The following is a 975175-nucleotide window of genomic DNA, read 5'->3' as shown; positions in this document are numbered from 1 at the left end:
GCGGGTCTCCTCGGGCGCCGGTGTCCTGGCCTCTTCCTAAAGGTACCCAGCCCCTCTCGCCCCCTCGTCCGGCGCACCGCAGCGCCCGGCAAGTGGCTTTGTGAAGCTCTAGGCTCCCCGGACCGAGTGGTGGGCTGGGAGCGGGGTGGGTGGGGCTGGGCGGGGCTGCGCCGCCTGGGCCGCTTTCCCCGTGAGGAAGAGGGTGGGGGCAGAGGGAAGCCGGGTGGGGGGAGGAGGGCTGTCTCAGGGCAGCAGCTGGCTGCATCCCCATCCTCCATCCTCCTGTCTCCATGTGGTTTGAAAGAGGTTTTGTTCCAGGAGAAAGTTTGATGCTGAGACTTGAGGAGCCAGACTCGGGGGGTCCCTGAGGCCCGCACCTTTAAAGAGAGTCAGAGCACCCTGTTGAGGACTCCTGTGTTCTGAAAATGGGCATGCAGGAACCCATGCCACTTTCTGACCCAAACAGCATTCCTGACACAGGCCCTTTCTTGAGGAAATTCCTCTGTGGGAATCCCCCTTAGGGAGGGGCTTTCGAATACTGGGCATCCAGAGCCCCCACATTATGGCTTTTGCTTGAAAACAGTGCAGCAGGTTGTCAATATCCCCCATGTTCTCTACCCCTAGAATGGGCGCTACCAATATCTATGCTCTAGGAGCCTCAAAAATTTAAGTTTGCCTTCTAATTAAAGATCCCCCAAACACCAAAGTGTCCAAGGTGCCAATAATTACTTATGTCAAATCTTGAATAGTTTCTTATTGCCATATGCTTCCAATCAGCTTTCCTTGAGTGCTGGGCGGGTGCTGTGCAGCACAGGAAAGGGAGGAGAAGTTAATAGTTCTGCTCTTAGGATGGGAGGTGGGAACAAAGAATATAGAACATGTGTACCCACTTGAAGATAGGAGAAAGTTGTAACCTTCAAAATAAGGTGGGTTAGGTGGGAATTATTTGCTTTACAAAACTTTCCTCCAATGCAGAGAAATGATTAGTTAGAACTGAGTTTTACAGGAGATTGTGGGAATAGGCCTATGATAAAGTAGTTCCGAGTAGAGGTGGTAACATGTAGATATCTGGTTGACTTGAAATTAACAGATTTCAACAAATATATATAGATTCTGTTCAATTCTAATCAAGCTTTCTGATCATATACATGGATTATCAAGTTTACTTTATTCATTTCTAACCAAGACATATTCATACCATAAGACAACTTCATAATACCAATTTTTGTGCTCTGGAGACACCCTTGGCCAAGGACACAGACATCCTGTTCTGATCTATAAGATTTACCCCGACACCAGGTAACATAACTTCTCTTAAGAACATTTACGTCTTAAAGACAAGGAAGCTTCCTCAGTGGTGACACAACAGTGTTCAAATATTGAGCACATACTATGTGCCAGATATATCACCAAGTTTTTGCATGAATTGTGACCTTAAATCTCACAGTCAACTTGATGAAATATTATTACTTACCCTGTTTCAGAGACAAAAGAGATTATGTAATTTTCCCAAGATTATATGTCAAGTAAGTGATAGAGGTGGGATTTGAACCTGGATCTGTTTGATTTCCTGCCCCTGCTCTTTACCACTACCCTATGCTATCTCCCAGCCACTCTTGAGAGATAGTTGCCATATTATAATGTAGTGGGAAATCAAAATATGGCAAATACTATTTCTAATGGCCTCCTGGATTCAAACCCTTTTATAGACTATTTCTCCCTCTGGGAACCTAACACTGTATGCCTATGCCCAGCAAGTATTCCCTTCACCAAAGGGCAGCCTCAGGAACTCGCCAGATTCCCCCTAAGCCCCCGTCCCCAGCACGTAAATCAGATGGAAATCTCCAGACATACAAACTCCTTGTCCTTTCAGAGAAGTTGGTTCTGGAACACAGGTGACCAAGTGTTTCCCTCACTGCCACTTAAGGAGCAGTCCCTACCCTCTCAGTCATCCAAGTCTGTTTTAGCTCTGCACATATAAGTACACACCACCAGTTGGCAGCAACACATCTCCTGCAGTGTTCACACTGGCACACTCATCTTCCTGTACCAACTGTCAGAGAATTCCTGACACAGACCAGCCTACTTAAAAGGAAAAACTGAAACAAGGTTGCTGGGGACAGTGGTATTAGTCCAGGGAATTCCTGGATTCTCCACTGCTGACCAGAAAGGAAATTAACATAGGGCCCCAGGAGCAGGAAGCAGGCCTTCTCCATGGTGTGAAATGCCACATATACGGTGTAGCCCGTTGTCAACACTGCTGAAGATATGTGTTCACCTATTTACCTGTTATCTTGGTGATGCGTGTGGCTACACACCTATTTCTGATTCGATTACTCACTTTTACACTAGCACAGTTGTCACTGGATGAATGGTATCAAAAATTGATGTCACAGTTGCGAAACAGTACGTTTTGAAGCTGTGCCTAAAAAATCATGTGTGTTATAACCGACGGCCATTGTTATATCATTTCTCCTCCCTAGGGGTGTGTGTGTGTGTGTGTATTTTCTCTCCCTTGGTATAGTTTTCGACTCTCTCTGGTTCCAAAATGATTTGAAGTACCAAGTCTAAAGAGAAATAGATGCATTTTTGAGCTGAGGCCATATGCTGCCTGGAAACATATCTCTGTAGTTGGCATTTTACTCATGTTACTGTAGTGCTAAGAACCTCAAAGTCCCGTATGCATGCTTTGGGATTTCAAATGGACTCTCCTGTCTAATTATTTCACTCCTTCCCCTGCAGCAGTAGGAAGGTTTGAGTTTAGAATACAGCCCCAGCACCTCCCCTCTAAATTCTCTAAACTGCCAAAAACTGGAGCAGCGCTAATTAAAGTTGGGAAAGTAGAACACGAGGTTTGCTCATTGTCACACTCTTGGAGGAGAATGGGAAACATACCAAAAACATTGCTGGGGATAAGGCGTGATGTAGACTTCTTTAAAATGACTAGTGATGTACAAATTGATACTGCGCTGTTTGCTTAAAGTTAGGTTTGTGCAGATACCTCATTAACTTAAAACTGTCCAGTGTCAACAAACTTCTACTCTATTCTATTCTGTTTATAACACTTCTCATTAACTAGCTATCCATTTTTATTTCCATATTTCATCAAATCTGAAATGTCATCAGTTGTAAGAAATAACATTATTTTTATGTTACACAAGAAGAAGAAAATACTGCCGGTTTTAACACGCATGCCACCTTAATAGTCGTCTTCCATGACACTTTGTGAATCAGTCACACTGCTCTCCAATTGCTTTCAAGCCTCCATCTCTTCCGTAGGTTTTGGTACTTTTTCCTGTTTGTTCCTTCATTAGTGTTGCTTCCCTAAGCAATCTGTGTTAGGCAATGGGTTTGCATATATCTCAGTAACACACTGTAACAGATTCCTCTTCTGTGTTTTTTTTTTTTCCCCCAATCTGGTAAAGCATTTGGATCTTGCTTTGCAAGGTAATATGGAAATGCCAAGCAAAGACAAATGTTTCCCTTAGTAATGTAACATTTATGCCCCACTGCTCTGTTTCTGTGCCGTGGTGCATACACAGGAACATCTTCCTTCAGTACCAAATCATAGTGGAACCTTTAGAAAACCATTTAAATGGCAGTTAAACAGAACACATGCAGTGCCAACAATGCCCATAATTTAGAAGTGATAGCAAAATGAATAGCTGTGACCAAATTGATGCATGTGCAGAGAAATGACTGGTGCTGTGACTACTGCCAAGTCATCAGCAGTTTTAAGATACCATCAATATTAAGACACATCCTGATTTCAGAGATGTTAAAATGTGAAAAAAAAATGAACCATATCCATGAAATATGCTAATCTGTGCCTACTTAATTTCATCAACCTTGTTGATTCGTTCATTCATATAGTCACTCATTTTGTTAGACCAAGCTCCAGGGAGGCAAGGACTTTTTCTGTCTTGTTCTCTACTATATGCTAGCCACTTAGGGATAGTCCATGACATGTAGTTAATCTGCTTGGTAAATAAATATCTGTAGAACGAGTGAACGAATATCCTCCCACTGAAGGCATGGAGACACACAAGTAGTTCACTGCTGCTTAGAAAATGTATTCTTAAAATTATGACATTGACAGAAATGCCAGACATAGAAAAAGGGTATAAGCCAGCATTAAGTCCTTGATTTTAGTTACAGACCCCTATTCAAAATATGTCATGCCATTACAAAAACTCGTTCAGGGCAGAAGAAATTTCATTGTAGCTTTCATCAATCTTGACCACGGAAAGAATTTATAACAACTTAATACTTTGATTCTTTCATACGATCCCAAATCATAAATTGCTTGAATTTTGTGCTTAGTTCAATTTCATGTACTTGTCCTATTGGATATTTGACAGTAGCCAGAATTAATAGGCACATGCTTTTCCTTCAGTAGGCTCCTCTGAAACAGAAATTCAGTGCTGGTGACCTTGTCTGGACGTGCATCTCTCTGAGAGAATATATGTGCTTATAGACACTCACGCCCTTTAAGGCCTTGCCTTACAGTCTACCTTTTAACCCCCCAAAAAGGCCATCTTGACATTTTGACAAAGAAAAAGACGAAAAGGAAAGAGGAAAGCCTTGATAGGCAATACAGACCTCCGTCTGTCAGTGCTTCTGCTTCCTTATTGCTTCCTAGTCAAGCAGAACGTACTTGTAGGCCAAACAGGAAGCTATATGAAGATGCGACAGAAGGAGTGGCAGGGAAGCTGAGCTTAGCAGCAGGCTCTGAAGCAGTCCTGAGGATCCAAAGTGAATAATTAGCATTGCCCAAATAACCCCACAGTCTATGAATGTGATAGCCAGACCTGCAAAGATACACCCCGATTCCAGTTCAGTTAAAGGTGGGACCTCCAGGGGCGCCTGGGTAGCGCAGTCGTTAAGCGTCTGCCTTCGGCTCAGGGCGTGATCCCGGCATGCTGGGATCAAGCCCCACATCAGGCTCCTCCGCTATGAGCCTGCTTCTTCCTCTCCCACTCCCCCTGCTTGTGTTCCCTCTCTCGCTGGCTGTCTCTCTGTCAAATGAATAAATAAAGTCTTAAAAAAAAAAAAAGGTGGGACCTCCAAAACACATGTGTAACTAACGAAGGTCACTTGTGAGCTTCTAGTATACATTCAGCCCGCTTGCTTAGGGAAGAAGCAACAGTGTGTGTCTCTCCCCCTGCGGAGGCAAAGCAGTATGTGCTGTGAAGGAACTTGGTGGATAGATCAGAGCTGTCTCTTTCACATAATAGAAAATAATCATTAATTCCATTTTTTTGGCTATACGTTAAGGGAACTTATGTATAATTAAGTATTGTTAACATGGGCCAGACAGATGACAAATGACAAAAATAATTTAAAGATTGCATTTATTTATTAATTTATTTAGAGAGCTTGCGCACACTTTCACGTGAGTGGGGGATGGGGCAGAGGAAGAGAGAAAATCTCAAGCAGACTCCACACTGAGCATGGAGCCGACCTGGGGCTTGAACTCACGACCCTGAGATTATGATGTGAGTAGAAATCAAGAGTCAGATGCTTAACCACCTGAGCCTCCCAGGCTCCCCAAAGACAAAAATAATTTAAAACTTGTTTTTACTGAACACACAGGGTGGGATGAAAGAAGAACAGAATAATCTTAGCTGCCAATTCTGTGATTATATGGGATGTTTTAATCACGTATGGTAAGACATGCAGACATGGAAATGACTGTGGAATTTATTGTGCTCACAGATCCCTAGAAGCAGGAGGCACATAAGTCATGCAGGGCCACGTGGTGGTGGAGGGAGTAAGGAGTGAATGCGGGCAAGAGAAGAAGCAGGAGAGGCAGGGCAAGCCAGGTTTAGGACTGAATAATTTCAGAGAGTTTTGGGGCATAGAGGCCTTTCCTAGTTGTCTGGTACCTGGCCCTGGGGTGATTAGGGCAGGTGGACAGCAGTGCTGAGTGTAAGGGTGGGGAGTATGGGCTCTGAATTGATTGGTTTGCATATGAAAGCACCCTGGAAGGCAAAATATTTTTTTCCAGAAATTAGCTCATCCTGTGAGAGGCAGTGCCTGCAGGGTCATCAAGAGCCCAAGATGTCAAAACATCAGAATACAGAAAATAAAAGACATGGTTACTATATGGGGGTTTTAAAAATAGTCCAGTAATGAATTAGGTCCATGTACACATGGAGCATTCAGCCAAATGTGCAGAAATGCCTCGCTCCGGATCTGACACCTGGTACTCACCCAGTAAACAGTAATTACATCTGAGTCGTGGTACCAGATGGTCCAGCCATGCTCACAGTCAGCCTTTGCTGCATATTGCAGTCAGGTGTGCAGTGTTCGCCTTGAGTAAAAGAAAAAAAAATGAGGAACCACACTACATAAAGGATCCCCAGATGAAAGATGAACCACCCAGGACGAAGAGGAGGCAAAACTGTTAAGTTGTTTAAAACATAAGTGAACTCTTAAGCAAATACATCTTTAACTCTAAGATCTATAGATCTTAAGATCTATAAGGTAATTATATGTTCGGTGTAATTCCTTATTCACTGTGGATTTGGAACATCAGTAAAAGTCAGGAAACATTGAAATTGCAGGCAACTGATAGGTTATTCCTGAGTAAAATTGGAGTTGCAAAGTGAATCGTGTATGTAAATGTGCTCAGGAGTACACTTCTATATGTGAGTTACTCCAAAGAGTATCAAACACTATTGCTATGGTGACAGGTCTAGGCACAGAATGGTTAAAAGATACCTGTACTTTCCAGATGCTGATGGAGGGCTGCAATGAATGAGATGGATGTGGGGTTAGCCTCAAGACATTGCTTTAAAAAAAAAAAAGTCATTGAGGTATAGTTGACACACAATGTTAACATTAGTTTTAGGTGTTCGGCATAGTGATTTGACGTCTATACAATATGGCATATTTATCACAATGTAGCTACCATCTCTCACCATGTAACACTATTAAATACATTACATTCCCTATGCTGTACCTTTCATCTCCATGACTCATTCCTCCCACAACTGGAAGCCTGTATCTCCCCCTCCCCTTCACCCATTTTGCTCATCTTCCTGCTCTCTCTTCTGGCAACCATTAGTTTGTTCTCTTATTTATGGGTCTGTTTCTGCTTTTTGTTTGTTTTGTTTTTTTAGATTTCACAAATAAGTGAAATCATATGGTTTTTGTCTTTCTCTGACTTACTTCATTTAGCATAATGCCCTCTAGGTCTATCCATGTTGTAGTAGATGGCAAGATCTCATTCCTTCTATGGCTGAATTATACAAACACACACACACACACACACACACACACACACATTAATCACATCGTCTTTATCCATTCATCTCAATGGCAGGAGTGCAGGAGGGTAGAAGTGTTAGGGCTCACAGCTAAGTAAATTAGGTGAGTTGTCGCCATGGTCAACCTCATGATTTCTCTTTATGTTGTTGGTTAATAACTGTAATGTCTTTAAAGTCCAATGACTTTTCCTTAGAATCTTGACCATTCATGTTAAGAAATAATAATGAAAACATAAGCAGGAGCTCCATCTAATAATATAAGAAGGGTAATTTCTTCAGTGAAAGCTCTGAGATTGCCTTCTGCTTCCAGTTCTTTCCATTTGTGGCTCTGCACACATCTCCTTTGCATTGCGTAAGAGCTTATCTATGTTGATGGAAATTGTAGGGATGTTTTCACTGGAGCACAGCTGCTCCCCCATTGTGTTTCCAAACTGACATCATAACTCTTTAATTAAAGTAGCAATATTAGCCTAAACTGGACGGTGAAAGATTTTCTGCCTGGTTTTTGTTGCTGACCTAGATTTGATGTTGGTCAGGACACTCCTTGGGTTTACCCACACCATTGAAGAAATGTCTAACCTAATATATGTTTTGAAATCTAGGCTTTTATGTCCTTTTGAACTCTGATTTCATACACAATTTAGGCCCATGTGAAAATAAGAGTATTCAGTCAAATGAGATAATGTCAGAAAAATTTGAATTGTCAAAAAAACCGTGATGCGATTACATCTACACAAGTGCTGCATGTTGCTTTCAACATCAGTGATACTCATGAGTCCTTTGCTTCCTGAAGTCCTTTCTTTGTGTTGATGCTTGTAAGTGAGACCCCATAATGGGAGGGTGAGGTGAGAGGGGGCAGCCTTCCTGGAGCTGTTCTAGGAATTTGCATTCTATTTTAGCTTTAACCTTTATGAATTTGAATTCCACTCAAATGCAGTTTGGGGTGGAGTGGAAAGAGGCATATCCTTGCTCATCTTTTCAGCCCTAGAGCCTAGAAAAGTAGCTATAAATGATAGGCGCTAATAAATATTTGCTGATTTAAAATATATTGTTTGGTTGACACAGCAATTCCCACCCTTCTTTGGCTCAAAGATTCTTACTAATTATGAAATAAAAGTCTCATGTAATACTTTATAATTTGATAGTTTAATCATCAATAATGAAGTATCAAAAACATCAAAACTGAAATTTTAACAGAAGTCATGAAGATAAACTTGGCTTAACAAATTAAAAAATCTATTACAAATGGGGGGTGCCTGGGTAGCTCAGTTGGCTAAGCATCTCATTCTTGATTTCAGCTCAGGTCAGGATCTCGGGGTATTGAGATCGAGCCCCATGTTGGGCTCCATGCTGGGTATGGAGCCTGCTCGAGATTCTCTCTCTCTCTCTCTGACCCTCCCCACTCCCTCTCTCTCTAAAAAAAAAAAAAAATTATTACAAATGACCATCATTAAAATTCTATGATATTGGATTAAAAACTAGACAGACAAAAAATGTATAGAAATTCCAGACTTTGATTTAAATTACCTAGGGATCTTAATATAAGACACAAGTAAGAAATACCAGTTTGAAGAAAAGGTCAGTTACTTAATGGAGTTTGCTAGAACAATAGGATAATAGTTCAAAGAAGAAAAAACAATAAAAAAAGAATAACATATTTTGATCATAACCAAATACAGGTTTCCCCTGCTATCGAAATTAGATTGTTCCTGTGAAAACTTTTTGTAAGCCAAGAGGGTGTAAAGGGAAAAAGCAATAACCATTTTGTAAAAGCGAAAATCTTTAGATTTCTTTCCGTTAGTGAAGACAAGTACTGATTGATGTAGGCCTTTTGTAAAAGCTAAGTGATGTAAAGCAAACTTTTGGATAGCAGAGGAAACCTATATTGTAATAAATTTTAGACAAGCTATAGTGCTAAATGTTGGAGAAAAAAAAAAAGAAATACCATATGCATATGATGGATACTTGTCATTAAGTATTTGTCCAAACCCACAGAACATACAGCACCAAGAGTGAACCATAATGTAAGCTGTAGACTTTGGGTGATTATGATGTGTCCATATTGGTTCATCAGTTGTAACAAATGCAACACTCTGATGGGGGATGTTGATAATGGGGGAGCCTACACATGTGTGGGGACAGGGCTATATGGGAAATCTCTGTATCTTTCCCTCAGTTTTGCTGTGTACCTAAAACTGCTCTAAAAAAAAGGCAGTCTTAATACAAAAGAAAAGGAAAGGAAGGGAGGGAAGGATGGAAAGGAAAGAGAGAAGGAGGAAGAAAGGGAGGGAAAACAAGCAAAGTAATGTATTTATCCCAGGTCTGAAAGCCGCGAACATTTTTCTGAGTGTTCATGTCATCTTACAAAAGACAGATGCATTGGAATATAGAAAACTGAAAAGCATTTAAACAAGGAAACGTAATAAAAAATTCTAAAAGGTAAAATGACAGAATGAGAAAGAACATGGGTAATAAAAACTTATCTAAAATATGTAAGCCTGGCTGAATAGGAAGAGCATGTGACTCTTGATCTGTAGGTCAGGCCCCACATTGGGGTAGAGATTACTTAAATAAATAAATAAAAATAAACTTTAAAAAATAGAGTAAAATATGTAGCAAGTTGGTATGAATATGGGGTATGTGGTATGACTACTCAGATTCTGGTACACGGGGTTGATGGAGATGAGCAGACATTTTGGACATTGAAATACAAATGTTGGATCATCACATGATGACATCCAGAGCATAAAACACACAGATTAATTGCTAACACTTAAAGGTGTAGTTTGTGCTTTGACAGAAATCAAAAGTGATTTGGAAGGTTGGAAGTCTATCTACTGACTTCTTTTTCATTTGTTGAACTAGTAAAACAAAAAAATAATAATCCTTGAACCATGACTAAAGAAGTTAGATCATAGGGACTTTATTCAGAACCCACTTAAGACAGAATTACATCTAAGGATTTTCTTCTTTTACTTAGATGTTTTTCCAAACAGTAGAAACAAATCCAACAGAAGACTTCAGTGTGGACACTCTCAGACTCTAAAAGCACGTTAGACAGTGTCTCCACTTTAGTTGTATCTCTTAGAAGCTCACTTATCTGAAACAGCACTTAAAATTTTGAAATTTGATCTCACTTATCCAAAACGGTACTTAAAGTTTTGAAATTTGATCTCAATCCTCACAAAGTGTTCACTTCAGCAGTTTTTCTTATTTCTATAGGAACTGCAGGTGGAAGCTCTGTGAGTACTGCATGGGAATGGAAAATCATTTTCTTGACTATGGAAATGATCAGAATAAATGTTGGAGGTCTCTTCAACAGTGGCTACATTATCTTGGGTATGTTTTTGGAATGGGAAGAGCTTTGATTCAGACTGACCTGGACTTGGCATCCCTTCATCCACAGAATGAGAAGTGAATCAACACCTGTTGGAGACCATGTGGCCAGTGCCACGCCAATGGCATTACAGTCTCCCCTTATCTCATTTCACCCCCACAGCAAAGCCCCCTCTGTGTAATAGACGCAGCTATTATCTCTATTTTACAGATTAGGAAACCAAAGAACAAAGAGCCTAGATATTTTGCCCAGTGTCACCCTGATAACAGGTGAAGAAGTTGAGAGAAGAACTCAGAGTGTCTGACCCCAGAATCATGAATTTAAGCACCTATGTAATACTCCCAGGGTATATGCTTAACATCTGTCAGCCTTGGCCTTCTTGTCTCCAAAATGGGCCACTGATTTCTACTGGGCAACTTTGTTATGGGTTTGCAAAAGAGTATATATAAAATATCTAGCGCACTAATGGCCTGCTACAGAGTAGTTTCCTATTGTTATTGCTACTTTTGTTGCTTTTGGAAATGACTGTAATGTGACAGTCTAGTGAAAATCCTAGCTATTTTTGTCTCTCAAATTTAGCCCAGTCATGTCCATTGCTATGGCAACCATTCTATCAAGTTGTTCACCATCATACAGCTGTAGGAACTTCCTTGCTGGCACCCATAGTCCAGTCTAGAACGTCTCTTCTCCTCCAAGACCTATATTTTCTGCCTTACATGGAGTGTCTAGATGACTAGAAAGCAGCAGAAGTGGAAACAAACACTTCAAAGTGGGAGCACAGATTGGCATTATTCTTTGCAGGAATTCTCTGTACCCACTCACCAGAACGGTGGAATTAAATCCACCAAAAGTAGAACAGGAGGAAAGTTTCCACTCGACACTCTGATGCCAAGAATTGGGGAACTCTTACCTTCATTTGCTATTTTTTAAGTCCTGGATGTGTTATTTTCTTAAGTAAGAAGAAAACCATTGGCAACCCTAAGTTTACTCTTGAAGCGATGACTAAATACAGTGCATTTAATTACAGATTCCATGAGTTTGTAAGTAGTTAGCAGATCTTAAACATTCTTGTAAATATATTGTAGCAAGTGAAATCTACATTGCATTCCTCCTGGCTTTTCCTTGAGATCCTGGGGCATCCACTTAGGAGTTTTTAGAAATCAATTATGAAATTGCTTTTTAGTTCTCACAGGTTCAACACCTTGGCTATGTAATCCCTGATTAATATATTTTAAAAATATTTTAATGTACTTAAATACCTTAAAATATATTTTAATATTAATGTGTTATTAAAAGATTTTTTTATGCAACTAACGGGTTCAATGTTGAACGATTTAAAGATTTAGTTAAATAGAAGAAAACAGAAGCCACCCATAATCCCATCTTCCAAGTGTGATCGCTGTTTGCATTTTTCATGTTCCCTCCCATGTTTCTTTTTTTCACACATACTGTGCACAAAAAATGGAATCATTTAATATACTGTTTTGTAAGTTGCTTTTGTCAGCTAACACAATTTATCCCAAATATCTTTCCATGATAGTATATCATTACATAGCTTTTTAGACAATCTGAAAGTTATCAGACCTTGGTCCTTGTGTTTTGAGACACTAGAAAAGCATCCATTTAGTCCCAAGGCTGAGGACTATCCGCCTCTACACAAGACATACCCCTATCTTGAGGAGTTTTAGAGTAGCCCAAGCTTGTTTTCACTCGCAAAGTGAGAGCTCTACATCGGACTCCTACCTCTGCCTGTATTGGTACTCTTGCTATCGTGAGCTCCCCATTATTTTCATCATCTAAGGAGGGGTCCCAGAGTCATCCTGGTGATTCTGACATGGAAGTGCAAATGAGCTTTTTCTGCTTTGCATCCTCTGACAGATGAATGTCAGGAGACACACAACCCTGCCAACTGGCCTCTTAAAACCAAGCCCATCTGCTGATCAAAAGCTGCCATTCAGAATACTGACACCCTCCCTATCTTAAGATTTTAATTTCTACAGCCGGCTCTCAATTACTGCTTCTCCTGGGAGCTGAGATGCCAATGATAATTGAAACCCATAGATAATAACCAAACTTTATGATAGTTTAAATCTCCTCCCCATCCATCTTTCAGCCAGAGCTGCTCACAAATGGACTGATTTGGGTTTCTCCTCCTTTTATTTTTCCTGATTAGCCCCTGATTCAGAGCCTAATGAGCAATGAATGAGGTAGCCAAAATTTGGTTGCCAGAGAGACAAGCGGAACCAAGCCTGTCTACAGTTTGAATATATCAGCCTTTGAAACCTTCAGTGTCTTCACTGTGAAAAGCACTAAGCAAGGTGTTTTATACTAGTAGAATCAGGTGCTTACTGTCCCTTCTTCGTTCTTTATCCAGATATTTTGCCCAAGACCATATAAATTGCTTTTTTCTATCTGGATTCTCCAGAAGCCCATCAAAGCTCTTCAAACAAGTTCCAACTAATTGATGTTCTTTTATTTTTTTTAAATACTAACTTAAGCTCCTCTTTCCTCAGTCTGCCCTCTTACTCTACTCTCCTACAGAATACAAACATATATATGGGTATGTATGTATGTGTGTGTATATATATATATATGTATATGTATATATATATATATATATATATATATATATGCGTGTGTGTGCGTGTATACATATATGTAGAATACACACGAGCACACAATTTAAAAAATAAATCAGAGCCACCATTCTGTAACCTCATGTATTTGTCTTCTTTTACCTCCTCCACCAAGGGCCCCTGAGCCTTGAAATCACCAGCAGCCAAGCATGGCTTCATGCATGCCAGCACCCTTTCCCTCCTGACCAGCACGGAGCACCTGCCTTACTTCTATAACCCTCTCTCCTCCAACTTAAAGTCTTTCAGCGTTTCCATTTCTCTTCTGCCCTTTCTTTCCTTTTGTACAATGTCTTTTTCTGTTTGCCTGACATTGTTGTCCTCAACAAGGACACATGATGTATCTAAAAGAACAGACTTTAGGGGGCGCCTGGGTGGTTCAGTCAATAAGCATCTGCCTTCAACTCAGGGCCTGATCCCAGGGTCCTGGGATCAAGCCCCGCTTCGGGCTCCCTCCTCCGCTGGGAGCCTGCTTCTTCCTCTCCCACTCCCTCTGCTTGTGTTCCCTCTCTTGCTGGCTGTCTCTCTCTCTCTGTCACATAAATAAATAAAATCTTTAAAAAAAAAAAAAAAGAACAGACTTTAAGACCATGGTATTTCCTGTGACCATCACAGCTGTTAAAGTCTCCTGAGGCAGCACAGTACCTATTTACAAGATTTTTTTTCTTCAAGGAAGTCATGGGGCATTTGGCTTTCAAGGCATTCTTACAGCTGGTTGGGTTGTATAACTGGAGGAAAGGGTTACTGCCATCTGGTTACATCATAGATGCTGAGAAGGGCCATTTTGATTTAGACATTGCAGAACACTTACTTCTGAGCATATTCTCTCCAGCTTTGCTTTATAAGTGGCTTATTCCTTAGCAGTAGTAGTGATTCCGGCCCTGTGGGACCACTCCAGCCTATTTGAATAAGCTATCAATAACATTAAAAGCCTTCCCAGACACTGATGTTTGCCAGCACTTACAGCCTAGTGCAAATTGGATGAGTGCCTTTTGGGTGTTTTCAGTTTCTCCTCAGTGTTTGTTAAACAGTTGAGGCATTTATCAGAAATGTCAATTGGACACAAACACATTATAGTATGTGCTTTTAATTGTATTTTTACTGAAACTTGATTCAGGAGAATCAAGTAGAACTTGATTTCTCATTGGATCATGTCCTTAGCACCGGAAAGAAATACTGGAAGTGTTGAATAGAAATTGTATGTGAATTATCCCCATTGAGTAGAAGACAGTCAAAGCTGGCACAGCCTCTGGACCAAGTGCGAGGACTGTTGATTAGGAGACAGACAGGAGGAGCCTAGGGTCTGCATCCTCCTCCTCTCACCTCCCGCCTGACACAGCACCTTGGGCCCACTCGCCCAGCCAAAGTCCAATGCCAGCTGGACCCTGGAGTGGGCAACAAGAAACAATTCAAAGTTAACAGGGGACCTGAGGAAAATGGCGGAGGCACTATTGACATCATTTGTATCCTGGATGAGATTCAGAACCTCAGTGATTTCTCTCTTTGTGCGAAACATGGGCAACATGTATCTTCTCTTTCTTTTTCTTTCCTTTTTTTTTCCTTTCTTTTTTTGGAAGTCTGTAGCTTTGATCAAGTTCTTACAGGAATCCATGGCCAGAAAGTGGTTAAGAACGACAGTTCTAGTTTTTCTCCCCTGTGTAGAATAGCCTCTTTTTTGCTAACTGTAAGTTTTATTCAAGTTGTCCTGAAAGAAAAGAAGTTTGAGATGTTCTAAACCACCCAGTTTCATCATCTATGGCCAGGGAAAGGGGTGCTTTTAAACCCGAACGCTTACCTTCCTGAGCACCCAGTGAATCCAAGAAATTACAGAATCTGGGAGAGGCTGCTCTGGTGAGGCTGAACAGTATGGAGGTTGATACCATCCACTGCTAGTGTGGTCTGACAGCTGCGGAACATGCTGAATGGTGTAGCTGAGCGGGCAAACTGGGCTGCCATCTCAGTGAAGGGGTTCTGTGAATGGACCTTTTTTATTTGGGCTCAAGTGGGCATAAATTCCCACAGCTTAGTTTATAGCCCTAAACAGCTGAAGGGCCAAATATACCTTTCAGAATCCTACATTCTAAAATATAGCCTACTCACACAGTACTTTTAAAAATATATGAGCTTTGGAATCAAAAGTGTAGTAAGAATTAATGATACTTGGGGCGCCTGGGTGGCACAGCGGTTAAGCGTCTGCCTTCGGCTCAGGGCGTGATCCTGGCGTTCTGGGATCGAGCCCCACATCAGGCTCCTCTGCTATGAGCCTGCTTCTTCCTCTCCCACTCCCCCTGCTTGTGTTCCCTCTCTCGCTGGCTGTCTCTATCTCTGTCAAATAAATAAATAAAATCTTAAAAAAAGAAAAGAATAAATGATACTCATTTTGTTTTCCACTCAGAATAGAAGTTCCTCAAGAGTAATGATACTGGTGGAAAGAATGGGTGCTTGAATGATATATATAAATGAAACAGAATCCCCTTTTAAAAAATGACTAACATAAACTAATATCTGCCATAACATAAATAAAAACGAAATCAAGTCATAACCAAGTTCTGGTTCAGATGCAGGTAGGTTTTTGAGAGCTTAAGGACTGCCCTTTATTGTGCCACACACTGCTAGTGATCAATTGGCACTAAATATGTGAATTTTTTTTCATTTTTGGAAGTTTTTTTATTAATATCTCAATATTAGTATTATCATCAGTATTGTAGAGAACGCTCAACCTCATTTTAAAATGGAGATGCAAACTAACCTTTATTTTGCACTAATTGGCTAAATTCCCTTCTACTGACCCTTTGAACTCTAAGGTCTGCTCATGAGTTTTGTCTGTGAATGAACTTGAGTGCAGTTTCTGGATTTTTGTGGATGGATTTACTTATTTGCCAAACTTTGCAAGGTGGTCTCTATTTTACTTTCACATCCATTAGGTAAGAGAATATGCTTTACTGAAAGATCTTCATTGAGGATTAACCCATCAAAGCAGAAGAAGGTGATGGCAGACTGACATTAATCTCATTATCCTATAGTTGACTCTGAAGCATTACTGCTTAAGTGCCAAATAGATCCCGCTGTTGACAAATCGAGTGCTTCCTTTGGCATCAGCAGTAGCTTGGTTTATCTTTTTTGGAGGGCTTATGGAAAGGCTGCCACTTACAACTTCACAGTTACAATAAACCTCATTCATCTACCACTATAGGGGAACATGTTCTAAATGTTAGTTTTTCAGATAATTTAATCCTGCCTTGTTGAGAGTCTCTAAACCAAGACTCTCACCTCTGTCTTCTGATACAGACAGTAGTGAAGTTAGCTTTCCCTTTTCTGGATGGCTTGGGCCATCTGTGTGAACGTGGGGATGTACCTTCTGGGACTGTAAGCCTGTGTTTTTGGGACCATTTGTCCATGAAGCAAAGTTACCCCAGATGTTTGTGCTTTCTGACAGTTTGCTCTGATTTTTATGGACCTTTTCTTCCACAGATTGTCATGGTTACTTTCCATACCTGTCAGAGTATTTAATACATTTCTATTCCATATGGTTACCGGGATGGCTCCATTCCTTTCTTATGTTACAAAGAGCACTTTAAAAATGCCGTTCTTTTAGAAAGAGTAAGAAAATTGGACCGTCAACACTTAATTCAGGACAATGATGTTTATTGGTTTTAATTATTCTTGAAATGGATTTAGGTTAAAGGATAGCTTCTAGTTCATTATAATGATGCAGGTAAAAATCTAAAATACGCCTTACAATTTTTAAATTTTGAGCTCATTAGAAACTATAAGCTCAAAGTCTCTTATCCAGCTTCATCTGAAGTCAATCTACTAATCACACCTTAACCAAAAATTTCGGCTTAATTTATGTTGTATACAGCGTATTGTAAATAACGTGAATGATAAGATAATGCAAATAAAAGAGCCTAAAGGGGGAATAAAATGGGAGTTTTGGAGAGCTGACATCATTATGCATGGAAATGTAACTTTTCAGTAAGTACAGAGAGATTTAAATATCTTTAGAGTTGTATGTCTCCCAGAATTTAAGGTATTGGCTACACACTAAATGGCTTAATGACTTGGTTTCTATATATATTTCTACAAAACTCATCTTTTCTAGTACATGCTTAATAATCAAAAAAGTAATTTATTTTCAATTAATTCTTTTGTGGAATGGAGACAATACTCCATCATTCATTATACTTCCCAATTTTTATTTATTTCACAATGCTTTCTTCAGCATTATAAATAGATACATTTTAGCCTGTGAACAATTAAACTTCTGCAGTTTGCTTGCTTAAAACTTCTATACAGTTTGGTGACAGTGGCTATAAATAGTATAATTAGATGCTATGTAGTGAGATAAAATATATTTCAGTTATATAGAAAAATCTGGTCACTACAGCAGCTTCTCCTTTCATCCTAGAGCACCATTTAAAGTTGTTTTTGTTTTTGTTTCCCTTTTCAGTTCCAAACTAGAGTTGTTGATAGTCTTTTTTTTTTCTATGAGTGCCAGTCACCTGGAGATACGACAGTTGATCAATAAAACTGATTACTCTGCATGTGTAAAGCAGATAATTTAGGCCCCGAAACCATTCTCCACCAGAAATATTTAGTTGCTTTCTCTACTAATGAAGTTCATAGCATAGTTACAGATCATCTTATTATATCATTAATTTGTTTATGGAACAAAATTTTTGTTTTCCTATTAAATGATCAGTCTATTTTATTCCAACAGAAAAAGGTATGATCATCCAGTACCAGTGCTAAGTTCACTTTCTCTGCTGTTTACCAAAATAACACATCTACCCACCTCCCTCACAAGGAACCTGCCCTTGAGTTTGCTGTGTGAAATCTCTGTCCAGTGGGTGAGGAGAGGCAGACCGTCCCAACAGGGGTCACCAACACGAGGATTTGATTTGGGGGCTGACTTTGAAGGCAGTTGAGCAATATGGATATAGCACTATAGAGAAATCTAGATTTGTTCTTGATTGCCCACCTTTCTCTAGAGTTTGACCCTTGGATTTAGGAGGTGTGGTGAACAGCAACAGAGAGATAGGAAATCATACTGCTAAACAAAACCCTTCTTCTGGGCAGTATAACCTGCGTCAGACAACTCCAGGCATTGCTCCTACGCATGGTAACTAATCCCAACCCCAGCACCTGGACCAGGACCCAGCACATAGTAGGTGCTTAGTTTTCTCATCTGTAAAATGACGATTATAATGCCTATTTCACAGGTTTATTGTGAGGGGAAAGCAAGAGAATAGTTAAAGTGGCCAGGGGCGCCTGGGTGGCTCAGTCGTTAAGCGTCTGCCTCCGGCTCAGGGCGTGATCCCAGCGTTATGGGATTGAGCCCCACATCAGGCTCCTCCGCTGGGAGGCTGCTTCTTCCTCCCCCACTCCCCTGCTTGTGTTCCCTCTCTCACTGGCTGTCTCTATCTCTGTCGAATAAATAAAGTCTTAAAAAAAATAAATAAAGTGGCCAGAGCTGTGCCCAACATGTAGTAGGCTCTTGTTATAAAAATATAGTCAGAAACTCAACTAATTTAACTATGTCTTATTGCAGGCAGTTTGGTCTCTCAGCCTGGGATGGTGATGGAAGACAGGGAAGCCCTGGCGTTAATATTTTTAAGTCCCTGATCTCTAATGAATGCTTTTATGTTCTTTGGGGTCTGGGCATTTTTAAAACAAATGTCATTCAGGAAAAATTGAAAGCAACAACATACATTTCTACGTTACGGATGGCCTGACGGCGAAACTCCTTCTACATAACACTCCCATATCCAGGGAAGTTCACTGAGACATCTGGTTGAAACCTCTCTAACATGTCAGAACCCTGACTGTGCCAGGCCACAGCTTTTCCTGGGAGGACAACCTATCTTCTCTCTGAGGGCTCAGTGTAAAACCATGAGGCTCCAGGTTTGGAAATTAGAGCCTCATCCCAGTGTTGTTTAGCTGGTCCAGGTGGGAGCCTGGGTGATCTAACTAAGCCATTTAGATGAAGTGAAATATCAAGAGGTCAGAGCAAGAACATGAGTGATGTGACTCCTCCAGTGTGATTAGTTGTTGGTCAGGGAAAGGCAGTTTCCAGTGTGATTAGTGTTGGTCAGGGAAAGGCACTTAGGGAACGTAAGTTCGCTTTATCTGCTTTACTGGTGGAGGATGATAATTTCATCACGTATGACTTTCTATTGTAATGTCTTAGTGAGGGCAGATGAATTTCAGGGAATGATTTTGGGGGGTGTGTGTGTGTGTGTGTGTGTGTGTGTGTGTGTTTAAGTAGCATCCTCATGACTCTGAAAATTACCTAAGGAAGATGTTGTAATCAGCCAGATCATGTTGGCTTATCAACATCAGGCCATGTTTCTGCATCTCTAAGTCAATTACCTGGAAACTTTTATCATTAAAATAAAAGGCATCCATGTTTTATGTCTTGATAGGAAAAAAAAAAAGATTAATGTTACTTTAGAAAATGATCTGGCTCTACCCAGGAAATGATTTCTTCTCACTCATTTTGTATTCTAGCCTAAAACAACCCTGTCCATAGCTCTATAATTAGAAATACAATAGTCAAAGCCAGGCACTAGGAAAAATGTCAGATTCATTTTCTCCACCCCCACATGTACTATATTTGTTTGGTTTATTTTCTTCTTGCTCAATGAAGAAATTTTCTTTAAATATGAGTGTCAGAAAATAAAAAACTAAATAAGTCACCAAGTTTATCATTTGGGGTATATTCTATTTTTATACTAGTTAATTGTATTTGGGGACATAAGGCACAGGAAAGGCTTCCCTATATTATTTATATAGTAACTTTTCAGCCCATGGAAGTGTGTTGCATTTTGAACCCATATGACAAGTAAATACTTCTACCCTAAATGTCTGAAACAAGGACACTCAATGTGATTACCTGTACACAAAAATGTGTCTCAAAAACCGACATAAGGATTACAAAACGATTTTCTGTTTAGATCTACAACAAATCCTAAGGTATTTAGAAGCTAACTGGTATAAAATAACATACTATTTACTAGAATAATTTAAAAAGGCCCATAGCTTTATACTCTTTTTCAAATAATTTTTATTAGGCACTTGCCCACAAGCATGCTGTGGCCTGGTACATGAACTTGATATCATAATAATGCAGACCTTTCCTTTCTAAGACTTTACAATGGATCAAAGACAACTTCTATGCTGATATGTAATTCTAGAAGTATAGGGTTCCCTGGATCTCAAGGGCCACGCTCTCAGAACCTGCTCCCATCCTAGACTCTACTCACCTCTCCACTGGCACACACCAGATAAGCTCAGAAACCAGCTGGTCAGACCACAAGTGTCAGATGGGTACCATTGCCTAATGGAGGCAGAAGATGATACAAGAAAAATGCAAAACTCCAGTATTTGAATAACTCAAGGCCACTGAAGAGAAGAAATAAACATATGAAAACAATTAATAAACAAACTATATAAAATTAAGTACTCAATTGTGTGAGGTTCAAAGTTGTTTTCCTGTTATTGTAGAATCAATCAGAAGGAAATGGACTTATGTTAGGCTGATTTTATTAGACATAAGGAAGGTCAAGCTTCCCTGTGGGTTAGATACATATAGATTTGACAGCAAGACCAGAGCTTGGTGCCTCTTAGTACTGATTTGTGGTTTCAGTAGCTGCAGTGCATGACTGAAAGGTAGACATCCTTGAACTACCCTAAATTATGTATTTGATCCTGTGTTAGTTTAGAAAAGGCTGCTTGGCATCAGCGAGAAGCTGTTCTTCATCTGACATGAGGCCAAGTAACCTGTATAATAGGTAACCTCTTAACAAAAAAAATTACATGATAAGCAAAAAGTTTGACCTGTAATCCTCCTAGGAGTGGTGTGGGGAAGAGCTAGAGAGAGGGAGAGAAGCTAGTTTATTTACATGTCATCCTTCTTAGAAAAAAAATTGTGTTGATTGTGGCTTGATTTATTTATTTAATTGTGGTAAGTGCACTTAACATGAGATCTACCTTTTTTAACAAAAATTTGAGTGTACTATACTTAATGTTACAATGTTACATGGAAGGTCTCTAGAACATATTTATCTTCCTTAACTGAAACTTTATGCCAGTTGATTAGTTGCTCCCTATTTCCTTCTCCCCCAGCCCCTGGCAACCACCACCCCTGTCATCGTTTCTATGAATTTGACTATTTCCAATATGTCATATAAGTGGAGTCATGCAGTATTTGTCATTTTCTGTGATTGGCTTACTTCTTTTAGCATAGTGTCCTCAAGGTTCATCCAATTGTCAACATAGTGTAAAATTTCCTTCTTTTTAAAAGGTGAATAATATACCATTGTGTGCATTTTCATCACATTTTCTTTATCCCTTCGTCTGTCAGTGGACACTTAAGTTGTTTCCATATTTGGCTTTTGTGAGTAGTTCTGCAATGAACATGGGAGTGCTAATATCCCTTTAAGATCTTGATTTCAATTCTTTAGGAAAATTCCCCAAAATGAGATTTTTGGGTCATATGGTAGTTTTACTTTTAATTTTTTAAATAAAATTCCATGCTGTTTTTCATAGCAGTTACATCATTTTGCATTCCCACCAACAAGATAAAAGGGTTCCAACTTCTCCGCATCCGTGCGAACACTTGTTGTCTCTTGGTTTTTTTGATAATAGGTGTCCTGACAGGCTGTGGTTCTGATTTGCATTTCCCTGATGATTAGTGATGTTGAACATTTTTTCATATACCTGTTGACCATTTGTATGTCTTCTTTGGAGAAATGTCTATTCAAGTCCTTAGTCCATTTTTAAAGAATTGTAGGAGTTCCTTAGTATTTTGGAGATTAATGCATAGTCAGAAGTATGATTTGCAAATATTTTCTCCCATTTTGTAGGTTGCCTTTTTATTCTAATTGTTTCCTTTGCTGTAAAGAAGCATTTTAGTTTGATGTGGTCCCACTTGTTTTTGTTCTTGCTGCCTGTGCTTTTGGTGTCATAGCCATAAAATCATTGCCAAGACCAATGTCTTGAAGCTTTTCCCCTGTGTTATTTTAGGAGTTTCAGGTCTTCTATTTAAGTCTTTAATCCATTTTGAGTTGATTTTTATGTATACTGTGAGATAAAGGCCCCATCTCCTTTCTTTTGCATGTGAATAACAAGTTTTCTCAACACTGTTGGTTGAAGTAACTATTTTTCCCCATTGTATATTCTTGACACCCTTATTAAGCATCAGTCTACCATATGCATGGATTCATTTTTGAGCTCTCTATTCTGTTCCCTTGGTCTATATATCTGTATTTGTGTCAGTACCATTCTGTTTTGATTACTGTAGCTTTGTAATATACTTTGAAATCGAGAAGTGTGATGCCCTCACTTTGTTCTTTCTCACGATTGACTTAGCTATTCTTGTAACTTTGTAGTTCTATAGAATTGTAGAATTTTTTTTCCTGTTTCTTCAAAAAATGTCACTGGGATTTTGATAGGGGTAGCATTGAGTTTGTAGATCACTTTGGATATAGTATGGACATTTTAACATTATTAAGTTTTTCAATCCATGAATGTGGACGTTTTTCCATTTGTTGTGTCTTCTTTCATTTCTTTCATCAGTGTTTCATAGTTTTCAGGTTTATTATTAAGTATTTTATTATTTTTTGGTGCTATTTTAAATGGGGTTGTTTCCCTAGTTTTTTTTAGATACTTCATTGAAGTATATAGAAATGCAACTGATTTTTGTGTCTTGCAATTTTACTAAATTTGTTTTTGTGTTCTAAAGGCTTTTTTATGGGGCACCTGGGTGGCACAGCGGTTAAGCGTCTGCATTCGGCTCAGGGCGTGATCCCAGCATTCTGGGATCGAGCCCCACATCAGGCTCTTCCGCTATGAGCCTGCTTCTTTCTCTCCCACTTCCCCTGCTTGTGTTCCCTCTCTCGCTGGCTGTCTCTATCTCTGTTGAATAAATAAATAAAATCTTTAAAAAAAAAAAGGCTTTTTTATGGAGTTCTTATGATTTTCTCTATATGAAATCATGTCACCTGCAAACAGGAAAAATTTTACTTCTTTTCCAATCTGGATAACTTGTATTTCTTTTTCTTCTCTAATTGCATGGTCTAGGACATTCAGTACCTTATTGACTAGAAGTGGCAAGAATGGGTATCCTTGTCTTGTTCCTGATCTTAGAGGAGAAGCTTTTAGTTTTCATCATTAAGTATGATGTTAGCTGTGGGCTTTTCATATATGGTTCTTATAGGTTGAAGTATCTTCCTTCTATTCCTATTTTGTTGAGAATTTGTATCACAAGAAGATACTGAATTTTGTCAGGTTCTTTTTTTGCATTTATTGAAATGATCATGTGATTTTTATCCTTTATTCTGTTAATGTCATGTATCACATTGACACATTTATTTTCATAAGTTGAACAGTCTTTCCGTCATAGGGATAAATGTCACTTGGTTGTGGTGTGATCCTTCTAATGTGCTGTTAGCTTCAGTTTGCTAGTGTTTCGTTGAGGATTTTTGCATCTATATTCACCAGAGATATTGGATGTAGTTTTCTTTTTTTGTGCTGTCTTTGGCTTTGGTATCAGGGTAATGTTGGCTTTATAAGATGAGTTTGGAAGTGTTCTCTCCTATTCCATTTTTGGAAGAGTTTGAGAAAGATTGGCATTAATTCTTTTTTAAATGTTTGGTGGAATTAACCAGTGAAGCCATCCAATCCTGGGTTTTTCTTTACTGGGAGATTTTGATTACTGATCCAATCTCTATACTAATTATAAGTCTGTTTGGACTTTTTGTTTCTTTATGATTTAGTCTTGGAAGGCTGTATATTTCTAGGAATTTATCCATTTCTCCTAGGTTATCCAGTTGTTAGTATAGAATTGTTCACAGTAGTCTCTTATGATCTTTTTCACTTCTGTGGCACCAGTTATAATGACTCATTCTTCATTTCTGATTTTATTTGAGTTTTCTTTTTATCTTAGTCTAAAAAAGAGTTTCTCAATTTTGTTTATCTTTTCAAAAAACTAACTGGAAAACTCACCAATATGTGAAAATTAAACAGCACACTTTTGAACAACCATTGAGTCAAAGAAAAAATCAGAAAGGACATTAGAAAATAACTCAAGACAAATGAAAAATACAGCAAAAACAGAACTAAGAGGGAATTTTATTGCCATAAATGCATATGTTAAAAAAGAAGAAAGATCTCAAATAGAACAACCTAAATTTAAACCTAAAGGAGCTAGAAAAAGTATAGCAAACTAAGCCCAAAGTTAGCAAAGGGAAAGAAATAATGAAGATTAGGACAGAAACAAATGAAATAGAAGATAGAAAAACAATAGAAAAAATCAATCAAACTAAGAGTTGGTTTTTTGATTGTGGTTTTTCTTAACTTCAAAATTAAGAAAATAAATGTGCCAATGGTAGTCAGTTGAATTGAGGCAGATCTAGAACCACATGATTTGGGGCAGAAATATGTTTATGCAAGGAGAAAATGTGTATCAGTGTACTTGCAAGAATGCTTTACACTACCTCTTAATTTAGGAATATAGAAAATGTTCATTCTGAAACCTCTTTAAGAGATATTTCAAGTTACCAGTGACTGCCAGTGCTTGTCAATGGCTGCCAGGAGAAAGCAGTGCAGACTAATCACACTATATTAAACTTTATGGTCTATTAGCTATAGAATTATTTTGTCAGCAGGCTACTAGATTTCACCTATAGTCATTTAGCGTTCACTAATTCTTTGCCAGAGTGTACCCTGGATGATGCTAGGAATCTGATTTCTTGCTTTGATTCACCTTTTTTCCTTGTCTAAAGTACTTTTCAGTGGGGACAATAACCTAACATACTGAGTTCAGTGTAAACAGGAAATCTGGCAGCAATAACTGGACCAAGGGCTAGCTTTGCAAAGCCAAGTTTTAATGAGTAATTTGCAAAGTAATTAATCAGGAGGCCACTATCCTGAGAAAATGGGTTAAGTATAGCCCACAATGACTTGGTGCCTTTCTTGGCTGCCCAAGGTGACAGTTTTTATGGGCCTACCCTCCTTATGACCAGTAGCCTCTCTAAGTAACCTGCTGTTACCAGGATCTAATGGGGAAAGTTGTGAACTCCAGAGTCCACTTCTTTAGTCTTGAAAAACTGCAGATCATGAATCATTAATGACCCATCAGTGGTTTGGAAAATCAATTTAGTAATTCAAAACCGACTGTTTTTTAAAAATTAAATAGGATAGACTAGAAATGCCAAAAGGCATCATGTAAGGTTAAATATTTTGCGAAAGAGAATTTCACACACATGTTAAATATGTGTATACCTATGTTGGCTCTAGGTTGCAATATAATACATATTTCTAACTATGGATCTTGGCCAGAAATCTCAAGTCATTATTTTATATAATATTTTTGAAATATGGAAATACTTTTTCAATTACATTTTAGATATAGTGATACATGACAGTTTATTTATTTATGCTTAGGAAAAATAACTTCTCTAGGGAAGTAAATGAATTTTTGTCTGTATTCAGACAAAAGAAGTGAATATGCTTATATGATCCTCTGAAAAACATGACATTAGGTGTAAACTTTTCGATATTTTACACTATTAATTTAAGTATCCTGAAATATTTCACAGCTATATTTATAATCATATTTTTGTTGTAAATACCATTACAGTGTATAGAGATCAATGATGATAATGCAAATAATTTAAACATTTTAAATAGCATTTCAAAATTTAGAGTCCTGACACCAAAAAAGTAAAGTAAGATCTAATAAAAGCACAAACAGAACAAGTGTTCAGGTTCTTCCAAGCAGTAGAGGGCACAACTGGAATATTTCAAGGCTATCACCAACACTTCTTTTTATATATTGTCACAGAAATTCTATAAAGCCCTGTTACTTTTAGTATTTGAGTACTTTTCACTCCTAAACATGTAATCCCTGGACAGTTCTGATTTCCCCAATAGCTTGTCACACTGTGTATTTACTAATAAACTCAATATTACAAAATGGATATTGTGCATTGAGGCCCAGGTTTGAGAGTAAAGGAGCCCTTTCAAGGAAGTAGAAGTCTCATTTGTTAATCACTTGGTAAACCCCAATTGTGAGGATCCAAACATAATTCAGACACTTAAAGAGGTCGGAGTTAGATAGTGAAACAGATGTGGTTGCAAGTATTAAGAGAACACTAACACAACTGCAGACAGTTCAGTGGTGGCTCAAAAAAGGGAGTTGTCCATTACGATGGGGTAGGAGACGTGCCTTTAGAGGCCCCCACGTTACCACATTACCACAGTGAGCAGCAAAACATAATAACAAGGGCCTTCTGCATGTGGGACACAGCACCCAAGGGCTGGGTTACATATCAAGATGGGCCAGTGGGAAGGTTGATCAGAGTAGACCACGTAGTCACATCAAGCCCAGTCCTGTACACACACAGCCCCATCTGAGCTGAGGTCATGTCTCAACCATCGGCATGCCTATATTCACACCATTTCTGTTCCTAGAGGGATGACTTAGAAGTTCTGCCCTTGTCTACTGAGATTGAGAATATGTTCATCTTACATAAAATAGGTAGCAGGTGCTGAAGCAAGCAAGTGAAAGGTAAACTACTCAAATGGTCAACGTCACAAGTAAAACAGAAATTTGATCAATCAAATTAACAATGGAAGGTAATAGGGAGAGAATCTTTGGGAAAGAGTTTGAGTCAAAGGACAGATGATTCCTAAGTGAAGAATAAATGAAAGCTTTGAAACCAAAAATGAGAAAGTCAATTTGATGTAAAAGGGGGAACATTATGATAAAGAATTCGAGTGAGTGAAATGGAAATTGATTTATTAGAGATGATACAGCTGGAAGCTCAGCAGTCTCATCTGGGGAAAAGAAGGAGGAAGTTAATCTACTCTAAGTGGAGGGTTTAATCTACTCATAGAAGGGTTTCCTTGCCCAGTAATAATAATATCAAAGGGGAAGGGAAAGGAGCAAGAAAAGATAAAATAATGACAACAACAGAACCCCCTAATCTATGGAGTCCTCAACGCAAGCATGGTTTAGGATGATTCAAACCTAGAATGAAAAGAGAGAACAGAAATGTCATACTTGAGATAAAAAAAGGAGGTGGTGATCAGAACATGGACAGGTCTGGCAATGGAAGCAGCCGGGCGGGTGAGGCAGGATCCCTGAATTCGGACCTCACTGCTGCTCCTGTCCAAGCTCTGTGGTCCTGAGGAGGGGCTGGCTGCCTGGTACACTTCCCTTTCCTTGCTGTTAAAACAAGAGGATTGGAAAAAATGATTCTAAGATCCTTGCCACACGTAAAGAATGTAAGGAATAGAAGAATATAAAGTGAATCCAGTTCTCATAACAAATTCAAAGTTAATTCACCACTCAGGAAGTAAGAATCAGGTTTCTGTCGGTTGGTCATGTACTTATTTTCTTTTTTAGATTATCAACCCACTCTTGATCTATCTAGTTCATACACACAAGAAAACCCTGTTCCATTCCTTTCTAAAAATCTTCCTGGAATGTCACATTGTCTTAATGAAATTTATCTTCCAATTTCAACAAGAATACCCATATTTTGAATCATTAAAGGCCATAATGTCCAAAGTTTGTACGCATTCTGCCTGTTTTGCTCCTGGCTAGCTGCTTCTTGAGATGCTAGAGCCCTGGATTTACTGAGCTCTCTGTGTGCTACCTTGTTTGGAATATACTAGGCAACGGCTTTAAACAGTGTCTTTTCAAAGTTGCATTTTGCTGGGTGGGGGAAATGGGCAAAGGTGGCCAAAAGGTACAAACTTCCAGTTATAAGATACATAAGTCTTGGTAAACTTAGTGTACAGCATGGTGACTCTAGTTAACAATACTGTGTTGTTACATATTTGCAAGTTGCTGAGAGAGTAGATCTTAAAAGTTCTCATCACAGAGAAAAAAATGTGTAACTATGTCAGGTGATGGACAGTAAATAATTTCCCAGTATATACATATGTCAAATCATTATGTTGTACACCTTAAACTTATACAATGTCATATGTCAATTGTATCTCAATAAAACTGAGGAAAAATCAGTTTGCATTGTGTAGTAGGATACGGCTTGATAGCTTCAATTACATTTATAAATATCCAATGAAAATTGTGAGGCACAAATTGCCTTGATTCTACTGCAGGGTCAAGTGCTTTTTCCTCTTGTTTAGTGTAATTGCACAGTAACACACATAATAAACCAAAGAATAAAAAAGTCATTTCAGCCTGCCAATTAAGCATGGCATTGCACTTTGTATCACTAAGGTGCTAATGCAACCTTAAGGACTCAGAAAAGTAGGACCCCTTTCTTTTGTATAGGTTCCAAAAGAACAGCAAATTAGTTAAGAATATTGTTGAGACTTCCACGAAAAGACACCTTCAATAAGATTGAACAAGAGGCTCTGTGGCCAGAGGGACAAATCAATGAGAGTGAGGTTAGAGAAAGATGCTAGAAGAGGAGAGTCAGATGACAAGACTGAGCCGCACCACAGGGAACATCCTGCTAAGTTTTAGACAACAATCTTGGTCAAGTTACATTTGAATTGTTGATTAGCTGCCACTTAGAAGACGCCGCAGAGATAACACACAGTTAAGATTCCACAGTATGAAGAGATGGGGGTGGACCTTCGCATCCGGATCAGGGACCCACAAACATACACTGGATGATAGAAGTCGAGTAGGGGTTATCAGTAAAACGGGTGGGCCGGCGAGTAGTCGTGGAATCTGTTTTTTAAAAAATTAACACACAGAAGAAAAAACAAAGTCTTTAGGGCTATGTCTACACTAAATTTGCAAGTGCAGTTGAAGGGTCCAGAACATCTAGTGTTCACTGCCATCCTACAACCTGGAGTTCCCCAAGAAGTTTTTGAGGCGGATGCTCCGTCTGCATTCCAGGTAGGATATTTTGTGCTGGGTCCTTTTTATTTGTATTTTGATTCTCTTGCAGGATATCCACCAGGGTGGATTCCGGTACTCCATTTGATCTCTAGACCATTGAATTCTTTGGGGGATCTGAAATATGAGTTTTCTAATGAGTTTAACCTTATGCATAAGCTGTCAGAAACTGCAGTTGGGAAGATTATCAGGAAATCCTGGGAAGGGCAGTGTCATTAAGAAAATTCCAGGAGAGGGATTCAAGAATGAGGAAAGTCTCAGCTAGAAAAACCTACCCTGAGTTGGACAAAGATAAAAGGAAAAAAGAGTCAGTTGGCATTGTTCATAAGAAGCCAAATACTGACTTTAATTAAGACCAAAAAAAGAGAAAGAAAAAAAATTTTATTTAAAAATTCAGTGAAGCACCAAGGAAAAAAATTAATGATGATCACAGAGTACATCAGAGGTTTCTGTTAAAGGGAAATTTTGAAAAAAAGAATGTTAGGCAGGAGTAGCCATTTGGGTCAAAAGAGGCTTTTATGAAAATTAGCTTGAGAAAGAGACATTCGTAATTGATGACACAAAAGATAGTAAAACATTTCCTGCACTTTGTTTTCTTTTTATTTAATTACTCTGTATCTTCTGGGATATGTCAGAGCATCAGTGATTTTGCAACATTAGTTGTCTGTCCAATTTGTTGAAAATTGTAGGTGTACACCTATATGTGTGTGCATTACACAATAGAGCCAGAACGTAAATCTGTACCTTTAGTTCAGTTTTGAGATTTTTAGCCTGGGTTACTTCTCATTAACAGAATTTAATGTCTATTAAATGATAGCTAACTGATTATGTTCTAATCCTTAGGATTCAAATGCAAGTGTTTTCTTTTTTCCTTTTTTTCTCCACAAATAAATTGTTGTGTCAGTTTAAAAACTTTCTGCTTTAATGGCATACTTGAAAAATTCAGGATGTTGGCAGAATGAAAGCCCAGTTGAAATTTTAACTCTGAAATAGACTCATTTTTCCTTTGCCAATATAGGGAATCTACAGGGACCTTTTGTTGCCAGACAAATGGAAAATTCCTATTTTGGGAATCAACCCTGACTATTTTTAAATAGTTCTGTCATTACTTCATCTAAGGCATAGCTTTTGATCCATTGCTCAAAGGATTAAACAAAATTCTGGATTTCAAGTGAAAGGCCAACAAATGCCACACACGCCAAGTGGGAAAGGCCAAGTCACGCAGTTAATTAATGCTGGTGCATCTGAGACACATTTGTGCGGGACTAGCCATTCATTTTAAGTTTCTTGGTAAATATTTTCTTAAACTCGTTTTAACAGTTGTTTGATTTATTAGGATATTGTAAGGGGTATTCACATTCCATTTGATAACTTATTTGCACTGAGGTCTCTATGCTAAATAAAGCATGGATGTGGCTAAGACACACTTTTCAAAGTCTAATGTGTCAAATCATGACCATGATTGATGCTTGGACATATTTCCAAATATACCCATACCCTTAGCTTAAGTGTAGTTTAACTGACTGCAGATTGAATAACAAATGGAATTGAGATGCAGTGGAAACTTGAAGCTAAGTCAGATAAAGAACACTATCATTACCCTCAAATGTGGATCAGAGTGGAAGAGGAATCTGGGATCCTGATGTGATGATAGCTCTCCCTGAAACGTGATGCTCCCAGTCCATGAAGAGACCTATTCATGTGTATGCACAATATTTAAATATATCTTTTTAGAAAGGATTGTGATATAAATGTGTGTATACATACACATATGATATAGCATAGATCATGAGTGTATACACACACACACATATACATGTGTGTTAGATAACTTTTCCAAATATATGTATGGAATATATATATAGAAAGAGTGAGCGAGCAAGGCATGCTTGAGTGCATATGTGTGTCTGTGTATTCTAGAGATGATGTGCACTTATATTTAAAGATGTATCCCACAGGGCTAAAAATCATTCTCAAGTTGTTTGCCTGCTTTTCGAGTACATTTCTGAACAGCCTAGAAGTTGTAAGTGCCCCTAGGCTCCTTATAGCATATAGGTGAGGGTCAGTTCTGGGTAGATAACGCCTGAGCTTTATTGATTAAAATATAGTTTTGCATTTTCTTTCACAACTTTTCTTTTAGAAGAATAAGGCAATGGGAAGCTTTTCTGGTTTGGGGGCTTTTTTTTTTTTTTTTGTATATTAATCTAATTGTTGGCCTCATGTCTATGAGACTTGAGGGGTTAGACATCATCATAGAACCCCAGGACCAAGCTGCTATCCTGAAATTAGGTCTAACTTTGAAATGTGATTTCTGTAGGAGCCCATGGTTCAAGTTTGAGGTGTTCTAAACTACATTTGGAACTTATCGTGGAATTGAAATGTATTTGATGAGAGAAAGCCTAAGGGAAGTGTATGCTCTGAAGCTCCAATATTCATGTGCATCGGCTTATCTCGGATATTGTAATGGCTATTTCTGAATCTACACCTTTTCACCAAGAAAGCCTAGAGATTTGCTTCCAAGTTACAGATATATATGGTATAATAGCTAATTATAATATGATAGGAGAGCAAAGATTCATAGTTTGGATATAGTGAGTTATTTCTAAATATTGCCTTACACATGATTTTAAGTATTTTAGAAGAAAAAATATTAAGTGACTTAGATAATATAATTAGCCTTTGGGTTATTATTATTGTTTATTAATGCAGTGAAATCCCATTAATTCATGTATAGTTTGGTATTGGTTGTTCAAGTGAAACATTGGCATAAGTATTCAATATCTGTATTTATAATAAAAGTAGAAATAAGGTAGTATGGACAACATGGATCTTGAGAGGAGCACCATATGAGTGCCAGTAGTGCTAAGTGCTCCATATAAACCTAACTTAATGTCACGAGTAGCCTCTGAGATAGATGATATCATCTATATTTACCACTGAGGAATCCGAGGCATAAGGTTTAAGTGACTAGCCAAAGTGTGTATCCAAGGAAGTGGACTGAGGATTTGAACTCAGTTCCTATGCTTTTTTGAGTACAAAGCCTCTTTCTAAGTTCCTTCCTTCCTTCTTTTGTTCAACAGGTATTTGCTGAGCAACAATGTGGGCTTAACAGTATGCAAAACATTATTCTTGCAAGCAATGCGTTTATTATCATATTTCCCAATCCTGCTTATCTGGGCCCTAGAGCCGTTTTCTAGGACTTCGGGGTGCTGGCTCTCTCCTAGATGAGCCGAGACTCAATGTATACATTTGAAATAGTCATTTCCTGGTAATTTATACTCTTTCAGACCCCATGCATATCCTCATCTAGTCTATTGATGCTGTTTTGTTCTACTTAATTTTGTGTGTTCATGAACTTACTAAAGTCAGGATTCCCTATAGGGCAGGATAAATAGAGTCCAGCCAGTTCCTGATAGTATTGTCAGCAAACGCTCCTACCAACCTAAACTCTGAAAATATTCTCAGATGTTGAGTTGATGCTGGCACAAATGAAAACCAGATACAATTTTAAGGTAGAAATCCTTAGAATCTTTCCTGAGTGTCAGGTGGGAGGAAGCAGCTCTGCATATATCTTATTTTAAAAAGCAAGAGCGAAGGTTTTCTTGTGTTTGTGCTGTCAGCCTGTTTCAGAAAAGAGTTGGCTCTTCTCATACAGAAATGCAGTGCTTCCTTCTCAACATCAAATTCAGTGGGCTTTTGGGTTCTTAGAGGTATCTAAGATATTTCTCTTTCCCATTTAGCGAGACATAAACATTATTCTTATTGAAGTGCACAGGGAGACTTAGCATATTTCCTGCCACGTGCAAGGCTGTCCTGCTATTTTCATCATGATTCTTGTTTTAATTGTGATCTCTTTAAAGCCTTTCTTTAACCTATAAGGGACACTGAAATTCAACTGCCCCTGCAACATGTCAGAGAATGAAATAGGCAGGCCATGAAGCCAGGACAGAAGCCACCTTGGCATCATTACACTCTAGCGTATATGTTTAAAAAACAACGCATGGGGGGCCCCTGGGTGGCACAGCGGTTAAGCGTCTGCCTTCGGCTCAGGGCGTGATCCTGGCGTTATGGGATCGAGCCCCACATCAGGCTCCTCCGCTATGAGCCTGCTTCTTCCTCTCCCACTCCCCCTGCTTGTGTTCCCTCTCTCGCTGGCTGTCTCTATCTCTGTCGAATAAATAAAAAAAAAAATCTTTAAAAAAAAATCTTTAAAAAAAAAAAAAAAAAACAACGCATGGGGCACCTAGGTGGCTCAGTCAGTTAAGCGTCTGCCTTCAGCTCAGGTCATGATCTCAGGGTCCTGAGATGGAGCCCCGCAGAGGGCTCTCTGCTCAGTGGGGAGTCTGCTTCTCCCTCTCCCTTGGCCCCTCCCCCCTACTCCAGCTCTCTCCCTCTCAAATAAATAAATAAAATCTTAACAAACAACAACAACAACTCTAGAGGTAGAAAGTTGAAGCATTTTTAAAGGTGTCTAAGGACTTGTTAGTGTATGCCCTACCACACCATTTTCATCACACACTTTTATCGTGGAAGAATGGTGGAGTTTTACGATTACCAAGATTTCCCCCAAGCCTGTGAAAGCTAATGAGTTGTATTTTCTCTCCCACTACTGGATGAGACTCCCGCTAATAGCTAGGCCTCACTGGCTCTGTCCCAGAATTTCATCTGTCCTCTTACCCATTTTATAAAGCCTGTCCTTTTGTGTCCCATGACCCAGATAGAAACGACTCCAATGAGAGCTTCACACATAATGGAACAAGGCACTGTGTTCACACTGGGAATCGACTATTTTGCCATGTGCTTGCTTGAAACTCAGGCCTGTATAGAGTATAGAAATCATTTATGGAAATAAAAGAGGGAGAACAAAAAAGGAGAACAAAAAAAGATAAATTTCTATAGTGCTCCATTGAAGTTGGATACTACTCCTGGGAATTTCTCTATGAGTTACATGGGTAAAGAAGAGTGGGAGATTGGGCACTTACCAGATGAATTACGTCCATGTAAATATGCAGATTGGAAAGTACAGTCCAAATACAGCTTTGCTTCAGAGTTGTGTTTTCCTTGTTTGGTTGTACTTAAATTGTTCCAAAATTTCCTCAATCCTTCTCTTTCCTTTGAGTGTTAAGCAAATGTCATCAGGAAGCATATGTTTCAGCTTAATATCTTTTTTTTTAAGATTTTATTTATTTATTTGACAGAGAGAGAGACAGCCAGCAAGAGAGGGAACACAAGCAGGGGGAGTGGGAGAGGAAGAAGCCGGCTTCCCAGTGGAGCAGGGAGCCCAATGCGGGGCTCGATCCCAGGACCCTGGGATCACGCCCTGAGCCAAAGGCAGACGCTTAACGACTGAGCCACCCAGACGCCCCTCAGCTTAATATTTATGTATTCTACACATCTAAAATAGAATCTTACTTAATTTTAATACATCTTATTTGCTAAGAAAAGAATAGTAATTTAAGTAGTTGTCTTTGTCAAAAAAAAAATAGAGTAATTCCCTTGGTCTTGGCTGAGAGTCCTTTATCCCACACCTGTTGAAAATTAATTCAAGTCACTCATTTATTTAGTTAAGTTAGAAGACTTTTAAAAAGTAATTTATCCAATAAGACCATAGATCAATGGCCCCTATGAAATGCCAAGTATGCTAGCAGTCTTTAAGCTTTTTGCACAAAGAGTGTGGAAAGGGTTTATGTAAATAGATTAGATTTCATTTTAAAGTGCATTAAGTGACATAAACAAATATGAACAATTTATTTTGTAACTTCCCAAATACCTTCAGTGAATGAAAATAGGAGTTAAATATTGGAGTAGTAATATAGTCTCAGAGCAATGGTAGGTATGTTATTTTAGTATACCCACTCGAGAGGAATAAATGTGTTTTAAAATGATATAAGGCCCATGACTTCAGTTTTTTTTATGTGAGCTACATTTATATAAATCATCAATTATTTCCCCTTTGGGATTGTTGCCTCGCTTAATCAATGGACTATGCAGTTGTGCATTATAAGAAAGAGTTAATATAACACAATTCAAGTGATAATTCCCTATGGGGAGAAAAGTTCTAGAGATATTCTAAACTGGAAAGGGTTCTAGAGCGGCACCATCCGATAGAAAATTTATAATGTGAGCTATAGATGTCAGTCTAAATTTCCAGTAGACACATTAAAACAAGTAAAAAAAAAAAAACAGGTGAATTGATTTTGATAATACACTTTCTTTAACCCAATACATCCAAAATGTTATCATTTCAACATGTAATTAATATAAAAAACATCAAGGAGATATTTTCCCATGTTTTTCTACCGTTTTGGCGGTCTGGTATGTATTTTATACTTGCAACACATCTCAGTTCAGACTAGCTACATCTCTCAGGCTCAGTAGCCCTAGTGGCTAGTGGCTCTGGTATTGGACATCACGGCTCTAGACCAAAGGCTTACAGGGGCCAAACAGGTAAGAATGGAGACAGAGCCCCAATGGGGCCTGTGGCCAGCTGCAACCCTTCTAACATAGACAGAGCTGCTCTCAGCTCAGCTCAGCCAAGTTCCTACCTTAGCGCTAGTACTGCCAGGTTTTCTGAGTTTTGGGGGGAGGCCAAAAATTCAGAGCCCTGCAGGCAATTTCTCAATTTTTAAGTGTTGGCAACTAATTCAAAACTTTTAAAACATCATATGGGCCTGGCCCTTAGGCTGCCAATTTGTGGCCTTTGTTCCCAGCATTTCAAAGTTTAAGGCATGTGAGGTTCTCTGGCTCAGGCAACATGCTGTGTTAGAGTTTGGTTAAGGATAAATAAGGATCCCCACTTCTCACAAATACAAATGTGTTTGAAAAATGTTTCTAAATGTAGGTACTGTATCCCATGTTAGAATCAATTCAGTGGTTGGTTGCTCTGGCCACCTGAGTTAGTGCCTTCCAGAAAGAAAATATCACATGTTCATAGAACCTAGACTTGCAAAGTCTCAGGGATAAAGGATTTCATTGCTCTAGCTGACTGCACTCCCTGTTTTTTTAAGCGTTCATCCTACCTGTAACTATTTGCTCAGTGTCCCTCTTCCATGGCAGATTACAGGCTTTTCGAGGGCAGGCAGAATCGGTGTTGTTCCTTGCTGTAGCCCCAGCATCTGGTGTATGGAAGCTTATGCAACTTTGTTCTGAAAGAAAGAGTAGGTAAATAAATAATTGAAAACCCAAGGAGGAAGTATTGTTGAGGATACAGAAAAATTAGAAACTTCATGCACTGCGGGTGGGGATGGTGCAGCCACTATGGAAAACAGTCTGGCAGTTCCTCAAAAACTTAAAAATAGAATTATCATGCAATCCAGCACTTCCACTTCTGGGTATATACCTCCCACAATTGAAAGTAGGGTTGTGAAGAGATATTTGCATACCCGTGTTTGTAACAGCATTATTCACACTAGCCAAAAGGTGGTAGCAACCTAATTGTCCATTGACAGATGAATAGCTCAACAAAATATGATATATACATACAGTGGACTATTATTCAGTCTTAAAACGGAAGGAAATCGTGTCATATGCTACAACGTGGATGAAAGTTGAAGACATTATTCTAAGTGAAATAAGCCAGTCACAAAAGGACAAATAGTATATGACTCCACTCACATGCGGTGCCTAGCATAGTCCAACTCACGGAGATAGGATGGTGGTTTCCAGGGAATGGGGAGGAGGAGGGAATGGGGAGTAGGAGGGAATGGGGAGTTAGCATCTAACGGGTACGGAGTTTTCAGTTTTGGGAGAGAAGAGGAGTTCTGTGGATAGATGGTGGTGATGGTTGCACACCAATGTGAATATACTTCATGCCACTGAACTACATGCTTAAAAGTGGTTAAAATGGTAAATTTTGTTATGTATATTTTAGCACAAATAAAAATGCATAATTCTTAAAAAATTCAAGAAAGTCAAATGACTTATCCAAGGTTTTAAGATTCTGCCTTGGAGCTCTTTAAGCTCTCCCAGACTATTAGTAGTATTTTTCAAGGTAATATTTTTTGAAGGTCTTAAAGCTGGGAACCAGCAGACCTAGCTCTTAATAAGTCCCTTGATATCTTAGTACCTCACTTCCCACGCATGCATTGTCTTTGTCTCTCTGAAAACAACTTACAAGTAAGTTTAAGACGGTGAAATGAAATATGTATGAGAAAAGTATATGCACTACATTAATCTGAGCTGAATTCATTATGCTCCAGGGAATTAATGTATTATTGAGATAGAAACTTCCTGGTCATCTAGCAAATATCTAAGAACCTTGTTGAACTGATGCCCCAGCATGATCGTTGCCCGGTTCAGTTAAAACGGTAAATTTGCCTCAGTCACTGAGCAAATTTTTTTGCTTTGTTGCCTTTGTGCCGATGATGGTTTTATTTCAAAGCAGTCTTCCGTGTGCTGAAATGGCCTTGGAGTCAGATTCTTCTCCTCTTGCTCTCACAGTAAAGTGAGGTGGGAAGAGAATCCCACGTGCAATAGGATATCTGGTCTCACGAGGCAGCACCAATACCCAGACGTGCAGCATCTTCAAGTGACCTTTCCGGGCTTGGGAGCTCTGTGCATGTCTATTGTTCAGAGCAGCCTGCTATCAGCAATTAGAGAAAAAGGCATAAGCATTTTCATATTTTCACGCTTTAGAAATTTGCGTTATTTGGAAAGCCAGCTCTCAGTTTTCTGTCGCATACTGTATCACGTCTCATTTTCCAAGAGGACGCTATCCTGAAACTGAGAAAGCAAATAAGCTTCTGTGCTAGGTCTAAATCATAGATGGCCCAGTTTATCCACCCTCATGTTTGAAAAGTGAACACAGCTCAATGCCTTGCCTGTTTTGCCACTCGCACATAGATCCTTCCTACTGTCCTGAGAGCTTGCAGTCGCATCTTGAGCTAAAATACATTCAAGATTGACGGAAAGCGTTGAGTGCAGAACAAAACCATAAAACGAAAAAAGAAAATAGCGATGAAAAGTAAATCTTAGTTTGGGGAAATTCTACCAAGATATAAAAGCAATGCAAAATAATTGCAAAAGAAAATTGAAAAGGATAAATTTAACTACAATTTCTACATATCAAAAATATGATAAAAATGTAAGCAACACATTAGGAAGAGATTTGTAACAAATGTGATAGACAAAGGGTTAATACGAAAATAAATGTCTCTAATCAATCATAAAAAAACTTTACTATCCCAATACAGTAATCAAAAAGGGAAATGATTTTTCTCTACAAAAGAAGAAATATAAGTGGCTAATTAGTATGAAAAAAGTTATTCTCTCAGTAATTAAAGAAATGCATACTAAAATGAGATGAAGACTTTCTACTTATTGGCAATATTTTTTGCAAGATAATCCTCAGTATTGGCACTCACACACCGCCGAGAGGAGTAGAGTGGATATAGCTTTTCTGGAAAGTTATTTAGCCGTACATCCTAAGAGCTTTAAATGTGATCATACACATGACTCGGAATCTGTCCTAAGGACATAATTAGAAATACCAGTAAAGATATGTGAGGATGTTCACTACCGCATTATTAGCAGTTGTGAAACATCGAGGATAACCCAAATGAACAACGGGGAATTATTTATATAAATTGTGGTTTCAGTGACATTAATGCTGACATTAAAAATCAGGAGTCCAAAGAATATCGATTAAAATGTTCAGTGTGTATTGTGCACAATTATATAATGTGTAATTGTGTAAATGCGTGTGATCGATAGACTATTGGAGATACTAAATGCATCATGGCAAATCTATATATATGCATGGAAAAAGGATTAAATGAAAATCAGCAATATGTTAGACACTGTTATCTCTAGATGGCCGGATTACAAATAATTTCAATTTTCAATTTTCTTTATAACTCTTCTCCCTGTTGTAACTTTTCTACAGTAAAAATATATAATTTCTGGGCGCCTGGGTAGCGCAGTCGTTAAGCGTCTGCCTTCGGCTCAGGGCGTGATCCCGGCATTCTGGGATCGAGTCCCACATTGGGCTCCTCCGCTATGAGCCTGCTTCTTCCTCTCCCACTCCCCTGCTGTGTTCCCTCTCTCGCTGGCTGTCTCTATCTCTGTCAAATAAATAAATAAAATCTTTAAAAAAAAAATATATATATATATATATATATAATTTCTGTAAATGGAAAAAAAAGTTTTTAAAAACGGAATTGCTAGGGGCACCTGGGTGGCTCAGTCGGTGAAACACCTGCCTTGGGCTTGGGTCATGAACCCAGAGTCTTGGGATGGAACCCCACGTCAGGCTCCCTGCTCAGCAGGAAGTCTGCTTCTCCCTCTCCCTCTGCTTCTCCCCCCACCCACCCACCCCCCACTTGTGCTCTCTCTCTCAAATAAAGAAATAAAAATCTTAAAAAAAAAAAAAAAAAGAGAATTGCTACCAAAGCAGATTTACTATGAAGAAAATGCTTCATCTTTTTCATAAACTCTTTCCTGGCACCATTATACCCTTTGCAGTTAAAGACTCCAGCTTGTCTCCCATATTCATCAAATTACCAAGTCCTATAAAGTCTGAGATTATATCCTGCATGCTTCCTAGACTTGGCCCTTCCTTTCCACTACCCTATCAGCCCTCTAGTTTGGTTTAGGTCTTCGTTACTTATCCCCTTGACTCTCTACTGCCCTGGGTTTTGAATCCTGACCCCAGACCTGGCATCCACCATTCTAAGCGACGTGCCTCTAACCTGGCTTTCTCGTGTTAGCCCTCGGACACCCCTATGCATGTCAAACAGGCTGTCCCCTCATGCACCTATGCTTTCATAACTGTATGATGTTCCTTCCACTAGCAATAGACTTTTTTCAGTCCTTCTTTCAATAGACATTTACTGAGCAATTTTCACATGCCAGGCAGTGGGGGGCACAAAAATGAGTTAATCATAGACCTCTGCGTTCGAGGGGCTCACAGTCAATTTGGGGAAACAGACAAATACACAACTAGTTATATTTTGTATAATAAGTACTAGCTATGTTAAAAATGTTATCCAGTGGTGGAAGTGGGATTTGAACCAAGGTCGACCTGCCTCCAAAGTCATTTTGCTTTAAGGTAGGGAGAGATAAAAGCCATTGCAGTGGTCTGATTTGGCTGGCACCTGGGTGTATGTTGGAGAGGAGCAGGACATGAGGCCACAGAATGTCTGTGTACGACATGTTAAGGGCCTAAAACCTAATCCTATTTATAACTGAAATAATTAATAACTAATAACTCAGTTCCATGCCCTGTTCTAAGTGCTTTGCACATACTAACTCAGTTAATCCTCACAACTTGATGATATAAAACAACTGTATCTTTTTATAGATAAAGAAACTGAGGCACGGAAGATTAAGATAAAGAAACTGAGGCACAGAAAGAGTTGCACCATGTCACATAGTAGCTATCTGGGACCAGAGTCTAAGATCTTTACTACTGTGCTTTAATAATTTATGTGCTTAGTTGTCTTGCGTCTGCAAATAGATTGTGAATCATAAAAGGTCAGAGACTGTCATAGGCACTGTTGTATCTCTAGCAGAACCTCTGTGGACACCAGGAGATATAAATTGAATCAGATTAAACAAAGAGCCTTCAAAGTCTCCTGTGAAGTTCTCCTACTTGCTTTGAGAATTATCCAAACCTAGGTTGTTGGGGGAAAGTGGAGGAAAAAACCGCAACTGTTTATTCCACCATCCCAGCTCAACATTGTTATGTCCCTGAGCAGCAGATAGCACATGTGTTGGCTGAATTCACACTGTGTCCTCTCTGCCTCGCAGGGTCAGGATTTCCTCAAGTTGGAGGCTGTCACCTTGTTGAACCTCCCACTGGTTTCAAACTGTAACCTGACTGAAAGGCACTGAGAACATGATTCCAGAATGTGAGAGGTGCTAGCTTTTTAAATTCACTTGTTCTAAGCCTGTAGCTTTTTGGAGGGAGAGAGTGAGCCCTGCCGGTCCAGATTCCAGCATAATAGAGTCATAATGTGTAAGCCTAAAGGGGATGCTATGCAAATGAACACTTGTTTCCTGTTTGAGCCAAAGACAGAGCGGTATGCCTATAATGCGTCTTCTCTTACATTATGGGAACTGGTTGGCTCACCTGCGCAGCCCCAGTAGGAATGTCACTGAAGACTGCATGCGCGTGTACACAAAGGATGGAATCTGAAGCCTTTTCTCTCTCCCCCCCCACCCCCTCACCCTCACTCACACATGCGAGAGGAGCAAGCTGCCATGAGGTCATGTAAGGACACGCAGCACTTCTCATTCCAGCCATAGCATTGCGTTTGCTTTAAAGGAGCAGAGCGGGAGGGTGGAGGGGAGAAATGGGAAGAGCAGCATCACGTGCTCACCTCCTCATACCTTGGCTTTTTTCACGGCTTTCCCTGTCTCAGCCCTACCCCATCCCCACAAATCAAAATCATCTTTGGCCTGGGAGGCGAGGCTCAGCGGGGCCTCTTTTGTAACAGTAATGGCGGCTAATATTAATTGAGCACATTTATCAGGTGCAAGACTGTTCTGTCAGGGAACTAGCGCGTGTAAGTTTTGAGCGATGAGTTCACTGTGCCTCTCTGTATTTATCGACTGCAGAAACCAAGGTTTAGAGAAGTTTAGTGAGTTGCCTGGGATGGGAGAGCCAAGACTCAGATCCATGCTGTGTTACTACAAAACCCAGGCTTTTAGCCTTTCTTGGCTGTAGAATTTTGGCCTCCAAATTCTCCCTGCTTCTACTTCCAGCTGGAAAGCATCTATCCTTCTAACAAATGTTCACGGTGCTTTATCCATATTTCCTTTATGGGACTTACCAGTGTTAACGTCCGATGATCATTATTTATATAGTGTTTACTTTTCCTATCAAATTGGGGGCATGGAGACAAAGTTTCTTTCTTATTCCTTGGCATATTTTCTCTGGCACCCAAAGTAATGTATAGCACCCACAGACAAGAATAAGAAAGGTTGTTTCTGATCAGATTTGACCTTTCTGAGCACCTGCACCTTGACCGGAATTTGGGGATCTATAAAACTACCTGTAGGAATACTTCAGCTCAGATTTCCTAAAGAAAAGTAAAGATTTACCTGGGGAAACTTGAATCATGGTTTTCCTCACAAAAATGTGGAGATCATGCTTAAGAATCCACTATGATAGAAAACATTTCATTCCTTAAAAAAAAAATTCTCTTCTTCCTGTTATTGGTAGTTCTGAACATTAGATTTTTTTCCCCCATGGGGTTAGAAGTTACCTAAATATATGATTGCAAGTAGAAAAATCGGGGCTAGAAATCAGGTATTGGCAGTTTTTCCATTTTTATTTGTGTGTGAATTTTTACTATAAATGCTGGGATGTAAAACATTAATGCAAGTCAAAAAGTCTCCATGAACACATTTCAGCAATTCAACTTTGTAACAATTGTAAATGAATCTGTTAAATTTTTCTGGACAATGCCAGCATCTGGATTGTTTAAAACAAGTAAATGTCTTATTGATGACAAAAAACGAAAAACAAACAACAACAAAAAACTAGGCAAATCATACACCATAGTCCACCTTACAGTGCTTTTCACTTAACCCCCCAGTTCCTTTTGCTGTGCTGGCTCTGTTCAGAAGTCATAGCATCCCAGTCCGTTCAGAACCGCTTTTTGTGTATCATTCAGATTTGCTGATCCTTTTCTGCACATCTCACTTGTTTAGTGACAGAGTTGAAGCTTCCTTGGATCCTCTGTGGCAGGCTGCGGAGACACCCCCATCTCACGATGCTTCAGATTTAGACTTGAAAGGAACTAGTCATCGTTAACTGTACTTTGAAGTTCTTCTATCACATAAATTTATCTACATAGTTTCAGACATTCTGGGAAATACCTGCTGTAGCTATTTATTATGCCAGGAATGCTCACTCCTTCCTCTCATCCTCCCTTCCCTCCTCCCTCTCATCCTCCCTTCCTCCCTCTCAGTCTCTCTCTCCTTCTCTGTCATCTTGCTTCTTGGGCTGTGACAAACAGGAAGGTTCATACCCTGATCCAGTTTTTGGCAGAAGAGACCTGTCTTGAGGGTGAACCCGGCTCTATCACATCTCCCATGTTCCACCCTTAAATATCTTTCTGGATACATTATTAAAGATTTTTGTGTTTTTCTATTTAACCATTTCATAATCATCAGTTTCTAAGCTATACTAGCACAGCATTTTGTTCATAATCATGCACAAATATTTATCGATAAATGGACCAGGGGGCGGGGAAGAAAGGGAAGAAAGAAACTAGTGTATCCAGGCTCGCTTGTACAAACAATGTCATCCCTTCTGCTCAAAGTGCAGTGCCGGACAGGACATGCCGTCGTGGCACCACCACCATCCCCCATCTCTGATGATCTGAATAAATCACAAAGGTGCTAACGGTTGTCCTGGGGTCAGTTTTGATGTCTGTGCTGCCTGCTGTGGAACAAAATGCACAGCTGGCCCAGATGTTGCTGTCACCGCCCCCGACTCCCACCATCAGCATAGCAAGAATTCTAGCAGATCCATAATGTTGCATCTGCACCCGTGGCAGAGAGCCCCATACGCTTCCATCAAAAGGAAACAGATACAGTTCCCTCTGTGTCAGCCTTGTTTCAGAAGCTGGAGACAATGAAGTCTCCAAAGCCAGGCTGCTTGAACCTCTTGGGTGACAAATTCTTGTTCTTGCTGCCATTGACCTAAGGGAACTGAATACCCTGGCATTCCCATGAAGATGAGTTTCGGGCGGAGCTACTCAACCCTGCTGGTCCTGCTGCTCGGTTCACTGCCTCGGTTAAGATAGGGGTATGGTCTTGCCATTAGCTGAAGTTCAAAGACACAAAAAAGTGGTGCAGTGGAACCAATGCTGGCTCCCAATGGCAACTCCCTGGTGTTGCCACAGCCCAAGTCCTGCTGATTCACCCAAGCTGTCGTGGTTCCTCAAGGGGCAAGAATAGATGCGCCTTCCCTCAGAGCTGCACTCTGTCCTGAAAGCTCCAGTGGCACAGCTATCTTGTTTTACTCACATAACCTGAGAACATCACCCTGGTGGAGCCAACTGCCACCATCTGCCTTGGATCAGATTCTAGAATAAGTCACTTCATGAAAAAGACCAATATCCCGTCAGTGTCCAGTGCGTGGTGGAGAGGCAGTTCTACTGGTTCTGTCTCTTCCTGCCTTCCAGAGGCTTCCTCTTTCTGGCACCTCTGTTCTTTTCTCCATCTAGTCTGTGTCAAGGTACGGTCAGCAGACAAATGTTAATAACTTTGAATCTGAAAGGGTTCAGCTCCCTTTACAAGCCCAGAAGCCCTCTCAGCTTCCAAGTGAACTAGTGGATGCCATGAGATATGTGGTAAAAAAATTCCACTGGAGCCCACCAAGGGACACGAAACTCCAGATGTTGGCAGGTATAGGAGTAACTGAGCTTCTTCTGCCCACCTGTGGCGTCTGAGCCCAGGCCTTGTTTTACCCAGATGTGCAGTCATATAAATAATTATTGCCTATAAGTAGAAGAGGGAATCTTACAGTAATTCGTACCACAAGTTTCTTCCAAGTAGGTTTAATTTTATTTCTGTCCATCTTTTTTAATTTAGAAATTTGTTTTTGGTATAAATTTCATAAGTAAAATACTTACAGAAAAAAATATTTTAATTTTCGTATGTATATAAAAGCTTTCATGCATAAAACTCTCCTGAACACGAACAATACTGTAATCAAATATAGGTCTATGTGTATGAGCGTGTGTGTGTGTGTGTGTGTGTGTACAGGTCACCCACTTACACACATCCTGAGTGTCCTGGGGCTCCGTGTGGAAAGCATGTCTCATCATGCTTGGCTGCAGCCAAGCAAAGGTTGAAAGTTGCTGCTCAGGGGGCCCCCCCACACACACCCCCTGGCTGACCACTTCTAACACAGCAGCCCCAGCTGCTTTGCATTCTGCCACTTCCAAATGCTTTTTTCTTTCCTCAAGGCCAAATCATACACTTCTGACTGGTTGTGCCATGTGTGAACCTTGATTTTTTGTTTTGTTTTGTTTTGTTTTTTTATTCTTGCAAGATGACTGAGGAAGGAAATCAGGAGTAGTGATACGCAGATAATAGGTAAATGGCACGTCACCGCTCATACTGGAATAATTCCTGTTGCTGTTTTGAAATGTGTTCAGTTTAATGTAGTTTTTCTGCTGTTCAAAATACATGCCTGGGCGCCTGGGTGGCTCTGTTGGTTAAGTGACTGCATTCAGCTCAGGTCATGATCCTGGGGTCCTGGGATGGAGTCCTACATCGGGCTCCCTCTGCTCTGCAGGGAGCCTGCTTCTCCCTCTCCCTCTGCTGCTCTTCCTGCTTGTGCTCTCTTGCTCTGTCAAATAAATAAATAAATAAAATCTTTTTAAAAACCACACACACACACACACAATACATGCCTATACCAGTGCATAATGTGTGCCTGTGCTTTGGAGCAATGGCCCTGCTCAAGTAAGATTGCAGGGCCAAATCTTTTGCAGATATCCATCTGCCTACATATTAATTGAGGCAAGTCAGCATGGAGAGCCCTTTGAAATGCTTCGGAATGTTGCACAGTGGCCGTTTTAACTACTGAATTCTTCGTGTGGGGGCTCAGTGGACACAGCAGCTCACAGCCCCAGTGAAAAACCATGGAATGGGTGTAAAACAAGCCAACAGTTAAGCCCCCACTAAGCGCCAGGCACTCAAGCCTGTCAGCTGCTGCTGGCATGCACAAATGAAAGGCTACCAGGGCCTCCTCTTAGATGCCAGCCCTCACTGCAGTGCCCAGAGCGTTTGGAAAACATCACTATCAGATATGGCAATTCATTTCCTTAGGGCTCAGAGTTGAAAGGAGATTAAATGCAAAGAAGCACAACAGTGCAGGTTTCCAGGCCTTTCTCTTGTGATCGTGGCAGGACTTCGGGTGGGGTGAGCACAGTTAATTCTCCATTTGCTTGTCTTTGGCTACTCAACGTATTTCTAGCCCCAGGATGATAGTTCGAGAAACCAATGCAGTTCAACAGGCAGGAGCAGGTGAAGATGAAGCTCCCTGTGACCGGGATTTCTTGTCAGGTCTCCTGATCTGCTCAAAATATCAAAGGAGGGCACTACATTTTCAAAGACACTCTCCATACCTTTGCTCATGAAATAAAATAGAACTCTACTTAGCTGGGGGGGTGGGAGAGGGAGGTGCAGGCTTTATGCTTTTGATGCATCAAAAGTACTACTTCTTTATCTAAAACTTAGAGTTGAGATGAAAACATCTCCAAAACAAATTAAGGTTAGAGGGGCTTATTTTATAGCGGAAGGTGAGGCAGAAGGGGTGGGTCCCGTGCTCAGCCACTAACCTCTGCGACATTTCTGCATGGGTAACATGGCTTACCAAGCAGCTGGGAGTGTCCATGAGATACATGAAACTGCTCTGAACCCAGAGCACCACTTTTTCATTGCCTTTTTAGTGCCTAATTAGCAGTCTCATATAAGCCTCATAAATTAACATAAAGCCATTCTTCTTCTTCACCGCCTGTAACATGCTTCTCTGTGATTAGGAGTAGGGAACGTGGCACATCGGCTGGTATGTTGTCAGGCCCATCACTGGCTCATTGGAGACTTCGTTGTGCCTGTCACAGAGCAACAGCCTGGAAATGAGCTTTTCTAAACTTAGGCACATATCAATTATTCACCAGCTTGACTCCTCTGGTTCATTATCTTATAGAATTCACTGTGGCAACATGGCACCTCGTTTCTAAATCTTAATCTGAAACAGATACCTTAATATTAGCTTTCTGTAGCTTTACGTGATTCTGTATGTCAGCTGATTGTGAACCTATCTTTTCTCTTTTTCTGAAACTTTCTTTGAAGGTTAAGAAACCAAGGCTGTCACTTCTTATTTTTCAGTATCAATTATGAGATCATGCTTATGATATATCAGTCATTTAGCTTGTGAGAGAAAATACATAAGGAAGAATTTCTGCTTAGATCTTTTTTACGTACTACCTTGTTTGCAGTGTTGAATGAAATAGTGTAAGATGTGTTTACTGCTCTTTTCAAATAAGTGCAATTCAAAATGACCCGTATTGCAGTTATTACTTTTCATTGCATAAGGAGAAAATTGCATGTATCAGGTTTCTACTATTTTTATGTAAAACATAATCCATAATATTAAGTCCATGATTGCCAGAAAAAATAACATAGAGAAATCCATCCTTTTTATAATGTTTTTATTTTCTCTGTTTACTATGAGTGCAAGCAAAGGACACAAAACCATGTCGAGCAGGAACCACATGTCATTAATCGGCTGTCTTGACAGGATAGCCAATTATCCTCTTGAGTGCCTCACATAAAAGAACGGATGGTTCCTGGAGAGAGTCTAGCCAGCCCAGAAAAGAAACAGAGATTACAATTATAATGTTAATAGTCTTAATAAGCATGTGTACATTATCTTTGGGGTGGAACAGTGCCCCCTGGTTCCTGCTGAGCAGTCAGTGTAAACTGAATGACTTTCACTTTGTAATCATGAAAATTAGATGGAGAATGATTTCTCATGAGAAAAATAACATTCTCAGAGAGATGTCAGAACAACACAATCAGACACCCTCTGTATTTATCAGTTGGGCCCGGGAGTGCTGCCCATAAGTAATATTATTGCTAAGTCACAGGACAGGCACACTGGAACCCATGCAGCCCGCGTGGGGGGACGGGAAATGAGCTATAGTAAGGAGCTTTTGCACTCTGCACGATCAGCTATCGCTATCCATGACATTTTAAAGAACAAGTTAAGGCTTAAGCAAATCAAGGATCCAGTAAAGGAAATTAATCATACCACAGTTAAATACCATGGAACATTTTGCCTGTAGTCAGTCATTATAGCAAATATATTCTAAAGCATCTTCAATGCCTAATTATGGTATTATAGGACATTTTCACTTCGCCCTTGGTGAGATAAAGATTGTATTAAGCAAAATAGCTGGAAACATTTCCACTTATGTTTTTATTAAGACTTTATTTTTTTTTCAAGCTTTTATTTAAATGCTAATCAGTTAACATACAGTGGAATATTAGTTTCAGGTGTAGAATATAGTGATTTATCACTTACATACAACACTTTATTTTTTAATTTTATTTTTTATTATGTTATGTTAGTCACCATACAGTACATCCCTGGTTTCCGATGTAAGGCTCGATGATTCATTAGTTGCGTATAACACCCAGTGCACCATGCAATACGTGCCCTCCTTACCACGCATAACCAGCCTATCCCATTCCCCCACCCCCTCCCCTCTGAAGCCCTCAGTTTGTTTCTCAGAGTCCATAGTCTCTCATGCTTCATTCCCCCTTCTGATTACCCCTCCTTTCTTTATCCCTTTCTTCTCCTACTGATCTTCCTAGTTCTTATGTTCCATAGATGAGAGAAACCATATGATAATTGTCTTTCTCTGATTGACTTATTTCACTTAGCATTATCTCCTCCAGTGCCGTCCATGTTGCGGCAAATGTTGAGAACTCGTTCTTTCTGATAGCTGAGTAAAATTCCATTGTAGATATGGACCACATCTTCTTAATCCAGTCATCTGTTGAAGGGCATCTCGGTTCCTTCCACGATTTAGCTATTGTGGACAATGCTGCTATGAACATTGGGGTGCATATGGCCCTTCTCTTCACTATATCTGTATCTTTGGGGTAAATACCCAGTAGTGCAATGGCTGGATCATAGGGTAGCTCAATTTTTAACTTTTTAAGGGACCTCCACACTGTTTTCCAGAGCGGCTGTACCAACTTGCATTCCCACCAGCAATGTAGGAGGGATCCCCTTTCTCCACATCCTCTCCAACAATTGTTGTTTCTTGCCTTGTCAATTTTTGCCATTCTAACTGGCGTAAGGTGGTATCTTAGTGTGGTTTTGATTTGAATTTCCCTGATGGCTAATGATTTTGAACATTTTTTCATATGTCTGTTAGCCATTTGTATGTCTTCATTGGAAAAGTGTCTATTCATATCTTCTGCCCATTTTATGATTTGTTTATTTGTTTCTCGTGTATTGAGTTTGAGAAGTTCTTTGTAGATCTTGGATACCAGTCTTTTATCTGTAGTATCATTTGCAAATATCTTCTCCCATTCCGTGGGCTGCCTCTTTGTTTTGTTGACTGCTTCCTTTGCTGTGCAGAAGCTTTTTATCTTGATGAAGTCCCACAAGTTCATTTTATTTTTTGTTTCTCTTGCCTTTGGAGATGTGTCATGAAAAAGGTTGCTGTGGCCGATGTCGTAGAGGTTGCTGCCTATGCTCTCCTCTAGGATTTTGATGGATTCCTGTCTCACATCGAGGTCTTTCATCCATTTGGAGTTTATCTTTGTGTATGGTGTGAGAGAGCGGTCAAGTTTCATTCTTTTGCATGTAGCTGTCCAATTTTCCCAGCACCATTGATTGAAGAGACTGTCTTTTTTCCACTGGATGTTTTTTCCTGCTTTATCAAAGATTAGTTGCTCAAAGAGCCGAGGGTCCATTTCTAGGTTCTCTATTCTGTTCCATTGGTCTATGTGTCTGTTTTTGTGCCAGTACCATGCTGTCTTTGTGATCACAGCTTTGTAGTACAACTTGAAACAGCCCTTAAATTTGTGTGGAACCAGAAAAGGCCATGAATCGCCAAGGAAGTGTTGAAAAGGAAAAACAAAGCTGGGGGCATCACAGTGCCGGATTTCAAGTTGTACAACACTTTATTTTTTAGAGTAGTTTTAGGTTCACCACAAAATTGAGAAGGTTCAGATATTTCCCATATACCCCCTGCAATCAATGCATGCTTAGCCTCCCCCATTATCAAAATCCCCATTTCTACTTATTTTCATGAATGAGTGTTATTTTGGACAATATTTGCCTATCCAAATCTTCCTAATTTTTGTTGAATTTTCACGTTAAGAATTATCCGTATGTTTAATAAGCTTTTTCTTTGGCATCTGTTGTAAGCTAGGGCAAGGGATATTGGTCCCAGCATAGTGCTCATTACATAGAAGATTCTTAATACTAGGGAGTAAAATGCATCCTTGAGACACTTGACAAACTCATCATCTAATAGCTGGGTCAGGATGGAGGAGAAAGACAAATGGATTTAAAAATCACAAAGCGGCGGAGGTTACCGTTACAATGGACGTCAGAATGTCCTTATAAAAGTGAGTGGCAAATGAAAACATCTCCAGAAGATGTTAAAGTCCAGAGACACCACAGTTTATTGGTACTTATCTCTTTGAAAGTTCACTCTCAGGGGCACTCAAAGTTATAAGAAGTTATATTTGGAGGAAAAAAATTAAAATGAGGTATGTTAAATGCGATTTTCCCAGAAAAGGCAATAGAACAGGAATTTGCATTTTTAAGCAAGGTCTTAATAGCCAGTATTTTTCAAATAATGGACACAAGCACTGTGTCTAATCAACCAGTTACCCCTATAATTTATGTACCTTTTTACTATACAGATTAAGCTTCCTACCGCATGAAATTATGCTTACGATGACATGGTTTTATGCTTAGTTCCCACCTTTATCATTTTTGCTATACTTACTATGATTATTCAAAGGGTCAAATAATTCATGGGGTGGTAGGATTGAGTTTAAGTAATGATATGCCTCTTTAAGCAGGGTTTTGGAAATGTAGGATTTTTTTTTAATGTATTTTTATTACATTATGTTAGTCACCATACAGTACATCCCTGGTTTCTGATGCAAGGTTCGATGATTCATTAGTTGCGTATAACACCCAGTGCACCATGCAATATGTGCCCTCCTTACTACCCATCAGCAATCTATCCCATTCCCCCATCCCCCTCCCCTCTGAAGCCCTCAGTTTGTTTCTCAGAGTCCATAGTCTCCCATGCTTCACTCCCCCTTCTGATTACCCCCCCTTTTTAAAAAAAATTTTTTTAATGATTTTTTATTATATTATGTTAGTCACCATACAGTACATCCCCGGTTTCCGATATAAAGTTCGATGATTCATTAGTTGCGTATAACACCCAGTGCACCATGCAATACGTGCCCTCCTTACTACCCATCACCAGTCTATCCCATTCCCCCACCCCCCTCCCCTCTGAGGCCCTCAATTTGTTTCTCATAGTCCATAGTCTCTCATGTTTCATTCCCCCTTCTGATTACCCCCCCTTTCTTTATCCATTTCTTCCCCTACTGATCTTCCTAGTTCTTATGTTCCATAGATGAGAGAAATCATATGATAGTTGTCTTTCTCTGCTTGACTTATTTCACTTAGCATTATCTCCTCCAGTGCCATCCATGTTGCAGCAAATGTTGAGAACTCGTTCTTTCTGATAGCTGAGTAATATTCCATTGTATATATGGACCACAGCTTCTTAATCCAGTCATCTGTTGAAGGGCATCTCGGTTCCTTCCACGATTTAGCTATTGTGGATAATGCTACTATGAACATTGGGGTGCATATGGCCCTTCTCTTCACTACATCTGTATCTTTGTGGTAAATACCCAGTATTGCAATGGCTGGGTCATAGGGTAGCTCAATTTTTAACTTTTTAAGGGACCTCCACACTGTTTTCCAGAGTGGCTGCACCAACCTGCATTCCCACCAACAATGTAGGAGGGATCCCCTTTCTCCACATCCTCTCCAGCAATTGCTGTTTCCTGCCTTGTTGATTTTTGCCATTCTAACTGGCGTAAGATGGTATCTTAGTGTGGTTTTGATTTGAATTGGAAATGTAGGATTTCTTGATGTCTTGTTTGAGAAACTCATAAAAAATGTACTGTATTTTTCCCACTCACTCTCATTTTTAATTGTTCTGGAGCAGACATACAGATTAAAACCCTAGTATCAATCTTTCAGTATTTGGAGACAAATCCTTTCTATTAGTGGGGGTGGGGGGACACTTCATCTATAGCAATTGTTTTACTTCAAGCTCCCACCAAGTGTGTAACCCAACCCATAGGACTTCTTCTTCTAATTTTATTATTTATGCTTTATTTACAACAGCATTACTTCCTAGTGTTTTGCTGGTTTTGTTGCAAATATCTAATATATTAATTTAAGCAGGCCTGGGTTTGAGTTGGATCCCAGGTGACTGGCTATAACTTTGCATAGTTTACATCTCAAAACTCCAGTGTCCCTATCTGTCAAATGCAAATAATAAGATTTCGTGGGGAGTAAAGGAATGAACTGATCTTCGCGATATGCATAGCAGTGTCTTACACGTGGTATGCGCTTCATAAATGTTAGCACAGGCCTTGCACAGAGCAAGGCCCTGAAGGCGTGCAGTGCACAGCCATCACCGCTGTCTATGGCGACCCTGGTTGGTTGTTGTTGCTATAGTTCTAGCTGTGGGGAAAAGTGTTCTGGGTTCAAACTACCAGACTCACCCACCGACTTAGATTGTGACCTTCTTTTAAGTTGGAATTTTAATAGAAAATTAGAAAGACAAATGTGAGGGACGTTCAGGAGTGGGGGAGACCTCTCTGAGCTGGGGCCATCAGAAATATTTTCTGAAAGATTGGGTGCTTAGGGGCGCCTGGGTGGCTCAGTCGTTAAGCATCTGCCTTCAGCTCAGGGCGTGATCCCGGCAATCTGGGATGGAGCCCCACATCAGGCTCCTCCACTAGGAGCCTGCTTCTTCCTCTCCCACTCCCCCTGCTGTGTTCCCTCTCTCACTGGCTATCTCTCTCGCAAATGAATAAATAAAATCTTTGAAAAAAAAAGATTTGGTGCTTAAAAAATGGGCTGGAGGATAGGATTTTCAAGTTAGGGAGAATGTTTTGTGCTCATGTAAAGATTTAAATGGGGTTCAGTGCCAAGCTTGAAGAAAAAGTGCCTTCATGTCACTTTGACTGGAAGAAAATCAGAAGATGACCAGCCTCTCAGAATTACAAGTGACAGGCTTATTGTGAAGAGAGCCCGGGACCTTCAGTTCAGAAAGTCTCTTTTAGTCAGAGGGCACACATCTGAAATGACACGGTCAGCTGGATGAGAGGTCTCCCGACAGCCCCTGGTCCTCAATCGCAGCCCCCCTACAGGCTCTAGAAGCTTCCCTCTGCGACTCTGACAGTTGCTGTAGGAAGAATGCCCCCGGGCACAGGAGGAAGCTGTCTGGGCTCACTCAATAGCCCTGGGAGTAAGAACTTTTTTCCCACCCTCAAAATGGGACTCCACCCTCAGAATAAAGCAGACTTCATAGCTGCCTTGCTAAGTGGCCCCGTGGGGTTTCTGGGAGCTAAAAACCGCAGCAGAACTTTCTCCTGACTGTGCAAGTCTCTGGGACAAGAAAAAGGGATCAATTTAGACCACAAGCTTTGACCTTGTGATTGAAGGAGAATGGTATAAATAAAGAAACGTAACGTGGACGAAACTCAGAACGAGCAGAAAAATGACAGGCTTTAACCCACTGGAGCCTAAGATCAGAAATTACTTTTTAAAAATACCCTCAAAACTAATACTGGCGAGTTGAAATCTCTACCTGGCGATTGTGACTTTTATTTATTTTATGGATTAGGAGCTGGTCAATATTGTGTGCTATTTTGATATCTATTGCCCATTTACAGCTTGCTTTGTACGGACAGTACAGAATGCCCTGCATATCCTACTCTGAATGTATTAGCTTCCCAATGCTGATGTAACAAATCACCAAAAATTCAGGGGCTCATAGCAACACAGGTCTATTGTCTTCATGTCTGGAGATCAGAAGTCTAAAATGGTCGGCATAGCTGCATTCCTTCTGGAGAATCTAGGAGAGAATCCATTCTTTGCCTTTTCCAGCTGCTAGAGACTGCATTTCTTGGCTCGAAGCCCTGAGCACTCTGACCTCTACTTCATGGTCACATCTCCCTCTCTGACTCTCAGCTTCCTGTCTCCTTCTCATAAGGATTCTTATGATTGTACTCAAGGCCCACCCAGACAATTCAAGACCTTCTCTGCGTCTCAAGACCTCTGACTTGATCCCACCTGCAAAGTCCATTTTGCCAAGCAAGATAATATATCCACAGGTTCCTGGCATCAGGACGTGGGCGTCTCTGAGGGGCCGTTATTCAGCCTACCACCCCGAAGCTTTGAAGTGTGTTAGACCAACAGCTTAGACCGAAATCAGTCATGGAGGGAATGGTGAAAGGTTGCAGATGCAGGTGGTTATGCAAGGCCATTTTGTAGAATTTAATACAATTTATATGCAAAAAAATTGTAGAGTTTAATACATTTTATATGCGAAAGATGACAATGCATTTAAGTAGTATGTTCAGAAAGAGGGAGCTCCTCTTCACATTCTGTAAATATTTTAGGGGGTGCTCCAGAGCATCTCAGTCATCATTCTGCAGCATTTACGCCATTATCTGGGTAACTGAGGACCCTCTGCCCAGTGGGTGCCTCCATCAACTCCAGGCAGACCACATTGCAGTCGGCTCAGTGCCTGTCAGTGTTGCACTGTGTCTTTGCCTTGTATTTAGCATATAAACTGGTTGTCAGCCCTGTCCCAGCACAGTGACATGAACTCGCATATTAGCACATGCTTTAAAGTACAGTGGTGTTTCTCTGGCTTCCTCTGTGGCTTGTGGTAGCCAGATGGTGTAGAGAGCCGCAGGGAGAAAATTCCTGGGAGACAGCTGTCCTGTAGTTGGGGCCGAGTTAGCAGTGGCACCCCTGCTGCCGAGAAGGTCTTCGGGGAGTTGATGGGTGACAGTACCACGTCCTGGCAGTGCCTCAAGAAGCCACCTGTGGAGGGGAGGTTGGAAGTCAATGGCTGAGGGAAGGTTCCTGCGCTGAGGCAGATGGAAGGGCTCACTGTCGAAGCTTTGCATCCCGGGCTGTGAAGCCAAGGGCTTAAGGGTGGGGGCACCTGCTAAACTGGGAAGCTGGGAGTTTGGAACTTGCTTGATGATCCTCAGCACAGACGCCATCCGCAGCTCTTCGGAGGCTGCCGGGGGCTCGCGTTCTAGTCTGCCAGGCTAGAGCCCCAAGACCGACCGCTCACCACCTCCACACAACCCCAGAAGCAGCGGAGAGAACGGAGCTGCCCGTGGCCTCCTTTTGCAGTGGGGGGAGCAAAGACAACTCACGTGTCTTGCCACATGCTCCGCAAAGGGGCCTTGTTGGTGTCTAATTAAAATTTGTATTTATTATTTACTAGTGTGCCAACACTACCATTGGCCCTTTATATGACTTATATTGCTTAATCCTCAGAATTATTTTTTGAAAGTGCTCCTTATAGACAATGAGTCCAGAATGATTAAGTAACTTGCCCAAGGCCACACAGCGGGAGAGTGGGGAACTTTCCACTAAACCCAGGCAGCCAGACGCCAAAGCCCACGTTCTGCTCTCTGTGGCTCCCCACTGAGATGGAGAGCTGAATGCTCTGGAGGGAAGATCTTTAAGATGAAGCAAACACTCATGAGGACTTTTTATATATGAGTTCATTTAATCCCCAGAAAACCCCTGAGTTAGGGCCTGTTATTGTCCATGAAGAAACGCCAGCCTGGGAGGGGTTCAGTACTTGCTCAAACCCAGATAGCAAGTAGCACAACTGGATTCAAAGCCAGGCTGCCTCCATTCCTTTGAAACAGAAAACATGTTGCCTTTGAGATACAAAGATAACACCCAGTGTATAGATGATGGAACTTATTAAGATTGTGGAAGGCACTCTAACTGGTACAACCCAGAAATAAGTCCAAGAAAGACGAAGTCTCCTTCCTTTCCCCAGGGACTTTGCGGCCGCAGAGAGAGGACTCGCATGCAGCCAATTATAAACTCAGATGACTCTGGGAACTCAGACAGCAGTATGACAAGAGGAAAAGGGGGTTCTGGGTTCTGGCATGCCTTCTAAAAAGGGGATGCTGCCACACAACAGCGGACAGCCTCTCCTCTTCTCGTTCCATCTGTTACCTGTGTCAGTATCTCTGTGCTCAGCATGCTGGGTTACTCCACTTCCTGCAGGAGATCGAAGTCTCGGGACATGCTGAAGGTCATGAAGGTGCCGGCTTACACTGTAAAGGAAGCAAATAATGAGGAATGGGGAAAATAATGCGAATCTCAGTACCAGTGGTATTTTAAAATCTCAATATTCTGGATTGGCATATTAATTGGCAGGAACAGGGAAGTCTCCCAGACGCAGGGACCCATGAATAACAATGCAGGAAGGCAGACAGGGCTGTGACAAGACTGATCAGAAGGACGGACCAGAGGGGCAGTGAAATGAACAGAATGAAATAAATTTGGATGGACAATAATAATAAGTTCCTTAGAGGCCTGTAACAAAAGGAGTAAGAAATCATCATTAATTAAAGAAAATTAATTTAATATAATAAGGATTCTCTGCAACCCTGGCTCTGGGATTTATGTTTTTGTTTAGGAGAGCCTCATACTTAATGAAATTCTATAATGAACAGGTTATGGCAAGGTTTGATAGTATTTTTAATTTATGATGACCAGACATATGACTTGTGGCACAAAAAGGGATACATCTCAGAGAAGAGATACATTTGTTTCCAATTGCTGCTATAAAAAAGAGCCATACAAACTTTGTGGCTTAAAACAACACAAATTGATTTTCATACAGTTCTGTAGAGCAGAAGTCCAACGTGGATCTCACTGAGCTAAGATCAAGGATATAGTTCCTTTCTGGAGACTCTAGGGGAGAATCTGTTTCCTCGCCTCTTCCACCTTCTAGATGCTGCCAGCTTTCCTTGGCGTCTGGCTCTTTCCTTCACCTTCAAAGCCAGCCTGAGTCCTTCTTATGTGGCCATCTCTTGTTCTCTTTCATAATCATATCGTCTCTTCCTTTCTCTTTGGATATCTGGATTCTGAGAGTCTTGGGATTATGCCATTCTCTTCCAAAATTATGTTGCCAGTGGTGTGGCTGCATTTCAGCTGGAGAGCTGTGAATGAGGATTTAGTGATAAAGATGAAGAGGCAGAGTTGGCAGCCAATAGCCAGGAGAGAGAGGCAGAGGCAGGTGTGGGCAATATCGAAAGGAAAAGGAGAAACAAGATGGAGCACCAAAAGTATGTCCTGGTGAGTCCGAATTTTTTATATTAGCAAAGATTGTGCTTGTCAAATAAATGACGTTTAAATGCTTCTAGAAAGCATACATTGTATTGTTCAGAGGAAGTAATTCATGATAAAAATCATAAAGAAGGGGCGTCTGGGTGGCTCAGTCGGTTAAGTGTCTGCCTTTGGCTCAGGTCATGATTTCAGGGTCCTCGGATTGAGCCCGCATTGGGCTCCCCGCTCAGTGGGGAGTCTGCTTCTCCCTCTCCCTCTCACCCTCCCCCCCAACTCATGCTCTCTCCCTCTCTCTCTCTTTCAAATAAATAAATAAATAAAATCTTTACAAAAACCATAAAGAAGTTGAATAGATATTTATTAACCTAGGTAGTGTCAATGCAATAATATTGTAAAGACGTCTCAGAAAAATATGAATTCCCTTTGACTTATAGAAATTATAATTCCCATGTTTATTTCCCATCTATCTATGGCACTCCACATTACAACTCTCTGAGAATATAAAAAATTGACCTGTATCAAACAGAAACATGATTCTGGCAGCAAAACAGGTTTCCATAAAAATCAAGTAAAGTGGACCAAAAAAAAAGAGGCAGGTTTTATTACATTTATTTTTGTTCATTTCCTCAGTTTGTCCTGATTTATTTTAAAACCCTGGTCACATGGGGCCAGAATTTATATTTATTGTTAAGTAAACATATCCATTAGGCTTGAATCCATATAAGGAAAATAATGCTAATCTTGTTTCTAGTGATATTTTAAAATCTTAATATTCTGGATTGGTTTAGTGGCCTCCGGGTGTTCTTTTTCAGGCTTTGCCCTCAAATATAATTGCCGGCTCTTCACTTTTTTCACTTTCTGTCTCCCATCAAAGCTTGAAAGAGTGCCTTGCCTTGTAGGACATCATTCTCATCCCCCCTCTGTTCCTTAACTCTATCATTGCCTTTGTGCCTTAGTCATGTTAGTCTCGTACTTCCTCGAATGAGTAACTCCTGTCGGCTCGATGGATAGAGAAGCCAAGCAGAACTTCATTTCACCCTAGCAGGAAATTCTTGGCCTAATTTTTATAACAAGTCTCTTTTAAAATTCCGTAACTGCCTTCTAATTGGGCGCATAATTTAAATTCTTAATCTCTGCAAGCAGTATCAAAGGCCCATAGTAATATGCTTTTCAAAATAAAGGATTGCTGTTGCCGTGCGCATTTTGGTAAAAAGCATTAGTATTTCCTTTGTTTCTGCCTCCATCATCAACGGCTATAATGCTAAAAAATCACAGGAAGATGACTGGGATTTGGTTAGTAGTTAAAGAAGGCAAGTCTGCTTAGAACCTCAAAGACCTGGAGCAAACTGTTTGAGCTGTAGTTATTACAGACAGGTTTTAACTCATGTGCTAGTCTGACATGATTAAAGTACCATGTGGAGAATTCCAGGTCTGTGATCAATTAATAATGTCTGCATGGCACAGATTTTGGTAATAAAAAAATATATATGCTTCAGATTTTCCATCCTTGCTAAATCTAGATAAAATTCAAATAGATTTCTTCCTTCCTTCCTTCCTTCCTTCCTTCCTTCCTTCCTTCCTTCCTTCCTTCCTTCCTTCCTTCCTCTCTGCAGAATGTCCTAGCAGAATAAACCTGGGCTTTGGAATCAGATCTATCTGATCCGAATCTCACTGTACACTTATCTAGTTGTACAACCCTGGGAAAGCTAGTTAACACTTCTGCAATCTATGAAGTAGGTATAAAAATACTTGCACTACATAATTGCTGGAATAATTCATCAGAATAATACATGTAAGCATCTGGGCCCTAATAGAGTCTTCATAAATGATAGCCCTCATGGCTACTTCCTATTTCCTGTTTTATCTTCATTCACCCACTCTTCTTCCAAGACCGTCTTCATCAGGCCATGGGCTGAGAGAGAAAGAGAGAGAGAGAGATCTCAAGCTAAGCCAATCATATTTTATTCCTTCCAACCCACAGTCTTTGATTCAGGGATAAGTTTATGGCTCAAGTCAGATCAAACCAAGTCTGTCCTTGGGGAACTTGTGAACCTAAGCTGGGGAAAGAGAGATATTTTTTTCTTTGTTGGCTTGTGCTCCCAGAGCTGCAGGTTCTCCATGTGACAAAGCCTGTCTACACTGGAGAGAATGAAGTCCTTGTGCAGCATCTGAGTGTCTAGTTCCAGTGACTGGGGCCCCTGGAGCAGCCCTGGATCCTCTCCTCTAAAAGCCTGGGTGTTTGGTCGTCTTGTCCTTTGATTCATTTAGCTCTGTCCCCCACACCACCCCATACCTGACTGCAGGCCCTTTAACTTTAAACCAGATCCATACTCAGAACAGTTCTGGCTGATATATAATTATTATTATGCCTATTTTTTAAGGAGTTTGATTTCTATAGATCTATCACTTAATTCTATCATTGCTTCTCTCTTGACATTTTTCCTGTTTTCGTAGTGCAAAGAAGCCTCAAAATCCAAATGAGGTGGTCTTCAAAGTCTTTGCTTATAAGCATGCCATATTTGGTAACAGAGCTATAAATATTTGCTGATGATTACATATTGGGAAAATGTGTTTCTTGCAAGGGCATAAGTAGATAAAATGTATTTCCTAAAATAGGCATTATTGAGTGGTCTGTTAGAAAAAATTGGTGCCATCTAGTGTAAAGAAAGCCACAGTCATTATTCCAGAACCTGTTTGGGCAGGTCAGCTCTGCACAATGAAGGCTTCCCTCCACCTCAATGGGCTGTGTCTATAGTGTGCTGGTCACACACAGAGGGGGTCTGGGAGCAGAAGATACCATTCTGAGCCCACAGTATTTGATCTGTCACCTCACCCCTCCCACTCTTGGGTCTGAACGTGGCTGGTCTTCCAGAAAATTTTGTTCAATGGGTCAGAACCACAAACAAAGAGAAAACAGCCCATTCAGCTAATACATCTTTTCCCTGAATCTCACCCAACAATTGTCCCTCCCTATCTTCAGGCTTTTTCTGTCCGAAAGAACCTTCCTTTCCACACTCAAAAATATTCTCAGCTCTTTGAAGATATTTCACTTCATCTTGGTTTTCATTCCAAAGTAAGGAAAATGATTTTACCATGTTATGTAGAAAAATAAGATTCACTTCTTTTAACTTATTACTCACACACATACAAAAATGACCCTTGCCCTTAAGAAATTCTATATATTATTTTAGAAACTCATGCGCATGAAATGATTGGAAAGTCACACATGTACAGACTCTCATAATTAGGAGAACTGAAGAAGAGGTAGCCAAAGAGAGCCCTTTTTATTTTTCAGTTTTGCTCCTCACAGCACTAAACATGAATAGAGCAAACATTTGCGCATTAATTTGCACTTTAACTAAATGTCTATATAATCCTTATAGTCTGTTACACCAGTTCAGCTTTGTTAATTTTTAGGTGTTTCATCTTGGTTGCTTTTTCCATTTTATTCTTTACAAACGCTTCATGAACCAGATTTGAATTATGCTTGCTTTTCTAATTGTCTCTTGGCTCCTAGACGTACATTAAATACTTAGTTGATACTTGATCACTGAAGAGGGAATAACAGAGAAAGTAATGTCTTTCAGACACTGTTAGTCCAGTGGGAAACACGGGATAAACTCAAAGAGGTCTATAATTTTCCAAAGAGCATTCAAATGAATAATTAAACAAACCTCCACTTTAAAGCCGAACTAGACTGCATTAGGCAGTGTGACTGGAATTGCTGTGCCCCAAAGCACATGGAGAGACATAATGTGTAGTACTAGCCCAGTAGCCAAGTAGACTGTTCTGGTCAGCTGTAGGTCCCGCTTAATACAGAATCTCGGAACTGTGGAGCTGTAAACCTCTTTCATCCAAGCCCTGCCTTTTGCAGCTGAGAACACTGAAGTACAGAGAGAAGTGACCTTCGGAGGATCACACAGTTAACTACTGCAGAACTGTATCTCGAATCTTCCAGCTCCTGATGGCTACTTTTTCGAATAAGCAGGATAAAATTAAATCAATCTATCAAGAATCTTTCTGCATAGTTTATCTTCTTGATGAAGTAGAGCTAAGCTATGGCGAGAAAAATGGAGTCAGAGTCAGGGGACGTCTGAGAGTCAAAGCACCCTCTCTTAATGAGTCTGTGACCCCGTCAACTTCTCTGGGTCTCAGTTTTCTCATCCGTGGTATGGGTGGCAGTCACCTCACCAAGTGGATTTGAGTATCAAATGAAGCAGTGTGTGTGAAAATACTTCGTAAATCATCGAGCTCCACATAAATGGGAGGTCTTATGATTTTTGTCTTTGGGATTTTGTCTTCCTTCAAGGCCTCTGTTATAAATACCAGTTATGTGGAATTTCTAGTATTAGAGAATGCCACTGGAGGAAATGCAGGATACACCTGATTTTATTCTACACTTAAACTTACCCAGTGATGTGACTTTAAAATATCATAGAAAGTAAAGGCTGCTTTTAGAGTAGGCTTTCCAAAGAAATGTGATTAAAAAAAAAAAAAATGGCTCCCTATCATGGCAATAAAGGAAAACCTTGGAAAATGTTCTGATTAATATCTTAGCCAGGGGTCCCATTTTTTAAATTATTTCCTACAAGAACAGCTCTATGAAATCACTTTCATTTTTCCATCTCCAGCTGAATTTTCATCTCTTTCTTATGTTCCTGCTCAAATTTAGTGGCTCTGTGCAAATATCAATTAAGGTGAGGGGAGATTTTGGTTTCCCATTCTCACCCCTGAGAAATGGGGAATAGAAGCTTTAGCTGCTGTTTGCAAAGTGCTAGATGAGGCCCCTCGGGGTGTAGCTGGAGCGGGGAGATTTAAATTGTCACAAAAACAATAACTCATGACTGCTCTATCTCAGAGCAAAGTAGGTTGGGAAGCCTGCATGTCTTTTTTTCTCCTTGCCTAAATACTTTATTTTTTAATTGAGATATAATTGATATATAACTGTGTATTAGTTTCACGTGTACATGATTCATAGTTACGTGATCAACCCAGTAAGTCTAGTTAACATCCATCACTGCCTATAAACAGAGCTGCTTCTTGTAATGAGAATTTTTTGTTTTAGCAACTTCCACATATACAATACAATGTTGTTAACCATCGTCACCATGCTGTGCATGACATTCCCCAGGGCTTGTTTCTTTTATCACTGGAAGTTTATACCTGTTGACCCCCTTCACGCACTTCATCATGCATGTCTCCTTGTGTGCAGAGGACAGAAAGCAAGCTACCAGCAGCAACTCAAGTCAGTGGCTCCACAAGTGGAAATTTCTCTGGCTTTCAAGGTGGAGATGGTCCACTACCTAAAGACAATCTCTGAGTAAAAATAGGAAGAATAACAATTTTGGAGTGGGACATACAAGTCCCTTTCCATCACTGCAATTCACCTGCAAGTCTACACAAAGTTGACCCTGTTTTTCTCTAGTAAAATGGGGACAGTATATCGTTTGAACCATTGAAACCCAGAGGTAATCACCAAATTTTACTTTAGCCAGTGATTTCAAGCTTCTTTTCAGAAAAATGTTTTCTACTGAGGGCAGACATTAATTGATTTTAATTTCACCCTTTTTCTTCATTGAATACCCTTGATTTGGAATAAAGTATGATAAAGTAGGGAAGAGTGAGAAAAGTAATGGATATTGCTAAAGCCAATTTCCTGTATCTATATTACAACATGTGTTTATAAAGTTGGAAATATTTAGGTGCATAGTTTCGGTGGTTTGGTTATAGAAATAAGATATGAGCTACAAAGAGTGAAAAGATGCTTTGTGTAACTTGAAGGGATATGAAGTTTGTGAAGTACTGTAGGATATTCACTGCTTTTGACTCAGTTGCTCTGTTTTTGTGCAGACACCCTCCTCCATTCGACCTAGTAATGTTGCTAAACCCCCCAGTCACCCTCTATACATATCTTACTAAGACACCTGGTAGTAGCTAACTACATTGACCTCCCCACTTTTTTTTTGCTTGTTCTCTGGACACCATACTCTCCTGATTTTCTTGTACTTCCCTGGCTGCTGTCTTTCCATCTTCTTTGCTGGCTCCTCTTCCCTTGTCCAACCACTGATGTTAGTGTCCCAAGGTACTGGATCCCAAGCACCCTGTTCTTTATTATCTACACTCTCTGAGGTCATCTTCAATCCCATATGTTGGTAATAACCAAACTATATCTCTGGTCTTCACATCTCCCCAAAATATTTAACTCATGTTCTTTTTTTTTTTTTTTAAGATTTTATTTATTTATTTGACAGAGAGAGACAGCCAGCGAGAGAGGGAACACAAGCAGGGGGAGTGGGAGAGGAAGAAGCAGGCTCCCAGCGGAGGAGCCTGATGTGGGGCTCGATCCCAGAACGCCAGGATCACAGCCTGAGCCGAAGGCAGACGCTTAACAACTGCACCACCCAGGCGCCCCTTAACTCATGTTCTAAATGCCTTCACTAGGTAGTTTGGGAGGCATTTCAGGCTCAGTATGGCCACAATAAAAATTGATCTTCTATCACATACTTGTTCCTCCCCCTATTTTACCATTTCGTAGAAAACACCATCTTCTAACATCAAGACAAATATTCTAGGGCTTGTCTTTGATTATTTTCTTACCTTCACCCTCAGTCTATACTGTCAACCATGCCTCCAGAGCAGATCCCAACCATCCACTCCTCATTTCCATTATCAACACCCTCTCTAGACCACCACTGTCTCTGACCCTCATCTCTTAAGCCCGTCTCCCAACTGTCTCCCCACTCCCCTTTGTGTCTTCCTTTAGTAGCCACAGTGATCCTTTAAAAACACGAATAATATTGGGGCACCTAGGTGGCTCAGTCAGTTAAGCATCTGGCTCTCAATTTTCGTTCATGTCATGATCTCAGGTTTGTGAGATCGAGCCTAGGGTGGGCTCCGCACTCAGAGGGAGTCTGCTTGTGATTCTCTCTCTCTCCTTCTGCCCCTCCCCCCTTTCTCTCTTTCTTTCTCGCTCTCTCCAATATAAATAAATAAGTCTTAAAAAAATAAAAATATGAATAACATTTATGTCACCTTTCCCCTCCCCACCCCCCACCCCCAGTTATAAGTCCCCGATGGCAACCCATCTCACCTGTAATGAAATCCAGGCTTTGCCCTGGTTTATCACGCCCCCACCCCATCTGGGCCATGCTTAGTTCTCCAAAATCATTTAATACCTCTCTTCCCTCTTTATGCCCAAGCTTTACTGGCTTGCTTTTTATTTCTCTAATCCTCCAGATATGTGCCTACCATAGAGCCTTTGCTGATGCTGTTTCTGGGCTGAAAGCTCTTACCCCTTATCTCAGAGTGGCTGGATCCTTCTTAATATTCATATCTCAGCCTAATTCACCTCCTAGAGATCCTGCCCATGACACCAGTCTGAAGTTGTCATTGTCATGCGGTGCCTGGGTGGCTCAGTCAGTTAAGCAGCCCACACTTGATTTTGGCTCATGTCATGATCTCAGGGTCCTGAGTTTGAGCCCCAAGTCAGGCTCCATGCTCAGCATGGAGTCTGCTTGAGATTCTCTCTCTTCCTCTGCCCCTCCCCCCTTTCTCTTTCTCTCTCTCTCTCTCTCAAATAAATACATAAAGTCTTTAAAATAGTCACTGTCCTGTCCCTCTGCTTCAGCTTTCTGCTATGTATTCATTACTCTCTGATATCTTTATTAATTTTTATTCTTTAGTCTGCGTGTGGGCACACACAGCTGTACTGTGAACTCTGAGAGCAGAGGCCTTGAGTGCCTGGAACAGTGCGTACAATAGGCACTCAGAAAACATATTCTGAACAAATGAATGAACGAATTTAACCTTCAGGACAATCTATTAAGTGGAAAATTGGTGGCATTTTCTGTTTTATTTCATAGCATGGTCTTGGTTGATCTACTAAATTCCTAAGGACTCATCAAGAAAATAAAATAAAAACTCACTGTCATTTGGCCAGTTCAGTTCGCTGGAACCTCTTCCTTCTGCATGTGTGATCAAGGCTGCCATAAAGAAGAAACACGATGGATTTCTGGTTAGACAGATTTCTGGTTAGATGCATGGAAGAAGTTATTGTGACTTGGAGACGGGATCCTTGTGACCTATGACCTCTGGATTCTCGTTCATTTGAGGACACTGGCCATAAACGTCAGGTAGTTTGGCAGAAACAGAAAGCTCCTAAAACTAAGAACTTCTCTAGGGATGTCTCAATTAGTTCTCCATTTTCCCCTCCTTTTTGTTGATACAGGATGAGATGAAAAGTATAGCAAGCACGATCCTGGAACATTCTCAGTTAGAATTTACCCATTGCATGTTCTCACCTGTGTGGCTAGAGCTCCTGTCTGAACATAAGTTTGTCTGAGTCTCAGCTAAGCCACACCCTTTCCCTACAGAGAATTCCGAGGCAAAGCCCATTGACCCATTTAGAGAACCAAGGGTAAGGAACTTTGTATTTATTTGTCATTAAGGCACTCTTTATGGCATTCTAATCACATGGCTCTCTTAAGGCTGTAATTATAGAGTTTTTGTATGAGAAGAATATAGAATACTTCTTGTTTGATTTATCCTTTTGGGATTTAGTATTGGAAGTAATGAAAATCGTTTTAATTCATATTAAAAATAGTTTTATATGGCCCACAGCCAGTTCCCCATTCTTCCCTTCTCATTTCACAATTGCAGAATGCCACTGGTGTAGTTTCCCTCTGTTTTGAGCCCCACCCTCCTGTTGCTAAGCAGATGAACTGGATTGCATAAATTGTCAATTACTCAGCTCTAACAATGAAAAAGACAGGCAGGCAGTAGCCAGAAATGAGGACAGCTACTTCTAACGCTTGGGATTTAGGATTAGGTGAGGAAGAAAGTCAAAGGCAGTAGGTGATGTGAGCATAAATAAAAGTTTGATTTATAGTTACCAACTGGGAGAATTTGGAAACAGGACAAACTACTCCTCCCTTTGCCCTCATTTTCTTTACGTATACTTTCAGAAAGACCTAAGCAAGCACATTCTCCTTTAAGAACTTTTATTTATTGAAGTGAGTTTTTCCCCCATCGTAAAAATAATTTCCTATGATGACCAAAAGAAAAAAAAAAGGAAATTATAGAAGGAAAACAATGACATGATTTCACCATTTAAAACAAAACCTGTTAGCACTTGTGTATATTTCCTTCAGAGATTTGTACTCATTGTATTAGAGTAGATTGGTTTGTTTGCGTGTTTGTGTGTTTATGCCTCATTATAATTCACATACTTTACCCTTAGAATATTTATTGAGTAGCAGTTATTAATTTAACACTTCAGGTCAGGCTGGCTGCAAAATCTGAAATTATTTCTAAATCTATACGTATTGAAGGAGGATATTGGCATTTCTGACCCACAGATAAAAGAGTTTAACATCTCTTTTGGTGATAAATCTCCACTCATCTCATTTATGCAACTTCTTTTTAATAAACAGATTTAATATGGCAGGTATCCACCGAACATTCAGCTCTCATCAGATCACCTAATGATCTGTGGCTTCCTGTGGAAATTTTCCACAAAACAAGCACTGAATAGGATCACAAAGATTTCCTTTTGGAGTCCTTACGGACTCCACTCACCTGTATGACTCTACAAAGTGCAACCCCAGCCCTGGCTCCCCAAAGAGAGCTAAACCATGTGTATGGGCATAATTAGTATACAGTCAGGTTGTAAGATCCAGGTATCTGGTTTTCTTAGATGAGGCATTCCCCTGCAGACACATTAGTGGCTTCCTAAAGAGCTCTTTTGCACATAGCTCTAGAAAACAGCAAATAATGAGCTCAAAAAGGCGTGCAGTGAATAGGACACCAGAGGGTGCTAGAGTGACGTTATAATGTGCTTCTGCGTTTCCCTTGGCTCTGCTACTAAAAAATAAAATAAACCTTTTTATACAATGCACTACCTTGTCTCGAACACACATGTTGGAAGGGATGCAACATAGCTTTATGATATGTGTCAGACATTTGTTATTATTTATCATTCTCATCAATGTTTTTTCAAAAGCAGGTCTTTTCTTCCCGTGCTGAATTTAAGAAAAGCATTTTTAAGTCTCTTCTTAGCTGTGTTTTTTTTAAGGAAGGCACATTCTTATTCTTTTAGGATTGCATCTTTGCCCTCTCTCAAGAGACAGTCCCATGTGTTAAAATGTTCAGTAGTCCTCATCTGCTAAATATTAAAGAAATGGATTATTTCCAATCACAGGATGTGGTTATTTGATCAGCATGTGCCTCCTTTTTAAGATAAAACGTGCGTGCACGGGGATAAAGTAGCAGTGCTGAAAAAAATGTAAGAATGGGTAGTGAGAAAAATTATACTGGCATTTATTCATAAACAGACATTTAACTTAACCAGAAGGTTTTTCTTTTGCAATGTTACGCTTTTAAAAATCTAAATAAAGTATTTTTGTTCAACATAATTTATTCTAAAAGTACGTATTCAGTGCCTAATATTTGTGTGTCTGTGTGGCTAGAATTGTCTTTTAAATCATCCCTGCCCTCAGTGACCTGGCAGTTTACTTGAAGAAACAAAGATTTTCTCTTCAAGAAGTTGTCATGTGACAAAAATAATCCATGAGATAACTAATATATACCAAACATACAAGATTTTGCAAGTGTGTATCAGATAAAATACCGTGGCTTAAAGGCTGGTGATACTACAGGACTGGAGGGTCGGGGGAGACCTGTAGACTCAGGGAACTGATTGGGCTGGAAGGTTAGGCAGGATTTGGTTGGGCAGAGAACAGGGAGAGCAGAGTAACAGCATGGCCAGCAGGGGGAGCAGTCAAGAAAGCAAGCACTGCCGCGTACCAGCCCGGCAGTTTCTCCATGCTTCCCCAGGGAGGTCCCAATCCCGAAATTATAAATGTCACTTATTTTTGTTATTTCTTTGTCTTTAATGTTGTGGGCTGGAAGTTTTTTGTTGCTGTTTTTAGTTTGGGTTTGTTTTAAAGTTTGTTCTGTTTATTGTCTTGGTGGTTCTTTTATCAGAAAAAAAAACAAAAAAAGCCCCGCTGTCATTAAAATGGCAAATTATTCTCCACCCCCTCTATTGCCGATATTTTTCTTGGCCATCCACAGCTCTGCTGCAGCCAGGTCAAGGGGCTGCTGTCATATTCTGCACCACGGCTGGGCTGCCTCAGAAAGATCAGGTGCCCAGGTCCCGCCCAGGGCTCTCACAGCCCCTCATCCAGGTGTAGGCAAAGCTGTGCCCTAACGCACCTGGGAATTGTGTCATCTTCTGCTAGAGACTGAATTCCTTCAGGTAGAATCAGAGCCTGACTTCATCTTTGTAGTCCTAATGCTCAATGCACGTTAGGAACTCAAAATACTATTTGTTTTATAATTAAAAATATCATTTTATTAGTATAAGAGCAGTATAAATGCACTATAGAAAATTAGATAATGCATAGAGCAAAAATATTTTTTGAGAAACACCATGTTGCTGCACAGTTTACTGTTAACACCTTAGTGTCTATCCTTCCAAGCTTTTTTTCTGCACTTAACCTGTATTACTCTGTCCTCCTGTCTATCGATCTACCTATCTATCTAGCTAGGTATTTTTATGAGATTATACTATAATACACAGTATTTTGTAATGCACACTATTATATAGCCTATGTTTTATTCATTTAATAATCTCCGCATTTTCACATAGATACGTATTGATCTCTGTACTCACTGCATAAAAAGCTTCCTTAGGAATGCTTGTTAAAATTCAGATTCCTAGGCCCTAGCTTGGCTCTGCAGATTCCGAACCTCCAGCATATGGCTCTGGAATTTATATTTTACCAAATGTCTAAATGCCCATATCCTGGTCACTGTTCTACAGTGTCTTTGGGGGGAGAGGTGAACAGGATAATTTCTGCTGTATAGATACACTGCAATTTATTTAATCGATCTCAAGGTTTCCATTTTTCATTTTTATGAGCCATGTGATAAAAAAAATCAATAAATGATGGGCATGACAAGTTGAGATGATACATATTCTAAATCTCTATAAATGTCAACACAGATTTAGTTATTAAGTGCTAGTATAAAAAAATTTTAAATCCATGCTCAGTATTGGTAGAGGGCTATCTTTAATGTGATTGCAAAGCCATAGAAGAGATGTGAAACGTACTAAACTGAAACTACTGTAGCAGCCGGCTTTTTCTCTTTTTTTCTCCCCTCCCCTCTTCTCTTCTCTTCTCTTTTCTTTTCTTCCCTTCCCCTTCCTTCCTTCCTTCCTTCCTTCCTTCCTTCCTTCCTTCCTTCCTTCCTTTTCTTCCTCCTTTCCTTCTTTCATTCATGGGCCACAGAGCCATAAATCTGTGTGTATGTGGTGGTGGTGGGGGGGGATAGCCAGATGACTCGGGCCCCCATATTTGGAGCTCTCGCCTCTGTGTTATGTGGACACATTGGCCAGCTTTGCTACTCCAAATCCTCTTGATGTCTGCTGACAGATTCTTTCTTGACACCACTTAACACCACTGACTAAGTTGTAATCAAACAACTCTGACCAACCCTTATTTTTCCATCATAATGGGTGTTGATACACAGTAGTTGGTCCAATTCTCCAAGTTCTTGGCTGCCCCAGGGGAAAAGTCTGCGCAGGATTTTTTTCATATCTATTTTTTTCCTTTCAATTATTTTTTGTAGTTCCCCTAGTTCCATGATGTAGTGTCAGTGGAATTAAACTTGAGCATGGAGTAATTAATTACATGGAGTTTCAATTATAATTACTAATCGATCCCCACCTACCTAGGTGACACCTGGGGGCAGTGAGTGTCACAGCACTATGAAGGACAGATGGTAAGGCTCCGTTTGGCCTGTCATGTAGGAGATCCAGGTAATTAGGTAAAAAAAATGTTTTTCAGGGGCACCTGGGTGGCTCAGTTGGTTAAATGTCTGACTCATGATCTCAGCTCAGGTCTTGATCTCAGGGTTGTGATTTCAAGCCCTGCATTGAAAAATAAAAATAAATAAATAAATAAAAATGTTTTTCAAAGACTTCAGATGGACCACATTTGTCCAAAAGGCTGTGTATGGACCCCTAGACACCAGTAGGTTGATATTTTTTAATCTCTTAGGCATAATATTACTGATTTTGTTTCATCACAATAGATGGGGCTTGTAAGTCTGTTCGTTTATTAAATATGTATTGAGCCCTGACTAGTGCAGACACCAACCTAGGCACTGAGATTCAATAGTGAACAGAGAGACACAGTTCCTACCCTCCTGGAGTTTACAGTCTAAGGGATCAAAGACAAAAAATATGAGCAATTCCTACAAATACAGTAGGAGCAATTAACCTAGACTTGGCATGTCAGGAAAGGCTTCTTCTATATGTGATGTCCAAGCAAATCTAAAGGACAACTAGGAACTGATGATAGAGAGGACGGAAGATATCTAAGAAAGGAAGAGCATCTACAGAAGTCCATGAGACTCCACGCCACATTCAAAGAACTGAGAGACGTCCACTCTGGCTGGACATGGGGCTTGACTAGGGCTGAAGCTGAGTGGGAAAGGCAGACCAGCTTACCCAGGTCCTTAGAGGCCCTGGTAAGGAGTTTGGACTTATTATAATAAGAACAAATGGGAAGTCATTGAAGGTTTTTAAGAAGGGTGTTATAATCAGATTTATGTTTTAAAGAGATCATTCTTACAGAAGTAGGTGGATTGGGTTGAAAAGGAACAAGACAAGAAGAGGCAAGGAAATGAGACGATGCCCTCCGGCCATCACCCAGGTGACAGATGCTATTGACCCATTAAGGGAAGGAGTCCTTGATTGTTTATATTCATCAAATATGACTGTTTAGTTTACCGTATCATAGTTAGCCTGTAATCTTGGACTTGGCTTGTACTCTGCCTGCCGGGAGCCAGGTATTCTATTTAAACAGTCTCTGCCCTTTTGGAGCTTATCAGGTAGGAGACACAGGAAACTACCACCTTTTTATTTTATTTTTAATTTTTTTTAAAAAAGATTTTATTTGAGGGGCACCTGGGTGGCTCAGTCGTTAAGCATCTGCCTTCGGCCCAGGGTGTGATCCCAGGATCCTGGGATCGAGCCCCACATCAGGCTCCCTACTCTGCTGGGAGCCTGTTTCTTCCTCTCCCACTCCCCCCGCTTGTGTTCCCTCTCTTGCTAGCTGTCTCTCTCTCTTTGTCAAATAAATAAATAAAAATCTTAAAAAAAAAAAAAAAAGATTTTGTTTGAGAGAGAGAACAGGGGGAGGGGCAGAGGGAAAGAGGGAAGTAGACTGTCCGCTGAGCAGGGAGCCCGATGCAGGACTTGATCCCAGGACCCTGAGATCATGACCTGAGCTGAAGGCAGACACTCAACCGACTGAGCCACCCAGGTGCCCCAATCACCACCATTTTAGAATTAATGCAATAGTAGCATTACTCACAATGCCCAAAAGGGGGAAACAACTAAACATCCATTGATAGATGAATGGAGAAACCAAATGTGATGAACGTACAGAGAAATATTATTTAGCCTTAAAAAGGAATGAAATCTAGATGCATACTACAGCATGGACGAACCTTGAAAACATTATGCTGAAGGAAACAAACCAGACACTAAAGGACAAATATTGTATAATTTCACTTATATTAGGTATCCACAGTAGTCAAATTCAGAGAGACAGAAAGAATAGAGGTTACCAGGAGCCGGAGGGTTGGGGCATATGGAGAATTCTTGTTTAACAAGCACTGAGTTTTTGTTTGAGAAGATGGAAAAGTTCTTGAAATGAGTAGCGGTGATGGTTGCTCAAAACTGTGAATGTATTCAAAACCGCAGAATTATACACTTAAAAATGGTTAAAATGGTAAATTTTTTATATGTATTTGACAACAACCTAGAAACAAAAACAAAAAACTCACTCTCCCCTTAGCCAAACATTCTGTGAGGCTATGGGATAAAGAAATGCAAGAAAGAGTGGCCAAAAACTATGTTTCAGGTAGATCTTTTTTCAGGGCAATAATAATAATAATAATAATAATAATAATAATAATAATAGAAATAATAATGATACAGATTGTGGTTAATTATATGAAGTGATGAACCACATGACACAGTGGAGCACAACTTTCAGGGCTGGGGTTGGGTTCTTTGGGTGGTCAGGGAGGACTTCTGAAGAAGTGACTTTTAAGCCGACACAAGCAAGAAAGACTCAGCCATGCAGGATGCTGGTGAAGCAGTGTTCTAGGTAGAGAGAATAGCAGGGACAAAGGCCCCAAGGTTGTGAAGAGCTTGGCAGAGACAGAATGCAGGGCGGTAGGACTGGAGGACAGTGAATAGAGGGTATGTGGTAGGAAGTAAAGTCAGAGAATGAGACCGGAACCAGATTCTCAAGGCCCCTCAAGTCACAGAAGGGAGGTGAGTTCTACTCTGCCTGCTGTGGGAGGCACTGGAGGTTTTGTTTTTGTTTTTATATTTTAAGATTTTATTTATTTATTTGGCAGAGAGATAGAGCACAAGCAGGGGAAGCATCAGGCACAGGGAGAAGCAGGCTCCCAATGGGGGACTCAATCCCAGGACCCTGGGATCAGGACCTGGGCTGAAGGCAGACTCTTAACCGACTGAGCCACCCAGGCATCCTGGCACTGGAGGTTTTTAAGCAGAGCAGAGATATGATCAGATTCTAGTAACAAAAAGGTCATCCTGCTGCAGGATGAGAGAGTGTAAGAAGCACAGGTGGGGGTGGGAGCCCTGGGGAGGCTGTTGGCAGCCAATGTGAGAAAGGATCTGAGAAAGAGAGGAGGGTGGATCTGTGGGCTGCTGGGAAGGTAGAGTTGAAACTGCAAGATTCAAGGAGCTTCTGGGTTGAATGTGTGGAGGTGCTGGAGGGTGGGGTGACCTGTGCCCACACCTCGCCCTGTGCATCTCTTCCACATGGCTGCTCCTGGGTTGTAGCCTTTATCATAAACCAGGAATAGTAAGTAAGGTGCAAAACAAAAATAACAAAAAAAAAAAAAAAAAAAAAAGGAAAGGAAGGGAAGGGAAGGGGAAAGGAAAAGGGGAAGGGGAAGGGGAATGAAAGGAAAGGGAGAAGAGAAGAGAGAAAAGAGAGAAGAGAGAAGAGAAAAGAAAAAAGAAAAGACAAGAAAGAGGCAGAGTGCATAGGACTGGTGCTCCAGTGACGGTGCCTCCGTTTCTAGTCTGGGCTTTTCGGTAAGTGTGGGCACCACCTTGGTCTAGTTGGTAAAGACCTGTGTTCTCACTGTCGAGGCCTGGGCTCCGTTTCTTATCAGAGAAGCAGTATTTGGAAGGAAATGTGTAGCAAAGGGTAAGAGCATTGGGGCTGCGGCCAGTGAAGCTTGGGTTTCAGTGAGTACCACTTACTAAGTCTGGGAAAGATACTTCACCTTTAGTCCTCTGAAAAGGAGACTTATTATATGAAATCTGGGTGTAATGGGCCCCTAAAAATGACTGAGGCCCTTTTGTTCTGGGAGCCCCACCTCACCAGCCTCAGCAGAGGAAAAGCACACACTCCAAAGTCAGTAATACAAGGTCTGGTTTGAAAGACACCCTGATTCCTGCACTTCCCTAAAAAAGCTGAAAAAGAAAAAAAGAATGACCCTTCTGCCTGTGGCTAAGCCCTAGTGAAGCCGGACAACCTGCAAACACCAAAGCTTTCTGGCAACAACCACCAAGCTCTGTTAAGTAACTGGGGGGTGAGGGGGAAGTGAGGCGGATCTCATTCACAATAATAACAAGTTAAAATATACTTAGGAACGAATCTAAAAGACATCCTTATGGAAAAAATTACAAAACATTGCCAAAGAATATTAAATAAGATGCAAATCAAAGGAGAGAGGTCATGTTCTTAGATGGTAAGATTCAATATCAAAGTCAGTTTTTACCAAATTGATTTTAAAACTCAACCACATTCCAATCAAACTCTCAGTAGGTTTTGTGTGAGTGAGTGGAAGTTTGAGATTTTACACACTGATCCTAAAATTCATATGGAAAGCACAAAAGAACAAAAACACCTAGGACATATTTGAAGAAGAGCTATCTGGAGAAACTTGCTCTATCAGATAGTAAAATTTATTTTAAAGCGATATTGATTTAGTCAAAGTAATACTGGTGTGGGGATAGAAGCACAGACCAAACAAAGCAGTGACCGCAGAAACAAAGTCATGCATGTATAGAAAACTAACGCCATAGCACTCGATATCAGCATAGCAGATCACGTAGGGGGAATAATGGATATTTGCCTCAGAACACTTACAAAAATAAATTCCAGATGGATTAAAGATCCAAATGTGAATTTAAAAAAATTAAAAAAATATCTTCAAATTCTCATGCCATGGAAGGATTTCTCCGTCAGGATACAAAAAACACAATCACAATTGATAAATCTGAGTCCATTAAAATTTAAGTCTGTCCAACAGAAAGTACTACAAACAAAATAAAATGATAAGCTACATAATGGGGGAAGATATTTATGCTGGATATAAGTGATAAAAATTAGTATCCAGAGTATATTTTGAAGTTATATGTCAATAAGATATAGAAACATAGCCTAATATAAAACTAGGTCAAGAAATGAACATAAAATACACAGAAGAAATTTAATTGGGTATGAAAGGAAGCTCAGCCTCTCTAGTGCTGAGGACGTCATTTACAGGCCTTGCAGATAGGTACCCATGCAATTGTTCAAGCACTTTGCGGCATTTGTGGCAGGTCAGACTCAGAGTCTTCAGGAGGTCACAGGGTAATGCTGGGATTTCGAGGTAGTTGCCAAATCTGGGATTTCGAGGTAGTTGACAAATCGGTGCCTAACTCTTTCAACTTTGCCAACGCCGAGAAGGTCAACGGCCAGGGTAATGTGGGATTTAGGTCTTAAACGAAACCACACAGGGTTTCGGAGAAAGCAGAATTCAGATGAAGACTTGTGAGACAGGAAGGCCCAAGGCTACAGACACGCGCAACTCAGGGAGCGTCACAGCTGGTAGACAGCGAGAGTCACAAGAAGCCAGATTATGAGCAGAGATGTGTGCCAAGGCAATCCTCATGCCCATTAATTTTTGGGCAAGTGAAGGCTGGAGCCCAAGGCAAGCTGAGCCCCACAGGGAAGGCAGTGACTCAGAAAATCATCTAGTACAAACTTCTGGCCACCTGGCTACTTGGCCACCTCCATCCTTGTTGCAGACCTTTCTTAGTCTTAATGAGTCAGTGGTGTCTCTTGAGCAAAACTAATCGTTCAGAGTCAGAATTGGCAAACTTATCCTCTTAGTGTGAGGGCTTGTGGGTAATGGCATCCGCTCGTTCAGCACATAATGATTGATTGCCTCACACGTGCCAGACACTGTTCTTGGTGCTTGGGATACATCAACGAACAAAGTAAACAAAGACCCCTGCCCTCCTAGAGTTACATTCTACTGTAGGGGGATGTTATAAATAAAATCAGGTAACAAATTACTTATCTCAGGCCCCACCCAGACCAACTGAAAGAAGATTCTGTATTTTAACCAGTTCCTCTAGTGATTTATATGTACATAAAAGTTTGACAAACACCACAAGTCTAGGAATCATGGGCCTTTCCATTTGTAATTCCACACCCCACTGATTACAGTTCATTTGGCTTTCTGCCAAATCGACGCCTCAGTCTGTTTTGGTAACAGACAGTTATGGCATTTCTTGGTGGTAGGGATAGGAAGTAGTTCTCGTGAGCAGATATTATAGGCAACACTTACCAAATCGTTCTGAATTTGGGACTGCTTTCTTTGCTATAAATGTGCCTATTTCTTATACTGAGCAACTAGTGGCTATAATTAAGGCAACTTTAATGGCAGCAAGTGGTTTTACGCACCTTGCTATTCTGGACCAATTTATTTTAGTTCTGGTACGTTCAGTTAAACCAAAAAATATTGACTCCTTTGCTAAATAAAGACAATCTCACTTTTTTTTTTCATTTTAACACAAAGAGGGACAGGCAGTGAGAGCAGATGAGCAGTCAGAATCCCCTGAAGTGCTTTCTGATCCACACTTCAGCTTCCAGCATTGCCACGGCGAGGTTCTCTTCATGTCTCCCAGCCAATATGAAGCACCCCTTCTTTGATACCGAGTTCCAAGTCGGTCTTTCCCGTTAACATTTTCCTGCTCATCCCAAATGAAGTAATTATCTTTTACTTTCAACTCCTGTAGCATCTGTGGTGATTGTCTCTGTGATTCATTTTCAAACTAATCATATACTGACTTACAACAGCTCTTCCACCCTTGCTTTGAATTGTCCTTCACATCTTACAAACTGTCACTGAAGCCTCAGATTGTTGTTTACATTCTCACACTTTTACATCGTATTTTCCAGGATAGATTTTAGATTCCTTAAGGACAGGAACGATGCTGTATGTATTTTAATGCACTTAATGCATTGCCTCATATAAAAATAGTCATTCAACAAATTCCTGTTGGTTTTAGTGTTTATTTGTTCTATGCATAAAGATTTTTCTTTTAGGTCCAGAATTAATGTATAAATTATCAAATTTGGTGCTGACATCACGCAGACATTTCCATTTGCTATTGAAATATGGCTTTAAGTAGTATATTAAGGGTTGGAGCTGAACCATATTTAGCTTGGAAGGACATTTCCCAGGTTGCTAAGTAGAAGTCTTTGATGATACGCTGGTTTGCTCCCAGTGTATGAGAGAACAGACGCTGGGTTATAGTTTGAAGAGCAAGATAAGGGGCCTTCACCATTAGAAAATAAACAGGAAAGAAATTTAGAATTCAAATTGAATGCCTTTAATTTTTAATATGGTATTCCTTGTGTAATGTCATCTCCAAACATTTGAAAGAAAGCTGTAACCCAAGTCTGAACAGCATTGCCATAAAAGCAGAGAGAATATGAAAAGCATACAGAAGGGTTTATTTTTCCTATAGCAGAGTGGAAAAGCAGTTCCATACTGAATGTAAGACAGTTCCCAAAGAAATGGTATAAATCACTACACTACAGTGTTGAATCAGTTTATTCCTAACTATTCAGTTTACCCACGAAGAGGAGATTGAGTGAGAACTCAGAAATGGAGAAATTATGCTACAACTAAAATAAAGGATTATCATCCTCATGCCTTCTTTTTTTATTTAAAAGATGCACATTCTTACCAGATCCTTTTTACTCTTTCCCAAGATTTTCTCTTTATACTGATGAAAGAAAAAAATGGGGTATTCTATTCTTCAATTTATTTTTAATAGTTTAGCACATCATTGGGCCAACTGGAATCTTGCTGGAAACTGAACAGCCGAGCTTCTGAGGTGAGCTGAAGTTGCCTACGGAACTGACTTTTTGGAAGATGGAAAAAGGAAAAGAAAAAAAGGCAATTCTAAACACTGAAAGCTTATTTCCACAAACACACAGGCTCATTCTATTCCATGACTTTTTCAGGGTTGTTGATTAACTGTAAAGTTTCCTATTCTAAAAATATATCCCCTGCTCATCTAAACCAGAGTAAACAGCAACGAGTGTTTTTATAAATTTGAACTATAAAAGCGGAACACCCATACTCAAATTTTCAGAAATCTGGTTGACTCCATTTCCCAAACTTGAGTCTACCTAGAGATAGAGAATGTGATGTGGTTTTGGAATATAGGTGAGGTTCATTGGGGTGGAGTCTGGAGCCGAGGACCAAGAAAGAATTCTTGAGACGTCTTTGGTGCAAAATGGTGGTTTATTAAAGCTCAGGGACAGGATCCATGGGCAGAAAGAGCTGCTGCATCCGGGTTGTAAGGTGTGGCTGATTATATACTGTGGGGTTGGGGGAGGTAAGGAAAAAGAGAGGCTGAGAAAGTACTTTCGTATGTTAAAGAAGACTCACAGGATGCGGGAGGCCTTGCCATTGTCAAGTTAAGGTTGTTTTTCCCTCTAGCAAGGCATTAGCATTAAGATGGTTGGGAACTTTCTGGAGGAACATTACACTCCTGCTTCAACTGTCTGTCAAAGGGCTGCAGGTTATAAGGACATTTAATTGTATAGAAATGCTTTGTTCTTGCAGATCACAAAGACATTTGTAAACTGAGGGAGACTCAGGCCTTGAAGGATTGTGATCTCTGTAAGTTAGCTATTTATTTTTCCTTTCCTTAGCTTTAGGGCAGCCAGGAGTGCCTGAGGAATGTCACATATATCCCATGGGGGGGGGGGGAGTGACAGCTTCTGCTTTGTCCTCAGCTTGCCTTCTGTTCCCTCATCAAACGGACAGGGAGAAAATGGCAAGCGTCCAAGAAGGATCCTGTCGCACCCACACCAATCTTTGTGATCATGCATTTCCTTCTCAGAGTGAATTTGTTCTTCTTTTCATTTACCTATTGGATTCTTCAGACTGTAGACGTATTTATCCACGTATGAATACGGTGAAAGGTGAAAAAGATGACTCTTGGTAGCTTTTGTAAAATGTTTACTATGACCTTAACATCCGTGAGTAGAAAAATTAGTGGTCATATTAAAGCTGGCTTCATACTTTTAGCATAAACTCTTATATGGACCAAATTTTTAAAGAGTCTGAATCACTGAGTATTTGACTTGGTAGCATCCGCTCTCCCTGAAATACCAAATCATGGCGCACGTATTATTTGAAGGAGTTTTGCAAAAATTAAACTGACTTTATTTTATTTTTTTTTAAGATTTTATTTATTTTTTTGAGAGAGAGCATGAGCAAGCAAGCATGAGGGGGTGGGGGGGAAGGGCAGAAGGAGGGGGAGACTGGCTGGCTGCTGAGCAGGGAGCCTGACAATGATGCAGGGCTGGGTCCCAGATCCCAGGATCATGACCTGAGGTGAAGGCAGGCGTTTAACTGACTGAGCCAACCAGGCATCCCTTGAACTGACTTTAGAAAAGATTGTTATTCAACTACAAGATATTTAAGCTACTTGTTTATAGTAAAAGGTTTTAAAAAACCTGACAGAGGTTTTATAGTCTGCTTAGAAGAGGGAAGAGGACACATTGGAGGCAGGAAGAATGAAGTTTAAATACCTTCAGGGTTAGTATGTTTCTACATTAAATAATTTTTAAATATTTTCATTATCCTCCCTTCTGGAATTTAAAGAATTTGACTTTTTTTAACAATGAGAGCGAATGCTAATTTGGGTACTTTGAGTTAATAGCCATTTGGGTGGAAGGACATCTTTCCTTTGAACATAAAGTGGGAAAATAGGGTTGAAGAAAGAAATTGTTAGAAAGACCATTTATTAGAAAGACCATTTCAGACAGCAAGAATCAATCTTCTCTCCACTATTATCTATTATTAAATGCAGGCACCAAAGAAGGGAATTTTTTTTTAAATATTTTATTTGAGAGAGAGAGAGCACGTGAGGTCGAGCATACGCTCGTGCATGGGTGGGGGGAAGGGCAGAGGAAGAGGGAGAAGCAGGCTCTCCAGTGAGCAGGGAGCCCCACGCAGGGCTTGATCCAAGAACCCTGAGATTATGACCTGAGCCAAAGGCAGCTGCTCAACAGCTGAGCCACCCAGGCGTCCCCCAAAGAAGGGAATTTTAACTCAACCAACTGGCATGATTGTGGTTTGAGTTCTGGCATTGAGCCAAGTCAGCTCACATGACCGCCTTCGTTCACTAAGTACTTACTGGGTACTTTTTTAGACCAAGCGCTGTGCTGTCCCACAGTGGGTAAGGTAGACATAATCCCCGCCCTCATGCAGCCTAGTTTAGTGGAATGTTCTTTTGGATACCTTCTTAATTTAAAGGGCAGGGTCACCCCAGTGCCCAGTGATTCTACACAGCATTTTCCTTTTTTGACTCCTTGAACTTCCCCCTTTAGAAAGCTCTTCTCCCTTGAATTCCAAGATATTACTGTCTTTAGGTGTTCTCTCATTTTAGTTACAGATCTTTCACTTTCTTTTTCATTTAAATGCTGGTATTATTGGAGTCATGCTAGCCTTGCTTACTATTCCAAATGCTCGTTTTTAGGCAATCATCTATTTTTTTTGGATTGAGCTGTTACCGAGATCCTATAGACTGATGACTACTAGCCATCCCCAGTGCTCCCCCTGAGCTCCAAACTCCCCATCAGTAGCTCTTGAATACTCCACATCCTGTCTCTCAGGTGCCTCAGGCTCAGCATAACCTAAGCTGGACTCAACCTGTGTTTTCCCAAATTGTTGGCGCCTCCTGTCTTAATAGCATTACCATCTCTCAAACCAGAAATCCTGGGGTCATCTCTGACTCTTTCCTTTGCCCGTGTGGCTTCCCCCAAGTCTGCCATTTAGTTCTCTGTATCCTAATCGTAAAATCGTAAAATCTCTCACTGTCTGGTCAGGTCTCTACATCCTTGTCCCAATCGCAGCAACATCAGTACACATTGCCTTGCAGCTGGTCCCCCTGCACCCAGCCTTCCTCCGAGGTCTCCCCACTTCTCTGTGGCATGATGCAAAGAGCACAGATGTGGAAGTCGGGGAGCTCTGAATTAGAATCCAAAAGGATTGTTGTAAGAATTCTATACATGGCACCATGCCTGGCCCATACATAGTTTCTTCCCCTACTACCACTTATTTCTCCATGTTTTTATTAAAGTTCTCTTTCTAAAATAGTGATATAATCATTTCATTCTATTTTTGAAAATTCTCCCTTACGTCTTATACATTAATATGTATTGTATGCACATGCACACATACTCACACACATCTTTTTTTACTAAAGCAGGATCATCTAAAATGTAATATTTTATAAGCTGTGTTTCGTTGAACAGGTAGTTATCGGATATGCACTTCGAGCTAGGATCCCTGAAGGATATCTGTAGCAACCAGTCTTTGTGCCCTGCCTCAAACTCCCAGCAGCCGGCCTCCATGGATGGTCTGTGCACACTATACCTTCATATCTTAGGCATGCACCAGGAAATATCTCCAGGTTTTCTCCCTTGAGTTTTTCTGAAGCCTCAGAAGCTCAGTTTGCTCACACGTAAGCACATCTCAGGAGCACCCCTTATTCAGTGGTGATGCGAGCTGATGGATGAAGTAGATCAATGTCCCAGCCCCCTGTTTTTCATTAGGACAACTGGCAGGCGCTCTGACATGATTCCTCATTAGGTTCACAGCAGGACTGAGCAGTTGCCCAGACTTAACTGCTCAACAATCATTCCTTATTAGTTTTTCCTCCTTCTCTCTCTCACTGTTCGCCACTCACTCCGTCCTGTATCCTTGGACCATCTCCCAAATAAAACTCCTGCACCCAAGTCTTTGTCTCATGCCCTGCTTTCAGAGGAGCCCAAACTAGGACATCATCAAGCAGTTACAGATATAATTAAATTGTGATGAATGACAAGGATGAGTAGAAGATACTGTGAAGGTATATGACCAGGAAAGGCATGGGGGAAAGTATATTTATTTTGAGAATTAATGAACAATTGTGAGTTGGCCAAGGGGAAGGGGAAGTCTGTGAACATCTTTCTGGATCAATAAATGTATATCTTTGTCATTATTAATGTCTGTATAGTCTTCTGTTGTATGTGCACCCATTTTGGGCACCCTTCCCAACAATGCAAAATATCATTATTTTTATTTTTTGATAATTCAATCAGTAAAAAATCTCATTGCTCTCTTATTTGCATTTCTGTGATCATTAGTAAGGTCGAACATTTTTGCATATATTTATCAGCTATTCATTCATCTCTGATGAATTACTTGTTCATGCCCTTATGTTACTTCTCTATGGGGGTTTATACATAACTTTTAAAATATGTACATAGTCAAGTCCACTAACCTTATTTTTATAGTTCCTGTCCTCATGCCATACTTTGAAAATCTTCCTCTATGCCCAGATTAACTTTCCTTACTAATTTCAGATTTCAACTTTATCATATTCTGAATTCTTTTTTTTTTTTAAGGTTTTATTTATTTATTCGACAGAGATAGAGACAGCCAGCGAGAGAGGGAACACAAGCAGGGGGAGGGGGAGAGGAAGAAGCAGGCTCATAGCAGAGGAGCCTGATGTGGGGCTCGATCCCAGAACGCTGGGATCACGCCCTGAGCCGAAGGCAGACGCTTAACCACTGTGCCACCCAGGCGCCCCATATTCTGAATTCTTGCTTCTGACTTTCTATTTAGTTTTATTGTCCTTCCTGATTACTTATGCTACCACATTCTTTTAATTACTGTGGTTTTGAAACATATTTTCATATCTAGGAATATAAGCCACTTATTATTTATATAATTCATACTATACATAACATGTATTTTACTCATATATAACATATATATGTAATTGTAACTTTTCCTATTGATATGATTACAAACTTATAGGAGAGTTGTAAGAATGTTACAAGGAACTATCCTATACCCTTTACCCAGAATTACTAATTATTTACCTTTTGTTCTATTTACTTTATCATTATCTCTTTCTCTCCTCCTTATTTTCCTGTGTACATACACAATACACACACACACACCTTTTTTTCACACTCTTTGATAATTAGTTGCAGATACAACTGCAGAGCAGATACCCTAAATATTTCAATGTATATGTCATAAGGTCAAGGGTATTTTTGTATATTTCTATAGTCCATTTATCTAATTAGAAAAAATTAGGAAATTTTAACATTATCTTGCCACAGTCCATATTCAAGTTTTGTCAATTGCCCTGATAATGTCCTTTATAGGTATTTATACCACTACCAGCACCATCTTTCTCCTTCTCCCACCTGCCTGCCATTCCTCTGACCCCAGAAGTCCTGGATTCAATCCAGGATTATACATTGCTGTCTCTTTAATTGTTTCTTCAGTGTCTTTTATTGTGCAGCAAGACATCCTCATTCTTTCTCTTTCTTGCTCTTGTAGTTTTTTAGAGACTACAGGCCAATTGTGGAATGCTCCCAATTGAGGTTTGTCTGATGTTTCTTCATGATTAAATTCAAGTTAGGCATTTTTTTGGCAGGGATGTCAAAGTAACAATATTGTGTCCTCTTCGTATCCTATCAAACATCGCGTTAGTTTGTGCCAGGACAGGGGATATTGGCTCTATCATTAAGTTAGTGGCATCCAGATTTCTCTGATTCATTTAGAATCATTTTGTCATGTTTCCAGAAAAATCTTTTTCTTATTGTAAATCCACCTGATTGATAGATTAATTTGGGAAACACCAATGTTTTCTTTGTTCTTAAAGTCTGCTTTTCTGTCCCTCGGCAACATTTTGTAGTATTTCTTCTTTTTATGTGTTCCACAAATTTCTTGTTCAGTCTTAGGTTTTTAATATTTCTGATTATAGTTGGAAACCAAATTTCTTTTTTCTTTGTTTTTGTTTTGTTTTGTTTTTTTGCTGCTAGGTAGGAAATCAGTTGATCTTTGTATATTTGTGTGACTACTTTGCCTATCTCTGATAGCTTTTATAGTTTTTCATGGTTCTCTTATATTTTATAGGTAAATAATCCTATTACCTGCAAATAATGATGTTTGCCTCCTGGGACTGAATTTAGAGTCTATCAGTTTTTAGCTTGAGTATTAACACTCCGTAGCCTCAGTTTCTTCATCTGTAAAATGGTTTTGGAAATACTTTATGTCACTGCTATGACGAGTAAATGCAATAATGCGTATAAACCTCTCATTTAGCAAGAGATCAAGCTCTCAGTATATATGTAAGCTAGTTGTAGAAATTATAATCAGCTAATCTTAGAAGTCATGGCATAGATCCTGTACTTACCTTGTTCTTTATTTTTATTATGAATTGGGTCTTTGTGGGTAATTTGTATCTCAATCCATTATTGCTAACAATACGGGAAAGCAATGATTTTTTCTATATTACCATTGTAATGAGCTTTCTTACTGAAATTAATTATCAGTAATGGATTTTACAGGTATAAATTCAAAGAATCTGTGAAAAAATGCAACTAGTTCTATATTTTCTTGTTTTATTACATTAGTCAGAATTTGTAGGTAAAATTGTTAGATACTATCAATTTCTGATTTTATGAAGAATATCCATAAGGGTTTCACCATTTTCTGTAAGGTGTTGGCTAGTTTTAGATTATAATTTTATCATATTAATCTTCTAATCTTACCAAACTATAATTTCTGTGATCACAAAGTGAATTTTATTAAGTGATTGAAATGAGCATGTGTTTTCCACTTGAGATAATGGATTGAAATAATTAATTCTTTTTTTTTTTAAAGATTTATTTATTTATTTATTTGACAGAGATAGAGATAGCCAGCGAGAGAGGGAACACAAGCAGGGGGAGTGGGAGAGGAAGAAGCAGGCTCACAGCGGAGGAGCCTGATGTGGGGCTCGATCCTGTAACGCCAGGATCATGCCCTGAGCCGAAGGCAGACGCCTAACGACTGCACCACCCAGGCACTCCGAAATAATTAATTCTTAACAAATTTTCTGAGCTTGAACTATCTTTCCATTACTGAAATAAAGCCTATTTGGTTATAATCTTCTTTACACTCACTTGATTTCCTAATAAGTGATATCAGACTGTTGATTTTTACATTGCTTGTTTGTTTATTTCGGGCACTATATTTTTCTGCTCTTTGTATTAAGGATATGTGAATTTTATTAAATAAATTGGAAATATTTCCATCTTTTTCTGTTCTCCAGAATGACTTGAGTAATATAGAAGTATTGTTCCTTAACATTTACTTATAAAATAATTTGGTACTAACGGCTTTGGGCAAATTGGGTTTTATGTTTTAATCATTGCTACATTTCTTCCATGATTATTGGCACATTGGAATATCCAGATTTTTCTTTGGTCACTTTGGTAGTAACGGCTTCCCATTGAGATTGTCTATTTCTTGCAGGTTTTAAAATTTGTTAATGTAGACTGTCTACATTGCTCTTCCACATACATTTCCCTTTTTATTCTTAAAGTAGTATATTCATACTTTCTCCCAAGTTTAAGCTTTACCTTTGGCAGAAGTTTGGATCTTTTATTGTTGTGGGGTTTTTTGTTTTTTTTTTTCTTAAGCTCCAGTTCTTAGATTCATCAGTTCTACGGTGTTTTAATGCATTACTTTCTGGTTTTATATGTCTTTTAAATCATTCCGTCCCATATTCTTTAGATTTGTGTTATTTCTCTGTCACCTTAAGACATATATTTAATTCATTTATTTTAATCTGTTCCAATTCAGTAGCAGCAATCTTTTTTTTTTTTTTTTAAGATTTTATTTTATTTATTTGACAGAGAGAGAGACAGTCAGCGAGAGAGGGAACACAAGCAGGGGGAGTGGGAGAGGAAGAAGCAGGCTCCCAGCAGAGGAGCCTGATGTGGGGCTCGATCCCAGAACGCCGGGATCACGCCCTGAGCCAAAGGCAGACACTTAACGACTGAGCCACCCAGGCGCCCCCCAATTCAGTAACAGCAATCTTAGTTCGAAATTTTTGCATTGTGTCATAGAGTCACAGTTGTTTGGAGCTGGTGGGGATGGTCCAAACCCTTATCATTCAACCTCTTTGTTTGCCATACTTCTGGGAAAGCAAACAGCTTAATGGCTTGTTTCACAGCTAGCTAGTTACTGAACCAAAGTAAGTATCAAACAATTTTGCTGACCCCCTTTTTTTCCACAGCACCACTCCACCTGGCTTCTTAACCAAAAAGACATGAGAATGAAGTAAACTGAGATCATTTCTAGTGGGAATGTGCCCTGTCTGCCGTTACAGCCTGGGAAACCCCTCTCAAATGGCCAGAACTTAAAGCAGCCAGCTAAATGCTTTTGGAGCACTCTTTTTTTTTTTTTTTTTCTGTCTCTGGGACAGAGGTTAGTTTGTGTTGACACAAGCTCAATAAATAAACCCTCTGTTGACTCAGGCAGGGTGCAGGACCTGTAGAGGGCGGCTGTGCATCTGGAGTCTCAGACCCAAGGAAGCCAGAGCCGCACCTGTTGGAAAGGAGCAACACATTCCTTCCACTACTGGGCTCTAAACCAGACCTCCCAGGTTAGAGAACTTCATTCTTCCCACTCATTGTCCCAGTCTGGACCCCGCCCCGTGCACCACATGTGCCATCATTCCATCATGACCTGATTACATTTTTACCCCAAAGCCACGTTGGTGAAGGATTGCCATCTCCTTGAATTATAGTTCTCCTAGCACAGACGCTAAGCTTAGCCCGTGGGGGTGTGGGGGTGGGGAGAGGAGAACGAATGGAATAAAAGCAGCTCAGTGAATGAGCGCTGCAGCCTGCATGTGGCAGTGCCCTTGCTCCCTTGTCCTCTCTTGTCCCCAACTTGTGTTAGTGAAAGCTGGAGTGGGAGGGGGCAGAAAGAAGGAACAGTGTAGATATGGATTCAAAACTGAGTTTTTCTTCCTTTTTATTTACTTAAATATTTGCATGTAACATATATTGATGATTTCTTGCGGTATAAAAAGATGGACTTGTGTATATGTACATATCTGTGGACAGACAGATGTACGCATGCACGTGTATTTTCCACACATGGTAGAAGAGTCTGAAACTCAGGGAATCTGGTGGTGGAGTACCTGATGTAAAGTGACAAAGGTCTTTATCATGGAAATAATGTCCCCCTTCTTTAAGGATCTGTTTTGCCTGCATTTTTTACATTTTATACAAAATAATGCTCCGTGTGCGTTCTTATTTCTGTTTCTTTCACTGCATGAAGATAAGGGGAGTTATACTCTTGTTACCTGGAATTACCTGTAAAAGTCAATGCAACTCACAAAGATTCTGAGACAACCATGTTTATCACAGGCCAATCCCATACCCAGGGCCTTTCATGACAATTGTCTTGTTGACTCTTCCACAGCCACATCCTGCGTAGCTGATGCTAGCATTCTGGCTTTAAAGATGAAGACACAGAAGCTCAGAGAGGTTCACGTACGCTAGGTCACACAGAAAATACATGCCAGAATCTAAAATCACACCCAGATTTTCTGATTTCAACTTCAACATTCTTTCATCTGCCTGCCGGACCAAAGCAATATCATACTAGAGGGTAAATTCCTTAAAGTCTGGGAGAATGCCTTGTTTGCCTTCATACAACACATTTTTGGCTGTGTTCCAGAAGATTATATGCTTTGTGGCTTGTAATCTCTCATTGATTTTTATTTTTAGCAAAGCATTACATATGCATTCTTGAGAAGTCCAATAACACTGTGAAGACTCTTAAATTCAAACTAGCCATCCCCTGACCCACCCCACATAATATGAGTTTTTTGTTCTAGAATTATTCCATGCAATTTGATTTAGCATTTGAAAGGAGAGAGAGGAAGAGGCTGCTTTTACTTAATAACTACTATGTCCCAGGCAGTGTGAGCTGCGCTTTCCATAAGGTGCCTTATTCAGTCCTCAGAAAGACCCTAACTTAGCCTGGGCCTCTGGTCCCTGTGCTACTTCCGCCTCACTCGCCTGCCTCCCGGAGGTACTAGGAGAAATGCATTTATTATCAAGTGTCAAGAACAGTAAGATGTTTTATATCCCTCATGAAAGTTCAGCTGGTTTTCAGTTCATTCCTCTAGTCATAAATGGCTTGATTACCAGTAAGTCGAAAAAGAAACTAAAGCAATCTGCACCAGCAATTTTTTAAACGGAATCTAGATATGCATTCCTGCGCTCTTCCTTCTGAAAACTGATCGACATCTTCCAACTTTATTTGAATTTTTGTAGGTTTTCAGAAGCTACACAAGTCGAAGCAGTATGTAATTTTAAGGAAATGTTCTTAACTTGGCTTCTAAAATACTGCATTTTAGCCTGCCTGCAGAACGGCACATAGATAATCCTATGAACCCGTGAATAGACAGCACGGTCTGCTGCATTTGTAAAATTCAGTGCAAACACTGGGTCGTTTGTTGACACAAATTGTGTTTCCTAATGTTTTTCTTATATTCATATTTCTATTTCAATTGTTCATTAAATGCATCTGATGGAAATTTCATTTCTCCTCCTTTTCCCCTGCTTTTCCTTATTCCAGGTACCCCCTGACTGTTTTTTATAGGAGGCAGCCAGGTCAGGTAGCCTTATTCTCCTTGGTTCATTAAACTGTAAATTCCTTGAGCTCAGGGACGCTGTACAATTCTTTTAATCTCACCTCCCACACCAGCCTTAAATATCTGATACATGAAAGAGCTCAATAAATGAGTGTTGCATTCAGTGGAATGGAAGTAAAACAGCCGTATGCCCTTGGCGGACATCCTGTTTATACCTCCTCGAGCCCCATTGTGTGTTTTGGGGGGCCAATGCTTCCAGAAGGGACTGAGGTTCACAGGGAGGCACAATTACTGTGGCAGACAACAGAGTCCGTGGGCTCCACAATCCCACCTGCCTGCCCCTTCTTCTTGCTACATAACGCCTTGCCCTTCTTCGTCCCGCCCCTTCCCTGGCCGTGGGGTTGTTGTCAATGTCCAAACTGACCGTGTATCATTTAGGATCTAGAAATGTGAATTAAGTGGAATAGCACTGGAATTCTCTCTCTTCTTCCTCTTTTATTGTATAACTAAAAAATAAAAAGTGACTTTCTTGTGATTACTTTTGACCCTCGCTCATTTTGAAACTTAACCAAAGCAGTTGTGAAGAGTCATGTTTGAGACATTGTGAAGCAAGAAAATCCCCCCTATGAGGTTAGAGTAGGTGTTCAGGCCTTATCCTTCCATAGTAGCCTTTTACCTACCTGGTTCAGTTCGTCTTGAGCTCTTATTATTTTTTCTTTGTCTAACTTCCTTTCTTCTGCTAATGTCAACTAGTTAAGTATTTGTACTTGTTTAGGTCTATGAAAATATAACTCCTACAGCCCCAAACTGCTGTTAGAAGTTGTGGGGACTCCGGAAGACATATTTGTCCTGGTATCCACCTGCTCTGTGCTCGTAGACCCAGGAGCCTCGCTTTCTATAGAAACACACGCGCCTGGGGCAAGGCATTGGTGGCCCCAGGGAGTCAGAAGGGTGAACGTCCAGTTCCACAACCTAGCGAACATTTACTGAGCACTTACTGTATGCCAGGCACTGTGCTGGGCACTGGGGATACAGAGATGAGTAAGAAATGAGTTCTAGTCTAGCAAGGGGGACTATACATAAACAGATACGTATAAAACGGCATAGGGAAGGCAGTGGTCGATAGTTGTACGGGGTGAAGTAGGAGCACTGAGGGGCGAGTGACTCAGCTGGCGAAAGCCGGGAGGGGTTTCTTAATGGAGCCTGGGAACTGGGGGTGGAGGATGGGGGCGGTGCAGGGCAGGGAGCGAGGGAAGGGAATTAAGGGGGGAGGGGAAGGTAAGAGAAGGACTCCAGGAGGAGGTGGCACCATGAACTCAGGCACTTCACTGAGAAATGGCTGCACTTGGGGAGTGTTCAGGGCACTAACTACAAGCAGTTGAGCATGCTGAAGGGCCAAGTGCAAAGAAGGTAATTGTTGGAGAAGCGTATAAAGGAGCACACTGTCATGGAGGGCATGCTTTCTCTTACCAAGGTATTGAAATGATCTACCATTGCCTTTCTGCCTGCAGCTGTCAGAAGGTACTGAAATAATGTAAGCAGAAGAACGACCTCACCATTTGCCTTTTAGATGGAGCCATTGGCACCGACATTTAAGCTATGTTTGAGCAACAGAGCACCAAAGTCAGAGAGAAAGCTACTGCAGAATCTAAGCAAGAGTTAGTGGAGGCGTGCATCAGGGCAAGGGTGACAGGAATAGAAGACGCAGTGAATTCAAGGCGGTCAAAATTGGCAGCACCTGGTAAACAGCACATTTACGGGTGGTGAGAGGAGGGAATTTAGAATGAGGCCCAAGTTAGAAACGTAAGTGGTCAGGAAAATGCAGGAGGGGTAGGAATTTAGAGATCATGCTGATTTCAGCCCCAGACGTGTCGTGTTTCGAGTGATCCCAAATATCCAGAAGGAGATACCCACCAGGTAGTCAGGCACATGAGCCCAAATCCAAGGTGGTAGCAGAGATTGGAGAGTTATGAGTATCTGAAGAGCTCACAGCCAATATTTGAGAATGAGAACACAGAGCTGGTCACATTTTATCCCTCAATTACTAATACCCATCTAAAAATCCCAGTCTGTTAGACATAGAAAGATGTAGCCATATGCACACAAACATATGTATATGCGTGCTTGCACACTGTTCCCCTCCCCCGCTACGGATTAGAAAAATAATGACTATTCGTGAAGCATTGCATCAGCAGAGGCATTTTCAAGGAATGTAGACAAAACAACATAAACCAAAAGCCACACACCTACTCCAAAAAAAGAGCAGTGCGTGTAGAAAATTATAGCTTTGAATCCATGTCAAGGAAGAGTGTTTGACAGCTACAGGATATGAGAAGATTCAAATGACTAACTTGTTTGGTTTGAGGGAAAAGAATGTTCACAAGAAGTCACAAGAGAACTTGTTCTAGCCTCAGGATCAAATAGTCACCATTAATACATCCCCGCCCCGCTTACGCTAACAATATGCGCTTAGTGTCTTTACCGAGCCTTTCTTTTTTCCCCCCTAGTAAGTATGAAACTAGCAGATACTGCTTGTTTTGAGATCTGGGCATTCACTACCTGCATTTTGATGTTTCAAAGTGGAAGTTACATTGTAGACATTTGCCAGAGAAAAAAAGCTTTATGCCTGTATCTGTGTAGTATCCGTATTACCTTCCAGAATGACAACTTGAACGATACTGGGAGCTCTTGTATCAAGTGATTTAAAGAATTTTGTTTTTTATGGTTCCTTTCCTGGAATGGCAGGAGAATAAACATTTTTAACTGTTGGTAAATATTATATTTTCATGTCTGAATCACATTGAAAATTCCATGCTAGTTTTCCCAGAACTCTAAAGAATTTCCAGAATTCTCAAATGTTTCATTGATCTCTCAGTGTAGAAAAGGAGAATTAGAAAAACCACAGTTCTATGCCTGGCCTTTCAGATCAATAGTAAGTAAAAAGAAAAGCGTGGCAAAAAATAAAGGCATATAAAGTCTCCGGCTGAGGTAGTGGTTCATCTTTGAGAATTTCAGAAGATTTATTGTGGGAAAACGAGAACCTGCAAGATAGCTTTCTTTCGATTCCTAGTCAGACTTCTACGTCTGCGCAAAGACCAAACCAAAACCACAAACAATCCTAGACGGAAAAAAACTGACCTCCCTAATAGATAGCATTTCATGACGGTGGTGTGATAGCTGATCCTTTGTGGAAGAACTTGTTCAACAACAAGAAAAATACAGGTTTGTGTATAACAGAGTAATTACCTACTTAGTGAAAACATTGTTGACTCTCAGTTAGTTTCGGCGAGGACTATCTGTAGAAAAATGTAAATTACGTTTGGATGTTGCTTGCCCCTCCTCAGTGGCTGGTATGTGCTGGAAAGGAAGGAAGTTATTTCTTTTGTTGCCTGTATACATTATAAAGATGATTTATCTGGCTTGTATTGGATTCCTGAGCCTAATACTAATTATTTGAAATTACTTTTGTCTGGTGCACCTTCTTTAGCACAGGTAAAAGGAGTTGGTTTTGCATCAGTCACAGAGCACTGAGGCCCGTCCTACTTTCAGGGGAAGAGGTGCTTGGAAAGGGATGTGGAGGAATCTAAGACCCATCATACAGTTTGTCCCGGTTTTTCCTACCCTGGCCTGCCACACTGCCCAAAGTGGCCCTTAACAAATGGCTTTGTGCTAAGGCGGCACTTCCCAGACCTTGTTTTGTAGGGCATCAAGGCTGAAGGATGCAAGTCGTTTTCACATAGGAAAAAGGGGAAAGACAGTCTGTATTCAGTCTGTAAGTTCGGCAAATGCCAAACAAAACTAAGTAGAATTGGTTCTTTGCTGCAAGATTCAAGGGCCTTCAGCATGGCCCCTTACATCATGAAGCTCCAAGAGAAGGTGACTGCAGAATTTCCTGGGCGTTTCTCACTTGGGCCCCCCCTATACAAAACTAGGATTTGTACAGATCTGCTGTCTAAAACGAAGGGTTTCAGCATTGGCTGGAGGGGGAAGTTCTGTGAAAACGTTTATGTGTCCCTGAGAAGAGGGTTAAACCAGAAGCCTCAACTGGTACACAGTTTTGGTTTCTTTGTCCTTTATAGTGTTTTTACTTTTTTTTTTTAATTTTTTTTTAAGATTTTATTTATTTATTCGACAGAGATAGATACAGCCAGCGAGAGAGGGAACACAAGCAGGGGGAGTGGGAGAGGAAGAAGCAGGCTCATAGCGGAAGAGCCTGATGTGGGGCTCGATCCCATAACGCCGGTATCACGCCCTGAGCCGAAGGCAGACGCTCAACCGCTGTGCCACCCAGGCGCCCCTGTCCTTTATAGTGTTTTTAAAATCCTGAAGCCAACATAGACAAGTCAGAATATTTCAACATAAAAATTAGGGTTTCTAAGTTCTCTTGAAAAATCAGAGAATGAGACAAATCTGGGCCTTCGGTCCTCCACACGTGCAATCCACTGGGTCTTGAGTCGCCACAGCCCTTTGAGAGAGACGTCCACCCTGGATTTTCACACTGTGTAGGGCGGTCCGTTTTCTTACTCCAGGACACCCTCCCTCATTTACCTCACTGGCCTGGCTCCGGAAATGCTCCCCTGGCCCTTCCCAGCCACGTGGTACTGGTCACTGGATGGACTCCTTCAGTTCGCTGAGAGCAGGCTCAGAGGTTGAACCTCGGTGAGTGGTGGGTGGCAGGGCAAAGCCTGGAATCTGGAACCAAATGTGCCGAACCGTTGACAGTGGTTTTCTAGACAGGTGAGGCTACAACATTTTTTCTGCTTCCTTTTATTTACTTTTTTGGTGCTTCCCAAATATTCTGCAACAAACCTGTATTTCCTTTGTAAAAAAAAAAATAAAAATTTTTAAAAAGCTAAAAAGAATCTGAAATAGGATTTTTTTTTTTGAGATTCAGCGACTATGAAAATATCTGGTGTCCTTTAAATGGTAATTATTATAGAATTAATAAAACCAGTGAGAAATATGAATTTGGTGCAGTAAACCAAAAATAGATCTGCTTCACCAGTTGTCTTAAGATCCTGTCTCTTAGGTTTTCATCATAAGTTAATAACAAATTTATAGTTGTATTTTATGAGGGGGTAGAAAGATGTTGGTTTGACTTCTGTGAGTTTGGTTTCTGGTACTTGGACTTTCCTAGCTTCTAGAATATGTTACAAAATAAATCACTTTTTTATCTAGAATTGATAATTATTTTTTATCTATTTATTTATAGAAGAAGAGTAGATCTTTCTGAGATGATCGGGGAGCTTGGGAGAATTGAAGTGGAAAATTAAGGCCTACCTTACTGGTGAAGATAGTTTCAAGTTTTGATAAAGTTTCCTTGAAGCTGGCTGGGACTCAATAGTGAGTAAACAAACATGGTGCATCCTAAGATTGTGTATAAAACAGGCGTTTGGAATGCTGATTGGAATTTAATTCCTAGGCAGAGGAAAGAAAATGGTGTTTCCTTCCAACCTGAGAGTGGCAGTACTTACTAGGACACCTTTTGAATTCCTCATTTGACCCAATTGCTTTTCCTGGTCATGGAAAATGGTCCAGAAATGAGGATGGGGCAGAGGAGATGCTTTGTGGGTAAGGGTAAGGAACAGGGAGAGAAGCCAAGAATAAAAAGGAAACAGCTTGGAGGTAGTTAAGAAACAAAGAGTCAAAGGGGAAATTTATATTTTATAGATTTGGGTAATAAAGGAAGAATAGGCTTGCTTGTAATTAGTCACTCAGTGCAGCTTCTTGGCCCCCTCTAATGTGCTTTTTCCTCTAAAAAATGGAGATAATGGTAGTACCACACTCGTGAGGCTCCACGAAATAGTGCATGAGAAATGCTTAGCTCAGGACGTGACGGGGGGACATGCAACAAGTTACCATTATAAGCACTGGATTAAGAGAAAGTGGCTTTTGTTAATTTTTATAGATTCCCACTTTTATTAGGTAGTAACAACAGAATGTCTCGTGTAATATGACAACATGAGACAAATTGGTATTTTGACATTTGTTTCATGGACTAGTATGTGGCTTATTTTTTTAGATGCTCTGTATGAATCTGAGAAGATAACGAGGGTACAGATCTTTCTTCCTGTTAGATTAGGCTTCTTAATTGTGATATTTAAATCTATATCCTTACAAACTTTTTACTTAATATTAGTTTCTGAGAAACTTTTGTTTTACTCTTGTGTATATAATAAGCAAGATAGTAAGATATTAAAAAACTTAATCAGATAAGCCTCAATCGGCATTTAAATGGCCATGAGTTATAAAGTTTTTCCATTGACTACACCTGCATTTGCAGAATTGAGCCAGCTCAGTGTATGAAGTGGCTAGGACGTTTCAAATTCTTTTCATTAAATGTGTGGTGTCACCTCAACAATCAGGCCACCGTTAGATCCGGCTTCAAAGCCACTGACGGCTTCATGCTGCCACTTAGATCTGGAAGGTTCAGATAGGATAGTCGGAAGAACATCAGCGGCATCGGAAACTGGCTCATTTTGTCCAGTCCTGTGGTGTCTAGGAAGGCTGCACCTAGGCCAGCTGAGATAATTGATGTTCATCCTAAACGTGAAGTTCTCTGGCCTAAAAGATTTCACAGGTTTTCTTATAGCTTGTGAGGGAAATTCCTCCGAAGAAATGCCTTCTCTTTTCTTTTACTTATTTACACATTGGTTTATTCGGTCACATTCATTGTGTACCTATCCTGGACCACTCACGGTACTAGTGAGTGTGTTACCTGGGAGTGTCAGCAGATTCCTCAGGCATTCTGGGAGTTTTACAGTGTACAAAGTTAGAAGCTAAAGACATAATTTAGGAGAAGAAAATTCTTTTTTTTTTTTATGTTTTTTTATTATATTATGTTAGTCACCATACAGTACATCCCTGGTTTCTGATGTAAAGTTCAATGATTCATTAGTTGCGTATAACACCCAGTGCACCATGCAATACGTGCCCTCCTTACTACCCATCACCAGTCTATCCCATTCCCCCACCCCCTCCCCTCTGAGGCCCTTAGTTTGTTTATCATAGTCCGTAGTCTCTCATGTTTCATTCCCCCTTCTGATTACCCCTCCTTTCTTTATCCCTTTCTTCCCCTACTGATCATCCTAGTTCTTATGTTCCATAGATGAGAGAAATCATATGATAGTTGTCTTTCTCTGCTTGACTTATTTCACTTAGCATTATCTCCTCCAGTGCCGTCCATGTTGCAGCAAATGTTGAGAACTCGTTCTTTCTGATAGCTGAGTAATATTCCATTGTATATATGGACCACAGCTTCTTAATCCAGTCATCTGTTGAAGGGCATCTCAGTTCCTTCCACGATTTAGCTATTGTGGACATTGCTGCTATGAACATTGGGGTGCATATGGCCCTTCACTTCACTACGTCTGTATCTTCAGGGTAAAACCCCAGTAGTGCAATGGCTGGATCATAGGAGGAGAAGAAAATTCTTAAGTGAAAAAGACTCACATTCTTCTTGGGTGCATGTATACCTTCTACTCGCTCTTGATGCTGATGGTGAAATCAGAAGAATTGGTTTTGCTTTTATTAACTTTATTACCTGAACTCGAGAACATTTCTGAATCCTTGTCAAATGCACTGGTGAAAGGCATGGCATTGCCTTATTAAAAATTAGTTTTATTGAGTTTTAATTAACATATAAATTGCTCGTATTTAAAGTGTACTATTTGATTCGCTTTGATGTATGCGTAACCTGTGAATCCACCCGCCCCCCAGCGTTTTACTGTGCCCCTTGGTCATCCCTCCCTCCCGCCCATCGCTCCACACCTATCACCAGGCAACCACCAATCTGCTCTGTATCACTGTAGACTAGCTTACATTTTCTAGAATTTCATATAAATGGGACTATACAGTATGCATGCTTTTTGGTCTGGCTTCTTTCACTCTGCATGATTATTTTGAGATTCATCGTGCTGCAACATGCATCCATCATCTTTTTATTGATGAGTAGTATTCTATTGCATAGATATACCATGGTTTATCCATTCACTTGTTGATGGACATTTGTTTCCAGTACTTAGCTATTATAAGTAAAAGTACTATGAATATCAGTGTACAAGTCCTTGTATGAACATGTCCTTTATTTCTCTTGGGCAAGTACCTAGGAGTGGAATGGCTAGATCATATGATACGTGTATGTTTAGAATTTTAGAAGCTGCCAAATTTTTTCTAAAATGATTTTACCATTTTACATTCCCACCGTGTATGCAAATTCCAGTTTCTCCAAATTCTCCCCAATGCTGGATACGGCCAATCTTTTTAAATTTTAGCCATTCTAAAAGGTCAGCAATGAAATGTCACTGCATTCTTTAATCTGCATTTCTTTCATGACGATGGCGCAGAACATGCTTTCATGTACTTATTTGCCATCTGTGTTTTGGGGAAGTAGCTGTTGGTATATTTTGCCCATTTTTTTTAAAAGATTTTATTTATTCATTTGACAGAGAGAGACAGCCAGCGAGTGAGGGAACACAAGCAGGGGGAGTGGAAGAGGAAGACACAGGCTCCCAGTGGAGGAGCCCGATGTGGGGTTCGATCCCAGAACGCCGGGATCACGCTCTGAGCCGAAGGCAGACGCTTAACGACTGAGCCACCCAGGCGCCCCTATTTTGCCCATTTTAAAATGAATTGTTAGTTTTCTTTTTCTTTTCTTTTTAAAGAATGATGTGTTTGAGAGATAGTGCATGAGCAGGGGAGGGGCAGAAAGAGAGGGAGAGAGAGAATCCCAAGCAGACTCCCTGCTGAGTGGGAAGCATAATACTTCTTACAGCCCTGAGATTATGACTGAGAAAAAATCAAGAGTCAGATGCGTAACTGAGCTACCCATGTGCACCAAGTTGTTCATTTTCTTATTTCCTCACATGTTCTAGATATAGGTTCTTTATCAAATAAGTGTCTTCCAAATATTTTCTCCTGGCCTGTGACTTATCTCTTCATTCTCTCCACAGTCTCTTTCAAAGAGCAGAAGATTTTAATTTTGATGAAGTCCAATTTATTAATTTGCTTTTTTTATGGATCAGAGGTTTTCTCGTATGCTTTCTTCTAGAAAATGTATGGTTTTAGAGTGTATATTTAGATCTGTGGTCCATTTTTAGTTTTTGGATTTGGTGTGAGATAAAGATCAAAGTTTATTTATTTTAGCATATGGACATCCATTCGTTCTATTACTATTTGTTGAAAAAAGTATCCTTTCTCCCCTGAATTACCTTTGCATCTTTGTCAAAAAAAAAAACAGTTGTCCATTTATATGTAGTCCCACCTACACTCCCTGCTCTGTTCCACTATTTCTGTCTATCTTCATGTCATACTCTCTTGACTATTGTAGATTTATATATATATATTTTTTAAAGATTTTATTTATTTGACAGAGAGAGACAGCCAACGAGAGAGGGAACACAAGCAGGGGGAGTGGGAGAGGAAGAAGCAGGCTCCCAGCGGCGAAGCCTGATGTGGGGCTCGATCCCAGAACCCTGGGATCACTCCCTGAGCTGAAGGCAGACGCTTAACGACTGCGCCACCCAGGCGTCCCTATTGTAGATTTATATTATTTTGAAATTGGTAATATTAATCCTCTGACTTTTTTCTTTTTCAAAGTTGTTTTGACTATTCTTGATTCTTTGCATTCTCGTATGAATCTTACTATCAGTTTGTCAATTTTTTTTTTCAGTTTGTCATTTCTACCAAAAAAAAAAAGCCTGCTAGGATTTTGATTATAATTGTACTGAATTTATAGATTAATTTGGAAAGAATTGATATCTTAACAATACTGAGTCTTCTGACCCATGAATATAAGATTTATCTCTCCACTTATATAAGTTTTTTGTAATTTCTCTTAGTAATATATTTTAAATGTATATGTCTGTCACATCTTTTGTCAGATTGTCCCCTAAATATTTAATATTTTTATGGTGTTGTCTAGTTAAATTTTATTTGCCACTTTTTCATTGCTAACATAGAAATACAATTGCTTTTTATACTTTTATCTTATGTCCTACAACCTGCTGGATTTACTTGTTAGTTCTGATAAGTTCTTTGTAGATTCTGTCTGATTTTCTACATAGATGCTCATTCATTTGAAAATATAGTTTTACATCTTCCTTTAAAATTTATATGTCTTTTATTTCTTTTCATTACCCAGTTTAACTAGATAGGACCTCCAGTGCAATGTTAAATTGAGAGGGGACATCAGTCTTTCCTCATTGACTGTGAGTTATCTGTAAATTTTTCGTAGATGTCCTCTATTAGATTGACAAAATCTCCCTCTGTCTTACTTTGCCGAGTATCTTTATCAGGAAAACCACCCTTTAATCAGATGAATTTTATTAAAGTGGTATTATAATGATAATGATACCATTTAATTTGCCAGAATAGCAATGGCACTTATGTGAATACATGTAATTCTTCATCTTGCTGTTACTTATTATCTATTTTGTATATAATATCTTTCACCTTAGTATATGAATCATTAGTTAATTTACATAAGGCAATGGTGAAATAAGCAAAAATTAATTTCTTTCTTCTCCTTCTTCTTCTTCCTCTTCCTCCTCCTCCTCCTTCTCCTCTCCTTCTTCTCCTTCTCCTTCTCCTTCTCCTTCTTCTTTTTCTTCTTCTTCTTCTTCTTTTTAGATCAGAAAAGTAAGACACCAGGCAGGACATTAAATAGCTTAGTCCTAGTGAACAATGATTTGTTTGTTTGAAACCAAAATTTACAAATTTAGATTTTTAGGTCAAGGAATCTTATTTGAATAAAAAATTAAAAGAAATTTCTGAATACTATCCTTTCTGCTGTCTCCCAAATCCCAAACAGAACCCCAAACATGTGGGAGAAAGCAAAGGCTGGATCTATGAACCAAAACCAGCAAAAGGAAATCTCATGGAGGCAACATAAAAGACCTTTGATGCATTTCAGGAAGTCAGTAGACCAGGTCCAGGATTGGTGAGACCTCTTTCACAGCAAGGCATGTGTTAAAATTCAGGGGTTTGGGTTGGTCAGACCATCAGACAGTAAGGAAATATGGCTGCTGTAAAAGCTAAAATTATCTTGTATTGCTTTACAAGATGCATGGAGGTGGTATTGAGGTTTGAATTAGTCTTACAACTCGCCAGCCTGGTCAGCACATCAGAGGTTTTCTGTCCAATTCTTAACAGCATTTTTAAGAGGGAAATGGGCTAACCAGAAGTAATTTGCCAAGATATGAAGGGTCAAGAGGCTTTTTCAAAGGTGGAATGCTTGAGGAACTAAGACTAGAAGTCTTGGTTGGGATTCGGAAAAGAGATAGAGTCCTACTACCGGGTAGTGACAGCAAAGGTACAAAAGAGGACGCAGATGAAAAGATATTTAAGAGATAACATGACATCATTCAGGCAGAATAATTCCAAGGTTTATAGCTTGAGTCCCTGGGTAAATGGTGATGCCATTTTAGTGAGATCAGAAACTCAGGAGCTGCAGGTTTGGAGGGGCCAGTTTTGTACATGCTGAGTTCCCACCAAGAAATATTTGGTATGCAGTTGAATATACAGATCTAGAACACCATGGAGAAGTTTGGGGTGGGTGCGCATTTGGGCATCATGGTCCAGAGATGAAATTTGCAATCAGAGGTGAGAATGATGAGTGCCACTAATGCTCCTGTCACTTGCCAACTTCGTTCTAGCAACCACACTTCTGAGATTACACTGCCTAGGATGTGGACAAAAGTGTTCAAAAACTTTATTCTTTTATGAATGCAAATTTCAGTCCAATCCCTTAAACAGAAGAATAAAAATCAGGACCATCAGTCCTTCCTGTCCTAGACCATGTGGGTGTGTCAGGAAGTAGTAGAGAGAGGGAGATTTGTTTCTATGGTAGCTTCTCACCAGAGAACTCCACAACAAGCCCAGAAAAACATGCCCTTAAGGCCTACCTTAATTTGAGAAAAGGCCAGACAGTCACACTGGCATTTTGCTGAGACTTGCAAAATTGAGCAAGGAGGAATGCAAGGGTAAATGAAGCTGGCTTTCAAGCCAGTAAGAACTGGTTCTCGAGCTTGTTTAAAAAGGTGCAGTGTGCCTGACATTCAGAACTTGTGTAAGAGTCTGCTTCAGCAAATCCCTGCATCATGGAATCTGGAATACAGAAAGATGATTCAGGGAAAGGCTTACTTACTGGAGCCAGTGGTTTTTTTCAAATGTCTTTACATTTTGTTTGGGATTACTAAATTTTCAAAAAAGTTGGAGCCAGTTTTTCAATACAGATTTTTTAAAGTAGGTGTCTTCTATATGTCTAATTAGTTGTGGTGTTTAAGAAACCTATAATAATACTATCTTTTGGGGTTTTCCTTCAATCTCCTCTTGTCTAGGAATCCCTGATCCTGTATTTCTAATGTCTGTGCTTTGGTATGACATAATACACTGGTGTGGGTAAGGGACTGCTGTACTTGCTGTTTTATGGACAGTGGGTGTTACGTCACATCTCAGTGCCTTTGTACAGCTTCCCCTCACCTGTTTTGTGAACTCACCCCTCCTCTGAAAACCCTTCCCTTGCCATTCCCCTCTCCATTGGGAAGAGTTGACTAAATAGCTTTTTTTTTTTTTTTTAAGATTTTATTTATTTATTTGACAGAGAGAGAGATAACCAGCGAGAGAGGGGACACAGGCAGGGGAGTGGGGCAGGAAGAAGTGACTTCCCAGCAGAGGAGCCTGATGTGGGGCTTGATCCCAGGACCCTGGGATCACACGCTGAGCCAAAGGCAGATGCTTAACAACTGAGCCACCCAGGTGCCCCTAAGTAGCTTTTTTGTGTCACCTCTGCATGGAGTGCTCACTCTGTTGAAATAACTAGTTTGTCATAGTTTTGCTTCCTTCCTAGATTGAGAGGTTCTTGAGAGCAGGCATTGGACTTAGCATAGTGCCAGACACATAGTAGATGCTCCATAAATGGGTTTGCCAAAGAGAAGGATTGAGAGAAGAAGGGAGGAAAAGAGACTTTTAAGGAATCCCTCAAGAATCTGAGCAGTAAAGACCTGAGACATAGAAGGAAAAATAAGAGATAATGCAATGGGAGCATTTGGGGGGGGGGGGCAAAGGGAGAGGGAGAGAGAATCTCAAGCAGGCTTCATGCCTAGTGCAGAGTCTGAAGCAGGGCTGGATCCCATGACCCTGAGATCATGACCTGAGCCAAAATCAAGAGTCAGATACCCTAGGACGTCTGGGTAGATCAGTCGGTTAAGTGTCTGCCTTTGGCTCAGGTTGTGATCCCAGGGTCTTGGGATGGAGCCCTGCATTGGGCTCCCTGTTCAACGGGAGCCTGCTTCTCCCTTCTCCTCTGTCTCCCTCCCTGTCTCTCTCTGTCTCCCATGAATAAATGAATAAATAAATCTTTAAAAAATTTAGAAAAAATATTTTCAAAAAGAGTTGAACACCCAACTGACTGAACCACCCAGGTGCTGTGCAAGGGAGCAAGGAATTTTAAGAGGGCAAGGCTGGTCACTAGTTTTAATTGTTATCAAGAACCAACGAGCTAAGTACTGAAAATCTTCATTGTATTTTTTAGGAGCTGAGAAAATATTTCCTCAGATAATCACACCTTAGATAATACTGCAGGTGTTGTTACCAACACCAAGCAACAATGTGTTGGCAAGGGAAGTGGCCAATAGTTAGAATGGCAAAAATTGACAAGGCAAGAAACAACAAATGTTGGAGAGGATGTGAAGAAAGGGGATCCCTCCTGCATTGTTGGTGGGAATGCAAGTTGGTACAGCCACTTTGGAAAACAGTGTGGAGGTCTCTCAAAAAGTTAAAAATAGAGCTGCCCTATGATCCAGCCATTGCACTACTGGGTATTTACCCCAAAGATATAGACGTAGTGAAGAGAAGGGCCATATGCACCCCAGTGTTCATAGCAGCATTGTCCACAATAGCTAAATTGTGGAAGGAACCGAGATGCCCTTCAACAGATGACTGGATTAAGAAGATGTGGTCCATATAGATAATGGAATATTACTCAGCCCTCAGAAAGAATGGTTACCCAACATTTGCAGCAACATGAACGGGACTGGAGGAGATTATGCTAAGTGAAATAAGTCAAGCAGAGAAAGACAATATCGTATGGTTTCACTCATTTGTTCAACATAAGAAATAGCAGGGAGATCGGTAGGAGAAGGAAGGGAAGAATGAAGGGGGGTAAACAGAAGGGGGAATGAACCACGAGAGACTATAGACTCTGGGAAACAAACTGAGCGCTTCAGAGGGGTGGGGGGTGGGGGATTGGGATAGACCGATGATGGGTAGTAAGGAGGGCACATATTGCATGGAGCACTGGGTGTTGTACACAAACAATGAATCATGGAGCACTGCATCAAAAACTAAGGATGTACTGTATGGTGACTAACATAACATAATAAAAAATTTTAAAAAAGAGAGAAAAGTGGTCAGTGACCTCTTGGAGAGCTGCATCAGTGTAGTGGCTTGACTTGGTGATATGTATCATATCAGAGTGCTGTACGATTATTTTTTTTCCTGGTGGTAAACCCACTGGATAATGGGTCCTCTCAGTTTAAAAACTGAATAGACGTTCAAATATAAGAAATATTTGTAGAGGGGCGCCTGGGTGGCACAGTGGTTAAAGCGTCTGCCTTCGGCTCAGGGCGTGATCCCAGCGTTCCGGGATCGAGCCCCATGTCAGGCTCCTCATCTATGAGCCTGCTTCTTCCTCTCCCACTCCCCCTGCTTGTGTTCCCTCTCTCGCTGGCTGTCTCTATCTCTGTCAAATAAATAAATAAAATCTTAAAAAAAAAAAAAAGAAATATTTGTAGAATATTCAGTACAACCAAGTCAAATTGAGATTTGGAAGCAAAGTTGGTGAATCCTAAACAGGCCTAAAATCTTCCTGATGGATCGTTTCTTGGAAGGTGATAACGAGAAGGATGGTTAGTTGTAAGATCACAGAGTTCTCAACCTGCAGCTTCCTCACAAAAAAGCAAAATAATTCAGTAACGCCGTTTAAAACCTACCAAAATTCACAAGGAAATCATGGTGGCAAAGTGAGGAAATGTCTTTCAATGGAATATTTGAACATTCTAAGACAGGGAAGAGAATACCTTACCAGAAAAGATAAAAGGTTCATGAGATGAAACTAGAATAATTCAAAAGAGATTAACATATTGGATTTTTCCGGAGAATGGAGACCTTCAAAACAGTAGTTATTACAAAGTGTAGGAATAGAGAATATCTATCATATATTTTAAGTTACTTAATTTTGCTATAGGTTTTGAGATTCCTCTGAGCCCAGAGCCCAATATCATCATCTTTTGGCTGCTTTTAAAAAAGGAAAGGGAAGGAAAAGGGAAAGGGAAAGGAAAAGGAAGGAAAGGAACGGGAAGGAATTCCACTTTTGGCTGTTACTATAAAGCGAGGGAAGGTGTGGACGTAACATTATAATCTCTGAATGTTCTTATGTAGGCCGAACCAAGCTGCATTTTCTGTGGTCGATTATCATTCGTGTTGGCAGCCAATTTAAACATTTCGAAAGGCAAGTTTACTTTTTTCATGTTCACAGATTTAATACTACTTTTAAATAAATATTGTCCTTTGTTTTCACTGCCCTAAAATTTTAATAATAGCAGAGTCAAGCTGTTGCCACTTTTCTCTTTAAGGAAATATACTGAAGGAGCTAGAATCGTATCTGTTTATATTCCCTACGAGGGGAGAATGAGTTGGGCATGAAAGGGATTAATTTGAACGAATCAGGAACCCTCCAGCCCCCTCCTACATCGTTTAAGGATTAGGGCTACCTCTATAGCAGGGTAGGGTTGTTTTTTTTTTCCTAATTCCAACTTTAATCTGAGGAAAATACAATTCTTTAATTAGGTGCATTTTAATATGAAGAACCTGAACATGGGTACCTTATTATTAAAGCAAAACTCTGAATTCTGCTTTTTCTCACTTTCATCTCATAAACCTTCAGACCTACTGACAGCTCAGTGACCAGGGGCAAGCCTTGGTAGGTCAGCTGGACCACTCCTCAATCACGTAGTTGATGCAAAAGGAATCTGCTTAAAACCAAGAATTATTTTAGGAAGATAGAGAAAGACCTTTCGATTCCTTTCAGATTTCAGGCACACTTAATAAAGCAGCACGGTGTTGTCATGTAAAGCCTGGACTTGAAAGGGAGCTTTGGGGACAGATAAAACCTATGCTCAAATCTTCCCTTCCCCAATTCCTAGACATTTGATTCAGTGCCTCTGTTCACTCATCTATAGAACAAGGTGATGAGGAAGAATCAATGAGATAGTGCATGTCGAAGGCTTAAGCCAAGAACCTAGCTGGTAGTAAGCATGTAATAAACAACAGCTGCTATTAGAATGTATTTCAGATGCGTGTGTCCTTGACTCTGTGCTTCCAGCCAGCCCCTTAAAGACAAAGGCAAAAGTATACGTGCCCACCACGCAGGTGTACCTGTTGCACACCATGTGACAATAACACCCTTTCTCGGAGACTCCCATTTCACCTCACACGTGCTCTTCGTTAGGCTCACGATGACACCGTGAATTAGGAAAGAAAGAGTCACTGGATAGCTCAGACTTCTGCTTGTCTATTGCTGTATTTCTCCCTGTTAGCACCCAACATGTGTGCCCTAGGACTCTACCCTGCTGTGTATTTAAAACCTCAGTGCTGGTCTTGAGACTTTGGAAATTTTTTTTCTTTTATTAAATCATTATCTCAAAGTTTAAAAAAAATACTTTTTACCTCTTTACTAGGTAAAAAAAGTATTTTCATTAAGCTGGGGGAGATTCAAGCAGTCTCATGGGCTTTTAAAAATAGTTTGGAACAAACCACTCATTGTTTTGAAGTTAATGATACATTTCTACCTGATAAAATAGTTCTAAGTCCTGTGAGGGAAGTGGTGTAGGTGTTTCTCAGAATTAGTAAAATAACCTGATAATCTAATATTTAAATTCAATTGCTGGGTTATAATTATATGTATAATTGCTGGATTATAATGGCACCCCTGATCTGGACATAATTTTTAAAAAAATGCTTTTCTCTTTAGAAAACCTGTTGTGGTTTGAAGACCTGTTGTCAAAAGGGCATAAGGAGAATAGACTGGGAAATTAGTGTGGAGGTGTACGCTTAACTAGGTAAAGACACCCAAATTCTGAATTTTAACAAATAGTAAAACCTACTTGGCATCCAGGAAACCAAAATAAACAGTGATTTCTAAACAACCCCGCAATCCTTCATAATGTTATGTATCTACTGATTCCTAGCCCTGGGAAGAGAAAAGGCAGATCTTATCTTATCTTCTGACCCCCCACAGCAGCCAGACAGAACATTAGAGAGGTGTGAGTGTGAGTGTGTGTATGTGTGTGTGTGTGTAGGGGGGGAGCAGGAAGGGTGAGGGACGACAGGGAGAGAGGGAGGACACAGAGGACACAGCCCTGGGGCTGAGAGGATAAATCCCAGAGTTATGATTTATGCACAAAGAAAAGAGCACAGAACATTTCCACATAAATAGAGCAAGGGGGAAGGGAACAAAAGACACAAAAATGCAAAATCCGGAAGAGATGGAAAGCAAATATGTAAGAGGTCAGATGCTGGTTTTGCTCGGACCACCAAACCAGCTGACCGTGTTGGTTGAAAGCAAGGCAGAGACCTGCGAGGATAACATTCACTTTGTGTTTGTTGAGTGGAGGCCGTCATCACTTCTGCCGGCTCAGCGTGTTTGCTAGACCTCTGACTTCGCAGCCAGACTGCACAACTTTTGGAACAGTCATCTGCCAGGTAGAGCACAGGATGGAAGGGCGGGTCGGGAGCAGTGCTGGGTTCCCGGCACTGCTGCTCTGCTCCATACACACCCACAGCGGGTTCCTTCCTGATCATCACCAACCGTCTCTCATCTCCTTCTTGCAGCCAACTTCCACTTGGCTGCCTGCCAGATAAGGAATTTCATAAAGACGGATGTTTGTTCTGTGTATGTGGCTCGAAACAAAAGGATACGAGGGAACGTAAAAATATTTCCCCAAAACTTTTTTAAAAAATAAGAGTTTAAGAAGTAATGAGAAAAATAGGACTTGTAATTTGCGTGGGTATTTCTTCTTAAGTAGTAAGTCGTGTTTACTTCATGGCATTGCACCCACAGAAATCCACACAGCCACCTTCCCACTTTGTAGGACCATCTGCAGGAGCATGCGCCCGGGTGCCCGGCGTCTGCTCAAATTCCCCGCTCTTCTGCACCTAATGGTTTTTTTGGATCTCTCCTCCCCTGTGCTATTAACTGTTGAAAGGAGGGGCTACTTAGTAATTCTACACCTGTTCAAGTCCACGCCTATCAACTTGCTAAGCTTCCCAAACAAGTGCAGGGTAAACCGGGAGGACATCCGAATCTGGGGCTGAGGCGGCAGTGGCTGCTGCCCGCTTGGGATTGGGCTTTTCAGATTTTTGTTCAGAGTCTCGAATGTATCTCCTACAATGGCAGTTGATGACAGCAATTTATGTTCCAGAACGAAGAACAAACTAAATTCGTCTCAAAATGATTATAAATCGTCAAGACGGAGTAGCCTGCCACCCGAACTACTCATAGGAAATGACATTAGAGGGAGACTTCAAAGAAACTTGAAAAATTTGGAACCCATTCACCTGAAGCGCCCGAAAAAGAGACCGTCCATATTTCCAGGTAGGAATTGTTTAAGTTTATGCCCGCCAGTAGAAAAAAAGGACCGTATTTCATTGGTTACGATCAGATGTGTTACATTTAAAATTAACTTGGGACAGTTGAGAGCTTAAAGTTGCCAGACAAATATGTTTGAATGTAAAAAATAAAGTGATTCCTCGATCTGAAAGCACCCCCATCTTCTTCCTTTTCTTTTCTTTGTTTATTGTAACATCTTTAAGGCTCTGTAAATAGGCAGCTCTTTTATTACTTGTCAGTTGCGGCCGGATCGAGGAACTGCTTTGCTTGCAATCTGGAAGAATTCCATGCTGCATTTCATTCTCTGGCATATTTTCTTTATTTTGCAAGATTATTGGATTGTTGAGTGAAGCTGATGTTTGTGTGCACCAGAAATTAACACCATTAAATACTCGAATGCATGCTTTAAATTCCTGTCTTGCATCAGAGCCTAAAACCATTTGTAGTAAAGGGCTCAATTAAACAATGTGGATGGTGAACTGTATTACAGCACAGAAGATTTGGGGATTACATTCTGGAGATAAAGGGACTCTGATGTCTGCTTCAGGTGTCCCTCTGGATATTACAGATGTGTAGGTCATTTGATGTCTATGACAGTAACCCCCAACTGAGGTATCACTGGAGAATGATTACTGGAGAGTCTGAAATTATTTAGTCAACTTGATTTCAATACTATTTGCATTGGAATTTCCTGGAGAAACCAGAAGTGGCCTTTTTTTGTTGTGATTGGTCTGTTGGGAGTCTTTACTGAGGATAGATTAGACCCAACTGCCAAGGACCAACTCTGTGATGCTAGAAAACAAAAATAATAATTCAACCAGGTTTTACTTCACAAAAATGGGATTGACTTCCCTAACAGCTGAGTCATTATCCTGCTTTAGGAAATAGCCAGGAGATGATTTAGAAGCATGGGGACTCAAGGCCACAAGCTGAAAATCACATTTCTTAAGGACACTGTTGTTTTTGTGAATCTCTTCTTGGTTCAGTGATATGGCTCTGGTGTCAAACTCTGCTGCAGAGAACAAACGAAGCCCAGACTAGACTGGGCCAGAGGTGTGAGTGTTGTAGTGCAAAGGAAGGGACAATGTGAAAAATGCCGTAAGCACGAGCGCTGAAGCGTCTGATGTGTCTGGAAAAATAGCCACTTTCTGCCTGTTCTGTGATCTGAAGGCCCCGAGGAGCCCAGGCCAGCCTTGTTGTCCTGAAGCGGCCTGGCAGGGAGCACTTTGTGTTGAGTTGGTTTGCTAACACTTCTTCAGGAACGTTCTCCCAGACCTTTACGTCACCTTCTGCCTTTCATTCTCTTTGGTTTAACATCCCCCGGGCCCATTTGTGTTCTGATGCTCCCTGCCTTCCTCTACCACCACCCGCATTTACTTCGTGAAGTCTCCTTCTTTCCAAACAGTCAGACCCTGGGGCCCCTCACCTCCTTCCGCCACGATTCCCATTCATCTTCTCTTTCTAGAAGGTCATCTCACTCTGGGCTGTCAGCTACAGCTGCGACACTGTGGGAAGACTCTTAGCTTGGACCTCAAACAGGTTATCCTTCCTGAGATCTTGAATTGTCATGATTAAGAATAGGGTAGTGTTGTGAAAAGGGCACTGCGTGGAGGGGAGCTGAGTTCTAGTCTACACTGTGTCCCTCAGTGGCTGTGTGTTCTCTGAGCCACCCGCCTGACCCTGTGGCATTCAAGTACGTTATTTACGTCTGCCCCCCTTTCCCTCATTGGGGACCATGGCACGAGAGAGGCTCTTCTCTTCCTTCCAACATTTCACTCAGTCTTCAACTGACAGGTGAGAGAGTTACCTGGACAAAGTCTGGAAAATACTGGCTACTCGATTTCTAAATTCCTCTTTAATTAAACCACGACTCCGTTGTCACACAGGTTGTCCTAACTTCTTTTTGCAATGGATAGCTGCACATCTCACCAACGCTCCTAAGCATCACCTGAAAACAAATGTACCTGGATGTGATAACTATTCGCATCTTCTACTTCTGCGTAGCGGTACATAATGAGCCGATACGATGTATGCGGGACCTGAGAGTCAAAGAAACTAAGGTGCATCTCAGAATTAGCAGCTGGCAAAACTAGGGCTCAGACCTGGGTATTTTGACTCCAGTATGGAAGCTGTTTCTGCTCGATTACACTGCACTCTGTTGTCAACTGTTGTTGCCATTTGTCTGATGAGATTCAAGGCTGGAAGACATGTCAGCATTCCACTGGTGTTCGCTCTGACCCTTATGAATGCACACATCTACACACCCTCCATCTCAGGTCCCACGTGTTCAGTCCTGCGCTATAATGGTTGACCGATTGGTTGATAATTCATCCATTCATTCATGAACTATTTGTTTGGTTCTTGCACTGTTAGGAATAGACTTTCGGGAATCTGACTGCATATCACCCTTCTCCTCTGTTGCCCACTTCTCTCCTAAGGGCCATCCCATACTGCAGAGAGTCACCTACCCAAGAGGCAAGTCTGGTTGTTTCATCCCCTTAATTACAATTCTTCAGTGGTTATCACTATTCTTAGGATAAACTCCAAACTCCTTAATGTGAAGTATGAGAGACTGTGTAATCTGGCCATAGCTTCCCTCCCTAGCCTCTCTCTTGGCATACCCTCCCCTTGCATCTCAACCAACTCAGCCAACTTCCAACCCCCATGGCCCACCATTTTTCCTCTTCTGGAATACCCTACCTGCATAGTTTCACCTAATTCCTACGTTGGCTTTAGGTGTCAGCTTGACATCCCTTCTTGTAGGAAGTTTTCCTTACCCCCATCTGGGTTGGGTCCACTCTGTGTCCTTCTCCTCATAACACCTGGACTTTTCCCTAGCACAACACTTATCACACCGCATTGTAATTGTCTGTTTACTTGTCTGTATCTCCTACTAGCCAGTGAGCCATGAGCCATATCAGTCTCATTCACCATTGTATCCCTAGTACCTATCACAATGCCTGGCACATACTATGTGCTCAATAAATATTTATTCAATTGATTCATAATGCACTGCACTGAATTAACTCTTGACATACCTTGTTTTCTCTGTCTTCTTCCAGACTCTCTCCATGCCATTCTCCTTTACCTCCCAGCGCACGCGTGCACGCTCACACACACACACACACACACACACGTGCTCACACACTCTTACATTCCTATTATGCCCTGTGTTTCATTCTCCATCTGGGCTTCAAGGCCCAGTTAAAATCTTCTATCTTCTGCAATCACACGCCTTTCTTCCTCTGACCTCTTTGAGTTCCCCTTTATGCTTACCACTTCCTTGGCTTCAATACTGCATAACGCTATTTTAAAAAAAAAAAAAAAAAGAATACTTCTTGGCATTGGGTTTAGTTGTCTTAGGTTGTGAATGGGTTCAGTGGTCACTTTGTTACTTTGTGGCAACTGTTGAATTTTTGTTTGGATAGAAACTTGGAAAATAGGGTCTGTATCTTATATGCCCTTGCCTGGCCCACTTGTCCAGGAGAGGGAATTGCACAGAGGAGGTGTTCACTCAACATGTGGTGGTTAATTAAGTACTTTGCCATGAAGCTGGGTCCGTTCTGTAGGGCCTGAGTCGAGCTCCAGGAAAGCCCTAGTTGGCAGCTAGAGACTGTCACAGGGGAAGGTCTTAATACTGACTTTCATCATTTTAAGAACTCCTGGTGGGGGAAAAATGCAGGTGTCCCTTGTCTCAGTGTGGAATTCATTCATTGAAACGTGTGAGGATCCTGCTGTCTGCCGGGAACTATTCTAGACCTTGGGGAGAAAGCCGAAAATACTAGTTTCTGGTCTAGGCGGATGGTAAGGAATTTTCCTAGCTGGGTGCCTTGCCTGTGGCGCAGCTCAGTGAACGCCTCTTGAATAAAGGGACTCAGAGCGTTGAATTTTTGGAAGGAAAATAATACACTTAAAAATCATGTTTACACACAAATATTAAATACTAACCATTTTTTTCCCCTTAAAGAAGCCTCAACAGTAGAATGCTAGTTCCAACTGAAGTTCTGCAGCTTCACCGGGTCTCCCCAGGCCCAGAATCAAAGGTGTATGTCCCTAGCAAGCCTCCCCCCCGCTCCCGGGTCTCCCCTCCTCCTCAAAGAACTCCACGGGCTCCATAGCAGTGGGCTCAGCCCAGTGAAAGAAAGGGGAGAGACAGAAGTGGCCCTAACATATACCATACCCAGAAGCATGTCAGATTGAAATAAGCATCTGCGTCTGCACCTGGAAGCCAGTGGGGCTCAGGTGCCGGCTGTAATGGGCTGTTCCCTCAGCACTCTTCAGCAAACAAGTTGGTCTGTATAATCAGCTAGTTCTTAAAATATCTTCTGATTTTTACAATCATCTGCTGTGAAAAGCAAGCACTCATCTGGTTGGAGGAAACAGGCAGTTCCACGTACTTCCTTGCTGCTTAGTCAGAGGACAAGCTTGCTGAGGACTGCTCACAGCCACAGGAGTAGGAGACCCCGGCCAGCACTCACAAGGCAGATGCAAATCTTGATTCTCATTTTTAGCTCAACTCCATTCAAAAGGCATGTATTTTTTTTTTTCAAATCCACAATCTAAAAAAAGAAAAAAGTCATTCCAAATCATAGTAGTTTTATAATCAAAGAGATTTTGAACATTTCTAAAGGAAAACTGCTTTTCTCGTTTTCTTGCCGTGCGTAGGTTTCTATTGGAAACACAAGGGAGCCATTAGAACGATGGCACGGGGATGTGTTCTGGCCTCCCTTAGGGCGGCCAGAAGGGGACTGTGAGGATGGGCAGTTTAATTCAAGTCCCCTACTTATCACAAGCACAGTAAAAGACACAAGTATTGTGTTCTCTGTTGGAGTTCTGTTACTCCGGAACCCTGCTGACTAGTGCATTTGGTGACATTCAGCAGGGCCTTCAAGGGAGGGCTCCTTAGAGATGTGCTATAAAAAACTGCATCCTGGGATCGTGTTCTGTTGTCATGGCTGGGAATACGTTCAATGGCTCCACTTGGTAATGACAGGAAGCATACTTCATACACCCGGTATTCCCCACAACACCCACCAGCACGCTTTGCATATGGTAAGTGCATAAGAGGTGGTGAAATAGTCCGATGGGGTGGAAGACGTGCGAGAATAAATGTGTCACGACCCCTCTGTGGGCCGCACCCCTGCCCACCTGATCCTGTAACTTCCTCCAGTAGCTCCTTCCAAAGGAGGTTGTGCTCAGGAGCCAAAGCAGAGGGAACTTGGGTGGCTCAGTCAGTTGGGCGTCTGCCTTTCTTTTTGTCATGATCTCAGGGTCCAGTGATCAAGCTCCACATCGGATTCCCTGCTCAGTAGGGAGCCTGCTTTTCCCTCTGCTCCTCTCCCTCCGATACCCTCCCTGCTCATGCTCTCTCTCTCTAATGGATGCATAAAATCTTAAAAAAAAAAAAAAAAAGCAAGAGTTTGAACTTCTATTTTAGTCAAAGTAAATATCTGCCTTACGTCTGGGTTCAAGTTCGAATCCTCCCACTTACTAAATGAGTGAAGTCACTTGATCTCTCAGAGCTTATTTCCTTCTCTGAATTGGAAATGAAAACACCAGTTTCACAGGGGGCGTTAAACTCCAAAGAGATACTGCATGACTATTAAATGATACACACCTACAATTGCTAGTGGGCTCTTATTCTTTGGTGGTATTAAAAGTTTGGTTCTTCAAAATTAGTGCTTTTCCTATTACTGGGTGGGTAGTAGGTATGATTGGAACACTTTGGCAAATCCTCATGATTGGTGAGTTCTCCAAAGTTGTTAATCAGACCCTCTGCTAAGGTAAATCCTATATAATGAGACACTAGTAAAAGACCCATTACTTTTAAATTTCTCATAAAAAGAGGAGGATATGGAAGCTCTTCTTTGTAATTCAACATCCATGTATTTTCTCACCAGGAATCATTAAACTTGAATGTACTGTTGTGTAAAGTACACCTCTGAAAACCGTTCAAGATTAGAAACATCAATGTCTGGGTTTTACAAACTTACTTGGAGCCTTGTGGTGTTTAATATTTTCTCCTAATTTTGCCAGTGTAAGGCCTTGCTTTTGGAAACTCAGCCCCTGAGCTTAATTTTTTTAAACTAGAACTTGGAATAGGAAGGTAATTGGTGTGCACTTGTGATTTTAAAATAGTGCTTCTATATAAGATTGTAAATGAACTTGTAAATTAATCTTTTTAAATATGAGTGTTTAGACTTCAAAAACGTTTGAATGTTAGCATTTAATATTTTGACTTAAAGTATTTAACAGTATTTATGGCATTTCTTATTAAAAACTACTGGTGCCACCAAAACAGGTAGCCTGTTTACTTAAATAATCAAATTATTTATTGGATAAGTTTATTCAAGGGGATGAGGTTTTGTTTTTGTTTTGCTTTGTTGTGTTATCTGAAAAGAAACAAAAACCTCTAATGAGATTATGACTGGTAAACCTGTTACTTTTAAGGAAAGCAAAAATGCTGATGCTATAATATTTATACGCATGATTTATAAGCAAGGGGAAATATGTTTACCTTTATGCAGGGACCGATAGTGCACTTGGCATAAGGAGAAGAAATTAGCTTTATACTTCCACATCAGCCTTTTCTCTCTGTCATAAAAAAGAATAAAAAATAAAAATACAGGTTTCTGCATTCAGGATTTACTATATAAATATATGGAAAAGTGGCCTAAACACTTCTGTTCTAAAAGCAGTTCCATCCCATTTGTTGATCTACAGCAAATGTGTAACTTCACAGATGTAAGAGTTCCTGTACACTTTTTCCCCCCATTTTTAAATAATGCTCTAAATATGTATTCACATCTGGACTAAAGAAAGGATTACAGACTCTTACATCCATGTAACTTGGTGTTTACTCAATATACTTCAGAGGCGATGGTTAAGCATTTTTATCTGTTTGCATAAATGATGTACTTTGAGGAGCACTGGGTGTTATATGCAACTGATGAATTGTTGAACACTTCATGTGAAACTAAGGATGTACTATGTGTTGGCTAATTGAAGTTAAATAAATAAATAAACAAACATGAATGAAAACTATTTAGGGTGGAAACGGCCCCCCAGGTAGCTCATTACATAAGAAACCACCAAACCCCCACCCGCTTTTGCTCCAAATATTTTGGGACTATCTAACTATCTAAAGGATGTTTGCCTTCAAAATTTAATTACAATACCTCCAGGTTTTCTTTAAGATCTAGCAAGATATAGATTTGGGAGTAGGGGTTACAAAATGAGATGAAATAAGTAGTTAATTCCTGGTGGTGTGCTTATACAAACTCTCATGACAAAATGGCCAGGGTGTTTTTCAGTCACGATTTTAAAACCTTTCCATCCCAAATGGGTCATGAGTTTAACTTTTTCTGTGCTGAGCAGCCGATTGTCAGACGTGCCTCTGAACATCCTGGAAACATCAGAGGTCCATCTGGATGAACATCCCAGCATCCAGATCCCGGAGACAGGGGACTGCGAGGATGGTCATTAGAGCAGATTCATTGATGGTGCCTCTCTACTATCAGATGTCACACTTCTCTCCCCACCCTGACACTTAAGGAAGACTGAAGTCATCTTAATGGATAATCAGTGCTGGATGGCATTTTAGAGTAATTATGGTCAAGAAAGACACAATTTTAAGAAACATTCCTTAAGTATTGGAGTATTGCTCAAACGTAACTGGAAGATATGCATGAGAAAAACTACAAAATCTGTTCAACAAAAATCTAAACTCTCTTGATGAGTGAATGTCTATTAGGTGCAGAACATGTGCAAGGCGTGGATGATGGTTAAGACTTGAGGCACAGTAATTTGTTCTCATATCGAATTTTTTGCTACAAGAGCAGGTGCATTAATATGGGCACTCAAGCTTCTCTGGCAACCAATATTTAAGCCTCTTTGTTGCCCCAGTTAATGGCCACACTGATACCATGTCATCTGGCATGGAAGTCCTAATTGGCAAGGAAGCATTTCCCTACAGGAAGGTCCCAGGGGACCTTAATTCTTCTTCTCCTCCTCCTCCTCCTCCTCAGAGTTTCTTTGCTGGGGCTTTGTTCCTTTTTGTAATTTGTGCCTTTTTTCTGAGCCCTCTAAAAAACAGCCAGGTGAAAAGTGTCCTGAGGCAAATGCCCCTCCGTGAGGTTCAATTCAGCAAGGGTTCCAGTCCTTTGAGATATTTGGACTCCTGTATAACTAGGGGAATATTAACTTACCAATTTAGGCCAGAGTGCAGAACTCTAAGCTACCCATCTCCAGGTACGAATCTCTGCTCAGAATGATAGGATAAAATTCTCTGCCACCTCTTGACCATTTTTTATAATGGTAACAATGTGTAATGGACTGAATGTCTGTGCCCCCCCTCCAAATTCCTATGTTGAAGCGATAATCCCCAGTTGATGGTATTTGGAGATGAGGCTTTGGGAGGCAGTTAGGCCATGAGAGTGGAACCTTTTTGAACATGCTTAGTGCCCTTATAAGAACATATGCAAGAGAGATGATCACTGTCTGCTATGTGAGGACACAGCAAGAAGGCAGCCATCTGCAAACCGGGAAGAAGGCCCTCGCCAGACATCAAATCAGCCAGCACCTTGACCTTTGACCTCCACGTCTCCAGAACTGTGAGAAATGAGTGTTTGTTGTCTAAGCTACCTCGTCTATAGTAATTTGGTGTAGCAGCCTGAATTGGCTAAGCCTCAGTGCTTGTTAGAGGCAGCCAGCTGGATGAATGAGACACATTTAAACCCTTAAAAATAAAAGCTTGTAAACCACACAAGTAATATTATAAAATACACAGAACCATCCAATGAATAAAAGTTAATGAATATCATACGGGATACTTACTGCTGCACAGAAACTGCATTATTCAGTAGAGGGCCAACTACACCTACTGTGTTTATTTTCTTTCATTATGGAATCACATGCATCTTTTCAAAAGAAATATTGCCAAATATAATTACTTTGAACAAAGATGTCACAAACTGCTACCTAATTATTTAGATAGAAGGCAATGCATTTTTGGAAAATTGTAAACATCCCAAAGTTATGGCCTTGCACTTCGTCTTAATTTCTGCTAAATTAGGGCTTTGTTGTTTCAGATGTACCCGTACTGTTCAGTCAGTCCTTCTTCAACAAAAAGTAGGGGACTAAAATCTGTACGCTTCCCCAAGCTTAGCTAAGATCTATAATGATAGAAGCCATTTTATTGGCAATAAATCAGCTTCTGATTCCTACACCAAACACTCCCACACACACAAACATGGATGGGCAGGAAGAAAGGAAGTGGTCCAGGATGATATTCTTCATAGACAACCTAAAATGAAAACACATCAAGGTGGGGCATGGTGGGGGGGGGGGAATGCAGAAGAAATCCATCAGGAATTTGTCTAACATGCTCAGCAGAGGGCACTTAAAAAGAAAAAAAAGTGAAAAAAAAAAGTGATATCCACATATACAGTCACCTCCCACAGCAGGGAATATGTGAGGTGGTTTTATTTTGAAAATATCACTGCTATGGATAGGACAAGATGACTTGCAGGTATGGAACTGAGTTTGGTGTTGCCTTTAGGAAGTGGGGACGCTCCCTGAATGTGACCTACATGGTTAAAAGGAAGAGCGACAGGAGTGTCATCATTGCCTTTTTGGTAAATAACGGTTCCCTCTTTAGAAGAGTTTTCTTAAAGTTTCCAAACATTGAAAATAGCGATATGGATGGAACTAGAGGGGATTATGCACTACATGAAATAAGTCAAGAAGAGAAAGACAATTATCCTATGGTTTCACTCATGTGGAACGTAAGGAATTGCACGGAGGACATTAGGAGAAGGAAGCGAAAAGTGAAGGGGGGTGGGGAATCAGAGGGGGAGATGAACCATGAGAGACTATGGACTCCGGGAAACAATCTGAGGGTTTCAGAGGGAAGGGAGGTGGGGGATGGGGTAACACGGTGATGGGTATTAAGGAGGGCATGTGTTGTGATGAGCACTGGGTGTTATACGCAAATAATGAATCATGGAACACTACATCAAAAGCTAATGATGTACTGTATGGTGCCTAACATAACATAATAAAAAAAAAGAAAGGAAGGAAGGAAGAAAATAGTGATGAATTAACACAGAATTGAATGAGGTGAGCTAGGGAGAGTAAACTTTTCTGTTTCATCCTTTCCCCCCAAACAACAGCGAAGGATTATAAGCCAACACCCCAACCACTGCCTCTGAGGGATTTATGGGATGGTGGATCAGTTTGGGGAGAAGGTGGAAGAAGAAGAGAGAGAAAGGAGCCCCCAAAGAGTTGATTGGCTTCTCCTTATTGTCACTCTCCTCCTTGAAAGGCTCCCTAGCTCAGTCTGTCCATTATAGCTTTAAAAAAACATTTCGATCTAGCTTACTTTTATTTGGGCTGTAGAGATACAACTTATTAATGTATGAAATTTTGATTTGGGACAGAAGTACAGCATTGCATGTTGCTTTCATTACATTTGAAAATATAATATGTACTTCAATCAAAAAAAGGAAATACATTCTGTAGGAGTAGGTGAAAAATCTACTCAAATATCCACTATCTTCTTTTAGAAGCTATAGTAGGTGGTATAGTTTTGGTTTTGCTTCTTTTGAGGATGGACATTTAAGATGAACAAACACTGTAAAACAAATCAATATGTAAAAGTTGTGCACAAAGTACAGATTAATCAGCCAACTGAAATTCGGCCCTTACCTAAGAGTGTCTGTAGGCCCCTAATTTCTTATACTCCGCAGTTATAATCTTAAGGTACCATATTGTTGCATGCTACTCATTCCTGAATGGGTGCTGTGCAACATCTGTTTAAATGTGGCATAATAAGCTATTGCATATTTTAAGAATTAAAATAAAAGTTATAAAATTTCTGGCCCCCTGGGTGGTACCCAGAGTTCAGCTCAGGTCATGATCTCAAGATGGTGAGACTGAGCCCTGAGTCGGGACCAATGCTGCGCATGGAGCCTGCTTAAGACTCTCTCTCTCTCTCCCTCTCCCTCTGCCTTGACCCTTCCCCCCTACCCAGCTTGTGTGCACACGCTTTCTCTCTCTCTCTTAAAAAAAAAAAAAAAAAGTTATAAAATTTGAAAGGCAATGAATCTCATTCAAAGTGGCAATACCCCTCCAATCAACTTTTAAGGAATGTAATTAGGTGAGAAGCATATCTCACTTTCAAACATTTTTATTTCATTATTGGGAAAATAGGGAGAAGTGCACCCATTTTTAAGTCCTAGGAGTTCGTCAAGCCTAGACCTTGCCAACTCTGGACATCAGTGAGCTATTTCAATTTGTTATCATTGTTGTTTTAACCAATGATAGGGCATCTTGGAAACCTATGGCATTTCCTCAAAAGTTTAATTCCCTCCTAATTATTAACCTACTGATATGCTGTTGAGTCCAGGGGATTCACTATTTTTTCAGAGCTCACACTAAAAAGTGCTTGGTAGTTGTGCTGTTGAAGGACCTAGACAAGAAAATAGTTCATTTGGTAGTGAGCACTGTAGAGAATCAGAGAATCATCGAATTTTGGACCTGAAAGAAGTCTTAGAATCTAATTCACTGCACTCATTTCACAGATGAAGAAATAACAGACCTACAGACAGCTTACATTGAGGGTCTCCTGCTTCCCAGTCTAATCTTCATGATATCACCACAGAAACCTAGATGAAGAACCTCTGGGATCATTTTTTATGAACAGAGAGAGTGAGGAGAAAATGACACAACTTTCCTTTCCACAGGGTCCCAGAGGCAAGCAATCCATGCACCACCCTGCTTATTCAACCTCCACGTGTCCACCATTTTGTACACTGTGGTGGCGGGGCTGGTGGACAGGTGAGGTTGGAAGTTTTAAAAAATACATGTCACTCACAGTTGCTAAGACTCAACTGGGGTGGGTGGGGGTGAGTCCAATTTTGTGCATGGCATCAAGATCTCAGCAGGTTTTATTTTTTATTCTGTCTTCCAGAGATTTAAAAAGTCTCTTTCTTTGACAAACACAGTCAAGTGAAAGAGAGGAAATTTCAGTTTAAGGTAACTTTAGCTCAAGGAAGCACACAGGAAACGTGATTCTCCTCAGGGGGAAAACCTGGACCCTATATAAACATTTCTTTTCTGGGGGAGAGGATCAAGGGATATGTTCCTTTTGAAAGGGAAAGGTCCCGTGAATTTCCATTGCCCCAATGTACTAAGATTTGCTACTATTCCCTTATGACACTGAGGAAACTGAGGCATATGGAGGAAGCTGAAGCATATGGAATTTCATTATTCATTCAGCACAAATGCCTTTGATTTAATATTAGATGCCCCTGTTCTTTAGAAGCTTTTTCAGCCACCCCTTCCACATGAGGTTTTTTTCAACACTTTATCAGTATTCTTCAACCTCTAGTCATCTTGGTGGCTCTTTTCTTCTTCCCGCTATCCTTCCAAATTCCTTTCTACCACCATGTCCCCAGAATTTTATTCTCTTCTCCTTCTGTTGTATAGAGCAATTCTGATCTTTCCAGCTCTTACCCCTAAGCCCTTCTTCGGCTGTCATCGCATATCCAAAACCAGTCAAGATGCTCGTCAAAATCCAAGGGCCTTCTGAGACTACATCCTTGAAGCCCGTGGTCAGCATAGGAGTACATGAGAATCATCTGCAAATCTTATTAAAATTAAATTCAGATGCTGGTTCATCAGTTTGGGATCGGCTTAGTAACACTTATCTTAATAGTCATGATTTGATTCTGATCTTCAGCTCATTCTCTGAGAAAGTCTAGTCTAATAAGATTCATCCTCTGCAGGAGGCCGTTGGAGTCTAGATAGCAGGGATTTTTATAGAGGGGATTTTTATTCTGAAACAAAGGTCTGGAAAGACCCCACTGTGATTAAATATCTCCCCATCATTCTATTGCTCAGCCCATTCTATGATATAAACCAAAGATCAATCTTGTTAGAAGGTCTGTCAGTTAAAACTTCGGTAGACTCATTATCAGGGGATAAGACTCATATTTCCTGTCTTAAGAGGATTTCTTTTGTCAGAAACATGTTTGTATTCACTTGAACAGGCCCAGTGACCCGTGCAGCTAAGTTACATAGAGGACAAAGCGTGCTCTGGGACGACCCAGGGGACTTTGCTTACCATCTTCGCGTTTAACAGAAGACATTCTTGAAGGATCAGCAAGGAAGACCATTTGGGGTTAGAAGTTCCACACTGTTTTATATTTTTAATACCCAGAGTAGCTTGTGATAAGTTCATGTTCATTTAGGCAGTATTATTCAATAAGGGGAGCTTTGTTTTCAACTCGGTTTACAGTATAGCTCTGTCCCTTTTTAAAGACAATTTAAATACAAAAATCAGAAACTGAGTAGGTAAATTGTCCGTGCTATGAATTAATAAATTCTCTTATAGTGCATTTTAAATAATTTGTTTTACAGAAATGTGGTGCACACTTCTCAGAAAGATATCAACCCTGTTGTGCAAAGAAATATATGTATCTATATTATTCTTTCTAATAGGTTTACTGTCTTTTCCCATGTTTCTGTCATCTTTTTATCTTTATCCTTAGCTCTTTGAATTGAAGAGCTAAATTTTTCTATTTTTTTATTGCCCTGAAACATTTGTCCAATGATTTCGACCCATAGTGTAGGTGGTCAGGAAGATGCTTATGTCCCACCCAGAGCTGGGCCATACCCTCCCCTCTTCCATTAGCAGTGTGTGAATCTAGGTAAGTAATTTAGCCCCCCGTGTTCCCTAGAATATTCCCTATAAAGCAGGATAAAAATAGTAGCCACCGCCAAGAATCTTTACTATTTTAAGACCCCTCTGGAGTTTAGAAATACATTTCTGAAGTACCTCTCTCCTCCATTGGTAGATTTTTCTTCTATAAGACATTGAACCCTGCTTTTGATTTTTGCTAGTGCGTCTCTCATGGCCCCTCTGCTTTCAGAATTGAGCCTCCACTCGGGAGCATGGCACTGAAGGCCCAGAAGCCCTCGCAGTCGGGCGTCTGCTCAGATGAAAGGCTTCCTGCCTTCCCCGGCCCTTCCAGGTGCTACTCCAGCCCTGGCGACCACAGGCTGCTCTCTGGCCCTGCCGGCCTTTCACTGGTGTGGGGCTACGCACAGCCTTCCTCATCTGCCCACCGTGCTTCTCTCTGTCATATTCTATTTCAGGGCTGAGCTCACAGATCGCCTTATCACTCAAACTGTCCCTTACAGTCCCACCCCCAGATAATTTAGTTGTCTCCCCTTTTGTCCCCTGGGTCTTTGCATATTGTACTATTATAATATTTCATTCTGTACGTGTCTATTGTTATCAGCACAGTCTCTGCCCAGGCTCCAAGCCGTTTGAAGGTAGAAACTGTGTAAGCCGTGAATGAATGAATGAATGAATGAATGAATGAATGAGTGTTTGCCTGTCTTAACTGCCTGGTTTGTCTTAGCCATTAGGAACAAGCACAGAGCTAAATGATTTCCTAAGAAGCAATAGTCTATTTTTGTATTCCTTCCCTGGTGAAAGTGGTTTCCTGTCTCCAAATCTCTTATCAGCTGGACTCCTGTTATTTTACTCTTGCGTTACTATATCCCTGTTCGACAAGATTTTTTGCTTATATTATTAACTACTTTAAATCCTCCACAGATTTAATTGACAAGTGTAATACAATATCCTCTGAGAATTCTCTGAAGTAAATAAAATATTTTCCCTTCAAGGGCCGCCTCCTTTCTCCACTTCTGTTTCCCCACTTACTGGATCCTGGGTAAAGCCAATGTCAGCTCTTCATGTGTCCGTCCAGTTGCCTAATGGTTTTGAATCATCATTCTTTATTACTTTGTTTTTCTTCAGCATACATAATTGGCTACAATTACTTGACAGTTTCATTTTGACTAACATAGATCTGCAAACTCCAAGCTTTGTAATGCCTTCACTTTGGCTGGTATCATCCTGTCTGCCCCAATAGCAGGGACTATAATGGTGTTTTGTGCAAACAATACGGAGGAGTGAGGTAGAAAGAAAAGAGACTCAGCAAAAGGAGAGCATCGTAAACTGTCAGAGAATAAAAGTGAATTTCCTAAAATTACTATTATAGTAACGAGGATATGCAACTTTTGCGTTAAATAATTGGGTATAAAGTCTTGTTCCTAAGAAAGCTTACTGAAATGATGGTTCTTTGATGTATAGAATGGATTGTTTACCTGATGAAGCAACATCACGCATATCTCAGGAATAACCAGCTTTACAACTGACAGCAAACTCCTTAGGGCAAAGACTTTATATGTTTGGCACAATTACACTTATTGTACAGCAGGGCCGTATAAATATTTAATAACAGTTCCTCCCACACCTATTCCTGGCAGGTCCAGCCTTCCTGACTTGGCATATCCATAATCAAATATGTATTTCCACATTAATCATTCGAGGTGTGGTGCCACTTGTAGGCTGGTTCCTCTGGGATGGTGCCATCTTCTCTAGGCTTGCTGCGTGCTCTAGGTGACTGGGATACGGATAATTAGCTACGACTATCAAACAGTGCTCTCTTTTTTCCCTTGCTTTGAAATATCACTTCATTTTTCGAGATTGGTGACTTAGGGAGTAGCTAGATTTTCTCCTACAGGTAAAACAGTCACATTTTGAGTTTACACGAAGACCTGGGCTTCATCATCCAGGCCGTATAACTAACTAGAACTATAACCTGAGTTTGGGCGCCTCACTTTGCCTCTCAGGGGGTCAAGTGGCTCATCTGAAAGAGATCCTCTTGGCTATTCGCAGATGTTAGTTCTGGCCCCAAAGTTCTAGGGGACTGCCTGTTTCCAGCTGTAGTATCTGTGCACATTCACTCAGAAGAAATAAAAGAACTCACGTGTAAGGCTGTCTTTCTACTGAATTCAAAAGAAGGTGCTGTTACCTACTTGATCTGTTGTCTGATTTTTTTTTCTTTAAGAAGAATTTACCCAATATTAATTACACAGAAGGGAGTCATTGTGGCAACAGATTGGAATTCCAAAGTACGTACATGTAGAATAACCTAGCTATTTAGTTACGTGGATTTTAAAAGAATAACAAAATTTAAAGTGATCCGAAAAAACAAAATCGACTGGCTCTGGGAGACGAAGGTCTACTAGTGGTGTGATCGGGTGCACTCTGTCCCTTGGTGTATCAGTAAAATGGGAATCTTATCTTTCTGTTTACCAAAGAACAAGAAAGGAGGTAAAGACATAAAGGTCCATTGCAGGTATAGGACTTCCCGCTGGAAACTTCCCATGTGAAGACCCTGTACGGTCTGCTGCTGCCAGTTTCCTGACAAGGGGAGCGCCTGTGCCTTTGTTGGCTCACACTTACTCCTTCAGCTCTTCTCTTGACGTTTGCGCACGTTCCCTTCTGTCTGGAGCTACCATCTTTCTTGGCTCATGCAAAATGCTATTTGTTGTTGTTGCAGCAAAGCTAATCAGCCCACGGAATGATTTAATCTGTTATTTGTTTCCATTAACAGCTTCTTCCCAAGGCCCAGCTGTATCTGCCAGAAGTGCAGTAGTTCAGGCTCCATAAAAATCTTGTACAACCTTTTTAGTTTTACTCATCTTATCTTCCTCTCCTATCCGGGAGTTCCCAGTCTGCAGAAGTTTTATTGTGTACCCTCAGGTTTCCATGGGCAACTCAGGTAAACTGGAAAGTCCTTTGGCTCAGGTCAAGATCAGGATCATTTCCACCTGTGGTCGCATTTACTTCCATGAAGTTTAAATAATGGTTCAGGGATGTGAACCCCAGTTAGGTTTTTACCGCAGGAACGTGGAGAACTCTGGTTCAGTGAAATCTTCACAGTTAGATAACCTTCAACACCTAACAGTAACTTTTGTGCTTCCCATTGCAATGATTTACAACGATGTTAGTCTCGCATTTAAATTACTAATATTATATATTATTGTGTGAATACACCCAGAAGCAGTGACACTGTTTTTAAGTTCGATATGTCTTATTTATCTTTCTGAATGCCTTTAAAAAATGTATGCTTCCTGCATGGAGTCCCCAAATACTAATTTTGGCCTTTCCATCATTGGCTAGGATCACCTCGCCTAATTCGATTTTCATTCCTGTATTAGTAGATCTTGTTATATTTATTGTTATGATCATTTTTCCACATTGACTCTTTCCCCCAGTGGCTGTTACTCATATAAAACTCACATACTGGATCAGTCATTCATTCACTCACTCGCTCATTCTGTAAATGCTATTTGAGTTCCCACTACCTGCTGCCAGGCAGTGGACTATATCACTTGTTCATAAGTATCAGGAAGTCTCCTGATATTATTAGAGAGCTCTCTATTCCTCCCTTCAATTCTATCAATATTCGCTTCGGATTTAAGGTGCTCTGATGTTTGGTACATACATTATTTTTCTATCTTCTTGGTGAATTAAGTTCTTAACATTATGTAATGTCCTTCTTTGTCTCTTGTAATAGTTTTTGACTCAAAATTTGTTTTGTCTGCTATTAGTATGCCACTCCTACTCTCTCTTAGTTATTATTTGAATGGAATATCTTTTTCCATCCTTTCACTTTCACCCTATTTGTGTCCTTAGATCTTAGATCCAAAGTCTCTTGTAGACAGCGTATAGTTGGGTCGTTTATTATTATCATTATTATGCCAATCTATGTCTTCGATTGAAAAGTTCAACCCATTTACATTTAAAACAATTACTGATAGGGAAGGGCTTACTATTGCGTATTATTTTGTTACTTTTTTCCTGCAAGTCTTATGGCTTTTTGTCCTCATTCCCTTCCTTGCTGCCTCCTTTGTGTTTAGTGGATTTTTTGCAGTGGCTGGTGTATATTCTACAGATACTTTCTTTGTGGTCACCATGGGGATTACATAAACTATCCTAACGTTGTAACAATCCACTTGAAACTGATAATAACTTCAGTTGCATACAAAAACTCTACTTATTTGCGTCTCTGCTCCACCCCTCTGTTTACATTATTAATGTCACAGATTATATCTTTATATACTGTATCCCTCTACCTAAAATCTCTTGCCCCCAGGTGTCCAGGGGTCTGCAGTCCCTGGAAGCTCTCACAGGCCACTGCACCACTACTGCTTCAGCCTCTAACCTGATATCCAAAATATGCCCCCATTCCTATCATGCTCTGAGTTAGACCAGACAGAAACCTGTCCCTCTGACAGGTCAGAATGTTGCAAGCAAGTTCCACTCTTTCCTTTTGTCCTGAGGGAGGGGCCAGGAATTGGGTGGCATCCTCCTGGCCACGTCATGGTGTACTGGGGAGGGTAAGGGCAAGCAAAAATGGCACAAAATCTCCCATTGTTTTGAGTGTGACCTTTTCTTAGCTAGACATTCACTTGGTTGCTACAGCTTCCTAACTAGGGTCCAGGGTTCCCACAACACTACTTCGGTCCATATATTGTTCATTTGGTATTTCTACGGGAGAACAGGGCTTGGACCTTCCTAGTCCGTCATCTTGCTGACATCACCCTTGCTCATAAGTAACTCACAATCCAGACACAGAATAAGAATGACATAAATTTTTGTGGTTTAGAAAAAATAGCTCTCAAGATTACACATCTGAAAAGAAACTTCCAAACCAGAGAAACCATTAGAAACCTGTGAACTGGACTAGGTGAGAAATGCTAAGAGCCTGAACTAAGACAGAGGCGTACAGTCAAGATCTACTTAGGAGGTGTGGCTCTAAGGCTCGGTACCCTGGTGGAAGCACCAGCCAGGGATGGAGGAGACGTGAAATCAAGAACAGACTAGTAGGTTCCAGTACCTGTGCTTTTAGTCACGTTTCTTAGCCATTCTGAATTTCTCTTCATCATCTATGGAGTGGTTTGAAGTTTAAAACAGGTAACACATGTCAATGCCTGATATATAGTAGGCAGCTAATATGCATTTCTTTTTTTCTCATCCTCCTATCTCTAACCAGTATTATTAGATTATATGGCTTAGTGGATGGTGATACTACTAACTGAATAGGAAAAGTGTAAACCAATCTTTTAAATCTCTGGGTCTGTTGTTTGTTCGTTGTTGTTGTTTTTAACTCCTACTCTTCAGTAATAGTCTACATTAGGCAAATTCTATAGAAGGAAGAGTTTGCATTTATATGTTCTAAGTTTCCTAAAATTATTATCTGATTCCCAGAATGTTCCCCTAAAATGAAGCAGGAAGCAAGGTCACTTTAGCTCACTGGTTGGTTCCAAGTTATTCCATAAATTTGGAGCAAAGTAGTAAAAATAATTTGTCTCCTGTCTTGAGCCAACGCTTTGTTACCAACTTTGCGGCTTTTTAAAAATCCTGTGAGAATTTTCTCCAAATGATTCTAATTTGACAGATTTACGGCCATGCAAATATATGTGTGCATTCATGATGACAGTTTGAATGTTATGTTTAGAGATTATGAAAGGAAAATAGAAAAAGGAATTTCAACTTACCCTCTTTTCCCCTTAAGTTGCTGACCTTTTTATAAAATTATGTCTATAAGCCAAGATCCAAATGGCTATTAATACTAGAAAATGTAGGTTTTCATGCAACTACTATTGCATATAGACTATATATCTAGCTTAACAAATCATAATGTAGTGGCTTGTAATGGATGATAAAGAATAATTTTAATTCCTATTTTTGAGATATTTTAGAATAATCAGGATGATGTGTTTACCCCTTGATTCATAACACTGTAGTTATGATCACCAAATTTTAAAAGATGGTAATTATGTATCCAGGTATTCCATTCCGATAGGAGAAAAATCTATTGGCTTATAAAACATGAAGGCTGAGAAGTTGGGAAAATCCAGGCATCTAGCTGGGGAGTGATGTAAGCAGTTAGTACACCTGTACCCCTTGGTTCTTTCCTATAAGTCATAACCCACTTCCCATGCCACCAAAAAATGGAATTTTCCAGAGTCTTGAATTTGATGAATCATACTGTATGTTTTAAGAAAAACAAAAGCTATAAAAATATTAAGTAGGAGCATCTAATTCTTTTCTCTTCATCCTGTTACTGTGGTTGGTACATTACTGCATGTGATCTCTTATCTAGTGAAGTAGCCAAATAAACAAAATGTTACCTTCCCCAGAGAACGTAAGAATCACATTTTTTTGATATTGAAGATGATGAGGGGCACCTGGGTGGCTCAGTTGGTTGAGTGTCAGACTCTTGATTTTGGCTAAGGTCATGATCTCAGGCTTGTGCCATCAAGCCCCACATTGAGCTCTGTGCTGGTTGCAGAGTCTGCTTGTCCCTCTCCCTCTGCTTCTCTCCCTGCTCGCACTTGTGCATGCTCTCTCTCTCAAATGGATAAATAAATAAAATCTTTATTAAAAGAAGAAAATGATGAAACACTGATGAACTTCTTTTATAATTCATTGTTACACACAGAGATGTGTTTTGTTTAGCAAAGTCCTGATAGCTAGAAAGACACAATTGTTCAGTGGATATTTGTCTGTTTTAACATGTGATACCGTGTTATTCAAAGACTTTCTTCAAGCACATCATAGGGCTGCATTTCTCAGAGATGACACATGGTCATGCATAGACACAGATAATAGTTTTGTCTCATAAAGCCTTATCTCTTGAAAGACCTGACTCAGATGATAAGGTTGCCTCATGGAGTCCTGATGTAATTGAGGCAGGTGCCCATTCAGGTAACTGCTGGCTTCCCAGACTCATTTCTACACTCCAGGTATACCGAACTCCAAGCAGTTACTGAAATCTGCACACCATTTTCTTTACCATCTACACCTTCTACACCACCATTCATGCACCTGCCCTCACCTCCGTGCTGTCCGCACTGGCTGAAATTGACTTCATCTCTCCCTGCTCCATCAATGCCCTGTTTGTCCTATAATTTTCAGCCTCCTTCAGAACTCAATGAGCATTAAGCCCTTCTGGAAAGCTGCATTCATGTTCATGCTGAGTTGGGTCCCTTTCTAAGTACTCCTTAAAGCCCTTTGCAAATCTTGGTTATGACAAGCTAGTCACTCGTTTCTCTCCCTCATTGCATAGTGAGCTCCTTGAGGAGAAAAGCCACCTAATGAATTTTTTTATTAAAAATACCTAGAATACTCCCTGGCACCTAGGCAGGACTCAACAAACGTGTGCTGAATGAGTTAAGTGGACAAGTGAATGAATGATTCCAATCGGGTCCGTAAATGGAATATTGACTTGTGTACACAAGGATCAGAGCTAACTCTTACCAAATTGCTTCTATGTGCCAGGCATGGCGTTGGGCTTTTTGGACGCATTTGCTCATCTAATCATCTTAATGACTCTATGATGGAGATACCTTTATTTTCCCCATTCTTTAAATGAGGAATTGAGACACAGAGAGTTCAAATAACAAGATCATACCATGCACACAGATTTCAACCTTAGATTTGTTGAGACTTTTATACTCAGTCTATCCTTGAAGTTATATGGCTACTAATCATAAAAAAATGTGTCAAAATTGTCCATGCTGAGAGAATAGCTACATGTCTTTCTTTTACTCTATCATTTGTACTAGTAGAGAAAAGAAAAACAAATCACCTAAAATCCTTAACACAAATCTGTAAATATTTTCTTCACTTTTTTTCATTTAAAAATTGTCTTTAAGTCCTATACATACCTAATTTTTGTCTTAACACTATATTGTGTTCATATTTATGCTGCTACCTTGTCTTCGTAACCAGAGTAGTTAATGGTGTGATGATGGTATTCCAGGTGCATTGATGTGTTTAACCAATTACCTACTCTTGGACATTTGATTCTCTCTAACAATACTATGGTGAAAGTACTGTGCGTATCGGGGATTTCTTTTGACTTTTCCTTAGCTTTTCAGAAAGGGAATTTTAGCTTGAAAGCCACACCAATTATTTAACAGCAAAATAATGAAGGAGCTCAGGCATTCAGCACTATTTCTGTGCTTTCTAGAGACTGTGGACATAGGAGAAAAGACTAGCTATAATAGGGTTCTTGGGCTGATCATCATTAAATGGGTAGTCTTCCCTGTGGCGAAATGCCCCAGATCCAACAACTCGGACAGAGGACAGTCGGAGGAAGAACCCAGTCTACACCACTTTAGAATACCGAATACAATCTGGTGAAAGTTGGCATCTGTCATGGCTACAAATGAAGGTTGGGGGAAATTGTCAAGACAGGGCCATGTACATTATGCAAGGTCTGTGAAAGGAGGAAGTAGCTCTAGACTCAAACTTGCCTGAAATATTTAATGGTGCTCGGGGACACTTAATGTTGAAAATCTCGGGAATTTAAAAAACAAACAAAAAGTGCCAGCAAGTGTCACTGATGTCTGCTTTCTGCACAGGTAACTCCAGAGTCACTGTACATCTAGACTTCTTGAGACAGGCCAGAGACGAGACTGCTGCTTATGTGATGATAAGGATCGTTTCTATTTTTGTAGTTTACATGCAAGCACTTCGCACAGTACTTGACACATAATAGGTGCTGAATAAATATTTGTCAAATGAAGGCATAGGTGGGGTAGAGAGCATATGTGCTTTGGAATCAGAAAGATTTGGGTTTGTGGGGCGCCTGGGTGGCTCAGTCAGTTGAGTGTCTGACTCTTGATTTCCGCTCAGGTCATGATCTCAGGATCATGAAATCAAGCCCCACATCAGGCTCCACATTCAGTCGGGAGTCGGCTTGAGAGTCTCTCCCTCTCCCTCCACCCCTCCTCCCCACTCTCCAAAATAAATAAAAATAAATCTTTTAAAAAAAGCAAGCAAGCAAGCTTTGGATTTGAAACTTGAATCTATCACTTACTGCCCACCTGTCCTTGGATAAGTGACTTTACCTCCCAGAGCTTCAGAACCCTCATGTAAAATGAGGACAATCTGATTTACCTTGCCTGGTGATTGGTACATTGTTTGGGAATGTAATGATTAGTAGGAGGTAATCACATGGGGAAAATCCAAGGATCGCCTATGGCAAAACAGTGTCTTGGGTAAGAGAAATTAAATAGGTGAGAGGATGGGAGAGAAGTGTGCAGGAATATAACTTTACCCCAAAGTAAGAGAACTGCAGGAAAAATAGGAATAAAGTGTGGCAGGAATTCACCAGAAATAGAATAGAAAGTGAAAGAACCAGCATTTCTAATTCTTCTAAAACTGGTTATTTCCCACTTGTTGACGTCTTCATCCCTTCTATGGGTAATCTCATTTTTTTCATTTGGCTTCTTTGTTACTTCTAGGTATGTTATAACTCAAATAAGAGACAGATTTTTATAACATAGGGACTCTAATGTATTGTCTTCAGTAGATCCTGCCACTTTTTTGAACATTATGACATTTATTTTGGAAACTCTCATTTGGTCTGCAAAGTGCTTCCTAGAAATCTCTTTAGGAGATTAATTTGGCATGAAATAGAAAGTACAATTTGATAGGAATTTTGGAATCCTAATTTGTTGCTTGTTTTAGGGATAGTATACTTCATTTAGGCGTGTGTGTGTGTGTGTGTGTGTGTGTGTGTGTGTGTACTTCGGTAAGATAGTGTTACATAGTGCAAATACTGGGTAAGGACTCCTTAAAAACAAAAACTGAAAGACAGCCATAACACCACTCTGAGGGGCACCTGGGTGGCACAGCGGTTAAGCGTCTGCCTTCGGCTCAGGGCGTGATCCCAGCGTTGTGGGATCGAGCCCCACATCAGGCTCCTCTGCTATGAGCCTGCTTCTTCCTCTCCAGCTCCCCCTGCTTGTGTTCCCTCTCTCGCTGGCTGTCTCTATCTCTGTCGAATAAATAAATAAAATCTTAAAAAAAAAAAAAAAATAACACCACTCTGAGCTCTGCCCATGGGGATCTTCTCCAAGACTCCCTGTTATTCTCTTGTTTCATACTCAAGGATAGCTAGCAATGCTAAGCCTCCTGTAGAGCATTTTTTTCTGATTCTTCAAGAATTCTTCCATCATTTAAACAGCACCCCCAACCTTATAAAGTGAATATTGATTAGGAAAAAGCCTGTCAACTTCTACGTGGACCCCAGGCTCTTCATCGTCATCAGATCAGGATACCAGCTTCCTTGATTCTCCCAAGGACGGATGTGCCTTTCCCTTTAACTTGTAACGTATATTTCCTTTGATTTATTTGTGGTTTATATAGCTTTCAGATTTTTCCCCCTTTAAATTAAAAAAATAATTATGAAGTACTTCACAACAAAAAAGAATAAAAAGTACTCACAGCTAACTATGCCTCCACTCTCAAAACAGATGCTAGTAACTTAAGAAATTAAACCTTTCCCGTCTAGATCTTCCTTGACTTACGATGCAGTTACACGCCAATAAACCTGTCGTAAGTTGAAAATATCATAAATGGAACATGCATTTGATACATCTACCCTACTGAACATCAAAGTTTAGCCTCACCCATCTTAAACGTGCTCAGAACACTTTACCTTGGCCTGTGGTCAGGGAAGATCCTCTAACACAAAGGCTATTGATTGAATGCTGTACTGAGCGTGATCAACAGAATGGCTGTAATTATATTTGTTATATCCGTGAGCGCGTGGCTGACTGGGAGCCGCGGCTGCTGCCGAACATCACCAGAGAATATCGCGCTGCCTCTTACTAGTCCAGGAAAAGATCCAAATTCAAATTTCAATGCATGGTTTCTACTGAATGCCTACCTATCACCTTTGCACCATCAGAAGGTAGAAAAATTCTAAAGTGGAACCATCATATGTTGAGTACCATCCGTGTGCTGAGACCTCCCTCTCCATCCTTTCCCCAGTTGCCCCTCCTAAAAGGTAACAGTGGATTCCTCACGTTGGTATGCTGCATTCCTATGAGGCATTTTAGTAGGTTTGTGACACATGTATATATCCACAAGAATATGTCTTGTCATAAGCCCTTAATTCCTGTCTCCGCACTAGCCCTAGAGCTCAAGCTCCCAGCTTCCCAAGCCCAGCCACTGCTCCCCAACCCTCTCTCTGGGGTTCACCGTAGTGTCACCTCCTGCTCACAAAGGATTTCAGTTCCTGGGCATTTCAGGACCCCGTGACTTCCTGTCCTCTCTTACAAACTTAGCTATGCATGTTACAAATTGTGTGCTGTATTGGAGCCTGCCTGAGTGCTTTGAACAAGAACCTTTTCAGGTTATATTCCCCGCAACACTGCAAAAACTAGAAGTTCTGACTTCATTCTCAGAGACCATTTTCCTGCAGTAATCCTTTCCTGTCTGTGCGAATGTTCTCATGGGACTCTGCATAAGACCGTGTCTGGTGTGAGCACATATTAGGACCCCTGTCTCCAGTCGTGAGTCTCCCAGGTCTCAGTTTGCCCAATTACGTAACCTCCAAACGGTAAGGTTCTGTGATTGTTAAGAACTGTAACATGAGATGCCAAGTATTTAGGACCCTGACAAAAGGGGTTTTATAAAAATATTAACTCAGTGTTGCATAATACTGTATTTTGGGAGCACTTTTATTATAAAACAACCTTCATTTCTTCTTTTGTTAAGATACTTCCCAAAGTGACCATAAGTATTTTCTAAAAGAAGATACATTGGACCATAAAATAAAATTATTTGTTTAATAAGTGAGTATGTTGCTTTTAGCAAATGGCCTCAAAAGCTTCCATTCTTTTCCTTAATAATGGCTATTTTGTATTTCTTTCTTAACAAAACCTCTTTTGCCATTATCAACTCCTTACTCAAGACCACTGCCAAATTTTTAATTATAAGTAACTTACTTTGTAGCTTACCTTGAGGGAGATGAAACCTGACCACTTACCGGAGGGATAAAACTAGAAATCCTATTGAAGTCAAGTTTTACCCGAAACATCCTGTTCTGACAGAGTCATCTTTCCTTTTAGAAAATCTGACGTGGGACTCTGTCCTCTGGGCCAGGTTTCACCTGTGCGTTCCAATGCTTCTAATGCTTTGCTACGATCTACTTGTTGTTTGCTTAAAGTCCAGTAAACATAAGGAATACAGTGGGCTTTTAGCCAAACTGAGGACTACCACTGAGTAATTTACAATTCTTGCTGATGAAATGTGTCGTTGTGAAATTGGTGGAGATAACACTCCTTGAGCTCCCCCGCCCGGAACCGCACACCAGCGCACAGGCACGCCGTCGTCAGTGCAGGCCAACTCGCCCGGAGCTGCATAACGTGTGATTTACACGTGTGTCGATCCAGAACCACCGATGATGCCTCTGCCAGCTCCCTGTTGCTAGCACTAAGGATTGTACTGAGCTTCAAACCATGACTGCAACTTCTTTCATTTGAAAAATACAACTGGATATTTATATTTCCCCATTATAAAATGCTTTGAAATACATTTTGTATCTTTGGTGGGATAAACCTAAGCTTAGGAAAACATTCTGATGGAAAATAAAGAACCTGTTGAAAGGGAAGTATGGTGGGATAACCCTGACAAATGATTCTGGAAATTTTAAGGAAACCTTCAGGTAGAAGTCTACCAGTCCTGAGAGGGTGGGGGAAAGGTGAGCCTTCAAGGTCCCTGGTCAAGCGGGAGATGTAATTGGGCAGCTTTTTTGGAGTCTGTCTGAGTAAAGAGTTGAACTGACATCCAGACCCAACAACAGGATGCTAGTCTGCCTCAAAATGCCTTCATGTGACTATGACATAGGGTAAGACACAGGCACGGTAGTCTACAGTTTTCCTTATCTGGAGCTCTGTGGAGATTGGGTGTGGTAACCTAGTGAGTTCTCCATCTCTAAAGAGTCTGTACACAGAATATGCCTTTCCAAATGCAGCAGATATTAACTTTGTTTCCATTAGTACAGGTACAAATGCTATGCAAATCTGACACATTTGCCCACTTGATTTCCATAGACACGCTATTTTCACCTCATTAGCTTATACTGGGTTTTGGGTAACCTGTTCCTCTGTTCACTGGAAGCCATTTTGTTTCCTTGGGATTAATCTCTTCATGTCTTTACTGACATGTTTCATGTCAGTAAAATGAATGTTCAATACAGACATGAACTTTTTAACCTCTCTGATCTAGTTTAACTACCAGAGATATCTATTACTGATGTTTTAACTGTCCCACCTTGCCACTGACTTGTTTCTAGGTCCAACTATTTGTTCATGTATGCATTAAACAAACATTAAGCATCTCAGATGTTCCAAGCCCTACACAGGCTGGGACTGAAATTACAAAGTAGGGACAAGAAGACAGCCCCTAGTAATAATCACAACATGTAAGCATTACTCCCGTAGAGGTCAAGAAGGTGTCATGGGACCATACAGGAGGCAGCTCTGTCTATTAACTTAAAACTTTAGGAATGTAAAAATCACGTTCCTAAAATAGAATCTAAATCTCCTGACCCTTAAATTTACTATTAGCCAATAAACCATATTCTCACATAATACTTTACTTGTTTCTGTATTATTGAATAATTTCATTTTTCCTTATATTCTAGTCACTGATATATACTCACTACTTTCATATCCTCCATCTATTTTCTTCAAAAAATGGTACTTACATTTATTTCTCTTTCCTCAAATTGATACCATAAGGAAAATATCAAGAAGTCAGCTACATTTGGAAACGACTCCACAAAGAAAAGTTGCTCTTTAAGACATTGTACTTAATAGTAAAGTCGTAATAAAAATTACAGATCAAAATATACTAGTCAACCAATTATATTTTGAGTTGGTTTACTCAAATATATTTATGTTCTTAATGGCCTCCTCTAGAGATATTTGGATGCATAGTTATTAGGAATAATCTGGAGATGTGAGATGTGTTTAGAGTGTAACTAGAAGTCAAGATTGTGACTTTTTGAAGAGGAAAAACCAAAAGAAATCTGGATTGTAGTATGGTACAGAATGGCAATTAAATGCCATATTTTTGTGGAAAGAAGATAATCTCTTTGCCTATAACACCTCCCAGATGTGGTTTGAGCACTGCCAAAATAACAGATGGGCTCTTTATTCATCCAGCTCAAAATTATATTTCCTTTTGAAAGGTAGTACTATCGTGTTAATGTTTATAAAAAGAATTTAGTACTGGGGCACCTGGGTGGCTCAGTTGGTTAAGTTCCAACTTTTTTTTAAAAAAACAATTTATTTATTTATTTATTTATTTATTTGACAGAGAGACAGCCAGCGAGAGAGGGAACACAGCAGGGGAGTGGGAGAGGAAGAAGCAGGCTCCAAGCAGAGGAGCCTGATGTGGGGCTCGATCCCAGAACGCTGGGATCATGCCCTGAGCCGAAGGCAGATGCTTAACGACTGAGCCACCCAGGCGCCCCGGTTAAGTTCCAACTCTTGATTTCGGCTCAGGTCATGATCTCGGGATTGTGGGACTGAGCCCTGAGTTAGGTTCTGTGCTCAGTGAGGGGAGTCTGCTTGGGATTCTCCCTCACCCTCTGCCCTTCCCCCTGCTCTTTCTCTCTCTCTCTCCCTCTCAAATAAATAAATAAATCTTAAAAAAAAAAAAGAGTTTAGTTCTTTCATCCCAATCTTCTGAGCTTTGGATATATCTATTCTGGGTTTGGGTGGTTTTTTTTTTTTTTTTTTTTTTTTTAATTTCAGAAACACTAATTGAGCACATGTTCTTTCAGGCACAGTGTTAGGCCCTGAGGACAAAAGATGAGTAAGACTCTAGCTGAAGGGTTTTATGATATTCTTGTGGGAGTAACAGATACATAAAAAATAATTAGAGAATTTACTGCCTGGGGAAACTGGTAAAGGCTAATCATTCATTCAATCAATAAATATTTACTGAGAACTTTCTCTGTGCAAAACACATAACAGATCTCATTTGTGGATTCAGAAACCCCTTAAGTATGGTGCCAGGCTGTGTATTTCTAGGTTATTATAAAAGTTTAATGTACTTTTTGTGAACTCCCTAACTACATTTTCTTGAGTTTTTAATCCAGTGAAATGAGAAAAGGTCAGTGTAGTAAATAACTATTGGTTCCTAAATGATTACTAATTTCTTTTTTTTTTCCTAGATTTCATTTATTTGGGAGAGAGAGAGAGTGAGAGAGAGCACACAAGCATCAGGGAGGGGCAGAAGGAGAGGGAGAAGCAGACTCCCCTGTGAGCGGGTAGCCCAGTGTGGGGCTCGATCCCAGAACCCTGGGATCAAGATCTGAACCAAAGGTCCAGACATTTAACCGACTGAGCCACCCAGGCGCCCCCTAATTTCTTTTTCAGTACTTAGAAACTACTTGTTTTATAATTTGCTCTGGAGTTTGGACATAAAAGAAAATTCATATTATGGTTTCGCAGTTTCCAAACTATACTTTTCCTCTTTCTTTGGAGGTGACTACTTCTTCCCTGTGTTGTTGTTTTTTTCTCTAAGACTAAGGACAGCAGTTTTGTGATCACACTGACAGTTTTTTCAGGGTGCTCATTTATGATTTATTTGAGTCTGAAGACTTGAACTCAAGGTGTCTGGATGTTCTCTTATTATCTCTTACTTGTACTGGGCTTTTATTCCCCTGGACTCCCGTTTATTGTAACTTAAAAATAAGGCTCGCTGATTGAGAGGACAGACACAAAATGCTTAGGAGGAAGTCAGTACTGTGACCACAGTCCTGACTCCATCCCTGCTGCGTTCAGTGGATGTTTCTGAGTATAAGCAGCACTGCAGATGCTGGCTGTGGGGGCACCTTAAAGCAAATTGTTCCTTCGTGCCCTTACCTTTGGTTCATTCTGGGCTTCTAGCCTTCCTGACACAGTGCACAGATTTGTGCCTCTTTAGTGTTATTTCTTCATCAAGCTTTTATATATCTGCTTCTGAAATTCTTGTTCCCCAGGGAGATCGCTTTGCCACCACATGAGTATCTTTATATGTCTCTGTTTTTATTTCTCGTGAGGGTCATTTGGGACATGGGTTCAGAACATTTTATTTTTTAAGCTGTCTTCCCTTTAAACTCTCTGGGGAGAAATGGTACTCATCTTTTCTTTGAAATAGTGATGAAGGAGAAGAAAAGACTATAGAGCAACTTCAGGCACATGGTTGGGGAGAAGCATCACAGGGTTAATGTGGAAAAGAACGGGCAATGGTCTGGTGACAGCTCTTGGTCGAAGCTAGTCTATACGTGACAAGGAGTTGTAAGTGACCTCACACCCTGGTAGCTCCCTATCACAGATATGCTGGGTTTTTTGCTTTAGTGCTTAACTTAATTTCTCTCTATGAATTATTTAATATAAAACATATCACATGATGTAAAACCCAAAATATGTAAAAACTGTACATCGCAAAGCCTCCCTCCTTCCCTATACACTATCCATCCGGTCCTGCCTCTCTTACCCCCTTTACATTACCACAATTATTGGTTCCTTTATACACATACAAGGAAATATAAAAATAGACTATTGTACCTCTCTTTTACACAAAAGGTAGTACCTTATGAAGACGGTTTTGTAACTTGCTTTTTTTTTTTTTTTTTAAGATTTTATTTATTTATTTGACAGAGAGAGAGACAGCCAGCAAGAGAGGGAACACAAGCAGGGGGAGTGGGAGAGGAAGAAGCAGGCTCCTAGAGGAGAAGCCTGATATGGGGCTCCATCCCAGAACCCTGGGATCACACCCTGAGCTGAAGGCAGACACTTAACAACTGCACCACCCAGGCGCCCCGCCTGTAACTTGCCTTTTTACACTTAATGTATCTTGGAGATTTTTGCGAATCACTATAGGGAGAGGTCTTTGCCATTGCTTAAAGGTATATGTACTATTATTTACTTACCTACTACCCTAGTGATGGATATTTATGTGGCTTCTGACACTTTGCTATGACAAACACTGCTCCAGTGAATAAACAAATATGAGCCAGTGTATCTGTAGAACCAATTTCCAAAAGTGGAATTACATGTAATTGTAGTTTGACAGAAGCTGCCATATTAACTTCCACTGGGATCGGTATCAATTTGCACTCCTGCTAGTAACCAATGACAGTATCTGTTTTGCCGTAATCTCACCAACAGAATGTATTGTCTAATTAATTATTAGAGCTTATTATGTACACATACTATAACTCTCCCCAAATTTTTAAAATTTCTCTGATGCCTATGGCTATGACCTTTTTCATACCTTAATGGAGAGCACAGCACCGGTTATCTTATTTTCCCTATTTCAGAGCATGAAGTGCCCCTTCTCGTGTTCTAGGCCTCGACCTCATCCCCCCAAATCAGTCAGGACTTGGCTGCCCAGTCATCCTCTTGTTCTTCTGAATCTGCTGCATGTCACTTTCTATTTCTTCCCCTTTGCCCACGAGCATACTCCTACTACCATTATTATAAATAAGTAAATGGAAAACCCTCTCTGAGTCCCATGTTCTCCTGTGGCAGCAGTTTCCAGGGTTTGGTGGATTAGTAAACCTTGATGGTCCTTCTGGTATGAAGAGATCTAGAGAATCATTTTATGATGTAAAATTCGTACTCTTATCTTGTAAGTGATAAGCAGGTTGGATCTGATGCTGTCCCATTCTTTGTCACAAATGGACCCCCAACCTAGAGCCCCAGCACAGATGTCTACACAGTTCCAATCCTGTTTATCCAATTGCCTGCAAGACACAGATCCTCATTGTCCTATTGTCTCAAAGCCAACATGCTCAAAAGGGAGCCCAGCTTCCCGTGCACACTGGTATGTCTCCTGACCCTCTCTCTCAGTTGGTGGCATCACTATTCACCTAATCATCCAAACTCGAAATCAGGGGGTAGTCCTTGAATCATCTCTCTCGCTGCCCCCACCCAATCTAACTAATAGCTTCCCATTACCTCCTAAATAGTCACTGACTCTGTACCCCCTACCATCACTGAGCTGGTTTAAGTCCTCATCACTTCTTCTCTGATCTTTTGCAAGTTTTTAACTCACCCCTGCCTGCAGTTTTGTCCCCCTTAATTCACCTTTACCAGCTGTGTTCCCTGGTGTGAAGATCTTAGTCACCTTCTTAAAACCTTTCACATATATATACGACCTACAGGATAAAACCTCAACTCCCTCTTGGCAAAGGTCTGTTTCCACGCTCTCTCCAGTCTCTTCTTTTACCACTTCCTGCCCCCTAAGTTTTATTCCAGTGACTCCAGTTACTTCTAGTTCCCTCCATTCTCCATGCCACATCTCCCTTCAGTGTCTGTAAAAGTTTCAGATACTGAACACTTATTACAGGCCAAGTACAGAGCTATAAATATAATATGCATTACCCTAACTGGGGTAGGGGAATGCATTCCCTTCTCATGGCTACTTGTAGTCATTCTTCCAGATGAAGCTAATATGTCACCCCATCTAGGAAGTGTTTATTAATTCCAATATACCCCCCCCCTTTCCTGAGCCACGTCGGTTGGGATGGGAACTCTCCCTTGGCTTCCTTGTGGCTCCCTGTATCACTACACTTACCATGTTACCCGAACCACGTATGTAAGTTAAAAAATTTTAAGAGCCACAATAAAAAAGGATAAAGAAACAGGCAAGTTGATTTTAATATTTTCTATTTAATCCAACATATCCAGTATGTTACCATTTTAATCATAATCAATATAGAAATTATTATTGAGATATTTTATATTCTTTTTTTGGACTAAGTCTTTAAGATCTGATGCATGTTTTATACAGCACAGCTCAAGTGCTCAATACCACATGGGACTACTGGCTACCATATTGGATAGTACAGGTTTAGGCTGTGACCCAATGAGGACATAAACCATGTTGTATGTCCCTGGCACAAAGCCCAGTGCCTAGCATTTGGTAGATACTCAATAAATGTGGAAGTAGATGCATGGAAAGAAGCAATCTGCAAATCACCATGCATATGTAACAAGGATCTTTATTAAGGTGTTCTTTTCTTTCCATTTCCTGATGTTCAGCCTTTCCCTATTCTGCAAAGGCATGTTTATTTCTAGAAGGTTAGGTTTGTTGCAGCAGAAATACAAAAGTAAAACAAAGAATCAGTATTTAGCTTTCTGATATCCAAAGTCAGGCTCTTTCTTACTTTTTTTTTTTTTTTTTCAGAGAAGGAAAAGGGATGTTTTAGGTTTTTTGTTTTTGGTTGCTTTTTTTTTTTTTTTTTTTAAGCTCTCATTGATATGTCAAAATTTAGACAGTACAGACTATCAAATATACTAAAATCTGCTTGTAATTCACCATGACCAAGACAGCTCTTACTGGGGCGCCTGGGTGGCACAGCGGTTAAGCGTCTGCCTTCGGCTCGGGGCGTGATTCCAGCGTTATGGGATCGAGCCCCACATCAGGCTCTTCCGCTATGAGCCTGCTTCTTCCTCTCCCACTCCCCCTGCTTGTGTTCCCTCTCTCGCTGGCTGTCTCTGTCTCTGTCAAATGAATAAATAAAATCTTTAAAAAAAAAAAAAAAAGACAGCTCTTACTATCTACCTGTTCTGAGTGGAAATAAAAGGAATTTTGTATGTAGTACATGTAGCTATGAATGATCTATTTAGGAAATAATAAGAAATTAGCAAAAGAAGTACCACCGTGCAAGGTGACCAAATGATTTAATGGAACTGAGACGCGCCTATGCAGTGTTTAGATAAAAGATATTATGCCACAAGGTAAAGAACAAAGGTCATACTTTTTTAAAAGGTGAACTTAAGAATAATAGGATGCACTAATCATAGTCTAAGTTTTGGCCCATCTACACAAAAGGTTCTTCAAGATGTGGATTCTTTCCCACCTTTGACCTCATTCAAAATGTTCTAACACTGAAACAATGTTGCAAGATAACAAACACAGAAGAATGTCAGGGAAGAAGAGTAGGGCTCAGCCATTACTGAATGGAGACAAAGGGCTGATTTGTTGCTCTTTTAGTTATTAGAAACGATCATTAAGGCCAGGTGGGATGCAGGTGGTTAAAGAGGGCACCTGAACAAACAGGTATTGAATTTAGAGAATGCCTTCAAGTCTCTTCTGGGCTACATTCCCAGGCAGACTCAGAAGTTACCTGCCCTGCCAGGTACCTACTAATCTATCCCCCTGGGAAGGGAACATTTTCTCCATGACTGTATGAGGTGTCTCTTGAAAGCTCCAAGTCTGATTTTTTTCTGTATACTAATTGGTACAGTGCTAAATTTTGAATAATTAAACAAGTAATTTTGATGGTGCAATGGATCCAGTATTCCCTGAAACTGTCCTAATGGTCTCAAATGCGGGAAAGACTTCACAGACATTTCAATGTACCTGTAACTAAGAAATTGATGTCAGCCTCTAGATTCATGCTGCTAGTTCCAGGGGAGCATGCAAATTCAGGTGAATTAGAAGATGCAATATGAGATGGCATCTGCAAAATAAGAAACGGAACACTTCATTTAAATGTTTGGTTTTCTCTTAGCCTTCCGATCAAAAATGTAAAAAAGAGACGTTTGGCATAGTGTCCTGGAATAAAGCACTGAGGCTCCTTTGGCCTTTCCATAGAATCTGATTATTTTGTATTTATGGGATGTGTAAAATATGTTCAGTGCCATAGCCTCCATTATTTTACCCCAGGCATTTAACAGAATGTCAGCTTTCCATGTCGGGGACCTGCCGATTGTACACACTCCATACCTTCTCCACGGCAAGTTGAAGTCACCGTCTTCCCACTGTGTACTCTTCCCTCTAAGGAAGCTTCCGTTATCCCTTTCAAACCCGTGTTCTCTATATTCTATCCCTATCAAAATGTCCTCCAGAAATGGTCTGAAACTTTTACATGGAACTAACAGAGCAAAGTCTCATCAAAGACTTGAACAATTGAGGCTTCTGTACATGTGTCTGTTTCTAATATGACAAGGTGCCTTGCCATCTGTCCTTTTCATGGGATGAGGGAGAGGAATTAACTCAGGAAGAAGAATTAAGATTTACCAAGAACAACAGCCTGATCTTTCTAAGATTAAAAACAGGGTGGGTTTTTTTGGAGGGTTGGGGTGGGGGGAGTCCTAAAGGCTGGACCTTCTTCCTAATGAGCTGTCAGAAAGGGATGGAATTAATCTTTTGGTCTGGGTGAAGAGTGGGGTGAAAATAACTGCAGACCGGTGTGGTTGATTCCCTTGGGCAAGAAGGGAAGAGAGTTGCAGGTTCTGGGAGAGGTGGATGTCCGAGGTGGTGCTTGAATCCATCGCATGTGGCAGAGCCCCCAAGGAATTGGGCCCCATAAAGACAGGCACTGGCACTTCAACCTCAGGAGTCTGAGATCAGGCAAAGAGAGGAGAGTCCTTGTGGAGAACTTCACTTCCCAATTTTCCACTATTTGAGGCAGACAGGGGAGCAGGAGAGACTTGACCTCCACGTGGAGGAGCAATGTCAGACAGCAAAGGGGCTCCGAGCCCAACAGCAGCATGGGGGGCAGCAATGCGGTCAGAAGACTTAGTGGGATTTCACTTGAAAATGGTTTATTTTATGTGTGTGAATTTCACTTCACTTAAAAAAAAAAAAAAAACAGGCTTAGTGGTGAGGACTTAACCCTTCTCAGGAACTAGAAGTCTGGCAGACCTCTTGTTGGAGCTGTCAAAGCCTCAGGGAATTCTCAAATGATCCAAGGGAAGCGGAGGGAGCACCAGAGACCAAGAAGTAACCACGGGAACAAGTGCTGGATGGGCTCTGATTTAGTGGGAGAAAATAAAGAAGTTTGGTATCACTTAACCCTCAAGCGTTGTGGTGCAATGCATATCCATCACCCTATAAACAATACTGTTGGCTCTCCACTGCCTACAGAAATAAAAAATCTAAAACTGTTTCAATGGCATTTCTGACTCTACATGAAGCTCCAGATCCTTCCTTGGAGTCTCCTTTCCTGCCATCTTCCAGCCACCCTGGTTCCATAGCTGTTCCCTGATGTGACTTCTGCTTGGATGCCTCTCTGTCTTACTCCCATGGTGATAACAGACAGATGCCAGTTTGGGATTTGTAATGGGTTCCGTGTGAGGGGAAGAACCTTTGAACAGCAGATCTGTTCGTTAATTGTCCATCTCTTACCTTTCTAATCTCCCCTACTTCTCCCTTACTCTCAACCCTCCAACTTGGTGTCTTCCTACACCACATAAATATTTGATATCACAGTAAAAAAAAAAAAATCACACTTTTCATCTTATCAAACAATTAATCACTTTGCCATTTCCTGTCCTGGTATGTTTATTCATTCACCCAAGAAATATTCAACAAATACACCAGGCACTATGCTTGGTCCTAGGAATCCAAAGATAAATAAGTCATGGACCCAGAAAAGCCCTGCAATTCTTAGAGAAACAAAAAGAAACAGTTTCCCAGAAAAGAAGGCTCACCTCTAATTGTGAAAGTTATTTGACTTTATGGACGCTTATTTACTTCTCTTTAGAAGGGTTCCAGAGGACAAGTGACTTAAGGATATTTTGAAGACTTACTTGTGTTTATCTCATTGATACAGTCTTTGTTTGCTTAAAATATTAAACAATTTCAAAAGAATTCTGTCAGCCATTGTGAGACCTGAATGCCTTTTTAGTAAATACAGTAGCTAAAAGGCCATATACTCTGAAGCAGGATCACTCAGAATCCCCCTTTCCAGCCCATTGCATCTTTGATTATGAAGCGTGCAAAGCCTAAAACAGCATGTCATGGGAGAGATGATTTGGCCAAAATAGAACATGAAACAGCATATGGGTCATAACTTGAGAAAATCTGGATATAAGCATGTGAACATATTTTTTTTTTCTCTTCCAGCATAGGTGCCAAAGGAGGGAAAACAATGCATTGGACTGTATCCAATTAGAATAAAAACTATAGGAGGAAAACGAAGGCCACAATTTTGATTTCTCAGAGATTAAGTCTGGGTGGGCAAAGGTGATGGTGTCCCAAAGAGACAACATCTGGGGAGGTGCTGACCCATTCTCAAATCAACATCTCCAGTCACACATGAGTGGTCTTCTCTTAGCTAGACTACATTTATTTCGAAAAATAATAAGAAAATATGTCAGTTTAAATTCTGTGATTTCTATGTTGTGACTTCATTAATTTTTCCACGAGTTGTGCTCTTTTCTCTAGATATGTTTAATATGCCTGTCACGAGCAGGAAATACTTTCTTTTAGGTTCATTACCTGGACGATGGTAAATAGATGATGTGGAAACTTACCTAACACGATAAAGTAAATTCTGGAATGTAAATTACCCTCTCTCTGTGGCATTCTGTTTGCAACTTAATAATTGCCTATTTTTACTGATTTCTCCAGCCCCTAGAGTTTATGGGAAAGAATGTTATAACCTCAGACTTAGCTCCAACCAAGAAAAATTTCCCACATACTATATCATTTGACTAATAGTTTTTACCTTGAATTTTCTGCACCTGGGTTAGATTACCATTACTTCTAGAATATTCAGAATATTATTGGTTAGAACTATAGGTCTGCCACTGTAATGAAGCAGTGTAAATTATAGAAGATAATAGTATTTGTATGTCAAGTGCATTGCCTTATTTAATTATCAAACTAAGAATCAGAGTCAGGTAATATCACTATTCCCAATTTACAAATGGAAAAAACCAAGACACTGAGAGGTTATGTAATTTACAGAGAAACACAGTTATAACTGGGAGCTCTGAGCTCAACCAAATTTCTTGACTCCAAATCCAGCATCGAGCCTACTCTTTCCTTAAAAATTATTTGTTTTTTCTGTTTTTCTAAGGCAGTCAAGCTCTGGAATCAGGAGACCTGAGTTTGAATCTCAGTCCTACCAATTACTAAACATGTGGCCTGGACAAAGTACTTGACCTCTCAAAGCCTCATCATATCGTGAGGCTATTAAATCCGCCTGATGACTGACCTACCTCTTGGGATTGTGAAGATTAAATCAGATCAGACTTACAAAGCTCAAGCATGCAGTAACCAGTCAATAAATGTTTTTTTTATTGTTATTCTCAGGACAAATCTTAAGGAAAAGTTTCAAGAGTTGATATGAGATTTACATTTTTAACTTTCAAATTTAAGAATGTCTGTCTGGTCCAATTCTTCAACCACTTTTCTTGGTTTTCTCGCCATGAGTACTCTTTGGCAAAGATGTCTGGCCATACGTGAACCTCAAAAATACAGTATTTCTACTTGGTCCTTCTCCTACTACACTTAGCAATGGTCTTGTAATTCCATCTATACTACACTTTTCTATATTTTTCATGGCATGAATTTCCCCTGCTTATAATTCAATTTAATTGACGGGCACAGTTGGTGAAATTCTCAAGTAATAAGTCAAAAATATTAATCCTATTCTTCTGGAACTAGAATTAGATCTATGTTAGAATTTCTCATTCTTAATCTCTCTTTTTTAAAAGATTTTATTTATTTATTTATTTATTTATTTATTTAACAGAGAGAGCACAAGGAGGGGGAGCAGTAGGCAGAGGAAGATGGAGAGGGAGAAGCAGGCTCCCCACTGAATGGGGAGCCTGATGCAGGACTCGATCCCAGGACCCTGGGATCATGATCTGAGGCAAAGACAGATGCTTAACTGGCTGGGCCACCCAGGCGTCCCTTTTGATCTCTTTCATAGTTCCTTCCTCTTCTTCTGTTTGTGCTACATTCTGCATAATTTCTCCAGATATATCTTTTAGTTCACCAATTCTTCCAGCTGTGTTGAATTCACTGTTAAATCTGTTCATTTCTAACTCCAATTATTATATTTTTAATTTTCTGAAGTGTATTTGTTTCTCTGCCTAATCTATTTGAAATCTTTTAATACTTCTGGTTCCGTGAACGTATTTTCAAACTTGTCTTATATTTATTTAAATATAGTTACTATAGGGGCGCCTGGCTGGCTCAGTCAGTTAAGTGTCTGCCTTTGGCTCAGGTCATGATTCCAGGGTCCTGGGATCAAGTCCCAGGTTGGGCTCCCTACTCAACAGGGAGTCTGCTTCTCCCTCTGCCCCTTCCCCCATTCATTCTCTCTCTCTCTCTCTCTCTTTCAAATAAATAAAATCTTTCAAAGAAACATAATAAATATAGTTATTTTGAAGTCTGTATTTACTAATTCCATTATCTGAAATCCTTGGGATCTATTTTTGCTGTTTGTTGTTTCTGCTAATTGTTCCTTATGATGCCATATTTCCTCATATATTTAGCTAGTTAACTGGTTAGTTTTTATACTGTGGACTACTTATTTTCCTTAGAATTTTATGTGTGAAAATTCCTTGAACTTAAGACAAAGATGCATTCCTTCAGACAGGTTTAGCACTTATTTCTTTTCTCTTTTCAGTTTTTATTATTGAAGTACAGTGGACATAGAATTTTATATTAGTTTCAGGTGCACAACATACTGATTCAACAATTCTATACATTGTGCAGTCTCATCGCAGTAAGTGTAGTCACCATCATCGCTCTGCAGCGTTATCACAGTATTACCAACTATGTTCCTTATGCTGTACTTTCCATCTCTGAGACTTCTTTATTTTATAACTGGAAGTTTGTACTCTTAATCCCCTTCCCCTATTTTGCACATCCCCTCACCTCCCTCCCCTGGCAGCCATCAGTTTGTTCTCTGCATTTATGAGTCTGTTTCTGTTTGTTTTTGTTTTTTAGATTCTGCATATAAGTGAAATCATATGCTATTTGTCTTTCTCTGTCTTATTTCACTTAGCGTAATACCTTCTAGGTCCATGCATGTTGTCACAAATGACAAGTTCTCCTTCCTCTTTGTGCATAAGTAATATTCTATTGTATCTATACCTCGCCTTCTTTATCCATTCACGTGTCAATGGACACTTGTTTTGCTTCTATATCTTGGCTATTGTAAATAATGCTGCAATAAACACAGGTGCGTGTATCTTTTCAAATTAGTGTTTTTATTTTCTTTGGGTAAATACCCAGGAGTAGAATTAATGGATCGTATGATAATTCTATTTTTTAATTTTTTTAGAAACCTCCATACTGTGTTCCACAGTGGTTACACTAATTTATGTTCCCACCAACAGTGCGTGAGAGTTTCCTTCACGTCCTTGCCAATACTTGTTATTTCTTGGTCTTTGTGATACTAGCCATTCTGACAGGTGTGAGATGATATCTCATTGTGGTTTTGATTCTTCTCTGTGATGATTAGTGATGTTGAGCATCTGCCAGGGATGTACCTGCTAAGGGGTTAATATCCAAAATATAGAAAGAAGTTACACAACTCAAGACCAAAAAAGCCAAATAATCTGATTTAAAAAATGGAGAGAGGACCTGAATAGACATTTTTTCCAGAGAAGACATTCAGATGGCATTTATTTCTCCCAGAACACTACCTGAGACCACTACCACTCAAGGATCTCTCAAAACCAAATTTCTGGCCTGAAATATTTTGGACTGCCTAAGCAGTGTGAAAATCAGTTCCAAACTAACATGAGGACCAGCATGTGAGTCAAAAATTTTTGCAGTGATTTTTTTCATCTCTGGTTAGTGCCTAGATTTGCAAGCATAGTATTTTTTTTTTTTTTTTGGCATTCCCCTGTTGGTGTGGGGGTGGGTGTCATTTTCCATTCACATACAGTGAGTACATAGCCCTTTGCAGTCTCAACTTTATGTTGGAGAGAAGCTCATCTTAGACTCCTCCACATATGGGGCAATCTCTGGGCTTTTTGCCTGCCCCCTGCGTGGTCATGAAAATCAAAGCTAAAGTTTATGCAGTTTAGCAAGTGCCCCCAGGGTGAAAGTCGGCTGTGATGTTCTGCTTAACACAGAGTTCCCTCACTGAGGTTTTAGGTCCAAGAATTTAAATAATTTATCCAGAATACTTCATTTGTTTCCAGGTGGAGGTTTAGTCCATGTACCTATTCTCCATATTACCCAAAGCAGAAGCCCCTCCCCATATTTTTACCAATTCAGTCTTTTGTTTCAAATTTGGTCCATATTCGGTCAAATTGGCAACTTGGAGGGAAAAAAAAATTGATCCAATGAAAATCAAGAGAATGTGGTTAAGCAAGCAACTTAAGTTATTTCTTTTCGGAGATTACACTGGCTATGCACCTGTGCTAGGTCTGCGTTCACTGGAACTGCCTACCAGCAATGGCAGCCATGCTGGCCCTCACCCCGGGGCAGCTGCAGACCTGCGGGCTCACGTGGTGAAAACACGGCTGCTCCATAGGTATATAGGGTTCTCAGTCTCTGGCTTGGTAGTGTCCAGAACTGAGAGTTGTCCACACTACGAGGGCAGGCAGTCACAGGGTAGGGCTGCGTGTGGTGATGAGGGGAGAAGGGGGAGTGTGGAGTAGACTCTTTGGGATACAGTGGAGCATTATTCCAGAGAAGAAGTCAGAGAACAAAGGACTATGTCTGCCAGCAGGCATTCTCCCCAGAAAACAACAAGCACCATAGATCTGGGTTAACTAGGCTTCTCTACAGCTCCCTGGGCTCTTGATAGCATATCCCTTCACCTCAACCCTAGTGCCCCAGCCATGGTGTCCACCCCCTCATGGATGCGGCTTTATCCACTCAACCCTCTGCTCCTCGTCTGCTCTCCTTCCCTAGCCTGGTATCATTTATCAAGCAGAAAAATCTCTCTCTATAAATAGGGACCCAAAGCTTTCTCCGCAGAGCAGTTTTCATGGCCTTTTGAGCAAGACAAAGACCTATTTGGAGCTGCGGGTTCTGAGATTTTTAAAAATTTCTTGGACCAGTTAAATGTTTAGAACATTAAAACATTTACAAAGAGTTTATTGACTTTTTAGTCTTCTGAGTAAGAATATATATATTTAAAACTACCTCAAACCAGTTTCTGCTATTGTATCGGTTTGCTGCTTAAGTAACAGCCCCAAATTCAGGGGCTTACGACAGCACCCGTCTATTATTGTCATGCTTCTGTGGCCCCTCTTGTCTCGACCTGCTTGCCTGGGGCTGGATGCGGCAGGATACTTTCGTTCGCAGGGCTGGGCCCCGGGGTGTGGGCAGCTGGGACAGAGAGGGCCTCTTTCCACATGGTCTCTAATCCCAAGCGGCCAGTGGGTCATGTTCCCGTGGTGGTCAGAGTGTTCTCACAGCAAGAGAGAAAGCCCCAGCACACAAGTCCCGTTGCCCACAGCAAGTCGCACGGGCAAGGGCAGATTCAAGAGGTGGAGAAACAGATTCCTCCTCTTGGAGGAGCTGCTAAGTCACATTGCAAAGGCGCCAACAAACGGAAGAATTTACAACTATGTGGCTGCAACCTACTATCATTATTATCATTTCATTAAAAAAAAAGAACATCTTACCCAAAAAAGTTAGAGTAAAAGTTCCTCCAATGTAAAATATTTAGCTTTATGAAAAAACTCACTACATTGTCCTATTGTTCTTCTTCTTACTTCTGCCACCATGGACTTCATTCTGTCAGCATTCTTCTAGAGAACAGGGTCTGGGACTGCAATATTGGGAGACTGAATCTAGCCGAGCATTCAAGAAGAGGGTGGCGAAATTAGAGGCCGGGAAACCAGCTAAGAATCCAGAGAGAAGATCATGAGAGTGAAGGAGGTGAGCTGGAATAACAAGGGAGCGGGGAAGTATGATACAGGGCTCAGAGGGGGATTTAGCACCAGGTGAGGATGGTGTGATGTGGGGGGGGGGGGGCGGTGACAGAGAGAGAAAGGGAGAGCATGGAGTCCTAATTCCGAAATTTCCACTTTGGGACAACCCCCAAATTTTATAATCATCTGTATTAGTTTCCTATTATTGTATGACAAGTTGCCACCAACTTAGCAATTTATTATTTATTTAATTTAATTTTTTATGTGAGAGAAAGAGTGTGTGCCCATGTGGGAACATGGGGAAGGGGCAGATGGAGAGGGAGAGTCCCAAGCAGACTCCTGCTGAGCACAGAGCCCAACACGGGGCTGGATCTTATGACATTGAGCTCACAACCTGAGCTAAACCAAGAGTCCGACGCTCAACCAACTGCACTCCCCAAGGCACCCCCCAACTTAGCAATTGCAAACATCTACTTATTATCTCACAGCTTCCTCGAGTGAGGAGTCAGGCATGGGTCAATGCTTGATTTCTGCTCAAAGTGTCAACGGCCAAAATCAAGGTTTTGGCTGAGCTGGGCTCTTACCTGGAGGCACTTGGGACAAGTCAATTTTCAGGCTCATTCAGGTTGTTGGAACAATCCAGGTCCTTGCAGTTGTAGAACTAAGATCCCCGTGTCCTTGCAGGCTTTTCCTTTTCACATGGCCCCTTCCATCTTTAAGCTCACAATGGCTCATTGAAGCACCTTGTGCTTCCAATCTCCTGCTTTCTTCTGTCGCCAGCCTGAGCAGGCTCTCTATTTCACGGGGCTCGTGTGATTAGATCAGGCCCACTTGGATAATCTCCCTATTTTAATGTCCTTTCTGCCATATAACATGACATCACATAACGTGATCCTGGGAATGCTAGCCCGTCAAATTCATGGGTTCTGCGGTTTAGAACAGACGGCTCTGAGGGGAAATTTTAGAAATTCTGCCTACAACATCGTCTTTTGGAAAAGGAGAGTGATATAATTAAGGAGACTTTTTTTTTTCATGAAAACATAATTTTATCATGAAATCACCATCACCTCGCAGGATTATCATTAGACGTATATGATATAAAAATACAAAAATGCTGGGGCGTCTGGGTATCGCAGTCGTTAAGCGTCTGCCTTCGGCTCAGGGCGTGATCAGGGCGTGATCCCGGCGTTATGGGATCGAGCCCCACATCAGGCTCCTCCGCTGTGAGCCTGCTTCTTCCTCTCCCACTCCCCCTGCTTGTGTTCCCTCTCTCGCTGGCTGTCTCTCTGTCACATAAATAAATAAAATCTTAAAAAAAAAAAAAGAAAGAAAGAAAAAAATACAAAAATGCATTGCAAATATAGGGACTTGGAATGAGCACAGATTCACGGAGTGGGACTCTGAAATCCACCTCCACTACTCACAAGCTGCATGATCCTAAGCAGGCCAAGGGCATCCAACAACCATCTGTCTCCTCCTGGGGGTTTTATTACTGGCTGCCACTAGGTGTCACTGCCACAGCTGGGGAGAAGAGAAGCTCCCTGCGGCTGTTTCCTCTTTCCCCCGGGACTGATGTGGATTGAAATCTGTGCAGCCCCTGTGTTGTGGACTCCAGAATGCGGAGCTCCTCATCCCTGGGAGATTCAGAGGCATGGAGTGATCTTGAGGAATCCAGCTCTTCCAAAGGTGTGAGCCACATGTTTGCTTGGGGAAGGCTCTTTTTAATTGGGCAGTTGGGGGTGGGGGTGGGGGTGAGGAAAGGGGCCTGGGCTGCCTCTGTCAGGCTTTGCACCTCCTTCCCCAAGATCCTGTGACCCGGTTCATTTTGGTGGGGAAATGAAGTGTCTTCCTGCCCCACCAGCCCCAGCAGTGTGGTTTGGCACCCCTGAGATGGGATTGGATGATACGAGGCTAAGCGAAAGTCAGAGTGCTGAGGTTCAGGGTCCAAACTGTAGCGGTGGGATCCTTTGTTGCCAAGGCCCATGTGAGATTTGCACATCTCAGGACCTGGACCGTGTTCCTGGTTGTTCTACACTGGGTCACACAAATGGACTTCAGATACACGTCAGAGCCGCAGGCTGCCAGGTCAGGAAGCTGGCACGAGGCACTGAGCCCACCCGGGAGATTTGTGTCCAGGCCGACCAGGTGGCTAATAGAATGCAACTAACTTTCAGGAGAGAACTCTTGCCAAGGAAGAGCTCTCTCCCGTGGGATGTGGTGTGTAGGCTTAGAAGACGACATTTCTAAATGTATGCTTATTACCTGTTGTAGTGACGTGAGCTGCTACGAGGGGGATGCATGTTCATACATGCTTTGTTGGCCCCAGACCTTAATTCTCACACTTCTCTAGAAGTAACTGCCCGTAGCTTTACAAACCAATGCCACGAAGGACAATATAGACTTCACAAATTAGAAGGTGTATTTTATGAATCCCTATAATCTCTGTATGGAGATCACTGATGTTTCAACAACTTAATGGTATATGGAATGTTTCAGTATTTAAAAAACACACAGAAAAATGTAAACGATGAATTAGAAGTGATTTTTTTCTTACCACATATGATGAGAAAGTCAGTCTTGAGAATTATTCCCAGAAGCTGGAGTCTGCAACCTTTTGTGACTTTCTTGAAAGGGCATTACAATATGAAGAAATAGTAGGAAAACAAATGAGTTTTGTTTTTTTTTTTTTTTAAATATCTACCCAAGAAGATACTGTAATAATTAGATCAGATAGCCAAGGGCTACAGAAAATGTAAAGACAAGCAGGAGCCCCCCCTCCCCCAGGAGGGAACCCTCCCTTTGCAGGCTTGTTCTCTGGTCAAGCCCCGTTTCTTGGGTGAGGACTTATCTGTCTTGCCTGTGAGTCTCCCCTCGCGTCTAGAACATAAATACACGAGCAGTATCAAATCCTGTGATCTGTGCGGATGCCCATACCTTTTTAACAACATTTATAATCAGATCCTGTTTGCTGCTTTGGCTCTGCCATTGGTTTATTTATTTATACTAGAAGTGTATTTGGTGATGAGAGAGCTTTCCAGTCCTGGCAAAAAGGAATAACAGGGATGGATGGGATTTTCGAGTTTTTACCATGTATTAATATAATCCTCATAGTGACCCTTTGAGATAGATGTTATTATTGGTTCCCCACTTTACAGAAAACTGAGGCACAAGGGGTTTAGTGGTTTTCCCAGTCACGTGGCTAGAATGTGACAGAGCAGAATTCAGTCAGGCTTAGGACTCCAGACTCTATCCTCTGGGGCATCTCGCCATCACCACCATGCCTCCGAGCAGGCGTGTGCTCCCCTGGGTCTGTGCTTGGAGCCCCTCGAGTCCCCATGCGCAGTCTGGTGGGAGCATATCCCAGGTGAGCAGTTCTAGTGGGAAGTCACCAGCCCTTCAAATATGTGGAATGAACTTTCACCTTCATGGCTTCTTTCTACCGCCATTCCAACTGGTTTTTCAGAGTCCCAGTTTCCTACTTTCAAAAATGAATTTAATTTTTTCTCTTCTCAAAACATTTGAAGGCTGTGAATCTTGAACAAGATAATGTACAGTCATGTCCTCATTAAGCCAGTAATTATCTCTCACAATGTGGTTTTAATAAATAGATGAGGCCATTTCCTGATAAAGATTTACTTTTAGATTCTTTTTAAAATATCTAGATTGTACTTTGCTTCCTGACAGGTATTTTGTGAGTTTTACGTTTCCTTTGGAAAGAGGGAAGAAGCATATCATTGAAAACCAATCCTAGAGAGCTTTCTTGCTTGTCTCTAAGGTAGCATTAAATGGGAGAATCTCTACTCCCAAGGCTGTGCTGACATCCTCATTCCACCTAGCATATGAGAGCATTTTGAGATAAATTCTTAATCATGTAAAATAAATTCTTCTAAGAGCAGAGGCCGGGGGGAAAAATGCTTCCTGGCCTTGCTGATTGCCTTATTTGTGCATGACAAAAGCGCTCCCCTGTAGGTTGCTTTGTTTCCCAGAATGTTCTAGAATGTGAGTTACATATTTGAGTTGTAAGAACACTGTAAGAACACAGTAAATCAAATCTTGCTGCCTGAACATCAGCAAGTGTCACAGCGGGGCCAGGACGGAGTGGCCTAGCTGCATAGATCAAGCTTGCTGAGGGACTCCGCCTGGCAGCAAGTGTCGCTCCAGAAAAGGACAGTGGGCTAGCACGCTCCCGATCTTAGAGCCGGCCCAAATCACTGCAGGAAGAAAGATTCGAAAGTGACAACCCATTAGCATAGATCAGGTTTCTTAAACTCAAACGAACCTTAAAAAAAGAAAAAAAAGGAAAAGTCGAAATTGTTTGTCTCTCCAAAAAGACATCATTTTCTACTCCAAAAATAGTGTTAGGTTTGTGTGCAAAGTGCGTGTTCAGCCGGTAATATATTTTAAAAAACCCATTTTTGTGAATTAGCATTTTTCTTTTTTCCCAGTAAAATCATTTTTGAGCTGTAGCTTTTGTTCTTAATTATTAATTTGCCAGATTTTATAGCCTAGCCAGTGTGATTTTATGTAGCCTTAGTGAAGTGCCATGAATTTCAATGTGGCTCAGTTCCTGCTTCAACTTTCCTATGTGAACATCAAATATTAATCCAAAAATCCAGAATCATGTACTCCCAAGTTATCAACAGGCAGATCATTTGTTAAAACAAAGAGCTTTTAATTGGAATGCATAGGATCTTCTTTGTGCTTACTATAAAATTGCTTTAAACATAAAATTGCAGAACTGCCCCAAATGAATCTGCATTATAGTTGCTTACTGAATATATGTATATGTGACTCTAATTTTGATATTGATGTAAAATCAGTGAGGTTGGTTATAGCCTTTGTGTGAATATTCCCCATGTCGCCTTTCCCTCTCAATGAATCAGTCCCTTTGCCGCGTATGCCTTGTCCTTCCTCTGTCTTTGTGTTTCAGCCTCTATCACTTCTCTAATTGAACCATCTGCCTAGTGGCCCCCCAGCAGAGTCGCCTGGAAATTACATGAAACATACATACTTTCTCTGTGAAAGTCACCGTGCGTAGTGTTCGGGTATTCCTAGCCTGCAAGAAACGACCCACAATGTTTGCATATTTAATTCTATTATAAACACTTAAGGGCAGGGGTCTACTTTATCCCTCTTTGGGTTCTTATTTTTTAAATATGTCATGATGGTGTAAATAATTATATCTTCTTACTTTCTGACTCCTCTTCTTGACTGAATTTTTCATTCCTCTTAGGCTGACTCTAAGGGCTTCTTCAGTGTAACAGTTTAAAATTTTTCTCTCCTCATATATGTTCGCCTTACTTCTCTTTCTTAAATCCACACCAATGCCACTCACTGCAGGAAGAACTCAGAAATCAAGTGGAATCTGTTAAAAATGCCCATGATGCTGGAGCACAGCTGACTATAGAAAGCTCCATGACCTGCAAAGATAAAAGGGAAACAACTCGAAAGAATAATTTCACCTCCTAATGTTGGGAATTTTGTCTTTAAATTTCTTTAAGAAACTAGAACTAATGATTCTCAGCCTATTAGACCCAACTCCCCCATTTATTTATTTATAGAAAGCATCTTAATATTTTTTATTAGTTTCAGTCGTAGAATGTAATGATTCATCACTTGCATATAACACCCGGTGCTCATTACATCACGTGCCCTCCTTAATGCCCATCACCCAGTTACCCCACCCCCCTCATGTCCCCCTCCAACAACCCTCAGTTTGTTTCCTAGAGATAAGAGTATCTTATGGTTTGCCTCCCTCTCTGTTTTCATCTTATTTTATTATTCCAACTCTCCCTTTTATAACAAATATTTTGTCACATCTCTTTTACTATCCTGAAATGAAATTCAAAGATAATACAACTCATCTATCCGTATAGCTTTAAAAAAAATCTGTATTTAAATGCCTATGTCTGTATCGTATATCTGTAATGCAAAAGAGAAAGGTCAAGAAAGTAATCTGTGCTAGACTAGTCTGAGTGTCAACACTTCCAGTATTCTGACTCGATTGCGTGGAGAGACAGGGTGAACTGGTGAGATGTGCACACCTGTCACAGAGCCACCGCGAAGGCACAGCCCATGAGGTAGACTGGCACAGGTGTGGGCTTCAGTGTTATGATTTTCCAAATTGATGACCAATTTTTGTACAAGCTCCAAACACAACAAAGTACGCTCTTTCTACAACGTACGTAGTGGTTGCTTTCCTTGAAAATGTAGAAGATATTTAATCTGTGCAAAAATACTTTGTTAGTACTTGGTTTATAAGTACCATGTTAGATTCCAGACTAAGATCATTACAAATGAGTTTCTCATCTATGAGGCTGGCAAGGGGAGCACTTGGAAGTCAGGTCGCACACGAGACAATTCATCCCGCGGCAAAGCTCCACACATTGCAGGTCACTGAGCGGTCCTGCGTCTACCCATGTAATGTCAGCAGCACCCACCCCATCACTGGTATAACCAAAAACATCTCCACAGATTTGGAAAAAGCACCCTAAAGGGCAGTATCACACCCACTAAGAACCACTGCTATCAAACATTAAGGATGTCAAGTAATAAATCAGATTCTATTTTATTAGTGAAATTATTATAGTAACCTGCATTATCCCACCATCATATGGAACAATCGCTATGTGTGTTGCTCCTAGACTATGAGCCTATTGAGGGTCAAGACCGTATCTCACTGTATCCAGTGTCAGTCAATTCACCTGGTGCTCAGTACTGTCTGTTGAATGCATTAAGACTCATGAACCTTATTGTCAAAGGAAGTGACCTCGCTTTCATTAGTAATACATACCACTTTTATCAAACTTCATTGTTAAGATAACTCTATTAAGGTATTAAATGCTGGATTGTACAACCCTAGAAAATACTTAGTGATCTGTGCCGAGTTAGAGAAAGTTATCTTTCTTTATCTGTTGAATTTTTAAAACATAAGGTGCAAGAAAAGAGATGCTAACAACATTTACAGACTCTGTGGTGTTTTCCCCTTTTTCAAAAAAATATACCCTTCCATTGTTATAAAACTGTCGACAACTTCTTGAATACAAGAGGGTGGAGAAAAACATAAAGACAGCCTATCCCCAAGGACATTATTGTCCATTGGGAGAGATGGGCTGCACATCTAGAACCAAGAATAATTAAAGCTATAATCAAGTATCGTGTGGAATAGGGATGTCATGACACACAGTAAGAGACCAGGGCAGAGAAGACCACAAGTGGTTGGAAAGCTCACAGAACCGGAGGGCTTGCGTACCATCTGAAGTGGTGGATAGAATTTGAACTGGTGAAGAAGACCACATTTTAGTAAAGGGAGAATGTGGCAAACATTTGGAGGTGGCAGTGACCACAACAGGTGTGGGAGGAAGGCATCAGGGGAGTGGCCTTTACCCCAGACAGCGGTAGTGGTGGGTAGAGGGAGAAATTTGCCTGTTGGGGAAAAATGTAGAGAAAGTTGGTTGACAAAGTACAGACCAGACCGATTATTTAGTTTTGACCAGAATTACTTTAAAAGACCGGATGTTAACTGTATGTTACATCTTGAAAAAATATTCCCCTTAGTGGTCGGATTTTGAATGGAATGCTTAGTAGTTATGTTAAGTAAGTATCCAAGAGCAAGAATGAGAAAAGAAAAAGTGTTAACTTTTGTTATTATTTCATTTTTTATAGTCTATTTTTGTTAACTGCCTTCATTCAGTTAACTCATGTTTAAGTAGATTAAGACACGAAGTTAGAGGAAGGCCGTGTGCTGTGCTATGGCTGCTTTGGAATCAAAAGTCACAGCTCTGCCACGTTAGGCAATAACTTACCCCTGATGAACCTCAGTTTTCCCATCTTTCATTCATAAACACACAGAGGTCATTGGATTAAATGCAGTAGCATGTCAAATAGTCCATTATGTGGTATAGAAAAGGTACTTCATTATTAATCTTATTAATTTAAAATAAGATATTTCACCCCTTTAAGGTAGGTGCAATTTGTGTTCCATCATGGAACTACTTAAGTTTATAAAAACTACATCCCATCAGCCAGGCAAGTATTTACTGTCTGAGTGTCCTTGGGTCCTCTAAAATTCTGTTTCCTCATCTATAAAATAGGGATAATATACCAAACTCACAGAGTTATTACAAGAATTAAGTAAGATGACGCATGAAAAGTACTTAGCACAGTTGCAGACACATAGCAATCTCTCAAAAAACTATTATCATTAGTATAATCTATTAATACCATTATGATGCCCTTTACATACTATGCACATATACTATCTTTCTATCTTTATTACAGTCCTACGTGGTATGTATTTTTTTAAATTTCAGCTTTATTGAGGTATAATTGACATGCAAAATTGTAAGATAGTTAAAGTGTGTGTTGTGGTGATTCGATATACATTGTAAAAGTGTTCCCCTATCTAGTTAATCAATACATCCAGCATTTATTTATTTATTTATTTATGTTCCCATTTTTTATATGGGCAGGAGTCTGAAGAATGGGGAAATCCAGTGACTTGCTCAGGGTCACCAATTGGCTAATTGTTGAGGCTGGACTGGGACACAGATGTTCCAATTCCAAATCCGGTACCATTTCCCCATCCTTGGGGCGTGGTTAACGAGCCAGGATAACTCTTTCCTTCAAACCCCACTTAAAAATGATTCACAGAACAGTTTGCAAACCACTGGACAGAACAGCAATCATTTCTTGAGATCCTAGACCCTTAAGTCACATTCTACATGGTAGTCCTGCGTAGCACCAGCCCTGCTTTTCCAACGATGAGATAGAGATGGAACAGAGAGCCCAGTGCTCAGCAGCTCCCTTTTGTCATCAGCGCGTTTCTCCCCATGCCATCATGCTGGTGTCGGGCCTGCGGGAGCGGGGTGGGAAATTTGACTGATAGGATCTATTCAACACAGTACCCATCACCGCTACCTGGGATTGTAAACGGGTTCGACTTACCACTGTCTATTTCACAGCGTCGTTCTTTCACATGGTTGCGAATCAGTGTTCATCGTTTCTTTGGTTCCATTTAGAGTGTTAATATTCCTTATGAAAATAAATATTTTGGAGGTACGGCTAGAACATAAACAAACATGAAAGCGTAGGTACTGCAAACCTAGACATATGTTGGGTTGTAGAAGTTGCCATCTTGGCTCCGTATGTAGTATTGCTCTTGGCACCCGGCAGACTTTTAGCAAGTTGGAAATAAAGTTTATGGGAGCAGGCAAATATGAAACACCTGCCAAAATGAATTATGAAACAAAAATCTTATTGACTGAAAGTGTTTGTGCTTTTCAGTTACCCGGACCTCATGATGCTGTCACCTCAGTATTTCTGAGCTATGCGAACATCCTAAAATCTTGACTTTAGGACTCAGATTCTTCAATGGAGTGAAAGCAGAAGAGTGTCCTGTCCTCCTAGTCTTTTGTATTCAAGGACAGGTCTATTTTTCAAAATCTCTGTAAGATCGTCTGGTGATTTTTTAAAAAACTGGGTTGCTGTGATTGAAAGTATACGGGCTCATCTGTGAGAGCAGAGTCTGTGCCAAAAAAACCTTTGGAACAACAGCAAAATTCATGAGATTCTTGTGAGTTTCACTCTGTTCTTGGAATGCTGGCTTCTTGAGAGATCTATGGGCAGCCACAGGCACAGCCAGAATTCACCATCTGCCACTGCTCTTGGGAGGGTAAGAAGAAGATGATAATTTTTAATATTATTAATTATTCTTCATTAGACATTTATTAAGATTCCACAGTCTGCTGTGGAGCTCATCCTCTAAATTAAACAGATGTAACAAACAGAAATGTCAATCTACCTTTACCAAAAAAGGGCTGACTTTCAGAAAACAATGTATAGTAAACTATACTGAAAATTTGTGGTTTTGTCTTGTATTGGGAGATGCAATGGGTGGATAGTGCCTTCAGGCTGAAGAAATCTAATATGTAAGTTGTATGGTCCTGATACTTTGGCTGGAATCTGTATATGGAGACAGAGGTTTAAAGGTGGACCTTTACTATGAGAAGTACCTATATTTCATTCATCGGCAGGAGAATCAGATTAATGAAATTTCAGCTTTGAAAAAGGACCCTGGAGTAGCCTGACCCTGTGTCCTCTGCGAGAAACTTCTCAGTAATATCCTTAGAGAGGATGTGTCTGGCTCCTGTTCCAATGCCTTCAGTAACAGGAAACTCAGTACCTCCGGTGGAATTCATTCACTCAGTGTACTTATTGAGCACCTACTATGTGCTTGTCTTATTGGAGCTTACCTTTAGCCAGAGGAGTCAACCAGGAAACAATAAATTAAGTAAATAAGTAAATTATATATTGGAATGCTCATTCATTCCATTTTTGGATGTGTCTTTTTGTCAGAAAGCGTTCCCGTGTGTTTTCTTCTGTGTAATAATTGTTTGGGTATTTGAAGAAGGTGTTCAGTGCCCTGTTAAGTCACCTCACTGTTAAATTGTGCACTGGCAGTTGGTTAGGCAGTTTCGCACATGTACGCGTTTGCTAGGGCTGCCGTAAAGAAGCACCACAGACTGGGCGGGGTCAACAACGGAAGTTAGCTCAGAGTTCTGAAGGCTAGGAGTCCAAGATCAAGGTGTGGGTAAGGTCGGCTTCTTTAAAGCCTCTCACCTTGGCTTGCAGTTGGCTGTCTTCTCTGTCTTCACACCATCTTTTCTATGTGTCTGTGTCCTGATCAGAACATCAGTCATATTTGATTAGGACCTTAGTGACCGCGTTTTAACTTAATTAGCTCCTTAAAGACCCTACTGCAAATACAGGGGCCTTCTGAGGTATTGGGGGTTAGGACTTCAACACAGGAATGGGGGGGTGCATAATTCAGCCTGTAACATGTATCCTCTTAAATTAGAACACTCAGAAGCAGGCAGGTGACCCCACAGAAAGAATCAGGTAGGATAGTCACAACCCATGCTCTAGACATCTAGATTACCTTTGATAGCCCCAACATCATTAACTGGCATTGAACTTGCTGTAAAAGAGAAATGCCAAACCTTTAAATGACTTGTTTTTAAGTCACATTTTCCTCCATCCTTCGTTTAGTCATGCATTCGGTAAATGTGTCCTGAGCACCTGCTGGGTTGCAAGCCCAGCACACACACCAGGAATGCAGCCAGGAGACCCACAGACATTAGCTCTACCTTCTCTGGGGCTTAAGGTATCCGTGCAGACTTCGATAAACAAGTGAACAAACAGATATATAATTATAAATTGACGTGTGCTATGAAGTAAATGGACATATAAGAGAAGCACCCGACTTCTGGTAATTTTGGGGGGTGGCCAAAGTATAGAGTTTTGCATTTACCCTGAAATAAATGTTAGATTTGGCCCATATTCCACTCTCTAGTCATTTCCAGGAGAGATCCTGGCTGTCATTTATTATATATGTGCCCCCCCCCAACCCCGACTTCACTTTATTCTCCCATGTGATGGGTATGATACCTCTGGCTTCATCCAAATCGCTAATCAAAACATCTAACGAATCGGAACGCTACTGCCATTGTCAGAGAACTAACAATAATACCCCTTAGCCACACAGCTCAAGGTCTAGCCATCATATAGTAAGCGGGACTCTAATTAGAAATACTAGCAAGAGCCAAGCTGCCCACTGCTAAGTTTTCTGTATCACTAGCCTGAGCCTTTAATGTTCCTCTGCTTATGCCACACTTATCATGAAAGGCCTTTCAAGTTGTCTGTCTGATGACTTTTGAAAGGTGAAGTCCACTTAAAGAGTTTCACTCGCGATGTGGGGAAATGAAATTATTTTCAGTCTAATCAGAAAGAACACCATTCGCAAAACAGAATGTCTGTGTTTTCTAGTACCACGGCTCAAAGGCGATGCCCATCAGCTTCTTCTAAACAGACCTGACCCACCCTTGCAGGCCCATTCCAGAAGCCTGAGGTGGCGTAGGTCCAAGCTTCATGGTTCCCTCTCTTCTTACTTTAGGCATCCTTGGCTTTAACAACAAGTTCTGCACTTGCTTTCCCCCATAGTCACAGTTCCTGTGTTTGTCCTAGGCCATCACTCCTGGCATTTTGGTAAAAGGCACCCCAGATCTTCTGGCTGTCCGCGCACCAACCTGACTTTCTTTCTGGTCAGGGTAGGGAGAGTTCAATCAAATTCAGAGAATTGGCGATTGAGCAGTTCATCCAGCAGGCACATCAGCTTAGCCATCACAGGGCTACCAACCCCAGGACGATGTCATCTTCACATCCATGGCAGCACACTGACAACGGTAGAGAAAATGAAATCCTTCCAGAAACAGTCAAATCTGACCTTTCATTCAGCCCAGAGCATAACTTGTCATGGTTCCTGAGCAGAGAGGGGCTGCTGTGAGAATTTGTTGATGTAGATGATTATTTGACTTGTTTGCACATTATATTTGTCGACCTGGCACATTATATTTCACAATATACATAGAGTAAGTTAAGTTGCAACAAAACTCATCCATCCATTTACTCGATCATTCAGTATTCCATGAGCCCCTGTGTGGTTGCACCCAGCATTGTTCTGGGTGCTAGGATTGGAGTAGGGAACAACACAGACATAACCCTTGCCCTCTCAGATCTTACATGCTGGTGGCTTTGGGGAGACACTATGAGCATGTGAATATGCATTATTCAGAACGTGAAGCATGCTTCGAATAAAATAAACAAGAAAAGGAGGATACAGAGCCAGGGGAGTGAAAGCTTAACCTTGTGTATAATGCTCAGGGCAGATCTTGCTGATAGGTAGAGACCCGAAGAAAGAGAAGCAGTAAACCATGTGGACATCTTGGGAGACGGAGTTCAGGCAGAAGGAAGAGCACGTGCAAAGGCCCTGGACTTGGCCTGTTCACGGAACAGCCAGGAGGCCTCTGCGGCTGGAGTGGAGCTAGTGCTTCTTCATCGTTGCTGCTGTTTCAAAAAGTCTAACAGAAAATCGGATTGACTCTTCACTAGACTTGCCCTGTGTTGTTATTGCTGCTGTTTTTGTTGCTAACTGAAAGTACGTGAGCAAAGACTATTTTGATTCTCTGAAGTCTATGTTCTTAACTGGCGGAGGAGTTCGTCCCGGTGTGTGTGTGTGTGTGTGTGTGTGTGTGTGTGTTATGTATATACACATATATACATGTTTAATGAAATTAAGAGAGCAGCTGAGATATACGTTTTTTTGAAGATTTTATTTATTCATTTGAGAGAGAAAGTGCTCACACGAGCAGGGGGAGGGGCAGAGGGAAAGGGAGAAACAGACTCCCCAGTGAGCAGGGAACCTGATGTGGGGATGGATCCCAGGACTCTGAGATCATGACCTGAGCTGAAGGCAGACGCTTAGCCAACTGAGCCAGCCAGGCGCCCTGAGACATGCATTTTTATGCTGAAATGCGAGAGCGTGGGAGTTAGCCATCTACTTGATTTAAAAACCCGTGGTAGTCTATTATGCCGTCTGTTATTAGCAGTCAGTCCTGCAGGTGCTATTAATTTCATCCTCCAAATGAGGCACAGGAATCGAGTATGAGCTAGAGTAGTTGAAATGTAAGAATTCTGATTCTTTCCAGGTTTCCTCACGCTTGTGTTTACCGCAGAAGCCATCCTATTGGTGACAGACAATTTAATAAGCAAAACCTGGCGTGAGGTTACTTCCTGAGGTCAGGCTTCTTCCGCACAGTCGGCCTTATCTGAGCTCCTAGTAGCCCGTCTCTGGGCACTATGAATCCTGAGAAATGCTGGGAATTTTTTTCAGTTACAAAGCAAACACTTCTCATGCTTCTAGGTGTTTCCATGTGTCAGGTTCTAAGAGGCCCCCTGTGATGGGAGCAGAGCGTGTGAAGGTGAAGTCGTGCCAGGCAAGCCTGGCTCGGTTTGTCCAGCTGGAGTGGTTCCAACAGCCCAGTGGGGCCGTGGCTGTCCGCCAACATGCCGGTGACCTCAGAGAATGCCAGCACACTTGAGGTACAAGAAGAGCGAATGAATAGAGCTATAACTGCTTCAGGGTTAGACTCCGAAATGTCACCAGCATAACTTCAATTGGTCCTGAGAGGAAAGTTTGCAAATATAAGAACGGTGTTTGGACTGATTTTTTGGCCATAACCATCTTATTTAAATGCTTCAACTTCTGCATATGTGCAATTGAAAGACGTGGTAGACCTTCACGTGATATGTAGGTATCTTCATTCATTGGTTCCTTCATGGAAAAGAAAGTCACAGTGAGTCGTGTGGTGCTCTTTCTTGACGGGAGCTGCTTCTCTGTGAAGGATCAGCTAGGTAAGTGTGTTCGAGTAAAATTAAGTCTTGTCATTGACAGGTGTTTGCAGAGCATTTCATGAATCCCCTTCTTCATCTGCCCTGTTGTTTCTAAGGGTTGAGCCTATGGCATTTAAGGAAAGTTTGTGGTAATGGCAGAAGATTTCAAAATTAATCTCTAGAATTTATATCTGTCTGGCTACTAATGAAAATGGGCTCTTCCATGCCGTGATGTGATTTTTTTTTTTAGTTTTTGATTTGTATCAAACAGTAAGTTGTTCTCCTCTCTATTGTTTCTGTAGATTTCCATAGAAAATCACTTGACAGATATACAGCAAAAGACTATATTTTATGCATTTAATGTGTTGAGGATGATGTTATTATATCCGTTACTTGTGCTCTCACCCACAAAAATAAACCTCAGCTAGCATGTTTTAGAATCTCTTATGTCCCAGGCACCGTGCGAGGTGCTGGTAATTCAGAGATGAGAGGCGCGTCCTTCCACCGCCTTCAAGGAGCCCACAGTTTAGTAGGAGGCAGACAAGTCACCTACTAATGACATGACCGTGTAATGGGTGCTACTGGAGCCCTTGAGGAGCATTTTACTTTGCCTGGGGAAGGCCGTCAGAGCTTTGCAGGAGAGTGCATGAGGGTTCCAGTGGGGAAAGTGGGAAGAACGAGCAGGGCGCGCAGTGCAGAGCATAACGGCGTGGGGCTGCATGATGTTTGGGGGACTTGCAGACAGTTCCCTATGGCTGAAGTATGTGTTGCATGAAGTTGGAGAAGTAGGAAAGGATCTAGGATGACCACCAAAGTTGAGCTGTGTCCCCAAAGCGATAGGAACGACTGAACAATCCAGCAGCAGTATACAGAAGCACGAGACAAATGAGAAGCCTCTTGTGTTGAGCCAGGCAAGGAATGACAAGTACGTGAAGTGAGACAGCGGTGGAATGAAGATGAGCAAACTGATACCAGAAATAGTTAAAGAGATCGAATTGGCAGGGCTTGCTGGGGCTTTGCATGTGGTGGTGAAAAAGAGAGGGATTCTCGGCTTTCTAACTTGAGTGAATTAGGAAATGGTGGTGTCGTTCAGGAGACCGAGGAGAAGCTGGAAGCTGAGAAGGGGCAGTGGTGAGTTCAGATTTAGCCATGCTGGATTTCGGGTAACTGAGGGGTATCTAGGTGGCACGGATCATGAAAGGTAAAGCGGTACATGTGAACCTGGACCTCAGCAAGATCTGAGGTATGGAGATTACAAAACATCACACCGTAGCTGATGCTAAGGGCTAATTGAAATATCTAGGCAATATTTCTATATGAGAAGAAGGAGCTCAATGTGGAACTCTGAGTTACTCTTACAGTTTAAGGGAGGCATAAAGGAGGAGCCTTTAGGGTGATGAGATCAAACAGTCACAGAGGTAGGAGAACAGAGGAGGCTGATGTCACAGAAGCCAAGTGAAGCCAAAGTGTCAAAAAAGTCAGCTTGACCAACAGTGTCAAATGCTGTGGGGAGGGCATGTGAGGTGAGGACCAGAAGGTTCCATGGGGTTTGGGCATTGGTAGTCACAACGCACTCGTCCCAGTGAGCCGGAATGGCAATAAGTTGGAGAGTGAGTGGGATTAGGAAGGGTAGACTCTCCCCAGCTTAGCTGACCAAGGGCAGCAAGGAATTCGCTGTCCCCTCTATCACCTTTCAAATCAACAGGCTCTGCACAGCATTATTTAAAGAATAAGGGTCAAAAATTTTACATGAAACTCAATCCGAGTCAGACACCTGCCTGGGATTTTCTAACATCTCCCATTATTCCTAAATGGAAAAGAGTTTTAGAATCTTACCAAAGATGTTATGGCCTCAATGCAAGCAATCTCCAGCACAAGAAAAACCCTGCTTTGAATGGGATGGGTGTGAAAGGGCTCCAATGAGAAGCATCTCCCTTCACATGCAAGCAGTAACGGGGTCAGTGTCTTGGCTGTCCACCTAAGCAGGCGTCGGCGGTGTGATTCAGGTGCGTGCAGTTCTCCCACCAGCAGAGGCCCCAGGTGTGACTCCCTTGAAGCATAGGCTTGACTTTTAGAAGGAGTGAATTGGCTCAATGACTTCTAAGACCCACCAAACCTCCCAGGTCCTCTGGGCTTTGATTCTGTCTTCAAAGCTTCTTTTTGTTCTCCCTTCCCTGTACTTCCCATGCTTTGCCTCTCCTACATGGATAGCTTCTGTGGCTTCCAGGCCCATAGTACCCTGCTAGGAAAGAGCCCCCTCTACACCCGACCTGGTTGGAGATGGTGTTAGGGAAACAAGAAATCGAACACTGAGAATAGAGGGACTCTTCTCTGAGCTGACTTTCCCCTTGACTTTTCACCTCCCTTTGCTGTCAGCTTGCTCAACCTCCTGCTTCTCTTGGCCCAAATGGGATTTGTTCAAATGGATATCTGAACGCCTGAAAAATGACGAACAGCTTCTGCATGGAGAAGGTTAAAGGCCCGAAGCAGCCAGGGTAAAGTCACTAAGGTGTTCAGGCTCCCTGCCATTGGTAAGAATATTCATTCATTTACCTAAATGACTGTCCATTCAATGATTATGTGCTGAGTGCCTACTGTGTGCTGTGTTGACTGCACTTACCTGGTGTCCTAAGACAAGGTGTAAAACGGTGAACACAATTAACATGGACTCTGCCCCAGTGGAGATGATAGTCCAAAGAGGGGGAAAAGCATATTGAAAAAAATTACACAATAAATGCATAACTACATGTGATAAGTAAAGACAAGTAAAAGTTGCTGTGAGAAGTTTTAAGAGTGGGTCTAGAGTTAGACCAGGATATCAAGGGAAGGCTTCTCTGAAGATGTGGTATCTGGACTGTTGGAAGGATAAGCTGGACTTAGCCTAGGCAAGAGAATGGAGAAGAGCCTGTGGCCAGTTAGAGAAGCCCCGCTCACCTGAGCCGGAGGAGGGCAATGTGGCTAGAAAATTGGGAGGAGGGGGAGGCAGGGCTGGCCATGCAACACCTGGAGAACCAAGAGATTACGAGGTTATGAAAGCAAAGTTTCAAGAAGGGTGTGGTTTTGCAGCATCCAATGTGCAGAGAGTCCATTTTAGTTAAGGACTAAGAAGTGCCCACTGGCTCACTGGGCGCTGTTGGTCACCTTAGGAGTGTGGCCACGGGAGACCGACTGGACTGGACTGATGGGGGATGGGAGGAGGTTTTGTGGAACCGCAGCTGTGTTGAGACACTAGGCTGTGATCGGAAGTCGGGAAGCTAAGGTAGAAATTGGAAGGAAATGTGCAATAAAAGGAAGGTTTTGCTTTGTTTATTGTTTGCTTTTCAGATGAGAGGTATGAAATGTTTTAATAAAGACTGGAATGATCTCAGAAAGGAAAAGGTTAAGATACAAGAGACCAAGGGAGTGAGGTCCCAGGTGAGGAGTGCAGATGGGGTGAGAAGCGGTGTTTCCTTCATTCTAACAGGGCAGGAAGGTGGTCTTAGGGATTTGGTGGCAGATAAATGGGAGCATTCACGTCAGCTGCCATCTATGAGGCAAAGTCCTCCTGGGCAATGGGATGGGTGGAGGGAAGCAGGAAGGCTGTAGAGAGGAAAAGGCACCACAAGCCCACTGCAGAGGGCAGGAGCGCACCTGCCCTGAGACAACCTGGGGGCGTGGCCTGGCACCTCACCCCTGCTGGCAGGGTGTTCTTTTCTGCTCACCCCCTACCCTATTGATCCCATACATTCCTACAAGTATGTAAGAAGTGTATTTTGAGTTTGTTTCCTGTAGTTTTCCAATGCCAAACCACACCTTCCTATAATTTTCTATAAATCCTGAATATTCGGACATGACAGTAGTGCATTTTGCTCTGGTAATTTTTCCTGCCTATTCTATTTTTAATTCTGTGATCCTTCCCTCCGTGTTCTTTCTTTTACCCTTTGGGTTGCTTGTACCTTTGGCCTTCTAATTTGAAAAGCACATGACTTTGTGCCTGTCTTTTCTGGTGGTTTTTTTTGTGTGTGACTACATGTCACAATTCAGTCTGCTTTTCATTTCATTTTTTACAGAACACGTCATGAAGTTGGAATCTTTCACATCAGCCCTTTTGCATGCAGGTGGTCAGAGTTTGTCTGCCCCTCTGCAGTCAGACAACATTTGTGGCAATAACTAGAATGTCTGCTAGATCTCTCCTTCTTTTCTGTCTTCCCATCCTGTTATACGCCCGGTACTCACCAGTTCCCTGACGCTTTGGCCTCTGGGCTTTGTGTTCTGTTGTTTCTGTGTGTGTTCTGTGCTTACACCCTCCACATCCATGTCTCTTTGCTCCAGACACCCACAGTCTTCATGTTTATTCCATTGACAGTCTGAAGCGGAGGAGCTCCCATGGAGATACAAGTCCTCTTGTTTGGGGTTCGTAAGTCTATACCAAGTAGCCGTAGAAATAAGGAAGGATGAGGAAGGAAACTCTCGCATTTGGTGTACTTTATGTTATCTTGCATTCATCCTTATTCTGCTATGGGGCGGCTAGTCCTGGTTTAAAGACAGATGAATGAATCCCGGAGAGACTTCTTGAGAAGTATTTCAGGACCAGGACTGCAACCATCCTTCTTCCCTGCCTGAAGCTCGAATGGTTGGAGGTTATCACTGTGCATCATTTGGACGCTCATGAGGTAGCTGTTCCCGCTAAAGGTGTGGGCCTTGACTTGCTTCAGACACTGAAGTACTTCGGATGGGAGGGTGGCTCTTCCTGCGATCAGGCGTCTTTCGTCCGTGAGTCCAGACGGGAGGCACCTTCACCACTAGGTGGGGATGTAGCAGCACCACAGATGAAGTAGACCCCACGAGGATGACAGTAGACCTACTGACTAGCCTTCTAGAGAGCGAGGGCATGCCAACCTTTTTTTTTTTTTTTCCCTCTTTCAGTAATGTATTGAAGTGACATCCAGTAACATAAAATTAACCATTTCAAATAGAGTGGCATTTCATACATTCACCATGTTGTCCAACCACCACCCCCATCTACTTGCAAGACCTTTCTCTCACTCCAAAGTAAGATCCCTAACCATTCACCAGACTCTTCCCATTCCCCTCTCTCTGCACCCCTGGCAAGAGTCAATCTGCATTCTGTCGCTAGGGATTAACCTACCCTGGGTATTGAATCATAGGATAAACAACCGTCGATGGCTGGCTCCTTTCACTTAGCATGATGTCTTCAAGGTTTGTCCGTGTGGCATGGATCAGTAAGTCATTCCTTCCTCTGGCTGGGGCTCTACTTGTTTATCCATTCATCTGTCAATGGACATTTGGGCTCTTCCCACCTTTTGGTCCCAGTGAACAGTGCTTCTATGAACATGGATGTACATATATTCGTTTGAGTCCTTGTTTCCAATTCTTTAGGGTATATACCAAGAGGGGAATTGTGGGGTCCTGTGGTAATTCTACGTTTAACTGTTTGAGAAACTTACAAATTTTTCCATAGTGGCTAAACCATTTTACATTCCCACCAGCAACATACAAGATTTTCGAACTTTTCTGAGCATGACTCACAATAAGAAGTATATTTTACATCAGAACCCAGCATTCACATGTGTATATAGTCTTATAATAAATACATATATATCATGTATATATATAAAACATATAAAACATATATATAACATATATATGTAAAACATATATATATATATATATATAACATATATACATACACACAACACAAGTTTTATGAAACCATGCTCACCTCTGTTACTATAGATTGCACTCTGAGGTTTTCCTTCCTGTTCTAATATATTAGAAAAATAGGCTGGTTTTGAACCACCAAATAAGTTCCACACCTCAAAGCAAAGTAAAATCTTAAAAATTAAATTAGCTGTGAAGATCAGAGTACTATTTTAAGTGTATAGAATAATACAGCCTATCTCCTTTCCATTGGATTGTCGAAGAATTTAGGGTATCATTCATCAATTTATCGATACATGTAAGTTTCGGGGAGGGGAGATTATTGAACCTGTGAGGATGACATTTTACATATTCTCCAACATGGGCAATTTAGATCACACACAAATGTGAGTTACATTGCATGTACTTGTTAGAGTGGGAGGATTGTAATTAGCTGGGGTTCTACAGTCCAGCAACAAATTATTTCGTAAGTATGGCATCTGGGCTTCTGTAGCTTTGGAAAAGCCTGTGATACATGTTATCATTTTTTGAACACCCCAATTGAGTAGAGTAAGATACTGAAGAGCATGGTGGGGATGACAGGAAGAGCAAGGAATAGAAGAGGAAGAGAGAAAGTAGAATCAAGAGAAGGGGTGAGGGGAAGCATGAGAAGCTTCTCCAATGTGTAGCAATTATTTATGACCATCTTCAAGAATCACCTGAAACTGAGCTCTCCTGGAAGGAGTGGTGTGTGGGAGGAGTAGAGACTAGTGGTGAGAACACATGCTCTCAAGCAGATCCACGGGTCGGATTGTGGGGATCCAAGAGCTAAGACGGGAAAAAATTACATTTTGCTTCTCATTAACTTCTGACTGAAATTTACCATTTTCTTCAAGTACTAATACAGGCAACAAAAATAGGATTAGCAGTATCTTTGACTTCACTACCAATTGAAATCAGATTTTTTTCATCATACTGCAGTTGCTTTAGGTGGATTTCAATGTTGTTTGTTTATTATTTTATTGAAAAATTATTATAATTATTAGGCTTACCTCCGGGTTATGTTCTTTAATGTGTTGTTGAAGAAACGTGTATCTATAATACCACAGTTTTGTGGTTTTTAAATAATTTGATAACTGTATTTCAGAATAGCCTGTTTCTATTGTAATCTCATGCATTTTGTTTCATCCACCTTCCGAGAAGGAGCCCATTGGCTTCGCCGGACTGCCAGAAGGGTCCAAAAACAGTTAAGAACCTACTAGAGCTGCATCGTGCTATAAAGGACCCATTAGCCACATGTGGCTATTGCTCCCCTGGAATGTGGCTGTCCAACTGGAAATGTGCTGTAAAACAGTACACCAGACTTCAAATATTTAGTGCAAAAAAAATACTAAGTGTCCCACTAATAATTTTATATATATTATGTCGAAATGATATTTGGGGTATATTAGATTAAATAAAATATACTTAATCTCACCTGTTTTGTTATTATAAATGTACATACTAGAAACGTACTGCATATGTGGCTTGTATTCTATTTCTGCTGGACATGAGTGGCCTAGCATCAGATCTGAGTTCTAATCCTGGCTTTATCATTTAGCCAGCCATTAGCTTCAGTATTGTTGCTATCATTACTCTGCCATGTCCTAACTGTCAGGTCCCCATAACTTTCAGTGTCCTCATCTGTATGAGTAGATATAAAACCAAAGGAGAGAGTATTGCTGTGTTTATTCCAGATTTAGCCTTCTTGCAAATACATTTCTTATTATCCCAAAATCTTATCCAACAGTTCGAAAGAAGGTCCACATTCATGTCCCCTTTCCTTACTTTTCTGCTGCCCGTTGTTTTAATGAACATAAAATTTAAATTACATATGTGGAAGTAATATCTAAAGTTGAGGATATAAGAATTTATGGATAGTAGATTTTTTAAAAAAAATTATGAAGGATAAGAAAAAATTCCCTCCAAGAGCAAAGAAGATGGAAAATAAATCTTGAGGTAGGGTGGAGTAGTAGGCAGACTGCAGTTGCCACCCATCCTGTATTTATCCAGAGACCTAAGTGGCATTTGGATAAGGCGCAAGCAAACCACCAGCACATTCCTGGAGTTTACAAATGGCCACTTAAATAGCAGGACAACCCTGGTATGTCCCTAACCCAAAAGCTAAAGCCCACAATAGCTGGAAGGTGATGATGTGTTTCTTCAAGAGGGAAGAGCTGACAGAGGACCTCCTGCCCTTTTGTGTGCTCCTTACACTTCTGGAGCCCTGAGCATCCTAACGCGGGCACCCTGGGGATACAAAGCCCTTCCATCTACAGAATCTCCTTTGAGATCCTGAAACAACCTTCTGTAGCTGGCAGATGGTACTGCATCGCCTGTACCCTGCAAAGGAGAAGGGACTAGCTTGCACACAAGAGTCGATCACTGAGGCCAGGACCTGGTGGAGTGAAGGCTGACACGAGTTTGTCTCTCCACAACCGGCACGGTGGGGATCGGAATCCTGACCCTCCCCCTCTGTTTCCCTGGGCTGCTCAAAGTGACCTCACCCACACTGACCATCTGCAAAGATCATTATTCTTTCTCTGGCTCCTTAGCTGTGCTGTGCAGTTGGACTGCTCTCCCCACCAGCCTGTTAAACTGTTCCTTCCCATCATTCAGACAGTTTCTAGCAGCCCCACCCTCCTACACAAAGCTCTGCCTGTCTGGTCAAAATAGGGTGGTGATTTCCCCACCCTTTCTAAAAACATGCCTGGCAAGACTTTCTCTATCCTCCAGAATTTACTTGGGCCTTCAGAGTGACATTTTCTACCACGTCGAGCTGTGCTTGTGGGTGGAGAAGGTGATGCGCGTGTTTCCACGTCACTGTTGCCGGGCTCCTCTGAGCGCAGGATCAGAGGGTCTGAACTACACAGCTCTGTGGACACAGATGGTCACTACGAAGGTTCAATCAGTGATGCTCAGTGAGGTAGACACTTTTTTTTTTTTTTAAGTGTTCGTTTCACCTGAAGGGCTGTTCTATGGATCTGTCATTCCTTAGCTCAACTCTTCAATCTCAGGGACAATGAGCTGGTTTGCAGCTGTGGTGTACTCCTGGTTTCCACGACTCGGCCAGTTGTAGACTGTGCGTCCGTTTTCCTCTAAACCAAATGAAGCACTTTGATACTACCTTATTACCTTCACAGAAGACAACTCAATCATTTTCACATTGACTTATCTTTTTCTACTTCCCGATTATTTTTTTTTTTGGTCCCGTGTCAGCTGCTTCTGCTTGTCAGCTAACGTGTTCATTATAGGGGATGCTTTTGATACTAGCTTTATCAGAACAGAATTGAGAAGGTAAATCTGTTGCCAAAAGATTTAAATAACATATGCCAAAGACTGACACCAAATAATTTATTACGCGGTGTTCTTTCCCTGTGCTGGGGCCCCTCCCAATACTATGGAAAATCAAAGCCTGGCCTGCCCTAGGAGATGAGCCCATCTGGTGATAAGGAGCAGCTTTCCTCATTTAGTAGAAAGTAACTTGTCCAAGGTCATTGTATCAGGGTCAGAGTAAGGAGAAGAATAAAGAGTTTCTTGACTCCCAGTCTATCAGACTTTGTTGGTGGATAACTGCAAAAGTGATGATCACACCTAGGAGAAAGAGAAAAGTGGTTGGTGTGTGTAAAGGTTAAGTAGCAAGGATATAAAAAAACTAATCAAAATTTCCAATTTTTCCCAATTGCATTGACTTTAAAATTCTAGATTTCAATAACTATATACATTAAATGGTACCTTTGAGGAAAAGTTGACCTGCCTCTTATGACTTAAAATCTAATATTTACTTTTGTGTATGAAATTGGGAACATTAGTGGGAATATTAGTTCTAGCCCTAAAATTAGGTACTTGAGTTTTAATCATTTAATAACGGGAATGTCTTACCATAGCCAAAACACTTAAACGCAACTATGAGAATGCATCTTTTTTTGTTTGTTAAATTATCATTTTTACAAGGAAAAACTATTTTCTTAGTTCTCCTTTAAATGGCAACCAATGTTTGGGAAGAGTGGTGATTAATATATTTTTTTTATCTTAAGTATTATTAATTGGTGCATTTTTGGTAAATAGCGACATGCAAAGCAAGTGCCATATTTTTACTTCTTCAGAAAGGAAGTAATATTTTATAATCATGTAGTAATTGTTGGCTCCTATTGCAGCTCGTGATGTTGGACCTGTTTGTATCTCAGTGTAAATTGTTTCTCTGGTTGCTGGTGGTATTTGAAAATAGGGTAATACAGTTATCAGCATTGTTGTGTGCTTTCACGATAAAAGGCAGCGGAAGAAACCTGTATTTTCTCTTTACATACAGTCTATAAATGCAGATTAACTACTACTGTGCCTTGCAGCAATTGAGATCAAATCTTTATATTTGTACATACAAAATATGTGTGAACTACATCTCCTGGTTTAGCTCGAGCTTAATATCCGAATCTGCAGGCACTGCCTCGAGAGGTCAATGAGAAGAGTAAATGAGGTAGATATTGAGCCTACACTAAGCTCACCAGAACCTCTACTTGGCTTTACCCTGGGCACCGAAAATCGGAAGCACTAAAATATTAAATAATACTTCTTTGTACGCGCACAAATTCAGGCTTTCTTTACTTCTGCAAAACTTTGGCCTTATCCTGGCAGCCAGTGGGAGAGGGGGTGTGGGCATGGTGGGGGCTGGAGATGGGAGCCCTCTGTGATGAGCAGAGTCTCTCTCTCTCTCCGCCCCCCCTTCCGTTACCTGACTTTGGAGTTAAGGGGGCATTTTGTGCTGTGTATTCTGGGTTCATTGCTAGCTCTAGATGTGTGACCTAACAGTTGTCATCTGGCTATGTGCTCATCTAATTCTCATAACAGACCTGTGAGATAAACGCTATTTTACAGATAAGGAAACTGAGTCTGGGAGATGTTCAGGGGCCAAGCAACAGAGCTCCTATGTGGGAGAGCAGGGCCTTGGCTCTGGCATACTATAGTTTACCCCTTCTAATTAATATCTGTGGAATATTTGCTCTGGAAGTCACCACTCAAGAGCAAATATTGGAACATTAGTGGGAAGTGTTGGGAGAGAGGCCCAATTTTCATTTCACCAGTTATGAAGACGCTGGGGGTAGAGACCTGAGTTAACAAACACCTGAGTCCCAGTCCATTCTAATGATGTGTCAGCGCCACTTTTTGAGATGTGCCTTACCTGTGTCCAGCAGATGTGGCTCTTTGCTCGCGTGTGTCCATACAGGTCCTCTGAAATACAGCCTAGCAGTGTCTCAACCTCAAGCGCTCGATTAATGTGAATTCCCCACCTTCCGCTAGACTTGTAACACACCCTGGGTGACTGTGGGCTTATGGAGGGGGCCTTCCCCGTGCAGAGCAGCAAGAGGGCTGGACTTCAAGCTTGACCCTGCTCCCTGCTGCCATCAGATGCCTTTTGCTGCTCAAATCCTTCAAGGGCTTCCCATAAGCTAGACTGACATTCGGTTCCTTTGTCAGGGCTCACGGTCCCTTATAAAACTCCTTGGCAGAGGAGGTGAGTGGGGAAGAAAAATGGGTTCTGCTGCTAATTTTTAATGAAAACCACTTTAAGAGATAGGATTCTCCTTGTTTACGTCTGACTTTGCAACAACATGCTGCACTTTAATGAGGTTCTGGGGCTTTCAGAACATTTAAATGTGTTTCAGTTCCTTTGGGGAAAAAAAAGAGTATTTGTACTGAATAGTAATGGAGTAAGCGTTTTCAAAATTTGCAGGATCTATTTTTGTGAAGATTTGTGTGTGTGGGTTGGGTTTTTTAAGGAATGATTATTGAGTTTTCTGTTTACGAAATGAACGTGATGTGGCATCACTTCATATTTTTTTTTCCTCTGCTGTGTTTTTAGCACAAGACAGATCAGCCCCAAATTATGCATCTAAAATCTATCAAAAAAGTTTTTGATTGATATTGACGCTTTCTTTATCTCTAAAGGACCTCATCCTGCATAAAGAGAAACAAAGCCTTCTCCACATTTGTCACCATTGATCTCAGGTGATGCTTAACTTGACTTGGAACTATCCTTACTAAGCAACAATAGATAATTGTAGGAATAGGATATATTTAAAGCTTTTTTGGAATTTTAAACTGAACAAAAATTGATAAAGCTATTTTTTCTTACAATAAGTGATTTTCCTTTGTTTCCTCAGGATGCTAGGAAAACATTTCTCTTCTGCCTAATACATTCTATGCATGAATGTACATGTCACTCTGACAATAATTACACGTGTGTGCCCACGTGCAGCCATCCACAGGGAAAGGGGGCGGGCTCCAACCCTAACCCAATCAACTCAATCAGACTCTTTAAAAACCATTATGAGACGGCTCTTGATGTTGGCAAGCATCCAGATTGTTTGCCTAGCTTTGTTGTCACATTTTTTTTTTAAGATTTTATTTATTCATTTGACAGAGAGACAGCCAGCGAGAGAGGGAACACAAGCAGGGGGAGTGGGAGAGGAAGAAGCAGGCTCATAGTGGAGGAGCCTGATGTGGGGCTCGATCCCATAACGCCGGGATCACACCCTGAGCCGAAGGCAGACTCTCAACCGCTGCCACCCAGGCGCCCCAATGTTGTCACATTTTTTTGAACACGACACATTTTAGTCTCAAAAAAAAATTGTCAGAAATGCTAGGAAAGAAAAATTAAAATATGAATTAAAACACAAACTGATTGCCCGTGGAAAAAAATGTGCAACAGAAGTGCAATGGATAGCGGTAGGCATGCGTGACACGTCTGTTCATTCAGCGACTCACTGTATGTGTTTTTTGCGTGAGAACTTAGTGTGTGCTGGGGGCTGCGGCAGATACGCAAGTGAGAGACACATGGCTCTTCTGGAGGGAGAGAATAGAGAGTAGGAACTCAGGCAGGATGGCTAAATGCCACAGATGGCAAAAGGTGCATGGATTGTATATTTCAGCCTCATCCCACCTTGCCACTCAGCAGGCTGGGACACAGGTGACCAGTCGGCCTCTGCCTTCTTGAAATGCTCTTAGGGTTTTCTTAGGGTTCCTACCACACCTCCCCAGGCTACCGCCAGTCCGTTCGCTGTATGGATCACAATCAGGCACCCCTTCCTGTGGATTGAGTACAGGGCAGATGTGTGGCACACACTAGGGTGGACACAGCTCATTTCCACCCCTTTACAACTTGTAGAGTTCAGATGAGCTTGCCACCCTCACTCGCCTCACCCCTACCCCGGGTCCGGCATCCTTATACAGACCACAACCTGTACAGCCAATCAAATTAATGTGAAAAATAACAGCATTCTTCTCTAGGTTCCTTTGGGGTGGGGCAAAGCCCCAGGGAACAATCCTTCCCCAGGCTAGAGCCCAAGGGGAAGGCAGTAAGCAGTCCTGGAGAGCCAATGGGGCCTGAAGCACTCCTATTATGTCGTAATAACAACGGTCTTAGCATCTCTTCCTGAATTTTGGATAAGAAGTGATGATTCTTGCCTTGCTTGTGATTAAATAAATAAATAAAAATAAGAATAAAGGGCTCCAGTTCTAATATTTGCTAGACCTAAATTTTGCCAGCTCTATGACCTTGACCTTATTCTCTGCTTCTTTAAGCCTCCATTTTCTCATCTATGAAATGGGGCTATTAATAGAACTTCCTAGGTTGTGGGTGAGGATTAAATATGCTAAAATCGGTATTTTTAAACATAATATCGAATAAACGTAGGTGGTGCTACTAATTATGATGTCTCAGGTCACTTTCTGGCTTTGTTTTCCCCTCCCCTTGGATACCACTTCCTGAGACCTTTCAGCTTTCCTGTATTACTCCTACTTTTCTCTGAGCCTCCAAAGTCTATGCCTGATCCCTTGCTTAAAGATTCATTATATGGTCTCCTAAGATTATTAAGGAAAGTTCCCTTGTTCCTCTTAACTGACATCTGAAGTCTCATAACAAGGCGGGGACAGATTCAGATTTTATTTTGTATTTTAGGTCCCTCTGTCCAGGTGCCTGTTCTGACTACATTTTTTTTTTTTTTAAACGAGCCTCCCCGCCCCCGCCAGAGAGGAGACAAAAGGATACATGTTTTATCCCAGCTTGCAGCAGGTGTCATTCTATTTGACTTGTAGGCCTTTCAACAAAACAAAAGGCCTTTTCTGTTCTTTTACAATATATGCACTCTTTAAAGATACTCAAATGGGGGGGGGGAAGCACACATGAGCAAGATTGCAGGTTCTAACGGACAGAAACTGGGCTCTTAGTTACTGATTCGCTCTTCACAGGGAAAATGAGATGCCATTAAAAACATTCTTTTCTCAATAGCATTTAAAATTTTATGGTTGTTTCCTCTTGAAATCTATATAAGAGTGGCATTCTCAGCCAATTAGTATGTTTATAGTAGGATTGAAAACTTTGAAAAGCCAGTTAAGATCTTTTTTATAAGGTGGACCGAGAGAATCTCTGTATACTTGAGGAACGATATATAATAGCGTGCTTGCTTATCGCAGCTGTTTGAAACATCTCCAACTTGCTAGCCCCAAATTGTTACCATTGGTGTGCTAAAGTGATATACCTTCTAAGTCATACCAGCAGTCCAAACATGTGCTTAACTTCCACAGTTCCATTCTGGCGTCCCTACGGTTGCATGGTAAATATCAGTATCGCCAAAGCCTAATTGTTCACTATATGCAAGACACTATGCTGAGCACTTTTTTCATAATGTCATCTAATCTTTTCAAAAACTGAATGAGGTTGGCACCACTATTATCCCCATTTCCCAGGTGAGGAAACTGAGGCGTAGTGAGATTAATAGCTTGCCCCAGTTCTCCTAGCTAGTAGGTCTGGAGCCAGGTAGGAATTTGGGGCCTGTCTTGAGAGACTTTGCGCCCATTAACCTCAAGGCACTGTACAGCCTCCCTGTTCATTCACTGCCATGCAGAGGCCTCAGAAAGGTGGGTGTGGATATTAGTTTTGTTTTCGTATGTGATCACTGTTTTGAGGTAAAACCTTTGGGTCCTGTTTTACTTGGAATCCATACATTCAAAGAACAGGTGACAAAACAAAATTAGCTTATCAAGTCTAGTATGTGTGTAAACAAAAAAGAAGTCCAGGGGTGCCTGGGTGGCTCGGTGGGTTGGGCGTCTGCCTTACGCTCAGGTCATAATCCCAGGGTCCTGGGATCGAGCCCCTCATCCAGCTCCCTGTTCTGTGGGGAGCCTGCTTCTCCCTCTCCTACCCACTTGTGCTCTCTCTTGCTATCTGTCTCTCTCTCTGTCAAATAAATAAAATCTTTAAAAAAAAAAAAAGTCCATCTGATAAGTGACTTCACGGGAATGAAACACTGTGAGTGGAGCTGGAAATCTTAGTGGTTCAGGGCTTGCCTTTTGTGTAAGTGTGAGGAGCTTGAACAGCTTATATTGATGGTGTCTTGGGGCATTTCAGGACATAGTACTGGTTCTCTGTAATGCTAAATTTTAAAAAATTCCTCGTCTTAAAACTATATTGCACTCTTTCCATTTCTTAAAAGAACTGTTAGTCTAAAAAGTCCTATTTGTGTGTTGATTTGAAGGGAGTTGCCCAACATTTTTTATGTTCAATAATTATTAATATGGCTTTATTCATTCCTTAGGAAAGTATTAATCAGAAATGTACTGGAAAGGGAGAAGTATTCCGTGGTTTGTGAGACGGTTGGCCCAATCCCACCTACGGAAAGGCAGCCTGTCAAAATTAAAATGCTCTTATTTAATCCCCTATTCAAGCTATATGATAACATGAAATACAGCTAACCGAAATCAGGACACCTGATAGCAAGATTTCATGAACTAAAAAACCATTGTACGGCAAGGAATATAATGCCTTTACTTCTTATTCTTTTAATACAAATAAAGAAGCTTCTGTGGGCTCGGTGATTCTTAGAAATGATCGGTTTGAGAACCAGATCTGTTGTGGAGCCTGACATTCTGTAAACAACCCGACTGAGCATCCCCTTCAGATGCACATGTTTCGGGGTGGGGTGCCTCTCAAACCGCCAAGCCTTTCTGGGAGGGGGGAGCACAAAGTGCAGCTGCCAGTGTGCCCGGGAAAGAAGGGGAAGAAAAAACCTCCGCTTTCCTACTGCAACAAGGCTGACAGATGGGGCTTTTAAAAAACGTCACTGCAACCAGATCTAGGGGTGCAGCTTTGCCTGCTGCAGCGCGATGCAGTTGTGTATATTTCAGGGACAGACACCAGGGGAAGTAGCAGCCACTGCTCCCGCCGGCTGCTCCCTGGAAGCATTTCTGAAGAGCGACGAGCTATAGGAGCTGGGAAATTCCTCCTTCCTCCTCCTCCGGCTGAGTCCGGGGCTGAGTGGTGGCTCAGGTTGAGCCCGTGGGCAGGGGCAGGGGCAAGGGGCGGCGCTCCTAGCCCATCCCTCAGCCCTGCGGAGAGCTGTGTGGGCTGAGCTGTCTGCACTGTGTCAGGGAGGCCAGCCAAGAAACCCTCCCTCCCAGGGGAAAACGGATCGCAGTTCAGGTGGGGACTTCCTCGGGAGCGTACCTGGCTGGAGCCGAGCATGTGGGCGGCCGGCAGCGGGCGGCTCTGGTTATGGCAGCCCAGAAATGAAAGCAGCGGCCGCCGCCGCCTCTGAGGGCTGCAGGCAGATCAGCACCCAGCAAATAAGAAGCAAGTTCTGAACCCCGAGGAGGAGGACGTGAAGGAGGAGGAGGAGCGGCCGAGCATCTCTCTCCCGCTCCTCGGTGTCCTTTAAATGAGGACTCCGTGCCGGTGCCGGAGGTAGATCTGCAGAGCCTTCCTCTCCGCCGCTGACCCCCCGCTTACATCACTAACCTGTGACAGGCACATCTCCACGCCCGGTACCTGCTCCTCCAGCGGCTCCCGGTCCAGTCCCGGGAGCCTCTTTGTATACCGCCGACATGGCCAGCCAGCAGGATTCCGGCTTCTTTGAGATCAGTATCAAATATTTACTGAAATCCTGGAGTAATAGTGAGTAATAGAAAATAACCTTTTCTGTGTGTGTGTTTGCTGGATGTTGCGTAAGGTTCAAGAAATCAAATCTCAACTGGAGGCATAAGCCTGTGAGCCAAGGAAGTTTTTTTGGTTCGGTCTGCTGTGAAAATCAAAATGTCAGAGACCGAACTAGCTTTCCTTAAGTGCAGAGGCTGCAGGGGAATCACAGTAGATTTTGTTTGATTGAATTTGCAAGTGAGATGGCCCTTCAGACTCGGGCAGAGCGCAGGAGGGGGCATTCGAATGCTGCATTTTCTGCCTTAATGTTTATTTGATCAGGCTTTATCTAAGTATTTGGTGAAGTGTGGTTTAATCGAAGGGGTGTGGCAGGGTTTCACAGTACTTCATAATTGTTTTATTAGGGTATTGTCTGGAGGAAAAAAAGTGCTAATAGTCCAAAACCTAAGACTCATCTCTTTTGTATATAGAGGCATTTGCAGATTTATTTCTCTCTCCCTTGTCCGTGTGGATGATGTTCAGAATGTTATTTAATATTTGGGTTTGTAAAAATCCTCATGTGTTATAGTCCAAACGGACAACATGCTTTGCTGAAATATAAACAAGTAAGGTTCTGACCCTGATCGTTTATTAGGATATCAGAATGTTATGGCTTCTGAAGTTCCATTGCTGACCTACTTAAAGATTTTAGCAATACCATATTTCCAAAAGACAACCTCTAAGGCATCATGGATCTGGAATCACATTAAAATGAGGCCTTCAGGTGATCAGTGATGCTTTGTGTTTTCTGAATAGTTTAAAAACAAAGTCTTCTCTATTTTCTCCAACAGCCTTTGTGCTTGCTCTGGATAAAAGACCGGCAGGTATTACAGATCCTTAATTGTTTGAAATTTAAAACAATTTTTCCAAGAAAAATTCTGATGCCTTATTACATGCATGCTAATTAACCTACCTGTGCTCTAAGAGCTGGCGATTAATTATCTCCTACCCAGATGACCTGTGGCCAAGATTGTTCTTATGTAAACAGAACCTGGGCAGGAGAAGCTATGCCATAATTGCTGTAAGAAAAGAGCCAAAGTACCTTCAGCCTTAAGGTATTCAGGGATATGCATCTCTCAGTGATATCCAAAGAAACCATTTTTTCCCAGGTCATTTTGCACCACTGTATACACGATGGGGCTTGTCTGAGGCTGTTTTTCTACAAGTGGGAAGCCATTTGGGAGTCATACTGTCCCCCAAATAGCATTCCTTTATTTGTTGTAGTCGTAATTCACTTATCTTGGATCCATTATTCGTGTGATGCTTCACACTCAAGGATGAATCCTCCTTTGTCTATCCGCCCTTTGATTAATGAAAAGGATTTGACACACGGGGTTCTTACTGGAGCAGCTTTCCAATAACTGGAAAGACTTACTGTGAGTTTGACATCGGTACGTGGTTTTGAATCATCATTTTCAGTACACCAAGGCCAGATGATTTTCTCCTATCAATTTTTGTCATTGTCTCATTAGATAGAAAATTATGTGTGACAATACTGAGGCCAGTGGGATTTCTTTTAAAATCTTTCTCCCCTTGTCAATTTTCAAATTACTCTAGACAAAGTGTATATTCTCTCCACCTTTCCTAATGCACCCCCCCCACACACACACGCGCTCTCTCACATCAGGAAATTGTTCAAAATGACTGTTCATATCTACTTGGAGAGTCTCTGGGACACAATTTTGAATTGTTTTAATTCATTCAGCAAATATTTATTCTACACCTACTATGCTAGGCTGGGGGGCTGCAGAGGTGAATGAGACACCATACCTGCCCTCTCTTAATTTCTTTATTACAGAAGCGTGGACTTGGTGATTCTCTTTAGCGTTCCTTTGGAAGTCAGAATGCTTTTCAGTCCTTTCTTGAAAGAGGAAGAGGAAATACACTTTATGCTTAGTCTTCTTTAAGCTTGTTGCAACACTGACCTGCTTATAACTAGCTTTGCTCTCGGATTTACATATTTTCAGTAGCAAAGAGAGAAAGGAGTTTGTCTGTCGGTAGAAAACAGTAGCCTGAGGGCTTTGACCTACTCAGTGGAACCCGGCTGAGAGGCTGCATCACGGAGCTGAGCAGCTCATCGTGGGCCAGCAGCAGGTTTGAGAGGCCAGGATGCCCGCCCACATAACCCGAGTGGGGAACCAGGCTCCTAATTACATAGTGGTGCTTATTTATAAAAGTACAACAATGAAAAAGCAATAAAACAAACCGTGTAACTGTGGCTGACTGCTTTGCAAGGTGGTAGTGAGAGGAGAGGTGATTCCATGAGCATGTCCATTAAGGTTTCCATTCATTTTTTTTTAAGGGCACATTGTGGGGGAAGCGTAATTTCATGTGTATCTGTCTCCTCTGAAGAATTAACAAGTCAATTAAAGCAGTCATTGCCTGGTGAGATGTGTTGGCTTTTATTCACTGTTCATTTCGATACTCCTCTTCATTGGCATGCCCACTCTGTCAGGCTGCCCTTTCATTTTAATGGAGTTGGGAATTAAAATGGCCTTGATGTCTGGAAATAAAATGTTCTTTGTAGACCTGACTGCAGAGGCTTTCCTTAGCCCCTTGGACCTCCCCCCCATTAAGTCCTGAGGCTCCTTCCCCAGTCATACCCAGACCTTTCCAAGGCCAGTCAGTGATTCTCACAGCTGCTCCCCTTGGTGTTCACAGCCACAGCCTCCACGGGCCTTTCTCAGTTTAACCTGGCATGCCCCAGTGGTCTCCTGAAGGTCCCCCTGATGCGGAGGGGGCTTCTGGAGAGGCTTCTGCCAGCAATTCAGAGACCCCGCCACAGCTCCCTCTTGCCCCTGAGCCTGTGATGGCCATTCAGGACCCTCTTTGAGCCCCTCATCCAGCCTCTCTCTCCAGTTGTTCTTCTGCTCCAGCCAAATGTAATCTGCTCACCCCTCATCTGCTCTCGCTCCGTACCTGTACTCACAGGGGCCCCCTAATCTGGCACGCCCTCGGCTAGAACACACAAGTTGTAGGACCAGATAAACGTGGTTCAGGTCTCTATCGCCTGCACCTGTGTGGCCTTCGACAGTTAATTAACTCCTCTCTGCTTCTCATCTGTAAATGGCAGCAAGAAGAATGGATACTTCACAGGAGTAAATGAGGTATTTAAGAATTAAAGCGCTTAGAACAATATCTAGCACATCGTAAACACTCAATAAATGTTAAAATAACATGAAGGTATTCCAACGCTCCCCTCCCTTCTAAACCCACTTAAAATCCATCAGACCCCTTTTCCCCCTTGGATTGACATCATTTGTGGATTATTCGATGAGTAGTCAACACTTGCTACACCCCTAGAGAACTGTAGGAGTACACCAAAATAGTTGCTTCCTTCGAGCCATTTCTTTTCTAGATTTACTTTTTAATATTCCCCCCTTTTCTACCTCAACTACTTTAGAATATTCCCACCTCCCCTAATACCTCCCAGCAGTACAGGAGATGGCCTGGCAACTTCTTCAGTGGTAGGAAGTCCTCTTAGCCTTTCAGGTTTGCAACAAAGTTTAGAGCAGATCATTCCAAGCTATTTCAGAGGAAAGGAAGGCACGTTTTTTATTGATGTATAGAGCGAGCGTGTGGGTTCTTCCACCCATCTGAAACCTCTCCCTGGCATTCCTGGGTTTCTGTCTACTGGTTTCCAAATGAACCCAGGGCCCAATGAACACAGAGGTAATTCCGAACTTATTCAACGTCTTGCTCTTTCCAGGGCTGTTTGTATCTTTCCTACATTTGTCAAATCTTGCTACCCCATAGAGGGGAACTTTTGGATGCTTATTAACTCTTTCAAGCAACAAGAATTCCACTGACAAATAAACGAGTCTGGGGAACCGAGCAAGCCCTTTGCCTGTTTTGGGCTGCGATGCATTGTGAAATGTCTAACATTGCTCTAGAAAAACTTACATCACTTGGGAGAATTGGATGTGGCATTTTTCAGATACATCGTGGTGTTCTAAGTTGTGGTGCTGAAGGACAATGTTTCTGTCCAACATAGAAATGCTGGTGAGTGGGGGTGCCTGGGTGGCTCGATCAGTTAAGCATCTGCTTTCGGCTTTGGTCGTGATCTCAGGGTCCTGGGATCGAGCCCCACATAGGGCTCCCTGCTCAGAGGGAAGTCAGCTTCTCCCTCTCCCTCTGTGATCTCTCTTGCTTTTGTGCCCTCTCAAAGAAATAAACTCTTAAAAAAAAAAAAAGAACGAAATGCTGATTAGTGTTGGTTTAACTCTGGGGACAGAGAGAGATCGCATGCACATGGGGATGGGAAACACCATTGGCTGAGCGCAGAGCAGGACTTACCGACCCCTGTTTATGTCATCAGTGTAGCCCAAAGACTCTATAAGAAAGACTTAAGAGAAACCTCAAGGTATTAGTTAACTCTCTGTGGAGCCGAGGTGAAGCAGTAGAAAACTAAAGTTAACCAAGTCACCTGAATCCAGCAGAGCCATACAGCAGCGAGCAAGCGAGCTTCCCTCAGTGCCCTGAAACCGTACGAAGTGCCCAGCACCTTCTAGGCGCTTGGGAGGGACTTACTCCAGTGTTCCTGTCACTCACATGTCTGACCGAGTGTGCACTCCCTCAGGTCATGGTCACTTCCGCTCAAGTAGTTTATAGTTCTGAAGAGAAACGAAACCCCAAATCAACATCTACCCTGAGCAAAAGAGCCTGCTTCTGGGTTTGTGAAGAAGATAAGTAACAAGTGGCAGCTTTTGTGTGTTTGTTTTGGGTATTTTTTTTTTGTCATTGTTAATATGCTTGAACAATTTTAGAATCACAGTAACTGTCACACGGACTGAGGGCCCACTCCCTGTCAGATGTTATGCTTGATAATTTATGTGTAGGGCAACCACATCATTATTTGTCCAAACTGGGACACTTTTGAGAATGAAAGTTAATAATTATACTGGGACTGCCATGGGCAAAGGGGGCCATCTGACCATTGTGTTTATTATCTTCACTCTTTCCAATAACCCTGCAAGGTGACGTTATTACCACACTTTACCGACGAAAAATAAAATGAGTTGGGAAAATGATTTGTTGAAAGTCAGGATGCTAGTAAGTGCCATAAACCTTTCCCCCAATCTACTTGATAATCACATTTTTAAGAATCGCCCATAGGATGATCAAAGGGTCAAGAACATTGGGGACTTTAGTGCATTATAGGTACTTTCATTCTTGTTAGCCGATGCCACTGCCAACCACCAGCTCCCTCCCTCCCTACGCACCCCTGAGTCTTGGGCTGGGTGAGTGTGCGAGCTCACTCCACTTTCTCTATGTTCCCACCCTCTTTTCAAAATCCTAGTGAAAGGTAAAGACCCTGGACTAAAATCATGATTTGGGCTTTTGAGTCTGATCTGAAACCTCACAGAATATACCAATTGAGGCCATCTGGGAATCTCATCGCTCAGAAGGTCAACTTTGGGGGAATCAAGCCCTGTCATCCTAAAGCAGGAACATGGAGAGGAAGCTAGTTTATTCATAATCTTCCTCCCTCCACCCACTTCCCCCCAAGAACTGGTGCTGGAGGGCACTATCTCCTTAGCGCAGGCCTGTTTGGAAGACCTAAGTATTGACATCTTCACTATTATTATTACAAACAATACAGTCTGTTCACCGTGGTCATTTGATTGAACATACAACACATGCATAAAAGATTGTAGTAAAAAGCTACTTCTTTTGTTAGGAGTGTTTCATGTTGATTTTTTCCCCTGCTTTTTGGAAGTATATATAAATACATAATTTAATGGCTCTAGTAAATAAAAAGATACTAATAAGCTTTATTTCTTTTTGAATGGTCATTTGCATACCATGCTGAGGTTTCTCTGATGGGTTGTATTTCTGTTTAGGAAATGGTAGCAAACTCCTAATCATCTTTAGCAGGGAGAACAGGGAGAATATCTCCAAGACTCATGGAAATCTATAATTCAGATATCTCATTTTCCCTGATAGTGCCAGTTTCGACCAGCACAAAACCTGCTATAAGGCTGGCAGCACGAAATGATTTGATTTCAACTTTTTTTCCCTACTTTTGCATGCTGCTAGGTAAAGGTGCCAACAAGAGCTGAAATAGACAGAAAAACAGCAGGGGGCAAGAAGGAGAGGTGATCTGGATACTTTTACAATCTGGGAACAGCCCAGGATATTTGAGAAAGTTGCCAGCATTCAGATGTTTCAACGACACATTTAGATGATACCACATGAAATATTCTCTTTATTTAAAAGACATCTGTTTCAAAACATTTTAATACCTATGACCCATTAGTTCACTTCTGGGTACAGTTCAAGGAATTGAATGGGTTACATATGTCCTGATCATTGTATTAGTAACTTCCAGGTTTCTAAGCTTCATGGGATATTCAAAATGATTGGGCTCGGATGTGAGTTTGGGCTGAGAAATGACATTTTCCTGAGTTGGGGCTGCCCTGTGGCTTGTTAGCCTGATACACAAGCTTTTTGTGCAGGTTCTTGCTGGTACTAAACCTTCAATTTATTTAGTGCCTTGTGGTTTGCTCAGCACCTTTAAAAACATTACCTCACTTGATGAATGGGATCCATTGATTATGAATAAACTAGCTTCCTCTTAAATGTTCCTGGTTTAGGACGATAAGGCTTAATCCCCCAAAGTAGAGCTTCTGAGCGATGAGACACCCAGATGGTATCAACTAGGTATATTTTGTGAGGTTTCAGATCAGATTCAAACGACCAAATCATGATTTTAGTCCAGGGTCTTTACCTTTGAATAGGACTTTGAAAAAAAATGCAGTGTATCTTGGCACCTATGACTTCACATGCACAGAAGTGAGTCCGTTTAAAAACACATACATATTATTATACGTTAATTAATTGCATGTAAATTAAAAAAATAAATGAAAAATATATATTAAAAAATATAAAACATGTACCACGTTTTCTGAATGTATTTGTACCCTACGATTTCTTACTCATCTTTGTTAAACACTCAAGCATGTCTAATTTTCTACAACATGATACCTTCTGAGAATCACCCCCTACTTGCACACAGCCCAGTGCAGAAGGTTTAGCAGGCAACCACTTCCTGAAAGGTGAATGGCATTTGTGAAAAATAAAGTACACAGCTTTATCTCATCTTTTTTCTTATGAATCTGTCATTTGATTGATTCCTTTTCATCATATTCATTTAAACATCTCTCCACTGTAGAACTGTTGGCTACATGAATAGGAAAATGTTCTCTCCTTTGAGTTGAAAAGTGTCTCTCAGTCTTGAAGGAGCAATAGGAATAGTTTTTTCCATAAGAAATCTTTACTTACTTTTTGATACTGGATTATACTCAGAAACTTAATCTCTTAGCGTCGGCTTTTCTTGGTTGTTGCTCCAGAATCCCTTGCGACTCCACAGTGTCAGAGAAGCAAGACAAACACTATTCAGGACTTCCTTTTGACCACCATGCCCCAGGCACACTGCTCTGGGAGTTTCATAACTGAATCAGATCTGGGGTCCTACCATCAGGGATCTCAGAGCTAACCTTCCTTCCTTGTTAGTTTCAGAAGTCAGAAATATTAATGCAGAAGAATCCCAGGGAAAGGATCCAGTGGTATTTCATAGACAGTGTATGTCCTAGAGAATTTTTATTTGGGAGAGTGTGTTCAATAGATTCTGTTGAGTTTAACTTTATGGATTTACACTTACATGGGATCGGACAACGGTTGGAAACCTGGTGTTAGCAGGCAAATTCCTATAAGAACATTCCTCCTAGCAGGATAGCTGAAGGAGAAGAGGAAAGGTGAATTATTTACCCTGGGACACTTTTCTAGACGTCAGTATCGGGGGCAGCAAGAGCTTCAGATAGGCATTCTTTGCATTAGAAAACTCTGAAGAAGATTTACCATGTTTATCAGAATTTTGACCTGGTACTAATTTAAAGCTACTCATTCTTCATTTGAGTGGTCCTCTCACTCTTCAGAATATTGAGATTAAAGAGAAAATTGTGTGTGTGAGAGAATTCTATATTTCTGTAAGGTCATGATCCTACCTCTCACTATGTGGTTACAAACACTTTTCTTCTTTCTCACAGAACATACAAGCACAAGCATTTAAATATTAGTCACCCAGAACTCCAGCTGCTAAGCAGTGAAAGTTTATATTCTGCCAGCATATCAGACTCTATAATGAGTCTGATTTTGGTTTAATTCCTTTCTACTGTGTAGATGAGCTGCAGATGGAAATTTAAGCCAAAGCCATAACATTTCAGCTAATACTTTTTATGCTGCTGTAAGAATTTGTTGTCATGTCAATTTAAGGGAGTTGAAATCTTTTTCAAGACGGCATTCAAATCTATTTTAAGAGCTTTTATCAACTCTAATTTGATATACAACTCTGACTGCCTCTGCTGTTCTTAATCAATTGCAAAGTGCAAAGTAGTTTAGCAGTGGAAGACAGCTTTGAAATTTCCAGAATTTTTCAGCTAATGCCACAAGCACAACATTATGGAAATATACAATCAAATTTCCATTAAAATTTTTTTGCCTGAGCTTAAGAGACAGTAGGCTAACTTCTTTGAGTTTAGACTTAAACAGGTAAATATGTATTTTGGCAGCCATGAAAAGGACAGGGTATTAGATTAACTAGGGCGAACCTTTAGTAAAATTCCATTTGAATGTTATATTGATGTAGGAAGGATCTGGCAAATCAAGAAAATAGCATATTACATAAGCGTCAACTCAGTAACATACTTCAGTTGTTTAAATACGAGATTAAGTTTTTCTTCCCTGTTTTTCTGTTATTTGTCTGTGTGTGACCTTGATTGCCTCCTTTCCCCACTTCCTTATGTGAAAGGAACAAACGTGACACCTTGTCGCTACCTGTTTAATGTGAAGGGTTTTGAATACCTCCACTGAAAAATGAGGTTTGTGTAAATATCATCATATGTGTCAGTTATTTCTCCTATGCCATTAAAGCCAAACTGGAGGAGGATGAGTTGTACGCCGTTGAACTTGACTGATAAGTAGAGACTTGATCTGGGCTTTCTAAGCTTGATCACTTTCTTGGACTAGTATGCTTTTAAGTATCCTGAATAAGAAATAGGTGTCACACTACACAGCCTATCAGGTTCTTTCTATTGTGTCTTTTGTTGTTGTTGTTTTGTTTTTTTTTTTTGTTTTTTGTTTTTTTACAATAAAATGACTGTGTATCCAACTCAGTGAATTTGAACAGGGTTGTCTCCAATTTGAAGTGCCAGCATTCTTGATCGGGAGACAAGCATTTCTTTCGGCACGGTGAGATATGGTGCTTGTAGAAATTGCTGGCATTCTGGAAGCTTTATAGCATAATGATCATACAGTCAAAGGATACTCTCCTAGGTTTTAGTAGATATTATGTTTCAGTTAAGTCATGTTGAAATAAAGAAGGTCATAAGGATGCAAGATAGTATTAAAAATCTGTCTGAAACACCGTTTGGTTTTGTTACACCATCCACCTGTAATTTATGCCTGCGACTAGGTAGAAAGTTCTCGTGACAGCTTTAAAGAATTTTACAACTAAAAAAGTTGCCCTAAGGGAATAGATCGCCTATGGCTTTCGCAAATTATAAGCAGTTAGTTTAAAATTTACAAGTGCGAACACCAAGTGGAAGACAAATTGCAGTTTTTCTTCAAAAAATGAAACTCAGCTTCTCAATTTTCAGCTTTTGAAAACCACATTTTTAATGACTCTCCCCTAAAAATGAGGCCTTGCTATTGACTGACAACATGGCCTTAGCTGTAGTATCACTTGTACTATTTCAGCATCCCAAAATTAAACTTCTACTTTTCAAATGAGTATTTTAGCTTCCTTCGGGAGTTTAGAGAGAAGCCAAGCCCTGTGTTGGGCCACACTGGGTGTTTTGTTTTACTTCCCTCAGGGTTTGATGGTGGCCCTGAGTCCTGTTCTCATCTTCTCTTCTAGGCTGAGAGTACAGGACAACATCTTCTCTATTTTATTTGACTGAATACAATTGCAGGAAAATAGGAAAGTAAGAAAATATTGTAGTATTCCCTGCTGATTTTTGTGTTCTGTTTACTAACAAACCCCCAGTCCTTATCATTATGGGAAAGCTAATCCCAGCTTCTGCCAATTGAAATAGAAATTTTGAAGGTGTTTGAAAACCTGGCCCATTTTCCACTAAAAAAAAACAAAACTAAGAATGTTAAATTCTTGAGTTTTAAGAAAGGTCAAAATTATGATTGAGAATTCATTCTCATCCTCTAAAAATCCTCTCTCTAAAATTCTACATTTTAAATATCCAAAAATCTTATTTTAACGTTAACTTAGCGTCTTTTCTTTCTCTCGTTAACCATTTTGTGAGCCACTTTAATGCTTATATTGCCATTTTCCTAGAGGGGCAAAGGAGTTGAAATTTAAATTATCTTTTGAGATTAGCCAATTGTTCCACTTAAAAAAAGAAAAATATGAATTAGAAATGATTGAGTAGGATCAGTGACTTTTATTCTAAATCCTGAATCCCTCTTGTCACTAATCACAGTACAGTAACAGGCGTGCCATTCATAGGTATAATGTATGGTAACTTTTTCTTACCATCTAGTAATTTGAAATGTGTGTCATTTTAGGGGGCTCTTGCCATAAATACTAGAATAACTTCATAATGGCTGAAAAAGTCAAGACTTTTAATTCACTTACCTAACCCACAGTCTGGACATGGGAGGTTCCAGGTGGATTTAGAAGCTCAAGGACTCAGACCATCCAATCTTTAGACTTGTCACTGCATGATCACAGATGGCCACCTCAGTTCCAAACATCTTTGCTTTACTTAAGAGTCAGGAAGGGAGGGAGTCCAGGTTAGGTCTTTCTTCTGGCAAGAAGGAGAAAATTTTGCCAAAGACCCCAGCAAACTTCCTCTTGCACTCCTAATTGGAATTGGATGGTATGCCAGGCCTGGCAAAGTTGAATGGAATTACCATGTTGGTTTAGACAAACCATGATCCATGCCCTGGGGCTGGGGTGGGTCCACGGACAAGAGACTTCTACCTGCTGCTTGAACAAAATAGAGATTCTTACCAAGGCAGAAGGGTAGGCAACAATAGAAACTGCCATAAAATATAATCCATACAATGGTAGATGACTATTAATAACTCCCCACCTTTTGTTACGTAGCCTTGCATTAAGCACAGTAATAATAGCTGATATTTATAAGCCCTTACGAAGTGTCAGGTGCTGTATTAAATGCTTTACATGCATCATTTCCTCTAATCTTCACCATGACCCTATTTTACACATATCATTTGTAAGTGACAGAGCCAGGAATCAGACCTAGAGTCTAGGGTAAACACTAACCTATGCTACCTCTCATTATTCTTTGCAAGATCAGGAGATTGATTAATAGTAGGTGAAATTGATGAAACTCAGGTAGGAGCAGAAGGATATTGACATGTATTTCCTACTAAGTTACCACAGTGGTATTTGTCAAAAAGCAGTGGCAAAGAGCCTTAAGAGGTCTCAAATAAAAATTCTGTACCTCTCTGCCTCTAGTTTCACCCACTGTTCTAAGCACTATCTCATTTAAACTTCATCAGATCCTATGGAGTCAAATACCACTGTATAGGTGAAAAATGAATGAATGAATGAATGAATGAATGAATGAATGAATGAATGACTTCCCCAGGGAAAGTGCATCAGTAAGTGCTGGCACCTAGATTCAAATTTACTTCCGGCTCTAGAACCTCTGTTCTTATGGGCTGCCCAGCAGGGGTCATTCCCAACTCCCTCCTGTGCTCATTTCCCCCAGCATGTCTGAAAGAGACAGATGCTCACTTATTCTCAACCTTCAGTGCAAGCTTGCAACTGTGCTTCAAGTTGGTGGGGGAATTTCTGGAATGTATTCTTCTTCCTGAAAATAGGAGAAATGCGTCTTTTGCCACTCTGATTGACCTACTGCTTTCAGCCTTTGGACACAGTTTGTGTAGACAGCAGAAAAAACAATTTTGAATTCTAATACCCTGAGATGACTTTTAGCTGAACATGAGCCAAGTTCCTGCTCTTAAGGAGAAGATTGTCTAGTGAAAGCAACCAACATAAATTGATAATTACCATAAAATATGACCAATAATCAACCCCCTGAAAGATGAGTTGCATGTATGAATAAGAGTGACTATTGTTTGTACATAAATATTACTCATTGACCCCTAAGGCCAGATCTTCCCTACTATGTTCCTGTATTTCTGATAGTTATCTCCAAAGCTGAATCGTTTCTCACCAGCCTGGTGAAGCTATGACTTTCTCTCTCTCCTCCAGGTCCCTTATTCTGTTCAGCTTCATTGTAAATGCTGAATTTCATGATCAGTTAGTCCCAGGCAAGAAACTGGAGTCCTTTTCAGCCCTTCTTTCTTGTTCATTGAAAATATTGTTAAAACTTGTCATGCATTCTTTTCCAAATGATGTCTCCCACATCTGGATCTCTGTCCCCGTTATCTCTGCCAAGGCCTGGTTCCAGGGGTTCATGACACGGGCCATCCCATCTGGAGGACCCACAACTCTTCCTTTCCTGCCTCTCTGCCGCCAGCCACCTCTCCAGGACCGTCTGGTCCTCACCACAGCTTTGTGCACTGATCTCACCTTTGCTTTTGTAATGGTGTGTTGGCACTTGAGAGTGAGATTTCCAAAATGCGGGGGTCATATCAACACTGGTTGATAGTTGCAAACACACTGAATAACTAAAAATGTCATTATGAACTGAAAGTGATCATCTGAATTCATTTTACAGACCATCTATATCCAAACCATTTGTTTCCATAAGCTTACAAGTTCTATGGAATGCAAAAATGGACTTGACCTGTGACCTGGCGCACAGTCTGTAATCTCATTCATGGGCCAGGAGTGGGGTGAGAGTATTGTTGTCATGCTAGAATATATTATTCTGTATGCTTTTATGCTGGTGAGATATGGAGAGCCTGGACTTGATAGGCATGATGCAGAAATTAAGGAAGGTTGCCTAGAGTGCAGGAGAAGACCAAAGTTAAGTATAATGATCTGGTAAAGGGAGCTCAGGCAGAGCATCTAACTCGTCATGAAGGGTACACACTCCAGGGATGGAAGGTCCACTCATCAATCCTCAAGTGTCCCCTATACACAAAATAACAGCCGTCAAACTGGCCCAATGAGCTCATTAAATATATTGTTCTGCCAGACAAGGCTCTTGTTTTAGGGAGTGACTAAGAGACTGTCACTTCTTGGGCCAGGAGAATGAAAATGCTCTTCAGGCTCTGGGCAAAGGATAGAGATAAATTGTTGATCCTGTCCCTAGGACATCCCTCCCCATTTCAGTCTGCATCTTACTGGGCTGTTTTCTATTGAAAGACAACTCCTCACGGATTTATTCAGCTCCATGTTTTCATGAAGTTTCTGCTATTGACCTACACAAGGGAGAGAAGGTTGGAAGGTTCTTTACGGACAGTATTAAATTCGTGTCAAAGACCTATCCATGCCCCATGGTGCTGGGCCTGGCAGAGTCATGGGAGCTCGGCGCTTGAGTGCGAGTGTCTGTCTCCTCCACTTCAACCAAGAAATGGTTGGAAAGTGAACCAAGTCTGGAAGAGTGAGCCAGAAGTGTCATCCCACTCGGGTTATTTGCTTTTATTTTTCCTTGCTGAAAACAGAAGTGAATCACACTCTTCACTGAAGCCATGCGGCAGAGGGAAATGATGCAACTGTGGTCACGTGGCACAAAGAAGAAAGGCCCATTATGCAAACCTAGTTCTTCATTGTGTTCTGGCCTAAGGAGAGGTTAAATACCCACACTGGGAAGCCACACAAAGCTGTGGCTCTGAACTGTGAATCCTCTACGGGGAGGAGCCGTGACTTACTTTTTGTCTCTTCTGTATTCTTCTGCCTTTGTGACCACTGGATTCGCTAATTTTGATTATAGTATAAAATGTGAAAATAATTTACTTAAGCTTGTTTTAGTTCCTTTTTCCATATGATTTGGGCTGTTTATGAACATCCAGTTTGTCTCAGCCACTTACTTGCTATGTGACCTTGAGCAAGTTACTTAAACTGATTGCCTAAAAAGGTATCATGCACGTCTTTAGAAAGAAGTACCGCGTGTATATATATGTACGCATAGAGCCATAACCATTAAATGAGTTGATGAAGCATACAGCCTCTCTTGGCAGTTGCTCAATAAACGGGAGCCATTACTCTTATTATTTCCCCATTTCATGCTTATCTAAATTCCTCTATGAGTGAATGCTTTTATCTCATTACCTCATTGCCAAGACAGAGTGACCAGGACCTGAAGAGGCCTGGGGTTCTCTGTGACTTCTTCTTGGCTTGGCAATCTGATCTTTTCCACTTCGTATAGTGGACATTTTGGTGAAGAGCTATGTTTTTGGAACTTCAGAGACCATACCATCTGAAGATATCTGAGGTGAAATACCTTTCTTTCAAATTCCAAATTGTGTAGAGTGACTGATAACACAGCAAGGTGTTAGTATATGTTATAGTTGCAGTAGTTTCTGTGTCACATGAGTTAAACAGAAAGTGTATGCTTTTTGGATCTGAGCCGAACTCCCCTCCCAAGTATGATGAGTTCAGGTGTCCCCTTTGGAGTGAAGTTTTCTCTCACTGCCCCACTTCCCCTACGCTTTCTACACGCTTCCATTGTCGCAACAGTGACGTTGTTGTGTAACTGTGCTGTGCCTGTCTAGATTCCCCCCCGCCCCGGGCTAAAAATCCATCATCCTGTCATTGTCAGATTCCCCAGAACACTTCAGGACACATTGGCTGTTAACAAACTTAAATGTTTGACAGGATAAAATGACCTGAACGGGCGTGGGAGGTTTAGGGCCAAACTTCGCAGGCGTTCATTTATCCCATCCGTAGATCAGAACCTAGCAAGCAATACCAAACATTCTGTACGTCAGAGTCTTTTATTTCAAACAGTAATTAACATCTACTCTTGGCTTTAAAGTCCCCTTCTTTCTGTGACCCTCACCTGTTTTCTTTGAGTAAATTCAACAAGTTCAATTGCACCATTGTGTTCATAGAACCCTGGGCAGATGTGTCCATGAAACTCAAAATGAAGTTCGAGTGAAATAATTTTTTATTTATGTAGTGATCAGCCAACTTGAGAGAATATTTCTGTGATAGATTGTTTTTGCTTTTGTCTTATTTTTAAAAGAATTTTTGTTGAAGTATAGTTGACACACAATGTCACAGTAGTTTCGGGTGTACAACACAGTGATTCAAGAACTCTAGGTGTTATGCCGTGCTCACCGTAAGTATTAGCTCCCATCGGTCACCATACAGCGCTATTCCAGTACCACTGACTGTATTCCCTATGCTGTGCCTTTCATCCCTGTGACGTATTCATTCCACAACAGGGTACCTGTGTCTCCCACTCCCCTTTGCCCATTTTGCACATCCCCCTCTTTTTGTTTTTGTTTTAAATTTATTAACCCTGTCAAAGTTTGCTCTCTGTTAAAATAATAACAAATATCAATATTTATCTAAATGTCGTATGCGTTGTATGGATTTAATTTAACTTTACTTTTAAACCTTCCAGCCACATTTGCCAAATTAGAAGGAGACCATTCTTGGTGGAATCGACTGAGTTAATGTAATTTTTACTGCTCAAGGTCTTTCCCCACGTGAGAATGTATTTGGAGAAACGGATTACCTTACTAGAAAATAGTCTGAACCCAAAGATTTTCCTCACGATTTTCTCATGAGGTGGATGTACTCAAAGCATCAGCCCAAACTGGACATGCTCGAAAAGTTCTAGGAAGTCCCTGAGAGTGAATCGGCAGGCCCTCCTTTGCTTCTTGTAAATTATTAAAGGCCTCCTTGTGTGGGGCACCGTGGGAGAGAGGACCCTGCTCTTGCCTTCCGGGAGCTTTACAGTCAAGGACCGCCCGCTTTGATGAAAGAGAAGGCCTAAGGAAGTTGCAGAGAGAACAAAAATGCTGATTAAATACGTGTTCTACCTGTGCCAGCCATTGTGCCTGGACTTAGAGAGACCGACATACAGAATCATCAAGAGGAGGAAGTGATTCAGCATTTGAAGTGGGAGGGAAGAGGCTAGGAATAGTTCCCAGAGGCTGTGACATTTGAACTTGAAGAATGCTACAGAGAAGAGGGCAAGGAGCGGAGGAAACAACGTGAGCAAATGCAGGGAGGTGTAGATGTGGCCAGTCAGTGACAGCTGGATCCCAGGGTCCTTTACAGAGAGTGACAGATGCTGCACAAGTTGGGTCAGATCATGAGGCACGTTGAAGGACCTGCTGAAGGCTCCGGGCTTCACCCTGAAAGCATGGGGCAGCCTCCAGGGATTTTTAGTCAGGGAGCAACATGGTGAGATCACAGCTCACTCTTGGAGTCTTAGTGAAAAAATGGAGGTAGGGAGAGTCCCTTCAGGGATAACCTAGGAAAGAGGTGACAAGGACTCAAGGTGATGGTGGCGGCATTGGAGAGGAGGGAGCAGTTTTAAACTGTTGGCGGTGGAATCACCAGGACTCGGTATCTACCCTAGGTCTGTGCTCTGTTAAGCACATACAAAACACGTGTGGTTCTGTAGTCATGCAAGCTGCTTAAAGAGAAGGACAGAAGCAATCACCTGAGGAACAGTGTTTTGAAATTATACGTTGAATAGAAACCCGTGCTCTTTAAATAGAATATTTGTGTGGAGGATAATGGGATTGTAGAGTTCTCTCTCGACAATACTCACTTGATTGACTGCACTGAGGTCACCCAGAGGTGTTTCGCAGCTGCTGTGCTTAGCCGCTGTGGAATTGGTTTCATAGTTATTCCCAGGTTACAGATGGACAGGTTTTGTTTTTTAATAAAATATACAATTGAGATGACCAAATGACCTTGAGTCACTTGAATGTACAGATTAACATCTAACGAATGGCACACAGCCCACTGGAATGCTCAGGGGTGGTGGTAGAGTATCAGTTCAGCTAAGTGGTCTCAAGCAGTTTGCACATACGAAAGTCTCCTAGGAAAATGTACTGTGATTTTCGCAGGAAACCGATGCACCATGAACAGTCCCAACATCGGCACTTCTTTAGAGATGCGGTTCAAGATGATATCTGTTAGCTGCTTTTTATTGTACTCCTAGCCAGACCTGGTTTGCTGCTGCCATGCAGACAATTATCAATTGTTTCACTTTTCCCTCACTGTTTAGGGAGAGCAGTGTGCTTTCTGGGGCCGCGTGTACCTGCATAAATCCTTCTAGGAGGAAATTTCTCCCACTCATAGGCAACTTGACGATGATGTATTTTTCTTTTTTTATGCCAATTCAAACTCCATCCCGTTAAGGCTAGTTGAATCAGATTCTTCCAAAGCCTCCTTCCCTGCCCTTATATGACGAAACTTCTGGAAGTTGCATTAACTTTCATGGGCTGCCAGGGCATGACAGTAACTATTTCAGAATGCCACAGAGTGCTCTGGTAACAATTAATAAGTAATGGCATGGGGTATGTCATCACTTAAGAAACCAAGGCAGTCGTGCGCCTAACTTGATTATAAAAACCTCTGCTGTCTCGTGTACTCTCAATTCTCTGAATGAATATTGCAAAATAATGAACTTAAAATTAATTTATAATTATATATCCACCACACAGTACTGCAGGCAGACAGGTCAGCATGTCAACAACTCTACAGAGGCTACTTAAGAATGAGGATTCTTAAGTAGGGGAACCTATAGCGATATGGTGGAGATCGGAGATAATCAAGACCAAAGGTTATGCAATAATAATACTCCATTCATATTTAAATATTTTCACCCCCTTCCAATTTGGGAGCTCAAAGTTCTTGCATCCCAGGATGTAATTGGGTAAGGAAAATAACCGTTTCCCTCTTATTTGGTTAAAGGGAGGCTTTGTGGCACAAGTGGAGTTCTTTTAAAGGTCTTTGAAAGAGAAGATGGGTCAGCAAGATTGAGAGGAAAAGGAAGGTCAAATAAAGAAGTGTGTAGGTCACCGCGGCAGAAGCAAATCGAAAGAGTGGCTTGATGGAGCAGAGCAGATGGAAGGGAGTCCAGAACTGCCGGTCAGAATGAAAAAGAAGCCCACTAAAAATTCATATGGACTTTTGTCCGTTTAGCTTTCTAGTTAAATATTGAGCCCATTCTCCCCGGCACTTGAATTCCTCCTGAGTTTTCAGGTGGATATTAACTCCGAGCCCACTGAATTACATGCCCGTGATGAACTGTGTCCATGAGTCGAGATAGTGGTGTACCTCTTTGGCTAATGGGGGTCTGTATTAGGAAGTCACAATCTTAGACGATTTTACCAGGTTTCCTTCCCACAGAGATGTGGTTTAAAAAATTAAAAATGTAAACAAATCAACGAATATTCACTGTGTGTGTGTGTGAAACACTTCAGTGGAAGCCTGGGTGCATTGCAAAGAAGTGTGACGTTCTTACCGCAAAGAGGCGGGCCAGGTGGAAATCCATGAGATATTCAGTGAGAATGATGATAGCAATACAGAAACTATTACAAATCAGTGCGTGATCAATTGTCATGTAGATGATGACACTGCTAAGGGAGTATAAGATGTTTAAAAATCTGGTCCCTAGTCAGTTTTATATTTGGTTTTATATGGATTTGGGTGCCACGTGGAAGCATTGAATAGCAGAGAGATCTTTTATGGTGTTTTTGCTTCTCAACTTCTAGGAAGCAATCTGGTGTAGCTTGAAGGGTACAAGCTTCTGAGCCAGAAAAGCTGTATGTGAGTCCTTTTCTCTAGCATTTACTGGTGTGCTATCTTGGACAGGTTAATCTGATTTTCTCAGCCATCAAGTGGGGATAAAGGTAATCACCGCTCAGTCCCACCCAACCTGATACTTTTTGAAGTGATTAATAAATGTTTGCTTATTAAATCAATATTTTTATCATTTATTTGTAAATATATCCGACTATGGGTATTTCCTAATTCATGACTGTGCAACACTGTGGCTTCTCTTAATGGCTTTCCACAAAAATTTTTCCCATCTGTCCGTCTTATAAAGCAGTAAGTGGTCTTGAGAACAGCATGTATAATAGAAACATAACGCAGGGCGCATATGCAACTTTAAGTTTTTTTAGTAGCCACATTAAACAGAGCTTTCAAACATCTGAAATTAATTTTGATAAAATATTTTACCTAGTTCAGTATATCTAAAGTATTATTTCAACATGTAATCAGCATAAAATTATCAATAAGTATTTTACATTTGGGGGGGGACTCTTTCTTCAAAATTCAGTGTTTGTCTTACACCACCAGCACATCTAAATTTGGACACCAAATGGGTCAAATACTTTATTTAGATTTCATAAAATTTATAGATGAATAGAGTTTCATGTATGCAATTCTTCCAAACATAACTTTTTTCTGATAACTGAATGAAGCATCAGGTTTTAAATTTTAATTTAAGCAAATGAAAATTAAAATCGAGTAACTCAGTTGCTCTGGTCACAATTTAAAGGCTTAATAGCTATACGTGGCTAGTATGAAACAGCATAGACAAGAAATTGTCTTGAATTGTTTTTCAATAAGATCTTGGACTTCTGGCATTTCATCATTTCATATTATAAAATACAGACGCTCTAAACCTAGATTGCATTTTGGGAGTTGCCTTACACTGATTGTGCTTAGTAGTAACTTCTGACGTCCGGCTTGTCATTCTGACTGCTAGATTTATGAGATCTTTTTTTTTTTTTTTTAAGATTTTATTTATTTATTTGACAGAGATAGAGCCAGCGAGAGAGGGAACACAAGCAGGGGGAGTGGGAGAGGAAGAAGCAGACCCCCATTGGAGGAGCCCGATGTGGGGCTCGATCCCATAACGCCGGGATCACGCCCTGAGCCGAAGGCAGACGCCCAACCGCTGTGCCACCCAGGCGCCCCTAGATTTATGAGATCTTTGAATGAAACTCTCTAGATTAGCCTAAGGAATGTTTAGTTAATTTTAAAATGCTGCAGAATTGTTGTTTTGTCATAGTTTAAGTCTGAATTTATTATATTTGCGAATGAATAGTCTGAGTCTCGGGCTGTGTGACTTGCCCAAGGACCTGTGGCTAGCTAGTTGTGTGGCGGAGACAGCACTTAAACACGGACTTATGGGTCCATGCTACCATGGAATCTGTATTTTGCTTCATTTAGGTGCAGGTGGGCGCCTGATACCCTGCTTTGGATACAACATCTTACCTGAAGGAGGACCCTCTGTTGGGCCATATTTTTTGATTCTCCAAAGCGTCAATAACCCCAAATACAAGGAGAATGTGTTGTAGGCTGAGTCATTCCAGAATCCTCTTTGGGCAGAACAAGGTTATGGAGATGAAGGTCGTGGGGAAAGATGATTCCTTAGCAATAAAAAGTTATGTGCCTTCTCCCCACTCTGCTGCACTTTTGTAAAGGCAAGATTTAACTTGGCAGAAAAACAATTATAGCCCCCCCGCCCCCCGCAAATAGTGGTGTTCTTACTCCTTACATTTCTGTGTATAAATTTCTCTTTTGGAAATTTCTATTTGCTTGTAAGTAAAACCAGTATAGATGATTCATAAGTACTGAATGGAAATGGACATGGGATATTTAGCTGCATGGATCCCTAACATTCAGGGTAGCGTGTTCTTGGACATTGTTGGGTTCTATATGCTTTCTTACTGAGTGGCCAAAAAGGCTATGGGCTAATTTCCTGAGCTCTTGGCATTTACCGTGTCAATGGAGATTATATACATTATAGAAAAGGTCAATGTCTTCATTCAAAACTCCAAATTCAGAAATCTTGATTTAAAGGACGCTCTTTGATGCAAATAGTTATTGGTACTCTCATTCTGACTGTACTTACCTGAACTCCAGTGAGTGAGTCCATTGGAAATGAACCCCCGTGGTCAGGTTTATTTTATTAGGTATGTAGATGTTTTGGATGCAAATATAATCTTTCAGAAGTTTTCACCCTTTGTTGACACCATGTCCTCTAGCGCACATGCCCCGCCCCTTTTTAAAAAAATTCTGGGCAACCATTCAGAAATGTCTTTAAGGACTACTAATGGGTTCCAGGAGGTTTACTCTAAAATGAATGGCATTGCCCGGCCTTTGTTGGCATACTCATCAATTGTGTGAGTGCTTTTAAGAAATTTTGTATCCGTCAAGTGGTCATTTGTTACATCTTGCCTTTTGGTTTTCTACATCCCATTTGCTTGAGTTGTGTGCAAATAAAAGCTAGAGGAGAATTTGTGTTAGTCTGTGTATAAAGTACTTAGGTTTGGGATTGACATCTATTTGGGGCAAAGAAGAGGAACCTATGAGGGTGTTTTAAAGTAAGAAACAAAATAAGGACAGAATAAGCAAACCCTAAGATTTTTAGGTTTACTTTCTAATGCTTCATTACGTTGAAAGTCGCAGGTTTGAGGTTACCCGCTTGATAGCTCCGTTCAAACGGTAACTATTTCAAACTTTCCTCTGCATTCCCCTGTCTAGGGAGACAGTTACAGGATGCTCAATTATCATTCATGATTACATATTCCCAGAGGCCACCAGTAGCTTCCAAACATGGCCGCACATCAGAATCACTTACGGAGTTTTAAAAAAGACAGATTCTAGCCTCACCAGAGGTTGAGATTCTATCAGTCTTTTTGAGGCCCTGGAATCTGTGCTTTTTATAGAGATCTCCAGCTTTGGGTCCTTTCTGGGCTTTTGTCAGGCCCCTTTCCCCCAAACTAAATGAGTTAAATTCAGGAAACAAGATCAACACCATTGTCCTCCAGAACTGTGTAATTTAAAGACCGTAGGCAGGAGAGATCCAGTTAGGGACTATAGTCATAGAACAAGGGAATGTTTATAAGCTGATTGAAGGAAATCATGAGAGAAACTTTTTGGAGCAAAAGCATTTGGAGTACATAAGAACACGTAACATATCAGTGTTCTTTCACACATAGAATCCCTTCCACTTCTCCTTCCTAAGGCTGGGTTTAAGTCCACCTGGTAATTTATACCACGGGTGACACATGGAGGCTTAAAGAGAGCCTCCCTGTAGGTTCAGACGATCTGTACCTAAGGAGCATCGCACACCTGTTGGGAGAACCCTGCTCTCATGGTGGCTTGTTTCCAGAGGCACCCTGTGCCAAGACAAACCAGTATGTTCCTAGAGGTCTTCCTGGTAAACATTTTCGGCTGCATGTGTTCGGAGCATATGTCTTGAGGCAACGACATGCTTGGCAAATACTCCCTACTACTAGATGCCTCCTTGATAGCCACGACTTCCAGGCACAATGACACATTGTCTTTTAGGGGCTCTCTGATCTTAATGTGGTTTCTACAGGGAGGAGGCAAGGCTGCAGGTGATGCTTGCTTACAGTGTGCTTAACTCTGGTGTTGTACTTGATTCCTGCCCTAAGACAGTCTCAGAGGCCCTTTGTCTCTGAAAGATTTATTAATACAGATGAATGAATATATTCTGTACTATGTTATGTCACGGAAAAAGAGTGAAAAGATAGAATCCTTTGGGCACTGGCATTTATCGTTAACTGCCATATTTTTGTGATAATACTTTCACACTTGTATTTACTAAATTTCCAGAAAGACTAATATGCAGGTTATTATGCATATAAAATGTAACCGACTTGATTACCAAAATGTTTCATTAAATATATCACAAACTAGTTCTAAAGGCTCAGTGAGAAATATTGGATTTATAAGCAATGATAGAAAAAAAAAAAACAAGAATCATCATCAGCTTAAGTTTTTTTTTTTTTAATCACTTTAGGGTTTTGAATGAAATAGTGTTTAATATGATCATTATAAAAGCTGGCTTTTTCTTCAAGCTGGAAAAAATTTCTTGGTTGTTGTCTAAAGGATATTTCTTGCTTCCCATAATATGGTATTGACATTGACATTAAGGAAGGTGAATAGACCCCTAGGCTACATTTAATGAGAGTGGTTTTGTGATGTAACCTTCATGCTAGTAAAGTAGCTACCAGTCGACCAGTAGCCTACAAACAATCTTTCCTGAAGCAGAGAGGTCAGCTAAGCACACCCAGAAACTTCCTTGCAACTTCTAAGCTTGTGAAGGTAGAAGCGGGTTTGGACTTTGATTTGCCCTTAAAAATATTTGTGGTCATGCCACCAGGCCACCCAGAAGCAGAAAGGAAATTTTTACGAATATTAGATTATCTGTTAAAGTAATAATTTAATTTAGATTTGAGGGTTATTATGGAACTATCAATTAAACATGCCAGTAATCCAGTTGATTTTATTTATTAAATTTAGATTATATTAATATAGTTTAAAATGCATGACATTTATGTCGCATCATCAGGGAACAAACGGTCTCTCAGCAAACTTCTCCCAGTCGTGAAGCTTAACCCTTGAAGTGTCAAAACATTTTAATTTAATAATTTTGAACAGAATTCTTTCTATTAATTACCTTAGTGTTTTCTATATTATGTCTGTGACTATAGGATGCTAACATAGTTTAACCATGTCTAAATGAATTCAGATCATTAGCAAATGTATTAGTTAATAAAGATTCTATAATATATGGTTACCTTTAGAGCTCTTGAAATGTTAAGGGTCAACTCTTTTTATGCTAAATTAGGTTCCTATCCTTCAAAAGTTTTATGTCTGCTTTTCGTTCCTGATTTTTCAGTTACTCTCAACCATCAGCTGACAGCTGTCACTTACTCAACTGTCAGGATGCCCTGACTTTAGGAGCCTTCATACATCCGTAATTGCTTTTAATCTAACATAACTTGAGGAGGAAATTAGGGTGTTAGAATAATGTTCACCAGGGGAGAAATAAGCTCTGACTGGAGATGGATGAGGTAAGGTGGGAACTCTTAGTATCAAAGACTCTGAGCTTTAATAGAAAGACTTTATGCCATCTGTTTAGACTATAGGGACGCGTTTGATGATTCATTAGTTCAACTTTTACTAGGGCCTTGGGACCCAAAGATGAAAACCATGTGGTTCGTGCCCTAAGGATGCTCCCCAGACCAGTAAGTGCCTGGCTATCACAGAAGGACAAACAGACCATGGAGGGCATCAAATAAGACTGTAATCTCTGGAATTCAACTAGGTTTTGAATAAGTGAAATTTCTGGGTAAAAAAAAAAGTAGATTATTTGAGGGCCGCTCTTAAATGTGTACAAGACAAATATGCTGAGGTTACCACTGCTTAGAAGTTCCAATTCATTGTGTGTGTGTGTGTGTGTGTGTGTCTGTCTATATAGATAGATAGATATATGTACATATGTGTGTATATATATATGTGTGTGTGTGCACACGCACACACACACACACACACCCCTCATCTTCTTTATCCATTCATCAGTTGATGGACCTTTGGGCTATCTCCATAGTTTGGCTGTCTTGCTATTTGTAACGATGTGGATGGAGCTAGAGTATATTATGTTAATGAAATAAGTCAGTCAGAGAAAGACAAATACCACATGATCTCACTCATATGTAGAATTTAAGAAAGAAAACAGATGAACATATGGGAAGGGGAAAAAGAGATAAAGGAGAGAGGAAAACAAGACATAAGAACTCTTAATGATAGAGCACAAACTGAGGGTTGATGGAGAGAGGTGGGTGGGGGATGGGCTAGAGGGGGATGGGTATAACAGAGGGTACTTGTGAGGAGCACTGGGTGTCGTATGTAAGGGATGAATCAAAGAATTCTCCTCCGGAAACCAATATTGCACTGTATGTTAACTAACAAAATTTAAATTTTTAAAAGAGAAAAAAAAAGTTGCAATTCATATTAAGGGAAGTACTAGAATAAAAATTAAATGCAGAGACCCTGGGAGTCTGACAAACCTGTGTCTGAATGACCTTGGGCAATCTTATTTTGATTCCCTTCCATCGCCTCTAAGACGGAGATGTAATGCCTACCTTATAAGGTTGCCGTGAGGATCCCGTGAAATGTTATGTGAAAAGTGCCTAGCAGAGTACCTGAATCCCGTTCAGTGCCCCGTGAATATATTCTCTTGTCTGCCTCTTCTTCCCCTCACCTCCCTTCAATGTTGTTTGGTAAGGGGTATCTGTAAAAAGAGTAAAACATAAAATGACAAATACTTCTTTTCATATTTCTATGCGGCTGCCTGAAGTCATGTTCTTTTAATTGAATGACAGTCACATCATTTGAAAGGCTGGTCTAATAATAGCACCAAAGATTGGAAGCTGACAAAGTGCAAATTTTCAGTCAAGTCTTGATTCCAATTTAGACGTGGAAAGACGAGAGTTGAAAAAGAATCCTTGTTACTGAAAGCACAGATACCTCCGTAGGCACACTCTTGCACTGGAATTGTTTGGACCCCTTTTAGTAAAACACACACCAAATGCCACTGTGCATCATCAACCTTAAAAAGGTTACAGACCCCGAATGTGTGAGACTCAGTGGTGCCACAGCACCTTCACTTGCCTGAAGTGCTCGTGTGCACAGTTTGGGCATGTTTCTCCTGCCTGTGAAAGGCTTCAGTTCATCAGGCAATTCCCCATACTGCGCCGCTTTGTAATTTCCACCTTCATTACTAGCGAAAGCCGTCAGTGACCCCGAGTAAAGCAAGAGTAGAAAATTACTTGGGTTTCATGCTCTTCACGGCTGTGTTAGTGAAGACATAGATTTTCATGGACCCTCAAAGAAGTCTTCCGTCAGAAATCATGCCCACCGAAAGATCAATTAGTTACGCTTTTGTTTTTAAGTAACTTCGCAGTTTTCTTAGTCTCTTCGCTGGTCTAAACCTGCTTTCTTTTGGGGGTGAGACACTTGATGTTCAGCCATAAATAGTGGCTCCTTCTTGGTCTTATAAATTAAGTTATTTAACCAGTTGATTTAGGCTGTGCTTTTAAAAGAATAGAACTATGGATTTGAACCCAATCACTTTCCTTTACTAGTTGTATCAACAGATGTTCAGTGTTTCATTTTTCCTTAAGGGTGTATGGTTTCTCACTGCCTCTTGGCTTCACATGGGGATTCTGTGCTATTGGTTTTGTCTGTAAGAATTTAAGCTGTTTAAAGCTGTTTGTACATGTGGCCAAGAGCTCCTAGTTCCCCAAGCAACGGTTTATCACCCGCCCTGTGTTATCTCTGCTCTTACATTTCTTCAATCACAGAACACAACAGCACGGGCGAGCTCGGTCTGGGATCGCGCGTGCGTTCGGTATGCACGGACTGTTTATGGCGAGCCGTGTGGGTCGGGCTCATGTTCCTGGAGTGCTCTGAGCAGCGTTACTAATCTGTCAGCATAGTATGTTCTCGTGGATAAATATAGACATACGGGCACTCTGTGAGTTGTAGGTCACTGTCTTACTGTGCAGCTAAAAATGGTCCCATTGGTATGAAGAGTCTGCCCTGGACGGAAGGCCTGTTTTAGTTTGTCTTCTACTGTAGGTCTTCAGCACCTGACTAAAAATACACCTTGGCCAAAAATACGAGAGCCCTACCTTGTGGCCGAGACACTTATGGTGCCAGTGAGCAACGGGATCATGGAGTCCGTCATTATGTTTTTTTGCTTTGGAACATAGTCTGTGTAGCAATTCCAGACTGTTCGTTTGGGTTCCTTTTCAGGCTCATGGAGATTACAACAGCTTGTTGGAGACGATCCTGTGTGATCAGCTTCATAAAAGGGCTTGGTAGGTACGAAAGGCTGGTGAAACATATGGCACGGATCATTGGTTGTTAAATGCTGAATGTAGGGAAGATTCTTCTAAAGGTTTCAATGGATGCGGGTGGGGGGAGGGTGTCGATTGCATCTGCATGTGGGGATTTACTTTGGATGTCACCGTTCAGAGGCAAGAATAATGCTTTTTAAGTTTCTGTTTGGGATTGCAGTGTTTCGGAGGTAATTTTTGTATGTAAGTCTATGGAACAACAGGCTGTGATGTAATGGAATTTTTCTGTGCACTGAAGTTTCACTGGAGATTTCAGTGCGACTATCTGTGCTGCAAAATTGCAATCTGTAAAAATAGCTTAGTATGTATTTGGAAAATAGGTAATACCATTGCATTTTATATTAGAGCAGAGGTAGGATTTATTCTTGATTTCTTCTAAATATTAATGTAAATACTCAATTATTTTGTTTAAAGCATTGAAATAAGCCTAAGGCAGTTTTCCCTTTGCTTTTGGCTTAGCCTTCTCCAACATGTACAAATAAAATGTTTTCTTTTATTGTTTATGAATTAAGAAATAGGACACCATGGGTTAACCAACGTTAAACTGCATGCCTCTGCTTTTCCTTTATCAGAGTAATAGCCTGGTTACATTAGTTCTAGCATAACCTTGTAAGCAATATTGTACAGGAGCCCAGAAAAATTAATGAGAGGAAACTTCCATGACACAGGGTTAATTACATGCATCTTGGATATCGACCGTTTAACTTTCTATTTAATGAAGGTAGGAAAAGTTAATTTGTAAATGGTAAAGGCACAACATATGGCTCTAATAGAGGAGAAACATTTTGTTTATTAATGATTTGGGAGATTTAATTACTTGTTAATTATTCTTCTGCACTATCTCTAATGATAAACTATTAGATATTTACATAAGATACCATTCTGTTTCTAGGAATGAAATCTTGATTCATCATTAATTTACCCCTTACTTTGTGGTTTCTAAAGTTGAGTGTGTGTTAGGGAACTTTTTTTTCCTCTAAGAGATTTTTTTTTTAATGTATGTCAAGTGTACAAGTTAAATGACAAAACTTACAGTTTCACGTATTAGGAAAAACTGCATCCTAATAGGACTTGTGTGAACTACTGAGTCTTTTTGTTGTTTGATATCTCTTGGATACGTTACTAACCCTTACTGTGTTTCCACTGAATGGACCACTCCCATGATCTGGCAGACATCTTAATAACTCCTTTTTACTTATTGTCTTTCTTGCTCCCAATATATAAACTTCACTTTTATAAGGGGTCAGTAACAACAAGTATCTTTCTGTGAGTTCATAGATTTATCACCATCTCACTGTCTTAGATTATAAACTTCTGGTAGGCAGGGATCAAGTGAATTTTACATAGTCATTGTATATCTCCGTAACTATTTAAGAATCTAATGAAATCTCAAATCTTTTTTTATTAAATGAGCTGTCTTCAAAGTAAATAAGTACATAGGAACCAGGAATGTAATAAATCTTTTGATGTTGACAAAATAAAAAACTAACTAGACTACAAAGGATTTCACTTATTCAGTTAATGTATTTAACAAGAGTCGAGTGAGCTTCTACTGTATACCCTGCCCTGGAAGTTTTTCCTTTACTATAGAAGTTGGAAATATATCATCATGTAGAGTATATAATGCATATACATAATGTCTATCTCTTATATACATATATGTATATTGTTGTATACATTAGATAACAATGCATATTGTAATGCATATGGTAACTGTGTATATGCATTTTATAATATAATCTGTATTAACAAAGACGTATGTAGGATTAGACTCCCCTTCAGGTCACTGCCTCCATCATGTAATCTGAAAGGGGATCCTGCGGGGAAATAGCTAAAACTTTGCTTTATGACCTTCATTTGTCAAAATACGGCAGCTTCTGGCACCGCTCCTGGTGGCTGTCCCTGCACATCCAGTCTGCGCTGTCCTCATTGTCCCTTTAGGTTGGTTCCCTGTATAATGCTCCCACTAGCACAGTGGCAAAAACTTCTGTCAGAGACTGTTCTTCTCTTTCCCTCAATGCCCAGCTTCAGAATGTTTCTAATAAAATGGCTCAGAAAGCCAGGCTTGTCATTTGGGGAGGCCTGAAGTCTAGTGCCCAAATAGTGGTCTGCAAGCGACTGCTATTCCCACAGCCTCTAGAGCCTTTTTGACCATGACCCACAGAAAAAAACCACATTTTGCATTATGACCCAGAACACACACCCCATACATATCTGTAGGTGCAGACAGACTGAAAACAAAAGTTTTGTGAAATAGTGTTTACTTACCCTCACTGTGCTGGATGTCATCACCCTGCTATTTTCTCTCCTGTGGTTTTCTATTCTATCTCACTGAACTCATCCTGGTTAGCGCCCAGTATATAGGTTTGGTGATCGAGTAATGGGTCACAAGCCACACTTTGACAAACTGCTTTGAAGATTTCATAAGCCAGGCGTGTTCAACACACCAATAGTCATTCTCTACTGAAATGACATGCTGTCATCCGTGATACTATATTCTACTCCTGGGCAGATTGGTGCTTTATTTGTCAGCATCTTGCTTGGTTGCAGAAATAGCTCTCTCAATACACTTAGTGTGAGTCTTGGGTTGAATGTCGGGCTTCTAAGCTGGAGACAATTCATGACCTCATACATCTTAATGCTTCCGTACTCCTTAATGCAGCAAATATTTATTGAGTATTAAGCTAAAAGGTGGGGATACAAAAGGAATAAAACAAATTCCTTGCCCTCGCTGCACTTAAGTGCAGTGGGGAGACAGGTAGAAAACAAATATATGACGTCTATCATATATCATTGAGAGGTCAGTGCCCTGCAGGAGGGTAAAGCTGGGTAAAGGGATGGAGGGAAGTACCAGGGAGTGGCTGGCCAGAACAGCCTCTAATAAAACCAGAAGGGAGTGAGCCGCCATCACATGTCCTTTCTTCCCTACTTATACGAATTCCTGCAACCCCAGTGCTCCCCACCCCCATTCTCTTCCGCCGTGACGCCTTCTCTGACTATCTATCATCGGTTATTTCCAGGTCTCAACTTCATCGTCACCATCCCAGAGAGTCCCGCCCTGACCCCACAGTCACACATATGTCTCCCCTGTTCCTTCACAGCACTTCCTATTTTGTAACTGTATTTCTGGGTGTATTTATTTTATAATGCCTTCCTCCCCTGCATACTACCAGCTCCCCTGGCAGCTAACACAGCGCTTGGAGTAGAGTGGGCCCTTGGTAAATATTAGCTGACTGAATAAATGAACAAATGAAATGCATAGATAAATGAAGCTAACGAATGCTCTCCTAAATTTCTGTGCTCTTCCAACCTGACACAGCCTTGTGGCATCTTGTAGCTGAAAATACTACATTTTTTAAATCTCTCAGATTGTCTTTTTAAATTTATCTTTGAATTCTCCCCAGAACTTTGCAGAGTAACTTATACAACAAGGATCGATGAAAATTTGTTATTCAGGGAACAGATTAACTGATCTCACTTACAAACTTTTTCTGAAAGGACTCAAACTGTATTGTGATGTAGGTATGATAAAGGATGTCTGTGTAAATGACACCCCACATCCTTGTCATGTGTCCTACGTGTAAACACTCTGAGACTCACACCACTCGCCCCGCACATTTAGTTCATGTGAAAGGATGTAGCTGGACCTGAGATCTGAGTGAACATTCCAACCTATGTGATGGAACCCAGATTAAAATAGTGTTTGATTTTTTAACGTATTTTTAAATTGAGTTTAGTTCCTTAAATTGAGTTTAGCCATTATAAGATGTAGGGAACTTTTTATAAATGGGCCTTATCTTTTAAACAATGTTTTATTACAAAATTTTTCGAACACAAAAGGGTAAAGAATATACAACATATCGCTCTCTCTCAGATTCAACAGTTATCAAGATTTTGCCAGGTTTGCTTCATTATACTTCTTTCTCTTTGTTAAAGCATTTCAAATCAGATAGAGATATCATTTCATTGAACTCCAAACAATCAGTATGCATTCTAGAAAATATGGATATGTTCTTAACTACCCATAGTGCTAATTTTATACTTAGCGAAATTGACCACAATTCTGTGATGTAACCTAATCTCCAGTTCATATTCAAGGTGCTTTGATTGTCATTTTTCAGAAATGTCTTTTAACAGTTGGGCTGCTTCAGTCAAGATTCAGACAAGGTCCACACATTACGTTGGGTTGTTCTGTTCCCTAAGTCTTTAATCATCCTACTCATTTTTACCTCCTCCATTGACTTGTAGAAATTAGTGCAGTTTTCTTATAAGATGTACCCAATGTACCTTTGAATTATCTCTTTGCTTCCTTAGGGTGACATTTAACATGTTTCTGTATCCCCATTGTTTTCTTGGAAATGGACATTAGCTACAATATTTTGAAAACTTGATGAACATGGACATAGGGCGAGTTACAACTTCCTCTCTGCCACACTGCCAGAGTCATTTCTGTTTCAGTGGGAGGAGCCTGAAAGCCGCTCTGTCATTCAGGAGTACATAGCCAACATCACTTTCAGTGCTTGGCTGTAGAAACGCTGACCAGTGTCCTGCCACTGGTAGGGAGTTTTGAGAAAGCTTCTAGAGTTGATAGTCTAAAAATGCTTTTAAAACACATTAATGATTATAACATCTCACCAGGAAACCTATTTTGCATGTTTTCTTTATTGGGAAAGGATGATATGACTGGACTTCAGGTCCATCTGTATAAGATTCACTTATTTTCTTCTTCCTGTTTCCGTAGACCCCATCCAGATTCCCATCTTTATTCTTTTTCTCATAGTAGGTACAGTGGTCTTTAATTTGTATTGTCCTTCAAATAGCCCTTCTTTAGCCCACCCTCCACAACACCAGTTCAGCATTTTTCCCGGAAATCTGCTAGCTCCCAGTTGTCCTCTAAATAAAGTCTAAACTCATTGGCTTGCCATTCAAGACTTTAGTTCTAATCGTAAGAACTAGGAACCTACATTTTAATAGGACTTAAGAGTTTAAGTTTTTCGTATATATACAATTATTTCGTTCACACAAAGGCTGTACTATAGAATTAGATGGGTTCAGTTCAACAAATATTAAGGTAAGCACAATTATTTAATAGTTATGCCAGGCACTGTGCTAAGTGCATGGAATAAAGACAAGATGTAGTCCTGTTCTTGAGGACTTTACAGTTCCTTAGTGAAGAGAGAGTTTGAACATGTGTGCTAAGATAGGCCTGTGTGGTAGGAGGGTGGAGGGAGGGAGGGACGAGGAGAGACTCTTAGCAGATGTCTCCATGCACCTGCCAAGCTATTCCCTCTGCCTGAGTTGCCCCTTTCTCCTTTCTGCCCATCAGAATCCTACCTGTTCTTTAAGACCTGGGTCAAATGCCATCTATTCCATAGTGTCTGGCTTATCAATGGTCCAGAAAAGAGATGATGCTTCCGTCCTTCACTAGGCCTACTACAGGGAGAGGCAGACTCTCGGTACATAATTATTTTTTTAATGTTAACACAAGTCTTGCATTTGCGTTTAGGAATAAAGACAGGCTTCCTCACGTGTCCACCTGTACTATAGGGAGTTGCCAGTCTCAGGAAGGTGAGTGGAACCAGAGAAGAAGCAGAAGGGTTAGGATCATTTGTAAAGCTTTCCTCCATAGAGAGGATAAATGATACAATCTCACTAATTCATATTAATTCAAGGGAAGGCAAGTGTTAAATTTTTTTTAATTTTTGCATTTGAGTATAATTGACACACAATGTTACATCAGTTTCAGGTGTACAACATAGCGATTCAGCAAGTTTATATGTGATGCTCTCCACGAGCGTAGCTCCCATCTGTCACCATACAAGCTGTTACAGTACTATTGACTGTATTCCCTGTGCGGTGCCTTTCATCCCTGTGACTTTCTCATTCCACAGCTGGAAGTCTGTACCTCCCACTCCCCATCATCCATTTTGCCCATCCTGGTACCCCTCCGGCAACCATCAGTTTGTTCTCTGTATTTATAGGTCTGATTCTACTTTTTGTTTATTCATTTGTTTGTTTGGGGTTTTTTTAGATGTGAGTGAAATCATATGGAGTTTGTCTTTCTCAATCTGACTTATTTCACTTAGCAGAATACCCTCTAGGTCCACCCATGTTGTTGCAAATGGCATGATCTCATCCTTCGTGTGGCTGTGTAATATTTCAGTGTGTGTACACATATACTTCATCTTCCTTATCCACTTGTCTGTTGATGGATAAGTGTTAATTATTGTTTGAATTGTTCAAGTCTTGAATAAGTGATGTTTTATGAATTTTCAGTGTATATATTTTTTAAAGATTTTATTTCTTTGAGAGAAAGAGAGACAGCACAAGTGGGGGGGGGGAGAAGGGGCAGAAGGAGAAGCAGACTCCCCACTGAGCAGCGAGCAGGATTCAGGGCTCGATATCAGGACTCTGGGCTCATGACCTGAGCCGAGGGCAGACGCTAAACCACCTGAGCCACCCAGGTGCCCCTTCAGCGTGTATTTTTATGTAGTCATAGAATACTGGTGCAGAGAGGACAACCTGGCCTGGCCTCTTTAACAGATAAGGAAACTGAAGCCCAGTTGGTGCAGGTTCACCCCCAAGGTCATACGGAGCCATACTCCGACCTTTGACTCCCCTTTCAGTGTTCTGATGTTTTGTCTGAAAAGCATTAACTTCCTTAAAGTTAATGAAGTATAGCTATAGGCAAATGGAATTAAAAACAATGTTACTCACTGGATTAACTGATCCTCTTGGTTCTCCCGTTTACCTGGGACTGGTTAAAAGTGCAGTTTATTGAGCCCCACCCCAGACCCACTGAATCAGGTGGGGCCCAGCCTTCCGGAGAGTCTGATGTGCGGAGATTCTGATCACCCCTGATTCCCGTTGTAAGGTCAGCATATCTTTTTGAAAGTTAGCTTTAAAAAAAAGTGCAAAGCCTTGTGCAAGTGATCACAAAGTTTGAGTCAGTGGGTTGCAAATTAATGAGATTTTGCTGCATAAAATAAGCCAGAAGAGGAAGAAATGGAAAGGAAAAGAAAATGAGAGAAGGAGGAGAGGATGGCCGTGAAGGACCCACGAATTACAGGGTTCTGCTGAGGAGAAGGAAGCTGAAATTCAGGATTATCCTGCCTCTAGCAGGTTATTCGATCTCCTTTTGGTGAGAAAGGACCTTGAAATGTCAATGTAACCTCATCTTCCTTTGCTCACAGATCTTGGCAGACATTCTTTCAGGCTCTGATGACAGTACCTACTTTGAAAATCGGGAAAGGTCCATGTAATTGCATCTTAGCAGATGACAGACATTTATAAAGGAAATCACTGAAGTGTTACTGTCATTTCTCTAAGATAAAATACTGGAAGTCAAAGGAAGGGAGAAAAGAAAACAGGGCAGTGACTCAATACTTCTGTTCTCTTTATTGTACTCCCTCACTCTCTGCCGGGTATCCAGTCTTTGGGAGACCAAAGACAAAAATGTCTTGGAGAGGTTGCAGCCTGAACAGAAGTTCGGTTGCTCCTTGTTTGAATCATAACCAGTTAAAGTTGATATCATCAGTATATCTTGGAAGGGGTAGTCTCTAGACCTTTCTAAGGTGTGTCAATAATCAGATTTCATATATTTTATGGGTCTTCAATGTTTTTAAAGATTTTATTTATTTATTTGACAGAGGGGGGGGAGCGCAAGCAGAGGGAGGAGGAGAGGGCGAGGGAGAAGCAGGCTCTCCGCTGAGCAGGGAACCCAATGTGAGGCCCAATCCCAGGACCCTGGGATCATGACCTGAGCCGAAGGCAGCCGCCCAACCGACTGGGCGGCCACTCAGGTGCCCCATGGGTCTTCAATTCTTAACTCTTTTTTTGTACTTCTAGCCCTTCCCAAAGCCCTTCTACTGGCTAAAAGATGCATTCAAGTTTAAGAGGGCGGACAACTTGGCAGGAGGGACCTCCATGGCTGGCAGTTATGTTAGCCTTTCTAGAAAATCACCACCTATACTAATCTATAGGAAGCTTCATTCTCCAAGTCACAACATTTATATTTTATTTCTTCATCCCCAAACTGGCTCATACCAGGGCCAAAGTAAGGGAACTTACTTTATTCAGTCTTCATCATAGACAACTGGCTTGTTTTTAAATTCAGGGTCATAAAAGAAGCTCAGAATATATGCTGTCAGAGAAACATGGGATCAGATCCTGGGTCAACCACTCTGTGACCTTAGGCAAGACACTTCATCTCTCTCAACCTACCTGGTTTTTGTAAAAGTGAGATTGTTTGGCCTAGGATTATTTCTGAGGATTAAAGACATTAATTATCCTAGAGATATCTTGTGGACCCTGAAACTTGAAGGAACACAATTTGAGAACTCTAGGACTGAGAGAACTAAGTAGTGGAAGAGAAAGGAAGAATATTTTATCAACAAAACTGGGAGGAATATTTCACATTACCAGAATTACATAGAAATTAAGAAGAACTTAATGTGTCACTGATTATATTTTTCTTCCAGGGCAAAAAGCATTTCTGAGTATTTTTACCTTGTTTTCTCTTCTTGATTGATTTTGAAATATATAAAATTAGGAATCATCCATCTCTTTGTTAAGAAATATTTTTCTATTGCTCACACTAATTGTTTCTTCTTATCCCAACATTTTCCATTTCTTAATAATACTCTTGAGAGGAAACTAATTCTTCCTATCACATTTGGAAGATTTTTTTCTTTTTATCCTAATTTATTTTGCATGACTTTTGAAGTTTCTGGTCATTTTGAGTATTTGCACTACCTTTTAAAATGCCATTTCTTAAGCACCCTCATAAATGCATTAGTGGACAATTTATTATAGTTCTATACACAGTGTGACATGTTCTCACAGTAGCTGCGTCATTCTTGGTTTGTTATGTTTTATGAAATGTTCCTGTAATGCCAGTAAACAAAATAAGTCTTACAGGAAAAGAAGGATTTGGGGTGAACATCAGGTCCTAAAGAAGGATCCCAGCACTTGGGTACTAATGGGATTTGCCCTCAGAACCTACAAAAGGAATGAGTCCCTGAGAACTGGCAGAAAGAATAATGTATATTCCACTATGAACAAAGAACTCTAATCAATTTACTCCTCTGTTGAAAGATAGGTTACATTGATCTCTAGGAAATAACATTGTTTAAATGAACCTCCATTTCTAAGATGAGTAGCTACTTGGAATAGTTACCACCATATAATCTCAGGGGTACTTCCAAAGAAAAGGAAACCATTTTTTTTTTTTTTTAATTTCAAATGCTGAGAGGCTGCTTCTAGTTATGGGAACATCAGAAACAGCATTAAGTGTTCCGAACAACTGGCTCAGTGCTTGTCCATCTTTATAAGCTGGAGAAAAGCAGACAAAGATGGCCGTCTTTCCAGAGTCACATACTTTGTGGTGGGAGGCAGAGGAGCTGTGCGTCAGGATGGACATTTGGTTCCTGCCTTTTGCAGCCTGGTTAAAATTCTCAACCAGAACTGACACAGAAAAGGGCGGGCCAAAGGGATGGGCTGGAAAAGCAGATCCTGCCCAAGCCAAATTGTGTTCAGATTTTCTTAGACACCAAGAAGGCACACAGCTTTCATTCCTCTCCAGAGCAGTTCCAAACTAAAACATTTGAACATTTCTCTATCCCCTCACTCTGGTTAATTTCCTATTTTTCTTTTTGAACATACTGCAGTCTGACTGTGTGCATGTGTGTGTGCGTGTGTACACAAAATTGCAGATTGCATGGCCCTGCTTCAGCCAGCCATAAACTCTGTGAGGTCAGGAACCATCTGTTCTATTCACTGCTACCTTCCCAGGGCCTAGGACAGTTTGTGAAACCTAAGTACTCATTAAATAAAGATTGGTATGAATGAATGAATGAATGAATGAATGAATGAATGAATGAATGAATGAATGGTAGCCTCTAATGAGTAATGGTATTAACTTCAGAAAATCTGACTGAGAAAACCAATTGTTTTCCTATAACAAATAGTGCCACTTTTAGCCTCTGGGACATTCATATGTGGAAACTCATTATGACATTAACTTTCCTTTCGGTGACATAATAAAAACGTAGCTGAACTATGAGTTGTGGGGTGTTTGTATTGGTGTTGCAGTTAGGAAGTTAGTAATTCCTGGAAATGTTGGTAATTGAAGGAAAGTGGACTGAAGACCTTAGCCAGCTAAAAGCAGCCAGCCTAAAGGCAAGCTGTTAGGCAGTGACGCTGGGAAAAAAATAGTCATGCTTGAAAGATCATCGCTTGCAGTCAGAAATAGATCTAATAAAGAGGTAATGAATGGGCCACAAAAGCCGAAAAGAGATTTCTTACAGACTAAGGAATGGAGCCTGTTCACTATAAGAAATAAAGACTCAGGGAAAGAGAGAAAGCAGCCCCTGGAGCCATCCAACAGAACCAAATAGAAACAGAATTTGGGACAAAATAACAACATCAACAAACCCATTTAAGATATAAGAATGCAATGGAGAAAAATTCGAACATGTTCAATCCAAGATTAAAATGTAAATGAGCCATTGCACTACTGGGTGTTTACCCCAAAGATACAGATGTAGTGAAGAGAAGGGCCATATGCACCCCAATGTTCATAGCAGCAATGTCCACAATAGCTAAATCGTGGAAGGAGCCGAGATGCCCTTCAACAGATGACTGGATTAAGAAGTTGTGGTTCATATACACAATGGAATATTACTCAGCCATCAAAAAGAACGATTTCTCAACATTTGCTGCAACATGGGCGGCACTGGAGGAGATAATGCTAAGTGAAATAAGTCAAGCAGAGAAAGACAATTATCATATGATTTCTCTCATCTATGGAACATAAGAACTAGGATGATCAGTAGGGGAAGAAAGGGATAAAGAAAGGAGGGGTAATCAGAAGGGGGAATGAAACATGAGAGACTACGGACTATGATAAACAAACTAAGGGCCTCAGAGGGGAGGGGGTGGGGGAATGGGATAGGCTGGTGATGGGTATTAAGGAGGGCACATATTGCATGGTGCACTGGGTGTTATACGCAACTAATGAATCATCGAACTTTTACATCAGAAACCAGGGATGTACTGTATGGTGACTAACATAATAAAATAAAAAAACATTAAAAAAAATTTAAAAAATGTAAATGAGAAAATCTAAAAAGAAAGCAAATTTCCAAAAGATTTGATAAGTAGGGTCCTGGTTAATAGCTGAACGTGATGCTCTCCTTCAGGCCCCCACCTCAGCTCCCCACCCCCAGGAACCCCGGTTTGGGTGACTTCCTAGGGACATTGAGCTGATGTGTGCACATGGGAAGATGAGCTGAAGAAGAAAAGGAGAGAGGATAAAAGCAGATGGAGATGAAGCTCGAAAACGTATCCCATGCAGGAAATTAAAATGAGAGCAGTTTTCAGTCTAGCAAATTAAATTGTTCCGTCAACATATATTTTGAGGTGGGGAAAATGAGGTAACGGTGACCTGTCAGGACCCTTTCATGAGCAGGGATCCCTATTTCCAGAGGCCCCGTCACGGGGGCAGCTGGGTGGCCAGGACCTGCCAGGTCAGGGAGGGAATCCTGACCTGGACCCTGAAGGGTGGGCGGACATGCTGGCCCGGCTGGACAGAAAGTGGTGGAAACACTGTCGGTGGGGAAGCTTCGATGCAGACAGTAACCGCCTGCATTGGCCAAGCTGGAAAGGGGCCAAAGTGTGGCTGGTCCTGAATTGGCGATATGTCTGTTTCCATCAAAAATAAGTGCCAGTTAAAAATCAGACCTATGAGGAAAGAGATGTAATTCTTCAGAGCTAAATTCTTAAGCTTAATTCTAAATTCTGTTATACAGCCAAACCTTTTTTGTAGGCTTGTCTTTTGGAAATCTACATCAGTCTTTTTCCCACCTTCTCCAATACAGGACTATATTACCACACTTCCTGTCGCCTTTCCCCGGGAGTTAGGGTGTTCGTCTTGGAATCCTAGTTGTGACAACATGCTGGACGGGCACGTCACTGCCCCCACACCTGTCGGAGTGCCTGATTCTGTGGCCCTTTAAAATGCAATGTAAAGTAGTCATGTTTGGCTTCGTGCAAGTTCATTTTTAAGTTCGGGAGGCTTTTTAGCGTAGTGCCATGTTTTTCCTTCTTTTGCGCTTAGAGTTTCTACCCAAAGATGTTGCCTCTTTCCCTTGTAATTTTCAGTTTTCAGACTCTCGTGAACTTAAAAAACTAGACCATTGATCTTAATTACGCATAGATTAAAAGCAAGCAGGTGCAGAGGGAGAGTCTCACGATGTTTTTCTCGTAGTGATGTTCTAATGTTTGGACTGGTATGGACTTTAGGACTCAATTTTGACCACCAGACAACATGTGCTTCCTGGTTCTTAACTGTATTGTCACCAGATAACTGAGTTATTGAAAGGTCCTATGTCATATGTTTACTTTTGAAAATCATTCTGACAAAAGGCTAGGGTTTGTTCTGAGTTAATTAGTGTAGGACAAAGAGGAGTTATTAAAACAGAGCGGATCTTGTTCAAGGACACTTACCCCATTAAATGTTACTGCATCTCCGTCTGCCGAGCGGATATGTTTGAAACAGGAGTGATTGGCCCCCGCCCCTGAACCTCCTTCAGTGCTGGCACGGGGCTCTGCTGGGCTAGGCTAGTCCCAGCTCGCTAAGGTTATGCAGACTTTTGTACTCACAGGGATGTCTGGCTTTGTAGTACAGGGGACTAAGGTTTTTTTCTGACAGCAGTGACTTGGTACTTTGGCCATTTAAATGGAATATTCATCTGAGAGACTTTCCGGTATCTGGATTTCGGCTCTCTGGTTCAAAATGCGATGTTGCAGGCGGACTGCCAGAGGTCACTCGTGAAAATCCTCTCACTGTGGTTATGACATTTGGGCCCCAGAGTCTTGTAATTATGGATCTGATATCGCAGTTGTATGTTACATCAACCTGGTTCGTGCTGTCTTCTAGAAATGGATTAAATCCTGTGGAAAACTAAAGATAATGAAAGATTGCCCTCCACTTAGACTTTCTCAGTTTATATTCCAGTTTCCAGGCCTATGGCACAATGCCCTTGATAACAGTAGGAAGATATCTCGTGGAGCCCTTATGTCCCTCTGTAATTTGGCCTTGGGAGGCTTCCCACTTCCAAAAGACACCTGCACTGAGAGAGAGCAGGTCAAGCAGACGGTGACCAGCACTTCACTGGCATCACCTGATTTTGAATATGTCCAATTAGAGTAAGTCGTGACTTTTAGGGAGCCGCTTGGAATGCCATTTAACTACTGACTCTCGATTGCAAATACTGCACCCTCTTCCTTTAAAGACTCTACGGATTCTTCTCTGAGAGCTCCCTCCCTATGAATCACTTCAAGATGTACAGAAATAAAGTTAGCTGTCATTGTAGGTAGTTATTTAAGGAGATCTACTGAGTATTATCTGTGTGAAGAACTCCGTATTAGACCAGGAGGTGACAGTTTTGTTGGGGAGCTTTCAGGGGATACATTTAGCAGAATATATGGTTCGGTTACAGGGCCACACCTGGGACAAACTATGGGACCAACTGATAATTACTTCACTTGTCTGCTATCTTCGGAGTCTGTCTTAGGTAATGTAGCGTGTATGATACCAAAGAGCGTGAGTTAAATGTTTAAATTTATAATACATACTGATCAGTGAAGGATGGCCTGGGGTAGGTTTTGTGGGTATGGATCTAGACATTTGTTCTGAAAGGACGAGACAATTAGATGAGCAGAGTAGAGTGGAAAGGAGGCACAAGGGAGAACAGTGTGCTCACGGGCCAGCCAGGGCATCAGCGTGACTTGGGTGCTGGGTGGAGGCAATCTATGGAAGGCTGTCAAAACCGGGCCATGTGTTTGAAGCTGGGTGATAATTAAGAGCCACTGAAAATCTTGAGCAAAAAAGTGTTATGATTAAAGCCATGGGAAAGGAAGTTTTGTTTGGTATGTAAAATGAATGAAAGAAAGTCAGCAAAGGGACTGCTATAGTCATCAAGCCATAAGTCTCCAAGGGCCTGGACAAGGATGGACTCATAAGAATGGAGAAGAAATGGAATACCATGCCAAAGACATATTTTATTTTGGGGCGCCTGGGTGGCACAGTGGTTAAGCGTCTGCCTTCGGCTCAGGGCGTGATCCTGGCGTTATGGGATCGAGCCCCACATCAGGCTCCTCTGCTATGAGCCTGCTTCTTCCTCTCCCACTCCCCCTGCTTGTGTTCCCTCTCTCGCTGGCTGTCTCTATCTCTATCAAATAAATAAATAAAATCTTTAAAAAAAAAAGACGTATTTTATTTTTATAATTTGACGCACCATAAAGTTTAGTGGTAGTTGAGATATGGGAAGACCCTTCAGAGGTAAGGAACCCCTCAGCCTGCATGGTAGGTTAAATGGAATGGAGAAGAGGGAGCGTAGGGAAAGAGGAGGAAAGAGAAGGGAGAAGCTATAACTTAGCATGAGGACAGCCTTGTCATTCAATAAAATAAATGAAAGTTTTGCTTGGCTTCCTCAGAATTTCACTTGGGATAGAAAGAAGGAAGGAGAAGCCTGTAATTTGTCATTTTGAAAAAAGTGTTCAGCTTTCTGGATCTTTTTCTCTTTTATTATCAATGATATACCACCATCCTCTTGATATCCAAACCAGTATCCAAACTGGAAATTCACTTTTTCTTCACTCTCTGTCTTAATCTTTGTATCCAGTCATCCAGAACTAGATCGTCTTCCTTTTTTTAAAAAAAAAAAGTCTACTTTATCATCATCCTGTCCTTAGCACTTTTGATGCCTCTGTCCTAAACCATGTTTAACTCTGTTTCTTTCATTGACTGTCATACCCGACCATATCCCAGGTACTTAGGTGGAAGGAGCTGGTGCGTGTTAGTGTTTGACATGCCAAAGTGTAGTACAAAGTGGAGAGACATGAAATTTTCATTTATGAATAAAAAGTCTTTTCTCTCTCAAATTAAAATAATTGGCTCTGTTGCACTCTGAAAGGAGGCCACTTACTGGGGACTGTGACAGCTCCCTCTCTTCAAGATCTAATCCATATAGGGAATCTACACCTTTCCAAAGGAGAGACATCCCAACTTGGACCAAAGGGTAGTGCACGTGTAGAGTTAAACCTACATCTTGAATGGCGTAGATGGGGCACTGCCTGAGCCTTTTATCTTTCAAGAAGGACATCTCTTTCAGGAGCAAGAGCCAGCTGGGTTTCTGAAACTTCTGGGTTCATGGAAACTTCTGAGTTTTTTCCATAATTAGAATAAAACACAGAGTGCTCTGGCCATTAGGAAAACCAGAACAAGAAATTGTGGTTTTTTTTTCCATATACATTTTCTTAGTCCATTTCCCTGGGACATAAAATAGAAGCAAAAAACATCTTAACTGTGATAGGATTTCTCAGCTGTATTGTGTGCTTACAAGGTAATTTACCTAAAGCAATGTGATAACCAGAAGTACTTTGAGATTATCAAACACAGCATAATGCAAACTTAATGTGATCAAAATAATTAAATTCTGACACCATGCCTAAAGAATAAGGCCAAGTTATGACATGAAGTGCAGCTTTCTTGATACAATTCATATCCTTCTGTTTATGTTTTAATACAGCCATTCTGGATATTTGTGATGTTATTTTCAGCCAGTAAGAACATCTGTTATATTTTTCAGCTTCTCCAGTTGGCAACGGTTATATCAAGCCTCCAGTTCCACCTGTTTCTGGCACGCAGAGAGAGAAAGGGCCGCCAACCATGTTACCCATCAATGTGGACCCAGACAGCAAACCAGGAGAATATGTCCTCAAGAGTCTATTTGTCAACTTCACCACTCAGGCTGAGCGCAAGATTCGCATCATTATGGCAGAACCTCTGGTGAGTTTGTGCCACGACACCCTTTAAAATTCATCTTTACACTAAATACAGTAGATTTTACAGCTCCAAGAAAAGATGGAAGAAAATCCCCTGATTTCCCAAGGTGGTTTTGATACCATAGGTAAATTTTTAAAAAGTTATAATGAAGTTTCCTGATTTAAGAAAAGAAAATGAGAGTCAAGGACTTCAAAACAATCCTCGGCAAATACATTTAAGTAGCCCGCTTTGCTACTACAGTTAAGACTAATAAGCATAATTTAACAATAAGTAGGAATCCTAGAAAATTTGTGTTCAGGGTCTCTGCTATGTACATACACTTTAGTCAAAATCTTTTGTCTGTTTTTAAAGTAAATGAGAAAAAAAAAATCATTCTTCAAGTGGCTGCCTGAACTCCCAGTTTGAGAACATACGGTCTCAGTGATGTATTGTCTGAAGACGTTATTTGGTGAGTCATTCAGAAACACCTCTTTGTTTTCTGAAAATTGGAGGACAGGAGATTCTCGGCTCACTTACCTTTAGGTCCCTTATTAGACAGATAATGTCCTTGGACGTCAGTATCTTTCTTTGCAGATGATTCTGCTACAAAGTAAGGCCTGTGTTTCAGCCTTATGTGAATTGCTTTAACAAGGGCTCTACAGACAAGAGTCCTGAATCTCAAAGAAGAAAGTCCAATTGGTAGATTCAGATTACTTGTTTTCTGACCTTCTCAGGACACACACAATAAGAGAAAAGGAAAGGAATTCCGAATGACACAGCTTTTTCTATGAAACTCGGCTTTGTACCTCATCCTGGGGCATGAGAAGATGATGTGAGGTTGGCTTTACAGCATCAGGGCTTAAAATAATTGAATATAATACTATTGAACCCACAACATAGGTCTTTAAAAAAATACGCAATGGATGATGCTCAACATTATCTGTTAAAAATAACCTTTGTGGGGGGCGCCAGGGTGGCTCAGTTGTTTAAGCGTCTACCTTCAGCTCAGGTCATGATCCCAGGGTCCTGGGACTGAGTCCTACATAGTACTCCCTGCTCAGCAGTGAGTCTGTTTCTCCCTCTGCCTCTGCCCCTCTGTCTGCTTGTGATCACTCTCTCTCTCTCTTTCTCTAAAAAAAAATAGTAACCTTTGTGGGGCCCCCTAGGTGGCTCAGTCGGTTAAGTGTCTGACTCTTGGTTTTGGCTCAGGTCGTGATCTCAGGGTTGTGAGATGGAGCCCCACATTGGGCTCTGCGCTCAGCATGGTGTCTGCTTGAAATTCTCTCTCTCCCTTTCCCTCTGCCCCTAGCCCTTCACTCTCCCTCTCAAAAAAAAAGGAAAAAAGACCTTTGTAAGAATCACAATTTAAGGTTTAGGAACCAAAATTCAAGAATATTTGTTAAATATGTGGTTGCCTGGAAGTTACAAATTTTGCGTTTTAAAGTTTTAATTTGGAGGCACATCTGGGTGGCTCAGTTGGTTAAGCGTCTACCTTCAGCTCAGGTCATGATCCCAGGGTCCTGGGACTGAGTCCTGCATCAGGCGGGCTCCCTGCCCAGTGGGGAGCCTGGTTCTCCCTCTGTCTACTGGTCCCCCTGCTTGTGTGTCCCCCCCGCTGCCACACACCCAGCAAGCAAGCAAGCAAATAAACAAACAAATTAAATAAATAAATGTTTTAATTAAATCAGTGGAGGTTATCTTCATGAATTCTAGCTTCCTATTTTATAGAATGTTTCCTGGTTTTATAGTTTTAATCCTTTAAACCTTAGTACAGTATCTTTTCCCCTTTCACTCATTTTTAAAGAAAATTTTCTGTTATTCTTACTGCTAATAATAATAGCCAATATTCCTGGAGTATTTATTATGTGCCAGGCACTGGGCTTAATTTATTGTCTCCTTTAATCTTCACAGTGACCTTAGGTAGGTGGTATTTATATCCCCATTTACAGATGGGAAATATTGGCACAGAGAGGGCAAAGTCTTTGCCCAAGGTCACACAGCGTTGGCTTGAACTCAGGCTGGATGAGCCCACCTCTGAACCCTCTATATTCAGTTGCCCATCTTTACGTGGTCATCCTCGTGTGCAGATACTTTCATTAATGTCCTAAAACAAACCAACACAGGGCTCTCCTATAACGTATTCAGCCAGAAATCAAATACCCAAGTTCTCCTTGCCCATAACTGTGCCGAGCCTTGGAACCCTCCGAGCACCTCAAGAGATGCTGAGGCTGTGTAGCCTGGTAGAGGGTGAGAAGCCACCTTGCTCCAGTGTCAAAGGGGAGTTTAAGGAGCAGAGAGTGGGAAGGCACAAAGAAGAGTCATGTCACTTCCTAACAGTGGTAGATCAGGGTTCTCTGAAGTCGTGTGGCATGGTGAATTGTCCTAAGGAACTGGGAAGTTCTACAAAAGTTGAAAGAAATGCTAAGAAGGCAGGGCCCTGACATCTTTTGAGCCATCCGTCTTTCCAAAATAATAGCTTATATGTCATTATTTGAGAATTTACCAAGTAAAATAGTTTGGGTTTAACTTTCTGATCTTTACTAGCTTGGAATTTATTTGCGTGGCATTCTCTTCTTGGAGTAAACATTATGTCTGAACAACTAATACGTGCCACAGCATTCCTTTAATTAGAGGTAGGCATTTTGGTCCCTTTTGGTGAGACAACTTAAATATCGCCAAACAAGAAAAATGGAAAAGAAAAAGTCTAAGTCCTGTTCATTAGCAAATCTTCATGGTGCACTGAAGGGAAGAGTCCCCTAGATGCTGAGAGCCAAATAGATGAACATTATGTTTCTAGCTCAAGAAACGTATCAATCAATTTTTAGTATTGTTGCTTTTTATAAAAGGGGACTGTTTATTGCCCTTGTATTTTTGGCAGAGATGTGAGTTTCCGTGCCATATCCATTTCTGGTCTGCTGGAAAATGCTTAGTAATTTTTGTCCTTGTATTTGCTTACTTATGAGACAATAAATGTGAGTAGATTCTGTGGCTGGATTCAAAAGGTGTTAATATGTATTTGGCATTTTGCCCTGTAGCCATAGCAAGAGGTGTTATTTTTGATGTATGTTTAATATGGTTAAAGTGAATTCCAATAAATGTCCCCTACTATTTCTCTTGCTGAGTTAGGTCTATGTGAAAGACATTGAGTCCTTTAAAAGCCTGAGTTTATGTAGGTTTGTATCAAATCACAACATTATATTCTGTTATCTTTGATGTTATTAAAACTTGTATGGGAGTAGTAAGGGTAATTTTCAAAAAATTAGAAGTATAGATTTATTACTTGTGGCAATACTCAGGAATTTGTACTTTTCAGTTTACTTTTATAAGACTAAGTTCTTCAAAATTCCACATCAGTTAGACTGCATGGGATCAGTTATACACAGTGTTAAAATTGTATTTATGAATTTCCAATATCCAAATAGCTAACTTTAATAAAAAAAAAAAAAGAAAAGGATGGGAAATAAAGGTGTTCTACCAAAATTAAATTTTAGATTTTTTTCTTTGTAAACATCTTTCACTGGGTTAACAGTACTGTTCTGTTTGCTCAAAAGATGCTCAGGTCATATTTATTAATATTTATGGGTTAATCAATAATTTTGTTCTACTTTTATTGCTTCATGGGCTTAGTTGATAGTATTTGCTCTTATCCGGTCTTACCATTATTTCACCTTTCCCAAGCAAAGTGTTTTAAACAAGCTAAACTGGGTCATCTGTGGCTTTTTTTAATATTTTTATTTCAAATCAGAAAAAGTACAGAAAATAATACAATGGATGCTCATTCCTTTTGCCTCCTACTCTCTCCCTCTGTTTAAATTATCTTCTTCCCAAAATATGTTTTTTGTAGTTAAGAGTCAGTGGGTGGTGAATCACTTGGTCTTGTTTATCTAAGAGGGCTTTATTTCTCCCTCAGCTGTCAGTGATAGTTCAGCTGGGAATAGAATTCTAGTTTGACATTTACTCCCCCCCAGACTTCTGGTGATATATTTCACTATGTTGCCAGTATCATTTCTGTGGCAAAGTCTTTGGCTGATTTGTTATTTCTGGATGATTGGCTTTGTTCCCTGTTTGCTTTTATGGTTTTTCTCTTTGTAGTGTTCTTCAGTTTCACTACACTCTATTTGGATGTGGAGTTATTTTTATTTTCTTGTTTGAGACTCCCGTGCTTCTTGAACTGAGGTTTCATATCTTTCATCAAGTCTGGAAAATTCTTAGCCATTAATTACTTGAATATTGCCAGTCCTCCACTTTCCCTCTTCTCTTTTTCTGGTATTCCTTTGAGATGTATTTTGAACCTTATGCTATATTTCATATTTTTTTTACCCTTCTTTTATTATTTCTGCCTCTTGTCTCTTGCTACTGCATTCTGAGTAATTTTCTGAGGTCCATCCTCAACACTCTCTTAGGCTGTGTCTAATCTGTTGTTTAATTTGCCCATTAAGAATTATAATTTTGGTGACTCTGTTTTTCATTTCTGGAAGTGCTGCTGGTTCTCTTTTAAAATCTAGTTGAGGGGCACCTGGGTGGCTCAGTTGGTTAAGCATCTGCCTTCTGCTCAGGTCATGATCCCAGAGTCCCAGAACGAGCCCCATATCGGGCTCTCTGCTTAGCAGGGAGTCTGCTTCTCCCTCTTCCTCTGCTCGTGCTCTCTCTCTCTCTCTCACTCACTCTCCCTCTCAAATAAATACTGAAAAAAATGAATTAAAAAATATAAAATCTAGTTAGGTGTATTTTGTTCCTTTCTTAAGTTTATGATTTCTATTTTATGTCTTTGATCACCTTAAACTACATTTTTTGTGTCCTCTTTTAGATTACCCCCAGAATTATCACTGTCTGGAGCCAAATATTATGATGGTTTGGGAGTTTATGCACCCAGAAGGTGATACAAGTAAACCCCAAATTCATGTAAGACTTGGGACAATGATTTCAGATTTTCAGGGAAGATGTTGCTGTTTTTACCCAGAACCCAGGCAGGGATCATTGGAATATCTTTTATCTTCCTGTGCCAATGGATAGATTTTTCTCTATGCATTGTTTCATTTTAAGCACCAGACTTTCTGTATGTGTCTTATTTTCAGGGTCCCACCTCTCAAGGCCCACAGTTTTCTTTCCTGTCCCCAAGTGGGCAACAAAAAAAGCCTTCAGGATAATGAGACCAATAGTTCTCTCCCCGAGCAGCCACTATGTCACCTCATGTTTTCTTGCTCTTCATTTCCCTTTTCCTTTCTGGTGAACTTATTTCTGCATTAAAAAAAAAGAAATCCTACATTTCATTCAACATTTCCAAGTGTTTATAGCACATGAGATTTTGAGTTTCCTTAGTCCATTTTCCTGCCAGTCTTCTGTAGAATTCTTGGTTTTCTTCTCATGCAGGTAAGGCTAGGGTTGGCCTTTGCACTGTGCAGGTCATATGTAAGCCAAAGTTCCCATGGCAAGGTGGAGTGGCCTTAAAATGCATAAAAGGAAGTATGAGGGGATTGTCACCAATTCTTCCTCTTCTGATCCTGTCTGATGAATTTTCCCTAAATACAACCCTGTCCCTTTCATTTCCTTGTTCAAAACTTTGTTTCACACTCTTTCACTCCTTGATTTGGCTACGACCTGTCTTCCCCCTTGCACCTTTACCAAGCCATGTTTCAAGTCCGTGCTCGCCTGCCACTGTGTATTTCCGTGTGCTGCCTCCTTCCTGGATGGCTGCTTACCTCTTCCTCCTGCCTGTCTTTTAGCCTGTGTTTCAAGGTCCCACTCAAGTACTTCATCATCTGAAAAGGTTTGCTTGATTTCTCCCCTGCTGACTCCATACAGCTATGTAGATGTGAATACACACACCTGTAAATCTCTATCCAAAGCACCCTATCATTCCCTCAAGCAAACTCTACCATGTTTATTGAACTACAGTATTAGAAAATATCAGAGTACATTATAGGTTTTTAAGGATAAATAATGCTTTACAAAACTTTGAGTCACATGTATGTATGTCAGACCACAGTGTAAAATATATATTTTTATGGCAGGTGGGTGAGAGATTTAGGTTTTTTTAAAGTTGAAGAAACACTCTACTAGTTCCTTAGAGGCAATAATTGTGTCTGATTTTCTTTAACACACACACACACACACACACACACACACCATGTCCCCATGTCTAGGACTCTGCTTTATATACAATAGACAGTAGTAGTTTTTGAATAAATGAATGAGTGACTATATGACAAATGAGTGAATGAATAAATGGATGAATAGACGAAACAATTAATACAGTAACTTAAAAAGAATGTCTCTGTAGGAAACTGTGCTTCTGAGGGTCCTCTTGCCAACCTCTAAACTGATAATAATGGATTTTGTTTTGTCCTTTGTACTCCTCAGCAGATGATGCCCTGAAATCTGCTGAGTACAAGAAATACTGATTCTTGGCCTTCTGTCTTGGGGCATCTAAGGATATGGTCACCTGCTCCCCTTTTCACCTTAGCAATATGTGAAGAGGAGAGTCAGGTTGACTCTTAGCAGTTGGACACAGTCTCCGAATGTACGTTCTCATTATCTATGAGTCTCTCCATTTATATAGCATCTGTCACCGTAGTCACAGGCGATTCCCTTCTCAATAAACTCTTCAAAAACAAGACTCTCCGGCTTTTCAAAATCAACAGCACCCATAGTCTTGACTTTATAGATTTAATGGACAAGAACAGATAAAGGTAAAGACAAAACAACTTTTCATTCAGTCTGATCTGAATTTGAATCCTGATTCAACCTCTGTAGTGTTGTGTGGCCTTGAGCCAGCCAGCCACTCTCCCTTTTTTCTCGTTTGCAAAACTGAAGTAGCAGGACCTAGCACACGGAGCCGTTGAGAGGGTTAGAGGTAATGTGTGGAGCTCCTGATGGAATCCTTAGCACCTGCTAAGTGCTAAATCATCATCATCGTCCTGGTCATCACTCAAGAACTGGTATCAACTAACCAAATCTGGTATATTTCTTTGGAAGTCATCCTGGTGCTTCCTCTCTTTGTGTTTGTTCGAAAAGAGTGGAGGCTTGAGCAGGGCGGTTGGATGCCTGCCCTTGGCCATTCACTGTGACTGTCACATGGTTGTCATGAACTCTGCCGTGGCTGTGAGACACAGCTAAAGCTGGTTTAAGCAGACCTGGTCTGGAGAGACTTGTGTTCTGGGAGGCGACAGAAGCAAGCAAATACAAGGATACAAGAGAAGACAGCACCCCCACGATCTCATAGTATCTCCAACAAAATACTTGAGGCTTACCTGTGTATAAACTGTGAAAACATAGAAAATGAAGTCAGGGATTTGATATGAGGCCACACAGAATGGTTTTCAGAAGCTTTCTAAGCAGAAATGTCCTGCGTTCTTGAAGGTAGAGGTCTCAGGGACAAGTAGGAACATCATCTGTGGGGCCACCGGGAAGCCAGTGGCCCAAAACGTGAAAGGCTGTATTATTCAACTAAGTAAAAGTAAGTTCAGAAAATTTCAAGAATTTTCTTTTTCTCATTCATGTGTTACATTTATTGAAAACCTCAGAGGGAGAAATATCTAATTCTCTTAAAGTGAGTCATCAATTCAAATTGATTTTCTTTTTCCTCCCATTTTATTGAGATATAATTGACATATATATATGAAATTATGTAACATTATGTTAATTTTAAGTGAATTCATCTTAGGCAGATTAGTATTCGTTTCAGCTGTATAACATATGATTTGAAATATGTACATATTGCAAAATGATTACCACAATAATTGTGGTAACATCCATCACCACACAGTTACAAATATTTTTTTCTTATGAAGAGAACTTGTAAGATATACGTTCTTGGCAACTTTCAAACACACAACACAGTGTTGTCAGTAAAGTTGCCATGCTGTGGCGTTATATCCCCAGAATTTATTTATGTTATAACTTCCAGTTATAACTTCCAAGAATTTTCAGCCACATTCCTGAGGCTGCCTCTTTTGTCTGCCCTCCTTCCTCTAATTTGGCCAGGAAACAAGAAACTTGATTTTACTAGCCTGTGCTTCTAACAAAGCGTTTAAATAGGACCCCTCATTATTTTCTTTTCTATGAAATGTTGACAACCAGGCACAGATTTAGTTCTAATGAATGTGATAAATACAAGCATCGATTCTCCCATGTCTGGACGTATCAAGTCATTTCTTACCAAATCCCCCTGGTTTAAGCTTCCAGTACCTTGCAGAGAACTGCGGGAGAAACTAAATCAGCTATTGGACCAGCGGTTTCATCTTGATCTGTAGTCCAGCAGCATAAAATGTCAACAAGAAGAACAAGAAATTCTAATTTGCCTAAGACTTACTCAGAAAGCAAGTAATTTGTTCTCTAGTTTAATTGAAACCTGGAAAAGGAAAAGATCTGTGTACAACGTCAAAGAAGAAACACACCTAACTTTCATCCTGTCCTTTAGCAGGGCCAGTGACTGAGTAAGAGGGTGGTGCTTGCCTTCCTCTCCTGTTCTGGTATTTAAAAACACTTTTATGATGCACAGTGATATGGACATGTGAGAGTTTATCATTGGGATTGCTTGAGACTTGATAGCCCCTGCTCACAAAATAGTTAATGGGCAAGACACAGGCAGGATCCTCCAGATGTTATCGCTGGGTTGAGCTTGGAGCACAGGGGTAGGGTGATAGACACTTATTCATAATGATGCTAACTGTGTTGTTCTGGAATGGAGACTTCATAACATAACATGCTCTAGCAGGTTTGCTAACATAAAACAAACAAGGCAATTTCTGTTTTAATGTAAGACTAAAAGTATACTAGAAATAACACAAAATATTTTCTTGTTGTGCAAGTCTTTGAAGAATATGGGATGCCAGTCTCTCTTGCACCACATACCATGAATCTGTAATGAAATATGTCATGCCTTAAGACCAAACCTGTGTGAACACCAGTCATGGCCAGCTGGCACCAACGTTGAAAGGCCAAGCAATTAGCTAATGACAGCATTACTGCATGCTAATGTTGTTCTAGGTTCAGGCAGTATCGTCTGTTGACAAACCTTTGTTCCTTGGCCCAGTGTCTCAGGCTTCCAGCTCCTCCTGGGTGCTGATGTCCCAGTGCTGGCATCGGGACAGTTCTCCCGTGAACCCTGAAGGTGAGCAGGACATTGCACTATAACAATGACACTGGTAGCCCACGATCAACAAACTATGTATGATGAGTTGTTTGTTCTAGCAGTTTTAATGAATGCGATTGTGGTTCTAACTAAACAAGGCCTTTGGCAAGTGAAATACACACTCACCCCAGCTTCCTCTTACGATTTTGGACCGGATCCAATGAGTTAACAGACCAAGGTTAGGATACAGTCTATTTGTGGTTATAAAAGAGCTAGTGTTTTCACCTCTGGCACATACAAAGTTTGAACAGTCAGCCATAATCCTGTATTTCACCTCTTTAGATAGCTGAGTTATCTGCAGACTGCTCAATGTCAGAAAATACCAGATCTTTTCATCAGGAACCTTTTTAATATTTAAGGAATTTGTGAATTAGGAAATCCTGCTGCACTAATTGAAGGATAGAATTACTGCCTCTAATTAAGTTAGGATCTTTGTATGGTAGATCTTCCTAAAACGTATTATAATTAGTCAGGCCTGTAGCCTGATAGCTAGTCACTAACCTCAACCGTGTGATATTTCATGATGATATTTTGCCATGCCCAGATTTGCAAGTTGGTGTGTTTTCTGCACTGTGGTATATGCCTCTCTTCCTATCCTAACCAAATGTTACATGTCTATTGACTAAGGATGGGTAAATAGCAGAACACCAGCTTTAATGCCTCGCTGCACCAAATTCTCCCTGTGGATTTGAATCGGCTTCCCAGAAGGACAAGCAGCTAGTGTTTTTAGCTACACTCTCTTTAAATAGAGGCCTCTCTTGCTTCAATAAATCTAATAAGGGAGATTGAAAGAGAATGAAAATAATTTCTAAATTGAGTTCCCTATTGAGTGTAGTGATAGAATCAAACTAATGCTGTCCTGAAAGGAGACTAAGAAACCATTCTGGTCAGGTGGGAAATATTTACATTACACTTGACAAAGTACTAGCTCATTGTCCAAATTATAAATAAATAACTTTAAAAATAGCTATTTCTTAGCAAAGCACCTCAGCCTGGCACCCCTACTTAATCTAAAGGCATCCTCCGGAAATCTGGAAGCTCACCGTAACCAGAAACAAAATAGTATTAGTAGTTAAAGTGAGAGATAATTGTTGAAAGGTTTCATTTAGCTGCTGAATGAAGTGATCTTTCAGATGAGCTCACAAACTCCCATTTTTCTGGACGCTGTTCAAATTAGAGTGTGTTTTCTTTATTATGAGTATTCTTGGAATCATATAGACCAAAAGCATTTCTTTTGTGGTTGTCAAGTAGGACTTCTCAGCGGTAAAATGAAATTTAATGCACTGCGATAATGCAATTTCAATTGAAACTTACAGCAAATAAACCATATGCAAAGTATTACGAAGTAATAAAAAAAACAAAGGGCTTTTTCCTTGAACTTCATAGTATCCAATTCATTTCATCCATGGGTAGGGCCTTTATTTTTATGTCCAGTGACATTATGAGAAAATTACTTAAGTTTCTTCTTCTTGAGAATACAAAACCAGGGGAAGTTTGGTCTTCAAGTTATTTTCAGTCTGATTCTTTCAGATTACATGCTTCTTTTTACTATTTATGGAGATTTCATTTTAACACAAAAGAATATTTGAAAATATAGCATCATATTTTAAAGTAACGGGAAATGCCAATAAAAATAAGTTCAATAGTATGACGTAGTAATGAGCACTGAAGGCCCATCTGGACATTCACTATGATGTAATATTTCTATGTTTCCACATAGCATTTTGCATTTTAACATTCCTGAAAGTGATTAATACAGTTTTAGGCAGCAGGTTTTACTGTAGCATTTTAGTAATTTTAAGTAGCAAAAGTCTGGATTTCTACAAGTCATGTTAAGAATAATAAGACATGTTTTGTTAGGTATTTTTGATCATTGCTGACTTATAGGTCTTGTACTCTCTGGTTTAAACAATTTCATAAAACACAGTATCCCATTTGATGGTATTTCCTGATGCCTTTGGCGATTTCTACTCAATTCATTAGTTGTAATCACATAAGTGGGGCTGGAATGTTCTAGTAGGTTTTTCCAAGATGATTCAGTGGCCAAGCCCAGGAATCAAAGGCAACAAAAAGAAAGGTACTACAATCTTTAAATATTTTTGATTCACCTAAAATGGATATATTGCTTTTTATTGAGGTACATTCACGTACCATAAAATTCATCCTTTCAAAGAGAGCAATTCATTGAGCATTCACAAGTTGGACAGCTTTCACCACCATCTAGTTCCAGAACATTGTCTTTTAATAGCACTTTAAAAGATAGAGTACATATGTAGATTTTGATCTACTTATTTTTCTATTCTTCACCTCCAGAGTTTGCCTTCTATTTTACCAGAAAACCAAACCTTTTTTTTTTGGCACCTAAAGTAATTGGATCATTTAAGTTTTGACTAAGAAGTTTTGTTTGGCTGCACAAATTGAGGTATGTAATGAATTTTACATAATGATAATCGTGAAGAAGATGCTGTGTGAAGCATCGTGTTGAAATAGCTCATGTGGAAAATAAAACTTCGAGATACTTATGGACGGTAGAACTTCCACAGATATGAAAATGCTTACCTCTGTGTGCCAAGTTCTGATTCCAGAATGGTGGCATTCCCCCTTCACTTGGGGGTTTGCTATAGCTGCTGGTTGAGATGATGGCACTGGGTGACCAGATTCTATCCGAGAGGAGACTTGTCTGCAGCGCTGATTGAAATGGTCTCTACTCACCAACATGAGCTTCTGACCTGTCAGTAACACCCTGAGAAAGTGTGTAGCATGCACTCCTTCCCATGCGAACAGTGCTCCACACATACCACATTGGTCAGTCAAGGTGTTCTAAATAAATCCAAACTTGCCCAGTGACCCTGGGATCAGTATCTCCCTCATAAATATCAGCTCTGTGGTTTCGTCCATACCCACCTGCCCAAGATGTCCTGGGATTCCCAGTGGGCAGAATAACATTTTATGAGCTCCTCAAAGGCCAACAGTGCCATGCTCATGTTCAGGATAGATGAGCTATGGCAAGAGAGAGTGGCATCGAGGCAGTGGCTCCCATGCCTAAAGCAAAATCATTACCGTCAGAGTTGCCTCCCCACCTCTGTTTGGTCTCCAGGGAAAGAAAGTGCCATTCAGACAGGTTGAGGAATCTTCTTCTTCCTCCAATGAAGAGTTTTATTTTAAATCAGCATTACAGTAGAGTTTGCATACATGAACCTGCAGGGATTTGAAATCTACAGTTTGATGAACTTTGGCAAATTCATACGCATGTGCCCACACCACACAATCCAGATGCAGAACATTTCTGTCACTCATCCCGATGCGTTCTCTTGTGCCCTGGGCGGGTGGACCATGTACCACCATCCCTGGCCTCAGGCAACTATGGATCTGTGTATAGGTTGCCATTTTCTAGAACTTCATATAAATGGAAGCCATACAAAACTGTAATCTTTTGTGTCTAGTTTTCTTCACTCAGCATAATGTATTTTTTTTTAAAGATTTTATTTATTAATTTGACAGAGAGACAGCCAGCGAGAGAGGGAACACAAGCAGGGGGAGTGGGAGAGGAAGAAGCAGGCTCATAGCAGAGGAGCCTGATGTGGGGCTCGATCCCAGAACGCCGGGATCACGCCCTGAGCCGAAGGCAGACGCTTAACGACTGTGCCACCCAGGTGCCCCTCAGCATAATGTATTTGAGACGCATCCATTTTTTGTTTATCAGTAATTTGTTCATCTTCGTTGCCGAGTAGAATTCCACTTAATGTATAAACTGCAGTGTGTTTATGTGGCCACCTTTTTTTTTTTTTTTTAAAGATTTTATTTATTTATTCGACAGAGATAGAGACAGCCAGCGAGAGAGGGAACACAAGCAGGGGGAGTGGGAGAGGAAGAAGCAGGCTCATAGCGGAAGAGCCTGATGTGGGGCTCGATCCCATAACGCCAGGATCACGCCCTGAGCCAAAGGCAGGCGCTTAACCGCTGTGCCACCCAGGCGCCCCTATGTGGCCACCTTTTGATGAGCATTTTGGTCAACGAATAGTTTTTGAGTACAATTTTAACCGGTACAAGTCTTGATATCCACAGATCATGCTAACAATTATAAGAATGTATGTTTTATAAAGTATTTCTGGTAATAGCTTACAGATAGATACATAGATAAATAGTATTTTCCAACTTCCAAGTAGAGATGATTGATGCTGTGTATTATACAAAAAGAAAAAGAGCAACTATCATTTTTTGCTCATCTGTCATATTTCAGGCACACTAATCTTCACATTAACCCTAGAAGGTGAGTAAAAATAGTAACAGTTTGTGTTTACTTACAGCCAAGCACTGTTCTTAATACTTGAATGATATTAACTCACCTAATCTTCATGTCAACATCATGAGGTGTAATTACTCTTACTACCACACTTCACATACGAGGAATTTAAGTGACTCGTCCAAAGTCACACAGTTAGCAAGTGATGGAGCTGACATTGACCATGGGCCATCTGTCTCTGGGACTCTTGCTGTTAATCGCTATACCCATGGCCTCCTTCATTTTTAGTCAGAGAGGCTGAGCCTGAGAGATTTAATAAGACATACCAAAGGTGATGTAGTTAGGGTTAATACCCCAGTTCAAATCCTGGTTTGATTGACTTTTAAAGTCCAAGCTTTGATGTACTTGGGAAATGATATGTCCATGAATAACTAGGATGACGTCAGTTGGGTACACAAGAGCTAGAGTATACCAGAAGAGCTATCGAAGAGTGAAACGAGGCTGTCACTTTTCATAGGAGCAATCAGGGAGAGTGCGGTGAGATAAATGAACCTCAAAGGAAAAATAAGATTTTTTGATGAGAGGTGATTTGGTTGGGTCTGCGAAGAGTGTGAGTCTGCGTGTGAGTGATATGTTAGTGGTGACAGTGGAAAATCCGAACATGACTGGTTTCAAGTCTCCAAGGACAGCCCTGGAGAATATAAACATTTTAGGAGAAAGACTAGGCTATGAAGGACGCAGAGAAGGGATGCCTAAAGAAGTAGGAGAAGAAAAGGTGAGGAATGGGGTGATTCAAGTGAACAAAAGGGAGTCTCATTGCAGCTGAAAGATCTGAAAGAAAAGTACTGAAAAATGGCCACCAGATTTGTCATTAAGAAAGTCACTGGCACCTCTAGGGAGAGTATTTTTAGTGATGACAGAAGAGTCATTTTGCAGGTGGTCGAAGAAAGAATAGGGGAGGAAGGGGATACAGGACATATGGACCACTCCTTGAAGAACTAAAGATGGGAAGGGCATAGAAAGAAAACAGTGGGTATGTGGTCAAGGCAAGGACTACGATGAAAAGGTCTAACCATGTTGATAACTGAGAGAGAGAGAGCCTTCAGTGAGGGGAGGGTGACACTGGGGAGAGTGAAGAGCTGGCTGATGGAGCAGGGTCCTAGACGAGGCAGGGAAAGATCCATCCACATGCACTGAATATCCGCTTAATGGACGTAGCATGCACCATTAGTGTGGTGTATTGGGACCAAAAAAAAAAAAAAAAAAATCAAAAATAACAAAATAGAATGTAACCCAGAAACAGATGAGGGAAGGTGATATCTTACATTTCTTGGTAGCTGCCATAGTTTCAAAAAGAAAAAAAAATGCCTATGGGAACTGCTCTTTTGTTCAATTAAAATGAAGATTATCTTTGTAGCTGAGTTTAATTGAAGTTTCCACTCTACTGTTCAAATAATGAGTTTGAACTTGGGACTGTTGGACTTGGCAAAGAAATAGGCTTCACTGAAATTTGCAAAGCCAGCCACAAATAGGACAGATTCTCTTGAGAGTTTTTAGGTTTTGTTCCTTTTTTTTTTTTTTTTCTTTTAAGTGCCAAGATAGTCTTCCAGATTTGACTCTACCTTCACATTTCATATCTTGGGGTACTACGCAGCACATTACTTGCTAGTATCTTTAACTGATTTGAGAAACTCCCTATATCATTCACTTGATCTGCAGATTTTTTTTTTCATTATTTTGGGTGAGCAGAAGCATATATTGTTTTGTTGAAAAAATTTATTTTAGGGGTGCCTGGGTGGCTCAGTCATTTAAGCATCTGCCTTTGGCTCAGGTCATGATCCCAGGGTCCTGGGATCTGCGGTGTCCAGCTCCTTGCTCAGCAGGGAGCCTGCTTCTCCCTCTCTTTCTGCCCCTCCCCCTGCTCATGCTCTCTCTCTCTCTCTGTCAAATAATAAAATCTTTAAAAAATCAGTTTTAATTACTGCACAGAATAAAGGGAAACGCTGATATGTCAGTTTCCATAAGCACCCTTCTTCCACAGATCTCCAAGCATTCCAAGTCCTGCTTATGAGTCTTATTAGAAACCCAGGGAGGATGCCATGGGGTGATGTCCCTTTTGACCTGTGGACAAACTGAGGCAGACCTCAAGACCACTCAGTCTCCCACTGTAAGCTCAATGATGCGGGCAGGAAATCAAAACGACCAGATTATATTTTGAGGGCAATTCAGCCCTTCTGGGTCCCTAATCGCTCCTCCGGTAGGGAGAGTCTTTTGAGGGGAATGGTCTGGTACTCAGAACTGTGAGTTCTCAGGCTCATTCCTTAGATCTGTCTCCAGGGTTGACTCAAAGCTGCACAAATAATATCTGAAGAGAAAAATATGTATCAACATGAAGATATTTTGAGCCTCGTTTTTCTTTAGTTCAGACTAAGTAGGGTGCCTGCCGCTGGGAGCTGGGAGCTCTGGATGAAATGCTTTAGTGCGTTTCAACGGTCGAGCCCACAGCTCCCTGCTCCGAGGAGCTTCACCACGCAATGGGGCAGCTCGCTACCCCCCTCCTCGTGTTCTGGAGACCCGAATTGTGGTGCTTCGGTTCTGAAAATTGTTAGCTACTCAGACCAGACATGTGGATTATAAAATTTCACTGCTGATAGCATCAAAACCCTGAGTCAACTATGCCAAAACATGTTCTTATAATCAAAAACACTGTCATGTCAAGACTTGAGATGTTGGGTGGTTGTTTGTTGTGTTTTTTTTTTTTTTAAACCATCCCACCATTAAATTAAAAGGTTTCCTCTAAATTACATATTAAGAATTAAAATCACTATAATAACCTTAGACTTTTATTTTTTAAGAGAGAAGAGCAATTACTCCTTATAATTTTTTTTTTCTTATTCTCTGTACTACAGCTTTCTAGTTATACTTGGAAATTTCCAGGAAGCTAAAATTAAAGCTTAAATAATGTTAGTGGGAGTGTACATTACCCTGAAAAAAATGGATGGAACTTAGTTTCAGCTCCTAAACATTGTGAAAGAGGTCACATATTTTAATCTGATCTAATTCCAATAATAGTGGTGTTAAAAGGAAGTTCAGTAATGGTAATGACTATCAGTTATTGAGTGCTCTGAGCTATTCATCCTTCTGTTCTCTGAGATTAGGTTGGTGTTATTTATCTTTATTTACCTAAAAGTTAACCAAAGGTTACAGAGGTTAAGTAAAATTCATATGTTTGTAAATAAGGGGACCTAGAATTCAAACTCGAGTCTCTGACTCCAGAGCCCATGCACTGAACCACTATGTCCAACTGCTAAAATCATTAAAAGAGATTAAAAGAGCATCTTAAGGTTGGTGACATATTTAACAAATTAAATAATCTCGTATTAACTCTAGTGACATTGCTGGCTTACATGTTTCCTGAAATATCTCTGACAGCAATAGTTTGGATCTTTTTAGATTAGTGAAGTCCTACTGTATGGGACACATTTGGGACTTTTTTAGGCCACTAAACATTCAGATGTAGAAAATGATTTCTTAAATAAGCCTGTTGTATCCCACGAATAGAACACCTTTTGATACATGAGCCTTTCCTAGACTTGTCTAACAGCCCATGTCCTGTTGCGTATGGCCGTCTTTTCTCCTCTAGATTCTAGAAAAGCTGAGTGTGAAAAGACTAGAAGGGAGAATGTAGCTAGCAGACACTGAAATTGTTTGGAAATTGAGGGAGAAGTCAATGGCCTTCCTCTGCCCTTTCAGGTAGATACAAGACACAGAAGAACTTTTGGAGTTTGTGTTTTCTTAGGGGAGGGAAGGGGAGGTGGGAACTTCCCAAGGTGTGAGAAGCACAAAGAGGGACCTTTCTCATTTCTTATGGAAATACTTGAAACCCTTTCAAGATTCTTCACAACAGGAGAAAATGCCTCTTGGATGGGTGAGGACTGCAGTGTTCTTGGATTCTGGCGGGGGGCGGGGGAGCACATTCAAAGAAAAGCCCGCAGTGCACAGAGTTCTGTGTTGGCTTCTCCCGCAGCAAGGCAGGATGTCTGCTCCCAGAATCCTATCTGTAAATGGAAAACAGTGGCGAGAGGGTACTTTCTGCAACCCCATTAGGAAAAGATAAATTGTTGCATAAGTGCTATTAAAATAAGTTTTAAGAAGTAGCTTATACTATCTTGAAAAGTGAGATATTGTAAAAAAAAAAAAAATGTAAATGCTGACAGAAGTGATACATCACGTTCTCTTGTTTTGCGTTTGTTTATTTTTCTTATGGAGAATTTCAAACATTCCTAATGTACAAAGACAGTAAAATGAACCCAACTGCAACAATGATCAACTCACCGCCAATTTGTTACATGTTGCCTGAATCTCCCCAGAATAGTATTTGAAACAAATACTAGAAACTGTATTATTTCATCTCTGAATATTTCAGCACGTCTTTCCAGAAGACACTTTCTTTTAAACAAAACTGCAGTATCATTACCACACCTAAAAAATTAGCAGCCATCCCATAACATCATCAAATAGGCAAAAACTGTTCAAATTGCCGAGTCTCATGAATGTCATACTTTTTTTTCTTTTTTTTACTATGTTCAGTTAGCCAGCATACAGTACATCGTTAGTTTTTGATGTACTGTTCAGTGATTCATTAGCTGTGTGTAACACACAGTGTTCATTGCAATATGCGCCCTCCTTGATACCCATCACCTCGTTACCCCATCCCCCCACCTCCTCCCCTCTGAAACCCTCAGTTTGTTTCCCAGAGTCCAGAATCTCTCATGGTTTGTCTCCCTTTCTGATTTCTTCCCATTCATTCTTCCCTTCCTTATCCTGATGTCCTCCGTGCTATTCCTTATGTTCCACATATGAGTGAAACCAGATGATAATTGTCTTTCTCTGCTTGACTTATTTCACCTAGCATAATCCCCTCCTGTTCCATCCATGTAGGTGCAAATATTGGGTATTCATCCTTTCTGTTGGCTGAATAATATTCCATTGTATATATGGACCACATTTTCTTTATCCATTCATCTGTTGAAGGGCATCTCGGTTCCTTCCACAGTTTGGCTATGGTGGACATTGCTGCTATGAACATTGGGGTGCAGGTACCCCTTCTTTTCACTACATCCTTATCTTTAGGGTAAATACCCAGTAGTGCAATTGGTGGATTGTAGGGTAGTTCTATTTTTAACCTTTTGAAGAACCTCCGTACTGTTTTCTGAAGTGGCTGTACCAACTTGCATTCCTACCACAGTGTAAGAGGGATCCCCTTTCTCCACAACCTTTCCAACATTTGTTGTTTCCTGCCTTGTCAATTTTTGCCATTCTAACTGGTGTCAGGTGGTATCTCAGTGTGGTTTTGATTTGAATTTCCCTGATGGCTAATGATGTTGAACATTTTTTTCATTTGTCTGTTAGCTATTCGTATGTCTTCTTTGGAGAAGTGTCTGTTCATGTCTTCTGCCCATTTTTTTATTCGATTATTTGTTTTTTGGTTGTTGAGTTTGAGAAGTTCTTTATAGATCTTGAATACCAGCCCTTTATCTGTAATACCATTTGCAAATATCTTCTCCCATTCTGTGGGTTGCCTCTTAGTTTTGTTGACTTTTTCCTTGGCTGTGCAGAAACTTTTTATCTTGATGAAGTCCCAAAAGTTCATTTTTGCTTTTGTTTCCCTTGCCTTTGGAGACGTGTCTTGAAAGAAGTTGCTGGGGCCGATATCAAAGAGGTTACTGCCTATGTTCTCATCTAGGATTCTGATGGATTCCTGTCTTACATTGAGGTCTTTCATCCATTTTGAGTTTACCTCTGTGCATGGTATAAGAGAATGGTCCAGTTTCATTCTTCTGTATGTAGCTGTCCAGTTTTCCCAGCACCATTTATTGAAGAGACTGCCTTTATTCCATTGGATATTTCTTCCTGATTTGTCAAAGATTAGTTGACCACAGAGTTGAGGGTCCATTTCTGGAGACTCAAATTTGTATGGAACCAGAAAAGACCCGGAATCGCCAAGGGAATGTTGAAAAAGAAAAACAAAGCTGGGGGCATCACGTTGCCTGACTTCAAACTATATTACAAAGATGTGATCACCAAGAGAGCATGGTAATTGGCACAAAAACAGACGCATAGATCAATGGAATGGAATGTCATACTTTTTTAAACAGATTTTTGAAATTAAGATCCAGCTAAGATCCACACATTGCAGTCATCTTTTTAAAAAAATCAACAGGATTCCCTGCCCCAACCACCTGCCGCTATTGCTCATTACCCCCCCACCCCAACACACACAACTTATTTATTGAAAAAAAAAAACACTTTTCTTTCCTTCAGAGTTTCTTTCAGTCTGAATTTTGTTGATTGTTTCCCTTTGGCATAGTGTAACATATTCCTGTAACTGCTGTATTTCCTAAAAACTGGACATTGCCTCTGAGGCTTGGTCAGACTCAGGTTTGGTGGGGTTTTTTTGTTTGTTTGTTTTGGTCAAGACTATTTCACAGTGTTTGCTCTCACGAGAAGGGTCTTACTATCTAGTTAGCTCTTTTCTGTGTTCAATGCCAAGTCTCCTGATGTTTCTGATTTTCTCAGCTCTTTGTTCAGTTTCCCCAGTGAGCTGGAGCTTCTGGGCAAGGCTATGGCCTCCCAGCTTTAGACTGCTAGGAATTTTCAAGGATCTATCACCCCAAAATTAAGTTTTTTCCACAATGAGTTTTTAAAAAAGAAACATATCATTCAATTCAATTAATGAATTTTCAGAAAATAAGTAAAACTGCTACTAAAATAAAAGACAAATTTTTTAAAAATTTAAAAGCACACTGTTCTAATTGGATGAACAAGACCATTATTTTGAGCCTCCTTTGTCATAGTCTATTTCTACTTGTTCTTTACCCGTTGTTTATTCTGTGTCAATTTCACTTTACTATTTATTTAATGCTCTTTGCTAACTAGTATATCTTGAATATGCAGACCTTGGATTCTTAGACTTTGGGTTCCATGCAGCTGGTCTTCTGCAGGAGAACCTCAAGCAGAATCATGCCTCTGCAGTTCTGCTTGAGTCTTCCTGGTGTTTGCTTTGTACTCAGATGGCTCTCTTCTGAGCTGGAGCATGTTTGCCTCCCTCCTCTCCTCTCTTCTCTTCCCTTTCCTACCTCCTTCCCTAACTTTCTCTTTTTCTCTTTACTTTTTATCTAGCCAGCATGATACTCTCTTCCTGGATGTACTTTTAAGCCTCCTGACACTGATAAAATCTGTGTCGATGCAAAGAAATTACTTGGGAATGGTGAAATGTGAGCTTGATTCTCTGTGCCCAGTGCTATCTTTCCAAATGCATAGACATATATCCAGACATTTAACAAACCCTGGCAATAAGTCCCAACTGTGTCCTAGGCATGTGGGGAGAGAGACAAGTTGCAACACAGTGGAAATGCTAACAAGAATAGATGCAAACAGAGTCCCATGTGACAACTAACAGGTGGCTCTAGGAGGGAGAATTGAGAAAGGGCTTAATCTTGGGAGGAACATTTAAACCAAGTCTTCAGAGAAATTAATGAGGACCACATATTTGTGTAAAAATAGTTAACATACCTTTACATTATTTTCCTTATTTTGTTGAGGCACTGAACCCAAGTTCTTGCTAATGGACCTACATGATTTTTGTGTATTGCAACAACTTACTATATCATATGTATGCAAATATGTGTAAGTTTACAATATCATCCTCACTAGCCTTCCCACCCAATTAATAGTAGGGAAAAAAGTTCTCTTAAGCATGGGAAGTTTCAGGGTGTGGGAGGTTCACAGTCACCTTCCTCCACTGCAGCAGGATCTTGTCTTTCAGATAGTAGTGAGAGAAGGTTCCCAAGATATGAACTCCTGAGTTATCGCAAAAGTCCACAGATCCACAGGTGCGCTAAGCATTATCTTTTGGCTGAGTAAATTACAGTCTCCCATACAGATGTATTCCTTTTTCTCTAATGTAAATAAAATAAGTACAGTTGCTCTTATATTACAAAACCTTTTAGAAGTATCAGTGAAGGCACAGTATTGGCTCTCTGTCATTATGTAAACTAAAGAACAGATACTAAAATAGAATTACTCTCTTGTATGTCTGGAGGTGTGTGTGTTTTGCAGTTGGGAGTTCCCGGAAAATTTTTGACATTAAAGGGGTCTTTATAAAATACATAGTGCTGAGGGTCACACAACGTTGTGAATGTCCTTAATACCATTGAATTGTATGCTTATAAGTGGTTGCAGTGGCAGATCTTACATCATGTCTATTTTGCCACAATAAAAAAAAAGTCTACTAAAAATTGTTTGTTTTTTTTTTTTTTAAGATTATTTATTTATTTATTTATTTGGCAGAGAAAGATACAGCCAGCAAGAGAGGGAACACAAGCAGGGGAAGTGGGAGAGGAAGAAGCAGGCTCCCAGCGGAGGAGCCTGATGTGGGGCTCGATCCCAGGACTCGGGGATCACACCCTGAGCTGAAGGCAGGCACTTAACGCCTGAGCCACCCAGGCGCCCCTAAAAGTTGTTTCTAACTTACCAAAACACACATGCAAATCAGGGGATCTCCTATTTGAAGAAATTGGATGTCGTTGGCCTGGAGCTTTGATTAATTTGGCACATGTTTAGCCATCACCAGGCAAGGCTGTGCTCTATCACTTTTTAAGTGTCAATGAACCAGAGCATCCTGCATTTCGGGAGCTTGTAGTCTAGAGGGGACGGCACTTAGCTCATCCCTCGTGCATGTGTAATCGCGTAACATGATTCCACGCTGTGATGTGACTTTACGCTCCGGTAAGTGCTATGAAAGGAAAAGTATACAGAGCTTTGCAGGCGTGGAAGGGGGTGGGAGTGGGGGGTAGTCCTGGTGTTCAGAGAAGACTTCTCTGAGCAAGTGACAGTTGGGCTGAGATTTGAATAATGAGTGAGTATAGAAAACAGTCATAAGAGGTCATCGACTACTTTTCCATTGCAGACTGTTCTCCTTAATGGCAGGAACCGTGTGTTCTTCAGCACACCCCCCACAGGTAGCACTGGGCACGTCGTGAGCCCCAGTTACTGTTAAGTGGTGAATCAATATAACATTGAGCGGAAATGCTTATGCTGGGTGTGTTCCAAGGATGTTTGTGGGACCTGGCACCACCTGTTTTCACACCTTTAATTTTCATATTTTTAATTTAGCTGGTTTTACAAAGAACTTTGGATGACATTATAACCTTCGCATATACAGGAAATGCTTCACAATTTAATGGCTAAATGTGTCTTTTTGTACCCTCAACTGAATCTGATGCTTCTTTAATTGTTCTTCTGTATTCTCGCTTACAGTTTTGTATCCACTCTCCCACCAATGTGTTCTAGATAGCGTACTTTGAAGAGAAAATGTCTGTTAGCCCTTAAGAACACAGTTTTCTCTTTATTTTACATGAATACACATTTTGAAGCTGTATATTTTGCAAACGAGACAGAACAATTGGTTTAGATGGCTCATGGTCACACAGCAGATGCCCAGACCGAGCCCACCATGTGCATGCGTTTCTTCGGGAACAAAGAGTCTATGGGGTGGGTGGAGGTGGGTTTGCCATCTGACTTAGATGTGTGTTAACTTTTCAGGGGGAGGAGAAGTGAGGTAGGGAGAGAGGGTCTGTGTGATTGGCAACATGTAAATGGAGGCTTTTAGGACATCTGCACTGGCTAAAGTAAAACTTCTTTTTTTCATATATAATTTTTTCGTGATTTCTCATCTTGAGCCAAATTTTGGATCAGTATTAACTCCCATACCAAAAACAGAAAAGAAAAGGAAAACAAGAGAGAGAGGTAAGGATAAACCGTTGTCCTTAAAATACCCTGCTGGAAAGTCAGTTACGGCTTCCTAATGTAACCAAAGGTGTAATGATTAGGGAAAGTGATTGCTGGAGACCTTTGTCACTATCCAGATTATTTCCGCAGGGATTTGGATGTGGCATAAGTCAAATAACATGCCCCAAATCCACACGTTACACGTAGTAGGTGTATTCCCGGTAGGGTGTCTCTCAACAGCAGTCTAGTAATTACACCTTCTTTTGTTTCTAAATCTAGGGACTTGGAATAGTGTATCACTTTCAACTTTTTTATTATATGTGAAGTCCCAGGATAGATAATAATATTTTCATATGAATGCCATAGTTGTTTTTTTTTTTCAACTTTTTATTGTATGTCAAGCCCCAGGATAGACAGTAAAATTTTTCACATGAATTCCATAGTTTTTATTATGTAGTTTTCATTGAGAACTCTGGGCCACTTACAGCATCAGATTTTTAAGGTTTTGGTCAAGGAGGTATATGTTAAGATGAATAGTAAGAATTGTGGTAACAGTCAAAAACTGTATATTAAGGTCAGAAGAGCTTAGGGAGAGTTTCTCATTTAAAAACTGGTACCTCTATCCTGTCAAGGGAGAAATAAATTAGAAAAATTATAACAATAATAACACTTTTTAAATACTTTTTAAGAGCATCTAATAATTTTTCTTTTTCTTTCTAGGAAAAGCCATTGACAAAATCTCTACAACGTGGCGAAGATCCCCAATTTGACCAAGTATGTGATAATAAGTTATATATATATATATTATATTCTGGGTTTTATTTATTTCAAAATGCACAAAAGATAAGGGCTGGATGCCCATTATTAGTGTATTGATTAGGATATGATCTCAGGAGCTGTGTCTCTCAGCTTTTACAACTATGGCTTAAAGCAGACATTCAGGAGATGTCTATTGATTTGAACTGGAAAGAATGGGAATATTTTGGAATAATCCGAATAGGCCCTCAATTGACTGTTTCCTAAATCTTTGTATACCAGAATTAAAGAAACTAAGAAAAGATAAAGGAACTTCTATTCTAAAATTTAGTAGATCTTTTTATATTGTCACCCAGCTTTTTTTGAATTCCTGCTATTTGCTTGACACAACGTTACAGAATACAAAATCGACAAGAATTCAGTGCTGTGAGAGAGAAATCACTTAAACAGTAATTGTAAGATAGTGTAGTAACTTAGATTCTAATAGAGAACGTGATACATGAACAGAACAATGTAAGGCAGGATAAATACGAGGAAAGTCTTTTCAGAGTAGATCAGGACTAGAAAAAGGGTGTCCTACTCTCAACAGCAGGTAGTAAGCATAGGAAACCAGGATCTGATAGCTTCCGGCTCAGTAACTACAGGCTTCACGTGTGTTGAAGAATGATGGGTGACAGGGCATCAGAGGAAGTGAGAGATATGTTTGTGGTGTTTCCTGAGTTGATGCAGTTAACGGCGGAGAAGACAGCACGTTCGCCTTCAAAAACCTCACTTGAAGCCAGTGGTAGAGACAAAAACCTGTTGGATGCACCCCAGTCTGATCTGATACGGTGGGGGTTTCTTGTCCTATGGAGAATGCACAGAGTGCACTTTTCAGCAGGCCTTTGAAATTGCCTTTCATGTGGAATCAGAAGGAAAGTTCTCTGGCTGTTGAAGTCCAGACTTGTTCGGTCCAAAACTGTAAGGACTGGGGGCGTATGGGTGTATGAGCCCAACCGCGTCAGGCTCCCTGCTCAGTGGGGAGTCTGCTTCTCCCCCTACCTCCGCTCCCCTCCCCCACCCCGATCATGTTCTCTCTCTCTCAAATAAATACATAAAATATTTTCTAAGTAAAAAAAGAAACCTGTAAGGACTGATTATAGACATTGAATTCTGCATTTTCTGTTGTATAAGCTGTTCGCTGAGGGAAACGGTTTATGCTCACAGTCAGTGTCCGAGGGCTGATGTGGTGCTGGGTTTGTTCTCTGGTGCTGGTAGAACTGGCTGTTTTCTGGAATGCTGGCAAAATGGAGTATGTGCTTCATCTCCCTGTGTTGTGGAACTTCTCTTGTCATATCATCCTTAGTTGTTGTCTGGTGGGTTCTACGGTGGTCAGAGACCCTGAGCAAACATTTGGGGTCATTATTTTGAAAATAGGGCAAGTTGTGGCTCTTTCTTTTTTCCTCAAGAATGTAAATATTTGGGGTGCTTGGGTGGCTCAGTTGGTTAAGTGTCTGCCTTCAGCTCAGGTCATGATCCCAGGGTCCTGGGATTGAGGCCCACATTGGGCTCCCTGCTCAGCGGGGAGTCTGCTTCTCTCTCCTTCTGCCTGCTGTTCCCCCTGCTTGTGCTCTCTCTTGTGCTCTCTCTCTCAAATAAATGAAATCTTTAAAAAAAAAAAAAGAATGTAAATATTTATCATCCGTTGTCCATAATTTTTCACTGTATTTTATGTTCTCTGTCTGTATTCTGTCCTATTTCTATCCTAGATATTCCTGTCCTAGGAGATCACTGTCCTTTCCTCAAAAACAAAATTTATTTTTCTTGAGCTTAATGTGTATCTTTCTTTATTCTCTGGGAAAATAGTACTTCTAAATTTTAACATGGCAGAGAATCGTTATCCCAAATGAGTTGGCTTAAACACAATTTCCCACTTGTAAGTCAGCCCTCTGTTTCTGCTTTTCAGCGTTGTGGCAGAGGGATAGCCTTTGGAATTAGACAGACTGGGCTTAAATCCTGACTTTGCCACTTTAATTAGCTGTAATACTTTTAACCTTGTTGCACAGAATGTCGAAATGCAGAATCTCCGCCCTGCCCCAGATCTGACTGAATCAGATTCTGCAGCTTAGCAGGACCTCCAGGTGACCCACGCACACGCTAATGCCCGAGCAGCCCTGCTCCGTGACGCAGCCCTCTGTATTAAAGACACTTTATGAGTGAATCAGTAGTAGGATGGCCACTGAGAACGTTCAAATAAGACACAGTAGATTATCTCTCCTCATTGTCATAAATTTACACATGAACCAGGAGAGAAGGCAGCCTACAAGTCTAGATCACTTTTAAGAGCTAGCAAGCCTCCCGAGTCATAAGGAAACTTGACGGAAATTGGTCCACCTGTGCCTGTTTACTGTTTTGCCAGCAAATTATAACAATCGAGGTTCCATTGGCAATGCCATGGATGTATCAAGCTCTCTTAGTCTTTTGATATTAAACATTCAGGTTATATAATTCCCCTTGTTCTAATACCAAGCAGTAGGATTGTAATTTGGATTCACACAGAGGTCCGTCCATGTGAAAAGAACATGCTGGCGAGGCCACCTTGCATGTCTAGACTCTGTTGCTATGATCGTGGGAGCAGTGGTAACAGTAGAAAGGGTATTCATGTAGTACTTACCATAGGACAGGCACTAGGCTAAGTACCTCCTTTGAGCGGTATGCAGCCGGTCCCTGTTTAGAGAACATTTTTATCAGTTTCCTCCTTTTAAATGTCACTCGCATGAATGATAGACTAGAGAACGCCGAGCTTCTGCACTTTCAGTGCCTGATCCCGGGTGGTCCTGTTTATTCCTCCGCTTAACAAGCCCATGATTCATTTTTCTCTTGCTAGAAATAGAAACCAAAAAAAAAAAAAAATCATGTAAACTTAATAATTTATGAAGCCCCTTCTCATGCATGATCTCAACTGACATCACTCACTGCTTCCAACAACCCCAAGAAGAAGCCGCCATCATCATCATCACCATCATCATCATCACCATCATCATCTCTGTATTACATTTCATGGGAATGAGTCTCAGGGAACTTGCCCAACACTATACGACTAAAGCCTGAAGGAGCCAGACTGGCATCCACGTGTTTGGACTATAAAGCCAGTGCTTTTTACTCTATAATGTGCTTCTAAATCTAAAAACTAAAGTGGTGAGAATTCAGAGGCGAGTTTTCAACAGGTAAGGGATCTTAGATCCTGTATCAGTTAAGATTAGGGTTGGCTGCAAATGACCCATAAAATAACAGTGACTTGAACAAGATAGTTTCTTTCTCTCTCACATTCAAGAAATACCAAGAAAATCAGTCTAGTATCTTTATATTATTTTTGTTTTCTTGTGTTTGGCTCATCTCCTTAGTCCAGTTTGGCTTCTAGAGCTCAGCCATTATGTCTGTATTCCAGGCAGCAGGAAGGAGAAATAGAAAAAGGATTATAGGGAAAAAATAAAAAAACAGCTTGTGCTCATATTCAGTTGGTGAGATCTTAATCACATAACCACAGATAGCTGTAGGAAAGATTGGGAAATTTTATTTTGGGCAATCATTTGTCCATCTAAAAATCAGGTATTTTATTGGGGCACCTGGGTGGTTCAGTCCATTAAACGTCCAACTCTTGATCTCAGCTCAGGTCTTGATCTCAGGGTCATGAGTTCAAGCCCTGCATTGGTCTCCCCATGGGGCATGGAGCCTACTTAAAAAAAAAGAAATCAGATATTTTATAATTAAGAGTAGACTAGATATTAGGTATTACCTATCTTTGCTAGATATCATATAGTAGAGTTTTTACCAAATGCCCAATAAATAATGTTTACAGTTCTGTATACCTCTTTTTTTCACTGTGAAATATTCCTAGAATTTGATTTTACAGCTTGAATTTTAAATATGTTCTTTATATATAAATAACCATTGGCTTCATATCTTTTAATTAATCTAATTACAATCTAACCCTGTATAGGATAGACCTGGGGGAAAAAGCCCTATTGTTTCATAAATGACAAGATGTCTAAGCAGGATTTTTTTTTTTAAGTTTAGTATTAGTGGAAGAAAAATACTACTAGTAACTGCTTTACATATTTCAGAGCTTGGAATTTATACCCTTATTCCCAGAATTTTGTTTTTTACAAATTTCATGAATATGAACTTGACCCATTCTTATACAGCACCCCCTATGTGGCAGCTGTGTGCCAAGCATTATGCCAGCTTGTAGAAATAAAATGAAGGAAACATGGTACCTGCACTGGGGGGCCCCCAATCTAATGGGTGAGACAAGAAATATGAGCAGGCAAATTATAACCTCAGGCTAGTGAGCTCACTGTGGAAGGGCCAAGTATGGTGTGAGCCCCAGGAGAGCAAACTTTGCCCTGTACTAGGGAGCCAGTGATGGTTTCAGTCCCTGCTAGTGGGAAAGTCATACCAGTAATGAGAATTTTAAAGGTGGAAGAGATTTCTAACAACATTTTGAAAATGTATATGACCACTAATTTATTTTAAATGCCTAAATTCCCTGTCATGGCTTCGAGTAGAATGAGTGAAAAATTATCCCAGTGGTGAAGTTCTTTATGTTTTAGCAAACATTTATTAAAAGGTGTGTGTGTGTGTGTGTGTGTGTGTGTGTGTGTGTGTGTGTGTGTGTACCTTCTTTATATAGACCTGGGGGAAAAAGCCCTATTGTTTCATAAATGACAAGCTGTCTAAGCAGGATTGGTTTTTTTTAAGTTCAGTATTAGTGGAAGAAAAATACTGCTAGTAACTGCTTTACATATTGTATTTACATACAAATACTAGTATGTATTTTATATACATACACACAAGGCTCTGTATGGGACAAAGAGATGTAAGGATGAGGACCCTGCATTCCAGAAGCTTCAATCTGAAAGAGTTTAAGGCAGTGTACAGACAGCTCTGACAGGGGCCCCCGTGTGTCAGAAATGCCACATGGATGGTGCAGACAGTAAACATTGTGAGATTTCAGGGAACCGAAGACATACACTTCAGGGCCAGATGGCTAGAAAAATCTTTCTAGAAGAGGACATAGTTTATCAGGTGCCTAAAACAATAGAACCAATAGGATTTTACTGGGTGTTGATGGTAAAGAGGATGGGAAATTCTGCAAAGGCCCTGAACAGAGAAATGACATTTCAAGTTATCTTTGGGGGCTGATGAACAGGTCTGTTAGTTGAGACAGAAGATGTGTATTGTTAAAAGATAATATTCAAAAAGAGGCGATATTGTGACTCTCATAGAAATGTAAAATGAACACAGGTGAGAGACTTTATTTAACTCATGTTTAATGAGGAAGTTACAACCAGTTTAGAACAGAACCCCAACAGGGACCCATTTATAAGTCAGAAACGTTGCAATGAATGCACAATCAGAGGCAAAACTGGCATTTTCCAACAGTGGGAGAGTGAGGTCAATTGAACCTTCAGCTGCGCAGTGTTTGTTCTGTCTGTAGACAAGAATCTTTGGCATTGCTATCAGTAGTCTATCATATGCACAATTTTAAAATAGCTCAAAGGCACTAAAAGGTGCAGAGCTCCCGCAGACTCAAATTAGATAACCCCTAGAGAGGTGAGCTCTGAGCAATGCATAGTTTTCTACTGAGACACAGTCTTCCTACTGGCTGGGAGGGTTAGGGAAGAGACCAGGTAGGAAGGGATCAGACTGTGGGAGACTTTACCGGCAGTGTGTGCGGGGGAAGGGCTTTGTCTCATATATACCAAGACCAGTTTGATCAAAGTAACAACTTGATGTTAACCCCGAGGTAGCAGGGTTCATGAATGAAGAGCTCCTTGAAGTGTAGAGGCATTTGGGGAGTTTGGGTGTTGGTTTTGAGACTGAAAGTGCCCAAACAGAAATGGAGACAGTGGAACTAGAAAGAATAATTATATGTAAAATTGTTTAAGAAGAATCAATATTGGTTGAGAGAAGGAGAAACAAAAAGTACTGTGGTTTTTAACCATGATTTGGAACCATTTCTATTCAATTCAATAAATACTGAGTGGCCAAGCATACGGGACCTGTGCAAGGTTCTGGCGTTACAAAAGCAGTCAGATAGAGTTCCTGCCCTCAAGGAATTCTCAATCCCAGGAAGAAGACAGACACCCCAACAAATAACAGCCCCGTGTGGTGCTGTAACAGAGGTCCATTTCAAGTGCTGTGGGAACACAGGCAAGGGAGCAGTACTGACGCTCGGCAGGTGGACAGGTGTGTCACGGGAAGCAATCAGGGCCCAGTCGCGTTTTAAAGCTATCTGTTAGCCAGATGAAATGGGTGGATCATGCCAGGCAGAAGTTGCTGCGTGGACAAAGAAGCTGAGTTGTGGAGAGCAGAGTACGGTGGAGGGGCCGGGGCTGAGGCGGGGCAAGCACACCGGAGCCCATTGCTCCGGGGCCGAAGGAGCCACACCGCAAAGTCCGGACTCTCTCAGATGGATAAAAAGTGCTTCCAACAGAGAAATGCGGGGCTTGAGGAGAGGTTATAAATCATTTTACACGTATTTAATTTTCAGGGAGGGTAGGATATCTCAGGAGAAATAACTGGGGCTCATTCATTTATGGGGTTGCTCAACAGACACTGAAGGATTAGAGACCAGAGCAAATGCGTGAAGAATACCCCAGGGAAACATAGTTTAGGATCAGGAAGTGGGATCCGCAGAAGAGTGCCCAGAAAAAAAGGTGGCCGCCAAGAAAATGCGAGAAGCCTCAGAAGATGCAGCTTTCCAGGGCAGGGCTGGGCCATGAGGGCAGCCGGGTGGAGACCCTCACGGAGGAACGAGAGATCAGCAGTTGCTCACTGGAAACTAGCTTTGAGAAACCCTTTCACTGCGATGTTATTCATTGACATATAGAATGCATTTTCATAGTCGATAGATTAATATCACATAGTTTAAGAGACTGACTTTCGCAGCTAGGTTATGCTGGCTGGTTATGACTGGCAACACGTCAGTGAGAAGGCAGTGTACCAGACAGAACACAGTCATGGTACTGCTGGTGAGTTCCCTATCGGTGGTCTGTGGGGCGGGGGGCGGGGTTTCCTATGAATGGGGTGCATGGTGGGCTCCCCCTTTTAACTTCAAGTGACTTTCCTCCATTATCAAAGTGTACAGATCTCCTCTTTAAATATAAAGGCCAAAGCTTTCTATTTTGGATTCTCAGGTGCAACCGTAGCTAACCTGTGATGAGCATTGATGGGGGTAAATGGGACCAGTTGCAATGAGATATCACGTGAACCCATTTTAAACAGGGGGAAACAGTACTCCAGAGTAAGCCTCACCTGAGGAAGTGTGTAACCCTCACGTGGTGGACGAGCTACTGATAGACCCTCGCTACATTTACACACAGGGATGAAAATCGTGGCTGTTGAATAAAGGAATCACCGAGTCGCTGTCATTTCATATACCTCCAGCTACGTGTGCTTTCTTGCTTGCTTGCTTTCGTTTCTTACATGTGCTTTCTCACCAAGTTCGCCCTTGGTTTTAGACTTTTGCTTCTATCTAATAATGACCTAAACATGCAATAAGTTATGTGACACAAACAATCGTATTTTCTATTTGAAGTATTGCTCGACTTTGTTTCTTAAAACAGTCACATATACTAAGTGGAAGTTATTTCCTCTCTGTGTAGTAAAGTATGATTACTCCCCGAAGGAGCTGGTGCCAGAACAACCAGAATTAGAATCCAAACCCCTATTTTCACAGGTGAATACTTTGGCACTGCCTAAGTAATCATATGGAAGATACGAGAGAGTATAGGGTAAGTAGCATGGGAAGCATCACCAAATCCTGAGGAGGGAAGCAGTTCAAGGATAGCCTGAGAAAGAGTTTCATTTACTCAGGAGACTTGAGGGGGACTGACTACAAAGGTCTGTTGCTTGGCCAGTAGGTTTGCCCTTTCTGATGTCTTATATGAAGGTTATTGAGTGGGTGGCAAGAACAGAAATCAGGTGTCGGAGAGGAAGAAGTGAGGCAGGAAGAGGAAGCATCACCAGTGCTTGGCTGATTGAGAATTTGGCCAGAAGAAGGGCAGATCCTTTAGTGAGGGAGGGGAGAGCAGAATCAAATGAGGCCCGTGTGTGTTTCACGGAACCCTCTTGTGCTGAATGAAATACTAGAGCTTACCCCTGTGCCTTTGCCAATGGTTGTGTCCATTCTTCACTTACATTTGGGCTCGGTGTTTTCAGAGGCTTGCAGTTCCTGAGAGGCTGGTGTGTACATAAGTTGGGCTCACAGTAATGGGTTTTATTCAACCCATTGATTCTAGTTCTGGGATAGTAGCTATCCCAGTGTCCTTTCCCAGAGTGAGCTGTTGCCTGCAGCAAACCCGGTGCTCCCTCCATTTCTCTTATGGCACTTACGTAGGACAGGCATTGTTCGGACCCCTCAACAAGAAAGCATTTGGAAGGCCCCACGTTTGCATCTGCTGAAGCCAGAAAAAACGTGGAAACACAAACCAAGCTCCCAGGGTTCTAATGGAGGCCCTGGTAGTTTGTGCTTGGGTAAGAGACAGGTGGGTCTTTCTCTTTCTCTCTCTCTCTCTCTCTTTTTTTAAATAATATCAGCTCTGTTAAGTAAAATTCCATCAGTAATTTCTATCATTTGTTCTGTCGTTAACTTAGCCTATGATCTCTCAAAGTCAAAAATTTTTTATGTCTGGGCTTCAGTTTCAACATTTAGAAATGGAAGAGGAAAATAGAAATAGACATCTTTGAAGGTCTGTTATGTGCCCCACACTTTAGGGTATCTCATTTACTCTTCAGAAAAACCCAGTGAGGTAAGTATTCTTCAGTCCTGTTTTATAGCTGGAAACACAGAGCCTCAGAGAAGAGGACACGCCCAAGCTTCCACAACCAATAAAGGGCAGAGCTGTACCTTGAACTCAAGGCTATCTGCTCTTCCCAATACACTAATGAGATCAGGAAAATGGGGCTTGTGAAGGATCAGTCATCACATGGGGGTTCTGAGAACATGAGTTAAGTTGCAGCTTATTTGCAATCCAGTGTGACATATTCTTGACTAGTGTCATCTCTATAAATTCCAGATAATTTGCTCAGACATACTAAGTAACTTCTACTGGGGTTTTCCTCTAGATGTTGGATATTTACATACTTTTGTAGCTCTTCAGTTTCTTAGTCTGTTAAAAATGCCATCTATAAATAGGAAACACATGGTAAAATAAATCCATACCTCTATCATAGAACAAAAATAATTTTTTACCGTCTTGGGTAGCAATAATTTTTCTGGAAAGGAAGCAGATGAAATTCTAGTCCTTCACCACTGATTCTCATGCTACAATTCAGTCAGAATCTATTTAAAATGTATCAATGAGGGGCGCCTGAGTAGTGCAGTCGTTAAGCGTCTGCCTTCGGCTCAGGGCGTGATCCCGGCGTTCCGGGATCGAGTCCCACATCAGGCTCCTCGGCTGGGAGCCTGCTTCTTCCTCTCCCACTCCCCTGCTGTGTTCCTCTCTCGCTGGCTGTCTCTCTGTCACATAAATAAATAAAATCTTTAAAAAAATGTATCAATGAAAAATATAAACAATCAAGAGTAAAACCAAATTAACTGGCATTGGATTCATATTAGTGTTATTCTGTGTTTCTTAAATTATTCTCCAGTGGAACTGTGCGTTCCCTAAAATGGACTAAGATATTCAAGTCAAATAATACAGATCTTTTCCTAATTTGCAGGAAAAAATATATTTAATACATAGATTTATATAATTTTAAGTTTTTGTAAGAAACTGTTCTTTAGCCTTTGGTATCTGTCACCACTGATTGAATGCTAGATTATCTAGCACTAGTATGATATATGATCAAGTAAAAAAAAATTGCATTTGAATTACTTTAATAAATCAGCACTTTGTGGCATTACATAGACAGTACGCTGACCCCCAGGTACTTGGCCATCTGAACTAGTTTGAGAAATTAAACTATCAATGAAGTTAGTTTAAAATTTATTCACGAACTGCACCACTCAGGACAAGTCAGCCTTATTACTGTAAGTTATGGAGTAACTCCACTGAGTAATTATTCAAATATTTAAGTAAAGTTTCCTTCTTTGCATTCAGCAAGGATAATAAAATGCTTATGAAAAATTAATATCTTACCTACAGCATAATGGACAGTCTCTTTCAGCCTATTTATACATAAAATGCCAAAATAAACATCAAGAAACATTTGCAAAGTACATTCAGTATCCCCCTCTCGCCCCCCAAAAAGCAAACACCAGTATGAAATAGTTCTGCGATTCTGTGCACTTCATCTCAGTACCTAGCTCATCTATGATGGAAGAATATGATCATTTAAATGCAACAAGCACATCTTTGTAAATGGGCCTGCCCCTGTCAGCAGCAGCACAGAGCTAGAATTCATCTCGCCATTGGCTCTGTTTCCCGTAAATGAAGGAGTTGAGTAACCAAGAAGCCAGCTAGACCTTCCTCCCTTCCTGAGCTTTGAGGGCCAGGTCTTTGCAGATTCCACCCTTCCTTCCTGAAAGCCTGGGCTCAAAAGGGCAGTAACAGAGAGATGGAAAAAACACAACATCCACCCCATCCTGACCTTTCATCTCTTCTAAGATGGTCTCACTGTGTTTGCCATGGAAAGTATGTCTAGTAGAGAGACTACCAAGAATGGCTTCGAGGTGACTTTTTAATGGGTAGAAAAATTATTATGGCTGGGGTTTAAAGAATGCTATTGAGTTCTTTGTGGAGCATGTGGGTTACACCTAAGTAAGTGTAAGTAGCTAAACATTGTGTGCTCTACCCAGAGATAATGAGGAGGCAAACATAGGTTTATATCACCTTTATGGGTCTGTAGTAAATAACAGAAGCATGGAAATATCCCACACAAGTGTTTTTTAAAGAATCTTCTTATTTTTGTTTGTTTTTTTTTAAGATTTTATTTATTTATTCGACAGAGATAGACAGCCAGCGAGAGAGGGAACACAAGCAGGGGGAGTGGGAGAGGAAGAAGCAGGCTCACAGCAGAGGAGCCTGATGTGGGGCTCGATCCCATAACGCCGGGATCACGCCCTGAGCCAAAGGCAGACGCTTAACCGCTGTGCCACCCAGGCGCCCCTGAATCTTCTTATTTTTGAATAGTTACAGAAAAGGTGTACAGATAATGCCATTATCGTGTTCCCCACACCGTTTCCTTTATTAACACCTTTCGTTGCCATGTATATTTGTCACAACTGAGAAACTGACATGGGTACCATATTAACTAAATTCTGTATTTGCATTTTATTTCTTTTTCTGAATAGCTCCTTTCTGTTCCAGGATACCGTCTAGGATACCACATTATATTTAGTCATCATGTCTCCTTAAGTCTCATCCAGATTTACCCAAATATTTTTAAATTACTGAAATATAATAGATGTTTGGGGATTTTATTACATAGGCAATAATTAAGGCAGAATTAACCCGTGGTGAGGAACTCTGAATTCTGATTTTCCCCCTCTGGGAGGAACCCCTTTCATTTCCCAATTCAAAATATGAGATGAGATGGTGGTGATTGTAGAAGCACCCTTTCTTGTGCTGGGGTAACTTTAGAGAGAATTAGTAAATTACCTCCATGACATGCCATAATTTGCTTTCATCCCCAGATTTCCCGCTGTTGTATCCACAGAAACAAAGGGGAAATATGTTGTGGCCGTGAACACTACAGTGTGGGGGGAGGGCCATTTAAAAATAATTAGGTATTTTTCAATTTTAAAAAACTGGTGATTATGTTCACAGGGCAGGCAGAATGCAATAGCCTATTTATTTCTGCACTGATATTAAACCAGAGATAAAGATAGCGTACAATTTTATGGATGTACTTATAACCATAACCATAAGGGAGAACAAGAAATAAGGCTCTTAAAAAAGAGAATCTGGGGAAGAACGCATAATTGTTCCATTCAATCTTAGAGCTGCTTTTAAAGCTGACAGTGGAAAGTCCCATTGACACAAAGCACTTCAGCTCCCATTCCTCTAGTTTCCTTTATAAAAAGAAGTTAAGCCTCTCCTGCTTAACGACAGAAACATTTTAAGTTAACTAAGGTTTTCCATTTCTTCTGCCACCTCCCGGCTCAAGCCCTGATTACTGTGTGCCTGAAACTGTTGCAATAGCCTTGTTCAGTTCAAGTGTGTGTGTGTATGTGTGTGAGTGTGAGTGGGTGTGGTGTGTGTGTCTGTGGTGTGTGTGGTGTGTGAGTGTGAGTGGGTGTGTATGTGTGTGCGTGTATGTGAGTGTGTGGTGTGTGTGTCTGTGGTGTGTGTGGTGTGAGTGGGTGTGGGTGTGGTGTGTGTGTCTGTGGTGTGTGTGGTGTGTGAGTGTGAGTGGGTGTGTATGTGTGTGCGTGTATGTGAGTGTGTGGTGTGTGTGTCTGTGGTGTGTGTGGTGTGAGTGGGTGTGGGTGTGGTGTGTGTGTCTGTGGTGTGTGTGGTGTGTGAGTGGGTGTGGTGTGTGAGTGTGTGCGCGCGTGTGTTCGTGCGCTCCTAACCGCCCCTGTTGGCAAGCCCCTTTGGTCCAGCCTACACATCACTGCTGAATTAAACCTCCTCAGCATGTCAGTGGGCTTATTTTCCTATTCAGAAATCTTGAAGGGCTTCCCATTTTCTAGAGAAGAACACTGAAATTCTTCGGACTAGCATTAAGTATCTGCTATGATTGAGTTTCAGCTTAAAATTTTCAACAGTATTTTTCTTGACTCTGGTATACCAGTCCCTACAGCAGCCAAATAGTTCTTCTCTCAGTTCACTCAAAACCTTTATTAAATTAATCACTGTAATTATTGTGAATGATTATTTTGCACCTTCATCACCATAGGCTTCCTGCCTTTGAGTCTTTGCTTAGCTTTTTTCTCAACGCTTATCTCCTGTTTCTACCCTTTCTACAAAATCCCACCTTCCTGTCTCTTGAACTCCCACCTGCCTCTCCCTCTAGCGAGCCGTCCTGAGAACTCCTGATTGCCATGTGCACGCTCGGTATGTCGGTGTATCTCCTCCTAGCTGCGTTTTCCGTATGTGCATATTGATGTCGTGTCTTTGCTGAGTTGGAATCTTACCGATTGGGTGATTTTTTAGTTCTTCTTCCATTTAACATATTATGAACATTTTCATGTCATAAATATTTTTGAACTGTGATTTTTAATGGTTTCAGAGGTAATCTACATCACATTCCACGTTGTACTGAGGCGTTTACACATAGCTGGACATTTAGGTTGTTCCCCTTTTTTATATAATATGTAATGTTGTCCTGAACATTCTTACCTCTAATTATGTATTTGAGATAAATCCCCAAGAATGGGCTTATTGAGAATGCCTTTTTATTAGGTTGTTGATCTGCCTTTCCAGATTTCCTTCCAGATAGGTTATGCCAATTTTTTTTCATCTATCAGTAGTGTTTGAGCATGCCTATTTAATCACTGTCTCATCGGCACTGGGGATTATAATTTGCGTGTAAGAAATTCTGTGAATTTGTGTTGGTGAATGAGGTAGCTAAAACCTCTCTCATCATAGGTTTTCATGTTCTGTTTATAAGTCTTTATCAGAGGGGTGTTTGCCAGTATTTTCTCCGGGTCTACAGCCTATCTTTTCATCGCTTTCTTGACAGTATCTTCCTAAAAGCAGAAGCTCTTAATTTTCTTACTGAAGTATTGTTGGCACACACCGTTACATGAGTTTCTGGCGTACAGCATAGTGATTCCATGAGTGTATACATTCTGCTGTGCTCACCACAGGTGAGGCTCCCATCTGTCACGGCACAGCACTATTACAGTCTCATTGACTAGATTCCCTATGCTGTGCCTTTTACCCCCATGACCTCTTCATCGGCTAGCTGCAAGTCTGTGACTCCCACTCCCCTTTCACCCATCTTGCTCATCCCCCGCCCCTCTGGCAACCATCGATTTGTTCTCTGTATTTATGGGTCTCCTTCTCCATTTTGTTTGTTTTGTTCTGTTTTTCAGTTTCCACAAAGAAGTGAAATCATTGGATATTTGTCTTTTTCAGTCTGACTTATTTTACTCAGCATCATACTCTCTAGGTCCATCCATGTTGTTGCGAGTGGCATAGTTCGTTCTTTTTTATGGCTGAGTAATATTCCATTGTATGTATATATACCACATCTTCTGTGGGTGGACACTTGAGCTGTTCCATGTCTTGGTGGCTGCATCAGTTTACATTCCTACCAACAGTGCATGAAACATCCTCACCAACTCTTGTTATTTCTTGTCTTTTTGATTCTAGTCATTCTGACCCATTTAAGGTATTACCTCACAGTGGTTTTGATTTGCATTTCCTTGATAATTAGTGATACTGAGCATCTTTTCATGTGTCTCTTTGCCATCTGTTTGTCTTCTGTGGAAAAAAAAATCTGTTTAGGTCCTCTGTCCATTTTTAATTGGATTACTTGGGGGAGTTTTTGGTGTTGAGTTGTGTAAGTATTGTTTCTATATTTTGGATATTAACTTCTTATCAGATATGTCACTTGCAAATATCTTCTCACATTCAGTATGTTGCCTTCTCATTTTGTTGATGGTTTCCTACACTACGCAAAAGCTTTTTATTTTGGGTTAGTCCCACTAGTTTATTTTTGCTTTTGTTTACCTTGCCTGAGGAGACTATCTAGAAAAATGTTGCTAGGACTGATGTTAGAGAAATTATTGCCTGTGTTTTCTTCTAGGAGGTTTATGGTTTTCTGTCTCACATTTAGGCATCTTTGAGTTTATTTTTGTGTGAAAAAGTATAATAAAGTGGTCTGGTTTCATTCTTTTGTGTGTAGCTGTCCAGTTTTCCCAACACCAGTGACATTTATTGAGGAGACTGTCTTTTCTCCATTTTGTATTCTTGCCTCCCTTGTCATTGATTAATTGACCCTATATGCATGGGTTTATTTCTGAGCTCTCTATTCTGTTCCATTGATCTATGTGTCTGTTTTTGTGCCAGTACCAAACTGTTTTGATTACTAGAGCTTTGTAGTATATCTTCAAATCTGGGATTGTGATGCCTCCAGTTTTGTTCTTCTTTTTCAAGATTGCGTTGGCTATTCGGGGCCTTTTGAGGTTCCATACAAATTTTAGTATTATTTATTCTACTTCTGTGAAAAATGCTGTTGGTATTTTGATAAGAATTGCATTGAATCTGTAGATTGCTTTGGGTAGTATGGACGTTGTAACAATATTAATTCTTCTAATCCATGAAGATGAAATATCTTTCCTTTGTGTCTTCTTCAATTTCTTTTGTCAATATCTTAATAGTTATCTGATTCAGGTCTTTTACCTCCTTGGTTAAATTTATTACTAGGTATTTTATTCTGTTTGGTACAATTGTAAATGGAATTGCTTTCATGATTTCTCTTTCTGCTACTTTGTTATTAGCGTCGAGAAATGCAACTGATTTCTGTGTATTAATTTTGTATACTGTGACTTTATTGAACTCATTTATTGCTTCTAATAGTTTTTTGGTAGAGTCTTTAGAATATATATAGTATCATGCCGTCTTTAACTTGTGACAGCGTTACTTCTTCCCTGCCAATTTGGATGCCTTTTATTTCTTTCTCTTGGCTGTTGGCTGTGTCTAGGACTTACAGTACTATGTTGTAACACAGTGGTAACAATGGACATCCTTGTCTTGTTCTTGATCTTAAAGGAAAAGCTCTGTTTTTCACCACTGAATATGATGTGATCTGTAGGTTTTTCATGTATGGCCTTTTTTATGTTGAGGTATGTTCCCCCAAAACCCATTTTATTGAACATTTTTATCATAAATGATGTTGAATTTTGTCAAATGCTTTTTCTGCATCTCTTGAGATGATCGTATGACTTTGTATCCTTCATTTGGTTAATGTGGTGTATCACGTTGATTGATTTGTGAATAGCGAACCATCCTTGATTGATTGAATTATCCCCAGAACAGAAGCTTTTAATTTTGATGACGTTCAGTATCAAATTGTCATGGAGTTTGTTCCTGGTGTGTTACCTAGAAAATCCTCGGCTAGCCCAGAGTCACAAAGATTTTCTCCTGTGTTTTCTTCAGAAGCTTTAGAGTTTTAAATTTTTATAGTATGATTTTTAAATTAATTTTTGCACGTGGTATGAGATATCAGTTGGGGTTAATTTTCTCATGATAATTAATAAAAGATCACAAATCGTTCCAGATAAGGAAATTAAAATAACTCATCTATCAAAGATATGTTTGTTGTTTAAAAAAAGAAGAGCAGTAGTTTGCCTTTAAGGTGATACACAGGAAATTATTGGTACTGGTTCAGGTCTTGAGTCTAATTTGAGGCATAACTCAGATGAGTGGATGAATGATTATTGGCAGAAACCCATACATTGTATTACCACTTAGGTTATTTGTTTGGGAGCTAGATTTTTTTTTTAATTTCACTTAAGTGACTAATGTAATTGTGTTAATTAATATATTTATTTATATATACAACAAGCATTTTTGAGACTTAAGGAGTACAAGGCACTATACTTCTTGGACAGTGTGGGAAATAATTTCTCTGTGGTCCATGAATAGCCTGTGTGCAATTAACATCTGATTTCTGGAATGAAAGGAAGTCAAAGTAATTAACTTTTTTTGAACCACAAAATTATAATATAAAGAACATCTGTCAACATTAAGAGATTTGGGCCCTTGGGAATATACTAATAAAGATTATTAAAGGAAAGATGTGATAAATAAGAAGATTTTGTGGTGCATATAGCTTGGAGTTATTTGTGAAATGAAAAGTCTCTCAGTAATTGGCGGGGCCGCCAAAGCTTTTTTATCCCCTGTTTTTCTCTGTAGGTCATCAGCTCCCTGAGCTCTCTTTCTGAGTACTGCCTGCCTTCCGTTCTGCGCACGCTCTCTGACTGGTACAAAAGGCAAAATGGCATTGAGGGTGAATCACATGAGTACAGACCAAGAGCAAGCAATAAATCAAAAAGGTATATTCTTTTGTGTAGGAATTATGAGGTTCTCCCTCCCTCCCTTCCTTCCTTCCTTCCTTCCTCCCTCCCTTCCTTCCTCCCTTCCTCCCTTCCTTCCTTCCTTCCTCCCTTCCTTCCTTCCTTCCTTCCTTCCTTCCTTCCTCCCTCCCTTCCTTCCTTCCTCCCTCCCTTCCTTCCTTCCTTCCTTCCTTCCTTCCTTCCTCCCTTCCTTCCTTCCTCCCTCCCTCCCTCCCTTCCTTCCTTCCTCCCTCCCTTCCTTCCTTCCTCCCTTCCTTCCTTCCTTCCTTCCTTCCTCCCTCCCTTCCTTCCTTCCTCCCTCCCTTCCTTCCTTCCTTCCTCCCTTCCTTCCTCCCTCCCTTCCTTCCTTCCTCCCTCCCTTCCTTCCTTCCTTCCTCCCTTCCTTCCTCCCTCCCTTCCTTCCTTCCTTCCTTCCTCCCTCCCTTCCTTCCTTCCTTCCTCCCTCCCTTCCTTCCTTCCTTCCTCCCTTCCTCCCTTCCTTCCTTCCTCCCTCCCTTCCTTCCTCCCTCCCTTCCTTCCTTCCTTCCTCCCTTCCTTCCTTCCTTCCTTCCTTCCTCCCTCCCTTCCTTCCTCCCTCCCTTCCTTCCTTCCTTCCTTCCTTCCTCCCTTCCTTCCTTCCTCCCTCCCTCCCTCCCTTCCTTCCTTCCTTCCTCCCTCCCTTCCTCCCTCCCTTCCTTCCTTCCTCCCTTCCTTCCTCCCTCCCTTCCTTCCTTCCTTCCTTCCTTCCTTCCTTCCTTCCTCCCTTCCTTCCTTCCTCCCTCCCTCCCTCCCTTCCTTCCTTCCTCCCTCCCTCCCTTCCTTCCTCCCTTCCTTCCTTCCTTCCTTCCTTCCTCCCTCCCTTCCTTCCTTCCTCCCTCCCTCCCTTCCTTCCTTCCTCCCTTCCTTCCTCCCTCCCTTCCTTCCTCCCTCCCTCCCTTCCTTCCTCCCTCCCTCCCTTCCTTCCTTCCTCCCTTCCTTCCTTCCTCCCTCCCTCCCTCCCTCCCTTCCTTCCTTCCTTCCTTCCTTCCTTCCTTCCTTCCAGAAACATGAGTCAAAATGGGATTTATGCATCATCTGAACCTGCCTGCACATGCTAGCAGGTGCTGTGGGGGGTGGGGGGAGAGGGGCTGTCTAGCAGTGGGAGTACTAGTCACTGCCGCTTGTCACAGGTTGAAAAGACATACTCAGCCTTATCTTGACATTGGTGGGGCAGGTGTAAAGAGCCCTAGGTTACCCTCTCGTCTGCTTCTTTCCTGAGCTGTGTCTCCTCCAGTGTGTCCCCTAAAGCAGAAGGGCTGTTGCAGGCCCTGCGTGATGCTGCCTCATCCTTGCTAGTAACCTTGAGTGCCCAGGGTGCCCGAGTGGGGAGGAGGGCGGGGCGGGACACGGGCAGTAGGTCTGGAGCTGCCATGAATTAGCCCTGTGACTTGGGCAACTCACCATCTCTCTATACTTTCTCGAGCAAAACAGGGAAGTCAGATTACACCATCTCGAACTTCCCTTGCAGCTGAGAATTTTGTTTATTTATTCAGTGCTCCCCTTCTGTTATGGATTTGAAAAGTGGAACTTGCTGCTGCAGAAACACTTTAGCAACCATAAAATTTAAGATTCTTGTACTGTCAAATGAATGTGCATCCCCTAAATGTTTATGTAAATATATGTAATTCATATGTTTGAAATATAAGCAAATATAAGAAAGTGTGCTGTATTTACCTTTTAAAAATTATTTTAAAAACAGACTTCTCCATATGAATTGATTATGCATTTTTAAAGAGAGTAAACTGAAATGAATCATTCAGAAAATCAGATATTAGCTACTTCTTGTGAGTGATTTATCTCTCATTTTTCTTGACATGTCTAATGCTTTTTTTTAAATATCCACTTCTCAGTGTCATGAAATGAATTACATTTCATCCAAACTTCTAATTTCATTTTATAATATGCTCGAGTTTATGCAAGATTCAGTCATTTATTTATCATCTTGTTTGGGAGAGATAGTAATAACTTTTTCATATTAAATCATTTTTTTAGTTGAAGAGAGGGAAATTTTTATTGTGATATAATTTACACATGGCAAAATTCATTCTTTTCAAGTGTGTAGTTCTGTGTTTTTAGTATATTCACAAGGTAGTGCAGCCATCACCACTAATTCCAGAACATTTCATCACCCCAAAAAGAAACCCCATACTAATTAGCAGTCTCTTCTTACAAATATTTTTTGATGTATCAGATTTCAAAGGTAAAATCTTAAATCTGTCTGAAAATGGTTCAGACTGTGTGATCAGTTAATTAATGGTATCAGGGGCACCTGGGTGGCTCAGTTGGTTAAGCGTCTGACTTTGGTTTAGGTCATGGTCTCAGGGTCCGGGGATTGAGCCCATGTATGGCTTCATACTCAGTGGGGAATCTGCTTGTCCTTCTCTCTCTAACGCTCCCCTGCCCCCTCTTGTGCTCTCTCTCTCAAATAAATAAATAAAATCTTTTTTAAAAAAATAATTAATTAATGGTATCATTTTATTATTCTTCCCACATTGCATATTAGTTTATAAACAGATATTAAACTTTTCCTTGGGGGTAAAGAATGGGGCCTCTTTAGTGAGTTGAATTAACTGAGTTTTGGTTTTGTTTCTCTGTTTTGTCAGAATGTAGTTACTAAAACTGGATTTTTCATGAATTTATTTCTTTATGGATTGAAAATAATATTTGAAAAATCAGGTTACTGATTGTTTTTAAGAGATCAGAGTAATAGCCAAGATCAAATACGGCATCAGAACAGTGAAATTCAACTCAGCAGCATTTAATTAGCTTTTGGAAGTTCAAAATAAGAATGTGTGTTTGGGAGAAAGCCAAAAAAATGAGAGCGTCTAGAGCACGATGTAGGTAATAATGCGAGTTTCTGTTACTAGAAAAAAAGAAAAGGGGAACTTTAGAGAGAAGCATAAGCAACCGAAAACAGTCAAATGTGACAGATGTGTACTAGGGTTACGATTTCTAAGATTAGTATAACATCAACATTTTGACTGCCAAATAAATTTGTCAAATGCTGCCGGCTCCTGGCAGTTAGACCTCAAACCAGCAATAAAGTTGAATTCACTATTGGAAAAGTATAGGTCTTACTTTTATTTGAAAGCATAAATTGACTTATTAAAGAGAATCAGGGGTTTAAAGTTTTTTTCCCTGCCAAGAACTGCTACTTTCTCAAGGTCCTCTGGCCCCTTTTAAAGACCCTTGTTGGCCATCCAGCACAACAATTTTCTGTCTACTGCTGCTGGCCATCTTTGAAAGGTCTCTTCCCTTTCAGTCTTCAAACTTCTTATTTACTTATTCCATGATATAATCTCTAGGTCAGACTTGTGAATGTTCTCTTTTTTTAATGGAATTTCATGTGTTTTCCTCTCCTCCAGCTGGCAGAAGCTCTTTCCAGTGCTAGTGGGTCTTGAAGGACTTCAGATAGATGGTGTGGGCCAGTGTTCTTCCTCTTGGCCGGACTAATTCACAATGAACCTGAGTGAACGCTTTCCTACCCTGTCCATACATTTCTCCTTGACAGTTACAGTGCAACTTCCCTTGCTGACCCATTCTGTCATTCAGCAGCCTTCATTTGTCCTGCTCAGGGTTACAGGGCTTCTCCAGGAGTTATTTTTTAGATATTGAATATCAACTTTCTTTTCATTCCCTTTGACTAAGGGGAAAAATATTCCGTATTTAAAATATGCTTGATTTGGGGCATCTGGGTGGCTCAGTCAGTTAAGTGTGTCCCTTCAGCTCAGGTCCCGATCCAAGGGTCCTTGGATCAAGTCCCATGTCAGACTCCCTGCTCAGTGGGGAGCCTGCTTCTCCCTCTGCCTCTGCCTGCTGCTCCCCCTTCTTGTGCTCTCGCTTGCTCTCTTTCTCTCTCTGTCAAATAAATAAATTAAATCTTTAAAAAAAAAGATTTTAAAAAATAAGATAAAATATTCTTGACTTATTTCAAAAATGCCTGCCTGACAAGCCCAAATCTGGTCATCCTTTCCTTAATATGCAAGTATTGAGCAGTTCCGTATTCAAGAGACTATGTTAAATACATCACACACTTTATCTTATTTAATACTCAAGCAGACCTTCCTGTAGTTACTATTATTATTCCCATTTTGTAGATGGAGCAATTACTGGGAAATAGAAGAGGCATCATTTTAACCCAGAACTGTTCCACACCAAAGCCAGCGTTCTTAGCCACAGTTCTGTGCCAGGGTCTCGGCAGTCATGTCATTTGTCTTTCTTGTTTCAATTCCACTTTAGCCCTCAGTTAGTATGTTCAATAAGCCACACCTGGGGGTTCGAGGTGGGGATGGGGTGAGGGTGGATGGACATTTCTGTCCTTCTGACAGTGCTAATTCTGCTCCCTAACTTTTGAGTGAGTTCAGATGACTCCCCTTTGCCTCTTCCTACCTTTCTTCCGCCTGCTGTATAACCATTCTCTCTCCCACTGCCCCTTCACTTCTTAATTCATAAATCTCAAGTGGCAGAAGGTCAGGAGGAAAGAGGCATGGAAACAAAAAAAGAAAAGTGATTCTTAACCTTTCTCCACCCTCTGTAGTCCTGCTGTCACTGATAATCATATTCTGTCCTTACTGTTTCCTACATTGTGTAGCTTCTTTCACAAGAGCTTGTCAATATCCACCTCCAGTATGGCAGCCCCGCCCTGGGTCTGTATCCATTCTACAGATGATAGAATTCCAGGAAGTCACCTTAGAAAAGTCCATGGAGGGACACCTGGGTGGCTCAGTCGGTTAAGCATCTGCCTTCAGCTCAGGTCATGCTCCCAGGGTCCTGGGATCAAGCCCTGCTTCGGGCTCCCAGCTCAGTGGAGAGTCTGCTTCTCCTTCTTCCCCTTCCCCTGCTTGTGCGCTCTCTCTCACTCGCAAATAAATAAAACCTTTATTAAGAGAGAAAGAAGGAAAGAAAGAGAAAGAAAGAAAGATCATTGGATGGGGTTGTAGATACAAGTAGCTACTCAAGTTGACGTGGTTGAGAAGTTGAAATTTGAAGTCAAATATTCTGATGTAATGTGAGTTCCCTACATCTCACTGATAATAAGCATTAGCATATATTTACCACTGTAACCTCGTAATAGCAGAATTGGTTTGCAGTTCATTGAGAATGAGCCCTTGATGTCTGGTGAGTTGTATCACTCTGAAAATAATCTTCAATGCCACTGAATGTGAATATTTTAAATTTTACAGTGATGAACAACAGCGAGATTATTTAATGGAAAGACGGGACCTCGCCATTGATTTTATTTTTTCTTTAGTATTAATAGAAGTTTTGAAACAGGTAGGTCAGTAATTTAATGTTCCTTTTAGATAAGATTTATCTGAAAACTACTTCTGTTTTTAAAATGTAAGTTTTAAATTGTTCATGTATTTCAAATCCTGGGTCATGTGAATTATGTTTATTGATTGCTAAAGGCCGTATATAGTTACCAGAAGTACTGTTACTGACTTGATCTTTATTTTTTCCTTCCAGATTAAAAGCCATCTTCTTTTTTTTCCCTTTTCAGATTCCACTTCATCCTGTAATAGACAGTCTCATACATGATGTTATTAACTTGGCTTTCAAGCACTTTAAGTACAAAGAAGGGTAAAGTAATTTCTCTCTTTAGAATTTTGAAGAAGTTGGGTACTTAAATCTTAAACAAGTGTGCTCTTTTTAGATGACCAGGGATCCCTCACTTGTCCAATCATATCTTACTTAGGTACCTTGGTCCTAACACTGGCAATATGCACATTGTGGCAGACCTGTATGCGGAAGTCATCGGAGTGTTGGCACAAGCTAAGTAAGTGTACGTCAGTCCTTTACTAGAAGAGCTCGAGTGCCTCTTCTGCAGCCCAGCCCAGCTCTCAGGAAGGGGCTGTGTGTGAGCTAGCAGAGAGCTTGGGTCCTTATGGCTATAGGCGCCATGTCTCTGAAACTGACTAAAAGCCCTCTTGAGGCACATACCAAGTCTGTTTTCAGTTGTTTTCTCCATTATCTTTTTTACCTGGCAGTTGGGCCAGGTCCTACCAGGAGTCCATGAGTTTCAGACTACTGCATCAAAGAAAGAAATGGACTAACCAAGTTTCTTTTCTCTCTGCCCAAATATTCCAAAGGAGTTTACCGGTTTCAGAAGTGCTGTTTTCTATATTCCATGAGTGGGTAGATACGATATATATCATCTGTGAATGGGAAAATTCCATTCTAAATTGTCCCTCTACTATAGACCTTACTTAATTCAGCTGAGCTAAAAATGTCCCAGACTCTGTCATGGAAACAAGTCGGGGGAAAGTTCTCATTGCTAAATTTATCTGGCCCCATAACACTACTTAGCAGGCTAGAACAAAGTGGTGTTAGACTATTAGCAATAATATACTTCTTCCAAAAGTGATGTCACACCTTATTCACCCGTCTTCATCTTATTCATCCCTGAGGCAAATCAGGCAAAATCCTGAACGCCTAGGTTAGGCAAAATGAGCCAGAGACAAACTATGAATCCAGGCCAAGAGGTGAAATTAAAGCAACAGTGATGCCCTGATGCTTGTGAAATGTGATGCTTAGAAAGAGATTTTTATCTCCAAGAGATGGAATTTCCTAACTCAATAGCATGGAAATGCCCAATTTATCAAAAAACAAAATTTTGTAGAAAGTACTTACTCAGCAACCTTACCTAGCGAAAACAGAAACAAGAACTCAGGAAACAGACCCCCAAAATACTTCGGTGTGATTTATTTAACCTGGTTTATCTATTCATCTCTGCTACATATTTTTTCTTACCTAAAACATTAGTGTTAGAGGAGAGAGAGGTAGATACACTGATAGTAGTGAGAAATATCAAGCTCAAAGCCTGGCAGCTACAGAGAGGAAAGAAAAAGTAGCCAAAGCGTCTGTAAGAACCAAACCGTAGTGTTATCTGGGCCATTTTGCATGAGATTATATTGCACTTCTATGGCAACCCATTGTCATAATCGTGGTTCATGAATCATCAAGAAAAACAAAGCCCAATACATCTTTTTCTATTGCAATTGAAGGACAGAAGTATTGGCATTTGTGTCAAATCCTGAAACTCTCAACGTATTCCTATGTAATTCCTATGTAATTCCTATGTAATTCCTATGTAATTCCTTCTGTAATTATCCCAGTCCAATTCTCTTATACTATCATTTGGAAGATTTAATTTGCCAAAAATGGCTTTTTGTGTTTTTCTTAGTTTTGTGCACTATTCATTCACAATATTGGTTCCAGTAGAATCACCTTCCTTAGCAATAGTGATTTTGAGTTGGTTGTGAACGAACTGAAAAACAATGTCATAACTAAGCCACATTCTGAGGTTATAGGAATTTCCATATTAGGTCAGATTTACATGATCCACCAAGCCAGTGTTTTCTTGCCAACCATGGCTTGTTTTAATTTCCATGATGTCAGTATTTGTCCCAATTCTGCAATAGTCGGGTATATGAAAGGTCTCAATTTGGACAATGCTCCAGTGCTTTCCAGTCATAAGAGAACCCCTTGGTCAGTGGCTTCTTATAGTAACTACAGTAGAGTATAGTAATCACAATGATATATTCTCAACCAGTCAATGTATAGATAACCTTTATTAATAGATAGTACAATCTTAAACTGGTGTCCTAATCCAAATTATCACATTGTTTCCTTTTTGTGAGTATGCCAGAAACATTACTTTGTCATTGCCTTAGAAAAGTACTGTTTCCTTTGTTCTCGGGGGGGGGGGGGGGAAGAAAGGATGTATGCTTATCTAGTACAGGGTGGTTATCTTTTTTTTTTTTTTAATAAACTCGAGTAATATAACAATTCTAATTTTGGACTTTACATCTAGCTCCCAGTGGTAATGCATATGAAATATTTTCTTCATTATGACTTTAGTTATTAATGCTTAGTTTTAGTCTTTAAGTTTTAGCAAAATCACTATTTTTGATCTTACTAATGATAATGCACTTAATTCCTAATAACATTAAGGGAAAAAAATTTTGCTATTTAGTGATATTCACCCAAAGTGTTGACTTTTTAAAAGTCAGTTAAGTTAAAGTTTGATTTTTTTTTTAAGGTAAGTTTCTTTGGTTAAAATCTGGTATATTTATTTATATAGTGATAATGGCCTCTAAGACTCATAGCTTTCAAAATTGCTTTCTCTTTATGTGATATAATCATAATGTATATATTTTAAAACTCTGACTTTTACAATATGTACTGAACATTTTAAAGCAATTTATTTTTATATGGATGTTCTAGTGTACCAAAGACTGAGTAATCATTTAGTTACTGTGTTTACTAAAGACGGCGTGAAACACTAAAGGCACAGTCATTGAAAATGAATTAATTTTTCCCTAAAATTATTTTACAGAAAAATAGATTTTAGGCTTTTTTTTAATACTAAAATAGTATGTTTATGTCATCTGGGACTTTTAAAAGTAAAAGATAGCCATATTTATTCTTCAATGAGAAATAAATAGACTGCCAGCCACCCACTCCTGAGACTGTTGAACTAGTTATACAAGTAACCTGCCCTCTCCTACCGCTCCTTGTTTTAGTCATGGATGAGGGATAGAAAACAAACTTCCCTAAGTATCATATGTTCTTTAAACAATATAACTCTAACCTACAAGATCACTTTTTCCTTTTAAGCTTTCACATTTCTAAAATTAAAATCCTTGGTAAGTTTTTTTTACTGTTTGGAAGTAACTTGAATAAAAATATAATTTTTAAAAATCCAGTTGAGAATTAATAAATTTTTATAATCTTGATTAAAAGTGTCCCTTCCATTGCTTTGCACGCCATCTCTGCTTCCCACCCATTATCATCACTGCCTAAAGACTCAGCCTTTACCTCAACTCAAATCCCCAGAAATCTCCACTAATTATCCAGCTGGGAAGAGCCCTTTCATTCTCCTATGCCCTGGAGCCTCTTTAAATGTATTATTCTTGTAAAAGGCAATGTGAAATGTGAGAAAGTGATCTGGCCTGGCCATTCCACCTGCCAGAAGGATCAGCAAGATCCTAGCAAAGGGTCAGGCACTGGTGAACTTACACCTCATAAACAATAATAATAATTATTATGATTATTATTAATCTTATTATAAATAATATTTAATAATTTAAATGATTAGCTATAATGATTGTTTTGATTAATAAATAATATTTGATAATTATTTATCTTATTATTTAATATTTAAAATTGTAATTATTCACATGGTTCATGGTCTTTTCTGCATTGCTTCATCTTCCCAATCACACTGTACACTGTTCTTAGGGCAGTGACTGTATTTCATAGTTCATGACAATGTCAGGCAGCTGGAATATAGTGGAAATTCCTGGAATTTGTGTCAGAAGACCTGGGTTTGAGTCTTGTCATGTTCATCTTCCACATCTGTTTCTTCATTTGTAAAATGGAAATGTGTTCACTGCCTGACGCAGTGGATTGTTGCAAAGGTAAAAATGTAAAGGAGTATAATGTGCATAAAATATAAACCATCTTACAGATATACCTTATCATGATTCCTGGTCTAGACCAGTGTTTCATAAACTTCAGCACAGCAGAATCACCTCGGGGCTTGTTAAACAGGAGTCCCGGCACTCAGCCCCAGCGTTCCTTATTCGGTCGGTGTGGTGTGGGCCAATGATGAGTGTTTCTCACAAGTTCCCCAGCAGTGATGCTGCTGTTGATCTGGGGGCCACACTTTGAGAACCACTGGGCCAGACATAACCTAGCAGAGAGGAAGCGTAGGGACTCTAGGGCCAGACATTTGGCTTGAAATTCTGGCTCTGCCACTTGCCAGCTGTGCGACTTTATCACATTTAGAAATCTCAGCCTCAAGTTCCTTTTCTGTAGAAAGGGTGTAATAACAGTACTCTGCATAAATTGTGAGGACTGAATGATCGCAAAGATGAAATGTAGGGTTCGCCAAACTTTGCTTGGCGTATCGTAGGCCTTGGATGTCTGCTTGTAGCTGTCATCATCGCCGTCCTCAGCGTCAGATTATTTCCTACTCTATGAGAAGTAGAAAAGAAAGATGACATTGGAATTTGGAGTTTCTATTTTCTGTTCCATTGCCCTCTTAAAAACCTCTTTTACTGTGAGATATACGTAGCAATCATGAAGAAAAATCTGTAAATTGCTTTGGAAAAATAGAGTGTTAACAAATTATTACCAAATGAGCACCACATAACCTCCTGCACCCGAGCCAAGAACGAGAAAGTGGCCAGCTGTCACCAAGTCTCTGACACCTATTTGCCAATCATGGCCCTCTTGTACTGCCTTCTGGTGAAACAATATCTCCATGTTTACCGCCTACTTTATTTGTCCTCAGGTTTCTCCCTTGAGCTGTCAAGAGTTGTTTCAACCTTCCAGGATTCTGTTAGTTGGCCTTTAACTTTTATAATCATAATAACCCTCTTTAATCATGCCTTGCTCCTAATTACTTTTTCACCTATGTGGAATCTCAGGCTGATCGTCTCAGGAAGCAAAACGCAATGAGTTTTACAAGGCTTCCCTTGTTCTTTTAACCAGCCGTTTCGGAAATATTTGGGATAACTTTTATGTGTATGTTCCTCCACCTTGGGTACTTCGCAGATCTGCTACTATTTTCCAGCCTCTTAGGATTCACTCTTTTTTATGATCCTATATGATAATGTTGTTGTAATTAATGTTATTAACTACTAGTATTTTACTGTTAAGCAATACAGATGCCTTAAGTTCCTTGTGGACTGTGTCTTTTTAGTTGTAACATCCCATACATGTAGAAAAGCTTATTCTTCTTTTAGATTTGATTTGAATTTTTTCATTATTAGATTTTCTTACAGTGTAGAAATATTTTTTTCAATGATCATTAACCTAAAGGTATAAAAGAAACAACAATCGAAAACTCTGGAAATGGATTAGGACTGTTTCTTGGCATGATTTGCTGTCATTGTCAGAAAGAGCAGGCCCATGGTATTGCTCGGATGCTTACAATTAGAGATACATCAGGCCCTTGGGGTATGCGAGTATGTTGGAAATTGCCCAGCCTGAGGAAATGGAGCTTTTGTCATGCTCAATTTACAAGCGAGGCCATTTTGAGAGGGTCTAAATAACCCTGGATCTTCTCCCTGACTGAAGGAAATGTTGAGTATATTGTAGGATAAGAGAAGAAATGAGAAGATTGTATTCTTTACCAAATCCCCAATAACAAAGCCTTAAAAAATGATAGCCATATACTTCAACCATTCAAAGGGCTCCTGTCACTGTGCCCTGTCGCTCCTAGATGCTGGAGGCCTCCATTATACTCACTTTCATACCATTATTTAATAAACCACTCATGTTCTCTTCTTAGATTCCCTGCTGTAAAGAAGAAATTTATGGCAGAACTCAAGGAATTACGGCACAAAGAGCAGAGCCCGTATGTTGTTCAGAGCATTATCAGCCTGATAATGGGGATGAAGTTCTTTCGAATTAAGATGTATCCGGTGGAAGACTTTGAGGCTTCTCTTCAGTTTATGCAGGTAGGCAACATTTTGGGCAGGAGATCCAAGGGGCTGTCAACCTGAACAACTCCCTTCATCAGAATGACTGACTTGGAATGTGAAAACCCATTCACTTGACAATGTGGAAGAAGTCCTACTTTTTCCTCAGTAATGCATAACGTGCTTTGTAACCAAATAATAGAGTTACAGGCAGATAATTTCACTTTTAAGCTTTCATATCACCTTTGAAGTAGGGTGTATAGTGGAATGTCTTACTGGTTGACTTTTTTCTCTTTTTGATCATCAGCTACGGATTGATCTATGAATAAAATATAGCTGATTTTTTGCTTTTTATAATTGATAGCATTGAGGTGGCTATGTTAACATTCTTGGCATCAGAACTTTAAATAATGCAGAAAACTTTTTATTCCTACTACAAAAGAGAATCAGTTTTTTTTTAAAGATTTTATTTATTTATTTGACAGAGATAGAGACAGCCAGCAAGAGAGGGAACACAAGCAGGGGGAGTGGGAGAGGAAGAAGTAGGCTCATAGCGGAGGAGCCTGATGTGGGGCTCGATGCCATAACGCCGGGATCACACCCTGAGCCAAAGGCAGACGCTTAACCGCTGTGCCACCCAGGTGCCCCCAAAAGAGAATCAGTTTTTTTATTTTTTTTATTTTTTTTTTAAAGATTTTATTTATTTATTTGACAGAGATAGAAACAGCCAGTGAGAGAGGGAACACAAGCAGGGGGAGTGGGAGAGGAAGAAGCAGGCTTATAGCGGAAGAGCCTGATGTGGGGCTTGATCCCACAACACCGGGATCACGCCCTGAGCCGAAGGCAGATGCTTAACCGCTGTGCCACCCAGGCGCCCCCAAAAGAGAATCAGTTTTTAAAAATCAACGAAACCATACAGGTTTGGGTGTCAATTCCGTCATGTTTCACATAATGTGCTAACAAAAGAATTGTTGCTAATGTGGACTTTGCAGAACATGTGGCTCTATGAGAATTTATAAAACTTTAATACTGCTGTGAGCTAGGTTTAGTGAAGGTCTTTATCACTGAAGAGCTTAGATATAGGGATTAGACATACAGGCTGTGCCACTTCATACTCACTAAAATGGCTATAATCAAAAAGACAGATAACAGCAAGTATGGGTAAGGATGTAGAGAAATTAGAACCCTCGTACACTGCTGGTTGGAATATAGAAAGGCCTAACAACTTTGGAAAACAGTTTGGCAGTTCCTCAGGGGTTAAATCTAGAGTTGGATGTAAGCCAGCAATTCCACATTTCTAGGGTTATATCCAAGAGAAATGAAAATAAACATTCATGCAAAAACTTGAACGCAAATTTCATAGCAGCATTATTCATAATCACAAAAAAGTGAATATTGCCCAAATGTTCATCAACTGATGACTAGAGAAACAAAAGGTGGTATATCCGTATAAGGGAATATTATTTGGCCATCAATGAAGTACTGATACATGCTACAGCATGGATGTACCTTGAAAATATTATGCTAAGTAACAGAAGTCACATATTTTTTGATTCCATTTAAATGAAATGTCCAGAATAGGCAAATCCATGGAGACGGAAAGTAGATTGGTGGTTGTGTAGGGCTTAGAGGAGGGGAGTGCGGATAGAGAGGTTGGAAATGACTGCTAAATAGCACAGAGTTTCTCTGCAGGGTAATAAAAAGGTTCTAAATTTAATTGTGGTGATAAATGTACAATTGTGGGAGTGCCTGGGTGACTCAGGTCATGATCCCAATGGTCCTAGGATCCGGCCCCATGTCAGGCTCTGTGCTCAGTGGGGAGTCTGCTTCTCCTTCTCCCTCTACTGGCTGCTCCCCCTGCTTGTTCTCTCTCTCTCTCTCTCTCTCACTCACTCAATCTCTGTCAAATAAATAAATAATCTTTAAAAAAAATACAATTGTGAATATACTAAAAGCTATTGAATTGTACACTTCAAGTGGGTGAATTGCATATTATGTGAACTCTATCTCAATGAAGCTATTAAAAAAAAGAATTTAGGCCATGTATCAAACTTCTTGGGTTTAAATTCAAACTTTAGCACTTACCAGCACTGTGACCTGGGGCAAGTCACCCTCAACCCGTCCCCACCTCACTTACCTTTGTGCAAAGCGGTAATAATGGCACTAACCTTAGAAGGTGGCTCTGAGGATTCTTGGCACATGGTAAGCACTTAGTAACTGTTAACCATTTCTATCCCTCTCTCATATGAATAATTCATGTATCTATGTATTTGAATGATGACTTGAAAGAGTAGTTACACACCTATACAAAATATTGTAGGAAAAGGGCCACAATTCCAGGAGTCATGAAGCTCCATTCTGCATTGGGGAAACCATCTCAATGACTCCATGTTGGCAATGCCTTTCTGGGACTGATGTCTTAGTATAGCATTAGTAGACTAGGGATTTTAGTAACTTTTGTTGGCAGTGGGCCCAATGGTGACTGAAAGTAAGTATAATAGCTAATATGGATATTAACATATCATCACAAATACATGTAGCCTTGGACCCTTCCATGAAAACAATACCTAATAAAGAGTTACTACCAAAAAGGCCGGGAAGGAGAAAGAGGCTGGTGGAATTCTAAACAGGCCAGCTTTCCTATTAAATGATACTCTGGGCCACCAAAAATACCCTTTCATAGATAGTAGTCCATAGGCAAAGACATCCTTGCTTGAGGAAGTATTCGAAAGGTTTCTTGCCTGAGGTGGGGGAGGGAAGCTTTCCAGACTTGCTTATGAAACTATCTGAATAATAAACACACCTAAAATGTCAGAGCTAAGAAGTAAACAGCTCTGTGCCTGGGGCTGTCACAGGGCCCAAAATAAGTTTAATATCTTCTTCCTCTCTTCCCATGTTTACCTTCTCTGGGGATCTGTGTTTGTGGGTTAATCAAGGACCCAGGCCCCCACACACTGTATGTGGTCAATGGAAATTTGTCAGCAAAGAATGTCTGAATGAATCAACCAATAAGTCAGTGGATGAGTATCTGTTCCCTGATTATAGATGTTTTGTCCTTTCAGCACAGTGATTTGAGATAGAAGTAGGAGAGTGAGAAAACCAGTCCTGCAAAATGTCATTGAGGCCATTTTGAACTTAAGTATAAATGCTAGAATCCAGTGATTTTCTTCAGTGGGTTAAGGAATATGCTATGTCCGTGTGTATGATTGAATTAAGAGCTGTTTCCTTAAATTTGTTTAAGTACATTTTATGTGCACATTTCAATCTGTTCTCCCTCCTTTATGCTTTTTTCTACTTCCTAGGAATGTGCACATTACTTCCTCGAGGTCAAAGACAAAGATATCAAGCATGCCTTGGCTGGGCTTTTTGTTGAAATTCTTGTCCCAGTTGCTGCTGTGAGTTAACGTTTTTATTTTTAAGAACTTCTTCAAATTGGATTAGAGAATCACTAATTTCATTAATATACTATTAACATGCATCTCTCTTTTAGGCTGTTAAAAATGAAGTAAATGTTCCCTGCCTTAGAAACTTTGTTGAAAGCCTCTATGACACCACGCTGGAACTTTCTTCTCGAAAGAAGCATTCGTTGGTTAGTAACTGAGCAAGTCCAAAACGCGACACTGCAGAGGCTAAAATCCTTAGGCTGAAATCTATTTGAGAGCCATAATGGGAGCATTACCTATAGCTCCCCCCAAAAGAGGAAGCATTTCAAAATTTGAAGCTGGCACTTAACGTTGACCATAAGTGGATCACAATAATATAAGGGGATTAGACTGTGTCACCTCATATGGCCCTTCTTGTCCTAAGATTCTCGGTGTTTATTTTCATGACTGGCTTAACTTGATTTTTGTTTTAATTTGAGTATTTTTTCCAGTCTAAAAGTCAGTTTATAATAACAGTTTATCGTTTTCAACCCCCTGAAGTCTTCACTGGTTCGTTCCTGTCTTGATACTCACAATCAAAATGGAAGCAGGCAGCAAAGGGACTTAGAGAGAGACAGTTGCCCATAGCAAAGATTCTCTGAAGGCTGAGAAGACAATAGTCGTGAAAGCTTTTGTGCAGAAGAGCAGCAGCACCGAAAAGTCTTTTGAATTACCACAACCTTTCGCTCTCAGTGGTGTTAAAAAAAAAAGGCTCTGGCTTATGACTCGACACATGGCATATGAGCTATAATTGCGGTCGTATGGAGGAAGCACGTTCCTTAGGTAGCTGGTCTACTGGCATGATTTATGCCAGTCTTCAAAGTAGGAGCATTGCCACCATTATTTGAGCCGATGTTCCGAGTTGCTTTGCCGGCAGTGGTGACAGACATTCTCATTGTCTACTTTAATAGTCATTGTGACTAATCACTGGTGTTTTTTTTTTGTTTTTTTTTTTTTTTAGATTACTGGCTGGAATTAGAGTTATACTCAATGGTAGCATAGTTCAAAGTCAATTTAAAACCAAGTGAATAAAAAAATGAAGTTAATGGTTTGTGAAGCACAGAATCTCATTGTGGCCATTGTTTTTTTGCTAATTCAATGTAACGGATGAACCAGTTATATTTTTGTTTAAATCTTCACTAGCCTTAATTCTTTGGGTGCCACCGCAGTGTATGTCTGGTTCAGCAGAATGGTGATGGGTTCTGCATATGTATTTTTTGGGTGGCCGCTCATTAGCTTTTCTATCTTCTCCAGTTGCTGTGGGAAACCAGCCCAGTTAGGCAGGAAAAGCACAGTAGCACCTCTGTTTATTCACTCGTAAGCAAATTCCTCCTGTGGTTAAATTTGTCTTGGTGGAGTTTACCAGTGCAATAACATTTCTTTTAGGAATCTTCCTTAATTACAGGAAGATTGCATGCAAAAGAAAATATATACACCTACCTCTTAGACAAGGACAAGCTAGTAGATGTTTATGAGCAAAAAACCCAATAACATTTTTGAAATTAGTGTGCCTTCCCGCTTTCTCTCTGAGGATTGAGAGTGAGCTAAGATAATGAGTTTGTTTTTAAAATTCATAAATGAAGACTAAATCAGTGAATCGGATTTCTACTTACTATACATGAAACTTATTATACACTTCATAATTCTAGATAATTCCACCCCCATCATCCTCAAAAGGCATTTGCGAAATGCCTACCTCTTCAGGGCCCCCCCGAGCCTTGTGTTCTAAAGCGTCCTGTTTATTCTGGCCCACAGAGGGAGATGGATAGGTAGCCATTCCAGAGATTATGTGTTACCTGGTTTGTTGAAATCATCTCGTGACCTCACCTTCTTTCTCCTCAGGCCTTGTACCCCCTGGTGACTTGCCTTCTCTGTGTCAGTCAGAAGCAGCTGTTCCTGAACAGGTGGCACATTTTCCTCAACAACTGCTTATCCAACCTTAAAGTTAGTATTTCTCAATTCAAAAATGTCTTTTATAAACTAGATATGTGTCTGAGACAGGCATATGTGCTTCTGAGAGTGATTCCTAATGTTTGTGGGGGAGTTATCTTATACTATTGGGATAATGAAAAAAAATATTAATAAGAGTTCTCCTTATTAAATGTAGTCAGTCTTATATAAGATTTTATTTATTTATTTATTTATTTATTTATTTATTTATTTATTTATTTATTTTAGAGTGCAAGCCAGGGGAGGGGCAAAGGGAGGAGGGAAAGAGAATCACAAGTAGACTCCCAACAGGGGCTTGATCTCACGACCCTGAGATTGTGACCTGAGCCGAAACCAGGAGTCGGACGCCTAACTGACTGAGCCACCCAGGTGCCCCAAATAATAGTCAGTTTTAGAAGATGACCAGGGATAAGAGAAATCACTCCAAATTTGGGGAATTTAATCTTTTCTAATAAGGATCACTTTCAGGGTAGAATTAAATACCCCTGTATATGCATTAATTATTGCATTTTGTCTAAGTGATTTTAAAAAAGGGAAGCCACACTTTACTGACAGGGCCATGTGAATTGATTTCAGATGCTCACCTGTACTTCTCGCATCCTTCCTCTTCCCCCTCCAGTCTAGGAAAATATTTGGGGGGAAAAGTTCCTTTCTGTGGGAGGATTAACCCCAGTCACAGAGAATACTTATTTCCTGTCATTGTGATTTGTGATTATTTGAAAGTATTCTATTCAAGCCACATGGCAGCCCATCAGCCCTGGGCATTCACTGAACAAGTACTGTGGTGGGTAGGCAGCTAGGCAGCACAGGTGCTGGATGACGAGAGGAATGAAGTCATCGTTCCTAAAACTGAGGAACCCACAGTTAAAACTACTATAATGATTAGCTTTAAACTTGGCTTTATAACTTGTAAGTGGTAAGCATATTTTAAGTTTTAGTGACCTATTGATAAAAGACAACTAAATGAAACCAACCCTAATATAAGTGCAAACTGTACATTTTCTAGTTGTTTCCAGTTGTGTCTTGAAGTTCTTCTACGTGTTTGATATTTGCTGCTTTAGAATTTTTGAAATATATTTAATTATACAATGCCGTATGTGCTTATACATGTTGCCTTGTTTTTTTTGTTATAAGACACTTTAATTTAGTGAAGTGGTTAAGATTAATTATATTATTTTGGCATTTACCATAATTACACCACAATCTGCATTAGAGCTGTTTTAAGCACGGATTGTGAAATCCAAGATTTGAATCATTTCTTTTCTTCAAATTGGCAGTGAAATATAATAGCAGTGGATACAGAATTAAGCTTTTAAGTATTCCGAAAAACAAAAAGCTTTTCAGGGTTATCAATTATTATATCATAGGCATTCTCCGATATTTTACTTAGGGATTTATACATCTGTAATACGTCTCTAACACACAGCCCAATGTCATTTTGTTGTTGTTTCATCCACTTTTAAGTTATTTCAGTTATTAGTTCCAGTTAAAAATATTTTTTGTTCATTTACATTTCACATAGGTAGAAAATGGTCTTTTTGCTCAAAATAAAAAAGAGAAATAATTAAGAATGTTTACAGTGCATTTTTCTATATATGTTGTGCTAAGTATGTTTGCAATGAATTTTAATTAGAATTAAAATAATATTTTGCGTGACAGTTTATTTTTGTGGCCAAAAAACCAAAATTTTTTGTTTCAAGTAGGTGCTTTTGAAATATATAGTGGCATAATCTTACTTTGCAATGTAATTGCTTCAAAGTTAAAATATTGGTGCTTTAGTCAAAACCCAGCAAAAAGACTTAATAATAGGGTTATAAATGCCCTAGAGAGAAGTGGAACTACAAGCTGATGGTGTATCCCTATGCAGACATTTCAAGCATTAGGATTTCTAAGAGAATGGCCATGATGAGATCAGAAAGAGTATATAGAGGCAATAGTATAGAGACTGAACCAAATTCCAGAATTCTGTTCATTCACCCAGTGGGTGTGAAGTGCCCAGTGGGTGAGGTGCTAGGGAAGGTGCTGGAAGTGGGAAACATAGGGGAAGTCAACTATATTTGAACTAGATATAGACTAGAGTCTCTGTCCTTAAGGAGTTAGCATTTCATTGGCAGATATATAACAAAGTTTCAAAATGCATGATAGAAACAGTGAGGGATATAAAAGTTGAGAGTAGAGAGATACTAGTGCCACTTGTAAAGGTTCAAGACCTCATGAACTATGAAAGAGGTAGTTATTAGGCCAAGTTAAGGCAATGATATTTTACTTTATGGGTAATAAATTGTCGGAATTCACCACCGCAAGGCTGAAAGATATAAAAAGATCCTTGATGAGTTAAAATTGGAATAAAATGGTATCACATATATTAAGAACTAAACCCAGTAGGGATTAAATGAGACCATTTTAGGGGTGCCAGCGTTAAGCTTCCAACTCTTGATTTCCACTTGGGTCGTGGGAAGGGGCCCCACCTCAGGCTCCGTACTCAGCAGGGGGTCTGCTTGGGAGTCTCTCCTTCCCTCTCCCTCTGCCCCTCCCCTCCGTGTCCTCTCTCTCTCTAAAGTAATAAGTGAATAAATCTTTTAAAAAAATGAGACCATTTTAAAATGTCATAAATATACAGAAAACCTTCCAAACCAACTTACAAATACTCCGTGAGGAAAAACTAACATGGCTTCGGAAGTATACTTTGTCTTGAATAGTGTCAGTATTTTATGAGACTTAGAGCCAACCATATCATTTCATGATGACCAGCAGACCAACTCTTCTCCCTGTTTACCTTTCCCCTTTTTGCTTCCAGCACCCTTACCCTCCGTGTGTCCCACTTTCCTACACATGCTTAAGTATAATGAACCTAATGTTTGAACCCTACATGTTGAACTCAGTAGCCATCTTTGATGTGTTCTGCAGAGGGGAGTCATCAAGGTGGCAGCGTGACATATAGCAGAATACAAGTGTGTCTGAGCGTGAAAAATCTGCTGCTTCCAAAGTAAACAAGCTCTCAGATCAATGTTCATTTAATGTCAGTGCCCTGGTTTATCTTCAGAGTCGGTCTGTCGGAAGCAGGCTGCTTTGGTAACACAAACTTGAAGTCTTTATTTACACTTAGTTAAGTAGGTCAACCGTACATTAGCAATATACCCTTGTGAAGTGATGGGGAATTTATGGCACCTTCTTAACACAACACTGACATCTTTCAAGAACTCTGTCTTAGTAGGAACCAATACTTTTTTCTTTTATATATTTAATGTCAGAATCTGAACATATTGAGCAATTAAAATGGATACATCCCTTTCACATCTGCCATAATACACATAATTCTGGAAAAAGGAAATATGTTTTGAAACTTGATTTAATAGTACTTACTTTTTTGTTGTGACTCTCCGTTTATTAATAGTTCTTTGGACGTAGTATTAAGTATTCATAATAACTGTGCTAGTTTCTCATCCTTCAAAATGGGTATAATTGGAGCAATTTTTTAATTTTTAAATTTTGTAATAGTGACTATAATATCCTGGAGGTCCAGATTATAAAAACGAAACAAAACCATAAAAGAAACCTTAAAAGTTAAAAAACGTGTTTACTGGGGCGCCTGGGTGGCACAGCGGTTAAGCGTCTGCCTTCGGCTCAGGGCGTGATCCCAGCGATCTGGGATCGAGCCCCACATCAGGCTCTTCTGCTATGAGCCTGCTTCTTCCTCTCCCACTTCCCCTGCTTGTGTTCCCTCTCTCGCTGGCTGTCTCTATCTCTGTCAAATAAATAAAAAAAAATCTTTAAAAAAAAAACAAAAACGTGTTTACTGTATGGTTAATAACAACAATAGCTCTCAGTGGTTGGAGATCTGTGCTGAATAAAAGTGGTGAGAGTGGGCATCCTTGTCTTGTTTCTGATCTTAGGGAAAAAGCTTTCAGTTTTTTGCCGTTAAGTATGATGTTCGGTGGGCTTGTGATATATGGCCTCTTATTATTTTGAGGTTCATTCCCTCTGTACCCAATTTGTTGTTTTTATTGTAAATGGATATTGAATTTGTCAAATGCTTTTCTACATCTATTGAGAAATCATATGATTTTGTCCCTCATTTTGTTAATGTGGTTTATCATGTTGATTGATTTGCAAATGTCGAACCATCTTTCCATCCCTGGAATAAATCCCACTTGATCATGGTGCATAATCCTTTTAATGTGTTCTTGAATTCAGTTTGCTAATATTTTGTTGAGGATTTTTGCATCTATGTTCATCAGGTACATTGGCCTGTAATTTTCTCTTTTTTGTGTGTGCCCTTATCTGGTTTTGGTATCAGGGTAATGCTGGCCTCATAAATGAGTTTGAGAGTATTCCCTTCTCTTCAGTTTTTTGAAAGACCTTGAGAAGGATTGGTATTAAATCTTTGAAGGTTTGGTAGAATTCACTGGTGAAGCCATCTGGTCCTGGACTTCTGTTTTTGGGGAGTTTTTTGATTAGTGATTCAACTTTCTTACTAGTAATTGCTCTATTCAGAGTTGTCTATTTATGATTCAGTTTTGGAAGACAGTATGTTTCTAGGAATTAATTTATTTCTTCTAGGTTTTCTAATTGGTTGGCATATAATTGTTCATAATAGTCCTTTATGATCCTTTGTATTTCTTTTGTATCAGTTGTAATTTCTCTTCTTTATTTTCTGATTCTATTTATTTGAGCCCTCTCTTTTTCTTAGTCTAGTCAAAAGCTTGTCAATTTTGTTTATCTTTTCAAAGAAGCAGCTGTTAGTTTCATTGATCTTCTCTATTGTCTTTTTTAGTCTTTGTTTCATTATTTCCACTCTGATCTTTATTATTTCCTTCCTTCTGGTAACTCTGGGCTTGAACTGTTCTTTTTCTAGTTACTTTAGAGTAACTACTTAACTTAAAGTTAGATTGTTTATTTGATACTTTTCTTGTTACTTGAGATAGACCTATATCGTTATAATCTTAGAACTGCTTTTGCTGTATCCCATAGATTTGGGTTTATTGTATTTCCATTTTTGTTTATCTCAAAGTATTTTTTAGATTTCTCCTTTGATTTCTTCATTGACCCATTGGTTATTCAGTAGCATGTTGTTTAATCTCCCCCACAGTTGTGATTTTTCCAACTTTCTTTTTGTACTTCATTTCTAGTTTCTAACTACTATGGTTGGGAAAGATGCTTGATATGACTTCAATCTTCTTAAATTTATTGAGACTTCTTTTGTGGCCTAATATATGATCTCTCCTGGCAAATGTTCCATGTGCTCTTGAGTAGAATTGTGTACTCTACTGCCTTCAGAGAGAATATTCTGTATGTATATATTAAGTCCATCTAGTCTGTGCCATTTAAAGTCTAATATGTGATTTAAAACCAATATTTCCATATTGATTGTCTGGATGATCTATCCATTGATGTAAGTGGGGCATAAAGTCCCCTACTGTTGTTGTGTTGTTGTCAATTTCTCCCTTTAGGTTTGTTGATATTTGCTTTATATATTTAGATGCTTCTATGTTGGGTGCATAAATATTTACAAATGTTGTATTTTCTTGTTGACTTGACCACTTTGTCATTATGTAACACCCTTCTCTTTCTTTTATTAGTCTTTGTTTTCAAGTCTGTTTTGTTTGATATAAGTATAGCTTCCCCAGCTCTCTTTTGGTTTCCATTGGCACGGAACATCTTTTTCCATCCTTTCCCTTTCAGTCTGCATGTGTCCCTATATCTAAAGTAACTCTCTTATAGGCAGCATATAGGTGAGTCTTGTCTTTTTACCCATTCAGCAGCTCTGTGTCTTTTTAAACTACATTTAAAGTAGTTGTTATAGGTATGTACTTATTTTCATTTTGTTAATTTTTTTTCTGTTTTGTAGTTTCTCTCTGTTCCCCTCTTCTTCTCTTGCTTTCTTGTGATTTGATGACTTTCTGTGGTGTTATGCTTAGGTTCCTTTCTCATTATCTTTTATGTATCTATTATAGGCTTTTGCGTTGTGATTACCATGAGGCTCAGCCTATATATTTAACCGTCTATTTTAAGTTGATAGCAAGTTAAGTTTGAACACATTCTAGAACTCTGCATTTGTATGTTTTTGATGTCACATTGTACATCTCTTTGGTTTTTGTATCCCTTAACTAATTAATATATAGTTATTTTTACTATGTCTTTGAACATTCATACTAACTTTATAAGTAATTAGTCCACTTCCTTTACTATATAGTTACCTTTACAGGTGAGATTTTTACTTTCATGTGTTTTCTTATTACTAATTAGTGCCCTTTGTTTTAACATTTCTTTTAAAGCCAGTTTAGTGGTGACGAACTCCTTTAGCTTTTGCTTGTCCAGAGAAATCTGTATTCCTTTTTAAATTCTAAATGATAATCTTGCTGGGTAGAGTGTTCTTGGTTGGAAGTTTTTCGTGTTTTTTTTTTTTTTTTTTTCTTTCAGGACTTTAAATGTATCATGCCACTCTCTCTTGGCCTGCAAAGTTTCTGTTAAGAAATCTGTTGATGACCTTATGTTCATTGTTCATTGACCTGATGTCCCTTGTTCATAACACATTATTTTTCTCTCACAGCTTTTAAGATCCTCTCTCTCTCTGTCTTTAACTCTGACATTTTAATTACAATGTGCCTGAGTCTTTTTGGGTTCATCTTGTTTGGAACCTTCTGGGTTTCCTGGATTTGGATGTCTGTTTAATTCCCCAGGTTAGGGAGGTTTTTAGCCATTATTTCTTTAAGTTTTCTGACCCTTTCTCTCTCTCTTCCTTCTGGAAGCCCTGTAATCAGAAAGTTATTCTGCTTGATGTTGTTCATAGGTCTCTTAAGCAATGTTTTTTTGCTTGGTTTTGGTTTTGGTTTTTTTTTCTTTTTGCTTTTCTGTTTGGTGAGTTCTATTGCTCTGTCTCCCAGATCACTAATTCTTTCTTCTGCTTCATCTAATCTGCTGTTGAACCTTTCTAGTGTATTTTTCAGTTAAGTGATTGTATTTTTCAGCTTGTGACTTCTGTTTGGTACTTTCTTAAATTTTCTGTCTCTTTGTTGAAATCTTTCTGTGCTTCCATTCTTTTCCTGAGTACAGTGAGCTTCTTTATGACCATTACTTCAACTCCTTATCAGGTAAATTATTTACCTCTACTTCATTTCTTTTCCTGGGGTTTTATCTTGTTCTTTTGTTTGAAACATATTCTTCTGTTTCCTCATTTTGCTTGACTCTCTCTGTTTGTTTTTATGTGTTAGGCAAAGCAGGCATCTCTCCCAGTATTAAAGTGGTAGCCCTATATAGGCAATGAACCTTATTGTTTAACATTGCCCTAGCTCTTAGTTGTCTCTGGAACTGTCGTTCTGGTTTTATAAGATCTTATAGAGCTCAGAAATGCAATCCCCCTTGCCACCAGAGCCTGGCATTCAAGGACATCCCCTGTCTGGGTTCTGCATGCCTTTTGGCTTTGGTAGGTCAAGGAGGGTAGGGACAGTTATGGGAACAGCACAAGGAGTGCAAGGCCAAGGCAGTGGCATGGGAGGTGGGAGTGGGCACTGGTTGGTTAGAGTGAGAGTACAAAAATAGTACTTCCCAGTGCCGGCACCAGCAAGGTTGAGAGCAAATGTAAAAATGTCACCCACCAGTGCCTCCATCCCTGTGCAGATTCTTAACAGGCTTTTGCTCCTCTAGCAGGTGCCTTAATATTAGCAACTTTATCTTCTTCACATATGGTCTAGGCTCTTCTCAAACTGCATCTTTTATACTGGGTCCCAGGGAGAGTGAATCTTCATAGGAGCCTTTTAAGAGCAGAATCTCTCTCTTTCCCTACAGCCTTATGGCTCTCCTGGATGTAAGCCCTGTTGGTTTTCAAAGTCACACATTTGGGGGACTCATTTCTCTGGTGTAGGTCCTAAGGGATGGAGTGGCTAACGTGGGGCACAAACTCCATGCTCCTCGGGGAGGAGTTCCATATTTGTGAGACCCCCTCCTCACGGTGGGTCACCACTCTGGGGGTGCGGTTTTTGTCAAGACTGTGTATCTGCCTCTCCTACCTGTCTTCATGTGGCCCGTATATCCTTTGTTGTAAAGTAGCTGTTCAGCTAGTACTCAGGTTCTTTCCAGAGGGAAGTATTCCCTATGTAACTATTGATTTGTTGTGTCCTTAGAAGGAGGTGAGTTCAGGATCATTCTGTGTGACATTCTTGAACTGCCTCCTTGTAGATGTTCTATATAAAGATGTCTTGCTCATGCATCAAGTTTTTCAGCTACTACTCACAGTCTGCTTTTTTTAAGTTGATATTTACTGATAGCCTGCTGTTTGGCGGTCATGGAGGACACAAAAATGAACAAACGAGAATTCTGGAGTTCACAATCTGCTAAGAAATATACAAGTAAAGGGAGAGAATAGCATTCTGGAAGCAGAGAGCAGAGGCACTTGGCAATCTCTCTGGGGTGGAGAAATAGTGGTTGTAATAGCAGGGGATTTAGTAGAGGAGATGACACCTAACTGAATCTTGCCGGGGCGGAGAAATTTTCCAAATAGACCAGAAGTAGGAAAGCATGTGAGGCATTTAGGAAATTGCAGAAGGGATATAATGGCGTGGGGTGCACCAAGCCCAACGTGGAGGCAGGAGGTAGTAATGGGGGAGCCAGATCGCCAGAGGCCCCTCATGTACCACATCATGGAATTTGGTCATTGTCCAGGAGGTGATTAGAAGCCACTTAAGGACTTTAAACATGTGGAAGTAAACAGTCATGTTTGCAGGTAAGAATATCATTTGACGGTGCCAAGAATGGAAGAGAGACAAGAAAACTATTTGCAGAGGCAATTGTAGTAATCAATGAAATCACCTTGAAATACTAAAAATCAAATACTAGAACAGGATCCATAGGTAAAGCAAAGTGAAAACTTAAGTCAGCCACTTGGCTCTTCAGTCTCTGTGGAAGCAAAAATAGATAATCTCAAGCAGGTTCTTAAGAGTAAAAGAATATCAGTCACAATGGGATGTACCAAAAAAAAGTAATTGTGGGTGGAGAGACAGAAAAAAAGAATATAAAATAAATTGAAGTTAAACAGAAGACAGCAATGAATTGTTTAAACTAGAGGTCTCTGTTAATCTCCTTAATAAAACTTAGCTGATGTTTGCCCTGCCCTGTCATGATTCACAGTATGAGATAAGGCACAAGAGAGAATTTTTTAATAACGCACTATGCAAATATAAAATACATATACTCATAAAGAGAAATTAACAAAGAAAGAAACCTCTCTACTGGAAGGGAAGCTCCCCAAAATCAGAGCATGTTTGCTGCTAGATCCTAGTGCTTGGTACATAATAATAGCTAATATGGACAAGAAAAGTGCTAAATATCCTTTATGCGTTAACTCATTTAGTTCTCAACATTCCTATGAGGTAGATAAGATTATCATCTGCAGAAGGGATATTGAGGCCCAGAGAAATTAAGGAGCTTCCCTGAGGCTGGCCACATCACTGATAAATTGCAGAGCAAGGATGGATTCAAACCCAGGCAGTATGTGCCTAGAGTCTGCTTTTAACCACCATGTAAGTGTATCATAGATATTTGTTAATTTGCAGTGACTGGGGGAAGGATAATTAGAATTCCCCCCAATTTTTTAATGATGGAATATTTTAAATGCAACTTTATCAATTTAGTAGTTTATGCAAATTTCCTTTATGTAACCAAGCATGCAAATCAAACAGGCAAATCATAACCCTTTATATATCAACGTATGCTTTAGAAAGTTGGGGTCTTTTTTTTCCCTACAACTAGAAAAGTAGTTATAAAGTTTATTTCAAAGAATAAGCATGGAAAAATATCTGGGAAAACCCTTTAAAAAGAAGAAAAGATTAGTGGATGATGGAAGATAGTTCATACCAGATAATGAAACACATTGTTCTGTTTTGTTTTTTTAAGTTCTTATTTAAATTCCAGTTATTTAACATATAGTATAATATTAGTTTCAGGTGTACAATATAGTAATAAAACACATTTTAAAGCCTCAAAATTTAAAATAATGGGATATTAGCCTGGGAATAGACAGACTAATAAGACAAATTCTAAAAACAGACCTGAAAGCATATAGAAATCTAGAATTTTATAATGCTCACACCAAAAATGTATTCTCTTTCTCCTAAATCTAAAAAACCATTCTCAATTGTCTTTTCCATAGAATTTATTTACATAAATAGTCTAAAAATAAGCTTTATCTGGGGTAATATCTAAATACTTATGAATTCTATAAAAATCAGTATCCAAATTATCTACACTAAGAATAAAACAGCTAAAGCAATCATGACAAGATAAATGAATAAGGGAAGAAAAGTCACATAAAAGCAAAAAAACTATAAGAAAGTTAAGAGTGACATTTAAAGACTGTTAAGCAAACATTTATTGACCCCTTCCCCCCTCAAGAATGGTGGGAATTCTAATAGATGTCAAGGTAAACAATGCCCCTTCCTTTTGGACATCTAAACAAGGCTGTGTGCTAGAGGTTGTATGAGGGTCAGAAGACACTCAGGACAGAAGCTTAGCTTTTATGGGGTCGAGGACATGGGGAGGAGCCAAGGAGCCTGCGCAAAGGAGGGACATTCAAGTTGACTGTGAAGTTTCACCTGATAGAAAACAAGGATGCAGGGACACCTGGGTGGCTCAGTCAGTTAAGTGTCTGCCTTTGGCTCAGGTCATGATCCCAGGGTCTTGTGATCGAGCCCCACACTGGACTCCCTGCTCAGCAGATAGTCTGCTTCTCCCTCTCCCACTCCCCTTCCTTGATGTGCGCTCTCTCTCTGTCAAATAAATAAATAAATAAATAAATAAATAAATAAATAAATAAATAAAATCTTAAAAAAAAAAGAGAGAGAGAGAAGGATGCAGGGGGTGAGGGAACCCACTCCTGACATGGAAATGGAATGAACACGGCCTAGCTAGAGTTTAGGGAGCTTGTGGGAGAACAGAGGAAAGGGAGGCAGAAAAGGTAGGTCAGAGCTACATAGTGACTTGGTCAGTTATGCCTTGCCAAGAAATGTTACCTGGATCCCACAGGCATGAGGGAAACCACCCAACCCATGATTTTTAAATCAAGAGGAATATTAATTAGAGTAAGATGGACAGTGGGGAAAGAATCAGTTCCTTCCTCTCTGGCTTGTTATTGCCTGGAAGCCAGCAGCTCTACCATAGCTGGTCTCCCTGCCTCTGCTCCTTTCCCCACACTGTAGGCAGGGACTTCTTCCATGGTCTCCTTGATCTTAATGGCATCCTGTCACCATCGTAAGAACCCTGGTCCCCTTATTGATCCTGGCATGTGGGGTCCCGTATGCGACCCCTGCCTTCCTCACAGGCCTCATCAGCCACTACTCTTTCACCCGGACCCATTCACTGGCATATGAACTGTTCCCAGGTTCTGAGACGTGACCCATCTTCTCCAGCCCTCTTAGCTTCCATGTGTTCTCCCTTCCCATTGTCTCTCTACACTGTTCAAAGTTTCACACTGTGCCAACCATAGTACCTGGCCCACTGTAGCCATCAGATGTTTGGTTGAATGAACATATGAGTAAATGAATGGATTAAAGTTCATCTGAGTTTTCATCTGTCCCTGGAAATTTTTCCCGACCCTCCTTGAGCTTTCCATAGCTTGCCCTTCTTTCCATTCTCTAGCTCCTCTCTCTACCAGTTTTTCCTGCTGCCTTAAGAGTTGATTGCTTATTTTCCATTCCCCAACCCCTAAAGGTTGTGAACAACTTAAGGAAGAGGACTATCTTTTATCTGTATATCCCATGCTCTCTGACACGCTGCTTACTTAGTACACATTCATGTCAATAAACTTTGGTGAGTACTTAGATGAGGAGCTGGGGAGCTTGGGGAATCAAAGCAAAAAGGGCATAATCAACAAGAGAAAGAAGACATTGATTCTCTCTTAATGCTAGAGAATACAGGTTCCCTAGGGCTAGAGGAAGAAGGCAATTTCAAGTATTCACCTTGACAAAGGAGAGAATGACATGATTTCCCCCTAAACTACTCTGTTCTGCCCTCATGGCTATTTAGATCCCTCCTCATAGATTATTTACCCAATGGGCACCTGAAGTCAAATACCCCATAAGTCCCAGGTGATACAGGTGCCTTGTAGGGGCCCTGCATTTCTAGGAATTCAGAAAAGAATATTCTCCATACATTACCATCTAATCTTTTCTTTTCCACTTAAGCTTAATTAAATCTTAAATCTAATGCTATCTTACACCTTGGTTTCGGTTGTAGAATAAAGACCCCAAGATGGCTCGAGTTGCACTGGAATCTCTGTACAGATTACTTTGGGTTTACATGATTCGAATTAAATGTGAAAGCAACACAGCTACTCAGAGGTAAGGAGCTGGTTTGGGTTAATGGTAACTACCTCACTGAGTTAACAGTAATCGTTTCTCAGCCAATGGAGAGGGTGTTTTGTTTTATTGCTACCTATACTAACCAAACTAGAAACTATTCAAAATTGACAGTTTCTTAAAGATCGAAGTAGAAAGGACATTTTCAAGCTTTCTTTAGTCATTGGCTCAGCAGCCATTACAGAAATTTCAGCCTCTACTGGGACCAGGAGTTTCCATGTCCGAGGCTGCATTCACCATGTTAGCAAAGCAAATGGCTATAATTTTCCAGCTGCCCTTAGTTTTCCAGAAAAACTTTTCATAGAGTAATTATGCTAATGGAAAAGGGATGAAGTGGTTTGTTTTCTTTTTCCGAATTCTCTCTGATACTTAGATAAGATGAGCCATCTGCCATTTTCCCCTACAGAACTGGAGCTCAGCCAATCTTGCTTGTCTTCTCTTTTTTTCTCCCTATCTTTCAGCCGTCTTATAACCATCATCACAACACTTTTCCCCAAAGGGTCCCGTGGTGTGGTGCCAAGGGATATGCCTCTGAACATCTTTGTGAAAATCATCCAGTTCATTGCCCAGGTAATGGAGAAGCTTCTGGCGGTGGGAGTGATCGAATTGCCTTCAAGTAGCTAGTCTCTTTCCTAGGAAGTACTACCAGATGAAGAGTCTAAAGTAGTATCTTATGTGTAAAGACTTTTCAGAATGGTTTTGTAAGTGTTTTCACACATAGCTTTTTCTTTTCTTTTTCTTTCTTTTTTTTTTTTGCTTCAAAACAAATAGTGACATGGGTACGTCAAGTGTTTTCAGCATTTGACAAATGAAGGAACCGAGAGACAGAGTTTAAGTGACTCATCTAAAGTCACAGATCATATTAGTAAAAGGGTCTCTTGACTCCTAGTCCCTGTTTTGTCCTGATTCTTTGCTCTGGATTCTGCAAGTCAGGAAGAAGCAGAGTCTGATGTTTGGAGGGAATCAAAAGGGGATTTTGTGAAATATGAAGAGTAAATAAAAATGCTCTTTCACCCTGTGAGAAAGAAGAATAAAATAGGAATATTAGCATTTATTAAGCACTTATTCTTTGCTAAGAACTTTTCTAAGAACTTTACAGGTACTAATTTCCTTAAAAACTGGGTCCGATAATAATAAACATAGTTTTTAATATTTAGTTTACTATATAGACCCAAGATTTTTACTTTTTAAAACACTTTTTGGGTAAATTTTTACACCCAACTTTGACTTCCTTGAGATCTACAGAACAAGGGGAAAAGATAATTATTCCAGTTCAACCTCTGCCACAAGCCAGCTCTACACCCCTAACAAGTCAGAGAGCGTCTTTCTTCTATTTCTTTATCTGTAAAATGTGGGTGAAATGCTTGCCCAGTGTACTTTAGGATGCCGTGTGGATAAGGGGCAATTATAGGCATGAAAATACTCTTAGGTACAATTGATACTGACATAAAGATGGAAGGTTCAGTTGTGACTTCTAGAGTACTTAATATTTGATATCTCTGTGTGTTTGGTATAATGAGATGTCTCTGTAATATGTGCACTGAGGGAAAAGACATTACTTCCTTTGCAGGCAGATGAATTAATGTGATTTTTCTGCATATAGTTATCATGTGGCTGAGAATGTACTTTGATTATTCTGGAATATGTTGTATAAAATGAACATGTCCTATCATAGTGGCCACTGCCTGAAATTATTAGAGTCTGGCTTATGCTTTCCTACTGAAGTATCATCGTATATCTTATTTGTTGGTTATTCATTTCACTTGCAGAATTGTCCATTATAATATGAGCCAAAAGATTTGAAGTGTTAGAGAATAGGACAAAATGGTCATTTTGCAGTGTTATTTTTAAAAATACATTTTAAACTGCGTCTCAAGAAGGTGTCACCATTTGCAACACAAGCAGGAAGTGTTGAGACTGTGCATAAGCCCAGACCCTCCAGGTGTTTGGGATTTTCATTTTGGGGGATTTGTTTTTGTTTTGTCATTAGCCATTCTATGCTTTACGGGCTAATTCCACATATTATATAATGAAAGCATCTTTGCACACCACATAAAAACAGAGGCAGCTTCACCCGAGGTTCCAGTGGCATGGTTTTCCTTCAGGGATTCTCTTGATGCATAAAATTGAGCAGTATCTTGCTTCTTTTAGCAGCCACCTGTTTGGTGCCTATAATGAAAATAGACATTTCACATTAAATTTATATTTTAACATCTTTGTTTTGTTTTCTCTTTTTCACTGCAGGAACGCTTAGATTTTGCAATGAAAGAAATTATTTTTGATTTTCTTTGTGTGGGAAAACCAGCAAAAGCTTTCAGTCTCAATCCAGAGGTATGAAGGATCCTTTTATGTACTTCTAACAGAGCGTGTATTGACGGAGCCATACCTTTGCTTTGCAACTTTGGGGGTTAGGGCAAAGGACATTTCTCTAAAAACTCTTCTGTTTGTTTCTGTCCATGTTATGTAACTAAATAGTATAGACGATGGGATTTCAGAAGTCAGATGTTGGATGCATAGACTTAGAATGATGGTGGGTTGATGTGCTGGCATATTCTGTTCTTGTATAATAGAGGAAACCTTGCCCAAAAAAGATAATCTGCCACTATAAGTCAGGTTGTTTTATTTAGTCAGTATTTATTTAAATAATCATTGATATAACTATTTAGATGCAGATCAACAAGTTGAGTATTAGGAAGTGATGAAACCGGGAAGAATGAATACACATAATAATAAAATACTAAAATCTAGTGAAATTGAATCGTGTATGAATATATGTTTCTGTGGCAGCATCACAACTCAAGGGCCAGACAGATCATGGAAATAATGGGTATGACACACAGTTGGCGTGATCTGTGCCAATGAGAAGCACATTCAAGTTTCAACTTTAAAAACACTGTGGGCCAACAGAACTGTGCCTGGCAAGCTGCCTCTTTGCAGTCCTTTCCCTATGATGTTGTAGAAAGAACACTGAACCAGAAGACAGCAGGATTGGATTTGCACTTGACACAGGCTCTACCACTTTTACCGGCTATATGACATTTCTCTCTCTGAACTTCAGCTTTTTTGCCTGTAAAATGAACAAAATACTTTTCTAGATCACCTTATGGAATAATTATGATATTGTGACATTGCAAACTCTTAAGCCAAAAAAAGAAGAAAAAAAAAAGCACACCATAAACGTTTTGGTTTTTTTTGGGTTTTTTTGTTTGTTTGTTTTTTTGTTTGTTTTAGACAGTTGCTATCAACATTGTGATATTGTCTGGCTCCTTCTTTCTGTCAGTAAGCACAGAGGCTCAAAATCAGCAGCTGGTTAGCCACAAAGTTGTTCTGGTATCCTTATGCTTCTTCCCACCACAGCCTGTATTCTCTTCTTGGTGCTAAGGTTGCCATGTATCTAAGATGGACAACTGGAGGAACCCCAAAATGGGAGTTTGGAAGTTTTTGTCTGCTGTCTAATGATATCATCATCCTATGAAATGGCTGCAGTGAGGGTCAGCGGGCCAAGGGAGAGGGACAAGTCTATGCAAATCCAGGGCATTTGGGCTGGCATGAGGCCTAGGACCTTATGCTAAAGAGCCTTGTCCTGCTGGGAAGTTTCTCAAAATATTTTTCACTTCTCAGGAGTCATGGCTTTACTATCTTCAACAGCCCTCAGAATTTCCAGGTTATTAGTCTAAACAGAACATATTAAAACTACCATCATTATCGCCATGTATAAAACGTACCTTTTGCTCTCCCCTCAAACTCCTCAATCAGTGCTTAATTAGTTAACCTCTTTGTGCAGAGCACTTGGAAATTTGGGGTTTTTAATGTTAAAAACTGCAAAAAGATATTTGAGTATCTTCTTCCATTTCTCTTGAGCTTATAGAGTTATGGGAGAGTTTATCAGTAGTTGGTAATTAGAAGCTTAAAGGCATATTTATGATCCCACACAATAGCACACAGAAGGATAATGGTCTATAAAGCAGATGTCACACACCTGATAAAATATGTTGTCAGGCACAGTTTCTCAAGGAATATATTCAATTTGTGTCCTAAATATTTTGGAATAGCTTGTGGAACAAGGTCTGGGGATGTAAAGGATTCCCTTACTATAAAGTCTATAGTGCACCACCATTCAGCAGTTAGATAATTTCCAGTTAAGTGTCTCATTTTAGTTCAGACTAAGATGGCTTCCTATATGCACCCTCATCATCTTAAGAATTTACTAATCTGTGAGAAGTTTCTAGGTCATCCATTTCTTTCATTCTTGCCTTGACCTAAAATAACATGGACCTGGAGATCCTAGCCAGTCCCAGAGGCAAAAAGAAGAAATGAGTCATGGATTGGAAATGAAGAAATAAAACTCTCTTAATTCACAGACAACATGATTGCCTATGTAGAAAATACCAAAGAATCTATGGAACACCTACTTAACTAACAGATTATTTTAGAAAGTTTGCAGGATACAAGATAAATATATAGGGGCACCTAGCTGGCTCAGTCAGTAGAGCCTGTGACTCTTGATTCAGGGTCGTGAATTCAAGCCCTATGTTGGGTGTGGAGCCTACTTAAAAAAAAAAAAGATAAATATATAAAATCAAGGTATTTTTATATTATGGTAATGAAAAATAGAAATTGAACAATTTACAATAGCAATAAAAACAAATTATGTGTAAGATTTGTATACTGAAAACTGAAGAACATTGAGGAAAATCAAAGACAAACCAAAATAAACGAAGAGAAATATTGTTTGTGGATTGAAAGATTTAAGAGCGTAAAAAGGTCAGTTGTCCCCAAATTATATATTAAACTGTAATCCCAATAAAAATCCCTATAGCATTTTCTGTAGAAATCAATAAACTGATTCTAAAATTTATATGAAAAAGCTAAATAATTTAAGACCAGACAGATAATAAAAGGGAGAGGTTTGATGCAGAAATATATAAAATACGTAAAGAAATTGTTTATGAAGTTAAGTCAAAAACGTGTCCCAAACTACCCCATCTTACTTCTGCCCTTAGTGTTATCCAGTGGGAAGGAAAACTGAGAGAACTGGCCAGGGTGGTTCATAAACTGGATATACCACTTGCAAATAATTGAGGCTTGACCATTTACGTCAATCCACAGTTAGTCTACTGATATTGCATTTCCCGAACTGAACATTCTACTTCCTCACACAAAGCATTGCCGTGTCTTGAGAAGAATACACAAGCCTAGAACATATTTCATGAACTCCTAAAATAAATGAGGAAACTAATGGACTTTCATACACAGTTAATTTTTTTTAAAGTTAATGCTCTTTCATTCTAGAAACTGGAGAGAGACTATTACTAAAGCCTATAAAATCATGAAGTACACATCACATTGATACAAATGAGCCAGAGAAATATTCACCAAATCCTCGCTGAAATATCCTTAATTCCTTGAGGCTTGAATAAATAGTTTCAAAATGAATAAAAGTCTGTATTACTTTTTGTTATAGAATGTAATCATGTACCACGGAATAGTTTGGACAAACCTGACTTGGACATATAGCTTTCTACCTACTACTTATCTGGCCTCAGTTTCTTCACCTGACAAATGGGAATAATTATACGTTCCTTGCATAGCTGTTTTAAAAAGGAGAGTTAATGAGCAATTCTGGATACCTTTTAAGGAATCAGTAAATGATAACTAGATTATCATTGTTGATAGTGATCAGTATTATTTTCTGCTGTAGGTGGTAGCCTACTTTGAAAACTTACTACTTCATATAATATGTATTCATGTATTACTCACGAAAATATGAGTATGAATGCGTTGCACATGGCCGTTAAGGAAGTGCAGATGTTTTAGTACCTTCTGACCTTTTAAGACATTGCTACTGGTAGCAACTATCTCACTGAGTCATCTCTCAGAGCCAATATTATGCCTTACCTGAGCCTGAGGAAGATAATGATCTGGCCCAGAATGGCATTTCATCTTTTTTTTTTTTTTAAGATTTTATTTATATATTTGACAGAGAGTGAGAGACAGCCAGCGAGAGAGAGAACACAAGCAGGGGGAGTGGGAGAGGAAGAAGCAGGCTCATAGCAGAGGAGCCTGATGTGGGGCTCGATCCCAGGACTCCGGGATCACTCCCTGAGCCGAAGGCAGACGCTTAACGACTGAGCCACCCAGGCGCCCCCCAGAATGGCATTTCATCTTATAAGCGCATGTGTTTTTATCAGTAACAAGCTCAGTGGCATGGGATTTTTAAAAATCATCTTCAAACTCGCCAGTCTTTTTGAATCAAGAGTCATCATCCCACAATTCGGAGCAGACCGTGTGTTTTGTGATTCACAGTTGGAATTCCTGTTGTTTTCATTCAGTCTCGGTGAATTAACACATGTGGCATCTCCGTCCCTCCAGGAGACATAGGAGCCCCTTGTTGACCTCAGTTTACTTTAGCTGCAGCCGCTCCGGAGGATGGCTGCCTTTCCCTTTGAGGTGCACCAGGATTCCCCGAACAGCACGAGTATGACCATCTCAAACAAACCCTCCAAGTAGGGTGAAAATCTCTCCGGTTGTTTTCCTGTGGTACACCAACAAACAGTGACAGAAACGTAATTTTGCGCTCATAGGTTTAGCCTAAAGTCTTGTGCCTTTTAAATTACTTTCTCGTACTAATCACCATGCTAACTTCTCTCAAAGACTGGTGGTTTAACTCGACTACAGTAATCGGGTTTTTCTTTTAATCATGAACACGTTATCTCTTACAGAGAATGAACATTGGTTTACGGGCATTCTTAGTCATAGCCGATAGCTTGCAGCAGAAAGACGGTGAGCCTCCCATGCCAGTGACAGGAGCTGTTCTCCCTTCAGGAAACACATTGAGAGTGAAGAAAACATATTTGAGTAAAACGCTAACGGAAGAAGAAGCCAAAATGATAGGTGGGTCTCAAAGATGTGTTGGAGCTGGGCCTTGTTAAGCCCTTATAGGGACCAGTGGATACTTACCCTCAGTGAGGTACACTGTTAAAAAAATTTTATAGAAGTCACTGACGAGACATTCCAACATTAATTGTTTTGATTGATTCATGCTGTGCTTTGTTTTACTGCCCTTTAAACCTTCTGGAACTTCCTGGTAAACATTTTGCCATTTAAATGTTAGACTTTTATCTATGGTCTTTTCAAACTCCTAATATTGATTATCTACATTTTACAGTAAATTTCTAAGCCATCTGTGTGTCCTTTGGTAGATAATCCTGTTTATAAAGCAACCATATAAATATTCATTTGTTAGTTCGTTCATTTTTATAGTTCCTTTCCTTCTTTTTTTTTTCAGTAAAATTAGTTTAATCTGTGTTTTAAACATTCCAAATCCCACACACGCCAGGTTATATTGTGGGTTTAGCCTACGTGAGGTTATTTTCTTTTTAGTTTAGCTATCTTAATCCAAAGAAATGATTTCTTCCTTGTTGAATACCAGAATTTAGAAGCCTACCACAACGTTTGTTAAAATAATTTTTATGTCAAGGACCTGAGGGAAATTTGAGGAGACTTTTCGCTTTAAAATATTTGTCTTTAATTAGGCAATGCTTAAATGAGTTCAGAAAGATTTAATGCATGAGAAATAATCATTAATAATTATTTCATTAAAGTACAAATTTTAAATACAAAGCAATTTGCTTTCCATTTGTGTTCTATACATAAATGTATAAAATGCACATATGTAACATGAAACACACAGGCTACGTGTGTTTGTCTTCCGTAGTAGAACACTGCCACTGTATTAATGAGAGCACTAAAAATACTCTCTCTAAAATACATTTTCCTTCATTTTAAAATTCATGATGTAAAGTCATTTTTATTTTTCTAAAAAAATCCACACATATGTTTCAGAGAATAATAAAGTTATTACAATCCTAACCCCAAACGAGAATTAATTTTTATTTACATAATCAGTAACGATGGTGCATTTTCTTATACTAACCAAAAACATAAAAATTCACAAGTAAAATTTCTATGTCCTTTTTATTTTAACTCTTCTAGAAAATATTTCCCTCTGAAGAATTAGAATTTCTATTTACTAAATTCACGTGATTATTCGGTGACTATCCACCAACTTCAGGATGCTATGCTCAGAGTTCAGCAGAAAAGGGATTGAATTAGGATCCGCTTAGTGAAGTCATTGACCCATAGATGGTCTTCAGTAAAAGCATGTCGTAGAGAATGAACAAACTAGGATTTCATTCCTTGATGGATTTAGTCGAAGATGTAACTGTAATGCACGTTTTCCAGGCATGTCATTATATTACTCTCAAGTACGAAAAGCCGTGGACAACATTTTAAGGCACCTCGATAAAGAAGTAGGAAGGTGTATGATGCTAACGAACGTTCAGATGCTAAACAAAGAACCCGAAGACATGATCACGTGAGTACAGTGAGGACTAAGTTGTTAATTAGCCAGAATGTACCAGCAGAGATCTTTCTCGTTTGTTCTTCCCAGTTATTCTGTATTTGTTCTCCTTTTCCTAGCCTCGGAGTTCTAAGAAGTGCTGAGGATAGTAAAAATGTACTTTGACAGGATTTGACTAACTGGAAAAATAAGGTCAAACCTGAGATTGATCTATTTCGGTTATGTCTCAAGTATCATTAGGCCAGTAAGTTAGAAAATGGTGCCCAAGACTCTTTCACTGGCCCACATTTTTCAGAAGTGGTATTTTGCTCCCGAGCTCTAGCACAACCTATGTGCTGTAGTGTTATCGTCAGTTTACAGACATTCCATCTTTATGAATTTCAAATTCACTTGTGTCTAGTGACCGTTCCTGAACTGTGAGAGTTAAGTGTGCCTAATAATCTCTGTGCAACCATGTCATAGCAATACTGAATCTTAAAAAAAAAAAAAAAAAATTGTTCTTGAATGTAAAAATCAAATGTTCTTAGCCAAAATTGAAGATGTAGCTTTGTAATTAGAGCTCTGCCAAAGAAACTCATACAACTTGAATTTGCTGCTTTTGATTCATGATGGCAGGAACTAGGATTAGGTTATAACTTTACATTTTAAGAGAGTTCAGACCTTGTTGTTTCACTATGAATTAAATTACATTCGGCACCTGCGGCATAATTTCCCAAAAATATTATCGGGAAAGTTTCCTTTGTTCCTCAGCAGTTCCAAATACCACAGTTAGTCAGAAGGTTGTTACCGGTACAGGGGAATTCATAATGTGGGTGTGTATTTTTATTACAATGGCAGCATGTGAAAAATGAAGTATGACAAAACAAAACAATACATGATAAGACAAAGTAAAACGTACAGAATATTTTAAATGCACATTTAGCAATATATCAAGTTAAAAGGAAAACCCCCTTGTCAGAGCTCCACTTGATATCTGCGACTATTCCTTGACTCAGTGTGATTCCTTCTAGAACTTTCCCTTTGTCAACACAAATATATGTATATATGATGCATTTGTTGTACAAAAATGGGATTATACAATGCATATTATCCTGCACCTTGCCATTCATTTCAATGATCACATTTAAATAATCACAAAAATTGAAGTTGACAAAGATGAATGCCATTGGATGTATTGTCTCCAGCTCCAGTTCTTACCTCACAAATTGACAGATTGTCAATCAACCTTTAACCTCATTAGTACATACTTTTTGAATATATTAAAGCAATTTTCAATTGATAATGTAGAAGATATAAGAAATGCTTTTAAAACTAATGCATTATAGTTGTTTCCCCTGAAATTAGTAAAGAAAGGCTTTTAAAGGAAAATTATATTTACAATCAAGAGATCATAAGATAAGGTCAAGACCAAAACAATGTATACAAAACCATAAAAAGGTACAGGTTTAAATGGAACTGTAAACATTTTGTTTGTATTTTAACCAGTACCTTAAACTTTTTCCAAGATGATTCTTTACTTTTCCCTATTCATCTTAAGACCCCCAAATAGGGCTAAGAATCCTTGCCACATCTTAAGACAGATCCCTGAGTGGCAAGTAACTCATTGCTACGTTTCCCAAAGACAAAAAGAAACATTAAAGAAGCATAAGCATTTGGGAGAAGACAGATGAGGTCCCCACCATGCTAATGGAAACCATCATTGGAGTTGATAGTCAATCCGTCACTTTCCCACATGCTGCTTAGGGTATAAACTTGAGCATTAACATTCTATGATTGTACCATTTCCATTCTTCATCCCCTTTGTGGTACATGCTAGCAAATAATAACAGTATCTGTTCATAAAAATTATGTTATTGGGGGTTCACTTCCTATAAAAGCCCAGAGAGGGAATCCCGGGTGACCCAGTTAAGTGTCCGACTCTTGATTTCCATTCAGGTCATGATCTCAGGGTTATGAGCTCAAGCCTTGCCTCAGACTGCACTCAGCAGGGAGTCTCCTTGATTTTTCTCTTTCCCTCTGTCCCCTCCCCCACCCAAGCTAGCTTTCTAAAATAAATAAATAAATCTTTAAAGCTCGGAGAGCCAGGACTACAGTAGTAAAAGGAAATCATGCACCCATTAGAGTTTCTAATCTAGGCTCGTTTTATCAGTTTGGAAGCCTGGCGGAATTTGCCTTACAAATTCAGGTCAACAGGGTCATCTGTTTTCCAACAGATATGAAAATAATCCCAGCTGTTTGAAACATCTGGTGAGCAAGCTAGGAAAACTATTTAAACGACTCACCATGTTGCAAATGAACGATTAGGAGCCATCCCTAGGCTCTAACTCAGTACAGCTATTTGAGGATGTCACCTGAAGACTTCTCTTTCCTTCAGCTGATTAAAAACCACTGTGCAATGGCTCCTTCTCCAGTCCTCATGCATTCCGTGAGGAAATGGAAATACGGAAAAGGAGAGAAAATCATCCTCTAACTTTCTGCAAAAGCAGAGTATTTGAGAAGTCAACATATATGTTTTATTTTTCACATCAACAGTTTTGTATTCATTCCTAACAAAGTTAAACAAAGCCATGCTGAAAAGCAGCACTGCTGTCTGGTTATAGAGAGGGCGGATTCTGCTTGCTGCGTTTCTATTCTGACCACAGTTACTATTCCAAGAAAGAATTACTTTATTCTACTTTGGATTTTCATCATTGTCTTTGTGTCCTCCCATAACATTAATTTTGTGATGGTTTTAAATGTGTTCTCAGGAAACTGAATTATCAGAATTTGGATATGTTGTTATATTTTATCACTTAGGTTCTATGAAGGATTTGATGGGTTGTGTAGTTTTTTCATAAGTTATTGATAAAATATGTGCTTAAGAATCAGCTACCTATTTAAACAACTAAAAATCGAAATAATTTATCATCAAATGTAATGTTCCTTCAGATTTTACAGCAGAATGTAGGAGACATTAATTATCTTTAAGCATTCATATTCTCAAGACAATAAAAAGAAGGAAAGAATCTCCACAGAGATCAGGTTGATCAGAGCAATTTTAAAACTCAGAATTGGGTGCACAACTATATATGTTTCAGGATTTTACTTGACATTATGAAAGACTTATTTTTGGAAGCACTTAATTTTTTAAATGACAGTCGGGACTCTAGAGGAGAAGCATAACTCACTAGGGAGAGAAGCTTCCAGATGTCATGCTTGTTGGAGGCACCGTTCCTTGTATACACTAAAATCCTATTTTTAAATGCTGAGTGTAGGAATGACTGCACATATTTGTTACATGCTGATGCATTTAGGCATGTTAGTGAATTCAGTGTTTTAAGTGCAGTCCGCAGGGACCAAACCCCATGGGACCCAACTGAATGGCAAATTGTATGGTAGAATAATGTTGACATTGGAATTTCTCTTTTTGGATATATACCTCTAAGATTCAAATCTTTGTACATTCTCTTAGAACTGGCCAAGCTATAAAGGTCATAAACATTTGAGAATAATGTGCAGTAAACACCATGCAGTGATCCAGAAGGCATGGATTCTCGTCTTTTTATACCTATTTGATTGATTTTTTTAAAACTTTTTAGAGCCTTTGACCTATGTTTGTTTTCAAATTCTAGGGGTGAGAGAAAGCCAAAAATAGATCTTTTCAGGACCTGTGTTGCTGCTATCCCCCGACTGCTTCCTGATGGGATGTCAAAACTTGAACTTATCGACTTGCTGGCTAGGTAAGTGAGAACCGTGGGTGTATTTGATTAAATTGATTGTCCTCCTTTTTGTCATGATTCCTAAAAAAAAAGAATGATTATTAAAAATTGACAAATATTTACTAAATGAGGCATTATTGTAGGTACAATGTATAGGCAAGGGAGAATAAAAAATTGGTTTTTTCCCCCCATGTTCAAGGGGCTTATTACAATCCAATGTAGAAGCAAATACATAAGCACATAGTCAACTAACAATCCAAGGCCTGATTGTGCAAACTAATGGCACAAAAAGTGTGATCCGTGAGGATAGAGGGATTACTGGGGACTGAAGAAGTCAGCAGATCAGTCCTGGAAAAAGGAGTTTGAGATGGGACTCAGAAAGGAAATGTGTGACACGAGCAAAGGCACCGAGGTGGGGCCAGGAAATGAGGAGATGAATCTGTGTGAAGAGTCCATTCATGTTCTGATTCCCAGTCGGACGCCCACAGACCCCCAGGGGGCCAAGAAGGTGGGTAACAGGGAACCTTAGCTAATTTTAGTGCTTCAGAAAGCTGCCAAAACTCATATGTACCACTCTGCCAACATTGTCCATGAGAATGCGCCATCCAACTAGAACCTCAAGTTAATTTGTTTTAAGTGAAATTATGTCGTTATAGTGAAATAAGTGTCATTTTTCTTGTGTCGATATGAAGCTGCAGTTGACAGTTACGTGTCTCTTTAATAAAAAAATCAAAAGTGACATTACTTAAAAGCAATTTAGAATATGAAATCCTTAGAAACATGGGGCACATGAAGGGAATGGAATGAGGAAGAACTAAATCATCCTTAATTTGAAAAAAAAAAAAAAAGAGGAAGGAGGGAGGGAAGGAAGGAAAGAAGGAAGGGAGGGAGGGAGAAAAGGAGAGAGAAAGGGAGAAAGGGAGAAAGAAACGGGAATTTAGAAAGCCAATGATAAAAAAACCTAGAAATAGGTAGATTTTCAGCTAATCTTTACTATTAGCTGAGGCATTTGGATCGATGGAGTTTTAAGTGAGAGAATAATGTGATAAAAAATATTTTAGGCTGGTAATCTGATAATGGTGGAATAGAGATATTAATGCAGACTGAATGAGAGATGCATTACGCATGACCTCATTTACCCACATTCGCTAGCCCTCGGAGAGCACCCTTCCCGTCAATATCCAAATGAAAGAACCCAAGCCTTGGTCCCACGTGACTGCAGACCACCAGTGGCCGCCCCACAGCTTCCGAGTATCTCCACGGAGCACCATGCCCCAGGTTATTGTGGTCATCATGCCTTCTGCACTGGACGGCCAGTTTGGATTCCTGTTAATCACTCCCTGCTGTCAGTTAATATCATTTGTGGCCTCCTGTCCTCCAAGCATAGACACAGCTGCCCCTTTCCTTCTGCCATTCACTACTGGCACAGGACGGTGCTGGCTTGTGAGGTTGACTGAAGAGCCATTACTGTTTCAAGCCCTGATGCTCTCTGACCAAAGCCGTCTACCCTTCTAGCTGGTTGTGGTCACTACCACCTATAACCTCTTATCTGTCCTCAGCAACCTCCATTCCGTGCTTCCCTCTTTCTTCCTTTCCATGTTTCGGACATATTTTAAGAAGATTATGAAGTTAAAAAAAGGTTTACAGCCTAGGCTTTTGCTGCGGGCTAACAACCAGATTGCGAGCAAAGAACACATTCATTGGAAGTAGGGAAGCTGCGGAAAAGAGGGAAACATAAGCCTGGGTGAAAAAGGGGCTTCCGTGGGGCACCTGGGTGGCTCAGTCGTTAAGCATCTGCCTTCAGCTGAGGGCATGATCCCAGGGTTCTGGGATCGAGCCCCGCGTCGGGCTCCCTGCTCGGCTGGGAGCCTGCTTCTTCCTCTCCCACTCCCTCTGCTTGTGTTCCCTCTCTCTCTGGCTGTCTCTCTCTCTGTCAAATAAATAAATAAAATCTTTTTAAAAGGGGGGGGAGGGGCTTCCGGCTCTGGGTGAGAAGATCTAAAGAGGAACAAAGGGTGGATTCCCAAAGAATAAGAAACTTGGTGATTTGGGAGTGGGGGAAGCTGAGGAAAAAGAGGCTAAGACACTACCATATTGAGTCTCCCAAGACACTGGCAAAGCCAGAGAGTAAGGAAATGCTGAGAGGCAGGGGTCGGGTGCCGAGATCACCCAGAAATGTAAGAGCAGCCCGTCACTGTGCCAGGATAGCAGCGGACGGGCCGGTGAGTAGGAGTCCAGTGTGCACAGAGAAGGGGTTACTGAGTGAAGGAGCTGGAGGTGGCAGTGAGAAATTAGGGGACAGAAGACCATTCCTCATGGCCTGTGAGCCAACAGAGAATGGGAGAGCACCGTCTGAGAGATTTGGAGGAAATACCAAAAAATGGGAATGAAATGGAATCATTTGGAAATCCTGAATTTGCATCACTGCTTTTGCCATTTTACTAACCACGTGATCTAGACAGATCATTTAAGCCCTCAGACCTTTTTCTTTGATAAAATTGGAATAATACTGGGGCACCTGGGTGGCTCAGCCAGTTAAGCGTCTGCCTTCAGTTCAGGTCACGATCTCAGGGTCTCGGGGATCTGGCTCCCACTCAGCAGGGAGTCTGCTTCTCCCTCTCCCTCTGCCCCTCCCCTTGCTCCTGCTCTCTCTTTCTCTCGAGAGAGAGAGCTCACTCTGTCTCTCTCAAATAAATAAAATCTTTTTAAAAATTGGAAAAATACCACTTATTTCATAAGACTGTGGAGAAGGCTACGTGTCATAGACGTGCGCTTTGGTTAATCCAAGGGAAAATGTGTCAGCAGGAGAAAAGCAGTTATCAGTGAAATTGAAGCAGAAGGAAAGTTCACAGATGTCAGTGAAGTTCTAATTGGGGATGATTATGGGCACTAGGCCTTTGAAATACTAAGTTTTTAAAATGTCACGCAGCCTTCGGGTATACTCTCTGACACTATCTGGCTGTGACTCTGTGTGGGAGACTCTTACCTCTGGATCATTCTGGTCACCGAATCCAGTGACGCCTGGATCTGCAGACCACGGTGCCAGGCGTGCCAGAAGGGAATTCTGTTAGACATGGTCGGAATGTCAGGGCTATTTATGGTGCATCGTGTTTATTATTATGTACATTCTTACAAAGCTCAAAGCAATGGGTACTGTTTTTATGAGCGGAAAGAGCAAATAAACATTCTTGAGAGTTCAAGGCTCAGAAATCAAGAAAATGACTGTACTTATATGGGAAGCCTGTGAAGAGGCCTTTTCCATAAACTTTAAAAGAAGCCGGAGGCTGTTCTCCTCAAGGGAAAGATAATGGACACTGGGTCCTGTTAACCTATGAGAAAAGGAGCCCCTTCAGATCTCCTTGAGAGGGTCAGAGGACAAAATGAAGAAATTCAGCAGCAATATGTGGGTTTCCAGTCTGGAGTCACTTGATTCCCCCATAGTCCACTCATATTTGGACTGAGTTGACTCTTGAGACAGTATACAGTCTAGTCAGAGAGGTATGAGACCTTTTAGTTCAGAAGCTTTGTGGTTACTTCCATGGCACATTTCTACTGGAGAAAAACTTATTCTTTATTTTTTTTTTTTAAGATTTTATTTATTTGAGAGAGAAAGAGACCGATCCCAAGCAGGGGGGAGGGGCAGAGGGAGAGGGAGAAGCAGACTCCTGCTGAGCAGGGAGCCTGATTTGGGGCTTGATCCCAGGACCCTGGCATCATAACCTGAGCTGAAGGCAGACACTCAACTGACTGAGCCACCCAGGTGCCCTTCGGTTTTCTTTATAACTGGCAAAGTCAGACCAACATTCATGCCAGCTCTCTGTCCACCACCCCCCAGCTCAGTTCCCTGAGTAAGGAGTTTCAAGGATATGCCCCACGTGACTGTCCCCAAGGCCCCTTCCCAGCATCTCAGGTAATGGCTAAATAACCTCAGACTTCTGTTAGTATGTTTAGCTCGGCAGTGTTGTATGGAACGAACCGGAAAACCCCTTTCTCCAGCCTACTACATTTCTGATTTTATGTGCATTGCTCGGCCCACTGCTAATGGCCTCCTCCTCTACTTAGGCTCCACAGGCCCTCCTGACATCACGATGAGATCCCTGGGGAGGATTTCCTTCCTGCTCTCACAGAGCCTGCCCTTCCCCGTCGTCTCAGAGCTCCCGAGATTCTCCACATAGGAGGGGAGCTTACTTGTGCCGTAGGCATCGTTTTTCTCTTACTGTGCTCCCAGATGTTTCCTGCTCTGTCCCTTGACCACAGAAGGGCCTTTCCCTCGACAGTGTACAGGCTCCCGTCCTCTGTCACTTCCCGCAGCATCACATATGCACGAAGGGCTTGCTGTTCAGCGTCTGCCCTCCCCTGTCAGCAATTTGTCATGAGGTTGTGAGAATCAAATAATGCATATAAATCACTTCACATCGTGCCTAGAACACAGTAAGCTCTCAGCAAATGTTAGTTATTATTTTTAGACATCTTTACATTTGAATAACAGATTATGCCATGATGTACAATGCGTTCTCATGCACATTATGTTAAGAAAGCTGGGCACACATTTATTCCTATTTTCAGAGAAGGAGATTTGAACTTCAGAAGAGTAAAGTCGGTTGCCCAGATGTACAGAATTTTCCTGCAGCCAAATGGCAGTGACAAATGTCATTGGTTTGATGCAAAATGACAGATGAACACTTTTTATGCAGCGTTCCCTTATAACTTGTGACAGTTTATGAGGTAATGCATACACAATTGCACAATCTTCTGTGGCACCTGAAAAATAGTTGTCCTTTACCATTTACCGTTCGCTTTTCAGTAGATGTCTGTACGGTGGAAGGTGGCTGGTTGTTCTGAGTCGCTAACTGAGAACTATAGTCTCAATTGCATATATTGCTTCAATAAACCACTTAATCTTATTTCTTTATTTTATTTTAATTGAGATGCAGTTCAGAGCACTGTAAACGTAGATGGAAGTTCATTTTTTAATACCTGCAGAGAAGACATTCCAACCACTTCTGGTGAACTATTCCGCAGGCTAACCATCCACTTGTCAGCAGATCCCTCCTTTTGGAAACCATTGTCTCCTGCGCTTCCCTTTGTTGTTGTTTTTTTAAATAATTTTTTATTATGTGATGTTAGTCACCATACAGTATATCCTTAGTTTCCGATGTAGTGTTCCTGGGCTTCCCTTTAAAGCCATTTCTCCCTCTGCTGTCCTTGGCGATATTACGGGGCAACAAGTTCCCTACCTCTTCCTAATAACCTTTTGTTTATCCTGCCAGAGTTAAGAAGGGGCTGTTTCTCCTAATGGATCTTTTTCTTCTGGATTTGGTTTGTGAATTGAAATCACTCCCTTCTGACTCGTGCACCTGTGCACAACAAAATTTTTCAAAAGTGCTAAGCTGATCCCGTGTGAGTCTGAAGCTCTCACCTTTATGAAAGTGTTTTCCACTGAAAGGCATCTACAGAAGCTTATTCTCTAAAACATTCAGGACCATAGATAGGTATAAATATAATAAATAGAAATAATGAACCTAAGATGGGAAGATGACTTCAAGTGTTTTTTATAAACTGGTGGTTTCGTTTGTTTGTTTGTTCGTTTATAAACTAGTGTTTTTAAACCATAGGCTGCAAAATGATTCAAGGGTGCTTATAGAGTAATGTTTCCTCCCAAATGGGTGGTCTTCAGGCCCTTTACCCCAGCTTCAACTCAGATTTTGTGTTATACTTTAAATTTGGGGGTAAAAATAGAGCTGCTGATTAAAACACAAAGAAAGTTTGTCAATTCCTGCCGTAGACAGTCCTTAATTGGAAGCCCGAGGTAAAGGACTCTACGTTTTCCTTTGGCGACTGTGACCCCCACAGGAACTCCAGACTTAGTGGGCTAAGTCTAACCTGAGGCATCAGCTTCGATCTACCCTCTCATCACTCGCTTTTGGAACAGGAAGTGTGTTTTCCCTGACTTGGTATATATCTGCTCATGAATGAGTTTTTGCTGGCTTATAGTATCAGATTTGGACCCATTACTGTGCTTCATGCTTTATGTTTTAGAGAATAAGAAAGGTGTTTGCTTTTCAAGTTTTAAAATCATGTTTATTCAAAACATGTACCAGCTTTGTTTTATGCCACAAACTAGACTAAGGGTTAGAAGTCCTGGGCTGGGATCCTGGACTTTGAGGAAGGAAGTTCCTTCGCCAGTCTGGGTCCCAGTGTTTTCTTCACTTCATTGAGGATGCTATCTGCCCTGTTTGTGGGGGCCCCCAATGATTCAGCCATTTTCTTCTCTGGCATTGAATGCCTCCAGGCTGCTGAGTGCTGGAAACTCTATCTCCTCAGTGTCTTTGATCTGTCTTTCCCTTTTTCACTACTTCTCCGCCTTGGGCCAACCCCCCCACCCCCCCCCCCAACTTGTTTAAGTCACTGTGATGACCTCCTAGCTGGTCTCTGCCCCGACTCTGGTTGCTTGCTTCTCCAAGGCATCCTCCATAGTCCTGCCTAATTATTTTTTGCTTCAGATGTGAATCTAATCATGTTATTTCCCTTATATCTTTCAAGATACAGCTCATTTGTGTCTAATAACAATAGCTACCAGTTACTGAGTGTTTGCTGCAGACTCAGTGTGGTGCTCCACACTGTACCTGGGTCATCTTCATGAACCACTCAACACATTCATGAAATGCGAGTACAGTTATTGTCCCCATTTTCCAAATGAGGCTCTGAGGCTGAGAGAGATTGACTAACTACCACAAGGTCACATAGCTAGTAAGTGACAGAGGCAAGACACTGAGCTGGACATTCTGATTCCAGAGCACACACCCTTAACCCCTCCCTGCTGTATTGCCTCCCTGGGTGGCCCTCAGATCCTTCCCCGAACTGTTCCTGCTTCCTCCCCAGCACCACCTCACCCCTCGCTCCTGCAAGCACCCTACCCAATAGACACGGCCCTACTGAACTCCATATCCAAAGGGTTGTGTGTCTGAATCTCAGGAGGTCTCAAACATATTTGTTTCGTAAATAAATGAATGAAAGAATCTATAAAACATGATGTTAACTGATGGTTCATACCAATGTCAAGATTTAACTTTATTATGGGGGCGCCTGGGTGGCACAGCGGTTAAGCGTCTGCCTTCGGCTCAGGGCGTGATCCTGGCGTTGTGGGATCGAGCCCCACATCAGGCTCCTCTGGTATGAGCCTGCTTCTTCCTCTCCCACTCCCCCTGCTTGTGTTCCCTCTCTCGCTGGCTGTCTCTATCTCTGTCGAATAAATAAATAAAATCTTTAAAAAAAAAAAAGATTTAACTTTATTATGGTATTCTAGGTTATAGCACCAATACCCTGGTATTCTGCAGTTGACTGGGGATTTCTCAACCTTGACACTATCGACATTTTGGTCTAGATAATTCTTTGTTGGAGGGAGTTGTCCTGTGCATTTTAGGATGTTTAGCCACATCAGTAGCTTCTACCAACTAGAGAGACGCCGGCAGTGCTCTCTGAGTTGTGGCAATCACTAACGTCTCTAGACATTACCAAATATCCCTCAGTGCGGCAAAACCAGTTGCGGACCCTTGATCTAACCCTTAATTGCTCATTTTCAGTTTCTCTGGTACTTAGTTTTCTTATCCTTTAAGTGATAGGGTTTGATACTAATTTATTCTGTAGTCGTCATTGTATTAAAAAGTATTCAGATACAGCTGAATGCCAGATACTATTTTAGATTCCATCCTGAAATGGGAAAAGGACATTAGTGAAAAACTGGTGAAATCTGAATAAAATCTGTAGTTTAGTTAAGAGCATGGCACCTAGGTGACTTCTTCAGCTCTGAGAAAGGTACCCTGGTTCTATAAGGTGTCAATGTGAGGGGAGCTGAATGAAGAATAGAGGGTGACCCATTTTTGAGACATGAATAAAAGCAGAGAGCTGTATTTGTTCCCTCACAAATTTAGAAGAAATGTAAATAAACTAAAGGCTTTTATTGTCTTTTATTCGTTTCACAGGCTCTCTATTCATATGGATGATGAGCTGCGACATATTGCACAAAATTCTCTTCAGGGCTTACTTGTTGACTTCTCAGACTGGAGAGAGGATGTACTATTTGGCTTTACCAACTTCCTGCTGCGGGAAGTCAGTGACATGCACCACACGCTCCTTGACTCGTCCCTGAAGTTACTGCTTCAGCTGCTCACGCAGTGGAAACTGGTCATACAAACTCAAGGAAAAGTCTACGAACAAGCCAACAAGATCAGAAATTCAGAGGTGATTTTCACACTCTGCCCACCAACTTGTGTTCCCTAATATAGTACATGTGTAAATAAGTTGCCGCTTGGACAACCTTTGGAGATCTTACTTCCAGCTACCTAGGAACTTTCTCCCTTGGGCTGGCCCTTAATTTTTCCATCTTGTGTAAATTGTGACCAAGAAACTCAGGGTTGATGTACCATTGGGTTAGATCTGTTACCATTCACACAGCCATTCAGGGAGCAGAAATTGCTTTTTTCAGAGAATTATGATTATAAATCTCTAAGAGCAAATGACTGTAAGCATGGATACAGAGCCAGGTATGGATATGCATATCAAGCTGGATACGGATATGCATATTTAAAAGTTAGCTGCCCACAGTTTTTTTTAATCCCAGCCTACAATGCATTAGTTGCATTGTCCAATATTCACAGAGAAGAAACTGCAGTCTTATGGTTTCTTTATTCCTTCCTACCTCCATCCTAAATGCTAAAAAGGAAGGAGAACGCTTTGAAGAGCAGGTTATGGAGAATTGTTGTCAGAGGAGAACAAGGAAAGTGGTGAACTTGACATTGGCAATGAGCAGGTGGAGATGGGGCCTGGCGAGGGAAGAACACAGCTGAGAGTCTGAGGAATGTGGAAGCTCAGGGGAGTACAACAGCCAAGGTCCCCTGAGGGAACAGCCAAGGTCCCCAAACCTAGGTCATTCCTGTTTCCTCGCATTGTACACAGGCCAAAGGATGACAGGTAGAAAAACAAGGGTAATGTGTGCTTGTCAGAGGAAAACTGAAAAGGATGTGGAATCTGCCCTGTTGTCTAGCTTGCTTTTGCTTTAGACCCACTTGGTTATGGCTTGGGAACTTTCAGAACCCATCTCATAAACGTCCCCACAGCTAGATTAGAATCAAACACAAGAAACAAGGAAGCACGTGTGATTAGAAAGTAAATGTTTGAAAATCCAATTGAATGATCTCCACAAGTCTAGAGGGAATCTGAGTCGAAACAATGAGGCCACTTTGACTGAATTTATGGTGCCATCTCCAATGGTGTATGGATGGAAGCAGTTTTGTTCTTATTAATATTAATAGCCTTTGAAAGTTCTCTCTTATCAGAGGTAACAGATGGTTGATGGTATTCCAAAGTAACAATGGATCTACAGGAAAAAGGGATCTATGATCTGTCATGAATAATAATGAATTTGCAGTCGTGGCTGGTTATAAGCCATTGCAATTTATTTTAATATTACGAGGTCACATGTGCCAAAAGATGCACATATGAGTAGTTTCTTCTTCTTCAATTGTCATTTTTCTGAATATAGAATGTGTTCTTATTGCCCAACAGCTGATTGCAAATGGCTCCAGCCACAGAATTCAGTCGGAGCGGGGCCCTCACTGCAGCGTGCTACATGCTGTGGAAGGCTTTGCTTTGGTATTGCTCTGCAGTTTCCAGGTGGCCACACGCAAACTGTCCGTTTTAATACTCAAGGAAATTCGAGCTTTATTTGCTGCCCTGGGTCAGCCTGAGGTACGGATTCTCCTTCTGGATTTTCTAATTCATTTTTTTCTTTTGAAGTTTAGATCAAAACCTGTAAATAATGCATTACTGTTTTGTGTACCTCCATGCCGCACATGATGTCAAAAAATAATTTTTGATTCACCCTGGGTTTGTGATGATGAAAGAGGACCCTTGCTCTCCAAGAGATATGTTATATATTCCGAGAGCAATAGAAAAGAGCATTCCTGATTCTCTAAGAGGTGGTCCTTGGTTAAGAAGTGAAGAATTTTAAGATTAAGTTGTAGATCATTTTCCTTCCTGACGTTCAGCATACGTCAAATTAAGAAGACATTATTACATATATATGGAAGAATGAACTTGAGAAAATAAGTTCCATTTTAAATGATCAGGGTATCGAACAGTCTGGCTAACTGAAATTTGTTTAATTTCAGTAATCTTAATATTACAGGAAAATATGTCCCCTTGAGATAGGAGAAGAAAGCCAAGTGCTAAGCATGATCGGCCAGCTACCGTCTGCGTTTGGTCAGGGGCTGTGCGCCCTTGTTCAGATGTTGAGGCTCATCGCCCGCCAGCACAGGTGGCCAAACCATAAGTCGCATAAGTTGATGAAAGAAGGACCAGCTTGTTATGTCACATACTTCTTCCAAAAAAAAAAAATGCTACTTTCCATTTTCCTGTTTTAAATCCCGGAAGTTGGTTTTCTGTTCCACAAAATGGTCATTGTCCTTACCCAGTATTTTCAAACTCATCACAATCCTTTCTGTTCACTTTTCTTCAGATGGCTTGGTGATGTATTTTAGGGCATCTGTGGTATCTGGTAAACCTCCATTAAGTCTCTAACTCCGTTCGTGGTGATAATCATTACCATGGATGTGTCTGGCAACAGGGAGGACGTGATGCAGCCAGAACTGAGAGTCAGATATATATGCCTCCAAAGCCCATGTTCTTTTTAAAGTATAGTTAACGACAATTGTTACATTAGTTTCAAGTATAAAACCCACGTTCTTAATTTCTATTCCACGACTGTATTAAGAACATTTCTCCTATGTTGCTCCCTTCCACCAGCCACAACTTTGTTTTTGTATAATTTTTTTTATGGAGGTATCATTGACCTACGAGATTATATTAGTTTCAGGTATACAACATAATGAATCTATATTTGTTTACCCGGTGTAATGATCCCCACCATAAGTCTAGTCAACACCCATCACCATATAGAGTTACAGAATTGTTTTCTTGTGATGAGAACTTTTAAAATCTCTCTTAGCACCTTTCACATATGCAATACTGTATTATCACCTATAGTCGCCATGTCGTACATGACATCCCTGTGACTTATTTATTTTGTGGCTGGAAGTTTGTGCCTTTTGACTCCCTTCACGCATTTCACCCACCCCACAACCATGAATCTGTTCTCTGTATCAATGAGCTTGTGTGGGTTTTCTTTTTTTCCCTGGCTACAATTTGTTTGAAACCGTTCTCATTCACACAGGAATAATGGTATTCCGAAGCTTTCCTGTAAGGCTTCTAAAGTAAATAATTTTATAATTCTGAGCTTCTGTATGATGAAGGATGGCAAACATATCCATATCCATATAGGGACACACACACACACATATGCACTATTTGTGCAGAAGACTGCTCCATGAGACACCCTCTCCTGTACTCTGCAGTTTGCTGCTTTTCCCAGACAGCTGTACACAGCATAGATACCAGTGGTCAGTGGTCAGTCTCCAGTGCACTTTGTTTGGAACTAAAATTCATTTGCAGTCAACAAGTTATCAGTTATTTTAGCAGATGCTGGTAGCGTTGTAGTGGTCCGGCAAGGCATATTCTTGTGGGGTTTCCGTCCCTTAAATCTCACGACAGCATGAACACTCTGCTGGATGATGGACGGCACAGGTATTTAGATCCTCGCGTACATGTGCAACTTTTTGAAGTTCAAGTCCATGTCTTTTTAGTACAACGTGAAGTTGGAGCTCTAACCGTCTTCCACTGAAACTTGAAAAACTAAACTCAGAATCACAGGGAATTTTATCTACTACCTTTCACCATCTTGGCACTCACTTTTCTGTGAGAAAACTCTTATCACTATCTTGCAAGCTGTTCTGCTTCATGTACCGAACAAAGGCAGTGGGGTGGGTGGGAAGGATTCTTCTTCCCGTGGAGACTAATTGCCCACCCTTTGTACAGGACGATGACAGGCCTATGATTGACGTCATGGATCAGCTAAGCTCATCCATTCTGGAAAGTTTCATTCATGTAGCAGTTTCAGATTCGGTAAGTGCACATTTGGTCCTGATTCCTGATTGTTCTCAAGTGTAAGCTCCGGACCTGTCTGAAAAAGAGAGACAAAGAAAAATGATGTGGGAGAATTCTGGGGTTTCATGTCAGATAATAAACCGACATAACAGTACTTGCGAAAACAAGACAAGGTTTTCAGATACTGGCTTAGGAAACATTCAGAGAAAGTTCAAACAAAATTTGAGCCTTAGGAATATAGATATTTTGCAAACTGCAATTTCAAGAAGAATTGCTCAGGATTCTTTAAGAAAACTAATTCTTTATCATGCTTAACACAGTTATGTAACTTAGGTGTGGTGCTTTACAGTTTACGATGTGCTTTCATATTTATTACCTTTTTGACCCTCCTAGGTACTGAAACCCAAAAATATTAAGGGCCAGGGCCATAGTCACATAGAGAAGTGTTAGGGCCTGCACTTGACCCCAGTTGGACTCCAAGTCTAGGACACCTTTATCTGCCATTCACATACATTCTTCCTTTTGAAAGAGCTTATTGGCAACGTTCAATGTCCTAAACAAATAGAAGGGAAATTGAAACTGATATTAATTATCTGAGTTTTTAAAAAATCAGTCTAGTGCAGTAAGGGGACCTGGATTAATTTCAGCTCAGTAGCTAAAAAGAGGCGGTGCAGACTGGGGACCAGTCACAGTATCCACATTGCTGATGCCCCTTGTGTATTCTTGTCAAATAACTATAAATGAAGACAGACCTATCTGACAAATAGCTATAAATGAGTACAAAGTCTTTTCATGGTCTTTCTCCAGCTGCACAGATCCCTTTAGTGGCCCTGTTCTTGCTTATGGTTGTAGTAGTAATGACCGATACTCAGACTAGTAAGCCAGGCAGTGCAGACTTCCACAATGATACTGCATAGCCCTACTTCTTTCAGAAGTTCAGTGTAGTTTAACATGGAATGGAAGAGTCGAGTTTAATTGTTTTCTATCCGTATCTTACTTGCCTGCAGATGATATCCGCGTGATTTTGTTCTGTTTATCGGAATCAAAATCGTGAGCCAGGGATTACTAGATGAGCAATACTGCACTTAGGAAGATACACAGAAAGGGAGAAGTGGAATGTGCCTGCTTCGTGCCTTATCTCACGTAATTCACCTAAAGATTAGATGAGATTAGCATTATAATTCCCAAGTCATAAATTAATATCTCCCAGACAGACTCTGGGATGGTCGTACTCTTCCCAGGTCACAAGCTTTGGGTGGAGCCTGTTGGAATGTCCTCTCTGGCTCTGAAACTCAGGCTGTGCCCCCCTTATAGCCCATTAACCACTGAGATCACTAGCGATGCGCCCGTATCCACGGGAACCTGCAAACCCAACAGATAATATGGATCATCTTAGCTGCCCGACGGTCATAAAGGTAATTGTCTCTCCTGGCTCAGCTGCTGGATTATTTGAAACTTGGTCTTCCCTAAACTCTGATGTTCTGGACTTAAAAGAGAACGACACATAGAAACTTATATGAGATACAGCTCAAAAAAGTTTTAGAATGTATTGTTGTTTTGGCTTGATAACATGGGACAAGAATAAGTAGGTCTCTTACCTCAAAAATCATCCGTGAAATGCCCTTCATGAAAGGGATTGCGTTTTGCCATCTCCCTAAGTCAAAGGGCAGGTATTTTAGTCCAAGTAAAGTTAAACAAGATATGGCTTTTAAAAGCCCAGGATACTAATTACAGGGATAAAAACACATTAATGAATCTCAGAAGTGAATAGCTTTTAAGATTTTTTTTTAATTTTTTTTTAAAGATTTTATTTATTTATTCAACAGAGATAGAGACAGCCAGCGAGAGAGGGAACACAAGCAGGGGGAGTGGGAGAGGAAGAAGCAGGCTCATAGCGGAGGAGCCTGATGTGGGGCTCGATCCCGTAATGCCGGGATTACATCCTGAGCCGAAGGCAGACGCTAAACCGCTGTGCCACCCAGGCGCCCCAGCTTTTAAGATTTTTAAAGGGCAAATCCAGGATCGAGTTTAACTTAACTAAGGCCGTATATTTTTCAACAAATATTTAATGAGCAGCTTTGGGGTACCAAGGCACAGTGCTGTGTGACATTAAAACTGTATGAAATAGGACCTGTGTCCCTAAAGTCTGCACTGCTCACAGACAAGCATAGGACTCAGCAGTGGCTACAAACCGACGTCCTATGTGGTAGGTGTGGGAGGGGTGTTTCAGATTCAAAGCTTGGCCCTTTGCAGAGGTGGTCCGGAAGAGCAGTGTGGACAAAGGGGCTTTTAGGCTGAGCCCTGATGAGGACGTGTGATTTACAACCGAGCATTGATTCATTGCCTGCTTCTTGCACCTGCAGGCAACGTTACCGCTGACCCACACCGTGGACCTGCAGTGGTTGGTGGAGTGGAACGCAGTCCTGGTCAATAGCCATTATGACGTGAAGAGCCCTTCCCATGTCTGGATATTCGCTCAGTCTGTCAAAGACCCCTGGGTCCTCTGCCTCTTCAGCTTCCTGCGGCAGGAGAACCTGCCCAAACACTGCCCCACAGCCCTCAGCTACGCTTGGCCATATGCCTTCACTCGGCTCCAGTCCATCATGCCCCTAGTAGACCCAAAGTAAGGGAACTGTATGTCTTCCTCAGTGTTTGTCATTTGCCCTCTTACATTTTCCTTTTATCTAATAGATTGGCAGATTATAATCCTCTCTAGGGTCTGTACTTCATATAGAATTCTGAACTTGGAGTAAAAACAGGTCAAAAGTTCTTGTCTAGAGCCAGTATTTTTTTTTTCCCTTAATAATCCATATGATTGTCTGAGTATAGAATGTCAGACCCCTACTGGTGAAAGCAGTCTTAAAGTTCTATTCAACTTCCCATCCAGTAGAGACATTCCCCGTCCAGACAGTTCTTACCAGCATAGACAATCCTTGACAGGTTTTCAGCTCTATTTGAGCCCTTCCTAGGATCTTTATTTAATAAGTGATATTAAAAGTCCAGAACTTACTTTCACTCCTGTTTTCAAATCCATATTTCTAGTAGCCCAATTAATGCCAAGAAAACCAGCACTGCCGGCAGCGGAGACAATTATGTTACCTTGTGGAGAAATTACCTTATTCTTTGTTTTGGAGTTGCAAAACCCAGTATAATGAGCCCGGGACACTTAAGAGCCTCCACTCCAGAAATAATGGCGACCACACCCGATGGTACCGTGAGCTACGATAACAAGGTGACGTGACATGCTTCAGAAGAATTATTCTGTAAGGTTTTTTTTTAGCTTGTTTGTCTAGAGTTCACAGTGCACACTGCACTGTGCCTGCCATCTGGAGTATATAGGATCAGATTTTCATCCTACACATTTCTAAATTCCATTGAGCGTTGATGCGCATAATTTATTATTCCTCCCTGACAAGTGGAGAACTGAAGATAAAGAGAAGTTAAGAAACTTGCTTAAGACTGTAGAGTGACTTATATTTATTAGTGCCCTGAGGTTTGGTTCCTGCCCCACATTTCTCTGCTCCTCGCCAAGTATTTGCCCTTAAACCATGCCTTGATTAAATGATCTTGTTAAGAATGGTTTTGTAGACTTAATTGGTTTTTTTTAAAAGAAGACTGTTATAATAAAAAAATATTCTTTAGAATTTGTGTCCCAGGTGAAAAATGCATTCATTGTGCTGTTTTGAAATTTGTCTGTGTTTTTTTTTTTTCCTGTCTGAAATGATGGCAGTGCTTTGGGATGTGGTTTAGTACTTTGAAACTGTTATAATGGAATCGTCATTTGATTAAAGGAAGCATCAGTTATCATGTTACCTCTTTTTCACTTTTAATCAACTTGTTTCAGGCCATAGGCACCCCATCGGTGGGAGTTCTGTTAAAGCAGTTGGTGCCTTTGATGAGACTAGAGGGCATTGAGATCACAGAGTCCTTAGTTTTAGGATTTGGAAGAACAAATACCCTTGTTTTCAGGTACGGTAGTCTCAATGAGTTCTTCTAAATTCATTCCTGCTGCTGCTCTCGTAGTTCCTGTTTATGACCTGAGTTTGAGTTTGCGTGTTGGCATGTGCCCGGGGAGTTGATAGGCTTTGCGCCTTTTCCTTTGTGTCCGTGTTGCTTGACGTGCATGGAGCAAGCATTCCTCACAACTGCCTTCGCCTTTCCCCTGTGGTCCTTGCAGCTTTGATTTGACGCCTCAGGTTTTATCTCGTGTGCAAGCTTCTTTTAGAGAACTGGAAATGAAGATAATTCAGTGTCCCTCACCAGTGAGCCAGCCTGTTCATTGGCTTTGCTGTCAGAACAATGAGGTCTGGGGGCGCCTGGGTGGCACAGCGGTTAAGCGTCCGCCTTCGGCTCAGGGTGTGATCCCAGCGTTCTGGGATCGAGCCCCACGTCAGGCTCCTCCACTGTGAGCCTGCTTCTTCCTCTCCCACTCCCCCTGCTTGTGTTCCCTCTCTCGCTGGCTGTCTCTGTCTCTGTCAAATAAATAAATAAAATCTTTAAAAAAAAAAAAAAAAGAACAATGAGGTCTGCTTATCGGCCATTTATGCAACAGGCTCTCAAAGGTTAAGCGTCGATAGAACTCTTTCAGGAGTATTCTGTTACACTGGCCCATCTCTTTAAAGGGGGCTTTAGCTGCCTAAATAGAACCATCATTCACTTTCTGGATTCCTGACTCATTTCACACCTTTAATCAAATAACCATTTCATCTGAGGCAGCGTCAAAGCCTTTGAAAGAGCCATCATACAGGGTTAGTTCAGGCTGCCTCTGCTGGCTTCAGCTAAGCAATGAACACCTATAAGCACAATTAAGATCCTGACTTTTTTAGGTAGATGGGAAAGGGAAAGCTCCAAGCATCTGCGAGAAACCGTATTTGAAAAAGAAAGATTAATGAGACATTTTAGAGGCCATTAAAAAAAAAAAACTGTTATGCACATATACAGTCAGATTTTATTCTTAAAAAAAGTCATTGTGAGTGCGGATACTCGAGTGCCAGCTAACCAGTGTTTTACTTCTTACTAATTAAGTAGTTAAGACAAAGATTCCTGTAGAAATACTACAGGAAAATAAGAAAAACAATTCCTAGAATTACCTAACATTCTTTCCCAGAGAGCCTAAGAGCCTAACATTCTTTCCCAAGGACACGTGCTCTTGAACATCTCACCCCCTCAATATTCTTAGGGGTGGGTAAGATTATATAATTTATTAGCCATGTGGATCTGGAAAACATAATGTCTCTGGGCCTCAGTTCCCTCGCCTGTAAAATTGTTATAATAAATAAAAATAAAGTATATCTAATAAAAAAAGAAAAATTGTTAGAATTAGAGAATCTATCTTACGGATTGAGAGGATTGAATGTGAAAATGTAGGTAGTAAATATTCAGTAAATGGTTGCTATTGGAGGAGATCATTAATATTCTTTCCATTTCTTTGACGAAGAAATTCTAGCATCTGTGTTAGAGAAATCTGAAATGGAATGCAGGTTTTCTGTCTCTCAGCTCAGAATGCCATAGAGTTTACCTTGCTAACTTTGGATTTCCCTGGAAAATGCTATCGAATAGCACAAAACATCGAGCCAGAAGATTGCCAAGGTGTTCAGGCATAGAGCAGGCTGTAGACAAAATACCTGGCAGCAGGCTGGAGCTCATCATTTTGTCGTCTTGACATAGAAGTTCATAAATTATTTCCCAAAAAGGGGCGCCTGGGTGGCTCAGTCGTTAAGCGTCTGCCTTCGGCTCAGAGCGTGATCCCGGCGTTCTGGGATCGAGCCCCACATCAGGCTCCTCCTCTGGGAGCCTGCTTCTTCCTCTCCCACTCCCCCTGCTTGTGTTCCCTCTCTTGCTGGCTGTCTATCTCTGTCAAATAAATGAATAAAATCCTTAAAAAAATTATTTCCCAAAGAAGACAAATAATTTAGATTAGCAGATATAAAGCTGAGAACTGGAGATAATGGGAACAGGTGAAAGATAGATAGATGGTCAAACTTTTATTTTTACTTCACTAGAGAAAAGGTTTTGATGAAAACCTCACTATTGTAATACTTGCCATAATTTGCATTTATCATATAGCTCAAATAAGGGTTTTATCTGTGAACCTTCAAAAAGACTTCAGTTTAAAATCAACTGTCAGTCAGGCCCCCGAGCACAGACCCCAAAAATAGTGTCATGGCAACTGCCCCCGCCTCTTTTGCTCTCCTTAGACTGAAAATGTCTTCTGTGAGGGATTGATTTTGTTTATCTTCATCCCTGCTGCCTGTAGTAAAGGGTTTTGATTTTAATAGTCGTTTACAAAACATAGTTTAACTGTTTAGAGAGGGTATTTTGCCATAGAAATCTCCAGAACAGGAAATCAAAATCGAGCCCACAAATATGTATTGAGCCAAAATTATAACACTGGGATGAAAACCAGTAATACAAAGCATAGGCCAGTACCTCGTTCTAGTTCACCACGTGGCTAAGAAACAGAACGGCCCGGGGCGATTTTGAGGTCAGAAGCAAAGTGAGAAAAGCACTTGATTTAGAATTGAATGGATGTATTTGCTGGCAAACTTGGTGTGGATAATAACGAATTTCAAATGCTGACCTTTTTCCTCCATAGAGAACTGGTAGAAGAACTTCATCCGTTAATGAAAGAAGCCCTGGAACGAAGACCAGAGGTACAACTTTTAATTTAAATACTTACTGCCTCAGTTTATTTGGACAGTGGTGTAAATTTAGATCATACTTAATGGTTTCCCCTAAAAAAAAAAAATACAAACACCCAGCATACTTTTAACAGTGAATCTTAATATTTTAACTTTTGTTATTTTTATTACTGCTCAGTATTTGAGTATTTAGTATAGTACCGTTCCTATTTTAAAAGATTTGCTCTAAATTCATGAAGGCAAAACAACCTAGATAGTCCTATGTATGTAAAAATGTTGCATTCTTTTGCAGGAGGTTTGAGTTGATTGAATTTTGGTGTTTAGCTAGTTTACTTATTTTTTATAAGGAGCTAGATGGTCAAGAACATTATTTGTTTCATCTGACCTAGGAAGCATTTTCTTCAGTATTATCTTCCCTGAAGGGAACTCTGAAAAGGACAAACTTATAATGTAGCAGGATAAAAAAAAAAAAAAAAAAACCAGTAAAGAGTAAGACCGAAGAAGAAGCTTCCCATGTAATAGATAAGATATAAGAAGTAGCAGAATTTTAGCAATGTGACTGCGTGACCAGAACTGGTGGGATTCTTCGTGTCCACTGTCCCTTTCAGCTGTTTCAGTGACTCCGTCTTCCAGTAGATGCTGGGAGCAGCTAGGAAATGAGGCTGCTTAGTTCTCAACATGCTCCCTTGTAAATATTTATTGACCCACTTAGGATCTGTTTTTTTAATATCCCGTAATAGCAAGCATTTTCTCTAAGGATCTGGAAGAAAGAAAAATACCCTTGTCTTTTACGTTTAGGAAATTGAAAATAGCTAGATGATGCTTTTCTTTAATACAGTTTCCCAAAGCAAAGTTAATATTGTTTTGCCCATGTGCATAACTGGTATTACCTCTTTCTACACAGAACAAAAAACGCCGAGAACGGCGGGACTTGTTAAGGCTACAACTACTTCGAATTTTTGAGCTTCTGGCTGATGCAGGTGTCATAAGTGACAGGTGGGGTGAAAATTTGAATGAGTTCATCTCTCCTCACCAAACTGGCCTTTTTGTCTCTCTTTCTTCCTATTTATCTTTCCTTCCTTCCTTCCTTCCTTCCTTCCTTCCTTCCTTCCTTCCTTCTTCTTTTCCTTCCCTTCCCCTCCCCTCCTCTCCCTTCCCCTCCCTTCCCCTCCCCTCCCTTCCCCTTCCTTTCCTTTCCTTTCCTTTCCTTTCCTTTCCTTTCCTTCTTTCCTAAATATGTTACCTTTAACTTTAACTCAGAAAAGCCCAAAAAAGCTTGTTGCTTGTTGTTGTATTTTCATATTTATTTACACTGCCCATGGGTCAAGAACAAATTTAGTGTGCGAGCTCTGACAGTGAATCTTACTTTCTGTGAAGTATGTACCACTCTGACATAAAGACTAATCATCTGAAAGCTTCATCTTTTTTTTTTTTTTTTTTTAATTCTAGCACAAATGGAGCCTTAGAACGGGATACTTTAGCTCTTGGAGCTTTGTTCTTAGAATATGTGGACCTGACCCGCATGCTCCTAGAAGCTGAAAATGACAAAGAAGTAGAAATTCTTAAAGATATCCGGGCACATTTTAGTGCAATGGTTGCCAACTTGATTCAGTGCGTCCCAGGTACAGCGATGCGTCACTGGGAAGTCCCTTCGTGCTTGAAAATCCCTTTGTGTTCCTCACCACTGTGAGGAACTTCTTTCCTCTTTCATCCTGCTGGGCTGTATGCAGGTCTGGGTCGGGGTCGTTCATTTAGTTTGAATTACTTGGGAATACACGTGAGAACAGATTGTGGTCATTCAGCACAGAGTTGGAAAGGCAGCAAAAGGCGTTAAATTTGGCTTTATGCTTATCCCATTATTTCTATTCTTTGTTTGGGTTCCCATCTGAAAATGAATCTGTGCCATTTCCAGAGGGAGGAAGTAATTCAGAGGCTTCGTTTCTTCCTTCTCCCTGTGCTCTTCTGTGAACATGTGATCCAGCCCCACAGTATTCCTCCTCTTGACTATCCAAGCAACACCTTCTATAGAATTCTATTCACCTTAGTAAATTATATTATTGAGAGGTGGTTTTTTTCCCCACAGAGCAAATGGGTATGAAACCTTTTCATCACATAATAGCACAGAGAGTAAAAATAGCTGGCCAGGGTGGTGTAAAAATTAATCGCTGTAATTAACAGTGTTGGCATAATTACAAAAGGCCGCACTTCAACTGTTTCTACTTTTTCATTATTTTGATGTTGCAAAACCTTCTTACCAATCCTTCTCCTCTTGGATGACCCTAAGTTAAGATTCGAGTGGACTTCTTCAGTTAGTTTACAATATACTTAGTTTACATTATACTTCACAGAAGTTCTAAAGGTGGGCAGCAGCTGAGTGGGACGTGTTGCCGTTTTCCTAGACACTGATTAGAAAGCAGTGTCTGTGACCCCACTTTTTCTCTCTGCTTCCCACTCTGGACAAGGTGCCGTCGACTGCAGCTCGAGGAGAACATTCTACATTTAGGGAGAAAATTAGGTTTGCCTTCTTAAATGCTGGTTTCATTACCTAAAGAAAACTTGAGTTAGGAAATAAAATTACTCCTTTTCTCAAAATGTAGGAATCACGTATGATAATGACATAACTGTATTCACTATACTTTTCAGTCTCGGAGACTCTAACTCTGTGTTTGTCTCTCTAGTTCACCACCGAAGATTTCTGTTTCCCCAGCAAAGCCTGAGGCATCATCTTTTCATCTTATTTAGCCAGTGGGCAGGACCCTTCAGCATCATGTTTACCCCCCTGGATCGCTACAGTGATAGAAATCATCAGATCACAAGATATCAGTATTGTGCATTAAAGGTAGGGCACCTTTGTCTCAGGGAATGACTTTTGTTATTACCTCTTCTTAAGTAACAACCTTTCCTTAATAACAACCTTTCCTTAAACTGACAACCACGTCCCTCTCCTTAAATAACAACCTTTCCTTAAACTGACAACCATGCCTTCAATATGGTTAAAGTAACTAGTATGATGAAATATACATGCACATGCAGCGAACACACACACCTGTAAATACATAAGCTGAGTTTTTTAAATTCCAAGGCATACGCCCATCAACATGGATAGATGGCTGTGCTTAAATATGTAAATATTCCAGTTGGGCTCTCAGTTTCAAAATACAAAACTTTTCCCAGTTCTTACTTTTATCTAGTGCATGAGAACCACGCGGTTTTGCTTATTTACCCTGTAAGTAGCTGCCTTGTCAGTGGACTCTTGCCTCAATGAAGCTGATTTAAACCATGGCCCTTGTAAGCTTGTCGGCCTACCGATTACAAAGTGAATCGGGATCGCCCCTTCTCTTGCATTCCCTTGCTTCCTCCCCTCCTCCAAGTCACTAAAGTGTATAGTCTTAATTTTTTTTTCTTTAAGAATCATAATTATTTATTTCCATGTTTTCCATGGTTTGCCAACTTAGTACATTAGTCAAATATTTGTCATCAAACCAACCTTGAAAAACTGTGTTTACCTTATAAGCAGAACTTATTCACTTGAAATCACTGAAGGTAAGTTTTAAATACTGTGAAATGGTTATTTGGCTATGGGTGTCTTACTCTTTCATCATAAAGATTTGTTACCATAATTTTATGTCCATGAAGTTAAATTTATGGCTTTTAATTCTTATTTAAAAATCCAAAATTGGGCATCTGGTGCTTCTTATTGGATTTAGTAAGGAATACTTGAATATCTTGTGAAAGTAACTGCTTTCGAAGACCGTCATCATTCACAGATCTAGTGGTTATGTTTTAGGGAGTCAGTTGCGTGTTATTAGATCATTACAGGTTTCATTCCCGTGTTGGGTGTTTTGTTATCAGGCAATGTCAGCAGTGTTGTGCTGTGGCCCCGTGTTTGACAACGTGGGCCTTTCCCCGGATGGCTACCTGTACAAGTGGCTTGACAACATTCTGGCTTGTCAAGATTTACGAGTAAGTATTAGCCAAAAATACATGGTTTTTGTATTCTGCCTCGATCGGGTTACTAAAGTGCATGAGCCTTGTTCACAGCACGGTCTTCACACATCAGCCACGGAAGTGTAGGTTTTTGTGTTGCACACATTTACACTGTGATGCATCAAGATAAAAAACACAATGTATTTACCAAAGTCAACCATCAGCTGGGCTGGAAAGCAAGTCTCCATGAAGGTGATATGACTGAAATGACACAGACTATTTTCTCTACTCACAGTGACAATAAGCTAGTAATCAATGAGAAGAAGATAATTAAGAGAGACTCTGGACTCTGGGAACCAAACTGAGGGTTACTGAAGGGAGAGGTGGGGAGAGGGGGTAACCGGGTGATGGGTATTAAGGAGGGCACGTGTGGTGATGAGCACTGGGGGTTATGCGCAACTAATGAACCGTTGAACACTGCATCAAAAACTAATGATGTACTATATGCTGGCTATTTGAACATAATAATAAAAATTAATTAATTTTAAAAAAAGAAATGCTCCTCCAGATAACTAGTGAGTCAAAGAAAAAATAAGAACAGAAAATGAAAATTATTTTTACCTGAAGAATAACAAAAATACTACATACTGAACTTGTGGGCTATAAATAAAGCCTTGCTTAGAATGAAATGTATAGCCTTAAGTATATGTATTAGAAAGAAAAAAGGTTCATTATCAATGACCCAAGCATCCATCTCAAGAAGTTATAAAAAGAATAGCATGTCAAACTGAAAAAAAGTATAATGAAGGGAATAATAGAGATGAAATCTGAAGTTAATGAAAAAGAAAAAATTAATAGAAATGATAATTTAATCCAAAAGTTGAATTTGTTAAGATTAATAAAATTAATTCATGGCAAGTCTGATCAAGAAGGAAGACACATGTCACCAACATCAGATATATAAAGGGGACATCCCTACAAATGGTAGATATTAAAAATAAATGAAAACATATGAACATATTTGTACCAATAAACCTGAAAATTTAGGTAAAATGGACAAATTCCTAGAAAAACACAACCCAAGAAGAAAAGAAAATCTGAATAGTGATATAAGGAATAAAGAACTTTTATCTGTAATTAAAAGTCTTCCTACAAGGAAAATTTTAGGACCAGATGGCTTTACTGATGAATTTAACATTTGAGGAACAAATTGCATCAATGTTATACAAAATCCTTAAAGAGAAAACAGCTCTAGAGAAATACATCCCAACATATTCTATGAGACCAGCATAACCTTGTTACTAACACCTGCCAAGGATTTACAGGGGAAAAAATTAAAAGGCAATTTTATTAAGGAGCATAGATACAAAAATGTAAATAAAATATAAGGAAATTGAATTTAATGATATATAAAAAATGATTCATCATGATCAAGTTGGCATTATACAAGAACTTCAAGATTGGTTTGATATTCAAATATCCATCAATTCATTAGTGTGTTAATTATATTAGAGTCTCAAGAAGAAAATATATGATCATCTCAATAGATGCAGAAAAAGCATTTAATGAAATTCTACATTTATTTATGAGAAAAACTCCTAACAAAACTAAGCATAAAAAAGAACATTCTTAGTTTGATAAAGGGTGTCTAAAAAAAGAAACCTATTATAAACGTCAGACTTAATGTAAATATTGAAAGTGTTCCCTGAGATTAGAGTGACCAAAGATGCTTGCTTTCACTTCTATCGACATTATACTGAAGATCCTAGTCAAAGCATTGGGAAAGAAAAAATAAGAGGAGTGAAAAAGAAGAAATTAGATTATAGATATAAATGTGAAAACTAAAACAACAACAACTGAGGTTTCTAGAAAATAATACAAGAATACAGAAAGATATCTTAATCCCTTGGGTCTAAGCAAAGTTTTTTAAACAGGATGCAAAAATTACTAATTGTAAAGAAAGACCAATTAATAACTTCACCAAAAGATGCCACTAAGAGTGTGAACAGGCTGCCACGGAGTGAAAGATGTTTGCAAGATAAAACCAGCACTTCTCATCTTAACAGTATATTAAGGATCCCTTCAGATAAAGGATATCCTTAACAGTATATTAAGGATCCCTTCAGATAAATAAGATAGAGATATTCATAGCAAAATGAGCAAGTGACTTAAGCAATTTACGAAAGAGGTTATTTCAATGGCCAATAAACATAAGAAACGGTTCTCAAGCTCGTGAGTAATCAGAGATGCAGACTCACCACAGGAGATACTACTTCAAACCCACCAGAATGGTGAAGATTGAAAAGATGGACAATGTCGAGGAGGAAATAGAGCAACAGGAACTCTCATACAAGGCTACAGAGAGTAGAAATCCAAATAACCACCTTGGAAAACTGATTGGCATTATCTGCTAAGGTTGAACATAGTAACCCTATGACCCAGCAATTGTACTCAGATATGTATTTCATAAACTATATATCCAGTATGTACAACATAAGACACATACACAGTTGTTCGACACGGTGTTATGGAGTCAAACGCTGGAAACAACGCAGGCGTTCATCAGTATAGAATGAATACATTGTGAAATAACCATATATCAGAACACAATGGTGACAATGAGTGAATGTGGATGACTCTCAGACATGAGTTGCGTGAAAGAGAACAGACACAAAAATATATGCTATGTAATTCCATTGCATAGAGGTCAAAACAGCCCAAATGAAGCAATGGTGGTGGAAGTGAGACTAGTGGTTCCTTTGGAAAAGGAGAGAGAGGCTAGTGATTGGACAGTGCATAAGGCTGGCTGGCTTCAGTGGTGCTGGTAAGGCGGTGTTCACAATGGTGTGTTCAGTTACAGTAACTCATCAATTGTGAATTATAGACTATCTTACACGACAGTATAAAGTTTCTAAAGCTCAATAAAAAATTGCTGATTTTCTTTCGAGTCGCACTAACTTTTTAATGAAATGTTATTTTTAAGTCCTTTGTAATAGTATCGTTAGCTTTTATCTGCTGCTAATTACGTAAGCCTGTGGGGAACTAGGCTGATGATGTTTGGCCATCCAACTAGAATATTGCTCCCATCTTAGCCTACATCCTGTTGTTAAAAAAAAAAAAAAAAAAAAGCAGCCAGAATCTTTCCTTCTCCACCTGGTCGCAACTGGCAAGAGATGGAAACAGAAGGAGACAGAAAAATGTTACTCTGTGAAGGGAAGATGGCCTCCAGGCACCAGGCTTCTCCTGGACAAATGTGACCATCCGGTATTGACAGTAGCCTCAAGAACTGTCAATAAAGGATCCTATTCTATCTGGTGCGATGATCATTTCATATGAGAGTCTCTGATTAAGAAGAGTGTACTGGCACTATATTTCTTTTTAAAACATTGCCAGCTAAGCTTAGTAATTAAGCCCCATAAATATATTCTGATTTTTTTTCCTCAAAAGACTTGCATGCATAAAGGCATATACGTACAAATATACATAAATTTGTATATTTAATTTTTAGCTAAATACATGTATTGTTCAAAAATATTTTAAATGCAGTAAGGAAACATTGCCAACAAAGTCTTCATTACCTTTTCATAATCAAAAATCCAGAATAAGTGAACCCTCTATATGACAGATGTACAGAGTCTGATTTAGTTTATACATACATTTTAATTTTCAGTTGCAACTTTGCATCCTCTTAAAGGAGAATATGTGGAATAAAAATGAAGTTGAAGGGACACCTGACTCAGTCAGCAGAGCACGCAACCCTTGATCCTGGGGTTTGTGAGTTTGAGCCCCACGTGGGGTGTGGAGATTACTTAAAAATAAAATCTTAAAAAAAAATAAGATGAATACTCTGTCACCACTTTCCTTTTACCCAGTTTGTATTGACTGAGCAGGATTTTGTGTCTTTCCCTGGAATAACCTTTCATTAAACATGAATAATTGCCTTTCTCCTTGTATTCAGGTTCACCAGCTTGGCTGTGAAGTCGTCGTCTTGCTGTTGGAACTTAATCCCGACCAGATTAATCTTTTTAATTGGGCAATTGACCGATGCTACACAGGTTCCTACCAGCTCGCGTCTGGCTGCTTCAAAGCCATCGCAACTGTGTGTGGAAGCAGGTATGAACTCTTGTGAGTGAAAGGTGCTAGTCAAGGGCAAGTACAGCGAAGGTTGCTCTTCATGATACGAATATGTGAGGCCTGACTGTTTTCCAATTATCCAAGCAGAGTAAATTCTAAAGAAATACACAATGGCCAATATTTCCCCAGCAGATAGACCACTCCCTGTAAGTCTGCAGCTACAATGATTTTTCTCATTCTCCAGTAGAGTGATTTGTACTGATAGTACCCTTCTGATTAATTGCCTGGAAATTCACAGAGACATATGAGAGCAGGATTTAAAAATGATAAAGAAGGTACATGAAAAGAATTAAAGGAGTTTCTAGAAATGTTTGTGACAGGTGTAAACTGTAAGCCCATTAGCCATCCTGAGACCAAACTAAACCCAGGAAGCAACCTAAGAATGTTACATCTCTCTATTAAAAAAAAAAAAAAAGTAATGGGTGCCTGTGTGGCTCAGTCGGTTAAGCATCTGCCTTCAGCTCAGGTCATGATCCCAGGGTCCTGAGATCGAGACCCGCGTCGGACTTCCTGGTCAGTAGGGAGTCTGCTTCCGCCTCTACACTTCTCCACTGCTCGTGGGCTCCCCCTCTCTCTCTCCCTCTCCCCCTTTACTCTCAAATAAATAAAATCTTTTTAAAAAAAAATGTAAAAGGGGGTGCCTGGGTAGCTCCGCCAGTTAAGCGTCTGACTCTTGATCTCAGCTCAGGTCTTGATCTCAGGGTTGTGAGTTCCAGCCCCGCGTTGGACTCCATGCTGAGCATGGAGCCTACTTAAAAAAAAAAAAAAAATTTTTAAATGTTACATCTCTCTTGCCCGAAACTTCAGAAAGGAAGAAAAGAAAAGAAAATGTGACCGGGGTTCCGTGGATTACACTTGTAAAACCACCCCCTCTAGTTATGTAAATTAATCCCTCAGCAAAGTCATTCAGCGCTGTAATTTATTGAGTGAAATAATTTCACTGTTTCACTGAAATAATTTCATCGCCAAAATGAAAGGCTTAATGAAGACCACGAAGTGTGTAAGCTATTTCCAAGAAAGAGCTCGCGCATTGGCAACTGAGAGAAGGCAGCACAAGTTTATTTTTGAAAAGACTCATATAGACTATTGATTTTCCTTTTTAATTAAATGTTGAATTTTAAACAGCTATCTTGAGCTACGGGTTGAAGGGAATAAAGTGAATTAGCTTTAAATTCTGGTCTATTACAACCTATTCTGTTCTAAATTAATAAGAACAGAATATTAGAAGAGGTCTACTCTCAATAAACCTAAAATGAACATGCTATTTCAAGAGAGGGGCTTCTCTTTAAAATGTTTGGCTTTCATTTTTAAAGATAGTAGATAACATTTCACATCTAAAGCTTACATTTTCTATAATCTTAATAGCAGAATGTTTATTATACATTTTAATCTCAGTAAAAGTTACAGCAGATATAATATAACCTGTCCAGTTTGCCATCATTTTATTTCATGATGTTAACGTTATGAAATAATAGTTATACCTGTAGAATATTACCAAGATAGCATTTTTTTTTTGCAAAAATCTCTTTCTCCAGAGTTTGTTTTTATTTTCAGGTATTTTGATATGTTAAAAATAAATCTGTTCACATGACTCTCCGATTTTGAAAATGTATTTAGAATACGACTTGGACCATAGATCTCTTTGACAAAAATTAAAACAGTGGACGTTTCCTGCCTTTGCTGCCTCTCTCCCAGTGAGCTCTAAGTGAACTGTCCTAGTCAAATTTATTTCATTGCGTGGCTATCTCACAAAATATTGCACTGCATTCCTCTGAGTGAATCTGGGTATTTTTCCTTAGGGAGCACAAATAAATGTCTAGGAATTTAGCAATATAGTCTCAATTTCAGTAATATCTCCAGTCACAAAAATATTAAGTCATAAAACTCCCCATATTTAGATTTTTTTAAGGTATCATTCCAAACTATTCTGCTTTCTTAGACAAATACTGCATATCAACTTACGTTCACAACCCTATCCTGTAGGAAGGTTCGAGGGCCAGGCATCGACACGGCCGCAACCTGTCCGCCAAGACAGTAGCCAGCCCTTCTGTCATTTGTCACCTCAGGGCATGTTCAGAATTTAAGATTTCAGCTGTGGCTTAAATTTGCTCTCTCTCCTCATAAAATCTCAGTCTGCGTCGCCTAGATAAGCCTGCAGATTTGTTCGAACAATCTTTGCACTTACATTTTCAGTACTTTTTTGAAAGCAATTCTCGTGTTTTAGCTTTTGCTTTGTTTTCCACAAGTTTGCTCCTAAAAACACCTAAATACCTTATGTTATGAAGTCATATGTCCCTAAAGAGTCATACCTAAACTGGGTCATATTTTAACTTTCTCAAACAAATTATCTGTACAGTAACTCCTACGAGTCATATTCTAAAGTGAAGAATCTTTCTTATAAAAAATTATCTCCTCCTTTTCAAATAGAAATGAGCATATACCAGATTTATTTTTATAAGAATATGACAGTTTATAACCAGACTCATTTAATAAGGAACCATTTACAATTGAGTATAAAATACATAAAAAATTGATCATTTTTTTAAAGGGCTTCTGAATAAAATTTTCTACTTTTGGTTTTAGAAGAAGAAATTAACCATTTTTGCATAGTTTACTATATCAATCCCTATATTCATCAGCTGACAATGAAAAAAATAGTGCTCTATGTTCTTTTTTTGTTTCTTTTATTTCTATAGGGGACTCGTGTGTGTGTGTTGTGAACTTACTGGAATCTAGTCAAAACTGAAACTATAACTATAACTATGATATATCCAATGATATTGAGAAATCTGGTCAGTGTGGATCTTGAATAGGACCAGGAGAAATGAGGGTAGAAGTAGAAAGTGATGGTAGAATTGGTAATATTTAATTTTGAAGAATTTCTTATAAAATATGTCTTATGTTTGATTAAAAGCTATTAAATGCAGCTCGGTACTATAATTTAGCAGAAAAGGAAAGAGCTCACCTGTCAGGCAGCATTAATTCAAATAACTATTTGACTTCTGTGTGTGTTCTTATTAACTTCCCCTCAACTCCAAATTATATCAGTACAGAATAGATAAAGAAATTGAGAAAGAGATTAAATGAATTTCCAACCTTCTAAATCAAGGTAGATAGTATGCCTTATATTAAAAGTGTAGGCCATTTTGAATTAGTGGCTCAACTCAACAGAATTCTCTTCATATTTAATTAACTACTTGAGAGTTCTATTGTTTTTACTCTTACCCTCCAACATACTACTACAGTGTATTTAATAAGTGCTTTAGAATTATATATAAGGTCAAAGTTTTAATTTCTATTTCGTTGGGTTTGTTTTTGGAGGTGGTTTTTGTTGCCATTGCTGTTTGTATTTCTGTTTTGCCTTAAGCTCACTTCTCATAATCTTTCCTAATTTAAATCAGGCCGAGCAAACTCGAATTATTAAAAGTAGATGTCCCACATGTCTTAAGGAAATATCATCTATCTGTTACCAAGGAAGACAAGGGAAGCTTATGATTCATGAATCCCAATCACACTCCCTAGCTGGTGACGCATAACCTCATTTGGTTTGGTCAGTCAGCTGGAGTATTTCGGGAGAGTACAGAGTTTAGGAATCTGGGCTCAGGAAACGTGCTGTCTTGAGTTTGAATTTAGCTCTGCCTCTAATCAAGCTACGTGCTCCTAAGCAAGTTACTTCCTCATTTGTAAAATGGGCACGCTAGTACGATTAGGTTAAAGATTAAATTAAACCAGTCTTTCCTTTTAGTATGGTACATGCAAGCCTCAGGAATTGCCACCATGTATAGAAATGCATGCAGATATTTACTACCGTGTTTTAAAACAAGGAAAAACAACCTCAAGTCTGTTAATAGGGGAATGAGTAAATAAATGATGGCATTTCTAATCAAGTCCTTAAAAATAGATCTGTATATCTGAGCATGAGAGATATCTGTGAAATATGAACCCAATTTCTTGAACTAAGGCCTAGCACACAGTAGGCATTCTGTAAACCCTGCTATTATTCAAGAGCCATTAGAAGCAGAAAGCTATGATGTAATCCCTTCTACAACTCATGAAATTTGTGTCTCTCCAGAACCCCTCAAAATTACCCTGAGCTTTGTCATTTCATTCTGTATAAGCCAGAGATAGTGGGTATTTCCCAGATTCCTCAAAATCTCCTCTCTTCTAGACTGAAGGGGAAAAAAAAAAAGTTTTATTTTTTGTTTGCTTTCTGAATTACACCTGCCTTTTGTATTTATTTTATGATTTGATTTTTATTCTGAATGATCAGAGCTGTCTTTATCTTTTACCCTTCCACTGCCTGCATTGAATAATTTAATCCTGAAAGGTGTAAGATTTTGTTTCTAAGCCTATTTTAAACACCTAAGTACAGATGTTTAATTTGTACTCCTTCACTCATTTGAGATCTAATTCTTTGCTTCTCTGGGATTCTTTCATTTTCTGTATTTGTGTTGTTATTTCTTTCAATGTTGTTCTCCATAAAGTCTCATAGTTCAGTCCTAAGCAGCTAATTGAATGCGCTAATTACATACTCCAGTGCACGGCCCTGCGCAGGGGGAGGCTTTGTCTTCCCTTTCCCTGCCTTTAAAACCCTAATGATCCAGCAGTATTTGCCAGTGTCCTTTTCTTTTTCTTCCAGTTTTTATTTAAATTCCAGTTAGTGTTCTTTTATATAAAAATGCATATGTGTTAGATCTCTGTCTTAGAGACAGCAGTGTAGGTAAGACATCTCTGCTACTGTGGAGCTCCCGGAGTGTCCTTTCTACTTTCCCAGTCCATTCCAGATACTGCAGTTTGTTAGAACTCCAAGTTAGACCAGCTCTGAAATGTACTATTGCGGGCTGTCCAGGAGGCCAATAGCACTGTGGATCAGTTAATTCTTTGGAGTCAGACTTATCCAGGATGCAGTCTAGGCTCCACTGCTTGTACATGAACCTGGTCAAGTACTTAATGTCTCTAAGCCTCTAAGCTTGTTGGGAAGATCAACTAACAAATCTAGGTAAAGGCCTTGGCAGAATAGCCCCACAAAATAGGCAGGTCATAATACAAATATTACCCATCATTCTTCATTATCCTCACCACCAGCATGTAGGAGGCTTTCCCCAATTTCTCATCTGACAAATCAACCTCATGCTTTTTTGTTCATTTAAAAATAAAAGTTCTAGGGATTCCTGGGTGGCTCAGTCAGTTAAACATCTGCCTTTGGCTCCGGTCATGATCCCAGGGTGCTGGGGTCAAGTCCCATGTTGGGCTCCTTGCTCAGCAGGGAGCCTGCATCTCCTTCTGCCTACTGCGCTCTCTCTCTCTCCGACAAATAAATAAACAAAATCTTTTTTTTTTTTTTTAAGATTTTATGTGTATATTTGACAGAGAGAGAGACAGATAGCGAGAGAGGGAACACAAGCAGGGGGAGTGGGAGAGGAAGAAGCTGGCTCCCAGCGGAGCAGGGAGCCTGATGCGGGGCTCGATCTCAGGACTCTGAGATCAGACCCTGAGCCAAAGGCAGACACTTAACTACCGAGCTACCCAGCGCCCCTAAATAACTAAAATCTTTAAAAAATAATATAATAGAATAAAATAAAATAAAAGTTCTAGAAAAGTAATCGTTTTGGAGTGTAAATTAGTAAGCCATTTTGGAGAGCAATATGTCAATATCTACCAAAATTTTAAATGCGCCCTTTGACCCTGCATGACCTCTTCTAGAAATAAATTCTAAAGAAATAACATTTGGTGTTATAACAGTGAAAAACATTGTAACTATGAAAAAAATGGAAATAACCTTTAAATGTCTGTTAATGCAGGTCAAAGGCTGGATTTCTCAGGAAACAGACTCCGGGGTGGAGATTTGAGTGCAGGATGTTAATTAGGGAATGCCCTTGAAGTCAACATCTATGGGGAAGTGAAGGAAGTAGGACTGGGCAGAGGAAAAGAGACCTCAACCAATCCCACAGGGGCTGCTGCTGGGTATGGGCATGACCTTGACCTAGGCAAATTTCTTTGGCTGAAGACAATTCCCAAAGAGGGATTCAGCCAGAGATCTCAGCCTCCAACACTAGTTGGAGGATTGAGTGCCTCAGTCCTGAAAGGGGGATCCAGGTGGCACATCTTCAGAATAGATCTTCTGGCCCTATGTGTTGCTTGAATCTTTTTTTTTTAAGTTGTATTCATGTATTACTAGTAAGATAAAAAAATTAAATTTGATTAATATCAAAAATAAAAGTGAAATCCTTTTTTGTATATTTAATCAATGCTCACTATAATCTCTTATTAAACTTATGTAAGATGGGCATGTATTCATAGTAGTAGTATGCCTTTCTAGAAGGGTGATTGTTCAAAAACAGAACTTCTTAGACAATTGTAATTATATTATAGAATCAAAAAAGGAACCCATAAGAAAACAATTAATGGTTTTTTTTTTTTTCACCTCCAAGCCATCTTCTGCTTTCTGAAGTTTGCCTCAAAATAAATATCAGTCACACACTACCTATGGACCATTCCCTAATTGTTTATCTCACCAAGAGTTTTCTATTTATGACCTCATTTCCACTAGAAGAAAAAAACATACAGTAAAAAAATTATCTTTGAGGAGTATTATATAGCAAGAAAAGAAAATGAATTTAAGCTCCATATTCCATTTGATGGTATTGCTAGTTGCCACATAACCTTTTGGCTGGGTCCCTATGCCCGCCACCCCCAGCTTCCATCCCATGCATGCATTCCATTACCAGATCCTGCTGATTTTATCTCCTTAGTGTTTTTCCTCTCTTATCCCCTCCTTTCTGTCTCTAGTATTCCTGCCCTAAGTCAAACCCTCATCACAACAGTTCCCAATATTGCCCCCCCCCCACAAATCCCTTCTCTGCAGGGCACTCAGAGTGCTTCTTCAAAAACGATGTCATTCCCTCACTCCCCTACTGCAAATCCTGTGGAATCTCCGTAACTTTTAGGATGAAGTCCATAAGCTGGTTATCTTCTGAACCCACCTATCACCCTAGTCCCACCTTCTCTTCCTCTACTAATACTTCCATTCAGTCTGCTACACAGAGATTCCTTCCTTTACAGAGGGATCTCGCTGTTTCATTCTTTTCATCTTTCTCAATGCAGCTGTCTCTGCTTTGAACGCTCCCCTCATGTTACCCTTTCCACGGCCTGGCTAATGTCTCCTGGTTCTGCAAATCTCATTTTGCTTGTTTCCCCTTGGAAAAGCATTCTGTCACCCCAAGTGTGGTGTAGGTGTCCCTCATCGGGATTCGGTAGCATGCTGTGGCTACTCTCATCCTGACCAGATCATATAGGTTCTCTCCCTCACCATGCAGTAAGTCTCCCGCAGACGAAGGGACCAGCCTTACTAACTTAGTATCATCAGTATTGTGCAGTTGTTGCTGGTATACGTTTGGTGCTTACTACGTTTAGATGGATTGAATGAAAATACTAAATCAGTGAGCTACTGAGAAATGTAAACATATCAACTTCTGTTCTCTCCGTTTTTATTTGGTTTTCATTAAAATCTATTTACATTGGGACACCTGGGTGGCTCAGTTGGTTAAGCGTCTGCCTTTGGCTCAGGTCATGATCCCAGGGTCCTGGGATGGAGCCCCTCATCCACTTCGGCCTCCTTGCTCAGCGGGGACCTGCTTCTCCCTCTTATTCTCCCTCTGTTCTCTCCCTCTCTCTCTCTCTCAAATAAATAAATAAATAAATAAATCTATAAAAAAATAAAAATAGGGGCGCCTGGATGGATCATTTGGTTAAGTGTCTGCCTTCGCCTCGGGTCATGATCTCAGGATCCTGGGATCGAGTCCCACATCTGGCTGCCTGCTCAGTGGGGAGCCTGCTGCTCCCCCTGCTTGTACTCTCTGTCTCTGACAAATAAAAAATAAAATCTTTAAAAAAATAAAAATAAAGAAAAACATAAAAGAAAATCTATGTATATTAGATAAATTTCCCATTTATCCCGTTGCAACAATATTCAATTTTAAACAAAAATAGAGCTATTTCTCTTCTTCTAAAAACCAGAGAAATAATGGGGGAGGGGGCAATGGCCAAATGGACATGAAAATGTCATTAGTAAGTATGACTGAGGTCAGTTGCCATCGAGAATTTTAAGAGGTAATGATTTATCAAGATGACTAACCAGGCTGTCTTAAAACTATGCTGTTTAGGTTTTGGTTTTTTTGTGTTTTATTTTAGGAACTATCCCTTCGACATAGTGACATTGTTGAACCTTGTTCTGTTCAAGGCCTCTGACACCAACAGAGAGATTTATGAAATCTCCATGCAGCTCATGCAGGCACGTACCATTGACTTACACAGAAACTTCAGAGAGAGGGTGGTTGATACCCGGACGGCTGCTTATTCCTGTCTATCACCGGTGGGGGTGTAGAGGAGTGAGAAGACAGTTACCTAACCTTCTCTAAACACAGGAACTGATGCTTTACCTTTAATACTATATTAAAATATGCATTCATTACTTTTGTTACTATGAAACTTGATGAAACATAAATCCTCCTGAGACAGCCAGCCGATGTTTTTCATACCATTTCTCACTTTCCTACCTCTCTATAGATCCTTGAAGCCAAGCTTTTCGTGTACTCGAAGAAAGTAGCTGAACAGAGACCTGGCAGTATTCTCTACGGAACACATGGCCCGTTGCCGCCCCTGTACAGCGTGTCACTAGCGCTCCTGTCATGTGAACTGGCCAGGATGTACCCCGAGCTCACCCTCCCACTCTTCTCAGGTACCATGCAGGGATATGCGTGATCATTTCTGCATAAAGTAACCTTATTTTATTTTATTTTACTTTATTTTATTTTATTTTATTTTATTTTTTACAAGAGAACAAATCTACATTTTTACTTATTTACTTTTCAGCAAGTTTAAATCCTTGAGGGGTACAATGTCACATGGATTCTGTGTCCAACGGCTTTAGCAGGAAGGTTGCTTCAGAATTTGGCACAAACCATGCGGCTGTTTCCATGAGCCAGAGTTACCTTTCCCTAGATTACTCTGGTTTTATTTGGTTTTGCCACTAGGAGTCACTGTGCTGTTCTCTCCTTTGTACACGTAAGAGTATCTCTTGCCTAGATAGAATTCAGTTTCACCTCAAGCGTAAGCGTCTTCAATTGGGAGAAGAGCTGTGTATTCGTTCTTGTTCCAGAGACCCCTGTTATACACACCAAAAATGGAAGATGACCTTGGACCATAGCCTTCCAGATACATTTGTTATTTTAGGAGTCCTGTTAAAAGCAGGCTTCCACAGGCTGGTGGAAAGAGAACAGGGAGACCGTAACCGTCCTTTTTCAAGTCTAGTGTCATTTGAGTCAAAATAATTGATGCTAAATTGGTAGATCGCAATTGCTTTGGACTAACTTCACTTACATATCTAAGGCAATTCTGGAATATATTTAAATATAAAAAGTGTGTTTATCTAAAATAGCATATGTTTATCTAAAATAAACATAGGACAAATGCAGAGAGGCTTAGATTAGTCATAATCCTTCTACCACCCTATGTGAGTAAGATTTCCCAAATAAATTAAATATGCGTGCTGTAACTTTTAGTACATATAATTGCTGCAAACTGTTTTTGGTGGTGATGGTGATGGTGTTGTGTACCTTGTATGTTGCTACATACATAGATTGTTGAGAGTTTGGGTTTTTAGCACATTTTTACAAGTAGTCTTTGTGAGTAATTTTTGTGAAAACCCACGTTTAAATAATTACGTTGGTCGATTAACTTCCTGCCTAAGGAGCACCTTGCCAAGAGGCTGATTTTGATCTCTCGGTTGGTCCTCTTTTTCCATCTATGTTACCAGGGCCTTCGTCCATATCCTCATCAGTCCCCCACCCCACCCCTGTCCCAACATCCCCTGCCTGCAGTCCTCAAGCCTGCAATCTACCCACTATTCAAAACCAAATATGTGCAGCACTTCTCCACTCAAACTTCTCTGCTCAGCTGTCCTAAAAATAACTGCTGATAATAACAGTTTCCATCCATTGAATGGTCTATACTAGGCACTTTATGTACACTTCATTTATCATTTGATTTCTGCAACCCCCAAGTAGTGGTTAGAAATGAGGCTCTGGACTTGACGGCCTGGGTTCTTCTCTGGCCCTGCCATTCGCTGGCTGTTTGACCTTGGGCAAGTCATGGAACCTCTAAATTCCGTGTCCTTATCTGCAGTAGTAACTACCTTAGAGCGTGCAAGGATCAAAACAGGCTGATAAACCCAAGCAGTTAGCCCAGTGCTGGCGTGGAATTACCACCACCACCACCACCGTGATCACCCTTGCTATTTTACAGATGAGACACTAAGTCTTAGAGACATTAAATAATAGGAACTTGTTCACCGATTTAAACACAAACAAACAAACAAAAACCTTCTCTTCCAAGCTTGCTTTCCCCCTCTCCTCCCAGAAACTTCTACTCCCATCTCACTTGATCTTTTACATGCCAGGCCCTTTTGTCCATCCTTGTTTCCGTGCATGCTATTCCTTTTGCCAGAAATGGCCCTTCCATCCTTCTCCCTAATTCCAGTCTTCCTTAAGACCTAACTGAAAATCTGGGGCACCTAGGTGGCTCAGTCAATTAAGCATCTAGCTCTTGGTTTCTGCTCAGATCATGATCTCAGGGTCATGAGATCAAGCCCCGAGTCAGGCACCACGCTCAGAGGGGAGTCTGCTTAATAGTCTCTCTCTCCCTCTCCCCCACATCAAATAAATAATCTTAAAAAAAAAAAAAAAAAAGATGGACCATACTAAGGGTGCCTGGGTGGCTCAGTCAGAAGAGTATGCGACTCTTGATCTTGGGGTCATGAGTTCAAGCCCCACATTGGGTGTAGAGATTACTCAAATAAATAAAGTTTAAAGGGGGTGGGCACCTGGGTGGCTCAGTCACTTAAGCACCCAACTCTTGTTTTTGGCTCAGGTCATTGATCTTAAGGTTGTGAGATCGAGCCCATGTCATGCTCTGTGCTCAGCACAGAGTCTACTTGAGTTGTTCTCTTCCTCCCCCTTTGCCCTCCCACCTCTCCAAAATAAATAAACACATCTTTAAAAAAAAAGAGACCTAATTGAAAATCTGCTTCTGTGAAAACCTCTCCATTTATCTGCAACAGAATTAGTCATATCCTTGTCTCATGCCTGAAATAGTGGAGGAACTCCAGAAGAGCCTTCTTGATAAACTAGTTCTCTTCTTGGAAAACTAAAACGTATTTCTATTCACGTCAACCAAGATTTGAGTGCCACGTCTGTGCCAAGCACTGTGTTTAGGTCCTAGGAACACAGATGTGAATAAAACAGTCTCTCTCCCATCAATGGGTCACAATCTAGTAATAAGGAAAGATGTGCAGTCATATGATCATGATACAGGGCAGCAAGTACAATAAAAAAAAAGCACATTCTGTGTATGAGATAGAAGATAAGGGGATAATCAGTTATTGGGCCAAGAATATCAGGCAAGACCTCCCAGAGAAATTGGTGTCTGAGCTGCAGTTGGAAAGAAGAGTAGAAATTTGCAAAGCAGACAAGTAGTTGACATTACAGTTGGCAAGTAGGTGGGTATTACAGACCAAGGAAATAGCATGTGGGTTGACTTAGAGGTATAAAGTAACATGCTGCATTCGAGAGATTATGTAGCGGTCAGTTTGGCTACTACAACATGCAGGGATGGGGGAAAGCTAGAGATGGTCACGGACAGACAGAGAGGCAGAAGTCAAGTCTTAGAAGGCTTTGTATTGTACCCTAAGGAGTTTGTAGGACAGTGATCTCTGGGTGCTCCTTGAAATGCCTTGGAACCCTGGGAACAGGGAGGGCATCCAATAAGCTGCTTGGGTTCTGAAAGCCACTGATCAGTTTCAAACAAGAGGGGGACAAGAGCAGAATGCATTTTAGAAAGACCGACTGTGTATAGAGGACAGATAAAAGAACACCCAGTCTAAAGAGAGAAGATCAGTTGAGAAACAACGACAGCGGTCCATGGAGGAAATTATGAAGGCCTGAACTAAGACAGCCCCATGAGAGTAGAAGGGGGAGACCAGAGTCAAGAGCTCCCAGGCAGGGTACACAGAAGGGAGTCCCTGATAACCCCACCTTGAGAGCCAATCCAGGGAGAAGGGGAGGCTAAGGACAGAGCAGAGGTAAGGAGCTCGCCTTGGGATATTGAATGTAGGCGTCTGGCAGACATCCCTATGTAGAGACAGACTCGTGTCAAGGGAAGGCCAGCGCTAGTGACTCATGGAAGACTAGAAGGGGTAGAACCAAGGGAACAGATGAGATCACGATGGAACGAGCACAGAGGGAAAGAACACACCCAGACACCCAGCTTTTGAGGATTGGGCCCAGGAAGACTGAGGGAACAGGTGGATGGAGGCCCATTTAGAGAGGAGGGAGCACAGCTAGAGGATGGGCGTCATGGAAACCTACAGAAGAAAGGATTTTGGAGGAGGAGTGAGCAATCCACAGCCTTGAATGGATCAGAACGATCCCAAGAGATAAGATCTAAACATTATCCTCTGGATCTCACAATCGACAATTCGCCACTAGTGGTAACTGTCAATAGTTTCCGCAGAGAAAGAGCAGCAGAAGCCACATCTCAGTGGCTTGACTGAGAAGGAAGGGGAAAGAGAGGATGGAGCTGCAGTGGGATGCGGAGTCTGAGAGTGAGCAGGATTTGAGCTTGTGTTTTGGCTGAGAGGGAGAAGCTGGTAACAGGCTGGAGAAATCAGGGAAGAGGAGGTAAATAGCACAGCAAGTTTAAGAACAAAAGCAGCTCATACAGGGAGTGGCAAGTAGGTTCAATCTAAGTTTTTCTTCAAGAATTGACCCTTGGGCTATTTGAGATAGGTTATAGGTTGAGGTTATAAAGATTTTCTAGCTCTTGTTTTCACTTCTCTTACTACTAAAAACCCTGTGGTGAGATTTTTTTTTTATTGCCTGTAATGTCAGATGAGTTAATTCCTTGTAAGTAGCGGGGCAAGTTACACAGGTCCCTCCCAGAGGAGCCAGAAGCTCTACGGAGCAGCCCACGGACATCGTCTCACTTTTTTTTAAATTTGTTTCTGGAGGGGCCAATGGGGGTTGTGTGCGTGCCTGTGGCGTTTTTTTCCTCCTTTCCCTTCAGAAAGACCTCTACAATCCTAGCCCTGATTTAGGTGCCTCCCCCCCACCACAGCAGTTGGACCTTACATCTGACAGACAAGATGTAACAAACGTCATAAATAAGCACATCGTGTGATGTGTTCAAAGGTATTCATTGCCTCGAAAAGACTAGAGGTTTTATGCCACTGTTAAAAAATGTATTTTTAAAAGCAGTTGTCCCTCCGATTAGAAGGATTTATTCCCTTCCAAATTCCTGATCCTTTCTAGCGAGTTAAAATAGTTCTTTTGCCATAACGTGCCCTGAATCCTTGTAGCCAGAAGTCCTTTTCCTCCACCGACCCCCTCCAGCCCTCTGTTACTGTCTGTGTCCTCTGTCACGTGCTATCTCGCCCCAGAGTTACCTTTCTCAACACAACTTGCCTCAGAGCCGCCTCGTCAGGGACATGAACTGAGCCTTGAGTCCTTGCTGGCTCCACGGTGCCTAGCACAGTGCCTGCCCCTAGAAAAGGCCCCGTATGTTGAGTAAATAAATGTTCTGGGATCTGAAGGAGCTGAATATGTGTCATAAAAGTTCATGATATCAGTCATCGCATCCATAAAGTTTAGAAATTAAGTCGGTTTTGAAATTTCGAGCGACTGGGGAACATCCCAGCTTAACCCTGATTATCGTGGCCCAGCATTAAATATATTCATATTCCTCAAAATAAAAAAAATGGTAATTGTAATTTTAGGAAAAGGGCCAAATCAATGAAAGCCACTGTTTCGGGGATCTAGTGGATTATCTTGGTGTAATTCCTGGCGTCTGGGTTGTTCTATTGTTTGGCAGCCAAGAGCTCTCCAAACGAGATTACACGCCACGCTGGCTAACAGCAAGGGCATCAGACCATGCTTTCGAATTTCCCTTAGGATAAAACCGTTTCTTCTCTAGATGTTAGAAATAGAAGAGTCCAAGCAGCTTGCAGCATATAGGTAATGCTGTGCTTTTATTTCTATAGAAGGCTTAATCAGATCACAGAATTAAATGCCGCTGGCAGTGAAACAAAGAGTGAAATCGCTGGGCTGGATGTCCGGTTTTACCCCTTTGATTCATTTATTTCATCAAACGAAGTACACCCCTGAGCGTGCACCTGCCGCATAGTTGGCAGTTTTCGAGTGGAGACCACGACCATGAGTCCACACACTGGAGGTTCGCTTCTCAGTTTGAGAGCGAAGAGCTGCAGGAAGACACTCGGTAAACTGTCAGAAGAGTGGAAAGATAATAGTCCTTGTTACAACAGTCCTAACCACTGTTTATTAAGAGCCTCCTGGGTGCCCAGCACTGTGCTGAGCACATAATATACCTTATGATTCTGTTAATACTCACAGTGGCCCAAGGTGTCCCATTCTACAGATGAGGAAACCGAGGAACAGAGAGGTTAAATAACTAACACAGAATTTCCGGCAGCTGGAATGTGGAGGAGCTGGGATCTAATCCCATGTCCTGATTCCGAGCCCCTTGTTTTGTCTGCTCTGATGCTTCTCTTCCATAGCAGCGGATTTGAACTCACGAAGCCTTGCGCCTCACTCCACTTTGACCAAGCCCATGCTTTTCCCGCTGTGCTCCCTGACGACCCTCTACAGAGCACAGGCGTGAGAGGCTTGAGGACGAGCCTCAGTTGTAAGATTTTGAGGCTTTGAGGAGCTCTGTAAACTGAGGTCACTGTTCCATCTGTCGGTTGGTGTTAATATCATCGTTTATTTTGATGAGATAACGCAGGGCTCTGTCGCTGCTGTTCTCTAGAGGTCAGCCAGCGGTTCCCCACGACACACCCAAACGGGCGTCAGATCATGCTCACCTACCTGCTGCCCTGGCTGCACAACATCGAGCTGGTGGACAGCAGGCTCCTCCTCCCGGGGTCAAGCCCCAGCAGCCCAGACGATGACGTCAAGGACCGGGAAGGGGAAGTGACCGCCTCGCATGGGCTGAGAGGGAGTGGCTGGGGCTCCCCGGAAGCCACATCGCTGGTCCTGAATAACCTCATGTACATGACGGCCAAGGTAAACTCCGGGGATCCGTGCCTCGGGAACACGGCTCTGTCGTCCAGGAAAACCCTGGGGTTAATCCAACCCTGTGCTGCCAACTCCGGGCAAACCTCACTCACCATTAAGATTCGCACGAATAAATAAATGTAAAGGTCAGATATGTTTAAAGAGACCTCTAATAGCGTGCGATCATCAATCATCTATCTCAACTTCCATTTCAACCTCCATAAAGACTAAAGATTCAGATGGCTACCCTAAGGATAGCTAAACACAAACAGAAAAGAATTTTCTCTTAATTCCCATATAGAATTCTTATTGAATAGTGCCAGATAACTTAAGATATACCAAATACTTTTCATGTCCTAGGAGATAGCCTTAAATTCCTGCACAAGTATCGCATTCTGTATTAATCTAAAAGCAAAGATCAAAATATTTTGGGGAAGTAGACATCCTTATCATGTGATGTAGGTAGCAAATCAAATACCATAAATAGAGAATCTGAGTGATGGATTTACTGATGCCCAAATTCATCACATGTTCCTTTTGAATATAAATTTGTTAACATATATTAAATTTGAATAAAGTTAATATCTGTCTATGGAAAAAAAAAAAGAATCACACAAATAGGGCATGGACCGTGGTGATGGCTGCACAGCGATGTGAATGGACTTCATGCCCCTGAACCCCGTGCTTAAAAATGGCAAACTTTATGTTATGTGTGTTTTACCACAATTTTTTAAAGTAATAATGCAAAGAAGAACCCTAACGTATGAAAAATCATGACAACAAGTACGTACATTACTGCTTGGCACGTTGTACGTTGCTGAAACATGGCATCTTTGTGAGGAATGGCCATGTCTCCCCCTTCTCAGGATTTTGAGATGGCCATGACCCTTGTAACAACTTTTAATCAAACATTTTGCACCCTGCCGTTTTCCCCACACGTGCCCCGGGCCGGTTTCTATCTTGTTACAGTATGGAGATGAGGTTCCTGGGCCGGAAATGGAGAACGCCTGGAACGCTCTAGCCAACAACGAGAAGTGGAGCAACAACCTGAGGATCACCTTGCAGTTCCTGATCAGCCTGTGTGGGGTTAGCAGCGACACGCTTCTCCTGCCCTACGTGAGTGTCCCTCAGACCTTCGGGAGTCGCTGCTCCTGTTGTATTTGCAGCTGCAGGTCACGGTGTGCTCTTGGCGCGGAGTAGTGCAGATGTCAGGTTTTGTCAGCCACGCGAATCTCCCAGGAGCTCGTCTCCGTATTACATGAAAGTGTCCTTCTGCCCCTGAGAAGCAGTCTGCAGTGTCCTGGGGACACCTGTCATCCTCTGTCTAAGCCTCTGGACACAGAAACTTAGGAATTAAGGGGTGGATGTTTTCCTAACAGTTACTAAAAGCTGCCTTCTATAAACAGTAGACCCAATACGTAAGAGAAACTTGTAGCACGTTATATTATGACTAATAAAAATGTTTCGTGTTTACATCTAGACGCTCTTAAAAGACAATACAAATGGGGAGTATCCAGGTGTTTCTCTTCAAATGTAGATGGTAGGAGAGAAATAAGCAGAGAGAAATCTTCCTGAGATACATGATATTTAGTGTAGATACATGATATTTACTGTGAGTATTTAAAGGTGATCTGATGGCAGCATTTTTAATTTTTTTTAATTTTTTAAATTTTTATTTTATTTTTTTAAAAATTTTTTATTATGTTATGTTAGTCACCATACAGTACATCCCTAGTTTTTGATGTAGTGTTCCATCATTCATTGTTTGTGTGTAACACCCAGGTCTCCATGCAATACGTGCCCTCCTTAATACCCTTCACCGGCCTATCCCAATCCCCCACCTCCCTCCCCTCTGAAGCCCTCAGTTTGTTTCCCAGAGTCCATAGTCTCTCATGGTTCATTCCCCCTTCTGTTTACCCCCCCTTCATTCTTCCCTTCCTTCTCCTACCGATCTCCCTGCTGTTCCTTATGTTCCATAAATGAGTGAAAATTGGCAGCATTTTTAAAACCCTAACTCATATATGCAACTGATGAATCATTGAACATTCCATCAAAAACCAATGATGTACTGTGTGTTGGCTAACTGAATTGAAATTTTTAAAAAATTTAAAAATTAAATAATAAAATAAAATAATATAAAAAGAAAAGAAAAGAAAAGAAAAGAAAAGAAAAGAAAAGAAAAACCTAGTTGGCATTTGTGTGCTGTTGGTTCTTGTGAGAGATTTTGTGCCGCCCGTTGTGGCTTCCGTGCCTCGGGTTGTACGGTGAGAGCCGCAATAACACAGAGCTTCAATCCAGACTTATTTTGAAAATTTAAAACCCTACAAACAGCTAAAGTTCATTTGTTTCAAGAGGAGTAGAGACTAGCAGGGGACTGGATTCCTTATTTAAACAAAAATAACTAGCAGTTTTTCCCCATGGTTTGTATGAATAAAATTCTTTCTAGATAAGGCCTTAGCTGGCATGCTTTCAGTCGGGAGAGAATTCATGTGCCCCAGGTGTAAGTTTTATAAACTTGGCCCTTAGGGAAGGTGAGGCCTTTAGCATGTGCTCCTGTGAGACTCGAGCGTGCAGAGAGGCCAATTCTAATCCGAGCACTGTGGTTCACGCTGGGAGACCCTGAAGCGCGGCTGTCGGGGTGCTAGCTGCGGGGAGGGACGCGTTCATGGAAAGAACAGGTTACAATCTGGCATTCTTGGGGGTGAGGCTCTGGAAGACGCCCCTTGTGTTGTTTCTTCTCAGATTAAAAAGGTGGCGATCTACTTGTGCCGTAACAACACCATTCAGACCATGGAGGAGCTTCTCTTTGAGCTGCAGCAGACGGAGCCGGTGAACCCCATCGTCCAGCACTGCGACAACCCGCCTTTCTACCGCTTTGCGGCCAGCAGCAAGGCCTCCGCGGCAGCCTCGGGTAGGGGGAGCGCAGCCGGGTGGACTTCTTGTCTTGGATCTCTGGGTGTTTCTTTATGCAGAGCACTGAGGGGATAGGAGTGTATGTGTGTGTTACTTTTTCTTATTCCCGTGTGAACTTGTATTTGAGAGATGGCTTCAGGGGCGCCTGGGTGGCCCGGTGGGGTAAGCCTTCAGCTCGGGTGATGATCCGGGATTATCCGGATCGAGTCCTGCCTCGGGCTCCCTGCTCAGCGGAGAGTCCGCTTCTCCCTCTCCCTCTGCCCCTCCCTCTGCTCATGTCTGCGCATGCGTGCGCGTTCTCTCGCTCTCAAATAAATAAATAAAATATTTTTTTAAAAAAAGATGGTTTCAGAATAGCTGAGACTCTTTAAGGGCATGATCGGTGTAGTGATCATTTTGTAAGGCTGACCATCAGCCCGTGACCCCGTATTGGTGAGCCATGAGCTTTGCACTTCAGGCTGATCCCTGGTAGGACACAGCAGTCACTTAGGAATCTCATTTCTGGACCCTCCTACTTATATCTATGGAATTTTCTTGGCTAAGAGTGTCCCAGGGTTAACTAAAACGCCCCTCAACAGTATGATCACTTTCCATAAATCGGCTTCTCAGCATCATTTTATGAAATCTATAACATCCTCCTCAAGTTCCTTGAAGTCAGCTTCCCTTTGATTTTCCTGATATCATAACTGCCTTCCAATCTGTTTCCTCCGCTGGTCTCTGATGCCCTCTGTTTGCCCTGCACCTGCTGCCAGCGCATGTTCTCGCAGAGAAGCAGTAGCCCAGGGATCAGAAACTCTAGGTACTTGGACTTGCTTCACTAACATTAGTTTAATAACTCAGACGCAGAAATACTACGGCAGCTAGCAGCAGGGTCAGCCACTATAAATAAGCTCATTACCTAAGTGCTCAGGAAGAAAGTGTTTCAAGAATGTTGCAGCCTCACTTTATAAGAGAGTTGAGGAATTTGGTTTAACCATAACAGATGTCTGGGATTCTCCCATTTCAGTGGTGCGGGCTTGGAAGTTTGTTTAGAATGTCTGAGATTGTACAGAAGATGTAAGGGATCTTTCAACCATGAGATTTTATAAGAAATCCTTCTCTGTAATTACTCAAGACCTGGGCTTAACCCTTCCCTGTACATTTTTTTCGAATCCTACCTACAGGAACCACCTCCAGCAGCAACACAGTGGTCGCCGGCCAAGACAGTTTCCCAGACGCCGAGGAGAGCAAAATATTGAAAGAATCTGATGAGAGGTTGGTGCACAAATTTGGCTTAATACCCAGTATAACTTTCAGCAAGAGTCTACACAAGGGAATCAGTAAGAGTTAGTGGTATTTCAAAAATTATACACACACACACACACACGCACACACACACACACAAATTCTTCTTTGCTTTTAGAAACACGAACTGGCCCTGATTCTGCTCTGTATATCCCTGAAGATAACGATTTCTCCCTGAGAAAAGCCAGAGGAGAGAAAGATTAAGAGGCATGTCATCTGGAGGCTGAATTGCACTTAACCGCAGGGCTTACTAAAAACCAGTGGTGGTTCTGCTGGTAGGCGCAGACCATCTGGAATTAGAGGGAATTTCCACGTGAAATTTTCAGATCTCATTGTAGAATGATTACTTAGAGATTGAGTAGTTGCCTTGAGGTGAGTTCTATGAAACGTCATCATTTTTATTCTGTCTTTACATGGTCAAATTTGGTGACCCAACGACACTGCCTTTTCCTGCTAAAAGAAGCCTCTAGTCTCTTCCCATTAGCTCTTTAATGGTATTTCTCTTGCCCCTTTACATTGCCCAGAAGCTACTCATAAATAAATAAAATCTCCATCACTATTTCCGGTAGTTAATTGTGAAGAACAGAGAAACAAAAAGAAAGAAATGGACTCAAATTAAAAAATAAAAATTAGATGGGGCGCCTGGGTGGCTCAGCCAGTTAAGCATCTGACTCTTGATTTCGGCTCAGGTCATGACCTCAAGGTCATGAGATCGAGCCCTGTGTTGGGCTCCATGCTCAATTGGGGAGTCTGCTTAAGGATTCTCTCTCTCCCTCTGCCCCTCCCCCTTGCTTGCGCCCTTAATAAATAAACATATAAATAAATAGAATCTTTAAAAAATAAAATAAACATTAGAATGATTCTCACGGTGTTGAAAATTCCTTAGGCTAACAATTTTCTAGTGAAAACTCCTGGGGAGCCCTTTCACTTAAGAAATTAGTAACAAGGGGGTGCTTGGGTGGCTCAGTCGTTAGGCATCTGCTTCAACTCGGAGTGTGATCCCGGCGTTCTGGGATCGAGCCCCGCATCAGGCTTCTCTGCTGGGAAGCCTGCTTCTTCCTCTCCCACTCCCCCTGTTTGTGTTCCCTCTCTCGCTGGCTGTCTCTCTCTCTGTCAAATAAATAAATAAAATCTTCAACAACAACAAAAAAAATTAGTAACAAGGATGAGATATTCATACAAATTCATAATGGAGACAATTCAGTAGATCAAATAATTGAAATAATTCACTCAACCCATAATGCTTCCAGATGCTTCATGACTGTCCTCAGGATTTCATCCTGTGCACGAGAATATGGCAGGGGCTGCAGGTGGAAGGGTATCTGATGTCAGACGGACTGCCTCTGGAGTTCTGAAGGCTCATTTTCAGGTCGGCCCCTGTCAGATCCCTCAGTACCTCCACTCCCGGGTTGTTGCACTGCCTTTCGGCAGATGCTCTTCCACATGAGCCTTCCTTCAGGCTAAAAGCCCAGACCTAAGATCATAACCATAGACCTCACCCTACCCAGACCTCTGATAAAGGCCTTTCTTTCTTGGAAATGAGTAAAGGTTTTCATGCTCCATACATCAATGACAATACAAGATAATTAACATGTTTTCTATCCGTATTTCTATGGAAAACTTCCTCATGGTAAATAATCACATTATTTCTCTAAAGATATTTCTACTTTCTAGTTGGAGTGTAACATTCTTTATCATTTATTGTCTAGACTGAATTTTCCAATCTTAATTTTATTTAGGGTAGAAAGGTGATGAATTTCTATATATTAACATCTCACTTCAAAGGCCCCTTTGGGACAAGAGTCCTGAGTGTCCTGCCCAAGTTTTTAGTGGTGGCCCTTGGAAGTAAGAGGCCAGTCATCTCTGTAGTATCAAGACCAGAGAACACCTCTAATAGAGGCTTTCTGGTTTAACTCTTGCTCTCCTCCTCTCTCACTGTATCTCTGTTGGCCATTGGAAAACCTGATACAGTTATGTACCCACACTTTTATACATATGCATTTATATCTGGTTCTTTCATAATGGCTGTATCTATTTCTCTATAGCTTTATTGGCCATATTTGTATATATATTCGTATGTATATAACCATATACATACGAATATTCTATCCCAAAGTATACCATTATTCCATTGATCCTGTACTCCATCTGCACGATTTCTCTAATACATTCTCTTTTTTCTATGAAAGTAGGCTGTGCCCTCAGCCTAAAATACCTTATTTCTCTTGAATCTGCTTATTACCCTTCCTTCGTTGTAGACTCCGTCATGTTGATTTATAGGTACTTGTACACATGCTTGTCTCAACCACTAGATTTTCATTCTTGGAAAACAGAGACCATAGATCTCGTATACATATTGCTATCCTTAATGATTAGCCTACTATGCTATACATAGTAGGAATTCTTTAATGTTTATTCAGTATGTGAATGAAAATGGGAGAAATCTCACAGCCCCAGAGATAAGCTGTCCAAACACCATCTGGCCCCTTTCTCCCTCCCTCTTGCTAACCCCATTACAGAAGATAGTTACTTATTCTGTTCTTTACAGTCCTTGTAGACAAAGGGTCTACAGATACAATTGGTCAGAAATACTGACCAGGCTACTGTGTACCCAGCTCCTGGGGGGTACTGGTCACCAAAATACGTTATTGGGCTCCAGGGGGCGCCATGGAGTTGTGCAAAGAACTAGGCCTGATGCCATGTTTTTTCCAGCTAGGTTAATGGTCCTTTGATGTATTTTAGTAATATTTAATACTATCATATCTACTAACAAAAAGTTCAGATAGGCTATGGTACCATTAAAACAAGGGTAAAGGAGTAAGAGCCAAGCTAAGAGGAGAGTAAAATAGTTGTGTCAAAAGTCCTCAAGTCCTAAGAAAAACTACTGAAAGTGAGTATTAACCTAAACTTGAGTTCTTCAAGAGCCAGAGTCAAAAAGAAGAATACAGTGAATTTTAAACTTTTCAGTGTGTAAAAATAAAAACGATTCATGAAAGCTACTAACAGAAACTACCCTTAATAATATTATTTTTTTAAGATTTTATTTATTTGAGAAAGAGAGAGAGGGCAAACACAAGCAGGGGGAGGGGCAGAGGGAGAAGCAGGTTCCCCACTGAGCAAGGAGCCCAATGCGGGGCTCCGTCCCACGACCCCGGGATCATGACCTGAGCTGAAGGCAGACAACTTAACGACTGAGCCACCCAGGTGCCCCAAAAGTACCCTAAATTCAAAGAAGGATTTATCATGTAGGGTTTTTTTAATTAAAGAACAAAATGAACACATTTTTTATTAAAATAGCTGTTTATAGCAGTTTGTAAAATATGCAGAACCATAAGGATTTTCAGTACATCAACCCTTAATAAATGCTTATTTGATAAATTTATAGTTCCATGAAAGGATTTTTCATAAGGAACCAAAGCAATAAGCTTCAAACGTATAAATTTCTGGTGATCTCTGTTGATACAGGGATAGAGATTAATAATCTACAAAAAGTTACCTAAGTATTCGAGCTAGATCAGCAAGTTAAAATTTAGAGACGCATTTTGTCCTTCTAGTTTTTCTCTTATCACAGTGATATTCATGCTATATTTCTTAAGATATGTACCTTTGATGTTAAAAGGCTATTTACTTAATCCTTGAAATTCCTCTACAGCCAAGAAAGCAAAGGAAAATAACAGATTTTAGGAGCCAGTTTTTACTTTTTTTTTTTTTTTTTTTGCCAAGCTTATACTTCACTACACTATGGTTTTGATCTTCTCCAGAGTAAAGAGAACAGTCTGGAAGGGGCTTGCTGCTCTTGGTCATTTTGGCTTCATAACCTCTGCCTAACACTCCTTTCGATGATCTCGAAGGAAAAGAGCATTGTCATCCATTCTATAATTCTTTCCTGCCTGCCCCTCCAGAGCGTGATTACAAAGCCGAGATGTACTGTGTATGGTTCATGAGCTCTCTGTCCCATGGAAGTCTCCAGATATGGAATTCTTCCATCCCCCTGATTATGTTCCTTGCTGAATGAGGTCTGGGCTCTGCCTAGGCTGCTTTTAACTTGGCATTTGTCAGCACAAGTCTGATTAAAGAATGTCTTCAGAAGGTAATAGGTTTGCCACTTTTCTAATTTCATAAGTTCAGTCTGATGTGGACGGACTGAGCAGATGTCCTAGCTGTTCTATGGATTCACAAAGCAGTAACCCAAAAGATATGACAATAATGCTTGAAATACAGAGTTATTAGGGAAAAGATGGCCATGTCAGGAGAAAGAAAAAGCTGCAGCCAACATTGAAGACGTGAATAAAACCAAAGTCATTCTAGTCTGTTACATTTCTGTGTTCAGCAAATCTAAACCGCTGAAGTTCTGAGGATATACACCCAGGACAAGGGAGGGTTCTTAATGGAACATCCAGTACTTTTTCCTAGAGTGTCCCTTTTTCTCCGTACTCTGGAGGACAGCTATAGCCCTACATTCCTCAGTTCTGGAGGGAAATAGAGTGTTCATCTGTTGTCAGTTAAGGCAGAACACCTGTCAGTAATGAAGGGGAACATACCAGCTCTGGTTTGAATTTTCCAGATATTTCTAGATAGCCTTAATTCTTTTTTTTTAAGTTTTTTTTTTTTAACGATTTTATTTATTTATTTGACAGAGAGACAGCCAGCGAGAGAGGGAACACAGGCAGGGGGAGTGGGAGAGGAAGAAGCAGGCTCCCAGCGGAGGAGCCTGATGTGGGGCTCGATCCCAGGACTCTGGGATCACGCCCTGAGCCGAAGGCAGACACTTAACGACTGAGCCACCCGGGCTCCCTGAGATAGCCTTAATTCTTTGCTTTGACTGCACATATATTAAGTAGCTAAAACTTGAACCATTTTATATAAAAGAAATACAAAATTTTATCATCACTTCCCCTCAGCCACCCCCTTGCCCTACATTGTAGGCCTTTGGATGACAAAAATACTTTTGATTTGAAAGCCCTTGGTGCCCTGAAGAGAGAAGGCAAGGCATTCTAGAAATTCAAGGTAGAAATGTAATAACTAATCCCTTACAGTTGGATGTCTCACAGTTTGGGAAATGTTCTCGCATCATTTCTTTTGATTCCCACAACAGCCCCAGTGAAATAAATGGTGAAGTATTAGTCTTATTCTTTTTCAGCAGGTATGGAAATAGGGTCCCCAAGGAGATACAGGACTTGGCCAAGGTCACAGAGCTAGTGAGTGAGAGCTCAGTCCTAAAATCACCTGTTCACCTGCTCGGAGGCAGCATGGCTCTCAAAGCATCCTCCTCCTGCCACCTTCCTGTGCTTGACACTGGCCAAGTTGTGTAACCTTACTCAGCCCCTTTCCTCACCTAGGACCTTTTCCTAAAAACCTTCAGATCATTTTAAGGGAAACTGTAAAGCTGATAAAGTCCAGGATTTGTTGGGAAACCATTTTTGTATATAAATATAGGAATATATATTTAGGTATGAATGTATATAGGAAACCATTTTGTATATAAACCCAATTCTATCAACTTTGACTTAATCAGCAATTATTTACTGACCACTTACCTTATGCTAGGCTACCGTGTGAATAAGGGATTCCGATTATTCCATGTCATTTCCATTTTCTTTCTAAACAAATGCTATTTTCTGGCTCAATTCAAATATCAGCCTTCAAATATTTATCTAATGAAGGCTTGAACCTGCGCTTCTGAGCAAGGGTGACCACTGGCCTTCTCGAGGAAGACAAAATGCTTGGGGTACAATTTTTGCAGTATTCCTTTAGGAAAAGCATCGTTGGAACTCACTGCTAAAAACCCAACCACTAAATAATAGTACGTGTTTATGAGTAACGTGTCGGTATTTTCCAATGGTTGTTGTTGTGTTTGAAGGTTTAGTAATGTCATCAGAGCCCACACCCGCCTGGAGTCAAGATACAGTAATAGCTCTGGAGGATCGTACGATGAAGATAAAAGTAAGTACCAGCAGGTGGTTCAGATGGAATACAGATGGTTGGGGAGTGGAAAATGAGCCTTTTGATCATTCCTCTTCTAATTACTTTGAGACCATAAATATTAAGTAACCACCTAACCCAACTATGCAGGTGAGCATAGAGTCAGCATCTTAAAGGTAATGCAATGAACAAATCGAAATTAGAAAACTTCAAACTACTGCCCAAATCCGTATTTTTATACTCTTGGCATTTTTTTTCCTTGGCGGTGCAGTTGGGGAAAGCCTAGTAAGAAATTGTCCCATTAGAGGACAAACGTTGCGGTTCAGTTTTTCAACCTATCTTAAGAATGGATTTGACCTTTAAGCTCCGTGAGTCAGCTCGCCCAGGGCAGGATCTGTGTTCACATTGAATCTCTCAATGGCATAGTCTCAGTAGCCAAGGGAAAACCTCACTAAACCAGGAGCTATAACTGTCACAGGAATTTCTTCGCACCCTGGGAAGGTGGGAACACCAAAAAGGTCAATGCATTCATTTATTTTGTTTAAGCCCTGGGCAGCTTCTGTGGATACTGAGCAGGTAAAGGGTATCACTCGGTCACAAGTTGCAGAAATTCTGGAACCAAAGAACACTCCCTGTGACATTTCCGTAAAGAAATCAGTAAACTGTCTGGTGGGATTTATTTGTCTCTTTTGGTAGAAATTGTAAATACGATGGTATTTCATGAGTTAGGTTCATTTGTCAAAGCGTAGGGCCTTTGTAGCTATTGTTCTGATTTGTTTTGTTTTTATGGAAAATGTGCAGAGTAAGTAAGAGCTACGTAGTTGTAATGACACTGTATTTCAGCTGCCCTGACTCTGCTTCTTAATGCACAGACAGGCAATTCTTCCACACTGAAAAGACCAATGGAAAGAATGTCTAAAATCCATATGTAACTGCTATACTCTAATGTAGGCTAAGTTTCAACTATGTCCCTATATAATTTCTTACTAGTACTATCAGTCTGAGGTAAAATAAAGCTCTTTGTATTTTCTCTTCTTTCTGTACCCCATCAGGGGACCATACCATCCAAACACCTAATATTTGAAATCTCAAGGGCACCGACCATCAGTTTTAGATGGGACAAGATTTTATAGATGTAGAGAGTAGCAATTGAGAAATGGAGAGTTGTTCGTTCAAAAAAAGTCTGGTTGCTATGCAATAGTTAGTAACTCAGAATTTGAGAATAAAAAAAAAGTTGCATCATGAAAAGGTAAAGCAGTCAAATCCTGCCCCCCGCCCCAGAATGTGACAAGCATAACAAAACATAATTCTCTATGATTGTGGATTTTATATCAGGAATATTGCTGTCTTTGCCAGTTGATTCCTTTACAGTGTTATCCTTTTGCTCTGGGTCCAGAACATAGAATTTGATAGAAATGCTATAATCAAGTAATTTCAGTCATTTTGAAAATACATAGTGAATTTCAGAGGATAATTATAATAAAACAAGATAATTATGTCATTATATAAACTCACATCACTGGCTTTAGGGACAAAAAGAAAAAGTAATAGAAGTATTCGTGAAGAGGAAAAAAAACACGGTGAATAGTTGTGAAAGGCATAAAAAGAAGTCTAATGTTATCATCATGGCATCTATTTCACCTAGAAATGTTGTTTTATAAACTTGTTGTACCAGCATAAAATAAACAGCATTTTAACAGGAAAATTTTCATACAGAATTTGAATTAGTTGAGTTTTGTGTCAATAATATCCTTCACATGATCGCAGTTATTGACCAGAGAAGTTCCAGTTCGTAGTGTGTCATCTGGGGACTGGGAGCTTTTATTTTAAATTATTCATTATAAGAGAAAATGAAATCAAGTTACTCAAACCATATTCTCATCACGGAAAAACCCAGAAAATACATACTAAGATCATTTTCCAGGTGTTTAAGTAATAGAACTTAACTCTGGCTGTCTGGGGGAAGCGGCACGTCTAATAGGGCATGCATCCCCTTAGAACTTTGGTAACTGGGTCCTCCCTGATGTATTTTTGGTTCTAGCTACACAATGAGGGAAATGGCCAATGCCATAAGAAAAGCAAAGATTGGTAGGCTTAATTCCAAAACCGTCTGGCCACACATCTGCTGTATATGAAGGGTAATTACTTTCTCCCTGAATTCCTGGGAGGATCATTAGAGATAGAAAGAGTAAGAAGGAATCAGGAGAGACCTAGTGCCCCAGGGCTTCATAATCTGGGTTTACCCAGATGGAAGAACTGTGTGCAGCCTCTTGAAAGTATTTTCTATTATTAAAAAAAAATTGAGTAAAATGGACAAAAAAACAGATTTAGACCCAGATCTATAAAAATCTTTCCACCAATATGATGTAAGCTTTTTTAGAATTACTTAAAATATCTGGATTATTCTCCAAGGCCATATGCTACTGTGTTTAACCCTATAATATGGATACAACTAGTTGAGCTGGATAGCAGCTGAGTCCTAGTGGTTTAGACCTAACTGTAGAAAACTAGTTTCAGGCCAATTTATTCCTAATCCAGTCACTAAAAATCCAGCATATTTTTGCTGATCAGATGTGTATCTGAGAACATCATTGAAACAAAGTATATCCTTTCCTTATAGAAATCTCAATAGTTCTTTTTTTCTTAATTCTTTGATATTCTTCCCATTTCTGCTCTCCTTTTAAATTTTATTATAGAGTAGCTAATTACTTAGAAGTACATTTTGCAATTAGCTTGCCCTAGATAGTTACTCAAAACATTAATTTGCTGAAAGTGAAACATTCTTTTTTTTTAATAATAATTTTTATTATGTTATGTTAGTCACCATACAGTAGTTTTTGATGTAGTGTTCCATGATTCATTATTTGCGTATAACACCCAGTGCTCCATGCAATATGTGCCATTCTGTAAGAAATTTACTGGGAGGTCTGAGATGAGGAACTGTCACACATGCTTTACATTTTTTTCTGGGCTAAAACTGTTGTGGCCAAGCTTGATGGCATAGAATTTATAGGGCTCCAGTTGCTCGGTTTTTGGTGTGTTACTAAGACCTAACGGTCGCTTTCTGCAGCAAATCCTGACTTTTCCCCTGGAAAACTCCCTTCCCTGACATCCCAGAAGTGGGCTGTGTCCTCATGCCTGCCCTTGCTGCAAGCCTCAGTCTTCACAATGGCAAGACACCCCCTTCACTGGCTCTAAGGCCAGTGTTCTACACGGGACCAGCAGCCTTGAATCTGTTAACTCTCACTGCCTTTCTAGAGTGCAGCCAAGAAAAACTACATATGGTAGAAACCACCTAAAGATGATCTAATACACCCTTCTCCTTAATATACTACAACCTATCCCAGGATTGAGCCAGCTTATCTGAAGCCATGTACCTGGCTCAGATCATGTGGCCCCCAGTGGAACTGCCTGTCTCTGAAGGCCACTGACCTCTACTGAGAGCATTCTAAGAAAGAGCTCCATGCTGCGTCTGGCTAGAGGTTTATCAGCTTGGTTGATCTTTTCAAAGAACCAGCTTCTGGTTTCACTGATGTGTTCTATTGTTTTTTTCATTTCTGTATCATTTATTTCTACTCTAATTTTATTATTTCCTTCCTTCTGCTGGATTGGGGTTTGTTCTTTTTCCAGCTTCTTTAGGTGTAAGGTGAGGTTGTTTTGAAACTTGTTGCTGTGTTTACTTTAAAGATATTGTTGAGGAAGGTCATTCATTCAAAAACTATTTGTTGATTCCCTACTACATGTCAGATACTGTTCGAGGTACTAGGGAAACAACAATGAACAAAATAAAGTCTCTGCTGTTGCGGAGCTGACATGAGAGTCAGAAGAGGTACTCAGTGCCTAAGAATGGGTGATCTGTGCCAGGAAGGAAAATGAAAGCAGAGTGAGAGGATAGAAAGTGATTGGGGGTGGGGTTTTAAAGAGAGTGGTCCCAGAAATCCTCTGTGGTATATTGATACTTGGGCAGAGACCCGTGTGAGGTAAGGGAGCCACCGGCTCTCCAGGGAAAAGCACTACAGCCAAAGGGAATGCCAGACGTAAAGGCCGTGAAGCTGGGTGGTGTCTCACATGATCACAGAACAGCAAGAAAGCCAGAATGACTGGGGTCGTGTGAGAGCAAGGAGGATGGTAGTAGGAGCCAAGACAGTAATAGGAAGACCTCGCAAGGCCTTAAAGGCCGTGATGTAGAATTTGGACTTCATTTTGGGTGGAAAGGGGAACCACTGGAGAGTGTCAAGCAAAGAAAGAGACGTGAATGAACTTCTGTTTTAAAAGGATTGTTCTGGCTGCTCTGTGGAAAACAGACTGTGAAGGGGCAAGAACGGAAGTAGGGAGGCCATTGCGGTCTCCATGTGAGAGAGTGTGGTGGCTTACACTGGCAGTGATGGAGATGGTGAAAAGTGGTCTTATTCTGGATATGTTTTGAAGGTAGAGCTCACTGAAGATGATGGCAAGATACCTAACCTCTGTTTCCCCTCTGTAAAGTAGGGGTAAGAGGTACTTATTTTTGCACTGTTAATATATCCAATGCAGGGATGCCTGGATGGCTCAGTTGGTTGAGCATCTGACTTGATTTTGGTTCGGGTCATGATCTCAGGGTCATGAGATCTAGCCCCACATCGGGCTTGTCCCTCTGCCCCTTCCCCCCTCAAATAAATAAATGAATCTTAAAAAAAAAAAAAAAGGTGCAATGCATAGAACAGTGCCTAGTATAAAGGAAGTATTCCCTGTGTTAGCTCCTAATGTTATTATTTTTATTATTACTTTTATCCTCATCATTATTATCATGATTATGAGTTGGATGTGAGATGTGAAAGGGAAATCAGGGATAGCTCTAAACAAAATGGAAATATGGAGTTGCATTTTACTGCAATGGGGAAGACTGGAGAAAGACCAAGTTCTCACAGAGATGAGAATTTGCATGATTTCATGTTTTCTTTTTGTGTGTCTGTGTTTTCCATTGCTCTATAGTGCATAATTGTATATTAGATTATCAAAAAATAAAGGGACTAAAAAATCTAATCAAGTAATTCTAACCCATTGATCCTGTAATTCATACTCACCGAATGAGATGGATAGAAAGTTATTTTTACTAGCCTAAATTTGTAAGATGCTTTCTACAAACACCAAGTTGGGAAAACAAAAATCAACTCTCCCTAAAAATAACACATGCTTGTCTTTCTCACCCTATAGATGACCCGATTTCTCCCTACACGGGCTGGCTGTTGACTATTACGGAGACCAAACAGCCACAGCCCCTCCCCATGCCTTGTACTGGAGGATGCTGGGCCCCCCTGGTTGACTACCTCCCAGAGACCATCACTCCCCGGGGGCCTCTCCACAGGTAAGTAGCGTGTGTGGGTAGAGGGAAATGACTGCTTAGCTTTGGCTGGACTTTCCTCCTCTGAGGAGAGGGAAACCATTCCAGGTCCCATCAAATGAAATGAGCTTTGAAATCAGAGGGACTATGCACGACTTGAATCGCGGCTCTCAGTGTATCTGTAGAGTTTGGTTGAATATTAACCAATAAGCAAAGCTGCCTTGTAACTCAGAATTTTTCCTTGATGCAATCTGGATACGGATATGCATTCTGTGATGATTTCTAGGTTGTGAGTAACTCTTCCTCCCTCAGCTGTTATTATCGAGTGACTAGTAAGTCACCCCATTATGTGATCAACATTTCTTGTCTTTGTGGAGTTCTGTGCTATGTCAGAAATGAAACTCCATTTCCCTGGAATAAGGGTCTTACATAATTCTTCAGCAGGTCTTATGAGTTGTATTTAACTGTGACTTAATGATCTATCAATGTATTTCCATCCTCTTCAGAAGTTACATTAATTTCATCATGTCATTGATTAGGTGCAATATTGCTGTTATTTTTATGACTGAGATGGTGGTGGATCACAGTGTGAGAGAAGATTGGGCTCTTCATCTACCATTATTACTTCATGCTGTCTTCTTAGGTAAGACTGGATCTAAGAGGAATTCTAGCCAATAGGGTCAAAAACCTATAGATGTAATCCAGAGAGCCTTTCTTTTACATTGCGTTCCTCATTTCTGAAAATTTCGTCTCTTCCATTTTTCATTGCTTCTATGTGACATCTGCTCTACAACTTCAGTTGATCAGTCATTGTTTAGAGTCACCCTATTACTGCAGTATAGAGTGGTACCTCGCTAATGCTATACTATAAAGATACCCAAAACAAGTGGGGCCTCTTTGAGGGTCTTTGGCTAGATGTGATAAATTCAAAGCCATGAGACACTGTCAGCGCATAGAGAGAAAAAACATACAGCACAAGCACTGAGATTTTAAAATAGCCAAATTGGGGGAACTGGGTGGCTCAGTGGGGTAAGCAACTGCCTTCGGCTCAGGTCATGATCCCAGGGTCCTTGGATCGAGTCCCGCGTCAGGCTCTCTGCTCAGCAGGGAGTCTGCTTCTCCTTCTCGCTCTCCCTCTTTATTCTTCCTCTCTCTCGCTCTCAAATAAATAAAAAATCTTTAAAAAATAAAAATAAAATAGCCAAATTGTAGAGCAAAAAAGGGAAAAGGAACAAGGCAGGGAGACTCAGAAGTTTAGTTAGAGAGAGATGAACAAAGTTAGAATCCTTCAGTTAACAGGGAGATCCAGGGAAGAGAACATCCCAGGAAGGAGGAATGCTAACCATGTCAAATGCTACGGAGAGGTCAAGAAAAGTCCATCTATCAGCATTTTTATGAGAACATTTGATTTGAGGAATAGAGCATTTTATTTTTCCTAAGCCCAACTTCTTTATGTTGGTAATACAAACAATAACAAAGAAAACCGAACATTCTTTTAACATGTTCCTCCCGAGTGACTTGGAATCTTTACTATCCTTGGAATCTAAACGAGCTTAAAACTTGTTTATACTAAGAAATTCCACTGTTTTGTTCCAGGTTTGGACCATTACCGGCCTGAAGTCTTTGAACACAGCAAAAAATTGCTTCTTCACCTCTTGATTGCCCTCTCTTGCAACAGCAATTTTCATGCCATTGCTTCTGTGCTCCTGCAGACGCGAGAGATGGGCGAAGCTAAGACTCTCACAGTTCAGCCAGCTTATCAACCAGAGTATCTCTACACAGGTAATGAAAGGAGCGCCAGAGAGCCTGAGACAGAATCACAAATGCAAAGATAACTTATGGTGTCGGTGGAGCCCACATTAACTTCCCTAATGTGATCACCCCAACTTTCCAAGCGAGCAAGTAGCAGCACCATTCCACCTGATGGTTAACTTGGTTCTCAAAATCCTTCTTCATTATTGAGTATTTTCAGATGTCTTTTTCCTTATTATGCTTGCTGCTCTCATGAAATATGCTCCTACTGATACCATTGAAAATTAAGATGCACTTTGGCCAAGAGCTTCAGTCTCAAACACTGAAGGATGAGAAAGCACAAAACAGTGACCTTCTCCATCGCCATGAGAGCAGGTCATTGCCAAGGTGCCCGATGTATCACTTGTGTAACTTCTAGTTCCCCTGAGGGAATTTTCACTTTATTAAAGTGACTGATTTTTCTGGAAGGCACCATGAGTGGCAGTCTACTAAGAACCATTGCTGTTTTGAGACCAAAATGTTCTTCTTAGAAATGAGAACAGAAAGCATTAGCTGAGTCATGTTTGAGTCAAATTACTCTGCTGTGTCCAGCTATTCATGAAAACTTTCCCAAAAGGGTTTGACCCAGTGGTTTTCATTTAGAATCAGAACATTTAAAATATCTCAAAATGAGAATGAACTAACATTCCTGTTTTGTACATTACATTGGCACTGGGTATGGTGTGACACTCCACATGTCACCGCGTACTTTATTCGTAATCTTGAAAAGGAAGAGCCTCTTACTCATCACTTGTACTCAGTGCTGTCTTGTCCTTTGACAGACGTTAAGGTATTTCTTTAGAAAACAAACGTGAAGTCACTAAGTCTGAGACATCAGGACAACTGATCTCAGTTTAAGCCCTTTATTTTAAACCAAGCTACACTTTATTGAAAATAACCCGTCCATAGCCGCTCAGAGACACAAAACTCTCTTTACTGTAGATGTTTAATTAAAAGAATCTGAGGACTTCTGGCGGTCCTGACTCCCCAGGATAAGGGTGTATTCCATTAAGTGCATGGTTTAGACTGAGAATGTTGTAACGTCCATTAAGTTGTGCAGCCCTGAGTGCCTCAGTTTTGTATTCACTATACCGCTGATGTGGCACAAAGTGGGGATTTACAGAACCAAACACAATACTACCATAGTGAAGACAACTACAATTCTCTAAAGTCAATCATTTTAGATAGCTGAAATGATGGACTCTGTGGCGGACATGGAAAGGGTATACAAAGGGCTTGGAAAAGGTCTCCTCTTCATAAATGTTTATTCGTACTTATGAACATCCAGTTTCAACTATGATTGCTTTGTGTGATAGAAATTACTGTCTTAATCTTATAATAGGAAACTAAGGTAGAAGTTATATAAATGCCCTGAGATTGCACAAAAAATGGCAGAGATAATATTCAGGCCCACAGCTCCTCACTCCTATTGCAGGTTTTATGTCATATGTACCAGAACTATGGACTTTTTATAATTATTAAGTAGGAGAAAAGGGATGGTTGCCTATATACATTTTCTTTTTTTTTTTAATGTTTTTTTATTATATTGTGTTAGTCACCGTACAGTACATCCCTGGTTTCTGATGTAAAGTTCAATGATTCATTAGTTGCGTATAACACCCAGTGCACCATGCAATACGTGCCCTCCTTAATACCCATCACCAGTTTATCCCATTCCCCCACCCCCTCCCCTCTGAAGCCCTCAGTTTGTTTCTCATAGTCCATAGTCTCTCATGGTTCATTCCCCCTTCTGATTACCCCCCCTTTCTTTATCCCTTTCTTCCCCTACCGATCTTCCTAGTTCTTATGTTCCACAGATGAGAGAAATCATATGATAATTGTCTTTCTCTGCTTGACTTATTTCACTTAGCATTATCTCCTCCAGTGCCGTCCATGTTGCAGCAAATGTTGAAAAATCATTCTTTTTGATAGCTGAGTAATATTCCATTGTATATATGGACCACAACTTCTTAATCCAGTCATCTGTTGAAGGGCATCTCGGTTCCTTCCACGATTTAGCTATTGTGGACAATGCTGCTATGAACACTGGGGTGCATATGGCCCTTCTTTTCACTACGTCTGTATCTTTGGGGTAAATACCCAGTAGTGCAATGGCTGGGTCATAGGGTAGCTCAATTTTTAACTTTTTAAGGGACCTCCACACTGTTTTCCAGAGTGGCTGTACCAACTTGCATTCCCACCAACAGTGTAGGAGGGATCCCCTTTCTCCACATCCTCTCCAACAACTTTTGTTTCTTGCCTTGTCAATTTTTGCCATTCTAACTGGCGTAAGGTGGTATCTTAGTGTGGTTTTGATTTGAATTTCTCTGATGGCTAATGATTTTAAACATTTTTTCATGTGTCTGTTAGCCATTTGTATGTCTTCATTGGAAAAGTGTCTGTTCATATCTTCTGCCCATTTTATGATTTATTTGTTTCTCGTGTATTGAGTTTGAGAAGTTCTTTGTAGATCTTGGATACCAGTCTTTTATCTGTAGTGTCATTTGCAAATATATTCTCCCATTCCGTGGGCTGCCTCTTAGTTTTTTTGACTGTTTCCTTGGCTGTGCAGAAGCTTTGATCTTGATGATGTCCCACAAGTTCATTTTATCTTTTGTTTCTCTTGCCTTTGGAGATGTGTCATGAAAAAGGTTGCTTTGGCCGATATTGTAGAGGATGCTGCCTATGTTCTCCTCTAGGATTTTGATGGATTCCTGCCTCACATTGAGGTCTTTCATCCATTTGGAGTTTATCTTTGTGTATGGTGTGAGAGAGTGGTCAAGTTTCATTCTTTTGCATGTAGCTGTCCAATTTTCCCAGCACCATTTATTGAAGAGACTGTCTTTTTTCCACTGGATGTTTTTTCCTGCTTTATCAAAGATTAGTTGCCCAAAGAGCCGAGGGTCCGTTTCTGGGTTCTCTATTCTGTTCCATTGGTCTATGTGTCTGTTTTTGTGCCAGTACCATGCTGTCTTTGTGATCACAGCTTTGTAGTACAGCTTGAAATCCGGCATTGTGATGCCCCCAGCTTTGTTTTTCCTTTTCAATAGTTCCTTGGCGATTCGGGGCCTTTTCTGGTTCCATACAAATTTAAGGACTATTTTTTCCAGTTCTTTGAAAAACGTCATTGGTATTTTGATCGGGATAGCATTGAAAGTGTAGATTGCTCTGGGTAGCATGGACATTTTAACTGTGTTAATTCTTCCGATCCATGAGCATGGAATATTTTTCCATCTTTTTGTGTCTTCCTCAATGTCTTTCAAGAGTGATTTATAGTTTCTAGAATATAGATCCTTTACATCTCTGGTTAAGTTAATTCCAAGGTAATGTATGGTTTTTGGTACTATTGTAAATGGGATGGATTCCCTAATTTCTCTTTCTTCAGTCTCATTATTCATGTATAGAAATGCAACTGATTTCTGAGCATTGATTTTGTATCCTGCCACATTACTGAATTGCTTTATAACTTCTATTAGTTTGGGAGTGGATTCTTTTGGGTTTTCCATATAGAGTATCATGTCATCTGCAAAGAGAGACAGTTTGACTTCTTCTTTGCTGATCTGAATACCTTTTATCCCTTTTTGTCGTCTGATTGCTGTGGCAAGGACTTCTAGTACTATGTTGAATAATAGTGGCGAGAGTGAGCATCCTTGTCGTGTTCCTGATCTTAAGGGAAAGGCTTCCAGCTTTTCCCCATTGAGAATGATATTTGCTGTAGGCTTTTCATAGATGGTTTTTATGAGATTGAGGAATTTACCCTCTATCCCTACACTCTGAAGGGTTTTAATCAGGAAAGGATGCTGTATTTTGTCAAATGCTTTTTCTGCATCTATTGAGAGAATCATATGATTTTTGAATTTTTCTTTCTGGATAAAATCTAAGACACTGATAGATTTACTAATGTTGAACCACCCTTGCATCCCAGGGATGAATCCCACTTGGTCATGATGGATAATCTTTTTAATGTACTGTTGGATTCTATTAGCCAGGATCTTGTTGAGGATTTTGGCGTCCATATTCATTAGGGAAATCGGTCTGTAATTCTCCTTTTTGATGGGGTCTTTGCCTGGTTTGGGGATCAAGGTAATATTGGTATATTTTCAAACCAACATCCAGAGATGTAGAATGATAACCAAATATGAGGTGGGGAAAAAACATAGTATTTGTTTCTACCACATTTCTTGGACTGCCATGAGATATAGTTTATTAAAACATATGAATATGCACATAATATTCACAGTTGTAAGTTCATTTACTCAAAACATTATGTATAACTTATCAATTACAAGGTGTTGGTATTCTCAAAAATGGTGTCGTTTCACTGATTTAAGTAGTCTAATACCCAGGAATAATTTATGAACGGCACAGTTGGGTCCAGAAGTATAGTGGAACTGTGTGCACATGTGTGTGCGTGTGAACATATGTGCGTGTACATGTGCACGCACGCTCACACACACACACACACACACCACTTCTTTTGCAGAAAGCATCCATTTACACACCAGAGTAGAAAACAGCAGATCACACTCCTATTACCAAAGACACTCTGGTTTGCACGGCAGTTCAACTATTCCAGAAGCAAGGAAAGAATACCAGTCTCATTTCATCGTAACCACGGTCACAATCAAATGTTTTCTCCAAAACATTTAAATAACTATGCACTCCTTTTTGCTCACCTCCTAACCACATGAAGCCCCCTGCCGAGCACATTCCACCTTGCTCTTCTTGTCCCACCAGGTGGCTTTGACTTCCTGAGAGAGGACCAGTCATCCCCAGTGCCAGACTCGGGGCTGAGCTCCAGTTCCACGTCCTCCAGCATCAGTCTGGGGGGCAGCAGCGGGAACCTCCCGCAGATGACCCAGGAGGTGGAGGATGCAGACACAACTGCTGAAGCAGATGAGAAGGCAAACAAGCTCATCGAGTTTCTGACGACCAGGTAGTGAGGGGTCGGGAGACAGGGGTCTGTCTTTAGGTTGGTCTTTTGGGGGAAATGTCATCTGTTTAAAACCACACAGATGGAAAAGCGAGCCCACAGCTTTAGCAAAGCCTTCTTTTCTAAATTGCATCTGCTGGAGTCTGTGCCCCAGGTAGATCCTGGCAGAAGTTGTCTCAGATCCCACTGATGGCACAGTTGATGGGCGGGAGGTCTCACGTACAAAGACAATGCAGCAGATGGAGGCAGGACACGGGAGCGCCCCGCGGTGCAGACGACTTTAATCCTCTATCAGAGCTGCCAGGATCTGGGAGTTCTGAGACTTGGCAAAGCTCGTCGCTCTGGAAACCAAATATATTAGCCACGGTTGACCCAGGAGCAGCTGCAGAGGGGACCATTGTCTGCTCATCTAATCCAGAGTCATTTATAAATGGAAGTCAGAAACAACAGGAAGCATGATAGGGAAGGAAGTACAGTGATGATCAAAATCAAGAAAAGCCGCAAGCAGTCACGTTTTCTCAGGTCTTCTGGGTCTCCTACCGAACAATTTGGCTTGCAAGGCTTCAAGAATTTCTAGCATCCTGAGGTCCAGTATTTGTATTAAGAAAACCACTTACCTGTGACTGTACTGGGGGGAGGGGCTGCTTTCCTTTCTCAATGCATTAAATTCCGGAAGTCTAGTCCGTATAGATGTTCTCTGATACCCACGATTTTTCTTTCTTCCACAAATGCATCGATTAATGCAAAAAAGGAGAAAAGCATTTTCTTTCCTCAATTAATTTCAGAGTGTTTTTTGCAGCTCTCAGCTCAATATAGGATTTAATGAATGGGAAGCTTCAGAAGGGGGCTGATGGTGCCTACAACTAGGGTATCTGAGACCTGAATGTTTGTGGAGAATGAAAGTATGCTCGCCACTCAACACTGTCAGTACCACATGTTGGGAAGAGTGTTCTCTGAAATTCTCACATCTGGCTCCATCCTGTTCTTCCTGTTGAAAACCAAGTAGATATCAGGGGCTGTATCTTCAACTTGTTTCTACTGTATCTGGCAGCCTAATGATATGATCCTGATAAAAGCGTTCTCTCTGCAAATCTAAAATATACAAATAGAGGGGCGCCTGGGTGGCACAGCGGTTAAGCATCTGCCTTCGGCTCAGGGCGTGATCCCGGCGTTATGGGATCGAGCCCCACATCAGGCTCCTCTGCTGTGAGCCTGCTTCTTCCTCTCCCACTCCCCCTGCTTGTGTTCCCTCTCTCGCTGGCTGTCTCTATCTCTGTCAAATAAATAAATAAAATCCTTAAAAAAATAAATAAAATAAAATATACAAATAGAGTCTGTGCCTAAACCTGTATTTTAATTAACATTTTATATCACTTTATTTGACAAACATGTAGCACCTATTATGTATAAACACTGTTCTGGTGAATTGAGAGGTTTTAATTTCGTGAGTAAATTTTGTGAGGTTTTTATTTTGTGAGTAAAACATAAGAAAAAAAATATACCTCCGTAAATTAACTAGATCTGTTTTGAGTATGCTCTTAAGCTTTATCAGACTGAAACTAACCTCACATTAATCAGTAAAATTTAAAAATCATATTGTGCCCTTGGAGTTGCAATTGCACACGTGGTTTTAAAAATGCAAAATGATTATATTTAAATGGTTATATTTTTAACATTTTGTATGTTTTGTTTAAGGGCATTTGGTCCACTTTGGTGCCATGAAGACATCACACCCAAAAATCAAAATTCAAAGAGTGCTGAACAGCTCACTAACTTTCTACGTCATGTTGTATCCGTATTTAAAGACTCCAAATCAGGTACTTTATCCTGTTTCCCCAAATGCCATTTCTAACATTTTCTGTAATGGAGCATATCCTTCCCATTACGACCACACACTTCATATACGTATAGTTCTGCATATAGCATATGTGTGTGTGTGTACACACACACACACACACACACACACACACATATATAGTTCTGCCTTCAGCACTGATAGCAGAAGAATATTTGTTGGGGAGCTTTGAGGCTTATTTCAGATGTGCCTAACTGAATGATTGTTAATGTCATGTATATTTGTATTATGCTCTATCAAATAATTCCCAAAGGTCACTATTCTTTTTGTTTCATTTACCTCACTAGAATTAAACTATGCCCTGTAATATTAATTTTATTTAGAGAAGACCATGACACAACACACACATGAAAAGATGCTCAACATCACTCATCATCAGGGAAACACAAATCAAAACTACAATGAGATATCACCTTACATCTATCAGAATGGCTAGAATCAAAAAAACAAGAAATAACAAGTGTTGGCAAGGATGTGGAGGAAAAGGAGCCCTCGTGCACTGATGGTGGGAATGTAAATCGGTGTAGCCGCTATGAAAAATATGGGATTTCCTCAAAATATTAAAAATAGAAACATCAGATGATTCAATAATTGTGCTACTGGGCATTTATCCAAAGAAAGTGCAAACACTAATTTGAAAAGATACATGCCCTCCTATGTTTATTGCAGCATTATTTGCAATAGCCAATATATGGAAGTAACGCAAGTGTCCGTCCCTAGATGAATGGATGAGGAAGAGGTGTGTGTATACAGACATAGAGGTAGATGTATATTCAGTCCATATATATTCCATTACATATACATATTATACGTATACATAATAAACGTGTTATTTATAATGGACTGTAGAGTAGAATGTATAATAACGTAGCCGTTAAAAAGGATGAGTTTTTGTTTTGTTTTGTTTTTGCCATCGTGACCACATGTGTGTACCCAGAGGGTATTATGCTAAGTGAAGTAAGTCAAACTGAGAAAAAAAATCCAATATGATTTCACTCATATGTGGAATCTAAAAAATAACTTGAATAAACAAACAAAAGCAGAATCGGACCTATAAATAAAGAGAACAAACAGATGGTTGCCAGAGCAAAGGGAGTAGGGATATGGGCAAAATGGGTGAAGGGGAGCAGGAGATACAGGCTTCCCAGTTATGGAAGGAATAAGTCACAGGGATAAAAGGCACAGCATAGGGAACGGAGTCGATGCTATTGTAACGGTGCTGTATGGTGACTGATGGGAGCTATACTTACGGTGAACACAGCATAACATAGAGAGAAGCTGAATCACTATGCCGTATGCCTGAAACTAGGGTGACATTGTGTGTCAACTATACTCAAATTTTAAAAATTTACAAAAAAAAACAAAGAAGGGCATGAGTAGTAGTAAATCTTACTGACTGTATTCAGACTCAACTGTGAAAAAAATTGTCATCCTTGAAAACTGGTTAGAAAAAGAATTTTGTGATAAAATGTTTTTCATTTTGAAAGTGTTTGCTAATAATTCCTGTGCTAATGATCATTCAATATTCTGAACACAGTGTGATTCTTATTTAGATTATAACAGCATCATGATGTTGAAGCCCTTAGCTATATACCGTTCAGATTCAACCTGACCTGGTTTGTGTGTGAAATTTAAATTTGGCTCCCCAGCATGATGCAACAACTTTCCCTACCTTTCCCCCCACACCAGGCTGGCCACACGAAAGATGGCTCACTGGCTTTCCCAGCTACTCTGATAATTAGCACACCTCATAGTTCAAAACATTCCAGATTAGCCACATCTCTTCTCATTATCAGAAGGTGCTTTTGAAAAAACATAAAATACTCATGAATTCACATGAGAAACTCATTTCAGGAATAGGGTTGACATTTCTGGTTTTGAACGTCTCCTTTGGAATATTTTTGAAATATTGAGACCTCTTATCTCGGTATTTCCCCCACTTCAAAGTCATTTAATAATTGAACATAACCCAAAGGAAGAAATTTATTATTTGTGTGTGAGCCATTAATTTGTCGAAAACCTTAGATGGTATGAAGATAATAAAAATGAGAAAACACACGAATCCCTTTACTGGTTTCCCAGAGGGTATCTAGGGTCTGAGTCTGTCCACATCTCACCCCAGATACTCTTACTCACTACGGTTTCCCTGTACAGCCCTGCTTTCTGCCCGTTTCCACTGTAGCATGACACAATGTGTTCCTGGAAATGCTTGTATTAGTCAGGGTAGCATAGCTGCTGTAACATACAGCCCCCAAAGTTCGGAGGCTTAACGCAGTAGAAGGTGACTTCTGGATCATGTAACAGGTCAGTGTAGATGTTTGTCCGACGGCCTTCCACACGGCGCTTCAGAGACCCTCCATCCTGTGGGCTCTGTCACCCCATTGCTCAGAGGCCTCTCCTCAACCTTCCAGCAGGTGGAGGAAGAGCATGAATAGAGGATTACTCAGGAGGAATTTACACCACGCCAGACTCGAACGTGGCAGCCACTGTTTCTTTCCGCATTCCACTGGCCGGAACTCAGGCACGGGATCACACCCAGCTGCCGGAAAGGCTGGGCAATGCAGCGTTGCTGTGTGACACATTAAATTGCCTTTCTTTAAGGACGTTGTCATAGTTGCGCTGGGGTTCTGCAGTCCTACTAGTGTCATTCTAGCTTTCAGGTCCATTGTGATGTAAATACATTTTTGTTCATCGACAGAGGACCTAACTCCACACATAATAAAATTAAGTAGGAAAATAAAACAAAAAAAGGTAACAGATTCTGTGTTGAAATATGATCCATTCTTAAATTGTGAACTGCCCGTATGGGTTTAATCCTATATTTACTACCCTGAGTATTCATGCCTAAGTCCATTTTCCAGGACGCTTGGTCTGCTCTGCAGGAACGTTTTCTTACACAGCCTACAGGTCCCTAGGGTCAGACAGCCCGGCAGCAGCTAAGAACAATGACATTAAATTACCCTTCCTGATTCACTTTTATGTGACAATCCAATGTACCACAGAGCCCTCTAGATCACAGAGACAGCCAAACTCACTGTTTTCATCATGTCCTCTGACTTTGTAGTCAGGTTTCCTCCTGCAGGGAGACACAGCAGAGAGTACGGATAGCGGCCCAGAATTCAGTCATGCGCTTTACCCTACATTCTCATTTCCATCTGATCAAGTGGTTTTCTGATGACAAAGATGACCTTCATGCTGTTGGAAGAACCAGTATTCGGGCAAGAGTTTAAAGGATGGCTGCCTTCTTGGCACCATCTACATTTCAGTATCTGCACATTTATAGACTGTTCCGAAGAGCGAAGACTTTCGTATAGGCTTTGGTTGTGTTGAGAGTGGACTAGATCCACCAACAGCTTTCCTCTACATACACAAGGACTCTGAAAACTTGTTCCCGACAAATTCTTTTATGAAAACAGGAGTGAAAGTATTCCACGGAAAAAGTAGTTCAGAAGAACGGTGTAGAAAAATAGGGCAATAAACAAGAATACCTTTGTGAGTCAGTATTATGTGTCAGACAGTGTACTAAGCATTTTTTGAATTGTTGGATTTCCACAACAATTCTAGGAGATGGATACTATTATTCTCCAGTTAAAAATAAGAAAACAGGTTCATAGAGAATACATTTCTTTCCCAGAGTCCCAAAATCCCTTGTTCAAAACCAGAACCATCTTGCTCCAAAGCTTCTGACTCTTTCTACTGCACTTTGCCTCTTTAAGATCTATCCAAATTGGCTTTTTTAAATTTTAAAATGGTTAATTCCTAAACAGGGACCACCAGGAGGCAGCTCTATGCAGGTAGCCTAATGTACACCTTTGAATAACATATGCCCCAGGGTTTGCGGAATATCACTTGACCCACCTCTGGCTTCTTGGTGCCTAGGTTTCCATCTGGAGCAACACTTGAGTGAAGTTGCATTGCAGACAGCCCTTGCAAGCTCCTCGAGGCATTATGCCGGTCGGTCCTTCCAGATATTCCGGGCACTCAAGCAACCTCTGTCAGCGCACGCCTTGTCTGACCTTCTCTCCAGACTAGTGGAGGTGATCGGAGAACATGGAGATGAGATTCAGGTATGGAAGGAAAGAACACTGAACTCAGTCTCCTTCTCTCATGTCAAAGATGAGGCCTGAACAGCTTTCTTTGAGCCTTCTTTCTCTCGCCAATTATTCTAACCATTTGGGCATATACAATTTATTTTTAAAAATTTTGAGAGGTTAACTTTTGTAGTTACAAAAAGCACTTCAAGGAGCATTGTTCCAGAAATCCAGTGGATATTGTTTTATTGAGCCAACCCCTGAAAATCCCTTGGGGACTTCTTCTTGGTGGTTTTTGTTGTTGGTTTTATTTGACAGGGAATCGGGGAATTATTTGTATTGTTTCTGTCTTTTTGCCCCGAACGTAGGAGGCAGCTGTGCGGTCTCGCCACCCAGAGACGGGATCTCCATTGTATCTATGCAAAGCACTACCCCTTTCTGTATAGCGAGCCTTCAGTACACTGAGAAGAGCTGAAGAAGTAATGGAAGGAGTAGATACCACAAGAAGACCCTTTAGGTAGAGCCCAAGGACTGGGCAGCTGGTTGAAATCCAGGGCATTACAAGCTCTGTAGCTTGAGCCAAGCCCTTCTTTCCCTTCTTTTCTATCAGAATAGTTACTCCATCCCAGGAGACCCTCACACCTGTGAACTCTAGCCTCTTTTTCTGGCCATGGGATGTGCTCTTCAAAATGCCACTGAGGCAGAGCCCTTTTCATACTTCGGTTCCTCATCTCTGGCTGAGACATTGCCACTCTGTATTTCAAATGCCCACCATCCCCCTCAGCAAGGGGCCATGCCCGCCACCTTTAGTCTTGCCCTCTCCCTGTTGGATTTCAAATGAGATTGAGCTGTTCAGGACCTCAGAACTAGGGAAATAAATCTCTGTGACTATCTGCTAACTGCTAAGCCATCTGAATTTCCTGTGTGGCCCTTAAAATTTGTTTTTAGACTTGGTAAGTTGCAATAACAATGACTGTCTAGCCCTCAATGATATTAACATCAGACTGAATACAGTTTGCGTTAATTAAATTTATCTTCAGGAAGTGAACAGGAGTTTTAAGCAGTACCAAAATGTTATCTTTGCATGTCTGGCAGGGTTACGTCATGGAAGCTCTCCTTACATTGGAAGCTGCTGTGGATAACCTGTCGGACTGCTTGAAGAACACCGATCTCTTAACGGTATTATCTCGGTGAGAAGCAGCTTCATGACTTTTGAAATCAAATATGCTGGACTGAATATTTGAGAGATGCCTGGACTTTGGGCAAAGTCCAAAGAACACATCTAGTTTTTGAGATATGACTTTTTCTTTAGTTTAAAAAAAAGAGAGAGAAAGTTCTGGCACACGATATGTACACATCATATAAGTCTTTTTAAACATCAGGAAGAGAGAGGAGAAATGTTATTTCAACATAATACAAATATTAATGCTTTTTCATTTTCTGTGTTATGTCTTTGAGTACTTTTTCAAATTTTATTGAATAATTATCCTATTTATTACATTAAAAACAGAAACCAAAACTAAATGTTATTTTTTGAATGAATATATACAAAACTCATCTGAACCATCACTATAAAAACAGCTGGTATTCATGTTGATTTTACTTGAATAAATTCCTATCGCAGGATCTTTCTTTTTTATTTTTGTTCCTTTTGCTCCTGCCAATGTTTAATTACCCATTTCAAATCATTCACAATTCTCTATTCCGTTTGTATAATTGAGTTCATTTTGCTTGAAATCGAGTCAGCAATGTTATCATAAATCACACTGAGCCTTTTTAAGTTGAGCATTTTTTATGGATAGGTGATTTTAGTATGATTCCTAATACCGTACACATTTGCTATATAAACCTACAGATTTATCTCAGTAAGAATTTAGCAAGAACGCTGATAAAGAGTTTTATCTTTTCAGCCTGAAATAGGCTTAGAGACCATTTCTCATAGATTTTTTATAAGCGTAAAAAATTTCCTTTGATGCATTACTAACTTTTTTCTTTCTAGATAATATTCTTTCCATTTTTGTTCTTATTAGTCAGTTAATAGAATATTAAACTTTGTGCCCCTCAGGTATACCTTATTCCTAAATTACTTCTGTCCAAAGTCAAACAAACAAACAAAATAAATGAAAGATCAGTAAACCTTACCACCAACTGCTCTTCTTCAGCTTTTCAGTAAGTGCAAGGCAGTATTAGGTTTTGTTGTTGTTTTATTGGTGAGGGTTCATTGTTTTGTTTTTCATAGCTTTAAGTTTAGGAATAGGAAATTTATTCCTGTAAGTTTAAGGGTATGGGAAAAAAAATAGGCAGTATTTCCAAAAAACGATTTCCCTATCTTAGTGTTTGTCAGTGGATCTTAAAACTACTGGCTCTTCACTGACGCATGTTGGCTTTCTTTTGAACTTTTTTATTTTTATACCCAGCTCTTCATCACCAGATTTAAGCTCTAACACTAAACTAACAGCAAGCAGAAAGAGCACAGGACAACTAAATGTGAACCCTGGGGCAGCCAGTGGCAACACGGCAACCGCAGAACGGAGCCGGCATCAAAGAAGCTTTTCTGTGCCCAAGAAATTTGGTGTTGTCGACCGATCCTCTGACCCACCCAGGAGCGCCACACTAGACAGAATTCAGGCTTGTACCCAACAAGGCCTCTCCTCAAAAACCAGAAGCTCATCTTCCTTGAAGGACAGCCTCTCAGATCCGTCACACATAAACCATCCAACCAACTTGTTGGCCACCATCTTTTGGGTCACAGTGGCCTTGATGGAATCTGATTTTGAGTTTGAATACCTAATGGCTTTAAGGCTGTTGAATAGACTACTGGCTCACATGCCGCTTGATAAAGCTGAGAACCGAGAAAAACTTGAAAAACTCCAGGCGCAGCTCAAGTGGTCAGACTTCTCAGGGTTGCAGCAGCTGCTGCTGAAAGGATTCACCTCCCTCACCACCACCGACCTGACCCTGCAGCTTTTCAGTTTGCTCACACCAGTATCCAAAGTATCCATGGTAGATTCATCCCAAGCCATTGGTAAGGCCAGCGTCACTCATTCTCTTGCTGTTCTGGTGGTGGTTGTGTTTATGTTTAGTGTAATAAGATAATGGGCTTAGTACTTTCAACAATTCTGTTTAGAAATGATTCTTTGAGACTAGTTTGTCATTTCTTTCAAAATTATACATAATGTAAATCTTAAAATTATTTAAATTGTGAAAGACATGTTTAAGGCAATCGCATAAAAGGGGGAGAAGTAATATATTAATTATTTCTTTGTGCTTTCCAGATCAAATTGCGGGTACTGTCCGTTTATTCCATTGTTCTTGTACAGACAAACTTTTTTTCTCTTTTTTCTTAACTCCTAAATCTTTTTTGTTTTCTTAGCTTTTTCCCACCTCTTGAAAATTCGCTTGGTTCCCTATTGTTTTGAATTAAGCCAAATCACCAGCCATATTTTTAATACCATGGCATGTGGCCCAGACTTCTTTTCATGAAGGTAGAGCTTAATACAGTGGTACTAAGCCATTACTTATCATTTTAAAGAGTCTTTTTGATTACATTACTTAAGACTTAAATTGGTTGGCCTGTGTCCTCTCTTACAAGCTTTTCTTAAAATATGGGTTTTGATAAAAGTTTCAAACTAGTGCTTCAGTTCATTTTAATCTGCTTTTTAAAATCTCTGCCAGCCATCCTGATTCACAGCCCATAGCAAGACAGTCACCATATCTCAGAATTACAGATCTACTTCAGTTCCTCCTCTGTAACTGGTGTCATTGCGGTTGTACATTTCTTTTCCTGGATTTTGTGTTAGATCACAGTAAAGCTGGTTCAAAAGACTGTTTTTGCGTCACCTCGGAATAAAATCTGCGCTATTCCTTCCCACGGTTAATAGTTCAAATGCACCATATTCAGCTCTCTCCACCGCATCTTCTCTGATCCAGGGTTTCCACTGAACGTGTTGTGTCTCCTGCCTCAGCTGATCCAGCATTTTGAAAATCCCAATCAGTTCTGCAAGGATATAGCCGAAAGGATTGCTCAGGTATGATTTCTGGCTCCACACTCAGGTGGATCCATACGGGCCTTCAGGAAGGTCCAATGCTAAACAGAAATTACCCCGAAAGGAAACTGAGTTTCACAAAACCTGAACATCATAACCGATATGGCTAGTAATTTACGTCCCGAGTAGCCGATGCACGTTGTCTTGTGGCTTCATTATTAAGCAGACAGGTGGAAAGGATCTGTGAAAATCATATTAGCTAATTACTAAGATAAGCACTTCTGCAGCTTGCCAAAAAAAAAAGTACCGGTGTGTTTTCCAGATTCCAGAGCAAAATTGCAAACATTGTCTTACAGCAAAATTTCTGACACATCTTCCTGTTCATCAAGCTATTTTATCCCTAATCGAGTTTCTTCTCTTAAAAGGTGTGTTTGGAAGAGAAGAACCCCAAGCTTTCCAATCTTGCACATGTCATGACCCTTTATAAAACACACAGCTACACGAGGGACTGTGCCACATGGGTCAACGTGGTCTGCCGATACCTTCATGAAGCATATGCTGACATTACCTTGAATATGGTGACCTACCTGGCAGAGGTAAGCTCTTCAGTTACGGGTAGGCCTGTTATAGTTTTCATGGGTGAAGTATTTATATGGAATGGATAATCATCTCTTAACTTCATTTATTGGGTGCCTATTATATATTACCATGGATGCTGTGTGGAGTCATTCTAAATCCTCACAACAATCCTAACAAAGAATCTGAGGCCCAACCAGGTTAAATAACCTGCCGTATGTTTAAGGTGGCAGAGCCAGCCTTTGAACTGGGGTCTACCTGCCTCAAAAGCTTAAATTCCTTCTTTTTACTACGCTAATACCTACCAGTACCTCCCAGAAATGGGGAAGTTGTATCCTAATTACTCCAGGTGTTCAAATCTTATTTAAGGAGTTACTGAGTGACTTGACATGTTTAACAGTTGTTTGCTCTAAACTAATTAGCAAAGCATCGATTCTGAAATAAGCTTTTTACTTTCATCTTTAAGTTTGTTTTTTTAAACTGGAATGGGATTTTCGTCCTCATACAAATGTGTTGCTAGCACACTGGTTCCAAGCCCCTGTGTCCACTGGTCCAATACGCAGCATATCAGACAAGTGAGGAAGTGTATTCTGGTAGCACCTGTGGTCACTCACCAGCTTAACGCACAAGGTCATGAACTCAGGGAAATGGCCGCGAACGGCCACGTTGGTTCAGCGTATTCACCGTTGTTTTGCTTGAGGCACGTGCACGCATACCTCTTGCTAGGGCCTTTCCAGAAGTGACGAGGACAGTACATTCTAACTTTTCTTTCACTTTGTCACCAGTACAGGGGGCAGATAGGTTAGAGAATCAGTCGTTCTCTGAAAGGCCCCACAAGACTGAGCGCTTGTACCTGGAAGAGGGTCCCTGCCCCACCATCAACTCCGCTAGTTGACCTGCAGGATTCTCATTTGCAGTGTGGGTCGGCAGTAGGTGAGCTGCATTCAGATTGTCAACAGCCAAAGGTTCTCTCCCCGTGCCATCCCTGGCACGTGAACGATCCTCTCTTATATGCCACCCCCTTGCTTTGGATAATCACCTCGGTCACACCTGCACCTGCGGGAATTACGAAGGAAGCACACGCAGAGCTCGGCTCATAAGAAATACTGGAATAACCAACGCCCAGGCCCTGCTTACGAAGGCAGAGGACGCCTGTCTTAACACACAGTGAAGTGCAGGTTAGCAAGGAGGATCACTAGACCTAGAGTTTCCAAGATAGAAACGGGATGTGGCGTATACACACATACATACTACTCAAACTTAAAAAGGAATAAAGCATCGACACGTGCCACAACATCGATGAACCTTGAAAACATCATGCTGATTGGACGAAGCCAGACGCAAAAGGACAAATATAACAGGATTCCACTTCTGTAAGGCTCATAGAATAGGCAAATCTGGGGCGCCTGGGTGGCTCAGTCGTTAAGCATCTGCCTTCGGCTCAGGGCGTGATCCCGGCGTTCTGGGATCGAGCCCCACATCAGGCTCCTCTGCTGGGAGCCTGCTTCTTCCTCTCCCACTCCCCCTGCTTGTGTTCCCTCTCTCGCTGGCTGTCTCTATCTCTGTCGAATAAATAAATAAAATCTTAAAAAAAAAAAAAAGAATAGGCAAATCTGTAGAGAGAGAAAGTAGAATAGTGGTCACCAGGGGCTGGGGACAAGGGGTCATGGAGACTTGCGGTTTACATTTAACGGAGTTTTCGTTTGGGATGATGAACAAATTCTAGAAATAAATACTGACGATGGTTACACGACAGTGTGAATGCACTTCATGCCACTGAATTGTACACTTAACAGTGGTCAGAGTGGTAAATTTATGTTAGATACATCTTATTACAATCAAAATAAATAAGTAAGGGTGGATTACCTCATTTGTTCTATTAAGCCTTTGTCACAAACTGTCACTGAAAATTATAAACTTCCCACCACGCGTAGTATATATTAACTCCTATTTCAGGTACTCGTGTGTTCTCTCAGGTGTTGGCCAGGCACATAGCTCTGGTCAGTATTGCCCGTGAGCCCGCTGTGTTCACACAACATTAACTCTCTGCTTGTATTTCCATGTATTGACATCATTCACATGGTGTCATGTTCGACAACTGTGGGGTTCTAATGGGTCTTCACAGAGATTTCCCCTATTTACAGCACTGCCAACAGTGTATAAACGTGTTTTCCCATATCCTCACTATATTTTATTATCCCCTTTATTCCTTTTTTCAGTTTTATGTATTTATTGGCACTTTAAAATTATTCTCTTTCTGTATTTCCTTTCTAGGAAAAATGTTCATTTTTCCACACAATAGATTTACATAGTTATTCATTTCCTCATGTGTTAACTGCTCAGTTATTTCTTTTGGCCACTTTTGATGTGGAATTTCAACATTTATTTGAGTCATTTCTATAATTCTTTGTTTTGAATAGTAACCTTTTACCATGATGTCTGTCACATAAATTTTCTCATTATTTTGCTTTCTTTTTTGAAAATATTGTTGATATCATAGTATATGTCCCTAAAAGAAAGTTTGGTAGGTACAGAAAAGTGGGAGGAAAAGCCCAGGAGGGGGTGATAAGAAAAATCATCCAAAATCATTATGGTATCTAGAGAGAAACACTGGTAGCATTTTGTTAGATTTCTTTCCACTGTTATTTTTCTGTGACACCCACCCATCGATTTTGGCATCATCTATTACACAGAAATTGTATATCCTTCCTCTTTCACTTAATATTATCTGATAGCCTTTACTATCTTTAAAAATGTCGTTCTCGGGCGCCTGGGTGGCTCAGTCGGTTAAGCGTCTGCCTTCAGCTCAGGTCATGATCCCAGAGTCCTGGGATCAAGTCCGTCTCCCTACTCAGCGGGGAGTCTGCTTCTCCTCTCCCTCCGCCCCTCCCCCCTGCTCATTCTCTCTCTTTCTCTCTCTCAAATAAATAAAATCTTTTTAAAAAGGTCATTCTCTTGATTACATATTTCATCATACAATTTACCATAAGTTTGTATCCATTTCCCTAGTGTTCAACATTTATATTGCTAACAGAGCTTTCTTGTTTAGTTTTTTGTGGGTTTCTTACCATTATCAGTAATGCCTTAGTGAAATGTCATATATGAATCTTAGTGCCTGTAGGTTTAGAAAAGTTCCTAGAAGTATAATTACTATTTCAAAAGGTATGCACTGTCTTTAGTACTCTTGAGGCCAATTGCCAAATTATCCAAGGTACATTTCCACTGATGCGTGAGAATACCCACCCCATATCCTCACCCATACTGACTGTTATCACTTGGGAGACTCTGCCAGTTTGATAACTAATAACTTGTGTCTTTTGTGTTACTTTGTAATTTTCAATAATTAGTGGTATTTGATGCTTTCCTTTTGAGGTTTCTTGTATTCTGTTGTAGATGGGGTACCTGTATATTCAGAACTCCTTACACTGCCTTGAATGGTATCTTCATTTCTTTAGTGGCTAGGATTCTCCTTTCCTTCCTAAGGAAATGTGCGATCGTAAAGGTGTGGGGAGGCGTCGGTGCTCCTGTGTGAGCAGGCTGGTGTCACACCGGCTGACGCTGTGCCTTGCCTCCCACAGCTGCTGGAGAAGGGGCTCCCCAGTATGCAGCAGCCCCTCCTCCAGGTGATCTACAGTCTGCTCAGCTACATGGACCTGTCCGTCGTCCCTGTGAAGCAGTTTAACGTGGAAGTTCTGAAGACCATTGAAAAATACGTGCAAGTGAGTATTTGGATAACGTCACTTACGAACGAGGATGTTTCCAGAGAGTCATTCCAGAAAGACGGAGGATATGTAGCTTGTGCTTGGCTGCAAAGCTGTAGGCGTGCCAGGCTGCGCGTTCACGCCCTGGTGTCCCTAACCCACGGAGAGCAGTCAGGTGTGGTTGCTGACCACAGCCCAAGCAGTAGAGAGAGAAGAAAAACAGCACCAAGCCCTGGTGCGTTCCTGAGCCCGCAGAGGACGTGTTTCTGCCTCTCAGAGCTCACAGGCTGGGTATTAAAAGCACACACCTGGCTGGGAGGACCCAGCAGGCTTGTATTTGTACTCTCCTATTTCAAAGGAGGAGAAGAGACAAGGGACTCAGGTGTGCCAGGTTCTAGGCCAGGTGTTTCCACATGCAAATGGTTAATTCGGGGATTAAAATTGTCATTTTAGAGTTGAGGGAAGGGAGGTGAAGCAACTTGCATAAATGTGCTGGAAAATACTACGACAAACACACACAGGAACGTACTTGGTGAGTCACAGAGTTCAAGGACAGATGCTAGGTTCTGTCTGGCTAAACTCATCGCCAAAGCCGTACAGGGTAAATTGTAGACATTTTTCCCCCATCATGACTTCAACATCACATCGCTTGCAGAAATTAGTTAATGCCAAAAATGATTTCTGTGGCACTTCTCCAAAATCATTGTGCACTCGGTAGGCATTCAGTAACACTTTGTCGCTTCACAGAAGTCATGAGAGCCAGGGGTTCAGTTCACATTTTTCTACAAATCATGTGCCCCTGGTAAAAAGGAAAAAAAATCGTTTGACTAGGCTGCCTATTCTAACTCCGGCCTGTGGGCTCTCTCTGTTACTTGATATCTTCTCTTGAATGGTGGCTAATTTCACATCCAAATCATGTCCTCCCCTGTGCAGAATTTAACAGTGAGGGAAATGTGTTTTGTTTCATGTGCTCTTATTCCAAAGGCTGGGTAAATAGTAATAATAACTTTTATCAAGTTAGTTTATCTATGCTTAATATTTTTGTGGGAGAAGTCCATCAGTCTGCCTGGGGTTTGTCAGGGAGGCAAAGATGGCAAAACAAATGAGTCTTACAGGAAGAGTAGGCCTGTGATAAGCCGATAAGGAGAGGAAGGGCATTCCAGGACACGGGAATAGCATAAGTGAAGACACAGCGGCAAAGAGCTTGGCTGGTGTGAGGAACTCCAGAGGCGGCCTGGGGGAGAGGACTCCTGTGGGCTGTGCTCCAAGTGCGGACTCCACCCTGCCCGCCAGAGGGAGCCCTGGAAGAAGTCGCGGCAGGGAAGGGTCTCTGTCTGAAGGATTCTAGAAAGATCTCTATAGTTGGGGAGGGTATGCTGGACTTCAGTGGAGGCCGCAAGCGGGGAGCCCAGTTAAGAGGCCATTGAAATAGTCCAGGCAGAGGCCAGAGAGGACTCAGCTGACCTGCTGCCAGCAGGAACGGAGAGGAGGGAGCAGTTAATCAGGAGGCAGGCAAAGACAGGAGTTAAGAACGGCTCCCAGAGTCCTGGGTTAGGTCATGAGAAAGATATGAAGCAAGAAGACAAGAGGCGCCCAGGGAGCAAAGGGGACAGCAGGAGTCAGGGCAGTAGCAGAACAACCAAGGAGGACTGGAAGCTGGAGGTGGGGAGAGTTTTGAGACAGAGTGAGCGGTCAATTGCATAAATGCTTTGGGGGATTGTTTTCATTCATGTGAAGGAGGTACCTCGTTGGCAAAAATGGTACCTCGTAATGTTAAACTTCTGTTTATTCGAATATGGGCAGAATTTGCTCTTTTTTTATTTGCTTGTTTCCTCTATGTATCTCCTCTTACAAATAAATAGTCTTTTATGTCATTTGCCTTTTACGTAGGATGGAATTTGCCGCACTGTTTTCAGTCAGTGAATTCTGACTGGGTAGCGGTAGATTTGGGTTTTTTTAGTGAAATTGTTTTTAACCATTGAATGTTTTACTCCCTTCAGAGTGTTCACTGGAGAGAAGCTTTGAATATCCTGAAGCTGGTGGTTTCTCGATCTGCCAGCCTAGTTTTGCCTTCTTACCAGCACAGTGACCTCTCAAAGATAGAAATCCATCGAGTGTGGACCAGTGCTTCTAAGGAATTACCTGGAAAAACCCTAGACTTTCACTTCGATATTTCAGAGGTATGTTATGTGTTCCTGTCCGCTTCAGCAGGGAGAAATAGGGGCAAAGGTCAAAAAGAGAAGAAAGAGGGGCGCCTGGGTGGCACAGCGGTTGGGCGTCTGCCTTCGGCTCAGGACGTGATCCTGGAGTTCTGGGATCGAGCCCCACATCAGGCTCCTCCGCTATGAGCCTGCTTCTTCCTCTCCCACTCCCCCTGCTTGTGTTCCCTCTCTCGCTGGCTGTCTCTGTCTGTTGAATAAATAAATTTAAAAGGATCTTTAAAAAAAAAAAAGAGAGAAGAAAGAGAGACTTATTTTACATTTATTTCAAATTAAGTTTCCTAAGGCCTAAATTCGGTTCTGTTTTTTAAGAACACATCAAGTGTCGTATTCTTCGGGGCTTTCAATTGGCAGCTTCTAAAAATAGAAGCTAGCCTCTGTTATTTTTTTTAAATGATTTTTTGAAAAAAGATACCTATAAAATGGAATGATCTTAAGCATTTTAAACCATGACCTTCACTCCTTCTTTATCTGACAGGTGTCCTGTCCTGTCTTTATATCCACAACTTTGCCCCCGAACTCCCAGCCAGACCAGCAAATGACTGAGATTTACAGGAATATAGACTCTGCCTTTACAGGTGCTTCCCCAAGCCACACTGACCCAGTAAAATCCTCTAAAGTCTTCCCTTGAGGGAGAGGGGAAGAAGGAGGGAAGGGACCAGGAACCGAGCTAAGGAATCAGGAAGAAAAGAGAGGGTAGAAAGCAGTCAGGTCTACCCACTGCTCCATGAAAGGACATTTGGGAGGCCTGTACTTACTCTAAGATGTAGAAATACTTTGCTTTCCTGTCTCGCTTACCCCAGGCCTCATAAGCCCACCAAAGCAGAAACAACGCTCTGTCCATTTTGTTACCAGGGTCTGGTACAGTGTCTGGTACAAGACAGGTACTTAACACACATTCTTCAACACTGCTGAATGAGTCAGGTCACTGAGGGAGTAAACCGGATCTGATTATGTGAAACTTTTTTTTTTTAAAGATTTTATTTATTTATTTATTTGACAGAGAGAGAGACAGCCAGCGAGAGAGGGAACACAAGCAGGGGGAGTGGGAGAGGAAGAAGCAGGCTCATAGCAGAGGAGACTGATGTGGGACTCGATCCCAGAACGCCGGGATCACGCCCTGAGCTGAAGGCAGACGCTTAACGACTGAGCCACCCAGGCGCCCCTGATTATGTGAAACTTACTTGCTCTATGAAGTAGGTTGTAGCCAGCTTGGGTTTTTTTCACACGATGGTCTCATTGACCTTCTGTCCTTTCAGTACCCAGGTTGAGATACTCTTTGGAGGCCATTGTGATGCCTGCGCCTGTATTTAGTATGTGTATGATATCAAGGTATCCAATCAATTTTTTTTTTAATTTTTAACATTTTTTTGACGTGGCTGAGGGGGAAAGGTACTTTCATTTCTTGAGTGAAGTTTATTCTGTTCAGAATGGGTATAGAAAATAAGCAGCCAGTCAGCTGCATACCCCAGGGACCCAGCTGCCCCAGAATAAAGAGCTGGAGAGCCAGATGGAGAATTTCCAGCCTGTGTCTGCCACCTGCAAGGGCAGGCCCACAAACAGGTTTCTGCAGCCTCACTGGGGCTGAAGTGTGGACGGTGCTGTCTACCCAGCACCAGACACCGGCATGAGAAATGAACTCTCAGGAAGTGAAATTTCTAAAGTGTAGCCCAAGTATCTGGCCCCGAACTCATCCTTTTAAAAAATCGAGAAGATAGAATCAATTTAAATAAATGTTTAAATACTTGAGACTATTTAAAGGTTTGGGAAGAAGGGAAGGAACTTTGGTCTCTTGTTATAACGATAAATTCTTTTCAGCTTAAACATCTGAACACTATTTGCGTTCCGGAATGTTTTGCTTCTCAGCTTTATCAGTGGTTTCCAGAGTATGTTTAAGAACAAGCAGCTGGATTTGTTTTCCGCTGCTAAAGATGGTGGGGAAATGTCGAAGATGTGAAATGATTTAGAATGTGTGTTTGAACATCAGGAAAAGGAGCCTGCTTCCAACTCTGAACGTCTCTAAGGTTTAATCGAACAGGCAGTGCTTGATTGCTGCTGGGTAGAGTGATCCCACATTCCACAGAACTATTAAACAGATAGGAGAGCATGAACTTTTGTCTTCCTTTTTTTTTTGTCAAGACACCAATCATCGGAAGGCGATACGATGAGCTGCAGAGCTCTTCCGGACGGGATGGGAAGCCCAGGGCTATGGCGGTCACCAGGAGCACATCTTCCACGTCATCGGGCTCCAACTCCAATGTCCTTGTTCCTGTAAGCTGGAAAAGGCCCCAGTATTCCCAGGTATAGACTCCTAGACTCCCAGGATTGGAAGGGAGTTCGGGGGGGCCTATCGAGCCCAACTGCCCGTATGATAAGGGGTTCCTCCTTCACCGTCCCGACGTTGCCCTTTTAGGCATCAACACTTCAGTGATGAGGATCTCCTGGCATTCCCAGGAAACCTATTTTCTCTTTGAACAGCGCATTACATTGAGTTGAAGTCTGACATCTGCTGCTTCTACCTATTGGTCCTAGTGCTCGTAGGACTGAGAAAATGAAATGTGACCTCTCTTTCACACGGCAGCCTTTCAAATAGATAAAGAAACCCCATCCCCTCTGGCACTTACCCAAATGAGCTCTCTTCTCTCCAAACAATGCATCCCTAGTTCTGGCAACCAGTTCCACATGATACGCCTGCACAGGAGCACAGAACCTGCTTCCACGGCCGCTTCCTCGAGCCACAGTGCTTTGTAAACCAGTAAAATCATCTCAAGTCTTACATTGGTGGAGAGGGGAGCGAGAAGGGAAGAGACTGGTGAGCGATGCTAAGGGGTCAGGAAGAAAAGAGAGGGTAGAAAGTAGTCAGGTCTACCTGCTGCTCCAGGAGTGGACATTTGGGAGGCCTAAAATGGGCAAATACTTTGTTTTCCAGTGGCCCTTCTGACCGCTGTCCCCTAAGCACACACTCGGGTCATGGTCCCCATGGATGGTCTAAGGGAGCAGAGCAGGCTGGCAGATCTCTCTCTAGTTCTGTTATCACAGCCTAAGGCTGTGCTCACCCAACGGGCAACTGCATTATAGTATGAGCGTCTTCAGACTTGCTGTCGAGTGAAACCTCTGCGTTATTCAGGGCTCTTTGGTAACTAACTTGACAGAAGCCCAGTGGAAAATTACCTTAAGTGGAAGAGGAATTTATTAACTACCATAGCTTGGCTAGCGCAGCTGGATTCTAGTACCCAAAACGAGGAACTGGATCCTTAACCTCTTTCTCCCTCCCCTTCTCACTGTCCTCCCCTTCCCTTCCCAGTGTCAGCCCTCCTTCCCTCTCTGGTGACTTCATTCTCAAGCAGACTCTTGTCCTATGAAACACCAACAACTTCCGGCAGCTCCAGATTGACATGGTCTTTGGCTCTGATGATTTTAGGACCAAGGCATTCCATCCCCAACATCCATAGTGATTCTAGAGAAAGGACTCTTGCAACATGTGTGAGGGACGCAAAGCCCCACTTAGTGGGAGAGGAGCTGTTCCCAAGATGAAAAGAGGGACTGTATTATTGAAAGAAGGCCAAATGGTGGGTGCTGAGCAGGGAACTGCAGGGCTCACCAAGGTTAGGGGAGTGGGACGTATAGCATGGTACGTGCCGGCACACAGCTGGTTCTCAATGACATTTCATTGAGCTGTTGAGCAGGAGAACCTACTGTACTTTCTTGGGGATTTGGAAAAGAGAAGAAAAATATACATCCCAGTTCCAGGCTCCTCTACATTGATTCCTCCCCAGAATTGTAAGATACCCACTAACACTTAGATATTTTAGCACATCTCTTGCCATCTGCCCACATCAAGGTCTTCCTGTCTTTGACCTTAAAAAGACATGGTATCGAGTGTCCCTTCTATAATTTTGGAAAGAAGAATGCAGTGAAGCCAAATTCCATTAAGAAAAGCTATGAGTGATATTGGCCTCCTAGCAGTCTCCACATTAACTCAAATCATGTTAAGAGGGAAAAATCATTTTACAGAGTTAGGAAGATGGCTTTAAGAGCATTTCTGAAATACATTAACATTTTTTAGGCTCCGGCTACTCTTTCTTTTCATTCTCAACTCACCCATCATCCTGAGATCTAGTTCATCTGTGTCGTTAGAAAATGTGGCAGTTTATAGAAGAATCTCCATGCGTAAGCACCTAAAAAATAAGGCTCGTGAAGAAAAGCAAAAGGAATTGAATCTGTTTAGCTTTAGGAGGAATAAATTGAGAAAGATTTAATATGGCTTGCAGATAATTGAATTTTTTAATTTTGCGGAAAGTAAATTTATTCTCCCATTTGAGGAAAATAGATTTGTGCTGAAACATAATAGATTTAATTTAGGTGTAAGGAAAGCCTTACTAATGCTGAAAGTTGTAACAGACAAGAAAAGATTATCCAGGAGAGTCATGAGTATCTGCTGAAGAATGCAGGGGCCGATTTGCATCCCCCTCCCTTGGGAAAACTGAAATCACCACTATCCAGTAGAAACATAAGCTGCGCCTCATTTACTTTCTAACAGTCACCTTTTTTAAGAAAAAGTAAAAAGAAACAGGCAAAATCATTTTTAATATGTTTTATTTAACCTCCTGTATCTCAGATATTATCATTTCAATATGCAGCCAATATTTTGCAATTATTAATGAGATATTTTGCATTCCTCTTTCATCCAAGTCTTTGTGTATTTTATGTCTCAATTCTCACTGGCCACATTTCAGGGGACATAGTCCAATGTGGCTAATGGCTTACAGTATTGGAGCAGATTTGATCACAGGACCCTGTGATTAAAATGTGTTTGTTTGTCTCTTTTCCAGAAGAGGACAAAAGAGAAGTTGGTGCACGTCCTTTCTCTGTGTGGCCAAGAAGTAGGATTAAGCAAAAATCCATCAGTAAGTTCTCTCATGTATCACATGTACGTTGGTACCGTATCTTTTTTACCTTTGGTCTTTTTTAGCTTTAGAGAAGTCTGCTATGAATTACAGGTATGATATCCACCATTTAGATCAAACCCACAGATTATTTCTCTCCACACTATGATTTTTAATCTCCGTTCAGAAACAATGAATGATTCTGTTGACTGTTTGCTCCAGTTTATCTGCAAATAAATACTCAGTTTTTTTCATTGTTTAAAATTTCTTGGATTTTTTAATAAATATGCCCAGATGTCCTCAAAATATGTACTTACGACTCTCCTGCACCACCATGTTTAATATACATTCCTTTGGGGTGCAATTTTACCCCAAAACTGGGGTATGCACACCTCTTCCTGTGACGTCATTATTTTACTCACGCACGATAGGGATGGAAATAATGATATTATCATTATGGGATTTTTTTCTCTTATAAACATTCGGTGATGTTACAGTTAAAACAACAACAACATACCCTTGGGCTTTGGAATAAGTGAATAATCGCAGTATTAGCTTCTGAAGCTTTTATATAATTCGGAAAATTCAAGTTGTCTGTGAGTCTATGATAGCCAAAGCAATAAAAATCTCTGGGTCTGGTTTCACTGGCCGTTTTTAGTTTGTCCATATCTCAGCATCTTTGTTATCAACAACAACAAAAATAGCGAACTAAATAATTTGCCAAATAAAGTAAGAATTAGCCAACAGGGAGCTGTCTTTTAAATCTCGGTGTATCTACCAGCATAGCTCATGAGCGGGTGAAATGTTGGTGACTGATACATACCCGCTCCCGCGGATTGGTGTTTTCTCATCGTCTGGCAAATGTGCCCCTGCCAGCCAGCAGCGAAGCTCGGCTTCCGCTGAAGTCACCTTTTTAGTGCTATTGATCAGTGGGTTTGTTGCTGCTCCGGCACATTACTGAGGGCAGAGGGGACGAGGCGATGGTGGCAGGGGCAGGAGGAGGGACAGGAACAAGAGCACTTTGCCCCTGCAGGGGAGCACTCCAGTGAGGGCCATTTCCTGCTGCCGTTCTGGCTGGCACGTCCTCCTCAGATCTAAGCTACCTGCTTCCATGCTGAGGCTCTTCTAGCAGCAGGTGTTTACCTGGAGCTGGGTACAGATGGGAGACGTGGCCCTAACTGGGAAAAGGAGCCTCCGACGGAGGGACTCCAAATTCTGGCCTCATCTCTCAGCAACAAGGTGCCTGGCCCTCAGGGCTCTTGATCTCAGAGACCCAGTCGCCATCCCTGTGCAAACTGTGTGTCACGGACCATTTTATGAGAACATAGTGCCAACCACGGGACTGTTCTCAAACACTGGGGGGGGGGGGTACATTTAAAATCCATTCATTCTTTTTACTTTTGAGAGACTGTTGTTATATTAAATTCCTATAAATGATTTGTCTATTCTTCAAGGAAAACTAGACATTATAATGGTTAAAAAAAATCATATTGAGGGGCGCCTGGGTGGCTCAGTCGGTTAAGAGTCCAACTCTTGATTTCAGCTCAGATCAAGATCTCAGGGTTGTGAGATCGAGCCCCCCTTCAGGCTCCGCGCTCACTGCAGAGTCTGCTTGAGGACCCTCTCTCTCCTCCTCCCGCTGCGCCTGCCCCTGCTTACACTCCAGAAATAAATGAGTAAATAAAAAATAAATAACTCTTTTTAAAAATCATATTGATCACTTTATTTAATACCAATCTATGTTCAGGAGAGGCTGGATAACAAAACATTTAGGTTCATTTGCAGTTTCTTATTTCTATGAAGTTCTAGTAAAATGTCCTGGTGGAAAGAACCTAAACACGGAAGATAGTTTTAAAATATTAACATACAAAAGATCTTAATAGGAAAAAAAATGTTTGTACTGTTTATAGCAACAGAATTAAATTCCTTAATTTAGGTATAAATTACGAGCATTGCTGCTCAGATACTCGTCTGTAATTCAAATGAGCAAGGACTGTACTTTTGGCTTCTGTTTCTTATTCTCTATCTGTTCCTGGTTGATCTCTGAAAGAGTTAAATCCTTTGCTCTAACAGGTCATTTATACTAACAGATCTTGATATCAGTGGTCCTTAAAATATCATGTGCTCATATGTTTGTGACGTGTATGTCCATGTGTACCATTTCTAACCTTAGCTCAGAAACAATGGAAAATTTCTTGGCTGGCCTGGTTTGTGAACACACGCTCAGTTGTCACACACACACACACACACACACACGCACACACACACACACACACACCCAGGTGGGATCCAGTCTTCATCCACTAAGCAGCAGCAATGTGACTCGAGCTTTTTCCTCCTGTGTGAACTTGCGTCTTCGCAATGAGTTTAATCTGAAGGCACCTGTCCAACATAAATAATAAAAGAACATTCTAAAAATACCCACTTAAGGAATTAGGTGTGGACTGGAAATAGAGGGCCATAAAGAGCCAATTAGTTTTTGTAGCACAAACAACCGAAGGGAGAACGGTCTCTCAGGAGAGGACGCCTGTGATTCGCAGGTGATTTTCTCGTCGTGTGGGGATCTGGATCTGCTCGAGCACCAGACGAGCTTGGTGTCTTCCGAGGACGGCGCCCGAGAGCAGGAGAACATGGACGACACGAACAGCGAGCAGCAGTTCAGAGTCTTTAGGGACTTTGATTTCCTCGACGTGGAGCTGGAGGATGGAGAGGTACAGTATATTCTCTGTACAAAATAACCCACTCAGCCTTTCCTTGACTAACGAAAACAGTTTCTTTTTACCCGCCAAGTAATGAGGTTTTATAACAGAGCCTTTAATTGGAAAGCTGTAAACTTTATTTTGAATCAACTTATTCAAAGTACAGCAGCTTAACTTTGGCAAGAGTTACCACACCCTTCCTGTCTGAGTCCACAGCCTAAGCTGCCAAGTTATTTCTAAATGGCAAAGATCTGACGTTTAATGACCACACAAAGGCCGTGTGTGTGCAGTCCAAAGGTGAACTTAAAAAAAAAAAAAATCAAAACAAAAACATTCAAGTTCTGAGCCTGTTCGCGTGTACCTGGGTGAAACATGCTAAGCATCTAATTATTTTAAAAGCGAAATGACTCTAATTCGATTACTTCAAAGCCGGCCTGCTCCAACAGGAGTCGGGAGCCTGAAGGCCCCAGCATCTCTGTGCTGTTTGATGAAATCATTTCAACTTGAAACAAGACACAGGCGCATGAGAGCCCTGGGCTCCGCTCTAGGTGAGCAGCCAGCCGTCCCCACACCTGGAGCAGCTGAATTCGTGTCTCAACCGGCAAATGCAGATTTGTGGATTTGAATGATAATTATGGTAATAGGATGCTTTCAGCTATGAATCATGTTTTTGAAAACTGGGATTGGAAGGAGGGGCATCATTCTGACCCTCTCCTTTCCAGCTGGGGGTAGTCTCTGCCTCATGGAGGAAACCAAAATTGACTGATGGGAGACAGGCATATGTAAAGATGCCTGGTACCAAGCCAACGCACGGAGTTCACGGTTAGCTAAATGCACTGATTTTCCCGGACAGGGAAAGGGCTGCCTGCCAGTCTTATAGTTAAAATGGAGGCCCATCTTCAAAGTTTATCATATCCTGGGATGGGTAGGCACTCCTGACTTAACTATACGCTTGTGGGAAATGGTGCTTTCCACCAGCTGCTTAGCTTCCCTAAAAGGATATGATTGCGGACCAATCGTCTCCTGTTGAGGTAAGGCCAAGGAGCTATCCGCTCTTGGTCCTCCTGCCCATGGCCTACCCTGGATGTCTGGGGAGAATTATGTCCTCAGAATGAAGAACGTCTTCTTTACCTGTTCTTTCTCTAGAAAACAGGTTTAGCAGACCCAGTCCTTAAAGCATCTTTAAAATAAGTGTCAGCTTCTCACCTTGAATTATTCTAGAACCTGTAAAAAGTATCGCGGAGTTTTCTGACTGTTAACCTTAATGAGTAATAGAGAAATCAATCACTAAGTGGGTTGACGATTGTTTTAAAAAGTCTAAACCAAAATATAGCCCTTTAGAATACTTTCAAAATGTCTCTGAGCCAGAGCCATATGGAATGTCAGAAGATTAGCTCCCCGATCTGGGCCTCTGACCTAATCTTTGTTCTTAGGCTAGAATTCAGGCTTAGGCACCCTCTTTACTCTGGAAGTTAGAGTAAGGAGGGAAAACTTGAAGAAACAGAGGTATCATTTTCCAGTCTCAGCCAAAAGAAAAAAAAATGCGTTGTGGGACATGACCTTGCAGGAGCGATGTAGAGTAGAGGAGTCAGACACAATTTCAGAAAAACTAACAAATTTAGTTTCTATCAAAACAGAGGAAGGAAAATCTGAGGTGCCTCTCACTTGAAAATAAATATTATACTAACGTTTTTCAGGGACAATAAATAATGAATACTTCCACTTCCTTCTAGTGTTCTATTATCCTAGCAGACAAGAACTTCAAAATCACAGTGATCGTTTTATCTCACATGATTAAGATTTTATAAGAAACTTACAAGTGTGAGAGTATATATTCCATCCAAATAAAATAAACTATCTGAGAATGTTTTGCTGCGTCTCAATAAGATTTTAATAAGGGATTCAAGCAAGTTTACAGAGTGCTAGGATAAGACTGCCCGAGCCTTAGTCAGGCAGGTCCAGCTTGGAATTGCAACTCTGCCACTGACCTAGCTCTATGCCCTGTAACGTGGATGCAGTTTCTCTTGACTTCCTCGTCTATTAAATGGGTATGATAAAACCTGCTTATCAAGTGGACGCAGGGAGTAAGATAACCTCTGCGTAGTGTCAGGCACGTAGCAGGCGTTCCTTTGTACTGTCATTGGTGAATAATTTCAGCATATTCTCATCAGAGAAAGCCAAGCTTATCTGGCGTCTAGAGCAAAACACAATTACCAAAAAAGAAAGACAAGGGTTGTGTTTTTTTTTTTTAAGTCTATTCCTTTTCATTAAATAGTCTCAGAATTTATTGACTCCTATCTGTAAGTTTGCCTTGGAACTTTCCAGAATCTTTAAAAGGTGCCGTGCCCTTGCTATTAATTGCACATCAGCAGTGAACACATCATGACTGCAAACACTTCAGTCTTGTGAGGCGGGTCAGGTGATGCCACCTTTTTTCCCCCAGTTGGTGACCCTCATTCATTTTCTCACGACGTTTAACTATTTTCTCACAAGTAAAAATGAAAGCGTCTGCCCCCCAAAAAAGTGTTGAGGAGCAGAAGTTGTCAGTCACTGAAGTGGCAAGCTAGTTCAGAAATTGTTTTTATGATTTGTTATCCCAGCTACACCATCCACCCCTAAAAGGGTTGGAACTTCTGGTGTTGATACTGATTTCTCTCTTTGGGCGTTTGTATATCTTTACCTTTTTTTTTTTAAATTCACATCTACTGAGGGCTGTATTGTTGGCCCTGTTTATTGCTGTTGTGTTACAACTAAGATAAATGCACTTGAGTATCTTTAATGTAATCGTTTTAAATAGACCTCTTATTTGTTTTTCTGTCCATTCAATCTGCTACCAAGGAACTTCAGGTAAGATGCTGCTGTCTTGAATTCAGATGCGCTAAGTAGATGTTTTGCATCGTTGCAGATTCATAACATAATTGCTTTTTTCCTCCCTTCTAGCGTATGTATGCCAATGTGCGTGCGTATTTACATTGCGGTGTGTGTGGTAGGATTTTCCTCTGTTGCTCCAGTATGGAAATGTTTTCTAAACTAGAAACACAAGAGAGGTTTAAAATCTTGATATGCCTAGTCTAGAAGTTGCATTAGTACCTCTCTCGAGCAAAAGCGAGGTTTTAAATATGATCTATGGAAATCTTACAATTTCTGAGACGGCAGCTGTCCAACCGGACTGGTTCTGTTGTTAAATTCTCTTATTAACAGTGAAGTCAACAAGCTGCACCTAACAATATACCACCAACACTTCCAGTCAGATCCTTTCCAGGCATGAGGAGCTGTCTCTGTATGGCGACTAAAGTTTCATCCAAATGAGAACCATTTCTCAAGTAAAAGGGGTGCTAATAACAACTGCACGTAGACACCAGGCATGAGCCAGGACCATCATGGGCAGACTGACCTGTGAGCACCCTACTATGCCTGGGTTGTGTCAGACTTACTCTGAGAAGGTGTGTATTTGAGGAAATATATTTTGACCACACTGCACCTACATTCTTTCAACAATAATCCTTGACTGAGTTCTAGTATGAAAAAAAAAAAAATTCAAAGAATATTATTTCCAACAGTTCTAGAATGTTCCATCACAAATACTTTCTCATCTCAGTATAAATCCTGAGTAGTTAAGTTTGATAACTAATAGATGCAGATTGTCTTGAATAATTAGCCATCTCCTAAATTTCTCACACATAGAAAATCTGACATAATCAGTAAAACACTGTTTTGACTTTTGACCATGTAAGTTGACTTTTAATAACCACGCACTTGACCTTGAGCTAAACTTCAGATACCCATACTACACATGCACTATGGCATCTCAGGGAAACAGTTTCAATCCCTTCGCCTCTGGTGGAGCTACTACATCCTCGAGAAAGATGCCCAGATAGTCTTCCTGCGAGAACAGCCTTCCCTTACCCGTCGTTCTAACACCTGGTTCATTCAGGTCTTCACCAGAGGTGCAGACGTATACGTAGGAACAGCGATCCATGCCCAGGGTAGCATTCCCTCACCCTAGACGTCTGTATTTCTCTGTAAGCTTATGGCCCTTCTTGGGTTCAGCACGAGAGACTTCCAGAATCGTTGCCTGAGATAGTTCATCCAACCCATTCACTGATTTGGTGCGAGAGAATCAGCTTTAGGGATTAGGTTTTATATTCATATTTGTTTCTTTCTCCCAGTAATTTGCATGTTCTTCTTTGTCTCTGGTTTCATATTCTTTTAATCTTTTTAACTTCTTCACACATTGCATTTTCTTTTTCTTTCCAGAACTTTTGCCTCTTCCACATTTTTTTTTTCAGTTTTTCACTGAAATAGCTCTTTTTAAATCCCAGCACAACAATTAACCTTTTCCACTAGGAAAAAAAATTATTTGGTGACAGTTTATCAGAGAAGATACAGATAAAGCTATAGATAGAGATAAAACAGCAGATACAGCTACTCCTTCTAATCACAGTCCTAAGAACAATTATAAACATCATACATAGGCATAAATCATGATAATAATTTTTGTATCATATCCAGAATGCGTTTAGGATTCTTACCTATTGCCTTCTACCATGAATGGCCAAAAAAGACTCAGAAAAGTTAAAGCATCTGTTATATGAGAGGTCTATGAGGATGGCAACGTTTGCTCCATTAGGATCCAGAAGAAATAGATCCTTAAACCAAAGGAAGATTAATAAATTTAAAACTCATAATTCTAACAGTGATTTTACATCTCTCGTATTATATGATTATGGTACTTAGTGAGCTCTCACCAGAAAATTTATTTTACAGCAAACCGTTACACAGTGTTTCAAATGACTTCTAAATGAAAGGATTCTGGGCTAGATTTTGTTCACATTACCTATTTATATAGGTTAAAACTTGCTCATCAAGGGGCTGGGTATTATTTCTCTTCCTTTATTCCTGTTTTAACAGAAAAAATAAAATCCAAATTACTTTCTAGGAAAGATTTTTGTGGCGGACAAATACACTTATTTAATATCAGACAGTCTGTAGAGAAAGTCTGGGGTACGATGAGAAGCTTTAACCCCCGCATTGCTACTTAGCGCAGGTCTTAGAAATGAGAAGGTACAAGTCAGCATTAGTGCTCGGTACCAAGTCAACCATTTCAGATCCAGGAAAGCAACTGTCTTCTGTGTTGGGACAATTATTTGAAGATGAGCCTGAAGCAAACGTTAAGCCACGCTGCTCTGGCCTCTGCGTAGTGCATGACCCATCAGACTTTGCCCCGCTGCTCTCAAATAGTCTTTTAACTGTGCATTTGATCTGCGAAAACCGCTGTAGCAGGAACAGGCTGGAATGTTTACCTAATACTCTTCTACTTAATACCTGAAGGATGTGGAATGTGCTACAGCATAGCTCCTCTTTCTCTCCTTCCGAAAACAGTACCGAACGGGCCGGGGAGGGGCCGCACCTACTTTGAGGTTGTTTTCATCGTAACGGTCTCTTTCTTACAGATTTTGGGAAACCTAGATAGTTGACCGAAGTCACCTTTTAAAAAACATGACATTACCCACCAGGCCCAAGAGAAGTGTGTAATCACTTCTACCTATGATTCAATATGCATTTAGGCGAAGATAGTATGCTTTACTACTTTTCACATCACATAAACAAAATGTTTGCTACCAACGTAGACGGGAGCTTGGGAGTTCATAATGGAAGCATTTATTTCTAAGCTATGACTAATTGAATGTGTGAAGGTGTGAGCGCAGGAAGATTCTGGCATAAAAACCAGCTGATGGTGTGATTTCAGGGTGAGAGTATGGACAATTTCAACTGGGGAGTGCGCAGGCGTTCTCTGGATAGTTTGGACAAGTGTGATATGCAGCTTCTGGAGGAGCGCCAACTCTCAGGAAGGTCTCCCAGCCTAAATAAAATGAACCACGAGGACTCGGATGAATCCTCCGAAGAGGAAGACCTCACCACCAGCCAGATCCTGGAGCACTCCGACCTTGTAAGTAGGACTGCCTGCCCACCGTGGGAGACGGGAGACTTTTTTTTTGTCATTGAGGCAGGAGCGTGGTGTCCGGGGGCCGCTAGAGAAACTTTGCACAGCTGCCAAACTAACACCTGAAGTGTCAGGTGGTGTCTAATTGATGGTGACGAGCCTCTTGTCTAGAGGTTGCAAACGGACACAAATACTCGGGTATTTGCTAGAGGCCTTGAACACCACCAGATCTGTTAAGGCCTGGACTTTTCCTCAGATAACTTTTATTAGGCTGGAATCCCCTTTTAAAAAATGCCTGAGAGATCTGAAGTCTTTAGGAAATGTAACGGACAGTTGGGTGTGGTTACCTGCAAAGAGGAGGCCGGCGTGTTAGAGTTCTGTGCCCTAAGGCCCGACGCCAGCCGCTGCGTTTCACTTCCCACAACAGTGAAATGTGCACGTTAAGTAATACCTGTCACCCAACAACGGGCTCGGACCCTGGCGTGTCCTCTTCCATAAAGGATCATTTGAGCTTTTAAAGAAACTCCACACTGTTTTATTTGCTTTGCTCTCTCTGCAGATCATGACTCGCTCCCCTTCTGAGGAGACTAATCCCATGGAATCGCTCACCACAGCCTGTGACATGACCCCTGCTGACCCTCATTCCTTTAACACCAGAATGGCTAGCTTTGAGGCGTCTTTGTCTGATATGAATAATCTGCAGATTTCTGAGGGCTCCAAGGTGAAGAGATTTTGGCAATTATGGTTGTAGTTTTCTTAAAGAAAAAGGACTTCTAATTTTCTGAGAAATCTTAGGGGGGCTCGAAGTGGAGGGACTCCATCTTCTTTTCTTTCTGACTTTTTTGAAAGAATTGAATTTGTGCACCTGAGGCTATGTTTTGAAGTTGTTTAACCCTCACACATGAGCAGCCATCTTCTTGTTGGTTCAGAGAGATTCACTTTGGGGTCTTACTCAAGTGAGACATTTTGCAGTTTCCGTATTCTAGCAGGAACACTGCTGATTAACAGCAAAACAAATCGGTGTATGTCTGAGATTGCTGTGACTTGGAAACTGCTCTTCTTTGTCATGACTTTTATAAAACAATATGCTAAGTGAGGTGTGGGTGTCTGGATGTACTTGGGGAAATTTTTTCCTATGTAGGAACCTGTTATACAATTTGTACATTGATTCCATTCTGGCTTTTTGGCATACTATTGGAATTTTCAGTGTTAATCACAATATTGTGCCAGATTTAAACACAACTGTCCTAGCCAGACTGAGGAGAAAAGTAACAGATACAATTTTCTTATTTAAAAGGTCAGGTCTTTAAAAAGCTAACAACGTATATTTCACTTAAAGTTAATGTTACCAAAATTTCCCTAAAATATCCTAATATCCATGAAACTATCCACTTTCACACTGTGTTCACATAAGTGCTTACATATCGGCCCATTAGTATAGAATTTTATTTTCGTATATTACAAATACCAAAATCGCCCACTGTTGTTACTAATAGGTGTCCTTGATTCTAAGTTTGCTTACGGTAGTATAAAAGAGAAAGTTATAAAGTAATTTTTAAAATGTATAAAAGTATATTCTTTCTGCTACTTCTAGTGGAAAAGAGAGAATACTGGCTGTTGTGTATTCTTTTATAGTGCACTTAAAACAGGTCTGAGGTCCAGGGAAATCGAGGTACTTTAAACCAAGGACAGCCAACCAAATCACAATCACTTAAAAATGTTGAAGCTTAAGGAATTATTTCTAAGAGAGGCTCAGTGCAAAGGGACTACAGTCAGGATTCTCAGTCAGCAGAGGCCCTTTTTAGCCAAAAAAGGTCCAGAAAGGGAACTCGTCTGAGATTAAAACGCCAGAATCCTAGGATTAAGAAAATAAGTTTCATGGAAAGGACGTCATAAAATTAATGTGAAGTTATTAGCTTTTGCTATTTCTCAGTCTTAGAACAGTCATTTTCTCAATTTTTCTATTCTGATTGCTAAGTGGTAATATATTTATGAACTCACACAGAAATCATCTAATTCGATCAAGGAAAAGTTAAGTCTCATTTCTGAAAGGCTCTCTCTGTTCTCTGCCTGAGCTGGGTTTCTGCAACGTGCGATACAGCTGTGATGTTAGAAAGGGAAAATAAAGGACATTTTTGTGAGAACTCAGCCCTCCGCTAATAGATTCAGTTTATGTACACTAATAACCCAGACCAGTCACCGGCGGCCAGTCTTGTTGGCACCACTGGAGTTTTTAAAAGCCGGAAAACAGATACGGATAAGCCTCTGAAACTCAGTACTTAGGAGCAATTCCTTCAAAGACAGGAGATAGCTTGTTTCCCTAACGTATCTTTAAACACCCCTCTTCATTTCTCTATGAATCCTAGATTCAAAGTACTAACTGGGTGGCCAGCCAGCAACCCGTGATAATGCTCGAATTCATATATATTTCCTTTTTGCCTGGCTTTGGTTTTGTTTTAAGAAAATGACTCACTGAAACATGTGCGTGTGATGTCTTCCTCTCCTCTTCTGGTCTGTAACCCGGTTGCCTTCCTTCCTCATAAAGAACAGTCAGTTCTCCAGCTGAGTCCCCCTGGCCCACATTCAAACCCAGCCTCTTTTTCCATTACACTGGCTGTGTCTCTCTCCGGCCCCTCACCGATCCCGAGCCCTTGCGTTTTGCTGCTCATTCTACAGCAACGTGAGAGCAGCCTCTCCTGTCCATTATCTTCGGGGGGCTTTCAAGAACAGAGCATGTATGTAAATGGGTCTTAGAGGATTTCCAGTATGGAAAGGCCCATTGCCATGGCAGGCTCAGTGAACAACCGCGGACCACGCGTGAACCCTGCAGGTATATCTTGAGCGTTTACTAGACCTCTCACTGATGATTCTAAATTCCAGTTTCCGTAGGTAAAGGAATTCTGTATCAGAGCGTTCCCTCTGGACAGGCTTGCTTTAGAAGGCGAGGTTTGTACAGTGGAAAGAGCTCTGAATCCAAAGGCCCTGACTTATCTACTTGATGTGAGACAAGTCCCTTTCCCACACATGAGTTTCCTATAAAATGTGAGGGCTGGACCAGGGGGTCTCTGTGGTCTTTTCCAAGTTTAGCATTTATACTCCTGTAATCATGGGTCCAATGTGGCGATCTGCTGAGAGCCTCTGTGGAAACTATTGTAGGCAAGACTGAAAAGAAGGTAAAGAATGAACAGTACTTTAGAGAATTCCTGAGTCCAGTTATAGAAAGTGACTGTACTGTAGCCGGAAAATCAGTGCCCCCAATTTCTATCAGACTCGGGATTTGTCTCTTTCATTTTTCCTTTAGTTGAATAGATTTTCCCCAATATATTCTTACATGGTCGGGGGATTCTTCCCTCTTTTTCTTCTTCCAGGCTGAGGCCGTCCAGGAGGAGGAGGACGCGGCCGTGCATGAGGACGACCTCTCCAGTTCTGTCAATGAGCTCCCAGCAACCTTCGAATGCAGCGGTAGCTTTAGCCTGGACATGACCGAGGCAGAAGAAAAAGGCAGCAGAGCCCTGGACCAGTTTACTCTCGCAAGGTAAAGAAGCCCCGGGGGACATGAGTGGTGACAGCATACCTGGCGTGTTGTGTTACATTCACTGTATCTCAGGTGAAGGGCCACGTGGGCACTGCCGGGACTTCCTAATGAAGAGTCGGAATCGACTTCTGACTCCGAAGGCTCTCAGCTGGTCAGAGTCTTCCAAGCTAGGCGCAGGGCCTGGTATGGAACAGAAAGGGGTACTCACGTAGTGACTCCTAAAGCCATGGAGTAACATAGAGTAACCCAGAGCAACGTAAAGCCATAGAGTAACTCAGAAGCCAAAGAGGGGCCTGGGGACATGGTCCAAGCCTTGCGAGCTTTGAAGATAAGTAAGACGGGCAGAACTTGGAAATGAGGAGTTCTTTCCACTTCGAGTTAAAAGACAAGAACAAGAGGCTCTTTATAAGTTAAATACCTACTCTTTAAGTAGGCGGTTTTCAGCCTAGTGGCTGATGTTCTGAGACTGGTGAGATATAGTCAGAGAACACGAAGAGACAAAAATAGAGAGAAATAGATAAAAACACTGATGCAGGGGCGCCAGGGTGGCTCAGTCAGTTGAGCGTCTGGCTCTTGATCTCAGCTCAGGCCTTGATCTTGGTGTCATGAGTTCAAGCCCTGTGTTGGGCTCCACACTGGGCATGGAGCCTACTTAAAAAAAAAAAAAAAAAAAAAAAAAAAAAAAAAAAAACCCACTAATGCAGTGTCTAGAAAAAATCACAAGTGATAAGGCTAGAGATTTACTTCTGGAGAAGAACGACAGAATCCTAAAATCTCTCTTCTGAACGTGGAAAAGAACTAAGGAGCTTTTGATATGGCCACAGACCTTCTGTTATGGTGAGCAGTATCTGTCCTTGGAAGGAAAAGCTGAAGGTAATAGTACCTACAGAAGAACTTGACCTTTCGCCTGTGTTATCTCCCCTTTCTTCTTCCCTCTCCGTGTCTCTCGCCCTGCGTTTCTATCCTTCCATTTCCTTCTCTCCCTCCACCCTCCCCTCCTGGGCATTCATGCATGTGCAGCCATTAATACTCTCGCCCACAAAGGACAAGTGAAAAGATTCCAAATTTGTGTTCTAATGGTTCATAATGAAAACTGAAAATGCACAAAAGTGCCAAAAGTAATGTTTTTATGTCTGGGGAACAGCGGCTGGGAAAGCGAGACCGTTGCTGGAGGCTCTGGGGCAGGTCCCAGCTCACTGTAAAGGAAGTCAGAAGGGGAGGAATCCCAGAAATTCTGGAGGTGAAAATTCTCTTTCCTAGATTCAGAAGAGAATGTCGAAGCTCGGGGAAGGAGAGCTGAGTCCCCGAAGCAACCTCAAAGGGAGGAGCGGGCGGGCCAGCGGCAGGGCTAGAGCGGAGGCGACCCGGGAAAGGATGGGACGGCACTTGTTGACAGGGTTGTTTTCATCTTTCCCAGCTTTGGAGAAGGTGACAGGGGCGTCTCTCCCCCACCCTCGCCCTTCTTCTCGGCCATCCTTGCTGCGTTCCAGCCAGCAGCCTGTGATGATGCGGAGGAAGCCTGGCGCAGCCACATCAACCAGCTCATGTGCGACTCCGATGGCTCCTGTGCGGTGTATACGTTTCATGTGTTCTCCTCCTTGTTTAAGGTACAGGCTCACGGTCAGAGGACTGCGTCTCGCAGGGGGTCCAGCAGGCTTCCGAGGGCAGGAGGGGTGGTGGTTTTGTTCTGGGTTTGTACTGTTTTCTCCTCCAGCTACCCTTCAATGGCCTCTGACTCCAGCCTTTCTTCTGTTTAACCGTAATCTGCTCAACCTTCTCAAACTGCTATTGCAAAGGCCTCGCCCCCAGCCGACACAGTCTACATGCTGTACTGTTTGTGTTTGCCATTCCGGCTTTTGTGGATGTCATCCATTCCAGGCAACCGTGACACCAGAACCATCGAGTGGTATTTTCTGCCGAGCCTATCCTGCATCCCATCTTTCCTCTTAGACACTTCCTCTGTCTCTCCTTTTTCTTCATTATTCGTGTTTAGCCTTTCGTTGTCTTTTACCTCTTCTCCCCCATGAATTCCTTAAACGTGTCATAAATGCTTCTGAACACATAAACAGTCATACTTTGCTTGTCCTGGGTGAACCACAGCCTGCTAGTTGGTCCATACGGTGTCTGCACAAATTAGAAGCAGATGCCCCTTCCTCCAGACCAGTGAAGTACCGAGTGTGGCCAGCAGAGGGCAGGCTGGCTCTCAGTCCCTCTGCCAGGCACCCGTGGCATCTTGCCCATGGCTCAATGTAGCAGTCTCTGTGTGGACACCTTCAGATTTCACTTGTTATCCCCAAACACACTGACAACAATGACCGAACCAAAGAGATGGAGGGAACTCGACTTCTGAGGGGTGCTTGAAGGTTTATTTTGATGCCTGCCTGTCAGTGTGCAAATTCCTGTCAGTTCCTCTGTGTATCTTGCTCTGAACTTTTACTCCATATTTCATCAAATGATTGGTGGAGGTGGGAGGCAGCAAAAGAAGAGAAACACGGCTTGTTATGAAGAAACCCTGAAGGTCTTCCGTCAGCATTGGAGTTAACTGGCCCTCTGTGCTGTATTTGAAGCTGATCCTGAGAAAGTAGCAGGGCTGGGGGTAATGCCTAGCCAGGAAGATAGGTTATAGGTGAAGCTCGCCTGACATGGAAACATAGTTACCACAGAGTTTAAGAGAAACTAGTTTTAAAAAACCAGTATGAACAGCACTTCTTTTTTTAATATTCAGAAAATAGTGACGATTATATACGAGCAGTTCACTGTAGTTTACTCAGGGTGATGAGATTATGGGTGTCTTTTTCTCCCCCTTCTTTCACGTTCCTATTTTCCTATAATGAAGATGCCTTTCTTTCAGCATTTTTTTCTAAACTCATATTTGGTAACTCACAAAACAGAATTGCCACTAACAATACAAGGGAAACATGGGAAGGGACGATGTAGCTCCAGCCTCCAGTAGACATGAGTGGTGGGCGAACGAATGGACAGACAGGGGTGGAACCCCTTACGCTGTTTTCCAGGTTGAGTTCTGTGGAGTATATCATGAGAGGGGGACCGTAACTTGGCTGGCCTGAGGGATGGGCCCACTCATCGATTACTTTCAAGAAGAGCCATGGCAGGAAAATCAGGAATTCTATTAAATTCTATTGAATTCTATTAAAAGTGGGATCATCTGCCTTAAAAAATTTCCAGTTCAGGAAGCTGCAATTTAGTTACTATAAAAAGTAGAGTCTGTTTTTGAGCTTGATGGCCCTTCTTATGACCCATTTTTTGGAGAATTATATACCAGTAGTACTAATAGCTATGGTTTCGTACTTTGAGTGTTACTATGCTGCTCTCTCTCAAGTTTTCCGTTTACTTTCAGGGAAATCTTTTAGAAAGTTGACTGGACAAACTAAGTTGTGCCTGGGATTAACTGGGGGCCGGAGAGGCTATTAGGTTTAAGAGAGAAAACAATTGTTTGCTGAGAGATAGGAACTCCAGAAACACTCTAACATTGAGCCAGATGGAAATATTAAAACAAACCATGGGCAAGTTACCATTTGAGGCAAATTTACTTGTTAAGGATTTAGGAACAAAGTAATTTATTTTTAATATTGTTCTGAAGTCTTTTTTAAAATAATGGTTACTGGTTAATAATTTAAGTTTGGCTGTTGTAGTATTTTTTTCATATTACGGTCACTAAACTATTTGTGCTAAATTTTCTTGTCCTGAGCAGTACTTTTCCCTCTGCCTAGCAATGGCCGTGTCCTCTTGGCCCTCAGCTATACTCCCAGTGACACACAAACCCCTGATTGGAGCTCACGTCAGCGAATGAAGCCTTCCCTTCTTTCTCCCTCTCTGTCACCTGGGATCCCAAGCACATTGTGGTTACATCTGTCATGCTTGTCACATTCTATGAGAATTACTTGTCTGTTTGGCCCAGAGAGGGCAAGTAACAGTGTCTTACACCTGGCACAGTTGCTAACACACAGTAGCTGCTCAGTGAACGTAGGATGATGAATGGGAATCTTTTTTAGCAGGAATCTTAAATGGACATCTGACTTGATGACAGTAGACTAGCAGGTTGTCCCATGAGCTGGGAGGCGGGGCTGGGCCCTTGGGCAGGGGGCACTTTTGGGTTTGAGCTTTATTTTTCCATTCCTGTATTAGATTAATCCCTGTGCGGCTTATCTGCAATAATAATCATACAAATGTGTACCTCTTATTTCAGTTTTTAATAATACATTTAGCCTTGGGCCACCTGGGTGGCCTAGTCAGTTAAGTGTCTTACTTTAGCTCAGGTCATGATCCGAGAGTCGTGGGACAGCGCCCCTCATCAGTCTCCCTGCTCAGAGGGGCGTCTGCTTCTCTCTCTCCCTCCACTCCTCCCCGGCTTGTGCTCTCTCTCTCTCTCAAAGAAATAAAATCTTTAAAAAATACGTTACATTTAGCCTTAAGAACTTTCTCAACTGTTACCAAATGCTATGAGTCACAAAATAGGTATTAATAAAACATGCTGGAAATGAAATACATTTCAGGCATGCAGTCTATTAAGCTATTGTCATGTCCCCACCATGTCTGTGTACTGTTTTCCCACATTTTCCGGTGAGTTTGAAGGCCACATTTCCCTGTATTTAGTTGGACTTGGGATGGGTAGAGAGGAGGTAATTGCCAAAATAATTTGGTTTTAAAAGTGAGGAATTGATTTCTAATAGTCCATCATGGCCACCTTTCCAAGTGTCTTAGCCATCATGTGTCTTTCCTGCTGCTCCTGTGTTAGGATGTCCTCATTGTATCACACGGTGCCTCCAAATGATATGATGTGTTTATATGGAAGTCAGGTGAGGACAAAACTGAGTGTATATCCCCTCAATATTACCTGCCTTTATAAGAGACTCTAAAGTTCCCTGACAGATACTTCCCAGACCTCACCTTATCCTTAGGTCAAATGGAAAGAACCCCAAACTCTTTGGGGACCTGAATCCTACTCCCGGCTCTGCCACTCAACTAGGTGTTTGATGCTAGACATGGCATTTCTCGTTCTTTCTGCTCTAACATTCAGTCAAGGTTTTGGGGTTTTTTTTCTAATCGCACATAAAACTTACACCATAAAGACATATGTATGTTCTGCGTTTTGCCAAAACTCTCATATATATGAAGTAAAAAATCATTAATATGCAACATGGTTGGCATTTCTCTAATATAAAGCATAAAGAATCAACCTGCTGTTGTTTGGGGACATGTACTTTCCTCACAATAGGGCAGAGAGGATTCCTCCTGGATTTGATTCCACAACTCAAAAGGTATGACATCTCTTTGAGGAAAGCCAATGCCTCGGACTGGAATTATTTTTTGGTTAAATATTGTGCTCTTTTTGCTCAAGATTCTGTGTGTTGGAAGCTTAAGGGCTGAGACATGTTCCCATTTTGGCACCGACACGGGCACGGTGATTCAGATTCTTCCTAATTCTGGTTTTGTCCTCGGGCAGTATAGGAGAAAGCAGCTCTTAGGAAGCTCTGTCAATTTGTGGAAGGAATATACGCTCTGGAGTCAGGCTCCCCCTTCCTTTGTGACTTACTAGCTGCATGACCTTAGGCAAGCCAGGTCTTAACCTTGACTTCTTCCCCCGGCTGTGAGGGTTAATGAGTCAACATAAGCAACACTGTGGGATGGGGTTACAGACACCGGAGCAGACACACTCTCAGACGGAGATATTATTCCAGACCCAAGTAGCATTTACTTCCACTTTGCAGAGGCTCAAATGGCACTATTTTGGTGCTGTTTCTCAGGAAGCTGTGATCTTGGGGAACAGAAGAGTGTTACATCTCATGACCTTTCCTAACTCGCGCACATTGACGTAATCGGAGTAATTTCTCACTGACCTGACAGACAAGTGAGGAGGACTTGAGTTGCTGACCAGCACTAACCACCAGCAAAAAGAAAAGCACCATTTATTTAAAAGATCATAGAAGCGTCCACACTCTGAGAAAGGACACTTTAAGAAGAAATTTTGTCCACACTGGGGTGATCATTTACTTAAGACCAACATTCGCTCTACTCCCCATCTCCCCCACCTCTACCTGAGGACCTATGCTCATTTGCTATTTTTACAAAGATTAAAAAATCGGTTTTTCTAGTGCGTAAGTTAAAACTTGCCCTTTACAAATGGTAATTATTTTTTTGCCTTTCAGAATATTCAGAAAAGGTTCTGCTTCCTAACCTGTGATGCTGCCAGTTACCTTGGGGACAATCTCCGGGGAATCGGGTCCAAGTTTGTCAGCTCTTCTCAGATGCTCACCTCCTGCTCCGAATGCCCTACACTCTTCGTGGACGCGGAGACTGTGAGTACTCCCGTCTCTGGCGGCAAACGGCCGGCCCAGCTTACTAAGGTGTGGAAATGCCGGGAAGCATGCTTGTGTTGTGGCTTGTCTGAAAGACACCGTCAGTGTTTGCAAGCAGCGCCGTGTTGTGACAGGACCCCCAAAGGCCTGAGTCTGCACAGTAATGATGCACATTACCAGCCAAGGCCAAGTCATTTCAGAGAATCGGGAGAAAAATCCTCCTCGGTGCTCCCCTCCGTGTCCTTGGCACCTCTCTCCAACAGCTCTGGCTTTGACAGCCTTGAATAGGTGAGCGAACCCCCAGAGCTGACCTAGCCTGTCCCCACAATCCCAGGTTGGCCGGCCAGATGGGGCTCCAGAGGCAATATGTCCTCCCTCTGCTCACTCCCAAGTCTCAGATAGAGGCTGACTTCCCCCTGGAGGGATTCATCCAGCCCAAACTGCAATGCTGAGTGTGAGGGTTGATTAAAGCATCCTCCGGCTGGCTGCTAAATCAGGACTTTATAAATAAAAGTCTAAGCCTGCATGACGGGTGAGCTCTTTGAGGGCTCGTGCCCTCACGCAGATCACACAACCATCTCATACGCTGAGTAATTACTGAGTTGAGAACCAACGCGGATGTGCTTTGCTTTCAAAAGTCTCTGAAGAATTAGTCTTTCCAAGAATTTGGTGGTTAGCTACCTTGCAGCAGGGACACAATAAGAGAAACCATTCTGTCTTAAATGATTTAAAGTTCAGATTAACTATAAAATCAGTTCAAAAGTCTGTTTGGGTCTGTCTTCACACTACTTGGAGTATTACTAGATAAAGATACTAGAGTTCGTGCATAAAATGGGTATAGTTAATGTGGGCTCCTATAGACACGTGTTAAGATTTGAGTGTCTATACCGATATGGAGAAAACAATATTTTCGTAGGAGATTTGGATCAGCAAGCTCATATTCAATTGCCATTGCAGCTGATCGTGGAGCAAAATGACACGTTGCACAGTTTACTGAGCCACTGGTCCCCATTTTACATTATTTCTAAATATACTTCTCTTTCCTCTCTCTGTGGCCATGCCTGTGTCTAGTTATCTCTAGTTGTTTTAATACAAATGATTTCCCTGTCTTTAGCTCCTTTCTTGTGGACTTCTGGACAAGCTCAAGTTCAGTGTTTTAGAACTGCAAGAATATTTGGATACCTACAACAACAGAAAAGAAGCCACTCTCTCAGTAAGTTTCTGTGTTTTGGTGCGTATACATTTAGTTAAAATCAAATGAACCCCACCACTATGAGCCCTGGGGGGTGTTGTGACTAATGTAAGATGATAGGGTCTGCTCCTCCGTTAGGGACTACAACTCCAATTTATTAGTGGTGGAACTGTCAACACTAGGGAAGATACAAAAATGGTGTCTACAAAAGAGTCTTCTGCTTTCATTTTTAGCCCCATAATTTCCCTACCCAGAAACTGGGAAACATGGGTATCTGCTTGATACGTCTCCTTGTCAAGGTCATTAACTTTTCTCAGAGATTTAATAAAATCGTTAATTACTTCCTTCCAGTGTTTGCCTCACCTGAAACTAGATGGAGTGGATCTCAGCTCTCTCCTCTTAACTACTCTCAGTAGCTGCCTCTCCCTGATCTCACTGCTTCTCCTGGCCTCGACTCCTGCTCTTTATTCTCTTTTTCCTTCATAGATCTGGACTGTAAAATGTTAGAGACAGAGGTGATCCAGAAACCAGGCAAACAGACCCCCCGGTTTCTGACCAGTAATTGTGTGTAGTATCTATGGGACACCTTTTGTAATATGCCAAACACTATTTTAAAATCAGATGGACGTGAGTTCAAATCACAGCGCAGCTACTTAAGGGTTAGTGAACTTGGATAAGTTACTTACCTCCTCATCTCAGATCTATCATCTATAAGATGGTGATAATAATTAATTTGCAGAATTGTTGTAAGGGTATAACAATTATAATAGTCATAGCATATATCATTTCCTGCGTCCTTTCTACTTGCCCAACAACCTGATCAGAGTTACAGCTCTTAAATCATGGAATGCTCACAACTAGCCTGGAGTTGCTATTATTGTCCTAATTAGCTAGGATGTGGAGAGCTGGTATTGAAACCCAGATCCATGGGATTCAAAAGTCCATGCTCTCAAACACAACACAGTATTGCCTTTAAAATAGAAATAACATCTGTAAACTGCCCAGCACAGTGCCTTATACACAGAAGACGTTCATTATAAAGTTGCTTGTTTTTTGTTTGTTGTTATTGCTCTTTTCACGATCTACCCAAAGGCGAGAGTCCTGACATTCTCCTGTAACAATCCCCATTGTCTTCTGTTTCTGTGGCTTTACTGGTCATGGCTTCCCAGCTTCTCCGTCATCAGTTAATAAAAATAACCCTCCCATTCTTCTCGGTGAACAAACCAATCTTTTGGTGTCAGATATGAATTTTAGTTCTTCAGTGCTTATTGTTTTGTGCCTGGGGGTTCCTTTTCATATCTGTATTAGTTACTATCTGTGTTAGTTTCTCTCCCAGATACTTAAGGATGGCAGAATGTCTAAATAGCTGAGCTGTCATTTTAATAGTGTTTCTTACATTGAAGTAGACCTGCCCCCGCAGAAGCCACCCAGTATAACAGAGAGGTAGGTGGGCCATGAGTCCCATGATCCAGGATCCCCCAGCCTGTGAGGAATTGTTGGTTTTATTCCCCAAATCTCGATCATATGAAAGGTTTCTAACTGTATGTGATTTTTTTAAGTTTATACATAAATAGGAATGGTCTGGTGAAACCATCCTCCAGGAATATTGTATCACAATGCTGAAGTTATATACTTAAATGACCGTCACAAGGGGCACCTGGGTGGCTGCTCAGTCAGGCACGCGTCTGCCTTCGGCTCAGGTCGTGATCTCAGGGTCCTGGGGTCGAGCTCCATGTCAGGCTCCCTGCTCAGCCGGGAGTCTGCTTCTCCTCTTCCTCTGTCCTGCTCATGCTCGCTCTCTCAGTCTCTCTCTCTCTCAAATAAATAAAATCTTTAAAAAAAATTAAAAAAAAAATAAATGAGCATCATTGAACCCGTATGAATAGATATTTTAATCTCAAATAGATTAACCAGAAAAAAATAATTTCAAAAAGGCATTACAGCAAAATTTTATATTACTGTGATTAGAAACTTCATCAGTTTTCCCTGACAGGACTGATGATAAAACGTTCTCAGGACATCACTGATCTTACCTATGTCTGCGTCTCTTTCTGACAACAGTGGCTTGCAAACTGTAAGGCAACATTTGCAGGAGGATCAAGAGATGGAGTAATTACCTGTCAACCAGGGGACTCGGAAGAGAAGGTAAGGAAAGCCTGTTAGAGTTTCTCTTTTCCGTGCTCTGACAGCGTGTGTTGACTGTGATCCACCCAAGAAGCATAGAGCATGAGAAAGGAAGACACGCAGTGGGTCACCCCATTCCGTTCACACGAAGCCAGCAGAGTAAGACGGACTGATGTTCAAGCCAAGCATGGCTGTGTGTTGATGGGATTTGTGGGGAGGGGAGTCTCCTTTTTGGAGAAGCAGAGGTCTACAAATGATCTTTTTGCTGGACATCGTTTAACTATACTAATCATCTCCTAATATAAATCTGCTCTTCCTTTAGAATATAAAACCAAATGTCGTTCATTCTTCACCGAATCATTTAGTTTCTTCAGTGAAGGAAATCTTTGTTGACGTTTCAGCAGTCACTCTAAAACAGCTATGTTTTTTGTCATTTTGAATTGCTCTAAGTATACTCCTCAGACCAGCTGGCTTGTAAATGTGTGCTGTGTTGTCAAGGCAGTGGGGCAGAAAATTATGAACGGATTAAAATCACTCGTTCTGCAGTTATGTACTAAGTGCCTCCGGTGTGGTCCACACGGTGGATACGATAATGAACAACAGACAAGCCTGCACCCTTGTGGAGCTTCCGATCTTGTCTGGGAGACAGTAATCAAAAAATCATATAGGTGCAAACAGCAATAAGTGCTATTAAGGAAAGACCCATACGCTATGCAAGAAGGTAGCAAAGGAACCTGATCAAATGGGGAGGGCAGTTCTGAGAAGCCTTCTCCGTGGAACTACCATCTCAGTGGAGATCTCAACTATGAGCCAGAGGTAACCAAGTGAAGGGGAGTGAGTAGAGAGCCTGTGCAAAGGCCCTGAGGCAGGAGGGGACGTGGCCCTTTGCAAGAACTGAAGAGAGCCTGCATGGCTGCAAGTGTGGAAAGCAACTTGGAGTAAAGTCTGAGAAGAGTCTGGAGAAGCTGGCAGAAGCCAGACCATGGGCTTGGGTGTTTATCTTCACAGCAATGGTAGGCAATTGAAGTGTTTTAATGGGTGGGTAGGATTAGATTCAGGCTCCTGCACTCTACTCTGGAAACAGACTGAAGTGCACCAGAGTGGATTAGGGAAGTCAAGGGAGGAGGCTGCTGCCTAGTCAGGCAGAGGTGATACCTTGGAATTACATCACCACTACTGAAAAAAGCATTTTGGATTGGGTACCCTTCAGAGGATGAGAAACCATCTTCCTGTGTTAGACACAGTGCTTTACTGAGGGGTAAAGACAAAAAAATTTGAGGGGTGTACCAGTGGTGCAATTCAATCTGATAATTGTTTTGAACAAGTTTGCGGTCCTGAGAGTGACTGTTCTTGCCATGGGTGAGTCCCTAGGTGAGCCCCTCGGTAAGTGTTAGTGAGAGGTACGAGATCGAACAAGCAAACTACAAGACTGAGAAATAGCTAGATAGGGTTCTAACATGTGGGCTGCATTTCCACATCACTGCCCTTCTTGAGGACGCATGTCTTTTCACATTGTATCTTACAGAAAACTTTCATATTCCTGAAGTCACTGATCTTCCTGGGCATGGGAGACGGGGCAAGCTGTGGCAGCCCCATTCTAGAGAAGGAAACCAAGCTTGCCTTGTCCAAGGCTTCATGGTTGATAGGCGATGGGCAAAAACATGGCCTGGGCGCAACATCTGGAAACAGGCCAATGTACATAACAAAGGGTGTATCTATATTACATTTTTAAAATACGGGTTTTATGACCTCACATGAGATGTCTCCAGTAAGCATAGCTGAATGTGCAGTTCAAAATACAACAGAATCCATCCTTTCCGTCAGCCCCTGCATATGCATCTGTGATGGGCTGCCTCAAATGACATGTGACTCTGATTTTCACTGAATAACCTATGCCATGAGCATACCCCAGAAGTAACGTGTTAAGTACATCATACATACACACACACACACACACACACGGGCTATGGTACAGATTTTTTGACCACCCAGTAGCACCCATGCCTTTTGATTCCAGGCCCAATCATCTCTCCACTATACTCTGCTATTAAAATAAATTCAGTCCAGAGAAAAGTTACCAAGTTATGACTTACAATTAGCAAAAACTTAGTCCAGTTCATGATACAGTTGGTCTAAGTGGACTATAAAAACAGTTATCTAAACGTTTACCCTCAATCATCTAATTCTGTTATATTCTCTATAATCAAATCTCAATCAGGAAAATGCAATAATACGTTGCAGATTTCTGGGAATGAGGGTTAAAACAAAATCTATTATTTATTTGTTCGTTTGTGTACAGCTTCCTGGCTAAATCTAAAACCTCGGGACTTCCAGTTAAATTATCCTATTTCCCAAACATTCCAATTTTCAAGTATGTGTCTCTGTTGTGCTTATAGTTTATTTCTGTAGTTTTCTTTTGTTCAGTTGCTCCTTCCCCACTCCCATTTCGTCTCCACGTCCCTTGAAGAAAGATTTCTGTTGTTTTTCTTAATCTTACTTCTTGCCAGTGTTTTCTTTTTCATTGCCTCCTCATTGTCCCCTTTCTATGCACCTATGTTGTAGTCCTGTTTCTTCTCATCCCTTTTCTTGTCTTTAGACTTCATTTCTTCTTTCAAGTATTTATACGTGACAACTCTGTTAGCATTATAATAAAAGCCTGAGAATACAAACATGGAAAGAAGAAACCAGTCGTTTTCAAGCACCATACATATATAATCTCCTTTCATCTTTTACAACAGTCCTTGGAATGGTTTTTCCAATTTTGCAGATAAGAAAGTTGAGGCTGAGAGGCTGTCTGCAGGCCAGATTCTTCCCATCCCCAGAACGCATACTTACTCTTAGTTTAAAGGTAAAAACATACACATAGGAAAAGGCTAGAGGACAATTTCCAGCATCCGTCTAAATGTCTGTAGGGTTTTAAGAACCTGCATAAAACACCCAGCAGAGAGGAGAGAGGGCTTGTCAGGAAAAGGTCAACAGAAGGCCATATTCTGAGTCTGATGTTTCCAGCGTTTTTGCAAAACCAACCTGGCTCTCTTCCCATTACTGGCATTAGCTCAGTGTATTAGAAACTCCCTGCGTGGCCTGTGGATGTAGTGGTGACCAGAGAACCCAGACAATGAACAAATGTCCTAAAGAAGATGCTTTTGGTCCTTTGTATGTGACAATTCTAAGGTTGAAGCTGGTCTGGAAGGCAAATTGTATACCATCTACCAGAGAGGGCGCTCTCCCACTGAGTCAGGCAAGGCTGGGTGGTTTGTTTAAATCTTCGGGATACTTTGTTAAATTCTCTGTAGACCCTGGAAGTAGTTTGACCACTGGGCATGCAGTTCAAACTGCACATTCTCTAATCCCACCCACCTCACCTAAACTGCTGAATGTGAGGTCTGGCTAGGCACCGTGGGGAAAGTAGAAACGAGGAAGACTGCGTTGCCATTGCAGAGAACACTAAATCGGGGCCAAAAACGGACTGTAAGGGCAAATGTGGGGGAAATCTTTACACGCTACTAAAGGTGGGCCTTGAGAGTGGATGATGGTGTTACTCCATTGAAACAATCTTACGTCCAGAGTTGACAGAGATATTATTTTGCTAATTAGAGCTACTGTTTGGCTTCTGTCCGAAGGCAAAATCCAACAACTGTTTGACCTCAGAGCACAGCTTACCCTCAAGTGATTCTCTCCACTCTTTTGTTTAGTCAGGTTCCCTGTCTTCTGGAACAGTGTGAAGTTGCCAGTTATTCTGAGCATGGAGGCAAGTGGAATGGGGATGGGAAGTGACCTTAATGACTCAGAATCTCTGTCTGAATGCAGATTGTGGAGTAAACATGCCAATGATTATTACAGGAGTGTTTCTGTTTCAGAGAAGTGTGTACTTTAGGAAAGGATTAGAACTTGGCTTACTGAACTTAGCAAAGTAAATTCTTGAGCTCTTAGAGATCAGTCTGCCAGAGATGGAGACGGTGTACACGCAGGCATATGGAATCTTCCCATCCCCAAACCCTACCCAGCCCCATCTGGTCTTTGCCACAAGCTGATTTCTGGTCATTCCAAACAGGTGGCGTAAGTGAGAAGTCACTGCCGAATGGTTTGTAGAAGGGAATATAATTCCTTGATGGGTGTTGAATATTTATTTTCTAATTTCTCTTGTATTCTTAACATGAGGTTGCAGGCATCAAAATAATGTGGAAAGGTTACACTGGTAACCTGTACACTTGTAACCCAATTCACAGCCGTGTTTTATTAACTGGCCTGATTTAAAAATTAAAATCGCCCACACATACACATACACTCACAACAGATCGCTGTCTCTGAAAAAGAAGAGCCAGCAACACTGGGGCTGCCTTCTTACATGGTGGCCACGAGCTTGGGCTGCACATCAGCGGCCTGTCTGGTCCGCTGTCCGCCATTTCCCGCCACATCCCAGAACATGAGTTCCTAGCCCTGAAGGCAAGAGCCGGGTGCCAATCAATCAGCATGATGCTTGGGCTGCTGATTTTCTTATAATAGAAAAATGTGTTGCTGTACTTAAGGCCCCCAAGTGGGGAAGTGGAAAACCAGACAGGGCTGTGTGTTTCAAAAGAAATGGGCCACCCATTAGCACCCGCTTGAGAGTGAGTTACTCTTGCCTGCGCGAGAAGCATCTCTATGTATACAAGATGCAAGTGCCTGTCTGCTGGACCTGCTCACTCGGGCATCTGTTAGTGGAGAATTCTCAGTGCATGTACAAAACAAATGGTTTCTCTACCAAAAAAAAAAAAAAAAAAAGCGTCTCTAATACTTGGGAAGTATTTTTGAGGGAAGCCTTATTTTAAAAGACAGGCATGATTAGTGGATGGTTTAGGCTTCCGGGTGATTATAATAGCCATTCTCCCAGAATAACGCCCGGTGTACACTGAGAAGAACGTAAGACGAGGAGTATGATTGGCATGTGTCCCATGAGAGCAGTTTCACTGATTGGCAGACCCTGCTTTCCCCAAGTTTTCTCAGCCTGAGCCAGAGGAGGGACAAATCTCTTCGTGACCTAAACCAGCACTTCTAAGTAAGAATCTGGGTGTCCACTGACCTTTCCATGTCCTGTGGAATTCATGTGGAGTGGCTCCCGCTGGGTCATTGGAGTTAACAGAAACGTGGGGCGGGGAGAGGCAGCCCAGCTCCGGCTGCTCCGGATGGCAGCACGAGCCTGAGCTCTTCAACGACGAATCCGGCTCACCTCCCAGGTCCTGCAGAGCTGGCCCTGGCACAGCTGGAAATGTTCCCATTTCACCCGTGAGAAGTGATGTTAGTGGGCACAGCCCCAATTCAACAGGTATTTCTGAGCACTCCCCAAACATGTGGCTCTTCAGAGTCAAGGACAATCATTTACATTTAGCCCAACTACATTTCATCATATATTCAAATCGTCATTCCAATTACTAGGGTCTTTTTGGACACTAAGCCTCCCAGTTACGTGCTTCCTAGCCCCGCATAATGTATGCACGAGAAGGCTGCAACCTCTGTTCTCACACAAACTGAAGGAGACAAGTTGCAGTTTCTGCAGTTAAACTCTAACCCTTTAAACATCACCCTTCAGATGGAACCAGTTACTCTTATATAAGGAATCCTCTTCCCTGCGTTGGCTGAAAAGATGTGTCTGCTGAACTTAAAGTTTTCTTAAAAGTAGTAAATACCTCGGGCTGTGTAATCTGTATCATAGGCTTAAAGGTATTTGTCATTCAAAGCTTTGAAAGATATCCATGGCCAAGGTCCAAAAAACTACTCAGCACACATAATATGACAGTCATCAGTGAGCCAGCGCCAAGTGATTTTAGCGACAGGCGAGCGCATGCTGCTTATGCCTCCTTAGCAGACCAGATGCATCTCTATCCTGGAGTCAGGAAGCTGCGACCTTAGGCTAGCTCGTCTACATTTTATCCCACTTAATGCAAGCCAGTGGCTTTCAGAGATTAACTATGATGAAAATAATAGCTGTTACAGCACACGATGGCTCATCTTCTGTCATGGTGAACGTCTCTCAGATCGTTACCGGACTGGCTCATGTCGTAAGCATAGAACTCACTTCAGAGCAGAATACAGAGAAACAGGAATGGCTATGCTACTGTTAACGAACAAAAATTAGATTATTCTGGGCTTTTAAATCACCCTGTCTGTGATCAGTTTTTAACATCTTGGTTTCTTGATTTTTTTTTCTTGTTTTGAGAAAATATACCTCTAAATCCAATTTATGGATCAAGTTATATGAGGCGTGCAGGAACAGGGCTTGAAGAAGAAACTCCTTCTGACCAAATAAAACAGTGCCATTCCCATAACATTTTCCAAAGAATCTTAAGTCACCAAAACATAAACACGTTCATAAAGACTTATGAAGGGATTATTCTGAAAACCTGGATACAGGAAAACATTAGCACAGGAGGGATAAAAGGTTTCAACATTTTCCATAAAATCACCCCCTAGAAAGGCATTTTTCACTATCTTCTTGGGAGCTCGAAAGGCAAACGAGGCCGCAGCCTGTGGCCTGGGAAAGGATTCTGAGATAATAAAAAGTGAGGCGGCTTGCACCAACCTACCTAAAAAGGAGCATTTAAGAAGGGTATTGAGAACTGGTGTGCCGGGTTGGCCCTCCCCCAAGAAATACAGTTTTGTGCCTTGAGAGCTGAGTGGGAGGAATTCATGGACAATGAAATTCCTCGGCACCAAGCTGGAGTCACAGAGTCTCATTTGCCTTTATTGAACAGAGGGCCTTCCGCTTTAACTGATTTGATGATCTTCTTGGATTACAACCTTGTTTTGGAAAACAGTAGAAAGATAGCGGTCTTTTCAGTACTTAAGGTTTGGTTATAAAAACATCTAGGCATAAAGTTTTCTTGAAAATACCTCAGGCTGTGTAATCTGCATCACAGGCTTCAATGTATTTATCTTTCAAAGCTTAAAGATAATCACGGCCAAGGTCCAAAAAACTATTCAATAAACATAATAGAGTAGTCATCAGTGTGCCCAACTCATAGGATATTGGTAAGAGGTGAGGCAGGAAGAGACTGTCGGGGGGGGGGGGGGGGGTTGGCAGTGGTGGGGCTTTATGTTTGAAGATACTAATAAATAATTTGATAGTTTTGTGTGTAGTGTACCTTATATTAAGTATAATACATTAAACTGATAATAACCGAGAGAGTTTTTTTTTTTAGAAAGAGCTTTAAAATAAGTGGTTTTTCCTATCAAGGAATAGAAACTAACTTAGATATGTTTTTAAATATTTTGAAAATCCAGAACCAGATATGTTGATCCATAATTAGGAATGGCCAAATTGATTTTAACATTCTGTCAGACTCGGATCATCTTTCCAACACATCCACACTTTCCTTAAAGCCAAGTCTGTGGTTATGATACGATGACATCAAAAAATGGAAGCCAGAATTGAACATGGCTCAGTTACAAATTTATATTATTCTAAACTACCCAGCAGTTCTAGATTACTTTTAGAAATTGAAAACAAAATTATTACAAATGAAATACAAGAAAATTACTTGTCATATCTCACACTTGTTTGGGACTATACAGATTAGGTTTAGTCCTTTGAAATGACTATATTTCGCAGTCCTATAAAATATTCTTAACAAGGAAGGCAATCTAACTCTAAAGCAAATGCCACTTAGATTGTTAATTATATTCTATGTTAATTAGTCATAGTTTAGCAAATAGGATTGAAGACTCTGCCTTAACTAACTGGTAGCAATAGTATAATTTGTCTGGGCTACAGTTCTTTCTAGATCATTCAGTTGGTCTCCTCAGTTTTACTCCGTTCACATATTATTCACAGTTAAACACTAAAAGCTTCAAGCAATAAAAATTTTGACTTCTGGTCTCCAAGACTGACAAAACCTAAACCAATTAATCAGAGTCTCTAAACTATTACCAATTATATTTTTCAGTGACATGTTTCCCATTCAAGCTTCTTTTTAACTGGACCGCTGTGCATGTTGAATGGGTACAAGACGTGCAACCATTTATCGAGTTTGGGCAAGCAATGCTAATACTGCTGACGGTTCTGCTCTTGGAAGAGGGCCATGCTTTCCGTTGCATGCATTACACTGACCCTGTACTTTCTCTCCTTTCCTTTGTTTCCTGTGCCATGCTTGCTGTGTAGCAAATGGAATCTCTTGCAGTAAGTTAACTTTCTTTCATACTCTTTGTCCATTTTAGGCATGGACCCATAACAAATCTTATTTTTACTGTTACTATTATAGCTCTTAGCATGTTTTCCCCTTTGCGTTTCATTTTATTTGGTAGACTGAGACATGCAGTGAATTAGTAGCATTCTGGGCTGCTTCTGTCCCAAAGTAGAAACTTAAGTTGCTATGAGTTCTTATACTATCAGTGGGATATTTTGAGTAATACCCATCATTATCCAACACATAACAAAGGTCAGTTTTCATAGCTAGGTTTCACCCTAAATCTGTAAAGGTAATGTTATGTTTTTAAACAAGACTTTTTTATTTATCTGCAAGTCTCTGGCAGTTATCTTTTATAACCAGATTTTAAGAGATTTCCCTAAAGAAAGGTTTCAATGATCAAAAAAATAAAATGCTTTACTAAAACAACCAAAAATCTAGTTTGGGTTAAATAATGAGTGTAGCTACTTCTTTAAGCTTATGTTTGGTATCAACATTGAGAGATCAAATCAATCTAAATCTAAATCTAGAATTGTTATACGCCCACCCCCACCCCCAGGAGCCAGGGAAAGGACAAGAGAAAGAGAACTTCATTGAGCATAGCCTTAGCATGGACTTTGGTAACTTTTAACAATTAGGATCAAAATTCTATTAACACTATTAATAGGATATTCTTCCTAAAGCCTAATTTAAATGCTTGTAATTTCTCTCCCTAAACTGATTTGGGAGAAAAATTTTAAGGGACCTCAGAAGCTCTCAATTCTAAGCTGAGTTCTTTATAGTCCATTAGCAAAAGAAAGGCCCTATTTATCCTTACTTAACCACATTTGAAAACTGAACAGTGACACGTTTCATTGACGCCACATATTTAACCCACTTTTCTGGTGACTGCTGAGCCATGAAATTCTATCTCGTGAAGGCTGCTCCTTTCCTTCCACGGAATTCCCATCCACCACCTAGGAGCTAACTCATTCTTAAACAGGCAACGTGCAGAGCCCATTACAAGCAGATACAGCTCAAAGAGTAGTATGATCACTGGTGCTGGAATTACTCAAGATTTATTTTTCCCTCATAGGATACGTAAGCCATATAATGAAAACATTTTAAATTCTAGAGGTATCTATAGGGCTCAGGGGCCATTTTGTAGGACTCCTTTTCAATGTTCTTTCCATAAGAAAGTTTTGAATGTTCCCTTAATGTCTCCTTTCTGTTAGCACTGTAGCCCCTTTTTTTCTCTCTGTAATTCAACAAATATTTACTGAGCACTGAGTAGAAGCACTGTCCCTAAAACTGATACAACACCTCAGAGGATCGTACGACTGTTGTGTTTACACAGACTTCAAGATGAGTGCACTCTAAATGGCAGCCAGAATCCTCACATGGAGTAACCTCCCAAATTGCCGCATTAATAAATTTGACACCTAGAATGACTTAATGCTTTGCCTTTCGAATATAGTTTTAATAATTTTTTTTGCTTTTTAAAACAATTTTACCTTATAAAAATTAAGACAACTGCAATTAAGATGACCACAGCTATGAGGTGTAGATATTTAATTGGCAAACATAATGAAAATGTGGTGATTCTCTGAGGCCCTTTATAGCTATTCCTCCTAATTAGTCATCTTCCAGAAGCTATTCTATCTTACACTGTGAAGTTCTCACTGATATTTATTGACTGGATTTTGTTGTTCTGTTTCATCTGGAATAAGAACAGCTAGTTATGTTTCCTTGATATAAAAAACAATGTTTTTCTCCACCGAGATTTCACTTGGGATACACAAATGATCTTTAATAACTGTTTCTTCCCATGCACACTCTCTCTTTAGCAATTGGAACTGTGTCAGAGATTATATAAGCTGCACTTCCAGCTGCTGCTGCTTTTTCAGTCCTACTGTAAGCTCATCGGCCAGGTGCACGAAGTCAGCTCCATGCCAGAGGTGAGCCACACACCTCCCGACCCCAAGTCCTACCATGAAAACCATCCCTTTGTTCTCCTCCCCCATCCCATTTATAACTGTCCAAGTGATTGTATTCCCACACAACTGATTTGCTCAAACACAAGACTTAACTATGTGTTGTCTTTCCTTCTATTCTCGGTTGGCAGTGCCAGGACTAGGGTAAAGCAAGTGACTAGCCTAGGCACAAAATTTAAGGACAGCCCTGGGAGTGAGTGCCTCCCTAATGCTATACCGAGAGGCCTCACCTGGCCCACTCTGATCCTGGCCCTGGTTCTGGACATCCTTATTTGAAAAAGTTCCTGTGTTATGTATTTTCTTCTTCATGTTTACCTTTTCGTACTTGCCCTTACATTCAGATAAGAAGGAAATATCTACATGACATTTGATTCTCTTCAGTTGCCCTGTCCTGCTTAGCATTAGGATGCTTTAATATTTTTAAAAGTAAAGTAACAAACATACTACTTCCAAGTGAGCCAAAATTTTCCTAGAAGTGAAGAAATACTACTGCAACATAGTAAGTGAAATAACGGTACACTGGATATTATGGAATCACAAAGGGCAAGCATCTAATTCAGCTGGAGGTGAGGAGGTTGAAATAGGAAAGCTTTCTGGAGGAAATCACAACACCTGAGCTGATTCTTAAAGAATGAGCTGGAGTTAGATGAAGTGAGGGCTAAAGAGAAATGTTCCATTAAGCAGCTGCAGCATGAGCATAAAGTGGTAAGAAAGAGAACTACAGGGGCGCCTGGGTGGCTCAGTTGGTTAAGTGTCTGCCTTCAGCTCAGGCCATGATCCCAGGATCAAGCCCTGTGTTGGGCTCCCTGCTCAGTGGGGAGTCTGCTTCTCTCTCTCTCTCTCTCTCTCTCTCAAATAAATAAATAAATATTTTTTTTAAAAAAGGAAGTACAAGCAACTTAGATTTTTAAGATTTTATTTATTTTAGAGAGAGTGTGAGAGCATGAGCGGGGGTAGGGGGGGGAGAAGCAGACTCCATCCTGAGCATGGGCCTTCATCCCAGAACCCTGAGATCATGACCTGAACCAAAACCAAGAGTTGGACACTTAACCAACTGAGCCACCCAGTGCCCCAAGTACAAGCAATTTAGTATTGCTAGAATATGAAATGCAAACCAAAAAGAAGTGACAGAATAATCAGGCACAAGAGACAGGTAAGGGTTAGATAATGGAAGATGCCTTGCCTGGGAATGTTTTAGTTAGATTTTTATGGCAGGGATGTGGAGGGTGGATTTGATGACATGTAGGCTGAAGACAGGGTACTGGTCACTAGGCTGCTGAAATAGCTCAGACAAGGATGATGGTTTCAACCAGGACAGAAGGGCTAGGTATCGAGAGGGGACAGAAAATGAATGGAAGATTTAGCACAAAAGGTCAATGAAACTGACTTGTTCTTTCTTATCTTTGATATTAGCCATTCTGACTGCCATGAGGTAGTATCACATTGTGGTTTCAATTTGCATTTTCCCTGATGATGAGTGATGTTGAGCATTTTTTCATTGGACTGTTGGCCATCTGTAGATCTTCTTTGGAAAAATGTCTATTCAGATCCTCTGCCCGTTTTTTTTCATCACATTGTATGAGTCTTTACATATTTTGGAGATTAACTATAAGATACATCTTTACAAATATCTTCTCTCATTTAATAGGTTGCTTTTTCATTTTTTAATGGTTTCCTTTGCTGTGCAAAAACTTTTTAGTTTCATGTAGTCCCATTTGTTTACTTTTGTTTTGTTTGCCCTTGCCTGAAGAGACCTATCCAAAAAAATATTGAAAAGACCAGTGCCCAAGAGTTTACTGCCTATGTTTTCTTTTAGGAGTTTTATGGTTTCAGGACTTACATGTAAATCTTTATTTTTGTACGTGGCATAAGAAAGTGGTCTAATTTTTCAAACACTATTTTGTGAAAAGATTCTTTTCTTCTCTATCATATATTTGTGCCTGTAATAATTAGTTGTGTAAGTATGGGTTTATTTGTAGGCCCTCTGTTCTGTTCCAAGCATCTATGTGTCTTGTTCCAGTACCTACTGCTTTTATTACTATTTTAGCTTTGTAGTATAGTTTGAACTCTGGGATTGGGGTATCTCCAGCTTTGTCTTTCTCTCTCAGAATTGCTTTGGCTACTGGGGCTCTTCTGTGGTTCTCCACAAATGTTGGGATTATTTGTTCCAGTTCTATGAAAAATGCCAGTGGTATTTTGACAGGAATTGCACTGAGCTATAGATTGCTTTGGATAGTATTGACATTTTTAAAGTATTAATTCTTACAATTCGTGAAATGTATATCTTTCCATTTGTTTTTGTCCTCTTCAGTTTCTTTCGTCAATGTCCTACAGTTATCAGAGTGTAGATCTTTTATACATTTATTCCTAGGTATTCTATTCTTTTTGATGGAATTGTAAATAGGGTTGTTTCCTTACTTTCTCTTTCTGATAGTTTCCTATTAGTGTACAGAAATGTAACAGATTTCTGTATATTAATTTTGTATCCTGCAACTTCACTGAATTCATTTATTAGTTCTAACAGTTTTTTGTAGTCTTTAGAGTTTTCTATGTATAGTATCATGTCATCTGCAAAGAGTGACAGTTTAGTGTCTTCCTTACCAATATGGAAGCCTTTTCTTTCTTTCTTTCTTTCTTTCTTTTTTTTTTTTTTTTTTTTGTCCGAATGCTGTGGCTAGGACTTCCAGTTCTACGTTGAATAAAAGTGGCAAGGCCATCCTTAGCTTGTTCCTGATGGAAAAGCTTTGAGCTTTTCCCTGTTGAGTATGATATTAGCTACAGGTATGTCATATGTGACCTCTATTATGTTGATGTGTGTTCCCTCTATACCCACTTTGTTGAGTTTAATGAATGGATGCTGAATTTTGTCAAATGCTTTTTTTTTAAGCTATTGAGATTATCCTAATTTTTATCTTTCATCTTTTAATATGGCTTATCACATTGATTTGTAGATATTGAACCATCCCTGCAGCCCTGAAAAAAATCCCCTCGGTCATGGTAAATGACCCTTGTAATATATTGTTGAACTCTGTTTACTAATGTTTTGTTGACAATTTTTACATTTATATTATTCAGGAGTATTGGCCTTTAATCTTTTTTCTGTACTGTGCTTGTCTGGTTTTGATATCTGGATAATACTGGCCTTGCACAATGAGTTTAGAAGCATTCCTTCCTCTTCAATTTTTGGAATACTTGGAGAAGGATAGGTATTAGCTATTTTTTACGCATTTGGTGGAAGTCACCCATGAAGCCATCTGGTCCTGGATTTTTTGTTGGGAATTTTTGGATTACTTAATTTCATTACTAGTAATCGGTCTGTTCAGATTTTCTATTCCTGATTCAGTCTTGAAGACTTGTAGATATAATGGAGCCATCTTTCTTTTAGCTTTTTAAGTGACTGATCTACTACTATCTTTAGTATGTTTACCAGTGAAATTTTTCCTCTCATAATTTCTTCTAGTTATGGGTTCTTCCTTGCTTAAAGAAGTCTCTTTAACATTTCTTGTAAGTCTGGTTTACTGGTGATAAACTCTTTTGTCTGGGAAACTCTCTCTCTCCCTCAATTCTAAGTGATAAGCTTCCTAAGCAGGGTATTCTTGGTTGTAGACTTTTTTCCTTTCAGTACTTTGTAGGATAAAAGGGAGTGGCACGATACATTCAAAGTTTCTGCTAAGAAATCAGCTTATAGCCTTATGAGGCTTCCCTCCTGTGTAACTAATTGCTTCCCTATTGCTGCTTTTAAGATTCTCTCTTTAATTTTCGACATTTTAAGTATTATGTGATCTCCCTTGGGTTCATCTTGTGAGAGGCTCTCTGTACTTTCTGGACCTGGATGTCTCATTCTCCAGGTTAGGGAATTTTTCTGCTATTCTGTCTATAAAGTTATCTGTCCCCTTCTCTCTCTCTCCTACTTCTGACCCCTATAAATGTTAGTAAAACTGATGTTGTCTAAAGGTCCCTTAACTTATTCTCGTTTTTTAAAATTCAGTTTTCTTTTTGCTGTTCAGCTTGGGTGCTCTCCATTTCTGGGTCTTCCAGATCACTGACCCATTCTTCTGCATCTCTAATTACTTTTAATTCCCTCCATTGTATTTGTCATTTCAGTTACTGTATTCTCCCACTCTGGTTCTTGTTTATATTTTCTCTTTGTTGAAATTCTCATAAGTTCATCTAATCAACTCTCGTGAGTTGAAATTCTCACTGAGTTCATCTATTCAGCTCTAGTGAATATGACCACTACTTTGAACTCTTAACTGTTTTGTTTAGTACTTTTTCTGAGGTTTTATCTTGTTCTTTCATTTGAAACATATTCCCCTCTTCCCTCATTTGGTCTACCTCTGTTTCAGTGTATTATGTCTTGAAAGTAGTGGCCTTTTGTGAAAGGTGTCCTGTGGAGCCCTGTAGTGCATTCCCCTGGTCACCAGATCCAGGCACTCCAGGAGTGTCCCCTGTGTGGGATGTATGTGCCTTCCTTCTGTGACTGGGCCATGACTGCTGGTGAGTCATGTTGGTGAGCAGGGCTGACCCCAGCTAGGCTGGCTGAGTCACCTGGCTGAGTCACCTGCCCCATGTGGCAGGAGGGATATCTGCCAGGGTGGGGCAAGCAGTGCTAGGAAATTAGATGGAGATGTCAGAACAGGCTACCACCAGCATCAGGCCCGCCAGACTTAAGGAGAAGAAGAAAAATGTTGGCTGCCAACACTTCTATTCCCAGAGAAAATTCCTGCCTATCTGACACATGCCCTAAAATTAGTCCATAAATCTTTTTTCCACGTTTTAAAAAACTCTTTTATTACATATTTGCAAATAGTTTTTCTTTCCCCAGCCCAATTAAAATGTTTCTTTTCATAACCAATAAAAAAATATTTATATCTGAAAAAGAAACTAATTTTTATTTTTTTAAAGGAGTAAAGTGGCTTTATTGAAAAAAAAATGGCTTCAGTGGGGGGAAAAATGCCATGAATGACCTTAACTGTAATAATATACTAATTAATAGTATATTTTTCTTCATATATAACCCAGGTGCTTTTCATACTACTGCCTCTAATGAGTCTTGGAGTGATTGATATAAAAGCAGAGTCTCCACTCTTCTGGAGCCTCACTGATTTTCAAAGCCAGATGTTCTAGGGGCTCATCTTCCCCAGGCAGATCCCCAAGACAAGGGGTGCTGATGTGGGGCTTGATCCCCTCACTCCTCAGGAAAGATCTCCGAACCTGTGATATCCCTCCTCCTTATGGATTGTCACACCCGCAGTTTGGTTCTCTGCCCCTCCTACCCTTATCGATGTGGCTTTTCTTTATATCTTTCTTTAGCTGTGGAAGAATTGTTCTGCTGGTCCTAAGGTTGTTTCCAGAGGGAGCTGCATTATATGTAGTTGTAGCCTCAGTGTGTCCATGGGAGGAGGTGAGCTCTGGGTCCTCCTTTCTCTGCTGCCTTCCCAAGCTCCTCCTCTAATACCTTACTTAAAAGGATTCCCTCAGTAAATTCTAAAACTGGTACTGGAATAGGAGGTTGTATTTAATAGTCACCTGTGTGAAGACAACTCTGGAGGGCTTTGGTTCTATACATGGTCCAGTGAGCTAGCTGGGACTGAGGAAAGATGAAGATGTTCGGCAGATCAACTTTCCAAAGAAAACAGACCTCGCCAACTTAGCTTATAAAAGAAAACAAATCTTTAAATGCACAGCAACTTTTAAAAATGCTCCTGAGATCAAACTGCAAAACAGTTGACTTCCATAGTGTATTTGGGGGGCACTAAAAAGTGACATAGGTTATCTTTTTATGATTTATCTTTTGGTACCAGTAATTTTGAGGTAAAATACCTCTTAGCTCTGTAACATGAATACTAACATTACCTTGAGATTTTTTCCTCTTCCTCAAATTATATCTTTCATGTCTTCCCATGGCATACAAATAATGAGAAAAAGTTATTTTTCAAAGAGGATCCATGTTCATGATTACACTTATTAAGCATTTATGTGCCCAACTGTACTAAGCATTTTATATACATCATCTCGTCTTTAAAGTTACCTGTGAGGTCGGTAACGTCTTCAGTCTCACAGATGAGAAAACTGAAGCACATAAAAGTCTATTGACTACGGTCCCACAATACGGTACAGATTTGGCATTTGAACCCAGCTCTACCCAAGCCTGTTGTCTTATGCATTTTAACTCTGGATATGCCCTTCTAGAAAACATTTTAAAGGAGATGTTAACCTCTCATCTAAGGAGAGTATCCCAGTGGTTGATACAGGAAGTTATGCAATGTATATAACCCCCTACACATACGAGGTAGTAGTTTTATTTGTTCAATTTTAGTTTACCAAGATATTAAGCTTATGCTTAACCAGACCAGAGAAATGAAAATTTTCTCTCTTGAGGATGCAAAATCTAACCTGCAACTAAATATGGTAAAAAATAATTTTTTTAACAGCTGCTAAATATGTCCAGGGAACTGAGTGACTTAAAGAAAAACCTGAAGGAGGCCACCGCGGCCATTGCAGCTGACCCTCTCTATATAGAGGGTGCATGGTCTGAGCCCACCTTCACATCCACCGAAGCAGCCATCCAGTCCATGCTGGAGTGCCTGAAGAACAATGAACTTGGCAAGGCTTTACGGCAAATCAGGGAATGCAGGTAACTCTACTGGTTCTTTTAGAAACGGTGAAAGGAAATGCATGCCTGATAGTTGCTTTGTCATGATCGGGGACTGAATCACTACAGACGGGACATCTAGATATTTTATACACATCCTTCTCAGATCTTTACCATCACCACGCCAGCTATATCAGATTTCAGAACTTATACGTATAAAGTATAGGTGTTACTTCTGGTCTTTTGTCATCCCTGTAATGTTGAAACCCTTCAAATTATGTTGGGGTATACTTTGAAAACTATTATTTGAAGGTATCCTCTTCCCCCCTCCGTTTTGATAGTATAGTTAAATTCATTGGAACCAGAATGCTATAGCAAATAAATGTTTTATGATTATCAAATTCTGTTCTGAGAGTTAGAAGCTTTAGATAGTTTCATCAGAACCAGTAACATTCCACAATCAGTTATGGTGATGTTTGCAAAACTGAATATACTAAAAGCCACTGTGTTGTATCCTTCAGATGGTTAAATTGTATAGTAGTATGTCAGTTACACCTCAAAGCTAGGTTTTTTTTAAAGTAATACTCTTATACTACAAAGGCTCATAACCTTTCAACTTTGTAACAAATAGTGCCTCTAACCTATGCTGTTTTTTGACTGCAGAAGTCTGTGGCCCAATGACATCTTTGGAAGCAGTTCTGATGATGAGGTCCAGACACTACTGAATATTTATTTCCGCCATCAAACTCTGGGACAAACGGGTACTTATGCATTGGTGGGGTCTAACCAGAGCCTGACCGAAATCTGCACCAAGCTGATGGAGCTGAACATGGAGATCCGGGACATGATTCGCAGGGCCCAGAGTTACCGAGTCCTCACTACTTTTCTTCCAGACTCCAGTGTTTCTGGCACTAGTCTCTGACAGGAGCCTCCCATCCCCCATGGGTTCCAAGCTGGGGGTGCTGTCATGCTGGGGTGATGTCATTCAGTGTCTTTTCAGCCTTCAGAAGGCTTGGTCAGACTGTTCTCCCTCTTGTTACCTGTAGGACTTTTTCTAAACAGGATGACAGAACTTCCAACGTGTAGCAATACTATAAGAACCAAGGTAGCATAGAACATTCTGGGACAGACTCCATCTGTTATGCTGTGTGGCACAAAGGTGTTATTTTACTGAGGAGATGCAACTCACTACTGAAGAAAGTGACTTCCATTGCATACCAAAGCCGACTACACTGAACAATACCTTCCTTTCTAGAAACAATTTTAGATTGGCAAAAGTGCAATGTTTTCTTCACTAAAAAAATATTTTATATTCTAAAACTTGTACATTCTTTTATTTTTCCTTTTATTTTTTTTTTCTTTTTTCTTTTTTTGGTGGGCTGAGGAAGGGGCAGGCAGAATGAAGCTGGCCACTGAAAACTGTTAAGACGGTCAAAAGCTGACAGCCTGTTTATGTGAAAAAGGGAATTGTAAATGGACAATTTAATATACACTGTAATTTGAATACGATTACTGTATCTAAAAGGAGCTGCTATGAAGTACCTTTCTTATGTTGCTAGGCTACTGTTTCTGAAAGCCCTGAATCTCTTTGCAGGAGTCTGTGATTAGGACCCTAGCACCAAATATGGTCCAGATAGACCTTTTTGTAAGGGTCTTGGCTGCTTTTTACTAGAAGGTTGCTTATATGAGCATATTTATACTACAAAAGGATGAGTGTTAATTTTAACCAACTTTGCCATTTTGTAGGAAAAAGTTAAAGAAATTCACATTATAAATTCCAAGTCTTTTCACCTGTCATGCATGCATATTTTAATATCCATTTGGATAGCCAGAAGTAGAATCATAAACTATGAGTTGTCACTTTGTAACTTAAAAAATGTCATATTTTATTTGTAACATATATGTAAAGAGCCATTCTTAAGTTTTCTCCTTCAACTTAATGCTGTCAAGTGTTAGCTGTGTGCATGTAAACCAGTTGCACATCAGAAACATATTCAAAGTTGATCTATGTAACTTATTCACCTGTAAATACATTTAAAGTTTTTGTGATGTAATCTTGGTTGATATTCTATTCAGAACTTCCTTTAGACTAAAAAAAAAAAAAAAAAAAAAAGACAAAATACATACCGACCTTGGATTTTATTTCTGGTTTAGAGATCTTTGCCATTGACACACATTTACAGTTTTGCGTGTGGGCTGCCACCGTGATAACCCCGAGGGGCACCATTCATATACGTTGCATGATTGGCAGTCACTGAGGCTGAGCAGCAAGCACAGGGACTCTATGAAGCAGGAACTATGCTATCTCTTTGGAAGTGGACACTAAGTTAAGACCGTGACCTTCAATCAGCTCTCTCTAATCAACCAAAGACAGAAATCAGAAGAGTGAGTGCTCTACTTGTCAACACCTATCATTAGATTGTCATCCTTAAAATTGTGAAACAGACTCTATAAGGAAAAGTAGGAGTTTTAATTCTGTCACCATTGCTCATCTGTCTCCACCCCACAGGAAAAACAGGGACACAGACACACACGACAATCTGTCTTCCTACTCATATTTACCTAGACTAACAAATATAACTTGCTTCACTAAATACAAAAACTAAACCTTAAGTAGTAATTTTCTGGAAATAGCCTGTAACAGGGAGTATGAGCCAGGATTTTTTTATGTTACCAAAGATAGAACTATTAACTAATTGTTATAACTTTCTTGAGAGGGAGGAGGGTTCAAGATGGCAGCACAGGAAGATCCTGAACTCACCTCCTCCAATGGACACAAAAACCAACAATTACATTAGAGTAATTCCCACAGAAGGGGACCTAGAAACTGGTCCTTCACAAAAGGAACCTAGGAACAGAGCCTTCACAAAAAGAAAAAGCCACTGAGACAGGTAGAAGAGGCAGAGATACAGTCTCACTAAAGAAAACACACTCCTGGCACAGTGTTCCATGGTCAGGAGAGTTCTCAAAGTTATTAACTTTTCCCTGAAAAGCAAGATATTTGAGATCTGTATCAGGAACCCTAACCTTCACATCCTGCACAGGAGAGAAGAGTCCCCAAAACCCATAACTATGAAAACCAAAAGGGAGTATGTCCAAGAAAATTATAGAACTACAGGGAAAGGAAAACCTATTCTTAAAAAGGCTCATGTACAGACTCACTCAACCCAGGAACCAGGGTACAAATACCAGATTGAAAAGTGCACACACCACAGGTGAATGAGACCCACTTACAAATTTTGGAGTACCTGCCAGAGAGTCAGGAGACAGCTGGGGCTCTCCACGGAGACAGAGACACTGGCAGCAGCCACTTTTGTTCACTCATTCTGCCACACTGGCCAGCACTGGCACGTGCCATTTTGGAATCCTCCCTCTAGACTCCTAATGCCAGGGAACATGCCCCACTAAGAGCCCTGTACAACCTGCATCTCAGCAGGTCCTCACAGCCAGCCAGGCTAGGCACCGGCATAACCCCATTAGCACACCTACATCAGTGGCTGCCAGCCGCACAGCCAGCTGGCACGGGGGCCACTCCTGCACAGCAATACACCCACAGCAGTGTGGCACCACTGCGATGGGAGAATGCATGCAGCCCACAGAGTGAACAGCCCTGGAGCACCTGTGTCTAGTGCACAGGTGATTGCACTTCGGGGCCCCAGGATCTCCCACATAAGGCCACTCCTTCAAGACCAGCAGACACAGCTGAACTACCTAATATATAGAAGCAGAGTTAGGCAAAATGAAGATACAGAGCAATGTGTCCCAAATGAAATAAAAAGAAAAAAATTCAGAAAAAGAACTGAATGAAGCAGGGATAAGCGAACTACCTAATAGAGTTCAAAGTAATGGTCAACAAAGATGCTTACTGAATTTAGAAGAATGGATAAAGATAGAACTTCAACAAAGAGAAAATATACAAAGGTACTTAACCAGATCTGAAGACTACAGCAACAAATGAAAAAGGAATAAACAGCAGATTCGATGATAAGGAAGAATGGATTAGTAATCTGGAAGACGTGGTACTGGAAATCACCCAAACTGAACAGCAAAAAGAAAGATATTTTTGGAAATAGGAATAGTTTAACATACCTCTTGGATAACATCAAGCATGTTAATATTAATGCTATAAAGGTCACATGAGGAAAAGAAAAAAAGGAGCAGAAAACTTATTTGAAGATAAAATAGCTGAAAAATACCCTAAACAAGGAAACAGACACACAGGCCCAAGAAGCCTAGAGCGTCCCAAACAAGATAAGTCCAAAAAGATCCACATCAAGGCACATTATAATAGAAATGTCAAAAACTAAACATAAAAAAATTGTAAAAGCAAGGAAAAAGAAATTAGTTAAATATAAGGGAACCACCATAAGACTATCAGCTTATTTCTCAGCAGAAACTCTGCAGGCCAGAAATGGCAGGCAAGAGATATTCAAAGTGCTAACAGGAAAAACAAGCTTTAAAAAAATGATACTCCAGTTTCTTTCCCAGAGTCCATAGTCTCTCATGGTTCATTCCCCCTTCTGTTTACCCCCCCCCCACCTTCCTTCTTCCCTTTCTTCTCCTGGGAAACAAACTGAGGGCTTTAGAGGGGAGGGGGGGAGGGGATTGGGATAGGCCGGTGATGGGTATTAAGGAGGGCACGTATTGCATGGTGCACTGGGTGTTACACGCAAGTAATGAATCATGGAACTTTACATCAAAAACCAGGGATGTACTGTATGGTGACTAACATAATAAAAAATTATTATAAAAAAATGATACTCCACCTAATAAGGTTATTATTCAGACCTGAAGAGGAGATCAAGAGTTGACCAAATAGAGGAACCACACAGAGAACAGCAGGAGAGACAGATACATGGTACTCACGGAAATCCCACACCCAATACCACAAAATGCAGGAGGAAGGAATAGCATTAAAGGGACCATTCTCAGATTTCCCCAACCTGAGATACAACAAAACAAAACAAAAAAGCAGCAATTTAAAGGGTAACTAGACTATAAGCAAAGGAAACTCATTTATAACCCCTAGAGCTTCTGCCCAACAATGGGAAAACTACTGCATCTCTCTCTGTGGCCATGGGTGCTGGTGAGCACCACTATTTATGTTCCCTCTCCACCAGACAGCAAGGGCAAAAGCACAGCCCAAATGCTTTCACCAGTTGGCCACCTCCACAAAGCCCCAGACCCACAGCCCACACCAGTTCCAGCCATCATCTCAAGGCGGCCACTTGCTGGAACACACTCCAGTTTCAACCATCCCACCAGAGCTGCCTTTGGGTGGCACACACCCTAACACCCCTGACCTTTACCCGCTACAGCTCCAGCCATCTCACCAAGGCAGCCTGGGCATGGGCCACCTCAGGACATGCTGGCTTCTGCTCCACCCAGCCCACCAGGATGCCCCTGCATGCAAAGCCTCAGCCTATATCCACCCAAGCTCTAGCCATCCCACCAGAGGATCTCCAGTGCAAAGTGCCCCAAAACACTGGTTTGCACCTGATATAGCTCCAGGCAGCTGGCCAAAGCTGCCAGATACATGCCATCGACACGGGGGTGCTCCAAGGCTACTCCTTTAATGTCGAGAACAGTAGCTATTTTGCCTAATTCACAGAAACAAAATGAGAAGAAGAATATGATCCAAATGAAGGAACAATACAAAACTTCAGAAAAAGAACTAAACAAAATAGAGATAAGCTACCTGATAAAGAATTCAAAGTAATGGTCATAAAGATGTTCACCAGACTTAGAGAAGAAGAGTAGATAAACTCAGTGAGAACTTCAGCAAAAGATAGAAAATATAAACGAGTTGAAGAACGAAATGACTGAAATGAAAAACACACTAGAGAGACTCAACAGCAGATTAAAAGATACAGAAGAACAGAGCAGTGACCTGGAAGACAGAATACTAGAATGCAACCAAGCTGCAAGAAAAATTTTAATTAAGAAAAGGAATTTGGGAAGATAGCAGAGTAAGAGGATCCTGAGCTCACTTCATCCCACAGACACACCAAGGCAACAACTACATCTGTGCAACTAACTCAGATAATGGCCTGAAGACTGACAGAACAGATCTTCCGCAGCTAAGTCATGGAGAGAAGGCCCCATCAAGAAGGATAGAAAGGGCAGACACTTGGTTAAGAACCAAACTGCCAGAGTTGACAAATGGGAGGGACATCATAATCACTGAGAAGCAAGGGGACCAGACCCCACACTGGGCACCCCCAGCCCTGGATTCACACTGGAAAGATGAGTCCCCTAATGTCTGGATTTGAAAATCAGCAGGGCTTAACTCCAGGAGCATTAAAAGTCAGTGGGTCTTAACTCCAAAAGAGCCTCAGGGTGATAGGAGACTGAGCCTCTGACCTAAAAAAGTCATCACACTAAATAATTTGCCCTGAGACACAGCGCAGAAACAGCAGTTTGAAAAACACCTAGGGCATACATGAAGGAGATTTACTGACTAATTTTAGAAAGGGTGCCTGAAAAGCAGGGATCTGCAGAAAGTTTCTCTGGGAACAAAAGTGCTGATGGGCACCATTTTTCTTGCCCTACCCCAGCCTAGAGAGCTGAACACTTGTGGGAGCTGGTTCTAACCATCTTTATCTACCTCCCCAACACCATATGCTCTGCACCAACACACCACTGCAAACCCAAGCCACCCAACCCACTGGGCTTTGAAGGTCCTGTCCCTCCACTCCCAGCAGGCAGCCATGGCCAGACCAGACCAGCACCACCTCAAAGTGATTCCTGCCCTGAGAAGGCAGGGGAAATAACCACACACACTAGTGTGCCTGCAGTTCCTAGAGCTGGGCCTCTTAGCTGGCTGTGCAGGCAATCAAGCCCTGCCCTTCACTGTGCCTGCAGCTGTGACAGAGGCTACTTGAAGACGGCTAGTGTGAGTGCTGGCCCCACCCACCAGCGAATCCAGGTGGCTAAAGCTGGGCCTCTAAACAGCATAGGAAGCAAATCCTGCCCAGTGGTGCCAGAGAAAGCAAAGTGGATCACTGGGGTTAGCTGAGGTGAGGAACAGCCCCTACCACCAGTGTGTCCACAGCAATCTCACCTTAGCCACAAAAGGAGGGCACATGCAGCCCACACAGTAGATGGAATGCCTAGTTCTGATGACCAGGGGATATTACACTATAGGGCACGACAGGATCTCTCCTATATAAGGCAACTACATTCTAGACCAGGAATAGTAGCCTACTTACCTAAGAGAGTTAGAAAAAGTGAGGAGACAGAGGAATATCTCCCCAATGAAAGAACAACACAAACATCACGGAAAAAGAGCTAAATGAAATGGAGATAGGCAATATGCCTGCAAGAATTCAAAGTAAAAGTCATAAAGATACTCCTCACTTGAGAGAAGAGCAGATGAATAAGTGAGAATTTCAACAAAGACATAGAAAATATTTAAAAGAACCAGTCAGAAGAGAAGAATACATAACTAAAATGAAAACTACAGAAAAGGGGGTTCCGGGTTTTGGCCGAGTGCGGGCGAGGAGTAGGTGATAAGGACTGTATGAAGTTTGCTGATCTGAGAAGGTCCACTTCTTGTTCAGTGGATGATGGCATTGAACAAAAAGGATTGGTACAGCATTCTGGGGGCAGACCCATCTTCAAGTGTGTCAGACCTAAAACAAAAGTATCAAAAACTCGTATTAATGGGAAAGCACCTTCGCGTGGCTTTCTCTTCGCCCTGGCTGCCTGCTGGCTCCTCAGGTTCCAGAGAGTGTGATCATCACGCTGAGATGCTGCGTCCCCCTCAAGCAACAACACAGCACTTCTTTGAGCCAAAGAAAGAAAAGGAATAAAAATGCATTTTCCAAAGGGACTGATCTTAAAGATTTGAAAGGAAAGTTGCCGAAAATCAGCAGAATAACAGCTATGGAGGGAAAGTATCTGTTTGGGGAAACGGCCAGAAGAATTAGACCTTTCGTTTCTACCTGTTAATCATTTACAATTTTACATCTAGGCAGATAAACAAGCTCCACCACGAAGAGACAAGAAAGCTGGAGAGCATCACAGGAACATTTACAAGTTTGAAGTCTAGAGATTCTTCTATGTAGCCAATGTGATCGATTTCAAGGTTTCCGTTTCCCCCACAGCGACAGCCGAGCCTTGAAGGTGATGTGGGGATGACAGAATGATTTCAGGAGTCCTCTTGCATGGCTCTCAGCTCTTGCTAAGCTGCCAGCCCTTCTGACGCTTAACGATAGAGCTCTTTGTCTTCTACACATTTCTCCTTGGCTTTTTCCTCCATACTTATAATCTTTGATCACTTAATCTCTTTAGTTTAAAAAAAATCCTTTATTCATTCCCCAAGTTTTCATAACTGTCCTTTCCCTGTTCACCTTATTTCAGACCCTACCAAGCTTTTCCTTGTTCCATAGAGCATTCCTCCAGGTGAGCTACAACAGAATGGTTAACGTAGCTGGTACAATTGTTACTTAGACTCCCATGGTTCAAGAACACGATCCTAGGAACTCGGCGGCATGTTTCCAAATATTGTTTCTCCCCAGGCCATTCTCCTTCCAGAACAAAGGTCTTAGGAAAAAACTAGCTCATAGAAGGACTTCCTACATGTGGAAAAGACACCTCAAAGCTTTCTTTCAAAACGTATGCATGAAATGCCCCCTCATCCAGGTAGTAATTTTCTGCTAATATCACTCTCCCAAGTAATGGTCCTTTTCCTCCATGCCAAATACATTAGCGGACACCTGCAAATGACCAAGTGGATTCTATGAAGTACAGAAAACCGTTGAAAATGGATTAAGTGGTATTTGAGCTATTCACAATCAGTGTGAATTGAGCTAAGCAGAAGAAAAATAAAATTTCAAATGGTAACTAAAAAAAAAAAAGAAAGAAAGAAAACTACAGAAAAGGGAATCAACAGCAGATAAGAGGATGCAGAAGAATGAATCAGCAACCTGGAAGGCAGGGTAATGGAAAGCAACTAACCTGAAGAGCAAAAAGGAAGATCAATAATAAAAAATAAGAAGAGGTTAAGGGAACTCTGCATTATCATCAATGGTAATAACATTCCCATTATAGGGATCTGAGAAGAGAGAGAGAAGGAAGCAGAAAAGCTACTTGAAGAAATAGCTGAAAACTTCCCTAATCTGGGAGAAGAAAACAGATATGCAAGTCCAGGAAGCAGAGAGACCCTAACAAGATAAACTCAAGAAGGTCCAAACCAATACACATAATAATTAAAATGGCAAAAAGTAATGATAAAGAGAGAATCTTAAAATTAGGAAGAGGAAAAAAACCCCAAAAAAAAAAAACAAAAAAACAAAAAACGGTTACCTACAAGGGAAACCCTATAACGTTCACAGCTCATTTTTCACCAGATACTTAGCAGGCAAGAAGGTACTGGCATGATATATTCAATGTACTGAAAGGAAAAAACCTACAACAATGAATACCCTACCCGGCAAGTTTATCATTCAGAATTGAGGAGAGATGGAGTTTCCCAGAAAAACAAAAGTTAAAGGAGTTCACCACCACTCAACAAACCTTGCAAGTGATGTTGAAGGGAACTCTTTAAGTAGAAAGAAAAGGCCATTACCAGGATAAGAAAACTATGAAAGAAAAATTTCATAGGTAAAAGCAAGTAATTATTAAAGATAGACTAATTACTTACTAATTACTTATTAATAACCTATAAAATAGAGATTAAAACACAAAAATAGTAAAATCAATTATATCTATAAAAATTAATCAAGGGCTATACAAAATAAAAACATGTAAAATACAACATACACATTCAATGTGGAGGGGAGACTAAAAATTTTGTGCTTTCAGAATGTATTCAAACTTTGCAACAACAAACTTAATATAGGCTGTTATACACTTACAATGTTATATATGAACACAACGGTAACCCCAAATTAAAAACCTATAATAACTACACAAAAAATAAAGAGAAAGGATTCAAGTGTAACACTTAAGAGAGTCATAAAAATACAAAGGAAGTGAACAAGAAAGGAAAAGAGAAGAACTTAAAAAAAAAAAACAGAAAACAAGTAACAAAATGACAATAAGTACATACTTATCCATAACTACTTTAAATGTAAATGGACTAAATGCTTTAATCAAAAGACATGGATGACTGAATGGATAAAAAGAAAACAAGACCTATCTATATGCTCTCTATAAGAGATTCTCTTCAGACATGAAGGTGCATACACAGTCAAAATAAAGGGACGGGAAAATATATCCCATGCAAGAACTAAAAACCAAAGCAGTAATACTTATATCAGACAAAATAGAGTTTAAAACTAAAGACTGTAGCATTAGAGAAGGGCATTAAATAATGATAAAAGGATCAATCCAATAAGATGCTATAACAATTTTAAGTATCTATGTACCCACTACAGGAGCACCTAAATACATAAACCAAATAGTAAAAGATGTAAAGGCAGAAATTGACCATAATACAATAACAGTAAGAGACTTTAATAACATACTTACATCACTGGACAAATCATCCAGACAGAAAATCAACAAGGAAATAGTAGCTTTGAATGATACATTAGACCAGATGAACCTAACAGATATATACAGAAGGTTCCTTTCAAACAGGAGAATATGCATTCCATATGGATACGGAATATTTTGAAGGATAGATCACACGTTAAGCCACAGAAAAAGTCTCAATAAATTTAAGAAATTTCAAATTAATATCAAGCATCTTTTCTGACCACAATGTATGAGACTAGAAATGAATTACAAGGGGGAAAAAAAACTGGGGTGGGGGGGGGAAACACTTGGAGGCAAAACAACATGCTAATTAAAAAAACAATGGATCAATGAATAAATCAAACAGGAAATCAAAAAATACATGGAGACAAATGAAAATACAATAGTCCAAAATCTTTGGGACACAGAAAAACAGTTCTAAGAGGGAAGTTAATGGTGATACAGGCCTACCTCAAGAAACAAGAAAAGTCTCAAATAAATCTAAACTTATACCTAAAGGAAACAAAAGAAAAATATAGTACCAAGTTGGTTGAAAGAGAGAGAGAGAATGAGAGGAAGGAAGGAAGGAAGGAAGGAAGGAAGGAAGAAAAGAAGGAAGGAAGGAAGGATAGATCATGGTAGAAATAAAGACTAGAAAAAAATTGAAAAGATCAATGAAACCAAGATGTGGGTCTTTGTAAAAATAAACTAAATTGATAAACCTTAGCCAGATGCATCAAGAAAATTAGGAGAGAGGACTGAAATAAAATCAGAAACAAAGGAAGAGAAATAACAACCAAAACCACAAAAATACAAAAATTAGAAGACAATACTATGACAAATTATATGCCAACAAGTTGATCAACCTATTTTAAAAAATGGATAAATTCCTAGCAACATACAACTTTTCAAAACTGAATCAGGAAGAAATAGCAAATTTGAAGAGACCAATTACTAGTAACAAAATTGAATTGGTAATCAAACAACTCCCAACAAACAAAAGTCCAGGACCAGATGGCTTCACAGGTGAATTCTACCAAACAGTACAGAAAAGTGAATACCATGCCCTCCTTAATGTCCATCACCCAGTTACCCCATGTGATGTAATGAGTACTGGGTATTATATTATACAAGACTGATGAATCCTTGAACTCTGCCTCTGAAACCAGTAACACATTATATGTTAATTAATTGAATTTAAATTTAAAAAATCAAAAAAATATGCCAACTCAAGAAAAATAAAGAAAAAGAAAAGGGAATACCTATTCTTCTCAAACTATTACAAAAAAATAAGACAAAGGAAAACTTCCAAAGACATTCCATGACGATAGCATTACCCTGATACGAAATCCAGACAAAAATACAAAAAGAATACTACAGGCCAATATCCCTGTTGAACATAGATGCAAAAATCATTCAACAAAATTCAACAATACTTTAAAAGGATCATTCAATATGATAAAGCAGAATTTATTCCAGGTTTACAAGGATGGTTTGATATTTGCAAGTCGGTCAATGTAATACATCATGTTAACAAGAGGAATGAAAAAAAAAAACATATGATCATCTCAATAGATACAGCAAAGGCATTTGACAAAATACAGCATCCATTTATGATTTAAAAAAAAATTCGGTTTTAGAGGGGAACATACCTCAACATAATAAAGACCATTATATGAAAAACCCACCACTGACACCATCGCGTATGGTGAAAACCTGAAAACATTTCCTTTATGATCAAGAACAAGACAAGGATATTAATTTTCACCACTTTTATTCAACAGACTACTGGAAGTTCTAAATCCACCAGATAAGAAAAAGAAAAAGAAGGCATCCAAATTGGTAAAGAATAAGTAAAACTGTCACTATTTGCAGATGCCATGACACTTCATATAGAAAACCCTAAAGACTCAACCAAAAACTATTAGAATAAATGAATTCAGTAAAGTTGCAGGATACAAAGTTAATATGCAACTATCTGTTACATATCTATATATCAATAATGAAATAGCCTAAAAAGAGATTAAGAAAACAATCCCACTTAACAATTACACCCAAAAGAATAAATTTAACCAAGAGAGTAAAAGACCTATACTCTAAAAACTATAAGACACTGATGAAAAAAACTGAAGATGACCCAAAGAAATGGAAAAATAAACCATGCTAATGAACTAAATTAATATTGTTAAAATATGCATACCACCCAAAACATTCTACAAATTCAATGCAATCTCTATCAAAATACCAATAGCATTTTTCACACAACTAAAATTGATCTGTAACCACAAAGGACCTCAAATAGGCAAAGCAATCATGATAAAGAAGAACAAAGCTGTAGGTATCAAAATCCCAGATTTCAAAATATACTACAAAGTTATAGTAATAAAAACAGTATGTTACTGGATAAAAAAAAAGACAGATCAATAAAACAGAATACAGAACCCAGAAATAAACCCATAGATCAATTGATCTATGACATAGATCAATTGATCTATGACAAAGGAGGCAAGAATATACAATGAGAAAAAGATACCCTCTTCAACAAATGGTATTGGGCAAACCAGACAGCTACATGTAAAAGACTGAAATTGAGCCACTTTCTTAGACAAAAATATACTCAAAATTAATTAAAGATCTAAATGTGAGACATGAAGTCATAAAACTCCTAGAAGAAAACAGAGGCAGTGAACACTTTGACATCAGTCTTAGCAACATTTTACTAGATAGGTCTCCTCAGACAGGGGAAACAAAAGCAAAAATAAACTAGTGAGACTAAACCAAAATCAAAAGCTCTAGCACAGTGAAGGAAACCATCAACAAAATGAAAAAAACAACCCAACTGAATGGGAGAAGATATTTGTAAATGATACATCCAATGAAGGGTTGATATCCAAAATATATAAAGAAGTCATACAACTCATACCAAAAAAAAAAAAAAAAAAAAAAAAAAAAAACCAACCCAAAAGACATAAAACAAAAAAACAAAAACACAACATATAATCCAATTTGAAAATGGGCAGAGAACATGCATAGTTTTTCAAAGAAAACATACAGATGGTCAACAGTCCAATAAAAAGATACTAAACATCACTAATCATCAGAGAAATGCAAATCAAAACCACAATGAGACATCATCTCACACCAGTCGAAATAGCTAGTATCCAACAAACAGACTTAAGTACAAAGGATAAACTGATGGTTGCCAGAGGAGAGGTGGGTACAGAGATGGGTAAAATAGGTGAAGGGGATTAAGAGGTACATACTTGTATTATAAAATAAATAAGCCCTGGAGATGAAAAGTACAACATAGCAAATACAGTCAATAATATCATAATAACATTGTATGGTGACAGATGGTGACTACACTTATCATGGTTAGCACAGAGTAATGTATAGAAATGCCGAATCATTATGGCATACACCTGAAATTAATATAGCACAACATGTCAACTATACTTTTAGTAATAGAAAAGGAAAGTTCATGGTAATGTTAACGTTCTGTATCTCAATAGGTATTTGGGTTACATGGGTTATATATATACACATTTACTAAAATACAATGAATGCACAAGAAAAATATGTCCAGTATATAGCATCTAAGTTGTATATCAATAGAAAAATAACTGCAAACTAAATTGGTCTAATGATATGCATGCTAAAGTATTTAGGATAAAGTGTTATTGTCTGCAATTTACTTTGAAATGTTTCAAAAAACTAAAATGGAATGAAGGATGGACAGAGGAATGGATACATGACTAGACAGTGAAAAATCAAGTATAGTAAAATGTTAAAGATAGATTCTATATGATGGATATATGAGTGTTTACTGTAAAGTACTGTCAATGTTTGAATATGTTCATTAAAAAGCACTTTTAAAAAATGAGGATAGGTTATGGACTTATTGTACAACATCAAGCTTATGAACTCTTGTATTAGAGGGTCCTAGTAGGAGAAGAAAGACAGAAAGAGGCAGAAAATTTATTTGAAGAAATTAATAGTTGAAAATTTCCCTAAGCTGGGAAATCCAGGTGTAGGAAGCACAGAGAGCCCAAACAATACCAACCCAAGGAGATCCACACCAAGACACAAATAACTAAAATCTCAAAAATTAAACAAAGTGAGAATCATAAAAACAGAAACAAACAATTTACATACAAGGGAAACCCCATATGGCTATACACTGATTTTTCAACAGAAACTGTGCAGGCCAGAAATGAGTGGCATAATCTATTCAAAGTGCTGAAAGGAGAAAGCCTACAATCAATAATACTCTATCTGGTGAGTTTATTATTCAGAACTGAAGGAGAGATAAAGACAAAAGTTAAAAGAAGTTCATTACCACTCATACACCAGGACACCTCTGGTCAGTCCTCCCTCTTGTGCAAAGAGCCCTGGGACCCCCCCGCCCCGGCCCAGCGTGCACCCACTTCATCTTCAGCTGTCCTGTCAGAGCGCTATCTGGCTCAGACCATCCCCACAGGGCAGCCCCAACACAGAGTGTCCCAGGAACTCCAGGCAACACCAGTCACAACTCCAGCCAGCCAGCCAAAATCACCATGCGATCTCAGTCTACACAGGAGGCAACCATATACAAGACCATAGTTTTAGAGAAGCACTTGTTCTGCCTCATTCATAGAAACAAACAGAGAAAATCAAGCAAAATGAGACAGAGGAATATGCTCAAATCAAAGAACAGGACAAAACTTAAAAAAAAGAACTAAATGAGATAATGACTATCTGATAAAGGGTTCAAAGTAATGGTTACAAAGATGCTCCCAAAACTAGGGAGAAGAGTGAAATAACTCATAACTTCACCAAAGAGAAAATATAAACAAGAATCGATCATAGTTGAAGAATACAATAACTGAGATGAAAATTATACTAGAAGGAATCAATAGATTCGAGAATGAAGAAAAATCAATGACCTGAAAGGGTAATGGAGAACACCTGAGCTAAAGAGCAAAAAGAAAAAATTATTTTTAAAAAAACGAGGATAGGTTAACGAATCTCCTAGACAACCTCCAATGAACAAACATTCATGTTATAGAGGTCCCAGAAGAAGGGAAGAAGGGGCAGGTAGAAAACATATTTGAAGAAATAATAGCTGAAAATTCCCCAAACCTGGGGAAGGAAACAGACATCCAGGTTCAGGAAGCATAGAGTTTGAAACAAGATGAACCTAAGGAAGTCCAAAACATGACACATACTAATTAAAATGTCAAAAATTAGAGAGAGAGAGAGAGAGAGAATCTTAAAAGCAGTAAAAGCAACCAGTTACACAGGAGGGAAGCCCCATAAGGCTATGAGCTGACTTTTCAGTAGAAACTTGCAGGCCAAAAGAAAGTGGCATGATATATCAAAGAACTGAAAGGGGAAAACCTGCAACCAAGGATACACAACCCAGCAAAATTATCATTCAGAAGTAAAGGAGAAATAATGAGTTCCTTAGACAAAGAAATTTAAAGGAGTTCATCACCACCGAACTGGCCATTCAAGAAATGTTAAAGCAAGTTCTTTACGTGGAAAAGAAAAGGCCACAATTAGAAATAATAAAATCATGAAGGGACAAATTTCATGAGTAAAAGCAAACATAGAATAAAGGTGGTAGAGCAATCACTTATAAAGGGAGTATAAAGGTAAAAGTAGTAAAAATCATTTGTATCTACAAAATTAGTTAAGGAGACCCACAAAATAAAAAATGTAACAAATAACAATCTATGCATAAAACATGGAGGGCAAAGGAATAAAAATAAAGTTCTTTCAGAAGTGTTATAACTTAACTTGCCATTAATCTAATACAGACTGCTAAATTAAGTACTTAGAGTGTTAAAGTGATCCTGGTGGTAACCACAAACCAAAACCTATAATTGATACACAAAAAAATAAAAAGAAAGAAAACCAAGCATAACACTAAAAGTGATGAATCACAAAGAAAGAGCAAAAGAAAGGAAAAGAAAGGAACTATAAACAACCAGAAAACAGTCAAATGGCAATAAATACATACCTATGAATAATTACTTTAAATGTTAATGATCTGAATGCTACAACTGTAAGACATGAAATGACAGAATGGATGAAACACCAAGATCGATGTACACGCTGCCTACAAGAAACTCACTTAAGACCTAAGGACAAGTATGAGCTGAATGTGAAGAGATGGAAAAAAGATATTCCATGCAAAAATCAGGGGGAAAAGGCCTGGGTAGCTGCACTTGTATCAGACAAAATAGAGTTTAAAACAAAGACTGAATAGCCAAAGCAACCTTGAAAAAGAAAAGCAAAGCTGGAGGCATCACAATTCCAGACTTTATATTAAAAAGCTATAGTGATCAAAATAGTATGGTACTGGCATAAAAAACAGAAACACAGATCAATGAAACAGAAACACAGATCAATGAAACAGAAACACAGATCAATGAAACAGAATAGACAACCCAAAAATGAGCATACAACTATATGGTCAATTAATCTTCAACAAGGAGGAAAGAATATCCAATGGGAAAACTGGACAGCAACATGCGAAAGACTGAAACTGGACCACTTTTCTTACGCCAAACAAAAATATAAACTCAAAATGGATTAAAGAACTAAATATGAAACATGAAACCAGCAAAATCCTAGAGAACACAAGCAGTAACCTCTTTTACATCAGCCATAGAAACTTCTTTCTAGATATGTCTCCTGAGGCAAGGGAAACAAAAACAAAAATAAACTCTAGGGACTACATCAAAATAAAAAGCTTCTGCACAGTGAAGGAAACAATCAACAAAACTAAAAGGTAGCCTACTGAATGGGAGAAGATATTTACAAATGACATATCCAATAAAAGGTTAGTATCAAAATTGCACAAAGAATTGATACAACTCAACACCCAAAAAAGAAATACTCCAATTAATAAATGAACAGAGGACATAAATAGACATTTTTCCAAAGAAGACATACAGATAGACGACAGACACATGAAAAGATGCTCAACATCACTCAGCATCAGGCAAATACAAATCAAAACTACAATGAGATAATCACCTCACACCTGCCAGAATAGCTAAAATCTAAAACACAAGAAACAGCAAGTATTGGTGAGGATGTGGAGAAAAAGGAACACTCTTGCACTATTGGTGGGAATGCAAACTGGTGCAGCCACTCTGGAAAACAGTATGGAAGTTCCTCAAAAAGTTAAAAATAGAACTACCCTAGGATCCAGCAATTGCACTACTGGATATCTACCCAAAAAATACAACAACACTAACTCAAAGGGATACATGCACCCCAATGTTTATAGCAGCATTATCTACAACAGCCAAACTACAGAAGCAGCCCAAATGTCTATAGACTGGTGAATGAATAAAGAAGTGGTATATATAAACAATGGAATATTATTTAGCCATAAAAACAATGAAATCTTGCCATGTGCAATGACGCGGACGGATCTAGAGAGTACAATGCTAAGCGAAATAAGCCAGTCAGAGCAAGACAAAGACCATATAATTTCATGCATGTGTGGAATTTAAGAAACAAAACAAATGAACAAATGAAAAAAAGGGGGGGGAGAGACAAACCAAAAAACAGACTCTTACCTATAGAGAACAAACCAAAGAGGAGGTGGGCGGGGAAATGGATGAAGTGAAGGGGATTAAGAATACAGTTATCTTTTTTTTTTTTTAAAGATTTTATTTATTTATTTGACAGAGATAGAGACAGCCAGCGAGAGAGGGAACACAAGCAGGGGGAGTGGGAGAGGAAGAAGCAGGCTCCTAGCGGAGGAGCCCGATGTGGGGCTCGATCCCATAACGCTGGGATCACGCCCTGAGCCGAAGGCAGACGCTCAACCGCTGTGCCACCCAGGCGCCCCAAGAATACAGTTATCTTGATGATCACTGAGTAACCTATGGAATTGTTGAATCACTATATTGTACATCTTTTTTTTTTTAAAGATTTTATTTTATTTATTTATTTAACAGAGATAGAGACAGCCAGCGAGAGAGGGAACACAAGCAGGGGGAGTGGGAGAGGAAGAAGCAGGCTCATAGCAGAGGAGCCTGATGTGGGGCTCGAACCCAGAACGCCGGGATCACGCCCTGAGCCAAAGGCAGACGCTTAACCACTGTGCCACCCAGGCGCCCCTATATTGTACATCTTAAAAGAACATAACACTGTATGTTTACACTGGAATTAAAATTTAAACAAAGGGGGGATTTCAATAGTACATTGTAATCTACAGTCATAAAATGTAGTGGCGGTAGTTTTTCTTCTTAATTTTATAAAACAATAGAGATTTGCTAAATTTTCTACTTTTCCTCTATTTCTTCACTTCCTCTTCTCTGAGTGTGAGGAAAACTCTGTAAGAGAAAGGCCCCTAAAGCTACAGCCCCACCCCAGCTGAGCCCAGTAATAATTACAGACCTACAGTCAAGTCTCCTTGGGTATTGTGTTGTCCCTCTGTTACTGAAGCATTAATTTTCACCTCCCCAAGGACACAGAGGAATGGGAAGGAGATGAGGGGTAGAGACAGCCACCGAAAAGAGAGGGTAGATATCTAACAGATGCTTGCATGATAAGAGAAATGCTTCCTCGTATCTCAGTGCTTTCTGGCACAGAAACATTATACACATTTTATCCACTGGCATAAAAAAAGCAATTTAGATAGGTGCACCATAACTTGGACTTAAGCTGTTTAAAATTATGGTCTCCAAATAGAGTGCTTTAGAAAGAGCACCATACATTTTAGAGATACATGTAAGTCTTATTCCTGCTAAGTGAGAACACTAAGAAAATGTGTTAGTGCAACTGTGAATAAAGATGCTTATAACAATTAGCCACACACACACACACACACACACACACGCACAGAAGCAGGTCTTAAGGTGCTTCTGGTTCCAAATCCTAACACCGATCTTTCTAGTGAATTGTAGACTCATAGAAATAAGGGTACCTCCTGCTGCTTGCATCAATAGCTTATACCTGCTTCCAAATACCTGCCCGAAGTAAACATTAGTGACCACAGGTGAACTTTATACTATGTTAATTATATCTCCATAAAGCTGAGTGTTTTAAGATTTTGATACACTTACTTAGGATTATTAACATTTGAATACCTATCATGAGCCGAGCTTTCTCCTACATTCAGTGAATACTCACTGTGTGCCCACTGTGAGCTAGGCACTATTTCAGAGGATACTACAGTTATCAAAACAGATGATATCTCTCTATTCAAGGAGCTTCTATTTTAGTGGGGGAAGATATACTTGTCTATGTCAGGTGGCGCTGAATGCGATGAACAAAACAAGGACAGAGAGTAAGTGGGGTGTGGTGCTACTTCAGAAGGGGTCAGAGAATCCTTTCTAATAAGGTGAGATCTGAGCAGAGGTCTCAATGAAGTGAGGACACAATATGAGTTTCTGGGAGAAAGAGCATTCCAGCAAAGGGAAAAACAAATGCAAAGATCCTGAAGCAAGAGCATGATCCTGTTGTTGAAGGGATAGCAAGGAAGCCAGCGACCAGAGTGAAATGAATGAAGAGGAGAGTGGTCAGAGAGAACAACAAAAGGGTTATGTGAGTCAGGAAGGACTTGGTCCTCTACTGAGTGAAGCGGAAAGTCACTGGATGTTTAGGGGCAGAGCAATGACGTGCTTTTGTTGTAATAAGATCATTCTGTTTGAATGATGAAAAAGTTCTGGAAATAGGCAGTGGTGATGGTTTTACAACATTGTGAATGTACTTAATGCTGCTGAATTGTGCATTTAGAAATGGTAAATTTCATGTCGTATATATTTCACAATAAAAGCAAATTTTTAAAAAAGGATCGCTCTGGCTGCTGTGTGTAGAATAGACACAGAAGGGCAGGAGAAGAAAGACCAGCTAGGCTTGAGGAAGGACCAACTAGGGGTACCTGGGTGGCATATGACTGTAGGTTTTGGCTCAGGTGGTGATCTCAAGGTTGTGAGTTCAAGCCCTGCATCAGGTTCCATGCTCAGCAGGGAGTCAGCTTGATATTCTTTCTCCCTCTCCCCCTCAAATAAACAAATCTTAAAAAAAAAAAAAAAAAAAAGACCAGCTAGAAGGCTGTTACAATAGTGCATCAATAGGTAATGAAGGCTTGAGCTGGGGTATCTGCAATGGAAGTGATTACAAATTGGTATATTCTGGAAATATCCCAGAAGTAGAGCTAACATGATTTGATGATAATACATGGAACATGAGAGACTCCAAAGTTTGGCCCAAACCAGTAGGAGAATGGAATTGCCATTTACAGAGATAAAGAAGTACATGTTTGAGAGGTGGAAATCAAGATTTAATTTTCAGACATGCTAACTATGAAATACCTAATTACACGTCCAAGACCAGATGGTGAGCAAATGGGTGGATATGCGAGTCTGTTGTTGAGAAGTCTGGACCAAAGATATATAGATGGTATTTTAAAGCCCCGGAAGAAAAATTAGAATTCTCGCCTGTCTCCCTTGTAAGAATCTGAGTGTAAGAACAATGAATTTGAAACCTAGTTGCACATTACATCATGTGGGAAACTTGAAACACCAATACCCAGGCTCCACTGCTCTGGAGATTGATGTAATTGGACTGAAGTGTACTCAAATTCCAGGGCTATTTAAGGGTTGAAATCTGTTGCCAAGATTGAAACATTGCCTTAGTGATTCTCAAACCTAAGAATCACCAGGGGTGCATGACAAAAATGAAGATTCCCTCAGTCAAATCCAAAGCAGGGTCTACCAAATAAGCAATTTAATAACTACCCCATCTGGGAAAACATTTAATTCGAAGAAATTTATTCTCCAGCAAAGTGCTCTTCGACAGCAGACCACCAATGGTTTTTTGATGTGGGCTGTTTGTGGAGTGATTCAACCCCAAATCTGTCATTGTTCTGTGACTTTTTATTTGAGGTCACCAGAAGTGAGCAGCTCAAATTCACTGCAGTCCATGTACAGATCAGTTTCCCAGAAGATGTTTCCTTCTCGGTCACCATCGCCGCCAGCCCAGACACTGATTTTAACAGCAATCTTCTGCTCTGACACTGTGTGCTAATTCAGGTTCCAAGAACTTTAGCCACTGCCACCAACTTCTAGAAGTTCCTGAGCCATGGGGTTCAGAAAACTCCTCCTTGCTTCCCTCTGTTTCCAACCCTTTTCTCATTTCTATTTCAAAGAGTCCAGAGACGGAAATTCATGTCACCCAGTTGTACTAGCTATCCTTCCTCAAGCCCATCACCATCACCCAGAGGAGTGGTTGTGAACCTTCAGTGTACATGAGAACCATTAAGAAAACTCCTAAAAGATTCAGAAGCACAGGCCCTACCCCAGAATCCTTAAATCAAATGCTGAGGGGAGGAACCTGCCTTAGAATTTATAGCTCTTCTTATGACTTTAAGTGGCAGCTGTAGTTGAGAACCACTGATCTAAAACCCTCCTGCTCACACCTCTTTCCTCATTGCCTCGACTATAGCTTATTGCTCATTGCCTCCTTCTTCACCCCAGCCTCTGATACTGTTTTCAGGGACTGCAACATCCTCATGCATGACCACAGAAAATCTTCTCCTCTTGGTTTTCGCATTCTTACCTCCAGAGGTCTTCACCCTCTACTCCACCTTGACCACCCGATTTCATGGCTATATCAAAACCCTATTAGTAGCAGTAAGTGTACCAGCTGCAGCACCTCACTCTTCAGCATCTCACTAGGGAATCTTTCCAGTTCCCTTTTACTCTTGCTCCCACCCACTCTCATAATTCTCCCATCATAAATAACAACCTGTAGATCTCACTACTTTTCCCACTACCCATCCCCTACCTTTACTCCTCTGCTAAACAAATTTAAATTCCAGGGACTATAATCATTCCCTTGCTGACATTCTCAAATATCTTACACCTGTCTTACTCAACTAGTTTAAGATCTACACCTCCCATGCCTGCACCAGAATCCCCTACATGTGACATTACTAGAACACAACTGCAACAAAGCATAGTTCAAACAGCACCTACTCTCAAAATAAGCTCCCAATGCAATCAGAAAATCCTATAATACAATTACGCTTTCCTGATAATAGCAAATTCCCAGTACTTTACTTCATTCCTTGCTTTTCCTCCTCAGCTTCCCACCCCTTTCCCTTCCTATCTGCCTCAGCTAATGACTTTGCTTCAGAGTGCATTGAGTACATAACACAGGGGGTCTCATCTTCACCCCCAAATCCATAAACTTATTTTTAGCCCCATGTCCTAGGTGTTCCATCCTTTTACAATAAAGAAAATATTATTGTTTTCCACTTGTGCTCATCTCTTCTCCCTTTTCAAGGGCTTTGCTCCTGTGGGCATGTCCTCTACCAGCTGTACCATCAATTTCTCTCTACTGAATTTTTTTTTCTCTCTACTGAATTATTTCCAATAATATACAGACTTACTCTATACCTCACTTTCCCCCCAAATGTCCTTCTGGCTACCACTAATTTCTCTGCTTTTTAACAACAAAACTTCTAGAAAGTATTATCTCTATTCACTGTCTTGACTTTCTTCACTCTGGCTTCCATCCCCACCATTCCACCAAAAACTTCTTTCAAGATCATCAGTAACCTTCATGTCACCATCCCAACAGACATGTCTATCTGCATCTTTCTCACTCACCACAGGAACCAACTCAGTTGACCTTGCAATACTGTTTTAGCTTTGCTTTCATGACACCATCCTCTTCCTCTCCCTCTTGATCTCCTATTTTACCTAACCTCTAACCTCTTGCTAGTCAAAGTGTGACCCAGAAGACCAGCAGCATTAATAGCATCTGGGAGTTTGTTAGATTTGCAGACTCAGACCCCAAACCTACTGGATCAGACTCTGCAAGTAACACAATCACCAGATAACTCCTGGGACATGAAAGTTTTAGAATCATTGCTCTACATGTCGGTGTGTCCCCAGAGCCCTGTGCTGCACTTTCCTCCTTAATGGTCCCATCCAGACCCAAGGCTTTAAAAACTATATATTTTTTTATTTCCAAATCTCTCTCACACAGCTCTGACAGCCTTCTTAAATTCCAAATTCATATACTCAAGAGCCTACATGACATGTCTATTTGGATGTCTCAAATATTTCAAACCTAATATGTTGAAACAGAAACCCTCCCCATCTCACTACATAGCTCCACCAAAGTAAGAACAGCTGTTTACTGAGCCCTCACAATGCTACAGGTATCATCTTCAGTGCATAACACATATCAGCTCCTTTAGTCCTCACGCCACCACCAAGAGACCGGTACTAGGATTGTCCCCATTTTATAGAAGAGTAACTGAGACATGGAGAGTTGAGTAGAGGCATATCTTGTTTTATTGTGCTTCATTTTACTGCCCTTTGAAGGTTTGTGGCAACTCTATGTCAAGCAAGTCTATTGTTACCATTTTTTCCAATAGAATTTACTCACCTTGTGTCTATGTCACATTTTGGTGGTTCTTAAAATATTTCTACCTTTTTCATTATTATATTTGTTATGATGATCAGTGATCTTTCATGTTACTACTGTAATTGTTTTGGGGTGCTTCAAACTGAGCCCATATAAGATGAAAAACTTAATCAGTAAATGTTGTGTGTGTTCTGACTGTACCACCAACCAGCTATTCCCCTATCTCTCTCCCTCTCCTCAGGCCTCCCTTTTGCCCGAGACACAACAATATGGAAAGTAGGCCAATGAATAACCCTACAACGGCCCCTCAATGTTCAAGTGAAAGGAAGAGTTGCACATCTCTCACTTTAAGTCAAGGCTAGAAATGATTAGGCTTAGTGAGGAAGGCATGTCAAAAGCTGAGATGGGCCAAAAGCTAGGTCTCATGTGCCAAACAGGTGGCCAAGTTGTGAGTGCAAGGGAAAGGTTCTTGAAGGAAATTAAAAGTGCTGCTCCAGTGAACACACAAATGATAAGAAAGTAAAATAGTCTTATTGCTGATATGGAGAAATTTTGAGTGGTCTGGATAGAGGAAGATCAAGCCAGCCACAGTGTTCCCTTAAGCTAAAGCCTAATCCAGAGCAAGGCCCTAAGTCTCTGTAATTCTAGGAAAGCAGAGAGAGGTGAGGAAGCTACACAAGTTCAAAACCAGCAGAGGTGGGTTCGTGAGGTTTGAGGGAAGAAGCCAGCTCCATAACATAAAAGTGCAAGGTGGAGCTGTAAGCACTGGTGTAGAAGCTGCAGCAAGTTACCCAGAAGATCTGCCTAAGATAATTCATGAATGTGACTATACTCAACAATAGATTTTCAATGTAGACAAAACAGCCTTCTATTGGAAGAAGATGCCATCAAGGACTTTCACAGCAAGGAGGAGAAGTCAAGGCCTGGATTCAAAGCTTCTCTTGTTAGGGACAAATGCAACTGGTGACTAAATTGAAAACAATGCTCATTTATCATTCTGAAAATTCTAGGGCCCTTAAGAATTATGCTAAACTTACTGTCTATGCTCTATAAATAGAACAAAGCCTGGGTGACAGCACATTTGTTTATGACATGTTTTACTGAATATTTCAAGCCCACTATTGAGACCTACTGCTCAGAAAAAGATTCCTTTCAAAATATTACTGCTCACTACTCGGTGTTATATGCAAATAATGAATCATGGAACACTACATCAAAAACTAAGGATATACTGTATGGTGACTAACATAATAAAAAATTATTATTAAAAAAAATTACTGCTCACTGACAATGTACCTGGTCACCCAAGAACTCTGAGACATACAATGAGATTAGTGTTCTTTTCATGCCTGTTAACACATAATCCATTCTACAGCCCATAGATCAAAGAATAATTTTGACATTCAAGTCTTATTTTTTTTGGTTATTTTAGTTTTTTTCCATCAAATTATTTTATTTTTTTTAAAGTTCCATGATTCATTACTTGCATATAACACCCAGTACACCATGCAATACATGCCCTCCTTACTACCCATCACCAGCCTATCCCATTCCCCCACCCCCCTCCCCTCTGAAGCCCTCAGTCCATAGTCTCTCATGTTTCATTCCCCCTTCTGTTTACCCCCCTTTCTTTATCCCTTTCTTCTCCTACCGATCTTCCTACTTATGTTCCATAAATGAGTGAAACTATATGATGATTGTCTTTCTCTGCTTGACTTATTTCACTTAGCATTATCTCCTCCAGTGCCGTCCATGTTGCAGCAAATGTTGAGAAATTGTTTTTTGATGGCTGAGTAATATTCCATTGTATATATGGACCACATCTTTTATAATAATTTTTTATTATGTTAGTCACCATACAGTATATCCCTAGTTTTTGATATAAAGTTCCATGATTCATTACCTGTGTATAACACCCAGTGCACCATGCAATAAGTGCCCTCCTTAATACCCATCACCGGCCTTTCCCAATCCCCCACCCGCCCCCTCTGAAGCCCTCAGTTTATGGACCACATCTTCTTAATCCAGTCATCTGTTGAAGGGCATCTCGGCTCCTTCCACGATTTTGCTATTGTGGACAGTGCTGCTATGAACATTGGGGTGTATATGGCCCTTCTCTTCACTATGTCTGTATCTTTGGGGTAAATACCCAGTAGTGCAATGGCTGGGTCATAGGGTAGCTCAATTTTTAACTTTTTAAGGGACCTCCACACTGTCTTCCAGAGTGGCTGTACCAACTTGCATTCCCACCAACAAGGTAGGAGGGATCCCCTTTCTCCACATCCTCTCCAACAATTGTTTCCTGCCTTGTCAATTTTTGCCATTCTAACTGGCATAAGGTGGTATCTCAGTGTGGTTTTGATTTTAATTTCCCTGATGGCTAATGATTTTGAACATTTTTTCATGTGTCTGTTAGCCATTTGTATGTCTTCATTGGAAAAGTGTCTGTTCATATCTTCTGCCCATTTTATGATTTATTTGTTTCTTGTGTATTGAGTTTGAGAAGTTCTTTGTAGATCTTGGATACCAGTCTCTTATCTGTAGTGTCATTTGAAAATATCTTCTCCCATTCCGTGGGCTGCCTCTTAGTTTTTTTGACTGTTTCCTTGGCTGTGCAGAAGCTTTTTATCTTGATGAGGTCCCACAAGTTCATTTTTTTCTTTGTTTCTCTTGCCTTTGGAGATGTGTCATGAAAAAGACATTCAAGTCTTATTAAGAAATACACTTCCAACTGCTATAGCTGTCATAGACTGTGATTCCTCTGATGGATCTAGGCAAAGTAAACTGAAAAATTTCTGAAAAAGATTCACCATTCTAGGTGCCATTAAGAACATTTGTAATTCACAGGGTGCCTGGGTGGCTCAGTGGGTTAAGCATCCAACTCTTGATTTTGGCTCAGGCCATCATCTCAAGGTCATGGGATCAAGCCCTACATCCCAGCTCCACACTCAGCATGGAATCTGCTTGTCCTGCTCCTTCTACTCCTCCCCCATGTTCTCTAAATAAATACAATCTTTAAAAATAACAATGAAAAAGAGCATTTATGATTCATGGGACGAAACCAACAGTTTGGAAGAAGTTGGTTTCAACCCTCATGGATAACTTTGAGGGAGTTCGAGACTTCAACAGAGGAAGTAACTGCAGATGTGGTGGAAAAAATAAGAGAACTAGAATTCAAACTGGAGCCTGAAGATGTGACTGAATTGCTACAATCTCATGATAAAACTTGAACAGATGAGGAGTTGCTTCTTATGGATGAGCAATGAAAGTAGTTTCTTGCAATGGAATCTATGCCTGGTGAAAATGCCATGAAGATGGTTGAAATGACAGTAAAGAATTTAGAATATTGCATCAACTTAGTTGATAAAATAGCTGTACAGTTTGAGGATTGACCCCAATTTTGAAAGAAGTTCTACTGTGGGTAAAATGCTATGAAACAACATCACACGTTGCAGAGAAATCATTCATAAAAGGAAGAGTCAATGGATGAGGAAAACTTCACTGTTGTCTTAAGAAATAAGAAATTGCCACAGCCACCCGAGTCACCCTAATCAGTCAGTTGGCAAGCACCACCCTGATCAGTCAGCAGCCATCTACATCAAGCCAAGACCTTCCTCCAGCAAAAATTACGACTTGCTGAGGGCTCAGATTGTGTAGCATTTTTTAGCAATAAAGTATTTTTGAATTATGTACATTTTTTAATAATAAAGCTATTGCATACTAATAGACCATAGTATAGATTACAGTATATGTAAACATAACTTTTACATGTGCTGAAAACCAAAAAATTCATTTGACTGACTTTACTGAGATACTCACTTTATTGCGGTGGTCTAGAACTAAACCTGCAATAGCTTTAAGATATATCTGTAATTTGCCCACAAACGTAGATCTACCACACCCAGGATTTGAAGTTAGGTAATCTGACTCCAGAATATGCTCCTAAATCTTATACCTCTCAATTCCTTCTGCCCCCTAGCTCAAAGTAGAAATCTAAAAGTCATTTATTTCTGCATCATCCACTTCCAATACTGTATCATTGCAACATTATCTTGAATTGATGTACTTCTCTCCATCTCCACGGCCATCACCCTTGTCTGAGCCATCATTCTGCTTGTGCATTCTGGGCTTCCCCCCAACAGAGGGAGTTTGTGTTTTTTTTTTTAAAGAATCTGACGTCACAGTCTTAACTGAAACTCCTTTATGAGCTGCCACATGCCTGACCATGGCCAAAAGAACCTTTTGTGACCTGAGCCCTGTCCTCTCCAGCCTCTGTCCCACATTAGCTTCAGAGGCTCCTATTCCTGGGACATGCCAAGGATGTGGCCCACCCACTCAGAGCCTTTGCCCTTGCTGTTCCCTTGGATCAAAACCATCTCCTTTTCTCCCAGCTCCCTCCATCCTGCAGGTCTCAATTCTGCTCCCTTACCCTAACCACACTATCTAAAAATTCACTCTATGATAGCACTCTGTTTCCTTCACAGCACTTACCACATCTGAATCTGAGAAAAAAAAAATGTAAATGTAGTTCAAGCCACGGAGCAAGTTCGAGTCCACATGGGTTCAAATTTTGGCTCTATGCTATGATCTCTCTGTGGCTCCCTCTCCTCATCTGTTAAGAAACGGTATAGTAGTTTCTACTTAATATGGCTGCTGTGAAGAGTTGCAATCCCCAGCACATAATAACTGCTATTTAAACATTTGCTATAATTATTGAAGACAAGGACCTTGCCCCCTGATCATCTCTATGTTCCCAGTGCTTTAGAACACGCAGCTGATAAAAGTTTGTCAAATGACTATTGTTCCTCTTCATTTTTCCCTTTATGTAAGGGACAGTATCCCCTATTTCCCAGCACCATATGGAGGTTTTTACCCCGTGATCACAATTAATGTATCTTCATGGTCTATTTTACATGCATTTATTTTATTCTACTCACATTGTACAATTGTTATACAACCTTCAAAAAGTACAAAAGCCTAATCCATTTTCCAATATCAGCTCAAAGCTAAGTTGCAAAAAAGGAACTGTACAGTAAGTTACAAGGAGAGTTGGGTGTCCTGTACAATTCATACTGCCTGTCACATGATGTATTTAAAGCTGTAAGTACTGCCACAGGAGAATTTCTTGTCTTTGCAGCGACCACACAGTTCCTGTCGATGAGGCCTCCTTAGATCAACGTGTCTTTTCTTTTGAGGACAGGAACAACGAGACTTTGAACAGGTCTTCAGAAAACAAGGAACAGTTTGGACACTAAATAATTAAATCAGTGTTTCGAATGTAATCCTCAAATCAAAATACTTCTCCCCACCACCCGTATCTCTCATATCTTCATCTTCCTTTGAATTCTATAAGAAGTCTGGGACCAAGTTGCACAAAGCCACTCATATCCTTTTAAATGCCATGCATTTTTCAAGATGAAGAGCAAAGACGATATTTAAGAGAATGCTGCTAAGCCAACCAAGAAGATCTAATGTGAGAGAAAGATTTTAAAAGAGTTTATAGTGTCTTCATTAATGGGTTTTTACATCTGTAGCCAGGTGGGGCTGAGGGGCAGTGAGTGAGTATTAAGTGATTTGATTATCTAGGCTGGAATATTTGAAAATGCTAGAGCAGTGATTCTCAACCAGCTGTATTTTACCAACCAGCCGACATCTGGCAATGTCTGGAAATGCTTTTGGTTGTCACAACTAGGGGAAGGGTTCTACAGGAGTTAATTCTCTTTTCTCTCCAGACATGCCTAATCTTTACTATAACTTAGAGTATTCTTAACCATTATCCCATTCTGTCTTCTGATAAATAAAAACCACACCCTATGGAGACTGGTATATTGCCCTTGTCCACCATCCCAAACCTGCTAATCTTTAAAACTGATCATCACTGCTCTATTTTCTGCATATGACCACAGCTAAAAAGAATAAGTTTTATATTTTAAATTGTGGAAACAGGCATTTTCATTTTGCAAATGAAAGTCTTAAATAGGATTTATGAAATGCTGTACTACGTTTATCTCTTCCACTCTTCCAGTGACAAGCATGCATCCTTGTAAGAAAATTCTAATAGCTAATACATGGTGTTTATTGTATGCACTTTATATAAATTCATTTAATCCTCACAATACTCTTATTGTGGAAGAAAAGCCTCAATAAAAAAATAAAAATCAGTATGTACTCTAAAGGTAGGTTTCTGTTTTTGGCAATAGTGGACTAGGTAGTTCTGACCAAGCTTCTTAGGATAACTAGAAAAGCTGAGCTAAAGAAAAATAACTTTTTAAAAGAACAATTTGAAGGCACTGGAGAATTATCAAAGCATTAGAGAAAGAAACCCAGAAATGGAGGTTAGCCTGGTATTTGGGACTATTTCCTCTCTAAAAGTCTCCCAATTCCAGAAGAGGTTAAAGACAATGGGAAGCTGAAAGTAAGTTTGACAAGTTGATGAAGCTAAGGGATAATTTTAAACGCCCAAATGGAAGATACCTGGTAAACAGTTCAGGTTTTGTGTTGGGACACTGAAAGGCTGCAACCTAAGAATAAAGATGAACCAAGAATTGACCCAGGTTTCACAGATGCTGAAGCCCAGCTTCAAAACAACTCAACCCTGATTAGAAAATAGCAATCTAAACTGTTGGTGTCTCTAATCTTCCCACCAGAAGCAAACAAATCTCTTGTGAAGGAAGTTACTATGATAGGCCTCAAATTATCACTATAATTCTTCATATTCAATACGTAGGACTCAATCAAAAATAACCATATGAAGTATATGAGGAGACAGAACCACAGAAAATGAAGAGGATAGCAAGAGAACCATAGGGCATTAAGTTAATGGAGTCACCTAATACAGATTTTAAGATAATTATGCTTAATACATTCAAAGAAACCAAACTGATATTTTCAGCTGAGAACTGGAAGTCATTTTTTTAACACATAATAATTGTAGCACTGAAAAACAGAATAACTGAAATCAATTCAACAGATGGATTTAATAGCAGGTTGGAAATAGCTAAGAATTACAGAAATGAAGGACCGTTTAGTAGATGATAAGAAAACTGAAGCATGGAAAGACAAAAGAAATATAGAAAAGAGCATAAAAGGCATAAGGGAGATGGTGAAAGGTATAATATGAGTAACCAGAAGAAAGAGAAAATGGAGGCAAAAGTACTATTTTAAAAGATAATGTCTGATAACTTTCCAAGAGAGATAAAAATCTTCAAGCCACAGATTCAAGAAATGCTATGAATCCCAAGTAGGGTAAACACAAAGAAACCACAACTGGGCTATAATTGTAAAATTACTGAAAACCAAAGCAGAGAGAAATATCTTAAAAGCAAGTAGATTTAAGAAGGACACCAAGAACAAGAGATATTACTTCAAAAGAGCTGCAAAAATATTAATAGCCAACTTCACAAAAACAATGAAGGTCAGACTCTTAATGTGCAGAAAGAAAACTACTGCCAACCTAAAAATTCTATACCCAGCAAAATAACCCTTTAAAATCCAAAACAATGTGCCACCTTCAGACCTGCACTACAGTAAGTATTAAAACACAGGGCACCTGGGTTAAGTGTCTGACTCTTGGTTTTGGCTCAGGTCATGATCTCAGGGTCTTGAGATCGAGCCCCATGTTGGGCTCTGTGCTTGACAGGGTGTCTGCTTGAAGATGCTCTCCCTCTGCCCTTCCAACTACTCTCTCTTTCTCTATAAAATAAAAAATAAAATAAAATAAAATAAAATAAAATAAAATAAAATAAAATAAAAAAAATAAAATAAAAAAAAATAAAAAAAAATAAAATAAAATAAAATAAATAAAATAAAATAAAATAAAATAAAATAAAATAAAATAAAATAAAATCTTTTAAAAAATATTAAAATGTATTCTTCAGGTAAAAGGAAAGCAGCCCAAGATACAGATAGGACCTAAAAACAGCAGAAAGGAAATATACGTAGCTAAAGCTAAATGAATGACTATATAAAATAACGTCTTGTGGGGCGCCTAGGTGGCACAGCGGTTAAGCGTCTGCCTTCGGCTCAGGGCGTGATCCTGGCGTTCTGGGATCGAGCCCCACATCAGGCTCCTCCGCTATGAGCCTGCTTCTTCCTCTCCCACTCCCCCGCTTGTGTTCCCTCTCTCGCTGGCTGTCTCTATCTCTGTCGAATAAATAAATAAAATCTTTTAAAAAAAATAAAAATAAAATAAAATAACGTCTTGTGAAGTTTAAAGTTAAAATATACAACAGTAGTACATAAATTAGGATGAGGTGATAAGGAGTTAGAGCGTTCTAAGTTCACTGCATTGTCAAGGAGAGGTAATATTCACAGTTTATGTAGACTTTCATAGGTCAAAGAATCATGTTGTAATGTCTAAAGTAACCACCAGAAGAACAATAAACAATGAATAACTACCAAGATAGTAGAGATGGGGAATCATTTTTTTAATTAAAAAGTCAATTCAATTGCACACAAGAAAAATGAGTATAAGACAATAAAAATATATTTAAACCCAATTTATAATTATATTAAACATAAACAGACTGAGAATGTCAGACTAGAAAACCTAAAGGTAAATCATTTGTAAACCACTAGTTTTCTTTGAATATTTCGAAGTAGTACAAAAAATATTTTTAACTAAATGAAGGATTTAGATTTTTAAAAACTCTTGATTACAAAACCCAACTATGTCACAATTCCCTGAAATTTTTAAAAAGGTGTCTCCTGCAAGCTGTTTTAGATAAGATCTCATCTAATTCTGTGACTTCCTGGACGCTGGAAGCACCATAAAATCTGATCATAGTTCTAATATTTACTATTTGTCTAAACTTGAGCAAGTTATTTTCTTATTGAACTTTAGCTTTCTGGTCTGTAATGCGGATAACACCTACCTCAAAGTTTAGATTGTCTCACGTAAAGCACTTAGCCCAAAGTTTTGTACAAAGTAAATGCTTAATACAGGTTACCTATTAAGTTACTACATCCATATGGAGTTGTTGAAACACTACATTGTGCACCTGAAACTAATATAACACTGTATGTTAACTAACTGGAATGAAAATAACTTAAAAAAAGTTGCTACATCCAAACTACACACAGGGTGTTTGAGAAACAATACACATAGCCCATACATAAACACACCGTATAAAGCAACTTTAAAGAGTCAATCTTTCACCCCTTCCTACATCCCCCCAAAATCTAGAATTTATCTAAAATATAAAAATTCAAGGTATAGGAAACTTAACACTCCTATGCAAATATCCAATTTTTTTTAAGATCTAATTTATTTATTTGACAGAGAGAGACAGCCAGCGAGAGAGGGAACACAAGCAGGGGGAATGGGAGAGGAAGCAGGCTTTCAGCAGGGAGCCTGATGTGGGGCTCGATCCCGGGATCCCAAGATCCCAGGATCACGCCCTGAGCTAAAGGCAGATGCTTAACGACTGAGCCACCCAGGCGCCCCGCAAATATCCAATTCTATCCAACCCCAATATTTTGCCACAGAAGCTTCTACTTAGGAATGGCGACATTATAGATATAATGAAAGTGCTCTACATGCTTACCTGACATTGGATTGCTTCTACTCGGTAAGGGTTAAAACTCTTTTGGCATTTGCAACATAGTTGCTTGAAATAAACCTAAAGAGAAATAAGTCTCTTTTTTTATACAAGATCATATGTACCTTAGGCTCTGAGTTCTTAGTTTAAGTAATCCAATCCCCCACTTTGTGCCTTGCTTCTGCCCAACCTCTACTCTGAGGTCTTAAGCTCTTTTGGTGCTATCGGTCACTTTTCCTCACTCTTTGAACCTCAGTTTCCTTACCTGCAAAATCAAGATACTACCACTTATTTTCTATAATTCTGACAACTACCCAATAATGTACACAAAGTACCACAGTAAAAATCTTCAATGGGAAGTAGCTATTATAATTTTATTCATGGTGTGGGCTGAACCCTTGACCTTCTCCTTCTGTCCTAGTCTATAAGCCTCCACTTTTTCATTTTCTCATTATTTCCCCACCTGAACTTCAAATTATTTGTAGTTACCCACCCATACATATTCTCAACTCTGTGCATTTTCTTGTGCACATTTTCTCCCTGCTTTACTTGACGAATTCCTATTTATCCTCTGAAATCCTGCATGGACATCATGATGCCTTCCCTCCGACATGGTAATCATCCCCCTCCTGTTATTTCTGCACCACCTCCATGCCACTGGGGCCACTGTGTCTACCACCAAATTGCATTTTATCTGTGTCACTCCTAGGAGAATAAATTTCTTAAGAATGAGTTCTAGGTCTTGTTCTTTGTAACCTCGCATCTTGGAGTGTTTTAATTAAACCCTATTGTTTTTCTTCTGGCAAAAGAGGAAAGTAATTTTAGTATAGTTTAAAAATCTCCAGGGTCTAGTCAATGGCTAGTATGAAAAGTCAAGCTTTCACTCAGGTCTTAACACACCTCCTTGCCCTCTCCTTCTATTGACTATTAGCCAGAAAAGCAGTATCTAAAATGTAGAAAGCACAGGGGACTCAAACTCAACTGCTTGCTGAAGTTAATGAAATAGACCAGATGTAGACTATTGCAAAATGAAGTGTGCATGCCCAGTGAAAGGAGCTAGAAGCTGCTGAGCCCCAGCCCAGTGTCTTCACACTGAAATGAGAGTCTACAGTGACCAGAGTCTAATCAGGGAAATCTGAAAATGCAGATAGTGAAATCTTTTCCAATCTTAATATGTTGACAACTAATTCAAATTAAGGGGGGAAACTGCTGAGCCTAAAGAAGTCTCTCCAAGGCTAACCTTTACAATAAATTATTTCTCTTATTGCCCCACCTTGTGGACAGACCATGGAAATTTCCAGGAGCTAAGGCCCAAACAGGTTCAATACACACCAACTAAGAAATAAGTATATACAGTTCCACCACACACAAGGAGAAGAGTTCAACTAAATAACCTGAAATTTGGTTCAAAAGAACTACCAAACCAAATGTAACACCAGGTTTAAGAGCCTCAGGAGTTCATGTGGACAGTCCAAATCAGTTCAGTTCAAAACATTACCTAAGTATCTATTAAGTGCCTGGCACTAAGGATGCCAAATGAATGAGAGAGCGTTATGGTCATGCTCCCTCAGGAAACACTCCCCCTCTATTTAACATCTGTGTCTGCCCCATCCTCCTCCCACATCTCACCCATTTTTACTTACCTTATTAGTTCCAGAAATGCACCAAACATAAGCACTCTCCCATCTGGTCTTACAATCTTTACAATGAAAATAGCCATATTTTGGTTCCAAAAACTGCAGATAAGGGGGAAAAGTCTTTTACAATCTTGGGGGGAAAAGTCAGATCCTCTTTCCTCGTGGCTTCGTATAAAAAAACAAAAAGCCTCCTTAACCTCATTCGTAGCTATTCTCAAATCTACCACGCTAATTTAGCATCTCATCTTTCAAGGATTACTCTGGGATTCTCATTGTTCCCATCTCTCATACTTTTCTAATGTTCTTTCAACAATGCCACCAGCACAATCTCCCCTGAATAAAAGTCTGATCATATATTTGACAGACTGGAAACCCCATTTTATCTCATTTCCAACAGCAGTGGCTGCCAGACTTTTCACATGCTTAAAGTTGGCACCCGATTTTACCAAAAAGTCACAAAATCTATAGGCCATGTAAATCACGTTTTCAGAAGAGAAAGCGAAACAAGATTTTGCTCTGTTGCCCCAGAAATGGAAAAGAGGAAAGAAAGCATGAGGCTAGCTGAGGACTGAGGACAGGGAGGAAAAAGTTCACCTGGAAACTGGGTTTCCTGAGCAGATCTGCTCCGCCAACTCCCTGTGCCTGCTTGCTCTTCCTTTCCCGAGGACTTGAGGCATCTTCCTCCTCCAACTCATCGTGCTGGTGAAGTTCCTCCTGTTTATCCTCTTCCAACCTTGGCGTTGGTGGTGACTGCTGCTGCTGGCTGGCCTCAGGACCCAAAAGCGCCTTCCTCTCCTGGTCTTCCTCCTCCCTCTGCAGTTGAATCAAGCCCTTACGGCCTATCACTGGTGAATAGACTCCCCAGGCTGACAGGGGTGCCTTGTGGCCCGTGCTCCCCCAAGGGGAGCGGCTGCACAAGGTGCGAGGCCCCAGGGAGCACTGCACGGACTTGTCCACCCGTGGGCTCACCTGCACGCCCACCTCCCTGGTGTTGGCCTTAGAAAGCCGCAGGCTCAAGCTGGGGTTCATCTGGGAGAGAACTGCCTTAAGCTGCGCCCTCTTGTAAGGGTCCATGCAGTAGTCGGAGGCATTTGCAGGCACCAGCAACCCAGGCCTGGCCAGGAAAGTGGGGGGACCAGTGTTTCGCCTCCAGTTGGGCTGTTTGTGTTCAGAGAGTCCTGGATGGCCCAAAGGCATTGTATTCCCATAGCCCTGGTACAAGCCATAGGGAACACGGACAAAGCGCTCCATCAGCTCACCCGGTGCCCAGGTGCAGCACAATATCCCTGGGGGGTTTGTTTGTCTCGTTTTGCCTTCCACCTTCATCCACCCCTTCTTTTTCCCCCTGATCAAGTTGTGTAGGTTCACTCCAAGCTTCTCCCTTTATTTCAGATCCTGATGGGAGCTGCTGCCTATTACCCTAATTAAAGGAGGACAGGAGATCTGCCTGCCGACAGAGGTCTGATTTCCACCTGATACCAAATTGCTCTTCCCTATCACTTCAATTCACTGTTCCTGGATCATTTTCAAAGCTGTTTTTCATTTCTGACTTCTTACTCGCACATATGCTTTCATTAGCAAGTCACTCATGTATCCCATAGTAACTATTTTAGAGATCCTGTTTTAAAGCATATAGTAAATCAAACGCAAGTAGTAAGTTATTTGAGCAACAAACTAGAAGAGTGTCAGGAAGTAAGTGTACTACGGCAGAGCTAATGAATATAAAGACCCTAGAACCGCAGAAGCAAGGAGCATAACCTTATGGGGGGAGGGTTGTATATAGTGTGAGAAAATGTATTTCAGAAAGTTGTACGGCATGCCGACAGTTCTCATTAATTCACTCCTAGTGAGGATCCCTCTCCCAAAAACGTGAAAAAAGCAAATTACTTTGATTTAGAGGGTAAATAGAAATTCAATCACAGGTTAAGTATCTGAAAGCAAAGGGACTTGAAACCTGGGCCTTGTTACCAGGCAAGTTACCTAGCCAGGTGATTTGATTTCCCCATCTGACAACACTAATTTATAGGATTGTAAGATTTAATGTGGTATTACCTATAAAGCACAAAATAGAATAACTCCTAAGTATTCGGTAAGTGGTAACTATCACAAGCTTTAGTATCTGTATCGCTAAGGCTTCCTGCCAAAGCTAGAGAACGATCAAACTGAAATGACGCCTATGTAACCATAGAGACCACTCTTTCTCTAATCCAAGGTTCACTGTTTACTCTCAAGAGCTTTCTGGAAGCAGCAAGGTCTACGAGCAGCTCTCACTCCACACCAGTTCAAAGCTTTCTAGGTTATACAACAAACCTGAATTAAGCTTCGTGCTACGCCATGTCACAGGCCCTGTGAATGAGAACAAATTCCCTTGTCCCAGGGCGACTTGGAGACAAGCACAAAACGAGGTGATTAGCACCCCAAGAATGTAAAGGATGCTACGGAAGCCAGCAGAGGGTAGTACCTAACACTGCAGGAGGTTGAAGTGGTTTCACAATTTTTCAAAGGGGCAAACAGGCTTAGAGGGCTCGAAAACCTGTTACCTAAGAGCAACACGCGGACTAGAACTAAAGTCCTGTGGCTTCAAATCTCCTTTCCACTCTGCAGAGAGCGCGCAGCAGGGAAGGCAGTCAGCCACAACCACGGACCACTTTGGGGGACCACCTGCCGTAAGGTCAGAACAAAGGTCTTTCAAAGACCCCAGTCCCTGTCGCCCCGCGGGCCACCCAAACGTGAGGTGGAGCAGAGAGAAGGGGGAGGAGTCGGGGAGTATAACAGTGCGCGGTCACCCCCGGCACCTCCGCCTCGTACTCTGAAGGCTCAGGGAGAAGAGAACAAGCACCCCAGCTCCCTCCTCACGCGGTTCCAGGCCAACTGTCCAGCAGTCGAGCAAGGACTTGGCTTTCGCCACACAGAGTCGCCAACTAATCACCCAGACCCTGACTTCCGGGTGGCACGCACGCTGCGTATTACGTCACGGCGTCACCGCATGACGTGTCGGGAGAGCGGGCTTTTGGCGCGAGAGTCTGAAATAAGGTCCGCGGAGGCGGAGCTGCTGGGGCTCGGGGCTTTGGGTGTAGTCCCAGCCGTGGATCGCCGCGGAAAGGATCCTGCGGGTCAGCTTTCTGATCGAAGTGCGGGCGCGGTTTTTGTCAGGAATCTCCGGCCAAAAAGAGCTGCACCACCGGAGGCGGTTAGTGTTGGCTGGGTGGAGACGGACGGGCCTGTCTCCCGCGGTGTGAGGCGGAAGGAAACTCCCCCCCCCATCCCCATTCCCTAGGTAGAAGCCGCGGCCTCCTGCCCCCGACGGTCTCTGCCAGTCTCGCACCCACCGGGAGAAAGGGCTGAAGGTTCGGCCCCTCGGCTAAGCAAACTCGAGCCCCGCCCTTTCCCTGGAACTCCACTTCCCAACTTCGCGCCCCGCCAGCCGCCCAGGGTTTGCCCCTTAGCTGTCTCCGATGCCCCACTGTGAAATTTCCTTAATTGGAAGTACGATGAAGTTACTTTAACGGAATATTGTAATTTTAGAAGATGTTTCACAGCTCCTGACACTATCTCCCTTACTTAGCCCCCAGGCAATTGTTGTATTATGAAGATTTACTGATTTGACGCTGCCAAAAGATATTTATCTCTAATAGGACCCTCGTTGACTGCGCACCCCCTAGCCACACGTGACTAGTTAATTAAAACTAAATAATATTTAAAATCCCGTTCGCTAGTCATACTTGCCACGTTTCGAATGCTTAATGTGGCTGGTGGCTACTGTTTTGGACAGCACAACTATAGAATGCTCCCATCATCGCAGTGAGTTCGATTATTGTCCCAAAAGATAGGACCGAGGTAAATAAACAATGTAAGTTTAGGCAAGTTTACCTACTTCTGATTTTACCTCGGAGTCGATTAACAAGGACTGGATCCCTGTTAAGTGTCTTTTGGTGTTGTCTTTTGCAGAGTTATTTATCAAGCATTGGAGTAATATTGTAGATAAAAATGCCTATTGGATGCAAAGCGAGGCCGACTTTTTTCGAAATTTTTAAGACGCGATGCAATGAAGCAGGTATTGACAAATTTTATATACATCGATCCTTTACGTTGAGAAAATGTTTTCAGAAAAATATGTAACCGTGCATGCTTGCTGAGGAGAATCCAACACGTAACGTTTTTGTTTTCACTATCAGTTGTTCCGTACGGGGTCATAAATCCAGTTAAGAAAATGATCATTTACAGTCAACGAAATGATAAGTGTAGAACCCTGGGGATGAAGAGGAGATAGGCCTCTTGATTAGCAGTAGGAAGAACTGTTTTTAAAGCACAGAACTTTTAGCAAATCTGAAGCATTGGTAATGTTATTTTATATCAGAAGTTGTCAAACTTTAGTCTCAGTCTCCTTACACTCTTGAAAATGATTGAGGTCTTCAAAGAACTTTTGTTTATGTAGGCTACCATATAGAAATTAAAACTAAGAATTTTAAAAAATGTTTATTAATTCACTTAAAAAATAGCAAATCTATTCCATATTAACACAAATAAACATTATGAAGAATAACTGTTTTCCCCCAAAAAAAGAAGAGTGGCACTGTTCAAATAGTTTTGCAGTTCTCCTTAATGCTTGACTTAGTAGGAGATAGCTGGATTCTCATACCAATTTCTGCATTTAATCTGTTGCAGTATCGTGTTTTGAGAGAAGTATGTAAAGAAAAGTCAGCCTCACACAACAATGTAGTTGAAAAAAGGAGTATTTTAATAGTTTTCAGTTAATTGTGTATATCTTTGATAATATGCCAAAACTTGACAAGTGGTAGCTTTAAGAGTTGCAGTATGGAATCAGAAACCATATCATGAACTTTTCATTCCCTTTATTACATTTAATTCTATTACTCTTTCTTGCAATTTGAATAAATCTTTTATCTGTATTGTAACATGAGGCACTGATCATTTGGAAATGTCAGTGTTCTGAATTACACAGATATTCCATATATTGACACATTGTATTAAACTATAAAAAATTACATTCATTAATTTGCTGATATCAGGAAAGATTAGGAAGATCATCTTTTAAGATTAGGAAAATGTCAAGTTTACAGGGGCTAATAAATTTTAACGAAATTCTAATTCCCATTTAAAAGCTCCTATTTGGGGTACCTAGGAGGCTCAGTCGGTTAAGTGTCTGACTCTTGATCTCAGCTCAGGCCCTGATCTCAGAGTCATGCGTTCAAGCCCCACATTGGACTCCACACTGGGTGTGGAGCCTACTTTAAAAAATTTTTTTGAAATAAAAAAATAAAAGCTCCCATTTTATCATTGGCAGAAAACTTTTTTCTGCAGTGACAGGCTCACTTTATTTTCAAGAAAATGTCTACCAAATCACCCAACTCAAAATGACTTCTTAGTTGTTCTTTCTAGTAAAAATGGCTTTCCATGAAAAAAGTGTTAATTCAGCTCCTAACTCGTCACGAGTGCTTTTTTAGACAACTATTGTACTTAAATATACAAAAATGCTTTATGCGTACTTTCATTTTGTCACAGAATATTAAAAAGATGTGCTCAAGAGTTGGGCTTTATAAAACTAATTTTTACTGCTTCATTAATGATATTTTAAGTTGGACTGGCTTTTTGGTTTGGTTTTTGACAAGTGCATGATGTGAATACAATTACTAGCACCGTTTATTGCCACTGCCTTGACTCATGCAAAGATGTCATCAGTTTTACCCATTGGGGGTGCAAATGTCAACATTGTGAAAAAGAGAAACAGTGCCTTAGTATTATTATGAAGATCGTTTTTACCTTATGGACCTCCTGAAATTGTCTTGGGGACTTCCCCACCCACCGCAAGCCCCTCCACAGACCACACATTGAAAATCAGTACTTTAACGGTGGATAGATCATAATAGAAATTTTGTCCTTTCTCTTTAACAAGGACTTTTTTAATTCTATTTTATTTCTGAGTCTACATGTTCCTGTACCTATAGATTTATCATTTCCATTTATATTCTCATTGTAATTAAATTGTATCTGTGGAATGCATTCTTAACTAGCAATGACTTTGTCTCTGAATCATGAATATAGGAGAAAGAAAACTTTAGAAAAGCTAGCTAATATAGTTAGGAGCAATCACCTTGCAACTTTTGTAAACTCTTGTTATACCTACTACAGATTGAAAGGAGAACAGGTTAATGATCTTGTTTCATTAATACGCTTTAACAAAAGTAATCTACAGTCAAAATCTCAAGCATCCTTTTCTTTATTATGATTTTTACAGGCCCATGAACTTACCTGTCACTGATTAAAACCAAAATGGAATTTTTATTTTTCTTATAGATTTAGGACCAATAAGTCTGAATTGGTTTGAAGAACTTTCTTTAGAAGCTCCACCCTGTAATTCTGAACCCACAGAAGAATCTGGATATAAAATCAATTATGAACCAAACCTATTTAAAACACCACAAAGGAAACCTTATCATCAGTTGGCTTCAACTCCAATAATATTCAGAGAGCAAGGTCTAATTGTGCCAACGTACCAACAATCTCCTTTAAAAGAATCAGATAAATACAGATTAGACTCAGGTAAGTAATGTGGTGCAGTAAACTAGGGAAAAACATGAACCAGAAATTCAGACAAACCTATGTTAAAACGCCCAGCTCTGTTGTTAATTGTGTCATGTTGGTCAAATCAACCTCTTCCGCTCACTTTCCCCACCTGGAAAATGGAGATGGTGAACATAATGTCTGATAAGTTTGGATTAAATAAAATAACACGGGTACTTAGTGCTCCTTTTCCTCCTGCCTTTGATTAATATATCCTGCCTAGTGAGATTTGTTCAATTATGTCTTTCCTGTACCAAAAAAAAGTCAGACTTGTTTTGATGTTAATTGAATAAACTATTTCTGCAGGTTATCACAAAGGACAGAGATGGTTATTTTTATCAATTTTCTTTAAATGTCTTTTGACTTGGTAGCTGTTTCCGTGGCATACATGCCAGATATTCCAGTCAATCATGTAATAAGGTTATATATTCAGTCATTCAAATGTTTGTTACCTATTTAAGTGACATATTCTCCCTTTCTTTGGAGCATGATTCTCAAGAAGGGGAATTAACAGTAGACAGAGAACAGTCTAAGATTGAATGTGGTTCGTGTGAGAAGCAAAGTACAAAATGTACAATGAGAGTTGAGAAGAAAGAGCATAAATAGGTTTGGGAGGAATTAGGGAATGATTCATTTGAATTAAACCTTGAAGGATAGGTGAGATTCAAAAATTTGAAGATGGCATAGAGTAATAATGTACAAGACTGAGGGGAAAACATGAGGAAGATGATGTAGATTGTTAAGAGAATGTTAAGTAATTCAGATTGTTTGGAGTGTTGCATGCCTAAAAGAGACCAATAAACTTAACCCAAGGCTAAAAAGAGCACATAAAACCAGGTATTGAATGCCAGACTTAAAAAACTGAATTTATTTGATAGGTTGTTGAGCAGAAAAATCCCACGTAAATTTGATCATGCTACTTCCAGCCTCAAACCTTTGATTACCTCCTTTTGCTTTCATGATAGTATCTTAACTCCTTAATATGATTTACAAGGTTCTTTATAATCTGGTCTCTTATTAACTCATGTCTCATGCTGCCATAATCCCCCTCTCACCCATCCTAAATTTGCCATTCATTCATACTGAATTTCTTTTTGAAACCACCTTGCTCTGTGGCTCTTTATACATTGTTACTTCTGCCCAGAAGTTAGTTACTTCTTCCTACCTCTTTATCTAGCTAACTCATGCTCATCTTTCAGGTCTTGACTTATCTATCTGCTTCTGGGATGTTTTCCCTGTCACACTCATTTAGCTTCTAATGGAGGAGACTTACATAATCAATTATAGTGGAATAAATGCTATGAAAAGGGAAATTCATGGTACTAGGAAATGCATATACAAAGAGGATATAGTATGGGCAAAGGTTTTCTTGTATGTTTTGGATACCAACAAAGTGACTATTTTGTAAAAGTGTATAGAATAAATGAATATTTGTTTTGCTTTAGAAAGCCTAATAACTGGGACACCTGAGTGGCTCCATCAGTTAAGCATCCAACTCTTGATTTCAGCTCAGGTCATGATCACAGTGTCCTGGGATTGATCCCCGCATCAGTCTCCGTGCTCAGCAGGGAGTCTGCTTGAGGATTCTCTTTCCTTCTACCCCTCCCCCAGCTTGCAGGCACTTGCTCTCTCTCTCCCTCTCTCTCAAATAAATAAATAAATAAATCTTTAAAAAAAAAAAAAGAAAAGAATGCCTAATAACTGGCAGCTATCTTTGGAGATGTGTTTTCAAAATGTGATTCCTGGATCACGAGAATCTCCTGAAATGCTAAATGAAAGAAGATTTCAGGCCCTACTCTGAATCTACTAAATTAGAATCTCTAGAAATAAAACCCATAAGTGTATGTTTTAAACTAATCGGGTGATTCTCATGGAAACAAAGACTGAGGGCAGGGAGATCAATTAGACCTATAATGGTCCAGGTGGTAGGGGGCCAAGTGCCTGAATTAGAGTAATGGTAGTGAAAGCAGATATGGAAGATAGAAAGTGTTAAGACCCCACAGTAGCCTAGACCTGAAGATTTCAAAGAAAGGATCAAATCACAGATTTAGAGCATAACTAAGGATATAAGGGTGGTATTCATTGACATCGTAAGCACTGGAGATAAAACAGGTTTAACAGGGAAAAGGCTTCCGCGCGCCTGGGTGGTTCAGTTGGTTAAGCATCTGCCTTTGGCTCAGGTCATGATCCCAGGGTCCTGGAATCGAGTCCCACATCAGGCTCACTGCCCAGTGGGGACCCTGCTTCTCCCTCTGCTTCTGCCTCTCTCTCTCTCTCTCTGTCTCATGAAAAAATAAAACCTTTTAAAAAAGGGTGGGGGGAAATGCTTGAAAGGATGAAAAAAAAATAGGTTGAGTTTTGAACTGCAATTTGGGGCAGTAATAGGGTATTAAGGTGATGTCCTGAAAGCTTTGGGGAATATAAGACTGAAACTAAAGAAAGACTACAGGCAGGAGAGAAAACTATCGGAACCAACTATATTTGAAACATGATAAAGTCATCACATGTAGTGAGGCAATTGATTATGATGAGGCCTAGGATAGAGCCTTAAGGAATATTTAGCAGATGAAATGCAGAACACGGAAAAGGGAATCATTCATTTAATATTTCATGCTTACTTTGTGCCTGGCAACTTGCTAGGCATTAAGGATACAAACATGAATTAGATGGCTTTCGACTTTTAGGAACTCAGTCTAGTATAGGACAAAATATATAAATAAATACACTGGTGTACTATATGCTATAATAGAAACATACACAGCACTATGTTGTGGGCATAGTAGAGGGAGCAGCCATCTATTTTAATATGCTCAGGAAATCTCTGTAAACCAGTTTGTGCTGAATCTACTGAATCTTGAGAAGACCTACCTAGAATCACTGGTTTATTCTCTAACCTGTTAGAATTGTTCTATCTATAATAAGGGAAGGATAGGAATGAATAAGGCTACTCTGGACTTGCTGCAAGGGAATTAAATTTTTTAAGGTTATAGTGCTTAAATAATTCTGACTGTAGTTTCCCGATACCTTTTGTTTTTGTTTAGTTTAAATTCAGCATTAAAATGTAAGACTTAAGCTGTTTTTTAACCTACTTGTTTAGTTCTAACATCTATTGTTTTAAAAAGAATTATCCCTAAAATTTCATAAGGAAACGTGCTATGTCTGCTTCTCAGCAGTCCTTACTTCTCCATAAAATCATCTGAGTTTATCTCACCATTATTCAGCCTATTTATGGGATTCTCAGGTTACCTGAGAAATGTTGATTTGGGTATGAACTTATTTTTGCCTGGTTCATGGTTTTTACTTCTTATTTTTTACATTTGGGTTTTTCATTGCTAAGCCAATACTGATACGTTATTATTAACTGAAGTCACTTGTTTATATTAGGGTTCATTCTCTGTATCAAGTCTGTGGATTTTCACAATTATATAATGTCGTGTATACGCCATTACAGTATCCTACAGGACAGTTTCACTGCCCTAAAAATCCCTTGTGTTCCACCTAGTCACAGCCCCCCCACCCCCACCCAATCCTGGCAACCACTGATCTTTTTATTGTCTATAGTCTTGTCTTTTCAGAAATGTCATTATAGTTGGAATCATACAGTATGTAGCTTTTCCAGGCTAGCTTCTTTCACTTAGCAATGTATGTTTCCTCTACATCATTTCGGGGTTTAATACCTCATTTTTTTGTTTGCTTGTATGGTTTTAAAGATTTTATTTATTTGAGAGAGAGCACGAGTTGGGGGAGGAGCAGAGGGAAAGGGAGAAGCAGACTCCCTGCTGAGCACGAAGCTGGACGCCGGGCATGATCCCTTCCAGGACCCAGGATCATGACCTGAGCCAAAGTCAGACACTTAACCAACTGAGCCACCCAGGTGCCCCATAGCTCGTTTCTTTTTATCACTGAATAATGCTGTATATGAATATACCAGTTTGTTTATCCGTTCACCTATTGAAGAACATCTTGGTTGCTTCCAAGTTTTGGCAGTTATGAATAAAGCTGCTATATCATGTGTAGGTTTTTGTGTGGACCTAAGTTTTCAACTCATTTAGGAAAATACAAAGGAATATGATTGCTGGATCTTATGGTAGGAATATGTTTAGTTTCATAAGAAACTGCAAACTGAATTCCAAAGTGGCCACATCATTTTGCTTTTCCATCAACAGTGAATGAGAGTTTTTCTTGTTCCAAAACCTCATCAGCATTTGGTGTCATCTTTGTTTTGGATGTTAGCCATTCTATTATAAGTAGTAGTAGCTCGTTGTTTGGTTTATTTAACTGCAGGGTTTTTTTTTTTCCCCTGATTAAGATCTTTGTTAAAGTGAATGGGGAAAAGGTGAAATTTTTAAAAATACATTTAGATACTTTTAGTATCTTTAACCAAAAGTCTCATTAGAGAAGGAGGTTGGTTATTTTGTCAAAGTGGGGTTTTTAACTCACATGTATATTTGGCTTATTAGTGATTATGTCTATTTCCTGTTACTTGAGAAATGAAAATATAATGCAGTGTTTTGTCTGTGCTACTACAAATAGTTCTCAGTTTGGTCTTTGCCTTATTTTATTAACACTGATACAATTTATTTTTCCCAAAACTTTTCTAAGTTGGTGATTATAGGATCAGTTACAGAAACTATTGTTTTAAAACTATTTTTACGAGTAATAATAAGTGCCTTGAATGCTGTATTTGTGATACAGAAAATAGGAATATTGAAAAACAATAGAAGGGATTTGATAGAGCCATATATAGCTTTAGAAACCCTGAGCATTACTGCTGCGACAGTAGATGTGTTCAACAACAGAAGTGTTTTCTAATCATTGCTAATACATTCAGCCAGGAATTGTGGCATGACTGTAACATCAGACATTGATTGTAGTTGCTAAGGATACAGTGATAAATAAGACAAGATCTCTACCTCAGGGAGCTCACATTCTAGTAGGGAAAGCAGGAGTGGTGTATGATAAACTCTGCAGGAACATATGGCAGCAGCAATCACTTAATCTTATGTTACGGATCACTTAATTTTTCCAGAGGAAGGAGTTTCAAAATGGAAGCCTGAAAGAGGATATTCCAGATCAAGAGAAATAAAGAGAGAGAAACAGTTTGTACAAAGGCCTAGAGTGAAAGAGTGCATTCTTACAAGATATGCAGGTGGTTGGGTATGGCTGAAAAGTAGAATGTGAAAGAATGTCATAGAAATTAAGAAGTCAGATCATGAAAGTCCTTGTTACTCGGGAATTTGGGGTGTTTTTGTTGTTGTTGTTGTTGTTTGTTTGTTTTGACAGATTTTCAGCAGTGGGTCAGATTTGGTACCTTGGTAGGTTTTTAGTAAATGTCTTTTTCTTTACTCTTATCTAAGTGCATGTTACTTAATCATAGAACATGTAGCACTCTGTTCTGTATTCCACTTGTGTGAAATTTCAAAAAATTTCTCCTGCTATATTATAAACTCTTTAAAGTTAAAGCTGTCTTGAATTGCATTTCCCTAAGTGTCCTATGTATATTATATACTTGTTGAATGGGGGCAGACATCCTTTGAGACATCCCCTTTTGGGAGGAATCAGCAAACTGAGAAACCAGTTCAGACTAAACTCCACATACATTTTCCTTCCCAGTATAGATGAGACTTTTTGTTTTTAAATACTTCTAGAGGTGCGGTGGCTCAGTTAAGCATCTGACTTTGGCTCAGGTCATGATCTCCCAGGTCCTGGGAGGGTTAAAGCCCCGTGTTCAGGTCCATGCTCAGCAGGGAGTCTGCTTCTCCCTCTCCCTCTCCCCTGGTTGTGCTCTTTCTCTCTCTCTCAAATAGTAAAATCTTAAAAAAATAAATACTTTCAGAAAATGAAAATTCGCAATCCAGAGCATAAACATCCTCACTGCATTCTTGTACTCTTTCAGGAAAGGATATTGCCAATAGTAAACACAAAAGTTGTTGCACAATGAAGTCTAAAATGGATCAAACAAATGATGTTACCAGCCCACCTCTAAATTCTTGTCTTAGTGAAAGGTATGATGTGTGATATTAAAACATTTAAATAAATATTTTCCTACATATGCTATTTGTTTTATAGAAATGCATCTAATTTTCATGCTAATATTTTGACTAAGAGCCTGAAAGAGGATCTTCTATTTTTAAATAATCTCCTTTTAGGTTGAGTCCTTTAAAACAATAATTTTTACATTAGAAACATTTACTTTGTTTTTCTTATAATGTTGAATTCATTGGTTTTTGTATACGATTAAGTTTTTAAGTTACAAAAATAATGATGAAAAGCAATGCCCTTGACATAGCAGCTTAAAATCAATTATCTGTGTACTTTGAATCATTTGAGAGAATACAATGCTTTTATAGATTCGCTTTACATAATTTTTAAATTCAAAACATGCAGTTCCTAGGAGCTGAAATTTGTGAGTACTTTATGCATTACTTTCAGTGGACATTTAAATATAATTTAGTAGTTACTTAATTCTTAGATGTTTGCTTTTTAAAAAGTAACAAAATATTACAAAGTAGTGTAAGTCTAATAATTGATGTGACGGAAAATCTTGTTTTTTAATAAGATTCATATTTTGTTTCTTCTTGCCATTTCTGTTATCTTTGAATAATCTGAAGGATTTTTGTCTTTTTTCCATTTTAGTCCTGTTCTACGATGTGCACATATAACACCACAAAGAGAGAAGTCGGGTATGATTAAAAACAAGGCTTTTTATTTCTAGAATACTCTTAAATTTTAATAAATGTAAAACTTACTAATTTTCCCCTCATTTTACCCCCAGTGGTATGTGGAAGCTTATTTCATACACCGAAGCTTATGAAGGTAAATATTCTGCCTGCTTTATTTTTATTGTACAGTAATTGAGAATTTGATAACAATGTCCTACCTTTGCCCTGAAATTTACAAATGTGTACCTATAATCTCATGTAGGCATTCAGTAAATGATAAATGAAAAAATACTCTTAATCATCAGCGCATTTCTGTGAAATAAATATTTTCTTTATTTCTAGGGTCAGACACCAAAACGTATTTCTGAAAGTCTAGGAGCTGAGGTGGATCCTGATATGTCTTGGTCAAGTTCTTTAGCCACACCACCAACCCTTAGTTCTACTGTGCTAATAGGTAATACTAGCAAATGAGTATTATGTAAGACAGTAGCTGATGTTGATACAGTGTCATCTCTAAGGCTTCTGACAAAAAGAATATGTGAAAAGATAAGTAGTGATTAGAATAGATAATACTACCTTTGGGAAATGCGTTAGTAGTTCAGAATAATTCTACTTAGTATAGATTAGGACAAATCACAAGTACCTTAAGTGGTGTTCTGGGAGTGGTATTCTATAGGAGTCCATTTATAGGCAAACCAGGATTTTTTAAGTTATTATTCTAGCAAAAATCCATTCCATTTTGATTTCTCTTTAGCTGGGAATTTAACTTTTTTTTGTTGTTGTTGCTTAGATTAAATAACAGAGGTGAAAGTATGTTAAAAAGTAAGAAGTATTTAACATAAAATACACGTTTAGACAGTATTATTATCTAAATAAATGCTAAAGTCTACAAGCTTTATCTTTTGAGTCATAACCCCATAGCTCCATCTGATTTCCTAAGTCTTTGTGGATAGTATCACCCAAAGTCAGGGTCATCAAACCAGTTTCTTAGAAGCGCCTTATGAGTGGTACTAAGGAATGGAATGTAGTTTATGTTGATTGACATATGCTCAGGTCATTTCTAATGACCATACTTGAGTCCATTCATTTTGTTTCAAATGCATCATTTACTCCAATAGTGTATGTGTCTTGTCTAACAAAAAAATACTTAAGTTTTCACATAACTTTAGTGTATGGTATATTATACAGTATTGATAAATTGAATTTTTTTTAATAGTCAGAGATGAGGAAGCTTCTGCAGCTGTATTTCCTAATGACACTACTCCCGTAAGTAAATATGACAACTTGATTATGCTGTCGCAGTTGCTTACAATTTTAGAATGCCTTGAGAAATTATTTATATTGCATTTTTTCATTCCTTAATTTATGATTTATCTAAGCCTTTGAGAAAGTCTCTAAACCTGATTCTATATGTGATTTTCTTGACTTCATATGAAGTAATTCTAAGTTGAATATAAATGCAATGAGAGTTTTTATACTAGTGACTTTAAAATATAACTTTTGCAGATTTTTAAAAGCTGTTTTTCTAACCATGATGAAAGTCGGAAGAAAAATGATAGGTTTATCCCTTCTGGGCCAGACAAAGAAAACAAAAATCAAAGAGAAGCTAAAAGTCAAGGTAAGTCCTTCTGTTTAATTGAACCGCTGTTTTTAACTGACATCATTGAAGTATTGCTCTTCCTTTCTGAAAGTGAAAATACATTGTTTTTCCTTCTTAATTACTGAACATACTGTGCGTAGAAGCTAACTTGATTTATTTTTTAAAAGCATTGTATTTATTTGAGAGAGAGAGTGTGGGAGCGAGAGAGGACAAGGGGGGCAGGCAGAGGGAGAGGAGCAAGCAGACTCCCTGCTGAGCAGGAAGCCCAAAGCAGGGCTAGATACCAGGACCCTGAGATCATGACTTGAAGCGAATCAGATGCTCAGCTGACTGAATCACCCAGGTGCCCTGAAGCTAACTTGATGTAAATGAAAATGTTTAATCATGGTAAGGTAATACTAAAGATGCTATTATAGGGGCAGCTGGGTGGCTCAGTCCGTTAAGCATCCAACTTTTGGTTTTGGCTCAGGTCGTGATCTTCGGGGTCCTGGGATCCAGCCTTGTGTTGGGCTCAGCAGGGAATCTGCTTCTCTTCCTCTCCCGTTGTGCCTCCCCGAGCTTGTGTGCACTCTCTCTCTCTCAAATAAATAAATAAATCTTTAAAGAAAAAAAAAGAAGCTGCAGTTGTGACACAAAAACAAAACCTACAGCTCAAACCTTACAGAGGTAGGAATAAAACTAATAGTTAACAAAATGTGAAGGCCTTCTTTTCTAATTAGAAAGTAATTAGGGTTTCAGGGGTACCAAAAATTACCTAATCAGATCATTGGAATATTGCATTTTTCAGGGCACCTGGGTGGCTCAGTCGGTTAAGATCTGACTTCAGCTCAGGTCATGATGCCAGGGTCCTGGGGTGGAGCCCCTCGTTGGGCTACCTGCTCAGTGGAGAGCCTGCTTCTCCCTCTCCCTCTGCCGTTCCCCCTGCTCATGCTCTCTCTGTCTCGCTCACGCACACTCTCCCTCTCTATCTCAAATAAATAAAATCTTAAAAAAAAAAAAGGAATATTGCATTTTTTTCGTATATGTGTAAGTCTGTAAATGTGTAGGATTGGATAACTGTGTGTGTATGTGTGTGTAAAATCATATTTTACTCTGTTACTGTAGGGCCACAAATTTTTTTTAAATTTATTTGTTTATTTTAGAGAAAGAGAGCATGGGAGGTATAGGGAGGGGCAGAGGGAGAGGGAGAGAGAATCCCAAGCAGACACCTGATGTGGAGCTCCATCTCAGGACCCTTAGATGATGACTTGAGCTGGATGCTTAACTGACTGCACTATCCAGGTGCCCCAGGCCACAAAATTAATTTGGAACATCTGGTTTGATAAATCTTAGAATGTTAAATTGCATATATATATAGTAAGATTGAGTGAGTTTTAATTGTGCAGAGCTGATAAAGGTTTTTAAGACCGGAGTATGAATAAAAGTCTTTGGGGACATTGGAAACAGTCTTTACCAGAAAAACAGTAGAAGGGTGGCACTCCCTCCCTCCCACCCCTCCAAAAACAGCTAGCACTCAGGATAACCCTTTAAATACTACCTTATGTGTTATTTGGTATATATAATTTCTATGAGAAAGGTTGCAAGAATAGTACAAATTATGTGACTGTATTTTGAAATGTTATTAATATGCTTCTGTTTTAAATTTTAGGTTTGGGGAAGATGTTAGGGAATGCATTTGGTAAAGTAAATAGCTGCAGAGACCATTTTGGAAAGTCAACACCAAGTGTCCTAGAAGATGAAGTACATGAAACAGTTGCAGATGTTTCTGAAGAAGATAGTTTTTCATTATGTGTTCCTAAATATAAAACAAATCTACCAAAAATAAAAACTAGCAAGACCAGGAAAAATATTTTCAATGAAACAAAAACCAGTGAATATGGAGAAGCTAAAAAGCAAATGAAAGAAAATAAACATTCATTTTTATCTGAAATGGAACCAAATGACAGTGATCCATTAGATTGGAATGTAATAAATCAGAAGCCCTTTGGGAATGGAAGTAAAATCTCAAAGGAAGTTGTACCATATTCAGCCTCTGAATGGTCCCACCTAACTCTCTCAGGTCTAAGTGGAACCCAGATGGAGAAAACCCCTCTACTGCATATTTCTTCTTGTGACCAAAATAATTCAGAAAAAGACTTCACAATCACGGAGAAAGAAAGCACCAACTTTCTAACTTTGGAAAATTCTTTGCCACAGATTTCAAGTGTACCAGAGTATTCAGAGATGACATTTAATGAGGGAAGAGTGGTAAATAAGATAGATGAAGAGCAGTGTCTTGGAACTCATGAGGATTCTATTCTTTCACTAAAGCAAGCAGTATCTGAAACTACTCTAATAGCTTCTCCACTTCAGGGTATCAGGAAGTCCATATTCAGAATAAGAGAATCACTTGAAGAGACGTCCAGTGCAGTGTTCTCAAATAATATGACTGATCCAAACTCTAAAGAAGAACTTGAAATGCCTGAAAGTAGATTGGAAAAACATGCTATTTGCTCACAGAAAGAGGATTCTTTAGGTTCAGTTGATAATGGAAGCTGGTCAGCCACTATCAAACATACTTCTGTAGCTTTGAAGAATTCAGGTTTAATATCCACTTTGAAAAAGAAAACAAAGAAATTTATTTATGTTATAAATGATGAAACATCTTATCAAGGACTGAAAACGCAGAAAGATCAGGAATCGGGACTAACTAACCATTCAGCCCAATTCGAAGCAAACGCTTTTGAAGGACAGCTGACATTTACAAATGCTGATTCAGGTACCTCTGTGTGGTGTTTCTGTGAGTGAGAGAGAATGCATATAGTTTTATGAATGGTGACAAGTTTTCTTATTTGAATATGTGTCTCTTTCTTTAATCTTTCTAAAAAATACACTGCCTGCTTTCCTTCTTTAGTTTCTTTTTTGGTTTTCCTTCTGTAGTTTTTTGGTTTTTTAAAATCTCTGTATCTTCAGTGTGAGGCAATGCCTACAGGCATTGTTTAGGCCTTTGATTAACAGTTTTCAAAATCATTCTATTCAGACTTGTTGGATCAGTTTCCATAGAATATGTATAGTCATCACTCTTAAGACAGCATGTGATTCATAAGGATCAAGATTTTGACTACTTCCTGCTTTAATTTTATTGTATGCAAGTTTGACAATTCTATAAATGTATTGTGCTATTTACTGTATATTCTGTCATGTAAAAAATAGGAAAAAAGCACTAATTGCTACCTAAGTTTAAGCCAGTTCTAAAATGAAAGTGATTTTTGATATTGTTGTTACATAGTTTTCTTAAGTTTTTAGAGAATATTTAGAGTTATTACCGTATCTCTGGGTGTCGGAGAGTGCACAGTGAAACTCAGTTTTTATTTGAGCAACAATTCCTTTATCAGTAGCTAAATTGTATGTTAAAAAGATGATTTCATCTTCCTTTAAGAAGATGTTAGTGGGGGGCGCCTGGGTGGCACAGCGGTTAAGCGTCTGCCTTCGGCTCAGGGCGTGATCCCGGCGTTATGAGATCGAGCCCCACATCAGGCTCCTCCGCTATGAGCCTGCTTCTTCCTCTCCCACTCCCCCTGCTTGTGTTCCCTCTCTCGCTGGCTATCTCTATCTCTGTCAAATAAATAAATAAAATTCTTTTAAAAAATTAAAAAAAAAAAAAAAGATGTTAGTGGGTGGAATATCTTGGCGAATAACAGGTTTGGTAGAACTGGAGTACAGAGAAACTGAGATTTGGGTTAATATCCAGAGAAAAATGTTTGATACTGTGTATGTCAGAATTAAGATCAATGAAAGAGCTAATGTGTAGTGGTGGTCACTGATTAAATAAAATGAGATTAGTAATTTTGATTTGCTAATAGGGAATTCAGTACGTTGAAAAGATTAACTCAGAGCAGTTTAACTCATTTGCCTTTATAATTGAGATAGGTCATCCTTCAGGTCTTTCATCTGTAGAACCTGTTTTAAAAACTGATTTTTGGGGGGGGTACCTGGGTGGCTCAGTTTGTTAAGCATCTGCCTTCAGCTCAGCTCAGGTCATGATCTTGGGGTCCTGGGATCAAGCCCTGTGTCAGGTTCCCCACTCAGCAGGGTGTCTGCTTCTACCTCTCCCACAGCCCCTCCCCCCCCACTCATGCACGCACATGCATGCTTCCTTTCTCGCTCTCACCCTCACTCACATTAGCAATGAATTTTTTCTAATTTTATTTTCCAGTAAAATTACTTTGAATTTGACTTATGATAGCTAGCTGCTTTCTTGAACTACATACTAATTTTGATTGAATTGATACATGTTAGAAAAAATACTAAGTCCTATTTATCTTTAGTTAGAAAATGTAGTAAGTTGAAATAGAGAATATTTAGAATTCTTTCTGTCTTAAGCCTGACATTCACTTCTTACTTTTCATGTAATTCTTGTTTTAGGTACTAGTTTTTTTACTTAGTGGAAAATACTTAGTGAATGTGATTGATGGCACTTTAATTTTGCCACTTTCTGTCTTCATGCTTAGGTTTATTGCATTCATCTCCTGTCAAAAAAAACTGTTTACAGAATGATTCCGAAGAACCAACTGTGTCTTTAACCAGCTCTTTTGGGACAGTTCTGAGAAAAGTTTCCAATAATGGAACTAGTTCTCCTAATGATAAAACAGTACCTCAAGATGTTGATTATAAAGAAGCAAAAACTAATAAGGAAAAACTGCAGTCATTTATAATCACAGAAACTGATTGTCTGTCATCCTTGCAGGAAAAACACTGTGAAGATGATGCAAAAAGTCAAAGAGTTTCAGATATAAAAGAAAAGGTCTTGCCTGCAGTAAGTCACCCTCCTGTGCCACATTCAGAAGTGGAAGGTAGTGGTATTCACTTTCATTCCCCAGAAAGCTTTTCATCTGACCATGACAATACTAGTCTGTTAACTCCTAGCTCCAGGGATCCTCCATCAAACCCAGTCGTGATTTCTAGAGGAAAAGAATCACATAAAATGTTAGAGAAACTAAAATGTAAGAATCGTGAAGCTGGTTTTGAATTAACCAAAAGTATTCCCATGGAAAAGAATCAAGAAATACATGTTTTAAATGCAAATTCTAAAAATGCTAAGCTGTTGTCTACTGAAGAGTATGTAACAGTAGCATCACCTTCTATGAAGGTACAGTTCAACCAAAATGCAAATCTCACCACAATCCAAAAAGACCAAAAGGAAACTACTTTAATTTCAAAAATAGCTGTGAATCCAAACTCTGAAGAACTTTTCCCAGATGATGAGAATAATTTTATCTTAGAGGTAACTAATGAAAGTAATATTCCTGTTTTAGGAAATATTAAGGAACTTCATGATGCAGACCTCTGTTGTGTAAGGGAACCTGTTCTCAAGAACTCTACCATGGTGATGTATACAGACATGGAGGACAAACAAACAGCCAAAGTGTCGATTATGAAAGATTTTGATTCATCAAACATAGATGATCTTACAGAAAAGAACAGAAATGGCATAAAGCAGCAACTAAAAATGACTCTAGATCAAGATTCAAAATCAGACATCACTTTGGATATAGTTAGGAAATCAAATGGAAATAATGATTACATGAATAATTGGGCAAGACTATCAGATCCAATTTCAAATCACAGTTTTAGAAGTGGCTTCAGAACAGCTTCTAATAAAGAGATAAAACTCTCTGAGCATAACATTAAGAAAAGTAAAATGCTCTTCAAAGATATTGAAGAACATTATCCTACTAACTTAGCGTGTATTGAAATTGTAGATACCTCATCATTAGAAAGTCAAAAGAAACTAAGCAAACCTCTTGCACTTGATCCACAGTCAATTAATAGTGTACCTGGGTTTGTGAAGAGTAGCACGTATGTTTCTGATAGTGAAAGTGGTCACATAGCTCCTCCAACTTTATCTTTAAAGCGAGATTTTAATTCAAATCATAATTTAACACCTAGCCAAAAGGCAGAAATTACAGAACTTTCTACCATTTTGGAAGAATCAGGAAGTCAGTTTGAATTTACACAGTTTAAAAAACCAAGCCACATAATACAGAAAAATCCATTTGAAATGCCTGAAAGCCAGCTGACTATATTGAACAGCACTTCTGAGGAACGTAGAGATACTGATCTTCATCTCACAACTAATGCGCCATCTATTACTCAGGTAGATAGCAGTAAGAAATTTGAAGGTATACTTGGAGGTAAGCAGAAGTTTGCCTGCTTGTCGAGACCCAACTGTAACAGAAGTGCTTCTGGCTATTTAGCAGATAAAAATGAAGTGGAGTTTAGAGGCTTTTATTCTGCTCGTGGCATAAAACTGAATGTTGGTAGTGAAGCACTTCAAAAAGCTAAGAAGCTGTTCGGTGACCTTGAGAATATCAGTGAGGAAACTTCTGTAGAATTAGATACAAGAAGTTTCTCCTCAAGTAAATGTAATGATTCTACAGTTTCAATGATTCAGATAGAAGATTGTAACAATGATAAACATTTAAATGAGGAAAATAATAAAAGCCAACTAATACTACAAAATAATATTGAAATGACTGCTGGCATTTTTGTTGAAGAAACTACTGAAAGTTACAAGAGAAAAACAGAAAATGAAGATAACCAATGTACCGATGCCAGTAGAAATACTCATAACTTAGAATCTGTTGGCAGTGATTCAAGTAAAAATGATACAGTTTATATTCATGAAGAAGAAGACAGTTTCCCATGTATTGATCACAGCATAGATCTAAAATTATCTAGCCAGTTTATGAAGGAAGGGAACACCCAAATTAAAGAAGGTCTGTCAGATTTAACCTGTTTGGAAGTTGCAAAAGCTGAAGAAACATTTCATGTTAATACATCAAATAAGCAACAGTTCACAGCTAATACAATGGGGCAAAACATAAAAGATCTTGACATTTTTGATGTATCCTTTCATACTGCAAGTGGGAAAAATATAAGGGTCTCCAAAGAGTCATTAAATAAAGTTATAAGTCTCCTCGATCAAAAATGGACAGAGGAAGAATTGAATAACTTTTCTGATTCCTTGAATTCTGAATTACTTTCTGGCATAGATATCAACAAAATAGACATCTCAAGTCATGAGGAAACAGAAAATACTGAAAGAAAAGACAAAATAATGAAAGAAAGTGACCTAACTTGTACCAAAAATAAATTACTGACCCTCCAGCAAAGACCAGAAAGTGAAATAAAAAAGATCACGGAACCTACCATGTTGGGTTTTCATACAGCTAGTGGGAAAAAAATAGAAATTGCAAAGGAATCTTTGGACAAAGTGAAAAATCTTTTTGATGAAAAAGAACAAGATTATAGTGGAATCACTAATTTTAGCCATCAAGGGGCAAAGATGTCCAAGGACAGAGAGGAATGTAAAGATGGGCCTGAATTAGCATGTGAGACCATTGAATTAACAACTGCCCCAAAGTATGAAGAAATGCAGAATTCTCTAGAGGACAAAAAACTTGTTTCTAATGAGATTGCGGTGGGACCCATGCTCTTAAGTGATAATTTATACAAGCAAACTGAAAATCTTAAAACAGATCGTTCCTCTCTGAAGGTTAAAGTACATGAAGATACAGAAAAAAAAACAGGAAGAAAGCCTACAATTTATACAAATCAATCCACTTATTCAGCCATTGAAAATTCACCTTTAGCGTTTTACACAGGACATGGTAGAAAAATTTCTGTGAGTGAGGCTTCACTATTTAAAGCAAAAAAATGGCTTAGAGAAGGAGAATTGGATGATCAACCAGAAAAAATAAATGCTGCCAAAGTGATCTGTTTAAAAGAATATCCTGATGATTATGTAGAAAATCCTTCATGTGGAAATAGTTCAAGTAGAACTATTTCCGGAAATAGTTCAAGTAGAACTATTTCTGGAAATAGTTCAAGTATAACTGAAAATGACAAAAATCATCTCTCTGAAAAACAAGGCTCAACTTACTTAAGTAATAGTACCGTGTCTAACAGGTATTCATACCATTCTGATTTTTCTTATTCCAGTGAAGTGTATAATAAATCAGAATATCTTTTAAAAAATAAAGTTGATACTCCTGGTGTTGAGCCAGTAATGAACAATGTTAGAGAGAGAGAAAACACTAGTTTTTCTGAAATAATGTCCACTGTAAGAGAAGCAGACACAGACCCACAAAGTGTAAATGAAGATATTTGTGTTCAGAGACTTGTGACTAGCTCTTCATGCAAAAATGAAAATACAGCCATTAAAGTGGCCATATCTGACTCAAATAATTTTAATGCAATTCAAAAACTGAATTCGGATTCAAATAATGCTGTACCCGCATACGGTACAGCAAGTAGTAAAAGAATCTTTGTTGGACACCAGACAAAAGTGACAGAGAGATTTACAGACAACTGCAGTATGGTAATTAAGCAAAAGACCAAGAGTAAATCAGACACTTACCACGCGAAAATTGTGGCAGGTTATCCTAATGCACTGGGTGATTCGGAGGATATTGTTTTTTCTAACTCTTTGGATAATGCAGAACGTAATTTGTCTTCACATAAGGCTTTTGCTGACATTCAAAGTGAACAAACTTTACAACTTAACCAAAGTATATCTGGATTGGAGAAAGGTTCTGAAATACCACCTTGTCAGAATAATTCCAAAATTTCTAATATATGTAAACTTAGTACAGGGAATCTTCCCAAGTCAGTCCCTTGTACGAATGCTTGTGGGATTTTTAGCACAGCAAGTGGAAAATCTGTGCAAGTATCAGATACTGCATTACAAAAGGCAAGGCAGGTGTTTTCCAAGATAGAAGATAGTGCCAAGCAACTCTTTCCCAAAGTATCATTTAAAAATAATGAACATTCAGACAAGTTCACAAATGAAGAAAATACTATGCTACATACCTCCCAAAATTTACTATCATCTGCTTTCTCTGGATTTAGCACAGCAAGTGGGAAACAAGTGCCAGTTTCTGAAAGTGCCTTATGCAAAGTTAAGGGAATGTTAGAAGAATTCGATCTGATCAGAACTGATTGTGGTCTTCAACATTCATCTACATCTAGACAAGATGTATCAAAAATACCTCCTTCCTCTTGTATTGATAAGAGAACCCTAGAACACTGTGGAAACTCCAAATTGGAAAAGGCCTACAATAAAGAATTTAAATTATCAAGTAACTGTAACACTGAGAGTGGTTCTTCAGAAAATCATTTCTCCATTAAACTTTCTCCATGTCCCTCTCAGCTGAAGCAAGACAACCAGCAGTTGCTACTGGGAAGCAGAGTATCTCTTGTTGAGAACACTGATCTTTTGGGAAAAGAACAAGCTTTAGCTAAAAACATAAAAACAGAAATTGGGAAAACTGAAACTTTTTCTAATCTTCCTGTGAAAACAAATATAGAAGTTTGTTCTACTTACTCCAAGGATCCAGAAAACTATTTGGAAACAGAAACGGTAGAGATTGCCAAAGCTTTTATGGAAGATAGTGAGCTGACAGATTCTGAACTGCTAAGTCATGCCAAACACTCTCTTTTCATACGTCAAAACACCGAGGAAACGGTCTTGTTCAGTTCAAGAATTGGAAAAAGAAGAGGAGATGCACTTGTCTCAGTTGGTGAGTGTCTATTTTTTCCTTTTATGTTGCCAGTCACTTAAAATTAAGTCTTTAAAAATCATGGAATGATAGCTTAAAGCAATTCAGGTATTATAAGCTATATTTTTATAGACTTGTATGTATAGTTTAGGGGAGTGTGATTTCACTCTTGATATCGAGTCTGTACTAAGGAACATGTTCTGAAGTTCTTTTAATGTATTTTTAGAGATCATTAATATAGTTATAATTGAGAAATTACTGTTAAAAGTTAGTTTCCCTAGAAAATCTGAAACTGCTTGTAACAGCCTGCATGATACAACTTAGTAACTGTTTTCAAATAAATATGACTATGTATATAGAGAGAGCACACAGAGATTCCAACTCTGGCTCTTACAAACTTTAAAAGTAGGTTTCAGCTATAGGTGCTGGTTTGCCTCCTTTTTTCCATCTAGGGAGTATTCTACAGTCAGTTACTTTTAGCAGATAGCATTCTGGTTTTAATGCTATTTGGACTATAGCCTAACGTCTCTTTTAAATGTATATGTAACAACTTAGTTCAGTTAGGTTAATTGGAGGTGTGATTTTTTTTCCATTAGTATCTCTAAAAATAATCTTAAATAATTGAATCTCTTGATCAAATACAATTAAAGTAAATGCCATATCTAAGTCTCCTGCTTTTAAGTGGGTGATCTTAAATAACTATCTCCTTTTTAAAACCTATAAACTCATAGAATTGAGTTGAGTTATCACAGGTCTTGCCCAGTCTCTTCGGATTACAGGGAAAGACACTGAAGCCAGTCAGTTCACTCTTCCACTTGGTGCCTTCAGTAACCCTGCTGGGTACAGATTTGCTTAAGTGTTATCCAGGTTACATTCTGTACCAAGTTTATTTTATGGGAATAGTAGTAAGTTTATGATACTTACTTTAAACTATTGCTGTGCTCTAGTAAAAATTCTGCAGTGCAGATGCTTTAAGAGATTCACAATTCTTTTATGGAAAATAATGGCTTTATTTATAGGAACCCATTTTGTTCATGTGTATTCCCAAGTGGGTTGGCCTTGCTTAGAAAAAAAATTTTAAAAACCTCAAACTTCTAATAAATGTTCTCAACAGCATCACTATTTAATTTCCCTCACCTCTAATATATATAAATATATATCTTGATCAGCTTCTGGTTACTTGAATAGTACAGGCCCTTGTTAAACAATTAAATCACTTCATAATCTAACAATAAAGGCTTACAAGGATATTTTTACTTCTTATTAAATTTTACAGATTCACTCCCTTTAATAAAGCATCAAAAAGCAAAGTACCTATTATCACATGTTATCTCAGTATTACATGAACATGCATAACTCAAATTATGGTTTAATTTTACTCTCAGCCTTTGTAGAATTTTTAAGTAAGTAATACTTTTACTAATATTTTAATATAATTTTGGTAATTTTAAAAAGTCTTTTCTTCTACTCACCCTAATTCAAGGACCTACATAATACATTCCTTCTCAAGTTTAATGCAGAAAGAGTTATACTTGAAGAAATTTTGTTTGTCCATATTTCCAGTAAACCTGCAGTTACATTCGGTGCCAGTTTATTTTATTAAAAAGTAGGATATCTTTGGTAACTGGTAACATGTTTTTATTCCTAGACCCTATTAGATAGTGGTATTTTAAATGGTTAAAAAAAAATAGATATCGAAAAATGAATTGTCTCTTTCAGAATAGATGGTCGCTATTTAAACTGTAACTATTAAGTATTTTTTGCCTAATAAATTCTGAGTCAGTTCTTTAGTTTTAAAAAATGGACTGTATATAGGCTTTGGAAAAATAAAATTGATGTTATTTGCTTTAAAAACACGTATGGAAATTTCTTTTTAGGAGAACCCCCAATTAAAAGAAACTTGTTAAATGAATTCGACAGGACAATAAAAAGTCAAGAAAAATCCTTAAAAGCTTCGAAAAGCACTCCAGACGGTAAAATTTGCTTTGAATTCATATCTTTTCCCTCTCTGTAGGTACTACACACAGTATTTTTAAGTTCTTTTTCTAAGCTTTTTTGGGTGTATAGATAATTGAACAAGACTTTACAGTGTGGTTTGCTAAAGTCATGTCTTGCTTTGTTATGTGAGCACTTCCTTCATAACACCTAGTATGTGGAGGTTCTCTATAATTGGGAAGCATGAAGTGATTATAAAGTAATGACTCTTTAAATTAAAAAAAGCTATAAAAATTTAGTAAGATCTTAGTATAATAATTTAAAGCTTAGGTTCTGGAATCCAGTCAAGTTTTTGACTGACCTTCACCATTCCACCAAAATCATTCTTTCCTGAGTCACATGGTAATCTCCATATTGTCAAATCCAGCAGCAATTTCCGTGTCGTTTGGCTCCATCTTTCAGCCACATTAGACAGTCGGTCACTCTTCTGAGACCACCACATGCTCTTGGTTCTCCTCCTGCATACCCACTTCTCCGATGTCTTTGCTGCTTCTTCCTTATTCGTTTCCTTCTCTAAATATAGGAGTGCCCCAGGGCTCTGTCCTCAGAGCTCTTCTCTGCTTAAACTTCAGTGACTACCAAAATTGTATCTGTAGGCTTAACCTGTCCTGGAACTCCAGACTTATTTATTCATTTGCGCTTGATACTTTTGTACTTACATTGCCAATAGGCGTTTCCAAGTCACCACGGCCAGTGCTGAACTCCTGATTCCATCCCTGTCCAAACCCACTCTTCCTGTTCTTTCCTTTCTCGCTGCCATTCTGACAATTGATACATCAAAATCTTAATGTCCTTGTATACTCTTTTGTTTCCTCATACTCCACATGCAACCCATCAACAAGTCCTATAGGTTCTACCTTTGAAATATAACAAGAATCTGATCATTTCTTCTCACCTCTGCCCCTACCACCTTCATCCAAGCCACAGTCATAGCTTCTAACTCATCTCTCTGTTTCTGCCTCTGCCCCTCCTCCAGGCTCTCAACATAGCAGCCAGAATCATCCTGGTAACAAAAAGGTCAGATCATGCCCCTTGATTGCTTAAAATTCTCCATGGCTTCCTATCTCGTTACCATGGAATGCTTAAAAATAAATAAAACTTTTAACTATTCTCACTATATACTTGGTTCCTGGGTTTGGAAAGGAAGAATTCAGATAGTGAGGAATAAACATATTAGACTATAGAGGCTTAGTTCTGAAATACATGGGATAAATCCCACAATAAATATTGAATGACTGTGTAGAGATCTTTCTCATTCTTTTTTATGGTTGCATAGTACTTGATCATGTGGCTGTATCAACATATTGTAGTTTATTTAACCGATCCCCTACTAATTAACTAGCTGAAGGTTTAAGAAGTACAAGTTGCAGGGCGCCTGGGTGGCTCAGTTGGTTCAGTGTCCCACTCATGGTTTCTGCTTAGGTAATGATCTCATGGGTCATGAGGTTGAGCCCCGTGTCAGTCTCTGCACTCAGTGGGGAGTCTGCTTGAGAGGGAGTCTCTCCCTCTTCCTCTGCCCCTCCCCCACTCATGCTCGTGCTCTTTCTCTCTTGCTCCCTAAAATAGTCTTTTTTTAAAAAAAGTACAAATTGCATACTGAGAATAATATCTAAAGTTTGGCTTGTAAAACCTTCATAAGATTAAATTTTAAATTCAATATTTGCATGGCAATTAGCTAACACATTTGAGTTATGATTAACATCAGCTGATTAAATTTATACTGATTTCCTTTATATGTTTATATGTTTACACTGAGTTATTTAGTGTATAGTCATCAATTTGTGAGTCAAATATTTCAAGCCTATAATATCTAAGTTTTTATGTAAATATTTATAGTAATGTGTAATAAACAGGCATACAAAATAAAATCTCCCATTAGATTTTCATTAATACATAATGTAAAATACATTTTCATTAATACATAATGTGAAATATTTTTCTAGGCATCCTAAAAGACAGAAGCTTGTTTATGCATCATATTTCTTTAGAGCCAATTACCTGTGGACCCTTTCGGTAAGACATAGGTTTTTTTGTTGTTGTTGTTGTTTAATTCTGCTTATATAGTGTAGGAACGTTACAGTTTTTGAAAATAAATATTTCTAAAAATAATAGTGGCACTAATATGCAGTAAATAAGTTAACACTTTCCTTTTAAGTAAGTGTACTTTGGTAGTACTTTATAGTGCTATTCATATTATTATCTCATTTTTCAGTTTCTTAACATCTTTGGAAAGTAGACAGAGGCTTTATTCCAACTTTATGGATAAGAGAGATTAAGAGAGAATAAGGAAATTACTGAAAATCAATTTCAAATATATCAAAAAAGATGGCATATATTGAATATATTCTCTTACCTCTCCTCCCTCTCAAAACCCTACCCAAATTACTAAGAGAATTTTTTAAACTTATAAATCCACAAGGACAATGTTCAGAGAAAAAACAACAAATTTTGGAAGCCAAAAAGCATGAAAGACTTAGAAAGCCCCTAGAAAGCTAAAACCTCACATAAGAGCAAGCAGAGAAGCCACCCAATTTCCCCTAAAGAACCCAAGACTCAAAATGGCAGCAGAATGTTCTTCTGAAGGTGAGGTAGAAAATAGATCAGTTGAAAATCTGTTTAAGAAACATCTATATGCCCTGCCCCACTGCAGGCAGCCAGTTATCCCTTTTGTGCCAGAAGACCAGAAGGTTATTGTCTGAAAAAGATGAATGGGAGGGATTCTGAATTGGGAGGGTGGAGACACAGCAGGCACAGTTGAGGGGAGGTACTGAAAACAGAGATTAAGTAAAAAATCTGTTTATCAAGTAGTGAGACTCCCCAGCCGCCTTCCCACATGTGGCTCGCCAATACTGGCAGTCAGGCCTGTAGGCAGAAGACTGGAAGATTTTTTTTCTGGGGAGCATGACTAGCTCAATGAAAAGGCTACAAATACTCGAGTGAAACTGCATAGCCAGAGCATGCCAATAATTGATGAGCCCCACCAGCGCATACTTCACTCTTAAATAAGAAGAGAGAATTAAGGATCTCTAGTTATTGGAAGAAAGGTTCTGTGAAAGATAATATCCATAGTACAAAAACAAAAAAGAAAGGAACTTAAAGGAAATAAATCATGCAGGGAAGTGAATGAAATTTCGAAAAAACTTACTAATATTCTCAGGATAAAGAACATATTGCATCCTTAAAATAAGAACAAGTTGCTATAAAAAGAGTTCTTATAAATTAAAACTATGATGACAAGTTAACTCAGTAGAAGTAATAGAAGATAAAAGTTATGAAACCTCCAAAAATATAGAATAAAAAAAGATGAAAGAAGAAAATATAATTAGAAAAGTCAGTCAGTCCTATGGGCCTAACATCTGAAAATTTGGAGTTTGAGAAAGAAGAAACAAAGGAGAAATGAAGAGAAATTTTCAAAGAAATAATTTAAGATACTTTATCCGTACTGAAGGACAAGAGTTTCTTTGATTAAAAGGGCCCTCTGAGCACATGAATAAAAATGACTCACATTAAGGCTCAGCCTTGTGAAATTTTAGAATGCTAAGGGCAAAGGGAAATCTTAAATTTTCCAGGGGGCAAAAAAATCAGGTTTCAAACAAAGTTGCAAGAATCATAATGGTATAAATTCTCTCGCCATTAACAATGGAGGCTAGAAGATTATGGATTCCATTATGTATACTCTAGAGCAATGCCTTTAAAATTCTGAGAGAAAATGATTTCCAGCCTAGAATCCTATCACTGAACAAAATATCAAATAAGTGTGAGGTAGACATTTTTCAGATGCAGAGTACCAAAAGTCGTATCTCCCATGCATTTTTCTCAGGAAGCTCATAAAACCGGTCCCTAACCAAGAAGGAGGAAGAGGTGAGATTGAAGAAACAGGAATTCAGCATAGAGAGGCAGAGGGGATCCTCCAGACAGATGGTGCTGAGGGGAGATCCCAGAATAATAGCTGTGTTGCTAAGCCCAGCCAGGCAGCTAGACCATTTTGGAACAGAAAAATAGAGCCCTGGGAAAGTCTGCCTGCAAGATAAATTGAAGCAGAACCTGAAATCTCAATGCAGTAAGAAGCTTCTTGGTAAAAAGATGGTGGATTGAGCATACTCACATTCCTTCCAGAATTTTACCAAAACCACCATGAGGGAACTTACACACACCCAAGACAGGGAGAACAGGAGAGGAGACCACAGGGGCTGTTTTTCAAAGCATATGGGAGAAAACAGATTCAAATCATAATGGGGAGAGGAAAGAACCAACCGTGTTAAACTGAAGAAGCCTCAAAAGCTGAGGAATTCATGAATCTGCAGAATTGGTGATGAAGAAGGAAGGAGCCAGAACAAGGGTACAGGTTGAAAATACTTCACCTCCTCCATTCCATGAAGCTAGACAACTACCTCTTGTCCACTCTAACAGAAGACTGGGGTTAATTCTCCAGAGAGGGTACATAATTAAATATTGACTATAAAATATATAACTTGGGACGATGGGGAGGTGAGAAAGGAAGGAAAGGAAGGAAGGAAGAAAGGGAGGGAAGGAGAGGGGAAGGGAAAGAAAGAAAGGAAAGGAAAGAAAGGATGTTTAGTAAAGTAGAAGTGGTGACAAAGAGCTAAATCATCATTTTCCAAGTGGCTCTTCAAGAAGAAGCAGTTACAGAGATGTCACTTGGGGATAATGGACGTGAATATCATAGAAGCATCTAAAATTGTAGAAAGCAGTTGTGAAACCTTTTCTAGCTGGTAAATTTTTTAGCCCAAGACTACGGTTTAAATTATGTTTAATGTTACCTTTTCAAAAAGAACTATTTGTGGCATTGTCGAAAACATTCACTGATCTGCACTTCTGGAATATATTTTCCAGCAGGCTATTAATATACATGTTTTGAATGTAGAAACCCAGGTGATTTTTTTGGTTGTTTTCGTTTTCAAAAACAGGTTGTAATATTAAAATGCTTATTTATCTGCATATTACCTTAATTTACATGATGAGAAAATAGTCTTGTGCATTTAAGCAAGCATGCATAAATTCCTAAGGATCTTATTTATATTGTGTAGATAGATATAAAGATAAGTAAGTCTACCTCAGATTGCTAGTCTTGGAGCCAGGCAGGAAAAGAATTACTGTGATATATGTACTAAAGTAGATATACAAAGGGATGTGACAACTTAGAAAAACTGGCAGCTAATCATGCGGCAGAAGCTTAATAACAGTTCTTCAGACAGAATGTAAGGGATGCTTGGGTGAGGAGGGCGCTCCACACTCTGGAAAGAGTAAGAAGTTATGTGGCTTTCCTCATGGGATTCAGCAGGCTGGGGTGCTTTGGGGACTGGGAGGAAACAAAAAGAAATGGGGAGGTTAGGACCTATAAATAGGAAGCCTCCTGTGTCATTTCTGACAAGATGAAACTTAGATGGCGACTGTTTGTCTGTGGAAGTTTCTAAGAGTGCTCCTAAGAGTACATAACCAGATTTGTGTTTTAGAAATAGACCAAAGTGAAACTGTCACAAGGAGATTAGTAAGCACGTAAAGGTTTCGATGTAACACAGGTGCTAGAGCAGAGAGTATGAGTGGGAGATAAGATTCAAGAAGATTCGGCCAGATAGTGGGTAACTGGGAGTGGCAAGTGTCTCTGCTTACATTCAGTTAGACATCTTGGTCATAACCTACAAAGCAAGCTCCTCATTTTCACAGGATTCTTAATATTTCAAAACAAAGGAGTACAAGATCAATGAAAACAAGTTTTGGGGCAGAAGGTTTATTCATTCTTAGGCACTAGATCTCCTCTCAATCATCCATTCAAGGGATTCAGTCCAGCAATTGCTCCTTTCTCTCTGATACTGTCTTCCTTTCTACTGGGCCAGTCCCATTTGTCAGGTAGTTCTTATAAGTCTCCATCTTAACAAGAAGCACCTTTCTTGATTGCTCTTATCCCACCAATCCATTTCCTTACCCACTTAAAGCACAACTCATTAGAATGATCTCCACTCACGTTCTCTACTTCCTCCCTTCCCCTGAACCCACCTCACTCTCTGATCACTACGTACTTCCCCTTGTCAAGATTGCCGGTTACCCCCATATTGCTGAGTCTTGTCAGCTCTCCATCCTCATGTTAACCTAGCATTCACATAATCACTCCTGCCTTTTTAACACTTTCTTTACTCTGGCTTCTGGGACCTCTCTCTTAACTTCTCCTCCTTTCCATTTCTCTTCTGCTGGTTCTTCCCTTAACCACTAAATGATAAATTCCTTCATGGTTCAGGCTTCTCTTCCTGACCTTCCTCCTTAGTAACTGTCTCATCCACTCTCGTGGCTTTATATACCATCTACTTACTGATGGCTCCGAAATTAATGTCATAAGCCTGAATTTCTTCCCTGAACAGCATATGCATTCATCTGGTTACCTACTTGATGTTTTTATTTGGGTGACTAATAGACATCTCAAACTGAACAGCTTCACCTAATCTGTTTTCCTGTAAAAGTCTAACAACTCTACTTTCAAAATATACTCATACCATAGGATAGAGAGTGTCGTTTTTGTACTCAAAAACTAGCCCATGACTTCCCATCTCTGGGGAGTCCTTACCAGGTGTACAGGTTCTCCATGTTCTGGCCTTTTTGCTGTCTTTCCAATCTCACCTGCCGACTTACCCTGCTCATGCTGTTCCAGCTATACTTGTGCCTCGCCTGCCTCATGAAGTTCACTCTGCCTGTAGCACTCTTTTCCCAAATACCCACATGGCTTTATCTCTCGCTTCCTTCAGGGCTCTGGCAAATGTCACCTTATCGATAATGTCTTCCTCACCAACCTGTATAAAATATTTATTTAATTCTGCGGGACACTCCCTGTCCCCCTTACCCTGCTTTTAAATTTCCCTATAGCATTTAATACCAATATTTATTTGTTTGTTTCCCTCCACTAGAATATAAGCTCTGTGATTTTGTCTTGTTCCCATTATATCCTCCAGCCAAAACAGTCTAGCACACGTAGTAGGAACTCATTAAATATTTGATGGCTAGGAGCTCCTGGATCACTCAGTCCATTAAGTGTCCAACTCTTGATCTCAGCTCAGATCTTAATCTCAGGGTCGTGAGTTCAAGCCCCACGTTGGGCTCCACGCTGGGTGTGGAGTCTACTTAAAAAATAAATAAATAAAAATAAAATATGTGATGGCTAGATGACTGAATAAATGTAACTTTAAGTTCCAGGGGTTCAGGTTTGGGTAAAAGGAAGTATGGGATTTTCAACAAAATATCAAATATGAGGAAGAACAGGTATGCTAATAGGGAAGGTGGTAAATTTAATTTTGGACATGCTGAGTTTGAGATGAGTATGGAACATCAAGGTAGATGTGATGTATATGGTGCTACACGAAGTTCAAAGTGTAAAAAAATAAAAACCAAAAAAAAACCGAAGTTCAAAGTGTAAGAATAAAACCTGGGGGAAAGTCGGGCATGAAGATACAGATTAACATTTTTATTAGATGATAATTAAGCATTTGAAATGACTCATATCACCCAGGGAAAATGTTTAAGGAAGAAATCCAAGTTTAAAGATGGGAATGCTTTTAAGAGTCAGAGGAAAAATCAGCAAGAAGGAAGGAAGGAAGGAAGGAAGGAAGGAAGGAAGGAAGGAAGGAAGAAGGAAAGAAACGGGGACAATCGTGGTATAGATAATAGTGATGAAAATGTTAAGAAGGAAAGAAGTCAGTTGTCAGAGGTCAGGTAGAATAAGTTCACACAGAAAGCTGTGTGTGTATGTAGGCACTTGGGAGGTCATTAGCAACTTTGTTAACAATTTCTGTAGAACAGTGGGAGAAACGGGAGTTCAATGAGTGGAAATTGAGGAAGTGAAAATAGCTAGCTTAGATTACCTGTTTGGGAAGATTGACCGCAAAGAGTAGGTCACAATGAGTATTAGTTCAAAGGGGAGATAAGGCTAAGAAAGAAGTGTTTCCAGGATGGGCATGGCTTTCTGGCTAAATGAAAGGAACACTTTAAAAAAAGAAAGAAAGAAAAAGAGAAAGAAAGAAAGAAAAGAAAAGAAAGAAAAGAAAAGAAAAGAAAAGAAAAGAAAAGAACGAACGAACGAACAGGTGGTAGAGAAAGGAGAGAGGTGGACTAATTCAAAGAGTAAGGTTCCTGAGGAGACTGAGGTATTAGGTGGAGTCAAGAGTGCAGGTGTGGGTGTTCGAAGAGGACGGATAGGTTCTTCTCTGGTAAAGGAGGTAAATAAGCAGTACTGTGATAGAACTAAAGGAGACAAACAGGATCGATGTTTGACAGACTTTTCTGTTGTATGAAGGAACTGGTAAAGGCTGGACGTCAGTGTGTGAGAAATAGTTACAGACTTGAGAAGTGTGGTATTGTCTTGGATGGCAACCATAATGAAATGCAAAACAGTTGCCCAAGTAGGATTGCCATATGGCAGTTGAGGTTTATTGAGGGGCCGGGGGGGTGGGGTGGGGGTAAAGCATATTCCAAAACATTTACATATATGTCCCTTTATTGGTAAATAATCAAACTTAAATATTTTCTCCTCATTGTAGCACAACTAAGGAACGGCAAGAAATGCAGAATCCAAATTTTACCACACCTGGTCAAGAATTTTTGTCTAAATCTCATTTTTATGAACACTGGGCTTTGGAAAAATCTTCAAGCAATTTATCAGTTTCAGGGCAGCCATTTTGTACAGTTCCTGCCACAAGAAATGAAAAAAGGAGACACTTGAATACTCCAGGCAAACCGGTGAAAGTCTTTGTTCCACCTTTTAAAACTAAATCACATTTTCACAGAGGTGAACAGTGTATTAGCAAGAATACTAATTTGGAAGAAAACAAACAAAACCCTAAAAACATAGATGAACATGGCCCTGGTGATCACGAAACAAATATTAATGACAGTGGAATTCATCAGCTTAAGAAAAATAACTCCAATCAAGCAGCAACTATAATATTCACAAAGGATGAAAAAGAACCTTTAGGTATTGTGTGAAAATTTGTGTTGACACGTTTTTGCCTTCCAGTTAAATGTTCCTCATGTTTAAATAATGACTTGAGGATTTGACCCCTTTCTGACGATTAGTAATTTCAGAACTTTTTTAATGCTTTTAGATTTTTCCTAAATCCAAAGATTAGATTTAAAGTATTCTAATGTTTTCTTTCAAAAGTAACTACTTGTGGACTTTCTTATTTAAAAAAAAAAAAGCAACTAGACAAACAATCTAAGACTGCTGTTACTGGAATATAAATTTAACAGGCTACTAATTTTTTTCCAAATTTGAAATAAAAATAATAGATCTATTGTTTACAAGTTGAAACTTTGCTTATCCGTGAAGATTTAGAGCAAATTATCCCTGAAAATTAGAGCAAATTGATATATATGACTTTTATAAAGCAAAGGTGGTGCTTTTTAAATGTTACATGCAAGCTTATTTTTTGCTAACTTATTCTTTAATAGATTTAATTACAAATCTTCAGAATGCCAGAGATACACAGGATATGCGGATTAAAAAGAAACAAAGGCAGCATATTTTTCCAGAGCCAGGTAGTCTGTATCTTGCAAAAACCTCCACTGTGCCTAGAATCTCTCTGAGAGGAGCGGTGGAAGGCCGAGTCCCCTCTGCGTGTTCTCATAAAAAGGTATGCTTTTGTCCACAATGCTATTAACTTCTAGAGTCAAGTATAATTTCATTTTATTAACTATAATTTCATTTTATTAACTATTATCTCCAAATTGTTTTGTTCAAAGAAAACAAATGGATGTGGGAGTGGATGAATGAACTCATTTTGTTTCCTAATCAACCTCCTCTGCCGCCCTATCCCACCAAGGGGATCTGTGCTCCACAATGGCTGTGTCTCTTCCCCCTTCAAAATGTACTCGTTTTATTACTGTAGTGCTCTCAGGTGTTAGAAGAAAGGCGTCTACTTGAATTTAAAGTGTGAATAACTCATAGCCCTGACTCCATTAAGAGCTATTGACATTTTTTTTAAAAAGGATTCTTAAAGCACTGTTAGAATTTTAGGCAATGGAGAGGTGAACATAACACTGATAATGTTACTGGGTAACATTTATTGAGTACTTTTTATGCACTCGTCACCCTTCGAAGCACTGTGCCTGCGCTGGTTACATCTCAGTCTTCACAAGCATCTAAAGGAAAAGCACTGTCATTTCGTTCACCGTTTGCAGATGAGAGGACTGAAGCATAGGGAGGGTTAAGTAACTGCCCCAAAGTCCCTTAACTAGTAAGTTTTTCCTCTACTGGACACAGTTCCAAAGCAAGGAGTGTGACTCCAGAGTCACATCCGAACAAAGGAGAAGATTCTTTGGGATGAGGCCTGCTGGGGTGGAAGTAGGCCGGCCTGTGTACAAATCTGACCTCCTGAGGTCAGATCCCGTAAAATACTTAATGCTTTTTGCTGTTCTTTCCCTTCTGAATTTTTTAATTTGAGATTTTGTAAAATATTAAATTACTTTTTTAATCCCAGAATGACTTCCTGTGGCAGCTGTAGCAGGAGGCATAATTCACAAGAGGAATGAAAAGGGTGCAGCAGACTCCTGAATGTAGGAGTCATTTACATTCTATTAAAATGTTTAGCTTCTAGTACATAGGTTAACTATTTTGATGGTGAATATTTTAATATTTAAATGAAAAATTTTGTAAATTCAGTTTTGATATAATCGTGTATATATACAAATATACAACTTGATATATTATGATTTGATATAATTGTTTTTATTCTATGAAACATGCTCTTTGATTTTGGTTTTCATTCATTATTAAATTTTTCTATCGTTTATTTTGTGCAGCTCTATATGTATGGCGTTTCCAAACATTGCGTAAAAATTAACAGCAAAAATGCAGAGTCTTTTCAGTTTCACACTCAGGATTATTTTGGTAAGGAAGGACTATGGTCTGGAGAGGGAATACAGTTGGCTGACGGTGGATGGCTCATACCCTCCAATGATGGAAAGGCTGGAAAGGAAGAATTTTATAGGTACTCTATGCAAAAAGAGATTGTGTTAACTTTTCTGTATTCCGCCATCTCTCTCTCTTTTTCACTTACCTCTTTAAAACTGAATAAGTTGGCTAGAAATCAAATTTTTATACCGTGAATTATGTGCATTGTGGTTCAACCAGCATTCTGTTGTAATCTTTTGAAAAGTGAATTATGGTTTGTCCTAGGATTTAATGAATTGGTTTTTCTTAAATTGAGGTATTTTTCGTATGCATTTATAAAATAAGGACTGATAAGAAATAAGTTTGAGTGGACCTTACCGTAGATACACACACACGCAAACATACACTTACGTCATATTCCCTTTCATTGTATATTTCAATAAATATAAAATATAAATATTAGAAGCTAAGCAGAAATACTCAAGTGTCAATTATACCAAATAACTAGTAAATTTTGCTGCCCTAAAACATCAACAGTTTAAAAACTATATAACCTCTTATAGTTCTAATGTTTTTACAAAGATTTAAAATTTTGCTATGATTTTAAAATTTTTTCATCAGGGATGAAATTACCATGCCAAGGGCAAGAGATGAGAAACCTTTCTCTAATGCTCTTATTTTTTTTATTTCTATATATCTTTCCAAAATTTATAGTTGGGGGAAATTGGTAAAACATTTTTCCTGAAACGTTTGTTATGTTTTTGGAATACTTTAAGACAGGAATGTTATTTACATCTTGGACTTGTCTCCCATAAATATCTGCTATCAATTCTAGGTGGAAAAGTATACTGAACAGTTACATTGTTTTCTTGTATTAAGTATATATTATACTTGCATAGTATAGAAGTTAAGAGTAATTATCCTGTAATCAGGTGAGCATGGTATAACATTGTTGAAGCTTAAGTTGTTTTTTTTTTTTTTTGATCATTCAACAAATTTTTATTGAGGACCTACTATGTGCCAGATAACTCTTCTGGGTACTTGGGATAACAAAAGAAAACAAAATCTCTGCCCTCTTAAGTCATACATTATAGTAGAGGGGTCTGGGGTGGGGAAGGAAAATTTTAAGAAGAAACAAGTTGTATAGTATATTAGAAGGTGATAAATACTATGAAGATAAAGCTGGAAGAGGCACAGGGAGACTCGGGTGAGGAAAGGTACAATTTTAAAATAGGCTAAGTAGTCAGGAGCCTTCACTGAGGCCCTGACATTTGGTCAATGTCCTGAAGGAGGGCAAGGGAGTAAGCATAGGACCCTGTGGGGAAAGCTTTGGCTGTAAGCAGGAAGCATGTTTATTTGGGGAACAGGAGGAAAGTAAGTATAGCTGGAGTAGAATGGGCAGGACAGGAGTAGTAACAGATGAAGTTAGAGAGATGGGGCCTTACAGACCTTTGTAAGACGCTTGGCTTTAACTCTGAGCAATCATTTTTGGCCTGAGTAAGAATGTTTAAAACAGAGGAATGACATGATCTGCCTTGTTTTTGAAAGAACAGATTAGACTGTGGAAAGAGACGATGAGAGAAGCAGAGAGACCACTCAGACGAAGAAGGTAGCAGTGGGTTGGTGAAAAGCAGTTGGATTCTGGGTATATTTTGAAGGTGGTACCATCAGGATTTGCTCAAGGATTGGATGAAGAGTGTGAGAGAAAAGGAGAGTAAGAATACCTCTAAACATTTGGCCATTAGCGGCTAGAAGGGTGCAACGTACAGAGAATTGAGAAGATCGAAGATGGAAAAGAAATGGAGTTCCCAGTTGGGACTTTTTTTTTTTTTTTTTTTAAGTAGACAGGGCTTGAACTCACGACCCTGAGATCAAGACCTGAGTTGAGATCAAGAGTCGGATGCTTAACCAACTGAGCCACCCAGGTGCCCCACATGGGACATTTGAAGCTTGAGGTATTAGTAGATATCCAAGAGGAGATGTTGAGTAGGCACTTGGATTTGCAAGTCTGGAGTTTATAGATGAAGTATGGGCCAAAGAAATCAATTTCATAATTGTCAGCATATAGATGAAATTTAAAACTATGACAGAGAGACTGAGAAAGAGGAACCTGAAAGTTAGAAATGAATAACCAAATAGCGTGGTATGTTGCAAGCTAAGTGAAGACAGAGCTTCTGGGAATAAAGAATGACCACGTGTCAGTCACTGCTGATGAATGAAGGAAGATGAGGACTGAGAATTGACAGTGGATTTAGCAACGTAGAGGATGTTATTAGTCTTAATTAAAATAAGTCAGTAAATTGATAGGATGAGAAAGGGTCAGTATCTGGAGAAGGAACTAGGAGTAAAGGGTATTCGTTTTGTTGTGTTTAAGGAAGAAAAAAAAACCATACTGATGGAAACTGTTCAGTAGAAAAGAAAGAAATTGATGATGGGGAGAGAGAGGAGGCATCTCCTAGATCAAGGTCCTTAACTAGGCAAGAAAAGGTGGGGCCTAGTGTGGCAGGAGGGGGCAAAGTGTAAGGGTCCAGATGTTGATGGGTTGGTAGGTATGAGGTTGGAAGCTTCTGGAAGTTCTCTTGATTATTTATTTCCCTAGTACTCAAAATGAGAATGGGAAAGGAAGAAGAGTTAGAGATTTGAGCAGAGAGAAGATCTTTAAAAAGCACCAGGACTAGAGAAGGTTGTTCTTAGATGATTTCTAGAAATAACCTCTTTTAAGAAAAATAATCTAAAATATAATTGTTTTAAATTAAGGATCTCATTTTCCAGTTGAAATAATTGTTTTGACTGTTAATTTTATTAGTATATTTTGATACATGTCAAATCATTTCCTAAATTATATAAGTAATATAATGTAATATTCTAACTTAAAAACTTACTAAATGATCTTGTACGATGAAGTGTTTATGCAAAGAGTGGTCGTGGTTATTGAATTTAATATCATCTTACATGTGTTTTTATTTGTTCAGGGCTCTTTGTGACACCCCAGGTGTGGATCCAAATCTTATTTCTAGAGTTTGGGTGTATAATCACTATAGATGGATTATATGGAAACTGGCAGCTATGGAATTTGCCTTTCCTAAAGAATTTGCTAATAGATGCCTAAGCCCAGAAAGGGTGCTTCTTCAACTAAAATACAGGCAAGTTCAATGCATTATATTATGTAATCACATACTGTGATACAGTTCAGACTTCTGCTCAGGCTGTGACTTCCACGTCATAGAGGTACACGAGTCCATTGTCAGTGACCGTCGCCATCCCACACTGCTGCTCAGTCGTACACAGTAGTTCTCTCGTCATCCTCAAGCCCCCTTAAGAGAAATCACACGTTCTTACTCCTCTTGCTTCCCCCTTCCCCCACCCCCCTTAGCCTCCTGGCATGTGAGAAGAATAGGAATTACTAATTTGATCCATTGTTCAGGGATTGCTAATAAACCGTTTTTCCATTTGGGGAGCTCTAATATTTAATTCATATTTTGACAGTATAAAACTATATTGCTAGCTACCAAATTTTAAATTCTCTTCTGTCCTCAGTAGTTCTTCAGTAAAGGTATTTCATTTTTATTCTCAGTTATTCTTTTTACAATGAAATTCTAGACTCACAATTCCTAAAATATGCATTTTTCTTTTTGTTTTTAGATATGATGTGGAAATTGATAGAAGCAGAAGATCAGCTATAAAAAAGATAATGGAAAGGGATGACACGGCTGCAAAAACACTTGTTCTCTGTATTTCTGAAATAATTTCATCAAGCACAGATATATCTGAAACTTCCAGCAGTAAAACTAGTGGTGTGGGTGCCAAAAAAGGGGGCATTGTCGAGCTTACAGATGGATGGTATGCTGTTAAGGCCCAGTTAGATCCTCCCCTCTCAGCTCTGGTAAAGAATGGTAGACTGACCGTGGGTCAGAAGATCATTATTCACGGAGCAGAACTGGTGGGCTCCCCTGATGCGTGCACACCGCTCGAAGCCCCAGAATCTCTTATGTTAAAGGTAAATTAAATTAGTGCACACTCTTGGTAAGAATCAGTCACTGATTCAGTTAAATTCTAGGGAGGTTTCATATTTAAAATTTTAAACTTAGGCCTATTAAATATGCTCCATTTCTTGAAAACATGCTGAGTGTAAGTGGCAAATTTCTCAGATTGCTAAATTTTTTGTGCTATTTTTGGGAAACCCAGAGATATTTATTGAACTAAAATAATGCAGGAGCAAATTCGCACTGGATTTGATTTGCGACTGTGGGTACTTACGGCCCTTGGTGCCGTCTTGTTCTCATAGTATTGCTCTGCTTCCACCCTGATTACTCGATTAGACCTTTATTCCAGTATGATTAGAAAATTAGGTTTCAGTGATTCTTAAATATATAATAATAAAATGTACCTTTCATCTCTATGTAGATTTAAACCTATATAATAGGATTTTGTCATATTGAATAGTCTACAATATTGATATGAGAAATTACTAAGATTGTACAGTCAGATTCACTTATGAGGTGAAACAATTTACTTCTGTCATATTTTGGGTCACTCTACTTCAGGAAGGCATTTAATAAATTAAACATTTTTAAGGTAAAGAAATACTTTGTCATTAACTCTACATTGTGTTGCTTTTTAGTCAAGCTGAAACAGACTATTGTTTTATGTTGCTTAGAGTATCAAAGTTGTGGTAGCTTTCGATTTTTTGTTTTGTTTTTATCAAATCAGTTCATGTGCACAATTTCAAAACTCATGTAACATAGGCTTATGATTACCCACCCCCCCCCAAAAAGCAGTCACTGAAGCCATCCTGCCGGGGAGCAACCACTTCAAATCTCTTTGCCAGTTTCTTTTGCTTATACTTGCCCTATCATCTTTTCTACCTCAGTTTAGACATTAACTGTTAGCCTCCTGCTATGAAAGTTGAGGAGTGAAGTCTATATTCACTCTTTACATTATAATGATTGAAACATATTTTTCACAACACAGCATATAATATACTAATTTACATTTTCTTTACAACTTACTGCTTTCCCTGGAGTTAACAACCGTCTCGCTTTTTTGTTTTGTTTTGTTTTTAATTTTCTGTATCCTTATCACCAATTCATTCCCACACAAGAGATAGATAAGAATCATCTCAATATGTTAAAATACCTTTATCAATTCTGTTTCTTTTTCGTGGAGATCTCTTGGGCCTCTTCACACACCTGCTCCATTCTGAAGTGGACCTTCTGTGTATGCTGCACAGTTACATTTCTAGATTTTCTGTTTTCTGGATTTCATATCTATATGGATTTATTCCCTAGCTCTAAGGGCACACAAGCAACCCCCAGAGGCTTCTTAAGAGAGGGAGCTTGTATTTTTTTCTTTGAACTTTTTGTAAGGTGGCTGAATATAAAATTTGAGATGGAAATAATTTCTTCAGAATTTTAAAGACATTTTCTCTAGTATCTTTTTCCTTCTGGTATAGCTTCTGCTAAATTCAGTGGTATTCAAATCCAGTCCTTCACTATATGATCTGTTCTAAAAAGTTTTGAAGATTGTTTGTCTGCAGTATCCTGAAATTTCCCAGCAAGGTACTTTGGGATTAGCCTGTCTTTTAAAATCATGGCCCTGAGTACACAGTGGCAAATAGTCTATAAACATGTCCTTCATTGAGTTCTAGGAAATTTTCTTGAAGTAGTTCTTTGATAATTTCTTCCCCCTCCATTTTTTCTTTTTCAATTTTCTTGAACTCCTGATATTTGGACAGTAGGCCTCTTTGATGGGTTTCCTGATTTTCTCATTTATTTTGTTGTCTTTGCTCCCCCTACTTTCTAGTTCTAATTTTGTAGTCCCTACAGTGAACTTCTGCCTATTGGCATAATTTTCCATTCTCCAAGGCCCTTATTCCCTAAATGTTTCTTTTTTAAATTTCATCCTGTTCTTGGGGCGCCTGGGTGGCACAGCGGTTAAGCGTCTGCCTTCGGCTCAGGGCGTGATCCCGGCGTTACGGGATCGAGCCCCACGTCAGGCTCCTCCACTATGAGCCTGCTTCTTCCTCTCCCACTCCCCCTGCTTGTGTTCCCTCTCTTGCTGGCTGTCTCTATCTCTGTCAAATAAATAAAATCTTTAAAAAAAGAAAATTTCATCCTGTTCTTGTTTCATAGATGCAACATCTTATCATCTTTCTGAAGCTGTTAATATTTTGTTTTATTTTAGGTTTTTTTGCTTGCTGCATTTTTCTTTTCCTATAATCTCCTTTTGTTCGTTTGGGTCTCTCAGGTTGGAGACTTCCTTCAACTGGTGATTGTTAGCTGTTCTTTCCTCTTCCAGAGTGGGGCACTAATGAGCTGATCAGAAGCTCTGTGTGAGGTGGGCTTTTGTCAACTTATGGAGTGATAAGACAGGGATTTGCTTCTTTTTGTTGGGAGACCCTCAAATATCAGTGACTGTCTGAATGCTGAACAGAGTAAAAAAACTAATAAGGAGACTTATATTTAGCATAAGGATTTTCATTGCATTTTTGTTTTCAGTATAGCATCACCCCACAACCCCCAACCCAACCCACCCTACCCCCACAGCTGCCTCTGCCTTATGTTCCAGAGTCCAGGATGTGTGGTTCAGAAAGTACATTGTCCTGGGTTCTTCTTGGTGTAAGGGAAGCACTCCTTGGGATAGGAAATGAAATCTGAGGTCTTAATTATCTCTCCTTCTATTTTCAGCTGCACCTCATGCTCCTTCCCTCAGAGGTACCTGTTGCCTTCAAATTCTGAGTGATTTCCTTAAATTATTTTGTTTCCTAATGGCTCCATACAAGTTTGCCAGCTGACTAACGTTGGGCAGGTTATATTTGAGTTTTGTCATTTGTAAAATGGGATTAAGTCTTGGGATTGTTGTAAAAATTAAATGTTAGTAGACGTAAAGCACTTAACACTACCCAGCCACCATAAGAAGTGCTTTAGAAATGTTTGTTATTTTTATTAACTGAAAGCATTCTCAGGCTGCTTCATTATTTACCAGTTGTCCAATAAATTTTTAGTTTCCAAAATTTTGCTAATGTCTCATCCACTGTCCTTCTTTCCCTAGTTCTCTTTGTCCTTGTAGGTCTTTTGAGGGAACCTAAATAAATAAGTATGTTTTAATCCATCACGTTTAAATTGAAGTCTCTTATTAATTTTCTAATAGTAATATTTACATTAAGACTGTACAACAGCATAAACAGTTTTTGAGAGACTATATTTTGAAAGTGTTCTCATTTTGTACAATTTTTCTACATTCTTATGTTCTTGAGGCTTTTGAAAATGAGTATGTTTGAATGGAAGAAATGAATGAAAATGTTATGACATCTGAAATAGAATGAATTTATAAACTTATAAATTTATTTATTCATTAATTTGTCCAGATTTCTGCTAACAGTACTCGTCCTGCTCGCTGGTATGCCAAACTTGGATTCTCTCCTGATCCTAGACCTTTTCCTCTCCCCTTGTCATCACTTTTCAGTGATGGAGGAAATGTTGGTTGTGTTGATGTAGTTGTTCAAAGAGCATACCCAATACAGGTATGATACATTCTTGAAGCTTACTGTGTATTTCTTCCTTTTGGGACAATTAATTTGAATGATTCCTCCCTACCATGTATCTTTGTTCGACACATCATTACAGTGGATGGAGAGGACCCCATCTGGATTATGCATATTTCGGAACGAACGAGAGGAAGAAAAGGAGGCAACAAAATATGCAGAAGCCCAACAAAAGAAACTAGAAGTCTTATTCAATAAAATTCAAGGGGAATTTGAAAAGCATGATGGTAAAATGAGTTGTATATTACAAGTTCTTTTTAATATGAGAATAAGTTTTTTTTTTAATAAGACGTTTAGAGTCTTCTGATTTAACCTCTGTGAGTGAATTTCTTTATTTTGAATAATAGATTTCTCTTTCCTAATTCTGTATCTGAATTTTAAAAATTTTTTTTAAATATTATTACATAGATATACAGATAAGAATTAAAGTGACCCCAAATTATCACCTTTTTATTCAACACACTGAGCCACAGCACTTTTCAGAAGTCTTAAGTAAACTTCCTCTTGAGCTTCAGTACTAAAGTGTTTATAGTATCCTCTTTTGGTATTAGAGAAAGAATAGCAGCAAAGGAAAAAAACTGCCAAATCATTTTCCCCTAGACAAGTACAGTATGATGTCACTTACATACAGACTGTAACTAAATCAAACTCATAAAAAAATAAAGTGGTGGTTATCAGTGGATGAGGGGTGGGAGGATAAAATTGATGGTTTTTAAGGGTAAAACAACAACGAGCAAATAAGCTATGGTGATCCAATGCACAGTATAATGAATATAGACAATACTGTACTAATGTGATAAATATCAATACAATGGTAATCATATTAAGTATATAAATGTATCAAAGTAACACATTGGACACCTTAAATTTACACAATGTTATATGTAAAATATATTCAATAAAAAGGAAGGATAAACACTCACAAATTTTCCCCAAGCCATTTATCATTTTCTTTCTTCAATATCCTTACCTTCTTTATATAACTTTTGTATTTTCGTTGTTGTAGTTGTTGGTTTATGTTATTACTCCTGGAGCTAGATCTTTTTTCCCCTGTGGCAGCAATTTTAATAATTAAAAAAATCTTAGTATTTTTATCATAAAGAACATGAAATTTATGGGGTTTTTTTGCTGAAAATTTTATGTTCTGCATTTCTTCATGATTTTCAACTTCCTGTTCTATATAAATCTGCAGAAAAATTGCACTCTCCATATTCTATTCACCAGCTCATGCAGTTTTCATGATCAAGTAAATCATGAAACCACTTACTTAACGTACAAATTACTCTAAGTAAGCTTTCTGTTGACAGTTTTTTAAAACGTGAGTACACTAGTTTGAAATTTTCCTAGAAAACCTTTAGCAGATAAATTGTGTTTTGCTTTTTAGCTTCCCTTCTTTGGGTACTTTTTGCTTGTTTCTCTAGCTTTTAATGCTCTTAAATTTGTGGTTTGGCTAACTAATGATGCTTTTTTCCTAGAAAATACAACAAAACGATATATACCATCATGTGCTTTAACAAGACAGCAAGTCTGTGCTCTGCAAGATGGTGCAGAGCTTTATGAAGCAGTGACGAATGCACCAGACCCGAATTACCTGGAGGTGAGAGAGTAACAGGGCATCCAGTGAGTCTTAATCTTCCTCCTTTACGGTGGGATGCTGTAGTCGGTCTTCTGGCCATTAGGGCAAGTGCTGTGTTGAAATGGTGTGTTTCTCAAAGAGGATGTGTGCATTTCTGGGGTCCTCAGTAATGTGCCAGACCAGTGCGGTACATTTACAATTCTATACCAAATGGAGGAGAGAAGGATTAAATAATTTTACATATTAAATAAATGTGGTTTAAAATACAGACAAAATATGTTTATGTTGAAGGTACTACAAGTATATTCAAAGCATTGTCTCAGTTTCCGTATGCTCACTTCTCTCTCAGATCCTACCTAGAGTTTATTTCCTGATCTTCTACCTTACGGGTATTTTGGTGGAAAAGTGTGAGAAGCACTAAACTGTGTTAGAATTATGGCTATGGCATTTATTAGCCAACTGGGCATAAAATAGCTATAAAATGGGCATAAAATCAGTTGTTTCAAGATCAAATTAGATACTGTATATTAAAGTATGCTATTATAAAGTTCCACATCAATGTTAGTTACTAATATTGGAACATCTCTTTGTATATTAAGGTAAGCTGTCTCCTGAATTTTTAGACACCTGGGTATCCAGTTATGCAAATTCTAGAATTAATTTGCTACATAGGAGGAGGGGGAATTTGAGAAAAATTATTGTTTGTTTATTGATTAATCTCATTTATTCGATGACAGTAAATCTAGTAGATAGCCTTAGCTTTCTTAACTAGCGGGACTACAAAATAGAACTCCCTTAGGAGAGTAAGCAGTGCTTTTCTGAATAGAATTCTTCATATTCCCAAATGTGACAACTCGGATTCTCCCTGTGAGGAGTGAGTCCAGGTTTAAAGCCTGTGAGTATACTTGCTGTAAGTCTGTAAGCTAAGACTTTATTATGCTTTCCTGAAAAATGATTTGCCTCTTATTGAAGCTATGCTTTCTATGAGTCATCATGAAGATAGTTTTAATTTCATCACAGAATTTAACAAAATATTATTTAGTCTCGTTTCTTTTTATGGAATTTATTTAAAGGAGGAAGTAAGGGGGCAGAATGAGAGTTGGAAGACTAAGTGGTAGACCCAGTCCTGCCACTCTGTAGCTGGACAGGTGATTTCTCTCTGGGGCCTCCCCACCACCTCTGTCAAGGGAAGTCCTGTGAGGGGCTCTCACTAGGTCCTGAGAGTACACTATTCTAGAGATTTCACTTAGGTACAGTTTTCACTGCAATTCTTGGAGGGAAAAAGAGCCATCCATTTCTAAAAGATCCTGCCCAAAGGGTTTGTTTTCAGTAACCATGTTGAATGTTGGGGGACTTTGTGTTTAAACTAAACATTGTCTGCATATTTAGAAAGACCTGTTCAGGGTACCGAGATCCCATAGTTTCCCTTCCTAGTATGGGTTAGGGTATTAAGATGTGTGAGGCAGCAGCAGTCCAGTGTGTTGTGTGTCAGGATTCCGTTTCCTCTTTGATTTGACTTTATTTTTTGTTTGTTCATTCATTTTTGTTGTACTGGGTGAGAGAACCAAGAGATGAAGCAATTTGCTAAAATGATGGGGAGAGAAGTGTGGAGGCAGAGGGAAGTGCTTGTATGTAGCACATGTCTGTTTTCAATAGTATCTACTGTTCTAGAGAGTTAATAAATTATACTACCGCGGTTAAGAATGGGAGCTCTCGAACTACCTCTCCCTATACGCCCCTGCAAGTTATTTATTCTCTGTACCTCAGTTTCATCATCTATAACATGCAAACAATACTAGTGCCCACCTCACTGGGTTATTGTGAGGACTAAATGAATTAATACATTTACCACACACAGATCCATTCCTCAGATACAGGGAGCACTCAAATGTCAGCCATTTATAACGTTGATGGTGGTTATGATTATTAGAGTATATTCATAAGTAGCGGTGGTCTTGGCCCTCGGGAAATTTGTCCCAAAGATAAGTGAACAGTTTAAGGCACCTGAAAATATTTGTTACGTGATAAGCTGAGTACATTAGTCTCAATTTCTATATTGTCACATTGTTAAAGTGAACTTGAATTCTGTTGTATTTTATCCTCATTTAAAGGGATTCATTTACAGTGGATGAGGTTTTTTGTTAGCTTTTTATCCTAATATCATTTGCCTTAATATATTAAATGATCATAGGATTATTTTAGTGAAGAGCAGTTAAGAGCCTTGAATAATCACAGACAGTTGTTGAATGATAAGAAGCAAGCACAGATCCAGTTGGAATTCAGGAAGGCTATGGAATCTGCTGAGCAAGGAGAACAAATTTTATCAAGGAACGTTACAACCGTGTGGAAGCTGCGTATCATAAGCTATGGGAAAAAAGAAAAAGATTCAGGTCAGTTTGTAAATTTTTTAAGTTAAAGTGCTACTTACTAATGAAGTGAGTTCAAATGCTAGATAAAGTATAAAGTTAACGTGTATCAGAGGAGCAAAAGTGGGCTACCACTGCCCACAGAACAACGGTATCATCCTTGGATCTTTGTTGTTACGGTAGTTGTTTTACAAGAATTGTAATGCTTATCAGTCCTTCCATTTTGTCTTTTTCCTCTTTATCTAGTTACATTGAGTATCTGGCGTCCATCATCAGATTTATATTCCCTGTTAACAGAAGGAAAGAGATACAGAATCTATCATCTTGCAGCGTCACAATCTAAAAGTAAATCTGAAAAAGCTAACATACAGCTAACAGCAACAAAGAAAACCCAGTATCAACAACTACCGGTACAAACTTTTCATTATAGTTTTTTAATTTTGATGAACGCATATTAGTTTATAGAATTTGCATACACTGATTCTTTTTTTCCTTGCAGGCTTCAGATGAAATCCTATTCCAAGTTTATCAGCCAAGGGAGCCCCTTTACTTCAACAAACTATTGGATCCAGACTTCCAACCACCGTGTTCTGAGGTGGACCTAATAGGATTTGTAGTTTCTGTTGTGAAAAAAATAGGTAATACACAGTGTGTTTTTAATTGTAGCTGCTTATGGATGCTTTTGAAAAATAATATTTTTTAAAATTTGTCTTCCTTAAAATTAATTGGAGTTACAAATCAGCAAATTTGGTGACTAGTGATTTGAAAGTAGGCCTGTTTTAATCTTAAATCTTAATGAAAAGCAATTCTGCATTTACAAGGAAAGAACTTACATCCTATTCTGTGCTATTTAATTTTAAAGAAATTGCTAGAAATGTTTTGTAGCATTGGAATGATTACTAGACAAATAATTATAATCTCCCTCTGCAGTTTATTGAGCATTCAAGCCTCCACCTCCAGTTTCTCTGCAGGATCCCTCATGATCTGGACTAATGTCCCTTGTTCTAAAACCTGCTTTGTTTAGTGTGGCTCCTCCTACTTGTTTATGGTTAGTTCTTGTTTGTATGGTACATCTCTTCCCCACTCTTATTTTTAATCTCCCAACATCTTTATATTTAAATTGGGCTTTTGACAGCACGGTTGGATCTTGTTTTCTTATGCAGTCTGAGGGCCTGTCTTTTAGCTGGTTCGTTTAATCTGAGCAGCTTTAATGTGATGACCTGTATGGTTGGATTAAAATCTGCCACCTTGCTAGCTGGTTTCCCCTTGGCCCATTAGCTCCTTGTGTTGGCAGGCTGTTCTGTGATGTTTGTGCCATTTTATAGCAGCCATTGTCCAGACTCTCCCTTCAAGAACGCTTGAATAGCAGAAAATCTTGGAAGGATGGAAATCGTGTCTGCCTCCGACACAGAGGGCATGTTTGTTTCCCAACCAGGAAATCTGATCCCTTTTTCCATGAGTCTGGTTTTTATTTATTTATTTATTTTTATTTTTGTTGTTGCTGCTGTTGTTGTTTAAATTCCACATGTAAGCAAGATTCTGATTGTATTTTGAAGGAGGCGGACAGTGTAGGTCGGGTAAAGAGAGGAGTCAAGGAGTCCATGCCAAGGTGTTTGCTTTGAGCACCTGGAAAAAGAATTGCCTTTTACTGAGAGGGGAAGGAAAACAGGTATGTGTTGAGGGTCGGGTGCTCAGTTTGGTCAGTTACATTTTAGGCACTTGGTCTAAACAGAGATTTCTACTTGACAGTTGGATATACAGGAGTCTGGGAGAATGGTCTGCGCTAAAGACAGAAATTGGGACGCCATCATCATGCAGGTGATGGTTAAAGCCGTGAGACTGGATGAGGTCACTGGATGTGGGAGTAGCGAGCAACTCTGGTCCTTTGAGGCAGGGAGATGTAAAGGAATCAGTAAACGAAACAGGAGGAGCCACTGAGAGATGGCAGGAGTACTTAGGAGAGTGAGCTGCACTGAAAGCCCAGAAGGAAGAAGAATCCCAGAGAGGTGAGAGTGATTCAGTCTCACATGGTATTTGATAGCTGAGGCAGTGAGGTGAGGGCCAGGAAGGGGCTGCTGGCTTCAGCACCAGAGAGGACTCTGGACGGAAGGAAAGGCAGGCACACAGCAAATGCAGGCATTTCAAGAAGATCGTGCTTTAAGCAAAGAAGGGAAATGGAGCACTCACAAGGAGGAGAATTGGGTTCAAGAGAATGTTTTTTCCAATGAAAAAACTAATAGCATAGTGATGAGATGGTGTACTGATGGGAAGGGTCCAGTAATGAGGGCGAATGTTTTTAGAGGGCAGGGAGCAGCAGCAGGCAAGGAGCAGGGAAGACGGCCACCCCAGCTTGACTGCCAGGAGCACAAGAGGTCTGCAGGGGCAGCTGTGGCATCCGAGGAGAGCCAGGTTTCAGTTACAGCAAGCCGGTAAAGACAGCAGTTACAGGAATGGTTGAGGATAGTGGAGATTTGTCCAGGGAAGGTGTTCCAAGAGACAGGGAGAAGTAGATGCTGTGAAAGGAGGCAGTGTGCAGAGCTTTCTGGAGACAACCCCACAGCAGGACCTGGGAGCCTGGCTGCTTGTGGAGACTGACCTGAGATCACTTCTCAGGGCCCCGGGCGGAGCAGATAGTGGTGAGGAGGTGAGGTGTGTGCAGAGGAAAAGGTGGTTCTTGACTTTCTGCCATATCCAAAATCATTGTCTTCCGCTCTTAGCATGATGGCTGAGTACTTGAGTTTCTTTCCACTATACATCGTGTATCCCTGGAAGATACTCTCTCTCTTCTACATCGTTTTCCCTAGTTGAGTGAGTCACCCTGTGTATTCATTTGCTGTGCTGCCATAACAAAGTACCACAAACCAGGGGGGCTTGAACAACCAAAATGTACTGTCTCACAGTTCTGGAGAGCAGAAGCCCAAAATCAGGGTGTTGGCCGAGTTGGCTCCTTCTGCGGCTGTGAGGGGACCCTGTTCAGTGCCTTGCTCCTAGCTTCTGACGGTTTGCCGGCATCTTCGCTCTCCCTTGGCTTAGAGGTGCATCACCCCGGTCTCCGTCTTCATCTTCATGGCGTTCTCCCCACGTACGTGTCTGTGTCCAAAGTTCCCCTTTTTATAAGGACTCTGGGTCGGACCCCCCGTCATGACTTCATCTTAACTTGATTACATCGGCTAAGACCTTCTTTCCAAATATTTAGGCCACATTCACAGGTACTCAGGGTTAGGACTTGAGCATCTTGGGGGGACACAGTTCAACCCATTAATACCTTGGTCACTTCTGTCAGTCAGTCCTAGTCACCTGCTTTCCCTGCAGCCATTTTCATTATTTCTGATCAGAAGCTAGAAAGAAGGCAAGGAGACACCGGCCATTTCCTTTCCTTTAGGTTTAAGGGTAATGAAATTCTCAAGTTTCATGTCATTTCACCAGTTTGGGGAAAGGAATTAGAAGCTGAGCCTTTCTGTGCCTTGCCTTATGCACAATTTTCTTTCTTTCCTTCATCACTAACTTTTGAATTATATATCAAGGTATCCCTCATTTGTGTTTTTGGTGAACATTTCTTTCTGTTTTTATTTAGTTTGATGTTAAATGTTAGAGGAAGAAAATCCTGGTATAGAAAGCTTGAAAGAGCCACCTTAAGCCTGAAGTACTAGTTATCTAACGCCCAAATCTGATCATGATGTCTCCTGGTTTAAAATCTTCAGTGGCTCCTACCCCTTAGAAAACGAAACCCACACTCCTTCATATGCCTGAAAAACTCTTCCGCTGCCCGCCTTAAACCACCACCCCACACACCTCAGCTAAACTCTTGCGACTTTGTGTGCCTGACCCACTACATATAACATTTAGCACTTCCTACCTTTAAATCTGTGCTCACTGCTTACAGTGCCCTTTATCCTCCCTTCCTGAAGAATCGTAGAAAGGTTGCCATGCCTTAGACCGCTTACATGCGCCCTCCCCCCTGCCCCCACCCCCAGCCAGACGCCTGTGCAGGAGTCCGAGCTTCCCTGCTCAGCTGCCGCGCGAGTCATGTGTTTGGCTGTTTCAGCATGCATCTCATGGCCCAGGGTCCTGTCCCCACATTCCTGAACCTCCTCCCCACCAATGATACTGTGATCTCTTCAAACACAGGGACTCTGTTTTAGTTTCTTTCTGTCCCCACTTCTAACAAAATGGGGCAGGGCTGGGTGGGGAAGCGGGTAATTGTTGAAAACTCAGGTCCATACAACTTCATAAAGTCCTCATAGTAACACTGTTCATTTGCGATTATCATCCCACTTTACAGATGGGGAGACTGGAGCTCAGAGAGGTTAAGTAACCTGCCCAAGGTCACAGTTATGTAAAGGATTGGAACCCATACTTCCAGGCTCTGATGTTTATGTGTTCTTTCTTATACTTCCCACTGACAAGACCAAACCAAACCCAACCATTTGAGAATTGGGCTTAAAGTAGGGACTTCTAGTATTCAGTCTGATTTGTTATTATATTACAAAAAAACTGGTATATAGTGAATTAATTAAATTCTTAAATTTAATTATAATAAATTTTAATAAATTATTAAATTAATTGAATTCGCTTCTTAGGTCAGTTTCCCTGGGAAACATTCAGATTTCATGGAAAGTGCCCTCAGGAGCAGCACCTGAGGGAGCAGTGGCTGCCAGGCTGGGCAGAGGGGGAGCTGCAGTGCAGCTGCAGCAAAGGTCCGTGGGGATTCTGCAGCTGGCATGGCCCTCGGAGTCATGCCAGCCTGAGGCAAGGGGCCAGTCCCTGGATGCATGCTCCCTCCAGAGAGCGGCCTGGCCTGTCAGCTGAGGGCGAGCCTGGGAGGGAGCTCAGGTGGGACCTGTCAATAACCAGCGCCCCCTGAAAGCGCAGGCTGGAGGATGCCTGGGTCCTGAAGATGGAGGGGCTCTGCGCCCACACCACAACATCTCTGTTGGGAAAATTTGTGAATGTAACTTTATACACTGCTATGTGCTTTATCCTTCCTGTGAAATTTTCTAAAAAGAATTTAAAAGGTACAGTGAATTCTTTGTAAGTTCAGAGCAGTCCCAGACTACAAACCTGCAAAATAATTTTCTTCTTATCCTTTTATTTTCATGATTTTTTTAGTGCCAACATTCTAAAAGTGTTACTTTAAAAAATTCTTCCAGTTGTTACCATTTGTACAATATGTATGGTAATTAGAGAAATAAGTTTCTGTTATTTTTCACCTATACAATTTGATTTAGCTATGAAACCTCTAGGAAAAAAATGAAGTGAGTCAACGATCCTGGAAGCTTATTTTTATATTTTGCATTTTCTAAATGTTTTTCACTAAACGTGTATTTTATAATTGGGGAAAAACACTGTTCGTTTATTTTTAGAGAGAGAGCAGGGGGGGAAAGGCAGAGAAGGAAAGAGAGAATCTTAAGCAGGCTCCATGCTCATCGTGGAGCCCAGTGCGGGGCTTAGTCTCACAACATTGAGATCATGACCTGAGCTGAAATCAAGTCAGATGCTTAACCGACTGTGCCACCGTGGTGTCCTGAAAGACACATAGTTTAAAGAAGGGCATTTGATAGAAAAGCTGTAATCAAGTTTTGAATATAATTAGAGGCAAATTCCAAAATTAGAAAATTGAACATGCTGGGGAAATATAATTTCTCTAAAAGCAATATTTAATATTTAAGATTAAAATCCATTAAATAAATCTACTTATAAAATTGAAAGAAAAGGAATTACCATCATTTGCAATAGAATAAACAAATCATTATCCTAGAATGGAATCCACTCCTGTCATTTATAAAGGGAAATGTAATTCTTACAGTAACAGAGACAAGGAATTCTAAATAGTAGGATTGAATGGCTAGTGCCTTAGTTCTGTCCTGGGTTATTCAGTGGTCCCCCCCATTTTTGGCATTGAAATTATTTTACTTTTTATTTTGAATAATTTCAGACCTTCAGAAAAGTTGCAAAAATAATACAGACTTTCCAAATATCTCTCACCTAGCTTCCCCTGATGTCAGCATCCTGCACTACAGATGTAATTGAATTGGAAGTTTGTCATGCTATTTTCCGTTCTCTGTTCCAGGATCGCACTTTCATTCCATCATCATTTCTCCTTATTCTCCTCCAGCCTTTAATAATTCCTCAGTCTTCTCTTGTTTTTCATGATCTTGACTCTTTCTAATAGATTAATCAATTATTTTGTAGCATTTCCCTCAATTTGGGTTTGTCTGATGTTATGGCATGATTGGAATAAGCTTGTACAGGTTTGGCACAATTACCACAGAAACAGTGTTGAGCCTGTCCTCTCGTATCAAGGGGTTAATGAAGTTGATATTGCTTATTACTGGGAGTGGCTTGATCGTTTGGTTAAGGTGGTGTCTGCCATCTTAACCTTGGAGCAGATTCCCTGAGACTGTCCAAGTCTTATTTCACCTCAGACTTTCACCAAGTAATTTTAGCATCCATCAGCTGATTTTGTTTGCAACAGTTTTTATTATAGTATTTGCCTAATGAGTTCCTCTTTTCTTCTCCATTTATTGGAATTCATTGGAATTCCACTGTAAGGAAGAGCTGCCTCTTTTCCCCAAATTTACTTCCTTATTGATTTATATCAGAATGGACTAATGAATGTGTATTTTATTCTGTGGGTTAAAATTCAATACCTGCATTATTTTGTTGCTCCGATTGTTTCAGTTTTGGCCATTAGGAGTTTTTTCAGGTTGACTCCTGTAGTTTTTTGAGCACCTCTTTACTTTTTGGCATCATAAGATATTCCAGGTTCATGTTGTATGTTCCTTGCCCCAGTCAAATTGAATCAATTGCTTCTCCAAGGAACCCTGGATTTTTTTTTTTTTTTAAGGAAATGGTGTTTACAGCCAAAATTTGCTTGCTAGACTATGTACTCATTACTACAGAGGTACCATTGCTTTTAGGCTCTTCCAGATAGAAAGAGCTAGGAAATGTGTTTGTGTTCCATTTTGGATTTCTTCCTGTTTGGTTGGGTTTATCTGTTTGTTTGTGGGATACGTGAAGGGAATGTGAAATATTGTGGTTCTAAGAGTCAGCTGCACAAAGACACTCCAAGAAGTGTCAGTGTCTCTCATCCCTTCTACCCCAGTGCTGTTCCTCCCCTTCTTTCTACCCACACCCTATCTCTAGTTTCTGGTTTATTCTTCCTGTGTTTGTTCTGTACAAGTGGAAAGATGCATGTATATATTTTCTTATAGCAACCTCTTACATGAAGGGTAACAAACTTTTAGTCTTTTTTTGGTGTGCTTTTCTTTTTTCGCTTAACAGTATCAGTTCATAGAGAGGTTTTTCATTTTTTTTAATTCCTATGTATTCTGTTATTTCCAGTGCAATTGTAAATGGGATTTCTCAATTTCTTTTTCTGCTACTTCATTATTAGTTCATAGAAATGCAGTAGATCTCTGTGTATTAATTTTATATCCTGCAACTTGACTGAATTCATTTATCAGTTCTCATAGTTTTTTGGTGGAGTCTTTATGGTTTTCTATATAGTATCATGTCATCTGCAAATAGTGAAAGTTGTACTTCTTCCTGACCAATTTAGATGTATTTTCTCTCTCTCTCTCTCTCTTTTTTTTTTTTTTTAATTTTGATCTGATTACTGCAGCTAGGACTTCCAGTACTGTGTTGAATAAAAGTGGTGAAAGTGGGCATCCTTGTCTTGTTCCTGACCTTAGGGAAAAAGGTCTCAGTTTCTCACTAGTGAATATGATGTTAGCTATATGTTTTTCATATGTGGCCTTTATTATGTCGAGATATGTTCCCTCTAACCTTACTTTGTTGAGGATTTTATCATGAATGTATGTTGTACTTTGTCAGATCCTTTTTCGAGACGATCATGTGGTTTTTATCCTTTCTCTTATTGATGTGATGTATCACAGAGATTGATCTGTGAATACTGAAACACCCTTGCATCCCAGAATAAATCCCATTTGATTGTGGTGAATGATTTTTTTAATGTATTGTTGGATTCAGTTTCCTAATATTTTGCTGAGTATTTTTACATCTGTGTTCATCAGAGTAATGCTGTCATCATAGAATGAATTTGGAAGTTCTCCTTCCTCTTCTATTTTTTTGAGTAGTTTGAGAAGAAGAGGTAATTATTCCTATTTAAATGTTTGGTAGAACTCACCTGTGAAGCCATTTGGTCATAGACTTTTGTTTATTTTGTTTATTGGGAATTTTTTGATTACTGATTCACTTTCATTGCTGGTAATAAGTCTGTTCAAATTTTCTGTTTCTTCCTGATTCAGTTTTAGAAGGTTACATGTTTCAGGGGTGCCTGGGTGGCTCAGTCGGTTAAGCATCTGCATTCAGCTCAGGTCATGATCCCAGGGTCCTAGAATCGAGTCCCACATTGGGCTCCTTGCTCAGTGGGGAGCCTGCTTCTCCCTCTCCCTCTGCCCTTCCCCCTGCTCATGCTCAGGCTCTCTCTCTCTCTCTCTCTCCCTCTCTCAAATAAATAAAATCTTTTAAAAAAAAATTGCATGTTTCCAAGAATTTATGCATTTCTTCTAGGTTGTCTAATTTGTTGGCATATAATTTTTCATAATGTTCTCTTATAATCCTTTGTATTTCTGTGGTGTCAGTTATTATTTCTCCTTTGTTTGTGATTTTGAGTCCTTTCTCTCTCTTTTTTTTTTTTAATGAGTCTGGTTTTAGTCTAGTTTATCAATTGTGTTTATCTTTTCAAAGCTCTAGCTTCTGGTTTCATTTTTTGTTTTTTTAAGTTTCATTTATTTCTGCCGTAATCTTTATAATTTCTTTCCTTCTACTGGCTTTGGGTTTTGTTTGTTCTTCTATTACCTTTAGGTGTAAGGTTAGATTGTTTATGAGGGATTTTTCTTGTTTCTTGAAGTAGGCCTGTATTGCTATAAACTTCCCTCTTTAGAATAGATTTTGCTTCATCCCAGAGATTTTAGACTGTTGTGTTTTCAGAGCATTTTCTCGTTCTTTCGTAGAGCTGCATAGTACAGCATTGTCTGAATGTGCCATACCTTGTCCTCCTGCTCTCCTGTAACACAGGCAGCTTTAAGTCGTTCAGAATTACCTACCAACAGTGTTTCAGTGATTAAGCTCGTACACAGTATTTTCATAATCTTGTTCAGTACATCTTCAGAATAGAGTACTAGAAGTGGCGTTGCTGGGTGGAAAGGTAAGCGTGCATCACTTTGCTAGGTTCTACCAGTTTTTTTCTCCAGAGGATTGCACAAATTTGGATTCCCACCAGCGGTGTATACCTGCTTCCCCATGGCCTCAGTAATGGAATATGTTGTCATATTGGCACTAAAATTTTAGCACGATAAGCAACAGGTTATTTTGGAAATTCTGAGCTTTCTCTAAATTAGGTTATTTTGATCTGTTTTTCCATTAGCATAACAATACAAATGGGCATATTAGAAGTTCCTTGCATTTTTAAAATTTATCTAACATATATAATGAAGTGGGGTGTTTTGTTTCTTTAGGTCTTGCTCCTTTGGTCTATTTGTCAGATGAATGCCATAATTTATTGGCAATAAAGTTTTGGACCGATCTTAATGAGGACATTATTAAACCTTACACATTAATTGCTGCAAGCAACCTCCAGTGGCGACCAGAAGCCAAATCAGGAATTCCTACTTTATTTGCCGGAGATTTTTCCAGGTTTTCTGCCAGTCCAAAGGAGGGCCATTTTCAAGAGAGATTCCTCAAAATGAAAAATACCATTGAGGTAAAATGACTTTGTGCATTACCATGCATTTTGGTGTTTTCCTACTTTGATGGTCAAATATTAAGGAAATGGTGGCTTCTATGAAAAATGGATGGTTGAGTTACGATGTAAGGTGAGGTTTCATCCTGTATAAATTGCTCACGAGCCTGAGGGGCTGGGAGGACGACAGCTGGGAGATGATGATTTGGAGGAGACTGAGTGAGGGGAAATTGTGAGGAGGACCTTCAGAGCTACAGTTCATGGGAGTAACAAGAATTATAGGAGCTACCCAGGGTTCGGAGCTGCTGGTAGTGTAGTTAGTTACTAGCACACAGATTCCAAATTTACATTTTCAACTTCATATCTAGTATTTTATAGTTTATCTCTGTCTTTGATTTGAAATACTCCTAAATAGAGAACACTGAAATTATTTTCCCTGGATAATGTATGCATTTTATGCTTAAATCTATATATACAGCAAGTAATAATATTAGCTAAAGTTTAGAGTGCTTACTGTGTGTCAGGCTTTGTTCCAAGCCTGTTGGATTTGATTCCATCACCAATCCTATGAGGTAGGGAGCTTTTTCCCATTTTATTGATGAAAAAGAGGTTAAGTCGCACAGCCAAGTTGTTAGAAGCAGGATTCATACTTAAGCCATCTGAATGATGGCTTAAGTATGTTGCAGTGTTGCCTTCCAATAAAATTTTGGATTTTATAAATTGCTAACTGGTAAAGAATCTTCAAAATAAGCCTCTTTGTTTAATATTTGAAATGTGTGTTATTCAAAATATATATAAATAAAATTATGTTTTAAAAGCATTAGAGTAGCCAGCTATGTGAAGGAATATTTTACCTAAAGACTCAATACACATAGAGAATATTAACACCCTGACTTCTCTGGTTTCTAAATTGGAGGGCGGCCTGGGGGTTGTCTTCATTGCTCGGCTCCCATACGGAGTACATCCAGGTTTTCTCTGACTGTGCAAGGGCGGCTCAGAGACAACTGGCTGTCATTTACATAGCATTGTTAAGTTTTACAAAATATTCTCATGAATTAGGTTAAATCCTATAAAATTGCTGGTATTTGACCAATGGTAACTTCTGAAACAACAGTTTTATGTGGTTTAACATGCACATTTTTTCAGCTAATTCTTGGAACAGACACGAGGTGATTCTCCCATCTTACTACTAACCTAAGGCATACTCTGTAGATGGTAGATGTTTTACAGCCAACAGGTAGGAAGAGTTGGAGCTTGAGACTGTCTTCCAGCTCCGAATCCAGTATCATGTGAAACCTTGCTTATGAAACTGGATGATTTGGAAAGATCTCTCCCATCTCTTTCCTTACCTGACATACACAGACTCCCTCTCTCCCTCCAACAACTGTGTTGGCTTTGCATTTTTACACTGGCAGACTGACCATTGCTATCAAATTTGGGGTGTGTCATTCTTTTTCTTCTGGTCTGAACCTTTTATTTCTGGTTTTCAAAGTAACATTTTCTGAAAACATGAATATGTGCAATTTCATTTTACAAAACAGCTTTTCCCATTTATTTTCTTAGAATATTGGTATGTTTTGCAATGATGCAGAAAACAAACTTATGCATATACTTAATGTAAATGATCCCAAGTTGTCCACCCCGACTAAAGACTATGCTTCAGAGCTACACGCTGCTCAAACAGTCCTTGGCATGGGAAATAAATTTCTGGTAAGTTAATGTAAATTTAAGGAATTTTATAAATATTATAAATGAAGGCAATAATATATTTTGGCGTTTACCTACTAAACTTGGTAAAATGTAAACTTACCTAGAAAGTATGGTTAATTGTTATCTGGCTCCTGTAAGTATAGGTTATCTGGAAATTCTACCTTGTTTATCAAAGCCAGAATGTAACATTCTTTAGGGACACATTTTACAAGCAGGTGCTTTCATATTTAGCATTGCAGTTACATGTGATGGAAAATACTTCGCTTGTGTCCTTTTGCTTGGAGGACTATTCTGTTCACTAGGGTTGTTTCTAAGCTCAGTTTGATTTAACTCTAAATCACAGTACATGCAAATCAAGCCATAAGGTCTATAATACTGGCTGATGACTAATTCTTAAGTAGCTAACAGTTGCTAGGTATATCCATATTAACTCACTTAATCTTCACAATGATCCATGGGATGGAAATTATTTCCATATTACAGATGAGAAAACTATGGCCTAGAGAGGTTGAACAATTGCCTAAAATCACAAAATAGAAAAGTATACCTACTAGAACCCAGTCTGTGCTCTTAAAATGGTTTAAAAATGTTTATCTTTGTTTAAACTCTTAATAAAAAAGAAAAGATTAGGGCATGAGTTATGTCCCCCTACCTCTTTTTTTGTCTTTCAGTACAGTCTTCATTCTCCTTTCTTTTAATGTCATTTTTATGTTCTTTTATGCAAAACCATTTCCTTCTGGAATGAGCACAATCATATAAATCATCTGACCTATGAGTCATGAGGGGAGTGAGAATGTGTGTGGTATTTCTGTGCTTAAATATTTCTAATGAGGGGCACAGGGGTGGCTCAGTCGGTTAAGTGTCCAACTCTGGTTTCAGCTCAGGTCACGATCTCATGGTTGGGACTGAGCCCTGTGTCGGGCTCCACACTCAGTGGGGAGTCTGCTTGAGATTCTCTGTCTCCCTTTCCCTCTGCCCCTCCCCCTGCTCGCTCTCTCTCTCTCTAAAATAAATAAATCTTTGAAAAAAATTCTAATGAAAGGCTAATTTGATGATGTTTTATATATTAGTGCATAATTATCTAGGCTGCTTTTTGTCTTTTTATTAGATGTCTTCTCCCAGTAGTGAGATGAATCACCAGAGTCCTTTATCACTTTGTAAGCTGGAAGAGAAGTCTGTTCCCACACCTGGATCAGCCCAAATGACTTCAAAGTCTTATTGTAAAGGGGAGAAAGAGATGGATGACCCAAAAAACTGCAAGAAGAGAAAAGCCTTGGATTTTTTGAGTAGACTGCCTTTACCTCCACCTGTCAGTCCCATCTGTACATTTGTTTCTCCAGCTGCACAGAAGGCATTTCAGCCCCCACGGACTTGCGGCACCAGACATGAAACACCTATAAAGAAGAAAGAGTTGAATTCTCCTCAGATGACTCCACTTAAATTTCATGACCTTTCCCTTTTGGAAAGTGATTCAATAGCGGACGAGGAACTCGCATTGATAAACACTCAAGCCCTTTTGTCAGGTTCAGCAGGAGAAAATCAACTTATGTCTCTCAGTGACTCTGCTAGGACTGCTCCCGAGAGCTCAAAAGATTATGTCAGGCCGAAAGGGCATTCTACTGCATCCGGGCTCTCGGGATGCAGGAGCCCCCAAGCCCGCACCGAAGAGCAGGAGACTGACGGGCGCGATGCAAGTACAGCGAAAAGGACATCTATGAGACTGCAAAGGCGACAAAAACAAAAATGACAATGAATCAGCTACTGACTCAGCCTTTCCAATTTGTAGAAAATACAGCTTCAGCCGGCAGGATTTGCATCAGGTACGGCAGGATTTGCCCAAAGAGAAAAAAAGGACACAGTCCCAATTCTCCCTGTGTGCTTGTCTGTCTCAGGAATGGCCCTGGCCTGTCTCTGTAATGATATACTTTTATTTCAGTTATATGTCTGGAAATCGACTATATATTTATTAACTAATCAAGAAAAAAATCTTTAAATCTTTATGACTAGATTCGATCACTGGATTTGATCAGGTATATTTTACAAAGTAAACATACCTTTTGATTTAAATTGTGTCCTTAGTTCAATGAAACTGGGTTTCTAAGTACAGTTATTTTGACTCCTGTAACTCCTTTTAGTTTAGTTCCTATTTTAGGTGGTTTTCTTTTGTTTTGTTTTTCGGAGGTAAACCCCTATGAACTACTTTTCCTTAAGAAACAACAGTGGTGTTTTCTTTAGACCAATTCTTCAACCTTAAGTCAGCATAGCTGCAAGAAAAACAGAATCTTCAGTGTAATTCCTTTTTATGATTCCAGTGTGATCGCTGAATTATTTTAATTAAAAATTCAAATGCTTTAAATCAGATTTCATAGTGTTCATGTTTTTTTTAACAAAATGATCATCTGCAACTTACGAGAAAATCTTTCCTTCAAACTGGCAGTGATTCTACCTACTGTATTTGTAGCCCTATCACAGGACTCAGCAAGTACTTCCTTCAAACCTCGTTTTCTCTAACCGCCAAGGCAGGCAGTAATAGTTCACTATGAGAGGACTTTCTTATCTGTTACCTTCCTGTGCTTAATAGAGAAAAGAGAACGCAGTTCTACTAGGAGCTAATAGCATGGAGAAGCTCTTCAATCACGTTTTTTAATTGGTCTTAAATTTATATAAAATATGTTTTCAAATATAAACACATTTCAAACCCAAGAATAAATCTTAAGAAGCAGGTTTTTTTTTCTTTCATAACTGTGATCCGTGATTTTTCTCTCCTCTAGAAATTATTAACATAATAGTCCATTCTGCAGTTTTTTAACTCAGGTGTACTGCCAGTCTTATTAATATGTAATTTAAATTTTGTTCATAAAACAATTTGATCCTCACACCCCAATCATTTCCCAAGTGATCCACTCTAGAACAGGAAATAAAACTTGAATCTCAGGTAAACAAAAGGAATTATAAGAATTTTGTCTTTTTTTTCATTCCTAGAAAACCTGAATTGCTAGTACCTCCTCCATTCTTCATTACCATTTAGATCATAGAGAGATCTCATGCACACACTCCTTTTTTATATGTTGTAAATGATATAGCAAAGCTATATAAGCAGACTATGAGGCTTAAGTATCTGTGGATATTCAGAAGTGGGAATGAAGCATGAGAGACTGGACTCTGAGAAACAAACTGAGCGCTTCAGAGGGGAGGGTGGTGGGGGAATGGGATAGGCTGGTGATGGGTAGTAAGGAGGGCACGTATTGCATGGTGCACTGGGTGTTATACGCAACTAATGAGTCATCGAACTTTACATCAAAAAAAAAAAAGTATATGTGGCTATTATCCCCTAAGAAGTGACAATGATTACAAAGTCAAGAATGTACACTGTATGATAAGGGATAAAAGGTAAAAGCAACTTGAGTTATTCAACAATCACTTAACGAGAGCCTATCTTGTACATAAAGCCCTATGCCAGCTATGCGAACAATGCAAATGTTAGTCATACAAAACACTACAGGCTAAAGTTGAGTGTTCAAAAATTATATATGAATCAGCAAACTTGGGAATTGAGAGAAAAAAATAGATCACTTCTAGCTGGGATAAAGCTGGCAGCATTTAATAATTCTTTTTATGTTTCCAAACCAAGTATTTCAGGAGTCATATAAGAAAAAGAGATAGGGAAACTACTCTTCTGAGCTCTTTAAAAGCTGTGGATCTAAACCTGGGGCCACTTCATAGTGGTTACATAGTGGTAAGATTTCAATAGGGTCGGTATTGTAATGTTAACGTTAATAGTCTTTCTAATGTGCACAGATCAAATAATTTAAGCATGTAGAATGCAAGGTTGCTTTGGTCTTTATGTCTCCGATTTATTAAAGGAGACTGGTAAATAAGTTTATGATCTAGAAAAATTGGTTCTTAATATGGTAGAATTCTATGGGATTTAGGTAACTAACTTTTTTATATCGTTGAACCAAAAAGAGTTTAGATTCAATGACAAATCCATAGAAAGCAACACCATATATAATTTTTAATTACCATAAAAGCACCATTATATAGGACACTTAAAATCATATTTCACAGAACGTTAGAAAGCTGTTGGCCAACAAGAAATAAAGCATACATCCTACATGGTCTTACCTATCATGGCCTCACACCACATTAATCTGATTCTAACCTGCTGAGATTGAATTTGGAATCATGAATTCAGTATTGGTATAAGAGGGACATTCCAGAGTTGTGGTAGAACTTTATTGACTTAATGCCACATAAAACACCACGACTGGTCATCTTTCAACGGGCATGGCTTTGACATACCCCTGTATGATTTCTGTCTTGGGATGTTTAATTCCTCGCACTCCCAAACATCTGGGCAGCCAACTGATCGCACGCATGTCTATTTATAGGCATAATTTTTAAAACTGCTTAACTCTTCCTCTTAAAAAATGGTGTTTTATAAAGTCAGGCTTCTTTTATTTACACTATTAGCACAACAGCCAAAAGTTAATCAGGTTTAATCTTATTCAATAAAGTGGTAATTTAAAACCAAGGTGTGACTTTAAATAATGACACTGATTTCCCTCACTAGCTTGTATAGCAGTTAAGAAGGATTTGACAGGAGCTCCTGGGTGGTTCAGTCGGTTGGGCACCCATCTCTTGATTTCAGCTCGGGTCATATCTCAAGGTCGTGAGATTGAGCCCCGCAGCGGGCTCCACACTGAGCAAGGAGCATGCTTAGGATTCTCTCTCCCACTCCCTCTCCCCCTCCCCCGTTCACTCTCTCTTGCTGTCTCTCAAAAAAATTTTAAAAAGAAGGATCCAACATTTTTAACAACGACACATCACTAAAATAAAGGAGTAATTTCCCAAAGCGTCTACTTCGAAGGACAATATTCCCTTAGCTGTATACTTTCTAGCATGTGCATTTTAAAGGAAAATCGGTGTCATCGTTGACAGCCACACATCTCACATTTTGGGATACACAGATTATCAAAGTAGCAATGGCACTAACATGTTTCCTGCCTCCCTCTTCTCCCCCACCTTTCCAACTTTCCTGATGGAGATGAATTTCCTGGAAAAAGAGATTACTTCAGAGAAAGTGGCACTGAAGCTTCTCTATATCGACTTAGGTGATGCCTCTGTGCTTGGGCACGTTCTCGGGTTTCAGTTTCCAAGTCCCGGTTTCCCTAGGGAAAGGGACTTTGTTTAATTCAATCTGCAGAATTCCCAGCAGCACACCATGCACATAGGAGCACTTTAACAAATGCTTGGTGAAGATAAAGTATAACGACTTCTGCTCAAAAACTTTCAGGTCCAACTATTTACACTGGAATTAGAGCTCTGACGGAAACCGAACCAAGAATAAATACCAAAATTTGCAGTAAAAACTGATTTAGGAAAATTTCGAATGCCTGTAAGATAGGCCTCCTAATATCCATGGTGACAACCGCCTCTTCTGTTAAAGGAGCCCTCGTTTGTGAAGCCGCCAGGAGCCCTCCGGTTGGGAAACTCCACGTAGGGATGCCAGTATCGGGCGCCGTTGGAAGGGGACGCGTTACTCCTGTCATTCCTGTCCTGGTTTCTGTTCATTCTGCTTGGCTTCTCTGCGTGAAGCACGCTGTGAAAGGTAACATCATGTTCGTACCGCTCCTTCATTCGGTGGATTTTTTCTCTGGGGACTCCATGAATGTTTCTTCTGCGTGGGAACAAATGCAAACATTTACTTAAGGCAGCATATCAAAAGGAGTTACTTGTATTTAACAGAGATGCACTCCCTCCTCTCAGGATTGAACTCTCACAGAAGCATAAGGTCTCCTTAAGGAGCTCATCTTTCAGGCTCCACGGCCGTTTTGCACGCCGCCCTGAGGCTGGCAAAGAGCAAGAGCTTCACAAATGGCTTTGTTTCTGGAAATCTCAATTCTGTGCCTCACGACATAAAAGAACACCGTGAGATCTTTTATTATATGTTTGCCTGTTAATCATGCATATCTCTATAATCCATTCATGTCAGTCCATCCTAGATACTTACAGATGCTAAGTAAAATAATCTTAAATGCAAGCGGGCATGAGAGCTCACTGGGGATATAGCTCGAGATGCGATTACCAGAGATTCCCACTACGAACCGGGCTCACGAACTAGGATTTCTACAACCCCCTCAAGCAAGCCTGATGAGGGTGCGCCACAGACCCACTTTGGAAACGCTATCTGCTTGTAACCGTAGAATGAACTGGTCATATTCCTGAAAAGTAAATTCTGATCTCACTGGTTACTTTAAATCACTGGCATTATCTAATAACACAGATAGTGAATATTAGAACTCATGCACTCAGTCAACAAGTTAGTGTCGCTTGGACATGTATTGCTTTATAAATCAGAAGCAGCATCTAGACCATAAATGAACCACAGACTGGTCAACATCTAAAGATCTTTATTCAGCCTAAACGCAGAAACACCACTGACATATGCAATCCCATGCAGAGAAAAGTGCTTTCAAACGCTCATTAATGAGGAAGCATTTCAGCAGAAAGTTAAATGTGTCCTTTAAAAGGACCAAGTCCAAGCCAAGGTTTAGCATTTAGCATTATATTAGAAAACTGACCCAAAACTAAAGTCTTCACATTAATAATTCCAAAGTTATCAATTTCCAAGAATTACCATTTCTGGCCTGAAAACTACCATGTCCATTTCCAGCCTGAAAAGATTCTTTTGTTCGGTCTGAAATACCTGAAAATAGCAGGATACATAATGAGGAACTAGAAAAACAAAGAAGTACCTTGCTAACTCTTGAACGTTGAATTTCCAGCGAGTGTCAGGTTCTCGGAATATAACTTCATAGTTATTTTCAAGTGCCTGATTTTTCAAAAGTACATAAAACATTGAAGACATGGTATGTATGTTTGGGAATGTTTATGCTGCCATTTCACATTTACTACAAATCCTTTCTACAATTCCTCCGTTTTACCAGTAATCCAAGGCCTGAGTTTATCCTAACAAGCACAGTTGGTTTATTTCCATACTTAGCCACTCTCAGATTATAGCATGGCTCCCAGTGATCAGTTTTGGTCCATTTGATCTAGTATGTAGGAAAATTATAAAGGTTCTTTGATTTGGGACATTTTTAAAAATAGATAGCTGAACTAGTTTTAAATATCCTGTTCACAGGTATGAGAAATGCATTCAGTGGCTTCTCAAAGTCCATTATATGATTATCATAGAGTTTCTTCTGTCAAATGCCCTGTCCCATCCCTCACGTGTTGGGTAGAAAGTGAGGGTACCATAGCAACAGAGCTTATGAAATAAAAGTGATTTTCCCATACTCTTTACAAACTCTACCCGCCAAAATGAGCTTTCCCCTCTATGCAACACAGTTGGGCTCAAGGCACTGTGCCCCATTTTCCTCGAGTTTAGAAAATGATTATAGTCTCCATATAAACATCCAAATATTCTTTGCATTCATAAATTGGCTACTACTTTTTTTAATCTCAAAATCTGAACTTTTTATCACTGTTGTTTATTGTGTTATACAGAACGAAAAGAGCAAAGTAAAAAGATTTCCTCTTCATTCTTGAGAGGGACCCCTCTAATTAGAGAAGGATTCAAATATCATAAATGGAAAATATCTAATTTCTGGGTCTTACTAATAACTGTGGATGGCTGAAAAAGATTGTACATTCTAGATAATAAAAAATAAAAAAGTAAAATGTCTTCCCTTCAGCCATTCTGCTAACTCTTGATTTTGAGTTGTGCCTTGATTAGACTATTATGTCCCTGCTCACTTCTCTCCCAAGGGGACTCTTGGTCCGTGAACCGAAGTGACCACAAAGCTGATGTTCATTCCTTCCTACATGCACCCTGAGTCCCACAGGCTGGGCCCAAGTAACCCTGACGGACGTACAGTTCGAGAAAAGCACACGTGTATAGAAGCTAGTTTGCCCCCAAATTAAAAAGAAGCCATAAATAGATTGCCACAAGCCCCATTTAGAGATATTCCCTTTACAGTTAGCCACGTGGGGACTGTGTGTGACAAAATTAGACTGCTCAGCTGCCTTCCTCCTGCCCTGTGTGTTTCAGGATCTTTTCTCCTGTCTATATACCCGATAGGAAGTGAAAACTTATTACCGTAAGAGGTGAAATATGTCTGAAAAAAGATCAGACGTATTTCAAAATTAAAAATACGCACAATGTTTTATTCATCTTACTGTTCTTTCCTATTCTGACAATAGAGAGCCGAGTTGTTATCTTTGTATATTTATATGCTAGTATCCTAATAGGGTTACAGTGCTAATCCTCCATCTGTTTTTAAACCAAAGAAAAAAAAAGTTGCCCCGGACTCTCCGGCAGCAAGAGTACCCAGCACTGAAATCCCCGGCTCGCCAAAGACACAAGTGTCTCATTAGCATCTGCCACTCTGCAGGTAGCATCGTGCGTCCCGTATTTCCCTGCACGTCTCAGAGGCTGCTCCCGTGCCTGTATGTCCGCCCTTGGGAAACAATCAAGACAGAAACACTATCAAGAATTCGGACCAAGGACGATTTAATAATGTACCCTGAGGTGATATTAGCATCTCAGCGACTTTGAGCCATGGAACAACAGAGAAACACTAAAATGAAACCTCTTTACCTGCACCCTGAGAGAGCTACGATTAATAAAGATGAGATCGTGGCAGATCAGAAGAAGAGGAAAGAACAAATGTTGCAACTTTCTCACAAAATGTCCGTAACTGAAAATTCAGAATGATGCTTCTTCCTACCATGACTGCATAGGGCTTCATTTCCCAGGCGTGGAGGTTGGTATTATCAATAATAATGGGGGATATGCCATTCCTCATTGCTTTTCTGGCTGCAACACAATGTTACATAACAGTGAACAACATGCAACAATCAGAAGGGTGAGCGTACTCCATATTTTGTTATTTTTTTATCACAGTTGTCCTCATTACACAACTTTAGTGCCACGTATTTCAGAACCCATCACCAATCATTTTCTTTTTCCTGGAATCTAGGGAGGTTATACTCTGAAATTCTGTTTGGGGGGGGAGGGAATGGCAGAACTTTTGATTACGCTCCTTCTAGAAAACGTATTCATTCTGCAGCAGCTACAACCTACGTGCACAATAGGATTTCCCGGGGAATTTGGAAAGGAATTTGTCACCTCTTTTCTGGTTCCACTCATGCGCTTCCTCCAGGAAGTCAGGATTGAACTCATAGGCACCGTCTTCCCTGAAGAAAAAATCATCCGTGCTGAAAATCAGGGCCCTGGGAAAGTCGTGTTGCAATTGTCTAGAAAGTGGGGAAATAAGAGATGCTTTATGACTATGCACAGCCATCACAGAGACTATTTCCTTCCATCTCTAACATTTAGTGGTTTGTAATGATGAGGCCACCAGGTTGCATGTTGTTGAAATTCACTTTAAGGAGAGAGATGCTTATCATCTCTGGAAGGTACCAGTCCTTCACAGGAGGCAAGAGAGAGCCAACGGGGTGTGCGTGCGGCCCAACTGCTAAAACTCAGAAGCGTGGTCACCTCATTGACTTCCGCAGCACCAAGACTGACTCGAGATGAAACGTGGGAGGTCAAGGAGAAGGCGTGACGCTGGTCCTCGTGGGCGCTAGTCCTCACTGCCATTGTGCAAGGGATGCACCAGTGTGCCCCCCCCAGGCCCGCCCACGGTGCCAGACCCCCAGGCTGCAGCCCTGCCCTTCCCCGCGGTGTCTCACCTGTCCCGGGTCCCAGCTCCTTGGAGCTCTGGTCTCTGTAACGACCCATCTGAGACACTAGTTCTTGCTGAGGTATGAGAGGTGGATAAAAGGGCTGCGTGTGTGTGCGACCCCTACCCAGGTACCAGTTTCCGTCTCAACAGTGACCTACACCGAATGAGGACAAGCACCCCAGAAGGCAAGAGGTAGAGCCGGCCTTCCCCAGGCCTTCTTCAACCACCCTCTCACACTCTCGAAACAGGAAAATACCACAGCAAAAAGGAAAACCATCATGGAGGGAGCCCTTTAAAACAAAACAAAACCAACAGAAAAGCATAGTAAATTCTGCCCAAAATCACTTCCAAGGGAAGATATTTCCACTTGAAATCCTTATTCAGACAATTTGCGGGGAGAAGATGGATATGACGGTAGATAGTAACTGGGTGAATCTCTGAGCCGCCTCTTGTCATCTGTAGGAACGATGACTTCACCTATCCTGCTCGGTGACCACACAGACCTGGTAACAGGGGGGGCCCGGGGGCAGGGCCCAACCCACGTCAGTTTCTTTCTTCTGTCCCTGCGGCCCCAAAACAAAATCAGCAGGCAAGCAGAACACAGACCCAACGGATATGCGCAGAACAGGAAGGGAGGAAAAAAGAATAAAAAGGTAAAGGCCTGGAGGAGAAAAGGCTGGAGAATGACAAGAACAGGAAATGCAAGGGGGGAAAGCAGAGCTGTTCAACCGTTGTTGTGTGCTTGTCCTTCTCCACGAGAGAAGCTCTCTTTAATCAGGACAGAGCAGAATGAGCATAAGGCACCAGAGCCCAGATCTTAAACCGGCTTCTAACTTGCTCTGCGAGCCTTGGCTTCAATTCTTTTTTTTTTTTTTTAAGATTTTTTATTTATTTATTTGACAGAGATAGAGACAGCCAGCGAGAGAGGGAACACAGGCAGGGGGAGTGGGAGAGGAAGAAGCAGGCTCCTAGCAGAGGAGCCTGATGTGGGGCTCGATCCCACAACGCTGGGATCACGCCCTGAGCCGAAGCCAGACGCTCAACCGCTATGCCACCCAGGCGCCCCCTTGGGTTCAATTCTTAACTCTTCTCTACCCGGTCAGGTGACCTCTCTCTCTCTAAGCTCTTTCCCTGACCGAAAACCACAGTTAGGCATCACGACCTACGAAACGGAGCTTCGAGTGAGGCTCGGATCAGATCAGATCTGGGGAAACATTTTGCAAATGGTGAGGCACTTTAACAGCCTAAAGTACTACTATTGTATTAATAGTTAAAATTTACCAACCCCAACTGTTGATATGCCACAGGAGTAAAATACACTGGAGTGTGCGTGTCATCTTGAAATTACCGCAAGTGATTTTGTACGGCAGTGAATGAAAGAAATGAAAAACCAAAATAAAGCAAATGCCTCAATGTTCAAGAATGAGTGAGCACATTCCAGAAACAGTAAATAAACAAACATCTCCATCAAAATTCTTCAGCAGGCTTGAAAGCATTTGAAAAGAAAGCAGCATAATAGTGGGTGGGCTGAGTTGGTAAACAGGGAAAAATTCAATGGACATGCTCTTACATCTTGATATAAACAGGAATCTGATGGTCTCTCTTGATGGCCTTGTGGAAAAATGCAGACGAGAAGATAATGTATTTTAATACCCGGAGAATATTAGATAATTATCCAACTCATTAAACATTCACTGAGCTTTTAAAATATGCCAAGTACTGGGTGAAGTGTGAAGGTACAAAAATAAAACAGAATAGCTGCTTGCAAGGAATTCACAGCCTAGGGAAGGAGCCAGACACAGCAGACCTAACACTCAGTGCGAAGAGCCGTACAGAAGAAGGACAAGAGAACTTGGGGTCGGGAGCAAGTCAGACGGGGAAGCATTATAAAGCTGACAACAGTGGACTTGGATCCAGAGACAGGAGAAAAGTCTGCTGCTGGGGGAGGGGGTTAAAAGCATGAGAGGTAAAGCTCAGGTTTTGGGGCTTGTTACGAGAAGGAGCCCTAGGGAAAAACAGGAGCGGTTGAAAAGGGGCAAAGCGTATTTGCAGCAGTTTTCCATTCTGAGTGCTGTACGATGTAAAGAGAGATTTGGCAAGCTGGGCTATGTCCAGAGAAGAGTGACCAGGTCAGTGTAAGGTCTGAAAACTGTGGAAACCATGATGAGAAGAGATCATCAAAGGCTTGGGTGTTCAAAGTGCGAACAGATGGTAAAAGTGACTCATGACAGGTCTCCCATGCCAGGCAGCCCGTTGCTGGGAAGGGTAACAACCTGAGTTCACGGATCAGCAGTTCGGGGTGGGCGCATCAGGGCAGGTCTGCCGGTCTTGCCCGGGACCGTTCACGCAGCCACAGTCATCTGACAAGTGAGGCGTGGAGAGGTCTCAGCGGGCCTCCTGCATGGACGCGTCTGCCGGTGCTGTCGGCTGCCCCTCGGCCCATGTGGTCTCTCAACCTCGGGGAGGCTACCCCAGGCCTCTTCACCACCCTCCGTAGTTCAGAGGGCAGCAGTGCAAGCTGCTGGCCTTCCACCGCGTTCTGCCGGTCAAAGCAAGTCGCCGTGCTGGCCCCCAGTGAAAGGGGAGGGAACTAAGCAACAGGAGAGGTGGCAAGGAAATGTGGCCACTTGGTCTACCACGGATACAGAAAGTGACACCAAAGTATAAAGGGGATTTGATGGAACAAATTTGCCTCGTTTGCATATTCATGTCTTTTATTTAACTTTAAAGATACTCAAGCGGAAAAGCCCAAATTGTAAGTCCAAACTTTAACCTCCAAAGCAAACAATTATTATGACGACACCTTAGAAAAAAAATCTGAAAGCAGCACTAAGGGGCGCCTGGTTGGCACAGTCTGTTAAGCAACTGACTCTTGATTTCAGCTCAGGTCATGATCTCGGGGTCGTGAGACTCGGCTCAGCGCTGAGCTGGCTTGAGATTCTCTCTCCCCCTGGCCCTCCCCGCACACATGCACACATTCTCTCTCTCAAATAAGTAAATCTTTAAAGGCAGCACTAAATGCATGTGTATTTTATATTTGTGACTATTTTACAGTTTCTAAATTATTTCCATCAAGTTATCTAGTCTAAATAATGAAAGCTGTATTCAGAGGTTAAATAATAGCGTAATAACTTATTTTGCTTATCTTTGTATATACTAAGTTAAGAAAGTTATGCATACTGGTTCCAAGAGGTTTTTTTTTTCTTTTTGGTCCCAGATTTGATATCCCTTCTAAATCTGGTTTTGTTTGTTTTCCTATTAAGTCTGCCAGTCATAGGTTTCGTTATGGTCTTTTACCATTTTCAGAGTTGAATTTTTCTTCTCCTGTACATAGCCTTGTCTACTCTTGTTTTCCTCTTTATGGCTTATATTATCTAGTGGAAGTTAATATTCTCACTAATGTTTCCTTTAAAAAACCCTTAGGACATGAGTGTCCAATTCACATTTTATTTCAATCCTATTTCTTTTAGAAAACAAAACACACACACACACACACACACACACACACAAAGAAACTACTGCCCCCCTTGACTGTAAAATTCTGCTTTAGATAAAAGTTAAATTGTTCAGGGCCACCATGGGGCTAGACCACGTGCTCATCATTTCCTAAGAGATATCTGACTGTAATCTAACTGGTCCTCCTAACCAACAGGCAGGCAAAAATCTGAGTGTTTTTCACCTCTGCAGCTCTCACGGAACCTGGGGAGGCTGGGGGAGTAGGAGGTTTGTCTGTCTGACCTTCCTGAATGATCATTCCTTTCAAAACCTTGTGGGGTTTTTTTGTTTTTTGTTTTTTGTTTTTAAGATTTTATTTAACAGAGGGAGAGAGAGCATGAGCAGGGGAAGTGGCAGGCAGAGGGAGAGGGAGAAGCAGACTCCCCGCTGAGCAGGGAGCCCGATGTGGGGCTCGATCCCAGGACCCTGGGATCATGACTTGAGCTGAAGGCAGATGCTTAACCAACTGAGCCACCCAAGCGCCCCCAAAACCTTGTTTTTATCTTCAGCTGAATGTTCAGTTAGCGCTGGCAGGTCCAGCAGCATCTGCAATCCGCAGGACAATAACAGCTCTCCTAGCTACATAAAGAACTGATGAAATAGACAAACCTTGACTTTCTCGAACTTAGGTGGAAGCAATAAATACCGCTCCATCAGCTTCGGAAGTGATGCGGACAATGCATCAGCTCTAGCTTTCTTTGTGGTGGCCAAGAGCTTCATGCAATGGGGAAAGAGACAATTATTTCCACATAACCTTCACTTCCACAGCCCCCCCCCACTTAAAATGACTGCTGTGAGAGAAATTCAGGTATTAATCTTGATCTCACAACTTATCACTCTTTTGTGTAATTCTTTAATAGCAAATACCCATGGGAACACATTTACTACCTATTGGTCACTCATTCCCTGACAAAGTCCAATGTTACTATGTAATTTTGAGTTGCACCCCCAACTTTCCTATGGAAGTTTCCAACATGCAAAATAGACAGAATAATACATACACTCCCTATGGACCAATGACCCAGGTTCAACAAGTATCACAGCCAGGGCGCCTGAGTGGCCCAGTCGGTAAAGCATCTGACTCTTGATTCGGGCTCAGGTCATGATCTCAGGGTTGTGAGATGGAGATCTGCAGAGGGCTCCGTGCTGGGGGTGGAGCCTGCTTAAAATTCTCTCCCTCCCTCTGTCCCCCCTCCCTCCTGCACACATGCTTTCTCTCAAATAAAAAAAAAAAAAATTATAGCCAATCTCATTTCACCTGCTACATACTTCATTTCACCAAACGTCCGGTCAGTGTTCAGATTTCCCTGATTCTCTCATCGATGTGTCCCTAGGGTTGATCTGTTGGACGCGAGAGCCAACAAGATCCACACATTGTACCTGAATCCATGTCCCTTATGTCTCATGTATTCCACTTTTCTCTCTCCTTTTTATTCCCACCTGAACTCTCCCCCCATAACCTTTCATATTTAGATGTTCAAACCCTTAGAAATAAGCCAAAGAATAATTCAATCAACATTGCTTACTCTTCATCTCCAGTCACCAACTGTCAACATTTGGCCTCATTTATTTTCTCTCTCACATACGGACTGTTGACGAACTATTCAAAAATTAACTTTCAGACATTGTGACATTTCGCTCCTAAATTCCTTGTCAAGTATCTCCTATGGACAAGGACATTCTCCTACATAACTACAATAACACGATCACATCTAGAAAATGAACACTAATTTATAATAGCTAATGTCAGTAGAATTTTTTAAATTTAAATTTTTTAAATGTCTCTGGTGGTCCCAACAGTGTCTTTCATAGGTTCAAGTACTGCATCTGGTTTTATGTCCCTTTGGTGTCTTTTTTTCTTTTTAATGTTCAGTTAGACACTGTATCATCATTAGTTTTTGATGTAGTGTTCAGTGATTCATTAGTTGCATATGACACCCAGTGCTCATCACAACACGTGCCCTCCTCAATACCCATCACCTTGTTACCCCCTTCCCCCACCCCCTCCCCTCTGAAAACCTCAGTTTGTTTCCCGGGGTCATAGTGTCTCATGGTTTGTCTCCCTCTCTGATTTCTCCCCCTTCAGATTTCCCTCCCTTCCCCTACGGTCCTACGTTCCACATCTTTGGTGTCTTTTAATCTAGAACTGTCCTCATGCCCTCTCGGTCTCCCTTTTTGAAGAGTCCAGGTCAGTTGGCTTAAGAACGCCCTACAGTCCAAATTTTTCTGATGGTTTCCTCAGGATTAGAACTAGGTGACACGTTTTCGGAAGGAAAGTACAGACGTAATGTTTGTGTACTTATGTTTGCACATAATGACCGTCCGCACTATCGTGTTCCGTCTGGTCACCTGGCTAACAGGTGGTGTCAGCCAGATCTCTCCTCTGCAAAGGAGCATCGATTCCCTTGTAATATTATGTCACGTCAGGCCAGGAGGGCAGAGATGGGGGGTGGGCGGTGACCCTGGGAGACGCACGTAATGATCCTGTTGCCCACCAACCTTTCCCTCGATGATCTTTACTTGCACTGCTGACCACTGCCTGAGTCAAGGAGTACGTTAGTTATTGCACAATGTTGATTTTTCTCATGATGTAATTTCTTCTATATTTACTTCGTGGCATTGTCTTGTAAAGAGGAGCTTTCTTTCCCCTTCCCTTTTAATAACCTTTAACATCATTATTCTTTACGATGCTCAAGTTGTCCCATATTTGGCCAGTAGCTACCCTTCAAGTTGGCTCCTGTGTCTACACTGTGTCTTTGTCTACACAAACCTTAAAAATATTGTTTTTCCTTTCTAATTAGCAAAGAAATCCATATTCAGTGCAGAATATTTTTAAGCAAAAAACTGCAAAAAAGGGGAGGTTCCCATATACCCCCATCAAAACATAGTTATTAACATTTTGATCTTCTTTCCAGGAGATAGAAAGGTAGGTAGGTGCATAGGTAGGTAGGTACGTAGAATTTCTTTTTTATCTGATGTTTTGTTACATTAAAACGGAAACATAATATAGAGCATACCAAGTTTTCACCAAACTTATTTCCAAAGCAGTTACTTCCCACCCCATGAAATCTCTTGCTATGACATTATTTTTAATGATTATGACATAAATATTCACCTGGATGTATCATAATATACTTTGCCAATGCCCTGTAATTGCATTTACTTTGTACCAACTTCTTTGATTATCAGCAAGATTATTTTACATGTGCTGATCACTTAGAGATACTCTTGTATGAATTGCATTTTCGTATCCTTTGTTAATAAACGTTATCGCCTTTTTACTGAATACGTAATTTTTTTTTAAATTTTATCTATATAAACTCTAACATAAAAGTCTAAACTTTTAGAAATTTTCCCAGTCATATGTATTCATCTTTTACTCTCTATTTTCTGCCTCTGATGATATATTTACACCAGTCTTTCCCACCCCAGGTTTATGTAAATATTTATCTTTGTTTTATTACATTGTACTCCCCAATCCATCTAAAATTTTATTTTGGTATCCTGTATTGGTTAAGGATCTAACTGGATTTTTTTTTTTCCATATGGAAACCTGGTTGTCCCAAACTCTCTAACTCAATACTTTGTCAATTTCCCATTGTTTTAAAATACGTTTTTTAGGGGCGCCTGGGTGGCTCAGTCGTTAAGCATCTGCCTTCGGCTCAGGGCGTGATCCCGGAGTCCTGGGATCGAGCCCCACATCAGGCTCCTCCGCTATGAGCCTTCTTCCTCTCCCACTCCCCCTGCTTGTGTTCCCTCTCTCACTGGCTGTCTCCCTCTGTGTCAAATAAATAAAATATTTTAAATAAAATAAAATACGTTTTTTATAGTCTAAATGATAAATAATTAGGCCTGTTCCTGGACTTTCTGTTTTGTTCACACTAAGCTTGATGTGTAAATTCTTCATTATCTTCTTTTCCAGTATTTTCCTATTTTTTAAATTATATCCAGTAGTTGTGAATCTTTCCTTTACACAATTTATAATTTTATTTTCTTATTTTGTTGGAGACACTTCTGACGGATACCACGTAAAAGGATTTTTTTTTAAGTAGGCTCTACGCCCAACATGAGGCTTGAACTCACGACCCTGACATCAAGAGTCACATGCTCTATGGACTGAGCCAGCCAGGCACCCCAAGGATATCCTTTTCCAGATGTGTTTGATTCTTCTCCTGGTGGGCTAAAATTGGTTGTCCCAATAAACTTTCTTTTCTTTGCAAGAGTGCTAAGCACTACACAAGGGGCTTGGCATATATTATCTCTCCTTAACCTTTATAACAATCTTATGAAGTAAATAATATTTTCTCTCATTTTTAGATAAAGAAACTAAACCTTCAAGAGGTTAAAAAATTGGTCTGGGTGTACACAGCCTGGTTGCCGTGCTGCCTGAATTTTACCTGAGATCTCTACACAGAGTCGGGCTACAGGAGTGTTAAATAATTGGCGAGCTCTTGTGTGTCTGAGAAAGACCTTCTATTGTCCTCACACATTAGCAGTTTGGCTGGATGAGAACTAGTGGATTCCAGTCCTTTCCCACAGATGTTTACAGTTCAATTGTGTTTCAGTTAGAAATGGGTTTAACTGCATTTAGCAGAAAACCCAGGTAACAGTGTCTTTGAAAAATTTATATACTACATATAAAAAATACAGAGATACCACATGGCCCCAGGTCAACAATGGATCTAGGTAGCTACCACCTCTCGTAGCATGAGGCTTCCATTCCTGCCTTCCTCCATTCTGTGCCTCCGAGTGGGCCCAGAAGGCCACTGCAGCTCCAGCTCTCACATCCATGTTCTACAAGGCAGAAAGAGGCAAGAGAGCCTTAAAAATGTAGTTGTATAGTTGGCACGTTGCCACATCCAACAAAAAGGAACTAAGGAAGTTGGAGTAGTTAATTAATAGTTTTGCAACAGTCTTACCAGTATATGTCTAAGTACTGAGTTCATCTTTTTATCACTTTTGTTTAGGTCTTCAACTCAGAAGTATGTGCTCTTCTATCTGTAAGCATTGCTTTGGTTGCATTAACTATGGTTTTATTTGATCATATTTATGACACATTTGTCTTCTATATTACTCTCTGATTTTCTGTACTGTGATTCTATTCATCTCTATCTCTAATGGACTTTCAAAGTCCAACATTTTCTTTGGATTCTTTTTTAAAAATAGATCTCATTTAGCTCCTTTTTCATTATTTTCTGTTTCTTAGCCAACTCCCTTCTTATTTCAGACACCTTAATATTACTTTTTTTATCTCATAGCATGGAGAGGAATTTTCTAGAAAAAAAACTTTAAATACATAGAAAAGGAAAAATAATATAACAAATATCTGTATACCTACCACCTGGAGCTATAATTGTTAACATTTTTCTCTTATTTGTTTTGTTGGCTTAAAATTCAACCAACCCGCTGCCCTTAAGTCTGGCATTCCCAACACTTTTACCATACTTTTCTTTTCCCTTTTCCAGAACACTTATCCCTTCTAACTTAATATATATTTTATCCCCCTAACATAATACATAATTTTCTTTATACTTTACATCTGCTTCCCTACCTCTGGCATACAAAGTCCATGAGGGCAGGATTTGTGTTTTGTTCACGAATTATTCTCAAGTACCATAGAAGACTGCCTGGAATATAGCAGACACTCAATAAATATTTGTTGAATGAATAAATGAAGGAAAAGTATATTTTTATATATATTCATGTTTATATACAGACTTAGTCCACTCCTTTTAACGGCTACATGTAGTACTCCATTATCAACAAATACAGTTAACGTTTATTAAGTGCTTACTATGTTCCAACAATATTCTAATGGCTTTACATTTATCATACAATGCTCAAATAGACCCCAGATAAGTACTGTTAGTAACCCCTGTGGTACGGATGATGAAATTAAGACTCACTTCAGTGTGTCCCTTTGCCAAGGGAAAAGAAAAGAAAGTTGGAATAGCAATACTCATATCAGACAAAACCAACTTTAAAATAAAGACTGGAGGCGCGTGGGTGGCTCAGTCAGTTGAGCATCTGACTCTTGATTTCAGCTCAGGTCATGATTTCAGGGTCGTGGGATCGAGCCCCATGTTTGGCTCTGCACTCAGCACAGAGTCTGCTTGTTCCTCTTCCTCTGCTCCTCCCCCACCCCCGCTCATGCTTGGTCTCTCTCTTAAATAATAAAATCTTAAAAAAAAAAAAGACCATAACAAAAGACAAAGACATTACCTAATGATAAAGGAGTCAACCCAAGAAGAGAATAGAACATCCGTAAATATTTATGCACCCAACATAGGGGCACCTAAACAGATAAAGCAAATATTTAGACAAAAAGGAAGAAATTGACAGTAATACAATAATACTGGGGACTTTAATACCCCACTTTCATCAATGAAAATGTTACCCAGGCAGCAAATCAATAAGGAAACATTGACCTTAAATAACATATTAGACCTAATGGGCTTAATATACAGAACATTTCATCCAAAAACGGCAGAACATACATTCTCTTCAAGTGCACATGGAACACTCTCACACATAGATTATATGTTAGGCCACAAAACAAGTTTCAATAAATTCAAGAAGACTTAAGTCATATCAAACACCTTTTCTGATAACAATGGTATGAAACTAGAAATCAATAAGAGAAGAAAACCGGAAAAAAACACAAACATTTGGAGACTAAACAACCTGCTACGAAGTGACCAGTGTGTCAATGAACACATCAAGAAGAAAATCAAACAATACCCGAGACAGATTAAAATGGAAACATAACTTTCCAAATCTACGGGATATAGCAATAGCTGTTCTAAGAGGGTTGTTCATGGCGATACAGACCTACTTCTGGAAATAAGAAAATCCCAAATAAACAATCTAACTTTACACCTAAAAGAACTAAAACAGAAGAAAAAACAAGGCCCAAAGTTAGTGGAAGGAAGGAAATAATAAAGATCAGTGCAGAAATAAATGAAATAGAGACTAAAAAAAGGACAACAGAAAAGATCAATGAAACTAATAGCTGGTTTTTTTGAAGAGATAAACAAAATCAATAAATTTCATGAAGGAAAAAAGACTCATCAAGAAAAAAAGAGAAAGGGGGTGCCTGGGTGGCACAGCGGTTAAGCGTCTGCCTTCGGCTCAGGGCGTGATCCCAGCGTTATGGGATCGAGCCCCACATCAGGCTCCTCCACTATGAGCCCGCTTCTTCCTCTCCCACTCCCCCTGCTTGTGTTCCCTCTCTCGCTGGCTGTCTCTATCTCTGTCAAATAAATAAATAAAATCTTTAAAAAAAAAAAAAGAGAAAGGACCCAAATAAATAAGAAACTAAAGAGACGTTGTAACTGACATCATAGAAATACAAAGAATTATAACAGACGGCCACAAACAAGTATATGCCAACAAATTGGAAAATCTAGAAGAAATGGACAAATTCCTAGAAACACACAACATTCCAAGACTGAATCATGAAAACATAGAAAATCTAAATAGACCAATTACAAGTGACAAAACTGAATCGGTAATTTTAGAACTCCCAAAAAACAAAAGTCCAGGACCAGAGAGCTTCACAGGTGAATTTTTTTACTAAACATTATAGAAGAATTAGTCCCTATCTTTCTCAAATTATTTAAAAAAAACAGAGAGGAAGTAACAATTCCAAACTCATTTTATGAGGCTGGCATTCCCTTGATACTAAAATCAGACAAAGACATCACAAAAGAAAGAAAATTTTGGGCCAATATCTTTGATGAACATAGATGGAAAGATCCTCAAAAAATTATTAGCAACCCAAATTCAGTACTCCGTTAAAAGGATCATACACCATATTCCAGGGCTGCAAGGATGGTACGCCCTCTGCAAATCAATCAATGTGATACACCACATTAACAAAACAAAGGATAAAAATCATATGAACATGTAAATAGTTGCAGAAAAAGCACTTGACAGAAATCAACATCCAGTTTTATCCTCCTGGCCACTGGGCAGCATGACAGCTATCCTGTGTGGCCCAAGCAAGGTCCTTTAGGCATCTGTCTGAGCAGCCCTCCTTGGGGTCCTAGTCATGAGCCCAAGAACCCAGCTGGAAGTGGAGGCATGGTATGTGAGTCCTGGAGGGAGATGATGCTGCGGGATCGTCCATGCCCATGGTGGGGTTGAGCGGGGTGCAGGGGGAGCCTGCAGCAGGAGGGCCAAACTGTAGGTGGCCCTTGTCTCATTCCAGTGCTTGCCCTGGGTTGTACCTTCAACATCCATTTATGATTAAAAACTCCCAAAAAAGTGGTTATAGAAGGAATGTACCTCAACATAATAAAGGCCACATATGATAAATCCACAGCTAACATCATGCTCAATGGTGAAAAGCGAAAATCTTTTCCTCTGGGATCAGGAACAAGATAAGGATGCCCACTCTTGCCACTTTTATTCGACATAGTATTGGAAGCCCTAGCTACAGCAATCAGGCAAGAAAAAGAAATAAAAGGCTGGATTCAAATTGGTCAGGAAGAAGCAAAACTGTCACTATTTGCAGATGACATGATACTATATACAGAAAACCCCAAAGACATCAAAAAACTATTAGAACTAATAAATGAATTCAGTAGAGTTCCAGAATACAAAAGTAACATACAGAAATCGGTTGCATTTCTATATACTAATAATGAGCTATCCGAAAGAGAAATGAAGAAAACAATCTTTTTAAACTGCATCAAAAAATAAAATAAAATATCTAGGGATAAATTTAACATAGTAGGTTAAACATCTGCACTCTGAAAACTGTAAGAAGATTTTATTGATGAAAGAAATTGAAATAAATTGACAGATATAACATGCTCATGGATTGGAAGAATTAATATTGTCAAAATGTCTCTACTACCTAAAGCAATCTTCAGATTCAATGCATTCCTCATCAAAATACCAACAGTATTTTTCATAGAACTAGAACAAATAATATTAAAATATATATGGCACAACAAAAGACCCCAAACAGCCAAAGCAATCTTGAGAAAGAAAAACAATGCTGGAGGCATTATGCTCCCTGATTTCAAACTACACTACAAAGCTATAGTTATCAAGACAGTGTATAGTACTGGCACAAATAGACACCTAGATCAATGAAATAGAATAGAGAGCCCAGAAATAAACCCACATTTATATGGTCAATCTAGACAAAGGAGGCTAGAAAAACAATGGCGAAAAGACAGTCTCTTCAATAAATGGTGCTGGGAAAGCTGGACAGCCATATGCAAAAGAATGGGCCACTTTCTTACACCATACACAAAATAAACTCCAAATGGATTAAAGACCTGAATGCAACATGTGAAACCATAAAACTCCTAAAAGAAAATATAGGTAGTAAGCTCTTTGCCATTGCTCCTAGTAATATTTTTTCAGACCAGTCTCCTTAGGCAAGGGCAACAAAAGCTAGAACAAACGAATGGAATTACATCAGACTGAAAAGCTTTTGCACAGTGAAGGAAACCATCAACAAAGTAAGAAGGTCACCTACTGAATGGGAGAAGTTATTTGCAAGCCATACATCCAGTAAAGGATTAATATCCAAAATATGTAAAGAACTTACATAATTTAATATAAAAAAATATCTGATTTAAAAATAGGCAGAAGACATGAAAAGACATTTCTCCAAAGAAGACATGCAGATGGCCAACAGTCACATGAAAAGGTGCTTAACGTCACTATCATCAGGCAAATGCAAATCAAAACCCCAATGAGATATCACCTCACGCCAGGCAGCCTGGCCATTATTAAAAAGACAAGAAATAACAAGGGTTGGTAAGGATGTGGATAAAAGGGACCCTCATACACTGCTGGGGGGGATGTAAATTGGTGCACCCACTATGAAAAAATGTATGGGAGTTGCGCAGAAAGTTAAAAAAAGAACCACCATTTGATCCAGTCATTCCACATCTGAGTATTTATCTGAAGAAAAGAAAACACCAATTTGAAGAGCTATATGCACCCCTGTGTTCACAGCAACGTTATGTACAATAGCCCAGATACGAAAGCAACCTAAGTGTCCGTCGATAGATGAATGGAGAATGAAGATGTGGTGCATATATGAAATATGCCTTAGCCATAAAAAGATAAATTCCTGGGGCGCCTGGGTGGCACAGCGGTTAAGCGTCTGCCTTCGGCTCAGGGCGTGATGCCGGCGTTCTGGGATCGAGCCCCACATCAGGCTCCTCCGCTAGGAGCCTGCTTCTTCCTCTCCCACTCCCCCTGCTTGTGTTCCCTCTCTCGCTGGCTGTCTCTATCTCTGTCGAATAAATAAATAAAATCTTTAAAAAAAAAAAAAACATAAATTCCTGCCATTTGTGAGAACGTGGGTGGACCTCGAGGGTATTATGCTAAGTGAGATAAGTCAGACAGAGAAAGAAACACAAGATGATTTCACTTATATGTGGAATCTAAAAAACAAAACAAATGTCGTATGTCAATGACATCTCATTAGAGCTGAAAAAAACCAAAGACCCGTGAGTGGTACAGCTGGATTAAATCCTAGACTTCCGGTCCCAGAGCTGCACACTAGAAAATAAACAAACCACATTTATTTACCTTTTTCTCTAGTGACATTTAGTTTGTTTGCAATGTTCCCTACCATGAATGAGTTTCGGCGAACATCATGGTGCCTACCTGCCTTTGCATGCGTGGAACCGTTTGAGGGCATACACATCAAGTGGACTAGCCATGGAATCCTTTTCTGTTTTTTGCAAGTACAGAGCAGAGCAGATGCTATTTAAACTTTTCTTCTTCCGTTCAGAAAATATTTTTTTCTCTGGTAGAATATATGTTCCATGAAGGCAGGGATTTTTGTCTGTTTTGTTCACTGCGCTCTTCTAAGCAAATAGAAGAATGTCTACATGAGAGATATTCAGTAAGTACCTGCTGAATATATGAATGGTTCTTGAATATTAGGCTCTGTTGCCTTAATTATGCAAACGCTTTTTATACAGCCCCACACTATGTGAGGAGAATTTCTAGATACTCATCTTTATACATTGAGAATTTTACCCAAACCTTGGATTTATCCACCAAAAGGGACTGGAAGAGAGGATTCTTCTTGGACTCTAGCACTTTCTCTGATGTTATTGGTATTCTCCTCAAGGACTTTACACTGGGGGGTCAGGAACAAGTTCTACGACTCAACAGCCTGAAGAGAAAGGGGTGGGAGCCACAGCTATAAATGACTTGGGACAGTGTCCCCTGAGTTCCGGTGTGGTTTGTCTTTCATGCTGCCAAGCACCATGCCAAGGCTGAGCCTTGCCCTTGGAGACATGCAGCTCAACCACTGCCAGCCCCATGGACGCTACCAAGCCCCAGTGGCTCAGGAGACTCCAGGGAAGAGTTCCCAGTCTGTCCCAGTGCTCACTCTGGCCCTTACCCTCTGTGCGTCTGAAGCAGGGCATGTTAATGAGATCCCAAACCAGACTCTTAGATAGCCCTCAAGTGCCAGTGTGGTCCCACTCCACTCTATCTAGAAGAACTTCCTTTCTCTTGCAGGTGAATAGCTCCCTTCTGTAGAATCTAGCAATGGTACTGGTTTCCCCACGTTTCTATCGCTGGTCAACTCAGCCATGCTCAGAAAAGGAGAAGGCAATCAGAAGCACACCCACCTCAGTATTAACTCGTTTTTAGTTGTGTTTTCCCAAAATGTCATAAATCAGTTACAGCACGGAACAGTGGTTGAACAGGAAAACTGTCACTTTCGGCTCTTTTTTGACGGCTGTTGCTATGTGAAAGCAGCTGCATCTTTGATTCTAATTTTTCAGCTTCTTTTTAGTGTAACTACAGGGTGGTGGAGATGGCATATCCAATATCTTCACGCGTGAAACACAGGAATCGTTCTCTTGTGCACAGATGGAAGAGAACTTTCGAGGGAGTGGCCGTACCCCTTTTTTTCTCTTGTCTATTTTCCACAGCCCATTCATTCTTTTGCTGCTCACTTTACGTGAACAATTTCCTTTTCACTTTTGTGCTTTACTCAAGACCCATGCTGACAACTGAGCTGACAACTCTTAGCAAGCTTCTGGAATTAACAAATCCATCAAATATTTAGTGATTTAGGCCTACGAGGTGCCAGACCTTCTCTCTTCTCTCATCAGAAGAGAAAATAGTTCCTGATCTCATGGAGCTTACAACACATCTCATCTCACGAAGCTTACCTCCTAGTAAGAGAAACAGGTAATAAATAAGGAAGCCTATGTCAGATGGTGCTAATGTGTGGGAGAAAAGAAAGTCAAAGTACAGGGCAAAGAATGTTGGGGAGGCGCTACTTTAGGGAGCAGAGAAAGCCCTCTCAGACCCGCTTCATCATATCCTTAAAAAGGGTGGAAAAGAACATTAATAAGGAATTACTGCTTCTGTAATCACACACCACACCTGCAATATTCTGTGGTTCTGATCCAGCAGGGTGCTCTCCCACTATCCCAATGGCTCCAGGACCATGGCGGTGGTGGATCTCCTTAATAGTCGGGCAGCCTTTCCAGCAAGTAATTATAAACACACACTGCACTGTGTCTTCTCACTCTCTGTGAAACATTTCTAGCGTATAGTCCTTATTCACCCCAACCTCTGGAAAGAGGTATTGTAAGGGCTCTCAGCAATGGAGACGGGAGATTTAAAACCCACCTTAGGAAAATCATTAAAAATATAAAAGGCTAGTAGTTTCACCAAGTAGCCCTAAGCGAATAGAGATCTGATATGTCACCTGATACTTTATTTTTATATACACAGACTTGGAATACTGCAAACTTTCTATTTTGACCTCGCTTTTATTTACAAGAGCCCTGGCCTCGTAAATAGAAACACCAGGGTCCAAGCCTGCTGGTCAGGGGCGCTGTGGAGCACAGGATGCTTTGGGGGTCTAACTACTCACTACTAAGCTAACCTAACTGATCCCTTCTTCTCAATTTTTTCCCCATATTTCATGCATTTGCTTGTAAAGTATACCTTTATCCTCGCCTCTGTCTTATCATTTCATCACATCAGGAAAGCATCCTCTCACTTCCTTGGAAAGCTCTAGCGCCCCAAAATAATGGAAAGGTATTTCTCTTGATGGGGAAGTTCATGTTATGTGGAGACACAAACAGAAGAAAAGACAGCGGTCAGCGAGCATCCTTCGAGCCTAACTGAATCTGTGTTACAAACCATTTGTCATGGTGCCAAAAGGAACTGGAACATTGGAAAGGAGGCAACATGTACTAGAGTATGGGTCTCAGATTTTGCTTTGATTGGTATGTAAAGATCCAAAGAAATTCCAGGGAACTGACATAAGGTTGACAACATTTTTTTGTACATAGCCTTAAAAACAAAAGGAAGAACTACCCTCTTCTTTTGCCATTTCATTTCATTTCATTTCAAATGGACAATTTTATGGTATATCCATGCCGTGGAATATTGTTCAGCCATAAAAAGTAATGAGGTTCTGATATAGGCTACAACATGAATGAACCTTGGAAACATTAAGCCAAATGAAATAAGCCAGACACAAAAAGACAAATATTGGATGATTCTACTTACATGAGGTATCTAGGAAAGTAGATCAGATGTTACCAGGGGTTGAGGAGAAGGGGGAAAGGGGAGTTATTGCTTCATGAATAGAGTTTCTTGAAACAGATACTGGTGATGGTTGCATGTCATGTAGTTAATGCCACTGAATTATACACTTAAAAAATGGTTAAAATGGCCCAAAAGGGGGACATTTTCACACACACACACACACACACACACACACACACACACACACACACACATGCTGCAAAGCACAGAGGTAAACAGATCGTCCACAGAAGCTTGCATCGATGTAAGAGGAAAGGACAGATGCAGTTCCAGGTGAGTCTGTCAGTTCAGCTGTGGAAACAGATCCTTCTGGATCATCTCCTGAGAGTGAAAGGGTCTTGGGATCGGAATCCTACTTCTTCTATCAACTTGGTACTTCCGTGTGCAGGTTTTGGTGTTCCCCACGATCTGGCTCTGAGTTGACCTAACCAACACATTCACCAATTGGAACCATCCACTTCAGTCAAGCCATTCTCTTCACTGGCTGAGGGGTCCACCCAGCTGTCTCCCATCTCCATCTCCCTATTCATGTTGCTAATCCTTCCCTTTGTTCAGCCACATCCTCCCCATCTTCAAGGCCAGCTCAAGAGCCATTTCCACATGGAAGAGATTATCTCTCATCCATAGTTTTCCTATCCTCCTAATCATCCTAGTGACCTCCTTGGCCTTGAACACCAACAGCACGTAAAATGCTCTTCCCCGTTAGAGCTCACTTACCCACAGCAGTGTATGGACTATTGTTTTCCATTTGCTAGTCTTTTGTAGGCACCTTCGCTAAATCTTATTTACTAAGCAAGTACTAATAGTCTTTTAAGTACCCAGCAAATACTATTATTGTTGATTAGTGAATAATAATTAACAATAGTCGGTATTTATGTAGCCCACACATTCCACAGTGCTTTCATACACATAATTATGGGATCATGTTTGCCAGTCTCTTAAATCCCCACAACAAACTTATTAAAGAAATGTTAGCTCCATTTTAATGAAAAAGAACCTGAGGTGTCAAAGAATCAAGTAGCCCATGTGAGTTTATATGCTAATTAATGAATTAATAATTAATATATTTACTAATAAAATGACAATAATTAAAATCAATCTTGTGTATTATAAAGTTTCCTAATATATGTCCAACTGAGAATAAACCTAGGAAAAAGGCTTTTTATATAGAAAATGACACATTTATTTTGTTATTTAATAAATGTTTTGTCACACAACCTGATTCTATTTAGCCAAGTTATTTCACAAAACTGTTTTCAACTTTATTTTTTTAAGACATTATTTATTTATTTATTTATTTGAGAGAGAGAGAGAGAGAGAAAGCACAAGCAGGGAGGGAGAGAGGCAGAGGGAGAAGCAGAAGCAGACTCCCCGCTGAGCAGGGAGCCCGATGTGGGGCTTGATCCCAGGACCCTGGGATCATGACCTGAGTTGAAGGCAGCCACTTAGCCGACTGAGCCAGCCAGGTGCCCCTGTTTTCAACTTTAAAAAGTTAACAAGTAATACATATTTGTCATAGAAAAATAAGAAAATAAGTCAGGAGGGAAAGTCTATAATCCCACTATCTAAAGTCAACAACTACTAACATATCTTTTCACACATTTGTCTATGATTATATGTAGACCCCCTTTCTTTGAATAGAAAATGGTATTTTTGTATAGATAGAGAGATAGATAGCTTTGCTAATAGGTTTTTTAGCTTAATGGGGGGGATGAATCTATTTGCATGTTAAATACATCTATGTTCCCATTAACGACTGAATGACTTGTAAGCTAATCCTCTATTTTTGTATGTTTAAGTTGGTTCACATTTTTTTCTAACAAATAAAAAATCTCTGTGATGAACATTTCTCTATCTTCATGCACTTGTCCAATTGCCTTGGGATGAATTCCTGGAAGTAGGACTCACAAGTCAATGGTAAGAAACTATCTTTGAAAAATTTTTTCATGAAACAGAGGTGATAAAACAGATTTAGGGGCATGCTAAGTTTTCAGTACTCCGTCATACTCAAAAATTTTTTTAACCAGATAAAACTCTGTTTTTTAAATATGTCCAAAGAATTTAAATAGATGGTTTTAACATCCCAGCCCTTTCAAACTATAAAAACATATAGATGAAAAGCACAGAAATCTAACATTGATTTGGAAGACAAGACATATCCTAATTCAATCACACTTTTATTATTTATTTAATAAATGAGAAAAGCAGAAAAAAAGAGGAACCCACATTTGTAAAAATGATCTCCAATTTTTAAAAACTTTTTTTTATTTTTCTGATTTAAAAAATACATATTCATTATCGAAAATCTGGAAAATACAGAGAATAAAGAAAATACGAATTTCCCAGAATCCAACAATACATCAGATAGCCTTACAGTTTTACTACTTTCTCCACATGCATACTTTTTAACAATTTGCCGTTTTCCTTCTCTCCCCCACGCGACCCCCACCGAAAGGAGGGGAAGGCAGGTCCTTGAGGGCCACAGCCGGTGACATCCGCCACACCATTTCATCCTCACTGAAGGCTTCCCTCCTTGCTGAGTTGTGGCCTGTTTCCCTTCTTACTTTCCCGATTGCTACACAAACGCACAAGCCACCACCCCACGCCACACCACCCAGAGCCGGGCCAAGGCTCCTCTGCCTCCAGAGCTCCCAGCCTGAGAACCCACAAAGTCAACCTCCAGCTGCCTGCTTCATGCCAGAGCCAGGCTTCTCCCCGGAGAACACCTTGAAGATTTATCGCAGCTGATCGACATCTGAAGCAGCAAGTAAGACCTCCTAAAATGTATACAACACTTTAAAGTTTAGCAAGTTCTGTCACACACATTTTAACCTCTGCGAGAGTCTTCTGAAGCGGACAGAGCAGAATCCACGTGTAACAGAAAAGGAAACGAGGGTGCAGAGGAGCTGAGTAAAGGTCTTAGTGCGTGTCAGAGCTCGGATTTGAAGACATAAATTGACTCCAGGCTCAGTGCTCTTTACCTAGCCATTATTAACAAACCATTCTTGAGACTGACAACTAGAAATGAAGAGCCAGAAGGATCTTCAATAAATCACCTAATCTAGTCCCTTCTTAGTATTCATGTGCAAGGAAAGCAAGTTCCAGAGAAGCTAGGTGATTGCCGAAAGTCACCAGCTTTCATGATGAAGAGGATCTAAAGCCACAGTCTTCAGACTCCCAGGCCAGGGCTCACGCCAGTCGTCCCTAGACAGATGTTCTTTAATAAGCTGGTCTCCCATCCGGTGTCTTCTGCTTAGCCAAATGGCAACCAGGAATTTAAAATCCTAAAAGCGTAGAATGTTAGAGCCAGAAGGGACCTTAAAGACCACCCCGGCCAACCCGCTCACTTTACAGATGTGGGATCCAAGGTCCAAGTCCCACGGCTATGGATGTTCAGTTCTGTGCACTCTCCTTCCACTCGCCCTGTCACTTCCCTTCTGAGTAGTGAAAAACTAAATCTGGCTAAAGAGTTTACTTCCTTTTTTGACACTCTGCGTGCCACAGGACACAGATCAGCAGAATCAAAGTGAAACTAAACGGGACTTGAACTCAGAAGCTACTTAGTTTGTAACAGAGGTACCCACCCTGACTGTATCACAAAATATCCAAGTTCTGCTGGGTTCTAAGCAGGCTCCCCCACTCTCCACCTCCCTAACCAGAGAGAAGGCCTACCGAAATCCATGCGTTTTAGGAAATGGTACCTATGACCCTTTGGAAGTCACCACCCCTTAAATCTGTGAAAATGTAGCAATACTGTTTTGCTAAAGTCTTTCACTCCACAAACCAGCCAGGAATCCGAATTAAAACTGGCAGCACATCACTGTGCTGTCACAGTTCGCTGACCCCAATGGACTCAGACCCTGCTCCCACCATCTTTGTGTACTCCCCCCAAATCAGCTCCTGAACGTCTGCTAACCTTGATTCTTCTGTAGCAGTTCCACGGTTCTACGGCTAGCCTTACTTCTTGAATGAGAAGGAAAGCTCCTTGAGGGCAAGAGACTACTTCTACCGCCCCTAGCTTCAAGAAACTTGAAGGATAAACAAAACCATGTGTAAAACCAAGCGCAGTCACAGAGGTGTAAACAGGGAGCCAAGGAGCCCAGGGAACGGGCGTCTACTGGTGGGGAGGGGTAGCTGCTGGGTAAGGTAACAGATCCGAGTCTGAAAGGGCTAGTGGAATCAGTCGGGCACAGGTAGGCGGAAGGCAAGCCAGGCAGGCGGGCCAGCGTCAGCAAAAGCAAGGAGAGAAACAGTTCAACGTTGCCGTAGCATCAAGTGCAAGGCGGGGAGTGGTGGGAACTGAGGCTGTAGCGGTGGGCCCAGCAAGGAGGCGGCCGGCAACAAGCCCGCGTAATTCGCGCTGACCTGTGCGGGGAGGGCAGCTTACGCAATTCGCGAGTAAACGAATTTGGGCGCCCCTTGCGAGGCTCTGTCAATGACCGCCTGTGGTGCCCGCGCCGGCCCCCTCCCCCGTGCACCTGTGCGCCTTCGCAGCTGCCAGAGCAAACGCAGGGCTGCCTTAATCCGCCAGATTTCCAGGGCGGGCCGCACGCCCCCCGGCCACGGCCACTGCTGCCTCGGCCCCCCCTCCCGCCCCCTGGCCCTAGCGTTTCTCCGCTCCGGTTTAAAACGCCTGTTGACGCACTGTGGCGGGTGCCTGCGCGCTAGCGGGCGGCCCCGCGGTTTTCTCTGCAGTCGCCACCGGGGTTCCTGAAGAAGAATCCCTGCGGGCCTCCCGACCCCGGGCTGGGGAGGCCGGGGGCGGCGGAGGCTCCCTCGGCCCGGCTGGCCCGGGGCCTGGCACGGCGGCCGGGCAGGGGCCGGTGCCATCTGGGGCTTGCGCAAGGCGCAGTGCCGAAATCCGTCCTCCCGGGAAAGCGCAGCATGGAAACAAACAGCACGGGCCGCCCTCCTCTCCCGGCCCGCGGCCGAGCGGGCACCGGGGGCGGCGCGGGCTCCCCCGCAGCCAGGCTCCGGCCGGGGCCAGGACCCGGGACGGCGCGGCGGCGGGGGGGCGCGGGACGGCGCGGCTCGGGGCAGGGGCTCGCTCGGCCGGGGTCCGCGCGCCGGCGCCCAGGCCGTTGTCATTACCTGGCCAGTGTAGTTTTCCCCGAGCCCGGGAGGCCTCGCAGGAGGTAGAGGTGTTTCCTAAAGCTGTGGCGGCGCGGAGGTGTCCCACGCGGGGGCGGCGGGGCCGGCGGCCGAGGTTTCTGCTGCTGCTGCTGCTGGAGGCTCAGCCTCCCAAAGGATTCAAGAAAACTCTCCTCCATGGGGTGGGGGCTGGCCGCGAGAGCCCTGGGTTCCCCTTCCTGAAGTCACGGTCTTGGCCAAAGCTGTTGTTTTTGTGGCTCTCCGGCCATGTGATAGATGGAGGGGCGGGCGCTCGGAGCCCAGCCCCTCCTTCCTACCCGAGCGAACCGCGCTGCGTGGGAGGGGGCGTCCCTACCTGGAAAGCTGGGGACGCTGGGAGACTGGCAGCCAGGAGAACCTGGGTGACGCTCCCCACCCCCGACCCCCGCCCCGCTCTCCGACCCCCTCCCTTGCCTCTCGGCGCCCTTCGTCCTGAGGGGAGAGGGCCTGCCCTGTGGGACACTGAGATACTTCCCCGGGCCGCCCGCCATGGAAGTCAGGCCCTCTGCAACAGCCCTCCTCCACCGCACCCCCGACTGGCCTAGACCTTGGAAGTGAAATAATTGTAGTCGACGATTAAATGTAGTCGACGATTAAAGAACGTGAACAGCATCTTGAATAGTAACAGTAAAGTCCATTGTCTCCCCCAGTTTGTGAGCACCAGTATCTGGCTAGTGTCCCAGCGGCTAATACCGCTGTCCCGGGGCTTGTATCATTTCTTTTTCTTTTTTTTTTTTTTTTTTAATACTTCTTTAGCCTGCCAAAAATATTCTTAGAAAGCTTTGTTGCCTCTACATAACTTTAACTCTCATCAGAAAAAGCACCCCTTAAAACTCAGATTGATCTATCGACAGTAGCATAAAGTAGGTCTCATGAGAAGACCTGTACGGCCCAGGGACTTGCTCTGCTGCCACCTGAAAAGACACGGCCTCTCTGGAAGGATTTCAGCTCCCCAGGGAAAGGAGCAGTCTGCTGAAAGCATTTATAAAGTATCCAGAATTAAGTTCTAAGTTCCAGGAACTGGTGAGTGCCAGTTGCTTGATCACCATAGCACTCTCCAATATTTCACACTCAAGAGTGTGATAGAGTGATCCTATTTTTTGAACCAAAATTCAAGATGCATGGACCAAAAGAGACAATATTGAAAATACCATGCTGGAAAAATCCCGGATATATGGTGGCTTTGGCTGTAATAATTACCGTAAAGTAAATTCTTTTTGTTTCTGGCAGCTAAGGTATGAAAACTTTGAAAAGGAATTGTGAAGAAAAGCAATTTTCTTCTGAAACAAAATCCAGAGACTTCATAATAAACTTTGGAAAAAAGGGTGCAAGGAGGGAAGGGGCTGTGTGCTGAGAATCGCACCTTCCCCTTGGAATTCCCCTGGAGAGGTGGGGGCGGGGAGATGAGCTGCCCTCTCTTTCACGGAATCAGAGGAAGGATCTTGGCACTGCTGAGAAAACTAAAATTTCAAAAGCTTCTCTAAATATTAGGGGAAAACCATAAGGAACAGAGAACACACACGACTCAAAAATAGTGATGCTTAAATGTAGGTATCCTCTATGTATTCTATCATACTTCTTATAAGAGTGTTTCTGCCCAGCCTCAAATACGGCCTTTTTCATCCTAGACTTGCACTGTACAATACAGGAGCCACTAGCTACACGGGGCTCTTGAGCACTTGAAATGCGGCTAGTGCAAATTGAGATTCAAATGCACACTGAATTTTGAAGGTTCAGTATGAAAAAACATGTAAAATATCTCAGTAATTTTTATATTGATCATGTGTTGAAATGATAATATGTTGGTATGTTGGGTTAATATATAATTAAACTTAATATCACTCGTTTCTTTTTGCTTTTTTAGTGTGGCTATTAGAAAAGTTTAAATTACATATGTGGCTAGTGTATTTCTATTACTGCTGCATGAGATCTCCATCCACTTCTCTTTCCTTCTCTAGAGGGGGTCCCAGGCAATGTGGGATCGGGCACAGCTTTGGGGTCTAGAGGTTTTAGCATATGGAGTCTGCAGTGTCTGTGGCAGATGGAACAACCTACTAGAGGCTGAGGGATATGAATGTGTTGCTCAGAAGAGGGGTCTGAGCTAGGGACAGAGCTTTGGAAATCCTTGCCCTCCGAGAAGAAGATAGACAAATAGAGCAGACAGCTGAAGAGGGGGCCCTGGAGACACCAGCATTTAAGTACTGTGCCTTTGAAGTGGACCTGCCAAAGGAGAGTAGGAGAGAATGATCAGCAAAGCAGACAGAACTCTAAAATAGAGAGACATGTATGGAGATTCAGAGAAAAAGCTTCAAGGAGAAGAAAATGGACAGCAGTACCTGAAAGTGGCTCCAGACGCGTTTCCTTTCTTTCGACCCCCATGTTTAACTAGTCAACAAGCTCTGGCTGTCTTTTCTGATTTATTCCTGTAAACCACACTGCTTAAAGTTAGCTGTGTATCTGTTTCCCCCCACTAGGCTGCTAAGTAGGAGCAGCGCCACCCTTGTCACCCCCAGATCTAACAACACAGCCTGACATTCAGGAGGTGCTCAATAATTGTATGTGGACCTGAACTACTTTCTCAATAGATAAGTGTGATCTTGGGATTTATTAAATATTAAGAATAAACAAAGATCATGATAATGTCCTCTAAGGAGTAAACAGTCAATAAACATATTGACAGATCTGAGATCCACTTGCTATGAGCTGCATTCAGATCTTTGCTGGTTCTCTCTGGGTGACAGCCTCCAGAGATCTGGGCTACACCCGAGTCAGAGGGTCCCTGTGATAACACTCCTTAGTGTCCTCATTTCATCCAACCAACTTTTCAGCTCTAGGGTTCTGTTCCGTTTCTTGCTTACGTGATGACCAGCACAATCTTACTTTGCTGCACTAGGAACCATGACCATGACAGATGTAAAGAAAATCATAAGTCATTTTCAGCAAATGAAGAAACATTCAAATGATTCTCTAATTACTACTGTTTAAAAGACATGGAAAAATAAGGAGGTGCCCAAGAAGAACTAGGGAAAACCAAGAATTTAACCCTCAAACCTACAGCTCCAAATAACCCAGGATTTGGAATGCTTAATTATAAATGAGCCCAAGGTTTCTACCCCAGACATGCCAAGACGGCAGAAAGTCTGGGACCAAGATGGAGCTTCCGAAGCAGTCTAACCAAAGACCCGGGAACACAGTCAAACCAGTTAAAATATTAGGCAGCAGCTTTCCCAGTTCTCTCTATCCTATGTCTTCTCTTCCCCTACCAAAAATTTCCTGATTTTTTTTCCTCAAAGACATAAATTGGTCTTATCCACATACATATTCCTCTTGTTATATATAAGTGGCATAAATGGAAAGGACCGGAAAGATGTCTACCTTTGGCTGCTTAGTTGTTTGTGTGGTGGACTCCTGATTTCTCCAGCAGCTCCACTGCACCTGCTGACACTTTCTGCACAGTCTGAGCCGTCAGAGATAGGACCCTGTCCTCCTCTCTACTGACACTGCTCCCTCCTGGCTCTTCCTTATTCTTCCCCTAGAAGTCAGATGGAGGCTGCAGGAAGCTAGAAGTTAGGGGAGGGGAGACAAGGGAAGAGAAATAATGCAGCACATGTATGTCTACTCGGCTGAACTGACAGGGAAATGCAGGGACTCTGATAGCCTGGGAGAGGTCTGCCCTGCGGAATGTTCTCTGGACAAACCTGACTGTGCCTCTGCCTCCCACAACCCATCCCTTATTCTTTTTAGTGCCACACCCCTTCCCCAAGGTGAGGACCGAATCTTCTTTTCCACAGCACCTGTTTGCCACCGTGCACAAGGGCTCCTGAGGACTATAAGCTTTAAGGAGGAAGCCCCAGCCCATTTTTCTAAAGCTCCATTCTGAAATTAGAGCAAGATAATAAAGACAGGAGAAAGCTGGGCACATTCTGGAACCCAGGTATGAGCCTGGATAGATGGTCAGCAGGTTTGCATCAGTATAGCATAGAGGTGTTTCAGAACTGGTCACTCCTCATGCCATAGTCATTGTTAAATATTTATGATATTACCCTTGGGTAAGGCATGGCAGTGTGGATTCTAATGTAGTCCCAAGAAATCCATAAATATCACCGATAAAAGCCCCAAAGAAAGCAACGATTTGCCAGATGCCAGAGTCCCCTCTGCAGCTGTCTATGCCTCGACACTAACACTGGTCGTTCTTCCCTGAAATCATCCCATCCTCGCGCAAGAGCAAGTCCAGTTTCACAATGGCTCTAGGAGCCTACAGAGAGAGCAAGACTCTTGAGGAGTTCAAGCAAACACTGGAGACCCTGGTCTCCATCTGGAACAGACCCACCGTCTGGTAGAAAGATGAACTAAAGCTGTACGAAATGAGCATAAGGGGGAAAATAGAGCTATTTTTAAAAAGCCCTCAATTCCCAGTAAAGATGGCAGATGGAACACAAATATTTAATTGCCACTCCCTCTTTGAAACCCCACTAAAATGCTTTTTTGGGGGGGGTGGTTGTTTTGTTATTACATTTAAGCATAAACTGTAAGAAAAAAAGAGAAGATTACAGCAACAAAATTTTGGAAAACTAGAGAGCAAAGGCCAAGTGTTAATTAATTTGGCAAAAACAAATAAAAACCTCTGAATTATAGAAAGCCGCGAGTCGACACAATTTACCCTGCATAACCCCTAAAATGTCAGGAACTAGAAGATTTGGGGCTAGAGATGAGGCTGTAAACAGGAAAGTTGGTTGGAAGTCTGTTTAAGAAACGAACACCCAGAGTCAGGCAATTGCCCACCTCCTAGAGAAGCCGGGAGGTAGATTCCCTGGAGATCAGACAGGAGAGGGTGGGGTAGGAGGTAAGATAAGACAGTCCGGGCTCTCTTTCTGAAAAAAGGGGATTAAGAAAATGCCTACATGTTGCACAGTGAGTAATCACCCCTCATTTCTATTTTTCAAATATGAGTTTTCGTATTTGAAGTTTGTTAAATACAACTAAACTAAAACAGAATTTAAAAAGATAGTTGCCTGTAGTGTGGTGCAAGTCCCACAATCCCTAACCAATATCCTTGAGGTCAGCTCTGTTTCAGAATTCAGAAAGTGCGTGTTTGTTTTTTTGTCTGTGTACAGTATGTGTGTATGTGTATACATATATAAACTTACATTCTGGGTGGGGGCTGGGCAGCCCATAGTAATTTAACACATTAATATTTCTGCAATGAAATGTCTGAATGGTTGCACTAGGTAGGATAAATAAGGAGTAAAGTTAACCTGTTTGAGTCAAGTTTTGCTCCCAACTTAGTTTTAATGCCAAACATTTAAGAAACAAAACAAAACAAAAACAACTTTTGATTTTCCGAGCTTTTTGGATTTCAGCATTTTAGAAATGGAATCACAGACCCATACTTGGATATGAGGCCTACCCTTCCACCGTGATGCGATTTTTAAAATAAACTACTAACGTTTTCGGTGCCTTATTTTCTTCCATAAAACAAATTAAAGTAGGGCAAACATCTTCAAAATTAGATAATAAAATGTTCAAGTTGTTACCTCTTTTGTTGAGTTTTTTATTATTCAGAAAACTAATCAAGAACGGTTGGACAGATTATCCAAACCAATTTTGGTATCCCAGGAGTATAGCGCTGAAAATCATCCTTCGGTGGGCACTGAGCACTCTTTCTCGATGGTTAGGATCTTCAACAGCACCAGGAAGACCGAAGAATTCAACTACAAACAAAACACAGGCCAAACAAGTCTAGACAAAACGGCGACCTACATGGAGTCTGCTGTCAGTTTCTCGGGTATTTCCCTCTTTATGCCACTCCCCTGGCATCTAGGTCTTTCCTCTGATCCCACAGTCCCCACACCCTGCCTGGTCCTGCCTCATCCGAGAGGCTCAGGCTCCCTCACAGTGCCCCACCTCCTGTCTCCAAATCCAAACCTGTTCTCTGCCCCATTCCCTGAGGATCCAACTGTTTACATGAGAAAGTTAATAATAAATACACTAATTCATGCAACTGTGTTACCAAGTTTACTGAGTCAATGTGTTGCTTTCCTGGATAAAACAATTTCTGTTCTGCCTGGACATTTCAAACACAATGCTTTAACCCAAAGAGGTATTTAGAGAAAGGGAATTAACCTTCTAAGAGCCTATTATTTTTCAGGCATTATGCTATGCACTAGCACAAGTTGTTTTGCTAATCCTCATTTAATATTCCCATGCCAGGGTGCTGTTATAAAACTGTTTTTTTTTTACAGGTGAAGAAACTGAAGCTCCGAGAGGCTGTCTTGTTTAAGGTCAGACAGCCAGCGAGCATTAGCTTCAACCAGGGAACCCATCCTCCTTCCAGCACTCTGCCCCACCTCCTTCCCCAGGCGACAAGAAAACACCCTGGTGACCGGCAGGAAGAGGATTTTGAAACAGGCAGGGACTTGGGGCTCCTAGAGCCAACCACATTCTCCTCCTATTTCCTTCTATACACTTCTATCTACCCCTTGAGGCCCACTAATCAGTACATTATGCCAGACACAAAACAGGGAGGCATGTTCGCATAATTGTAAAAAAACCTGTCCATAGCTACAACGCCATAAAGCTCCCCCACAAGAAAAGAGTAACAATTAGGGGTGACTGCTCTGTAGGAGAAGACCAGAAGGCAGTCTAGCATGAATGTGGAAGATGAATATAAAAATCAAAAGTATCATCCAGAAAGTGTCCTTGACACAAAACATCCAAATTCAGCAGCTGGAAATCTCAAATTGGCCACAGCCAAATATGTCCACGCTGGCTGCACGCAGCTGGTACCAGTGTCCCACTAGGGCCACGTGTCTCAAAGAGGGGGAGGGAAAACACTCCCTTCCTAACTTCAGTCCCAACATAAACTCCACAAGGGCAGGACTGTTTTCACTGCTAGAGCCTCTGGGTATACAGCAGTGTCTGAATTGAGGCAACTCAATAAATAAATGTTGAATGAATAAATGAATTTCTTCACCTGCTTTCTCTGGTATTCCTCATGGCCTCTTATCCCTCCTCAGAAGACTACATTTATTCCACATTTTCCAGCGGTCCCTCCAAATCCCAGACCCTTCTCCCAAACCTTTAGTCCTTCTCCTTGCAGCAGAACCAGGTTTAAAAGAAACAAAAACATTTTTACTGGGTGTATGCATATTTCCCGCTGAGAAATGGAAACACAGAAAACTCTTAGAAATATGATTAAAAGGAAGAAAGAAAACATATGGTAAATGCAGAGTGCATTCAATTCTTATCAAATGCAGACACATATACACTAAAATCATAGCAGCTGTGTTTATTTCATAATGTAGGCATTTGAAAAAAAGTGCAATGTGTTTATTTTAAAGTCAGCCTCATGTCAAGTTTAAAACATAACGTGAGTCTATCTACATGTTTTACCTCCTTTTCTAGAGAATTTTTTAATATTTAAATATAACCTGTATCCCTAATTCCCAGCTCTCATCACACAACAATCTGGGGCAGAGGGGTGGGGTGGTAATCCCTCATGAACTGGGTGTTGACAGAATGCTGTAAAATACATTCTAACCAATCAAGTTGGAAAATAAATTTGGTAACAACAGTCTAAGCTTTGTTGTATTTCACAAAAAAGATCTACATTTAAAGGAAATGGAAAATCACATGTGCAATGGCACACAGGGTTGCTATGGTAACAGACTACATTTTTTATATTTACTCTTCAATTGTGGTACATAGAGCTATTCCAACCAAATAATGTCAACATCCACTTCCTTCTGAGCATACAGAGGTCTCTGGAATAAGTTGTACTTACGGTTCCAGAAATTCTCATTTTTAACCGATCTTCTTCTGTCTTTTCTAGAAATTGTAATTAAAATACATATAATAACGATTAATATTTGGAATTGGAGTTAAGCTCACATCATCATTTAACTCATGTAGGAACATTCTCAAAATGGCAAAAGAAACCTAATAACCACAAATGTCCATTTAAACATTTAAAATTTGGGGGTTGTGTATGAGTGTGAGTGTGAGTGTGTGTGTGTGTGTGTGTGTGTGTGTGTGTGTGTGTGTTTGGGCAGCAATAAGTTCTCCATGGGGAATGAAAAGAAATAAGAAGTTTAGAAAAATGTATTTGGTTTTACTAACTGGGCACATAAAACAAATCTACTTTTCCCACAGCCATGCTTATATGAACAGTTAAGAAATACCTACTATCCCGAACTATATAATTTTATGTTTCACTAAACCTTGCTTTTACCATTTATCTCATAATGTACCCCTAGCATTGCCTCTGGGAACATTGAAATCACTACCAACTAATGTCAACTCTCTCCCCACTACGTTATACAGTGTGCTGCCTTTTCCAGAATTTCTATTACCTTTCTAACCTTCCTCAGTCTTCCTCCCCCTACCTGGAAAATTAACAGCCTGTCAGAATAGTCATGTCTCTCACTATGGACCAACAGAAAACACCAAGAATGAGGTGTTTCCAAGTCAAGTAAATATGAATCTAATGCGTAGCTATTACTCTATCATAACAGGATAACCCTGAGGGCTGGACAGGAGAAAAGACGAAATGAAGAAAGGGCTCTCCTAATATGGGCACGTCAGCCATCCACCGTGGGCCCTTACACCAGCCTCCACTACAGCAGTGTGGGGGAATCAAACACAGCTTTCTCTTAGGGACGAATTGAAAGAGCGTGTATTTTTCACCCATCCACATACAGTCTTTCTCTAATTTAATACAAGGGATGCAGCCCTTCCTATTCCATTTGATGACCAGGTTTTCTCTGATTGTTTGTTGTTGTGTGTTTTTTTAAAGAAATCAGTTAGAGAAGGTCTTCCTTGAAAGCCATAAAAATGTACCTCTACTGATGTCTTCCATTGCAAATAGATCATCTTCAGTGTCCTCCAGTCGAGAGAAACCACGCAGTCATCAGGCAACAAAGATTCTGTGAAAATATAAAAGAACAAATTTCATCTCTAATGTCATAGAGATTTTTACCCTAAATGTGAAGATATGCAAACATGATATTTCGACTGACATCATGGTAAAAGCCTGGTTTGGAAGATATTTCACTGATGGCTAAAGCAGCAGTTAAGTCTGTCTTGGGGATTTATTAGTAAACACTATCCTGACTCAATGAAAATACTTATCTGTACATGCAAAATGATACATATCATAGCTCTTAGTCTCATTAAGTACAAATATATATATATATATATCAATAGTACATACATATTATATAATATTAAATGTACATATTATATATGTAATAGCTTCAAGTGGTACTGTCACAGGACATAGAATTTAGGCAGCCATCTTTTCTTGTGACAGGTATAAACAGTGCAACTACAGCAAGTTTAGTCTTCTTGCAAACTGTTCCTTCCACAGAAGAGTGTCTGGGGGCAAAATCCTCACAGACAAATAAGATGGTCACAAATTAGTCCAAACACTGATACATACATATCAGTCTTACCAAACCATACAAAATATTTTTCCTATACTCACATGTCCCTGGTAACATAGTAGTTTGGTTTCTTCAGGCCTGGTGTGCCTTTTCTATATAATCCCTCCTAAAGCTAGGATTCATTCGAGGTCCCTGCCTCATTTACAAGGCCACTGGCCACAGATACATGAGAGCTTCTCTTGTCCAATGTGGCCAAACAAATCGGCGGAGTTTCCACTTAGAGTTTTCTCCTCTCCTTTTTTAAGCACGTGCCATATCCAAACGTGAAATTCTTTCCCTATATTTTTCCTTTCAGCCACATTTGTATGAGCACTGCTTATAATTCACTTCCACATTGAAGCCATCCCCCAAAAACCATAACCCCATATTCTCTTCAACAACCCCTTAAGCACTGCTAACCTCGCTCATAAAATATTCATAAGCTTGTCATTTATATTTTCTATGTGCAATAATTTTGTTTTGTGTTAGTCTTGTCTCCCCATTTAGAAGGTAAGCTATTTGATGAATGAGGTCTATTTTCTCTAGAAAGCTTTCCAAAGCTTAATTAATGGATGCTTGATCGTTATTGTTGATTATGATGGTATTGTGCGTTCAAGGGAGGACGAGGTTTAGAATCTTTTCACGCCAGTGCCTTCATGCTTTCTGATGCTGATCTAAGGCAGTGATTGTTAATCTTTTTGAGTCATGCGCTGCCACCCCCTCTCCCCCGCCCCAGAAGCTGATAAAATCTACGAACTGTCGCAGAAAAATGGTCCAGAATGACACAAAAATTTTTGTATGTAATTTTAAAATATAGACCTAGGACTAAGACCCCTGGCCTAAAATGACTTCATTCATCATTTAAAATTCCCTAAAGCAAATGCAGTTAAATTTTTTTAATTGGTGCATCTCGAAGGATAGCATATTGCAGCAAACAGTTTAAGATGTGAATATAGGCAACGTTTACAAAAATGACAAATGTCATGCTAGAACCTGAAGAGCAGGTTGTGATAATAATTGTGATCCCTCGCCCTGAGACTTAGCCAATCTCGGGTCTGGGTTCTGAGGACGAATTCTGTCCAGAACAGCAGGAATTTAGGAGCAAAATAAACACCTCTGGAAGATAAGCTGTGAGATAAGAACAGGGCCCAAAGATCCTGATAGGTGTAGAAAAGAAAGAATATCAGGAAGATACAGGAGAACTGTGGGGACTGGAGCTTTGACTTGCCGGCTCTTACAATTTCTGTCCCCAGGGAAGGGGACACATTCAACCAGGAAATCACTAACACTTCAACTGATTTAGGATAAGGAAGAATGGGGATATGTGCTCCACTTCCTGTTTAAGACATTTAGCTTCTTAAATATGTTTATTATTTAGGAAAAAATTACTTAGAGTTTTACTTAGAATGTTACAAAAACAATTTCATGTGTTTTAACCACAGGTGGGTTTTTCATTTCCGAAAACAATAGCCAGAAGGAATCTTTCAAGTCAACCAGTCAGATTCCTTCTTAATCTTTTCAGTATCTTTCTCAGATAGTTGTAAAACTTAAACTCAACTTATTTCAGATATTTTTTCGTCATTTAATCTTCACTCTTCCCCTCTCTTTCCTATTCTCATATCTACAAGCCATACTGTGAATGAGAAAGAAAAGCGTCATGTGCCAAATAAGGGAAATGCATGAAATAGAAAGATTAAAAAAATAAAAAGGTAACCCATCTCTATTTGTTACATAGTTACTATTTGCCTGCCTCATCCTTTGTTCTTCTCAGTGTCTATTTATATCGAGAGTCCAAGGATTCTAAGTGTTCAAAGACAATGAAGACCGCCGGTCCTCTAGGCGGAGGTGGGCATGTGACTCTGAAGCACCATTTGCCATGGGTCTTCTACTTCCACTGCTGAAAAGCATCATGAGATCAATACTGCATGAAATCACTAACACAAGATAGGAACACTTCAAAAAATTACTCATATATGTTAAACTGGACTTTTTATTTAGAGCGAATAAACACAATTTACCCATTGGAACTCCAGGGGATCCAAAAAGCTTTACTAGTTGAAAGGCAAACCCTTGTGATAATTGCAGCTCAAGGGAATCAAGGCCAATGCTCGTTAAATCTTGGTTATCCTCAGTTTGCAAGAACTGTGATGGCTTAGGTTCTTCCCATGTCTTCAGCTTCTCATCAAAACTTTCATTTAAAAAGTGAAGATCAGAAGTGACCCTAAAGGAGTTCGAAGGATCAGGTTGGCTACTTGAAATTTCTGAAGAACTAAACCCTATGTCACTTAGTTGGTTATCTACTCTTGTCTGAGATTTGAAAGTCAAAAATGATTTCTTGCTTGTAAAAGATACCATCCGAAAGCTAGATGTATATTGTAGCACAAGAGAAGGAACAGGGTTTTTGTAAAAATATACAGAGTGTCTGTTAAATGGCAGGTAATGAGAATAAGATAGTCTACTAACATTTAGAGGAGGGTCTTTGAAAATATCAAAGTAAAACCATGATGGATGATGATTAAAGATCATAAGTTTTTGTGTATTCTCCTCTTTATTATTTATTTCTGAAATTCTATCTTTTTCTTCTTCCAAAATAATTTTTAGGCCGTGGCTTTCTGTTAACAAGCCACATCCCCCTCTTTCTTTTACATTAATATAGCTCTGTGCCAGTAAGTTAAAGTTTGGTGCCAAATTGAAAATCCTTTTCTCTCTCCTTTTCTTATTCTTTGCGGCGTGTAAGTCACTCTTTGGGATATCCAGTTTAGGCAAGCAGCTTCTAAAGATACTTGTTTCTGTTGCTGTGATTGAATCTGTATTCTCAGCTGAGGGTGACAAATCGTCATTTTCTATCACTAGCTTCTCCTCTACCAATGTTTCTGGACTGCTTCCTGGTACTGAAGTTTCTTCAGAAGTGGAGATCAATGTAATCAATTGTCCCCGGCTGTCTGGAGAGGCCAGCTTTTGCCATCTATCTTTCTTTGGTCTTTGTTCACATATAAACTTATGAGGTCCCTCAGGCCAGCTCCCCAAACAGGGCTGTCTCTCAGAGCTCAGCTGTAATTCTTCATCAGATGGATTGTTTGAAAAAAAAGCCCAATAATTGTTTTTATTTGCATTTACTCCTTGTTCCTTTCTTAAACCTTTATCTGAGGCTCTGGACCCACACTGAGGGTACAGAATTGTTTCATTCTGGAGTCTTTTATGTACTTTCTCTCTCTTCTGCATAAATGAGCCGGGGATGTCAGCGGATCTGCCCTGGATGTCTAATGCCGTGGGATGCCTATTTCCAGGACGCTTTCCTACCTTCGTGCCAGAGCAGTCATCACTTGCTACGCAGGAAAGATTCTGAGTCATTGCTGGGCAAGTAACAGAGTCTTCATTTGGCATCAATGACATATTTAGAAACGAATCATCATTCTCTTTAGGGAGGTAATTTTTTGGTGTATTGTCCAGCTCAACTACAGATACAACATTTGGAAAACTATCTTCAGGATTTATGCTTTTCCATACTTCATCTCTGTGGCTGTTCACGAAATCTCCTTGCTCATTTCCCAGTCCACCAGTGAAGGTGCATGCCAATTCTCTTTCAGTGTCTTCCAAGTCTTCCTCTTCACTCTGAGATGGGTCCTGATCTCCTAGCATATGATAACTTAAGGTTTCAAATGAGTTTTCCCCCATGATTTTACTATGACTGTTCTGCTTTTTATTTCTTTTCCTGCTTCTCTTCTGTTTGGTTTTGCTGAGCCTGTGCCCAGTTTTCTTCAAATCTCTTTCTCTGAAATATAAAAGAATAAAGAACATTTATAACTAAATTATTGTATAACACTAGCAAACTAAAACATTATATTCTTACTGTGCAAAATTACAAATCACTAGTACAAGAGATTCTGAAGCATTATGTACTTTGTAGTATATTTTTAAATTATTTTCAAAAAGAGAAAAACTTTAATTCTCTCAATTAAAAACGAGTATACTTTGAGAAAGTTACAAGTCATTTTCACATACTTGTTTCATAAGCCAGTAACTTTATGAAAACTTAATATTTTTCTTGAGAAAATATTATTTATATATGCAAAATATTATATATATATATATATATATATATATATATATATATATATATATCCTACCAATAAACATCTTGGTTTTCCTAAATCTTGAATTTTGAAAAGTGTAGCTGGTACAGTCACAGAATGGGACAACTGTAGTAGCTTTAATAGCTAAATTTTCAGTAGACATGAAAACTTCGGCAATTAAATTGCTCCATCAAATTACAAAGAACATTTGATGACAAGCAGCAAGCCAGTGTTTGCAGATACGCTTCTAGTTGCCTAGCTGGCAGTGGTTCTAAAGGAGAGGTTCCACCACTACTTTGTGAGGTGTTTGTAAATGTGTGAAGGCATTTTTGGTGGTCACAATGACTGGAGATGTGTCACTGGCACTTGGGACTGAGGCCAGGGATGTTTACCATCCTGCAATGCCAGGGGAAATTCCAGAGTAAAAAATTATCCTACCTAAAAGAACAATAGTGTTCCCATTGAGCACACTAAAGTTCACAGTTCTCCTTAATTGAAGATAATCTTTTGATCCTAACAGAAAAAAGAGGATTTAGAACGTTTGCTAATGTAGAATATAAAGGTCTAGTTATCTTCTATAAGGTACAGTTAGAGACATAGTAAAATGCAGTGGGGGAAGGACAACAGATACAGCTGGGGAAAAATCAGGATAGAGAACAGAAAAACAAACGAACAATTAAACAAGCAAACAAACATGGAAGCCAAAAGAGATAATGAGGAAAAAAATCAGTTGATTGGCTGGTGTTGGACAAAGGAACTTGTCAAATCCACCCCTGGCCCATTCCATCCCATGCTGTCAGGCAATTTTCAATAGACAGGAGCCCTAAACACCTAGTTCTTTATCACCTAATCGCTCTTGTCCTTGTTTACACGTTCCTGGATATTAGCGTAGAAAGAACATTAGGAAATGCTAAATTACTGAGAAGCAGTTGTGATGGGACTTCTATAAAAAGGATGTCAAGTAAAGAATGCCAGCTTTGGCAGTAACTCCTCCTGGTCAGTTCTCGCTGACTGCAGTGACAGCTTTAGCGGAAGCCTAAGGTGCAGGAAGCTGAGACTCATACTGCAGACTAGCATGTTACTCTAAAAACAAGCTTCACTCTCTTTGCCCAAGCATGAACCATCCCATTGCAGGGAAAGAAGGAAAGGAATGGGGAGAGCTTGTTGCCTTATACTGGAGTAAATGGTAATATACTGAGGACTTTAGACTGATGTCAGGACTGATGATTCTGTGGAAATGAAAGCACTTAATGTATAGCTTTAAGCAGCTCTCCACAGCACAAGGAAAGGGAGCCCTAACTGACGGAAATGGGGTTACTAGATATGTATCATCACAAAAATGTTTATAACTCCCGGTGCTATCAGGAATTCTAATGTCCACAATGTGCTTTGAAAACTGACTTGAAAAAAACAAACTATTCATTGCACACTTGCTATGTATTAAGACTAGTTGCTTTATATGTACTAACTTACCTAATCTTCACAACAATGATATTCAGTAAGGCAAAAGCTGGTCTTTTTTTTTTTAATAATAATTTTTTATTATGTCATGTTAGTCACCATACAGTACATCCTTAGTTTTTAATGTAATGTTCCGGCAAATGCTAGTCTTATCCCCATCTCAAAAAGGCAACTGAGAAAAGAGAAATTAAAGAATTTGCCTAGCTACAGCCACTGTGGAAAACATTATGGAGATTCCTCGAAAAATTAAAGATTGAACTACCGTATGATCCAGTAATTCCACTGCTGAGAATACTGAGAATATATCCAAAGGATACAAAAACACTAACTCAAAAAGGTATCTGACTCCCATGTTCATAGCAGCATTATTTACAATAGCCAAGACAGAAACAACCAGTCTATTGAGAGATGAAGAGACAAAGAAGCTGTGGTGTACGTATACAATGAAATATTATTCGGCCATTAAAAACAAGGAAATCCTATCGTTTGCAACAACAGGGATGGACCTTGAAGGCATTATGCCAAGTGAAATAAGTGAGACGGAGAAAGACAAATACTGTAGGACCTCACTTACAATGTGGCAACTTAAAAACAAAACAAAACAAAAAACCAAACTCATAGAAAAGGAAATCAGAGTTGCGGTTACCATATGTGGGGGCTCTCATCACAAAGGATTTTCTTTCTTTTTTTAAATTGTATCTATGTGACATGATAAATGTTAACGAAACCTATTGTGGTAATCATTTAACAACATACATAAATCAAACCATCATACTATACACCTTAAATGTATACGGTGATGCCAATTATTTCTCAGTAGAACTGGAAAAAGAAAGAAGAATTTGGCTAGTGTCACATGGCTTCTGGCAGGATTCAGACCAAAGGTGATGGTCTCTAAGAGTTCACACTCTGACCATCATGCAAAACTACCTCTTAATTCAAAAAGAGGATTTTATAAAAACACTTTCTCTCACTTTCTTCTCTCCTTCCTTTCATCTTCAAATTGTCACATATACATAAACACAGAGATATTCAGCTGGTAAGGGCTGAGTCCTTCCCAAGGAAATAGCCATTGGGCCTTGACTCCTACTATCACCTAGTAGTGACTTGAGAGTTTTCCCTTGTCCTCTCTCTTTCTGAATCAAAGCAAATAATAGACAACAACAGAAAGTAAGAGGAGGTGGTGTGGAGCAGAACCCATCTCCCTAATCAGCCTTTATGTCAAGGCTCCATCTGAGCAATAGGTAGATGGCCTAAAACTTAGGCAGATGGGCATAGGGGTCTTCTCCTGGAGTTTATTCATTTGTCAAGGGGTGGAAGTAGTGAGAAATGATCACATTCTGGTTGTATTTTAAAGGAAAAACAAGCAAGACTTGAAAATAAATTGGATAGAGAGTATAAGGAAAAGATCAATTATGAGTAAAAGGATATGGACCCGAACAATTGAAGGCATGAAGTGGCCATTTACTGAGACATAGAAAGAAGCCTATGAAAGATATGGGTTTGGAGACAGAGTTGCCAAATCTGTTGCCTCAAAGTTCAGTTCAGAGTTTGAACCAATAAGCTAATCTGTCCTTACAGCCGAGTTTAGAAAGTAAAGATGAGGGCTTTGCCAATATTCCTCAAGGGTTCTTTTGTTTTTTGAATGGATTACAATCTGCTAGCTACTTAGAGAAAGGATAGTAGAAACCTGCTAATGATGAAAATTCATGATGCCTGCAGAGAAGTTAACATGGATCATGAAAGAATGAAGTGTCTTAAAAAAATAAACTCTCAAAGTCTGGGAGATCAGGCAATTTATTAAGGTAGTTTGCTGAAAGAGTCAGTCAAAGGAGACCCGAAGGATTGGAATTTCAATTGAAAATACAACACAATACCAAGAAGTATGAAAATCAGAAGACGGACTATGCAGGGAAGTGCGCCTGCGACTTGTACTATTTCTGTACCGTGAAGCTCTATACGGCTAACATACTTATTCCAGTACCTGGGCCAGGCCTTCTGGAAAGGAAACACAAACCAACAACTGACTTGTGAAGCAGCTGGGAGAGAAGAGAAGGGGTGGTGGTGGTGATAACTTCCGTTACAATGTGTATACATGGGAGGTGGCTAATCAGTAGATGTATTTACAAAGTGTGGGAGGCTCATCAAACCTGTGCCAAGGCTCATTAAGCTTGATCTCATTTGTGCTGATTCATTTAGGGATGAATGGCACCATTAAAAGAAAAGAAACATCACCACATAAAAGTTAGTCACGGAGAAGAAATCGGGAGAGTTGGAGGCACAGGCTGTAGCTTTAGAAAAGAAAGGAGTGAGTAGGAAATGAACAAATTGTAACCCATCTCTGATTAATAATAATATTTTGTTTTCCAGATGGTGGTTGAGAATCCAAGCTCCTGAGTAGGAGCTTAAGAATGAGAAAAAGAGTGCTCAGAGACAAGCTAACCTGTCCAAGTGAGCTGTGACAGAGCTGAGAGAACAACCAGATAAAGCCAAAACTAACTACTAGGGAGGAAAAAAAAGGTATGGTAAGTGCCTAAAGTAAGGGGCAGTATTTTCTTTCTTCTTTCTTTTTAAAGATTTAAAGTAAGGGGCAGTATTTTCTTTCTTCTTTCTTTTTAAAGATTTTATTTATTTATTTGAGAGAGAGAGTGAGAGAGAGAGAGCACGAGCAGGGGAGGAGTAGGAGAGGGAGAAGCAGATTCCCCACTGAGCAGGGAGCCTGACTCCGGGCTCAATCCCAGGATTCCGGGATCATGACCTGAGCCAAAGGCAGACACTTAACTGACTGAACCACGCAGGTGCCCCTAAAACCAGTATTTTCAATTGCAAAGGCCTATATACTAATTCATGAAGCATGAGTAATAAATGAAGTAAAATTCCATTAAAACACAGATTGTAAAAAAGAGTTCTCACAGCTTTTTGGAATGACTGTAGTCAAACAAATCCAGATCTAGATCCTAGTCCTGGTTCAGTAATAAGCTAGTGGTGGGGATATTGGGCAAATCAGATCTCTCTTCTAAAATGGGGATAACATTACCTCCTTGTGGAGCTGTAAAGTTTACTAATACAGATGCTCCTAAATGACCTCTACTTAACTGACATGGCAGATTTAATAATTCTCTCCATTGCCTCTGTACAATATAATGACTGATGGCAATGGTACAAAAAATGTTCCCAGCTAAATGGCTGCTTTCTAGTACCACCACACCCTTCTGCTCCCGTTGTTTAGGGCTGTATATTTATAAAGAGACAGATGAGCTCGTTCCCAAGTCTGTTTATACTAATTGTAATTGTTACTATAATTATGTGGTTTGATTAAACACTACGTAAACATTACATCAACCAGTGGAACAGGAATACAACAAAGTTTCTATAAAAAATTAAATTGAAGACTGACTCAATAAAGAATGAGGCATGAAACAGTTATCAAATGAAGTGTGGGCAGGATGACTATGAAGTTTGGTTCAAAATCATAAAAACCTATAATTCTGCACTCATACTACATCGAAGATTTTTTAGGTTCTCCCTCCAATTTACATCAATAGAAACTAGAAATTCTTGACAATGCATTACAGGTACGGTTTATATGTAAAAAAATAAAATAAAATAACCAGAGTCACACACTAAACAGAATCATACACAAATATTAGTGAATGGACGTGTATGTACGCATGCATTTTAAGTTCAAATAAAATGTTTAACGTATGTATCATTCCTTAATGATTCCTCATTCTAATCAACTTTTTCAATGAACTAACCACTTGCTTGTCCCAATTATCTTACATAAAAACAAAATAATCTTATATATTTCACTGAGACTCTCAGGATACTATTCAAGATTAGAATGTGACAATGGCTAGTATGATTTATACAAAAAACAGTTGAGATAGAAGAGTTGGAAAGTTCTCAAAAATGTGATTTATTTAATATAATTGCATATTATTAGAAGTAGAGAAAAAATTTTCAAGTGTCCAGATAAAGACAAACAGACAAACCCATCTTTATCAGAGATTAAAACACCTTTCTCAGTAGTTGATAGAACAAGCAGACCAGAAAAGGATATAAAAGTTATAAATAGCACAATTAATAATGTTCAATATAATGATCATATTGAACAATACATTCAAAAAATTAAACATTCTTTTCAACCCACATGGAATATTTACAGAAATCAACCAGGCCGTCATGATAGCCTCTACAAATTTCAAAGCATTATTAATGTACAGGCCATACTCTTTGACTATAATGCAATTAATTTTGAAATTAGTAATAAAAATTTTTTGGAAAAATTTTAAAATGTTGAAAAATTCATGGATAGAAAAATTTGTAATGGAAATATGTAGAAATTAATAACAGTAAAAAATAATTATATATAAAAGTGTCATTTGAAAGGATATTTCTCATAAATATTCACTTCAAAGAAAAGCAAAAGTACAAAATTAAAAATTAACCACACAATTGAAGTTAGAAAAAGAAAAGCAGAAAAAACTCCAAAAAAAATAGAAGGGAAGAAATCATAAAGAATCAAAAAGATAACAAAGAAACATAAAATAAACACACTCTAGTCAGGACCAACAAATTCAGAAGTTGTGTATTTGAAAAGATTAATAAAATTCACACCCCCCCTGATAAGATTAATTTAAGGGGGAAAGAAGCAATTTAGTCTTAGGGATGAAAAAGAGGTACATGGGCACCTGGGTGCCTCAGTCAGTTAAGCAACCCACTCTTGATTTCATCTCAGGCATGATCTCAGGATTGTGAGATTGAGCCCTGCCTCAGGCTCCATGCTGGGTGTGGAGCTTGCTTGGAATTCTCACTCTCCCTCCCCTGCACCCCTGCTTGCTTTCTCTCTCTCACTCTCAAGAAAAGAAAAGAAAAGAAAAGAAAGAGAAAAAGGAAAAGGAAGCACAAATGCAGTTCCAGGAGAGATTTTAAAAGTAAAAGGAGGGGCACCTGGGTGGCTCTGTCATTAAATGTCTGCCTTTGGCTCAGGGCGTGATCCCAGGGTCCTGGGATCAAGCCCCACATTGGGCTCCTTGCTCTGCTGGGAGCCTGCTTTTTCCTCTCCCACTCCCCCTGCTTGTGTTTCCTCTCTCACTGGCTGTCTCTCTCTCTGTCAAATAAATAAAATCTTTAAAAATAAATAAATAAAATAAAAGATAAAAGGAATGTGGTATTATTTACAATAGCCAAGATATGGAACCACTCAAAGTGTTCATCAGTGAACAAATAAAGAAAATCGTGTATAAATATACAATGGAATATTACTCAGCCATAAAAAGAAGAAAATCTTCCCATTTGTGACAACATGGATGGACCTTAAGGGCATTATACTAAGTGAAATAAGTCAGACAGAGAAAGACAAATACTGTATAATCTCACTCATATGTGGAATCTAAAAGGAGCTCATGGATACAGAGAACATATTGGTGGTTAGCAGAGAGATAAGGTGGAAGATGGATAAAACTGGTGAAGGTGGACAAAATGTCCCATGGCAGGAACTGTGCATGTGTTCCTGAAACAGCGTGCACATAGTTTGCAGAGGCCAGGGTGAGGAAAAAGATATTTTCTCCAAAGATAGGGATCTGTGCTCTGATCACTGATTGCTGCTTCTAAGCACAAACTGCAAAGAAGAGGGTAGTCATTGTGGTTGCACAACTCACCCCACCCCATTGTTGCAAGTCATTTCTCTAGCTGAAGTGTCTTCCAGGAGATTTAAAGCGCTGATACCCTTTCCCCACCCCCCTTTCATTTTCCTTTTCTTCTCTTTTTGAGAACCAGACATTAAAGACCAGGACATTCAAAAGCAACTTCACATATGGGGAAAATTAGGAAATGATTGCACATACCCAGGGAAAGGCACAGGCTCAGAAAAGACTTGAAAAGGACACCTGGGTGGCTCAGGTGGTTAAGCGTCTGCCTTTGGCTCAGGTCATGATCCCGGGGTCTGGGGATGGAGCCATACATTGGGTTCCCTGCTCAGTGCAGAGTCTGCTTTTCCCTTTCTCTCTGACCCTCCCCCCTGCTTGTGCTCTTGTGCTCTCTTTCAAATGAATAAATAAAAAATATTTTTAAAAAAGAGAGAAAAGACTCCCTGCTGAGCAGGGAGCCTGATGTGAGACTTGATCCCAGGACCCTGATATCATGACCTGAGCCAAAGGCAGATGCTTAACCAACTGCCACCCAGAATGAACCATGAGAGACTATGGACTCTGGGAAACAAACTGAGGGTTTCAGAGGGGAGGGGGGTGGGGTGATGGGCTAGCCCGGTGATGGGTATTAAGGAGGGCACATATTGCATGGAGCATTGGGTGTTATATGCAAACAATGAATCATGGAACACTACATCAAAAACTAATGATGTACTGTATGGTGACTAACATACATTTTTATCATAATAAAAAAAAAAGAATAAATAATATTTTTATCATAATAAAAAAAGAAAAAGAAAGAAAGAAAAGGGTTGAGAGGACCTTAAGTTTACATCATAGACTGATCCATGGCACAGAGACAACCTAAAACATTTAAAACAAAAAAACAAAACACCAAAAAACTCAGCAAACTCTGATGAACCGGGAAAATCTGATTTTCAGAGTTCCACATTATTACATTGAAATGCCTCGTTTTCAACCAAAAAATCATAAGACATACAAAGAAACAGAAAGGTATGGCCAATTTCAAAGAAAAAAAAATCAACAGATATTGTCCCTGAAAAAATAACTGATGGCGGATCAACTAGACAGTCTTTAAAACAACTGTCTTAAAGAGGGTAAAAGAATTAAAGATGTGGAGAATGTCAAGAAAACTTTGTATGAACAAAATAGAAATATCAATAAAGAGATCAAAAACCTGGAAAAAAAAAAAAAAGAAAAAAATTCTGAAGCCAAAAAAGTACAGAAACTGTAAAGAAAATTCCGCTAGAGGGATTCAAAGGCAGATTTGAGCAGGCACAAATAAGACACAATAAGCAAACTAGAGGATAGGACAATGGAAATCATCAAGTCTGAGATACAGAAAGAAAAAAGATTGGAGAAAAGTGGCAGAGCCTAAGGTACTTGTTGGGTACCATCTGGGTAACAACTGGATAAATATTCACATTGTGGAAGTCCCACAAAAAGGGGGGGTGGGACTGCAGAGAGAATATTTGAAGACATAATGGCAGAAAACTTCCCAACTTTGACGAAAGATATGAATATAAACATACAAGAAGCTTGATAAACTACAAGTGAGATGAACTTAAAGAGAACCACAAAAAGCCACATGGTCAAACTTTCAAAAGCCAAAGACAAAAAGAGAATCTTGAAGAGAAAAATAGAGAAGCAACTTGCCACATGCGGGGATCCTCAATAACAATATAAGCAGATTTCTCATCAGGAACTTAACAGACCAGGAGGCAGAGGGCTGATACATTCAAAGTGCTAATAGAAGAAAAAACCTGTTGACCTAGAATCCTACATAGGGTAAATTATTCTTCCAAAGTGAAGGAGAAATTAAGGCATTCCCAGATAAACAAAAGCTGAGGAGTCTGTTATCACTATACTTGCCTTGTAAGAAATGCTCAAGGGAGTTCTGCAAAGTGAAATGAAAGGACACTAGGCAATAACTTGAGGCCAGATGAAGAAATAAAGATCGCAACAATGGTAAATACATGGGCAATTATAAAAGCTAGTATTGTTGTAATAACAATGGTGTGTAACTCAACCTTTTTTTAAATATGATTTAAAGGACTAATATATTAAAAAACAATTATTTGTTTAAAAACTAGTAACTATGGTTTGTAACTGCACATTTTGTTTTCTACATGAGACTAATGCATTTAAAAGAATTGTTACTTTATGTCTTGGGGCACACAATGTATGATGTAATTTTGATATATCAACAACCAAAGATTGGGGATGGAAATATAAAGGAGCAGACTTCTTGGATGTTATTGTAGTTAAGCTGGCATAAATTCAAATTAGAATATTATAACTTTTGAGGTTAAAATCCACATAATAACCACAAAGAAATACTTATAGAATATACCTAAAAGGAAATGAGAAAGGAACTTAAATATTTCACTGCAAAAAATCAACACAAAAGAAGACAGTAATGCGGAAAAAGATGGACAAAAAGCTACAAGTCATACAGAAAACAAATAGCAAAATGACAGAAGTCCCTCCTTATCAGTAGTTATTTTAAATGTAAATGGGTTAAACTTTCGAATCAAAAGATAGAGATTGATAGAATGGAAAAAACATGATCCAACTACATACTGTCTACAAGAAACTCACTTTAGCTCCCAAGATACAAATAGAGTGAAAAATGAAAAGATGAAAAAATATTCCACACAAATAGTAACCAAAAGAGAGAAAGGGTGGCTATACTAATATCAGACAAAATAGATTTTAAATCAAAAAAGATTACAAGGGAAAAAGAACATTATATATTAATATTAATAAAAGGTTCAAGACAACAAGAATGTATAAGAATTATAAACATGCACATAATATCAGACCATCAAAGTATATGAAACAAAAATTGACAACACCGAAGGGAGAAACAAACAGTGTACAATAATTTTTGGAGACTTCAATACCCCACTTTCAGTAATGGGTAGAACAACCAGGCAGAAGATAAGTAAGGAAATAGAGGATTTAACATAGTAAGCCAACTGGATCTAACAGAACACTGTATCCAACAACAACAGCACAAATATTCTTCTCAAACATACATGGGACATTTTCCAGAACAGATTATAAATTAGGCCACAAATTAAGTCTCAATGGATTTTAACAGATAGATATCATACAAATTATCTTCTTCTACCACAATGGGATAAAGTTAGGAATTCAATAAAATAAGTAAAAATGGAAAACTCACAAATTTGTGGAAATTAAACAACATACTCTTAATTAGTAAATCAAAGAAAAATCACAAGAGAAATTAGAAAATATTTTGGATGAATGAAAACAAAATCACAACACACTAAAATGCATGGCACATGGTGAAAGCAGTGAGAAGGGGAAAATTTGAAGTTATAAACACATTTAAAAAACCCCCCAAGATTCCAAATCAACAACTTAACTTCAAAACTTAAGGAACTAGAAAAACAAACTAAATCCAAAGCTAGCAGGAGGAAGGAAACAATAAAGATTAGAATATAGACAAATGAAATAGAAAATAAAGGAACAGAAAAAAGTTAATGAAATCACAAGTTCTTCAAAAAGATTAACAAAATTGGCAAACTGTTAGCTAGAGGGACTAAGAAAAAAAGAGGATTCAAATTACAAAATCAAAAATGGAAATGGGGACATTACAACCAATTCTACAGAAATAAAAAGGATAATAAGAGAGTACTATGAAAAATTGTATGCCAACAGACTGGATAACCTAGATGAAATGGAAACATTCCTAGAAACACAAAACCTACCAAGACTGAATCCCTAAGAAATAGAAAATCTGAATAGAACTACAACTAGTAAGGAGATTGAATCAGTAATCAAAAATCTCTGGACATGGAAAAGCTCTGGACTTGTTGGCTTCACTGATTAATTTTATCAAAAAATTTTAAAACACCAATCCCTTCTCAAAGTCTTCCAAAAAAAAAAAAAAATGAAAAGAAGAAAACACTCTGTAGTTAATCTGTGATGCCATTATTATCCTGATGCCAAAGCCAGACGAAGACACAAAGAAAGAAAACTGCAGACTAATATGTCATATGAACATGAAAGCAAAAATCTTCAACCAAATTCAACAGCATATTAACAGGATTATACAGAGGTGCCTGGCTGGCTCAGTCTGTACAGCATGCACTTGATCTTGGGGTTGTAAATTTGAGCCACACTTTGGGTGTAGAGATTACTTAAAAATAAAATCTTTTTTTAAATAAATAAGTAAATAAAAGGATTATAAACCATGACCAAGTGGGAGTGATTCCTGGAATGCAAGGATGGTTCACCATATGAAAATTGATCAGTGTCATATACCATGAAGGAAAAAAAAAATTCAATTGATCATCTCAATTGATGCAGAAAAAGCATTTGACAAAATCCGACATTCTCTCATGATAAAAAAGAAAGAAAGAAAGAAAGAAAGAAAGAAAGAAAGAAAGAAAGAAAGAAAGAAAGAAAAGAAACACCAAATGGGAATAGAAGGGAACTACCTCAACATAATAAAGCCATATATGAAAACCTGCATGAACGATATATTCAATGAAAGCTTTCCCTCTAAGATTAGAAACAAGACAAGGATACTCACTTTTACCACCTCTATTCAACACAGTATTACGAGTTCTAGCCTGGGTAATTAAGCAAGAAATAAAAGGCATCCAAACTGGAAAGAAGGAAGTAAAATTATCTGGTGGCTGATCATATAATCTTATATGGAGAAATTCTAAAGATATACAAAAAAAATTGTTAGAGCTAATACATGAATTCAGCAAAGTAGCAGGATATAAACTCAATACACAAAAATCAGTTGCATTTCTATACACAAACAATGAAAAATCTGAAAAGGAAATTACAAAAACAATTCCATTTATAATAGCACCAAAGAGAATAATATATTTAGGAACTAACCAAAGAAGTGAAAGACTTGTACAATGAAAACCAAAAGGCATTATTGAAAAAAACTTAAAGAAGACATGAAAAAATGGAGACATCCCATGTTTATGAAATGAAACACTTAATATTGTTCAGACGTCAATACTACCCAAAGTGTCCAACAGATTCACTGAAATCCCTCTCTAAATTCCAAAGACTTTTTTGTAGAAATAGAAAAACCTATCCGAAAATTCATATGCACTCTCTAAGGGATCCTAAATAGCCAAAACAATTTCAAAAAATAGAATAAAGCTACAATAATCAAAACAGTATGGTACAGGCATGAAGACAGACATATAGACCAAAAGAACAGAATAGAGTGCCCAGAAATAAACCCTCATGTATATGGTCAAATGATTTTTGACAAGAATGCTAAGATGATTGATAGAGAAAAGACAGTCTTTTCAACAAATAGTACTGAGAAAACTGGACATCTACATGCAAAAGAATGATCTTGGACCCTTAATGAACACTATATCCAAAAATCAACTCAAAATGGATCAAGGACTTAAATGTAAAATCTAAAACTATAAAAGTCTTAGAATAAAATTGGGAAAAAACTTCACAACATTAGATTTGGCAATGATTTCTTGGCTATGACACCAGAGACACAGGCAAGAAAAGTAAAAATAGAAAAATTGGACTTCATGAAAATTAAAACATTTTGCGCATCAAAAGACTATATAAACAGAATTAAAAAGCCCACAGAATAGTAGAAAATATTTGCAATATACAGAACATATAGATAATTTCTAAAACTCAACAACAAAACAACTTGACTCAAAAAATGAACAAAGGACTTGCAAAGGCTTCTCCACAGAAGATATACAAATGGCAAATAAATACATGAAAATATTATCAATATCACTAATCATTAGGTAAATGCAAATCAAAACTACAATGAAATACTACCTCACAGACATTAGGATGATTATTAATTAAAAAAAAAAACAGCAAAAACAAGTGTTGGTGAGGATGTGGAGAAATTAGAACCCTACGCAATTACTGTTGGTGGGAATGTAAAATGGTGCAACCTCTATGAAAAATAGTGATGACCATTCCTCAAAAAATTAAAAATCAAATTACCATATGGTCCAACAACTCCACTTCCGGGTATATCCCCCAAATTATTGAAAGCAGTGTCTTAAAGAGATACATGAATATCCTTACAAGGAGTAGAACCCACCTATTACTATTTTAAACAGAATCCAAATAAACAGGTAAAAGAGAAAGTTGATCTGGAGAAAGTTGATCTGATTGAAGAGTGTGGCCAAAAGCCCCAGTTACCTAGATTTCTACTACCTAACTGTAGCAGTGACTAAACGCCCCCCGTCCCCTGCCCCCCAGCTTTATTAAGGTATGATTGAAAATAAAGGTCTTCTGTGAAATATGTGAAGCCTACCGCTCTTGAGGCCATCAGCCTACTATCACTTTATGAAGAAGCCTCAGACTCATTCACACTCTGACCCAAATCACTTTCTCTGATCCATTTTGCATTCTCTCTACCCCAACCTTACGCCAATATTCAGTTACAGGTATTCAAGACTTCAGAGTATCTGTACCTTCCCTGAAATTGGAGTAAAGTGTAAATAAGTACATGTGTGTAATTTTTATAGGAAGAGGGACTATGAGCTTTCATTGAATTCTGAAAGTTGTCTGTTGGCCAGAAGAGGTTGATGCCCTGTTTCTGGTTCATTACATCATGGCTTTAATTCACACCTCAACTCATACTCAGGACCAATTTTCCTGTTTTCTTTTTTTTCCTTTGCTTTCCTCCTTGACCATTATTCAATTTCTTCTGTAAATACATCACTCGGAGGGTGCCTGGGTGGCTGTTGGTTAAGCTTCTGACTCTTGATTTCAGCTCAGGTCTAAGGGGCCTGAGACTGAGCCCCGCACTGGGCTCTGTGCTCAGCAGGGTGTCTGATTCCTCCTTCTTCCTCTTCCCCTCCCTCCCCTCTAAAACAAATAAATCTTAAAAACAAAACAAAAAACAAAAAAAAAGGGGCGCCTGGGTGGCACAGCGGTTGAGCGTCTGCCTTCAGCTCAGGGCGTGATCCCAGCGTTATGGGATCGAGCCCCACATCAGGCTCCTCTGCTGGGAGCCTGCTTCTTCCTCTCCCACTCCCCCTGCTTGTGTTCCCTCTCTCGCTGGCTGTCTCTATCTGTGTCAAATAAATAAATAAAATCTTTAAAAAAACAAAAACAAAAACAAAACAAAACAAAAAAAAAACCCACATCATTCAGTCCAGCCCAGTCTCTGAAACTTCATATCTCAATGCAGATGGTGACCCTGTCTTACTGCAGCCTCTGGAGCTAAAACCAAATATTACCGTCTTTGTTTTGTGTAATGAACTTCATAGTATAACTTCAAAGTTCAAAACTTAAATGTGTGTGTGTGTGTATGTCAATGCAAATACATATAATTTAAATGCTCATTGGCTCTGTTCCTTATATCTTCTGGGGTAAAAAGTATGTATATAGAGACTTTCAACAATATTTATGGCTGGCCTGTGAATAGACACTGTTGGCTTACTTTTATCTTTTTTTATTTCTTAAATATTGCATTAAAATGTCAATGAAAGTTATACAAAACTTAACCAAACACTGCTTGCCAATATCCTAGAATACAGCCAATGCCTAAGTCATAATGGGTGATGAGCAGTAATTTAGTGAATAAATGAAATCTTATTCATAATGGGTTTAGTTGTTATATCAGATTGTCATTAAAGTTAGATGACAAAAAAAATGCATTGCTCTTTGGTATATCTGAATATATATAATGAATTGTGTTGTAGTGGGCTTTATATATCCAGTGTGATTACAAATAGATTGCCTATAATTAGACTCTTTATTCTCATCATATTTTATATAGTTTTCCTCTCAGTAGGTAGATGAAAAAAAGACTGCTTCTACCCTGAATCCTAGAGAACAAAAGCAGAGATTATAAAACTACTCATAGTTTACATAAACTTTCATGTTATTTTATCTGTCGTTTTAGGAGCAGTTAGATGTTTCATTTTGTTTTGGATACAAAATGTAAATTTCTCTTACACTAATTACGTGTGATAATATTACCCTTTGTGTTGAATTTTGTTATTTGGTTCTATATACTGCTGTTTGCTTGGCAAACAAACATGTATTCAGACTTTTATGCTCTACCAGTGCATTCTTACATTTGATTACTTTTTCAACTTCCATGAATTTTTTCTAATTATTTCACTAAGGTAATAAACCTAAACATTGATGTTGGAAACACGAGCCATTATTTTAGGTTTACTAAATCACTTATAGCCCAGCACTAATATTTATGAGCAAAATCAAGTTTCAGGTTGGTAAACCCCCTTCTTACACATGACTGTATACACATATACAGAGATTTCCACAACCAGCATTTTCACAAATGTGTATCTGAAGATGAGTCCTGTGCCGGCATGGAATGAGCAAAGCAAATCCATCAAGGTACTAGAAAAATAAGTCAAGTTCATATGCTACTGATGGGGAGAAGAAGTGCCATCTTGTTTTTGAAAGAACAAAGTCAAAGAAAGACCAGATTGGCATTTGATGATTAGATTGTTTCTCTTCAGCTTACTTTAACCCAATCTATATTCTTATTAAAATTTTATTAAAACTATGTTTCTTGCTTATAACTACTTATTAGCAAGACTAATTAGTGCATAATAATAAAATAGATTTTTGTAGGCTGTCCATCACTAAATTTCAGACACATCTGGTATCTAGACTGACAATAAGGTTAAAGACAGAAACATGCCAAGTACCCTTTCTTATAACTTACCAATGTGGGGGTAGAGGAGGATTGGGTAATGGTATTGCATGATTACTGTTTATTTTTTTTAATTTTTATTTTGTTTATATTACTTTTTAAAACTTAATTTATAAAATAATAACCTAGCAATTTTATGCCACAGCTTTTCTTACTAACACCCCTTAGTATTTACATAATACATTTACAAGGTGGGATTGATACTGTCAGGCTCACTACCAGAAGTTGTATAAGTCCAGGTCTAAGTTAAATCAGTCTGAAGTGCTATAAGTTGCATTTAACTTCATACATAGCATTTAAAAACATCTAGCCAAAGGTTTTCCATTCTTAGTAATTTTTTCTTACTGTTACTTTTGATGATTATGATCTAAGATAGTAATTACTAAAAAATAGCTAGAAAATGTAATATTATTTTAAAGTATATGAAATACCATTAAACTATGTTGGATCATTTTTACATAGATAACCTCATAATAAATTATTGCTATAATGTAGAATAGACTTCAGCTATAAAATTAAAACTTAAGAAACAGAATATAACAATTGTTGAGAATACTTAAAATGCAGGAATTTTCAACTTACAAAATGACTTTTCTAAATGGCTATTTTTTTCTTTATTTTTTAAAAAATATTTTATTTATTTATTTGACAGAGCAAGAGACAGCCAGCAAGAGAGGGAACACAAGCAGGGGGAGTGGGAGAGGAAGAAGCAGGCTCCCAGCGGAGGAGCCTGATGTGGGGCTCGATCCCAGAACTCCGGGATCACGCCCTGAGCTAAAGGCAAACACTTAACGACTGAGCCACCCAGGCGCCCCCTATTTTTTACTTTAAAGCAAAATTGATACAATGCTATAAAGTGACATTATTATATTCACAGGCTAACCACAAAAATATTTCATTGAAAATGTGTGTTTTGGGGCGCCTGGGTGACTCAGCCATTGGGCGTCTGCCTTTGGCTCAGGTCGTGATCCCAGGGTCCTGGGATGGCATGGAGCCTAGCATTGGGCTCCCTGCTCGGTGGGAAGCCTGCTTCTCCCTCTCACACTCCTCTTGCTTGTGTTCCCTCTCTTGCTGTCTCTCTCTGTCAAATAAATAAATAAAATCTTTTTAAAAAATTCTATAAAAAAGAAAATGTGTGTTTTGTTTTACTTCCTTTGTTCCTTTTTGTTTTTGTTTTGTTTGGTTTTGAAAGTGGCATAATATAATTATCATTCTTGTCAAATAAGATTAGGGTCATACTTTTTTACTCACACAAGAAGGAATGAAAAAGAGTTCCTGAAGTATATTAAAAGCAGTTGGAAAGGAAAGCAACTACATTTTAAAAGATGTTCAGAACTTCCCATAAAGAAAAGCTCAGGCCCAGATGGCTTCACAGATGAATTCTATCAAGTATTTAAAGAAGAATAATAAAGCAACTTTTCATAAACTCTTCCAAAAAAATAAGAAGAAACATACCCCTATTTATTCTATGAAGACAGCACCATTTTTATACCAAAACCAAACAAAGACATCCCAAGGAAACTACAGACCCATATCTCTTATGGATATATTTGCAAAAACCTAAAAAAAGAAGCAACAAACAAGAACTAGCAAACTGAATCCAGCAACACATAAAAAGAATTATATAGCATGCTCAAGATGGATGTATCCCAAGGATGCAAGGTTGGTTTAACATCCAAAAATCAATTAGAATAATACACCATATCGATAGAATGAAGTACAAAAACCCCATGATCATTTCAATAGACGCAGATAAAAGTGTTACAAAATCCAACATTCTTTCAAGACAGAAATGCTTTAAAAACTATAAACAGATGGAAACACCCTGAACTTGATACTAGACTTCTATGAAAATACCATAGCTAACATCATAGTTAATGGTGAAAGACTGAATGTTTTCCCCCTAAAATCAAAAAGAGACAAGGATGGGTGCCTGGCTGGCTCAGTTGGTAGAGCATGTGGCTCTTCATCTCACAGTTGTGAGTTCAAACCCCATGTTGGATATGGAGCCTACTTAAAGAAAAGAAAAGAGAAGAGAAGAAAAGAAAAGGGGAAAAAAGAGACCAAAAGAAAAGAAGAAAAGAAAGAGAAAGAAATCAAAAGAAAAGAAAGAAAGAAAAGAAAAAAAAGGAGAGGGAAGGAAGGAAGGAAGGAAGGAAGGAAGGAAGGAAGGAAGGAAAGAAAGAAAGAAAGAAAGAAAGAAAGAAAGAAAGAAAGAAAAGAAAAGAAAGAGAGAGAAAGAAAAAGAAAGGAAGGAAGAAAGAAAAAGACAAGTATGTCTGTTCTCACCATTCCTATTTAGTATTGTACTAGAGGTTCTAGTCAGGGCAAATAGGAAAGAAAAATTTAAAATCTTCCAGATTGGAAAGAAAGAAGTAAAACTATCTCTAGTCACTAGTCACAAATGACATGATCTTATACAGAGAAAATCTTGGGCACCTGGGTGGCTCAGTCAGTTAAGCGTCTGCCTTCGGCTCAGGTCATGATTCCTGGGATCAAGCCCCACGTTGGGCTCCCTGCTCCCTGGGAGTCTGCTTCTCCCTCTCCCTCTGTCCCCAGCCCTGATCATGCGCTCTCTCTCTCTCTCAAATAGATAAAATCTTTATAAAACACAAAAAAATCTTAAGAAATGTACTAAAAAACTATTAAAAACAAACTAGCTCAGCAAAGTTTCAGGGTATGAGATCAAAATACAAAAATCAATAGTATTTCTATACATTAGCAATGTACAATCTGAAAATTACCAAAATTCCTTTTAAAGTATCATCAAAAAGAATAAAATATTTAGGAATAAATTTAACAAAAGCAACTACGAAATACTGCTGAAAGAAATTAAAAGATCTAAGCGTATGGAAAGTCATCTCATGTTCATGAACCAGAAGATACAGTACTGTTAAGATGGCAAGGCTCCCCAAATTGATCTACAGATTCAATGCAATCCCTATCAGAAATCCCACCTGCTTTTTTTTTTTGCAGAAATTGGCAAACTGATTCTAAAATTCATTAAAAATTCAAGGTCCCTGGATGGCTATAATAATCTCAAAAAAGAACAAAACTGGAGGACTCACACTTCCTAATTTCAAAACCTGCCATAAAGCTGTAGTAATCAAGGCTGTGTGGTACTGGTATAAGGATAAACCTAGAGAGCAATGGAAGAGAATTGAGGTTCAAATATAAACTCTTATATTTATGGCCAATTGATTTTTGTCAACTAATTCAATGGAGAAAGACCAGTCTTTTAAATAAATGTTGGACAACTGGATATCGAAATGCAAAAGAATCAAGTTGGAACCCACCTCAAACCACATACAAAATTTAACTCAAAGTAAAGACCTATATTTAAGAGCTAAAACCACAAAACTCCTATTAGAAAAGCTAGGTGTAAATCTCCATCATCTTGAACTAGACAGTGGTTTTTGAGATAACAACAAAAATACATGCAACCAAATAAAAAAATAGATAAACTGGATTTTGTCAAAATTTAAAGCCTGTTTTTCAAAGGATCTCCTCAGGATGGTGAAAAAACAATCCACAGAGTGGGACAAAATATTTGTAAACTATGTATCTGATAAGAAATTTGTACCCAGAGTATATAAAGAACTCTTACAACTCAATAATAAGAAGACAAACCCAATTCAAAAAATGGACAAAGGTTCAGAACAGATCTTTCTCCAAAGAAGATATACAAATGGCCAAGAGGCACATGAAAAGATGCTCAACCTCATTAGCCCTCAAAGAAAGGCAAATCAAAGCCATAATGAAATACCATTTCACACCCACTAAAATGGCTATAATAAAACAGATCAACAATAACAAGAAGGGGTGAGTATGTGGAGAAACTGGACTTCAGAAAATGCCTGAATTATGTACTCCTTGCTGAATTATATACCTTGTTTGCAGTGACAAAATGTGAACGTAAACATTTTTAACATGCAACCGGTAATTATTATGGTTATAATTAAAGTTACTGTAAGTCATTATTTTAATTAAAAATTTAAAAGTAAAAAATAAAATATTCAGGTAATAAATTTCAGTTAATATAGTAGGAAATATTCAGAAAAATAAAGACTGAGCTTGTAAGACTGCTTACAATTGAAGTAAAAAAATTATGAAACATCAATAATGACTCATATTTCCTATATACCTGCTATGGGGCAGATATTTGTTATATATATAGAATTTTATTTAATCCTACCTATGAACAACCTGTGAGGAAAGTACTATAATTATCATCTTCCTCATTTAACACATAAAGAAACTAAGACTCAGAAACTTGCCCAGGTCACATAATTAATAAACATATGGAGTCAGATTTAAACTCAAGTCTAATTCCAAGGTCTATGCTTTCAATCATTACACTATATAGCTGTCAAAACTATATATTCCACAATTATAATAAAGATAGATATTTGTATATTTACATATTTCAAAATATGTCCATATATTTAAAAACACAGGAATATGCAAAATGTTAGTGGTGGTGAATTATGGGGTTTATTTGTGATTTTCTGTGTGTCCAGAACTTCCTACGTTGAGCATATCCTGCTTTTGTAATAGAAAAAACACATAAATGCATCCCTGAGATTTTCTTTAGTAAATAAATTAGGCAAAGCAAAAATATAAACATTTAAAGGTTTTTCAACACTTAAGCTTCACCCTAGAATAATAAATATACCTGTGCATTGATTGAACATAAAATTATCCCACATACAAAAATAGCCTCTGTGCAAATTTCGTTCTAGCTAATAATACTCCAAAATTATTAACACCCATCTTCTAAAAAAGCTCTTTATTACTTGATGACTTCTCTATATCCTCATCAGTCGTGAACAAGAGTAATTCCAATTAGAACTGTAGTACAGTGTTTTGACTCAGTTTTTTCCTGTGTCTATCATGGGAGCTCTGAAGATTCATTTTGCTTTAAATGTTATTATTGCCAGTAATGACGACGGACTTCAGGTCCTCAAAGATAACATCCAGCTTATTCTTAAATATACTGCTTTCATTACATCCATCCTCAGTCAAATTGTTTAAAAATGTATGAAGAGACAAAGCAGCATATATTTTAAAATATATTGGATAAAAGTCACCATTTTCCTGAAAGCTAAATTCCCCAAGAGAACTAGTTAATTTCCAAATCTTCTAACACCTTTTCAAATAAATTCTCATTACTTCAGTGGGATTGCTTCAACTACAGAAAAGCCTTTTTACTCTCCCTTGACAAGATCATGCTGCCGCATGCATAAAATTCATGATTAACAAGGTAAATGAGTTCAATATTCTAACATATTAACTCCAGTTTTATCAATTACATTTCCCATCTTCTGTTACAAGTCTAGTTTAATTGCCAAGATTTGGACAGTTCTAAGTTCTTTTTAAATGATGCTTGCAGTTCATTTTCACTGCTAATTAATAATTTACACTGACAGTATTGCCTCACAGATACCCACTATTCACTAAGAAAAATTTACAGCTAATTGTAATTTATTTTATTATATGGTCATAAAGTAAATACAAAAAAACTTGGCTTGGACTTTATGTTGTTCAAAAATCCTCTTAATAACTGTTTAAACCAAGATTAGGAGAACTAAGGTACTTAAATGTCATTTTTTCAGGTAAAGCCTATCCCTTCCCCTGAGTTTAAAATTGCAACCACTCCCTCCCTCCCCAACCCCAACACATGTCCTCTTACTCTGGGCCAGACACTCTTTATCCTCTTTCTCCTGCTTTATTTTTCTCCTTAGCACTTAACCGCCTCCTATTGTACCATGTGATTATTTGTCTTCTTTGAGTTCTTATGAAGTTTTATCTGTTTTGCACCCCGCTGGCCCCCAGTACCTAGAATACTGCCTGTGACATCGAAGGTGCTGTTAAGTGAATGATAATTTTACTACTAGGTTAACAGTGGGAGCTGTTGCTCTTGTTTGAGCTTATTTGGTGACTTATACAAATATGCAGGAAATGCAATGTTTCATTTTCCAGTTAGAGTAAATCCTCATTTTTCACCCTGCTTATTTTTTTTAATTTTTATTTAAAAAAGATCTTATTTCTTTAATTGTCAGAGAGCACGCGCACAAGCAGGGGGAGCGGCAGGCAGAGGGAGAAGCAGGCTCCCCACTGAGCAAGCCCGATGTGGGACTCTATCCCACGACCCCGACCCTGGGATCATGACCTGAGCCAAAGGAAGATGCTTAACCGACTGAGCTACCCAGGCATCCCTTTCATCCTGTTTAAAAATGAGCAGGAAAACACTTTCTCCAGTAGTCTCAACTGAGACATACCAATGCATTCACAGTTGGAAGAGAGGCTTATATCCCTAGGACAGTGGCTCAGAACCTGAAAATACAAAACAAACCAAGCTAAGAAAATTCATAGATAAGGGATTTTGCAGGAAAAGGGAGCAGGAGGCTGCTTTTCCTTTTTTATAGTCTTTGGGAATCACGTGACTCTTCTTAGTTATGAATCATATCAATATTCCTCCTCATTGTACTTACTATATATACTTCACATGTATTATCTTATTTAATCTTCACATCCCTATGAGGTAGATACTATTAAAAAACCCACTTTACAAATAGAAGACATTGAAATTTTAGTAATTTTCCCAAACACCTGATAGGTGGCAGAAGTCTCTGGTATTTAAAGTTTGCATTCTTAAACACTATGCAATACTGCCTCCCAATTCATCATGACAAATTATATGGTCATGATGAATTCCAAGAATTCAGAGATTCCAACATCAGTATTATTACCTGACTAACCCTGCTCCTGTTATACAAAGAAGAGACCAAATACAAAAGAGAGAGAGAAAATTTCTGTATATGTTTTTGGTAAAAAGTTCTAGTAATTTGAAATTTTTAACAATATCTTTTGATGGAGTAGTCATACCAAAGAAACTTTAAGCTGCAAAGTAGTTAAGCCAATAATCAAAAGGGAAACAAAACAAACAAAAAACCCAGAAGTTCACAACAATTTATCAAAAAAAACTTCAAAAAGTGTTACTTACTTACCAGCAGTTCTTCCTAATTGAAATGGTTATTTATTATGGAATTTGCATAAATGGAAAAAATAAGTATTACTTTGTAAAAAAAAAATCTCTTTATACGTTCTCCCAAAAGGCCTAACTCTGACAACTTGGAAAAGCAACAACTTAAATACTAAAGCTAAATGACTTTCTGAAAACTATAGGAAAAGAAAAATATATTATGAAGCATGTTTGTTTAATTCTTATCCTTAGCCTGAAATGAGATATGTGATATCCATGCATGATCTCATATGCACATCATCCCTACTGCCTTAGGATTTGGCACTTTCTAATGATGCTTATTTTATTTTTTTCAACTTTTTTTATTTTTTCAAGATTTTATTTATTTATTTGAGAGAGAGCAAGCTAGAGAGAAAGAGAGCACAAGCAGGGGAAGCAGCAGGCAGACGGAGAAGCAGACTCCCCGCTGAGCAAGCCCAATGAGGGACTCAATCCCAGGACCCCGAGATCATAACCTGAGCCAAAGGTAGACACTTACCTGACTGAGCCACCCAGGAGTCTCTCTCTCTCTCTCTCTTTTTTTTTTTTTTTTAAGATTTTATTTATTTATTTAACAGAGAGAGCACTAGAGAGCACAGCAGTGGGAGCAACAGAAGGAGAGGGAGAAGCAGGCTCCCTGCTTGGTAGGGAGCCAGACTCGGGGCTTAATCCCAGGACCCTGGGATCATGACCTGAGCTGAACGCAGACAGGCGTGTAACCAACTAAGCCATGAAGGTGCCCCAAACGATGCTTATTTTAAATATCCCAAACACGAAGATAAAATTTTAAAAAACTGTTTTTCCTACGTGTACCTTACAAGTATTTTTAGGCTTAACATCTGTTTTCTTAGCAGAAATTAATATGATTAAAGTGAGAACTCATTAATTTACTATGCTTGAAAAGGATACTAACACCCTTTCAAATTGCAAACTTTCCCCTGCTTGGTAAATCCCATTCGTAGCAAGCAGTCTTAAGATAGCCCTGATTTGCTACAACTTTTCAAGTTCCTAACATGTTTGACACATTGAAAAGTCACAGCTGGTGTTTTAAAATAAATATAGTAACTACACATCTAAATCTTTCCAAACAAAATTAAGAAAGTATCATCCCCTCTAAGAATAAACAATTTCCAAAACTGGATGGCCTCATAAGCACAAATTTAAAGTTTTATGCACTTAAAATTGGGGGGTTATTTTTAAGCCCATCATTTATGCAAATAGAAAGAACTGATGGAAAGCAACAAAATGTGTGCATTTGAAGCCCTTCTTTTCTAACACATGCAAAAAATCATATATAACTTGGTCAGTTGACAGATATCAATAATTCTATTCACTGGAAAATGGTTGATGTCCCTAGATGTTTTTAAACAAATGTTTATGTCAATTAATGCCTTCCATGTGTTGTCACGGCAAGTGAGTTACCATTACTGTACTGAGCTATAGTTATACCTTAAATGACTTCAAATGTATTGGAACTACTTACTGGCTCTCTTCCAAACAGCCCCACAGTTAAGCTTTTTGAGTTCTTCTATCTGCATTTTATTGTGTTTTTGTATCATCAAATGTTTTCAGGCTATCAAATCTAATTTCTTATTCTCTCTGGGACTATCCAGACCACCACCACCTGCTACTGCTAAAAGATTTGCGGTAGCAAACTGGAATTTTGTACAAAAAATGTAAATTGCCTCAGAGAGAGCAAGGCTTTAAAATAGGGATGTGTGTGTGTAACAGACACTAAAAGGGCCTGAAGGATGCACAACGACCTGTTAGCTCTGTTTAGGAAGTAGAATGTGAAGGGGATTAGGAATAAGAAGGGCTGTTACTTTTGCTTTACCTCCTTCTGTGTGATTTTTTTTTAGGTACGCTTGAATTATCTGTATGTATAATTTATATCCCGGTTTGTGTATCCAAAGACAATTCAAGCACAACAGATCATTTCCACACTCTGTCCTTGGGATGACTGCCCTCCCTGCGTACATGCCAGTCACACTTGGGAGTTCTCTCTTCTTGCCACAAGAAATGCTCACATGGAGCAGCTCCCATTTGTGAAAGCTGCATAGCATGCCTACCAATGCCAACCAATGCCTTTGCAGTTAAGTAGCACGGTTTGAAATCGTGCTTCAGAGTACACGGGTAGATTTTTTTACTTTCCTGCTTGCAGTTGTTTCTTTTTGGTTCATGACATATTATGTGAGTGGATCCTAACACATACAGTACCAGTGGACTTATGAGCCAGACTATATAATCTTTGTAATGGGCTGGCTGCATTCCTGGATCTCACCAGTGACTATTTTTAAAACTCTTTATGCTCCAAAGGAGAAACTGTCTAAAAAGTTCAATCTCAGGTCATCTAAATCTATGGCCATAAAGGTCAGACAATAGCATTCTTCAATAGATTTCTGGCTATTTCTTTTCTTAAGAGTTAGTTCACAACACATTTTCTGGCTCTCTTCCAGGCAGCAGGCAGCTTGACTTCTTGGATTTAGTTTTCACTTCTCTGTTCCATGCATCCTGTTGGACACATAGAATTGTGAGTTTGTGACATGTAGAACTAACTTTAAGTTGTTTAAAAGTAACAAAAGACTTACCTAAGTATAGTACCTTCATGTTTAAATTGGTACACAACCTTGACCTTCCTTAGGCTTTTCTCATCAGCCATTATCTCCACAATCATTCGACAAAATAATTTACAAAGCAACACATCACTCTGGTTTCCTTATGACTATCTGAAGAACTCAGCATGCTGAGCATTGCTGAACTGGCTAAGTGTTCCCACCCTACCCCTAAATTACAGCAAAATCTCTTGTCAATGCTTCTTATTAAAATGTTATATGTAAAGCTGTGACTAAAACAGCTTATTTTCAATCATGCTTTTGTTGCTTTTAATATATAAATTAAAAAGGAAATCAACTTTCATTTAAGTGCCTTAAAAATCTTCCTGAACTTCTCTGGATAGCCAACTTGGCAAATGCCAAGGACTCAGACTTACTGATGAACTATTAAAACATGACAAGCTAATATTACTCAGCATAAATACTGAGATTTTTGGTATAGGAAAGAAATGACTGAAAGTCAGGAATCCTGGATGCTAGTCCTAGTACCTCCACTGAATTTAAGTGGCAAGTTATTTCAGCTCTTTGGACCTCAATTTCTTCATCTACAAAATATGAGTTTATAGCTAGATGTCCTAAAAATCCCTTTTAGCCCTAATAGCCCATTTTTTAAACATGCTAAAATGCTCTGCCAAATAGAAACCAGCAATATGTTTAGTATTTTTTGCAAAATCTAGAGTATACCATAAATAGCACTTCATTAATATTCACAGTATTTATAAGAAAACAAAAAGGTATTCTCTTTTTTTTAAGCTTTATTTATTTTAGAGAGAGAGCATGAGTGGGAGGCGTGGGGCGTGAGGTACAGAGAATCTCAAAGCAGACTCCGCGCTGAGCAAGGACCCCGACACCGGGCTCAGTCTCACAACCTAGGTCACGATCTGAGCCGAGACCAAGAGTCAGATGCTGAACTGACTGTGCCGGTGCCCCAGAAAGGTTATAATCTTTACATGCAATATCTGATTCATGAACTGGGACAGTAATTTGTAAAAGGTCACAAAACTGTAGTATAATGAGAACAATGATTCTAATTTCTTGATCATAGTATTCTAGTCACTATACTATCTTTGTTGCTGTTTTGTTATACTTAAAAAGCAGTATGTTTTAACCGTTCTCACCCCCACTCAGCCAATCTGCTCTCTAATGTACTCAAAACTACCCTGCTCAATTCCTTACTGCTTGAAGTCTCCACAGCATTCTCTTCCCTCTTCATTCTTTCATTTGAATAATTACCAATGATACTTTCTTATCTGTTTCCTATGGACATGCCTTAGAATTCTGGGTGCATTATTTGTCTCATTTTCTACATAATTTCTCTTAATTTTCTAATAAATTTCAACCACATACAGAAAGATCTGTCACTACCATCTCTACATTCACCAGTACCTGCTTGGAGCTTGTACCTTTATACAGACCCAATACATTCTAAGTATCATCATGGTTGAAAAGGACACCAGAGATTTTTTGTACTATTTGCTTCAATGGTTTGGGACCTTCCTCTTTCGGTGGCCATTTTCACATTCCCCTGTAGGACTCCCAAGCTCTTGGTCCTTGAAATCAATTTATGAAATTAGTTTTCCAAGTACTCCAAAGATTGAGCTTTAACACCCCTTCTGCATCACTCCCAGCTTCCCTGAGCGAAATATCCCTGCCTGAGGTCTCCAAGAAGTACGCTCTTTCGCCCACCTGTCTGACCAGAACTTCAACCAAGTCCATTTCCTCTCACCTTCCTACACAAGTACTCAGACTTGTCCTAAAACAAGGAAACACAGACACAATGTTAATTCAACATGTACGAGTGAGAGGCACACTCTGCTCTGTGGATCCAGGAAAGAGAATAGAGGTGACAAATTCTAACTTCCAATCAATTTCTGCCAATAGCACAGATGAAGGAGGTATTTACCTTATTTCAGGCACTGTCATCTCATAGTCTCTCTGGGGCACCACCTGTCCCAGAAAAGAATTAGAAGAAAACTGGAGAAACTAAACATTTTTTTATGCATATAAAAACTGCCATGGATACCCAAGAGTCCATGACTCTCAGACCTTAAAGGGCTACAATAATGTGGCTAGCACGATTTGTTAAAGTACTTAAATTCTTCTGTACCCTTTAGTATATAATTATCCTGGGCCCCTTCTAATTTGCAGTCCAGGCCCTTCTCTAGGACCCCCACTGACCTAGTAACAGGTTAGTGACTGGCACCACAAAGGGCCCGTTGGTTTCTTCTCTAGCACAGTAACCAGAATCAGTTATGACCAGTTGGTGCCCATGCAATCAATCCTCAAAAATCTTGCCTCCTGGGCATTGCTATTGGCTCCCTTCAGGGACAGAACCGCAAGAGAAAGCTTGCGTTTTACCTGCTTTTCCCACCCATTCCTGGGGAAACTCAAGTGGATCTTGACCAGGAACAGACCTGGCAGTAGCAATCAGCCAGCCAGATCCTGTTCTTTCATGTCTCTTCTATTAGAGCTGGCCTGGAAGACAGTGGGAGATGAGATACCAGTGGCAGTCCCACTGGCACCCCAGCAGGTCCTTTTGGCCCCCGGACCAAAGGCTGTTACAACTCACCATTGATTCCCTCAGAGTTGCCTTCATGTGGTTACTTAGAAGAACTGCAGCTTCCCCAGGATTTGGGCTGAGACAGCCAGAAAGAGCAGATGCAACCTGGCCAACTGGCTGACCCCGCCATTAAAGAATTTGAACATTATCTCTGCAAAAACACATATGCAATCAAGCTACCTCTGGGTTTTGACCACCTTTTTGACATACCTGAGACTCACCCCTGGTGAAGAAGACAAAGGCACTCATTGACTCTACCAAGGGGTGGGTCAGTTAGCTGAAATGCCACCAGATTCCAAATTCTGACTGCATACTCAAGATCCATCTTGCAATGACCCTGTTACTCAGAGTGCATTTCCACCAATAAGAACTCTCAAATCTATCAGCTACCTTAAGAATATGGCTTCTGACCTAGCACCTTCTCACTATTCTTGCCCAAGACTTGACTGGTCGCCCAAGTTAGGGTGGGTAGGGGTAGGTAGGAATGTGGCGAGGAGTCCATATAAATGAAAGTAGACTTGTGCTTACCACAGACAAACAAGGCCTTTTTTAAATCACTAAAAAAAAAAAAAAGAAGTTTGATTAAATAACATACTTGGTGATCCCACATCTCTGTCAGATGGGTATATTCACTTCCAGGGAGCAGCTCAGTTCCTTTGGAATACAGAGAGAAACATAACATGGGTTCAGGAGGATCCCGTCTTCCTCTGTTAAACGCTGGTGCTTTTAGTAGGGGAACAAAAACAAAAACAGAAAAACCAGGAACACTGGCTCTACCAGGACAAGGGTAATCTTCATGCACTAACTATGCAGAAAGGCTAATCGTTCCACACATCTTTAATTTTAGTCAATTCAGAGAGACCCCCTTGCTCCAAAGTTTTGAGTTTTGTATAACCTATGTATCAGACAGCTAAAATAACCCAGGTGATTTTCTGTCACATGATCTGGAAACCAGGCAACAACAAAGGTCATTCTACCATCTTCCACCCAAATCCTTTGTAACCCTCTGGTCACCACTGAACCTAAAGCAAATAAGCAAATTTTACCAACCAAGAGACGGTTAAACATAAGCTATGCTTGACCAAGTTCAGGGCTACCTGGAGTGGCTCCCCAACAGCAGAATGCTGAGGAAATGGAGGAGGCCACACTATCAGAATGGCCACTTGTACTATCAGTGGTGTAAGCCCCACCACAAGTTGTATGCCTGTCAAACCACTGCCTTGAGAGGCTGCGTCAGGCCGCTCCACATATTCAACAAACATGACCAATGTTTGGTGGCTTTCCTACTAACTGGTAAGATGTCTGCAGGTATTTCCTTCTTTTTATCACTACTCTATCAAGTATAATCCATTTCAAACAGTGCCACCCAAAAGTATTATTCATACTGATGCCAGTCCATAAGCAGTTTGCTACTAGTCCACAAGTACAGAAATTGAGAGTAAGTTTTTAAAAACTTTTATAGCAATCTGGATTTTTATATCTGTTGAATTTAATATTTATCATTAAATTTTTTTCTAGTAGTTCACTTTACTGAAGTATCAGATTGATTAGAAATTTTTAAAAACTAACCTTTCACCAGTTCGAAAGGTGCTTATCTAAAACAAATGCAACTATGTCATATTTCTGCTGAAATCTCTTTAGTGATACCCGTTATCTGCATGACAAAGTCTTAGTTCATTAACCCTGTCAGGCTTTCCTTGATCTGACCCTTTGATCTGACTACCTCTCTAGAGCAGAACTTCCCAATACTGCACTTGGCAAGGCCTCAAACAGGCGAAAGGTAAGATCACTGAACGTGGCTCGCTCCAGGTGGACTTTCCAAACCCTAGGACCAGCAGCCTTGGGAAGAACAGCCTGGTCCATTTACTCCAGCAAACCCTACAAATTTTGTTTTCTATATGTGTCATAATGAGGAAGACTGAGAACTGATGCTTGAAATTATCTCCTACTATATCATACACCAAATTTTATGCTCCAACAACAATGAAAAGCCTGCTTTCCAACCCATCCCAAGTTGGTACTGCTAACCCGGACCTCTCACCTGAACACACTACATATTCTCCATCTCCATTTAGATGCATTCCTTAGGCGGCTTCTCAAATTTAACATGTCCAGAAGTGAACATCTGTTTTCCTTCCCAAATGTGCTCCTCCTACAATATATTATTTCCCAGTAAACTTTTTCTCTCTCATGCCCATTATTTGATCTATTCAGCAAATCCTGCCAACTCAGCTTCAACAACTCTCACCAACACCTCTACCCCTCGTTGAATTCATGGTCAACTCTCACCTGGATTTTGACAACAGCCCTGCTTCCACTCTTGCCTAAAACTGATTCTCAGGACAGGAGCCAGAACTGACTTGCGTAACTTGAAACACAAGTTGTTAGTATAACTCAGAACTCCCGAATAGTTCCCGTCTCAAGGGGGGTAAAGGCCTATGTTCCTTCAATAATTCACAAGGCCCGTGTTATTTGGTTGATTCTTCCTCTTTGACTCTCTTCTACAATTTTGCCCTATGATCACTTGGCTCCAGGTAAATGGATCTCCTGCTAGTTCTTAACCACACTAAGCACAGTCCCACCTCATCTGGGCCCTCACTTGCAGGCTCCACTGTCTGGAATGCTCTTCCCTCACTGCTGTCTTTGCTAATTCACTCTCTTCCAGTCTCTGCTCAAATGTTACCGTTTCCGTTAGGCCTTTACTGATAACTCCAGGTAAAGTGGCATCCACTCCCCTAAGCCCCACCTTCCCTGTCCCTTTTATGTTGCTTCCAATGTTTCCCGTAGCCCTTATCACCTGACCTATTAGATACTTATTTTTTGGGGGTAGGGTCTGTTTCCCTATAATGACTCTAGGAGGGCAGAGGATTTGTCTATTTTGTTCATTGCTGTATCTCTATCACCTAGAACAATGCCTGGCACATAGTAGGCACTCATGAAATACTGCTGAATAAATATATACATGAATAAATGCATTATTGTTTCCTGCCTCTAAGCCCTTGATCATTCAGTTAGTACTGCCTATAGGCCCTTTTCCCATACTCTTCTTTCCCTTGCTAAAATCCCACTTTTTTTTTTTTTTTTTTACATTTTATTTATTTATTTGACAGAGAGAGAGAGAGCCAGCGAGAGAGGGAACACAAGCAGGGGGAGTGGGAGAGGAAGAAGCAGGCTCATAGCGGAGGAGCCTGATGTGGGGCTCGATCCCATAACACCGGGATCACGCCTAAAATCCCACTTTTAGACTAGGCTTGGGCATCAAACTCCTCCAGGAAGACTTCCCCACTCCTAGTCTTCCACATTCCACTCACCTACTACCAGCTCATTAACTCAACAGTGGAAAAGCAGAAAACATTTTATTGCCTCTTCTCATTACTCGCTTGCATTTCCCAAAAACATTCCTCCCATCAGAAAACATCATTCCATTCCCAGTAGCTACTGCTTCCACCTATTTCCCTACTGCACTGAGTACTTCTACTACATATCTGTATAGACTATCCCAAGAGTCATGATACACCTGATGTACTTAGGAAAAACATAAAGCATTCTGATATGCACTAGGCAAGACAATTCAAGGAAGCCTTGTTTTCCTAGTCCAATTCTGTAACTTAAAATTAGTCAATTTCCCACCAACGAATGATACAGCTAACTATCAATAAAGCATGCCATCCTTGCATGCAGCCAACTTTACTCACTAAGTTCTATTTCAGTTTCTGGCTCCTGACTCTTTTTGTCTTCCAGTTTACACCTTTGTTTCGTATTTGTTGACTGAATTTATGTTTCCTCAGCATAATCTTAGTGTTTTCTCAGACTTATAAGACCCATTATGGCTCTTTTTCCTGCTGTGGGCAAGATGCTCCCCTGAGCTTCAGTTCTGGAGACCTACTATTGGCTCTGTACTCTTGGCAAATCTAACCTAGCTCCTATAAAGGGAGAATTCATATAACGAAACACATACCTCTTGAACATTCTACATCATTTCCATACCACAGCAATTTATTGACATCTTACTTGGGAAGTCTCAAGATAATTTATTTTAAATTTTATTTATTTGACAGAGAAAGAGAGAGAGAGCACACAAGCAGGGGGAGTGGCAGGCAGAGGGCGAGGGAGTGGCAGGCAGAGAGAGAGCCCTGACGTGGGGCTCGATCCCAGCACCCTGGAATCATAACATGAGCCGAAGGCAGATGCTTAACCAACTGAGCCACCCAGGTGCCCCTATTTAACTTATTAAAAACTGCTTTTTCTTCTGATTTCCCTTCTCCATTGAATGTTATTTATTCTGCCTACAGATAACCTCATTATTCTATAAGCAAATTGTTTCTAAATATAGTAATTTCTTCTACTTCACTGTAAGAGCACAAAATAATCTGAGTCAAGAAGAACAGCATGTCATAAAAAATTTAGGATGCTATCATTAAAAAAAATAAAATGAGGGGCACCTGGTGGCTCAGTCAGTTAAGCATCTGACTCTTGATTTTGGCTCAGGTCATGATCTCGGGGTCATGAGATGAACTCTGTGTTAGGCTCCCTGCTCGGCAGGGAGTCTGCTTGAGATTCTTTCCCTCTCCCCACCACCCTCACTTGCACATGTGCACTTTCTCTCTCTAATAAATAAATCTTTAAAAATAAAAAAAAACAAAATGAGGTACTACTAAATATTATCTTAAATATTTAAATCTTTAATTAAGTATCTTAAAATGTATCTTAAAATATTACAAACTGCCTCTCACCTTTCAACATATTCTTTCTTCCTCTTTGTCTAATAAATCTTGTGACAGCTCTTAATCACTTCTCTAACTGTATTACAAAAATTGAAAACCAACACACACTCAAACTGATATTCCCATTTTGAATAACTCACTTCATAGAAGCCCAGGCTGTAATTAACTGTTTCATACAACCACAGGTAAGCCGATACCACACCAAGACATGAGCATTACAAAAGGTCACATATGAAAAACAAGGGGAAAATTGTCTCCATGAAGACTAAGAGAGGGGGAAAAGTCTTACCACTTTCAGTATGCTTGACATTGAAACAAAACAAAAATCCTTCTTTCTTCTTTAAAGAAATGTCTTGTGTGGTCTTGCCAATACACTGCTCTGTGAAACTAATCATACCAAATTTGTCAGTAGAAATGGGAATATCACTTTGATTGGATCATACCAACAGTCCATACAACACAGATGAACTAATAGTGCTGATATGCATGCTAGAAGGCCACATACATCATCATAAATTGTTTTGAGCTGTTCTACAGCTTAACTCAAGTGCCTATGCTGATGAGGAAGGAATATGAAGATCTTTGACAAATTTAATAACCAAATCTAATAACAACTTTATCCTTCTAGATATATCTCAGCATTTCTAACTAGTATAAAAATCAATTGGTTTGTTTCCTTCTCTGCCTATTCCTAGTATATAGCAAAGAGGTAAAATCATCAAAAAAGCAAAACGAAATCACAGAATTTCAGGGCTAACAAAAGAGCTATTTCAGCTGAAACTCTAACACACTCATCTCATTTAATCCATCCAATAATCCTATGTTATAGAGTGAGAAAGTATAATCCTTATTTAATTATGAAGGTAAGTTTCAGAAAGTTAAGTGGCTTGTCCAAGCTGTAGTCAGAACTGCTGCTATTATCTACTAATTATGCAATTTCGAATTCTGTGTTCTACGGTAAGTGGAGGTTTCTGTCTTTCACAACAATCCCTAAGGTGCCTTGAAGGAACAGTCTGAAACACAGAACTCAATTATACTGTGAACATCTCCAGTGTCAGGCAACCCACTGTATACTTCTGAATGAAACACATGCCATTTTTAGAAACCTCTGAATTAAAAATTAAGAACCACTGATCCAGTCAAATATCTTTTTTTATACATGAAGGAGCTGCAGAAGAGAGAAGGAAATGTCTCACAGATGTCTCTCAACTAGCTCGTGTAATAGCTGTGTATTATTTGGTACGGCTGTGACAAAGTACCACAGACCGGGTGGATGGCTTAATCAGCAAAAATTTATTTTCTCAGAATTCTGGAAGTTTCAAGTCTGAGGTTGAAATGTCAGCAGGGTTGGTTTCTTCTAAGGCCTCTCTCCTTGGCTGATAGATGGCTGTCTTCTTCCAATGTCTTCATATGGTCTTCCTTTTGTGTGTGTCTGATATTAGTCAGACTAAATTAAGAGCCCATCCATATTACCTTATTTTATCTTAACTACCTCTTTAAAAGCTCTGTCTTCCAAAACAGTTACATTCTGAGGTACTGGGGGTTAGTACTTCAGCATATAAATTTTGAGGGAACATAATTCAGTCTGTAACACTCTACTTTCTGGTCCCCACAATTCATGTCCTTCTCATAAGCAAAACACATTCACTGCATTTCAACAGCTCCTAAAGTCTTAACTCATTCCAGCATCAACTCTAAGTACCATACCTCACCTAAATATCATTTAAATCAGGTGGACTTGAGTTAGGATTCATCCTGAGGGAAAATTCCTCTTCAACTGTACTGTGAATCTAAGTAAGTTATCTGCTTCCAAAATACAATGGTGGGACAGGCATAGGATAGACATTCTCATTCCAAAAGGGAAAAATCAGAAATTTTTCTGGGCAATGGGTCACAAACAATTCAAAAAGTAACAAGGCAAATTGCATTAGATTTTAAGGCTAAAGAATAATCCCTCTTTGGCTCCATGCTCTGTCCTCTGGGTGGCCCACCAGTGTGGTAGCCCCACCCCCTCAGGCTTGGGGCTCTGATCCCATGGTGGCAGTGGCAGCCCTGTCAGCTTCCGAACCTCCTTCGGGGCCACCCCGTTCCTGAAAGACAACACATGATTACAGCCAGCTGACTCTACTGACTTGTCTTATGGAATCTCAGAAATCTGAGGGCCTCCCTTCATTTCATCCTATTTTGTCCCTTTCAGTCCAAGCTGTTAGGGTTTCTGCTAGCATAATTCCATCTCTATGTCTGCTGAGCCAGCTTAATGGATGCCTAAATCACATGCCTGTAATCTCTTTAGCAAACAGTTGTCTAGCAACAATCTTGATGTTATCTCCAGAACACATACTTGCTAACTTTTCACAATAAGCATCGGCTGAGAATTTTCCACTTCTTCAAGTTTGGTTCCTTTTTGCTTAACAATTCCTTCCTCAATTTCTGTCTCCTCTTGCATTTTACTATAAGCAAGGAGAAATAAAGCTGTGGATCTTAACACTTCACTTAGAACACTCAGCTAAGTATTCAAGTTCATCATACAAGTTCTATTTTCCACAAAACACTGGAATACAATTTAGCCGGTTCTTTGCCATATTCTAACAAGATCACCTTTTGTTCATTCTCCAGTAACATTTCCATCTGAGGCTTCATCAAAGCATCTTTCTCATTTCTACCAAGACTCTCTTTGTGATCATATGTATATCTCTCCAAGACAACAGCAACCATCTCTTTCCTTTCACAGCCCTTACCAGAATCCCCTTCAATGTCCACATACCTACTCACGATCTCCCAAAGCAACCTTGGCTTTTTCTAACATGCACCTCAAAATTCTTCAAACCTCTACCATACCCAGTCCCAAAGTCACTTCAACATTTCTAGGTATTTATCAGAGCAGCATCCCACTTCCCAGTACCAAAATCTAAGTTAGTTTGCCAAATCTACAAAGTACCAAGACTGGGTGGTTTAAACAACAGAAATTAATTTTCTCACAATTCTGGAGGTTAGAAGTCCAAGATCAAGGTGTCAGCAGGATTGATTCTTCAGAGGTCTTTCTCCAGTATCTTCACAAGGTCTCCCATTTATGTGTGTCTATTCTAACCACTTCTTACAGGGACACCAGTCATATTTGATTTGGGCCCAACCACATGATCTCACTTTACCTTAATTACCTTTAAAAGGCCCTGTATCCCAAACAGTCACATTCTAGGTAATGGACTTCAACACATGAACTTCGAGGTGACACAACTCGGCCCACAACAGGCTGAGAATACTCATATTCACTTATTGTATAAATACTATCACTCTTGCCTAGCCACTGTGCTAGCTGATGACCATGTATGCAATGGTGAGCAAAACAGATACTATGTCTGACTCAAAACCTGACTTAAAAATGAGGGGAAATAATCATAATCATACAAATTAACAAAAAATACATGAAAACTTATACCATGTATTTTGGACCTCGCCAAGCCTGCTATGTCCAAAAAAGCTTCTTTGAAGAGCTCAAATCTGAAGGATGAGTGTGGAAGGGATGTGTACCAGGAAGAAAACCAAACAGCACAGTCAAGAACTGACAGATGGCCACTGGGGCTGGAATACAGAAAGTAAGAAGAGTAATAAAACATGAGGTTGGATAGGAAGGTAGGGTCTTAAATATCACTGTATGGTTTTTGGTCTTTAGCCTAACAGCAATGGGAAGCACCTGAAAAGTTTTACACGTGACTATATTTCCATTTTATAAAGATCACTCTGGCAAGGAGGGTGCTGGTCATGTTCTATTTCTTGAGCAGACTTCTGGTTACATGGATATGATCCCTTTGTGAAAATGTGAGCTATACACTTAAAATTTAAGCACTTTTCCATATGTCCATTATACTTCCGTCTGGATAGACTGTGCAAAGGGTTAGAACAAAGCCAGAATTGATGTGGGGACTCAGGTCTCAGAGATGACTCAAACTAGAGACATGACAGTCAAAAATGGACAAATTCAAGAGATATCTGAATGGCAAAATCCACAGGCCGTGGTTGGTGGATTGAGAATGATGGGGGAAAGAAGGCATCAAAGAAGACTCTCAAGTTTCTGGCTTACAAAAATGGATGGTAGATCCATTCACTATGAAATCCTAGAAATCCAGAGATGGGAGAGAAGGTCACTGTTCAATTTTCCAAGCCTTAAGAGTAGAAACATTAGGTAGGCAGATGAGTAAAAAGCCTGAAGCTCAAACACCACATCTAAGTAGAAAATACATTTGGAACAGGGTGCCTGGGTAGCTCAGTCAGTTAAGCGTCTGCCTTCAGCTCAGGTCAGGATCTCAGGGTCCTGGGATTGAGCCCCGCATCGGGCTCCCTGCTATGCGGAGAGTCTGCTTCTCCCTCTCTCTGACCCTCCTTCCCTGCTTAAGCTGTTTCAAATAAAAAAAAATTTTTTTTAATTTACAAAAAAAAGAAAATACATTTAGGGATCAATACTATTAATAGCAGAAGCAGCAGTATCAAATCCTTCAGCCAATATTAATGAGCTCCTGCAATATTACAGGAACTGGTTTAGATTCTGTGGATACAGCTCAAACAAAGTAAGTTCTCATGAGACGTATATTGTTGTTCAGGCAGACCCCCAATAAATCAGTATCAAATAAGATAACTTCAACTACTAATAAGTACTATGATGAAAACAAAATGCAACAATGTATTAAGAGTGACAGGGATAGGTCTATTTTACTTAAGATTGAAATAATCAGGGAAGACCTCTTTGCAAAGGTGACATTTGAGGTGAGACCTGAATGTTGAAACAACGCTAGGCCGACAGCATTCTCGGAGAAAAGCTAGTGCTTAAAGCAAAATCAAGCTTAGCATGTTTCAAGAACAAACAAAAAGACCCATCTAGATGGAATGTAGTAAGGGAAGGGGAGAGTTGTGCAAGTCTGGGTCAGGGAAGAAATAGAGTTTAAGTGGGGAGTGATGTAATTTACATTAAAAAAATTTTTTTAAATTATAGATTAGTTGCTCTGTGAATAAAATCACAGGGTGACAAAGAAAAGTAGGGAGACTACCATGTCTAAGTGAGAAATGATGAAATCTCATGGGAAAGGCTAAGATTAAGAACAGAAGATGGTCTAGAACTAAAACTTAATTCTAAAAAGCAAAGACCAAGAGGAAGAGAAGGCAGCAAATGAGACCAAGAAGTACCCACAGCGATATGAACAAAAACTTTATCAAAGAAAAATATTTTAAGGAAAAAAGTGATCAAGAGTCAAATGCTTACTGGGTAGTCATATGAGGACAGAAAAAAGCTCATCAATACCGAGGAACATTCTGGAGACCTTAAGATCTATTTAAGCATATCATTTAGAATGATAGAGGCAGAAGCTAAAAAGGAGTGGGTGGATAGTATCAGGAACAGTTGAGGGCAAAATGACAATAGTCACAGTTCTTTAGAGGAGTTTGACTGTAAAGGAGTGGTGTCAAGAAAAGGGGTTTTTAATGGAGGTGTCTGAGTAGCTTAGTTGGTTAATCATCTGCCTTTGGCTCCGGTCATGATCCCAGGGTCCTGGGATCCACATCGGGCTCCCTGCTCAACAGGGAGTCTGCTTCTCCCTATCCCTCTGCTCCCCCCCCATCATGCTTTCTCTTTCAAATAAATATATAAAATCTTAAAAAAAAAAAAAAAAAAAGAGGGGCTTTAAGAAATGAGACTTGATCATGTCTGAATGTGGACAGACCAAGGAAAGAAAGCAAGACTCAAGTTACAGAGAGAAGGAATAATCGACAACATATAAACATTCCTGAGAAAGCAACCCAGAACACCGGTGAAGGTGTGTAGATTGGAGGAGGGCTACCCTCTCTACTGAAATAGAAGAGAGAATGGATACAAATAGAAGTGGAACTCAGATTGCCTGACTCTTAAAATAATGTGTTCTTTCCACTAAAATTATGCCATGAATATGTTGCAAAGTGTTCTAAGTAGAACAAACTAAAGAAAAGTTAAATTGAGGTTACTTAGCCTAAAAGTGGCAAATAGTAACTCAATATATATTATTTTTCAAAGAAAAAATAACTATATGAAGATGTATTATCAGTACCAGGTATTCTTTATGCTGAATAAAGATAAATGTGTTCAAAATGAAAAGAGATCAAGTACTTTTTTTTTAATTAGACTTAGGATCACAGTTCTTTGGAAGAAGGACTCTGAAAAATGACCACTTTAGGATTTTCCTCAGATTTTTTGAGAATTCTGCAAAACATTAAAGCAAAAAGCAAGAGAATAACCTTTAAATGACCCTAAAAGAAATGGATAATCAAAAACCTGAAGGTTGCTTTAGTTGTCTGTATTCTAAGGATTGAATTTCTTGATCATAAATCATGAATCTGAAGACTACTGGTTCAAAATCTGAACTAAAAGGCTCTAATGGTGTTAGATATGCCAAGTTAAATGGATGAGCATTCCCCTCTGCTGGTCTGTACACTCTCACCTCTAACAATTATCAAACCCAACTAATTCACACTCCATTTCCATGCTTCCTAAATTACAAACTACCCTATAAAGTTGTTCTACTTAAGATCAATTGTGTCCTTAATATCAAAAGGTTGTTGATTGTTTCAGGGAGACTATGTCTACCATTCAACAAGTATTTTATTGACTCTTTTTAAAGGACAAAGATCCAAAGACCCAGTAGTGGACCAAGGATGACAAGGAAGACCCTGTTTTAAGGCACGTGGGTTACAAGATAATCAATCTTTTTTCATAACTTGGGCTTTACTGGTTTTTGAAAAGCAAAGGGAAAATAGGGAGGGAGGGAGAAATACTACTTCTGACCACTATCCTTCTAGCCTTAACAATTTCCTCCCTATCATTCCCCAGAATATTTTTAAAAATAGGTTTTTCTCTCATTAATTTTAAATTAATTCAAAATGTTTAGCCCTGGTCAGGCCTCCTAACACATTTTCTGTACATACTTCAATTACTTACATTTGAATTAAAATGTTTTAACCGGGGCGCCTGGGTGGCACAGCGGTTAAGCGTCTGCCTTCGGCTCAGGGCGTGATCCTGGCATTATGGGATCGAGCCCCACATCAGGCTCCTCCGCTAGGAGCCTGCTTCTTCCTCTCCCACTCCCCCTGCTTGTGTTCCCTCTCTCGCTGGCTGTCTCTATCTCTGTCACATAAATAAATAAAATTAAAAAAAAAAAAGCATGTTTATTAAAAAAAAATAAATGTTTTAACCACATCTTTGCCAGTGTTACATTGTACTATATTCCAATAATCTCAATTCGATAATGCGCTGTTTTCTAGGTCCTAAACTGAAAACTATTTTAATCTACTGATGAAACTAATGCTATTTCTTTTTTCAAGAAGTCTTTCCTATTCTAACAAAAATTCTACTTCTGATTTCACAATTAGAAACAAACAAAAAATCACAATCTACTCTAGGGATTAAGAAAAACCAAACAAGAGCCAGTCCTTCTATTTTTTAGGTTAACTAAAAATAAGGCAAATACTCAACAATAAGAATTCTTCATTCTATACCTAAAGGTCTTCCCTGTAGAATCTAATTAACTCAATATATTATTTACATAGTAAACTTAAGTAACTGGCTCTTCTATTGTTCTTTAATTTTGGAAAGTTAAACAACACAGAAGAAAAAGATGCTATTATAAATGAAAGAAATGCTTAATTCTTAGAAATTCAGAAAACTGAAGTAATTTCCATAACATCTACTACTGTAGCACACTTAAGATATATGTGAACATTAAAAGAAAAATAAAGACCGCTTCCACACAGTGCTGATCTGTTCTGGGAAATATTGCCTCAAAATCAGCAAAACAAACAGCTTATATAATTTAACAATCCATTTATTGAATACTACACATTTCAAAAGCTAATTAAAATCAAAAATTAAAATAAATTTTAAACATTAAAGCAGAGCATATGTAAAAATTCAGTTGAAAAAATACTGCTGAAATATGATTATCAATTATACCACTGTATATTTTGTAGAAAACATTAAATAAACTAAATGGTATCTCTACTTTCAGTCTTGACTTTTAAAAACAGGACTCTAAATAAATGGCCACTTACAGGTTTCTTCACTCTTTAGCATTACTTCATTCCCTACTGATTATTCACCGATGATTAGTTATTACCTGTTAGAAATAATGCTTCAATAAATATCCTTATATGTATCAATTTTTTGTGTACGGATATTTTTATTTTTATATTTGATTCTCAGGAATGGGATTAAAGAATTTATTTTTAGCTTAAGTAGATATTTATGTTCCTTTTCCAAAAGGGTAGCAATTCACATTTTCTTTTTTATTTACAGTTTTTTTTTCCTTTAGAATTTTGAGGTATAATTGAACCATAAAAATTGTATATATTTAAGGGGTCTAGGTTGATGATTTCATATACATGTAATCTATGAAATAATCACCCCAATCAAGCTAGTTCACATATCCATTACAGCACATAATTAGCATCTTTTCTTTCCTGTGGTAAGGGCACTTAAAATCTACCCTCTTAATAAATTTCAAGTATATAATAATTTCACTGATAAATTAACATATCTTCAACCCTACAAATTCAAAGTTAGATGAATCACTGCTACCTCAGAAACCAATAATACATTATGTTAATTAACGGAATTTAAATTTTTAAAAAATGAAAAACACACACAAAAAACAAAGGTACCATTAAAGATGCCCTCAACTCTTCACTGGAATTTCTTTCCTACCTTAAAAAAAGAAAAGGCTGTATTGGTAATAATTTTTTAAAAGATGACTATGTTTAAAAGATAAAATGGGCTATAGTGAGGAGTATGTCTGAGTTGCATCCCAATTACATCTCTCCCCAGAGGAATTATGTTGGAGAAATTTGCTTAACCCCTGTAAGTTTTTGTTTCTGCTTTATAAACCCCGTGGAGGACTGTTATGAAAACTTGAAGCCTGTTAACAATCACAATTACAACAGAGCCTGGCATTGACAGGCATTAAATAAATGGTGGCTACTTAAATGAACATTATTATATTCAGGCTTGCTGCTATTAAATCCTTATTGCTCATTGTAGCAGTATTGCACAATATGAAGCACTTGTAGAGGCTGAACTCAAAACAAGCTCAGCTTTCCTTCAAAATCACTCTGTTCGTTATTAGGGTGGTTTGGAGAATCATGACGTTAACAGTGAATTCTACAAATACTGAATTGCCAACTACCACTTACCAACAAGTCTATCATCATGACGCTTAAGTATTATAAAATAATTTTTCTTGAATTCACACATCCAAGTACTATGTCATGTTTATGGGATTCTTAACTAATGAGTAACACATTGTTAGACTTTTATAAATCTTTCCAGTACTTTCATATCTAAGTTCTAACTACACAGCAGGGTCAGGAAACCAACTGCAAAGGTGCTAGTCTATAAATATAACATGGTTAATTAAATAAGGTTCCCAAGGAACAATGAGTTCACTGAAATATAGGAGGGAAAAAGTTACCTCCATTTTTGTCAGCCACTTACCATCTCACCATCTTCATTAAAAATGTTACGCAGTTACACAAGGATGGCTGAGTAGAAAATGGACAGAAGAAAAAGAAAACGTGTACAGGAAAAGACTATGAAGAAACAAGAAACATGATTTCCAATACTATTAAGAAAAAAAAAAACAGAAAGAAAAAATAATAAAGGCAGAGGAAGAACCCACAATCCCTCCCCAAAATCAAATTTCATTTTGTTATACTAAAAAAACTTAAGAGTTCAGGATTATAACTGAAGAGACACCACTGAGTTGTACAACTGTAATTAACAGTTGTAGATGAACCAACCCCAAGGGTAAAACTTTGATTTTATCTGTCCTATCTGAGAATGCAGTTAAAACAAGAAAATAATCCAAATAAAGTGTATTTCAATGGACTCTACTGAACTTGAACACAATTTTAACCATGAATGAACAGATTATTATTTTTTTTCCTTAGTTACTAATAAGTTGAAAGGCAAAAAGCCCCTAGGTCATCGTAAAAATCTCTTTGTCTTCCCACTAATTTACAAAAAGTTCAATTAAAAAAACACTGAAATATTTTCAACTAGAAGACATTCCTGGATGAAGTCTTCAGTTACTCACCAAAGTAGGGGTAATGCTTGTTAATGTGACTGTGTCTTGTTCTAAGGTTAGGAGACAAACGGTAACTGTGTCCATGCTAAATAAAAGAATCTATTTTATTCGTACTTAAATTTGAGACAGCTTATTGGAGTTAAGGGGTCCTATACTGGGTAGTGTATTATAATATGTGAGTACTGCAATCATCACATCTGGAACACAACAAGGTTATCATTCAGAGAACAAAATTTGTTAAGGAAAAGGAGAAAGAAGAGATTATTTCTAATCTAAATTACTAAAATAAACTATTAAATGCACCCAAAAGTTAAAATTTTCCAACAGAGCCTTAGCTTGAGGCTCTCTTTTCAAAAAATCATTTGTGCTACCCTTCCCCCTTGCTTCTGTGCATAATTTGATAGTGACATTATGTTAAGAATTTCCACAGAAGATATATTAAAAATTAAGCTTACAAATGTATATTCTATTACAAAACTTATGCCTTTTAGTGTAGTCTAAATAAAGATATTGAATGTAAATGATAACCAATCTATTACAAGTTTTCTGAACCTAGCTGCAAACTTTTCAAAGTTTGCTCTGCAATTTACAAACTATATAAAAAGTGAAAAATTTTTAGACTTAAGATACTTAGCAATTTTATAATTATAAACTTTTCAAGGTTTGCTCTGCAATTTACAAACTGTATGTATAAAAAGTGAAAAATCTTTAGACTTAAGATACTTAGCAATTTGAATCAACTGAATTGAATTAATTCAAATGTTGTTTTAAATATAAAAAAAGGAATCAGAAAAACACTAGAGAAAATCACTAATTACTCCTCCTTCAGGACTTATTTCATTCAACAAACTGAACAGTACCTTTTACCATCCTAAGGACATTTTAAGAAGAAAACTGATATACAGTGAGATCAATTATTTTAATAATACCTTAATCTTAAAAATAAAATAAAAACTGGTATGTCAACCTTAATTAGTACAGAGAAAGAAAACCATCACACAGGAGATATTCATCAACCTCTTGATATAATCCCTCCTTCCTCTGTAAATGCACAAGAATTACATCTAACAATTTTAATGGAAAAATTTTTATTTATAAATTGTAACCTATAAAATTTAACTTTAAAACCATTAACTCAATCTTCTTTTTCTGCTACCACTAAATATTTATTCTGAATGGTCACTGTAACACAACTAAACAATTTTTTGTTATGATTCTAGACTAAGGTGTTACTCTATTTAATGGGTTGCAAATGTTTAAACAATCACTCACACACAGACACTCACACACACACACACACAAATCTTCAGCCCTAGTAACAAATTCTCAGTTAACTGCATTCATGTTAGAATACCACATAAAATTTCAATGAACACTAGCAAACCTATCCGATCAAGGCACTAATATATAAACAACCACAGTCCTTCAACATTTTCCAAAGAGACCACCACCAATTTTCTTTATAAATACTTAAAAAACCAGGCTTAGAAAATCAGACATTTCCGCAATAACAAAAACTTGAATGTGGTCAAAATAAGTATTTCATATCCTTTGAAATCATGAACTCCTTCCAAACTTACCTATACAGAAAACTAGAAAATTCCACAATCTATATTAATTAGACAAGAAATAACCAAACTTCAAATACTTAAATCTACCCTATCGCTCCAACAACAAAATACAACCCAATCTTTTATAAACAATCTTACTTTAAAACAGACATAAAATATTAAAAAGTTAACATTTTCTATTAAAAAGGTGAATACTGAAAATAAAGATTATTTAAAAAGCAGTACCAAAAGTTCAACTTAATTACCACATTAAGTATTTTCGCTAGGATTATGACATATAGAAAACTATAAATCTATCAAAAAGGAAGTGATTTTTATACCAAGCCTATGAAAAAACAACTTAGATTAAGTTGCATTCTGCTTAACTAAATGTATTTTATCTTAGTTAAATACGGTGACTAATGCCCTGGTTATTTTTTGGGATGGAGACCAACTTAGAATGGGGCATAGCAACTGGGGGCTATTCCATTAAGAATATAACTGGGGGGGAAAAAAACCTGAGAATATCTGAATACAAGAAAAATTTTGATGAAATATCTTTAATCAGTAAATGTCTTTGATTTTTTAAGATTTTTATAGATTTAAAATCGAAGCAATGATTTATAACTGATTTTGGTAACTTTTATTGCAAATTCATGCATTGTTACTGTTCAAAAAATAAAAATAAAATTAAACAGAATGCTAATGGAGGAACTATTAATTTAACATGCTTAGAGGAACTATTAATTTTGTCTTTAAAAAATAAACCTTCAGGGGCGCCTGGGTGGCACAGCGGTTAAAGCGTCTGCCTTCAGCTCAGGGCGTGTTCCCGGCGTTACGGGATCAAGCCCCACATCAGGCTCCTCCGCTATGAGCCTGTTTCTTCCTCTCCCACTCCCCCTGCTTGTGTTCCCTCTCTTGCTGGCTGTCTCTATCTCTGTCAAATAAATAAATAAAATCTTTAAAAAAAAAAAAAAAAAACTCAAAGTTTTTTAGAATGTCAATTTCCCTGCCTCAATATGGATTTATAAAAAAAAAAATGAGCAATGATTAATGATCTCTGCATGATAATTTAAGTACTCAGAGTACTGAAAGATGAAGTTGATCCATAATAAAATCTGGAGATTTATTTCAGACTTACCATCTAACATGAACATATTTCTTTATAATTTGTAGCTTTCAAAGGCAATTCTCTATTTCCTTAAAATAAATTTGGCTAATTGAGCATCTATTAATCAAAAACTATAGATTCATAGAACTATTACTCCCAACAGTTTTATAAAAACAGAGGGAAAGGAACAGTCTACATCTAACAGTTGTTTCATCTGTTCCCAAATTAAATACTTCTGTACTATTTTCAAAGGAGCTAATGTACATAATAAAATACTGAAAAACACAAGCCTAAATACCAAGAAGACTTACTCTGAAACAAAATAATACATGAAAATAGTGGATGAAGAAAATGTGTATATGTATAGATATATATACATTTACACACAAAACATGAGTTAGCATATTTACTATATCATATTTAGTTAAGATGAATACATACAAACACACGTGTTAAACAAAATAAAGCAAAGTAATATCCATTCAAATGTAAACAGCAGTGAATAGTACAAATAAACAGAAATCATATTCTTATCTCACTAAAGGCAATGTAATACAGACCTTGTTGAGAGTACTGTATTTAGTTTTGAGACTTGCACTTAGTATTACTTAAAAAGTAATATATAGATGTGGGAGAACATTTCAAGTAAGGTTGAAAAGAATAGCAAAGGGTTTAAACAACGTATGAAGAAAGATTACTAAATTTAGGATGGACTGGGTTAGGAGAAACTTAATAGGCCATGAAATATTATCATGTAAAACATCTAAAGGATCATAACAGTATGTTTTTTTAAATAGCATGTAACTAGCTGGGGTTTCTTCCTTAAAAAGAGCAAATCAAAGATGAGGATGAATTACAAAATCTCAGAAATGAATTCCATCTCAGTTTTTAAATTTTAAGTGACAAAACACAATCTAATAAAGAAAACTATCCAATGAGACATATAGTTGGTCTACAAAAAAACTGAGAACAGGAGAAATAAAATATCCTACCAGACAAATCATACAATTAATGCTAAGGACCTGTCCAAAGTATTTTTGTATTGGAATTATACAGTGTTAAATAGAGAAAAGTGATATATTATCAGAATAACTTGAAAAGCTTTTTCTAAGTATACAGTGATTTCCCTATTTATCCATTCCAGAACTGGGGACTGTGGAGGGAAAGGGGATGGTCTGAGAAGGGTGATGAATATGGATACATCATATATTATGAATATGTATATTATGGAGAAAACAACCCAGGTGGTTGGTACACCTACTGCTGTATAGCATTTGATGAAGAATTTAACTAAGTGATATGCTAATTATAGCTTAGAAATATTTTTGTCATACAGATGAATTTTCAGAAACATAATTTTACCTGTATAATGAATACAAATATCAACTGAGGTGCATGTATCAAGTATTTCTTATATATTTAAGGTAGTTAAGAAAAAATATTAATGTTTTATGAAAGGTTAGATTTAGGTATGAGCTATAAAACTACTCAACATTATCTACAAAATAGATACAATTAGTTTAAAATTCAGTTGTAGAAAAACTATTCTCGATCCTACCCACTCTAAGGTGTTTTCATAATATCTCAAGGGAATTACAACAAAAAATTATAAAAACATTTAAAAAACAATTTTATATAATTTTTATTTACACTTTAGGATTTAAACAACTTGCTGGGAACATCCTTTGTGAGGCAATATAGTCTTTTTTTTTTTAATTTGGAACTATTTAAACTTCAAGATAGGCTCACTAATTTTTTCAAGGGCAAGCAACAAATGTGTTAGCTGAAAATAGCCAGTTTAATGATTATTTGTAACAGAGACTTGATTATGTGAGCCTAGAGAGCCTCCCCACCTCTGTCTCCCCTGAGAAGGAGGAGGTCTTTGTGTGCTTTTGTGTGGCGGTTCCACTGAATTCATTACAATAGAGATGGACATTTCGTATTCATAACGATCCAACATCTGTGCAATCTTCTTTCGAGATACACCATGTTTATTCCTCCTACCAAAAAAGAAAAGGATTTTAATTCTTTAGAATGTATAGGCTTAGAGATTAAACTGTTTGAGTTAAGAGACTACAGATTCTAAATTATATTTTACAAATAAATACTAGAAGATACATCTCATTCACATACATTTTAGACAAAAAAATTTATACTGGTTCTCAAAAATTTCGACAATATTTTAAAAAGGTTTAAAGATACCATAAATCACAGCAAAATGTTAGCTGATAATATCCTCCTCACATAAAACTAACTACCAATTCACTAAACCATGGAGTTAATCTTCCCCCCCTTTTAATAATAAAATCAAAGATTATGAGACAGGGTTTTGGGAATTACAGAGGAATTGAGTGGACTTCTAGGATTACAAAAATCAATAAAAAATATTTATGACTTTTCAACATTATTTTAGGATACTTCCTATGGCATTTTTAAAATTTATTATCAATACCAAAAAATTATTAAAGATAGAACAACTTGGACATATTTCACAATGCTGAGTGACAGAAACTAGACACAATGAACACACAGTGTATTTATACAAAGTTTGAAAAAAAAATTAAACTATGGTGTTAGGCAAAATATGTTTTAGAAAAAAAGACACATTAAAAAAGAAAGAAAAAAAAAGACACATTAAAGAGAAGGAAGTAATTACCAGGGAATTCTTATTGGGAAAAGGAATTCAAGTAACTTCTGAAGTGCTGATAACATTCTTATAACATGGGTAATGGTTAAATGAATATTTGCCTTTACAAGAAATTTGTTAAGCTGTGTATTTATATTTTATGTATTTTTCTGTGCGTTTAATTATGACAACAAAAAGTGGTTTAAAAATTATTCTTGACCCTCAAAAAATGTTTTACAATTTATTTTACCCTCGTAGTTTTCTATAACTTGACTTGGACATGGCAAAACACATAGGAACATATTTTACATTTAATGTTATAGTTCTAGATTTACTAATGCTAATTAATTTTTCCCAAAAAAGAGACACAAATGAAATATTTAATTTTAAAACTACTGATGTTTATGTTCAAGATGAGAAGAAAAAGCAAAAAGGACTAGAAGACAAAAAAAGAAAAAAGGGATCTCAAGTTGAAATTGGCAAGATACAACTAAATCTGTAAGATATCAAAATTGATAATTCCATCAATTTACAAAAAAATCTGTCAAATTATTCTACATATCAGTTAAACTGACTTTATCTTGTAAAGTCAATTATATTAAGAATTTTAATTAATTTCAACAGTCCCTCAAGCGTTAATGAAGCCTAACTGTATTTCATCAATTCATTTATTCTGCAGAACCCAAAAAGCTTTAGTTTTTACACTTCTGTCTCTTTTACCTGAGGTGTATTATACACACAGAAGCAGATGAATAATGCTAGTTATTAATAAATCTATCCATTTTACTCACATATGAACACATAGCGCGTGAATCAGAAAGGGAAAAAAGGGTAACCAAATGAATAAAAGACAAGGGAAAACGAAATTAGTTGAACATCATACAGAGAATAACATTTAAGCTGAAAGAGGGCAAGCTGAGGTGGGGGAAAAAACTTTTAAAAAAAAGGAAATGAGGACTGCACAACTCTGTCAATATACAGCTGACCCTTAAACAATATAGGTTTGAACTGTGGCAGGTCCACTTACCTGTGGCTTTTTTCAGTAAATACAGTACAGTGAAAAAGCCACAGGTAAGTGGACCTAGGAGGGCACTTGATGTAATAAGCACTGGGTATTATATGCAACTGATGAATCACTAAACTCTACCTCTGAAACTAATAAAACACTATATGTTAATTGACCAAATTTAAATAAAAAAATAAAAAATATAGTATAGTACTGTAAATGTACTTTATGATTTTCCTAATAACATTTTCTTTTTTCTAGCTTACCTGATTTTAAGAATACAGTATATAACACAGGTAACATATGAAATAGGTGTTGATCAACTGTTTACATTATCAGTAAGGCTTCTGGTCAACAGTAGGCTATCAGTAGTTAAGATTTTGGGGGAATCAAAAGTCATCATCAAAAATGGACTGAAAAATCCATTATCTGTGCATTTTCAACTGTCCCAGAGGTCAGCACCACTAACCCTTGCATTGTTCAAGAGTCAACTGCACTGAAAACCATGAATTGTACACTTTTAATGCATAAAATGTAAGGTATGTGAATTACATTTCAAAGTTGTTACAAAAAGCAGAGAGGGAGAATAAAAACAAAGAAAAATAAAGAGTTGTAGGAAAACCAGTGACATGAGGGGAAAGGGATAAAGGTAGACACAAATAGAAAGCCAGGGTTGAAAGTAGTAAGTGTCCACAATCCCTCACCACTAATTTTGAAAACTAAAATGGTCTGGAAACTCAATTTTTTGTTGACTCATATGGCAGCAAAATCTAACCAAACCTGTACTCATTTGGCAGTACAATCTACTCAGAACGAATATTAGGTTATGTAGAATCTTTCTTATCTAATTAGAGGACCAGTAGTGATTTGCCACAGAAAAAACAAGATGTGGGATTATAACATGCTGCCCCAAATTCTGCTAGGGGTATTATGATTATGTATATGTACCATATTACCTTTCTATTAAAATAAACAAACAAAAACCCTGAATTCTAAAACACACTGATTACAAGGATCTTGGATTATGAATCTACAGATTATGAATCTGTAGTAGTAAAGATGGAAAAGAGAAAGAAGATGAAAGCTGCAGGTAAGAAGGTGATGGGACCTAAAATGGGAAGAAAAGTTTGAAGGGCAATGCAGATAAGTGGTCTACTCAAAAATTCTAACTTTTCCCTCAAAGTGTTCTGGATCTCCACCAGCATTCAATAAACTATGAAACAATGTGGGGAATTTACATAAGAAAAAATTAACACACACACTTAACAGGGAAAATTTAATAAAACTGACCAAGGCAAGGTACCCCAAGAAACTTTTAATTTAAGTCAATTAAATTGAGTGACAGAAAGTGAGTAGTAGTCCCTATTCACAAATAGCAAACATATGACAAGCAAAAGCTAGTAAATAGTAAAGAAATTGACTGTGTAAAGGAGAAGAGAAAGAAAAAAAAGATAAAGACCCAAAAAAGTTTTCAAAGATAAGAATTCAAAAAAATTTGAGTGCCTTACTTTTCTAATTCTTCAGGATCAAATTTCCACCAAGTTTCAGGTTCATGAAACTCTACTCTGTATCCTTTTCCTATGGCCTACACAAAGGAAAGGAAGAAAACAAAAACCCAGAGAATACTTCTTAAAGTAAAAAAGAAGTCAGATAAACAGAAGCTTCATTTAGACGATATTTCTAAATTTGTTCGACCAAGAAACATTTTACTTTTAAATAATATGGTTCACAAAAATGTAAGGACCACATAACTGGGCAATTTCGAATTACTGTCTTCAAGGCAAAACAAACAAGATGAGCATATTTCTTAATAAGTACCATTCCCAGTTTTTTAAAAACTAAGTTAACGAACACACCTCTTTAGAAAACAGGGACAAATGTTTATGTAATGATGATCAAAGTAACCAAAATTTCAGAGTATGAAAAAATTGGTAAGAATAAAATATCAAAACACTTTCATATCACATATTTACCATTTCCACATAGGGTTTCATTTCCCAAGCTTGTGTATTAGTGTTGTCTATTATAACTGGAGATTTCCCCTGATTGATAGCTTGTTTTGCTGAAATAAAAAATAAATTTCAAAAACAAAAACCAGAGAACTATTAGATTAAGATATACAAAATAAAACTTAAACATTCATTAAGAAATTTTCTACATCTCTATACTTAAAACTAAAACTATGCAATCTCTTGAGTTAGTGCGGTGAACAACAACAACAAAAAGGACCCCACTAGATTAAAAGGGAATTAAGAGACATAACCACAGGTAATGTGTCTTTTCTGGACCAGATGCTGGTTTTGACAATGACATCTGGGGAAAAACATTTTGTTGAATTCACGACTAAGGAAGCCTTTAGTCTAGAGCTAACTTTGACTTACAGGAAATACAAGAACAAGTTACTCTGAATATAGTCTGAGTATGAAAAGAGGTGAGTGTTTATTGACATGAAAAGATGAAGACTATAAATTGAAAATGGCAAATTATAACACAGTATGTAAGTATGACCTTATTTTGGTCAAAATATAGAGATCCAGGAAAAATTACTAAATATCAAAAGTGGTTACCTGAGGGTAACGGTAATATCAGCAATCTATGCTTATCTGTCTTTTCCAATGTTCTACAATTGTAAATAATGCTTCTGAAATAAGAAACTTATATACCAAGCAGCTAAGTACCACAGTTCAACTGACTTTGTTAGTATCTTTTAGGACAAGAATTCTCAAATTAGGAGCTGGGATCACATGGAAATTTTCTGAACTACATCTTTCTATCCCTTTGCCATCTCTTCCCCCATGAGGTAAAAATCACTGCCACAGTGAGCCACTGTTAACAACAGGAGTGTGTGTACCCTTAAGTGTAAATAAACAAGAAACATAATTAAGAAACTACAATAAAATTAAAAAGGCTGAGGCAAAAGGCAATGATATGGAAGTTTTGTTGGGACTTAGAGTTCAAAACACCAAGTTCTATATAATGAAAACACTTATAAGGATGTCTAAGGGCAGACAGAATTCTAAAGATTAGTTAAGTAATAATGACCATGGTAGACTATATATTTGGGAGAAGATGTCTCTAACTACCTAAAGAAATTTTGAATTTGGAACATAAATAGGGTATCAAGATCATCTTACACTGCTCTATCCCCAATCATAAATGGTGATCCAATCTTTCATTAAAAAAAAAAAAAAAAACAACTTACTAAACTAATCCTCTTAATGTCTAATAATTGGGCTGGTACCTCCAAAGAGTTATATTCTAGAACAGAGGCTTAATAATCAAATTAAATCTCTGATTTGCAAGAATGGGGGGGATTATCCTCTTTCCATGAAAAATCATCATGCGATACCACACTCCATGGTACTCCAGGAGGAAAGAGTTCCTAAGTAAATAATGTTTGAATACCTTAATAACAAGAGTCATTTCTTAAAACAAAATAACCAACATATTCTAAGAAACAGAATGACACCTCAGAGAGGTTTTTAATTTATAGGTGTTCTAACATGAATTTAGATTCTTCTAATACACATGAAGCAGACAGAGATTCCCAGAATGGTTACCGGCATTTAAAACTATTCAATATCTGTTAAAAAGAGAAATTTAGCCCTAAGTATGTCATGCTTATAATTTTCAAAATGTCCAATGATCGCTAGTTATCATTACCTTGGAAAAATTTATGCTATACTGACAATAAAACCAGCAGTTTATCTAAACACCATTTTTTATTCAGCAAGTATAACTCACATAGCATAAACATTTTAATGTAATTATTCCAGACTGGTATTGCAAAGAGAAAAAAAATGTCCCATACAAACAAATTTCACAGTCCACCAAAGGTATACCGTCTCTGCCCACCGCCCTTATTCATTCTACTCATCACCTACTACTATTCTCCTTAACTTTAGTCCAATAACTCCAAACATCTTTTGGAATTGTAATACCATCATTACTTGATTTACACAGTAATGTTCTGTGGCATAATGTTCTGTAGAGAATCCCAGAGTGTCACAGAACCAATACTAGGAAATAATCTTATAATCAAACTTATTTCACATTAAACTTTTTACTCAAAAATATCCTCACTGAAATTCCCTACTGGGAAAATTGACAATTAAGAAGAAAATCATTCATCCCGTTTTTCCTCTATAAACTGTACTTTAGGACAACCCTAGTTGCTATTTCTAGGTGAAAAGTTCTTCATTACAGAAGAAATCTAGCATGGAAGGAATGTTAGACCTAAAAAATCACCATTTTGCAACCTTTAATGAAAAGTCTCATTCAGGAAATAATTCACTGTTGGATAAAACCATTAGACATAAGGTTGATAAGGAACTTGATAATGGAAGGAGTAGGCTGTCCCTCTGAAGCTATTAATCAATCTTAGTACCACTAAAACTGGGACAACCAGAAATATGCTTACCAAAAAAATAAGTTGAACCTAATAAATCCTCCTGTCTAGAACTAACTTCTATTTAAGGAAATACAGGAGAACGAAGAACAGGTTAAATAGTTACCACAAGGAAGCAGACAACTACAAAATATGGGACATTCTATAGGACAACCAACCAACTTCTGCAACAAATTACTGTTATAAAGGCCAACACCGGAGATAAAAAGAGGAAAGAGATTAATATACTTAAAAGAAATACAAAACTAAATGTACTCCCAGGACCTGGCTTGTATCCTGATTCAAGAGAACAATTGTAAAGAAATATTTAAGACAACGGGAAATTTCATTACAGGCTGGGTATTATTACATGATGTCAAGGAATTGTTTGTTTGGGTTTTTGAGGGTTTTTTTTAGGTGTGATGATGGCACTGCAATTAAGTAAGATGTCATTAAGTTAGAAAAAGGTTAATTTGAAATGCATGATGTCTGATGTCTAAAATTTGCTTTAAAAACCTTAGCAAGGGGCTCCTGGGTGGCACAGCGGTTAAGCGTCTGCCTTCGGCTCAGGGCGTGATCCCGGCGTTATGGGATCGAGCCCCACATCAGGCTCCTCCGCTATGAGCCTGCTTCTTCCTCTCCCACTCCCCCTGCTTGTGTTCCCTCTCTCGCTGGCTGTCTCTATCTCTGTCGAATAAATAAATTCTTTAAAAAAAAAAACAAAACAAACCTTAGCAAATAAAAAAAGGAGGGGGAGTTAAAACAAAAAAGATAAAGCCAATAAGGCAAAGTCTTAATAAATGATACTAATTCTGAGTGATGGGAGGTATGGGGTTCATTGCGACCTAAGTTAGATTTAAATTTTTTCGTAATAAAAACAATTTGTTTAATCATTAATACATTCTTCATCTTTTAAAAAAAGAAATTAACTTACTTAGTTCTAGATCAAAAGTTTTCAATCCTGACTGCAATATTAGAGTATCTGGGTAACTTTCCCAAAAAATACCAGTGTTTAAATCCACTCTAAACTAACTAAACCAGAATCGCTGGGGCTAAGATTCAGGCTAAGTTTCTTTAAAAGGTCCCCAGGTGATTCAAATGTGCAGTCAATTCCAGAATGAGAAAAAACTGAGTGATATGCTTCTAAAAAATGTATTAGGTAGATTTTTTTTTATAGAGTAATGTCAATGGGAAAAACTTCAATATTCACAGGCATTGTATTAAGCCTTAGAAAACATCAGCATTATTCTTAGGGAAATACCTTTTGAGACTATATAATAGTATGAAGAGTTCTTTCAATTTATTCATTAGGTATAAAATAAAGGCTATCAAAATATCACACACCTCTATTTTAGCAGCTTATATTGGTACAGTTTTTACAATTTACAAAATATACCTATCTAAATTCTCTAACAACAGCCTTGATCAAGTGAGGCAAGTATAACTGTCATCGCTTCTAATAGATGAAAAAATTGGTCTCAACACTATTTAAGTGGCTTGCCAAAGTCATTCAGCTGGTAAAAGTCAAGTTGAGAATAAAAACTCAAGTCTTCTGACTCCTAGTCAAATATTACATCCCAGAGACTTGGCCCAAAACAAACCTCTGCTCTGGTTCCAGTCATGGGCATCACCAAGTTGATTAACATTATACCTGTACCCATCTTGATGATGAAAATAGTCATCAGTGCTGAACACAATGCCATCACGACTCTGACCAAGCAGAATTCTGTTAATGAAAGAAATCATAAGGCGCCATTTATAAAATATATAACCATCAAAGATAAGCCACACAGGAAAGGTTATTAAATGAATCTCTGGTACTTACCTGTAAGTATATTGCAAACAGAGTAGCACAGGAGCTGAACCTTAAAAAGTTTTCAGATTTCAAATATCACTTCACACTTAAATCTACACAAATACAACCAGTAACAAAAACTTTTTAGGTGGCATTTGTACTAAGTGGCATTTGTACTGCCACTTTTAAAAACACTCTTCAACCAATCCCAAAATTATGCCAACTATTATCTGTGTTTTAACTTTAGTGTATTTGTATGTGGTGTCTAAAATTGCCTAAATTTAGTGTATTAAGTAACCTAAAAGGCAAATAATATATCTGGGGAAAACTCTATTTGACCTAAGACAGCTTTACTAAACTCATTTCCACAAAGCACAAACATGTATGACCTAAAAGTGGAAGTCAGAAATAGCGTGAGACTTAAGGTTATGAAATAATCTGTGATCCTCCAAAGTATAATCAAACTTTAAAACTAAGAGATTAAATTACTAAATGAAGTCAACTGTTAAACACTAAATAAAGAACACACTCTTCATAATAAGCCAGTGATAATCAAACTTCACTCTCACAATATGATACTACCTTAAATTTCTAAGCACAGATTAACTAGTGTTCAGATTGTCAGAGAATTCCCAAAACTCATGAATGAGACTGGGGGTATGCTGAGAAAAGGTAAAAACACAATAAAAGAATAATCTGGATCCAACAATAACAGGAATATTTTGTTGGTTCTCTCCTGCCCACTCAGCCATTAGGCAACTGAATATCATTCTATAATTTTTTGAGAGGAAAAGGAAGTGTAAAATGGTAGAAGGGATTGAGAATACAAGAGTATTGTCATGGGATGATTCAAGAATACATACCCTCTAATTCAAAGGAATAAGAAGGACTTTGACTTTTAAATATAAACCTGTCTCTCCTTTCCTCAGCTTATTATAAAATTGTATACAGGCATATCTCACAGATATTGCAGGTTCAGTTTCAGACCACAATGAAGTATCACAATACAGGAAGTCAAAATTTTTTGGTTTCCCAGTGCATAAAAGTTATTACTAAAAAAACAATCTATACACCTCAATTCAAAAATATTTTATTGCTAAGAAATGCTAACCATCATCTGAGCTTTCAATGAGTTGTAATCTTTTTACTGGCAGAGGGTCTTGCCTCGATGTCGATGTAGGCTGACTGGTCAGGGTGGTGGCTGCTGAAGGCTGGGGTGGCTGTGGCAATTCCCTAAAATAGGACAATGACGTTTACCCCATCCACTGACTCCTCCTTTCCTAAACAATTTCTCTGTAATATGTGATGCTGTTTAATAGCATTTAATTCACAAGAGAACTTCTTTGAAAATCAGAGTTAATCCTCTCAAACCCTGCCACTGCTTTAGCACTAAGTTTATGGAATATTCTAAATCTTTTGCTGTCATTTCAACAATCTTTACAGCATCACTAGTGGACTCCATCTCAAGAAACCACTTTCTTTGCTATCCGTAATAAGCAACTGCTCAAGTTAGATCATGAGATTGCAGCAATGCAGTCCCATCTTCAGGCTCCACTTCTAATTCTAGTTCTCTTGCTGTTTCCACCACATCTGCAGTTGTCTCCTCCACTGAAGTCTTGAACCCTTCAAAGTCATCCACGGGGCTGGCATGAACTTCTAAACTCCTCTTCATATTAATATTTTGCCCTCATCCTATGAATCATGAGTATCTTAAGGGCATCCAGAATGGTGAATCCTTTCCAGAAAGTTTTCAATTTACTTTGTCCAGCTACGTCAAAGAATCACTATGTATGGCAGCTATAGCCATACAAAATGTATTTCTTAATAATAAGACCTGAAATTCAAAATTACTCCTTGATTCATGGACTGAAGAGTGAATGTTGTGGTGGCAGGCATGAAAACATTAATCTTCTACATCTCCACCAGAGCTTTTGGGTGACCAGGTGCATTGTCAGTGAGCAGTAATATTTTGAAAGGAATCTTTTTTTCTGAGCCATAGGTCTCAATAGTGGGCTTCCAATACTCAGTGAACCGTGTTGTGAACAAATATGCTGTCATTTAGGCCTTGTTGCCCCATTTATAGAGCACAGGCAGAGTACATTTAGCATAATTCTTAAGGGCCCTAGGATTTTCAGAAGGTAAATGATCACTGCCTTCAACTTAGTCACCAGCTGCATCAGCCCCTGAGAAAAGTCAGCCTCCATTGAAGCTGAGGCATTGACTTCTCCTCTCTAGCTATGAAAATCCTACATAGCAACTATTCCAGTAGAAGGCCATTTGTCTACATTGAGAATCTGTCATTTAGTGTAGCCACTTTTGTTGATTATCTTAGCTAGATCTTCATTAATTATCTCAGCTAGATCTTGCTGCAGCTTCGACACCAGCACTTGCTGTTTTTCCTTGTACTTCTATGTTATGGAGACAGCTTCTTTCCTTAAACCTCATGAACCAACCCCTGCCAGCTTCAGGCTATTCCTCAGTAGCTTCCTCACCTCTCTCAGCCTTCAGAGAATTGCAGAGTTAGGGCTATGGGTTAGGCTTTGGCTTAAGAGAACGTTGTGGCTGGTTTGATCTACTATCCAGACTATTCCAACTTTCTCCATACAAACAAGGCTATTTCGCTTTCTTATCATCTGTGTGTTGCACTTTTAATTTCCTTCGAGAACCTTTCCTTGCACTCACAACTTGGCTGCCTGTTTGGCTCAAGAAGCCTATCCTGACTTTTGGCATGACTTCCTCACTAAGCTTAATCATTTTCAGCCTGTGATTTAAAGTGAGAGATGTACAACTCTCCCTTTCACTTGAACACTTTGAGGCCATTGTAGGGTTATTTACTGGCCTAATTTCCATATTGTTGTGTCTCAGGGAATAGGTAGGCCTGAAAATAGGGAGAGATGGGAGAACAGCAGGTTGGTGGAGCAGTCAGAATACACGTAACGCTTATCAATTAAGTTTGCCATCTTACTGTATGGGTGCAGTTCATAGCACCCCAAAACAACTATGATAGTAACATCAAAGATGACTGATCACGGATCACCATAACAATATAATAATAAAAAAGTCTGAAATATTGTGAGAATAACCAAGTAACATGCTATCGGAAGAAAGGAGCCAAAAACTTGCTTGACACAGGGTTACCACAAACCTTCAATTTGTAACAAGTGCAGTATCTGTGAAGTGCAATTAAAAAAGTTATGCCTGTATATTTTTTAATAAAAGTAAAATTGCATATACAAAAATAAAAAAGATTTAAACATGCATTTCCACTTACAGAATTACAGTTCAAATTATTTCAAGTGAAGCAAATAAATGGTTGTTTGTTTGCGAAGCTAGAGTTGGATTTCTTTCTTAAGCCGCCATAATTTTTCCAAAATATGCCACCTAACATATTTGGGACCTTATATTTTATACAGATAACCTAGAATATAAAACTACTGCAGTATGAGGCACCTGGATGGCTCAGTTGGTTAAGCATTCAACTCTTGATCTCAGCTCAGGTCTTGATCTCAGGGTTGTGAGTTCAAGCCTCGCAATGAAAAAAAAAATATGCTACAATATTAGCATTTCAAACCAAAGCTCAATCACCTACAATGATTCTGATCATAATCAACCTTATGATACCTAATTATATTTAAACTACCAGAAAACAGACACCGTCTTTCTTAAATACCCTGTTTCACTTTTTCCATTCTATTACTTTATTAGCAGTGATTTTTCAGATGTTAGTGATACCATACTACCAAGAGTAGAGTAGCTTTTGTATCCAAGGAATGTTTTAACCTCCAAAAAGGTGGGGATGGGGGAAACATGGAGAGAGAGGGTAGGAGACAGCACATCAATTTACATCATTAAACCAAGTAAACATCAAACATGAATAAACCCCTATGAAGAACACCTTAAATATATAAATCATAATTATAGCAAATAATTTTAGCTTGGAGAGAGACTCTTCCTTCCAGGCTGTTCATGCAGCTTCTTAAAATTCCCTGAATTATCTCAAACTATGAAGCTTTATTTTGGGGATTTATATTAAAAAAATACTTATCATCAATTTAGATGTATCTGATGTCATACTAACCATCTGAATCAAAGATAGATTACTTAGGAATATTAGTATTTTCAAAATTCTTGTAGTTAGATTCTATTAAAACTCTCACAAGTTAAGTAAGATATTAAAATGAATTCTCCAAATATCAAAACATAGAAATCTGAAAAATGAAGTATTTAATTTAAAAAGATCAGATATGGGCACACTCGCTACTTGATTGGTATTTTTTCAGAACGTCTATCTTTTTGAAAATTTACTATATGACAAGCATTTTACATATATCTATGACCCCACTTAATATTCATAACAACCTTGCTAATTTGATATTTACAAATCCAGAGAAAGAAAATGATTTCAGAAATTGGGCCACCAGAGTTACACAGCTGCGTGGGACAGCCAAAACCAATGGCTTACAATAATCCCTGCCTCCTGGTATTCACACCCTTATATAATCCCTTCCTCTTGAGTGTGGGTGGGAGTCAGTGACTAGCTTCTAACTAATAGAATATGGCAGAGTTGACAGAATGCCACTTCTGAGATCAGATTACAGAAAGAGAAAAAAAAAAAGCTTCTGTCTTGGGCTCAGAGCTGGCTCACTTTGTCTCATCACACGGTATGTGGAGAGCAGTCCAAGGAGCAAAGAACCAAGGGAGGTGTCCAGCCTATATACAGCCAACAACTGAGGGCCTCGACCTAAGAGCTCACAAGGAACTAAGTCTTGTTGACAACCTCGAGAGAGAGATCTTCCAAGCAGATCCACTCCAACATAAACCTTCAAACCAGAACAGAGCCCTAGCCAACACCTTAATCACAGCATTGTTGAAGACCTTGACCCAGAGGCACACAGACGCCTGTCCTTCAGAAACTGTGAGATGATGTTTGTTGCTTTAACTCAGTTTTTAATAAGGTAATTTGTTACACAGCCAGAGAGATAACTAACGCGGTCTGTGCTTATAATTCTTCACTGAAGTCAGGAAAGTGAACCCTGTTCCTTTTTTTTTTAATAACAATATTTTTTATTATATTGTGCTAGTCATCATACAGTATATCCCCAGTTTTTGATGTAAAGTTCCATTCTTCATTACTTGCGTATAACACCCAGTGCACCATGCAATACGTGCCGTCCTTACTACGCATCACCATGAATCCTGTTCCTTAACCCTGTTTTGAGAACCCTATTTCCCCAAATGGCCGATTATGACAGTTAATTTTCATAGTTTATTTTCATTTTTTCATACTTTATTTTTACAATTTCTAAGAACTGTACCTTATTTTCTTTATGACATCCATGTGCATTTGCAAAGAGAAGTGATTTTCCCCAAAAAATCTGAGCAGAACTGACACTTCATGAACCCCTTACCTCCTTATTTACTGAATGGCCCTGCATACCCCTATCCCAAAACCACTTTACTGGGGCTCTTCACTCTCTAAACACTCCTTAAATTAAGAATAGAGATCTACATAAGAAAAGGTCAATCTTTCCTCTGGAGTTTAAACTGAGATCTTCTCCAAAAGCAGGGAGGAAAAAAAAAATCTCTTCCCATCTCTCTTTAAACTGTAATTTCTTATGGCTGCTATAACAGATTACCACAAATTTGGTGGCTTAAAACAACAGGCATTTATTGTATTGTAGTTCTAAAGGCCAGAAGTCTGGAATCAGTTCCACTGCGCTAGAATCAAGGTATAAGTAGGCTGATATTCCTCCTGGAAGCCCCAAAGGAGAATCTGTTTCCCTGCCAAATTTTCCAGCTTCTAAAAGCCACCTGCATATCTGGGCTCATGGTCCCTTCCTCCACCTTCAAAACCAGCAGTGTAACATCTTCTGTCCTCTCTGAAAGTGCTTCAGTGTTTATCTCTGACCAACTCCCAACATTTTGCTAATATAATAATGAAATTAGTGGCCTGTTTCTGAAAATACATTTACTCACTGTTGAAATCAGTACAGTAGAAGAAATTCATATTAGTTAAAATATTTTAGGTTCACCCTTTCTCCTCATATGAACAGGGTATATGAATCTAGCAAAATCTATAGCCCAGACCCCTAGGAATGACACCCAACGCTTGATCCCTGAATAGTCCTGTGTCCAACCACAGATTCAGAGGATTCTGTTTAGCTGATGCCAATTACAAAGGTAAAATTCCACAGCTAGAAATTGTTGAATTCTGCCTGAAATGAACCTTTCATCAAAGTGCTGTCGGTTTGCCTAAAAGGACAAAGAGCTAGCACTTTCATATACCAACGAAGGTGTATGAACTGTTTTGCACTAGCTTACTCATATTTAAAGTCTGTACTTGTGTTAGAATTCAACCTAAAACTTATTTCATTAAAATCTATTAGCAAATTTGTGGGTAAACAATTAAGTAAAAACTTGGTAATGACAAGTACTATATGAGTTCAGAAGGATTACAGAGGACTGAGATGATAAACCGAAACCTCAAAAAGCAGAGGCACTTGAGAGAACCTTTGAGTAAGTAGAGTCCTGCAAACAGTGAATGAACAAGTATTATGTCTCCTGCAGTGGAGGGTAGGTGCTAGTCCAAGTGCAGAAGGACATGAAGACGGAGAGGTGGGTAAGGAGTAAATTAAGGAAGAAGAGGACTTGAAATACTACCCCCAAAGAATCTGAACTTTAACCTCCTATACTCATTACCACACAGCAATACTAAACAATGCTATCTTTTAATTTAGTGCCCCCAAATCAGCCCAACTTGATCTACCAAATCTTTACTCCTTTCTTTCTTCAAAGCTCATTTTGAAAGCTAACTCCTATATAAAGCCATTCTCTACCACAGAAGATCTGGCTTTCTATCCCGTCCCAACCAACCAATCTTACTTCATTCAAAACGTGGTGATCTAAACAAGTACTCCTGCTTCTTTAAACAAGCTCCTGAAAGTCAGGAGACAGGTATAGGCCACACAATTCAATAGATATTAAAGTGAAGGAGCAGGGAAGAAACACGCTATAATTTACATCTCTAGTTTGACCTCCTACCAGTTCTTGTAACTTCTCCCAAGTCCTTTAACCCGAACTTAATCTCTTAAGCCTCTGCTCCTTCTATGAAATGAAAATAACGCAACCCATCTTACAAGATTTTTATATATGAAAGTACTCTGTAAACTGAAATCATGATACAAATGGTAGTTACTACTATAGCTTCCATTCTTGTAACATACATGTGATTCCTCAAATATACATATTACATAAAATCACCTCTATCATCTCCCACTACAATTACGTCTCCTTGAAATTCTGTTGGAATACCACTACTTTATTCACCTTCAGTTTCAACATATCCCAATGTTGTTCCAAATCTAACCTTTCTTTCTTACATTTATTCTAACCCACACATACACAGGTGACCCTAGCTAGGAGATTCCTTCACACAATTTCCAAATTTCAACTATTTCAAATCTTTCCTCTGATATTATATTCTAAATCTAGGAGACTGCCCATGTTTGTGAGACACCACTCTTAATTTCTATCATTTCTAAAGAGTTGAAATTTCACCTTCTCTACAAAATCTTCATTAAAATAAGAAGAAGAGGGGCGCCTGGGCGGCTCAGTGGGTTAAGCATCTGCCTTCAACTCAGGTCATGCTCCAGCGCCCCCTCCTTGTCTGGCTCCCTGCTCAGCAGGGAGTCGGCTTCTCCCTCTCCCCGCTAGTGCTCTAAGCAAATTTTTTAAAAAACTTTTTTTTTTAAAGATTTTATTTGTCTGAGAGACAGAGCACATACACAAGCAGGGGGAGTGGCAGGCAGAAGGAGACGCAGGCTCCCCACTGAGCAAGGAGCCTGAAGCAGAACTTGATCCCAGGACCCTGGGATCATGACCTGATCGGAAGGCAGACACTTAACGACTGAGCTACCCAGGCGTCCCAATAAAAAAAAAAATTTAATTTAATTTAATTTAAAATAAAATAAAATAAGAAGAATCAAAATGCAAGGACCTAAATTTAAATTCATTTACAAACTTACAATCTAGCTTGAAATGTATCATAAATTTCATCTTTCTTCAATATATTGCTTCTGAAGAAACTTTTGTTTACACTGGTTTGCAAGTAAATATAAAACATTTACATAACGGTTCTTTGGACTTTTTTTATCCTCCCTGAAAGACATTAAACAATTTTCTTTTTCTCCTGATCTGGCATAAATCTTGAATCATCCTACAAAAACTGCAAAGAATTTGATTTGCTTTTCTTTGTACTATTTTTCACTACTGCACAAATGAATTCAAGTGCATCAATATTCTTTTTAAAAAATGCAAGCAAAAACAGGAATTTGAAACATTTTGTAATACAATAAAACATAACCAATTCTAACTCCATTTAACTCAAGTACTGCTCACTTCAGACTCCTTAAAGAAATAAAAAAAAAAGAGTTCCCTCTGCCAATCAAAGGTATGAACACGGCACAGTGCTGAAAACAAACTCACACCTCCTTTTCCTTGGTTTATCACATTTGCTTCTCACAATTACTCCAGAAAATTAAGTATTACCCTTTCTATTAACAGATAGCAAAACTTGTCCAAGGCCACGAAGTTTGAAATAACTGGGTCAAAAGCCCAAATCTTCCAACCCTGAGTGCAGCTCTTCTTGGATAACAGACTTTAAAAGGGAAGGCCAGGACAGTTCTCAAATAGCGTTTACTTACATCACTGTCATAATTATACATGGTGTATCTATTTTTAAAGCCCTCAGCAGAATCTTTATATGCCAATTCTCCTTTCCTCCATCAGAAAACATCTTTTTAAATATTTACAGTCAGATGTCATTCTCAAGTGTAACAAATTAAAGACTTTCTACTCGAAACAGGAAAGCATTTGTCATTGCTGACTACTATCATCTATGATTTTTAAGTAATGAATTATCAAGCATTCACTTGGTATCCTTTACTCACCGAGACAACGTTGTTTTCCCAGAACCAGGCAAACCTCTTAAAAGAATAAGTAACTTCTGCAATTTATTTAATTTTTCCTCTTGAAACTGCTGGCTCATAAGCCTGTCTGTTCCACTATGTTTGTCCACAGAAGGATCTTTCCAACATCCTTCCCTGGTTTCACAGAAACCATTACTCACATATCTATCTTGCACACTGTAGCCATTTGTAGAGGAAGGATCTCTACTGGTATTCTCACTACGGTCAATATAGTCATTGTTCTGACCAAAAGTCAAACAATTCCAGTTTATGTGACAACTATTTACATAATACCCATTTTGATGCTGAGACCCATCTGGAGCATGGAAAATATTTGATGGTGGATTTGGTGGAGCACTGAATCTTTGCATATTTAAATGATAGTTAAAACTGGGAGGAGGAGGACACTGGGGTACTATAAAAGAATGCACTGATTGCCATTCAGGCCTGAAGGAAGTTAAGGAATCCTCACAAAACGCAGGTATTAATTGTCCATTACAAGGATATCTGTCTGGCTCATTCTCCATGTGCTGTTCGTAACCACGATGTGACTGAAGAACATTACTAATATCTCTTTCTTTTCCTTCTTCCGATTTTAAAAGTTCATTATTAGGGTCCTGATAATACGTAGTAAGTTTTTCCTCAGAGGGTTCAGGTTCTTTACAACTGCCTTCCAAATCATCTTTTTCATTTTCAAGCTCTTCAATTTCCTTGTAAAACTGGAATAATTCATTGTCAAGCTCCGATTTTTTGGAGTTGGATTTCTGTTTCTGTTCTCGTCTTCCTTTGCCATCTATACCACTGATTGCATCTGAGTGATTTCCCCTTTCATTACATTTCTTCTTCTCAGGGGGTTTGTAAATGGGTCCTATAAATGCTTTACTTGTGCTATATATCTCATCATCTGTGGATGCCAATGCAGGACTTGCACCCTGTAAAATCTGTGGATCAATGGATTCAATCACATCTGATCTATTATTACCAGGCATCTCATCATGCACAGGTTTCACCGAGTCTGTACTTTTGGTTTTGTCCTCCTGAGGATAACTATGTCCTCCGACATCAACAATGGTCACAGGCACCCAATCATTCCCAGTTTTCTCCTGGATTCTGTGAAAATTAGCACTACCATGATGGGAAAAAACATACGGCTCTTCAGTTGACTTCAGTTTTTTATAGCATGGTTCACCTGTTAGTTCTTCACCATGATCCAAGGATTTCGCTTCAATTTCACCATAAGGCATCTGAGGAGCAAATAAATCATGTAATTAATAGCTAATATTTTAAAAATCTAAACAAAAGTTTTTCAGAAACAAGAAAACAGAAAAGACATTTAAATGGTAAATTTTCCCAAAATTCAAAAATTACAAAATTGTAATTTTGTAACCACTTACTATTTAAGTATTGTTATAACAATGATTTTGGGAAGGGGCCTCACTGAAGGTAAGTAAATATCTTTTTTTAAAAAAGGATATATCTCATATTTAATCCAAATGATGCATTTTTTATAGATTTTATTTATTTGTCAAAGAGAGAAAGCACAAGCAGGGGGAGCAGCAGGAAGAGGGAGAAGCAGGCTTCCTGCTGAGCAAGGAGCCCCTGTGGGTCTTGACTCCAGGACGTGATCATGACCCAAGCTGAAGGCAGGCACTTAACCCACCAAGCCACCCAGGCATCCCTAAATGATGCCCTTCTGAACTTAAAGAACTGGAAGAATTTAAAGGAGTTTGGAAGATTGAATCAATAATATATATTTTGATGATACAGATACACAACTGTGTACTAAGATGGAGAGTAAATCCACCAGCCAAACTGACACCTATCCAAACTGGTTGTGATAAATGTCTTCATAAACTCTTACTGTTTAAAATCAATACATCCTTCGGAGTAAATGGATCCGGCTCCCAAATATCAGAATCCCCTCAGCAATCAAACGTTAGATACTGAAATGCCAAACTTTACAGACCCTATTCCTGTGAATAGCTAAAAGTGGTTCCCAAATGGGTGTACTGCATTAATTTAAAAGAAAAAAAAATTACTTCAGTTGCACTAAGAATGACTCAAATAGGTCATATTATGTTTAGAAATCTGGCAACTCCCCTAATCAACGCGTTCATCTTTTCCACACACTCGGTCAATCTCGAAGATAAATTCTGCTTCCCTTGAAATTTCTTAGGGGCCCTCAAAAGTGCAATCCCAAACGCTGTTTTACTCAATACTTCATCCTGCCCTCTCTCTGGTATTCCTCCAACAGGACAGAATAAGAAAAGGGCAAAAAAGACGAACTAGACAACAATACAGGTAGGCCCACAGAAACTGAAACAAACCTGTAAAGAACGGCGTCCCATCGGAAACGCTCCCCCCCCCCCCGGCCCCCGCCTCCGACCACCTCTCAGCCTCTCATTTCCTCATTCGAAATACTATAAAAGTGTCAAGGAACAGCAAGGAGGTTGCATTAAGAGAGTGTGGCCTATACACAACCTGAGTCCCCTGGCCTCCTGACCTCCAAAGAAGGTGGCCCGGGCAAAAGTGCGTCACCCAGTTTCTTTCTCCCAACGCAGACATGTTCAGGTTCCGTCTAGGAATTCAAGAGATATATCCTAGACTCAAAGGTTCACTCCGGGCTTCCACGTTTACGGCTAATCAAAAGCGTCAAGCCAAGAGCAGACAAGAAGCCAAAAAAAACGAAAAACGTCACCACCACTACCACACCCTTACTTAAAATGGGATGTTTACTTACCTTACACTACATTGACTTTACCTCCCAATAAAATCGTGGTCTAGAAAGACACGAACATCTGAAAAGGTGAAAGAACACGCAAACACCACCCCAAAGCACAGAGGAACTAAAACCCAAGCCCTCAGCATCTGGGTAACTGCACCGCCGTACGCAAGATGGCTGCCACCTCACGGTTACCCCGGCAGGAATTACAGGTTTGCGCTCGGCATTGTGGGAACTGAAGTCCGGCGTTCGCGCTGAGCCTGATAACCTCACGGCTCGGAGACTGGGTCTCCCAGAATCCATTGCGTGATAGACGCGGTAGCGATAACCAACGTAAACCATAGCTAGTTCCTAGATTCGGAGCTGGGAAGTTATTTAGAACTGTCAACTTTGGCTAAAAAAGGCAGCGACCTACCTGCGATTCATCCGTAAAGGAAAAGAGACCATGAGTCCCTGGCACCCCAAACAGATACATAAGCCGCTCTCAGTGCGTGCTTTTAAGACTTTCTAGGATACAAAGAATCAGATTTTTTAAACGGGTCTCAACATTTGGTATCATCAAGTAGGGTTGCTGGCGTTTCTACGAAAAACCACTCAGGAATTTCAGGCTCACGTTCTTTTACCCATGGAAACAAGCACTGCAGCAGAGCCTTAAGTACTTATGAGAAAGATTTCGTATCGTAACTGTGTTGTGTTTTGTTCTGAGAAAAAAAGACCAATTGCTGAGCTTTCCCACTTAAAGAGTCAATTTGTGACAAGCACTTAAAACAGAAGCTGGTTTAAATAAAAAAAGTGCGTGCCTGTTAAATTAGAAATATTAAACAACAACAACAAAAAAACCCGAACAATTTGGCAATCCTCAGCTCAGAGCCCCATCTCTCTTCCCACCACTTCCCCACACTCTCTAAACCCGCTCCCTCCTCTGGATTATTTCCTACCATTTCAAGTAAACTAATGTCTTCCTTTCGGAAGCAGTCTTTCTGTTGTGGTAGTTCCTAATTTATAAATATAACAGTCAAAAATCACAGTCTGGAATATTTGCATTTGATTATTTAACAGCTTTATGACCAAGAGGGCTTAGGCTTATGACCTAACCAAGCCATCTCCTTACAAAGAAAGACTCTTCCTCAAATGCAAATTCCCCCATCAACCTTTGATGTTTCCTCTGGTTAGATCCATGTTATGCATCCTCGGTGGAAACAACCACGTAAGGGAAGTTGTGTTTTTCTCAGGGTATTATGTTTGGAGGTTCAGGATGTCTGTCCATTATAAGGTGATATTAATCTTTATCACCTTATCAAGGTGTTTTCCAGGTTCTCCACTGTTTATTTTATACCTTGCAACTAATAAACAATCTATGAAGAGCTACTTTGAGACCAAGCAAATACCTTGCTCATAATGAAACTCTACCTTGTGGTTCAACCTCCATTGAATGATCCTTGCTGCAACCAGTCTTTACAATGATGGTTACAACTAGTTCTCTTCCCCCTAATTCCTTCAAGCCCTCCACGTTTATTTGTGGTGATGCTACAATAAAGAAGAGCTCTCCTTATTTACTATTAGCATGAATTTATGTTTTCCTTTTTGTTCAAGAAGTCCATTAAAAATCATTAATATCTTTTATTATTTATTTATTTAGCTTGTTATATTAGACTATTTTGAGGACGGTTTTAGATTCATAAAAAAACTGAGTAGATATAGTGAACAGTTCCCATGTACCACACCTGCCCAACCACACGTTTCCCCTAGTATTAACCTCTTCTTATTACAATACATTGTTACAATTAGTGAACCAAATATTGATACATTCACATGAATTACAGCCCATAGTTATTTAGATTTCTTAATTTTTACCTAATCCCTTTTCTGTTCCAATATCCCTTCCAGGATACCATATTACATGTAGTTGGCATTTCTCTTTAGGCATTCCTTGGCTGTGACAGTTTCTCAGACTCTGCTTGTTTTTGATGACCTTAACAATTTTGGGGAAAACTGGTGAGATATCTTGTAGGATGCCCTTCTACTGGAATTTATCTGATGTTTTCTCATGATTAGACTGGGGTCATAGGTTTTTGAGGGGAAGACCACAGAGGTAAAGTGTCACTTTCATCACATCATAGCAGGGGTACATACTACCAACATAATTTATGATTGTTTATGTTAAACTTGATCACCTGGCTAAAGCAGTTTGTCAGATTTCTCCATTGTAAAGTGACTCTTTTTTCCCCCTTTCCAGTCTGTACCCCTTGGAAGGAAGTCACTGTGCACAGTGCACATTTCTGGTTGTTAATCTCCCCCTCCCTTAGAGTATTTATATAATTTATTTGGAATTCTTCCACATGGGATATTGTTCTCTTCTTCCCCATCCTTATTTTGATGAGGTGAGGGAAAAGGGAATATATATATTTCCATTTAAGAAATCATGAGTGTTGATACTTACAATCCAATCCAATTCCTCACTCTTCTGTTGTCTCCCCCATTTCATACTTGTATCTGCCTTTGTTAACAGTGAGAACCTCGTTTCCTAACAGCAATGTTTACTTATTTGCCTAATCCTACAATGCACATAAAATAGTTTCAGAATTGCTACATTCATATACATACAAAAGCAAACCTTCTAGGAGGGGTTCAAGCCTTGTTTGTAGTTTTTGTCCCCCTAGATTGAGGGTTGAAAGTCAAAGTACTATGTGCAAAAATAACTTGAATTAGTTCTCTCACCCTACACTATCCCACTTCAGTGGGTTTCTGTTAGTCATTTGAAATACACATGAATTCACTTGTTTCTATTTCTAGTTTCAGTTTATTTTTCCTTTCATTATTGATAATTTCATTTTACTTTCAAAATATGTAGGATAATATGCTTCCAAATATCTAAACCATACAAAAAAATTATAATCAGAGAACTATCACACTTTCCTGTATCTCTTGAACCCTTCTTGCTACCGCCCTTTACATGTATACAATTGTATTGTTTTTTGATGTATCCTTCCTTTGTTTCTTTTTGTAAAAATAAGTGGATAAATGGATGTTTTCTTCTTTCTTGTTTCTTACTCCAAGGTGAACATACCGTATATGCTGTTTTGCATTTTGCTTTTTTCAGTTAGCAACATTTCCGGAGATCACTTTGCATCAATTTATACAGATCATCTTCACTCTTTTTTTTTTTTTTTTTACAGCTGCATAACACTCCATTGTGTAGATGTACTATAGTTATTCACTTAAAATCTGATTCTTGGATATTTAGGTAGTATCCAACATTTTGCAACACAAATAATGCTGCAATATGTAATCCTGTGTATCTGTATTTTAAGAGAACTATCTTTAAAGTCCCAAAGTGGGATTGCTAGATCAAAAGGTAAATCAATATGTGCTACATATTGTCAAATTCTTTCCCATAGAGATTGTATCATTTTGCATGCCTCAAGCAATTTATGGAAGTGCCCATTTACCTGAACTTTTGCCAATATAATGAGTGAGAAATGGTTATATCAGTGTAGTTTTAATTTACATTTTTCTTATTATAAGTTAGGGAGATTTTTGTATCTTTTCTGTAGATTGTTGGCTTTAGTTCATGTCTTATTGGATTTTTTCTAGTCTTTTTTTTACTCAACTTAAAAGTATCTTTACATATTAGGAATATTAGCCTTTATCTGGCATATTTCTTGCAATAATTTCTCCTAATTTCTGTGTGTTTTCATGTGTGCTCTGGTTTCTTTCCCTCATGTAAAAAAAAAATTTTTTTTTTTTTGGCAAAACTCATCCTGACTTTATTACATCCTAGACTTTAAGTCATAGCCTGAAAAACTTTACAGACATGCAAGTTAAGAAGAATTTATTTATGCATTTTGCTAGATCTCCAGTCCATTTGGAGTTTATAGTTATATATGGGTGTAGGAAATGGATTTCTGATTTTTCCCTAACATGATTTATTAATAGTCTATCTTTGTTTCAGTGGTTTGAGATGCCACTTTTATCATATATTAAATGTCCACATAAGCATGAATTTTCTGCTTTATTCAATTAGTCTTTCAGTCTATTCATGTACCAGTACTACACTTTAAATTTTATCTTGTGGGATTTAACTGCCCCACTCCCCAGTAGCTCTTTTTAGTAATTTCCAACTATTCTTAAGTGTTTATTTTTCCATGTAAACTTTAGTATCAACTTATCTAGCTCTAAGAAAAAAGACTTTTGGTATTTTTTATGTTGGGATTGCAATCTATTCATAAATTAGCTTAAAGAAGAACTAATATAGGGATAATGTTGACATGTCCTGAGAATGGATATCTCTCTATTTGTTCAAGTCAATTTTTGTGTCAGGAATATTTATTGTAGTTTCCTATACATAAGTTTTGAAAGTTTATTAAATTTTTTCCCAAGTATGTTATCTTTTTAGTTACTATTGTAAATGATACATTCTTTTTTTCTTTCATGAGATCTTCTGTTATTATTTGTGTAAGTTAAGGCTGTTAATTTTTCATATTGATTTCATATCTTGCTACCTTACTGAATTATTTTGTTGTTTTAGTTAGTTTAGTATTTACTACTAAGATTTAATAAGTATGATATCATGTCATCTGTAAACAGAGGTCATTTTTTTTCTTCTTTTTACATTCTTATACCTCTAATCAATTTCTCTTGTCTGATTACATTGGCTAGTACTTCCAGCACAATATAGTAACAGAGATAGTGATCATCTTTGCCTTATTCCTGACTTTAGTGGAAATGTCTTTAATTTTTCTCCATTAAATATGTATATATCTCCATTAAATAAGATATGTATATATGTATAAGATATGTGTATGTATATATATATAGTCATATTAGAAAGTATCCATCTGTTTCTATTTTCTCAGGAGTTTTAAATTAGGAATGAGTGTTGAATTTTGTTAGTGTTTTTCAGCATCTAGACACATTAATACGGTGAATTACATTAATATTTCCTAATATTAAACCATACTTTCATACTTGTTATAAATCCCACTAGGTCATAATACATTATCTTCTTAATGTATTACTGGAGGTTATGCACTATATTTAGGATTCTTGCATTGGTATTTGTAAGCGATGTTGGTTTGTAACTTTTTTGGTCATATCATAATCAGGCTTAGGTATCAAAGACTAGTCGCTGATGGAGAAATTAGAAACAAAATAGACAAAATAGTTGAGAGTTCTATTTCCCAGTCTCTTTTGATCTTCTTTGTCTGAACACTCTTTAATAAGCCATATTTTGTTGTCTTTACATTTTTTGGTTCTTGTGGGCCTTCAACTTTCCCTTTAATATTTTTACGAGTAAGGACTACCCTTGGCGTGCACCATTTTTGAACTTTTGCATATAGCCACATTGCTTATGCTGAATTATTTAAAAATAAACTACAGACAACTTACAACAGGTCATAAGCCAAGTCCCAGTTCGTTTGTCCTGCCTGTCTCACTTGTATTGCTCTACTCTCAAAATGACACTAGGAGGCATTTTGTGAATAAGAAAACAATACATTTATTTACTTATTGTGCTCGGTGCACTTGTCCCTGAAAGTGACAGTGTGTGTAAACCCTAAACAGAGAAGCAAGGGACAACATTTTTCCTTAGCAGTGGTGACAGCAAGGAAGGTGGTAACAACACAGGTGTAATAAGGCCAAGGCAGGGGCTAGCTAGCTTCTCAAGTTGGTCCAGGCCTTACAATGCCCACTGTTCAATCTTCTAACAAGTACGTTCTCTGGTGATGGGCATTACTACCCCCACTCATCTTTCAGTCTGTCCTCATGGAAAAACCAAATTTTACAGAGGATATGGCATACCAGACTTCACAGAAATAAAATGATACAAAGAAATGGAAGGAGAAATAAGCAATTCTTTTCAAATAAACTCAAAGAAAGCTCTTCATAAAACTATCTTTCTACAAAGCCACGTAAATTTTTATCCTATTCATAAAGAAAATCTGCATTTGATAATTTCTATATCTACAACAGGAAATCTCAGGGGATTGGGTAAAAAATTTATGCAATAAAATATTTTATAGTTTTATTTCATGAAATATAATTAATTCCCACAAATTTTTATGGATCTGGACATGAAACCCTTATGTTTCTAATCAAGAGTTGCAGAAATAACTCTTTCTTGGCTGTTTAGTGCCAAGGTCATTGGAAAGTATACCTTGTAGGCAATTTTTTCAGAGCAACTAGTCAATATATTTGCTTTTTAATAAAATATGCATCTTCAGTAAAACCTCATATATGACTTTCAGGGCTTCACTAATTTTCCATCAGTGATGTGATTTGTTGATTTTTCCATTATAAATATTTGTAGTTACCATGCAGTAAAATTTATTTTTAAAGATAATGACATTTCATTACATAAAGATGATATTTATTATTTTTAGAACCTACAAATGCAGAAGCTGAATTTATTTTTTAACTCATTGTTTAAGACTGGTGAGAGGAGAGTGATTGGGGGATGGTTTAGTGATGTTTTTCCTATTTTAAATTTTCCCTCTATTTTATTAAAGTGATGCATTGTTATCATAGAAAATGTGGAAATACTAAAAGGATAAAGAAGTTATATTATTTGGTGGTAGCCATAGATACTAACTCTGACTAGATTAAGCAGAAGGGAATTTAGGGGAAAGATATCAGGGGATAAAGAACCTAGGATCAGCTGGGCACCCAGCATGGAAATGAATAGCTGCAAGGGTTTTCAGGAATGGCTCACTAGGAGAACCAAGACAGCAGTAAGTATATCTGCAGAAAAGGCTTGTCAATGGCACTGCAATGAACACTGCTTGCCATCAATCTTTGACCATCACTATGTTCCTTTTTAAAAAAGATTTATATATTTATTTGAGAGAGAGAGAGAGTGCATGAGTGGGGGGAAGGGCAGAGGGAAAGGGTAAGAATCTCAAGTAGACTCTCCACTGGCATGACACCCCCCCCATGCCCCCTGACATGGGGCTCAATCTCAGGACCCTGATATCATGACCTGAGTCGAAATCAAGAGTCAGACTCTTAACTGACAAAGCCACCCAGGTGCCCCTCCATGCTGTTTTAACATTAGTTTAAGATTCAGAATCCCAGGAGAAACATTTGATTATCCAAATCCTAGGTCATGTGCCCATATACTGACTATACCAGAAGAGGGAAAATGGTAAGTCTGGCCCTTTCAGCTCTCCTTGCAGCTCTACCTGCTATCAAGACAATGTACAATGTGGTATTCTCTGCCAGGTAGCTGGCTATTCCATTGGAAAGGCTGGGATTGGATACTACACAACCAAAAAATGACAAAAATCCCCTAGAGAAATGTTAAAAGTATTACAGATAAACTTACAACCCAGAGAAAGCTTAACATTTTGGTATGTCCCTTCAGGCTTTTTTAATGCATTTTTCTTCTCTTTACATAATTTGGATCACAGAATCAGAATACAGTTTTTAAAAATCCCATTTCTTTTAATTACCAACATAGCATAGGCATTTTTTTCCATGATTAAAATGTTTAATCATTGCTAATGGTCAAATAATCATCTATAACACACATGTAGTAGTGTACTTAAATATTTCCCTACTGTTGGAAATTGAGATTATTTCTAAGGGTAAGATAATTCTATAAAACAAGAATTGTAGACCAACTATTTCAATCTTATTATCCATTGACTGATGAACCAGATTCAGGGACAGCTTCATGCGAATATATCCTAGTCCATTCAGGATGCTCTCTAACAAATCAGAGAGATTGGATTGTTTAAACATTTATCTCTCATGGTTCTGGAGGCTGGGAAGTCCAAGATCAGGGCACTGGCAAATCTAGCATCTGGTGAGGGCCTGCTGCCTGGTTGGCAGACCACTGTTTTCTCATTGTATATCACATGGCAGAGAGAGAAATCTCTCTGGTGTTCCTTCCTATAAAGGCACCAATTTCATTCTTAAGGCCTCTACGCTCATGAACTTAATTACCTCCCAAAGGCCCCACCTCCTAATACCATCACATTGGGGGTTAGGATACCCACATATGAATTCTAGGGGGACACAGACATTCAGTCCATGACAGTGTGCAACCAATGAGGCTGCACCGGGCCCATGATCAGAATGGCACCCCACATAGAACTCAGTACTCTGTGATGGCCATCTTGAAATTCTTAATAATTAAACCTTTGAATTTGTGTTTTGTAAGTCAAATAGGATAAGAACATGTTTCAAAAGGTTGGAGCATCCTGCCAGCTTCCCACATCTGTGGGATGGGTTCACAGCTGCTTACTTCCATCTCAGGACGCTTCTGCACCTGTAGCAACCCCTGTATCCCTATGACCACAAATAACGTCTATCTGGGGTGGTGACCCAGTCACTCTGAAGGGGGAAGGCCTGCATTCCACTGATACCCTCTGACCTCAGAGTAGTACTGGGTGAGGATATAGAAAAGGTGGGAGATGGGCCTTGGTGCCACTCCAGGTTTATCTCTGGATGGGGCATGTGGCAGCTCTCTCCACCCTGGGCTGGTTGCACCACAGCATGTTCAGCAGGAAACTCAACAGGGAGGAGCCTCTTGCCCATCCTTAATCCAGGTACCAAGTAAGAACAAGCACAGGAAATGGAATCCTTTGGAGGTTGCCTATCTGTACTAGGATGGGCCTTTGGGAAGGGGAGACTGACTTCCCTGCTCCTGAGCTGGGATACAAAGCTTCCTTCTGAGGCTGGCAGGAGAAGGAACCCAGCATGAACGCACACACACATCAAGTCAAGGGGGAGTGTACCTGGCACCTGTGAGGGTTTACGCTTGCCGCATGAGTATCACCACATTCAAGGGAACATGACATTAGATGGCAAATAAAAACCACCAGGACAGGAAAAAGTTTTCTATCTTTGTACCTTTAATGATGTCTTTTTGCTGCATTTTGAACAAGGGATCTGCATTTTCATTTTACACAGGAACTGAAATTATTAGCCAGTCCTGACCAAATTCCAAATACTTTGACCCAAATTGGATCCAGACTTTCCAGATTTCTCTGACTCCTCCCACATCTCCAAATATGTAATTTATTCATCAGCATTCATCCTCCAGTCTATGCTGAAATAGTTGCCTCCTCTTAAAGACTTTCCTGACCTTTTTATTTATACTGTTTCTTTGTTATTCTCTATCATAGCATGTCCTTTAGTTCTTTTATTGCACAAATTACAATATGTAATTATTTGCTTACTTATTCATTGTCTCCTTCCCCCTATGAATTATAGTCCCCATGAGGAAATCATTTGTTCTGTCTTGTATACTGCTTCATCTCTAGCAACTGACACATTTCCTGGAACATAGCAGGTGTTCAATAAATATTTGTTGAATGAATGAAACATAGGACATTATTTTATCACTTACAAAAGAAGTTGACAGGAAGAGGAAAAAATGACTGGGGAGTTCACAAGAAACACTAAGCCTTAAAAAGGGCCAGGTGACCAGAGGATTGAAAGAAGATAGACCTGGTTATGTGAAACAGAGTGCAAGTCAAATCAGCAAACATTTAGAAAAGGTCTACTCTGGGGTGCCTGGGTGGCGTAGTCGATAAGCGTCTGCCTTTGGCTCAGGGTGTGATCCCAGCGTTCTGGGATCGAGCCCCACATCAGGCTACTCTGCTGGGAGCCTGCTTCTTCCTCTCCCACTCCCCCTGCTTGTGTTCTCTCTCTCGCTGGCTGTCTCTCTCTGTCAAATAAATAAATAAAATCTTAAAAAAAAAAAAAGAAAGAAAAAAGAAAAGGTCTACTCTGTTCAAATCATGAGGTCATGTGGTATTTCACTCTAGGGTCTTCTAATCTGGTCAGAAAGAAGGAAAATTAGCATAACAGAAATAAAAACACAATGTAGTAAAGCAATTTTTTTAAAAGTAAGCTCTCCCCAGTGTGCGGCTTGAACTTGTGACCCAGAGATCAGTAATCTCATGCTCTACTGACTGAGCCGGCCAGGCACCCCATAGAGCAACATCTTTAAATTAATAAAAGAAAAAGTGGTCAGTTTAGAATCCTATAGCCAGCGAAACTATATTTCAAAAACAAAAGTTCAGTTATATAAATACTGAACAAATGTTTCACTGATGGTGCTGAAACAATTGGATATCCATTTTTTTTTAAAGAAAAAGAATTAAGATCCATGATTTGTATCATATGCAAAGATAGCACAAAATCTATTATAGGTCTTTAAAAAATCTCCAAAATACAAAACTTCTCAAAGAAAACATAGGAGAAATTATTTTTTGCCTTGGTTTAGGCAGATTTCTTAGATTCAGTATCAAAAGCATGAGCTATAAAACAATAGAAGTGGTTGACAATTATAATTGTCATGAAAATTAAGAACTTATGTTCTTTGAAAGGCACTATTAACAGAGTAAAAAGACAAGCCACAGACTGGCACAAAATATTTGCAAATCACGTATCTGCTAAGGGATGTGTATCCAGAATATAAATAGTTCTCTAAACCCAAAATAATAAAACTCAATTTTTTTAAATGGGCAAAAATTTGAATAGACACTCCACCAAAGAAGATAAATGGATGGCAAATAAGCACTATGAAAATATGCTCAACCTCATCAGTCAAGAGAAAAGTGAAAATTAAATCAATTATATATATGTGTATATATATAACTACACAGCTATTAAAAATGTCCAAAATTTAAGGACACCATAGCAATATTGACAAGGATGTGCAGCTTCTGGAATTCTCATACGTTGTTGGTGGTGTAAAATGGTACCACCACTTGGAAAACATTTTGGTAGTTCCTTCAAAGTTAAATATCCGCCACCATATGATCCAGTCATTCCAATCTTCGGCGTTTACCCAGAAGAAATGAAGACATATATCCAAACGAATATTTGTACACATATGAAAAAAGGTTTATAACAACTCTATCTTTAATGACCCATAATTGGAAACAATGGATATTGGAAAATAAGTCAATGAATAAGTGAATGGACATGCCATACAACGGAAGACTACTCAACAAAAAAAGGACTATCGATACATACAAAACACGGATGACTCTCAAAATAATATTGTTTAGTGAAAGAAGCCAGGCAAAAAAGAATATAGACAGGTACAGTATGATTCCTTTCATCCAAAGTTCTAGAAAATGTAAACTAATATATAGTGGTAAAAAGAAAATTAGCATAGGAATGAGGGGAGGGTGAAATGGGTTAGGAGTTGAAGGGTAGGAGGGAAGGAACTCAAAAGGGCACAAAAACTTTTGGGAGTAGTGGATATGTTCTTTAATTTGATTGTGTTGTTGCTTTCATAGGCGAATATGTCAAAACACCAACACCGTACGCTTCAAATATGTGCATTTTATTGTATAGTTTTTTTTAACTCTATTTAGTCAATCTTATCAACATTATATCCTCCAAAGATTTCCTCAAAATGTCTGGTTTATTTGTGGCATTTTTCCTGGCTTCTATTTTAAACTGGAAACATTTTAAACCAGGTAGACTCTGGTTTTTATATTCAACTAAGCCATATCTATTCCAACACAGGATTCTCTTCAGAAATTAAAATCTTCACCAAATGATTGAAAGATAAGAGATAGAAAATTAGGTACCCATTTATATGGGCATGTCTATAATTTAAAACTTAAAAAGCGTTAGGCTCCCAGTACTCTCTCTTATCCCACATCTTGCCGCTCTCCTGTGGCTCCTACAACTATGTTTACCTTCTCTGTTCACTCTGGGAAGTGTTTCTATGCTGCTTTGATGTTTCCTCTTGGTAAGATGCTACCAGTGCCTCTGCTTCATTTCATTGTAGGGTTCTCGCACTCGTTTACTTTCTCATAACCTGCCATTGCAGTGGCCGCCATCTCCTCCCGGACAAGCATTCTCTTCATTTCATAGGGCTAGAGGGAAGAGAGAGTGGGCTGGGCCACTGCCCGTCACAGGTGTCACGCCTTAGACCTAAAGACAAGGAGGTTTCCTCCTGTTGTTCTCACGAGATGGTCCTACCTTACATGAATCAGCTGTTTCAGTTTCAGAAACCCCACCCTTGTTACCAGTTGACTTTGATTCCCCTCAGATTGGCTCAAAGGTCTCTCAAACTGAAGGAGATGAAAGACAAACTGATTAAAATGAAACTTAAAAGAACACTTTCTTAAGGTTCTCAATGACGAGATGGGGGTATAGCTCAAATGTCATTTCAAGAGTAGCTACTCACACAGTCTGATGGTCTCTTGGATATCTCCATCCAGCGCTGCAGCCGCACAACTCTGGTTTTTCTGTTTTGGTGATGGCAGTTGGTTGTGCACTGAATAATAGAACACCAAAACCTGGCAACAGCAACATGGATGTGTGCGGGATAAGTGAGTGGAATTGTGAATAAACGCCCTGCATCTCAGATAAAATTAACACAGCAGGATGGGCGGGAGGGGGAGATTATTCTCTATTTTAGATATGCTTAGTTTGAGGGAGTGGTTTCTTCTAAGGGAGATTCCTAGTAGGCAGTCGGGAATGTGTGACTTAATTCCACTGGAAAAACAACAAAAAACCCCGAAATTCAGAGCAGGAGATAACTTGGTTGGCAGATGTCTAGTGCCTAATAATCAGTAAAGCCATAATTGAATGAGATGCTTCAGGAGAAAAAATATAGAATAAGAAAAACAAGAAGTTCAGAACTGGATCTTGACATTAAGAAGAAAAGATTGGAAACAGCTTTATGTCCATTATAGAGGACTAATTAAACAATTATGGTACATTCTTACAATGGAATGCTATGTAGCAGAAAAAAGATGAGAAAGTTCTGTCTGTATTTGTATAGAATGATGTTTGAGTTAAGTTATTATTTGAGGAAAGCAAAATGCTTAAGAGCATGTGCTGTGTGATACTATGTATAAAAAGGTGAAAATACAGGCACACACATACGTGTGTATAAAATGTCTCTGGAAGGAACTCATGAAACACATCGGTTGCTTTTGGAGAGGGGCTGAGGGATGAGAAGGGATATTTTACAGAACATTTGAATTTTAAATGATGTGAATGTGTGTGTATTTATTTTACTATTAAATAAATCAACATTTGAAAGAAAGCATTAAGCTTCTGTGTGCCTCTGTTCAGAGATTTAGGATCCAAAGAGCTCCTGCACTATACAAGGAATAGAGGGACAAGTGTAGCGAAGTACCTCAGAAGGGAGCATTAGGGAGGGGGACGACAGAATTTGACACTTGTTGAGAGTGATGAATGACCTAGAAAGTCAAACATGGGGCAGATGGAGAGAAGGTCACGGTGAAGAGGCAAGGGTTGCCATGTTTCTTAGAACATTATCTAAAAGGGAGAAGACTTATTTACTTATGGAGGAAAGACAGTCTACAGGCAATGTCTCTGGCCTGGTTCTGCTCAAGGCCTGTTTCCACCCTTCTGGTTGTGATGAGTCTGGTGAAGTGTTCTACCAGGTAGCACCAGGCCTACCTACTATCGCCTCCTCAGTATATCCGCATCTCCGCACTCACCAAGGTCCTCCCATAGCCCAGCCTGCAGTGCTGGGCCATTTTTCAATCCTTAAGCACCCATTGATGTTGTCTTGTAATAGATTGGGTTTTCCTGTAAAAGTGCTCTTGCTGCCTGCTTTACTCCATGTTTATTATTCCGGTAGTTCAACCTGAGAAACTTCTTTCATTATAATTTAAACATCCTAGCAAATAGAACCTTTTAGCATAATTGTTATAGATAGCGTATTACCTAAAACTCATAGCACATGGCAGCTTTATTTGCATTTGCCCAAATATATTACTAGCACTGTGGCAGTAAAAAATTCTTAATTTCAAAAGCCTCAGCTTCTATGATCTATATTCATAAATGATGTGTTCTCAACCCAGAGAGCCTTAAAGTAAGTAACAAATTTTTGAATGTTTGAAAAACATATTTGAATCATTGAATCTCCTTAATAGTCCTGTGAAGAAGCTATCACGATCCCTATTTTACAAACCAAGAAACTGAGGCTCAGAAGGGTTTAATAACTGGAACTTGCTTAGGGTCATAAAGCTAGTAAGAGGCAGAACCAGAATTTGAAACTGCAATCCGCTTCCTGGGTCCACGATATGGACCTCAGCAAGTTTAGTAATACCCAACTCTTAGCTTCTTTTTTGCTAGGTAACAATTGTCTTCGATAGTCAGAATTGAGTAAGGGTTACATCCCCTACCCTTACCCCACGACCTTGAAAGCAAGTTTCTGTTTCACTTAGAGACATTTACTAGCAAACACTCATGTTTAGACAGTGAGCACAAAAGAGTTCATAGAGCCTTTTGTTTTTTGTTCCTTTGGTGCTCTGACCACCACCTTGCACGAAAGGTTCTTTTGAAGGAGATGTATTTCAAAGAAAAATTCTGTTACTCTTCATAGTTGGCCTTAGAGAACCAGAAACCCTCCTGACTTATGGTTGAATACCATCCCAAAGGGTATAGACGTCAGGTATCTATGCTTATCACTTGTTCGTGTACAGGTGGGCAGCACCCCCAAAATATTTTAGTTTGAAAACTTTTAATCTCACCGGTAAAAATCCATTTCTAATATCCTTCATGATATTTACAAGTCATGAATTGTGAAAATTCGTTTCTGACCTTAGTTAGCAAAGTGGTGTTGCTGGAGATATGACTAGCCAATGGGGTGGTGGTAACCCCTCTGGAACATGGTCTTTCCAATATAAGGCTAGCTGACTCGCTTCCCTTACCATATGAATGACTGATTGGAATGCTCGCTGCACCTCGAATGTAGCTTGAACACACATTTACATCACATTGTCTATGGGAAGTATTTTATTTTATTTTATTTTATTTTATTTTATTTTATTTTATTATTTTTTTTAAAGATTTTATTTATGTATTCGACAGAGATAGAGACAGCCAGTGAGAGAGGGAACACAAGCAGGGGGAGTGGGAGAGGAAGAAGCAGGCTCATAGCGGAGGAGCCTGATGTGGGGCTCGATCCCGTAACGCAGGGATCACGCCCTGAGCCGAAGGCAGACGCTTAACTGCTGTGCCACCCAGGCACCCCTATGGGAAGTATTTTAAAGTAAGTTATGGACATCATAACAATCTCACAGCTATGCTTTCAAAAGGAAGCATTCTCACCTCTCACACACAGTTCAACTTGGCTGCAACCTGACTTCCGTCTCCCACGGTGCCATGAAAACTGCCTGCACTAATATCTCCCGTGGGATCCTAATCTCCAGATCCATGGATTTCTTTTTGTCCTTCTCTCCCTGTGGCATTCGACATAGTTGACCGTGATTTTCTTTTTGATCCTTTCTCCTCCTACCCCTTTATTCCGCTTTTGCAGACAGCTCTTCCTTCTTGCATATCCAATGTCAGTGATCTTGAAGATTTTGACCTCAGCCTTTTAATTCACTGTTAGTCTCCATATTCTCTTTAAATGAGTTCATCCAAGTCCTAATGCTTCAACTAGCTCTTCCATACTGAAAACTCCCCGTATCTTCATCTCTAACCTTGCTCCTGAATCCGGCCAAATGTATCAATTCAACACCACCATTTGGAGATCTTCCAGGCAAATCAAAAGTGCATGTTTGAATTCATTGTTACCTATTTCGCACTACAAGGCCCATTCTTCTTGCAAGTTTTTTTTTTAATTCCAATTTCATGATACCACTGTCTAATTCCCCAAGCTCCAAACTTGAATGTCTTGACTTTTTCCTTTTGCTTACTCTCTACACCTAATCTGTTACCTTTTAAATAGCTCTTAATTCTCTTCCCTCTTCTTTGCTCTTATGGCCAGACACCTTCATCATTTCTCCTCTGAATTACTGAAATAGCTTCTTAAACGGATATCTGCTGCCATTCTTTTTTTTTCTATAGCCCATTCTCCACAAGGTAACAAATTATTTTCTAAAAAGTAAGTCTGACCATAAATTATGGAAACCTGTACAAGGGGCACCTAATCCAGACTTGAGGGGTCAGAGAAGGCAACATCTCAATCCAGGTTAGTGAGAAGATTTCATCTCAAGGATACCATTGGAATTAGTTGATAGTGGCTGTCAAGTGCCCTGGCCTTTCAGAGGACTTGAAGCCCCATCAGGGCTTAGGGACAAATATGAGGCTGTGCCACTTAGCAGGAGCTAGATGGTTAAGGATCTTGTAGTGATTCTAAGTGGGACTTCATCCTGAGGCCAGTGAGATGCCATTACATCCAAGAAGTCAGTTGGTCAGATTTCCATTTTGGAATGTACTCCGTGTAGAGAGAAATGATGGAGGTCTGGAGTGGAGGGTTATAAAACATTTTACAAGTGAGGAAATATGAGGTTCAAAAAGGTTAAGCATATCTCCCTAGATCATATAACTAGCTACTAAGTCTGGAGTCCAATCGCTAACTCAGTTTTGTCTAGCTTCTGTTGTTCTGCCTCTGATCGTCCCTTCAGCACACAAGTACCACCGTGGTTAACGTTAATGGTTTATAGCCACTAACATTCATTCATGCAACATGTGGGAAGCCCTCTCTGGCCTAACAGTTGAGAAAACAAACATAAATTATGGTTATCTTCAAGGAACTCATGGTCTAGTAGGGGATTTAGACAGATAAACGAATATCAAAAATACAGGGTAATTAGAGTAAATAAAGATATCCTAGGCACGGATCATGAAGAAAATGGTTAAAGGACTGCCCAAAGTTACCTGGGCAATATGATTGGCTTCTCCAGACAGGCGAAGTTAAGTTGAGTCTTGAAGAATGTCTAGGGATTTTTCTGGAGAAGAAAGGCACAAAACATTCAGAGTCAAGGAGGCAAGGCAGAGAACCTTCCAAATAATTGTATAGAGCCAGAGCATACACTGTGTATCGTACTAGAAAGATAAGCTGGGGCAAGGGTCACAAAGAGCTCCCTAAAACATACAAAGGGTTTTGGGCTATGATTGTAGGAAAGGGAATCAGGGAAATGGCAAGATTAGAGTTGCTTTGTGGAACTTTGTGAGGGTTTGGTTATGAAGGAGACAGAGCTAGAAAGGGGAGGCTATTGCATTGATGAGAGTAGGAGGTAAAGCCAGAGAGGCGAGGGTCTTGGATAAAGTAGATTGTGTATTTGACTTTCCCCCTGGTGCCTCACCTCTGACTCACTCTTCTCTCCTTTCCACTGGCAGTCAATTCATCCCTCTTTTTTCAGCAGCTGACAATTAAGCTATCTGCTGATTTAAGCTTGGTCTCCTTATCTCCAGTATCTCCTCCACTGCAAACTCTGCGTTTTTAAAGGAAATGCTTTTGAAAGGCTAGCAGTGCTTTCAGCAGCCTGGTGATGCTCCCAAGTCATAAAAAAGAATTGCAAGGTCCCTGCCAAGGAATTGAATGGTGAAGGTTTGCCACACCATCTTTGAAAGCTTACCAACTCTTGTTCTTTATCATGTTTCTAGAATACGTAAAAAAATGATAGCAATATGCCAATCTTAGTTTAAGAGGTTTCTTATCGAACATAAAATTACTTACCTATAGAATTTAATAATAATTTCCACTGACTAAGTGAATACAATAGCCCAAGAATTGTATTTGCGGCTTCATATGCAATATTTTGAATTATCACAACATCACGGAAAAGTGGCTGATATTATTACTTAGATTTTCCAAATCGTTCAATTGAGTATTTGAAACGTTAAGTAACTTGCCCAAGATTCACAGTGTGGGGCTGGGATCTAACTTAGTTTCATTGGACAGCAAAATCCACTCTGTTTATACAATCTTACGATGCCTTTCTGTGCAGACATGTTGTGTGTGTACTTACATACTTTAGGTAGGTTTCACCTGTGGAGTTAACTCATTTTTAATTAGTCTTCTTTATAATTTATTTCAGGCTGCCACTTAACCAACTGAGCTACACAGGCACCCCTCCTCTGCCCATTTTTAAAATCAGATTGTTTTTTTGTTTGCTATTGGGTTGTACAGGTTCTTTGGATATTAACTCCTTATCAGAGATATGACTTGCAAATATTTTTTCCCGTTTAGTAGGTTGCCTTTTCATTTTGTTGATCATTTCCTTTGCCGTGCAGAAGGTTTTTAATTTGATGTAGTCCCACTTATTTTTGCTTTTGTTTCTTTTGCTTTTGGAATCAACCTTCGGAATTTAATTTAGAAACCAGGATATATTTCTCTATATTTCTTATAAATTGGTACTTGATCTAGAGGCCTGATCAGATTTAGTCTAGGTTATTATGGCAATATTACTGCATAGGTGCTGCTATGTTCTTCCATTAGAGAACAGCCAATGTTTGGTTGTTGTTCTGTGTGATGTTAGCAGGTGTTTATGCTCAGTGTCTGCATCTGTTATTTTTATCCAAGATTTAAAAAATGTTGATATTCTAATTCTATCATTCCTTTTTTATTAGCTAGACTTCCATTCAAAGAAAACTATATGATTATCCACTGGCACAGTTTGTATAGACAGGCGGATAAATGACGGATTCCTTCACTTTATTTGCCAGATTTCAAAATAATGAGTTGGTTCTCTAGCAATCTCCTACAGTGACTAAGTGCTTTTATTTAAAAAATATATCATGGGGGCATCTGGGTGGCGCAATCGTTAAGCGTCTGCCTTTGGCTCAGGTCACGATCCTGTCGAGCCCCACATGGGCTCCCTCCTCAGTGGGAAGCCTGCTTCTCCTTCCCCCACTCCCCCTGCTTGTGTTCCCTCTCTCGTTGCCTCTCTCTCTGTCAAATAAATACATAAAATCTTTTAAAAAAATCATGAACTTATGGATTTAAACTTATTTTATTTTATAATTCATTACTGAACCTTTAAATAATGAGGGTTTGTTAAATAAATTAGGATATATAGAGATGATAGATTGGTAGCATATAGTCACTAAAAATAATGATATAAGTGTATATTTATTCATCTGAAAGTTATTCATGATATTTTATTCAAAAATTATTTTTGATGTTAAATACATAATCATGGTACCAAAGGTGAAAAATTTCTCTTCTACCATTATTCCCAAGCTACCCAGATCCCCTCCTAGGAGTCCGCTGAGTTTGTGTATCCTTATATATATTTTTAGATGGTTTAGAGCTGATAGTTCAGCTGCTATGCATTGGTGTGACTGCATTAGTCGTTAAAATAATAAAGGACTTCCATAAGGCTGTTACATAGCTGCTTCCCTGACCTCTTGAGTACTCTCCTTCCTCCTTGGGCACTCTAGCCCCTTTCTGTCCCACCCCCCAGACCTTGCCCATCATCCATCAACTAAAGGGTGAATGCCTAGCACACCAGGCAACATTCAATATCCTGTTCAAGCTACAGCCAATATCCATTCTGATTTGTCCTTGCCTGTTCTGTACAGTTGCAAATATTTTATATATTATCCCTAGAGATTTCCATACAAGTAAATACATCTTATATTTTTAAGAAGATAAGGCAAATTATAAAACATTACACATATATATCTAATATATATTATATTTATATTATAAAACATTACATTTTTATAAAATGTAAATGTATGGATAAAATATAGTCTGGACTGACATACAACAAAGCATTAAAAGTAACTTTCTGTAGTGACATGATTATGATAGTATTTTTTCCTTTTTAAAAAAAATAATTGTGTACTTATCTGAGAGAGAGAGAGTGTGTGCACATGCACACACAGGAGGAGGAGCAGAAGGAGAGAATCTTGAAGCAGACTCTTAGCTGAGATTGGAGCCCCTTTGTGGGGATGGATTCCAGATCCCATGAGAAGATGATCTGAGCTGAAACCAAGAGCGGGATGCTCAACCTAGTGAGCCAACCAGGCACCCCTTTCCCTTTTAATCTTAACTGCGTTTCCAGATTTCTCTACAATAGACACATATTTACATATCAAAAAAGAGAATATACCTAAACTGGTTTTATTTCAGTAAACTAAAAAAACAAAACAAAAACCACAATCTTTTAAGTAACGTCAACATTTTTCAACAGCGCCATCTGCTGGCCGCCGAATAAAGTTAATTTTTAAATATTACCGTATTTGTATTTACTACAGCCTGAAGAAGAAATACGATAGGATGCTTCTTACGTATCTTTGAAGAGCGAGTATCAGGAGTCGAATTAATCTACCTGCAATGAAAAGTGATATAAACTTGGGTAGCTATAGAGTAGGCTCTCACCCTAGACACAAACATAGAGCTGTTTGCCTAAACCAGAAACATGACATTGAAAAATTGGTTTGGTGTTTTGGCTATCTTACACCGGGATGCTGATTTTGATGATTGTGCAAAATAAAAAATTAGTAGATATTGAATATGTATGTATGTATATGAAACATATTGTATGCATTCATCTGCCTTTGCCCAAATATTCAGAGCTGCAGTCTAAACTCTCCTGGTCATTCTCATTACTTTTCAAGTGAAATTGCTCTTGGTTTCGTGTCTCTTTATTATTTCCTGAAATTGAATTGATGATAAGTGCTTTCCTAAACACAAACCTCTCTTTAGATGGTAGTGAGAGATATGATGTTTTGTATAAAAATCTCTCAATTATCTAACTTTGAAACTCTTAAAAAGTAAGATTTATCATTATGCTAAATAAAATAAGCTTGTCATGAAAAGATGGATACTATATGATTCCACTTATATGAGGTATCTAAAGTTGTCAAATCCATAGAAATCCAGAAAATAGAATGGTGGTTATGAGGGACTGGGGCAAAGGGGAAAAGGGGTGTTGTTATTTGATGGGTATAGAGTCTTAATTTTGAAAAATGAAAAAGTTCTGGAGGTCTGTTTCACGACAATGTAAATAATACTTAACATTATTGAACAGTGCGCTTAAAAATGGTTAAGAGGTAAATGTTGTGGTATTTTTTTTATCACAATAATAAAGTTTATTATATACAATATTAATGCTGTATGTTATATAACATATAATACATACACATATATAATAAATTCAAAAGAACATACTGAAGCAAATATGCACTACACTTGATTTCATTTTTCCTATCTTCTCACAGGTCAATCAGTATTTCCATAAATTTATAGCATTTGCTTGTGACTTACATTTTAAGAAGATATTCAAACATGTTTTTAAGATGGAGTGAATCCCATTTAAATTACTTTCTAAATTAATTGGAAGATGTTGAGATTCGCTAAAAATTTCCCCCTTTTTATGTATTCCTGGACAAGTCATTTAGCTATGTGGGTCTCAGATTCTTTATGTAAAATGAATTGGAAGAGGTGATAATTTCTATGCTTTGTGAACCCTAAAATTCTCAAAATATTTTCATGACGTCTTTCTGATGCCCTTCCCTAAACAGCTCTAAAGCAATTATATCTGTAAGCACACTGGTAATAAATTTTAAAAAGGTACCATCAAGTAATTAAAGGTTTATTAGGTGTATTTTATACAAGAAATTACAACCTAGTTTGAGCCTATAAAAAAAGAAGTCTCTCCTCTACGATGGGTAGAAGTGACACACTTGTTAAATATACATACATATGTAGAATTTTTTTTTTTAAGATTTTATTTATTTATGTGACAGAGAGACAGCCAGCGGAGAGGGAACACAGCAGGGGGAGTGGGAGAGGAAGAAGCAGGCTCCCAGTGGAGGAGCCTGATGTGGGACTCGATCCCAGAACGCCAGGATCATGCCCTGAGCCGAAGGCAGACGCTTTAGTGACTGCGCTACCCAGGCGCCCCATATGTAGAATTAATATAGTATCCACACCTTATTTGGAGAGATGATTGAGATCCTAGACAAGAGTAGGGAATGTTTTATTTTTGCCCTTATTCAAAAAAGTGAGGTGAACATTTTCTACAGTTGTAAACAGCATAGTCAGTAGACTATGGAGAAAAAAAGAAAAGACGAAGGATAAACCTACAGACAAAAAGTCATGGGGCAAAGCAGCATGGGTGTGGAAAGTGGGCAAGAAGTAAAGAGTAATAATAAAAAAAAGTGGCTAAGTAAAGGAATCAGGTTGAAGTAGGGGTGGGCCCCTATATAGCTTCAGACTTACCTAATCAACACTACTAGGAGCTGCCTTGGATGCAAGACAATTAATTAAAATCAAAATATAAATAAGAGGTTTGGGAGAGAGTCCTCATTTGCTTTCTTACAGAACTAAACCAATGATATACTTCATATAAATATGAAATTTAGAGGAAGTCATTATTCTACATTAAAAACATGAACATAAAATAACCATATACATATATACTATATATGTGTAATACTACGTAAGAATATATATATGTTTGTATACCATATATATATTGAAATATATGCACTTCAACTGGTATTAGTATAATTCATAACTAACTTCAACAGTTGCAAAGAATATATAGTGAAACAATGTTTGCTATTTATTACAAGTTGTTAAAAAGTGGTATTTTTGATTCCAGGGTCTATTGGCTGCGCTGTCAAGGACAGGAAGCCACTTGTCGCATGTGCTTACAGAGCACTTGAAATATCACTAGCAGGAATTGCGATGTGCTTTAAATGTAAAATTCACAGTGCAAACAAAATAATGTAAAATATCTCCTAAAATATTTTTATATTGATGACATGTGGAAATGACAATATGTTGGATATGTTACATAAAATACTATTAAAATTGGTATCACTGGTTTCTTTTTACTTTTTAAAATTGGAAGATTTTAAATTGCACACATGGTCTGCATCATATTTCAGTTGGACAGCATGGATTTACAGTGTGAATAAATGCAATTTCCTCCCGTGAATCAAGCGCAGGCCCATGTATTGCTCACACTGCGGAGTGCTGACTATGAGTGAGACTGAATGGTCTTTGCTTTGGCTGTTCTGCCTTAAACACTCAGGAATACTCAGTCAGCAGCTCAGACCTCAATCACAATGGTGACCTATGCTATTCAACTCCCAGGAAACCAAGGCGACTCTGCCAAGTGTGTATATTTATCCAAACGATATTGGATAACACACACATACACACATTTCTTCAAAGATCCCAGGGAGTTTTTCAGAAAAAAAGAATTTTAGGATGATGTCTGCATAGGCGATCTGGAGTACCGTTAGTTATTAGGTAGGTAAGAAGATGGTCTAGGATTCTTTACGGAACAAAATGTGCTTAACAACCTGTAAGACAACTGACCTCTAAGACAGTGTTCAAAAGAAAGCATTTTCTTTTCTTTAAGAAGAAAGAAAGAAGGGTACTGCCTTGGCTTATGTTTGCTAGCTCTGGTATTACGAAGTATGCAAAGGTCACCTTCCCCTATTTTCCCTTTGTGGCATCCTTCCCCTTCTAGCTCTTCTCCCTGTTTGGAAAGCCCAGCACCTTTCTCAGCTCTGTCTCTCCTATCTGTTTCTCTCCATAGAAAGGAAAACAATCTTATTGTAAGGCAGTAGAAGGGTGGGCTCAGAGGCACATGCGGTTTGCAGAAATATCCCAGGTGATTTTGGAATTCTTCCACTCCACTCCAGTTGAGAACTACTGCCCTGAGACCAGATGAATGTGCATTCTTCCAGGATTTTCGCATTTTAAAGACAGTCACAGAAGGGGCACCTGGCTGGCTCAGTCAGTAGAGCATGCCACTCATGATCTCTAGGTCTTGAGTTCAAGCCCCACATCAGGCATACAGCTTACTTTTAAAAAATTAAATAAGTAAGTAGAAATAAATAAAAGGAATGGGCGAAAATAGAACAATACTTAAGGGGTGCCTGGCTGGCTTAGTTGGTAGAGCACGTGACTCTCGATCTTGGGGTTGTGAGTTTGAGCCCCACGTTGGGGGTAGAATTTACTTTAAAAAAATAAAAATAAAGAGGCTTATGGAATGGGCACAGTGCTTAATACAGGGAATTAATCATGGAGGGAGGAAACTTCTGCCGGTACTTCCGAATAACACACCTAATTTAAGGTCATATGATTCGCAACCTAAATTTGATCTGCAGCCTTAATTCCCCTTTGCCATATAAACTAACATATTCATAGGTACTGAGGAATATGACAGATACCTTTGGAGGCTATTATTCTGCCTACCACATTACTCATATTTGGGTTATCTGGACCTTTTGTTTTCTTTTGATAGGGTATAAAGCTGAGGTGAAGGGGATTAGGAAGTCGAAAGGCATCAAGAATGCACACAGTTAATATGAACAACCCTAAAAACACCTGCACTGCCCCAGTACATTTTGAATACTCCTCTACTACACTCTGCTACTCGACTAGCCTCACTACACGACATCATGATTTCTGAAGTCTTTGTTATTCCACATAATTATGCCACATCCAGTTATATTTCTCCTGATGAATTGCATCGTGTTTATTTTTTGGACTTTATATTTATTAGATCTGTTTTAAGTTCACAGCAAAATTCAGGGGAAGGTACAGAGATTTACTACATTCACCTGTCCCCACACTTGGTTATTTTTTAAATCCCAAACCACAGAAGTTTATTTTTGTTTGAACACCAATTTCAGATTCCAGTTTTCCTAAATACTGTTGCTTTAAATGAAGGTTTTTATTACTAATTTCTGTAAATCCACTTGCTGTTGTATAAAACATGGTTTCTTTTGTTAGAAACTAAGCTTCTTTGAAGCCTTAACGATTTTTCCCTTTCTCTGCCCTAATAGTAATTGCCAGATCAACTCTTAATACACTCCCCCAAAGCTGCAGGAGGGAGGAGAGGCACCTCCTGGGGGGTGAAGGGGTTTAGAAACCTAACTACTGCAAGGCGTCTCCGCGGTATTTAGATAAGGACAACTGGGATAACAAAACAAATGAGTGAAATGCTTCGTTACAGGTTGAATCACTGTGTCCCCCTCCCCACCTGCCTCTTAATTCCTCAGACTGGGAAAGCTGCGGATTAAGTAGAGACGTACGTAATACACACAGAGTGGAAAAAACTATTTTATGGTATTTTGAGATGACTAGGTAAGAGTTACCAAATAAAGTGCAAAGTAGTTAATACCAATTTCATTTACATGGCACGATATCACTATTCAATTTCAGTGTCTTAAAAAACACCCAACTTCTGTCTCCAAAGTTAGGTAAGTAACAATTTATGTGGTTTTCGGCAAAAGTCAAGGAAGCCGCAGAGGCAGAGAAAGGACTGACAGCTGCGAGTCTCTCTGCCACCGCGGCCACAGCGGCGGCGTGCCCGTGTGGCTGCGTGCGCGCGCGATGGGGCGGGGCGGAGTTGGGTGCGCGCGCGGGGACGGGGCGGGGCGGGGTGGGGGAATCCAGTGGGCTGGCGGGCGCGCGCCCGGGGCTGTCTGGTCGGCAGGGGGCGCTGCGCACCCACGCCGCGCACTGCCTGCCCCCGGGTGCTGTCCGCGGCGGTTCGATTGGAGCAGCCGCCGAAGAGCGCTTGGCGCCATTTTGAAGCGGAGAGGAGGAGGAACGGCCGGGCAGGCTGCGGAAGGGGAGGGGGGGGAGGAGGCGATTGGATGCGGCGGCGGCGGCGGATCCCGGAGAGCAGCGGAGTGAGAGGAGTAGCGTGTCGGGCACCCGGAGGTAGGAAACAATTCAGTTAACGGAAAGAAAATGTCTCTCTTCTCTGGTCGCCGTGCTCCATTTTTCAGCGCCCGCCACCGCGGCTGTGTCTGTGGCGGGGCTCAAGCGCCGCCCGCTGCCAGCCGAGACTCGCCTCCCGGCATCGGGGGCTGCAGCCGTCGGCTGCCCGGCGGCGGCCCGGGCCGAGAGCAGTGGGGCGCGGGCCGGGGGCGTGGGCCGGGCTGCGCGGTGGGGGTGGGGAGGGCCCCGCGGCCGGCGCGCTCCCTCCACGCCGCGGGCTCAGTCGCAGCCTCGGGAAATTAAACTTGCCGCCCTGGCCCCAGCCGGGCGCCCGCAGCGGCGGCGGCGGCGGGCGGCGGGCGGTGACCTTGCGCGCGGGCGGGGGTCCGCGCCCCGCAGCCCGGCCGCCCGCGCCCCGCCGCCACCGCCGCCCCTCCCCCCGCGTCCCGGCCGGCCGGCGGCTGTTTCCCGGGCGGCAGGCGGGCGGCGCGGTGCTCCTGTTGAATCCTCCCGCTGGCGGGTTTTCCCCCTTCCGGGCGAGGGGTGGGGAGCGCGGGTCGGGGCTGCACCCCGGGCGGCGTGCGGGCCTCGGGCGCCCTCGCCCCTCCGCCCGGTCCCCGCGCGCCTCGCCCGCGCCGCCCAGCCTTTGCTCCGGGCAAGGAAACGGGCTGCTAGAGTGACATTTTACACTGTTACTTGCCAATCGCCGGAGATAAAGCGCGCTAACTGCGCTCTCCGAGCTGGTGCTGGGGGGACCTGAGGACCTAGTGGAGGAAGAGCTCAGCACTGGCTGAAGGGACTCCTCCCGGGCGACGACTGGGGCTCTGGCTTTCCTTTAGGAAGCCTCGGAGTTGGAATGACAATGAAAATGGTGTGCAGTTGTAAATAGTTGACATTTTTTGCACTCAGTTATCTTAGTGACACTTGAAAAGTTTTTGGTCAGAAGGGAAATCTTGTATGTTGCTGCTGCTGCTGTTGTTTTTTGGTACATACGTTCAAGCTACGCCAAGCAGAGGTACAGTTATTTGAGGGAATGAATCTGAACCCCGAAACGCAGCGCCTCGCCTTCAGACTTGGCATGTTACTGCCTACCTTCCCCGGGAGCGTGTGAACTCAGGGCAGGGTTTGAAAGCAGTTCGCTACTCTCAACACACGTTTTAAGAATCCTCACTAACCCAATAAAAGGGAACCGTTTATTTTGCTTTGAAGAATATGAACGTTTTTTTTTACACTTTTATTATGAGATGATGGATGGGCGGTGCTGTCCTGAACGACCCTACCTTTATTCAATAGTTTCGGAAACTTTGGACACACAGCCTTTAATTTCGAAGGCTGGTCAGCGGTCTTGGGTGCGTTGGGGGGTCTTCTGTCTTCCTAATAAACTTTAAAAATTCACGTGTGATTAAATATGAGGTGAGCTGTAAATAAATTATAATTATTTAAAACTTGAATGGATATACATTGTTCTCAACTAACACATGTAGATAAAGTTCCAAGATAGAGCATTTTCTGTATTAACTCCCGTAGTAGTTAAGTAAAACAGTTAAACATACAAAAGTGTGGTATTAAGCAAAATAAAGGCTAAAAGGACACTTCTTACCTACGCAGTACATTTGTCAGAGATGTTAGCATTTTTAGGGACAGTAAGATGAGCAGTCCTGTGGTGTATGCAGGTCAGTTTGTGGAACAATTAATCATGAATCACCTGGCGATAGCAGAAAACCTAATTAAAATTTATATTGGTGAATATGTAGGTGAAAGTTTCAACGTGGAAAGTCTTAGGTTAAGAAAGACTTATTCTCAAAAACGTAACTATAAAAAACACGTCTTCAATCAGAGCATTACTCTCTGGAAATAAATTTACAAATACATATAGAAAAGGTTCACTTTAGACATTTTTTGCGTACTGAAGTAGTGCTTTTTTTTTTTCTTAACGTTTAAAAAAATTGTTGCGGGTGGGTGTTACTTCAGGGTGTGACTATTTTAAATGACAAGGTTAGTGTTTGGATTGGCCTTTTATTTTTCTTTTAAAGAACTTTTGTGCCCTTTCTCCTTTTTTTTAAGATTGGTTCTCCTTGTATTAGCTTTGTTTTCACAGCAGCTTTTGTTTTCTTACTGTTGCTTTTATTCCTGTCTAGTTCTGTCTTTTCCCTCACTTTTTCCAGGAATTACAGAAGATAATGTGATGATAGTGATTCTTGTTGTCATGAGATGTCATGTAATGTTACTAAGCTTATATGACAGGTAGTCGAGTTAGCTGTTGGATAAAAGTTGCTTTATTTTTAAATTTATTTAAAAATTGTTCTGCAGCTTTAACAGATCCAAAGAGTAACGTTTTGAGGGCTTGGCTTTATCAATAATTTGTTAAGATTAAAATAAAGTGATACCCTGTATTATACAGGACTTAACCTGATGAAGAATGAAATGGTAGAATATACCCAAAACTTTGTGAGGAGGGGACTATTTTGGGAAGTTGTGGTTTTTTCCTCTTTTTCCCTCTTGAATGAGGATTGCCCTTTGGCTTCCTCATTGCTACTTTTTTTGATCATGTGTACCTACAACAGGAGAACTCAACTATGATTTGGCTTGGATGACAAGTACTGTAAATAATTTTTTCTTTTAAAGATTTTATTTATTTATTCGACAGAGATAGAGACAGCCAGCGAGAGAGGGAACACAAGCAGGGGGAGTGGGAGAGGAAGAAGCAGGCTCATAGTGGAGGAGCCTGATGTGGGGCTCGATCCCATAACGCCGGGATCACGCCCTGAGCCGAAGGCAGACGCTTAACCGCTGTGCCACCCAGGCGCCCCAATAATTTAAGTTAGAAAAGAATAAATTTATGTTTCCTTTGTCAGAGCTAGCTATAAGGAAACTTAAAGATGGTCATCAACTCACTATATGCATGAGAAATTAGGTTTAGATTGTAATTTAATTGATTTATCCAAAGTCACAGTCCTATTCATGTGGTGGAATTGGGGTAACTCTCCATTTCTTGTGGAAGCTTAGAATCTTCTACATTGTATTGTTTAATTCAGGACTTAAGTCATAGTTAAAATTACTGCCAGATAGTGTATTATTCTTCATTACCTTCACTCTTCTTTTCATTCATTGAGTCAAGAAATAAAGTTTCAAGGTTAACCATCTGTTTCAGAGTCTGTTTTTAATAATTTTTATCCAGGATTCAGTCCACTTAAGTTGTCTTAGAAGATAACCTCTTGCATGTCTTTCTCTTCTGGAGCTGCTTGATCTTTCATTGTGCAGTGTTACTCAACATGGCATTTATTTATTTTTCCCGAAACCTGTAAGCCAGAGTAATTTTGAGGTTAGTATTAAACTTTACTTTGTTATAAGATGTATGTATGTGTATGAGTGTGTATTTTTTTCACTTTTAAACTCAATTTGTTGTACAAGTCATTTGTCACTTCGAATTCAAATAGAATTTGGAGAAAATTGTGTTTAGTTTGAGTATTCCTGTGTGGAAATGTTAAAAACTCCAAAAATACTTAGTTTAAAAATAAGCCCAGTAATTTCTCTGAGAACGTATTTACTTTTTAAGCATATTTAAGAAGCTGCGAAATGGTTTGCAGTTTTGACTCCTCCGTGTGTAGAAGTCAGCTCTTCCTCATGTTATAATGTTATCAACCTGATTATAACCATTTTCCCCAACATGTGAAAAAGGTTTTTAGCCCTTTCTCACTAATTAGTTCAAAAATAGGGTAACTGTGCTGTTTTGAGAATGTAATTGTTTTAGTTGGCATGGGTGATCATGCACATTGAGAAAATTATGAAGATTAAATTCAGATGAGCAAAATTTAGTTGTTTAAAGTAAATCTTAAAGCCATTAATCTGAGATATTTAAAAAATCCATAGGAGTTGTGTTCTAATGATTAGAAATTAATAAGAAGCAGTAATTAGAAGTACTTGGTTTAGTTGTAGAACTTATAAGTGGCTAAGGGGAGTGGAGGAAGACTGATGAAAGCAGGGAGCATCTTTAAAGGGCCATGACCTGGAAGTACTCCTCTAACCTGCCTCTCCCTTTGACAGAGAATGCTCTAACGTGCTTCAGGTAGAATGAACAAATATTAAGCTTGCATATACGTAGAGTACCAGAGATGAAGTGTAAAGTAGTGGTTGGCCACCTGCACCAAGGTGGTGACAGCTGAGAAAACCAGCCGTAAGATCCCCTGCACTTAAGTGATTCTGCAAGGAGCAAGCCTTCCTCCTCTTCAGTAATAATTGAGATTGCTCTTTATGTGGGAGAGTGAAATTAGCCAAGACTAGATATAAAACTGATAGGAGAAGGAGAAGTTATTATAACCATAAGCATTTTCTCTCTCTAGGAGAGGATGGTTAGGGGCCCGATAGGAAATGAGAGTTTAAGGTTCCCTGGGCAGTGTAGGGATTCTTTTTCTCATTTTTCATCTCAGAGGTGATTTTAGAGTGAAGCAATTTTAAAGAAAAACCTCAGATATGGATCCAAAATTTATTTCCAAAGTATATTCTCTACTAGCTGAAATTCCCATCACGTGATTTTAGTCAGCCTTTAGATATTGAGATGGGGGAGTGTGTGGACAGTTGATGGTGAGAGTAGTGGTTCAGGTTGTGGGGATTAGAGGACTTTGTTTTATTTTTTATTTATTTACTTTTTTTTTTTTTTAGAAAAAGATTTTATTTATTCATTTGACAGAGAGAGAGACAGCCAGCGAGACAGGGAACACAAGCAGGGGCAGTGGGAGAGGAAGAAGCAGGCTCCCAGCTTTGGAGCCTGACGTGGGGCTCAATCCCAGAACGCCAGGATCACGCCCTGAGCCGAAGGCAGACGCTTAACAACTGAGCCACCCAGGCGCCCCGACTTTGTATGTTTTAAGTTAAAAGTTGTACATGTATATGATAAACCTTCTGATGGTACAGAAAAGTAAAAATAAAAGCTATTTTTTCTGTTCCCCCAAAAGGTAATCATTCACTGTTTACAATTTTCAAAAAGTTTACTTTTCAAAAAATTTATGCAAATAGTATTATAGTATATATTGTATACCTTTTTTTTTTAAACTGTAGTTTACTTTTTGCCTAGTTAATGTTACAGAGCTGTTTTCATACTGGCACGTATAGATCAACATAATTAAAATGATTAGAATATTTTATTATATGGATATATAATAACTTTTTTGATCTGACTCCTTTTGAGTGATATTTAGGTCGTAGCAGTTTTCACTAACTGGTGGTATATGAATATGCATGTTATATGTTCACCAACATTGGGTTTTATTACACTTTATGCTTTTTGCCAATTTGACATGTGAAAGTTTTATCTTGTTTTGGTTTTGCATTTCTTTGATTACGAGTAAGGGTAAACTTTTTTTTTGGGGGGGGTACGCTTATTGGGCAGAAGTTACTTGTAGCACATACTTTAGATTAAGTAGCTTAATGTACTTGACTTTCTCCCCCTGCCTCCATCTAAAATGAACTGAAAAGAGGTGCAGCTTTTAAAGAGGAGTGATTATTTAAGAGACTGTGGTAGCTTGAGGGACGCATTGCTCTGAATGGAGAGACTACAGTGCTAGACTTGGAACTACCAAGGGCCACATTGAGGGTATCGATAGCCCTTAACTTGGTGTTAACAAGATATATAAAGGCAGGAAGGGAGATTTGAGAGTCAGGGCAAATAAATTTTGTATAGGGTCAGCTCTGTCTTCTGTCTGCTTCTCTTGTCTCACTACTGCTGCTTCCTACTCTTGACTGTCATTTCATTTTTACTTATACTGTCATTTGGTTTTCTCCTCTTCCCTGGCTGGGGTGGCAGCCTTGACCTTGTTATTTCAATATTTCCTCCAGAGATGAGGGACATTTAGTTTTACTTATAAGGGAAACTGATTTTGCTTCAAACCAGTCAAAGGGAGAGGATGTTAATTCTAACATTCTTTATGTCTATTTTCTGATCTTTACTAGTACCTCTCTGTAGTTGATATTCTACTAGAGTGTCAGAGGCTGAACTGTTTAGAAATCCGGGGATGTTGACATGACTACATGGGCTTTGTTTCTGTTTAATCCCTACATACTACCCTCACCTGCAGCTTCACTTTTTTTTTTTTTTAATGAAATGAAATTTTTCCTTGTAGTCTGGGGAGGTGATTGGTTTAAAGGGCTCTTCCCTGTCACCTGCCCCCCCCAGTGATAACTATGTAAAGGTGATGTTAATTAACTTGACTGTGGCGATCTTTTCACAATGCATATGTGTAGTATCAAAATATTAGGTTATATACTTTAAATATATTACAATTTTTGTATGTCAAAGATACCTCAATAAAGCTGTAAAAAAAAAAAAGTTCTTGTCTGTCTCCAGTTATCATATACAGTAGTTAACATCAGAGAGCTGACCCTTTTTCATCATTACCTTGAGTCTTGGCCAGTGGTTCTCAGATGTAGGGGTTTGGGATGCCCCCTCTCTCACCAAAACCTCACACCAGGACCTTTATTTGTCTGGAGACATTTTGGCTATTATAGCTGGGGGGAGTGGGGACAGTGATGCTACTGGCATCTAGCGGGTAGAGGTCAGGAATGTTGCTAAACATCCTACATTGTGTAGGGCAGCCCTCCACAATAATTTTTGGCCCAATATGTCAATAGTGCCAAGGTTGAAAAACCCTGGTCTAGATAGAACTAGTCCAGGAAGACTAATTCACCCAGGTCAGCCAAATTAGGCCTGCCCACCAACTTTGATAGTAGCAGTCAGGCTACTTCATGTGTTTCATGCAGTCTTATGCTCAAAGTGGCAAGCTTTGAAATATAAGTCTTGAGCACCTTTTTATTTTCTTGGTCTCTTTGGTAACTTTCTTTTCAGCTTTTGACTTTCCTTCTCCCTTACCTTTATGATGTAACCTAATTGGGTCAAGGCTTTGTAGTCCTAGTTGGAGTTTGGAAGATCACTAGCATTTTTGACTTGAGCAGCAGTAGGAGCATATGTGGGCATTTGTGGTAATGCTTGATGAGTGAAGCCCTTTCTAAGGAAGGCAAAAGAGTTTGGTTAAGCATATAGACTTAGACTGAAGACTGCTTAGGTTTTTATTCTGTTTCCATCACTAGCTAGCTATGTCACCATTAATCTTGCTAAGCCTCAGTTTCTTAATCTGTAAGATGGGGATAATAGTAGATACATCACATTTGAAAACAGCTTAATTTAGCTATAATTCACATGCAGTACAATTCATTCATTGGAAGTGTACAGTTGGGACGCCTGGGTGGCTCAGTTGGTTAAGTGTCTGCCTTCAGTTCAGGACTCCCTGAATTGGGCTCCCTGCTCAGCAGGGAGCCTTCTCTCTCTTCCCTTGCTTGTGCTTGGGTGCACACGCCCTCTCTCTCTCTCTCTCTGTCAAATAAAAGAAAATAAAATTTTAAAAAGAAAGTGTACAGTTTTCTAGTACATTCATAGGTTTATGCAACCATCACCACAATCTGATTTTAGAACATTTTTATCTCCCATAGAGGAGATAGCTGTCACTTCCTATCACGGCTTATCTCATTGGTTTTTTTGGGATAAGCCAGACCGAAGGCTTAACTCTGGTGCCAGGTTGGTAAGTACTCAACAAAAAGCTGTTATAAGTTGGTGCAGGGATACTGTATTTGTGGCAAAGTCCATGCACATCACTTTAGAGAAAGCAAAGATGGATCATTGTTTGTTAAATGGATATTGATGTGCTATATTATGCAAGAAATTTGTGCTCAGAAATAAAAAGATGAAAGATATTTTGTCAGTTATGAGATGTGTATTCAAGTAAGGAGAAATACTGGTAGTGTAAAATACCAGTTATAATTACAAAATAACTTATAATAAGAATAAAGTGTTTTCAGAAAGGTATAAACAAAATATCTGAAATTTAGAATTAGATAAAAGGAGGGGTGCCTGGGTGGCTGACTCGATTAAACGTCTGCCTTCTGCTCAGGTCATGATCCCAGGGTCCTGGGATCGAGCCCCGCATTAGGCTCCCTGCTCAGCAGGGAGTCTGCTTCTCCCTCTGTCCTTCCCCCCCGTTTGTGATCTCTCTCTCACACACTCTCTCAAATAAATAAGTTCTTAAAAAAAAAAAAGGAATTAGATAAAAGGAGATTGATTAATCATGTTAGTCTAAGAACAAGGGAACCATGAAAAACTTCTTGAAGGAGGGACTATTTTGGCCAAGTCTTAGATGGTAAAATATGAGACTTTGACTCCTATGAAGAACACTTGAAGAATGCTCTACTTTTTGAGGTATTGGTATCATCGTGATCATTTTTTGCTGCCTCATGGTGCTGCCAAATGATTGCCTCAGGTAGTTTACACCCATGGTCTTTTTTTGATGTTTCTAATCTGTTGTGAATTTGGGACATTATCTAAATGTATTAAATCAGATTTTAGTGAGAGCTTGATGTCTGAGAAAAGGATATGTGTATGTGGCTTTATGCTGTCTCTTTGAATTAGTTGCATTTTTAGTTTATTTTCTGGTTTAATTGTGTGTATAGAACAAATGCCTAGATAAGTTAGGCTAATATAAATGTTTTCTTCTCCAAGGCTTCTAACAAGTATATCCCTGATCCCTCTCCTAAATTTCCTGTCATCTTTTTCTAGCGTAGTACCGTATGGGACACAATACTTTCAGTACATGTTCATAACTGAGCTGCCTTCCTCTACCCTTTAACATCTGGTGTTGGTTAATAACATAGATAACTTTTTTTTTAAATAAGTTGTAAGGGATGACTAGATTTGGTATCAAGTCAGAAATGTGGGAGTCTTCTTGATCCCTCCTTCTATCAAGTGAGTTAACCAAATCCTGTTGATTCTGATACAGCATTTCAAAGTTTTTTTTTTAAATAAATAGTGTATGCACATTAGTACTTCAAAAGTGAAACAGCAAAAAGAGGAAAAAAGATACACAATATGAAGTTTCTCATCCATACCTCTGCTCATCTGCCGAGTTCCCAAATTCCTACAGTAGATTACTAATATTATTGATTTTTTTTTTTTAAAAGATTTTATTTATTTATTTGACAGAGATAGAGACAGCCAGTGAGAGAGGGAACACAAGCAGGGGGAGTGGGAGAGGAAGAAGCAGGCTCATAGCAGAGGAGCCTGATACGGGGCTCGATCCCACAACGCCAGGATCACGCCCTGAGCCGAAGGCAGACGCTTAACCACTGTACCACCCAGGCGCCCCAATATTATTGATTTCTTATATATCCTTTTGGGGATTTAAAAAATACAGCCATATGCAAATATGTTTATCCCTTCTCTCCAGGACTCAGTACTCCCTCCTCTCTGTCCCCGCCCCAATAAATGTTCCACATCAATGTTGAAAACTAACTGCTTTGCCTTTAATTTTTTTCACTTAACAATATACCATGGAGATCTCAACTTGTTAGTGTATAAAATGCTAGTGCCTTACGCACTGTCTACTTCTATTCCTCTTGGTAACTGCTGAGTGTTCATTTTTCTTATGAACCACAGTTTAACTGGTAGTTTAAAATACCAGTTATCATTGTACCATAATTTAAAAGTATAAAGCCCATTGATGGGCTTTATAAGCTAGATTGTTTCCAGTTTCTATTGTTATAAAAATTCTGCATTGAGCAACATTGTACATATGCTGATGTGCCTGTAGGATAAATTCCTAGAAGTAGAATTGCTGGGTCAAAGAATCTAGCAGGTATAATTTTGATAGATATTGTTAAATTGTGTTTATAGAGGTAGTAAGAGTATTGTGTATGTGAGAATACTTGTTTCCTTATACTCTTGCCAACACAGTGTATAATCAGGCTTTTTTGAATTCTTGCCAATATGATAGGTGAAAAATGGTATCTCAGTGTAGTTTTAATTAACATTTCTCTTAAAAGTGAAGCTGAGTGTCTTTTCATATGGTTAAGAGCCATCTTATTTTTTTTCCTGTGAACTGTCGGATCTTAATCTTTACCCATTTTCCTGTCCATTTCTTTTTTTTTTTTTTTAAATATTTTATTTATTTATTTAACAGAGACGGAGACCGCCAGCGAGAGAGGGAACACAAACAGGGGGAGTGGGAGAGGAAGAAGCAGGCTCACAGCAGAGGAGCCTGATGTGGGGCTCGAACCCAGAACGCTGGGATCACGCCCTGAGCCGAAGGCAGACGCTTCACCGCTGTGCCACCCAGGCGCCCCTCCTGTCCATTTCTTAAATCTCTCTTCAGTCCGTGTGCCATTGGTTGGTTTGCTAAAATTAACCATGACTTGCTTGTTTGCCTGCATTTACCTTCTGACAGGTCTCTGCTTCCACCTTCCTTCTCTTCTAGGCTATCTCTTACACTGCTAATGGAGTGATGTTTCTAATCACAAATTTGAATGTACCATTTCCTTGCTTAAAACTATTCAATGGCTCTTCATGGTCTCTGTAATCCAAATACCTTATCATTGATTTCGTGCCTACCTACTTTGCTGGCATTTCCTGTTACTTTCTCTTGGGCTCTCTAAACTCCCCAAACACTGAACTGCTCAGAGCTTCCTTTTGTATTAGACCCTTTGTCTCTATGTCTTTGTATGCAGTATTTCTCTGCTTGTAATGGTCCATTCCTGCCTGTCCGCATGTCCAGACTCCTGCTTTTCATCCCTCCCCTAATGGAAGGCTTCTCTGATACCTGACTCTTCTTTTGGACAATATGTGGTACTTTTTTCTACTTTTCACAGGATCCTCTGTATACCTCTATAATGGAAACCTTCACTTTATGTGTTGTTATTTAAGTGTTTCTTGCCCTAGATGGGTGAGCTTCGAGAGCATGAACTTTTAGTTATTTTGGAACCTAGCATAGTGTTTAGCACATAGTAGGTGATAAATATTTACTGAATACACATAAATGTATGTATATATACACTAAATATACATCTGGACAACCTGAGACTAAGAGAAAAAAAGGAAAATTAATACAATGAGCTCACAAATTCTTTTTTAAAATTTATTTGTATTTGATTTATTTATATCAAGATGTAAACTAAATACAATAAAATGTACAGATATTAGATGCTCACTTTGGTGAGGTGTGACAATTATATCCATGTAACCCATACCTGGAAGGTGATATTGAGCATTTTTGTCATCCCAGAAGGTTCTCTGGTTGCCCTTTCAATTCAGTTCCCTTTCCCCCAACCAGTCTGATTTCTAACAACGTAGATTAGTTTTGTTCTGTCTTCATACAGTGTGTGCTTTTTTGCATCAAGCTTCTTTGGCTTAACATATATATATATATACAGATTTATTCATGAAGTTGAATGTATCAGTTTTTCTTTTTCTTCTGAGTTGAATTTCATTGGACGAATATACCAAAGTTTATCTTTTCTAATGTTGATGGACACTTGAGTTGTTTCTAGTTTTTTTACTATTAAGAATAAGGCCTAATATGGATCTTCTTGCAAACAGTTGTTTTCAGTTCTCTTGAGTAAATATCTAGGAATGGAATTGTGAGTTTATAGACAGATGTGTGTTTAACTATGTAAGAAACTCCCACATAGCTTTTTAAAGTGATTTTCCATTTTATACTCCCAACATGAATATATGAGAATTCTAGTTGCTGTACATTCTTGTCAGCATTTGGATAATCAGTCTTTTTAATTTTAGCCATTTTAATTGGTATGAAGTGGTTTCTCCCTGTGGTTTTATTTTGGATTTCCTTGGTGGCTAATGATGTTGAGCAATTTTTCATATAGTTATTGATAGTGTATTTTCTTTTGTGAATGCCTCTTCAAGTTTTCTACACATTAAAGAATTGGATACCTTTTTATGGATGTGTAAGAATTCTTAATATAGTTTGGATACACGTTCTTTATCTGATCAGTGTATTGAGTATATTCTCTCAGTTTGCAGTTTGTTTTTTCCTTAATAGTGTGTTTTGATGAAATCTGATCAGTTTTTTCTTTAGTAGGTTATGCTTTTTGAGTTGTAAGAAGCCTTTGCCATCCAAAAATCATGAAAATAATTTCCTGTGTTTTCTGTTAGAAGTTTCATAGTCTTAACTTTTGCGTATAAGACGGTGATCCATCTTGAATTAATTATTATGTATAATGTGAAGTAGGGGGTTGAGATTCATTTTTAAAAGTACATTTATCCAATTCCAGCATCATTGTTTGGAAAAAACCTTTCCTTTCGGGCAGAGAATAGCCTTTGTGTCTTTGTTCAGAATCCTTCGAACTTACTTGTGTAGGTCTATTTCTGGACTCAATTCTGTTTCATTTATCTGTTTGTTTCTTCTTTGCCAGTGTCATACTGTCTCTGTTATCATAAGTTTTGGAATCAAATAGTGTGAGTCCTCCAGCATTATTTGGCCAGGCTAGTTCTTTTGTGTTTCTGTATAAATTTTAAAATCAGTTTGTCAGTTTCTATTAAAAAAGCCTTTTGGGATTTTGATTGGGATTGTGTTGCTCTGTAGAGACATAAAGGGAAAAATGACCTATGGCAATATTCACTGTGGTAGTCAGCCTCTTAACATGGTTCCCATTTATCCCTGTCTCCTGGTATTTGCACCTTTTCAAGCTGCCTTGCACATTTTATTAGGGTTGGTCTGTGTGACCAATAGAATATGGTGAAAGTGATGGCATATCACTTCTAAAATTGGTTAAAAAAGACACAATGGTTGTTATTGGTCTCTTTCTCTCTCATCACTCACTGTAGAAGAAACCAGATACCATACTGTAGAGAGACCTACTGTCAAGACTGTGAAGGGTCTGAGATTTTACCCTACATGTAAGCTAACTTGCTTACTTCAGTTTCATGGATGCTGATAAGACAAGGACATGAGGCCCCTGGGTCAGAGTTGAAAGACTGTTTACTGCCACTAGTGTGCTGTAGTAGTAGCGAGGGTATCAGTGTTTTTGCACCAGTGCCTTGAGCTCCATTTCATAGCTGGTAACATGAAGAAGGCCAGATGACACCTGCTTATGCAGTGGGTTGTGTTTCAGGAGAGGAACTCTGAACATAGGGAACCTGGATACTTTTTAATGTGCAATAAGCATACCTGCTCTTTGCTGTGGAGGAGACTTTATCTTCCAAGTCTGTTCACTTTATAGACATCGTTGAAAGATGTCTAGAACAAAAGGTAGTCAAGCCTCAGTTACAAGATGTGCAGAAATGCAAGAGTCCCATGGAGTATTGTCTCCTAACATCTCCATGACAGAGAATTGAGGCCTTCTGCCAGTAGCCTTGAGTGAGCTTAGAAGCAGATCCTCCAGCCTTTATTTGACTATGTAACTACCTATTGACTGCAGCCTTATGAGAGACCTTTGAACCAAACCCACCAGCTAAGCTGCTCCTAGATTTCTGACTCTTAGAAACTGAGATAATGTTGTTTTCAACTAAGTTTTGGGGTAGTTTTTTTTTGTTTTTGTTTTGTTTTGTTTTGTTCTTTTTAAAGATTTACTTATTTGACACAGAGAGCACGAGTGAGTGAGCACAAGCAGGGGGAGCGGGAGAGGGAGAAGCAGGCTCCCCACTGAGCAGGGAGCCCGATGTGGGACTGGATCCCTGGGATCATGACCTGAGTGGAAGGCAGATGCTTAACTGACTGAGCTACCCAGGCACCCCTTGGGGTAGTTTTTTACACAGTAATTACTAATATAGTTATATACCTCTCCTTTTATTTAGGTCATCTTTAATATGTATTATAAACATGTGTTTTTATATATATACATACATATATGTGTGTATATGGAAGCTCTTTACCTCAGCCTCCTAAAATGGATTTTTACATACTAATATATTGTTAATATATCAATTACATGTTAGTGTATTTATTACACAATTATTTATTAAATAATATTTTAGTGTTCTTTGTAGAAATCTTGCATGTTAAATTTATTCCTAAAAATTTTTTAATGCTATTAAATGAGATTTTATAAATGTCCTTTTCAGTTTTTTTCTGTATAGAGAAATGCAGTGATAGTTACTTTACATTTGTTTAGTTAATTTAAATTCATTTAGTTCCAGTAGTCTTTTTGTAGATTCTTTAGAATTTTCTTTACAAAGACAATCATGTCATTTGAGAATAACACCGTTTTTTTCCCTTCCTTTGCTCATCTTATAAGCTTTTTCTTTGTTTTACCTTATTGCATCATCTCACGTCTTCAGTCTAATGTTTAAGAACTATGGTGAGAATGGACATCCTTGTCTTGTTCCTGATCTTAAGGGGAAAACATTGTCTTTCAGCATAAGATAGGATGTCGGCAGTGGGTTTTTTGTAGATAAAAGAAATCAGATGGATGATATTCCCTTTTTTACTGAGATTTTAATTTTTAAATTAGGAAAGATTGTTGAATTTTGTCAGACTCCTCCCCCCCAACTTTTTTGTATTTATTGAGATGATTGTATGGCTTTTATTCTTTAACCTTTTATTTTGGTGAAACGTGCTTCTTGATTTTTGAAAGTGAAACCAATCTGGCATTCTTAGGATAACCTCATTTGATCATGATATATTATTGTCCGTATATCTGTTGCTGGATTTGTTTTTTTTTTAGGGATTTTAATGTCTGCTTATGAGAAATATGGCTTATAATGCATTCTGGAAGCATGGTTGTGCTAGCCTTTTAAAACTGTTACAGAAGGATATCCTCTTCAGTATTCAGAAGTAGTTTGTATAAGATTGGTCTTTAACGTTAACCATCTAAGCATGGAGGGGTTTTTTTGGTGTTTGCGTGGAGGAAGGTTTTTGATAACAGATTTTGTTTCTTTGATAAATATATGGTTCTACAGATTTTCTGTTTTATCTTGAGTTTTTCAAGCAGTTGTTTTAAGTCATCAAATCGTGGCATAAAATTTATAATTTTCCATTGTGATCCTTTTGATCCTTTTAATGCCTATAGGATCTGTAGTGATTGCTCTTTTATTCCTGATGTTGGTAGTTTGTATTTTACTTCTTTTCTTGCTAGGTCTTAGCAATTTTATTTTTTTTCATAGCTTTGTTTTCAGCAAGTTATATTAATTGGCTTCTGGTTTTATCTTGATAATTCGTTTACTCTTTTTTTTCTGTTGGTTTAATTTTTTTTCTAGCTTCTTAATGTGGGAATTTAGATATTTAAGTTTAAGACTTTCTTTTTAAATATAAGCACTTAAAGCTGTAAGTTTTTTTTTAAGCATTACTTAACTACATATCAGATGTTTATAAATTGTATTTTTGTTATTAATTTCTAATTTCTTTTGTGATTTCTTTGAGTCAGATTATTTAGAAGTGTGTTGCTTAATTTCCAGATGTTTTTGAGTTTTCGTAGATAGCTTATTATAGTTGATTGCTTATACAGTTTTGTTGTGGTCAGAGAACATATTCTGTAAGATTTCTGTCTTGAAATTTGAGACTTATTTTATGGTTCAGTATATGGTCTGTGATACAGTTGAGTCAAGTTGGTTAATAGTGTTCAAATCATTTGTATCAGGATCAGAAAACTTTTTCTGTAGAGCTATAAAGAAAATACTTTAGGTGTTGTGGATTATAGCCTTTGTCGTAGCTATTCTCTCATTGTAGTGCAGAAACAGTCATGGTTGTATGTAAATGAATGTGCACGGCAGTGTTCTAATAAAACTTTATAAAGGCAGGCAGTAGCATGGATCTGCCTTGTAGTTTGCTGAAGCCTGATCTATATGTCTACAGATTATTTTTTATCCATTTCCGTTGTTGAGAGATGGGTATTGTTAACTTCCAGCTATAACTATAGATTTGTTCATTTTCCTGTAACTTAATCAGCTTTTGCTTCATATATTTCCTTAATGAATTTTTTGCCTCAAGGTCTCTGATATTAGGTGCATTCTTATTTAGTATTGATATGCTTTCTGGATGAGCTGATCGTTTTGCCTTTGATAATTTTCCTTTACTGAAGTTGATTTTGTTTTTGATAGTAATGTAACCATGCCACTTCTCTTATGTTTACTGTTTACATTCATGATATATAATTTTTCATTTTTAAACTTTTAACCTGACTTGTATTTTTGTTTTCTAAGTGCATCTCAAGACAGCATATATTTGATGGACTTTCTTTCATTTTTTAAAAAGTTTTCCTTTATTTTTTATTGTAATTGATACACAATGTTACATTAGTTTCAAGTGTACAACATAGTTGTCTGGCAAGTTTATGTTATGCTATGCTCACTGTAAGTATAGTTATCTGTCACCATATTAACACTGATACAGCACCAAAAACTATATTCCCTATTCTGTACTTTTTATTTCTGTGATGACTTACTTATTCCATAACCAGAAGCCTGTATTTTCCAGTCTCTTTCACCCTTTTTGCCGTATCCTCTCACCCCCCCCATCCCTCTGGCAACCATCAGTTCTTTGTATTTATGAGTTTGTTTCTTTTTGTTTACTTGTTTATTTGTTTACTTTGTTTTTTTAGATTCCACATACAAGTGAAACCATATGGCATTTGTCTTTCTCTGACTTACTTTACTTGGCATCCGTGTTGTTGCAAATGGCAAGATCTCATTCTTTTTTTTTTTTTAATATTTTTTTCAATGAATTTTTATTTTAGAATACATTTAAATTCCAGGAAAACTGTGAATAGTAGGGAATGTATACCACACTCAATTTCCCTTATTGTTAATATCTCACATTAGCGCGGTTCATTTGTCACAATTAACTAATACTGAAACATTATTATTAATTAAAACCCATCATTTATTCAGGTGTCTTTAGTGTTTACCTAATGTCCCTTTCTGTCCCAGGACCCTATCCAAGATGCCATATTACAGTAAGTAATCATATCTCTTCAGATTCTTCTAGACTGTGACAGTGTCTCACATTTTCCTTATTTAATGGCCTCGGCAGTTTTATGGAGTATTGGTCAGGTATTTTACAGAATATCTCAGTTGGGTTTGTTTGATGGTTTTTTCACAGACTGTGCTTATGGATTTGGGGGAGGAAGGCCACAGAGGCATAACATTCTTATATCAAGGGTACATGCTATGAACATGGATTTTCACTTGGCTGAGGTAGTGTTTTTCATGTATCTCCACTGAAAAGTTACTCTCTATTCCCCTCCCTTTTTCCATACTATACTTTTTGGAAGGAAGTTATAGATATGCAACCCACATTTAAGCGGGAGAGACTTACATTACAGTGCTTTGAGGGGGAAATATTTACATAAATTTCTGGGAATTCTTCTGCATGGAAGAATAGAATTGTCTGTTTTTCTCAATTTATTCATTTATTTGTTTAAGCATTTATGTATTTTTTCTATGTGTAAAGTTGGCTCACTTTATTTTATTTTATTATTTTTATTAATATATAATGTATTATTGGTTTCAGAGGTACAGGTCTGTGATTCATCAGTCTTATATAATACCCAGTGCTCATTACATCACATGCCTCCTTAATGTCCATCACCCAGTTACCCCATCCCTCAACCCCCCTCCCCTCCAGCAACCCTCAGTTTGTTTCCTATGATTAAGAGTCTCTTATGGTTTGTCTCCCTCTCTGGTTTCATCTTGTTTTATTTTTTCCTCTCTTCCTCTATGATCCTCTGTTTTGTTTCTTAAGTTCCACTTATCATATGATACTTGTCTTTCTCTGATTGACTTATTTTGCTTAGCATAATATTCTCTGGTTGCATCCATGTCATTGCTAATGGCAAGATTTCATTTTTTTTGATGGCTGAGTAATATTCCATTGTATATATATACCACATCATCTTTATCCATTCATCTTTTGATGGACATCTGGACTCTTTCTGTAGTTTGGCTATTGGACATTGCTGCTATAAACATTGGGGTGCAGGTGCCCCTTTGGATCACTACATTTGTATTTTGGGGTAAATACCCAGTAGTGCAATTGCTGGGTCATAGGGTAGCTCTATTTTCAACTTTTTGAGGAACGTTCATACTGTTGCAGAGTGGCTGCACCAGCTTGCATTCACACCCGTAGTGTAGGAGAGTTCTCCTTTCTCCGCATCCTTGCCAACATCTGTTGTTTTCTGACTTGTTAATTTTAGCCATTCTGACTGGTGTGAGGTGGCATCTCATTGTGGTTTTGATTTGTATATTCTGGATGCTGAGTGATGTTGGGCATTTTTTTCATGTGTCTGTTGGCCATTTGGATGTGTTCTTTGGAGAAATGTCTGTTCATGTCTTCTGTCCATTTCTTGACTGGATTATTTGTTCTTTGGGTGTTGAGTTTGATAATTCTTTATAGATTTTGGGTACTAACCCTTTATCTAATATGTCACTTGTCTAATATGTCATCTCGTCTTATTCCGTGAGTTGCCTGTTTGTTCTGTTGACTGTTTCCTTTGCTGTGCAAAAGCTTTTTATCTTGATGAAGTCCCAGTAGTTCATTTTTGCCTTTGTTTCTCTTGCCTTTGGAGACGTGTCTAGGAAGAAGTCGCTGTGGCTGAGGTCGAAGAGGTTGCTGCCTGTGTTCTCTAGAATTTTGATGGGTTCCTGTCTCACATATAGGTCTTTATCCATTTTGAGTCTGTTTCTGTGTATGGTGTAAGGAAGTGGTCCAGTTTCATTCTTCTGCATGTGACTGTCCAATTTTCCCAGCACCATTTGTTGAAGAGACTATCATTTTTCCATTAGATGTTCTTTTCTACTTTATTGAAGATTAGTTGACCATAGAGTTGAGAGTCCGTTTCTGGGTTCTGTATTCTGTTCTATTGATCTGTGTGTCTGTTTTTGTGCCCATACCATACTGTCTTGATGATCACAGCTTTGCAATAGAGCTTGAAGTCCAGAATTGTGATGCCACCAGCTTTGGTTTTCTTTTTCAACATTCCTTTGGTTATTCGGGGACTTTTCTGGTTCCATAAGAATTTTAGGATTATTTGTTCCAGCTCTGTGAAAAAAGTTGATGGTATTTTGATAGGGATTGCATTGAATGTGTAGATTGCTCTAGGTAGCATAGACATTTTAACAATATTTGTTCTTCCAATCCATCAGCAAGGAACGTTTTTCCATTTCTTTGGGTCTTCCTCAGTTTCTTTTGTGGGTGTTCTGTAGTTTTCCTAGTACAGATCCTTTGCCTCTTTGGTTAGGTTTATTCCTAGGTATTTTACGGTTTTGGGCGCAATTGTAAATGGGATTGACTCCTTAATTTCTCTTTCTTTTGTCTCATTGTTAGTACATAGAAATGCAACTGATTTCTGTGCATTGATTTTTATATCCTGCCATGTTGCTGAATTGCTGTATGAGTTCTAGCAAATTTGGGGTGGAGTCTTTTGGGTTTTCCACATAGAGTATCATGTCATCTGCAGAGAGTGAGAGTTTGACTTCTTTGCCCATTTGGATGCCTTTTCTTTTTGTTGTCTGATTGCTGAAGCTAGGACTTCCAAGTACTGTGTTGAACAGCAGTGGTGATGATGCACATCCCTGCTGTGTTCCTGACCTTAGGGGAAAAGCTCTCCGTTTTTCCCTATTAAGAAAGATACTTGCTGTGGGCTTTTCATATATGGCTTTTATGATATTGAGGTATGTTTTTTCTATCCCTACACTGTGAAGAGTTTTAATCAAGAAAGGATGTTGTGCTTTGTCAAATGCTTTTTCTGTGTCTGTTAAGAGGATCATTTGGTTCTTATCCTTTTTTAAATTAATGTAGCATATTACATTGATTTGTGAATGTTGAACCACCCTGTCAGACCAGGAATAATTCCCACTTGGTCGTGGTGAATAACCCTTTTAAAGTACTTTGGATCCTGTTGGCTAGTATTTTGGTGAGAATTTTTGCATCCATGTTTATCAGGGATATTGGTTTGTAATTCTTTTTGGTTGGGTCTTTGGTTTAGGGATCAAGGTACTATTAGCCTCATAGAAAGAGTTTGGAAGTTTTCTTCCATTTCTATTTTTGAAACAGCTTCAGAAGAATAGGTATTAATTCTCCTTTAAATGTTTGGTGGAATTCCCCTGGGAAGCCATCCTGCCCTGGGCTTTTGTTTGTTGGGAGATTTTTGATTACTGCTTCAGTTTCCTTGCTGGTTATGGGTCTGTTCAGGTTTTCCATTTCGGAGTTTATACATCTCTAGGAATGCATCCATTTCTTCCAGATTGCCTAATTTGCTGGCATATAGTTATTCATAATATGTTCTTATATTTATTTTTTAGTGGTTATGATCTTTCCTCTTTCATGATATTATTAATTAGGATCCTTTCTCTTTTCTTTTTTATAAGTCTAGCCAGGGGTTTATTGATTTTACTAATTTTTTCAAAGAACCAGCTCCTAGTTTAGTTAATCTGTTCTATTCTTTTGGTTTTTGTTTCATTGATTTCTGCTCTCATTTTTATTCTTTTCTTCTGCTGAGTTTAGGCTTTATTTGCTGTTCTTTCTCCAGCTCCTTTGGGTATAAGGTTAGGTTGTGTATTTGAGACCTTTCTTGTTTCTTGAGAAAGGCTTGTATTGCCATGTACTTCTCTCTTACGACTGCCTTTGCTACATCCCAAAGATTTTGAACAGTTGTGTTTTCATTTTCATTTGTTTCCATGAGTTTTTAAAATTTTTCTTTAATTTTCTGGTTAACCCATTCATTCTTTAGTAGGATGCTCTTAGTCTCCATGTATTTGAGTTCTTTACAAATTCCTTCTTGTGATTGAGTTCCAGTTTCAAAGCATTGTGATGCAAAAAAATGCAGGGAATGATTCCAGTTTTTTGGTACCAGTTGAGACCTGCTTTGTGACCCAGTGTGTGATCTATTCTGGAGAATGTTCTATGTGCACTCTAGAAGTATGTGTATTTTGTTGCTTTAGTATGGAATGTTCTGACTATATCTGTGAAGTTCATTTGGTGCAGTGTGTGATTTAAAGCCTTTATTTCCTTGTTGATCTTTTGCTTAGATGGTGTGCCCATTACAGTGAAGGGGCTGTTAAAATCCCCCGGTATTATTGTATTATTATTAATGTGTTTCTTTAATTTTGTTATTAATTGGCTGCTCCCATGTCAGCGGCATAAATATTTACAATTATTAAATCTTCCTGTTGGATAGACTTTATATAGTGTGCTTCCTCATCTCTTATTACAATTTTTGGCTTAAGATTTAATATGTCTGATACAAGGATTGCCACCCCAGCTGTCTTTTGATGTCCATTAGCATGATAGATAGTTTTCCAGCCCCTCACTTTAAATCTGAATGTGTCTTTGGGTCTAAAATGAGTTTCTTGAAGACAGCAGATCAATGGGTCTTGCTTTTTTATCCAGTCTGATACCCTGTGTCTTCTGGTTGGGGCATTTAGCCCATTACATCAGAGTAACTATTGAAAGACATGAATTTAGTGCCTTTGTATTACCTGTAAAGTGACTGTTACTGTATAATGTCTCTGTTCCTTTCTGGTCTAGGTTACTTTTGGGCTCTCTCTTTGCTTACAAGTATCCTTTTTAATATTTCTTGCAGGGCTGGTTTGATGATCACAAATTCTTTTAGTTTCTGTTTGTCCTGAAAGCTTTTTATCACTCCTTCTATTTTGATAAAGTATTCTTGGCTGCATATTTTTCTCATTTAGCACCCAAATACATCATGCTAGCCTTTTCTGGCTTGCCAGGTCTCTGTGGATAGGTCTGCTGCCAGTCTAATGTTTCTACCCTTGTAGGTTACAGATTTCATGTCCTCAGCTGCTTTCAGGATTTTCTCTGTCTGAGATTTCTAAGTTTCACTATTCTATGTTGGGTTCTTGACCTATTTTTATTGATTTTGAGAGGGGTTCTCTGTGCCTCCTGATTTTTGATGCCTTTTTCCTTCCCCAGATTAGGGAAATTCTTTGCTATAATTTGCTCCAATATACCTTCTGCTTTTCTCTTTTCTCTTCTTCTGGGATCTCAGTTATTCTAATATTGTTTTGATTTATGGTATCTCTTACCTCTCGAATTCTCCCCTCATGATCCAGTAGTTTTTTAGCTCTTTTTCTCAGCTTTATTCTCCATGACTTGGTCTTCTATATCACTAATTCTCTCTTCTGCCTCATTTATCCTGGCAGTTAGAGCCTCCATTTTTTTTTTTTCTTTTTCTTTTTTTTTTTTTTTTTAAATGATTTTTTATTATATTATGTTAGTCACCATGCAGTACATCCCCGGTTTCCGATGTAAGGCTCGATGATTCATTAGTTGTGTATAACACCCAGTGCACCATGCAATATGTGCCCTCCTTACTACCCATCACCGGTCTATCCCATTCCCCCACCCCCCTCCCCTCTGAAGTCCTCAGTTTGTTTCTCATAGTCCATAGTCTCTCATGTTTCATTCCCCCTTCTGATTACCCCCCCTTTCTTTATCCCTTTCTTCCCCTACCGATCATCCTAGTTCTTATGTTCCATAGATGAGAGAAATCATATGATAGTTGTCTTTCTCTGCTTGACTTATTTCACTTAGCATTATCTCCTCCAGTGCTGTCCATGTTGTAGCAAATGTTGAGAACTCGTTCTTTCTGATAGCTGAGTAATATTCCATTGTATATATGGACCACAACTTCTTAATCCAGTCATCTGTTGAAGGGCATCTCGGCTCCTTCCACAATTTAGCTATTGTGGACATTGCTGCTATAAACATTGGGGTGCATATGGCCCTTCTCTTCACTACGTCTGTATCTTTGGGGTAAATACCCAGTAGTGCAATTAGAGCCTCCATTTTTTATTGTATTTCATTAATAGCCTTTTTGATGTCAATGTGGTTAGATTTTAGTTCTTTTATTTCTCCAGAAAGGGATTCTCAGGTGTAGTTTATGCTTCTTTTCAAGCCCCGCTAGTATCTGTATAGTTGCTATTCTGAACCCTGGTTCCGACATCTTATGTCCATACTGATTAGGTCCCTGGCAGTCAGTCCTGCCTCTCGTTCTCTTTTTTGAGGTGAGTTTTTCTGTCTTGCCATTATGTCTGGAGAAGAATAGATGAACGAGAGAGAAAATACTAAAATGGCAACAGTGACCCCAGAGAAATATGCACTAATAACTCAAGAGACCTGAAACTTGGGGAAAAGAACAAAAAAACAAAAAAATAAAAAAGGAAAAAAAGAAAATCATCCAACAGATGAGCAGATAGAGCAATGCCCTGGATTCTGTGTGATTTTGGTCTGTTTTTTAGAAAACTAGATCTCAAAATTGTAAAGAAAGAAAAACTTGAATACGTACAAAAATAAAGTTAAATACAATGAAAGGATAGGATGTAACTGTAAAAATGGAAATTAAAAGAAAAAAAACAAGAAAAAAAAAACAACAAAAAAGGGGAGGGATATAAACAGCAGGTGAATAGAACAGTACAGTATACTATTTCCTGAGTGTATTTTGGTCAGTTTGTTAGAAGAAACTATATTTCAAAATTGAAGAGAAAGAACAGCTTACATATATAAAAATAAAATAAAATGGTCTTGGATAGAATTTAACTGTAAAGATGAGAATTAAAAAAGACTTAAAAAAGAAAGAAAAACATATATTCAGGAATAAGATAAAATGCAATGAAGGGATAGAATGTAACTGTAAAAATGAGAAAAAAGATTAAAAAGTTGATAAAATAAGAAATTGGTTGAAAGAGGAAAGAAAAAAAATTAAAAACAAAATTAAAGTTGAAAGATTAAAGAATCATGGGAAAAAAGCCATGAATTCTATGTGCTGTATTCCCCTAGGTCTGGAGTTTTGTAGTTCTCATTGATTGGTAAACTTGGTGTTGGCTGGATGTTCTTGCTGATCTTTTGGGGGACAGGCCTGTTGCATTGATTCTCAAGTGTCTTTTCCCAGGGCGGAATTGTACAGCCCTTGCCAGGGGGCCAGGCTAAGTAGTCTGCTCCTGTTCACTTTACGTGCCTTTGTTTCCTGATGGCTTTCTGTGCAGCTTTAGAGGATGAGAATGAGAATGGTGGCCTTTCAGTCTCAGGCCTCAGAGCTCAAAGCTCATGGCCCTGCTCCTCAGTGAGCTGTCAGAGAAAAGCATCAATCACTCCCATATTCCTTTTTTTTTTTTTTTTTAAGATTTTATTCATTTATTTGACAGAGACAGCCAGTGAGAGGGGGAACACAAGCAGGGGGAGTGGGAGAGGAAGAAGCAGGCTCCCAGCAGAGCAGGGAGCCCAATGCGGGGCTCGATCCCAGGACCCTGGGATCATGCCCTGAGCTGAAGGCAGATGCTTAATGACTGAACCACCCAGGCACCCCAGTCACTCCTGTCTTCCTGGTCTCTGGCCACACTCTGTGCTCACCTGGCCTGTGACCAAGCGTTTCGGTCTCAGGCACACTACCCCATTTCGAGTCTCCAAACCCTGTAGACTCTGCGGCATGCACCCTCCCCGCTCCTCCCCGGGGAGGAAGGAGGGGTCTTACTGGTTCTGCTGCTTGTTGGACTCCTGCTCAGAGGGCAGTTGCCCGACTGTGCCATGGTTTGCGGTTTATGGCAGCTCCGAGCTGAGAGCCCACTCCTGGGCTCACTGTTTGCATCCGGTTTCCCCCCTTCCGATTCCTGTGAGCTCTGCCACACTCAGGCACCCATGGTCATCCTGTGACCCTGAGGGTCCTGAGACCACACTGTTGCAGCTAGGGTTCTGCCCCTGCTTAGCCACCTGAACCACGTCCCTCACCAGAGCAGACTTCTGAAAGTTCTGGTTTTGTGCTTAGCTGCTCTATCACTTGCTGGTAGCTGGCAATAGTAGAACTTATTTGTCTTATAGCAATAGTAGAACTTATTCATCTTATAACTGAATGTTTTACTCTTTAACAAAGTCTCCCCATCTCCCCCATACCTCAACCCCTGGCAACCACCAGTTTACTCTCTTTGGGACGTCTGCTTTTTCAGATTTCACATATAAGTGAGACTGTACAGTATCTGTCTTTTTCCGGTTCATTTCACTTAGTGCAATGCCTTCAAGTTTTATCTGTGTAGTTGCAAGTGGCAAGATATCCTTTGTCTTGACTATGTTTTATCGCATATATATATATGTGTGTGTGTGTGATATATATGCATATGTATGTTACATTTTTATCAATTCATCAGTTGGTGTTTGTGTTTTGGTTATTGTGAACAATGCTGCAGTGAATATGGGGGAATTTTTACGTCCATTTTTTTTTTTAAGGATTTTATTTATTTATTCGACAGAGATAGAGACAGCCAGCGAGAGAGGGAACACAAGCAGGGGGAGTGGGAGAGGAAGAAGCAGGCTCATAGCGGAGGAGCCTGATGTGGGGCTCGATCCCATAACGCCGGGATCACGCCCTGAGCCGAAGGCAGACGCTTAACCGCTGTGCCACCCAGGTGCCCCTTTACGTCCATTTTTAAAATACCATTCAGTTTTAGTATTTTACTTCTTTTTTTTTTTTAAAGCATTTCCATTTATCTATGGAGATTCCCCCTTGTGACCATGTTCCCTATTGTCTTTCAACATGTTTGTAGTAGTTGCTTTAACATCCTTGTTTGTTAGTTCACCTAGGTGAATTATTTCACCTTTTTCTTTTAACTGCTTTTTTCTACCCTTGACAATACGTCAGATTTTCCTGCTTATTTTAATGTCTAGAAAGTTGTAATTGTAGAATGGATATTGTGGATGATATATGATCTCTTAATTCTCTTTATCTTTCTCTGGTATGATTAAAATTCTGGCTGATCATCTTGAACTTTTGGTGGCTTGCTCTTACAATTTAAGATGGGTCTGTAGAAAGCCTGAGGTGTTTTCTAACGCCTTGTTAACTTGGCTGGATTCAAACTCCAGGCTCATGTCTCTGCAGAGGGAAGCATCTGACATTGCTGCTGAATTCTTTCAGCTTTCCAGTTGTTTCCCGCTTGGCTCCATGGAATCTTCCTTGAGCGTATACAGTTCAAGGGTTCTTGAATAATTTGATGGAGTTTATATTAGTTTTTGAGGCTTCCCTTGTTGTGGCTCACTCCTTTACTGAATTACCTCTTTGAGTTTTCAGCCAATCTGTGGCCATGAACTTTAGTAAAACTGTAGCTTTCTGCTTGAGATCTAGTGGACTTGTGTTACTGCAGACTAACAGGGCCCTTAGGGAAGAAGCTGTATAAATTTGAACCAGTGTACTTCTCTTCTTTCAGTGGTCAAATCTCCCAGTTTCTACCTGCTTTTGCTTGCTTTTTTTGCGTTCAAATCATTCTTAAAAGTATTCTATCCAGAATTTATAACTGACATCTGTGGAAAGGTTAGTTTAATGAGTAGACAAAAGCTACCCACCGTTATTAGAACTCTTAACTAATTTTCATTCATTTCAAACTAGGCCTTTAAGCACAGTTGCTGTTAACACACACCTTGTTTTAGAGTTACACATTTTAGAATAAGGTGGAAGTTTGCTGTTGTTTCACTTACATACGCTTGGACTAAGTAGTTAACTATGTAGTGAAGAGGCAGGAGGTAAAGAATGTTTATGAAGGCTGGCAACCTTCTCCCCTTTTTTGGCAGCAACCTTTGATAGGCATCAGTGGGACCCTTGGGACCAGTTAATATTGGGGGAAAATGTTAATTTTCAACTGTCTTTGACCTTTTCTTAGTATTTCTGCCCTGTAGAAAAAGTACTAAAATGCAAATGTTTCAACTGCTTTTCTCTCAAAATTTATGCTCATGGTAGGGTTGTTGGACATGTGTTTTTCTTTAAATTGTTAACCAGGGACCAGGTCAGGTCCAGAGGACCCTTCAGGATCATTCTACAAAAACTTGAGTTTATGGTTCTGCTTTCAAACAGATTTAAAAAAAAAAGGTGTCTAAGAGGAAAATGGGTGAGTTGGTTTAGAGATGACACATCTTCTAAGAGATATATTGCTTTGTGCTTTCAACCCACATCTAAGATTAACATTAATGTAGTTTAAAAACTACATTGAGGTGTGTTGATTTTTAATTTTCCTGAATTTAGACAGTCTATTTTGTTGTGTTAATGTGACTATAACTTTTTAAGAAGGTAGATTTTAAAATTTGAACTTGTGCCTTTAGAAAATAAATATACTTGAAATTTAACGGTTTCTTCAGGTAAATCCTAAAGTATTTTTGCTGATGGAAGGAAAGTGAGGTATGTGATAGCCCCAATATATGATATTCAACTTTTTCTTTTTAGTTGGGTGTTAGGTGGAGAAGAGAAAGGTAGACACATTCAGGCCTTTTTGCAGTATTCTAATCCTAAATAACAATTCCATCTCTGTCAGTTAGGGTTTGGTTAGAGAAGTAAAATTATTGCAGTGATTGATTTTTACCAGTTGTGGGAACTGGTTATATACTCCCGAGTGTGGTGCTAGGCTTGAAGTCAGCTGGGCTGACTGGGAAGGGAAGATAGACATTCAGTAAGGTTAAACTGGAACATGGAAAGAACATTTGGAACTTAGTTAGAACTAATAAGCCTGAACTTCTAGCTTTATTGCTCTCTTACTTCTTCCAAACCTGCAACTCCAATCATGTAGGTAACCTATAGTAGGTGTGGCACCCCTGACCAAGGAGCTGCACACAACCTACCCCAGTATTACTTGGAAAAACAAAGAAGGAGATCCAGTAGGAGCTAAGGGAGCTGTGGGCGCAGTTGCTGCCTCATGCCAACATTGCTGGGCCCAAAGATCCATGACAGTGTGAGAACTGCATCACTACCTGACCTTACGTTCTGAATATGGCTGTTGCTTCACTTTTATCTTCTAAATTTCGTGGGAATGTCTCTAAGGCCGACCTTAACCTGCAACGATGCAAGGAGTGAAATTTGGAGAAATGTAGTTGTAGCCTAGCTAAGATGACAATGAAAAGCCATCACAGTCTATTCTTTGACACTCTGGTACCTATATACACCTCTTGTAATCATATTTAACTTACAAAGACAGTTGTAAAGCTATACTTTTGATGAACTAATGCAACTATCGTTTGTTCAAATGATAGCATACATTCTTCTTAAAAGAGGAAGAAAATCCCTTTATCCATAGTTGGGTTCATTTTTTTTCTATTTAAGTCACATTTTCTACTTGGTATCCTATAACTTAAATACTGATTGTGGAGATTAGCTACTACTAGATGGTTGTAGAAGGGAAGATAATGAATTGGTTAATATACACATATATAAGTTTCTTATATCAAAACAAAGAAGAAACAGTAGAATGTTCATTTCTGTAACTAGTCATGTGGTTGTAGTTGCTATCTATAATTGCCTTTTCCTGCTGTCACTCCACATTCCTTCTGTTCTTGGCAAGTGCCTCAGCTGGTTGTGGTTGCTTGCCTGGTGGGGTGACTCAGACCTTTATTCCTTTAGGGTCTGGGTCATTAGCAGTCCTGCCTGGATTGTTTCCAGTGACTTTAATCACATTACATGGAAATACTAAGTGGTGTCCCAGAGGAACTCCTGCATTTCAGACATATTTTTTCTTAGCCCATCTGTGTAGTAGCAACTAGCTTCCTCATAGTAGTAAGATCAGTCTACCCCAGTTCTATAACATTCTTCTTTGTTGACTCGTTGCCATGAAAAGCCCAAAGTGGCTGGATGGTGGTCTCAGCTTCCAGTTTAATGGAATCATTGCTGTATCCCTTGGTGGAAACTAAGATCCACCAAGGGAACCATATGGGCATAGATGCATATGGGTGGGTGTGTAGACGTTGTGGTATGTTATATATCAATGAATTGGGAAGCAGAGTAAATCAGTTAAGAGTGAGGATGAGTTAATAAAAATTAATATAGGTACATTTCAGAAAACACAGGGAGTTTATCAGGATGCCCTGTACACAAGCATTTATTTACATTGAAATAAATGTAAATATATCAAGAAAAATACATGTAGTTTTTCTTTTTTATTATCTAATACTTTAGTTAATGGAAAGGTGGTTATTAGTAATTTAGTTCTAATTCTAGGTCCATTGTGCTTTTTGGATTTTTTTACGTAAAGGAGAAAAGAATTATATTTAGTATTTTGAGCTTTTATAAATTTTCAATAATATGGAATAGTAAGCATAAATGATTTATACCTCTTTTTCACAAAGCAAAGTGCTGGAGTAGTATTGCATATTATGTCTACTCTTGGAGGTTATATAATGTAAGTAGGAGGGTGAGCTTGGATCTGGACTGCCTGGCTTTAAATCCCAGCTCTTCTGTTTACCATGAATTTCAGTTAGATTATTGCTCTATAACAACCCTGCCCCCTGCGCCCCCCCCCCCCCAAATTGGTGGCTTAAAGCAAGTGCGTTTTATTACTCATGAATCTGGATCAGATGGGTGGTTCCAATCATCTGAGCTAGATTTGGCTCATTTCATTCGGGGTCGCTCATATATCTTTGGTCACGTGGCAGGTTGGTGGTGAGGGTACTGCTTTAGGGTGCTTTCTCACATTTCTGGTGGGTTACTGGCTTTTATGGGGTTGACTGAGGCACATGTCTCTCATCATTCATCAGGCATGTCTGGGCTTGTTCACATCGCAGTATTCTAAGAGAGGTAGTGGAAACATGTGAGATCTCTTGAGGTCTGCACATGGAACTGGAATGTCAGTTCTGCCGTGTTTATTGGCTAAGGCGAGTCAGGAGGCCAGGTAATATTGAAGATGAAGGGAAATCAACTTTCCCTTCTTATGGGAGGAGCCACAGTGTCATATTGCAGGGGGTATGGATTCTAGAGAATTGGGGCCATTTTATAATCATTCTGCCATACAATGTGATCTTGCACAAGTTTCTTATCTTTCTAAATCTGTTTCCTAACCTGTGAAAGTGGTTAGGAGAGTAATGATATTTTCTGAGATGATTTTGAGGATTAGATAACTTATGTAAATTGTTTATGGTAGTGTCTTGATATACCAAGGGTTTTTTTGTTTTGTTGTGTTGTTGCTCTTAATCTTGAAATACTTGCCCTTGAGAGCAAGTACAACGTGTTTAAAAATATGGATTCTGGAACTGACAGACTGTATTGGAGTCCTTGCCCCACCCCTTCCTGGCTCTTCAGCCCTGGGTAAATTACTTAGCTTTTTTTTTGTGCCTCGCTCTTAGGAAAGGAGATTATTTTACAGGGTTGGTGAGGATTAAATGAATTAATGCACATTAAGTGTTTAGAACTGTGAGCACTGTGTGGGTACTCAGTATGTTGCTATTTCTCCCCTTCTTAGTATTGCGCTGTGGTGCCTTTAATCCAAACCTTTTAAAACGTTTTTGAAAAATTTAGATGAGGTGGAAATTGCCATCCTTAACTGTTTAGAGCCACCTAATTTTTATTTATTTTTATTTTTTTATTTTTTAAAGATTTGTCAGAGAGAGAGAGAGACAGAGAGTGAGCGCACGCCCGTGAGGGAGCGCATGAGCAGGGGGAGTGGCAGGCAGAGGGAAGAGCAGGCTCCCCGCTGAGCAAGGAGTCCCATGTGACTCAATCCCAGGACCCTGGGGTCATGACCTGAACCAAAGGCAGACTCTTAACCGACTGAGCCCCCCCCAGGCATCCTGCCATCTAATTTTTTAATGAAGCAGTATTAATCCTTATGGTTAGTTTGCTAACATAATTATGGATTTTTACTGATTTTACCGATGTGAATTCATTACAGTGAGACATTTCAGATCTCATAATACTTTTTATTTATTTTTTAGTCTTTTTTTCTGAGCTTTTCCTGCATAATGTCATTTATTTCCATGTTTTCCATTCTCTGTTGGTTCCCCCGTACCAAAATCTGAAGTTTAACTTCCCAGCTATTTTCATTCATTAACTGATTTTTCTTTCTTCTCTTCAATTAATCATTAAAGTTACTTTTTCTAAACCTAGACAGAGGATTTCAGATGGAATTATAAACACATGCAAAGTACAAAAGAATATATGACAGCCCTCAATAATTTCATATATCCAGGACTCAGAAATTCCATTGCAAACTAAAGATTCTTCTGGAAAGGGAAGCACAGACAGATTCATCAAGAATCCTGAATGCTCCAATTTATTTTTTCTTGAAAGCAATGGGAAGTTAAAAAAAAATTTTAACCAAGGAAATAAAATGATCAAACATCTGTTACATAAATCATCTTGACAGTTCTTAGAGGATGGAGTGGAAGAATGGAGTTGAGAAACTGGTTAGGAGGCTACTAATTTAAGAAAAAAATGAGGACTTCTACAAAATCAAAAGCCACAAACATAAAGGGAAGGGAACCTGGACTGAAAGAAAAGTAACAAGCATAAAGGAGGAGAAGAGTGTGAGAAAGGAAAAAGTAAATTATATATGGAACTAATGGAACCAAAGTGATAGTAAAGTTAGAACATTTTTCTAGTTGAAATATAATTGACATACACCTGAAACTAATGTAATGTTATATAACATTTGATATTGTATTTATTGCAAAATGATCACCACAATAATCTAACATCTATCACCACATGTAGTTACAATTTTTTTTCTTATGGTGAGAACTTTTAAGATTTACTCTTTTAGCAATTATTCAGATATACATTGTGTTATTATTAACTGTCACCATGCTGTACCTTACATCCCCAAGACTTAGTTATCTTGTAAGTGGAAGTTTGTACTTGTGACTACCTTTACCCATTTTACCCACTCTCCCTCCTTCTGCCCTGGCAACCACCAATCTTTTTCTTGTATCTATGAGGTATTTTTTGTTTGTTTTTTTGGTTAAAGATTCTACACGCCCATGAGATCATACAGTATTTGTCTTTCTCTGACTTACTTCACTTAGCATAGTGCCCTCAAGGTCCATCTATGCTGTTGGAAATGGTGAGATTTCCTTCCTTTTTATGGCTGGATGATACTCCAGAGTGTGTGTGTGTGTGTGTGTGTGTGTGTGTGTGTATACACACAGTTTCTTTATCCATTTATCCATTGATAGGTTGCTTCCATTTCTTGGTTATTGTAAATTATGCTGCATTGACCATGGGGATGCATATGTCTTCTGGATTAATTTGTTCATTTCCTTTGAATAAATGCCCAGAAGTGGAGGGCATTGTGCGGAGGCACAAAAGTTTTTAATTTTAATCATGTCCAGTTTATTTTTATTGTTACCCTGTGAGCTTTTGTTATGTCTAAGAAACCATTGCCTAATCCAAGATTGCAAAGATTTAAACATGTGTTTTCCTCTAAGGGTTTTATAGTTTTAGCTCTTGTATTTAAGTTTTTGATCCATTTTGAGTTAATTTTTGTATATTATTTGAGACACTTGCAAATTCATTCTTTTGCATATTGATAACCTGTTCCTCTAGTATCATTTGTTGAGAAGCCCATTCTTTCCCCTATTTAATTGCCTTGGCATTCTTGTCAAATCAATTGATTGTAAATATGAGGGTTTATTTCTGGACTCACATTTCTGTTCCATTATTATATATATATTTATGCTAATACTACACTTAGTTACCGTGGCTTTGTATTAATTTATCAAACTGAGAAGTGTCAGTTTTCCAGCTTTGTTATTCCTTTTTAAGGGTAGTTTTTGTTTATTCTGGGTTCCTTGAATTTCCATATGAATTTTAGGATAAACTTGTAAATTTCAGAAGCGGTGTTAGCTGGGATTCACAATGGATTTTAATAGTTACTCATCTGACTGTTAAATATTTATCTAATGATTGTTTTTTTAATAATCTATGAAGTAGGCCAAGTAGATACTACCATGTTTATTTACTTCTCCAGAATTAGAAACATTCAAAATGGCTAAGTGAGTTGTTTATGGTCACAATTAGTGGGTCAAGCCAAAACTTTTTGACTATTGACTCCAAATGTCAGCTTTTCACTCTACCTTCCAACGTGACTCATCTGCTTTTCTTTAAGACTCTTGTTAGAGGTTTAGTGTTTCTCTAAGACTTTTACTATTTAAAATTAGTAGAGACTGATTTGGCTGAATGAGTTTGTCCCTTGTACTGATTTTTATTCATGTATATATAAAGTAAACACACAGGGTATAAGTGGTTAGGTTCATTAGTTTCCATAAACTAAATGTTCCCTTGTAACCAGCATCCAGATTAAGAAACAGACATTAGCAACACCCCAGAACACCTCCTTTGTGCCACCTTTTAGTACTCCTTCAGGGGGCTGTTACCAGACTTGTAACATCATACATTAGTTTTTCCCATTTTTGAACTTTAGGTAAATTGACTCATACTGTATGTAGTCTTTTGTGTCTAATATTAATTTTACTCAATATGGTTTGGAGACTCATCTGTATTATGTGTGAATGTAGTATGTTGCATGTAGTAGAATAAGCAGAGATACTCCTGCCACTTTTATTATTGAATTGCTTCATGTTATTTTCATTCACTTATCAGTTAATTGCATAATTGTCCAAAGCTGAACTGAGATTCTTGGTGATTAGAAATTTGGTAGGATGTGGGGCGCCTGGGTGGCTCATTCATTGGGCGTCTACCTTCCGCTCAGGTCATGATCCCAGCGTTCTGGGATCTAGCCCCGCATCAGGCTCCCTGCTCAGTGGGAAGCCTGCTTCTCCCTCTCCCACTACTCCTGCTTGTGTTCCCGTTCTCGGTGCCTCTCTGTCAAATAAATAAAATAAATAAAATCTTAAAAAAAAAAAAAAAGATTTGGTAGGGTGAATAGGGAGATAACTGATATATAAAGGTGAAGTAGGCTACTGTGATGATTTATTACATGAAGCTTATGTATTGAATCATCATGAGTAGATAGCTGCTGCTAAGACTGCAGTTTATTACTTATGACCTTTTCTGTAATTTTTAGCTCTTTGTGACATTTTTGTAAGGAGTATGATAAGAAAGCCTCTATCTTTGGACATTTATTGACCAAGTCGTCATGGTTTAATGAAGAGAACACGGGCTTTGGAATTAAATCTAGAATTCAATTCCAGCATTATCAGTTACAAGTGTTATGACCTCATGGGATGTGGACGTGTTGCTTCTGTTAATATCTAAGCATGAACATCATATATCTCAGGATTGCTGGATGAGTAATGCAGAGTTCTTAAAAATAACATAGTTCCTGGAAAATAGATGCTCAGCAAATATTAGTTTTATTCTTTCATTTACTATGTGGTAAATACAATAATTTGCCAATCCAGAAGTATACTTGCGTTTTCAAAATTAACTAAAGTATTTTTGTAATGTACCTGACTACAGCCAAAGAATTCCTTAATTCTGTGAAATATCTTACATTTCGGGTTCTAGAAATTTCTCAAGATGGTAAGCTAACAGTGGCAATTATTTCTTCTCTTCTTCAAAAGATGTTTATATTTAAAAAACACAAGTGGATATTATACCATTTTGCCTTTTCAGTGTAATTTTGGCCCTTTATCTGGGTCAGCACATAAATTGCCTCATCAGTTTTAGTTTTGCATGTTTATACCAAAAATTACTTAACTTTTCAATTGCAGAACATGTAAGTAATTTTTGATATTTTGCTATTATACCCACTTTTGCATGTAAATACAAAAAAAAATGTAGCTCGGGATGCAATTTCCTGGTATTTTGGCATGTGGAGAAAGGAAGAGTCAAGGGAATGGGACAAAAACAGAGCCAAGGGCAGAAATGGAACCGTGCTGAAAGCCTTCTGTACTTTGGGGTCATTTGTTTCCCAAGACAATAAGCCCCTTTTTGTTCAAGGTAGTTGGGCTGAGGAATTTTGTTTCTTGACACTTCAAGAATCCAAATGGATATTGTGACCGCCCTTACCTTGGATTTGTCTAAGTGGAAATGCTCTAGTATTTTGTAACTAAGTTTAATTATTTGTTTTTTACTCTGAAAAGTAGTTTATCATATTTAAGAATTTTCCTTTTCTTCCTGATTTGCTCCGAGGAATTTAAATAAATCAGTAGTGAACAGTTTAATTTAGATGATTTTGTGCTTTTCTTTTTTTACCTATTAATATAACTCATTCAGTAATAGATTTTCTGATGTTGAGAATCTTTGCAGAAAGAACTCGTTTGCAAGAAGAGAGATCCCACCTTAGTGCGACAGTGAAAATCACGTGCATTTTATTTGTCTCATCTAAAACAAATTCTTGAGCTACGGTTCTGTGGCTAGAAGTGTTGTATCCCCATCAGCTTAAGTCAGTTTTGTCCTAAACCATGTATTTACTCTCCAGAGGGATGGAATTATCCTGATTATCTTGACCAGTTAGGGACTGTTTAACGCAGTTACATGTTACTATGACCCCAAATTTATTGTGGCTGCATCATCAAAGAGGATGTGATGGTTATGGAGGAGGCAGCAGCATATCCACATTGTTTTGTATATCTTGGCATTTAGAAATATGAGATAAATAAGAGCCTGAATATTGGAAAGGAAGAGACCAGTGTGGTGTACACTGCTATTGGCTTCTTTCTTGTGGATAGACCTCAGATTTGTTACATGTGCTTGGGAGGGGGCTGGTTTGTAGTGGATCCCAAGGTTTAGTAAGAGTAGCTTAAACCATCTGTGGCAACTTCTTTTCAAACCTTGTTAGCATCTGGTTTAGTAATGCCTTTATTACCTGTTTCATTTTTTGCTAGTTCAGTGGGTATAAAATCTTACCTCACTGTGGTCTTAATTTGTATTCTTCTCATTAAAGAGAGGAGACAACTTGTCAAATATCTATTGGATATTTGTTCTTTTGTGATGCACCTGATAGTGCCATTTTTTTTTCTGTTCTTTTTGTTTTTAATATTAATATATGTTCTTTGAAAAAAAAAGTTGGTTGAATTGCAAATACCTTTGCCCATATTGAGATTTGTTTTTTCACTTTTTTAGTGTTTTGTGAAAAACAGATGATCTTAATTTTAATGTAATGTTTATAAATTTTTTAAATGGCTTATGTATTAAAAATGGCTTATGTATTTATATTTACTTTGGTTTAAGAACTCCTTCCAGATTTGGGTAATAAAAAAGTATTCTTTTAAACTTTCATCTTTAATTTCAGTTCACTGGGGATGCTTTTCTTTTCTTCCCACCAGTAGTGGGTAGTGATTGAAATTCATTTTTCCCTGTATGGACAATCAGTTTTCTGCGCTTCATTTATTAAAGAGTCTATCTTTTCTGCAGTGGTCTGCAAAACTAATTGTAATGATCAAGTTTCTAGCTATCTAGCTATCTATGTTTCTAGACTCAGGTCTGTTCCATGATCTGGTGGTTTCTCCTCACTGTAATACCACACTGGCTTAATGACTACAGCTTCATACAAGTTTTGCTATTTGTTAGGCAAATGTTAGTTTGTCGTTTTCATGTCAGAATTACATTAGTTTCATAGAAAAAGAGGGAAAGTATTCTTTTTATTTCTGTTCTCTGGGAGAGTTGTAAAATGCAAAGCTGAGTAATTATGAAGGAAGGCATGAACAAAAACATTTATTGTCTAGTCCTTTAAGAAAAAGCTAGGCAATCCTTGGTTTAAGTATTATTTATCACCTTAGCAGTAGACCTTATAACGTCATTAGTTACATCTCCTTTGTTATTCCTAATGTTAATAATTATTCTCGTATTCTTGATCAGTCTTTTTTTTTTTTTTTTAAGATTTCATTTATTTATTTGACAGAGAGAGCGCACGCATGCACAAGGAGGGGGAGCAGCAGGCAGAGGGAGAGGGCAAAGCTCCACTGACCAAGGAGCCTGGACATGGGGCTCAACCCCAGGACCCTGGGATCATGACTTGAGTGGAAGGCAGATGCTCAACCAGCTGAGCCACCCAGGCGCCCGTATTGATCAGTCTTGTCAGATTTGCCATATTTTGGCTGTTTAGATGTATTCTCCTAATTAGTTAATTAATTTCTGCTCTTAACTTTATTATCTTATTTATTCTTTGGGTACATTCTTTTCTTTTCCTGGCTTTCTAAGTTTCATGCTTAGCTTATTTAAGCCTTTATTTTTTAGTTTAAACATATAAGGCTGTCAGTTTTTCTGTCTGTACGACTATCTCTAATTCCATCAAGTTTTATGTTTTTTTCCTGTATCACTCGGTTATAAGTATTATTTGTGTGCTTTTTCTAATATATGGAAATATTTATTTTTGTTTTCTAATTTAATTACATTTTAGTCAGATAGGTGTGGTGGGTGAGATTTAGATTCTTTGGAGTTTTTTGAGACATGCATTATATATTAGATTGTCCTCAGTTTTTGTAAATGTTATATGTGTCTTTGATAAGGTTATGTAAGGGTGCAGGGTTAAATAATTCACAAATCAATCTTGGTAATTATCTTACTTCAGTCTTCTATATCTTTACTATTTTTTTGTAGTGTGTAATTTATCAATAGTGGAAAAAGTCTGTTAAAACTCCTGTATTGTGTTGGTGGAAAGTCATTTTATTTTTGTGTTTTTTTCAGTTTTTGTTGTATTTTTATCTTATTTAATAGTTTATGTACATTTAAAGTTACTTTCCTGGTGATTTGAATCTTTTAATCATTTTGTGATGACGTTTCTATGTCTTATAACTCTTTGTGTTTTAAAATATGTTTAGTCTGATAAGAACGTAGGCATTCACCTCTCTTTTGCTTACAGTTTTTGTTTTTTATTTGCCGTGTTTTTTCCCTTTGCTCGTTTTAAGTTATTTTCATATTACTACAGTTAATTTTTTAAAAGTTTTTTTTTTAATTGAGTAGATTTGACATGTAATGTTTTACAAGTTTAAGGTGTACAGTGTATTACTTTGGTAAATTTTTATGTTGTGATACGATTGACAAAATAGCCATATTTATCACAGTACGTAATTACAGTACAAGATGATTGTCCAAGTTTATTATGCTGTGCATTAGATCTCTATAGTTTATTTTAGTACTCATTGCAAATTTGTATCTTTAAATACTACCCATCTTACTTCCCCTAGGCCCTAGAAATCAATATTTTACTGTTTTTTAAATGAGTTTTAGCTTTTTTGCATTCCATATATATGTCTCATCATATGTACTTGTCTTTCTTTGTCCAACTTATGTCACTTAGCATAATATGTTCAGGGTCTATTCATGTTGTTTGCAAATGACAGGACATCCTTTTTCATGGCTGAATAATAGTTTATTGTGTATTATGTACCTTTTTAATCCATTCTTTCTTTGATGGGCATCTGAATTGTTTCCATATCTTGGCTATTGTGAATAATGCTATGATAAACTTGGGGGTGCATATATCTCATCAAAATCCTGTTTTCATTTCCTTTGGGAATATACCAGAAGTGGAATTGCTGAATCATATGGTAGACCTCTTTTAAATTTTTTGAGGGATCTCCATATTGTTTACCACAGTGGTTGGACTAGTTGACATTCTCACCAGCACTGTATGAGGGGTCCCTTTTCACCACATCCTCATCAGCACCTGTTGTCTCTTCTTGATGATAAGCATTCTAACAGGCATGATACCACATTGTGATTTTGATTTGCATTTCCCTGATGTTTAGCAGTGTTAAGCATTTTTTTTCTTGTACTTTGGCCATTTTGATGTCCTTTTTGGAACAATGTGTAGTTCTTCTGCCCATTTTTAAATCAGTTTTTTAAAAATTATTACCTGAGTTCTTCATATACTTTGTATGTTGACACCTCATTTGGTACATGGTTTGCCAGAATTTTCTTGTATTCTCTGGGTTTTTTTATTTTGTAAAATTTCTTTTTCTGTGCAGAAGCTTTTGCATTTGATGTAGTCCCACTTGTTGATTTTTTGTTTTTGTTTGTGCTTATGGTGTCATGCCCAAAAAATCATTGCCAGCACCAGTATGTAAAAGCTTTTTGTCTGCATTTTCTCTTAGGAGTTTTATGGTGTCAGGTCTTACATTTAAGTCTTTGATTCACGTTGGGTTGATTTTTGTGAGTGGTATGAGATAAGGGTCCAATTTTATTGTTCTGCATGTGTTTCTCTAATTTTCCCGGCACCATTTGTTGAAGAAACTATCCTTTCTCCCATTGGATATTCTTGGTTCCCTTGCTGAGTATTAGTTGATGGTATATGCCAGGGTCTAATTCTAGGCTCTTTACTCTGTTTCATTGGCTGATGTGTTTGTTTTTGTGTCAGTACCATACCATTTTTATTACTTTGCAGTATAGTTTGAAACCCAGAAGCATGATACTTTTGGCTTTGTTCTTTTTTCTCAGAATTGCTTTGGCTCTTTGGTGTCTTTAGTGGTTGCATACAAATTTTAGGTTGTTACTTCTATTTCTGTGAAGTTTTAATGGGGATTGTGTTCAATCTGTAGATGGCTTTGGGGAGTATGGCAATTTTTAACAGTATTAATTCTTCTAATCTATGAACATGGGATGTTTTCCTGTTGTTTGTGTCTTCAATTTCTTTCGGTAGAGTCTTGTAATTTTCATTGTGCAAGTCTTTGATTTCCTTGGTTAAAATTATTAAGTATTTTTTTTGATGCTATTGTAAAGCTTGATAGTTTTGTTTCTTTTGTAGATATTTCATCATTAGTTATAAAGGAGTGCAACTGATTTCTGCATGTTGATTTTGTATGGTGCCATTTTATTGGTAACGTAGCTTAATTTCGTTTTTAAAATAAGACATATTTTGGAGAAAGAGTGGACAGAGCTGGACAGGGGCAGAGGGAGGGTGGAAGCAGACTCCCTGCTGAGTGTGGGAGCCAGGAGTGGAGCTTGATCCCATAGGACCCCGAGATCATGACCTGAGCTGAAACCAGGAGTTGTATACTTAACCGACGGAGCCACCCAGGGCCCCCATTGCTTAATTCTAAGAGTCTTTTGGTCGATTCTTTGAGATTTTTTTACATGGGTAATTGATCCTTGAACATTAGAGTTTAGCGACGCTGATCCCCTATGCTGTCGAAAATCTATTGCAACTTTTCACTCCCCCCAAACTTTACTAAAAATAGCTTATTGCTGAGTGGAAACCTTAACCAGTAACATAAACAGCCAATTAACACATAGTTTGTATGTTTACATGTGTAATGTACTGTAGTCTTACAATAAGATTGGCTACAGAAAAAGTATTAAGAAAGCCATAAGGAAGAGAAAGCCATAAGGAAGAGAAAATACATTTATAGTACTGTGCTGTGTTTATCGATAAAAAGCCACATGTAAGTGGACATTTGCAGTTCAAACCTGTGTTGTTTAAGGGTCAGCAGTATAAGATCATATCATCAACAAATAGTGACAGTTCTAATTTTCCTTTCAGATTTGATTGCCTTTTATTTCTTTGTCTTGCTTAGTAGCTCTAGCTGGGATTTCCAGTGTTATACTGAGTAGGAATGGCGAGAGTGGGCATTATTGTCTTGTTCTTGATCTTAGAGGAAAACACTTTGAATTTTTCTCCATTGAGTATAATGTTGGCTGTGGGTTTGTCTTATATGGCTGTTATTATTTTGAGGTCTGTTCCTGCTATACCCAATCTGTTAAGAAGTGTTTTTTTTTTTCTTTAAAGATTTTATTTATTTGTTTGAGAGAGAGAGACAGTTAGCGAGAGAGGGAAGACAAGCAGGGGAAGTGGGAGAGGAAGAAGCAGGCTCCCAGCAGAGCAGGGAGCCCGATGCGGGGCTCCATCCAGGATCCCGGAATCACGCCCTGAGCCAAAGGCAGATGCTTAACGACCGAGCCACCCAGGTGCCTCTGTTAAGAGTTTTTATCATGGAAGGATATTGTATTTTGTCAAGTGCTTTTTCTGTGTCTATTCAGGTGATCATGTGATTTTTGTCTTTCATTTTATTGATGTATGATATACTTAATGATATGTGTATGTTGAACCATCCTTGCATCCTGGGGATAAATTGCACTTTGTCATGTTTTACTATCTGTTTGATGTGTTCTTGAATTGAGTTTGCTGATATTTTATTGAGAATTTTTGCATCTGTATTCCTTAAGGATACTGCTCCATAGTTTTCTTTTGTAGTAACCTTATCTAGTTTTGGTATCAAGGTAATGCTGGCTTCACAGAATGAGTGTGGAAGCCTTCCCTCTTCCCTGATATTTTGGAAAAGCTTGGTGTTAATTCATCTTTAAATGTGTGGTAGAATTCTGCAGTGAAGCCTTCTGGTCCTGGTGTTTCCCGTGTAGGGAGTTGTTTTGATTACTTATTCAGTTTCTTGGTCTGTTCAGATTTTCCGTTTTTTCCTGAATCAGTGTTGGTAAGTTGTTTATTTCTAGAAATGTATCCATTTCTTCCAGGTTATGTAATTCGTTGGCATATAATTGTTCATAGTCTTTCACAGTTTTCTTTTTGTAATATCAGCTGTAATTTATCCTCTTTCATTCCTAATTTTATTTATTTGTATTTAGTTTTTTTTTTTTTTTTAGTCTAGCTAAAGGCTTGTCAGTTTTTCTGTTTCATCTTTTTGAAGAACCAGCTCTTAGTTTTTGTTGATTCTTTCTAATGGTGGTTTTTTTTGTTTTTTGTTTTTTTGGGGGGGGGTATTTTTTTGGTCTCTATTTCTACTCTGATCTTTATTATTTCCTTCTTTCTACTAACTTTGGGCTTAATTTGTTCTTTTAGTAGTTACTTGAGGTGAAAAGTTAGGTTGTTTATTTGATATCTTTCTAATTTCTTAATATATATCCATTTATGGCTATTACTTTTCCTCAGAGTTGCTTTTGTTGTGTCCTACAATATTGATAAGAGGTTTTTCCATTTTCATTTGTTTCCAGATAATTTATTTACCTTTCGATGTTGTTTTTGATCCAGTGTTTGTTTAGAAGTGTGTTGTTCAGTTTCCACATATTTGTAGATCTTCCTACTTTCCTCTTGTTGATTTCTACTTCCTACTTTCCTCTTGTTGATTTCCTCTTGTTGATTTCCTCTTGTTGTTTCATACCTTTGCAGTCAGAAAAGATAGTTGAGGGCACCTGGGTGGCTCAGTTGTTAAGTGTCTGCCTTTGGCTTAGGTCGTGATCCCAGGGTCCTGGGATCCAGTCCTACTCCAGGCTCCCTGCTCAGCGGGGAGCCTGCTTCTCCCTCTCCCACTCCCCTTATTTGGGTTCCCTCTCTCACTGACTCTCTTTGTCAAATAAATAAATAAAATTTTCAAAAAAAAAAAAAAAAAGAAAGAAAAGATAGTTTGTATGATTTTAGTCTTCTTAAATTTTCTCAGGGGTGCCTGGGTGGTTTAGTCAGCTAAGCATCTGACTCTTGATTTCAGCTTAGGTCATGATCTCAGGATCTTGAGATTGAGCCCTGTGTTGGACTCTGCACTCATTGTGGAGTTTGCTCATCCCTCTCCCTCTGCTCCCTTCACCCCCTCCTCCCCCATACACACATGTGCACTTTCTCTCAAATAAGTAAAATCTTTTTAAAAAATTTGTTCAGATTTGTTTTGTGGTCTGTCATGTGTTCTGTCCTGGAGAATGTTCCATGTGCACTTGAGAATGTTCCATGCGCACTTGAGAAGAATGTGTATTCTGTTGCTGTCGAATGGAATATATGTTTGTTAAGTCCGTTTGTACTTAAAATGTGGTTCAATTTCAGTGTTTTCTTATTTTCTGTATGGAAGATCTATCCATTGTTGATAGTGAGGTATTGAAGTCCCCTACTCTTACTGTATTGTTGTGTGTTTCTCTCTTAAGATCTGTTAGTATTTGTATATTTTGGTGGGAATATATGAGTATTGTACATTCTTGATATACTGACCTTTTTATCATCATATAATGACCTACTTTGTTTCTTGTTACCCTTTTTTGGCTTGAAACCTATTTTGTCTGATGTAAATATGGTTATTCCTGCCTTCTTTTGGTTTCTGTTTGGAATATCATTTTCCATGCTTTCTCTTTGAGCTTGTGTGTGTTTTTGAGCTGAGATGAATCTCTTGCAAGCAGGATATAGTTGGGTCTTTTTTTTTTAATCCATCCAGCCACTCTGTGCCTTTTGATTTGTAAGTTCAGTCCATTTAGGCTGATTACTGATACGTAAGGATTTACAACTGCCATTTTATCTTTTGTCTTCTGGTTATTTTGTCTGCTCTTTCTTTTTTCTACTGTTTCTCTCACCTTCGTGTGTTGATGGTTTTCCATGACAGTTTGTTCAGTCTCTCCCTTTTTTATGGTTTGTGTATGTTCTAGATTTTACTTAGTGGTTACCATGAGGTTTACATAAAACATCTCATGGATAAAATAGTCTTTTTTCTGTTGATAGCATTTCATCTTCGTTTATCTGTAAAGGTATTCCATCCTTCTATTCTTCTTTAATATTTAGATGTCACACATCTCTTCTTATGCTGATTTTGTTAAAAAGTTATAGAAGCTATAGTTATTTTTAATACTCTTTTCCTTTTGCTTTTCATGCTGTGATTAAGAGTTTAATATACTTTTCTAAAAAATTATCATTTTTTTTTTTAAAGATTTTATTTATTTATTTGACAGAGATAGAGACAGCCAGCGAGAGAGGGAACACAAGCAGGGGGAGTGGGAGAGGAAGAAGCAGGCTCATAGCAGAGGAGCCTGATGTGGGACTCGATCCCAGAACACCGGGATCACGCCCTGAGCCAAAGGCAGACGCTTAACCGCTGTGCCACCCAGGCGCCCCAAAAATTATCATTTTCTAATTATATTTATCATGTTAATCACTTTTGTGTACTTAAATTTTTTCATTTCAGGTTATAGAGCTCCTTTCAACATTTCTCATAAGGCAGGTCCAGTGGTGATGAACTCCTTAAGCTTTTGTTTGTTAGGGAAAGCCTTTACATCTCCTTCATTTCTGAAGGATGACTTTGCTGAATAGTGTGTTCTTCGTTGGCAGTTTCTCTTACAATGTTTTGAATATGTCATTCCACTCTCTCTCGACTTGTAGTGTGTCTGCTGAGAAATCTGCTGCTAGTCTAATAGGGGTTCTTTCATAGGTTACTGTCTGGTTTTTTTTGGTCTGGGTGCCTTTAAAAGTTTTTTTCATTGACTTTTGATAGTTTTAATATGTTTCTTGGAGAAGTGTTTTGTCTTGAGATAAGATCTCAGCAGTTATTTAAGTTTACTATTTGCTTCCTTCTCTCTTTTTTCTCCTTCTGGTATATCCAGTAATCTTATGTTGGCAATCTAAATGGTGTTTGATAGTTCTCATGGGGTTTCTTCACTTTTTAAGACTCTTCCACCTGAATTATTTCTGTATTCTTATTCTTGAGCTGCTTATTCTCTTTTCCACCTGATGTGCTTTATTTTCAGCAATTTCTAATGCATTCCTTATCTCATTTATTAAGTTCTTTTTTAGAATTTCTCTTCAGTTAAGGTATTCCTTGTGTTCATAAACTTTATTCCTGAGATCATTGTCTTGCCTTTCTGAGTTTTCTTTTAGCTCATTGAATTTCTTCATGACAGCTATTGAGTTCTTTATCAGTTTGAGGGCAATATTTTGTGTCTTTGGATTTTGTTGCTGGAATATTGTCATTTCTTTTTGTGATATTGTATTACCACAATTTTTTATAGTGTTTGATGAAAAGTGCCTTTGCTGCTTGCATTTAAGTAGTAATCATCTTTCCTATTTATGTAAAGCTTTGTTTCTTTTCATTCTAAAAGCTCAACAGGTTGGTAATTAGGAGCCTTTTTGTTTTCCAGAAAGTAGTTCTGTAGCCAAATTTTTGGTTTCTCCTGCTAGGGCTGACCTGCCGTTATGTTTGGGAGTATTGGCATTAACCGCCCCCCCCCCAACCAAAAAAACTGCCTGAGAAAAAAGGGTGGTGGCAGATTTAGGGGAGGTGTGTGCTTAGCACTTGGGGCTTTGCTTTGCCCACAGCCCAGTAGGGGGTTCCTCTGGTGGTTGGGGGGGCTCTTCGGGGTTCATGGTGGGTTCTCTTGCCGTAGTCTTGTGGCAGAGAGTAGGAAACACTTTTCTTCAGTTCTCCTTGCCTTCTTCCCTTTACCCTTTCCTCCCCTAAGTCACTGTGGTCTTTTGTCAGAGAAAGCAGTAGGTTTTTCAGCTGCAGCATGCATGGCTGAGCAGACTCCTTGTGATTGCCTTCACCCTCCACCTCCTCTGCTAGAAAGGCCATGCTGCCTCCCTACTGGATCTACCATTTTCTCTGCTGCTGCTCCCCTCTGCAGCCTCCTATCCACCCACACTTGGGTGCACAGGTAGGTGGTTTGTTCAGGTGTCCTGTTGGGCTGTGCAGAGGCACTTATTATTGGGTTATGGATGTGTGATTAGTTATAAGTTGAAGGAGGAGAAAAAAGGAACTACTCACGATGTGATGATGTTGAGGTCGTCTACATTTCTTTTTTCTTTGAGGTGTGGTAGTTACAGTCTGTTTCTTTCCTTTAAAAAATAATTGATACCCTTTAAATTCTCCACTACATAGTTAAAGTTAATTTTAAGATTTAAAAACTTGGCCTTTTTCAAAATTGACACAAAGTCCTTTTTACTCTGATCAGCACCCTCCTCCCATCTTCCATGGTGATGTTGCCCAGTATTTTAGTTCTCTTTTTTATCCCTCATGTGAGACTTGGTATTATGTACAGCGCTTGTTTGTATTTTGCTTCCATGTTTATAATTACTTTTTCAAAAATTTTCTGTTAGGATTTTGAAGTTTGCTATCATCTGATATCTCTTAATTCTCCTTTAAATTTGTTATCTGTTTGTCTCTTCGTCCTGCATTTTATGTAGCTTCTTCAAATTACTAATTTTTATGACTCTATTTCTACCCATTTTCAATCCACTTAACCCATTCATTGAGATTTTGAAATCAGCCATTGGTATCTTTGTCTTTTCCAGTTTATTCCAGTGATTTTCAGAAGCTTGTTTTTGCTAATGAATCTTGTGTTTTAATTTTAAAAAATTCCTTTTATGTTTCATTTGTATTTTATGGTTTTGCAATTAAATTTTAATATTTGAGTTCAGTGGTGCATAACATGTTGGGACTTGGTGTTTTCTTAGGTGTGTGTGATCCTTGACCAGGACTTATATTTTGTTGAGCTTAATACGTGGAAAATTTGGGAGTTTACATTGAGAAGTTTTTTTTAACTCCACAGAGGAATTGCTTTTCCCTCTGCTAAGAAATAGGACTTGTTGTACCTTGGGAACTTTCTAGGGTTTATATGTTTAAAGGATGACTGTCAGGGTCAGCTTGCCTCCTTGTAGCTGGCACAGAGATGATATAGACATTTGTGTGGAAGTGAAGGTGAAGTGTAAAAATCTCCTTATAGATTTTCCTTTTTATGAGTTCAACAACATGATAACAGTTTTCTGCTGGATCTTTCGGGCCCTTAGTATACGTAGTCTGTATGCTATGAAATATGGATGTCTCATTTTTTTTTTTTTAAGTTGTATTTGTTGGGCTCTTCACTCGTTTTGTTGTTACTTATTTAAAAAATGTTTTTAAAGATTTTATTTATTTTTGCAAGAGAGAGAATGAAAGCACATGAACAAGTGGAGGGGAGGGCCAGAGGGAGAAGCAGACTCCCTGCTGAGCAGAGAGCCCAGTGTGGGAATCAGTCCCAGGACCCTGGGGTCATGACCTGAGCTGAAGGCAGATGCTTAACTGACTGAGACACCCAAGTGCCACTTCTGTTTGATATTTAGTTACCTCTCTCCTCACCCTTTCTGGAAGGATGGGACTGTTGTGCTTTCAAGTCTCCAGAATTTTCTTGTTTTACCATTGCTACTTTTAAAGTAGTCTTCTTTTATTATGTATGTTTCTCCACATTTCATTCAGACTATTAATTTAAAAATTCTTTAAAATTTCTTTTGTACGTTTCTGTATTTTTTTATTTCACTTGGCCTGTTTGCTCTGATTTTCGGTTTGTGCACTTCTTTTGGACCGTCTGGGTCTTGTCTGCTTGTTGATTTATCCTTACGCAGTTGTAAGTGGGATTCTAAATTTGTCATTATTGATAGTGGCTGCTTTAGCAGTTGTACCAATTAGGATCATTTTCTCTGGATGAGTCCTCCTAAGGAATGGTTGGCTCTAATCCTCTCTCTGTGTGGGTTATCCCTGGTATGGTAAATGAACTGAGACAGGCTTTTAAAAAGTAGGATTATTTTTAGGGTATGTGGGCTGGGAGCATACTGGCAAGTCTTGTGTCTCCCTGGAACAAGACAAATGGCTGAGAGAGCATTTGGGTCATAAAATCCCAAATGATTTATCTTGCAGTCTATGCCAAGTCAAGAAAACTCATATGAAAGCTCTTCGCCCATCTTAGTTCCGTTTTGATTTTTCTTGGAGTTTCAAAATCCTATTTGCTGTGTTATTTGAGCTGAGATTATTAGCAGGAATTAGGAAATAAGTTGCTCTAGAGGTAAGAGTATGTTATTGGAAGATTCTGTTTGCTTGTTTGTTAATTATGGTGGGCCAAAGCTAGGGAACTTCCATTTTATTGTCTTCAGTCCATTCCACCCCATTTCTTCTGTGTTGGGGTGGCTTCTGGAGTTTTGGTTTTCCTTCTGTTGACTATCAGCATTGTCAGTGACCTTCTGATTTCTAACACTGCTTTTTTTTCTTTGGCCATTTTAATGGATTTGGGGAAAAGGAGGGGTAAATGTTATAATGTGGTTGACCAGTGTAAAATTAGTTGTGTTAAAAAAGATTCAAAGGTTTATTCTCTTGTTTTCACGTAGAAAAGTTTTTTCTTAACTAGAGAAAAAATTTTGATGATTTTATTTTTTACATCGAGCTCTAACTTATGCATATTCACTCTTTTCTTACTGTTGCCCTCCTTTTCGCCCACCAAAGAAAAAGTTTGGTTTTTGGTATGCATAATGAGGTGGAAATCTTTAGGTTTTTCTTTTCTCTCTTTTTTTGTTTGTTCCTTTCTTACCAAATTAGAACTTTTTGTTCTCTCCTTGCTCCTCCTGTTCACACTCACTGAAAAAATTTCTTTTGATAGCTTGAGAAGTCATTGAGGTAATTTCTTAGGCCAGAGTTTTTTTCTAAATCGAATTTCAATTGGAATAGAAAATCTCATGAATTACACACAAAAAGAATGTTATTTAATGAGACTTTTTTTTTTTTTGTTAGTGTATTTTTGTATTGGGTTGTATCGCAATTAAAAAAAAAATTTGAAAGTCATCGTCTTCACTTTAGACTGTCCATTGTAACCTGTGCCTCCCCAAAGAATCCTTTTTTTCAAAGGAGATCTTCTGTGGTGCTGAGCTGTTTTAATTGAGAGGTTGGGACACTTTTGCCCCTTTCCCTTCAGCAGCCCTAGCTATTTGTTGAAATCTCTGGGTTCCAGTGAATACTGTTACCCATGTGGAGGCGGTAGGCCAGAGTGTGGTCCCAGGCTCCTCCTCAGCTACAGAAACGTCTGCTTTTTGATATTTTTTAACTTAGAATTTGGTGGGGGATTTTGAAAATAGAGCTCAACTGCTAAAAAGTGTCCGAAAAAGACTCTTAGATAATCAAGGCTTTGAGACTGCAATAGTCGTCTTTAAATAAACAAAATACAATATTTGGGTATTTTTTTGTTTAATTATTGTATTCGACCTTTAGTTTTGTTTCCTGCTTTTTTAGAATGAAATGTGATGGTGAACACCCTATCATTCTCATTTTTTATATTTTCAGTCTTTTCAGTTTTTTATTTTCTTTGCCCCGTTACCAATGAAGATAGGGTAGAGATGATGTACCCTAGTGCAACTTAAAAATATCTGTGAGAATCCCTTGTAAATATATAGTAAGAGGTTCCCAAAAGTGCTTGGCTTATGGTGCCCTTAGTGTTTCATTCCATTTTTTCATAAAACCAAAAAATAATACTTAATAGTCCTATTTCAGTTAGGTATGAGCAACTTAAGTATTTATGGCCTAGGAATTACACATATGCTTAAAGAAAAAATATTTTTTATTCTTAAATAACAATAGTTACTTACTAATGGGATATATTTGCCTGTTGGTGACAGATAAGTCCTAAAGTCTTAGAATCAAATTGGATACTGCCACCTCATTTCCTATTTCTCATTGATTTCCATGCAGTACTTTTTATCACATCACCTGCCTCCAAACCCAGTTTTTTAAAGATGTGGTACCTTCAGAAGGAATGTAGAATGATCTCATGGTTAAATGGAATTACTTGAGCTAGGAGTTCACTTGGTGTCTAATAGATCTTGAGAATTGTCATGTTTTCCTTGATAATTAAAAAAAAGATTCCATAATGCCTGTGAGTTTGCTGTGGTGTTCTGGGTGTTTTCTGATGTCTTGGAGCACCATTTGGTAATTGCAGATGTAGAAGGTTTACAGTTTTTACAGCAATTAAGCAGATTGTTACTATTTGCATTTTATAAAAGAGAAAATGAAGCCATTTCTTTTTTTTTTTTAAATATTTTATTTATTTATTAGACAGAGATGGAGACAGCCAGTGAGAGAGGGGACACAAGCAGGGGGAGTGGGAGAGGAAGAAGCAGGCTCATAGCGGAGGAGCCTGATGTGGGGCTCGATCCCAGAACGCCGGGATCACGCCCTGAGCTGAAGGCAGACGCTTAACCGCTGTGCCACCCAGGCGCCCCAATGAAGCCATTTCTGTAGGATAAGCTATAGGTATTTGTATGAAGTGGATTTACTGAGCTGCCTAGTTGCATCTCAAACGATAGTCTGTATTCTAAGGTTTACTTCTCATAACTATTTTTTTTAAAAGTACTTCATTGTCTTTGAGTTTTTATATCCTTTTTGGAGAAGAAAACTTAGGTTTGCTGGGGGTTGAAAAGATATTTTTTCAAAGTGAAAAATAGCAAAACTATTTTCTGTATTGATGTTCTTTCTGTTACTTTGTTTTCCTGGGAAAATATATAAAAGATCAAAAATTAATTTTCAAGTGAGTAATTGAGTAATTGCATTAGCGGATTTGTGAATAACAGCTCAACCAACGTTGGAGAGCTGAAAAGTAAGAACTGCAGATAACTGTAAGTATATGATATAATAAGATAATAAAATTGTATTGTTTCAGACCTGATAGAGATCTAAGATGGGATGAGGATAGAGATGAGGGTTTGGTCATCAAATGAAACTCACTGGGTCATGTATTGAATTCTTTATCTTTTAGGATCTTCCAGTGGAAGGTGATGAAAGGAAGGAAGAAAGAGGATTGGTTAGAGAGATACTGTGATTTTATTCTTGTAAAGGCAGAGGTGTCTTTGACAGTACAGAATATTTGCACTGTTGTCTCCTGCCATGGTATACAACCTTGAATATGTTTTGCCTAGTCTTCATTTAAAAAATCAGGTTTTTTGTTTTTTTTTTTTTTTTAAAGATTTTTATTCATTTATTTGACAGAGACAGCAAGAGAGGGAACACAAGCAGGCGGGGACTGGGGGCAGAGCTGGAAAGGGAGAAGCAGGTTCCTCACTGAGCAGGGAGCCTGCTCTGGGGCTTGATTCCAGGATGAAGGGATCATGACCTGAGCAGAAGGCAGATGCTTAATGACTGAGCCACCCAGGCATCCTTAAAAATTCATTTTTAAGAAAAAAATGAAAGCAAAGGTCAAAGAATAACAGTCCATAATAATTGTAGATTATTGACTTGTTTCTGTTCTTTAAGGATTGCTTTTAAAAATACTTTATTACAAGTACTTTGAAATAACATATTTGTAGGAGGTATGTTTTCCACCCCAGGTTCAAATTGTGTTTATATCCCATTTTTACATACTAAACAGTGGAAATAATTTTGAATTCTGTATTTCCCATTAATTTCTGTACGTATTTTTCCATCTCTCTTGAAGGGCTTTTATTTTTGGTATATGTTGTAGTGGTAGTTGTTTTATGACAATTATAACCCAATGACAATTTATGTCATTATAACCCATATTTGTGTGTGTGTGTGTGTGTGTGTGTGTGTGTGAGAATAATGCTTTCCTCCTCAGCATTAGTGTAGATGAGCTGATGGAACTTGTCCATTGTAATGGCTGCACAATATTTCACGGGAAGATTTACCACACTTCATTTAGCTGTTCCCTTGTAGATGTGAGGTTTTTTCCATGTTTTTTTCCCCCCACTATAAATGGTGCTAAGATGAATATTCTTTTACAATTTATATTGACATTTTTGTTCCTGTGAGATAGGGCGGGAAGAGGGGGATTACTGAGTCGAAGGGAATGTGTCATTAAAATTTAATAGTATTATGAATATATTTCTTTTTAGAAAGGCTATAATTATTCACATTTCCAAAAACACTGACAGATCTCTGGTTTTCACGTTGTTCCTTGGGGATTTCCTTGACAAGAAGAGTTGGGGTCATTGGGGTACTGAGCCACCCAGTTCAGCAAGAGCAGCTCTTTAATCTGTTGACTATATTGGACGTTGTTATAAGATTTTGGCTAGAAGAATGAGTTTCATGATTAAAATGTAAGTTTGAAGAATTGCTCTGTGTAATAAGTTCTTTTACTAGATTATAGACATTGAGATCACTAACTTTTTGGATGCTTGTATTGACTCCCTATTCCTGTAGAATTGTCTTTATTGAATCATATTTTAAAAACTTTGAGTTGTACTTTGGCTGACACTGAGGGATTAAAAAAAGTAAATAAAACTCACTTCTGTGCTTATTGTAGGTATGTTGCAGGGTTATCCTTTATATCGCTTACTGACCTCCTGAGGTTCAGTGAGGACTCAGGTGTCAGAAAAATCTTCACTTCCCCTAAGCGAGTTTTAGGTTTTTCAATCTTAGACGATATTAATCTTAGAGTTGATATTTCTGTTTGATTTATTCATCTTACACTCTTTGAGAACAGTTTATTGATTTTTTGGTTATGTACAAAATTATTTGTTGGTTATGTACAATAATTATAGCGTTTCATATTTTGCTTTTGAAATAAATAAAACCAAGAAGTTAGGTATGTTCCTGTGCTGTTTCGTGTCATCTAACCATGTAAATAGCTAGGGTATACTTCCAATTCTGTCATTCAAGAGCTTTCTGATCCTGGATAAATCAGTCAACTTATCGTGACCTTGGTTTTTTCATTTTTTAAATTTTTATATTTTTTCCTGATTTAGTCTTGGAAGAGTGGATGTTTCTAGAAATTTACACAATTATACAATCTTCCTAGTTAGTAACCCAATTAAAATATTAAAGCATTCCTTCATTTTATTTTTTTGTCATTAGTTTTCTAGATATTATAAGCTTGCACTTTCTCTCTAGAAAACACATTTTCACGCACATGCACATTTTATGTACTCCTTCAGATGACTATATGGTTTACAGACCTCTTAAACCCCATTTTAATGGATTTCCTATATGGAACTTCAATTTAAGGACTGATCTGAAGTCGTGTTCTCAAATCTAGAGTGCATTTTGCCCTGCAGGGGAGTTTTGCAATATCTGGAGACATTTTTGATTTTGTCTAAAAGTAGGAGTGATAGTGGTGTGTGTGTGTGTGTGTGTGTGTGTGTGTGTTACTGGTATCTGGTTGGCCAAGGCCAGGGATGCTGCTAACTCTCTTGGAATGCACAGGAACACTCATATGCTCACCCACAATAAACAGTTTTGAGCAAAAACATCAACCAGTGGTGCTTAGATTGAGAAGCCCTGATCTAGAGGAAGAGATGAATTGGATTTCTCTCAAGAATCCTTCATAATCCTTGAAATCTAACTGGGCTTCGTTGCTGACATTTGAGTAGCATATTGTTTAAGCTTGTAATCTTTGGTCCTCACTCTGTCTTGAATATCCTTTTTTTTTTTTTCCCCCAAAAAGATTTTATTTATTTATTCATGAGAGACCAGGAGAGGGAGGCAGAGGGAGAAGCAGACTCCCCGTGAAGCAGGGAGCCTGATGTGGAACTCAGTCCCAGGACCTCTTGAGCCGAGGGCAGACACTTAACCAACTCAGCCACCTGGGCGCCTCTGTCTTGAATATTCTGCTGTTGGTATTTGTACAGTTTATTTTCTTTCTTTGTTTCAGGTTACTCAAATGTCACTTTATTGAAATGTCTTTGCAATCAAAACAGCTCCCTTCTACCACTTAACCCTTCATTTTCTTAACATTTCACATTGCCTTACGCACACACATACTTACTGTTGTCTGTTTCCTGCCAACTTTAAGTTCCATAAGAGCAAGAATCTTTACTGCTCTATCCCCCGTGGCTCAAACAGTGCTGGGGTGTAGTAGATGCTCACATATTTATTGTTAAAAGAGTGAATGGCATGAGTCTGTATTGTGGCAAGCTTGTGTTTGTTTATTTTGGTAAAGCCCTGTGTTTTAGAGATCACATGTGCAGATGGTAAGGTTAACAACCTTTTGTGGAAATTAAGGGCTCTAAGTCCTCACCTGGATGTAGCATAAGCTGAGCATATTGAGGGCTAAGCAAGGATTAAAAAGAAATGGTTCTTTGCTCTAGAATATGAATCAAGTACTTGAAATTTTATTCTTTACTGTTCTTCAAACTTGTTTGACCATGGGAAATATCCGAGACACTCCTTAAAAATGTGGAATCTAAAGTCCCTCCCCAAACCTACTGAATCAAAATTTCTAGAGGAGAAACCAGGACATCTTTATTAAAAATAAATAGGAAAAGGATAGTTTTCAACAAATGATACTGAAAGGGACTGGATTTCTACATGCAAAAGAGTGAAGGTTGGACCTAAATCTCAAACAATGTATAAAAATTAGCTCAAAGGGGATCAAGAACCTAAAGAGTTAAAGCCATAAACTCTTAGAAGAAAACATAGTGGTAAAATTTCATGACCTTCGATTTGGCAATAAATTCTTAGCTATGATACCATCAGCAAGAGCAATAAAAGAAAATGGATAAATTTGGCTTCATAAAAATTAAAAACTTGTGCATTAAAAGACATTGTTAAGAAAGGGAAAAGACAATCTACAGAATGGGAGAAAATACTTGTAAATCATGTATCAGATAATTATGAAATATCCAGCATATATAAAGGATGCCTGCAACTCAAGAGCAAAAGGACAAATAACCTAATTTAAAAATTGGCAAAGGACTTGAATAGACATTTCTCCACAAAGAATCCATAAAATTCTAAGTGTATACCAAAAAGAATGGGAGGTGGGGTCTTGAAGAGATATTTGCACCCTTATGTTTATAGCAGTATTTATAATAGCTACAAGTGGAAACAACCTAAGTGGAAACAATCTAGCAACAGATAAATGAATAAACAAAGTATGGTATATACGTAAGATGGAATGTTATCCATTATAAAAAAGAATGAAGTTTTGATACTTGATACAACATGGATGGATCTTGGAGGTATTCTGAGTGAAATAAGTGAGACACTAAAGGACAAATACTGTATGATTACATTTATATGAGATACTTAGAATAGGCAACTTGACAGAAACAGAAAGTAGATTAGAGATTACCAAGGGCCGGGGAGAGGAGAGAATAGGGGGTTATTTCTTAATGGTTATAGATTTCTGTTTGGGGTGATAAAAAGTTTCAGAAATAGGTAGTGGTGATGGTTGTACAACTTTGTGAATATGTACAGTGCCATTGAATTGTACATTAAAAATGGCAAAATAGCAAATTTCATTTCATATATATCTTACCATAATAAAAAATTAATAATTTATACCAAAAGTTGTTGAATCGTATACTTTAAGTAAAGAATGAATTGTCTGGTATGTGAATTATATCTCAGTAAATCTGTTTAAGAAAACAAAAACAGGAATTCATGTTTGGGCACAATACCAAAGAACAAAATTGGGTTGATTTTGGCCAGGAAGAATATAAGGTAGATGTTGGCAATTATCTGTTGTAAATATGGAAAAATCTTTAATTCTCTCATGGAATGAGCACCAGTTTCCTAGTCAGGGTGATGAAGCTGCAAAATATACCTAATAGGTAAAGAAATTATTGGAGATAATGCAATTGAGAATAACTGAAAAACTAATATTAATGAGACTAGATTAAAGCACTTGTGCATACCTTCAAAACTTATATATTAAGGAATATCTTTGAATATTTATGTACTATGTTGGTTTTGGTATGTTTTCCCATTAGAGGGAAATTTACTGGGAACTTCATCAAATTAAACTTTTTGGTGGACTTGATAGTCCAGATTTATCTTCCAATCATTCTCCTCCCAATTTAGTAATTATATTTCCATCTACAAGGCACATAACTTAAATTTTTAAAGAATTTGATTGTGGTAATAACCGTTAATATAATAGAAAACAGAACAAAAGTATGCTTTAGTGGGAGAAAAAATGGATGAATGGAAAATATCCTGACCCTTTCTCAGACCATGTCAGGTATGGTCATTTATCTCATCGGGGATCCCTGTTACTTCCTCTAGCCTTAGCTTCCTTCACCCAGGGAATTGAGAAGAAAATTGTTTAAAGAAAGCTATGTTCAATTATAAGGTGCATGGTGTAAGTAACTTAAATAGTGCCAACTCAGAGAGACCTGTACTTTTATTTTTTTGAGACCTACACTTTAAATTAAAAATCTAGCACATCTTGCATAATACTACATTGTATCTCTTTAAGACTGCAATAAAATGTACATAAACATACAATCTGTATTGATACCTAAGGACCGTACCATACTGTATTTAAAATGAAGTGCAGTTATTAATTCTATCTAATTAAAAGTAATATAGTATTTATAGGGGCGCCTGGGTGGCACAGCGGTTAAGCGTCTGCCTTCGGCTCAGGGCGTGATCCCGGTGTTACGGGATCGAGCCCCACATCAGGCTCTTCCACTATGAGCCTGCTTCTTCCTCTCCCACTCCCCTTGCTTGTGTTCCCTCTCTCGCTGGCTGTCTCTATCTCTGTCGAATAAATAAATAAAATCTTAAAAAAAAAAAAAAGTAATATAGTATTTATAATGAGCAACATTTAATTAACAACTTCACCTTAAAGGTTTTGTAGTTACAGTGTTGTAAACTTAAAAATTTTAAAGTTCTCTTCACAAGAAAAGAAAATTTGTAAGTTGTTTAACTAGATAATTTTGGTGATCATTTCACAATATATACATATACTAAAACATTATATTGTACCTCTAAAACTAATGCAGTGTTACATGTCTATTATATCTCAGTAGAAGTTTAAAAAACCTTAAATCGTGGGACCATATGTTATGTTTGGAATTATATTGGATCTAGACATTTGACAAAAAATATTGTTTAGATTTATTGTGTTATGAAGAAAAATATGTTCTGTAACATATTTTAAAGTGATCATATAAAGTGATCTATAGATGCAAAACAAACAAACAAACAAAAAGGCTGAAAATCCTGATGCAAAATTGCCTTTTTTACAAGCAGGAGATTTAATAGTGTCAAGAATCCCCAAATCTGTGTTCACCTGTTTAGAACAGCTTCAGGTGCAAATGAAATATCTGTGAGGCTGCTCCCCCCTGACCCCATTTAACAAAAAATTGAAGGCTTGTTATTAATTTTGCTGAATTTTTTTCTGTTAGTAGTACAGTACTACCTTCAAGGGCCTATATCTTAAAGGAGAAAACCTGAATTCTAATATTTAAGGCTGAAAAGCTTGATTATGATGCTGGGAACAAATGGCAGTGGAGACTGCTTATATGTTATTTGGATTGCTGTTGTTTTGCTGATGTGTTTTATCCTTTATTTTGAAAGTGTGATTTTGCAGAATGAGATTTTTCTAGAAAGGCATATATAACAGATACCTGACTTGTTCGTTTGTGTGCTTGTTTTTTCAGACCTAGTATATTTCTGTGCTTTTTTTTCATTGCTCAGTGTTTCCTCTGCCTCCCAGTTACCTTGAATCCTAGAATCCATACCTAGCCATTTTATTGTCTTCCACAGCTTAAATTCCAACTCTGTGATATGCTGCTGACAAGCTTCTCTACCATCTGACAGAATGAATTGTTCTCTTTTGTGTTTTCTTTAAACACTTATGTGTATAAGTCAATGATTTTTAGTAAGTTTAGAGTGTATAACCATTGTTCTTCAAAGATTACTGGTGTCCATTTGTGGTGACGACTTTCTCAGTCCCAGTCCCAGATAACAACTCATCTATTTGCTTTTTATGGATGTTTCATGTAAATGTCATCTGTACAATATATAGTTTTTTGTGTCTGGCTTTTTTTATTTGGAGAATGTTTTTGAGGTTCATCACTGTTGTCTTGTATACCATTGCTTTGTTCCTTTTTGTTTCTAGTTAGTTTTCTGTTGTATGGATATATCACATTTTGTTTATCCATTCATCAATTAGTAGATATTTGGGTTAACTTTTTGGCTATTAAGATGTATTGTTACTTAACTTTGCATATAAAAATCCTCATGGAACCTTTTTTAAGTGCAGGTGTTTGGGCCTGAGTATTAGGAGATTCAGTTGGCTCCAAAAACTGGGATAACTTCTGGGCTTCTGCACTTCACTAGAGTTCCAAGAGCAGAAAGTCTGTAACCTCAAAGGCAGAAACACTAAGCTTGGCAAATGTCCCATTGGATCAAGTCATAAAATCATTTCAGATTCAAGGACTGGAAAAACACTCTTCTTGATTGGAGGGGCAACAAAGTCACATTGCAAGGGTGTAGATGCAGAGAAGGGAAAATCTGTTGCTGTTTTAGAAGTCCGCTACAACGACTATGGCAAAAGCATTATTGCTGGAGATGGCGGATGTTGGAAACAAGATTGTTAGTATGAAGAGTAGATGGGAACTGAAGATGTGAGGGTAGAAAATAATACTTTTTGAGAAGCTTGGCTGCGAAGGTAATTTGAGAGAGAAGACAGTAGTAGCTGGAGGGGTATTTGTAGTTAAGCAGGAGTGCTATAGTATTCCTTCCACTCAAGAACAGAATATATTGGGTCTTGAGAGAAGGATCTAGTAGACACTGAGGATGCTTATGCAGAGGAAAGAGGAGACAACTAGTGAAGTCAGAGTCTTTGATAAACCCGTAGAGGATGGGATTTTTGTGTTCCAGTGACGGGATTAATTTTTGATATAAGGCTAACATACTTTCTAATAACAGGAAGGAATGAGAGAATGGGTATAAATGCAGTAGGTAGGCCCGTAGATTAGTGATGGGAGACTGAGGGAAGTTCCTGTTTGTTAGAGCTTCTATTTTCTCAGTGAAATGGAGGCAAGTTTATTAAGAATGGGGGGTTGTGCAAGAATGTGTGCATGAGGTTTGATGTGTGTAGAAGAATACATGATTTTATTCCCCCACTGGATAGGATATCGAGCTGATGACTGTCTAGAGAAATACCAAACATTCAGTAAATGAGAGATACTATCATTAACATAAAAAATACTATTTTAAAGAGATTTAACAATACTTTCTGTACTGTTAATTAGAAACTGGTGCTAGTTGAGATGTTTTAGGACCTGGGGCTCTTTTTCTGTTTGAACCAGTTAAGTTTAACTTTACTTCCTTCTGTAAGATTGATGGTCCTTAAAAAGAACGTAGGCAAGAAATACATTTAACCTTTTATAAATAAACATTGCCAAAAATATGAACAGAATGAGTTTGCTTTCTGAAAGGACTTCCTAAACCATTTAAAATTACTTTGTTTTACTAGAACTCATAGGGATAACTATTAAATGCACTTAATTTGAATTTAAAAAAGATTAATTCAAGTTGCATGGTGGCTTAGTGGTAACATTGTATATGGAAAAAAGCAGCTTTTGGTTTGAATAGTTGGAAAATATGTAAACGTGGCCTTAAGGTTATATACTTAGGGAAAATTAACATAATTTATTTGTATTTCAGTCTCTTGGAAAACACTCACAATAGCTTTTTAATTGTCCCTGGCCTAAGAATAAGCCTAACTTCATGTTCTCTGTAATGACTATGTATTGGAAGGGTTGTCTTTATGGAGGGCACCATCTGCTGGTTGTAAGAGGTACTGGTTGTGGGAAGTCTGCCTTTTGCAGTTACTGGACTCTTCACGTATCTTGTTTTCCTTCTAATTCCACCTTTACCTGAGTAAAGTCCCAGGAGGAAAAATAGTTTTTAATGAACATGGCCAAGTAGGAATTCTAGTAGTGGTTTGATTTGATTTGTGACCCTGAACTTGTCACATACTGGCCTTTTAAGCAAATTCATCATGAAAATGGCAGGTGCCTGTCTTTATCTCTTTTCAGATCAATTAGAAAATGATTATTTCTATTACTCTTACCTTTGCTCTTCTTTCCCATTCACTGAAAGGATCTTTAAATATTTTTACTTCAGTCTTATTTCATCTTAACATTTATTTACATCTGATAATATCAGAGTAAAGAATGATGATATCATTGATTTTGTTCCTAGAACTGTCAGTATGATTTTTAATTTTATGATATGTTTCCTTTAATTAATGATCATTTTATTTGAACTTATTCAAAGATTGTACAAGCTGTTTAGTATTAGAATACTTTGTGTTTTACTTATTGTTAATACTGAACATAAAAATGTAAATATAACAGCACATTGCATACAATGAAATTACTGTTTTCTGAAAGTATTAGTTTCACATGACCTTCTAAAGCAGGGAAATTCTGGATTATCATGGTTTTGCTATAAATTGGTGAAATTAAAACTGTATATTTTAAATGGAGAAGGAAATTATTCCTTTGTTCTATAGTGTATCTAGTATATAAAATGTATTCTGAGACCAGTCAGTTTTATATAAATTATTTTTAAGTACAGTTATTATTTTCTCATTTTCAGTGTATCCACCCTACCTTGAATGTGAGTAATTGTAATTCCACAGAGATGAAATAAATTACGTCAGATGATTTCTTTGACAGTCTGTTAAACCTAAGAAGAACAGTTATATATCACTGTCTTATTTTTTATTTCTGTTAACAATTGAAGATCCTATTTATTTTCTATACCCTTCCCTTCTTCCTCAGTATTGCTCCCTTTCCCTCTTTCTTCTTTATACCTTTTTTCTCTTTTGTTGCAGTTTGGTGTTTATTTCTATTATTCTCTGGAAACTTCTTTCTTAAAGACCACCTTGCCAGGTCCAAGGGAGTATTTGCTGAGGTCATTTTGTGTTTCAGGTGTGCGTATTTCTGAAATAATGAGCACTGTATGCCACCCCTTCATTTTCAGTTTTTTTCCCCTAGGCTTAAAAATATTTATTTTTTGCTTTTTTACCTTTTCTGACTCTGTTCTCTTTCTCTTCCTATCCCCTCCCCATATCATTATAGATATTTCTTCAAGGTTCAGTGTTGGTGTTTTAGCTAATCCTACATATTTTCTTTTTTTTTTTAATCCTACATATTTTCTTAATTGATCTTGTAAATTCATAAAACATGAGCTATACATGGTCCTAAAATATTTTCTGGCCTTGATTTTTCTCTAAAACTTCAGATCTACATTTTTAGTTGCCTTCTAGACCAATTTTTTCCTCCAAGACTTGATCTCTCTCTGGTTTTTCCCTATCTCCATTATGATGAGGGCAGAGATTTTTTTATATTTTGCTTGTTACTGCATTCCTAGTGTCTAGCGTAGTATATTGCACCAAGTAAGGTCTCAGTAAATATTTAAATAATTGACTTTCAGGAAGAAAGGCTTTGAATCTTGTAACCATCTTCTACTTCTCTATTCTTTTTTTTTTTCCTGCTTCTTTCTTAAAATCATGCATAAGTCTTTGAATCCATTTTCTTGTTTTCCCATGATTGCCTGCAGTCACCTCCTCCTCTTTACCTGGAATTTTGTAGCAGTTTCCTAACTGGTTTTACTGTATTTGATTTTGCCTCTCTGTGGTTTGTATTGCCTGTTGTAGCCACCATTTCTTTCTTTTTTTTTTTTTTTCAAAGATTTTATTTATTTATGTGACAGAGAGACAGCCAGCGAGAGAGGGAACACAAGCAGGGGGAGTGGAAGAGGAAGAAGCAGGCTCCCAGCGGAGGAGCCTGATGTGAGACTCGATCCCAGAACGCCAGGATCACGCCCTGAGCCGAAGGCAGACGCTTTAATGACTGTGCTACCCAGGCACCCCAGTAGCCACCATTTCTTAGAATAGTTCTGGTCATTCATTCTGCAAGGATTTCCAGAGTACCTGCTTTGTGCTAGGCTCTATAATAGATGCTAGTGTAAAAATGATATACTACCCTTGGCTTACAGAGCTTACAACCTAGTAAGAGAACCATAGAGTAAGTTCACTACATATGATGTGATAAATGCTAATTATGATGTGTTCAGAGTTTTTTAGCTGTAGGGGGAGGAGCCTTGCTCTGCTTGGAGAAGTCAGGGGAAGTTTAATCATAGACTTATAGATTTGAGACTTTAAGGTACATAGAGTTTGCTTGGTAGACCAGGGCCAGTAAATATGTCTTATTCTGAAGAAAAGCTTATATATATTAACAGAGATATTTCTATTGTACTGGTACTGTTGTTTGTAAAACTGAAGTGCATACTGAGTAGACCTGCCCCTTTGTTGGCTCTTATCTTTTCCTCCTTAGCTCCCTTTACTTCCTTCCACCTTTTCCTTCAGTCATACTTCTAGATCCTAAATAACGAATACTGAACTCTTCTCTAGATTAGTGACACATTACGAACTGTTTTCTAGGTCCTTTTTTTGTTCTATGTTATTACCAACTTCACTCCCATTCACTTACAGAAGTAGGCTTTCTTTCAATCTTGTATTTTCCAAGCTTGTTATTTCTGTTAAGATAATTTTAGAATTTATTGTCATTTAATTATTGAGCGGGATGTTTTTGAATAGCTTTTTGAGATCCGTCTTACTCATTTTGCCCTATAGTCACTGCTAAAGAGTTACGCAAGTAACAAGCACTTGACCAATTTTTGACCATGACAAATTTTTTTGACTATGTGGGTGAGTTTATTTTACAAAGACACCATGTTTACATTATTTAGTTGCAGTCTGTGGTCACAGTTGTGTATCTTTTGTTAGGAATGGTCAACATCATCTTTTACTTCTGTCAAGGCAAGGCAGAGACTTTCTTGCATTCCAGGTTCTGTGGAAAACTGGGAATCCTGTCATATTTTATTTACCTACCCCTGAAATATTTGTTCTGGGCCTTTGCTAAATATCTTCTTTGGTTGAAGGAACATAACTATGACCTTAGTTGGTTCTTGCTTTTCCTAACCTGAGGTCATGTAATTGTTCTTCTCTATTATATCTTAAAAGTTTTTGTATTATGCTTCTATATTTAGGTCACGAATCTACCTGGAATTCATTTTGTGTAAGGTGTGAGGTATAGGTATGATGTCATTTTTGGGGGGGGAGGTGAGGTATTAAAGTGTCTCAGAACTCGAAAAAAATTTCAGACCTTTTTAAAACTTTATTGAACTATAATTTACATAGCATAAAATTAATAAATTTTACCTGTTTCAAGTGTGCAATTCAGTGATTTTTAGGCAAATTTACTGAGATGTGCAATTATCACCATAATTCAGTTTTAGAACATTTTCATCTGTAAGATTCCTCATGCCAATTTACAGTTAATCCTTCGGTGGATTCTTTTTAGTTTTTTCATCTTGAGGTCTCAGTCGAGTCCAGCACTGTTGGCCATTCCTTGTCTTGAATTGAAACTTGGTGTACCCCTCCCCCCACTTTCTGATATGGCTTCTCTGCATCTTCTTCCTACCTCTTTGATCATTTTCAGATTCCTTTGCAAGCTCTTTTTTGTCTGTATTGTAAAGATGTGTCTTCTCTTATCTCTTCTCACTTTACAAGATTTCCTGAATGCTCTCAACTGTGCCCCTGTTTTAACACCAAGGATTCCCAGATCTGTCCCTAGCTCAGACATATCTCTGGAAATCTAACTGCCCACCGGCTGCCGCCGCCATCATCATCATCATCATCATCATCATCATCATCATCATCATCATTATTTTCTTCCTCCTCCTTCCCCCCCCCAACTCGTCCTATTTTTTCCCAGCAGATGGGGCAAAGCATTTTATTTCCCAGAGGGTACTTGAAAATCTTCTATTTTTTTTTTTTTAATTTTAGATTTTATTTATTTCAGAGAGAGTGAGAGAGATCACAAAAGGAGAGGAAGAGGGAGAAGCAGACTCCCCTCTGAGCAGGGAGCCTGATGCCAGGCTGATCCCAGGATCCCGAAATCATGACCTGAGCCAAAAGCAGATGCTTAACCCACTGAGCCGCCCAGGTGCCCCAATCTTTTTTTTTTTTTTTTAAATGGATTTATTGGGGTGCCTGGGTGGCTCAGTGTGTTAAGCTTCTTTCTGCCTTTGGCTCAGGTCATGATCCCAGGGTCCTGAAATTGAGCCCCACATTGGGCTCCCTGCTCGGCAGGGAGCCTGCTAAACTCTCCCTTTGCCCCTCCCCCCGCTTGTGCTCTCTCTGTCAAATAAATAAACAAAATCTTTAAAAAAATGAAACGAGCGGGCGCCTGGGTGGCTCAGTTGTTAAGCATCTGCCTTTGGCTCAGGGCGTGATCCCGGCGTGCTGGGATTGAGCCCCACATCAGGCTCCTCTGCTGGGAGCCTGCTTCTTCCTCTCCTACTCCCCCTGCTTGTGTTCCCTCTCTCAATGGCTGTCTCTCTCTCTCTCAAATGAATAAATCTTAAAAAAAAAATGGAACAGATTTATTGAACCGTAACTGATAACAGAGAAAAAAACTGCATACATATTACATACAACACCTATGATACCATTACCACACAGCCGTCACTTGCAATAAACACAGTTATTACTTCCAAAAGTTTCTTTGTGTCCCTTTACCTTTTTTTTTTTTTTTTTTTGGTAAGAACACACTTAACGTGAAATCTACCCTCCTAACAAATTCTTAAGTACACAACACTGTATTAACTGTAGGTGCTATGTTGTACAGAGCATTTCTAGAATTTAATCATGTTGTATAACTGTAACTTTACACCCATCGAATAACAACTCCCCATTTTCTCCTCTCACCTCCTGGCAACCACTATTCTGTTTTATGCATCTATAAGTTTGACTATTTTAGATACCTCCTATAAATGGAATCATGCAGTATATTTGCCTTTCTGTAACTGGCTTATTTCACTCAGCATAATGTCTTCCAGGTCCATCCGTGTTGTTGCAAATGGTAGGATTTTCTTCTTTTTTAAGCCTGAATAATGTTCTATTATATGTATATAAAACTCTTTTTCTTTATCCATTCATCTTTTGATGAGCATTTGGGTTCTTTCCATATTTTGGCTATTGTGAGTAATACTGCAGTGAAAATGGGTGTGCAGATACCTCTTAAGAGTTATTGATTTCCATTTTTTGGATATATACCCAGGATCAGGATTGCTGGGTCATATGGTAGTTCTGTATTTAATTTTTTGAGGAAACTTCATACTGTTTTCCATAGTGGCTGCATCATTTTACATTTGCACTAACAGTGTACAGGAATTCTTTGTTCTTCACATGTTTGTCAGCACTTGTTAGCTTTTGTGTGTTTGTTTGTTTTGATAATGGCCATCCTAACAGGAGTAAAGTGATACCTTATTCTTGATTTGCATTTCTCAATGGTGAAAATAGGAAGTTTCCTTTTAAGATCAAGAACAAGACAAGGATCCCCACTCTTGCCACTTTTATTCAACATGGTACTGTAAGTCCTACCCAGAGCATTTAGGCAGTAAAGTAAAGGCAAGAAATAAAAGGAATCCAAATTAGAAAGGAAGAAGTAAAATTCCCTATTCACAGATGTCATGATCTTATATGTAGAAAACCCTTAAAGACCCTACAAAAAAACCTTTTAGAACTAATACATTCTGTTAAGTTGCAGGATACAAAATCAACATGCAAAAATCAGTTACGTTTTTATATACTATCAGTGAACTATCTGAAAAGGAGATTAACAAAAGAATTCCTTCACAATAGTATCAAAAAGAAAAAAGTTACTTCACAATAAACTTTACCAAGAAAGTAAAAGACTTATATACTGAAAACTGCAATATGTTGGTGAAAGAAATAAGACAAATAAATAGAAAGATACCAGTGTTCATGGATTGGAAGACTTAATATTATTAAAATATTAGGCAATATTTGGAACTTTTTGTTTTGTTCTCTCTGCTCTTTTCTTACTGATATGCACTGCTGCTGTTTTCATATATTAAATTTCATGTGTAAAACATGAAGGGTCTGTTTCTAGGCTAATATTTCCCATTGATCCTTTTATTTTTCTGCACCAGTAAGTACTACATCGTCTAAATTACTTTAGCTTTATAATGGGTTTTAATATTTGAGAACAAATCCATTTACAGTATTTTTTTTCAAGTATCTTGCTATTTTTGCCTTTTACATTTACATATAAATTTTTTAAAAATTTGCCATGTTTCTTTTAAAAGCAAAACCTGGGCTTGATTGGGGTTGTATTGACTACATAATTAACTGGGAAGATTTGCTATCTTTATGGTATTTGAAATTTTCAGTCCAGTCTATGGTTTCTCTTTATTTATTTAGGTTTTCTTTAATTTCTGTCAGTAAAGTTTTATGATTTCTCTGTAAAAGTTACATCTTTTGTTAGATCAACTTGTAAGTAGTTTATGCTCTTCTATGTAAATTATATTTTTAAACTTTTTATTTGCTATCCATATGAATACAGTTGATTGGTTTGCTTTTAAACCTTTTTATTTTGAAATAATTATAGGTTTAAAGTTGCAAAAATAGTACATAGAATTCTGTAACCCTTCACTCATCCTCTGCCAGTGGTGACATTATGTAACTGAAGTACAGTATCAAATAAGGAAATTGACATTGGCATAATATTGTTAATTAGATTACTGACTTTATTCAGTTTTCCCAGGTTTTTGAATAATATTTTTTTCTCTCTCTCTGTCTCTGTGTAGTTCTGTATAGTTTGATCCTGTGTATAGGTTCATGTCATTACCATCACAGTCAAGACACAGAATTGTAAAGGAATTCCATAATGCTACCTCTTAGTCTCATCTGTGTACACTGGCAACCACTAATCTGTTCTCCATGTCTATAATTTTGTCATTTTGAGAATGTTAAATTAATGAAACCATATAGCATTGGCTATATGACACTATGGCTCTTTCAATAAGCGTAGTGACAGTAAGTTATTGCATGTATCAGTGAGTCAGTTCTTTTTATTACTGAGTAGTATTTCATTGTATGCATTTATCAGAATTTGTTTAACCATTCATTTATTGAAGGGTTTTGGATTGCTTCCGGTTTTGGGGTATATGAATAAAACTCTTACAAATATTCTTGTACAGATTTGGATGAACACAGGCTTTCATTTCTTGGGAAAAATTCCCAGGAGTGCAATTGCTGGTTTGTATGATAAGTGCATGTTCAGTGTTATGAGAAACTGCCAGATTATTTTCAACTGTGGTTATATTATTTTACATTTCTACCAGCAGTGTCTAGATTCAGCTTCTTCACATCTTTTCCTATATTTGGTGTTATTGCTATTTTCTATTTTAGCTATTCTAATAGTATGGAATGATATCTCATTGTGGTTTTAATTTGCATTTTCCTAATGATTAATGGTGTTGAACATTTTTCATATGCTTATTTGTCATTTGAATTTCCTTTTCAAATGTCTGTTCATGTCTTTACCTATTTTGCAATTGGATTGTTTAGTGTCTGCATGGTATATTTTCTCATCCTTTTACTTTCAGCATTTCATATCCATGTATTTTTAATGTTTTTGTAAGCTCCTTATATTGAAATTTTAAAGTCTTGATTTGTTTTAAACCTGATTGTATATATCATATATGTATAGCATAAAGTACATAGTATGTGCTAAGCAATGTTGTAAGTGCTATATATATTTACTTATAGCTTCCAATTTTTGTTTGGCTAATTTGTCTGTATTTTATCATATTCTTGAAAATTATATTCCTTGGATGTAAACTTTAGCTTTGCAGTTACCTTCTTTTCCCACATTGAGGATGACATTTTGCTGTCTTCTGGCTTATATTGTGCTGATTTATTAGTTTACATACCGTTCCTTTCAAAGTAATATGATTGCTTTAAGGTTTTGTTTGTTTTCTACAATTCTTATTATTATTTTGAGTTTTATTCTGTGTGGGTTCTTGAATTTGTGGATTGATATTTCATGCTGTCCTACTCAGATGGGGCCTCTGCTTTCATTTATCTTTTGGTACTCCCATGAATCGTAAGTTAAACTTTTCTGTCTTTTCTTCTCCTTTTATTCTCCTGATTTCTCTTCCAGTTCACTAATTCTCATAGCTTTTTCTAATCTGCTAATAAACTTGTCCATCGAGTTTTTAATTTCAGGTTTTTCATTTTTCATTTTTAGAAGTTCGACTTTTTGTTCTAGTTTGCTCTTTGTAATTATTCCTTGAGTTACTTTAGACTTTTATTTCCTTAAAACAATATAGTAGTTTTGTAAACTGTTTGAGAATTCTAATATCTGAAGTCTGTGTGTCCTGTCTTCGTGCCTCGTATTTCTGCTGATTCTTGTACATAGTGCCATGTTTCCTTAGGTGCTTGCTTATTTTTGATTTGATAATGCTCATTGTCCTAGAAACCTCATGGTGGGGATTCTTTGAGGTATAGAATTTGACTTACATTTGGTGCTTGGTAGTACTACCAGTCAGGGGTCACTGCATTCATGTGTTGAGGTTCTCTGGATAACTTAGGTAATGTGAACTATAGCAAATGTGCAAGCCTATGGCAAAAACTAGTTAGCTGCATCTGTTACTATGTTGCTCTGCTTATTACCGAGGTAGTTTTCTCTGCTGTTCACTGTGGCTGTTATTGAGGGCAGGGCTCATGTTGATTTCTGGCTTATCTTTGTGGATATTACCTTTTTGGAGACGGGGTAGTATTGTGCATTAATGTCAGGAGGGTCTCTTATTTGATGTTCTGCCTTGACAGGTTAAGATTTACCTCTGTCCCCCTTCCCTCATGAGACCACCAAAATTGAACTCTAGATTTGTCAGGTTTGGCAATGCCCTCAGGGCGTTAATGGATATAATGCTCCAGTGCTCCATTTACCTCTCTGGATTCCTGTATTCTCTTTTATTTGGGACATGTAATTTTTGGTGCTTTAACAAATAAGCTTATTTTGGATGTTTTTGTTTTCTGTTACTTATAGTTTTTGTAGTTGGAGGGTTACTGCAAATAACCCAACTTAACCATTAGTAGAAATGGAAGTGAAAATACAACTGAAAAAAATTGGGGAAATGCTTAATAAAATTTTTCATTAATTAGTAATTCATTAAGTGAGTTACTATAAATTAGGAAGTATTTTTAAATTATTTGGTTGGGGGGACAGGTTACTTTTCATGTTTATTATTAATTTTGTTTATGCCTATTTTTTTGTTTGCTTCTAATAGTTTTCTTGTTTTAGGGGTAAAAATATTTCCATCATGGCTCATTCAAAGACAAGAACCAATGATGGAAAAATTACTTATCCTCCTGGTGTCAAGGAAATCTCAGATAAAATATCTAAAGAAGAGATGGTGAGACGGTTAAAGGTGAGTAAAATTGTGTTACGTTTTGGGGCATCTGTTTAGGGTGGGCGGTTACCTGTGGAAATCACATAAGGCTGTATTTTGTTTGGGCACCTTAAAAACAAATAAAAGCTAAAAATGGCAGGGAAAGGATCGAGGAGAGTGGAAGTAGGTGAAGAACTGTAGGGTTTCCTTAGCTACTGTTAATAGGAGAGCAACTGGAAAGGTGAAGCTTAGATTTTCTAGGGCCTCCTATACTTGGGTATAAAGAATAAATCTGTAGTACTCTTACATTCATTGTTGTCTGTATAAAGTTCTCCTTTGTCCTATATCTCATTTATTTTACAAAAACAATCATTTTAACCTAAGAAAGGAAGTTTTAAGTCTTTGTACTGAGCACTTGGGCTGTATTTTACTTACTTGTAAGTTATTTTAGAGTAGGTTAAAGAGCTTTACTTTCAGCTTCTCTCTCTGCTTCTAACATGGCAGCAGTGAATCAGGATTGATGGTGACCTTCCATAGATGAGGTGGTCTGTGTATGGCTAGAGTCTCTTTATATGTGTTTGAACAATATTTTACCTTTTGTTCAGGGCAGTGATGGTGCCTGTGATTGTAAAATGGTTAAAGGAACAGAGTGGCCAAGCAGAAGGCTAAGCTGATTTATTAGTTGAGATGTTCTTTATTTTTGAGCATTTTTTTCCCCTTCTAAATTGTATCTACCTAGACATTTATGTTGCTTGATACATTATTATTTGTCTCTATTCCAAGACTGGAAAACCTGCATTAATTAATCATTGAAGACCCTGGAGCCTTAAAGCAAAGTATTGTTTTGTAGCTGTTGCTGTGTGGTTTATTTTTATTAGAAGAAAAGGACTCTAATACTTATAAATTTCACATAAAGTCTTAGTTTTGTGCATAAAGTATTAGAATGTCAGATATCACATTTTTTTTTTATTCAAAGGAAAAGACATCTTTGAGCAGATGAAAATTACAGATATGTGCTAGTTAGGAACTTGTGTCTGTTTTGTTAAAAATAGTGAAGCTACAAATCCTTTGTATGTGACACTTTTCATTTCTCTGTATCTACATTCCCTTGACCTATTGAGTTTTTAGAGAAGTGAATACTTTATTTCCTCAGATTAGTTTATATTTTAGCAATGATAGGTAAACATCTCTTTTGTTTCTAAGAAACTGTTAAATGAAGAAACTATACTTGGTTAACATTTCCTATCTTTTAGAGATGTTATTTCCTCAGACATCTTCTTTAATAGATGACTTACACATGAGCAATTGAGTTTAATAACACCATTTGAGTTGTAGACAGTTTTGAGGAATTCTCATTATCTTGCCCTTGTGTAAACTTCGTTGTTAGTTTTGGTGGAATGATTTCCACAGTGTTCACATTTAGTGTTTGTAATATGTTTTCATTATTTTTTAGACATTTATGCCCAGCAGTAATCTAGTTAATATACTTTTTCTTCATTTATTTATCTAATTTACACTTACCCACTATTTTTAGCAATCTTCTTAGAGAAATATAAAAAGGATTTAATGTGGGCTGACAGTACTATTTTTGGTATGTACTGTTATAAGAGTAAGTTTCATAAATTAAAACAGTTTGTTAACATGTAAGGTGTCATTATTTATTATTTAATTTATAGAGTTTCCTATAATATTCTATTCAAAATATACTGAACCTCTCTTTTGTGAACAGATTCTAGAAAAAGACATGGTTTCCTGCATGTAGGTTTTTTTTTCTTTGTCTCTTTTCATGATATGCCTTGGCCATCAAAGCATATATCTTAAAAGAATAAAATTAGAAAGTGAGGAGAGTAGTCCTGGACCTTGTACCCATAAACTAACTATAGTGCCAGACTGGAGGGATTAGTTTACGGTTGGTTCTGGCATCTGGCATAGTAGAACTGAGGGTCCTCCCTGTGAGGAACACTTTCCCAAGAAGGCATTGGAGAACTTACTACTCAGAAATCTAGCTCTAGGGGCGCCTGGGTGGCACAGCAGTTAAGCGTCTGCCTTCGGCTCTGGGCGTGATCCCGGCATTGTGGGATCGAGCCCCACATCAGGCTCCTCTGCTATGAGCCTGCTTCTTCCTCTCCCACTCCCTCTGTGTTCCCTCTCTCGCTGGCTATCTCTATCTCTGTCAAATAAATAAATAAAATCTTAAAAAAAAAAAAAGAAATCTAGCTCTATAGCAGAGTAGAAATCCTTATATTTTTCAAGGACCAGGTCATAGGTAAATTGATAGTTGGTGGCCAGCCCCTCTTGTTGATTAGTATTTGCAGCACCACCTAGTGGATGCCAGATGGTCACCTTTCCATTAGGGTTATTTAAATGTGTATTCCTGTCAAGTTAGGCAATTTAAAGCCTCATTTGAGGTAAGAATACTGTGGACTGAGGGTTCATTGTGACAACTAATACCGAAATTAGAAAAAGCTCTTCATAGAATTCAACGAGTACCATTCCTCACCATTTTTATTTCTGTCCTACTTCTTTGATATAAATGTTTTTGAAAAAGGAACCATTTCTTATAGGTTCTTTCTGCTTACTCCATATATGCCATTTGAATCCTACTAATAAACTGTCCATGTCATGTTCTCTTTTACTGTGGCACAAAAAATACTTTGTTGGATGCTATGGTAGTCACTTCGTGGTAGCTTTTTACCGTTTAGGAATACATTTTCATCATCCTTTCTTTAATCTGTTTATTGTCTTTTAGCCGAATATACAAGTCCATGTATCTGGAGTGGTTTATGGGTCAGATGGAAAAATAAATTGTTTTTTTCTTTTCCTAGGTTTTTTCTTTAGAAGTATAATAAAAGGAGTAGATATATTATAAAGAGGGGTTGCTCTTTTGAAGACAGACATATTCCTTTTAGTCCATTGTGAAAGTGAGAACAGAAACGCCATGTAAGGCTAGTTTTAAACTTTTTATCTGGTTAGTGGGTATGATGGGTACATGAAAAGTATTTTACCCTTTTAAAGAAAAGTTATTTTTCCTGTAGTTTGAGAAGGATCTTTTCTCTCAGACACTTAGAGGGGAAAAATGAAAGTACTGTATATTATTTATTTGGAAGTTAATCTTTGCAGTTAATATGGTTGTTATTTCAAATGACTATTTTTGCATGAAGGATTTCATTATTTCATTATTTTGTTTTTGAATAGATGGTTGTGAAAACTTTCATGGATATGGACCAGGACTCTGAAGAAGAAAAGGAGCTTTATTTAAACCTAGCTTTACATCTTGCTTCAGATTTTTTCCTCAAGCATCCTGACAAAGATGTTCGCTTACTGGTAGCCTGCTGCCTTGCTGATATTTTCAGGATTTATGCTCCTGAAGCTCCTTATACATCCCCTGATAAACTAAAGGCAAGTACTGATTTAAAGAACTTCCAGGATTGACTGATACTTTCAATTTATGTTTGTAACTAAATTGGGACTTAAAGTATTTAGATACTGCAGCAGTCTTTTGTTAAACAACTTTTTTTTTTAAAGAACTCCCCCACCCCTCATTTAGTACTTACTTTTGTAAAACAATTTTTGATCTTTAGGATAGGAAGTAGCTTAGTGCAGTGTATTCTATATTTCTTATATTATCATTAGTTCTATTTCAGTGACACTCGGGGGGTGGGGGTGGGGGGATACTCCCTTTTCCCTTTTGAACATCTATACTAAAGACCGTATTCGTTATTTAAAACATAGTATGTAGTATAAGCCTGAATTTATACTCTATGAGTCCTAATGTGTGTGTGGTGTGAATTGCTTGGAAGGAAATACAGTGAACAAAATTTTAATGAACAGGTAGAAAAGACACCTAGTACTTGGTTAAAGTAGTTGTAAGTAAAGCCATATGAATAGAAAATCTTTAAAAGATGATAAAAGGAATAGCATGATTAATCCAGCTGCTAGAAAGTGTGAAATAACTAGAGCTGTGCAAAAAGATATTGAATAAAACAGGTTGGAAAACTAGAAAAACCATTAGTAATAAAAGGTAATTGTGGGGGTGCCTGGGTGGCTTCCTCAGTTAAGCATCTGCCTTCAGCTCAGGTCATGATCCCTGGGTCCTGGGATGGAGCCCAGCTTAGTGGGGAGTCTGCTTCTCCCTCTCCCTCTCCCTCTGCACCACCCCTCCGCTTGTGGTCTCTCTCACTTTCTCTCTCTCAAATAAATAAAATCTTTAAAAGAAAGAGATAATTGTGGAAATTGTGGGTTAGAGAATGAGTCTATAGGAAGATTATTAATACCAGTGTGGAGAAAATGATGGCAATATAGGTTTATTTCATTTAACAAGTATTGATGTTAAATTATGTGTTAGGAACTGGGTTTACAGTGATGAAAAAGAGTCCTGATATGATTCCTGATAACTTTGATCAAGTCTGCCAAAATTCTGGTGTGGAATGCCCAAACTGGTTTGGGCATGATTGTTTACTATTTTAATTGGTAAAGAATCTCAGGATAGGGACAGTATTTGTCACCTGAAGGTAGAATTGAAGTATGAAATTTGAGAATGGTCAGAGGTTTAAGTAGGTATCATGAGCTGGTCTGTGGAGTTGTGTACCCAGGTATATATTTTGTTTTCTAGTTATAGACCTCTAATTTGGAGATGGCCTGTGAGGCTCTTCCTTACCGGTGTCTTGTTGGCATTCTTATGAAGAGGAAGGTCTTAAGAGTGCTGCTGCAGGTTTCTTCTACCTCTCAGGGCTTTGGGGTAATGAAAAGTCCTCCCCAGAGAATACCTACCTCTCTGTTCTCTTTATAACAGGACAGTTTATAAGAAGAATATTGAGGAGCTGTGATTAAAGTAGAGTCTTTTTGGATTATTCCATAGCTGAAAAATTTACAGTATCTTTTTTTTTAAAAAATATTTTATTTATTTATTCGACAGAAATAGAGACAGCCAGCGAGAGAGGGAACACAAGCAGGGGGAGTGGGAGAGGAAGAAGCAGGCTCATAGCGGAGGAGCCTGATGTGGGGCTCGATCCCGTAATGCCGGGATCACGCCCTGAGCCGAAGGCAGACGCTTAACTACTGTGCCACCCAGGCACCCCAAAATTTACAGTATCTTAACTTTTTCTGCTCAGATTTTTTGGTCTTCTTTAAGTGACTCTTTTCTTTTATGGGGGTAGTACTTAAAAACTATTCTTTTCCAGGGTGTTCTCTAAACGTGTATGGAGTAGTTTTCACTGTTGATTAGCACAAAGTTTGTATTTTTCTTTGTCTGTAGTAGCAATAGTAGAAAACTGTGACACTTTGATGCTCATATTTCCACTGTAAGTTTATCATCATCAGAAAACCCTTTTTATATACTTGGTTTCATGTGTAGGTCAGTGATAGTTGGAGAGGTTATAAATGAGTGGCTGTTGTCTTTTGTCTCCAGATAGTCATTGTGGCGCTTGGTTTTCTTTTAGTCACAGTCTTTAGTTAGGAGGATTTATTCACAAAAGATGTATTTTGTACAGTACTACTATCAAAGTAACCATTTTTGAAGGATGTACTTACCATAGTATTCTTTTGAAAAGCTAGTCAGTTAACTGCATATTTCTTCCCTTTTAAAAATATTCTTATCCTTTTACTTATAAGGGACACATTTTTCTCTTTTCTTTTTATTTATTTAATATTATTTATATTTATTTATTGATTAGCATGATTTCTTTCTTTTTTTTAAAGATTTTATTTATTAGAGAGAGAGAGACAGCGAGAGAGGGAACACAAGCAGGGGGAGTGGGAGAGGGAGAAGCAGCCTTCCCGTCAAGTGGGGGTAGCCTGATGCAGGCCTCGATCCCAAGACCCTGGGATCATGCCCTGAGCCGAAGGCAGACGCTTAACGACTGAGCCACCCAGGCGCCCCTGATTGGCATGATTTCTTTGCAGAATTAGCTTTTATAATTTTACCCTCTTCCAGAATATTAAGAACATCATCTCCATAAAAATTGCCTTAAAGGGACATTGAACCTATCTCTATCCAGGTACAAAAGGAAGACGTAGTAAAAAATCAAAAGCCAACAGATAGAGACAGATTGAGAAATGGTGGGGAAAAAAAACAAGTAATTATAATGATTAGGTAGGTAGCTTGAAAGTTAACTTCTCCAGTTCTTTTTAAAATTTCTAAGTTTCTGTGATCTAGTGTGTTTTCACTTGGTGATTTATTTTGGAATTTTAAGTTTCCTAAACTGTGTTTTTGCTGTATAATTACCTATATAGTACTGTTCCAGCAAACCTAATTAGCTCTCAGTCACATTATTAGTATAACCTTTGTTATTAGTATGTAATACTAATACTAATAACATTATAAATATAACCTTTGTTATACTGATAATAGGATAAATTTTGGTTTACTAGTTTTTGGGTTTAGTTTTTTAACTTGTTTGAAGATGAAGTTTTTCATTCTCTAAGATCATGGTAAATCATTTACTATTTTCCTGTGAAGGGTAATAAGATATTTAGTGTTTTATGTGATAAGGTTTTATATGATAAGGTTCTTTTAAAAAGTTCCAGCCAAATACAGTCTTGTCCCGTGTTGTCATCCCCCCCACCCCCCGCGGTTCTTTACAATTTATCATGGTAGATAATACACATGAGTACTGAATTAGCTTTAGGAGGTTAGTGAGTATTTTCATTTAGAATTCATAATCTAAATAATACCTTGTCTCTTTTTCTTGAAGGATATATTTATGTTTATAACAAGGCAGTTGAAGGGGCTAGAAGACACAAAGAGCCCACAATTCAATAGGTATTTTTACTTACTTGAGGTAAGCAATGTATCTCGAGAAGACATTTTAAATTGGTTTTTGTGCTTGTATATTTTTACTAATTAAAGTGTTTACCTTTCATTTTTTTTTCTTTTTATTTTAGAACATTGCTTGGGTCAAGTCGTATAACATATGCTTTGAGTTGGAAGATAGCAATGAAATTTTTACCCAATTATACAGAACATTATTTTCAGTTATAAAGTAAGTTTATTTTACTAGGCATGTAACATTTTTTTAAATATAAAGAATTTAGAACTTACAGGTGAATATGCATAAACTGTGTTTGTTATGATGAATATATGGAAGCCTAAGAGTTGTAACTTAAGAACTCATTAACATTATTTTTATAGATGTTTTAAAAATGAATAGAATTTAACTTTGTATTATAAGGTATACACAAGAATGGTATAAGGCAACCTATAGCCAAAAAAAATGTTTTTTGGATTATATTTTTGCCTTTTAATTAAATATTACCGACTCTCTGATTCATGTAAATAGTTGAGGTTTTTTTGTGTATTCTTTAATATTACCTATTGGAATCAACTTCAAGGCAATTTGATTTTCTGAATTTAAGGTAAAACTAAAGATGACATTTGATTTAATTACTTTTGATTGTGAGACTGGTTAAAATTAGGGAAAAATAATCCAAGAAATGTAGTTTAAAAATATATTTTTGATACCACTGTAAGATTTGGGAGAGGGAAACTTTAAATGAATATATGGAATTTGATTTAATTAATATTTTAATATCATGTTTTATAAAGTGTAGTGTTTGTCAACACCATGTTATGAGTAAATCCTGTACAGTTTATAATGTCTATTTTGAATTTCAGCAATGGCCACAATCAGAAAGTTCATATGCACATGGTAGACCTCATGAGTTCTATTATTTGTGAAGGTGATACAGTATCTCAGGAGCTTTTGGATACAGTTTTGGTAAATCTGGTACCTGCCCATAAGGTAAGTAGCAGTATGTACTGAAGTATGTCTAGAGCCCATTAATATTAAGGTCAAGAGCTTGTGCTTATGCTCTAAATATAATTTTTCCTGCTTCAACCATAGTTTTGGAGAATCTTTTTTAATTGATTAATATTAATATTAGTCATGCTTAATGCTTAATAAAACATGGTACACTTGTTACTAATTAAATTAAATAGACGTAGTTTATGTGATAAAATATCTGTAATAACTCAGTTTTGTATAGGGTATGTTTCAGGAGTGATAGCTACTTCCATGCTGTCACAAAACTTTACATGTCAGGAGATGCTGAAACCAGTTAGAGCCTTAAGTGAAAAACAGCAGTAATGTAGATGGAGAGGAGGGGTGAAATTAAAAGGGAATTCTTTACTAATTTGTGGACAAAAGGATATGCTGATGACAGTGTTTTTTCCCTGGGTGATGTTAATCAAGATGTGTGTTTGTGTGTCATGTCCTTTGAAAATGATTAACTCTCCAGTAAACAGTTGGAAATAAATAATGGTTCTGTGAAAGAGACAAAAGAGAGAGGTTAAAGAGAGGGACCAGTCACCAGTATAAAGATCTGTGCAAACTGAAGACCTTTTTGCAAGATATAATCTAAGTTTTATAGGTATATGACATTTATACAAATAGTGCTTCAATGGAAATGACCTCATAATTTAATATTTCCCAGACTCTCAAAGAAGATAGTCCATCAATGCTGAAAGTCAGATACTGCAAATAGACTTAAAAATTCAAATAAATATTAGATAAAAATAATACCCTTAAATGAATTTAAGATAACATATGCTTAAAGGGATCGAAGACGTACAAATAAGAGTTAAAAACATGATAGCTAGATATACGAAAGGAGAAGTTTAGGAAAAAGGTAGAAATGAAATATGGTCATTGAAATTAAGATCTCTGTAGGATTATAAAATGACGTTTAGAGAACTGGGAGACAGATCAGAGGAAATTACACAGATAAAGTGAGATAAAGGAAACATAGAAGATACTGAGACATGAAAAATAGAATAAAAAGGACCAATATATTTAGTAGTGATTTCAGAACACAAAGTAGAAAGTCGAGAAGAAATGTGTACATAGGAATTTGCTTAATATGTTCCAGATATGTCGAAAAGCATGAATTTATGGGTTAAGTAGCAAGTGTCATGAGAGGAATAAATAAAAACAAATCCCAGTCTAAGAACATCCTGTAGAAATTATACAACACCAAACCAAAGATAATCTGTAAAGCACCCAGAGGGAAAAGACATAGCTCTCACCAAGGAATAATGATTAAACTGATTGCTCACTTCTCAGTAGCAAGGATAGATGCCAGAAGATAATAGAACTGTATTTCCGAAGTGCTAAGAAAAAATAATTGTGCATTTGTGTGTGTATGTGTGTGTAGTTGCATATCCAATTTGAGTGAAATTAAGACATTAAATATTTACTTGTCAAGATTCGTCCTGAAAGAACTACTATGTGAGTGCTGTAGAATGATGGAAATTGAATTAAAAGAAGCAAGAAAGAAGACATAATGGTGAACAAAGAAATGCATTCAATAAGAACTGATCTATAAAAAAAAAAAAGTGGCAATAGTAATTATAATGATTAAAGAGATTAACAAAATGGTCCCGAACTACTGAATATGAATAACATATAAGATTGAATGGCTTAATGGAGTTAATGAGTGATCTAATCTTGGTGGTGATCAAGAGTATATAGCTATTGATTAACTTCTAACTTGAAGTATTCATATTAAAATTTTCAGGGTTACAGTAAAAGGAAGAATTACAGTAAATGTAAATGGTCTAAATTTACAACTTAAAACATTGTCAGATTTGATTGAAAATAATCCAGCTCTTCAATAAGAGATAAGAACAAAATACTGTTGCAAAAATGTTGAGAGCTTTTGAAGGGATGTAAAAGAGACTTGCCAGGAATGTACTAACTGAAAGAAAACTGAAGCAGCTTGTACTGATATTAGATGTAATAGTCTTTACTGTGTAAAGAAGGAATTTGTCGAAGGATAAAGGGTTTAGTTCTCAAGAAGGTATTCAAACTTGCATGTACATAGGCTGAAAATATATAGGGTTTGTACATAGGCTGAAAATATATAAAGTATAAATTGAAAGAGTTATTAAGTAAGAGAAAGAAACAAACTCAAAATTTGGTGGGCCATTTTAACACTTCTCCCAGTGATTATAAATTAAGTAAATCAGTAGTTTATAAGAATATTGAGGATTTGAAACAAAAACAAGTTTATAGCAACCATAATTTATTGAAAGAATAAATCCTGATGGGCAATTATAAAATATTTAGAAATAATAATGAAAATGATACATATTAAAACTTGTGGGATACAACTTAAAATGTTTTTAAAATTAGTTTTATTAGGTAAGTGTCCAATTCAAGAAGTTATAAAAATATCAGAGTATACAAAGTATGTAAGGAAGAAAAGAATGAAATACAGAAATCAATGAAATAGAAAATATAGTGACAGGTGCCTGGGGTGGCTCAGTCAGTTAAGTGTCTGCCTTCAGCCCAGGCCATGATCCCAGAGTCCTGGGATCGAGTGCCTCATTGGGCTCCCTGTTCAGTAGGGTGTCTGCTTTTCTGCCTCTCCCCTGGCTCATGCTTACTTGCGCGCACGCGCTCGCTCTCTCTCTCACTGTCTCTCAAATAAATAAATAAAATTTTTAAAAGAAAAAAAAAGTGACATTTCACAGAATCTCAAAGCTGGCAATATGAAAATGTATTGAATAAACAAATCCTTGGCAAGTTGAATCAGGAAAAAGGAGATGGTATCTATATACACTTTTAGAATGAAATGGGAACCGCAGACATTAAAAAAAATAAAAGTATAATTCCATGAAGAATATTTTATGCTAACATATTTGGAATTAGGTAAAAGAAATTCCTAGAAAGTGTAACTTGCCAGATTTGTCTTGAGAGAAAATCTTGAATAACCTTTAACCAGCAAAAGAGATCTAATTGGTTTTAAATACTATATCCATAAAATGAACAAAATCCCTTCCTCCCAAACAACAATAGCAACCATAATAAAAGCAACAGCAGTAGAACACAAACTTACCACAAAAGAACTGAAAATGAGTCAGGAGATACCTACTAATCATTTGAATTGCATTATAATCTTAATATCAAGCAAACTTTTCCAGATTATAGAAAATGAAGAAATGCTCCACAATTTACTTCATGAATGGATATAATCTTCATAGGGAAACTAGACAAAACCAAGCAAGTAAGAAGAATCATAGGCTAATTTAAAGTCATAATGACATAAATTCAACATAGAGTAGTAGCATTTGGAATGGTATAAACTAATATTGATAATGAGCAAACTGGCTTTATTTTAGGAAATTAAGAATGGGTTAACATTAGAAAATGTTAACAATAGACTAAGATTTTTATGTAAATTAACAGATCAAAGAAAATATCAATAGATGTTGAAAAAGACCATGTGATAAAATTCAGTATAATTTATGATAAAACCTCTTAGCAGATTTGAAATAGCAAGGAACTTCCATAAAGTGATAAGGGTATGTATGATACTGTACTTAATGGTGAAATGCTGGAGCATTTTTTTTGAAGGTTAGTAACACTTCTACTCAGGAAAAAGGCAACACTGCCATTTCTAATCAGCATTAATTAAAGGTCTTATGTTAGTGGAATAAAATGGGATAAAAGATAAAAGGATCAGAAAGAAGAAATAAACTGAAATTATTTGCGGATAATATGCAGAAAACACAAAACTATATACAGATAAGTTTCTAGAACAAATAAGAAAATTCTGCAAGGTGCTAGATATAAGTTCAATATATGAAAAGCTGTTAGTATAATTTAATAAGTTTGTAGTGTTAACAAAGACTTGAGCTGCTTAGAAATTTCACAGAAATGTGCAACTTTATGTTAAATCATAGTTGACTAAAAAGTATAAAGACTTAAATATGCTGTGTGATTTGTTATATTTATGGGATGGAAAACTCAGTATCATAATGATGCCAGATTTCTGCATAGGAATAGATAATCCAATCAAAAGAGAAGGTTTGTGTGTGGGTGATTTGACAAACTGATTTTAAAATTCACATTGAAGAGCAAATGGCCAATAATAGCTAACCATTTTTGAAGGAGAATAGAAAGTGTGGACTTAATTCTACCACCTGGTGTTAAGACACTGTTTCCATATATCCCTTTGACTATAATCAGGCAGTAATAGACAAAGGGACATATGGAAGTAATGGAGAATTTACAAGTGGATGCATAATTATATAGAAACTTGAGAATGTGGATATTATAGTAGGTCACTGGAGGGAATAACAGACACTTTAATGACTGGTTTTAGGACAATCAGATATCCATATGGGAAATAATATTATTTTACACCATACATAAAAATAAATTACAGGTAGAATAAAGATCTAAATCTGAAAAATCTTTAAATTTGTATTTCAAAATATAAAGCAACATCTAAATCTCATTGTGGAGGAGAATTTCTTAAGAAAGATACAGCAAGCACAAGCCAAATAGTAAAATATTGATATATTTGGTTGCATTAAGTCTAGAAACTTCTCTAAGATACCATGAACATTGTGAAAAGACAAATATAAGCTAAGATACGTTATACATAAAATTGACAAAGGTTTAGTATGTAGAATTTATAGAGAAACACTACAAATAAATAAGGACAAAAAAGCCTATGTGAAAAATGGCAGAGGTGGAATTTACAAAAAATTATTTCTTATATGCCCAAGGAAGCATGTATAAGACATACAATTTAATGTCTGTGAATAGGAGAATGAGTAAATAAGCTGTAGTATATTATATGGTAAAATACTAAACAGCAGTTGGAAAGGAAATAATTCAATGGAAGCATCAATGCAGGTAAATCTAAAAATATGCTAAATGTGAGTTTCAGGATATCTACAGTGTAGATACTGTTTCCTGTAATGTTTTTAAATTGGAGCAATTCTCTTTTAGATCTTTGGTCTTGATTGTTTTTGTTATCATCAGAATCTCTTAGAAACATGTTTTCTTACGATATTTTCTCTTGTACCTTTTTTCTTCTCATATTTTACTGTTTGTTATGTTTCTTGTTGTATCATTGACCTTATCTATGCTCTGAGATGTGCTTGAGTATATCTGCTGTCCCATAGCTGCCCCAAACTCTCATCTTTCCCCACCTGTGGTCCCCCTGTTCTTGTTCACATTAGAACCCAGTTCATTCTTTCAGGATGTTTTGGTTCTTCTGGACCTGGGGTAAAACAATCTGTATTTGTACTCAGCTGAGCTGATTTGACTTCGGGACTGGTTTTGGAATGACTGTCTCCTCTTCTAATAAACATTTATTGGTCTTTTCTATGTGGTTTACCTTATGCTGTGAATGAGATAGGAAGAGAATATAATTATCCTTTCTTGGAAGGGAGCTTATGATCTAGGTAGACCAGTTAGTCTCAAAAGAAGAAAAGTGGCTTTGCCTTCTCTTTTATTCTAATTGAGTTTTAGTTTCATCATTCATTTACTCAGGAGTATCTTTTTGGAATACAGTTAATATTTTGTTTTTCATAGTTAGAGATATATAATATAGATATTTGTGTTTTTCAGAATCTAAACAAGCAAGCATATGATTTGGCAAAGGCTTTACTGAAGAGGACAGCTCAAGCTATTGAACCATATATTACCAATGTAAGTCTTTCTCATAATTGGTTGTCAAAAGGATTAGCCAACATTTTAAAGATAGCTAGAAGCAAAATTTTGGCAGGTACATACTTTTAAATTTTGTACTGTTTTAATCACTAAATAATATATTTTCTTTCTCCTTAAAATTATTCTCATTTATTATTATATGGAAAGTTAGCTCTCACCTTGTTTGTTCATTCATTTGCTTCTTTCAAATTGCTTAAGAACTAAAATAGCTCTTATTTTGGTTAGCAAGATACACTGTTTGTTTCTAATGTTACAAATAGAATTAAATGTAATTAGATAAAACATATGGAACTTCTCATTATTCAGGGAAGTTACAGCTTTTTGGAGATTAAATTGATTTGTACAAGAAGTAGATATGAACTAATATCAAAGCTTTAAAGTTGAAGGCAAGTATGAATGGCAGCAATTTGATGACTATTGTCTCTCTTGCTGTCCCTGGGGTAGATTTCTGTTCATTAGCCTTTTCTGAAAAAGGGGAAGAATTGAGATGATATGAGCCCTTCCAATATTATCCCAAATCTGCTTATTTACACTTGACCATCTTTTAGCTATTTTCAGAAGTGTATTTTAGCTGATAGATTGGTTCACTGATAAAAGCTTATTTTAAGTTTTATTTTCTCTCCATAGTTCTGTTGACTTGCACAACTCTAGAGGACACCATTCACATGGAGTGTATTCACATGAGTGGTGCCTCCTGGAACAAATCTAGAACACAGTGTTAATGTTGGCCTCTGGAATTATGTAGCAGTTCTCTCTACTTACTTTCCACTTTTCACCCACCTTCAAATATGTAAAGGATGTAAATCTGTCTCTTGGCATAAAGTGAGAAACAAAGTCCTTTATAATCACTTATGTATATAATTTTCCTGAAGTTTATTGAAGGAGCATATTTCCTGTAGTATATAAAAAATGAAGTCAGTATATAAAATGCATCATGAAAAGATGTGCTTTGAAAAAGTAACAAACTTTATAGAACAGTATCTTGGTAAATTCCAGTTTTTGTTTCTGGCTTATGGCCTTAAATAATTCTAAACACATGATGATTTGGAAAAATGTATTTGATTTGTAAGGAAATTATTTTGGAGGGTGAACTTTCAGAAGCTGGACAAATTGTGTAATCTTTCTTAATAGCTCCAAATTGGCAGGGAATTCTAAATAATGATTTCTGCAAGTTTTGTGACTCTTGGTTATTGGCCAGAATAAATTGGTTGGCTTGAGTGGGTTGAGTTTTTTTTTCATTATTGACCTAATGGCTTTTGAAGTGTGTGGACACAGACTTAAGCATTCTGCGTGATTAATTAGCCTTCCCTTTTCCTTTGCTTCAAGTGCATCTGAATGACTATCTTCATGGCCCATTAGATACACTAGGTGAGCTCCTCCTGGTGGTCATTTCTTTAAATTGGTATTACCAAGCCAGATGTTTTTTAGGGAACACTTAAATTTTTTTGATGCCTTTTTTTCTGCCCCCCCCCCCCCCAACCAAACAAATAACACTATCCCATGTTAATATCTTTTCTAGACTTGGGGAAAGAAATATTTGATTGGATAATAAAAGAAAGAAAGGTCCAAGATGGAACGCTGGTATTTGTTGGAGCTAGGTGATGAGGTTCATTATAGTATTCTCTCAGCATATGTTAATGTTTGAATATACTTATAATTAGAGCTAAAAGAAAAAGGACCAGAGAAATACTTTTAGCAATCTCAGGTGCTTACATTTCCCTGTCACTAATACCTTATGTTAATTGCCTGTTCTTAGTTCTTGCCTGCAGAAGTAGAGCGGCCCTCTCCATACTTTCTTGTGGTATCTTTATCAGAAGATGAGGGGCGAGAGGTACAAGGCTAGTAGAATAGTCCGAGCATACTTCCAATTGTATATTTATTCCCAGTACTTGGTCCATTGTTTGATCTCTTGTTTTTTTGTTCCTTGCTTTATTTAATGGTTAGCTAAGAAGTCATTAAGAATTGCTTCCCCCCCCCTTTGTTCCCTTATACATCTTTTTTTTCTACTTCAGACTTTGACCTAGTGAACTTAATTGTCTTGTAGGATAAAATGAATTACAATATTAAAATAATTCTCAGCTTTTTTGAACTTGTACATGTAGCAGCCATTATTCATTTATCTTTCTAGTAGAGAATTAGCAAGCAAAAATACAGGTAGATGCTGAGATAATAATAACTACATTTCTATCTCTTTTTTCCCTACTTTTTTTCACTATCAGGGATATGATGTAGACACATTCAAGTTTGTTCTTTATAGTGATTCTTAAATATTTAGGACTTAAATCACTGGTGTTACAGATTATTTTTTAAAAATAAAATGTGTCACTTAACAAACTAAAAAGTGTATGTATTTTTTGAAAAGGTCAAACTATCAGAAACAAAAAGTATGTAATGACCTATCAAAAAACTTTCTGCATGAATCACTTCTTGGTAATTTTATTTATTTTATTTTTCATCAGAACTTTTTTTTTTTTTCTCGAGAAAGAGAGAGGAACAGAGAGGGAGTGTGCACGCCTGCGAATGAGCAGGTGGGAAGGGGCAGAGAGAGAATCTTAAGGAGGCTTCACAATGTGGTGCTCCATCTCACAACTCTGAGATCATGACCTGAGCCAGAATCAGGAGCTGGACACTGAACCAACTGAGCCACGTAGGCACCCCAGCAATACATTATTTTTTATTTTTTAATTTTTTTTAAATAATATTTTTTTATAAATTATTTTTTAATTACTGTATGTCGATGGTTTTTTTTTTAAAGACATACTGCTGTGGCACACTTAATAGACTACAGCATTTTTAATTTTTTTTAATTTTCAAATGTGGTTTCCCCAGACTGATAAAGAGGACAGTTATATCACATGACAAGGTGGCCAGATTGGAAAGGATTATTGTGGTCTTGTTAAGGAAAGGTTAGATTTACTATTTTTAAACAGGAAAAAATTTGTGAATGAAAACAAAGTCATTTTATTTTCAGCCTGAGTGAGAATTTAACCTTTGATGTCATGATGTCTTTTCCAACAAGGACAACAAACAAATTACTTTAAAACCAGTAAAAAAAGAAAAGTAAAATAGAATTTGTTCTTTTCTCCCCTTCATGGCTAGGTAGTTTGTACAGGTTCATAGACATAAGAAACTTCATTTAAGAATAACCTAAGAGTTAAAGCAAGCAGAAAAGACATAGAAATCTGAAATATTTGACTTTGTACTTTCCATATAGTAAGCCAGGTTTGTGTTAACTGTTACTGAGAGGAGAGATCAGGGCTTATGTAGTGTAAAAAATCCTTAAACTACTTCTTTAAGGAAACGGAAGATATTGTTGAGAATATGTGGTATATGCTCTGGGTTAATTTTTTATGAATTTGGAAGACTTTAAATAGAAACTGGACCATTATGTCATGTATCTTTACCAGTTTTAGTAGTAATATGGTAAATGATCTAAATGTGGAAACTAGTTATAGCTTGTTCCTTATAGAAACAAAATTGTTCAAATTTGGATTTTCCATGTGTGTGTATGTGTGCTTTTAATTAGATTTTAATGTGTGTGTGTGTGTGTGCGCTTTTAATTAATTTTAATTGGCTGTAAACTTTGTACATAATGTATACACTGTTTATCAGAATATAAAAGAAGACAAAAAGGATTAGGAAGAGGTTATATTGCATTATAAATGTAAAATTACATATTTTAAAAATGGAATCAGCCCCTTTTATGAGGGTGCAAGGTTTTGTCTTTAATGCTATTGTCTCCCATACATGCTAGGAGAACAAGGTGTGATCCCTTGACTTTAAGAAATTTATCTAGTAGGGAAATTAGACATGTACACAAATATAACTCTCTTACAGGATAAAATACAGTAAGTACTGTAATGGAAAAAAAAAGTACATTTGGTAGGTAGAGTGTTGATTGATAAGCTAATTGGTAAGTTAGTACAAATTATCTTTTATTGTGTATAAGGTGAATTTCATATACAAGGTGAACTAGCCTGTAGTTGTTTTCCACTTACTGTTAGAAATGTTTTGATAACTCTAGTTTGACTTTGTACAGAATAATAATGAATTTAATTGAATGATAATTAAGATTTTAGAAAATTCATTTTATCCGTGGCATTTCTATTAATGATAAATTTTCTTTCTCAAAAGTTTTTTAATCAGGTTCTGATGCTTGGGAAAACATCTATCAGCGATTTGTCAGAGCATGTCTTTGACTTAATTTTGGAGCTCTATAATATTGATAGTCATTTGCTGCTCTCAGTTTTACCCCAACTTGAATTTAAACTAAAGGTAATTATTTTAAAAGTGTTACGGTTCTGTCAACCAGATAAGCAAAGAACATTATTTGTGGCTCTTTAATTCTTACGGTGGTAGTTTTAGCTGAATGTTACAGATGTGGTGGTGTGTTACTGTTACTTATTTACATGTTTGTACCTTACCTCTTTGTTAATCTGCAATGCCTGGCATGGTGCCTAGCAGATAGTAGCCACTTAATTAATGATGATATTTTCCTTCAGATAATTTCCAGATAAATCTTAGGATGTGACTAACTTTTGAGGTCTAGCTATACATGAAGTTTCTTTTCAAGTTTTAGTGGTTCCCAAGACCCCTTGATTAGGCCGTGAAAATAGTTTAGGGTCTCTTATTCACATATCGTGAAATATTTTCCCTCTGTATATGTTATGTTATGCCTATGTTGAAAGTTCCATTACTTTTCACATAGTTCTCTGGAATCTTTTGGTGACATGTTCCTATTGCCTTGACATTAAATTATGTCATAAAATGGAGTTTCATTTGTAGATTTGGGGAATAGTCTTTGTTCTTCCAATTATTACAGGAAGATTAAAAAAAGCTGGTTATAATTAGTCATCTTTGATGAAACCTGATGTTACCATCCAGAGTAATTCTTAAATGATTTCCATGTTATATTTCTTGTTTGCAAAAATTTTGATTTGTCTCTTTCAAAACAAGAAAATAAACAATCCGTATTTGTAGTGTGAATATCCCACAAAACTACCAACTGATTATTCTCGTTTTATTCTGGGGTATATTTTTGGTCTATTTCTCAAGTGAACCACTTGATTCACTGGCCTGCCTGCCCCATATCTTCCCATGTAGTTAGCAATTTTGATGAGGCAATCATACTTTTAATTTTTTTGTTGGTCTGATTTTCTTTCTTTTCTTTCTCTTTTCTCTTTCTTTTCTTTTTTTCTCTTTTCTTTCTTTTTGTAAGATTTTATTTATTTGACAGAGAGGACAAGTAGGCAGAGCGGCAGGCAGAGGGAGACGCAGAAGCATGCTCTCCGCTGAGCAAGGAGCCTGATGCAGGGCTCGATCCCAGGACCCTGGGATCATGACCTGAGCCAAAGGCAGACGCTTAACTGACTGAGCTACCCAGGCGCCCCAGTCTAGAATTTTCTTTATTAAAAATACTGAATACTGTAAGAAATATAAAAGTAAGGAATTCTCATCCCTGTTTTTAAGTTTGCCATCTATTATAGAAGAGGAAAAAATTCAGATTTAATAAGCCAGATATTGTAAGTGTGCTAAAAGATAAACAGCGTACAATTGAAACAAAGGAAACAGATAGAGAAGCATATAGAGGTGTAGGAAGGTGGGTGAATTTGTGGAACACAAAGAATTATAGTTGGATAGTGGCATAAAGTAAGTTTAAATCATCCCTGGCAGCACATTAGAATCTTCACGTGTGGAGCCTTAGTAAACAAAACAGACGTCTGGGCATTAAACCAGACTAGTTGTTTTGATCAGAATTTTTGGCAGTAGAGTCCAGGCATTCAGTTTTTGGGTTTTTTTGGGAACTTTAGAGGCCATTTTTTTTAGATTGTTTTATTATTATTTTTCTTTTTGTAATAGCTTTATGCAGATATAATTCACGTACCATAAAAATCACCCATTTAAAGTAGACAATTCAGTATTTTTTAACGTACAGAGTCATGCAACTTTTGTGACAATTAATTTTAGAACATTTTTATCATCCCCCAAAAGAAATTTTAAACCCTTTAGTGGTGACCTTACATTCCTCCAGGACCCCAGCTGAAGACCTCAACCCAGTCACTAATTTACTTTCTGTCCCTGTAGATTACCTATTCTAGACATTTCTATAAATGGGACCATAGCGTATGTAGTCTTTTGTGACCGTAATCTTTAATTTAGCATAAAGTTTTCAAGGTTCTTCCATGTTGCAGTTTGTGTCAGTACTTCGTTCCTTTTATTGCTAAATCATATTTCATTGTATGGGTATACCATATTTTATCAGTTGATGGACATTTATGTTGTTTCCATCCTTTGCTATTATAAGTAATTGCTGCTATATTATGAATAGTGCTATTATGAATAGTCATGGGCAGATTTTTTAAAATTTAAATTCAGTTAATTAACATAAAATGTATTATTGGTTTCAGAGGTAGAGGTCAGTGATTCATCAGTCTTATATAATACCTAGTGCTCATTACATCACATGACCTCCTTAATGTCCATCACCCAGTTACCCCATCCATTCATCCCTCTCCCCGCCAGCAACTCTTAGTTTGTTTCCTCTGATTAAGAGTCTCTTATGGTTTGTCTCCCTCTCTGGTTTTATCTTGGTTTATTTTTTCCTCTTTTGAGAGAAGATATTTGCAAATGACATATTAGATAAAGGGCTAGTACCCAGAATCTATAAAGAACTTCTCAAACTCAACACCCAAAGAACAAATAATCCAGTCAAGAAATGGGCAGAAGAGAGGAACAGACATTTCTCCAAAGAAGATATCCAAATGGCCAACAGACACATAAAAAAGTGCTCCACATCACTTGGCACCAGGGAAAACAAATCAAAACCACAATGAGATACCACTGCACACCAGTCAGAATGGCTAAAATTAACAAGTCAGGAAACAACATACGTTGTCAAGGATGTAGAGAAAGGAGAGCCCTCCTACATTCTGGGTGGGAATGCAAGCTGGTGCAGCCACTCTGGAAATAGTATGGATTTTCTTCAAAAAGTTGAAAATAGAACTACCCTGCAACCCAGGAATTGCCCTACTGGGTATTTACCCCAAAGATACAAATGTAGTGATCCGAAGGGGCACCTGCACCCCAATGTTTATAGCAGCATAGTCCACAAATAGCCAAACTATGGAAAGAGCCCAGATATCCCTCGAAAGATGAATGGATAAAGATGATGTGATATATACACACAAGGAAATACTGCTCAGCCATCAAAAAAATGAAATCTTGTCACTTGCAACGGTGTGGATGGAACTAGAGAGTATTATTAAGCAAAATAAGTCAGAGAAAAACAATTATCATATGATCTCACTGGTACATGAAATTTAAGAAACAAGGCAGAGGATCATAGGGGAAGAGAGGAAAAAATAAAACAAGGTAAAATCAGAGAGGGAGACAAACCATAAGAGACTCTTAATCATAGGAAACATTCTGTTTTACTATTATTTTTATTTTTTTCCTCCAAATTTTCATCTAAATTCTATGCAACATATAGTGTAATACTGGTTTCAGGAGTAGAATTTAGTGATTCATCACTTACATAAAATACCCAGTGCTCATCATCATAAGTGCCTTCCTTAATACCCATCACCCATCTAGCCCATCCCCCACCCACCTTCCTCCATTAACCCTCAGTTTGTTCTCTGTCATTAAGAGTCTCTTATGGTTTGCCTCCCTCTCTCTTTCTCTCTCTTTTTTTTCCTTCCCATATGTTCATCTGTTTTATTTCCTAAATTCCAAATATGAGTGAACTAAATGTTATTTGTCTTTCTTTGACTGACTTACTTCACTTAGCATAATACACTCTAGCTCCATTCGCATCATTGCAAATGGTAAGGTTTCATTCTTTTTGATGGCTGAGTAATATTCCTGTGTATGTGTGTGTACACGTGTGTGTGTACATACCACATTTAGAGGTCATTCTAATGTACCCCTGGGGTTGAAAAGTACTTACTTAGAGGAATAGTGAAAGAACTAATAGAGATGAGTTAGGTCATTTTATGGGAGCTCTTACTGCTTGGCTGAGGCATTGGTTTAAAATTAAAAAAAAAAAAAAAAGATGTACAGTGTCTTCGTAGCACTTTGAATATCAGTGTTTTTTGATACAGTCACATTTTATGTTCAAGTGTAGTATTGTGGCTGACTCAGTCATTTAACCATTGTGTCATTTGTTGGAGGTACCAAAACCAATAATAAAATTGAGTTCTTGTCTCCATGCTACCCATAATAGAGTAAATAAAGCAGAAATTAGTTTTTGTGTGTGCAAGGCTTCATCATATTGTTGAACTCTATTATGAATCTGGTATGTGTAGGTGAGCTGATTTCTCCTTTTTGGGACTTCACATATTTATTTCTACAAAGAGTTTAACCAGTACAATCATATAGATTTTTCTGTTTACTGTAGGCCTTGTCTCTTCATGTCTGTTTTTAAAAACCACAAATAGTTTTTCAAGGGTCTGCCTAGCTTTGATGTAGTTTTTGAATTTGACTGTGAATGGAAATAAGCCTCAGATTTAAGAGGGGCCTCTAACATTTATTCAAACTTTGGGATATATTTTCATGTAGGAAGTACTGCTTTAACAAGATGTTTAGAGCATTTAAGGGATTATTTATTTTTTGCAAAGTATATTGGGCATTTTTATGTATACTTTTTCATCTCGAGTACATGAAAGTTTTTCTGTGGGATTGGGAGATGAGGAAAATCATGGGAAAATTATTACGACTCTACCTGATGGTTTTAAAGCTGTTTGTGTTTTATTTTAGAGTAATGATAATGAAGAACGCCTGCAAGTTGTTAAACTACTGGCAAAAATGTTTGGTGCAAAGGATTCAGAATTGGCTTCTCAAAACAAACCACTTTGGCAGTGTTACTTGGGCAGGTATATGATTTTGATGTCCTGTTTAAAAGTAATATATGTTTTAATCTATTTATATTATTTTAAAATGCCGTCCATATTTAATATTTTCTTGAAATTATAAAAACGAAGGGTTTTATATATTGAAATTTTTGAGTGTTAGTACTGATTGGCCATATTTACAATTCCCCTTTCTCTTTTCATCTTATTTTGCCCTTAGTAATTTTTGAAAGACTTAAAAAGCTATCTCAAAATATATTATAATCATGAAGTTAAAATGTGTTATTACATAGCAGTGAATCATTCTAACTGAAATTAAATCATTGTAAGATGTTGTAAGGACAAGGGGATCCACAGAATGAATAAATAAATGATATGTATGTCTTCCTCCTAACCTCCTTTGTACATTTCTATTTTAAAGGAAGTGATAACCTGGGTTCCGTATATGCTTTTGATGTCCACACACTTGAAATTGGTTGCAAAATTGAGTGTGTTTGTATATTTCTTTTTTCTATGAGAAGGGTTCATTACGTTTCTAAAGGTATCCCTGACCTTGAATATATTAAAACCACTTGAAGTGCCCTGGCTGAAACGTACTTTGACCCAGAAGATAAAGGAGAATTTTTTTCTTCTGCTTAAATTAGGTTTTAAGAACTTTTACTCTATTTCTTTATACATTGAAATATTTGCATGTTATAACCAATTTTTCCATCTTAATACTAGAATTGTCAGTGATTATAATAAATTTAATCTCTTTTGGTCTTCTTTTTCTAATTTGTTAAATGACATATAAGCTTTTATAAATGCTTGCCAAGTGCTAAATTCTTAATCTGATTTCTTAACGCAATAATATATGACTAGGTGCATTAAACAAATAAATTTTAGCCTGTTGTCATTTTGAGTTTGATTTCTAGACTTTTTCCTTTAAATACGATGGAAAGTTCTTGGGCAGTAGAGCAGAATAGTTTAAATGTTTAATTATACTACTCAATTTAAAGTCCACCTAATGTGGTAAAACAAAAATACAGTTTTTACTTACAGACAGTTACTATATTTTTAAATCAGGACTTGGATTACCCAGACTTTATTTTGTAGGTTAAAATTTGTCACATTTCCATTACATTGTAATTTTTCCTTTCCTTTTAAAATTAATGACCTAAAACTGAAACAGATTACTATCACTTTTCAGGAGCTAGAGTATTTTTTAAAGAGGTCTTGTTATATTTATTTATAATGGTTAAATGGTACATGTTTAGTTGAAAAATGGGAAAGTACATAGGGATGGAGTACTTGGACTCAAAACACTCTGGATACTAGAGACCATAGGCTAGATGTTATAACTTTTTTTTTTTTGGAGTGTACTTCATAGAGCATTTTTTTCCTTGTAATAAGCTTTTATGAATAATTTCGTGCTCATTTTGAAGACCTCTTTTGTTTTCTCCTTTATAATACTAAATTTGTTATGGTATTGGGTGATAGAAGATTTGGAAACCTTTTGATATTACAGAATTAGACATTTGAAAATATTGAATGGAAAATTCTCACTTTACTTTGATGTTCTTGTTGTTACTTAACAAGATTTTTTAAAAACATCACTGTTTTGTAGTCCAGGATGAACTAATATATATAGGCTTTCAACATCAATGGTTTAGAGACACTGAGACATCATGTGCTTTATGATGGAGGGAACAGGATTCCATCTATGAAATAGTCTTGCTGAAACAGTGAATCTGGATATGATTAAGTGTCTAGATCTAACTATCAATTTGTAAGATTTAGGAGAGAGGGGGAGCCTATTAATTGAAACCAGAGTAATACAGATCAGCAAAATCTAAACTGTGGAAAACACTACACACACAAACACAGAACAATTGCTTCACCCAATAAATTATAAGGAAAAAAAATTGGAGGAGAAATACAAAATAAAAGATACTTAAATGACATATCTTTCAAAGAGTTTTAATATTTTAGAGATACATACTAAGATACTTCATGGAAAAATTGGCTTTGGTATTAGTTGAAATGTAATGTGATGGTTAGCTGGATAGGAGTTAATTTGGGCTCAGTTTTAGAGTCATGTAAAATAATACGGGGGTTTAATGCAGGATCTGCTACACTTTTAGTGAATGCCCTACGTTTAAGAAAGAATACTTTGAAGAAAAGATTTCTTTTCAGACACAGTTTGGGATTTATATAATGTATCTCTGACCTATGCACACACACAGGTTTATATATAAACATATGTATTTAAAAGAATAATATAGGAAAAATCTTGTCATTCTAATTTTTGTGCTTGAGCCAAATGTGTATTGTTTTTTTTTTTTTTTTAAGATTTTATTTATTTATTCGACAGAGAGAGACAGCCAGCGAGAGGGGGAACACAAGCAGGGGGAGTGGGAGAGGAAGAAGCAGGCTCATAGCGGAAGAGCCTGATGTGGGACTCGATCCCATAACGCCGGGATCACGCCCTGAGCCGAAGGCAGACGCTTAACCGCTGTGCCACCCAGGCGCCCCCAAATGTGTATTGTTTATACATGCTCCTTAAAAATATATAGATCTCACAGGAGATTATCCTAGTTTAATATAGACATTCCAAAGCATTCATAGATATATAGCTTATCAAAACTTTGTTGAAATAGTCTAGCTTTGTTTTGAATTATTCTACATAACTTGTTTTTTTCTTTTAATTAGAGAAATAAATATAAATTAAGTATAGATTAAACAATAATTGTTTCTCTTATTTTAAAGATCATTCTGTGCCTTTCTGTTTTATCAGATTTAATGACATCCATGTACCAATCCGCCTGGAATGTGTGAAGTTTGCTAGTCATTGTCTCATGAACCATCCTGATTTAGCAAAGGACTTAACAGGTATTATATACCCATAATAGCAAACATGCCTAGATGTTCTTTGGTGAAAAAAAATCAGTTTTATGTATATTGGGGGAAAAATGCCATTTTTTGGTTATTACTGTGATGGGTAAAGTCATCTTCTTTCAATTCATCACAGAAGTTACTCTCTGAAGCTAGAATTTTTACTCCTTATACCTATTAGTCTAGAAACACCTATAAAAAGTCAGTTTACCAGAAACAATATGAGTTTTTAGTATAAGAACAATTCTAAAGGTATTTCAGGTGTTTGGATTAGAACTTGACTTTGATGTTCTTTACTATTCTTTAATGTTTTGAGAACTTAGGTAAGCGTCATTAATTTGTAAACTATGCCAACTGGAGGTAACTTTTCTGAAATCTGTATAATTACAAGGCATTTCAGAGCTTTGCATTTTTGTTGTAATAAGGATATCATGTATCTGAATATTGCTCCTCTAGTAATTTTTTTTCTTTTCTCTTTTCTCTTTTTTCTTTTCTCTTTTCTTTTCCATTTTCTTTTCTTTTCTTTTCAAGATTTTACTTATTTAGGGATGCCTGGGTGGCTCGGTCAGGTAAGAGTCTGCCTTCAGCTCAGGTCATGATCCCAGGGTCCTGGGATAGAGTCCCACATCCGGCTCCTTGCTCGGCAAGGAGCATGCTTCTCCCTTTGCCTGCTGCTCCCCCTGCTTGTGCTTGCACTCTCTCTCTCACAAATAAATAAATCTTAAAAAAAAAAAAAGATTTTATTTATTAATTTGAGAAAGAGAGCAAGCAAGAGAGCACGAGTGAGGGGGAGGATTGCAGGGAGGGAGAAACAGACTCCCTGCTGAGCAGGGAGCCCTATGGTCAAGGCTCATTCCCAGGAGCCCAGGATCATGACCTGAGCTGAAGGCAGAGGTTTCACCGACTGAGCCACCCAAGCGCCTTTAATTTTTTAAAATTAGGAAATTGTTCAGAAAATACAGATGACTATAGTAGCTACTCTGTTTTCTTCAGAAATGTTAGCATTTTGCTGTATTTGGTTAAGAGATTAAAAAAAAGAAAATAAATTGTAGATGTAGTTGAACTGCCTCTCATAAACTATTCTTCCTATTTCCACGGGGGGTAGGCACTCCATTAAATTTGGTCTGCATCTTGTTTGTTTTTCTATCTACGTCACATGTATATTTGTCCATAAATGATATATGGTATTGTTATGTGTTTTAAAAATTTTATTGAAATGGTATCATTTGAATTTGTTGGAGTTGAACTTATTTCTCCTATCTTATGTTTTTTATTTCCATGCTTCTTACTTTTTTTTTCTTTTTTTCCTGTTTTCCTCTTTTCTGCTTAATTGATTAATTTTCTTTGTTTTCATATTTCCTTTTTTCCCCTGTGGGCTTGGGAGTTAATATTCGCTTTTGTGCTTTTACTGCATAATTGATCAGTGAAGTGTAAAGTTAATCAGAACTCTCTAGTTTCTTTCTGAGCAATCAAAGAACCTTGAAAGTTTTAACTCTGAATGTTCTCTTTCCATCATTTACATTATTGTTTGTTATTAGTTATTTACTCTTTTTAAAACTTTACCAACTTGTAGTACATTTTTAAATGCTTTTTTTTATGGTCTTTCCTTATGGTTGCTTTTTAAATCTTACTACTTCCTTTTGAGTTTCTTTTGATGAAATGATAAAGTATATTCTTTCGTAATAGTTTCTCATAGTAATGCCTTTGGATTTTGTTGAATTTCTACCAGTTAGGTTTAAACAGCAGGTATTTCTCATTTTCATCCTTTTTGGGGGTGAATCCTGCCTGGATCCCTCTACCTGCCCACTCACATCTGAATTTGGACTGCTTGCTCTTTGAGCTTCTGCTTTATAGCATTGATTTTCATGGGATCTGTTCTTCCTCCCTCTTTCGTTACCCCGCCCCTTAATTTTCCTTTCCTTCTCTCTCTCCCTCCCTCCCTCCCTCTCTCTCTCTCTCTCTCTCTCTCTCTCTCTCTCTCTCTCTCTCTCTCTCGTGTGTGTGTGTTTCTCCTTTCTCTTCCTTCTTCTCTTTTTCCCTGATGTTCCTTTTACTGTAACATTCTGTTCTTGTGTTACTGATGCACCATTCTCTGAAAAAATTAATGTTGGTTAACTTATTTTTCCCGCCTGCTTTTGTCTGTATTTTCCATGTTAGAGGCTTTCCTCAAATGCTTGTCAAGCAGTAGCTCTCTGCTCATAATTAAGAATGGGGGACTAAATAAAGAGCTGTTTAGAAAGCCCCGAATATATATATATATGGGATTGCCGACTCTGAACCTCGATTTAGGGTGATCAGGGTGGGTTGTTTGTTAGAAAACTTTTAGTTTAAATACTTCTTTTCTACTAGTCAGATTCCCCACTGAAGAGTATCCTATTAGGAGTTTAAGTCTAGTTGCAGGTGTCTTTGGGACTCTTGCGTTGTTACTTTATTCTTTTTTATTATTGAGTGGTATTCTATTGTATAAATACACAATAATTTGTTTATCCACTTTTTTGTTTGATGGTTATCTGGGTTGTTTTTGATTTGGGGCTGTTACGATTACTCTGAGTATTGTTACAAGTGTTTCAATAGATTTATGCTTTTATTTCTCTTTGTAACAGCTTAAGTGAAATTGCTGGTCATAGGGTAAATATGTGTTTAATTTTGTAAGAAATGACTGAGTTCTCCATATTAGCTATACTATTTTAAACTTGCACTAGAAATGTTGAGAGTTCCAGTTCTTCAGTGTTCTTGTCAGCATTTTGTATCATAAATCTTTTTGATTGTAGTCATTCTCATAGGTCTTTCTGTTTTGTTGTAGTTTTAATTTGCACTCTCCTGATGACTGATGAGATTATCTTTTCATGTGTATATTGATATTTTCTTTTATGAAGTGTCTGTTTAAATTTTAAATCCATCTTTTAAAAATTGGCTTGTCTTTCTTGATTTGTAGTAGTCTATATATATTCTGCATTTTTTTTAAAGTATAAAAAACTTAATTTTCCCATAGTCAGAACTTCAGTGCACAGTTTACTGTTAGCTAAATAGATGTTTTGATTTTTTATAGCTATCTAAAATATATTTTAGATGTGAATAATTTCACCAATAACCTTTTAAGTCCTTACCATTCATTGTTTGGAATATTCGAAATGTTTGAATGTTTACCAAAAGATAGTATGTAGTTTCATTTTTTTATGAAACATTTATGTTGTATGTTGTATGATTTCCTACTTTTCAGCCTCTGGGTACATTAAAATTTTTTTTTTTCTTTAGTTCCCATCACTTATTTCACCTATTCCCCACCCTCCTTCCCTCAGGTAACCATCAGTTCTCTATAATTGAGTTTGTTTCTTGGTTTGTCTTTCTCTCTCTCTCTTTTTTTTTTTTTTCCTTTGCTCCCCTGTTTTCTTAAATTCCACATTGAGTGAGATCATATGGTATTTGTCTTTCTCTGACTGATTTCACTTAGCATTACATTCTCTAGCTTTATCCATGTTGTTGCAAATGGCAAGCTTTCATTCCTTTTTATGGCTGGATAATATTCCATTTTGAGAGAGAGAGAGAGAGTGTGTGTGTGTATGTGTGTGTATGTGTATGTCTCCTCCTCTTCATTCATCTATGGATGGACACTTAGGCTTTTTCCTTGGCTTGGCTATTGTATGTAAATAATGTTGCAATAAATAGGGATTCATGTATCCCTTTCAATTAGCATTTTTGTATTCTTTGGGTGAGTACCCAGTAGTGCAATTACTGGCTTGAAGAGTAGTTCTATTTTTAACTTTCTGAGGAAATTCCATACTGTTTTCCAGAGTGGCTGCACCAGTTTCATTCCCACTGACAGTGCACGAAGGTTTCCCTTTTTCCATATCCTCACCAACACCTGTTGTTTCTTGTGTTGTTGATTTTAGCCATTGTGACAGGTGTGAGATGATACCTCATTGTAGTTTTGACTTGTGTTTCCCTGATGATGAGTGATTTGAGCATCTTTTCATGTATCTTTTGGCCATCTGTCTTTGGAAAAATGTCTGTTCATGTCTCCTGTTCATTATTTAATTGGATTATTTGAGGGGTTTTTTTTGGTATTGAGTTGTATCAGCTCTTTATATATTTTGGGTATTAACCCTTTATATCATTTGCTACTGTCTTCTCCCCTTCTCTAGGTTGTCTGTTAGTTTTGTTGGTTGTTTTCTTTGCTGTGCAGAAGCTTTTAATTTTAATGTAGTCTCAGTAGTTTATTTTTGCTTTTGTTTCCCTTACATCGGGAGACATATCTAGAAAAATGTTGTTACGGCCAATGTCAGAGAAATTACTACATGTGCTCTCTTCAAGGATTTTTATGGTTTCAGGTCTCACATTTAGGTCTTTAATCCATTTTGAGTTTATTTTTGTGTATGGTGCAAGAAAATGGGCTAGTTTTATTCTTTCGCAATGTAGCTGTCCAGTTTTACCAGTTCCATTTGTTGGAGAGACTGTCTTTTTTCTGTTGGATATTCATTTCTCCATTGTTGAAGACTAATTGATCATATAAATGTGGGTTTATTTCTGGGTTTTCTATTCTCCATTTATGTGTTTATTTTTATGCTAGTGCCATACTGTTTTTAATTCTACCATTTTGTAATATAACTTGAAGTCTGGAATTGTGATACCTCCAGTTTTGTTTTTCATGATTGCTTTGGCTAGTTAAGGTCTTTTGTCATTCCATACAAATTTTAGGATTGTTTGTTCTAGTTTTGTGAAAAATGCTGGTATTTTGATAGGAATTGCATTAAATCTATAGATTGCTTTTGATGGTATAGACATTTTAACAGTATTTATTCTTCCAACCCATGATCATGGAATGTCTTTCTATTTCTTTGTGTCATCTTGAATTGATTTCATCAGTGTTTTTTTAATAGTTTTCAGAGTACAGGTTTTTACCTCTTTGGTTAAGTTTATTCCTAGATATTTTATTGTTTCCGATGCAATTTTAAATGGGATTATTTTCTTACTTTCACTTTCTGCTGCTTCATTATTAGTGTACAGGAATGCAACAGATTTCTGTACATTGATTTTGTATCCTGTGACTATATTGCATTCATTTATCAGTTCTAGTGGTTTTTTGGGGAAGTCTTTAGGGTTTTTTGTGTATAGTGTGTCATCTGCGCATAGTGAAAGTTTTACTTCTTCCTTATCCATTTGGATGCCTTTTATTTCTTTATGTTGTCTGATTGCTGTGGCTAGGACTTCTCAGTACTATTTTGAATAAAAGCGGTGGAAGTGCACATCCTTGTCTTGTTCCTGACCTTAAGGGGGAAAAGCTCTGTTTTTGGCTCTCGGTTTTTCATCAACGGCCATTATCATGTTGAAGTATGTTCCCTCTAGACCTACTTTGCAGAGGATTTTTATCATGAATGGATCTTGTACTTTGTCAGATGCCTTTCCTGCATCTGTTGAAATGATCATATGATTTTTAAAAAAGATTTTATTTATTTGTGAGAGAGAGAGAGAGAGAGAGAGTGAGTATGAGTGGGGGGAGGGTCAGAGGGAGAGGGAGAAGCAGACTACTGCTGAGCAGGGAGCCCAATGCAGGGCTTGATCCCACGACCCTGGGATCCCCAGGATCATGACTTGAGCTGAGGGCAGATGCTTAATTGACTGAACCACCTGGGTGCCCTTGATCATCTGATTTTTATCCTTTCTTTTATTGATGTGATGTATCGTGTTAATTGTTTTGTGAATATTGAACCACCCTTGCGTCTCAGGAATAAATCCTACTTCATCGTGATGTATGATTTTTTAAATATATTGTTGGATTCGGTTTGCTAATATTTTGTTGAGGATTTTTTGCATCTGTGCTCATGAAAGATACTGACCTATATATTCTTTTTTTTGTGATGTCTTTATCTGGTTTTGGTATCAGAGTGATACTGGACTCATAGAATGAATTTGGAAGTTTTCCTTCCTCTTCTATTTTTTTGGGATAGTTTGAGAGGAATACGTATCAACTCTTTAAATCTGTGGTAGAATTTTCCTATGAAGCTGTCTGGTCCTGATCTTTTGGTTTTTTGGGAGTTATTTTGACTACAGATTCAATTTCATTGTTGGTAATTGGTCTGTTCAAAATTTCTGTTTTCTTCATGCTTCAGTTTTAGTAGGTTATATGTTCCCAGGAATTTATCCATTTCTTCTAAGTTGTCCGATTTGTTGGCATATGGTTTTCCATAATATTCTGTTATAATTGTATTTCTGTGATGTTGGTTATTTCTCCTCTTTCATTAATGATTTTGTTTATTTGGGTCCTCTTTTTTTTATGGCTAGAGGTTTATCAGTTTTGTTGATCATTTCAAAGAACCAACTCTTGGTTTCATTGATCTGTTTTATTTTTTAAGTTTCTCTATCATTTATTTCTACTCTAATCTTTATTATTCATTCCTTTTGCTGGGTTTAAGCTTTGTTTGTTCTTCTTTTTCTAACTTTTAGCTGTAAGGTTAGGTTGTTTATTTGAGTTTTTCCTTCTTGAGGTAGGCCTGTATTGATATAAACTGCACGTTTTTTGTAGTTGGATAAAAGATAGCTTTGAAAGATCTAGAGGTCTAACTACTTTATATGCACATTTTCAACCATTCCTCATATTTTCAGCTGCATTCTTCATCTTTGCCTTTCTCGTTGCTTGGTGCCTTGAATTTCTAAATGTTTTCATGGTTCTTCTGCCCTGGAAATGAACTTATTTATTATTTTCTTCCCTTTTTGGATTTCATCTTTTTCTTTTGTTTACAAGTCCTACATCGGCCACAGTTTTGTTGAAAAATCTCTTTTGCTATGATCTTTTCTCTTGTACTTGTCCCTTTTAAAAGACATTTTCTGGGGTGCCTGGGTGGCTCAGTCGTTAAGCGTCTGCCTTCGTCCGAGGGCGTGGTCCCAGGGTCCTGGGATCGAGCCCCACATCGGGGTCCCTGCTCTGCTGGGAGCCTGCTTCTTCCTCTCCCACTCCCCCTGCTTGTGTTCCCTCTCTCACTGACTGTGTCTCTCTCTGTCAAATAAATAAATAAAATCTTGAAAAAAAAATAAAAGACATTTTCTTAGGGTTTCAAGAGTGAGCTGAGGTTAATATATGTTAGACACACATGTATGTCTTATCTTTCTTGACAGTGTGTTTGTGAGATTCATCCTTGTGCCTTCAGCCATGTTTTGAGGGACATGGACATATTGTGAAGAGTATTATTAGCTGCTTTGTCATTCTAATAATCAAGAATTTCTTCTTTCTCTTGTTTTCTCTTCCTCTGCACAGTTAGGACCTGTAAGTTAATAGCTCTTGTGTATATGTTTCATATGAATGATTTGTTTTGGGGAAGTTGGGATGCATCTTAAAATTGATGGTGTTGTCATTGGTTTTGTCTTAGTGGCACCTAAAATAACATCTATTGCACTTGAAACAAGTAAAGTGAAAGATAAAACTACTGTGTTTATCTTGGTGGGGAAATGAACTTGAGATGTATTTAACAGGCTCCATTTGAAATCAGTGCTTAAAATAGCTTTCTTTACTGAGTTAGATAAAATAACATTTAGGAAGGTTTTTTTGGCAGTGTACGGTCTTTCTCATTTTTGGAAATACTTCCTGCTATGGAATGCTCACACTGAAAATGCTTAAGACCTGGGTAGTGTTTTTTATGGGTGTTTGCATTATAATTATTTGTTAAACTGTCAATTTATGGGGAGGTAAATGCATTTACTGTCATAAGCACGATTTGCTGTATATAGGCATGGCTAGACACATTGCTCCAAATCCAAACAATGAAATTTTAGCTTACTGGTCTTACAGTAAAAAGTGGAATAATATTTTGTTATGTTCAGGTTCAATTGTGGTACCTCTTCCTTAAGCCTCTAATATATCATTACTGAAGAGTGTTAATTTTTTCTTTCAGCTTTCTCAGTGTCAGATCAGAACTGCCATGTTTTTGACTGTAAGGTCTTCCTCCAGCCACTTCTAATTGTTAAATGTTTAATTTCTTCTGTGTTCCCTTTGCTTTTCTTAGTTCAGTTACATGGACTTTCCTTGTGGTCTTTCCCGTAATCTTATTTCTTGGTGGCTGATATTTTAATTTTATTCTTTCTGAAACCTTACTTAGGGTTTCCCTAGTTAAGGGATAGAAGCTTGAATATTCTAGCCTTTTCTCAGTAGAACCACTTGACTTGGATATTCTAACTATTAAACAAAAAACAGAAATGAAATATTTAAAGTCATATACTACTTAGTTCAGTTGTATGGTTTAGTTAATGAGGTTAAGAACTCCTTAATACAACTACCTGCCCCCCAAATGGGGAGGGGTTTTAGTACTCAGTAGTTGCATGTAAACTCCTGTATTTTGACTAAAGGACTGACCTTCATTTCTACTCCCCTTTGTCCTCTGCTCTTAATTTTCTTGAAACATTGAACCTTCTGCTTAGGTTTTGTTTTGTTCTGGTTTACTTACAAAGGACTTATGCAATCTTTTAAAACATTTCAGTTGTTAAAGTTCCATTTTAATCAAATAAAATTTTGTCTTTCAGAGTATCTTAAGGTGAGGTCGCATGATCCTGAAGAAGCTATTAGACATGATGTTATTGTGTCTATAGTTACAGCTGCTAAAAAGGATATTCTTCTGGTCAACGATCACTTACTTAATTTTGTGAGAGAGAGAACATTAGACAAACGGGTAAGTAGGAATAATAATTAGTAGTAGTAGGCTTTTACTTTGAATACTTTAAATTTAATGGTATTTCATTTGAAAATATTGAGACTTAAATGTAATTAACCCTTTTTTGGGGGACATTTTAATATTTAATGTTTATGAGAAGGGTTTTTTTTTCACATTAAATTTTGTTAGGTTTTTAAATTCAGGTTATTTGTTCTCATCTTAAAAATGAGTTGGTTCTAAATGGTAGTCAGATGTTTAGCCTGGACACTAATTTTAATAAGTGACTTGTTAAGGCCTCTGACACAATTTCTTATGTTGTTGGCTTTCTTCTGTTTCTTTTCATATGGGTATCAGTTGATAGTCCTTTAGCTGGTATTATAATTTCTGTGGAGTAGAAAATAACATGTTTTCAGCTTAGCAAAGCTAAACCAGCAGAGCAGCATGCTTCCAGCCTATCTTCTGTGACCCTAAACCTTTCCTCTTGAATGAGCACCCACTAGCTATACGCATTAATCATTGGCTTTTAAGAGAGGTACCATGTCTTCTTATTGTATTCATGTTGCCTGGAGTATATTAGACACTCAGTAAAGTATGTGAGTGAATGTTCATTCTCTCCTCATCCCCAGTGCCTTTCCTTTCTGGTGTGGGTGTTACTGGATTTAGGCTTGAGTAATTTTGGTGAAGGATGAAAATCATTGATGTATTTGGGGGTTAATTAGCAAAGAAGGTGGGAGGCCTGTTGGTAGTTGTGAATAGTTTTGACTCGTAAATACTTTACGACATTTTTAACAGTTGCTTACAAGGTTGATGTGCTGTCTTCATCATTTAATGCTCTCTTTGGTAATGCTGGTTGTGGGGAGAGAATAGATGGCCAGGAATTGCATAGTTTTCCCTCCAAATCTATAGGTATTAGGAACAACTTATTTTAACTAATAAATTTAGACTTGTCTTTTTGAATATTTCATTGGGTATTAATGAAAGGTTTAAAAGGCATAAAGAAGGAAAAGGAGATTTGTTTGCCACATGGTAGGATAACAGCCTTCTTAGTGTTCAGGTAGTCTTTTTCTTTGTTAGACTTGGAATTTGAGCTAAGTATCTGTGTATTGTTGGGGTCACATAAATTCACATTTTTGATAATCGTGTTGTATTCATCATAGGGCTGCTTGGTTCATTCATATAAATATTAATTGGGTACCAAAAAATAATGGAATATATTTATGTTCTTCGCAGTATTAGAATATGCTCTATCTTTATATTCTCCTTAAAGCAGCAGTTTGGGGAATTAGAGTTACCGATAAGATAGAGAATTAGAAAGTTCCTACAAACATATTGAATTCTTATTTTATGAGTAAAGCTTTTGAAGTCTTTTATTTCAGTATGTATCAGTGGTTGGATGAGATAAGGACTGTTCTGAATCTGCTGTAAGTAATTGAAAGAAAAACGAATGGAAGAATATACAATGAATGACAGACTGCAAAGGAAAAAAAAAAAAAAGAAACATCTGTGCAGCTTCATGAAGTTGTAAACATTACTAACATCTTACTGGTTGTAGTGCTGTTTGTAGTGCTGTTTGTATAGAATTAAAGAATAAACTCGTCCCAAGATAATTAAGCAATATTAGATATACTATAGCAAATACGTATTTTGAAAAATAGTTGAATACCTTCCTTTTACACTTGAACTTGATTCTCAAATATACAAAATGAACTGAGTGTCTTTACTCAGCATTTGATAAAGCCACTGTCATGTACCTCTAATTGAAGTATATTTATTATACTCCATAACTGGAAAAAGTGTATAAGAGATAGGTCACAATTAACTCAATATTGCCTTTTAAAATTTTATAGCATACTTTGCCTTACATTCTAAGTGACTTTTTTGATGGTGATTAACTTTTGTTTTTTAGGGATAAATGATTAAAGCATTAAAATTCTTTATACATGCTTATATTGCTGTACCTTACATAGAAGATACATTAAAATGATAGTTGTGTTTTTTTCATAGTCATAAATTGATATCCACTAACTGAGGATTGATGAATATATATTGTGTAAAGCAACTCAAAAACAAGAAAACAGACTTTCCTGAAATATAATGTGAGCATTTTTAAGTTTTAAGAAAGCATTTTTGTTTTTACTTTAAGTGGAGAGTGCGCAAAGAAGCCATGATGGGACTTGCCCAAATTTATAAGAAGTATGCTTTACAATCAGCAGCTGGAAAAGATGCTGCAAAACAGATTTCGTGGATCAAAGACAAATTGCTACATATATATTATCAAAATAGTATTGATGATCGGTAAGTTAAGGACACCATATGTAAAATATATGGCGCATTTGGTGTATTCAGCTGTTGTTGATCTGTTGTTTTAGGTAAACTGTTTTCTTTATAACTTTAAAGTCTCTCAGTTTTTACTGCAAGGTAAAGGTAGTGACTGACTAGTTTTCTTCCCACCAAAGCCATAAATGAAGCAGTAATGTACATACAACTTTAGGAAAGGATATAGCTTAAATGTTTGTTTTTGTATACTATTTTTAAACAGAGCAGTACTTAAGAGTAGAAATGTGTGTAATAATTTAAATTTTATTTCATAGGTTATTTTTCAAATAAAATGTTTTCAAATAAATGAAACCTTTTGGATTATAGACATTTTAAATAAACAGTTTCTACTGAAGGATAAAGACAGTTTATAATTTTATTTGAAACATATTATATGAATATAATCTTTGTATTTTTCTATTATAGTATAAAGTTAGATCTTGTATGGATCCTGACCACTTAGTAGTTAATAGATCTGTGAATCCTGCTTGCAGTCTGAATTTATTTCACTTGATTGAATTTATTTTATTTTATTTTATTTTTTTATTATTTTAATTCTTTTTTTAATTTTAATTTTTTAAATTATGTTAGTCACCATACAGTACATCCCTCGTTTCTGATGTAAAGTTCGATGATTCATTAGTTGCGTTTAACACCCAGTGCACCATGCAATACGTGCCCTCCTTACTACCCATCACCAGTCTATCCCATTCCCCCACCTCCCTCCCCTCTGAAGCCCTCAGTTTGTTTCTCAGAGTCCATAGTCTCGATTGAATTTATTTTAAATTCTTAGATCCAAATGGTCTTGCCCATAATAGATGAGAGTGAGAAAATTAAGAACCAGTTGGCCACCTTACAATTTTAAGACTTATAGGAACTAGAAACTGGGTATCTTAGGTTAACATTATCTAAAAAACTTCAGAGTTATTATTTTTATAAAATTGACATTTTTAGACTTTTTGAGTGTGCAGCATCTTTGCATGGAGATTTGCATTATTATTTGCTAGTACTTTCTTTTTTTTTTAACTTTTAACCAGGTCTTTTCATGGTGCTTACTCCAAAAATTCAGAAGAATCTTAAAAATGTCTTTATAATTTTAATTTAGAGATGCTTAGAATTTGTCATTTGGAAGGACCTGGTTTTTTAACACTTTATTATTCAGATAAGGAAACTGAACCCCCATATACACTCACGGTCATGCAGAGGTAGTTATCTTAGCTGGGTATAGGGCTATTGCCAGTACATACAGCTAAATCTTTTTTTCAGCCCCTCTTATAGAAGGAAATCATTGATTTGGAAATCTCATTTCCAATCGGAAAGCAGAAACTTCTTTTGTATATATTCTTTGTGTGTTTTGGAATTATATATACAAATTTAATACATAAGAAAAATCATTATAGTACCTTCTCTGTGTTTTTGTAGATTGCTTGTTGAACGCATCTTTGCCCAGTACATGGTTCCCCACAATTTGGAAACTACAGAACGGATGAAGTGCTTATATTACTTGTATGCCACATTGGATTTAAATGCTGTGAAGTATGTTTCAAATGTCAAATTTTGTTCTTTTCATCTTTTTCAGTGTATTGGATTTTATGGGGGAAAAAACCACAACTGTATTTTTAAATGTTAACAATTTATATAATACAAACATTGTTTAAATGGTCAGACACAATAAAATACTTGGCTGTTTTTTCAAAGGTACTGCTATCGACATGAGATTAACGAGGATTTTTGTAAGCAATTAAAAAATAGAGCTCATTGACATGGACTCTTTCAGGATTTGATTTTTTCCCCCATTCATATTGTTGTTTCAAGAAGTATTGATGTATCTTTTTGTTTTTTTCCTTAAGGCGTTAAGAAGGTCCATACTGAGAAAATCCTACCACCTTATTTTGACCTCATACTCATTTGAATTTTGCTGTAGGGCAGTAGGGTACATATTTATAGCCTCAACATAATGTTATAATTTGGCATACGGGTAAGCACTAATATATTTTAATGACCATTTTTCATTCGGAAAATACTTTTGAGTGCCTTTATACGGAATTGGCATTTTGGACATGGAAGAGACATTACTAATTGAATCATACTGATGGTTAGGAGATTGAAACCTAGAGATTGATTTGCTCTAGGTTTTAGAAATGTAGATCCTTTGCATTCCAGCAAATGTAGTTACAAGTGGGGGTTTAAATGTTCAGAAGTTGGAATTCTAAGGAACTGCATATAATTTTCATTGCTACCTCTGCTTAATGGGACTTTTGACTTCTTCCATGAAAATTATTTATGTGCCAATTATAACTTCCATAAAAACATTGAAGAAAAGGTTGTAGAGGTGAGAAATGTAAATTTCTTATTTGCTATATTTCAGGCAGAGGAGTATGTATTATCAGTGGCTGCTTTTGTGCTTTAACAGCAGAATTGAGTAGTTTCAACAGAGACTGTATTGTATGGTCCACAAAGCTTAAAATATTTATTATTATTTATTTATTATTATCTGGCCTTTTATAGACAAGCTTGCCAACCCCTTGTGTAAGGGGTATTTCCTGATTTTCACATGAGGAACTGAATTCCAGAGGTCAGTTAACTTGCACAAAATCACATAGTAGTAAGAGACAAAGTCAGGATTTGAACTCTACCTGGTTCCAAAGTTTATTCTTTTTCTACTGCACACAGTAAAATATGTTACTACTATATTTAATTGATTTTAAAACATAAAATTGTCATATGCTAACAGCTCTAGAATTAGAGTGCATCCCTATCTTCATGGTGCAGTTGATGGCTTCTTAGAATGAATGAGAATAGGATTGATCGATCTATCCATCTCCCTGTTTGGGACAACCTATGTGAAATCATAGTCTAGGCTTCTTGACTCAGCTCACCTGTCATTCATGAGTAAAAATGAAAGACACTGTTACGCAAAAAATGAGTTCACCACTCATATATCCTACTTCAGAAAATTATTAAAGAATAATAATTTTTTTTGGTAAAAAAGGAAATTCAGAAGGAAGGAATAGGATGTAAGAAGTGACAAAATTTTCAAACACTTTTGCAGATCTAAATAATACCTATAAAAACAACAACAACAACAACAATAATAATAATGATAACAACAAAGTTTTCTTTACAAGGGAGGGAGGTGTAGATTAAAAAGTAGGTTAGCATCTAGGCTGTTACTTAGCCAGCACACACTTCTTGGAACAGTATGTGAGAGCTCTTGAGAGTCCCTGGAATCCTTTCCCCACCCCACTTTCCCCTGTGCCTGAGCACAGCAGGACCTTCAGGCCCTTGTTCTACTGCCACCTGTTCTGCCTGATTGGTGCTGTGCCTTTGTGGAAAATTTTGAATACTAGGTGGACCCTATCAGATAACAGCATGTAAGATGGTAGCTAAACTGTTCCGTGGTTCTTTCGTCATAGAAGAGTGAGTGAAGACAGACATGTTAATTAGTTGGGCTGTAAATTAAGTGTGCGAATTAAAAATTTGTGTTGCTCTAGAAGAATAGAATTAGAATGTTGGCTTCCAAACCCATAGGAGCAAAAAAGAATTAAAAAAGAATTAATGAAAACTTTAATATAAGAAATGGAAAAGAAACATAATTGCAAATTGTAAATGTTATTTATTTATTTATTTTTAAGATTTTATTTATTTATGTGACAGAGAGACAGCCAGCGAGAGAGGGAACACAGCAGGGGAGTGGGAGAGGAAGAAGCAGGCTCCCAGCGGAGGAGCCCAATGTGGGACTCGATTCCGGAACGCCGGGATCACGCCCTGAGCCGAAGGCAGACGCTTAACGACTGCACTACCCAGGCGCCTCTGTAAATGTTATTTATAACTAAATAACAGTTATAAAACTATCTGTGTATCTGTATATATCTATCAGGGGGTGCTTGGGTGGCTCAGTCAGTTAAGCGTCCAACCCTTGATTTCGGCTCAGGTCATGATCTCAGGGTCGTGAGATCAGTCCCTGCAACTGCTTCCCCCGCCCAGCACTCTTGCTTGCTTGTACACTCTCTCTGTGTCTCTCAAATAAATCTTTAAAAAAACCTATTATCAGATATCATCACTTAAATAACAAGTATGTTTGATTGAATTAAAAAGTAAAAATGCTAATCACAAGAGATACATTGAAAAATAATGCCATGGAAAAGTCAAAAGTAAATTTCAGTCTATGGACCAATAGATTCTACAAAAATGGTTGGTAAGTGAATAGATTTTTATCTGTTTTAAGTTAAACACTTAAGGTATTCATAATATTTTTTAAATGATTTTTTAATTTTAATCAGCATTTTGGAATCAACTAACCTACTGTAAATCTAATACTTAACATTTTATTACTCTAATACTTTAACTTTACATTTGTGACTTATTTCTCCAAAAGTCCTTACATTTATTGTTATGAAATATTTAATGCACACAAAGAAATCACATACAAGTTTTGAAGCATACTAGTAAAGTAAATATATCCGTGAATCTACACCCAACTTGTGAACTCTTCTCCCTTTATCCTCCTGTCTTCCACCCAGAGGAAACCATTAGCCTTAATTATGTATTTCCTTTTAAAAAACAGTTTTATCATGGGGCACCTGGGTGGCTCAGTCCGATAAGTGGTCGACTCTTGATTTCAGCTCAGGTCATGATCTCAGGGTCCTGGGATCAAGCCGCATGCTGGGCTCCACACTCAGCATGGAGTCTGCTTTTCTCCCTCTGCCCACCCTCTGCTGTTTCTCTCTCTAAAATCAATCAATCTTTAAAAAAATAGCTTTGTCCAAAAAATAAAAAATAAATAAAAAATAGTTTTATCATACATATGTATATATCCCTCAATAGCATTTATTTTTGGTTATTTTTTAACTTTATGAAAGGAGAGTAATTGTGGATATAATCTTCTGTGACATTTTCCCCCCATTTTGTTATGTTCCTAAGATTCATCCATAATATATATAGCTTGTTGGTCATTCATTTTCTATGTCTTCCGAAACACTATCAGACATCTTACTTTTTGTGAATGTTTTGGGTCTTAAATTTTGTCTCTTTTTTTTCCTGAATAGTAATAATCTTGGTGTTTTCAATAATGTTTCTAATCTTATTACAGTCCTCACCACTCTGTATTGTAACATCTGTCCTACTTTATTCATTTACATTACCATTCTAGCCCAGAAGTCATGTGAATTCATAATCTCTAATTAGTTTGAAAGGCACTTAAAAATAACTGCTTGGCAGGCAGGTTCATCGTGAGAACTTGTTTGATAAGATCTTTCTTATTTGTTGAAAGAATCATGTATTTTATTCTGTGACCATCTTCTTTTGGGGAAGACAGAATACTTCCCATATTTAAAATTTTTAATGTGTATCAGTTTTGGGTAAGCCCCTAAGTTAACTAAATATCTTTTTAAAAAAAGATACATTTGAGAGAGAGAAAGTGTGCACATGCACGCATACCTGCACCAGGCGAGGGGCAGAGGGAGAGAATCTTCAAGCAGATTCCCCACAGAGTGGGGAGCCTCACGCATGGGGCTTGATCCCACGACCTGAGATCATGACCCAAGCCCAAACCAAGAGTTGGACGCTTAGCTGACTGAGCTACCGAGGTGTCCCACTAAATACCTTGATTAACAAGAAAGAACAGAGGTAGGCTTGAGTACTCTCCGATCATGGTGTGTATTGCTACCTCCCCCAAGCTTCCTAGAACAACTGTTAATGACGAGAGTTAGTGGTAGTTTCAGGTGTCATGGTTGTGATGTCTTTCATTAGGCGGGCTCTCATCTAGACCGTTTTTGTACTCCCGAGTCTGGTGGGTAGTTTTGCCCACTGGGAGCGGAATGTTGGAGGAGGTTCTCTTCAACATTTCTACAGGTTTCTGACAGCCACCCATTGGTAGCTGTCTTTTTCTTTGAGTTAGTTCAAAGCCCTAGAGAGAAGACTAGACAGGTAACAACTGTAAGAGTACCCATTCCCTAATCAAATTTTTCATGTTTATTTAGTGACAGAGCTGGAATTCAGGCTCATAATTAAATTATATTTGTCTTCCTGTTGTAGTAATATTCTTTCTACTTTTCTTTTTAAGGATTATTTAGGAAGGTAAACACAAGGATAAATTGTCTTTGCTGTTTAAGATAATTTTATTAAAGTACTTGGGAAGATGATTTCCCTAAAAATATATTACAATACAAAATCTTAGTCAGTGATGGTCACTTTTTGATTTACACTTTAGCCATACTAGTTTATAATGGAGCTTTGGAATTGCTTGAGATTGCATCTTTAAATTAATAAATAGCTATTAGAATTATAATAATTTCTGCTTTATCTTAAGTGAAGGCAAGTTTCAAAATCCAGGCCTGTCAGAAGTTGTAAGTAATGATGAAGTGTTAAGAAGCAAGAGACAATTCATTGACTTTGGAGTTCAGGACTAATTTCACAGATGACTACTCTGTTTCTTTGAAAACTATTTTAATTACCTAACAGTTATTAGATTTTTACAGTGCTCTGTATACTGGTCATTTTTCTTTTAATGTCTGCATTCTTAAAGTGTGCCAATTAAACTTTTAATGGAAGTTTAATAACTTGGAAACAGTGTAGTTATTTTAAATTTAACTTCTAAGATAAAATGCTGTTGCTTTGCCAGTACCATTTTGAGATGAGTACTGTAAAGGAATTTAAGTGTCCAAACTTAAACTGTTTTATTTCCATAAAAGTATCCAAAGGTATTCTTAAAACAGAGTGTTAAGGAGGAGAATGAAAAATTTTTAACAATTGTCTGGTCTGTGGGAAAAAAAAGTGATTTTATATGCTTTTGTACTATATTACTGTTTTATGGCAATGCTTAATATGTGTGATAGTGGAGGTTAATGGAAGTGTAGGTAATTGAAAACAAAATAGTAAAAAGTATTTGGTTTTGGAAAATTTCCTTTTCAAATATTAAAATATGTGTGGTTCTGAATTCTGTAACTTAATATTTCAGTAACATTAACTGCTGTCATGATTTATGCATGTTTTCTTGAGTATGTGTATAACTTCTTTTCAGATTTAAATTTCTGTCTGAAAACAAAAGAATTAAGAGGACATCAAAAATTTTGCCATAAAAAATAATATTCACTTACATATAATATGTAAACACATATATTTTTATAACCTAATATATATAGGATATAAACATAAGTTTATATATTTTATATGGAATATATAGAATATATGTTATAGTTATATATTATAGGTAATAAATAATAAATGTTTTATATAATTTGTATAATTTATATAATACATTAGTTACTGTGTAACAGCTGTACTTAAGACTGTAGACCTCAATGAGTCCTTAAAAATCTAAATACATAGGGGCACCTGGGTGACTCAGTTGGGTGGGGTTCTGACTCTTGGTTTTGGCTCAGGTCATGATCTTAGGGTTGTGAGATCAAGCTCCCTGTTGGGCTCTGCAGTCGGTGGGGAGTCTCCTTGAGATTCTCTCTCTCCTTCCGCCACTCATGTGTGCACTCCCTTTCTCTCTCTCTCTCTTTCTCTAAAATAAATAATCTTAAAAAAAAATCTAAACACATAAATTCTACCTCTAAATAGTGAGAATTTGAGGATTAAATAAAACAAGTGAGAGCTTATTTTTTATTTATATCAGTTTGGTTTGTACATCTTAATCTTATAATGACTAACTCTGTATACTTATCTCTAAGTACATAATATACATTTTTATAATATACATAAACATGTAATATATATTACATAAAGTCACATTAAAAATATTTCTGTTTTTGGAAAAAGTATCCCCCATTCTCTCAGCGCTAACTCTTTTCTGTTTGTGTCTTTGATTCCTTTTTATCCTGCCTAACCTTACTCCATCAAATTTTCCTTTATTTATCAAGTTTATAATCTCTGTAGGTAATTCCTATATCCTTGGTTACACACATGTTGCAGTTAATGATAGCCGTTCCCTATTTTTATACAAAGCAAAAAACAACCACTTCCTTTCTTTCAATACAGATATCCCTTCACATGTTCATACCTCTTACATTCGTCTTTTCCCTTTTGCTCCATACGTCATCAGTTGCTTAGTTCTGTGAAGTTTACCTCATCTCCGTCATCTCTTTTATTAATTTGAACTTAAAAAAAAAGGCATATTTGGAATATTCTGGAAGGATTTTAATTGTTTTGTTATTTAAATTTATGTGTTCGTGTTTTGCAGAGCATTGAACGAAATGTGGAAATGTCAAAATCTGCTCCGACATCAAGTAAAGGATTTGCTTGACTTAATTAAGCAACCCAAAGTAAGTTACATTTAGTGAAAAGTTTTCCTTTGATGATAAGTTTTGTAAAACGCATGAATTTTAGTTACTCCTTACCATTGCTGCAATGTTGTTGAGCAACTGTTTCTGTGTGGAACTGTTCTACTTGAGAAGCTATGATCTCTAATTTAGAACAATGAAATTTTTAAGAAACTTATTGCATAGAAAGATTGAAAGTTTAAATTTACTATATCAGTAAAAGGTGATACCCAACAGGAAAGAGAATGTATTTCTTTGTACTCAGAACTAAAGTTTTTTTGTAGGTTTAAAAAAACCAGAAAATGATTCAGTATCTTTGAAAGCACAGAAAATAGAGTAAAATTGCAGTCTATCTTGCCACACTAAAATGCTCCCATTGTATAGTCTTGTTGTTTAGAAAATTTTAATGCCGTGTAGTTTTAATTACATATCTTTATATTTTTGCTTACAATTAATATTACAGTAATCTTAATGTACTTAGTTTTCATAATTATAAGTTAATGGTGGTATTCATCCAGTTGATGTATCATATTTTATTTTTTCGACTTTTAGAATGATTCTGGGTGTTCTTTTTTCTTAGAATGTTGAGAATGTTGTATATAGGCCTATAAAAGTTATGATTCATCAAAAAAGCAGTATGTATGGTCATTTTAAATTGCATCCAAGGAAATGTATAACACACAAAAATAACAATATACTGTTAATTTTAATTTTTTTCATTTTTAGTGGAACCCTCCACCCCCCTCCCAACAAAACATATACTGCCTGGTCATAGAACAGAGGTCGATAGAGAGGAGTTCATGTAAGGGGAGGCTAACAATAACCTCTTTGTTTATGGTTTATTGAAACCTGTGATTATTAAGTATATTGAACCTGCTAGAATAAGTTTTTCTTACAATAGATGACTTAAAACTAATTTTAGTGATTCTTCTGCTTCAATACTTTCTTTGCCAAGGAACAAAATTGGAAAACTCCATTTAACTTAGTGTGCTTCAGCCAGTAAACATGTATTTCAGTCAATGTTCTTTTTTTTTTTTTTTTTTTAAAGATTTTATTTATTTATTCGACAGAGATAGAGACAGCCAGCGAGAGAGGGAACACAAGCAGGGGGAGTGGGAGAGAAAGAAGCAGGCTCATAGCGGAGGAGCCTGATGTGGGGCTCGATCCCATAACACCAGGATCACGCCCTGAGCTGAAGGCAGATGCTTAACTGCTGTGCCACCCAGGCGCCCTCAGTCAATGTTCTAATGTAATAAGTTAGTGTTTAGTTAATAAGCTCTGGATAAAGTGCTCCTGTTTGCTATCTAGAGCTGTATTAATTTACTTCCTTTTGGTCAAAGTTGCAAAGGTGTTAATTAAAAATACCAGTTGTTTTTATATGCATGTATATGAAATTATTACGATTTTAGGCATTATTGAAGTCATATAATAGCAGTCAAGTAGTATGTTAAATGTGCAGATCATATGTTGAACAGCATGATGTGTGAGACTAATAAAAAATAACTTTGTTTTTGACTGTCACTATCCCTTTAAAATTTGTTAGAGGGAACTTCTTCCCCTTGCTTGTTGATAACAACTTGGGAGGGTCTCATGACTTCATTCCCATGTGAAATAACAAAATACGGTCTCAATTCAATTAATATCTTCTACTTTGTGGATTTTCCTTTAAATTGTCTTAAGATAATTACTGAATTGTCCAAGTTAAAGAGGGAATTCAAAATAATTACTGAGTTGTCCAAGTTAAAGAGGGAATTCTCATTAATGTGAAGTGAGGTTGAAGAAGAAGCCAAATGGAAGAAGATGGTATCACAAAGTGGAATTCTAGTGAGATGAGAATTAAGTGTCTTATTACTTAATATTCACTTTATACCAAGAATTATAGTACACATTATAGAGTTAACGGTAGAAAAAATGCAGAACTGTGTTTATTTTTTTGGTGTTTATATTTCTTCCTCTTTTACTAGGAAGACTCATACAATTATGAATCAGTGTTTATTTCTTTGCCTTCTTCATTATTCAGTCCGATAAAGATTGTTTTTATTCTTATTTAGTTCAGCACCTTAGCCCTTCTACTTTAACTAAATTCATTTCCTCAGTGTCACTCAAAGTGACATTATTTCCAGTATTGTACTTTTGTTGATGCTGTTTCTTTTTCATGTGTGTCATCATCTTGGCAGCCCAGCAATACATGCTTCCCCCCAAATTAAACAACAGAAATCTTACATGATTCAAATACTTAAAATTCCAAATATTTGGGAATTAACTCATGTATTTTATGTTTTGTCTCTCGCTGCTTCTTAGCAAGCTCCTTTTGAATAGGGATGGTTTATTTGTGTATTTTATTTGTTGCCTTCACTCTAGTGTTTTTCTGGTTCAGTATATATACAGAGTTGCTCAAAGACATCTTTTTAAAAGAAATAACACTAACTTGATGCATTGAATAAGTAGCACTTTTAGAAACATCTTTTGTACATGTGACTTCATGGGGTACAATGTGGTGAACTCATTCATTTACTGAAATAATACTGTGTTGATACAGCAGGTAAGTGGCACTCTTGGAAAAATCTTTTGTACATGTCAATGGCATCTTTTAAATTGTCTTTATCCAGTGTTTTCCCCCATAAGCTTCATGACTATACCTTATAATCCTCAGGCTTAAAAATTTTAGGAACACCTTAAGTCATTCAGAATTATATACTTGTCAACTTTTTGTTTGAGATAAGCTTAAAACTTGAAAACCAGGTTATTTTGTTCCTTTTTGTACACTCAGTTGCCCTGTTCTTTCATTGCTAAAGAAAACAAAATATCTCCCTGTTTCAAAAGGTTGGTCTGTAGTAGTCTCCTCTTTTGTTTAGAGGATGACAAAACAGGGTGAGGGGGAAGAGAGGACGACAGCAGAACATTCACCTTTCATTCACTTTATGGAATTTAAACGTAGCTAAAGAAGGAGCTCACAGTTGTGGTCAGGCGTGGGCCTGAAGCATTAGTAGGTTATGCTTATCTAATTTTCTGAAGAGTGTAATGAAGATTATTGTTAGGAAATGTTAATTTTGCTTTTTGTGTGTGTGATTTGCAGACAGATGCCAGTGTCAAGGCCATATTTTCAAAAGTGATGGTTATTACAAGTAAGTTATTTCAAATATTACATGTAAAATTTAAGGTTTAATTGAAGTATCTCTTTTTGATAATTTAAAGTGTTTCATGGGGTTTCATTTTAGGCTATGATAATATAGGAAAAGAGTATAAAGGGTTTTTGACTGATTTTTTTTTCAACAGGCAACTCAACTTCAACTTTTTTTTTAAATTTTTATTTACTTTGCTACACAGAATTTTTCTTTTTCTGTTTTGTGTTGGTATGAGCAAGAATTAGAGAAAGGATTTGTTACATAAATTCATTTTTGGGAATTCATTCAAATTATTGCATAAGCTTACTGCGAAAACCGAATCGGTGCTTTGGTGTTTTTGCTCTAATGTGAATCTGTTTGAAGCTAATTTCGTTCTAAGCCAAAATTTAGAGTAAAGTGTATACCTAATAATTACAAAAGAGCTTCTTTGAAAAAAAAACAACTAATTTGCTTTTTTGCTTTTAGTGATTTCAAATAAAATTTTAATTGCATCTAACAGTAAATACAAAAGGATTCTGTAGCACATCTCTTTGGTTCAGTCCAGGGAATAGGTAAAGTAGCTGTTTTTGTAGGGCATTTGCTTTTCCTCCTGCTTCAGAGATCACTGTGTATAGTGTAGCACATGGACAGAGGTCATATCAGGAACACCTGGAGGAACATTTCTGCTGAGCTTCTACTTGGGAACAGTGAAGAGATCTATCTTAGATGGATTTCTGAGATGTTAACAAATATTCCAAGATGTGTATGGAAGTAATGCTCTGATGCTGAAGAGAACAGTAACCTAATTAACTGAGTTTTAGACTAAGTGATAGGAGTTTTAGCATGAATAAGGCTTTAAGACCAAAATATCTTTTAGTCTTGGACAGTTAAACATAAATTAGTTTTCAGTTTCTTTAGATAACTTAAAGCAAGTGCTTTCAGTCTCTCTCCTTTTTGTTTGGCTGTGGATACTCTTCTTAAAGGATATCATCCCCTATATTTTTTCTGTTTTTTACCCAAATTCTGTTCTGAGGAATGCTAGTATCCTGTAGGTGTTAGTAGTATTGTTAGAAAAAAGGGTTTCATGGTCAAGTACGTTTGTAGGATGCTGAATTAAAGGGTTTTTTGTTTGTTTCCTCCCTCCCTTCTCCCTCTGTTTTCCTCCCACCCCCCCCCCCCAATCTGTTTGTTTCTTGAATGGTAGACCTTATTGTAGCCTTTAGTATGATGCCTGTACATTATGGAGGGGCAGTAAAGTATGTCACATCTTCCAAAATTATTTGGAAGACAGTATGGTAGCTTTTTTTAATTATAGAAACATGAAAAGATCATACAGTCAAGATTTATAATAGGGACACTTTGTTCTTATTGTCCTCCGTGATCTAGCTAAGACTTAAAATGGAATTTCAAAGTTGTATATGAACTTGAAGACTGCACTTACTGCATTTGTATTTTAGGATTTAGTTTAATTTCTACAACTTTTATTGTAGTCCATAGTTCTATATTATAAATTCTGTTACTAGAAGTATCTTAGTCTGGTCTTCTATAACAGTTGTGAGTAGCACCCCCCCCCCCCCCCCCCGCCCAAGACACTGGGATCAGCATGTTAACTAGCTTTCATGAATGTTTTGATACATCAGTATATTAGGAGAGTGGTATAAAAATCCTCTTTGATTCTACGAGGATTTATCCTTTCTCATGCAATAATGACATATCCAACAGTAGCACCTGAAACATTTTGATCAGCATGTGTTATTGACTGATAGCATGTGTATGTGAATTATCTCTGGATGGTTTAACAGATTAATGCAATACAGGATAGTTTCTTAAAGGTAGAACTTACTGATCTCTTGTTGTGAGTTACAAGAGAATAATGTACACAACAAGCTCAAGGAGACAGTAATAAATTGGTATCATTCAGGTTGACATTTAGTGCCCTTAAATATTATAAGGGGTTATTTAGAAATAGCCAGTTCGATCTTTCCCTACAAAGATGTTCCTTCACAGTGATCTTGTTTCATATTCCTAGAAAACCAAACTGAATTTGTAAATTAGGATTATTAATCAAAGTAATAAAAAATGAGAAATGTTGATCTTTTTATTATTTTGAGAAATTTCTAAAATGGTATTTTTACTGAATTTTAATTTATTTAAGGAAATTTGCCAGATCCTGGTAAAGCTCAGGATTTCATGAAGAAGTTCACACAGGTGTTGGAAGATGATGAGAAAATAAGAAAACAGTTAGAAGTACTTGTTAGTCCAACATGCTCCTGCAAGCAGGCTGAAGGCTGTGTGGTAAGGAGAGACATTTAAAAAGAACTAATGTTTGTGGCACCTGGGGGGCTCAGTTGTTTAGTGTCAGACTCTTGATTTCGGCTCAGGTCATGATCTTAGGGTTGTGAGATTGAGTCCCTCGTTGGGCTCCATCTTGGGTGTGGAGCCTGCTTAAGATTCTCTCTCCCCTTTCTCTCTGTCCCTCCCCCTGATTTGTGCTCGCGTGGGCACATGGGCTCTCTCTCTCTCAAAAAACAAAAAGAGCTAATGTTTGAAGAAGCCCCCAAACCTTTTTGGACCCCTTTTAGAAAATAATTTATATTCATTATGTAAAATTTATATTCATTATGTAAAATATGCTTTATTTTAAATAATACTCATTATGTAAAATTTTGACCCCTTTAATAAAATAATTTATATTCATTTATGTGAAATTTATATTCACTATGTAAAATATCACAAAATGACAGTAAACTATAACCCCTTTATAGAGAAAATGACTCTTAATGTTATAGTATATATCTTCCAAAATAAGATCACATACATACAAGCAATGTACATTTTACTTATTTTTATTAGTCTTTTACAGTATTAATAGCAGTGTAGCATACCATTGAATATATGTGCCATGATTATTGAACAGTCTGCTTGTGTTACACATTTAGATTTTTTCCCAGTTTTAAAGAACACTTTAATATCTTTATAGCCAAATAATTTTTCACAGTCTTGATTATTTCTTTAGGGTAGATTCAATATTGGCTTCTATCATTATTGGAAAGAAGCAAAACTCCAAGAAGAACATAATTATTTTGGTAGGATTTCTATTCTTGGTTGCTAGTCATCTGACCATTTTTTCTTCTTGGGCATATTAGCCATTTATATATTTTTGGTAAATTGTGTGTTTTTAATCTTTGCCTGTTTTTCTGGAATGACATTTGTCTTTATCTTACTGATTTGTTAGTCATGTATGTTAGTTAAGCTGCAAATAATTTTTTCTAATTTTCTCTCATTTGTAGTTTGCCCTTTCATTTTGTTTATGATGTCCTTTACATACCATAGTTTTATTTTTATGTAGCTGAGTCTATCAGCAGACTCTTCAAGGTTTTTGCATTTTATCCCCTGCTTACAAAACACCATTCTATTGCAAGTCAATGAAAATATTTACTCATGTCAATATTTCTCCGTCTGTTGCCCATGCATCTTCCAAGAGGCTTTAAAAAAAAATGATTCTTGGCTCCACCCCAGATTGACTAATCTTTACAATGAGGTCCAGAAATCTGTTGTTTTAACAAGCTTGCCTGATAATTTTGCTCTCTGAACTATGTGTCTCCACTGAACTGGGTTTTATTCTTTTGTATTTGTTTTTATCTTTTTGGAATGTTTGTGGCATAAGGTATAAGATAGGGACCTGTTTTTATTCAAAATGTCTGTTCAATTCTTTCAACTACAATATATTGAATAATCCATCTTTTTTCATATTAGTTGAAATGTTACCTTTCTTACATGCAAAATTTTTAATTTAGTTTGTTTTCTGGGCTCCTTCAATTCCTATTGATTTGTTTATTCCAACACCAGTATTACATGGTTTTAATTATTTTAGGTTCTTAACATTTTAATGTGATGTAATTTTTTAAACATATTTTTGTAATATTTAAAAAAATCTGCCTTACAGCGTGAAATAACTAAGAAGTTGGGCAACCCCAAACAGCCTACAAATCCTTTCCTGGAGATGATCAAGTTTCTCTTGGAGAGGATAGCACCTGTGCACATAGATACTGAATCTATCAGGTATTTTTATATAAAAATACTAAATTTTCATTACTATTCACTCATGCTTCAGTCAGTTGCTTTTGAGTACCTGCTATACACAAGGCACTTACCTGTACAGATTTTTGTATATGTGTGATGGCTAAATACTCATCTATGTATATCTGTTCATATATATGTATATGTACACACTCATCTGTATATATATCTGTATATTTAATTTTTCTTATTTATTTTAAGTATTACTTCATTTGAATGAGAAAATGTCAGTTTAAGCCTAGTTTCTGTTATCAGTATATCAGGAATTCCTCTTTTTAGCTAGCTTGCATAGTGTAGGTAATACAAACAATTTGTAATTATTCCCTCAGGAAAAGAAAATTAGGTGAATATGTTGTAAAGCAGGGTATGATGCATTTTCACAGGTATTTGAGAACTGAAAGTGCTATTTTTAAAACAACCCTCATTTCAGCTTTGATATCACCTGACTATGACATCTTGGAAAATACTTTCTTTTTATGGCTGTATTCCTTTTTGTAAAATGTTTTTTTTTTTTAAACATTTTCCTAAAATGTTTCAACTGGTTGAAAAAATAAAGTGTTTACAGAATGTATGCATATGTAACATTCTGGTTTACTGGTCATCAGCAGTCTCTTTTAGAGATATATTAGAATCTAAATAATAATATCCTGTATCCACTAAACCCTTTTTGGGGATTTGTTTTGTTTGGGAGGGTAGAGGGTGTAGCTTTTGGCCTATGATTCCCTGCAGAGTAGGGAGACCCTGCTTTGGACACCCACTAGTCACTTTGGACTCCTATTGCACCAGTTTTCATTGGAAGGAAGGGTCTAAGGTTTGAAAAACAATATAAAACAAAAAATCAGAATCCTCTATATTAGTACAAGGAAGAGACTGAATCAGACTAAAATTCATTAAATAAAGAATCCCATTTTTTCTCTATTCAAGGCAGTGCTTGTTAGATATTGGCAAAGCTTATTTTTTTGCTTTTCATTAACCCTCTGTCTGGTAATGGAATAAAGAGTTTTAATCAGGAGATTATATTATAGTTTCATAAAGTTAACGCACATAGTGTTCAGAGGACTGAAAGAGGATTTCTCTAAAGGAGTAGTATTTGACCTAAGAGGAAGAATGGGTAAAATTTTGTTTTTACAGAGGTGGGAGAATGAATATTATAGGCACTGAGATTAATATAAACCAGGTTAATTGGATAGGAAAGGACAAGGATATTTAGAAAATGATTGCCATGGAAAAGTATGAAAGTATTATGGATAATGCTAAAAAAGTAGTTGGGATCAGATTGTGGAAAGCACTGAAGGTCTAACTTTAGAGTTACTGTATTCTTTAGTCTGTTCAGAACCATGGATGCTTAATGGTGGATAGGAGGAGGGAAGAAGAATGGATAGACTGTTAAGATGTTAAAAATTGTCTATGGATGCTGGTAGTGGGATTGAAAGGGAAGATTATATTTGAGGAAGGTTTTACTAGATGGGTTATCTTACTGGAAATGAGGAATAAAGTTGATGAGGAGTCAGAAGTATAAGAGCTCAAGTCCAAATGATGAAGCACATAGTAATACTTTGAAAAGAATTAAGGGAACTGATGTGCTTTTTATTTGGACATGACAGACAATTAAAAAATTAAGGCAAATTGAGCTTAATGTGAAACTATGAGAGTGGGTTTGTTCCCTGGGCATGAGATTGTGTTAAAAGAAGTAAAAAGATTAAAACGTCATGGGCAGAACCTTGGAATTTTGTTTTTCAACAATAGAAAAATTACAGGAGTATAAGAACACCAGCGTTTTGAAAGTTAAGATGGAGAAAGTTTTCACAAATAATGTGTACTATGAACAGTCAGACTGAGGTCTTTGGCTTTTTCATCGGTAGTTTGTGACGTAAGTAACAGTAACAACTAATAGCAATTAATCCTCATAAAGTGCCTGGGATGATTTCAGATGTTTTACATGTTTACTCATTTACCTCTTAACCATACGAGACAAGAAATATTATTATTCCCAATTTACAGATAAGGAGCAGTGAGTTATACAGATGTTGAATAACTTCCCCACTGCTAGGAAGTGGTGGATGGCATTGAAACCAAGGAAGTCTGGCTCCAGAGCCCAGGTGGTTAACCACCACACTATTTAATAGGTCTCCAGAAAGATTCCGCTCTTAGTCCCTTACGCCAGTAGTCAGTGAGTGTCCAGTTCACCTAACTCTCCCTGATAGTGGTTATTAACCTTTTCAGTCCTTGACATTTCATAGGTAAATGGTGATACTAATTTAAAAAAAAAACAGTGTGTCACTAATAAAGTTGAACATTTTTCTTTCCCATATATTTCTTGGTTAATTGCTTTTTAAAAAACTTTTCTATGAGGGGCATGGAGGAATTGTCTTTTTCTTATTGATTGTAAGAATGCTTTATAAAATTAGGGGACGCCTGGGTGGCTTAGTCAGTTAAGCGTCTGCCTTTGGCTCAGGTCATGATCCCAGGGTCCTGGGATTGAATCCCGCATAGGGCTCCTTGCTCAGTGGGGAGCTCTCTTCTCCCTCTCCCTCCCACTCCCCCTGCTTATATGCGCTCACGCAGGCATGCGTGTGCTCTCTCTCTGTCTCTGTCTCTTGCTGACAAATAAATAAATAAATAATCTTTAAAAAAAAAGAATGCTTTATAAAATAAGGCTATTAATCTAGTTTGATTGCCTTTTAAATTTGTATAATTTACAATAAATACTATAGATTAAATCTATCAGTTGTTTCCTTTATGATTTTTCTGCCTTTCCTTTCAATCTAGGTGGTTATATTTTTTCCACTTAAATCTTTAATTGTTCTGGAATTCATTTTAGTAAGGTAGAAGTAGATATCCATCCTTTTTTAAAAAAGCCTACCGTAGCTTGTTACATCAACTCCATTTATTGATAAATTCTTTCCTTCTCAATTAATTTGTAATGTTTCCTTATTATAGCATAAATTCTGTATGGTTGGGACTCTTACTGAATTTTCGCTTTGGTTCATTTGTCTTTTGAGGTGTTAATGAAACATTTTTGTCTTGTTGAGAAAATTCTTTCATCCTTCCCCCTCCCCCTAAAATTGATTGGCTGTTCCCAAACTTTAATTGATTTTTCCAGTTGAGCCATAGAATGCATCTATTGAATCTTGTCCCATACCAAGTTCTGTTCCCCTGATAACATTTGGAGATTTAGTGAAAAAATGTTATTATTAGTATTCTTAACTTATTACTTATTCTTAACTTATTCAAATCTCTGTGTTCCCTTTCATATAATTCTGAGTTTACACACAGATTCTGTGCATGTAAAACTTGTTTTATATATTTTAACATGTCATTGTGAATAGATTTTCCCCTGTCTGTATTTTTGAGGTGGTTTTGGCTGATACAGAAAAGCACTATCGATTTTTTGTGTTTTGTTGCTATCACCTCACTGAACTCCTAGTATTTTTTAGTAGTTTTTCAGTTGATTCTCTTTGGTTTTACAGGTTGATCCTTTTTCTCATAGATTTTTATATGACTGGCTCTTGTTCTTTGGTTATTAGCTCGGTTGTATCTCTTCAGAAATGCCTTTCCTGGCTGAAGAATTTTACTTCTTGTCTTTGCCTTCTTTCTAGTCACTATTGTTCTCTGATGATATTTTCTATGTATTTGCTTACTTATATTTGGACTTCCCTTACTAGACCGAGAGCTTCATTCATGCTCTTTGTCATGGAAGAAAATAATGACTTTAATTTTGGATATGTGGTATTTTTCATTTTTGTGGGACACCTAGGTTAAAAACCTTGGGGTCGCCGAAAACATCAAAGAGAATTCAGGCTGAAGATTTGGGAGAGTTGGAGCTATGAGAATCAATTATTCAAGAAAAATGGGCATAAAAGGAGAGAACATTCTCAAAGATGTCAGCCGCTAAGGGGTGATAAATTTAAGAGTACCCAGCAAGACAGATACATTTGACTCCTAGCTTGATCTTAAATTCGAGTTCATGATATTTTTGTAGAAACATAGAGCAACTAAACATTCAAGGAACATTGAATAGTTGAATTTTTCTGCATTTTGATACATAGTTGTGTCTCTAACTGTAGTGTATGTTACTTATTTTTTATAAAAAAGAACAGATACCTCAAAGTGTAAATGATTATTTTAGATAATTGGTATTGTGTTATAAATGTTTATTTTAAAATAACCTAAGCTTGTTTTTAGAAGAAAATTTCAAAGAATTTTGTTTCCTTTTTAATCTATTCTAATTTCTAGTGAAGTTTTATTATATGTCTGTTATCTAGATATTTTTACACCTTTTAGGAACAGGCCTGTGTGTTTCTGACTCTTACAACAGCGCCTGACACATAGTAATATTTGGTAAATATTTTAAAAGTGCTTAATGCTGCCATTTATCCTTTATTTCAGTATATGTTCTATTTACTTAAGAAGTAATGAATTTCAAATAATTAGAAAACATCTATTCATGTGTCTGGGCATGATTCTTCCATGGAAAATGCAAGAATAAAAATATAGGTAACATTAATAAATAGCAAATCAAATAACATTTGGACTTCATTTGAATGGACAGGGAAAATACTATTTTTGAGAAGAAGTATCTTAAAATACCTATTATAATTTTTTGTTTTGCAGTAATGTTTGGAAAACAGCTTTGTCAAATTTTTATGTGTTTGGATGTGGTCTGTAAAAAAAAATTCACGATTATTTTTCTTAAACATTGTCATATTTTAGTGCTCTTATTAAGCAAGTGAATAAATCAATAGATGGAACAGCAGATGATGAAGATGAGGGTGTTCCAACTGATCAGGCCATCAGGGCAGGTCTTGAACTGCTTAAGGTAAGTACGCTTGTGGTGAAATTAAGTGCCTAATTAGATAACTGTTGAACATATACATAGTATATATTTTTTATTCTTGAGATTTGCTTCTTAAGTTTTTATAGAAACTGAAGTAAAATTTTCTCAATCATTTTAGGTAATTTAGAAATTGCACATTTCCTCTAACATGTAAGCCAAATATTTTCAGGTTTAAATTGTATAATATAGCCTACCTAGTATTATTACATTAAAATAGCAGATTATAATTTGAAGTTTTCATTAGTGAGCAAAGAAAGTGCTTAGCCCTACCAAACATGGAGCCAAATTCTTCCTAAAACTCCATTTTATCTTTTATTTTGTTAGCTAAAATATACTACTGCCTTTTACTTATTATTATAAAATCAGCTAATTGTTGACAACTTAGAAAATATAAAATTATAAAGAAGAAAATATTCATAAGCCTATCACACATGAACATTCCTTTTGTTTTCCTTTTAATCTTGAAAAAAATGCACACTTACATAGTTGAGATCAGACTGAATATATACAATTTTGTATCTTGACTATTTTCCCTTATTAAATTATAAGCATTTTTATCAGTGTTTTTTAAGGACGTGTTTCTAAGAGTGTCAAAAAAAAACCAGATCTGATTTACGGCTGTCACTTATTAGATGGATGCTTTTGGACAAGTTCATTGCCTCCACTTCCTCATCTGTAATTGAGATAATAATAGCACTTACCTCACAGAGGACTCAATTAACTCATGTACATAAGTTTCTGAGCATCTGGCTCATAGTAAAAATATAAAAAACATTATTTTTTGAAATGGTAATTAGTCCACTTTTGCAGTGCCATAGAGTTCCGAACTATTTCCCTGGGTGTTTAGATTTTCCTAATTTTATTCTTCTTATAATCACTAAAAAGATAAATATATCTAAGATCTCTTGCTGATGTCTTTTTTTTTTTTTTTTTTTACATTACTGCAGTATAAAGAGAATGATCATTTTCAGAATTTTTGGATGTATATAATCAAATTCCTTTACAGAAAAATTATACCCATATAGAGTTCTGTCAACAGTGAATGAAGGTGCCTATCCTATCTTCACAAACATGGAATATTGTAAATCTTAAAGAGATTTGCTAATCTGATAAGTAAAAATAATGTTTTAATTTGTATAATCATTAGCGTTTCCCTATGATGAATTTATTATTTTTATCCTGTGTTCATTTTCTCTGTTTTAATCTTGTGTTCATTTTCTACTATATTTCAATTTTTTGTTCTTTTTAACTGATTTTTTTTATTTTCCTTGCTTTTTTATAGGACATATTTGATATATAAAAATTAAATGTATTTTATTACATATGTTATAAAGTATAATAATAAAGTGAATACAGTGAAAAGTAAATAGGATGCTAACTCAAATAGAGTATTAACAATACTGTTGAAGTTCCCTGAGTAGTTTTTTCCCATGATTCACATCCCCCAGGTATAATTGTTCTAAATTGTTCTGTTGTTTGGGATTTATTATTCTTTCTCTCACTGTCCTTTTAATTTTATCATCTGTGTCTATCTGTGTATCTCTAAATAACATCACTTATTTTGCTTGTTTCTGAATCCTACAAATATGGCATTACACTTAATGTATTTTTCTACTGCTTGCTTTTACATTCCGTGTTTGTTTCCAGTTGTTTAAGCCTAAAAATTATGTCTTGTTCAGAAGATTTTTATTTTTGTTTTTCAATCTGAAATATAGCTCATCTGAAATTTATTTTGAAAGTATATATTGTAGGGGAGGATCTAATTGGGTTTTCTCCATATAGCTGTATATTTTTATCAGGACTATTTATTAAAAATCGCATCCATTTTCATTTTCTGTTCCTTCTTTATAATCTGTTTTACTCTATATAATCTAAGTTCTTATATATGTTTGGACTAAAAAGTTTTACTTTTTCTGTTTTGTTTCTTATGTTAGTACCATGTTGATTTGATAATTTTAACAGGTGTAAATGTTATGATAGCTTTTATGATCTGTTGTTTTAACCCTCTTTCCTAGATAACTGTTTTCCAAAAATGTTATTAGCTAGTCTCTTCTAATGACCTTTATTTAAAAGACTAGGGCTGTTTTGTTAAATTTTCTCTTCTTGTTCCTTTTCTCCTATTCTCATCCTCCTCCAAAAAACCCACACATTAACTAAAATCTAAATTATTTTGAAAAGAATTATATTGAGTAATTTAATTTGAATAGAAATGTCTTTGTTAGGTCATGCAATCTTCCTACACTAGAACATATCTATTACATATTTTAGTAAGTTTTAAACTTTATTTATAGTGCTCTCATGTACTAATTAGCATAATTATTTTTATATTTACTTTGAGTATTTCCAGTATGTAATATTTTGGGTTTATATCGTAAAGATGGAAAGGGTTTACAGATCATTTTTATGACTCATTTTTTTAAGGTACTCTCATTTACACATCCCATCTCGTTTCATTCTGCTGAAACATTTGAATCTCTCCTGGCTTGTCTGAAAATGGATGATGAAAAAGTAGCAGAAGCTGCACTCCAAATTTTTAAAAACACAGGAAGCAAAATTGAAGAGGATTTCCCACATATCAGATCGTAAGTTTATTCTGATAAATATTCCAGAAAATAGAAAAATAAGTTACTGTTTTTTGATTTATGTAATAGTTGGAATCTTTTAAGTTTTGAGGAAATCATGTCTAGGTTATCTTAAATTTATACCATTCAGTTTAGATTCTCATTTTGTCGGGGAAATAGCACTGATTGGTATTTTAGACGATTCACGAAAATGTGGAGCAAACATGGCATTTCTTTCTGAAGCATTGATTTTTGCTTAAATGTTTTAATGAAAACAATTTTATAGTAAAACATTCTCTTAATATCATGGCATAGAGTAAACAATTCACATGAATTTAATGTGTAATGGGAAATTTCAAAGGAATTTCAGCAGGACTGTGCATAGGACTCTTCAGTATACTCCGTGATTAAAGGTATTGAAAATTTTCAGAAGCAGTGCTTTATTTTATTTGACTCAGGGAAGTATGGAATAAACATCCTAACAGCAGTGTATTTTTGTGCGTGTTTCAGTATTTCCAAGCATTGAAAATTGTGCTGTTATCTTTGGGATCTCTAATGCTGGTTGATTATTCAAGGTTCTATAATACCTCAAAACAATAAGTCTTCATTTTCTATGGATCCCTGCTTACTTCTCTTATATGCATCTCTCCACCCTGTTCCTGGAGGGGTGTATCTGATAGTTGGTCCTGATCTTGCCATAGTCATTGGTGGTTAGTTTACATCTACCTCATTACTTCTGGCTTAGCCACTATTCCAGTTAGTTGTGGCTGGGGTAACATGCTTCATGTGGAAGAAAAACCTCAGAAAGAGACTGGACAAAGTTAGCTCTTAAAATTTCAGGTACACTTTTTGTTATTTCTTTTTGTTCATATGAACTTAATTCTAGAAACTATTAATAGTACAAAGGCATTATTTAAATGATCGTTGAAACATACCAGAATTTCATAATCATATTCTCTTTGGCCTGAGTAAGAAACTTTATTGTTTAGAACTGACTTCTTCAGGCGCCCGGGTGGCAGCATCTGCCTTCAGCTCTGGTCATGATCCCTGGGTCCTGGAATCGAGTTCTGAGTCCAGCTCCCTGCTTCTCTCTCTCCCTCTGCCCTTCCAACCCTGCTCATGCGCTCTTTCTCAAATACATAAATAAAGTCTTTAAAAGAAAAAAAAAAAAAAGAACTGACTTCTTAATTTTTAAGGGAATGCGGAGCATGAATTTTCCTTTGCTGTGATTCTCCAGATCAGAGATCAGTTTGGAGATACAAACACTACATAACACTATATTACTGAATGCCCACTTACTCTACTATCTCATTTAAATGTTTTAACAGTTTAGTATAGTGTAAAAATTATCCTAATCTTCCAAATGAGAAAGCTAATATTCACTTGAGGTAAATGGTTATGGGTCATATAGCTAGCAAATAACAGAGTGAAGATTTGAATTTAGGCCTGTTTGTCTGAATGCCTATGGTACCATATCCATAATGGCACAGTTCCTTTCTTAGTTAGGGCTTTGGGCATGTTTTTGCTTGATTTATTCACTGGAAGTTTTAATTCTTATCCTAGACTGTCTTTCCTAGTACCCTTTATATCTTAAAGAAACTTCGGGGGGTAATCAGAAGGGGGAATGAAACATGAGAGACTATGGACTATGAGAAACAAACTGAGGACTTCAGAGGGGAGGGGGGCGGGGGAATGGGATAGACCGGTGATGGGTAGTAAAGAGGGCACGTATTGCATGGTGCACTGGGTGTTATACAGAACTAATGAATCACTGAGCCTTACATCGGAAACCGGGGATGTACTGTACGGTGACTAACATAATATAATAAAAAATCATTAAAAAAAAAAAAAGAAACTTCGATATATTTGTAGGAGAACTACAAGAGCAAGGTTGAGAGGTGGACATTTTAGAACATGCAAAGGGCATTTTAAAACATCTGCTTTAATATGGAACTGAAGTACTTAAAACTATTTGATTTATATGCTGAGTATATTTCAAATGTTTCTCATGAGGAAAATTAACTGATAGTGAGTATCTGCTGTGTGTGCATGCACTGTTCTTGATGAAATAGCTCATGGTATATGTCTTGCAGGAGATAAAATATGTATGCAGATTTTATGTTCTAAATGATTAAATTGCGTGAGTCGATATTGAGGAAAAATGATAGAGTTGAATGTTTATTAAATTATCTTCCCTTGAATTCATCAAAATAATTCCAAAGAACCAAAACAAAAAAATATATCTAAGTAGAGGCTACCACAAACTGGACAGAATTGTTGCTAAATAAGTCATCTAGACCGAATTGAATGTGAGAACATTGATAGTTGATACACATATTACTGAATCAGGAGAATAAGGGATAAGGGGATGGATAGTAAGTGTTCGGTTGTTTGCTAATTGAGAGGAGGAGATTGAGGGATGGGCAGGCTTTGAGAGAAATAAGGAAAGCCTCATTTCTGCTGTCATAGAACTAAAGGAGAGACTTTGTAGTCACACCATTTTTCTTTGGACTGACCTATTTTCCTTAGCAGGAGGAGCAAAGCTTAGAGGTGAGGCTTAGAGTAGAATTGTGAAGCAAATGTCTTGTTACCAACTTTACAGACAGTAGGAAAATATTGTGCGCTTGCCCACTAAACAAAAATGATGATGTACTATGGTTTCCGTACTGACTCCTCCTGTCTCTCAGGAGTCTGGCTCACCCCCAGATAGGGAGATGTATCAAAACTAAGAGTCCTCTTATAAGCATAGGCTATAGCCATAGTCCAGGTGGAGCTAGTTCTCATCACTGACAGGGTTTCCGTAGACTCGGAGAGAAATTACGGAGATAAAGAACTTGGTCCGTTTAGTCCCAGCGCCTTCCTCCATGCTACTTACTTAGCCAACTGATTAATGAGTTGGGAGCTTTGATTTCAATGTTCAGTCATCAGGGAGACCCTATCTGCTTTTTTGTTTAAGTGGCAGAGCCAGAGAATTTCTCTTATTCAAAGATGAGTTAACAGAGTACAAATAAATTAACAAACATGAAACCTAAGCAGATATTTTAGTATTCCATAGAAAGCTGATAATCACTATTTGAAAGAATTGAATTTTTCTAGGAAAAAAGAAAATTTTAAACCATTCTAAACTGCCAAGAAAGTTAAGCAGCAAATGATATCTGGAAAAATAAGAGAACAAAAAAAAAAAAACATAAAAAGAGAAGTGGCAGGACTAAGGATAAAGAAGACAGGAACATACTTGTATTATAAAGTATATTATGAGCAGCAGGGAGCAGAGTAAACAATATCAAAAATGTAATTAGTAAGTTAGAGATAGAGCATGAGAAAATTGCATAGAACGTGGAAACAGTGGGCATAGAAATTAAGGCAGTTAAAGAAAATCATTTGCAGATAGTGAAAAGCCCTCTTTGGTTTCTGTGGAGGAAATAAAAGAATAATGGAAAATGGAAAATAGTAAAAAAAAAAAATTAATAGACTTGTTTAGAATGAATGAAAATGTCAATCTGGAGATCAAGAGGACTCATGTTTTAGGAACACATCCTGGTGGAATTTACTGAATTTTCAGGGATTACAGAAGTGATTTCACAAACATCAATAGCAAAGAAAAGGAAGTGTATTATGTACAATGGAAAAATAAAGAGGTTCACTTCTTTCAGCTACATAAGATTTCTGAAGTTAAGGATTCAACAGCTAGAGAGTTTTCAGGGACAAAAAGAATATAACTGAAGAATTTACTGAGTAGCCAAATTGTGCTTAAGGACTAATGAAGGATATTCTTCAGGACAGAAAGTCTCAGGAAATGTATTAATTACCTGGTTTGTAATGTGAACTTTGTCTACCAAGGTATATACTTTTTCCCTTTGCATTCAGTTTGCTTAAGCCCCTCAATCCAACTTTTGTTTTCTTTTTGTTTGCATATCTGATTTGTCTTTTCTCATCATTTTACTTTCAGTATTTAAATTTTAGATGTGTCTGTCTCTGTGTTTTAAATATTTGAAAACTCGGATTTTACTTTTAAGGATGATGTAAATAAATAAAATTGGCTCAAGAAGAATGGGAGAAAACCTAATTAGGCTATAATTGTAAAAAAAAAAAATTGAGAAAATTATCCTCCAATAAAAGGTCCCAGTAAAGTGTGTGTTATAGGAAGTATTTCGCATCTACAAGAAACCAAGGATTCTAATTCTTTTTAATTGTTTAAAGCATAGGAAAAAAAAAAAAGGCATTCAGTTTACTTCTTTCATAAAGCCAAGATAACTAGCAGGAGTGCTAAAACTGGATAACAAATATTCCCTTAAAAGAAAATTTAAGACAGATCTTACTAATATTGCTGCAAGAATTATAAGTAAATTTTTAGTAAAAAGCTTACTACAGTAAAACAAAAATATACTATGGCTGGGGCGCCTGGGTGGCTCAATTAGTTAAGCATGTGACTTTGGCTCGGGTCATGATCTCAGGGTCCTGAGATTGGGCCCTGTGTCCAGCCCTATGTAGGGCTCCTGGCTCCTGGCTCTGGGTTCTGGGTTCAGTGGGAGTCTGCTTCTCCCTTACTCTCTCCCCTCCCTCCTCTCCCGCCCCGCCATGCTCTCTCTTTCACAAATAAGTAAAATCTTTAAACAAAAATCTTAAAAAAAATATATATTATGGTCAAATGTGGTTAATTTCAGAAATACAAAGATGGTTGGTTTTAGTAAGCCTAATATTCATGTTACAATTTATTACAAAATTGAGTAAAAGGGAAGAGGGCACATAGTAGGTCATTCTGATAGATGCTAAAAGGGCTTCTGATAAAAAAAAAAATGAGTCTTATTTATAATTAAATCCAATAAAATAGGATAAGTGTCTTTATAACATAATAAATTTGTCTCAAACCAATAAGCATCGTCATTCCCAGTAAAAATAGGAACAAAATGAGGATAATACAGTATCTCTGCCATGATTTAACATTGCTTTAGAGGCATTAGCCATTATAATTCAATAAGAAAATAAAGAGGTACATGTGTTGGAAAGGAGGAAGCAAAATTACTGTATTTCGAGGCGCCTGGGTAGTGCAGTCGTTAAGCGTCTGCCTTCGGCTCAGGGCGTGATCCCGGCATTCCGGGATTGAGTCCCACATCGGGCTCCTCCGCTGGGAGCCTGCTTCTTCCTCTCCTACTCCCCCTGCTTGTGTTCCCTCTCTCGCTGGCTGTCTCTCTGTCAAATAAATAAAATCTTTAAAAAAAAAAAATTACCATATTTCATGGAAAATCCAAGAGAATCAACTGAAAAACTATCAAAACCAAGATAGCCAAAATAAGTATGTAAAAATCCAGAGCTTTCCTTATATACCAGTAACAACTGTTTTGAAAATATTGTAGGAGTAAAAACCAGAAGACCTAGGAGTAAAATATACAAGAAATTTGCAACCTTATACTAGTGAGTGAGGGAAATAATATTTAACAAAAAATTTAGTCAGGAAAAGTTACATTACCCACTAAATAACTGGCAAGCTGTTTTGAAAGGGAAAATCAATGTAGACTGTTTATCTTGATTTTTCATATATTTGAGATGAGTCCAAGATTATCAAAAATCCATTATTAAAAGGAGGATTATTAAAAATCCATTTGTTAAAATATATTTATAGAGCCTATACTGTATATAAGGTACTGGAGTATATAAGGTTCTGTTGAAATGAGTAGACTCTGCCCTTATATTTTAGTGAGGGAGAGTACCATTTAGACAAAAGCAAAAATCATGAAATAAGTGAAAAATGCAAATGGTATGCTGGCAAACTATTTTCAATATGCATAACTTAGAAAAAGTTAATATCTCTAATGTATAAAGACTCTTAACAGAAATAAAACAGGTTTCACAGAATACTAGCGAAGGAAGTGAACAGGAAATTCATAAACTGGAAATCCAGCCCCTCAAATCAAGAAAAGACATTTATGTCCATTAATACTAATTGAGGCAAATACAAAAGAAAACATGTAGGTGCTATAACCATTGTAAGCTAGCATTCCAATGGTGCTCTCTTGATTGGATTATAAAGTGATACAGCTTTCCTGGGCTGGTAATTTGATAATACGTACAAACTTAAAATGTATGCAGTCTTCAGCACTGCAGTTTCATTTTCTGGAACTTATCCCAGAGATAATTAGAAAAGATACCTACCTAATGTGGGTCAGGGTCTAGTCAGAGGAACAAAAACCATACCAGGTATTTTAAATGTAAATTAATTAATACAGATGTTTGAAGGATGAAAGAGCAACAGGTTACTTTGGTAACCCAGAGATTATGAATTGCTGGAAGCAGCAACCACCCTTAGGGCTGGAGAAACAACTGAGAATTGGTGTTAAGGACTGTTCTTTGGACGGAAGAGCCCTGTCAATATCACCCAACTAGCTGACACAGTAGGAGTGTCCTAGCTGCTGCTGGGAGAGTATTGAAACTACTGCACAGAGTGCCTAAAGAAGCTCTGGGGTCTCTTACTGGAAGAACCTAACAGGAAGCCAGCTCTTGAGGGAGTCTAGGAAATGTAATTTCAGGTTTATATCTCCAGCATCTCAGAGCAGATTATGGGAGGTTTAATGCTTAAAGCTCAGAAACTGTATGTAAATAGCTAGCATAAGGATGTTCACGATTTTGTTAAGATGAAAAAAAATCCAAAACATGTAAATGCTCATCAGTAGGAGATTGGTTAGAATAGTTGTGGTATAGCTATCCACTAAAGAGACATATGACCACTAAATAATTAGTGTTTAGCAATACTTAACATAGGAGGTTCTCTCCAGCATCGTTGGTGAAAAAATGTTTCCAGACACTACGTATTTTGTATCCTCATTTACTTAGTGTATTTATGCATGTATAGAGAAATTTTAGACATATATTCACCAAAATGTTAACAGTAATTATTTCAGGGTAGGGGAATTTTGAGTTTTTCTTTAGTGGTTTTTAAATGTGTTTTTCAGTTTTGTTTGCATTTTCTACATGTGTATGAAATCATCGGGGGGAAAAAACCTTGAATTGGAAAATCAATTTAACAAGGGAATAAAGGATTTCTTTTAATAGGAACTTTTTTTTTTTTTTTTTTAAGATTTTGTTTATTTATTTGACAGAGAGAGAGACAACCAGCGAGAGAGGGAACACAAGCAGGGGGAGTGGGAGAGGAAGAAGCAGGCTCCCAGCAGAGGAGCCCGATAAGTGGGGCTCGATCCCAGGACCCCAGGATCACGCCCTGAGCCAAAGGCAGATGCTTAACGACTGAGCCACCCAGGCGCCCCAATAGGAACTTATTAATAGAAAAAGCAATCAGAAGATAGTTGTTTCATTTACATTTCACTAACATCTCAGACTCTGCCTAGTACTTCAGAATTCTTGAAAGTGTTTTTTCTTTGTTTATTGTTTTGGTTTATTTCTGTTTTCTGTTTAAATGAGTATGCAGAACATTGGATGAGCTTAAAATTTCTCATTCTGTCTTTAAAAATTCCAACCAAAATTGCCTTTTACTTGTGTGTGACCTGTAATTTTCTCTTGATTACTAAGAAAAGAGATTATGGATGTTTGTATTGACAAGTCTAATCTATGAGAAGACACGTCTTATCTAGGGAGTTTAGTTACTGAAGTCACCAGAAGATAATAATTTTTCATTTCACAAAGAAGCCACAAACCATAGACTAAAAGGATCGTTTGGTGAGACTCATATTTTTTTATACATTTTATTACTGAAATTTTCAGACATATATAGAAGTAGCTAGAATATTATAATGAACTTCCATGTATCCAGTAACTAGTTAATGTATGAATAACTTAGCTGCTTTTGTTTAATTTATAGTTCTACATACTCCCCATTCCCCTTATATTTAAAAGCAAATGCCAGACTGTATACACCATTTCATCTGTACATCTGAGTATCTCTAAAAGATAAGAACTCTTAAAAAAATAAGCATAATGCCTTTGTCACATAGTTAACATTGTGTAATGTCAATAATATCCAATTTTCTCAAAAATGTAATTTTTTAAAAATCAGGATCCACATTATTATTTGTTGATAAATCTCTTAAAGTGCCTTGTTTCCTGTAGGCTCCCCTCCAATTCTCTTTTTCTGTTTGTATTTGATAAAGAAACCAGGTTTCTCTTGCAGTTTCACGTAGACTGATTTTTGCTAATTGTATGCCTTTGGCATGTTTTAATGGGTTCCTTATATTTTCTGTAAAGTGATAGTTGAATGCAGAGGCCTGGTTGGATTCCAGTTCAAATTTTTTGTTGTTACAGGACCACTTTATAAATGGTGGTATGCTCTTCTCTCAGAAGGCACATGTTATCTGGTTATTTCTCTTTTTATGATGTTAGAAACTGATGATACTTAGTAATTAATGGTGATATTCTGGCATTCTTCCTTTATTAGCTGAATACTTTTATAAAGAGGAACTTATCTATTCTCTGGTTCCCCAGCGTTGCATCTACAGAAAGGCAGATTAAATGCTTTGTTTTTTTGTGTTATAGAACAGTGTTCAAATAGTGAGTTTACTAGCATCCTCCAAATGTGACAGTTAATTTGTTGTCTTTTTAAAATATCATGCTCAGATTTGTTTGTATACATACATTTATCATTTCTGCCAGTCCTCATTTTTTAGATATCCGTATTTTCATCTGGGATCATTTTCTTCTTGAATAACTAATATTTCTTACTGTATAGTTCTGCTTGTAATTAATTATCTCAGCTTTTCTTTGTCTGCAAAAAAAATCTTTATTTTGCCTTCATTCTTGAAAGGTATTTTTTTTCTCAGAATAGAATTCTCAATTGACAGTTATTTTCATTTAGTACCTAAAAGATTCCACTCTGTTATTTTCTGGATTGCAGTTTTTGATGAAAAGTGTTCCTCTGTATGTATTGTTTCTCTCTATGTAATATGTATTTTTTTTCGGACAGTTTTCAAGATTTTTTTCTTTATCACTGTTTTTACCAAATTGATAATGGCATGTCTTGGAATGGTTTATTTTATGTTTCTTCTGCTTGAGTCTTATTGAGATTTGGGGGACTATGGGTCTATTTCCATCAGATTTGGAAAAATTGTGGCTACTATTTCTTCATTATTTTTTTCTGTTCTCCCGTCCTCACCTCTTTGTTTTCTGGGACTCTGGTTGCATATATTTTTGACTACTAATATTTTCTTACAGGTTACTGATGCTCTGTTCTTATTTTTTTTTTTCCTGTTTTTGGTTGGTTGGTTGTTTTGTTTTACATGGTTTCTATTGCAATGTCTTCAAGTTCACTGATGTTTTCTTCTGTAACATATGATCTGCTTTTGACCCTATTAGTATATTATACATTGCAGTTTTTGTATTTTTCATTTTTAGTAGTTCCATTTAGGTCTTTTTAATATATTTTGTTTCTGTTCTCATCATGTTCATGTTTTCTTCTTGGGCATATGGCGAATATTTATGTCTGTTTTAATGTCTTTGTTAATTTTGTCACCTGTGTCACTTCTGGGCCTGTTTGTTTTGATGAATTTTTTTCCTGGTTATGTATTACAAGGTCTTTCTGCTGTGGCTGGCAGAAACATGAATCACTAGCAGCCTTGTGTGTGTCAGGGAACTTTTTGGCTTACTGCTTTCCAGTGTTCTTTTCCTGGTCTCAGGTAGTTTTTTCTCATGCACGGCACTGAACAGTATTCAGTCAATGACTTGGGACACCCCTCTACGGATCTTCAGAATTCGAGCTCTCTTACTGTCTTTGTAGCTCCCTCCTCTGTGGAACTCTGCCCTAGAAATTATAGCTGCCTCAACTCCCATCTTGGTCTCCCTTGACTCTGTGCGACACTCAGGCTCTAATTGGGTTACTTCTCCTTTCATGGCAGTCTGGAGCTTTGCATGCACTAAGTGGGGATAGATGTAGGACTCTTCTAGTGTGTTTCCCATCTTTTAGGGATTATAGTCATGTGCTGCTTGTTGCCCAGTGTCTAAAACCTTTAACATGTTTGTCTCTTTTCTGCTTGCTTAAGGTAGGAGAGGATGTCCCATCTCAGATACGCTGTCATCATGTGAGGCAGAAGTCTTCTCAGTATAGTTTCAATTCATATATATATATATATATTTTTTTTTTTTTTTTTGTAAATGAGTGAAGGTAAACATCTTTTCACAGGACACAGGGTAATTTGTGTATCTGCTTTTGAAGAGCTTTCTATTTTTTTTATGACCAACCCATTTGTCCATGATATCGCTGGTCATTCTGTATTTGTAGAAAGTCTTTACGTTAGGTATGTTAACATTTTCTTTGTGAAACGAAATGCAGAATTTCCCCTTAATTTGTCACTTGTCTTTTTATTATATTTTGCTGCTGGTGTCTTATGTGATAGTCCGCTATTACTGTGATGAATTATTATATATCTGAATTCTTAGCACTGAAACACTGGGTTGGTTTTGGGTAAGAAGGTGGATTCAGAAGTTGCTTGTACTGTGAGATGTTTGAATAAATAGTTGAGCCAAGAGATTCTGCTGTATTATTCATTCTAAGTTTTTGTGTAGTGTAATGATACCATACCTGAATGTTCTTCCAGGTAGCTACGTGACTCTTTACTTCCTTCAGAACTCTGCTCAAGTGTTACTTTATCTGAAAGAAAGGTCTTCTCTAATTCTAATACTCACACACCACTCCCCATTCCCTATCCTGTCCTCTTTTTCTTTTCCTTTTTTTCCTCCACAGCAATCATGATTTGACATAACACATATTTTGCTAATTTATGTAATATCATTTGTCTTGTCCCTAGTATGCTGGTAGCATGAAGGCAAGCATTTGGGACTTCTAATAGTGCCTTATACATAATAAATTAGTAAATGAATTTGTGTAGGTTTTATAATCAGATTTCCCTTTATGTATGTTGTGTTGGTGTGAAGTGAAAGATGAATCAAAGCAGGAAGAGGCTGGAAAAACAAACAGTTTAGGTCCCATTATAGTGGTCTTATGTATAAGGTGGCAGCAGCTTAGCTAGAGTGATAGCAGTGAGAATAAAAGGGAAAAGGCTAATGGGATTGACATTAAGAAGAAATGGGTTACCATCCGTGTTTCTCTTTAGAATTGTTAAGTGAAAAGGAGGGAAAAAATCTTGTATTTGGATTATGTTTTTAATGTATGAAGCAAAATTAGAGAATTGAAAATGAGTTCAGGTAGATTTTTTTTGTTCTTAACAAGGCATTACCTAAAAAATACAAATGGTAAAGTATCTAGTGGAGTCTTGCTGATTTTTCTGGTTTATTGTTTTTCTTTCTTTTCTTTTCTTTTCTTTTTTTTTTTAGAGCTTTGCTTCCTGTTTTACATCACAAATCTAAAAAAGGACCCCCCCGCCAAGCCAAATACGCCATTCATTGTATCCATGCGATATTTTCTAGTAAAGAGACCCAGTTTGCACAGATATTTGAGGTAAAAAGAAAAAAATTTGTTTGTTTCATATGTTATAGTTAAAAAACATATTAATGATTTTATAAAATGTTCACATCTGGAGGTGTATCATTTTATAGTATGTTCTCAGAATTTGAATCAGTATAATCAATTTTGATGAGTGGTTAAAATATGAAAATATCTGATTATTCGTATGTTTAGTACTAACAAGTTCAGGAATCAAACAATTGTATAATATTTTTTTATATTATATATTTAGGATTAGGAAACTTTTTGGTAATAAGTAGTTACATATAAAATTGTACTTATTGATAATAGGTAATAGGTGATTCAGTTTACGTTTGAAAATTAGAGTTCTGTTTATGAGATACTGCTGAAGTATGTGGGATTTTGTCAATACTAATTGTTATAGTATAACACAAATAATTGGTATATAAAACACAAATTTATACTTATATAATCACTGACCAAATTTTGTATCAGATTACATTGTGTTTTTTAAAAATATATATCGTATTTTTTCTACCCTTGAAATTACTATTCCCCTTTCTGAGCATTGCATTTTATTTTATTCTAGTGTAATCTGGGGCTATCTTTAGTATTCTTTTTGTATATTTAGCATTTTTACATAAAATCCAAACTTATAATTTTAGTTCAGGAGCCTTGAATGAAATCAAAACAGTTTGAAGCTACTGTTTAGAAACATTTATGCTAACTTTTTCATATTTTCATGTATTATGCTTAAGACCTGAACGAGGAAGAAAAGTAGTTGTCTTTATCGTATATCATCTTGTTGTATATAGCAAATAATTTATTTTAAATTTTGTGCATTTTGGGGTGCAGGTGTTTTCTGTGGTCTGTTTTTGTATATCAGAATGACTTTAATGAATTCATGGTTGATTTAGAAAGCTTTTGTTTTTCTTGATTAATCTCTTTTCAGTTCCTTTCAGTGATGACAAGAAGCAGGATAATGCTGATAATAACTTGAATTTGTAGGGTACTTTTATTTTCATTTTGATATTATATATCTGATATCTTTACCATAACCTAATCTGTAACCCTTCTGCTTTAATGTATAGGCTTGCTAGCTTTCTGAGAAAAGGTTTCATAGAGCTGTCTGGCCTTCTTGAGATTACTATGAATCCAGGGTCTGACTATTAATTTTGCTTTTCCAGAAATGATTTTATTATCTTATTGTGTAAAATTGTCATACTCATTATTGAAAAAAACTACATAGTCATATTTTTATTTATAATATATGCAAGCTGGCATTTAGGTGTACAATGGAAGTGTTGAGGGAAGTCATCAAGAATAGCAAGAAGCAAACTCATTTAAATACGCTTTTGACTAAATGTAGCTTCACATTACCCTAATGTGTTGGGGAAGAACAGTTTAATATTGTTTTTCAAGCCTTGAATTCTTGGTGTTCAGTATGGGAGGACAGCACTGACTCTATTTAAAGTGTCACTAAAATTTTTAATAATATATTTACTTGCTTCCAAATCAAAAGACACAAAACAAACCCAAATAGTATAATACTAAGTTTTCTCCTCCACCTCAGCCTTGTGTTCCTAGCCACCCAGTTCTCATTCCCAGAGGTAACCAGTGTTACCAGTTTCTAATATACTTTTCTGTAGAGTATTCACATATAAGTAACATACTACACATACGTATATGTGCATACCCCCCCCACACACATTTTGTCCTCTTCCCTCTCTACTTATGCCAGTGATTATACCCTATAGTCACTCTTCTGATTTCTCTATTTTAAAAATGTAACATTACATTTTAGATATTATTCTGTGTGGGTATATGAAGAGTCTCATTCTTTTGTCATGGCAAAATGTGTATTAATGATTGGGTTTTCTATCAGAATAATAAAAATAATTTCATTAGTTATGGTACTTAATATATGATGCTACAAAAGTCCACAAAAATGCATGTGACTCTATATAATAAAAGCTTATTTCTGGCTTCTGAAAAAAAAGTCCCCCTGGGTGTTTTTATTGCATTCTAATCAGTGGTTTAGACACATAGACTTTTTTTGGACAAATGGCTTCTCTTTAAGTCCCACTGGATCCTTGGTATTAAGCCTGTCAGTGAATAGAGAGAGAGAATATGGAGAAGATACACTTCTCATACTTGCCTCAGTGCAGGCATGGCGTACCTCACTTTTACCCCCAGTCTGTTAACCAGAGCTTATTCACATATTCTCATCTAACTGCAGAGGATGCTGCATGTATGCTGTCCTGCCCAGGAAGTAGAACAAAAGTGGATATTGGTGAGCTCTAGCAGTCTCCCGTATTCACGTATGCGGTTATAAAATATACATAATATGATTCTCCATGCTGAACTTTTTTTTTTTTTTTTAATCTACTTCCAAGATACGACTTGGGCAAAACCTGACAATATTTAAATGTGATGTCTTTTAGGCATAAATAACCTATAGAAGTTTAAATGTAAGCTTAAGCTACTACTTAAACCATGTATATATCTTAAAACTTTTGTAATTTTTTTATTATTTGAACATGAAATATGTGAATAGTTTATTTGCATATTTATAGAGTTGTATGTGTTTTCCTTTTCTCATTTTCAGCCTCTGCATAAGAGCCTAGATCCAAGCAACCTGGAACATCTCATAACACCATTGGTTACTATTGGGCATATTGCTCTCCTTGCACCTGATCAGTTTGCTGCTCCTTTGAAGTCCTTGGTAGCTACTTTCATTGTGAAGGATCTTCTCATGAATGATCGGGTAATTGATATTTTTTAGACCTGTGTTATTCACAGCATTATCTTCTAAAATTTTATTCAACAAAGAGACAAGTGAAATGATGTGAATAATACTTCCAATTGGCTGCCTTCTTTTAGGTTTTCCTATCTTTTTTACATGCTCTTGCCTCCATTAGAACTAAAACAACATCGAAACATCTCTTTAGTTGAGCATAGGCATGTAACCTGCAATGCATTCCTTGATAAATACAAAATATCAGTTGGTTCTTTTTCACCTTTACAGTAGGTTAATTTTTTATAATGACATCTATTTTTTAAAAATGTGAAGACTAACAAGCTAGTTCACAGTATGGTTGTCATGACAATATTGTTTCTTTCCTTCATATTGTAGAGAATTAAAAGAGCACTGGGAGAAAACATTAGGAAAGAAATAGTGATTTTGTCTGTTTTCAGTTTGTCTTTGGGGCAATGCTTGTTTGGCTATGGGAGAACTGACCCCTTACAGTTGTGTGGAGTTTTATGTATGTGTGTGCATATTTATATGTACACACACACAAACATACACACATAAACATGCATGTGCAGACACATGTAACCATCAGTTTTGTGTCTATAGTGTGCTCAGCACTGTACTGGGTTCTTTGGAGAATTAAAAGAAGTGAAGGTAAAGTTTCTCCTGTTAAGATACAGTTACAATTCTTGCGATGTATAGCTATATTACTGCATGTTTCATATCTGTCGTTATTTTATTAATATATTTTAATACTATTAATACATTTAAACAAATTTGTTATGGAAAAATAGTTTGTGGGGATAATAGTCAAGATAATTGTACGTAGTAGATCTCTAATGATTTGTGGCTATTTAATTTTAGTTGACTGGAGCCCTATAATTTGAAGACAAGTGGCTCCTGTGTTAATTACCATTGTCTCTGGCTGTGTTCTTTAGCTGTGTCTCTTATTTTTCTTCCTCTGCGTATAGTATTTCATATGTTCTTTAGGTCATGTGTATTAATCATGTGTTTAAAGTTTTCTGTATCCTTACTGTGTTTTGTTTTCTTTAATGAAAAAATTTTGTTGTGATAAAATGTATCAGGAAAGTGTACACTTCTTAGGGATATGGTTCATTGAGTTATCACAAAGTTAGCATTTTTGACCAACTGACAATCCAGGTAAAGAAATAGAATATTACCAGGCCCCAAAAGCCCCTGTGTCTTTTTCTTATTATTATCCCCTCCATTCTCCCTGAAGATAACCATTATCTTGATTTCTAACACCAAAGATTAATTTTACCTGTTCTTGAACTTCTATAAATGGATTCATATAGAGTAAATTTTTATGTCTGGCTTCCTTCACTCAGTGTTACATCTGTGAGATAAATCCATCCTGTTGTGTATAGCAGTGGTTTGTTCATTTTTGTTGCTATATAGTATTCCATTGTTCATATATACGATGAATCTGTTCTGTTGCTAGACATTTAGGTTATTTCTAGTGTTAAATGCATACTGTTGTTACAAATACTCCTCTACGTATCATTTGGTGTGCTAATGTATGCATTTCTATTGTAGGGTAATTGCTATATCTTAGAATATGTATAAGCTTGGTTTGTTTTTTTTTTTAAGATTTATTTGTTTATTTTAGAGAGAGAGAGAGTGTGCACCCATGCAGGAGTCAGGGAAGGGGGAGAAGGAGAGAGAGATGGAGAGAATCTAAAGGAGACTCCCTGCTGATCGAGAAACCCAATACAGGGCTCGATCTCACAACCCTGAGATCATGACCTGAGCCAGTACCAAGAGTTGGACACTCAACTGACTGAGCCACACAGGCACCCCTGTATAGGTCGTTTGAGTACATTTTGCCACATTGTCTCTCTTTCTTTTCTTTTTCTCTCCTTTTTTTTTTCCGAATTGTTTTTCAAAGTGGTTATACCAATTAACCTTTTTTTTTTTTTTAAAGATTTTATTTATTTATTTAACAGAGATACAGCCAGCGAGAGAGGGAACATAAGCAGGGGGAGTGGGAGAGGAAGAAGCAGGCTCATAGCGGAGGAGCCTGATGTGGGGCTCGATCCCACAACGCCGGGATCACGCCCTGAGCTGAAGGCAGACGTTTAACGACTTCGCCACCGAGGCGCCCCACCAATTAACGTTATTTGTGCCGAATGAGAGTTGTAGTTGTACCATTCCTTGACTGTGCTAGATATGCCGGTCTTTAACATTTTGCCATTATGTGAATATGTAATGAATAGTATGCCCTTAGGCACTTTTTCATATATGTATTGACAGTTTGGCTGTCCTCTTGTTAAGTGTCTACTCAGGCCTCTTCCACATTTGTCTATTATATTGTCAGTCTCTTTTTTATTCACTGTTAAGATTTCCTTATGTATCCTGTTGGCAGTATGTTTAGCAGGTACCTTTTCCCACTTTGTAACTTGCTCTCTCACTCTCTTAATGGAGTCGTTTGATGAACAGAAGTTCTTAATTTGGGCGCCTGAGTAGCTGAGTCAGTTAAGCATCTGCCTTCAGCTCAGGTCATGATCTCAGGGTGCTGGGATCTTGTTCCACGTTGGGCTTCCTGCTCATCAGGGAGCCTGCTTAACCTTTACCTCTGCCCCTCCCCGCTTGTGCTCTCTTTCTCTTTGCCTCTCTTTCAAATAAATTAAAATCTTTAAGAAAAACTTAAGTTCCTGATTTTAACAAAACCCATTATTTTCTTTTTAGTTAGTACTTACCTTGCCTTTTTTGCCTTGTCTTTTGTGAAAATAGTCCCTATATTATTTTCTAGAAGTATGGTAATATACAAGCCTCTAACCACATGTAGCTATTTAATTTTAAACTAAATATAATTGTAAATGTATTCACACTTTTCAAGTGCTCACTAGCCACATATTGCTAGTGTTGGACAGCACAGAACATTTCCGCCATCTCAGAGTTCTGTTAGACACTGTTACTCTAGAAGCTTTATTTATTTAGCTTTCACATTTAGCTATGTAATGTATTTAGGATCGATTGTTATATGTGATATGTGATAAATGTCAAGATTCATTGTTTTATTTCCATCTGACCCCACACCATTTATTGAAAAGACTGTCTTCCTTGCTGCATTTTTTTTTGAGGTGAAATTCACATAACATAAAATTAACCATTTTAAAGTGTACAGTTCAGTCACATTTTAGTACATTCACAGTTTTTGTGACCACTACCTCTATCTAGTTCCAGATCATTTTCATTAAGCAGTCATACCTCATTTCCCCCAGCCCTGGGCAACCACCAATCTCCTGTCTGTCTTAATGGATTTACCTATTCTGAAGAAGTTATTTCTTCTTCCATTTATTTCTTATAAATGGAATCATATATGACTTTTTGTGTCATTCTTTTGTCACAGCATAATGTTTTTGAGGTTCATCCACATTGTAGTGTGTATCACTACTTCATTCCATTTTGTGGCTGATTAATATTCTGTTGTATATATTTATCACAATTTGTTTATCCATTCATTCATTGATGGACATTTGGGTTGTTTCCACCTTTTGAGTATTGTGAAAAGTGCTGCTGTGAATTTTGTGTTTGAGTATTTGTTTGATACCTGTGTTTATTAGTTCTTTAGGTATATTCCTAGGTATATACCTTTGCTGGATTATATGGTAACTCTGTGTTTAACTTTTTGAGAAACTGACAAACTGTGTTCCACAGAGGCTATACCATTCTACCTTCCTACCAGCAGTCTATGAAAGTTCCAATTTCTCTTCTTCACCAACTTATTATTTTCTGTTAATTTGATTATAGCCATCCTAGCAAATGTGAAGTGGTATCTCATTGTGGTTTTGATTTGCATTTCTCTAATGATCTTGAGCATTTTTTGATGTACTTATTAGTGATTTGTGTATCTCTTTTGGAGCAAAGACTATACAAGTCCTTTACTCATTTGTGTTTTTGTTGAGTGGTAATAGTTCTTTATATTTATATTCTAGATACAGGTCTCTTGTCAGATATATGGTTTGCTTTTCTTACATTCTGTAGGTTGTCTTTTAAGTTGCCCTTTAATGTTTTTTTATTGAGATATAATTGACATATTATTTTTTAAAAGTTTTTTTTTTAAAGAGTTTATTCATTTACTTGTCACACAGAGAGATAGAGTGTGCACAAGCAGGGGGAATGGCAGGCAGAGTGCAGAAGCAGGCTCCCCGCCAAGCAAGGAACCCCATGCAGGACTTGATCCCAGGATCCTGGGATCGCAACCCAAGCTGAAGGCAGATGCCTGACTGACTGAGCCACCCAGGCATCCCTTACATTATATTATTTTGATGTGTATAACATAATGATTCAGTATTTTATATATTGTGAAACGATCACCACAATAAACCTAGTTAATATCCATCCCCACAGAGTTACAAATTTTTTTTCCTGTGAAAAATGTAATTTAAAGATTTACTCTCTTGGGAACTTACCAAATACACAATAACTGTAGTCACCATGCTGTACATTACATTCTATGACTTATTTATTTTATAACCGGAATTTTGGGCCTTTGACCCCATTCAGCCATTTTGCCTGCCTACCCCTGCCTCTGGCACCTACCAGTCTATTCCATGTATCTTTGATACTAGCCAGTCTGATAGGTGTGAGGTTATATCTCATTGTGGTTTTGGTTTGCATTTCATTGATGATTAGTGATGTTGAGCATCTTCTCATCTGCCTATAGGCCATCTTTATGTCTTCTTCGGAAAAATTGTCTGTTCAAGCCCTTGGCCCATTATTCATTTTTTTAAACATTTTTTTAAAAAGATTTTACTTATTTATTTGAGAGCGAGAGAGTGAGAGAGAAAGCATGAGAAGGGGAAGGTTCAGAGGGAGAAGCAGACTCCCCACTGAGCCGAGAGCCTGATGTGGGACTCTGGGATCATGACCTGAAGGCAGAGGCTTAACCAACTGAGCCACCCTCTCTGGCCATTATTTAATTGGGTTGTGTTTTTTGCTATCAAGTCATATAAGTTCTTTATATATTTTGGATACTAACCCCTTATTCAATGTATGATTTGCAGATATCTTCTCCCATTTCAGTAGGTTGCCTTTTCTTTTTTGTTGATGATTCCTTTGCTGTGGAAAAGATTCTTAGTTTGATATAGTCCATTTGTTTATTTTAGTGTTTGTTGCCTTTGCCCTGAGGAGACCATTCCAAAAGCATATTGCTAATACTGATGTCAAGGAGCTTACAAGAAAACTTCTGTTTCCTAGAAGTTTTAATGATTTCAGGTCTTACATCCAAATCTTTTTCCCTTTTGAATTTGTTTTTGTATGTGGTAAGATAGTGATCCAGTTTCATTCTTTTGCTGTCCAGTTTTCCCAACACTCTTTATTGAAGAGACTGTCTTTTCCCCATTGCATATTCTTGCCTCCTGTCTCATAGATTAATTGACCATATGTACTTGGGTTTATATGTGGGCTCCCTATTCTATTCTGTTGATCTCTGTGTCTGTTTTCATGCCAGTACCATACTGTTTTGATTACTGTAGTTTTGTAATATAGTTTGAAATCCGGAACATGATATGTCCAGCTTTGTTGTTCTTTCTCAAGAGTGCTTTTCAGGTTTTAATATCTAGTAGCTTAAGCCTTCCAGATGCCTTCAGTGACAACTGCTGCTGTTACTGCTGCTTCAACACCGTCATCATTATCTTTTTCCAGATCGTTTTGGCTGTTGTTAGCCTTTCACATTTCTAGCTAAATTGTTTTGTTTTGTTTCTGTCTGAATTTTAAAATCAGTTTGTCACTTCTCCCTGTACCACTCCAACCCAGCATATATACATACCTGGCTGGAATTTTGATAGGGCTGGTGTCGAATTATAAATTTGAATCATCATTATTATAATACCACCTTTCACTCTGTGAACATGGTATTATTAACTGAGCCTTCTGTTTCCTGAAGATAGTATATGTCTTAGTCTTTAATTTCCCTGGATAACGTTTCTAAGTTTCTGTGTAGATGTCTTAGCTTTCTTAAGTGTGTTCCTAGGCATTTTATGTTGTTTGATGCTATTATAGATAATAAAATTTTTAATATTTTTTTTCTAACTGCATTTTGTTGGCATATGTATATGAAGTTACTTCATTTTTGTATTGACTTTTATCCTAGGATCTTGTTAAAGTTAGTTTTTAATTCTGCTAGTTAGTTTTTGCATTTGGGGGTTTTCTCTTTTCACAGTCATGTCATTTTTTCATAAAGACAGCTTTGTTTTTTTTCTTTTCCGTTCTTAATGCCATTTATTTCTTTATCTTCCTCATGCCTTGGCCAGGACCTTCGAAACAGTAGAAGGGTGATAGTGGACATTTTTATCTTCTCAGTCTCAGAGGGGAGGATGGACTAATAGTACCCAATAGAGGACTTGAAAACTTCATCTAAATGGCATATATATCACACTGCACTGAACCTATTTCTGGCATACATTTTTTCAACTTCGTCTTTTATTTGTAATAGTCTGTTTACACGTAATGTAAATAGTGATTTGGGTTAATTTGCCATCTGGTTTTTATTTTCAGTTCTACCAGTTCTGTATTCATTTTACTCTTCTTTCTTTCCTTGTTTTTGATTAATTTTTTTAATTCCGTTTTCCCCTTTACTGACTTGGTTTTTACATTTTCCTGTTCTTTTAGTATTATCCTAGAGAATACAGCATTCTCCCTTGACTTCTGAAGGCCAATTTCAATTAGTCTATTTTAAACTTTCAGGACAGCAGGTTCAGTATTCTTAGGAACCTTAGCATACTTCAGTTCCCCTTATTTCCTGATGGTTTTTGTGTTCCTGTTCACACAGGACCATTACTGTTATATTTTCTACAGTTAATGTTTATTTAGATTTACCAATATCTTTTCCCCTTCCTCTTCTTTTTTCATTCCTTTTTGTTTATGTGATGATTTTCTTTATACTTGAAGAATTAAAAGAAGTATTTCTTTTAGTGTGGATTACTCCTAATGCAGTCTCTTGGTTTTTATTTGCCTGAAAATTCTTTACTTTGCCTTCATTTTTTAAAGGTTTAGAATTCTAGCCTGGTATATTTCCTCCCCTCGGTAATTTGAAAATATTGTACCATTATCTTCCATTTTCTTACCTTTTCTTTTGAAATCAGCTGACAGTCTTGTTCCTTTGAAGGTTTTTCTTTTGCTTTGAATGCTTTTAATGTTTCCCGTTTTGCATTGGTCCCAGTTTCAAGATGATGTGTCTGGGTATGCTTTTCTTTGTGTTTATCCTTCTTGGGGCTTGTAGCTCCTCTTGAATGTATAGCGTTGATGTTCTGCTTAAGTTCTGAGTAATTTTTGTTTCATATTCTCTTTCCTGCCTTACTGCAGTTGTGATTATACACTCAAAATGTACAATTTCTTTTGCTGTGATCCAGCTGTTTGACCCTTTATGTACTTTTCTCCCTATTCATGCATCATTTTTTATTTTCTTCTGACCTGCGTTTGAGTTTACTAATTCACTTTTCAGATTTGTCTAATCCTATGTTAAGCCCATACATTGAATCCTTAATTGCACTTATTTTATATTTCAATTTTATAATTTCTTTGTAGTTTTTAATATAGCTTTTAGTTCCCTGCCAGAATTCTCTATCTTGTCATTTAAATGTTGGACTTCTTTAATTATGTTAAAGTTTATATCAGCCTTAATTTCTAGACCTCCCGTGGCTCTTTTTGTCTTGTCTGTTTTTTTCTCTTATTTTTTTGGTCAGATCTTTTCTCACATGTTATTTTTGATTGCATGGTGGACTTTGCGTGTGAAAAATGTTACAGATAATTTGAGGCCCTGAATGATTTTGTAATTCTTCTGGAGACGACTTACTTTCCTTCTGACAGGTAGTTGAGCTATTGTCAGATTAGTTTGGTCCAGGCAAGAATGCACTGACTGGAAGCTGGGCTTCAGTTTTTGACAGGCTGATTCTTTTTCTGGTTACCTTTATGTATAGGGTACATTTGTTAGGGAGCCACCCAGAACCTCTGGGGTGTTTAACAGGGACTCTGTTCTTTATTGGGCTCAGAATTCCAGTTTTTTCCCTTCCTGCTCTGTGACAGTGATGAAAGCATTGCTCAACCTGTAAGTCTCTTCACTTTCAGAATCAGTTATCGTTTGTATGAGAAAAGCAATCCTAGGGCCAGACTCAAATCTTGATTTCTCTCCTCTTTTGAAACTTTGCCCAGCAAATTCTCACTGCTTTGGTAGCTCTTTTCTCACCTTCAAACTGATTTTTAAAAAAGATCTTTCATCCAGCCTTTCCATTTGTTCCAATGGAAGATAGGTTCAAAAAAACCTAATCAGCTCTTGTCAGAACAGAACTTTCACTTATTTTAACCCATTAATTTGTCTTATTTTAATGTTATATTTGATATGTAGAAAGGAATATTTATTTAACATTTGTGTAACTTGTTTTATAATAATACAGTTAACATTCGTTAACTTATTAGCTCCTGGTTTATTTCTCTCCAAACTTTTCTTTTTGTTTCTTCTCTGCCCCAGGTAACTACTGTGTTGAATTGGGGTTTTTAATCCCTAACTAGAACAAAACACCACTTTAGCACATGTATGTCTGTGAACAACATACTTGTTTCAGTTTTACTTATTCTTGAGGTTTATTTATGAGTTATACCATATATATTCTTGGCTGACCTGCCTTTATCATTACACATTTGTTTCTTAGAATAACCCTCCCTTGTTAATACATCTAGATGTATGTGATTCATTACTCTGTATCATATATCTTCTTATATTTATTCTCTCAGTGGACATTTGGAATATTTCCATTTCTTTCCTCCATGGAACAGTGCTCCTGTGAATGTTCTTAAGAGAGGCCTCGTGATGCATATGAGCAAGAATTTCTCTAGGTTATATTTATACAAGTGAAATTGATGAATAACAGTGTGTACACACATTTAATTTTTCATTTTATTCCCGAATTACTTGTCAAAATCATTGTTAAGACTTATTTTTTTATTAGCAGTATATTGTACCCATTAGTGTCAGGTCTTTTAGTTTTTGCCCATCCAAAAGTTGGAAAATAGTGTCTCATTATAGTTTTAATTTGCATTTCCCTGGTTACTAATTAAGTTTTTATGTCTAGTCACCATTCATGTTGCCTCTTTCTGAATTCCTTCTGAGGTCTTTTGCCTTTTTTTTCCCCAAGGTTTTTGTCTTTTCCTCATAAGTAATCTTTACACACATTAATATTTTTTAGGTATATGTTGCAATATCTTCATAAAAATGCATAAAATCTCATTTATGGTGTGTCTTTTTACTTCTTTTATAGTGTCCTTAATTTTAACAAAAGTCCTTAATTTTAACATAGCTAAATTTATCATTCCTTTCTTTTGTAGTTAGTGCTTTTTACATCCTTAAGAAATCCTTCCCTACTCTAATGTCATAAAAATAGTATCCCATATGTTCTAAAAGTTTTAAGACTTTCTTTTCACACTTAAAAAAATTTTATCCATCTGGAATTGATTTGTTTGTTTGTATGCTGTGTGACTTAAGAATTTCATTTCTTTTTACTACTTTAGGACAACCAAATTTCCCCTCAAAAGTTATTTGAGTAATCTCTTATTCCAGTCCTCTGCGTTGTTACCAGTCATAGGGTGTATAGCCTCTCTTCTTTACCATTGCTTTGTTTGCTCACCTACAAGATGTCTTTCATTAAAGTTTTGTAATTTTCTTTGTAAAGAAAATTTAAACATTTTTCTTGTACAACTTTGCTAGGTACTTTGATTTTTTAAATTACATTTTATGTTTGTGGTTGATTTGGAGAATTATAGTTTTGATCCTCTATCCGTCTTTCTTGCTAAACTTTTTTCTCCTTATTTTTAATTATTTCTGAAGAATGCCAGTTTTGGGGGTGCCTGGGTGATGCAGTCGGTTGAATTTCGGCTCTTGGTTTAGGCTCAGGTCACGATCTCAAGGTCATGGGATCAGGCCCCGTGTTGGGCTCTGTGCTGGGCATGGAGTCTGCTTGAGACTCTCCATCTCCCTCTGCCCCCCCCCAAATAAAATAAATAAATCTTTTTAGAAAAAGAATGCCAGTTTTGATTATTTTCTAATCCTTGAATATTTTACCTCTATATTAATTTCTTTATATTTCTATATGTGCTTCCTCTACTTACCATTTTTCATCTCAGCTTCATCTGTTGGTTTTTTTGGAAGTGATATATTCAGGTCTTCTGTGGTAGTGAAGTTTTCTATCTTTACTCTTTTTTTTAAATCACTTTTGTTTTGATTTATTTTGATACTATTCTCCTGGTTGTCCAAATGTTCATGAATTTTATATCTTATTGTGGTATAAGATTTAAAAAAATACTTCAATATCCTGTTTATACCAGTATCCCAATTAAATCCATATCCCATTTCATGTTTTTTATCTTGACTAGTATATTTTTTCATCCTAATATTTTTAGATTTTCTCTGTCATTGGTTTTGTTGCATATGTTTTGGTTTTATATTATTTTTGAACCATCTAACAGTCTGTTGGGTTTTATTTATAATAACTTTTTCTATTTTGTAATAATATATGCTGATTGAATTTTTTCTTATGAATTAAATATTTTAGTGGAGTATATCTTTGAATAATTCTTTCAAAATGGCTTATAATTTGGAAACTTTCTCTCTGTCCTAGCTTGCTAAAAATATTTTTTTTTCCCTTATTCTTGAGTACTAGAATCCTGTGTTTGAGGGTACTTGGCTGCAGAAAATCCAGAACATTGTTTTTTGGCATCTAGTCTTGCAGCTGAGAAATCCGAAGTTGATCTGATTCTCACTTCTTTTTTGGAAGGTTTCCTCCTGGAATCTGTCAGGATCTTTTTTAATATTCTTAGTTCAGAAATTTCATCAGAACCTGTGTGATTGCTTTTTCATTATTTCCACTTTTTATTTCGAAGGCACTTCTCTGTGGAGTGCATCCTAAACTGTGTGTGCTTGATGAGTTTGCCTTCTGGATGTTGGGGCTACCTATCCTGTTGCAAGAGGGTTATCTGAGCTGCTATTGAATTTGTTTACTAGGCTGCCTCTGGAAATCACTCCTGTCAGCTGGCGGTACACTGGATCTCCAGTGTTGCAGGATTGGGTTCAGCTCTTTTGTCACCTTACTTAAATTTCCTGGCTGCCACTGTAAATGCACATCTTGAATACCCGCACTCTCTCATCTCAGGATTATTCTGTGATTGTGCTGGAAAAAAATCTAACTTTTTTGGAAGATGTTTCCCTTCTGTGCTTTTTATGAAGATGTAAACCTAGCCCTGTTAATATTTTTACTGTATGTTTTGTGTTTTTAAAATATTTCTGAAGGTTCTGGTCTTCTTTTGGCCCTTTTTGTTTTCCAGCCCTGCTGTGTGTGTGTGTGTGTGTGTGTGTGTGTGTGTGTGTGTGTGTGTGTGTCTGCGCGTGTGTGGCCATTTTGGTGGGATTTAGGTAGGAAGACACTAATGCATCTTTTTTCTTACAGTCAACTGCAAACCTTTCTGATTTTTCTTCTGCTCAAGATTTTTTGTATATACCTCTTTCCTTGTTTGAGAACTACGCTTTTTGGCTGTCTTGATTTTTTTATCTCCTCCTTGCCAGCCGCCTTAAGTAATTGAATCATTAGTCTCAAAGGCTAAGTAAGGAAGTATATGTAAGAGGTTAAAGTCAATCCTACCTCACACCTGGAAAGAACCAGCTGCTGATAGATGTGTAAGTGCTTTATGTGGGTGCTAGTAAAGATAAGCCTTTCAACCTTTTTGAGAAATAGATGAGGTATTTTAGTCATCTGTAATGACTGTCACTGCAGAAGGTAAAAATTTCATTCATTCACTAAATGTTAATTAAACATGAAAATTCTCATTTATGTTTTAAAGTCCTTCATTTTTGTTTAGCTCCCAGGAAAAAAGACAACTAAGCTTTGGGTTCCAGATGAAGAAGTTTCTCCTGAGACAATGGTCAAAGTGAGTGATATGCATAGATCTATTTATTTTAATATATTCACTAAGTTGTATTATCATTAAAGGTGTTAAAATTTTTATTCCTTTTGTAAAGATATGGCTATTAAAATCATCTAAGTTTTTTTTATATTTATTGTATGACATCATCCCATGTGCTCTGAGAGTATAGGGCAATAATGAGAAACCTGAGGCCTTGTGGGCAGCTGCACATAATCTGATTTGAAAAAAAAAAAGTGTTAGAAACTGCCTCCATGTTGCAGCTTCTTAGTTATCAGCCTTTTAATGGCAAAAGACATTGCTGGTTTTCCTGTGTATATTCTCCTATTCAGTAAAGATGGTCATCCAGGTTTTAAGACTATTCATCTTCTTTTTATTTTGATTTTAATAAAAGTTCAACCGTTGTTCCTTGAATTAGAAATAATGCTTAGAAGACTGCTTATAACTAGTGTGGAGAGTATTGATTTATTAAAATGATCTATAGTCTCTGATGTAGATCTCATCTCAAGCCACTGTCCAAGTTGTGTAGGCCAGGAACAAATATATTAAATACTGTTTTTCTAGTTGTAGTTTCGTATAAATACATTCATATTGTGTATGTATGTGTGTACTGGTTTGTATTTTATATTAGGAACTACTTTGTCATGTTATTCCAGCTTCAGATTTTTTTTTTTTAAGATTTTATTTTTTATTTATTTAACACAGATAGAGACAGCCAGCGAGAGAGGGAACACAAGCAGGGGGAGTGGGAGAGGAAGAAGCAGGCTCATAGCGGAGGAGCCTGATGCGGGGCTCGATCCCACAACGCTGGGATCACGCCCTGAGCCGAAGGCAGACGCTTAACCGCTGCCACCCAGGCGCCCCCCAGCTTCAGATTCTAATACTGTTTCTGCAGACCTATAGAGTAGCTGGTGGAACGATGCTTGAAGCTTCTGAGTTCCATTGTAAACCTGTTTTCTCAGCATTGGTGTCAAGCAGCAGTTTTGTGTAGTCAGGCAGCACTGGACTAGAAGGCAGGCTTCCTGCAATGAAGCTCATGCTTAACAAATGGCCCAGAAAAGGGATCTGAAGAGTGTCTGCCACATGCCACTGTTCAAGACCCACTTAGCTCCTGAGCTATAGATCTGTAAAAAGCTAAGATAATTTGTGAGAAAGAGGTAATATGCACCCCATCAAAAAGGGTTGTTGGAAACATTAGAGGCAATAACAGGGTTTGAAGTACTTAAGCACTTCGTAATTATAAAATGTAGCACAAAAAATGGAATATAATTTGCAGTTGGGAAGTAAGTTTTCTGACTAGGGAAGTTAACATGATTTTACTGTGGATTCTAAAGAATAGAGTTTATGATGGGGAAACATTAAAAAAACAAAAAGAACCAGTCTTTAGTTAAATCATTCATTTGTCAATTGCCTGGGTAGGAGGGTAAACCATCTTTAAGACATTCAGTTATCTTGATATATGCGGAAAAGAATGGTTCTTTTTTCCTTTCCTTTCCTTTCCTTTTCTTAAAAAGCATCCATTAAAACCATTTCATTTTTTTTAAGGTTGATACAGAATTTCTTTAAAATGTAGAAGCGTTGTATTTGTCAATTTGTGTTTTAGATTCAAGCTATTAAAATGATGGTTCGATGGCTCCTTGGAATGAAAAATAATCACAGTAAATCAGGAACATCTACCTTAAGATTGCTAACTACAATATTGCATAGTGATGGAGACTTGACAGAACAGGGGAAAATTAGGTATGTAATTATTATTTCAAAATTCTTGCACAGTATTTCAGTATCTGGTGTAATTATTTAATGGTGCAGTTTCTTTTTAAAACAGTGGTTAGTTGAACACTATATCAAGAACTAATGATGTACTCTGTGTTGGCTAATTGAACATAATAAAGTGTAAAAAAATTAAAATACCAAAAAAAAAGTATTCTGTATGTATGTGTGCATATATTTTTATTGTAATATGCTTTTGTACAGTGTTTATTTCAAAATGGCAGTCATATGTGAGAGGCAGGGTATTGCTATATATTGTAAATATTTTAAACAATATATGTTTACTTTTTTGAATATCTAATATGAAAATGGTTAGTAACTTATCAGTAACTGATGTTTTCCATTCTTGTTAATGTCTGAAGGAAAAAGAACTCGCTAGGTAGAAGACAACTTACTGAATCTATTTCCAGAAATATAAATATTTGCAAACTTAAAAATGTACTAGATGTAAATTATATAAACACACGCACTTTGTTTTGTTTGAAAGATGTGGTTTAATATGGTGATTGAAAAAAAATGGACCCTGGAGCCTGAATTCAAATTCTGACACCACCATTTACCAGCAAATTACTTTAACCTCCTTATGTCTTAGTTTCTTCATTTATAAAGTAGAGATAATGATTATACTTATCTTGTCTAGCTATTACGATAATTAAATTAGTCATTATTTATGTGCTTACTTAGATCTCATCTCACCTGTTTTTATTCATGTTATTTTTTAATGAAATCAAATGTGTATTTGAATTCTGCAAATATATGTAAATTACATTAGTTCACTTTTAACACAAGTCTTTATATAGAAATTTGGTCTTCAAAAACTTAGTTGTAAAATATTTAATTTTATTATTTATCTTTATACAAAATAAACTCCAGTAAGAAAAACAGACTTTCCTTTAGTGGTGGGTGAGTGAATTACCTCATAATAGCTACTTGGAATATTGCTGTTGTTGTACTGAATAGCACCTCTGAGCCATGTAACTTCAGAACCTTATAAATGTTGGCATGTATTCAGTCAGTATTTTTACATAATCCTTAGAAAGATAAGGGGGGGTGTTCTTAAACCAATTAGATCATTAGATTTTAGAAGACCAAGAATGTGTCTTTTATGTCACTCTCAGTGCTGTATATACGGGAGACACTTACTTGTTTAATGAATGTTGAATCTTTTACTGTGGAAGAATGTAGGGGGTCCTGGTTAAGAAGTTACAACTTTCCCTCCTTTTCACTGTGAAATCCCTATAATTCATCTAATATATCACTATATAAGAAAGGATTGTTTTGGTGTATTTATTAGTTAAGAGTTTACTAATCTTTGAGGTGTGCCCCATTAAGTAGAAGTTTTCTTAAATTTAAAAGGAGCTTCTTGGTAATATTTAAAAAGTTGAATTCTAAATAAAAATGTTGATGTTTTCTACTACGCTTGCTTTCATTCTTCTTTTGTACTTAGCATATTAGTTTAAGTTGACTTGATTAACAAGTTGGGACATTTTTGGACCTAATGTAAGTAAACACATTAAAAAAAAATCCATAGTGGAAGACTTTAGACCCAATAACTAAACATACAAATAGATTTGTTCTAAGCTTGGCTAAAAGCTGTTTTGTGTAGGATGAGGGAATTAAATGACTTTAGTATAGACTGTGTTCAAGAGAAAAGTTTTGTAGTATTAGACACCATCTTCCAAAGTTAAGTAAACATAATAGGATGTTCATTATCACTAAATTGTTTTCCGTCCTTTTTTTGGCCACAGGAATTTTTGCAGAATTAGGAATAGCAAACAGGAATGTTTTTGTGCAGACATTTAGAAATCTAATTTACTTTCTTTCTTGCTTATTTTATAGTAAACCAGATATGTCACGTCTGAGACTTGCTGCTGGGAGTGCTATTGTGAAGCTGGCACAAGAACCTTGTTATCATGAAATCATCACATTAGAACAATATCAGCTCTGTGCATTAGCTATCAATGTAAGGAAGATGACTGTATAGAATATGACTTTATATGGTCTTTGACTTGTAGGAAGAAAAAAGTGCACCATGTTGGTAGAGATAAAAGTCTTGAATTGTCTCCTTTTCCAAAGTGTACTCATGAGAAATGTTTCAGAGTTCTAAAACAGGGGTTTGAATTTGGGGTTGCTAACACAGTACATTTGATTCTTGTTATTTGTAGTAGTTCTGTTCTACAGTGTCACCCCCAGTTACTGAATTAGCAAATACTGAGCCATTGCTTATAAAGAGAATACAGTGGTGGTTTCTCCAAGCCTCTGGTCACAACATTTTTGTCAGTCTATCAGTACATAATTTAAAGACAAATTATTTAATATATAGTCGTGTCAGTAACATTGAACTCATGACCAACAGAGCTGTAACTTACGCCGGAATGAAGCTTCACTAACATTTTCTTCCTAAGGCACATCAAAACCTTCTTACTTTTAGAAACAATAAACAGCACTATGCTTGGGAGCTATTTTATTTTATTTTATTTTATTTTATTTTATTTTATTATTTTATTTTTTTAAAAAGATTTTATTTATTTATTTGACAGAGAGACAGCCAGCGAGAGAGGGAACACAAGCAGGGGGAGTGGGAGAGGGAGAAGCAGGCTCCCAGCGGAGGAGCCTGATGTCGGGCTTGATCCCAGAACGCTGGGATCACGCCCTGAGCCAAAGGCAGACAGACGCTTAACGACTGCACCACCCAGGCGCCCCTTGGGAGCTATTTTAAACAACAGAATCACCAACGAATGCACAAAAACACAAAAAAATGTGGCACTAAATAGACTGTCAGAAGGACACTTGTTTCTAATATTAGAGCTGACATAACAGGCAAAGCATTGCTTTGTTTAGCTTCACCTGGGACATGCTCATTACTCACCAGAGCACTGAAAATGTTTCAGGCACTGATTTTGGTGTTACATATAAATTTTAGGTGAATTTGCAGATTTGGAATATTTGTAAATAATGAGGATTTGGATATATTTAGTTCTTAAATGGAAGAAAAAATGTACAGAAATTGACAACTTTATAAAGATATGGTATAGATTAATTTTAGGTCAGAAGCATTTCTTATTATTCAAGCCAGTTAAATTTTCAAATTATTAACAGTTTTACTATTGAATTCATCCTCCAGTCTTACAAACTTCATATTAGAGTAACATAATATTTGAATTGTATCACTTTGGAAGTTTTTAGCGTCATTGAGAAAATTGAAAAGGACTTCTGTAATAGTAAATATGATATTTCAGTATGAGTTTTTAGTTCATTATTTGGTCATTTTACACTTAATTTTCCTGTTCTTTTCCAAGTAGTCTTATGTATAAGAATTTGGCATTCATTTCAGGGATAATTGTAATTTTTTTCTCCACCCTTCCTTCTGCTTATTTAAAAATTAGTGCTTATGTGTAACCCCTAGACATAAGCAATCATTTGTTTTTTAATTGTAATCATTTTGTCAGATTTTGGTGCTTTAGTCTTTAAAATAGCTATTCCAAATCTTTTTTTTTTTTTTTTTTAAAGATTTTATTTATTCGACAGAGATAGAGACAGCCAGCAAGAGAGGGAACACAAGCAGGGGGAGTGGGAGAGGAAGAAGCAGGCTCATAGCGGAAGAGCCTGACGTGGGGCTTGATCCCATAATGCCGGGATCACGCCCTGAGCCGAAGGCAGACGCTTAACCGCTGTGCCACCTAGGCGCCCCTCAAATCTTGTTTTTAATTTGTTTTAGTTTTAGTGTTGTAATTCAAATATTACACTAACCCATTTGAAAATGAGATTTTGGGGAGTCTGTAATTTCCTGGTTTAGATTTTTTCATTTAATTTTAGAAATAATCTTATTTTGCAAGAAGGTGAAAATTGTTTAAAAAGTATATATTAAATTTCTTAGAAGAAAACAACCTTTGTAATTATTATTTTTAATTAGTGATTCTTGTAGTCTGTTGATTTATTATGTTCTTGGTCTGATATTTCTAAGGGTATTGGTGCTATCAGTATTGAAGTGGAAATTTATACAGAAGTATGGAAATATGTGAAAGAAATGGGCTTTGTTTAAAAGTTACTGTGTGTAAGAAGTATGTACAAATTGTAAAATGTCCTCTGTGTGTGCAAAGCATCCACACTTACGAACTTCTAGAGATTTTCTAGCACACGCTATATGTTATAAGTTACTGTCTCAATTACCAAATTACCAAGGTGGAAGTTCAGATTGCCTAAGTTTTAAGATTGTTTTGGAATTCTCTTGACTGTGGAACATATGTTAATGGTTTGAAGTTAGTTATTAGCATATTCTCGCAACTTACAGACGTGCAGTTTACCCTCTTCTGAACAAAACCTTTCCCTACTTCTGTTCTTGTAAACCACATGCCTGTCTCTTCTTTTTAAACCTCCAAACCTCAAAGAGTAATCCATATTTTTGTCTCTCTTACCCCCTTATCTCTCACTTCTCACTACTCATACTTTTGGCTTTTGCCTTCCTTGTTTTTCCAGAAATGCTTATTAAAGGCCTCAAATCCAGTGATCTTAGTCTTCATTATACATGTCCTTTCTGGATTATTTGACAGAGCTCATTGCACCTTTATTCTTGAAGTTCTCCTTGTTATCTATCTCCTGATTTTTGTCACACTTCCCTGACTACAGTTTTGGTTGTTTTCTTTTCCTCTAAATGTATGTTTTCTTTTTTAAAAGATTTTATTTATTTGAGAGAGAGTGAGACCGAGAGCATGATTGGGGGGGAGGGGCAGAGGGAGAAGCTGGCTCCCCACTGAGCAGGGTCCTGACATGGGGCTCTATCCCAGGACCCCAAGAGCATGACCTGAGCCTGAGCCGAAGGCAGAGACATTCAGTCAATTGAGCCACCCAGGCGCCCCTATAAATGTATGTTTTCTATGCGGATCTGCCCATGACTTAATTTTCCACTTACACATTCTTTTTTGATTGTCTCATTTTCTATGTAGGTGACTCCCATACTAGCAACATTAACTTTTTTCAAGTCAGAGTCTGGTCCCATTTCTAAGGTTAAACAGAAATTTCAAACTTTTATGTTCTGTAAATATGAAGACTAAATTCATAATCTTTCCCAAATCTATTCCTTATTGAGATGTAGAGCCTCAGTAAGCATTAAATAAATCCAAATGGCATTCTTAGATTGAAAAGCATGATTTACATTTGACTATTTACTTGTCCTTGCATCTTGTTGCAAAAGTGCAGATAATCTGTTCTATATTTATAATCTTTTCATTCATATCTTCTTAACTATTCTTAACCACCATAATCATTATTAGCTCTGACCTAGACCGTTGTGAGACTTCTCTTCTCCACTGTGTGTTAAATTTCCCTATCATAGTTCCAATCATAGTATTTCCCCAGTCAAAAATATTTAGGAACCTATGCTTGTAAAAAAGAAAAAAAATTGCATATATTTTATAACTTGGCCATTCAAGCCCTTTTAATTTGTGGACCCAAATATACATTTAAAAATCTTTTTTAACCCACTACCCTTATGTCAATGAAGCTGAAAATTTTTTTTTTTTACTTTTATGTTCCTGTAGTTTGCTGCCTCTGACTTTCTTCTCACCCTCCCATTTCTACACATCCAAATCCGACCCTTTTTGCAAGTCAAGGCTTAAACGCAACCTTCTCCACAAAACTTGCTCAGATTCTTACAGCTGGTCTCATTTTTATTCCCCACAGATTTTATCTGCAGTCCTTTGATACATATATGCCTTGTGCTTTCTTCATTTATGTTCCTGTGGTTTATTTCTCTTACGAGAGTTGAGCTCTTTAGAGATAGTATTGTATCTCAGAGGCCTTTGTTATATATTTGAATAGAAAGTAAACCTGGAGAGGGGCGCCTGGGTGGCTCAGTCCTTAAGCGTCTGCCTTCGGCTCAGGGCCTGATCCCGGGGTCCTGGAATTGAGCCCCACATGGGGCTCCCTGCTCCGCTGGGAGCCTGCTGCTTTCTCTCCCACTCCCCCTGCTTGTGTTCCCTCTCTCACTGCCTGTCTCTCACTCTGTCAAATAAATAAATAAAATCTTTTTTAAAAAAAGTAAACCTGGAGAAATAGAAATTCAGTAATATGACTCTTAATATTATTTAATAATTATCTGAGTATTTTAGAATTTTAGTGCAATTCATGAACTATGTGCTGTACATTGTTCTAGGTTCTGTATATACAGAGATGAGTGAGTCATGGCTACTGCTTTCAAGAATATAACCTCTTAGGAAACAGAAAATATAAATAAGTGTTGATAATACAATGCAATACACAAAATAATTGAATTATTTGCAAGATACCTTCAGTAGTTTTGTGGATAATTTGTACTAGAAAAGGCCACTAAAAGTGAATTTACATAAGATGCCGACTAAAATTAATTTTACAGTTAATAGTGAATAAAAGCTTTTAATTGGAACTTTATCTTGGAGGGAAATGTTTTGTAGTATTAGACACCATCTTCTTTTTTCCTTATATTGAACCAAATATTGGTAATGATAACCATGAAAATATCAAGTGTTTATTTTTCTGAGAGTATTATTTTTTCTGATACAAATTCTATTACTCTATTCTGGACTTCACATTTAAGTTTTATAACATAGTTAAAAGGATAATCATCTCTGCAAAAAACAAAGCATTTGAAGACTTTCTCATTTCCTAGGAGCTCATCTTTTAAATCTTTATTCAGATGATTCTGTTTGATGTACCTGTTTGTCATCATTCTTGTCAGTTTTCTCATCTTTTATTATTAACTGTAATGGTGTCAGTTGTTTGCAAATGATTTAACAGTTCTTCTCTAACTTCACTTTAATGACTTTTCGGAATCCTACTATTTTTGCCATGATTCAGTAATTAATTTGCTTTGTTAGATCCTGAATGATTTGTGAGAAAATGACAAAAACATGATCTTGGTTGGGAATGTGTCTGAGTAGGGGGGAAAGATGTGTTAGTGGAAATTAATTTTTTAATGAATGATGTGCTCATTTGTGAATGTATTTGTGATATGTTGACTTATACAGTTTGTAATTGGGCATTTTCATGGTAAATAATCAGATAATGAAGATTCCTTTCCCTCATGGGAATTTTAATACTGAGGAAGGAATGAGTTAACATTAACTTTATTTTGTTGAGTGTGAGGATAGATAATAGATAATATTTCTATGAAAGCTAGAATGCTTTCTAAAAGGTATTTAGTATAATAAACTGAAATTTATATTTTTATATAATTTTTAAAAAGATTTTATTTATTTATTTGAGAGAGAGAGAGCACCAGCATCTGGGAGAGGGAGCGGGTAGAATCAGACTCCCCGCTGAGCAGAAAGTATGACAGACATGGGGCTGGATCCTAAGACCCCAAGGTCATGACCTGAATTGAAGACAGATGCTTAACTGACTGAGCCACTCAAACGCCCCTTAATATATATGTGTGTGTGTGTGTGTGTGTGTGTGTGTATAATTTTTAAAAAGATTTTATTTGAGAGAGAATAAACTGAAGTTTAAATGAAAGAAGAACACAAAATAAGGATTTAAAGATAAGGGCAAGATGTTATGACCTAGGTTTTGAAGAAAAACAAAATGAACATTATAGATAGTAGAAATAGCATACATAACATTGCAATAATATGAAACATACCATACTTTGTGTTAATTGGTGGAGGGTAAGGTATAATTATGAAGGTCTTTGTATGTCTGTAGAAGGTCTTTGTATGTCTCATATGTGACTCAAATGTCATACTGAGCTTTGTCCTATAGTTTATTCCACAGGTAATCTGTATATCAGATATTGTGCTAGGTTTAGAGGTCCAAAGGTGAATAAAGATATAGTTCTTGTCGTTAAGGAATGAGCAGTGATTGTTAGACTTATAAACCAATTATTTTAATATTGTATAGTAAATGCTATGCTGGAGATATACATAGAATGCTAACAGGGCACAGAGCTGGATGCCTAATAAAGACTACACAGTGATTTCTGAAGATATGGGAGCCATTGTTAAAGATGAGGAGGAGTTGGTTAGGAGAGGGGAGGTGGGTGGTTTAGGAGAGGGAGTATGAGGAAAGCAGGCACAGCGGTAATGAACAGTTGGTTCATTTATAGAACTGAAAGTAATTTGGTGTTTCTGAAATTGATTAGTACCACTTGCCTTTAGAGTTGTACATTTTAATCTGAATACTTTTTTCAGTATTAAAACTAAAATATATAAATTGGACAGAGTTTTATCTTGCTCAGTTAAGGGAAGTAGCCTAATATGAGATACTGTTTAAACTATTTTTAAAACCTTAAGTTAGGATGGATTTATATGTACTAGTTTTATCTGTTTTAAAAGCACATTCAGGATGCCTGGGTGGCTCAGTCAGTTAAGCATCTGCCTTTCGCTCAGGTCATGATCCCAGGGTCCTGGGTTTGAGCCCTGAGTGGGGCTCCCTGCTCAGCGGGGAGCCTGCTTCTCCCTCTCCTTCTGCCCCTCCCCCTGCTCATGCTCGGGCTCTCTCTCTTTCTCTCTCCCTCAAATAAATAAAATCTTTTTTTAAAAAAAAAGTACATTTCATTATTTTCTAACACATATACCTGGTTAGTTATGAATTAGGGTCCAGGTGAACTCCCCAGCCTTGAAATTAACATATCACAGCATCTCAGTCTTGTGAGCAGAAACAATGGTTGTGAATACACTTAGTCTCCTTTACCCTTCAAATTTTGTATTTGGGGTTTTACTTACTTACTCTTTGCTGCCATATGAGTAGTCTGTGAAATAATTGTGTCTTTACAGGATGAATGCTATCAAGTAAGACAAGTGTTTGCTCAGAAACTTCACAAAGGCCTTTCCCGATTACGGCTTCCACTTGAGTATATGGCAATCTGTGCACTTTGTGCAAAAGATCCTGTAAAAGAGAGGAGAGCTCATGCTAGGCAGTGCCTGGTAAAAAATATAAATGTGCGACGCGAGTATTTGAAGCAGCATGCAGCTGTTAGTGGTAAGCATGTATGAAAATGAAAAGTACACTTTTCTAGCCAGTTTCAGTTTTATAGAATACAAAATGATGTTACTGTTACTTATTATTGTCTAATCAGCAGTCGTTGAATACAAGGTTGTTATCATTTTTCAGTAACTGCTTTCCTTTTGAAAAGGTCGTTTTTAAAATATAAATGCATAGGTATTTCAGTATCAACCCATATCTCTTTATATAACTGACTAAATGGCTAAGGAAAATAAGCACTGACACTGGAGATACTTTAAATAAAACAGTAAAATACAGGTAAATGTATAAAGGTTGTCTAAGTACTATCTTTTAGATTAAAAAAGTTATGGGTCTTTCGTTTTTCATCATTCTCACCTGGAGCTGATGTTAATATCAGGTGCTTTTCTGCCTGTTTTTAATCTTCTCACTTTATCCCATCTGTGTTGTTATCAGATAGTATCAATCATTCTATTTTTGTGCCATATTAACTTTGAAAAATGTATCGTATTTTTGCTTAGCAGCTTAACAAGGGAGTCTTAAACATATGGTGGCTCATAACAAGAAAGGTGGATCTTATGTTTCTTAATTTCTTAGTCTTGGATAGTTTGTTCTGGTCACTTTTTACCATGTGCATTTGAAAATGAAAATATTTGTCTTTATAGCCTCAGCAAATGGTGCATTTAGTAGGCATTTCAATATTGAATGTGGTGGATGAATAAATAAGCTTGTTTATGATGTCCCTCAACACTGGACATTTCAGTATATTTTTCTTCTAGCCATGTGGTAAACTATAGGGATGCAGGAAATATGGTATCAGAGACAGAAAGAGTAAGATTTGGTTTTCTAACAACCTGGATGTTTTGTTTTGTTTTTTCAGAAAAATTATTGTCTCTTCTGCCAGAATATGTTGTTCCATATACAATTCACCTTTTGGCACATGACCCAGATTATGTCAAAGTACAGGATATTGAACAACTTAAAGATGTTAAAGAGTAAGACTTTTTTCATCCCATTTTCATGTTTTCTGGAAGTTTTTTTCTCTTTGTTGCTGATAATGGAATCTCCGTTATAATTAGTTTATTAGATTTATTTAATTTCTTAGGAGTTTAAGGTTCTTTCCCTTATTTGCTCTCTTGCTTTTCTTTTTTCATACCATCTCTTCATATTCATTTCCCGTGTGATTTTCCAAAACTTAATTTAGCATAATTACCGTACTACTGTTCTATTTCTCTATTATTCTGGCATTTCTTTTCTATTTTTTTTTTAAGATTTTATTTATTTAATAAAGCCAGCGAGAGAGGGAACACAGGCAGGGGGAGTGGGAGAGGAAGAAGCAGGGTCCCAGCGGGGGAGCCTGATGTGGGGCTCGATCCCAGGACTCCGGGATCACGCCCTGAGCCGAAGGCAGACGCTTAAGGATTGAGCCACCCAGGCGCCCCTGGCATTTCTTTTCTATTGATGTAGTCCATTAAAATCTTCTGTTCCAGTTCCTCCCTTTTCCTACTTTCTTCTGCAACTCTAGATTTTCATATGGGTCAATTAATACTCTCCTTTATTCACGTAGCACTTTTTCTTTGTAGTAACTATCTTCCTCTGTAGGAAGAGAGAATGGTCTAATTTAATAATGGGCCAAGTTGTTGATCAGGGAACTACCCCACTTACTACTTCATTTGGTGATTCTCTAGTTCAAGTGTATGACACTTGTAATTCTTTCAAAGATTGTTGAGAGGCCAAAAAGCCATCTATGCCTGGGTATGGAATAGGGAAATATAGTGGTATTTAGAGAAGTCTTTATAACACAGCATAGTTCTTTAAATTAAGTTTGAGACCCTAGTCCTCTTTCTATAATAAAGGATGACCTTTGTGGTTTTGAATAAATGAATTTATTATGCATTTAGCTTCCTATTAAAATAACTGGTGGTTTCTTAGTTCATAGAAATGTTTTATAGTTAAATATTTGAGGTGCCTTAAGAGAATGAAATCAAATTACTGATAACTTTCTCATGGCAAGGGAAAAGCCATTACCCCCTTTTAGCCACAGTTTTCGGTTTTTTAAAAACAAGCAATTCTCCCAAAATAAGTTCTGCGTTAGAGTGATTGTAACTAATGAAAACTTCTAACCATCCCGCTTCACATTTCTCTCTTCTCCCTTTACTTTTCTCCTCTGTGCCAAAACCCTGTCCCATTCTATCTGGAAAGTGATAAAGCACTTTTGATCGTTCTAGAATGGAGTTTTATGTAATTAACCTTAGCTAGTGAAGCTTCCTTTTAACTTTTTCCTCTTTAAGCAAAGACAGTATGTATAGTTGTACACCTTGACTTTTTCTTCTCTAACTTACTCATGAAGATTCTTAACTACTAAGTGGGGTAATTATATTTTCTTGAAAACTTCCAATCAGGATTGCAGTCAGTCTTGAGTATTTGAGGCTTCATTTTATCCATGGTCCAGTTATTACTTTAGGTAGTCTTCCCTCCCTATCATTGCTGGGGGTTAGGATCACTTCATTCTCTCCACCATTAAGTTCTTTTTCAACCTGCCTCCTTGGGAACATTAGTGAAATTTTGGGAAGGGGTCTTACGAATTCATACCTACATTGCTGGTAAGTTATGATACATATGCATGACATACCTTTTTTCTCTCTTGATTTGCAGCTGGTTTTTCCTTTTTAATTTTTTTCATATGTGGAATTTATTATATTTATATTTAGAATTATTATATCTCTATTAAACAACCAGTTTTTCCACCTAATTTCTTTTTCTCCCCCCTCCCTTTTTTTTTTAGATGTCTTTGGTTTGTTCTAGAAATATTAATGGCTAAAAATGAAAATAACAGTCATGCATTTATCAGAAAGATGGTGGAAAATATTAAACAAACAAAAGATGCCCAAGGACCAGATGATGCAAAAATGAATGAAGTATGTAATTCTTTTTAAATAATTATGATTCCATGTTGATTTAAGCATTTGAATGTGGATGTGCTTCTTCTATAGTATTTATCAGTCTTTTTTTTAGTATTTAATAATTAGTATTTCTACTAGTAATTTGAATTACTGATGTAGAATTACTAATACGGAATTAGTAGTAATGCTATTACTAGGAAATAATGAAAATAATAGTTTAACTTACACTATTAACGTACCAAAAACTACATACAGTCATAACCTTAGCACACTTTGCAGATGACTGCATTGTTTTTACAATTTAAAGATTTGTGGCAACCCTGCACTAAGCAAGTCTCGTGGCACCATTTTCCAACAGCATTTGCTTATTTCATGTCTCTGTGTCACATTTTGGTAATTCCTGCAGTATTTCAAACTTTTTCATTGTTACTGTTTATCTTATGGTGAACTGAGATCAGTGATCTTTGATGTCAACTATTGTAATTGTTTTGGGGTGCCACAAACTGCACCCAACTAAGATGGCAAACTAACTTAATTGACAGATGCGTGTGTTCCAACTGCTCTATCCAGCAGCCGTTCCCCCATCTCTCTCCCTCTTCTCAGGCTTCCCTGTTCACCGAGACACAACAATATGGAAATTAGGCCAGTTAATAACCCTACAGTGGCCTCTAAGTGTTCAAGTGAAAGGAAGAGTCACAGGTTTCTTACTTTAAATCAAAAGCTAGAAATGATGAAGTTTGGTGAGGAAGGCATGTAGAAACTGAGATAGGCTGAAAGCTAGGTCTCTTGCCAAATAGTTAGCCAAGTTGTGCACGCAAAGGAAAAGTTTTTGAAGAAAATTAAAAGTGCTGCTCCAGTGAAAACACAAATGATAAGAAAGCAAAACATCCTTATTGCCGATACAGAGAAAGTTTGGCCTGAATAGGAGATCAAACCAATGACAACATTCCCTTAAGCCAAAGCCTAATCCAGAGCAAGGCCCTAACTCTCTTCAACCTGTGAGGGCTGAGAGAGGTGAGGAAGCTGCAGAAGAAAGCAGAAGCTAACAGAGGTTGGTCCGTGAGGTTCAAGGGGAGAAGTCAGCTCCGTAACATGAAGTACAAGGTGAAGCAGCAAGTGCTGGTGGAGAAGCTGCAGCAGGTTCCCCAGAAGGTCCAGCTAAGGTAATTAATGAAGGTGATTACTCTAAACAACGGCTTTTCAGTGTAGCCACAACAGCCTTCTACTGGAAGAAGATGCCATCGAGGACTTTGATAGCTAGAGAGGAGAAGTCTGTGCCTGGCTTCAAAGGACAGGCTGACTCTCTTGTTAGGGGCTAATGCAGCTGGTGACTTGAAGCTGAAGCCAGTGCTCTTGTACCATTCTGAAAATCCTAGGACCCTTATGAATTATGCTAAATTTACTCTGTGTGCTCTGTAAATAGAACAACAAAGCCTGGATAACAGCACATCTGTTTACAACATGGTTTACTGAATATTTTAAGCCCACAGTTGAGATCTGCTAAGAAAGATTCCTTTCAAAATGTTAACTCCTCATTGATAATGCACCGCTTCTTCCAAAAGCTCTGACAGAGATACACAGATTAATGCCGTTTTCATGCCTGCTAACACAGCATCCATTCTGCAACCCATGGATCAAGGAATAATTTCAAGTTTTAAGTCTTATTATTTAGAAATACATTTTATGAGGGTATAGCTGCATAGATTGTGGTTCTTCTTATAGGTCTGGGTAAAGTCAGTTGAAAACCTGGAAAAGATTCTCCATTCTGCATCCATTAAGAACATTTGTGATTCATGGGAAGGAGTCAAATTACCAACATGGACTGGATTTTGAAAGAAGTTGATTCCAACCCTTGTGAATGACTTTGAGGGGTTCAAGATTTCCATGGCTGCAGTACATCTACAGATGTAGTAGAAATAGCTGGAGAACTTAGAAGTGGAGCCTAAAGATGTGACTGGATTGCTGCAATTTCATGATAAAACTTTAATGAATTAGGAGTTGCTTGTGATGGATGAGCAAAGAAAGTGGTTTCCTGAGATGAAAACTACTCCTGGTGAAGATGCCATGAAGATTGTTGAAATGACAACAAAGGATTTAGTGTATTACACAAACTTAGTTAATAAACAGCAGTAAGATTTGAGAGGATTGACTCTAATTTTGAAAATTCTTCTGTGGGTAAAATGCTATCAAACAGCATCACACGCTACAGAGAAATTGTTCATGAAAGGAAGAGTCAATCAATGCAGCAAACTTCATTACTGTCTTGTTTTAATAAATTGCCACAGTTCGGCAACCACCGCTCTGATTATCAGCAGCCATCAACACTGAGGCAAGACTCTCTACCAGCAAAAAGATTGCAAGTCACTGAAAGCTCAGATGATGGTTAGCATTTTCAGCAATACATTTTTCTAAAATTTTCTTTCCCCTCCCTCCCTCCCTCCCTCCCTCCCTCCCTTCCTCTCTCACTTTCTTTCTTTCTCTCTCTCTCTCTTGCTCTCTCTTTCTCTCTTTCATCTATCTATCTATCTATCCATCTATCTATCTATCTATCTATCTAGACTCCATGTCCAGGCTCCATGCCCAGCATGGAGCCCGGTGCAGTGCTGCTTGAACTCGTGACCCTGAGATCAAGACCCGAGCTGAGATCAAGAGTTGGATACTCAGCTGACTGAGCCACCCAGGCACTCCTGCAATAAAATATATTTTAATTACTTATAATTACATTGTATATTGTTTTTTAGACATGCTATTGCACACTCAGTGGACTATAGTATAGCGTAAACATAACTTTTATATGCAGTGGGAAGCCCAAAAATTGATTTGACTCACTTAATTACATTTGCTTTATTGTGGTGCTTTAGAGCTGAATCCGCAGTATCTCTGAGGTATGTCTGTGCTGAATGCATGTTCAAGAATTACTCCTAATTCACAGAGTCGAGGATACCACCTTAAGTATCTAATTTTTTTTTAATACCATTGCAGAAACTGTACACTGTGTGTGATGTTGCCATGAATATCATCATGTCAAAAAGCACCACATACAGTTTGGAATCTCCTAAAGACCCAGTACTACCAGCTCGTTTTTTCACCCAACCTGACAAGGTAGTTCTTGTATATTTTGTTTGTATGGATTGAAATAAAATGTAAAAGGTTGTGGGAAGAGTAGGAAGGGTCAGTATCAAGAGCTGGAGTTCTAATGTCATGGAAAAGTCATTAGGAGTCTTACTAATGTGGTTCAGGACTAGAATATGGGCCAAACTAGAGGACACAAATAAGGTTCAGAGATTAGTTAAGATGATTTAGAATTTGCGTTCAGTTTTATGCCAGTGTATGAGTTCAGGCAAAAATGTGATCAAAGCATGTATGTAGATCTGTCGTTATTGACCATTGGTCCAAAATGGGAAGGAGAATGCTGGTAGAGACACAGTCTGAAGTTATAAGCCTTGATTGAGATTTATAACTGTTATGAAGAAATAAGCAGAGACCAGATACTGGAACAGGTTCAAGACCCAGGGAACATTACAAAAATGTTCCTAAGCCACTTCTACAAAACTCAGGTATTGCATGAGATATAATAGGTGTTTTCCAGGATTGTTCTTAGAGATTCATAATACACCTAAGCCTATTGACTGAGAGTATGGAAACTACCACTACTGTTTTGTGTTTGTGTTGTTTTTAAGTAAAATACCAATTAAAGTCTAGCCATAATGTATAGATATTTACAGCATCCTTGTATGTAGGCTCACCCAGTAGCTAAAAGGGACTGTCTGCTCTTAAGCATTCACCTTGTTGTGATTAAGGTAACAGGAGTATATGTGGTCTCTTCTCTGTAGAGTATTGTTAACAGAAGCATGTGTTTTCCGATGAGCTTACAGAACTCTAACATGTTAGAGTACAAATACATTTTGTTAGTATTGGAGTTGGTATGAGATTAGTTTAAGCTTACTACAGCATTTATTTATTTATTCATCTATCTATCTATCTATCTATCTATCTATCTATCTATCTATCTATCTATTTATTTTTAGGGGAGGGGAGGGACAGAGGGAGAGGGAGAGAGAGAGAGAATCTTAAGCAGGCTCTAAGCCCAGAGCAGAGCCTGACACGGGGCTCAGTCTCACAACCCTGAGGTCATGACCTGAGCTGAAATCAAGAGTCAGACGCTTAACCAACTGAGCCATCCAGGAGCCCCTTATTATAGTATTTAAAATCAGTGACTGAAATTTTGTGTTTGAACTGATTATTTAAATATGTATTTTGTTATGTATTGTGAAACAAAAGCTGTTGTATGCTTTGTTGGGTTCGACCCACCTCGTGTATAGTGTTTCAGTATTCACTGACTGCAACTTTTTCCCTTGCTTGTAGAATTTCAGTAACACCAAAAATTATCTGCCTCCAGAAATGAAATCGTTTTTCACTCCTGGAAAAGTACGTTTTGAGAGTCATTCTAATTTTTATGTGGTAGTTTATTTTAGTATTAGTATTGGCATAACGATGTTATTTTGTATTTCTTTAAAAATTGATGTATCTTAAGATAGAAAACACAATTATTAGATATCGTTCATTTACTAGTTAGAAATAATTATATTTACTGTATAGATGCAAGCTGAGATACGTGAACTTATTTTGTAGCTTATAATGAAGTCCTGGAGAGTTGGATCCTTAAATATCTTATCCTTGTAAGATCAAGATATAAGTCTTAAAGTTAAGAACATCTTATGTCCTTGCAAAGCAAGAGTCTGAGTATCTTTTTGTTGACTGCACATTTTATTTGTTCTCACTTTCTATGTAAGCCTTCTCCTCCACATAGCTAAGAAACGTAACTGTTACGCCATCTGTATAGTTTTTTCACTCATTCAAGTGATATTCAATTCATAATCCTTATTTTGTTTAAAGGATAGGCATATTTGTGTGTGTAATTTGTATGTAAACACTTTGACAGATATTTTTTATGGTTTTTTTTACATGTCAATTTCTTTTGGCTTTAATCAAATAGAAAGAGATATGCATTTTTCATTTCAGCCTAAAACAACCAATGTTCTAGGAGCTGTTAATAAGCCACTTTCATCAGCAGGCAAGCAATCTCAGACAAAGTCATCACGAATGGAAACTGTAAGCAATGCAAGCAGCAGTTCAAATCCAAGCTCTCCTGGAAGAATAAAAGGGAGGTAAGTACCTAAGAAATATCATTTCTTTACATTTAAGGATTCCAACAAGACAATGAGATCTAAAATAATGTAACCCAAAACATTTAATGTCAGTGAATGGAAATCAGTGCATGCCTGAACGTTCCCATTTAACATTGGTAGCCATTTACAAGTTCTTACTTGCGCTCTTATTTTAGATAGGCACTCCATCTTAGCCTTTCATATTTTAGCTTGTTGGTATAACTTGTGTTGGTAGACATAAGCTAAATGTCTAGCAGTTGTAAAACTGTTATATTATGGTACCTCCGTACAATGGAATACATAATCATTAAAAATGAGGTATGAGCTAATATGAATTATTTCCACAATACATTATTGAGTAAAAAAGGCAAAGAATAGAACAGTATTATAGTATTTTCAAGTTTTTAAAAAAGATTTGTATTCACATTGGCTTTTATATGCATAGAAAGTTTTTGGAAGAATACACAATGTCTTATGGTAATCTAGTGTAGGAGGGAGATCATTTTATATACTCTTTGGTTTGAATTTCTTTTTCCTGTGTACATGTATAAACTTTTTTCTTTAAAAAATTGTTTTAAAATTGTACTTTCAAATTATGCTTTACAGATTTTTCTTTTTAAAAAGAAGAAAAGGGAAAATAATTCACACGTCACTAGTTTTAGCATAGTGCTTCGTACACTGTTTGTTAGCAGCAGAACCTTGTATGGGGCTTAACTGCCACTGTTTATTGACTTGCTTAGGTTTTAGGAAAGGCTGTGCTATCTTTTGTATTATTTATAACCAATCAATCAATAAAGGAGACATCCTAAAATGTCTTATCAGTTTCATTGTAATGAATAAATTGTCAAGTGGTATATAATATAGTAGAAATTGAACAAAAATTACATTTATAGCTCTTGCTTTAGATTCCTGTATTATTATATATTAGTGGCTGATACCTAAGTGACCCTTCGCCTATATCATTTGGATATTCTCTGGTGGATGGCCTCATACTTAACATTACCAAAATATTTCCAACAACTCATTTCCTAAATTACTGGTTTTTCTTGGCAAATTCCTGGTTATAATCAAAGGTGATCTAATTCACCCAGTCATTTAAGCTAAGAGCCTCAAAATTGTCTTCAACTCTTCCGCCTATGCTAAGGTATTGCTGTGGAGCCTAGTGATCTGATTTGTACTTTTCATTAGATTGCCTTGATTATTTGTAGAGAATAGAAGAACTAGAATTGAGGTAGAAAAACTGGTTAGGAGTCAGCTAATAGTAATTCAGGGAAGGGATAAAGAGGGAGGAAGATGGTAAATAGTCAGATTTAGGATTTATTTTGATGGTAGATCCAGATGGTCTTGCTGATGGGTTAGATATGAATAGTTATGGAAAAGGAATATTTAAGGATATATCCTAGGTGTTTTGCCTCAGTATTTATATAGGTGGTGGTGCCATTTACTGAGATGTAGAAGCCTTTGAAGAGAAACAGGCTATGTGTGTTTGTGTGTGTTCGTTCGTTCGTTCGTTTGTTCTGGAGAGATGGGGAAAAGAGGAGTGTCCAAATGACTGTTTTGGCTCTGTTAAAGTTGAGATGCCTATTAGACATTCGATGAGTGGGCAATTGGATATGTGAGTCTAGAGCTCAGGGTAGCTTCTGGACCAGAGATTGAGATTTAGGATTTAACAATGTTTAAATGGTTTTTAAAGCCAGATTAGGAATGTAATCACCTAGGACAGAAGACAGACTTTATACCAATAAATGAAAGCATGTGCTATTAATTCATTTAGTAAGTATTTATTGAGTGCCTACTTTATGCCTGACACTAGTACAAGTGCTTAGTATAAATTGCCGAGTACAGTTTAGAAAAGATCCATGCTTACATTCTAGCAGGGGAAGATGGTAGAGAATGAACATAATAACTTTACTGTGTTAGAGGGTGTTAAAGAGAAGGAAAAGTGGAATTAGGGATATTGGAGAGAGAGGGGACAGTGCAGATTGTAGTAATATAGGCCAATTCAACTTGCTAACAAGAAAAGTTTTAATTTACTTTATGTGCCCACTCCAAAACAGAATTTAGTTTTTAAAAAAGACTTAGGGAAAAAACTACATTTGTGATTTTTAAAGTTTCCCTATTATGTTAAATTAAATGTGATTCATTGCTTGTTGGTTCGTTGCTAAATATGGTAGAATAAAATGGATACTTTTTTGAAAAGAATGAAACTTCCTCATAAAACTGTAAAGCTATGCTAGGGAACAGAAAAAGCTTTTAAGGTTATTTCATTGTAGTAATAATTATAAATGTCTATATTAAAAGGCTTGATAGCTCTGAAATGGATCACAGTGAAAATGAAGATTACACAATGTCTTCACCTTTGCCAGGAAAAAAAAGTGACAAGAGAGACGACTCTGATCTTGTAAGGGTGAGATATTTGGTTTGATTTTAATGATAATAATTTTACTATATAAATAATAATTTTATACTGAAACCAGTTAAAATTATTCTCAAATTTGACATTTGATTTTCTTTTAATGGTTTTAATCACAAATTTGAGTTTATAATTATCCTCTACCATGTAATTTAAGCATATTGAATCTCTTGTATTTCTTGTCAATCTAATAAGTGATCTTTATTCTGTCGATCTTTGAAATCAAACATGCAGTCCCATACTCAGAACTGCTTCGGTTTTTGTTGTTGTTTTTAAACTATAATAAGTTTAGACTTAGCATTAGAGGGGGAGGTAGAATGAGGGTCCTTAAAGGTTCCTCCATTTTAGGTGATTTCTTGAGCCTTTCATTACTAAATAAGCTTCTAGTAGGGAAATGCTACAGTCTTCATAAAGGCCGTCTTTAGTTTTTAAATTTTATAATAACAATGATAACTTGTATGACAGAAACAATTTATAAATGTCATTTAAAGACAGATTTAAGTTTTAGTGCAGATATAGAATACAGTTATGTATTCCAACACAACCTGATAGCCTTAATAATTGGACACATTTTGACTTTCTAGGTTAGCTTTAAACATTTCTTGAATAATCGGTGAGGCTCTCTGAATCAGTTTCTTTATCTGTATAATGTGGCTACTTAGCTGGTAAGGTTTACCAGAATAAATGAATTAGCCTAAGTTAATTGGTGTTGCTGCTGTTTTATTATTATAAAGATCAGTATTTTTGGTAAATGATTACTATAAAGTAAAAGTTAATGTATTTGAATCTACTCTGTTAGAGGTGGAAGATTATTAATAAAATACATTTGCTTTCGCTTCTATTATTGCCCTTCTTGTCTTCCACTGGCCCAACATTACATATCCCAGAAAGTTTAAATTATTTTCAGTTGTTTTCAAGTTTCTCCAGTAATTTGTTTTGCCAGATTGTTTTTCTTTCCACTTAAAAAATTATAATTCTAAAATTCTTACTAAATCCTATTTATACTGTAAATTCTGATTTTTATTGGCTGTTTAAAAATTTTGCCCAAGCAGAATTAAAAATTGATCGCTTAGCCAGAAAGGAATCCTGTTATCTGGATTTATAGAAGAGAACCTTGAATTGGAAAAGGTATTTATGTCTTCTAGTCCTACTTCTCACTTAATGCAGAAATCCTTCATTAGCATTTATGAGAGTTGGTTAGCACGTGCTTGAAAATGCCTTAGGTGGAGAGCTTATAATTTCTCTCATTTGTTGGAAACATCAACTAGGCCACCCATACCCACATATTGTCCTGTTCCCTTACCCCCACGTCCCCCCAAAATTTGGGAAACATGTGGTTGTGATGAACTCTTAATGTTTTGTTATCCTATAAATTCTATATCTAGTTCTACCTTTTAGATCAATGAAGAACAAAGTCTCTATATTTCATAGAAAAGTTTTGAAATTTCTGAGCTTTTGAGATTGATTTGTATAATTATAATGGAAGCCTTTGGCTGCCTTTTGTGTAACATTGCATCCATTTTCAGAAATACTATAAGAACCTTATTAATAAATATCAACTGAAATATCCTCAAAGAGTTTAACATTATGAGACAGAAGTTCAATTTAAAGACCAGTAGATTATAGTGAAAGAGTACTGTCTTTGCATATGCTACCACCTTGATGCTAAAATTTCACCACAAATGAATTATTCTCCATACACATTTTTATTCAAATATTTAGTTTCACAAATAATATATTTTCCCTGTTTTCTGCTTCAAACCTCAGCTTTATACTCCCTCTGTTCTTAAGACAATGCAGTGCAAAATGAGAAAGAAACTAAAGAACGTTGTGCTTTATAAAGCACACTAGATTATTTTATAGTATTCTCAAGAAATCAGACATTGAATATCCTGTTCACCACCAACCTTTTTCAGGGCATAAAGGAATTCAACCACCTTATCACATTTTTGGACATCAAAATGAATTGTAGCATTTAAAATTGGAGGTGATAGTTTTAAATTTAGTTTTAATTCAGTATTTCCCTTATCTTTGCATCTCTGTGTAATAACAATTATTAATTTATGTACAAAACTCTAAATAAACATTAACAAATAAAAACCAGTCACTTACAGGTCTGTTTTTCCCAGAATATAAAGATAATTTAATGCTAAGAAATCTTTTAATGTAAGATAGCAAATCAGTATACCAAATAAGAATACTAACAAGATAATCTCAGGTCATGTGAAGAAGACATAAATACAATTTAAAATCCATTCTTCATACATATGAATTCTTAATAAACTAATAACAGCAGGTTGCTTCCTTAACATGCTGAAAGTGTTATCTATTTAAATCAGTAGTCATTGATTCAGTTACTCTTAAGTTATTCTTCATAAAGGCAAAATGCTTGAAGCATTTTTATTAAAAATCAAAAACAAGGAACCTGTTGTCATCACTATTATTTAAGATTGTTCTAGGACGTTTGACAAATGCAGGAATACATGAAATAGGAGTCAAAGATATGACAATGAAAAAGAAGAGACAAATTCATTTTTATTTTTGTATTCTTAGAAAAATAAGAGAAGCAATTGAAAAACTAAGAATTTAGCATGGTAGCCATATATATAGATGTATGTATGTGTATAACTAATTTTACTTTTGTTAATTTTTCTTTATATCAAGTATACACTTGGGGAAAAGGAGATTTGCTTCACCACAATACCCACTACTACAACAAAAATAGATAGACATATCCATTGATCTAAACTTCCTTAAAAAAGGAGAGACTATGTGGAGAAAATATCCAAATTGAGGAACATACAAGACTTGAAGAGAAAGAAGGCATACCCTGTTCTTTAATGGGAAAAATAAATAAGAAAAGATGACCGTTCTCTCTAAATGAATCTATATGTAGTTATAAAATTCCAGTGTGATTTTAAGTCCATGTGGAAGAATAAATGAATACAAAAAAGAGAAGTTATAATAAGAACAGCCCAGCCAGACACAAATATATTTATCTATAATTAGTAAAATATTATGCTGCTGTTACAGTAGCTCAGAAACATTATTAATTTTTAAAACATAATACAAAATAAAGCAAGACAAGTCAGTGGTTTTTGGAATGATTGGAATACTCTTTGGGGGGGTGGATAGGAAAAACAGTTTAGAACTTCATCTCAAATCCTATTAAGATACAGTAATGTCTTAGTCTGCTCAGGCTGCCATAACAAAATACCATAGACTTGGTGGCTTAAACAACAGAAAGGAATCTTCTCACCATTTTGAAGGTTGGAAATTCCAAGATCAAAATGCTGGCCAATATGCTTCTTGGTGAGAGCTCTCTTCCTTGTTTTCAGATGGCCACCTTCTCACTGTGTCCTCACATGGTGGAGAGAGACACATTCTCTGGTGTCTCTTCGCATAAGGGACGAATTCTGTTAGGAGGGCCCCACCCACCCTCATGATCTCATCTCAACTGATGGATCTCCCAAAGACCTCTTCTTCAAATACCATGACATTAAGGGTTATAGCTTCAACATGAATTTTGTGTGGGCACAATTCACTTCATAACAAATAGGAACTAAAATTTAAATATACACAGAAATGTAGAAGAATGTCAATTAAAATACTAAGACTCCAGTATGCAAATGGGCAAAGAACATAATACCAATGACATAATTAGGGAGTTCGCAGATAGGAAACAAAATGACTATTAAACTAATCAGCTAATTTTTGTTTTTTTCTTTTCACTGATCTTTAAGAATGTAAATTGGCACAAACTTTTTCAAAATAAAATTTATATTTATTTATGGGTTTTATATATGTATGTGTATGGAGAGCTATAAGGGTTCATACTGTTCTTGATTTCTTTGGAGAATTTCCTCAGTTTCCATCTTCTGGTCAGTGCATAAATTCTTTGAATGTAGACTAGGCTTTTATTTTAAATTTGAGTTACCAATTAAATAATTTAAATTGTTTTTGTATTAATTAGTTGCGCATGGAAATAAGCAGTATCTTTGATTCAGAAGTGTTTCCAAAATTTTTAATAAGTTTTGAGTATTTTTAGCTTTTGTATCTCGCAACCTCCGTTTATAAAATAAAAGTAGTTCTTTTATGGTGTCTAAGTATGGTATATAACATAGCTGATATTTTATGTCTTCTTATACACTGTATAGTAAAATCAGAATTACTTAAATTGACTATCAAAGCAGATCCATTATACTTTAGTATAGTTATGCATTGTTCATGCCAGGAATTTAGAAAAATTTTTAATGAAATATCTCTTCACGAAAATTTATAATTTAATAAAATACTGATCTTGAAAGGTTTCCATTTGAGGCTCTCTAGCTTAAGTAAAAATAAAAATGTATCCTCTTACCTTACATAAATTTTTTAGTTAAAATACCGGCAGTTATGGTTCTCATGTGCTTAAGAGCTCTGCATTTTATTTAAGCATGTTTTTATGACAAAGTGGGTAGCATGTTTTTTGTTTTATTTTTCAAAATATGCATACTTAGCAATTGTATGTTTGAAGTTGTGATTTTTTTATTTCTAGTCTGAATTGGACAAACCTAGAAGCCGGAAAAAAACACCTGTCACAGATTCAGAAGAAAAATTAGGTATGGATGACCTCACTAAGTTGGTACAGGAACAGAAACCTAAAGGCAGTCAGCGTGGACGGAAGAGAGGCCATACAGCTTCAGAATCAGATGAACAACAGTGGCCTGAGGAAAAGAGGCTCAAAGAAGACATATTAGAAAATGAGGATGAACAGAATAGTCCACCAAAGAAAGGTAAAAGAGGCCGACCACCTAAACCTCTTGGTGGAAGTACACCAAAAGAAGAGCCAACAATGAAAACTTCTAAAAAAGGAACCAAAAAAAAATCTGGACCTTCAGCACCAGAAGAAGAGGAAGAAGAAGAAAGACAAAGTGGAAATACAGAACAGAAGTCAAAGAGCAAACAGCACCGAACATCAAGGAGAGCGCAGCAGAGGTAAGTGCGTGTCACTCTAAACTGCATATATTTGGTAACTGTGTTATAAATCATAATTTGATGCTGTGCACATTTGGGTCTTCTCCAAAGCAGAGCAGAGTCTCCTGAAACTAGTGCAGTTGAATCCACACAATCCACACCACAGAAAGGACGAGGAAGACCATCAAAAACGCCATCACCATCACAACCCAAAAAAAATGTGTAAGTTGTAAATAATATTAAATTTCAAACCAGTTTCAAATTATTTTGCAAAAGTTCATAAATTTTTAAATATACATAGGGCTATATTTAAACTCCCATATATTTACTCCCATTACACCAGGTAAGATAAAATTTTTATAAACTTACCTAGGTGATTGATATCCCAATTAACTCGCCGATAATATTTGTACATTTATACAGGTTTTAGGCAAATCTTTTTAAATGAATAACAAATAGTTTATTATTTCCAATACAGACTTTATAATAGCTAAAGAGATGAGAAGGTATTTTTAAATAATCACATCATACTGACCAAGTTGCCTTGTCATTCCACACTACAGTTTTTCTTAATGTCTCTCCTCAGCAATTTAAAAAAAAAATAATTTTTACATTTTTGCTTTTATTCTTTGAATTGTGTAGGAAAGTAACAGGCATTTATAGCCACAGAAATCATCACATGTAGATCTGAAGGTTTTGGTGTTTTGATTTTCTTTTCTAATCACATTAACACATCCATATCTACATATAAATAGTTTTGGAAGTTTACACAAACATACATTTACAAGAAGTTACAATAACAAATCTGTACCTAAGATTGTTAAAGTAGCAGGAGCATCAGTGCTGTAATATGTATATTTTGCACCTTTTTCTCAAGTTATTTAAGTGGAACTAAAATAACATGTCTTCCATTAGTCAGAAATTTTGCAGTTTTTCTGAGAGTAATCCCATCACATAATTACATCAGTGCCTTGGCTTTTCAGACTTGCCAGCACACCTTGGCTAAATACTTAAGTTTAAGATCTTAGAAGTATTTCCTATTCCTGTGTATTCCACAGGAAGAGAAAAAGTTACCTGAGTGTCTAGCTACTTCATGCCCTCTTCCATTTAATTTTTTTCTCAGGTAAAAAGTAAAGGTAAGTATATTTTTGTGGTTAGCTTCATAAATGTGTTTGGATTCAATTACGGAAAATAACTGTTTTTAAACAAATTATTAAGGAATATTAAATTTCCACAATTAATTTTATAATGAGGAAATAACAGAAATATCTTTCAGGCTCATAACTGTAATTTGTTTATATTTGGGCATCAAAATATTAAGGACTTAAATGATTATCATGTCATTTCCTCATATAAATGTTCTAAACCAAGCCAGTATTTCTTTTAAAAATCAGTGCAAAAAAAGACTCTATATTCTCTCTTAACAGTGTATCCTCCCTTCATGGGGAACCTCTTTTTTTAGAACTAGTAGAATAACATATGTTATGACTGCCTGTTTTTCTTGTTCTGACCTCAGTGGAATTGAGAAAGATTGTATTTCCATGTAATTCCTGTTTTTTCTTCTGTTAACTCTGAAAAACTGAATTGAGTAGAAAAATTACTTGGTTTGAGTGTGGATTAAACAATACTTTGGACTACCTGAGAGAAGTGATAAGCTATATTCTTAATTTTTAAAAAAATTATACAGAGAATAAGGTGATGGTTGCCAGAGGGAGGTGGGGGTGGGAGTATGGGCGAAATGGGTGAAGGGGAGTCTCAGGTATGGGCTTCCAGTTTGGGAATGAATAAGTCAGCAGAATAAAGGGGCACGGCATAGGGAATATGGTCAGTGATACTATAGTAGCATTGCATGGTGATAGATGGAAGCTACACTTGTGGTGAGCTTAGCATAGTGTGTAAACACGTTGAATCACTACGTTGTATACCTGAAGCTAATGTACTGTTGTGGGTCAACTGTATTCAAATAAAAAGTTTTTAATTAAAGAATATACATGCAGATAGGAAAAATATAAAGAGGGATACATTTGATTAAATGGTGGTATCTATTACATGTATTCGATTGCCTCCTTTGTTTCAGAGAGTACTAGGTGTTGGGGGATATAGTGGCACAGAATAGACTTGATTCTTGTCCTCATGGGATTTACCACCTAAATGGCCATGTAGTCATTACATAATCACATTAAATATGAAATTCTAAATTGTGATATGTACCCTGAGGAAAAATTTAGGGTACTGTAAGAGAACGTAATGGAAGGGCTAGGGAATTGGGAAGTTTTCTCTTTGGAAAGTGACAGTTGATTTCTTGAGAATAGTAGGAGTTAGGCTGATGGAGAACAGCAATAAGAACACAATTGGAGGGAACATTGGATTTGAAGGTTCCAAAGTAGGAAAAATCTTGGCCAATTCAGAGACTTGAAGGAAGGCAAGAATTTGCCAGATTGTAGTTGTAAGGAACCTGGGGAGTAGAAAAATGAGAATGGACAGGTAGCCAAGGACTATCTGCAGGGCCTTATGTACTGTTAAGGAGGTTTATGGAATTTCTCTCAGTATAGCAGGGAGTTAGTGAGGGGGAGTGAGTGAAATCAGGTGTTTCTACATTTTTAAAGAAGAGGTAAAGAGAATGGTTTGGAAATGTGTAGTAGCAATAGAGGTGGAGAGAAGTGAATAGGATTTGAGATTTCTTTGTAAGAATTGTGGGGCCAGATGAAGAGTGGTACACTATTAAGAAGAACTCTAAATTTTCTGTTCTGAGCAGCTCAGGACATGCAGATGCCTTTTACTGAGTTGGGAGAGAGAAATGGAAGAGCAGACTTTGGTTTATGGTTTTGTTTTTTTTTTTTTAAGATTTTATTTATTTGACAGAGATAGAGACAGCCAGCGAGAGAGGGAACACAAGCAGGGGGAGTGGGAGAGGGAGAAGCAGGCTCCCAGCAGAGGAGCCTGATGTGGGGCTCGATCCCATAACGCCGGGATCACGCCCTGAGCCGAAGGCAGATGCTTAACCGCTGTGCCACCCAGGCGCCCCTGGTTTATGTTTTAAAATCCTTTATGGTATTGGTCTCAGTCACACATGTTTTTGTTACTTGGTCAGTGTTTGTAGGTGAGAGTCTAGGATTAAACACTGGTTTAGGGTTTAGAATAAGAAAAATATTTCTTGGTTTGTAAGGTAATGAAGGATAAAAATAAAAAATGAGAATTTATGAAATATTTAAAACATTTGTGCTACTTAAAGATCAGAATGTTCATTTTATTTTACGTCTGTTTTACCCTAGCCGTGTAGGACGCTCCAAACAAGCAGCTACTAAAGAAAATGACTCAAGTGAAGAAGTAGATGTGTTTCAGGGTGGCTCTCCTGTCAATGATGATATTCCACAGGAAGAAACAGAGGAAGAGGAAGTTTCTCCAGTAAATGTATGTGTTTATTAAAGTACCATGTGTAATAGTATAGAATATAGAATAGAGTTGGTAAATAGTTGATAAGATACATATAGTACTTGCTCTTACTTATAAATCTAAGTGTTTATTTGTTTTTCTTCATTAGTTTGTTGTGTTGTTCCATCTACCAGCTTGGAAAATTAGAGAGCATCCTTTATGGAATACTGAGACTCTTAAGTGAGAATAATGTAGCCTCGGGAAGTGTAAATAAAAGCTGGACATAGAGAAGAACAAGTAGCTGTGTGATATTGACAGTTCAGGCATTTAAGCTGTACCTTGATTTTAGAGCACCGTTAAATGTTAAATAGACTGATTTATGTTTCTTAACTTTTTTCTTTGAGTTTCACAGTAGAAACTAGAAGTTAACCATATAGGATAAAATCACATCTTTAAAATTCATAAAATTGGTAACACATTTCTTTTACAAAAGTCGGAATGTGATTCTTCCTGAGATAATTTTTTAAAGAATGGCCTTGTCAGTTAACACATCTTGAGTATTTCTCGGAAGAAATACGGTTAACACATTTAAGTAAGGACTATTCTCTTGATGATACACTAATGCTCAGTCTTTGGATCAGCACAGCCAGCCATCTTGAGAAACCTGTGTTCTGAGATCTAGTCCCAGAGTTGACCCCTACCCCTCTGTGCTATTTAACATAATCAGCACTTCTGTCTGCACCAGGTTTCATTTATGTGAAGGGGTTAAGACCACAGAAAAATACCTGAACTGTGTTCTCAAACTTGTTGTTAGGCTTGTTTCTTAAAGTATTTTTTTATTGTTTTGAATGTAAGAATAAGGCTGAAGAGTTCATAGTGATTAATGTCTTCATAAAAAACAACAAACTGCACCATAAATTAATTTAATTATTAAAATCCTATTCTGTTTATATTCCTCTTAATACCGGACTTTTTAGAATAAAGTTTTATGCTTTCATTAATACTTGCCAGTAAATTGTAGTATGTCTGAATTTCAGATTATTTCTATGTATTTCATGATTGTTACAATCCACATTTAGTAACTTTTCTCAGAAAGACAACTGTAAGCTTAAGTTCATAAGGATCAAATGTTTTCTTTTACCACAGAAACATAAGTGAAAAAATGTTTGCGATTATTTTTCTTGCTGTTGACATTGATTTCTGTTCATTTCTCTTTAAAATTACTAAATAGAAAAGTAAAATAGTTTTTTCATTCTCTATTGTGGGAAAAGCTATCTGGGTATTCAAATATTATATAAAGTCTAAATATGTGATGGTGAGGTAGAAAGTTTTAAAATAGGAGAAAGGTTTCCACTGAAGAAAAGCAAAGAAAATCAGGAACAACTAAGAATAATGATTGGTTAAAAAATAATTATAATTAATTACTGCTATGTCTAATATTTTAATTAAGCATCTGATAATTTTTCTTTTAAGGTACGGCGGCGAAGTTCTAAAAGAGAAAGGCGATGAACAAATGTAACTAATAACTTTCTGTGTGAAAGCTTTGAGAAGCAGCATTTTTTTGTCAAGCTTGAGGCTAAGTAAAGCCTTTGATGCACAAAGCGGGACTGCTGGAGAATGGACAGTTGGAACTTCCTTTGATGACCTCATGTGTTTGTGGTCACAGCGCTTTAGCCATATGCGTGGTGATAACATTGACTATGGAGTCTTGTGGAAGTGTGATGTGCGATGGCTATGTAGACATAAACTAAAGAAGAAACTTGTAAATATATTTTTTCTTTGTCTTTCTTTGTTTCTTTCTTTTTTTTTTTTTTTTTTAATGTTTCTGACTTCTAAAGTGCTTGTATAGCTTTTATCTGCGGCTTTAAACTGACAGTACCCAGCTGTTTATTGGATCTATTGATTTGGAAAGAGTTTGTTAGGATGGATCTTAAGCAGTAATCTGTCAGTGTTTGTATTTGTATTCTCTGCAATTTTACTGTGAAAAAAATTTTTTCAACAAATGGTGTCATTTTCTTGATGTCATTGTTTGTTGGAGAGTTAAATGGTCTCTTTCCCTTGTGTATCTTACCTAGTGTTTACTCCTAGGCACCCTTAATCTTCAGAGGTGCTAAATTGTCTGCCATTACACCTGAATGATGCCTCCGATGGGAGGACACCACGCAAATTGTGAAATAGTCCTGAAGTTTGATTATTTTACACCTCAGTATTGGTCTCAGAATTTTCTGGCCTTTCATGGCAGTGAAAATTTTAAGAAGAGAGAGATTTAAAATATTTTAATTTTAAAGAGTGTGTTATAAAATAATGTACTGAATTCTTTATCCCATTTTATCATCATCCCTTTTCAGTTTTTATTAATCTACTGTATCAATAAAATTCTGTAATTTGAATTAGTTTTTAATAGTCTAGAATGTTATTGTGTATAGATATTTCCTCTTGAACATTATGTTCAGAAAATGCAAATTATTACACTATAATATAAAATCTGATATATACACATAGAAAAGTTCCAGTTCTCCATAACAGTGTAAATCAGAAAGTAAAAATTTTATTGATGCAGTGTCTTTATAAAGCTGTTCTTGAAAGCAAGTGTTTTGTATTTTATAGTGAGTTGCATGTTTATGAAAAAGTGCTGAAAATGGGATGTGCTCTTTTCTGTAAATTCATATTTAGCCATAGTATATGATAGATTGCCCCATAACATAGTTTTTCATCAAGAGTTTATTATTGTACTTTATTTTGGAGCCAAAAACTTGTTTTGGGGGGAGGGACAGGGTGGGAGTGATATATCCAACTATCTGAGCTACTGTAGGTATCACAATCTTATAAATTTTGAATGAAATTCATTTCATCTACATTGGGAGAAGTGGAAATTTATTTGGATTTAGAACAGTTTTTTTTTTTTCTTCATTGTAATCTGCAAAATATAGGAACAAATTACTTAAGTCAGTATCCTTTATACAGTTTTGTAAACTGTATTATGAACCAAAACATCAAAGTTACTACATAATGCTTGCCTAAATTCATTGTAGTATTTCAGGTGCTGTTCTTTTATTTTTTCCAGAGTTAACATCAGAAAAGAAAATCATATCCTAACTTATTAAATTTATCACATTGAATAATGGAGCATTTTCACATAATACACCATTATGTTTAAGGTATATTTCCAAGATTGGTTATAATAGATGGGGGATATAATAAAGAAACTACTATTTTGGAAAATGACATTTTACTATTTTCCAATGTATATCACAGTTGATGTGGTTATTTTTCTTTTAAAGACTTCTTCATGTTTATGAAACGGCCTTTTATTTTTTAAAAAATGTTTCGAATTGTGTCTTAATCTCTCAATATTTAACTATTCTTCATTTCCAACAGTACTGACACCAGTGATTATGGGAGGCTGCTGTACAAAGGCAGCTAATGTTGGACCAAGATACATTGGTTTTTAACCGTTTCATGAGCTCAGTTCTCCCAAACACGCTATTTGTATCTCAGCAGTACAAAAGCATGTTTTTAAATCTATAAAATAAAGAATAAGGGATAGCTTTGTATTTTTGTCATTTACTAAATTGCACCGGAAATGTTTATGGAAGTATATCTTTAAGACCATTTTATAAAACATAACGAAAAAATGATTGTGGAGGATTTTTATTTGCATGATCATAGTTAATCAAATTTCATTGCACATTAATTCTGTACATCAGTTCACAAAAAATGTTCATTGTAGATTTTGTTTAATGCCAATAAGTCTGTAATTTTGCAACTTGTCTGTTCACTTTTTGGGAGGATTATGATGTAAATTTTCCATTTTTCTGTAGAAAAATAGGTGCAATAATGATCAAAGTTTTGATGTCCTGAGTCATCATCTTAGGGGATTATTTTATTATTATGTTTAAACTTAACATTTCATGTGCTAACATTTGGAGAGCCACATACTATAACTAAAGTAAAATTAAGTATGTATTCAACAGTAATTGCTAACAGTGGTTAGCAAACTCTTCAGTGATAATGTTCATTTTGAAAAATATGTACTGTATAAAATTAAGAAAATATTTGACTCACTGTAACAAGTTCCATTATGAAAATCTTATGATTCTTCAGTGAGGTTATCTTGCTGCACTCTGTAGCAAGTTCATTTAATCTACATTATAATAAGATTTCTTGCTGCAGTGCAACAGGAAGCTTTTTTTCAGTGATCTCCACTGTATATGTAAATTACAAATGTGGCTGTAAAACTTGTTCCAGGTATTAAAGGTTAAATTACTTTCTGTATCTTCTTACAACTTGTAAGTTTGATTTTTAAGATTTCCTTTTGCCCATTTGAAGAATGTCAGGAATTTAAGAATTTGTTTAACTTAGGCATATCTCCCCCACCACATAGTATTATGTCACCATAATGAACAATTGGTATTTAGATAGATAACCAATTTCAGACACATTTTTGGATTTTCTGTGAAGTTGAATAAACATGAAAGCTAATATGTAATTGTATTATTTTATTTATGTGAATCAATATATATATTTAAATATGTTTACTAAATGAAGAAAGGCACATTTTGATGTTTTTTTTTTTTTTTTTTTTTGGAGACTTTATTGCGTAAAAAGGAAATATATTACCCAGTAGCATTTTTTCAAGCTTTTTGTTTAAATTTCTCATGTAAAATTTTGGCTAACAGAGATTCCTAAATACTATTTAAGTTAAAGGATTGCATAACTGAAGAAAATAAATGTTATCATATGAACGTTAAAAGTAAGCACTGAGAATATAAGTTGCTAGTGGCACTTTTATTCATTTGTTCAAACATTTATTGAGTGCTTACTATGTGTTAGGCTAGTTACAGAGGATAAAGTGTGATCTAGATAGAATTAGTCCCTGCCCTTGCAGAGCTTATATTCTCCACAAGGGGGTGGGGGGAATAAGGAAACAATAACTAAATATATAATATAATGTCATTGTGAAAAGTGTGGTGAATAGAAAAGGAAAAGCAAGATAGACAGTAGAAATGATTGGAGGAGAAGCTATTTTGTATACTTTGGAGCTGTGTTACTCAGTACATAAACTGTAGAGTTATGCCTTTATGATGAAGTTATACTTCTATAATTATAAAATGTCACTTGATATCTGTACAAATACTTCATGCCTACTTTGTCTGATATTAATATAGCCATACCAGTTTTGTTTTGTTTGCATGACAAAACTTTTTCTGTCCTTTTATTTTCAACCTATTTATATATATTCTTATGTTTAGAATGTGTGTTAACATTTTATACTTTCGTCTTGTTCTTTTATCTAGTCTTAGAATCTTTGTTCTTTAGAGTGTTTAGACTGTTTACTTTTGGTATAATTACTGATATCGTAGGTTTTAAGTTTATCATCTTGCTATCTTTTTTGCCAGTCTTTTCTGTATTCCTTTATTTGCTCCTTTCCCTACCTTCTTTTGACTCAGGCAAGTACTGTTGACCTTTGAGCAATGTGGGGATTAATGGTGCCAACCCCTACACAGTTGAAAATCCACATAGAACTTCTGAGTCCCCAAAAACATAACTACTGATAGCCTACTGTTGACCAAGAGCCTTACCAATAACATAGCTGATTAACACGTATTTTGTGTGTTGTACGTGTTAGATGCTATATTCTTACAGTAAGTTAGAGGAAAGAAATTAAGAAAATCATAAAGAGGAGATAATACTTTTACACTACTGTACTATATCAAAAAAGGATCCCGCTCAAACTCCTGTTGTTCAGGGGTCATCTGTACTTAACAACTATTCTGTCTCTTCTATTTGCTTTTTAGTTGTACTTAGTTGTATTATTTTTGTGGTTACCGTACAGATTAACAGTATCTTTTTATGGCTTATTATATTCTGTGTTACATTAATGCTTTTACTACCTTCTGAACAGTTCAAGAACTTTAAAACAGTTCAACTCCATTTGCTGCCTTCCTACTCTTTGTGCTATAGTTTTCATATATTTTGTGGTTATAAATCCCACAATATCATTACTTTAAATAGTGTTCTTTCTTGTTTACATATACATTTTCTTTTCTCTTTGCTATTTTTTTTTTTTTTTTTTTTTTGGTGATAGTTTTGTGGTGTCATCTTAATTCCTTTTCTGTCAGCCCGGGGAGCTTCTTTTAGTACTGCCTACAGTGCAGGTCTTGTGGTAGTTAACTCAGCATTTGTTTGAAAGGTCTTTATCAGACCTTCATTCTTGAAGAGTATTTTCTTTGGAAACAGAATTCTAGATCAGCAGTTTTATTTGTTTGGCAGTTTGAAACTTTGCATTCTGTTTTCGTCTAGTTTTCATATTTTCTGTTGCAAAGCAGCTGAAAACCTTTGCTCCTTGTAGGTCCTGTGTCTTTTTCCTGGCTTTTAGGATTTCCTCTTTGTTTTCAGCAGTTTGGCTGTGGTGGGCCTACTTATGGTTTTCATTTTATTTATCTTGCTTGGGGTTTACTGAGCTCTGGGATCTGCAAGTTGATATATTCTGTCAGTTTTTTAAAAATTCTTGGTCATTATCCCCTCACATATTACTTCTACTCTATTATTGCTTCTTTCTGACACTCCAATTATAAATATGTTGTACCGTTTATGTCCCATGTGCTCTTTATTTTCTTCCCTTTCTTTCTACTCTTGTTTTCTCTCTGTGCTTCAGGTTGGATATTTTCAGATTTGTCAATCTTGTGTTCTGCCTTGTGCAGTCTTCCATTTAGCCCATCCAATTAGTTAACTTCAAATACTGAATTTTTTAGTTTTAGAAATGTCCAGTTAATTATATTTTATAGATTTCATTTCTCTATTGAAAGTCTCTCCTACTCTTTTCCTTTTTTCCCCCTTCTTAACAGTGCTGGCAGAGATTTGAATTATGTAACTAACTCCAACATCTGAATCATCTGTGGGTCTTAATCTATTACCTGATTTTTCTTTCTTGATTATTAGTCACATTTTTCCTGATCATATTTCTTTCTCCCTGTATCTAGGGCTTGTAATTTTTTTATTTTGTGCAGGACAGTGTGTATAAAAGAACTGAAGGATTGAGGTTGATGTGATTCCCCCCCCCCCCGGGAGAAGATTTACCTTATTTTGTTACACATTGTAGGGATTGATCACCTCAATCCATGGAGTTGGGCTTGGAGTACAGCTTTAGTTAGATTCAGTCCGTTTGTTTCACAAGTCTTGAGGGTAAGACTGTATTATGTATGACAGGCCTTTTCCTTTAGCACACCAAGACTATAGGAGATTTCATTCTGCCTTTCCAGCCCAGCCTCTTGGTGGGGAGGCTATTTTATATAGGATAGTCAAAGAAGATTCTTTGAAAAGGTGACATCTGAGCATGAACTTCCATTATGTGAGGGATAGACACTGTGAACACCCGGGAAAAAAGTATTACAAGGCCAAAGGAAGAGTAAGTGCAAAAGTCTTCAGGGAAGAATGAACTTTGTATCAGTAATTTCAAGAAGGCCAATGTTTTTGAAGTGAAAGTGAGCATGGGATAAAGGGGTATGAGGGAAAGTCAGGAGATTTCGAAGAGCCAGATTATAATTGTGTATCTCTCAGGAGTTGTGTTTAGAATTTGATGGAAATCCATTGTAGGACTTTGAGTAGGGGAGTGGCAAGAACTGGGCTTTTTGTTGCTATTGTTAATTTGAAAAAAATACAGTTGGGCGCCTGGGTGGCTTAGGTCATGGTCCCAAGGTCCTGGGAGCGAGCCCCACATCAGGCTCCCTGCTCCTTGGGGAGCCTGCTCCTCCTCTCCCCTGCTTGTGCTCTTGAGCGTGTGCTCGCTCTCAAATAAATTTAAAAAAATAATGTATTTTAAAAATAAAAAAATAATACCATTGACCCATGAACAAGGTGACGTTAGGGGCACTGATATCCCTTCCTGCCCCCCCCCTAGAAAGTTGAAAACTTGTGTATAACTTTTGAGTCCCCCCAAATTTACTGATAGCCTATTGTTGACTGAAAGCCTCACTGATAATAGTCAATTAACACATATTTTGTATGTTATATGTATTATATACTGTATTCTTACACAATAATAAGTAGAAAAAAGAATGTTATTAAGAAAATCATAAGAGAAAATACATTTATAGTACTGAATGTATAGGGAAAAAAAATCCATGGATAAAGTAGACCTGCACGGTTGAAACCTGTGTCATTCAAGGGTCAGCTGTTCTTGCAACTCAACATGTCCACAATACTGAATACATAAACTTTCCTTCCTATATCTGGTCATCTTAGTATATCTGAAAATACAACTCACATTCAACTAGTAATACAAATCAGAATTCTAAAAATTTCCCCTGACTTTTCCTCTCCCTTACATGATTATCTAGTCCTGTTGAATTTATCTCCTGATTATCCCTAGAATTTTTCTTTTCTTTTTTTTTTTTTAATTTAAGAGAGGGGGAGAAAGTGGGAGGGGCAGAGGGAGAGAGAGAATCTTAAGCAGGCTCCACTCCCAGTGTGGAGCCCAATGTGGCACTTGACCTCACAACCCTGAGATCATGACCTGTGCCAAAACCAAGACTCAGACGCTCAACTGACTGAGCCACCCAGACACCCCAAATTTTTCTTTTTTTCCCACCAATGTAATCCTTTTAAATTCTTAATCATTTCTTGGCCTCCAAACTGGTGTGCTTACATTTACTCTTGCTTGACCTCAAATTCATTTTCACAGTGTAACCAGACTGTTGTGAAATACAGTGATCCCATCTACCCAGTAATGACAGCAACGACAATAATAAACAGTATAAATCCGGCAACCCTTTGACAATTTGCCATTGTCTTTAGGATAATGGGCCCCATCCTAAAGCTCTGCATCTTTGGTCACTCCTCTCCAGCCAGTCTTTGTCATCTGTGCCAGCTACACTATTCTTTCAGTCTCTTGCACTTAGTTGCCAGAGGTATAAGCTATTAGGGTATATACAAAACTATATAGACATTCAAAAGATAAAGCATATTCTTTTGTCTGTCCGGAGCACTCTTCCTCCTCCTGCTATATTGGTTTCCTACTCATACTAGAAGTGAGAATTTTCCCTAAGGGAGCTTTTCTCGATTTCTGTGATCAGGGCAAACCCCACTATTAATGTGCTCCCTTAGCTTACCACTCCATAGCACTTAACACAGTTGGCATTTGGATTATTTCATTGATGCCTCCAGAATCCTCAACTGAATGAAGACAGAGATGATATATGTTTTTGTTAACTAGTTTATGTCTAGTGCTCAGTACAGTGCGTAGTGCACATAGTGCTCAAAAGATGTTGAATAAATTACATTAGTCAAATTTGGATAAATTACAGACATTAAAATGTGTTTAAGGTCAAGGAACCTGATAATTGTGCAAGATACCTTATTTAAATCTTTTCATCAATTAGCGTCTCACCTAGTCCTTCCTGTAGTTCTGTGTGCTAGTTGATGCTGTGTATGCCCTTTCACAGGTGAGGAAACTGAGCATCAGAGATTGTGGTTGACCCGAGATTTCTCATCTCTGAAGTGGTGACTGAAGATTCTACCACATCTGTTTAACTCCAAAGCCATGCTCTTTCTATGCTACCTCAAATATTAATCATAAAATAGACATTGATTGAATAAATTTTAAAGTAGTGATAACATAATTCCTTGGTTGGGATTTCCTAGTCACGAGGATGAATGTAATACTGGACATGTTTTACTGGATACGCTGCTACCTGTTTGCTTACATTATCTCCCATTAGGAGAAACATGTATTACCAACATTTTACAAATAAACCTAGACTTGCTCAAAGGTCACGGAATAGAACTATTCAGAATTGATGGTCTTAACTTCTTAGACTATTGATTTGGAGTAGAATTCAAATAACTTAAAAGCATATAAAATGCTTCAGGCTGAGATCTTAGAAAGTGATGGATAAAAATGTAAATTTCATTTATTGCGCTTAATTTACATTCTTTTTTATTTTAAGAGAGAGAGCATGAGTGGGGGTGGAGGGGGGGCAGAGAGAGAATCTTAAGCAGGCTCCATGCCCAGCACAGAGCCCAAAGTGGGGCTTGATCTCAAGACCTGAGATCATGACCTGAGCCAAAATCAAGAGGCCTTAACCAACTGAGCCATCCAGGTGCCCCCATAATTTACATTCTTGAGCTAATGTGTTTAACTGGGTTCACTATAAAATCTGCATTATGGCCCCTGAGTGCCTATAGTTTTGTATAAAAATCTTGGGTGAAAAATCCCCAGAGAGAAGACAATACAGTTAACACCTTATAGATAACGTGCGAATGTTTGGGGGTTGGGTGCATACTAGATCTGTTCATTTGGGAACCAAGAGACCCATTTGGCTGAGGTAGAGAACTTTGCGTTGTGGTTGGGTAGCGGGGAGATACTTTGCACAAGTAGTTGGAGAGAACATGGGGTAGGGCTTTAAATTCTAAAGCCAGCTAAGGGAGCTCCTGATGACTTTTTAGAGCAAGAGAATAAAAATATGAAACTCAGGACATTTAACATGACAGCTTTAAAAGAGTGTGTAATATAGTTAAGGGACTATAAACAGAGGGTCCAGTTAGTTAACTATAATATAAGAAGAGTAGCTTACTAGTTTGCTCTGAAGAAGCAATTACCTTGTCTTCAAGATTCAAACCATTCATAATGGGAAATTGTTAGAACTAAGTTCTATAGTTCCATTATTCAGATAGGCAGACAACATTCACATTAACAGTTAAACATTTTTGTTTCTATTTAAAAATTAACACAGGAACTTCCTAGATACTTTCCTATAGAAAGGAGGTAGAAACAATACATTCAGAGCAAAACATGGAAATCACTCTTTAGTTCACTAGATCAGGATTTCAGTCCGTTGTACTTTCTCACTCCTATATACATATTATCTTTTATTTTTATGTAAGCGGGATCATAGAATACCTTTCTACAACTTTCTCCTCTACTTAATGTTCTTATAAGGCTATCAGAACATAGGGGTTTATCTCACTCTTTTAACAACTGCCATGATTTACTTAACTATTCTGTTGGGCATTTGGGTTATTTATATTTTTCACTGTTAGAAACAATGCAGTAAATAATCATCTCTGTATATGTCTTTGTGCTAAGGTGCCAGGTTTCCTATAAGAAATAGATTCCCATGTAGAGAATTGTGATGTTCCTTTAAATTATAAATTCTGCCCAGTTGCTTTCTGAAAAGTGTACCAATTAATGCTTTTTAAATTTTTGTCCATCCAGTGGTTCCAGAATTAGTTTGTTTTCATTTTCTTTTCTTCAGTTAAAATGGAACTGCATTGTTGCATAGGTTTTCATTTGGGTTATTTCTGTTCTATGGATTACTTGTTCTTATTCTTTGCCCATTTTTATATTTAATATGGGTGTTTTTTTTTTATCACTGTTATCTCTAGGTAAGAAGGGAGGAGGTAGGGATGGGTATGGACTCTAGCCACACTGTGTTACTTTTCCGTACAAAAAGGTACTGCTATTTTGAGCTAGCATACAATAGTCCCCTCTTATCTGGGGTTTCACTTTGCAGTTTCAGCTACCCACGGTCAGCTGCGGTCCCGAAGCAGGTGATCCTCCTCCCGAAGTATTGTCAGACACCAGTAGTAGCCTCACGCTGTCACAGTGCCTGCATCATTCACCTCACTTCATCTCATCACATACGCATTTTATCATCTCACATCATACTAACAACAAGAGTTAAGTCCAGTACAATAAGATATTTTGAGACCACATCCACATAATTTTTATTACAATGCTTTGTTATAATTATCAGTATTGTTAATCTCTTACAATGCCTAATTTATAAATTAAACTATACCGTAGATATGTATGTATATGGAAAAAACATAGTGTATATCTAGGGTTCATTCCTATCCACATCAGGCATCCTCTGGGGGTCTTAGAATGTACCCTACTGTGGAAATGGGGGGACGGCTGTGTGTGCTAAAAGTGGGCTTACCATCTTTCTTTACTTATTCTCGCATTATTCTCTTGCTTATTAAATATGTGGAGGATACCTTCTAGTGAGTCACTTATCTTTCAGCTTTTTAAAATGGCATTTTCTGTCCTATAATACAGAAGTTTTCCCCCTTTGTGACCTCAAATTTGTGAGTAGTTTTCATTATGGGTTTTGTGCTTACTACAAGATTCTGAAAATATTTTCCTGTTTTCTTCCAATACCTAGGGCTTTTTTTTTTTTACGTCATTTAATCACCTGGGGACTATTTTTGTATATTGTGTATGATTGTGGTGTAACTTAATTTTCTCTTAAGTATATAGTTACTTTTCTTAATACAGTTTATCGTATAGTTTCTCCTCTCTCCTGCTTTGAGATGCCACAGGTATCATGAACAAAGTCTCTTTATCTACCTGGATCTCTTTGTCCATGCCTGTAACCAACATCTAATGTAATTACTATACCTATATAACATGTTTTTATACTTGGTCTGAAAAATTTTCCTAAGTTTAACATGTCTTCTTATTCCTGGCTTTTCTTGTTTTCTCTTACTTAAAATACCAACATCTTTACAATAATACTGAATCTGCTCACTGAGATAGGTTTTTTAAACAGCCTTCCCTTCAATACAATTTTATTATTTTCTTCATAAGACTGGGCTTTGCATCTTTCAAAAAAATATTTTATGCAGTTTAGTATCATTCAAACATTGTTATTATTATCATTTATTTTCTAATTGGTTATGCCTGCTATGTTGTTTTCAGCCACTTTGCTGAAGTTGTATTGGTTTTAACAGTTTTTCAGTTAATTCTCTTGGATTTATTAGATAGATAAACTCTCTCCAAATAGTTATGTCAGTATTATTTCAAATCATTCTGGTATTTATAGACCATGTTTTTCTGGTCTAATTGTGTTGGTTGGCACCTCTAGAGTACTGTTAAATACAAAGCATCCTGCCTTTTTCCAGTTTAAGAAAATTTCTACTTCTGTTTAATCAGGCCTATTAAAAAATAAAATTTGGAGTGTGTGTTGAATTCCACGTTTGCATAACAGTTTATGTTTTTTTAAAATATAATTATTAATTTAACAAATTAGGTATACAATCATCCTTGCTTTGGTAGGATTAACCCAGCTTGGCTTGGTTGTGCTGCAAGTGTGCTAACATTTTACTTAATATCCTTATATTCATGTTGAGCAGCAAGGTTGGTTTATAATTTCCTTTGTTATGTTATCCTTATTTGAGTATTGGATAAGGGGTTTTGCTAGCCTTCTAGAGTTAGTTGAAAGGTGGACTATTTTTCTATGAAACGACAGGAGTTATTTATTTCCTGAAGTCTTGATAGAGCTTACATTTAAATTGTACGTGTTGCCTTTTAAATTTTATTTTTTAAAATTCCAAGTTAAAAATATTTCAGACATCCAGGAAATAGTATAGTAGACCATCATGATCTCATTCTCCAAGTTTAAAAGATGTTAACACTTTTTTTTTCAGTTCTCACCCTGCCCCCACCCCCAATACATACACATGTTTTCTCCTCGCCCTGTGAGTGAGCAGCAAAATCTCTCAGGAATGTTTACCAATTGATGTTGCGATGTTTCTTTACTGTGTTTTAAGAATAAACATTCCATAATTATGTCACAGGTGCTGTGGAGTGTTTGAATTTACATTTGTCCCTCCATGGGGACACTTTTAGTATATGTGCTATGCAAAAGCTGCATCCTTCTTTTGTTTTTAATAAGAATAAGATATTAAAAGTTGTGGCTAAGGCTTATAACCTCTTTCGTCCTTTTGCACTAAGAGAGAACTATGCTGATATTAATGTGTGTCTTTCCCATAAGTGTTTTCATCCTCATTTTACACATGTATATTTTCTTAAAAATACATAAGACTATTTTATGTGTTTTTAAATATTATGGAAAAAAGCCCATTGTATCTATAATTTGAAACCTGCTATTTTTCACCCAGTACTGTGTCTTTGAGATCTAGCCATGTCGATACCGTTGATCTCTCCATTTTTTTCACAATTTAATCCCTGAAATTGGTATGCTTCTTAAATCAGTAATGTCTTAAAATTGGCAGCATTTCTTTCTTAATGACAAAAATAATGGTGTACCTTAAAATTGATGTCATCTAAGATTTGATTAAATCCTGTAGTTAATTCCTCTTAATTGCTTTTATAAAGCATTCTATTGTTTGATTATACCACAGTTAATCCATTATAAAACACAGTTAATCATTTATCTTGATGGATAATCAGATATTTTGCACTTTCACTATTACAAACCAGTGCCAAAGTGAACGAGCATCCTTCCTTCATAAAAACAACCATTCTGAATGGAAATGCTGAATTTAATGAATAAGGATGTGCTACTTTTAGATATTGCCAAACTGCATTCCAAAATAGTTGTATTACTTTATATACCCACCAGGGATGCATAAGAGCTTTTGTTTCAAGCTTTTCATTTTTAGACTTGTATCCATTTGAAATTAACTTTGTGTATGCTGTGAGTTAGGGGTCTTATTTTTTACAAATGCATTAGCCTTCACCTCAACACTATTACTTACTAAATACTTGATTCTTTCTACTTTTATTTAAATGCCATATCTGTCATATACCAAGTGCCTTTATATAGTGACAATGTATTAAAAACTGTATTTATCTTTATAATGTTTCTAGGCTCTCTTTTGTGTTCCATTAGTTTATGTATGTATTCCAACAACCAGTATATTTTCATATTATAGTTCTGTAGGAAGGCATCTCCCTTATTAATACTCTTCAAAATTGTCTTGACTTTTGTTTTCTCACATGTCCACATGAATTTTAAAATCAAGTTGCTAAATTCTGGGAAAAGTCCTTAGGATGTTTATTCAAATTGCACTGAATTAAAATTTTATTTTGGCGAGGGGTGCCTGGGTGGCTCAATCGTTAGGTGTCTGCCTTCGGCTCAGGGCGTGATCCCAGGGTCCTGGATTGAGCCCCACATCAGGCTCCTCTGCTGGGAGCCTGCTTCTCCCTCTCCCATTTCCCCTGCTTGTGTTCCTTCTCTCGCTGACTGTCTCTCTCTCTGTCAAATAAATAAATAAAATCTTTAAAAAAAATTTGGGGAGAATGACCTTCTTGATACTGAATCTTCCCATTCATGAATACAGTCAGGTGGTTGGTGTCTGTCTTTTATACCTATCAGTAAAGTTGTACATAACAGTCATGCAAATTGTATCTTTCCTTAAAATTGCTTTTCCTAATTGTTTATTGCTGGTGGATAGGAACGCTAGTTTAATCTACCTTTATTCCTTTATCCTGAGTCCTTTGGGGCCTAGGCCAAAGCTATTTTTAGGAGCTGAAGCTCTTATTATCTTTTTAGCCTCTTTTATGGTTACTTAATACAAGTTTTTCACTTATTCCTGAAATGAAGTTGTGGTAACCTGTATTTTCTTTGGAAATTTTGAATGTCTGGATTTTAAAATTTGTTGATAAAAGTTTTTAATAGGTAATTTTATTTTATAAATCTCCTCGGCAGCAGCTCCATGTATTTATTTTTTCTTGACTGGAAAATCTTTGGCATCTCATGTTTTTCCTCTGTCCCCAGATTTCATTGAAGTTTTCTAAGAACCAGCTTTTGGTTTTATTGATTGTTTTTGTTGTTGCTTGTTATCTTTGTGACTTCTACAATGATCTTCATTTCTTCTTCCAACTGTACTTGAATTTATTCTTCTTTTTGTCTCTTGGGTTGTACACTTCATTCATGTACCGCTAGTCTCTTGTTTTCTAATATAGACATTTCTAAGTACCGCGTGATTACATTCCAAGGGATTTTTGTTTTGTTTTTGTTTTTTTGTAGTGTTCCCCTTATTACTCCTTTCTAAATAGCTTATAATTTTAGTTTTGATGCTTAAGCTAGGTGGTCTTTCATTTTCTCCCAGAGAACTTTTAAAAAAATTCTGAACAGATAGGTTTGAAGGTAGGGGGAGTGTTTTTATTTTATCATCTTTTCGTGATTAATTTTCCATTTAAATGTGGGTCAAGAATGTCATTTGTGTGATTTTGCTTCTTGCTCTGTATTGAGAGATTTTCACATGTGTGTATCCATACATGTCTGAAATGAAGGTTTGTCCACAGTATTTTAGGCACCAAATTCTGTATATGAATGTATGTTTTAGATTGAGCTTGTTTATCAGATTATTTAAATTTTTGTATCTTGTTTTTATTATCTGGCAAACCTGTTGGTTTAAGAGAGAGAGTTCTGTTGATATCCCCCATAAATATTGTGAATATGTCATTTTTCTTTATATGAGTTTTTATATATGTCAAAGTTGTGAGAGAGGGTCTATGGCTGATATATATTCTTGATGGATTGCACCATCTCAACAGTATAAAATATGTTTTCCCCTTTAATGCTTTGCTTGAGTTATGTTTGATTTTAATCTTGCTACACTTTTTGTCGGTATTCGATACCCCTTTTACCAACCTTCATGCATCATTCTCTTTTACATCTAATTTTGAAACAACATATAGCTATCTTTATTATTTCTTTTCCTCCATTTTCTCTGTTGTTTCTGGAATGCTTTTTAGATTTCTTTCTTTTTTTTTTTTAAAGATTTTATTTATTTATTCAACAGAGATACAGACAGCCAGCGAGAGAGGGAACACAAGCAGGGGGAGTGGGAGAGGAAGAAGCAGGCTCCCAGCAGAGGAGCCTGATGTGGGGCTCGATCCCAGAATGCCGGGATCACGCCCTGAGCCGAAGGCAGACGCTTAACCGCTGTGCCACCCAGGCGCCCCTCTTTTTAGATTTCTAGAGCTTTTCAAGTTGTCTTCCACATCTCAAATTTTCCTTGCAGTACTTGTCTCCGGTATGTGTCTTGGGCTATGGTTCTTCCTAAAGATTTGTCTTTTCTTTCTAGAATTTGTCAAAATTTCTACATTTCTTTTTCTTGTCTTACTGTGGATTTACCTGCAGTGTGTGTGTTCTTATATTATCTGCTTTCATAAAATAATTTCAGAAAGTAATTGCTAATAATCAGTTTTCTGTCTGGATCCAGTGGAATCCCTTGATTTCAGCACTTATGTTGTATTCCTACTCATTTTTCTTTCTGTTTGTTTGGGGGACTAAAGTTTCTTAAGCTTGTGCTTAATCCATCTTTGAGCCTTCTCGAGCTGCTTAAAAAACAAAAAACCTAGTTATCTTTAGCAGTCTGTGCTACTACGACTTATCCCTGTAACTTGGCATTGCTTCAGTTTTTCAGAGCTTCTGCTATCCAGCCCGATTCAGAGCAACTCATTTTATGAAATTGTTATTGGGATCATCGATGACCAAATCCAACCCTTTCTTTTCAGTTCTCTTTTGCATAATTTCTACATAGCATTTGGTTTTCAACAGTGTTAGAGGATGGTTTTCTTCCTACCTTTCTGAATGTCATTTTTACTGGCGGTTTATCTTCCTTCACCCACTCCTGAATTGGCATTGTAGGTTAACGTCAGAGTTGTCAATATTTTGCCCTCTTTCTAAAGACAAAAAAAAGTTTTACTGACCTCTGGACAGTAGAAATGGTACTCTTAGAAATCACTGATTGAGAACATTTATTCATATGTGGCCATAACAGTTAAGTGGAGCCATATCATAAATGTATTTAACTTATACTGATTTTAGAAGCTATTCCCTTTGGAAGATGGGATTCCACTATCTCCTTTAATCCCCACAACAACATATGCTGTAGTAAGATTGAATAAGAAGGCAGATATTTAAACAATGAAGTAAATCTTGCAAAAAGCAAGATTCTCCATTCACCAGTGTTTTCATAGTTACCTTAGAGGCAGAGTTGTTTGAATACCCTGACATCTAAATGTACATCCCTTTGTGTTTTTCTTAGGTTTAAGATATTGATTCTCAAATTTTAGTGTGTACTACTTTGGGTTATGTATACAAAACCATGGGAGATGTGAGGGATTTTCAAGGGTGCTTTTGACTATACCTAAATTTATATGGCAACGTTAGATCTGCCGCACTCAATAAATTATTCTTCTCCACATGCACTTGAATGATATTACTACATATATGGAAAAGACATTTATTGAAACTCTGGGTAAATGTAGGTCTGTTTATTCCTTGTGTTAATGCCAGGTGTAAAGGAAAGTGTAGACAGATAGCTAATAGAGCCTCATGCTGCCGGTTTTGCAGATGTAGACATGCGATCTTGGGCAAGTCGTTGTACGTGCTGTGCTGCAGTTCCCGCATCTGTAAAGTGGGAGTAAGTGGCTTTTAAAAAAAATCTCAAAGTAAAAGTCAAATAAAATGCAGTGCATGAAAAAAGAAAAAAAAACCTGTAAATGATAAAGCCCTTAGTTATCAAGAATTCAGTTATCAGGATAATTACCCACTTTTGGACAAGAGAGTAATAGTTGGTTCTTAAAATATGTGTAACTGAAAAAGCAAGATACACAGGGAACTGAGAGTGAGCATGTGTGTGTGTGTGTGTGTGTGTGTGAGAGAGAGAGAGAGAGAGAGTATTAGGGTGCATATATTCCGTGTTTACTGCTTTAGGGCAGAGGTAGGGGATATCCAAACTACTTTGCCATCCTCTTACAGTATCCGCCTTTGGTGGTGTCTTAAATCCCCGACCTCTGTTTACCGCCCAAATTATAGTTCACCTTGCCCTCTGATCCTGTTGTGGCTTTTTCCAGGGTTTGTTTTTTGTTTTTGTTTTTTGGGTTTTTTTTTATTGTGCTAAAAGACACATCACACAATTTGCCATCTTAACCATTTTTAAGTGCACACTTCAGTGGTATTAAATATATTCATAGTGCACAACCATCACCACCATCTAGCTCCATAACTACTCTAGCAAAAGTGAAACTATACCCATGAAACAATAATTTCCCATCCCCCCCCCCAGCCCTGGAAACTGCGATTCTCCTTTTTCTGCACGATTTGACTACCCTAAGTGCCTCATATAAGTGGAATCCTAAAGTATTTGTCTTTTTGTGACTGATGTATTTTCCTTAGCATAATGTCCTCGAGATTTAGCCATGTTGTAGCATGTCATATTTCCTTTTTCCTTTCTTAAGGCTGAATGATATTCCACTGTATGTATGTACATATGTCCCACATTTTGCTTGTCCAACTGTCAGGGGACATTTGGGTTGCTCTTACATTTTAACTATTGTGAGTAATGCTGCTGTGAACATGGGTGTTGCAAATATCTATTTCAGACTCTGCTTTCAATTCTTTTGGGTATATACCCAGAAGTGGAATTGCTGGATCAGCGAGTGATGCTATTTTAAAATTTTCGAGGAACCTTCATATCGTTTTCCACAGTGGCTGTACCATTTTACATTCCCACCAGCAGTACATAAGGATTCCAGTTTCTCCACACCACTGATCCTGTTTTGATTCCTATTTATTATGTCTTGGTCTGTAATCCTATCCAAACCTGAATCTGAGACCAGGCCCTGTCCCTTCTTGCTTTACCATCTGCTTATGACCTGTTAAACTTCAGCTTACCCTTTTAAGTGGTGCAACTTGATTACACTGTAGAAATGCCATTGTTTTTCTGGATACCTAGGATATGACCTTCATGGATTCTTATTTGTCCCACCTTTTAAAACCAGGAGACTCTATTCTTTCTATGCCACTGCAACTGTTAAAAACAAAAGGATTGAAATAAGTAGAAAATTTAAAGGTAAAGAAACAGCTATAAATCTATACACAGATAATGAAGACTATCTGTCAAATATTTTTTGACTAAAGGTGAATTCCAAGAGCATCATGAAAGAAGGCCTCAAGAAAGAATTCTCCAAAATATTCACCTCTCTGAAAAAGTCCACTTAAAGACCCTCTGGTAGGAATGCCAAGATGATCATGGGGCTTGGTTAGACCCACGATAAGTGCTGGAAATGAGAAATTTCATGGAATCACTGCCCTTTCTGCATTTCAGCCTCCAGATGGAGAGAGCATTGATCTGAAAGTGAGAAATGGCCAGGGAGAATCACAGCTGCACAACCCCCTTGCAGTTGGTGACTGAATTCAGCTGAGAGAAACACCAGCTGGATCTCCAGAAAATCTGTGACAAAGGCTGTACTGTGAGCCATACTGACCTCTTGCTCTGTGGGGGTGACGCAAAAACTGAGTGTGGATGCTCTCCCTCCCCCCCCACCCCTTGGTGAGAGTGTATTCTGAAACACTCTTCTGAAACAATTAAAGCTGTCAGCTGCTTCAGATAACCAATTTCCCTTATCATGTCCTGTATAGTGTAAATAGAGGGCCTGGGTAGAATTGCCACCATCAGAAGATGACTAATGGGCAGAAAGGAACCAGCAGAATGGGATAGTCACCACAACCCAACTGAACCCTTCCTACCCCCAGAGCCATCCCCTCCAAAGGAACAGAATAAGCGAAAGGCAGTGAAGAATATCTGTCAAAAGAATATCCCAGGAAAGCAGATGTCAGACATTCTCCATACTCTCAACGAAATGCAAGAACTCAGAAAAAGAGCCCAAAGAAGTGATGAGATTGAGAACATGAAAACTAACCTGCAAATAATTAGAGATAAAAGTATATCAGGGATCAGAATAAGGCAGATCTAATAGATATATGTCCTTGAAATAGAACCTGCCTTTTCAAGCAGCCCTGGATCATTTACAGAAATTGGCTATCATGCCACAAAGAATCTCAAATTCCAAAATTAGAGATTGATTAAACCCAAAGAAATATCTAATTACTTGGAGGGCTTTCTTTCTTTCTTTTTTTTTTTTTAAAGATTTTATTTATTTATTCAACAGAGATAGAGACAGCCAGCGAGAGAGGGAACACAAGCAGGGGGAGTGGGAGAGGAAGAAGCAGGCTCATAGCGGAGGAGCCTGATGTGGGGCTCGATCCCATAACGCCGGGATCACGCCCTGAGCCGAAGGCAGATGCTTAACCGGTGTGCCACCCAGGCGCCCCGCTTTCTTTTTTTTTTTTTTTAATACTCTCATGTCAAGGGAAAAAACAGGTGAATATCTAGAGAGCAACTATAATAAAAATGCCACGAATCAAAGGTAATTTATGTAGACCTTATGGTTGAGAATGTGAACTTCACAGCCAGAACCTGATGGGGGTTCCCAGTCATACTGCATGTTAGATGCGTAACCTTGAGCAAGTGGTATAACCTCTCAAGTTCTCCATTTCAGTGGATTAGAGGAAGGTAAAGAAGGACCTGACACATGGTAAGTGTCAAAATATTAGCTATTGGTACCATTTTCTAAGTGGCCAGTGGGGCTAGAATGGAGTAAAGAAGGGAGAGCGTGTGCAAGGTGAAGTCAGAAATGTAGGGAGCACAGATATAGGGCCTTGTAGGCTGATGATAGGACCAAATCTTTTACTCTTGAGTGTGATGGGAAGGCATTTGAGGTTTTGAACTTACACTCTGACTTCCATTTTTAAAAGGATCCTCTGGTCAGATGATGAGGACAGACTGAGAGAGGAGGGCTGAGACAGGAAGGCTAGTTAAGGAGACTATTGCATTAATCTGGGTGTTAGATGACTGGAAAGGCCATGATGGACTGGGATGGCAGTTATGGATGCAGTCAAAAGTATCTGGATATATATTGAAGGTAGAGCCAACAGAATTTGCCGATATATTAGAAATGAACCTGGCCCAGATGCTGGAGAGATGGAGTTGCCATTAACTGAGGAATTCCTGTTATTTCTGAAGAACAAGGCTAAGCAATAATGAGAGAATAAATATCCTTTTCTAAATATGGGATCGGACTCTGAGGAATTAGGAGCTGTGCTGAACTCATAACTGAACTTTAGGGGAATGAGCCTGCTCCCAGATCCCAGTTCCGTGAGCCTGAGCTGACACTTGGGGTCCTACATTCACCTTGTTCACGAACTAGAGCCCCTCTCCTTCAGGAGCCTGTGGTGACTGGACAGGTAACAGTGACAAACATCTGGTGGAAGGTGCCAGAAGGAACCAAGATGTGGCATTTTATCTTGTGGTTAAGGTATGGGATGAGAAATCCCCCTTGTGAGATATCCACGCAAGTTTGGAGGCCACTGAGCCTCCAGATGGGGAGTCAGTTGGCCCCAAGCTTTAGAAGAGGGAACCACGGCTCTCCTTGCTGAGTGCAGAGAGGAACAAATGGAGCAACAGAAAATGTGTGAAGGAGAAATTTTTCAAATGAAATTATGTTTACTGTGTGATCTCACCTTATTACGGCCTCATTAAAAGTTACAGTTCCTTGCTGAGATTGGATTTGTTTGGGTATACTGTGAAGAAACAGGGTTCTCTGCATTAACACGAGGCAGAATCAGAGCCACAGAGACACTGGGTTACTGTTTTTGGGTTTGGTAACTTGGAATGTCACAAGTGACTTTTCATAGGGCACTGTCAGGACAGCATGGGGGCGGAGGGGAGGGAGGCTGAAGCCAGAGTGGGTTGAGCAGATGGGAAGTTGGGAAATGGTGACAGTGGAGACTGATTTGGGGAGTTTGGATGATAAGCCAAGAGGAGAGGGCTTTTTTTTTTTTTTTTTTGAAAGAATAGATTAAGCTTGAACATCTTTTCTCCATTAGATGTACATATTTTGGGGTTCCTGCCCACAATCTTTTTAAGGACACTGCTTGGCCCACAGCCCCTACTGAGTCTCATGAGATTGTTTTTCCTCTGACTCTATGTGACCGTGACCGTGAAGGGGTAGCTGATTCACAAGTGACCTATGCATTGTGTGATCTGTGTCAGAAGATAAGCCACACCCATTTGAGTTTTCCTCTAGGAATCTGAATTAAAAGACACAGTTTCAGTGAGCTGTGGTTAGTAAATACAAAACCCCTGGGCCACTCTGGGCCACATGCAAGAGGAAGCGAAACCCTCAGACAGATGTGGGTGAGAGAGAGGCTGGTCTCCAGAAGTGAATTGGTTCCTGCACCTTTTGAGTTCTACGGCCTTAACAGAACCCTCTCTCCATTTCCTGTTGCTCAAATTTGTTTGAAGGGATTTCAGCTTCTCCGAGATGAAAGGACCCTAACTGGACCAATCTTCCTCGGTCTCTTCGTTTTCAGCCCCTCCCTGCTCTGATATGTTGTACAGGTAAATACCAGGGTATCTGTGTGCTGTCTTCACCATGTTATTGACCACGTCCTGCACAATAGTGTCAACTCAGGGAGCCCTTCACAGCCGGCCAGGATGTGGCCTCATCCCGCTTTTCCAAACATCCCTCCACATTTTCTAACGTGAACTCCTCCGGCCAAACTGGATAGGAACACCTATCCCCCCAACACCCTGTGTGTCAGCACTCTTGTGCCTAGATTCTGCATTCTACTTGCCCGTAATCTGTGTCCTTTCTAGTCAAAGTGTGGCCTCACTGCAGCACGGTGGGGCATCACCCAGGCCCGGCTCCAGACCTCCTGACTCAACCTGACAACCCGGGGTAATTGGAATCCACGTGAAAATTTGAGAAACGTTGGTCTATGCCGTCTGTGTAAATCTCCCTCTTGCTTTAGGTCCCAACCTCAGGGCTATCTGCCCCACTCTATCTTTCCTGACCCTACAGTGATTGCTCACCTCAACCTGAACACCTGTAGCATGGTCTGAAGCCAGTAATAGCTTTCCTGAGTGCTTGCTGTGAACGGGTCACTCGAGGAAGCACTTGTATGTATGTGCCACCTAATTTATCCCTCAGAACAAGTCTATGACGTACTGTTACCTCCATCTTACACATAAGGAGCCAAGACTCGGAGCAACTCACTATGTTCAAACAGCTGGTGTCAGAAACAGCGTTCAAACTTCGATCTTTCTGATTCTGAGCCCACAAAACTTTTCATATATCCTTAAAAGACTAAAAGCAGACACGCTAGAGCATACAGATCCAAATAAACACTTCAGAGTCCTAACTGTGATGACGTGTTATTCTCACTTTGCAAAGTACAACTATGAAAGTATCTACAGAGGAAATTAACAATTTCAATTACGCTGATGACTTTAGAGACAAACCACGTGTCGCCTGTGCTACTTGTCTGATGCTTGATGTTTTCACCTTTTGAAGATGGAACATCTTGTCCCTGTAATTTTTGTAAAGCTTGAATAAAACAGAAACTCTTAAATTTTAAAATATCTACTACTTAAAAATGCCTCAGTGCTTTACACACACTAAAGACACAGTAAATATGTATTGAACTCATTTGATTCTCACAATAATTGTGTCCTTGTCATCCCTAACTGAATCCCTGATAGCATACCCCAAACTGAATTCCTGATCTTTCCACCACACCCACATCCAAGCCTGCTCCGGCCTCACCTCTCCCTTTGTCGGTACCAATTTTATTCTTCCAGTTATTCAAGGCCCAAGCCCTAAAGTCACCTTTGGCTCTCTGATTCTTTCTTGCACCCCTTCCAACTGCCAGGAAGTCCTATTGACCTAAAATATATTCTGCTGCTGCTGTTCTGTGGTCCCAGCCACAATTACATGGTACCCGGTGTGTTACTGTACTAGGGCTGCTGTGACAAAGCAGATGAAACACCAGAAATTTACTGTCACACTTCTGAAGGCTAGAAGTTTAGTCCTGGCAGGATTGCTTCCTTCTCAAAGCTGTGAAGGAAGCGTGTGTCCCAGGCCTTGCTCTCTGGCTTGTGGATGGCCATCTTCTCCATGTGTGTCTCCATGCCCACTAATTTCCCATTTATTAAGGTGCCCATCATATTGGATCAAGGCCCACCCTAATAACCTCAACATAATTTAAGTATCTGTGAAGACCCTATCTCCAAATACAGTCACATTCTGAGGTACTGGGGGTTATGACTTCAACATATTGGGATGGGGGACACAATTCAACACATAACACCTGGACTCCTGTGGAAGCGCCATCCCTGGTCTCTCTACGTCTCCGCTTGTCCCCTAGAGTCCATTCTCCACACATAGCCAGAGTTATCTTTTTTTAAATGAAAGTGATATCATATTTCCCTTTTTGCTTAAGAACCCTAATGCGTCAGCATTGGAGTAAAAGCCTACGTCCTTACCGTGGCCTATGTGCAGGGCCCTGTGATGGGTCTGCCATCCCATCTCTGCCTTCATCTCCCTCTGTTCTCACACACTCTGCTTCAGCCCCAGGGGTTTCCTCGCAGTCCTTGCCATACATACAAATGTCCGTATTATGCTGCTTGTATATAGTATTTCCTCCGCCTGGAATAGTGTTCTCTCAGGTACTGGCATGTCTTGTCCTCATCTACTTCAAGTGTTCAAATGTTTCTGACTCAATGAGGCCTTCCCTGAAATCCTTATATAACATTGCATCTCGCACCCCAGCATGCCTTATGGCCCTTTTATGCTTTATTTTTCTCCCCAGAAGTCATCACTTCCTGGCATACTGTATTATATGGGACACTTCCATTTTGCGGATTGTCCTCCTCCATTTGAATGTGGCTCAGTGAGGTTTGTTCTCTGTTGCATCCCCAGGGTCTAAAACAATGTCTACTCGCTGGCAGTCAGGACACATGTATAGTATGAACAAAAGAATTCTCATTTGATAAGTGTTGAAACTAGAGAACAGAGAAGTTACGCACTTTTCGAGGTTACACCGAGCTGGTAGAGCTTGGATTAGAACCCAGGCAGCCTCCTGGTTCAAAGCTCTTTGTCCCATAACCAGACCATAAATATTTTCTTTGTCATAATGACATCAATACGTATGCTAAATAAAGCTTTAAATATAGGCTGAGTTTTCATTTTCTAGCCTGTCTTCTGCTCAGCAAAGTTATTTCTGTTCTAATAGCCAAGTTAGAACATTGTGTTGTCAGTCTAATTGAGCCAACCCTAACCCGTAGAGCAGGTCCCTCAGCACAGTCCCCAAACACAAACTCTCTCAGCTGACTTGGTGGCTGCATCTGGACAATTGATGATACCAATATTATTTTATATTACATAATTTTCATTTTTATCAGGTTGGAAAAATAAAATATTGTGGAAAGGCTTGTGACAAAACGTCCCAAACTCTCAGGATAATATATCGCTTGAATGCCACCCCCCTCCATTCCCCTGCACTCTCTCTCCGAGCTTCGCGTCCTCCTGTGTGGTACTAGTTCTGTGACTTTTCCTTCTCTTGGGCGAAATCTGTTTCCTAGCTCTCATGTCTTCTTCTTAGATTATTTCGTACTTTTGCCAGAACTCATCTGCCAGGAAAGGGTAATGGAAAGTAACCTTTGTGAGTACTTGCATTTCTGAAAATATATTTATTCTTCATTCACACTCGATTGTTATTTGCCCACAATGCAGACCCCCACGACAGTTTTAAGACCAACAGGGGAAAGGGAAATACATTGGTGTGGCGCTCTGGAAAATTCCATCTGCCATAATGAATGAGTTTGCAACAGGTGTATTTGCCTCTTTTAGTTTCTGGCTCCTCCTTCCTTGCCTGGTTCCCTGATGCCTAGCTCCATTTTTCCTGTGACTCCTCTCGAGCCTTTGGAAATGTTGACCTTTCTGACCCCTGACCTTGGGCTCCATCCCATGCCAGGGTCAGCTTTCTTCCCCTTGGCTTTCTGTTTTGTACCTCACTGCTACCCTCAGCTCACGTGTCATCGACACTCTGATTAATTTGTCTGCAGACCTCAGGAAGGAGAACTCGGGCTTGCACTCACAGTAATCTAATCCAAAAGACAAGCTCAACAGAGGCCATCAATCCCCCTTTGCTTGTAAAGCTTTGTACTTCCCCTCCTCCAGTCTACAGTGTTCCCTGCTGCAAAGAAACCTAAAGGAAAAGCATTCAAACACAGAAAGCAAAGAATTTAAAAGAAAAGGAATGCATTTGAGGTTTGTTTTTTGGCAGATTATTTCCAATATGGAGCTTCCTTTACAGACTGGTGTGTTTAGAGACCAGTGCATAAGGGGCAGAACGGTTTAGAGCTCAGGAATGCGAAGCCACGGCCACATTCAGCCACAGCAGACTGAATGGAAGTCCCCCCAAACATGGCATTCCTGTGAGTGGGAACGTGCGGTTTGAGCACGGGGTAGAACAGATATACGGAATCTTACATACAAGGGAAGATACAAAATAGCTGAATGTGAGAGGGAAAGGGATTTCTTGGGAGAAAAGCTGTGTTGTGACAGCCCCTCTCCCCTCAAACACACAAGTAGTCCTGGGCTTGCTAGGCCGCAGGGGCTGGTGTTGGCCTGGAGGCCCAAGGCAGCGGGAGGGAGGCTGTACCCAGCATGCCTGAGAAGCGAGGCCCTCCCCTCTGTGGGCCTGGCTGCTCCCCAGCACACAATCGTGGGCACCAGATGCGGAACCTGGGTAAGGGAACGACTTGGGGTCATTGAAAAGAGATCTCGTCCGAGAAAGTGGCCTGCTGGAGTCAGGATTGCTCAGCAGTAAGAGTCGTGGGGGTTTCCAAGAGCGACGAGGAGGGGAGTCCAGCACGGGTGGATGAAGGAGAGGCGCCCTGAAGCCGGGAAGCTCAGCAAGGGTTACTGACAAACCCACTCAAGTTCCCATGAAGGAAAGAATCTGCCAGAAGCATCTGCCAAGCCCGGAGACCTTGCCTACCACATGTCAGAAGTAAGAGCCTCCTTTCCCTGGTCGCTATGTGCTCCTTACCCTCCCCTTCAGGATTCACCACGACGCCGTCAGAAACAGTCCGCAGGCAGTGGGGGCAGCGGGAAGGAAAGAAGAAACGGAGCACATGCTCTCCTTAAACCTGGGCCCCCACCTGTGACCAGGCTTTGCTTAGTGGGGAGGGGGTGGGGGGTGATTTGGTGTTAATTGATATATTGGACCAAGCATTCCAGGTTGGAATATGAGATATACGACTTAAAGTAATCATAGCATTTCATGTATTTAGCAATGGTCATAAAGGCCATGGGCTTGCCCTCATTTTCATCCAGTGGCAAGGGCAGTACTCTCCCCATCGTCTAAGTCATAAGGTAGGGTAGGAGACAAAACAATAATATACAGTCGCATCTTGAATGCGCCTCACTAATGACAGACCAACGTGCCACTAGTAAGCGCTTTGGGAAGATTGTTCTATGCCTGTACCCAGAGCGCTCAACTTTCCCCGGCACCATGGTTCTTATAAAGATATAATGAAGTGGGAAAGAAGCAGAGAAAAGGGCCAATCCAATGGTCCACGTAGTGACAGCCTGGCCAGAGAGGGGAGAGGGACTCAGAGATGGCAGACACGTGAGGGGCTGCATGGGTTACAAAGAAATGTTTGTTAGGGTTTGTGGGAAAGTTTATGATGCATAAACTATTAACACATTAGTTTATTTTAAATTTAATTAATATATCTTAAATGGCTTGTATTCTAGTTAGAAACCAATAGAAAATAATGAAAAATTTAAAACAGCCTAAATAGAACAAGGAGCAGGACTGAATAAATCAGAGTTTATTCATATGATAGAATAATAAACAGTCATTAAAAATCATGTTTTCAAAGAATATTTAATAACATGAAAAGAGTCCCTAGTACAAGGGTACCAAGGTGGCTTGGTCGGGTAAGTGCTTGACTCCTGGTTTCAGCTCAGGCTGATCTCAGGGTCATGATCTCAGGGTTGTGAGATCGATCCCTGAGTTGGGCTTTGCACTGGGTGTGAAGCCTGTTCGAGTTTCTCTCTCTGCCTCTCCTTCTACCCCTGCCTCCTGCCAGGTGCACACACTCTCTCTCTTCAAGAGAATAAAAAAAGTCTCTGATCCATTATGTTGAAACACTTAAAACTGCTGTTTCTGTGCAAAGAAAAAAAAAAAAGGTTGGGTATTAGTAATTTCATATAGTTTAATCTAGAAACAAATGGAAAAAAAAAATCGCAGAATACAAACAGTTTACACAGTATGATCCCAAGTTGCGGGGAAAGAAGCTGAATAGAAACACTGACAGCCTTCTGGTTGCTTAGTACTTTACCATGCTGTCTTAGAATCCTCCTAGAAACCCTACGGGATTGCTCTTGTTATTGTCTCTATTTTACAGGGGCAGAGGTTCTGTGCAACGAATATGACAGGTTTATAGCCTGGTTCTGACAAACCTGGCATTGGTTCCCCAGAAGCTGGGGGCCCCAGCCACAGAAGAAGACACCCTAGGTTCCAGCCTTCACTCCTTGCCCTCGAGGGCCCTTTGGGTGGTGACGAAGCACGGGCTCCTCACTTTCAGAGTCCAGTCCCTAGGTGCCTCCAACTTCAGGACACGGCCCAGTTACATCACGGCCCCCCTGATTTCCCCTCTTGCCTCTCTCTGCTTGGCTTGCATAGCAGAGTGGAATGCAGTGTCCCCTTCCTGACCAGCCAGGAGTGGGCACAGGAATGCAGGCTTCATGGTCTCCGTGTATCCTGAGAGGGTGCCTTTTGCTGTCACTTAGCACAGGTAACATGAGATGTTATATTCTGCCATGGACCCTTAGACAAAACTCCAGGGCACATGCATTTAACAACCCGTTAATCTTGTAAGGACCATGAGAAAATGGCAAGGCTGGATCTAAATTCAGGTCTGCCTGGCTCCCTAATCAAAACCACGAGGAGATACCAGTTCACACCCAGTAGGATGGCTGCCATCATCAAGACAGGCAGTAGTAAGTGCTGATGAGGATGTGGAAAAATTGGAACACTCAGACATTGTTATTGGGAATGTAAAATGGTACAGCCACTTTGAAAACAGCCTGGTAGTTCCTCAAGTGGTTAAACATAGAGTTACCGTATGATCCAACAATTTCAAATTTTAAGTATATACTCAACGGAAACAAAAACATATGTCCACAAAAAAGCTTGCACATGAAATAGCAGCATTATTTATAATATCCAAAAAGTAGAAATAAGCCAAATGTCCATTAACTGATGAATGGATAAATAAAATATTTTGTATCCATACAAAGAAATATTAACTGGCAAATAAAAAAGTACTGATACATGTTACAACATGGATGAATCTTGAAGACAATTATGCTAAACAAAAGAAGACAGTCACGAAGGAGCCACATATGACTCCACTTATATGAGATGGCCAGAATAGACAATTCATAGAGACATTTATAAGATATGTAAGAAAGACACCATATTAACAGGTAGAAAGAATCAACATAATAAAAATGTCAGTTGACACCAAATTCAAAAAAATTATAATCCTCATTTGTTTTTTCAGGGAACTTGACAAATCAATTCTAAGACTTAAGTAGAACAGATACTCTTGGAGAAGAATAAGATGGGAAAATTTGCTTTAGATAGCAAGACTTAAAAAGTTATGATAATACAAATCTCTGATGCCGAGAGCTTAAAAACTTTTAGAAAACAATGTAGGACGATATCTTTATGACCTTGGGATAGATAAGAGTTTCTTAATCAAGACATGGTATGCTCTGATCAAGGAAAAGATTGTTTGACTAATGCTAAGAACTTCTGTTCATTAAAGGACATCATGAAGAAAGTGAGGAGTCAAGCCACGGTCTAGGATATGGTAACTACATGCATATAGCTGGCAAGAGATTAACATCTGGAATATAGAAAGAACTCCTGGTTATCAGTAAGAGAAAGACAACCCAGGGTAGCCTGGGTGGCTTGGTCAGTTAAGCATCTGCCTTCGGCTTGGGTCATGATCTCAGGGTCCTGGGATCGAGCCCTGTGTCTGGCTCCCTGCTCAGTGGGGAGTCTGCTTTTCCCTCTCCCTCCCCCTGCTCATGCTCTCTCTTGCTCACTCTCTCTCTCAAGTAAATAAGTAAAGTCTTTAAAAAAAAGAGAGAAAAAGACAACCCAATAGAAGCATGGGCAAAAACTTGAACAGGCACTTCACACAAGAAGAAACAAATGGTGATTAAAGACTCCTCAGTAATAAAGGCAGTGCAAATCAGGACCTCAACTAGAAATCATTTTATACCCACTAGATTGGAAACCTTAAGAATTTGCTAACACCAAGTTTTAGAAAGGATGTGGATCAAAGAAATTTGCATATTGCCATGAAAAATGTAAATGAAATGTTTTGCATATCCTATGACAGAGCAATTCCATTAATATATACCCTGGAGAAGCTCTTAGATGTGGGCATTACAAAATGTAATAGAATGTTCAGTGCCACTATGCTCACAAAACAATGAAAATAAGTGAGCATGGAGAAGACTACACAGGTGATGAGACATTTTTATGAAACTCAAAAGCAAAACTGAGCCCTATATTGTTAGTGATACATGATAAAACTATGTATGTATATGTAAAAACAAAGAAATGATAAATCTGACATCTGAGAAGGGGGTTACACCTATTGAGGGCACAAGGTCGGGATAAGAAAGGAACACGGATATGATGGTGTTTCTGTTTTATTTCTTCAGTTGGGTGGTTTAATAATGGGCATTTTATTTATTATTATGCTGTGGAGATTACATATATTCTTGTTTATGTTTTAAGTGCATTAAACTCAGCCGTAGAGAAGAAAGTCATGGCAAATGCTTGTCCTCATTCTGGATTCAGATGTATCTGTGTATATCTGCTGGCTTTGTGTGGGTGTGTCATGGGGGGCAGCATACAAGAGTCCAGTGCCCTACCTAGGGCTCTGGCCCTTCAACCCATGGAAGAGGCAGCCAGCACCCCCACCAGAGCCCTGGTTTCCAGAGGAGGGAGGCATTCTGCATAGGGCTTTATTTTCTCCCACTTGACCGGCTCTTGGCTCGAGCCTGTGTGCTGAAGTCTGTGTTTCCTCCTGAGAGTACACAGCAACAGCTCTGTTACCCAAAACCCTACAGGTCACCGGGAGAAAAGCTGCTCTGGTTTGGAACACCTGTAACTGCATATCACCTAAGAAGGGAAGGGAACGGTTTCTCCCAGCTTGCAGGGCTCTGAGTGCACGGTGAGGGCTCTGAGGAGGAGAAGGAGATGGAAGACAGGAGGAGGGTGCAGGTCCTGGGAGGTGGCCCCAATGCCTCCTCCACGAGGAGGATGTCTCGGACATGTCAGGTGCCGGTCGAGGCTCGATGCTCAGAGAACGCTGTCTGAAAGTAGATCTGTGTGTCCACAAGAACCAGTAAGAGACCCTTGGAAACGCCTTGGTGCCCTCATCTGTATCCACAGCCCAAAGGGTATTTCTAGTTAAGAGAGTGGGGTTTGTAAAACGCTATTTTTGTTTGTTTATTGAAACATACTACTAGTCATCTCTCTCGGTCTCCCTCCCTCTCTTTCTGTCTCTGCTTCCCTCCCTTCCTGCATCCCGATCCTGGTAGGAATATTCTGCTATAGCTCTAAACCCAGAGCCCTAGTTATTATTATTTCCTAAATATTTTCCCAGAAGTAAAGGGTACAGTTTCCCAGGAAAAGTGCAAATGTGCATGGCCTTGGTTTGAACGTGTCCTCTGTGTCCTGTGGCTCCCTCACTCTCCCTTGGTCTGCGGAAGCCACATGATTCACTTCTGTGCTCTGTGCTCTTTTGTTTCCAGAGCAGTGATATGAATAAGACGACGTTACCGTTTTAATTGTGCCCTTTCTCTGGCATTGTGCTTCTTAACTCCAAACCCTCTAAACAAATCTCTTAAGAATCTTTACATAATTATCAATGTTTTCTATGTAAATGCCAAGGTTGGCAAACTGCTCTGAGAAATTTAATTAAAAACTGAGTCAGCTTATCTGGAAATTGAGAAGTGGCATTTTATTTCCTCCTAAATATATTTACACATAAAGAGAATAGAATATGATCCACAACCCAAGAGATATAAGCACATGTTAAGTGATTCTTATGGCAAAAGCTTAAGTGTATCACTCCATTCAAATTATGCCAATCCATTCTCATTCAACAATGCAAATCTCTGCAGAGCTCAGAGTTGTCAAGCCCTTAACAACAGTCACTTCTGTTAAGTGATAGACTAAATATGAAGCTTTTAAAACCGTTCTGAGATTGTTGCAGTTGGGTTGTCCTATACTGTAAGGATTCATTACTATCTCCAGTAGGCAACATAGCTTTTCGGTTAATTTTTCTTAAATCAACTTGAAATGAGAGTGCCAGATCAATTCATTGAGACATTGAAACCGCAGTGTCACCGTTCAAACAATTACAGCAGGGTGTATAAAGCTTGCTTTTGTGAGGTCAGATTTTTATCATTGGAAGTCTGTAGACATCCTTCGATTTTAGCAGAAAGCAACGGCTTTGTTAATTACATGAGCTCTTTTGGGCTACTTAGAATATGATTAGGTTTGTGTCTACATTATATGAACACTGATTGCTATCTCATCTCTGTGGATCTAGAGAACTAATGCTCTGATCATAAATTATACATGTGTGGTAAGAACAACTCTGATGTTAATAAGCCTAATTGCTGTGAATATTTCTAATACTGAAACTTTTGAACTTTCTAAAATCTGTTTTGATGATGCTGGCACTATGAGAGGACAGCAAGGAGAAGATACATTTCATTATAGCTTTTTGTTAGAGATAGCTTTTTCGTGTGTTTTTTTGTCAGGGTTTTAGTCTTTGCTCCACTACTGAACAAAAAAATAAATAAATAAAAATAAAAAAATGAATCCGGAAGAAACCAAGTGAGTTCCCAGTGGGTTGGAAGCAGAATTATAACCATCTTGGAATATAAAATTCAAATTCAAAATAATATCGGCAAGATGAATTGTTGGGAGGATAAGTATAATTATGTTTATTGGGAATAAGAAGATATTTTGGGCGAGTGAAAAAAATCTAGGTTCTAGTGTCGGCTTGAGATCCTTAAAAATTTGTGAGGCCTTTCTCAGCCTCAGTTTCCTTATGTGAGGAGGGGTTGGTTAAACCTCATAGTCTGTAGTGTATCTTTCCATAGGAAATATTATTTCTCTGAAACAAAAATGAGAAAGGGTTTGGTATATACACTCACAGAAGAACTGCTGTTCCTGATGGTGGTACATGAAGTGACCATATCCTATAAAACAAGATTGCGTGTTGAGACGTAAGCCCTAGGGCAGCCCTCCTCACGAGATGCCCACTCTTGTCCTGCATCACTCACTGCATGTGAATCTAATGGATGAAAAATGATGTGTGTGAATGTCTCCAAGCATGGCTATATGCTTCTAGAATTTACATTCTTGCCATTGGGCACCCAAGGTGCAGTCAGCCATCTTGAGGAGTACAACTATTTTTATACCATGCGGGAACCTCAGGCTTTGGAGTTTACAGTGGTGGGTTACACCCACCAGTGCTTTCATGCCACTCATGATCTTGGCACAGGTTACAGCACTATATATTTCTGAAGAGGCCTCTCTGTATCATGACTTTTCTCACCAGAAGAACTTTTCCTCCAACCATAACTCTTGGAATTATTCATTCGTTCACCTCACCTCTGATACCTGGGGATGTTGGGATTTTTCTATCTGGATTCGGTAGCAAACTCTTGGCCCCTAACTATTTAAATGCCATATATGTGTCCTGCAACACTCCTTCTGTTTATATGCATGTCTCCTATTGTAAAATCTCCACAAGCAAGTATCATGTGCTGGGCACTTTATGCTGTTGGTACCGTGTATCTGGTTTGACTACTCCGAGCACTAAAATCTTGACGGTAATGGGAGAGTTCACTGGGCTCTGTAATCATAAGTCTGGTTTGGGCTGCAAGAAAAAGAAAATACCCAATTCAATGGACTTAAACAAAAAAGCAAATGTATCACATAAAACAAGACATCTGGCTCAAGAACCGAAGTCAGGGTAAAGGATGGACTCAGGTTTATATTGCTCAGCATCCTGGCTTGTCCTTATGGTTGCAAAGTGGCTGTAGCAATTCCAGTCATCACATCTAGCTGCCACAATGTCAGAGGAAGAGGGATTTTCTGTGTGTCTGTTTTTGTTTTCCATACTTTTCCATCCTGTCTCCCCCATACCTGCCATACTTTTGCTAGTATGTCATTGACCAGAATGTATCGATGCCCATGTCTTCATCAAATACTTGGTAAGAGGAATAAAAGCATCATGACTCTTACTTTATATTTTGCTTTATTTAACCAGTTTATTTACAGAGACACAAGAGATGTTGAATAATACATACAAACCCTCTTTTTATATGTAACGAAGTTAGAGCCACACGATATTAAAGCTTTAGAATTAAGTTCTGCCTGGAGGCTTTGTAAAGCCTCTTGAGTTATAAATTACTTTTATGAGTGAGAGGATTTTTACCATTGCTATCAGCATTATTTTTTTGAAGATTAATTCTTTACTATCTTTGAGGCTAGAATGTCGTAAGTCATAGAGCAAACAGGTTTTCCTAGGCGGACTTTGTAGATGTTATTTCCACGTGTAAAATGCACTCCTTGTTTCCAAATGATGGGCTTATCACATCTAGCTGAATGGGAATATCGTTATATTCTGGTAAGAAACGGACATGGTCATGAGTAGTAATTCCTTCCAGAGGTGGATAAACTATACCAATTTGTTTGATTAAATTAAAAAATTAAAAGATAGGAAATGTGGTCACAAAAAATAAGGATCTTAGTAAGGTTACATTGCTTGTTATTTAATCTTTGTTATCATTGTTTTGCAGACAAGGCCAATGAATACATGTTGCTATAATCCAATAAATTGTTACTTTAGAATTGTTTTGATATATTAGCTTATAATTTATATCTTACGAAATACGATCTTTCAGAGGATTTTTCTCTTTTTTTTTCTTTTGAATTTTGACAGTTCATTTGTGACCAAATGCCATGTTAGATGGGCTTTATTCCAGTGTGTGAGTAGATATAACTTGTTAAACTGAGGGTGAGACACTAAATTAAACATGTTTTCTAATGCAGATTTAAATAAAATACAAATCGTAATGAAATGATTAGTCACAAAATTTTCAGGAGCACGTATCCACCTTCATTACAATTCACCTGTCCGTTTATGGAAAATATTGAATTGTTCAATCTATTAAATAAAGCTAAAAGTTGTTTGCAGTGTGCGTTTGCGTGAACGCGTGTGCGCCGAGGGAGGCGGCGACGTATTTAATGGTACCTTCCGCAGCTAGAGCGGACAACATTTTCTGCTGCGGGTCTTGATTTTCTTTTACGCTCGCAGATACCTTCCCAGCAGGACCTTAATGTAGTTAAATGAGCTTCTAATGGCTAAAGGGAGAAAACGGCCTCCCAGACAGCACATTGTAATGCCCCTTCTGAGAAAAGAATTACAGCAAAACCTGGACCTAATTGTAAAAACATTAAACTTACAAAAGCATGAAATTGCATGTTAGGGTGTACATGAATTAATATTCTCGTCATACTGGAGATTTTTCCGTATATATCAGACTCAACAACACACAGGCTTTTGCACCAGTGAGGATTCCGTCGCAAAGCTGTATTGTCTGCAGAAGAAAAAAAAAAAAAAGGACAAGAAACGAAATACCCAGAATAGTTTGGGCTGGTACGTGAGTGAAGCATGCTTGAAAGATTGCCTTTCTGTGGGATGCCACTCTTGTGTTCTGCCCCAAGTGATAGCAGAGCCATTTCCTGTGGACTGACAGCCCCCCTACCCCGGGAACTTGTGGGGCTTGCCTCCTGGTCCCGTATGAAACCCGTGCCCCTCCCTCCCAACGCCAGGCGCACAACCATGTCACTGCCGCCTCTACCCAGCTGCAATGTCAGTGGGTTTGCAAAGGGACAGTCTGGGGCTGCCTTCCAGTGTTGCTCTGGGAAGCGAGCAAACCATGTCTGAACCCGGAGGGAGCAAGTTGTGCTGATGATGGGAAAAGGCTACACAGTTCCTGCCTTTGTAGCGGTTTTTCACTCTTTTGATTTTAAATAGCAATAATATTTGTTTTGGCCAGTAGTTAGTAGAAAACGGTCTCTAGCATATGTCTACATGGATGGTAACATATTTACTTTGGGATGATCTGCAAGGAGCTCCATCTTTTTTTAAATTTAATTAAATTATTTAGAGAGTGCATGAGCAGAGGGAGGGGCAGAGGGTTCTGGCTTCCCACTGAGCAGGGAGTCTGACTCGGGGCTCCATCCCAGGACCCCCGGATCATGAGCTGAGCCGAAGGCAGCCGCTTAACCACTGAGCCACCCAGGCGCCCCGTGGAGCTCCATCTTCCAAAGCAGATGGAAAGGGCAGGTTTCTAATCTCAGCTCTGTGCTCTGGAGCATTTTCCACGGTAGTTCTGTTTTATAAAACCCCTGTGAACACTGAATCAGCAAATACTGAAAACGCAGGGTTAGGTGAGCATTTTCGTCAGCCGATCAATACATACCCTTGTTTTATGTGTGTTTCTGTTTAAAGGCACTTTATTTAATACGTATTGGTGATTCATTAAGATCGAAATCCCAGCAAGCAGCACTATCAATCAGAACTTATCTAGCGCCTGTGTTTTCTCTGCGAAGCGCGTTCTAGGCTTCAGGCACGTAGGAGCACGAGACAACACCTTGGCCCTACATTTGGGGGCCTTTTTAAACAGTGAAATTGCCAACAAAAAGCACAAAAATGCAAAAAACGTGGCACCAAATAGCCGGCGGAAAGGACACTGAACCATTATGAAAGCTGAAACAATGAGGCTGAGCATTGTCTTGCTGGACCTCAGCTGCAACGAGCGTGCCAGGCAACTCCAATTTCTCATTGCCCTGCACATGTCCATACACGACCATGCAAAGCGCCACAGGCCTTGATTTGGGGGCACAAAATAAAGCTAGTGAGTAGGTGAATTCCCCAATACGGAACCCATAAAGAATGAGGACCAGCCGTACTTAATGTCCATGCACTTGAGTTTTCTCATCCATGTATTAGAGATCACAGAGATTATTCTAGAAGATTTCTGGGAAGGTTACATGAGGTGGAGAGGTTTTCATAGCACCCAGCACACCGAGGCCCTACTGTACCTGGGCTCCTTTTTCTGTATCTTCCCCTGTGTTCTCTCCAGCCTTGTCTTAGGGCCCAGCCTGCTCTCACTGCCCTGGTCCTTCCCTCCACCAGAGAGCACCTCCAGGCTCCAGGGGTCTCCTCACGGGCATCCTGCTGATGCAGTCTGCCTCGTCCTCTGAGACTGGGTGAAGACTCAGCTTTGCCAGGAAGGTGCTCAGATAATCTTACTCCCATTGCAGTTTGTACCACGCCTGTAAGGTGGTAATGCTCTGCTTGAATCTGGTTTGGGGGTCTTGTCTCCTCCCTCACACACTTGTGTGGGCCTGAACATGCCTTCAGTCTTGCTCTGTTCCTCACGGCCTAGGCGCTGAAGCTGGGGGCTTTGAGGGTACTCCGTCCTTAACATGTTTGAGTGCATCAGTGTGCGGAGGGAAGGGAAGGAAGGAAGAAACCTGGGGTTCATACTGTGTATGTTTGCCCGCTCCACGTAGCCCAGGCTGAGAGGTCCTGGTGACTGACTTAGGTACTGGATCTGCAGCCGTGTGGGGTGGGTTAAGGGCCGTACGTCGTGGCTCTTCACAGAGCCAGGTCCTCAGAGGGCAGATTCCTCTCCACAGGGGGACTGGCGAGGACCAGGGGCCGCCACACACAGGATTCAGGGCTGCTGCTCCTTTCACCACCGCCAAATGCATGATGGAAGGTGTTTGGGATTGAATCTTACAGGTACTCTCCTCCCTGATCCAGGTCTCCATCTGGCTAATCTCCCTTCTCTCTCCTTCACATAGCTGTGTAAACAGCTTGTTTGATGTGACCCTAACAGTCTTCGATGGCTTTCTGACTACCAGAGCTAGAATCAGTCATTTCCTTAAGAAGCCCTGGCTTCTTGTAGAGAGAAAGGGTATTTTCAGGACCACAAGAGGGACGGTCGTCTGGGGTCTGGTCCTCTTAACAAGACCAAAGGGAAAAAAAATTATACATATGTAACAAAACACCTCATGATTTCATATTGATCACGCCAATTAAAACTTGAGATCTTAAAGCTTTTACTTTGCTGGTTCTCAAGGACACAAGGAATGAAAAAATTAGTATAAACCGTAATTACTTATTTTTTTAAAATCCCGTAATCACACAGCAGAGTCTCAGAATAAAACTGCTACAACCAGGGGCGCCTGGGTGGTGCAGTCGGTTAAGGGTCCAACTCTTGGTTTCAGCTCAGGCCATGATCTCAGAGTCACGAGATCGAGTCCCAAGGCGGGTTCTGCACTCAGTGGGGAGTCTGCTTAAGTTTCTCTCTCTCCTTCTTCCTCTGCTCCTCCCCCCTGCACTCTCTCTCTCTCTCTCTAAAATAAACAAACGAATAAATCTTTAAAAAATACTAAAACCAATGTGACTGCTGAAAAAAACTTTTCTTATGCTTCCTCCATTCTTCCCCCATAAAAAAAAATAGTTACGCTAAGTCTGTACCATCAGTGCATATAGCCATCGCGCACTGAAGACTCTCTCTCCTTCTGAACCCTCACTGGGTCTTCACTCCACGGGTGACTATATTTAGTGCTCATAATCCGTCTTCTGTCTCTCTGGTTACTTTGGGTACCTGAAGCTTGTTCTCTAGTGGATTTCCCAGGAAGGGCCGTGGAAACAGCATTCCCTGACTTCTTGCGTATTGATAACAGTGTGTCTGTGTCTTTTATACTTGAAAGCCAGTATTGCTTGATACAAAACCAATGACTTATACTTTCTCTCTTTAAGGATCTTAAATATGCTATTCCACTTTCTTTTGGATAAGTATTCTTTGTGAAAAGTTCGATGATAATCCAACTTTCTTTTCTTATGAGTTATGTGTTCTTTTTTCTAAATGCCAAAACTTTTTTCCTTCTTCCCTTCCTTCCTTCCTTCCTTCCTTCCTTCCTTCCTTCCTTCCTTCCTTCCTTCCTTCTTTCCTTCCTTCCTTCCTTCCTTCCTTCCTTCCTTCCTTCCTTCCTTCCTCTGTCTCTCTCATTCTTTCCTTCTTTCCCTCCAGTAATTGTTTAGACTACCTTTTGGTCATTCTACATTGATATTCTCAGGTACAGTATTGTGCTCTTTCCATAGGTGGTTTCAACTCTTTTTATTTTAGGAAAGTGTTCCTGAGTTATAGTTTTCACTGTTCATTCTGTTCTCTTGCTTTTGCTTTTTTCCTCAGAGACTTGTATTATCTTCATTTTAAATCTGCAGTATTTGTGGGACGCCTGGGTGGCTCAGTCGGTTAAGCGGCTGCCTTCGGCTCAGGTCATGGTACCAGAGTGCTGGGATTGAGTCCTCATGGGGCTCCCTGCTCAGTGTGGAGCCTGCCTCTCCCTCTGTCTGCCACTGCCCCGGCTTGTGCTCTCTCTCTCTCTCCCTGACAAATAAATAAATAAAATCTTTTAAATAAATGTTCAGTATTTGTTACTTGCTCTCAAATCCTTTTTATCTCTTTCTTCATTTTTTTGTTGACTTTTTTCCATTTTCCTCTTTTTATCTTTTATGTCTCTTAAAGCTTTATTTCTTGTGTCTGTTCATTCTTGTGTTTCTTCTGGTTTGGTCTTTAATTTTGAAATAATTTTTTTTAAAAAAATGATACTTTCCTGAGTTCTGCAGCCTCATTTCTGAGTTTTTCTAATTTTGATTTATGCTTTCTTTCACATGTTATATACTTTTTAAAAACATCTGTCATTTTGAAATAGTAAATTACAATTTTGATTGCTCTGTGGGCATGTCTTTCTACTGTGCTCTACTTGTAGGGATGTTATTCTGCTCTTTATTTCTTTTTTCCTTATGATAAGTTTGCATAGGATTTGACCTTGAGAATTTTCTGGTTGTCAGCTTTAAGTAGACTCGGTTTTCCTGAAATCTTAGAATCAGCTAGAGTTCAAAAATGTTTCTCTAACTCAAAGAGTGCCCACTTCTGTCATTTTTGCAGAGTTCACAAAATTTGGTGACTTGTTTTCTGAGATTTCCTGGATCAGTTTCCTCCCTGCTTTGACCTGGGCCTTTTCTTTAAAAGTATGAAATGATTTATGAATTTGCCTATCACTTTTGCACAGGGGCCATGCTAATCTCTGTATTGTTCCAGCTTTAGTTTATGTGCTGCTTAAGCAAGCACGACCATAGCCTTTTAACAGGTCTTGCTGCTCTAATGATTATTTCCACAGAAACGAATACTCAAAAAAAATGCAAATCTGATTATGTCACTTCCAACCACACCCTGATTCCTCAGCGGCTTCCCTGCTGTAGCCCCACGGCTCTGCACACCTGGCCCTTGCCTTCCGCTCAGATCTCATTTTCTACCTCTCTGCCCTGGCCCCTAGCTCTAGTCAGATTCGTCTGTGTTCTAGAACAACCGAACTTGTTCTGCCCCAGAGCCTTTTCACCTGCCACTCTCTTTTCTTGGAGCGCTTCCCCCCTAGGGCTCCAGCTGTCCTGCGCCTGGCTCTTTCCCATCCTTCAAATATCAGCTCAGATATAACCTTGACCAAAGTGATTCTTGGCCACCCCGTGTAAGGTGGTCCTGCACCCCCAGTCACAGTCGCTGTCTGTCACATCATTCTCTAATCTCCATCTTAGCTCTTGTCACAGTCAGGAATTCTCTGAGCTTTTTCTTTACCTGTTTACTGTATGCTCAAGAGGCCAAGGACCTCGCTCGCCTTCTTTTCTATTATGTGTCCACTGCCTCGCACGGTCCTGACACACAGTCGGGGCTCAATAAATATTTATTGAAAGAGAAATAAGTGCAGTTCAGCTATCATCTATATTCTTTGAAAATTCTTCACTGACTCGCTGCCCCGTCTACATGTCTGCACAGCCAGTCACCTCCTAGCCTGTGGAGACGTCCTGCTTACGGTTTCTATCCGTTTACTCTGTTCTTCATCCATCCGTTCACGGTTGTACCTGCTTCATTCTCTCTACCGTGGGCTCCTTGTGGACAGAGAGCTAATGCTCTGTGTCTTGTGTTCCCAGCACAGTGGGGATGCAACAAATCTTTCTTGAATGAGTGAACAGATGTTTTCTCTGGAGAGCAGAGGTGAGAGGAGAGTTGGGAAGATACCCAGGGAGTAAACTGGGAGATTAGGAGAGAAAAATGTTCTCAAAACCGACTGTTCTGCTCCGTGGCATTAAATGTGCTTTCTTCTCTAGTCCCTTATTTGATCCTCACAAAACCCTACAAACTCGAGCAGGTATTACTATTGCCCTTTAGAAATGAAGACACACAAGTCTTGTGAGTTTAAATCTGAACTTGCAAAGTCGAGAGGGAGTGGATCGAAGACAGAAAGCCATTTGATTCCAAGCCCAATGCTTTTTGCATTAAACTGGGGTGAGTGTGTCTCTAATACAACACGACGAGACGAGTGTTCTTTCGTGGATGATAAATGATTGAAGGTAAATCCACAGAGGTGGGCTGGCATTGCATTAGGCCAGTGCAGCGTCATTGGAACAAGGGTAGAATCTTGAGAGGGCTGTGATGGATAAGACCCGTCTGGGGGTACAAAGCCTGGTGTGGATTTTTAAAAAACAAAATATTTAAAAAATATTTTTAAAAAATAAGACTATCATTCTTGTTTAGAACAGGAGCCAAGACATGAATAAAGGTGGGCGTATGATGGGTCAAGATGAGGTGGGAAGCAGGAAAGCGTGGTAAAGAGGGCTGTGCTGGGCCAGGTGAAGGCACCCACAGTGTGGCATCTGTGGGATTACGGGTGGGAGCCAGCTGTGTGGAGTCTAAAGGGGTAACGGACAGTTGGTGGCCGGGGGTGGCGAGGAGCGCATCTGCCAAGGTAGAGAAGGAAGTGAATGCCCCACATCAGTGCCAGGTCTTGTCAAAGTCCTTTTGGTGTCCTGACCACGGGAACTTCCTCTTTGAACAAGCTGGAAATCAGATTCTGGCAGAAAGACGGCATGAAGTCGCCACCCTCATTCTTCACTTGTTCATTCTTTCAGTAGGGGCTCCTGGCTTCTCCGTGGGTCCTCATGGATGGCGGATGCAGGCCACTGAGAGCCAGCCACGGACTCTCCCTGGAGTCCCTGAGGGTGTCCTGAGCAGAGGCAGGCTGTCCTCTCCCATTCTCAAGCAGCAACCTCCCTGCCCCTCACCCTCAGCCACCACATGGGTTAGGGATGCTCAGCGTTTTCTGAGCACTGGATGGTGTCCTGGCATTTTCTGAGCACTGGATGGTGTCCTGGATGCCAAAGGCATTTGGAAGTTGGTATGAGACCCTCCAGCCCCATCCGTTCCTGTCCAGCATCTCTGTCGCTCCTTTGTCCCATCTGTCCACTTGGTCTCTCCATCTCTGACCACAGATGCTTGGACTCCGCCTCCCCGTCAGCTTGGTCAGGTCAAGGCGGGGCTGTGCTCTGGTAAAAGGAGCCTGCTCTGGGAGATCACCTCACTCTATATACTTGCCCCATTGCTTGCTCAAATTTCACTCACTTCCTCCAGCAACCCTCAAAGGTACGCGTTTCATAGCCCAGAGTCAGTTCCACCTCCTCCTCCCCTCGCCCTCCCCCTGCCTCCGTCCACTAATACCCATTAGCACACCTGGAACCAGTGGTTCTCAAACTTGTCTGGAAAATGATGACATTTCATTTATTTAACTTATAAGGTCTAAATACTAAATTGTGGGTGAAAGCAGACACTATCTCATGCTAGTCCCTAGTGTATGGGCTAGAGGTATATAGGAAAAGTATGTTGGGGAAAGAAAATTTTGTCCATGAACATGGTTCCCCTCCTCCCAATGAAGACCCGGGGATTAAGAGATTCCAGCGGCAGAGCCCCTCTGTGCTGTAGGGATGAGGCCTTGTTTGAAGGAGGGAGTGACAGGAAGGGACTCACGCACACCTGCTATGGCTCCATGCTGGGGGCTTTTCGTGTCATTGCAGGTGGACCCAGAGGGCGGGAGTGGGTTAAAAATAGCAAAGGGGTCCTAGAGAGCTCCTTGACAGCATTTTTACCCTGGAGGAAAGCTGTAAAGAGGGATGATAATAATAGTCCACACTTATAATAATGCCCATACCATGCCCAGCACTGTTTTCTTTTTAAAACCACTTTATTGAAATGGGATCGATGTACAAAAAGCTGTATGTAATTAACACATACAACTTGATGAGTTTGGAGGGAAGTATACACCACCCACGAAACAATTACTATAATCAATGCCATAAATATATCCATCACCTCCGAAAGTTTCCTCCTGCCCCATTTGTTCATTCATTCATTCATTCATTCATTCCTGTACTGTTTTAAGTGCTTTACATATATTAATTTATGGAATCCTTACAACATCCTTATGAGGTAGGTGTGCTTGTATTATCACCATTTTACAGATGGGAAAACTGAGGCACAGAGAGTGAGTTAGAGAGTTAATTGCCCAAAGTTAGTTAGTAGAGGTGGGCTTTGCAGAGTCTGTGTTTTTAACTACTGCCTTCCCCAGTCTTGCTGAGAACTCCCCCTTGCAGCACTCACTGCTCCCCACCAGCGTGTAGCTTTACTGTGTGTGTGTGTGTGTGTGCGTGTGTGTGCCCACGCACGCGCATGTGTGTGTGGGGGGGAGGCAGTAAGAGAGAGAGATGGAGAGAGGGTAAAAGAGAGAGAAGGGGAAAGAAGGAGAGAGAGAGAAAGAGGGAAAGAGAGAGTGAGAGAGAGAGAAGGAAAGAGGGAGAAAGGAGGAAGGGCGGGGAGAGAACATGTCAGCCCAGAGCAGCCCAGAACAGAGCCCAGGGGTCAGCGCTAAGGTCCAGCAGCACTGAGCCTCTTCTCCTCAGTCCTGTGTCCTTCTTACCCACGTAGCACTCAGGAAATGTTTGTTGACTCAATGAAGGAATAAACAGATTTATTTGAGTACAGGGCTCGTGTAGCCCTTTTGTTAGCAGTTATTTCGTGGCCTTCATTATGACCCAGTTTTCTTTTTTTCATTTGGGTAAAAAATGATTTTGGCATTTAAACAGCATGACTTCATTGTTGATTTTTAAAATCTACCCCCACCATCAAATTCCCCTTTTGGTATTTTGTCTCTCCTGATATATTTAGAAACATCTGTCTTTGTAGTCTTTTTCTTCTTCCTTTTGACTCCATGATGCCTTTTAACAGGGGTGTTCTACATATGCAAAATAGCTGTATTTTTATTTTAGTTTATTTCCTTCGCTCTGTGATAGAGGTTAAGAACATAGCCTTTTGATAATAAAGAACTTCCTTACTATCTTTTCGATCGACGGAACAGGCAAAGAAAACACCATAATTGTGTGAAATGGTCTGATTTAGAAACCAATTATAAGGAACATAATTATCTACTAATAAAATATGCATGTAAGTCCTTGGTTTGCTGCTTCTAATGCGACAGTAGACAAATGTGTAGCTAGCAGAAACTGGCATAAAGTAAACGGAGAGCCAACCATTTCTAGATGATGTCTGAAAATCTTGTGACAGCCAGTAGCTCAGGATCAAAAATAATATCTATTTTTTCTCCTGCCAGTGTCTCAGCATCGCCCGTGTGAGTGTGTGTACTTGTGAGCCTGTACGTGTGAGTGTGTGAGTGCGTGCCTTGTTGGAGTGACGGGGTGGCTCAGGAGGGATGTTTTTTCATCGGAAATTAAGGTCCGCAGCTCCCCCTTTCTGTCTACTGATGATTATCAGGTACCTCTGGGCTTCAAAGCCGGAACTCTAACGTTCTTTTTTTATCATCAGGATGCAAATGAGTAAAAAGCTCCCCTGGTTCCCTTAGGAAGCCCATCATTAAAAAAAACACCCCTTTGCCCACCTCGATTTCCATGAGCTGTGGGCAGGGGCACAAGGGAGCTGGACACCCCGCGCTTTCTGTCCGCGTATCCGCCCTGCGAGAAAACGGCAGGAGCTGCTTCCTGGGGTCCCCTCTCCCTCCTCTGCAGGGGTGTTTGTGAGCCGCCTGCCAGGCTGCGGCAGGGTGGCCGAGGCGGGGGGCCGGGCACAGCCGTTCTGCCCGAGGCACCAGAGCCTCGCCGCAGCCCCTCCGGGCCATCAGAGCAAACTCCTGTCCTCGGTCCAGCCTGTGTCACTGAGCGCGCGCTGTGTGCTTCTGCGTCCTGGTGCTCGGCTTCCTCCTCACGTCCCGCTATATTTTATAGATTCTAAAGACAGGGGTTTGGGGGGGTGTATTTCAGCATCTTTGAAATCCGGATGCATCTTGCAGTCGGCAGTTGTCATAGTCTCAGTGGCAACACGGGGACAGAAAGCCGCGGTGCGTTTTGCCGTCCACGCGGCCTTGGCCTTGAGGCTGATGCGCCGTCAGCCACAGCAAGTCTCCGGGATTTGCGAAATGGTCTCCCTTCCCAGCCTTGTCATCCGTTGGCATTTCAGCCAACTCCGTCCTGAAGGACCCGCCGGCAAACTCTTCCCCCCACCCCCCTCCCCGCCACGAGCTGCGCTTTCTCGCCAGGCCGTCATTGCTCCTGGCGTGTCTTGTGCCTTCGAAGCTTTGTCCCGCCCTGCCTGTGGAAATCGGTCCAGCTCACAGACTCAGACACGATGTTCCCGAGACTTCCCTGCTGATTCCCTTCCAGAAATTATCCCTTTCTTCTTGAAAATCTTTATAGAGAGCTATTCGTGCTTCTCATGGTCTTTAGAGCCTTTCTGAAAACTGCTAACCAATTTCTTTTTTTTTCTTAATCAATTCTTATTCTTATTTTGCTTGGTATATGTAAGCAAAAGATACATTTAAATCATCAAACAGTTGCTTTACCAGGGGCAATTTGGTAAGGGGTATTTGGCAAAACTCTAATTCAGATTCAGTATCTGCTATTAATTTTATGTGAATGTTTTCTATATAAGGATCAAGGAAAGGACATGAAAATATGAGTAAGAATCCTTTATTAAAAAATTGCCTTGCTCTAAATGTTTTATTATTTATTCTAAATATCTCGTATTTTTTTTTCAAATTTAAAAGCTCCAAGGAAAATAGAAAAATAGAAATGTTTCTGAATTTTTCATCTCCCCTCTCCCATTCCTAGGCCTTTCACCTTTATGATCCTTAGGGAGAAAGCAGGGTAGGTAATGAGCCCAAATTATGGCAGGAGGGGGGAGGTGTTTGTCTTAAAAGCCAGGGTGGAAGCATGGATTTGACTCTGCTTAGCTAGGAGGAGCTCTTTCAGAGAGTTCTGAAACGAGAGAAGCGGTCCACAATTTCTCCTGTCACAGCTTGCGGAGGACCGGGACCCTGTGGTCGCTCCAAGTGGGAAGAAGGGCATGGCCCATGGCACTCAGCACCCCCAGCTCACACCTAAGAAGCTTCTGCTGTGTGCGGGGTAGGGGATGAACACCAACGGCTTCTGGAAGATGGCTGCCTGGTGCTGGGCTTTCCATAATGTGTGCTTGAACGAGCTGGGCATGTTCCACACTCCACATTAGAGCAGGGAGGAACGACAAAGGTTTGAGTCTGAAGGAGTGGAAGGAAAGGACTACAGTAAAAGTAGATGAAAGAGAGAGAAGAGTGTCAGAGAGTAAATGATGAGTTCAGTTAGGTCCCCAAAGAAGTCTGTGCTCACATACTGTTAATGGAAGAAACCGTCTAAGCTATTATCAGTCCGTGCACCTTCGTGTGAATGAGTCTGGGATCGTTTCCATCAAGCCGGTTTTAGAACGGTGGGTGTGGGGGGGCCCTGAGCACCTGAGGAGGACAGGGGTGCTTGGGGGAGGAAAGAGTGGCAGGGCAGGGGGCTCCTTCCCCCCACGTTGGTAAGGCTGTGATGGAGGAAGAGGGAGAGACACAGGCCTGCTCTGGTTTTCCCATGAGCAAGGACTATGTCTGCGTGCCAGGTGACCTGGGGGGCCGGGAGAAGCTGGGAACCACCTCCAGCACCTGCTTTCTGGAGGGCCCTAGGTGTGGGGGCCATTGCCAGCCTCTGCTTGCTCTCTGAACGCTCCCCTCACAGCACGACTTGCGAACGCGGGGCTCGGCCTGGACCCTGTGGTCGCCGTCTTTCCACAAGCTCCACAAAGTCTGATTTACACCCAGCGATACGGCACACAAAGAAAGGTGGTGAATCACGGGGCGTCTGAGACAAACTGGCTTTCTATCACTTCTCCTGAAGGCCCCGAGTTCCTACAGCGCCTAAGGCGAGGGAGCCTTTGTTAGCCGGCAACTAGGTATTCCAGCGTGTTCCACTCCCAGCCGCTCCAGATTCTTCTCTGTGGGAAACTTTCAACCCCACAGAGCGTCGCTTGCTTGCTCCCTGGGTTTCAGCGGTGCGGAGTCAGGCACCGCTCTGTCTTTTCATGGTTCGTTTTGTGTCTGAAGCGGGAATGGGATCTACCGCTCAGCTGCAGATTGATCTTCAGAGCCCAGCCCGGAAACAGGAGCGCACAGATACTGTTCGCAAAAGGCCTGTCGTCTTCCACAGAAGGGTGGATCGGCACTGTCACGTCTCAGGTCATCTCCAAGGCAGTGGGACATTTATTGAGCATCTGTTATGGACTGAGTTACGCTAGGCACGGGAGATGCAAAGACGCAAAGCGAGAAACGGTCCTCACCCTTGAGTTTCATTCATTCATTTATTCAACAAAACCTATTCTAGGCACCGGCGATAAGACAGTGAATAAAACAGAAACGGTTCCTGCCCTCGCGGAGGTCACATTACAGCAGGGGCAAGAAAATAATAGAACAGCAGCCTTAGGAAGAAAGAGAAAGCAGGTAACCACAGAGACGGTGCGTGTCTATCGATTTTAGATGGATGGTCAGAAAGACCCCTCTGAACAGATGGCGTTTGCGAAGAATTCTGAATAAATCAGGGAGTGAGCGTGGGTTCCCTTGCAGGAGGAAGATGCTGGACGGAGAGGAGCCGGTGCAGAGGCCTGAGGTGGGAGCTTGTGTCGTGTGCGTGAGCAACTGCTAGAAGCCAGCGGCTGGGCTTGGCGAGCAAGGAGGGACTGCAGGAGGCGGAGGAAGGCCAAGGAGCCAGGTCAGACCGTGCAAGGCTTGGAGGGCACTTTTGGACTTAAATTTTATGCCGTTTTAGTTTGATTTTTGCAGTCTTTTTGTTTTTTAAGCGTATGGGATTGTAAAAAAGGAAAACTCTTCACTGAGGCATAACACACACACAGAAGCATACACAAATCCCAAGTGTACAGCCCGATTATACCTGTGCAACCAGCACTCAAGGTGAAGAAACAGCATTTGACCAGCACCCCATCCTCGTGCCGCCCCCCCCAGCCACCCTTTCCTCCCCACAGAGAACCACCCTCTGGCTTCCCGAATCATAGACTGACTTGGAACTTCATGCAAGTGAAATCCCACAGTCCGTACTCTTTGATGGCTGGGTTCATTCCTCCCACGTTGTGCGTGTGGGATGCTTTCGTGTCGGGTGCGGTAACTGTTCATTCTCGTTGCTGTATCCTATTCCGCGGTATGACTGTTCCACAGTTTCTTCATCTACCCACGCAGGTGGTTTCCAGCTTTTGGTTATTTCAAATACAGCTGTTATGAGCATTCGTTTATGTGTCTTTTGGTGTATTTGTATGTGTTTCTGTTGGAATAAGTTGAGGGATGGAATTGCCGGCTCATGGGATAAGCGTATGTTCAACGTCAGTCCATAGTGTCACTTTTCCAAAGCGTTTTTGCATCATGTTTTCCCCCCGCCAGCATGTGGTGAGAGTTCCGGTTGCTTCATATTCTTGCCAATGCTTGGGGTAGCTTGTCTTTCTGCTTGTTTGTTTCAGCCATTCTGTTGTGTATGTAGGGGTGTGCATTGTAATTTTATTCTTTTTAAATTTTTTTTAATGATTTTTTATTATATTGTGTTAGTCACCATACAGTACATCCCCGGTTTCTGATGTAAGGCTCGATGATTCATTAGTTGTGTATAACACCCAGTGCACCATGCAATACGTGCCCTCCTTACTACCCATCACCAGCCTATCCCATTCCCCCACCCCCCTCCCCTCTGAGGCCCTCAGTTTGTTTCTCAGAGTCCATAGTCTCTCATGTTTCATTCCCCCTTCTGATTACCCCCCCTTTCTTTATCCCTTTCTTTTCCTGATAACCCCCAACTTAAGCACATTTTCATTTTCATACGTTTGTGGGCCATTAGGATATCTTATTTTTTTTTAAGATTTTATTTATTTATTTGACAGAGAGAGAGAGACATCCAGAGAGAGGGAACACAAGCAGGGGGAGTGGGAGAGGAAGAAGCAGGCTCCCAGTGGAGGAGCCGATGTGGGGCTCAATCCCGTAACACCGGGATCACGCCCTGAGCCGAAGGCAGACGCTTAACGACTGAGCCACCCAGGCGCCCCAGGATATCTTATTTTGAGAGGTAACTATTCAAATCTTTTGCCTACTGTTTTTTTTCCTGTTAATTGTCTTTTTAAAAAAATTTGTAGTTCTTTATATATTCTGGACACAAATCCTTGGTTGGATATTTATGTTGTAAATATCTTCTCTCACTCCGTGGTTTGCCTTTTTATCCTCTTAATGGTGTCTTTTAGGGTGGAAAAGTTCTTAATTTTAATGTACCTCTTTTATTGTTTGTGTTTTTTTGTGTTTTGTTTAAGAAATCTTTTCCTATTCAAAGCTAATAAAGATCTGCTGTTATGCTTTTGTTTTGCAACGTTATTATTTTGTCTTTCACATCTAGGTCTATAGTCCATCTGGACTTCATTTCCTTGTAAAATGTGAGGTAGGGATCGAGCTTCAGTTTTACACATATGGCTCGTCATTTGACCCAGCACCATATATTGGAAAGATCAGCCTTTCTGCACTAGATTTAATTTTGAGTACAGTGAGAAGCTGATTGAGCCTGTTCCAGAAGGGATTAGCATGATCATATCTGTTTTGAGAGGATTAGTCTGGCTGTGCTGTGAAGAATAGATGGTGGGAGGCAGGAGTGAAAGCAGGGAGCTCAGGATAGAGGCTGTTGTAACAGGCCAGATGAGAGATGGTGGGTGCGTGGAGTAGGGGGGTAGCAGTGAAGATGAAGAGATGTATTTTGAAGATCTTTCTTCACAGGGCCGGCTCATGAACTGGATGCAGTGTGTGAGTAAAAAGACAGAAGTTAAATGTGGTTCCAAATTTTTTGACCTGAACAATTAATCAAATAGTGAAGAACCACTAGAGGGTATCTGGGTTCTCCAATAGCCATGAAAATAATTCCCATTGTCAGATCTGTATTCAAATTTGCTTTAAAGTTTTACTTGTAAATGTGTGGAAGAAAAGTAGTTTGATTAATTCAACACTAATTTGAGCTCTTTTCTCCTTTGTCTTTCATCTATCATTGAAGCTGGAAAATGAAAATACTTCCCAGCCTCCCTTGCAGCTAGCAATGGCCATGTAACATATTCCTTGTCAACAACCACTGTCAGAGGTCTACTGGAGCCCAGACCAGTGCCTGACACTCGGTAGGTGCTGCAATATTTGTTGAGTGAAAGAATGAGAGAATGAAAAGTTTGAATGATATGATTAAAGATACAAGATGTAAAGGAGAGATTTCTGGAATGACATCAATGAAAAAGAAAAAAGAAAGTGATTGTGAGCAAAGGATGAGCAGCTGGCTTTGGCAAAATAGAAGAACAAGTTTTCTCTGAGAGCAGGTCATCAGTTGTTCTGATGATTATCAAGTCCAAGGAAGTCTTTTATTCTTGACTTCGACTCTGGCATATTAATGTTGATTACCCTCTCTGAATTTTCCACGTGAATCCTCTCTTCTAGTTCTCTTATTTCTCCAGTCACGATTTTTTTGTAATAGCTTTATTGAGATATAATTCACATACCATACAATCCACCCATTTGATGGGCACAGTACAATGACTTGTAGCCTATTCACAGATATGCACAAACTTTACTTCAAAAAGAAACCTGTACCTCTTAGCTATCACCTTTCTACCCCCACCCCCAGTCCTAAGTAACCACTCATTAAGTGCTTTTATTTTTCCTTTCCAATCTGGATCTTCTTCTCTCTCTTTCTTGCCTCATTGCCCTGGCCAGAATCACTCATATAATGTTGAATAGAAATGGTGAGACACCCCAGCAGAGAGCAGGAACTATTTCTCTTTGCCCAGCAACATCCCAGCCAATAAGAACTCAGTGAAATGGTTCCTCCCAGCTTTCTCTTTTCCCCTGTAAAAGCAAGACCCTCTCCTCTGTTGTCTGGACTTGCTTATGGTTCTCTGTAGTTTGCTTGTCCCGAGTTGCAGTTCTCTGCTATTCCCAAATAAATTCACTTTGCCAGTAAAAAAAAGAAAAAAAAAGAAAAAAGAAAAAAGAAAAAAGAAATGGTGAGAGACAAAAATGAACGTCTTTGTCTTATTCTTGATTTGAGGTGGGAATTATCCAGTCTTTCACCATTAAGCACAATGTTAGCTGTAGGGTTTTTGTAGATTCTTTTTAATTGGGTTGAGGAAGTTCCTAATTCTTCCTCTTCCTAATTTGTTGACTGTTTCAATCATGAAAGCATTTATTGAGATAATCATATGGCATTTGTTTTTTTTATTCTATTAATTTGACCTATTATATTAATTGAGTTTTAGATATTAAATCAATCTTCATTCCTGGGACAAATCCCATCTGGTTAATGGTGTATAACTAAGTTTGTATGCTGCTAGATTTGGTTTGTTGATATTTCACTGAGGATTTTGTGTCCATATTCATAAGAGATATTAGTCTATACAGTTTTCTTGCGCTGTCTTTGGTTTTGGTATGGGTAATACTGGCTACACACATGAATTTGGAAGTGTCCTCTCCCCTTCTATTTTCTGGAAGAGTTGTAAAGAATTGGTATAAAGTCTTTAGATCCTTGGTAGAATTCAATGGTGATGCCATCTAGGCCTGTTGTGGGTAGTTCACTGATTACTAATTCAACCTCTTCACTTATTATAGGTCTATTCAGAATTTCTATTTTTTTTTGAGTCAATTTCAGTAGTTTGTGTCTTTCTAGGAATTTGTCCATTCCATCTAAGTTATCCAAATTAATGGCCAATAACTGTTCATAGTAATCTTTTACATTCTTTTTTATTTCTGTAAGGTTAGCAGTGATAACCCTTCTTATACTTCTGACTCTAGCAATATTTATTTTCTTGGCTGATCCGGCTGAAGATCTGTTGATCATTCCAAAGAACCAGGTTTTGGTTCCATTGATTTTGTTTATTATTTTTCTATTCTCTACTTCACTAATTTCTGCTCTTTTCTTTATTATTTCTTTCCTTTTGCTTGCTTTGGGTTTAGTTTGGTCCTTTTCCCAGTTTTTTAAGGTGAAAGTTTAGGTTATTGATTTGAGATTTTTCTTTTTTCTTAATATAGTTATACATATACAGGATGAAATATAACTATAATATCTAGAGAGGCTAATAGGGAAGGGAGCTGCCTGAGAATCGGATCGTATTAAAAGACTGTAATTCATGCTGCCAAAATCTGGAGTCCTCTCCTGGATGGCTCTTGGTTAGCAGTCAACGGAATGAGCTTTCAGATTTATAAGGAAAGATCTGGAGAGAGACATAGGCAGGGAAAGGACTCCTAATGATAAAGTGGGAGAATCAAGTTTTTCTGCCAGACACGGAGAGGAAGCCAGGCAGAGGAACTCTGGGGAGTGACATGGGCAAGGTAGTGCCCAGAGTAGGGCACAGGATGCAGACAAAGGCCAATTCATACGGGTGACAGGACCAGATGGAGTGATGGGAGAGAATTGAGCAGAAGCTGAAATTTAGATCCAAAGAAGAGTACTAGGAGAGGGGACCAAGGCCATTTTTATTTAAATATTACAGAATAAATGTGACCTACCAGCTCTGGTGACATCATGGACACCTAGGTGGTCTGACTTTGTCCATGTCTCTTTCTCCCCAGATGAGAAGTGAGTCCCTTGGCTCATCTGAAGACATCACATCCAGCACAGTAAGGGGCTTGGTTGTTGAATTAATCAATGAGCAAGACATGAATAAGGATGGGAGGGACTGGGGAGAGTCAAGAGGCTGGGAGTGCTGGAGCAGGCCAGACAGGGTTGAGTGATCAAGAAAGATTAGCTAAGGCCCAACAAGAAGAAATTCAGCTGGACTTGGATTTCCAGCCACCATGTTCCCTGAGGGGAGAAGGGAGCCCGAGCAGAGCAGGTCCAACCAGCAGATGGGGGGCCCTTCTTCTGGCTGGGGACTGTATTGTCAGGTGTTCTTTTTAAAGGCTGTCCCTGACAATTTACCTTTATAAGAAGTGTTGTTTGAGTGACTTTGCTGTGTTTGGATAATACTGAGTAAAGCAACGATTTATGGGCAACTATTGGGAGTAGCCGTAAAACCCAGCCCTGGGCTGGCAAGATAATATTGCTATATTCTCTGGAAGATCTCCTCCAGTGTTTATTACCCTTCACATGGCTGTAGCCGAATAAAGTTATGTTTGCTTAAACCGCACATGCTTATCTGAGCTGTCTTCCTTTTAAGAAAAAAGAATGGATAAGGTGACATAAATCTGCTGAGCGCCAGGGAGATCAGACTGATGGGGCCACATGCTGCCGGAGGGAGTGGAGGATGCCCAGGGGTGGGGGGGAGGATGGGCACATTGGGAGAAAAAGTGAAAGCAAACGTCACATTTGTACAGCACAAGTCTTCCAAGTGGATTTTGATTCCTTTCATACGTAGTTCCGAGGGGCCCCAGCGGCTGAGACCCTTCTGTGTTTGCTTACTTGTTTAGCAAAGGGAAATGTCCCCCCCACCCCAGGCCTAGCAGCCTTCCTGAACTATTTACCTAGAGGGGATCGCAGTTAGTGAGCCAACCTGAAAGGCAGGAAATAAGGCTCTCCCAGCAGGCTATTAGTTTCCAAAGGGTATTTTTGCAATGGCTGGGTAATGTTCCACCTGATGACACCAACCGTATTTTCGGGACTTTATCCGTTGTGTCCCTCCTCTGTCAGTGTCCCATAGTAGGCACTCCGTACATATCGCTTTCCACCTTGGGTTTGTTCCCAGTTTTTGTCTTTCTGAGCAATGCCGCAGTGAACACGGGTACCTGCCAGCTCTGTGTGTATGTCATCCTGTGCTCAGGATAAAGTCTTAGGAATGAAATCACTAGCTTAGAGCAGTGCTTCCCAAGATGTGCACGAATCACCTGGGGGCTCTTGTTCAAAGGCTGATTCTACGGGCCTGGGGTGGGACCTGAGAGACTGCATATTTAGTAAGATGCTGCTGGTCCAGGGACCACACTTGGAGACTTGAGGCTCCGGCTAAGCAGGTGGGGCCGCCCCCTCCAGGGGCACGTTTGAGTGGACCAGGCCCTGTGCATGAGGAGAAAAGAGAAAACCGAGCCTTGCTCTCCAGAGTCAGTCCCCAGACTGTCAGGTGAATTTGTGCTCCCCCATCATGAAATACCAGACAGACTAAAGAACTATCAGTGGTGGGTTTTGTGATCTGTTTGGAATCCGATCGATACCCTGAGAGCCCAGAGAAATTAGTAATGAGCTGATAAACAGGCTGCTGGCAACGCGCCCATCCTTCCAAGCCTCCATCCAGGCCCCACGCAGGAGCAGGTGATGTGAGGGGTCAGTTCGGGCTGCCTTCCCTGGGGACAGTCACGCTGCAGCGTGGCCTGGGGCTGAGAGCAAACTGCTCCCTCCAGCCTACCTCCACCGTGGGCTCTTGAGGGACACTCGCCTCAACGCAGCCCTGGGTCCGCAGGAGCCCTTTTCTCCGAAGCAACTTGTCCCAAGCTGCCAATTTCCCTTCTGTCCAGGTTTACTCCTTCTTATGTTCGTCCCCAGGACTGGTCTCTTCAGAGTAGCACTCAGGGGGCCAGCCAGAGAGAGGGGGGCAGGGCGGGGGGCGGGGTCATGTGTGCCCCCAAGAAGTTGTGTTGCAGATTTACAAGTGGACTTGGAGCTCGGGCTCGCGATGCGGCCGTGGTGCTATCAGTTCTTATTAATGGTTTCATTTGGAGAGATTTGCCCCCGAGGTGATTTTGTGAGATGCAATCTAAAACTGAAATAAAGAAATGATTCACTGAAAGCATCATTTGGCCTGCTAGGGGAAAGAAATCATTCCTTCCATAAAGGCCTTTGTCTGCTAAGAACTAAATGATGGGAAAATCCTGAAAACACATTTCAAATACTGCGGTTATTCTCAGGTGATCTGCTACGTCTTATGTTTCTGCTAGTTCGATTACCCGGGAGAGAAAATTTTGTTTTCGGCAGGAGTTTCAGAGAACCGATGACTGCTGGACACCCCCCGGACCCCAAGGGAGTGCAGGAGAGGTCTAGCAAACGTGGGACCTGCTAAGGAGGCAAACCTGAGGCACACAGAATGTGAGGGGACCCAAGACTTGAAGGAGCACATGTCAAGGCTCGGCAGACACAGACTCGCCTGATGCGTAGGCAAGTCTGATTTCCCAGGGGCAGCAGCCTCTCCCACTCTGCGCTTCTGGGATTCTTGTCCCTTGTGTGGACGACTTGCATGCCTCTGTTGCTTATGAACTTCCAAAAAGTTATTTGTGAATTTGTCTTAACTTCCTAACTCCTAGGAGCCAATGGCTGGCGGAGTTTCAGGTAGAGACAAATCAACAGATGAGGGCTTCCTGGAGGAGGTGACTTTCCTCTTAGCTTTTGGAGGAAGTGATGACCTTGGATTTGGTGAAATTATCCCTTGATTTTCCTTTTCTCTGTTTTGTAGGTTTCTCTATATCCTGTTCTTATTTTATTTTATCCTGCTCTGATTTTCAATATGACTAATCCTCCAGGCCCTGCCATGTGTGTCTATCTGCATCAGTACCATCTATATCTATACTCTTTTCTTTCATCATCTGAACCCTCATCCACGCTGAGCTGACGCCTCCCTTCCTCCCAAACTTCCGTCCAACCTCCCGGTGAAACGGGGTTATTCTCGCTCACGTAACCGTGCTTGTTTACAAATGCAGGTGCCTCCCATTCTCCTTTGTCACTGGGGATCTCAGGATGTGATTTTACTGGCAACCTGGCTCTTTTTGTAATTCCTTCGCTGAACTGTTGATTCACAGTCACAGCCTTTTGCTGGATATATAACTCCAATCAGCTGTGACTTTGACCAATGACAGGAAGCTCGCAGCTCGGGGGCACAGGGGCTATGGCATCAGAATGGGCAGACCGTGTCCGTCTCCCCTTGTTTGTGAGAACAGTTCCGATCCAAATTGGAGTGCTGTCACCTCTGCCTGGTCACCTCCTGTCACCTCTATCCTCTGACTCATGAACTAATTAGTCATATTTGTGGCTAATGAAGGGCTATGGGAATGACTTGATTCACCTTCTCTTTCAAGAATCTTCTGGAGTCTAGGGGCGCCTGGGTAGCACAGTTGTTAAGCGTCTGCCTTCGGCTCAGGGCGTGATCCCGGCGTTCCTGGATCGAGTCCCACATCGGGCTCCTCCGCTGGGAGCCTGCTTCTTCCTCTCCCACTCCCCCTGCTTGTGTTCCCTCTCTCGCTGGCTGTCTCTCTGTCACATAAATAAATGTTAAAAAAAAAAAAGTCTTTAAAAAAAAAATCTTCTGGACCCGACTGTGTACGGAGCAAGAGGTCTGCTCCTCTATCAGCAGCTTGACTGAAATATTTACTGAGCACTTACCACAGACAGAGGACTAGAAGGGCTCAGAACTACAAGGAAGGGCAGAGGGGCGGGGGCAGGGGCTTTAAACTTACTTCCCAGGTCTCTGGGAAGCAGGAGACATCTGCTAACTTCTGATCCCATGACGGGGCCAGGTCAGCCCTGCTCTCTTCTATGCTTCTGGCTATTTACGGGCAGACCAGAGCTCAGTGGGGTCTCTGGGGGCAGAGCCAGAGGCAGGAGCAGAAGAGGAAGCCTTCTAGGGGCGCCTGGGTGGCTCAGTCGTTAAGCGTCTGCCTTCGGCTCAGGTCATGATCCCAGGGTCCTGGGATCGAGTCCCATATCGGACTCCCTGCTCAGTGGGGAGCCTGCTTCTCCCTCTGCCACTCCTCCTGCTTGTGCTCTCTCTCTCTCAAGTAAATGAAAATAAAATCTTTAAAAAAAGAAAAGAGTCAAAGCCTTCTAGACAATCCTAAGATAATGGAACCAGTAGGGAAACAGAAGAATGATAGATTATATGGTCGTATTTATTTTAAAAAAATTTTTAAATAATTTTTTATGGTAGTAGTTAGTGCACATTTTATTGCACAAATAAAAGCGTGACCATTAGTTGAGGGCAGTGGTCAAGAATCAGCCTAGTACTTAGCACTGCCCAGTAGTACTCAGGAACACCGGGCACTAAGCAAAAAGCCCTCAGGGTCTCACAGTCCCAACTCAATAGCCCGATGAGGCTTTAGTTAAAGACTGTTCCTCCCAGTAAGGGAACAACCGTCTTCCTTCCTTTCCCTTTGCCTCTTCTCTTCCCCACGAAGCCTTTCTCAATCCGGGGGCTCGTCGGTGCCAGGGCAGCAACACGGGACGTGTGCTTGTGCAATGTGTGCACGGTGTAATCATTGCCTAACTTCGAGGGCTCGCTTGACAAATGATTTGCTTCTCAACAGTGCCTCTTACACCTACTTTAGAAAAAAATTTCTGGAAATATAAATAAGAGCAGAGACCTTTGAAAGACCCCTTGTCATAGCTCTCTTCCAGTTAAGAGACTGGTCGCGTGTGTGTGTGTGTGTGTGTGTGTGTACATGCGAGGGGGACGGACCCTGAGTTGGTCTTCTGTGATGTTTACGACTTGATTATCACCAAAACTAATGGTCAAGTTAAGCGCCACAAAAGTGGCCTCTTTTTTTGCAAACCAAAACTAGAGCAAGGGTTTATCGTGTTTCCTCCTCTCTACCTCCCACCCACTGCTCCCACCATCTCCCCCCCGCCGCACCCCCTCACCCCCCCCAGTGCCCAACAACAGCAGAAGCTGAGAGGATACTGACGAAGGAGGCACTCATTCCCTGGCAAGAAGGAGAACACGACTGAAATGGCTGTAGCCGCTTCTCTTCCCATCTGTGAACACCTCAACAACGAGTTTCTAATTCACTGTGGTCTTTAAAAGCTGCCACAGGACTGCAGATTTTGCTGTGAGCAGAATCCTGGAGTCTCAGGGGGCGCCTGAGTGGCTCAGTCGGTTAAGCGTTTGCCTTCTACTCAGGTCATGATCCCAGGGTCCTGGGGTCGAGTCCCCCATCGGGTTCCCTGCTCAGTGGGGAGTCTGCTTCTCCCTCTCCCTCTGCCCCTCCCCCCACTCTTGCTCGCATGCGCTCTCTCAAATAAATAAATAAATCTTAGAAAAATAAAGAAAGAGTCCTGGAGCCTCTAGCTGCAAAGATCTAAAGAGTAAGTAGCCGGGGAATGGAGAGCATGGGGGAGATGGGTTTTCAGACGCCCCTGAAGGCTGGCTGCGACTGGGAAAGTATCTGCGGCAGGGCTGAGCCCCCCGACACCAGGGCTGAGCTGCCTGCTCTCGGGGTTCAGGAAGAGCTTCCAGGAAAGTGGGAAAGCGAAGTCATTCTTCATCCCAGATATTAACATTTGTAAGTAGGTGTAGCAGAAAAACAATAGCAAATCCTTCCTGGACATTCTTCTAATCAATAAACAGTTAAATCTAAGTCTTATAAATATGTGCTTCCCACCAAGGGAGAAAAATACAGCTCTTAAATATTTTAGTTTTCCTTGAGTTAGCCCTTATGCAAAGGAGCTGCTGTCCTCTGCAGTGAGAGCCCACTCACCCCAGCGTTTGCTTTCTGATGAAATTTCCAGTGACCCTAGATTTGAATTTCAACGAGCTTTCTGAAGGGTCCAGCACTGTATCTTTAAATGTAGAAACATTCAGAACAGAATCGTGCCTGAGGATAATTATTTTTTCTTATAGTCTGGACAAATAGTTCCTTTTTTCAGCTTTATTGAGACGTAATTGACAAATGAAGATTGTATATATTTAAGGTGTGCGGTGTGTTCTTTGATGTTCACATACTTGTGAAATGTTTACCACAATCAAACTAGCACACCCATCACCTCGCATAGTTACCTTGTTTTTGGCAAGAGCAATTAAGATCTACTCTCTTAGTGAATGTCAAGCACACAGTATAGTATTGTTAACTGTGCAAAGAAATTCTAAAACCTCTTGTGGGTCAGGGTCACGGCTAAGGTTGGACAGAGAATGAGTAGGAATGAGGGCCTACATTACCTCATAGGAGCACCCGTGCCCATGAAGCTCCTGTTTTCGGAGTCTAAGGAGGAAGTTGTGGGGGTGGGGAGGCAGCCTGGGACTCCGGAGAAAGGGGGAGAGAAAGGCAGTGACTCATGCTCTCATCTACACCTTCGTGATCAGACCTTATTATTGAGCTGCTTGAATGTGCTGGGTGGTGTGCTGGCCTCCAGGAGGTTTAGAGGTGCCATTGACTCAGCCCTTCCCACCCGGACTTCAGAGTCTGGCTGGGGAGGGGAGTGAGGACACCAACTCTTGGAACACACGAAATACTGTGTTATAATGGAAGTTTCCTAAAGTGCTCTGGGAAACCAGAGGAAGGGGAGAGGAACGGTCTCTGGGGCCAGCCGGAAGGCTTCATGGAGGAAGAGAAGCAGCAGGAGGAAGAGGCACAGGAAGGGGGGAAAGCAAGGTCTTGCAGAAGGTGGTCGCCCAAGCCTGCCCTCTCCTCCGAGAGGGTGAAATCAGAGGAGGCCAAGAGGAGCAGAACTCCCTTGGAATGCGCCAGGGGCCCGAAATAAACTCAGGATACTATTGGCATTTGGAGACTGCCATAAACTATAAATAGAGAGTAGAAAAGATATTCAGAATATTTTCTGAATGTGGAGGAAATTCATAAACGTTCCCGGCACTGACACATGTTCTGTGAGAGCTGGGGCAGGGTCGGATCCAGGGAATGACGGCTTTCCTTTCACAGCGAGGCTAAGTGAGCCCAGGGGCTTGCTCAGTGCTCGGCACTCAGTGCCCCGCATTCCCATGGCTGTGTGGTGAGCAGAGACCACAATGAGGACAGGAGCAGCTCTGGAATGTCCATCACTCAATGGAGTTCCCTGGCTTCTCCACAGCCCCAGAATATTGGACAATGCTTATTATGACTCCTATTTGTTGTATAGGGAAATCCAAAGAAAACAATTTTGGGGGGGGGGGGAGCTTTCTGCATTCTCCAGAAAAGGAAATCTTAGGGTGAAAGAAGGAGATGAGGTTTCTGACCCTCCTTTCTTGCTGGCCTCAGTTTCTTCATCCTTCCCAGGAGGAGGTGGGGCCCGGGGAGCACAGTGTTCCTTCCTGCGGAGACATTTTCTTCGTCTGAGCCTTCTGCAGACCAGCAGCTGTTTGCAATTACTCAGCCAGGCAGTGAGAGGATGTCCTCTCCCCACCATGTTTCTGCATCTGCCAGGCTGAATTCTTTTTTGGGCAACATCTGTTCTTATTTCCCTTGTGATGTTGTCTCAGTTGACCACAGAAATAATTACATACTTATTCTGAAGTAATCAGATCATTGAAATCCTTTTCCACCGGATAGCAGATTTCGCTGGGAAGGGTGACATCGCAGGAACAGAGTTCCTCCGGGGGACCGCAAATCAGGGAGCTCACCGGCGCCCTTATCTTTGGGGGTGGTGGGGAGAAGCAGAGATGACTGCCACTTCGAGTCATGCTAGACCTAAAATATCAGCCTCTTTTCCCTCCGTTGGAGCTGAGCTGTGGGAGGGCTGCTCACAGACTGTGAGCCAAGTCTCATACAAAGTCCACGGTAATGTAGGCAAAGGAGCAGAGGACTCTACCACAGCCAAGAGTAACACGGTTACATCTATTCTGTTCCCTTTGATATCTACCTAAAAGGCATAAAGTAAGCCAGGAGTACAAAACAAAAATAAACAGAGTGCCTGAAACAAGCTCATCTCTTTTGGAGCCCTTGAACGTAGCATGATGAGGGGGTTTGGGTCAAAGGGTGATAATACGATAATAAGAAATTAATAATCAATTTAGGGGAATGAGTGAAGTTTTGTAGAGCAGAAAATAACCCTGGAAACGCAGACGAGGTGTCAGATCCTCGATGACCTTGCACGACGGGTTGAGCCTTTGTACTACATTTTATGGCAAGTCATTGGAAGGATCTGAACATTTGGTTTAATTGGATTTCACATCTTTCTTAGCTCAGGCTGACCCCGCTGAGGGGAGGGAGCACAGTGTACCGTCTATCCCTGGCATTTGGTGTTCTGAGCTTTGCATACTTCCCTTTTCTTCCTCAAATGATAGTCTTGCATAAATGTTTTCTAGCAAACAGGAAGTTTTCTGGGGTTTGGGGGGAGGACTGCTAAACTTTTTAAAGACAATAATTATGGAACTTGTCTGTGTTCATTTTTTCAGTTAACTAATACATCAAACACCTGCTATGTGTCAGATGCTGGGGATACAAGGAGTAAATCGTAGTCCTAGCCCTCAAGGATCTTAAGATACTAAAACGTATGTTTATTATAAGTAGTAAGTGAGATAGAAATGAGCACCAGGATCTGTGGGCTTAGTGAGGTTCAAAGGCAAGGCTCCTTAGAGAAGATAAAACAGGCCGTGTGGGTTAATGGACAGCTAAGAGTTAAATAAACAGGTCAAGGCGGGGTACAGGGGCATTTCAGGTAGAAGGATCAATTTGGTGTGCACAGTTTAGTGTTATTAGAACAGAACACTCCAGACAAATGGGAGCAAAAGCCAAACTGTTAAAGCTGGGAACTAAAGAACCAGAAGAAGTGGAGGCAGGGCGGGAACAAGCCTGTTTTAATAACCATGCTGGTTCTAGAAATATGTAAAACAGGATCATCTCAAATCCTTCAGCAAATACCCAGAAATTCTGGACAAAATATAGCAAAGATTCTTCTGAATGACTGAGTAGCTTTGAGAAAAAGAGAAGAAATCACCTGGTTATAGACACAGAAGGAACTGAAAACTACAATGATAAGCTCTTGCTTATTCCTTGGGTTAGGGGAGAACACAGAACAGGTGGTCAGTCTCCGTAGTCCCAGAACTTGGATTTTAATGTCCACGTGGCAACAAGACATGCGACCATAAACTGATGAAAAAGACAGAACTGCAACTCAACTAAACCCCTCCTCAATCCACATGCTCAAATGGCATCCCCCCAGTGAAAGGGGACTAGGAAAATTTGTGCACTGACATAGAAAATGACAGAAAGCTTGTCTGTCTTTGGTTGAAAAAAAGAGACCCGCCCCCCTTCCTCCAGAATCATAATTGTGGGGCTGTGCTTTTTCTGCATTTTGGGTAGTAAATTTATACTACCCATATGGTCCAGCAGCAGCCAAACCAAACGTTTTTCATAATCTGTCCCCAGATTAGGGAATACAGCTAGAACTCTTTTCAGGAACGAATGCAAAAAATGTTCTGAAGGGGATATGTACTCCCACACAGAACATAAAATTTGCATAGCAGAGACAAGAAAAATCAGGTTAGACCCTAAGAACTTTAGATAATTGAATGACAATATATTAAAGATAATATAAAATAAATATATTTAAGTGATTAAATACAAAAAGAAGGATTTAAAGTCATAAAAACAAGACAATATGAGAACATAAGCGGCAGACTTGAAAGACTAAAATAGAACTTTTAGAAAAAAACATCACTGGAAAAAATTTAGTGAGTGGTTTAAACAGCAGAGTAGACACCATTGAATAGAGAAACAGTCAAGTGGAAGATACACCTAAAGAGATTTCCAAGATTGCAGCACAGCGAGAAATAAACACAAAGATATGTAAGGGATGTTCAGAAACATGGTGGGTAGAATGAGAACATACGAACTATGTCTACCAAGAGTTGTCACAGGAGAAACAGAGTAAAAGGATAAGCAATATTGGAAGAGCAAACGACTTTGAAGTTCCTTGAACTGACAAAACATATGAATCCTCGGTTTTAGGAAGCACAATCATTCCTGAAGGAAAATACAAATAATGCCACTTTGGGACAAATCTTTTTGAAGATTCAGGATTTCAAAGACAAGAAAAGATATTCAAAGAAAACAGAAGAAAAAGACAGAATACCTGAAAAGGAATTAAAAATCAGAATTCACAGCAACAATATAGCCGGAAGGTGATGGAATGATATCTTCAAATTCTGAGGGTATCGACCTAGAATTCTCTTTCTAATTATATTCTCATCTAAGAGTGAGGATGAAATAGAGACATTTTTAAGTTCAAAAGTTGGAGAATTTACTACTTTTAGAGAATGAAATGCTGAAGGAGGTACTTCAAGAAGAAGGCAATGCAACATGGCAGAAAGCAATAAAATCATGAAGAAAGGGTGAGCACAGAACCTGGCGTCATGTGGATAAATTTAAAATTATCCATTATTGACAGATACTAGTGACAATTCAGGTGCTTACAAAAAACACGATAATATCAGCATGGAAGATGAGAGCAGAGTAATTAAAGTGTTACGGCATTTGTATTTTGGGGAGAAAGGAAGAGAAGTTGGTTATTTTGAGCTTTGTTAGGTCAAGTATGTGTGTCAAAAATTTAAGAGTTAATACTAAAAGAACATAAATTGAATGTTTAAACTTCAAACTGTAGAAAGAAATAAAAACAATATAGAGGAAATATAATCAATCAAATAGAAGGCAGGAAAGGAGCAGCCATGAAAAAGCAGGGTATATAGAAAATATATAATAAGGTGATAGAAATAAAACAAATATATGTGATCTGAATTATTTTGCATGAATTGAAAACAATGGACTTTTAGGGGAGTGAGGGGGTAAAATCCAGCTATAGCTTAATTCTGTGACACACATTTAAAACACAATTACACAGAGCAAAAATGAGGAGATGGGAACCGGATGTGAAGCAGATACAAACTACAAAGAGAAAATAATATATGGCCATAAAAAAGATGAAACCAAGTTAAAGGCAAAAACCACATGGTTAATAACAAATATGTCACAATATAATGCTAACAGAGCAATTCAGTGGGAAGATATGGAAATTCTGAAGTGGTTGCAAAAAAAAAATGGTGTCAGAAGATACCATTTACACCAGCATTTAGTAATATGGCCTCAAAATATAGAAAGCAAAAATTGACAGAATTACAAGGAGAAATCAACAACCATGGTGAAATACATCATACTAAACTTTTCTTGGTAACTTATCAAATAGACTCTAGATTTAAAAGTGATGCAATATATTGGGGCACCTTGATGGTTCAGTCGGTTGAGTCTCCAACTTGTTTTGGCTCAGGTCATGATCTTGGGTTATGAGACCAAGCCCCCCCATGGGGCTCTGAGCTCAGCGCAGAGTCTGCTTGAGATTTTTTCCCTCTCCCTCTCCCGCTGCCCCTCCCCCTGACTCAGGCTCTCTCTTTCTGAAATAAATAAATAAATAAATAAATAAATAAATAAATAAATAAAATCTTAAAAAAAAAGGTGATGCAATATTTTAACAACATAATTAGCAAGATTGATATCATGTATAGAACTTTGTGCACCTAGCATTAAAGAGCCTATGAGAACTCAGCTTCACCCATCCTGAAAAAAACAAAGCCCCAGAGGATGGTGGTGTGTGCAATGGACGGAGCCTAGGGACCTGAGTGACTGTGTGTGGACAGCCCTTCTCCCAGTCTGGCCCCATAGCTCAGGACTGCCCTGTGAGGGAAGACTGCTTTATTCTTTGAGCCACTGTAGTCTTTGGGCTGTCTGTTACAACAGTTCAGCATTCTATCCTAAAAAACCAAAGTTCTATCAAATGCTCTTTTTTAATTTTAATGATTTTAGATTTATAGAGAAGGTAAATAATAGCACCAAGGTTCCACATACCCTCCACTCAGGTTCCCCTAATAATAACAATTTTATGTATCTGTAATATAATTATGGAAACTAGGAAATTAACATTGACACAATACTGTTAACTAATCTGTAGATCTTGTCAGAAATTCTCCCATTTTCCCATTAATATTCTTTGTTTGCTCCATAGTCAATCCCAGATTGCATTTAGTTGTCTTTTCCTATTTTTAAAAAATTTTTATTCCAGTATAGTTAGCATACAGTGTTATATCGGTTTCAGGGGTACAATATAGTGTTTCAACATTATACATAACTGGGCACTCATCATGATAAGTGTACTCTTAATCCCTTTCACGTATTTCACCCATCCTATTCATCCCATTCATCCACATCCCCAACCCATTCTCTACTTCTCTCACCCTCATGTTTTAGGTATATGGTGTCATACTTTACATTCTTTTATTTGGTGAATCCCCTCACCACTGAGTTTCAATTTCACTGCTTTTGTGCTTCCTACTTTTCTTACTCCTACTTATGGCCTTTCCTTTCCACTCAGAGTCCCCTTAAACATTTCTTATAGGGCTGGTTTGGTGGTTGTGAATTCCTTTAATTTTTATTTGTCTAGGAAACTCTTTATCTCTCCTTCTATTCTGATTGATAGCCTGTGGAGTAGAGTATTATTGGTTGCAGGTGTTTTAAAGCACTTGGAATATATCATGCCGCTCTCTGCTGACCTGTAAAGTTTTTGCTGAAAAACCTGCTGATAGCCTTATGGGGTTTCCCTTGCATGTAACTATTTTCTTTTCTCTTGCTAGTTTTAAAAATCTCTCTTTATCACAACTTTTTGCCACTTTAATTATTATGTGTCTTGACATGAACCTCCTTGGGTTTATGTTTTTTGGGGTTCTCTGTGTTTCCTAGATCTGGATTTCGGTTTCCTTCCCCAGATTTGGGAAATTTTCAGCTATTATTTCTTCAAATAAATTTTCTGTCCTCTTTTCTGTCTTTTCTCTCTCTGGGATCCCTATAATGTGAGTGTTATTATGCTTGATGATGTCACAGATTTCCCTAAGTCTCTGTTCTTTGTCTTTTCTCTCTCCTGCTCAGCTTGATTGCTTTCCATTACCCTGTCCTCCAGGTCACTGATTCATTCTTCTACTTCCTCTAGTCTACTACTTATTCCATCTAGTGTATTTTTTAAAAAGATTTTTATTTATTTGAGAGAGACAGAGATAGTGACAGAGAGCAAAAGTGGGGAGAAGAGGGAGAAGCAGGCTCCCCACTGAGCAGGGAGCCCAATGAGGGACTTGATCCCAGGACCCTGGGATCATGACCTGAGCTGAAGGCAGATGCTTAACCAACTGAGTCACCCAGGTGCCCATCTAGTGTATTTTTAATTTCAGTTATTGAGTTCTTCATCTCTGACTGGTTCTTTTTTGTGTTTTTTTTAATCTCTTTGTTGAGGGTCTCACTGAGGTCCCCCACTCTTTTCTAAAGTCCAGTGAATATCTTTATGACCATTACTTTAAATTCTCTATCATTACTTTAAGTTCCTATCTCTGTTTTGTTTAGCTCTTTTGCTGTGATTTTGTCCTATTCTTTCATTTGGGGCATGATCCTCTGTCTCCTCAGTTTGTCTAACTCTCTGTGTCTGTTTCTATCTATTAGGAAAGTCAGCTATGTCTCCTGGTCTTGAAAGTAGTGGCCTTATGGAGAAGAGGTCCTGTAGTGCCCTGCGATGCAATATTCCTGTTCACCAGAACCCGGTGCTTCCGGGGTGTCTCCTAGGTGTGTTGTGTGTACTCTGCAGTTGCGGCTGAGCTGCTTTGGCCTTCAGTCCCGTCCTCTACAATGGCTGTCTTTGCCTATTGCAGAAGGTTTGGTCCCTACGCTGTTAGTGGGACCACCTTTAGCTTGAGTTGAGTCAGACGAGGCGTTTGCCAGAGATGCAGTAGCATCAAACTGTAGGGTGCTTTCCCTGTGTTGTCTCCAGAAGCTTTTGTTGGTGGGCAGGGCCTATGGTCAGACTAGATGTCTGCCTCCAGCCCACTGCTGGGGCTGCAGTCCTACTGGTATGTGTGGTTATGTTCCCTTCTTCCCAGGGAGTCACTTTAAAGTGGCGCTGGCATCTTTGGGGGCTTCTTACACACTGTCAAGTTTGTGGCATCACTTTGGATGGGCTCTGGAGGATGCAAGTGCCAGCAAGGTTCGCACAGTTCTTACAGCTGCCTGGGAAAACCGCCAAGGCCAGCCAGTTGGAGGGGGATGATCTGCAGAAGTGCACGGTGGCAGGACTGCAGTGTAAGCAAGTTATGGAGGGTGTTGGTGCTGGTTTCCACAGGTGTCTGTCTGGCTGGGGAATGCTGGGGGAAATGGCACCCACCAGCTTCTTTGTTCTTAGAGAAGTCTCCCAACAATCCCTGTGCCTCCAGCACATGCTCTGAGATTAGTAAATAAGTCTCCCTAATCCCCCCCATGTCTTTCAAGCTGCTGCTTCTATGCTGCATCTCAGCGGAGCTGTTTGTTGTGCTATCGCTTTAAGGTTGGGGACTCAGTTTACTCTTGCCCTCTAACTCTCCCAGAGCTGAGCCTGATGGTTTTTAAAGTTCCAGGTATTAAGTCCTGCTGATTTGTAAGAACTCATGAGGCTAGGCCCGTCTGGTTTTCAAAACCAAATGTTATTCGTTTTCCCTGTGTTGGTTTCCCAAACCTAAGGTGACTGCTCTTCTTGCCTCTCCACACCTCCAATGTCCCTCCCTCCCCTTGGCAGTCCTGTGGGTCTATTTAGCCCCCAACCATGATTCCGCGCCTCTTAACCTCCTCAATGTGGCCTCCTTCCTACATCCAGCTGTGGAGAGTCGGTCTTCAGGTCATTTTCTGGGTTATTTATACTGATGTGGGTGTTATCTAGTTGTATTCATGGGATCAGGGAAGTTTAGGGTCCTCCTACTTTTCCATCTTCCCTGGAAGTCTCTTGTATTCTGTTTTTGACAATTTCTCAGCCTTCCTTTGTCTTTCATGACCTTGACTCTTTTGAAGAGTACTGGCCAATTATTTTTTAGAATGCCCTTGAATTTGAAATTTTCATCTCTTTTTTCATGATTAGATTGAAGTTACAAATTTTTGACAAGAATACTACAGAAATGTTATTATGACCTTCTTAATGCATCATATCAGGAGGTACATGCTGACATGTCCTTTTTTTCTAAAGATTTTATTTATTTGAGAGAGAGAGAGAGAGAGAGAGAGAGAGCATGCACAAGCTGGGGGGAGGGGCAGAGGGAGAGGGAGAAGCAGGCTCCACACTGAGCAGGGAGCCCGATGAAGGACTCGATCCCAGGACCCTGAGATCATGACCCAAGCCAAAGGCAGATGCTTAATTGACTGAGCCGCCCAGGCACCCCTGTTGACACGTCCTTTTACTGGTGATGTTAACTTGGTCACTTGTTTAAGGTGGCATCTGCCAAGTTTCTCCACGATCAGGTTACTTATTTCCCCTTGTGCTCAATAAACATCTTTACGGGGAGATGCATTTAGACTATGTAAATATACTGTTTGTCATCATACTTTTAGCCAGAAATTTTAGCATCTCTATATAATTTTTGTTTTTATGGGAGAGGGTCTTCCTTTTGCCTGACGTCTACACAGGGTGTGCCTGCTCTCCCCAGGCAAGGGGTGAGGGAACTAGCTATTCCTCCTGGTGGGCTGGGCAAGTGGCCAATGCAGGCGGCACAGCCTGTCAGACCTGTGGGACCTAACAGTAAGAGGCCATGGTCTGGGTAGCCAAAACACGAGAGGAGATGTGACCAGTGAAGAGGTATAAGTCACCTAAGGACTAAGTTTGTCCCCTTCCTGGTTGTAACCCAGGTTTAGCCCAATGGCTGAACATGGTAATGCTTCTTATGGGCTGGACTCTATCTTCCCTCCAAATTCAAATGTTGAAGCCTTAATCTCCAGTACCTCAGAATGTGACTATATTTGGTGTTTTAAAGAGGTAATTAGGTTAAAATGAGGCCGTTAATGTGAACCCTAATCTAATACGGCTGATATCCTTATGAGAAGAGGGAATTAGGACACATGGAGAGACACCACGGCCTACACACATAGAGGAAAGACCACATGGGAACAAAGCAAGAAGATGGCCATTTGGAAGCCAAGGAGAAACCAAACCTGCAGACACTGGCCTCCAGAACTGTGAGGAAATAGCTTTTTGTTGTTTAAGCCACCAAGGCTGTGGTATTTTGTTATGGCGGGTCTAGCAAATTGATACAGTGCTGCCTAAGTATCTTCTGGGTAAGTAAAGGAATGCAAAGGCTATTGACCAGAGGTCAAGTGCAAGTTTGCTGAAGTGGTGCTTCTGATACTATGAGCATGTGCACATCACCTGGGACTCTTACTAGAATGCAGATTCTGACTCTCAAGTTTTGGGATGGAGCCTGGCAGTCTGCACATCTGACAAGATTCCAAGAGAAGCAGCAGGCCCAAGGACCACCCTGAGGAGCAAAACTTTGGACTGCCTTAGAGTCCTGGAGTCTTGGAGTCCTGAGACTTGCCTTTGAATGGAATGATCTTTGGTGACTTTAGAGGAAGATGGGGAAACTTCTTAGAGTTCACTTCAGCAACCACTCTGAGCACTTTCTAGATGCAAACCCCATGCCAGCCTGTGGAGTAGCCCCAGGTGGGCCAGCCAGCCACAGCTCCTCCAGGAGGAGGGGAAGCCACTCAAGACAGCCTGTCCAAACTGCCAGGCCCTCTATAGTCTGGGGAGAGCCAGTTTTATTCCACTGCAGGTATAAAGAATGAGGCTTGCCCATCAGTCACACAAGGCCGCTGGGAAAACAACTTTTTCATCAAAGCTTAAGAAAAAACGAGATTAGTTTTTGAAAAGAGTGGGAGGCAGCTGAAAGCTATTTGTTGATGTCAGTGGCCTTGGAAATTCTAAATGAGATTCTCTTTCATTTTGCTGCCCTTGCCTCCTTCTGTGGAGGCATTGTTCTCCTCCTGTGCCTGTCTGTGGAGACACCTGGCTCAGGCTCACTAGGGGTTGTCAAAGTCAAGTGTGCCTCCTCCGTACCCCCAACCCCGTGTCATTTTAATATACCTTTCCCTCTGCCAGCGCTCAAGACTCCTTCAGGAGCTGTGGTAAGGAACAGTTCTTCGTGCTCACATAAATAAGTAAGCTATTCTTCACATGACTCTTTGTCCAAAGCTCTAGGAAAACAGTTTGTGATGGAAATTTGGGTACAAGCCATTGCCGAGAATTACAAAATGGTGGGATTTTTATTATTTATTAATCAACCTATAAATAGCCTCAAAAAAAAAATCCAAATGACTCTGCCTGAGATGGATGAAACTGAGGTCCATTTGATTTCTTTCGTGAAACCCTCCCCCAGATCAGGAGGCTGGAATAGTGCAGGCTGGACCTGGGAGAGGGGCCTGCTGGACATGCCGGGGGCGGGGGGGGGGGCAGAGGACTCTGTGGGAGCTGGTGTGGGTGGAAGCTAGGATTTCTGTAAGGAATTATTTACAGAGGGTATGGGCCCATGAGTTTTTCTTTGCTTCTTTTGATAGAAAGCACACCCCCCCCATGACTTTCACCTTTCTCCTGTTTTTTCCGCTGGTGGGATGCCATTTTCCCAGGAGTAGAGCAAGTGGGAGGCTGGTTTCCCATCTCACTCATACCAGAAGCCCCCCTACAGGGGTTCTAGCATGGAAATCTGAGTCTTTACCATCCTCCTCTGCCCCATGGCTCTTCAAGGGAGCAGTTCAGGAGCAAAGTCAGCTGGCCCTGGGCGTGTGCCAGGCTGCTCTCCCTGGAACCTGAGGGCCTCTAGGTGGGCACCTCTGGCACCACAGGCCGTGGAGCAGAAAAGCCTTTGTTGCTTCTGCTCTGTTTTGTTTTCCAGTCTTATTGCAATATAATCGGCTTGAACATTATGTAAGTTTAAGTACAACGGGCTGATTTGATACACTTACATATTATTGCAAAATGATTAATTACCACCCGAGCATTAGCTAACACCTCCATCACTTCACGTAACTACCATTTCTTTTTTGTGGTGAGAACATTGAAAAATCTACTCTCTTAGCAAGTTCAAGTGTATAATACAGTATTATTTGCTATAATCCCCATGTTGTACTTGAGATCCCTAGAACTTGTTAATCTTGTAACCTAAAGTCTATACCCTTTGACTAATATCTCCCTATTTCCTCCATCCTCCAGCCCCTAGCAACCGCCATTCTACTGTTTCTCTGGGTTTGGCTTTCTTAGATTCCACAAATAAGTGATATCCTATAGTATTTGTCTTTCTCGGTCTGACTTGCTTCATTGAGCATAATGTCCTCTGGTTCATCCAAGTTGTCACAAATGGCAGGGTTTCCTTCTTTCTCATGGCTGAATAATATTGCTGTCTACATATTTTGGAATATTAGTCAGCCATGAGAAAGAAGGAAACCTTGTGATTCATGACAGCTTGGATGAACCAGAGGGCATTATATATACTGTATATAGAGAGATAATCTTCTTTTATCCACTCATCTATGAGGATTAATGGCTGTTTCCATACCTTGGCTGTTGTGACTATTGCCACAATGAATATTAGGTGCAGATATTTCTTTGAGATCCTGTTTTCATTTCCTTTGGATGTATACCAAAAGTGGGATTGCTGGATCATGTGGTAGTTCTATTTTTAACTCTTTGAGGAACCTTCATGTTGTGTTCCATAGTACTACACCAGATTACATTCCCATCACAGTGCACAAGGATTCCCTTTTCTCTACATCCTCCTCGACACTTACCAACCCTTGTCTTTTTGATGGTAGCCATTCTAATAGGAGTGAAGTAGTATCGCATTGGGGTTTTGATTTGTATTTCCCTGATGATGAGTGATGGAGAGCATCTTTGCATGTGTCTGTTGGCCATCTGTGTGTCTTCTTTGGAAAAATGTCTGTTTAGGTCCTCGGCCCACTTTATAATTGGATTGTTTGTTTTTTTTAATTTTTTTATTTTTTTAAAGATTTTATTTATTTATTTGACAGAGAGAGAGACAGCCAGCGAGAGAGGGAACACAAGCAGGGGGAGTGGGAGAGGAAGAAGCAGGCTCATAGCGGAAGAGCCTGATGTGGGGCTCGATCCCAGAACACCAGGATCACACCCTGAGCCAAAGGCAGACGCTCAACCGCTGTGCCACCCAGGCGCCCCGGATTGTTTATTTTTTGGTGTTAAGTTGTAGGAGTTCTTTATATATTTTGGATATTAACCCCGATCAGATATATCATCTGCAAAATCTTCTCCCATTCAGTAGGTGGCCTTTTTGTTTTGTTGATAGTTCCCCTTGCGGTGCAGAAGCTTTCTGGTTTGATGTAGCCCTAATTTAAATTGCAATGTATACATGCTTTCAAATCCAGTTTTTGGAAAATTATAGACCTTTTCTTTTTAGACAAATATAAGAAACAATTCAACAAACTAAACTGATAATGACGAAGGGAGACTAACTGTAATTTATAGTTGTAAATCAAGAATAGTAGCAACTGGAAACTCTAACCAACTGAAGACAACACTTACCATGCACCAACGGCCGAGAGTCCTTTCAGAAAATTGTGGGAATTACATCTTTGCCCATGTACTTTTGCTGCTAAACACTGTGTGGCTGCCAGGCTTCTTAGGAGAACATTGAATGAGTGGCCTCAGTAAATTCCAGTCACGTGTTAATTTTGGTTTATGAATTCCAGATTTTGGTTTCTATACATAACTTATTTAGTAGATTACTACCGAGTAGCCCTAATCTGTGGTTGAGTGACAGTGTGAGGGATAGCCTACAAGTACGAAGATAGGATTTTCATGTTTGGAACCCTCTAAGACTCATCAGGTGGCCCATAAGGGGGCTCATTGGAAAAAAATATTGCTCTGGGGAAAGACACGGGATGGGGTGGGAGAGATGCCATATCAGAATACCCAGGAGGCTTGTGTAGTTTGGAAACAAAGGTGTGTTTTGTCTCATTGCTTTGATATGCTTTTAGTCATGATATTTTTTTGTTTTGACTTTAAAATAATATAGTAAAGGAAGTCATGAGATTATGTTTATCCAAATGGGAAATGTATTAAAAAGCTGTCAAAGCACTGAGCATGTAAAAATTGGTGTAAGTGGAGTGGTAAATTCTTCCCCAAATTTATTTATTAATGGAATCTGGTTGAATGGCAATGGATGCCCTCACTCAAGTCTCTTGCCTCAGTTCCATTGCCAGACACTACCAGTCCCCATCCTCCCCTGCCCTCCACTCTGCTTGTTACAGTCTCCCCTCCGGCCATACTGGCATTATTCTTGCTCCTCAATCACCAAGACATGTTCCTGCCACAGGGCTTTGGCAATGGCTGCTCTCTGGAATGCTCTTCCCTCAGATACCATCATTGCTCACTCCCTGACTTAACCACTAGTCCTTTTTCCAAGCTCATTTTCACAATAAGGTCTATCATGACCATCCTATTTAATCTGTACACTACCCTCCCTGCACTCCTTTCCTCTAACTCCTGAATGCCCGTATCCTGTTCTATTCTTTTTTTCCTTTCTTTTTAGTAGACCTTATTTTCTTCTGACACACTACGTAATTTGTTCAATTATTGATTTGTGATATTTATTGAGACATGAATCTATTGAGTGAGATTTTAAAACTCAGGTCTATTTTCTCTTTGTTTTGTAATGCAAGGAAGACAATTTTGAACATTGTAGACCTTTCTGATTTGGCACAAGTAACATGACCTCATACTGAGTTTGAACTGCTTAAAAAACATAAGTTAAATAAAACTTTTCAAGACTTCCTCCATTAACATTGTTTCTCGTCAGTTCTAATCCAGTTGGCTTTGGGGCTTGCATACTTGCTTACTTTTATCATTCATCCTGGTCTGTAGAAGATGCTGTGTGTACCACCCACATGCCCCCTTCAGGGTCAAGACACCCATCCTACCAGCTTCTGGGAGTGGCAGCTGCTGACGGCTCTCTGGGACTTGCCTTCTGTGTAGAGAAATCATCTCACCCAAAGTTATACCTCTCTCTGGACATCCCACACCCACTGACTGATTGAGGTGGGGTATGGAGGCCTAGCCTCCTTGACTCATTTAGACACAGCTCTGAAGGGCCAGAGCTGAAGTTTTCATTCCAGCTGCATCATAGTGCTTAATCCAACTTTCCTTATCCAACTCGCCCTGTTGGTTGTTCCTACAACATTCCCTGCTAAACTCCTGCACAAAAATCTTTATCTCAGAGTCTGTTTACCAAGCAATGCAACCCAAGACAATTACAACTAGAAGTGGGACTTTAGAGCTGGATTACCCACTGGGTGGCTGGCAGCGAGGAGCCCATCACTGGTGGATAGAGGGTTTGGAGTGTTCCTGGAAGGCTGTAAAGACAATTGTTGACACTTTCAGTTGTGGTGAACTAGGATAGGAGACTAGAATGCTGATAGAAGGGAATGCACTGGTGGGAGCAACATCTCATGCATTTGAGAGGTCCTGGGGAAGTATTTTCTGTAAGGACAATGGAACTGGGTAACTCTCATTGGGTGCCATCAATTAAAGAGAGACAATCAAAGGCTGAGGGTAACTAATTACTAATTTAAGGTGATGTGGTAAAGCTAGGGCTTTACCCTTTGGTAAAGGTACCCCTGAGGGCTTTCTTACAGCATATAAAGACACTCTTATTTCCTGCAGCTGGAAGGTAAAAAAAAAAAAAAAAAAAAAAAAGCTGTGGATCAGGCCTAGGCATTAATTATAGGGGTTTTGGAATTTCGTATAAGTTGAACTTGAAATCTGGAAGTTCTGACACATCAAGGTCAAGGTCAAGGTCCAGGTCAGGTGGGACCCTCAAATTTGGAATGAGGACATCTGCCTTGATGCACTTGAGGTTCTTCAATCCCTAGATGTCTCTGAACCTACTCGGCCTGTAGAAGTAGCCCACTCCTCCCTGTTAAAGACTGTCATCCCACCCTAGTTTTACTTAAAGATAATGAGAAGGCCTCTGCCTTACAATACAACATGTACCTTCCTTGGGATCTGTTCCTACCTCCACCACCCCCTCCCCCCCGGCAGTGGGGGGGGGGAGCAAATAATCAGGTCAAGTTGCATCCTAACCTGGCTGCACAACTATTGGTTCTGTTTAGGGAGGAAAGGGAGCTGCAGGTCTCAGTTAACGTTCACTGGTGGGAGCCAAGGGAGTCTATCTGGGACTAGATCCTGATGGCAATTGATCAAGGGTAGCATTTGGAAATGGAAAATTTATGGATGGGTAGCATTCTGATTTTCTGAGACTATATTGATACGGTAGGATACAGGATTTAATATACTATCATGCTGCTCTTAGAAGCTTGAAAAAAAATGATGGCCCACACAGAAGTAGAAATGTCAGAATTGCCACTGCAGACAGTAAACGTCTACTCTCCAAGACCAAAAGGCTTAGAATAGTGGGCATGATGAAGTTGGAACACCATGCAAGGGCAGAAATCCCACCCACCCACTGGAGTCCATAGGAAGGCCCAGAGGACACTATACTTACTGAGGAGGTAAGGAACGCCCCAGGGCCACTAGCCAGGCTGATTGGTAAGTCTGTTAAAAAACGGATCCTTGATAGCGATGGGGATGATAAAATCCTGAATAACAGACTCCAGGCGGTGCAATGTTCTTTATGAGAAAGAGAGTGGAATAGCTGCCTTGGGGGCATGGTGTGTAAAGAGCCATGGAAATGAGTAATGGAACATGGTGTCCGGGAACAAGAGAGAAGGGTTTGCCAGCAAGAGTATGGTTCAGTTGAAGCAAGTAAAAGAAATCAAGGATAGATTATCAGGAGACTGAAGGCAACTGCCTCAATAAAAAGTCGTAATTCCCACGTCGCCTGTGTGGCTCAGTCAATTAAGCATTTGCCTTCAGCTCAGGTTATGATCCCGGGGTCCTGGGATCGAGCCCCACACAGGGCTTCTTGCTCAGGGGGGAGCCTGCTTCTGCCTCTCCCTCTGCCCCCTTCTCATGCTCTCTTTCTCACTCTCTCTTTATATCAAATAAGTAAATAAAATCTTTATTAAAAAAGTCATAATTCCTTGTTCTGTTTTCTCATCTGAACCAGTTTTCATGAATGGGACCCATTGACTGAAGGAAAGATAGATCCTCAGGCGGAACAATCTTGTAACATGACAGCAAATGTGTATGATAATGAGTTTCCCAGTCTCTCCTCAAGGGAACTTCCGGCCATTTACTTGGGTAATCGTACACTGGGGAAGAGGGAATAACCAGACATTTCAAGGGCTGTTAGACACAGGGTCCCAGTAATTGTAATCCAGTAATCTAGCAACAGAAGTATCATCATGGCCACGCTGTGAGAGCAGGGACATATGGAGGCCAGGTAGTAAATGGAGTCCTGGCTAGGCTTTGTTTCACAGTGGTTCCGCTAAAGCCCAAGGACCTACCTTGTAGTCACTTTTCTGATTCTTGACTATATGTTTGTACTGGACATACGTGGTAGTTAGAACAATTTCCACATCTGAGCCTAGGAGTATGTGGTAGAGGCTAATATAGTGGGAAGGCCCAGTGGAAACCTCTGAATCTGCATCCTCGCCTCAAAGGTAGTAAAACAAAAGCCATATTGTATCCTGGGGAGAATGGTGGAGATTAGTGCCACTCTTAAAAACCTAAGGGATATCGGTGGTTTCCCCCCTCATATGTCCATCTAGTTCACTAGTTTGCATCCTACAAAACCAGATGGATCCTAGGAGTGGATTCCTACCAATTCAGCTAAGGAGAAGGTCTAATTGCAGCTGCCTTGCTGGTATCATTACTAGAGTAGATTAATATGACCTCTGGCTCAGGGTATATGGCCATTCATCTTGTCTTCTATTCTTATAAGGAAAGAGTGCTAGAAGCAGTTTGCATTCATGTGGCACAAACAACAGTATACATTTACAGTCTTTCTCTAGTTTTTATGTTAAGTCAAGCCCTCTGTCATATTCAAGTCCGAAGGGTCCCAGAACATCTGGAAATTCTGTAAAACATTATATTGGTCTCCTACACTGATGCCATTATGTTAATTGAACTGATGAGCAAGAAGTGACAAGTATGTTGGAAGCCTTGGCAAGACACAAGCACGCCAGACGGTGAAAGATAAACCCAGTCAGAGGATCACCTTCTCATGTAGCTTTAGAGGCCCCATGGTCTGAGGCAGGATGGGATCTCTTTCCACAATAAAGAAAAAAATGATTTCTTCTTGCTCTATCCCTTAGTAAGAATGCACCACAATACTGGGTTGGCCTTTTGGGGTTATGGAGACAGCATATTCCATACTTGGACATAATGCTCAGGCCCATTTGCTGAAGGACATGGAAAGCTATAAGCTTTGAGTGGGGTCCAGAGCAGAGATGGTTCTATGGCTGGTCCGAGCTGAGAAGAGGCTTCAGAGACCTTGACCAATTTTAATATTAAATGAATAAAGGCAGCTGCCATTGCCTGAGAAGTCTTGGTGATCAGGGACTCAGACAGGTTCTGGTTCACTCCATCAGGTAAGTCACTTAAAGAGCGGAGGTGCTAGTCTACAGTGAGGGAAATGCAGCATGGTAGGTAGAGGAAGGAAATGATGAGTATCAGCTGAGGCCTGAGATCAGCTGTGGCAGCAGGGGCTACAGTACGTCAAGTACAGTCAGACTCCTGACGGAGCTGTGGCTGGAGGGGTGAACTTACTATACAAATCAAGCGGATCCAAGCAGTGCAAGGGTTGGACCAATGTAGATGCTGTAGTGTGTGTCCCAGAACCTCCTTTAGGACTGAAGAAGGGGTCATCTTCTTAGCTGCTAGGTGTGTTGGCTGCCGATGGCTGATAGCTGAGCCCCTCCTTGGCAGAAGCCCACATTTAATGACTGGTCAAAGTGCTGGGTCAAAGGCTAGGCCACCTGGCCTTAGTGTGATACATCTATGAACAGCTATCCCAGCTTCAGAGTCTTCCACAGCGTCAGATGGGGTCCCTTGCAACTGCATTACCCGTTCAACTTCTTCCTCTGCCCAAGTCTGTGTCCTCATTCCCTCACAGGTGCTGTCTCCAAAACCACTCCCTGATATGCTTCCTATAAACACGTATCTTTCTCAGATTCTGTTTTCTATGTAATATGACTCACAACACCAGGAGTTCCAATATGTCATTATATTAGATGTTAGATTTGAGGCATTTGGAGATCTGGTGATAAATGGAGTCCTGGTCCAAGTCCATGTCCCAGTTGGTTTAGAGTCCACTGCCCCAACTGTGATCATTCTCTGGTCCCCTAAAAGGTTATATTAGCAAACAGAACCTTCTGACTGACTCCCTTACCTGTGGTTCTCTGACCCATAGGGAAGGCCAAGGGCAGGCCTCTGAGATTGCCACCCCTTCCCAATTCCCCCATCTCCAGCCCAGATAATCACTCAAAAGCAAAATCTCATCCTGGTGACCTGGCAGAAATTAGTGCCATCCTCAGAGAAGTATAGGGATGGACATCCAGACCATCTCTATTTAATTCATCTCTCTCTGACAACGGACTGCAGTAAATTTAACCAAGTGGTAGCTCCAATTATAGCTGTTGTATATATGTTGTATCTTTACTTGAAAAAACCAGGGCAGCCTCTGGCACTTTCTATGCAGCTACTGATAGGGAAAATGCATGTTTTTCAATTCGCATCAAGAAGGAGAGAGGCACCTGGGTGGCTCAGTTTGTTAAGCGGCCAACTCTTGATTTCTGCTTAGGTCATGATCTCAGGGTCCTGGGATTAAGCCTTTAATTGGGCTTTGCGCTCAGTGGGAAGTTTGTGTGAGGATATTCTCTCTCTCTCTCCCTCTGCCCCCACTTGTGCGTTGTCTCTCTTTCTCTCTCTAAAATAAATAAATAAATAAATAAATAAATAAATAAATCTTAAAAAAAAAGGAGATGATGTTCTGTTAGGACACACGTGCATCAGAAAATGGGAAATAAACCTCAAAAAATCCAAGGTCCTGGAACACTGATAAAATTTGTGAACTCCAGTTGTCTGGAGATATGTAAGATGTTTTATAGTGTTGCTATGGTAGACCAGAATGTTCTACAGTGTTTCTGGCAAGCTCTGATAGGAGACTTGAAGAACAGAATCCTCGGTTCTAAAGCGAGAACATGCCATCTGCAGCAGAGAGCTATTCCCCATTTGAGAAGCAGCCCTCGGTATGCCCCTGAGCCTTGGTAGAGAACGAGCATTTGACATGGGACAGCAAGTAACTGGAGATTCCCATTATGTCCTGGGTATTTTCAGGCTCACCAAATCAGGCAGATACAGCAGCAATTCATCATACAATGGGAATGTTACATTTGGGACATGAGTACGTCTGGAAAGCATTATAAGTTATAAGAATGGATGGTCCAGATTCTTGTGCACTTATCTTTCTTGCATTCTTGCACCTATGTCTCTTGCCTCCCTATGGCCTCCTTGATGTTTTCCTGTGACCAGCTGATCAACAGAACAAAATTTTGGGTCTCGTTCATAAATGGGTTAGCTCGATAAGCTGGTACATTTGATATGTCGCTGCATTACAGCTCCACTCAGAGATGCCTCTGAAACACAGTGGTAGGGGAATGGGGGATCTTCCCCATGAGCAGAGCTTAGAACAGCACACCTAGCATTCAACTCTGTGTGGGGGGTGAAGTAGTCTGAGGCAAGGACATACTTGGATTAATGAGCAGTGGTGAATGATTTAGCTATTTGGTCAGGGGCTTAGGATGAGAGAGATTGGAATCTCAGGGAGACAAGGAGGTCCAGAGAAGAATTGTGGGTACATCCAGGGGGCCATGAGGATCTTTGTGTTCACCTCCATGACCAATTCAAGAGGCATCCTCCACACTGGAAGCCCAGAGCAACCAAGTGCATAGAATGATTCATCCAGTGGGAATGAGCCAGCCTCTCTCCTTGGTCACCTCCACTCTTGCATTATGGGGCTATGAACATAGTAGTCATGGAGGTTGGGACCGAGGCTGTGCATAGGCCCAAGGGCATGGACATCATCACAAGGTTGATCCACCCACTGTCACTGCTGAATGTCAGAGCTGTCAGCAGCTGAGACTGACATGGAATCACCTACAAGGAGATCAACCAGCCAACTGTGGGTTGATTGCATTAGAACTCTTCCCTCCTGGAAGGAGTACTAAGTCATCCCTCCTGGAATTACCACATATTCCAGGTATGTGTTTTCCTTTCCTGTCTTTAGTGCTTCTGCCAGCACCACTCCCTGAAGGTTCTCAGTTTTTCCTGTTTATTGTCATGGGATCTTTGTCACATCACTTCGGACCAAGAGGCCCACTTTACAGGGAAGGAAAGTAAAAATAGGCACAAGACCTTGAGACCCACCGGTTCCTTTGTACTGCACATCATTCAGAAGTGGCTGGCCTAACAGAACACTGGGATGGTCTCTTAAAGGTGCAGATCAGTTGCTGGCTCACAGATGACACCAGAGAGGTTGATACACTGTCCTTCAAGACAGATAAAAACATTAAACCAATGACAATTATACAGTGACGTTTTTCTCAGAGGTAGCCTGCATGGGTCTAAGAACCAAGCGGGTTGAAATAGGAATGGCCCTTTTTGCCATTATTTTCAGCAACCCACTTGGGGGAATTCGTGCTTCTAGCCCCCGGAACTCTAGGCTCCGCTGGATTCAAGGTCCTGGTCTAAGGGAAGAGATGTTCTGCCAAGGGATGTAGTAAGGGCTCTAGTGAATCTAAGGTCATGGCTGCTGCTTGCTCACTTTGGGCTCCTCATGTAAGCAGACCAGTAGGCAAAGAAAGAAGTTGCCATACTGACAGGGGTAACCGACTCTGGTCATCTCGAGGACGGTTGCTGCGCCATAACATGGGCGGGAAAGGTATGTCTGGAATGTACTGGGATGTTTCTTGGTGCTCCAATTACCAAAAATAACTATAAATGGACCATTGAAACAGCCATAGCCTGACAAGAGCATGATGGCCAGGGACTTAGACAGACTAGAGAGGAAGGTCTGGGTTACCTTGTTAGGGACACAACCTAACTGGGCACACTGGCTGGGCAAGCAACTAAGACCAGTGAGTTGCCTGAAGGTGAGGAGAATCGAGAATGGATTCTAGACATGGAGATGATAAATATCAGTTGCAGCCTTGGAACCAACTGTAGCAGAAACGGCTATCGCTTCCTGCTGTACGCTGTTTCTTTAGGAAGTTGTGACCAGTCACCACCTTGAAGAAACACTGACCAGACAGACTGAACTTAAAATGCAGTACAGCTGGATCTCAGGGGTGCAAGGCCAACGACACAACAGACTGTCAGAGCCTCACTCACATACCTGGGACCCGACCATCTCAGTGCCTTCCGGCTGACTTTTAACTCCCAGTGTCTCTGCTCTGCCCCAGAGAACTTTTGTCTTTCTTCTTTCTCTTTCTTTTTTCTTTCCTTTTCCTTCCTTCTTCCCTCCCTCTTTCTTTCTTTCTTTTTCTTTTCTTTCTTTCTTTCTTTCTTTCTTTCTTTCTTTCTTTCTTTCTTTCTTTCCTTCTTTCTTTCTTTCTTTTTCTTTCTTTTCTTTCTTTCTTTCTTTCTGTCTTTTTCTTTTCTTTCTTTCTTTCTTTCTTTCTTTCTTTCTTTCTTTTTCTTTCTTTTCTTTCTTTCTTTCTTTCTTTTTCTTTTCTTTCTTTCTTTCTTTCTTTCTTTCTTTCTTTCTTTCTTTCTTTCTGTCTTTTTCTTTCTTTTCTTTCTTTCTCCCTTCCTTCCTTCCTTCCTTCCTTCCTTCCTTCCTTCCTTCCTTCCTTCCTTCCTTCCTTCCTTTTGCAAATGCAGGCTGCTTGCTTGCCCAGCAAACCAGAAGAGACCTGGAGAATTAACAGCCCCGCTGGGAGCAGCCCTCCGCAATGACAGACAGAAGTCCGTGTACAAATCCTCCAGCTCCCTCATCTGGGGGGCAGGACAGCTCGGGGTCATGTATTTTGCACAGTTTCTTTGCCTTTTTTTGTGGGATCGACTGGCTTCCCGCTGTTTCAGGTGGCTTAATACGTGCGCTTTATTGCTGCTTTCTCTGTCTCCTTCCCCTACTTCTCTGCAACTGCTGCTCATGACTTCTACATACACGGCTTCTGCTCAAATCCTGTGGCAGGGTCTGTCTCGGGGAGAATCCAAGCTAGGATGGCTTCATCTACTGTTCCTACCTTTATCTTCCTTTTGCATGGATCTCTCACGTATACATCTCATTTGGGCCCCTGTGTCTCCGTTTGGACTGTTTCTAGGGGCAGCACATCTCCAGTTCCTTCTTCACTACAGGCAATCCAGTCCGTGTCGCCTTTAGGCTCCAGGACAAGTGGGCAAACACCATCTGGGGATAACTAAGAGAACAGAGCTCAAGGAACTAAGGCAGCTTAACCAAAGCTATGTGGTATTAGTAGTAGAACTGGGAATAGAATGGTTTGCTAAACAAGTTGTGTCTTATCACAGACAAGAGGGTTGGTGTAAGTCTCACCAGCCTGGGAGCACATATGTTAATCTTAGGCCTTCATCTTGCCAGCAGGAACTTAACATCCCTTAAAGAGTGTGCCAATTATTTCTAAGTGCTTCAAGCTGGCATTCCAGAAACTTGCTCAGAAATCATCTTTCAGGTTCTTTTTCTCCCTCTCGGTCTCCTGAGGTCAATGTCCACAGCCCTGGAAATGGCCAATGTGTTCCTGACGAGAGTGCCATTGTCTGTGCCAAGGGGCTTGACTCCCAATGCTCTGGCTTCCCTGGTTGATGAATACAGCCCAGGAATCTTCCATGACTCTTGGGCAGCCATCATAATGATGTCCCTGGTGAGAACATCCATGTCCTCCCCAAGGGGCTCTCTCCGCGGCTCTCTGAGCTGCCACTCCCAGGACACAGGAATGGGCAACCCAAAATACCGAGCACAGAGCCTCTTCTGGGTCTTTGGGGCTGCATTGTTGGTAGCTGGGCTTTCATATTTCTCTCTCTTGAGAAGATCTCCTCCAGCTTCTGACCCTCGTCCCAAATTCCCCAACAGCACTGATCCAACAAAAACATACATGTCCCCCCAAGAACAAACAGCAGTTTTCCTGCACAAAGATACCTCCATCCATTCTTAAAAGGTAAAATGAAATAAAATCTCTCCAAAGGCAACTAAATACATGGAGTAGAAAGTGTACTTGACCTATGGACAACATTTTTCATGATCACACAGAGCATTTCAGTCCCAAGAACCACAACGGTGTCTCAGAAGCCTCTTTCTTCTCTAAAGCCCCATATTTACATACTCAAATGGCCCCTTGAGTGGCTTTCCTGGAAAAAAGTTTCTCCAGAGGTATCTCCAAGTCTTCCCTTCGTTACACCCCAAATTCCTTTGAAATGACAACACTTTTTCTACAGCACCTGCCCCATCCCACTTGGACTTTCTCCATTTCTGTCATGTTTTCAGAGGTCTTAGGACCAAGTTTCAAGGCATCAGTGGTATCAGCAAGCAGCCCGAGAATGGAATGTCTCCCCTTTAGTGGCAACTGTGGAAAGTTCTTCCTGGACATACAGGAGCATGAATGCTAACTGAGCAGAGCCACGGGGCTGGGCCCTTTCTCATCACACTCTTGCCAGCTCCTAGTCAGTTTTTAAGCTCAGTTTCAGGTTAGCCTCTGGGTCCAGGCTAATGACCAATGGTTTTTCTCAATGCAAATGTGAGACTGTTGCCTGGTGCCTCTTAGGAGGGAGGGCGAGATTTTGAGGATGGAGGGGGCCCCCTGGAGGCTGGCTCTGGGTAGCCCTCACCAACCACCCCACAGGAAAGTGACCTTCACAAACTCTCCTTCTGCCAGACGTGCTGCTCACTAGAAAGTGGCCACGTGAGGACAACGAGGTGAGAGTCTTCACTTTGCATGTGAGGTTGAAAGCCTTTCCGGAGTCCCTCTCCCAATCCAGACCTCGCTAATAGAAGGGAATCTTGGGAAAGCTGACTCATCCTGCTTTGCTCGACTTTGCTCTGCCTCCTACTCAGTCATAAATTGCTGCACAGACTGTGCTGGATAAATTGACATTAAGAGTTATTAAAGGAACAAGTCGACAGTTTAGAAAATGTGCATTCACGGCAGGCGTCGGCGGTCCTCTGGAAGAGCCGGGGCAGGGCAGGGTGACTTGGTGAGTCACCGAGGCAGGGCCTGGAAGCTCCACGGCTGGGAAGAAATCCCAGTGCTCACAGAGGCCAAGCAGGGTCCCTTAAGGAGACAGCCATGAAGGCAGCCGGTGGTGAATCCATGGGGCCTTGTCTGTGACACTGGATTTTATGGTCTGTGGGTTTATGTCATGACTTGGATTTTAACAGGGATTCGTGTATTTAAGCTTTCCTTTAGAGATCATTGTTTTTATTTTTGGCAGCCTAGCGGTAATGAATCTTGGTGGTTGGGGGGGGAGTCCCTCCTATCTACGTGGGCAGCCATAGCTTCCTGTCTGCTGCATTTCCCCGGATCTCCGCCATGCCCGAAGGGGCTGGTTTGATTGGATCACGCCCAGCCTGGTGCTTCTCTTGCACACACACCTCCAACTCTTGTGTTGCCACCGAAGTGTTTGTGTGTGGCTCGTTTTCCCTAGCAGAGGGTGACCTCCTGGTGTTAGGTAGCTCTCTGGCCTTCCTACCGTGCTGTGGAGGCAGTAGGCATCCATCACAATTGTTGGCACGAGAGACTGGGGAGCCACTTCAAGGGCTGGCAGCTGGCATCGGGAGGAAGACACTTACCTGTGAGCAGATATATTTGTTAGGATTTAGTGTTAAATCAGCTGAGACTTGTCTGTGACGTAAGTGGCCAGGTTTTGAAGAAGGTTTATTTGGGTGCTTTTCCAGATAACTGTGGTTGCTAGATGAGTGACCTCTGGATAGCAACAGTTAACGTTTAATTACATGTTTGCTGTATGCCAGAGAACGTCCTACAGGCTGTATGTACATTAACTCATTTAATCCTCACAGCCACTATTTGAACCAAGTTCTCTTCTCACGCCTATAAAACAGACGAGGAAACTGAGGCACATAACCGCTATAAAGTACCTTCCCGACGATTACACAGCTAGCAAGTTACGGAGCTGCGATTGAAACTCAGACATTCTGGCTTCAGAGACTGTGCTCTTAGGCAGGACCCTACAGCTGCTGTTTAGCAAATTTTGAACACACACTCACACCCCCCCCAACCCCCCCAACCCCCGCACCCTCCTAGCCCCCCACGCATGCGCCCACACAACCACTCACTCATCCATCAAAAATTTAAGTCCCCTTTGGAATAAACAGCTTATATATAATGACTATGTTTTTAAGAAATGTGTTCAATCTACTTTGCCCGTCTTCCTGAGCACCTTCCTGGCTGTCGGACTTGCTAGAGGACACCCACAGCAAATAAAACCTCCGTCTAGGATTTTGAAAGCCATAACGAACACTAGAAATGAAGACAGTAATTTGGAGTCGACTGAGTTTATTCTGGAGAAATCAAGATAGGGACCAACTGGAAATTACGTGATTTGTGATATGTACGAAATACTCTCAGAGTTACTTTGTTATGTGGCATTCATACTGGGTAATGTTCTTTACGTTCCAAACGGTGACTCATATCTTTATATTCTATTCTTTCAAAAGCTCTGAAAGATGTTTATTGTCCATTAGGGTTGAAGAGGGTATCTGCCTGTCCTACTGAGAAGCTGCCTGAGGGATTTGAATACGTGCCTTTGATCTAACGGTCTCATCACTGGCTGACTGACGTGGGAAAAGGCACGGCGTGGGTCCAGATCTGCTAACACTGGGTAACTCCCGACCTCTTTGGGGCTGTTTCCTCATCTGTACAGGGAAGAGAATGAGTGAGAGGACCTCCAAGGTCAGTTGCAGTTTTAAGAGTCCATGATTCTGATTATTTTTAGCCACATTTCTGGAAAGCTAACCTTTATACACATTTTTCTTACATGTGTAACAAAACTTTTCGTTCTTGGCACTGGGCTTTTGGCATAACAGCATCTTCAGACAAGCCTTCTTATCTTGGAAGATAACATTCAGAAAAAGGGGCGATTTAATTTTGTTACTTTAGACAAGCTAAAAACTGCTTTCTTCTGGTCTTCCGAATCTTTTTCTCTTTGTACAATTCCTAACGATTGAGTGGGCAGGGTGTCCGGTAGTCGAATAACCTTTTAAACGTGGAGGACCAACTTATGGCTGCTTCCAGAGGCTGCTCGCAGCAATCACTTTTAGATCAGCGGGTCTTTTACTAGGGATGAAACGCCAGCGCTGCCCTCTGGTCTCTTGGCACCTGTCCTGGAATTCACTAATGTTGCACTCCTATGCTGCATTCGGGTCTTTTGTCCCCCATTGCCTCAACACCTCTTTGCTATTAAAAAAAGAATGAATGTCAGTGAAAGACAAAAACAACCAGGTGTCAAAACAGTAACACATTAGTGACTTGAGTAACAATGACAGGTGTGCCTCGGAGACACTGCAGGTTGTCGTCTAGACTACTGCGTTGAAGTACATATCCCAGTAAAGGGAGTCAAACGAATGTTTTAGTTTCCTGGTGCAGATAAAGTTATGTTTTCACTGTGCTGTCGTCTATTAAGTGTGCCATAGCATTATGTCTAATATATATATAATATATATATAATATATATAATATATATAATATATATAATATATATATAATATATATAATATATATATAATATATATATAATATATATATATATATACACATACAGTAATTTAAAAAATACTTTATTGCTGGGGCGCCTACGTGGCTCAGTGGGGTGAGTGTCTGACTCTTGATTTCAGCTCAGGTCATGATCTCAGGGCCCTGATCTCAGGGTTGTGGGACGGAGCCCTGCATCGGGCTTCACACTGAACGGGGAGCCCGCTTGTCCCTCTCCCTCTGCTTCTTCTCACCCCTCATGCTCTCTCTCAAATAAAAAAATAAAAAATATTTTTAAAGATTTTATTTATTTATTTGTCAGAGAGAGAGCTAGTGCACGCACAAGCAGGGGCAGGCAGAGGGAGAAGCGGGAGCCCGAGGTGGGACTCGAACCCAGCACCCTGGGATCACGACCTGAGCCAAAGGCAGACGCTTAACCAACGGAGCCACCCAGGTGTCCCAATAAATAAAATCTTTTAAAAAAATACTTGATTGCTAAGATAAATTCTCACCGTCACCTGAGTTTTCGGGGAGTCATAATCTTTTTGCTGAGAAGGGTCTTGCCTGGGTGTTGATCTGCTGACTGATCAGGGCTGCCGAAGGCTCCAGTGGCTGTGGCAGTTTCTTAAAATAAGACAGCACTGAGGTTTGCCCCATCAATCAGCTCTTTGTTTCACCTGAACACTTAGAGGCCATGGTAGGGTTGTTAATTGGCCTCATTTAAATATCACTGTGTTTCAGGGTATAAGGAGGCCTGAGGAGAGGGAGAGAGACGGGGGAATAGATTGTTGGTGGTGTAGTCAGAACAGATACAACATTTATTAAGTTTGCCATCTTAGGTGGCTTTAGGTCACGGCGCAACATTGAAGATCACTGATCACAGATCACCGTAACTAGTGTAATAATGAAAGAGTTTGAAATATTGCAAGAATTACCAAAATGGGACACAGAGACACGAAGTGAGCAAATGCTGTTGGAAAAATGGCATCGATAGACTTTCTCAAGGCAGGGTTGTCACAGACCTTCGATTTGTAAATAACTCATATCTGAGGTGCAATAAAGCGGAACACAATAAAACAGGGTATGCCTGTGATATGTGCCAACATCTGCTGAAGCCCCACTGTTTGCCAAGCACCGTTTTAAATGCTTTATATATGTTGACTCATTTGGTTTTCTTTGAGGTAGGTTTTATTTTACAGTTCGTCCACTGAGGCACAGAGAAGTTAAGTAACTTGACCGAGATCACACAGCTAGTAGTTGTTTTCAGAATTTTGGCTTTTAATACTGGGTGTGGGGTATGGGGAGGGAAGGATCTTGCTAAAGGATAAAGTGCCACTCAACAGATTCGGAAGACTTTATTTGGAGGGAGATATGCCAACTGGATTCTAATAACTATCCATTAACATTTACCAGGGAGAAGTGTGCAGAAAATATTCCTAATCCCGGATGTTTGAGAATGGAAGGCATATATGATTCTTTCATGTGTTCATTTGCTATAATAATATTCCTGCAGTATTGCTCTGCTCCAGGAAGCTGCTGGGTGCTGTAGAAGAAAGAAGCCTGAAGACAGAGGAGATGCTTGTGCTTCCAGATAGAGAAAAGAAAGAGCCAAATGATGAGGAAACATTTCTGGCCTCACCTGATTTTATACAATTGCATCGAGTCTGAAAAATAACAAGACCTGAAAGATTTGGAAACAACTAGACAGCTATGGTCTTATCTGTGTGACAGAGATGGGGTGGGCTGGGACTGGGAAGTGCGATAGTGGGTTCCAAGGAAACCGATCTGGTAGGAGGCAGGTGATGCCATCAGCATATCAAGAGAGGTGGTGCTGGTTATGTCAGTTATGGTAGTTCGCTGTCAGGAAACCATCTTTTACACACCCAGAATAAAAAAAAAAAATCATAGAATGTGTAATGGGATCCCATGGCCCAGAGACGACAATGGAGAGAATTGAAGATGTAGGGACTTCTCCAGCAAACTTAGGCAATTAGCCAAACACTGCCGTTCCATGAAGAAGAGTTTGGTAGGCAGGTAAGGAAGCTGTGGAGTCATACAGGGAGATCAGTTTATCCCCAGTGACCTGGGCCAGGTTTGATGCCGGATGAAGTGGGTGATATAAACTAATCTGAATATCAAAAAGCTAAAGTCCAGGGGCGCCTGGGTGGCACAGCGGTTAAGCGTCTGCCTTCGGCTCAGGGCGTGATCCTGGTGTTGTGGGATCGAGCCCCACATCAGGCTCCTCTGCTATGAGCCTGCTTCTTCCTCTCCCACTCCCCCTGCTTGTGTTCCCTCTCTCGCTGGCTGTCTCTGTCAAATAAATAAATAAAATCTTTAAAAATAAATAAATAAATAAATAAATAAATAAATAAAAAGCTAAAGTCCAGAATGATCTCTGTGGACATGGATAGCAAAAAACATATTTTAGCTATAATTGTAGTAAGAAGAAAATGAAGGACACGTGGTCTTCACAGCATTCTGTAGGCGATGACACGATCAGTTAGGAATCCTAGCTCCTTGAGTAACCATACTCAGGCAGCCCGGATTAACAGATTGAAAAATAGAGCAAGGGCTTAAAACATATCCATCCCCTTATGGCCCCCTTCTTGGCCCTGCCTTATTCCACATTTTAAATTGAAAATTTAAGTACAAAATGTACTTAAAAGAGGAAAGAACAGTATAATAAGCTTCCATTTATCCGACACCCAGATTCTAGACGTCCTGAAGGTACGATGGCTTCATCTACCTTTCATTTTTCTCTGCTGAAGCCCTTTTAGAGCAAATTTGAGAAAGCACATTACTTTCTTCCTATGTAATTCACTGGGAATTTCTAAAGATTGACCATTTTCTTTCATAACAAAATAACACTATCACAGCGAAGGTGACAATTACCCCTTGGTACCTTCTAATATCTTGATTGTCTCGAAATGGTTTGTTATTGTTGGTTTTTCAAACAGAGGTCTAAACAAGGTCCTGACATCACGTTTGGCTATTACGTCTCTTACGTCTCTTTTACTCCAGACCAGCTCCCCCTGCCACCCCCGCCCCCTTTTTTAGTCAGTTGCTTGTCCTGTGGAATGCCCAGATTCTAGATTTGGCTGTTTTCTTTCTTGTGGTGTCCTTCGCTTATTCAAGTTGCCCTGGAACTTCCAGTTAGCTTGATTAGACTCAGGTTAATTTTGTGTTTTTAGCAGCAATACTCCCTAGGTGGGAGGGTATACAGCGTCTAGTATCACACAGACGCGTGTCCTCCTGCCTCACTTCTAGTGTCCCTGTGTTGGTAGACAGGTTCAGGTGGCGATGGACAGTCCTTTCAGTATAAAGTTCCCCATGGATGGGGTGATGATAGCAATTTTCCTGGATTAGTCCCAGACTATGACTGTTCTGCTGGTGTCCTGACCTCTGTATCATTTGTTCTCGATTTTTCATTTTTAAACAAACGATTATTAACAGGACTTGAATTAAATAAGCCAAGATGGATTTGGTAGACCCCTACGTTGTCGTTCCAGCTCCTGCCATATTTCCATCTAGAAGTTCGTGGTACATGCATGTGGTGAACAGTTTTCACTTTAACAAGTGGTGAATCAGAAAGGTGATGAGCACTAACCATTTCCTGATGCAATCTAACCAGCAGCTCGCTCTCAAGGACAGCACACAGGGTGTTTGTTGATAAAACAAAGTTTGCTCAGATACAATTGGTCAGGGACAGCTAACTCTGTCCAGTTTCAGTTGGAGGGACATTTACTCCATGTGGCTGCCCTCATCGGGCACTTGGTGTACTAGACACTTGGACAGTGCTGTGGCCTGCAAGATGCATGAAGCCACCAGACTGTCAGTCAGTGTGGTCATTGGGAAGTGGAGGAAATTACGGGATAGGTATACAAAACTACGTGGGAAGAAGAGGTTGAGTTGCCCTGCCATGGGGGCACGCAGGAAGACGGCCAAATGCTCTTGCATTATCATTTACTCTATGGTTACATGGCTACAATTACTTACTTGTTTTGGTAAAGGCTCTTGCTAGCAAAAATCTAAAAAAAGATGGCAATGTGTGTTTAATGGAAAATTAAGTAATAAAATTCTGCTTTTTATGTAAGTTGGTGGTGAATGTATAACTTGCCCCAAAAGGTTTGTCAGTATTCACTGCCCACTGCAGGGCCCACAGTGATGTTACTGAGCACGTGAGAACCAGAAGATACAAACCTCACGAAGCAGCATCAGTGTCTGCTTCACAGATTAGCAGTTATTTTAAGAAGACCACGCATCATGATGGCGATTTAATATCTGCAGTGGCGGAAGGTGCTTCTACCCATCACTCTGTCAATCATGACTTTTCATGTAGATCAAAACACGAATATTCTAGGTGAATTTTGCTCATCTTCAATCCCCCCATTTTTTTGTTTTGTTAATCTATGAAAAGTGAAATAGTAACTATGAAGGTCTTCCTGCCATTACCAGAAGAACTTCATAAATAGTGAAGACTGATTTGTATTAATGTCATGAGAGCCTTCAAATAGAAGTCACTTAATTTCCATACTGTTCATGCTTTTTCATCTGCTTTGTAGAATAAAAATGAAGCTTTTAGAAGCTCCTTCTGTTGAAGAGAACATTATTGTGCTATTATAAATGCTATTATAAATTCAGATACAAGGTCAACATTAGAGACAAAATTGTTTTTATGATGATAATGACAAATATAAATTTGGGGGAGGCCAAGTATTGTAAAAACAGTGTTTTTACTAAATTAAGAAACTTAAAGAGTATAAATATACTTGTGATTGATTGTGAAGCACACATAATTTATAATTTCATCCAACCAAGCTGCAATAGTTTACTAATCAAAACAGAAGCTGTAATTGTCAAAATTTACCAAGATTTACACATTATCACAGTTGTTATAATTGAGTGACAACGTTTTTGTGATGAAGTAATTTTTGTATTTATCGAAACATAGTGAATATTTGTTTCATTCAAAACAAAAAAAATATTTTAGATGGTAGAACATTCTTCCTCTCTTTGCTGCAAACTACGAGCTCTGGTTCAGGTATGCACATGCCTTTGCAGAATGACTTTGTAAACCAACGTACGGCACTGAATTTCTAGAAAAGATTCTGATAAATTTTGGTTGTATTTTGTTCAAAATCAGTTAGGATTTTTTAAATTAGTATATTGAACGGATGAAACCCCCCAAACTTTCAGATTTGAAACTTTTGGTGAATTTCCATGATTGAGAAAAGAGCTCATGAAGAGAGCAAGGCATGAAAATTTATTTCTATAAAAAGCAAGGGAAAAGCAGAACACATTAAACAATAGTAGAACAAACTATATTTAAAATTTAATTTTGAATTACTATAATTGCACCTTGGAATACATTAAATGGTGGGAAGAATTTCTTGATGGAACTTTTACTTTAAGTAAAAACTGATATTCTGTGTTGGAATGGAGTGAGTTCGGAAGGTCTCTAACGTTGCAGCACCTTCATCTGGTGACACCTTGAAAATCATAATAGAGACAATGCATTCAGGGAGTTTTGTCTTATAGAAATATTGTCCAAAAATAGAGGCAAAAGACAGTTCTTTTATTTTTTATTTTCTTAGATTTTATTTAAATTCATGCTAGTTAACATACAGTGTATTATTAGTTTTTAGGGGTAAAATTTAGTGATCCATCGATTGCATAAAAGGCAATCCTCTTAAAAATATTTGGGCTACAATATGTATACATTTTGAGATAAAGAATATTGGAGAATGGATGAAGGGCTCTGCATGTCTAAAACTGGGGTGCTAGCCGAAGTGCTGAGCAAGGGGAGGCAAATCCGTGACCCTAGTCTGTGTCTCTTCATGTGAGGACAGGTTATCCCCTCCAGGCCATGATGCCGTACTGGGGACTCAGCATTGGCCTCTGTTTGGGGCAGGCTGGGGACTCGGGGCTTGTGGTAGCCAGGTAAGACTTGTTGAAAGGAACGCTGTGTTATGTAGCCTCTATGGAGCAAGCCTGGGGCGGCTGACTGACATGCAGAGAAGGGGTTATCTTTTCCACCTGATTAATGAGACCCTCCCCTGCCGCGATGTCTCTGGCAGACATGTGCTGGGGCCATAAACATCTTCACGCTCTGTAATCACTCTGAAAGATCCACCCACACATCTCTACCCCAGACTTGTCACCAATTATCCAGGTCTCTGAGCAAGCAGCCAAACCATTAGCCATTGCTTATGAATCATTATAGATTTGTTTCCCAGGCCACTTCTCCTTCTGCGGGAAGTGGATGACCGGATGTACCACTTGAAGTTCTGCCCACCAGGGTAATTTCCTTCATCACTGCCCTTCAGAACCATCCTGGAGTGTGATGTAGTGGTGAAGGGCATCCACTCCTGGCCTGCATATCACGCTGATTCATCTGCAGACAAAGTCTGTGCTTTACCTTCTCCCGATAACTGGACACAATAAACTCACTCAGAGGCCACGGGTGTGGGTTAAGGGGAAGGTGGTAAAGCAGTAGGAGCTGGAGCCATGGGAACTGTAGCCCAAACTTTCCAGACTTGCTTGGTCTTGCTCTCATACCTGCCACTTCCAATTTATAATGGAATGTTGCCGTGCATGTCCAATATGGTAGTTTGGTGGATTTAATTCATGATGGATACTCAATACAGGATGGACAGTTGGGTTGCACAGTCAACTTGGTATCCCTTGGTGAGGTGTAAAGTCTCTACAAGGGGCCACGAGCCAGCTTCTAAGAATGGAGAATAGTTGTCAGCAGGGGAGGGCGTTGGGCTTCGCCAGTCATGCTGATGGGCTCCACTGACAATTTCATACCTTTGGGTCTGTTGAGAGCAGCTTGTACCGCAGTCCGAACATGCTGAAGAACTCTGTTTTGTTTTCTGCCAGACTCAAAACTGGCAGCCTATGGGTTCCTTGGTAAATGAACTATAGCAGCACGTACCTATACATGGTGTATATTGCTCCCCAAACCAAAACAGGGCCACCAAATATCGTGTTTCTTTCTTGGTGGTACACAAGATAAGGGGAAGTGATCTGGTTCTTACTTTAGAAGGAAATCCCCACACAGTCCACTCTACTGCATTGAACCCCTGGAAGCTTTGATATTGCAGGCCTATATAATCTTTCATAGGGACTATCTCCAACCTCTGACATGAAGATGTCTTACTTAGACATCAAGTGGGCTTGATACAACCTGCTCACAAGACCAATTAGTAAATTGTCATCAGTGTCAAGGACCAGCATGATGTTTTATGAGCTACTGAGATGATCATAACCCCTCTAAACTATATGTATATACACACGCATATTAGATAGAGAGATAGATAGATAGAGTCCTGGGGGTAAGGAGTGGCATGAAGATAAGTATTGGCCCTGCCAGCAAAGATATGAAATAGAACTATAGCTGTGCTCGTCATTACCACATCTGATTAAGTTTGCCATAATGCATAGTAGTTCTTCATGACCCATCTGACCTTTGCTGTAGCCAAAACTGTGAGTTCTTAGGGATGTGATAGGAATCGCCACCCCTTTGTCTTTCATATCTTTGATGGTAGCCCTACTGGTCTTTGTCATCCTCTGGAAATGTATCGCTTCTGCTTTGCTTTCTTGACTGAGAATGAGTTTTAGGGAGGAGAGGATAGTTCCTGGGGTTTCCACTTGGCTCTTCCTACCAAAACAGCCTTCGCTTCACAGATTAAGAAGCTAGTGGACAGCTTTGCTAGTTGCTCTGTGTATCTGTTTCCACCGTACAATACATCGGGAAGTAGGGTAGAGCTACCATGTGGGTCCACAGTTCTATTGGCCCTACTGTTGGGTGGACACAACGCTTTCTGACTCTGACCTCCTCTGTAAGACCCTACTCTAATTGGTGGCCCACAGTGGAATTGTGGGTTTCTGTACACAGTCAGTGGATGTGTAACTGGGAAATCTGAATGAAGTTTATGGATTGCACTAATACCAGTTTCTTGACTTTGTTATTGTGCTGAAGTTGGAGAAGATGTTAACAATGGGCAAGGGGGAGGGTGTTTGGAACTTCCCTGTATATTTCTCTGTAATGTCCTGTGAAGCTACAATTATTTCAAAACAAATTTTTTTTTCAAAAAGAATTTTTAAAATATAGCTGTAAAACTGCTTCCTTTGCTAGGCTGTTGAGAGGATCAGAGGAAAAATGCATCTAGTATAATGTGCGGGACAGTTTTTTTAGTCAATTATATCCGCACAAACACAAAAATATACATCCACCTGCATGTCTGACATCCCTAGTCGCCTACTGGTGAGGATCAACTAAAGTTGATCTTGTTGCCATTACCTTATTCATTATAGTGATTTTCTGGTTGGTTTTATGGATCATTGTAAAACTAGTTTTGAATGAAGTATATCCTTACTTTTTCCATCTTAATTTTTAAGAGTGCATATATCCTTCAGTTGCTAAGTAACACGCCTATAATGTGTTCTCACAGTGGTTCCATCCGAATAATTTCTGTAATCACTTAGGAGATTGCTTTAATAGTATATCATCTTACATGGTAAGAAATGACTAATTTGAGGCTGTTTGGAGAAACCTGACTGAAGTATTTCCTCAAAGGCAGGAGGTTTAGCAGCCAAGGAGCGTAAGCCGGAGCACGTGATCGGCGCCTTGCTCACCGCAGCTCTCCTTCACAAGTTTATCACTGCCTTTCGCGCCTCCAGAGGGAACACACACTCACCACGAACTTTTAAAGTTCCAAAGAGCCAAAGGATCCAGAAGGGGAGATTTTTAAAAAGGAATATTTTGCTCTAGCGAATTGAAAAATTGCACTGCTCACCGCCATAAGCGCAGCATGACGCAGAATAAGGCAGGATTCTTCTAGTTCTCTCAGGGCAGGAACACCCGCAGAGAAGAAAAGGAAAAGAGCATGGCTATCCTAACCTAGGGGAACACCTGACCAGACACCAGTGTGGCTTCAGGAGCCCCTCTGTGATGTCATCTTCTTTTGCTTTTTTTACACAAGGGTCCTGGAACAGATGGCCAGGAACTCAGAAACATGCTCATTGGAGCTGGGGACCCAGAGGACAGAGTCTGTGATTCTGAACCCCAAAACAGGGGCTAGGCTTGTGTGGTTCCCATGGGTAGACTCTCCCCCAGGCCTGACCATCTTACAGAAACCACGGTGCAGGGCGGTGTGTTATAAACATCACAGCACACATCCAGGTCCCTCCTGCTCTGAAGAGATTGTGTCCCTTACCCTTTCCTCCCCTTCTGTTGACTGATGTCCTTCCTCTGTCACCAGACTTTTAGAAGGACCGGGGCTGCTTCCACTGTCTATACTTTCTGGCCCCACATTTTCTCTGCATCTCATTGCAGTCTGGATCTTTGCCCTCCTCCCCAAGTAATCACTAAACTGCTCTTCCTGAGGTCAGCTGTGACATCCTAAATGCCAGATCCCTGTCCCGTTTTCAGCGCTCCACCTGAAGGACCTCCCTGCCGTGTTTGACATGAGACGCTGTCTCCTCCTTGCCGCTTGCTTCTCCAAAGGCCTTGGCTCCTCTGGATCTGTCTGTCAGTCCCATCTCCTAATTCTCCTGTTCCTCTCCTTGTTTCTTCTTGGTCCCCTTCGCTGATCCTCTTCTTTCCAGCGTGTGATGTTGGTGTCCTAGAGGATTAATTTTTTAGTTCTTCCTCATTTTACCTCTGTCCCGCCACCCCTTCCCCCTTCCCCCAAATCCAGAGCCATCTTACCCATCCTTCTTGGTGCTGGCCACTACGCTAGTGCTGGAAATACAGAGATGAGTAAGATCGATCCCCGACCTCACTGTGCACACTGTACACTCAAGTCTAGAGGGAGCAACAGGTAAGTGAATGTTTTGTACCAGGGAACAAGTTTGGACAGGAGTGCCGGGGGGAATTCAATTCTACGCAATGGGAAGGAAGAGGGAGTACATCACACCGCAGTATTTACCATGTTGCGTAATCCTTAGAAGTGAAGGTCTGTCAGGCCTAAGCCATGGCCTTCCAGAAGAAAGGGTGTGTGTGTGTGTGTGTGTGCACGCGCGTGTGTGTGATGTTACACTCACGTGTGCCCAGAAATCTTGCGCAGCTGAGGAGCTGTTCCACTCTAAGAAGGGGACCTTATCTTGGGCAGGCAGTGCTTCAAAGGTACCAGAAGACTCGTTGGGGGAAGCTGGCTTTGCCCCCCTTGCAGATGAGTCATTAATTCTTCAATTCCCTCTTTGAACTCTACACTCAGGACACCAAATTATTTTTGTGTTTCCAAGGGTGATTTCAAAAATATTTAACGAAGACATCAACACAGCCCAATCAGCATGAATGATTGGGCACGATTCCAGAGGTGCCCTTCTGTGCCATAAGGTGAATCCTTTAAATCGTAGGGAAGTGCACGTGTGAGTATGTGTGTGCACACGCGTGTGTGTATGCGTGCACATGTAGGGTGTCCTGAAGTAGAGGCTGAGCAGCTGAGGCAGAAACGAGGGGACTTGGGGGGTCCTGGGACAGTACAATTTCCCAACTATATGAAGGTATTTCAATGTATTAACATCCTGTATGGCCATAGAGAGGCAATCCTGTCTTCCTCCTGAAACCGCAAATTCTCTGAGAGCAGACTTACTTTTCAGGTCAGCCGATTAGCCCCCTTAATTTCCCCTTTGCCATGTAACCCAGCATATTCACAAGTTCTGGTAATAAGACGTGGACATTTTTCTGGCGGCGTGCATCATTTTGCCTACTGTACGCACCTGTGCGACGAAAGCCAGAACAAAACCGATGCGTCTCCTAACACAGTGTGAATGGCTACTTTAAGCTTAGGACAATTTCCTGTGAAATCCTGTCAAGTCAAGCAACACACGTCATCAGTACATACTATCCACTTGGAAAATTCTCTTACATGACTCAAACGTAACGTGGCAGATGCTAACCCTGGTGACCAAGGCATGAAAACGTTTGATAAAGTTCTTCTATAAATAAGACATTAGAAAAAAACAGTTCCTTTAAAAGGATGTGTGTAAGTAATGCATTAAATATTTTAAACAGCCATTTGACTGGATCCTTAAGGGTTTTAGAGTGTTTGAGTTGGCCTAAACACTTTCTAAAAATATTTTTTTTGTTGGAAAGCGGGATCCTCTGATATTGTGGTCACCCTATATTGGGGCGTATATGATAAACATTTCTTTAGTAAAGATTTACTATATACTCAAAATAGAAATTCAAATGTTTAGGAGAGTAGATGGTAAAAAAAAACAAAGGTGTGTGTGTGTCTGTGTGTGTGTGTGTGTGTCCTGATCCAGCCCAGTCCTACCCCCCAGAACTAACTACTGTTAATAGTTTCTTGTGTATCTTTAAAGAAATGTTCTGCCTATAGGCCTACACGATCTAGCTCCTGTTTACTTCTTGTAATACTCTTCCCTTGCTCTCTGCACCAGCCACTCTGCCTGCTTTTTGTTTTTCCAAAACATCTGGATCATTCCTGAAGTCCCAGGACCTTTGCACTTTCCATTTCTTGTCCTGGAATGTCTACTTTCAGATCTCTGCATGACTAGCTCTATCTCATCTTCCAGGGACCAGCTCAAAATCCCTTCCTCAGTGAAGCTTTTCCTGCCCCCATATACCCTGCTCTCACATAATCTTGTTTATGTTAGTTAGCTTGGGTGGCCAGAACAAAAATACGGTAGACTGGAAACTTCAACAGTAGGAATTTATTTTGTCACCCTTCTGGAGGCTGTAAAGTCCAAGATCAAGGTGCTGGCCAATTCAGGTCCCCAGTAAAGGCTCTTCTCTTGGCTTGTAGGCCTTCTCACTGTGTCCTCACCTGGCGGGGGAGGGGGAGGGGTTGGGGATGGGGGCAGAAGGAAGAAAAGCCAAGCAAGCACTCTGGGGTCTTTTCTTATAAGGTCCCACTCTCATGACCTCCTTTAAACCTATAACTTTTCAAAGTCCCCACCTCCAAATACTATCCACTGGGGGTGAGGGCTTCCACGTAAAAATCTGGGGGGGCCTCAATTCAGTTCAAAGCACTATACTCGTCTTCAGAGAACGCAGAGCACTACTAGCTGAAATTAGCATCTAGTGCTTTGCTGTGGATGATGCAAGGCCACGCAAAACACACAGACCTCACTGGGACGGCCCTGCCCGTCTTTCTCAATGCTTCCCTCTTTGAGCCTCCATGAGATGTCCCTGAATAGTGCCAGCCCTTAGAAGAAACTAGTGGCAGATTTTACAGACGGGTTTGCTAACGAGATTATTTCAGAATCTCTCGACTACTTGTAGACTTTGTCTTGCTTTCTCCACAAAAGAGTAAAAGGAATCATAGTAAGTACAATTAGGCGTTGAGCACTCCCGATGCTGGAACCACTCAAGCACAGCCTTGCTCTTTGGAGCTGTGTCCAAGTTCACAAAGTGAGGGCGTTTGCACAGTTGACAGCCCGAGCCACTGCTCACCTGGCTGACCACGTGAAAAATGAGTGTTGAGGATTTTTAACTTGGTGGCAAATTTACATGCTGATGAAGACACAGAGGCTCAGAGAGGGTAAGTGACAAACTCAAGGTCTCCCAGCATGTTACAGAAGGAGCCGGGCTTAGAATCCAGGTCGGGTCCCCATGGAGAGCTTCATCAGGACAGACCCATGGGCTCTTCTCCTTTCAGTCAAACAGCTGTCACTGCTCAGATGCAGTCCCAGGCAAGTGGCACCACAGGCCACTCCTTGCCACCCAAAGGAAGTGGGACAGAAAAAAAGTTCCAGATGGGTCCCCAGGATATGCAACCACTCGTTGCTGAGTTGCTGGGTGGAGGCAGGCCTGAGTTTTGGGCTTGTGATCAGGGCCCAGAGGACCTTACTCCCTTGGGTAGCTGTGAACCTGAGGTTACAGCAAGAAAACCGGAACATGGTGAAGAGAAAGTGAATCGAACCAGGATGGCCAATCCAGCTGATTGGGAGGGCCCACTAGGAATTCAGGAGCTTTCACTGGAGATGCCAAATGACACACGTGGCCCTCTCTCAGGGTCTGCCTCCGTGAATTTTGCCATCCCTGCTGAAAACACAGACATACACAACTAACGCATTCATTAGACAATAAGCCTTTCAAATTTGCAAGTAAGCAAATGGAAAGCAGGTTGCATTCTGTACCAATTTGTTTTTAGCAAAGTAAAACCTACAAACGAAGCAAAAGATATCTGTCTCCGGAGCATTCTCCTCAGCTGAAATGCACAGTGAGAAAGGAATGAAGTGTGAATCCAATCCAAAGCTTTGGGAACGCCTCTCAGGCTTGGGACAGCAGCCTCTAGGTGTCGAAGGTAAACAAGGACTAGGTTTTGAAAAGCCCCCTGTGGCCCTCTACAGTCAGGTACAGTCATGAAATTCCTGAGACCTCTGGCAGGTTCTCGTGTGTGGACACCCCAAAAACTGGGGCCGTCCCAGACCTGGAAGGAACTAAGCACTGAGGTGACGCTTGTCCTCCCCACGCTTCCCTGCACTTCTGAGGTGGCTGAGCCCCACCGCTGGGCAAGAGTAAATAAAGCTCCTGGCTGCTGGGGCCTCTGATGTGAGTTTGATATGACACCCCGCTTACTGCCGATTGTACCCCACACCTATCAAGGTGCTTTCCCTTGTGTTCCCCCAAAGATTTTCACGCTCACCCCACTGCGAACACAGAAAAGGGAAAACATGACAACAGAGCGGGTGGGAGGGCGTGTTAGTCCATTTGGACTGCTCAAACAGAACATCACAGACTTGGGGGGCCTGTACGCAACATTTATTTCTCACCGTTCCGGAGGCTGGGAAGTCCAAGTTCACGGAGCTGGCTGACTCAGTGTCTGGTAAGAGCCCACTTCCTGTGTCTGTCTTCTGGCTGTGTCTTCACATGGCAGAGGGGTGAGAACTCTGTGGGGTCTTTTTATAAAGTCACTGATCCCATTCCTGAAGGCTCCACCCTCATGACCTCCCAAAGGCCCCACCTCCAAATACTATCGAACTGGGGATTGAATTTCAACATAGGAATTTGGGGTGACACACATTGAGTCTACGGCAGAAGGGGGTACAGAAGGAAGTGTAAGGGAAGTGAGTGAGTTTGGGGGAGGAGAGCGAATGAAAAGGGATTCAGCACACGGTATGGGTTGCTTGGTGAGTTAGGTTGCATAATTGGCCTCAGTTCTTTGCTTCCTCTTGGACCCCCACACTGTGCCCGGTGACTTTGCGGCGCCTCTCACTAGTATATTTCATCATCTCTGACTTTGGGGTTGGCCATATGACTGACTAGCTTTGGATAATAGAATGGGACAGTGTCCCTGTCCCAAGCCTAGACCTTAGGAGGCTTCGTGTGACTCTGCTTGCATTCTTGCGCCTCAGCCCTTGCCATGAGAGGAACATTCCTCTAGGGCCTGCTGGTCCTAAGGAGGAGAGGCATGTGGAGCCCAGCCTAGATCAGTGCAGACGTTCCAGTTATCCACAGTTATGTGAGCAAATTCAGCTGAGATCATCAGAACCACTCAATTGAGCCCAGCTGGGTCAGCAGACCTCCAAACATATGAGAAATACCAAAAGATCGCAGTTTTCAGCCACGGCGTTTTAGAGGAGGTTTGTTACACATTAAGAGTTAACTGGTATACCTACTTAGCAGCCACAGTCACTTTCTGCCCTGTTGTAGAATCCTGATTTTGTTAATGATGACAATGTGCCATTATGGCCTAAGCCAATCATGTCACGTCTGTTACTGCTTGCTAGATACTTTCCTTCCCAGACTTCTTTGCAGCTGATGGTGACCATGTGACCTAGTTCTGGCCAAAGATACGTAAAGGGAAATCTTACTTCTGGGAAAGATTTTCCTCTTGATAAAAACAAAGCCCTTTTCTGTCCATCCCTTTCTTTCCTCTTTGGGCCCTGGTCTGTGTGATGCCTGGAACCATGGAAGCCATCTTGTCACCATGAGGTCCCCCATCCAAGGATGTGAGCTCCACATACTGCAGATGACCAAACAGGATGAGAAAAGCCTGGGTTTTTTACTGCATTGTTAGGCTTCAGAACAGACCCTGGGACTGCCTACCTCCAGCCTCTCACCAAGAAAAGCAGCTATTATCTTTATGGTTCAAACCACTGTCGGCCAGGTTTTCTATTATGGGAGCCCAGGGCATCATTGAGTGGTGAGGGATACAGTTAAGGTGGACGAGAGGGGTGTGGGTGACAAATGAGGGAGGTATGTGTCACAGTGCTGTGAGAAGAACATTGAAAATTGAAGACCTTTTCCTAATTAGCTGTGTAACCTTGAGTAATTCACTCAGCTCTCCCGGCTGCAATTTCTTCTCCCAAGAGAAGGCATTTAACTAGATGATCTCTAAGGTTGTCACAGCTCGAACACGGACTCTGAACACACAGTCAAGTCTCTGGGTGCCACGGCTGGGCAAATATTCACAGAGGATTTTGGAGAATTATTAATTACGCCCCAAGAAAAGACTGACGATAGTTGTTCTATAGCAAATGCTTAGCTCTGGGCGCGCAAATAATGAGTTTCTTCTTCATTTCTGAGTTTGTGTCTAATAGAAGTCTTACCTGCTCTAGGGAACTTTCATCAAATGCTCATTAGATGCCTTGTTTATAAAAAATGATTTGCATGCAAGGAGCAAATTCTTCCTTTTCAGGAGCAGGTGTTGTGGGATGAAGAGAAACATGCTGGCTAATGCCTTGTCATCCAAATTCACAGAAATTTGTGGTATCCTGGGCAGGTTTGACACCATTCTCGGAGAGAACTAAGGGACACATCTTCTGAATAAATTAGTCTATTTATTCAGTTTCTGGTTCTGCAGAATAGAGCCTTGGCAGGATCCCAGGGAAGCATCAGCTGGGGGGAAAAAATCACTTTATTTTCTGCTTTAGCCAACAGCATTTTCCTGCCCAGGCTCTGCAAAAACGGACTTGCTTAGCTTTGCAGGCTTCTCCAGCTGCCACTGTTTCTCCGTGGCCTTCTGCTTACACATGCCCCCGGCTCAGGCAGATTTCTTCAGCTCTAATATTTTCCTCCCCAAATGATTTTTCTTTCATTTCTCCTTGCTCTTCACCACAGTGATGTACATAAGCTTTCCCCCTTTTTTTTTGTCTGCTTTCTTCCACTTGCTCACCCTCTCCTCCTCTCTCCATCTATTGCTATGTCCTGAAAGGCTTTGACATTTGCGAAGTGATGTCCCTAAAATCTAATAAGAACTCGGGGTGGGGGGGTGTCATGATTCTCTGATATAATCATGCAAAAGTATTTTTACCAGCTCCTATTTGCTGTTCACAGAGAATTTTACAGTTCTAGTCTCGCTCTATTTTCCATACAGTGTTCTGTAGCATAATTTTTAGCTCTGGAAACAAAATGCTAGATGAAAGTGGAATTTGGGCCGAAGTGAAGACCACCTGAGCACAGGGCCATCGTTCCTTTATATACGCGTTTTAGAAAACTTTATTGAAGATGACTGTGAAATTTTAAAGCACGGAGCTAAGGACTATAAGGGGAGACAAATTACCCGATGCATGAACATGTCAGATATGGAGCTTCCACAGAGGGGAGCAGGTGGGAATGTTAAAAAGAAACATTTCCTGGAACTTCTAGCGACTCATACCTTAGGAGATATCAAGATTAAATGTGTTTTATCACAACCGATTCTACCCAGCTGGAGTGGACCCCAAACCACCCTCTACTAGACCCAACTAAAGACTCTTTCCTGAACAGTGAACAATTAGACCTGTTTGAACTAACAAGGTACGGCCCTGTAGATTCATTTCCAGAGTGCTGTTTTTCAACCTTTCATCCCTGGGGACCCCACTTTCTAGATCAAACAATCTGACTTTCCTCCCTCAACTAACTCTTCAGCAAATCTCTTCACTCGTGTGTGTTCCTTGCCTGGCAAATCAACACACGTGGCTTTGTGAATTTTATTTATTTTATAGCTCTGGTAGTCTTCATTTTATTTGCTTTCAGAATATAGGCTGTAGGGGAGCCAACTAATGTTTAACATCTGGCAGCAGCACATAAGAAATGTGGAACATTAAAAACAGCTAAAAGAAAAACAACCAAACCAAACCAAACAACAGGCCAATAACAGCAGCACTCCCATAATAACCACAAATCTTACTCGGAGACAGGGCCCTGCTAAGAAATGAGACCCACACTCACTTCCCAGCTCAGGTCGTTTCTAACTAGGAGTTGGTTTCAACTGGATGAAGCCAATTTCAACAGCGTCTGATCCAGATCTGAATGTTGCTTTCCATGTTTGTGTGGCTTCTCCGTTCCATTTAACATTCCAAGTTTAGCAGGCTGATAAGGAACAAAGGCCATAATTTTAACAAAAATGACCTGCCTTTTTACTTTTTAATGATTTACCAGGTCCTGCTGCAGCCTTTGGTTGGTTTGGGTAGGAATTGTGCGTCTTTGACTCTTATGCTGTGATCATCTGAATTTTCTCAGAAGAATCCTTCCAGAACTTGAGTTCGTTTTGTTTGGTGATCTTATTAAAGAAGTCAGGAGATATTTTAGTCCCAAGCCATGCTTCTGCAACACATCTTTCAAACTCTGGGAATTACTGGGGCCCTGTACATCGTTCCTCCCCGAAACAAACATCCGGCACTTTCCCCATACGTGTGCTCTCCTCCTACATCAAGATGCTGTTATGATTTGTTTTTCCCCTTATGGCAGATTACTAATATACCACATATTTGTGAAGGGAATTTATTGAAAATATAGCAGAATCTTTTTAACGTGCTCCTTGTTGCAGCTTTGAAGTGTTACAGCCCAGTCATGTTTCTGCCTCCGGCTGTCCCGGTATTTTAGGGAGTTTTGGTCTGCAATGTGAAGTCCTAAATTAGACGGGGCTCAATGTCTTGCAGTGACCTTCACTGTTCCTCCCTTATTGTTATCTTTAAGTAAATGTTTATTCAATGCCTACCACCTAGGACTAACCTTGGGCGGATACAAAATGGTGTTTGAATATACTCCCCCCGGCCTTCTGAGAGCTCAACTTAAGCCATCTTCCTCCTTCCCGCCCTCAAACATTTGTTAATGGGCAGAAGAATGAACAGAAGAAGAATCCTTTGATAATTCAAGAGGCAAGCCAGAGCAAAGGCCCCACTCAAGAGTGAATGTTTAGTGGCGTGTTTCCAGAATGTGGAGAGGACAGTGTAAGCCAGTAGTGGGACTTTATCACAGCAAGGAGGGGAAATATTTCTCTTCCTTTTGTAGTGATGTTCCCATAAGACATGGTTTCTTGAAACTATCAGCTCTCAACTGGGGCATAATGAATCCCAAAAACTCAGTGGCTTTATTAAAACAGCAATGATTTATTACCTCCTGTGACTGTGAGGGTTGAAAATTTGCACAGTGCCGTTGTCTGTCTTGCAATAGGGTTGCAAGAGTTTGGGGCTGGAGGGTCTAAGATGGCCTCACTCACTGTCAGCAGTAATGCTGGTTATTGGCTAGGGCATATCTATTCTCTTTTGCATGACCTCTTATCCTCCAATACACTAGACTGGGCTTTTTCACAGCAGGGTGAGCTCACAGTCTTAAAGCCTAGCCTCTAGAAGTTGTGCAGTGCTGCTTCTGCCACATTCTACTGGCCCACGCAGGTCCCAAGGACATTCAGATTCGAGGGGTGGAGAAATGAGTCCCCCTTTAATGCGAGGACCAAAGGGACATAGACCCCAGCAGATGTGATTCATTGGGAACCATTATTCTAACAATCTATCAGCGCAGAAACGGGGTCAGAAGAATGGGGCAGGGCCGGGAGGTAGGAGGAGGCTAACTTAACAACTGAAGATGAAGAGTCCCACAGAATCTTTGTTCCTGTCTTCAGTTATAGAATTCTCTGTGTCAGAAAATAATAGGTTGCCCCCAGTTATTTGTTTCTGGGGATGCAGACTCAAGGGGATGCGTTAGTGAGGGAAAAATGATGGATGCCTACAATTTTATTAAAGTTTGGCATTTAGAGAATATGACATAAAATGGAAAAGCGGAAAATATTCCATTGCCAAAGAGATAAGGGGAAACAATATTTTATCAGGAAATTATATACACATTCTAGAGTATATGCACATTTGAGTACATATAGGAGATGCTTTCTGCTGTAAGAGAACTTTAATTTTATGGCTGAAGCTTTTATATTTTTTAAGATTATTTATTTATTTGAGAGAGAGAGTGAGACAGCCAGCGAGAGAGGGAACACAAGCAGGGGCAGTGGGAGAGGAAGAAGCAGGCTCCCAGCTTTGGAGCCTGACGTGGGGCTCGATCCCAGAACTCCGGGACCACGCCCTGAGCCGAAGGCAGATGCTCAACAACTGAGCCGCCCAGGCGCCCCATGGCTGAAGCTTTTAAAGAGGGTTTTCCTTTCTGTAGCCCTGCAATTTAGGCACCTGTCACCAGGCGATGGGCACATGGCTTTAACTGAGAGCCACGTGGGACCTTCTGTTCAAGTCCCTGAGAGTCATAATCTCAAATTTCCTCTACATAATAAAAAACCATGGTATTCTTTATTAAAGGAATTGAATCTAAAAAAACCCCATTATAACTGATTTTTTTAAAGGTGAGTTTTAGAAATGATTCTCATAGCAGGATTTTGTACCTTTTTCTCAGTCTTTAACTTTCTCTTGATTTAGATCCTGAATCTAAAGCCAATAGTCTTTCCCAGGAGTTCCTATCTTAGCAGTTACTATTGATTTTCTGTTGGAATTTCTGGAATACTGAAGAGGTGGTTGGACCCAATTAAAGAGATGGTTTAGTTTGCCTTTCCAGCATACCATGACTCTGTTTTATCTGTGTGCACCTGAGGAAAAATGTAAAATAAAGCATAGGGGTAAGGTGCCACAGAGATCATAATTGTGTCTTTATTCACTGCTAATTTACCCCTCAGTTTTGTCTTTGCAGGACTAGTATGGCCTGAATAAAACAGAGGTAGCTTACATTCTCTCCTTCCATTGTAACCAGTAACCACTTCCTTGTAAACTGCTGTAACTTCAGGCTTCTATAGACACTTCCCCAGTAGACTTACAATTTTTACCAGTTTGAACACTAATCTTCAAAGGTTTGGAATAGTAACTTAAACCACTTTTATTATATAAGCGCCATCTTTATTTTTTGAACCACGACAACTCAGGGAAACAAGAAAATAAACAAAACAATAAAAAATCACTCCGAGATGATCACTCTCAATTATGTCCCAAGCTGAGTCACTTTTTTGAGACGTATTCTAGTGAGCCTCCCTAAGTCTCTTCCCCGACAATCCCTTCAAAGTACACAAACAGCCATCCTCTCCACCTACCAACCGAAGGCAACAGTCACCTCCATCTTGAGTTGCCCTGTGACGGCTCTGCGTTGGTAGAGATTCATCCCTAGCACTTGGTGAGTGTGTTGAAGGTGCTTCTTATGTCCCACTTCTCTCGACGAAGCTGTGGGGGTCATTAGCTTCAGCTGAATCTCAACATGAACCAGATCAAACCCCAAAATTAGCTCACTCTTGAGTTACTGTAGTGGGATGAAAGTGAAGTCATTACCAGGTGCAACAGCTGGTCTTCCGGCCCCAAGGCCACAAGCAGAATGTTACCGTCCCTGAAGATGAACGATTTCGGCATTGACGTAGCAGCTTCAGTGTCCCCAGGCCCAACTCAATCAATTTCCACAGCTCACTGTGGAGATGAAGATGGAAATGCCACCAACCGTCTGCAATGGATGCAATATCCTGTCATTGGTCAATTATTTGCAGAAAGACCAAAACTATGCCTGCAATTCTGGGGGATGTGGGGACTCCCAAAGTGTCTCCACTCTGCAGATCGGGTGTTTAGGTCCCCTGCTCTCGACTATCGGTTGTTCCAGCGGGACATTTAGGGGGCGTTGCAGGGAAAACCATGCATAGTGGAGGCCAATGGCAGGTGCCTCTTCAGCAGAAAAAAGAACAACAGCTCTGAAGAGTAAGCATGTAGATGACCCCCCCCCCCCAACCCCTGTGTTGCCGGGGCCAGAGCTATAGGACACACACCTCTGCGGGGCTGTAAGCAAGTGCAATCCCTGTGACACTCAGCAAACCCAGTAACCACGTGGTGATCTGTCATTATTTTCACTGGCTACGCAGGGTGTCATTGTATGCATATGCCATAATTTATTTAACCAATATTTAAGTTGTTTCCAAATTTTCCCTATCATAAACAGTGCATAATGAACATCCTTATACGTATTTCTCTGTGAATTTGACCCATTAGGTCCTTGGCAAAAATGCTCGTGAATGGAAATGCTGGCTCAAACTCTCCCGAGGCTCATATATAGTGTTAGGTGACCATCTAGAAACTTGCATACTAAGATTATAAATTGATTACCTATGTTTTCTTGCAGTATTTTAACTGAAACGTCTATTTATTTTTACAGTTAGATATTTACTCTATCTGGAACTTATTTTGGTGGTAGAGATGCCTATTTTTCCAAATGACTAAGGCGGTTTTCCCCACTTGCTTTTACCCTGTATCAAATTCTCATTCATATATAAGTCTGTTTCTGCATCTTGGACTACTGAGCTTTGTGTTAATTATTGCATAATGCTTTAATTTTTATACTCGTATCATACGCTTTAATATCTAGTGACAAACAGTTGCTCATTATTCTGCCCGGCTATTTATTCATGCTTATTCTTCCAGAAGAATTTTGATATCAATTTTTTTTCCTATATTAAAGGAAAAAAACCCCGAATTATTTTTTGCTTAGGATTTGCATTGAATTTGCAGTTTGATTTCAGGAGAGTTACTTTTTTATAAAATAGAGAACATGTTCAAAAGTAGAATTTATTTTTCTATTTATTCAAATATCCTGTGTCCCTCAATAGAATTTTATTGTTTTCTTTACATAGGCCCTGGACATCTCTTGTTAAATTTATTCCTGGGAATTTTATACTCTTTTGGTTGCCATTATTAAAGTGCTATCTGCCCGTTATAGCTATTCAGCTTGCTCTATCAAACAGCCTAATCCGCTTAGCTCCTAATGCGCAATTGTCTGGAAGCTCCAGCTCCCACCGGTGCACCGATACCTACAGGAAGCCGCAGAGTGGAGACTGGGTCAGGCCCCTGCCTTCTCTCCCTCCCCTTCTGGGCTCCTCCTCCTTGGCCCCAGGATATGGGTGTGGGCCCAGTTGTCCTAGTAAATAAGGGAGAATCAGTCCATGTCCTGAAACTCTCCACAAGTGGCCAGCAATGAAAATATGAGCTTAGGGGTGCCTGGGTGGCTCAGCCAGTTAAGTGTCTGCCTTTGGCTCAGGTCATGACCCCAGGGTTGTGGCATCGAGTCCTGCATCAGTCTCCTTGCTTCTCCCTGGGCCTGATAGTCCCCCTGCTTGCGCGCTCTCTCCCCGACAAACAAATAAATAAAAATCTCAAAAAAAAAAAAAAAAAAAAGAGAGAGAAAGAGAAAAAGAAAATATGAGCTTATTTCTAAGTGCCCAGTATCTTGTACCTGGGGTTCCACAGGCTGCGCCAGATGCCTTGCAGCTGAGGGGTCAGGAATTGGGGCGAGGGCTGGGTAGCATCACTGGCCTCTTATCCTGGCCGTGGCCTTGTGACCCAGAGCCTGGGAAGTCAGTGTCCTGGCCCTCCCCGAGAGTAGTCTCTTACCCAGGGTGTACCACTGGAAGTCTACTGAGGGAGAAAGGCAGCCCTAGCTTTTCAGAGCAGCTAGGCCATTTCCCCAGGGAAGAACCGTTTCTAGAAAACAAAGGGGCTCCATGTTTTTTTAGTTCTGATTTCTATCTTAGTCATTAAAAATCAAGCTTTAAAAATAAGACCTTATCCATTATGTTTTAATAATCATCACTGGGGCTTACAGTGATTAATAATGGAAGGTTTTTGTTTAAATATTAAACATTAATGGTTTTGTTCTGCTCTTGAGAACTGGAGGCAGAGTTGGAAATGGGCTCACAACATGCTTTTTACCCCTGGGGTCTGGGCTGATTGCAAAGGTGACCCTTGAGAGACTGGGGCCTATAATCAGGGGACACTCCCTTTGGGGATCCCCCCCGGGGCTGCAGCCTCTCCCCGGGAGCATGGGACTTCACCAAAGCCTTTTGCATTTTTGTTTTCCCAAATGACCCGTGGATCTGTTAGAGGAATTTATTGTCAATTGCTTCTTTCCTTTGATGCCCTATGACGACTCCAGGGCTGAGAAAGCCAAATCCCTTAATAATACTAGCTATTATCTGGCACTGAGCTGATACTTTATATGCATTATTCTATTTAAAGTTTACAAGTACCCTGAGGGTTATGTAATATTATTCCTATTTTCAATATGAGGATTTGGAGACTTGGAAATGTTAAGTAACTTTCCGAGTATCTCCAGCTTGTAAATGGTACAAGTAAGATTTGAAATCAATTCTTATCTGATTCTGAATAACGTGCTTTTTCCATTGCCCTGTCTCACCTAACTAAATAATAATTAAATAACTGGAGCCATTCTCTTGAGATACAACTGTCTCCTAGACCCTAGACCAGCTCCTGTTCTTTTTTGAGTAAGTGATGGGTCAGGATGATTTTGGAGGGTGGGCAACTGGGAGTAGTGGCATAAATATAACAGAAAACCATTACACCAGGCTTTACCTTGTGCCAGGCACTGTGCTAAGCACTCTGTAGGTAATAATTCACTGAATCCAGTAGATGCCATTATTGTCCCTCTATAGTTAAATCACAAGAGACATTAAGCAACTTGTCTCATAACAGATAACCAGTAGGTGGCCAAGCCAGGACCCACCCAGGCAGGCTGGCTCCAGAGTCTTGTGGTCTTACGATTGGGATGGAGTTTTCTCTAACTAAGATGGGGAAGGCTGGGGGAGGAGCTTTCAGGGGTGAGGGCTGGCTGGTGTTAGCAAGAGTTCTGTTTGAGCATACTACGTCTGAAGTAGATTACTGGGTATCCCAATGGAACTATCGAGAACGCATGTGAATATCAGCTCGGCATCATCAGCATATAGGTGGTATCTAATGCCCGAGACAAGATAAAGTCACCACTAGGAAATGTATAGATAGAGAAGAGGAGAAGCCCGTGGCCCCTTTCACACCCTGAGAAGGGGTGGAACAGGGAGGGTTGGCAAAGACCCAAGTGACCCTTCCCTTTCTGTCATACCCCACCTCCCAACCATCATAGGGACCTGTGGATTTCCACCACTCCTTACCACCGCCCACGCTCCAGTGCCTTAGAATAAGCCATCAACATGGCTCACCCCTACAATCTAGAGACCCCTCTGACAGACCGCCCTGGTCACCCCACCCTCTTCACTAAATTCCTGCCTCACCAACCTTCTTGTTCTGAATGGATGGGCGTGCTTTCCTCTGGGCCACTACACTTGGTGCTCCCCTACTCTTTCCTAGATAGTCCCAGAACTCCATCCATTGTTTTGTTCAGATTCCTACTCAAATGGCACCTCCTTGCAGGGACCTTTCCTGACCACCCTATCCAAAGAGCACCGCCAATTCTCTTTCCCAAGACCTGCTTTAGTTCTCTTCATAGCCCTTATCGTTTTCTATATTGTTCTGTATTGTATGACATGTTCATCGACCATCTCTTCTCTATGATGGGAAACTCTGTGAGAGCGGGGACTCTTATGTTTATTCACCACTGTATTCCCAGCGCCCTGAAGAGTGCCTAGCCTGGTGGGAAACACATGACAAATATTTGTGAATGAATGACTGATGAAAAAGAAACTGAGAAGTAGTTGTTGGGGTAGGAAGAAAACAGGGAGAAGTGTACAATCACAGAAGCCAAGAGAAGAAAGTGTTTTGAGAAGGCAGATGTCTGTCTACGCCTAATGCTGATGACGGTCAAAGCAATCAGGATGGAATCTGGATACTGACACTCTTCCCATTTCACTTTATTATTATTGGTGTGATAGAGACTCATTTGCAAGGACATTCTTTGCTGCATTGTAGATAACAGCAAAACATTGAAACAAACTGGAATAAACGGGCACGATTAACCTACTGGTTGCACACGTCAATACATCTATTCCGTGGAATACTCTGCAGTCGTCCAGAAGAGGAGGGAGGTCTACAGCATCTTCTAAAGAGTTGTCCAGAAATATTAAGTGAGAAAGTAAGTTGGAGTCCAATTTATCCTATGATTCCTTTTTTTGTTTGTTAGAAAAGATATATATCTACTAAGAAAAAATCAGGATAGATAAACAATAAATCATCTCATAAGCTATCTCGGTGGAGTTGTATGGGGAGATTTTCCCTTCTTATTTTCTATAGTTATTTTTAAGTGGTAGGATTATTTTTTCTCTTTGCAGTTTGCCAATATATTTCAAGTAATTGAGAAAGGAAAAGAAATAAATGGGATGACTATATATATATATATATATATATATATATATTTAAATAAATAGATGATAAAAATTGAGGGTCGGGGCTGGAAGCTCTGGACCAGACATGAGCCAGAGAACACAGAAGGAAAGCTTCCAGCAAGAATGGAATGCCTTCTGCTCATTTGCTCCTGCTCTGAGTATATGAGAGGCGTCATGCAACTGGCGTGTTGGGTGGCAATTATCACGACATCATACTGGTTTGGAGCTAGCTACTCTGTCTCTCCCATAGGGAGAAATTTCTGGTATGTTCCAGTGGCTGAGTTAGTCCAGTGATCTGTAGAGAACTCCTGTAGGTTATGCCAAAGCTTAGCCACTGGCATCATCATTCAACGTTTTTTCTCCTCAAGACACTTAGAGTCTGTGAAGTGCACTCTGATGAGAATATGGCATGCAGGCCCAGTTCTTCTCTCTTCCAGATGCATCATTTGTCCAGACTCCGTTGACAACAGGGAGCTGTGGGACACACTTGGCTTACCTCCTAGAGACTTCATAGCAGAGTAAAATTTATTTTTATTGAATAGGTAAGAGTCAAGGTCATCCCCTAAAGCAGATTTTCTTGAGAAAGAGAAATCGGTATTTTCCCCATGAATTGCACTTTTAAAAATTAAATTCTATTTTAATAATAAGAATTGATCAAGGATGCCAATGTTCTTCCCTTTTTCCTTTGTTAAGGAAACCGGATTGAGTCCAGCTGCATGGGTAAGAGAGTCAGCAAAATCTTGACCCCTCTCCCAGTCAAACTTCTTGAGAGCATAGTCTATATTTGATGTCTTTTTCTCACTTCTAGATCTTTCCCCAACCCTCTGCATTATGACTTACCTCCCCCTTTCATCATCTTCATCCACTCTCACTCCTTTGTCTGTCACCCACATGCTGGGAGGCTGTCTTGTGTCCCCCGCACCCCTCCCGGCCTCTGATGTGGCGTGGCCCTCCGTGCACAGCATGCCTGCCCCAAGTGCTTACACTGCCTTTGCTCAGTGTGCAAGTGCATGCTTTCCCCTCATTTTTCTACCCAACTAACTTACCTTTCATGATTAGCTCAGCTGTCCCTTCCTGGGATAATCTTTGCTGGCCATTCCCTCCCATCCTCAGGCAGAACTGGGTCTTCCCCAGTCTGTGTTCTCATAGCTGTGAGAAGACCACAGGTACAGAGCTTATCTGAGAGTCACTGTGGCTTTGTCCTCACGTGTCTCCTGTCTGCCTCTTCCATTAGACTGTCTTTCTCTTCCATTAGACTTATACCCTTAGCCCTAACACAGCAGTGGGTGCAGAGGAGGCGCCCAGCTCGTGTTGGCTGAATAAATGGATGCATTTATGGATTCCCAGGGGAAATCTGAAAGGCAAAACCACAGTTTTGCTGGGGACTCAGTGCTCTGGTGATAGGAATTCTGAAGAGCCACAGGCACCCTCACCTAGTTACACTCCGACCCACCTTCTTCCAAATCTATGCTAGGGCTGGCCCAAGAGTTTGAAATCCCCTTCCCAATTCTGCTTCTGACTCACTAGCCCTTTATGTTACTCACTTCCCGTCCACAATGGCACTTGCTGGTTTATAAAGCAAGGTGACCCTTGAGGAAAAACAACAACTGAGAGCTTATAAACGGTTTCAAAGGCCCATCAACTCTGTAAATGCTAAATGTTGTTATGAATCAGTAAAGCGAGTGCATGAGTGGAAACTGCTAAGCTCCCCCCTGGATTGCTAACTACTTTATTTCTCAAATTCAAAAAGTACTAAAACCCACCCCAAGGGGAGAGTTTTGATAGTCACTCTTCCTCATGAGTAATTTCTTATGAAGAAGAACAAATAAGACAGGAAACCAGGATTTCAGCGAAGGGGGAGTGGGGCAGGGGGCGGGGCAGCCTCTCCTGCTCTAATTCCCACTTTTGGTGTATTTAAGTAAGTGTCTGCAAGAGAACGATGCATAAATTATGAGTACCCGAAGGCAGTTCCTGCGAAAGGAAGAGAATTTATAAATGCTGCGGCTCTGTTTCCTTCGGAGGGGTGCCCAGTGAACCAAAGGTCACTGTGGATGTTTACCCCTCTCCGTCCCCTGCTGGGGGAAGGAGGGTGACTCCTGCGTCATTTCTCAGCATCTCAGCAATACCTGAGGGAGTAGGAGGCCCTTGACGCTCTCTTCCAGTCAAGCCAGGGTGAGCGGTGCGTGCTGCCAGACCCCGGGCCTCCTCGACATCGCGTGCCTTCCAGATCAGAAGTAATTAGCTGAGTCATCCCATGGTCGGAAGAGTGAGGCAACGCCAATGCCAATTAGCCTGGCAGAGGAACACGGAGCTTCCCAGCAGTCGGGTCTAATGTTAATATAGGGACTAAACAGTGACAGGCAGTCTGGGGAGTAAGGTTTCTTTTTCTGAACATGATTGGCCTCGGGCCTAAAAGCGAGAATCTTGATACGCTGGCTCGTCTCCTGGGCTTTCCTGAGAGCGGAGCGCATGCGACCCAGTATGATGGGTTTTAGTCAAGCCTTTGGTCTTTCCAGTCGTGATGGGAAGATGGCAGTGTGGGAGCGGGACACTCTTGTCCCTGTTGACTTTCCCGATGTGGATGGTGGACTCCTTCCCAACACCCTGTTAGGTGTTGTGAGGTCCCCCCTGCATTTACAAGTGTCCTGAGGGCCCTGCGGGGTGGAGTCTACGCGGGCAGCTGGGAAGGGTGGATCAACAGCTCTTCCTTCAGGCTTGGCTCCGAGAGAGGAAGGGACGGTCCCAACGAGGCAATGCTGGATGGTCAGCGGCTGCAGGTTTGGGACCAGCTCTTATTCAGGGGAGAGGTTTTCCTTCTCTCCTGGGAAGGGCCAAACTGACCTTCAGGTAGGGTCAAATGTATCTTTCCAATGCTAAAAATAAGACCAAGAAGCTGTATTCAGACATTTCTAAAAACCTCCAATATTCATATATAGATAGCCACGTATATAAAATACGCATATGTGGGAGTGTGATAACTGTTTATAATGTGTGTATATGGGTGTGTTGGCATATATACATATATGTAGTATGTGTGTATGTGGATTCTCATTATCTCAACATAATCACGTATTTTGAGAAACTCCTCCTCTAGTCCCATTTTTCCTGACCAACACGGTAATCGTCCCCTCGTGCTTGCTTTCAAAGGCTATCAGAATAGGAGACAAGCCATTCTTCCCAGGTTAGAGCAGCACAAAGAACTTAAACCTGGAATAGGCCATCGGAGATTTTTTTTCAATATATATTTCTTTTGAAAACTTGAAGAAAAAACACTTTCAGTTTATTGAACCGGGAGGGCCTGAGTTGTGGGTACACTTTGGGATGTGCCTCCTGACGTGACATGGGTTGGGGGCTGGGCACACTCATATCCTAATGAACTGCAAGAGACTCCCCAAGCCCCTATATCCAATCCAGGGCTGGATGCCTGTACGTTAGTCGATTCAATCTTTATGACGGATCCCGGGACACAGTGAGTTGGACCTGTTATTGTTAAGATACAACAATAACAGGGCTGCCTGGGTGGCTCAGTCGATTAAGCATCTACCTTCGACTCAGGTCATGATCCCAGGGTCCTTGGGTTCGAGTCCCACATCAGGCTTCTTGCTCAGTGGGGAGCCTGCTTCTCCTTCTCCCTCTGCCGCTCCCCCTGCTCGTGCTTTCTGTGTCTCTGTCTCTCTCTGTCTCTCAAATAAATAAATAAAATCTTAAAAAATAAAAAAAGGCTACAACAACAGAGCGAAGCTCAGTGAGGCACCATGGAAACATTTCATATCTCAGAGTCTTTAGGGACCTCTACGATTGGTGGCCTCACACACTGCTGATTTCTTAACCTCTTACATTCCGCTGGCGTGATCCCAGAAAGCCGGTCCCAAAATGAAATCTGTCTCCATATTTCAAAGGACAATTCTTGACTCTGACAAAATTATGGGCCTCTTCACTTCTTGGATGTTCCATCCAAAATTATAATGGTTTCCTTACTGATAAACTTCAAGTCTGAGCTTCTCAGGTAGCAAGTAAGATGCCGGGCATGGCTATTAAGTGCGTAAGCGCATTATACTCTGAAGGACCTTGGGAACAAATAACATTAGGAATTGTGTAAATTGTGGTGGTTTTGGACTCTTAGAGTCAAAGGTCAGGAATCGGTTGGGAATTGGCCCAACCTGAGGGCAAGACTGGCCCTTCCCGAGAGAGAAGGAAAATCTCTCCCCTGATTAAGAACCGTCTATGGACTGGGCTGCGGGGCTCAGCAGAAGCCCCTGGTGATTGAATACACTGAATATATATTGAACATATTTCTATAGAACCTGGTCTAAGTACTGAGGGGATAGCAGGGCTGTCTTTTGACGGGTCAGGTAACAATTTTTAGTGAGGTGAAACAGATGTAGTCTCATCCTCTTGTTTATTTTTTTAAATTTTTGAAAAAAATTTGTTTATTTTTTCTAGATAGAGAGAGTGAGAGTGAGTGAGTGAGGGAGAGCACAAGCTGGGTAGAGGGAAGAGGGAGAAGCAGGCTCTCCAACGAGCAAGGAGCCTGACTTGGGGCTTGATCCCAGGACCCCGAGATCATGACCTGAGCCGAAGACAGACGCTTAACTGACTGAGCCCCCCAGGTGCCCCTGAATTTATAGTTTAATGACTTAGAAACACACACACACAGAGACACACAGACACACACACACACGTATATCAGGGATGGCAAATAAGTGTCCCTCTTCATGGAAACGTCGATTGATCGTTGGAGACTGCCCTGAGCACTGAGAAGAGCTGTGGCACAGCGGAGGCAAACACAGATGGCAGCTGGCTAGAGAGAGCTGCTAAGGGCATGGGGAGTGGCGAGGGTGGGGGGTCCTGCGGCGGGGGGCTCCAGCAGCACGGGAGGCTAGCGTACCACACTGACCTAGGTTTCCAGTCTGTCGAGTGCAATTCTATTTGGTCCAAGCTGTTACAATAACTGCAGCCGGCATTCAGCGCGCCATCACAGTCACCTCGGAACATCAAAAGTTCAACGAGAATTTGTGTAGTGAGTGGAAAACAAGCGACTCAGTTTAAGGCAAGAAATGGAAAAGGAAATTGGTGAGTTCATTTTAAGCTAGTTATATTGGAAACAATTAACATTTAGTTAAATTCATACATTGTCCCCAAACCTACATTAGCCATGCTTCATGACTTCTCACCATTAAACATGTTTCACAAACCTTATCCTTCATAAACACAGCAAGTATACATTTTAATTGGGTAAAGATAGGGTTTATAGCAGAATAATTTTATACGAGGGCCCTTATCTCTTTGCCTTAGACAGCACAGAAGAAATGTGTGACTTGTGAGGGAAAACAGGGAAGAGTCCAATTTATATTCCTTGAGACCTTTGCCTCAATCTGACTAGTTAGCAAATCGTGGTTTTAATTGTTTAGTTCACTAGGCCATAAATTCAGCTTCCTTATCAGCACAGAGCAAGGCATTTCAGAGCGCAGCATCCAGAGTAAACAAAAGTCCTTGAAGCCCAAGTGATTTGCTTCAGAGTTTCCCTTTAATTAAAGCTCTCTTCTTAAACAGAAGCTCATGTTTCTGATTTCCTATTTGCCTTTCTTAGAGGACTTGTATCATTTTATTTGTCCACGGGAAAACAAATAACAAGAAGCTTTCAGACAGTGATTGGATTGTTCAGGAACTGCATTTGGCTGACAGTCACAGAGACCCGACGGCAGCGACTTAAGCCAATTGGGTTATTTTCCTCTGCCATAGGACGGCAACAAGTAATGCTGACACGTGTGCAGCAGCCCTGTGCAGAGTCAAGGGACCAGGATTCTTGTGACTTTGTGCTCTTCCATCTTGGGTGTGTGGCTTTCATCCTCACACTTGCCTCATGATGCAAGATGGGAGGAGTTTCAGCAGCCATCGTGTCTCCGTTCCAGGCAGGAGGCAGGAGGAAGAGCATCTGGGTATCCTTCAAGAAACCTTTCCAGAAGTTACACCCAGAACTGACCATATTCCAGGGAACTCCTGGTCTCGCCTGTCTCCATGGCCCTCAGCTACTGGATCAGCTCTGCACAGACTGGCCACAGCCTGACCTTGCCTCCTGCCTAACGCCCTGGAGCGCTCCTTGCCAGGCTTCCCCGTTGCCACTGAGGACCGGGGTCCCACCTGACCTGGGGATGGGAATAGGCCCCATGAAACTGAGACATCAGTTGTGTTTGATGCTCGGCAATGTCCAGCTTCATAACACATCTTCATATTGGCTCTCTCCCCTTCCCTACCTTATGTCCCTTTCCCTTACCCCAACTTCCCGGGGGCGGGGGGCATTTCCTAAAAAACTAGTGGCACATACACTTTCATCTCAGGCTCTGCTTTTTGGGAACCAAAGCTACGATAGGGCAGAACTTGGTGGCATGGATATAACGGCTAGGATGCCTCGGCAATGTAGTCTTCTAGCTGGTAAACTTTACTTGTCAAATCAGATCAGACTTCTGTTGCACAGGAAGGATCGAGAAGTCTCTGCCACACTGACCTGCAGTATAAAGGGAATTAAACAGAGTGATGATAGAGAGTGACCGGGGGGGGGGGGGGAGGCACATCCAGGGGTTCTGTGTGCAATCTGATGGGTCTCTTCAACAGTAGGCAAAGCAGCATTGAAAAATTCTATCAGTTGCATTAGGTAAACTGGAGATACTGGCGCCTTTGGGACTGTGCCGTGGGAACAAAATCAAGGTCAGGCAAATTGCACCAGCTGAGATCTTTTTCTTTTGAGGCTAACAGAGCCGGGTTGTCTAGAGGCAGCCTGCAGCTACAGTCCCCCATGGCCTGGGGTAATTCAAGCAAAGCTGCTTCTAGGGAAGGAGGTCTTGGGGACTCCTCATGGTGAAGTGACCTTAGAGGCTACCTTCAATCTCATGGTGAAGTGACCTTAGAGGCCAGTCTCATGGTGAAGTGACCTTAGAGGCTACCTTCAAAGGTCTATTATTTTGTATCAGGACTGTGGAAGGCAGGAGAGAGTGCGTGCTAGTAGAAGTGAAGTAAGGTGCAAGTCTGGATGAAGGTGGGAGTCAAGGTCCACTGTCATCCCAAACTGAAAAAGATGCCACTCTCATGGGGCAGGGCTGTCAGCACCAAGAAAGCAGCTGGGTCGTAAGAAAGCAAAATAAAGCTGGAGAAACAGCATGGGGTTACCCAGAAGCCTTTAGAAATGGAAGATGAGAGCAAGGCATTGGGAGGAAATATTCCTTTGTTGTGCCTTAGGGAGCCAGAGGGGACCCCCAATTAGAATGGCTTGGTTCTTTTGGATTCAGACATTTTCCCCCACCCCCAATTTTGGATTTTACTTTTTTAAAAAAGATTTTATTTTTAAATAGTCTCTCTACCACAACGTGGGGCTTGAACTCAAACCCTGAGTTGAAGAGTAGCACGCTCTTCCGACTAAGCGAGCCAGGCAGCCCTGGATATTACTTAAAAAAAAAAATTCTCTGGGAAATGTAACACTTGTTATTACTGATCAATTAATACCCAAACAGGGATTAGTTGATAATTGCTAAAGCAATAGGGCATGGACTGTGGGGTGTGGGGATGGGCATATGGAGGGAACACCCTAAAACTTGAAGTGGAGAGGAAGAAGGAAATTACTAGCAAAGGCTGCTTTGGTTTACAGCATTTGATTCCTTTCCCTAAGCAGTTTGGTAAAACCCTAGAATGTTAGAGAGACCAGGAAAAGTAAAAACTGTGTCAATTCTACCACAAACCATTAGTCCAGAATTCCTGTGCAGCCCAGGTGGTTCAACAAATGAACAAAGCTGGGCCAGACTGTCCGAAGCGTAATTTTATTAGGCACCTCTTAAAATACAGAGATAAAGGACAAAGACAGATACACTGCTTTTGGCTGCAAGTAACAGAAAAATATAAATTCACTGCTCTTACATCATATGGATAGTTTCAGGGCTGGTTATTCAGATACTCAACAGCATCCTCAGGATCCCACTCTTTTCTTTCTGTCCTTCTGCACTGCTCTGCTGTCTTCAGTTCACCAAGATGGCTGCCATGGATCCAGACATGGAATGGAAGCATGACAATGTCTGGTGGAAGAAAAAGTGTTTCTTCTTAAGTTCTGATCATGTCACTTTTCCGAAGAAGACATCCAGATGGCTAACAGACACATGAAAAGAAGTTTAACATCATGCATCATCAGGGAAATACAAATCAAAAACCATGATGAGATACCACCTCACACCTGTCAGAATGGCTACAATTAACAACGCAAGAAACAACAGGTAGGGGCACCACGGGGCACCTGGGTGGCTTAGTCGGTTAAGCGTCTGCCTTCAGCTCAGGTCATGATCTCAGGATTGTGAGATCAAGCTCCCAGTGGGCTCCACACTGGGCATGGAGCCTGCTTATGATTCTCTCTCTCCTTCTCTCTTTGCCCCTCCCCTTCCCTGGTCACAGGAGCATGCTCTCTCTCTCTCTCTCTCAAAAAAAAAAAAAAAAAAAAAGACATCTTGCCATTTGCAGTGATGTGGATGGAGCTGGAGAGTATTATGTTGAGCGAATAAGTCAGTCAGAGAAAGACAAATATCATATGGTCTCACTCATATGTGGAATTTAAGAAAGAAAACAGATGAACATATGGGAAGGGGTAAAAGAAAAAAAGGAGAGAAGGAAACAAAGCAAAAGAGACTCTTAAAGATAGAGAACAACGTGAGGGTTGATAGAGGGAGCTGGGTGGGGGGCTAGATGGGTGCTGGTATTAAGGAGGCCATTTGTGATGAGCCCTGGCTGTTGTATGTAGGTGATAAACCACTGAATTCTACTCCATAAACCAATATTGCACTGTAAGTTCCCGAACTAAAATTTAAACTAGGGGCACCTGGGTGGCTCAGTCAGTTAAGCATCTGCCTTCAGTTCAGGTCATGATCCCGGGGCCCTGGGATTGGGCCCCGCATTGTGCTCCCTGCTCAGCCGGGAGCCTGCTTCTTCTCCTCCCTCTGCCCCTCCCCCCGCACTTGTGGCACTGGCTTACACTAATCATGATGACACTCCATAGGGCTGGGCCTCCGGCTTATTTTCCCATAAAGCACTTGGCCATGTGGAAGAGCCTGGGTACCTGAAGAAACGTACCCTTTCTGAGCCTCCATTCATCTGTAAAACGTCACTGATTGTTTGTGAAGGACAAAGGAGATAATGGATGTGAAGTGTGAAGCACACTCCAAAAGTGGTCGTGTGATTATGGGCACTTTCTGTTCCCTAACTTCAATTCCAGAACGTGAATCCCTCTTGCCACGCACGAAAGACTGTACTAGGTCGAGAATCACAGCGAAAGCCATAGCGCGCCTGGCTTTCGGGGAAGATGTTCTTTCTGTGTTCAGTTCTGAGACTCTAGTCCTGGCTGTTGTGGCAAAGCTGTAGTCTGCTGTCTCCCTTCAAGAACTCAGGACATTTCAAGATGCCGGCATTATAATTCTCCTCTTGCCAACCTCTCTACAACAGACGATACGGAGGCTGCAGGCTGTGGACAGTAAATTGGTGGGGGATTAAGCACTTACATTCCCTAGGTACAGCCCAAGGAAAAGCAATACTGTCTGGGGTCTCAGTCACTGTGACTGTGGGTTTCAATAAAGACTCTTCATGGGATGACTGCATTCAGGGTATGTCCTTGGGCGACCGGCCTGCAGCTACCCAGTGACTGCCCTGTGGCCACCTCTGGCTTCCCTAGACCAGGGTAGATAGTGGTCTGACCAGTGGAACAGGGGCTTTTGAGTCAGACAGACCAGTCTGTGTGCAAATACTGGCTCAGCCACTTACTAGCTATGTGACCATGCAAAAGTCGCTGAACTTGCCTACTGCTCAGTTCGTTTATTTTTTCATCTGGAAAGTAGGTACTATTCTTGTATGCCCTTCCCCTCCGCCCAAATTTGTATGTTGAAATCCTACTCCCCAATGGGATAATATTTGGAGGTGGGGCATTTAAAAGATGACTGGGTCATGGGGGGCAGGCCCTCATGAATGGGATTAGTGCCCTTAGAAAAGAGATTGCAAAGAGCTCTCCTTCCACTTCCCTCGTCGGAGGACACAATGAGAAGACCGCTGTCCGTGAGCCAGGAAGCCGATCCTCACCAGGTACCAAATCTGCTGGCTCCTTGATCTTGGACTTCCGAGCTTCCAGAACTGTGAGAAATAAATGTGTTGTTTATAAGGCACCTAGTCCGTGGTCCTCCGCTACAGAAGTCAGAGTGGACTAAGACAGGGCCTTTGGCAGGTGGTGGTGTCACGAGAGTGAAGCCCTCATGATGGGATTCATGTCTGTAAGCAGAGAAAGAGATGAGAGCTCGAGAAAATGAGGAAGCAGGCCCTCACCTGACACGGAATCTGTGGCACCTTGATCTTGGATTTCTCAGCCTCCGGAACCGTGAGAAAGAAACGTTTGTGGTTAAGCCATCCGATCTATGGTGTTTTGAAATAGCAGCCTGCGCAAAGAAAGACAGTGGGTTTAATATCTACCTTGCAAAGTTGTAAGGTTGCAGATAATGCAGATAAGGTATCTATCACAGAACGTACATTCGATAACCGGTAACGACGATTGTTAGTAAACTGGGTTCATCTTTGTGTACATACATACACATACACATATATAACGTGTAGATATGTGTATTATATATATAAAGGTTTATAGAGGTTTAATTTATATACAATTCATTCATTTTAAGTGCATGGTTTGGGGAGTTCTGGCAACCGTCTATCCATGTAACCACCACGACCGTCAAGATCGAGGACATTTCTGCTACCATTCCCAAAACTGTCTCTGTGCTTCTTTGGACTCAATCCCTGACTCCTCCGTCCCTGGCCTCAGGCTAGCACTAATTGACTTCCTGTGATCAACATTTTTGCCTTTTCTAGAATTACATAAAAATAGAACCATGTACTATAATCTTTTGTGTCTGGCTTGTTTCTTTTTGCATAATGTTTTTGAGATTTATCTATATTGTGTGTATATTAGTTTTTTTCTTTTGCTGAATAGAATTCCATGTACCAGTTGATGGACATTTGGGATATTTCCAATTTGGGGCTATGGCATGCTGCTATAACATTTATATCCAGTATGGGTGTATATGCTTTAATTTTTTTCGGGTAAATATTTAGGGCTGGAATTGATAGATCATATGGTATATTTAATTTGATAAGAAAGTATCAATTGCCGTCCAGAATAGCTGTACCGTTTTATATGCCCACTAACAATGCATGAGATTTATAGTTGCTTTTACTCCCCACCAGTACTTGGTATTGTCCTTTCTTTTCATTTTAGCTGTTTCAGTGTGTGGATGGACACATCTTATTGTGGTTTTAATTTTTCATTTTGATAACTCATACGCTGAGCATCTCTTCACGTACTCATTGGTCATTAGCATATCTTCTTTTGTGACGCGTCCAATCTTTTGCCCACTTTAAAACTATGTGTTTTGTCTTCTTACTATCACGCTGTAGAGTTCTTGAGATATTCTGGATTCAGGTCCTCGGTCAAATATATGTTTTACAAAAGTTCTCTCCCATTTTATGACTTGCATATTCATCTTCTTAATGGTATCTTTCAAGAAACCTACGTTTTTTGACCAAGTCCACTGTATCAAACTTTTCTTTTATGGTTTGTATTGTTGTGTGTATGTCCTATCTACGTACTCTTTGCTTACCTCAAGCTAACAAAGATTTTCTCCTACTTTAGTTTTCACATTTAGGTTTATGATCCAGTCCCAATTAATTTTTATATATGATGTGAAGTAAGGGTAAAGCGTCTTTTTCTCCATATGGATATCGAATTGCTCTAGCACCCTATGTTAAAAAGACGATCCCTTCCCTGTTCAGTTACCTTGACATCTGTGCAAAAATAAATAAATAAATAAATATCAACTGACCATATGAGCGAGTGTCTATTACTGGGCTCTCTATTTGCTTCCATTGATTCACATACCTATCCTATACCAATGCCATGTTGTCTTGGTCAATGTAGACTTACGGTAAGTTGCAGATCAGAGAGTGTAAGTCTTCTAATTTTTCTTTTTCAAAATATTTTGGTTATTCTACATCCTTTGCATCTCCAAAAATGTTTGCCAATCAGCTTGGGAGTTTCTACAAGAAGTTCGCTCGGGTTTTGATTGGGGTTGCAATGAATGGGTTCACTTGAGGAGAAATGGGAGCTTAACAAGACTGGATCTTCTGATGCACAAACATGGTATATTTACCCGTTTATTTAGGTCTTCTTTCATTTCTCTCACAAATGTTTTCTAGTTTTCTATGTAAAGATATTGTATATGTTTAATCAAATTTATTCTTAAGTATTTTATTTTTAATGTTATAAACAGAATGTTTTTTTCTCAATTTCATTTTCTGTTTGTTGCTGGTATATAGCCATGGAACCGATTTTTATATGTTAATTTTGCTCCCTGTGGCCTTCCTAAATTCTCTTACTACTTCTAGGAGGATTTCTGTGGATTCTTTGGGGTTTTATATATTCATGATTTGGTTACCCGAAAGTATAGATGGTTTGATTTCCTCCTTTCCAAACTGCCTGTCTTTACTTCCCTTTCTTGCCTACCGCATTGACTCGGACCTCTAGTAAGTTATGTAATAGAAGCCGAGGTGTCAACTAAGCAAAAGGCCTGCCTCGAAATAGGTGAGCAAGTGCTTTATTCGCTGTCTTACTGAGGAGACAGTATATCAGATTGCTCTTGAAAGAACTGCTGCCCCAGAGCTTGTCACTTTACGGTCGATTATACGCCAAAAGGAGAAGGCGTGTACGTGCTTGCAAGCAGTGCTCCAAGGTGCAGTTGCACATCGCAAGGTGTAATTTGTTCATTTGTAAAAATTAAGGTTTACTGATTTCCATGTAGACACATGGAATACCCTTGGGTTATCTTAATACGTTGCTGCTATCAATCTGATTGTTTAAAAATACTGCCTGCGTGCCTCCACTCAACTGTTTTCTGGTTCTTCTTGTTTTTGGTTTCTCCTTGAGGTCACAAGAGAGGGTCACAGGAGGCTGACATCAGCCACCTACTGCAGTTTGATGTGGGGTGGGGCCGTGGGGGGGGTGGGGGGAAGCTGGAGGACAGGGAAGGGGAGATGGGGAAGGGGGTGGGGGGACAGACATCCTTGCTTTGTGATTGATCTTAAGTGGAAAGCTTTCAGTCTTTCACCTGTAGGAATGATGTCAGTTGTCACAGTTTCATAAATTCTCTTTATCAGGTTATGAAAATTTCCTTCAATTTCTAGTGTGCTCAGAGTTTTTGTCACGAATGGGTGTTTAATTTTGTCAAATACACTTTCTGTGTCTATTGAGATGATCACAGGAATTTGACACTTTACTGTGAATTATTCATTCATATAGTGAATTATTTAGTTGATTTTCAAACGCTAAACCAACCTCACATTCTTGAAATAAAAACTACTTGAGTTTAGGGGCACCTGGGTGGTGCAGTTGTTAAGCGTCTGCCTTCGGCTCAGGGTGTGATCCCGGCGTTCTGGGATCGAGCCCCACAGCAGGCTTCTCCACTAGAAGCCTGCTTCTTCCTCTCCTGCTCCCCCTGCTTATGTGTTCCCTCTATCGCTGGCTGTCTCTCTCTGTCAAATAAATAAAAACTTAAAAAAAAAAACAATAAAACTACTTGAGTTTAAAGTATTGTTCTTTGTATCTATTTCAGAATGAGATTTGCTAATATATTTTAAGGACTTTTGTATCTGTATTCATGGTGATGTGATATTGTTTTCTTTTGATATCTTCAAATGTTTTTGGTATCAGTAATACTGGGCTTATAAAAATGTGGGAAATGTGGTGTGGTGGAAGACAAGCTAAACAATGGCTCCCAAAAATACATGCATGTCCTAATCCCCAGAATCTCTGAATGTCACCTTGTATAGAAAAAGAATTTTGCCCAACGATCAAGTTAAGTTTCTTGAAATGGGGAAACAGTCTTGGATTATCAAGATTGTTTGTGTGAAAGAGTAAAAATTCAACTGAATAAATTTGAAGATCTAATTGGCTTTATTCAAGATTCATGAATCAGAGTGGCCTCCATCCTAGTGAATAGACAGGGGCTGGAGGAGTTGTATAAAATGGAAGGCAAGGGTCAAAGAATGTTATTAGCAAAAGAAAAGAAAGGATTATTTCAGGCAGGTTACCTTCCCTTAGGGGAAGGCAAGGGGTTTTATCAATAGGCAGATTACCTCAGAGTGAGGACCAGGAAATTCCAGACTGATGGGTTTAAAATTCCATCCTTGGAGAGGTTGACACTGCGATTAAGACTTGATTTGCTGTGTTGGAAGCAAGTGACTCCACCCTGGGCCTGTATTTTTCTTTTTTAAAAAACCTCTGCAAATACAATCATAAAGGTCCTCACAAGTGAGAGGCGGACAGAGACTTCACGTGGTCAGCCAAGGACAAGGTACCCGGAAGAGGAGTCAGTGTAACCAGGGAGGTGCAGATTGGAGGAATGGACCGCAGGCAGGGGAACGCAGGCAGCCCCAGGAAGCTGGAAGAGTCAGGAAAATGATTCTGCCCTAGGACCTCTTTGTGGAACAGCAACCTTGCTGACGACTTGATTTGGGCCCAATAATGCTGATTCTGGACTCCCGGCCTCCAGAGCTCAGAGGGCATACGTTTCTGTTGTTTTGATATAGGGAGTTTGCGGTAATTTGTGAGTAGCCATAAGAAGCAAGTAGAGGAAGTGTTGCCTTCTGTGTATTTTGAAAGATTTGCGTAGGACTGGTATTATATCTTCTCTAAGTGCTTGGTAGAATTCACCTTGAGGCTATCTGGGCATATATATTTTTTATGCAAAGAATTTACCTTACAATGTCACGTTTTTCAAGTTAATGTAGAGTTATTTAAGTTTTCTATTTCATCCTGAGTTAGTTTTGGTTATTGTGTCTGTCACAGATTTTGTCCACTTCATTGATATGGTTACATTTATTGGCATAAAATTGTCCATTATCTTTCTTTATCATCCTATTAATCTCTGTAGGATCTACGATAGTGTCCGCCCTTTCATTCCTGAAATTGGTAGTTCACGTCTTCTCTTTTGTTCTTTGTACAGCCGCTTTTAGGCAACAAGCTTGAGTATTGGAAACTTGATCAAAGCAAAAGGGCCCACAGCGACCACCTGGCTGAATAGATAGGCCCATCAGGTGACCCATCTCTAAGTATCCATAGGCGCTAACTAACCAATGGGCTACTTACAACCAGGCACGGTTACCAAAAAAGGGAGAATTCCAAGCATCCCCATACTTCCTCACTGTCCCCCTTTAAATACAGCCCCCACCCATTGCCTCCTGGCAGCCAGCCTCTCCTCTGCCGTCCTGCCCACTGCTACCTTGTGGTGTCGTCTATAAACTTCTATCTCCTTTGTTCTGTGTTGGGTGAATTCTTCCACTGCCAGAGCCACTGGCTTCCGCCCAGTTGTTGCCCCACATCTGGGGGCCCCCCATCTGACCAGAAGACACGCCACAGTCTTAATCAATGTACTTAGGTATGTATCAATTTTATTGATCTTAGCAAAACTGCTTTTAGTTTCATTAATTTTCTTTATTATTTAATTTTTTTCCTGATATTACTTCCTTTCTTCTACCTATTGTGGGCTTAATTTGTTCTCTATCTTCTTGAAGGGGGATCTTACATAAGTGATTTTAGGCCTTCCTTCAGTTCTGTTGTAAGTATTTGAAACTAAATTTTCCTATAGGCATTGCCTCAGCTAAATGCCCCAAGCTTTGATATCTTTTGTTTTCATTTTCAGTTAGATCGGAATATCTTCTATTTTTGTGTGTGTGTGTGTTTTATCTCTCCGATCGATGTGTTATTCAGAAATATATTGCTCAATTTACACATATTTGGATATAATCCAGATATATTTCTGTTATTGAGCTCTAATTGTACCCTGTCATGGGCCAGAAAACACATGCTGTATGAATTCAATCCTTTTACGTTTACTGAGAGTATTTTTTGGCCTGGCATCTGTGGTCTATCCCAGCGAATGTTCCATGTGCCCTTGAAAGTTCTGCTCTTGTTGGTGGAACATCAGTAAATCTCCATTTGATCAAGGTGGTTGGTAGTTTTGTTCAAGCTTTCTCTGTTGTTACGACTTTGTGTCTTCCTGTTCTATTGAGAGGAATAGGAAAGTCTTGGTTCTAATTGTTATCTATTTCAGTTTAGATAGATTTTGCTTTATGTATCATGGAGCTCTTTTATTAGGTGTTAGACATTTATGACTGTTCTATCTTAACGTTTTCCTGTCTCTGGAAGTTCCTTTGTCTTAAAGTCTATCTTGTCTCATATTAATAATCTCTCCATCTTAGTATGCTCACTGCATAATATGTCTTTTCCATCATTTTGCTTTCAACCTATTTTGTCTTTGTATTTTAAATGCTTATATGATAGCATATTTCTAGGTGCCATCTGAAAAGCTCTGCCTTTGATCAGTGCTTAGGCCATTGAATTACATTCAGTGTAATTAATCGTACAACCGGATTTAGGTCTTCCATTCTGTTACTCATTTTAAACTTGCATTGTTTTTTTGTTCCTCTGTTCTTCCTTTTCTTCTTTTCTGTCAATGAAATTTTTCTTTTTAAGATTTTATTCATTTATTTGAGAGACATCGTGCATGACAGACAGATCATGAGCAGGGGGGAGAGGTAGAGGGAGAAGCAGACTCCACACTGAGCAGGGAGCCTGACTTATGACTCGATCCCAGGACCCTGGGGTCATGACCTGAGCCGAAGGAAGATGCTTAACCAACTGAGGCCCCCAGGCATCCCTGGCAATGAAATGTTTTTAGCACCATCTTAATTCCTCTTGGTTTTCTAGGTCTATTTCTTGGCATTAATTTTTGGTGATTGCTCCAGGGATTGTAACGTGCATCTTCTACTTACCGCGATTTACTTCAAGTTACTGTAGGAACCTTGCATCAGTATGATCTACATTTGTATTTTAGTACTCCTTTTGGTTTTTATTTGGTGAAACGCTACTGAGTTTTTTTGATACATGTTGATTGCAGAAGAGAATAGTTGACTTCTGTTAAAGTGAACTTACCAAGGCATTTGCTATAGGAAAGTCTGAGGAGGTAATTGGAATGATGGGGAAGGGCAGAGGCATGACATCATACATGTCGATTACGAAAGGCAGAGGAGTTTTGAGAGGCTGTGGCTGTTGGAGAGTGGGAGAGAGGAATGTTCCAGAAGGTAGGACAAATCTGAGGTACAAATGTGCATGAGCTATGGCTCAAGGAAAATTGGAGAGTGGATGAGTGAGTAAAATTGGGAAACTCAGTTGAGGCACTTTTTAGTAATAGATAAAATGAACAAAAAAATTGTGTTAGTATGGAAAAGTATATTTTTCTGGGACTTCGACTGTTTTACACCTGAGTGTAAGCTGAGGAAAATCTAACACTGGAAATGGTTGGAGGCATTTATAGAAAGGACTAGAATGAAATGAAATAAATAAACAAGAACGACTGGATGTCATGTTGCCATGACTAGCAAATCTAGGTATTGGCCTCACTTTACAGATGAGAAAAACAACTTTCTTTTTTGCATAATATGTAAATTTAGGGTGAATTAATAAAATCTTGCCTTGCTACAAAAAATTTTTCACCCAGAAAAAACTTGAAAGTCAATTCGGCTTCCCCTGGGTTTTGTTTTTTTTTTTAATGTTTGTTCCTGAGAAAAGTCTTAACTATTGCACCTGTTCTTCTATTCAAAAAAGCATTTTAATCACCAGTAGATGTGCCAGTGACAAAAGAAAACGTGAAGTCCTATGTGTCTCATTAGGTGAGCCTTAGGATAAGATCGGTTACATTGAATTCCCAAGGCCCTCTCATTATATTTCTCTTTAAAAGGGCTTGCTGCAAGGTAGTTCTCATGAACTGGGAGGTTGTCTTACCTTGGGAAATTGTAATATTTCATCCTGTCCATTAATGTGCCTGCCAACATACTTAAAAAGCGAGTCAAAATTACATGAATTAGAATGATGAAAAATGTTTTAAAACATTAAACTATTTAACGAAACTTTAAACTATTTGGAGGTGAATTCAGGAAGATGACACTAATAAAGAAGCCAAGGTATGCTGCCTCCTGGTATTGTCATAGTGGAAACTGGTGATGTCCCAGAATCCAGTGGTTGACAACTGAGCGTAATTAACTGCCTCGTGTAGCCCCAGACTCGGAAGACTCATCAGCCAGTGGCACTCCCAGGGTCGCATCAACTTTCCATGATCTCTTTCCCTCACCTGCTGACACAGGACTTTCCACCCTTGCAAAGTCTTCCCAAGGTATGTTTGAGTCTTTCTGGGGGTTTCTTATACACATTCCTGAATGAACCTTCTCAGAAATGGGCCACGTCTTCCTTCTCTTCTATGGCAAGGACTGACGAAGATGTGTGTGCATTGAGTGTGGGGGGGGGGGGATGTCCCCTTTCAGTCCACATTACACTCTTACGTCTTGGTGGATGGTGGGACTACTTGTGCTCTCTCATGTTTTACGGAGGCTGTAGGGAAACTGCTCTTGTATGTTTCTTGCAGCCCTCTCTCTCTCTGGAATGTGACCCTAGGAAGACAGACGTGGGGCAGCCTGTAGGAGGAGTACTGCTGTACTCTGAGTAGCTGCTGTCCTCTGCTTCTGAGGTTTGATTACCCCACCAAATGGGATGTTTCTGGCCTCTTGGTCCCTTAAGGGGAATTTTCTATGGGGTTAGGTTCTTTGCTCTGGGAAGGGAAGGCAGATATTGAACTCTCTGATTCATCTCTGCATCACCAGAGTAGGCACACGCTAAAAACTTGTCATCTCTCTGCTTTGGGCTCTTAAGTCTTGCAACAAATAGAATTTTGGGCTTGGCCTCACAGGTTTGCCAGTTGTCTACATTTTGTCTTAGGTACAAGCTAAAACTCGCGTTGCATTTGAAGGGTCTCATAAAGTATCATAGTTACTTTGGGCTAAATGGATTTATTCCTAAAGAGCTTGGAAATTGTGACAAAAATCCGTTGTCCATGTTGCTACCATTTCAACTGAGACATCTCCTGATTTCCATCATTTTGTGTTTGGTTTAAATATAGACTAATATAGGCATTTCAACGATTCAATCATGATGAGATAATTGCCCCTTGCCTTGCCACTAGCAAACCATATTGGGCTAGGGTTGCCAGAGAAAACACAAGACAGTCAAATTTGAATTTTCAAATATAACGAATACTTTTTTAGTATTATTAAGTCTCATGCATTTTGGCCATGGAGCATGGTCCCAGGTTTATACTAAAAATGATTTTGTTTATCTGAAATTCAAATTTATTGATTATCCTGTTTTTA

General features: G+C 39.3%; 6 protein-coding genes, 2 long non-coding RNA genes and 2 other non-coding genes across 32 annotated transcripts; 4 read left to right on the top strand and 6 right to left on the bottom strand.

Annotated features, from left to right (window-relative positions):
• Positions 1–266: 266 nt before the first annotated feature.
• Positions 267–430265, top strand: FRY (FRY microtubule binding protein). 6 transcript variants are annotated; one of them, XM_048215639.2, is made up of 63 exons: positions 267–10613; positions 106415–106587; positions 222070–222269; positions 246134–246187; positions 262969–263108; positions 268331–268421; positions 268648–268727; positions 268843–268923; positions 274450–274618; positions 277882–277974; positions 278070–278168; positions 279844–279945; positions 292177–292280; positions 292760–292868; positions 294543–294629; positions 299021–299192; positions 300543–300675; positions 304272–304379; positions 312341–312599; positions 313923–314105; positions 316290–316376; positions 318722–318981; positions 319401–319590; positions 320203–320327; positions 322954–323011; positions 323904–323995; positions 324449–324621; positions 325678–325838; positions 326852–326962; positions 330885–331039; positions 339251–339350; positions 339626–339797; positions 345938–346194; positions 347155–347301; positions 348928–349096; positions 350262–350352; positions 356243–356325; positions 361498–361648; positions 362164–362267; positions 363221–363406; positions 368153–368351; positions 370044–370165; positions 374083–374270; positions 375330–375424; positions 376652–377259; positions 378165–378262; positions 378646–378816; positions 382375–382515; positions 384498–384677; positions 386856–387017; positions 389549–389623; positions 392143–392313; positions 398051–398251; positions 398805–398966; positions 401614–401780; positions 403198–403387; positions 407948–408097; positions 409212–409310; positions 411351–411434; positions 419551–419568; positions 421402–421512; positions 427983–428185; positions 428807–430265. In XM_048215639.2, the coding sequence occupies exons 1-63, from the start codon at positions 10528–10530 to the stop codon at positions 429063–429065; spliced, it is 9249 nt and encodes a 3082-aa protein (XP_048071596.2). In that variant the 5' UTR covers positions 267–10527; the 3' UTR covers positions 429066–430265. The 6 variants fall into 6 exon arrangements, with proteins under 6 accessions (XP_048071596.2, XP_048071598.2, XP_048071601.2 ...); XM_048215641.2 differs by lacking the exon at positions 419551–419568; XM_057309296.1 differs by lacking the exons at positions 267–10613; positions 106415–106587 and adding an exon at positions 178718–179776.
• ZAR1L (zygote arrest 1 like) lies at positions 402478–466149 on the bottom strand. Of its 3 annotated transcripts, XR_008958294.1 has the most exons (5): positions 463767–466149; positions 463179–463271; positions 461542–461616; positions 416476–416655; positions 402478–411120 (listed from the first exon to the last, which is right to left on the bottom strand). XR_008958294.1 is itself a non-coding variant. In XM_026493104.4 (4 exons), exons 1-4 carry the CDS (start codon positions 464496–464498, stop codon positions 416602–416604), a joined length of 954 nt encoding a protein of 317 aa, XP_026348889.1. In that variant the 5' UTR covers positions 464499–466149; the 3' UTR covers positions 413810–416601. The 3 variants fall into 3 exon arrangements, 2 of the variants coding, with proteins under 2 accessions (XP_026348889.1, XP_026348886.1); XM_026493104.4 differs by lacking the exon at positions 402478–411120 and having other exon boundaries at positions 413810–416655; XM_026493101.4 differs by lacking the exons at positions 402478–411120; positions 416476–416655 and adding an exon at positions 456902–457219.
• BRCA2 (BRCA2 DNA repair associated) lies at positions 466104–526663 on the top strand. The gene is made up of 27 exons (XM_026493107.4): positions 466104–466362; positions 467121–467226; positions 469488–469733; positions 475651–475759; positions 476391–476437; positions 476530–476570; positions 476759–476870; positions 477633–477682; positions 477923–478034; positions 479665–480774; positions 482507–487579; positions 489436–489531; positions 491497–491566; positions 498094–498527; positions 499004–499185; positions 500354–500541; positions 503417–503587; positions 504087–504441; positions 507811–507966; positions 508070–508214; positions 509463–509584; positions 511755–511953; positions 512176–512339; positions 512429–512567; positions 521412–521656; positions 523199–523345; positions 524454–526663. The coding sequence occupies exons 2-27, from the start codon at positions 467160–467162 to the stop codon at positions 525090–525092; spliced, it is 10419 nt and encodes a 3472-aa protein (XP_026348892.2). The 5' UTR covers positions 466104–466362; positions 467121–467159; the 3' UTR covers positions 525093–526663.
• Positions 526664–527335: 672 nt separating this feature from the next.
• N4BP2L1 (NEDD4 binding protein 2 like 1) lies at positions 527336–555552 on the bottom strand. Of its 4 annotated transcripts, none has more exons than XM_026493109.4 (5): positions 555193–555549; positions 532482–532609; positions 532081–532169; positions 529986–530054; positions 527336–529025 (listed from the first exon to the last, which is right to left on the bottom strand). In XM_026493109.4, the coding sequence occupies exons 1-5, from the start codon at positions 555369–555371 to the stop codon at positions 528963–528965; spliced, it is 528 nt and encodes a 175-aa protein (XP_026348894.1). In that variant the 5' UTR covers positions 555372–555549; the 3' UTR covers positions 527336–528962. The 4 variants fall into 4 exon arrangements, with proteins under 4 accessions (XP_026348894.1, XP_026348893.1, XP_026348896.1 ...); XM_026493108.4 differs by lacking the exon at positions 529986–530054 and adding an exon at positions 530104–530180 and having other exon boundaries at positions 555193–555541; XM_026493111.4 differs by lacking the exon at positions 532081–532169 and having other exon boundaries at positions 555193–555552.
• Positions 533902–554665, bottom strand: LOC130543166 (uncharacterized). The gene is made up of 2 exons (XR_008958300.1): positions 554018–554665; positions 533902–553385 (listed from the first exon to the last, which is right to left on the bottom strand). It is a non-coding gene; the product is annotated as an uncharacterized LOC130543166 (long non-coding RNA).
• Positions 548177–548305, bottom strand: LOC113251549 (small nucleolar RNA SNORA16B/SNORA16A family). Its single transcript, XR_003314528.1, has one exon. It is a non-coding gene; the product is annotated as a small nucleolar RNA SNORA16B/SNORA16A family (small nucleolar RNA).
• Positions 555553–560761: 5209 nt separating the features above from the next.
• N4BP2L2 (NEDD4 binding protein 2 like 2) lies at positions 560762–635968 on the bottom strand. Of its 7 annotated transcripts, XM_026493114.4 has the most exons (10): positions 635750–635936; positions 632992–634253; positions 623850–623974; positions 619835–619923; positions 619370–619446; positions 616083–616229; positions 566672–568425; positions 564070–564155; positions 563015–563058; positions 560762–560942 (listed from the first exon to the last, which is right to left on the bottom strand). In XM_026493114.4, exons 2-9 carry the CDS (start codon positions 634251–634253, stop codon positions 563035–563037), a joined length of 3564 nt encoding a protein of 1187 aa, XP_026348899.2. In that variant the 5' UTR covers positions 635750–635936; the 3' UTR covers positions 560762–560942; positions 563015–563034. The 7 variants fall into 7 exon arrangements, 5 of the variants coding, with proteins under 5 accessions (XP_026348899.2, XP_057165264.1, XP_044237679.2 ...); XM_057309281.1 differs by having other exon boundaries at positions 560762–564155; positions 635750–635968; XM_044381746.3 differs by lacking the exons at positions 560762–560942; positions 563015–563058; positions 564070–564155 and adding an exon at positions 604911–605053 and having other exon boundaries at positions 568378–568425; positions 635750–635933.
• Positions 635969–660950: 24982 nt separating this feature from the next.
• On the top strand, positions 660951–848031 carry PDS5B (PDS5 cohesin associated factor B). 6 transcript variants are annotated; one of them, XM_026493117.4, is made up of 35 exons: positions 660951–661121; positions 728911–729037; positions 732194–732397; positions 735691–735777; positions 735881–735978; positions 736611–736737; positions 742363–742443; positions 746599–746739; positions 751222–751337; positions 754090–754184; positions 762696–762841; positions 764967–765118; positions 766562–766675; positions 773325–773406; positions 776480–776528; positions 778663–778802; positions 780454–780569; positions 785301–785406; positions 787846–788006; positions 799257–799380; positions 801956–802114; positions 813971–814039; positions 815637–815773; positions 817643–817766; positions 824551–824755; positions 825618–825732; positions 827523–827655; positions 830623–830742; positions 832006–832068; positions 832663–832808; positions 835110–835209; positions 839759–840198; positions 840289–840399; positions 843450–843588; positions 845023–848031. In XM_026493117.4, exons 2-35 carry the CDS (start codon positions 728930–728932, stop codon positions 845056–845058), a joined length of 4344 nt encoding a protein of 1447 aa, XP_026348902.1. In that variant the 5' UTR covers positions 660951–661121; positions 728911–728929; the 3' UTR covers positions 845059–848031. The 6 variants fall into 6 exon arrangements, with proteins under 6 accessions (XP_026348902.1, XP_026348900.1, XP_026348903.1 ...); XM_026493115.4 differs by having other exon boundaries at positions 835110–835215; XM_026493118.4 differs by having other exon boundaries at positions 661025–661121; positions 840292–840399.
• Positions 848032–884237: 36206 nt separating this feature from the next.
• LOC113251590 (U6 spliceosomal RNA) lies at positions 884238–884341 on the bottom strand. Its single transcript, XR_003314563.1, has one exon. It is a non-coding gene; the product is annotated as a U6 spliceosomal RNA (small nuclear RNA).
• A 43295-nt stretch (positions 884342–927636) lies between these two features.
• LOC125281819 (uncharacterized) lies at positions 927637–932854 on the top strand. 2 transcript variants are annotated; one of them, XR_008957293.1, is made up of 3 exons: positions 927637–927754; positions 929540–929747; positions 932059–932854. It is a non-coding gene; the product is annotated as an uncharacterized LOC125281819 (long non-coding RNA). The 2 variants fall into 2 exon arrangements; XR_008957294.1 differs by lacking the exon at positions 927637–927754 and adding an exon at positions 928109–928180.
• The last annotated feature ends 42321 nt before the right edge of the window (positions 932855–975175 follow it).

The sequence above is a fragment of the Ursus arctos genome, unplaced genomic scaffold (genome assembly GCF_023065955.2).
Source record: "Ursus arctos isolate Adak ecotype North America unplaced genomic scaffold, UrsArc2.0 scaffold_10, whole genome shotgun sequence".
Classification (NCBI taxonomy): Eukaryota; Metazoa; Chordata; class Mammalia; order Carnivora; family Ursidae; genus Ursus; species Ursus arctos.
This window is presented reverse-complemented; position numbering and strand designations above follow the sequence as displayed.

Excerpts from the sequence above, each read along its gene's own strand:
- ZAR1L (XM_026493101.4), bottom strand. The coding sequence starts at position 464,498 with ATGAAGGTGGAAGGCAAAACGAGACAAACAAACCCCCCAGGGATATTG. Across the intron at positions 463,272-463,766 it reads TCAGGAAACCCAGTTTCCAG|TTTTTGGAACCAAAATATGG; the intron begins GTGAACTTTTTC and ends CCTTATCTGCAG. Across the intron at positions 457,220-461,541 it reads TAGAAGCAATCCAATGTCAG|ACCTGTTCAAAGTCTCGTTG; the intron begins GTAAGCATGTAG and ends TGTTTTCTGAAG.
- PDS5B (XM_026493115.4), top strand. The coding sequence starts at position 728,930 with ATGGCTCATTCAAAGACAAGAACCAATGATGGAAAAATTACTTATCCT. Across the intron at positions 780,570-785,300 it reads ATAGATACTGAATCTATCAG|TGCTCTTATTAAGCAAGTGA; the intron begins GTATTTTTATAT and ends GTCATATTTTAG. Across the intron at positions 814,040-815,636 it reads CTCCTGAGACAATGGTCAAA|ATTCAAGCTATTAAAATGAT; the intron begins GTGAGTGATATG and ends TTTGTGTTTTAG.
- BRCA2 (XM_026493107.4), top strand. The coding sequence starts at position 467,160 with ATGCCTATTGGATGCAAAGCGAGGCCGACTTTTTTCGAAATTTTTAAG. Across the intron at positions 487,580-489,435 it reads AGATGCACTTGTCTCAGTTG|GAGAACCCCCAATTAAAAGA; the intron begins GTGAGTGTCTAT and ends ATTTCTTTTTAG. Across the intron at positions 509,585-511,754 it reads CAGACCCGAATTACCTGGAG|GATTATTTTAGTGAAGAGCA; the intron begins GTGAGAGAGTAA and ends AAATGATCATAG.
- N4BP2L2 (XM_057309281.1), bottom strand. The coding sequence starts at position 634,253 with ATGCCTTATGGTGAAATTGAAGCGAAATCCTTGGATCATGGTGAAGAA. Across the intron at positions 616,230-619,369 it reads GATCCTGAAGAATTAGAAAA|GAGGAATAAACATGGTGTAT; the intron begins GTAAGGCACTCA and ends CTTTTTTGGTAG. Across the intron at positions 564,156-566,671 it reads ATCCCCTGGAGTTCCAATGG|AATCTTTGTTGCCTGATGAC; the intron begins GTAAATTGTGTT and ends ATATTTTCACAG.
- N4BP2L1 (XM_026493108.4), bottom strand. The coding sequence starts at position 555,371 with ATGGAGGAGAGTTTTCTTGAATCCTTTGGGAGGCTGAGCCTCCAGCAG. Across the intron at positions 530,181-532,080 it reads TGAAGCCCTATGCAGTCATG|GCACTTGAAAATAACTATGA; the intron begins GTAGGAAGAAGC and ends TTGAAAAATCAG. Across the intron at positions 529,026-530,103 it reads AACGTTCAAGAGTTAGCAAG|AAGAAACATTCATGGAGTCC; the intron begins GTACTTCTTTGT and ends GTTCCCACGCAG.
- FRY (XM_048215639.2), top strand. The coding sequence starts at position 10,528 with ATGGGAATGGAAAATCATTTTCTTGACTATGGAAATGATCAGAATAAA. Across the intron at positions 370,166-374,082 it reads ATTTAAAGACTCCAAATCAG|GTTTCCATCTGGAGCAACAC; the intron begins GTACTTTATCCT and ends CTTGGTGCCTAG. Across the intron at positions 389,624-392,142 it reads GATTAAGCAAAAATCCATCA|GTGATTTTCTCGTCGTGTGG; the intron begins GTAAGTTCTCTC and ends TGTGATTCGCAG.